Genomic DNA, 1,069,572 nt, shown 5'->3' on the forward strand with positions numbered 1-1,069,572 from the left:
CCAAAATCAGGGTATTACAGACCACGGCTAATTGGAAGATCACTATAATGAAGGAAAAGATAAAATACTTTGGCTGTTGGCCTAAAATGTGGATCAACACAACATAGGAAGCTATCTTGCTATGTCACATTCTGAGAGATTTACATAAACAATAAACTCAATCCAACTGCCCCCCAAAATACATCTTTGTTTACCATAAAGGCAACCTAAAGCCAGGCTAGAGGAGGCAGGAGAGGCACTTTACATAGGCAATATGATTAGGCCAGCAGTTTTGCAACTGTGCAGGAGAGCAGGGATTGTGTATATTTCCTCTCTTGCAATCAGCAGGAAGAAAATGGTTTTTAATGTTCTCCATGCTTCCTATATCATAGATATTTAAATATTTGGACCACTCAATATGCTAAAATGCTTGCACCAGCCTCACACATTGACTTCCATGTTTCTGCTGGGGCTGCAGGTGTCCTTCCAGGGGAGGAGAAAAGTGAGGGGCAAATGGGGAGGGTTAAAGGGCTGCCGGAGGCTGGTACCCAAGTGGCTTGGTAGGTTTTCCTTTGGCCCTGAGTGGAGGGGAAGGATGCATGTATGGGAGGATGAGTGTTTTGTTTACAAGATCAAAATTAGAGACAGCCAACCTAATTAATTGGGCAAGGACCAAAATGTTACCTTGGTGGGAAATCTGTTATACTGATGCTGAACATTCCAGACACACAAGGAAGAGATTTTCCATCGGGGAGGGGACTGCATAAAAGCAGGCCCACCCAGGTGATACACTCTGGGGCCAGATTTATTTTTCGCCTGGTGTAGCAGGCAGCCTGTGTGACCCCAGGTCCCAGGCATTTCTCAATGACTTTCCGACTCTGGATGCTCACTCTCTCCTGGAATCCAAAGCACCTGTCTTTCCTGAGCTGGTGTTGGGGGGAACTGAAAAGGGGCTCCCTATGGGGTAGCAATAGGCTTCCATCATTCTTTTATTCAATCCCTAATTCTTTTATTGCATTCCTAGAGAAGGAGCCATGTCTTTTGCCCGAATGCCTCACTACACCTGGAATAGGGCTCCAGGTAGGTGCTTCATAATTTTTGCCAATTGACCAATGCGTTCATTATGCAGTTATGAATTATGAATTCATTATGCATTATGAATGTCTGATGGTGTAGAGGATACAGTCTGCCTACAGGGAACTAGTGAGCTTTATGGGGAAGGGACAAGACTAACACCTGATGAGTTAGTGCCCTATGGGAGATGAATGGCTACATGAGTCATGTGACATGGGTGTGGCAAAGTGTCTGCCACCTAGCCCAGGCAAGAAGTGTGTCAGAAGCTCGGAGAAGGGCAAGGCCTAGATGGTGGGATTTGAACTACACTCATGTGTTTAGTCATTCGTTCACTCAGCAAACATGTATTGTGTTCTTATGATGTCCCTTCAATGTTCTAGGTACTGGGGGTGAAAACATGAGCAGTGCAAGGTCCTTGCTGTTGCGCTCACCATGGAAAGTGAGGAAGAGGGATGGGCCCTCAGCAGCCCTGGATTTAGCATGTGAAGCTTTGGCTTACATTATGAGTCAGCATAAAAGTCCATGACGTGCAGCCATTTATGCTGAATGGTGGTTGTCAGGAGGCCTGTAGATGGAGATACATTGCTGATAAATGAGTCTGGCCAGCTGCCAGTGTTGCTATAGAGGCAAACAGAAAAACAGGACAATAGTAGAAGGTAAAGAGAAGCCTAGGAAGGAATTTTTTTTTAAAGATGGGCAAATTCATAGCAGGTATATGTGCTGATGAGACTCATCCAGAAGAGAAAGAAAAAATGGTGGCACAGGAAAGAGAGGATGCAATTACAGGAGCTGAGTCCCCAGGAGCGTGAGGAGGTGGCATCCAGTGCACAGTAGAAGTCAGGAGGACCAACTCATGCTGGGTGGGCTGGGACTTTCCAGTGTTCTCACTGAAAGTCCCACCCCCCAGCTGACCCCTCAGTCCCAAGCAAACCAAGACAGCTGGTCATGCTGGTGGAGGCTTGGCCTTAGATAGGGGCAAGGGGGCAGGGGAAGGCAAAGCAGATGACACAGAGGTGAGGGAGTTGCTTGATTTGGTGACAGGAAGAAAAGGTAGTTCTCTTTTGGTGCTTCTATTTTCTCAGTGAAATGAAGAGGGTGTCCTGTTAGCTGAGAGTCATGAGGGAGGAGATGGGGTTGGCGGTTTGTGGAGAGAGGAGAAGGTGGGAAATAATGGTCTCAGAGGGAAGAGGGAACAGCCTGGGGAAACATGTTAGGATGTCTGAATGGTGTTGAGTGCCCACTTGAGATGTGTAGTTAGAAGCTGAAAGTGAGACCCATCGGTGTGGCCGTGTGCTTTTCTCCAGCCGTGTTTGTGAGGTGCAAGGACCAAGGAGGAGACGGACTGCATTTATCCAGAGCATAAGACCCTGGGAGGGGAAACAAAGGCCTCACAGCTAGTTAAGTGAATTTCAGAAATGCACAAAGAATTAATGCAGGAGCTGAAGTAAAGCCCTAGGTTCTGCCTCCCAGTTTAGTGTTTCCTGTCGACCAGGAAAAGGCCATGGCCTCACTAGCCCCTTAGCCAAAGATGTTTCCGTATTCTTCAGAGAAGTTGCTGCCCACCCCACCCGTCTGAACCCTATGAGGCCCAGCCTAGCTGAGCCAATGTGCTGTGCTGGGCAGCAAGGAGAAGGAGACCCAACTGGGCAGGCCCACGACAGAGGGGAGTCTAGGGCTCAGGAATGTCCAATTAGCAGGAGCCAACCACATGGCAGGAGGATCTCAGGAACTTCTCCCTATCGACAGGAACAGCATCTGCCAAGGAATTTAATCTCATGCATCCATGGAAGCATCCGAACATACAATTATGTGATTTCATTCTTCAAAGAGTACAGAGATGATGAGATGGCATCCTGCTCCATCTCTTGCTGCACTCTGACTCCCCAGGGTTTGGACAGAATCCAATGCAGCTGTCCTTGGAGTCTTTCTCTGAACTCTCTAGCGCACCTTGGCCATTTCTTGTATCTCTTGTCGAGGGAAAGGACTCAGAGACCCCCAGGGGAAACAAAAAGGAATTTTATACTTTGCCCCGGGGGAGCTGTGTAGCTGCAGTTGAACAGAAGAGATGCAAGAATTCAACTCACATTTATCAAGCACCTAGAGTGCACATGGCACTGTACAGTGGCCTGTGGGAGACATGGGGAGGAGCAGAAGGGACAAGGACACATAGCAGCACTATTCACAGCAGCCAAAGGTGAAAACAACCCAAATGTCCATTAACTAAGGAATGGAGAAACCACATGTGGTATATCCAGGCAGTGGAATATTACTGGGCTATAAAAAGGAACAAAGTCCAACTACATACTACAACATGGCTGAACCTTGAAAACACTATGCTGAGTGAAAGAAGCCAGTCACAAAGACCACATATTGTATGGTTCCATGTATATGAAATTTCAAGGAAAGTGGGTCTCTAGGGTTTGGGGGTGGAGGCAGTGATGGGGGATAGGTGGGTGATAGCTCAAGGGTACACAGTTTCTTTGGGGGATAATGAAAATGCTCTAAAATTAATTGTGGTGATGGTTGCATAACTCTGTTAATATACTAAAAACCATTAAATGTGTACATTTTAAGTGGGTAAATTGTCTTGTATGAGAATTATGTCTCAATAAAGCTGATAAGTAAAAGAGAAAGAAAGAAAAAGGGACAAGAACAGCTGGGGAGGATTGTCTGGGTCTGTAGGGAGCAGAGCACAAGGGAGAGGCTGATAGCCACTTTACCTGGGAGAGTCATAGTCAAAAACCCAAGTGGTGTTTCTGTAAAAAATTCACTCACTAAGTTTTATCTCTCAGAAGCTTAAATCCACCACAATGTTCCTGTGCCAGACAAGTCCTAAAACCCAGAGGCAACAGCCCCTTTAAGAACAACAATCAGATGCAGACCCCTTCCTCATACTGTCAACACTCCCTTTCAATATGAACAAATTAGGGCGGTCACTGCGTAGACAACCCTGAAGATCGAGAAAGTGATTAAATGAGGGGAAGGGGTAGCAACAGATGAGATAGGATTTAACAAAGGATTACAAATACTGAAACATACACACACACACACACACACACACACACACACATACACATATGTATTTAGATGCTAGGGTATTAGAATAGCTAGAAGGAAATAACTGAAATGGTGGAACTGTAACCTGTAACATTCCTTGAAATTTGCTCTATAGCTATTTGTTGAATTGTGCTTTGAAAGTCTTCCCCTTTCTGTATATATCCTATATTTCACAATAAGGAAAGAACTGAAACTGGAACTGTAACCCATAACATTTTTTGAAATTACGTCTATATCTGCTTGTTAAGCTGTACTATGAAAGTTAACACCTTTCTCTATATATGTTATATTTTACAATAATGGAAATAACTGTAATTGTGGAACTGTAACCCATAACATTCTTTGAAATTTGCTCTCTGACTACTTGTTAAATTGTACTTTGAAAGTTCTCACTTATGTATATATGTTAAAGTGCACAATAAAAACTGCATTAAAAATAAAAACAAAAAGAAGGAAAAAAATTGTAATAAGTAGCAAAAAAAGAAACAAAACTCAAATGTGGCCTTCCTATGTTCGCAAGTGCACACACTGGAGGCTTGTGCCACTAGTGACTTCAGATACCTGCATCAGTTTTTCTCCATCTGAGGTCCCCAGAGAGGCCAACAAAACTCTTAGTTATGGGATCCTGAAGTTTTTCCATAGTTGCAGTATTTCAATATTTAGAAATCCTATATATAACCACCATAAGCAGAGAAAACTTCAAGCTTCTTTGCTTCTGTCTGGAAGAGAGCAACTCCATGGGGCATTTCTTGGTGGTCAGAAGCTTGATTGGCAATTCTGTGTCTCTGATAACACTGTGAAAGTAGTTACTTAAATGCCACTTGTTTGACAGATGCTATCTTTTAAAATAGAGAGTCCAGGGGTAAACTAATAAAGGAAGTGAGAGAAAATGCTAGGAAAGCCAAGCTCTGTACATACAGCTTTTTTGTTTAAGCTGTTTATTTGACCCAATGTTATAACTAGCAGGTTTAGCATTCCATTAACAAATCAAATTATTCCTTAGCATTTTTACGTAAAGAAGTACATAAACATATATGCATCTTCTTCTGTTTCCAGCGGGGTCACCTCCCTGACCCCTCACCTGCTCAGCCTGTCCATCTGAGGCCGAGAACCTGCTGCCCATATGTTTGGCCACAGATGCTCCGTCACTTAAAGAAAGTTAGTTGTTACCTGTACCCACCTGTTGGCACTCCTCTCCTCCCTGCTGGGTCCCTTTCTGCAAGCTTAGCGTCTGAAAATAGGATCAAGACCAATCCATGTGCTGAGAATCAGATAAAGTCCCCACTGGCTGTTAGCACAGTGCAGACTCCTCTACCTGGCTGATTCTCTGATTCTTTCATCAGATATTTACTGAGTGATTCTTAGGAGTCAGATACTGTGCTAGGCACTATGACTACAAAAATTAATACTCTCTGCCTTCTTGACCAAAAGGGGGAAAAGAAAGGTAACAAAATAAGGTTTCAGTGGCTAAGGGATTTCGAATTGAATCGAGAGGCTATCCTGGAGGTTACTCTTATGCAAGCTTCAGCTAGATGTTCCAAATGGCCACAGTATGCCAAGCCCAAGTTAACAGTAGTCCTGAAAGTACTAAAGGATACCTAGGTCCCTATCTGAGACTCTATAAAAGTTTTACTCACTAGGTTTATTTTTGGGGAACTTAAAACCTCCAGACTGTTCCTATGCCAGTTAAGTCCCAAAACCCAGAGGCAAGAGCCTCTTCAAGAACATCAACCATCAGCCAGATGCAGCCCCCTTCCCCATAACATGACAACCCTTTTCAGTACGAAAAAGTTAGGGTGGTTCACTGTCCAGATATCCCTGAAGACTGAGAAAGTGATCAAACGAGAGAGGGGTAACAACTGACAGGATAGGATTTAAGGATCACGAATACTGAATCTTTATATCTTTTTTTTTTTTTTTTTTTTTTTTAGCTTCTAGGGTATTAGAATAGCTGAAGGAAATTACTGAAATGGTGGAACTGTTACCCAAAACACTCTTTGAAATGTCCTCTATAGGTACTTGTTAAATCATACTTTGAAAGTTATCACCTTTACGTATATATCTTACATTTCACAATAAGAAAATAACTGAAATTGTAGAACTGTAACCCATAGCATTCTTTAAAATTTGCTCTCTAACTACTTGCTAAATTGTACTTTGAAAGATATCACTTTTCTGTATACATGTTATATTTAGCGATAAAAAAATGTAAAAAAAAAATTAATACTCTCTTCCCCAAAAGAGCTATCCTTGTCTGGGGGACAAAGACATGTAAACAACCAGCCCCCAGTGTGGGGAGCGTTCTAATGCTAATAGATCAAGGGCTTGGGAAGGGGAATCTATGAAGCAGTGCTGGTGCTGAGCCTTGAAAATGAGATGTTCACCAGGTGTCGGGGTGTTTTGGGGAAAGGGCAAGTGTAGAAAGAGTGTGGGGAGGAAGACCCCCGGCGGAGCAGAAATGGCCTGTAGCAAAGCCCACAAGCACAGGGGAGTGCGGGACATTTCAGGAGCTCTGGAAGTTCAGCTGTACTGGAGCATGCTGTGTTCCCAGGGGATGGCAGGGTCAAGGCTGGAGATGGGGGCAGAGGTCAGGGGATGAAGAGGTTTCTCTGCCAAGCAGGGGCCCTAGGGCTTTCTCCTGGTGAACAGAGGAGTGATAGGGTGGATTTGGATTCACTTTTGTGTGAACACCTTAGCTGAAGTGTTGGGGAGAGATTGAGTGGAGAAGATTGGAAGTGGGGAGATCATTGAGGTGTTGGAGAGTTGAGAAGTTAGAGTTGACTTGATAAGTGCTTGGGCTGGCGGAAAGATGGGTCCTGAATGAATATCTAGTATATGGGATATGGTTGGGCGACTAGGTTGCATTCAGAGATACAAGAGGACATTCGGGTTTGATAGGAGATAGTTACAGTATCTGAAGTGCTTGTGGGACATCCAGGTACAGATGTCCAGGAAAGAGCATTTTAAGCAGGTGTGGTGCTCTGGTCGTGAATCTAGGATGGTGAATAGACTTGCGAGTCCTGAAGATTCACAGAAGGAATGAAGCTGTGGCCTTAGGTAAGATTGCCCAGGGAGACTGTATAGATTAGACAGGGAAGAAAGCTAAAAACCTAAGTGAACACCATGTTTGAGAGATTGAAGATAGAAAGGGAGTAAACATAGGAGACTATTACAAAGTGGTCAGAAAGGAAGACAGAAAGCCAGGAGGGAGTTTCTTGTTTTTTGCTTTAAATTTTTTTTTAATTAGCTAAATTGTAGGTTTATAGAAAAATCATGTAAAAAATACAGCATTCCTATATATTCCATCTCCTATTATTAACACCCTGCATTAGTATAGTATATTTGTTACAACTGATGAAAGAATATTATAATATTGTAGTATTAACTACAGTCGATAGCTGACATTAGGTGTATTTTTTTTCAATGTACCATCATATGATTAACACCTGGCATTAGTGTGGTACATTTGTGATAATTCATGAAAGAATATTTTTATAATTGTACTATTGACTATAGTCCATTGTTTCTAATAGGTTTCACTGTGTTATACAGTCCAATGTTTTATCTCTTAAGTTTTATTCCAGTAACATATAAATGACCTAAAATTTACCCTTTTAACCACATTCATATATATAATTCAGTGTTGTTAATTACACTCACAATGTTGTGCTACCTTTACCGCCATTCATTTCCAAAACTTTACAATCAATTCAAATAGAAATTCTGTACAAATTAAGCATTAATTCCCTATACCCTACAACCCAGCCTCTGGTAACCTATATTCTAGATTCTAACTCCATGAGTTTATTTATTCTAATTATTTTGTACTGTGATAATACAATATTTGTCCTTTTGTGCCTGGCTTATTTCACGCAACATAATGTCTACAAGTTTCATCCATGTTGTTGCATGAACCAGAACTTCATTCCTTTTAGTGCTGAATAATAGTTCATTATATGTATATACCACATTTTGTTTATCCATTCATCGGGTGATGGACACCTAGGTTACTTTCATCTTTTGGCAATTGTGAATAATGCTGCTATGAGCATCGGTGTGCAAATATCTGTTTGAGTCCCTGCTTTCAGTTCTTTTGGGTATATACCCTAGAGGGATTGCCATGTCATATGGTAATTCCATACTTAGCTTTCTAAGGAACTGCCAAACTTCTCCACAGCATCTGCACCATTGTACATTCCCACCAGCAATGAATGAGAGTTCCTACTTTTCTACATCCGCTCCAACACTTGCAATTTTCTGTTTTTTTAATGGCAGCCATTCTAATGGGTGTGAAATGATATCTCATTGTGGTTTTGATTTGCACTTTCCTAATAGCTAGTGATGTTGAGCATCTTTTCATGTGCTTTTTAGCCATTTGTATATCCTCTTTGGTGAAATGTCTATCAAGTCTTTTCCCCATTTTTAAATTGTGTTGATTTTTTATTGTCGAGTTGTAGGATTTCTTTATATATACTATATATTAAACCCTTATCAGATATGTGGTTTCCAAATATTTTCTCCCACTGAGTAGGTTGTCTTTTCACTTTCATGATAAAGTCCTTTGATGTACAAAAGTTTTTAATTTTGATGAAGTCCCATTTATCTGTTTTTTTTTTTCTTTTGCCACCACTTGTGCTTTGGATATAAAGTCTAAGAAACTGTTGCCTTGTGTTGTCCTGAAGATGCTTCCCTGCTTTTTCTTCCAGGAGCTTTAAAGTCCTGGTTCTTATATTTAGGTCTTGGATCCATTTTCAGTTAATTTTTTGTACATGGTGTGAGATAGGGGTCCTCCTTCATTCATTTGCATATGGGATTCAAGTTCTCAAAGCACCATTTGTTGAAGAGACTATTCTATCCCAATAGAATGGACTTGGCAGCCTTGTCAGAAATCAACTGGCTTTAGATGTGAGGATCTATTTCTGAACTTTCAATTAGATTCCATTTGTCTATGTGTCTATCCTTATGCCAGTACATGCTGTTTTGATGACCGTAGCTTTGTAATATGCTTTAAAGTCAGGAACTGTGAGTCCTCCAACATCATTCTTCTTTTTCAAGATGTTTTTGGCTATTTGGGGCACTTTACCCTGCCAAATAAGTTTAATAATGGGCTTTTCCACTCTGGAAGTCAGTCTGGCAGTTCCTTAGAAAACTAGATATAGAGCTACCATTCGATCTGGCGATTGCACTTCTCGGTATATACCCGGAAGATCGGAAAGCAGTGACACGAACAGATATCTGCACGCCAATGTTCATAGCAGCATTATTCACAATTGCTAAGAGATGGAAACAACCCAAATGTCCTTCAGCAGATGAGTGGATAAATAAAATGTGGTATATACACACGATGGAATACTACGCGTCAGTAAGAAGGAACGATCTCGTGAAACATATGACAACATGGATGAACCTTGAAGACATAATGCTGAGTGAAATAAGCCAGGCACAAAAAGAGAAATATTATATGCTACCACTAATGTGAACTTTCAAAAATGTAAAACAAATGGTTTATAATGTAGAATGTAGGGGAACTAGCAGTAGAGAGTAATTAAGGAAGGGGGAACAATAATCCAAGAAGAACAGATAAGCTTTTTAACGTTCTGGGGATGCCGAGAAATGACTATGGTCTGTTAATTTCTGATGGATATAGTAGGAACAAGTTCACAGAAAGGTTGCTATATTATGTAACTTTCTTGGGGTAAAGTAGGAACATGTTGGAAGTTAAGCAGTTATCTTAGGTTAGTTGTCTTTTTCTTACTCCCTTGTTATGGTCTCTTTGAAATGTTCTTTTATTGTATGTTTGTTTTCTTTTTAACTTTTTTTTTCATACAGTTGATTTAAAAAAGAAGGGAAAGTTAAAAAAAAAAAAAGAAAGAAAGAAAAACAAGGAAAAAAAATGATGTAGTGCCCCCTTGAGGAGCCTGTGGAGAATGCAGGGGTATTCGCCTACCCCACCTCCATGGTTGCTAACATGACCACAGACATAGGGGACTGGTGGTTTGATGGGTTAAGCCCTCTACCATAAGTTTTACCCTTGGGAAGACGGTTGCTGCAAAGGAGAGGCTAGGCCTCCCTATATTTGTGCCTAAGAGTCTCCTCCTGAATGCCTCTTTGTTGCTCAGATGTGCTCCTCTCTCTCTGGCTAAGCCAACTTGAAAGGTGAAATCACTGCCCTCCCCCCTACGTGGGATCAGACACCCAGGGAAGTGAATCTCCCTGGCAACGTGGAATATGACTCCCGGAGAGGAATGTAGACCCGGCATCGTGGGATGGAGAACATCTTCTTGACCAAAAGGGGGATGTGAAAGGAAATGAAATAAGCTTCAGTGGCAGAGAGATTCCAAAACGAGCCGAGAGGTCACTCTGGTGGGCACTCTTACGCACACTTTAGACAACCCTTTTTAGGTTCTAAAGAATTGGGGTAGCTGGTGGTGGATACCTGAAACTATCAAACTACAACCCAGAACCCATGAATCTCGAAGACAGATGTATGAAAATGTAGCTTATGAGGGGTGACAATGGGATTGGGAAAGCCATAAGGACCACACTCCACTTTGTCTAGTTTATGGATGGATGAGTAGAAAAATAGGGGAAGGAAACAAACAGACAAAGGTACCCAGTGTTCTTTTTTACTTCAATTGCTCTTTTTCACTCTAATTATTATTCTTGTTAGTTTTGTGTGTGTGCTAATGAAGGTGTCAGGGATTGATTTAGGTGATGAATGTACAACTATGTAATGGTACTGTAAACAATCGAAAGTACGATTTGTTTTGTATGACTGCGTGGTATGTGAATATATCTCAATAAAATGATTAAAAAAAAAAATAATGGGCTTTTCCATTTCTGCAAAGTGGCATGTTGCAATTTTGATTGGGATTTCATTGAATCAATAAATTGCCTTGGGCAGAATTGACATCTTAATATTTAGTCTTACAATCCATGAACATGGAATGTCCATCCATTTATTTAGATCTTCTTTAATTTCTTTTAGCTAAATATTGTAGTTTTCAACATATAAGTCCTTTACATCCTTGGTTAATTTTATTCCTAGCTATTCAATTTTTTAGTTGCTATTGTAAGTGGAATTCTTGATTTCCTCCTCAGATTATGCATTACTAGTGTATAGAAACACTACTGATTTTTGTATGTTGATCTTGTACCCCACCACTTTACTGAATTTGTTTATTAGCTCTAATAGCTTTGCTGTAAGTTTTTTTTTATATATATATATAGGATCATGTCATCTGCAAATACTGAAAGTTTTACCTCTTCCTTTCCAGTTTAGATGCCTTTTATTTCTTTTTCTTGTCTAACTGCTCTAGCTGGAACTTCTAGCACAATGTTGAATAACAGTGGTGATAGTGGGCATCCTGGTCTTGTTCCTGATCTTATAGGGAAAGCTTTCAGTCTTTTACCATTAAGTAGGATATTAGCTGTGGGTTTTTCATATATGCCTTTATCATGTTGAGGAAGTTCCCTTCTACTCCTAGTTTTCTAAGTGTTTTAATCAAAAAGTGGTGCTGGATTTTGTCAAATGCCTTTTCTGCGTCAATTGTGGTGATCGTGTATTTTTTTCCTTCATTTTGTTAATGTGGTGTATTACATTAATTGACTTTCTTATGTTGAACCACCCTTGCATATCTGGGATAAAACCCACTTGATCATGGTGTATAATTCTTTTAATGTGCTATAGGATTTGATCTGCAAGTATTTTGTTGAGGATTTTTGCATCTATATTTGTAAGAGAAATTGGTCTGTAATTTTCTTTTCTTGTAGTATCTTTATCTGGCTTTCATATCAGGGTGATGTTGACCTCATAGAATGAGTAGGTAGTATTCCCTCCTGTTCAATGTTTAGGAGGAGTTTGAGCAGGATCGGTATTAATTCTTGGAATGTTCGGTAGAATTCCCCTGTGAAGCCATCTAGACCTGGGCTTTTCTTTTTGTGTGGAGGTTTTTGATGACTGATTCCATCTCCTCACTTGTAATTGGTCTGTTAAGGTCTTCTGTTTCCTCTAGAGTCAAGTAGGTTGTTCATGTATTTCTAGGAATTTGTCCATTTCATCTAGGTTGTCTAATTTGTTGACCTACAGTTGTTCATAGTATGCTCTAATGATTCTTTTTATTTCTGTGGGGTCAGTAGTAATGCGTCCTCTCATTTCTGATTTTATTTATTTGTTTCTTCTCTCTTTTTTTATTTGTCAGTCTAGCCAGGAGGCAGTTTTCAAGAAGAGAAATGGTGATGTGGGATAGGGACTGGGCCAGGATTTGAGCTTGGCAGCAGGTCATTCAATGCACTGGCTAGAGTATTTCAGTGGAAGTAGAGGGAAGCTGAGAGTGGGGAACTGAGTGCCATGGGGAGAGGAGTAATTGAGGGTGGAGCAGTGCATGTTGTACACAGTACTCTCTAGAAGCTTGACTATGAGGAAAGGAGACAAATAGCTAGAGGAGGTTAACAGTCAAAAGAGGGTAGAGATATCTTTGGAGAGGGAGAGGCAGCAGAAGAGAGGGGATTTCAGGGGGTGGTGGTGGCAGGAGGGGGATTTTAAGATTCAGACAGGGCCGGCTTTATGGGCATGTGACCAGTGCAACTGATCATTTAACTGAATCCCTGTCCAGTGTTTCAGAATTAGAACACTACTTTGACCTTGCCAATTCTGTTCTCCCTTTCTGCCCTTCCTTGTCTCTCAATCCAGGGACCAGCTCTCTGTCAATTCTCTCTTCAAATGCCAATTGCTCATCTGCCGAAGCTTCCATGGGTAGCCCCCCCTGACTTTGTTTAGTGCTTGCAACTGGCTCTGTCCATCAAGTGCCTGTTCCCCTCAATGGGGCATGTCCCATGGCAGATGTCATCCTACTCAAACTGTCCCTTTTGCCTCAATGGACAGGGTCATAGTTTGAATCAGAGCTCAATGGTGGCAAGAAATGGAAACTTAAAGAAAGGGATGATTATTAAGGATATAGGGGAGCATCTAATAGAAATAAAGATAGGCCTCTGGGGAACTGAAGCTAGTAATGAGGAAGCTGCAGGGGTGGCAAAACAGTTTTTCTCTTTTTTTCTCTCTTTCCGTTTCCCCCTCCCTCTCCCTCTCCCTCTCCCATTTCATCCTCCTTCTCTCTTTCCCATTTTTTCCTTCATCCTTAGCCTCTCATGGTCTTCTTTATTGTCTTTGCAGATCATCTTGCTCTGCTTCCTTTGGTCTTCTCCTTACCACCCCCACCCCCCAACTCTTTTGGTCAGCATGTGGCTTGGGTTTGCCCTAATATTAATCTAACCACCTTTCTATGTGGGCTTTATCTCAAAGGCCCACTAGTGAATGCTGTTAGTTTGCAAATGCAAGGGAGAATTGAGCTCACTAGCTTATATAAGCTTATGTAAGCTTCTGTTAAGTCAGGTGCTCTCTCCTGACCTAACCAGTGGCAGCTGGAGGGAGGGTAGGATAACATAAGACACCAGCATGCCTAGCTGTGCTCCACAATGAGACAGCAGAACTAGACCCTCATCCTGGGCTCAACTGGCAGTCATAGACCCAGTTTTCCCCAACTTACTCTTTAAAAATATTGCACAAGTAAATATATTCTCATTAAATACAATTTAGAAAGTACAAATGAACAAAAAGAAAGACAACCACCTGAAACCCCACCATGCTGAATGTCTACTTTCAACATTTTGATGTATATCCTTTCAGACCATTTCCAAGCATGTGTGTAATGTTTATTAAAAAAAAAAAAAAAGAGTCATATTGGGCAATGCTCTTTTTTTCTGACATGTTGTGACCGTATGTCCATCTTGATCTGTATGGGTGTTTTAGTTTCCCAGCTGTTAAAATAAATGCCATACAATGGGTTGATTTAAACTTGGGGAATTTATTCGCTTGTGGTTTTGTGGCTAGGAGACGTCCAAAATCGAGGAGTCAGCAAGGTGGGACTTTCTCCTTGAACACTGACATTCCAGGGTTGGCTGCTGGCCATCCTTGGTCCTATTTACAAGTGGCTTCACACCCACAAGTCTGGGGGTTAGGACCTGGGCATGTCTTCTCTGCGAGGCATGATTCAATCCCCAATGACGGGTCTATAGCACTCTTTTGAACGGGTGCTCCATCGGTGGGTGTTGATGGTTTCTCCAGCGTTCTGCTGCTGCTACAAGCAACATTGCCTTGAGCATCCTTGAACATACATCTTCAAGTACTATTTGTTTGCTTCCTGAGGATACATTCCTAGAAATGCAATTGCTGAGACAAAGTATATATTCTTGTTCAACACTTTTGCTATATATTGCCAGAGTCCCACCAAAGGTTTCCAATGTACATTCTACAGTGGTATCTGAGAGGCCGTGTTTCTTCATACCCCTGGCAATGTTTGGCTTATCCCTGCTCCCAGGTAATAACGCTTGAAGAATCACTCGTGTGTGGGAGGTGGCGGATGTGGACAGGGGAGCAGCTCTACCTTTAACCAGCTCTAGGACCTTTGCAAGTCATGGCTTTCCTCTAGGCCCAGTCTCTTCCTTTGCAAAACAAGCTGAGGTAGGTGCAATAAGTAATTCTCCAGAAACGTGGGCCAATGCCTGTGGGCTTCCCCAGCCCTAGTCTGGCCCTGCTCTGAGGGTCCGGGCTCACAACGAGGCCCAAGGCTCGGGCCATTGCTACCACCTCCTGCCCAGGTAGCACCCCCGTCTCCCTCCCTGACTCCCCTGGCACATCCCACTGCACTATGCGTCAGGCCAGGCCGGGCCAGCCTGCAGCAGGGAGCATTCGGAAGAAAGAATCACTAACATGGGAGTCTTAGCAGCTTCCCTGGAGAACTGAGCTTTCAAAGACACCCTTGTGGCTCCCTCCTCAGTCCCTGCTGGCTTTCTGTGGCAGGTTTATTGGAAGTTTGGAGCTTCTTTGTCAGTAAGTTTACCGCGTCCCCTCCCCCCAAATTGTTAAATCACCCAGCAAGCCACAATGCCAATCCACAGAACCTGAAGAAAGCAGAACGAGGTAGAAAAGCAAATAGCCCCCACTGTTCAGTTTATCTGTTTCTCTCTTTATGTTCCTCTTTCTTATCTAGTTACACAAAAACAGTGTCTCTCCCAGTCTTGTGAGGAGGACAGCTTTCCCGCCAATCTGCGTATTACTGTCCACACAGACATGAGCCTCCACAGAGAAGGTTGTTGGTTTATGAAGAATGGATTTTCAATCGGTCTCATCCTACCCTCTGCTCTCCATCCTCTCCTGTTTTGGATCCTGCTTCATTAACATCCCCTGCCCCCAGCGCCATCCCCCCCCCCCCAACACACGCACCTTGACTGAATGACCCGCTGACTCTTAGATATAGTATGTTATTTTGCTCCTTTATGAGCCACTGTCTAACTCCCTGTACCTCGTACCAGGAGATGCTAAGCCTTCTCTCTATTCGGGGGTGGCCTGGCTCTTGGGGGTGTAAGGATGAAGCAGCAGAAAGAGAAATGACAATGAGGGAAAGGTCTATAGTGTTACCAGGACAAGGCAGCGTCCAATTTTCTGTTTGTTTTTTTTTATTATAGAGAAGTTTCCAAGCTTTTCCCAGATGTAGCCTTGGAAAGCGCTGTATGCATTAGCAGTGTCCCTGGGGTCTCCATTCTCCAGGGCGACACAGCAGAAGATCGCAGAGTGGAGCCACCTCCCCAGCAGAACTTGTAGCAAACACTTCACCTAGGACATTACAGCCAAGAGCTTTCCCACTTAGCACACTTTGAACAAGGTTTGCTGAACTCCAGAGCTAGAGAGGACTTAAAGAATATTCTTGTCTAACTGCCTCATTTCATTATCTTTTTCTTTCTTCTCTTTCTCTCTATTTCTTAAACCATCCAGGAAGTAAGAGCAGTGAAAAGAATACTGGTCTTGGATGCAGAAACCAGGAGTTTTTTTGCATACTTTGTGTGTAAGGTTAGATGAATCACTTAATGTCTGTGGTCTCAGTTTGAATATTTGTAAAATGTTGGTGTTAAAACCCAGTTCAAAAAGAAAAAAATCTATAACTTTAGAAATAGCACTTTTGTCTCCATTTTATAGGCAGGGAAACTGAGGCACGTGGGAAGTGGATGAGGTGCTAGGCTCAACCAATCTGGGTTCTAGTATTGGCCCTGCCACTGATGGGCTCAGGAAGTTGGTCAAGATCTCCACCCTCCAAGAGTCCCGGTCCTGGAACGACCCTTTTCTCCTTGCAGCACACAGGGAGGGTCAAAACAAGGCCATCATCTCTGTGCTTGAAGGGTCATCCGGGGGTGCTAGGAAATCCCAACCACCACTGTTACTTCCTATGTTTCGTGGAGTTGACCCCTGAGCAATTGTTCAAAGCACCCTGTTTCTCGACCTACATTCATATCCTTAAACCACCGTCTCTGAGATTCTCCAGTGGCCCACAGCAGGACAGATCGGCCCTCGCTGCTTCCCACTGCAGCTGCCCTAATGCTGAACTCCCTTCCTTTCCCACCAGCCTGGTTCTACCTTTCTCCACCCCTGCAAACTTAGGACTCTCTGGATCACTGGCCAAGTCCTTCTGCCTGTCCCTCCCTCCAGCCATCCCTTTATTTGGCAGCTCAATGGCAGAAGGTCTATTTAGTCTGCTCAGCAATTCACTGCAAATTTGGGATTCTAGGAACATAAGGTTGTATTCACCATGTCAGTCTGGGAAAGAACACCTGAGTGCCATTCTTGCATCTGTTCAGAGGAACAAAACAGGACCCTCTTTAGCAGTCCAGGAAAACCTAATTAGGAAAACCAAATCCTGGAAATCCAAATGTAGGGAATAAATGTATCACAAATGAATTATTAAAATTACCAAAGGATTCTCTGTTTCACAAGAGGTTTTCTGAAAGGCCCTGTGATGGTTTGAAGCTGTCTGTACCCCAAAAAATCTTGATCTTAAACCCTCATGATCTAAACCCAATTCATTACTGTAGGTGTGAACCCATTGTAAGTAGGACATTTTGATGAGGTTACTTCAGCTAAGGTGTGGCAAACCTCAGTCAGGACAGGTCTTAATCCCATTACTGGAATCCTTTACAAGCAGAATGAAATTCAGACAAAGAGAAAGCCAGAGGGAGCAGCCAGAAGATGGACATCAATGGAATCCAGAAGAGAAGAGAGGGACCAGGACACACTTACCATGTGCCTTGCCATGTGACAAGCTAAGGGCCAAGGATTGCTGGCAGCCAGCCCGAGAATGCACAGTCTTTGGGGTGAAAGCATCGCCTTGATGATGCCTTTCCCAGCCTCAACTTTTCCCCAGCCTCAAACCGAGTGACTAAATTCCCATTGTCTAACCTAACCCATTTCATGGTAAGTGCTTATGCAGCCCAGGAAACCAAAAGAAGCCTCTTTAAATAAAGAGTTTTACTGACATATTTAAGAACTGATTTATAAACTTTCAAACCATATATTGGGGCATTTAACAAAAATCCTGGATGCCATCTTCTTCTGCAGTTCCCAAACCCAGCCGAGCAAGAGAACCACCAGCTTCCCAGGGCCCATCCCAATTAGAACCTCCAGGTAGCAGGGCCCAGGAATCTCTATTTTTTAAAAGCTGATCCTGCTGAGGCTGGCCAGTAGGCTGGCATTTTGAGACCCAGTCAACTGAACCCAGCCTCTCATTTTACAGCTGAGTAAACTGAGACCCAGGGAGGTCAAGCTCATTCACAGAGCGAGTGGGGAGGAGGAGGGGTAAGCAGGGGAGCCTGTGGCTCAATTGTCAGAAACTCCTACATCTCTTAGATTTTAATCCGAGCTTGGAAACAGGACTCCATTATCAAGGTTTCCTTTAGCTGCGGGAATTTAGGAACATCTATCTGGCCCCATGACAATCCGTCCTCCTCAATTTCCCCTCCATGAGTGCTCCCCAGCTTCCCACCAAGGGGAGTGGGCTACCTGGGCCCAAGAGACACAAAGAAGAAAAAGTCAAAGGCCCTGACCCCAAGGGCAGGCGTCTCACTGAACAGGTGCGGGGCCCAACCCCCTGCTGGGGTCTCCAGTCCTTGAAGTGGGTCCTCACCACCCAGATTTTAATGGCAGGGTGGGATTTGGGGAGCCCTCTGTTTAAGAAGGACCAACGAGGCTCTGCCAGTCCCCAGAAGCCCAGGGGTCTTACCCTTGAGAAAATGGCAGCCCATGGGGGCCTCCCCCAACCCCCCACCCCATCCCTTTGCACCCCCCTGCCCTTTCTCCCACCCCACCCTCCTCAGTCAGGCCAGTCTCCTCAGCCCTGCCTCCAGAACCTCCTTCATGCTGGGAGGTACTGGGAAGACCATTTTAGGCCTTCAATCCCACCTCCTCCAGGAAGATTTCTCTGATTCTTTCAGCCTATGGCAGCGGCAGTGCTTCAGCTGGGCAGCTCTTACTGGCTCTTTGACGATGAGTGTGTGCAGGTCTCTCTCGCTCTGTGTCTCATCTCTGCCACCACGTGCGCCCTCGCTTCTTCCCTTGTGCCTTGGCTGAGCAAAGCCTCCTCTGGACCTGGGGAGACGGCTTTGCCCAGCTTCCCCGCAAGCAGCAAGCTCCTTGGGGTCAGGGCCTTTGACTTTTTCTTCTTTGTGTCTCTAGCATTTAGCATGATACCTGGGGCATAGTAGGACTTTTAATTCATGAAAACTCTAGGATACAGGCCAGGGTTGGGGTAGGAAGAATAAGGGGGAAGCTACAAAGTTACAAGAAACTTTCAGAACCTTAGAAGAGTGATTTCCAGGGTTCACTAGAAGAGCAGTTCTCAAAGTATGGTTTGGAGATCCTGGGAGTCCCCGAGACCCTTTCAGGTGGTCCCTGAGGTCAAAACTATTTTCCTAATAATGCTAAGATGTTATTGGCCTTTTTCACTCTCATTCTCTCAGGAGTGTACGCTAGAGTTTTCAAGAGGCTGTGTGATGTGTAATATCACACACAGAGCAGACACAAGAATCCAACTGACTTCTATTAAACCAGACACTAAAGAGATTGACAAAAACGCAAAATAATGCCACTCTTCTCAATAATTCTTTTTTCTCTTTGGAAAATATAAATATTTTTCATAAAAAATATGCTATTTATGCTAATGTGTAATGAATTTATTATGATTATTTTTAAATGAATTAACAAATATTTTAAACATTTCTGTTTTAATTTCAAGTAATCTAAATATCAGTAGATACAACCCACATAATCAAGAAATTTGGGCTACTCAATAATTTTTAAAAGTAAAAAGGGGTCCTAAAATCCAAAAGTTGAAACATCTTTGCACTGGAACATGAATATTTTATGCTTGTCTGGTAGTCAGCACCCCTTCTGCCTGCTCGCCCAATTTCTATCCCTCTTTTATTCCTGGAGTCTGTGCTCATGAATTTGGGGATTACTCTCAGCCCTGGCTAATCCATGGAGTGTGGCTCCCAGCGGCCCTCAGTGCCGGCATGCAAATGAGGGCAGAGCAGCTGGGTCTGGAGGGGGCTTAGCCAGGGTCCCTGGGCACCCCCTCTCCAGCAGCCAGAGGCCTCTTTATTTTTCCCGTTGCAGAGGCCCACGATTCTTTCTCATCACCTCAGAAATTCACTTGTCTCCTTCCACACAACTTGGCCAATCCCCAAACCAGCCCTTCTCAGCTCACAGACCCTTTTTCCAAAGCAAGAGTTGAGAGAAGGTTTCTCAAGGCCGCTCTCTCAGGATTAGCTGAATCCCAATTTTCACTCTCCCTTGGAGATGGCTGGGCGAGTGGGGAGAGCGGAAGGCAGAAGGGAGTGCCCTTCCCAGAAGCCGGCTGCAGGCTCTTAAACCCCACCCCTGCTGCCGCCCCAGAATCCCAGAACCCATCGGACTCAGGCGACCGTCTGGAGCAAGATATGCATGAGCTGGGGCTGCCGCGAGAAGGTGGAGCAACTCGCTTCTCGGTCGCAAATCAATTAAAGCGCTTCAGGAACCAGAGTCCAGTCACAAAGGACTTGAGAATTTGCTGGAGGATGCCAGAAAGGAGGAAGGAATGCCACCACCTTCCACGTAAATAACAATAATCGTGGCTGATGTTGATCATTAGCCCAAGCACACTGATGCTGTTTTTCCAGAACCCATGAAGCAAGCACATTATTAATATTACTCCCACTTTACAGGTAAAGAAGCTGAGGCTGAACCAGTAAAGGTAACTTGCCACCTAATAAGTGGCAGGGCTGGATTCTAACTCCAGAATTCTTGCTCTAATGTATGACATTTTAGGGCATACATGGGTATTTCGCATATTTTATTATAAAAAACCAAGAGAGACCTGAAGGGGCAGCTGGTCCTCTTGGCTAACTGTTGCCATCAGGAAGGGAACTAGGACAACTCTGCTGAGAGCAACGCTGGCCACCTGTAAAATGGCAGGCTCACCCCTCGGGGTGACAGTGGAGCTCATTTCCCAAGCAGTGCATCCAGAGGACACACCAGGAAGTGTGGGCGATCTAGGCAAACACTACAGAATTCTTTTCTGGCAGGGTGGGGGTCGATATCCAGTTACACCTGCATTAACCATTTTTCAGGCTGTACTTTTGGGCACACTCTCTGTACCACCATGTGTGTGTGTGCTGGGGCCAGTTCCAAATCTTTTCTGAGGAAAACCCTGGGCTGACCTCAAGAGGAGGTGGAACGGCCAACTAGAGAGGTGAGCGTTCGTCTCTTTGGCTTCCCCAAGGGAACAGCTGAGCCTGCTCCTGACTTGACCACCGATACCCAAGAAGGGGAAGAAAACATTAGTGACCCTCCCGGGTACCTGTCAGGTGGTACAGTCCCCAGCTCACCACCTCCCGAACTTGACACAGGATCAGCCAAGGACAGGGGTATTTTGCATTTATTTCCTTTAAGGATGTACAGCCACTTTATTCTTCCAGGGCCTTGAAACCCACCACTGGGTCAGACCAGCAGAACATTGGCCTTAACCTGACACCATTTAAAAAAAGTGGTCACTGGTCAATGGCAGGGCTGCCATGGGAGGCCGCTCATTACATCACACAGCAGCTGGACCAAGGGGTCCCCTACCTGAGCTCTCTTGCAAGCAAGTCTTGGTAAAGAAGCACGCAAATGCGGGAGGACTGTGGGAAGATGTCGGAGTAGGGAGCTCTAGGGCTCAGTCCTCCCACCAAAACAGCAGGCCGGAACTGTCTGAAACAACTCTTTTGAAACTCTGGAGGCCAAAAAGAACACTGTACAGCAACCAGGGAAAAGCAGGAGGAAGAGGCTGGTAAATTACAACAAAGAAAGTAAATTGCTCTCTCCACATGGCGGCTCCTGGAGCCTATCCCTGACTCTCACAGCAGGCCGCTGCAGGGTCCAGCCCCTGGCTAGCTCGCTGGAGACAGAAAACAACACAAAAATCCTCTTCCCTGAGACTAGGGGTGGGCAAGGCTGATCACGGATCATGGCTTTTTTTCTTTTTCTTTTTTTTTTCAAACAGTCCTATGTTTTATCTTGTTTTAAATGCAATTTTATTGAGATATACTCACATACCATAAAATCATCCAAAATATACAGTCAGGTGTTCACAGTATCATCATATAGTTGTGCATTCATCACCACAATTTTTTGAACATTTTCATTACTCCAAGAAATAAAAATAAAAATAAAAGTAAAAAGAACACCCCAAACGTCTCATTCTCCTCCCCTGCCCCCCTTCCCATTATTCATTTACTTTTTGTCCGCTTTTTTCTACTCATCTGTCCATACACCGGATAAAGGGAGTGTGATCCACAAGGTTTTCACAATCACACAGTCATCCCCTATAAGTTATTTAGTCACACCATCTTCTTCAAGAATCAAGGATACTCAATTGCAGTTCAACAGTTTCAGGTATTTCCTTCTAGCTATTCTAATACACTAAAAACTAAAAAGGGATATCTATATAATACATAAGAATAACCTCCAGAATGACCTCTTGACTCCATTTGAAATCTCTCAGCCACTGAAACTTTATTTTGTTTCATTTCTCTTCCCCCTTTTGGTCAAGAAGGCTTTTCAATCCCACAATGCCAGGGCCAAGTTCATCCCCGCAAGTCATGTACCACATTGCCAGGGAGATTTACACCCCTGGGAGTGATGTCCCATGTAGAGGGGAGGGCAGTGAGTTTTCCTGCAGAGTTGGCTTGGAGAGAGAGGCCACATCTGAGCAACAAAAGTTCTCTGGGGGGCGACTCTTAGGCACAAATAAAAGTAGGCTTAGCCTCTCCTTTGCAGTAACAAGCTTCATAAGGGCAAGCCCCAAGATAGAGGGATTGGCCTACTACAATGGTAGTCCCCAATGCTTGTGAGAATATCAGGTATTCCCCAGGTGGGGAAGTTTAATATTTCCAATTTTTCCCCAGTCCCTCAAGGGGGCTTTGCAAATACTTTTTATTCTCTGCCCAAATTACTCTGGGATGTATCGGGGTTTCATGCTAACCTGTGCAAACCAACCAGCTCTCACCCCTATTCAAGTTTCCATGTAATTATGGTGTTTGAGTACACTGATCATACAAGTTACATTATATAGCATGCTACAGAAAATATAGATTTTCCACCAAATAAATATCACTTCCTTTGGTCTCACACAGAAGTTGAAGTTTTAAAACACAGTCAATATCATCCTATTCCCTTTAGTTTGTTTTACCTTAGTCCTAACCAAGTCCATTTTGTTCATATCTCTAATTAAAGTCTGATCTCTTTTTCAGCTTCTTTAACATTTGCTGTATTGGGTAATCTGACTTTCATAGCTGCCAACTCTGGCTCTTTGGGTCTCAGGTATCACACAGATACCCAAAGTTCCAGGGACAACCAACCAGGTTATACACAAACAGCTCATCATCTCAGAATTTAGAAATAACCATTAAAACTCAGAAATAGATGCAACTTCTATAAGAGCTTACAATCTAGGAACCTTTACCATAAGCCTTCCCCTGATAACCTATGCTCTCAGATTTAATTCTTGGAGTTTGCACATTATACTTTGTCCATATTAGTGGGGCATTATAATATTTGTCTTTTCAATTCTGGATTATTTCACCCAACATACTGCCCTCAAGGTCCATTCACCTAGTTGCACACCTCACAACTTCATTTCTTCTTGCAGCCGCTCAATATTCCATTGAATGTATACACCAAAGTTTACCATTCGGTTTATCGGTCAGTGTACCCTTAGGCCACCTCCATCCATTGTGAATTGTGAATATTGCCACCATAAACACCAGTATGTAATGTCCATTCATGTCCATGCTTTCAATTTTTCCAGATATATACCCAATAACTGGATTGCAGGACCATATGGCAACCCCATAGTTGGCTTCCTGTGGACCACACTGCCCTCTAGATGGGCTGCTCCATTCTACTTTCCTACCAACAGTGAATAGGGACATCCCTTTCTCCACATTTTCTCCAGCACTTGTATCCCTCTGTCTATTTTTTAAACAGTTTTATTCATACCATACAATACATTCCAAGTAAATAATCAATGATTTCCTGGTATAATCATAATTATGCATTCACCACTACAATCTATATGAGGACATTTCTATTTCTTCTGCAAAGAAAGAGGAAAAGGAGGAAAAAATGAAGAAAAAAATATAAAAGATAGAAAAAAAATTAAGATAAAATAGAATACAATGAAAAGGTCAGACAACAACAACAACACCTGGAATCCCATATCACTCACTAATATCCTTCTCTTATAGACATTTAGCTTTGGTATATTGCCTTTGTTACAATTAATAGAAGTATCTTACAATGTTACCATTTACTAAAGGCTCTAGTTTGCATTTATTGCATTCTTACCCTATGCCATTAAATTTTCAACACCTTGCAATGTTGATATTCATTTGTTCTCCCTCTTTTAAAAACATTGTTGTATTTGTACATTTAATCACCATCATTGACCACTCTAGGTTTCACTAAGTTATAATCCCAGTCTTTATCTTCTGCCTTTCATTCTGGTGTCATATATGCCCCTAGGCTTCCACTTTCAACCATACTCACTCTCATCTTTCTTCAGACTACTTACAATATTATGCTACTATCATACAGTATTATAGTATCCATTTCTGGATATACACTCAATCCTGTTGAACCTTATGTACTACTTCAGCATCAAATGCCCATTTTCTAACTTCTTTCTATCTCCTGACAACCTGTGTTCTCAACTTTAACTCTCAAATTTCACTCATCAATGTTAGTTCATATCAGTGAGTCCACAGAGTATCTGTCCTTTTGTTTCTGGCTAATTTCACTCAATGTAATGTCTACTGTCTACCATTCTGTCTTTTGGATTTTATATGGCATCTTTTCTATCTTCTATCTTCTCCCTCTCTCTCTCTCTCTCTCTCCCTCCCTCTCTCTCTCTCTCTCTCTCACTCTCTCTCTCTCTCTCTCTCTCTCTTTCTCCTCTCTCCCCTCTCTCTACTGTCTTTTCTTATCTGCCTGTAGTGCTCCCTTTAGTATTTCTTGTAGAACAGGTCTCTTGTTCACAAACTCTCTCAGTGTCTGTTTATCTGAAAATATTTTAAACTCTCCCTCATATCTGAAGGATAGTTTTTCCAGATATAGAATTCTTGGTTGGCAGTTTTTCTCTTTCAGTATCTTAAATATATGCCACTGCCTTCTTGCCTCCATGGTTTCTACTGAGAAATCTGCATATCAAGCTTCCTTATTATGTGATGGCTCACTTTTCTCTTGCTGCTTTCAGAATCCTCTCTTTGTCTTTGACATATGAAAATCTGATTATTACATGTCTTGGAGTAGATCTGTTCGGATATATTCTGTTTGGGGTACACTGTGTTTCTTGGATCTGCAATGTTATGTCTTTCATAAGACATGGGAAATTTTCAGTGATTATTTCTTCCATTATTCTTTTTGCCCCTTTTACCTTCTCTTCTCCTTCTGGGACACCCATGACATGTATATTCATATGCTTCATGTTGTCAGTCAATTCCCTAGGACTCTGCACATATTTTTCAATTCTTTTCCCTATCCGTTCTTTTTTGTGTAGGATTTCAGATGTCTTGTTTTTTTTTGCCTCTTCAAATCTGTTGTTGTATGTCTCCATTGTGTTTCTCATCTCTTCTATTGTGCCTTTCATTCCCATAGGTTCTTCCAATTTTTTTTAAACTTTCAAGTTCTTCCTTATGTTGACCCAATGTCTTCTTTATATCCTTTACCTCTTTTGTCATATCTTCCCTCAACTTACTGATTTGGTTTTTGAATTGATTTAGCATATTTGTTTGAAGATCTTTAATTAGTTGTTTCCACTCCTGTATCTCATTTGAAATGTAAGTTTGTTCCTTTTACTGGGCCATATCTTCATTTTTTTTCTGGTGTGATTCATAACTTTTTGTTGTCTCGGCATCTGATTTCCTTGATTGCCCCAATTAGATTTTCCCAGACCAAACGGGCCCAGGTCTCAGGAAGAGGGTGTAATCAGTATCAGGTTTCTAGTTCTTATACTGTGATCTCAGCTGTTCCACCCATTTCAGACTACTGTATGATGTTTTTCCAGTCACAGATGTCCCCCAACAGTTGTTCCAGACTATTTACCAGTTGTTCCTGGCTATATACTAGTTGTTCCAGAGGACTAACTACATTCCACACCTCCATATGCCACCATCTTGCCCCATCTCCTCTGATCACAGCTTTTGATTAGCAAACACAGATCACTGGGGCCCCAGCTCTAAAGGCAGCCATTGTTTCAACCCACCCTGGAGAGGGGATTTGGTGATGGAGACTTAAAGAAGCTGTGCTTCCTCAGGGCTGCAGGGGACAGTTAGTTGAGAGGCTGCATTGGCTGGACAGGCCTGGAAAGCTCAGCTGTTGGCAGCCATCAGAAAAGCTCTTGGTGCCCTTCCTGGTCCCCAACCCAGGGCACTTTACAGCTGGTTTCTAACACCTGGCAGAGGAAAGTCTGTCTCCTGGGAACCAGAGGGAAAATTAAATTCCTGTAAACAGGGGCACTCCAAAGCAACCAACAAGCAAAAGCCCAGCACAAGACAGAGACCCAGGAAGACAGGGAAAACCCTACACACTGCATTCACCCTGGGTAGACCTTTCTGATAGGAGGGCTGAAGCTCAAGAAAAATCTGTCTTATCACCAGCTGATTACAAAATCAAGAAACATAGACATCTCAGGGAGTAAATCCCAGAGTTAATATTTTAAAATATTAAAATGTATACTGTGCAACAAAAGTGTACAAGACAAAGAAACAGGAAATGATAGCCTATCTGAAAGAAGAATATAAAGATCCAGAAAACAACAATGAAGAAGACAAGAATGCAAGTATACTGGAGAAGTCCTTTAAAAATATCTTAAGGAGAGAACCTAAAATGGCAGCTAGGTGAGACAGGGCAAAAAAACACCTCTGTGAAAAATACTAGATAAAGGCCAGAAAGTGACCTAGAACACCAGTTCCCAGCACCAGCCAGACAAGTTCTGCTAAATCCACAGGGACCGTGCACCTGGTGAAACCAGGAGTCTGCATTCTGAAATGAGTGAGTGAGCTGGCTGAAAGTCCAGTGGCCACGCTGCAGTGTGGGGAAACCATGGGTTGGCATTTGGAGACAGACTAGTTCCTTTAAAAAAAAAAAAAAAAAAAAAACCTGGGAGTGGCTGCGGTTAAGATGGTAAGAACTGTGCAGTGAAGCAAGGCGGGAGCACGCTGTGCCAACCTCTCGGTGTCTGGCATGGAGGATAGCCCGCTGCTGACTGCCTCAGGGCCAGGGGGGCAGAGGTGACCCAAAAGGAGAAAGAGACCGTGCCCCTTGCAGCCATCTCCCCAGCGAGCGGGGGACACTCCTGCCAGGCCCGACCCACAGCCCAGAGCCACACCAAGAAACCCAGTGTGACGGGGAGTTTTTCCCGCAGCACCGCACACACGCCACGATATCAGCCATGGACAGTGGCCTTTGGTGCACCCGCAGCTGGTTGTCCCAGAACTGGGAAGGTGGAGCTGTGCGAGGAAGGGGAGATTAACATGCCCCATTCGGCCATCTTTGCAGTGGGCTGTGAGCACCCCTGCACGGCTCGGTGACCCAGGGCTTCCCTGGTGGGCTGGCGCACACTTGTGATGTGGCATGGCCTTCCCTCGGCAGAGGTCCTAGAAGAGCATGGCTGAGAGGGGAGACCTGCTCAGAAATCCCAGGAACCCTACGCAAATACCGGGGACTTGTGCATCAGTGGCAGAGACAATCTGAGGCAAGACTGAAATGAAGGCTTACACTCTTGCAACAGCCTTAAACCTCCAGGAACACCTGGGAGGTTTGATTGTTAAAGCTCCCTGCCTCCCTAACCACCCAGACACACGCCCCACATTCAGGGTGGACAGCACCAAAAACACACCCAAACTTAGTGCACCACTTGAACCCAAGAATCAGATCCCCACACACCACAAAGACAATGTTGGGGAGAACTGACTTGAGGGGAATAGGAGACTTATGGATGCCATCTGCTGGTTAGTTAGAGAAAGTGAACACCACCAAGCTGTAGATCTGACAAATTAGAGATCAGTATTTTTTATATCCGGAAAGAACCCTATCAAGTAAAGCAAATGCCAAGAGGCCAAAAACAACAGAAAATCTTAAAGCATATGATAAAACCAGATGAAATGGAGAACCCAAACCCAAAAACCCAAATCAAAATATCAGAAGAGACACAATACTTGGCACAATTAATCAAAGAATTAAGGACAAATAACGAAAGCATGGCACAGGATATAAAGGACATGAAGATCATGGCACAGGATATAAAGGACATAAAGAAGACCCTAGAAGAGCATAAAGAAGAAATTGCAGGAGTAAATAAAAAAATAGAAGATCTTATGGAAATAAAGGAAACTGTAGGTCAAATTAAAAAGACTCTGGATACTGATAATACAAGATTAGAGGAAGTTGAACAATGACTCAGTGTCCTTGAGGACCACAGAATGGAAAATAAAAGAACAAAAGAAAGAAGGGGGAAAACAATTGAAAAAATCAAAATGGATGTCAGGGATATGACAGATAAAATAAAACATCCAAATTTAAGACTCATTGGTGTCCCAGAAGGGGAAGAGAAGGGTAAAGGTCTAGAAAGAGTATTCAAAGAAATTTTGGGGGAAAACGTCCCAAACTTTCTACACAATATAAATACACAAAGCATAAATGCCCAGAGAACTCCAAATAGAATAAATCCAAATAAACCCACTCCAAGACATATTCTGATCAGACTCTCAAATACTGAAGAGAAGGAGCAAGTTCTGAAAGCAGCAAGAGAAAAGCAATTCACCACATACAAAGGAAACAACATAAGACTAAGTAGTGACTACTCAGCGGCCACCATAGAGGCGAGAAGGCAGTGGCATGACATATTTAAAATTCTGAGAGAGAAAAATTTCCAACCAAGAATACTTTATCCAGCAAAAGTCTCCCTCAAATTTGAGGGAGAGCTTAAATTTTTCACAGACAAACAAATGCTCAGAGATTTTGCTAATAAAAGACCTGCCCTACTTCAGATACTCAAGGGAGCCCTACTGACAGAGAAACAAGGAAAGATCAGAGAGATATAGAGAAATTTAACAGACATATATAGAACATCACATCCCAAATCACCAGGACACACATTCTTCTATAGTGATTACAGATCTTTCTCCAGAACAGACCATATGCTGGGACATAAAACAAGCCTCAATAAATTAAAAAAAAAAATTGAATTTATTCAAAGCACATTCTTTGACCACAGTGGAATACAAATAGAAGTCAATAACCATCAGAGACTTAGAAAATTCACAAACAGCTGAAGGGTAAAAATGAGGGGGAGATGAAAATATTCCCAGATAATCAAAAGCTGAGGGACTTCATCACCAGTAGATCAGTCCTATAAGAAATGCTAAAGGGAATTGAGCAGGCAGAAGGGAAGGGACACTAAACAATTGACTGAAACTACATGAAGAAATAAAGATTTCCAGTAAAGATCACATGGTAAATATATACACCAATAGTATTGTACTTTTGATTTGTAACTCCACTATTTACTTCCTACAGGATGTAAAATACATAAATGGTAATGATAAATCAGTGGTTTGGGACTCAATGTAAAATATGTAATTTTTAACAAGAACTACATAAAGTAGGGGAATGGAGGAGTTTACGTGTCCTATTGAAGTTAAGTTGGTATCAAAGAAAAACAAGATTGTTACAGATTTAAAAGGTTAAATTTAACCCCCATGGTAAATACAAAGAAAGTATCAGAGAATATGACCATAGAGATGAAAAGTAGAGTATGGGTTACGAGAAGTGGAGGAAGGGGCAACGGGGAGTTAAGAAATGAGTGTAGGGTTTCTGTTCGGGGTGAAGGGAAATTTCTAGTAATGGATGGTGGGAAGGTGATAGCATTGCAACATTCAAAATGTGATTAATCCCACTAATGGAATGCTAGGGAGGGGTTGGAATGGGAAGATTTAGGCTGTGTATATGTTTCCACAATTGAAAAAAAAAAAAAAAGACAGTCTAAATAGATAATGACAATTAAATGCCCAGGATGATCTTGGATGGGATCTGAGGATGGAGGAGAGGAGGCTCAAAGGGACACAGTTGGGACATAAGAGAGGAAAAACGGAAATACAGAATGTAAGCTTTGTATCAATGTTGAATTTCTTGAACTTCGTAGCTGTGCTTAATGGGATTGCATAAAAGAATGTTCTTGTTCATGTGAAATGTATATGTGAATTACATTGTTCAAGGATGTGTGCAGCTTGCTCTCATATGTTCAGAAGACAGAGCAATAGATGATGGATGATAGGGAGGGAGGGAGGGAGGGAAAGAAAGAAACGGTGTGACAGGATATTAAAGTTGGTGGATCGAGGTATCAGGGGAGGGGGGTCAGGGTATGTTGGAGTTCTGTGTATGTGGTTTGTATTGTTTTTGCAACTGTTCCTGCAAGTTTGAATTTATTTCAAAATAAAATTTTAAAAAATTTTAAAAAGGTCAAGGAGATGAAGGAGAAAGAACTAAAGCATATCAGGAAAACAATGAATGAGCAATATGAGAGTTTTAGTAAAGATGGAAATTTTAAAAAGGAACCAAACAGAACTACTGGAGTTGCTTATTGTTTCACAATAAATGAAATGAAAAAAGCCCAGAAGAGTTTCAAGAGCAGATTGGAACCGGCGGAAGAAAGAGTCAGTGAACTCAAAGCCCAGACACTTGAAATGAGTCAGGCTGAGGAGCAGAAAGAAAAAAAAAATTATTCAAAGTGGAAATAGCCTAAGACACCTCTGTAACACAACTGAGTGCAACAGTATATACATTATGGGAGTCTCAGAAGGAGAAGAAGAAGAGAAAGGGTCAGAAGGAAAAGTCACAGAAATAATGACAGAGAACTTCTGAAACTTAACAAAAGACATGAATATGTAAATCCAAGAATCTCAGAGAACATCAAACAGTATAAACATGAAGAAAATACTCCCATCATATATTAATCACTCTATCAAATGCAAAGTCTAAGGAGAGAGAATTCTGAAAGCTGCAAGAGAAAAGCAACATGTTATGTACAAGGGGGTCCCAATTAGATTGAGTTCCAATTTCTCATTAGAAACCCTTGTGGCAAGAAGACAATGGTTGAAATACTGAAAGTGTTGAAAGAAAACAATGTCAGTGAAGAATTTTATATCCAATGAGACTTCCTTTTAAAAATGAGGGAGAGATTAAGACATTCTCAAATAAACAAAAGCTGAGGGAGTTCATCACCCATTCACCTGCCCTATAAGCAACGCTAAAGTGATTTCTTCAGACTGAAAGGAAAGGACACTAGACAGTAGTTCAAAGTGGCATAAAGAACAAAGACCTGTGATAAAAGTAACCATTTGGGTAATTATAAATTCTGGTATTATTGTAGTGTATTTTTTGTATGTAACTTCACTTTTTACTTCCTACAGGTGCTAAAATGAAAATGCATAAAAGTAATGATAAATCTATGTTTCGGACATAGAAAGTACAAAGGAATGAGTAGTAACAAGTACAATAAAAAAGGTGGAGGGACAGAGGGTTATAGGATAATTATACATGCATACTATTGAAGTTAAGTTTTTATCAAACCAAATATGATTGTTATATATATTTAATGCAATTTTATTGAGATTGTTCACATATTATAGAATTATACAAGGTGCACAATCATAGTGTGCCCACAATACCATCATACAACTGTGCATCCATTATTCCAGAAAAGAAATAAAAACAAAAAGAAAACTCAAATCCTCCCATACCCCTAACCCACCCCCCTCCATTATTGACTCATGGTATTGGTATAGTACATTTGTTACTGTTGATGAAAGAATGTTAAAATACTCCTAACTGTAGTACATAGTTTGCAATAGGTGTATTTTTCCCTATATACCCCTCTATTATTAACTTCTAGTTATAGTATCATACATTTGTTCTAGTTCATGAAAGAAATTTCTAATATTTGTATAGTTAATCACGGACATTGTCCACCACAAGATTCACTGTTTTATACATTTCCACATTTTTAACCTCCAACTTTCCTTCTGGTGACATACGTGACTCTAAGCTTCCCCTTTAAACCATTCACACACCGTTCAGCACTGTTAGTTATTCTTACGGTAATGTGCTGCTGTCACTTCTGTCCATTTCCAAACACTAAAGTTCAGCCTAGTTAAACATTCTGTTCATGATATGCAACTGCTCCCCATTCTTTAGCCTTGTTCTATATCCTGGTAACTTATATTTCATGTCTATGGATTTACATATTATAATTAGTTCATATCAGTGAGACTATACAAAATTTGTCCTTTTGTGTCTGACTTATTTCACTCAATATAGTGCCCTCAAGGTTTCTTCATCATTCTGTTTTTTGTTTTTGTTTTTGTTTTTAAGATGGTTTTGTTCATCCACCATATATTCTGTTCTTAGTAAACAATCAATGGTTCCTTGTATAATCACATATTTATGCATTCACCACCATCACCACTATCTATGTAAGGACATCTCCATTTCTTCCACAAAGGAAGAGGAAGAGTCAAAGAAGGTAGAGAGACAAAAGAAAAAGAAAAAGAAAGAAAAAAATGACAGCTAAAAAGCACCAACAGGAAAGACAGAATTAAACTAAAGTACAATAAAAGAGTAAGACAACATCACAAATGCCAAGAGTACCATACCCCCCCATCCTCCTCTTGTAGGCATTTAGCTTTGGTATATTACCGTTGTTATGTTAAAGAAAGCACAATACAATGTTTCTGTTAACTATAGTCTTTAGTTTGCATTGATTGTATTTTTTCCCCAATACCACCCCATTTTTAACACCTTGCAAGGTTGACATTCATTTGTTCTCCCTCATGTAAAAACATATTTTACATTCTATCACAATTGTTGAGCTCTCTAGGTTTCACTGAGTTATACAGTCCCAGTCTTTATCTTTCCTCTTTCCTTCTGGTGACCCACATGCTCCTAACCTTCCTCTTTCAACCATACTCACAGTATCTTTGTTCAGTGTACTTACATTGTTGTGCTACCGTCACCCAAAACTGTGTTCCAAACCTCTCACTCCTGTCTTTTCCTATCTGTCTGTAGTGCTCCCTTTAGTATTTCCTGTAGAGCAGGTATCTTGTTCACAAACTTTTTCATTGTCTGTTTGTCAGAGAATATTTTAAACTCTCCCTCATATTTGAAGGACAGTTTTGCCAGATATAGGATTCTTGGTTGGCAGTTTTTCTCTTTCAGCATCTTAAATATATCACACCACTTCCTTTTATGCCTCCATGGTTTCTGCTGAGAAATCCACACAGAGTCTTATCAAGCTTTCTTTGTATGTGATAGATCACTTTTCTCTTGCTGCTTTCAGGATTCTCTTTGTCTTTGATGTTTGATAATCTGATTATTAAGTGTCTTGGCATACGTCTATTCAGATCTATTCTGTTTGGGATACGCTGCACTTCTTGGATGTGTAATTTTATGTCTTTCACAAGAGATGGGAAATTTTCTGTGATTATTTCCTTTATTATTACTTCTGTCCCTTTTCCCTTCTCTTCTCCTTCTGGGACACCCTGACATGTACATTCATGTGCTTCATGTTGTCATTCAATTCCCTGAGACGTTGCTCATATGTTTCCATTCTTTTTCCTATCTCTTCTTTTGTGTGTAGCATTTCAGGTGTCTTGTTCTCCAGTTACTGAGTGTTTTATTCTGCCTCTTGGGATTTGCTGTTGTATATCTCCATTGTGTTATTCATCTGTTGTGTTGTGGCTTTCATTTCCATAGATTCTGTCAGTAGTTTTTCAAACTTTTGATTTCTACCTTATGTTCACCCAGTGTTTTCTTTATATCCTACATCTCTTTTGCCAGATCTTCCCTGAACTTGTTGATTTGGCTTTTTATTCAATTTAGCATATTTCTTTGAAAATCTTTGACTGTTTCATTAAAATGAAACAATATCTCAACTGTATCTTGATTGAGGTGTAAGTTTGTTCCTTTGACTGGGCCATATCTCTGCCCTTCCCAGTGTAGTTTGTAGTTTTCTTTTGTCTAGGCATCTGGCTTCCCTGGTTACCCCAATCAGAGTTTCCCAGACCAGAATGGGTTCAGATCTCAGAATGGGGTTATATTCAGTTTCAAGTCTCCCTGAGGGTGTGTCTTAGAGTTTGACAGACTTTCCTGTGAGGTCTCTAGCTGCTGTGCTTTTCCTAACCTGACCAGCAGGTGGTGCCTGTCAGCCTGTCATTCCTGACTGGTGTAGAGAGGTGTGGCCCCTTTAATTCTTAGGTTGTTTCTGTTTTGACTGTTTTCCCACAGGCCCTGGGGTGTGAGTTCTGAGGGGAGGGTAGGCTCTTGAGTTGGGCCCCACCTCCTTCCTCTTAGGGAAGATAGATCTCCTAGGGAGTTATCTTTTGCACTTGAATTGTTCTTTGTCTACCTGACTCTGTCAGCTCCACACCTGTCTGGGTCAGAGTGCTGCAAACTGAAAATGGCTGAGGCTCCACTGAGCCACTGAGGTTGAGAGAGAAAAAGGGAAAGAAAGCCCCCCTCAGAGCCAGTCCACAGTCCCCCAGTTTTGCCCATCTGTCAGATAGAGCACCTGGTCTTCTCAACTCCCCCTCCCGGGGCACAGGTGTTTTTCAGTTCTCCAAGGTCAGTCTCTAAAATAGTCTCGGTATTTTTTTTAATTAATTTTTTCCTCTCTGTCAGCCCCACCTCCTCTCCACTGGGCATGACCTCAGGGTACTTTGTCTATGTTTGCAGCTTGTATTCAGCAGTCCACATTTGTTAATTAAAACCCCAATTGGAGCTGGACTGAGCTATATTTGCTTGACCCGAGTATGCTGCTTTCTCCTACAGCAAGGTCCTGCAGCTCAGCCTGCTGTGGGGGGAGGGGGCTCACAGCATGGCTCCACAGTTTTTACTTACAGATTTTATACTGCATTCTCAGCCTTTCCACCCCATCCAGATTGGAGTACAATGTGTGGACAGTCATGGCTGTCCCCCAGCAGTTGTTCTAGATTATTTACTAGTTGTTTCTGGTTGTTTATTTGTTATTCCAGTGGACTCGATTGTTATATATTTAGGATGTTAAATTTTAATGCTATGGTAACCACAAGGAAAACTGATAAAAATATATCCACAAAAAGGTGAAAAGACACTCAGTATGGTACAACAAAAAGTCAAATAAATATAAAAGTGGACATTAATGGAATTGAGGGACAACAATATAAACATTCAAAGGCTAAACAGCAAAATGGCAAAAGAAAGTCCTGTACTTAAATGTAAATGGAGGGGAATTCCTGATATTTTCTCAGGTGCTAGGGACTCACAACTGATTAAGCCAAACCCTCAATCTTGAGGCTTGCCTTTATGAAACTTATTTCTGTAATGACCAATCTAGGCCTGCATGTAATTATGCCTAAGAGTCAACCTCAGAGAGCTTCTTTGTTGCTCAGATGTGGCCTCTCTCTTAAAGCCAACTCTGCAAATAAACTCTCTACACTCCCCACTATGTGTGACATGACTCTCAGGGGTGTACATCTCCCTGGCATCATGGGACATGACTCCCTGGGTGAGCCTGGCCCTGACATTGTAGGATTGAAAATGCCTTCTGGATCAAAAGAGGAAAAAGAAATGGAGCAAAATAAAGTTTCAGTGACTAAGAGATTTCAAATAGAGTTGAGGTCATTCTGGAGGTTACTTCTATGCAAGCCTTAGCCAGATATTGCAAATTACAAAAGTATGCCGAGTCCCAACCAACGGTATTCCTGAAAATCCTAGGGAGGACATTAGGCTCTCTCTAAGTCTCTATAAAAGTTTTTCTTAGTAAGATTATTTTCTCAGAAACTTAATTCCTTCAGATTGATCCTATGCCAGATACCAGTCTCTCAAAGAACATCAACCAGTTTCATGTCTATTCTAGTTTGCTAATGCTGCAGAATGCAAAACACCACAGATGGATTGGCTTTTATAAAAAGGGGGTTTATTTGGCTACACAGTTACAGTCTTAAGGCCATAAAGTGTCCAAGGTAACACATCAGTAATCGGGTACCTTCACTGGAAGATGGCCAATGGCGTCCGGAAAACCTCTGTTAGCTGGGAAGGCACGTGGCTGGCATCTGCTCCAAAGTTCTGGTTTCAAAATGGCTTTCTCCCAGGACATTCCTCTCTAGCAAGCTTGCTCCTCTTCAAAACATCACTCACAGCTGCACTGAGTTCCTTCTCTTTGAGTCAGTTCATTTATATGGCTCCACTGATCAAGGCCCACCCTAAATGGGTGGGGCCACGCCTCCATGGATATATCCCATCAGTTATCATCTACAGTTGGGTGGGGTGCATCTCCATGCAAACAACCTAATCCAAACGTTCCAACTTAATCCCCACTATTATGTCTGCCCCACAAGATTGCATCAAAGAATATGGCTTTTTCTGGGGGACATAATACATTCAAACTGGCACAATGTCTCTACCCCATAATGTCAACACCCCTTTCCAGCACAAAGAAGTTCAAATGGTCTTTGCCCAGATACCCCTGAAGATTGAGAGAAAGATCAAATGAGAGGGAGAAGGTATAAATGAGAAATTTGGATTTAACAAATGACTGCCAACACTGTCTCATTATATGGATCTTTCTTTTTAGTATTTAGTGTTTTATAATAGCCAGAAGGAAATACCTGAAGTTGTTGAACTGTAATCCAGTAGCCTTGATCTTTGATAATGATTATTTAACTATATAGCAAAAAAAAAAAAAAAAAAAAAAAAAAGTCAGTTTCCCATGTTTTTATGGATCTGCTTCTGGATGTTTAGTTCTGTTCCACTGATCTATATATCTATCTCTGACAATACTACACTTAGTTAACCTACCTCTATTGAAAGTCTTAAAATTGGGTTAAGTGCAATCCTAGTGGTCAATAAGAGGGAGGGGTAAGGGGTATGGGATGTTTGGGATCTTCTTTTTTCTTTTTATTTCTTTTTCTAGAGTAATCAAATGTTCTAAAAATAATCATGGTGATGAATACACAAATATGTGATGATACTGAGAACCTTTGATTATACACTTTGGATGAATCATATGGTGTGTGAATATACCTCAATAAAATTATGTTAAAAATGTAAATGGATTAAACTCTCCAGTCAAAAGGCAGAAATTAGCAGAATTGATAAAAAATCATGACCCAACTTTATGCTGTCTGCAAGAGACCCACTTTAAATTCAATGATACAAATAGGCTGAAAGTGAAAGGCTAGAAAAGAATATGCCATGCAAGTAGGAACCAAAAGAGAGCTAGTGTAATTATACTAATATGAGATAAAATAGATTTTCAGATGAAAACAGTGAAGAGGGACAAAGATGGTCATTATATATTGATAAAGTTGATAATTCAACAAGAAGATGTAATAATTATAAATATATATGCACCTAACAGTAAAGCCCCAAAATATATGAAGTAAATACTGACAGATTTGATGGGAGAAATGGACGGTTCTATATTGATAGTAGAAGACTTTAATACACCACTCTCTATATTGAATAGAACATCTAGTCAGAAGATCAATAAGGAAACACAAGATTTGAATTTATTCTAAACCAATTAGACCTAACAGACATAGTAGAACACTTCTCCCAACAAAAACAGAATTCATTCTTCTTGAGTGCACATAAATCATTCTCCAGAATAGACTACATGTTAAATCACAAAACAAGTTTCAATAAATTAAGAAATATTGAAATAATACAATGTATATTCTCTGCCCACAAAGAATGAAGCTAGAAATCAACAACAGAGGGACAAATGGAAAACACACAAATATGTGTAAATTCAATAACATACTCTTAAATAACCAACGGGTTAAAGAGAAAATCAGAAGTGAAATTAGGAAATATCTTGAGGTGAATGAAAATGAAAATACAACATACCAACTAATGGGATGCAGCACAGGCAGTGCTGAGAGGAAAATGTAAAGCTCTAAAAGTTTACACTAAAAAAGAGGAAAGACTTCAAATCAGAGATGTACCCTCAAAACTGGAAGAGCTAGGAAAAAAAAAAAAAAAGAGAGAAAACTAAGCCCAAAGCGAACATAAGGAAGGAAATAACAAACATTAGAGTGGAGATAAATTAAATAGAAAACAAAAAAAATGATACAGAGAATCAAAAATGTCAAAAATTGTTTCTTTGAAAGGATCAATAAAATTGTCAAACCTTTAGCTTGACTGACAAAGAAAAAAAGAGAATACAAATAACTAAAATAAAAAAATGAAAAGGGGGACATTGCTACTGACTCCACTGAAATAAAAAGTACTATAAGAGGATTTGAACAACTGTAGGCCAATAAATTGAATAACCTAGATGAAATGGGCAAATTCTTAGAAGCAGACAAACTACCTACACTGACTCAAGAAGAAATAGAAGACCACAACAAACCAATTACTAATAAAAAGATTGAATCAGTAATCAAAAACCTCCCAAAAAAGAAAATCCCAGGACCAGATGGCTTCACAGGGGAATTCTATCAAAGACTGCAAGAAGACTTAACTCCAATTCTGCTCTAAAACTTAAATTTTCCAAAAATTGAAGAGGCGGGAACACTCCCTAATTCATTCTACTAGGCCAACATCACCCTCATATCAAAGCCAGATAAAGATACCACAGGAAATGAAAACTACAGACCAATACATCTTATGAACATAGATGCAAAAATCCTCAACAATGTACTAGCAAACCGAATCCAACAGCATATTAAAAGAATTATACACCATGATCAAGTGGGATTTATCCTTGTTATGCAAGGTTGGTTTAATACAAGAAACTTAACTAATGTAATACACCACATTAACAAAATGAAGTAAAAAAAAAATACATGATCATCTCAATTGATGATCATTTGATCATCTCAATTGACAATGAAAAGGTATTTGACAAAATCCAGCACCCCTTCTTTATAAAAACATTTAGAACACTAGAAATAGAAGGAAACTTCCTCAACATGATAAAGGGCATACATGAAAAACCCACAGCTAACACCCTACTCAGTGGTGAAAGACTGAGTGCTTTCCCTCTAAAATCAAGAATAAGAAAAAAATGCCCACTGTCATCATTATTATTTAGCATTGTACTGGAAGTGCTTGCTAGAGCAATTAGGCAAGAAAAAGAAATAAAAGGCATCCAAATTGGAAAAGAAGAAGTAAAAGTTTCCCTATTTGCAGATTGTGATCCTATATACAGAAAATCCTGAAAAATACACAAGAAAACACCTAGAGATAATAAATAAATTCAGCAAAGTGGAGGGGTACAAGATCAAAACCCCCAAATCAGTGTTTCTATACACAAGCAATGAACAATCAGAACAAGAAATCAAGAAAAAAATTCCATTCACAATAGCAACTTAAAGAATCAAATACCCAGGAAAAAATTTAATCAAGGATGTAAAGGACTTGTGCACAGAAAACTACAAAAGCATACTAAAAGAAATCTAAAAAGACCCAAGTAAATGGAAGGATATTCCATGTTCATGGATTGGAAGATTAAATATTGTTAAGATGTCAATCCAACCCAAAGCTATTTATAGATTCAATGCAATCCCAATCAAAATTCCAACAACCTTCTTTGCAGAAATGGAAAAGCCAATCATTAAATTTATATGGAAAGGTAAGTTGTCCCGAATAGCTAAAAACCAATGGAAAAACCAATCATTAAATTTATATGGATGGGTAAGTTGTCCAGAATACCTAAAACCATCTTGAAAAAGAAGAATGAAGTTGGAGGACTCACACTTCCCAATCTTAAAACTTATTATGAAGCCGCAGTCAAAGCAGCATGGTACTGGCACAAGAAAAGACATATAGACCAATGGAATTGAATTGAATCAGAAATCAACTTTCACACTGATTGTCAACTGAGTTTTGATAAGGGGGCAAAGACCACTTGATTGGGAAAGAATACTCTCTTCAACAAATGGTGCTGGGAAAACTGGATCTCCATTTGCAAAAAACAAAACAAAACAAAACAAAAAAAACAAAGGACTCCTACCTCAAACCATACACAAAAATCAACTTGAAATGGACAAAAGACCTAAAAAAAGAGCTAGAACTATCAAATTTCTAGAAGAAAACATAGAGAAGCCTCTTCAGGACCTTGTATTAGGCAATGGTTTATCAGACTTTACATCCAAAGCACAAGCAACAAAAGAAAAATTAGATAAATGGGACCTCATCAAAATTAAAACTTTTGCACCACTAAGAACTTTAACATGGAAGTAAAATGACAACCTACACAATGGGAGAAAATATTTGGAAATCACATATCTGATTAAGGTTTAGTATCCAGAATATATAAAGGAATCCTATAACTTAACAACAAAAAAGACAAATAACCCAATTTTTAAAATGGGTAAAAGACTTGAATAGACATCTCTCCCAAGAAGATATGCAAATGGACAGAAAGCACATGAAAAGATGCTCCACATCATTATCCATCAGGGAAATGCAAATCAAAACCACAATGAGATATCTTTTCACCCCATTAAAATGGCTACTATTTAAAAAAAAAACAGAAAATAAGTGTGGAGGAGGTGGAGAAATAGGAACAATCATTCATTGCTGGTGGCAATGTAAATTGTGCAGCTGCTGTGGACGACAGTTTGATGATTTCTCACAAAGTATAGAAATACCATATGACCTGGAAATTCTACTGCTAGGTATATACACCAAAGAATTGAAAGCAGGGACTTGAACAGATATCTGCACACTGATGTTCATAGTGACATTATTCACAATTGCCAATAGATGGAAGCAACCCAAGTTGTCCATCAACCAATGAAGGGATAAATAAAATGTGGGATATATACATACAATGGAATATTACTCAGCTGTAAAAAGGAATGAAGTACTGATACATGCAACAACACGGATGACCCTTGAAAACATTATGTTGAGCAAAATAAGCCAGACACATATTGTATGATCAGACAAATATGCCAGACAAATATTGTATGATCTCTCATTTGAAACAATTAGAATAAGCAAACATTACAGTCAGAATCTAGAATATAGGTTACCAGGGGATGGGGTGGGGCTAGGGAATGGGAAGTTAAGGCTTAAAATGTACAAGGTTCCTATATGGAATGATGGAAATGTTTTGGTAGCACATGGTGATGACAGTAGCACAACATTGTAAATGTAATTAACACCACTGAAATATATATTTTAATGTGATTAAATGGGGAAATTTTAGATTGTATCTATGGTAACAGATTAAATTTTAAAAAAGAACCCATGGATCTACACTACACAAAGATGGGTAGTTAAACCATGGACTTTAATCATACAACTATCTAGTATAACTAAAAAAAAATATGCTATCAACAATTGTAACAAATGTTCCACAACAATACAATGTGTTGGTGGTGGAGTGGCATATGGGAATCCGGTATTTTGTGCATAATTGTTCTGTAAACCTACAACTTCCCTAATTAAGAAAAAAAGAGCTGCTCAAATGCAGCTTTGCAACAAATGCCCTCCATCCTGCAACACACATGCATTCCCTCACTCTCAACTCCTTGCTTGCCCGCACACGCCTCCTGTACAAACATCCTGGAGCTACCACTGCTTCTGAGATTCTCAGCACCAGAATAGCCAGGCTTCTCCAAAGCCTAGATCTGTTCTCCTCTTGGAGACACGCATGACACCATTAGTTTTATAACTGACCTGGCTTCCTTTTTTAAACTGGCTGTTAGAAGTTAGTGGATCCTTATAGCAAATAAATACAACTTTGAGGTGTTCTTCCAAATCTTTTCTATTTTTCCTATTTTTTTTATTTGAGAAATTTTTAAAATTTTAAAAAACACATAAAATAATACTATACCTGATACATGGAATACAAAATTGACAACTGCTAATGTTTTATTATATCTTCTCCAACCCTTTTTAAATAAAAGAAATAAAACATAACAGGTAAAGCTGAAATGCCCATTGTCCTCCCTCTAGCACTATTTCCTACCCCGAACCCTAGTAGCATCAGCCACTATTTTAAATTTGGTACAGATATTTCCTTGAAAATTTGTAATAAATATGTACCTATGCTTATGGAAATCTGTGAGTGGACTTATTTTTGTGTGCAAATTTTATAAATGATATCACATTGTATACATTATTCTGCAATGTGCTTTTTAAATATAATGATATGTTTGGCAATCTTTTCCTACTCTTCATATATATTCTATGTTGTATTTTATGGATCTTTATTAGTTATCAGAATTCAAATAAATGAGGAATTAATAAAATAAAGATCCTCTGATGTAAAACTTTTCATAAGGAAGAGCTGGAATATGCTATCTCTATGGAAGCTTAAAACAGGAAAACAAGTCAATGTTGCAGCAAGAGATATTTGATCTAGACTTCAAAAGCCTCCCCTATAATGTCACATGTATTCTAGGAAAAACTTTTACTCTGAGATGGCTTTGCTTCTGTTCCACCTGGAGACAAAGGAATGGATGAAGTGATCCACTGGCTTTTTAATCAATTAACTAACACTGCAAGCTACTGGACCAGCTCTGGGGCTAAAGGCTATGGAAAATAACAGAGGTCTATAAGGGCCCCCTGCCTTTGAGGACTCTACAATCTTGTTGCCGAGATAAAACATATCACTTGCAAGAGAGTGCTGTGGAGGTTAAGAGCACGGAGCTCAACTGCATGGTTTGAATCCCCACTCTGAACTTCTAGCTTTATGAATTTATGTACCCTTGTTTTGCCTCCATTTTCTCATCTGTAAAATGGGAATATTAGCACCTACCATGTAGGGTTGCGTAAGAATTAAATGCATTAAATATGAAGCTCTTAGAACAGTGCCTGGCTCTTAGTAAGAACCTCATATGTATTTGTGAAATAAACCCAAGTGCTGTTTGAATGGTACAGGATCATAAGCCAGCATGGTCCAGAGATGGCTTGGAGCTGGGGGTGATTAGAAATGACTTCACAGAGGGGATGCCAGAGAGAAAGTGACAGATATCTTAAACCGAGAGAACTTCTTCACTGAAACTTACCCAACAAGGGCACCATGAGAAAACAAGTCTGATAGGACCTGAAGGTCCAAAGAGAGAATGGTAGAGTCTAAGAAGGGATCAGGTGGGTGGGAGGAGGGCTTGGTACCAGGAGCAAGACTTTGGAACTTCTCCTGTGCGACATAGGGAGTCCATGAGCTTCCATGCAGCAGTGACACATTGCAAGGAGATGTATCAATAAGGATAGGGTGCGTAACAAACAACCCCCCAGTTCTCAGTATTGCAAAACAACAAAGGTTATTTTTTGCTCATGATACATGTGCTCTGCCAACCAGCTGAGTCTTTATCTCAGCTTGGCTCCACTTTGGGACCCAAAGTGAGAAAACTACCTCTATCTAGAACATTGCCACAATGTTGTGGCAGAGTGGAAAAGGCACATGGCAAACTGTCTGCAGGCTCTTAAAGCTTCTGCTGGGAGGTGATGCACACATGGTTCATTGGCCAAAGCCAGTCATCCAGCCGAGCTTGCTGTCGATGTGGCAGGATGTAGGATCTTCCCAAGGAAGGGGCAGCAAATATTTGTAAACAATATCACGTACCACAGGGAGTTTTAAGACCTGTCCTAACACTACTGCACATGACACATGTTTCTGCCACGATGCTCCTCCCATCCCAGTAATAACACAACATGTGTTATTATGAATTTTTCTTTAGACCACGATGCTTTAGAATTTGTCTTGAAATCAGCATGGGTCTAATCTGCACCTCGAGATGTCTCCATGAGCTGATAAAAAGGAAAGGGTTCCTCTAAGAACTGTTTTATCCCAAAGCCTAAGAGATAAATATAATGATTCTGCTTTAGAGCTCCTTGAGCGGAGTAGTTGAGGTGGGCCTGTGCCTTCTCCAGTTGGCCTAGTTTAAAATTTTGCCATGTACTGCAACTTCTGGCCTATTGATTAATGGGTCTCTCTCCCTCCACCACAAGCGACCTTAATCTTTTCTTAATTGCTTTAATGGCTGGTTGGCTTCCCTCTCCTGCCTTCCCCCACAATGTCGTTGTTGCAAAGCTTTTGTGTCTTAACTTCATTCCCCAACCGAGGACTTTGCAGGCCAGTGAAAGGTGAATTCTCTCTTTGTTTACCCACTTTTCCTTATTTTTCCCTTGTGCTTTTGTTCATCTTCAGCTGTTTTCACATTTCTTAGGCAGTGTGAGGCATTGTCTGAGGTAATTGGTCAACAATAGAAAAATAAACAAAAATATAATGAGGGAAGGCCAATGCCAAGGTCCCTAGGTGGCTCCTGCGCCTCCTCCTGCTGGGCACTGCCCCTCCCCCTCTCCTCCCTGCCTCATCAAGGCCAGTCACCAGGCAAGCGGCCCCTCCCTCCCCCATGTGAGGCCCCTGAGGGCCTCCCCAAAGCCAGGCTGGGGTTGGAGGATAGGGCTGACTTTCCCCTGATCTAGTTTAGGCTCTCTCCCTCCTTAGGAAGAGAATTCAGGGTGTGTCTTCAAATCTGCTTCATCATTCACTCATTCACTCATTCATTCATTCATTTCCAAACACTTATTGGACCCTTACTGTGTGCCTGACACTATGCTAGGCATCATAGGAAAGTACACCAGGAGGCCCAGCCTTTAGGCTCTGATCACTTGCATCCTTTTGGGAGATCAAATTTATAGAAGAGAGGGTAACTAACAAAGCAATGCATCAGGAATCTAGGAGAGTGCTGGATAACACTTCGGAAGGAGTTCAGAGACAACAGGCCTCAGTGGGCTGGGGATTTGGGCAGGCTTCCTAGAAGAGATGGGCTTTAAACTGGGCTTTAAAGGATGGATCAGATGGACAAGGCAGGCAAAAGAGATGGCATTTCTGGAGGTGAGAGGCCCACGAGAGTTGAGGAGAGCTTGGTTCTCATATGCCCTGTCCTTACCTCCTCAGCCCAGGAGACTGGGGGGTGTGTGGAGAGCTGTTTTGGGTACGCCATGCCCGGGCATGCTTGCACCTGGGGAGCGTCTTTCCCATTTGTTTCCCCAAGTCCTAAGAGGGAAGGATGATAGGAGGTGTGAGATGTTGGTGGGTACCATTGTGAGGGGGAGAAATGGAGGGGAAGAATATTCTCATTCAATGAGAACTCGGAAAACAAATCTTCTGGAATAATGGATGGCCCCACAAAGTCTGAAATGATTCACGTGGAGCCCATGCCCTCTGTCTGAACCTGGGAAGTGTCTTCAAACCATTTAGGCATTTCAAGATGTCAAGGCTGCATTTAGGCATTTCATCATACTCAGTTTGCCAGTCACCCTGAACTTGCTTCCTGACTGTCCCCATGGATGTCAATGAGCTACTGGGGCAGGCCTGCATCCTGTCCTGTATCTAACCCAGGACAGAAAGGGATGGGGTCCAGGAGATTGGTAAAGCCTGGCTGAGCCAAACTGCCTGACACCCTTGGTCCCTGCAGGGGACTCTGGGTCCAAGGGACTCACCTCCACTCTTTTTTTTAAGCTTGTAAGGGAGGCAGAAAGAGAAGGACCATTTATTGAACATTCATGTCAGTAGAGTGTGTGGTTAGGATTTTATCTTTGGAGTTAGACACACCAAGTTCAAGTCAAATCCCAGGCTCCTCTGAGCTCGGTGTCCTTGAGTGGGTTATCTAATTTCTATTTTCTTATCCCCCAAATGTTTGACTTTTTTTTTTTTTCATTTTATTGAGATATATTCACATACCACACAGTCATATATAACAAATCATACATTCGATTGTTCACAGTACCATTACATAGTTGTACATTCATCACCAAAATCAGTCCCTGTCACCTTCATTACCACCCACACAAAAATAACAAGAATAATTAAAGTGAAAAGAGCAATTAAAGTAAAAAAGAACACTGAGTGCCTTTGTCTGTTTGTTTGTTTGTTTGTTTTCTTCCCCCATTTTTCTATCCATCCATCCATAAACTAGACAAAGGGGAGTGTGGTCCTTATAGCTTTACCAATCCCATTGTCACCCTTCATAAGCTACATTTTTATGCAATCGTCTTCAAGATTCATGGGGTCTGGGTTGTAGTTTGACAGTTTCAGGTATCTACAGCCAGCTACCCCAATTCATTAGAACCTAAAAAAGGTTGTCTAAAGTGTGCGTAAGAGTGCCCACCAGAGCGATCTCTCGGCTCCTTTTGGGATCTCTCTGCCACTGAAGCTTATTTCATTTCCTTTCACTTCCCCCTTTTGGTCAAGAAGATGTTCTCCATCCCACGATGCCGGGTCTACATTCCTCCCCGGGAGTCATATTCCACGTTGCCAGGGAGATTCACTCCCCTGGGTGTCTGATCCCACATAGCGGGGAGGGCAGTGAATTCACCTTTCAAGTTGGCTTAGCTAGAGAGAGAGGGCCACATCTGAGCAACAAAGAGGCATTCGGGAGGAGGCTCTTAGGCACAATTATAGGCAGGCCTAGCCTCTCCTTTCCAAATGTTTGACTTTTATAATGAAATATTTCAGAAAATTTATAATAGGTGTTTGTATGTAATCTCTACATCTCTATGTAACAGGTACTTAAGTATTTATCACCAGTGTTAAAGACATAAACACTGTATCATATGTACTTCCTATTCCCCTTTTTTAAAAGAAGAAATTAAATGTTAACCATTAGTTAAAACTATCCCCTCATCTCTTCCTCTTCCTTCCTCTCCAAAGGTAATCAGTTTCTTAAAGTTGGTGTTTATTATTTTAGGGCGTTTTCTTGAAACTTTTACTACATATGAAAGAATCCATAAATCATATATTCTGTCTTCATGGCCTTAATAATTTATATGAATGGTACCATATTTTATGGATCTTTTTGAAAATTCTTTTTCTCTTATTCAACGTTACTGTCTGAGATTTACCCCTATGACGTGTGTAACTGCTGTCTGGTATTCTGCTCTGAGAGTGAACCGTTGTTTATTTTCCCATCCCTTAGAGCAAGGGTTGGCAAACTTTTTCTTCAAAGGAGTGGATAGTAAATATTTCTTAGGCTTTGTTGGCCTATTGTAACTGTTCAACAATATCATTAGCGTGAAAGCAGCCATAGACAATACGTAAACAAATGGGCATGGCTGTGTTCCAACAAACTTCATTTAAAACATTGAAATTTCATATCCTTTTCAGGTATCACAAAATATTATTCTTCTTTTGACTTTTTTCCCCACCATATAAAAATGTAAACGCCATTGTTGTCTCCCACACAGAATAAAAGTAGGGGGTGGGCCCCGCTCCGTGGTTTCCAACCCCTGCCCTAGAGACAGGTGGCTGCTTCACGTCCATCCCTGGGCCCACTTCCTTGGACACCTGGATGTGGGACACCTGTGCCTTAGAGCATGTGGACAGGTACAGGTACAGATCTAGGTACAGGTACAGATCCCACCAAATCACTCCACAGGGCGAGCACCGCCTGCTTCCCAACTCCCTCGCAACACGTGGTGTTTTCAGACTGATGAACTGCTTGGCCAAACTGAGGAGCATGAGAAGTATGACCTTATTCTTGTTTTAATTGCAATTCCCTGAGAAGTGGGGGATTTTTCCAACGTTTATTGCCCAGGTCTTTTCCATGTGAATTGTTGATTAATATCCACCGCCCATTTTACTATTGGAGTCTTTATTGTTTCCTTATTGGTTTGTAAGTGTTTTTTAAATGTCCTTCTTGGTTCCTTAACCCTCCCTAAGCCCCAGTTTCCTCATCTGTGACTGGCGATACTAACAGCACCAGCCTCAGAGGGTTGTGTAAGGAGTAAAGTAAGTGAAGATCAAATGTGCGGAGTCTCTGGCTTCAGCATAGAGTAAGGCTGAGCAGAAGAGAGTGCTCCCCAGAGTTCCTCTTGGGGCGAGCACTGTTTGGAGGAAATATTGTGCTAAACAATATGGAATGGAGGATACGGCAGGAAAGGAATACTCAAGAGAAAAGATGGCTGTCACTTATATGAAATAAGCAGAATATGCATATTCATAAAGTCAGAAACTAGAATACAGTAATGGGGCTGAGTGGGGGATGGAAAAGTTTGGGCAACAGCTGATGGGTGTGGAGGCACAACTTTGCATGTGTAATTAATACCACTGAATTGTATATTCGGAAAGGGAAATTTTAGGTTGTGTAGGTTACCACACACAACCCCACCCACCCATAGAACTCTGCAACACAAGAGTGAACCCTAATGCAAACAGTGGACTAAAGTAAATAGCATAATTATAATAATATCATTTCATGAATTGTAGCAAAATTACCACACTAAAGCAAAATGTTAATAATAGGGAAAACTATGTGTGTGGGAACTTGGTACTTTCTGAACGATGTTTCTATAAACCTACAAATGCTCTTATAAAAAAAAATTAGAGATTAAGTTGAGAAGATCTTGAGGAAAACAAAGACGGCTGTTTCCCGCTCCAAGCAACAGTGAAGGGTTTGCGTCATCTCTGGGAGGGAGGAGGGAAAGAGACCTGCCCATCGGATGTGGAAACCTCAAGGCTGGTTGTGTGATGCGCTGTAACTTCCCTCCTCTGTTCTCCTGTGTCAAGTTTGCTCACAAAAGCTGTGGTGTGAGGACTCGTTTGGCACTTGAAGGAGTTCCAGTGTGTGCACTTGGGTAAGAAAGGGATGAAAGAGCAGACACCTGTGTACAAGGAGGCCTCCGTGGGAGGGGAGAGCTCCAGCTCAGAGCTGCGAGCCCGTTCCATCGCGTCAGGCCCCCAGGACCGAACGCGGCCCTTTCCGTAGAGCCCGTCATTCAATACCTGTAGCAGCAGCTCCTGAGGACTCAGTTTCACCCCCATGTAACTTGAGGGAATTGAACCTCGAAGAGATGAAGTTACTTGTCCAGGATCGTGCAGCCAGTAAATAGCAGATCAGGACTGAACGCGGGCGTGTCTGACTCTAAACCTTCCGTATTTGTGGAGGGAGAGGGAGAGGGAGACGGACATAAGACATACTGGTACTAAAAAATCATTCTCTGTTTATCTGAAATGCAAATTCAACGGGACATTTTGTATTTAATCTGGCAACCCTACTCACAGGGCCCTTCTCGCCAACGGGAGAAATAAGCACCGACATCTGGAAAGAGGCACCAGGGCAGCACTTTTCTTCACCTTCCAGTGCTTCAGCTCTTAAAATCAATGTATCCCGTGAAGACACTGCCTCCCTTCAGAGCTCCTACCCCTCCGTCTTCTGAGATTTCCAGCCACCCAGCACGGCAGGGAAGAGGAGTGGCAGGGAACTGCAGGACATGCTGAGATTCCCGCTTTCCAGCTGCCCATCAGAGCCTCGACGGTTGCCTGAAAGCCTGGGAAGATCATAAACTTTGCCTTTGGAACGTCCCACCTCTCATTTCTCTGCCCTTTCAGCCTCTCCCCTCTAATCCAGGTTCCCTGGGGTTCCATGCTGCTCTGGTCTTTCCAAAGCATGTGGTACCCTCACGCAGTCTGGGGTCGTAGGGATTCAGTGTGGGAGTCCTCCTGGAGCACTTGCAACCGAAAGGAAGAGCCCAAGGGGGATGATGCCGAGGCCGAAGGCATGGAACTCCAGTGGTGGGATTTCAGGCCTGGTGACAAGTGCTGGAGGGATATTTGGGGACACCTTTTGGTACCCCACAAAGCATATCAAGTATGTAGCCACCTAGTTTGTAAGACCAGCCCTGTCTGAATGAATAGATAATTGAACTCAAGGATGCAGCATCACACTCAACACGAAATTCCAGCCTCCATTGAATCTCTCTGGGGCTTGTTCCTGCTTCAGGCGGCTTCACCCTGCCCTGGGGAACCCGTGAGGGGCTGAAAGCTTCCTTTGTGCAGGCATCGCCAGCACTGAATACCCAAGAGAGTCTCTAGCCCTCTTATTCTGGCTCTTTTTCTCCACCCTCTCCTTGAATGTTTTCCCACCCCTAGAGCAGACCTTCTGACCAATGCTCGCAGGCTGGCTCCCAGGGGAGGGGGCTGAACCCCCCCCAGGGGCTCCGAACCAGGATCTTCACACACATACCTGTCCTTGGCTCATTGAGGCTCCCTCCTAGAAGGCGCATCAGGCCTGCCACCTCTGCCCTCCCACATCAAAACAACCTCCACTTTCCGTTTCCATGACAACCAGAGGCATTGCCATTGTCTCACACCTGTAACGCAGATTGCCCCCCCATCCCGGACCTTTTAGCCCCTGCCCGCCATTCCGTCAAGACCCTCCTCTGGTCACATCGAGCACAGGCAGATTCTGCCTAACAGAGACCTCTCCATTGTTCCTAAGAATTTTACCCCCTTGTTTACGCAAAACACATCAACCAAGGGCCTTCTCTTTGGATGTGGATTTATTGATTGATTGATAGTAAGTTAAAAATGTAAACAGTGTGTGGGCAATCACAAAAATCTTTGGTGGAACCAGAGCTGTGAAAGGAGTTTCAGAGACATGAGGGGAGAACTTGGCCCAAAGGCCTGTATGTGGAGATGTGATTGTTCTTCAAGTAGGAGTTAGTGGGGAGGCAGATCTCCAAATATTTCATACATGGGTTACAGCCAATTATCGGATTATCCATGAGGCCAGCATGTGGCTCCCCTCTGGCCATCCTAACATCATTAACACACAAGTGGCAAGAACAGGGAAGAGGCCCAGGCTGAGGGGATGCTGAGTGGAAATTGCAGGAAGGGAGGGCCCTTCCACTCCCCATGCTCAGCCTCCCTGCCCACATCTGCTGCTGCTCACAGTGGAGTTCTCAGGGTCCTCTCCCCACATCCCCCAGGGACTCCCCAGCCGCAGACTTGCCTTGTTCATAGGCCCCCTGCCATGCAAGCTCAGTCCTTTCTGCCCCACATACCATCAGCAAAGCACAAAGCCCAAAGCCACCATTCCCAGGAAAACTGCCCATGGCACAGACTTGAAATGAACACATTCCAAAGGGAAGAGAATAGGAAAGTAGGAATTGTAAAACCCCCTTGTCTGATTTCTGAGATCAGACATTCCCAAACTAACCATATCTTGTTGATCTGGTCAAAGAGGGTCCTGCCTGGGAGGGGACCCCAAGGTCAAGGTCTGGGAAGGGTACAGTTGAAAGTCTTTTGAATTCATGCTTCTGAATTGTTGGGATCTGGTCCATTCTTTGGCCCTTCCTGAGGGTTCAGAAGTCTCTAGATGGTTTCTGTGTGCCGGTCGGCAGGCCCCTACCATGGGGTAAGGGCTTCAGGGCTTAACAGTCCCTACCAACCCTGACCTGCCATATCTTTTCTACATCTCCTCTCCCATCCCCTCCCTCAGCCCCTTCCTTGTTAACTGGATGGCCAGAGGGAAGCTCACATGTCAAGCCTTCTATATAATCCCATAAGTGGCTGTAATCAGACGATCAAATATCCACGGACCTCCTTTCAGGTATTTCCTGATAGCAAAATGATTTTTTTTTGGTCATATATTCTAAAATACAACCTGGGGCTACTTTACCCCATATGACTCCTCCCTTCAGAGGTGGGGTATCCCACCTCTAGGAGATAGATAAGGGTGTGCATGATGGGATCCCCATGCAATGCTCTATTTCAACTTGAGCCCCAGCATTTAGGAAGTTTCGGGATTTTGCAACAAGTCCCACTTCAGCCAGGTCCCACCAGGTCCCCATATGACTGACAGCTGAAGAACTGGGTTAGGAGACTGTGAGGCAAATTTCATTTCCTCTTCCAGAGGGGAGTAGAGCTTTCAAAGAATAACTCAACCTGTATGGTGCCACTGTACATTCCAACCTCCCCCACCCCACAAATGTCTCCAGAAGGGTGTCCACAGCCCTGCTCACTTTGAACCTATTCCAACTTGGCTTTGGATGATATCTGTCTTCCTAAGTATGCAAAGGGCTAGACCCTCTCTCAGATCCTGCACCATCCCCTCATCCTGGTGACTGGTAATGGAGATTGCTCTGCATGCTTTAAGCATGAGGGAAACTGAGGCCAAGATGCCAAGTTTGCTTGGACATCCCTGGCTCTGTGACCTCTCTGCCTTCTCCTGCTCCACCATTGTCTGGGTGGAACCCCAGACTTTTGAAAGCCCTTTTGAGCTGCTTGGCAGCCCCAGCCCCATGGGTCTAGGCCCTTGGTCACTTTATTCACTACCACTGCTACTCACAAGACCACCGCCACCTCGTGCCCACCCCCGCCTCCCTTCAACTTTGTGGATTTTCATCAGCCCAGCTGCTTCTAGGTCTGAAAAGCTAATTAAAAAAAAAAAAAAAAACACAAAAATCCCAAAATCAGCAGATGCATAAGTAATTGCATCCTGGCAAGATTAAATTAGGTGAGTTAGAAGAGCAGCAGGGGGTATTATAATTCAGTACTTAGGAGGATAACCACACAAGTAAACATCAAATGAGAGATTCTCATTTCCTCTCTTGGTTCTTTCCAGCAGCTATCCCAGCCCCCTAGCCTGGCCTCGTCCCTGGTTTCCCAGCCCCGCAGCCCCCACACTGGTCAAGGAGGCAGGAATGCTGTTCCTGCCTTGCTCCCCTTCCCCTCCTCATTCCCGTGGGTCTGAGGTACATCCAGGGATGAGAGCTGATCCCAGGCTCTCAGGTGAACTCAGGAGGACACCTGAGGGGAGCGTGTCTCCTACCAGTGCTACAATTAAAATCAGGCTTATTGGGAAAGCGATTCAGGCTCCTACATTTCAGAGTAGGAAGTTCTGGGTTATAGAATAGTCAAGCTCAGAAGAACATTCAGAAATATGAGTGCAATGAATTCTGCACATCAGGGTAGGTTGGTTGCTACTGAGCAGCCTCCAGGGAATGTCCCAATTGGTCACAAGTGCATCCACAGAGTAAATGGCTTGGGTGCCAGAATTAGTCATGGCCAGAGTAGACATTGGATATATTTTGACAATAGAGCAGAGCTCGCTGGGAGAAGGCAGACGTAACTGCAATTTTGAGAGAGAATTAAGTTGTTGCAGGTATGGGATTATTCTCCTTTTAGGGAAAAATGCCCCTCCTCTTGCATTTTTAAGATTAAAATGTAGCTAACAATTCAGCTTGGGCAAACCATCTTCCTACTCTTTCTTCACCCTTTCTAAGGATTTTGATGATGGGACACTAAGTAATCAGAAGTACCTTGTGAGTAGGGTTGCCAGTTTAGCAAGTGAAAATACAGGACACCCAGTTACATCTGGATTTTGGATAACCAGTGGACAATTTTTAATATAAGCATGCATTACACTAAAGAAAAGTATTCATTGTCTACCTGAAATTCAAATGTCACTGGGTGTCTGTATTCTTCCTTCCAGCCATTTATGGGCAAGTGAAGAAGAGCAACTTCCTGAGGCAAGTTCATTCCAAATTTCATCCATTCAATAAATAGCTACTGGGCATCTGCTCTGTGCGGGACTCTGTGCTCTGTGCTGGGGTAACAGATCTGGCGCTTGACCTCAGGGTACCTACAGTCCGGTTAGCTTCCAAGGCCATCAAAACAGAGTGTGCATATGCCACGAGTTGGGATACCCCAGGACAGGCGAGAAGAAGCAAGAGACAACTTTTCAGGTGAGAAAGGGGCGAGTCATCACCCATGCAGAACAAGAAGGTACCAAGAGTCCTGTTTTGGCCATTTTTCTGAGAAGCTCCCCCTCTTTTACCTCCATTTCCACCGAGAACCTGTTAATTCACTTATTCATTCAACAACATTGATCAAGGTTCCATGATGCACCAGACACTGCACTCTATGGGGAAAGACGAAGATGGCCATGACATAGCCCCTGTCCTTGAGGCTGACGGTCTAGCAAGGGAGTTGAGAATGTTTATCATTATCATCATGACTTAAGGGCCATCCCAGTGGTGGGGATAAAGCAAAAAGGGAGCATGTGGCATCAGATGGTCTAGTGCACCATAGTCACAAAATATTTTGTTTTGAGGCCAAAGTCCCCATTAATGTGTTGAGTGACCCTGATTAAGTCACTGAGCCTCTCTGAGCTCCACTTCCTTTATCTGATAAAGGGTGACTTAATAACAGTGTTTGTCTTATAGGCTTCATCTGAGAAGCAAATGGAACAGTCAGCACTTGGTAAACCATAAAGTGTCATACAAATGTGAATTATCATTCACTAGAAAAGTGATTATTATCCAAAGAAGGCCCTGAAAGGATGAGGGAAGGTGTCCCAGAGGAGGTGTTACTTGAGCAGAATTTGGCAAGGGGAAGCTGGAGGAAGGGCCTTTAGGCAGGAGAAGAGGCAGAAGCCCAGGGCAAGTAGCTCCTGTTGGGAGAACAGACATGAAGGTAAGATGCTTCAGCACCACTTGCAGTGGGGGTGTCCTACAGGCCAGGAAAGACAGTGCTGAACATTCACCCACTGGAGCTGCGGCAAAGGCTTGGGTGGGAAGATGGTGGAGATGATGGAGCCACTAACCCAGGAAGCACTGGGCTGCAAGGGAGAATGAAAATCACGGGGAGAAGTGAGTCCAGGGCATCATGTGCTGAGAAGTCAGAGGAGCACCTCACCAATGGATGGAGTAGGGGAGACAGAAGTTGCATCAACAAAGGTGTGGAGGAGATGGTTGGGGCCAAAGTGATTGATGATGGAGGGAAAGAGGCAGTATGATGAAGGAGATATCCCCCAAGCTCTGGAAGAGTCACGTGGGAAGGTTGGTTGGGCAGAGTAACCCAGGCAGGATGTGCTGAGTCTAATCTAACTTGGTGGAGGCACCAAGCAGGAACCGTTACAGCTATTTCAGCTCCTCTCTAAGGAGCTCCCACCCAGGGCTCCTGCAAACCCTTAGGTCTGCTATCGTACTGCTACTGACTGCTCTTGTACCTAATCATACCCTGGACAAGAAAGCAGAGATGATATCAGTTCTTTAAGGACAAAGTTTGAGGCTCCCCCATAGAGAGAATTCTGTTTTCCTCTGATTGAGGGTCAACTTCAGCAAAATTATAAATTCAATAAAGATAGATTTCTATCTTCCTGTGTTGTAACCCTCAAGCCTCCAACACTCAATCTCGGAAAAGAGCTGGGTGTTGGGCAATTTACACATTTTAGTGAATTCATACTTTAGTGTTCCTATTTGCAAAAGCATTTGCATTTCAACCAGATCTTTTGTTAAAAGATTTTGAACAGCAGGAGCAGGCTGGGGAGGATTTCAGAGACCAGGTGTTCTTTCTGTCTGCCCTGCAATCGCTCCTTCTACTGTAAAAGACTTGCTCCTAATGACAGGGTCACCTCTCTCCCTTAAGTTAGTGTCAGGCATTGGCTAAACAGCAGGGTTTTCATTTAATAACAAAATATCTCAGCAAATAGAAAATTCCCTGAAAGTAAAGATCATGTAAGGTGACAGTGGAGCAACATTTTAATTAAACATGGCGATTCCAATTGTTTTTATCATTTTAGAAATACCCAACATTTTGACACATTTCAGGTATAAATTGTTGGTTCCAGGCCCATGGCAAATGGAAATAATTTTCCAGCATAGACTTGTAAGCTTTCAGTGGCAGCCAGAGATGATATTTAACAGTCAAAGCTACAGATTCTAGACATTCCCATTCAAAATACTAATTCTGAAGCCTATCTCCCTCCATATATAGCTTTAAAAATTATCTTTCTAGAAGTCACACATACTATGATAAATCAGTTTGATGCTTCATGATTCGCAAAATTCACACCAAAAGGTAGCTGATTTTCCCTGGTAGAATGCCATGCTTTGTTCTCTGGTTGAAAGGCAATGCAAACGGGACTGGCATATTTATTTGTCTTACCATTTACTGATTTTATGGAGCACAAAGCGTGTGATTAGCTTTGTGCTACTGCTGGCCCTCACAGGGGACCATGCAAGGCAGCAGTTCTGTCTCTGCTTTACAGAAGAGGAAATCGAGGCTCAGAACAGATAAATAACTTGCGTAAAAGTTCCACAGCTAGGAAGTGGCAGAACTAGGCTAGGAATACATAATGACTGAATTCCAAAAACTGATCATTTGACAACTGTCTTTTCTCCCAAAATGAAGTTCTGCACAGCCTTTTCTGAAAGGGGACTCAATAAATATTTTCAATTTGTTACATTTTTCCTACATTCTAAGCCAAAGACCCTTCATTAACTGATAACACGAAGCTTCATAACTTACTCTTACTGTGGCAATAAAGCCACCACCGCCACCACCACCGTCATTTTCATCAAAATACAGATTTGATTTGAAGGAGAAATATTTTTCATAAAAGAAAGATAAATATTTTAAGAGATGGATCATGCGATTTCTTTTTTACATTAAACATTTTTAATCTTTAAAATCTAATTTTGCATGGGAATGCAAAACACAGTGAATCTTGTGGTGTACAATGTCTGTGATGAACCATACAAATATAAAAAAGTTCTTTCTTGAACTAGAGCAAATGTACAACATTATTATAAGGAGTTAATAATACAGGGGTATATGGGGAAAATGTACCTATTGCAAACTACAGTTAACAGTAATATTTTAATATTTTAATACTCTTTCATCAACAGTAACAATACTATGGGTCAGTAATGGAGTAGGGATAAGGAGTATGGGAGGATTTTTTTCTTTTTTATTTCTTTTTTATTCTTATTTCTGTCCTGGAGTAATGAAAATGTTCTAAAATTAATCAGGGAGATGTGTGCACAACTGTGTGATAATACTGTGAGCCAGTGATTATATACTTTGCATGGTTTCTACGTTGTGTGAATATATCTCAATAAAATTTCATTAAGAAAAAATCCAGTTTTGGCTAATCCCATTCTTGGTTTCATCACTTTTGTTACTACTCACCTAGTGTATGGGACCATTTGCCTTAAAGAGTTGTCTAAGAAACATGCATAGCTTTTCCAACAAAGTTAAGTAATTTACATTTCACGGAGACACCCCGTAACCCCGACTTGTTATAACCACAGAAGCTGAAATTTGCTGAAAAGTCACACAGAAAATTTCACACTGAAATAAGAGATCTACCCAAGCAACAGAGCCGCCTGTCAAAATGAACATGGTTGAACAAAGTTCAGTTTGCATATTACAAGTTTTGAAACCTTTGAAACGTGTCAGAGAAAATAAAATCACCCTAAGAAAAAGGATACAGCAAACATTCCCAACACTTTGTAGTCTAATTTTACTGGCTGATGTTACTGAGAAATATTCAGCAATACTGTGATGCTTTAGAATGCTAAGATTCTGTGGAGCTGAACAACATTTATTTATAAAATCAATAAATACACCCTGACTAAAGTTGGATGATTTCAACACATTTTACCTCTCCTAAATAAAAAAATTTCCTTTTCATGTTTAAAACCCTCAACAGGTGTTAGCAGTGTCACCCTTGTAACAATTTATTCAATAAATGTTTGTGATGACTACCAGTATTTAGTAACTATTCTACAAAGAATTGCCAGTGATTCTGTCCTGAGAGAAATTATAATTTAAAAATAAACTACTATGAATGTAATAAACACGTCTGAATTACACATTTTGAATGTGGTTAAAAGGAGAATTTTAGGTTGTATACATGATACTAGAATAATTATTTTTTAAAAAAAGCATAGGACTGTACAACACAGTGAACTCTAATGTAAACTATGGACCATAGTTAAGAGTATAATTATAAAAATACTGTCTCATCAGTTGTAACAAAGATACCACACTAGCACAGTGTTAAAAATACGGAAAGCTTTGTGTGACAGGGGTGTATATGGGAACTCTGTACTTTCTGCATGATCTTTCTGTAAACCTACAACTTCTCTAATTAAAAAAAAAACTAAAAGAAAAAAATGACAGATGAATATTGTGAATCTTCTAAACACCACTGAATTGTACACTTTAAAATGGTTATTTTGTGTTACATAGATTTCACCCACACACACACACACACACACACACACACACACAAACTATAGAGATTAAAGAATAAGCAACCTAATAGAGTTTATTAAAATTCAACAAAGTAGTTTTCATATTTTCACATCAACTCTAACGTAGAAAGGAGCCCGTAAACATTTTTTAAGTAGGAAGTTTTTTTTTAATAATTATTAAGTAGGTAAACTTTTTAAATGTAATTGTATTGAGATATATTCACACACCATACAATCCATCCAAAGTATTCAATCAATGGTTCACTGTATCATCACATATTTGTGTATTCATCACCATGATCATTCTTAGAACATTTGCATTACTCCAGAAAAAGAACTAAAAAGAAGACCCCATATATCCCATACCCCTTACCCCTCCCTCTTATTCACCACTAGTATTGTACTTCACCCAATGTTAAGGCTTTCAATAGAGGTAGGTTAACTAAGACAGTGTAGTGTCAAAGACAGATATACACATCAGTGGAACAGAACAAAACATCCAGAAGTAGATCCATGCAAACACAGGCAACTGACTTTTTTTTTTTTTTTTTTTTTGCTTTATAGTTTTACAATCATTATCAAAGATCAGGGATACTGGATTGTAGCTCAACAATTTCAGGTATTTCCTTTTGGCTATTCTAAAATACTAGGCACTAAAAAGAAAGATCTATATAATGAGACAGTATTGGCAATCATTTGTTAAATCCTAATTTCTCATTTATACCTCCTCCCTCTCATTTGATCTTTCTCTCAGTCTTCAGGGGTATCTGGGCAAAGACCACTCACACTTCTTCGTGCTAGAAAGGGGTGTTAACCTTTCGGGGTAGAGGCATGAATCTGGTTGATGTTCTTGGAGAGACTGGTACCTCTGGATTTCAGGGCTTATTTGGCTTAGGATCAATCCGGAAGCCTTAAATTTAAGTAGATAGACTTTAAAAGTTCCAACAGAATTTCCAGAAATTGTGATGTAAATGATTTGAATTATTTAAAGCACTCATGGCTTAGGAAGAAATATTTACAGGGTTTTCCAGAGTCCCCCCGGCTGTTCCTATTTGCTGCCCCCCATGACTTCATCACACTGCAGAGGCAAGGACGCAGGGCAAGGATGGAGCTCAGGCTTGCCGTGAGCTGAAGGCAGAAATGTCTCCCGATCTCTTCCCCAACTGAGAAGTGTTCCAAGTGCAAGAAGGCAGACTTGGCCGTCCCTATACGCCCATGCTGTCACCAACTTTAATCACAGCTTCAAATTCGAGGTGGCATTTCTAAGCACCTGAAGCTTACAAATAATTCCCAAAATGAGCCCACCCCACACACACACACCTCCTTTTTTGACAACCTGATGACAGGCCTTCTTTTTTTTTTTTTTTTTTAAGCAGTAAAGGGAAAGCCTCTTATTTAAAAGGTTTAACCATCTCAGTAAGGTTGAAAATACAAATGCTTTCTTTTCCGATTATTGAGTTTTTCTTTTTCTGCTAAAGGGCCATGAATGGAGATAAATGTTTAAGTATACACAAACATTTTGAGGACATTGTACGAGGGTTTTCAAGCTATATTTTTAGTTGGAAAAGTCCAGTGATTACACACTTGTTCTCAAAAAGTTAGCACATTTCCTCCTAAGCGTAAGAGGCAAGTTGGAATTTTGTTTGTAACAAATTTTCCTTTCTGCTTTTTGATAAATCCCAGTGTGACAGCCTACAAGCCGCCTTCCCTCGTCTGTTTTACTTGCTCATTAGGTCTTTAAAAGAAAATGCAAATCCTCATCTCTTCATTAACCCATCTTAGAAAATAACTCAGATGTTCCTAATTTCTCATCTGATTTATCAGACCAGTCTCCAATAACTTTTGAAAGCAGTCTATTCAACATTCTCAAGGACAAAGGACACTTTATAGAAATAAAAAGAAATCCTGGCATAAGCCCAAAAGGAGAAAAACACCAAGAAGTTTGGTAAATGTTGCTTGCTTACTTGAGGATTATTTCAAGTTCTGCTCAGAGACACACATTATACTGAAACCGTTTGACTCAAGAACTTCTCTGATATAGTCTATGAAAATGACTAAAGGATGCTCCATTTTACTCTTTTTCACTCTACATTATAGAAGCCTGGCAGGCTAAGGGAAACCAACAATCCTACATATCCTTGCCTTTAAAAGAAAATAACAAGTACAGCAACACGATACAATCGGAATGAATCAAAACATGTTTATTCTTAACTCCTGACATCTCACCATGCATACACACACATATTTTTTTTAAACTCTCTCAAATTAAGTCTTTTTTCACACATCAACACTAACTAAATCCTAGGGTCTTCTCAGAATGTCTCCCCATGATCAGGAGGTTTTAAAAAGAGTTCTATTTACCGAAATCATTACGACACTGTTTATTTTCCTCAGAGGGAGGGCACAGGGGAAAGAAAGGATAGCAGGTGAGTTTTTGTGTAAAAAATGACCCCATCATGCAAATAATCAAACACAAGCGATTCTCTTTCAGATCTCTATTATCAAAGCTATCTCCAACTTTAACTGCATTTCTCAACTCCCCATCAGAAACAGGAAAATGAGTGGAAGCACCAGAGATGATGACCTATTGATCCCACCAAAAATAAACGCAGATTCTCTCCTCAAATCCTGCCCAAGACTTGGGGGAAAATAAGGAAGGCTTGGGCGGGATGGTTTGCTTGAAGATGGAACCGGAGACATTCTCAGCCATGTGATCACCCTTTAGGACCCCTCTGTCCACCTTCTCTCTTCGGATACCTCCCAGGGACAGATCCCCAGCCCACCAGAAGTCAACCAAACTGCCTTAAAGTTTTGCTTTTTTTTTTTTTTTTTTTTTAAATTCTCAGTACTTAAGGGTCTCCAAATTGGGGAGGGGGAGGAAGTCTTCCTCACAAAGTCAGACTACAGTTTGCAATAACAAAGCAGCTCTAGAGGGTGTATCTGTGTGTGTGGGATAGGGCTCAGAGGGGGAGATCAGTGTTTTTGGTTTTGTTTTCAGAAGACGGAATTGAAAGCTAGGCAGCCAAGATTTCCCAAGTAGTCTGCTTCAGAGTAAGTAAATAACACTGGAGAAGGAAAGGTTTGAGATGCTCCCTGACTGAAAACTCAACCAGCAAGTCCTATTTAGAGAGAGAGCGAGGGGTGGGCATCCAATGTGCTCTTCTGCAAAAAAAAAAAAAAAAAAAAATGCCTCCTGTCAGGGTCTAGAAAAATCTCAGGTGGGAGAGCTTTGTCCCCTCTACCCAGCCAGGGGGCGGGAAGGAACTTAGAAGGGCACTGGGCCTTGGAGGGAGTGGGAAGGCCAATCTTCCCAGAGGGCGGGAGGAGATCTTGCCCTGCCTTTCCTTCCACCTGGTTCCCGGTGGGGAGCCCTGGCCATCCCTTGGGGGGCCTGTTGACTAACGAAACTGTAAAATCATAGGTCAGCCGTCAGGCAAATAATAAACATACTTACGTTGCCCTTCCGTTAAGCCTGTTTAATGGGTCATCCCTACATGTAAATAGGCTTCCTACCCAGCCCCCATTGCTCCACCTGTATCAACAACAATGCCTCCGCACAATTATCTTACCTTAATGAACTTAATCTTTAATTTCCCAGCTTGGCCCTGGTACTCAGCTTCCTAACAAAGGAATTGGAACTGTTTGAGTCCCTGTGAGCCGCCTTTCCTCCAACAGCAAGGGAAACTTAAGCTACGACAAGGATTTTTGCCCCTTGTGGAACTGTCAAAAGCAATAAATATTTTTCTTTTTATTCCATCATTAGACCCTCCTAAGAATGCCTCCCCTTTGTCCACTGTAATTCCCAGAGCTCTCTGGGCAGGGGCGTTATTGTGGAAAATGAATCCTGAAGTGTTAACAATCCTGCCAAAGCGGCTACACTTTTTTTTTTCCCCGAGGGCATAACCGTTAGGAATGTGTCGCCTCGCCATAGCCAGCTCAGCGAAAAGAGCACTTGTGTTTTTTAACACTGGTCTTTGAGAAGGATGCTCAAGTTAGAGCATTGTGGTCACTGTAAATAGATGCACTCAGCAGAATAGCGCTTCTTCATTCCTAATTAGGGAAGTAACTCTAGAAAGACAGAATGTCACTTGCTAGGCTGTGCGGATTGTTGAGTTTGTGCTCGCCTCCACAATGTGAGGTAATTGGAGTTGTACCTTTTAGAAAGCTGCTAATTTCACATAGGAAGTGCTAACAAGACCTTTCTGGGCCATGTTTTCCTTCTTCCTTTTTAAGGAAGTTACAGACCTTCAGTAGTGGGAATGGCTGGGCCCTGGCCCGGCCGAGGAAACAGCAGTAATGAACCACTTCAGCCCGCAGTTAGAAAAAGGAGGCCTCATTTTGGAGTCCTGAGAATACTAGGCACAACAAAAGGTTCTGTTTAAGCTTGTTATCCAGGACATTCTTACAGGCTACACAGCTTTCCCTGCAATGACCCTCTCCAAACAAGTGCATCAAGTTTGAGCAAATAGAAACACGCAACTTTCAAGGCTCTGAGTTATAGTTTTCTTTACAAAGCCATTTATATAATGTAAGCTGCAATTAGCATGGGACAGAGCAAGGAGATTTAGGCTGGAAAGTTCTTTTAACAAAAGATAGAAATTAGTGGAATAAGTAACAGTTAAATATCGGCTTCAGATAACTAGTTGAAAAGACCTTTTAAATCATTTACTAATAAAAAAATAAAATGATTTTGCTTCAGACCTTGTTCGTACCTAAGTGTGGTCTTTTAAATCGCTGAACTGATTAATCTTACTAATTTTAAATTATCCAGCAAGAATGGATTGGAGCAAAAAAAAAAAAAAAAAAATCCACACACCCCCAAATGAAAAGCTCTATAGCTTTTAAGTCTGACAATTTCATCAAAATGTCCATAGGAATTACATAAAAAATTCAAATCATAATGAAATAAATTGCTACTTACATTATGAAAAGTCTGCAAAAGCTTTTTATAGACTTGAAATGCAGAAGTTATATAAACTGCACAGTAAAAAGAATTAGAAATTGACCTTTACAGATCAAGGGCTAAAATTAACAGTCTTCGGGGGGAAAAAAAATTCCCAGTTCACAATGGCTTTTAATGCCATTTTTCCCCCTACACTCATTTATCTAATAACCATGGCAAGGTTAGGATAAACAATGAACAGTATGTTTTCACATTTTCCACCTTTTGTGTCCTCCATATGAATTTCTAAAACACTTAAGAGAATAGATACATAAACCTGTGACCTTCGAATGAGCTTTTTGATACTCTCAATATTTTGAATAAAAAGATCAGAAAATGGAACCACTTTTACACAGTAATGAATTCCATTCTGTTGGGTAAACAAAGCTAAATTTTAAAACAGAGACCTGACATTTGTATAGCTCAAGAAGCTGTTCTGTTCTTTTGGGGGTGGGCAGAAGTAGAGAGGGGACATTGTCAGTCCTTTACGGTGGGCTAAATAATGACCAGATCTACAATTCACGTAAAAAGGAGACAAATCCATTTGGCCGGGTTCAACAGAGAGCCACTGTTTCCAAGACAAGGACAACAGAAATGCCCAATTTTTACGACAATTTCCCCCCACCCCATGAACAATTGTTCCATCTCATAAAAAAGAGGGGGGTTGATGGAGGAGACCGAGGCCGCCATTATGGAGCTAACGCTTATTGACGGGAGCTACAAGGGCCTCCAAAAGTTACTCCAATTTCCGTCGAGCTTTTGTGCATCCGTTGTCCTGCCTGAAAGGCTCAGTTAGGTATTGTTGCAAAAAAAGTCTGCATCCACATTTGTTCCCCTCTAATTCATACTCCGCATTGTGAAGTTTTGCCATTCAGGGGCTGATTGGACAGCGGCCCTGACAATGGCCAAGCGATTAGTCTCTCAGCATGGGCTGGGGGTGTGGGTATAAACCTAGGGATGGGGCTTGAATTCCCTGGGGCATTCAGCCTCCTCTCGGGGCCTGCCCGAGAGTCCGTGCCTCCTTTGCTGCAGGTAATGCATTCCTTCGTGCGGGAGAAACCGAATCCTTGTAATTAGCGTGTCCAGAACCGGGCAGGCCGCCCCTCCCTGCAAGTCGGCCCTCGGGGGCCCTGGAGCTTTCTAAGGAGCTCAGCCCACGAAATGCTCCAGCCTCGTCGAATTGAAAACTTTCTCGGGCAGCTCGGTGGGCTTGAAAACCAGCACAGGGGCGGGGAGCCAGAGGAGAGCGGTGATCCGGGCCGCTTAACCCCTGGCACGCCAGGCCGCTCCGGGGGAAGGGCCGCTCCGCGCGGGCGCGGTCCCCGCCGGCTCCAGGCCTGCCCGGCCCCCTCCCCGCTTCTTTGGGGCGGGACGTTCCGCATTCGGTGCTAAATCACAGCGGCTGAGCAAGTTGTTAAGTGTACAGATGTCAGTCTGGTGTTTTACATGTCAGTAACTTGAATTAATTTACATTTATTTTCCTATTGTTTTATATCATTTTATGACAATGTGCCGCATAATATAATTTAAATCTTTAATGTACAACTAATTCTCTACCATTAATTTGTCAACATGATTAGTGGATATGCCACCCGGAAAAGCAGGCTGACTTGAAATACGTATAAGACATTCCTGTGTTTTTTTACGAAGGTTTACATATGAAATGACAAAGATTTACAGCGGCTTTTTTCTTGGACTGTCTATAATTTTATGAAAACTACAATTTCAATGTGGTTCCCACTGAAACTGAGGAATTCCGGATACCAGTTGGGAATAAGACACATACGCAGCCCCTTCTTGGAGAGATTAATTAGGCAGCGCCGCGTTCTCGCTGCAGAGGCCGGAAACGGCTCGCGGCTCAGCCTTTCGGCCGACGAGGCTCCCACAAAGCCCGGCCGGGGCTGCGCCCGCGCGGGGGGCCCCGGGGCGGCCGTGCGCCCTGACCCAGCGCCCCGGGAGGTGGGAGAGAAGCGCAGAGGGCGCCGCGAGCCGCGGCCACGTTCCCTGGGCGTTCTCGGAAATGAAGGAGGAAAGGGCGGTGCCTGGGGGCAAAGCGTTTCTGGCCGCGCTGACTACGCGGCGCCTCCAAACTTTCTCCGACCCGCAGCCCCGTTCTTTCGCCGGCTCTCCGCGCCCAGCTGCGCAGAACCGGGTCTTCCCTGCGCGCCCCAGGAGGCCGGGGGCCCAGCCCCCCGTTTGAGAACACCCAAACGTCTGCACCGTTAAAACGAAAAGGAAGAGGCGCACCCCAACCCTTATTAAACATGCAAATAGAAAAATTAAGGTATTCTGGGCAAAAGAAGTGTTTAGACAAAGGCTGTCTGCTTCAATCTCCCCGTTAAGCGGGGAGCTGGCTGCTCGGAGGGGAGTGGCGGTGGATTCCGTAAATTAACTGAAAATCCCTCTTCTCTGGAGCCCAAGTTATCTCTCCGTTGCCTGCAGCTCTGATTTAGAATGGGAGCCGGCTTGTTTACCGGTTTAATTAATGCTCCTTTCCAAGCAGGCAGGAGGGGAAGGGAGACGGAGTGACTTGGCGATAAACAGGTGTAGCTGGGCCTGCAGCGGGGCTCGGGGCCTGTGGCAGCCTCATCAGGCTTGACTGGGCATGACCCTGCCCGCGAAAAAGGTAGATGGCCCAGTCGGAAGCGCAGTAGGTGAGCATTATTTTAACTGCGGGCCTGTGATTGGAATGGCTTAAAGGGACAATCAGCGCTTGGGTTTTTTTTCTTCTTCCTGCAGAATGCATTCTGATTCATTTCCGTTGCTGAGCCGCAAAGAAGCAGACCTTGACGATATAGGTCGCGGGCCTTTTTCCCAGGTCTTTCTTCTCCTCCTCCTCAGCCTTCACCTCAGAACGTCAGGGAAGAGCCACTTAAAGAGGAAACCTGGCTCCGCGTCACGCTGGGGACGGGCTTTCTGCTGTTAAAAATCCTTGGGCATTTCTCTCTTTATTTACTTATTTCGGCTCTTAATTCCAAGAGCCTTATATCTAGGATTGGACCGTCGGCGGCCTACGTGTTTCTGTGACCTTACAGATAACAGGAAAGCTTGGATGGAAAATGAAATTCAAGCGCCAGCTAATTTTAAAAACATAACTGAAAACTCATTCCCGGGGAGGAGGGGAATGGCAGTTTCTGTAAGCAGAGACTGAACATGTTTTTAAATTAATAACTAGTCCTGGTATTTGCTAAATGATGGCTGTATTGGGAGGAAAAAAAAACCATTTAGTCATTAAAAACAGCAGGTACCCAAGATGAGAATATGTTTCATGACTTAAAGTCACCTTTTTGCGAGGCAGTATCCTCAAGAAACAGAAGTGAAACCAGGAGCTGGGTCTGTCAGCCATGCTCGCCTTTTGGAGAAAGAAAGGGTTTTTTGTTTTGTTTTGTTTTGAAGTGCTGTCATTTATTGAATGCCTGTTTGGTGCCTAGGTGTGTTATTACTAATTCTGGCAGCTTCCCCACGCGGTGGTTATGCTGGCTCCATTTTTGAGAGGCCTGTAGAGAGAGTAAGTGATGTTCCCAAGGTCACAAAGCTTGGGACCTGCCAGAGGGGAGGATGAAAACTGGGGTGTCTCTGACCCCAGGGCCCTCTCCTTCCCCCCACTCTGTGAAGTAGCAGTGACCCTAGATACCTACAAGACTGTGGAGAAGGGGATTCCATTCCAGGTACAGACCAGCTGTATCCTTGGTGATGGGACACCTGCGGAATTCCAGACAAAGTTCCGGATTCAGGTCTATGGGGACCCAACCCATGTATAAACAGAAAACACTTTTCAGAATACAGAGCGGTTTCCTTCTGGAAAGCTTTCTAGGCTGGGAGTTAGGATCTTTCCATTTCATCACCCATTAATGTGTGATCTTGAGCAAGTCACCTACTGCCTGGGGTGGAGAGTTCCTGTTCTTTGTGTGGGCACTTGCCCCCCCTGCCGGCCTCAGTGTGCGCTCAGAGGGACAGCAGGGAGCCCGAACGACCTGCCCTGGGTCCACGTGCATTCATCTCTGTGAAGAGTTTTTCAAAAGTACAGGTTTATTACCAATTTCCTAGAGTTATGAGGTCCTAATGCAAGAATACATGTGCATGTGTTTTGAAAGGAATGAATTACTATGCAAGTAGGATTATTATTAAAGACTAAAGTCCTTAGCTCCTAATTCCTAAACATGAAAAGTCTGTTGGCATTAACAATGGTGCTAAAAGTTCTCAAATCATAGAATTTTGAAGGAAGAGGCCATTAGTTATGACAAAAATGATAATGTTGGCTAAAGTCACTTCCTATGTGCCAGTGTTGTAAGTACTTGACATGTACAAATTAGTCCTTACCATAACTCTGAGATAGGTACTGTTATTATCCTACCTATTTTACAGATAAGGGAACTGAGGCACAAGGCCATTTGGCAATTTGGGAAAGGTCACATGGCTCATGGATGGCAGGACCAGCATTTGAACCCAGGCAACCATAGTCACTGGGCTATACTGTTCCCACGAGAGAGGGCCTGTATCAGCCTCCCTCTCCAGCCCACATCTTTAAGATTCATGATGACATTGAAGCCCAGAGGTTTAACGATTTGCCCAATATCACACATTTCATGGCAGAACCAAGAGTAGAGTTTGGATCTCATTATGTCCCAAAGTGGCTACATTTATAAGATGATTGCTACTCATTCATCCAGCCTTAGCTCCATCTGGAGACTCACTGCTCTGCACCCCAGGCAGGTTCCTTAACCCTCTCCAAGTCTAAGATTAATAGTGTCCATTTCACTGTTCAGCAGATTAAAATGAAATGACATGCGTGAATATTCAGCACAGTTCCTGCACTGAGTAAATGCTCAACAAATCGACCTCAAATAAAATGCAGGGTAGAGGATGACAAACGTGTACTGGGAGAGGCCCTGGCTTGGATGTGGCTGCCCCTGCTCAGTGAGTTAGGGCCCAAGCTAAGGTGAAGGAAAAGACACAGGGCTGGCCAAGGGCCTGGGGCACGGCTGCGAGGAGGGCAGAGACTGTGGGGCCAGCCCCTCAGGTGCCAGAGGGTCTCCTGGAATGATTCTTGAGGAGACATGGGCCTGAGGGGCGCAGGTAAGGTGCTGACTGGGGGAGACAGAGAGGGAAAGGCAGCGATCAGCAGGGCTGGAGGAAAGCAGGCTGGGGAGGCCGGAATAAGAAAAGTGACTGCCTCAGCCTTCAGCCCACGACAGGTGTTTGGTACCAGCTCTTCTGAACAAACTAAGGAATGGCTGAGGGCTCCCTTTTCAGGGGTGGTCTCTGGAGACCTCAGCAACTGCTGGTTCAGCCCCATGGAGAAAAGAAAGAAGGGATGACATGGGCTCTGAGTAGTGGGGAGGAACCCCAGAGGCCTGGCTGACAGGAGGCTGTCCAAGGAAGAGAGCTCCCTGGAGAGGCATGTGTTTGTGGGGTTGGGGAATGGCTACCAGGCTGTGGTGAGAAAGAGTCCGGCATCCCATGGAAGCGAGACTGGCTGAGGGGAAGTTGGAGCCATTGCAAGGGTGAGGCAGCTGCATGTCAGGTTGCCGAGGTTCCAGGTCCTGGAGCTTTTGCTGCCCTTGAGCCCTCATAGAAGACAGTGACAGGGTGCAGAGGCCTCTGGCTTGGGGGTTCTCCAGCAAAGGTCAGGAGGAAGATTCCCTGGTCCCAAGCAGTGGTTCTCTGCCCTATAGTGATCCCCTGGGCCCTGTCCTGTGATTTGTTTCCAGGGATAAGCTATAAACTCTTGGGTATTGGAGGAGGTGCCCCAATCTATGGTTTCTACTTCTTTAGTTTAGGGAGTTTCTGGTTAAAGGGTCTTGAGATTTGGGGAGAAATATTCCACCTGAATTTGAAAAAAAAAATCTGAGGAACTGGACGTGGGAAAAATATCTGATCCCTCTACCCCTTACCCCCTCCCCCACAGGTGTGACACGTAGCAGATGCTCAGCAGCTCTATGTTAATACATGAATAAAGGGAGTACCGGAAGTATTTATTATTGAACACCCAAAAAGGTAAAATGGTTAACAAGCCACCATAAAGAGGGCACTTCCAGCCACCTAAACTCATGAGAAACAGGGAAAACCTCTGGGTCAACACATCCATAGACTTTTGTCCTTCTCTGTTTCCTCATCTGTGAAATTTCCCAACTGGGATACTGTAGGGACCAAAAGAGTCAGTGACATAAATGTAAATCAGATGACATGTTAAATAAGCCTAAGGGATTATATCTCATACACAGAGCGAGCAAGGAATATTAAGGGAGGAATTGCATGATTTAAAACATTCCTTGAAATTTGCTAAATAATTGTTTCATTGCACTTGGAAGCTTATCACTTCTATGTTACATATGTTATATATGTCATATTCTACAATAAAAAATTCCAATCATATACTAAAATAGAAAGAAGAGAATAATGACCCCCTCACATGAGTTCTATCATCCAGTTGCAACTATTATCAATTCACAGCCAATATTGTGTCACACACCCCCCATACTGGATTATGCTGAAGCAAATCTCAGACATCATGTCATTTCATTCATAAGTATTCCAGAATACACTTCTAAAAGATAAAGTTTCTTGAACGAGCATAACCATAGTTCCATCATCACACCGAAAAAATTGACAGCAGTCTCTTAGTATCATCAAATAGTGAGCTGATGTTCAAATGTCTTAATTTGTCTCATAAATGGGCTTTCACAGATGGTATTTCAAATCAGGATCCAAAGAACCTCAACATCTGGCATTTATTTGGTCAGGGAAGGACTTTCCCCTAAGCCTACAGATGTTGGGAGACTTGGGGCCAGAATCTGCCTCAACCGAATCAGAGCAGTGATTCCCTGTCATCTTCTAGGAAGGGTTCTTGGACATTTAACAACTGATTGAGAAGCCCTTTTAAACTCTGGGGACCCACTAAGGAGGGGTGCTTCTTACGGTATGTAATGGGGATGTTTGGGGTGGAGGGTGTGTGTGCAGACAGCCACTCCATGCGAAGTTCTAGTTTAAAACAGAAACTTTCAAAGCAGGCACTAGAGTTCCTGCCTCTTCCTTTTCCAAAGCCCGCTCCTCCTCCTTTAAGTCCCATCTCGATCACCAGCCCTGCGCTGCCTTCACCGCCTTCCTCAGCTGAATCCCTGTAGCATTTAGCACCTACCACCTTCTTCATCGCTTGGCTTCTATTACTGCTTTCTTGGAGAATTAGCTGTTCTGCACCATATATATCCTGCCTCCTCAACTGAATTCTGAGTTCCTAGAGGTCAAGGACCCCACAGCATCTGGCACGTTCTTGATCCAAGTCCCCAACACATGTAGGGACCTGAAAGGCTTGCAGTATGGAATCTTCTCAAACTAATATTCTTCAAATACTTGTTTAAGATTTATCAAGTGGAATATACCTCTTTCTATATATTCAAAATAAGGGATTCGTTATGTGCACTGAACACACTGGAAACACTTTTTATTCTTAGCAAAATATTGCACATACATAGTTAGAGATTAAATAGTACATAAATGCTTATCGTAAAATGCTACCACTTCTCTCACCTGGAGTCCACTACCCAGAAGCAACCTTTCTGGTTTGCTTGGTGTCTAGTTCTTCTGGTGGATCAAGAGTTGCCAGATTTAGAAAAAAATTTGAATTTCAGATAAACAACTTAAAATATCTCAAATACTGCATACTATTGTATTTTGTCTGGCACTCTTAGGTGGATCACCACCCCTCATAACTGTAAAATACTTGTATCTCTATTTCTTCTTTTATCAGCTTTCAGACAGTATCTGTAGAATTCCCAGTGTGAGAGAATTTCAGTGTTCAATATTCATGTTATTTTCCATTAATCTACTGTTTGCCTTTGCAACTTTAATAAAATGTTTAAACCTGTATTTAATGATCCATCAACTTTTTTTCAAACAAAAGTTCTCATGAACCAACTTGGAAATGCAGATACATAAAAACAAATTTAAAAAGTTATTTTCCCAATAAAATAACCCCAAGTGTTCAGAAAGGGTGACCTTTTTCAAGTTGATGTGGTAAGGTGTTAGTGACCTTGATACAGCATAAATGTGTGCACTGTCACATGAGATTTCTTATAGATGCAGCCTGGTTGTTTTCCTCTTGGAGTTGTACCTGATTTTATTGCCAATTTTCATTTGAATCCATCGGAGAATGGGATGATTCCATTTTTGTTCCTTGGCCAGGAATCACTTGATTCTGAAAGTCTCGTGGGAAGACATGGCAAGGCTGGGAATCAAAGGCACACACCAGACGGCAGAGAAAGAAGAGAGAGTGATCCGTCACCTTCCACAGTACCTCGACTGCCCACTTTGTTGAGAATATTATTACTAGTTTCCTATTCTTTTCTCTACGTTTTCTTCCCCTTTTCATGCCTCACCTTCTGCCACTATATTTTTAGTTTTACATTATTAATGTTGTTAAAATGTATATTCTCTTCTGCCAACAGCCTAGTCTTCTATGCTTAGTGTAAAGGTTTACTCTTAAAATGGAAAACTGATTGTATTTATTGTTATTATTATAAGCATGTAATTATTGTTAATAACAGTAAAAATGTTAGGATTACATTTCCTGCTTCACAAGTACAGTGTTGCAATCCCTGGGCTTCTCAAAGGAGAATGTTTTTCATGGCAAGTCAGATTGGATTCTTGTTTCTTACACTCTATCATTTGCTCAAGTTTGTGCCACTTTTAGTTTGTTTCATATTCAGGTCTTGCCTTTCTTGCTTATTTTTTCCCCTGGAGTTTCCAGTTGAGTCTATTTTCTCTTACATGATTTGCTTTTATTATATTCTTAAGTCTATCAGTTATATCGTCTACTCCATTGAGCACTGCCCTCTCCCCTCCTCCCGGAGTCCTCTGTGACCCTGCTCCCATATGGGCTGGCTGTTCTCTAGCTGCTGCAGACTGTCATCTTGAGACTTCCCTTTACTGCTGTCCTAAGTTGGATACCAGATCTTCTTCCTTTCTCCTTCTTACCTGTTTATTTTTCTGGAGTATAGCCTTAGGTAACTTCCTTAGAAAGGGCATGTTGATGGTCAACTTTCTAAACTCCTGTTTGTCTGAAAATCCTTATGTTGTCCTCCACTTGACTGATAGTTTGAGTATAGAATTCTAGACAAAGTAATTTTCCCTCAGAAATTTGAAGGCATAGCTCCATTAACTTCTCACATGTAGTGATCCCGAGAAGTCTGACGCTGTTCTGACGGCTGTTCCTTTGTAGATGACGTGATCTTTCTCTTCGGATGCTTTTACAACCACTCTTTAAATTTAGTGTTTTGAAATTCCACCAACTTGTGTCTACTTGTGGGTCTTACTCCTTGTGCTGTACACTTGGTGGCCCTTTTAATGTTAGGGCTGTTCTTTCTTCAGTCATGGGAAATTTTCTTCTGTACTTTCTTTGATAATTCTCTCCCTTTTACTTTCTCTGTTTTTTCTTTTCAGGATTCCTTTTAGTTGCATATTGGATTGGCTCCCTGTCTCCCCTGCCCCCACTTTAGTATTTTCCGTCTCTTTCTGTCTTTCTTCTCTATGCTTTGTGAAATTTCAACAACCTTTTAGTCTTTCTGCTGAATATTTTATTTCACCAATTGCATTTTAATCTCCAAAAGTTCATTCTTATCAAAATCACATTTTTATATATTATCTTCTCAACCCTGGAGAATCCAAACACTTTTTAAAAATTATCTTCTGTTTCTTGAATTGTTTCCCCAGGTTTTTCTGCATGTTTATTTTTGTATATTTCTTTCATGCTCGTGCTTCTCATTCTCCTCATATGCCTCCTTAGTTGTCTCTTAATGTTGACCATGAAAAGGAGAGTGTGGATTTACTGTAGAAGAGCGCATCTGCCTCCCCCAAAGCGGCTTTCCTGACCTTTCTGAGGTCTCTGGGGTGAGCAGCCTCCATTCCTCTGTTGCCCCCTTATAGTGCATTCTATGTGTGCTTTTCTTCAGCTGTTTACTCTAATAACTGCTCCTTACACTCTCCGAATTCCAGAAATCTGTTTACATCTTTTATTTGCTGGTAGCCCTCTTTCTCTTTAATATTTTGGGTTTTTATCTTTTTGGAATTCTAAAATTTTTATTTTGGAAAGATCTCTGGAAGGATGGGAGGCAAATGTACGTACTGAGTTCACCATCTTGAACCAGAAGGATAGTCAGAACTTTTTTTTTTTTTGCAATTTTAATTGCTCCTTCTTTTGGCAGCTTAGTGCTGTTAATCCAGGAGGCCCGCCTGAGGTTTAGGGTCTCCCCAGGAAGTTGTCAGTAACAGATTTTCAGCATCCCATGGCCTTGCTCCTACAGTGATGCACATGAACCAGGGCCTAGTTTCCCTGAATTTCTTCCTGCACAGGTCTGTGGTCCCAAAGAGACAGAATGAGGGAGTCTCACATCTTTGCACCATCCTCTCACTTACCACAGAAACTGAAACGCTCTCCACCACCACGCAAGTTCCCTCTCACCCTTCATCCCCTCTGCTCCCACCCTCAGCCTGCCTTACCCCATCCTCACCCTTCAGATCACAGCTCCAACATCACTTCTTCAGAAAACTCTTCCTTGTCCTCCCTGACTCAAGTCAAGTTCCTCTGTTGTATGGGCTCATGGAACAATTTTCCCCTCCTTTCTAGCACTTATCTCAGTTTGTAATATTTGTGGAGTGGGACTATGTCTGTTTTTTTGTTTGCTTTGGTGTTCTAGGCACTTAAACACAATGCCTGGCCCATAGCAGGTGCTCAGCAAATATCTGTTAAATGAATGAATGGCCATGAGGATGGCCATGAAAGAAACATCTTTTCAGTTCATTACAGTTTGAAGAATAACCAACACACTCCCAAAGTGCAACCTCACCTATGATCCACCTTGAAGGTCCCATATCTGAATAGGCACACGCCTCAGACCCCACAGCCTCTGGTCTGAAGCCCCCGTTTTACCACAGTCAGCCAGGTGGGCAGGGAGGCTGATTCTGGAGCTGCCCACCGGCCTGAGGCTCATACGGCCTCTGACCACCCAGGCCTTCTGCAGGGACTTGTTTGGAACAGGCAAAGCTGGGACTTGTCTCTGGCCAAGGCCCTGGGAACCTGGGAGGAAGGAAAACAGCAGACTCACCCAGGGAGTGAGGAGGGATTTTCTTTGCTGTGGCTACAGCTCCCCGAGGGGGCCCAGAGGACCAGTGGTGACATCCCAGGCTGGGAACAATGGGGCCCACACCTCGGCTACCTTTCACTGGGGCTTCCCAGCACTGAGCCCTTATTAAATTTGGGATTACCATGTGTAAAGCACAGTCTGAATTTTGTTTGCTCTGCCATGTAACTTGCCTTTCTAAACACTCAGTCAGAGCTGCAGTTAATCTACTGGCCACGGGCTTAACCGGCAGGCGGCCAGGAGGGCCCCCCTCCAAATTCCTCCTGCCCCTTTGTTACCTGGCCTGGAAGGGAGAGGCTCCTTGTTTGGGAAGTGTTTCTCCTCCCCCCGAACATTTTCTGTATTGAGAGTCTTTTGTCACCATAAATCTGAAGCAGGGGGGATTATGACAGGTAGGCTGTCACCCAGATTGTTTCCTCCAGAGGATAATGTGGCAAGTTTGTGGGCTTGCCTAATGAAACCTTTATTGGGGGGACAATGCCATTTCCATGAAATTAAGGCTCAAGCCTTCACAATGCCTCAGAACAAACCCGATTTGAATATTTAATTTGGGGTGGAGGGAGCTGGGTAAACACCTCTCCCCCCCCAGCCCGTTTCCAGAAACCTCTTGGAGCAGGAGACTCCTGAGTTGTTGATGTTGGGTTAGCAGCTGTTGGTGCCAATATCAAAAGGTAGAAAAATCGAAATCTTTACTATTCAGTTGACATTAAAAACTGCTTGGTTCTGACTTTAAAAAAAAGGTTCCAGGAAGTGATAAGCAACCAGCTAAAATCTGAGTCTTTAGGGTGAGGGCTCCCCCACCCCAAGGGCTTACAATCTTTGACGACACCCAAAGGGCCTCTGAGAATTGTGCACAGCCTCAAACACCACCCAAGTTCCTCCTCTTTTCTTCTTCAATGAGAATCTCTAAGAGGAAGAAATGTCTAAATATGCTTGATTTAAAAAAAAAAATGATTCTAGTGACGTCAGGTGCACTGTAAGGGAACAGAGATGTCTGTCTCTTCCTCTCCTGGCAACCAGGCAGCCAGGCAACAGGCACCTGTGGGGTGGGGTTGTGTGTGGGCTCCTTTGCACTGAAGTCAGAATTATCCAAGAATAATTTCTCTTTGGATCATGTGTGCAGTTCTCATGGCCCTACTCACAGCATGCAGCTAATTCTTGGTCTCCTTTCCACATCTTGCTTCCTGGGGAAGGTCCAGCTTTGGTTCTGTCCTCCAAAGATCATAATCAATCCTGAGGTGTGTATACACTGGCTCTATTTCCGCATCTCTTCTGCTATCCTTACTTTTCATCCTCTTTACATCTAGCAGAGAAGATCAGAAGCAGCTTAATTACCCTGTAAGGGGGTGAATCACACTGACACACTTGATTTCTCTGTCAAAAACTTGGTTTCTACCTTGCTGATGAAGCAGGGGATGGGACATGGAGAAGGGATGTCTTCTGGTTTGGAGCCCAGAGCTCAGCCCACTTGAGCAGGCCACAAGTGACCTCCTGTGTGAGCAGATGCCGGAGCCTACAGTGCTTGACATTACCTAAAAAAATTCTAACCAAACTCCCATCATCCATCCCAGAGGTTAGCAACCAAGTCCCAAGACAGAGGTATCATCTGAAGTGATTTTAGAGACTCAGCCAGCAGGGCCACCCAACCACCTGGGGTCTTGGGAGTCCAAAAATCTAAAGTTCAGGGAAAGCTCCTTCCCAGGCAGGCTGTGTGTATGTATACACATGCCTATGCCCCATGTGTGAGGCAGGGCATGAAGGTTTGTTGTACAACTTTTGACAGGTGGCTGACCCCCAATCCATCTGTGGCCGCGGCCAGATGTGTCTGCCTCTGGTGCAGTGGACTGCCCAGTACGTGACCCACTCACGCGTACCACCACCACAAGGCAAAGGGTCCCTTGCTCAGACACAGCTCTCAACTGCTCATTTGCTCAGAGAACTCTACTGGCCTAACACCAAGTGCTGGCAAGGCCAACCTTCTTTCCTGTTGTATTTGAATTTACCTATAAACCTTCTTTCTAGGTAGGCCTTTCTTTGGGGCAAAGGGATCACAGGCAGAGTGGCTCTCTGGCCCATTATTTCCCCAACAGAAATGGTACCAGGGAAGAGCTCATCAAGCAGCCCAGTTGACCTCTCCTTGGGTGGGTCACCTCACCTCTCTGAGCCTCATTTTCTGGCTCTGTGTAACGAGGGGGATAATAATAGCAGTAACATCAGAGGGCTGTTGTGGAGGTTAAATGAATTAATGAATGTAAAGGGCTTAGCAAAATTCCTGGTACATAGTAAGTACTCAATGAGTGTGAGCTGCTGCTACTATTTCCCTTTGGGTCCTTCCAATCCTCATTTGTGGTTTTCTGTCCTTTAAATAGTCTCTCAAGAGTAGGAAATGTGATCTCAGAAGACAAATTTCAGAGCTGCTATTGGGAGGTTTGTGACTTTTCTGCCAATTTCCAAATGTAGATGGGGCCAGAGAGGTATCATGGGCCGGTCCTCCTCCAGGTGCCTTCCTCCAGCCTTGCCGTCCATCCATCCAGGACACGTCAAGTGCCCGCCAGCTGCTGGGTGCTGGGACGCCACCGTGAGCTAGGAACTGCCCCTGCCCTCAAGGGCCAGCACACAGGCCTTTGGGCTCTCCAAGGCCCATCAGAACAGACAGGTTCGTGCCTCAGGGCCCCGGGGAAGGTCCTACACGTGGCGCTCCCACCAGAGTCAGACCTGTCACTGGGCATCCATGTCCATGTCTTCCGGTGCAGGAGCATTTTCACTCCAGGCCCTTCGAAGCCTCTGCAGCTCCCCACTGCCGCCGGGAAGTCCAGCCTTCTGGGCAGATGGGTGCCGGGCACCCTCCAGCCCTCAGCGAGCTCCCTTTGTTTCCTCTGCTGCCATCACCTCCGGCCTGAATGACTGACAGCCTCTCACTGGGCCTTGTCCTTCCTCTCTTGCGCCCTCCAATCTCCTCACAGTGGCCAAAGAGAAATCAGACTCCTCTTCTTAAGACCCTCCAGTGATTTCCCACTGAAATAAAACCTACCTCCACTCCATGGCCTGTAAGGCACTGCAGGATGGGCCTGCACACCCCTGTCCCCCCCACCCCAGCACTGCTTGCTCGCTGTGCTCCCCCAGCTCTGGCTTTCCAGAGGCTCCTGCCGCCTGTCTTTGCACGTGCTCGTGTCTCTGCCGGAACACTCTTCCCTTCAGTCCTCAAAGGCTGGTTCTTCATGTCATTTAGGTCTCAACTAAAATGCCGCCTCCTTAGAGAGATCTTCCTTGACCTCATGTCTAAAGGAAACTCACTTTCTAAAATACCAACTTGTTTTATTGTCTTGCTGCACCTGCCCCGAGTTGAACCAGTGTTATTTGTTCACACGTTCGTTGCCTTTCTCCCCTGACAGGATGCCGGCTCCAAAAGAGCAAGGACCAGGTCACTTGACAGGCATTCAGAGAGTGCCTGTGGGATGAGTGAATGAATAAATCTTTACTTCATTTCACTCCACACTCCTGCCATGCCAAGTACTTCCTGCAGTCTTCCTCTGGGTCTTAGTTCAGGAGCTTCCTGTCCCTGTAGCCCTCCCCTCCTGCTTCTACAACTTTCAAGGCCTAAGACAAATGCTGCCTCCTTCTCTTGAACCTAAACACTTTTGAACTCCTTTTCCATGGATCTGTCTTATTTGAGGTCATGCCCCTCTCCCCTGCTTGATGATAAGCATCCTGTGGACAGGGATCCCACCCACCTCAGCCTTCTATTTCTGGGCACAGAGAACATGGGGTCAGGCCAGTGCAGTGTAGCAAGAAGACAGCCCTCTGACCCTTGGTAACATTGTGAAGCTGATGAGCGACTTTTTGACACTTGAATTCTCCTGTTTCTGTTCCCTTCCCCAGTTCAGTGGGGGGGGGGGGGGTCGCTTTACTTCCTCTAGGTTCCCAGGATTGTCTACTCACCCCCATTCCTTCCTCCCCTACCCCCTTTTACCTCTTTACTGCTCCCAAGTTATGCTGGTTTGGATCTGTTATGTACCCCATAAAAGGCCATGTTCTTTTAATCCACTCTTGTGGGGGCACACCTATTGTGGGTAGGAACTTTGATCAGGTTGTTTCCATGGAGATGTGTCCCACCCATCTGTGGGTAGGACCTTTTGATTAGATTATTTCCATGGAGCTGTGCCCCACCCCACATTCAAGGTGGGTCTTAATTAGTTTACAGAAGTCCTTAAGAGAGCTCAGGGAGAGAGCGAGCGAGCCCAGAGCCAACACAGACCCAGATGCTTAGAGATGCAGACAGAAAGATGCTTGGAGATGCTAAGCTAAGAGATGAAGCCCAGAGTTTGTCCTGGAGAAGCTAAGAGAGGACCCTTAGATGCTTAGAAATGCCCTTGGAGAATCAAGCAAGGATGCACAGGAGAAGCAAAGACAGAATCCCAGAGACATTTTGGGGAAAGCAATGCAAAGGAGAAGCTAAACCCAGGAGAGACCCAGCAGACTCCAGCCATGTGCCTTCCCATGTGACATAGGAACTCCAGATGCCATCAGCCTTTCTTCAGAGAAAATGCCTTACTTGGGACATTTTCATGGCCTTAGAACTGTAACTTTGTGAACTAATAAACTCCCATTGGAAAAGCCAATTCATTTCTGGTATTTTGCATTCTGGCAGCTTTAGCAAACAGAACACAAGGAGTGCCTCATCTTAACAGTAGCCTCTGCCTTGAGTTAAGGGGAAGATGTTCTGCTGGTAGGATTTCAGGCATCCATGATTCTTTTATTTTCTACCCAAGAGCTTTCCTGGTGTCTTTATATCTTGCCACCTAGGAGATTATTTGCTGTGCATCTGCGAGCTCCATGGGCACCATGACCCAGAGAGAGGCCAATTTCTGACCTCATTGAGTCTTCCTTGAGTCCCAAGAGTGGAGATTTCTGTTGCAGTGCTAGATGTCCAGAGAAATAGTGTGAATGAAAGCCTTGGGGTTGTATCCATGAAAGGGGTAGCCTTCTCCTCCTGCTGTCTGTCCTATCCAGCCTCTGCCACCTTCTTCTCTGAGAGGATAAGAGGATGTTAGGCAGGGCCAGTCTGGGGGGCCAAGAAGGCATCAGGATATGAAGACCCCCACTCCCAAGTGCCCATAAATTTGCAAAAGGAAAGCCTTTTAGATGAGCAGATTATGAAGTTGAAGGTGGAAACTGGCTGAGGTTCCATCTCTCTGTAGTTTATCCTTCCACACCTTTGCATATCCCAGGCGACAAGGGTGGGGTGAGGCAGATAATTGGGGCAGAAGGACTGGAAACCCTACAGCAGCAGGTGTGAAACTTTTAAGTTGACCAATGATATCTTCACCTGAAATTTTATAAGGACACCACCAGCAAAGCTTCTAATTCTAGGTCACATGCATGCCTCATAACAGTTTGTTCCTCTTTCCCCATTGTCACTCATGTCCTCAGTTCAACATCATTTTCTTTCACCAGGACCACTACATTACTGTAGCCTCCTAACTGGTCTCTCCACTTCCTCTAATCAACTCTCCATCCTTTAAAAATGTACATCTGATAATAACTACTTCGACCCTTTAATGGCTGTTCACAAGACTCCAAATAAAATGCAGACTCACTAAATCCCGTGCAAGCTGGCCCTTGTGCACATCATGTTACCTGCTCCTGCCCCTCCCCACTAGGGCCCAGCCACCCTGGCCTCCTTCTCACTCCTCAGAGGCACAAGCTCCTGCCCACCAGAGGGCCTTGCCTTTTGCATTCCCCACCAAAATCTCTCTGCATGACCGGCTCCTTCTCACAGTTGAGACCCTCTCAGGGAGGCTTTCTCTGACCACCTTGTCTAAAGTAGGGCCCCTCTATTATTCTCTACCATAGGATCTGATTTTATTTTCATATAATTTATCACAATTTATAAATATTTTGTAAACGCATTGGCAGATTTTAAAAATTATTATTATTTAACATGCAAGCTACACATGGAGAAGAATTTTGTCTTTCTCATTAGGCACCAGCATGGAATGGGGTCTTTCTTGTTCCCTAGTGTATCCCCCGCATCTACAAGGGTGACCAGAACACAACAGACATCTCTTAAAAGTGAATAAAAATGGAGAAGTTTGGGCCGCCAATGCTCCTCTCTTCCCCCACCGTGGTACCTAAGGCAATTCCCCAGCATTCATTCAGCTTGGGGCAGAGCAAGCTGCAACATCAGGGGCTGGGCCAGAGCTCCCACCTCCCCCAGGAGAAACCCCTCTGAGAAGTACTAAGTATCCATTCTAGGCCAAGCTAGTGTCTGACAGCTCTTTCTTGGCAGTACCAGAGAATTCTAATTCCCTGGGGTGTCCAACATCTCTGGCCATGATAATGGAATGTTTTTATCTTGAACACTTCAGAATTTAGCATGAAATGGAAAATTAAATTATCTAGTTCAATTCTATTTTATAGAAGAAAACTGATGCCCAAAAAGATTAAGTGGCTTGCCTAAAATTACCAGTGCCTTACTGGTGGAGCCCAGGCTAGAATCTAGGGTTTCTCATTCTGAATCCATCATTCCTTCTCCCGCAGCCCCTTTTCTCTTGTTTCCTCTTCTTGTAGTCTGGAAATGATTTGCCTTTCTAACAGGCTGATTTTCTGAAGGTTGAGCAAGGCCTGTGGGACCTGCATCCTATTTTTCTATTTTCAAAATGTTAGTCACTATGTAACTCAACCCATTTTGGGCAAAACATTTTATCAAAAATTTTGCTACCTTAAGGAACACTTAAAGATGCAGAAAGATTCTCAGAGAGGATCAATCAAAGGACTATTCTGTATCAGTTATCTATGGTTAACTACCCCAAAACTCAGTTGCTTAAAACAAAACTTATTGGCTGACGAGTCTGTGAGTAGGTGATCTGGGCTGCGTCTGCAGCCAGGGCTGCCAGGGACTGTTTGGTCCCGGAAGCCTTCACTGGCAGGGCTGGGGGCGGCTGGGCCACACGTCTCCAGCATCCAGCAGGATAGTCCGGGCTTCCTCACATGGTAGCCGGTTTCCAAAAGCATCAAGAGGGCAAACCCCAACGCACAAGTGATTTTCAAACCTCTGCTTGTAGTCACGTTTACTAATGTCTTATTGGCCAAAGCAAGTCACATGGCCAAGCCCCGATGCAAAGGGTAAAGTAATAGACTGCATTTCTTGATGGGAGGAGGAGCTGCAAAATATTATTGCCAACACCCCCACCCCCACCCCAACCCTCCAACCTGTCACAAGGACAGAGGCAGATAACCCCCTTCATTATAGATTCAGAGTAAGAATAGTGTAACCAGCCTGTGGTTTATCTAGTCTGTTGGGGTGGGGTGGGGGAGCTCAAGAGAGGGTATGAGAAGCAGCACCCGGCTGTGAGGTGAGGGAAAAACACTGACAGCCAGGGAGGAAGCAAGCTGGAGACCCTGAGCCCTGGTCTGACAGGCTCTGAAGTGGGCTGACCAGACCAGAAGCACGTGTGAAGACAGGGAAGCCAGAGCCGGGAGCTGGGAACTGCTGCGTTCTCATTCTCTCTTCATACCATGAGATGCTGATTTAAAAGATTTTACCAAAAAGAAAAAAGAGAGAGAGAGAGAGAGAGAGAAAGAGCGAGCCAGCCTTCTACTCAAAACACAGGCCAGGCCAGGGCCCTGCCCTCTGGTCCTAAAAATGAAGCCTGTGAAGGAAAATGAGGGCTAATGCACCTGGAGGTGGGGACGCAGGTCAGGTGGGTAAAGCTTTTAAATGCGCTGGCTTCTGGGTTGGGAACAGCACGATGACATTCTCCCAAGCTCCAGGAGAGCCGGGCCATCAGAGGGCACTTTGCAAATCAAGACAGGGATGGGCTGAGCTCATTTCTACCGACGCTGCCTGTCGGAAACTCCATGCTAAACTTCCAAACTTCTCACGTTGGTGGCTGCGAACAATCAAAACCAGCCTTTAATTTACAAAGCAGAGTCCTCACTCTAGATCGCGCGGGCGATTTTCACACAACAAATGAACTTCTTCGGATCCCTCAGCCAAATCTTCCCCGTGCACTGGGCTGGGGAGGTGAGGTGAAGGCGCCCACCGGGAAGCGGAGGGCCGCCGCAGCAGAGGGGGCCGCCAAACTAGGAGAGCGAGGGACGCTGCGCCGAGGCCCTTTTCCTGTAGCTCCAGACAAATTAAAAACCTCCTTACCAGCCATTCATCCCGAGGCGGGCTCTTCCTTCCTCCGCAGGGGGGCTGCCGTGCTGGAAGGAGATCGGATTCTGGGAGGCTGGCCCTCCCGGGGCTCTCAAGGAGGGGGAGCCTGCAAGAATGGAGACAGAGAGGCCCTCACCCTGCAGAGATTGGCAGGCAGGGAGTGGGGGCAAAGTGCAGCCCAGGTCACTGGGAAAAAAGAAATCTCAAAGTAAGGGAGTGGGGGAAAGTTCCACTTTCAGCCTAATTATGAAAGAAGCCTGGGTAGAGAGGGGCGGGAGAGCCCCAAGAAGAGAGAAAAGGGAAGTGAGACGTCGGGGAGAGCAGAAAGAGATTCTCAGGGGGCACAAGCTATTGAAGGGGCAGAGGCAGGGAAAGGTGCCGCCTCTTCAAACAGGGGCTTGTTAATAACTGATTTTGAGAGACCTGGAAGCACATTTGCCTTGGACTCCCAAAGAAGGGAAGGGGGGCAAAATGCCCTATTAAGGGTGGGACGAATTGATTTCCCAAAGAAGCACAGCGCCATTTCCTCCAAATGCCCTCTCCAGTCCTCCTTAATCTGCCCTGGAGGCAGCAGGTGACCTCTGTACAAGCCCCTGGAGGCGCCTTTGTTCTGGAGCATTCTGCAGCCTGCCCCGCCCCCACCCTTTGCACCTGGGCAGCGGCCTCAAAATGCACTTGTCCCCCCTTGGCTGGCGCGCCCGCTGGATGGGCGGATGCCTTTGTATGGGAAAAGGCACAAGTCCCCAACTCTTGTTTTCCCTTTGGCTTGACACACTCGCTATTGGTTTTCCTGTTCACTCGACAGCCACAGAAACCTACTGCCAGGAAAACAATAGTTTAGCCTGCAATATTTTATCTGGTAAGACAAGATTGTGCCTGAGAATACCAAGCGGGTAGACCCTCACTGTTCATGGCGAGAGCCCTACCATTCAGAAATCACCACGCTGGCCTAGAATCCCCAGGTGTTCCCTGCTGAGCGCTAATCTAATCCCTCTGAGGATTGGTAATTTAATTGTCCACACCTGAGATATTCCCGTAACCATCTTCAGGACATAACTTAGCTTTAAAAGAAAGACTAATAAGAGTATTAAGACAGGGACTTAGATACTGAAAGCGTTTACCATCTCCAAAACATCTGAGTCAACTGAAGAAAACTGAAGGGGGCAGTGGTAGTGGTGGTGGTGGTGAAGACATCCAAGTTTGGAAAAACAATGAGAAGTAATTAAAATTCGTGGTAAGTGAATCCAAAATATGTATTTAACTGTTGTAAATCAAATACCCTGGGTTTAGAAAGAGCTCGTCCCCAAACATCTATTATTCACATCAGTAGGACGACGGTAAGCAACTGTAAGATTTACGGAAACTAAAAGACTTCCCAAGCTAAAGGTTAATGAAAGTGTAATTTGAATCATGAAATCTTTCTGTGTCCGCTCAGTTTACACCGAGGGCTTATTAAGGATTCATTTGGTGCTGCGGGAGGTGGCTGACGTCACAGTGGACATTTAAATGGGCGGGGCCAGGCTGCTCTGCGAGTAATTCTTTAAAAATATAAAAGCCTCCCTCTTTCCCTCTCAGTCTCTCCAGCTGTAACAACTTCACCAACTCTCTTGGTTCCACTCCGAGGATTTCACTGAGAGAACACGTTAGAGGGAATCAGGAAGCAGAGAAAAGGTCACAAATAAGCACCTCAGGAACAATGAAAGCTTTCCTCTATGCAGCAGTGGGAGAGTTGCTAGAAAAACTGGAATGGTATTAATCAGAAGTGGCTATAAATCCTCTGGAGTTTTGCTCTTATAAAACTCCTCGGAGAAAGTCTTGAAGGAAATGCAGGTCAAAGCCCAAAAAAGCTCTTGATCAGAGATTGCTGGAGGAAAATCTTCCCAGACGCCATTTAATAGGCAGCAATCACCCCAGGAGTGGGAAAGCCAAGTACGCTTGAAACATGGTTGCAATTCCTAATAGGTCTTGTCACACTTAAGGCACTGCAAGCTCCATCCAACGAACAGCTGAAGCTAGCTGGCGATTCATAAAGCCAACAGTTTAAAGTTTATTATGATGAAAGCACTTAATGACAGCCATCGCTAGGGGCCCATCATTTATAAAGCTGTGCTGAGTATTAGACATGTAGCATGACCACCAATTTTATGTCACAATTGCTACCATAAAATGACCTTTGGTGATTTTTGCTGCATGTGGTGGACAGCTCTTCCTTCACATTAGTGCTCTGTGGCTTTCTTTGCAGACTATTATGCTGTCTAAAGCTTATTTGGCACTGTCGTGAGCCTCAACCCTTGTTATTACCCCGAAGGCCTGTCTAAAAAAAAAAAGAAATCTCATGCTTTATTACACTCCTTCAATAATTTACAGTTCTTACCAGCCTTGGTTAGTGTAATATTTTAATGCAAATTTGCTTTACCGTTGCATTTTATTAAAAAATATAGTTCCCATGCTTCTGGCTAGTGCAATATCTGTTTGATGAGAGTCCACTGAAATTGGTTTCTTATTCCCTCCCTTCTCCGGTTTCATTGAATGTACATTGTTTTCCTTGGTCAATTCAAATACCACCCCCCCACCTCCCCCCTAGGGTGGTGGTGGTGGTGGTGTGGTTCAACTTCCCTTAAAAGACTTTTTTTTTTTTTTTTTAAGATACTATGTGTGATAAACCCATCTGAAGCAGAAACACCAATTCTTATTTTCCTACATCCAGTCCCAATGCAAATTTACATCTGAGTAACATTATTTAATTAGGCTTCCATTTTCCAACCTGCTTTGTGTAGTTAGAAAGTGTTTGAATACACGGCCACTTTATTGCTCTGATGTAAACCGCTGCTGAGAAAGTGGTTTGTCCATGCTACACCACCTTTAAATTGTGTATATAATTTTATAAATGATATAAAATCTGCTTCCAGTCTCTGGGGGAAAAAAAAAAACCCACAAGCATGCCACACTGCAATTTTGGAAGGATTTAAAATATGTGATTTCTGCTGGTACCTACTGTATTGGGTTTTATATAAAGCTTTTTTCAATAAGGTAAATTGTTACATGACAAACTCATCTTCCACCATTATCATCTGCTGTTTGTGTTTAACAACAGGAGTCCCGCTCTAACAAAACTGTTGTAATGGCTGTACAAATTACTCAGCTGAAAGCTTTTCACCAAACAAAACAGTATTAATCAGCAGTTCTTATGAAGGTGCTAATTAAAAACAATTTTCTTCCTCAGTTTGTAATACTAAAGCCATCTTCACTTACACGGTTTCCAATATACAGCTACTGTATTTGCTCACACTTCAGGCCCTCTATTAACTATTGAATCTCCTATTAGCCATTTTATTAATTTTTGTTTACAAGCTTGTTGACATTTTAAAAGTCACAGTATGATCTGTTTTATCTATTAAAAATTATTAATTGAAAAGTCAGGGGGACAAAAGAGGCAAAACACAGACTCCAAATGCACAGACTTCCAAGGAAGAGAACACAGTAAGCATTTAGCTAAAGCCTGGGCAGCCAGCTCTCTGGGTAAAATGAAATCTGAGAATTAAAAGTAGCATTTCAGCCTTAATGATCTGGTAAACACCAACCCACTGCTTTCTAATTTGGAAATAGTCTGCCAGGAAAATATATCTACCCTCTGTCTAAATTCAGTATCTAAGGAGACCTCAGTCTGATTTTCAAATCCATCTTTTCTCTATGGAATACACTCAGCATAATTAGGATATTTCATACCATCTGGACTCAGGAGATTTTGATTTGTGGTGGGGGGAGATACCTGGAATCTGGGAACTGGAGCCTGGTCTAGGACCTAAATAGCACCTTCACCTTCCCTGTGAGTGTGTGCACGTATGTCTACACATACACTGATTCATTCCCCCGTTATGGACATCCTGCCCCACCTCCCAGTGTAAGGGTGTTGCAACACAATGCCACCGAATTTCCAAGCATAGGCTGAGAACAAGTCAAATGCTGACCAGGTACAAAGATAAACTCCACGGAAGCTGGATTAATGGAAAGGGACAGTTCATTCCTATTAAAAAAAAAAGAGAAGGTGTGCTCTACTTTGGTAGTGGGAGGAAAAAAAAATAGCCCCTCCTGCCTGTGGTATTAAAACCAGGTTCTTCAACTGTCAAAAGCAGTTAACTAGTTTAGGACAGACACCTGGCTGTTGAAATAGGGCTCCAGAGGGCCACTAATCCTTCCATTCACTCAGTTAACTGCTGGATCCCCCAAATTGATTCAACAGGTATGCAGTGGTAAATTCAGCCTACTGAAGCCAAAGGGAAAATCAGCAAGGGGCGGGCAGCTCTTCTCTGAAAACACCCGAGGAACCAGCCAGAAAAGCTTTTATGGCCCCGACAAGTTTTCTGCTGAATACTGAGCACCTAAATTACCCTTCCCTAATGGAAGTTACATTTTCATGCTCAGTCAAAAAGCCAACAAAATACACAATTTATACAAAATAACATCAACCTCTTAGGTAGTCTTTTCTAGCACTTTTATTCCAATTCACAGCATATATCTTGCTATAAAATAAAATATATTTCTTATAACCAACTTGCATGTGGCTGTTAATATCACCACATTAGAATCGACCATGGGTGATATTAGAAACATTTTTACATCCAACCAAATCTACTTAGTACAACAAAGGAAAATCAGAAGATACATGTACACAGGGAAAAGGCATATCAAAATAATCCTTATGATTTCCTAACAGGCTTCCTTTTGAAACAAACACAGGCATAATTACATAGATAATTATGGAATGGCTTATAGATTTCAACTGCAGTTGTACAACCCAACACTGTTGCATAGAAATAATTCTTAATCACAAAGTTCAAAAGGATGTAAATGTATGACATATTTAAAGCAGTCATAGTTTTCCTTTCTCAATATTAGCATTACATTAAAATTTGAGAAAATAAACACTTTCACCTTATTCAATAATATACGGATGGCAGTTTCTTACAAACTTCCAAAGAACCTGGACTAGAGATATTTCCAAGTAAGGATCCCATAAAAAGCAGATTGATGAAGCCCTTAACATTTTCCAGGAGATTCTCTAGGTTTTAGTCACACAGTAAATGGATTTCTTTACTAGATACCCCTTGACAGGAACAGCTCAATTCTGAAATCCCTTCTCAAACTTAGGTAGCCATATGTGCTGTTCTCGGATACTCAAAACAAAACAAAACACTACTAGTTTACTCTTTAAAACACAATTCTCCTCATAGAAATAAACACTAGGTTTCTATACCCACAACACACAAATGCAAATTGAATTCTTGACAATTTATGTAGTTTCATGAGAAGTAATGGAAATAGTCTCATGGTCCTGTTGTTGAATATTTAAGAGGGGAAAATAAAAAGAATAGCCCATCTTAGGTGCTACTGCAGTGAATGGGTTTTCTTTGTCTGGCAGATTTAGTTGCAGGTTTTACTGAAGAAATAATTTTTGCTGTGTTTTCACCAGCATACATGGAACTACCTATCCTGCTTTTTAAAACATTCTAAATTCTAATTTTTAAACAAGAAAATATGAAGCCAGTGTGCAACCTATACAGTCACCAAAGGAGAGCTGCCACTAGCTGAACTACTCAGCTAAATGGCTGGTTTGCATTGCCCTGGTCTTTATCTAGTGCTGAGAATAGACTGCTGTTTTATCCAAAGAGGAATAAATTGCTGTTATTGTGATGTTAGCCCATCACTTGGCATTGCAATTCAAGTTTTTGTGAGAAAGAAATGTATGATCTAACTGCGACTTGACCTATGCCTTCCGAGATCCATCTAGGTGCTCTAATGGAGCAGAAAAAGTGGTGAATACAAGGACATGCAAACTGATGGTGAAAAATTTGTTCGATGATAGAAGTGAGCAGAGAAGACATTTGAGAGTCGCTGTTTTTATGACAGCTAAGTTTGTTTAACATGCAAAAGGATGCATCCCCAGTCTCCCACCTATCACTTTAATTGTATCACATTAAAAACACACTTTGCCTCTACTATAGATATGAGGATATATAGCTAACCTACTAATGACATTACTGCTAAAGTGGGCACAGATGATTCCTTACAGATAAACATCTGCATTTCTACAAAAGGCATTACAGCATCTTGTGGAAGCACTAAAGCAAGGATGTGCTTGGTTTCCCTGCAGAAAAGTCATTCTCTCTTAATCCTAGGTAGCACCTATTAAACATTTACTGTACACTTGAATCACAGCATATAACAATACATACTTATTTTAAGTAAGATAATTGTGTGATTGAGATTTTTTAAAAGAATCCCTCTGGTTGGAATCTAGTTTATCAACCATTTATTCAAAAAATTTCTGGAAAGGACCTGTTTTGACAGAGCCCTGGAGAATAGCAGCAGTTAGATTTGAGCCCTGATAAAGGCTCACTTTTCATTCATAGTCAGAGCCTAAATGTGCTCTTCTTGTACCTAAACAGATAATAAGCACTCAGCACACTCCCCCTCCTTGACACAACACACTGAGACTAATCACACATAATTGGAGAGGAGGAGCAGAGGGTTGGCCATGCTATTGTGTCCAGAGGACAAACGGTCAGTTTATGAGGCTTTGGACTGATGTAGTTGTTTCTTATACATCTATATGGGGGAAAAAAAAATCTTGTTTAAAAGTTAAAAAAAAAAAAAGAATGAGAGAGAGCAGATTTAATACAATTAATTTGAGGGAGATCAGAAAGATGTGCTTTATTTTTTTAAACTGGGCAAGAATTGTGTTTTCTATTTACAGATTAAAAACGACCACCATCAAAAATAGAACAAAGATCAACAATTTTAAATAAAAGGGGGATTGGGTGGGAATCACCAAAAGAAATTCTGTCTCAATTAGAAGGGGAAACATTTAGGTTGCTCATGGGTCAAAGTGAAAACTCAGGACAGGCTGCTTGTAAGTTTTTAAAGACAAACAAAGGTTTGGTGCAGGAAAGGCAACAAGCAGGCTGAGAATAAAAGGAGACCAAGGCGCGGGGCGAGGATGGCTGAGGAGTAACGTGGCTGAAGACAGGTGGGCTGCACAATCTACACGTGGAATGGCGCAGAGGTGGTGGGAGCCCGAGTCCTGGGGGCTCTCAAGTCCCGGGGAGCCAGTGGCTTGCTGTATATTATGCCCACAACAGACTGCTGTTTCTGTGAAAATATTCCACTGTGCTCTTGATGTTTTCTTCTTCTAAGGATCTTAATCATCTATCCATTTTTGGTTAACATAAGCAGAAGTGGGTAATGAAGGTTTTCTTCATAAACGTCCTGGTTTTCCTTTTTCAACTGAAAACAATAGTAGAAAAATGAGGTGAGTGGACTCAGATTAAGAATCTTTACCTGTCGATTTTAATTGAGTATAATGATCCCTTCTTAAATATATATATATATGTAAAATATATACCTGTTTCGTAAAACAGTCACAGAAAAACAATTCAAGGTCCTTCTCAGTGGCATTGACAAGGTGGTACTACGCATCAAGTTGGGGGTCATTTCGGGGGGGGCAGGTAGAGTGTTTTTTCATAAATACCCAACCTGCATTTGTGACCTGTAAAAACTGGGAGGCACTTCACTGAGGGGAGATCTGGGGCTCACTCATCTCCCCAGACTAGCCATTTGGCACTGAAGTTTCTGCTGCCGTCCTCTTGGCCCTGCCAGTGCGCCAGGTTTCAGGCAGGCAGGCATTTCAGATCTGCAACTATTTGGAGATTGCAGCAAAACCTGGGCACAATGGAAAGGTCTGTGTGTCCTAAGACATTTCCAAGGCTCTCCAGCAGCTTCTTACGGATTTTAATATTAACGATATGTAATTCAAAAATTATTTTCTCTGAAGAGGACATATTCCAGCAATTAAAGTAGCAACATTTAATACTGCTTAGATGACGTTCTGAGGGCCATTCCATGATAGATATTAAAAGCAACCAAAGTCTTCAAATCTAAAGTACACTTTTTCTTAAGTGACTAGAATAATTTTGACAATTATATTTATATTTATTCTAGCTAGCAAATAGTGATTTGCTAATTATAAAGACAAATTGATATTTTTGAAGAATGTAATCAAATTGGTGCTTTTGAGCCATTTAATTCATTTTTCAGTTTATAAGGATCAGAAATAAACATTTATTTTAATTACACATATACCAATTCCTTTATTGTTTCAAGTCAAATATCTTTCCTCTCTTCAAAGCTAAAAGAATGGCTCCAACACCACAGCTTTCTTTGATTAGTTGGTCTGGGGCATGTTAACTTGAATATTTTCACAGTGCATGTTTCTTCTAAATCGCACTCCCAAACCGAGGCATGCTTTTATTATTAAGGACGGGAATGAAGAACCCGTTCTTCCTTTTCCACTGTGGAACATAAAGCCAATCCTGTCTTTACTTTCTAATCCAGTATCCTAAGAACTGATGGTGGTGCAATCGTTGAAGTAACTTCATTCTGTTTTCTTAGATGGAATTTGTTCTGTTTACAGATGATTAGTTGTCTATTTAGAAAGATCCTCATGGGTTTTTGTCGCCACCAAAATGGTGACAGTGTTAATCCTAAACACAGGTCCTTCAACATCAACTCCTTTATCCATTTTTTTTTTTAGTGCGAAGGTAATGGCTTCACAAATGTGCCAATCCAAACCCACTAATCGGGATGTACTTACTGTAAATATGTTTGCCACTAGCTGCCCTAGTGACAGAGGGGGCTCACTGAAATATTTTACAGAGGGAAGAGGGGGCCAAGCTAGCTAAATTCTTTCCTCAGGGATTGAAGATAAGGGAAAGTTGATTGCTCAGCATGAGTCAGCTGACCTACTCGCACACAATGCACTAATATACCGAGACTCAAATGAGCTCTTTATAAAGTCCCTGAGGTAATATGTGGGATAAATAATTCTTCTGTAAATATGGGCTAGAAACCACTTTTAACTTGGATTCTATGCTGACCTCTGGAGGCCAAAGCAGAGTCCTCGTCCCTGGAAGGGGCCAGGGGCCAGGCCTGTCCCCACTGTGAGCTCCTCCCACAATGGGGAAGAGCAACAACCCTCACAGGCAACACTATAACCCAGCACCAGCTCATTTCTGAATCAAGTCTGTTTTGTGAAGGTACTTGAACACCTACAAAGCTGTTAGGAAATACTTGCTTCGATGGGGGAATGTTATGCGGTTTAAGAATAATTCCATTTACCAAGGCTGTACTTCTTTGCCCAATTAATAATTATAATTTTAAGAAATAAGAAAGCACCTTGAAAAAAATGAATAAAAAGCAAATTGTGAATAAAACAATTTTTCAATTTCATAGGTTGAAACTGGGTCTTTGAGGACTGAGCTAAATTATATAGCTGCTATTAGTAGTAGCATTATGCTTTACTTCATAATTGGATGTAACACGCTCAGCCTTACCGCGTGAACAGCAGCAGCGGGAGTGGAGTTCAGACTGTTTACCCTTTATAGTATCCACAATTATCAACAGCACACCACACAGATTATAAGCACCAGCCACTTGTAATGTGGCATTTTGAATAGATAAGCAGAAGTGCAATATGGCCGTGCTTTTAACACAATGTACTGACTTCACAGCCCAGCCCAAGCCTGTTTTCATTACTAAGCGCAAAAATACAGGAAATAAAATAAGCGCTTGGTGGTTTTACAACAGTTTAAAAACAATGTAAAATTATGTTTTAAAGAATATCTGCATGAATGAGGATATTTTTATCAACTAATTTCGAGCCAAATGTAATCCCTAGGTTACTCCACCTTACTAAACAATTTGCTATCCTACCTCCTAAAGGTTTTGAGCCACACCATCAAGCAACACAGTCGATTCCTAGCCTGGAGGGGAACAGGAGGTTGGACAGGAGAGGGAAGTGTTTTATTTTTCTTCCCGTTGCCTGGATGAACCGAAAGCCAATATTTTAAAAACATACTACACCTTGGGCTGCCTGGTGCCTGAGCATGCTGGTTGCATAGTGTGGGCACAGTTTAACAAAAGCTCTGGCAGAAAAGTGCAGAATGGTACCGTTTTGATTACAGGCTTGCTTTTTAGCGGAAATAAAATTTCACAGTTAACAATGAGAGGTGAAAAGTTTAAGAGGCAAAGCTGTTCCTCCTGATCACCGACTGTTAATCAGCTTCATGGGTGGTTGCCTAAATCTGTAGTTTTTTTTTTTTTTTTCTTTTACCTTGCACTACTGCCAAGATTGTAACTAATTTTTCCCCCTGTTGTAAAAGGAGGGGTGAAAAACTCGGATAGAAGGCAGCTGTGTATGAGTGACGTGAGGCACTAATGCAGAGGGCAAAATTAAAATTCATGAATCTCTTCACAACCATTTGTGTAACAAGATTAAGACGGGACAGCGGAAAAGAGCGGCATTATCAGGCGTCTTACAGTCCTCCAGCTGGTTACGCTCTATTCCAACACAGTAGGGCTAAGAGGATAACACGCAGCCTGAAGGAAAACGCTTGCTCTTCCATTCGGGAGCAGGCTCGTCCCAGGGACGATGGGGGTTTGACCAGAGATGGAGGGGAAGAAAGCCGACTGCTGCTCAAGATGGAAAACTTTTAAGCCTGGCTATTGGTACGCGGCAAACAAAAGGCATTAGGGTGGAGGTTCCCGGGGGCTGCGCCGGCCCCGCCACGTCTCCCCAGCTCAGGACAGGCAGAAGGGCTGAGGCGGCAAAAGAAGGGGCGCAGGGTCAGGGGTGCTGGCTTTGGCCTCGGCTTCCGCCCAGGCGAAGAGCACTTGGGCTTGGAGAGGGGCTGGGAACCCCCGCCCCCCACTCCACCTTTGCCCGCGGTTCACTGTCCCTCCTCCGGGGTGACCCTTTCCGGGCAAAGGAGAACTCCACTTGTAAGCCAGGGTTGGGTCACTGGAGGTGTCTCGTCCAGTCGGCACAGTCATCCCTGCTGCTGGAGAAGGACAGCCGGGCTTTATATGCTTCTGGTATAGAAGGGACAGTAGGCATTCTTTTGCTAGGAATAAGGGAACTTCAAACCAGCCGAAATAGCTGTAATCATGAAAAGTATATTAAGGATGCATATTTATGAGCCATACCCCAACTCTCCAGATATTCCAGGAACGTTCTACTTCTCGAGAACAAAATGTAACCCCCATACTCCCAACCCCTGAAACAAGGAAAAGAGGAGAACTATTTCTTAGTCTAATGTTAGCAAGGAGTGGAATTTGACTTTTTAGCAGGTAGGAAGAGATAAATTTAAGGCCACTTCATTGTTTAAGGAAACTAATTTTTTTGTGGGACAAATCAGCCCATCAATGATTACTGATGGAACACTAACTGTGTGTGTGGTGCACAATATAAATGTAAGAGGCCTGTTTAGCAATTTGTGGAATGTGCTATGCTTAACAAGATGGAGTACAAAGTTGGAAAGAAAAAGACAAAGTTGCTGTCCACTAGGTGCTGGTGATCTAAGGTTCTAGACAATGGAGAGGTGGGACTGCCCCAAAGCACTTCAGATCTTGAGGCAAGGAGACCACAGACCAGGCTATCAGGTGCAGTGTCCAACATCTGCTGATGGAAAAACCCATGCCTTTGCCCTCCTGAGCTGCCACTGAGAAATTAAAAGCATTTGTTGTTTTGGGGAGAAATTAATGACATGACATGGAAGCAGCCATCAGCTGATCCCTGGAGTTCCAGTATAAGCCTGGAGAAAAGGGTAGAGGAGACCCTTCCCCCACCAGGTAAAACCCTCAGAGCTATTCCTTTTGATCTAGGCAAGGGTTGAAAAAGGGAAAACATCATTCTAGAGAAGCAGGTAAGATTGGAATAACATGCCATTCTATTTTTATTTTTCTGAGAGTTAAGCAATGGGCCTGATTCCACCAGTGAGAGGAAATGATTTAACTCCTTCAATTTGTAAAGCAACATTTTTTCCCCAGGAGCTAAATGGAGCCCCGGAGACTCAAAGAAGTGAAGGCTTTTCCAGAAAGTGAGAATTTCCTTTCTCTTGCCTAGAAAATCAGATCTGTTTTGCATACACTTTTTCAAAAGTCAAAACACTTTTATTTATTTTATTACACCACAGTCCTGGGTAATAAAGAATGCTATTAACATTTTCCCAGGAAAAAATTAAGGTCAGGCCTTTACTTTTCTGCAGTCGCAACTTGTAAAATCATGGCAACTCAAGGTCTCTTGTCAAGGTCAGATTAGCTCAGCAAAGGGAGATTTCTGTAAAGCACAAAATTACAGAAGTAATATATTATACTAGTAACATGAGATTCCTAAAAAGTTTTCAGTGGAACACTTGCCTCTCAGTGTTCTATATTGCTCCACATCTATAAATAATAAAAAGGCTGATAACATTGCTTTATGTGAGCAGGTTTAGAAATCACTCTTAGATAAGTGCTTTTGACCTAAATCTTGTAGCACCTCAATCTGACATTATAACCCCACAACTGTGAAATTCTGTTCGAGATTTAACAGTCTCAAACTGCCAACTGACCCAGTCATAAAGCAAGTAGAGATAAAGATTTACAGTCCAACATGATACAATTAGACATTCACCTTCTATTTATTTCAGTGCAGCAAAGCATTTAACCTACTTAAAAGCTGAAGGTTTTTCATTAAAATATAAATGCTTGTTTATCATTCATTCTATGCTACCTCCCCTGCACCCTACAAATTAGTCTATTATGAATGAACAGATTAGTTTGTTTCAGAGAAGGGAGTAAACAGGAATGGTTTCTGTAAAACCCTGCTAGATATGCAAAGATAAAAGATGGCTTTACCACACAAAATAATCAGATACAAATAGCTGTTCAGAAGCAGCACACCTAAGGAGTACTTTAATCAAATATTTAGGTTACCTGCCAAAAAGACCATGATCTCTTCAAAATGCAATACGGATTAAAGTGTTATCTAACACAAGCAGAAAACTAACCTTGGAGTGGAAGTTTGAAATGTGTTCATCATAATTTTCATGTCTTTGGATAGAGAAACCAGCTTTTTCAGCTAGATTGCAAAACTGGTTTAAAGTATTCCCTCGGCGAGGGGCGAATACCATTGCTTTCCCCTAGAACATTAAAAAGGAAATTCACACATTTTAAAACTGGAAGGCAACCAAACACAACAGACATTAGTCAAAGCATTTAACGTGCTGTTCTCAGGCAGAAAAACTCAGTTGTTCTTGAGACATCCACATAGGATGGGCATTCACAATGAGAATCGTTTCAGGGATAGATATATCTCAAATAAGAAAAATATGTACATATTTTTACGTTCAAATGGCCAGTTGCTATGTTTTATCCTTTAAAAACAATGCATATAATAAACAAAATGTGAATGAAAGTTGATGTTCTGTGCAATACACACCTCTCTAAGCCCACTGGTTGAAACCACTGCCTAGATGTTAGAGTGCCTGGTCCAGGGCAGTGCCACCCACCTTGTGACTTCTTAGCAGCTGCCGACACATATATGGCACAGCCTCCGGGTATGTGGCAATGGATGCACATAAATGTTAGCTTACTGTTCCCTGAAAATCCAATACCAAGAAATCCTCCATAAAGACAAGCAACTGCAATCCCTATTGGAGAGTCTGCACACTTCAGTCCTGCCATCAGCCTTTTCTGTGACCATGATGTTAGAGACAAGGTTACAGGATCTTGGTTTCCAACTTCATTGAATCTCTCATAATGGTCATTATTATAGTCAAACAGCTCCTCACAGTACTCAGATGATTGCTTTTCAAAGAAAGTGGTATAATGAGGGTAAACAGCCTTTTTAAATAAAATGCACAATCTTATGAGATTGTTGCAGTGGGAAGAATGAAAGGACTTGAATAAAATATATTCTAGATTTCAGAAGACCATCTGACATGAAACTCCACAATGGGCGCTTTCTAACTACTGGGGGCATATGGATTTTCCCTCCCTCTCCTAGATACGCATAGGGCAGCCAAACTTCAGAATTCTTTTTTTTTTTTTTCAAAGCTCTCTTTATGCTTCTGTTTATTTCAAGGCACTTCACCTCTATGATATGCCACTTCAGGTTTTGAGGGAATCATGATAATATATCTTGGTTTCTTATGAAAGATGGTTTATCATTCACACTTACCAACCATTTATTGAGCACATGTAATGTGTCAAACAATGGGCTAGGGGCTCCATGTACATTGTTTTTTTTTAACTTTTTATTGTGGTAACACATATACAACTCAAACTTTCCCATGTTGATCACTTTCAAGAGTACAGTTCATTGACATCGTTATATTCACAATGCTCTGTGACCACTGCCACCGCCCATTACCAAAACGTTTTCCTCACCCCAGACAGAAACTTTGAACTCATTCCCTTCCCTCCCACTTGCCCTCCACCCTACTCTCCACCCCCATGTCTCTAGTAACCTCTAATCTACTTTCTGTCTCTATGAATTTGCTTATCCTAGGTATTTCATATAAGTGAAATCATACAATATTTGTCCTTTTGTGTCTGGCTTATTACACTAAACATGATGTCTTCAAAGTAAATCCATTTTGTAGCATGAATCAGAACTTCATTCCTTTTTTTTAACAGCAGAATAATATTTCATTGTGTGTATATACCACATTTGTTTATCCATTCATCTGTTGATGACACTTGGGTTGCTTCCACCTTTTGGCTATTGTGAATAATATTCATCTCCTTTAATCTTCAAGCCACCCCTACAGTGTAGGTATTACCAACCTAATTTTACAGGGAGGAAACTGATGCTCAGAGAGGTTGCATAGTTGGCCCAAGGTGACACAACCAGTAAATGATTAGGAGTTTATCTACCTGACTCAAACACCAATGCTCTTTCCACTGTACTACATAGTTTCCTCAATAATAGTGATGACATTGGGCTACGCACTTCACAAACCCTCCCTTTAATCCCTTTGACAACCTTTTCAACAACCTTGTAAGGTAGGCATTACGTTTTACAGATGATTTTACATAGGAAGAAGTGTTTAAAAGATGTAAAGAACTGTGTGGTAGAAAGGGTTCTGGACTTAAAGGGACTCTTCACCATTAAACAATTGTGTCACTTCAGGAAAATCAGAAAAACTATCATTGAATTGTTGAGCTAGATGGGACTTGGGGGATGATGTAGTTCTGATTGCCTCATTTTGCAGATAAGAACTTTAAGTCATCCTAGCTGACCCACTGAGCTTTTTATCCATCAAATGGGAGGAATGGAGTATCTTGCTTTTTTTTTTTTCTAACCAGCTAGTTGTAAAGATCAAATGAGGTGATGGATGAGAAAATAATTTGAAAAACAAGGTTATGCAGATGTAACATTAGAAAAACCCGCACCACCTAACAGTGCTATGAAAATGCTATCAAGTCTCTCTCCCTGCTTCCTGCCTCCCACGTACCTGCAAGAAAATACACTGATCCATTGTCCTGGACTTCAAGTGTGTTCCTACTATATTTACATAGATATGTGCACACTCAGGCACATGGTTACAACAGTATCAATCATGCCACTACACTTAAGGTTCTGGCTGCTTTTCCAATATTAATTGCTATTTTCAGGTGGTTTTCAAACTTAGCAGTAAAAATTCATTTTGATGTGAAACTAGATATAATACATGGTCTAAGCAGGGGAGCAAAAGTCTCCATCAAAAAAAAAAAAAAAAAGAAAGAATACTAGGAGGCCATTTTAGTCACCTCTCTGAGCTGGTTGCCATTCTCATTTTCGAATAATGGAAGTTGTCTTATTTTAAAGTCATCTACAAAAATTGTCTTACAATTACAATTGAAGAGTCCATTTTTAATAGGTATTATCTAAGCTGTATATCACAGATGTTTACAGGGCTACTGGTTTCTGGGTTTGGGCTGATAATTACCTTCCAAAAGCACATACCCTCCTTGGCCCGCCCCTGCATTGGTTGGGTGAGTTTGAAGGATCTGCAGCAAAGAGATGGCAGTGTCCTGCCTGCAGGTATCTGCTTTCTCCTTCAGATCTCAGCTTACCTGTCCTTCCCTAACCACTCAATCTCAAACAGTACCCACACCATCACTTTCCATCCCCCTTCCCTGCTTCAGGTTTTTTCTTAGCACTTATCATCACTGGGCACATTAAATCCTTATTTGTTATTACCCATGTCTTCTGGCTGGAACGTGTGCTCTGTGACATCAGGATCTTCAGATATTTTATTCAATGAATCTTCTCAGTGCCTAGCCTATGGTAGGCACTCAATACATATTTGTTGAGAGAATAAACTAAAACCCAATGTTGACTAAGTCTTAAGGAATTCGAAAGCCATGTTCTATTGTTTATTGCTTAAAAAATATTTTCCCCAAGAAGCTTTTACGGAGTCAGCTGCTAGGACAGGATTTCAGAGAGCAGCATTTTGTTCATAATACTGTACCCACAAGGAGAGTAAGCAGTAATTTTAATCCATAGCTACTCAGTTATGAGTTTTCAGTTGCTTTTCATTTTGTTGTATATGGATAATTTTGAGATATGGAATAATATTTAGGAGTGAAAATAGTACATCATCCATTCATTCGGTAAACAGCTACTGAGTCCTACTGCCGCGTCACCTCATAACAGATGGCTTTAGAGGTCCCTATATCCCCAGTGGAGCAAGATACTTCATCTGGTACCATCAGAGGACTATGTGCTACAATTTAGGCTGCAAAAATCAAAACAAGAAAAAGCATATAGATTTCAAATTAGCCCATCACTTTAGAAAAATTATTTTCAATTTATCAAAGCACAACTTTCTAAGCATTCACAGCCACAGAATCATCTTGAACTCAGAATGAACACTCAATTGGATGTAAAATTTTGACTGATGAGCAGAAATCTGAGAGAATTCGTTTATCCCTGGAGAGAGGAGAAAGGAGAAGTTCCACTAAACAACAATCACATTGTTTACATTGTGAGCTCAATTGTTGCTATTTTGCTAGAATAATCTATATTCATGTATTAAAGGGTGTGTACTTCTGCAAAAAATAAGTATGCTTCATATTTATTTTAAAAGGAATATGCTGTGCCAGTGAAATGCCTTTATTCTTTTTTTTCCAGGCAAGTGACTGTAAAATACAGATTCCAGTTTAAGCTTATGCTTATTTTTACCTGTTTCCTACCCCAGTATCTCAGAGTTTGCCAGGGCTACCGTACCAAAGTACCATGGACTAGTTGACTTACACAACAGAAATTTATTGTTTCATGGTTCTGGAGGTGAGAAGTCCAAAATCAAGGTGACAATAGGGCCATGCTCCCTCTTAAAGGGGAGAATCTGTTCCATGCCTCTCTCCTGGCTTCTGGTGGGTGGCTGGTGATCCATGGCATTTGTTGGCTGTTGGTGGCATAACTCAATCTCTGCCACCTGGCTGTCTTTCTCTCTGTCTCTGTCTGTGTCCAATTTCCTCTTCTTGTAAGGACACCAGTTTGGCCTCATTTTAACTAAAAACATCTTTGATGATCCTATTTACAAATAAGTTCATATTCACAGGACTGGGGCTTAGGACTTGAACTTGTCTTTTGGGGGGCACAAATCAACCCTAACACCTGGTTTCTAAGATGATGCCTTTGCCATCTCTCTCTCTCTCTCTCTCTTAGTCCCTTTGCCTGGCTTCTCTTCTCTGACCTGCCCCTTAACTGTCATTGGTCCCTCAGGATCTTCCTACCTTTTCTTCATGCTCTGTACAGTGCTAGGTAACTGTACTGAAACTCAAAAGCCTTCCATGGCTCTCCACTATCTGTGTGATAAAGCCCCACCTCTTCTTGGCCTTTTATAAACTGGTAAACTAACTCTTGAACCTTATCTCCTGCCCTCCCTTACCCCCAAATCACACACATATTCTTCCACTCCAGCCAGAGTTTGTTGGTCCCAAAACACACCATGCTTTTTCATACCGTACACATATAAACATGGTTCCTTCCATGAGAGATGCTATCTTCCTGCCCCTTTCCTCTGAGGCTTAGAATGTTCTTCTTACTATCTAAGGCCAAATTCAATACAACTGCTTCAAAGGAAACCTTCCTTAACTTACTCAGGCATTCAGCACTCTTTACTCTGTTTTCTTCTGGTTCTGCTTTCCCAGGACCCACCATGCACTGTAATTCTTGCAACTAATGTATTAATCTGCCCTGCTAATCTATGAGATCCTCACAGTGCTCCTTATTCATATTTTCACCCTATCCCCCACACCCCTCAGCACAGTGCCAGGAACATAGTACTTGCTCAACAAATGTTTGTTGAATGAAGTCAGAGTCCAAACTTTGAATATCTCCCATTCTACCAAAGATGTAAATCAGAAAAATCCATAAAACAAACAAAAACATCACCAGGTTTAATATGATTAGATGCTGTGCTATTCCAGGCACTGTCCACTGTATTTCCACCCATGTGTGCCTTACACCTGTACAATCCTTGGGGGCAGAGATTGTACCTATGTCTTGGTATTCTCTGCTGAGAATATAGTACTACACATGCTGAATAAACACCACGATGAGCTTTAGGACTCCTTAGGGCTGCAGTCCCTGCTGTGAGGGTCTTAAAACCATGTGGAGACTGACTATTTCTACAACTGATGTTTTAAGAGCACTCCTACAACTGGCTGACCTAGGTACAGCTGAACATAGCTTCTCACCAAGAATAGGTAAGGATTTGCTGGGCCTCTGGCCCAGCAAGCAGACAAGAACCGAGGTGTCTTTTAGCACCATCTCTGCTCACTACACTGAGCCTACACTCACGAGTCAATTTCCCTGAGACAAGCAAAAACTGATGTTTGTATAGATGTGGGTAGAGATGTTAGACTTTTTTTTTTTTAATGAGGAAATTTATCAGTAAAAAGAAATTGTTCTTCTAAAATGAGAGTCCATGATTTACATTTATAGCACTCTTTGGATACAGGCAGGACTACAGGAATTTTGGCAGTCGGGCAGTTTCTGAAACAGGTTCAACGAATTTCACAGTCAGGTTGTTGAACTTCTGACAACTGGTCAGAGCAGTAACTAGCTGGAGAGCTGTAAATACTGAATCTGCATCCATCTCCTCATGGTCCTGAGTAAACTCACTGTCCAGCTGGCCTAACTCCACTCCCTGAACTCCAAGCTAACTGAGGAATATTAGTAAATACCGTTTTTTGGTTGTCATTTCTGAACTAAAGTTCAACTTGCAGGCTGCTGTGGCCATATTTTAAATTACATTTGGGTCCTCTGATATCATATGTTGCTGCTGTCACAGACTTTAGGGAACACAATGACAGGGTCACCCTATCAATCATCAGCAACAAGAAGCTACTCACTGGAGATAAAGGGTGGTACACTGCATCTTGAAATGAGTAAAATTTGCTGATTTCATTCCTTTTTAATATCAACTCTATTCTTTTCATCTTTAAGTTTGCTAGAGAGTCTCTTACAGTATTCTGGCAGGATTCAAACTGCTTTTAGAGTTCCTCTAAACCAGCAAGTTGAGGAAAGTTTCCGTTTTGGACAGGTGACAAATATTTCCTGCTGAAACTTGAGGCTCCCTGTAATGACCTTTCGAAGCACAGGTGTCTGTTTGGCTGAGGATCTAAGCATGGCCCGGTGACTGGACATCGCCCCCCTGGTGGTTAAGCTCTCCAGCGGCCTGTCTCCCCTCATTCATGATCCCACAATAAAAGCTGAAAAGCAGAGAAACCCCTCTCCACCTCCTTTCTTTGCTTCTGGACCCTCTGGCTACAGATAGTTGATTTGCCCTAGTCAAATCAAGCAACCACATTCCCCACAAAAGGCAGTATTGTTTTTCGCAGCTTGACATGAGAATCTTCCTGTTGTAATTATTCCATTCTTGCTCTCTAGCAGTAATCTTTCTCTCACTTTATCCAGTGGGGGCTTTTGGTAGTTGAAAAAAAAAATGTTATCATCTTCATCCATCCTCCTGGGCCCAGTGGAGGGCTTGCTGTGGATATTCAGGGTGTGTGCAGGAAAGATGCAACATGCCTAGTTATTGCAGAAAGCCCAAGTCAAGAAAATGACATATTCTCCAAGGAAAATGTTTAGAAAGAGCCTCCTATATTCTGTATTCACCACAGTCAAGAGTCTCCCTAGTTCTTCTGCAAGGTACTAAGAGCTAACTTTGACTCAGCGCTAATCATGCCAAAGCTTTACAATGCATTAGCTTGTTTACTCCCCATTTTATAGAAGAGAAATTGAGGCTTAGAGAGATGAATCTAGAAAAGCTCAGATATGAACCTTTGCTTTCTGTCTCCAAAGCCCAAGTATGCCTTTGCTCTGCAAGGGGGACTCAGGATTTTTAGTACTGACAGAGTACTACAGGAGAAGGGTGAATTCCCTCACTTTCTATCACCAGGGAAAGCGGGGCTAAAAAGAGGTGATTCCAGAGCCTTGGTGCAAAACCGGGCCTCCTCTCATTCAGGCTTCCTATCATTCAGCCAGGCCAGGATTCCTTTGGACAAGTGTCTCACATATATTAACCTTGAAAAGCTGACACAGGAATGAGAAAGAACTAGCTATCATTATGGGGCACCTCCTGTGCTTATTCCTGCCTTTTTACAGGTGAGGAAACTCAGACTCGGGGAGGCTGGGTAGTTAGTAAGAGCAGACCTGAGTTTTCTACATAGTTTTCCTGAAGTCTTTCCACCCACTGTGCTTCACCTTCAGAAATTGGGGCCCTCCTATAAATTTAAAGCATTTGGCTAACGTACAGTATTTGCTGAGAACCCTGAGAACTTGCTGTATCTTGCACTGAATATGCTGAGTCTTGAATCCTGGAGAACTCAGGATCTACCAACTTGGCTCCTGATGGGCCTCTGTGCCACCTTCAGCCTCTGGGCAACAAAACCATGGACGGGTTGGCAGGGCTCAAGGAAACATTAAAACCATCTCTAACTGTAATGAAATAAAACCTTTAACGTTATCTTAGTCTTGGATTGTGACTTCCATAACATGCATACTCAGCCCATGAACAGAACAGCCAGCACTGGGATCTAAAAAGAAGAGAGTTCAGTTTTTGCTCTGGTTACTGACCATCTGTGAAACGCTTCCTGCCCACTGGTACAGGATGTACCATTCATTGCTGTTCATTCCCAAATCCATGTGACCCTTCCACGGTCCATCGGGGCAGAGGACCAGAAAGTACAAATGCTCTGCCCCCCCAGACCTCTGGATGGGGATAAGATTCCTGCGTGGTAATTCTGGTGTGTCCATACACCATTTACAACTTGGAGTTTCCCTCTTGTGGGGTCCCCCTTACACCTTGGGCTAGAATACCTGACAGCCTTGTGCATCAGCATCCCATAAGGGGCCTAAGTTAGGCTGTCTGCTCCCATTTCCCATGCTGTGGGTTGGTGTGGGCCCCTCTGATTTTGCCTCTCCACTCCTCATACTGCATGAGTAAGTACCAACTGCTCCTGGGCCCTGTCTCATCCTTCTCTGTGGTATCAGCTTTTAGTAGGAAGGCGCTACCCTCCTTTGGGTATGTGTGGAGCTGCACTTCAGACGAGGGGGAGCATGGTTCAGGGTTTAATAGAGGGTACAGGATTGCTGCTGGAGATTCCAGTCCAATTGGCATTTAGGTCTATCCATAGCTCGGGCAGTTTTCTACTGTAAATCATGTGAATGATTTACAATAGATCCTAGGTAAATCATGCAAATCTACTGCAAAAAGGAGTATTTGCCACAAATAGGTTTTGAAGGGTGTCGGTGACGAGTGAAGTACTGTTTGTACAGCGTGAGACCCGGAGTCCTTGAAAGCATTGTATTTATGTATGATATATTTTCATGCAGGCCTTTCCATCCAAGAATCTCACTGCCCTTCCTGAAAATCCTGCACTTGCAAATGCTCACAAGAATCACTCAAGGCTAGCAGAGGGTAGAGGGGTTGGGGGTGAAGAGGCCCCAGATTCCTTCTTCTACCCTTAACTTGGGCTGCTCACTCAGCCATGGCAGCAGCCATTAATAGCTTGGAGAATGCCCCTTCCTTACCTCAAGACCCCACCTCATAGGAGGAATTGAGAAGGCCAATTTAATTTAATTGATTACCACTTACAAAGCTGTGGTTACTCCTCAGAGAAGCCTATTTAAAGTTTCTGAGCTACACACAGATAAAAAAATAAAAAGAATAAAAAGCAACAGTGTATAAAGCAGATGATGATCATCAAATTGCTCTGGGAACTTCAAAGTACAAAAGCTATAAAAGAAAGATACAAAGGTATTAGTCTATAAATCTCCCCGAGGTCAGGAGACTAGAGCAAACCTTTTAAAAAAAGACTTTAGAAACAAAACTTTAGAAAATCCTTTATACACACACCCCTATATACACACATATACATATATTTGCAGTCTTTTCCCAGATATACGTGAGTTCCTGCCCGAGATCACATTGTTAAACTATTTTAAATTCCTGTGGCACAGCAAGAACCTTATATACTTCTGAGATTTTTCTTTAATGCCTGAGCTTTAAATGCGTTTTCTTACTTTAAATAGATGTATATTAACTCTCCGTTTAGGCTGCAGGACCTCCTAGCTTAGTATAACAGCCCAACAAAATAAGAGTGGATACAAACTCTGTAATTTACTCACAGGCATAAATGGATATATAAATGTAAAAATGTGCACAATATTTTGTGCCATGCTTGGCTTCATTGTGACATAATATTTATAATATGTAAATAATGGCTTCCTTTTAAAGCAAAGAACTTTTAATACACAGATTCATCTGAAGTCCTTTTTCTTTAATATAAACAGAGAGAAAAAGAAAAAAATCACAATAAATACTCAATGACAAAGGTTACCATTGAAGGGATTACAAAGGACAGAAGTCAACAGAAAACTTCCAATATTATACTTCTACTTTAATATGAAGATATTGTTATCAAAGGAAATGACTCAAGAAATGCTTTGATAAAATAATCGCATACTATCTTTGAAGTGGTTTCATTTATTTTACTTCCCACTGTGTTCCTTATCAGAAGGCCAAGGGTAAGAAGTTTCCTAGTTATGATTAGGAAAGACTCTGACAGATCAGAAGACACAATTGAAGTTGGGCATAATAAGTATTACATGACATTAATCCTGCCATTCCATTACTTTCTCCATCTTTGTGCACAGACTAATTATTCTGAAGCCAGTGTTCAGGAGAAAATAGAAACATACTTACCCTGGGCTGGAGTAATCTCTTTATTGCATCAACAAGGCTGGCTCTGTACTGGTCCAGAAACAGGCTGACATTGAGAAGAGAGCAGAATCCAGATTAAACTGGGTTTTCAATCCTAATGATACTAATGGAGATAAGTACAAGGCTAATTGCACATGTTTACCCAACGCTAAAAAAGAGAAATTGTTTCCTTCCATTCAAGTGTTTCACTGGGGAAAAAAAGATATTGTGGTCAGTGTTATCCGACTAAAACCAAGTTGTCAACATGCAATGAGCCAGGATTCACACATGACTGGGTCATGTGTTAAGGTAAAAGGGACAATTTCTAAATTGCTGTTCGGGGAAATCATCGGGTTGAGATGAAGCACTCCCAGCATCCAGTCATTAGCGCCGAGGCTACCATAAACCTGCGCCCTCTTCCCACCAAGTGTGCTTTGGGGCTGCCTTCCAAAAACGAACCACTGAGCAGGTCTCAGGTGCTAATGGTTTTTAGTTACAAAGAACAGCACTGAGGTTAGACTCAACCAGTGACCTAGAAGCAAACAGCTGCGAAAAAACAAACCAAAAAAAACAGGCTTAGGCAATGTGTCACAGAGACCACGGCAACTCTGGATTTCTCTCCCTTGACTTCCACGTTGATTTACTTTCAGTTCAGTGTGACTTTTCATTTCTCTTCTCTGGTCTCTTGAGAATTTCTGCTGTTGCTCTGTCTCCCCTTGGTTGGGTCAGTCTGGCTTGGTCTTCACCAGGCCTCATCTTGGAAGCCTGGGGCAGAGTTTCCTTATCAGGGACTTGAAGGTCCCAGACCTCCCAGTTTGGGTTACTTCCTACTGGATGGCCAGTTAGTTAACTTAGCCATAACCTGAGTGGGGTTGGAGTGGTGAGGGGTGAAAGCACTCGGTACTGGAAGCACAGAGAAGAGTTGGTTGCCAAACATCATGTGAGTCTTACAGCTTTCAGAGAAGGGCTCCAGAGCCATGACATTAATCCTGAATCCCATATTAGGATACACAATCTGATAAACATGAATCCTGGAGCTCAGAAAATGCAGCCAAATTGTTGAAATCTGAATAGCCCTGGAAAATCCAGGATGTTTGGTTGTCCAAGTCATGAGATGCCAACCATATGTACAGCACTGAGAGAGAGTAAAGAGACGAGGGGAAAGACGACACTGCCTATCCTTACAGAGCTTACAATATAATAGAGATGAGCTGGATACAGGTACATACAGATTTAAACACGCGTCAGAGACAAACCCAAATTTTAATAACAAAAGAGTTAATAGTTACTGAGCTGGGTTTCAGGCACCTTCTAAGAGCTTTTCATGGATTATCTCATTTAATCCTCATAGCTATGCTATGCTATGAGGTAATTATTATTAATAGCTACATTTTACAGCTAAGGAATGGAAGCCTAGAGAGGTTCAGTAAACTTGCTAAGTGTCACACAGCTTCTAAGTAGCACAGCTGGGATTCACAACTGTGCTGTATATCTTCATGGTCCGTGCGCTGAGCCCATGGCTCCAGGCTGTCTCTCACACGTGAGTGGAAGAGGGGCAGAGGAAAGCTGGAGGCAGGAGAGGCAGATCATCAGATGACTGGAGTTAGGCAAGGTTTGTCTAGAAGGCCATTCCTGGTGACCTCAGTCCATAGTGAGGTTTTCATTCTTCGAGCGCAGCAGCACCCAGGAAAGCATTTGGCCCTTCTCCCAGTTGCCCTCCCACCCAGACTCTAAACTCCTTAAAGGCAGGGAGCATTGCTTATGTTTCTTTGCCTCTTCTGCAACATTTGGAAAACACCCAAATGGTAGACTACAGGGTTGGCTGATTCCTGGGGAAGAGCAACGGTGTGGAGGTGGGCATTACAGTGCCACTGCTCATCCATGAGTGTGAGACACATGTGTTCAGCTTTAGATTGATCACCTCTAGGTGGTGGTTTTGCAAAGCAAAGGAAAAAGAAGTGCTGTCTTCTAGTTAATAAAAATTGAAAATGATTAAAAAAAAAAAAGCAGGGACAGCAGAACTCATTTTGAAATGACATCTTAACCCATAATACAATTCCAAATGCATTTATTTGGAGAGCAACTTGGAGCTCCCCTCTGGTGGGTGCCCCCTTACACCTTGGGCTAGAATACCTGGCTGCCTTGTGCATGAGCCATCCCATGAGGAGCCTAAAAGAGACCCACTGCTCCCATCTGTAAAGCTGTTGGTTGGTGTGGGCCCCTCTGATGTTGCCTCCCCACTCCTCACACTGCATGAGTAAGTACCACCTTCGCTAGGGCCCTGCCTCCTTCTCTGAGCTAAGGGTGAGTATCAGCCGGGTGTAGGAGGGAGATGTGTGGAGCCATACTTCAGACAAGGGGCAAGTGTGATTCAGGGTTAATAGAGCTCTGACTCTGACCTTTCTGCTGTGTGACCTTGGGCAAGACAGTTCACATGAGTTCCAGTTTCCTTGTCAATAAAGGCCCACTTGTGTAGCAGTTGTGGATAAATTAATAATATATGTCGGTTAACAAATATTTGTTGTGCACAGCTGACAAATATTTGTTGTACACCTACTACAAACTAGGCACTGTTTTAGGCATTGGGGATAAGCTATTCCTAAGACAAAGTTCCCATCCCTCAGGAGCTTCCATTTTGTATTTATTTACACATCACTATTTCCAGCACAGTCTATACACATAAATGGCACTCAATAAATATCTAATTACTGATTTCCTGATTGGCAGGTCAACACAGTCCTGGGAAACAAGGAGCTTATGTGGAGTGTCAGTTTCAGTGACCCTAAAACATTCCTTTACTAGGTGCTGTTAAGAATGAATCAACATTTAGGTAGGATGTTTCACCAGGCTAGGTTCTCTTCCAATTTGATGATCCTCTCATTTGAGGAAGAGGACTAGGGAGAGCACTTTATGAGAAGTTTCCAAGAAGGGAGTGCTTGGGTTTCTCTGGTCACTGTGACATGTACAGTGGAAGGTTCCTCTTTTATGGAAGGATGCATAGAGCAATGGAAAAAGAATACTGTTCAGATGAGCTAGAAATCATGTCTAGAATGGGAACCTTATTCCATTCTGTTCGTCAATCAGGATAACCTATTATCCATGGGAAAATTTTATCTTTCCATAAAACCACATGCTTAAATCTTGAACCACAGAATGCATCTAATTCAAACTCTGTAAAAATTAGCCATTCAGTCAAATTAAGCAGCAATTAACCATTAAGGATTGATGAGCTAGAAATAAAATTGTAACTAGATCTTTTAAAATGTTTGCTTTTCAGGACTATGTATCTTATTCTTCAACGAGATAACACTACCTCAAGTTTTATAATCAAGCATTCTGTTTTTGTTGTTTTAAAGAAGTCTATCACTTTTGGAAAATACCTCTGTTAATTACTCAGGCTTGTAGGAAAACTGGCTGGTTGGGATACACAGCATTAAGCAAAGTACCATGCTCAGTTTACACCTGTGCATCCAAAGAGCTGGTAAAATCGTTAGGAAAAAAATAAACAGCACCTTAAAAGCTGAGCTTACAAACATAACCTTACAAAATACTATTTCTACTTAACGTTGGCAATGGTGACAAAGACATTAACATCACAGCTCACTGGAAAATGCAGTTTAACACATGGCACATATTCCAAACACAGTTATCTGAAAGGTAATGTTTGTCTACTCCATTACTCCAAATCAAATTTCCCAAAAGTAAGTCTTGTGGTTCTCTAATAGATCTTTATTCCAAGCAAGCTCACTTTTCTACTTAGCTCTGATGCAGAATTTATAATGCTTTATAAAGGATATGTCACAGGAACAATTTCAATGTGCTTTATAAGTCCTAATGGGCTCAGAGAACAGCAGTAGCTTAAGTGGATCTATTAACAAAGGCTGAGTGGGTCAGTGATTGGGATGAAGATACTATTTCAACTCTCCCTTCAGTTACTGATCAAAATGCATCGACAGACAGTCTAGTTTGGCCAGTAAACACACACACACACACACACACACCTCTATATAATTCACTTGTGGAATCAACACTAGCTTTGTTCCATTGATCTGAATCACAGATTTTATGACAAAGGAAAGGTGCTGGACCATTTTCATTGCCTACCTTGAAGAACCAGTATGAGTTTTATGCAAACACAAAGCATCCATAATTCCTCAAAGGAAAAGCAATAAAGCACAGAGAACAAGGAAACATTTGTTTTTCTCAGTATCTACAGAAAAGAGGACCTCTATCTAATTTTCAAGGTGAAATGCTATGTTAATTTTGCTCATTTAGATTTAACTTTCAGCAGTGGAATGACCTCTTTTGGCATTTACCAACTAATGTGGCAGCTGGGACGGATGCTTTATTGTGATCTCACTTGGCTCTGCCCCTTAGGTTGTAAGATCTTGGGTAGTCCATGTATCCTCTGAATCTCCTCAAGTATGAGGGAAAGGACTGACTATATTTGGGCTAAAGACTTTTCAGGTGTAAAGGCCTGTGAGCTGTGATGTAGAGCTAGATGACAGCATTTGGAAGAAAAAGCAATTCTAGAGCCTAGAGTATTTACATTTTGAGAAAAAAAAATAACCTTTTCATGAAAACAGTTTAAAAACCCAACTTTTTTTTTTTATCATTTAGCATAAAGTAAAAAGGATAAAAACAAATAAACAAAAAACACCAACCATCCATTGTATAGTCAGTGTAAAAATGCTGAGAGAGCAATCAAGGTGGGGTGCTCCAGGGTGGGGACTTTCCCCATTTCTTTCCAAAGACCCTGGTTACAGGCCACACATGTGCTCATTGTCCTGCATACGTGAATCGATGGGTCAGGTTATGGGTGGCATTTCAGGAATGCTTCCAAGCCTTTAGAGAATCCAAGAGTACAGTCATTTCTTTCTTTCTCTTTTGCAGAGTTAAACTGGAGAGCCAACAAATACTGAATGAAAATTTAACTTTAAATCTCTTGCCCAGACGTGACTTTTTATCATTGGATAAAAAAAAATCTAGTTTCCAGACCCTTAGACTTTATTGTGATTGAACAGGCTTTTGGAAAGGCAGGCTTAAAATTAATAATCACATGCTATTCTAAACTCAGCAATGACCAGGCTGAACTGCATTCCAGCAGAAAAAAATCCTTATATTACATTCAACATTATACAAGCCAACTGAGGTTTTTAATAGGCAGGCTTTTCTTCTCCATCTGTGGATAAATATTCTAATATTTTAACGTTTGTCAACAGTATCCTTTTGCAGGTGTGGCTGTACCTTGAGTTTTCCTTCCATTTACTTCAAAGTTGACATTTTACAATTTATTTAGGATGTTGAACCATGAAACTATTTTTCATTGTCAAAAATGCTGAATGGTGAAATAATGATTAGTGTTCAGTTTGCCTCTTTATTTTATAATCTAGTCGATCTACTAATTGAGATGTGAACTAAGAGACTGTATCTTTTGAGAAATAAGTTATTTTCCCCACTGCCCACAGGTTTGTGAATGTTTGAATGTAAATATATGAATATATGAATGACTTAAGAACATAAACATATCACTGCTTGTTGTAATCATGTGCATTTTACTTGAACTGCAATGTGGGCTTGGAATAGGTTTGTGAATAGAGCTTGTTTTCATTTAAATGGGATCAAGCAGTACCACTGGTTAGCTATTCAGGGAATCAGACAATGCCACCCTTGCTGGAAATGCTTCAATGAGAATTTAATCCATGTACCTAATATTTGAACTCTGACTCTTGCTTCATATTCCTGTGGCCTAATCCAGATCTTATTGACTGACAATGACTAAAGGATGGTGTGAGACTTGACTTGATCTATTTATGTGTGGCAACTATTTCTGGTACTGAGTATTTTAAGTTTCATCTTGGAGGTGGTGTCTACAAAGGTTTTTTATTCTTTTTTCCCTCCTCTGTGACATTCTAAAAAATGCACCATGGTCTGTCTGCCTGCCCTGAAAAGCCGTGTCCATGCAATAACTCTGCCAGAGAAACGCTGAACTAACAAGACATAAAGAACTCATGGAATCCTGTGCTTCACTGCTGTGTGCACAACATGCATATTATAAACATTACTGTACTTTCTAAGTTTCTAAGCAGTTTACCCATCCCTGAGAATATGGAGAGAGACCATTATCAAAGCGTTTCTTTTGGAAATAATATCAGCATCGCAGTGAGAGTAGCTTAATGTTTCACATTCATAAATGGGAAATTATAAACAGGCTGACATTCTGGCACTTACACCACCAGGAAAAAAAACTTAATTCATGCATAGAAAAGCCATTTATAAAATGAAACTTGGTGTATTTAGTTCATTTGAATCCATGAATTCTCACACAGCTACTTAGTGTTTGTGTGTGTATGTGTGTACATATAACACTGTATTATGTTATGTATTTGTAATGAAAACCTTAAAGGGAATATGTGTTGTGTATATCAGTTGCATGTGACCCTGTTGTTGGCCAGGGAAAAAAAGACTATTTTTCTAACATGTTGTGCAGCTATTTTTAACCTAACTGAGAACATTAATCAGAAAAGAGCTTAAATCTTGTCTCTCTGGTACAAATAGGATGACATGGTGTGACTGTCCATAATACAAGATATGACAAAGCCAGGCTGTTTTGATATTTGTGTGAAGGACAAATTCAACTCTAAATCTCTTGGCCAGACCTGACTTTCCCCACATAATCGGGAGTCCATCCATGTGCGACACTCTAACCCTGCAAGAAGATGCTGCCCTCCTTCCCTCGGTCCTCTGCTCTCTGATCTGACTTTCATGCTTAATCTGATCTAATCCTGCCAGCATTATCTTCATCTGTGCAATGAAACCTGAAGGATTCTTTCTCATATTTGGTGAGGAAAGGCATTTACTAAATCACTTGGCTTAAATCATATGGTGAGGTTTTAACTCCTTATTTTTGATTAGATGAGGGATGCAACATTGAGGCACAGTATTGATGATAACTCAGAAATCTGGTTTTTTTGGAATAAGGTTTTCTGAAATTGGGTGTAAGAGACTAAAAGGGCCATGAAGAAAATATCAACTGAAAATAGGAAAAAATATTTAGTTTTCATTGAGGAGTATTTTGAGAAGGAAAAAAAAAACCTAATTCCAATGACTTCAGTTGAAAAGTTACCCACTGAAAATCTTATTAAAATAAAAAAATACTTCATTCATTCTACTCTCATTTAGGGAGAGTCTTCTCTGAGTTCTGGATCTTATGATTGGGTTTATCAATATAATAGAACCTTTTTAGAATCTGAACTTGCTGTGATTTCAAATCCAAAGTGTCATAAGAAACATCATGATAAAATTACAAATAAGATCTTACTCATAACAATATGGAAAATACTTGTGAACTGTTAATGTTTCCCATATGCTGAAGTAATTATTATTCAATAGGCATAAAGAAAAATACATAGGATGTTGAAATAATTAAGTCTGGGTACATATTTATCCTGTAACTTAGGTTCAGACTTTCATTAACAAATAAGTAGCCTGGATTAAAAAAGACAAAATATCTAATGTAAATTATTTTGAATATGCAGACACTTGACAGATTATCATAATCATTTAAATGATCATTTAACATATCATTAAATATCATTATTGAAAACATTGAAAATATAAGCTAGCAAATATACATTTTAAGAAAAGATATTTCCCTAAAGATGTTCTGCAGATATGCTTATTTGCTGGAGTATATGTCTGCACACACACACACACACACACACACACACACACACACACACATGTACATATATTTCCTTATATCAATAGTCAGATCTTTCCTAAGAAGTAAGCTAATTGAACTGTTTGTGTTGATAAACTCCTTTTTCTCCACACTATTCCTCTCCGAGCCATAATTATTTGCAATTTGCCTAAGTCGTCCATTTACTGATACGTCAAGCATGAAACAGAGGCAATTCCAGAAAATGGAAATGCTTCTCAAAATCAATCTTTGGGAAATAATGTGGTAGAAGTTACTGTGTGATAGAAGACTACCTTATAACTGTCACATGGAGATGAATATTAATTTGTTGAGGTTAAGGTGGCTTTGTGCTTCATTTGTTGACTTTGCTTAGCCGTCAGCAAAGCAGCACAGCCCAATTACTCCAGCAGAGCGATTTTTTTCTAACAAGAGTTTTATGATTTTTATGTACTTACCAGTCAGCACACATAACAATGTCAAAATGTCCTTCCAGTTGAGAGACATCTGTCTCATTATCCCATCGTAAAATGCTTGAGGAAAAAAAGATTTTAAAAATTATACTTAGGTTTTGTTTTTTTTTTCCTTTTGATTTTGAGCTATTAACATTATTTTTTGTGGCACTTGAAATTATTTAAAAGGTATATACAAATTACTTCAAAAGGTATAATAAAACTATGGATGCAACTGTCTGTTCCATTTAGCCTTCAAATGTGGAAGAGGATGAATTCTCTAAATATAATAGTTAAGCTTTTGTTAGTTTTTACAGGTTTTTGTAGACAAACTAGAGAGAAATATCTTATCTTTACTGTAGAATTAGAATTATTCTAGACCCTTAACACCAATGAAGAACATGTTGAAATCAAAGTGTTCCCTAGATGACTGGAAATAAATTATGTGAACTTAGTGTAATCTATCCTGCCTTAATGTATATCTTTCAGTTGCATTTCTTATTAATGAATTTGGCAAGACAGAAGAGAGAATAAAAGAACAGCCAACTATAATTTGGCAGTTCTCAGTTATTAGGCATATTTTTAAGTCTACCATCTTGACACTTAGTCTCCAAAAGAGGATCAGGTTTTAAACTCCACATTAATAACAATAATTAATAACATGTATTTGAAGACTCCACTTATACTAACGAAGACAACCAAGATTTCATCTTACTCTCAAGTAGTAACCTTGATTAGCATTTTACCATTTAAAGTATCTTAATGATTCCTCCCTCTATCACACCAAAATGGTGATTTGCAGTACTATTTTCAAAATGCCCCTATTCTATTTTGATTGCTATTCAAAGCTGAATTCACTGGTCATATCTTACCCTAACAAGTTATGTTTGCTTTTCTTGGGTTCTTCATTTTTTCTACATCTTCCTTGGGTGAAAAGTCATGTGTTTGAATATAAATTCTTATTTTAATGAATCTAAAAGTTCTTTTCATAAACATTAATGCACATGAGTGCTAGTGAATTTCTGAAGGTAGACAAGATTAAGCACATTGCCACAAAGATGCCTATACAGACTGAGCATCGTTCAGTCCTGTGCTGTGCCACGAGCCATGCCATCATGGAGGCAGCTTAGCAGCCATGCAGTCGTGCAGATGCATAATCCCAGGGCAATGTCCTACAAATTCTGTAACCACACGGACTCGGCACACAAGAGAAGGCTTCCCCGAGGAAGTGGGTTTCCTCTGGGTTCACAGGTCCTGTGACACATGGGCAGGCTTTATAAATTAACTTTAGTGTTGTTGTACTTGCCTAGACCCACTGGAGAACTAAGAAATGGAGGAAAGTTGGAATTCCCTAAAAGATTAACGCTCACTTTGGTTTTGGATTCCTCAGAAACTCCATGTAGCTGAGGAGAGTGGAAAACAACTTACATTAAAGTTCTGGAAACACTGTGGCTTCCAGTGCAGCTGGGACTCATGCTCAGTTGGGGAGTGAGCCTGCTCAGCTCTCATCAGAGACCTAAGAGGCTTGGAGAGTTCCTACATGAACAACACGGCTTAAAATAAAGATCTACATTAGACTTTATCCAATCATGGAAGTAATGGGTCCATTACACTAAATTTTGGGAAACAGGGAAAAGGATTAAAATTACTCATAATCTTACCATTCCAAGAACCATTAAGAAGATGCTTTTTTTTTTAGTTCATTTTATTGAGATATATTCACATACCATGCAGTCATACAAAGCAAAGCATACATTCGATTGTTCACAGTACCATTACATAGTTGTATATTCATTACCTAAATCAATCCCTGACACCTTCATTAGCACACACACAAAAATAACAAGAATAATAATTAGAGTGAAAAAGAGCAATTGAAGTAAAAAAGAACACTGGTGCCTTTGTTTGTTTGTTTTTTTCCTTTCCCCATTTTTCTACTCATCCATCCATAAACTAGACAAAGGGGAGTGTGGTCCATATGGCTTTCCCAATCACATTGTCACCCCTCATAAGCTACATTTTTATACAATTGTCTTCAAGATTTATGGGTTCTGGGTTGTAGTTTGATAGTTTCAGGTATTTACTGCTAGCTACTCCAATTCACTACAACCTAAAAAGGGTTGTCTATATTGTGGGTAAGAGTACCCACTAGAGTGACCTCTTGGCACCTTTTGGAATCTCTCTGCCACTGAAGCTTATTTCATTTCCTTTCACATCCCCCTTTTGGTCAAGAAGATGTTCTCCATCCCACGATGCCAGGTCTACATTCCCCCCCAGGAGTCATATTCCACGTTGCCAGGGAGATTCACTCCCCTGGGTGTCTGATCCCACGTAGGGGGAAGAAGATGCTTTTAATACACATATAATTACTAAAATACAAGAATAGAAAATACAGGAAATCCTGTGGTAATATTGGATATTGGATTCCTGAGGTGCTTCAGCCTCTTGGTTCAACAAAGACAAACTGGAAAGACAGGGGTCTAGGCAGTGTGTGGCTATGGATTACCACAGCATCTGTAAGAAGTTGTGATTCTAAAAGAAATCGAAATACTCAGCTTGGTCACATGGGTCACAGCACATTCCCAAAGGACATTTTCTCCCAGTCTCACAAGGCTTATGACCATGCTGTCCCCATAAGTGTAAGCATGTGAGAAGGAATGGCCTTATGGGCTGAATACAGTGTTGGAGGGACAGACAAGACTAAGTTCAAATCTTGGTTCCTTCCCTTACTAGCTGCAGGCACTCAGGCAATTATTTGACCTCTAAGTTTTTCTCATCTATAAATGGGGATCTTAAGGGCCACCTTCTTGAACATCCAGGGGCACTATTCACAATGTGTTCTGGCGTTGCACTATTCACATAGCACACAATGAGAATGGTGCCCCTGCAGTTGTGTAATCAGGGTCTCTCGATCTCAGAAGTTTAGAGATGATGGTGATCTCAATATTCAAGGAGTTCCTTAAAAATTTCTCTCCTCCGATGATTTTGCCATCCACCCTCTTCAGCCACTCACAAGTATGGTCATACATGCTAGAGCAGTGCTTGAACTGTGAAGAAGGAGATTTTTTTGTTGTTGTTTGTTAGTATCTGATCTGTTGTGAACCAATACTTTTATATAATACAATAATAAATTAACAGAAAAATGAAAAAAAAAAAACCCAAAGATATTCAAAATAGTAGTCCACTGATTAAGTGTTTGGATGTCACGGCAGTTGTTTCTAAACATTTACTTTCAATTTCTGCGCTTACCTCATCGCAGACCAGTAATATACACTTAGTAACAGACTGGCACCCATGTGTGGCTACTCACTGAGCAGCACTGCTCTAGACCTTGTCTTTACCAATAACTGCAACCCCACCTCATCCTCCAGCCACCTCTCCTATCTTTCACAGCTCATTCTTCCTAGTACTCTGTTTCCAACCATTCTTTCACCCCCCAGCCTATAATCCACTGATCCTATCACTGTGTCACTGTCTCTCTTCCCTAATGTTTTCCTTCCTCCTTGCCCAGCTTAAATTCCAAAGCCAAAGCATTTTAACTGCTCCCATGCATATACCCTCAACTCCCTTTTCCATCTCTTACTTCTTTATATTTGTTAAATCCAGTTCTCTGCTCCCTGACTACACCTGTTCACCTACATGTGGCTGGAGAAAACATGCAAGCAATCAGACTAGCTATGCTGTAAATTCATGACCACAGTCCTCAGGTGGGCTCTTAATGATATCTGGCAGTTATTCTTACATTTTCCTTGACCATTTACTCTCCCACTATCCTGGGTCACTATTTTGCATCTTCTTTTCTCTTTTTATTATCCTACCCTTTCCTCCCTCATTCTCAATTTCAGCTGATGACCTGGTGTCCTAATTTACGGTGAAAATTGCAGCAATCAGATAAGTTTCATAAACTCCCACCACCACACTTACGTTCCTAACATCATCTGCATCTAAATACTCTGTCTTCCTGCCTGTTATCAACATATTCCTATCTCAAGCCAATACTTTCTCTTATACACTAGATCCATCCCCTTTTGTCAACTCTTGGACATGGTTCTAGAAATTCCCCCTTCTCTCTCCTACATTATCAGTTTTTTCCTCTCTACTGGTTCATTTCCATAAGTATTTAAACAATATCGTCCCTTGACTAAATCTTTACCTCCAGTTATTGCTCCATGTCTTCATCCCTTCTTTGCAGTAAAACTTTTTGAAAAAGTTGTCTAAACTCTTCTTCCAATTCTTCTCCTCTCATTCTATTCTCCCTTAAATCCACTTCAATCAAACCTTTGTCCTCACCATTCACCAAAAATGCTGTTGTCAAACTCACAAATGATTTCTACATTAGTGAATTCAGTTCAGTTCTTCGTCTCCAGTTTACCTGACCTGTCAGCCTGGATTTCTTCCATGAACTCCAGATTCATATATCCAACTATTTTAACATTTACACTTGGATATCGAATAGACATCTCAAACTTAACATGTCCAAAATTAAATTCCTGATCTTCTTTCCCCCAAATCCACTTCATTTACAGTCTTTGTTATTTCTGTTAATAGCAATTCTATCTTTCCAGTTGCTCAGATCTAAAAGCTTGAATACATTCCCAACTCTTCTCTTTCTTTAAAACCTTACATCAAATATGTCAGGAAACACAGTTAGTTCCAACTATTTCTCTCCATCTGCACATCTCTCACCCTCATCTAAGCTACCGTCAACTCTCATCTGAATTATTGCATAGTCTCCTCATTGGTCTCCCTGCTTCCACTTGTCACCCTACAATCCCTGCTCAAGAAGGCAGCCAGAGTCATCCTTCTAACACATAGAGCAGATCATGAGCCTTCTGTACTTAATAACGTGTAATGGTTCCTCTCTTCACTTAGAATAAAGCTGAAGTCTTTATAATGGCCTATAAGATCCTAAATATTCTGGGCCCAGGTGCCCCCTAGCTCTCTCTGATCTTGAGACACCGGTTTCCTTATGATTCCTTGAGTATGCCAGGCATGCTTCTGCTCTAAGTCCTTTATACTAGGTCTGCCCTCTGTCTAAAATGCTCTTCCTCAGGATATCCCTATGGCTCACTCCCTCACCTCATTCAAGTATTTGTTTAAATGTCTTACCTTCTTAAGAGAGGCTTCCCTAACCATCTGATTTAAAATTGCAACAATTCATTTTCAATCCCAGCACTTCTGAATCCCCTTATTCTTTTATTTTTTCTATAGCACTTATTACCTTTTAATTTGCTATGTAACTAAATGATTCATTTTTTTATTTTTTGCCCCACTAGCATGTAAGCAACATAACGATAGAGATTTTTTAAAAATCTGTTTTGTACACTGACATATTTCCAATGCCTAGAACAGTCCCTGGCACATAACAGCTACTCAATAAACATCAGTTATATGCATAAATTGTGAATAAATGTGTCTAGCATAATGCCTGGTACAAAGAAGGCACTCAAGAAATAGAGATTCCCATTACTGAGTTGTTCTCGGAATAAAATGTATGGATTAAGTAGATATGGAGGCTACCTAAAATATGTTATAAAGACTTCTGCTTCAGGTGAAGATGGAGTAACAAGGACCTGATTTACCTTTCCACATGAAATAACCAAAGACTCTAGACAAAATTTACAAAACAACAGGTTTTGGCAACAAAAGACAGTGATGATTGAGAGAGGAGAAGCAAATGATTGGAGCCCCACCATTACCCCAGTCTCCTGCTTTGAGAGGGGTTCCAAGCCATAGTGCAAGGAGGGAGAACTGAGGCGGAGCCAGGTGGACTTTTTTTTTTTAATTAAATTCAGTTTTATTGAAATACATTCACACACCATACAATCATCCATGACATACAATCCACTGTCCACAGTATGATAACATACATAGTTATGCGTTCATCACCACAATCTATCTCTGAACATTTTCCTTACATCAGAAAGAACCAGAACAAGAATAAAAAATAAAAGTGAAAAAAGAACACCCAAATTATCCCCCATCCCACCCCATTTGTCCTTTAGTTTTTATCCCCATTCCTCCACTCATCCATACACTAGATAAAGGCGGTGTGATCCACAAGGTCTTCACAATCACACTGTCACCCCTTGTAATCTACATTATTATATAATTGTCTTCAGGAGTCCAGACTGCTGGGTTGGAGTTTGGTAGTTTCAGGTATTTACTTCTAGTTATTCCAATACATTAAAGCCTAAGAGGTGTTATCTATATAGTGCATAAGAATGTCCACCAGAGTGACCTCTCGACTCCATTTGGAATCTCTCAGCCACTGAAACTGTTTCGTCTCATTTTGCATCCCCCTTTTGGTCAAGAAGATACTCTCAGTCCCACGATGCCAGATCCACATTCATCCCCAGGAGTCATACTCTGCGTTGCCAGGGAGATTTACACCCCTGGGAGTCGGGTCCCACGTAGGGGGGAGGGCAGCGAGTTCACCCGTCGAGATGGCTCAGTTAGAGAGAGAGAGGGCCACATCTGAGCAAGAAAGAGGTACTCAGGGGGAGACTCTTAGGCACCATTACATACAACTTTAGACTCTCCTTTGTGGTAATGAGCTTCATAAGGGCAAGTCCCATGCTCAAGGGCTCAGCACATCAAACTGCCAGTCCCAATGTTTGTGACAACATCAACACCAGTCCAGGTGAGGATGTCCAACACATCCGCACCTTTCCCCAGATCCTTGGGGCTGGGGAGGGGGAGGCTGTAAATATATTTTTTATTATCTGCCCAAATTACTCTAGGATGTGTCACTATTTCACTCCAGCCTATACTAACCTACTGTATCTCACTTCCTATTCAAAGTTCCATGCAATTGTGGTGTTTGAACAAATCGACTGTAGAGTTGTACCATTTAGAAAATTTAGATCCTGTACCAAATAGATATCTCTTCCCTTGGTCTCATATGGAAGTTGAAGTTTTAAAACACAATCAGTTTCAACCTTTATCCTTTGGCCTGGCTTGCCCTGGTCTTAGCCAGACCTGCTTCATTCATATCACTAATTGAAGTCTGGGATCTTTTTCAGCTTTTTTTTTTTTTGACAGTGGCTGTATGCACTAATACTGACATTCATATCTGCCGAGCTCTAGCTCTGAGTTTCAGATGTCTCAGAGATATGCATTGTTCCAGAGACCAATCAGGTTATACGCTAGGGGATCAGCATCTCAAAGTTTAGAGATAGGCCTTACAATTCAGGGATAGAGTTAACTGCTGTAAGAGCTTACAATCTAGGGACTATTACAATTATTGTGTCCCAGGTGGACTTCTTGAGTTGAGGAAATGGAGCTGAGAGTCTGAAGAAACCAAGGAAGTTAGAGTTCCCAGGATAGAGTACTGAATAGGAAAGAGCTGCACAGAGACAGAACTTCAGAGATCTATGGATGGTCACCCTGAACTATTTATTCCACAGAGTACTGATTGGTACATGAATGTGAGGAAACCACTCAAGGTTGGGACCATCTGAGAGGATCAGAGGCGACTGAGTCCAGTGTTTATTCAAGGCAAGACATAGTGCCAGTTTCCACCAGCCAGACTAGAAAACCTCATAATTCACGGGGCATTGGGTAGAGTCCTCAGAAGTCTCTTGTCTCAGTAGGGAGAATAATTAAATCAAATGCTGCTCTGGTTCTGTCTAACAAACCTTAAAGAAAGGCCCAAAAGGATCAAACTATTTCAAAGTAACTTAACTTGCCTCAGAACAAAGCTCAAGAACATGTACAGGAATACAAAAATATCCAGATCCCAACAAGATAAAATTCAGAATGTCTGACATACAATCAAAGATTACCAGACATGCAAGGAACTAAAATAATTTATAAGGAGGAGAAAAATCAAACAATTGAATCCAATCTAGAACTGACACAGGTGTTAGAATTAATAAACAAGGGCATTAAAATAGTTAACATAATGGGATTCCATATATTCAAAAGGTTAAGCAGAGACATGGAAGACACAAAAATGTCTCAAATCAAACTTCTAGAGATGGAAACTACAATGTGTGAGAGGAAAAATACATTGGACGAGGTTAAAAACATATTAGACATTACAAAATAAAAAATTAGTTGAACTTGAAGACATAGAGACAAAAATGAGGAAAAAATGTAAAAAAACATAGTGAACTGTGGAACAAATTTAAGTGCTCTAATGTACATGTAATTGGAATCTCTGAAGGACAGAAGGGGGGGCAGAAAAACATTTGAAGGAATAATGTCTGAAAAATTTCCAAATGTAATGAAAACTATTAACCCACAGAACAAGAATTTCAACAACTCCCAAGCACAACAACATGAAGAAAACTACAGTACACATTATAATCAAATTGCCCAGTAGTGGTGATAAAGAGACAATCTCAAAAGTAACCAGAGGAAAAAGAGCCAGTGTGTACAGAGATATAAAGATCAAGATGATGGATGATGCCGTATTTCTCATCAGGAATAATGCAAGCGAGAAGACAGTGGAGCAACATCTTTAAATTACTGGAAAAAAAAGAAAACAGAAAAATCCTGTCAACCTAGATTTGCATACCCTGTGAAATATATTTTTAAAAAGAAGGCAAAATAGATGTTTTCAGATGTACAGAAGTTAAAAGAATTAATCACCAGCAGAACAGTAGTATAAGAAATGTTAAAGGCAGCACTTCAAGGTGAAGAGAAATGATACCAGATGGAAATATGGATCTACACAAAGGAATGATGAGAACCGAAAATGGTAACTACATGAGTAAATATGTAAGTTTTTCATTATTTAAATATCTTTCAAACATAACTGACTGGCTACACAAAATAATAACAAGTATTGTTGGGTTTACTGCAGATGCATAAGCAAAATATATGATAACAATAGCATAGAGACTGACAGGAGAAACGAAAGTATACTACTATAAGATTCTTAAACTATACATGAAGCGGTATAATATCATTTAAGGTAGACTGTGGTAAGTTAAAGATGAATACTCGAAAACCTAAAAAACCACTAAAATAAAAAAATATATAGCTAATCAGCCAACAAAGGAGATAAGATAGAATAATAAAATATAGTCACTTAATCCAAAAGAAGGCAGAAAAAGAAGAAAAGGGGAACAGAGAACAGATGGTAAAACCAAAACAAATATCAAAATGACAGATTTAAATCTAACCATATCAATAAATTCATTAAATGAAAATGGTCTAAATGCTCTAATTAAAAGGTAGAGTGTGTCATATTGTATAAAAAAGCAAGACCCAAGTAATGTGGTTTACAATAAATGAATTTTAAATATAAAGACACAAATGGATTAAAAGTTAAAAGATGGAAAAAGATATACCAAGCTAACACTAGTAAGAAGGCTGGAGTGGCTATATCAGACATAGTCGACTTCAGATCAAAGACTATTACTAGGGATAAAGAGAAACATTTTATAATGTTAAAGGGCCAGTTCAAGAATTAGACAGCAGTCCTAAATGTTTATGTACCAAATAACACAACATTGAAATACATGAAGGAAAAATGGACCAAGTGCAAGAATTCATAGACAAACCACAATTATAGCCAGATATTTCAATACTCCTCACTTAATAATTGATAGAACAGGTAGACAGAAAATAAGCAAGGCTGTGGATGATTTTAACAACACTATCAATCAACTTGACTAAATTGATATTTCTAGAATACTCCACCCAACTAGAACATACATTCTTTTCAAATAGACATAGACCATTTACCAAGTTATACCTACACTGGTTCATAAAATAAGTTTTAATAAATTTAAAAAGATTCAAGTCATACAAAACATATGTTCTCTGACAACAATGGAATTAAATTAGAAATCAATAATAAATTAGAAATTAATAATCTCTGTAAAATTCCCAAATATTTGGAAAATAAATAATACCCTTCTAAATAAATCCATGGGCCAAAGAAATCAAAACAGAAATTGGAAAGTATTTTGAACTGAATGAAAATGAAAATACAACATATGGAAATGTGTGGGGCACCATTAAAGCAGTACTTAGAGAGAAATAAATAGCATTAAATCCCTATATTTTACAAGTAGCAAGGTCTCAAATCAAGGAACTCAGGTTCCACCTAAACAAACAAGAAGAGTAAGTTAAACCCAAGATAATCAGAAAAAGGAAGTAATAAGGATTAGAGCAGAAATTAATGAAATAGGAAACAGAAAAATAACAGAGAAAAATCAATGACACTGGTTCTTGGAGAAGATCAATAAAATTGATAAACTGCTAGCCAGACTGAGCAGGAAAAAAAAAGACCAAATCACCAATATCACAAATGAGAGTGGTGTATCAGTACAGAGTCTACAGACATTAAGAGGCTAGTAAGGGAATATCATATATGTATGATATATGTATGTATATGGAGGACATACATATGAAGGAAAATATATCATGATCAAATAGAGTTTATCCTAGGAATGTAAGGCTGGTTTAACATTCGAGACTGATTAACGTAATTCACAATTTTAACAAAAAAAAAAAAAAAAGAAGAAGAAAAACCATATGACTATCTCAAAAGTCACAGAAAACAGCTTTGACAAAGTCCAACATCTATTCCTGATAAAAACTCTCAGCAACCTGTGAATATAAGGGAACTTCCTCAACCTCATAAAGGTCATCTATAAAAAAATCTACAGCCAACATCATACTTAATTGTAAAAGACTGAAAGCGTGTCCCCTAAGATCAGGAATAAGACAATGATGTCTGTTCTTGCTATTTCTATTCATCATTGTACTAAAGTTCTATACAAGACAATTAGCTAATAAAAAGAACAGGCATCCATATTGGAAAGAAAGAATAAAAATTGCTTCATTACCAGCAATATCATATCAAATGAGATTTACAAAAATTCTAGTAAAACATGAGTTTAGCAAGGTTACAGGATACATAATCAGTATACAAAAATCAATTGAATTTCTTTATACAAGCAAGAAACAATTGGAGATTGGATTTTTTTTTAAAGCATACCATTTATAATAGCATCAAAAAACATGAATTACTTAGGGATAAATCTGACAAAAGATGAAAGAAATTAAATAAGGCCTAAATAAATGAAGGCAATTCAGTGGAGAAGGGTAGTATTTTCAAGAAATGTTATTGTAACAATTGGATATTCACATGCATCCCCCCCAAAAGAGAACCTCAATCCATATCTTGAACTACATGCAAAAATTAACTCAAACTGGATCATAAACCCAAATTTAAATCCTAAAACCATGAAACTTCTAGATGAAAATACAGAGAAATTCTATAACACAAGAAGCATGATCTATGAAAGAACAAACTGATAAATTAGACTTCACCAAAATTAAAAACTTCTGTACTTTGAAAGACACTATTAGGAGAATGAAAAGAAAAGCCGCAGACTGAGAGAAAATATTGCAGACCATACATCTGGTAAAGGACTTGCATCCAAAATTTTTAAAGAACTCTCATAGTATCTCAATAATAACAAGTAACCCAATTTTTTAAAAAGGGGCAAAATATATAAACAAACATGTCACCAAAAATATATATGAATGGCACAGAAAAAGATACCCAACATCATTAGTCATTAGGGAAATATAAATTAAAACCTGAATGATAACAGCATTAATGATAGAATGGCTATCATTAAAAAGATTGACCATATTAAGTGCTGGTTAGGATGTGAAGGAAAAGGAACTCTCCTACACTGCTGATGGGAATGTAAAAGAGTACAACTACTTTGAAAAACAGTTTAGCAGTTTCTTTTAAAAGGTAAATATATACCTATTAAATGATCTAGCCATACTCCTGGGTATTTAGTTCTAGATATTTACTCTTAGGTATTGACCCTACAGAAGTTAAAGCATATATCCATACAAAGACTTTTACATAAATGTTCATAAGATCTGTGGTAGACTGAATTATGCACCCCAAGGCATGTTTGTAATCGTAATCTCCATTCCTGTGGGTTTGAACTCATTTATAAATAGGACCCTTTGAAGATGTATTATCAGTTAAGGTGTCAACCAAACTGAATGAGGTATGGTCAAGCTGAACGAAGTTGGGCCTTAATATGACTGAAGGCCTAATTAAAAGAAAAGTCAGAGGGTCAGAGGAGCCAAGAATCAGGCATAAGTGGAAACCAGAAGAGCAGAAGCAAGGAGGAACTGTGGATATTGTGAAGCGAAAGGAGGTAGAGACGCGAGCCTAGGAACCCCAAGGATTGTGGTAAGCAAGCACCTGAATGCTATAGATTTTGAGGAGGAAGCACAGCCTTGCCAATGCCTTGATTTTGGACTTCTAGCCTCTGAAACTGAGCTACTAAATGTTGGTTATTTAACTCATCCCATTGAGTGGTATTAGTCATAGCATCCTGGCAGACTAAGACAACAGCTTTGTTTGTAATAACCAAAAATTGGAAACAACTCAAAAGTCTATCAATGGGTGAACAAACAGTTGTGGTATTACACAATGGAGTAGTACTCAGGAGTAAAAACGACACAGGTAAATCTCAAAGTAATTTTACTAGCTGAAAGAGGACCAACACATATATATGATTCCATTTATTTAAAACTCTAGAAAATACAAACTAATCTATAGTGACAGAAAGTAGATCAGTGGTTTCTTAGGGTGCTCTAGTTTGCTGCCAGAATGCAAAACACCAAAGATGGATTGGCTTTTATAAAAGGGGGTTTCTTTGGTTACACAGTTACAGTCTTAAGGCCATAAAGTCTACAAGGTAACACATCAACAATCGGGTAGCTTCACTGGAGGATGGCCAATGGTGTCCGGAAAACCTCTGTTAGATGGGAAGGCACGTGGCTGGCATCTGCTCCGAAGTTCTGGTTTCAAAACGGCTTTTTCCCAGGACGTTCCTCTCTAGGCTGCAGTTCCTCAAAAATGTCACTCTTAGTTGCACTTGGGGTATTTGTCCTCTCTTAGCTTCTCCAGAGCAAGAGTCTGCTTTCAATGGCTGTCTTCAAACTCATCTGCAGCTACTCTCTCAGCTTTTGTGCATTCTTCAAAGTGTCCCTCTTGGCTGTATCTCCTCTTCAAAATGTCACTGTCAACTGCACTGAGTTCCTTCTGTTAGTCAGCTCATTTATATGGCTCCAGTGATTTAATTCATACCCACCCTGAATGGGCGGGCCAACACCTCCATGGAAATTATCCAATCAGAGTCATCACCCACACTTGGGTGGGGCGCATCTCCAAGGAAACACTCAAAGAATTACAATCTAATTAACACTGATAGGTCTGCCCACATAAGATTACATCAAAGATAATGGCGTTTGGGGGAACATAACACATTCAAACTGGCAAATAGGGTGAGGAGAACCTTTGAGGGGCAGAAATGAGGGATTACCAAGGGGCAAGAAGAAACTTTTGTGGGTGTTGGATATGTTCAGTATCTTGATTGTGGTAATGGTTTGAAGGGTGTATTCAAATTTCAAAACTTATCAAATTATATATACAGTTTATTGTGTGTTAATTTTACCTCAACAAAATTGTTTAAAAACACTAACAACAACAAAAAAAAACTTTCTGAAAGGGATAAGGGTACATATACAACTATAACTAGTCTCCTGATGTATATAAGTTTTACAGTTTAAGGTACAACATTCATATACAAAAACAGATAAAGGATGGCTCCACCAAACACCCAAATTATGTCAACATGTTTCTTGTAATTATAATGAGACCCAAGTAAAAATTACGTTGTCTCCATTTTATAGCATCAAGATGTTTAAATCTTATTTCTGTTTGAAATTCATTTCAAAGTGAAGTATAATTTTATAGATAGAAACATTATAAAATAATAATATTTATATAACTCCCCATGCTTTTGAAAAATTTTAATAGTTACAGGTATGACAAACCTGGCAAATTTAACAGGTATATTATTGCAGAAAGAATGTATGGGCTTTGTAGCTAATGAACTTTGAGTTCAAATACCATCTCCACCACATACAAGTAAGTGAGACTGAGAGAGTTCCTTAAATGCTCTGAGTATCATTGCTTTCATCTGTAAAAAAAAAAGAGACATTTGCATGGCAGGACTGATTAAGAATTGAATGAGATAGGATATACAAATGCATGTTATAAAGTACTCAATAAATGTTAGTTTCTTCTTCCTTATTCCTACATTGACTCATGCCTCTTCATTCTGGCTTTCAGTTTGGGGTTTCAATCTGAACCAAACCAAGTCAATTTGATATGACTCCTACCATGTGATTCAAAACTCAGACTAAAAAAATTTTCAAACAGAAAGTTTGTGTTTCAAGTTTTTAATAAAACATACTGTCAAACAGTTTCAATGTAATTTGTATTTCATTGTGGTGTTCACAGATAACTCTTCCTATAGAAATTTAAAGTATTTATTTTCTCATATTCCCACCATTGATATTTCTTGGTTTACCATTATATTTGCAGACCCCTGGTTTCATGGGAGTGAGTAACAGTTTTTAACTTGTGCTATTAAAAAAGCAGTCCCTTGCATATTTGCAAAAGTAGTGTACTGATAAATTCTTGATTGTACTTGCTAAATGTAATGAACTTAGAATTATTAAAAAATAAGCTGTTGTACCAGCAGTAGAGAACGCAGAAGTTTTCTTTGCAATGGTAATATAAACATTCTTCTTTGCAGTAGTCTCTAGTAGCTTTTCCCAGTTTCTTTCATTTCACTTCTTACAATCTATGTTAGCACAGCTCACCCTTATAGAGGACACATTTAAGTCATTTACCATGTGTTTTGGTTTGCTAATGCTGCCTTTATGCAAAATACCAGAAATGGATTGGCTTTTATAAAGGGGGTTTATTTGGTTACAAAGTTACAGTCTTAAGCAATTAAGTGTCCAATGTAAGGCATCAACAATAGGGTTGATGGAGAAAGGCCATTGGCATCTGGAAAACCTGTTAGCTGGGAAGGCACATGGCTGGCATCTGCTTTCTCCTAAGTTGCATTTCAGCTCCTCTCTCAGCTTCTGTGCATTCTTCAAAGTGTCCCTCGTGGCTGTAGCTCCTCTCCAAAATGTCACTCTCAGTTGCTCTGAAGTCCTTCTGTTTGTGAGCCCCTTTATAAGACTCCAGTGAACTAATCAAGGCCCATGCTGAATGGGTGGGGCCATACCTCCATGGAAACATTCAATCAGAGGTCACACCCTAACCAAAGGTGTCACTCACAGTTGGGTGGGTCACATCTCCATGGAAACAACCAAATCTCAATATCCCAACATAATCAACACTAACATGTCTGCCCCCACAAGACTGCATCAAAGATAATGGCGTTTTGGGGGACATAATACATCCAAACTGGCAGACCATGTTTACCTAAGCCAGGGAATCATTTGTCTCCTTTTGAACTATTCTCCATTTGCCACTTGTCCCTCCATTTTTCAATCTTTTATAGACTTTTAAAGTGCTATATGCTAGAAGCATCTATAATTAAGTGTTTTGGGCACTTGGGTAAAGGACAGCATCTAAATCTAGAACTGCAGACTGTAAATCTGTTAACTCCCTAATTTATGAGTCACTCCATCTACAAAGTGGTATTGAGGACCTCCCTGGATGGTAGTATAAAAAGGACATATTTCTAGAGTAACAGAATTATAATAGTCAAAGGGAAAGCATAGTCTTATTAGGAATGAAAGATACACCAATGAAACAAGGATTACAGACGGCTGTATGTGAGGAAGGTACAAGGGAGTGGTCACTGCAGATTGGAAATGCTGGGGAAGGCATTCTGAAAAAAGTAGGACTGCATGTGATCTTTTTTTTTTTTTTAATCTTCATTTTATTGAGATATATTCACATACCATGCAGTCATACAAGACAAATCGTACATTCGATTGTTCACAGTACCATTACATAGTTGTACATTCATCACCTAAATCAATCCCTGACACCTTCATTAGCACACACACAAAAATAACAATAATAATAATTCAAGTGAAAAAGAGCAATTGAAGTACAAAAGAACACTGGGTACCTTTGTCTGTTTGTTTGTTTGTTTCCTTCCCCTATTTTTCTACTCATCCATCCATAAACTAGACAAAGTGGAGTGTGGTCCTTTTGGCTTTCCCAATCACATTGTCACCCCTCATAAGCTACATTTTTATACAACTGTCTTGGAGATTCATGGGTTCTGGGTTGTAGTTTGATAGTTTCAGGTATCCACCACCAGCTACCCCAATTCTTTAGAACCTAAAAAGGGTTGTCTAAAGTGTGCATAAGAGTGCCCACCAGAGTGACCTCTCGGCTCCTTTTGGAATCTCTCTGCCACTGAAGCTTATTTCATTTCCTTTCACATCCCCCTTTTGGTCAAGAAGATGTTCTCCGTCCCACGATGCCAGGTCTACATTCCTCCCCGGGAGTCATATTCCACGTTGCCAGGGAGATTCACTCCCCTGGGTGTCTGATCCCACGTAGGGGGGAGAGCAGTGATTTCACCTTTCAAGTTGGCTTAGCTAGAGAGAGAGGGCCACATCTGAGCAACAAAGAGGCATTCGGGAGGAGGCTCTTAGGCACAATTATAGAGAGGCCTAGCCTCTCCTTTGCAGCAACCGTCTTCCCAAGGGTAAAACCTATGGTAGAGGGCTCAACCCATCAAACCACCAGTCCCCTATGTCTGTGGTCATGTTAGCAACCATCGAGGTGGGATAGGCCAATACCCCTGCATTCTCCACAGGATCCTCAAGGGGGCTCTACCTATTTTTTTCCTTGTTTTTTTTTTTTTTTTAACTTTTTTTTTATATCAACTGTATGAAAAAAAATGAAAAAAAAAAATACAATAAAAGAACATTTCAAAGAGACCATAACAAGGGAGTAAGAAAAAGACAACTAACCTAAGATAACTGCTTTACTTCCAACATGTTCCTACTTTACCCCAAGAAAGTTACCTAATATAGCAACATTTCTGTGACCTTTTTCCTACTATATCCATCAGAAATTAACAGACCATAGTCATTCCTGGGCATCCCCAGAATGTTAAATAGCTTATCTGTTCTTGGATTATTGTTCCCCCTTCCTTAATTGCTCTCTATTGCTAGTTCCCTTACATTCTACATTATAAACCATTTGTTTTACATTTTTCAAAGTTCACATTAGTGGTAGCATATAATATTTCTCTTTTTGTGCCTGGCTTATTTCGCTCAGCATTATGTCTTCAAGGTTCATCCATGTTGTCATATGTTTCACGAGATCGTTCCTTCTTACTGCCGTGTAGTATTCCATCGTGTGTATATACCACATTTTATTTATCTACTCATCTGTTGAAGGACATTTGGGTTGTTTCCATCTCTTGGCAATCGTGAATAATGCTGCTATGAACATTGGCGTGCAGATATCTGTTTGTGTCACTGCTTTCCGATCTTCCGGGTATATACCGAGAAGCGCAATCGCTGGATCGAATGGTAACTCTATATCTAGTTTTCTAAGGAACTGCCAGACTGACTTCCAGAGTGGCTGAACCATTATACAGTCCCACCAACAATGAATAAGAGTTCCAATTTCTCCACATCCCCTCCAGCATTTGTAGTTTCCTGTTTGTTTAATGGCAGCCATTCTAATCGGTGTGAGATGGTATCTCATTGTGGTCTTAATTTGCATCTCTCTAATAGCTAGTGAAGCTGAACATTTTTTCATGTGTTTCTTGGCCATTTGTATTTCCTCTTCAGAGAACTGTCTTTTCATATCTTTTGCCCATTTTATAATTGGGCTGTCTGTACTATTGTCATGGAGTTGTAGGATTTCTTTATATATGCAAGATATCAGTCTTTTGTCAGATACATGGTTTCCAAAAATTTTTTCCCATTGAGTTGGCTGCCTCTTTACCTTTTTGAGAAATTCCTTTGAGGTGCAGAAACTTCTAAGCTTGAGGAGTTCCCATTTATCTATTTTCTCTTTTGTTGTTTGTGCTTTGGGTGTAAAGTCTAGGAAGTGGCCGCCTAATACAAGGTCTTGAAGATGTTTTCCTACATTATCTTCTAGGAGTTTTATGGTACTTTCTTTTATATTGAGATCTTTCGTCCATTTTGAGTTAATTTTTGTGTAGGGGGTGAGGTAGGGGTCCTCTTTCATTCTTTTGGATATGGATATCCAACTCTCCCAGCCCCATTTGTTGAAAAGACCATTATGACTCAGTTCAGTGACTTTGGGGGCCTTATCAAAGATCAGTCAGCCATAGATCTGGGGGTCTACCTCCGAATTCTCAATTCGATTCCATTGATCTATATGTCTATCTTTGTGCCAGTACCATGCTGTTTTGACAACTGTGGCTTTATAATAAGCTTCAAAGTCAGGGAGTGTAAGTCCTCCCACTTCGTTTTTCTTTTTTAGAGTGTCTTTAGCAATTCGAGGCATCTTCCCTTTCCAAATAAATTTGATAACTAGCTTTTCCAGGTCTGCAAAGTAGGTTGTTGGAATTTTGATTGGGATTGCATTGAATCTGTAGATGAGTTTGGGTACAATTGACATCTTAATGACATTTAGCCTTCCTATGAATGAACATGGAATATTTTTCCATCTTTTAAGGTCCCTTTCTATTTCTTTTAGTAGAGTTATGTAGTTTTCTTTGTATAGGTCTTTTACATCTTTGGTTAAGTTTATTCCTAGGTACTTGATTTTTTTAGTTGCTATTGAAAATGGTATCTTTTTCTTGAGTGTCTCTTCAGTTTGTTCATTTCAAGCAGATAGAAACATTACTGACTTATGTGCATTAATCTTGTATCCCGCTACTTTGCTAAATTTGTTCATTAGTTCTAGTAGCTGTAACGTCGATTTCTCAGGGTTTTCCAGATATAAGATCATATCATCTGCAAACAATGACAGTTTTACTTCTTCTTTTCCAATTTGGATGCCTTTTATTTCTTTGTCTTGCCGGATTGCCCTGTCACCACTGTTTTTTTTAACAGTGGTGACAGGGGGCATCCTTGTCTTGTTCCTGATCTTAGAGGGAAGGCTTTCAGTCTCTCACCATTGAGTACTATGCTGGCTGTGGGTTTTTCATATATGCTCTTTATCATATTGAGGAAGTTTCCTTCAATTCCTACCTTTTGAAATGTTTTTATCAAAAACGGATGTTGGATTTTGTCAAATGCTTTTTCAGCATCTAATGAGATGATCATTTGATTTTTCCCTTTCAAATTGTTAATGTGTTGTAATACATTGATTGATTTTCTTACGTTGAACCATCCTTGCATGCCTGGAATGAACCCCACTTGGTCATGGTGTATGATTTTTTTAATGTGTCTTTGGATTCGATTTGCAAGTATTTTGTTGAGGATTTTTGCATCTATATTCATTAGGGTGATTGGCCGGTAGATTTCCTTTTTTGTAGCATCTTTGCCTGGTTTTGGTATTAGATTGATGTTAGCTTCATAAAATGAGTTAGGTAGTGTTCCATTTTCTTCGATGTTTTGAAAGAATTTGAGTAAGATTGGTGTCAGTTCTTTCTGGAAAGTTTGGTAGAATTCCCCTGTGAAGCAGGGGCCCTGGGCATTTATTTGTGGGAAGATTTTTGATGACTGATTGGATCTCTCTGCTTCTGATGGGTTGATTGAGGTCTTCTATTTCTTCTCTGGTCAGTCTAGGTTGTTCATAGGTTTCCAGGAAACTGTCCATTTCCTCTGCATTATCCAGTTTGTTGCCATACAGTTGTTCATAGTATCCTCATAATTTTTTTAAATTCTTCAGGATCTGCAGTTATGTCACCTTTTTCATTCATTATTTTGTTTATATGGGTCTTCTCTCTTTTTGATTTTGTCAGTCTAGCTAGGGGCTTGTCAATCTTGTTGATCTTCTCAAAGAACCAACTTTTGGTGATATCTATCCTCTCTATTGTTTTTTTGTTCTCTATGTCATTTATTTCTGCGTTAATCCTTGTTATTTCTTTTCTTCTACTTGGTTTAGGATTGGTTTGCTGTTCATTTCCTAGATTCTTCAGTTGATCCATTAGTTCTTTGATTTTGGCTCTTTCTTCCTTTTTAATATATGCGTTTAGTGCTATAAATTTCCCCCTCAGTACTGCTTTTGCTGCATCCCATAGGTGTTGGTATGTTGTGTTTTCATTTTCATTCGTCTCTATATATTTAGCAATTTCCCTTGCTATTTCTTCTTTAACCCACTGATTGTTTAGGAGTGTGTTGCTTAACCTCCAGGTATTTGTGAATTTTCTAAGTCTCTGATGGTTATTGACTTCTAATTGTATTCCATTGTGGTCAGAGAATGTGCTTTGAATAATTTCAATTTTTTTTAAATTTATTGAGGCTTGTTTTATGTCCCAGCATATGATCTATTCTGGAGAAATTTCTGTGAGCACTAGAAAAGTATGTGTATCCTGGTGATCTGGGATGTAATGTTCTGTATATGTCTGTTAAATCTAATTCATTTATCAGATTGTTTAGGTTTTCAATTTCCTTATTGGTCTTCTGTCTGGTTGATCTATGTATAGGAAAGAGTGATGTGTTGAAGTCTCCCACAATTATTGTGGAAACATCAATTGCTTCCTTTAGTTTTGCCAGTGTTTCTCTCATGTATTTTGTGGCACCTTGATTGGGTGCATAGACATTTATGATTGTTATTTCTTCTTGTTGAATTGTCCCTTTTATTAGTATGTAGTGGCCTTCTTTGTCTCTCAAAACATCCCTGCATTTAAAGTCTATTTTATCTGAGATTAATATTGCTACATCTGCTTTCTTTTGGCTGTAGCTTGCATGAAATATTTTTTTCCATCCTTTCACTTTCAATTTCTTTGTGTCCCTGTGTCTAAGATGAGTGTCTTGTATGCAACATATTGACGGTTCATTTTTTTTGATCCATTCTGCGAATCTCTATCTTTTAATTGTGGAGTTTAATGCATCTACATTCAACGTTATAACCGTGAAGGCATTTCTTGAATCAGCCATCTTATCCTTTGGTTTATGTTTGTCATATATATTTTTCCCCTCTGTCTATTAATATCCTTTATTGTACCCATACCGAATCTCTTTAGTACTGAACCTTTCTCCAAGTCTCTCTGTCCTTTCTTTGTTTCTCTGTCTGTAGGGCTCCCTTGAGTATCTCCAGTAGGGCAGGTCTCTTGTTAGCAAATTCTCTCAGCATTTGTTTGTCTGTGAAAAATTTAAGCTCTCCCTCAAATTTGAAGGAGAGTTTTGCTGGATAAAGCATTCTTGGTTGGAAATTTTTATCACTCAGAATTTTAAATATGTCGTGCCACTGCCTTCTTGCCTCCATGGTGGCTGCTGAGTAGTCACTACTTAGTCTTATGCTGTTTCCTTTGTATGTGGTGAATTGCTTTTCTCTTGCTGCTTTCAGAACTTGCTCCTTCTCTTCTGTGTTTGACAGTGTGATCAGAATATGTCTTGGAGTGGGTTTATTTGGATTTATTCTATTTGGAGTTCGCTGGGCATTTATGATTTGTGTATTTATGGTGTTTAGAAGATTTGGGAAGTTTTCTCCAACAATTTCTTTGAATACTCTTCCTAGACCTTTACCCTTTTCTTCCCCTTCTGGGATACCAATGAATCTTATATTTGGACGTTTTATATTATCTGTCATATCCCTGAGGTCTGTTTTGATTTTTTCAATTTTTTTTCCCCATTCTTTCTTTTATGCTTTCATTTTCCATTCTGTCATCTTCCAGGTCACTGATTCGTTGTTCAACTTCCTCTAGTCTTGTACTATGAGTGTCCAGAATCTTTTTAATTTGGTCAACACTTTAATTTCCATAAGATCATCTATTTTTTTATTTAGTCTTGCAATGTCTTCTTTATGCTCTTCTAGGGTCTTCTTGATATCCTTTGTATCCCGTACTATGGTCTTATTGTTCATCTTTAGTTCTTTGAGTAGCTGCTCTAGGTGCTGTGTCTCTTCTGATCTTTTGATTTGGGTGCTTGGGCTTGGGTTATCCATATTGTCTGTTTTTTTCATATGCTTTATAATTTTCTGTTGTTTTTGGCCTCTTGGCATTTGCTGAACTTGATAGGGTTCTTTTAGGATTTGTAGACCAATTGAAGTCCTTATCTCTAATTTATCAGATCTACAGCTTCGTGGAGTATACTTTCTCTAACTAACCAGCAGGTGGCGTCCACGAGCCACCTGTTCTCCACAAGCCAGTTCTCCCCTGCTTTGCCTTTGTGGTGAGTGGGGGAGTGAGTCTTGTGGGGTCCAATTGGTGTACCAAGCTTGCGTGTGTAGTTGGTGTTGCCCACCCTGTATATGGGGAGTGTTTCCGGGTGGTCAGGGAGGGGGGGTGGCTCTAACAATCAAATCTTCCTGGTGATCCTGGAGTTTTAAAGCTGCTGCAATAGTCTAATCCTTCAGTTCAGTCCTGCCACAGTTTGTCTCTGCCACTGACCCACAAGTCCTTGGTATTGGCATATGGCTCCTGAGACTTGCGAGTGGGTCCCTCTTCCAGGCCGTGCACCCCCCGGTCCTCTGTTGAGGGATGACTGTGCTATGTCACAGGTGAGTGCCGTCCCCCCAGGGCGGTTCTGGGCTGCTGGGCTGTGTAGGGAGGCTCCCAGTCTGCTGAAATGATGGCTGAATGGGGCTTTGTTAATTCACACTGCTCCACCTTCCCAACTCTGGGACAATCAGCTGAGGTTGCAGGGAAGACTAATGTCCAAGCCCAGTTTTGTGATGTGTGCCTGTTATTTGAAGCACTTCCGTCACACTGGGTTGTCTGGGGCAGCTCTGGGCTATGGGGCTGGCGATGGGCAGGAGTGTTTCCTGTCCACCAGGATGATGGCTGTGAGCGGACACCCCCCTTTTCTTGGGAAGTTGTGGTGTTTAGTGCATTTTCTCAGCCACTGGATTATTGCCTTTTGTCTCAGAGTTCTCTTAGTTCTGCTCCTGTCTTGACCTGCCCAAGTTGCAAGTCTTTGAGGCTTTCTGTATTGGGCTTCTTAGAGCAATTGTTTTAGAAAAAGAAAAAAGGATTTAAAAAAAAAAAGGGCCGTCCTCACAGATCTAATGGGTTATTGAAATGCTAAGAGACAAAGCAATTAGGGCCATTAAGGAAAGGTCCACAGGGCAGAGAGATCAGCTTTTCTTCGGGATTTGCAAACGAGCTTCAGGGCCTGAGCTCTGCCCTTCCCCTTTCTATGTTCACCAGAACTCCAAAAATCCTCCGCTTTTATTTTGGAGTTTTTCGTGCTGTTTGTTTTCTATGTCTGTCTCCTCTCTGCTGGGCTGGGTGCTCTCAGATTCTCTGGTGTCTGGTGTCAGTCTGTCTATGGTTGGAGTCTGGATCAGTAGAATGAGTTTCCAGTAAGGGCTGCCACTGCAGTTCTCCCTTCTCCTTCCCGAAGCTGACAGCCCCTCCTCCCATGGGACTGAGCCTGGCAGGGAGGGTTGCGGGTCCCCTGGCCACAAAAACTTACAGATTTCGCTGATCTCAGCAGTTCCACATTTTCATGAGTGTTGTATGAAGTTGCATGTGATCTTAAAGGTAGGATTTGGACAGGAAAAGACAACAAGAGAGGAATTCTTAAACAAAGGCTAAAAAACAGGCAAGGGTTTTTAGACAGGGATGAACGAGTCCATATTTTGAGCTCCCAAAATATCTCAGGTCTTTTTACTCAGCATATGTCGTTACTGAGAACCTGAGGCTATCTGATATCACCATTTCCATCTTCATGTTTTTTCCTCTCCTCTTGTCTAAAAGGCAGTGAGGTCATTCCTTCCTCTTTCCTCTAGGTCAGTCGTTTTCAAACTTGAGCATGCATCAGAATCATCATGAGAGATTGTTAAAACACAGATTGTTGTAGTGATGTCAGCAAGATGGCAGAGTAAGAAACTCTAATTGCATGCCCCTCTCCCAGAAACAGTAAAAAAAAAGCAGTGAAGCTTTAGCAAGCTGGAACAGATTTTGGTATCAGAGAAGTGGGGTGCTGCTGAGTTTGCAAATACCAAACATGATGGAACAGCTTTTTAAATGGATAAGGGGAAGATTTTGGAAGAATTGTGAGGAGCTTGATAGAAAAGGCCTAGATTTCTTTGAAGAGACTCTTGGTAGAAATATGGACTCTAAAGATACATCTGATGAGGCCTTAAACAGAAATGATGAATTTGTCATTGCCAACTGGAAGACAGGTGATCCTTGTTTTAAAGTGGCAGAGAATTTGGCAAAATTGAGTCCTGGTGTCAGATGGAAGGCAAAATTTGAAAGTGATGAGCTCGGATACTTAGCTGAACAGATATCCAAACTAACTGGAAAATGGATTCTCTTTGTAGCTTACACTAAAATGCAAGAGGAAAGAGAGAAGATGACAACTGAACTCTTGGGTTCAAAGAAACCAGAAATTGATGGTCTGAAAAACTCTGGGCTTCAAGAAAGTGAAACCCCAGAGGCTACAGCCGCACGAGGATTTAACAAAACCTGGAACCAGCCAGCCATTTTGGTACAAGCCAGGATTGGAGATGGAATTATCCAGAAAGGATTTGTGGGATGTCCTATTGTCTGACGGTTTTGACCCCTGTAAACCGCATGCCAAATGAACAAATTTTTGCGAGATCTGTATGGACAGAACCACTGCCAGTCTGGACTGGAGAAGATGGAGAAGGACCAAAATGAGAGGATGACTTTAAAGGCAGAACCATGGAAGCTAAGGTCTGGAGCCAAGAAACCTTGGGCCAGGAGAGGTGACCTACCCATGCACATGGAAAGGGTGAGTTTGCCCTAGAGGCAGAGGGCAGGCCGTCTGCCTTGATGCTCAGGAAGGGTGCTGCCACACCAAACCTCAGAGAGGGTGGAGCACATTCCCTGGAGACTGGAGAGAGCCTGGCTACCACCCCACTGTTCTGAAGGGGTTGAACATGGACCCCAGAGACAGCAAAAGGGCCAGGTGCCACTCTGATGTTTGAGGAGGGTGGAGCTGAAAAGAAGGTTGTCTCCCCAATGCATGGATATGTTGGAGCACTCACCCCAGTGTTTGGAGAGAAAAGGGCTGCCCCTAAGGCCCTTGGAAAGGGTTGTTTCTCTGAAGCCCCAAAGATAAAACATCATTCTATAAATGACTCTCAGACTTGTAAATCTAATGAAGTTTGCCGTGTGCATTTAGGAACTGCTTTGGTCCTGTGAGCCCTGTTGTCCAATTTCTCCCTATGGCAATGGGAATGTTTATCCTATGACTGTCCCTCCTTTGTATATTGGCAGCAGATAACTTGTTCTGAGTTCACAGGTCCACAGCCAGAGGAGAATGATGTCTTAGGACAAACCATGCCTGTAACTGATTTTGATAAGGCTTTGTACTTGTCTATATTCTGATGGAATGAATGCACTTTTGCACTTGGAAAGAACTTGTCTCTCAAGGCTCCAGGGGGTGGAATGTGCTGGTTTGCATATATTATGTCCCCCAGAGGAGCCATGATCTTTTTTTTTTTTTTTTTTTCTCTTGAAATACAGAATTTTATTTAGAAACTGTTTAAAGTAGAAAAAAACCCTGTCAAGAAAGACCAGGTGGAAAATGGGTTCCCAATAAAATGGAATTTTAGGGCAACAAAAGTCTAAAAGGCCACAAAAGATAAATAGCACCACTGTCATTTGAACAATGGCTAGTTAGTTGCATTTTTTTGGCATTGTTAATCACTGAATCGGGGTTTTCCTCTGAATTCCACACAAAGCATGCACTACACAACAATTTTATCATAAAATACCTGCTTTCTACACACATTTTACGACAAGCTACCACCAGAAACAAATCAATACAAATATATCAGGGGCTGAACAATCTCAGTAGTGGATGACACACATTTTGCAGAATTCTGTCAAAGGGACTGAATAGGCTGTGGGCAAAAGCAAATGAGGGAGAGTTAAGGAATGGAATCTTTTAAATATTAATAATTAATTCAGCCATGGTACTGTATTTTCTGCAAAAGAAAATTAACATTTAGTAATACACTAACAAATTTATCTCCAAAGAGATTAGTGCACTGGCAAAGCATTCCGATAGCAGTGGAGAGCTGTGGACAGCACGTACTGAAAACACCCCAGCCTTGAAGATCCAAGGTAGTGATGGCCTTCACTGATCACTCCCTTTGCCAGAGATCCAGAAAGCACTTGCAGCATCATCACCTGCCTGCTGTATTGCCACTCTAAGCAGCGAACTTTAAGGAGCCATAGAGGAGTCCCCAGTGGGCAAGGGGAGCAGAGAAGAGAAACATGTGAAATGTAAACTTAAAAGACAATAAAATGGGACAAAATCCCCATTTAAATCCCAGAGATGTGGGCAAGTCCCCATAAGTAGCTGTTAGATTAAAAAACTGGACACACCTCATTTCCCAAAAAATACAATACACAGAAAATAGGGGGATAATTGGAAAAATCATTAGAGAAATTATCAATGAAAATCGAGCTCTTCAACTCAAATATCTCAGGGTGAAACACACCCTGTATTCATCCAGGCAAAAACTTCTCTTGCAGGGATGCAATTGGTCAGTGACAACAAATGGCTTTACAGAGCGATATTTATTCGAACAGTCCTGCAAAGCCTCATGAACAGCAGGTCCCAAAGGTTCCAAGGTCTGGCCCTTCCTTCCTAAACACAATGTCAAACACACAAAATCTGTCATGTAACATTTAATATTTTGAAATATGGAAGCATCTTTTAAATACTCTTAAGGCATTTATTTATTAAAACGTTCTTTGCCAAGATTTCACATTAGCTTAAAATTCAATTCAGTCTTTCCATTTCTCTACTGAAGTCTCCACTTCAATGAATTACATAAAAATACCTTCTCCAGCAATCAGCGTTTCCAGCAACCAAACAGTGAGCCCCAGGGTCAGCCTCTTTGTTCCCTAGGTGAACCAACCAGATGTTAATACTGCTCTGCTACAAGATAAAAGCTCCTAACTCATATTTAATGGAAAACGAGTGAAACTTCTGCAAAGTGCACTTTTTAAGAAGAGGTACTTTTTGCTTATGAAAAGAAACCAGTGAGTCCTCTAAGAATAACAAAAGGGAGTATTTTACAGTTAAGTACATGATTTGGAGTGAAGAATTCGGATGTTGTTCTGCTGGTCCAGGCTGTTAATACTCTTCTTGTTCCTCCTGGGGGCCCCCTTCATCAGGTATCACAAAGCCTTCGTCTGTGGCATAGAGAATGTCCACAATCCTCTGCAATACAGGATCGTTTTTCCCCTCATTCTCCTGACAAATCAATTCAATGTTCCTTAGTTTTCCAAAATAGAAATCTCTCTCCTTCTCCAAGTCTTCGACGGTAAGTTTCAATACGTTGACCTGCTGCATCAATTCAGCTGCTTCATCTTCCCCATTGCCCACACCAGGATTCTTTCTCACCACACCTGGGCCAGCCTTAGGCATTACAGTAGTTCTCTGTGTTGAAATGGGCCTCTGTGGAGCTGCACTGCTGGAGCTGAGAGGTTTCTTTGGTTTATTGAGAGCTGGAGCAACAAGGGAGGGAGCCACTGCCGTTTCTTGACCTTGTCTAGCAGCTACAGGATCATAGTCTTTTCCATCATAGTTTGCATCAAAAAACTTCTTGAACCACTGAACAAATTCAAAATTGTCCTGAAACTTTCCTTTCACTAATTTGTCCACAGGAATTATTTTGTCAACACCCATTCTCTTAAAACCTGCTTGCAGTATTTTGAAGTTCTGGATGTATTCATGTTCTAACTTAGCTTGGAATTTCACTTTCTTCAAAGCAATGGAGCCAGGGAACAGCATGTCCATAAACTGACAATAGGCAGCTCCTGAGCACAACTGTTCGATTTTTGTCAAATTCAACTGCAGAGACTCGTTGATCCAAGCCAGCATGTCATGTCGACTTAAGTTATCACTGGTCACTGATGTCGAGTATACATTCACTGCCATCTTCGGCTCTCGGCGAGACCGCGTCCACTACCTCTGCCCGGCTCCAGTTCCGTCTCCGTCTCGTTCAAACCGTCCGACCCCACCCGCCCTCCCGCGCGATGACCTCACACGCAACCGCCGTTACGCGTCGATGTAAAAAGGAAGAGCCATGATCTTTTAACCCAATCTTGTTGAGTGGAACCTCTTGATTGTTTCCATGGAGATTTGACCCCACCCATTCAGGGTAGGTCTTGATTAGTTTCCTGGAGTCCTTTAAAGGGAGCTCACACAGAGAGCAGAAGAATGAAAACGCCCTGGGATATGCTAAGTCATGAGACCCAGATGCTTGCTGATGCTGAGATGCTAGCCCAGAGTTTGCTCCGGAAGCTAAGAGAGGACAAAATGCCCCAAGAGCAGCTGTGACTTTTTGAGAGCCACCTGGGAGCTGACGCTTAGAGATGCCTGGAGATGCAGAAAGAAGGACATTTGGAGATGCTAAGCTAAGAGATACTAGCCCAGAGTTTGCTCCAGACCAGCTGAGATTGACATTTTGGAGAAAGCCATTTTGAAACACAACCTGGGAGCAAAGGACAGCAGATGCCAGCCATGTGCCTTCCCAGCTGACAGGGGTGTTCCAGATGCCATTGGCTGTTCTTCAGTGAAGGTATCCTCTTGTTGATGCCTTAGTTTGGACACTTTTATGGCCTTAGAACTCTAAATTTGCAACCCAATAAATCCCCTTTATAAAAGCCAATCCATTTCTGGTATTTTGCATAATGGCAGCTTAGCAAATGAAAAACACTGTCAGAACCAACTTTCCCCCAGAACTCTGAAAAAGAGTCGAGAGTAAAGAGCAATCAAGTGAACACTGAATCAAGAAAAAGGCAAACTAAAAGTGGTAAGAGAGCTCCATGGCACTTTTACTTACACTGGCCCCATCCCTTCTCCCAGCTTGGGTGTGTCTTAGGACTGGCAGCAGCTCATGTTCCCAATGTGAGGTCTGTGCTCCGTGTGGGTCCCTGGCTGGTTGTGGAGGGAGCAGAGCACAGCTAATCTGCAAATTTAGTGTGTTTGTACATCTATTCTAAACCACTTCCTGAAAGTCTAACTCAAGGTACTTGACTGTTTAACCTAACCTGGAATTCACTGGGGTGGAAAAGTAGTGTAGAGAAGTGCAAGGAATGGAGCAAACTGCAGCCACCCAGGGAAACAGTTGCAGTTGAGACAAAGTACAGTACTTAAGGCCCAGGAGGAGAAGCTGAAAAGAGAGTTTATTTTTGGGGGGTAGGGTGGAGGAGTTAGGATACCCAGGAGCATTTGTACAAACTGGTGAATTTTTGAAAGATACCATGCATGCCCAGAAGACATGCTCAGAAAGACTTGAGAAAACCATAACTGTTCACTTCAGGCTGATGTATAATATCACTATAAGCTGGGCTAAGCATTGAAGGGGAACTTCAACATAGAGCCAATTAACACTACAGCCTTCAACTATAAAAAACAAACAAACAAACATAGAAACCCAAAAAATCTTGGGGAACAGGAAAATCTGATTTCCAGAGTTAACACAGCAAAATATTCAAATGTACAAACATCAACAAAAAATCACAAGACAATAAAGAAACAGGAAGAGATGACCCATTCAAAGGGACAAAATAAAACAACAGAAATGATCTCTGAGGAAGCAAAGACATTGGAATTACTAATCAAATATGTTAAGGCAACTCTCCTAAATAAGTTCAATGAGCCATAAGGAACAATTGAAAAAGAATTAGAGGAAATCAAGGAAATGATACATGAACAAATGGAGGAATTCCATAAAGAGATGGATATTTTTAAAAGGAACCAAACAGAAATTCTGGAGCTGAAAGTATAATAACTGAAATTTTAAAATTCATTAGAGGGGTACAACAGGATATTTGAACAGGCAAAAGAAAGAATTAGTGAACTTGAAGACAGCATGATGAAAATTATTCAGTCTGAGGAGTTGAGAGACAAAAGAATGAAAATATAAAAAGGAAGGGAACCTAAGGGACTTGTGGGATACCACGAAGCACACAAACATATGCACTATGGCAGGTGCAGAATAAGAAGAGGAAAAGAAAGGGGTAGAAATATTACTTGAAAAAATAATGGCCAAAAACATCCTAAATTTAATGAAAGACATGAATATACACATCCAAGAAGTTCAACAAACTCTGAATATGATAAACGCAAAGAGATTAACAGACATATTATAGTAAAACTGCTTAAGGCCAATGACAAAGAGAATTCTAAAAGCATCAAAAGAGAAGTGACTTATTACTTATGAAGGATCCTCAATAAAATTAAGTGACAATTTCTCACCAGAAACCATGGAAGCCAGAAAGTCATGAGATGACATATTTAAAGTGCTGAAAGAAAAAAAATTCTGTCAACCAAAAATTTTATATCTGGCAGAACTGTCTTTCAAAAATGAGGGGGAAATCAAGACATTCCCTGATAAACAAAAGCTGAGGGATTTCATAACTCCTAGACCTACCCTACAAGAAATGCCAAAGGGAGTCCTTCAGGATAAAAAGGCCCTAGATAGTAACTTGAAGCCATATGAAGTAATGAAGATCAACAGTAAAGGCAACTACATGGGTAAAGATAAATGCCAGTATGAAGTATTCTTGGTTTATAACTCTGTTTTGTTTCTTACATGACCATAAAAAATCAAGAAGTTAAAGATGTAATTTGTGACAAGAAGAACAAAGGAGCTAAGGAGAGGTATAATATTAAAGATTGTTGGTAACTTAATTGAAGTTAACTTCAATTGAAGGTATGTTGGTATCAATTCAAAATAAATTGTTATAGATACTGAATGTTAAATGTAAACCCCAAGGCAACCAGAAAGAAAATGTTTAAAAAATATATACAGAAAAAGAAATGAGAAAGGAATCAAAATGTTTTCCTATAAAAGGTCAACTATACACAAAAGAAGGCAGCAAATGGAAAGGGGCAGCAAAAAAAGGCATGAGTTACAAAAAACAAATGGCAAAATGGCTGAAGTAAGTCTTACTTTATCAGTAATGAGCTTGAATGTGAATGGATTAAATTCTCCTAACAAAAGGTAGTGGTTGGCACAATGGATAAGAAAGCTTGATCCAACTATACGCTGTTTGCAAAAGACTCATTTTAGAGCCAATGATGCAAATAGGTTGAAAGTGAAAGGTTAAAAGAAAAGATTCCATGCAATTAGTAACCAAAAGAGAGCTGGAGTGACTATACTAATATCAGACAAAATAACCTTGAAAGACAAAACTGCTATATGAGGCAAAGAAGGACATTATATATTGATAAAAGGGTCAATCCATCAAGAAGATATAACAATTATACACACATATGCACCTAAAAACAAAGCCACAAAGTACATGAAGCAAAAATGGACAGACCTGGAGGGAGAAACAGACAGTTCTAAAATAATAGTTGGAGACATCAATATGCTGCTTTAAATACTGGATAGAATATATAGACAGAAGATCAATATGGAAGCAGAGGGCTTGAATAATCACATAAACCAACTAGACTTAACATATACAGAACACTACACCTAACATAAGCAGAATACACATTCTTTTCAAGTGCATAAATCATTCTCCAGGATAGACCACATGTTAGGTATCAACAAATTTTTAAATATTGATATACAATATATATTCTCCAACCACAAGAGAATGAAGCTAGAAATCAGTAACAGAGAACAGGAAAATTCACAAATATATGAAAACTAAATGACACACTCAAACAACCATTGGATCAAAAGAGAAATCACAAGAAAAATTAGAAAATTCCTAGAGATGAAAGAAAACAAAAACAACATATCAAAATTTATGGGACATATCAAAGGCAGTGCTAAGAGGGAAATTTATAGCTGTGAATGCCTATATTAAAAAACAAGAAAGACCTCAAATCGATAACGCATCTTTGCATCTGGAGGAACTAGAAAAAGAAAAGCAAACTAAACTTAACGTTAGTAAAAGGAAAGAAATAACAAAGATTAGCATGGAGATGAATGAATGAGAGATAAAAAATAATTGAAAGAATCAATAAAACCAGAAGTTGGTTCTTTGGAAAGATCAATTGATAAAATGGACAAACCTTTAGACAGACTGACAATGAAAAAAAAAAAAAAGAGAAGATGCAAATAACTAAAATCAGAAATAAAAGAATATTACTACAGATCTTACAGAAACTAAAGGATTATAAGAGAATACTAAGAACTATATGCCAAAAAATCATAATCTAGATGAAATGGACAAATGCCTAGGAACACACAAATTACCTAAACTGACTAAGGAAGAGAGAAGATCTCGAAAGAATTAAAACAAAAGATTGAATCAGTGACCAAAGACTTACAACAAAGAAATTTCCAGGACCATATGGCTTTACCAGTGAATTCCACTTAGAATTAACACCAATAATTCTCAAATTCTTCCAAAAAATTCAGAGGAGGGGTCACTTTCTAACTCATTCTATGAGACCAGAATTACCCTGATACCAAAATCAGATAAAGCCATCACAAGAAAAGAAAATTGCAGACCAATTTCCTTATGAGTACAGATGCAAAAATCCTCAACAAAATACTAGCAAATTAAATCTAACAGCATATTAAAGGTTTTATACACAATGACAAGTGGGATTTATCCCAGGATTGCAAGGGTGGTTTAATATAAGAAAATCAGTGTAAGAACCACATTAATAGGATGGAAAAAAAAAAACAAAAAAACACGTGATTATTTCAATTGCTACAGAAAAGACATTTGACAATACTATACACTTTCATGGTAAAAACATTCAGAGAAATAGGAATAGATGGGAAATTCCTCAACCTGATAAGACACTTATGAAACATCCACACCTAAAATTATAGTCAATGTGAAAGACTGAAAACATTCCTCCAAGATCAGGAACAAGACAAGGATGTGTGCTTTCACCAATGCTTCTCAACATTGTATTGGAAGTTCTAACCAGGAAGGTGTACAACTGTCTCTATTTGCAGATGTCATGAATATATATATATACACATATATATAAAATCCCAAGGAATCCACAAGAAAACTATTAGAGCTAATGAATGAATTTAGCCAAGTTGTAAGGTACAAGATTAACATGTAAAAATCAGTTGTATTTTTATACACTAGCAATGAAATATCTAAAAATAGAAACTAAAGAAAAATTCCATTTATAATAGCTCTTAAAAGAATAAAGTATCCAAGAATAAATTTAGCCAAAGAGATGAAAGACTCGTATACTGAAAAAAGCAAAACTACAAAACACCATGGGACAAATAAGAGGTAATATAGTCTGCGTTCATAGACTGGAAGACTTAACATTGCTAATATGTTATTGCTACCCAAAGGGATTTATAGAATCAAAGCAATCCCTATCAAAATTCTAGCAGCCTTTTTGCAGAAATGGAAAATATGATCCTGAAGGTCATATGGAAACACATGGGGCCCCAAACAGCCAAATCAATCTTGAAAAAGAAGACCAAAATTGGAAGTCTCAAATTTTTTTTGTTTTCAAAACTAACTACAAAGCGAATGTAATCAAAACAGCATGGTACTGGCATAAAGATAGACACATAGACCAACGGAATAGAACTGAGTATCTAGAAATGAACCCATACGTCTATGGCTTACTAATTTTCCTCAAGAAAGCCAAGTACATTAATTGGGGAAAGAATAGTTTCTTCAACAAATGATTCAGGGAAAACTGGATATCCACATGCAAAAGAATGAAATTGGACCCCTACCCTGCACCATATGCAAATAACTCAAAGTGGATTAAGGACCTAAACATAAGAGCTAAAACCGTAGAATGCTTAGAAGAAAGCATAGGGGAAAACCTTCAGGACCTTGGATTTGGCAATGGTTTTTCAGATATGACATCAAAAGCATGAAAGACAAAAGAAAGATAGGTAAACTAGAGTTCAAAAAAGTAAAAGATTTTGTGCAAAGGACATTATCAAGACAGTGAAAAGACAACAATCAGAATGGGAGAAAACATTTGTAAATCATATCTGATAAGGGTTTAATATGCAGAATTTATTAAGAACTGCTATAAGTAACAACAAAAAGACAAAAACCCAGTTTAAAATAGGCAAAAGACATGAACAGACATGTTTCTAAACATGATATATAAATGGCCAATAAGCATATGAAAAGATACCCAATACCATTAGTCATCAGGGAAATGGAAATCAAAACCACAAGGAAATACTACCTAACACACACTAGATGGTTATTATTATTATTATTTTTACTTATACTAATAATTAAATGTTTTTATTTACTTTGAGCAAATTCTTCAATACAGAATTACTTAGTTGAAGTACATAAAATTTTTAAAAGCGTCTTTAATCTGTATTTCTAAATTGTTCACAAGACAATTTATATTAATTTATACTTTCACCATCAAAATATGAAACTGACCATTTTTCTCAAACCAGAGTCATTTTTTTTAAATTTGTGCAGTTTTCCATATGCATGGAATGAGAAGTAAAATGGAAAGTGATTACCATTTAATTAGTTCACATAGATCCTTCTTATTCCAAAAGGGATTTTAAAATGATTTATGAAATAGATGATAATGAACAAGATAGGATAGGTTGAAACTGTTACAAAAGAAGAAATATAAAAACCATGGAATGACAGATATTAGGCCATGTTGGATTACAGCAATCTACAGATGTATGTCATACAAAAGACATCTGAAGGTGCTATCTTACACTGTAAATCCTTTTTATGCTACCTGCAGTATTTCTTTTTCATGAACTCCTTAAAATTTCTTTCTAGTGAATTTATAAACATTAGAGAGCAATTTCTCTTTTTAATTTGTCAACTCTAAATTATTTTTCCTAATGGAGGAATAATTATTACTATTTGGAAATAAAGGTAATTTTCAACCCAAACATTACTGAATAATTTGAAAATTCCTTTCCCATGGTTGGTTATTATTTTTAAAATGGAAAATAACTGTTGGGGAAGATGAGGAGAAACCAGAACCCTTGCACATTGTTAGTGGGAATGTAAAATGGTGAGGTCACTATGGAAAAGTTTGGTGGTTCCTCTAAAAGTTAAATATAGAATTACCATGTGATCTGACAATCCCACTTCTAGGTATATGCCCCAAATTATTGAAAACAGGGACTCAAACAGATAATTGTATACCAATGTTTATAGCAGTATTATTCTCAATAGCCAAAAAGTAGAAAGAAGCCAAATATCCATCAGCAAATGAATGGATAAACAAAATGTGGTACATACACACAATGGAATATATTTGGCCATAAGAAAGAATGAAGTTCTGAAACATGCCATAACACAGATGAACCTTGAAAGCATTATGTTGACTAAAATAAGCCAGATACAAAAGGACAAATATTGTACAATTCCATTTATATGATATATCTAGAATAGCATATACCTGGAGACAGAAAACAGAATAGAAGCTTTAGAGGCTGGGAGGAGGAGAGAACAAGGAGTTATTTCTTGATAAATAGGTACAGAGTTTCTGTTGGGGTTGATGAAAAAGTTTTGGTAATGGATGGTGGTGATGGTAGCACAACTTCTGACTGTAACTAATACCACCAATGTTACACTTAGAAAAAAAAAAAGGCTAAAATGAGAAAAACAACAACAACAACAACCACAACTCACACATATTGCTGGGCTTCAAGCCCAGAGTTTTTGATTCAGTAGGTCTGAGGTGGGGCTTGAGAATCTGCATTTCTAATTTATAACATGTTCGCAAGTGATGCTGATTCTACTGGTTTGGGGACCAGACTTTGAGAAGCAACACTGTAAGTCCTTGCACCATCAAACATTCCCCCTTTACATCTTCATCTATTTCTTCTTTGGCTGTATTGACTTGTCGGTCAACACGCACAACTCTTCTTTCAAGTTGGCTTCCCCTTAGTAGCATACTATTTCTCTATTTCCTTCTGCCACCAACATTTTTGCAAGAGCAATTTATTCTTTGCTTCACCTGTTCTTGCAATATGATCTTTATCAGAACAGACCCTGGAATTGCTTTGCAAACTGCCTGACCCTCAGCAATCTGCAGCAGCTGGCACCACTGGTCATCCTCTCCTTGTAACTCTCTCTTGGACTTGCTTCCATTGAGGAGTGTTATTATACCACATCACCCTGATTCAGTCTTCCCCCTCTCTGGTACCTGCTCAGTATTCCTACTGGCCCCCTTTACTCTTCCTGTTCCTTAAATAGAGACAATTTTCGAGATTCTGTCCTTGGCCCTCTTCTCATTTGACTTGTGTGCATATGTTTGTGTGCTTCATGCTCAATTCTTTTCTCTATCTGTTCTTCTGTAAGATTTTGATTGTCCTGTATTCTAGTTCACTGATTCTTCTGCTTGTTCAAATCTGCTGTTGGATGTATTTTTAATCTCTTTTGTTGTGATTTTCATCCACATAATTTCTTTTATGTTTCTTTTATACTTTCAAATTTTCCTTCTGCTCACCCAATGTTTTCTTAATATCCTTTATGTCTTTAACCATATTTTCCTTCATCTCCATGAACTGATGTAGTAGATTTGTCTGAACATCTTTGATTACTTGTTCCAAATTCTGTGTTTCCTCTGAAGTTTTAATTTGTTCCTTTGACTGGGCCATATCTTCCTGTTTCTTAGCATAGCATGTAATTTTTTGCTGACATCTAGGCATCTGATTGTCTTAATGAGTTTACTCTGAAGATCAGTTTTTCTCTCTGCATGGGAAGCCACCAAGGAGTGAACAATCACAGTTCTTTATCACAGTCTCTCAGCCTCTTCCTCTTGCTCTCTCCTGGATTCTGTACAGTACTCCCATGGCTTTCAGAGCCCCAGAACAGGTGTTCAAGACAGTTCCTGCCTGTCTGCTAGCTGTTTTGAAGAAGCAGTGAGTCCTGGAGCCCCCTACTCTGCCATCATCCCTGGAAGTCTCACAACAGCTTTCATATTTGTCCAATCATCACTTCGTCTGGGAATTAGCTCATTCTAGGGAGTTTCCACAATCATCTGACATCAATTATCCCAGCTCCTGCAACTAGCTTCCTGAGTTGCTGAGAAGTGCCCCCATTCTTAATGGACCTCCTCTAGCCTCTCCCCATTCATCAGACCAGTCATTACATTTGCTTGAATACACATTTTCTACATCTATATCTTTCATTATTTCCCCCCTGCTTTCTACACATGGAGTGCCCGCTTCCACTTTTAACTGCTTTTTCCCTTTCATTTGCTTAAACACAGCTCAAGGGCCACTTCATTTATGAAACTTTCCAGGATCCCTCCACCTTGAATTGATTTATCTTTTCTTAATACGAACATAGCATGATTAACTCAATTATAGTAGACTCTGTTTTATAGTCTGTATACCTGGGTATATATTTCTCCTCTGAATATCTTGAGTTTCTTAAGTAGGAAGACTTCATCTTATTCATCTTTGTAACCCTGAATTACCCCATCACAGTTCTTCACACATAGCAGACATTAAATTCACATTTTATTGCATTGCATTGAATAACATAATTTGGACAAGAATAGCAGTTAATTTAGGGAAATATTTTAGGTATAAAATGTTATTTAACAAAATTGACTTCATGCCCTTATTTAAAGAAGAGTGCAAATAATCAGATATAGTCAGAACAGTCCAGAAAACAAGGCAATGCTATAAAAGAGATCCTAGCAATATCTCTGTCTTCACCTCAGTCTCTCATGGGGTGGGGCCAAACAATCTGTGTTGTAACAATAACAAGCCCTCCAGATGATTCTGATACTTAAGTTTGTAAACCAGGGCTCCAGCTTATCACTTAAATATTTCCGGACTAACTTTAGAGCTGATTCCACCCTCTGGCTCTGTAGTCTTGCCTGTAATTTACTTGGAAAAAAAAATTTATTTCAGGGTTCAACGGGAAGATAAGATTTGCCTAACATTCAGGAACCCTCATAATGGTGACTAGTATATTCTACACTGAGTAAGGGAGACTCATAAAGGGTTTTGGGAACTTGGAATGAAAGGTATTAATTATTTTAATAATTATATTTTCTATTTCAAATATCCCTAATTCTATGATTATGACAGCTGATTAATTTACATGGTAACAATACAAAGTGACAACAAAAAATTAGAACTAATGGATTAGAAACTGCAACCATATACCATTTGATACAAAATTAATTATTGCTTTTCAGTGTATTCATTTCTTTTTCTTACTGTGTTTTTCAAACTTATGATACATTCAACCATAGTGCATTTTGGTATAGGAATTCTCTTTCTTGCCAACTCAAATGATCACTTACAAAATAAGGGGCTAAAAATTGTTCTGCTCTAGCATTATACTAGCAACTTAGAGTGATCCATATAAGAGGTGGTTCAAAAGATAAGGAAAGCTTCTAAATTCTTTTAAGAATCCAGAATGTCAGTGATCATAAAATCTGGCAAAGATTGCACAATAAATGAAAATTGTGAATAAATTTACTGATGAATATTAATGCAAAAAAAAAAAATCCAGAAAACATCATACTAATGTGGATGTTAAATGGTACAGTGACTTTGGAAAACAGTCTGGAAGTGCCACAAAAGTTTAAACATAGAGTTACCAAATGACCATATGACTATATATACTCAAGAGAAATTTTTTTAAAAGTCTACACAGAAAGTTGTACACTAATGTTCATAGCAGCATTGTTTGTAATGCCAAAAGTGGAAACAACCCAAGTAAATGCCCATCAACCATTGAATGGATAAATAAATACAGTATATATCCATATAATGGAATAGTATTCAGCGATACAAAGAAAAGAAGTACTGATACATGCTACCACATGGATCAACCTTGCAAACATGTCAAGCCAGACACAAAAGACCACATATTATATGATTCCATTTATATAAAGTGTCCAGAATAGGTAATCTACAGATAGAAAGCAGATTAGTGGTTGTCTAATGCTGGGAGGGAGAGGGAAGTTGGGGAGAAATGGTACATGACTGCTAATGGGTAAAGTGTTTCTTTTAGGGATAAGGAAATGTTCTAAAGTTGTGGTGAGGATCGCACAACTTGTGAATATATGGAAAAAGCACTGAATTGTACAGTAAAATGGGTGAATTGTATGACTTGTGAATTCTATCTCAGTAAAGTTATTAAAAAAACCCATATACCATATGTTCTGGTTTGCTAATGCTGCCATTTTGCAAAACACCAGAAATGGATTGACTTTTATAAAGGGGGTTTATTTGGTTATAAACTTATAGTCTTAAGGCCATAAGAGTGTCCAAGCTAAGGCATCAAGAATAGGGTACCTTTACTGGAGAAGGGCCATTGGGATCCACTCTGTTAGCTGGGAAGGCATGTGGCTGGCATCTGCTTGCTCCCAGGTTGCATTTCAAAATGGCATTCTCCAAAGCCAAATCACCTACAGTTAGGTGTGTCACATCTCCATGGAAACAATCCAATATTCCAACCTAATCAACACTAAACATCTGCCCCCACAAGATTGCATTGAAGAACATGGAGTTTTGGGGGACATAATACATCCAAACCAGTATACCATATTTTAAAAATAAAGCAACATATTAAAAGAATAACTAAAACACCATGATGAAGAGAGGTTCATACCTGGAATGTCTACATGTTTTAGTATTAGGAAACTTGTTACTATGATTCATCATAGAGATAGGCAAAATAAGCAAAACAATATGATCCTCACCATAGATGCACAAAAGGGATCTGTTAAAGTTCCATATTTATTTATGATAAAATCTCTTAAAATAGAAATCAATAAAAAGTTCCTTAACAGGATAAAAAATATCATATATAAATAAACTCAAAAGCTAATGCATACTTAATGGTGAAACATTAGAGCATTCCTAACAAACTCAAAGTGAAGAGGCCCATTATTTAATAACATTCTGAAATTTTATCCAATAAAATAATACAAGGGAAAGAAAAAAGAGGTATAAAATAATAAAGAATGCAAAAATTGTTATATTGAAAACCCAAGAGAATTAACTGACAAGGTATTAGAAAAAATAAGAGCTCATCAGGTTGGCTAGTTAAACATGTGTTACACAAAAACCCGATAGCTTGAAAAGCTCATCCTAAAATACATATGGAACTGCAAGAGACTCAGAATAGCCAAAACAATATTGAAAAAAAAGTTGGAGGACTCACACTTCCTCATTTCAAAACTTACAAAGTGACAGTAATCAAAATAGTGTATACTTTCATAAAGACTGACAATATAGACCATTGAGATAGAAACGACAGTCCACAAATAAACCTGGACATCTATGACCAATTGAGTTTTGACAGGATTTCAATAGCCAAAAAACAGTCTCTTCAATAAATGGTGCTGGGACAACTGGATAACCACATGCAAAAGAATGTTGTTGAACCCCTACCCAACTCCATAAACAAAAACTAACTCAGAATGGATTGAAGACCTAAAAATAAGAGCTGAAACTACAAATCTCTTAGAAGAAAACATAGGGAAATATCTTTATGACCTTGGACTTAACAATGGATTCATTGAGCAAGCACAAGCCCAGGATAATATGCAGGCTCAGAAAAGATGGAGAGGACGCTGCACTTCCCATTCACCTTGGGCTAATCCTCTTGATAGGAGGGCTAACTTCTGAGGAAAGCACCAGGCAAGTCAGAGCCAATTTTCAGAGAACTGTGAAAGGTGTTTTGAGCATTGGCTTGTTTGTTTCTGTTAGCTCCTGCCACTCAAGGAAATCTCTGTTATGTCACTAGCTGGCTACATCTTAAGGAACACAGACCTCAGGGACTAAACCCCAGAGTTAACACTTTAAAATATCGAAATGTACAGCATACAATGAAAGATTGCAAAACAAAGACACAGGAAATGATGGTCCATCCAAAGGAAAAAGAAAAAATCCAGAAACCATCAACAAAGACCAGACTTTGGATGTACTGGACAAAGACTTTAAAAGAATAATCCTCAGTCAAGGAGATAAAGGAAAACATGGAGAAAGGACTAAAGCATATCAGGAAAATAATGAATGAAATATGAAAAACTCAGTAAAGAGGTAGAAATTTTAAAAAGGGACCAAACAGAAATACTGGAGTTATGACTACAATAATTGAAAGGAAAAATTCCCTAGAGGGTTTCAATAGCGATTGGAGCCAGCAGAAGAAAGATCAGTGAACTTGAAGACAAGAGAATTGAAATGAATCAGGCTGAGGAGCAGAAAGGAAAAATAATTATAAAAATAATAATTATAAAAAGCACAAGTGGACTAAAAGATCTTTGGGACACCATCAAGTGTACCAAAATACACATTATATGAATACCAGAAGGAGAAGAAAGAGAGAAAGGGGCAGAAGGACTATTCCAAGAAATAATGACAGAAAACTCCCCAACTTAGCAAAAGACATGAATATGCACATCCACAACAAAACTACTAGAGCTAATAAATTCAGCAAAGTGGCAGGGTACAAGATCAACATGCAAGAATTGGTAGTGTTTCTATAAACTGATAATGAATAATCTGAAGAGGAAATGAAAAAAAAATCCATATACAATAGCAACTAAAAGAATCAAATATCCAGGAATAAATTTAACCAAGGATGTAAAGGACATACACACATAAAACTACAAAACATTCCTGAAAGAGAACAAAGATCTAAATAAATGGGAGGACGTTCTGTGTTCACAGATTAGAAGACTAAATATTGTTAAGGTGTCAATTATACCCAAAATAATTTGCAGATTCAATGCAAACCTAATCAAAATTCCAATAGCTTTCTTTGCAGAAAAGGAAAAGCCAATCATCAAATTTATATGAAAGGGTAAGGGCCCCCAAATAGCCAAAGCCATCTTGAAAAAGATAAACGAAGGTAGAGGTTCACACTTCCTGGTTTCAAAACCTATTACAAAGCTACAGTAATCAAAATGGCATGGTACTGGCACAAAAAATCACCTTCACTTTTCAACAAGGGTGCCAAGTCCATTCAATTGGGAAAGAATAGTCCCTTCAACAGATGGTGTTTATATCCTCCTGCAAAAGAATGAAGGTGGACCCCTTCCTTACAACATATACAAAACTCAACTCAACATGGATGAAAGACCTAAATATAAGAATCAAAACTATAAAACTACTAAAAGAAAACACAAGGAAGCATCTTAAGTATACTGTGTTAGGCAATGGTTTCTTAGAGTTTACACCAAGAGCTTGAGAAACAAAAGAAAAATTAGATAAATGGTACTTCATCAAAATTTAAAACTTTGGTGTATCAAAGAACATCAGCATGAGAGTAAACACAACCTATAGAATGGGAAAAAATATTTGGAAATCACAAATCTGATAAGGGTTTAATATCCAGAATAGATAAAGAAATCCTACAATTCAACAACACAAAGACAAACAGCCCAATTAAAAAAATGGACAAAATACTTGTATTGGCATTTCTTCAAAGAAGACTTACAAATGGCCAAAAGCACAAGAGAAGATGCTTAACATCATTAGCCATTAGGGAAATGCAAATCAAAACCATAGAGAGATAGTATTTCACACTCACTCAAATGGCTACTACAAGAAAAATGGAAAATAGTAAGTGTTGAGGAGGATGTGTTCATCGTTGGTGGGAATGTAAAACAGTGCAGCCACTGTAGAATACAGTCTTGCAGTTCCTCAGAAATTTAAGTATAGAATTCCCTAATGACCTGACAATTCCATTTCTAGGTATATTCCCCAAAGAATTGAAAACAGGGACTCACTGACGTTCATAGTGGCATTATTCACAGATGCCAAAAGATGGAAGCAACCCAAGGATCCATCAACAGAAGAATGAATCAACAAAATGTGCTGTATATATACAATGGAATATTACTCAGCTGTAAAAAGGAATGAGGTTCTGATACCTGTGACAACATGGATGAACCCTGAAGAAGTCATGTTGAGTGAAATAAGTCAGACACAAAAGGACAAATATTGTATGATCTCACTGATTTGAAAATAATTAGAATAAGCATAGTCACAGATTCAGAAACTAGAATACAGTTTACCAGGGGCCAGGGTGGGCGTAAGGAATAGGAGCTAATGCTTAACTGGTACAGAACTTCTGTTTGGGGTGATGGAAAAGTTTTGCCAAACTGGATGGATGGTAGTGATGGTAACACAACTTTGTGAATGTAATTAATACCACTAAATTATATATTTGAATGTGGTTAAAAGGGAAAACTTTAGGTTTTATATATGTTACTAGAATAAAAATGTTTAAAAAATACCATATGACAGTATAGCAACAACAAAAAAGAAGGAAGCACTCTATTCTTAAATAGGAAGATTCAAAGTATCAAGTCTCAGTGAATTAATTCATACTTATTTCAATCACAATCAAATGTCAAGATAATAAGAATATCAATGGAAGTTTAGAAAGTTCAAAGAGAAAGAATAATGGCAAGAGGCTAGTCTTAGATATGAAAACATACTTCAAAATTATACTAAGTTACACAATCTGGTAGGGGCATAGGAATAGATAAAGACTATTTCTGAAAATCTGTTCTGTCAATATACTTGCAGATGTGCAATTTATGTGATCACCGCAGCCTTGGGTATAATAGCAAAGCACTGAAAATGAAATAATGCCCATTATTAAGGTAAAAATATTATTACTATTGTTCAACAATGAATTATTATGTGGCTGCTCTCTTTTAAAAAAATCACTTTTTAAGATTGCCTCTTGTCTATTTTTAAGGGAAGAACTTCTTTGGAAATGAAGACATTATTATTTGATATGTAACTTCTGTCATATAAAATTCTGTGAAGGAATGATCTTCCTCTTAAAATGAGAAGATACTTTCACAGAGAATTCAGTACTCTGACATGCACCTGGCTAGCAATACAGAACCTGGCCTATTTTTTGTCAGTGAGACTCTGACCTTGGTGAAGAGCAGGGATTGGCGTGTCCAGAGTCAACCAAATGTTACCCTAGAAGAAAAAGCCTTGGTTTTCAATTTGCTGCAGTTTTTAGAGGGTCTTGGAGAAAAACAAAAAGCCACAATCTCCCCAAATTTTAAAATCTGGTTTATTTTAATACCAAAAAAAGAGAACTCTATCAAAATATCTGAAACTGGATATCATTCCTGTGGGAATTGGTTTCTTCAGTGCAAAACACTAAATAGTAGGAACATGAACCCTCTACACATTTGTCAAGCAAATAAAAAATGTTTACACCAGTAACAGAAAGTATATATAGTTTCTCATATCCAAGAAAGCAAAGAAGGAAAACAGGACTGTAGCATCTCTAGAATTCCTTGCAGTTCTCAAGATTCTGTTACTATATTTCTAGCAAAACTCACTAATATGTGTCTTTTATCAGAAAATTCCTTAAAGAGAGCCCTCAGCTTCCTTATCTCAGTTATCTTCTACTAACCTTCCTCTTCAGCCTGACAAAGGACAAATACCTACTTACACACTCAGTTTGTCCACAGGCACTGCATATGCATGCCTGAGAAGAAGCCTATCCTGAAAGGAAAGTCAGATACCGATTACACAAAGTGATGTCTGAATCTCTAGAGGTTGACTTTCCCCTACTCAAAAATTGTTTGGTTCCACAAGTTTATGGATTCATGTGTTTCACAATGTGCTCCAAAATACAAATCTTAAAAGCTTTCATATACCAGGAATAAAGTGCACTAATTGCTTCAGCTAATACAAAAACATGAAGTAGAATCCTTGCCTTCAAGAAAACTACCTGTCTCACTCACTAGAATGTAAACTACAAGAAATCGTGGATTTTTTTCAGCCTTGTTCTGTACTGTATCTCAAGCACCTAGAACAGTAATTGGCACATAGAAGGTCTTCAAAATATTTGTCAACAAATGAATAAACCAAGAAATGAATAAGCGAATATGGAATCAAACCAACACACTTTGAACAATAAGAAAATATATGTTAAACTGTGGCACTGTTCTCAGCAAATAGAAGTTAAAAGAAAGAAAAAATTATGGTAGGCTGAAATAGTCTGAGAAGGCAGGAAGGAAATGGTAATTGAGCCATCTTAGAAGGAAGGATTTACATGGACAAAGAGAAGAGGAACAAGATTGGCAAAGACCAGAGACTGGAAATCCCACGTGTTAGGAAGAAAGTGAAGAGGCTTGGGTGGCTGAAGGAGAAGCTGTGTGTTGAGGAGCAGTGGAGGCGAGCCTGGATGAGGAAAGTGAGGCCATACTGCAGAAGGCCTGGAAAATCAGCCACTTGGTCCCATTCGGTGGAGATGTACATTTTTCAATCATTTTCCCATATCCCCAGTTTAAACTCAAAAGGAAACTGGGCCTAAGAGAAGACATAAATCTTAAAAATCAGTAGGGCAATGGGACCAAGAGCCAATCCTGGGGGCCCTATAAAGGTAAAATTTGCATTTAAAAAAGTTTCAAAAGTTATAGTAAGTTCCATGGTTTATTCAAATTAATGGTTAATCAAGAATAATAAAAGTCACAGGCCCAAATGTCACTAGCAGTTTTCACACAAAGAAAAACTCTTTTCTTAAGGAGAAACACACTTTTAATATCACAGCAGGGTAAATTTAATTTTTTTTTAAACCTGTAACTTTTCACTAATATTAACCGGAGAACACCACCATTCACTAATTCTGGAAGATCTAGAAATATGTAGATGTCAAAAGCTCTGAATGCTTCTTTTTTAGTCAGTCACAATTTTGAAGACAGCTTCAGATAAGCCCAATAATTGAGATGCTGTAAATATCCTTGCTCTTTCAATAATCTCTAGCTATATTTAGTAACAGAGTCCTTTGTTCAAGAGTTACTCTCACTAACTCCATATTTATGTTCTCAAAGGCAGAGTACCTTGGACATATTTGTTATATGAATGGATGGCTGGATGGATGGACAAATAAATTAACCACTGAATGATTATATTAAGATCTTTGAGATATAAAAGATCATATATGTGGCTCCTAGCTCTTGGTCTGGATTAAAGCTCCTAGGCTTTCATAAACATGTCTCTTATATTTAACAACAGTCAGAACTGGTATTAAAATGGATCCGAAGGAACAAGAAAGCTCGGGATATAAGGAAAGGAAGTTATTCCAGGGAAGGATGATGGTGGTTTTAAAAGCAGAGGTAGATTTACTGTGAGGCCAATGAAGCTTAAGTGTCAGGACCCCTCACCGGCACCAACCTCTTCCCTGTGAGGAGCCCTTAGCAATGTGTTCACATGGTCCTATGTTTCTGAAAAATTTGCCTCTTCCTAAAGAGGGCCCTTAAAGTAAGTTTCAGGCCCCACAAAACCTGGGTCTACCCATCAGCCAGATAGGACGAGTTGGCAGTAGGAAGAATGCTGATGGGTTCTGAGAACACTGTAAGAGCAGTGGAAAAGGGAGTTTGGGGTGCCAGTCAAATTTCTGGGTAGCTTTTCATTCTTTTTTAAAAACACCATTTTCTAGGTTCACTTTTCTCATATCACAATTTTTCTTCCCAATGTTACATCCTCTCCACAAATTAAGTCATAGGAGACATTCAGGTCTTACAAACTTCATGTTAAGCTCTGAAGTACTTTTTAATAGAAATATTTGGCTCACATGTGGGCTTTGTAGCTATGGTAAATATCTCTTAGTATCTGTCACTGCTGTTATTCTGCCAATTTGGAGGAGAAATTCAGTATAGGCATTGAGGCACTAAAAAAGAATATTGAACTATATCTTAGCTCTTTTGTAAATGCTTCCTGTTGTTTCTTTTCTCATGGAGCTAGTGCGTTCATCACATTGTATTGGTTATGGATGGGAAAGCAGTGAATAGAAGGGGAATGCTGATTATTACATCATTGGCTGGCAATTTCCTTTTAGTTTCTTGAAGATTAAGTGGTCAAGTAGCTCCTTAATATAAGATCAAGGCTTTCAAGGACTGACTTGTCCACCTATGTCTGGACAAGTGCTTTCATAAACTTTGGACAAAATGCTTGCAGTGGTTAAAAGGGAAGACACTGACCACAATTAATATGAGATAAAGGCATTAAATACCCCTCATCCGGAGGCACCTGTATGTCTACTAACACATGGACTATATGGCCAAGTACATATCAGAACAGTGTGTTCAGAAACAACACTTTTGAGAACAGAAAAATAGGAGCAAAGGCCACGTATTAAGCATTTTAGCTATGTCCTGTGTTAAACAGCAATATTTTGCTTCTCCATGTAACTTTAATTATTTTATCTAGAGCTGATAGAAAATACTATTGCATGCTGTAAGTTAAACACTTGACATTTTTATTCCTCGAATGCAACATTTTAGAAGCCTAGATATGTTTATTAATTAGTGATTATTAACACCCAGTAAACAACATTATGTCTTGTAAAAACACAATCTCTCTTCACAGCATGAAGCTGAAATCTATTATTCCCTGATTCCATATGCTGAAATACACTCGAATGGTCACAAATGACCTTAAGCATTAAACAAATGTAAATGAGAACAACACAGAAAATGTGCTTTTGATTGATAACTAAAAGACCAGGTTGAGAATCATGATCAAAACTGAAGTCCTCTTTCAAAGGGTACAGGCAGTCTGCATTGTAGGGTAAGAGCTGTGTGAGAAGGAGGAACACAGAGGTAAGCGCAAACCCTGCTCGTCCTCTGGACCTGCTGGAGGTTTGCTGGGAAGCAGAACTGGTTAGTTCATTTACAGACTAACAGAGCACACTGCCTCCTGTGCCCTCGGCCTACCCTGAAAATTCTAATGCAGGATTTAAAAATACATATATGGACACTTGATTACATTCAGTCACTAAAATAAAGAAAAAAGTTATTATTCTATAGCCTCATCCCAATATGTCAATCACTTTAGTTTCTAAGCATCTAGCTATTTGTACACCCTTTCTTTCTATAAACTGGGCAGTTGGGATGAGGGTGGGGGGAATGTCTTGAACTTAGTGAAAACTCAAAATATCCAAGGAAGGGAAGTTAACAGTAATAAATAATTAATTGAAAAGGAATTTTTCTTCTAATGTCTGTGGTTAAATGAAAAAAAGAAAGCATGCATAAATACAGATATCCTATGTGAAAACTACTAAATGATGACTTATTCCTCTATGTCCATAACAGCAGGGTAAAAATAAAATGAAGCATCACAGGAAACATCATTGTTTTGGCTGAGGTAAGCATTTCTCCTAGCTTGAGTAAGGACCGACAGAATCTCAAAGGGAATGGACACATAGACTGTTTTAATATCATGGAATAGAGCAGGGTTTCTCAGCCTTGGCTCTATTGACATTCTGGGCCAGATACTTCTTTGTGGTCATGGGCTATCCTGTGCATTGCAGGAGGTTTAGCAACATTCTTGGCCCCTACCCACCTCACACCCCAGTCATGATTATTAAACATGTCTCCAGGCACTGACGAAAGTACCCCTGGTTGAGAGTACTAGAATAAAGCCATTCAAGAGAAAGTCCCAAGCTGCACTTCCTCCACCTCATACAGTACAATCCCAACCTTTAAACTATCCACAATCTTTAATATACTTATCTTTAGATCCTCATCTATTAATTCAGGATAATTAAAGCACCTGCCTCCTGGGGTTTTTGTGAACATTAAATGAGATAACGCTTGTAAAGCCTTTACAACGGTGCCTGACACACAGTAAGTGCTCAATAAATGTTAGCTTTATTATTTTAAATAATCATCTGCAGCACTGAGAAGAAGATTTTAATGCAGAAAGATATCTTACCAGCTTGATATTTTCCGAGTCTTAAACACACCAGCTTTCTGATTTCTTGTGATCAGGTCTTTCACATCTAAAGGACAGAGTTAAGAAAGCTTCTGCAACCATCAACAGATGAATGGATAAACAAAAGGTAGTATATATACACAATGGAATATTATTTGGCTATAAAAAGAAATGAACTTCTGATACATGCTACAACATGGATGAAACTTGAAATAATTATGCTAAGTGAAATAAGCCAGACACAAAAGGTTAAATTTTGTGTAATTCTACTTATATGAAATACCCAGTCAAAGCAAATTCATAGAGACACAAAGATTAGAAGTTACCAGAGGTTGTGGGGAAGGGAGAATGGTGAGTTACTGCTTAATGGGTAGACTTTTTGACTGGCTGCACAATATTGTGAATATAATTAATGCCACTGAATTTTACACTTAAAAAATGGCAAATTTTATGTTACATATATATGTTTCCACAAAAAAAATTTTTTAAAAGGCAATACCTATGCAATAATTTTGAGTAACTTGTAACCCACAGAAATCTGCCCCCCTAAAAGAGAAAGCTTTTGCAATGATTATTAACTGCCTCTCCCTGCAAAAAAAAAAAAAAAGATCCAGAAGAACAGTGCTTTTTTTTACATAGGTTTAGCACAGTTAAAAGGGAAGAGCTGTAGGCTGTGAGACAGGAGGAGATGGGGTCTTAGCCTGCTTCTACACCAAATTCTGAATTACCTAACACAGGCAAGCCCATTTATTTCCCTGGGCTGCAGTTCTGTCGCCTGTGAAATGCACATTCAGTAGTGTCACAGCAAGGCCTAGGTCAATGGGTGCTAGCTAGAGGAGAAGACTATTCCATAAAAGACGAGTCCAAAGGCAAGCCTCTTCCAGTCAGTGGGGAGGGCTGTAGCAGTCTCCTGAAACTTTCCAAGTTGAAATATTTCCAGTCTTCTAAATGCCAGTAGGAAGGGTAGCAATGAGCAGCAGGGAAAGACTTAAGAGGAAGAAAAGAAAAATGGAGAGAAAATGAATTTCTGAGAAAGAAAGTCAATTCAGTGAAAGGTCTCTTGAAGAACTGCCTTTACAGACCCATGCTTTGGCCTTTGGCCATCTGCTGGCATGTAAGGACTTGAACAAAAGGGCAATATTTATTGAAGGGATGTTGTTGAGGAGATGGTTCATTATATTAAACAGCACCATCTTTTTGAGGCCCGTGAGAGAAATCATATAAAGTTTCAAAACTAGGAAAAGCTGGATTTCTGATCAACCATATCTGCTTCAATGTCTGAACACTATAAATTTTATAACTAATGTTCCTCTTTCCCTCTTTGCTCTGGCCCCTGTGCAACTCAGAGCTAAATGTCTGACCTACTTCTAACAACCACTAGAGCTCCTATGACATATTTTCTGTACTGACCTCTACTCCTGTTTTCATCATATTTTCCTAGCTTTTAAGTTTCCACTTGCCCTCATTTTCTTATTTATTTCAGATGGCATGTTCTATGTATCACTGTAAGAAACCTCAAAATCCCTCTTTTGAAAAAAAGGCAGGTTTAAATAAACAAGAAATAAAACAATTCCAGTGAAGGCTGCAAGCTGAACTAAATTGGGCCCATGGGGAGGAAACCAAGCAGACAAGTGATGTTCCCCTATTGCTCAGAAAAGCAGATTTCCTGAATGCCTAAAGCAAGCATTGGCCACCATCTCCCTGCTAGAACAGAGCCACAGGACTTTTTAACCCAAATCTCTGTTTGAACCACCAGACACACCCATTTCTTCTCTGAGTGAATAAGCAGGTACTGTGATAGCTTTCTTCCCCCAGGAGTGGGTAGGAAAATCAATTAGGTCTCCTAATGAAGGGCTTTGTTGAGGTTTACAAAAGTGCTATAATGCAGACTTTTTTTTCCCTTGGGTGAACTTTCCTGTATGCAAATTAAATACCGTTAAATTACATTCATTAAAAAAATGAAAGAGACTAATTTGCCTACTTGTTTTGATTAACTAAAATGACACAATCAGCCTACAGTTCTGTCTATTTCAGGAAAAAGTATTTCAGGAAAGTCTTCTAAATGAAATGTCTGGCAGAAAAGGACAGCTGACATCTTCATTCTGAGAAGAACAAAATTAGCAGAGTCAACTGACAACTGGTTCTGATGAAGTGCCCCATGCTCTGGTCACACCCTATCCGGTGTTTCCATGGCATCCAGCTGTTTACCTCAATGCGCCCAGTTCACCTGTAGCGCATAGAAGTACATGACTAATCTATCAAGCAAAACATATGATTTTGTTAGTGGAGGTAATACTTTTTATAAAATAGTCACAGGGAAGTTAAATTATATAACTCTAAAAATCTATTAATAAATTTTTAGTAAACATCTTAACACTATATACTTTTATACAATTTATAAACCTGTGACTCCAGGTGGTCAGGCTGAAGCAAGCATATGCATTTATGTTCCAGAAGCAATTTTTTCAATGAAAAAATTCACAGTATTTAGGCTGCTTTATTTTTAGAACTGGGCAGGAAAGACATTTTGTGGTTATTATATTAAAGCAAGGGCAAGGAGGAAAAAAAACAATAGTATTTTAAAATATTACCTTAAGAGACATATTCTGATAGTCTGCTCCCCACCTTAGGTCAAATTTTGAGGTGATTCATATGGATGGCACTATGTTCAATAAAAGATTTTGTCATTCTTGTGTCACCTCAGGGTAATAAAGGAAATCCAATCAAATTGAGTCAATATGTCCAGGATGGTATTCAAAACGATGGACCAAATCGTACTCTCTGAACTGCATCCAGCTTCTGGAAGACTTCAGTGGGAGGTGCAGAGGTGCAAAGAAAGTCTTAATGTGATCTGATTAAATGGATACAGAGCAATCACCTCCAATCTCCTTGTCTGGGCAACCAGACTTTCACAGCTACAGGATATATATGCTTGCAGCTAAAAGGAAACCAGGATTCCACCTCCAGATTTTCTTCTCAAATAAAATGGAGTTCCATTTTAATTGTGTTTCAGATTTTTAGTCTTAAAATACATATTTTTTGTGTAATAGTAACAGTTGTGTAAACACACATTCTATTAGATATCTTAATATATGTAAATATAAATTATTAAAATATTAACCTCACTCTGCAATTAACAATTGTTATATTATCACTAGTTGTATATATATTTTTAGAATTGACACTTTTTAAACTTTTTTTAATTAAGATTTATTCAAATACCATACAATCATCCAAAGTATACAATCAGTTGTTCACATTGCCAACATACAGTTGTTCATTCATCACCCCAATCTATTTTTTGAACATTTTCCTTGTACCAGAAAAAAATGAAAATAAGAATAAAAAAATAAGAGTAAAAAACACCCAAATTGCCCCCCTCACCCTGTTTTTCCTTTAGTTTTTTGCCCCCATTTTTCTACTCATCCATTCATACGCTGGATAAAGGGGAGTGTGATCCACAAGGCTTTCACAATCACATTGTCACCCCTTGTAAGCTACATTGTTATACAATCATCTTCAACATTCAAGGCTACTGGGTTGTAGTTTGATAGTTTCAGGTATTTACTACCAGCTATTCCAATTCATTAAAACCTAAAAAGAGTTATCTATATTGTGCGTAAGAATGCCCACCAGAGTAACTTCTCGACTCCATTTGGAATCTCTCAGTCACTGAAACTTTATTTCATTTCATTTCACATTCCCCTTTTGGTCAAAAAGGTGTTCTCTATCCCACGATGCTGGGTCCAGATTCCTCCCCAGGAGTCATATTCTGCACTGCCAGGGAAATTTACACCCCTGAGTGTCCGATCCCATGTAGCGGGGAGGGCAGTGATTTCACCCACCAAGTTGGCTTAGCTAGAGAGAGAGGGCCACATATGAGCAACAGAGAGGCATTCAGGGGGAGACTCTCAGGCACAATTATAAGCAGGTTTAGCCTCTCCTTGGCAGTAACAGGCTTCTTAAGGGCAAGTCCCGTGATAGAGGGTTCGGCATATAAAACTGCCAGTCCTCAATGTTTGTGAGAACATCAGCAACCATCCACGTGAGGAAGCCCAACACCTCTGCATTTTTCCCCAGTTCCTCAGGGGGCTCTGCATATTTTTTTAAAATTAACTTTATCAAAACATTTAAAAAAAACAGACAATAAAAAACATTTCAAACAAAACCAAAACAAAGGAATAAAAAAAAACAAATAACCTAAAATAAATACATTACTTCCTATATGTTCCTACTCTATCCCAAGAAAATATACAGACTATAACCCAGCAAAGGAATAAGGAAAACAGATAACCTAAGATAACTACATTTCTGTGAACTTGTTCCTACCATACCCACCAGAAATTAACAAACCATAGTCATTCCTAAGCATTCCCAGAACTTTAAATTTACCCACAATAACTTATCTGTTCTTATTAGATTACCATCCCTTTTCATTAATTGCTATCTACTGCTAGGTCCCCTACATTCTACATTATAAACCATTTATTTCACATTTTTCAGTGTTCACATTAGTGGTAACATATAATATTTCTCTGTTTGTGCCTGGCTTATTTCGCTCAGCATTATGTCTTCAAGGTTCATCCATGTTGTCATATGTTTCACAACATCATTCCTTCTTACTGCCGCGTAGTATTCCATTGTGTTTATGTACCACATTTTATTTATCCAGTCATCTGTTGAAGGATATTTGGGTTGTTTTCATCTCTTGGCAATTGTGAATACTGCTGTTACGAACATTGGTGCGCAGATATCTGTGTGTCACTGCTTTCAGATCTTCTGGGTATATACCGAGAAATGAGATTGCTGGATTGAAGGGCAACTCTATATCTAGTTTTCTAAGGAACCACCAGACTGTATTCCAGAGTGGCTGAACCATTATACAGTCCCACCAATAATGAATAAGAGTTCCAATTTCTCCACATCCTCTCCAGCATTTGTAGTACCTGTTTGTTTAATGGCAGCCATTCTAATTGGTGTGAGATGGTATCTCATTGTGGTCTTAATTTGCATCTCCCTAATAGCTAGTGAAGTGGAAAATTTTTTCATGTGTTTTTTTGCCATTTGTATTTCCTCTTCAGAGGACTGTCCTTTCATATCTTTTGCCCATTTTATAATTGGGCTGTACTATTGTTGTTGGGTTGTAGGATTTCTTTACATATGCAAGATATCAGTCGTTTGTCAGATACATGGTTTCCAAATATTTTTTCCCATTGAGTTGGCTGCCTCTTCAACTTTTTGACAAATTCCTTTGAGGTACAGAAACTTCTAAGTTTGAGGAGTTCCCATTTATCTATTTTTTCTTTTGTTGCTTGTGCTTTGGGTGTAAGGTCTAGGAAGTAACCACCTAATACAAGGTCTTGAAGATGTTTCCTGACATTATCTTCTAGGAGTTTTATGGTACTGTCTCTTATGTTGAGGTCTTTAACCCATTTTGAGTTAATTTTTGTGTAGGGTGTGAGGTAGGGGTCCTCTTTCATTCTTTTGGATATGGATATCCAACTCTCTGAGCCCCATTTGTTGAAAAGACTGTTATGTCCCAGTTCAGTGGCTTTGGGAACTGATCTGGGGGTCTATCTCTGAATTCTTAACTTGATTCCATTGATCAATAAGTCTATCTTTGTGCCAGTATGATGCTGTTTTGACTATTGTGGCTTTATAATAAGCTTCAAAGTCAGGGAGTGTAAGTCCTCCTGCTTCGTTTTTCTTTTTCAGAACATTTTTAGCAATTCAAGGCATCTTCCCTTTCCAAATAAATTTGATAACTAGCTTTTCCAAGTCTGTGAAATAGATTGTTGGAATTTTGATAGGAATTGCATTGAATCTGTAGATGTGTTTGGGTAGAACTGACATCTTAATGACATTTAGCCTTCCTATCCATGAACATGGAATACTTTTCCATCTTTTTAGGTCCTTTTCTATTTCTTTTAGTAAAGTTATGTAGTTTTCTTTGTATATGTCTTTTACATCTTTGGTTAAGTTTATTCCTAGGTACTTGATTTTTTTAGTTGCTATTGAAAATGGTATCTTTTTCTTGAGTGTTTCTTCAGTTTGGTCATTTCTAGTGTATAGGAACATTACTGACTTATGTGCATTAATCTTGTATCCTGCTATTTGCTAAATTTGTTTATTAGCTCTAGTAGGTGTGTCATCAATTTTTCAGGGTTTTCCAGATATAAGGTCATATCATCTGCAAATAATGACAGTTTTACTTCTTCTTTTCCAACTTGGATGCCTTTTATTTCTTTGTCTTGCCCGATTGCCCTGGCTAGCACTTCTAGCACAATGTTGAATAATAGTGGTGACAAGGGGCATCTTGCTCGTTCCTGATCTTAGAGGGAAGGCTTTCAGTCTCTTACCATTGAGTACTATGCTGGCTGTGGGTTTTTCATATATGCTCTTTATCATATTAAGGAAGTTTCCTTCAATTCCTACCTTTTGAAGTGTTTTTTATAAAGAAAGGATGTTGGATTTTGTCAAATGCTTTTTCAGCATCTATTGAAATAATCATTTGATTTTTCCCTTTTGATTTGTTTTTGTGTTATTAATACATTGATTGATTTTCTTATGTTGAACCACACGTGCAATCCTGGAATGAACCCCACTTGGTCATGGTGTATGATTTTTTTTATGTGTCTTTAGATTCAATTTGCAAGTATTTTGTTGAGAATTTTTGCATCTATATTCATTAGGGAGATTAGCCTGTAGTTTTCCTTTCTTGTAGCATCTTTACCTGGTTTTGGTATTAGAGTGATGTTAGCTTCATAAAATGAGTTAGGTTAGTGTTCCATTTTTTTTTCAGTTTTTTGAAAGAGTTAAGTGAGATTGGTGTCAGTTCTTTTTGGAAAGTTTGGTAGAATTCCCATGTGAAGCTATCTGGCTCTGGGCATTTATTTGTGGGAAGCTTTTTGGTGACTGATTGGATCTCTTTGCCTGTGATTGGTTGGTTGAGGTCTTCTATTTCTTCTCTGGTCAGTCTGGGTTGTTCATGTGTTTCCAGGAAATTGTCCATTTCCTCTACATTATCTAGTGTGTTGGCATACAGTTGTTCATAGTATCCTCTTATAATTTTTTAAATTTCATTGGGATTTGCAGTAATGTCGCCCATCTCATTCATTAGTCTGTTTATTTGGGTCTTCTCTCTTTTTAATTTTGTCAGTCTAGCTAAGGGCTTGTCAATCTCGTTGATCTTCTCAAAGAACCAACTTTTGGTGTTATTTATTCTATCATTTTTTCTTGGTTTTGTTTTGTTTTGTTTTGTTTTCTGTGTCATTTATTTCTGCTTTAATCCTTGTTATTTCTTTTCTTCTACTTGGTTTAGGATAAGCTTGCTGTTCATTTTCTAGCTTCTTCAGTTGCTCCATTAGTTCTTTAATTTTAGCTCTTTCTGCCTTTTTAATGTATGCATTTAGAGCTATAAATTTCCCCCTCAGTACCGCTTTTGCTGCATCCCATAGGTTTTGATATGTCATGTTCTCATTTTCATTCATCTCTGTAAATTTAGCAATTTCTCTTGCTATTTCTTCTTTAATCCACTGATTGTTTAGGAGTGTGTTGTTTAACCTCCAGGTATTTTTGAATTTTCTAAATCTCTGATGGTTATTGCTTCTAATTGTATTCCATTGTGATCAGAGAATGTGCTTTGAATAATTTCAATTTTTTAAAATTTATTGAGGCTTGTTTTATGGCCCAGTATATGGGCTATTCTGGAGAAAGTTCCATGAGCACTAGCGAAGAATGTGTATCCTGGTGATTTAGGATGTAATGTTCTATATATGTCTGTTAATTCAAACTCATTTATCAGATTGTTTAGGTTTTCAGTTTCCTTATTGGTCTTCTGTCTGTTGATCTATCTATAGGAGACAGTGATATACTGAAGTCTCCCACAATTATTGTGGAAACATCTATTGCTTCCTTTAGTTTTGCCAATGTTTGTGTCATGTATTTTGGGGCTCCTTGATTGGGTGCATAAACATTTATGATTGTTATTTCTTCTTGCTGAATTGCCCCTTTTATTAGTATGTAGTTGCCTTCTTTGTCTCTCATAACATCTTTGCATTTAAGTCTATTTTATCTGAGATTAATATTGCTATTCCTGCTTTCTTTTGGCTGTAGCTTGCATGAAATGTTTTTTCCATCCTTTCACTTTCAATTTCTTTGTGTCCCTGTGTCTAAGATGAGTCTCTTGTATGCAACATATTGATGGTTCATATTTTTAAATACATTCTGCCAATCTATATCTTTTAATTGGGGAGTTTAATCCATTTACATTCAATGTTATTACTGTGAAGGCATTTCTTGAATCAACCATCTTATCCTTCGCTTTATGTTTGTCAGATATATTTTCCCCACTCTCTCTCTTAATGTCCCTTAACGTACCGTTACTGAATCTCTTTAGTTCTGAACCTTTCTCCATACCTCTCTCTCCTTTCTTTGTTTCTCTGTCCATAAGGCACCCTTCAGTATCTCAAGTAGGGCAGGTCTCTTATTAGCAAATTCTCTCAGCAATTGTTTGTTTGTGAAAAATTTAAGCTCTCCCTCAAATTTTAAAGACAGCTTTGCTGGATAAAGAATTCTTGGTTGGCAATTTTTCTCTTTCAGAATTTTAAGGATGTCATGCCACTGCCTTCTTGCCTCCATGGTGGCTGCTGAGTAGTCACTGCTTAGTCTTATGCTGTTTCCCTTGTAGGTGGTGAATTGCTTCTCTCTTGCTGCTTTCAGAACTTGCTTCTTCTCTTCAGCATTTGAAAGAATATGTCTCAGAGTGTGTTTATTTGGACTTATTCTGTTTGGAGTTCATTTTGTCGGAAATAAAGCGGTACCTGTAAGGGAATAAACGCTCTCTCGGTTCTGGAGGAGAAAAGAATTTATTTACGATCTTGCAAGATGGGGCGTCCAGCCAAACACGCGGAAGGCTGGCGCGCCAGAGGAAGACAATGGCGATCTTTAAATCTCCTACTCCTAATTCGCAAGTCCCTCCCCTGTTTCCCCATTGACTGGGTACTACAGAGGTTACAGCCTATCCGAGAACACTAACTAATTCATCTTTTGAGATTTTAATTTGTACAGCCAATCCCAGAGAGCCAACTAGCTCATTATTGAGATTCTGAACTGATTAGCCAATCCCCCCCCAAATTTTTATTTTTATTTTTTTTTGCTGTGAGTTCCCGCCTCTGATACTACCTCATGTCTCTTTACATCAGGCAGATTCTCTCTTCTCTTTGTCTGGGGCTTGTTTAAACTGGTTTTGGCTCCATTTCCCTTATTCCATGCTGTCTCTATGTGAAAACGAAACTTATTCCTTTCTTACAGATTCCCTCCTCTTTTTTTTTTAAACACTTTTAGTTTTCACATTTTAGATTCTCAAATTTGCTAAGGGCTTTTTTACATTCCTCATCATAGGGATCTTTCTTATTTTTGATTCTAGTGGTTTTGATGGCTTTTTGAACTAGCCTTTGAGCACACGGGATTATGTAGCACCCAGCTGTTATAAACATTTTGGCTGGAATGATAAGGAAAATTAAAATAGATGTTGCAATTCCTTTCCATTTCTCGAACCAATTTTCCAACCATTCTATGAGTGGGTTGTTAATGCTAGAATTCTTTTCTAGTTTCTGAAATAAGGCTGTTAAGCCTTGTAGGGCTTTGGTGATAGTTCCATTAGGTGCGGTATTATTGGGGATGAATGTGCGACAATTTCCCCCAACTATAGCACAGACGCCTCCTTTTTCAGCTAGCATCATGTCTAGGGCCATTCTGTTTTCCCATGCCATTCGGCTAGTGGCATCTAACTGTTCTGCTATTTCTTTAATGACATTCCTGGTATAGTTGATAAATTTTAGCTGATGATTGACATTTTTATTGATGGTGACCCACCAGAATAAGGACGATTTAAATTTTGCAGCTAATTGATTTTTAGCTTTAAACTCATTAGGAACTTTCTGGGGAACCCCTATACTATCTACAAACATTTTTTTATTTAAGGAACTAGGTACACTTTGTACATTTTTCTTTTCTCCTTTGCCTTGGGTTGGTACTTTATTACTTTCAAATGCCAGGGTAAATGAGATAGCCAATTGAACCAGAGCACAGGTTTCTCCCCACCTTTCAGGTAGTGTTGGCCAGAGGATGCCCTTCCCACAGTACCACCAGAGGTCTGCTCGGGGTATAGTTAGGCTGGAGAAGTTGCCAGTACTATCCTTGCTCACATTCCACACCTGTGTACACAAAGCCATGGGACCAAGATCCTGGAGCCCTTCTTCCCATCTGGAGAGACAGGCAGAGTGGTTTCCGGGACCAAGGTGAGACACTGGTATGGCTTTGACACTTCCCTCCTGGACTGGAGGGAAAAGGGAGGACAACGTACTACAACTTTCACCAGGAGTAGCATTTTGAAAGAGGAGTGTTATACATTTAAACTCCCTTTCATGCTTTTTCATCCCCAAGGGGAAGGGCATAATCTGAACAGTGGGTTGTTTGGTTGTACAAGCATAACAGTCACTTCTGTTTAGACTCTGGATGGTATGTTTGCCCCATTCTACCCAGGCATTTGTATTTCCATAACCTGTCTCTATTTCTGTGGTTTGCTTTAAGTCTTTGGTCTTAAGTATTCTAATGACCTTGGGGTCAATTTGTACTGGAGAGTTAAATTCCAGCCAAGTTTCCCTTAATGGTTTTTCCTCCAACCTGGGTAAGACCCATCCCTCATACTGTGTGGTCCACCAAGCAGTGTTCCAAGAATAACAGGGGTTAGGTGTCTCATAAGTTATACTCTCAAATGTTCGCCCCCCAACAATCTTGCTTTCTATTTGAACAGTCTGCTTACATAAATGCTTATATTCCTCCCTCAGTTGTTGCTGATGTTTTAGATTTTTACAGCTCATTACTTGACAAACATCAAATTGTACAGTTTGAGACTTTAAGCCTTTGACTACACTTATAACCAGCTTAGCAGAACCTGTTACTCCTTGAATATAGAACATTATGATCAGCATAAGCAATTTCATCATTAAGCTATACACAGAGCACAATGCAAACATAGGGTTTAATCCAGCCCTTTCTCCCTTCTAATATGTTCCTTTAACTGTTGCCTATTTAAAGTGATCCTTAGGGGATCTGAGGTAGGAGTCACTTTCCAGGATTCAGGTTGAGTTGCTGGATACTTATCGTCTGGTTCAGGCACCGGTCCCTTCACTTGTGTGTAATGAGTCCAGCCTCTTTCTGCCATTCGGACTGCCGTCTCAGTTGTCAGCAAGACTTGATAGGGTCCTTCCCAGATCGGTTGAAGTTTGGATTCTTTCCACGACTGGATCAGAACCCAGCTGCCAGGCTGATGTCGATGGGCAGCAAATTCAAGAGGCGGGGTCTGAGCCAGCAGTCCACGGTGCCTGAGAGATGATAAAGTAGAAGACAAGGCCAGTATATAATTCTTAAGAAAAAGATCCTTTGTGTCTAGGGAGGGGAGCTCTCCAGTCCTCCTGGGGAAAGGCAAACCAAAAACCAAAGGCCTACACCTTGTAATTGCCTAAGTACTAAATTACACATGGCTTGCACCCCTCTAATGACTCCCCTAGTGTAAAACTGCTAATACCTGCTTTAGGTACAGACACTTCTTAAGTCATGTGCATGAAGAGCAGCAAGAACTTACCAACATTTCAGGCTAGAACAATTAGACTAAAGGACAACAATAATTTACAATAACCTAAGATTAATGAACATAAAAAGGCTTACCACTCTTAAATGCTAACTTAAAATTCAGTTTTTAGTACACCTAGTTTAGTGATGCTTGAATATACGTTATTCACATATATGCATACCCTGAACATACACACAAGTTTTGCTGTTAGATGAGTAAAAACCCACTCTCCAGGGAGAGGAGGACAAGCCTTGGTGTGTAGTATTTGACAATATATGTGGTGTCTTTATTCCTATTAGACTTAATGTTAAGATAGCAACCTGGCATTACCAAATGGAGACCTGGGAAGAGATATGAACCATTCACTGTTCTAAGTTTGTTTAATTCAGCTTTAGTGAACCTTAAACCCTTTTATAGGAACATTTACTTGCACTTTGAGTATGGACCTTTTGCTTTTGCCCAAAATATATCAGAAAAATTATTCTGCTTTTTACAAGAATACACAGTCTCATATATCTGGAATACAGACACATATAACTTATATACACACTCATAACCATACGAAACAGACATACATTCCCATTTACAAGCATGTATAGCCAATACACTACTGTTACACATACATAGAAAACTTTTACACAGTTTTTCTCACTTTTTTTTTTCATTTTTCACACTATTGTGAAACTGCACACAATTGCCCAGCTTTAGAGTACACACAAACTAGTATACGCTATAAAGACACAAAGAAATAGCTTCAGTTTACTATAGATGAGTACACAGGAAATTTTTGCCAAGTTTTAAATTACACACTGACAAACTTTAACAGTTTGAAAGACTCCTACGTAATTATATTACATGCTTTTATTACATACAAATACAACTATCCCACATTCCTGTGTAAACATACAACTTAAACTCCCATTAGATTCATGAAGTTTTAACTCTCAGAATGCATCCAAATACAGTCCTAAAAAATGTGCATATAACTTTCTATATACCCTGATACACACATTAAGGGACTTTAAATGTAGCTTCCACATGCCTTAGACTTAATTACACAGCACACTAAAATATGTAAATGTATTTATTAATACCTGTTTAGCCCCACATAAGTATATGAATAGAGAATCACACAAACCCCATGCTACAAATTTCCTTCCTCCTTTTTTTTTTTTTTTTTAAACTGCTCCAATTACTTCTCTATCTCACTTTTGTGTTTCCTCCCTGGCTTGTTGACTCTCTGAATATTTCCTCTAATGGCTTATTCAGCCATTCATCGATTTTTGGATCTTCTCTGAATATTAGGCTAAAATTCCTTTATATAGCTGACCTTTTAAAGTCTGAGTTATTAACAGAATGACATTGTATTCTTGGGGCTTGAGGGAGTGGGAGTCCAACCCTTTTTAGAGGCTTTTGTGGCAGCCCTTTTCTTTTCAAAGTCTGGGGTGATGTTGGGGAGATTACCTTTTTGGCCCCACCCTTCTTAAACATCGGGGTGCCACCCAGACTCTGCCTCTTCGGGGTAAAGGCTCTACCTTCTCTGAACAGTGGGGTGGCAGCCAGGCTTTTCCCATTCCCCTGGGAATGTGCTCCACCCTCTGGGTCCTGAGGCGGCAAAACTTTTCTAGAGCATTGAGGCGGAAGGCCCACCCTCAACCCCCAGGGCAAACTCACCCTTTTCATGCATGTGGGCCACTCCACTCTCCCAGCCTGAGACCACTTGACTTCAGACCTCAACTTTCATCGTTCTTTGGGGATATGGGTACAGCCAATTTTATTTTAGGTGGATGCAGTCTCTCTCTTTCTCTCATAGCCGCCCTCTTTCCCATTTCCCTTTCTTCTCCCAAGAAAGGGATATTTACATAAACCAGAGTTTAAGAATCAAGTTAATTGTTATTCAGCTAGCCTTGCTAGGCTTTTTATTAATGATTCTTACCTTCCTTTCTTTAAGAGCCTTTAGAAACAGAAACTTTTGGAAATCTCTCCATTTTTTTTTTTTTAACTTTTGGTGGGTTGTAATTACTGGAGCAGTCAGCATTAACTGGCTCTCCAATTGCCTGGGGGCATAGACTGCTTCCACCAAAACCTCAGGCTTTAATGGTTCCCGCCCCAGTGGGGGAGGGGAAACCATAAGGTGGGGGAATGCTTATCCCAGGTTTTAGTTTCTTTTTTCCCTGCAGCCACCACATGGCACAGTTCAATTCTGCCTTGGAAAAAGGTTTATTTTTATTAACATGACACACGAGGTCAGCACAAAGCCAACTCTTATCTGCCTTATATTTTGGCCAGAATATATTTGGCAGCAAAATGCCTTTTTTTTTTTTTTTTTTTTTTGTCTAAACATAACAATAATATTTGATCATTTTCTTTTACCCTTTCCCTTGGTCCAATTACTTTTAGCCCAATGTTTTAACATGTTTCCCAATGGATTATTTAGAGGAATGTTCCCCGGGGACCCTAAAGGTACCCCCTTCCCTTTATTCCCGGCCGGCTGACTGCCTCTATTCCCCATTCTGAGTCTTGCCTGAGCATCTTTCCCTTAGGATCAGCTCTAGGCTCATCAGAATGTCCCCATTCTGAGTCTTGTTTGGGCATCTTTCCCTCAGGATCAGCCCCAGACTTTCAGAATGCTTTAACCACCAAGGTAATATAATATTTCTTTCCTTACCTTGGTCCGTGCACGGAGTTGCCTGGTTAACCAGAGGCAGGCCTTTTCTTTTCCCCCTTTTCTCATCCATAACCGGCAGATCCAAGCATCTGGTCTCGGGCCCTTTAGCTGCCGGAGATGGGCCCCCAATGGCGGAGTCCGAGACCGCTCAATCAGCGGGGCGCGTCTTCCCTTTGTCCACCTCGGGGGTCCCCCTCTGAAGCTTCGGATCCCGGACGAGCCCCCAAGTTGTCGGAAATAAAGCGGTACCTGTAAGGGAATAAACGCTCTCTCGGTTCTGGAGGAGAAAAGAATTTATTTACGATCTTGCAAGATGGGGCGTCCAGCCAAACACGCGGAAGGCTGGCGCGCCAGAGGAAGACAATGGCGATCTTTAAATCTCCTACTCCTAATTCGCAAGTCCCTCCCCTGTTTCCCCATTGACTGGGTACTACAGAGGTTACAGCCTATCCGAGAACACTAACTAATTCATCTTTTGAGATTTTAATTTGTACAGCCAATCCCAGAGAGCCAACTAGCTCATTATTGAGATTCTGAACTGATTAGCCAATCCCCCCCCAAATTTTTATTTTTATTTTTTTTTTGCTGTGAGTTCCCGCCTCTGATACTACCTCATGTCTCTTTACATCAGGCAGATTCTCTCTTCTCTTTGTCTGGGGCTTGTTTAAACTGGTTTTGGCTCCATTTCCCTTATTCCATGCTGTCTCTATGTGAAAACGAAACTTATTCCTTTCTTACAATTTGGCATCTATAATTTGTGTATTTCTGTTGTTTAGAAGGTTTGGGAAGTTTTCCCCAACAATTTCTTTGAAAACTCTTCCTAGACCTTTACCCTTCTCCTCCCCTTCTGGAACGCCAATGATTCTTATATTTGTGCACTTTATGTTGTCCATCATATCCCTGAGATCCATTTTGATTTTTTTCAATTTTTTCTCCATTCTTTCTTTTGTTCTTTCACTTTACATGCTGTCCTCTTTAAGCTCACTGATTTTCTGCTCAGCTTCCTCTAATCTAGTATTGTAAATATCCAGAATCTTTTTAATATGACCAACAGTTTCTTTTATTTCCATAAGATCATCTATTTTTTTAGTTACTCTTGCAAATTCTTCTTTATGCTCTTCTAGGGTCCTCTTCATGTCCTTTATATCCTGTGCCATGATCTCATTGTTTGTCATTAGTTCTTTGATTAATTGTTTCAAGTACTGTGTCTCCTCTGATCTTCTGATTTGGGTGTTTGGGTTTGGGTTATCAATATCTTCAGGTTTCTTCATATACTTTAAAATTTTCTGTTGTTTTGGCCTCCTGGCATTTGCTTATCTTGATAGGATTCTTTTAGGATATGCAGGCTTATTTGAACAATTATCTCTAATTTATCAGAGCTACAGCTTGGTGGAGTGCATTTTCTCTGACTAACCAGCAGGTGGCGTCCAAGCCACCTATTCCCCTCAAGCCAGTTCTCCCCAACTCTGTCTTTGTGGTGAGTGTGGGTCCGAGTCTTGTGTGGGTCCAATTGGTGCACCAAATTTCCATGTGTAGTTGGTGCTGCCCGCTCTGAATGTGGGGTGTGTGTCTTGAGTGGTTAGGAAGGGAGGGTGGCTTTAGTAATCAAATCTCCCAGGTGTTCCTGGAGACTTAAAGCTGTTGCAGGAGTCCAAACTTTCAGTTCAGACTCCCCACAGTCTGTCTCTGCTGCGGACCCACAAGTCCCTGGTATTGGTGTATGGTCCCTGGGACTTCCGTGCAGGTCCCTCTTACAAGCCATGCCCTCCGAGGGCCTCTGCTGAGGGAAGACTTTGCTATGTCACAGGTGAGTGCAGTCCCCAAGGGAAGCTCTGGGCTGCGGTGCTGTGCAGGGGCGTTCCCAGCCTGCTGAAAAGATGGCTGTGTGGGGTGTGATGATTTCCCCCTTTCGCGGACCTCTACCTTCCTAGCTCCGGGACAGTTAGCTGCGTGTGTGCAAAAGGCTATTGTCCATGCCAGATACTGAGGCGTGTGCACGGGTTGTGGGAAGCACTTCCCGCTGCGCTGGACTGCATGGCTCTTGCTGCCAGATCCACAGCCACTTTTTGGTTTTTAAATAATCCGTCTCCAAACACCAACCCCTGGTTTCTCCCAACTGCAGTGTGGCTGCCGGTTCTCCAGCAGGCTCACTCACTTGTTTCAGAACGCAGACTCTCGGTTTCACCAAGTGCACAGTCCCGGTGGATTTAGCAGCCCTTGTCCAGCTGGTGCATCACTGGAACTGGTATTCTGGAGCACTTTCTGTCTTTTATCTAGTGTTTTTCATGGAAACTTTTTTTGCCTTTTCTCTCCTAATCCGCAATCTTCCTAGCCTCAACAATTTTCTCTAAACAAATCAATTTTTAAAAAATAATATCACTATGAGTCACAACATCATAACATCAAAAATGAGATTATAATATAAATCCTGTTCATTTTTGCCCTCCAAAGGTTTTTTAAAATGTTTGATATGGCAATATTTGCTAATTTAAAACTGCAAAATATTCTTAAATGTGCTTATTACTCAAATGAATTGAGAGGATGATGTAAAGGTGCTGTGAACTCCCTGTTAGTCAATGCTAACTGTCACATTTATGGACAAAAGGCCTCTTCATTCAGAGGGTACTGAGGAAATGCAAGATGACACCAACCAAATCATTCTCATTTTTGGTGAGTCAGAATGGTTAATGAGAAAAAACGTAAACTTTGAAGTAAAATGAATCTGGCTTCTAGTCCTGTTTCCAATACTTAGTAGGTGAGTGGCCCAGGGTAAATTAACCTCCCTGAGCTATATCTCCAAAATAGGAATAACAACTTATTTTATAGGGTTGTTATGAAGCTTAATGGAGTGTCACATATAATTGGCCTGACACATAATAGGTGTCTCATTCATGTCAGATCATTATCTTTTTGAATAGTACAGGTAAAAGCTTTGGTGGGATTAAGAGGTTAGTAGGAGTAAATAAAATGAGGTTTGGCAGTTAAGCTTAATATTTTCCCCTGCTGTTCAGAACTAACTGTATGATCATTTATATTATAGAATTTAAAATACCTGGGAGGAATCAGAGAACTTCTGTCCTGTAGTTTCTCAGAGTCTTTCACATGTATAAATGTACTCTAGCCAAGGCAAACTGTGTTTTCAATGACTTCTGTTACAAATTGAAAAATGTGTTTTAGACTAAACACTTGGCTCCTAGGTAACAAAATCACTGTTGGAGCTACAAAAATTTTTTAAAGGCACACTAACAACTGTGCATCCAAAGTGACTCACATTATGTATCATATTACATTATACTACTACTAATTATTATTTCCCATTATTTACAAACATCCTTTTGGGAAGAGACAGCAATATGTCCAACCCTTATTAACAGTGGCATTTGACTGTCTTGTAATTAATCAGCCAGCAAGAAACTGTCCTCATTTACCCTGCTCTATTCCTTACTCAATGGCTGAGGGATGATATCTTCACAACTATCAGAGTACTGATCATTACCAGGTGGCAATCAATTCTCTCTCTGTAATCTCAGCTTCATGAGGACAGGGACCATGTTTGTCTTGTCCACTGCTGTGTATTAAGCACCTAAAATGGTGTACAATTACTACTAGGTTGAATTAATTTTAAAAGATATTTGTTGATCTGCTACCTAATGTGAGGCACAGAGAATTCACTTATGGCTCATCTAGTACACAGAAATATAGCTGGCATGGATATTGGAGAAGAAAGGAGCCTGAAAACAGGATGATGGCCTGGGATTCCCAAGTTCTGAACAGTCCACAGCACAGGCTGCATGGTCCACAGGAAGTTTAATTCATTAATTACTCAAGTTAGGGGTTCTGTTGACTATATAATGTTAAACCAGGGGTATTTCCTTTAAAAAGCACAGGAGATTTACCAGTTTGGGGAGAATTCTAAGCTCCAGATCATGATTCAGACTATGTATACCACAAGGATAAGATGTTTGCATCAGAAACACAGAGATATGGGTCACCAAACATTGGCATGTTTTGCAAACAACACACTTGATGTTTACTAAGGATGGGTAGAGGCAGGGCTTGTGCTGGGTGAATTAGTGATTGTAGCCAGAGAGGGTTCATTCATCATTAGATGTTGTCATTTTATTCATTATGTTTTAGAAGGGGCTTAGCACCAATAATAACTCAGTATACCAATTCCCTCCCTTATTCATATGTCACTGTCATCACCGGCTATAAACCCTTACTAAGTATTAGCTGTGGGCACTTGGAGATTTCTCTTGCTAATATACTAAAAGGAGAGGGCCAAAGAGAAAGGAACATGTTTCACACTATTTTAGAATAATCTGATAACTGGATAAACCAAAAGATCCCACTTCCAAATTTATCCTTTGTTCTCTTTGGGTACAGATAAAATGGCATCTTTAGAGAAGGGCAGCTGTCAGTGTAAGCTTAAAGACCAAGGAGAACCTTCAGGGAAAACTACGTATGACTCAGAAAATATTTAGGACTTACAACACTCATTTATACCTCAAGTCTTAATCTCTTTTCAAATATCCTATTTCATAAATCTCAGATCAGCATCTAGCTTTCCAGGGTCAATGGAAGACATAGCAATCCATTTGAAACCTTTTCAGGAGATAATGAATAACCGGACAACTGAATGATATATTTCTATGATACAAAGATTCAGAACTTATACATTCATTGCCTCATGTGTTACAAAAAAGAAATAACAGAGAAAGTTAAAAGGAAAATCAGAAAATGTTTTTTAAAAAAAGGTAAAAATCAGAATCTTAAAAGCATAAGAGACTAGGAAGTAAGGCTCATTTGGATTCATTAAATTCAGATGCCAAGAACAACAAAAATAATTTTTAAAATGGTGAGAATAATGTACAGGCCAATACTCAGATGTGATGTGCAATTGCCAGGTTGATTTTCAATTACATTTCACTGATGTATTCATTTGTTTCTTAATGTGCTCATCTTGCCCATTAAGAATAATTAGCAGCTTTGCTTAGAGATTTCCTGGTTTCTGGCAATGTTTCTCCCCCTTTTTTTGTTGACATCCACTTTTACTTCTTAGAAAGTAATTTTTGGATAATATCCTACAACTGCTATACAATTTAGGCTCCCTAAAATTTTAAAGGAAAGATGCAAACAGTAATTTTTAAATGAGTTTGTTTCGATCCATATGCATCAACAGTATGTTATTCGGTGAATTAGTTATTCTTACAGAAAGTGGGCACACAAACAGAAAAAAAAAATCATTCATATTAACCTCACTCAGTAAAATAGATTATTACGAATGCCAATCGTAAGCTCTGTTAGCAAATCAAGAACAGCATTAGTATTAAAAGCAGGAAAAACACATTGCCAATTTTTAAGGCTTTTTATGCACACTCTTCTCTCTTAATTAAAAAAAATTAGATCTAGTTACAACAGAAAAAGGCACACAAACATAGAACAACTGCATGATAAAAATGAATTCCGTCAGGAAAGTCTTAAGATGAAATAAAACATACTACCAGTTTTGGTCTGCATCCTGAAAGGACCTACTTTATCTACATTGTAAAGTTCTTCCCCTCCTGCCCTTTGGCACCCCGCTATATTAAACCCATTGTAAAACCCAGCACAATAAAGCACTCTCAGGGCTGAGCTTCTGAGGACCAAATGTTAAAAATCCATTTTCTTGGGAGGGGGCTGTACCAATCATTTCTTTGAAAGGCCGGCGGAGTGAATACAGAATCTGAGATTTCCTCTCTGATTTCAAGAGCTGGCATGGCATCTATGCTGTTTAAAAGCAAAGGTGTATTAATTAATGACATTAGCGTTTCTTCCCTTCTCTGGAAGCTCTACAGTTTAGCTCAATAATAATTCTAGTATAATTAAATATACATACTGACTACACATGCTTCCCATAGTTTGATAAAAATTCTAACTGGTGTCTGACATTAAATGAGACACCTGCTGACTTGAGAAAAACCTCAGGTTACTGTGGCTATAATGACCTTCTCTTGCCCAACAATCCTTTCTCCCCTCTAAAACATCCGTTTGGGCTGTGCCGGCATACCTGACTTCCTCTTGCTCTCTGTTTTCCCTGACATGTGGAGGAGGAGAACAGTGAAATGATACAGTGCACGGAATCACTCAGAATAGAGCAGAGTGAATGAAACAACATCAGCTCATTTTCAGGAATATTTTGAAAAACTTGCGACAGTCTCAAGATCATGATTAAAATCCTGCATTTTAAAAAAGGAAGCACCTTTTGTGATCTCTTTCCCTTGTGTGAAAGGCCAAGATTATGATTGGCTGTTTTTTCTTCCTGATTATTTTTTTTTTTTTTAAAGTCTGTCAGGCAATTAGCTGGGTGGGGCTCCGTAGAGCACACAAGTGCTGCTGAACAATATCAGCTTCTGTGCTTTCTCCTGTTTGAGCAGCCTGACGGAGTGGCTGCAAATTTTATTTTTTTAAAAAATTACATAGCAGAGTTTGAAAAAGAAAATCACAAATAGGTTTTATGTAAGATACTACAAAAATCAAAACTGCTTTGGCATTTCAGTGGCCTAAAATTTAAATAAGTAGATTGCCTACATCATCATATAAATGCAAGGCACACCAAAAAGTCCCAAAGCAAATATATCTTCCATTTTTCCTCTCAATTTCTAAAGGCTTTTAACTGTCCATGAAAAAATCAGCTCGATTGCTAAAGCAGCCGCAAATCATGCTTGCCTTCTTAAAGTACAGTTCAATTTTCGTGAACTCTGTGTACATATTAGTAATATATGTAATCTAATATAATGGGGTTGAAATATAATAGCATAGTAGAAAAGAAGAGAGATAGGTTTTAGAATCCTAAATAAAAGGAAATAATGAAAAATTGATAGCTGTTTCCAGTGGGGGGGAGGGGTAGGTAACTCCTCAGCAATTAGAATAGATATAATATTACATGGTAGGTACAATATCACACACATAAAATACAATCTCAAAAATGAAGATGAAAGTTAATTTTGCAAACATTATCCAATACAGTAAATGTTAAATATTTGATTTCATTCAGGCAACAAAAGAAAAAAATGCTTGAAAATTATTTTGGAACAAATTTCATATTACCTTGCACAGCCCACAAGATGTAGGCTCCTTTAATGAGAAGTGAATATAAAAATCCATCAAAAGAAAAAAAAAAAAAAGACACGTAGTTGTATGCAACTAATTCCATATATTTCTACTTCTTCTTAATTACTTATGGTGTGTGTGGGGGGGCTCTTTTTTAATACCCCATGCTGTCTTTCTTTTTATCAATTGTTACTCCACCGGGGGAAAAAGGAATGAGCACAACAAACCCGTTTTCTATCTGAATAAGGATACTTCTGATGGCCTTTTCATTTCCATCAGTTAACAGAACTTCTTTGACATCTGCAGAAATAGCAACCTGAAAAAAAAAAGGGAGCACAGCAAACAATGAGCAAATATGCTTGTCTGTGTGGAAGTGAAGACAGGAGTGACAAGCCTTCAGTATCATGCTTCCTCACCTATTTCTCTGTAACAATCTTCAATCTTTTTTCATTTTATGTCTGCATTATTTTAATCATTCAATCAAATCAGTCAATACTTTTATCATTCCATTTGCGGGAGCCTCTATCTTGCTATCATTCTGTTCGGTAATTGCATTGTGACAGCGGATGATGGTATTCTGAGAGGCTTTCATTTGTGGGCTTCTGTTTATCTAGTAGAGCCATCATACAAGGCTGTCACTCTGCCTTTCAGCTTGCTTCTGTCTGACTGCCTGATGCCCTTCATATAACTTTGCATTGCAGGCAGATGGCTTTGTGAGGGTAATTTTTTTGTGAGCTTTGACATGCTCGCACATTGGGCTGTAACCTCGACACATTGTATAAGAGCGACAGGTTTGTCAAATGCCAATCAGTGTAACAATATGCTTTTATTTGTAGAGACATAAAAACTTGTCTAATGCACTGTGCTGCTACATAATATCTCCTGAATACATGACTCAGAACCCAGAGAATGGGGAACGACGTTCCTGAATGGCCAATCTAATTCAAAAGAATCTAATTACTGAGCGCTCTGGATCATGTTTGTTGGTGTAATAATGCAGGCAAAACATTAGCAGCTATATCATGGTGCTCCAACTGTGATTCGCCAGGCTATTCCTGTATCTTAGCAAATGGGACTATAATCTGAAAAAAAAAATGCTTTTGCTAAGGCAAAGAAAGACCGTGCGAGGCCTGGAATGTCACAACAAGCGATATTGACTACACTGAGGTAAAATGTTTCTGCTCATCGAGGCAACCATAAAATCAATATGATCCGAAAGTAAGTCAATCTAGAAGGTCTCTCAAGACCCGGCAGCTTGACCGCAGCTGATGCTGTTGACGGTTCTCTGACCCAGCAGTTGGAGGCCCTGGAACATTTTTCCTTTTGTTCCTCCCTCTGAATGGGATTGGAATTGAGAAAAGACCTACCATGAGCCCAGCCAAGCATGTCATGCCACCCCCTAGCTCACACACAGCAAGGTCTCTGAAAGAGAGAAAAGAAATGGTAGAACCCATACAAATTAGATGAAAATGGTCAGAGAGATATATATGTTACAAGAACAAATTGCCATCTGCAGCAAGAACGACGCTACCAGGAAGTTGTAGAGACATGACTGGGCTACCTCATGTCGTTTTGCGTTTTAAAAATAATTATGAAATAGAAAAGTCACAAAGCAGGCAAATCAGTGGGGGTTCTCTCATTAGTGTTCACTGCAACATTACCACCGCTGAGCTGAAAAATCTGAGAAGGTTCCCTTTTTTTTCCTTGTCAATGGCGCTGTCTTTTAGAACTAAACTAGCTAGAGTAGCGAAAGATAATTGTTAGGAAAGGATAACACTGTTAATCCACATTCATTCCTTCAAAAACAGTTAGACAAGTAAATGAAGAATATATATGAGTGTGTATATTATGGTCACATACACACAACACACACACAAATAAATGTAATCCTGATTTTTTTTTTTTTTAAATCTGAAACATTTTGGAAAGCTGAACCGCAGCCATAAAGAACAATTACACAAAGAGCATTTAGCAATTAACACTTAAATCACAATTGACCCCAACACAACGCAGTGAATAAACAATGCAGGAACATAATATGGTTAAGCCAGCAAATGCGTGCTAAAGTAAAGACTGTGCCTCTGACTTCACCTCTCAAAACTAAAGCGGCTCAGAGTTAAAGCTGACAGTCTAGTGTGGCACTCTGCACTTACCTTCCCCTTTGTGCCAAAATACCAGCCCTCAACGTGTGACATTCCCTCCCTGGCCCACTGCTCACTGGTTGGAGCTCCAGTCAAGCTTAAGCTCAGCAAGCTGAGCAAAGGCCAGACTTCCAGGGCAGCTCTGCAGCCCAAATTCAAAATTGCCCGGTTCCTATTTTATCTGCTGTGACTCTCAGGACTGTTTCTTCTTCCCAGTTTGGGAAGTTTATTACCTCAGAGGGAGATAAATACCAGAACTAAAAGGGGGGTGGGGGTGTGGTGGAAAGAAAGGAAAGGAAAGAGAACACAAGTAAGGACATTTATCTTTCAATATACACTTAATGAGTATTTAGTTATTCAAAGCAACCACAGACTAGTAAATACGGACCAATGGAGATTTAAAAAAAATACATATTATTGACCCAATATTGTAAATTGGGTCAAAAACAACAACAACAACAACAAAAAACAAAAAACCCCAACCAAACAACAACAGCAAAAAAACACCACACCATGATCCCTAACGGTTTATCTGGAATCTTAATGGGCTGTTCAGAAAGAAGTATACATTAGATGACTTTTATGAAATGAGAATTAAAATGAAAAATCCCATATTTTCTAGGTCTACCAAACACCTTTAGAATTTTTAAATAAGAAGTTTTTTTGTTGTTTGTTTTTTTAATTTTCTAAATCCCATCCATGGATTTGATCTATTATAATGCACACTAACAGTTGAAAACATTTATTTCCATAGCATGAATCTGTAATAGCAATTTATAGCTTACAAATATAAATTGCTAAACATATAAAAATACCTCTAAAACCAGGGGTGGAATGTCATCTTTAAATAATAGCTGTGGGGTGTTTATCAATATTCCACAGTGACTTCCCTAGCAGAAGTTTAAAGCATGTCTTTATTGTTTTTGTTTTTGTTTTCTGACCTTTACAATCAGTAAGGATTGATTGGCGCTTCACTTTTGTTTCCCCCAAATCAAAGTGAAATGAAATGCCTTGAGTGGAAATCAAAAGCCTTTGACATATAGCAAAAATCTTGCTGTGCAATACTAGTACCCAAAGGCAGTTTGGATTTCTTTTTCAGAAGCAGTATGTTTTCACTGTGAATAATTTTTTTTTCTTTCTTTCTATTTTTCTTTCCTTTCTTTTTTTTGTTTTTAACAATGTAATCTGAAGAGTGTAATCACAGGAATCTTTAATATGCAGATACAATACATATAATGGACTAAAAAGTATCTTTTTAAGTGCAGCTCTATACCTGAACATACTCCTGTGCTTGAGGCAGTAGTAAGCCAAAACCTCTTCAGATGGCCAGACGCCTAGAAAACACAAGAGGATAGACTTTTTAATTATAGAAGTCGTTCTCCCAAGAAATGGCTTTAAAAAATAATGTTCAGTTCAAGCTATTTCAACTTGAATGAAACTTACCATGGCTATTACTTGTAATACCATACCAAGAGTTTCTTTTGTTGTTGTTTTTATAATGGTGAGATTTATAATCCCTTCCCTCAGGAAAATAGTAAAATATTCTAAATAAATTTTACTAAATTTCAGTCACAACAAAAACAGTAAAAATCATAACAAAAATTACAAATATCAAAAGTTAAATTTCAATGGCATTTCATGTAGATCTTAATCTTGCATATATGCACCCTTTTTTAGTCAATTAATAAACATCAGTTGAAGACACACTGTGTATTCAGTCAATGTTAGGCAAAAGTAAATGGAAACCTAGACTAGCTTAAGACCCTCCTTTATGCTATGTTTTCATGCCATGTACTTCTTTTCTGCTGTATGTGTCATATCACAACTGTAATGAAATTGTAAAGTTAAAAAAATAGTAAATGGAAAAATCACTTGTAAGAGCAAATGAAACCACTGAGGTCATTATACCTTTTTGTTTGATTAAATATTAATGATTGTGTTTTTAATATGTATAATTATTTCCTTCCTTTAATTGAAAAAATCAAATTTGAGTATAAAATTGAGAAATTTTAATTTCACCAACTTTGACACATTTTAAATTTTAACAATAATCCTTTCATTAAATTCCATGAATGAGCATTTTTTAAATTGTCATCTATAAATAATTTATTTAGAAGACTTACACAGTATTTCTGAATGTATTTGAATTGCTTAAGGGAAGACAAACATTGGGAAACCATACTTTCTAAGTGGTTATCACTAAATGGTAAGATTATGAGTGCTTTTAATTTTTTTCTTTATACTTTATATTTTCCAAAATTTTTACAAATGATCATGCATTACTCTTATAATCAAAATAAACTTCAGACTTGTAAAAATTACGTTTTTCCTCAAGCGGCGAGACCCAAAGATCAGGCAAGGCACCAAGTATATCCTGCATTGCCTGAGGTTGAGAAAATCATGCAATCCTGGGAAGAAACAGTGACTGTTCTCTGCCTTAGCACTAAGCATTCAGCTGATGGGTCTTGAAGCAATACTGAAACATCTAAAAAGGCTGTTTGTCCCCCCAATGCATTTCCAACTTTGAGGAGGAAAAAATCCAAACATTTTAGAGAAGCAAATGTCAAAGAATAGTAAGTAAAGTCCTAAAAGATGCAATGGGTAGAGAGATGAGCAGGTGAAGAGATTACTCCACAATCTGCAAGAGAATCAGTCAGGCATACTCACCACCCTAGTCTTCATGTTGTTTCTGGTTAAAATGACAGCATAGGGGGAAGAGCAAGGAAAACTAGCAGGACGTGTTTGAAGCCAGATTTATGAGGAAAGTCAGAGGGGAAATGGAGTGTAGTAGTTAAGATCACAGGTACTTTGGAACCAGATTCTTTGGGCTCTAGTCCCAGCTCTGTCATTCCCTAGCCGAATGACCTTGGGCAGAATACTTAGCCTTTCTGGGCCTTCAGTTCCTCATCTGTAAAACCTGATGCTAGCAGCATCCAGTCTCACAGGGTTGTGGTGAGGATCAAATGAATTAACTGTATGCAATGTGCTTAGAACAGTTTCTAACTCATAACAAGCTCAAACAAAAAGAAAGTTAGCTGTTATTTTTGATGTTGTTGTTGTTACTCTCTGTAAAGGGAGACAGAAGAGTAGAGGAACCTAAAACAATTATCCCAAAAAGAAGAACATATAGAGAAGCATTTTAACCTACTCCTACACACAAGCTTTGGCATGACCCCCAAGTCCTAGTATTCATGTAGTTCTTTTTTTCACTTCATGTAAGAAGAACTCCATGAAGACTAAAGTACATAATAAAAATCCCTGAAGGAAGAGCCTAAGACAATATTCTACACCAAGTGGAAATAATCACTGTAATGATGAATTTCTTTATGCCTTTAGTAGATAGTTGCGAGTTTTTAAAAAATAATGATAGGGAAGGATATTTAACTAAAATTCAAGCCTTGATTATGTTAAAAACTGTATCTTCTAAAATTCTGAGTATTTTTTAATGCTATTCTAATTTATTTCTATTCACATTTATCAGATTATGAAAATAACGTTATAATAAAATATAGAATTTTTAAACATTTGTTTATTGGCATAAAACAGTTTTTTTTTCTTTCCCTATGGGCATTCACTTTATTTCAGGTTATTATTATTTTTTTAATGCAATTTCATTGAGATATACTCACACACCACATAATCCATCCAAAGTATATACAATCAATAGCTCATAGTATCATCATATAGTTGTACATGCATTGCCACAATTTTCGAACATTTTCATTACTCCAAATTAAAGAAATAAAAAATAAAATAAAAGAGAACACTCAAACCATCCCATACAGCTCACCCCATTATTTATATATATGTCATTATTTTAATACTCATCTGCCCATACACTGATTAAAGGGAGTATCAGTCACCAGGTTTTCACTATCACATGGTTTCACATAGATGAAAGCTATATAGTTATACAATTACCATCAAGAATCAAGTCTACTGGATTACCGTTCAACAGATTCAGGTATTTCCTTCTAGCTCTTCTAATACACTAGAAACTAAAAAGGAATATCTATATAATGCGTAAGAATAACCTCCAGATTGACCTCTCGACTCTATTTGAGATCCCTCAGCCATTGAAACTTTATTTTGCTTCATTTCTTTCCCCCATTTTGGTCAAGACAGCATTCTCAATCCCAAGATGCCAGGGCCAGGCTCATCCCTGGGTGTCCTATCCCTCATTGCCAGGGAGACTTACACCCCTGGGAGTCATGTCCCGTGTGCGTATGTGTGTGTGGGGGGGGTGAGTTTATTTGCAGTGCTGGCTGAGAGAAAGAGGCCACATTTGAGCAACAAAAGAGGTTGTTTGGTGGTGACTCTTAGGCATAATTAGTAGAAGGCTTAGCTTCTCCTTTAAAACGCATAGTATTTTTAAAAATTGTTTTATAATTTTCTCAAGAAATTATAGAGGCTGATTTTAAAATAAATTAAATATAAAAAATACGAAGGACAAAGTAAAAATATCATCTAAAATTATACCACTAGGTTATAATTACTATAACATTGTGGACAACATCATTCTAAAAATCTTTCTTGGCATAGATATTTTGACAAATGTGATATTACACAGGTATGCAATAATCTGATTTTGACCCATGCAATGTGTGGTGGATAGCTTTCTACGACAATAAAAGCATACCTGCATCACCGTTTTTAATGGCTGCTTAGGTATTCTACATATGCATCATAATTTACTTAATCAGTTTTCACTTGCTAGACATTTAGGTTATAAACAGTAGCGCAATGAAGACACATTTTTTCCTATATATTTTACTTTATCCTTAGGTTAAATATCTAGCAATGAAATAGCAGGTCAAAGGGAAAGCACATCTCACATTTTGATATACTCTACCAGTCCTCCATAAAATTTATACCAAGTTATACCCCCAAAAAGAGGTTCATTTTCTCAAAGCCTTGCCAAGATATGGCTTTGTCAATCTATTTTATTTCTGCTAACAGTTAAAATTTAAGAATGCTATTTCAATGCAAATTGCAACCACAATGAGGTATTACTTCTTACTCACTAGGATGGCTATACCCAAGAGGTCAGAGAATAACAAATGTTGCTAAGGAAGTAGAGAAATTGGAACCCTCGTGCACTGCTGGTGGGAATGTAAAATGGTGCAGCCACTTTAGAAAACAGTCTAGCAGTTTCTCAAAAAGTTAAACATAGAGTTAACATGTGACTCTATGACTCCTAGGTATACACTGTTCCAGTTTGCTAATGCTGCCATGTTGCAAAACACCAGGAATGGATTGGCTTTTTTAAGGGGGTTTATTTGGTTACACAATTACAGTCTTACGGACATAAAGTGTCCATCAACAGTAGGATACCTTCACTGGAGAAAGGCCATTGGCATCCAGAAAACCTCTGTCAGCTGGGAAGGCATGTGGCTGGCATCTGCTCCAGAGTTCTGGTTTCAAAATGGCATTCTCCAGAATGTCTCTGTGTCAGCTTCTGAGGGCAAACTCTGGGCTAGTACTTCCAAAGCATCAGCAAAACTCTGCTTTCAATGGCTGTCTTCAAAATGTCTCCGTAAATTGCAGCTCCTCTCTCAGCTCCTGTGTGTTATTCTAAGTGTTCCTCTTGGCTGTAGCAAGCTCGCTCCTTCTGTCTGAGCTTATACAGTGCACTAGTAAACTGATCAATGCCCATGCTTAATGGGCAGGGCCACACCTCCATGGAAATTATCTAATCAGAGTTATTGCCTACAGTTGGGTGGGTCGCATCTCCATGGAAATACTCAATCAAAGAATTACAATCTAATCAACACTAATACATCTGCCCACACAAGATTGCATCAAAAATAATGGCGTTTTGGGGGACATAATACATCCAAACTGGCACAACACCTGAGAGTGGTGAAAACATATATCCATACAAGAACCTGTACATGAATGTTCATCATAGCATTACTCCTAATAGGCCAAAAGTGGAAACAATCCAAATGTCCATTAACTGATAAATGGATAAATGTGGTATATCCATACAATAGAATATTATTCTGCCATAAAAAGAAATAAAGTATTGGTAGATGCTACAACATGGATGGAACATGAAAACATTACGCTAAATGAAAGAAGCCAGTCACAAAGGATTGTCAGAACAGATAAATCCATAGAGACAGAATGTAGATTGGTCTTTTTTGGGAGGGTTGGCTGCTAATGGGTATAGGGTTTCTTTGGGAAGTGATGAAATATTCCAAAATTGATTGTGGTTATGGTTGTAAAACCACAATTATACACTTTAAAAGGGTAAATTGTATGATACATGAATTATATCTCAATAAAGCTGTTATTAAAAATTATCTCATTCTTATTTGTGGACATGTTACAGTTTTTTAAAAAAAGACTTTATTTTCATAGATGTTATACATGCACACAGTTTAAACAGAGTCAAGTTCTGTGATAATGGTTAAGGCAAACAATCGCATCCAGTCCCTCTCCCCTATCTTTCTCCATCCTCAGAAACTACTCTCAACACTTTTAGCTGATTCTTTTGGTAATGTACTACTATATAGTACATCTGTATTGCTACTCCCTGAGTTTTCAGTCTTTGGCAAAATCTACTGACCCCAACCCTACCCCATTATGGAAGATAAGCCTTTTGTGCTTCTCATCTCTGCTTCCTTCCCCATACCACATATCACATTCTTGCTCTCAACTTCCTATTATAGATATATTGTAATTTTGGTAAGATCAATACTTACTGTTGATTTTTATTGGAACCATGAAATAAAACTGAGCCATGTAGGAAGCATGATTGACTTATCTGTCATGTATAAATTTTTCTTTTCCCTGGAGTTTATAATTGTTTTTTTCCTTCATTTGCTAAGGTTTTTATTCCATCCCAAACTCTGCCAGTTGTCTAATTATCCCCTCAGTATACTTATTCACATCAGGTATTGTATCATTCTCTTGAGGAAATCTCTCCCGAACTGCCTTAGTCTGGACTGGGTGCCATCTATGTCTGGTACATGGCTGATATCCTGGAATAAATCTTCACTGTCATTCCAGGCTTCCCTTTGCCCCTCTCTTGTAATGGATCTCTTGTTTTCTGTCTCCTTTGTCATCTTCTTTCTTGGTTTGTTCCCACATCTTAGTGCAGCACATGTTCCAGTAGGTTCTTAAGAACGGGTGTATGGGAGGTAAATGTTTGCGATTTTGCATGACTCACTGGGTAATTTCAATCTGGAAACTCCATGTTCTTCCGTTCTTAGAAAGTTTCTTGAATTATTTTGTTGATTATTTCCTTACCTCCATTTTTTCCTGTTCGCTTTCTCGGGAACTCTTATTTGGATGTTTAATATCCTAAACTCATCCTCTAATTTCCTTTTTTTTTCCTTTGATTATTCTCATGTACTCTTTCATACAAGAATCAATTCTATTTTTTAAAATGTAAAAAACATTTTTGCATTTAGATAAGCATTTTAAAATATAAGGTTAGACTAAAAAGCAGTATGACAGGTTATCACTACTTATAAACTGGATTAGACTGCAATACCCAGAATTCCAGAAATATTCTAAACAAGTAAAGTATGACTAGAAATATTATCATTTTAATTTACAATCAGGATAAACTGCATTCACCTAGGAATCAAGGGATCTGGGTTCTATTCACCATCTTGCATGGTGTGATCTTGATTAAGTCTCTCAATCTCTGGATGCCAGACATTCCATCATAAAATGAAAGTAGTAAGGTGAGGTCATTTTGAATATCCTTTCCAGATCTTTTATTTTGTAGTGCTGTGAAATCACAGTTATATATTCCAAGCTGTTTTGGGTCAGGGATTTGAAACCCTGTAATCAATGTATAGTACTTTTTGAATTTCTACTTCTTTTTTAAATCTTGTTCTTAATTAAAAATATATATATATTTCCATGTTTTTCTTTGCATTTAAATATGTTTTTCTATTTAGCAGCCTCTTCACTATTAGCAGTAAAAAAGTGTCTCAAGGATGTATTTTTTATTTCTGGCCTCTATTTGTTTTCAGCTTGCTTTTTAAATTTCTCCAAGATCTCTTCTGGAGTTGTGAAGGCCAAAAGCTTCATCACATTTTCACAAGATTATCCAAAACCACTTCACTCTTCCTGAGTTCTAAGACCTTGGAAAGGTACTGACAGAGCTTGGCATTGGCATCTCCTTCTGAGGGAGGTGCTGCAATAACTACATTTAAGGCTTCAGATGTCAAATCTGTTACAGCCTCTGCTGGGAGCCAGGTTTAGCATGGATGGCTATGGTGAGACAACCTTTAGGATCAACTGCCACTGGACTAGAAGAGGGAGTGGTCTCTGATTCCTTGCTATGTCTTTTATCCTTGTTTGTAACACCAGCTTTCTTAGGCATTTCAACACCAAAAGGGGGCTGAGCAGAGGTTGGAGTACTGGGTCTTGCCCAGAGCTGCCTCAGGCAGCAGCAGAACCACAGCATCCCACTGGAGAGGCCCCCATCCTTAATTTTCTTATCATCCCTCCTAATTTCCAGCTCCCATTTTTTTCTACTTTCTTGGTTATGCCATTGTTCTTAGTGGTGGTTCTCTTAGTATTTCTTTTGTAGAGCATCCTATTCCTGTTTGATGAATGATACATCTTCTCTTAAACTATAATGAATATCCTCAAAGAATTAAGTTTTCTTGTCTTTACTTAGTCTGTTTTCTTGAAGTTGTCTTCTGTTTATTGGTTTGGGTATCTGTCATACTAAACGCTTTCCTCAGATTTCTGCTAATTCTTTGTTGTTTGCTTTAATGTAAATGTAGGAAGATCAACTATTGGAGGTGAAGAGAGGGCTGTGTGCATGTGTGTTGGGGGGTGTCTTCAGCATTCAGTTTGTGTAAGTTAATTCCCCATGTTGCTTTTGGTAGACTTTCTGCCTTCAACTGAGTCTGGTGTCACACAATTTAAAAACCCTCCATTTAACTCTATCTAGAGAATAAATGTCCAATCTTCTGTTGGAGTAGAAGAGTAGTTGACCAGCAGCCTGGAATGAGGATGTAACTGTTCCTTAAACAATTTTCTATCGAGCCTCCTTATTTTAGCCCCCTTCAATTCCTACTTTTGAAGTACCTGGTGTCACCAATTCCTGAGCCTTCTGAGGTTTCAAAAGTATAAACTGAACTTTCATACTTCATCTTTTCCAACCGCTGGCTTGGAATTCAGCTTTCTCACATCTGCTAACTCAATGACTTCTCATAGATTTTCTTTCCAACTCCCAAAATTATGTTCTGGTAGTACACTCTCCCATTCTATCATCCTTGTAGATTTACGCCTTAAAAACATTCCTTTCCAGTGGTTTAGTAGGGCTTCTGATGGGAATTAAACTAAATGCATGTGTTCAATCTCCATCTTTACCTGAAACTCAGAAGTGTATGATCTTCTGAATATAACTGTTTGTGGGATAGTTCTAGAATCCAAGACTTATAGTAACTATACTTATCTCTCATATTTTAGCATGAATATTTTAAGCTCTGAGTGGTGGGATTTCAGAACACACTGTAGAAGCAGTACTTCATGGAACTGCAGAAAACTCAATGGAAAAGTAATGATAATTTTTAGACGAAGGACATACAAGCCAAGGACATCATGGTGAGTTCCCACGATTTTTATGCTTCATTAATAATATTGCTCTATCAATCAATTAAACACACTTCTGCTACATTCTTGCCTTACCAGATGAGGCAGAGTGGAATGTTCAAAGTGGTATTTAGAGTTTGCTAAAGAATTGATCTCCACCCTTCCCCCACAAAATCAGCACAGTTTAATAATGGTTTATTCTAGATAACTTGTTCTCTAAAACATGTCATGAATTAGGATACTCTTTAAGTTATTCAGAGGTATGTAGTTTCCTATTCCTTAGTGCTTTCTGTATAAATCAAATAAATTTATCTCATAGGAGGAAAGACCTCCTTTAGCCATTGGGCTTCCATAAAAGCATTAGCTAAATAAGAATTCTATTTAGAAAAGGAAGAATATGATATTCTACTTGGATTTCCATGAACATTTGATTTCATCTTGTTTTCTTTCAAAGGCTTGGTTGCCCATAGATCCTTCTGTCAGAGCTGGGCCCATTGAAATTGCTAGATTTCAGGAAAGCCTGTAGTCAACCAACACCAAAATATGCAAAACTAGTTGTCTCTGTAGCAATAGCGTGCTGGCTTGAATCTATTAGGTCCCCAACAAAAGCCATGTTCTTTAATGCAATCTTGCTGGGGCAGACTTATTACTCTTTTATTAGGGTGGGACATTTGATTAGGTCGTTTCCATGGAGATGTGACTCCCCCAACTGTGGGTGAGACATTTCGGTTAGATTATTTCCATGGAGGTTTACCCCACCCATTCAAGGTGGGTCTTGATTGGTTTACTGGAGTACTTAAGAGAGCTCAAGAGCCAATACAGATGCTGACGCTTGGAGATGCTTGGAGGTGCAGACAGAAGGATGTCTGGAGATGAAGCCCAGAGTTTGCCCTGGAGTAGCTGAGAGGACCTCCAGATACTTAGAGAAAAACACCCTGGAAGAAAGCAGCAAGGATGCACACGAGCTGAAAGAGAGGTGTGAAGACTGAAGCCCAGAGAATTTTGGAGAAAGCCATTCTGAAACACAACCTGGGAGCAAAGGACTAGCAAAGAACCAGCAGGCACCAGCCACATGCCTTCCCAGCTTGACAGAGGTGTTTCGGATGCCGTCAGCCATTCTTTAGTGAAGGTATCCTCTTGTTGATACCTTAGTTTGGACACTTTTATGGCCTTAGACTGTAAATTTGTAACCTAATAAATCCCCTTTATTAAAGCCAATCCATTTCTAGTATTTTGCATAAAGGCAGCATCAGCAAACTAGAACAAATAGTGAAGAGGAAAGTTGGCCATCTGATCTATTTAATGTATACGGCCACTTTTTTGTTGTTATTAGAGAAGTAGCTAGTTTAGAATTATTTTAAGTGACAAGTTTTGTGATAAATATGAAAACAAAAACCATATCCATTATTAACCTGAAGGCTGAATAAATCCTAAAATTAAGTGACTGTGTAGGGATTAAGAGACATGAGTATCCAGCTGAGAAAGGGGCCTCGTAAATCACTTCCATCTGAGAACTTTCTGCTTCCCCACAGCTCTTTTTCAGAGGAAAGTCCTGAGCCCTTGAACAGGCAGCATCAAACAAGCAGCACCACTGGCTCCCTCCTCTTACTCTAACTGCTCCTACTTTTCCCACGAAGAAAACACTCCCAGCTCTTGCAGCAGAGATATGGCTTTTCTGTGAACAGCTTACGTCCACCCACACAGAACCTTCCTTCACCCTTCTCAAAAACTGATCATGTTCATTATACAGGAGTCAGAGGCAAAGCCTCTCTCAAATCTGGGACTCAAGTGGATACTCTCAGAGTACCCAATGAACCTTATAAAAGAAGAAATGCACTGGTGGATGTTACAAAAAGGAAAAGCTGCTCATGCTGGAATGGGCAGATAAGACTCTTGGATTGTTTTCAGTATTTGCACTCTATCTCTTTTCCTTAAGTCCAACTCATACTCCTGCCATGTCAACCCAGAGTGGAAATCTATAAGAGGACTAGGAATGCTCCACAAATATTTATTGGAACTTGCTATGTATTACGCCCTGTGGATCAGTAGGGAATGAGACAGCATGTTAACTGGAGCTTCAGTTTGGTTGAGAAAGGAGATAAAAAATAAATAATTTTACAAATAATGTACCTAATTATGATAAATACGATGTAAGTAAAATGGAGGATGCTTTTGAGAGCATATGACAGCAGACTCACCTGGTTGGGGAGAGGTTGGGAGGAGTCTGTTAAGGAACATTACCTGGAAAACTGGTATATAAGCTGAGACCAGATGAAAAGCCAAATAAAGGAGGAAGAAGGGGTCAGGGTGGGTAGGTGGGTGGGTAAGTAGGGGAGAAAGGAATGGTCCACAGAATGGGAACTCCCTGAGGTACAGCTTTGAAGAGGAGAAGAGCTTGATGTGCTAGGAATGGAAATAAGGCTCAAAGATCTGTAAAATAAATGAGAAAGGAAAAGAGCAGTGCAAGATGAGACTGGAGGGTGGTCTGAAGCCAATCCTATAGGCATGATCAGATTTACATTTTAGCAGATAAGTTGGGTAGTTTAAAGAGATTGGAAAAGGAGCAAGAGGAGATGGGGGAAAGTAGGCCCCTAAAATTATCTAGGTAAGAGCTTATAGTGGTTTGGGTGCTGATTAGTGAAGATAAAAAAAATGGAAAGATTTGAGATATATTTGGAAGGTACACTGACAAGGCTTACTAGTTAATTAGATAAAGGGGGTGGTAAGGAAAAGGGAGGCATCGAGTATGACTTAGGTTTATGGCATGAATAAGTAGATGGATGGGGTACAGCAGACGCATATAGGATCTTCCTTCAATTTCATATGAATTGAGGAAGTTGAGTTTATAGTGTTTATAGTGTTAGGCGGCCACTTCCTAGACTTTACACCCAAAGCACAAGCAACAAAAGAAAAAATAGGTAAATGGGAACTCCTCAAGCTTAGAAGTTTCTGCACCTCAAAGGAATTTCTCAAAAAGGTAAAGAGGCAGCCAACTCAATGGGAAAAAATTTTTGGAAACCATGTATCTGACAAAAGACTGATATCTTGCATATATAAAGAAATCCTACAACTCAATGACAATAGTACAGACAGCCCAATTATAAAATGGGCAAAAGATATGAAAAGACAGTTCTCTGAAGAGGAAATACAAATGGCCAAGAAACACATGAAAAAATGTTCAGCTTCACTAGCTATTAGAGAGATGCAAATTAAGACCACAATGAGATACCATCTCACACCGATTAGAGTGGCTGCCATTAAACAAACAGGAAACTACAAATGCTGGAGGGGATGTGGAGAAATTGGAACTCTTATTCATTGTTGGTGGGACTGTATAATGGTTCAGCCACTCTGGAAGTCAGTCTGGCAGTTCCTTAGAAAACTAGATATAGAGTTACCATACGATCCAGCGATTGCGCTTCTCGGTATATACCCGGAAGATCGGAAAGCAGTGACACGAACAGATATCTGCACGCCAATGTTCATAGCAGCATTATTCACAATTGCCAAGAGATGGAAACAACCCAAATGTCCTTCAATAGATGAGTGGATAAATAAAATGTGGTATATACACACGATGGAATACTACACGGCAGTAAGAAGGAACGATCTCGTGAAACATATGACGACATGGATGAACCTTGAAGACATAATGCTGAGCGAAATAAGCCAGGCACAGAAAGAGAAATATTACATGCTACCACTAATGTGAACTTTGAAAAATGTAAAACGAATGGTTTATAATGTAGAATGTAGGGGAACTAGCAATAGAGAGCAATTAAGGAAGGGGGAACAATAATCCAAGAAGAACAGATAAGCTATTTAACGTTCTGGGGATGCCCAGGAATGACTATGGTCTGTTAATTTCTGATGGATATAGTAGGAACAAGTTCACAGAAATGTTGCTATATTAGGTAACTTTCTTGGGGTAAAGTAGGAGCAGGTTGGAAGTAAAGCAGTTATCTTAGGTTAGTTGTCTTTTTCTTACTCCCTTGTTATGGTCTCTTTGAAATGTTCTTTTATTGTATGTTTTTTTTTTTTTTTCCTTTTTTTTTTTTTCATACAGTTGATTTAAAAAAGAAAAAAAAGTTAAAAAAATATGTAGTGCCCCCTTGAGGAGCCTGTGGAGAATGTAGGGGTATTGGCCTACCCCACCTCGATGGTTGCTAACATGACCACAGACATAGGGGACTGGTGGTTTGATGGGTTGAGCCCTCTACCATAGGTTTTACCCTTGGGAAGACGGTTGCTGCAAAGGAGAGGCTAGGCCTCCCTATAATTGTGCCTAAGAGCCTCCTCCCGAATGCCTCTTTGTTGCTCAGATGTGGCCCTCTCTCTCTAGCTAAGCCAACTTGAAAGGTGAAATCACTGCTCTCCCCTCTACGTGGGATCAGACACCCAGGGGAGTGAATCTCCCTGGCAACGTGGAATATGACTCCCGGGGAGGAATGTAGACCTGGCATCGTGGGACGGAGAACATCTTCTTGACCAAAAGAGGGATGTGAAAGGAAATGAAATAAGCTTCAGTGGCAGAGAGATTCCAAAAGGAGCCGAGAGGTCACTCTGGTGGGCACTCTTACGCACACTTTAGACAACCCTTTTTAGGTTCTAAAGAAATGGGATAGCCGGTGGTGGATACCTGAAACTATCAAACTACAACCCAGAACCCATGAATCTCGAAGACAGTTGTATAAAAATGTAGCTTATGAGGGGTGACAATGGGATTGGGAAAGCCATAAGGACCACACTCCACTTTGTCTAGTTTATGGATGGATGAGTAGAAAAATAGGGGAAGGAAACAAACAGACAAAGGTACCCAGTGTTCTTTTTTACTTCAATTGCTCTTTTTCACTCTAATTATTATTCTTGTTATTTTTGTGTGTGTGCTAATGAAGGTGTCAGGGATTGATTTAGGTGATGAATGTACAACTATGTAATGGTACTGTAAACAATTGAAAGTACGATTTGTTTTGTATGACTGCGTGGTATGTGAATATATCTCAATAAAATGAAGATTTAAAAAAAAAAAATAAAGAATTGGGGTAGCTGGTGGTGGATACCTGAAACTATCAAACTACAACCCAGAACCCATGAATTTCGAAGACAATTGTATAATAATGTAGCTTATGAGGGGTGACAATGGGATTGGGAAAGCCATAAGGACCACACTCCCCTTTGTCTAGTTTATGGATGGATGAGTAGCAAAATAGGGGAAGGAAACAAACAAACAAACAGATAAAGGTACCCAGTGTTCTTTTTTACTTCAATTACTCTTTTTCACTTTAATTATTATTCTTGTTATTTTTGGGTGTGTGCTAATGAAGGTGTCAGGGATTGATTTAGGTGATGAATGTACAACTATGTAATGGTACTGTGAACAATCGAATGTATGATTTGTTTTGTATGACTGCGTGGTATGTGAATATATCTCAATAAAATGAAGATAAACAAACAAACAAACAAACAAACAAAAACACTAGATAGGGACCTGGGGTCTGGTTCTGGCTCTGCCACTAAAAAATTATGTGACCTTGGGAAGAATTTAGCTTTTCTGAGCCAAATCCTTATCTGCAAAAAACTGATAGGCTTGGGTTATATTATGTCTAGGGGGCCTTCAAGCCACTTTTTCTTTTTTTAAAGAAGCAAACACAAAAATAATAGATAGCAAGTTCTGGATTTAGATGGATGTGGTCGATTGAAGTGTGTACCTCAGTTTGGACACGTTCTTGGTCTTGGTCCACATCCTGATGGGTAGGGACACATTATAAATAAGATCTCTTTAAGCTGTTACTTCAGTTAAAATGTGGCCCATCCCCCTAGTTATTGTATTTGTCTGCGCTTTGTAGAACTTCATGAGTAGCTGATTTGGTGAATGCTAGGTGGCCTAATTTGTGTAAATATAATGTGTTGGTCTTTCTTGGTATTCTTTTGGGGGTTGTTATTGTTTACAAACTTTTTGTGTGTGTGTGTTGAAAGAAATATAGCCAAAGCGTCTTTGACAAAAGATTCCACATAAGGCAAAAGGATGTGAAACCTGCGTGGAAGCCCCTCTTTGAAGTGGGGATCTTGAACCATCCTTTCTTTTGTGTTGTCCTTCCCTATTTCCTATTTTGGACTAGATCTTCTGTCCTAAAAACTTACCCATTGCCCCTTTCCAGCTTCCCCGCCCCAACCCCCTATACACATTTAATTTTGGGGGTATCTCCACAACTCTTCAATGACTCGTGCAAAAGACCTGAAGAATCTAGGAACACTCCAGACCTCATTCCCAACCTTCTGAGTTAAGACAATTCATCGACATGACTCATGCCAAAAGATTAACACTGCTGTACTTAGATTGACCAAATCTACTTAATCATCAATCTTAGGATAGAGAGAAACAATTGGGCGGGTTGTGGGGGGTGGTGATGGTGGTTCCAAGTAGAAAGTGGAGGTGAGAGATCAACATAGGGAAGATGAATGTATATCCAAGTCACTTAGGAACTTTAATGCAAGTGCAAGAAACTTATGTCAAAGTGGCCACAAGATTGTTTAACAGGAGACGGAAGAATGTAACTCCATGTCTACTGCTAGAAACCAAAGCTTTGTGTGGAATCTTGAATTTATGGGGATGAAGGGAGGGTAGGAAAGCATGTACCTGTTTGTTCTTTCCCTAATCCCTTCCCCTCATTCCTGAACTGCAGGAAACTGACCCTAGCACTGGAGTGTGTTTATTTGATGGTTGATCTTGTACTAGGTAGTTCCTTTTCCTTCTGCTATCATTTTGTAACACATGCTGACCCTTTCCCCTCCCCTTCTTTTTCCCTGGGATACTACAATGAATAAATAAAGACATTGGTCCAAAAAAAAAAAAAAAAAATGTGACCCAACTTAATTACATTGGGCTTTAATATGGATGACTGGAGTTCCATATAAGCAGAGTGAAAGTCAGACAGAGAGCCACAGGGAACCACCAGAAGCCGGAAGTCAACAGAACCAAGAAGGCAACAGAACCTGGAGGAGAAAGAAGACATTGCTATGTGCATTGCCATGTGAAGGAAAAGCCAAGAAATACCAAAGACTGCTGAACCCTGGGAGGAAGGAAGCCTTCTAGCTTTTGAAACCATGAGCCAATAAATTCCTGTTGTTAAGGCAACCCATTGTATGCATTTGTTTTAGCAGCTAGGAGACTAAACCAGTGGAGCTCAGCTTGAATACTGACTCTTGAATCTTGGGCAAGGTACTTATTCAGCTCATTTTATCCATTCATTCAACATACAATTATTAATAGTCAGCCTGTTCTAGAACATCCTTGCCAAAATACTTTAATAGGGGCAACAGACCATAAACAAGATAATTTCAGACAGTGATATGTGTTATAAAGAAAATAAAGCATGTTAGTGAAATAGAGAATAACTATGAGGGTGGAGAGGGTTGTGGAGTAATCCCTCAGTTTTCTCATTTGTTAAGTATAAACAATAAAAGTATCTACTCATAGTTGTTTTGAGTATTAAATGAGATAATGCATGTAAAGCACTTAGTACTATGCCTGACACACAGTAAATTTTTTATAATATTAACTATTGTTGCTGCTGTTGCTTTTGTTATTTTGACGTATTTTGATCCAGGGAATTTTATCAACCTTGATTACATTTTTACATTCAGGGAGATGATTATTCCTCATTAATAACTGATAATTAATTCCTCATTGAAAAAGTCACAAAATCAAACCGTAAGTGAACTCTGGAAAAAATTTACCCCAAACATGGGAACTTTGAAAATCCTAAATAAGACCACAATACATACGGACAATACTTGTTCTATCGTTGTCTTCCTGCTCCAACTCATCAACAGACTCTCTTTGCACAACAAATTATTAAGTGCAGGCCTCCCTACACTTGTGGAGCCAGATCACAGAGAACATCTGGGTGGAAGGGAATGTCCACACAGCTCAGAATAGTGACGAGGTGGAAACTTGCCCTGTGGCTTTCTAATATTTGTTGAATTCTGACCGCTGACCAGGCACTGTGAGGTAGATGAGGAAACTGAGGCACAGAGAGGTTAAGAAATCTTTCCTACATCACACAGATACTTCATGACAGAGCTGGAGTTTGAACACAGGTAATCTGCTCTAGAGCCCTTGTTCTTAACTTTGGTGCTTGTGCCAGTTTGAATGTATTATGTCCCCCCAAATGCCATTATCTTTGATGTAATCTTGTGTGGGCAGACTATCAGTGTTGATTAGATTGTAATTCTTTGAGTATTTCCATGGAGATGTGCCCCACCCAACTGTGGGTGATGATTCTGATTGATTGGATAATTTCCATGGAGGTGTGGCCCCACCCTTTCAGGGTGGGCCTTGATCAGTGGAGCCATATAAACAGAAGGAACTCAGTGCAGCTGTGAGTGACGTTTTGAAGAGGAGCTACAGCCAAGAGGGACACTTTGAAGAAAGCACAGGAGCTGCAGATGAGAGACAGTTTGAAGATGGCCGTTGAAAGCAGACTCTTGCTCTGGAGAAGCTAAGAGGGGACAAATACCCCAAGTGCAACTAAGAGTGACATTTTTGAGGAGCTGCAGCCTAGAGAGGAACGTCCTGAGAGAAAGCCATTTTGAAGCCAGAACTTTGGAGCAGACGCCAGCCATGTGCCTTCCCAGCTAACAGAGGTTTTCTGGACACCATTGGCCATCTTCCAGTGAAGGTACCCGATTGCTGATGCATTACCTTGAATATTTTATGGCCTTAAGACTGTAACTGTGTAACCAAATAAACCCCCTTTTATAAAAGCCAATCCATCTTGGGTGTTTTGCATTCCAGCAGCATAAGCAAACTAGAACAGTGCTATACTATCTTCTATTACATTACAAAACAAGGGTCCAAATTAATGTTTTTGCAATTTTTCTTCTTCCTCTTTTCCTGGAGCAGCCAACTGAACAAAGTAAAGAACAGATAATGAGCATGTGGAAGGAACAGCCAAGTTAAGGGGCACAAAAATTACTCAAATCTTTCAACATGTGGTAATTTGACATATATGGATTTTTTTCCGCAACAGATTCTTCTAAGCTACTAGATGGTCAGTTTATGGGTGTCAAAAAAAGAATTAAAATTTTAAAACTCAAATGTTAATTCAGATACCTATTAACCTGATGATTATGAGGTAAGGGATGAAAGGAATCCCAGCTCTGTCCTGACACTGAGGCAGGGAAGGGAAGGTAGCTTTTGGAGAGACTACCTTCCCTTCCCCAGGGGCCTGCCCTTAGTTCTGATGGTCACTTTCAGAACAGATGCTGGGAAAGCAAGAGAGTGATGGATGAGAAATGGATACAGGAAAGGGAAGACACTAAAGGACCACTGAGAAAATGTAACACACTGCAGCCACAGCCACAACTTCAGTGGTTCATACAGTAGTGCATGGTGGTGAAGACTTGAACTTGATGTTAGCTCTGACACTTATTAGCTTTGTGACCTTAGCAAGTCACTGAACCTTGCCTATTTCAATTCCCTCATCTGGAAGTAACAATACCCTATGATACAGATGTGAGGATTAAATGAATTTGAAAAGTGCCTAGCAAGTACTCTATTACTGTTAGTACTAGCAGCAGCAGCATCACTTATTGAACACTTGCTCCTTGGCAGATGGGCTACATACTTAATGTGGATTATCTCATTTAATCCTTAAAACAACCCTATAAGGTATATACTGTCATTGTATATGACACAATGACTAGCCAAGGAGCACAGTGAGGTACACTGAAGTACAGAGAGCTTAAGTGGCATGGCCAGGATTTGAGCCCACATATGCTACCTCTAGAGCCAAGTCTCATAATCACTACACTGTGTTTTCCCCACACTGGTAGCTGGTCCTGAAATCAAGAGAATTGGGTTCTAGTTCTGACTCTGTCAATAACTAATTTTGGTATTTGAACAAATCATATGTGTGGGCTCTAGCTTTCAGAATAAAATATAAGAGTCCAATTGATTTCTAAGGTCTCTTCCAGCTATAAAATCCAGTGGCCATGGATGATTAGATGTGTATATTTCCAAACTAAACCCATAATATGGGGTGGTAGGTCCGTGCCCTTTTAAAGAAATTAGGCTGGTTACAATATTTTATTTGTACGAGATCCTCAAATTTAAACCTTCCCACCTGGAAATATTTTAGATGAGATTCAAAATGGTCCTAGAAGCCAAATCTTCTTTTCATGTCTATTTTAGTTGAAATAGAACTGTCTTTTAAATCCCATGACATCAGAAAAGAACTGCTTTATAGCTATATTTTCTAATTGCCATAGCTTTTTATTTAGTTAATTCTGCATGTTGATAACAAACAACCTCCTCAAGTACAATTTTCCCTCTTATTGGAGGGAACTGAGGACAGTTCTCAGATATGTCCTGTATTTTCCTAAAGTCTCAAAGCACAGGGAGAACATTTCCTGATGTGAGCTCTCCCGGCCTAGGGAAGAAAATGTTCCAGCACCACTGGTCAGACAGGATGTCAGAAAGTGAGAACAAATCATTTCTAGAAAAGATGAACCTGGAAAATCAGACCAGAGAGCTCCTTACAGGAGGGAAAACATAGCCTGTGTTTCCCCAGAAACACAACACACCCTTCCCATGGTTAAAAGGGGGTGGAGGGTTGGCGGAATGAAGGAAGGAATAAAGGAAGGAAGGGAAGGAGGCAGGGAGGGAGGGAAGAAGGGAGGAAGGGAAAATAAAAGGCAGGCTTCCATTGCCAGTTTTACTACAAGCAATGTCTTCCCTCAAGGCCTGTTGTGTTTGAGTTTCCTCAGGGCAGGGAGGATCAGGCTATCATTTTTTGAGATCTCCTTTTTCTTTAGAAACAGGACTGTGTTGTGTCTTGAAAAGTCATGAAAGAGCAGCAATGTATGTTTCTTTTACCAATCTGATCACCCTGGAAACAATCCCAACCACAGAGGTCTAACAGATGAATGGAGTGGAAAAAGGAAAAAATATTAGAAATGATTATTATTGTTCCCTATTTTAGATATTGAGCCATCTCTCCAACAGAAACACATACGTGTTACACTGGCACACCAAAATAAGAATGTGGTTCCTCCCCTGAACTTGATTTTGAAAGCAGCTTCCTGCCTTGGAGTCAGCCTTATCTCACTTCTGGGTAAACACTGTGGCTGAATTCCAAACAAATTGAAAGGCCATGTATTCCATGTGGAGCGTATGCTCTGCACATTTATGAAAGCCTCCCTGTCTTCAGGAGGTACACATTGCAGGTGCAAAACCAGGGTACATTTATTAAATAGCCCTGGTATTAGACTCGTTAGGCAACAGAACTAATTTAACAGTGTACTTTGGATGGTGCCGACCCTAGTGTTTCAAAACTGCCTGCCTTTCAAGTTCCCTCCCACCTTGGGCCTTGAGAAAAGAGTCATTTGGGTGTGGGGAAGGTGGGAGGAGGAGGAGAAGGAAGACTGCCTCCTGTTCTTACAACAGGTGTTACATTAATAAGTTCAAAAAGGTAAAACACCACTCAGCAAACTGAGTTGGTCAATAAGGCAACATCTCACTTGAGGTTCCGTCTAAACTCACTTTAAACAAACCCCTCTCTGCCATTCCATTTGAAAGTAAATGTACGATATTCGGATTGCTAAAAAAACAATGTGTATAAGAGCTGAGTATATTAGCTGTGCAAAATGGCCAGGGCTCTGTCCTTCCTGCCCCCCTCATCATTATTCATTGATATGAAGGAAACATGATGACTTGCTCTCCAGAAATTTCTTATGCTGCACAAACTTGGCAGCTCACTGCAACTAATGTGGAAATGTGGTGCTAAGCATGTCCTGGCTGTAAACACAGCATCTTGCTCGGTCAGAGCCGTCTACAAATGGCTCCAACCAACTCGTATGATTGTCTTTAACACCTTTATTTATTTATTTTTTAAAGAAATGGATTTTATTTCATTTTCTTTTCCCAGTTTTCAAATAGTCATTAAAAATTAAACAACACTGGGAAAAGCCTTTTGTGATTATAGCCTTCATTCTCCCGCAACAAACTGGATCTATAAATTCACGTACCATTGTAGATGTAAATTACAAAATTTATATTCAACTATATTAAAACATCTATTCCAAAAATGATTACCAGTTGTGAAAAGCAGACAGGCTTATCACTTGCTGTCAGTTGTTCATGTCTAGTTAAGCAATAATGTGCTAAAACTGCTCTTTTGTTTTGTGTAAGAATTTTGGCAATAGAAGAAATGAACACTCAGTTAATAAAAACTCAGGCTGCTTTTTTGCTTTGATGGAGGAAGCAGCTGCCTGTTTTCATTTGCTGCAGAGCAGCAAAACCCATCAATATAATAAGCAGCTTAGATGCATCCATCCACAGCATCTGTAAGGATATAGGGCTATTCGCTCAAAACCAATCCCTGGTTTAATTTTAACAAAGATGTGTCTGACATATTTGAAAATGCATTATAATAGGTTTTGAAACACTAACAATTTCTTTTTTTTAAATACTTTTACCGATTTGAGAGGTTAGTATACATGGCAGAATGATAGCAATGATAAAAACCAGCTCAAACTGTGAGACCATCCTAAAACCAAGCAGTGAAAAGAGCAAATCAAGAGGTAGTTATTTGGTTTCCTTCAAAATAGAAGTAATTCATTTGAATGTGATTTCCTTCCTTCATTCAAACAAATATTTACTATATCCATAAGGTCTACTTCTCTGGGCTTAACACTGAGGCCACTGTCGCTACTCTAAAGGAGATCTCTCTTTGGGGAAAAGATAGTCACAAAAACCTAAGTAAAACAATGTGGTAAGAACAGTGATACAAACACTTTTATATTATCTTTTTATCTTAAAAGATTCAAATGGACATAGAAAGCAGTGGAAACTATTTAACATAAAAATTAAAAGTCAAGCACTGTGTCCTCTATTATATAGTCACATACTTCATTAGACACACCTTTAAGAAAAGTCGATCTGATAAAAAAAACTGAATTATGTTTAAACACATGTCAAACTGTTTATCAGAGTAGCCAAGAATTATCTCACTTTGGAGAGAAAGTTTTAGGATTTTAAGTTTGTTTAGACAGCCTCTAACTTTACCACAATCATTAGACAGTTGTACATGAACAGGAATACACCACATGGCAAGCCTAACGGTAAATACGAACTTCAAAGCAACTTTCAATGTGGTACAGTATGGTTTGGCTAGTAAATGTGCTATAAGATTATTTTATTTTAGTGCTGGGTGGCATTCCAAGAAGTCAGATAATTCTAAATCCTTCTCTTTTTCTGATTCAATTTTGGGTAAGTGAGCATCTCAGCATGATCAATTAGTGTAGGGTCATCAGATTCTCAGGATATCAAAATTTAAACGAACATTCATCTGCAGAAACATTGAGAAAATGCTTCCATAAATGTGGAGCTGAGGGCTTTCTTTTAAAAAAAACAAAACAAAACAAAACCATGTTCATTTCAAAACAAACATGTGGATTTGTTTTAAAATAAACTTTTATTTTGAAATCATTTTAAATATACAGAAAAGTTGCGAAGATTAGTATATAGAGTTCCCATATATCCCTCACCCAGTTTCCCCCAGTGTTAACATCTTACATTTGTCAAAACTAAGAAACTGATTTTGGTATATTACTATTAACTAAACCCCTGGGTTGTTTTTAATGGAAGGATTGCTATTCAAGATAAGGCTGATGAAGGTGTCTGCTGGGGAGTCACAAATTGAAGCTAAAGGAACATACTAGCATCTATGGTATCTTTCATTCCGTTAATTTTCTTCCTTCTTCTTAAATTACTCTAAAGAAATTCATATCAGATTTAAGAGTTAAAACAGGACACAAAATGGATATCCTCACGGTTTAAAAAACAAAAAAATCTGACCCCATCAAGAGAACTGTGTAAATTCTGAGTAGACAAGTGAAGCCTTGGTTCCCTAATCCACCGTTGAACCAAGAGGAATATTTTTCTAAGTCATTATTCACATAGAAATTCTGATTGCCCCTATTCAATTAATACTTTCATATCACAGTATGATAAGGACCTTATAACCAATCTGTGGCAGCGTGAGTTAAGAACCACAAAGAAGTCAGGGGTCATTATTTTTTCACCCCTTTAGATGTTGATAAAGCATTCCCTATGCACCCTCTCTTCTCTGTGCCTGCTTTCTTCCCTCCGCTGCTCTGCCCCTTAATGGCTGGGCACAATGCTTCCAGAATCCTGCAGAGACTCACAGGCTATGCACTGATTAATGGTGGTAGCTCCAAAAGCAGATTAGGAAAGATGCCTCTGAAGAGGTTCTCTCCAGCTATACAAATGGATTCATCCCTGGTGGCCGACCCTCGGTGCTTGACGTTTGGGTGAACACTCCTTCTTCAGCCCCAATACATTCTAAGCTGAAAGCACTCCCTCCCTAAAATGCAGACGGGGACCACAGAACAGGCAGAGCTCAGCAATGGCCCTAAGGGAGTCCCTCACTTTGTTCATTACATTCGTCATTCCCTTGATTCCTTCATTTCCCTCTCTGTTCATCTCATCTTCTCTCCTACTTTTCATTTTAATCTTCACCCAGTTTTATCCCCCTTTTTCCATTTAAGATAATTCATAATAGAAAATTAAACTTTCCCTTTAAAAGGCCAAAATCCATCATGCATTGATAAGAGATTTTGCTGATATCACCTTAAAGTTTTCATAAACATACTTTGATCTGTTTTATGTTGTCTTTGAACACAAATTCCTTGAGGACAGATGCTTTCTGCTTTTTTCACTTCTCTTTGGCACGTTTACATGACACAGGTGGAGGTATGTTACATTCTTCAAGTAGCAAACTGTTCTAAACCTGGAACTAACAACAACCAAAAATGAATCCTCCTTCTTTGCTGAGGTTTATAAGATGTATCTACTCAAGACCTGATTCTACCTGTAAATGTAATCACAGTTCAGTTCTTGTGTGGATAAGTTTCTAATTGCACTTGATCCATTTCCACTGTTTTCCTTATCTATATCCACAATCTGTGGAGCTGGCAGGGACAACCATCACCAGAAGACAGATTAGATGCTCTGGGGAGTAGGCTGTCCTGAGCCTGAAAGGTGCATGCTTGCAAGCTTCCAGGACAGTGACCACAACACCACATTCAACAGGCCATCCTTCTGTAAATCAGTCCTTTTGCCTTGTTCAGCAGACATGGGTGCTTGCTCATATCTGGGGCTTACCTGTGGATATCTATAAGCATGCAGATTTCTAATATAGGAGCCTGGAACAAGTCCCAGAATGGGCCCTTTGTGTGACTGGAGGTAGAGAAAATGATTCCCTGTATGGCTGTTTTTGATTTTTGTTTTTTTGGTGCCTTCTCTTTGCTATGGTAAAATTTGTAAACATAACCTATATAGCAAAGTGTTTTCTCTGAGAATCACAACTCCCTGAGAAGTATCTTCAAAATACATTATTTAAGCTAAACTATTACTCTGAACTTGACACCACAATTATCTTTCTGTTGGCAAAAATGCAAAAATTCTAGAGTTGATATATTACCAGCCCTTTCACAGTAGGGCACACAAGTGTTCTTAAGTTGAGATCAAAGTGCATGGGCTGGTTTGCTGAGAGCAGAGAAGGCATCAAGGTTTCTAGGGAGTTTCAGGACAAAAAACTAATTTCCTTTTCTCTCCAGCAGCAAAGAGTTCTCGTTATGGTGAACTCCATCCTTCTTCCTCCTTGGCCCCATCTCACCAAATGACTGAAACAAGCAATCCATACCCAGAGATTTTCATTTAGGTAAGAATATATTTTTCAGCTGTTTAGGTTACCGAATAGCAGCTGGAGAGGTTCCGGCTGAGAAAGACTACAGTAGAAATCTTAATTCATACCATAAATGAAACAAAAAAAACAATAAGCTTTTGGAAGACTATGAAACAGTGTTTATATATCAGGAGAACTAACTGGTTACTTTCTTTATAGAGGCTTCAGAGAAACTTCAATTTATGAATGAAGAGGTAAGGCCTAAAGAATTAAGGGGCATGCTTTAGCACATGGCTAGATAGTGACTGAAGCTGGGACCAGAACTTCACCTCAGTTCTCGTTTCAAAGCGAGAGATTTGAGATTTGAGTTTGCATCATTACTTCTGGAGAGATTCAACTCCTCACGGGGAAATCAGTGTTTAAAGAATGAATCTTCTTTCAGGTTCAAGATATTCAGAGACTTAGCAATTTAAGTCCCTTTTGGCTTCATTTCTGAATAAACAGTTTTACAGAAACACTCACTGCTTCCTTATCATGCCCCAACACTGACTGGCAGAAGAGGTCATAGATACATTCAGCGCACCTGATATCAGAACCGCTGAATTGAGGCCAGAAAGCAATATACAATTTCAAAAATAGTGCCTTCTTTCCCCAGAAGTACAGTGATCATGTGCTTTGCTTTATATAATTGGGCTTCTGTTTGTTTTCAGGAAATTTATCATCTAAACAGTCATTATTCTTACTTATTCAAATGTCTCTATGTAATTTGTCTTTCAGTTAAGAGTTCGTAGTTGATTCCAACAATTCTTTTGATTACCAACATTCCAATCATAATATAAGAGTAATTGTATTCTACATTGTTGTGTCTACGGTGGGGGATTCATGTAACATATACAATTTTCACACACATTGTGGTGCTGAAAAATGTAATTTTCCACATATTCTCTTCTAAGAATATTTTCAACATTTCTGGATTGTCTCTGCACTCAGGAATAGGATTGAAATCTCCACTTTGTTATTTATCGGAGGCTGTGATAGCTCATTCGTCTGCCTCCAAATGCCAAGATGGGGAATCTCATCATCCAGAGACCGGCTGCATGATGGGCAGTTAATAGATATATCAAACCTTAGGATATATGCTAAGCTGAAGAGATGATTGGTTGGTTGATACACTGATTGATTAGCATAGGGAGAATGGGTTTTTTCTTGACAACCTAAGATTATGCTTCAGCTAAGCTCAAATTGCTTACACCTCTTCTATTGGGTTTAAAATTACAGTCCTGTCATCTAAAATCTCTCTTCAATGAAATTTTTACCATATATAAAAATTAAAGGGAAAAAGAAAGTAGGAGCCTGGATAAGAGTAAATGGAGTAGATACATTTCATGCTACTGTTGCTGATTCCACTAGGAAAAGCTGATATGTAAATCCCCTTGAAAAATTTTACACATTTCATAGATGATTACTGAATATTATACAAAAATTCAAGGGAAAAAGTTTAGTATGCTAAAATCAGTAAACAGTATATTTTCAAATACATTAAAGCTAGAGTTCTTCTATGTAAAAATGAGAATTAAAGGAAAACTCTCCATTACAGGTTTACCTTGTAGGGCACACAGACCCTATTCTTGAACTTCTAATACTTTCAGCTGCTGGCATGCATTTCTGGGGGCAAATAAAGAAAGCGCAGACATATGGAGACTGCGGGCATTAGCTTTGAATTTTAGCAGCTTAACACAAGTAGTAACTTCTTTAATTAACAATAATGATCTTAAAGAGTGTCATACAGACATTTTGAAACATTTGAATATTGTGCCTGTTTCCCATGCATATGGAATCAGATATGCTTTAAAATGAAAAGTTAGATAAATGAAGGAAATGCAATTCTTGTTCTATCAAATTCTAAACCGACATTTAAGTAGTATTGAATCAAAATCATCAAGACTTTGCACAAAATGGCCTACAATTAGAGCTCTACAAACATCTGATACTCTTAGTTTACAATAAATTCATTAAAAATAAGCTTGGTTTATGATGTTCTGTTTAAAGATTCAATTTCATTGTACTCTGAATTATCAGAGACTGGCCAAGGAAAGGACCCTTGCTCTCTCTCCTTCCTCCCCATTCCCCTCTCCCTCCAAAAAAAAAGAAAAAAGAAAAAGAAAAAGAGCTTTAATTCAGTACTTTGAAGAAAACCCCCTCCTCTGCCTGAGCAAATAAGGATTTGGTTGCAGAATCACATTGGATAAGTGGTTCATTGAGAATGTTAAAATCTGCATTAATAAATAGGACTGGGCTTCTCGGATTTTCCTCATTCCTATCAGCTATGAACGGTAGGGGATCAGCTGCGACTCAAATCCCCAGCTGAACAACCCACATACAACTCAGTGAGCAGACTTAAAACAAGGCCATTTATTGGTGACTGTTATGCAAACAAAGCATCCAAGTCTTAGAAACAGATGTCAACTGAAGCATACGCTTACTGTAAACTGGAATTTGATTCTCTTTATAAAAATAGACATAAATGGGCCTTCAGAAAGTAGACTGCCTCTTGTTGTCTACCACTGCCTAACTTGATTCAGCCTTAAAGCTTTTAAAGAGATGAATAGACCGATATGTGAGGGCAAAAGAATAAAAGTTTTTAAAAAATTAAATTGGAAATAAATGATAACATGCTGGACCGGTTCCCAGAAGCAATTTTACACAATTTTTCTCTAAAAACACAAGACAGGAAGTTAAAAGCTTAGTGCAGGTCACCCATGGCATGTCGAGTTATCATTTCCTACTACTTAGGGTGGAAAAGAAACTGTACGTTCCAGTGGCAAGTTTGCCAGTGCATACTTTTTACCGTCCTCTCTTTTCCTTTCTCTTACCTCTTCTCACATCTTGATGTCTTTTAAATGTCACTTATTTTACATGAAGCAGTTGGTGGAGACATGAGTCAACAGCAATCAGAACCATTATCCCCTGCAGCGAGCCCTGGTCTTAATGCATTGTGACACCTTTGCTGGCCAGCCACCGATTTACCTTTCTGCTTCTTAGGGAATTAAGTGGCATCATGTGAAAATGGTTGTGATATGAACAGCATGGGCATAACTGGTATTAAATTTAACTCTTAGCCTAAGTGAATTTCCCTCACATGTGACTAATCAAAATGAAAGCTTGAGGACCCAGGCTGAGCCGGCCAGCACTTCCACCCCTGGGACCAGGGCTATTTTGTTTTATCTCTTTGTACAAGCTGGCAGAAGTTTAAAGTGAAGGGGATAATCCAGCGCTGGTGTCTTTATGAAATAACATCCTTACATGAAGAGGCTTTTAACTGTCTGTCGCCGTCCTCTCAAAAAGAGTGTGACAATCTCATTTTGCTGAGCACCCTCCCATGAAAAGGGAAAATAATAGCCATGGCCGCCATGGCTAGTACTGACCTTACATGATCCATTATCCACTAAACACTTTAAAAGTCAGTTTTACATACACTGCGGGGGAGCCGGGCAGGAATGAGGGAACTATCACAATCATTTTCACTTTAGTGAATTTGCCGTCCATTTGAAGTCAGTCACATGATATCCCAACACAGCCACAGTGCCACAGTATGATGCAAAAGAAAACACGATTGATAAAAGATGCCAAGCACAGACACATTGGCACCCTACTATTTAAGACATTTGCTAGGGTAATGGCAGTGGTGGAATGGCTTTGCGTGAACTTTCCTCAAACTTAAACAAGAAAAGAACAATCAAAAACTAAGTCCTTCAAATTTTCAGAAGTGCTTGACATTCCTTCAAAAATGTGTTTTACTAACCACTTAGCAGAGATCAGTAGGTGCCAAAGGAAGTGCAGGCAGAGCAATTATCATCCTGCACAGTCAGCCTGATGCTTATTCACAGACAAGAGTGGCTTGTATTCTGCCATGAACCAACTGTGCATGTTGCTGATAATAGAACAGAGGTATTGCTAAATTGCTACTGAAATAGCACACCTTGTTTACTTCCAACAACAATGAAGGCTGGAATGTTTTGTCATAACTACAAGAATCTCAAGTCATTGTGAACATTAAAATTAGTTTTCTGACATGGTGCATGCTATATGCATTTACTTTTCCTTAAATAGGGACTTCCATGCCTACAGTTTAACACTAATGGCATTTCTTTCCCCTTGGGGATGAGGTACTGCTTCATTAACAAATATCTAGTGGCTGGACTGCTAATCAGTTTTGGTCACTTTACATGTTCTTCACTCTGAAGTTCAAAGTCTATTCTTTTCATTTGGACAGTGCATGTATTTTTGAAACCTCTGCTCTGAGGTATGAACACAGTGGAGAAAAGAGGCAGAGAGATGGCTGAGAGCATGGTAGCAGTCCAATATCAAATATGGTAATTGCCAAAAACTTAATTTTACTATGTTAGGGTTCTGGGGCAGGAGACACAAGAAAATAGACAGATAAACAGTTATAATGTTCTTAAAAGAGTTTTCACCACCACCACCACCACCCCCAAAAACGCTTCAGTTCAATTTTTTGAATTTAACGTTTTTATCTTGAGCTCCATGACCCAACATTAATAGTCAGCTTAGAGGAAATCAAAATAGTTTATTCAAAAGTGTTTGGGGAATCTGATTCATAAAGGAGTGGAAGGTGGATGCAAAAAAGTGTTCTATTGAGACCAAGCCAACTTAAAAAAACATTTTGCTACTGAAATTGTTAAAAAAACAAGCGCACAACATTAGACAGAAGCTTGGAAATTGCTAAGTTACCTACTGGGTAGTATAGTCTGTCTTTGTTGAGTACAACCTACTGTGGGAAAGAAAAGGAAGAAAACCCAAGCAATTGCTCTTTAGAATTTGATTACATATTTCAGGAATCAGACAGGAGTAATGAATCCAATCGAAGTGTTTGGACAGATTGACCATCTTAGTCCTGCCTCAGCCATTAGGTCAAATCTGGAGTGTAGGCCCAAGGATGGCCATGCTGTTCCCTGAGGAGCAAGCAGCTCACAATCCCAGGTAGGCTTGGCAGGAATCTCAGGGAGTGCTCAGCAGAATTATATTATATACAGAATTATATACATGGCTATACCTGGATACTTAATACTAGATGGAGAGCTAATATGGCTCTTCCCCATTTTTACTACATATTTACTTATTCCTCCAAAATGTAAAAATCTGAAGTGCTCTGACACAAGACTAATTTTTCCATGTCTAGTTATTAAAACCTTTCTCCAAACCACCCATAAAGATTTGTGTTGTTGTTGTTAATGGGTTTTCTGAGATCCAGCAACCTAGCTAGGTAAAGAACAGGATCCATACATGGAATTTCTATCTTCAATGCAGCTGGACGTGGCCTGGCTACTCTGGACAGCTCCCCGGAGTACTGATTGTTGATGAGGAAGTTGAGATTTAATTTGCCTTCATGCCCTTACTCCACGAACTAAAGACAATCTTCTACCCAGGAGTCTCTTTTGCTGAAAATGTACAAGTTTGTCTGTTTTCTTCCCAAATAGTACTTTGGTGTATGTTGGGGAGAGGGATGTTTGTTGGTTCCATTTATCCTTGTTAAATACAGTAATGAATAGGCTCACTCCATCTCTCTATTAATCCCCCTGACTGCCCTTAATCTTGGAAATGTCACTCTACTGACTTCAGAGCAGTCCTTTTAAAAAATAAGATTTGGCTAAATAAACCTTGCAGGTTACAATTGTTTTTGTAGAAGACAATTTTGATGATGCAATTTAGGAGAAGGAAATACCCTGAGATTTTTTAGGAATTCTAAATGTCAAGTAAAATCCCAAGCACACATATGAAGGATCAACTCTGAACAAAATCACTATCCTCAGACTAGTATATAGAATTGAGGGCATTATTAAATAAAACAGAATGCTAAAATACAGTGGCTTGCTTCCTGCAAGGGACTAAGTTCTGAGAGAGAAAATCCTTACTAGAAGGAAGGCAGCTAGTTAACTAGAAAGGTAGGAAGATGGAATTAAAGAGAATAAAGCATTACCACTTCTTTAGCATTTACTAAATGCTGGGCACTATGTTGGGCTATATGTGAATATTATTTAATTTTATGATCAAAATATCTTGCACATTAGGCTCACTCCTGGAAATGAAGAAATTGAGGCTCAGTGAGGTCAGATGACTTGCTACAAGCCCCTTCCTCCCCTAAGCCAGTGAGTGGTCAAGCTTGGGTTTGAAGCCAGCCCAAACTCTCAGATCCGTCTGATTATAGGACCTCTTCTACGGGACAACAAGGTTGGAACAGAAACAAAAAACATTAGGGCGGCATGACTGACAGGACTGTGATAATGGCTTTTTTTTTTTTTTTTTTTGCATATAGTGAGTCAAAGGCATTAGAGTGATATGCTGGTGGAACTACTGGAAATATGAAACTAGATTCACAACTAAGGTTAAATTTAGGATATAAATTTGAAAAACATCCATTATAGGGATTATAGTTGAAACTGTAGGACAGATCAGCAAAGAGAGAATCAGGGGAGGGGAGAGAAACCGAGACAGGGACACAGAGAGAGACAGCGGAAATAAGGGTAAGAATAGAATTTAAGAGAATGCTTTCCCACGGGGCAAAGAAGTCAGTTACTAGCTGTGTGACTGTGAATGAGGTACTTGACCTCTCTGAGTCACAGTTTCACTATTTATAAAATGATATCTATTATTCTAGGGTTAGGATGAAAGGAGATAATGTTTGAAAACTTGGCATAATACCTGGCATACAGTTTTGTTTAGAGCCAATAAATATTAGCCTCTTTCTTCTCTTCTCTTACCAAAAAGGAAAGGAAGGAAGGAAAGAAAGAGGAGCAGGAGGGGAAGGAACACAAGAAGTAAGGAGAGGAGGGGGAAGAAAACCACCAGGGTAAACTGTCATGGAAATTATAAAAGGACACATTTCTAGAATATGGGGCAAGTCAACAATGTGAAATGCTGCAGAAATCAAGGAAAATGAAAATATTGATAACTTCTGAAAGAGCTTCACTGGAGTGCTGAAACCAGAATTATTTAAGGGATTAAGAAGTAATTGGTTGAGGAGGTAAGGAATGCAGAATCCTTTTCCAAGGGGTTAGGGAATGCAGAGAAGAAAGACAGGGGAGGCTTAAGGGAACAGCAGGATAAGGGGAAATAGTCGGGCTCTCATTTGCTGGCTTGCTTTATGTGTGTGTGTGCATGTGTATGTTTGTTTCAACGGTGGTAATTTCTTAGCATGTTCGTTAACAGAAAGAAATAAATTAGTGGAGAAGAAGAGGTAAAAGATGTAAGAGATAGAAGGGAAAGCAGAGAATGGGATCAAGACCACAGGTGGAGGATTTAGTTTAGGAAAGGAGGGAATCAACACCTTACTCAGGAAAGAAGAGAAGAGGTGGAGAAGATTGATAGTTGGTTCAGATTTTTTTTCCTTTTTGTGAGGAAGAAATCATAACACTCCACGAATGAGAGGTTATTAGCAGGGTAGAGAACCAACAAAGCTGCATAATCAACTCTTAATTATCAGCATTTTGGTTTATCAGCTTCAAATCCTGCTTTCAAGCAAGTTAGCACTTACTCAGCTTAATTACTTGCTTTGTTAGCATTTCAAACTCAAGGTAATATAACTTTGTATGCGGTCTGCAACCCAGCAGGGTAGCATTTTGACACCTGAACACTTAACCACTTCCTTGTTCTGGGGAAAGATTTACAGTAGGGCACTTCGGTTGAGGTTGGGGGGCTTCGCAGCAATCAGAGTTAAGCAGTTAAGCCTTCCAACATTTACTGAATGTGTTTTCATTACTTTATTCACAATGATTTCTCAGATCAGATAAATCCATTTCATCAATCATATATTCAATCATTTATTGAACCCCAACTATCCGCCAGACACTGTGCTCTAGTTTTTGGATACTAAGATGGTCCCTGCAATTAAGGAGCCTGATAGTCTAGTGAAGGAGACAGGCTGGTAACCGGATAATGCAAATAAGTGAGTGTAAAATATCAAAATACAAATGTAAATAACCAAATAAAAATCACAGTGGGTTACACACCATTCTGGATTATTAACCTTTCTTCCTATTTTAAGTAGTTCAAGTAATAATGAGTTGATTATATTCTAGTCAACTCCTATATACTGCCTAGTACAGTAATGAGAAATTATCCTCATAAATCCAGGATATAATGTCAAATTTATATCCTTGTCAGAGAATGAGTGATTCCACATAAGCTTCTATTACTGGGAAAATTCAGTTAACTTCTTTTTTGTTTGTTTGTTTTCCTTCCATTTTTCTACTCATCCATCCACAAACTAGACAAAGGGGAGTGTGGTCCACATGGCTTTCCCAATCACATTGTCACCCCTCATAAGCTACATTTCTATACAATCTTCTTCAAGATTCATGAGTTCTGGGTTGTAGTTTGATAGTTTTAACTTCTTTTTTTACTTTAGGTAACACTTGACTTTTTGATGCTTGAAAATCCTTTACCAAAGAGTAGTAAACATGTTTCAAAGTCTTCATTCATTGTGAAGGGGGTTGGTTATGAAGATCAGAATTGTGCTGGACTGGTGTAAAATAAGGAGCTCTGAGGTGCCTAGAGCCTTGGGCATTGGTGCCCTGAGGGGCAGGTGTCCTGAGAGGCTGCTCAGCTATGCTGGGCTGTTTGCTGCTACCCTGAAGTATTCATTTTTCTCAATTTCTTTGTACCTGATACTCTCATTTCTCACATCAGTATTTAAATCTTTGCTTCTCTGCTGTCTCCACTGTCTTCCTGTCTTCTTTCATATTCTGTTTCCCACTTTCCTTCATGCTCATCTCACCTGGCTCCTCTATCAATCTCCCACCTTTCTAGGTTTTGCAGCAAGTACCTTGATTTTTATAACTACCACCACCTAATCAGAGCCCCTCTTTTCCTTTTGATTAGCAAGTCTACTAATTCACTGCCCAATGTGTTCTTTCCTTGCCTGTCATGCCAGATTTTTAATTCAAAGAGATGATAAATGTGGAGATGTTCTCTCATCTACAACAAAATACACAACTAATTGAGATCATTCCTCCTTGTTTCATCACTATTCCAGGTACCTGAGGTTGCTGTAAGAGAAAATTACAGATAACTGAGGGAATTATTTAGTTTTGTTAGTGATTATGAAATATCTATTTACATGAACTTCTACTTTTAAAAAATATGGCTACAAATAGAATTTCTCTAACCCTCATATATATAAAACATTTTTATTGTTTAGGTTTGGTTTTTTTTTTTTTTTTTTTTGATGACTCACAAGGCACTTTTAGATCTTACAATGCCTCAGGGTTGTTATTATTTATCTCAATTAATGCAAAACTATAAACGTACAAAAGTGTCTAATAGCCCAGAGCTCCATTGATATCTGGCCAATAAAGCAACTCTGAATTTCTACAGTTGGGAAACGTAGACACAATGCCCTGTACACTCCCAAGGCATATTCTTCAGCTGTGTCATGGTGTTCCTTTTGAATGAATAGGCACTCTGCTCATGTAGAAAGAGACTGAACTGGAGTAGAGGGTCCCTAAACTCAACTAAAAAGGAGCAGTAGCCTAATGGTACAAATGGTTGCCTTATTCTGCAAAAGTAAATTCAAGAGGGGTTCAGCAAATATCAAGCTAAGAGCAGCTGGAAAAAAAAAAAAAAACCCACAAAATTATTTACTGTTTCAGCCACAGAAACTAGAAAAGTGGCATTTCAAATCAAAATTGTAAAAAGCTCTACCCACTCCACTTGTGAGCGGCATTCAGTTTGGGCAGGTTGTTCTGAGAGTGGAATGCACTCTTTCCAAATAAGTATGTATTGCTGCCATTCACCAGACCTCCTCACTAGTCAGCAAGCAGCTATCTCCCCATTATACATCCAAAGAGTAATCAGGGTGAAAAGGACAGCCAGTGTAAGAGGAAATAATTGCAGCTTAAACTACTCTTACTCATTAAGAAGCAAGACTATTTGGGGAGTGGGGTTGGTGGTGGGGGTGCAGGTCAGAGAGAATGGTATTGAGTTTTCATCATCCTGTCAGGGCAGGTCAAGTTTTAGTTTTAGCAATTTTGGCATGATTTTCCATAATTGCATCACAGTTAAAAGTATATTAATCACAGTAACTATCACCATCCTGTGGTGAGATTAATACTTGTAGTACAGGAAAAGAATCTGAAGTCTGTCTGGGGGTCTGCCTCTGTTTGGTGTCTTTTGTCTTGGAGATATGTGGCTGAGATTAGTAAAGAACAATCATGAAAATATAAACCCCATCCTTTAGCTGTGAAACAGGGATATATAACAGCAAAGAAATGGAGAGAGTTTAAAAGGTTTGGGGGTCGAAAATTTAAAGGGCCAAACAAGTTGATATTTTGCACAAAAAAATTCATGAAAACTCAGGTTAAGCATTGAAATGTCCCTAAATCAATGGTTCTCAACAAGAGGCAATCTTGCCCCCAGCAATGTCTGGAGATTTTTTTGTCGTCACAGTTGGGGGGAGGAGGTGCTATTGGCATCTAGTGGGTAGAAGCCAGGCGTGCCGCTAAATACCCTCAATGCAGAGGATGGCCCCCCACAAGAAAGGATTATCCAGCCTGAAAAATTAGTAGTGTCACTGTTGAGAAACCCTGCTCTAAATAAACCAGAACAAAGATATAAATATTTTAATTTAATTTTCACTCGTATTCCTAATATTCATCTGAGTTAGGCTTTATTGTTAAGATGTTTGAGGTTGTTATGCATGTCCCAGAAAAATGCATGGGTGTCACAAATAGGGCTGGAGATTTAGGGGACTAACTGATGACAAAGAGTATAGATTTAAAGCAGAATTTTGAGGGAAAAAAGGGGGTTGAGTTTTTGGAAAGGAGACTTAGTACTGGAGCATGACAAGACAATGAATTTGAGTCATGATTTACTATTGTTTCACAATAACTTCATCACACAGCACACTCCTAAAGGAGACTACAAAGTCAGCTAATCAATAATAATGGACATTTTAAAAGCTACATACAAACGTTGAATAAGACGAGAGCATTTAGTAACACTGCAAGCATTCCCTAGGCAGCTATCTGCACTCACAACTGGGGAAGGCATGGTCAAGAGTCAGCTAAGCCGACGCTGGGCCTGGAAAAGACTCATGCCCAAAAATTCTTTGACAAAAAGTATGCCTTGATGAGCAGGAGGGGAGGGCTGTATTTTAGGCATAGAGTGTAATCTCTAAGAAACTGTGGAGGGAAGGTTGGCTAAAGGTGATGTTGAGAAAATAAAATGGAGATAGTCTGGGGCAGAGGTTCTCAAGTGTGGTTCCTGGACCAACAGGAACCTGGGAACCTACTAGAAATGCAAATTCTCAGCCCCCCAATTCCCTAAACCTTCGGAATCAGAAACCCTGGGCATAACGATAGTAAAAAGACAAGATGAAAAACAGGAACACATAACTGACCAAGGATTAGAATTCAAGATATATAAAGAATTCTTACAAATCATTAAGAAAAAGAGAGTTAACACAGTAGAAACATGAGTCAAAAACAAGACTTGGCATTTCACAGAAGAGGAAAAATGAAAGCCCATAACCATGGAAAAGGGGATGATTAGTAAAAATGGAAATACAGATTAAAGCCATAATGAGATACCAGTACTTAACTACCAGACTCAGAAAAATTTAAAGAGTCAGATAATACCAATCTTGGCAGAGGTATGGAGGGAAAAGAACTTTCATTCAGTACTTAATGGTAGCATAAATGGATACAACCTCTTTGAAAGATAATTTGGTGATACCTAGCAAAATTGACTCGGTAATTCCACTCCTCAGTATATGCCATACAGAAACTCTCCACACACAACCAGGGAAAAATAAAAGAATACATATAGTATCCTTGTCAGTAATACAAAATCCAGAAATGACCCAAGTATTATTAATAAAATAGAAAAAGAAACTGCAATATGATGATACAGTAGAATAGTATACTTCATTGAAAATAAATGAATTATATACAATATGGATATTATTTCTTTAAAATCTAAAGATGATAAAGCAAGTCATAGAAGTATATAAAGCAAGAGTAGATGTTCAAAAACAGGCAAAACAAAAACTATTATTTAGAGAAACATACATACACAGTAAAACTATAAATAAAAACAAGAGAATGATGGCACAGAATTCAGGGTTGTGGTTATTTCAGAACCGGAAGGAGGGGCATGCAACTTGGGAAAGGACACACAAGAGGCATTAAAAACACTGCTAACACTATCTTCTTTAAACTGAACATACACATTATATATGTTCTTTTGTATAAATATTGCACAATTAAAAAGTAAAGAAAAATAAGAATGAATTGGGATGAGGTAGTAGAACAGTATAGACAACTCTTGAGGCATTTTGCTGAGGGAAGCAGAGAAATAAGATGGTTGCCAGAGGGAGCTGTGAAGTCCAGAGAGGTCTCTGTCTGTCTGTCTGTCTCTCTCTCTCTCTCTCTCTTCTTTTCTTAAGATGAGTGATATTACCACATATTTTTATGCTGATGGCAGTCAATTGATGGTGGGGGGGGTGGATCTGGTAATGAGGGAAAAAGGGAATAATTGCAGGGGCAAGATACTTCAGCTGGTGAGGAGAGCTGGGCTCCACAGCATAAGTGGAGCCTTAGAAAGGTGCAAGTACTATTAATGAAGGGAAGCTAAAGAAGACAAGTACAGATACAGGTAGGTGAGTAGACTTGGTGATGAGAAGATGAAGTAGTTCTAATGTAATTGCTTCCATCTCAGTGAAATATTGGCCCACTCATCAGCTGAGAATGATAGGAGAGATGTTGGAGGTTTTGTTGGAGGAAATTTACTAAAGAAATGTAGTAGGATTTCTCAAGTGTGCACTTGAGAGCTGTGGTCATAAATTCAAAGCAGGACCAGTCAGCTTGGTTCATTGCTACATTCAGCTGCTGAGGTGCAGGTCCAGGCTTTAATTAGGGCTGGATGAATTTGTTGAAGTGAGAGAGAAAGGAGTATGGGGGGTATATGATGAAGATGAATTATATTGTGATGAACATAATAGGTAAGAAGAGAAATGAGGACTTGAATAAGGTGGGGGGAGAGGGGGAAGAGGGAGTAATAGGCAATGAATAATACGTTGGAGTGTAGTTATCACTGTAATTGGCCCATAGGAAAAATGATAACAATCAGAAGGGGGTGCTTGGCCTGGAGATTTCAGAGGTAGGGTAGCCTTTTGGTGATGACAACGTTTACAGTATGGCTTAGTTGGCAGATAAGATGGTGTGGAGGAAAGAACTATGGAGGAGATGCGGCTGAGGAATGGAGAAACCAGGGATAGATCATCTGTCTACAAGGATATTGAAAACTTGGAGAACAATGACAAAGACGAAGACAGTTAGCCACATTCTAAAATCTTCAGCAAATAAAGGGGGAGTGACTGAGATATCAGCAAATAATGGCAGTGGAGCAGTGGTAAGAAGGATGAAAGAGAAACAACCTCCAACTTCTGAGAAGGCTGCAGGGCAAGCAGCATCCGCAGAAGACAGCTAGATGGGGATAAGAAACCAAGTGACGGATTACTTTGGAGGCTTTGCCTTCTGCTGGTGATGGAGGTAAATAGGGATATGAGTCATGATGAAATTAGTCAACATAGTCCCTTCGGAAAGGAGAGGAATCAGTTCAAATTAGAATCGGGAGACCCTAGAAGGTAAGGGCCATCCGGGAACTGTTCATTCCTACGTGGTAACCAGCACTGTGCTAGCCTCGGTAGGTGAGACCAAAGCAGCATTCCACATAGGGGAGACAACAGGAGGATTACTAACATTTGCTAAAGGCCTCTATGTGTCAAGCAATGTTAGGCACTTTACATTTGCTATTTTATTTAATCCTCTTAACAAACCTATAAGGTGTCACCAGACTCATTTTATAAATCACAAAATTGTAGACTTAATGTGCTTATATAATTTACCCAGATTCAGTGGGCAGCTAAATCCAGATTAAAATCTTTGTCTAATTCCAAAGCCTACACACTTCCCACTCAGCTGCTTTAAAAAAAAAAAATCATGAAACTTTTAGGACCCAACTGTTTAACTGAGATGAATTACTTTATAGACTGAAGATTTTAGAGAAGCAGAATTCAAAGGCTTTGATGTAGGAATGATCGATGTGGACCTCCCGAACCACCTTACTTAAACTGCACCCTCTCCCACATCACTCCTTATCTCTCTTGCCTATTTTTTTTCTCCTTATACTTATCACCACCCAACTTACTGTAAATTTTATTAAGCTTAGCTATTGACTGTCTCCTCCCACTAGAATGTAAGCTTCAGAGGGCAAGGGTATTTGTCTGTTTTGCTCATTGCTGTACCGCCTGTCCTGCCACATCTAAGAACGATACCTGTCACATAGAAGGTGGTCAATACACATTTGTTATATGAAAGAATGGAAGCATTCATGAACAAGATGGTACCTTGAGGAAAAAAAGAGAGTTTGGATGGCCAAGGAGGGGAAAGGATAGGACATTACTGGCAAGCAAACTTCATGAGTACAGACATGGAGCAAGAATGCTCATAGTATGCCTGGGGGCAAGAAAAGAAACCAATCTAAAGGCCATGATATGTCTGCAGGAAGGAGAAGAAAGGTTCACTGGATTCAAAGCTTATGAACATGAACTTGAGTGGAGAGAGATGGAAGAAGCATTAGAAAGTTATTGTCTTCTAATGTCCACATCGAGATGTCTGTAGTCAAGATGCTAAACTGACTTATATATAAGGGGCAGCTCAAAGATTAACAGATCTATTTATTCTTATTTTGCTTGAAGATGGTGAATGTTTGTGGATCAATGACATATGTGCAAAGGCCTGGAGAATTTCCACAGCTACTATCTAATTTCTGAAGCATAAGAATACCTTCTCTTCTACGATGGAAAAATCTGGCAGACACCTAATGAAATGCAAGATCCTGGATTGGATACTGGACCCATAAAAGAAACAGGCTATAAAGGATAATTGGTGAAATTTGAATATGGATTGTGGATTAATTAATAGCATTATATCAATGTTAAATTTCCTGATTGTGCAACTATAGCATAGCTATTTAAGAAAGTGTCCTTGTTCTTGGTAAATACATACTGAAATATTTAGAATAAAGAGGCATGATGTCTGCAACTAAATCTCAAATTGTTCAGAAAAGTTAATATATAACTGTATAAAAGTTAATGTAACTGAATTTATATCTGTATCTATATCGAGGATGATAAATCAAATGGGGTAAAATGTTAACAGTTGAATCTGGGTAAAGGATATATGGGAATCCTTTGAACTACTCTTAAAATCTTTCTGCATGTTTAAAATTATATCAAAATAAAGTTATTCTCCCACCCCCACAAAAAGAAAGAAAGAAAAAATAAAAAAGGATAGAAAGCACATTCCCTTCAAACATTAATGTATTGAGTTTCGAATATTCATGTTTGATTGCAAAAAATGCAGGTAAGGACAGTATGCCAAGCCCCAACCAACAGTATTCCTGAAAACCCTAAAGAATACCCTGGGTTCTATCTAAGCCTCGATAAATGTATTATTCAGTAAGTTTATTTTTTTCAGAAACTTAAGGCTTCCAGATTGTTCCTATGCCAGAAAAGCCCTGAAACCCAAAGGTAACAGTCTCTCCAAGAACATCAACCAGTTCCATTCTTCTTTGCCATGAGGTCAACACCCCTTTCCAGCATGAAGAACCTAAAATGGTCATTGCTCCGATATCCCTGAAGATTGAGAGAATGACCAAATGAAAGGGAAGAGGTATAACTGAAAAATTAGGATTTGACAAATGATGACTACAGACTCATTATATAGATATGATTATGACTACTGGCTCATTATATAGCTACTTTTTAGTTTCTAGTATGTCAGCATAGCAAGAAGAAAATACTAGAAATTGTTGAACAGTAATCCAGCTGATCTTTGATACTGATCTTTGATAATGATTGTGTAACTATATAGCTTTTATCATGTGACCATGTGATTGTAAAAACCTTGTGACTGACACTCCCTTCATCCAGTGTATGGGTAGATGAATAATAATATTAAAAAATGCATGAAAAAAAATAATAATATCAGGTCAGGAATATGGGGGAAAAATACCCCTATGTAAACTATCGTCAATAGTAATAGTACTATTTTAATAATCTTTCATCAATTGTAACAAATGTTACGACTGTAAAAAAAATAGAATTACAAAAAAAGTATTATCAGTTGTAACAAATTTTCCACACCAATGCAGGTATTGGTGGTGGGGTGATGTATGGGACTCCTGTATTTTTTTTTGCATGATTGTTTTGTAAACCCACAACTTCTCTAACATAAAAAGAAAAAAAAAATTGTGAGTAAAAAAAAAAAAATCACAAGAATTCCAACTTTAATTAGAAATATTCAATACATTTTTTTAAAATGCAGGTGAGGAAAATATAGCTTAACAGTAGTTGGTATGATTAAGACATACTTTCCATTGATAGTAAGTACAAGTTTGGGTCCTTACGATGCTATTGCCAAAGAAACTAGAAGACTTTCAGCTCCATTAGCTGATAATGGCAACAAGGGAACAGATGGCCCCACTCTCCTCTATTACTGTCATTTAGCATCTGGAGCACTGAGTGTCATTCTGGATATCATACTTTTAAGAAGGGCACTGAAAACTGGAGCTGGTCAACAGGAGAGAGAATCAGGGTATGTTCTAGTTTGCTAAAGCTGCCGGAATGCAAAACACCAGAAATGGATTGGCTTTTATAAAGGGGGTTTATTTGGTTACAAAGTTACAGTCTTAAGGCCATAAAGTGTCCAAGGTAAGTCATCAGCAATCGGGTACCTTCACTGGAGGATGGCCAACAGTGTCTGGAAAATCTCTGTTAGCTGGGAAGGCACGTGGCTGGCATCTTCTCCAATTCTGGTTTCAAAATGGCTTTCTCCCAGGATGTTCCTCTTCTAGGCTGCAGAGTTCCTCAAAAATATCACTCTTAGTTGCTCTTGGGGTATTTGTCCTCTCTTAGCTTCTCTGGAGCAAGAGTCTGCTTTTCAATGGCTGTCTTCAAACTGTCTCTCATCTACAGCTCCTGTGCTTTCTTCAAAGTGTCCCTCTTGACTGTAGCAAGCTCACTTCTTCTGTCTGATCTTATGTAGTGCTCCAGTAATTTAATTCAGACCCACCCTGACTGGGTGGGCCAATACCTCCATGGAAATTATCCAATCAGAGTCATTACCCACAGTTGGGTGAGGCGCATCTCTATGGAAACACTCAAGGAATTACAATCTAATTAACACTGATAGTCTACCCACACAAGATTACATCAAAGATAATGGCATTTGGGGGGACATAATACATTCAAACTGGCACAGGGTAGGAAAGAGACTGATAAAATTTTCAGATAAAGTCTGGAGAAGAGAAGGCTCATACAGGGACAAGACTGACACATGAGAGTTGTCTTCAAACGTTTGAAGAGCTATAGTGTGGAAAAGGGTATTGTTCAGTTCACTCCAGAGAGCCCACAGATTGAAGCTCCAGGGAAACATGATTCAAGTCAATTGGCAAAGAGCTTTCCAATAATTGGAGCTGTTTAAAATCCAAGAATTTGCCTTTGGAATCAAAATGAGGTTTCTATCATTGGAAGTGTTCAAGCAAAGATGGAACACCACATATCTAAGACATTGTGAATAGCTTCACCAAGGGTTGGGGGATTGGAATAAATCTTTAACATTCCTTTCTATTGCTGAAAGCCTATGCTACTTAATTGACAGTTTTGAAAATTCTTGGGAAAGTCTGTTTATCTATCTATATGCTATTTTCTAGGCAAAAGCACAATCTAATCTTCTATTAAAAATACGAGGCTGTGATTTGAAGGTGACTCTTCACAGGGCCCAGCCAAGAGTACTGCTGGTAGTTGACATGTCTTGATCTTGTTTTATTTTACCACCACCCATCTAGAACCTAAAGAGATTTGGAATATGTCTAGTAAACAGAAAACTCTGTTTATCACCTTTGCCACTTCAAAAAAGCCTCAACCTAACTAATACCACCATTGAAGAAATTATATGTCGGCAGCCTCCACTGTCTGCTGTTGAAATAGTTGAAAGTTTAGGATTACCAAGTAACTAGCAAAATCACACTGTAATGGAGATTCCATCATACTGTTTGAAAGCAAAGCTGGTATCATTAAAGTATCCTTACAGCAATACTAAGGCTTAAAGCCTGCTCACAGTGATTATTGCTATCACCTAAATGAAGAAAAAATAAAATAGAATAAAATAAAATGTGTTGTTCTTCTGTACTAACTCATTCTGAACCTAATGCCACTCTGCAAATTAGGCAAGCCATCTACCTTTCATTATGAACCACTTCATGGCAGGAGTAAGAGAAATCAATTTGTTCTACTCTAGTTACTGAATGATATAAAGATGATATAACAGGTGACACATACAAATAAAAATAATGGTTTAATAAACGTAGGTTTACTATTATAGATTGGAAGGGTAAGAAATCTGAGTCTTCCTATATGCCACAACTAAAGGGATCATCTCTGTTCAACACATACATTTTAAAAAGTCTATTGCCAAAAAACCTAACACTGATTTCATGTATTGCCAGTCTATTTCAAAATACATTGGCCAATTTTGAAATAAAGATCGAAACAATTTCATGAACCATAGTTTCATTTTAATGTTTCTATAAACTTTGGGAGAAGGGTGAGAGGCATATTTTTAAAAACTTAGTTCTTAACGAAATCACTAAAAATTAAATTGTGTGCAAAACATTATTTCTATTTCTTATGTTGACATTTTCTTTGCTTAAGTTCTACAATAGCAGTTCTCAAAGTGTGGTCCAGGTTCCCCGAGGGTCTCTGAGACCCTTCCAGGAGCAGCCACAAAGTCCAGGCTATTTTAACAATAATAATAGTAATAAAAACAACAGTATACATTGGCCTTTTTCACTCTCATTCTCTCATGAGGCTACATGAAGTATGATAATATAACAGATTGAATGTAGAAGCAGTTTTGAGAATCCAGCTGTCTCCCATGAAGAGGGAGACATTAAAGAGCTTTGCAAAAAGAATGCCACTCTTACATGTTTTGTTGTTTTTTGAAAATAATTATTTTTTATAAAAATGTGTTGTGCTAACATGATAGATTTAATATTTTATTTTTAAATGAATTAGTAATTTTTTAAAATCTCAGTTTTAATTTCTAACGTGATAAATGTTGATCGCTATAACTCACACATAAACAAAAGCTGTCTGGAACCTCAATAATGTTTAGGAGTGTCAAGGGATCCTGAGACCCAAAATTTTGAGAACCACTGTTATATAGTAACATAGAGTGTGTGATATTCTTCTGATTTTTGCTAATATAAATAAAATGACTTACATCAAACTAACTCTATAGATGGGTATTTTGGGTAAAATATCATCTTACTTTTGTCATATTTCTCCAAGTAAGTGATACAATAAAGATCTGACTAATACTACCATCAACATACACTATAATTTAAGGTAAAAAATGAACTTTGCCACCTATAGAAAAAAAATACAATAAAGTGCCATAAAGAAAATGGAGCCTTATCCATTTCTCATTTTTAAAAATTTCCACCTACTTTCCAAAGGATTTAAAACAATTTACCACAAAAGCTCAGGAACAACAAGACCAGTAACTAACAACACAGGATATAAGTCCAAAATTTAGTAGTAAGGGGGAAATTGAAGAGGTAATGGAGTGGGGGCAAACTCTATTAAGAACTTCTATTTGAGGAAAGCCACAGCAATTAAACATGAGTACTTTGCTCCATGTTCCCTAGCAGTCTAAGGAAAGAGTAAAACAGTACAAATGAAATGGCTCCCACTGTCTGGAATGAAATAGACTAGCTCTTTAGAAGGCATAATCTTTCTCAGGGATCTGAACTCTGAAAACAATTAGAGTAATCTGTCATGAGACTCTTTTCATTAAGAGAGAGGAGGAGAACAAAAGCAATAGTAACCTGTTGTAGGAGTTTCAAAAATTATCTTATTTTACAATTGAGGAAACAGGGTCTACCAGTAGTAAATAGGTTGTCTTAGGTTATAAAGCTGTAAGAACCAAAACTAAGATGTGAATTAAAGTCTGTCTGACTTCGAAGCATGTATCTTAACCACTTTGTTAATTCGGTCAAGGTCTTCACATTAACTCACATTTTTGTAAAGAAATTCTTTAGAGGGTCACATGAAACTGTGCAAAGAAGCAACTGAAATATACAGCCTATTAGGCCACCACCTAGGGCAGTAGTTTTCAACTGTAACACACCCGGTGCCCCCTTTTTAGAAAAACTATTTTGTAATAAACAGGGCACTAAAACAGAAAAACAATTCATAATAAATAATATGTATATTACTATGTAAATACTCAGGCAAGATAACACTAGAAGATAAGGGGTGGTCAGATGCTTGTACCTATACGTAGAATAGAATGGTGACAATGACAGAATAATAAAGATGTTTTATCCTGGAGGCTCAATTACCACAAGTAGCTTTGCTGTCACTTGGCATGATTTTCTGGAGTAGTAAAGTTCTGAGCAAAAACAATATGATCTTCTTTTGATTTATAAGTAGCTTCATTTCTGGAAAATTCAGGGCAATAAAAATGTGCAAAAAGTAATTTGTGCTTAAATGTAAAATGGAATTAGGTTCTCAGATCAGATAACAGATTTTATACTACATGAATGTTTGGTGGTAATGGGAGACATAGGACTGGTATCTTTGGCCCCCATCCCTGGTCAGTAGCACCCCCCCCCCCCAACATTGTTCTTTAAATCCACCCTTTAAGTCCCACTGGCCTAGAACCTTGTACATGCACAGGCCTCCTGTGGTCATGAATTAACAGATCACCATAAATACCCTCTAGGTCTAACATGTTAAAGGGGAATATATGAGCAATTAAAAGCAAAAATAGGTTACTTTGGAAGACTAGAACTTCATGAGTGACTTTCTTCTGAGAGCCTCATTCATTCTAGACAGAGTTAACTCTGATTAGTCATGTGAATAGCCTTTTAGTAATCAAACTTAATAGGGATGATCATACGGAAAAAAGAAGGGAAACACATCCCTTAGGCCAGTGTTTCCGACTGTGGTACACACACCATCAGGGATACATAATGGTGTGCCAGGGTTTTGCAACACCATACACTCAAACAGGGTAACTTTTCCTGGAGAATCAAATTTATTCAAAGACTGGGAGTGAGCCATTATTGTATATAAAAACAGGGTATGGAGAAGAATAGCATTTATATGCATTTTTTTTTAATGTTCTAAAAAGCTTTAATTTTTATGTACCAGGTTCATAAAGGATACCTTGTAAGAAAGAACAAACATGGTGAAAATTTTTAAAGAAATTATTGTGTGAGTATATGTATGAAGGTTGTAATTTTTAAAATTTAAGCATCATATGATATATAAAGCAAGAACAAGGAAAGATGAGGCTTTCTTTTAACAGTATTACTTAGTAACATATTAAATATATATTAATATATTATCAAATCTATGAAGAACCACAGGTTAATATACTTCTGCTGGTTACTTTTTAATTTTTTTCACTTTAAAGACAAGACCAAAATCAAAACCTCTGAACTTATGGTTTTCAACTTGAAAGAATCAAAGAATGGTTGTAATTTAAAATAGTTATCAATAAAGCATATATTCTTATGAGTATTAATGGCTGATACTGAAACAGGATAAACTGTAAACATCATATTCTGCTCTTAACTTGAAGTTGCCAGTAAAATCAATTACAATTATTTATTCTGAAAGATGCTACTATGAAGGCTGCACATTCAGATATAGATAATGACTGAAAATTAAATTTAAGGAATACCTAGAAAATGGGTTTATTTGGAACTTGCAAGCAGACTTATAATATTCATTAGCAATGAGTTTTTAAAGACTTAGAAGGCCAATGTTTTAATATAAAACTAGCTTTAAAATTGTCTTCCTTTAGTGTTCTCAATTGTTACATGGCCATGAACCAAAGGACCAAATAATTTAAAATGATCACTGATACTATTTAGGCAAAAATTCTCACATCAGTACTTTCAATGTTGTGTACATCAAATTACAGTAGAAAGACAACTATAAACAAGAAGCAGTCCCTATTTTCATTAACAGCACAACTGTGTTACAGTAAACCAAGTTTATGTTCAACCATCAAGTGTGGTTCTCCCATTACTTCACTTTGTGATGGATCATTAAGAATATCTTCAAATCCAATAGTCTCATCATTACCCCTCAAAATATCCAGTGAAAAGTTTGAACTCGGAAGAAATGGAAGCCGCTGAGCCTGCTGCACTGCCTTGAATTCCATCTGTAATTTTAGTGGAGCAAACAGACCCTGGATGTTTCTCAATGTGGAAAAATTCATTTTATCTTGGTTGAGCTGGAAATTCTTTTCTGATAATTCAAGAGGATGACTGGGCAAAAGTTCATTTTTCACACAAGGAAATCCTCTCCGAAGATCTTGACTTTCAAAAGGGCCACCTGCTGAAAGTTCAGTAACTGGAATACTGTCCTTTAGCTGAGATCCAAGTCCTCTGGCATTCATCTTCAGCCCGCTGTCCGCACCACCTCTCCTATATGCATTTTAAAACTAAAATATAAGACCTCAAAGAAATGTGGGACTTGTTATGCTGTCTGGGCTATGACTCCAAAAGACATAAGCTCATTTTCTTTCTTGGTGATAGAAATGCTTGAGAATACATAGTCAGTTATTCTGTATTACTGAAATAAGATTGTTCTTACAAAGAAGGAAACATGTAGCTGGCAGAGAGATATTGTGAACAATGGAAACTGATGTGCTTTCCTGTTTTAATGAGGTAGTGACCTACCCTAGCCAAATCTGTGATCTGCGGTGTCCTTTTTTATAGGGAGGGCAGAGGAGTCACTTTGGTGTGGACATCAGATTCATAATATTAATGAAGGGCTTATTTTAAGACTTTTAATGCTCTCTTGAAATTAGTTACAGTAGACATGTGGTCATTTCATTTTGTATGTGCGGGTTTATTACTGATTGATTTGTAATATGTGAATATGCAAAATAAATCAATAATTTTGTACCTGCTTTGGCATTTTTTCAGTTCTTTAGTTGAAACAGAAGCTGCAAGATATAGAAGGGGCCTGAATCTTCCTCTAAAACTCTCTGAGGAAGACGGTTGCTGCAAAGGAGAGGCTAGGCCTCCCTATGGTTGTGCCTAAGAGCCTCCTCCCGAATGCCTCTTTGTTGCTCAGATGTGGCCCTGTCTCTCTAGCTAAGCCAACTTGAAAGGTGAAATCACTGCCCTCCCCCCTACGTGGGATCAGACACCCAGGGGAGTGAATCTCCCTGGCAACGTGGAATATGACTCCCGGGGAGGAATGTAGACCTGGCATCGTGGGACGGAGAACATCTTCTTGACCAAAAGAGGGATGTGAAAGGAAATGAAATAAGCTTCAGTGGCAGAGAGAATCCAAAAGGAGCCGAGAGGTCACTCTGGTGGGCACTCTTATGCACACTTTAGACAACCCTTTTTAGGTTCTAAAGAATTGGGGTAGCTGGTGGTGGATACCTGAAACTATCAAACTACAACCCAGAACCCATGAATCTCGAAGACAGTTGTATAAAAATGTGGCTTATGAGGGGTGACAATGGGATTGGGAAAGCCATAAGGACCACACTCCACTTTGTCTAGTTTATGGATGGATGAGTAGAAAAATAGGGGAAGGAAACAAACAAAGGTACCCAGTGTTCTTTTTTACTTCAATTGCTCTTTTTCACTCTAATTATTATTCTTGTTATTTTTGTGTGTGTGCTAATGAAGGTGTCAGGGATTGATTTGGGTGATGAATGTACCACTATGTAATGGTACTGTGAACAATCGAAAGTATGATTTGTTTTGTATGACTGCGTGGTATGTGAATATATCTCAATAAAATGAAGATAAAAAAAAAAAAACAAAAAACAAAAAAAACAAAAAAAAAAACTCTGAGAAGTCCTGACCTCTATCACAGGATGACCTTCACATGGCCCTCACATTAACTGGATTTGGGGAGGGGCAGCAACCTGATTAGTACATTAGAACAAATTAGAAATTGTCTGTATCCTCAGATATCTGAGAGTTAACCTGTTACATACATGATGTTACCCAGCTGGATGTCAGAATGTCTGTCAAAATCAATCATTTTCATTTTGCAGTTCCTCCTGACAAGAACTAGCTAAACTTTTTCAGTTGCTTCTTGAGACCACTTGTGGCATTAGTATATAAGAGGATGCCTACCTTCCGCTTGCTGTGACAAAAAACATATTTATCCAGTGCACTTGAAAGCCACCAAATTGTTTTATATCATTTAAAATAGTAATTTTTTGTCAGAAGGCTATTTCTGCTCACTCTCTGGTAATTTTTTTTTTTTTTTCTTATTTTGGGAGGTAATGGCAAAGGGCTAGAGAAGCAGTGTTAGTGGCAAAAAAAAAAAAAAAAAAGGCCTTTTCGGGAGGCCTTGTCTAGTGTTATAATTAGAGAGCTTAATGGTTTGAGAGAGAGCTTAGTGAAACTAAGAGCCACTGTCATAGTGGAAAGGAGAAGGGAGAAATAGCTTGCCTAGATTTCAACAGTTACAGTATTTATGTTTCTGTATTCATTTCACTGCAATCATGCAGCCATGGGCAATAATGTCCCAGAATTTATATTTATTATCTACTTTCTTACTGTTTTGCATAGGCCTTCCAGAGACACCAACTGGGGAAATTATTGCTTTTGTTCACCTTTTTTTTTTTTGCCCCCCGGAAAAAAAAAATCTTTTTGAGAAAAGCTGCTTTCCAGACACATCTTTAAAGGTACTCTTGTTTTCGTTGATTTTTAAGAAAAAAAAAATCATTCTTTTTGAAAAAAATTTAAATTTATTGACTTACAAATGAATCAATGATTTAGTAAAATACAAATCCACCTCTTTCATCATAGTCTCAGATAAAGACCCATGAAAGTATTTCAAATAAATTACATTCCCTTACTTTAGGCAAAAATCACTTGTAGGTTTCAAGTTTGAGGTAGTTTTTGTAATTATGTTTCTCTAATATTTTAGAAAAAACTCATGTCATGAAACAATCTTTAGTGTTCTCATAATGCTCTAATCTTTTTTTTTGGCCTGTTTATAGATTATCTTCTACATAATATCACTTAAAAGAAACTAATGTTTTGCCTGCCCCCCTCCCTACTTAAATCAACAAAACTAATCAAAAGCCTTTTTGACCTATTGTTAATTTCATGTCTCTTCTAGTCAACACAAAAAATTGAATCAGAAAAAGCTGATGTTTGCCACTTGATAAAATAAGATTCTTCTGCTGGCTTCTCCAGATTCCAAGGCCATTAAATTAAATATAAAAAGATAAAGGTTGTTGCAGACTTTATCATGAAAACCATAATGTCATCAAGTTGAACAAGCTCAGTAAACATGGCCTCTCCCCCTTGGGTCTCTTTGTATCTCCTCTTGTCCTAATCGGATAGTGCTGCTCTTATATCCCATTGCATGCAAAGCTGGAGAAAATCTTTATGCTGCTTACTTGAAATCCTCTCTTAAGAGTGGCTTTGCCTGAACAATCCAAACTCTCCTTTGGAGATAGATAATGCAAACACCTATTTAGGAGATAGTTCAGATTATTGAAAAGCACCTGTAATGTGTTACTCTCACTTAATTTAAAAGACAACACCTTACTGTTTATATAATCAGCCTGGAAATGGGTAAAATTGGGGTGGGGCGATTAGTGCATGCCCAATGACATTTTGCCTCCATCAAGAAACTGCCCTGTTTCAACCAGCCTAACAGAGCACCCAGGTTTTGAAAATAATGAGGAGGAAATCAATCAGCATAGTTTTTTTTTTTTTTTTTTTTACTACTAAAAGAACACCAGCATTTAGAAGTATTTACATATTCAAAAACTATCTAACACAATGTTTTTGGGAGCTTATAAATTTTCAATACCACTGCATTAATGTATAATAAAAGGAATGCGTTTATCATTGACATGAAGAACTAAATTTAAGTATTATTTTAAGATGTCTTCAAAAACATCTTAGTCTCTCAAATTTAGCATTACAACGTCTATATAAGGTAATTTCATTGACACCTAAAACTTCATACTTTCCACCCTTAAAACTGAGTATAATTTTAATTCAGCAATTGTACTCCTAAGAATCCATCCTAAGAACATCATTGAACGTGTCAAGATGTATAAATAAGGAAGTTCACCATAGCATTTAATAGTGAAAAAGAGTAAACAAATGATGGGACATGTATGTAATAGAATATCCTGCAACCATTAAGAATGATTCCTATGAATATTTGACATTGAGAATTATTCAAGCAACATGAAAAAAATCAAGTTTTAAAATAGTGTGCAGAGTATAACCCCATGATATGCACAGGAAAAAGGCCTAGATGAGTGTAACAACAAATTTTTAACAGTTAATCTTTGGCTTCTGGGGTTACTGGTGGATTTTTTTTTTTTCATCTTCTTTTTCATGCTTACCTGTATTTTCTAATTTTTCCACAATGATCGTTTATTGTTTAAGTACTATAAGAAACTTTTAAAGAAAGCAACATAAATCACTTTTGCCTTTGTGTAAAGTTTCATTAATTATAAAATTCTAAATCTTAACACTTTATAAAATTACATCAACTTTTCCTAACTGGAATTGGAAAAGTAATCTGATGTTTGAGATTCATCTTGGAAATTCACATTAATATCTGAAATGTTCAGGCTAAGATCATAAAATGCTCAATGGACATTTCATTTGTAAGTGGCAAGGCAATAGCTTTCTCTGGTAGTTTATACTGATCCATAAACAAGCACTTAATAAGTTCACTGTAATTTGTGGCTGAACTGCTTGTCTAGAGCCAATTAAAATACATAGCAAAACTAAGAAACTTTTGATTCAGAGAAAGACTCTAATATTTTTTTATAAATAAATAGGCTTAAATAATAGTGGAACTAAAGAATACTCCCAAGTCCTTAGAAAATGAGAAAGCTTTGGGTTCATTCTTTCATTCAGCCAAGTACGTGTCAGGTTTATTCTAGGCACTCGGATTAGACCTTTTCAAATTTTTGTTGATATTTGAACAAGCTCAGTAACATGGCCATGAATAAAAATAACTCCAAATAATTGTTATTTTCTGATAGTATCTCTAACCCCAGAAGATTGATTTATATAAAAGAGAGATAAAAGTTTTCTCTGTTAACTGTCACTAATACACACTTCTCTTCCCAGCAATCTAATTTAAGCCACTCTTTTTCTGCATATTTTTTTCATTCCTCCATTTTGACATAATCCTTGGAAATCTGAAGAATAACAGAAACAGGCTCTAGAGACCTGAATTCTAGTTGTGGCTCCGCTACAAATACTCTGGGCCACCAAAGACAAGTTACTTTATTCCTTTGCCCAAGTTTCCCTAGCAGCAAAATAAAATTACTTCTAATGTTCCTTCCAATTCTAAAGTTTGGGATTTTCTTTTGGTTGATTTTTATAGCAAATGGCATTTCTTGCTTACTACTTCTCACTATCGTGACTTTATCATGATTTATCTGGTTGAAATCATGATGAATAGTACTTAGTCAGCTAATAATACTTGTCTCCTTTCCTACCTTGTGAAGAGTAGCACTCTGGGCCAGTTGGAGAGGGTATTAAAGCCAGAGGAGATGTTCCTTGCCTTAAAGAGGCTTGCTGACTAGTTGAAATGATAAAAATACAAAAGAGAACTAAAGGACTCTTATGAAGCAAAGATCAACAAGCACACGACTGTGCATTAGAAACTAACCAATGTGTCCTGTGAGGTCTTTTGGTTGATTTTTATAGCAAATGGCATTTCTTGCTTACTACTTCTCACTATCGTGACTTTATCATGATTTATCTGGTTGAAATCATGATGAATAGTACTTAGTCAGCTAATAATACTTGTCTCCTTTCCTACCTTGTGAAGAGTAGCACTCTGGGCCAGTTGGAGAGGGTATTAAAGCCAGAGGAGATGTTCCTTGCCTTAAAGAGGCTTGCTGACTAGTTGAAATGATAAAAATACAAAAGAGAACTAAAGGACTCTTATGAAGCAAAGATCAACAAGCACACGACTGTGCATTAGAAACTAACCAATGTGTCCTGTGAGGTCTTTTGGTTGATTTTTATAGCAAATGGCATTTCTTGCTTACTACTTCTCACTATCGTGACTTTATCATGATTTATCTGGTTGAAATCATGATGAATAGTACTTAGTCAGCTAATAATACTTGTCTCCTTTCCTACCTTGTGAAGAGTAGCACTCTGGGCCAGTTGGAGAGGGTATTAAAGCCAGAGGAGATGTTCCTTGCCTTAAAGAGGCTTGCTGACTAGTTGAAATGATAAAAATACAAAAGAGAACTAAAGGACTCTTATGAAGCAAAGATCAACAAGCACACGACTGTGCATTAGAAACTAACCAATGTGTCCTGTGAGGTCTTTTGGTTGATTTTTATAGCAAATGGCATTTCTTGCTTACTACTTCTCACTATCGTGACTTTATCATGATTTATCTGGTTGAAATCATGATGAATAGTACTTAGTCAGCTAATAATACTTGTCTCCTTTCCTACCTTGTGAAGAGTAGCACTCTGGGCCAGTTGGAGAGGGTATTAAAGCCAGAGGAGATGTTCCTTGCCTTAAAGAGGCTTGCTGACTAGTTGAAATGATAAAAATACAAAAGAGAACTAAAGGACTCTTATGAAGCAAAGATCAACAAGCACACGACTGTGCATTAGAAACTAACCAATGTGTCCTGTGAGGAATCAGAATATGCCAAGTGACCAGATTTCAGTAACATCTATCAGGACAAGCACTGAATAGGCTTAAAAAGACAATTTGATACAGGTAATGGACATAGTTTGGCAGAAATGGACTGAGGTATTTTGCGTATTTCCCCTGTTAATAAGAAGAGAATCAGGCAACCAGCCAGATGGCAAAGGAGGAGAAGCATATGGCCTGGATAATCCACACTTTGGATGATCGGCCCCTGAATAACTGAGGGCGGGCTGCATTTCACTAGGGAGCCAGTAGATGTCAATTGTCCAGCACTGCTTTGCATGGATCTCCATTGTCTAGTCTTTACTTTGGAGACAGGGATTAACTTCTTTCCATCATCACTCCCACACCCACCCCACCAGACTCCTTTTCTCCTAAAAGATCCGAGTTGGTTGTTTTACACATAAGCCTCTCTCTCTCTCTCTCTCTCTCTGTGTGTTTGTGTGTGTGTGTGTGTGTTTGTTATATGGGGAGTAGGGGGTGGCAAGATGTACTATCTATCATCCAACTTTAATCTTCAGGTAGTAAATGTAGATTAGTGAATTCGAAAGCATAGAGGCATAATCAAATCAAGCCTTAGCAGTAGAGGGCCCAGAGGGGTTGTCATACCTGGTTATTTCTCACACCTCCAAACAGAGTCTGCCGCTTCTGTTCCCTCAGGGACAGCATGACAGCAGTCCAGCAAGCCTGGGAAATGCACTAGGCACTCCTCATCATTAACATGGAGCAGGGCTAATGACCATGTTTTTACAGTTCTTATAAACTCTGCCCCTGAGAAGGGAAGGGCAGATCATCTTTATAAGGATGCAAATAAAGACATTCTGGAAAGACTATCAACATTAAATTAAATTAAATAAATCCACACCATTAAGTCATAACCTCAGAGTCAAAAGAGATCAATTGTCATGGTGAAAGTAAAAGTATTTTTCTACAGTCTATGGGTAAGTTATTTTCTTTGAAACGGTGGCTTTAAAATCTCAGCCACAAAATCAAAACTAAAGTGAATGATGAGAAGGGATTAAAATAATTACTTCACCAATCAAAAATATCACCATTAATCATAAATGCACATATAATATATTAAAAAGCTTCTTTAAATGTCACTTTTTCATACCAAAATAATCCTACCACTTAGTACAAGGCATATTTAGGAAAGAAAAACATCTGGTGTGATTTACAATATTACTGTGTGCACTTTTTTCCCTAGAAAGCTCATTAAATTCTCCTTTCCTCCTAATGATATCATTAACATGCAAGAAGTACAAGCGGATTTTAAACCAAATAGTAAGTCGAATATGTTTAAACACTTTTTAAATTGTAAGAAAGTTTGAAAAGTGATGAGGAAATGACTCAATCATACCACCTTAAAACAGCTCCATGCTCCCTAATACCTTCTACGTATCCTACCATCCCATTGTTGACTTTTCCCATATTCATGCTTTTTAATTTTACATAGATGCAATCATATATACTACCATTAAAAAAAACACATTTAAAAACATAAGTATTTGCCATGGTCTTCATTATTAAACCTTTTGATGGCTGTGTATTCTGACAAGGCAATACATCATTTTGTCAACCATTCCTGCACTGGACAAATAGAATGCTCCCAATTTTTCACTATTACAAATGATTCTGCAATTAAGAGCTCCACAAACAGTTTTTCGTCCTTTTGGAATTTAGTTAGGCTGTATTTCCAGAAATAGTAATTATATGAGCATTTTTATAGCTCTGGATGTAGTTGCCAAGATTTTTTCCAAAGGGATTGTATCAATTTATATCACCATCAGCAATGTAATAACTTATCAATTACACTGCAGTTTAAATTGTACTTTTTAATGATTACTGAACATTTTCTCATATGTTTGCTTAACAAACATATGGCCCTTTAATATATTGCCTGGTCACATTCTTTGCTCATCTAACATAAGGGTCTTAATAGTTATAGAAATTGTTTATGAAACATACTGTTTATATTAACCCTTTACCTGAATTATTTGCTACAAAGTTTCCCAGTCTGTCACTTCCCTATTGGATATTTTCTGGCACAGAAAGTTTTCTATTTTCATATAGTTAGAAGTTAATGACTTTTTCTTTTACTATCTCTACTGTTTCTAATAATCACAAAAATATATTCATAATGCCAGATTTTTTGTTTTTCTGCAATTTTATGAAATATTTAACACATTTGTAATTTGTTTTGGCATATGGTATTAGATACAGATTTTTAGGGTTTTTTTTTCCTGTAAATTTCAAAAACTTTTATGCCACCACAGATTTGTAGTCAAAATAATTGTTTCTCAAACTAGGAATAAAAATGAGCCTTATTAAAGTTCATTACAAAATTTAAGTATAAATAAATAACTGGGAAATAGAACACTACTTACTTATACACTAAGTGCAAAGTAATAGCAATAGCTATAAAAAAATAAAGACCAAATCACCTACAAATGATGAAAAACTTGTATTTCTTGGTGTGGTGGGCATTGTAGATTGGCTACCAATGTCATCCATAGTCTCCTTTTTTCCTTGCCTTCTTCCATCAGAATAATTTTTTTAAAATACAGTTTTATTGAGATATATTCACATAACTTGCAATCATCCACAGTGCACAATTATTCACAGTACCATCACACAGTTGTGCACTCATCACCAGAATTAATCCCTGAACAATTTCCTTACTCCAAAAGAAATAAAAATAAAAGGAAAAAAGAGCACCCAAAACATTTCATCACCCCTTCCCCTCCATTCTACCCTATTTTTCATTTAGGTTTTTAGCCTCTCTTGCAGCTGGAGGTGGCTGTGTAAGATCATTCTATCTAATGAGTTATAGACGGAAGATTTTTGGGAAGGACTTCCCCTCAAAAGTTCACAAAAAGAAAGCCTTGGTCTGAAAAACAAACAAACAACTAAAAGTGATAACAGTAGAAGTGAAATTAAAATTGAATGTAAATGGAGCTACATAGACGAGAAACAGCTGACCATGGGAATGCTGACAACTGCTGTCATTTGAGGGGCTCCAGTGGAGCTTCATGAAGGCAAACATAACATAAATGAGGACAGTGGCTATAACGGAAAGGATGGGGATGTCCCAGAGAAAGTGACGCTAGCAAACAAATTTCACATTAAAGGTACTCTTGGAGATATTTCACAATATTGAAAGTGTAAAGGATTAAATCTTGGAAGCTGATTCAAACTTAGGAAGCAGAGTAACAATTTGCCATGGCATAGAAAAGATGCAGCTTCATATTTCCTATGTTCAAACTACTCTTGATAAGTATTTTTAGGAATAAAACACTTAAATTATCAATGGTTCTAATGTTTTAAATTACAATGAACTAAAATATTAGTTTTCCTATTTTCCACTTCCCTATATATTTGTATTCAACAGTAAGAGTTAATGTTTTTTGACAAAAAATTTTAAAAGTCAAAAAACAATTGTAATTTTCCCCATTAAGGTTGTTTTGCAGTTTTAACCTGCACTGTCATTTTTATGGTCCTGCACTAGCAAGGAAAGTGAAGATGGCCTCTACTTATATTCAGGCACAATTACATGACTATTTCTTTTGGACACAGTTCCTTAGAAGTGGAATGCTGGTTAAAGGACGTATGCATTTTTTTATTTTGATGGGTACGGTCAGATTTACCTCTAAAAAAAGGCAGTATGCCTATCAAGGAGATATCAAAGTGCCTTTTTCCCTACATCAACAACTGTAGCTCAAGGTACTTAATATTTTTTTGCCAATTGACATGGAATTGGCATGACGCTTTGAAAGTGCCTATCAATGTCTCCCTTAAGGTGTGGACCTCAGAACTGGAAATAAAACTCTAAATATGATCTAATCAGGGTAAAGTAGTAAAGAAAGATTTTGAAATATAATACTTTGATTGATATAGCTAGAACAGCATTATCTTTTGACTTGGATTGTCACCCAAAACCCCTCAACATTTTGTACCCATGCTATTTTAAAACCACATTGCATTTATCCTGTACTAGTATAGTAAGTTCTGGGGGACCCAATTTCAGACTTGACATTTATAGCTTTTAAATTTAATCTTATTATATTTAAACTTTTGCTCCACTGTCTTATATAGAATTCTGAGTCTGCCCACCTCCGCATTTTTTGCATTATCTATATATTTGATGAAAATTCCCGTGTATTTTTATCAAGTCATTAATACAAATTTTAAAATAGAATAGGACAAAAGACAGTAGTAAAGACAGTACCAGAAGCCTCTTCTGCACCCTGTGGTATGTGGAATTAACTGATGATATACACACAAACACACAAACCCATGATAATAAAATTACCACTGTGCCTACCATTTCCTACACTTACAATGTGCTAGGAATTATGCTATGGGTTTTCAGGTACTTTCTGATTTAATCTTTACAACAATTCTATGAGACAGATACTTTGTTTCTATTTTACAAATGAGAAAACTAAAGCTCATAGAGACTAAGTAACTGTAACTGAAGTTCTAGAGCTAGAAAGAGGTTAAGTCCACAGCTGCACCCTTGAACCACTGTACTAAGCATTAAGGATCTAATTCTGTCAGAGAGAGGAGGGTTTATCATCAAGCTAACGAAGCATAAGCATCATGACTCTTTACACACATGGTTCCCTTCCACGGCCCTGGGAGGGACCATAAAGCTTAAGTTTGCATTAGCTGTCAAAAACTGAAAAGGTTTTGCCCATCTCCAGAGTTGACACCCCTTTCAGTCTCCGTGATTTCTTAAAATTTTTTTTTAAAGACAACTCATTTTGGCTCGGCTATCATACTGCTGCCTGTACTTCCTAATTCACTTAAAGGAATGCTTTCTACCTTCACCTCTGCATTACACTCCACTTCCTGAGATCACCAATGACTTCCCAACTGCCAAATCCAATGACCACTTTTCAGTCTTCTTTCTACTTGAATTATTTGCAGTACTTGACACTGCTCTCTACTCCTCCTAGCTTAAAATTCTCTTCCTCCTTTACTTCTGAGAATTCTCCTGACTCTCCTTTTAGGTATTACCATGTCAGTTGCTTATCTTTCTCTACTTATCCCTTAGGTATGCTTCCCAGAATATCATCTTTGTCACTCTATATGCTTTCTCTGAGTAAAGACACCTTTTTCCAAAGGATTTGATTATGGTTTATACAACAATGAGGGCCAAAGCTATGTATTTAGTCCCAGACCAAGGGCTTCCAAGTGCTTCCAGTGGACTCTACAGGCCTCAAAATTCAACTTGTCCAGAACTGAACTCATTTTCCCATTATAATCTGTCACTCCTCCTATATTCTCTTTACAAACCAATGGTATCACTATCTACCAAGTTGCTGTCGTCTTTGACTCCCACCTCCTTCTCATTCAACCACACCTACCCTGTCACCAAGCTCCATAGGCTCTGCCTCTGAGACCATCACCCATCCGTTCTTTCCTCCCCATTCCTATCACCCTGCCTCAGCTCAGGTCTCAGCTGACCTGGGGTGGGGTAAGAGCCTCCTCACCAGCCTCTCTCCTGCTGGGCTTCCTTGCCATCTGTCCTTCATGTGGCGGACACAGGGAGATTCTGAACAATAGATTTGACATAGCACATCACTGTTTGAAAACTCATGGCATCCAAGGTCCAAACATCACTTCTCAGACTCATTTTATGCTATTCCTTTACCCAAATCATATGCTTTAGCCCCAGCTGAACTGGTTTTACCTTAGTCTGTATCTTTCCCCAGAATGCCTTTATTCCTTTTCCATCCACTCACCCCTTTAAAGCCCAGCCCACGAAACTGCTCACTGGAGTATTCTCCAGCTTTTTCAGGCAAAGGAAATCATACCCTCCTTTGTGCTCACATGGCCCTTTATATACTGCTTGGGTATAGCACTTTTCACACTGTATTGTGGTTTAAGTGCTCCTTCCAATGTACAATGCCTAGTACACTGTTTGGCGTTGAGTACAGGTTGCTCAATAATGTTGGTTGAATAATGAAAAGGATGAAAGAAAATTACTATCTATTCAGTCAGGCACCGTGTTAGGTGCTTACATATATATCATTTAGTTTAAAACTAATCAACATTTTAAGCTAGTATTATTTTCTCCTTTTGATAGACAAGGAATGTAAGACTCTGAGAGATTAAGTATTTGTTCAAGGTAAGATTTGCTTGTAAAATGCTGGTCTGAGACTCAGGTCTGTTTGACCCAAAGCTCAGGCTCTTTCTATTAAGGTAGAAGCTATGATAATCCTCCTGACCTAAAACCTAAAGGAAACATCATTTACTTGTATGGTAGGAGGCATGAAATAGTAATATGATGGGTAGATGAGTTTTTCATTACACAAAAGTATAAAAGAACTTGAGAAATACTTGTAAAATATACAATTTGTAGGAAAAATTACCAAGAAAGATATTTTCCCTAATAGTCTTTTCATGTGACTTTCACCATCCAACTGGAGAACTGATAGCACAGACCTATTGGTCCTTATCCTTCATTCATCAAAACACTAACCAGCTAACATAGTTTGCCAATGAGAGACAATATGCAGCTCTTGAAAAAGCACAACTATACCTCCCTTGAGCTTGACCCTTGATTTTGGTTTCCTTTAGAGTAATGTGAATAAAGTTCCTCCGAGTTATAGTAATGGTAAGGTTATTGAGATTCCAAGGTTTTAGGAAAAAGGTAGAAAGTTTCTCAATGAAAGATTTTCTAGGCTGGCTTAAAAAGGAAGCTGAGCAAATATTCACCTCACTATACTGCACACATTTGGGGAAGGGACTTTGACATGATGTCACACATCCAGGTAGTGAGGATTGTAAATTATCTACCAGGCTTTATTGCAGTCAGTACCAGATTCAGCTTCAGAAACACTAGATGGGATTGCTGGAAATCTTATGATGTTTCTCTTTTTCCCAGCCATTCTATTGAGATGACCTTTGGAACCATTATAGAATTTAATATTATTTCTGAAAAAAAAAAAAGGAAAAAAAAGATTTCTAGCAATGCTTAACGCCGTAAGGTTATGGGCAAATAGGAAACAAAGTTGAAATCCATGATATTGCTATTCTGATCTAATCATACAAACTGGAAACGCTAAACTGATAATAGCTTCCCCATGATTTGCCTTTTGCTCTGATGCCTCCAATGATTTCATTATAATTTAGCCAGAGTATAGTATCAAAATTGATGTTCAGCATGAAGCCCTCTAACTGTTCTACAATTGGTTTTCTTTCAGCCTGGTTCTCATTCTCTTTTTAAAGAAGAAATATTCTTAAACATGCAGTGGGATCGCATGTAAGGTTATAGTCAAAAAAGTATTGCCATAATGTTTACAATGCTATTATATAACAGAATGGCCTGACACTGAGCAAAGAAAAAATTTTTTCTATCCCTTCAGTGGGACACCATCCTTTTCAAAGCCAGTCTTCCTAGCCTTCAGAAGAGAGTATTGGTAAGGAGTCCCAGAATTTTTCATCTTTTCTACTAAATCTCCACTTAACTCTTTTTAGCTATTTTTGTCAACAGGTTTTTTTAAATGAGAACCTTTTTCCACTCATTTTTGTTTTTAACACTTCTTTTCTGTCAAAACATTTTAAAACCACTCCTAAATTTCCTGGGCCAAAGCCGATACTATTTTTCTCCCCTTCTCTTTGTGCCCACTTTTATGTTAACCCTTGGCCCATGTTTCTCTGCTGTGGTTTATATGTGGCCTGAATTTGCTGCTAGGTGACTTTTTGAGAAAAGGTAGGGCTGGATCAAATATGCCATCTTACAGCTTCTCCATGTTATGTGATGGCACAAAGGTAGAACCCGAGGCAGAAGGTCATGCTTAGCTAATAGTTACATTCTTCTTATTTCCTTCCATTTTTACTCCTAACCTTATAATCACCACCACCTTCTATCCACTTCCCCTAACCTTCTGGTTTCTACCAAATCAAATCTGGGCTAAGCTGGGGTCATTTGCTTGGACTCCTACTGGAATGACGTGATGCTGGCATTGCACAGAATGTAAAAGTAACATTAACATTCAGACATGAGCTACTTTTTTCGATGGGGAAAGAATGTTAGAAGAAAGCAAGCTTTTCTCTATCTTTCAATACAAGTCTGTTTTACAGAGCGACAGAACTCTTGCTTCTCCAACTCAGGGCTGAGCTGGTAATTATATATTTCAGAAGAATACCACATACAATTAAAAAAATCATAAAAAACCCACTAGCATAAAAATTTGACATGACATGAAGCTCAATATAAAGTTGTTCAATGCACATTCAGTAATTGCACCAATTACATTTAAAATATTTATTTGCTTACCCCAAACTCCAAGATATAAAAGGCTAATTATCAAAAACGACACTAGCAAACAATTTTACCAATCTAACCAAAAACAGAGTAATATTAATAGTACAAAAAATGAAAAGAAACTTCAGTTTACATTTTGAATTAAAATGTCAGCTAAATAAAACAGCAAATTCATCAGCCTTGTTATTCACATACATGGCTGCAACATTTGAAGAAAATACAAAAAGCCTTTTCAGCTTTGATAATCACTTTGGACTCTTTAGAACTGATTGAGAAAGGAAACTACATCAAAACTTCCATGTGGTAAGAGACATTAAATTAAAGGCATAATTTGAAAACATGTGATAGTTTTTTAAAGAATACACAAGCCTAGTTAATGGGTACCACTTTACCTGAATACCCAGATAAAATCAATGTATAGACTTACATTTTGTAAGATCCATTTTTATTTCCAAAACAACAACAACAACAAAAACAAAAAGGTGTAAAACAGGACAGTTCCTTTTTTGGAAATCTCACATGGTATTTCTCTCATAGTTTTTCAGGCCTAAAATTAAAGAATTATACATTATGACACTAAGGGGGCGATTTACTGAAAATAATTGACATTCTTTCCCGACAGCTCAAGATTGGATTCAGATGCTTCTGCAATGGTACAATTTGATCTCTATGAACAATTAAATAACGGCACATAGATGATCATAGTCATGTTCGTTAAAAACATCTCTGCCTACATTTATGCATTTACTTAGGGTGAAGGAATATGAAGATGCTCTCTTTTGTTCACAAGGGGTAGTTCACTATATGAGAAGATTGCTGCAACTCTGCTGCAATGGGCAGAGAGAATATTTCATCAATACCACCATCTCAAGACTTTGTCACTGTCAGTAGTCGTTTATTTTATAATATTGTATTAATAGCGGTAAATATTATATTAATATAAACAGAAATATTAACTGATCTCAGGGATGATACCAGTATCTTATCTTTCCAGGCTCATGGGAAAAAGGTGCAACTACAATGTCACAATGAGGTTCAAGTGTCGAAACGTTTTTGAATAGAAATGTTACTCTAATAAAAAGATATTTAATTCTGAGAAAAACGCAAAATAGAATTTCTGTAATTTTTAAAATTCCTTTGAAAATATTTCACTCCTTTCCAACAGGTAATAAAGAAGGAGTATGGCTTTCTCCATGAAAACTTGTAAAACAATTTTGCAAATTAGTTATTTCCTTTAGTGGGAAAGCTCTCTCATCTCATCTTTACTCATCTAGCTCCTACCCATCTTTTAGAAGTGGCTCAAGCTCTCTTATCTCCATTCAAGCTCTCCTTCACTTCTCCAGGTCATAACAATATTTCTCTCCTTTGAATAACTCCAATATAGTCCATTCCTTATACTTTAGCATATAATTCTATATCTTATCTTGTATTATCTAACTGCTCCTTAATGTCTTTGACTTTCCAAAAAAATGAGTATTTGAATTCCCTCATCTCTCACACTCTCCATGCTTTACATAGTACCCCAAAATTTACTTGACTAATTGAAATATCTTATTTTCTCTATCGTTTCCTAAAGGATATTAAATAGCCTTAAAAAAGGTAAATGGAGTTAAATGGAAGTTCTACCTTCAATATACTTATATGAAATAACTTAATTGAAAGTACTCTGAAAAATATGATGGATGCTAAGCAAAAGTAAAAGAAATAGGGTATGTTGCTGACTGATTTGTTAATAGTCATTCATATCCAGGGGGTTCTATGAATGTGTTTCTGCCAGTCCGTCTCCTCTGCCCATTTTACTGTCAGTGCCTTCAGAGGAAGGATTCGGTATTCATACCTTATGACCCAGCAGGCTTACAACCATGTGAACACAGCAGACACTCAACATGGGCCTTTTTCTCGAGAGTCATCCGTGGGTAATTGTATGTTTTATGTTTATTCAGGCAAAGAAAAATTAACTGTTTCATGTGCTGACTGAAGTCCTTCACCCACCCCTCTGTGAGCCTCAAAGCAGCTGTGTCCCTGGGTGTCACTTCTTTTTTTGAGCTCTGGGAAGACCAGGCCCAAGGGCATCCCCTGCCCCCTGACAATCCTCTTCCAGAGTACTCCAGACACACTCATCAGGCTTGCCAACAACGTGATCAGGGCATGCCTTATTTCACAAACAAGAGGATTTGTGTCAGAGACTTCTCACAAAGTCACACACATAATCACAGACATACAATGCAGGGAAGCAGAAGGAATGCTTTCTGACGATCAGTCTTCTTTTCAAATACCTAGATCATAATCATTCCCTAAATTATAATAAATGTGTTTGAAAGACCTGAACCTTTCAGGCCCAGGAAACTGAAGATCAGGAAGACACTCAGCTTAGACTCAACACAGCTGCCTTTTGGCACCAGTGCCACTAGGATGCACTTGAGGTGATTCAAGGGCATTTTATTTCTTCCCACCAGATAAGCCTCTATTTCCTCTACACCTTTATTTTCTTCCTGCCTGTTCTTTGACTATCTTTTAGGTTTATTCCCATCTGTTTTCAAGACCTGCCCATATCACCCATGGACATTATTCACACTGGTACTCAAGATGATTTTTGGCCAGCAAAGGTAATAAATATTTTCCATTAATTATTTTTGTTCAGGAGGCAAAAAAGTTTACAAAATACTGTATCATTATCGTTATACTATGTCTGCATGAGAAAACAAACTATTAAAGTAAGAGATCTGGAAACAACACAAGCCTTTTAATAATAGGCCAGAGAAGTCTTTCACCCAAATTTTAGGATGCCAGATTGCAAGACAGGTGAGGGTAGCTTAGTAGGTGCTGGGAAAGGTGATAGTTAATATAGTACAAAGATAGCATTTCTCTTCTAAAGCTCTGTGTCATGTCTGGGACCAGAAGAAAAATGTAATTTTACAAAAATTCTGAACAACAGAACTTGACTCCATAACAGAAACAACAAATGACTGCCAGATGTATGTGTCTGAGTCTATCGGCTTAGGTTTGGGGTTGTTTTTCCAAGACTAGGGCTGTTATCTTCTCAGCTGGGAAAAACTGCTGTTCTCAATACTTGGAAAGTCATTTTTGTCTAAGTAAGGGGCTAGACTGAATGGCCTCATAAGACTATCTTCCTCTACAATTCTTTGAAAAGGATCAACTTTAGAAGAAAAGATTATGGGCAACCATAATCTAGATTTGCTAGAATCTAGACAAGTTAGAAATGATGATGGAGAAATAACTACTGTCTTATTTTTGTATGTAATCTTACCGGGAAAAAAAGCTGGCATTTAAGAAGATAGTTATAATTTCAATATAATTACTTGAAAGACTCTTTATATTTAAAGATAACGTGTGAGATAAAGGGGGCAACTAGGATTTATAAAAGTCATTATCAGTATGTTTGAAGAAGATCAAAAATGACGTGCACCAAATCCACAACATAAAAAGGAGAGAGGCACAACTCCATGAAGCCAGAACAAGCGGCCGTGGTGTCATCCGATGTGTTTTACATAGCACAGGACAGGTTTATGAAACTCAGTACTCCAAGAGGTGACAGCGGGGCTCTATATGTTTGGAACTTCAAAAAGGCTTTAGAAAAATTCATGGCTAATGAATTGATACTGGGTTATTAAAGGAAGCTTGGGAATATTGCTAATCTCAATATCAATATCACAGGGAACAATCATGTTGCTCACCAGTCAGTACTTCTTGGTGACTCTGTTAGGAACAGAAACCTGGGCTGAATAATGGTATTATTATTATTAGGGTAATAGCAATAGTAGGAGCAGTGGTACAAGTTGCTGCTGCTGCTAAGAGTCAGCCACTGTGTGGTATGCTTTATTTATACTGTTAATTCATTTAATCATTGTAACAGGTAGGTATCTCCATTTTATGAATGAGGAAACAGATCTACAGAGGTTAGGTAACTTGCCCAAGTCATATAGCTAGTGGGCGGCAAAGCCAGGATATGAAGTCAGGTAGTACAACTCAAAGCCCATGCTCTTAACAAGTGTGCTACCCAGTGTGTATTTATCTACATTCCTAGGTTTTGCACCCAGAGGATGCTCAGGCAGTAGAGTTCAGGCTCTCAGATAATCAAAATGGTACCTTTTAAAGAAAAACTCTACACAAAAATGGAACAAAATCATAGGCGAGATTTCTTTGTATTGCATTCTTACAAATAGCATTTAAAAATATTAAAAACCACTGTTCATTTCACTTATGATGCTTCTATTTTAAGTACTGTGTCTATTCCATTTTACTGAAAGTCATATTATTGTTAGTCTTAGTCCTGATTGATGACACATCAATAGTAAAATGACTTTTAAATTGTCTGTTGCTTATTGTGAATATTCAGAACCCAGGTATTAAGTGGAGGAATGTATGTTCCACAAGGAAAGCTTAGTTTTCAAACAGGTTGGAAATGGGTACTCACTGGGTATCTGGTAGGTACCTCCTGCAGGACAAAAAGCCAAGACTGCAATAAATCCTCATGCTATCTCAGGGAAACTGAGGAGGGTAGAGGGGTAACTGTTCAATCAACCCAAAACATGAACCAATCCCAAATATTTACAAATGCATTATATGCTTTTAAGTTACCCTTGTGTCCTTGGATGATTAATAAAATGAATTTGTATTCCCTGAGCCCCTAACCAACTTCTATTAAATGAGGTACCTTTAGAAATAGGTTGAACAGAACAAAATTGCCCAGGATTCAAATACTCTCATTGGTAGTCCTCAAAATGGATAATCTCCATTTGGGTTATTGAGGGTTGATTGGAAACCAACAGGAAAACTAAGCTTATATTTGAGTGATCTGCCCTCCCCTACATAGGATTAGTTTAACATGGTAGAGTTGAACAGGGGGCTTAGGAAATCATCAACATCCAAATAATCCAACTGCAGAAGATAGGAGCTGGTGTTGAAAGTTGTTGTAATGACATGTCATACATAACGTCATACAAAAACCATACCACTGCTACATCTACACTTGCATGGTGCATTCTATGTATCAGGTACTTTTCTAAGAGTTTTTATATCTAACAAGTCATTTATTATAGCCTATTACAACTTAATGAAGTAGGTACCATTATTATCCCCATTTTATGGATGAGGAAACTGAAGCACAGAGATTAAGTAACTTGCCCAAGGTTACCCAGTGTGCTGGTTTGAATGTATTATGTCCCCCAAAATGCCATTATCTTTGATGTAATCTTGTGTGGGCAGACATATCAGTGTTAATTAGATTGTAATTCTTTGAGTGTTTCCATGGAGATGTGACCCACCCAACTGTGGGTGATGACTCTGATTGGATAATTTCCATGGAGGTATGACCCCACCCATTCAGGGTGGGTCTGAATTAAATCACTGAAGCCATATAAATGAGCTGGCAAACAGAAGGAATTCAGTGCTGAGAATGACATTTTGAAGAGGAGCTACAGCCAAGAGGGACACTTTGAAGAATGCACAGAAGCTAAGAGAGTAGCTGCAGATGAAACAGTTTGAAGATGGCCATTGAAAGCAGACTTTTGCTCTGGAGAAGCTAAGAAAGGACAAACACCCCAAGAGCAACTGAGAGTGATATTTTTGAGGAACTGCAGCCTAGAGAGGAACATCCTGGGAAAAAGCCATTTCGACCCAGAACTTTGGAGCAGACACCAGCTATGTGCCTTCCCAGCTAACAGAGGTTTTCCGGACGCCATTGGCCATCCTCCAGTGAAGGTACCCGACTGCTGATGTGTTACCTTGGACACTTTATGGCCTTAAGACTGTAACTGTGTAACCAAATAAACCTCCTTTAAAAATGCCAATCCATCTCTGGTATTTTGCATTCCGGCAGCGTTAGCAAACCAGAACACCCAGTTAGAAGTAGCAGAGTTATGAATTAAATCCATGAAATCTGGCCCCAGCAACTCAGTAGCCTTAACCACACCCTGGGAAGTCTGAAAGATGGTTTCTGCTCTCTGTGCAATAGGCAAACCATAATCTAGTTATATTCATTACATTGATTAAACACACTGGGAGTTCAGATGAACACAACGAAGAATGAACTTGCCCACCAACTAGTCATTTCTATCAGACCTAAATTATTATTTGCAAGTTAGCTTTGTCAGTATACCTAGCCTATGAGGTTTTTTTATTCAATTTTATTGAGATATATTCACATACCATACCAATCATCCAAAGTGTACAACTGTTCACAGTACCATTATATAGCTGTGCATTCAAATTAATTTTTGAACATTTTCATTACCACAAAAAAAAAATAATAAAAATTAAAGTAAAAAAGTAGACCTAAAACATCCCATCCCCCATCCCTCCCTGTTATTCATTTACTTTTTGTCCCCATTTCTCTACTCATCTGTCCATACACTGGATAAAGGGAGTGTGAGCCACAAGGTTTTCACAATCACACAGTCACACAGTGTAAGCTATATACTTATACAATCATCTTCAATAATCAAGGCTACTGGATTGCAGTTCAACAGTTTCAGGTATTTCCTTCTAGCTATTCCAATACACTAAAAACTAAAAAGGGATATCTATATAACACATAAGAATAACCTCCAGAATGTCCTCTCAACTCCATTCAAAATCTCTCAGCCATTAAAACTTAATTTTGTTTCATTTCTCTTCCCCCTTTTGGTCAAGAAAGCTTTCTCAATCCCTCGATGCAGGGTCCAGGTTCATCCCTGGGAGTCATGTCCCACATTGCCAGGGAGATTTACACCTCTGGGAGTCATGTCCCATGTAGGTGGGAGGGCAGTGAGTTTACCTGAAGAGTTGGCTTAAAGAGAGAGGCCACATAAGCAACAAAAGAGGTTCTCTGGGGATGACTCTTAGGCACAATTATAAGTAGCCTTAGCCTCTCCTTTGCAATAACAAGCTTCATAATGGCAAGCCCCAAGATTGAGGGCATGGCCTTCTAAATTGGTAGTCCCTAAAGCTTGTGAGAATACTGGTAATTCCCCAGGTGGTGAAGTTTAATATTTCCACATTTTTCTCTCAGTCCTTCAAGGGGGCTTTGCAAATACATTTTTATTTGCCCAGATTACTCTGGGATATATCAGGGCTTCACACTATCCTGTACAAGCCAACAAGATTTCACTTGCTATTCAAAGTTCCATTTAATTATGGTGTTTGAATAAACTGACCATACAAGTTAAATTATATAATGTACTACAGAAAATACAGATTTTTGCACTAAATAAACATCTCTTCCTTTGGTCTCACACAGAAGTTGAAGTTTTAAAACACCGTTCCTAGTATAATAACATAGTTATGCATTCACCACCACAATCTATATGAGGACATTTCCATTTCTTCTGCAAAGAAAGAGGAAGAGGAGAAAAAAGAAAAAAATGGTGACTACAAAAAAAGAAAAAAGAAAATAAAAATAAAATAAAATGCAATAGAAAGTGCAGACAACAACAATAGCACCAAGAATCCCATACACCTCCCTTATATCCCCCACATATAGACATTTAGCTTTGGTATATTGCCTTTGTTACAATTATGGAAGCATACTACAGTGTTACTGTTAACTATAGACTATAGTTTGCATTGATTGTATTTCTTCCCCAATACCATCCCATTTTCAACACCTTGCAAAGTTGACATTCATTTTTTCTCCCTCACATAAAAACATTCTTATATTTGTACATTTAAGCCAAATACTGACTACTCTAGGTTTCACTAAACTATACATTCCAGTCTTTATCTCCTATCTTTCCTTCTGGTGTCATACCCACCCCTAACCTTCCTCTTTCAACCATACTCACAGTCATCTTTGTTCAGTGTTCTTACAGTACTGTGCTACCATCACCCAGTATTATGCTATCCATTTCTGGATCTATACAATCAGTCCTCTTGAACATTCTATATCCCTTCAAAATCAAATGCCTGATCTCTACCCTCTATCTCCTGATATCTTCATTTCTACATTCTTCTCCAAACCTCTCTCTCCTGTCTTCCTCTGTAGCACTCCCTTTAGTATTTGTTGTTAGAGGAGGTCTGTTCACAAACTCTCTCAGTGTCTGTTTATCTGTAAATATTTTAAACTCTCCCTCATTTTTGAAGGACAGTTTTGCAGGATATAGGATTCTTGTTTGGCAGTTTTTCTCTTTCAGTATCTTGAATATATCATACCACTGCCTTCTTGCCTCCATGGTTTCTGCTGAGAGATCGGCACTTAGTCTTATCAAGCTTCCTTTCTATGTGATGGATTGCTTTTCTCTTGCTGCTTTTGGAATTTTCTCTTTGTCTTCGACATTTGAAAATCTGATTAGTGTCTTGGGGTAGGTCTATTTGGATCAATTCTGTTTGGGGTATACTGTAATTCTTGGACTTGTAATTTTATGTCTTTCATAAGAGTTGAAAATTTTTCATTGATTATTTCCTCTATTATTCTTTATGCTTCTTTTCCCTTCTCTTGTCTCTCTGGGACACCTATAACACATATATTTGTATGTTTCATGTTGTCATTCAGTTCCTTGAGCCCCTGCTCATATTTTCCCATTCTTTTTCCTATCTGATCTTTTGTATGTAGGATTTCAGATGTCCTGTCTTCTAGTTCACTGATCTCTTCTTCTGCTTCTCCAAGTCTGCTGTTGTGTGTCTGCACTGTGTTTTTCATCTCTTCTATTATGCCTTTCATCCCCATAAATTCTGCCATTTGCTTTTTCAAGTTTACAAATTCTTCCTTATGGTCACCCAGTATCTTCTTTATAGCCTTCATCTCTTTTGTTACATTTTCTTTCAACTCATTGATTTGACTTAGAAGATTTGATTTAGAACATCTTTAATTAGTTGTTTCAACTCCTGAATCTCAGTTTAGGTGTTACTTTGTTCCTTTGGGCCATATGTTCATGTTTCCCAGTGTGGCTCATAATTTTTTGTTGTCAAGGCATCTGATTTCCTTGATTAGTTTATTCTGGAGGTTGTTTTCTCTTTTTTTTTTCTAGAGTTTTCTTGTTGGTTGTCTTTGATCTCTATCTTTTCTTTGTTTCTCTTGCTGGTCAACTGTCAGATTGGTTTTGCCCCTCTCTGTTCCCCCCCAAAATCAGGTGCCATACCATGGCCTGCCACAGGGATGGGAGATAGGCACTGGGCAACCTGATAAGTTCACTGTTGTGGTAGTACAAATCTGCTGGCTTCCAGTGGTGCTCTGCTTTCCACTGGCCAGCAAGACCTGGGTTTGTTTTAGAGCTCTGCTTTAACAGTTGGGTCTTCCTATTTCTCAGCCAAAACAGGGCCTGGTTTCTGTACAGGGCATGTAGACCAGCTCTTCTCATCTTAAGAAAGGGTCTGAAGCATCTTTTAAAAAATGCTTTAATTCCCTTGCACATTCTGGACTGTCAAACAGATGGCGCTGTTCGGTAACTTAACTGACCTCAGAGGCTGCTTTGCCTCAGAGCACGGGCTGCATCTACACAGGTGAGCTGAAACTGCGGGATTCGTATGCCTTCACTTTGCCAGTCAAAATCTGGCTTGATGTGGGGCTCCACCTGTGGCAAAATACTCCCTCATCTGACCAAGTACTCCAGCAGTCCCTCAAGCAAGGAAACAGCCACTGGCTGCTGCTTCTCTCAAGGGTTGGGGAAGGGTTTTTCAGACCCAGGGCTGGAAACACAGTGCCTGTCCACATTTTATCCTTCTCTTTGTCCCTCACTGACCTGGGCCTTGAAATGTCCTCTTCTGTACCCCAGGTCTTCAAACGGTGGGGGTTATGTCTCACTGCTGTGAGAGATTCCGCAGTCTGTGTCTGTGGTAGGAGGGAGGAGGGGTCCCATCTGCTGATTCCCTGCCTTTCCCACGTGAGACTGAGTGAGGGGGAGGGGAGAGGACCAGCAGGTCTGGGACAGAAGATTCCTACCTGATATTCTTCTCTTCCTTCAATTTGGCATTTGCAGGGTCCTTCTCCCATCTATAGCCTCTTACAGAGTTTCAAACAATTCAGAATTGTCCTTTTTTTCATTGAATCTCTGAAAGAAGTTTTCAGTAGCTGTTTATATCACCATGTTGATGATGTCACCACCATCTAGTTTTGGATTGCAATATTTCTTAAATACCAAAGACCCAGTCTTGGTTGGTTTTCTAGTGTCTTGTTTCCTTCACGTCAAAAAGACAAAATAAATATAATTCAGGCCGTAATGAAAAGATCATACCTGCCTTGGAACAAACTATTTGGAGTGCTAACTTGGCAGCTCAGAGAACCCAGAAATAATGTCCGCCACCACTTGAGGGTTTGGTCTTGCCAGTGGCTACCAATGTGTCGGTTTTACCCCTCTGCCAGCTAAGAAAGCAAAACTGGCAGGCCAAGCCTTCTGTCAATGATCACATGTGCTAGAGCAGGCAAAGGTCAGGGAAATGTCAGAGGCAATTAATCAGATGGTATCTGAAAGAACAGAACATGTCTCCTATTTATCTATTTTCCTTGTGGACCAAACAACATTCCCAATGAAAACCTAAACAGTTAATATTAATAAATGGGGAATCAAGTAGCTGAAGAGGACTTAGAAGAAACACAACAGTTTTTGCTTTGGATTTTCAGTAGAAAATGAAGTGGATGGCAGGATTTTATACTCAGCAATTTTTCATGACACACGGAAGTAACTTCAGTTTCTTTCATCCTGTTTCTAGCCTGCAATGATAAATGCAATAGAGGAAAGGTAGCCTTTTAGATTTCATAGTGGGGGATGTTCTGTGTATACTCCCCAAATCTTGGGGGAAAACACCCTATTTCAAATAGAAATGAACAATATTAAATGAGAGCCCAGCTTTCAAAACACTGTCCTGAATCTGAATGAAATAAATGGAAGAGAAAACCTACCTATCAAAGTCACTGTTTCTCCCTTCCAGGAGATGAGACTTTAAGTGAAGATAAAGCATACACAGCTTCACAAACAAACACATAAATACATATGCATATTTAAGAACATTTTAATTTGGTGTCTTCTCAAATACAAAAGAAGAAACTGTAAATCAATGGGAGACTTAGTATTATTTTAAATAATCACCGTCATTTGAGGTTTAGGATTACTGATAGGCTTCTTGAAACTGTAGTCACGTCTGAAGTAGGAGTACAGCTTGAATAAAGGCCATTCAGACAGCTCAGAAAAAAAGCAAAGTAAAAGTTACCTGTTTTTAAGATTTTAAAGGAAAATTTGCTTTTTTTTTTACACTGAATTTAACATGGTGGTGGTGGGTAGGCCAAGCAGAGAAAATTCTAGTTTCCTAATAAAAACAGAGACCTGAAAGATTTTTTAAGACTAAATGAACAGTGGGAAAACACTGATTTTTTTAAATGGATAATAAAAAACCAAAAAAGCATTCTGTGAAAAAAAAATCTTCTGACAGACTAATATGGACTATAATAGGATAATCTGTTGTTTACCTGTGTTTTGCTTGCACAGTTGCAGATTTCTCAGCCATTATGCAAAAGCTGTAAAATGAAGAATCCCTAATTGCCTCCTGGAGAAAAGTATTACTGTTGAAATGACTTAAGCAAACACATTCTGAACTAACAAAGTATTTTAAAGTAATTTGAATTGTAAAATGAATGATAGCTAAATGACTACCATTAACCATTCTACAGGTGCCCCTGGCCATGGCCCATTTTGGTCTTAGTGCACACCCACCTGCCTTAAAGCAGCTGCAGCAGCAGTGTGTCAGATACTTTGGGGACTCAATTTTTCCCTCTTAACTGCCACAATATGCCTGTCAACTTGGAATACTGCTCTATCTATTGCCCAGTGAACTCACAGTGGAGGATGTTCTTGACTTTTGTTTCTGGAGAGATGTGAAGTTACCTTAGCTGTTTGAGATAGGTTAGGTAAGATGCAGCAAGAGAAAGGCACATTTGCTACAAAACAATTATTTAAGCAGGGAACAAAATTGAAACTGGAAAAAAGTTGGAAAAAGTAAGTTAAACTCTTTTCTACTTGACATAAATCAATTTTCTGGGGGTAGATTCCCAATTCTTAAAAGGAGATTCTATATTTTTGCTCTACAAAGAAAGTGTAAATATAAGGATATGGTCAATACATTCTCATATAATTTTCCTTATTCTATGAGATAGCATTTCTAAAACCATAAATAGAAGAGTTCAGATATAAGTAACAGAAATGTTTCTTCAAGAGGATAAATATGGGACACAAGGACTACTTCCAAACTTTCTTTCAACCTGTCCTGGCCCACTCCAGACAGGTCTCGGCTCTACCTAGCAGCCCGCCTCAGTGTTTGCACAGAGAATCTGCTGAGCCAAAGCAAGCCATCTCCTTGGCCAATGAGGTTTTCCTCGGGGTGGGTTCTTTGTATCCATTCTCTAAGTTCTTTCAGATCTCCTGGATCCTAACTTTTAATTCAGCCTCTCTGGTTTGGGAACTCCTGCTCCTAAATCTGGTAATTCTGTCTTTCTTGTTGCTATCCTAAACTATCTGGCTTCTGGCTTTGGCTGCCCCAATTCTGGCTTGCCTACTAGCTTGAACCCCTGACATATTGGACCTCAAATATTGCTTCCTTGGTTCAGTGTTTTGTCTATTGTGCCTAGTCTTTATTTTTCCACTTCTGGGCATAATAGAGGTGAATCAAAAAGTAATTTTCCACAGTTTATTTAAAAAAAAAAGCGTCAGATTTATCACTTCCATTTGGGAGGCACTGATTTATACAAAATGACTTTTTGGGCGTGTTGAGGAGGATAAATGTTAAAAGTATAGCATACCTTTGAAAACAAATACCTATCCCACTGAAATATCTATATAGGAAACTTCAGCAAGATTGTATCTGCTGTGAATCTTGCTTGTAAAGTGATGGGTTGGATGTAACCAAGTTGGTGTCACTACAGAGAATGCCAGTTCTGCATTGGATAGTTTACCACTTTAAGTCACTTTGGCCAGTCTAGTGCATTGCATCTTAGTAATGCAACAAATGAGCAACACTAGATTAAAGGTCTAACCTCTTCTAAGAAGCAGCCCTAGCTATATAATCCTGGACTGGAAGGAACAATATTAGTCCAGCTTTTCCTGCTTTTAAAAGCATTATTAAGCATAATCAGAATAAAGTTCACATTCACAATCTTTATAAAACAGAATTCTGATGATTTTCTTTTCCTGTATAAAAGTCTTAAAAGCTCCCCACTGCCTACTGGACTATAAAATGAGACATGTGAACCCAGGATGTACAAGATGAGTCACAGAATAAAGGAAGAGAATACTAGAATGTCTATTTTATATTATCCCATTTAAGTTTCTTTTTGTGCATTTTATAATGTATAGAGTATATAAGCATAGTAGTATATGCATATAACTTTTAATAAATGAATATGCATTTAGTTGTTGAGGTACATTTTTTATAGAGGAGATACATGATCAAAAAAAAAGGCTGGAAGGCAGAGGTTTTCAGGACAATGACTCACCCCTTAGTGAAGTATCTAAGGCAGCTCACAATCTACCTTTCACCTGCCATTCTTGCCACTTCACCCACCAATACTACCTATACTTAGGCACCTTATGCTCCATTCACACTGAACTTATAAACTATAAGCTCTATGAAGCCAGGAGTCATGAATAGCTTACTCACACTTTGTAATCCCAATGCTTAGCACATTGCATAGCACCTAATAGATGCTAAAGGCATATTTATTAATGAATGATTAGTTAATGAAATTAGCTTCATAAACATATTGTCTATTTAATACCTTTGTACTTTGCATTAATTTCTCTCTCTGCTTGCAATGCTCTTTCTGCCAGCCCCAAACCTATGGAATTCTTATAAAACTAGACTGATTTCTTCAGTAATACTTCTACTGTTATACCACACAGTTACTTATATCCTCTTTTTGGCTCCCATACAACTTTGTAATTGTTTATATTACATGTTTGACTTATTTAATAACCCTCAAGTTCCTTGAGAACAGGAAGCAAGATGTATTGCTTTGTATCCCCATGCTAGGCATGGTACCTACCAAATTGCAGATATTCAATAAATCACTGTGGAATGATGTATAAGTGAATTTATAAACAATAAACAGTTGATCTTTAAAGGGTATGAGAATGCTTCTGCTTTTAGCAATGACTGAACACTGGTACCAGACCTGACCTCCAACCAAAGCTGGACAACATATGTGAAACAAGTGTTCTAGCTAATGGACAACAGGCACCACAGAACTGTGATCTCTGAGAAAAGCAAACAAATGAGGTGAGCCTTAAAATCACCCCATGTAAAACAAGGCTGACTTACTGATTTGAGGAGTGAGAGTTGGACTTAGAGGAGGCTTGAATCTACATTGATTCAGATACTAGAGAGGAGGAAGCTATGCATAGGTTGAAATTTTCACAGGGTTCTTCTTGAATCTGTGTGAGTACTCAGCAATGCATCCTTAGAATGAGACCTCATGAGGCTTGGCAAAGAACACCAGGCTAGATGTTTCAGTTCCATCTAGCCATAGTGGAGAGATGTTACTGAATAATGGAGGCATTCAATGGAGACCTCAAAAGGTAAGGCTACTTAATAGTTGGAAAAAATTACCTATAAATTAAAGGCTACTATAAACATACCCCAACAAAGTTTTTAAAAGCCTTGAAAAAAATCAAACTGATCCACAAGTAGCTGACTGCTTACCAAGAGAAAGCAAAATTCAGACCAACAATGTTATATTCACAATATCTTGCATCTTCAATAACTTACTAGATAACTAGAGAAAACGTATTCTAAAGAAGGAGAAAACTGTAACCAAATAATAGGAGAAAAACTGACCAAAAGAAATAGACCTCAAAATGACAAAGATGATGGGATTAGCAGAACAAGGATTATAAAAAGATATTACAAACATATTCAAGGATTAAAGGAAAACAAACATAATTAGGAAAGAAATAGAATATATATATAATGAACTAAATGAACTTTTAGAGCCAGGAAAAAGTACCCCAATGTAATAGCTGAAATATGAAATTCACTGGACAGACTTAATATCAGATTAGACAGTGCAGATGAAAGGATAAGTGAACTAAAGACATAGTAATAGAAGCTAACCAAACTGAAGGAGGGAGAGAAAAAAACCTTTAAAAAACAAAACAAAACAAACCCCACAACAACCCAAAAAGAGCCTCAGTGATATGTGGATAATCTCATGCAGTCCAACATGCATGTAACTGAAGCCCAAAAATGGGAGAGAGAGAGAAGGGGCAAAATATATTCAAAGAAATAATAAGCAAAAACTTTGATGAAATTATAAACCCACAGACACATGAAGCCAGTTAACCCAAAGCAGGATAAATACAAAGAAAATCACACTAAGGCACATGTCATAATCAACTTATTGAAAACCAGTGATAAAGAGAAAATCTTAAAAGCAGTTAAAAACAAAAACAAAAAGACAACATATTCAGGAGGACAAAGATAAGAATTACTATTGGCTTTTCATCAGAAACAATACAAGCCAGGGGACAACAGAATGACATCCTTAAAGTACTAAAGAAAAAGCAAATCTACCTATAATTCTTTTGTTCCTCTGGTAATGCCTAATCTGCTTTATGTGTCTCTGTGGATTTGTTATTTCTAGACATCTCTTATAAGTGACATCATCAATATTTGCCTTTATGTGACTTGCTTATTTCACTGAGCATAATATTTCAAGGTTATTCCTTGTTGCAGTATGTTTCAGAACTTTATTCTTTCTTATGACTGAATAATATTCCATTTGTGTTTGTTGCACATTTTATTCATCTGATCATTTGTTGATGGACACTTGGGTTGTTTCCACCTTTTGACTACTGGAAATACGCTATTATAAACACTGGTGTACAAGTATCTATCTGAGACCCTGATTTCACTTTATTTGGATACATACCTAGAAGTGGAATTGTTGAGTCACATGGCAAATCTATATTTAACTTTTATGAGGAAACCTATTGCTTTCCACAGTGCCTGTGCCATTTTATATTCCCACCAACAAAGCATCCTCTTCAACACTTATTTTCTGCATTAAAAAAAAAATAATAATAATACCCATCCTTGTGGGTGTGAAGTGTAACTCACTGTGGTTTGGATTTGCATTTGTCTAATGACTAATGATGTTGAGCATCTTTTCATATGCTTATTGACCATTAGTGTATCTTGTTTTGAAAAATGTCTATTTAAGTACTTTGCCCATTTTTATTTATTTTAGTTTGAAATACTTTCAAACTTACAGGACAGGTAAAAAAAATAAAAAACCACATACAGAGAACTCCAACATCCCGCTACCCACCCAGATACCCAGATCCACCAATATTAACATTTTGCCGTATTTCCTTTGCCCATTTTTGATAGGGTTGTCTTTTTGTTGTTGCATTGTGAAGTTTATACAGTCTATATATTAAGCCCTTATCCAATATAATGTTTGCAACTGTTTTCTCCCATTCTGTAGGTTGTCTTTGCAATTTTGATAATGTCTTTTGATGCACAAAAGTTTTTAATTATGAAGTTGAATTTATCTACTGTTTCTTTTGTTGCTTCTGCTATTGGTGTCATATCTAAGAATCCATTACTGAAAATTCTTTATCCAGAGAAAGGTGTTAAAGAAAAAATGCCATCAACCTAAAATTCTATATCTAATGAAAATATACTTCAATAATGAAGGAAAAATAAAAACTTTCCTGACAAAAAAAAGATGAAAGTTGTTGCCAGCAGATCTGCACAACACAAGAAATGATTAAAAGGTCTTCAGGTGAAAGGAAAATGACAGTACATAGAAACTCAGAATCACATAAAAGAACTAAGAGCATTGGAAATGGTAAATATGAGGTAAATATAAGCATTTTCCCCTTGTTTTTAAATCACTTTAAAAGACAATTAGCTGTTAAAGCAAAAATAACAACAATGTATTATGAGACTTATGACTTATGTTGAAGTAAAATGTGTGATAGCAATAGCATAAAGGAGAGGGTGGGGAAGTGGAAGTCATTCTTGACCATTCTAACATTATACATGAAGTGGTATAATATTTGAAGGTAGATATGATACCTTAGAACTACTACTAAAATTTCTAAGGAAAGAAATATAACTACTAATACAATAGTGGGAAAAGATGGAACACTAAAAAATAATCCAAAAGAAGGCAAGAAAAGAGGGAAAAAAAGAACAAAGAACAAATGGGACAAATAGAAAACAAATAGGAAGATATTAAACTTCAGCCCAATCATATCAATAATTAAATCCAGTCCAATTAAAAAGCAGAAGTTGACTGACCGTATGGCTGTCCGAAAGAAACGCACATAAAATATGATAACATAGATGAGTTAAAAGTAAAAGAATGGAAACAGATATACCATGTAAACATTAATCATAAGAATGCTAGAGTGGCTATATTAATATCAAACATGGAATATAACCAGGAATAAAGAGGGACATTTCATAAAGATAAAGAAGTTTAATTAATCAAAAACACAACAATTATAAATGTGTATGTAACTAATATAAGAGCTTCAAAATACATAAGGCAAAAAACAGAAATGAAAGGAAAAATAAATGAATACAAAATTATAACTGAAGATTTCACCACTCCTCTCTTGGTAATTCAAGGAAAATATAGACAGAAAATTAGTAAAGATAAAGAAGATGAGAATAAGATTATCAAACAATTTAACTGACATTTGTAGAATAGTACACTGAACAACAGCAGAAAACACTTCTTTTTCCAAGCACACATGGAATGTTCACCAAGATAAACCATATGACGGGACATAAAACAAGTCTGCATGAATTAAAAAGATTGAATTCATCCAGAATCCATTCTCTGATCAAATTAAAATGAGGTTGGAAATTAATAATAACTAAAAGATGTCTGGAAAATCCTCAACTATGTGGAAATTTAAAAACATACTGCTAAATAATCCGTAGGTCAAAATGATAAATCATAAGAAAATGTAGAAAATACTTTGAACTGAAAATTAAAATACAACATATCAAAATTTGTGAGATATGTAAGTGCTTAGAGAGAAATTTGAAGCTTTGAATACTTACATTAGAAAAAAAAAATCAATGACCTAGGACAAAAATAAAGTGCTTCTGTGCACACACACACACACACACACACACACACACACACACCAGAGGGGAAATACCATGGTGAATATTCAGTAGATCATAAACTATCAAGATATTTAGCAAAAAAAGTGAGAGTTAAACAAATTAATTATGATTTAGTCACTTGCATTTTATTCTCTCTCCCCCATATACCCATAGCTTTTAAAAATTATGAATTGCTTAACAAAACTCCTGGCTCTTCATTTTCCAAATTTTGTGATATGACTAATAAGAACAATGCAATTTTACAAAGGTATTAGCTGAATAAGTTTTCTTTTTGTTGATTGTATGAATTTTTTATATTTCCATTAAAATCATCTAAAATAAAACAGTCAATGACTTGAGCTTCTATTTTAACAAGCTAGAAAAAAAGGAGAGCGTATTAAACTCAAACCGGAAATAAGGAAATAATAAAGATAAAAAATGATTGCAATGAAATAGTAAACAAACTATAGAAAAAGCAATGAAATCAAAAGCCAGTTCTTTGAAAAGATCAGAAAAATTGATAAACCTCTAGCTATACTGATCAAGAAAAAACAGATAAAATATAAATTACCAATACCTGGATGAAACAGGGGACAATGCTACAAATTTTACAGGCATTAAAAGGATATTAAGGGAATATTATAAGTAAGTTTGTGTCAATAAATGTGACAAATTACATGAAATGGACAAATTCCTTGAAAGATATGAATTGTCAAAACTGATACAAGAAGATACTTAAAAATCTTAGGAATCCTAAGCCTATTAGAATGAATCTGTAAATAAAACTTTCCCATAAAATACTTCATGGCTTCACTGGTTAATTCTACCAAACATTTAAGGGAGAATTAATATCAATTTCATACAAACTCTTTCAGAAAAGAGAAGAGGCAGGAATACTTCCCAACTCATTTTATGAGTCCAGGAAAACCCAAAAATCAGACAAAGGAACTACAACAAAATACAAAGAAAAATACAAACCATTATGACTAGTATGAATGTTGATGCAATCAATCCTTAAGAAAATAACAGGAAACTAAATCTAGCAATATCTAAAAAAAGATAATGCCTTCTGACAAAATGGGGTTTATCCCAAGAATGCAAAATTGTTACTAACATTAGAAAAATCAATGTAATTTATCATATTAACAAAAATAAAGGAAAATCCAAGTGGTAATCTTAATAGAGGCAGGGAAGTAATTTGACAAAATTCAGTGCACTTTCATGACAAAATTTCTCAACAAACTAGGAATAAAAGGGAATTAGTTCATTTTGATAAAGTGCATTTACAAAAAACATATACTAACATCATAATTGATGGTGAAAGACTGAATGCATTCAGCTAAGATCAAAAACAAGACAAGGATATCTACTCTCAGTACCTCTATTAATGTTGTACTGGACAGTCCTAGCCAGTGCAATAAGCCAAGAAAAAGAAATCAAAGGCATACAGACTACAGAGGACGAAGTAAAACAATGACAGAAGATATAATCTTGTTTATAGGAAATCCCAAGAAATCATTAAAAAATACTATTAGAGCTAATCAGTGATTTTAGTAATATCACAGGATACAAGATCAATATACAATAATCAGTGGTATTTCTATATATGTTAGCAATAAACATTGGAAAAAAATAAAAATATACCATTAACATTAAAAACCATAAAATATTTAGAGATAAGTGTATTTATTACTAATGTACCTATATTTAGAAATATTTATGAATAATATCAGGGTAGATATGCAAGACCTGTTCACTGAAAACTACAAAGAATCACTGATGGAAACTAAAGAGGACCTAAACAAACGGAGTGATCTATCATGAGTACGGATTGAAAGACTCAACATTGTTAAAATGTCAGTTCTCTCCAGATTTGTCTGTGAATTCAATGCAATCCCCATCAAAATCCCAGCAGCCTTTTTGTAGAGATTGCCAAGATCTTTCAGCATTTATATGGAAATGCAAAGGACCTAGAATATCTAAGACAATTTTGAAAAAGAGAACAAAATTGGATGACTTACACTACTTGATTTCACAACTTATAAATCCTTATGTAATCAAGGCAATACAGTATTAGCATAAAGACAGATAGAGAAGACATTCAGAGAAAATAGAACAGAATAGAGTCCAGGAAACCTGTTTCATAGACAACTGATTTTCAACAAAAATGCCAAGGCAATTCAATGGGGGAAAGATAATCTTTTCAACAAATGGTGCTGGAACAACTGGGTATCAGTGTGGAAAAAATAAACCTTGACCCTCACCTCACACCATGTGGGAAAAAAAAAGTAATGTAAGAAAGAAAACAGGAGAAAAATCATCATGACTTTGGCGTCATATTTGTTAGGACATAAAAAGCACCGACCATAAAAAACAAAACAAAACCAACTTAAACTTCATAAAAATTCGAAAGTTCTCCTCTTTAAAAGACACTATTAAAAAATGAAAAGGTAAGCCACATGTACAAAACATTTACAATACATATATTAAAGGACTTGGTATCCAGCTTACATAAGGAACTCATGGAATTCAATAAAAAGATGACATATAATTCAATTAAAAAGAAAAAAACCACACAAAAGATTTAAACATACACTTCACAAAAGAAGACATACAAATGGCCAATAAGCACATGTAAAGATATTCAACACCAGGAAACATCAGGGTAATGCAAATCAAAATGAGATAATATAAGAGAGCTAAAAGAATGATTAAAATTAAAAAGACCATACCAAGTGTTGGTGAGGATGTGGAGCAACCAGGACCCTCATACACTGCCAGTGGGAACGTAAAATGGTATGACCATTTTGGAAAACAGTTTGGCAGTTTCTCAAAAAGTTAAACATCCACCTACAATATGACCCAACCATTCTATTCCTAGATATTTATTCTCAAGTGATGAAAACCTATACCCATAAAATGTCTTGTACACAAATGTTCCAACAGCTTTATTCACACAAACCTCACACTGGAAACAACCCAAATGTTTATCAACAAGGGAATGGATGAACAAATTGTGGTGGTATACTCATACAGTGGTATACTATCCTAAAATAAAGACGGAAGTACTGATGCTAAGGGGAAAAAGGCATTCACAAAATATTACACACAGTATTAAACCATTTATATGGAATTCTGGAACAAGCAAGACTAATCTATAGTGATAATACACAGGTCTGTAGTTTCCTGGGGCTGGGACTGCGGGTTGACTGCAAACAGACATGAGGAAACTTTTCAGAGGGATAGAAATATTTTACAACTTTACTGGAGTAGTGTTTACACAGGTGTATACATTTGTTAAAACTCATTGAAATGTACATTTGAAATGGGCACATATTATTGTATATAAATTTTATCTCTGCAAAGTTGATTTATATTATTATATTTTAAAAATGTACCAGATATAAATAATTGGAAGTTTTCCTCTGCTGAGAAACCTAGGTCATTTTGAAACAAAAATTAATAATCTTGTAGTTGAGCTTGGATTATTCCTCATTTTTACTTTGTCTGCCTGGTGACTGTTGACTTTACTAGAAATGAATTATCTAAACAACCCCACCATCTGCCCTATTTCTCTATTCAATAGTTAAGAAGTAACATCCAATTCTTCTCTTATCCTTACCACCACCTGCCTCCCACATCCAATCCGTTATCAAATCCTGACTTTCATCTACAAAAATACCCTGTAGAATTCATCTATTTCATTCCATTACTACTGCCACCATCTGAATCAATTTATCATCATCTCTCATTTAGAATAATGCAACAGCCTTTTATCAACTTTTCTCCAGTTTCTTCTTGCCCTCCTCATAATCCGTTCTTCATGGGGCAAAAGGAATAATCTTTATACGACACAAACCAGATCACATCATTCCACTATTTAAAACTTTCCAATGGATTCTCACCTCATTTAATAAAATCCACACCCTTTACCATGGCCTACAGGGCCCTGTATGTTTCTGGCCTCAACTCATCTCCCCACCTTCACATCTTGAATCATTCTCACCCTTCCTGCTGCTACACTTTAGCCTTAACTTGTCTCCTCTTCAAAAAGACCAAACAATTTCCTTCTTCCAAGGCCTCTGTACTTGTTTTCCCTGCCTAGAATACATTTTCCCCAGCTTCTTGCTTGACTGGTTCATTCTCATCCTTTAGGTCTCACTCAAACATCATTTCCTCAGAGAGCTCTGCCCTGATCACCCTATCCAAAGAAGCCTTCCTGTTCATTTCTCTTACGTTACTTCCCACAATTGCTAATTATTTTATTGTGTTTTTTCCTGTCTTTGCCCATTAGATTGTAAACTGTCAGAGGGTAGATTTTTTTTCAGTTTTATCCTACATTTTAAAAATGGCCAACACATAGAAGACACTCAATGAATGCTTCAGGTAACGTAAACCAGAGACCAATGATCTAGATTATGAACTGAAGTCTCTTGAAGGTAATGCACTTGCAGATTCTAGATGTATACAGTATTACTTACTCTCTTTCCTTGTGTCATTGGCAAGTGCTTATGTAATTTTGAACTAAATATCTTTGAACTTACAAGCATATTTATAATAATATAAGGTATGTGGGGCTGTAAGTAAAGTAGATATTAGCTTTAGACCTCTGAATTATAAAAAGAGAAACATCCTATTATATTACAAATGACTTGAAAGTTATTTTTTAGCTTTATTTACTTAAAAAATATTAGAACATCTAATATGTGCAAGATATTTTACTGGGTGCCAAGAAACAAAATGAATTTTATAAGCTCCCTGTCTTCAATGGACCATATAAGGCATAATACAGTATAAGGTGATAACTGCAATAATGGAGTACATACCAAGTACTATGAAAGTGTTTTGTTTGTTTGGGGAATGACTAACAGTTGGTTGCTGGTATACCAATGCATGAGAGATAGGGTAGCAAACAGAAGGAGACAAGGCTGAAAAGATAGATGGGGATTAGTTTGTCAGGCATCTTGAAGGCCATGCTAAAGAGTTGGAACATTTATCATATGAACAACCATGAGTTGAAGTTTCCAAAGACAGGACTGATACAATATTAGAAAAAGAAGTCTAGTTATGTAGACATAGTTGATAAGGACAATGTCAGTGGTAAAGGAACAGGAATGCAGAGATTATATTTGGTGTAAAACTTCATATTAAATAAAATAACAGCCTATTAATGCCATTACTGAGTGCTTTGCTTACCTTACCTCACTTCATTTAATTTTCACAAAATCTTATAAAGGAGGTACTAACATTATTCTCATTTTACAGAAAAGGAAAATGGAGAACAGAAGTGTTAGGTAATTTGATCAATTTCACACAACAGTGAATTGTGGAATACAAACCCAAGTGGGTCAGACTCCTAAGTTTAGGCAGGGGTGCAAGGAAGAAAGAATATTTTGAAAAATGAGGGAAATATCTGTGGGCTGATGGAAGAACCTTGAAAAGAAGGAGATACTAAAGATACAAGTGAGGAAGGCAGTCGGGGGGAACAGCCACTCAGGGAGAGGTTAGCCTTGGAAAGACAATGATGATGGCAATGGCAACAATAACAAATACTTACACGGTGCTTTCCGTTCTAAGAATTCTACATATATTAGTCATTTAATCCTTTTAACAATGCTACAAAGCAAGAACTATTAGGATTCTCATTTTGCAGATGAGGAAACCAAAGCATAGAGGAGCTGAAGAATTTGCCTAAGGTAACACAGTAAACAAGGGGTGGATTACAAACCAGGCAATCTGGCTCCAGGGTCCATAGCCTTAAACATTAACATTAACCTTATCAAAGGAAAATATGATAATAGTTTTGTGGGAAGGAAGAAACTTTTTCTTTTGAAATAGAGGGGAGGAATTAAATATCAGTAAGATACATTTAAATTAGGATGATGGAAGGACATCTGAAATAACTCATGACTATTGTCCTTTCTTAAAGAAACAGAAGTCCAGGCCATCTAATGTGCTTGATGCTATTGGGTAGGGGCAAGGTTGGGGAACTGAGGAATGAGGTATGGATTTAAAATAGCTCCTTTAGGGGATGGGTAATGACCACCAGGTAGTACCAAGGGGCTACTTAAGGCTGGGAATCATAAATGTGTAATGGCATCATCAACACAGTTCTGCATTTTCTTTAGCAGCCCAGGGGCAGAGAAAAATCACCTGTTTTATATGGGCATGGTGATTGGATGAGTAAGCCTAAAAGAGGGTCAAGGAATGAAAGAATTAAAGGCACTGATGAGAGTGTGATTGAAAGGCCAACTGTGGAGTCCTGGCTTAGCAGGATGAAAAAAAAAATCAAGAGTAAATATCAAAGGAAAATATGATAATAGTTTTGAGGGGTGGAAAATATGAGTTGAAAAAAAAAGAAATGTATCAAAATTTTAATCATTAATTTTGGATAACAACAATAGCATTTGAATACTGACTCAATCTTTGATGATTTTAAGAAATTATTGTTAAATCTTTTCAGACGTGCAAATGATAACTTTGGTTGTATTATCCTTTAAAGACAGATATTGAAATGTTTATGGATGAAATTATGTGATATCTTGAACTTGCTTCAAAATGATATAATAGAAGTGAATGGGGTTTTGGATAGGCAAGATTAGCTTGCATGCTGGGAACATGAGGGTTATGACCAAACAAATATACTTCAAAAGGCATCTAGGAGAATCCATTTGAAACATGATCTGATATTGGCAGATTTATTTCCTATTTATCACAGTTGCAATCCAGAGCAATGTATATTTATGAAACCATATGGTGTTTTAGTTTTCTAGGCTGCCTCAAACAAATGCCATGAAATGGGTTGGCTTATACAATGGGAATTTATTAGCTTACAGTTTTGAGGCCGTGAAAGGGTCCAAATCAAGGCATCATCAAGGTGATGCTTTCTTCCTGAAGACCTCCGGCAATCCTTGGCTTCTCTGCCACATGGTAAGGCAGATGGCAGTGTCTCCTGGTCTCTTCCTTCTGTTCCAGTTTCCTTTTTTTTTTTCCTTCCTGTGGTTTTTATTTTATTTTATTTTTTTTACTTATCATAGGTCCACATCCACAGGAATGGATTAAATTTAAGTACTTTTTTCCTGTGGTCCATACAGCATCCAACCATCACACTCCATCATATGGACCCCAAAAAGACATGTTCTTTCTATGTGCAAAATACATCCATTCCATCACAATACCCCAAAAGCCTTAAGTAATTTCAGTAACAATACTTAGCACAAAGCCTTATCAAAATTGGTTATGGGTGTGGCCTTGCCTAGGGCACAAGTCCCCTCCATCTGTGGAACTATCAAACCTGGAGAACACATTATCTCTTCCAATATATAATAGAGGGACAGACATAGTATAAACATTCCCACAGCCATAGGGAGAAACCAGAAGGAAAACAGGGATTATGAGTCCCAAACAATTCTGAAACCCAGCAGGGCAAATTCCATTAAATTTCAAGGTCTGAGAGTCATCTATGGAATGATGTTGTTTCCTCTGGGCCTGATGGAGTGACACTCCCCACCGTTTCCAAGTGCTTGCACAGTGGCCATGCGCTCCCCAAATCCTGGGATGAAGCCGCCACCTTCTCCAACATTAGGTGATGGCCAGACTAACTGCAATTCCGGCACAGATTCAACCCTCTCAGAACACTGGAGTGGTGGCCAGACTCTCCACATTCCCTGGGGAATAGGCTCCACCCTCTGAGAAAACTGGGGTGGCAGCCAGGCTCAACGCAATCCCTGGGGCACAGGCTCCAACCTCTGCGAACACTGGGGTAGTAGCACTCTTCCTGAACAATGGGGTGGAAGGCCCGTTCTCTCCAAGTGCCAAGGCAGAATCACCCTTTCCACACACATGGGGGTGGTGGGAGAGGTGGGGAGCATTCTCTTGGCCCAAGAAGATGTCTTTGGTCCAGACCTCAGCTTCCATGGTTCTGCCCTGGAAATGAATTTTCCTTCAGTTTGTTCCTTTTCTGTCCCTTTTAGTCCAGGCTGGCAGTGGTTCATACATACAGATCTCAAAAAAACTTGTCAGTTTTACATGTATTACACAGGGGTCCAAATCATCAGATGGGGGGCTTTTCACAGATTCTTCCTGGATAACTGCACCTCCAATCCTGTGTTGCACTGAAATGGCTGACTGGTTCTATGTTCAGTTAAACTCTAACACGGAGCACTATTCTCTGGTGACTAGCTTTCCAGAAACTCAGAATTTTCCAAACCATCAATTTCTGGTTTCTCTGTGCCCAAGAATTCAGTTCTCAGCTTATCCCTTTCCTCTCATTTTACTACAAGCTGCAAAGAGAAACCAGGCTGCACTTTCCATACTTAGCTTGAAAATCTCCTCAGCTAAATATCCAAGCTCATCGTTTTTAAGTTCTGCCTTCCATCTGACATCAGAACTTAATTTCGCCAAGTTCTCTGCCATTTTAAAGCAAGGATTGCTTTCCTCCAGTTTCCAATAACACACGCATCATTTCTCCTCATCGGAAGTACCTTTAATATCCCTGTTTCTGTCAACAATCTCGTCAATGCAATCTAGACCTTCTGTGTCAAGCACCTCACAATTCTTCCAGCCCCTACCCAGCACCCAATTCCAAAGCTGTTACCGCATTTTTTGGTATTTGCAATAGCAGCATCCCACTCTCCTGGTACCAAAATCTGTTTCAGTTTCCTAGGCTGCACCAAGCAAATGCCATGAAATGGGTTGCTTAAATAATGAGAATTTATTAGCTTACAGTTTTGAGACCATGAAAATGTCCAAATCAAGGCATCATCATGGCAATGCTCTCTTCCCAAAGACCAACTGCTGGTGATCCTTGGCTCCTCTGCCCCACGGCAAGACACATGGTAGTGTCTCCTGGTCTCTTTCTTCTATCCTGGGTTCTGTTTTAGCTTCTTGGCTCCTGTGGCTTTTATTTTATTTTATTTTTTACTTATAATTGGTCCACACTCATAGGAATGGATTAAATTTAGGAACATGCTTTTTTGTATATAACAGCTTCAAACCACCCATATTACCAAACGTAGTATTAAATGCATACACCAAAGATACCCTGTTGTGAACCAAACTCTGCAAAGACAACAACCACTATAGGTCACTAAGGTGACAGCTATAAAATTTGAAGTCTGGTTCATCAAAAAGTATTCTTTACTAGCCTGAAAGAATTTATACATAAAAAATAATTTTATCTTTTCCCCTTTAAAGGGTTGGCCATTGCAAAGTAATAGTACCAGACTATAACTAGAAATTATTGAACTTTGCTACAAATATGGATTATAAATATATACATATATGCACAAATGTATAAGCACAGGCATACATGCATATGTATACAGCTACAAAAATACAATCAGCTAAAGTCATTCTTATAAAAATGTCAAAGAGCTAGGTGCAATGAATTGTGAATTTTTATAGATGCGCTATATGCCAGGTAACTGCTCAATACTGAAAACTTTAAATTTGAAATCTCAATTCTCTATGTAATACAGAAGTGAAGCCATAACAATATCTGTGGTTGGCAGATGTTAAGACTATTCAGTAATCTTTAAGTACAAATGCAGACTTGAGTAATGGTATTTTCAATACCTCAAATAAGTTCCCGTATAACTTTTTCAAGGTCAAAAATGAAGCTTCTCAAAGATACACTGTTTCCATCATTTATGACAATCTTAATTGCATTAGTATCACATGCATATTTCCATCCTTATGTATATCCCTTCCATTAAATGCTGCCTCAGTCTTCTTGGATCAAAGGTAATGGAAGGAACATTGGTGCCCTTCCTAATCCCCACAGGTTCCCAAACTATTATGCGAACTAGATCTGAATTTACAGAAGCAAGATGTCAAAAAGGCTTTTTAATTTTATCATAAATGAAGTTATCAGTAACTACATGAAACATTGTCACCAATTATATATGAAATAGAATAAAAGGTTGTTGTTCAAAATAACTGCTTAGAGAGGCAAAAAAAAAAAGTACATAGAAGCACTGAGAGTCTTACTGCTGAACTCTGCAAAAGGCGCCTTCAAATAAATATTTCAAACCTTCATATGAATATTTTAAGCATGACAACTACACATAAACACACAGCCAAAGTGCTCAAATCCACTCAAGAAAGACTATTAAGTCATCAACTTGCTCCTGACAGGATCCACTGAATATGGCAACAGTGAGAAGTCAGGAGACAGTTGGAATCATTTCAAGACTGCTAATTTAACTTGTCTTAAAACCAACCAATGCTCAATGTGTCATCATCAATGTCATCTCATCGCAGTCTGAAAAGCCTTCGACCTAAAGCAAAAAGGTCCCCAAGTGCCACCCTTCTTGTCTACTGGTTGAAAATCTAATTGGTTCTGCTGACAGGCTTGGGAATTGGTAGGAAGGCTGTTCAGTTAATCTCCAAGGGCCAGCAAAGAGCTCAGTATCCATCTCTGAGCTTTGCTCCCTGGCTGTCGTAAAATGACTCTGATGGCATTGCAAGCTCTTATGCTTCAGCTGTCTTCTGACTTCTGTTAAGTCAAATTCAATAAAGTTTGTCACTCAATAATCTGAGAGCTACCCAACAAAACCTCTTTGATCAATAACAGCTTGCCTGCTTGCACTTGGGAAGGTGACCTATTAAAGATTAAAAACATACCTGCTGCTTGAAGCAGAGAACATCTTTTTTTTTACTTTTAAATAAAATTTCATCCATTAAAAGCAGTTTTGCTATTAGAAGTGTATATAAAGCATTGCAAGGGAGAAACAGGAATGAGATAAAAAGAACAGCTATGATGCTTTCTTAATGTCTGAATAAAGAAAAGTTTGATATTTGTGAGCTTCTGCCATATATGGTTCTTATATAAGACACCTTGATCCCATTTTTGCATTTTAATATCACACATTTATTTGCTGCCTGAGTACAAAGTATTGGTATTGTAACATTAGTTCAATCCTCAATCAAAACAAAATAATTCATTATCCTATGTTATCTATCTTCCTGCAGAAAATGATGAACTATCATTCAGGGAAAACACATGGTTTTCTTTAAAGCTACAACACTCTTTTTATTTAAGTAGTTTTCCCCACCCAGCCACATACGTCAGGTAAGGCTATGACCTGCTGGAATTTCAAAGAAATATAGCTCAAGGAGCCCAGGGAGCAATATAAAGTATTGGGAAACATTAGAGAAACATTTATATTTACATCTCACATTCAAGTCTTCCATCTTGAAGATTAAAGCGCTATAGTAATAAAGAATTCCCCAAATAATTAAGTTACAAAACAGCTAATCAAGGTTTTTTTTTGTTTTCAAGAAAATGAAAATTGGATAACTCTTTACTTTTTTCCAAGAACAGAGGACAGCTCACTTTGGGTCTTCTGCTACCCTAAAGAGTGTATGTTTAGGATGCATTTTGTTTTCCATTCAACAATCATTGAGGTGTATCATCATGTTACAAAAGGCATTACATAAATGGAATAAGACAAAAACTACTACAGAGCCACAATTTTATAGGTCATTATTAATAAAAGATTCTATTAGAATGTGATTTTGGGTTTCCTGATTGTCAGTTGCTCTCACCATGTAGCAGATGAGTTTCTCTGCGGAGACAAATGTGTCCATCTCTGAATGTACATATATCAGTCTCTTCTGTGGGTATTTTCCATAAAGCTTAAGCATGTTTATTTTGTAAGGCATTAATTTTCTCCCATGACATTCACGGCATTATCACATAGGACACATGTGACAAGGAGATATGGATTACATCTCCAACAGCCCCTAATAATTTCATCATAGTCTCTTTGAACTCTGCAGCTTTTTACTGATCTGAATTAATCACTTCTCCCCTTCATTGGCTATTATCTCCTGGTTTTCTGGTTCATATTTATAATGTCTTCATCAAAGCAGCTGCATAGAGAAACATGAGTTCATTTCTGCTTTCATTTACTTTCTCCTGATTTGTGTGATATGCATAGATCAAGGTTTTTAACTCCTGTGTGCAGCAACACATAAAGTCCAGAAAGGCCAATCTAATCTAATTAAGCTTTTCCAACTAAAATAAGGCAATTCTTCGTGTCAGTTGAACCCCAGGAAGAGGTGACTCATTTCAGAGGATGTCTTATTTTGCTCAAATATATAGTTATAATGAGGGTGAACTGACAAGAAACATCACTGCTTATGATCAAGAAATCATCACCTTTTCTGGTGAACCAAAAAAAATATTGTTGAAGGTTGTTCTATTAGTGTATATATGATCCACTAGCTTGTGATAGAAAAGCTTGAAGTCAATGAAATCAAATGAAAATATTAGAATTAGAGAAAACAAAGGAACAAAGTAGTCATTAGAGTTCTTCTTCCATAGGGAATGATTGCTTATAGATAAATACACATTTTTTAAAGGTCTAAAATAAGTCTGTATGTGATGAGGTATCTCAGAATACGTTTGTAAAGTTATATTATAGCACTTTAAAAATAATGACAAGAGATGAACAACATGCTCTTTCATCTATATGCTAAGGACTCCCAAGTCTATATACCCTGCCCATTGCCCGCAAACATAATATGCTCCAAACCATATTCATCATCTCACCTACACGTGTCCAAAATTTTCTCTCTCAGTGAATGGCATCACCTTCCATCCAGCTGCTCAAGGCAGAAACCCAGGAGTCACCTTGAGTTTTAACTTTCCCTTGGTTAACACATCCAAGCAATCACCAAGTTCTGGTGATTTTTTTTTCCTTCTAAATATCTCTCATTCTGTCTACTTTTCTCCATTCTCTCAGCTACAGCCCTATTTCAGGAGCTAATCATCTATCACCTTGATTACTGGCCCCCTCCCAAGTGTTCTCCCTAACTTTGGACTAATTCATTCCCCACATGGCAGCCATGTGGGTCACTTCCCTGCTTCAAGTTCTTCAATGATTCCCCACTGCCATCAAGATAAAAATCAAGCTCCTTAAAACGGTTTGTAAGATCCTTCATGATCTGATCCCAGAATCATCTCTCAGCATGCTTCCACGTGCACCAACAACTCACTACTCTTTAGTAGGCTACTACTATCTCCTATACCACTCAAACTGATACTACTCCTTGCTCACTCCCGTCCAGCCATCTGGTCTCCTTGCTGTTCTTTGAACCTGCCAGATGGCTTTCATCTTGGGGGGTTTGCATTTGGTGCTCTTTTTGCTTGGAACATTTTAGAGAGACACAGGGCTTGTTTCGTGGCTTTCAGTATTGTATTGAAATGTCTCCTCACTGAACCTTTTCTTTACCTTTACTTAAAATTGCAACCTATGCTTCCCAACTCCAGGGTACCCTATTCCTTTCCCTGCCTTCTTTTTCTCCACTGCACTTACCATCTATCATACTTTTATTTTCTGCTTATCTTGCCCATAAGAAAATAGGCTCCATGAAGGTAGAGATTTTCATCTGTTTGGTTCTCTGGGTTATCTCCAACATCTCGAATGTGCCTGGTGAAGGGCAGGTGTTCAATGAATATTAAATGGATGAAAGAATGCCGTGCATCCTTTATCCAGTCACAATATTACTACTGCTGATTTACTTCTATCTCCTCACTAGACAGAGACTGTATTTTAGTCAACTTTGTGTTCCTAGGACAACGCAGTCCTGGCAAGGATAAGACACTCAAGTTCCCCCAAATCCATGTCACACTTTCCCAGTGAAATGCTTGTTTAAGCTGTCCCCTTTGCCAAAATTGCCCTCTCCCATTTTTTCACCTACAATATCTAGTTCAAATACCATCTTTTTTGAAGAAGTTATCTATGATTTCTTCTGACTTGAAAATATTTTAACTGAAAAGGAAGGATGGGAAAAAGAAGAGCATTATACATTTTTGGGAACAAGACTATTGCATAACCCCAATACACGGCATTTATCTCTTTTATAGACCTTGCTATAATCTGCCTTGGATTATGATTATGTTCACATTTATCGTATCATCCCTATAGAATCATAGGTTTTTCAGACTATTAAAGATCATGTAACCCAACTTCCTCATTCTACAGATGATGGAACTGACAACCAAGGGGATTACATGACTCATGACCAATTAGAACACTAAGTGCCTTCTCCCATGTCCTTTAAGGAGTCAGATAGTCTGATATGTATGACAGCTTACCACTTATTTATATGACCTTGGAAAATTATACACTCTCTCTATGCTTCAGTTTTCTCATTTTAAAAGAGAGAAAATAAACTCCTAAATATAGCTTGAGGGTTATTAAATGAGATAATATATGAAAAGTGCTTAGAACAATGCCTGGCTTCTGATAAGGGCTCAATAAATGTCAGCCATTGTTGTAATTATTCCTACTGACTCATCTGTAAGCCCCTTGAGAGCAGAGGGTGTGACTTATTCACCTTTTTATTCTTGATGAGTTAAGCACAGTGCCTTGCATATAGTCAGTAGTGATATTAGAAATATTTTTAAACTGGTGCAGAATGGGGTCCTCACCAATGAGAATGTATGTATGTTGGTACTAGATTAGGATCCTGAAGGCCCCCCCTGCTGTGTGCCAGGCATTTTTCTTTATTTGCTGAATCATATGGAGATATGGTGAGTCTAGAGGAGAGCCTTGGACTTCTAGGATATGAGAGGTAGGGTATCCAACCAGTATAGAAATATTCCAGTATGTTAACAACCAGTATTATTGTTCTGCTGTGCACCAGCTGGACTGAACTGCATTCAGTAGGCACTGAAAAGTTAATTGCCTAAATTAAAAATAAAGGCATGAGTTAAAATTTCTTATATCACTTCTAACCAGCCTCATTAAATTCTCATGTAAATTCAAAAGAAAAACCATGGATTCTTTATATCCTTATACTCACCTATCTTTTCCTTTTCACCATACCCTCAATGCCATATAACATGTCTGGAAAATAATTTTTATGCAGGCAGTGGAGATAGCAGATTGGCAAAGAAGATCTATTCATATATAGAGAAAAACTTGATTTAGGCTTTAAAACACAATGCATCATTTCACACCTACTAGAATGGCCACAATTTAGAAAACAGAAAACTACAAGTGTTGGAGAGGATGTGGAGAAATAGGAACACTTATTTACTGCTGGTGGGAACCTAAATGGTGCAGCTGCTGGAGAAGATAGTTTGATGGTTCCACAGGAAGCTAAGTATATACGCAGAAGAACTGAAAGCTGGGACTTGAAGAGACATTTGCACACCGACAGTCATAGTGGCATTATTCACAATTGCCAAAAGATGGAAGCAAACCAAGTTTCCACCAACTGATGAATGGCTGAACAAAAAATGGTATATACATACAATGGAATATTATTCAGCTGTAAGAAGGAATGGAGTCCTGATGCACGTGACAACATGGATGAACCCTGAAGATGTTATGTTGAGTGAAAGAAGGCAGACACAAAGGACAGATATTGTATGATCTAATGTATGATCCCACTGATATGAACTAATTATAATAAGCAAACTCAGAGTTAGAATCTAGAAAATAGGTTACTAGGGGATAGAAAAGCAGTACAGAAAGGGGAGCTAGTGCTTAATTTGTGCAAAATTTCTATTTAGTTGACTGTAAATGTTTGGAAATGGAAAGTGATAATAGTAGCATATTATTGTCAGTGTAATTAACAGAGCTGTAGTATGCTGGTGAATACGGTTGAAAAGGGAAGTTTTTGGTCATGTATGTTACTAGAAAGAAAGTTAAGAGATAAAACATGAGACTGTGTAACAGTGAATCCTGTTGTCGACTATGGTCTTTGGTTAATGGTACAAACATAAAAATGTTCTTTAATGAATTATGACAAATATGCAGCACTATTAATAATAATAGGGTTAATAATAGGTTAATAATAGGGTGGTATATGGACTATAGTTAACAATAATATTTTCATAGTCTCTCATTAGTTGTAACAAAGGTACCACACTAATGCAAACTGCCAACAACGGGGGGCATATGGGAGCTTTGTATTTTTTTATATGACTCTTCAGTAAACCTACAACCTCTAATTAAAAAGAAAATAATAAAAACATTATGCTAAGTGAAAGAAACCAAACACAAAGTACTACATTTTGTATGACTCCATTCATATAAAATGTAAAATAAATACATTTATAGAAACAGAATTTGATTAGTGGTTATGTAGGGCTGGTGAAAGATAGACGGATTGAGAGGTAACTGCTAAGGGGTATGAGGTTTTTCTTTTTGGAGCAACGAAAATGTTCTAAAATTGATTGTGGTAAGGAATGTACAATTCTGTGATTAAACTAAAAGCCATTGACTGCACACTTCGGATAGACTGTATGGATTGTGAATATATGTTAATAAAATTGCTTAAAAAAGGATTTGTGCTTTTTGATGTAAACTAGACAAAAAGAAAAAGGAAAATGCAGGAAGGTAGGAAGGGGAGAAGGAAGAAAGGAAGGAGGGGGAAAGGGAGAGGCAGAGAGGAGAGAATAAAAAGATTGGTAGTTTATATCCAAGTCTAAGAACTTCAAATTTTCCAATAGTAAGTATATATAGGCTTGAATAAGTATTATTACTCTTAAAAAACAAACTCTTGACAGCCCTCAATTATTTGTCCCTAGTTTTTGTGTAGTACTAGTATGGTACTATTAATTATAGTGTCTAATATGCAATATGTAGATTTTTCCTACATATTTTCTAGATTGTAACTCTGAGTTTGCTTATTATAATTAGTTCATATCAGTGGGATCATATATTAGATCATACAATATCTGTCCTTTGTGTCTGCCTTCTTTCACTCAACATAACATCTTCAGGGTTCATCCATGTTGTCACGTGCATCAGGACTCCATTCCTTCTTACAGCTGAATAATATTCCATTGTATGTATATACCATTTTTTGTTTAGCCATTCATCAGTTGGTGGAAACTTGGTTTGCTTCCATCTTTTGGCAATTGTGAATAATGCCACTATGACTGTCGGTGTGCAAATGTCTCTTCAAGTCCCAGCTTTCAGTTCTTCTGCGTATATACCCATCAGCGGGATTGTGGGATCATATGACAATTCTATACTTAGCTTCCTGTGGAACCATCAAACTGTCTTCTCCAGCAGCTGCACCTAAAATTCTTACTGTAATCAGTACTTCCTCAAAGTTAACTCTCCTCTTTGCCTTTTGAAAGTACTGCATTTAGTCAATAAACACATCATTTCTGACAACTAAAGCTATGATGATGAATGTGATGCTATCTTTATTGATTGGTAGGGGAGACATTAGAAATTTTCTGGAAGCTTTAACTATCGATAACACATGCTGACATCTATTCCCCTTTAAAGCAGCAATATATGCTTGTTATGCTGTTTCCTGAATGATCATTCCCATGAATTGATGTTCCCTTTTGTCTAATATTATCAGTTTTTGATTATTCTAACGACAACAGCATCCTGCTTGGTTTCTAACACATCTCTAGAGAGTAAAAATTAAATAAAAGGCTTTTAAAATCACTTATAGCACTATTGAGGCATCATGTAAACAGTTTACATGAAAATTACCCAGACTTACAGTGCTAAAGAATTATTTAAATTCTCTTTTGTGGGTGCTTCAGAACATGAGTTTTTAAAATTAAAACTGCTAGGAATAGTGTAACTGACTTTGCAGTTTCTTCATTTTTCACTATTACTTTTAGTCAAAAGTGCTACATATTCTCTTTAAAGTATCTAAAATAGACTCTAAATGGATTCAGCCTACTCATGGAGGAACTTAGCCTCAGATAATATCCTTGGGACCACCTCTCTTCCTAATTTCCTCCTTCTTTGCCTGATAGCCCTATTTGTACCTACCTCTCCTTATTTTGCCCATTAGCCCTGTTTCCTGAACCCAATTTGATAAATGTTCTGTAGCTCTAAGCCTACTGCTAAAAATTATATCTGTATCTGCCCTTCATCACTTGAAGGGGGTTAGAAAGCTTACGTGTCAATTTTATATATGTGTCAGGATTCTCAATATGAAGTCCATGGACCAGCTCCAAAGGGTCCATAAATCCCCGAAATTATGTGCAGAACTGTCTATGTAAATCGAAATATTTTTTTCTGGGCAAAGGATTTCATAGCTTTCATCAATTCTCCACAGAAACCCCAATGCAGAAAGAACCATTGTTCTTTTAAAGAACTATTGTGTTTCTTTCCACCTTCACTCAAATAACGGAACACAACTGGGGGCTTACTACTCGTGTGCTATTTTTACTTTGAGATATTTTTAGCAATTATGTCACAAGTGTAGCCTGCTGACTTAATTGACAGTGTTACACTATTTTGGTTGGACCCAGTTTTTGTTGACTGGGATTATAGATTTTAGTTATTTGGGAAACTTTCTAGTGTAAATCACAAATATAGAAGAAACTGAAGAGATTTGGGAAGGGGTCATTAACATCACTCCACATGGCAAAATTACCACTTCCCCAACAGGAGAGGCCCCAAATTTCTTCAGAAATCCTTTGGCTCTTATCCTTGGCCTCATTCTGCTTCCTACAGACTTTATCATCCCAAATCCCATTAATGCTTAATGAAATATCTTTCATTTTTATTTAACTCATTTATATCTATAAGCCTTTTCTCCTAAATTAGACTATACGCTCCTATGGGCCAATTTAAATTTTCTTTCTCCCTCAGAGACTAGTGCAATAGCAGGGAGATGCTCAATAAATCCCCATGGAATAAACACATCTCCCTAGTCAGAAACCAGAAATGTATTCTTATTTTTAATCTAATCTATGTATGTAAAATAAGCCTGCTTCCTTAATGGGGAAAGAGAAGTCATTATTTTCTGTCATCTTTCTGTTTTCTTGATAGTCAATATCTTACCCTAAGATGCCTTTAAAAGTTAACTAGGTTATTGCACTTTATGTAGCAACTTTCTCATGAGGGTCTTACATAAATAGACTGTTGATTATAGTTTTCAATCTTTTTCCACTCTAGCACCTCTGAGGGATGTTTTATGATTCTGTCAGTAACTGTGGTTTGCTACAACAATAATTCTCAATTCAGCAGGGGCGGGGAAAAGGAAGAGGGTGGAATAAAGGCCTTATGGGTGATTCTGATCCACCCATCTGGAAGTGAGCCCTTTCTCCCCCAATAAGCCCCAGCTAGCAGAAAAACACTAAATTAGAATAGTTATAAGGAGAAGAGAATTAGTCCATCAGAAGAAGTTTTATAATTTCAGAAACAGAATTTTATAAAGTTACAATGGTCAACATCACTCACTAATTAAGAATTTATGACCATATAGGAGTCTCTTGCTAAAACTATCACCCACACGGCTTAAAATGGCCTTAGTACATCTCAGTGCTACTCCACACCACTCACAAGAATAAACTAAAATTTTTAATTGATTGATCTCTTTTTGAAGTCTAGGAAAAAGTGGGAAAGCACTCTCTTTATACATAATTTTCTCTTCTAAAGTACCTGCAGATGTGATAGGTATGGCAAGACAGAAAAAGTTAAGATTTTGGGATCGGACTTTACCTGATAGAAACCTGAAGACATGTTGATTTGCATTCAAAGTAAAAGATGAAAGAGAATCTAAAAATAAAATTGAAACTTACAGTTTAGAGGCATCTATTACACAACATCCCCAAAGAGGTACAATCAGCAAAATCCAAAATATGGGAAATTCTATAGGACAGAAGACCCAGTTTCTTTCAAAAATGATTAGCAAGAAAATAAAAATTGGAGGGGGAGGAAACCTAAGTTTAAGATACTAAAGAAACATTAACCAAATGCAATGTATGGACTCTGATTCCAACAAATTGTAAAAACAAATGAGGCAATCAGAAGGGAAGGAAACTTGAACTATTTGTATATTTGGCAGTGTTAAAGAATTTTTTTTAGATGTATTACTTGAATAAATTTATGGATTAAAGTACTTAAGGATGAAATGATATGGTATCTGGGATTTGATTTTACATAATCCAGTCACTGGGGGAGGGTGATACAAATGAAACAAGATTGGCCAGGCTTTGAATACTGAAGAAGGTAATGGGTACTTTGAGTTCATTATACTAGTCTCTGTAATTTTGAGGATGTTTTAAATTTTTCATAATAAAAAGTTTTTAAAAATAAAAATACTGAGTATATATATGGTTATATAATTTGGACAAAATGGAAGTCAGAATATTTTCAAATTATAACTACTTACATATGCACACATACAGATTCATTTCAAATGCCAATTAGGCATCTAATTGCAGCAATTGCACATTTCTGTACTTAAATCACTACATCCAAGTGTTTACCTATTTTGAGTCTCATTACAGTAAATAAAACACCATATTGGAGTAAAAAAGATACTAATTCATAGCATTTCTTATTCTTTCAATAAATTGTTGCTAGAATTGACAAAATACCTTCCCCGTGTAAAACACTGGAGATTTTGTGACTTGCTATTAGAACTTACAGTGTATGCAAATGTGACACATGCAAGAGCAACTTAGTGTTCACTTAAGAAATAAACACAGGTACTGCTGTGCTTTAAAATATTTTGTAAGGTTCATATATAAAGTTTCTTTCCAAAAACTAGCTTCCCAAAGAGAAAATTAGAGAATTCTCCACCATTTTTACTGTGAGCTACACCTTTTTGTTATTAGAGATGGTGAGAACCATGAGGAAAATGTTCTTAAGAGTTGGAATGATCTCATCAGCATTATTGGGGCATTCTGAATGTAATCAAAGAGGTAAATGGGAATAAAAAATATTCTTTGACAGATGAGCCTGTCATGTCATGGGAATTTGCAGCCTGTCTGCACAGAATGAATTTCCTATTGAGGCAAAATGTTCCTTCTGATCATAAAGGAACTGCTACTAAAATAACTTTTTGAAACCACAGAACTGTTATAAGAACAGTAAGAGGTGCTGCATGTCAAACTGCAACTTTAATTATGAGCTACTAATACTGACAAATTCAGAATCTGTATTAGCAGGCTGAGCTTCATTGAAAGCTTCAGGATGGTTCTGAAAACGGAAACAGAAAAAAAAAAAAAGAAATAAAAAGAAAAGAAAAAGCACTGCTTAGAAACAGCTACAGTAAACTATTAAAGATAAACTATAGAAGACCAGACTCTCAGAGTCATCTTGAGGGTCGTATTAAGAACCTTCTATGGCACAGCCACTGTGGAAATCAGTTTGGCAGCTGAAAATAGAATTATTATATGACCTGTCAATCCCACTTCTTGGTATATACCCCAAAGCAGAGACTTGAACAACCTAAGTGCCCATTAACAGATGAGCAGATAAAATGTGGTATATACACACAGACTGGAATATTATTCAACTGTAAAAAGGAATGAACTTCTGATACATACTACATCCTTGAAGACATCATGTTGAGTTAAATAAGCTAGACACAAAAAGACAAATATTGTTATAATCGTGCTTATAAAGAATACCTAAAAGAAGAAAATTTCACAGACAGTATATTATAGGTTAACAGGGGCTGGGTGGGAGTATGGAGGGAAAGAGGGAGTTATTGCTTATGGGTGTAGAGTTTCTGTATGAGGTAATAAAAAGTTAGAGTAATGAATATTAGTGACGATAGCACAGTATTGTGAATGTAATTAATGCTACTGAATTGTACAGTTGAAAATGGTTAAAATAGGAACTTGAGTTGTTGTGCTGGTTTGGATATATTATGTCCCCCAAAAAAGCCATATTCTTTAATGCAATTTTGTGGGGGCAGATTGTTGATTAGGGTGGAACCTCTGATTGAATTATGTCGAAGGAGGTATGGACCTCGCCTATCCAGGGTGGGTCTTAATTAGATCATTGGAGTCCTTTAAAGGGAGCTCACACAGAGAGCAGAGAGGAAAAAAACACCCCGAGAAGCTGAGAGAGATGTTTGGAGATGGCTGTTGAAAGCTGATGCTTGGAGATGCTTGGAGAAGCAGACAGACAGATGTTTGGAGATGCTAGTCCAGAGGTGGCCCTGGAGAAGCTAAGAGAAGACTCCCAGACACTTAGAGAAGAAGCCACTGGAATTGGAAGCTGAAAGCACTGCAACTCAGGAGCAAAGGACCAGCAGAAGCCAGCCACGTGCCTTCCCAGCTGACAGAGGTGTTCTGGAAGCCTCAGCTGTTCTTCAGTGAAGGGATCTTGTTGATGCCTTAGTTTGGATACTTTTACGGCCTTAGAACTGTACGTTTGTAACCAAATAAAGCCCCTTTATAAAAGCCAATCCATTTCTGGTATTTTGCATAAAAGCAGCATTAGCAAGCTGGAAAAGTTGTGTATATGTTACTGAAATAAAAAGTCAAAAAAAGAACCTACGTAATTCAATTCACTTTTAGAAAATAATTGAAATTCTAAACTTGGCACTTTATATTCTAAAAGGGTAGTCAATTGAACTGGATGACTTTTTTTTTCAATTTAAAATTTAATATTACATTTTAATCATCTCTCGCACCCTTATCACCTATAGGAACTATTTGACTGGTTGACTCTATTACTGGATTTTAAGATATTGTTATTTTATTGGATACCTTCTGTTTCTAAAACTTTTACAAATTTCTTCTTCTAGTTGCCTGGACCCTCATAGTTTGTAGGAAAATGAAAAATTTCTTTTTTTTTATTGTGCATGGTATTCAGTGTTTGCTCTCTCTCTTCTTCTATTCATTTATATGCAAGATGGATAATTTTTCTCCCCTCAAAATTTTTATCAAGGTATTTTCCTAAAGAACAAAACCTTCACTCTAAATGTTGTCACCTCCTTGAAGGCAGAAGATGCTACAGATTGTGATTGGGATTTTTGTTTGTTTCCAAATAGCTGCACAAATTTTTTCTCTCCCATATATATATATATATATATATATGTATATATATATATATATATATATGTATATGTATATATATATATATACATATATATACATATATATGTATATATATATATATGTATATATGTATATATATATATATATATGTACAAATATACATATATATTTGTATATATGTATACAAATATACATATATATTTGTATATACAAATATACATATATATATATATATATGTATATTTGTCTCATATATATATATATATATATATATGAGACAAAAGGAGGATGTCCTTTTTTCTATACGAGGAGGAAGTCTTCATTATCCAAGTACAGGAAAATGCTCAAGTGTCTGGGGGACCAGGGTCAACTTTTGTGGAGAAGGACTCTTTTTTTATTGGGCTTTCCACATATGCAGCAGCTTTTACCCCAGAGCACCATAAAAATCAGTGTTTGCTCTTTGAAATTGGTGGCTGAAGAAGTCTAATTTCTCCTACTATAGGCTTTTTATGCTACACTGTCATGACAATATACAAATTTCACAAGGCTTTAGAAAGAGAGCATATTAACTTTAAAATAATTTTGGAGACTTCAAAGTTAATGAATATGCATTAAGCCTATTGTATAAAAAGATTTCATTAAATATTTATCAAGAGACAAAAAAGAACACAGATATTAAGAAAAGAAGGAAAGAAAGGAGGAAGGAAGGACTATTTATATCTATTTAGATCTTTTGGCTAACATATCTCCAAAATATTATGGATTATATTCTTCCTTCAATAAGGATATTTGAGCTGTGTGTAATAGACATTATTAGTCACCTTCCCAAGGACTATTACTTCCTTCCAACAGAAACCCAATTTTGAAGTGTCCAGTTCCATACAACATATCATGATCAGTCAATCCAATCAGGCCATTTCTCTTAACCTTTGACAGTCAATTCCCAGGTTCCCGTTCCACTACCACCAGCCACATGAATCATTCTGTCCAGTGGGATGTTGCACAAACTCCTGGGGTGGGGGTTTTCTTTGAATGAACTGGATGACTTTTAAGGCAATAGTTCCCAGATTTTTATAATTCCCTGAAAGGTTCAATTTCAAAAAAGTTTAAGGATTCCAACTTGGCTAAGTAAGAACATTATAAAAACAAACAAATGATACCAGCAAAGATCTATTATCAGTATCATTTCATAAATGCCATTTCAATAAAAAGATGGATATATTTACCTTTACAAAAACTCACCACATCCTCCTCCTTTTTCTCATTTCACTACAGACAGGCTAAAATGTCATAAAACACTTGTCATAGAAGAGCATCAGTAATATGGATATTACTCCATAGACCCTTCTAACATTTAGTGAGAATCATGAGTCCAAGACCTTCTGACTCTCTAAATGTTAGAAAAGCTGGATCTTTTAGGTTATTTAAATGGAAAAGGATATTTGTCATGTTGAGAGGCAATTTTTTTCCAGCAAGTTGATTCTCTGAAGAATCATCTAATCATCACCTAATTTCTTCACTGGCCATTTTCCTTTTCAAATCTCTTTACAAAGTAGTTATTTAGACAGTTTATGATAACAATAGGGGTCACTTTTGGCTGATACTTTTGAGGCTATTTTTAAAAGTCCAGATTCGGGAAAGTAGTAAATAGCTGATTATATTAAAAAAATATGCTTAAGAATATAGATCCAAACTCTCATAAAACACAAAAAGATGTAACTGATGTTCCTAGAGTAGTTCATTCTGAATATTCATGGGAATTGTGAAGTTGTGTCTAGTCTCAAACTCTTCAAATATTTCATGTGCTATATAGAAATCTCATCTCTTACTATTTTTCTGGTTAAAAGGAAAATCTGCCTATAATTCTATCAATAGTATTTGAAGCTATTAAAAATATTTTAAAGAAGCTCTTTGTCTAAAAGTGGCTGTTTTCTATCATTAACATCATAATTGTTCACTTTGCTTGAAAGAAGAAATGGCCAGAGGTGCATTTTGATTCATGGTCTTATGGTCAGAGACTTGGAAGGAACATGATTGGAAAACTGGTGACAAAGGGGTCTTAGAGAGGCATACGGATAGGCCTTTCTGAAGTTTGTATTCCACGTGACTGCTCACCAGAGGGTGGCCTCAGCAGAGGAGGATTTTAATCAAGTGGATCGAAATGGTCCATTCTTTGGATGCCAGTTGACCTCTTTCCCCAGTCATTCCTGTCATTGGCCAGTGAGCTCATGAACAAAGTGACCATGATGGTAGGGATGGAGTTTTACATAAGAGCTCAGCAATATAGACCTCCATTTACCAAGGCTGACCTGGCTACAACCACTGCTGAGTGCCTATCTGCCAGCAGCAGAGACCAACATTCAGTCCCCGAAATGGTACCATTCACCAAGACGATTAGCCTGCTGTCTGATGGTAGGTTGATCACATTCTACCACCTGCATCATGGAAGGGGCAGCATTTTGTTCTTACTGGAATAGACACACATACAGATTTGCCTTCCCTATATGTCATGCTTCTGCCACAACTACAATCCATATCCATATCATAGTATTCCACACAGCATTACTTCTGATCAAGAAACCCACTTCACAGCAAATGAAGTGTGGAAATAGTACATGCTCATGGAATTCATTGGTCTTACCCTGTTCCCCATCATCTGGAAGCAGACGGACTGATAGAACAGTGGAATGACCTTTTGAAGACTCAATTACAGCACCAACTAAGTGGCAATACCTTGCAGGCCTGATGCAGTGTTCTCCATGAAGCTGTATATGCTCTAAATCAGTATTCACTCTATGGTGCTATTTCTCCCATAGACAGGATTCACAGGTCCACGAATCAAGGAATAGATATGGATACCCATAGTGATCCACAAGAAAAATTTTTGCTTTCTGTCCCTATGAATGTAAACTCTTCTGGTCTACAGGTCTTAGTTCCAAAGGGAAGAGGTGTCTCCCCCAGGAGATAAAACAGTGATTCAGCCTTTTAATCTAATCAAATTAGAGAACCAATCCTCAAAATCCCAGAACCAGCTCAGAAATCTCATCCTTAAGATTTTGTTTCTCAAGAACCACTCTCAATACCAAAATCTGTATTAGTCAGGGTTCTTCAGAGAAACAGAACAGGAGACATATGTAAATATTAAGAGACTTTTAATAGAAATGGTCTCACATGACTCTGGGGATTGGCAGGGACAGGCCACAAGTTGGGAACTCCTTTTAAGTTTTCAACGAATTCCCCAGGAGAAGCCAGCTGGCTGAAGGAGAAATTCTTCTTTCTGACTGTTGAAATTATCAGTTCTCTCTCTAAGGCCTTCAGCTGACTGGATGAGATTTCTCTTATTGTTGTAGGCAATCTCTTTTGTTATGAGTTCAGTAGATCAATATTTCAGCAGAAAACAAGATGATGATTTCTAACCAAGTACAAAATAACACATTTCAAGGAAATGATAACTAAACCCAATACACTTTTCCTTAGTCTATGTAAGTTGTACCTAAGGCCCAAATCAAGTCCCACATCCTTAAAAAACCTCAACCAGTCAAGAGGACTTTCAGTCAGACTTTCTGTGAAATTCAATGGCAGTTACTAAATAATTATTTACTTAATACTTATTAGATGTCAAGTAATCACACACAACCTTGTCCTCCATAAAGGGGAAAGAGGTAAGCAATTTGCCAGTCATATAAGATCTTATAATTTGACTATTTTGTAAATGTTGCGTTGTCTTCCAAATTAGAGTATAAGTTCCTGAAGAGCAAAGAACATGTCTTCTTTTTCTTTCCTCTGCATCCTTCTCAATGCCTAGCAATAGGTACTGAAATATTCTTTATAATGAATCTAGCCAACATCTCAAAAAGTTATTCTGAACTGAAATGAATTTAAATCTAAAAATTGCCAGGAGAAACTGTGGGAAGAAAAACATTCTATATAGTTAAGAGGGCCATTTGGCTATGTGTATGCATAACTTTATATCAAGTAACTCCAATTCTGGGAATTTATTGAGCGAGGCCATGTCGCACTGTGTAGCCCCAGTAGAGCTGCCAAATGACTGCAGAAAAACCACCCCATTGTCAATGTACGTTAATGATCCCCAGAACCATGAACAAATAAAATGTTTGTTGTTTTAAGCCACTGAGTTTGGGGGTGTTTTGTTACATGGCAACATGCCTAATCCAATTATATTAATGAAATATTGGAAAACAACTTAAAAGTCAAACAATTTTTAAAATACAGGTTGGGAATCAAGCAAAAATTGAATTCTGATTAACGAAGTATGGGGAGGGGAGAGTACACTAATGTCTGCAGCTTACTTTGAAATACATTAAAAAACAAAGTGCATTGGTAGATGGGTAGAGAGATGTCTATGTTGGACAAACGTGATAAAGCAAGTAAAATAAAAAGTTGTAGAATCTAAGTGATAAGTTATGGGTATTCTAAGTTGTGTGCTCACTGAAAACTACTTCAGCTTGTGTTTGTTTTCTTAATAAAAAGGTTGAAAAAAAACAGTGAATGGAAGAATGTTTATTAAAAAAATTGGCAAGTTAAAAAAACAATTACAAAATAGTATGTGCATGCAGTATGACACCATTTTTGAAAAAAAAAACACTAATAAGTACAGGATATATAGCAAAAAAACAAGAATCAAGACGTACACTAAATTATTATCTCTGAATATGGGATGGATTTTTTTTTTCTTTCAGCTTTGTGTGTTTTCCAAACTGTCATACTGAATTAGGAAAAATTAAAAAGTAACTAAGAGAATGGGAGAAATGTTTAGCAATGTGTTTAAACACTCTAGTTTAGAAAAGAACCCAAAAAGTGTCAATATTTTACAGCAAGAGAAAAATAAATAAGGAGTAGAAAACAAAATTTAGAGAATAGTAAAACAGAGTTGGAAGTATGTGACAAAAGTAAATGCTAGAGCAGAGAGATTATAGCTTTCTTCCTTCTGGAAACATACTCTCTAGCAAAGGAAAATATGTTAATGATCTCTTGAGGTTTCTTACAGTTTTAGACTAAAAAAAAATAATGGGGCTTAGCTAATATTTATATTCAGTCAGGGTATCAAAATAAAGTGATGTACTATATAGTCAGATGGATATTATTGTCTCCCTAAATTTAGGATATGACAGAAACCAGGTAAGTGGCAATATAAGAGTATTACAGAAGGAGCTCATGTCCTGAGTGACTCTAATTTAGAGTTAATTAGCTAAGTTGTTAGCTAAAAACCTTATATAAGTTCTTGAGTCGATTCAACATTGTACTCTATTCAACACTGTACTATAATTGGGGTAGTTTTAATCCCCATATACTAGAAAGGAAAGAGTACAGATTTCCAGTAAGTCACCCTAAAAATCTTCAAAGATTTAACATATAAATTGATACCAAGAAACTATAGGAATAACACATCAATTTCATCCTACAACCTACAGAAAGTGTGTGTGTGTGTGTGTATGTGGAGAGAAAGCACGCATGCGTATGCGCGCGCGCGCGCGATAGAGAGAGAGAGAGAGAGAGAGAGAGAGAGAGGATTTTAACTGAACGGGGGGCGGGGAGAAAAACTTGCCCATGTTGAAGTACCTACATATGAAAGCAGAAAACATTTAGGGAGAGGTTTCTGTCAAAAACTTGTTACTTTGGTGATGTGTAAAGGAGTGATGAAGCTGAGGATGGGGTATTGTGGGCAGAGTTTTAAACTCTGGATCTTTTTTTTTTTTTTTACACTTCAATTAAATGATAAATGTAAATTTCAGACTATGGAAAAGAAATAAATGCCTGTCTAACAACACTGTTTCCAACAAAACATTTTTTTTTCATAAAGTAAAGTACAAGTTAAAATAAGATCATTGGGGATTCTGGGCAAGATGGCGGACTGGTGAGCTGTTATGTTTTAGTTACTCCTCCAGGAAAGTAGGTAGAAAGCCAGGAACTGCGTGGACTGGACACCACAGAGCAATCTGACTTTGGGCATACTTCATACAACACTCATGAAAAAGTGGAACTGCTGAGATTAGCGAAATCTGTAAGTTTTTGCAGCCAGGGGACCCGCGCCCCTCCCTGCCAGGCTCAGTCCCGTGGGAGGAGGGGCTGTCAGCTCCGGGAAGGAGAAGGGAGAACTGTAGTGGCAGCTCTTATCGGAAACTCATTCTACTGATCCAAACTCCAACCATAGATAGACTGAGACCAAACACCAGAGAATCTGAGAGCAGCCAGCCCAGCAGAGAGGAGACAGGCATAGGAAAAAACAACACAAAAAACTCCAAAATAAAAGCGGAGGATTTTTGGAGTTCTGGTGAACATAGAAAGGGGAAGGGCAGAGCTCAGGCCCTGAGGCTCATATGCAAATCCCGAAGAAAAGCTGATCTCTCTGCCCTGTGGACCTTTCCTTAATGGCCCTGGTTGCTTTGTCTTTTAGCATTTCAATAACCCATTAGATCTCTGAGGAGGGCCCTTTTTTTTAAATCCTTTTTTCTTTTTCTAAAACAATTACTCTAAGAAGCCCAATACAGAAAGCCTCAAAGACTTGCAATTTGGGCAGGTCAAGTCAAGAGAAGAACTAAGAGAGCTCTGAGACAAAAGGCAATAATCCAGTGGCTGAGAAAATTCACTAAACACCACAACTTCCCAAGAAAAGGGGGGTGTCCGCTCACAGCCATCATCCTGGTGGACAGGAAACACTCCTGCCCATCGCCAGCCCAATAGCCCAGAGCTGCCCCAGACAACCCAGTGTGACGGAACTGCTTCAAATACAGGCACACACCACAAAACTGGGCGTGGACATTAGCCTTCCCTGCAACCTCAGCTGATTGTCCCAGAGTTGGGAAGGTGGAGCAGTGTGAATTAACAAAGCCCCATTCAGCCATCATTTCAGCAGACTGGGAGCTTCCCTACACAGCCCAGCAGCCCAGAACTGCCCTGGGGGGACGGCACTCACCTGTGACATAGCACAGTCATCCCTCAACAGAGGACCCGGGGTGCACAGCCTGGAAGAGGGGCCCACTTGCAAGTCTCAGGAGCCATACGCCAATACCAAGGACTTGTGGGTCAGTGGCAGAGACAAACTGTGGCAGGACTGAACTGAAGGATTAGACTATTGCAGCAGCTTTAAAACTCTAGGATCACCAAGGAGATTTGATTGTTAGGGCCACCCCCCCTCCCTGACTGCCCAGAAACACGCCCCATATATAGGGTGGGCAACACCAACTACACACGCAAGCTTGGTACACCAATTGGACCCCACAAGACTCACCCCCCCGCTCACCAAAAAGGCTAAGCAGGGGAGAACTGGCTTGTGGAGAACAGGTGGCTCGTGGATGCCACCTGCTGGTTAGTTAGAGAAAGTGTACTCCATGAAGCTGTAGATCTGATAAATTAGAGATAAGGACTTCAATTGGTCTACAAACCCTAAAAGAACCCTATCAAGTTCAGCAAATGCCACGAGGCCAAAAACAACAGAAAATTATAAAGCATATGAAAAAACCAGATGATATGGATAACCCAAGCCCAAGCACCCAAATCAAAAGACCAGAAGAGACACAGTACCGAGAGCAGCTACTCAAAGAACTAAAGATGAACAATGAGACCATAGTATGGGATACAAAGGAAATCAAGAAGACCCTAGAAGAGCAAAAAGAAGACATTGCAAGACTAAATAAAAAAATGGATGATCTTATGGAAATTAAAGAAACTGTTGACCAAATTAAAAAGATTCTGGACACTCATAGTACAAGACTAGAGGAAGTTGAACAACGAATCAGTGACCTGGAAGATGACAGAATGGAAAATGAAAGCATAAAAGAAAGAATGGGGAAAAAAATTGAAAAAATCGAAATGGACCGCAGGGATATGATAGATAATATGAAACGTCTGAATATAAGACTCATTGGTGTCCCAGAAGGGGAAGAAAAGGGTAAAGGTCTAGGAAGAGTATTCAAAGAAATTGTTGGGGAAAACTTCCCAAATCTTCTAAACAACATAAATACACAAATCATAAATGCTCAGCGAACTCCAAATAGAATAAATCCAAATAAACCCACTCCGAGACATATACTGATCACACTGTCAAACACAGAAGAGAAGGAGCAAGTTCTGAAAGCAGCAAGAGAAAAGCAATTCACCACATACAAAGGAAACAGCATAAGACTAAGTAATGACTATTCAGCAGCCACCATGGAGGCGAGAAGGCAGTATCACGATATATTTAAAATTCTGAGTGAGAAAAATTTCCAGCCAAGAATACTTTATCCAGCAAAGCTCTTCTTCAAATTTGAGGGAGAGCTTAAATTTTTCACAGACAAACAAATGCTGAGAGAATTTGCTAACAAGAGACCGGCCCTACTGGAGATACTAAAGGGAGCCCTACAGACAGAGAAACAAAGAAAGGACAGAGAGACTTGGAGAAAGGTTCAGTACTAAAGAGATTCGGTATGGGTACAATAAAGAATATTAATAGACAGAGGGGAAAAATATGACAAACATAAACCAAAGGATAAGATGGCTGATTCAAGAAATGCATTCACGGTTATAACGTTGAATGTAAATGGATTAAACTCCCCAATTAAAAGATACAGATTCGCAGAATGGATCAAAAAAAGTGAACCATCAATATGTTGCATACAAGAGACTCATCTTAGACACAGGGACACAAAGAAACTGAAAGTGAAAGGATGGAAAAAAATATTTCATGCAAGCTACAGCCAAAAGAAAGCAGGTGTAGCAATATTAATCTCAGATAAAATAGACTTCAAATGCAGGGATGTTTTGAGAGACAAAGAAGGCCACTACATACTAATAAAAGGGGCAATTCAGCAAGAAGAAATAACAATCGTAAATGTCTATGCACCCAATCAAGGTGCCACAAAATACATGAGAGAAACACTGGCAAAACTAAAGGAAGCAATTGATGTTTCCACAATAATTGTGGGAGACTTCAACACATCACTCTCTCCTATAGATAGATCAACCAGACAGAAGACCAATAAGGAAATTGAAAACCTAAACAATCTGATAAATGAATTAGATTTAACAGACATATACAGGACATTACATCCCAAATCACCAGGATACACATACTTTTCTAGTTCTCATGGAACTTTCTCCAGAATAGATCATATGCTGGGACATAAAACAAGCCTCAATAAATTTAAAAAGATGGAAATTATTCAAAGCACATTCTCTGACCACAATGGAATACAATTAGAAGTCAATAACCATCAGAGACTTAGAAAATTCACAAATACCTGGAGGTTAAACAACACACTCCTAAACAATCAGTGGGTTAAAGAAGAAATAGCAAGAGAAATTGCTAAATATATAGAGACGAATGAAAATGAGAACACAACATAGCAAAACCTATGGGATGCAGCAAAAGCAGTGCTAAGGGGGAAATTTATAGCACTAAACGCATATATTAAAAAGGAAGAAAGAGCCAAAATCAAAGAACTAATGGATCAACTGAAGAAGCTAGAAAATGAACAGCAAACCAATCCTAAACCAAGCAGAAGAAAAGAAATAACAAGGATTAAAGCAGAAATAAATGACATAGAGACCAAAAAAACAATAGAGAGGATAAATATCACCAAAAGTTGGTTCTTTGAGAAGATCAACAAGATTGACAAGCCCCTAGCTAGACTGACAAACTCAAAAAGAGAGAAGACCCATATAAACAAAATAATGAATGAAAAAGGTGACATAACTGCAGATCCTGAAGAAATTAAAAAAAATTATAAGAGGATATTATGAACAACTGTATGGCAACAAACTGGATAATGTAGAAGAAATGGACAATTTCCTGGAAACATATGAACAACCTAGACTGACCAGAGAAGAAACAGAAGCCCTCAACCAACCCATCACAAGCAAAGAGATCCAATCAGTCATCAAAAATCTTCCCACAAATAAATGCCCAGGGCCAGATGGCTTCACAGGGGAATCCTACCAAACTTTCCAGAAAGAACTGACACCAATCTTACTCAAACTCTTTCAAAACATTGAAGAAAATGGAACACTACCTAACTCATTTTATGAAGCTAACATCAATCTAATACCAAAACCAGGCAAAGATGCTACAAAAAAGGAAAACTATCGGCCATTCCAGGCATGCAAGGATGGTTCAACATAAGAAAATCAATCAATGTGTTACAACACATTAACAAGTCAAAAGGGAAAAATCAATTGATCATCTCAATAGACGCTGAAAAAGCATTTGACAAAATCCAACATCCCTTTTTGTTAAAAACACTTCAAAAGGTAGGAATTGAAGGAAACTTCCTCAACATGATAAAGAGCATATATGAAAAACCCACAGCCAGCATAGTACTCAATCGTGAGAGACTGAAAGCCTTCCCTCTAAGATCAGGAACAAGACAAGGATGCCCCCTGTCACCACTGTTATTCAACATTGTGCTGGAAGTGCTAGCCAGGGCAATCCGGCAAGACAAAGAAATAAAAGGCATCCAAATTGGAAAAGAAGAAGTAAAACTGTCATTGTTTGCAGATGATATGATCTTATATCTAGAAAACCCTGAGAAATCGACGATACAGCTACTAGAGCTAATAAACAAATTTAGCAAAGTAGCAGGATACAAGATTAATGCACATAAGTCAGTAATGTTTCTATCTGCTTGAAATGAACAAACTGAAGAGACACTCAAGAAAAAGATACCATTTTCAATAGCAACTAAAAAAATCAAGTACCTAGGAATAAACTTAACCAAAGATGTAAAAGACCTATACAAAGAAAACTACATAACTCTACCAGAAGAAATAGAAGGGGACCTTAAAAGATGGAAAAATATTCCATGTTCATGGACAGGAAGATTAAATGTCATTATGATGTCAATTCTACCCAAACTCATCTACAGATTCAATGCAATCCCAATCAAAATTCCAACAACCTACTTTGCAGACTTGGAAAAGCTAGTTATCAAATTTATTTGGAAAGGGAAGATGCCTCGAATTACTAAAGACACTCTAAAAAAGAAAAACGAAGTGGGAGGACTTACACTCCCTGACTTTGAAGCTTATTATAAAGCCACAGTTGCCAAAACAGCATGGTACTGGCACAAAGATAGACATATAGATCAATGGAATCGAATTGAGAATTCAGAGATAGACCCTCAGATCTATGGCCGACTGATCTTTGATAAGGCCCCCAAAGTCACTGAACTGAGCCATAATGGTCTTTTCAACAAATGGGGCTGGGAGAGTTGGATATCCATATCCAAAAGAATGAAAGAGGACCCCTACCTCACACCCTACACAAAAATTAACTCAAAATGGACCAAAGATCTCAATATAAAAGAAAGTACCATAAAACTCCTAGAAGATAATGTAGGAAAACATCTTCAAGACCTTGTATTAGGTGGCCACTTCCTAGACTTTACACCCAAAGCACAAGCAACAAAAGAGAAAATAGATAAATGGGAACTCCTCAAGCTTAGAAGTTTCTGCACCTCAAAGGAATTTCTCAAAAAGGTAAAGAGGCAGCCAACTCAATGGGAAAAAATTTTTGGAAACCATGTATCTGACAAAAGACTGATATCTTGCATATATAAAGAAATCCTACAACTCCATGACAATAGTAGAGACAGCCCAATTATAAAATGGGCAAAAGATATGAAAAGACAGTTCTCTGAAGAGGAAATACAAATGGCCAAGAAACACATGAAAAAATGTTCAGCTTCACTAGCTATTAGAAAGATGCAAATTAAGACCACAAAGAGATACCATCTCACACCGATTAGAATGGCTGCCATTAAACAAACAGGAAACTACAAATGCTGGAGGGGATGTGGAGAAATTGGAACTCTTATTCATTGTTAGTGGGACTGTATAATGGTTCAGCCACTCTGGAAGTCAGTCTGGCAGTTCCTTAGAAAACTAGATATAGAGTTACCATTCGACCCAGCGATTGCACTTCTCGGTATATACCCGGAAGATCGGAAAGCAGTGACACGAACAGATATCTGCACACCAATGTTCATAGCAGCATTATTCACAATTGCCAAGAGGTGGAAACAACCCAAATGTCCTTCAACAGATGAGTGGATAAATAAAATGTGGTATATACACACGATGGAATACTACGCGGCAGTAAGAAGGAACGATCTGGTGAAACATATGACAACATGGATGAACCCTGAAGACATAATGCTGAGCGAAATAAGCCAGGCACAAAAAGAGAAATATTATATGCTACCACTAATGTGAACTTTGAAAAATGTAAAACAAATGGCTTATAATGTAGAATGTAGGGGAACTAGCAATAGAGAGCAATTAAGGAAGGGGGAACAATAATCCAAGAAGAACAGATAAGCTATTTAACGTTCTGGGGATGCCCAGAAATGACTATGGTCTGTTAATTTCTGATGGATGTAGTAGGAACAAGTTCACTGAAATGTTGCTATATTATGTAACTTTCTTGGGGTAAAGTAGGAACATGTTGGAAGTTAAGCAGTTATCTTAGGTTATTTGTCTTTTTCTTACTCCCTTGTTATGGTCTCTTTGAAATGTTCTTTTATTGTATGTTTGTTTTCTTTTTAACTTTTTTTTCATACAGTTGATTTAAAAAAGAAGGGAAAGTTAAAAAAAAAAAAAAAAGAAAAACAAGGAAAAAAAAAGATGTAGTGCCCCCTTGAGGAGCCTGTGGAGAATGCAGGGGTATTGGCCTACCCCACCTCCATGGTTGCTAACATGACCACAGACATAGGGGACTGGTGGTTTGATGGGTTGAGCCCTCTACCACAGGACTTGCCCTTGGGAAGATGTTTGCTGCAAAGGAGAGGCTAGGCCTCCCTATGGTTGTGCCTAAGAGCCTCCTCCCGAATGCCTCTTTGTTGCTCAGATGTGGCCCTCTCTCTCTAGCTAAGCCAACTTGAAAGGTGAAATCACTGCCCTCCCCGCTACGTGGGATCAGACACCCAGAGGAGTGAATCTCCCTGGCAACGTGGAATATGACTCCCGGGGAGGAATGTAGACCTGGCATCGTGGGACGGAGAACATCTTCTTGACCAAAAGGGGGATGTGAAAGGAAATGAAATAAGCTTCAGTGGCAGAGAGATTCCAAAAGGAGCCGAGAGGTCACTCTGGTGGGCACTCTTACGCACACTTTAGACAACCCTTTTTAGGTTCTAAAGAAATGGGATAGCTGGTGGTGGATACCTGAAACTATCAAACTACAACCCAGAACCCATGAATCTCGAAGACAGTTGTGTAAAAATGTAGCTTATGAGGGGTGACAATGGGATTGGGAAAGCCATAAGGACCACACTCCACTTTGTCTAGTTTATGGATGGATGAGTAGAAAAATAGGGGAAGGAAACAAACAGACAAAGGTACCCAGTGTTCTTTTTTACTTCAATTGTCTTTTTCACTCTAATTATTATTCTTGTTATTTTTGTGTGTGTGCTAATGAAGGTGTCAGGGATTGATTAAGGTGATGAATGTACAACTATGTAATGGTACTGTAAACAATTGAAAGTACGATTTGTTTTGTATGACTGCGTGGTATGTGAATATATCTCAATAAAATGAAGATAAAAAAAATAAGATCATTGGACATGTTCTACGATTTTTATTAAAAATCACAAAATATGGTATTTGAAAAAGCATTAGTTTTTCAAAATCCATAGAGTACCAAGTGTTTCAAGGAAAATTCATAAAATTCCCATGCTGGAATAAATCTCTTCCTAGCTTCTTAAAGAAAACAATACGCATACAAATTGCCATTTTATTGACCTTGGTGAGGAATATTGTTGGTCCAATCCATGCTTAGCTAGACTAGACATTTTAGAACGCAGGTTGAAAAATAATGTCTACAAATTTGCATGGACCCTATGCCCTAGATTCCCATTTCTGAGATTTTTAACGAATGTTTGAGATTCTTAAAAAAAGAAAAACTATGGTTTCCTTTATTTAAAAAAATTTACATAGCGTGATCTTTAAATTTTAAGAAATGATTTTGACAAATTACTTTTCATTTCCACAGAAGATAATGGCCCTATTAAACGAAGTAATAATAGGGCATGGATTGAATGGGCTCTAAAAGAATATGATATTGATGTGTCTACATTTTCCAGCTCATTCACTGAAAGGATTAGCTGTAACTGGTACAGTAGCTACAAAATGTTGAGGGAGATTGGTTCCTAAAAACTGCCAGAAGGTCAGAAAAAAATCTTAAAATAGTTTTGTTGGAGTCCTTCAGACAAAACAGACATAAAACAGCTTTGAAAACTGCCAGGTATCATGAAGTGTTACTTGTAAATAGACTATGAGTTATTGTCACAATGCCCGAAAAATGGAGAACAAAAGAATTTGTAACACAGTTCCAAAGCTTCTCAGAGTCAGGCAATTCACACTACTTTTAAGTATGTTTTCTATTCCATCAAAAAGTTGAAGCTAATTATTTAGTAAACAATGACCGAGAACTGAAGTGTTAGGACCCACAAAAAATATACATAGGATTCTACTCACTACATTACTATTAGATTTACAATTGGTCAAAATTTAAAAGTGTACTAAATGGGTGAGCCCTACAGAGACAAAAATGCATAAATTTTTCTTATGTAATTATAGTTTTTTATTGACACATGTAATTACTCAATTTACTCATGTAATGACAGTAACTTGCACATAGGAGGTTTGGCACATGTACTAAACACCTGTGAATAGGATGGAGCTCTTCTGCACCTCTTATTTTAAAAACATGATTTTCTGTTCCTTCTTTTTGTTTCTTTTTGTCCTCTCCCTGCCACTTCACCACACAAAGACATCAACAATGGAGTTCCTAACACAAGACCCAAAGAATATCTGGTTTTAAGGATCCCAAGTTTGCTAACAATTAGATTCTTCTAAGCTTGGATTTCAGTATGGTATATAACTCTCTCCTGATGTCACTATATTTCTATTTTATGCTAAAATTCTAAATAGGTTTCATAGATTAAAAGTGCCATACGATTAACTCATACTTGTCAGGCTATTTATTAGTTCATTGAAAAGGACAATGCTAATTCCAGAAGGAAGTAATAGAATGTAAAAAAAAAATGCATATCATAACGTTGAATAAAGCCTTTCAACAATTCCACAAAGAAACTGGACCTTCATTTTTTTAATCCAATTTTATTGAGATATATTCACATACCATACAATCACCCAAAGTGTATAATCAAGTGTTCACAGTACCATTATATAGTTGTGCATTCATCACCACAATGAATTTTTGAACATTTTCATTACTGCAAAAAATAAATAAGAATAAAAATTAAAGTAAAAAAGAACACCCAAAACATCCCACTCCCCAATCCCTCCCTATTATTAATTTACTTTTTGTCCCCATTTTTCTACTCATCCATCCATACACTGGATAAAGGGAGTCTGAACCACAAGGTTTTCATAATCACACAATCACACAGTGTAAGCTATATAGTTATACAATCATCTTCAACAATCAAGGCTACTGGCTTGCAGTTCAACAGTTTCAGGTATTTCCTTCTAGCTTTTCCAATACACTGAAAACTAAAATGGGATACCTATGTAATGCATAACATCCAGGATATCCTCTCAACTCCATTTGAGATTCCTATGCCCTCAGTTTGTTGGCCAAAATCTGGTTCAATGTGGGGCTCCATCTGTGGCCGAGTACTCCCTCAGCTGACCAGAACTCCAGCTGTCCCCAAGGTAAGGAAACAGCTGCTGGCTGCTGCTTCCTCAAGGATTGGGGAAGGGCTTTCAGACACAAGGCTGGCAACACAGGCTCTGTCCATGTTTTCTCAGTCTCTTTGTCCCTCACCAACCTGTGCCTTGAGATGTCCTCCCCTGTCCCCCAGGTCTTCAAATGGTGGGGGTATATCTCACCGCTGTGGGAGATTTTATAGTCTATATCCATGGTGGGAAGGGTCCTGTCTGCTGATTCTGTGCCTTTTCCACACTGAGACCAAATAAGGGGGAGGGGAGAGGACCAGCTGATCTGGGACGAGAGATTCCTACTTGATATTTCTTCTCTTTCTTCAATTCAACATTTGCAGCATCCTTCTCTAGTCTATATCCTCCTCCAGAGTTTCAAACAATTCAGAACTGTCTTTTTTTTTCATTGAATCTCTGGAGAGAAGTTTTCAGTAGCTGTTTACATTGCCAGGTTGATAACATCACCTTGAGCTTTCATTTTTTCTCCCAAATTCCTTCATCATTTATTTTTGCAAAACCTGGTTTTTGTGATTGAAAAATAAGTTTTCATTGAAAATGAACAGAAGCTCGGCAGAGGGTCCTAGGATTCATGGAGAGAATTTAGGGGATCCATGAACTTGGAAAAAAAAAATCCTTATTTTTACCAAATTAACTGAAAATTAGCATTTCCTTTAATTATCAATGTAGCCTATAAACACGAATAGCGATATTTTCTATATAACATTAAAATTATTTAATTATTTCAAAATGTCATTTAGTAGCTCATTCTTAATGAAAAAATTACAGTAGTTAGAGCTTCAGATAGATATTTTATTGCATTAATAAGCATGTTACTTATCATAGTTGCCTTACATATTTTGATAACTGTACTTCAATGTAATTGGTTTCTTTTGTATTCCTATATTTTTAATTTGATACATATGAAACATTATTTTGAGAAAGTATCCATTGGGATTACTAGAGCTGCTAAAGGTATCCATGGCACAAAAGGGTTTAAGAACCTCTACCTCAGAGGATTAGAATATATATAAACATATATATACTTATATACCACCTACCACATAATATTATGTTTCCATTTATACTGGTATGTAAATTAGGATTAACAAAGACCCCAGACAGTGACATACTTCCTATATAAGGTGGTGATATCACAGGCTGGTGATACTACTGATTTCAGGTTAGTGTAAAGAAATTAGATTTTTTAAATTCTCTATTTAGTCAACCAAAATAGAAGTATGCAGGTAGTTATGGGATATCCATTATTCACAAAGAATTAACACTGTCTAGTATCGAAACTTAGTTACACAGATAGTCAACGTGACTGTGTAAATGTTGGACCTTTGTGGAAACAGTCACGCCACAGATCAAATATATTAGAGGTAAATCAACCAATCAGTTAACATGCATTTAGGGAATTCCCACTACTGACACCTCCAGACAGAAAGCTATTCTCAAGAAGAGAAAATGACTAATTTGAAACTACTGCATAATAAATAACCTCTAACATGACTTCTATTGGAGGAGATTTCACAATTATTGAAAAGGATTTTAATCATTCCAAATTTTTAACAGAACAAAGATCTAATCCAAACAACTCATTTACCTTTCAAAAACAGTTTTTCTCTAAAAAGTCTGATCTTATTGCAGGTTGAATCAAGTATCCAATTTTCTATTAGCTACGAAAATTGAAAATTAGAATTATGTAGATATATTCCTATCAAATAAACTTCAGAATTATTACAACTGATGGTCTCCTGACAGTTTACTGCATGGAATTTTCCGGAGAAGGGAGTTCGTCAGTGATATAGATCTGATGATGCAACCACAGATTAAAGCTGAAACTCAGAGGCTGATGATGATCGCCCTGCTTCTTGAAAAATATCACCTTCCCAGCTGCTCTAATACTTGGATAGGACTTTAAGAGATCACATCCTATCAAATTAGTCATTCCAAAGTGTGGATGTACTGCAGAATCAGATGGGGGAATTGGTAACAAAAAGTTTTTTGGATTACCCACACACTGAGATTTACTAAGGTCTATGGTGGGGTTCAGGGATTTGTCTTTTTAAAACGATTCCCAGGCTGTCTTTCAATCAAGATAGGGTAAAAGGAGGCAGATTTATTCTTTCATCTAAAAGAGCTAAAAATCAGATAATATGAATGAAACAAAAGTTTAAGACAATGGGCACCACACATGAAGGACAGTGATCCCCACGAGAGAGAGAAAACAAATGAGGTGAGCTCAATAATCACCTCAGCTTCTGCACTGAGAGTTTCCAGGCTGTGGTACAGGTAAAGGGAGACCCAGGTGGAACCTAGAAAGAGTCCCTTAGTTGAAGAGACAGAACTGAGCATCCAGAAAAGCAAAATATCTACAGTTTATAGGACAGAGTACAAGAGAGTAGAGAGCTGCAGAGAACCCAGGAGATTTCTAAAGGGTCCTCTTTGAGTATTCAGAGTGCTGATAAGTGCATGTGTGTAAGAAAGCTAACCAAGACCAGGGAAAGACAATCCATAAGGGTTAGAGAGATGAGTGCTCACACAGAGCAGGGTTTGTGCTTGTTTCTACTAGCCTGACTGGAAAAATTTCATAATTCATGAAGCATTGGATAGAATATACTGAAGAATCTTGCTTCACTAGTGCAGAAAAATTAATCCTAGACTAAACACTGCTCTGGTCCCACTGAAGGCATCTTAAAAGCAAGACCTAATAGGATCAGGCTGTTTCCAAGTAACCTCAACTGCTTCCCAAACAAAGCTCAAATATATTTATAGGAATACAAAAGTATCCAGCCACCAATAAGGTGAAATTCACAGTGTCTGGCATGTAATCAAAAACTGCAAGGCATACAAAGAAGCAGGAAATATGATCTACAATTAGAACAAAAATGAACAAGCTGAAACTGATACAGGTGGTAAGATTAGCAGAAAAGGACATTAAACAGTTCTGATAACTTTATCTGAAATGTTGTAAAAGCTAGAGGAAAGATGGAACATGTTAAGTGGAAACATGGAAAATAAAAGATTAAGTCAAATATATGAAAATTAAAATTACAAATCCTAAGATTAAAAATACACTGGATGGGATTAACAGCAGTTCAGACATTACAGAAGAAAAGATTAGAGGACTTGATCACATAACAATATAAACTATCCAAAATGAAAAAGAGAAAATAGAATTTTTTTAAAAAATGAAAAGAGAACCAGTAAGCTTTGAAACAACTTTAAGTGGCCTAATATACATGCAATTGGAGTCTCCAAAGAAGAGGACACAAGAGAGGGTCAGAAAAAATATTTGAAGAAATAATGGCCCCAAATTTTACAAATTTGATGAAAACCATAAATCCACAGATTTAAGATGCTCAACAAACTGTAAGCACAAGAAACATGAAAAAACAAAACAAAACAAAACAGAAAAACCAAAAACTAGAAAGCACATCATAATCAAATTTCTCAAAACTGATTACAAAAAGAAAACCTTAAAAGGAGTCAGAGATAAAAAAGACCTGTTATGTCTCTCATGTATAGAGATACAAATATAAGGATGATAGCATATTTCTCACTAGAAACAATGCAAGCAGGAAGACAGAGGAGCAATGTCTTTAAAGTACTGAAATAAAAAAAAAAACTGTCTAAATAAAATTTTATACCTCGTGAAAATATCTTTCAAAAAAGAAGGTGTTACTGCTTAATAAGCACAGAGTTTCTGTTTGGTGTGACAAAAAGGTTTGGGTAACACATGGTGGTAAGGTAGCACAACATCGTCAATGTAATTGATACCACTGACTTGTACATGTAAAAATTTAAAATAGGAAGTTTTATGTAATATGTTACCACAACACAATTTTTTTTTTAAAGAAAATAAAATGAATGACTTTTTCACACATACAGAAGCTAAAAGGATTCGTCACCAGCAGACCCATGCTGGAAGAAATGTTAAAGGAAGTTCTATAGGCAGAAGAATATGGAAATACAGATCAACATCAAGGAATGAGGGGCACAGGAAATATGATAGTTTGTAGTATTTAAAATCTTTAAAAGATAATTGTTTAAACAAAAATAAGAATGTAGGGTGAGGTTTATAACATATATATAAGTGAAATGTATAAAAATAGCAAAAAGTCTAGAGAGGAAACATGGAAGATATTGCATGGTTCTTATAACTTATACCACCAGACATTAAGTGGTATAATATTGCTAGTAGGTAGACTGTGATAAGGAAATGATGTATACTATAAAGCTAAAACAATCACTAAAATAACAAAAGCTAATAAGTCAAAGGAGATAAAATAGAAGAATCACATGGAGAACCTAAGATGGTGGCTAGGTGAGACAGGGCAAAAAAAACACCTCCGTGAAAAATACTATATAAAATCCAGAAAGTGACCCAGAACACCAGTTCCAGCAATGCACCAGCTGGACAAGGTCTGCTAAATCCACAGGAATTGTGCACTTGGTGAAACTGGGAATCTGCGTTCGGAAACGAGTGAGTGAGTGGGCTGAACGTCCGGTGGCTGCGCTGTGGTGTGGGCAAACCATGGGTGGCAATTGGAGGCGCACTAGTTCTTTTTAAAAAAAAAACCCAAAAGTGGCTGCAGATATGGCAGCGAGAACCACACAGTGAAGTGCGGCAGGAATGGGCTGTGCCAACGTCTCAATATCTGGCGTGGAAGATAACCTTTTGTACACCCGCTGCTAATTGTCTCAGAGTGAGGAAGATAGAGGTTAGCCAAAAGGGGAAAAAAAACCATGCCCCTTGCAACCATCTTCACAGCGGGCTGGGAACGCTCCTGCCCAGTGCAGGCACCACAGCCCAGAGATGCACCAAGGGACCCAGTGTGACAGAAAGTGTTTCCAACAACATGAGCACAAGCCACAATACCGGGTGTGGACAATAGCCTTTAGTGCACCCACAGCTAATTGTCCCGGAGCTGGGAAGGTGAGCTGTGCGAAAAAGGAGAAATTAACACGCCCCATTCAGCCATCCTGACAGTTGGCTGGGAACGCCCCTACACGGCCTGGCAGCCCAGAACTTTTTCCCTTGAGGGATGGCGCACATTTGTGATGTAGCACAGCCGTCTCTCAGCAGAGGCCCTAAGAAGGGCACGGCTGGGAAGAGGGACCCACTTGGAAATCCCAGGGACTATACGCCAATACTAAGGACTTGTGGGTCAGTGGCAGAGACAATCTGTAGTGAGACTGAACCGAAGGTTTAGACTCTTGGAACAGCCTTAAATTTCCAAGAACACCTGGGAGGTTTGATTATTAAAGCTGCCCTGCCTCCTTAACCACTCAGACACATGCCCCACATTCAGGGTGGACAGCACCAACAACACACCCAAACTTGGTGCACCAATTGGACCCCACAAGAATCAGACCCTGACACACCACAAAGACAAAGTTGGGGAGAACTGACTTGAGGGGAATAGGTGACTCACGGATGCCATCTGCTGGTTAGTTAGAGAAAGTGCATGCCACCAAGCTGCAGATCTGACAAACTAGAGACTGGTGTTTCAATAATCCTTCAGATCCTAAAAGAACCCTATCAAGTAAAGCAAATGCCAAGAGGCCAAAAACAACAGAAAATTTTAAAGCATATGATAAAACTAGACAATATGGATAACCCAAACCCAAACACCCAAATCAAAAGATCAGAGGAGACAAAGTACTTGGAGCAATTAATCAAAGAACTGAAGACAAACAACGAGAGCATGGCACAGGATATAAAGGACATGAAGAAGACCCTAGAAGAGCACAAAGAAGAAATTGCAAGAGTAAATACAAAAAACAGATGATCTAAGGAAATAAAAGAAACTGTTGACCAAATTAAAAAGAGTCTGTATTCTCATAGTACAAGACTAGAGGAAGCTGAACAATGACTCAGTGTCCTTAAGAAACACAGAATGGAAAATGAAAGAACAAAAGAAAGAATGGGGAAAAAAATTGAAAAAATCAAAATGGATCTCAGGGATACGATAGATAAAATAAAACGTCCAAATCATTGGTGTCCCAGAAGGGGAAGAGAAAGGTAAAGGTCTAGAAAGAGTATTCAAAGAAATTGTTGGGGAAAACTTCCCCAACCTTCTACACAATATAAATACACAAAGCATAAATGCCCATTGAACTCCAAATAGAATAAATCCAAATAAACCCACTGCAAGACATATTCTGATCAGACTGTCAAATGCTGAAGAGAGACCAGAGAAGAAATAGAAGACCTCAACCAACCCATCACAAGCAAAGAGATCCAATCAGTCATCAAAAATCTTCCCACAAATAAATGCCCAGGGCCAGATGGCTTCACAGGGGAATTCTACCAAACTTTCCAGAAAGAACTGACACCAATCTTACTCAAACTCTTTCAAAACATTAAAAAAAATGGAACACTACCTAACTCATTTTATGAAGCTAACATCAATCTAATACCAAAACCAGGCAAAGATGCTACAAAAAAGGAAAACTACCGGCCAATCTCCCTAATGAATATAGATGCAAAAATCCTCAACAAAATACTTGCAAATCGAATCCAAAGACACATTAAAAAAATCATACACCATGACCAAGTGGGGTTCATTCCAGGCATGCAAGGATGGTTCAACATAAGAAAAACAATCAATGTATTACAACACATTAACAAGTCAAAAGGGAAAAATCAATTGATCATCTCAATAGATGCTGAAAAAGCATTTGACAAAATCCAACATCCCTTTTTGATAAAAACACTTCAAAAGGTAGGAATTGAAGGAAACTTCCTCAACATGATAAAGAGCATATATGAAAAACCCACAGCCAGCATAGTACTCGATGGTGAGAGACTGAAAGCCTTCCCTCTAAGATCAGGAACAAGACAAGGATGCCCGCTGTCACCACTGTTATTCAACATTGTGCTGGAACTGCTAGCCAGGGCAATCCGGCAAGACAAAGAAATAAAAGGCATCCAAATTGGAAAAGAAGAAGTAAAACTGTCATTGTTTGCAAATGATATGATCTTATATCTAGAAAACCCTGAGAAATCGACGATACAGCTACTAGAGCTAATAAACAAATTTAGCAAAGTAGCGGGATACAAGATTAATGCACATAAGTCAGTCATGTTTCTATATGCTAGAAATGAACAAACTGAAGAGACATTCAAGAAAAAGATACCATTTTCAATAGCAACTAAAAAAATCAAGTACCTAGGAATAAACTTAACCAAAGATGTAAAAGACCTATACAAAGAAAACTACATAACTCTACTAAAAGAAATAGAAGGGGACCTTAAAAGATGGAAAAGTATTCCATGTTCATGGATAGGAAGGCTAAATGTCATTAAGATGTCAATTGTACCCAAACTCATCTACAGATTCAATGCAATCCCAATCAAAATTCCAACAACCTACTTTGCAGACTTGGAAAAGCTAGTTATCAAATTTATTTGGAAAGGGAAGATGCCTCGAATTGCTAAAGACACTCTGAAAAAGAAAAACGAAGTGGGAGGACTTACACTCCCTGACTTTGAAGCTTATTATAAAGCCACAGTTGCCAAAACAGCATGGTACTGGCACAAAGATAGACATATAGATCAATGGAATCGAATTGAGAATTCAGAGATAGACCCTCAGATCTATGGCCGACTGATCTTTGATAAGGCCCCCAAAGTCACTGAACTGAGCCGTAATGGTCTTTTCAACAAATGGGGCTGGGAGAGTTGGATATCCATATCCAAAAGAATGAAAGAGGACCCCTACCTCACCCCCTACACAAAAATTAACTCAAAATGGACCAAAGATCTCAATATAAAAGAAAGTACCATAAAACTCCTAGAAGATAATGTAGGAAAACATCTTCAAGACCTTGTATTAGGCGGCCACTTCCTAGACTTTAGACCCAAAGCACAAGCAACAAAAGAGAAAATAGATAAATGGGAACTCCTCAAGCTTAGAAGTTTCTGCATCTCAAAGGAATTTCTCAAAAAGGTAAAGAGGCAGCCAACTCAATGGGAAAAAATTTTTGGAAACCATGTATCTGACAAAAGACTGATATCTTGCATATACAAAGAAATCCTACAACTCAATGACAATAGTACAGACAGCCCAATTATAAAATGGGCAAAAGATATGAAAAGACAGTTCTCTGAAGAGGAAATACAAATGGCCAAGAAACACATGAAAAAATGTTCAGCTTCACTAGCTATTAGAGAGATGCAAATTAAGACCACAATGAGATACCATCTAACACCGGTTAGAATGGCTGCCATTAAACAAACAGGAAACTACAAATGCTGGAGGGGATGTGGAGAAATTGGAACTCTTATTCATTGTTGGTGGGACTGTATAATGGTTCAGCCACTCTGGAAGTCAGTCTGGCAGTTCCTTAGAAAACTAGATATAGAGCTACCATTCGATCCAGCGATTGCACTTCTCGGTATACACCCGGAAGATCGGAAAGCAGTGACACGAACAGATATCTGCACGCCAATGTTCATAGCAGCATTATTCACAATTGCCAAAAGATGGAAACAACCCAAATGTCCTTCAACAGATGAGTGGATAAATAAAATGTGGTATATACACACGATGGAATACTACACGGCAGTAAGAAGGAACGATCTCGTGAAACATATGACAACATGGATGAACCTTGAAGACATAATGCTGAGCGAAATAAGCCAGGCACAAAAAGAGAAATATTATATGCTACCACTAATGTGAACTTTGAAAAATGTAAAACAAATGGTTTATAATGTAGAATGTAGGGGAACTAGCAGTAGAGAGCAATTAAGGAAGGGGGAACAATAATCCAAGAAGAACAGATAAGCTATTTAACGTTCTGGGGATGCCCAGAAATGACTATGGTCTGTTAATTTCTGATGGATATAGTAGGAACAAGTTCACAGAAATGTTGCTATATTATGTAACTTTCTTGGGGTAAAGTAGGAACATGTTGGAAGTTAAGCAGTTATCTTAGGTTGGTTGTCTTTTTCTTACCCCCCTTGTTATGGTCTCTTTGAAATGTTCTTTTATTGTATGTTTGTTTTCTTTTTAACTTTTTTTTTCATACAGTTGATTTAAAAAAGAAGGGAAAGTTAAAAAAAAAAAAAAGAAAGAAAAACAAGGAAAAAAAAAAGATGTAGTGCCCCCTTGAGGAGCCTGTGGAGAATGCAGGGGTATTCGCCTACCCCACCTCCATGGTTGCTAACATGACCACAGACATAGGGGACTGGTGGTTTGATGGGTTGAGCCCTCTACCATAAGTTTTACCCTTGGGAAGACGGTTGCTGCAAAGGAGAGGCTAGGCCTCCCTATATTTGTGCCTAAGAGTCTCCTCCTGAATGACTCTTTGTTGCTCAGATGTGGCCCTCTCTCTCTGGCTAAGCCAACTTGAAAGGTGAAATCACTGCCCTCCCCCCTACGTGGGATCAGACACCCAGGGGAGTGAATCTCCCTGGCAACGTGGAATATGACTCCCGGGGAGGAATGTAGACCCGGCATCGTGGGACGGAGAACATCTTCTTGACCAAAAGGGGGATGTGAAAGGAAATGAAATAAGCTTCAGTGGCAGAGAGATTCCAAAACGAGCCGAGAGATCACTCTGGTGGGCACTCTTACGCACACTTTAGACAACCCTTTTTAGGTTCTAAAGAATTGGGGTAGCTGGTGGTGGATACCTGAAACTATCAAACTACAACCCAGAACCCATGAATCTCGAAGACAGTTGTATAAAAATGTAGCTTATGAGGGGTGACAATGGGATTGGGAAAGCCATAAGGACCAAACTCCACTTTGTCTAGTTTATGGATGGATGTGTAGAATAGTAGGGGAAGGAAACAAACAGACAAAGGTACCCAGTGTTCTTTTTTACTTCAATTGCTCTTTTTCACTGTAATTATTATTCTTGTTATTTTTGTGTGTGTGCTAATGAAGGTGTCAGGGATTGATTTAGGTGATGAATGTACAACTATGTAATGGTACTGTAAACAATCGAAAGTACAATTTGTTTTGTATGACTGCGTGGTATGTGAATATATCTCAATAAAATGATGATTAAAAAAAAATTAAAAAAAATGCTGAAGAGAAGGAGCAAGTTCTGAAAGCAGCAAGAGAAAAGCAATTCACCACATACAAACGAAACAACATAAGATTAAGTAGTGACTACTCAGTGGTCACCATGGAGGTGAGAAGGCAGTGGCATGACATAATTAAAATTCTGAGAGAGAAAAATTTTCAAGCAAGAATACTTTATCCAGCAAAACTCTCCTTCAAATTTGAGGGAGAGCTTAAATTCTTCACAGACAAACAAATGCTGGGGAGATTTTGCTAATAAAAGACCTATCCTACTTCAGATACTAAAGGGAGCCCTACCGACAGAGAAACAAAGAAAAGAGAGAGAGAGAGAGAGAAATTTAACAGACATATATAGAACATTACATCCCAAATCACCAGGATACACATTCTTCTATAGTGATCACGGAACTGTCTCCAGAATAGACCATATGCTGGGACATAAAACAAGCCTCAGTAAATTTAAAAAAAAATTGAATTTATTCAAAGCACATTCTCTGACCACAATGGAATACAAATAGAATTCAATAATCATCAGAGACTTAGAAAATTCACAAACACCTGGAGGTTAAAAATGAGGGGGAGAGACTATATGGTGGGAGAAACTAAGATGGCAGCTAGTTGAGACAGGGCAAAGGAACACCTCCATGTAAAACACTAGATAAGGACCAGAGAGTGACCCAGAATACCGGTTACAGCGATGCACCAGCTGGACGAGGTCTGCTATTTCCCAGGGGCCGTATACTTGGTGAAACCGGGAGTCTGCATTCTGAAACGAGTGAGTAAGCTGGCTGGAAGACCAACAGCTGCGCGGCTATCTGGGGAAGCGAGGGTTTGGCGTTTGGAGACCGACGGGCTCTTTAAAAAAAAAAAAAAGGGAAAAACCCAGGAGCGGCTGCAGCTGAGATACTGGGAACCACACAGTAAAACACAGCAAGAGGGGGCTGGGCTGGCCTCTCAGTGTTTGGCCTGGAAGACAGCAAGCTGCAGATACCCTTGGGGCCGGGGGAACGGAGGGGAGAGCCAGAAGCAGAAAGAAACCCCGCAGCTAGCAGCTGGCTCCCTGGAGGGCTGGATAAACTCCTGCCCGGGGCCGTGCCCACAGCCCAGAGCCCCGCCAGTTGTCCCAGAGCTGGGAGGGACGAACTGTGTGAGGAGGGGGGTTTGTTGAGACACCCCGTTCAGCCATTTTTGCATCAGGCTGAAAGCGCCCCAGCACGGCCCGGTGGCCCGGGGCTTCCCTTGAGGGACGGCGTGCACTGGTGACGTAGCATGGCATTCCCTCGTCAGAGGTCCTGGAGGATTTCGGCTGGGCAGGGGGACCTGCTCAGAGAACCAAGGGACGCTACACCAAGTCCGGTGGTTTGTGGGACAGCGAGAGAGAGGGTGTGAGGCTGAAATGAAATGAAGGCATGGACTCTTGTGGCGGCCTTGAATCTCCGGGAACATACGGGATTTGAATACTGAGGCTGTCCTTCCTCCCTGGCCACCCATACATGCACCCTGCATTCAGGGCGGACGGCTCCAGCAACACACCCAGGCTGAGTTCTCTGGCTGGACCCCACAAGAATCATTTCCCCACACACCGCGTGGACAAGGTGGAGAACTGACTTGAGAGGTATAGGTGACTCACAGACGCCATCTGCTGGTTAGTTAGAGAAAGTGTACGCCACCAAACTGTGTTTCTGAAAAATTAGATAGGTATTTTTTTTTACAACTTGAAAGAACCCTGTCGAGCAGAGCAAATGCCAAGAGGCCAAAAACAACAGAAAATCTCAATGCATATGATAAAACCAGACGATATGGAGAATCCAATTCCAAACACAGAAATCAAGTTATCAGAAGAGACAAAGTACCTTGCACAATTAATCAAAGAACTACAATCGAGGAACGAAAACATGGCAAAGGATTTAAAGCACATCAAGAAGACCATGGCCCAGGATATAAGCAACATAAAGAAGACCCTAGAAGAGCATAAAGAGGACATTGCAAGAGTAAATAAAAAAAATAGAAGATCTTACGGAAATAAAAGAAACTGTTGGCCAAATTAAAAAGACTCTGGATATTCACAATACAAGATTAGAGGAAGTTGAACAACGCCTCAGTGTCCTAGCAGTCCAAAGAACAGAAAATGAAAGAACAAAAGAAAGAATGGAGAAAAAAATTGAAAAAATCGAAATGGATCTCAGGGATACGATAGATAAAATAAAACGTCCAAACTTAAGACTCATTGGTGTCCCAGAAGGGGAAGAGAAGGGTAAAGGTCTAGAAAGAGTATTCAAAGAAATTGTTGGGGAAAACTTCCCCAACCTTCTACACAATATAAATACACAAAGCATAAATGCCCAGCGAACTCCAAATAGAATAAATCCAAATAAACCCACTCCGAGACATATTCTGATCAGACTCTCAAATACTGAAGAGAAGGAGCAAGCTCTGAAAGCAGCAAGAGAAAAGCAATTCACCACATACAAAGGAAACTACCTAAGATAAGTTGTGACTACTCAGCGGCCACCAAGGAGGCGAAAAGGCAGTGGCATGACATATTTAAAATTCTGAGAGAGAAAAATTTCCAACCAAGAATACTTTATCCAGCAAAACTCTCCTTCAAATTTGAGGGAGAGCTTAAATTTTTCACAGACAAACAAAGGCTGGAAGACTGCCAATAAAAGACCTGCCCTACTTCAGATTCTAAAGGGAACCCTACCAACAGAGAAACAACAGAAAGGAGAAAGAGATATGGAGAATTTTAACAGACATATATAGTACCTTACATCCCAAAGCACCAGGACACTCATTTTTCTCTAGTGATCATGGATCTTTCTCCAGAAGGGACCATAAGCTGGGACATAAAACAAGCCTCAAGAAATTAAAAAAAAAAAAAAATTGAATATACTCAAAGCACATTCTCGAACCACAATGGAATACAAATAGAAGTCAATAATTTTTGAACTGTAACTCCACTATTTACTTCCTACATGATATAAAATACACAAACTCTAAGGATAAATCAGTGGTTTTGAACTCAATGTAAAACATGTAATTTTAGACAACTATATAAAGGTGGGGGAATGGAGGAGTACAGGAACATAGTTTATGTGTCCTATTGAAGTGAAGGTGTTATCAAAGAAAAACAAGATTGATATGGATTTAAGAGGTTAATTTTAAGCCCCACAGTAAACACAAAGAAATTATCAGAGAATATAACCATAGAGATGAAATGTAGAGTTTGGGTTAAGAGAAATGGGGGAAGGGGCAATGGGGAGTTAAGAAATGAGTGTAGAGATGCTGTTTGAGGTGAAAGGAAATTTCTAGTAATGGATGGTGGGAAAGAGCATTACAACATTCTAAATGTGATTAATCCCACTAATGGAAGGCTAGGGAGGGGGTGGAATGGGAAGATTTAGGCTGTATATATGTTTCCACAACTGAAAAAAAAAAAAAGACAGTCTAAATAGATGACTATTGAATGCCAAGGATGAACTTGGATGGGATTGGTGGATAGAGGACAGGTGGCTCAAAGGGACACAGTTGAGACATAAGGTAAAGGAAATACAGAATGTAAGCTTTGTATCATTGTTGAATCTCTTGTACTTCTTAGCTGTGCTTAATGGGATTGCATAAAAGAATGTTCTTGTTGATGGGAAGTGTATACAAGGATCTGTGCAGCTAGCTCTCGTGTATTCAGAAGACAGAGCAATAGATGATGGATGATAGATAGGGAGGGAGTGAGGGAGGGAGGGAAAGAAATAGCGATGTGACAGCATGTTAAAGTTGGTGGATTGAGCTATTGGGGGAGGGGGGTCAGGGTATGATGGAATTCTGTGTATGGGGTTAGTACTGTTTTTGCAACTGTTCCCATAACTTTGAATTTATTTCAAAATAAAAAAAAAATGGAGGGGGAGATGAAAACATTCCCAGATAATCAAAAGCTGAGGGACTTCATCATCAGTAGATCAGTCCTATAAGAAATGCTAAAGGGAATTCTGTAGGCTGAAAGGAAGGGACACTAAACAATTGACTGAAACCACATGAAGAAATATAAATACCAATACTACCGTATTTTTGATTTGTAACTCCACTATTTACTTCCTACAGGATCTAAAAGACATAAAGTGTAATGATAAATCAGTGGTTTTGGACTTAATGTAAAATACGTAATTTTTGACAAGAACTACATAATCATGGGGGAATGGAGGAGTATAGGAACATAGTTTATGTGTCCTACTGAAGTTTAGTTGGTATCAAAGAAAACAAGATTGTTATAGATTTAAGATATTAAATTTAAGCCCCATGGTAAACACAAAGAAAGTATCAGAGAATATGATCACAGAGATGAAAAGTAGAGTATGGGTTACGAGAAGTGGGGGAACGGGCATTGGGGAGTTAATAAGAAATGAGCGTTGAGTTTCTGTTCGGGGTGAGGGGAAATTTCTAGTAATGGATGGTGGGAAGGTGATGGCATTGCAACCATGTGAATGTGATTAGTCCCACTAGTGGAATGCTTGGGAGGGGTTGGAATGGGAAGATTTATGCTGTATATATGTTTCCACAATTGAAAAAAAAAAAAAAGACAGTCTAAATAGACAACGACAATTAAATGCCAAGGGTGATCCTGGATGGGATCTGAGGATGGAGGAGAGGAGGCTCAAAGGGACACAGTTGGGACATAAGAAAAAAATGAAATATAGAATGTAAGCGTTGTATCAATGTTGAATTTCTTGAACTTCTTAGCTGTGCTTAATGTGATTACATAAATGAATGTTCTTGTTCATGGGAAATGTATATGTGAAGTATATTCTTTATTCAAGGATGTGTGCAGCCTGCTCTCATATGTTCAGAAGACAGAGCAATAGATGATGGATGATAGGGAGGGAAAGAAAGAAATAGTAGAGTGACAGGATGTTAAAGTTGGTGGATCTGGGGTATCGGTGGAGGGGGGTTGGGGTATGCTGGAGTTCTGTGTATGGGGTTTGTATTGTTTTTGCAACTGTTTCTGTAAGTTTGAATTTATTTCAAAATAAAATTTAAAAAAAAAAGATTTTAAAAAACAAAATAGAATCACACACACACAAATTACTCAGTTAATCCAAAGGAGGGTGGATAAAAAAAGGAAACAAAGAATAAATGAGACAAATTCAGAACAAATTGTAAGATGGTAGATTTAAACCTAACAATATCAAAATTTTACAATAAATATAAATTCCCTAAACACTCAATTAAGAGGCAGAAACTCTCAGACTGCATGAAAAAGCAAAACCCAAACGTATACTTTATTAAATATAAAGAGATAAATAGGTTAAAAGTGCTGTAATGGAAAAAGATACACCAAGCTAACATTAATTAAAAGAAAGCTGGATTGGCTATATTAATATAAGATAAAGTAGATTTCAGAGCAAAGACTATTACCAGGGATAAAGAAGAACACTTCGCAATAAGAAAAGGGTCAATTCATCAAAAAATTCATGCACTTAATACAGCTTTTAGATATACAAAGACAAAAATGATAGCACTAAAAACAGAAATAAACAAATCCCCAATTATAGATGGAGATGTCAACATGTTATAATTGATATAACAAGTAAACAGACATTAGTGATGACATAGAAAATCTGAACAATAGTAACATCCAACTTAAACTAATTGATACTTACAGAACGCACTACACAACTAGAGCCAAATACATAGTTTTTTAAAATGCCAATGGAAGCTTTACCATGTTAGACAACATTTTAGGCCATAAAACAAATCTTGATAAATTTAAAAGGATTTAAGCCATTCAAAATATGTTCTCTATTCAGATGTAATCAAATCAGAAATCAGTAACAGAAAGCCACAAATCCATCAAATATTTGGAAACTATAACACTTTTAATAACCAATGGGTCAAAGAAAACATCAAAATGGAAAATAGAAAGTATTTGAAGCTGAATATACATGAAAATACAGCATATAAAAACTTTTTGCATGCTACTAAAGCAGTACTTAAAGTGGAATTGATAGCATTAAGTTCCTACATAAGAAAAAAAGAGAGACTTAAAATAAGTGACTTCACTTCATTTTTAAGAAATCTGCAAATGAAAAAGAACAAATGAACAGAAGAAAAAGAATAGAGCAGAAATCAATGAAATCAATGAAACAGAAATTTTAAAAAAGTCAATGAAAACTAAAAGCTAATTCTTTAAGAGGATAAATGAAATTGATAAGCCTCTAACCAGGCTGACAAGAAAGAAGAGTGAGTGACAAATTACTAGTATCAGGAATGATAAAGGTGATATCACTAGAGAGTCTATAGATATTAAAAGATAGTAAATAAAAGAATATGTCAATTAATTCAATAACTTAGAGAAAATACAAATTCCTTGAAAGAAAAACTACCAAAGCTCACTCAAGAAGAAATACACTGAATAAACTGTTATCTATTAAAGAAAACTAATTTTTAGTGCTATCTATTAAAGAAAAGAAAAAACTTTCCCACAAAGATGACTCCAAGTCTAAATGGCTTCACTGGTAAATTCTATCAAAACCTGAAGGAGAAATAATACAAATTCTTCTCAAATCCTTCCAGGAAATTAAAGAATACTTCCTATTTCTATGAGGAGAGCATTACCCTGATACAAAAAAAAACAGACAAAGACATTATGAGAAAAACTACAGACCATATGCCTCACAAAGATAGCCTCTGTCAGCACTTTTACTCAACAAATATACTGGAAGTTCTGGCCAGAGCAGTAAGGCAAGGGGGAAAAAAAATTAAAGGGAAAGAAAGAAATAAAATTAATTTTTAACAGACAACCTGATCATCTATGGAGAAAATTCAATGGGAATCTACAAAAAAAGCTACTAGAACTAAAAAATGAGTTTAGTAACGTTGTAGGATACAAGGTCAATATACAAAAGTCAATTGTATTTCTATATACTAGCAATGAACTATTGAAAACTAAAACTTAAAAAAAAAAATTACAATAGCTTAAAAGATATAAAATGCTCAGGGACAAATCTGACAAAAGGATTTGTAAGATCTGTACAGTTAAAACTACAAAACATTGCTGAGAAAAAATTAAAATTTAAATTAACAGAGAGATATGCCATGGCTCAATATTGTTAAGATGTCAATTTTCTTCAAATTGATCTATAAATTCAGTGCCATCTCATTTAAAATCCTGGTGTCTTTGTCATAGAACTTGACAAGCTGATTCTAAAATTCATATGGAAGTGTAAAAGACCTAGAATAGATGAAACATCTTTGAAAAAGGGAATCAAAGTGGGAGGACTAACATTACCTGATTAAGATTTATTATAATACTACAGTAATTGGGAGAATGTGGTTTCAATGTAAACATGGACAGACAAATCAATGGGACTGAATAAAGAGTCCAAAAATAGACCCATCCATATATGGACAACTGAGTTTTGACAAAGAAGCAATGAAAATTCAGTGGACAATGGCTAGTCTTTTTCAACAAATAATGCAGGAGTAATTAGATATCCATGGGCAAAATAAGAACCTTGGTCCATACCTCACACCATATACAAAAAAAATTAGCTTATACGTGAATCATAGAACAAACTGTAAAACTTACAACTTTGAAACTTCCACAAACATAGGAGAATTTCTTTGTGACTTTGGGTTAGGCAAAGAGATCCTAGACAGTATTATAAAAGTATGATCTGAATGATCTATAAAAGTAAGAAATTGATAAATTAAACTTCATCCAAATTAAAAACTTCTGCTCTTAGAAAGACACTATTTTTTTAAATCTTCATTTTATTGAGATATATTCACATACCATGCAGTCATACAAAACAAATCGTACATTCGATTGTTCACAGTACCATTACATAGTTGTACATTCATCACCTAAATCAATCCCTGACACCTTCATTAGCACACACACAAAAATAACAAGAATAATAATTAAAGTGAAAAAGAGCAATTTAAGTAAAAAAGAACACTGGGTGCCTTTGTCTGTTGTTTGTTTGTTTCCTTCCCCTATTTTGCTACTCATCCATCCATAAACTAGACAAAGGGGAGTGTGGTCCTTATGGCTTTCCCAATCCCATTGTCACCCCTCATAAGCTACATTTTTATACAATTGTCTTTGAGATTCATGGGTTCTGGGTTGTAGTCTGATAGTTTCAGGTATCCACCACCAGCTACCCCAATTCATTAGAACCTAAAAAGGGTTGTCTAAATTGTGCGTAAGAGTGCCCACCAGAGTGACCTCTCGGCTCCTTTTGGAATCTCTCTGCCACTGAAGCTTATTTCATTTCAGAAAGACACGATTAAGAGAATGAAAAGGCAAGTGACAGAATGGAGACGATATTTGCAAGTCATATCTGATAAAGCATTTATATTCAGAATATAAAAAAACTCTTAAAATTCAAGAAAACAAAAGACCCAATTTGAAAACAGGTAAAATATTTAAGACATGTCACCAAAGAAGATATATGTATGGCAAAAAAGGACATGAAAAAAGTGGTCAAAGATCATTGGTCTTCTGAGAAGTTGAAATTAAAACACCACACATCTATTAAAATGGATAAAATTTAGAAGACTCGCCATATCAACAACTGTTAGCAGACATTTCCTATACTGTAGATGGGAATGTAAAATGAAACAACCAATTTGGAAAACAGATTGGCAGTTTCATAGGAAGTTAAACATTTATTACCATATCATCCAGCTATTCCATTTCCAGATATTTACCCTAGAGAAGTGAAAGCATATGTCTATATGAAGGCTTATACATAAGTGTTCACACAACAGGTTTTGGAATAAAAAGACTGGAAACAACCTAAATATCTACCAACAGGTAAATGGATAAACAAACGGTATATATCCATACAATGGAGTACTACTCAACGATGAAAAAGAAACGAACTACTGAAACACACTACAACATGGAGGAGCTCAAATAATTATGCCTAATGAAAGAAGTCAAATGAAAAAAGAGTAAAAACTGCTTGATTCTGTTTACATAAAATTCTAGAAAATGCAACTAATCTATAGTATCAGAAAGCAGAAAATCGTTACCTAGGGAAGGGTGGGAGGAATGTTTATAAAGGGCATAAGGAAACTTTTGAAAGTGATAAACATGCTTATTATCTGGATTGTTTCAAAGGCATATACATATGTCAAGAATTATCAAATTGCAGACTTGAAATATGTGGAACTTATATTAGGTCAATTATTCCTTACTGAAGCTGTTAAAAAAAAAAAAAATTCTACCCAGGCACTCCTCACATTCTGTCAAGTTTGGGAATCACTGGATTAAACCAAAGCATTCAACAACTATTTAAACTGTTTTCAAACTGCTTTCAAGAAAAAATATTGCAGAATCTCTTTGATGACATGTTTCAGTGTTTAATGAACTCAATAATAAAATAATTCCTGCTTTGCCAAACCAAACTCTTGCTGCATTTATGCACATTTGCTTTATTTTCTATGTAAAAATTTATAAACCAGAACAGTTGCTCAGTAAACTTATGACAATCTGACATAAGCTCCTACTCAGTAAATGACTATGAAATGACACGTCTATACAATTTGAAGAGGGGACTCTCCCCTCTAGTTTGAACTTTAAAGAAACATCTATTCATCTTCTTACATATTTAGAATGCTTTTCTCTGAACTCTCTAGCTTCCCTGCAGTGTAAAATTAGAATAGTCAGAGTTGTGTTTAAAACCATTACATGCCCTAATATTAGGTGTTGCTTATAAATAATAACAAAATTGCTCAGTGATACATAGATTGAGTTCCACTATGACTCCCAAGTCTTTGTCATATTTATAGCCAGGCTGCTGCCATCTTGTGCCTTTGATACCATCTTGTACCTTTCATACTGTTCTTGATTGCCATTCATTTTTAAGGTTTAAGATCACTTCACTTAACTTATAACAATCTTCAAAGTATTTGTATTAAGGCTTTTCTGTGTCAACATATGAGTTTATTTTCAATTATCCATGACACAAGTTGAAACTCAGAGTAACTCTAGGGTTAGAATATGCATTTATAGAACAAGAGTCAAATGTTAATGAGCCCTTGACAGGCTCTTTTCAAATGTGCCCCATACGTGAAAAAGGCCCCTTCCTACAATAATATGGTCTGGACTGGACCACATTCTTTGAGTTAGTGCTAAAATGTCATGTGTTACTGAATCAAAAGCCTTACCGAAGTTCAGATAAATTATATGTCCTGCTTCCTAAAATACTGACTACTCAGTGCCTCATGCTTTCCTATGCAGTGACTATCATTCGATGACTTCAAGTAGCACAGAATCTTTGAAGGTATCAAAATTAACCTAACTGGCTTATAGTAGGTATAATTTACTCCCCTTTTTAAAAACCTGGGCACTAGAACTGCTCAGTTTTAGTTAACAAGCCTTTTTACTTTTTTTTTTTTCTCCTCTAGTTGTTTCACGCATGTACCCAATTTCCTTTTTTAGATCACACGGTCTCCCGGGAAGGAACTCCATCTTCCTTATCTTCAATTGCCTTATAAAATGGAATACTATGCTTCATGTATAGTAGACATTCGTAAATTTGTTGATTTGAAGTTGAATTCTAAAAATTGTTGTAGTTCATAAGTATCCCCATAATGCCAGTATCAGGTTGATTTTAATTTAATTTCACATTTAGTTTAGCATTCTTCTCAATAACTTACAGAGCATTTAACATTATCCATAAATTATCAGTGAGAGTGTTTCCATACGTAGGACTTATCTTTAAAACAGAATCTCATTTGAGGATAAAAATGATTTTGATGTGGGCCAACAGTATTCACAAGATGAATAAAAGATAGTATCTCAGATTCCTAATACATTCTACAGCACACAAACAAAAATACTACTACTTCCATTTACCATATGGGCAATAAGTTAAGAAGCGGCATTTCAATCTATAATCTCACTGGGTGAGGTTACGTAGTTTACAAAATATTCAAGTAAGATATAAACATCACTGAGGATACTTAAAGCAATTATCTGAGGTCGGCTTAACTAAAGACTTCATGAACTACCAATAGAAATAATTATAGCTAACATTAGGGAATGAATTTGTGTCAAGAATTTTGCTAAATTCCTTATATCCATTAGCTCTTTTAATCCTTACAATAACCTTCTGAGGTAAGAGAATATAATTATCTCAATTATATAGAAAGGAAATTGAGGTTTAAAGTAATTACATAACAGGTAACAAAGCTGGTTAATAGCAGAGCAGGGACTTAAATTCTTGTCTTATTGCAAAGCCTAAGCTCTTATTCACTATACTGTTTTACCACACTGAGGGTCTACTATACATCAGACAAGGCTCTAGGTACTGAGAGAGAAAAATGAGTTAGACACGTTCTCATCCCTCAAAGATCTTACGTTTGGTATGGGAGAGATGATTCGTTGCAAAGATTTTTGCTGTCATTGTGCCTCTCTCTATAAAGTGGCATTCTTGTCCCTGCATAATTAAAGGTTCTTTCTGGAGTTATATAAACATGAATACACTAGAGATTCCTGCCCAACTTTTAGGAGGCTCATTAAAAATTTTCCCATGAAAAAATGTTTCCTTAGATATGGTCAATCTCAGCTATCTTCTCTTTAATTTCATGTTCTCATTTGTCCTGACCCTTCAACCCAAATATCTTTTCCTTATGCATATCTGAGTTTCTAATTAGATAATGCTGTGTAGTCTGAAGAGTTGTTACTTGGGTTCTGAAATTCTTCCTTTAAAAAACACAGGAATCTCAATGACTTCTTACAGTGAATTTACTCAAAGGGTAAGAACAAGGAATTAGGAAAGTGTTAATAAAGTGTTACAGGACAACTCTCTTCTCCACAAACTTTTTTCTGCTGTTCTCTTGAAGCCAATATAGATTAGGTGAAGAGGAAGTTTATTTTCCTTTTCCTTATTTCTCTGGGAATAGTCTATTCCTATTCATACTTTATGGTGTAGCTTGTTCCTGTAATACACTTGGGTCACCAACACCTACCTACATAGCCCATTCAGTAAGGCAGGAATTTGACAGACAGGAATTTGAATTAAGACAATGGTCTATGTTCTCCTTAGTTTTTATTGTAAAACGAAATTTTCTAAATTTTAACCCTGTGATTAATATTGTATTTTTTGACTATTAATTTCACCAAACTAAAAACCAGGGCTAAATTTCATTTGCCAGAAATAGTCTCCTTTCTGCTTTTAAAAATGTATTTTTCAATTTTATCTCCAAATAGAATGATTGGTGAGGTCCTATAAAATTGTTTGATCCAACTTCAGTTTGGGACAGAGTAAGAGATGCTTAAATGTTGTCTAGGCAGAAATGAGGCAATTCTAGGGGAGAAATACCATATGAAAAGACACAGGGACAACATTTATCTTGCAGCATGTCCGAGTCTTTGAGATAACAGGCCTGACCAGAAGAGATGGGACTTATTTCAGAACACTTAGAAATATAGGAGTTTAGCTTTGGAATAGGATGGGAGTAGAACGGCATGGCTTGGGGGAGGGAAGCAGATTCTGTAGGACTTTGAAGACCAGAAATGTTGAGACTGAATGTTACAGGCATACTTCAGAGATATTGTGGCTCAGTTCCAGACCACTGAAATAAAATGAATATCGCAATAAAGCAAGTGACATGAATTTTTGCTTCCCAGTGCATATAAAAGTTATATTTATACTATACTGTAGTCTATTAAGTGTGCAATAGCATTGTGTCCAAAGAATAGTTTTTAAATTAAGGTATAAACTTTATCACTAAACAGACGCTAACCATCATCTGAGCCTTCAACAAGTCATAATTTTTTGCTGGTGGAAGGTCTTGCCTTGATGTTGGTGGTTGCCAAAGATTGAGATGGCAATGGGCAATTTCTTCAAATAAGACAACAATGAAGTTTGCTGCATCAATTGGCTCTTCCTTTCACAAAAGATTTCTCTGTAGCATGTGATGTTGTTTGACAATGCTGTTTGACAGCATTTTACCCACTGTAGAACTTCTTTCAAAATTGGAGTTAATCCTCTCAAACTCTGCCAAACTGCTTTATCAACTATGTTCATGCAATATCTTAAATCCTTTGTTGTCATTTCAGGAATGTTCATAGCATCTTCACTAGGAGTAGATTCCATCTTAAGAAACCACTTTCTTGGCTCATCCACAAGAAGCAACTCCTCATCTGTTAAAGTTTTATTATGAGATTGCAGCAATTCAGTCACATCTGCAGCTACTTCTTCCACTGAAGTCTTAAACCCCTCAAAGTCATCCAGGAAGGTTGGAATAAACTTCTTCTGAACTCCTGTTAATGTTAACATTTTGACTTCCTCCTATGAATCATGAATGTTCTTAATGGCATCTAGAATGGTTAATCTTTTCCAGAAAGTTTTCAATTTACTTTACCCAGATCTATCAGAGGAATCACTCCCTAAGGCAGCTATAGCTTCATGAAATGTATTTCCTAAACAATAGGGCTTGAAAGTCAAAATGACTCCTTGATCCATGGGCTACACAATGGATGCTGTATCAGCAGTCATGAAAACATTAATCTCGTTGTACATCTCCTTCAGCGCTCTTGGGTGACCAGGTGCATTGTCAGTGACCAGTAATATTTTGAAAGGAATTTTTTTCTGAATAGTAGGTCTCAGCAGCAGGCTTAAAATATTCAGTAACCCATATTGTAAACAGATGTGCTGTCATCCAGTCTTTGTTGTTGCATTTATAGTGCACAGACAGAATAGATTTAGCATAATTCTTAAGGGCCCTAGGATTTTCAGAATTGTCAATGAGCATTAGCTTCAACTTAAAGTCACCAGATGCATTAGCTTCTAACAAGAGAATCAGCCTATCCTTTGAAGTCGGGCATTGAGTTCTCTCTAGCTATGAAAATCCTAGATGCCATCTTCTTCTGATAGAAGGCTCTTTCATCTACATTGAAAATCTGTTATTTGGTGTAGCCATCCTTCATTAATTATCTTAGCTAGATCTTCTGGATAACATGCTGTAGCTTCTTCATCAGCACTTGCTGCTTCACTTGCACTTTTATGTTATAGAGAAGGCTTCTTTCCTTAAACCTCATTAAACAAGCTTTGCTAGCTTCAAACTTTTCTTCTGCAGCTTCATCATCTCTCTTCGACTTCACAGAATTGAAGAGAGTTAGGTTCTTGCTCTGGATTAGGCTTTGGCTTAAGGGAATGTTGTGGCCAGTTTGATCTTCTATCCAGACCATTAAAACTTTTTCTATATCAGCAATCAGGCTGTTTTGCTTTCTCATCATTCATCTGTTCACTGGAGTAGCACTTAATTTTCTTCAATAAGTTTTCCTTTGCATTCACAACTTGGCTAACTGGCATAAGAGACATACCTTTCGACTTACCTCGGCTTTCGATATGCTTTCCTCACTAAGTTTAATCATTTCTAGCTTTTGATTTAAAGTGAGAGATGTGCAATGCTTCCTCTTTCACTTGACCACTTAGAGGCCTAATTTCAACATTATATTATATTGATTATATATTAATAATTGGTCTAATTTCAATATTATTGTATGTCAGGGAATAGGGGAGCCTGAGAAGCGGGAGAGAGATGGGGAACGGCCTGTCAGTGGAGCAGACAGAACGCACACAACATTTATCAATTAAATTTGCCATCTTGTATGGGCATGGTTCATGGCATCCCAAACAGTTACAAAATTACAAAGATCACTGCTTACAGATCACTATCACAAATATGATAAAATATTGTGAGAATTACTAAAACGTGACACAGAGTCATGAAATGTGGACATGCTGTTTGAAAAATGGTGCCGAGACTTGCTCAGTGCAGATTTGCTGCAAATCTTCTATTTGTAAAGAAACAGTATGTGCAAAGCACAATAAAGCTAAAAGTAATAAAATGACGTATGCCTATGTTGGTTAAAGGGACCTACTCTAGGTTTTTGCAAAGGAGAACAAAGAGAAGATTGGATTTGGAATCACAGAACTAGAAACAAATTGTAGTTCTATTACTTTGGGAGCCTTAGTTTTTGCTGACCATGAGAATGGGGTTAATGAGACTTACTTTACAGAATTAAATGAGATATGTATGGAAGTATCTACCAGGTAGCCTCGGTAAGGGCTAGATTCTTTTCCCTTCAAAGGAGTGACAGGGAGAAAATGATATGTCAAAAGATTTACCTGACAAGAGTACAGAAAATTAAGGGAAGTGACTGAAGTTTAAGAGAAAAATCAAAGTAATGGTACAGAAATGCAGGTTAAGATGACGAGAATGTGATAGTGAGAAGGAAAAGGAACTAAATCCTAGAGACATTCTTAAAAGAAAAATACCAAACTTCATGAAAAATTAGACAAAGATGATAAAAGTCAAAGTAATCTCAAGGTTTCTAGTATAGGCACTGGATAAAGGGTGATGGAAATAGAGTTTAATGTGGATGAACAAAGATGATGACTTTGGGTGTTTTCCTTTTTAATAATTTGGGTTTGAAGTAAAGGTAGGGCATCTAAGAGAATATGCAAGCAGGTGGTTAGGAATATATAATTGAGAGTTGAAGGCTGGAGCTTTCCAAGCCATTAACCCAGTGACAGATGAAGTTATTGAGCTAGTGAAATTTGTAATGAATAGAGGAGAGAAAAAGCTAATGTTGGGCCCAGAGCCACAAGGGTTATGATATTACCAGCACTCATACAAATAACCATACGTTTGTCAGAATCATCTTTCTAAAACAAATCTGATTTGACCCTCCCGATTAAAAACTTCATTGCCTTTGATGTCCAATCATAGAATACCACCCAAATCTTCACAATTGTAACTGTAGCCTACTTCCACACCTCTCCCTACCTGCTCTCTCTTTCCCAGTCTCTTTCCTTCTCCTTCTATCTCTCTTCTCCCTTTCCCACAAAACTCCTTACATATCCCAAAACATACCATATCTTCTGGGTCTGCATATACTATACCTGCAGGAGTAGTGGAATGAAAACAGTTTAAGAAGATTGTTTTTGCAGGGAAAAGGAAGAGAGTTTGTAGTATAATTTCCCTAACCTCCACCTCCAGCCATACTGAGATACTGCTATACATCTAATACTAAGTGTTAGCAGAATTGTACAGGAATTAGTACCATTGTGCACTGTTGGTAACAATATAAAATGATTCAACTAATTTATAAGAAACTGCCAAACTGTTTTCCAAAGTTAAACACATATTTACCATATAATCCAGCAATTCGACATATTTTCCCATGAGAAAATATATGACCATATAAAGACTTGTACATTGATGTTCATCACTTTATTCATAATTGCCCCAAACTAGAAAAACCTCAATTGTCAATCAACAGATAAATGAATAAACAGATTGTGGTACAGCCATACAATGGAATACTAATCGGCAATAAAAAGGAAAACTTCTACTAATGTATACAACATGAATGAATCTCAAAAACATTAGGATGAGCAAAAGAAGCTAGACATAAAGGGTATACACGATATGATTTCATTTATCTGAAACTCTAGAAAAGACAAATCTAATCTGTAGTGATAGAAATATCTGTAGTTGCCTGGGGCTAGGGGTAGGGGGCTGGGAATTAACTGGGAAAAGGTACAAAGGAATCTTTTTTGGTAATGCAAATGTTCTATATCTTAGTTGAGATGATTATGTGGTTGTCTACACTTGACCAAATTCATTGAAATATTCACTTATAATGTGTATATTTTATGTAAATTAAACCTCATTGATTTTAGAAGGTCCCTGTCCTGGAGGAACATAAAATTGATCTGATTTCTTATTGTAAAAAAATCTCTAGTGTCTTGAATTTTGTTTAGGCATACAATATCAAAGTGATAACTGCATTAAATAATTAATTATGTAATTAGTTGCTTAACATCTCACCGGTTCTCCATTATGAGCTCTTGGAGAGCATGGACTACATGTGTCTTGTTCACTCTGCTGTATCTGTTGCTTCCCAAATGTAGTAGGCACTCAATACTTGTTGAATGTCAAGTCCATTTCAATGAATGTTAAGTTCCTTCTGTACACAAAGCATAGTATTAAACAATGCAAGAAATATTAGAATAGGTCAGACATGAATATCTAATGTATTATAGGATAAGTACATAAATAAGAAATAGGAAAGTATTATATGTATTTTAGTCTTTTTTTGGGGGGGGGGTCAGGACAATTAGAATTCTAAAAAGATAACCATTAAAAAAAAAAAAGAAAACTACTCTGGTGCTCAGTGTTTATTTCAGCAGACATAAGACAAAGGAAAGGAATATGCACACAAATTTAGACTTCTCTTGAAAGCCTTGAAATTTCAGAAGCTAGGAGTTATTTATTTATTTATTTACTTAAAGCTATTTGCCAAGTTTAGGTGAGGAGTCTTATCTAATTCTTACCTACTTTAAAGATGTGTTCAAACGGGTGTTTTCTTTGGAACACATAGAAAAATAAACTATAAATAACTCAACTCCAAGTTACCTCCGCATGTAACGTTCATGTACTTCATCGATTCTCTCCTGAAACATGTGGGTAAAAGGGCACATATTTGTTTTTTTTTTTTTCTTCTTTTTTTTTTTTTCAATTAGGATTGTTCAGATACCGTACAATTAACCAAAGATCCAAAGTGTACAATCAGTTGCCCCTGGTACCCTCATACAGCTGTGCATCTATCACCACACTTAATTTTTGTTCAATTTTTAGAAACTTTTCATTACTCCAGACAAGAAATAAAATGAAAGATGGAAAAAAAAAAAGCAAAAAGAAAAAGAAAAGGAAACTCGAATCCTCCCATATCCCTAACCAACCCCCCTCAATTGTTGACTCGTAGTGTTGGTATAGTACATTTGTTACTGTTTATGAAAGAATGTTGAAATACTACAAACTGTAGTATATAGTTTGCAATAGGTATATATTTCTTCCCTATATGCCATATTTGGTTTTTTAAAAGTAAAAATAGAAAATATTTTTCAAGAAGGAAAAAAAGCAATGCCCAAAATTTAAGCATTGCAAAATTAAAGACCAAAAAGGAATGTGGGACCATTGGCCTTGCTTATAAAACTACCTGCTGTGTGTATGCCTTTAAAATACAGTGAGCAGGTTTAACGACTGGCCTCTACAAGCTCAGAAAGAAAGAGTGAGACTGCTTACCAGACACAGCTCAGGGGACTTGGAGATGTAGAACTTTGTGTAAGTGTCCTTTCATCTATACTGCTATTTGGAGATCTGAACCATCAGTTCTAACATGTTAATATTTTTACGGCATTGCACTGTTAGTAAGGTATACTCTCTAAATTCACCCTTTTCTTTTCAGACAGAAAAGAAACATATCTGTGGGATGACTTGAATATCAAAATAAGCTAAAGACTTTCCTTCCGTGCTTCCATGCAGGGCCAGAAAGGCCTGGTCCAGATATTGGGTTATGACGCCATGCCGTAGTTTCCTATCCTGGGTGGAATGACCCTCAAGTGCGAGAGAAAACAAGACCAAGGAAAATAACAAACGGCAAAAGAAACAACTTTGAAGAGTTTACCCACAGAAGTGGAACTTGCCACTAAAAACATTTAGATTTTTAAACAATAGTCACCATCTATAGATTTCACAAAGCTCTATGGACAATCTTTGAATAAAATAATTTCGTCTTTAAAAATAGTCCCATGTTAGACCGTGGCCTTTGAAATGTTCAGATAGCCTCTTCCTAGATGGATGAAGCCTCAGATCTTTCAATACATACATATGAATGGGTAGGTCAGGAAACCTAATAAGGTAGAGCAATAGAACATGATAAGAGTACGACTTATATTCAGAGGAAGTTGATTTAATTCCTAGCTCTGTGGGCTCCTGTGATTTTAGGCCTTTCTTTAGCTTAATCTAGGCCTCTATGTTCTTATCAGTAAAAGAATACTATTGGTCCTACCATCTTAACTGACTTCTTGTGACTACCCATTGTATGTAATAAAGATCTATACACATGTAAGATCCCATTATTATCAACTAGCTACAATAGGCTTTTTATTATTATATTCATGTGTAGAGTCAAACCTAGAAAAAGTTTCTGAAAACTTCTTTTAATCGCATCTGAAACATACTCGCACTGCCTAGTTTTCAGATTAGCTATATTCTGACACTTACGTAGTCAACCACAACCACAGCAAGTAGGATGGCATTTATCTTTTATAATAATACAAAGTGCTCAGTCATAAAGTAGGGTCACTGAAATAAGTAATAATCCCACAAGTGTCTAAGGTACAACCAGCAGGGTCCAGGTCAACAGGCAAGCAGCCAATAATTTGCCCAACAACACTGTTTCTTCTGCCCACAGCCTCTATCTACTGATTATACAATCAATACACCTCAGATGAGAAGAGCTAACAACTGACCCGGGCAGATCAATGATAGCAAATAAGCACTTCATGACAAAAAGTTTGATAATTACCATTCTGAAGCCGTGTAAATGTTGTTTCTATTGTAACAACATTCATGATGATACTGCTATGATTGCACTGTTATTATAGGTTTAATGTTAGGCAATCAAGCTACAGCGGTCTAGATATCAACAAACAGCATCAAAAGAAAACATCAAATTGTCCCTATTCTTTTGACACTGTAGCTGAGAAATTTTTCTATGTTAGTGGCCCTAAATGAACAATAAGTGACAATTTAGTGAAAAGCACTATTTTCACATCTTATGAAAGTCATGCAATATAGATTGATACAAGTATGATTATTTCTAAGACCACTTGAACCAGGGGATTAAAATAAATTCAGTCCTGTGACCAAGGTTTTTCCTTTCTTTTTTTTATACATACATCACTGAAAGATTTATATAAATTTTCTCTGTACTCATAATTTTTCAAGCATTAGTGCAGCCATAAGTATTGGGCACCTTGGCTTGATTTAATTATTATCGTTTCTAATACAGTACACTTTATTTTATTTTTGAGCTCTGATTGCTAGTTCATTCTCATTCATTAACATTTAGAAGAACTAGTCATTACTGGTTTTCAATAGCTGCTTGGGTTCCTATAAGCACTTAGAGTCTAAAACACAGAAATGGAAAACAGACATTTCAAAGGTAGAAGAAATCATGACTCCTAAAGGAAGGATACAAGAAGCCCTGGGTGCGTGGGCACTCAAGCACACAAATCCTTAACTTTCCCATTTGCTTTTTAAAAACCACAAGGAACCGGGTCTAAAAAAAAAAAGTAGGGCACCTCATTTCTGTAAGATACCTGCTCATATAGAAAAACTGGGGAGTGATTCCAAATGAAGGGCTTTTCAAAAGAATGGCAGTCCCTTGAACCATAATAAACATTTCTACAAGGGTATGTCTGACTTTCTATTTGTGCAATGCACATTTTTAATTGTCACTTCCATAAACACATCCCCTAGCTGCACCCAGACAGCAATAAAGTTACCCGGTCTCCACATCCCTGAGTAGCCAAATCCCTCACTGTCTGGGATAAATCAGTCACCGTTCCATGTAGATAAGAGATATAGAGGGGAGGAAGGGGGCAATGGTAAAGAGTTTGTCAATAGCTCAGAGAGAAAGGACAAAACAAAAATCTTTCATGGGCAGCAGTGCGAGCAAGATTTTCAGCATGCTCAGGGGTTGCCGTTAAATGTCTTTCAGCAGCATTCTCTTTCTTTCCATGCAGCTTCTACCTCGCAATAGAGTCAAAGAATGTGATGTATATTAAAATGCTTTGCCTCTCAGATGGGGTTCATTTTTATTCAGGGACAATTTTGCTGACTGACAGGTAAGTGTTTGGTGCTGAAATTGGACCTGAATAAGAGCTTTGCATTTCATTTGCTCCATTACACCAGTGCATGAATTACTGGGCTTCCGCACTGGCATCTTTCCATTGCTTTCAAATATCTGACATGAGCAAAATGACTCATCTGACATTTCATGTAACAAATTTGTTCCAAAAAGAATAGAACATTATTACACTATTTTATATATGTGGTTACTACAACCTTCCACCCTAATCTGACCATAAATTTTAAGTGTATAAATAGTAGCTGATATCAGTTTAAGAAAACACACTGCCAGTGACAGCTGTAAAATATTACGGCAAGAAATAGGTATGCTTTTTCATATTATGATCCCACTGTCACTTCAACCTATTTCCTGAAGTGTTAGCAAACTTCAATCAAAAATGTAGCTTTATATTTTGGTTTCATTTTCACAACTGAGTAAACTTTGAGGCAATATTTATTCCAATGCACTGAGTCAACTCTTTAACTTTTAATCAGTTGCTTTAATGTGTGTTCATCTTTCTTATAAAAACATACTTCTTTATCTACAAGAGAACTATTCGAGTCAGAGTTAAGAGGCCTGTATCAAATGATCATTCACAGTCCTTAATACTACTGTTTGCTTGCTAGTACATTTGGTCTTCAAATCTTTCTAGCTCTCATTTTCCCTTTGAGTGCTTTTTTGAAGGCAACAACTATAAAGACCATGACTCCCAACTTTAAGATATCTGACACTAACACCACACCCAATTAGGAAGTTATTTCAATTCTTTACGAAAGGCCAGTGCTGTCCTAGAGAGCTTTCCTCCAGGCAGAGGATTGGGAGAGAAAGAATTCCTCAGCTTTATGACTCAGCCAGGAGTTATTCCCACCTCTTCACTTAAAAATACCTCAGTGACACATTACAATCTGCACCCAAAGCTGAAGATCACAGATCTACACTCAAAGACGGGTTTTTCTAGGTGACATTATAACATTTCATAAAGTAGCAGCATAATTATGTGACAGCAAAATTTAAAATATCATGTTCACTGTAAGTATGAATACATCAAATTAATACAGTATTATTTCCATATGAAATTATTAGCTTCATTATTGTTATGTAATGGTATTTTCTTTAATAAATGTTCTCTTTGGTAAATGTTAAAGTAATTTATATTATGGTATATCCTTCTTAATGTTAATTTATCTTCAAGCATTATTCATATACTAAATTTATATATAGAGCAATAATTTTAAAAAAGAGTCTTTCAATAAGCCTCATTACTTTTGTCATTATAACTCATCTGTATTTCAAAAAAAAAAAAAAAAAAGCATCTGGGAATTCATAGCATTTCCCTGGATTCATTCAACTAGAATGCTTACAGAAAGCTATTATAGATTTGAATTGTGTACCTCTGAGGAAATGATATTAAGAAATGGTCCAAGAAAGTAAATCTTTTAGATATAAACTCCTTGAAAACAGGTCAAGCATCTAACATTGTACCTGGCATTTTTTTTCCCACAGAAACTGAATGCAGTATTTTTGTCTTGGTTATCATTAGTGCTGAAGCTGTGGGCACTTTTAAGTGTCAATGATAATCTTTTGGGTTGTGTTTCTAAAACGGGCGTGAGGCTATCTCTGAGCAAATCATAAGCACTAAGTCTATAAGTACTAGAGAGTAATAGTACAATTATTATTCTTGACCCTCTTTCTCACTAATCCTAACATGTTACTCCTCAGGCCTGTATAATCTCACTGATCACATTCTCCTCCCCTGCTCAAATGTTTGTGAAGTGTTTGATAGCATTTAACTCTGAAGTCACAAAATTACACATTGACTTTGACCAGTGATCACACTCATGCAGGCCTCTGAGTTAGTCAAACAAGCTTTTACTTTTCTCACAACAAATATTCTCCACCAAACATCACCCTGCTTCCTCATTTCCAGCAGATGACTACTTCCCAATTTACTGAACTATATAGAGAACACTGAGCACTAGTATCATAACTGCTATTCTCTTTGCTTCAGATTACTTGCATCTTCCTTTGCTTCAGTCTCTCCCCACTTCTATCAATGCTGTTGCTCTTATCCATTCTGATTACCTGTGAGTCCTGCTCCAACATTTGTGCCCTCTCTAGGTTTTACTTCTCCACAGGTATGCTCAGAACTTCTGGATCTGGGTATAATAGGTCCCCAGGAAAGGAGCTACCTTATGGCTACCTTAGAGTCTGATACATACTTTGCAAGTATTCAACAAATACTTGTTGGAAAAATAAATGGATGATTAAATATTAAACAAGATCCTATAAGGGTTTTTGTGCTGTGTAAGGCCATGTGGGGGTGGGGGTGGAGCAAAATTTGCAGGAGTAAGAATGAATCTAACAACAATAGGTAAGACCTATGTGAAGATAAACAAAATGTTATTGAAGACATAGAAGACCTAACTGAATAGAGACATACCATGTTCCTAAATGGGAACATTCAATATTGTAATGTCAGTTTACCACCAAATTAACCTATACATCAATGCAAACTCAATCAAAATGACATCCAGGTGTTTTTTTTTTTTTTTTAATTGAACAAGATTCAAATGTTCACTGGAATAATGAATGAATAAAACAGTCAAAAATGAAAAGATAAGCTGCAAATAAAATCAGAAACAAGAGGGGGTGTGTTACTATAGACTCCAAAGAAATAAAAAAGATCATAAGAGATTACTATGAACTGTATGCCAACAAACTAGACAACTAGATAAAATGGACAACTTCTTAGAAATACACAAACAAACTACACTGACTTGAGAAGAAACAGAAGACTTCAACAAACCAATCACAAGTAAAGAGATTGAATTAGTCATCAAAAACCTACTAACAAAGAAAAGTTCAGGATCAGATGGCTTCACAGGTGAATTTTCCCAAGTATTCCAAGAAGAATTAATACCATTCCCGCTCAAACTCTTCCAAAAAATTGAAGAAGAGGGAACACAACTTAACTCATTCAATAAAGCCAACATTACCCTAATGCCTAAACCAGATAAGGATACTATAAGAAAAGAAAACTTCAGACCAATCTCTCTAACAAATATAGATGCAAAAATCCTCAACAAAATACTTGCAAATTGAATTCAACAGCATATTAAAAAAAATTATACACCATGACCAAGTCGGTTTTATCCAAAGTATGCAAGGTCCAGTTCAACACAAGAAAATCAATTAACATAATACACACATTAACAACTCAAAAAGGAAAAACCACATGATCATCTTGATTGGCGCAGAAAAGGCATTTGACAAAATTCAGCATCTTTTCATGATAACTTCGAAAGGTAGGAATTGAAGGAAACTTCCTCAACATGATAGAGGGCATGTTATAAAAAATCCACAGCTAACATCATACTCAATGGTGAGAGACTGAAAGCTTTACCTCTAAGTTCAGGAACAAGTCAAGGATGCCCCTGTCACCACTGCGATTCAACATTTGCTAGAAGTTCTAGCTAGAGCAATTAGGCAAGAAAAAGAAATAAAAGGTATCCAAATTGTAAAGGAAGAAGTAAAACTTCATTATTTGCAGATGACATGATCCTATATTTAGAAAATCCTGGAAAAAAACAAAACAAAACAAAACAACAAAGCTACTTGAGCTAATAAACAAGTTCAGCAAAGTGGTAGGATACTAGATCAACACACAAAAATCAGTGGTGTTTCTATACACTAGTAATGAGCTGTCAGAGGAGGTAATCAAGAAGAACATTCCATTTACAATAGCAACTAAAAGAATCAAATATCTAGGAATAAACTTAACCAAGAACGTAAAGGACTTGTACACAGAAAACTATAAAACATTGCTAAAAGAAATTAAAGACCTGAATAAATGGCAAGACATTCTGTGTTCATGGATTGGAAGGCTAACTGTCATTAAGATGTCAATTCTACCCAGATTGATCTACAGATTCAATGCAATCCCAATCAAAATTCTAACAGACTATTTTTCAGAAATGGAAAAGCTAATTATCAATTTTATTTGGAAGAGTAAGGGGTCTCGAATAGCTAAAAACATCTTGAAAAGGAAGAATGTAGTGGGAGGTATGACACTTCCTGACTTTAAAGCATATTATAAAGCCACAGTGGTTAAAACACCATGGTGCTGGCATAAAGATAGATACATTGATTAATGGAATAGAATTGAAAGTTCAGAAATAGATCCTCAGATCTATGGTCAATTGATTTTTGACAAGGCTCCAAAGACCACCCAACTGAGACAGAACAGCCTCTTCAATAAATGGTATTAGGAGAACTGGATATCCATGAAGAAAGGAATGAAAGAGGACCCCTATCTCGTACCCTATAAAAATATTAACTCAAAATAGATCAAAGACCTAAATATAAGAACCAATATCATAAAACTCCTAGAAGAAAATGTAGGGAAACATCTCCAATATCTAGTGATAGGTGGTAGTTTCTTAAACTTTACACCCAAGCACAAGCAATGAAAGATAAAGCAGGTAAATGGAAGCTCCTCAAAATCTAATACTTCGGTGCTTCAATGGACTTTGTCAAAAGGGCGAAAAGGCAACCACCTCAAAGGGAGACAATATTTGGAAACCACAAATATTTTCCAAATATGATAAGGGTTTGATATCCAGTATATATATAAAGAAATCCTACAGTTCAACAATAAAAAGACAAACAATCCAATTAAAAAATGTGCAAAAGACATGAATAGACATTTTTCTGAAGAGAAAATACAGATGGCTAAAAAGCACAAGAAAAGATATTCGCCTTCACTAGCTATTAGGCAAATGCATCTCAAAACCACAATAAGATATCTCACACCTATAAGATTGTCCGTTATTAAGCAAACAGGAAACTACAAGTGTTGGAGAAGATGTGGAGAAATTGAAACACTTAATCAATGCTGGTGGAAATGTAAAATGGTACAGTCACTGTGGAGGATGGTTTGGTGGTTCTTCAGGAGATCTTACAACCCAGCAATCCCGCTACTTGGGATATACCCAGAAGATGTGAAAGCAGGGCTGCTAACAGACTCCTGAACATTGACATTCACAGCGGCATTATTCACAACTGCCAAAAGTTGGAAACAACACGTGTCCATCAACAGATGAATGGATAAACAAAACGTGGTATATGGTGGAATATATTATTCAGCGGTAAGAAGGAATGAACTCCTGGAGCACATGAAAAACATGGATGAACCTTGAGAACATTATGTTAAGTGAAATAAGTCAGAGACAAGAGGACAATATTGTATGGTCTCATTGATATGAACTAATTACAATATGTAAACTCATAGACATAAAATAGAGAATACAGATTACCAGGATATAGAATGAGGCTGAAGAATGGGGAGCGGTTGCTCAATACATACAGAATGTTTAACTAGGTTGAACTTAAACGTTTGGCAATGGATAGAGGTGATGGTATCACATTATTGTGAGAATAATTAACGGTGCTGAATGGTGGGTGAATGTGGTGGAAACGAGAAGGGGAAGTTTAGAGTCATGTATGTCACCAGAAGGAAAGCTGGAGGTTGAAACATGGGAATGTATAACACAGTGAATCTTGTGGTAGACAATGCCCATGATTAACTGTATAAATATTAAAATGTTCTTTCATAAACTAGAACAAATTTATGACACTATTACAAGGAATTAATAATAGAGGGGTTTATGGGGAAAATGTACCTATTGCAAACTATGGACTATAGTGAACAGTAATATTTTAATACTCTTTCATTAACAATAAGAAATGGACTATACCAATACTATGGGTCAATAATGGGGGGGATGGATGATAATAGGTATGGGAAGATTTGGGTTTTATTTTTTATTTTTATTGGTTTTCTGGAATAATGAAAATGTTGTAAAATTCTAAAATTGATCATGGGGTTGTATGTACAACTATGTGATGATACTGTGAAGCCAGTGATTGTATACTTCGGATGGTTTGTATGGTAAATGAATATATTGCAATAAAACTGCGTTAAAAAAAAGTCAAAAGATACAAATAGAAAAATAATGAGGGAGGACCTGCCCTACCAGAAATCAAAACATCCTATAAGCATACAGTAATTAAAGCAGAAACTGACATAAATCTCTAATACAGAATAGAGCATCAAGAAAGAAACACACTTACCTATGTAGATATAGTATATGATAAAGGTAGTATTTCAAAACAGTGAGGAAAAGATGAACTATGTAATACATTCTGTTTGAACAAATGGATAACCATATAGAAAAAACAGAATTAGAATCTTATACACAAAACCAAATTCCAGATGGGAATCATATTTTAAAAGTTTACATTCAGTATTTGAAGAAAATCTGAGAATATTTCTATAATCTTATGATTGAGACAACCTTCTCAAGACAAAAGCCAGAAGTCTTAAAGAAAGCAATCCATACAGAACATTAAAAGATAAGATAGGTGAGGAAAAATATTTGATGCATATATAGCAAGCCAGGCATGGGCTTTCATGACTTCATGCCTTTTTTCCCCACTGTTCCTTTATTTAAGCCAGGACGGATTAGGCTGGCCATTGGCTAAATATCCTTTTTACTTTCCTAATAACCTCACCTTTGCTCCTGCTTTCCCTTCATCTATACACGTCAAAACCTTTCTGGTCCTTCAAGTTTTATCTCAAATGTACCTCCTTATGAAATCATTCCCTTAACTCCCTTCCACCCCAAACCAGAAAATAATCTACCTCAGAATTTCCACAGATTTATTCACTTTAGCTGTGCTATTGCAAAATGCTGTCTTAGACTTAGGCTCACTAAAGGCCTAGATTGGGTCTTTTTTATTTTTATGTTCTCCACAGGTCTCAGCAAATTCTATTTTGGTGTTTTCCAAAGTGGGATATATACTGCTAGTGGTATAAAAGAAGGATGAGCACTTTTTATTTAAAAAGTTATATTCTTTCATGATTATTTTCTATTTATAAGAAGTGAAATTAATTTTCTCTTTCAGTAGTGATGTGAGACTTTTAAAATAAGTTAATTTAAATTTAAAAAGTGAATAAAAAAGAATTAATATTTTAAAATAGCAGAAAAATGTGGATTTGGTAATAATTCATGAAAGCAATTCATGAGTGTAATTCATGAATGAGTGAAATGTCAAAAACAATGGTTCTAATGAGTTCTTTCCTAAGTTGATGTTACCTCCATAAGTATAAGCTCTGCTTTTATTTGATTTTTTTTTATTCATACCCCCAAATCATGTCAAAGAATACCTTAGTTAGATTCTAATATTCATATTAGTTATGAATAACTGTGCAAATAAATGAATCCCACTACTATACACATGTAGCTTTACAAAGTACTTCTTTGTTATTAATCCTTAGAAATAAGAGAATACACAGAATTGTTGCATACTGATTTAAAACAATTTATATGATACCTAGCTAAAACTGTGAAATAACAAGACTAGATTTAAACTAAGACATCTTTTAGTTGGATTTGCATAGACCTAGGTCTGTGTGTGTTTATTTGAACACATAGCAAAACTCAATTGTTATCCTAATGGGACAAATTCTTTCTTCCCTAGAGTCTTAAGGAGAACCCCTCATCTTGTACCTCAACTCTACAAATTCTTTATTTTTTGGGGAAAAAAAAAAACACAACAAAACCACTTTGGGTAAAGACTACATCTTTCTGTATCACTGTACAAATCTACCTCTCTTCAGATCTTATCTCTAAAATCCATTAGGTCTGGATTTTAACTATCAAGTCGAGTTCCCCCCAAAGATTGCATTAAACAGTTTTGTTTGTTGATCCCAATGTCTCTTGACATTGTTCTCAATCTAAGCAATCAGATTATCTAATCTCTAGTTCAAAATGATTATTTGTATCAATAAATGCCTGTCTAAAAGTACAACAGCTCTAAAATACTGTAAACAGTATTTTGAAGCTAAAATATGCACCAATACTTTGACATCCTACCAATCCCTGATGATCTTCTTAAAACACAGTCCCCAAATTTGTGCTTTCATAACCTAAGTGGAATCACATTATACAGTATTACAGATTGTTTGCAAAGTAGCCTGTGGCCTGTTTTTCTTGGCCTGTTTGGTTTTGCTTTTAATCTTTTAAAAAAGTAGAATTATTCACAGTGATCTAAATTACGCAACTCTGAACAAGCTTGAAGCACAAACTGATACGAACAGCTATCAGCATTAGCTGTTTCCATAATACGTTGCTCCAGCTGTTGTTAGTATCGATACCGGTAACAATATATGCTTATATAGATCTACTTGCACAGAACTTTCTTCCCCCATGTAAATGAGTAGATTGCTCCATTATGAGACTCAGATAACAGTATTTTGTTAAATTCTTGGAATGCAATTGTTTGAAAGAAGATGATAAATCTATTCCTCTAACAGATTTAGTATTGCCACAGGGATTTCATTATAGTTCAGTCATAAATTAATTACACAGTAGATTTATTCATCTATCATTCTCCCATAACAAGTCTGATCATGATTGCTTTGTATGTCTCCATTTGGCACACTGGGGTTTTAGTCATTTAACAGAATTATTTATTAATCAGGCATATATTGCATAGGATTTAAAGGAACTCTGGGTCTGATACAGAGTGGTGCATTAGATCTATCATTAGGATTATTTTTATTTCAAATATTCATTTCAATGGGCCTATTGTATTTGGGGAAAATACTACTTATAAGATGGATATTTTCCCTTAAATACATTTATCCTACCTTTATGAAATACCTGATATGGGGATAATCCAGTTAAAAAGCAAAAAAATTAACTATGTAGCATTCCTCTGAATTTGGTATTAGAGAAAAAGTGTTTCTATGTTAACACCTGACAAACGAATAATCCTAGTTAAGAAATAAAATTCTCCTTGATCAAAGGGTCAACTTTAAAAAAAAAAGATAACCAACAACTACAAACCTACACACAAATAAAATCTTCCAATTGCTATGAAATCCACATCATCATCAGATCGATTATCAGGCCATTTTGCTCTATACCAGAGAAAAATTGTCATTGCAACAAGGAACATTTTATTTGAAGAGTAAGTGAGAAATGACTGCACATGACACTAAAGCACAGAGAGGAAATTGAGGAAAGAATTGCAATGCCTGGGGCCCAAGCTTCTACTTTCTATTGATGAATACACTCCTAAACATTCTAACCCATATCTATAGTACTAGCCATAACCTCCACAAAGAGAAAGATGGGAAACAGAAGAAACAGGATGAGAGAGAATGACAGAGGCATGGAAAAAAAGAAAAACCATAAAATTTGAGAATTGGAAGGGATTTTATAGAATTACTGAGGGAGAGTAACAATAGTAATAATATATAGATTGGGGATGTAACGTTACTAAACAAAATTCAGTTTAAAATAGGAAAAAAATGAATATGACTGAGAATCATTTGAAATGAATATATTCCATTGGATTACAAATGCAAATTTAGTGAAATAACTCCAAGAAAATACCATTCCTATAATAAGCTGTAAAAAAACCTATGTTATTTGCATCTTGATTTGTAGATCTTTACCTTGTAAACAGAAATATTGCAAGTAACTGAACTTAGAACTTTTGAAAATGAAAAACATTTATTTTGAAGCCGTGAGATGACATTATCACCAGTTATTAATAGTTTTCCTACTGAGTTGTTTCTAGGCACAATTGCTCCATGAATAAATATCACAGGACAGTGATGATTTTTATTCATAAGACAGAGTCTCTTGGAGAACACTAAGTTTGGCGCTCTACCTGTTTAGTATTAACTCAAATAATTCAGAAACTGAGGTAAGATGGCCAGAGCAGTTAGGTGAAATACTAAGACTGCCCTGGAGACTGGCATTTCAACCCACATCATCACATCTAAGCCAGGAGCCAATCATTCTATCTTTAAAATATATCTTGAATGCTACCACCTTCACCCAGGTCAAGGTGCTGATCTGGGCTTCTGCCTCTTGGAATCCACGTGCCTTTTCTGCCCTAGTCCTTTGTGCATTCTAATCAGAGGGTTCTTTAGAAGTACTAGGCTGTGCATGTTATTTCTCCAGGTTTTCACCCTTCAGTGCTATCCCATTGCATTAAGGATAAAGACAAAAACTGTGCCATAGCCCATAAGGTTCTGCACAATCTGAGCCCTTCTCTTTTCTCTCTAGACACAGTGGGTTTTTTAAACCATTCCTTTAGAACCAATCTCCTGGCTACCTCAAGGGCTTTGCACATGCTCTTCCTGCTGTCTAGAATACTTTACCCCTAACCCCTTTCACCTCTGTCTCCAATGCATCCTTTAGATTTAAACTTAACTGTTAGTTCCTCAGGAGGTGTTCCCTGATTATTTCACTTCCACCCCAGTAGTTAGACTTTTCTACTACAAGCTCTAACAGCAACCTTTATCACCATTGCAATTAAAAAATTCATTAACCTCTGTCTTCCTGGCTTACTTATAGACTCTATGAGGGCAGGAACATTATTTTGTCTCATTCACCAGTGTTCCTAGTGCTAAGTAAGCACTCAATAAATATCTGCTGAATGAATGACTGTGACTTGAAAGTACATGTGTGCTTGTAACCTTTCCCTGTGCTTGTAACCTTTCCCTGACTCTATTACAAGGATTTACATTGGAGAGAAGTTAGATGTTTCAAGACTCTCCCAAATGGACATAATTTTCCATCACAATTGATAGCTGTTGTTCCGTGCAGTGCTCAGGGCAGAAATACAAGTATTCTTGCTAGGCAGACATCATGTCCACACTGAGGTCACCCACAGCTCTGTGGTCCTGTGGAGACCATTTTAATATGTCACTGACTGATGGTTGGATTGCATATGTCACATAAGTCTGACAGAAGGGCTGAATTAATGTTAATTAGGACAATCAGAGTTCTTTGGATAACCTAAGGCTGAATCAGTACTACTAAAAGAGCTGCAGGGGAAAAAAAAAAAACACTAGAATTTCTGTTCATCCATTATATCATTCCAGTAATTCCATACTGAGAACAGGAGATTTGATACTCTTTACAAACACACAGAGTAATCTGTTGATCAACGGGAAACTCCTATAAACAGAATTTTCTATGGTAACTGTCCTTCTCCCTCAAGCATCTGAATTTGGCTATACAATGATACTCCAATTCTGCTTTGTGCTCCCCTAAGTGTTGAACCCTAGACTCCTGTCTTCCTGAGAAGTTGTACAGAAATACAGTTCAGGGCCTACTTCCTTATGGTCATATTAATATTAATCCTTATTATAACAGAGTCAACTGAGATGCTTTTGCATGTGTTTTCAGTTTCTTAATTTTTTCCAATTAAAAGTATTTTCTGACTGATTGTCCTTATACAATTCCCCAAACCAAATCTACTCAAGCAGAGTATGTATGTATGTTTTCAGTTTCTTAATTTTTTCAAATTAAAAGTATTTTCTGACTGATTATCCTTATACAATTCCCCAAACTGAATCTACTCAAGCAGAGTTCTCAGACTGCCAGTTGAAAGGCCTAGATTTGTTGTGATTCTGCTACAACTTCTTAACCTGCTTTTCTACAGCTAATTAAAAAAAAAAAAAAAAAAAGTTAACATTATGCTTTGCTGCTATGGTGAAGAAGGCTGCTTGATCTTTCCACCACCAACTAGAAGTCCCCACCGTGGCCTTGTGATTCATAGGCCTTTAAGACTGCCCCAAGTGAGTCAAACAATAGCTCATGAAGGATCCAGCAGCCAAACTGAAAAGAAATTCCAAATTCTGCCCCAGAAGGACTAATTGAACTTAGCAATTTGTTCTTTTTCATAAAAATCTACTTGTAGTACCTTTTTGTATTACAACAATAAGCTACCATGTGGATTGCTGCAGAATTCTGGAATAAAGCCAGAATAACAACAGCACTTTTTCTTTAGGAATAAGACCCATATGCCAAAATTTATCTAGAAACTCAATTTGGTTTGCTGCTTCATCATGCTAGGAGAATAACTACAAAATTATATTGTAGTTCATTATGTCCAGGGAGATCCCAATTTATTATGATTCATGCTAGAGTAGTACAGTAGCCTCAGCAATGGCTACTGCTGCATGGAGATGCAATAATAGTTATGAGTGGATCATAATACTATACTTGGGTCTTGCAAATGTTTGACATGAAATATTCAACAGCTGGTAGAGATAATCTGTAATCTTCAATTCCTTTTTAGGCTCATCTATTTTACTCAACAGATTTATAGGACATGTACAGACACATGTGCACCCAAATACATGTTGTTGCATGACAAAACAATACTGTATGGCAAACCATCTCTGTGTGAAAAGTGCTGAAATAGCATCAGTAACTTTAGAAAATCCAGGCTTCTTATTTATTTTTAGGTTTAAAATAATAACACCTATGCGATGACCAGTTTTTGCTCACTTAAGACCATTGAGAGACCTTTTAAAACAGTGGTTTGAACTATACATTAGAATCACCTGGGAAATTTTTTCTGTTTTTGTTTTTTTAAATTCCAGGCCACCACTTACAATTATGCCTAAGAGTCACCCCCAGAGAACCTCTTTTTTTGCTCAGATGTGGCTTCTCTCTTTCAGCCAACCCTGCAAATAAACTCCCTACCCTCTCCCCTATGTGGGACATGAATCCCAGGGTTGCCAGGGGTGTTAAGTCTCCCTGGCAAAGTGGGACATGATTCCAAGGGATGATCCTGGCCTTGGCATCATGGGATTGAGAAAGCCTTCTTGATGAAAAGGATGAAAAATATAGCAAAATAAAGTTTCAGTGGCTAAGACATTTCAAATAGAGTCAAGAGGTCATTCTGGAGGTTATTCTTATGCATTATATACATATTCCTTTTTAGTTTCTAGAATATTAGAATAGCTAGAAGAAAATACCTGAACCTTTTGAACTGTAATCCAGTAGACTTGATTCTCGATGATGACTGTATAACTATATAGCTTATATTGTGTGACCATGTGATTGTGAAAACCTTGCGGCTCACACTTCCTTTATCTAGTGTATGGGCAGATGAGTTATAAAATAAAGACAAATAATATATAAATAACGCAGGGGGGGGATAAGGGATATGGGATATTCTGGGTACTTTTTTTATTTGCGTTTTTTAATTTATTTTGGGGTAATGAAATGTTCTGAAATTGATTGTGATGATGAATGCACAACTATATGATGACACTGTGAGCCACTGATCATATACTTTGGTTGGATTATATGGTGTTTAAATATATCTCAATAAAATTGCATTAAAAAAAAAACCAAAAAACTCCAGGCTACACTCTGGTCAGTTAAACTGTTAAATCAGATTCTCTGGGGTGGGATCCAGGCATTAGTTTTGTTTTTTATTTTTAAAGCTCCCCAGGTGATTCAATGTGCAGCAAAGTCTCAGAAGAACTGTTTTAGTAGTTGTTTATTCTTAAAGTATTTTTTTCCTTTTTTTTCTCCATTAAGTAATCAGGCAATACTAAATTAAAGAATCCTCATATGCCAGGTCTGAAAAATCATCTAAAAAATAAATTTCATGTAATAATTTCATTTTCAAGAAGGGGAGACTGAGACGCAGAAAAGTCAACGGACTTTCCCAAGTTCTCTGACAAAGCTTTAGAGCCATATCTTCTTATTGCAATCCAAAATTCTTTCTAATATATTGAATTGGTATATTGGACAGGTTAATTTTATTTTAAAAGGAAGTTTTGGTTCTTTTTCTAAGCATTCTTCATCCAATTTATCAATAAAAAATGTTGGAAGATGTTCCGGTTTGCTAATGCTGCCATTATGCAAAATATCAGAAAATGATTGGTTTTTATAAAGGGGGTTTATTTGGTTGCAAAGTTACAGTCTTAAGGCCATAAAAATGTCCAAGCTAAGGCATTAACAATAGGGTACCTTCACAGAAGAATGGTCAATGGTGTCCAGAACACCTCTGTTGTCTGGGAAGGCACATGGCTGGCATCTTCTTCCTTTGCTCCCAGGTTGCATTTCAAAATGGTGTTCTCCAAAATATCAGTGTCAACTTTCAACAGCCATCTTCAAAATGTCTCTCTAAGCTGCAGCAGCAAGCTCCTTCTGTCTGTGCTTTTATAGGGCTCCAGTAAACCAATCAAAACCCATGCTGAATGGGCAGGGCCACACCTCCATGGAAACAACCTAATCAACACTAATACATCTGCCTCAAGACTGCATTGAAGAACATAGTATTTTGGGGGACATTATACATCCAAACCAGCACAGAAGGCATAGTCATTAAGCAACTTGCCATATAAATGAATATAAATTAAAGCTAAGCCACCTGGCATGGTCCCTGACCAGCACTATGCTAAGAAATGTGAGATATACAAAGATAAGAAAGATGCCTTCCCCCAAAAATCTGCAATCTAGTAGAGCAAATTACGAACATAAATGCCTTTGACACCAGGCAAACCAAGTGAGGAAAAAATGGATATCCCTGGGATTATGATTCCATCTTGTACAACCCTAATAGTGATCAGTAGGGTAGTTTAGTTCACAAAGTTAACTTACAGATAATGGTGAATACTTGCATAGAGATAATAGATAAATAAATAGTGTTATCAACTTTATAGGAGTTGTATGCCTTTATTCACTCCAAAGAAAGTTCTAATCAATGAATGTACTTTGAACCTCCAATGTATTAATAATGTAAAGACACTATATTCTCCCTTTATAGTATTACCTTTTTTTTAATCCTGTGAGATGGTATCAGGAGCACAGAGGGTAATATCTATACAATGAAAAATATAACTATTAAAATATTGTAAAAGAATATTTACTCACACTGAACATAGAGTATATTTTGAAGTTAAAAAGTCAGGTTATAAAAGCAGTACATGAGTATAATTCTTTTTAAAAAAGAAATATGTATTTTTATATATATCTATGGAAATACATCCCAGAGTTAAGAGAAGATACCTCTAAGTAGGATTACAGGATTATTTAAAAAAAAAATTCTCCGAAAAAATTCTTTGTGAAGTTTCTCTTCTTTAAAATAGGAGCAATAAGTTATAGCACAGGATTGTTGTTTAGACGTAAACGTCTGTTAAAATGAAAAAACTTCCTACATTGTGAAATGTATACTTAGTTGTCAGTTTGTCCTCATGCCACCACCACCACCTCCACAAGTGCTGACAGATGTAGGTCTTCTTAAGCAGATTAGGCAGGTTGGACTATAATATTAAGAGCATGGCTTTGGAGGCAGATGTAAATCCCAGCTTACTAGTTGTATGACCATGGCAAGTTACACAATCTCTCTAAGCCTCAGTTTCCTCATGTATGAAAAGGAAATACTAGTACCTACCCTCACAAGACTGTTACGAGGATTAAATGAGTTAATACTTGTAATTGACGTGTAATGAAACCTCAAAAAGTATTACATGTTATTGTTAATGGTTGAGCTACTGCTGTAATAATTACATTAGTAAGCAAATGGATTAGAAAAGAAATGAGAATATAGAGAGACTGCAGATAGCATCAAGAAAAAAAACAGAATTAATTTGTTGTACAAGTGCCCAGGATCTGAAATTCTGATGTGAAACACAAGGTGGTGTAGGAAAGAGTGTGTATGTGGGGATTTGTTCGACCCTCACTAGCTCAATGTACCAGAAGAATCTTGACTTAAAGCCCTCAGTTAAGTGGCAAGTTACAAAGCTCCCAGCAGGATACTACTATCTAAACCTTCTACCAGCTTATAAGCATCAACTTGACTTTGTATTTTTATTCTGTACAACCTGTAACAAGCAACTTCACCACCATCACCCCTCTGTAAGGAAGCTTAGCCGTTTCTCTTATGCTTTCCAGCTGTGCCCAGGACTCACTTCCCTACTTGATCATTACTCGGTTATTTCCTAGACTTTCCCTAACTAGTCCATATCCTTGAGACTTACAGATAATTCCATTTCCTTGTCCATTTAGCAGCATCAAATCTACTTTACTCTCTATCACAAAGGAATGCGAGAACCAATGTAACTAGACCTTATGGTGCATCATTGATGCCTAAATTGCCCCTTGCCCTAGACTATATACATTGCCTTCTATCTATAGCACAAATCAGATTGAAAGATTGAAAAACTTCTGATGGTAGATATAATTTACCTCTTGTAAAGGGGGTAGAACATGTTTGACAAAACAACTGGCTGAGTGGCTTGAGAAAAAATGGAAATAAAAAGGAATAAAAAGGCCAATTTTAAAATTAAATGCTGTAGACTACAGGTATGATTCAGACAGAGAGGTTACCAGGTTATCTCAAGAGAAAGTAATAGGGAAGAGAAAGTCATACCTATATACCAATGCATAAAAGATGAGTAATAATTCAATTATCCATAAAAAGGTATTCCTTGGAAATGCAAACCAAAACCACAATGAGATACCACTTCACAACCAATAGGATGACTATTAAAAACAAAAAACAGAAAAATAGAAAGTAAGTGTTGTTGAGGATGCAGAGAAATTGGAAACCTCATGCATTGCTGGTAGGAATGTAAAATGGTGTAGCCACTATGGAAAAGTCTGGCAGTTCCTCAGAAAGTCAAAGTTAAATTGCAATATGACTTAGCAATTCCACTCTTAGGTATCAACCCCAAATAACTGAAAGCAGAGACTTAGATACCTGTACATCAATGTTCATAGCAGCATTGTTCACAATCACAAGAAGGTGGAAACAACCAAAGTGTCCAATGATAAATGAACGGATAAACAAAATATGGTATATCCATACAATAGAACACTTTTCAGTCATAAAAAGGAATGAGGTTCTGATACATGCTACAACATGAACGAACCTGGAAAACATTATGCTAAGTGAAATAAGCCAGACACAAAGGGCAGATACTGTCTGATTTCACTAACATGAAATATCTAGAATAAGCAAATTCACAGAGGCAGAAAGTAAATTAGAGGTTACCAACCTAGGGAGAGGGGATATGGGGAGTTATTGCTTAATGGGTAAAAAGTTTTGTTTGGGTTGATGAAAAAGTTTTAGCAAAGGAAGGCGGTGATGGTAGCACAGCAATTTAAAATTAATTAATGCCATTGAATTATATACTTAAAATGGTTAAAATGATAAATTTTAGGTTATATATCTGTTACTACAGTTTTTTTTAAAAGTGCACTAAAAAGATTTTCATCTACAGGAAAACCTAACAAAAGAGGAAAGAGTAAGGAAAAGTAGAGATTAAGAAAGGAAAACAGTAAAGGCAGAGTTGTGAGAGTATATACTATAAAACACCCAACCAGATGGAGAATAGAGATGATCTATTTCTAAATCTAGATACAAAATTGAGTTTTTTGCAAGATGTAGTGGAGATGAGGAGCATCATCTTGCCAGATTTATACTGGAAGGTTGCTAGGAGCTTATAAAACACAGTGTCAGAAAGTTAAATTCCAAAATGCCAAGGCTTGTAAGAAGAAAAAAAAAATCCACCAATATTATAAAAAGTTTGTTTGGATAAAAGAATGCTACAGAACCAGTGTTCAGGGTGTGTGATGCAATCATAAGGAGTGACAGGAAGAAGGCAGTACTTACCAATTCATTTTTTGGTCTATTTAATTTTCTCTGGAAAGGGTAAGACAATAATCAAAAAGAAGGATTCAAAGCCCCAGCTAAGATGTAAAATAGTAAGAAAGCAGCATGAAATCACTTCAAGTGAATTCAAGTTTGCAAGCTTAGACAAATTACATCCCAGGGTACTGAAAGAACTTGAGGGCGAATATGCAGAATCAATATTAATAACTTTGAGACATCCCCCAAAATGGGGGAGGTACTAGAAGAATGGAGATGACTATAGGCTTTTTTCAGATTTGTAAAATGGGTAAAAGTAGATTTGGTAAAACTATAGCCCAAAAAGCTTAACTATTAGCCCTTGCCCAAACTGTAGATATTAATAAACAAAAGTATGCCAAGCTCATCCAGTCCACTTTATTATTTTTTGAAAGGTTAATAGGCTATTAGGAGAATGCCAAAGTATCTCTTGATTTCAAGAAAGCATTTATGTAAGACTCAGGAGATGTCTTTATGGACAAGATGAAGAACAACCAACCTGGAGAGTTAATGGATATTCATTTTCCTAGTGGAAATTCAGATCTATTCTATTCAAAAATTTTATCAACAACTTGGAAAGAGAATTCAAAGCAAACATCGCCATTCTCCAATAGCCAGAGAAGAAATAATTAACCTGGATGACAAATGAGAATTTGGATTGATTTTGATATTTAGGTATAATAAAAATAAAAGTGAGAGCAGGTGGACATACAAAGAAGCTTATTTATTTTAAAACAAATTTAAACAAGTATCATGTACAAAGTAGAGGAGACCTTCCTTACTAACCATTCAATTGAAAAAGGTGATTTTCAACAGTCATAAAGGACACAATCATGAACTAATTATGTATTTCTAATTCAATCAACATTTGAGTTACTTCATTGTTTCAGGTGCTATGCTAGACTGTTTGATCTGTTCCTTAATTAGGCTTCAGGAAGAGAAGTTTACAGAAGGTTCAGATCTACAGAGGTAATCACCAGCTATACGGAGTCCTCATAAGACATGTTTCAAAGAGATGAAAGATTTGATAGCATTCAGAAGAGGGTGAAAAATCGGAAGACCATATTAGAAAAAAAAGTGGTTGAGTAAAATGGAATTCTTAGTCTGAAGAAATACTTAGAAAAGACATGAGAATTGTTATCCAATACTTGAAGGACTCTCATGAAAATAGGGTGGTGCTCTAGAGAGAGAGCAGAGTGTGTAACATAACAGACAAGTACATTTAGGGTCTTTATGGGAACAGTTCCTCACACCTCCAGCAGTTCAACAGTGCACTGCCTCAAAAGGACAGTACTTCCTATTAGTGACGATGCTCACAACTGTATCAGAGATGCTAAAGGAGAGGCTCCTGCATTAGGAGGGGAGGGTGGGGTGGGAGACTGGAATAAATGACTGCATAGCTCCTTCCAAAACTATAATTCCATGATTCTGTGAATAGCAAGTTCTAACAAGAACAATGCAGTTACTAGGTTGTGCCTCAAATCAAACAGTTGTCAAGTTGGATGGCTTTAGCAGCTCTAAGCCTTTGAGACTTAGAAGCCTTTGAACTGTTGTAGATCCTGAGAATTAATTAACGAGTTTCTCTGAACCTTGTCTATTAAAGACTAACTTCTGCCTAGGAAACATCCTTTGAGGCTAAGACAGAAGATAAAAGCACCTCATACACACACACACACACACATACATACATACACACATACATACATACATACATACATACATACATATAAACTGGCCCATCCCAAAGTGTAAACTTGGCAAGCACCAAGGAAACTGTGACAGTGCAGCAAACTCTTAAAAAAACTGACTGGCAATACTACTATAGCTCACCCCAAGGAGAAGCTCTTCACTTAAATTTTCCTTTAATGCCAGGCAGGGTCCTGCTAACAGGTGTTTCAAATTGACTGACATGTGGGGCAGCAACCTAAATTAATACAGAGCAGAGAGCAATGGCTGATCTAATTAAACTTCTTCCTTTGCCTATCCTTCATATCTAAAAAACAGCAACATGGAATGGAAACAATCTAGAAAACAAAACTGCCTTTAAAAAAGTAATCTCTCCACATAAAGCAGTTGCCTGCTGGTAACAAGTAAACAGACAATGACTCAGAAATACAATAAAGGGTTAGGGTTCTTAGCTGGATGAATTTCACAAGGTTTTCCTACAGAGATTATTGCTATTGCTGTAGCTTCTATTTTACACACAAGAAGGAAAAGAGTGGAAGTGGGGAAGGAAAGATGGAAATAAGTAACTTATCAAAGTATTCCAAGTGGGTCAGCTCAGGATCAGGAGCAATACCCCCAGACCACAGAACTAATATTACCCATTTTGGTCAGTCAGTACCACTAAATTAAGGACTTTATTAAGCACCAGTAGGTATTGCTTCCAGGTGATGGTCTTATTTCACCAAATGAGGGAATGCACTGGCATTTAGACACAGGCCAAAAAACTGAAACAAAAACAGAATGTTTCAAATGCTTACCTTTCAATGCCATCTTCCCTCAGAGCTATGAATAAAATTCAACTGATGCCAGAAATAGGATGCAATAGCAGTTATTACCATTATCCTTTCTACTGGACATTTCTATGACAAATAATACTTGTAAACTAATTACAATTAATTATGAACTAATCCTATGTCTACTTAAAGTTATAAACAAGACAATTCCTCAGTGAAAAGAAGAAACGATATAAGCGAGAGTATAAAAGATAACTTCTGCATACTGTTCATTCACAGGGGAAAAATATTTTCTGTACATTTTTTCCTGAAATAAATTTACCTTCTCTTAACTTGTATCTATTTTCTAAAAGCCATTCACTTTGCAATAAAGGTGCAACCTCTGGCACAGACAGGTATAATCCTACACTCCCCTTTCTGCTGTTTTAAGTCTTGATTTTCCTTTAGAGACAAGCTAGACTTCCTCTCCTCCTGTTCATTCCTCAGTCCAGTACAATCTGGCTGCTACTCCTTATAACCCCCTGGAAGCCTCTCTGGCCAAAATCAATAATGACCTCTTTGTTGCTAAATCCAATAGATATTTTTCTGTCCTCATCCCACCCAACACCTCTGTAGGATTTGACATGGTTGACCACTCTCTAACTCTTGAAAGTTTCTCCTCCCTTGGTTTCTATGACAACTCCTTCTCCTGGTTTTCCTCATCTCTGGGTATTACTTTTCAGTCTATTTCCCATGAATTTTTCCTATTACCCACCCTTCAAATTAGCAATCACCAGGAATCCATTCTGAACTCTATTCTCTCTTTATTCTTCTTTTTAACTAATCTTACCCACTCTCAAGGCTTTAACACATTCATTTGAAGAAAACTCCCAAATCCAGTTCTCCAGCTGAGACCTCTGTTCTGATGACCAGACATTCTGAACCGCCAAAGACTTACTGGGGCAACTCTTCCGACCATTCTACTGATACAGCATACTCAGCATATATAAAACTAAACCCTCCCTCCTCCCCACCCCAACTCTAATCTGTTCTGTTTCCTGTAACAAGCCAGAAACTTGGGAGTCACACCTGATTCCAAGTTGTTCCTTATCCCACACACTCAGTCACCAAAGTCTTTACAATTCTTCCTTCTTAGCTTCACTCTAATCAATTCCCTTCCTTTCCATCGCCACTACCAATATTCTTCATTTAAGCCAGCAAAATTTTTATCTGAATTGTGCCAAGGGCTTCTAACTGGCCTCCCTGACTCCAAACTATCCCTTTTCAACTATTTTCCATGCAGGTCTTTGAAAACTATGAAAATGAACATGTAAATCATCACCATGCTTTAAATATTTGAATGGCTACCCATGGTTTCTGGATAAAGCCTGGCATCATACAAGACTTTGCATTATCTGGTTCCTGCTTACCTCTCCATCTTCTTACACTGCTGCCCTCTTTCCTTTCTTTACTGCAGTTCCAAGACTCTTGCCAGGAAAACTCTTGCCAAGCCCTTTTATATCTATAGTTTCCTCAGCTGGAACTGTCCCACCCCAACTCCTGTCTTCTGGTTAATTCCTATCATCTGTTCTGTTTTAATTATCTTAACTAACAGATACTGATGTAGTAGTTACTATTTGCCAAATTCTGTTCTAAAGGACTGTATAAATATTAACTCATTTAGCCTCATAACAACCCTATGAAGTGGGTAGTACTATTATTGCCCTCATTTTACAGATGAAAAAACAAGGTGCAAAAAGGTCAAGTGACTTGTCCAAGGTCACATAGTCAAGAAGTGGCAAAGCCAGTATTCAAACGCTGGTCTGCTTCCACTACTTAACCATTAGGAAGACTTCTGTGCTCCCACACCATCTGATACATACCTCTACCACAATGCTTAATTAACCACTGTATTTTTCTACTCCCCTGTCCAGCTCCCCCTCAAAACAGCTTCTTGATGGCAGAATGTCCCCGGCCATATAGTCACCTTGGGTTTATCCCAGTAAATGGTATTCAGTATACAAGCTAAATATTTGTTGAACAATGAAAAAATAGGTCATAATGGAGAAACAAATATTTCTAAAACTTTGTTCTTGAACAGATAAATAGGCATCCATTTCTTAAGATTCTCCATTCTTCTTTATTGACAAGTCACTTAATGTTAATGTCTAGAACCTCTTTTTTAAAATTTTGTTTTTTACAGAACCATACTACACAACCAAACAGTAAAGGTAATCAATATGAAATGAAATGAGAGCTACTTGTAAGAGAGATGTCTTAAATTGTAAACTCATTTGAATATCTTCACTTGGTAAATTATTCTTTTATTTTAGTGTAAATTTATAGTTATAACTATGAGAGCTGTAAGAATAATTGTATCATTATTGGAATAGAGAGAAAAAGGATACAACCCTTGGGTATTTTGCTATCCAACTTTGGTAAGCCACAGAAAGGAAAAACTATTGGGAGTGCATGTCTAACAACAACAAATCATCACCCTGAACAAAAAGATGTCATGTCCTTTTAATGGATAAAACTATATATATTAGAGGTTAAAAGTCAACTTATCTTTTCTTAGCAGTACTTATAGGTAGTTACCCCCAAATCACAGCACTTGTATTAGAGAACAGAGTATAAAATGAGGGAGGTTCAGGAGCTACCTATCCACGTAACCTTCTGGGTCAACGATCAACAGTGTCAGCAGTGTAGTATTTGTGCTGGTCAATTACAGGTACTTGAATAGTTTCTGCTACTTGCCGAAGATGCTACAGATTTTTCAACAAAAGACTCTGATGTGCCATGAAACTTTAAATCATAGCACATGTATGATATTTAATTTCTGTGACAACAGAGCATTATGACTTTTAATTATTTGGCTAAGCATTTTATCCCATGCATTCCTCATGCCAAGCAGAATTTGGCATATGGACACTGCCCAACAAATACTTGCTAAATTTGAATGACTTCTGAAAAGAACTTGAATTTTTAGGTTAAATGTCTGAAAACCTCTGTCTTATTAACTAGAATAAGAATCATGAATTCATTGTCATAAGCCCAGCTTAACTATATGGCCTGGGACATTCCTTGTTTATGCCTCTTGTCCTAGCACAATTATTAACAGCCCAACTTTCACTCTCAAACATGTCCCTGTTTGTATGACAAATTATATGGTCATACTATATATGCTCCGTTAAGTCAAAGAAATTGCTATAAGACATCAGGCAGTCCGCCCTCAGTACTCTCCAGAGGAATGGAATACAAAATCAGTCTTGACCACATACACCAAGATAAAGCTGAAGATTTATGGCAGGCATGACAGCAATTTCAGCTCAAAATTAATATTCATATTACCAACATTGACAATAACAGGTATGGAAAAAGTAGACGAAAAGTAGTCTTCTTTTACTTTCTTTCCAACTAAAATATTCACTAAATACTCTTTTCTGCTAAAATATTTATCCCCCTTCTTAAATCACTGTAGCTTTGTCTATTGATTAAGCTTTGTCTATTGTCTTTGTCTATTGAAAAAAGTTCTTTCCTAAACTACATAAGCTTATTCTGTCCCTAAGGCTGAATAATGGAAGGCAAAGGATCACAATGGTTAAGAGGAAGGCTTAGTCGTCAAGCAGACCTGTTTTTTCATCTCAGCTCTACCACTGTATAACATATAGCCTTGGACAAATTATTTAGCTTTTCTGTGCCTTGGTTTCCTCTTTTGTAAAATGAAGATAATATTAGCAGGACAGTTCAGAGAATTAAAAGAGATAATGCATACAAAATGTTCAGCATGGTTCTAGGCACATAGTAAGTAAGTACTCACTAAATGGGAAATACAAAGGAGAGGGGTTGCCTAAGACCTCACATCAGATTCTGAGCATTACAGCAGTATTTTCTGTGGAAGGACCCGACTTGCACAGAATCCCAGAATTCTGGAGTTGTTATGGCCTGTAAAGATTACCAAGTAAAACTATCCATTTTGAGAGGAGAATGTCAAGCCCTAGATAGGTAAGTGACTTGGCTCAGTTTGCATGGCTTGTTAATGGGAAAGCCAGAAGTAAAATCTGAGTTCTTTTTACATTTTTTTTTCTGAAATGTATGAAAAAAATTCAGATGTATTAATGACTACAGACAAAATGTGAACATATATCCACACTATATATTAGAAACCCATATTACACTTTGCCCTGAGTAAGTTAAACTGCTTTTGATACAAATGCCAATGTACCACTAAGGAAAGTTCTTCATAAGTATACAAACTATGTAGTTTATAGGCCTCAGTTTTCCCTAATGTAAAGTGGGAATAATATCACATGATCCCCAGTGCTAAGAAGATTAAATGTCAATAGTGACATGAGATTTCAAAAAATCTTTTCCACTGCTGCCATTTAAAAAGCATTCTTTGGTTTACAGCCCAGCCAGGAGTTTTTGAAGAATGCCAGGGCCTCGATGCTAATGGACTGGCTGTGTTACAGCATCTTTTTCTTAGGAACTCTCGCAACTGAATGTTAAAAACAAATTACAGGTGGGAGGCGGGGCAAGATGGCAGACTGGTGAGCTGTATGTTTTAGTTACTCCTCCAGGAAAGTAGGTAGAAAGCCAGGAACTGCGTGGACTGGACACCACAGAGCAATCTGTCTTTGGGCATACTTCATACAACACTCATGAAAATGTCGAACTGCTGAGATCAGTGAAATCTGTAAGTTTTTGTGGCCAGGGGACCCGCCCCCCTCCCTGCCAGGCTCAGTCCCGTGGGAGGAGGGGCTGCCAGCTCCGGGAAGGAGAAGGGAGAACTGCAGTGGCAGCCCTTATCGGAAACTCATTCTACTGATCCAAACTCCAACCATAGATAGACTGAGACCAGACACCAGAGAATCTGAGAGCAGCCAGCCCAGCAGAGAGGAGACAGGCATAGAAAAAAAAAACAACACGAAAAACTCCAAAATAAAAGCAGAGGATTTTTGGAGTTCTGGTGAACACAGAAAGGGGAAGGGCGGAGCTCAGGCCTTGAGGCGCATATGCAAATCCCGAAGAAAAGCTGATCTCTCTGCCCTGTGGACCTTTCCTTAATGGCCCTGGTTGCTTTGTCTTTTAGCATTTCAATAACCCATTAGATCTCTGAGGAGGGCCCTTTTTTTTTTTTTTTTTTTTTCAATCCTTTTTTCTTTTTGTAAAACAATTACTCTAAGAAGCCCAATACAGAAAGCTTCAAAGACTTTCAATTTGGGCACGTCAAGTCAAGAGCAGAACTAAGAGAGCTCTGAGACAAAAGGCAATAATCCAGTGGCTGAGAAAACTCACTAAACACCACAACTTCCCAAGAAAAGGGGGGTGTCCGCTCACAGCCACAATCCTGGTGGACAGGAAACACTCCTGCCCATCGCCAGCCCCATAGCCCAGAGCTACCCCAGACAACCCAGTGTGATGGAAGTGCTTCAAATAACAGGCACACACCACAAAACTGGGCGTGGACATTAGCCTTCCCTGCAACCTCAGCTGATTCTCCCAGAGTTGGGAAGGTGGAGCAGTGTGAATTAACAAAGCCCCACTCAGCCATCATTTGAGCAGACTGGGAGCCTCCCTACACAGCCCAGCAGCCCAGAACTGCCCTGGGGGGACGGCACTCACCTGTGACATAGCACAGTCATCCCTCAACAGAGGACCTGGGGTGCACAGCCTGGAAGAGGGGCCCACTTGCAAGTCTCAGGAGCCATACGCCAATACCAAGGACTTGTGGGTCAGTGGCAGAGACAAACTGTGGCAGGACTGAACTGAAGGATTAGACTATTGCAGCAGCTTTAAAACTCTAGGATCACCAGGGAGATTTGATTGTTAGGGCCACCCCCCCTCCCCGACTGCCCAGAAACATGCCCCACATACAGGGCAGGCAACACCAACTACACACGCAAGCTTGGTACACCAATTGGGCCCCACAAGACTCACTCCCCCACTCACCAAAAAGGCTAAGCAGGGGAGAACTGGCTTGTGGAGAACAGGTAGCTCGTGGACGCCACCTGCTGGTTAGTTAGAGAAAGTGTACTCCACGAACCTGCAGATCTGATAAATTAGAGATAAGGACTTCAATAGGTCTACAAACCCTAAAAGAACCCTATCAAGTTCAGCAAATGCCACGAGGCCAAAAACAACAGAAAATTATAAAGCATATGAAAAAACCAGACGATATGGATAACCCAAGCCCAAGCACCCAAATCAAAAGATCAGAAGAGACACAGCACCTAGAGCAGCTACTCAAAGAACTAAAGATGAACAATGAGACCATAGTACGGGATATAAAGGAAATCAAGAAGACTCTAGAAGAGCATAAAGAAGACATTGCAAGACTAAATAAAAAAAATGGATGATCTTATGGAAATTAAAGAAACTGTTGACCAAATTAAAAAGACTCTGGACACTCATAGTACAAGACTAGAGGAAGTTGAACAACGAATCAGTGACCTCAAAGATGACAGAATGGAAAATGAAAGCATAAAAGAAAGAATGGGGAAAAAATTGAAAAAATGGAAATGGACCTCAGGGATATGATAGATAATATGAAACGTCCAAATATAAGACTCATTGGTGTCCCAGAAGGGGAAGAAAAGGGTAAAGGTCTAGGAAGAGTATTCAAAGAAATTGTTGGGGAAAACTTCCCAAAGCTTCTAAACAACATAAATACACAAATCATAAATGCTCAGCGAACCCCAAATAGAATAAATCCAAATAAACCCACTCCGAGACATATACTGATCACACTGTCAAACACAGAAGAGAAGGAGCAAGTTCTGAAAGCAGCAAGAGAAAAGCAATTCACCACATACAAAGGAAACAGCATAAGACTAAGTAGTGACTACTCAGCAGCCACCATGGAGGCAAGAAGGCAGTGGCACGATATATTTAAAATTCTGAGTGAGAAAAATTTCCAGCCAAGAATACTTTATCCAGTAAAGCTCTCCTTCAAATTTGAGGGAGAGCTTAAATTTTTCACAGACAAACAAATGCTGAGAGAATTTGCTAACAAGAGACCTGCCCTACTGGAGATACTAAAGGGAGCCCTACAGACAGAGAAACAAAGAAAGGACAGAGAGACTTGGAGAAAGGTTCAGTACTAAAGAGATTCGGTATGGGTACAATAAAGGATATTAATAGAGAGAGGGAAAAATATGGCAAACATAAACCAAAGGATAAGATGGCCGATTCAAGAAATGCCTTCACGGTTTTAACGTTGAATGTAAATGGATTAAACTCCCCAATTAAAAGATATAGATTCGCAGAATGGATCAAAAAAAATGAACCATCAATATGTTGCATACAAGAGACTCATCTTAGACACAGGGACACAAAGAAACTGAAAGTGAAAGGATGGAAAAAAATATTTCATGCAAGCTACAGCCAAAAGAAAGCAGGTGTAGCAATATTAATCTCAGATAAAATAGACTTCAAATGCAGGGATGTTTTGAGAGACAAAGAAGGCCACTCATACTAATAAAAGGGGCAATTCAGCAAGAAGAAATAACAATCGTAAATGTCTATGCACCCAATCAAGGTGCCACAAAATACATGAGAGAAACACTGGCAAAACTAAAGGAAGCAATTAATGTTTCCACAATAATTGTGGGAGACTTCAACACATCACTCTCTCCTATAGATAGATCAATCAGACAGAAGACCAATAAGGAAATTGAAAATCTAAACAATCTGAAAAATGAATTAGATTTAACAGACATATACAGGACATTACATCCCAAATCACCAGGATACACATACTTTTCTAGTGCTCACGGAACTTTCTCCAGAATCGATCATATGCTGGGACATAAAACAAGCCTCAATAAATTTAAAAAGATTGAAATTATTCAAAGCACATTCTCTGACCACAATGGAATACAATTAGAAGTCAATAACCATCAGAGACTTAGAAAATTCACAAATACCTGGAGGGTAAACAACACACTCCTAAACAATCAGTGGGTTAAAGAAGAAATAGCAAGAGAAATTGCTAAATATATAGAGACGAATGAAAATGAGAACACAACATAGCAAAACCTATGGGATGCAGCAAAAGCAGTGCTAAAGGGGAAATTTATAGCAGTAAATGCATATATTAAAAAGGAAGAAAGAGCCAAAATCAAAGAACTAATGGATCAACTGAAGAAGCTAGAAAATGAACAGCAAACCAATCCTAAACCAAGTAGAAGAAAAGAAATAACAAGGATTAAAGCAGAAATAAATGACATAGAGAACAAAAAAACAATAGAGAGGATAAATATCACCAAAAGTTGGTTCTTTGAGAAGATCAACAAGATTGACAAGCCCCTAGCTAGACTGACAAAATCAAAAAGAGAGAAGACCCATATTAACAAAATAATGAATGAAAAAGGTGACATAACTGCAGATCCTGAAGAAATTAAAAAACTTATAAGAGGATACTATGAACAACTGTATGGCAACAAACTGGACAATGTAGAAGAAATGGACAATTTCCTGGAAACATATGAACAACCTAGACTGACCAGAGAAGAAATAGAAGACCTCAACCAATCCATCACAAGCAAAGAGATCCAATCAGTCATCAAAAATCTTTCCACAAATAAATGCCCAGGGCCAGATGGCTTCACAGGGGAATTCTACCAAACTTTCCAGAAAGAACTGACACCAATCTTACTCAAACTCTTTCAAAACATTGAAGAAAAGGGAACACTACCTAACTCATTTTATGAAGCTAACATCAATCTAATACCAAAACCAGGCAAAGATGCTACAAAAAAGGAAAACTACCGGCCAATCTCCCTAATGAATATAGATGCAAAAATCCTCAACAAAATACTTGCAAATCGAATCCAAAGACACATTAAAAAAATCATACACCATGACCAAGTGGGGTTCATTCCAGGCATGCAAGGATGGTTCAACATAAAAAAACAATCAATGTATTACAACACATTAAAAACTCGAAAGGGAAAAATCAATTGATCATCTCAATAGATGCTGAAAAAGCATTTGACAAAATCCAACATCCCTTTTTGATAAAAACACTTCAAAAGGTAGGAATTGAAGGAAACTTCCTCAACATGATAAAGAGCATATATGAAAAACCCACAGCCAGCATAGTACTCAATGGTGAGAGACTGAAAGCCTTCCCTCTAAGATCAGGAACAAGACAAGGATGCCCGCTGTCACCACTGTTATTAAACATTGTGCTGGAAGTGCTAGCCAGGGCAATCCGGCAAGACAAAGAAATAAAAGGCATCCAAATTGGAAAAGAAGAAGTAAAACTGTCATTGTTTGCAGATGATATGATCTTATATCTAGAAAACCCTGAGAAATTGACGTTACAGCTACTAGAGCTAATAAACAAATTTAGCAAAGTAGCGGGATACAAGGTTAATGTACATAAGTCAGTAATGTTTCTATATGCTAGAAATGAACAAACTGAAGAGACACTCAAGAAAAAGATACCATTTTCAATAGCAACTAAAAAAATCAAGTACCTAGGAATAAACTTAACCAAAGATGTAAAAGACCTATACAAAGAAAACTACATAACTCTACCAGAAGAAATAGAAGGGGACCTTAAAAGATGGAAAAATATTCCATGTTCATGGATAGGAAGACTGAATGTCATTAAGATGTCAATTCTACCCAAACTCATCTACAGATTCAATGCAATCCCAATCAAAATTCCAACAACCTACTTTGCAGACTTGGAAAAGCAAGTTATCAAATTTATTTGGAAAGGGAAGATGCCTCGAATTGCTAAAGACACTCTAAAAAAGAAAAACGAAATGGGAGGACTTACACTCCCTGACTTTGAAGCTTATTATAAAGCCACAGTTGCCAAAACAGCATGGTACTGGCACAAAGATAGACATATAGATCAATCGAATCGAACTGAGAATTCAGAGATAGACCCTCAGATCTATGGCCGACTGATCTTTGATAAGGCCCCCAAAGTCACTGAACTGAGTCATAATGGTCTTTTCAACAAATGGGGCTGGGAGAGTTGGATATCCATATCCAAAAGAATGAAAGAGGACCCCTACCTCTCCCCCTACACAAAAATTAACTCAAAATGGACCAAAGATCTCAATATAAAAGAAAGTACCATAAAACTCCTAGAAGATAATGTAGGAAAACATCTTCAAGACCTTGTATTAGGCGGCCACTTCCTAGACTTTACACCCAAAGCACAAGCAACAAAAGAGAAAATAGATAAATGGGAACTCCTCAAGCTTAGAAGTTTCTGCACCTCAAAGGAATTTCTCAAAAAGGTAAAGAGGCAGCCAACTCAATGGGAAAAAATTTTTGGAAACCATGTATCTGACAAAAGACTGATATCTTGCATATACAAAGAAATCCTACAACTCAATGACAATAGTACAGACAGCCCAATTATAAAATGGGCAAAAGATATGAAAAGACAGTTCTCTGAAGAGGAAATACAAATGGCCAAGAAACACATGAAAAAATGTTCAGCTTCACTAGCTATTAGAGAGATGCAAATTAAGACCACAATGAGATACCATCTAACACCGGTTAGAATGGCTGCCATTAAACAAACAGGAAACTACAAATGCTGGAGGGGATGTGGAGAAATTGGAACTCTTATTCATTGTTGGTGGGACTGTATAATGGTTCAGCTACTCTGGAAGTCAGTCTGGCAGTTCCTTAGAAAACTAGATATAGAGCTACCATTCGATCCAGCGATTGCACTTCTCAGTATATACCCGGAAGATCGGAAAGCAGTGACACAAACAGATATCTGCACGCCAATGTTCATAGCAGCATTATTCACAATTGCCAAGAGATGGAAACAACCCAAATGTCCTTCAACAGATGAGTGGATAAATAAAATGTGGTATATACACACGATGGAATACTACGCAGCAGTAAGAAGGAACGATCTCGTGAAACATATGACAACATGGATGAACCTTGAAGACATAATGCTGAGCGAAATAAGCCAGGCACAAAAAGAGAAATATTATATGCTACCACTAATGTGAACTTTGAAAAATGTAAAACAAATGGTTTATAATGTAGAATGTAGGGGAACTAGCAGTAGAGAGCAATTAAGGAAGGGGGAACAATAATCCAAGAAGAACAGATAAGCTATTTAACGTTCTGGGGATGCCCAGAAATGACTATGATCTGTTAAATTCTGATGGATATAGTAGGAACAAGTTCACAGAAATGTTGCTATATTATGTAACTTTCTTGGGGTAAAGTAGGAACATGTTGGAAGTTAAGCAGTTATCTTAGGTTAGTTGTCTTTTTCTTACTCCCTTGTTATGGTCTCTTTGAAATGTTCTTTTATTGTATGTTTGTTTTCTTTTTAACTTTTTTTTTCATACAGTTGATTTAAAAAAGAAGGGAAAGTTAAAAAAAAAAAAAAAAAAGAAAGAAAAACAAGGAAAAAAAAAAAAGATGTAGTGCCCCCTTGAGGATCCTGTGGAGAGTGCAGGGGTATTCGCCTAACCCACCTCCATGGTTGCTAACATGACCACAGACATAGGGGACTGGTGGTTTGATGGGTTGAGCCCTCTACCATAAGTTTTACCCTTGGGAAGACGGTTGCTGCAAAGGAGAGGCTAGGCCTCCCTATATTTGTGCCTAAGAGTCTCCTCCTGAATGCTTTGTTGCTCAGATGTGGCCCTCTGTCTCTGGCTAAGCCAACCTGAAAGGTGAAATCACTGCCCTCCCCCCTACGTGGGATCAGACACCCAGGGGAGTGAATCTCCCTGGCAACGCAGAATATGACTCCCGGGGAGGAATGTAGACCCGGCATCGTGGGACGGAGAACATCTTCTTGACCAAAAGGGGGATGTGAAAGGAAATGAAAGAAGCTTCAGTGGCAGAGAGATTCCAAAATGAGCCGAGAGGTCACTCTGGAGGGCACTCTTACGCACACTTTAGACAACCCTTTTTAGGTTCTAAAGAATTGGGGTAGCTGGTGGTGGATACCTGAAACTATCAAACTACAACCCAGAACCCATGAATCTCGAAGACAATTGTGTAAAAATGTAGCTTATGAGGGGTGACAATGGGATTGGGAAAGCCATAAGGACCACACTCCACTTTGTCTAGTTTATGGATGCATGAGTAGAAAAATAGGGGAAGGAAACAAACAGACAAAGGTACCCAGTGTTCTTTTTTACTTCAATTGCTCTTTTTCACTCTAATTTTTATTCTTGTTATTTTTGTGTGTGTGCTAATGAAGGTGTCAGGGATTGATTTAGGTGATGAATGTACAACTATGTAATGGTACTGTAAACAATCGAAAGTACGATTTGTTTTGTATGACTGCGTGGTATGTGAACATATCTCAATAAAATGATGATTAAAAAAAATAAATAAATAAATTACAGGTGACCCTGATAAAACTATTCAAGAAGGCAAATTTGACATGTTTCTTTCTAGTGCATAAAGTTTCAGGGACCTTCAAGACTTACCAGTAACAGCCCAGGGAACACCAAGGGCCACATGCATAATTCCCTTTAGAACTTCCAACCCTCCTAAAATTATGCATGTGCCATATACTTGGTCACCTGGACAATAGGAATTTAAGATCTTCATGCTCAGGTTTCTGGAGTAACTTTATGAATTCAATTATTTGATAGATAAGGCATACCTACCAACTGCATGGCACTGTGCATCCAGTTCTTTGTCTCAGCAATCTAAGAGAGAATGAAAATCCTGCAAATATAGGTTTCTGCCCCAACAGAATAGGACTATGTAGTCTTGTGACTGGATTACTACCATTCACTCTACCCAGGACTCTAGAACACCACCTGAAATTTTGTGGCTAAGTGGCACGGATGTGAATTTTATTTTATTTTATTTTTACATTACAGAGCACTGAAGAAACTGCTTTTAAAAATAATTGGCTTTAAATTATCACTGACAGATAATTTAAAATTTTAGCTTCAAGTCTCATCCTTGATAGTCCCCATGAAAATAGGCAAAAAAAATATAGAACGTAGATCAAATATCAGTGAAAACAAATAATATCTTCACAATTAACATCACAATTAATATCCTCGATCTAAAGGAAAAACATAGAAAATGATACAAAAACAACTGGAGAAGACTCCTGGTTTCCAAATACACATGAAATATTTATGAAAATAAATAGGTCTTCACAAGATTCCAAAAATTGATGTAAAACACTAATTTGGGAATTTTAAAATAGTCTCCTAAATAAAAAAAATCATAATGGAAAGATAGAGATAGTAAAAGAATATATATAGAATGCCCACGGTTCCCTTTATATTTCACAACACTCTTCACTTTAACCCAGTGTTACTGTGCCTCCTTAATCAATATACAAAGCAATATACCAGCTTAATCCCAAAGTACAAGAGAAGTGAGAAGAAGGGACGACAGAATATGACTCCTCCAGGCACTGCAAGCTCTCAGAGAACTCCTTTGGTTCAGAAGACAGTGAATAAATGTTCAACAGATATTATTTTTAAGCTATGACTTCTCCCATATCCACCACATGGAGACAGAATAAAGATGTAACAGAAGCCTGTAAACTCCCTATGTTCAGTGTCTTCTCAAGTGCCCAGCTTACTTTTAGCCTTCTTGTAGACATTACATAACTGATTTAACAAATTCACAATCTCTATATATGAAAATTTTCCATACATACATTTTATATGAAAATGCAATCTTACATGGCTGTCAGTGTTAAAAATATATACATTGATGTTCTTTGTGCTGATATTGCCTCTTTTAGCAGGGTTTTTATTTGGCTATGGCTCCTCTGTCCCCCATACGCACTCTCCTTTTCTCTACAGCTTCCCTTTCCATTCCCTGCCCACTTCTAATCTGCTTCAAATTCAGGCAGATCAGCATGGATCTCTCACATTTTAAAAATCTAGAATCTAAAAATAATCAGAACCATACACTATATACCAAGTCAGGCAAGAATGGAGTAAAGATGCTCTCCACATAAGGCCACAACTTTTAACATGATAGAAGTGGTGTCGGGAACAAAAGTGTATGGCCAGAGTTCAGAAAGACCCATTCTGTTTTTCTAGGATGAAAGTCCCTGATGGGGTGGGGTTGATGGACATCACATCAGACATTGACTTACTGGAATTTGAGGCTTTTGGGCTCTTTATGATAAGCCAAAAAGCCAAAAGATAATAATCCTCTTTGAAAGAATTGTTTTTGAAATATATGAATAGTTCTTGAGGTTGTGGCAGGTGCCTTGGCACAGTGTCTTCCTGCTGTGAGAGAAGGATTCTTCCCCTCCCTTGGAGTGAATTATTTTTCCCACTCAATGTACATTTTCAGTGCTTTTAGGATTATAAAACTATAATCATAGTATTCTGGCAGAGAGTTTCCCCTGGGGGAGCCTACATGATTAGTCATCAAAGAGGGCTTGAAGAAGTGGACAGAGCTGGTAAACAAAAGTGAGAAAAAACCTTAGTCATTCACTAGCTTCAGAAGATTGCAATCATCTCTTTCTGCAAACAAACTGAGAACATTTTCCTCCAGCTGAAAGAAGAACTTATTGGATGTCCCAGAAAAGGATATAGGATATGAGAAGAGAAAAAGGAGATCATGTTTTCTTTTGACCTAGGAGGAAACTAATGTGGAATAGGCAAGGACCAAAGAGAGGAGATAAGTTAGTTTTCTACTGCTGCGTAACAAATTACCACAAATTCACCAGCTTAAAACAACACGTATTTACTAGCTTACAGTTCTGTTGGTCAGAAGTCTGCCATGGCATGACTGGAATCTTTGCTCAGGATATCACAAGGCTGAAATCAAAATGTTGGCCAGACTGAGTTCTCATCTGGAGGATCTGGTGAAAAATCCACTTCCAAGCTCATTTTTCTAATAAGCAGAATTCAGTTCCTTGGGGTTGTAGGACTGAGGTCTGTTTCTTTGCGGGTTGTCATCCAGGGCTACTTTCAGCTTCTATAGGTTGTCCACATTCCTTGCCATGTGGCCCCCTCCACCATCAAGCCAGCTATGACATGTCAAATCCTTCCCATCCTTCCACTCTCTGACTTTCTTTGTCTTTGACCTCCAGACCCAGATTTAACTGGAAGAAGGTGAGCGTATACCAGAGACCCCATCTTAGAATTCTGCATACCTCAAGAGACACTTGTTATTAGGGCTTATGGTTTCATATGAGACCATGGCTTCCTAGCTTAGAAAAACAGGGAAAGAACTGCTGCAACCAAAGAACTTAGAGAGAAATGGGTCCTGGGCAAGGGCAGAATTACTAAAGTTCTAGATTAACAGAGAACTCTAGAATGGGACTGAAAGCGGTATGTTTTGTTTAACATTCATTCTATGATATCCAACACAGTCAGGAATGAGGCAGGAGGGAACCTGGACCTGGAGTTGACTGTCCCCATAAACTATGCCAATACACAAGAAGCTCATGGTAGGATGCTGAGTAAATATTTGCTGAATATAAGAACTAAGCACATTGGGGGCAAACATTAATTAACATTAGAATCATAAATGTAAACTCAGCATATTTCCATGATTTTTATTTTCTAATCTTTTTTCCATTTCCCTAAAATTGCTGCAGAACATTCTAAGCTAAGGCTTTTTCCTGCTCCTTCATTAGGAGTGTTAGCGTGATCAGTGTGTCTTTGGGGGCCAAGCATGCCAGGGGCAGGGACAGTACTGCAGGAGGGACAGTCAGGGACAGCTGTGGTGATGATCCCTGTCCACATGACCTTCAGTTCAAAACCATCCTCCCTATTGCATTATAATTAAACAAATTTAGGCCTCTGGGTACAAGAAAAAAGAGAAAGAGAAGTAATATCTTTTGAGCACCTCTTATGTGCCAGACACTTTATATAAGTTCTCATTTAATACTCCTAACAACTCTATGAAATGGATATTATCCCAGATGAGGAATCTGAGGTGCAGAGATGGGATTTGAACCTGGATTTTCCTGATTTCAAGCCCCAACCATTGTATCAATCTTGTTCCATGTATTGCAAACCATTAAACCTGTAATGATATCATTCACTGTCTTTTCAGTTTTAGGTTACTCTTTCATCTGCCGTTTTCTTAACCCACTCTTCTTTTACTTGAACTCTTACCACTCCCTGGTGAGGCACTGTCCTCCTGACCACCATCCTAGAACAGTTTTTACTCTTCCGCTGAGCTAATTTCCTAGTGGCTGCCTGAGGACTCTATAATAAGATGACCAATATGGTTCTAGCAGAGGTTTTTGTACTTTGACAGTGTCCTCAGAATTCTACTGCATTCACCTTTTCTTTGGGGACTACAGAGAGAAACTTATGAGCCTGAGCCTCTTCTGCCCAATCAGGTTCTCTTTTTTCCATCCACAACACCCTTCAACACAAGACATATTTGCAAAGGTAGGCCATTCACAAGCCAACCCAAGGGATTTACCTTTATCCTTAGGGATTTACAGTCTATATTTCAAAGAAAAAAAATCCCACTAAAAAGGCAAGTTTGCAGATGGAGAAATGAAACCAACACCAAGTCCTGTATCATCTTGCTGTATGGTCAGTCTCTCTGTGTGTACTACACTGTATCAGCATTAGGGAAAATTAAGTGAGAAAAACATTACAACAGCCCAGGGACACTTCTACCTAAATTTTGTGATTACATTTTAAGTGCTCTCTGTCACAGATATCATAAACTGATTAAATCATTTCATGCCTGACCCCTACTGACTATGCTAAGTGAAAAGAGAGGGCTATTAATAACTACCCATTTCTGACAGCTGCCCAGGGGCAATGCAGCCTTTTGCAGCAGTGAAATGACTCCCCGGCTCACTTACTGAATGCTGAATATTGATTCATATTATGAGTGTTGTCAAACACAGAGTGCAGTGCTGCAGATCCGTAGTGGCAGGTCATCAGGAATAGCATTAGCAAATGTCAGGTCAGGAATCAAAGGCCTGCTGGACTCTTTAGGGATGAGATTTATCGATTCCATAAAACGTGAAACAGATCAAGTACTTGTGATGATGGAAATGGTCGTGGCAGAATGAGGCTGAGCCTGCTCTGATGTAGAGCTCAGGAGAGATGCATCACACAAGTGACCACTGAAGAAATGCTCAAAGTTGGAATGCCCAGGACAAGGAGAACAACAGCTTTGGGCTAAGAAGGAGATTTTAGAGCTAAACGTCAGATTTCAAATGTGAAATTGGTCAAAGGTGTGTATGTATGTGTCTAAGCAGTCTAAGGTATTTCCCATATCCAAATAAAAAAGAATGTGATTAGATGCCAATGAATGTCTTTCAGACAAAAGATCACTCTCTCTGTAAAAGATGTAATTTATTATTTTAATGACATCCCTTTTTGAAGATACTTTATTATATCTGACCTCTAGATTTCCCTCATTAGAATTAGTTTTTGAATTAAATGTTTCCATATTTTTACTCCACTCAATTGTTTCACAAGATATCCATAAAAAGTGTGCCTTTGTAAACCCCTCCACCTCTCTGGTGTCTTCATTTTGATAGAGTTAAAAAAAAAAAAAAAAAAAAAAAAAAAGCCCTAAACTAGAAGTCAGAGGCCCTTCTAATCCTTGTTCAGCCACTTATCTTGTGACATTAGGCGTCACAATCTTCTGGGTCTCAATTTCCTCATCTGCAAAGAAACAAAAAGCAAAACTATATGTATACTAGCTCTGCAAAAAGTTTTGATTTAGAGGATCAATAATAGATTACAAGTTTCATGAGGGAGAGCAGGGTATATGTATTACTCATCCTTCTCATCCTTATATTCTCAATATGTAGTAAAGTGACAGGTTCAGAGTATTAATTTATTTTTAAATTTAACTAAATTAGAGATGGATATACTTTGAGACTGTAAAGGTTTACTAAATTGCATGTTGCTTTTATTATTTTATGTTTATTTGCTAATTAGGTAGTACTTAGTCTTCCATTACAAAGAATGTTTGCTAATGGAGGTTTGCCAAAGCCATACTTTACTTTTTGCTTCTCCCGTGAGTAGGCCACATATGCCTTCTTTAATTTTGACCCATATTGTGATGCTGCTGAGTTCTAAATCTGTTTATTATATTTGAATAGGTAACTATAAGCTGGTTGTTAACTAAAGCTTGAAAGAGTTTCTGCTCGTTATAGAAAATTTGCTTTTTGACCCCATCAATTAGCTTTTTACAAAATGCACTTCAGAAAATTAAACAAAACTATTCTTTTAAAAATCACTTAAAAATAGCCGAATCATTTGATTACAACAGATCATCCTAGCTTGTATATAAAATTTTTAAAAAAATTTTCTTTTATAGTTTATTTTGTATTTATTCAGACTTACTTAAATTCTAAATTTTCTTCTGGTAAGAAAATAGAGAAAGAAAAAAAGTACTAGGATCTTATAGCCTGCCCATCAAAGGATCACTCTAGTCTTGTTTTAAGTGGGTTGATGAGAGAAAATGAACAGGTGCTACAGGTTACTCAGCTGTTCTAAAATTAAAGATTGATATTTTTCCTCTTGTTCTATTAGTAGACCTTTAGTGACATGTTAGCACTGGATAATGGTTGCAGCAGTGTAAGCCTCATGCTGTGATTTTTAACAGAAAGCCTAGCTACAGCAGCAAACAATGACATCTCCCCATAGCCAGTAACCTAATAAGGAAGCAGTTGCAGCCTTAGGCAGTTTGACTACACAGCAAGAGAAATCTGACTTCCAATGCACTGACTTTACTTTAAAGACAATGGCCTGGCTTAATTAGCACTGTATTCATTTGTAACTCAATCAATTTAGAATTTTTGTCCTTTAACCATTGACTCTACCAGCTTAAAAAGGAAAAGAAAAGAAGGGTCAAGCTGCTGGAAATCCTTCTTGATTTGTATAAACAGACATTTTGAACCAGCAATAAAATAATCCTTGACATTAAGTGCTAAGTTTTCCAAATGTCCAGGTAATGATAGAATCATCTTTTAAATAAGAATTTTATTGACTATTTTAGGAATAAATATGGTATGTATTTAATTGAACACCAAAATTGAAATTGTTTTCTTGTACCCTTCCAGTTGGGGCAAACTAAATTTAAAACATTAAGACCTCCCAAACATAGTTATTTCAAACCATTGTTTCCAAGAGTATACAGTACGGCCTACAGATTGAGTCTAGCAAGGTTATGGGATCACATAAACTTCATTTGGCCTGTCTTGGCCTCTCAGCTTTAGTTTGACCAATATACATCACCCTCTGAACAGGAACTAATAAAGTGACAAGTTAAATCATTGGGACAAAGATGGACTTTTTAGTCAGTGGTGCTGGAATAAATGGAAAGCCATTTGGAAAAAAATAAAATTAGACACATCTTAATATTCACAAGAATAAATTTCAAATGGATCAGAAATCTAAATGTAAAAAAATGAAACTATATAAGTACTTGAAGAAAACATGAGTAAAGTACTCTAAAATCTGGGCGTAGGGAAAGACTATAACTCAAAAATCCAAATGTAATAAAAGAAAAATTTAATAAATTTGACTACATAAAAGTTAACAAAAATTAAAGAAAACGTTTAGCATGGCAAGAAGAAAAACACAAGCAAACATAAAACACCATAACAAAAGTCAAAGGCATATTAAATTGATAGAAAATATCTGCAACACATATCAAAGGTAAAGAAGGGACTCAAAATTTGAGGGGGAAAAAAGAGACTAGAAAAACTGACTGGAAAATAGACAAAGGACATAATAGGCAATTATCAAAATACAGAAGCATAGCTACACACACACACACACACACACACACACACACACATATCCCTTACACATCTGATAAGATGTTCGATTTCATTTGCAATATGTGCAAATTAAAACTGCACTGAGATACCTTTTCTCACTTATCAGATTGCAAAATAAAAAGCTTGACAAAACACTCTGTTGTCAATGCTGTGGGGAAACAGGTGCTCTGAGATATTGTTGGTGGGTATGCAGAGTGGCACAACCCTTATTATAAAAGGGAATTTGACAATATCTAATAAAACTATATTTGCATTTACCTTTTGACCCAGAAATTGCAATTCTAATAATAATTTGCCCTAATAAAACACCTCGAATAATACAAAAATATATATATTCAAGGTTATTAATTACAGCATTGTTTAAGTGCAAAATATGGAAACAGTCTAAATGTCCACATACAGGAGAATGGTTATATAAACCATGGTATATTAACACAAAGAAGCAATACGTGGCTATAAAAAAGAATGAGAAAGATCTCTATCAACTGATACAGAGTGATTTCCAGGATATATTGTTAAGTGAAAAAAAAGCAAAGTGCAGTAGTATGTTTAGTATAGTACTTTTTGTGTAAGATAGAAGATAAAACAAGAAAATATACACACCTGCTTATTTTTTCAAAAGAAATAAAGGCTGGATAAATCAGAGATAGGTTACCTAGAAAGAGTGGGTGGGAATGAGGTACAAGTGTGGTTATGGGTGGGGGAGCACAATGACATTTCTCTGAGTATATCTTTTCGTAAAGTTTTGACTTTTGGAACCATGATAATGGTTTATGTAGTAAAAAATAAATAAAATAGCGCCAAACCAACAAGGATGTGGGGGGAAAAAACCTTAAAATGGAACACAAACAGAAACAAATGAACTTTACTGTATTTCAAATAAATAACATAACCATACTGAAGGCAGTGGTGGGACTGGGGACTAAACTCAAGAAACTTTTTATACTATATTTTGACTTTATACTCCCAGTCTAAAGACAAAAAGAATGGCAAACAAATATTGAACTCTAGTTAGTAGATTTGTTTGTTAGCAATTCTGAAACTACTTTCTATACATGCTAAAATTCAGTGAATGAGTAAATAGATCGAAGATAATGGGAGCCATGTTTTCCACTGATAAAGGAGAGAGTTACAAATATAAAAAGGGAAAGCAGGAATGAACATGGTACTGTTGGATTAGAACTGGAGATATATCAGTACGAATTCATATTCATTAATATACATTTTTTAGTTCTACCCCCTGAGAGGGCAATAACATCCCAGTAACACTGAGCACACCAGGAACCCATATCTGGGTTTCTAATTTCCATTTTACATTAAAAAAGACTGAGGGTTCCTTGGAGGAATGGCGGATTCTGTAACTGGGGGATGGGAAGTACAAGATGAGCCTAGAATACCTTGTTGTGTCATAAAGTAAAAAACATACAAAGAATGAGAGAGAGATGTCAAAAGGACAAAGGAGCCAGCTAGCACGGGCTCCCACTAACCAAATCTCGGACAATTTCAGCATCAGAATAAATAAGGAAAACAAAAAATTTTAACCCATAGAATTAAAAAAAAAGATCCAAGTCCATACTAAAATACATACCTATATATGTATATACAAATGTACTAGGAGGAAAGGGAAAGCTCTTCTTAACCATAGAATGCTAACTAATAAATTTAGAAGGAATGATGTAGATAGAGAATGACCATTTGGCAACCATTACAGTAATAACTGATTCAGTCAGGATTTATCAATAGATACTAAAACTGGCAGGTGAAATTTTGATGAGGAACACTATATTTAAATAGATTCAAAGTATTTCCCCACAATTACTTATTAATTATAAAAGGAAAAACATTTACTGTATAGTGGAAAAACCTGCAAAACCAATGATCAGAGTCAACATCACCAATGACAGAACAAACAAATATCATGTGCCCTGATATGATGAACTGATAAGAGTATATCACTTCTGTGATATGCCTGCCAAGAATGAAAAACCTGAGTCTGATCAAGAGAAAAGAGAAGACAAACCCAAAGGCCATTCAACAAAATAACTTGTCCTGTACACTTAAAAAAATGTCAAGGTCAAAAGAGACAACGAAGGTCTGAGAAACTATTCTGGATTAAAGATGACTAAACGAACATTACAACTAAATGAAATGGCATGATCCTGGATTGGATATTGGAGTGGGAAAATAGCTATAAAGGATATCATTGAGACAACAGATGAAATATGAATATGAATTGTGGATTAGATAACAGTTTTGTATCAATGTTAAATTCCCTGATTTTGATCACTGTATTTAGATCCTTGTTCTCAGAAAATTCACACTGAAGTACTTAGGGGTAAAAGGATATCATGTCTGCAACTTACTTTTAATTGGTTCTGAAAAAAATTATATGTGTAAATTATAAATATATACACACACATGGAGAGAGCGAGAATAGGGCAAAATGTAAATAATTAGTGCATGAGTAAAGGGTATTTGAATACAAGTAAAGCAACTTTTCTGTAAGCTAGAAGTTAAAATTTAAAAACATTAAAAAGTGTATGTGTATATAAATATAGAATTCTTGTGTGTGTGTGAAACATGGTCCACAAAGGAATTCCAAGGGTAGGGGGTCAATAATCATTTCCCAATGAAGAGACTCAGAATCTGTTAGAAAATAGCTCTGAAGGAGAGACCAATCTATCCCAAGGGATAGGAAAGTCACCAGAATATATTGAGCATATTGGTCACATCAGTATAATAAAAAATAGCAAACGAAAACCCAAGAGACTAAATGGCCTACAGAGTCCATTCATCACATATGGAATCCAGCTTTGCTGGATGAAAACACGTTATCAGCAAGAGAAGAAAATACTCACAGGAACTCTAAGATGGCAGAAAAATGTGTAACCCTAGGTCCCACTTTGCCCAAGACATCCTGGTTTACACTTGTTGTTCTGGCATGTACTTTACAGGACCCTATGACATCTGAATTTGGATGACAAATTTTGCAGTCACCCTACAGATAATCAATTATGATCACTTTTAATTTTTTTTTTTGAGCTTTCCAAGGTTTTTATTTTTTTAAATTCAATTTTATTGAGATATATTCACATACCATGCAGTCATACAGAGAATACATTCACTTGTTCACAGTACCATTATATAGTTGTGCATTCACCACCAAAATTAATTTTTGAACGTTTTCATTACCACACACACACACAAAATAAGAGTAAAAATTACAGTGAAAAAGAACAATTAAAGTAAAAAAGAACACTTGGTGTTTTTTGTTTTTTTGCCCCCATTTTTCTACTCATCCATCCACACACTGGACAAAGGGGAGTGTTGTCCATATGGCTTTCCCAATCACCTTGTCACCCCTCATAAGCTACATTTTTATACAATCGTCTTCAAGATTCAAGGGTTCTGGGTTGTAGTTTGATAGTTTCAGGTATTTACTGCTAGCTATTCCAATTCATTAGAACCTAAAAAGGATTATCTATATTGTGCATAAGAGTGCCTACCACAGTGATCTCTTGGGTTCTTTTGTAATCTCTCCACTACTGAAGCTTGTTTCATTTCATTTCATATCCCCCTTTTGGTCAAGAATATGTTCTCCATCCCACGATGCCGGGTCTAGATTCCTCCCTGGGAGTCATGTTCCACATTGCCAGGGAGATTTACACTGATCACTTTTAATTTTTGCCTTCCTCTTATATCTTCCTAAAAGGGATCCTATAGTGCTTTTTTCTGATATCATGTTCTTCCCATTATTTTCCTCTCTCTCCTCTGACTGAAAGTACCCAAAGTCCAAAAGTTAAATGGTTTGTGTATATTTTTCTCAACTTTGAAGTCTCCTGCAATTCTTTGCTAATATTTAATATTACGTACCATATATAAAACTATATATAAAAAGAAATCTAATGTGTACTGTGATGGTTAAGTTCACATGTCAACTTGGCTAGGTTACAGTGTCCAGTTGTTTGCTCAAGCAAAGCAATGGCCTGATTGTTACTGTGAAGCTATTTTATGGATTTAAATCATCAGTAAATTGATTGCATCTATGGCTGATTACATCCACAATCAACAAAGGAGATTGCCTTCAGCAATGAGAGAAGTCTCATCCAATCAGTTGAAGGCCTTGAAGGGAGAACTGATGATTTCAGCTATCAGAAAGAAGAATTTCCATCTCTACTTCAGCCAGCCAGCTTCTCCTGGGGCATTCATCATAAACTTTCATTGGAGTTTCCAACTTGTGGCCTGCCCTATAGAATCTGGACTTGCCAATCCCCACAGTTGCCTGAGACAATTCCTATAACAAATATCATAATACATCTATTTCTATATTTATATACGTTGGTTCTGTTTCCTTGGGGAACCCTGACCTACATGTACTGACTTGAAATCTCTATCATTAAGGAGTTTAAAACATAGGGGGAGGGGTGTGACAAGACAGCAGACACAAAACATACATAAAGCAGATGTGGGACTAGGTAGAAAACTAACATTTTAAATTTATTTTACACAAATACTCACAGGTTGTTTTTTTAAGTGTTTGGTTAACTGATACAATGTTTCAGAACAGTGAGTTAATACAGTATCTTTAAATATGGCATGCTCAAGGATTTTATTTTTGATGTAGTGCTTCTTGATCCTTATTCTCTCACCTTCTCCTTCACTGACACAATATTCTAGTTAAGGGGTCTATCAATTCCCTTTGCTCACTTTTTGTTTACATGTATTCAATATTGCCCGTTACAGTATATTTCTTTGGGTGCCAACAGAACTCAAAAATTGTATTTCAACTTATTATCTCTTACTTAGTTATTTTATAGCCTCTTGTTATTCTTGCCCAGCTCCTCTAATTTGAAATATTTTCATAATGGCATGTACTTTAAAAGAAAATGGAAAACTACCTAAAAGTAAAGAAAAAAGTGAAGAAAAAAAAAACCCAAACCATCCACTTACTGTCATGTAGATACATTGTGATCATTTTGACTATTTTATTTTCAAAATGATTTTCCTATGCAGACTCATATCAGACTAATTATCCAAATTTTTACCCTTTTAAATTTAACATTACATTATAAGCATTTCACACATTTTTTACATAGTCTTCATCTGTATACATTTTTTATAGTTGCATGATATTCCACCAAGCGGAAAAGTGTGGTTTACATAAAGATTTTTTCCCCATAATTAGATTTTAAGTTAATTTTTAATCTTTCCCCCGTTATAAATAATTCTGAAATAAAAATATTTATGCATAAAGTTTTTTCTTTTAACATTTTTAAATATTAGCTGCACACACATGATATAAAATCAATAGTAGCAAAAGGGTGAAGAATTTGTCTCCTCTAATCCTGTGTTCCAGCCACCTAATTCTTCAATCTGAAGGCAAACACTGTCACCAGTTTGCATATATGTTCTTTTTTCCCCCATGCGAAATGGTAGAATACTATATAGACTGTTCCGTACTTTAGGTTTTTAATTTAACAATGTATCTTGGACATCATTCCTTATCAGTGTATACAGAGCTGTGCTGTTCAGTAGGGATATAACGTGAGCCACATGTGTATTTTTAAATTTTCTGCTAACCACATAAAAAAAGAGAAGTCACAACGAAGATCCTCATACATTTTATGTCTTTAATGTATGTATACCTCTATTATTTGATAGTCCAGCTTTAGATGATATCTTTTGATCCCCAGCTATAAATCCTGAGAAAATCAGAGTACTTACTCCTCTCAGTCTCTCTCCATTCCTCCCAACTTTAAGTAGCTATATAATTTCCATATCATGAAGGCTTATTGCATTTACATTTTGTTCTGCAAAATCCCCCATATGTATTACTCATATCCTATAGTTTAATATATTCCATGCTCACAAGTCCTTTCTATACCCAATGCACTCCCCAATCCCACCCCAACCCCCCAAGCTAATGGAAACTATAGTCGCTCACATTTTTGTGTTACAAATGTACCTTAACAACAGTTTGGTTGAGTACAGAATTCTTGGTCACACTTTTTATTCCATGGACTTGTTAGGTATTCTTACTGCGTCTTCTAACATGAACTGTTGCTGTGGAGAAGTCTGAGGCCAACCTGATGTTTTTCTCCTTATGGATGGCTTGATCTTTTTGCCTGATCACCCAAATGATAGTATTTATTTTTCTTGCTTGTTTCTGTGCTAATCTTTCCTGGGATATGCTGTGCCCCACTAAATTATAGTTCAAGTCTTATTTTATATCTGGAAAGTCTTCTTGAATTATATCTGTGGTGGGTTTAAAAATAAATCCAAATTCTTTGACACCCCTCGCTTCAAAAGGTGGTTCCCAATTCCTTTCCCTTCGAGTTTAGCTGGACTTAGGGACTGGCTTCTAATGAATAGAATGTGATAGAAGGGATTGTGTGTGACTTCTGAGACTAGGTCATGAAAAGCATTCATGAAAAGCATTGCAGCTTTCTCTTTGTCCTCTCTTGGATTTCTCATTTTGGGGGAAGCCACCTACCATGTCCTGAGGCCACTCAAGTAGCCCATGAATAGGCCCATATGAGGAGAATCTGAGGCATCCTGTTTATAACCAGCACCACGTGGATGAATACTTTTGGAAAGGGATCCTCTAGCCCAGTCAAGCCTTCAAATGACTGCAGCCTTGGCCAACATCTTGACTGCAATTCCTGAGAGATCTTAAGCCAAAATTACCACCAACACACCCAAATTCCTGACCCTCAGAAACTGTTTTTGGGTAATTTGTTATATAGCAATCGATAACTAAAACAAGACCTCAAAATTAGCTATATCATTTTTCAGTTCTTTTTCTTTCAGAGTGGGGCACCAATTATGTATATTGTGTGTCCTTGAGCTGTCTTCCATATTTGTCTCTAAGCTATTCATTTCTATTTCGTTTTGCTTACTTTTCCTATTAAAATCTTCCTGTTTTTTCAGTAATCTCTATTCTCCTTTGTACTCCCTCTAATGTGGCTTTTATTTTTGTACTGGTTTTTATTTTATTTATTTTCTGAGCTTTTCAAATTTATGTTTCATTTTCTTCAGTTGATTCACCATATCTTCCCTGATTTCTTATTTCTCTAATTTCTGGTCTTTATTTTATAGAAGCAACTGATTTGTCAGGGTTTCTTTGTTTTGTTTTTTTGCTTTAAGAAAAAATCATGACCAAATATTTTTCTTGCCTCTACTATAGTCCAATACTTTTCTGATAAGAGTTTGTCACTTTTTCCCCGTTTTTTCTTGTTTCTTTCCTGCATTTTTCTGTAGGTCTTTTTATTTTTTTGTATTGTCTGCCTTTTTTTTTTTTTTCTTTTTTTTTCAAATCATTACTCATCTTTGAATAAGGTGATTTTTCCCAGGGCCAGCTGTATGCATGAGGATTATGTTAGTGAAGGCTGGAGCCATAGTCCAGGCTATTAGGCCTTTAGAATTTCTCCTTGTGACATAAGATTGAGGCTTTCCTTCACCTGAGCCAGAAGAATTATCACTGCAGGGTTTTGCTCACAAGGTAATCTCTCTCTTCTCAACTCCACCTTCCTGAAAGCCTGCTTCCTACAATATACTTCAGTTCACATTTCCTGCTCCTCAAAACTTCATGCCAAAGTTTTTAGAGGAGCTCCCATTACCAGTCTATGCATCCATTCCCATTATGAGATTAAGGGATTTGCCCCTCAAAGTAATTTCTAAGAAAAGATGGCAATAACTGCTATCTTTACCCTGTCATTTTAAAATTATATTTTTAACCCACAAATGTGAAATGTCACCTTGTTTAAAAATCTTCAATTGCATTCAACTTCTTTTAGGATAAAATTCAAATTCTTTAACATGATCTTACAAGGTCTTCACTAATTTTTTCAGCTTCATTACTTCCATTCTCCATCTACCATACCATGCACCTTAATAGTGAGGTGGCTGGCTCCTGCAGAAAAATTAATTTGCCCTCTTTGGAAATTATGCATCCCATTATATGCATTGCCATTATTTATATGTGTGTCAGTTTTCTCCAATGTACTCTAAGCTCTGTGAGGTCAGGAAACTTGTTATATTCATCTTTAGCACCAAATACAGGGTCTGACTTGTATTTGGAAATCAATAAATGTTTGTGGCACAGGTCAAAACGAATACCAAGTGCTATAATACACAAGCAGATACTCAAACCTTGTTTTAAAAGTAAAACTCTAATTACAGCATATGCACCCTAGTGTTTAAATCTAATTCAATGGCGCCTTTTCATGAGAATTCAGATTTACTCATAATACTTAAAAAATTTGAAGTCAGGAGCCAGAAATAGAACACAGAACAGCTTATTTAGGAAGATAAGCCAGAAATGCACAGATAGCACATTACTAAAACTACCTTCCTCAAAATGTCAACCACTCACATCTGAATTTGAACATTTACTAAATATTATACTAGCATTTAACAGTTTCCCCCACTGAAAGCTCAATAAAACTCTTCTTAAAAGGGAAAGAAATCTTGGTATAGATGTCTAGCATGCCACTCACTAACTGAATTCTCCCCAGGTTGTTTCTGACCAAGGAATTTCTAGATTCCTTCCAACCCACGGTTCATATTTTATTAACTATTTTCTGTTTCTATACCAACACATTCTCAGGTTTACTACCTTTTGATTTCTCATGCCAGTGTATTTGTCAACATGTGGTAATATCAATAAATGTGATCTCAGACATTTGTACATTCTTTGATCAACAAGACATCTTATTGTTCCACCATATTGACACTTCAAAAGCAAATAGCTAGCCCTTCTCTACACTGTAAAGTAGGATTTTAATGACTAATTGATTAAAATATTGATAAAAATGACAATAGATAATCAAGGAGACATTCAGAAAATGCATGTAAATACTGCATACTGTACATAGGACATTGGGAAGCACTACAAGGAAACAGAATTAAGAGTCCTAATCCTCAATTACTATGACATAACATTTGTTCTAACTTAGTTGAATAGTCTCCAAAATTATTTTCTTGCCTTTATTTTCTAATGCTTAAACTATTCTAGAAGACACCTTAGAATTGTGATATAGAACTTTAACATTGTGATAAAACAAAAAAAATTTTAAATGCAGAAATTATGTTCTTCTTAAATTTACTTAAAAACATTTGGCTTATTTTTCTGAAAGGGAACCTGTAAGTAACTGAGGAAAAACAAGTGTAAAATCATAGACAAACCTCAGGTAAACCAGAAGCCAATTGGTACCTAAGAGATTTGTGACGTTATTATTTATTTTACTTAAAACAGGTATACATAACATTAATAAACAATAATCGTAAAGGGAGAAGCCCTATGGAAAAGGAGATATACAACTGGAACCAAAGCACTGGCTCCTGTGATTAATAATGCTAAAACTATGTTTGAATATAATGTCAGCTGTCTTTCTCATTCAAATGAAATTCCTTGTATCCACATCAGCACAGCAGTGTTAGCTGTGGGCTGTCAGCCAGGACATTTAAAGAACCTTAAGAAATCCTTTATAATGGGGTTGTACAGTCTCAAATTATTCCATGGTATATTAAACAGGGCAATTTTAAAAAGGAAAACCACCTAAAACATTATGTAAGTAGAGCCATGTATTTCTGGGTTTTGAGCTCCATGTAACCCTGTCGTGTTGGATCCATTATTTAAAAGGAGACCTGTTAAGAATTGGAGTTGATTCTTAACCTTAAAAACAGAGGAACAAAAACTATTAAAATTCCTTGGAAAATCTTTAAAAGAATAGGTTTATTAACAACTAATAGCATAATCCAGAGAGGGAGGAATCTATCGTCAGTTTGCCGTGTAACTAGAAAATGAGATTTTCATAAGCCATATAGTTAAAAACATCAGTCTCTGTTCTTTATACAAATACTTATATTGCGCACCCAGCAAGATAATATGCAAAATGATGAAAGTCCTTTTCTTGTTCCTGCTAAGGCCATCACACTATTCAACTCTTTCTTTCTTAAAATGCATTAGATACCCTTCCCCTTTCTTTCTAGTATATAAGACAGGAGCAGCAGGGAGAAACATCACCCATGACCATGAAAAAAATATTAAATCATTCATCAAATAAAATGGGTCTTATTTTAGTAATAGTGATATTGTATGTGCTTTGACCCTTTAAGAACCTTAAAAATTATCCAGTTGGGAAAATGCATTGACTGAACGTTGACAAAGTATAGTGGTGTTGTAATCATTCACATCAAATACATGATCAGTGATTTTCTAGATAAAATGTCAAAAACGTAGCTAATCTTTTCAGTTAAACAATGCTTTCAGAAGTGCCTTAAGAGCAAAAATGGATATCTAAAAATTCTTTCAAAATGGTGTAAGTCCATTAGTAGACTAACACATTTGTCAACACTTTAATTAAATATTTTTAAGTCATCTCAAAGTTACATAGTGGTAGATACTTTGTTTTGTTTCGTTTTCAAAGTATCATGCTTGTTATTTATATGCTATATAACAGATAATACATTCTGAATTTTTCTTTGTTTATTAACAAGCCCTTGTAATTAACTTGCTTTTAAATCATAAGTATGATACTATTTTAATTTCCCTCACATTCTCTACCCTATCATTTGAAATCACATTAAGCTGACTCTTAGAAGGCCACCTGGTGTATTACTATGACATTGAAGTGAGCTGTTCTGGTATGCTGGAAACACTGACAGTCTCCTATGCTAAAATCCATTTCTCTAACTGACGACAGAACTAGGGGAAATTAATTTTTGCTATTCATAAATACCTGACAGGTTTAATGTAAATGTTTTGAAAAAGACCTCAGCATATGCTGCACATACATTATATATGCAGCACTGCACTGGAATATTGTGTTTGAAACCCATTCAATTTCTAGATCACTACTGCTGAAACTGTTGAAATTTCTCAAATTACTCACAGATTGCAATTTTCTCCATATACATGTAAATAACAACAGAGGTCCCCATGAAGCCTTTCAGTCACTAGAAAAATCAGCAATTTGACACTTAGGACAAATTTCTTTGATAGGAATACTATGAAAATGCAGGAAGCCTGACGAATCACTGAGTATTAGCCCAGCTACCTCCTGTGGTCAGAGCCAAAGAACTTAATCGAAGGAGGCCATGTTCATTTTTAAGGTCCAGAAGAGCGGCTGCAGAAGGCTGTCACCTCAGAAACAATCTTAGCCCAAAGCAGATGACTCAGATCTCTTTTATAATAAAAGGTTAAATATGAAATGTAATCTTTCCTTAGGATATCATACATAGTCTTAGAGATACACACAAACACTTCTCTAAGTGTATATGCATAAACCAAGTCCCCAAGCAGTTTTAACACACTCTATGTATTAGATACATTCTTGAAAAAAATCACATGTAACTACACTGAGAAGCCAATTTTTAAAATAAATTCTGAGGAAACCAACGGTAATGTAATTACTCCTAACTGACTCAACTTTAAAAATTTATGTTCATTTTCAAGTTTGAGCATCAATAGACTAATAACTGTAATGGACTGAAACACATCAAATATGTTAAAATCTGTAAGTTCATAATGACATTAAAAAACAAAACCTGGTTGGCCTTTAGAGAAAGCTAGGGAACCAATCCATTATTCAGAAAACTGGTAAATAAAGGGGGGGGAAAATCAAGCATTTAATCTGCTTTTCCCATACAAACTGTACTTGTTATTGATAAGGGAAAGGTTTTATTTATAGAAGTATTCCAGCTAATAAATGAAGAAAGTATAAATGCCTTAGAATGCATTAGAATATAACCATTTTGCAAACCCCAAATGAAATAATGGCCACTAACATCACAAAACAGAGACAATTAGATACTTCATTGAAATGACAATGAACAGTACCACCAATGAAATATTCCTGCCAAAATAATGAAACTGAATCAGATGAAGCTTCTTGAGCTAACTACCCATTTACAGGAGAAAAATGTGTTAATACCACAGGGATGCAGTGCACAAATCCTGAATGTGAGAAACAAGACAAATGACCTAGTTTCTAAGGGGCAAGGGGGAGAGGGAAAACAAAGGAGAGAAAACATACATTAAAAATGTACAGTGAGGACTTTGGATCCTGATTCAAACAAAATGATAATTTTTTTTCAAAAATTGAGACAACTGGGGAAATTTGAAAAACAATTAGATATTTGATAATATTAAAGAATAATTGGCAATTTTTAAGATATGATAATGGTGTTATGTTAATGTTTTTCTTTAAAGTCTATCTTTTAAGACGCATACTCAAATATGTATAGATGACATGATATGTCTATGAATCATTCTGAAATAATTCAGCCGGGGGAGAGTGGCAATGGGTGGAGGGATAGATGAAAAGAGATTGGTCCTGTATTGATAATTGGGTAATGGGTAGCCATACAGAGTTCAATATATTATATATTATGCTCTCTACTACTGTGTGATTTAAAATTTTTCTATTATAAAAAGTTTTTTTAATTACACATAAATAAGAATGGAAAGAAATACTACTTTCTTTTTAAATTCTAAAATGTATAGCCTGGCTCATTGTAATTTAAGAAATGACCATTGTGTTACAAGGGGAAAAAACTACAAAGAAAGAACAAAATGCTTATATCTATGACAGTCAACAAAAAAGTAAAGAATAAATTCAGCTGAGGAGACTGAGAATTATTCTTACTAGATCCTTCTCAACTGGTTGGTTACACTAAATAATCTTTAAATCTCTTTCACTATAAATTTCTATAATTCCATAGTTTTAAAAAGAACTCATATATGTGCTGCACAAACTCAGAATACAGCTGCTTATTAAAGTTCTATGATTGTCTCCAAATGCAAATAATCTTAAAATATTTTAGGACATTAAACATGATTTGAGGTGGTTGCCTAGGGCTGTGAAGATTGGGGGAGAATGAGGAGTGACTGCTAATGGGTTAGGGGTTTCTTCTGAGTGATAAAAATGTTTAAAATTGGTTGTGGTGATCATTGCACATATGCCAAAAAACACTGAATTATACACTTTAAATGGGTGAATTGTATGTATATGAATCATATCTTAATAAAGCTGTCATAAAGAAAAAGATTTGGGGAGCTTTTATTATCTATATATGGAAAAAAAGAGAAAATTATCTGGGAATGTCCTCAGCATCATGCATTTTCTAAGGCAGTAGCTATTAATTTTACAAGATTATTTGCACTGGGTAGTCAATTTATTGGGACAAAATTTCACTTTGAAATCTTGGGGAAGAGGCATACTGCTTAAGACAACAGGCTTTGGGGTCTGATAGCCCCAGGTTTGAATCTTAACTCGACTATTTATTAGCTGTTGACCTCAGGCTAATGAATTATCCTCTCTCAGCCTCAGTTGTTCATCTATAAAATGAGTACAATAACTCCTACCTAATAAGATTATGATAAGGATTGTATGGATACTATAAAGCACTTGACACTAAAAAATTATAACTATAATTTTTTGTGATAATGTGTACCAATATTTCCAAAAGAAGGAATCATCTTTTTAGTATTTATTAGGACACTTTTATAATTATTACAGTTGGATTTCAGTCATCAACAAGCTAACCATGGATAGTTTTAATAATAATAATGTAATTTAATAAATATTTTGTGTCATCTAATGGGACACATTTACATAAATGCCTAAAAGTATTTCCAGTACTACTAACACTATTACTATAACTACTAATGTATGCTGAATATCTTAATCTCACTTGTTCTCATATAAAACAAAAGGTTTTAAATGAATATTTAATGAAAATAATACAAAGGGATGTTTAACAAGCTAAATTGGTTATTTTATTACAATACTTTGTACTCATGAAGAGGCTCTTAAAGTGCTTAAAATAAAAAGAAAAGACCTTATGAGCATAATGTCTTTGTTTGGAAGAAAGGCAGAAAAAATTCATTTATTCATTCAACCATTCCACAAACATTTGCTGAACTCCCAGCATTGTGCCAGGCCTGGTGGATTAATGATGAATAGGACAAGACCTTTGCCTATCAGGAGTCCCCAATCTATTGTCATGCCCAGGTAATAAACAAATAATTCCAGTAAAATGAGATAAGTGGTAACAGAGGGATATATAAAGTATTTCAGGAGCATAAAGTAAGGCATGGCTAACTGCAAAAATAAGGAATCCTTCAGTAACATGAAGTGCTAATAACTTGGTAAAAGACAGAATTCTTAAGTCCTGGTGGCTAGTTCATTTATTCACCAAATATGTACAAATGCTGAGGCTACAGGGGTAAACAAGATAGACCTAATGTCCCCATGGAACTTCCAGTCTAATAGGGGAAGCAACGTAAGTAATTTCATGAGTGCCTTAAAAGTGTCAGAGTAGGGCACATCCTGGGTGTTAATGGAAGTACATGGCATAGGGACCTCAAGGCAATAATTTTACACTGACATTTTGAATTATTACAGATTTTTGAGTAAATCTTAGAGAAGATACTTGAGTTACCAAAAATATGCTATTTTAAATTCCTGTTCAATTTCCCAGGTACAGTACTCCATACCCTAATTGTAAAATTCCCTCTATTTTATGCAAAGACATTGTCTACTTAGCAGATTATCAGTTTAAAGATTTAAATAGTAAGCTGATTACCAATTACTTACCTACTATCTAGACAGGTCCTAGTTTACTCTGTACACTATAAGTTAGTGTTGACTCAAATAATATAAGGCAAGCAAAGCATAATCCTCATGGAGTTTAAAACAAGGATTTTTGAGTACCCATGTCACTATACTGCTCCATTAGCAAACATGACTGACAACTAACTCTATTAAGAGCTTAAGAATTGGGTAGAATAAAATTGTTGTTTTCTATACTCATGGAATACTCAGATTCTTCTGACCAATACACCTTTCCCAATTCCATTCACATTTTAAATGATCTCCACTGACAGTGCAAGAAAATCTATGTGAGGTTAGCAGTTTTCCTTCTCTCATTTGTGCCAGATTTATTGTGTACTGGCTACCCTTGGGGAACTGGGGAGTCCAAATAGCTTCTTATACGTTATCTCCCTGGAAGTTAAAACAACAAGCCATATATTGTTTTATAAGAATTTCCTTCAACTTTACTCCTTACTGATACTATAGACTCACAGTATGAAAATACTCACCAACATTCATTCTTGCCTTTTATTCTATTTATTTTCTCCATTATGTTCTTGTTCTCTTTTCAGATTTTACAGCTTGATATATGTTATAGATTTCAGACTGTCTTGAGAGCTAACAACAATACTAAAAAGCAAACAACAAAATAAAACACATATTAACAGATGTTTGATGATGTTTGATGAGGGAGAAGGTGGGAGGAAAGGAAGAAGAGGAGGAGGAAGAGAAAGAAGGAGGAAAAGGGAAGAAAAAAGAGGAGGAAGAGAAGAAAACTGAGGAGAAGACCGTTAGCAAAAAGGAAGGCAATAATAATATCAATTTTGGACAGAAATGCTCTCATGCTTAATAAAATAGTATCTTGAAACCTCCAAGATAGGCCCTGGGGGGAGACAGTCCCGGATATGGGATGGAGGAATTCTGGAGAAGTTACTGAACTACAGAGCCAGACTATATTACCCCTGAATTTTACTGTACACTGTGGTTTTTTAAAAACATTATTCCAAATCCTTTGCTACTCTTCTCATCAGAAGAAGAATTCTACGTCCCTTTCTCTTTAATCTGGGCAGATTTATGACTTCTTCCACCGAAAGTGTTTTGTGGAAGTAATGCAACTCCTGAGGCTAGGTCAGAAAAGGTCATACACCTTCTACCAGATTCTCTTGGAATGCTTGCTCTTGGAGGTCCCCTCTCAGGACACTTCCTCTCAGAACACAGCCCCATGGAGATTTCACTTACAGGTGCTCCAATCAACAGTCCCAATTAAACCAGCCTTTGAATCATCCCAGAACAAGTACCAGACGTGAGAGCAAAGAAGCCATCTTAGATGTAGATCCTCCAGCCCCTAAGCATTTAGGTCTTACCAGTTGTGGCCCCAGACATCATGGAGCATAGAAGAACCACCATCTCTCCTGTGTCCTTCCAGAATTCTTGACCCACAGAATCTGTGAGCATAATAAAATGATTGTGGTTTTACACCACTAAGGTGGTATGATTTTTTGATGTAGCAAAGATAACTAGATCGAATTTGGTCACTAGTAGTGTGGTGTTGCTATGACAGAACCTAAAACATATGGCATTGGGCATTGGTTTTCGGACAGGATTTTAGAGGCTAACAGGGAGAGCTTTAAGGAAGTATGTAAGAAAAGCATTACTGGAACTGGAGAAAAGATGACCCTTGTTTATAGTGGCTTAAAGTTAGGCAATTCTGTGGCCTGTAGTAGCATAGAAAATAGAAAAGTAAGCAATGAGTTTGATGATCTAGCTAAGGAGATTTCCAGACAGAATATTCAAAGTGAGAGAGATGGCAAAAAGAACGAACTGTTCAGTTTTCCAGAAAAAATTAGAGGAAATATAAAGGAGCCAGAACTTGCTGGGTTGAAAAACTAAATCTGTTTTCTCATTTTCAGTCCCTCTAGACAGCACACAATTCTCAACATAAAAAATGCCTTCAAGGTAAAGATCAAATGTAAGGTGCTATCAAGAAAAATCTCAGGGTAAAGATAAAGCGTGGAGTGTGACTATAAAACCCTTTCATACAAATACCTGAAACTGTTGAACTGCAACCCAGTAGCCTTGTTTCTTAAAGATGAGTGTATAAGTATAGAGCTTATACGGTGTGACCATGTGATTGCAGAAAACCTTGTAGCTCACACTCCCTTTATCCAGTGTATTGACAGATGAGTAGAAAAATGGGGACAAAAAAGTAAATGAAAAATGAAAAGTAATGAACAAAAGGGGGGAATGGGGGAGACAAGTTGTTTTGGGTTTTCTTTTTTACTTTTATTTTTATACTTATTTTTATTTTATTTTTTTGGATTAATGAAAATGTTTGAAAATTGAATGTGGTGATAAATGCACAACTATATGATGATACTGTGAACAATATGATGATACTGTGAACAACTGATGGCACACTTTAGATGATAAAATTGCAAGAAAAAAATACAAAAGAGGCCCTAAGCACTTGAGAGATTAGGTGTTCTGCCCAATGTGATTCAAAATAAAACATTACAAAACTCTAAAAACAAAAGCAAAAACAAAAAACCTTTCAGACAGACAAAAGAACTTCTAAAGATCTTAAGGCCATGTTTAGATCTCCCCTGACCAAAAAAAAAATAATAATAATAATAAGGCTTTTAAAGATCTGCTGTTCCATAGCAGCCTCACAGGGAGCCCAAGTATAAAATCAAAAGAGCCCTGTGGACCCTTAACTTATTACAAGTTATAAACACAGGCCATTTCTCATAGAAAAGAAAACAGAACTCAGAGAATGGATTCAAGAGCCAAGGGCCACAAAAAACAACTTCCAGGGAGTAGGACTGAGCCCTAATCATAGAACTAGCAAAATGTGCCAAAGCTGGATTGCGATGGACCTGTGATTGCCATGTACCTCCCGTTTCTATAGCAGGTATCCAAAGCCTATTCCACCACTGTATGGGGGAAATGGGGCTGCAGGTGGTGGGGGGTGGGAGGCAGATAACTTCTCTCTTTAGCTCACAAGTCTTCAGATAGAGAGGAAACATACTAAAGGAACTGTATATCCAAGGAGCCGCATCTGCATTTGATTCTGATTTGGAAGCTGAGATCCTGAACTTCAAGTGATTGTCATGCTGGGATGAGACTTTTGGGGACACAGGAGAGCAGTGTGAGTGTATTCTGCTTGAGGGAGGACTGTAAATAATTTGTAGCTAAAGGGAAAACTATAGTGGCTTTAAAAAATATGACTCCAAAATTCTGTAATAGTTCAAAAAATGAGAGCTATATCGCCTCTTGAATCTGGGCAAGCTTGTGGCTGTGTTGAAGAGAGTTCAGGAGAAGCAATGCTATGTAACTTACAAGATTAAGTCAGTAAAGGCCATCGTTTATGCCCGGTCCTCTTGGAATGCTCGCTGTCCGGGGGCTCCCTCTTTGGATGCTCCCTCTCAGAACCTGGCCACCATGCTGTGGGACGCCCAAGCCACATGGAGAAGCCACATTTAAGTAAATGCTCCTTCTGACAGTCTAGTTGGCCAGCTTCAAGTCCTCCCAGACCAGATGCCATTCATGTGAGCAAAGAAATCCATCTTGGAAGTAAATATCCAAGCCCAGCTGTTCTAGTCCCTGTCATCTCAGTCTTCCCTCCCCACTGTGCCCTTCCCAAATTCCTGACTGGCAGAATATGAGTATAATGAAGCAATTGTTGTTTTACTTCACTAAATTTGAGATGGTTTGATAATTACAAAGATAACTTGAACTAGAGCCACCACCCCCTCTTCCTTTGATTACTACTTTCATGCCAATTCTGCCTCAGGGGACCCTGCTTCCTTTTCAATATTTTGGTCTAAGCTTGAAATTAAAAGAATGCTTCCTTTGCTTCCCCAAAGCACAGCTAAAACAGAATTAGTAGGCTTAAACACAAATCACAAATATAACTTTACTAAAGGGTTGGGAATGGAAAAACAAATGGGAAGAAAACACAGAGAACATTCCTTTACCTACACTAGTGGTTCTCCCCTTTTTTCTGCTCCCCCCGCCCCCTGCTCACTTAAGGGTAGTATACCTCCCAGTGGCCCTCTTCAATGGTGATCCTCTAAGGGTTGCATATTAAAGTATCCTCCAGAGCTTAGGGAAGAGCTGTAGAATTTGAAAAAATTCCTGAAGCCCACCCTACCCCCAAACCCACTGAGGATCATGGGCCTGGACAATCTGAGAAGAATCATACCCTGGGAATCAATGACTTTGGTTTTTCTCCTTTCCATTTCTTTCCTGTGCACCCTCTTCTTCCTTTAAAAAGAGGAGTCTCACATTACTTCAGCCACTCATTTTAATTATGAGAGCTTTTCCTATACCACCTATCTTTATTAAAGGCCATATATTTAGTGATTGAGAGCACGGACTCTAGAGACAGATTACTAGATTAAAATCAAGTGGCTCTGCCACTGTCTGGCGATATAATGCTAGGCAAGTTGACCAACTTCTCTATGCCTCAGTAGTCTCACAAAAAAAACTGGAATAATAATAGTACCTATCAGGTAGTTGTTGTGAGAAATAAATAACATAAAGTGCAAAATGCTCTTTAACAGGACCTACCATAAGCTGAGCATCGAATAAATGCAGATCTAGATGGTTTACCAAAAAGTGCTTCTACCTACATTATCTCACTTTCAGTTTGGGCCTCAAACAACCTTGTGGAGATAGGTTGGGCTGACATTTATTCCCACAGTACATTTATCAGGGTAAATTTAGAGAGACTAGATGAGCAATCCAGGTTCTTACAGCTAAGAAGTAACAGAGGCAATCTTTGAATTCATATTCTCTGACTCTATGTCCAGTGCTCTTTCCATTGTACTGTGTTGCATATGAAATAAGAGGTACAGGTACCATGATTATCACTTAAAACATAAGAAATTGCTTCTCAAAGAGTTTAAGTAACTCATCTATAATGATATAACCTAACTGTCAATGCTAGAACATAGATGATAAGAAGTACTGTTTAGTGATTAAGAATGCTTCCGTGTCCTTACATACAAATTGGAGATAAACATAGTAACTACCTCATTTGGTTGTTAGAACTAAATTAAATAATGCATATTGAGTTCTAGGCATAGTGCCTGGCACATAGTATCAATGTTTAGCAAATGTACACTTCCAGTGCCCTATGTCAAAGCTGGCTTTTTTGTTTTTTGTTTTTTGACCACACCATCCTGATTCTACTCTTTCATTTCTGAAGTTTTTATGGTGGAAATAACTCACTTAAGGCTGTGATTAATCATCTTTAGGAAATTATTCTTAAGTCTTTGCTAAGCATGTTTGAAAGCAGAGAGGAAAAATTACTCAAAAAAAGTGAATATGAAGTATTTTCATTGATAGGATGACCTTTCAGTTCAGAAGAAAGAAAAATCAGGATAAAACTAAGGTTCTAAAATTAAGAACTAGAAATCGGCTGTTTTGAAAAAAAGAAATATTGAAGTGATACATACAATGTCTATAAACACAAAAATCTGCTTCAAAATATGTTCTAAAAGAAGAGTTTATGTCCCAGCTTGTTTATAAACACAGGTACAGGAAAAAAAAAACAGTTATATTTCTATCAGTGGAAGGAAGTAATCTATTTCACCATGGGTCTGGAAGAGCTTTAACAAGTCTGAGACACACAATAGGAGTAATTTCAACTTTCCTAGCACTCTATTTTGCAGAAGTATCTCATGGTGCTTTGTGATAGTATTAAGAGTTTATCCATCCTGGAGTTTTAATAGTCAAATATCAGTTCCATATCACTTCATCACATTTTGCCCTAAAAAGGCTCAGAAAGATAAAACATGGGACTGATTTTACAACACAGTGAACCCTGTTGTGGAGGATGGACTGGGGTTAATAGTACAAGTGTAAGAATGCTCTTTCATGAATTATAACAAATGTACAATATTAGTACAAGGTGTTAATAGTAGAATGGTATGTGGGTAAAAATACACCTACTCTAAACTATGGACTATAGTTAAAAGTACTGTTTTAATATTCTTTTATCAGTTGTAGCAAAGATACCACACTAATGCAAAGTGTCAAAATGGGGAGGAGGTATATGGGAACATTGTAGTTTCTACATGACTTTTCTGTAAACCTACAACTTCTCTAATTAAAATAATAATAATAATAATAAAAACATTATGCTAAATGAAAGAAACCAGACACAAAGCACTATACATTGTATCATTCCATTAATATAAAATGTAAATATAAATAAATATATAGAGAGAAATGGATTAGTGGTTATGTAAGGATAGGGAAGGATAGAGGGATTGAGCAGTGACTGCTGAGGGGTATGGGGTTTTTCTTCTTGAAGTAATGAAAATGTTCTAAAATTGATTGTGGTGAATCCACAACTATATTAATATACTAAAAGCCACTGATTGTACACTTTGGATGGATTGTATGGTATGTGAATATATCTCAATAAAACTGCTTTTAAAAAGGGGCTCAGACTGTGGAGAATGCAGGGGTATTCGCCTACCCCACCTCCATGGTTGCTAACATGACCACAGACATAGGGGACTGGTGGTTTGATGGGTTGAGCCCTCTACCATAAGTTTTACCCTTGGGAAGACGGTTGCTGCAAAGGAGAGGCTAGGCCTCCCTGTATTTGTGCCTAAGAGTCTCCTCCTGAATGCCTCTTTGTTGCTCAGATGTGGCCCTCTTTCCCTGGCTAAGCCAACTTGAAAGGTGAAATCACTGCCCTCCCCCCTACGTGGGATCAGACACCCAGGGAAGTGAATCTCCCTGGCAACGTGGAATATGACTCCCGGGGAGGAATGTAGACCCGGCATCGTGGGACGGAGAACATCTTCTTGACCAAAAGGGGGATGTGAAAGGAAATGAAATAAGCTTCAGTGGCAGAGAGATTCCAAAACGAGCCGAGAGATCACTCTGGTGGGCACTCTTACGCACACTTTAGACAACCTTTTTTAGGTTCTAAAGAATTGGGGTAGCTGGTGGTGGATACCTGAAACTATTAAACTACAACCCAGAACCCATGAATCTTGAAGACAGTTGTATAAAAATGTAGCTTATGAGGGGTGACAATGGGATTGGGAAAGCCATAAGGACCAAACACCACTTTGTCTAGTTTATGGATGGATGTGTAGAAAAGTAGGGGAGGGATGGTTGCTAACATGACCACAGACATAGGGGACTGGTGGTTTGATGGGTTGAGCCCTCTACCATAAGTTTTACCCTTGGGAAGACGGTTGCTGCAAAGGAGAGGCTAGGCCTCCCTGTATTTGTGCCTAAGAGTCTCCTCCTGAATGCCTCTTTGTTGCTCAGATGTGGCCCTCTCTCTCTGGCTAAGCCAACTTGAAAGGTGAAATCACTGCCCTCCCCCCTACGTGGGATCAGACACCCAGGGAAGTGAATCTCCCTGGCAACGTGGAATATGACTCCCAGGGAGGAATGTAGACCTGGCACCGTGGGACGGAGAACATCTTCTTGACCAAAAGGGGGATGTGAAAGGAAATGAAATAAGCTTCAGTGGCAGAGAGATTCCAAAAGGAGCCGAGAGGTCACTCTGGTGGGCACTCTTATGCACACTTTAGACAAACCTTTTTAGGTTCTAAAGAATTGGGGTAGCTGGTGGTGGATACCTGAAACTATCAAACTACAACCCAGAACCCATGAATCTCGAAGACAGTTGTATAAAAATGTAGCTTATGAGGGGTGACAATGGGATTGGGAAAGCCATAAGGACCAAACACCACTTTGTCTAGTTTATGGATGGATGTGTAGAAAAGTAGGGGAGGGAAACAGACAGACAAAGGTACCCAGTGTTCTTTTTTACTTCAATTGCTCTTTTTCACTCTAATTATTATTCTTGTTATTTTTGTGTGTGTGCTAATGAAGGTGTCAGGGATTGATTTAGGTGATGAATGTACAACTATGTAATGGTACTGTAAACAATCGAAAGTACAATTTGTTTTGTATGACTGCGTGGTATGTGAATATATCTCAATAAAATGATGATTAAAAAAAAAAAAAAAAAAAAAGAAAAGTAGGGGAGGGAAACAGACAGACAAAGATACCCAGTGTTCTTTTTTACTTCAATTGCTCTTTTTCACTCTAATTATTATTCTTGTTATTTTTGTGTGTGTGCTAATGAAGGTGTCAGGGATTGATTTAGGTGATGAATGTCCAACTATGTAATGGTACTGTAAACAATCGAAAGTACAATTTGTTTTGTATGACTGCGTGGTATGTGAATATATCTCAATAAAATGATGATTAAAAAAATAATAATAAAAGATATATCATTAACAAAAAAAAAAAAAAAAAAAAAAGGGGGCTCAGAAATGTGGTAGCACCTGTTTACTTTTTAGACACCATGATAAAATAAGGACAGATGACAAGAAAAGAATTCTCATATGGGAGGTGTGCAGTGAACAACCTTTCTCCCCAAAGCCGGCGCCTATCTTCCCCTTCCTGCATTCACCTTGCAGTACTTCAGGGTTGTCTCTTCAGCATGACATATTCTAAGAATTCTTCCCAATCATAATTGTCATGAACATCTGCTCACTCACTCAATTTCATCTGGGCATGTCTACCTAGCTAAGCTCCATCCATCAAAAATCTATATCATAATCAGACAGTTAAGGACACCTACTCTAGAGAGTATCTGTGTATCATTTACCTTCATGTCCCACAGGTTAGAGTAGGAGAGAAGTAGCTTTCCCACACACACTTGGATTTTTAAAAACTCTTTGCAATGAGGAGTAGCTTAAGGTAGGGGATTTTGAAATTTGTGTAGAGGCAATTAGAGTAAATGATTAATTTTTTTTAAAGTCTATATTTGTCAGCAAGAATACATAGTAGATTCATACTTTCTATTGTCACATTGGATTATTCCTCCTACTTGCACAGCAGCTGTCTTGTAAGTGAGCTTTAGCAAACATGTTTTATTTCTTTTTAAAAAAAGCACTGCAGATATCACATTAATATACAACATATCTTGGTGTACAGAAACAAATTAAGTCAGTAACATAGAAGGAAGAGCGCAAATAGTTATGTCACATGACAGGCATGACTACACATAATGGCCCCTCGATGATTCTCCATGACTAAAGTGAACAAAGAGACAAAACTTGTATATTAGTCTAACAAGAAAAAAAAAAAGTGTTTTCTTTTTCCTTTTCCACACTCCTACATTGTATCTCCTCCAAAACCTCCAAAATTGAATAGTAGATTTGCAGCATTTCTCCAATTTTTTCAACCCTATCCCCATCCCCCAAGCCCCACAAAACACTAGTGGGCATCACAGCAAGGTGGCTGGGTAATTTGTTAAGTGAAAAGGAAAATTAAACAGTTTCCCAAAGAAAAGTAAAAGAAAAAAATTAAAGTGTATGGAGACAGAGTAATGAAAAATAACAGTGTAAAACATCATTCACTTTGGGAAACAAATTAATTAAACTGTTAAATGTCAAACAAGACCCCTTATTATTCATGTCAGTGAAATTTCAACTCACTAATAGGTGTGATAGAGATGTCACCTAATTGTTGATGATCTTTCTAGCTAAATTGTTCTCACACAGTAGCATTGGGGCCTTGAGAGTTGAAATATTTATGGCTGTCAAAATCTTTCTCTTAGGGTTACCCATTTGGCCTATAACTTAGGACACTGCTGTTTTCCACTTGGTTCCCCATTACACCTTTCAATACTTTCTGATTACCTGGAGATTGCAAAAAGTCTGGACAGCACTTACTAAGCGCTGCACGTCAAAATGAGGAGCACCACTCCCTGTTGAGATAGTGTACAGAGGTATTATATATAGTTCTGTGCAAAAAGAAAACCATCTTTTGGGTTTTTTCTTCTCCAGAATAAAACACTGTACCCAGAAAACTATACCACTGGAAAATTACAAGAGTCTGTTGAACAATTTGGCAGTGGAAAATTAGTGCTGAAATTTCATATTTCATTAATTCTTCAGTTGCTCGGAGAGTATATTAATCAAAATTGAAGACTTCCCTCCAGACGCAGATTGTTTCCAGATATAATGCATCTTCCATAATGCATTTTTGCATTGTGTGCACTCAGAAAAATACTTTTTAAAATATCTTTTGGTTTCTTTAGCAACTGTTTTTAGTTACTCAAAAGAATGTGGCTATGGCTATTCTGAAATATTATTTATCTGAAATTCAATTAACAAACAGTTATACAGTTTTATGGTATAATAATAGTTTACTTCTCATAATGAGGATTCAAGGCCCTTCAACGTCCCAAAGTAACTGTAAAGATTAATCAATATTTAAAATAATTGTATTGTTTTTAAGTATGTTAATTTATTTTTAAAATAGTATCGTGACATTTTTCTTGAAAAGGCAATTATCATTAAGATTTAAGAAGAATGAGTTAACAGTAAGTCTCTTTAGCTGTCCCAAATACAGCTATTTAGATATTTAGAAATTAAGAGAGACAATTCTAAAAAACTAAAATTTTTAACCTTTGAGAAAAAGAAGGTCTCCCTTGGTTATAAGCATTAGACACTAAACCCAAATCTCTCTCTCATCCATGTGCTCTGCTCTCTGAACCACACTATCTGCCTAAAACTCAAGCCCAGATCAAAAGAAACAAACAAAAATTAAACTAGAAATGCATGCTAAAAATAATTTAATTCCATGGCTCCCCTCTGACCTAACACTGTGGCATTTATTTCACTAAGTGTTTCTAAAAAACTGCCAGTGGGAAAGGTACTTAATTTATTTACTGCATGACTCTAATAAGACCAGTGAAAGAAATTTTAAGTAAACTGGCATATTCTGGAGCAGGATTAGTGGAACATTTGGTAGTTTATATGAGCCTCTGTTTTTCACCCATCAGCCACCCTGGTACATTTCACCAAAAGCAATGAAACATTTTTGTTTGGCTTTGAGCCTCTATTTCCTGATAGAATATTAGTCATAATGACAAGTTGTCAAGAAAAAAAAATTGCTTATCTGTGACTCTTGTTCTTTAGATGTTTTTAATAATGCTTTGTGCTCTTGCTTACCATTTCATATTTGTTGCATCAATGTTCTGATGCTATTAGACTACAAATGGGTAAAGAGCCTAAAAACCTATGTAGCCACAGGCTAAATCTGGTATCTCTAGTTCACTGCTTTCCCAGAGGAGTTGGACATACTATAAAACAGAGAGCAAACTACCCTGTGCTAGTTTGAATGTATTATGTCCCCCAAAACGCCATTATCTTTGATGCAGTGGGGAGGAAATGTATTGGTGTTGATTGGGTTGAAGACTTTTGATTGGATGTTTCCATGGAGATGTGATCACTCAACTGTGGGCGAGATTTTTCATTGGATAATTTCCATGGAGGTGTGGCTCCGCCCATTCAGCATGGGCTTTGATTAGTTTACTGGAGTACTATATAAACTCAGACAGAAGGAGCGAGCTTGCTACAGCCAGGAGGGACACTTTGAAGAGCTCACGGAAGCTGAGAGAGGAGTCACAGATGAGAGACAGTTTGAAGACGGCCACTGAAGGCAGACTCTTGCTCTGGAGAAGCTAAGAGAGGACAAATGCCCCAAGAGCAACTGAGAGTGACATTTTGAAGAAGAGCTGCGGCCTAGAGAGAATGTCCTGGGAGAAAGCCATGTTGAAACCAGAACTTGGAGCAGATGCCAGCCACGTGCCTTCCCTGCTAATGGTTTTCTGGACACCATTGGCCATCCTCCAGTGAAGGTACCCAATTGTTGATGACTTACCTTGGACACCTTATGGCCTTAAGAATGTAACTTTGTAACCAAATAAACCCCCTTTATAAAAGCTGATCCATTTCTGGTGTTTTGCAATCTGGCAGCATTAGCAAACTAGCATATACCCCCAACTTATCTTCTCACCTAAGCTTCCATCTATTCTTTCCAGCTATCTACTGCACATTTCCATGTGTCATCCTGTCACTTTAAATTCTGAATTTCTAAAAACTAAAATGACCATTCTTCTCCCAAGACAGCTCCCCGTCCCAAATTCACAAACTCAGTCAGTAGAGCTACTATATCTCCAATTGTTCAGTGTCATATCTTTGATTCATGTAATAGAAGAGGACCCTCAATTTCAGGTTTTCCCTAGAGGTGAATAAGACCTCTGTAGCTGACAGGTAAGTGAAATGCAGGTTTTGTTGTTCATTTACATCCCCTAGTCCCATGTTTCTAGAATATTCCATAGAGTTTGTAGACATCCCTACCCGGAGCCTGAAGGGCCACTTCTGTCAGGTTCTTAGCATTTTGACCCCATGTTACAAGTCTATACCCAAATCCAAAGGTCCTCTTAACCCTTCTTAGACTTCCTGGAAACCACTACTAATGATCAGAATTACTTGCCCCAAAAGCTTCTCAGACATCAAAGATGCATCTGAAGAATCAATCTAGCAGTAGCTCAAATATCCTCTTGTGACAATGCAAACCCCAGATGAGGTACCATTTTCTTCTAGGTATAATCTTTGGGGAAGATATCATGATGTTAATCCTAGGATCCTCTATCTTTCCCAAGTCAAAACTTCTCCCATTCCTTAGACTTATAAAGAAAGTGAGACTTTTATAAAAGTACATTGGGTCAGCATTATTTAACACATCATCTTGTATAGATAAGTGAACTGTTTACATGGCTAACCAATTTCTCAGAGGCCATACAGGCCTCATACTTAACAGTTCCCTCCCTTATAAAAATACTACACCATCCCTTGTCCCATCCCATAAATCATAAACTTATGATTACTCAACATATTCTTTCAATATATACTTAATTAACTTAAAATATTCTGGAAGGAATTGGGAAGGAATCTAGGCATGAATATCATCACTATAGCAATAACCCTTGCATACAATTGGCCTTGCACTTGATCTGTTGGAAGTTTCTGCTATTAATATAGGCATTCATAATTATTTATTGAGTATCAACCATGTGTCAGGCCCTGTTCTATAGCTGGAGACAAAGCAATGAATAAGAAAAGACCCCTGCTCTTATGGCATTTACAATCTCAGTTCATCCTTTGCCTTTCTTTATCTTGACATCTTTTGCTTTGGAATTAGACATCCTTGTCTAATAGTACTCCCTCTTTCACCTTTCTATCCACTACAAACTAACAACTTCACAAACCAAGGCTCACCTACTTCCTAATTCTTAGAAAGGACACTTTGGAAATAATTGGACATTCTGGGCCGTTATAGCATGTTACCCTAAAAATTCCTCATTTTTCCGGGCTTACCCCACTGTCAACTACAGAGGCAGTTACCAAGGTCTGGCCAAAGGTATTTTTGGTACATTCCCTGGCACAAATATTGAGCTTTTATCTTACTTCTAAAAACATTTGTTCTTTTTGGCTATAGGTCCTAGGTCTGGATAACAAATTCAGCTTTTCCTCCTCCTCTAGTGGTGCTTTCCTGCTGGCTTATATACAATCATTTACCCTCTGATTTCTCTAAGTGCTGTCGGAGTTTCTTTTTAACCTTTTCTCTTCTGTTCCGGAAACGGGGGGAAATGTCTGCCCCAGCTTTTATGATACTTTGCTCTGTTCTGTCAGAGTAAGACAAGGTCACAGTGATTAGAATATGTCCTTTCCGGGGCTCCTACCTAAGATAGGAAAAAAAAGGAAAGAGAGCCGCAAGTTGCGGTCGCGGTTACTACTTCTAGGGGGAGAGGCGGCCGGTAGCCGAGCCCTCAGCTCTCGGGGCTGCTCAAGGGGTACCGGCGGCGGGGGCTCTTTCCCGGAGGCGAGGGCGAGGCGGAGGACGTGGCCAGGGTCCTCGGCGAGAGGCGTGCAAGGAGGGCGGCGATAGGGACAAGACACTCTTCATCCAGTAGGAGTATGCGCCAAAGAGATTTATTCAGGGGTGATTACAGGTTATATAGGCTGGTAAGAAGGGCAGGGCTGGAAAGGAGGTGAAGTAGCCTTAAATGGCAATATTGAAGGGATAGGGGCTAGGATTGGTTCTGAGAGAACGCCGGAACCGTTGCAGCGGGGCGGGGGTTGTTCTGGCCACGGGCATGCGCGCTGGCGGTGGCAGAAGTGGCCTTGGCACCAGGGAGTGAGTGGGTAAGATAAGGAAGTGGGGAAAGGGCAGTTGGGAGAAAGGCGGTTTCCTCCGGCAAGCCTCCCCTGCCAGTGGCATTTTGGGTGAGGAAAAGGGAGCTGCCTTGACCTCGCTCCCCAGGCTCGGGGGGGCTGCAGAGGGCACTCACGCCCGTACCTACTACCCTCCCCAGGGGGTGATATCAGGTCCCCTGGCCCAGGCCTGGTAAGTCGAGGTACAAGCTCAGACACCCGCAATTCCCCTTTCTTTTCTAATTAGAGGAAGAGGCTTTACCGGAGAGGCCCGCTAAGGGTGAGGGAAGGGGGAGGTCAGGGAAGGGAAAAAGGGGTTGACGGTGGCTCAGCGAGGCTGGAGCTTAGTGTTGGTGTGGTGCCCGGGCGCTTGACAATGGCTTCGCTGCAGCGGGCTGGGCGAAGGTGAGGGGTTTAAAGTTCAGGGGTTCAGAGAAGCTGGAACTCGAGGTGAGAACGATGTTCAGGTGATTGAGAAGGGTCTCGCGGTTGGCGAGTTGACCGGTGGCGTTGAGGTCGCGGAGGATTGGCTGTCATCTTAGAGTGGGGGGCGTCAGAGGCGGCGAGTCGCTGATACTGGATTTGCACGAACGAGGAAAAAATGGCATCTGTTTGTTTTCTTACAAGCTGGACAATTTTGCGAATGAGGCAGGGTCCTAAGATGAGAGCTAGAATAATTATTAATAAGGGGCCAAGAAAAGGAAGGATGTATGGGAGGATGGGAGTGAAAAAACTGGACCAATAACTGGTGGCTTCACGATCTCTTTTACGCTTTTCCAGTCCCTCTCGGACCCTTTTCAGGCTATCCTCGACGAGACCTGTGGAATTGGCATAAACACAGCACTCTTCTCCTAGGGCGGCGCAGAGGCCTCCCTCTTTGAGGAGGAGAAGGTCAAGACCTCGGCGGTTTTGGAGCACTACTTCAGAGAGGGAATTGACAGAATTTTTTAGATGGTGAATAGCGTTTTGTAAGTGATGAATGTCTTCGTCAACAGCCGCCCTGAGGTGAGATAGGGCGGAGTCTTGACTGGCTAGTGCAGCGATTCCGGTGCTAGTGCCGGCAAGACCTAGGAGGGAGGCAATTGTAAGGACGGTGATGGGCTCTCGCTTTTGCAGTGGGGCAGGAGCTGCAGTTGTTTCCAGGCAGAGGAAGAAGTCTTCCTCGCTGTGGTATAAGACCCTAGGGATAAGGACAATTAGGAGGCAAGTTTCTTTATATTCACTGATGACATTCGTGCTGAGACAGGGGGTAAGTCCTGTAGAGGAGCAGAGCCATTGGGAGGAGTTATGAGGAATGAGAAATTTTGCAGAGCTGCTGGGAGATGAATAGCTGGCACAGGCAGTGAGGTCGGGAGAGTTACTGGAGCGAGGGCGGACGCACTTTCCTGTATAGGAGACCGAATGAAAGGTTAGGGGGACAGCAGAGGTATTCCAATTGCATTCCCCGGGGCTGTTTTCTGTGCTTTCTGAAAAGGAGAGGTTGGAGGCAACGGGCTCGTATAGCGAGGAAGAGGTGGAGAGGCAGAGCCAGCAGGATGAGGTAAAATTGGGGTTGGAGGAGTTTACTAAGGCAAAGGCGGCTTGGATGAGGCTGAGGAGGGGAGAGGAGTAACGAGAGGGGGGCAGAGGAGGTTGGGGTGGTGAGGTTGGCGATGCGTTGTTTGTAGCTGAGGTGCGGCTGGTTGGAGCTGAGGTGCGGCTGGAGAGCTGTGGAAAAAGGGGGTTAATGACTTTATTGGGACTAATGTTAAAGGGCTTTTTTATAATAGTATTTTGGCCTGGTTGGTTTACAGCCTCCTTTTTTATTAGAATAAGTGATCCTCGGTCGGTTTCTTTCTCATAGATTCTGAAGCCCCAAGTTTGACTGAGTAACCAGGAGGGATTAGTGGGGAGCTGCACTGTAAGATTAAGATGTGTGCAGGATCCCTTACTTTCTTGGCCGAGCCAGTTAACAGTAGGGAGTTTGCACCCTGTAGGGGCTCACTTTAGGGTAAGGTAATGATTAGGAACAGGAGGCTTCCAATTAGTGGCTAATGTTTCACACCCCCAGTATGCACAGTAGTACTCGTTGGGGGAATTACAGTACGATTTTCCAGGATTTGAGGATGGGCACATGTAATATTGGGCCTGGGGATCACTTACCTTTTGAGCGCAGGTTTCTTCGACTCTGGAGACAAAGGTGGCGAAAGGCTTACTCGGCTCCTGGAAGAGCTTGGTGAATTTATTAGGCCGACAGGCAGAGCAGTTGGCAAACGCGCATAAGGCGATGCCTCTGAGGACAGTCCAGAAGGTAGCAGGGACATTAATATAAGCAGACGCATTTAGAAATACTCCAGTGCCTAAATAGGCTTCAGGGGGATGATAGACTCCAAGGGCTGCGTCTTGCTCACTTTGCTGAGCTGCTTCTGCCTGGAAGTGAGCACGCCAGTCAACAAACTGACCGGGGTTAAGAATGGAACGGGCAAGCGAGGCCCAGTCTTGGGGGATGCAATAGTCTATGCTGAGATCCTGCAGTATTTGGGAAGCGTATGGGCTACCTAACCCGTCCTCCTTGACGGCCTTGCGAAGCTGCTTGATAGTATCTGAGTCAATGGGATACCAGTCATACGGTTTCTGTGGGGTGGGGGCAAGGTTAAGAGGAAAGCAACGAAAAGCACGAGAGAAAGGAGGACGCGCTTGAAGAGGGCTTGGCGCGGGAGTGGGGGTAGGGGGAGTGTTGCCCCAAGGGTTGCCTTGAGGTGTAGAAGGCAGCCAGGGGTTGTTAGTCGGTGGGGTGGAAGGAGCGGCGGCAGCTGCCGGTAGCGGCTCCGAGGGGGAGCTCGCCGAAGGGGGAAGCGAAAGTGGGAGGCCCCAAGCGTCGCAAGATGGCGGCGCGGTGGGCGTGGCTAAGACACAAGATGGTGGATCAGCCCCGCCCTGTGAAAGGGTGGGGCCCAAGGCATAAGATGGTGGACTAGCTCCGCCCTGTGAAAGGGCGGGGTAAAGCATATGTGGTTTCCGGCCCAGCTTAGGGCTGATGTCATCGCCGGAGCATTTCCTCCCCTCGATGGAAGAAGAAGGAGGAAGTTCGCCATCTTGGCGTGGCGCAGTGTTATTTTGCTTTTTGGGAGTCACCTCGAGCGCGTTGTTAATCTGCTCGACTAAGGACTCCGTGTCTGAGTCATGATTTGAATTAGTATCGCTATCTGAATCTGTTGGCTGGGTTGATAGGGCCTCCTTGGATTTAACAAGGCCTCGATCAGGGGGGAGGGAGCCTTGAAGGCAGGAGCGGATGGTTATCAAGGTGGGGAGCAAGCCGGGAGGGAAGCGCTTGCTCTCATGTTCCATGGCATTAGTGACTCGATCAATAAGACGATCATAAGTAACAGGGTCCCAAAGATGGCAAGTGGTGAGCCATGGGTTAAAAGGCAGCAGGAGGTCCCAGTACACCTGCAGCTGCCGGACAGACACTTTACAGCGATGCGTATCTAGGAGACCCGCCAGAGCACGAACTTGAGGTGCCTGACATGTAGATATACGATTGCCCATAGCTGAGGGGGGAGGAGGGGGGTTGCTCCCGAGCCGGGCCGGCCGGCTGGCAGGGAGGAGGAGGAGGAGTTGATTACTGAGCAGAGAGAATGAGATAAGCTGTGGCCGCAAGGCCGAAGGAGACGGCTAGAGCGGAAAGCAGTGCCCTTTGGCAACGGGAGCAGTTGGGGGGGGGCGGTTGCAAAGAGGCACACGGCACCAAATGAGGAAATAAAAATACAAAGAACTACAGCAAAGTAATGGAGGGGAAGAGGGAGAGTGTTAGGAGGAACAGGGGTCATAGAAGTGCGCATACAAAAGGACGAAGAGAGCGTAGGGGAAGGGAGGAGTTCCTACTGGATGAAGAGAGCGTGGGGGAAGGGATGAGCGGCTTCGGAGCAGGAAACCTCCCACGGCTCCAGAAGCGGCGAAGGAGAGGCGGCCCTACCTTGCAGGCGAGGAAACGGGGAGCTGGAGGGGCGTCCGGGCGAGCGATCGACCTGCTGAACTGTTGTGTGGAGACGTTTCCTCACACGGGGCACCAGTTGCGGTCGCGGTTACTACTTCTAGGGGGAGAGGCGGCCGGTAGCCGAGCCCTCAGCTCTCGGGGCTGCTCAAGGGGTACCGGCGGCGGGGGCTCTTTCCCGGAGGCGAGGGCGAGGCGGAGGACGTGGCCAGGGTCCTCGGCGAGAGGCGTGCAAGGAGGGCGGCGATAGGGACAAGACACTCTTCATCCAGTAGGAGTATGCGCCAAAGAGATTTATTCAGGGGTGATTACAGGTTATATAGGCTGGTAAGAAGGGCAGGGCTGGAAAGGAGGTGAAGTAGCCTTAAATGGCAATATTGAAGGGATAGGGGCTAGGATTGGTTCTGAGAGAACGCCGGAACCGTTGCAGCGGGGCGGGGGTTGTTCTGGCCACGGGCATGCGCGCTGGCGGTGGCAGAAGTGGCCTTGGCACCAGGGAGTGAGTGGGTAAGATAAGGAAGTGGGGAAAGGGCAGTTGGGAGAAAGGCGGTTTCCTCCGGCAAGCCTCCCCTGCCAGTGGCATTTTGGGTGAGGAAAAGGGAGCTGCCTTGACCTCGCTCCCCAGGCTCGGGGGGGCTGCAGAGGGCACTCACGCCCGTACCTACTACCCTCCCCAGGGGGTGATATCAGGTCCCCTGGCCCAGGCCTGGTAAGTCGAGGTACAAGCTCAGACACCCGCAGCAAGTTGCTACTAAAGGAAGGTACAATAGTTGCAATTGGTCCATAGTTCCAAGAGGCGCTTTCCTTCCATGTCTGCCATGTACTTGAAACCAATCCAGTCTGATAGTCTAAATATGAGGGGAAAGAGGGAGCATATGATATTAAAGCAACATAAAACAGGATAATCAAAATTTTAAAAACCATTTAAAATGAGATAAGATGTATTAGACATCTATCCTAACTTCTACAACTTATTATTAAATTTAGCTCCTATCTTTCTACAGTCATGGCAAACATGGAAACATAGCTTGTTCATTCATTCATTCAACCAACAATTATTGAATCAGTACTATGAACTAGCCATAATCCTATGCTTCTGATCTCCTTGCCTCTGGCCCCCATCTAATTCTATGTGGAGAACAAGGGGTAAGGACAGGCAGAGGCCTGGCAGTGGGGTGAGCTGACTGTCTGTGGTTAGCCCCACAAAAGAGCTGCCTGAGGGCATTTCTCCCTATGTTTGCCATGGGAATTATGATCAATAGCCAGCACCAACCATGAAAATAAACACATATAGCAGGTTGTCAAAGCTCTCATAATGTTTTTAATTCCATGAAAATGCATGACTTCTTGTGAATAACATTAACTCCAAATATAATTAAACAGGTTTTTTCCTGAACTACCTCCACACACACAGATGGAGGATACTTGTACTATATACATTCTAAGTCTCTGAGGAGAGCCTATGAATTTTGACATTTGTTTTATTCTCTTTGAGAAAGGAAGCATGTTTGTTTGCATTTACTTTATTTTAAGAAAAATAACTAAAAATATAAATTGATAAAAATAAAAATTTAATTTTAAGCTAGTGTAATGAAACCCATTTTAAGCTGGCTATGCATCATGCCTCTTAAAATTTTACACGCATGTATCTTTAGGTATAGAAATGCCTTATATTATCTTCCAATACATATTTATTTCATTGTAGTTCATATGCATCCCAAGAATTGAAACACTGCAAAAAGGTAGGGAACTCTTGAAAGACTAGCATTAATGAAAGGGTAGGAAAAATGTTCTTCAAATGTAGGTATATGTAGGTCAGAAGAGGTAAACTGTCAAAATGAGATAAATGAAAGCACAATCTTGTGCCATGTTTAAAATGCATACATAAAAGCTAGATAATAATAATAATAACTGCCACTCATTGAGTGCTAACAGCATACCAAGTGCCATGCAAAGCGTTTTGTGCATGTTTTCTTCTTTCATAGGCAAATCTATGATTTATTAGCTTTGGTTTATAAAGAAAATGAGACACTGAGAGGTTAAGATAGTTGCCCAAAGTCAAAATGTTGGTTAAAGAAAGGAGCTAATAACTTTATGCCCCTGTTTTTAACCAATATATCACTGCCTCCATGAAGAAAAAAACATAGAAAGACAATAGGAAGAATTTTTGTTTGACATACGAAATTAATAGACGTGGTCAAGCCTGGAATGATTTTTTCTTGCATGGTAGTAGCACCCTGGAGTATGAGCGCCTTGGGAAGTGGTAACAGCAGTAGCCACTTAAGGAAGGTCAGGTGGGAAGAATAAGTTCACTTGGCACTCCTTTCTCTGCCCACAAGCAGAGAAAATTCTCAGAATGTTGTAATTCATATCTCACTGTTCTAAAATATGCAATTACAAGGAGAAGCAAGAGGCACAGCCCAAGTAAGAAAACTGTAGAAATGAAGATCAGTTCTATGAAAACAAAGATGAAGACCAGGGCAAGGGGGCTGAGGAGTAAGGGTGGGGGAGTGAGGAAGTTGGAGAGGGTGGTTTGCAGTATTATAGGTCTCATTGAGAAGGTCAAACTGGTGCAAAGATTTGAAGTTGGAGAGCCAGACAATCCAGGATGAACAATCTAGGAGCAGGGAACAACTGGAGCAAGAGTTTAGGAGGCAGATTTAGGAGGCAGATCTCTGGGCCCTCAGTTGAAGTGAAAAGTCTTTTCACTTTGAGACAACTTGCAAAGGTACAATGTAATGATTAAGAATGTAGCTCATAGAATCAGTGGATACCAAAATCTGAAGAGGAAAGGATGATGAAAAACAGGATATTTGTATAGTATCAAAGTATATTCCCACAAGATGCTTATTAATTACAAAGGGAAAAAAAGAGCAGCTTTATAGTGGAGAAACCTAAACATCACCTTAACCAAGTAATCAAAGTTAACATCACCAATCTCTAATAATGTCATATTGATATTGCATGCCCCCTCAAGGATACATGATGCAGTGAGAAGGGATACATCGATTCTGTGGTATTCTAGCCAAAACTTTACAACTTCAGTATAATTGTAAGAAAATTCAGACAAACTCAAACTGAGTGGCACACTACAAAACACTCTTCAAGGTGTCAAGGTCATGAAAGACAAGGGAAGACTGAGGAACTATCACAGATTTGAAGAGACTAAAGAAACTTGACAACTAAATGCAACATGTGATCCTGGATTGGATCCTGGACCCGAAAAAGGGCATTAATGGGAAAACTGGGAAATGTGAATAAGGTCTGGAGATACTTAGTAGTATTATGTCAATTTTAAAATCATGGTTTCGATAATTAGTCCATGGTTATCTAAGATAGTAAGAGAAACTGGGGAAGATATTCAGGATTCTCTTTACTCTTTTGGCAAATTTTAAGTCTAAAAGTATTTCAAAATTAAAAGTTGAAGAAAAAAAAGGATTAAGCTATGGGTCCTGTCACTCATTAGCTCCTGCCACTGCAGTTTGCTTCAGTGTTCTCACATCACAACTACAGGGGTTTAAGACCTACAGGGAACCATGCCATATTTGCTGCACTACCTTTAACGTAATGTATAAACTGACCAGGATAGCCTTCTCAGATTAGTTATATTTATTCTAGGATTATTTGATTTAAGAAAAATCATCCAATATAACATTATTCAATCCATCTAGACCAAATTTTCCTAGTACTACACATACCACACACACATATTCCTTCGGGGTAAGGTATAAAGAGCCACAGTATTTTAACCTTGAGGTGATTGTCTACAACGGCCCCTTTTAGGTAGAGATGTCCCCCCTTCCCTTTTTCCTGTGGATGAGAGTCTCATCAGGGTAAAGTTCAGAGCTTTCAGCAAGGCACTCGACCTTTAAATATGAAGAAAAAAGCAGAGTGTTCCAGTTTGCCAATGCTGCTGTTAAGTAAAATATCAGAAATGGATTGGCTTTTATAAAGGGGGTTTATTTGGTTAGAGTTACAGTCTGAAGGCCATAAGCGTCCAAGGTAAAAGCATCAACAATTGGTACCTTCACTGAAGGATGGCCATTGGCATCTGCAAAACCTCTGTTAGCTGGGAAGGCACATGGCTGGCATCTGCTTGTTCCCAGGTTGCATTTCAAAATGGTGTTCTCCAGAATGTTGCTTTTGGGGTGTTTTATCCTCTCCTAGCTGCAGTTCCTCTTCAAAATGTCACTCTCAGTTGCTCTCCAAACTGTCACTCAAGCTGCTCTGTGAACTCCTTTATACGACTCCAGTGATCCAATTAACACCCACCCTGAATGGGCAGGGTAACACCTCCATGGAAATTATCCAATCAAACATTTCACTCACAGTTGATTGAATCACATCTCCATGGAAACACTCAAAGGATTCCAATCTAATCAACACTAATACATCTTCCCCCACAAGACTGCATGAAAGATAATGGCATTTGGGGGCACATAACATCCAAACTGGCACACAGAGGAACAACATGCTGTCCTACGGAGGGAACAAGTCAGTGGTGCGTGAAAACTCAAGGTTCTTTAACTCTGTAGTGGGGGACTCCCTTCCTGTGACTGATTTCTGCACAAGTTTACCTCCCCTACTGTGACTGGCCATATGCAAACTGGTTAAACCTAAGGTGCTGCTCATATATAGGATTAATGCCCAGGTGTTCATTCTGTTATTTCCCACCAATGTGGCCAAAGGGTTACGCTTATGCAAATTAGACAGCCCTCAAATGTTTATGCTGAATAAGACACTATAACTGTCACTAGAATCTGGGATCACAATTCATATACTAATTAATATTTTCGATACCTGTGCTACTCAAAGCACAGTCTGCCCAAGCCAGTATTCAAATCATTTGTTACTGGTCCAAGACAAGGTAATTATACAAAATGCACAGAAACTTTTGACATTGCCACAAGATTTTTATTATATTTTACAAAAGTATCAGTGTACAAGTGTTGATTATTTTTAAACAAACACAAATGCAAAGGTCCTTCACCATAGATAGTTTGAAAAACACAATTCTGAAACAGTGCTACTCAAAATTTGGCCTCTAGGCTGGGAATGAACTGTTTGTTACCAGTCTGTGACTACTTAAGCCTTTTGCATCAAAATGTAAATTAACTTATGTCATTAAACACACTGTTTAGTTCAGCTGACATTTAATAGCATGGCTTTCTTGATGAAGGAAACTGTGTTGATTTAATTCTGCCACAAGCTCCTTATATCATCTCAGACCAGTCCTTTGAGCAGCACTGCTCTAAGCTTTATCAGCAAAAAGGGGGTAACGAAAGTACCTATCTCGAAGGTTGTTAAACATTAAATTTGAAGTAATACATGTAAAGTGCTTATAATAAACACTCAGTATATATGAATTGTTATTATTATTCTTACTATCATCACAACAAGATAAAATAGTGAGGAAATCAGGGCAAAGAGAAATTAGGCATAAAAAAAAAATGAGATGGAGTCAGGTTGGGTACAGAAAAAGCTTACCAAATACTATAGTACACCAACTAAAGGTAGGCCACAACTTTGGTTCAGTGCTTTTCTGCAGTCAACAAAAAGATGTGATGTGGTACATGATTCATAATCGTCTTTGGAAAAAAAAAAGTGCCCCCAAGAAGTACAACCAGTCCTGGTTCTGAGTGAAGGTCACTAAAGATTTAAAGTCTGAATTTCAAAAGTGAAATTAAACCTACTTTGCCTTTTGCCTTCAATTTGTAATGACAAAAAGAATTTACTGAAGCAAGCTAGAAGTTTTAACAGACTTGCTATAGAAGAAAATTTAGCCATTAATCTGTCATTTTAGTCAAAGCTAAGCTCATTAATACTTCTATTCAGCTCCAAACTGCCTTCAATTTTTTTATTCCTTTCTGATGATAAGGAGCCATATATTCAAATTTTTTTAAAAAAAGAGTAAAAAAATTTTACAAATTCCAAAATGAAGAGGTAAATAATATTGAAGATAATGCTTTTCTTGTAGGCACTACCTTTCCAAATGCCTTGTGAGCTTTAAAAATTAAAACATTTTAAAGAGTATGTTTGCCATTCTGTCACATAGTCATTTTTATAAACATTTCAAATTTGAAGATTTCTTGATCAGCATAAATTTGCAAGATAAAATGATACCTTGATTATTTAAAGTAATATCAGCTAACACATTTTGAAATGTGACAAAAAGCAAGAATGGTTTAAACAGAGTTAATTTTGGAGGAAAATTAGTCAGTAAAGCATACTTATTACAGAAATCCAATTTGATATAAGGAGATGAATTTCTTAAACTATATTTATACTGTGAGAAATACCTCATATTATTATTCATTACTAATACTAAAATTCTGAGTTTGTGGGTATCTGTATTTATAGAGTCAACCTGCAGTAAGAAATGGGGTTTATACCTGACCAGAACATAATCAGGATTTTAACATAATTTCAAGTATAACAAATAGACAAAGAATAAATTACACTCTTATCCCCAAATGTCAAAAATCAAACAGAATCAGGAACAAATAAGAAAAAAAAAAGACTATATTTAAATAAAAATCTCTGAAAAAGTGTCTCATATAGCAAGAAAAGAATCACTCGTTTTTATTACAAAATCCTCAAGGAATGAGAAAAATTCTCAGAAATATATATATTCTGCAGAAGGGATGATATATACAAGTAGTCCTCAACTCTTCTCTTTGAATTCCAACTTTCCTTAATCAATAATTTCACTTTTTTACCCCTACCATGTAGTGACTGATCATTTTCTGCTCCTTCTTTCCCCTTGGTCAAAGCTTAGTTCATAACTCCTTGTTTCTCCTTAAATTAACGAGACAAGCTGACATTTTGAAAAAAAACTACATTTAAAAACCTAAAGGAGCAACTGACATCCATTGGCAAAAAAAAAAAAGAAAAGAAAAAAAAACAAAGAAACTTGACTAAAACCTTGAACCTTATACAAAAATTAACTCAGAATGGATCACAAACTTAATGTAAAACATAAACTATAAAACTTTTAGAAAAAAGCACAGGAGAAAAATTTTCCAGAGCTAGAGTTAGGGGACGGGTTCTTAGACTTGGCACCCAAAGCAGAATCCACAGAGAAAAATAAATAAATAAATAATTAGGCCTTAACAAAATTAAAAACTTTTTTTCTGTGAAAGACCTAAGAAAGAGTATGAAAGAGATATACTACAGACAGAGAGAAAATATTTGCAAACCTTATATTCATCAAAAGACTGCTATGTAGAAAATATAAAGAACTTTCAAAACTCAATGGTGCAAAAGCAAACAATCCAGTTAGAAAAGGACAAAAGACATGAACACACATTTTCCATCAAAGACAATATACAGATGACAAATAAGCACAGGAAAAGATCTTCAACATCATTAGCTATCAGGGAAATGCAAATTACATGCCTATCACAATGGCTAAAACAAAAAATAGTGGCAATGCCCAAAGCTGGCAAGGATACAGAGAAACTGTATTGCTCATACATTGGGAACAAAAAATGGTATAGCTGTTCTGGAAAACAGTTTAGGAGTTTCTTCTAAATTTAAAATGCAAGTTTTATATAATCCAGTAATTGCATTATTGAGCATTTATCCCGGAGAAATAAAAATCTTGTGTTCAGACAAAAACCTGTACATGAATGTTCATAGCAGCTTTATTTGTAATAGTAAAATCCGGAAACAACCCAGACATGCTTCAATAGGGAAGTGGTTAAACAGACTGTGGTACATCCATACCATGGAATGCTAAACAACAATTAAAAGGAAAAAAATATCAATGCATGCAACATGGATGAACCTCAGGAGGATTATGTTGAGTGAAAAAAAAGCCAATCCCAAAAAGTTACATGCTGTATGATTCCATCTATATGACATTTTTGAAATGCAAAATTATAGAGGTGACAAAAAAATTAGTCATTGTCAGAGGTTAGGGATGGAGGTAGATAGCTGTGGCTATAGAAGTGCTGAATGGTGTGTGAATGTGGTAGAAAAGGGAAGCTCAGAGTCATGTATGTCATCAGAAGGAAAGTTGGAGGTTAAAAGATGGAAATGTATAAAACAGTGAACCTTGTGGTGGGCAATGTCTGTGATTAACTGTACAAACATTAGAAATCTCTTTCATGAACCAGAACAAACGTATGACACTACAACTAGAAGATAACAATAGAGGGGCTTATAGGAAAAAAATATATACCTATTGCAAACTGCATACTACAGTTAGTAGTATTTCAATGTTCTTTCATAAACAGTAACAAACGTACTATACCAATACTATGAGTCAACAATGGAGGGGGAGTGGTTAGGGGTATGGAAAGACTGGAGTATCCTTTTTTTTTTTTTGTCTTTATTTCTTTTCTGGAGTAATGAAAATGTTCTAAAAATTGAAAAAAAATTAAATGTGGTGATGGATGCACAGCTGTATGATGGTAGGGGGCAATTGATTGTATACTTTGGATCTCTGGATAATTGTATGGTATGTGAACTATCACAATTTAAAAAAATATGATAATAAAAATAAAAATAATAATTTAAAAAAAAGGGCAACATAAGGATCCTTGTGGTGATAGAACTGGTTTGTATCTTGACTGTGGTGGTAGATACACATAGCTACACGTGACAAAATTACACAGAACACACACACACACACACACACACACAAACACACAAGTACAAGTAAAACTGGTGAAATCTGAATAAGATTGATGGATTGCTTAAATACCAATTTCCTGATTGTGATACTGTACTATCGTTTTGCAAGTTCTTAACACTGGGGGAAATTAGGTAAAGGGTACATGGGATCTCTCCGTATTATTTCTTACAACTATATGTGAATCTACAATGATATCAAAAATTTAATTAAAATGGGTGAAAAGAAAGAAAAAAGGAAACACGTAAAAAAGTTAACAAAGTAATTATTTTTGACCTTAATAATTAAAGCAGAAGCAGCAAAAAAACCTTACTAGATTATTTTAGGACAAGTCTGCCGTTCTAAAGCAATCACCATAGATTAGCCAGTGTAGCACATTGATCTTGTTCCCATCAAGCATCAGGGCCTATTTCTCCTTCCCTTAAATTTGGGCAGGCTCTGTGGCTCCTTTGATCAATAAAATACAGTGGGAGTGCTGCTATGCCAGTTTCTGGGTCATGCCCTAACATAGTGGCAGCTTCCACTTCCTGTCTCTTGAAACACTTACTATTGGAAGCCAGCTACCATGTAAGAAATGTGAATTCCCAGAAATCACCATGCTACTTAATCTAGTGTTTTTCAACCTTTTTTGGCCAAGATCCATAGTAAGAAATGTGTTTTTTATATAACAAGTACACATACACACACACCCGTAACTGAAAGAAAAAATTCAAGAAAAAATACTTATCTTCATTACACATGTGATAGATTCCCATATTTTCTATTTTCTATTCAATTTCACTGTATTCTCAAGTAGAATCCAATCTCTTTGCTACTAGTATAGAGATTTTTTAAAAATAAATTAGGGCATTATAAATAATGCACTATAGAAAAAAAATAAAATTTTCCACATCTTATTATTGATAACTTTCCTGGAAATTATATATTTAAACCTGCTGTATACGGGATAAAGAATAGATGTTGGCAATCTAAGATGTCAACCCTTAAAAACACAAAATTGACCCATGAGTCACTTTCCATTGTCTAAACAGAGAAAAACAGGCTCCTATTTTAGCACTAAGATCATCTCTGCCTCCTCTCTCCTATTCACAAAGCTCCCTCTCACATAATAGGAAGTTTCATAGGAAAAAGAGATGCTTACATGGAAAAAATGAATTTGGGAAAATAAAATTTTCTAGAGATACCATATATAGTCTAAAAAGAAGGAAATACACAACTTCTCACTTAGAAATAGGAATGATTCTGGAAACATTAATTGTGTTCCTACCTGAAACATTCTCAGATTTCTTAAAATTTGTTAAATTCTTTCCTTAAGTGGACCTCTCCACTATATTAATACTGCTGACTACCCACTGCTTCTTAAAACTCATTACTATCCAGATAAGACAGAGACTATTAGTGTTTCCTTAGTCCTCTGCACTTCCCACCCTTCCTTATGTTTAAGATGGGACCATGTGACGGTTTTTATCCAGACAGTTCAGACCAAAGCAGTAAAGAAAGAATTGGTGTCCCTTCTTCATCTCATTCTTCTCTTGCCAATGTTGCCATAGCATACCCAGAGCCCCCAAGTTACAGATGGTATAATTAAAGGATGGAGGTGATTAGCCAGAACTGCATAGGACTCTGTGTGAAAAGAAATAAACCTTTATTTGTCTTTAGCCACTGAGATTTCATTGTCTCTTGTTTATTTCTGGCTTTTGTTGTTATTGCAGCTTTGCCTCACATTACCCAGATGAGTATATTTGGCAATTATGACAACGGTCTCCATTAAATCTCTCTTAACTTACTGACTCTTCCTTGGAGTTAGCCTCCCATTCCTACTCCGTAAACAATAATGGTTTACCAAGGCTCTGTCCTTAGTCCATTTCCCTCTGCTTTCTATCCAGTACCAGGAAATAGCATCCATGTTTATGGCTTTAGCTACCATGAAAAAGCTAATGATTCTCAGTCTACATCAAGACTGTAGATTAAAACACCCTGCTCGACATGTCTCTTTGGCTGTCCTAGAAGTACCTACAATTCAACATTTTCAAACCTGGCATCATAAGCTCCTAAACGCAGCTCTCCCATGACTTGGCCCCATCCTAATCCTCCAATCCTCTCTCTCTTAATCCGCAAATGGCTCTTGCTCCTTTAGCCTGCCACCACTCAACTCCAACCAGTGTCACTATTCATGTTGGTTCCTTTATCTTCCTACCTTGCTTCATTTAGTTAACTCTTATCCTTCCTTCACCTTCTTCAAAAAGCCTTATTTGAAGGACCTTAAGCTGGGTCCTTCTGTGCTTCAGAGCACACTGTGCATACCTTGGCATTCAGCAAAATCTTGAAATGATCTCTCATGCGTCTGTCTCCTTAGCTAGACTATAAATGCCTCAAATTCAGACATCATGTCATATACATCTTTGTATCCCCACTACCTAATACAGAGGTTGGCAAACTATGGCCTGCAGGTTTCCTGCCCATGTTAGTAAATAAAGATTTACTAGACAACATCTCTAGCCATTCATTTCTGTATTGTCTGTGGCTACTTTCATGTTACAATGGCAGCACTGAGTACGTGTGATGGAGACTGTATGGCCTGTAAATCCTAAAATATTTACTATCTGCCTCTCTAAGAAAAGGTTTGTCAACCCCTGACCTAGCACAATACTTTGAACATAGCATGGGCTCAATAATTTTGATAAAGGGTATATAAGAGTTTTTAAAAAAACATATACTCAGTAACAATTACAACTATTTCACAGCAAATGCTTTATGTCCACCTGAATTCTACCCCTATAAGAAACATAGAAACAGGAAATTGAACACATTCCTAGGCCAAAAATCAGAAAGATGCATATTACATGTATCCATTAAGTGGTTGTTAAATAAACAAACAAACCACATTGATCTAAAGCCAAATATTCACTTTTATGCAGTTGTAAGGTAAGCCAATTTCTTCAAAAAAGCTAATTCTGAGGGAATAGTCAAATCTAAAAACATTTATAAATACCTGAAATCAGAACCAGTACAACTATATGAACCCAAAGGGAGGCCCGTTCATCAAGCTTGGACTAAGTATTACAGTTCTCTGAGCAGTGTTTCTTATTTCCCAGAGTATTAGGAGAAGACCGAGAATCAAAACAAGGATGGGACGGACTGAATGTATCATGTATGGGCTCTGAAGTGCCTGAAAATAGGAGAGACCAGCCCACTGGATTCGGATATGCAGATTTCATGTGGACCAATGAGGAAGCCCAGAAGCAAATTTTTTTTTTCCTCTATCTTTTTTTCTCAGTTCATTGTATATATCATCTGTGGGCTGAGAATTCTGATGGATACATTTTAATATTTCCATCTCAAAGGTCCTCTTTCCTTTTACATATCCTTCAACATTCAGCCTAAAACTTCTCTGACAACTCAAGCCTGTTGTAATTTCCTTTTTCTCTCTGAAGCCTGATATTGCTATCTTTTTCACAAATCTTAGAACTTAAAATTATCTTGGCTTGCTAATCGGTTGCTTCATATGCAGTAATCCGATTTCACAATTGACCATAAATGTCTTAAGAAAAGCACTCTATCTTATATTTTATGTCCTCTTCCCTCTTGCCTTCCTTCATACTCCTACAAGTATTCGTTCTGATTTGCAGAGTCTCTAACAATGTTAGGTCAGAAGTGCTTCTGCTGTTTGCTCTTGAGCCAAAACTTGAATGACACAACATATTGGAGGAGGTGGGATAGGTAAATATCTGAGCTGGTTTAAATCTGTTATGTACCCCATAAAAGACTATGTACTTTTACTCCACTCTTGTGGGGGCACACCTATTATGGGCGGGATCTTTTGATTAGGTTGTTTCCATGGAGATGTGACCCACCAAATTGTGGGTGGTACCTTTTGATTAGATTATTTCTATGGAGATGTGATCCTGCCCATTCAAGGTGAGTCTTAATTAGTTTACTGGAGTCCTTAAGAGAGCTCAGAGCTGACACAGACCCAGACGCTTGGAGATGCAAACAGAAAGACATTTGGAGATACTAAACTAAGACAGAAAGTCCAGAGACATTTTGGAGAAAGCCATGGAAACCAGAAGCAAAACCCAGGAGAGGACTAGCAGACTTCATCCATGTGCCTTCCCATGTGACAGAGGAACCCAAGATGCCATCGTCCTTTCTTCAGAGATGGTATCATCCTGTTGAGGCCTTAATTGGGACATTTTCATGGCCTTAGAACTATAATTTTGTGAACTAATAAACCCGCATTGTAAAAGCCAATCCATTTCTGGTGTATTGCATTCTGGAAGCTTTAGCAAACTGAAACAATAACTGAAAAGAATTTTTGGTCATTACACTAACAAACAGAAGTATGGAATATATATTTTTAATAAATAAATATATATTAAATATACATTTATTTAAAGGAAATAACATCCTTTTCATGAGTAGACTTTAGTTTTTCCTTTGTTGCATTTTTTTATAAGAAAAATAACATGAACAGAACAAAAATACCCCCTTCACAATTGAACAAATGAGAGTTTACCTATAATACATGCTAAACAACTCTGACAGAGAATTATAAGACAGGGCAAATCAATAGTCATCACAACAAAGATTACAAATAATCAGTGAATAAAAAAAGAAATGCTTATATCCCCTCAAGCTGTGAATATTATTCGTACACAACATTTTCACTGAATTGCCTAAGAATATGGAATTAGAGCATATTTTACTATGGACCACAAATATTGAATAAAGTTTTACCTTCTCTCTTGTAAATTCCTTTTTCCTTAAGGAACATTTGAAATCTCAAACTTAAATTATTAAATCTTGAAAGTCAACTTGTAAGAAAAAGAAAAACAGAAGACAAAATAAAAAAAAAAAAAAAGAAAGTCGATATACATACTAGGTTGTCAGTACTCTTTTTCCTTTAAAATAAACACTGTTAACCAGCTTGCAGTAGTATCTAAACCCAAGTCCAGTCACTGCCGTGGTATGCTTTGAAAGGTTCTTCACCAAAAGGTAAGTTAAAATTGTAATTAACACGGAAAACCAGAAAAGGGTAACACAATATCGTCAATTATCACTTTAATGACGATTTGTGTGTCCAATTAATTCTTAAGAGAATGAAAAACAGAGAGATTAAAATGAAGGACTGGAAATTTTTGAAGGAAGTGGAATAGGTGGAAAGGTATGAGAAACAGGAAAGGCTTGGGTTGCAGAAAGCAGAGTAGGCCGTGGGGAATGATGTAGAAGAGGACTGTAATCAGTCAGGGTGCACAAGAACACTGGGAAAGGTTTATGGGAGAAAAAGACAATTCAAATGATGAGGTATGACTGGTAAACTGGAAAATACCAAAGATAAATGTATATTGATTTGATGATTTTTGCCTGTGACAAAACTTATTTAACCTTTATATTTTCTAATGTATGGTCTAATTCGTTTCTTTTGCACCAAGTCATAAAATATCCCTTGAGTACAACTGGTTTCCCAATTTGCTGAAGCCCTTCGTGGAGCTAAAACTTAAGTTGAACTAATTCTATCAGTTGAAGAGAGTATTAAGGTAGATGGAATAGGATGTGCCATATTGACCAGTCTACCTAAACTCTACAAGTCTCTTTCTTTGCTCCTGCTCCAAATTACCATTCTAGATTCTGTTAGAAATATGTAGCACTGAAAAACAGACCCTTTCATAATTGTGATAGAATATTTCTCCTTTGTTGTTTTACATTCTCTGGCACACAACACATAAAATATGTTATATGTATAACACATAACAGTTCTATCTTACTAATATAAGTGTCCAGTAGCAGTAGAGTGCCAATGCTTTCTCAAAAGAAAGATACCACACGTGATTATAGACAAAGGTAAGTAAAATACTGACCATAGAATTAACTAGGCTTAGATAGGAAAAAAAAAAAACAGCAAAAAAAACACAAAACACAATACCACATTCACAGAAAGAAAAAGAACATGTCATATATATGTATATAAAAATTAAGTTTTCCCATCTATATGTATATAAAATATTCACATAAAATATATATTATGCAAATTGAAAGTCAGAACTAAGAACAAGTGTCCCCAAAACAAAACAATCAAATATACGATTTTCTTTTCATAAACAAAACTAAGAAAATGCTAACAAAATAGTTATTCTTTCTACATCTTTGATCATTACTGAATCTGAGAAAATGGTGAAATGCCATATTTTTGTCAGAAAATGGAGTTGATTATTATGAGACAAAACAAACTAATGGATTAATATGCATAGAATTTAACATATGCAAAAACTGGGGTCAAGCTTGTATGATCTAATCATATTCAGAATAAAAATCTCTTTGCACAATCATTGAAAAAGTTTTTTCCCTATAATAACCCAGGAAAAAGTAATCTCAAAAATTGGATGCCTACAACAAATATCTTTGAAAAATGTATTAAAATTATGGAATTGAAAAATACAGCATAAAAATGTTGCTCAAAGGACAAAATCTGATAGTTCAGACTTAAGCATATTTTAAAGAAGACATAAGCTCAAAAGAATCATAAAAAAGGAGGCTAATTCAAAATATCTCATGGATTAAATGCATATGCTAAAATTTGGAGCCTTAGATGGAAGAACTTGAACAGATATTGCAAAACCCACACATTAACTAGATTAATGATGCTGAAGAAACAAGTAGGAACAGCAATCACTTTGAATTTATATTCTATGGTTTTATGCTTTGTTTTTAGTCAACAGTGATATAGGCTATTGTCCCTGTTCATGTATTTTAATATTTTCATCAAGTGACCCTTGTTTGTATTTACTTTTGAAGCTATTTAAAATGAAAGGTGAAATTCTGCAAGTCTAGAGTAGATAATAAATACGTACATGAAATCCAACTCAAGTGTTGTTCCAACACATAGTACAAAGCTTTTTATATTCAATTAAACCCAAGGTGCAAAGCCAATGTTATCCCTATGAATGGAACATGGAAAAACTAATCCTGAGTAAGAACAATAGCCATCTAAAAGTATCACAAAGCAAATTTTACTCAGGACTACTGTGTCTAAAACCTTTCATATGAGAATCCTGCAAAATCCACATGGTTCCACAGAAGAAAAATCACAGCTGCAATTCAGAACCTCAGATTCACTTAACTGGAAGATCTGGGAACCCTGAGTAATATCAGAAGAATTTATCAATGCTCACCAGTCTTATCAGAGGACAAGTACCAAAGAACTGTGTATTCCTGTTTTATTTTAAGGACATGAGATAATATGTGATCTCTATGATCCACAATAAGTATTTTTAAAGAAATACAATAAAATTATAAAGACAAACTCCCATTATACAAGAATTGTACTAATTTCTTAGTATGACCTTCATGCTAGAGAACAATTACAAAATAAGTATGATATGAACACCCTAGAACTTGAGCCTGACTATATTCAAAGCTTCAATTAATTTTAAGCTATCAAACAACTGTACTGCCTAGAGACAAGAAACCATGGGTCTTATACATGATCCCACATAGTAATAGACCAAAAAAGGTCCACTCTCCAAGGTTAGCATCTGCACCACTAGATATATTCAAGAAAAGAACTTCACATAAATGGTGGCAGACAGTTCTAAAGACAGTTCTTCTTAGCATAATTACTCAAATAATACAAGTTTCTCTTATACGGTCATTCCTGAAGATAAATGACCAATTATATTTTCTTACAGACATCAAAGAATTCAATTACAAAAAAAAAAAAGATTGAACATAAGTGAGTCTTAAGTAATAAACTGGTCTTAAGTAATAAAATGTTTTATAACACAGGAGATTTTGCAAACATCATGTAGTTACCTATATTTTTACCTCCACAAACATGGTACCTTCACTATGCCAACCCAAAAAGATTTCTGATCATATATTTGAGAGAAATCCCTTCCCTACCCCTCACCAAATTCAAGTCTTGAAAGTGCTCAGGATAATTTGGTTATTTCTAACAATCAAAGAGACCAATCTCATATGGGAATATTGGCCAATAATTAAGGACATAGCAGTTGCCTTAGCAACAGATTCCTTCCCAAATAAGCACTGTTTTCATTCAGCAGCCTTTAGCCAAAAGAGGAATTAAATCACTGAAATCAACAATTCCTTTGTTTAGCAAACAGAACGGCTTTCCAGGTCTCAAGAAAACAGACCCCTCACAGTTGATCCAGCATTGCCCAAAGTAGCAGTTGTTTAGTTGAATAAGCCAAACTCTTGAATTATAGGATTTTATCATCAAAACCACTGCTAACAGAACTGCTAGCTTTTGCCAAAGAAACATGACAAAAGAGAGAGCATCTCCTGAGATTAATGAATATACTTAGCCATATAGATTTTAACCTTTCATAAAACAATGTATGTGTTTCTGTCCACGTATATTGATGTGGTTCCAGATGTCTAGTTTAGCAAAGGACAATCAATGTTCTCCATTAGTTAATAAATAGGTCCTTAGACTTAGATTTCTACATGTAAGAGACTAATCTCATATTAGACAATTAAAAATACATATTTTACATGAGTCATAACCTAAACTGATAAAATGAATAACTACATTTCTACAGGCCCACTCTATTAACCTGAACTCATGTCACTGTATTGAAACTGACCAGTGACATTAAATATTGTTCATTTTCTGATAAATAATAGTAATAATAATAATAAAGGCTCATTGAGGTTAATCTCAATTGAAACACATACTAGAACTCCCAGTAGCTGTAAAGGGTAAAAATGTACTTTAAAGGAAACAAGCACCAAACTCTTGGCCACAAAATGCTATTGTCTCTATTTCAGACTATCTCCATAATGAATCTCCTTACCTTTCCAATCTTAATAAACCATACCATGCCACTTACCGACCTATTCCCTTCCTCACACAGGCCTCCACTTATTCACCCCTAGTCTGGTTTCCCAATCTTGTTTCTGGCAAGAAGATGCTACCTTGTCCCCACAGCTGGAAAGTACTGCATTGATCTGTATGTCAGGATTCAAAAAACTGATGCCCATTCTTCTTTCTCACTCTTCTCTGTCTATAGCTGTTCAGATTCTGTCTCTCTCTTTTTGCCTGCTTCCTTAATTTTTTTCCTTGATTTTTTTTAAATTACAGGAATAATGTATGTTCTTCAAAGTAAATTCAAATAATATGGAAGTATATAAAATAAAAAAATGAAAGGGCCTTCTAGCCCTACCCAGGCCTGTTCCCCAAAGGTAATCATTAATAATTTGGGCTACAACTTTCAGATGTATTTTTTCTATGTCTAAACAAATATGGTGGGTTTTTTTTCCCCCCACAAGAATGGGGCTTTGTTACTCTCTCTCTTACCTTATGTCATGCCTAGAAGGTAAGTTACTTGGGGCGGAATCTGTGTCAGGTGCATCTTTGTCACCTTTACAGTGTCAAACATATCATCTTATAATACCAGCTAATCAGTAATATTGAAGAATGTCAAATTATGAAATGAAAGCAGTGTATTGACACCACTGGACAAGGTTTTCTAAGGTTTACCACGCTGAAACCACACGGTATCCTCCCATGTTCCACAAAAATCAAAAAAACAAAATAAACTCAATATCTGCATTAGTTTACCAAGTCTAAGACTCTGTCCAAAGGCTTATTAATGTTAACCTATCTTCATCAGCTTCCTAGGAAAAGAAACAAAAAAACAGAAAGTACAAACTCTTTCAAGAAGAAAGCCAGAGACTTTATAACAGAGGCAAGGCAAAAGCACTTCATGGAATTTAAGGGAACCAGTTTAAATAACTTAGCATTTAGAAACTAGAACTACCATGTTGTATCCCAGGTAAATCTCCCAAGGCTCTTAGGAATAACTGAGAAACACTATCCCTTTCATTTAACAAATATTTTTAAGCATGACTGTCCCTCACTTCTTTTGAATCTCTGTTCAAAGCCACCATGGCAAAGTAACCTTTCCTGACCATCCTATATAAAATGACAACACCTTCCTCACCAAACCTAGGGCTTCCTGGTTTCCTTATTCTGCTTTCTATTTCTTCATTGCACCTATCATCATCTGACATAATAAAAATAATTCTATTCTTTTCCTTTTCATTGCCTATAAATACATAGATGCATGGATGGATAGATAGATGGAAAAAACGGAATGAAAGGAGGAAGAAAGGAGAGAGGAAAGGAAGAAAGAAAAGGAAGAAAATGTCTATGGGCCAGATACTGTGCCAAGTGTTTGGGGACCATGGAGATGAATCAGCATGTCCTGTCCTTGGAGAACTTACAGTCTGGTAGATAGATGATACATGTACACACAGTCATAATACAAAGCATGGAGTGATGAGTCATAAGAGCACTACAAAAAAAGGGTCTGAGGAGGAGGAGTTCAGCTTCATCCAGGGGAACTAGAAAAGGCTTCATGGGAGAAATGCTTTTAAAATAGACTTTAAAAGATGGATAATGACACCAAAAACATGAGCAACAAAAGAAACAATAGATAAATTGGACTTCAAAATTAAAAACATTTGTGCATAGAAAAGGACATTATTAAGAAAGTGAAAAGACAACCTGCGGAATGGTAGAGACTATTTGTAAATCATATTATCTGGTAAGAGCTACTGTAGGTTTTACCCTTGGGAAGACAGTTGCTGCAAAGGAGAGGCTAGGCCTCCCTATAATTGTGCCTAAGAGCCTCCTCCCGAATGCCTCTTTGTTGCTCAGATGTGCTCCTCTCTCTCTAGCTAAGCCAACTTGAAAGGTGAAATCACTGCCCTCCCCCCTACGTGGGATCAGACACCCAGGGAAGTGAATCTCCCTGGCAACGTGGAATACGACTCCCGGGGAGGAATGTAGACCCGGCATCGTGGGACGGAGAACATCTTCTTGACCAAAAGGGGGATGTGAAAGGAAATGAAATAAGCTTCAGTGGCAGAGAGATTCCAAAAGGAGCCGAGAAGTCACTCTGGTGGGCATTCTTACGCACACTTTAGACAACCCTTTTTAGGTTCTAAAGAATTGGGGTAGCTGGTGGTGGATACCTGAAACTATCAAACTACAACCCAGAACCCATGAATCTCGAAGACAATTGTATAAAAATGTAGCTTATGAGGGGTGACAATGGGATTGGGGAAACCATAAGGACCACACTCCAGTTTGTCTAGTTTATGGATGGATGAGTAGAAAAATAGGGGAAGGAAACAAACAAACAAACAGACAAAGGTACCCAGTGTTCTTTTTCACTTCAATTGCTCTTTTTCACTTTAATTATTATTATTATTATTTGTGTGTGTGTGCTAATGAAGGTGTCAGGGATTGATTTAGGTGATGAATGTACAACTATGTAATGGTACTGTGAACAATCGAATGTACGATTTGTTTTGTATGACTGCGTGGTATGTGAATATATCTCAATAAAATGAAGATTAAAAAAAAAAAATATCCAGAATACATAAAGAATTCCTACAGCTCAACAACAAAAAAGACAAATGACCCAATTAGAAAATGAGCAAAGGACTTAAATATACATTCCTCTAAAAAAGATATACAAATGGCCAAAAAGTACATGAAAAGATGCTGAACATCATTAACCATTAGGGAAATGAAAATCAAAACCACAATGAGACGTCATTAAAAAAAACAACAGAAAATAAGTGTTAGTGAGAATGCAGAGAAGTAAGAGCACTGTACATTGCTGGTGGGGATGTAAAATGGTGCAGCCACTGTGGAAAACAGAGTAGTGTTCCTCAAAAAGTGAAACACAGAATTACCATATGACTTGTTAATTCCTCCTCTAGGTATATACCCAAAAGAAGTGAAAAAGAGACCCAAATACTTGTACATGAATACTCATAACAGCATTATTCACAACAGCCAAAAGGTGGAAGCAACCCAAATGTCCATCAGCCGATGAATGGATAAAAAAATGTGGTATACACATACAATGGAATATTAGTCAGTTGTAAAAAGGAATGAAGTTCTGATACATGCTACAGTATGGATAAACCTTGAAGACATCATATTGAGTGAAATAAGCCAGATTCAAAGTCCTCAGTGGAAGGTAGATCCACGGATCTGGAGATTGGAGGTAAGGGGTGGACTTAAGACACAGCTCGAGAATGGTTATTAGTATATAAAGCTGATGTCACAGGCCATCCTTGAAGGCAGGGGAGTGGATGAAGTCACAGAGGGATATAAGCATAGAGGGAAAACGGCTGGGTATGGAAAATACTAAACAATCTCATGTCTTGTATTTTCAGCTAATTTTTTTTCTTTGTTAGAGAAGTTGTGGGTTTACAGTACAATCATACATGAACTACAGGAATCCCTTATACCACCCTATTATTAACACCTTGCATTGGTTGGAACATTTGTTATAATTGATGAAAGCATATTTTAATAATTGTATAGTTAATTGCACTATTAACTATAGTCCATGGTTTAACATAGGGTTCATGGTGTAGTAAAGTTCTACAGGTTTTTAAAAAAATTTTTATTCTATTACCACATATAAAACCTAACATTTCCCCCTTTAATTGCATTCAGATATACACTTCATGCTATTAATTATGTTCACATTATTGTGCTATCATCACCATCATCCATAACCAAAATAATTTTATCATTCCAAATAGGAACTCCTTAAATTTTAAGCCTTCTCATTCCCTATCTCCACCCCATCCCCTGGTAATCTGTATTCTAGATTCTGACTGTATGAGTTTGCTTATTCTGATTATTTCATATCAGTGAGAACATACAATATTTGTCAGTTAACTTTTTAGGTGTAGCTTATTGTCTCAGATTGTAGACCCCTTGATATTAGGGGATTCAAAAGGACAAATATTGTATGATTTCACTTACATGAAATACCTAGAATAAGCAAATTCATAGAGACAGAAAGTAGATAACAGGTTATTAGAGGCAGAGGAATTATTGTTTAACAGATACAGAGTTTCTATTTGGGGTGATGAAAAAGTTTTGATAATGGATGGTAGTGATGTCAGCACAATATTGTGAAGGTGAAGGTGAAAGATGAGGCTCTGATTAGGGTTGTAACAGCAGCAATAGAGACAAATGAATGGGACTGGGGCAAGCTACTGCAAGGAGAAATAAATGCAACCTGACAAGCAAAATGGATTAGGAAACCAAGAAGGCAGAATCAAAGAAGGTATTTAGGTTTAAATCTCTTAGGGGTGGAGCCATCATCAGATCTACAGAGAAAAGAAGGAAGAGAAGGACAAAGAGGGGCAGTGGGTAGAGGGCAAAAGGAGGTACAAGAGGGAAGCTAGGGATTTTTTTTTTTTATTAAATTCAGTTTTATTGAGATACATTCACACACCATACAATCATCCACAGTATACAATCAACTGTCCACAGTATGATCACATAGTTATGCGTTCATCACCACAATCTATCTCTGAACATTTTCCTTACATCAGAAGAACCAGAACAAGAATAAAAAATAAAAGTGAAAAAAGAACACCCAAATCATCCCCCCATCCCACCCCATTTGTCCTTTAGTTCTATCCCCATTTTTCTACTCATCCATACACTAGATAGAGGGGGTGTGATCCACAAGGCCTTCACAATCACACTGTCACCCTTGTAATCTATATTATTATATAATTGTCTTCAGGAGTCCAGACTGCTGGGTTGGAGTTTGGTAGTTTCAGGTAATTACTTCTAAAGCTAGGGATTTTTAGAAGTTAATAAAGTTAACTATAGAAAGCCAAAACTGTTTGTGAGATTTCAAATCAAGGAAAAAATACAATTAGCTTAAATTTACAAAGGTAGAATCTGGACAAATTGAATTAAAAAATTAATAAGAATGAATTCCCTGAATCCATCCCTTCCCTCACACTGAGCTATACACATCCACTGTTTATGTCTTCTCCCAAGTACTTTTTTTTCCACCCTTGCCCAACACAATAGCATTTCTTTTTTCCAATTACGAAAAATGAAGTGTCTAGTACTATAAAATTTATTATTCTGATTACGAAAAACAGAGACAAAGTACTTCTACTGAAACAGAGATGTCTGGTTTATCTGTCAACAGCCCCTAAATTAACAGAGGTGAAATAATCAACTAATAAAATTTAAACCTTAATTTTTGAATATATATAAAATGAGCCATCTAATTTATTTTGGAGTCTTTAAAACTATATTTTACTTTAATTCATATTTTGTCCCATTTTAAACAAAGGAAACATACCAAATGTTCTATAGCTATAAATAATAAATGGAGCTATTCCCCTCTTCCAATTAAAAATCCCTAAATCTGAAAATGGCTAAGTTCTTTGGCTAGCAGATAATTTCTTAGCTTGTAAATCCACTGTTGCACTACTCATGCAAAAAATAATTGCAACAAATAATGCTGCCAAGAGCACTGAAGAGTCTTACAAGTATATCAGTGTATCAGTGTCCCCAGATGCCTATACATTAGCCTTAAAAATGGCAAGTAGAACTAAGTATTTACATTACCATGGGTTACCATTACTCATCTGAAAATCATTTCCCAAGTCCAAAACTGGAACATCACTTTTGTGACTTTACAAATTTATCTGAGATGAAGAGAGAGAATTCCAAGTCATGTTCCCTTAAGAATGTAGAAGACTACCAGATATCAACTCTACCTAAAAAACTTGGTTATCTCATGAGTCAACTGAAAAGCAAGGAACTTCATCTCTCCTCATTAGCTAATCTTTATTGAATGCCTGCAAGGTATTTGGCAATGTACAGGTCATCTACGAGGATAGGCTCTTAGGGTGGTATTACTAAAAAGTGGAAAATGCTGTTACTCTGTGAAATATACATGAAATCTGACCATATTTCCACTGAGTTCTCCTTATACATACATAATAAAGCAGGGTGCCTGGGTTTTGTTGAATCAGCTGTTTTTGTAGACAACAGCCGTTCTTCTCTTCAAGTCTTGACAATACTCTGCAATAGGGTCTAAGAAATATGACTGAAAAATACTCCTTATTGTTAAAGGACAGAAAGGGATCAATTCAATTAAAAAAACTGATTTAATCCAGAGGAAAAGTATAATAATGCTGGTTAAATTAATAGTTACATCTTTACATCAACCAATATAAAGGATGGAGTAAAATTGTACTGAGGATTTACAAGAGAAATTTGAAAATCGTCATATGCTGTGGCATTTTAAAAATGACAAACTTGGTTATGGCCCAAAACAATCATGGCCTTATTCTGAACGTTGGAGGAAAAAAGTATAAAATTTATTGTCTTTAACTTTGAGTTACTAGATATTAGATTACATAAGAAAGAGATTTTACAAAACATGTGATTATATATAGAAGAAATCTAATTTAATCATTAATAAAAATGAAACTGGATCTACCCAACAGCAGTCCAATAGCATGAGAGTAAAACTTTTGGCTGGTCCTATTCACTGGTGGCTTTCTTTGTGGGGTCACAACTAATGGGGAATGAGATCTTTTCAGGCTACTGCTTGAACTACACTGTGACCCTTGATAAAGTATGAAGACTGACTATAGATATTTCAGTCTGGGTTCCAATCTGTCTTGCGCACATAAATGACCAGCAACTAGCAGTGAGTGAGAATTGCTTCTGACTGACTTCCTGAGCCACCAAAAAAGGAAAGTATTGAATTTATCACTACAAGTGTTTTTAAAGACCAAAAGCAAAGTCAATTTACTAGAATAAAGTGACATTTTTGACAGTAGATTTAATTTTTTTACATATTATAAAATTGTAATATAAAATTTTAATTTTTAAAACCGTTACATGAGATTTTTTTAAAAATGTATCCGTTAATACATACCTTTGTTCTATTTAGTCCTCAAAAATAATAAACATCAACTTTTATGGTAGACTGCCAGAGGCATTTGTTTTATAATAAAAAACAAACCTAAATGTACTGTTCATTTTGATTATACATGGACTTGGACATAATTTCGATCTATCCACCATCACTCTACACCCAATACTTATTCAACAGATATTTCCTGAGCACTACCATGTGTCAGATATGAGAAAACTAAGTCAAATAAGATACCTTCCATACCTTCAAGGTGGTCATCAACTAGTGATGATGTGCTAAGTGCAATGAGAGAAATACGGAGTATTGATTATAACAGTTTCACAAAAGGACACCAAACCCAGCAGGGACAAGAGGTTACATAGGTCAGATGAAGCTTCCTGGGCTTTTGAAAATTTCTACTTTAATAATTATAAATTTTATCCAAACCTTATCTGCCATAAAGAAGCCTCCCTTTCCTATACTAATTGGTATGTTTTAGGAACTCTAATCTGTGTTCTTTAAAAGAAACCACATTCTTTTAGTACAATTTAGGGTCCTGAAGGAAAATGACTTTCAAATTATTTTGTTTGTAAGAAGGGATTATTACAGTACACTGTTGTCTTAGAACCACAAAGAAATTCAGAAGCTGTTTTATATTATTCCTCCACATCTTATTCTGTGATATTCTTCAATCATTTTAGATATAGAAGAAGAAAGACAAGGAGGCAGTGTAGAAAGTAAACTGGCAAACTGACCACTCCAGTTATAAAACACCCCACATGGTTCCCACATAATCACCAGGGAAATGTCTGCTGCAGAGCACTAGAAAGAATTTAAATTACTCTTCAAAACTTTACAAATCATAGGAAAATACAGAAACTGCCAACAAAAAGTGTTACACCTACCAGTATAACAGCTATGCTGTCTTTTCTTTGTCTGATAAAAATATTAACCTACCTTTTGTTGCTGGCTACTAAATTGGGCTTGCTGCAGCTTATAAGTAATATAAAGAAAAAAACCATTCATATTATCAGATGTTTTTTGATAAATCATGTCCCCAGATATTGTTATGCTGTTCCCCAAAGAGACTAAATCTGAGAGTTTTTAGTTAAAATGAACCTGAGCACCTGCAGCTCTGAAAATAAAAATAGCTTGCCTAAGGACACATAGTTAATTAGAGGCAAAATAGGTATTAGTCTCTACGTCTCCTATTCCTTGGTCCAGTGACTTTACGCCTCACAATTCTCATCAAAAAGACTCTCCAGTCCCCAAAAGCAAGAATAAGAGCACAACAAAATCTATCTTCTGTGAATTTCTCTAATATCTGAGTTTCACTTCATTAATTTAAAATTGATCCAACACTGAATTTCATCTTAACACTGAAAACATTTCTGCTTCTAGACTTTGATGTTATTGATATTTCACATGCTATATGACTATGATCCCTTGGAAACACACATTTAAAAATTTTGGACCAAATCCTAGAGAATGAGGGTATCTCATTGTACACACACAGAGAAGGAAAAACAAAAGAGTGAGGTGATATTTCTCTCTTGTCCACCTAGCCATAAAAGAAATATATTAAAATACCATCACAGAACTTCAAGAGGACACAAATCAAAGGATAACAATAAATGAGAGTCACCAAGAGTTGACATTTCCATGACCTAAGCTTGTATACCCTGCCTCCTGCTCATGTCTCCTGATAACAGGAGTAAACCCTAAGGGAGTTGTTTTGAGTGAGGGTTTCTGTATGTCTCTTTGAATAGGAATACAAAGTGACAGAAAAATAACTCAAAATTGCCATAAAATGAATGGTATTTCCAAATGTGCAAACAATATGTACTTTAATGTAACACATTTCTTCTTATTTGGCAGTAAGTTAAAATATATGTTGTTTGAAGTTTACATAAAATGGATGAAAAGGTGTTATTTGTGTTAAAAATGAAACCAAATTACTAAGTGGTTTAAAATCCATGGCTTTTATTATCCAAATGTAGCCAGTTAAAAGTAATGTCACTTGAAGAGTAAAAATAAAGTAGGGTTAACAGTCACTGGTTTGCTTGTTTTTTGATGAAGGAAATAAACAAAGTAAAAACCTTCAAAAATATGCACTCAGTCATTACAATTTCACAATTTTCTTTAACACAATTCCAAAAAAAAACAAACAACAAAGAAATTTAGTTACCCCGTAAAATCAAGTACAAATGCTTTTTCCTGAAGGCTTTTTCTTCTATGAATTACCAAAGAAAGAGCTATCAAAAGCTTAGTCACACTTCAAAAAGGAAAAGTCAATGGCAGCAGGTAAAAATCGGGTCATCAAAATGTACCCTCCAACTTGCCCTGGGAAAAATCTCATGAAGAAGAGCAACAACAAAGCAAAAATCATCATCATTATTATTTTACTATTGATAGTTTGATAAGTCCTCTGCAAAACAAAAGAAAATAGGAACATACACATGTGAGTTTGTAGACTCCAAAAAAAGAGAGAGAAATAAAACAGGTTTTCAAAAGAGATTGAAAGATAAGTTGAGAACTAAAACTTAAAAACAAAAAGAAGTTTTGTTTCTTTATTTTTAAATACATAGTATATACAGGATATTTGCTTCTTAGGTCTAAGGTACCCAACATAGACGACTTTATCTACAGTCATTATCCGTAACTTGTTCAGGACTCAAAATAAAAAATCTTTTTTTTCCTTCCTGTTGACCACTGCTTAATAGAGCAAAAAAACCTAAAATACAGTATGGTCCAAAAAGATCAGCTAACAGTCCTAATAAATAAAAGCACAGAAGCATATTCTACTACAATAAATTCTTAAGGAAGGTGTAAGTATTTTAAGGGAAAGATTATTACGTACTCCATAAAGAACTGCATCCCATCTTGAAAGCTGACAATGTACTCCATAAAGAACTGTATCCCATTCTGATAGCTGATAAATATGAAATAAAATATTTTGCCGGTGAATTGCACCATCACAACTGATTGGCACTGAAGATAGACCAAGCGGCAAAGAAGGACCAATCCTCTGGCCAACACCATCAGTAAGACTGGGTCCAAGGAAGATGAGTCAAGAGATGTCATCACAATAGCGATTACTGCTTCTGCCCTCAGTCATGTTAACCGAATTTACTTCCGGGTGCAAAACACACTGGTTACATTGCTTACCATGATTAATTTTCTTTTTTTAAATTTCTAAAACATTTGTTTTTACATTTTTATTATTATCTGGAAATAAGAGTCATTTAGAAACTTTGAATATCTCAGCAACTTTACAGTTTAATACTGTCAAATTGGATAAAAGTACTGACCATCAAAAAATACTAAAATTTAAAAAATACAATTTAAGATTATAGAACCTGATAATCTTAAGAGGAAATAAAACTATTAATCATAGACTGAGTTTCATTTTCAAGGACAGTTTGCTTCTTGTAAACATTTCAAATAAATGTCAGAAGACAGTGGTAAATATCCTTCCTTATTCTCATGTGCCAATAATTCTGTCGACAAATAAGAACTCAAGTACTTTATAGACCAAATTTAATTAACCCTTATACAATCTGTGAGGTTTCTGTTTAATCCCTGCCTTGTTCCCTCTGTCCTTCAAAATCAAGCGAACAATAAAATCATAATGAAGATCTAGATGATAACAGTATCATATCTGTAGTATTCAAACTAGTGCATCACATTTCAAAAAGCTGGCCACCTGGAATCTGGATTTAAGATGAATCAATAATGTTAGCAGAATCAAGTCTGGCTACTTTAATAATTAAAAAAAAAAAATGAATGAATGAATGAATGAAAGCATTTTCTGAATTTCATGGTCTCCAGGGCTTTGTTATAAATTTGTTGTCAGTTTTTAAAGAGTGCTTTATTCTTGAAGTGCATTTAAAGCAATAAGTTACCATTAGGGCCCATTCTGGTATGGGTGAGGGGTGCAATGGGTAAAAGAAAGCAGCAAGAAAGGCATATGGTACAGGCCTCACAGTTTCAAAGAATATCAAAGAAGTCATATGTATGGTAACAAGAGATACACTGACACTGTTGAAAGACAGAGGCATTCATCATGCAAACTGTCCCATTTTCAGACAATATATCTGTAGAGCACTGTGAATTAATGTTTTTATAAATCATGCAGTTATTTATTCTATGACTAGCTCAACTACATTGTTTTTTGTACTAAAATAACTTATTAAATAAAAACATGTAAAATATTTTGTAATTTTTGTAATCCTATTTTGGTATTTTTTTCATTTTTAATATTCTGGAAAGCAATAGTATAGGTATGGTAGAAGTGGTCTACCCTAGTAGGTTTAGTATTTTATCACGGGCATCTTTAAAAATAGACAATACATGGTAGGATTAAAAAAAAAAAACAAAAAAAAACAGATCAACATTTAGTCAATAGTATTATTATTATTTTTTAATTCTTTAACAACCTTATTGCCCCAAAATACCAAAATAGTCCTCATTATCCCCTCCAACCCTTGGCATGCCACTGCTAGAAATCTCAAAATATGGCAATAGCTGAGATCTTGTGACAGTTTCTAGCATATTCTGCATTACATATTCTTAAGTGATTTCATCGTTGTTCTCTTCTCTTTCTCCTCCCAATTGTTCAATTTTAAGCATTTTACAAAGAAGACAGTAAAGCTGAATTTAGATCTTATTTAATTATTAGTCTGGAATAGGGAAAAATATCTCTAAAATACTGCTCTCAGAACATGAGTTATGTGTATTCTGAAAGATATTAATAGGTGAGTCATGAAATTTTTTAAAATGAAAGCAATTATTTTTTTCATCTAAAATTTAATTTTCATATGCATGTGAGACATATATTGAACAATAATAATAACCACAATATTTACAGAGTATTTACAACCCCATTTTAAAGTTGAGGAAGCTGAGTCACGGAGCAGTAGCTGGCCACAGGCAGTATGGCTCTAGCATTCATCTTCTTAAATCACTATGCTATATTACCTAATCTGAAAACATTTATATGGTTGTTATTATTATTATGTGATAATCTGTCTTTAAGAAATGGTGTATTATGGCTAAAAATCCCAGAAAGTCTGTGAGATCTTAGTGCAGGAAAGCACTCCACAGCCCTGCACATCAAACTTGATCAGCTCTGGCCAACTGCCTACTGTATGGATGCATTCTGTCTCTTCTGGGCTCCTGACACACATTATATACCTTATCTTATAATTTCATCATATATTCAGAATAGTAGTCAATGTTTACAGTATAGCAAAGTATTCCTAGTAGATTCAAGGCTGAAAGAAGTAGTTTTTTAAAAAAAACTTGTAGTTCAAAAAATAATATTAGAATGCAAATGAACAAACTTATAAATGAAGGTAAATAGTCAGAGCCTTTAGTTTCTAGAAAATGAGAAATGAGCTGTTGAAAATTTAATAATTAGAAACTTTGGGGAATAGTCTGATACAAGAGCACCTAACTATTGCAAAATAGTAGGCATGTTTTTCCCTTTTGATATAACATATCTGGGTGAAAAATGATTTTCAAATTTCTCCACAACAAAAACAAAATATAATAATATAAAGGCATGTTGTACCTGATATGAAGTCCAACTATGTAACACTGTCCTTATGTTAAATATGTGATAAGACATAAAAACACTGTTTTCAGTGAAAGCCTTTTATAACTTTATCTTAAATTTAAATTGTGTGGTTCTTTATAAAATGACTCAATTTTTCTAATTTGTTACAATTATTTTTTTCCATTCTGTTACAAAGTTTTAAAAGCATAAGAATCACAAGTTCTATTTCTCACAGCAACTAATTCATATGTGAAGTTTATGCTTGTCTGTTTTTCTATTTCCTCTAATCCATGCATTACTATCCACTATTATATCTCATGAATTCAGTTTCAAGTTCTGCTATGACATCATAATATAAAAAGTATTACATGGATAAATAAATTTGTAAACTATTAGACTTGAGAAAAAGTAAAAAAACTTCTAAAATTAAATGGAATGGTATGGCAAAATAAGAAAACACTACTTTGGGAAGTCAACTTAAATTTAGAAAAATAAACCAAAATAAATGGGATATTAAAAAATATTCTAAATGTATCTAATAAAACTAAGGCTTTTACAATTTATAATAAATATCCTTGAGCTTTCAAAATAACCTGACTCCGTCTTTCATAGCATCACAGTTGAACATCACTTTCCAAATAAGTTGTTAAAATAACACAAATATTAATTATATATTGGCAAGCTTACATATATAATTTCCTATTCATAGCCCTATAGATAGGAAACTGATAAATATAATAAAAAAATGTTTTTCAGAGACCTAATGCCGTTAATATTAATATGAGACATAGATTTCATGCCATTCTTCCATAGGTCTAAAATATTTCTGAAATTATCTGAAAAAAACTCAATTTTAGAATTCTCTTACATATTAAAGAAATCTTTACAAAGCTACTGTGAATATGAGACAGAAACCGCCCAAAAACCAAGTATGCCAAGATATAAAGAAAAGTACCAAAGAACATTTGGAATTTGATCTGTAGGCCATGAATATGAAAATCCACCTGCTGAAGCAGAATTACATACTTCATTGAGGAAAACATGATGTCAAAGCCCTTGATAAGCAAAACCACTGGAGAGCCACATATTGAGAACTGCAGGAATTTCTAAATTAAAGGGCTTTATGGTCTTCTACCTATCCATATGAATGCATAAAAGGATGAAATATGAGATTTGTACCCATTTCACAAATCTTGTCCCAGGACACAGATTGTGCCTATGATTGACTTTACACAACACCCAATATAAAAGGAAGAATTTCACTTGTCTTCATTCTAGTTGTCTGATTTTGGCATTGTCATTAAATTAAACAGTTTATACTTGTGGTATGATACAGACATCTGTTCTTATGAATCCAAAGTCAAAACATTTATTTAAAACACAGTTAAATTGACAGAAAGCATAGCAATGTTTCAAAAATATGAAATTCAAGCCTGGCTTCTCTATTTGATTATAATTACAACTATAGTTCATATTTCAACTTTGTATAATAAGGGAAATATCAACAAATCAAAATATTTGTGAAACTATTATCCATAATGACTTTGTTATAGTTCTTTTTTAGTTGTAAATGATTCAAGAGTAATTTCAAAACCACTAAACTCTATGCTATCAGGAAAAAGAACTGATTTCACATTTTTATAGAGTAATCACACACTTTCAAGAGAAGCTCATTGTTACTATGAGAAAAGTGATTTCTTCTAGAACCAGAAATACCAGGTATTTTCGAGTATCTACTTTATTTTAGAACTACAACAACAAAAGGCAAGTGTCTAAAAAAGGGTTCAAAATCCCTCTTCCTAATTTTCAATGCAAACAGGAATTTGTGTTTCAAAATGATCAAATCTATCCATAAAAGAGTAGAGGACAGGAACCTTTCATGTTATGAACATCTGACCTGCAAACATTTCTTCATGCATTCATGTTATTCAGTACCAAGAACTGTGCTAGGCACCAAGACATACAAGGTAACTCCCTCAAGAAGCTGACAGTGTTTTAGGATTAAGCTAAGGGTTAGTATTCCCGAAGTACAGAGGACCAGACCCAAAATGAGGGGCCAGGGAAGGCTTTCTGGAGGAAGCGATGTCTGTGCTGGGCAATACATGCCCAAAACTCCTTATCTTTAAGTGTTATGACTAAAGGTCCTGCCCTTTAACAACATTCAGGTGTATAATCACTATCCCACATAAGTAAGTAACCACAGCCCACACAACCTGGTGGTTCTGCGGCATTCTATTAACAACTTCAGTATATACTATGAGTTTGTGACTAAGTGAAAATAGCATTTGTTTATCTCATCTTTGAACCACCTCACTCAAATCCAAACCACAGTATACAGAGCACCTTATCCACTTTCTGGCCTATTTTCCTTCTCTACTTCAAAAAGTTTGAAAGAAACCTCTTCAACTCTCTTTTTTGTTAGACTTTTTAATTGAAGTACAGCATACATACAGAAAATCAAAGAAACACTGAAAGAATTATCACAAAGTGAACACACTCACATAATTACCACCCAGGTGAAGAAATGGAATTATTATCAGTACTCCTGAAGCTTCCCTTGCGTCCTCTCTCCCCTCCCCAGAGGTAATCTTTATCCTGACCTCCAACACCATAGATTAGTTTGCCACCCTTTGAGCTTTATATAAATAGAATCATACAGTATATATTATGTTGAGTCTGGCATCTTGCTCAACATTGTGAGATTCATCCAGGATGTTGTGAAATAGTAGATTCATTTTCTTTGCTTTTATAGTATTCCATTATATGAAGACACGACAATTTATTTATCTTTTCTAACAGTGATGAACATTTGGGTTGTTTCCAGTTTTTAGCTATTATGAATAAACCTATGAAATTCTTTATCTGTCTTTTATTGTATACATACACACATTTTTGTAGGCCTACCATACCTAAGAGTGGAATTTCCAGGTAACAAGGTTTGCCTATGTTCAGCTTTAGGAGATACAATCAAACAATATTCCACAGTGGTTTTACCACTTACATCACTAATATATTATGAGTCAATTGCTCCATATCCTTACCAACGCTTGTTTTTTTTTTTGTTTTTTTTTTTTCATTTTTATTGAGATTGTTCAGATACCATACAATTATCCAAAGATCCAAAGTGTACAATCACTTGCCCCTGGGTACCCTCATACAGCTGTGCATCCATCACACTTAATTTTTGTTCAATTTTTAGAAACTTCATTACTCCAGACAAGAAATAAAGTGAAAGATGAAAAAAGAAAAGGAAACTCTAATCCTCCCCTATCCCTAACCAACCCCCCTCAATTGTTGACTCCTAGTATTGATATAGTACATTTGTTACTGTTTATGAAAAAATGTTGAAATACTACTAACTGTAGTATATACTTTGTAATAGGTATATAGTTCTTCCCTATATGCCCCTCTATTATTAACTTCTAACTGTATTGTCATACATTTGTTCTGGTTCATGAAGTGATTTCTAGTATTTGTACAGTTGATCATGGACATTGCCCACCATAGGATTCAGTTTTATACATTTCCATCTTTTGACCTCCAACTTTCCTTCTGGTGACATATATGACTCTGAGCTTCCCCTTTCCACCTCATTCACACACCATTCGGCGCTGTTAGTTATTCTCACATCTTGCTACGGACACCCCTGTTCATTTCCAAACATTTAAGTTCATCCTAATTGAACATTCTGCTCATAGTAAGCAAACACTCCCCATTCTTAAGCCTCGTTCTATATCTTGGTACCTTATATTTCATGTCTATGAGTTTACATATTGTAATTAGTTCCTATCAGTGAGACCCTGCAATAATTGTCCTAATGTGTCTGGCTTATTTCACTCAGTATATTGCCCTCGATGTTTTGCCATCATCCCATTTTTTTTAATATGGTTTTGTTCATTCACAATACATTCCATCCCAAGTAAATAATCGATGGTTTTCTGCATGGTCATACATTTATGTGTTCACCACCTTCACCACTATCTATATAAGAGCACCTACATTTCTTCCACAAGGCAGGAGGGCGAGTCAAAGAAGGTAGAGAGGCAAAAGAAAGAGGAAAAAAAAATGACAGCTAGGAAGCAGCAAAAGGAAAAATAACCTTAAATCAAAGTAAAATAAAGAATCAGACAATACCACCAATGTCAAGTGTCTAACATACCTCCCCTATCCCCCTGCTTATCTGCATTCACCTTGGTATATCACCTTTGTTACATTAAAGGAAGCATAATACAATGATTCTATTAGTTACAGTCTCCAGTTTATGCTGATTGCATCCCTCCCCCAATGCCTCCCCATTTTTAACACCTTGCAAGATTGACATTTGCTTGTTCTCCCTCGTAAAAGAACATATTTGTACATTTTATCACAATTGTTGAATACTCTAGATTTCACCAAGTTACACAGTCCCAGTCGTTATCTTTCCTCCTTTCTTGTGGTGTCTCACATGCTCCCCATCTTCCTCTCTCAACCGTATTCATAGTTACCTTTGTTCAGTGTACTTACATTGTTGTGCTACCATCTCCCAAAACTGTGTTCCAAACCACGCACTCCTGTCTTCTATCACCCTGTAGTGCTCCCTTTAGTATTTCCTGTAGGGCAGGTGTCTTGTTCACAAAGTCTCTCATTGTCTGTTTGTCAGAAAATATTTTGCGCTCTCCCTCATATTTGAAGGACAGCTTTGCTGGATACAGGATTCTTGGTTGGTGGTTTTTCTCTTTCAGTATCTTAAATATATCACACCACTTCCTTCTTGCCTCCATGGTTTCTGCTGAGAGATCCGCACATAGCCTTATTAAGCTTCCTTTGTATGTAATGGATTGTTTTTCTCTTGCTGCTTTCAGGATTCTCTCTTTGTCTTTGACATTTGATAATCTGATTATTAAGTGTCTTGGCGTAGGCCTATTCATATCTCTTCTGTTTGGAGTACGCTGCGCTTCTTGGATCTGTAATTTTATGTCTTTCATAAGAGATGGGAAATTTTCATTAATTATTTCCTCTATTATTGCTTCTGCCCCCTTTCCCTTCTCTTCTCCTTCTGGGACACCAATGATACGTACATTATTGTACTTTGTTTCATCCTTGAGTTCCCGGAGACGTTGCTCATATTTTTTCATTCTTTTCTCCATCTGCTCCTTTGCGTGTAGGCTTTCAGGTGTTTTGTTCTCCAGTTCCTGAGTGTTTTCTTCTGCCTCTTGAGATCTGCTGTTGTATGTTTCCATTGTGTCTTTCATCTCTTGTGTTGTGCCTTTCATTTCCATAGATTCTACTAGTTGTTTTTTTGAACTTTTGATTTCTGCCGTATACATGCCCAGTGCTTCCTTTACAGCCTCTATCTCTTTTGCAATATCTTCTCTAAACTTTTTGAATTGATTTAGCATTAGTTGTTTAAATTCCTGTATCTCAGTTGAAGTGCACGTTTGTTCCTTTGACTGGGCCATAACTTTGTTTTTCTTAGTGTAGGTTGTAATTTTCTGTTGTCTAGGCATGGTTTCCTTGCTATCCAAATCAGGTTTTCCCAGACCAGAACAGGCTCAGGTCCCAGAGGGAAGAAATATTCAGTATCCGGTTTCCCTGCGGGTGTGTCTTAGAAAATTGCTCCACCCTTTGATGCCTCGGGTCACTGTGCTTTTCTGCCCAGCAGGTGATGCCTGTTAGCCTATAATTCTTGACTGGTGTGAGGAGGTATGGCCGTGTTCCCCCAGGCTCTGGGGTTTGGTTCTGAATGGAAAGGGCCCCACCCCTTTCCTCCTAGAGAAGACAGACCCCTCAGGTGGAGGTCATTAGCATTTCAATGGTCTCGCTCTCTGCTTGTGGTGTCTCCACCCTTCCCAGAGTCACAGCCCTGGAAACTGAAAATGACTGGGGCTTTCTCCACTGAGCCAAAAAAGAAACAGATAGTCCCCTTCAGACCCGGTCCAAGGCGACCCTCCGGCTCTCCCAGGTCAGTAGTCACCCAAAGCCTCTGTCTTTTTATTGGGGATGCGTACCTGTAGTGAGCAGTTCACACTTGCTACTTAAAACCCCAGTTAGAGCTCAGCTGAGCTGTATTCCCTTGCTGGGAGAGAGCTTCTCTGTGGCACCACGAGGCTTTGCAGCTCGGGCTATGGGGGAGGGGTCTCACGACTTGGTTCCACAGGTTTTACTTACAGATTTTATGCTGTGTTCTCGGGCATTCCTCCCAATTCAGGTTGGTGTATGATGAGTGGATGGTCTCGTTTGTCCCCCCACAGTTATTCTGGATTATTTACTAGTTGTTTCTGGTTTTTTGTAGTTGTTCCAGGGGGACTACTTAGCTTCCACTCCTCTCTATGCCGCCATCTTGCCCGAGTCCAATGCTTGTTTTTTTCGGTCTTTTGAATTTTGGCCAGTCCGTTAGAAGTATTGGTATCTCATTATAGCTTTGATTTGCATTTCCCTGTGACTCTTTAGGTTCAGTACCTTTTCCTCTGCTTCTTGGTCATTTGGATATCTTGTTTGTGAAGTGCCTGTTCATGATGTTTACATTTATTAAATTAGGCTGTCATTCTTTTTCTTGTTGACTTCTAGGAATTGGTTACAGAAACAAGCCCTTAGTTATATGCATTGCAAATATCTTCTCCTACTCTGAGACTTGACTGTTCCTTCTCTAAACAGTGCCCTTGCATAATAGAAGTACCTAAAAATAATGTATAGACTACTTTATCAATAGTTTCCTGTATGGTTAGGTTTTTCATCCTGTTTAAGAAACCTTTGCCTACCTCAGGGTCATAAAGATATTCTTATATATTTTCTTTTAGAAGCTTTACTGTTTTACTCTTCACATTAGATTTCTAATCCACCTGGAAGTGATATTTGTGTATGGTTTGAGGTAGGAGATCAAGATTTTATTTTTTTCCTATATGGCCGTCCAGTTGGCTTAGAATGTTTTACTGAAAATACCATCCATCCCTAATGTTTTGCAGTGCCACTATGTCATAAAAATAGAATTTCCACATATGTGTGACCCTATTCCACTAGAATGCTGTCAATCCTTATACAAATACCATATCGTCCTAGTGTAGCATTAATAAGCCTTGATAACTGGTAGTCTAAATCTTCCAACTTTCTTTTTCTTCTGCAAGATGATCTTCACTATTATTCATCCTTTGCATTTCTATATAAATATTAGAATCATTTGTCAATTTCCACAAAAAGTCTTTGGTCCTACCTGTCTCTTTTTGTCTCCCTGGATAATATGAAATTATTCTAGGTTATATTTCTCTCCATTAGGACTCTGCACATTAAGTGACACAGATTTCTGCACAGAAGGCATGGGTTGCCATTACGAGGTGTTTCAGATTGAAGGCGTATGGCACTGCTTGAGGAGCAAGCTCTTAATTCTTAGAAACTTGCTTCAGTCCCTTAGAGATTTTGCCAGGAAATACATGATTAAGAGAAGCAACTATTCAGACTTCTCTTAAAAGATTTTTTTTTATGATAATTGCTGGTGGTGTATACTTCTAAAGTCTCATGGAATATGTTCCCTTCATATCACCCATAAAAATCAAGGGAGAATCATAAAGTTATTATAATTTTAGGATGCAAAGTGTCTTCGAGGATTACTTCTCTTTTGATTAATGCCCAATTTTACTTGAATATCAGTTTTTAAAAATGAATAATTTCTAATATAATTGCTTTTGTTTTCTATTATTATGAGAACTGCAATAGCATTGTTTCCCCTAGGAATTTTAGCTACACTATGGCTTTCATAGTTCTTCGTTCTGAATTTTCAGCAGTTAATTTACAAGCAAACTTTAGGAGTACAATGGTCTAAAATTAAAAGTCAAGAATTTAGGATCCCAATTTGGGCTATACGAACAACTAATTGTAACCACTCATATGCAGTCCTATACATAAAAAAACAATTATATTGCCTGTGTTTAATATGTTGCATTAATTGGGTGAAGACTTAAAGGTTGGTAGAGTCCATTAAACTATAAGGAACTTGAGAATAGGGAATGTTGGATCCCAAATCTTGAAAACAGCAAAGCTCAACATTTGTGATTGATTGAATATGTTAGTAATTAATTTTGATCTCATCATTGTTTTCTGAAAGAATAGAAGAGAGAGAAGGACTAAGAAAAAGTACTTAAATTGAATGGCCATTGACTTTGTTCAGTAAAGAAGCTAAATTACACATTCAACTTTTGTCTTCCCAAACTGACTGAAGATGATATATCCATTTAGAGGAAAGAGTAGATAGGGTGGATCAGTCATACCTGAGGGGAAAATGTCAGTTGCAGGAGATTTCACTGTATTTTCATACAGTGCCAAGCATGTGTTTTACCCACAGCATGCATACTATATATATTGTTGATATAACATTGGCATCATAATTCTTTATGATACAGTTCATGCTCTTGTAGGAAATGTTAATTTTAAGCAGAGTCATGCTTTATGTGCCCATGGCCCAGGAGGGCACTTTTGTGGGACATGGGAACAGAGGCACCATGAAGGAAGAAAGCAGTTCTTCCCCCTGTGCTGGAACACCTGATCTTTATGGTATTAATTTACATTTCCAAACACCATTCTCCCCTACACAAAAAGAAATATGTTTATTAATAATAACCAATATGGATTTTACCCTGTGAAAAGAACAGAGCCCACCCATGGTGAATAATAAGAACATTTCTAGGATCCAGGAATTTGTAGATGGGCACTCAGAGAAAAGGTGTTTGAAGATCTGGTATTTTAAATATTCCTCAAAATGGGACTATGTTTATAAAATGATATTTTAGCTAAATGTCTGTGTAACTTGAGTTGCTTAAATAAATATCCACACTTAAATTTATGAATTACTATTAATAAACTCTCACTTATCTGGAACCCAAGCAACTGGAAAGCTCAGTTATTATCAAATTATTACAGCAATAGACTAAAACAGCAATAGATGCCCATGATATCCACTCAGACTAAAGATTCTAATGTGCCTTCTGAGTAATTTTTTAAAGCAATTATTTTCAGTATATGTTTAAAGTTAAATTTATCTTATATTCTAGTACTTAGAAAATTGGTCACATGTATAGGATGTATATATGGAAAATCAGTTAAACAAAATTCAGTTAACCAGAAAAGTCTATTCACCAACATTACATAGAATCAAGAGTTCAGTGTATCTACTTCTTTCTCAAATCCGGACATATCAGGTACTGTCCTCCCCTTCTTGAAAATCTTTACGTAACAACCTATTTTATTCTCTAAGCACTAAACTTTCCCTCAAAATCTGTGTGTTAGACATCTCGTTCTTTCAAACATGTCAACAGTTTCTGAGGACATCTTTCAGGTAATATTTGCTAATATTAATATGTAAAAATAAAATGCATATAATTTTTAAATAGATCAGCAGGAATTTTAATTATAATTAAAAGAAATACTTAAACTAGGGTTTAAATGAGTCCAAACCTTTCAAGCTTAACCAAATATCTCATTTTCTTTTTTCATATTAATGATGCCTAAAATATTTTTTACTTTATTTTTTCAAACCCAATACATTTCATTTTCTTAAAACAACGCATGCATTCATACTAGTATCCGATCCATCAAAAGCTTTTTCATTCATCAAAAAGACTTTACTTACAGAAAGTAAAATCAACTTCAAAATTAGGGCCTATCTTGTTAAACAGCAATAACAATTCATTGGAGGACTTATGTCATTTTATTAAAATACTTTGCAAAATTTACAAGCTAGAGCAAAGTGATCACCCTTACATGTTCACAATTTACATAACAAACTAGCATAATCTGGGATTAATGTTAACATAAGTTCCTGGAAGAAAACTGCAAAGAAAATATGGACTTTATTTTGTGGTATTTTGGTATTAGCTGGCTGAAATAATTCAGATCAATGACCCAGATCAACTAAAGAGACTTGCCTTAAATGATGGATTTTTTGCAATCCAGCTAGCTATTCTAAATATGCTAAAAACAATAGCAAGGAAAAAAGAAATACATATGCCCATAATTAATTTTTCATCATGCCATCAAAATAGATGTTTATGAACATATTATCATTGAAAGTATTCAAAAATAGATTGATTTATATTTTTGCTCCTGCTTTAAAAACAACATAGGTTTAAGTAGTAGACAATGTACAACATAAGAATTAAGAGGATGGAAGGTTCCTAGCAAACTTTTAAAATTTTAAAGTATTTCCTTTCTATTAAATGGGATATGGAGGTATACATAATACTTATTTTTCTTTATAAAATATACCAGCCTGATCATACAGTTGAATAAATGTTATGATATATGAGTGAAAGAGAGGTAGAAGCACACATCTTGTATGCCCCCCCAAAATCTACATTTCCTTTATCCGCAAGAAATGCAGATATGCATGTCTGTATATGTATAATGCATATAAATATTTTTGCTTTTATTTGAAATAGAGTTCAAGATATATTTTCTTAATAGAAGTAGATTAGTTCCCAAAACTAAGATTCAATAGAGTTGAAAGATGTATCTATATATTAAAAACACATTAGCCCCAAAAGAATAACAGTTTAACCTATTCCTTTCAAAACAAATTAGGATACTTATAAACTGCTGTTAGTTTACTACTCTATTACCTCACATTATAAATAAATAAAAAGAATCTACTCTTTCTTAAGTTAAAAAATGAGGATTCCCAGATTTTCTTATTAATTTGAATACATTATCATTTTGAAGTTTCTGGATAACTAATTTGAACAATAAGACAAGAGTTGCTGAATTTTTAAATACACATTTCCAGAGGTTGGTTTAACTCTATTTTGACTTGAACCAAAATTAAAGTTTCATTTAGGATTTTGCAACTCTCTGAATTAAATAAAATAATTGTCAAGGAAAAAAATTTAAATAATCACTTTGACCATCAAAATTGAATGAATATCTATCTCATACCTAACATGGAAGAATTTGATTTGGATGGGGTGTGTGTGTGTGTGTGAGAGAGAGAGAGAGAGAGAGAGAATACAGAAGTGACCAGCCAGACAGACAAGAGTTGAAAAGGGATCTGCTTTATTAAAGACAGTTTCAAAATCACTCTTTTATAGGTGCTGCAATTTGGTTCAAAGCCTCCTAGAACTTGAATGGCAATGTTAAAACCATGAACTACTCAGTCTCCTAAACATAAGGAAAATTATGCTTGTACAGCAACTAGGATTTCCTCACCAAGAATGCAGCAGCAGTCAAAATTAACAATGGATTAGTCTTGTAATTGGGGCTGGGGAGGAGGGGTAGAAAAAAGGGGGAAAAAAAAAGTTTCCATCATGTCTTTTCCCTCAGATTATCTAAAGATTTCTATTCATAATGTAACACCATAAAATTATGGCTTTTAACCCTTGTTTGAAGACCCGATTTAAAATACAAAATGGAACTTAAAAGAAAAATAAGCTACTTAAATCTTAAAAAGGAAATTAAAAACTAATGGTAATTTTCTCATGTATCACATTTCAAAGAAGAGCCCTTACAGTATAAAGATCCCATGAGTTCATGACAGCTTTATTCTCAGACCCACAAATCAAGCCATTGTTATGCTCTGAAATTGCAGGAACTGCTGCCACCTATAGGATCTAAACAATAATGGCAGTGTTTTACTCAGCAGTACCCTCTATTGGGGACAGAACCGTGTAAGCACTTTTTTTAACAGCAGGTGGCCTCACTTTTGCTACAGATTTACCTTAAAGAGGGTTTAAAAGCATTTTCCTGGTTGGTAAAAATAAACCCAACTTCTCCCTGAATTTAAAGTTGCTAGGCGATTTGAGTTCGAAAACATACAGCCTTAAACTCTGCTAATTTACTTCCACAAACACAGCTCACCAAGTCATCCCCAGTTGCTAATCTGGTGCCACTTAGAGCCATGCTGTACCAATAAAGTCACAAAAGAGAGGTATTCTGCTGAGACTCACTGCAAAGAGAAGAAATTAAGGAACGTGTTTATAGAGCGTAGAACACAAATTACCACAATTACTACAATCTGTATAGATTTTTACTATTTTATAATGACATAACCATAAACTTGTCATTGTCTTGAAGTATTTTTAGGTAATTTTAAACAAGGTATTACAACTTTAAAGATATTTACTGTTGTGGATTTGCAAACTCAAACCTTTAACGGTAGCAACATTACCAAGAAGGCAGCATGATTTTCTTTCCGAAATCATGAAAAGATTTTTATCGTAAACACTGAATGACAAAATAAAAGGCTTTCTTTTGTGCTTATTCTATCCATACTAATTAATTAAAATAACAAATGCTTTTATTATGTTAAAGATTTGAGAATATTTTAAATGTTAAAAAATAAAAAGTATTATAACCAAGGATAGAAGTAAAGGATTTTGGCATATTTTGAAGCCAAGGTAAAAAGGAGGCTTATATACCAAAGAAAATCTTGTAAGAGAAAACCCTTCAATCAGAGTTAAGTAGCACTAGTACTATGAAAATAAATACCATCCACTATATTGCTGTACATGTGCCATCAACCAACAATTTCATTCAACAGCAAGATACTGCAAATGCTAAACTCTAAGTCTCTACCTGTGATTACAGCAAACTGTGGAAAAAAAAATGTAGACTCAGGACAAAATAAGGAAACAAAACAATACCAAATTTGAAGCTATGAAAAAGCAAATGAAATTATTATTGAAATTTCGCATATTCCTGAAATACTAGACAGGTGAATATTGAAAAATTAAACCAAATATACAGATTTTCTCAGGTTTCTATAGAAAAAATTTTAGCATTTGTTTTTGAGTATCATTCAGGTTTGTTCACATATTTGAAATCACAGACTCCTAGAAAACATTTACTATACTGTGCTTTTAATTTTACATATTAAATCCATGGGGGCTCACATAGATTTTTTTTTTTTTTTTTTTTTTTTTTTTTAAGAACACTGAAATAGTCACTGCAGCCTTAAATATAGGCTATGTTTGCAACTTAGGGCTGTACATGGAGGAAGTATTGTCTCTCCCTTTGTGTGAAGTGTCTTGTTAATTCTATGCATTCTCACGCTACCATTTTTCACCTGTGACAAAGCTTAGCCCATACCTCTACCATCATGAATGTGCTGACAGTCCTGAATTTAGGCCTATTGCCTTAATTTTTTTTCACATTTCTGGCCTGCCACCATCTTCTTCAACTGTCTATTCTTGCTACTGAGAAAGCTCTGATGGACTTTCAATCCCTTTCTTAGTCAGGAAATGAGTTAGACAAAGTAGAGAAATAGAAGAAGCTAAATAGGCTCGATCAAAAATGTACCAGTACCTAAGAATTCTAAACAACTGGGCTTTATCATAAATCTATACTTCAGAGTTTTTATAAGTTTTTCTTCCAGCTACCTACAGAAGTTATTTTAAAATTGTTTATTGAGTCATTATGATTTAGGCTTTTCAACTTTAAATTATCTTACAATTTCCAAACCAGGGTAGGGAAATAGTTTAAAAATTGTTTTTATTTGTAATAGGGTTAAGCAAATGTATTTGATATATATTTGCATATATACAATATCATCATACTGAAATTAATATACTGGTCCTATAAATGTCTGCTGGCTCTCAGAGTAAATACAAGTGTACATCCTAATCCTAGGCTTCTCCAAATTTTACGATGGCATCAGGAGTTTGTTCCACTACCATGTGCATGTGCATTATTAGATCAAATCTTCAAGGTTTTAACTCACTAATGAACTACGTCAAACTGGACTTTTACTGTGTGTTTAAAAAGATAAAGTGATACACAGATAGATATAAGAATACATAGTATAGAATTGCACAGTGTTTATAAAATTTCATTTACATAATTTTGAAAATTTTCCTACTCTTTATTCTCACTATACTACCTCCTCAGAGCCCATGATCCAGAACTTTGATACCACATAACTTTATTAACTTTTTCTTTTATTAATTCAATAATAAGCCACTTGGATATGGTTAGTACCCACCATTTGCCATGTGCTAGTGGTTTTTATTCATAAGCATTGATCCTTAGACCAATCCTATGAGGTACCACCTTCATTTAACAGATAAGGAAACTCAAAGACAGGAAAATCATGTGACTTTCCCTAGGCCACCAGAACTGTGGGTTACAAATTAAGCAGTTTTTCCATTAAGCAACTGTGGATATAATTTAATTTAAATCCAAAAAATATTGAGCAACTGCTACATGGAACACCTGATACTAAGCATTTTTTACACCAGATCATTTATTTTATAAAATTAGGTCACTTAAAATACTTAAAAATGCATAAAATATTATAAAAGACTGAATGCGACAAGATTTAAATTTTCATTTATATTCTTAATATACATTAATGTCATCACATAATAAAGTAAACACATTTCACAGCAAGCAAAGGATTCCAGCAGCTAGAAGGTATAAACAGTCGATGCTACAAAGTCATTATCTATTCCAGTTTAAGAACATATTACAATATGCAAACTTGTAGAGGATCCCCCAATATTGATGAGTGGGAGCATTAGAACTTGCAGCATTTTTGACCTTTAAAGAATTAAGAATATCCTACCTCTTTTTTTCAACAACATACTTTTACCACTTTTATAGTGTCTTCATTTTGAAAGCACTTAGAATAAACAGTTTAAAAACTGTAATTTTCTTTGTAGGTGCAGTATTAAATTACAATATCGACTCAAGCACCAAAGAACTACAGTGCTTACCCTGAGGACAAAGGCATTTTAGATGTCTTAAATACATTACAAAGAAGCTTTTTCTTTAAATAATCATCGAGCAAGGTAATCTCATTCTTTTTTTAAACAGTGATTTTATCCTATTTTACGTAAAAAATAACATTTCAGTCACCATACTTTACATAATAAGAAACAAAAGAAAATGTTTCCAAGGATATCCTGGAGCTTCAGTTCTAAGGGAGATTTATGCAGGTGGGCAGATGGTTCTGAGAGTGCATTCACAGACTATTTCCTCCTTAGAATATTCCTCCAAGTATAAACGATGTGGCATTTTGATTTGAAGGGTACTGTTGATATACCCACAATATGCCTCTGGTAAATCAAAATGAAAATGAGATTACGCATGAAGCTTTTTGGCTAAAATTCTCCTTTAAAATAGTTGGCTATCCAAAGGTTCTCGTCTCTTTGGGAGCCATCCTTATAATACACACCAATGTCACTAGCTCCACCTTGGGCACACCACTTTCATCTTTCAAAATTTTCTACATATTCTTATGTATGTTCAAAAATCTGTTTGAAAAATATATGGTTTCTTAATTTATGATATTTCCCAGCTCTTCTTTTCTTCCGTTTTTATCTGTCTCCTCTTTCCTTTGGCATTATTGCCACATCCTGCTCAATTTGTATTCCACTCTCAGCCATTTCCATTAAAAACCAGACTCTAGAATGCTGTTTTTGCTGGCTTGCATAATATCAAGAAAGCTGTCTCTTCTTTCCTAAACCTGCATGCTGCCCTTTCTACCAACTGTAAGATCCTACATGGCAGGAACCATGTCTTAATTTTTTTTTATCCTCAGGACCTGGCTTCCTTGTATGGTTGTCTAAGAGTTTGTTAAAATGAAAGAGAAGATATGGAATATTTGTATTATACTTTTAGAGATTATATTTTAGTGCAAAGAGGGTTTTGAAGGCTGATACACTCATTCAAATTCTGATTTTACCACTTACTGGTTATATAACTTTAGACAAATTGTGAGAGTCAGTCTCACAACAAACGGTAGTAATAGCTACTATTTATTGATTACTATGGTATCTACTTTCTATATATTATCTCTTTTAACCTTCAAAACAAATCCTTGAAGTAAGGTATTACTTTTATCTACGTTTTACAGATGAGAAAGTCGAGACTCAGAAGTGATTTGACCAAGTTATACAGCTAGTAAGTGGTTAAGTTTACTCCATCTGACTACCTAACTCCAAAGTTCATGTCCTATCTTAAAAAGCTTCTAAATGCCTACAAAATGGGGATAATAATACCTACCACACAACACAATGACTACCCACAGAGTAAACATTTTACGTATTAGCTTTCTTCCTTCATCACCCAAATGATCCCCTTGCTTTGAGGATCTATAATAACTAATGAATACCTATCATGATAATATCCCTTGTTTATTTAAATCCATATTTTTCCTATCTATTTCCTTCTATTTATTAGCTCTAACATACACATATACACATAAGTACATATACAAGCATTTGTATACGTATGTGTGTGTATATATGTATAATATGTATTTTGTGTTAAAACACACAAATCAGCTAAAACCAATTCCCATTTACGTTACTAACCTCTCCTGAAAAACCTTTTCTCTATATCCGAAGCACTCTATTCATTTGTACTATCCCATTACCTCTCAGTTCCTCCAGTTACCTCTTAATTATTTCCTTAACCTAGGATCTCTAATTTTTCCTGGTGATTGCCCATTAATTTTTACAAACCTTTGTCAATCCTTAATTCTCTTTATAATTTTCAAAGTCTCATGATTCAGGACTTTCCAAGACCAATATATTAGCTGATCTTCGAATTTCATTGTTTAAAAGTATTCCATAAGTAATTTCATAACATATAAATTTTATCATGTCATGGGATAAGAAGTCACAATGGAAAATATTGATAGATTTACTTCAGAAAATTTTCAAACAATTTCTTTATGTCTGAAAGGCATAAACTGGGGAAGAAACATTTACAACACATAACAAACAAAAGGTTGATATTGCTCATATACAAAGAGCACTTTTGAATCAATAAGAAAAAGATAAGCATAACAATGGGGAAATGACCAAAGAACAAACAATTCACAAAATAAAAAATTGCAGGTGGACCATAAACACATGAAAAGCAGTTATCCCAAAAGTTATGAATAAAACATAAATAAAAACTCAATAAGGTATTACTTTTTGCCCACTGACAGTTTCAAAAGACAGATAGTACTTAACGTTGCTGAGAGAAGGGAAAAACAGACCTGCATATATAATATATAAATGGCAATACTTTTTTTCTAGACATCATTTCAATATATATCAAAATTCAATATTGTTTATCACATATTCCATCCAAAGTATACAATCAATATCTCACAGTATCATCACTTAGTTGTGCAATCATCACCCTCAATTTTAGACAATTTTCATTGCTCCAAAAAGAAAATTATCAGACACAAAAAGACAACCGAAAACACCCTATTCCTTATCTCCCCCTATTATTGACCCCTAGTATTGGTGTGGTACACCAATTACTATTGATGAAAAAATTTTAACATATTACTGTTAACTATAGTGCAACAGGTATTTTTTCCCCACATACCACTCTATTATTAACTTTTTGTACGAATGTTGTACATTTATACTAGTTCATGCAAGAACTTACTTAAATTTATAGTGTTAATCAGTGACATACATGACTCTGAACAACCCCTTTCAACCAAATTCATCTACAATACAGCACTATTCCTCATGGTCCCAATAACAAGCTACTCTCACCCCATATCTATTTCCAAACATTTTAAGTTCAGCCTTGTTATACATTCTGAAAATATTAGGTTACAGCTCCCCCTTCTCTAGCTTCTGTCTATTTCTAGGTATCCTATATTAGTAGCACACTTTTTTAAACAGAAAAAACAAAAATCCATGGACACATCTAAAATAAAGCTAGTTGACCAGGTACTGTCTCTATGAATGACAAAATACAAAGAAGTAGGAAAAAACTACTGACAGATTGGTAAAAGTTACTACTCTGGAAAGCACAGAGGGCCAATTTGAGAATAGCACTGAAAATGAGAGAGGCTGTTGCCCACTCCAATTGGAGGTGACAGTACAAGGAGTTCTCAGTAAGGTCTGAAACCACCCACATAGAGAAGAAATGGTTAAGAGTGGAATCCAAATTGAGAAGGTTGAGGCAATACAGCCAAAGGAAAGAGGATATCTATAAAAATGGAAGAAAAGAAGAACTAGGAAATGTCAAAAATTATCAAGACTTTTTTTAAAAAACAGAATTGAGAGTTCTTGAGCTACAGAGCTAGAAGAAAGATTTTGACTCAGTTCTCTGACCTAAATGTTCCATATAACTATTTTCACATAAAACAAGCCACAAAAAAGGTTATAGTTGAATCCCATGGAAAGTCATTTTTAGAGAGGGAAAAAATAAGGAGGATAATATCTACATATAATAAAAGCATGACAGAAAGACATGTCCACAAATCAGATGGAAGGTGTTAATATTTTAAGAAAATATTAGGAGATATTGAAGGACATAAATCAGAATTAGAGAATTCAGAAATAAGGTGATAAACCACAAGAAAAAATAGAATAAAAGAAAAAAATCATTTCAAAAATGAAAATTAAGCCAGAAGAAACACAGGGGCAAATAAACATAACTAATAATGCCTTAGGAGAGATATAGTAAAAAGGAAGAAATTTCTTAAGTCAAAAAGAAATGAAGAAAGAGATAATAACACGAGACAAATAACACATATAGAGAACACAAAGAAGAGCCAATGTACACATAATAGGAGCCCTTGGGGAAGAAAACTAAAAGTAATGGACAAAAACCAATGCTAAAACTGTAATTCAAGTAAATGTTCCTGAAATTTAAACACACATACAAAAACTTGAAAGTGTATATTGAAAGATCATACCAAATATATATTCTTTGGCTATCCAGAAAAAATGATCAAGTCACTTATAAGGGAAAGAAAATCAAATTGTCATCAGACTTCAACAGAAAAACTGTATGCCAGAAATCAGTGAGTAACACATTTAAGACACTCAATGAAAAAAATATATGTGCTAATGATTTTAAAACCAGCCACAATAACTTTCAAATATAAAGACTTCAAACCATCACAGACATGCAAGAACATGGAGAATAATATTCTTGTGAACTCTTCCTAAGGAAACTACTATAAAATGAGCTTTAGACAAATGTGGCCAACCAAATTTTCCAAAGATGACTGCAACAGTATCTTCCAGCCCATATGCTCTTATACAATGTAACCTTGCACCTCCCCCATCAAGGTAAAAATGGAATCCCCTTGAATCTGGGCTGCTCTTCTGACTCATCCCAATCAATAGAAAGTAGTGGAAGTGATGCTGTGAGACTCTTGAGGCAAAGTTAAAAAAGACTATGTGGTTTCCACCACCAGGTTTTCTTAGAATTCTTGTTTTTGAAGATGCCATCCAGTATGGAAGAAGTTTGACTAACCTAAGAACTACCATGCAAAAGAAACCACATGCAGGCACTGAAGCTGACAGTCTTAGCTGAGTTCAACCTTCCAGACACCCCAACCAAGGTATTACATATATGAATACTGCCATCTTGTACCCTTCAGATCACCCCATTCATCAGTGGAATACTACTTAACTTCAATCCACGAATACTACTTAACTTCAATCCACACCAGATGGCGTAGAAGAAGAGCAGCTGAGCCCTGCCTGCTTCTCTGACCTGAAGAATCCATGAGCTATATAAAAATTGTTTTTCTATTAAGTCATTGAATTTTGGTGTAGTTTGTTATACAGATCCAGAAAATAGAACAACAGTCAAAATCAATGAAAAGACATTAACATAGGGGCTGGAGGTATTAATCAATAATGGCTGCAGATATCACAAAAAGATATTCAGCCAGACACTGTGTGCCTCCTGGCAGAGGAGAATAACACCCCATATGAAGTAGCCCTGGGAAAAAAAAAAAAAAAAAAAAAACTGGAAAATCAAACTCGAATCAGCATAAGCCTCTAGATGCAACTATCAATTTACAGAGAATACAGAAAACAAGAGGCTAATGTTAAATGACAACATGGGGGTGCAATCAGCAAAATTCAGATTCCACAGGAAAATCTACAGAATAAATAACCCAGTTTAATCACCAAACTGCAAGGAGGAAAAAAAACAAAAGCAGATGGAAAAGAAACCTATATATTAAGAGATTAAAGAAGCATTTTTAAAATCACCCACAAGATCTGAGTCATTTACTATTCACTTACATGTTTCTCTTGCACACAGATATTCCCTAAGCAATAAATACAAGGATGTCACCAAGTTTTGTGTACAATTTTAAACTTCAATTTATCAGATTATACTATGACCAAAAAAGCAAAAACAAAACTCACATTCAAAAACCTGTTACCCAGCATTGGAATTTAAACTATATACATATTTATGTATGTATTCACTAAAGTTTTATTTGAAACATCCAAAATAAAAGAAATGAATGTAGGTCTATTAATAGGAGCCAATAAAATAATAAATCCAAAAAAAACCCACCAGAATATTATGCAGTAATTAAAAAAATAATAATGACCTTCATATAATATTCATTGCCAAGAAAAAAACATATTGTTGAGTAAAAAATGCAGGTTACCCAATGATATACATAAGATAAACTTTTTTGGTTAAAATCATATATAAGTATCTGTATATATAGAGAGAGTTATCTGGAAGGATAAATACCAAAATGTTAACAGAAAGTTAACACTTTTTGGTGATGAGAATATGAATTATTTTGGGTGATGAGAGTATGATTTTTATTTTTTTATTTATCTTTTCCTTTATTGTTCAAATTTTCCACACAAGTGTTCATTATATTTTTTTAATGTTTTTGTTTTGTTTTTATCTTCTAAAAAGAAGCCATCTGAAAAGCCTTCCCTGCACTCAATTATTTAATATTAATTTGATACTTATGGAACTATGTTTTTAGACATCTTCTCCAAAGATATTGTGAAAAAGGAAACATAATTGGAAGTAGAGTTATGCAAGCCTCTGCTACTCTACTTTTCTCCAAATGTTCTGGGTGCCAGATTATAGTCTACACATTAGTAAAATTCTCTTTCAGAAGAAAACTGTTTACCTTTCAGAACACAAGGGTATCAAGTATTATGCAAGGACACAATATGAGCTCATTCTGATGTGATCCACTGAAAAGTCCCACACAGCTGGGACAGACAGGTTGTGGAACTGAACAACAAAGCACAACAGGCTACCACCCAATCAGAATCAAGGAATTCTGGTCCTCCTCTTACCCTATCCTTAGTAATTGATCATATTGACATTCTGACTGATGCTGGATTATACTCAAGTCATATACTAGGAAAATAGCAAATCAGAAGGAGCAAAATAAATTTTTAAAAGAATTTGATATAAAACATTACTTTGGATTTACACATATAATATTCATTTACATTCATTCATTCAACAGATATTTAATAGGCATCCTCTATATACAGGCCAGGTTCAGTGCTTACAGTAGGGATAGAGGCAAACAAGACAAACACTGCCCTCCTAGAGTTTCCATTTTAATATAGCAACACCTTTTCAGCTAAACAATTTTCTTCAGGTTCCCATATAGTAACAGTGATCAAGAATGCTTACTGTGCAGCCAAACTGCCTTTTGACTGCACATCCATTTACTAGCTATATAACTTTCCACATGTTATTTACTGTTCTTTGCTTCAGTTTCTTCATCTAGGAATAAGTTTAAAAATGAATCAAGTAATGTATTGGAATAGCTAGAAGTAAACACCTGAAACTACCAAACTCCAACCCAGCAGTCTGGACTCCTGAAGACGATTATATAATAATGTAGATTACAAGGGGTGACAGTGTGATTGTGAAGACCAAGTGGATCATACCCCCTTTATCAAGTGTAGAAAAATGGGGATAAAAACTAAAGGACAAATGGGGTGGGATATGGGGGATGGTTTGGGTGTTCTTTTTCCACTTTTATTTTTTATTCTTGTTCTGGTTCTTTCTGAAGTTAAGGAAAATGTTCAGAGATAGATTGTGGTGATGAACGCATAACTATGTGATCATACTGTGGACAGTTGATTGTATACCACGGATGATTGTATGGTGTGTGAATGTATTTCAATAAAACTGAATTTAAAAAAAAATGAATCAAGTACTTGGAAGAGAGCTGGCACATATTTAGTACTCAGAAAACAAAGCCATGCATATAGAATTTTAATAGGTTTTTCACAGAGATGTCGCTCTGTATTATAAGACACACAAAGGCACTTAGTTTTCAACAAGTTTCCTTATTTCCATTAACATTCAGAAATTTTTGAAAGAAAAATAAAAATACTATCATATCTGCTATCAAAGACTATGTGGCAAAAACATGGTTAGAGTAAACTTCCAGGTAAAGAAGGGTCCCCTTAAAGAACATATCACTGCCTGAAATTATATTATGTCATTGCTTACTTGTTTATTCTGACTCAAATTAGTTAAAAGGGGAAATTTTAGGTTGTATGTATATTACTAGAATACAATTTTTAAAAAAAATTAGGACTGTGCAATATAAACAGCAAACCCTAATGCAAACCATGGACTACAGTACAATTTTAATAATATTCTTTCATCATTTTTAACAAAGGTACCACACTAATGCAAAGTGTTAATAATAGGTGTGGGGCATATGGGAACTGTATTTTCTGCATGATTTTTCTGTAAATCTACCACTTCTCCAATTAAAAAAAATATATATACACACACACACACACACACACACACACACACACACACACACACACACATACACATTAAAAAAAAAGGAAGTGGGAAAAAGAATAAAGAGTGGAGTAAGGGAGTAGAAGACCCTCTTCCCTATACCATCAGAGGTCTCTTAGGGTTTGTGTTCCATAAAGGTAAACAGTGTTTCTGGATTTTCTACATTCTAGTGTTGTTCATTTTAAATTTTGCTTTGAAACAAATTATTTCATTTTCTCTATTTGAGACATAAAGGCAGAAATGATCACACTCCCTATCATTTTGGGCATAAGTATAAATTTACATCTATTTAAACCCTCACACATTAAAATAAATGTGGCTTAACACAGGCAACAAAGTGTTAATGTTTGAATCCAATGAATCCAAGACTAAAAAGACAACAATTTTTTAACATTCTTTTCATCCAAGACTAAAAAGATAACAATTTTTTAAAATTCTTTTACATTTTCCTCTCCCCACAATCTTTGTTACCTAATCTGAGTAACTGTGTCAACAGTTTACTTCCAAAGAAATAAAACAGAAAATCTTTCAATCACACTCTTTTCTTTCGAAACAAGTTGTTTACATTTTACAGAAATTATTTGCAGTTATTTGAGATTAACATACAGGAAGTAGTTACAGTGTTTTGGGCTTTTTTCCTCTTACGTTATCTATAGGTTGAAAAAGGAAGAAGCTTTGATTATGTATATTAAAGCATAATCTTTTATCTCCTTCCTGATCTATGTCCTGGTCCTGGAGGGTTTTTAAGCAATGTTAGTTTCACACATTAGGAATCACAGTCAGTTCACTGCTGCTAACCGAAGGGTTGTATTTGCAAACTCGATCAGTTTGACCCAGCTTCTAGAGCTTAATGGTCCTCCAGGCTAAAAGAGAAAGCTGATCCATCAGGCTTACATTAGCATAGAATCACACTCCAAGCTTACTGATGTGCGTTCAGCATAACTACCCTCCCCAGCACCCAGCTCAGTCCATTATTTTCATTTTATCTCAAGTCATTTGTATGGTTGTCTGCTTCAGTTAAAGCTCCAGCAAGACTGGTACTTAAATGAATTTGTGAGAAAGAAGACAAATGCCCCCTGAACTTTCAGCACTTTGCTATCAAGGCTTGCTAACATAAAAAAATAAACTAGTACTCTTAGGTCCACTTAGTGAGCCTATCAAGAATAGCCTATTGCAAGGGGGGAAAAAGTTGCTTTGCACCCTATTAACCAACAAGGAGTGTAACGATTAAATGATTTTTTTGACTGTAATGTTAAAGCACTGCTCTGATTTCTGCTGAAAGCTATTTATAAAAATAAATTTCATAACAGCTACATCTTTGCTGTTTAAATACCCTTCTCTTTTAAAATACAGAACCCATACTAAAATAAATGTTCCCAATAATAATACATTTCATCATCTAGGGAAATGTTACATTTAACGATAACAAGAAAAACAACAATCTATAACAACCAGACATTTAATGTGCACAAAACCCATAATAAGAAGGGATTTAATGTGTGTATAAACCTTGTAATGCATTTGTATAGAATCAGACACTTGAGATATACATAAAATCACTTTAATCGTAAATCTTTAAAATGAAAATAAAGTGCTTCTGTACCTGTTTTGAAAATACAACTATTGAAATTCTAAAGCTTGTCTTTAAAACTATTTTTTATGAATTTACATAGTACTTACAGCTACAATTCTGAGAGAATCTGAAAAGGGTACTATTCCCAAATCTTCTTTTACTTAGAAGGAATCTAAGGACTGAAAAGATGTAGTGACTAGCCCAGATCCCACAGAGTGAGTGTGGACTGAAACTCCAAACTGGTGGTGAATTTTCAATTTGTCTATCTGCCACTTAAAATTCAGGAAGTGTTATTTTTGCCTAGCTATTTGTCTTATTTTTATACTTAGGAAGTTAATACTCAGTCTTAGAGTTGTTATATCCCAGCAACTCTTCCTCTTTATGTCCATCACTGAGGCCTTTGGAAACCTCATACTACTCCAGTTGGGGAGAAAAGGAAGAAAACAAAAGCTTTCAAATAATTTAACCTATCATACTGCTATAGAAGTAATTCATCTGTAATCTCCTTTCATCCATTTCTCTCCTCTCCTTCAGAGAGGTTAGAGAAAGAATTAAACTGTTAAAGCACTGGTACAAATGTTGGTTTTTTGTTGGGTTAAAAAAAAATCTGATGCTTGCATCCTTACAAGATGATCATAAAAAAAAACTTTCTTTGGAATGCTGTTCTCAATTCTGAAATGAATTCAGTAAGACTGAACACCACAACCCCACAGAAGTAGACCTTGTAATTTTAAATCTAATAGTGTACTGGTAAAGAGAAGAGCTAACATTTATTGAGTAGATACTTTGTGTCAGACACTTCTTCACTTACACTATTTTATTTAATCCTCTAAAAAACACTCCCAAATTATAGAGTTTCTGGATGAGTCAGACACTAGCTCGAGGTCACAAAGCACTAAATCCTCAGGCTCATCTCCAAACCCAAATTAACATGACTCCAAAGTGAGGAGTGTTTTTCTTTTTACCACTGTGCAGACCCTTCTCCATGTTTCTGAGGGAATCTTAGGGTACACTGTTTTGTTTTCCCTAGGGAGATTGTTATGTTTTAGTAAACCATGAAGGAACTAGCTATCACAACTTTATAACATCTGAAATTTCTACACTGAGCATAGAATTTTCAAAAGAAGAAAATATTTACTAAGTTTTTCTAATTCATTTTTGGTTTCTCTTTTTACTTATTTCTAATTTCAAAGCCTCTTACATACTAGCCACTTTCAAAAAATATAACTTAAAGTAAGTTGGCACACTCAGAAGGACTTTAAGATCATTTCTTGGCCTTTCAGAAAGTGATCAATTTACAAAAAAAGGAAAGGCATGCCCAGTTTTTAAGTATACAGATATATATATAGGCCAAATATACATATCTGTTTTTGTTTGCATGCATAAAATGTCTCCCTGGTCATTGTGGTTGCCTCCAGGGAGGGGAACTGGGTTGATAAAGGGACAGGACTGGCAGGAGACTTTTCACAGTATATACTCTTCTGTATATTTTGAACTTCCAATCATCTGAGTGTACTGCCTACTCAAAACATGCATTCATACATGCAAACATATACAAATAAATCACATTCAAATGTCTTTATAGTGAATGTTGATCACAGTCACCACAGCTACAACCTAAAGCAATAATTAGCTTATTAATACTGTATTTCACTAAATATTTTAAGTAGAACTATTTCTAACGATACAGCAGAGAAGCTTGCTTGAATGAGTCAGACTTAGCATCCCAGACACTAGTTTGATGAAAATATACTTGGATTGGAGAAAGAAAAGGCTTAAAATTGGATGACTGATTACTGATCTTTCAGAAAAGCTGGAAAAGAAAAACGTTTATCATGAGGATTTCTGCTTCAACTGTAAATAAGATCATGAACACGAGAATGGATAGGCTGCCTTGGCCAAAATATTAACTTTTGAATGCATCCCATCTTCCCGGGCATATTCACCACTTAAGAAAAAAAAGAGAGTTATTGATGGTGATTGCTATCATCCTTTCCTAACTGCTGTCCCCAAAAAGAGAGGGGGATGACATGTAGAAAAGGTAAACTTGGTTCTAGTTAAACACATTTATTCCAAGGTCTTTTTACTGATTTTTTCACAAGATTGTATACATTTATGTAATAAATTCAAGAATTAGAGGGCAAGAAGGTTTGATGGTCTTTCACAAAAGATCTAAAAATTCTTCTACAGCAAAGGAGACTATAACTAAATAGAGTTCTATATTAACTGATACTCTGTTCTCTAAAATTTTATAGATTCCATTCTTTCTCTTAGTAAGAGACTAAAATATTTGTCAACCCTATAGTCAGCATGCTTCTAATAAAATATCTAACCTAAAACTCTAACCTAAATCTATTACAATGTGTTCTCCATCATTAGTAAAAAAAAATAGTGAACACCTATTCACATATATATATTCTGGTAGGTTGAATTATGTACCCCACCAAATACATGTTCTTAATCTTAATCTGCATTCCTGTGGGCATGAACTCCTTGTAAATAGGCCCTTTTGAGGATATGATTTTTAATTGAGGTGTGATCAACTGAATCAGGGCAGATCTTACTCTGTATTACTGAAGTCCTTTATAAGCAGAAGAAATCTGGACATAAAGAATGCCACAGGGATGAGCCACAAGGAGGAAGTCAGTGGAAACAGGAAAAGCAGACAAAGGAGAGAGAGACAGCATGTGCCAGGAGGCAGAGATATAAACAAAGGAACCCCAAGAATTGTGGCAAGCCAGCACCAGAACACTACAGACTCAAGGAGAAAGCAAGCCTTGCCACTATCATAATTTTGGACTTCTAGCCTCAAAACCATGAGCCAATAAATTCCTGTTGGTAAGCCAAAACCAGTTTGTAGTATTTGTGATAGCAGCTCTTGCAAACTCATACACACACACACACACACACACACACACACACACACACACACAAATATCCATATCCTTTCACTCAAATTGCACTTAAAGAGTGTCTAAAATATACAGCAATATGTTAGGATTTATGTTGACCTGACTTTCATTCAACAAACATTTGAATTAAACAAGGCACCATTTAGGTTACAAAGATAGGCAGCATATCACATATTCCCTACTCTCAAGGATTTTACTAGAAATATTTTATTAACCCCATCTCATGCTACTGAACATTTATGACTGATCAATATTAACCAAATTGAACTCAATTCTCACTTTGACTTTCTTTTTCAAAAGTTAGGATTCCCAATAACTTTAATCTTCAATTAAGGATAAGAACCCAGGTTTTCATACAGAGCTTTTGAACTATAATGGATTCTGAAATTAATTAAAAATATTTACAAAAATGTAAGTGGAAGTGGAAAATGAATTTTGAAACAACAATAGTAGATTCCATTTATTAAGCTCTTTCTACATGCCATGCACTGTTCTAAAAATTTTTAATGTATTAACTCATTTGATCCCTGTACTAACCCTGGGAGCTAGGTGGCATGAAGTAATTAAATAACTTGCTCAAATTACACAGCTAGTAAATGATAGGGTTGAGACTTAAATCCAGGCAGTGGGCTCCACACAGATTTTCTTAACCACTACACAATATTGATTCTCAAGACAGCAGAGTTTACTTTAAGAACTTTTCAATGGGTATATTTCATTAAACCATATCCCATTAAATTCTTCCAGCTGCAATGCATGATAATTGGGTTGGAAACCTTCTCAGGCAAACCAATGCCATATCATATTTTCCTCAAGCCTTCTACAGTGTATCATGGCAACACACTTTCTTCTTCTTTCCCTGCATGGCTCAGACCTGAAAGCATAGTTCGAAGTGTGAATAAAACGAAAAATGAAGCCAAAAAATACAGAGGGAATACACTGGAATCACTGGTGTGCTTTCATTTGCCCATCTTCAGGGCCAAACCTCCTTCTAATAAATGTATCTCTAGGCTTTGTTTCAGCATTGTCAATTCTGCTTTCACTTTGCCAGTGGTTTCCCTTCCCATGAATATTATTGCCAAATGTAACAAATTATTTTCTTAATCCAACACTTAGCCACCATGGGTACCTTCTCAAACTATTCTGTGATTTGTAAAAAGTGAAAATACCCGTAATGCCCTTGGAATAGCGTCCCATGATATTATAGAGAAGCAGGGCAAATGTGATGCCTTTCTACCTCATACAAGGTCCTCTCATCCATGGATAAACCAAGATTTCAAGAAGGTCACTTCACAACAAAATCAAGAGTTCAAAGTTCATGCCACAAATTGATGGCGATGTTTCTAGAATTAAGCTAGATACTGTTAGATGAACGATATACTCTCCAGGTTGAAATAAAATATTTATAGCAGTGCTTCAATTCTTTCCTGTCAGGAAATTCTTTTGATTCACTGATATAAGGCAATTCTGAAGAGTACAGTAGTGACCTGCACATGAAAGCCTCTCCAAAAAAATGCTTGACTTGTACACAGATTCATTGCTACATTGTGTTTGGGGCCATTATATGTCTTCCAAAATAAAGTAAAATAGTGAAATAGATCAGGAATAGAAGCTTACTGGCTACTAAAGATGATTTACCTTTTTTTCTCTTAATTTAAGTCATAATCTCTAAGCAAAGCTATCACTCAAGTAATCAGTCCCTTGAAGACCCAAAGTTGGTGCTCTGAAAGCAGAGAAGGGTGAAGACCCACAAACAGAGGCTTTTGGTGATGCATTTGGAAGGGAATGACTGACAATATTTATATTTCCACCACTGCTATAAACAAAGTTTCTTTTATTGACCAGACGCATGACTGGATATCAGGTAAAGAACCTCTCAGTTTTTTAACTCAAGTCACTCAAATCTCATTGTTTACAAAATGAATAATGTACTGCTGTTTTTGTTTTTTCAGATCACATTCAACACAAATCCTCAACACTGAACCTAAGGTTTCTATCTAAAAAGTCCTGGCAATTAGATAGGCTTAGAAAGAATAGAAATTAAATTTCTCAGGCAATTTTTGCTGTAAACAAACAAACAAACAAACAAAAAGAAATAATTCACTCTGATTTACCTTATCATTTTTTATGGCATGAGTTCTAAAAATACCAATTTTATTTAAGAATTGCAGAATAAGTTTCTCAAAGTTACTTCTACAAGAGTTGTCAAAAGCACATATCACCGTCTCCCTAACCATGGTAAAAGAATTTCTCTAAAACATACAGTCAGATACCGTCCCTCTCTTCTTCCATATTATTCTAATTATTACTTTCATTAAGACAACACTGCCTCAAGCTTTATGTCCATTTCCAAATACTCCCTTACTTCTAAAAAGCTATTCCTTTAATCTCCAAAAGACTAAAGAGCATCATTGAAAAACACTTCTTATAGTCATTTTACAAGACTGAATATTTCACTCATGGAAGGAAAGAAAAAGGAGAAATTTGATTTTAAACCTAGTTTCTAAAGATGATGTTTCAGTAACTCATTAAAATAGACATTAAAATCTGATTCCATATCCTAACAGTAAAATCTGCCCCCTAAAAGGACAATAAAATTATAGTTTAATAAAAACATTTGTCCTATAAACTGGATGATACAAATTTCCTTAAACCAAACTGAATCCATTCTCTATACTAAAGATGAAAAAATTATCCTACTAGCTGAATTTTATTGCCAAGCTGTCAACTTGAATTTCTTCTGTTTAAAAATAGCTGTTCATTACATTCAGTAATGGGCTGTCAAAGCACTACAGCAGTGAGCCTGTATCATACACGGAAGCAATTGGGCAATGTACACTATTATGTTTAGATTACTTGCATTCTTTACAAGACCCCTAGGCTAATTTTAAATAAAATGGTTCACTTGAACTAAATCAAAACCTGTTTTATTTTACCTTAAAGCTAATACATATTTTCCATTTTTGATTCACTAATATAAAGTTTTAATGGCAGGTAAGACAAAAAATTCATTGAATATATATGCATGAGAAAACATGTACGTATATACATGTGGCTTTGCTCCCTATAGTCCTATCTATTTTTGATATTAGATGATTGAATTATAACACAGGGCACACCAAATTAGATAATACTGCCAGTATGTGAGCAAGCATTGTCATCCCCATGAATACATGATAGGCTGTTAACTGGAAGCATCACTCCTGCAGCATATAGTCTTTGATATTTTGTGGTGAATTAATTAGACATCTTTTTAACTAGCTAATGTATAATAATTCACCATATAATTTAGCATGGGATATTGTGGACAACTACAAAAAGGCACATAAAACCTGCAGCTGAACCACTCATCCCCAGCATGATATCATAATTCCAAAGACATGCAACAACAGCTACAGGATATCAAAGAGATTGTAACTAAACTAGTTACAGATGACTTGTAAATATATATAATGAATGTAAAGGCCAAGGTAATAATTTTTTGTTTTCATTGATCTTCATTTTCATTAATAGGCAAGGGACTACTAACAGAGACATGTGAGATGAGATTATAATACTCATCAGGTTAAAAATAATATTAGTTAACAAAAAATCATCTCTTGATTTCTACCTTGGAATACCAAAAGTAAAATGACTTGCAAATTCATAGACTCCAGTGCTGGTGAGGAGAAAACAAGCTTCAGTGTTTCAGCAAGACTAAAACTTTTTAAGCCAAGTTTGCCAAGAAAGATTTCAGAGCAGGAATATTTATGTTGATTAAAAGAAGGGGTAGAGGACACAAGTATATTATCTTTCCACACTGCTTCCATGAATTACCAATGCATCAGGCACACGTGAGGAAAAGAGTTGAAAGAAAGTAATAAGAAAATCACCGAAAAGTTGCAGCTGTTTTATTTATTTACTTTCAGTTTAAAAAAAAAACAAAAAAAAAACCTCTTTAAAATCTGATATAATCAGCACTAGGCCTAGTTAGATGCTTAACAACCATTGTGTATTGCTGCTTTTTGCACCCGAAGGAACACTGGAAATAACTGGAAAGAAAATTTATTCTATTTCACATTAACTCAGGTCCTCGTACACATCCACATTTTCTTCCTGAGACTCTCCAAACACTTCATTTCATCACAGCCCTTTTTAACAAAATTGAAAATGAAAAGACTTCTTTAGATTATTCAGGTTAAAAAATTTATTTGGATGTAATTTGATGCCCCAAATTGGTTTTTTAAATCACTAATCAAAACATGAATGGATATTAAAATGTGCAGATATATAAGAATCAGTTTTGTGTTTTGCTAACTGGTTAAATATGTGACATTATCAGTATATAAATTACATTGTATTTATATTGTTATGCTTAAAAATTGTAAAAGAAAATTAAAATATCTGATACTTTTTTTTTAAATGGAGTAAGTTCTTTGGGCTGTTGGCTGTGACACTCAATCAAAATAGAAAGGGTTTTCCCCAAAAATTTTATTATGAAAAATTTCAAATGTATAGCAAACTTGAAGGGATTTTACAGAGAACACTACACTCACCAACAAGATTCTACCAATAACTTTTTACCAAGCTTGTTTTATCACATATCTATCCATCTGAAATAGAAAAGTTATAATAAAAGATAAATATATTTCATGAGAATATATTTAATAAAAGAAAACAATGCTTTACTGTATAATGAACTTACAAGGATAATAGTTACTGCTTTTGATTGCAGCCAAATTCTCATAAATGATCACTTGCATTTTTAAAAACTCTAATATCGCTTTGTCTTAATAGAGACAGCTGAATCTAAATTAATTCTACATTAGATCCAGACTGATTATTACATCTTAATCTGAAAGGCAAGGTTGTGACAGTAGCAGTGGAATATATTTCGTCAGCCACTGGAAAGAGCATAGACCTCCAAGAAACAAAAAGCTTTTTAGTTTCTTTTTAAGTTTCAAAGCTAGAATTAGTGTAATGATTTTTCTAATTATTAGTGTATCAGAAACTACATTTATACTAATTCTACATTGTGTCTACCTACTGTATATAAGTTATGAAAAAACAACTATTCTATTTCCAATTTCAACTCCAACAAAAGTATACCACTTTGTTTCATGGCACATTGCCTAGAAACAAAATGTGTTTATTTTGCTAGATTAAATTGTTTTTATTAACACACATAAGATTCTGGTAGATTTAGAGGGTTGATGTCCTTTCTGATTTTCACATATTTTATTTATATGGGAAATAAGTTTTGAAATTTGAGTCACAGACAAGAATACTAGCTTAGCCTCTTTCATTTTCTCAAAACACTTGCAAAGAATGTTCAGTACTGCTTCCTCAAATCCTTTGATTGGGCACTTCCTGCAAAACTTCAACAGGTCAGAGAGCACAGAGTTGAAAAACAATAAGTAAAGCACATTTTTAATGCTCAAATAACCTTTTATTAGTTAAAGATCTAAGTGGGAGAAAATCTACAAATCTCAAAATCCACTATTATTTAAATAAAAAATTTTAAAAAGTATTACTAGAGCTATAACATTGTGCTTTTGTTTTTCTGAAATAGTTTTCATACCCAAATTGTTCTAGGCTCCACACAGAAATAATGAATTGCACATGTTACCCTCTTTTATAAATGATAAGAAAGAGTATACTAACTAAAAGTGAATAAGCCTTCCAATATTTATTCCTTAAAATTGAAAATGACTTGAATTTGAAGGTATAATTTTTGAAACTATATATGAAAATGCAGAAGTGAAGTGTGTTTTAAAATATGTTAATGTACACAAGATATACTTAATCACCATAAATTATGTGTAAACAAATTGAAATGTTTAGTTCACCCTTTTAATGTTTTTATTTGTTGACAAACTAACAATGTTTGGCTTAATTAACACTAAGATCTTCAGAACTCAATGACTGAAAATAATTGCGTCTCTCTTTTCTTTCCTGAGTACTCTGAAGCTCAAGCTAAAGATTTAGAGCTGACTGGACAAACATAAAGGATGTCAGAAACAGTGACCGCTGACATGCCATTCAAGGCACATGGAAGAGAATTCAGGCTTGAATGCCGCTAAACTGCTCATTGGTAGGATCAGCTATCAGTGAGACACAGTGTAAGTCAGCATTATTCACTGAGCCTACTATGACCTTAAAATCATTGCTCCTGGGGCATGTTCACCCACCAATTAGTTTATATGCTTACTGGAAATCCACTGCTCAACAAATGCATTGGTCTCTCATTCCACAGTGTTGATGAAGTGTGTGTGATGGCTTTCTCTTCACAACTTGACCCCTAAAGCTGACCCAACTCAAGCTGAAGAATTCAAATCACTTGAGCACCTCCTTAGGTACCACAGGTTTTGATACTTTATTTAAATACAACCATAGTTTAACTTATTGGAAAAACACATATGTGATAGTGACTATGAAATGGCATTTATAAAACAAAGTAAAAATCAGAACTTAATTTTCCAGTCCCAAAAGGAGAAAAATTATTTGTAGAGAATCCCATCCTAAGATCTATTTAAATTAAAAAACATAAAATATCAAAATCCCTTTACTCACAAGTATTATTTTGTCAAATATTCATTAATATTACTTGCAGAAAGAAGACATTTCTTTACTGTTTTTGAACAATTGCAATTAATACAAATCTGTCAATCCTATCATTTCTAAAATACTGAAGAAAGAAATAATTCTTTCCTTTTCGGCAGGGTAAAGTCTAATGAATGAAGTTCTAAAAAATAATTTTAAGGCCTGCCCTGATAAGATAGTAGAACAAGAAACTTCAGGGTTCCATCCCCCCACAGAAGCTCTGAGCAACCAGCAAGAACTAGCAGAAACATCTTTCTCAAAGCTCTAGAAAATACTTAAAGGGCAAGCAACAAATCAGGAAAAAAGCCTACTTAAAAGTGGTAGGGTCAACTCAAAAACAAAAAAAAAGACAAACAACCCAATTTAAAAATGGGCAGAAGACTTTAAAAAGACATTTCTCCAAAGAAGATATACAAATGGCCAATAAGCTTATGAAAAGATGTTCAACAACATTTGCCCTCAGGAAATGCAAATAAAACCGTGAGCTAACATTTCACACATACTAGAATGGCAACAATTTTTTTTTTTTAAAAAAAGGAAACTAAAAAGTGTTAGAGAGGATATGGAGAAACAAGAACACTTATTCATTGCTGGTGGGAATGTAAAGTGGGGCAGCTACTGTGGAAGACAGTTTGGCAGTTCCACAAGAAGCTAAGTACAGAATTGCCATATGATTCTGCAATCCCACTACTTAGTATATACCCAGACGAACTGAAAGCAGAGACTCAGATATTTGCACTCAGATGCTCACAGCAGCATTTATTCACAATTGCCAAAGGACGGAAGCAACTCAAGTTCCAACAATGGAAAAATGGATAAGCAAAATGTGTTACATATGTGCAATAAAATATTATTCAGCTGAAAAAGGAAGAAGTTCTGATACATGTGACAACATAGATGAACCTTGAAGACATCATGTTGAATGAAAGAAGCCAGAAATGAAAGAACAAATATTTATGATCTCACTTATACAAAATCATTAAATATGCAAATTCATAGCCAGAGATTAGAATACAGGTAACTAGAGGTCAGAGTAGGGATAAAAAAAGGGGAAGTAAAAGCTTAATTGGTACAGATTTTCTGTTTGGGGTGATCGAAAACTTTTGGTGATGTATGGTGGTGATGGTAGCACAACATTGTGAATGTAATTAATACCAATGAAATAGTATATTTGAATGTACTTAAAAGGGGAAATTTTAGATTGTACATATGTTACCAGAATAAAAATTTTAAAAAACCTATGGAACTGTAAAACACAAATAGTGAACCCTAATGTAAGTTATGGATAATAGTTAATAGTATAATTATAATAATATTGCTTCATTAATTGTAACAAAGGTACTATACCAACATAAAGTGTTAATAAGGAAAACTTTGTGTGTGAGGGAATGAATGTGAACTCTTAACTTTCTGCATGATTTTTCTGTATGCCTACAAATTCTCTAATTAAAAAAAAAAGTAGTAGGATCTTGTGGTACCCTGGCTGACCCCTCCCCCTATCCTGATTGGCTCAGTACAGAGCCAGCCCATGCACCCAGTGTGGGTTCTAGATCCTGGTTCCAGAGGGAGCAGAATAACCCTCATGCACATGCTGGGAGGATGTAGGTCTAGCACAATCTGACTGGTGGCTACCTGGAGGGACTGAACCAGGATACTTAACACAAGCCCACCATCCCAAAACTTAACCTAAATATAGGAAGGGAGCAACTCACAGAGCTCTCCTACAGAATACTGTGGGAGGGCAGTCAAGTCATGGCTGCCTGGGGCTAGGGATTGCTGGCTATAGGACATACAGTGCAGTGCCCAGGACCATGAAGAAACTGTTTCCTAAGAAAGAGGGGATACCGGGTCTCATGTACATGGGGGATTTCCTACGGCCACACATGCATGCCCAAGAGAAGACACATGCACAGAAAGGATCAGGGAGGCCCCTACACTTTAGCCCAGAGCTAGCCTCTAAATTCATTGTTTGGATAAGCTCTGAAGAAGAGAACTCACACGGGTCAATCTGCAACTATTAGGAAAGGTGTTTCTTTTTTCCTTCTGTTGCTGCTGCTGCTGCTGCTGCTGCTGTTGTTGTTTTGTTAGCTCCTGGCATTCAAGGAAAGCTTGCCATAATATTAATTGGATACAAGCTTAAGGAACAGATGCGTCAGGGTAAAAATTCCAGCAATTACGAATTAAAGTATCAAAATGTCCAGATTTTCAACAAAGATTTCAAAATATAATAAGAAACAGGAAGTAATGGCCCAGGCAAAACAGAAGATTAAAGTATTAGAAACCATCAGTGAGAAGGACCAGACCCTGGACACACCAGAGGAAGACATTTTAAAACTAAAACTAAATGTCCTCAAAGCTAAAAGAAAGCATGAACAAAGAACTAAAGGAAATAAGGAAAATGATAGATGAACACAAAGAGTAACCACAGAGAAATATAAATTATGAAAAGGAACCAAACAGAGCAGAAAACCACAATAACAGAATTTAAAAACTCCCTAGAGGGGTTCAACAGAGCACTGTCTCAGGGAATTGAATGACAACATGAAGCACATTAATGTACGTCATGGGTGTCCCAGAAGGAGAAGAGAAGGGAAAAGGGGCTGTGCCAGTTTGAATGCATTATGTCCCCCAAAACTCCATTATCTCTGATGTAATCTTGTGTGGGCAGATGTTATCAGTGTTGATTAGATTGTAATTCTTTGAGTGTTTCTGTGGAGATGTGCCCCACCCAACTGTAGTGATAACTCTGATGAGATATTTCCATGGAGGCATGGCCCTACCCATTCAGGGTGGGCCTTGATCAGTGGAACCATATAAATGGGCTGACAAACAGAAAGAACTCAGTGCAGAACAACTAAGAGAGACATTTTTTGAGGAACTGCAGCCTAGAGAGGAACGTCCTGGGAGAAAGCCATTTTGAAACCAGAACTTTGGAGCAGACACCAGCCACGTGCCTTCCCAGGTAACAGCGGTTTTCCGGACACCATTGGCCATCCTCCAGTGAAGGTACCTGATTGCTGATGTGTTACCTTGGACACTTTATGGCCTTAAGACTGTAACTGTGTAACCAAATAAACCCCCTTTTATAAAAGCCAATCCATCACTGGAGTTTTGCATTCTGGCAGCATTAGCAAACTAGAACAGGGGCAGAAACAATAATGGAGGAAATAATCACTGAAACTTTCCCATCTCTTTATACGAAAGATACTAAATTACAGATCCAAGAAGCACAGCATAACCCAAAGAGAATAGATCTGAATAGACCTATGCCAAGACACTTAATAATCAGATTATCAAATGTCAAAGACAAAGAGAGAATACTGGAAGCAGCAAGAGAAAAGCAATCCATCATATACAAGGCAAGGTCGATAAGACTATGTGCAGATTTCTCAGTAGAAACCATGGAGGTGAGGAGGCAGTGGTATGATATATTTAAGAAACTGAAAGAGAAAACCTGCCAGCCAAGAATTTTATATCCAGCAAAACTGTCCTTCAAATATGAGTGAGAGCTTAAAATATTCTCAGACAAAAAGACAATGAGAGAGTTTGTGAACAAGATACCTGCTCTACTGGAAATACTAAAAGGGGCACTACAGACAGATGGGAAAAGACAGGAGAGAGAGGTCTGGAGCACAATTTTGGGTGATGGTAGCACAATAACGTAAGTACACTGAACAAAGATGACTGTGAGTATGGTTGAAAGACGAAGGTTAGGGGCGTGTAGGACACCAGAAGGAAAGATGGAAGATAAAAGACTGGGACTGTATAACTTAGTGAAACCTAGAGCAGTCAATGATTGTGATAAAATGTACAAATATGTTTTTATATGAGGGAGAACAAATGAGTGTCAACTTTGCAAGGTGTTAAAAAGGAGGTGGTATTGGGGAAAAAATACAATCAATGCAAACTAGGGCCTATAGTTAACAATAACATTATAATATACTTCCTTTAATTGTAACAAAGGCAATATACCAAAGGTAAATGCCTTTAAGAGGGGGATATAAGGGAGGAGTATGGGATCCTTGGCATTGGTGACGGTGTTTGAATTTTTAATTGTATTTTATTTTAATTTTATCTCTTCTTTTGTTGCTTTTTAGTTTTAATTTTTTTCTTTCTTTTTCTTTTTTCTTTTGTCTTACTTTTTTTTTTTTTTTTTTGCCTCTTCCTGTATCTTTTTGGAAGAAATGGAAATGTCCTTACACATATAGTGGTGGTGAATGCATAACTACGTGACTATATGGGAAACCATTGATTGTTTACTTAGGATGGGATGTATGGTGTGTGAATAAAACTATCTAAAAAATAAACAGAGGGTTACAAGTGCTGGAGAAAATGTGGAGAAAGGGCTACACCTAACCACTGTTGGTAGGGAAGTAGAATGGTACAGCCCATCTTGAGGGCAGTGTGGTGATTCCACAGGAAGCTAAGAATGGGGCTGCCATATGGTCCTGCAACCCAGTTTTTGGGTATTTACTTGGAAGAACAGAAAAGAGGGACATGAATGGACATTTGCACAATGGGGTTTATGGTGTCAGTATTCATGATTTGTAGTGGATGGAGGTGTCCTAAAAGTACATCAACTGATGAACGGAATGGCAAACTGTGGTAGATACAAACAATGGAATATTGAGCTGCTACAAGAAGGAATGAAGTTGTGAAGTGAATGGGCATTGAGGACAGTATGTTGGGTGAAATAAACCAGAAATGAAAAGAAAACAATTATAATGCCTCACTAATATGGACTAACTATAATGTGCAAACTCTGGGACCTGAGCCTGAGAGCACAGGTGATCAGGGGAAGGCTAACTGTAAACATTCCTAGATTGTAAGCTCTTACAATAGTTACACCTATTCCTGAGTTATAATGGTTATTTCTAAATTCTGAGCTGCTGAGCTCTTTGTGTATAACATGGTCAGTCCCTGGAACTTTGAGTATCTGTGTGACACCTGAGACTCAGAGCCATAGTCCGGCAGTTATGAATGTCAGCATTACCCCATAAAGCAAATGTTAAGGAGTCTGAAAAAAGAGATCAGACCTCAATTAGAGATATGAACAAAATGGACTTGGTGAGGACTAAGGTAAATCAGACTAAAGGGTAAAGGATGATATTGACAGTGTTTTTAAAACTTCAACTTGTGTGTCAGACCAAAGGAAGAGATGTTTATTAGGTGCAAAACCTATATTGTTTGTAACACACTATATGATTTAACTTGTATGATCAGTTTATTCAAACAACATAATTACATGGAACATTTAATAGAGAGTGAAATCTTGTTGGTTTGTACAGGCTAGTATGGAATCTTAATACATCCCAGAGTAATTTGGACAGAGAATAAAAATGTAATTGCAAAGCCCCCTTGAGGGACTAGGGGAAAAGGTGGAAATATTAAATTTCCCCACCTGGGGAATTGGTGATATTCTCACAAGCATTTGGGGACTACCAAACTAGAAGCCTGAGCCCTCAATCTTGGGGCTTGCCCTTATGAAGTTTGTTGCAGCAAAGGAGAGGCTAAGACTACTTAAAATAGTGCCTAAGAGTCACCCTCAGAGAACCTCTTTTGTTGCTCATGTGGCCTCTCTCTCTAAGCCAACTTTGCAGGTAAACTCACTGCCCTCCTCCCCTTCTGGGACATAACTCCTAGCAACTCCCTGGCAACGTGGGACATGACTCATGGGGGTGAGCTTGGCCTTGGCACTGTGGCTTGAGAAAGCCTTCTTGGACCAAAGGGGGAACAGAAGTGAAACAAAATTAAGTTTCAGTGGCTGAAAGATCTCAAATAGAGTTGAGAGGTCATTCTGGAGGTTATTCTTATGCATTATATAGATATCCCTTTTTCGTTTTTAGTATTGGAATAGCTAGAAGGAAAAAACTGAAACTGTTGAACTGCAACCCAGTAGCCTTTATTCTTGAAGATAATTGTATAAACTATAAAGCTTACACTGCGTTACCATGTGATCGTGAGAACTTTGTGGCTCCCATTCCTTTTATACAGTGTATGGACAGATGAATAGAAAATGAGGACAAAAGGTAAATGAATAATTGGGAGGGATGGGGGTATGGAATGTTTTGGGTGTTCTTTTTTATTTTAACTTCTACTCTTATTCTTTTTTGTGTGTGATAATGAAAATGTTAAAAAATTGTGGTGATGAATGCACAACTATATAATGGTACTGTGAACAACTGATTGTACACTGTGGATGATTGTATGGTATGTGAATATATCTCAATAAAATTAAATTTAAAAAAAAAATGAGGGAGAAATTAAGATAGTCCCAGATAAACAAAAAGCTAAGGGAGTTCATCACCACTAAACTGGCCCTATAAGAGAAGCTAAAGAGTTTTACAGGTTGAAAGGAAAGGACAATAGATGACAGAGTGAAGCTGCATGAAGAAATAAATATCATCAGTAAAGATAACAACAGGAGTAAATATAAGTGGCAGTGCTATTGTATTTTTGGTTTGTAACTCCACTTTTTACTTCTTATAGGATATTAAAATCCATAAATTGTAATTTTAAATTAGTAGTTTAGGACTCATAATGTGTGTGGTAGTTTAAAGCTGTATGTACCCCAGAAAAACATGTTCTTAAAGCCGATCCATTCCTATGTGTGTAAACCCATTGTAAGTAGGATCTTTTGATGAGGTAACTTCAGTTAAGGTATAGGTAACTTCAGTTAAGGTGTGGCCCACCTCATTCAGGATGGGACTTAAAAATCCTTTTACTGAAGTCCTTTATAAAAGAATGAAATTCAGACAAAGAGAGAGAAAACCACGGAAGCAAGAAGCTGAAAGCAAGGGAACCCAGAAGAGAAAAGAGAGACAAGTAGTCGCCATCATGTGCCTTGCCATGTGGCAGAGGAGCCAAAGATCACTGGCAGCTGGCCTTGGGAAGAAAGCATTGCCCTAATTGCAACGTAGGGAAGGGTTGTGAATTGCCTTAATGATGCCTTCATTTGGACATTTTCTTGGTCTCAAACTGTAAACCTCAAAGCCCTACCCACTCCCAAGAGCTTATGTTATCGCCTTTATTACACTGTTAAAACATACTGTCTTCTCTTTCTTTCCTTCTTTTATTGGTGGGGAAATCACAGAAAATTAATTAATTAATTAATTAATTAATTAAGTCTTATTGTTCAAGCCAAACCATTTCATGGTATTTGCTTTAAGCAACCTAGGAAACTAAAGCAATGTGTACACATGTAACTTGTGACAAGAACTACATAAAGGTGGAAGGAAAGGGTATACATAGTTTATGTATACTATCAAGGTTATCAAAGCAAACAAGATTATTATAGATTTAGGATGTTAAAATTTAAGTCCTACAGTAACGACAAAGAAAACACTGGAGAATATGCAAGCTCTCATAAAGACAGAAACTAGAATACAGATTGCCATGGCCTGGGGGCGCTGGGAGAATGAGGAATTAATGCAAAATGGGTGTAAGGTTTCTGTTTGGTGAGATGGAAAAGTTTCATTGTGAATGTGATGAATTCTAATGAATGGTATGCTTGTGATAGAGAGAGAGACAGACAGATAAGAAAATGGATAGATAGAATGATATGGCAAAGATGGCAAATGTTAAAATTGGTGGATCTGGGTATCTGGGGTGGTGGGGGAAAGTTGGAGTTCTCTGAATGGGGTTTGTATTATTTTTTTTAACTGTCCTGTAACTTTGAAAGTATTTCAAAATAGAAAGCTAAAAAAATAATAATTTTAAGATGATATTATATGACATGATAAAAGTTTGGATAAGATAAATGAGAAAAAAATAAAAGGAAAATATCTCTGTGGGAGCCCGTAGCCTCCAAGTGTCCTGAAAACTGCACACAGCAGTTTGCTTGACCTAGGACAGCTGAGGTTTGACCTATTCTCCTTATAATATCAGATGCTAACTGTAATCTATACCGGAAACTACCTCCTCCCTGAGACTCCCTGAAATACTGTTATCTCTATAATCCTCCCCTCCTCCCTAGTGATTACAATCAACACCTCCCTACATTGCAGGACCCCACTCCCTGCTTTATGCTCTCATACCCATTAGAATGTCAAGCCCTTATAACCAGCTTATTCAGCACTCCCAAGTGCAGACTATTTCCATGTTGTGCTCTGAACATGCTGCCATTCAGAGCAGCTCCTGAATCCATTAAGAGAAGCTCCTGATTTCAAAGCAATGTGGCTCAACTTCCCCACCCTGTAGGTAAGACCTATAATAAAAGCTCATGTCTCAGAACGTGTCTGGTGCTTTCTTTAGTCCTTTGTCTACAAAAGCCCTCTTGGGCCGTGACAATCTCCAATGTTTCTAACCATTTAAAACTGAGGGCATAGCAGAAATGGGATATTTCTGGGAACTGGTGGTAGATTGTGCATAAATATACCACAGAGAATAACATGCATGAGTTAATATTCAAATAACTTGAGGATAGCAACATGGGGACAAAACTGACCTGACTCTTCCCCTTCAGGTTCCCACTGGGGGAGAAAATCTTCCCCCTACTCTTTCCACAAAGGAAGACGACGACTAAGGGGTCTGCCTTGAATGCACTTCCAACTTGCTTTTGGAAAATGATCTGTTTGAGGTTTTGTTTTGTTTTAATAGCTTTATTGATATATAATTTACATACCATAAAGTTCACTCAAAGTGAATCAAAATTTTAAATGATCTTGACAGCTTATAACACCATTGTTCATACATTCAATAATTCTAAGATATTATTTCATGAATTTAATTTCTATCCCCTAAAGAAAGATACTAAATTCCTTAAGACAGGACTGAATCACATTTTTTCAAAACTTTCTATGGTATCCAATGGTATTGGGAACATAGTAGGCACTTCATCAATATTTGGAAAATTGAATTGAACTGTATCAAGTATAAGTGTAGAAAAGTTTAGAATAAATCTGTCACCTATATAACATAATATCCTCTTATTTGTCCCTGAGGCCATATCCTTTATCTCCTTCAAAGATCTCTTCAAAAATTGAATTTTTCCAGCATACTCTTCCCGAGCTGCCTTAGGCCTTTAAAAAAAAGACTGCAATAGACACAAGTTTAAAAGATATTTAAAAGCCTCTGCACTTTTTAAATTTGTTTTTGTTTCAGTATTATGCCCACCCCATGACATTAGACTTTTAGTCCACTAAGCAGCTTCAATAGTGTTTTAAAGCTTTTGTCATACATATTAAGTTAGAATAGATGCCACCCTCATTGCAGAGCTGCACAACATAACATTTTCGTGTTACAATTCAATATCACTGCAGCAAGATAAGCACACCCCGTAGTCTAATCTAACAGACATGAAGAAGTCAAGCTCTATTGTTCAGTGTCACAGCCAGCCAGCCCTGCGTGATCAACCTTTATTCTTTTCTGGCATCATTATGAGGATGATGTCTTTCAACTGTGGTGACTAAACCTGTTAAACTACAAAGCAAGAAATTTATAGAACCTTTAAAAGAGTAATACTGAACAGCTTAAATGTAAAACCTACAATTAAATTCCAAAACTAAGCACTTCACCCCCAAGAAAATGCTAAGTAGTTCTATGGCAACATTCCTGATTTACATACTCCTAAGATGACAGGACTTATATATATACATGCTTTAATGATATTAATAGTAATTTTTTCAAGTAATGTTCAACATAAAACAAGGTAATATTAATCCATGCATTACAAAACTAATAAATTGCCCTTTAGCATACCAGGGACAGGAACTATGTTTTTCCATTTCAAAAAGCCTCCTTTTGTCAGATGAAAAGCCCCAAGAGTAAAATATTTCAGTATAGTTCAGTGATAACAATGGATATGCCATTAGATTACCATACAAGTGAATAAAGCACCAAATGATAGCGAACATTTTTTCACACTTTAGATTTTGATGTGAAATGAGTCTAATTATTTATTCATAGACTTTTCCTCTAAGGAGTTCAAAGCACTATATTTTAAATCTTCAAACACATATTTCCTAAGCTCTAAAATCTACCTGGTAGGACAGAAGAGAACATGTGACAAGGAAGAAGATAAAGAAAAGCAGCACAAAAGAAAAGGCTGGTTAAAAGAACTCAAGCACTTTTCAAACATGAGGTGGTATATTTTATTCATTTATTCAAACATTTAATGAACACCTATTATAAGTCAAGGTCTGTGCCAGGTATTACGGATATAAAAACAACCCCTGCTCCAGAAGCACGCCAGACAGAGGGGTGACAGACACAGGGAGTAATAATTACAATGTATGCCCAGTAATCCTTATAAGGATAAGCAAAGTACTGTAGGAACAAAGGGAAGGAACCACTGGCTTGAGGGAATTTGGAAAGGCTTTAACAAAAAGGTGGCATTTCAGTTGTACCTAGAAAGATGAGTAGAAGTCTGTCAGAGAATTGAGAAAAGAATCTTCAAGAAAGAGGTAACATAATATTGAAATGCAAGGAGTTGTCAAAGGGTTTGATCTGTTTCGGGAATGTTTAAAATGCACTGCTTAGTGAGATGATACTTAAGAGGCTAGAAAGCATAGGTTCTAAGTCAGTTCTGTGAAGAGACTCTAACAGTGCCATAATCATGGAAACCTCAGCATTAAACTAATCAAAGCAAAATGAACAATATAGTAGCTCTATGGGAAATTGTAACCAATGGTATTGGACTTCTGACCTGCCCTCCACTAGGGCCACTGATGTTTTCGCAAGGCAACTGAAAGGTGGGTTACACACACCTTCTCCCTCATTCACCTCATTGTGTAGTTCCTTCTTCTCTTAGATTGGAGACACTCTTGTGTCAAGATGAATAGTCAAGCCAGACCCAGCTGATGTTCTTCATCAGTTTGGGGCTGCTACCAGCAGGAAGGGAACTACCTGCTTCTCAAGGGTCAACTTCAAGACTGGCCCAACATCTGTTTTCTGAAGTGCTATGTGGCAACCTCTTTTACTCCCTTTTCCCCTGTATACAGCTGCATATAGCAAGTTGTGGAAAGAAAATTTTTTAAAATAGCTTAAGTTCCTTGCCTCTATATTATTTCAAATATAAAAGCTCCCAAGTCAAAATGCACAGAAAACTGCAGCTAAACATAGAATAGGCATAGAAAAGCAAGAATGACTTGTAGCTATACCTACCCAAATCATCTTCTACAGTAAAACTCGTTAAAATAAGGTGAATACATACCTACAGAGTTAAAAGGCAGAAGACCCAGCACTTTCTAAATTTCAAGTATGCCTGTATCAACTTACCAAATTTAAAAGGCATTATATTAATTATATTAATTCACTCCCAGTTGGGTTAAAGAAAAAAAAAAGAGAAACATGAGATAGTTAACCTTACAACCATGCCTTAATCATCTACATTTATTGAATGCACAAGATGATATGCTTGGTACTATGCCACATACCATAGGGGAATGCAACGATAAGAGTCTTTGTTCTCAAGACTCCTTTATCTGCAAGCTTGGATAACACAATGTTGAGGATTAAGACCTCTGAGTCATCATTCCGATTCTATAACTCAGTCATGATTTAGCTTGGATCTTATCACCCAACCACATTGATCTAGTAAAATTATTGGTAATAATTTAAAGTCCAAAGAACTTTCTAATCCTGAAAATTCATGACGCAGGGAAAGAGGAACTATTTTCCATCAAGTCAAATGAAAAGATAGGAACGTCAAATATCCAAATCCCTCCAACTGAAAAAGAGACTTGGATAAAATCTACCAAAAGGGAGAGTATGACCTGGTAAGTGAATCCCTGAGGTGCTGGCCAGGTAAGCACAAAGTGTAATGCTAATATTAATCCCATGTTGTGGAATTTGAGCTAATGGAAGCAATGAGGCTAATGTGAAAGAGGCCATTTTGAAGAAAGAAAAAGTGCAGATTAAAGAGATAAATGGGGAAGTCTGACTATTCCAAGTAAAAGAAGAATTCAATGAAAAGTAATGTTAAGATATTTGTGCCAGTTTGAATGTATTATGTCCCCCAAATGCCATTATCTTTGATGTAATCTTGTGTGGGCAGACATTATCAGTGTTGATCAGATTTCTTTGAGTGTTTCTTTGGAGAGGTGCCCCACCCAGCTGTGGGTGATGACTCTAATTAGCAATTTCCATGGAGGCGTGGCCCCACCCATTTAGGGTGGGCCTTGATCAGTGGAACCATATAAATGAGCTGATGGGCAGAGGCTATGCAGTGCAGCTGTGAGTGATGTTTTGAAGAGGAGCTACAGCCAAGAGGGATACTTTGAAGAAAGCACAGGAGCTACAGATGAGAGATATTTTGAAGACAGCTGTTGGAAGCAGACTCTTGCTCCGGAGAAGCTGAGAGAGGACAAATATCCCAAGTGTAACTAAGAGTGACATTTTTGAGGAACTGCAGCCTAGAGAGGAACACCCCGGGAGAAAGCCATTTGATACCAGAACTTTGGAGCAGACGCCAGCCACGTGCCTTCCCAGCTAACAGAGGTTTTCCAGACACCGTTGGCCATCCTCCAGTGAAGGTACTCAATTGCTGATGTGTTACCTTGGACACTTTATGGCCTTAAGACTGTAACTGTGTAACCAAATAAACCACCTTTTATAAAAGCCAGTCCATCTCTGGTGTTTTGCATTCCAGCAGCATTAGCAAACTAGAACAATATTCAAAATGAATAATGAGGAAAACAAGTAAAGGACAAAGGTTCACACAGTTAAAATCAGTACCAATAGTATAGAATAGGAAGAGTTTGGAATACGTCTGTGGAAAATGAATGTCTCAGAAGCAGTGCTGTCTAATAAATTTTTCTGATGGAAAGTTCTGTCTTTCCTGTCCAGTTTGGTAGTCACTAGCCACATGTGGCTTTGGAAGTGGCTAGAGACTGAGGAACTAAATTTTGTAATTTAATTTAATGCATTTAAATTTTATTTTAACTTAAATGTAAAAAACTAGTGGCTACCATGTTGGACAATGCAATTTAAGACTTGAAGCGTTTGTGTATCTTTTATAAATAGAGGGAACGGTGGAAAGCACATACACCTTTAAGTCAGATTTGGGTTTCAAATCCCAGAATTGACATTTAGTAGCATTTACTATCAGGGGAACTTGGGGCAATCTGAACCTGTTTCTTCATTCAAAAAGCATCCAAGGTTATGAAAAAAAGGAACCTAACCTAGCTCAGGAAGGGGTTGAAGGAATGTCATGCAAGTCTTCCTGAAGAGGTAGCAGCTGACTGGAGTTAGCAAGGGGTATTGGGGGTAAGATAAGAAGGAAGGTCACTGTTGACTATGGTACAGGGACCAAAAAAAAAAAAAAAAAAAAAAAAAAAAATTAAGCACATGAATGGAGTTTAGTGTTCTCAAAGTATAAAGTATGAAGCAGGAAATGGTGAGAAATCAAACTGAAGAGGGAAGCAGGGAGCTGATCTTTAAGGGCATCTACACCATAATAGGAACCTGACTTTATACCACAGGCCATTGTTTCTTAAACTTAAGCAATATAAAAAAAAATATTTTAAAAGAAAAAAATCTGAGAACTACTCTAATTATTCACTTAAATTATTTCTATAATTTTAATTATACACGTATAGACATAAGTATAATCTCCTTTTATAAAACCATAAAACCAAAAACAGTTTTATAAATTAAATACACAAAATTTCAAGAGAAAATTTAAATCAATTTAATGTGATAGAAAACGTTTTAGTGAAACTAACTCACTGGTACTGAATTCAATAGTAGGAAGGTATAAAGTATAGTGTTATCTTTAATTTGAAAGGAAGTACAGCAGAATGGTTAAGAAAATAAATTGCATGAGTTCAAATCTAGCTGGGTGAACTTGGACAAATTACTTAACCTGTCTGTGCCTCAGCTTCCTCATGGGTATCTTCCTTACAGAGTTGCAGCCAAGATGATATGAATTAATGCATCTAAAGAGCTTAGAATAATGGCTGGTAACAGCAGGCACTCAAATTTTAACTGTCTATATGTTTTCTTCAGTAAGGCTAATAAAAGTGGCAGAAAAAAGAGCACACCCACTGGTGAATATCTGGGACAGGATAATACAAAAAGAAGACACAGCAGTCCACAAAATGAGAAGTTTGGGGGAGACAGAAGTTACCTTCTAACTGTGTTGACTAACAATGGTATAGTGGATGAATTCTAAATATAATTTAAAGTAGTTCAGTCCTTAAAGTTTTACATTATCATGCACGAGGTCACACACTGCAATGATTTGCACATATCTGACGACCATGTTGTCAAGTCCCAGAGGAAGAAATACAATACAAAGAAAGATGAATGAGCTTTAAGTATACCAGAGGTTTGCTTTACTTGTGACACTACAAAAACATTACCATCACCCCGCCATATCCACTTAGCATGATCTTAGATTTTGTTTTAAAATAACACAAAAACATATGTTTATATACGTATACACACTTACATAGGAGGGGGGAATTTAAGGAAGAACTTGACTCTCAAGTGACACTATCATCAACCATCAATAATCTGAAACTTTGTCATAAAAATATTTAAAAACATAATAGTATTTAGAACTCTGAACTAATGAGTTTTAGAAACACTGGCTCATGTAAGCTTTGCAGGTAAAAATGCTCCAACAAATTAAAAAATTTTTTTTCCTACAATCTACACTGTAAAGATTAACTGGGTGAAGGAGTATTATGATTAAAAAAAAAAAACACAAAAAACTGGATACAAATGACAGCTAATGATTTGAGTAGAAAAGCACAGTATTAAAGCCTGTACACAAATTCTTTTTTCTGACATCCCATATTATCTCCTATTAATTTCCGTACATTTTTTCAATTCCCTCTTTCCAGTCCTAGCTTTTTGTCCCATTGCTTCTTTCTAACCAGTTGCCAAGAAATTATCCTTCACTTCTCCCTTTTCCCTCTTTCCCCACAGTCAACTGATTCACCCACCAAGTTCAGTCAATATTACTTTCTTCTCTGGAATCCACTCACTTAACGCTGCCCACTGCCACTTTCCAGCCATCCAATTGTTTTCCCAGCTTGCTCTTTTCTGTTCCATTCTACACTTGGCAGCAAGAGTGAAAATGTTTCTAAAACAGATTTGATCATTCTACCTTTATTAGGTCATTACTGCTTTAGGGATCAAGTTCTTTCTCTTTGGGATAAGGTTTAAAAGGCCTTTTGCAATCTGGACCTTCTCACCCCTCCCTCATCTTGTTTCCTAACTCGAAGGCTCTAACTCAAGCCTTACTAAATAGATTTCAGTTGTGGCAACTCACTAAGCCCTCCTTCACTTCTGGGCCTTGGCTTGTGCTGTTGCCTGACTGGGGCATACCTCCTCCCAGATTAATTTCTTATTAATTAATTTCAGATTAATTTCTGCTTCTCCCAGTATCAATTTAGACTTTCCTGACTCTGAAAAGCCTTCTCTGACCTCCCCCCAAGCTGCATTTCAGAATGCCTCCTGGAATATGACTTCAGGGGATGAATCTGGACCCAGCATCTGGGATGGAGAATATCTTCTTGACCAAAAGGGGGATGCAAAACGAAACAAAATAGTTTCAGTGGCTGAGAGATTTCAAATGGAGTCAAGAGGTCACTCTGGAGGACATTCTTATGCACTATATAGATAACCTTTTTTAGGTTTTAATGTATTGGAATAGCTAGAAGTAAATACCTGAAACTATCAAACTCCAACCCAGTAGTCTTGACTCTTGAAGATGATTGTATAACAATGTAGGTTACAAGGGGTGACAGTGTGATTGTGAAACCCTGTGGATTACACTCCCCTTATCCAGTATCTGGATGGATGAGTAGAAAACTTGGGACAAAAACTAAATGAAAAAATAGGGTGGGGTGTGGGGGATGATTTGGGTGTCCTTTTTTACTTTTATTTTTTATTCTTATTCTTTCTGGTGTAAGGAAAATGTTCAAAAATAGATTGGAATGACGAATGCATAACTATATGATGGTTCTATGAACAGTTGATTGTACACCATGGATGACTGTATGGTATGTGAATATACCTCAATAAAACTAAATTTAATTTAAAAAAATGCCTCCTGGATACTCAGAATGTATCTGATACTGGCTCTTGTCTTTGAGCATAAGTTACTCATGGGCAGGGCTCTGTCTTGGTTGCCATGTCTCCTAGGAGCCTAAAAAGCACTACATAGGAACTAAAGGTGGTCACATCAAACCAAATATAATTAATTCTAATCATTTAAGGGTCAACTTTAAACTAAGGAACTTCCACTTTATTTTTCTTTATTTATTCCTAAGATGTCTCAAAGAATTGTTTGGACATTGTTTCAGGTTTTATGACCTCCATTTGTAGCTATAATGTCCTCTTTTCAGTTCTGTTATGTCATACTGAAGACTGTTAAACTGTTTTTTTTTAGTCATTTAAAAAGCATGGGTTTAGTCTCATATTGCCTTGTTCAAATTCTACCTCTGCAACTTACTAGCTGTGTGACCATGAACAAGTTACTCTACCTTTCTAAACCTCAGTTTCCTCATCTGTAAAATGGAGACAATATACTTTCTTCTTGAAGTAGTTGTAAAATGAAATGAGGCAATGAATATAAAGCATTTTGGATAGAACCTTGCCAATAATAAGTGCTCAATGAATGTCATTTGAAAACTGCTTATATGGCAAACTTTGACAGTTTGATTTAGTTGTTGAACTAAACATAAAACCCCTCAATATTCCCACTATTGCAGGTCTCTGTGTATTTGGTTCATTGGGCATTACTTTGAGAGGAAAAAAAAAAAAAAGAGAGCAGTTATGAACAAAAAGTCACCTCCACTACCTAAGTAATGAGTCAAAATGCTTGTTTCTACAGTCTCATATTACAAATTATAATATTTACATTTTTTTTCTTTGGTTTTCCATTAAGTCAGTTATGAGGATCTGTGGGACTGATTTTGTCACCCAACTGAGGGCAATGAAAAAGGCTCTGAGACAGCTACCCTCCAAGATGGAATGATTGGAAGCCCATTAGGATTCCTGACAGGCTTAACAGGACACTTGCCCCCTAGTGATACATGATCCCTCTCTCCTCTGACAAGAGATAACAAAAGATACAAATTATCTTTACCCTCTTAGTTTGGCCAAAACAATGATGAATTTTCCAAAAAGAACATTACTAATGGCTTGAAGAAAAACAAAGAAATTAGAAAAACATGGGCATAAGAGAGTTTAATAAAAACGAGTATTTAGCCCCAGATCCCCTGTCATTCCTCATACCTGACCAGGTGGACAGCTGCCCCTCAGGGACCCTGGTTGAGGCCTGGTTAGGAAACGGACAAGAGCAGGAGTCTGAATCCCTTTGGCCACGTGATAGCAGATTGTTAATGAATTCAGAAGTTGGATAAAGAAACACAATTAGGTAAATATTAACTTATCAATAAAAGTCTCACATACTGGCACCTACTGTTAGAAGATGCTTTTTCCTTAAGAAAGGATAAAGAACCATTTTCCCAGCTACTCTTTGGTATTCCTCAATAAAATATATACCATGAAAAAAAGGAACCAGTACTCTTCAACATCAAAAAGATAGGGACAGAAGTACTCAAATATCAAGGAAGCAAGATTTTCAAAAAAAATAAAATTAAATTAAATACTCAAGTATGAAAGTAAAATGGTATATCATAAACTCTGTAACTGTCAAAATCCACTTGTAATATAACCTTTCATTTTATGTGTTATGAAATGAAGTGTTTCAAAAAGTTAAATCTTTCAGGTGTCTAAAACAACACTATTATACCAAAAATTTTATTTTTATTTCTTTGATGAAAATTTAAGATGCCACACTTTCCAGCTTATTAAACAGCATATAAAGAACATAAAATTTGTCCATTCCCTTGATGTTTAAAAGTCACTAGCATGAATTTACATTATTTTCTTGTTGACTATAATTATATAGCCCTGAGAAAACACATAAGGGCATTTTGACACTGTCCTAAATCAGAGGTCAGCAAACTAAGGACTTTTAACCAAATTCAGCCCTTGGCCTATTTTTGTATGGCCCTTGAACTAGAATGGATTTTACATTGTTAAAGTCTTGGGAAAAAAAATTAAGAAGAATATGCAATAAGACCACTAGTGGCCCTCAAAATCTGAAATATTCTCTATCCGGCCCCTTACAAAAAAAAGTTTTTGCTGAACTCTGTCAGAAATTATCTCAGCTCAGCAGACCTTGTAAATTATTGCATCCCCTTTCTTTTCTCTCCTCTATCTGAGAAGGCAAAGGCTCTGGAGTGAAAGATGAGTTTTTGAGACCTAGATTCATAACACACTATCTGTATGCCCTTGGACACTTATTTAAGCTCTCTGAGCCTTTGTTTTATCACCTGTAATGTGGGAATAAACATACTAACTGCATAGGATTGCTAGGGCAAATGAATGAGGTATCGTGGTAATTATTCAATAAATGAAAGCTATTATTATCAACCTGCTTCATTAGATAAAGGCCACCTCCAAAAAGGAGGATATACAACTTTATAAACTGTGAACTAAGAAGGCAGAATTCAAGTAATTTAGTTTTAAATTTTCTAAAAAAAAAAAAGTTCTCCCATATGAACAAAAACATCTTGAACTTTCGCTAATCTTAATATAAAACATTCTCAATTCTTAAGTAGTAAATTAAACTAAAAGGTAAAAAACTACCAAGGTGTAGTCATGACAAGCAACTTCTGAATTCAGGAATACAGTGATTAAGTCACTACTGGGAAGCCAGAATCTAGTTATGATTCACTTGGATCACCTTTATGTCATTATACATTTTATGACATCAGAGCAAAACAAGGCATAATTTCAGGCATGGAATCTTTATCAATCTGAGTTGCAATTAAAGATAAGAACACCATTAAGTTTTAGGTAATGCTTGCAATTTTAAAAGTAGTACCTTTCTGTTTTTTAGAAACATGTCATTTAGGAGGTTTGAACAATTCTCCTAAACCTAGACTGTAAGTGCCATGCTTGAAATTTTTTTGGATACATGCCCAACAATAAATGATCCACAATGATCTGAGGACAGCACTCCCATCCAAGAACTTAATCAGATTAATGAAGTATTTGTTTTATAAAAATGAAGTACATTAAGCCTGAGAATACCTAATTTACATACTAAATGGTTGCTAGGGACCAAAAATAGTAGTGGTTTTTATAAAATTGAGGTTACAAAATTGCCTATTGTTCTGAAATCTGTTAGTAAATAACAGTGAAAAGCAAGATAATAAACAAATGTTAATTGGTAGCATTTATATATGTAAATTCATTGGGTAGTGTACAGATTCAAAAGAATCTTGATGATGTGCATATTTCAAAATATACGTATCGCAAGAGACAACATGATGGCATTATATGAACTTGGAAATAACAGCAAACTTATTTGCATTGTTTTCTAATGGACTTGACCTCAAACTGTGATTAACATTCCACTCTAATTTTTTCATTTGCAGTCCTAGTTTAATATAAGCAAACATAACAGGAAACAGTAAATTAGCAGTCTAGGTTTCTGTCATTTTTGCTGGAAACTATTAGTAATCTATCTAAAAAGGAGAGGAGAGCTTTCCCAGAATAGCTGAATTTTGCCAAATTCTTAAAGGAAGAGAATTAACAGCATACCGTGATGTTTTTTGGTAGATTCTAATAAATACACACAAACTTCCTACACTTCATTCAGCAAACTTGTGTTTATTGAGCAGGTGTGTGGGGGGACACAAATAAATAAGACAAAGTCACTGACATGTAGGAGGTAAGCAGATAATTACAATAGGACAAGGGTTACATTTAAGGTATGAATACAGTGTTCTGGGCACAAAGAGAGGCCAGCCACCAACTCTGCTCCAGGACATGGGATAACCCTCACAGAACAAGTGATGGTTCATGATTCCTGTCACTCGAGAGAAAGAATGACAAGTTCAAGGAACAGTGAGAGCAGAGAATAGGGGAGGGGTGGTAAAATCTATAGGTCTGTAGATACCTATATACTCCTCTGGTTTTAAAAAAAAAAGGTTCAACTTTAATTCAAATCAAGCAAGACTTGCAAAAATTGAGGCCACCTTGAATTAGGTTAAATATTTTTATACAGAAGCTCAATTTTAATAACTTGTATTTATTATACTCAGTAAATGCTAGATGAGGAAGGATGTTGAGTTTTAAAAAAAAACTGGCTAAAAGAAAAAATCTGAAAACTTTACTTTATTAAACATGGACTTTTAAATTTTAAAAAGTGAATTAAATTTAGATTCAAATATGAATTTATGTAGGCCTTAGAAATATCCATAATAGACAAGCAAGAATTTTTTGATTTTGGGTAACTCTAGGGAAACCTAGAATGAATATAGATTTGTTTAATGAAAGAATCGAATTTTTATAAAAATACTCGGAAAAAACTAGGAATAGAAGGAAACCTCAACACGATAAAAGACATATATTTGAAAAAACCATAGCTAATATCATACTCAATGAAAAAATACTAAAAACTTTTCCCTTAAGATCAGGACCAAGACAAAGGTGCCAACTTTCACTGCTGCTATTCAATACTATACTGGAAGTGACAGCTACCGCAATTAAGCAAGAAAAATTAAAAGGCATCTAAATTAGAAAGGAAAAGGTAAAACTTCCCTATTACAGTGACTTAGAAGTAGGTACCCCAGCAAAACATGTTCTTAAAAACTTAATCCATTCCTGTAGGTGTAAATCCATTGTAAATAGGACCTTTGGATGAGGATTACTTTCAGTTAAGGTGTGGCCCATATGAATCAGGATGGACCTTAAGCCTGTTACTGGAGGCTTTACAGAGAAGGCCACAAAAAAAGAAGCCACAGGGAGTGGCCAGAAGCTGGAATTCAATGGATCCTGGAAGAGAAAGGATAAAATGCCACCATGTGCATTGCCATGTGACAGAAAAGACAAGGAACCCCAAATCAGAAGATACCAATTCTGGGAGAAAGCAAGCCTTCCAGCCACAGGAACTATGAGCCAATAAATTTCTGTTGTTAAGCCAATCCCTTGTATGGTACTTGTTTTAGCAGTGAGAAAACGAAAACACCTAGTCACAGGTGACATGATTCTATATGGAGAAAATCCAAAGAATCCACAAGAGAGCTACTAGAGCTCATGAATTTGCATCATGGTGGGGTATAAGATCAACACAGAAAAATCAGTGGTGTTTCTGTACACCATCAAAGAACAGTCCAAAAAAAAAAAAAAATCAAGAAAACAATTCCATTTACAATAACAACTAAAGGAATAAAATATCTAGGTATAAATTTAACTAAGTATATAAAGGACTTGTACATGGAAAACTACAATGCTAAAAGAAATTAAAGAAGATCTAAATAAAGGGAAAGCTATCCCATGCTCATGAATTGGAAGACTTCAATTATTAAGATGTCAATATTTCATATTATTAAGATTTCAGTTATTAAGATGCCAACATGACTTACAGATTCTACACAATCCCAATCAAAATTCCAACAGTGTTCTTTGCAAAAATGGAAAAGCTAATCATTAAATTCATATGGAACACCAAAGGACCCTGCCTGAATGGCCAAAACCATCTTCAAAGAGAAGAAATTTGGAGGACTCATACTTCCTGACTAAAACTTCTGACAAAGCTATAGTAATCAAAACAGTGTAGTACTGGCACTAGAAAAGATATATAAACCAACAGAATAGAATTGAGAGTTCAAAAATAAAACCACACATCTATGGCCAATTGACTTTTGATCAGAGTGCCAAGTTCACTCAATGGGGAAAAATAGTTTCTTCAACAAATTGTGCTCGGACAAACACATTCACAGACAAAAGAATAAAAGCAATACCTGATACTATACACAAAAATTAATTAAAAATGGATCAACAACCTAAATATATGAGCTAATACCATAAAACTCTTAGAAGCAAACATAGGGAATTATCTTCAGGATATTGAATTAGGCAATGGATTCTTAGACTTTGCAACAGAAAAAATAGATAGATGGGGCTTCATCCAAATTAAAACTTTTGTGCATCAGAAGACATTATCAAGAAAGTGAGACGATAACCTACAGAATGAGAAAAATATTTGAAGACCATATATTTTAAAAAGGTTTACTATCCAGAATATATAAAGAATTTCTACCACACAAACAAAAAGACAAATATTCCAATTTTTAAAATCAGCAAAGGACTTAAAGAGACAGTTCTCCAAAGAAAATACAGGAATGGCCAAAAGTACATGAAAACATTACTATCATTAACCATTAGGGAAATGAAAATCAAAACCACAACAAGGTACCACCTCACATTCACTAGGATGGCTACTAATAAAAGAACAGAAAACAGAATGATGAGAAATAGGAACCCTCATACATTGCTGGTGGGAATTTAAAATGGTGCAGCCACTGTGGAAAACAGTTTGGTGGTTCCTCAAAATGTTAAACACAGAATTACCATATGACCTGGCAATCCCACCTCTGATACACTCAGAAGAATTGGAGGCAGAGATTCCAACATATATCTGTATATCAATATTCAAAGCAGCATTATTCACAATAGCCAACAAGTAGAGGCAACCCAATTCCGTCTATCTAGATAGACAGACAGACAGATACACACACACACACACACACACACACACAGAATATTATTCAGCTGTAAAAAGGAAGGACATTCTGATACATGAGACAACATGGATGAAACTTGAAGACATGTTGAGTGAAAAAGCCAGACACAAAAGGACAGACATTGTATGATTCCACTTATATGAAATAAATAGAATATGCAAATCCACAGAGACAGAAAGTAGAGTACAGGTTATTAGGGGCAAGGGGAGGGGAAATGAGGAGTTACTACATAATAGGTGCAGGGACTTTGGGGTGATGGAAATGTTCTGGTAATGGATGGTGGTGAGTGCAGCACAACATTGTGAATGTGATTAATGCCACTGAATTGTATGCTTGGGAGTGGTTAAGATAGGAAATTTTATGTTGTATATGTTACCACAATTTTTAAATAAGAGAAAATGACAATTAAGTGGAATACATAATCCTGGACTATATTTAATAATAGAGGAGAAAATACCCAAAAGAGCATTCCTGGAACAAGCAAAATACTGGAAAAAAGACTGTATGCTTCACAGCAATGTTAAATGTCTTGAACATAATTGTACTTAATGTAGCTATATAATTGAATATCCTTGTGCTTAGGAAATATACATGTAAGTATTAAGTGGTGTAATGGTTTGAAGCGGTATGTACCCCAGAAAGATGTGTTCTTAAACGTAACGCATTCCTGTGGGTGTGAGCCCACTATAAGTGGGATGTTTTGGTGAGGTTACTTCAGTTAAGGTGAGACCCACCTCAGTCAGTATGGGTCTTAATCCTATTACTGGAGTTCTTTATAACTGAAATGAAATTCAGACATAGAGAAAGCCAGAAGCCGAACATCAACGGAACCCAGAAGAGAAGGGAAAGACCAGGAGATGCTGCCATGTGCTTTGCCATATGATAAGCGGAGGATCAAGGATCACCAGCAGCCAACCCAGAACGTCACAGTCTTCAGGGAGAAAGCATCACTTTGATGATGCCTTGATTTGGATTTTTTCCTAACCTCAAAACCATGAGCAAATAAATTGTTTAAACTGAACCATTTCATAGTATTTCCTTGAGCAGTCCAGGAAACTAAAACAAGTGGTTAAGGAAAAAAAAAAAAAAGTTTATAGACAGGAGATAGAGAAGCAGGGATTAAAATTATCATCCATAATATATCACTATCAAAATAAACAGCATAACTAAACACAAGTGGGTATGTGGAATAATGTGGATGGAAAATGCTTGCTTTTTGCTCAATGTTTGAAATGTTGGCTAGCCTGCTTATAACCTTCATACTTACCTGAAAGCCTGCTGCCCAGCTGCTGTGGCCAAAAACTTTACGCAAAGAAAAGGTATGCTTTACTAGCTGAACTTGGGACTAGTATCCATTTCCATAAAAGGTTTTTCTGTTCCCAACCCATTTGGACACATTATCCATTTACCCCGCAATTATCCATACATATGCCCCCTTTTACACCTTGATAATTCATTCACTCAGTGCAGTGGAGTATATGCGTATATGTTGTTCTGTTAATCACTATCTCTTATATATGTTATGCCATTTTGTATCTATTCACCATCTTAAATAAAGACAATATATTTAAATAAGTTTATACAAAGAAAAGGAAGCAAAGCACCATTTTCAAGGACCTTATAGCATACTTCACAAGAAAGAAAAAAAATAATTCAAGAGAACACAAGAGCTGTAGAAAATCTAAATAAAGGGATCATTGTAAGCTGGGTTATGTAAACAATAATATAGAGTTGCCTATGTATCATACTATTTTAAATACATAGTCCATTTCAATTTGCTATCATTATAAATCACAGAAATAGAGTGACTATATCTAACTTTAGGATTTGACATAGTCCTGGGCACTTGATGATTCCTGATAATAATTCTGGTAGAGAATAAATATCAAACATGTCTAAGATAGGGCTTTAGTACAGAGAGGAAGCTGATGATTTAGGGTAACCAAGGAAGATAAGTTGCTAAGAGGTATGTAGCACAGATTGACAATGAGAACATTATTTTAGAAGGAAATCAAACCAAATCAAAATGTCCTAAGATGTGTTAATATTGAAAGACAATAATTTGTTACTCATAGAAGCAACAAATTCCTACAGAAGGTTAAACCTATTACTGAGTCATCTGTTATTTGCAATATGTGCAATAAATTCAACAATGGGTATACCCCCTGTGCCTCCTATAAACTGGAAAAAAATCCTATTTTTTAGGAATATTCATTCCAATAAAATATTCTATCAGTGGAGATCTCAACCAACATCAAAAATTTTTTAAAAATCCCTAATAACAAAGTGGCTCACGGTTGAACACTTGGTCTCTTCTCATTTAGCATACACATAATAAAGATGGCTCCACAAACCCTAGACTACCATCCTTCTGTTACCATGTGAGCAACATCTTTTCTTTGTGAAATGTTTGGCGATGTTTAACCGAACTGGTTAAACATCTTTTGTACCTGGAGTGTTGATGATATATCTAGTTGGCAAGCAGAAACAGCATGGTCAATAAACAGTTCACATACTTCATTTATTTACAAAACACACACATGCAAAGCACAAGCCACCGCCACACAAATGAATGCATTCAGTATGTAAAAGGACATGGCAGGGTTCCACTATGGCAAGATATTTGATCATAAGATATTTCCCTAAATTTATGAAAAAAAAACAATAGGTTTGAATGAAAAATTGACACCAAAAAATCAAAAAAGAAAAATTCTACACAAAAGCACTTACTCGCATAAGCTATATTTAAGCATGTACAATATTTATTTACTTAGTAACTGGATGGGTCATTTACATAAAAATATTTTATTTTCAAAAGTCAATCAAATATTAGTGTTCATGCCATACCAAAGTCAGTCAAATGACACTCACATGCACAGTAGAATTATTTTTTAGTGAACAGTTTTGGGTCAGCAAACTGAAATTATTTTATATGGAACAAAGGCAAAAATGAAACTTAAAGACTTGATTTTTAAAATCTAGGCTAAGTATAAAATGTTCTCAAAATTTCTGCTACTTTCATTTTTCTCATTAAAAAATTTTTTTTAATATACAAGCTTAAGAAAACCTAAAATTCTACACACTTCTCATATCACTGACAACTTTATTTGGGAAAAAAATACATTTAAAATTTACAAACTCAGTAAAACAATAAAAGCTCCACTATATTTGTTACTTACTATTTTAAAATTAAGCTTTCTTAGCTTCTATTACATCAGTCATGAATGCTCGGTTCTCAGCCTACTTGAATCAATTACTTCCTGGGAATCAGTTAATACAGACATTCATATATAATTTAAGACCTGGAGAAGACATGTAAATATAAATATATTTCAAGTCCATTGTATTTAAATAGTTCCAACTATTTTAAATTAAACTAAAAATTAATAAAGAGAAATAAACCAACATAGTCCGGCCCTAATTTAACATAACTACAGAAGAAAACATTCAGGGTGACAGATTCATCTCTGCGAAATGAATCACAACACTAGTGAGATAATATAAAAAAGAAATACCTTTTTGCAGTTTAATGACAACCATGTCATATTTTAATACAGCTGACATTTTCCTTGCACCAGGTAGTAAGTACTTTTCAAGATTTAACTCATATAACTCTCATACAGTAGCTGCTGAAATTAACAGTAACATCTTAATAAAAGAGTAAAATGCTACTTGAAAGCATATGATTTGGTAAAGAAAAATAATCAACATGAAAAACACAGCCCAACTACGGTATATATTAGCCACCAGAAGACAAAAGTAGTCAGTTTATAGGAAATTATCTAGGTCTATTATAGAGAGAAAGTTAACATGTTAAAATTTAAGACAAATTTGCTATGTTATCTAAATGAAGACTTGGTCTGACCTCTAAAGTATCAAACAAAATTTCAGAGAGCCATAAAATAATACACATCAATTAATCATCATCATGGGCTGAGTCAAACATAGGAAAATAATGTTAAGAAGTTACCCTGTAATTACTTTGTGGCTCCTTGAAAACCCATTTGGCATAATCACTCTCTGGCAGCTGCAAGAGGGAAAATGTTCTATTTCTTCTCCCACCAGTACCCTCTTCTGAGAGCCAGGGGCATCACTTTTCAGCACTTCCTGATCTGCCAAATGTTTATGAGGGAAGTGTGTGGGGTGCCTCAGTAATCAGTGCTCCCGTGGCCCGTCAGGGGTTGAGAGTTTCCAATCAAAGCTGCGGATTCAGGAGAGTCACAGTCAGGGGACGGGCAATGGGCTTATTATTACCAGTGCACAGGGAGGAAAATCACTCAAGTACAAGAGAAGAGTATCTGGTTTTATTTAAAAGACAACTGGTACATTTCCCTCCCTTCTGTCTATGATATTACATTTCCATTTACAAATGAAATCCTCTGTTTCTATCACATTATAAGATTTTTAAATGTCTTATTTGCCTGTATGTGCTTCTTTGCCCTTCATGTAAACCAGGCCAGAAGTTAAATCATCCTGAACCCAGCTGAAAAGGCAAGGCTGTCTGTACCTTCCATCCAACGTTTTTGGACATAAGACCATGATTGGGTTTTCTGCCTAACTCTGAGCTAATTATGGGCTAATAAAGCTCAATCTAAAAGTGAAGCACAGCCTTTTTAACAAGCTCATTTCCAAGGTGTGAATGTGGAACTTGATTTCTTCTCTGAACATATACCATTGAGCTGCCAGTTCCCCACCTCCCAAGGGGAGTGTTTTCAATTATAATTATCCATTTTGTTTTCATCAGGGGCATCCACCAGAAGAAAGGCCTAACTCTCTGATAGAACATGATAAGCTCAGTACTTTGGCAATAGAATGTAAGAGGAGCCTAGAAAGAAATTCCTGCAAAACAATCCTGTTGTAAGGAATTGAAGCTTTCTATTTCACTGAGAATATCTGCATTTTTATCATGGATTTTTCATTTTTTCCCATCAGAAGAGATATCAGTTGCACCCGTGACACAGCAAGATTTAGAAAGCCTTTTGCATTAATGAGAATGTCATTGATTCACTGTCTTATACCTCTACAGTAAAAAGAGGGAAAACTAAGAAACAGGAAAAAAGATGAAAACAAAAAGGAACTAACCATGCAATACTTCTAACAAATACCAGTTTCTGGCAGGCCATTTTATCCAACTGCCAGACACAAAAGGGGAGAGGTCATTTATACAGTTTGGTACTTAAAACTGAATTGACAAGTCCTAATGGTATTTTCTTAATTTTCCTAAGTTTCTGAGCTCCTCCTCAGAAGTTAATACAAAGATAATTTATCCCACTTTGCAAATTAAAATGAAAACTTGAAAGAGAAAAAAATCACTTTACAAAAAAAATGATTTTTAAGATATCTTCAGGTAGGGAAAAAACATACACTGATGCAGAGGGGCAAAATCTTTCTTTAAAAATGAATAGGTTAATTGTGCTGACCTAATTTAAGTCAATATCATTCTTGCTTTTGTCCCCTACAATGTCACTTGCATATTTATAAGTAAGAGATTTCTGCATTATTAAAAGTGAATTTACAGACTGTTTCATAGCTTGCATTTGAAAGTTATTTTTTAACTTTCAGTGCTATACAATGCTATACAATGATAATCTTACTTATTAAAGCCTTATTTATTTACAGTGTTGATAGCTCTTGCAATGCTCTCACAAATCTTTACTAATTTAACATTATAGCTTCATATCTTTTCCTAAGCTCATGTTATTTATCCTACTTATTTCTTTGCTTCTGGATATGCTACATTTGCCACCCAATGAGTTTATTTCACTGGTCATTTGCTTTTAACAGTAAAGCCAAACTATTTGAAAGGAATAATCTCCCTGCAAATCCAACACAGGAAAAAAAAGACCCGTATTTATCCAGCATTTTGTGGCATGAATTGAAGCTTTATTGCAAAGAGTAAGCAATAAACAAAAACACCTCAGGGGCCTGGGAGGAGCAATGTAACCAATTACATTTAATTAAATCAAAGGATGGGAGCCCCAGGGTTGAATGAGCTGAAGAACAAATTTGCATTAACACCTAGCAGCCAAACAAGTAGCTCTGGGTCTAGTCTGAAAGTACAATTGTTGCCATCTATTCTCTGCACTGAAGGGGGGCCATTAGCTAAATTCTAAGGCATTGTTTGTCCACTGATGAGAGGCTGCCTTCTCAACATTTCACTTCATCACACATGAAAATTGCCTACAAAAATAAACAGCTTCCTCTGAAAGCTCAGAAACAAACATTATTACCTGATTCCAGTTTGCAATTTGGTGGAAACTTTTTAGGGCTGCTAAAGGAGAAAAAAGAAAAAATGAAGGGTGTGATTCCAGGCCCTAACTTTACCTTTAATAGAGAGCATATATTAAAGCATATTCTTTGGTAACATCAGAGACTACAAGGCAGGTTATTCCTCAGGTTCCACAGGGAGTACCTTTGTTCTAGATGGAACACTTTGACTTAGACAACACGAGAAACTCAAACTGCTGAAGACCCACTCCACTATTCAAGTCACAACCCCCGCCCCCCAAAACATGCTTGCACTTTTATGGAGAGTTTCTCCCTTGGTGATTTATTATTTTTATTATCTAGGGAGTTTTATCTTAATGTATATATTACACACACATACCTATACCCACATACATATCATACATGATATCTATCACAGGCCTTAGGCATTCCTTTTTTTTTTTAAAAGCCTTGGAAGAGGAACGTAGTAATTAGTAGCTCCACTGTAGTAGAGGATGAGGTCATAAGTAAATAAAATAGAGAAAGCAAGGGACAGAGAAATAGGTCTAGCTAAGACTATTTCTGATTTAAAAAACAAAACAAAACAAAAAACTATAGTTGGAATATGATATATTTCTAGAAATATCAGTTTGAATTAACAACATATGATAATTCTCCGTCCATGTAACCGAGAAGTTAGTATTTAGGGGATGATTATGATTACTGAATCATTATATATTCTTTTTTACTTTCTGGTATATTAGAGTAGACAGGGGGAAATACCTGAAATCTCTGAACTGTAATTCAACTGCCTTGATCTCTGAAAATGACTGTATAGCCTTTATCTTGTGCCCTTGTGATTGCAGAAACTTGTGACTAACCTTCAATTGTAGCCATTTATCCAGTTTTTCAACTTGAGAGTCTTATGATCACTAAAGACAGCCCCTAATGTTTATTAATGAAGGGTCTTGGGCCAGCCCCAAACCAGCCAACCCAGGTCCAAAGTTATCTTGATAACCAAAGCTGAATCTAAGTAAAACGGACCCACCAGACATGTGCAGTAGCTTAGACTTTAACCTATAAGTGACCTATACCTCATTATAATACTAAAAATCACACCCATCATCATATTAAGGCCGCCATTTTCTTACATACGATCTATGACTAAGCATGTAACGAATCTGCACATGCTCAATAATTAGATCACCTCTAATTACACCATCTGGAGCTACTGTGCTCATTAACCTAAAACCTGCTCATTTTTTAATACCAAAAAACTATCAGAATTACTGCAGTTCAGGGAGACAGATTTTGGGCCAGATGGGCCATCTGCTCTCCTGCTATGCACCTAGCAATAAACTCTTTCTCTCTTTAAAACCCCAGTGTCTCAGGAATTGGTCATTTGAGCACATTGGACTAAAAATCCACTGCCTTGATCTGGTAAAATCCATAAGATACTGAAAAGTTTTTTTATGAAAACTCCTGAGTAACAGAGCTAACATATTCCACATTGCTTCTAAGTCAGCTGTGTAGCTTGTAAGATGAAGATGCCAGCTTGAATCTAACTGGGATTCAGACATTTCTGGGCTGCTCAGTTGTTCCTATCTGACAAGACCTGCCTTGGTGGCAGAGCTCAAAGGACTCTGTAAGAGTTAGGCGTAAATTCCATGTCACTGGAACAAAGATTCCCACAATCTATACAATATTTCAAATCCATTCCTTAGAATCAAAGCGCTCCTAAAGCCCCACCAGATGGAGAAATAACAGGAAAAGGCAAAATTGTACAAAGATGGGTAAGTAACAACAGGCAGAGTACATTGCACAGGAACAAAGCCTGTGTTCATGCTTCGAGATCCTTGAAAGTCTGTAATACTTTTACAAACTAACAGGATCATGACAAACTTGAATCTGAAATCCTATCCTCCACATTCTCAGCTTCATTACATCAGCCAATACCATTAAATCCTTTTGAGAAAAGAAAACAAACACAAACAATTAAGCAGCAAGATAATAAGAGCAAGGTTGCACAAAATCAAAACGGCTTTAACAGGAGGAATATGCATAGGACAGGCTCAGCCATTATGTAAGCTAACAGAATTTTTCCTAAGAGCAGGAATAAAGAGAATTACATCTTGTCCAATCACAAAGGCAGAAGGCTGGCACCTGACCCTCTAAAACCTATCTCTATGGTAGCTGAGGGGCCTCTTGGGTAAGAACTCAAGTTCCGTCTGCTGTTGGCACTTCTACTGCATTAGTAAAATGGAGCCAACGAGAGTGTATGGGGTGGGAGGAGGTTGTTGAGGAATGTTTTGAGAAAATATTCATCCTAAAAGTAAATAGATAAAAAGGGGTGAGGAATGAGGAAACCAGACACACCAGTAAAGAATTACTGGACCAGAAGAGTGACTCTGAGTATAGTACAATTGTTGTTGGGCACCCTCCATGGGATTCATGTCAAACATTGAAAAAAAATTGAAAGAGCTATTTCAATAAACATTTTGTCTAACAGAGATACAAGTAGCACTGTTTTGGAACCCCTCTAACAAAGTAAAAAACAAAAGGGAGAAATGCATGCTCCCCTGCTTCACCAACCAGTACACCTTGTATACTACCGCAGTAGAGATCCAATATACTGTCAGAAAGAGCAACAGAGATGCTCTACTAATTCTTAACAGGAATAGGAATCCCAAGGGAAAGAGGCCTTGTGTACGAGCAAGTGTGATACTCCTGGCGGCTCTCAGGAATAATTCAGGGGCACATTAGTTGAGATCCTACAAGTGCAGGTAGTTCTAAGAGCCTGTGGAATTTGAGTTATTATGGTTAATGTGACTCCACACCTCAAACCTGGTGTGATACTTGAGGAAATTCGGCTATATATATTTAAACAAGATATGTGGAAGAAGTCTTAAAACTGTGCTTATTAAAAGAATTAGTTACATTTACAAACCTTATTATGTTTTTATCAAGTAGGGAAATATACGTTCAGGCCTGTTGTAATACAAATCTAGTGTACTTTGTGGCAACTGTTTATTGGCATCTTGCGCTCAGCCTCAATTTACATTTGAAACCTAAGTGTTAATAATTTGTAGACAATATTTTTATGTCAAGTGTTGTTCATTTGTTTTCTAGTCATATATGTCTGGGATGCATCACCAACCAAAATGTCCTTAATTATCTCAATTTGGTGATATTTGGTGGTAATCTGCTAACCTGAATCACAAGGGATCTTCAGTATTACCAGACAACTGATCTTGAAAATGTATTTGGTTTTAATCTATACTAACATAAATTTTTATCATTTTCCCAATAACAAATATTTTCCCAGATATTCTTAATTGCCAACTAAATAGATTTTCTTAATTGCTAAGTAATTAATGATTCTCAATGGTAGAAATAAAAATTTGTTTGTACTGAAACTGAAATATTTATTTCACTTACAGTCAAGCAACCCCTTCACTATGCACATTTTCCTTTTACCTAACTCTATTTTATATCAACACTAAAATTTTCAAAAAAATTTAAACTATGTTTTTAGAGTTGGAATAATTTCAAATTATTCTTGTAAAGCAAATTACTTGGTAAAATGACTCTCATATTTTTTTCTTAAAGATATGGACAAAAACTGTTAAGTTTTCTGCTTAATGGAGTCAATCCTAGGTAGAACCAGTAAGAGAATTAAATCAGTCTCCTTAAGAACAGTCTCCTCAATGGCGGCACAGAGAGGAGTGGAAGCAAGTTAGTCCCTCTGGAACAACTCATAAATAACCAGGAACAACTAGTAAATAATCTGGAATTACTGCAGGGGGACAAACGTGACTGTCCATTCATCATACACCAACCTGAATTCAGAGGAATGCCTGAGATTGCAGCATAAAATCTATAAGTAAAAACTGCGGACCTGAGCCAGGAGCCCCTCTCCTCACAGCCTGAACTGCAAAGCCTCATGGTGCTAGAGAGCAGCACTGTCCAAGCAAGCAAATACAGCTCAGCTGAGCTCCAACTGGGGTTTTAATTAACAAACGTGGATTGCTCAATACAAGCTACGAATCCCCAACAGGCAGAGGCTTTTGGTGATGACTGACCTTGGAGAGCCGGAGGACCTCTCTGGGAGGGAGTGAAAGCCCAGAGGACCCAGTGCTATCTCTAGCCGACAGGTAAAACTTAGGGGAACCACAGACTGGCCCTGAAAGGGGGCTCTTTGTCCCTTTTTCCGCTCAGTGTAAAAGCCTCAACCATTTTCACTTCCCAGTGCTCTGACCCAGACAAGGGTGGAGATAGCAGAGTCAGAGAGACTATTCAAATGCTAATGACCTCTCCCTAGGGGTGTATCTTCCCTAAGAGGAAGAAGGTGGTGCTAAGCCCTACCACCTACCTTCCATTCAGAACCCGACCCCAGAGCCTGGGGGAAAACAGCCACAGGACACACCTCCTTACACCAGTCTGGAACTACAGGGTGAAGGAGTCACCTGCTGGGCAGAAAAGCACAGTAACCTGAGGCCTCACAAGGTGTATCAATCTTCTAAGACAATCTCAGGGAAACTGGATACTAATGCCTCATTCCAAGACCTGAGCCCATTCTGGTCTGGGAAAACCTGATTGGGGTAAGTAAGGAAACAGATGCCTAGACAGCAGAAAACTACAACCTACATTAAGTAAAACGAAGTTATGTCCCAGTCGAAGGAACAAACTTACACTTCAGCTGAGATACAGTAATTTAAACAACTAATGCTAAATCAATTCAAAAAGTCTAGGGAAGATATGGCAAAAGAGATGAAGCATATAATGAAAACACTGGGTGTACATAAGGTAGAATTGAAAGTTCGAAAAAACAACTGGCAGACTCTATGGAAATGAAAGGCACAACACAAGAGATGAAAGACACAATGAAGACCTACAACAGCAGATCTCAAGAGGCAGAAGAAAAGACTCAGGAACTGGAGAACAAGACACCTGAAAGCCTACACACAAAAGAACAGAGAAAAGAAGGGAAAAATATGAGCAACGTCTCCGGGAACTGACTGACAACACGAAATGCATGAATTTACATGTCACGGGTGTCCCAGAAGAAGAAGGGAAAAGGGGCAGAAGCAATAATAGAGGAAATAATCAATGAAAATTTCCCATCTCTTATGAAAGACATAAAACTACAGATACAAGAAGTGCAGCATACCCCAAACAGAATAGATCTGAATAGGCCTACACCAAGGCACTTAATAATCAGATTATCAAACATCAAAGACAAAGAGCGAATCCTGAAAGCAGCAAAAGAAAACCGATTCATCACATACAAAGGAAGCTTGATAAGACTATGTGTGGATTTCTCAGTAGAAACCATGTAGGCAAGAAGGAAGTGGTGTAATATATTTAAGATACTGCAAGAGAAAATCTGCCAACCAAGAATCTTATATCTGACAAAAGTGTCCTTCAAATATGAGGGAGAGCTTAAAATATTCTCTGACAGACAGACAATGACAGAGTTTGTGAACAAGATACCTGCTCTACAGGAAACACTAACGGGAGTACTACAGACAGAAGGGAAAAGACAGGAGTGAGATTTGGAAAACAATTTTGGGAGATAGTAGCACAGCAATGTAAGTACACTAAACAAAGATGACTGCAAGTACAGTTGAAAGAGGAAGGTTAGGAGCATGTGGGACACCAGAAGGAAAGAGGCAAGATAAAGACTGGAACTGTATAACTCAGTGAAACCTAGGGTGCTCAAGATTGTGATAAAAGGTAAAAATATGTTTTTACATGAAGTAGAACAAATGAATGTTAACATTGCAAGGTATTAAAAATGGGGTGGGATTGAGGGAAAAATACAACCAATGCAAACTAGAGACTATAGTTAACAGAAACATTGTATTATGCTTCCTTTAATATAACAAAGGCAATATACCAAAGTAAATGCATATGGGGGGGAAACATAGAGGAAGGGTATAGGACTCTTGACTTTGGTGATATTGTCTGACTCTTTATTCTATTTTAGTTTAATGTTATCTTTCCTTTTGTTGCTTCCTAGCTGTCACATTTTGTTTTGTTTTTTTCTCTTTCTTTTTTCTTTTTCTTTTGTCTCTCTCCCTTCTTTGACTCTTTCTCCTTCTTTGTGGAAGAAATGGAAATGTCCTTATATAAATAGTGGCAATGGTGGTGATTACATAAATACATGACTATATAGGGAACCATCAATTGTTTACTTAGGATGGAATGTATGGTGTGTGAACAAAACCGTCTTAAAAAAAAATGGGTTGATGAAGAAACCTTGAGGCCACTATATTGAGTGAAATAAGACAGATACAATAAGGACAAATATTGCAGGGGTCTCACTAATATGAACTAATTATAATAGGTAAACTCATAGACATGAAATATAAGTTACCAGGATATAGAACGAGGCTAAAGAATGGGGAGTCACTGCTTATTATGAGCAGAATGTTCAACTAGATTGAACTTCAGTGTTTGAAAATGGACAGAGGTGACAGTAGCACATTGTGAGAATAACTAACAGTGCTGAATGGTGTGTGAATATGGTGGAAAGGGTAAGCTCAGAGTCATGTATGTCACCAGAAGGAAAGTTGGAGGTTGAAAGTTGGGAATGTATAAAACAGTGAATCTTGTGGTGGACAATGTCCGTAACTAATTGTACAAATATTAGAAATCCCTCCATGAGCTAGAACAAATGTATGACACTATAACTAGAAGTTAATAATAGAGGGGCATATAGGAAAAATATATACCTACTGCAAACTATATATTACGGTTAGTATTTTAACATTCTTTCATCAACCGTAACAAATGTACCATACCAATACTATGAATCAATAATGGAGGAGGAGTAGTTAGGGGTATGGGAGGATTTGAGTTTCCTTTTTTTTGTCTTTATTTCTTTTCTGGAGTAATGAAAATGTTCTAAAAATTGAAAAAAATTAATTATGGTGACGGATACACAGCTGTATGATGGTACTGTGGGCAATTGATTGTACACTTTGGATCTTTGGATAAATGTATGGTTTGTGAACAATCTCGATCAAAAAAAAAAAAAAAAAAAAAACCATAGGCAGGTTGCTTTAAAAATAGATAAAAACAGTCTCCTCATTCTACATATGTTTTCTGATTTAAGAGTTCTTTTGCCCTTTAAAAAATGTTAACATCATTTACTCATTGTATTACAAAAATGAATAATTGAAGGGTCAGTCTTATAAACCTGAAATTTTTCTTATAGATATATGAATGTAAAAATGAGTCATTGGCTTTTCTGCAATCAAAATATTTCATATCAAATGTCATTGTTTTTTTTGATTGCTCTATTAACTATCAAGGAGTCTATAATGACCTTGCTTTAAATGTCTATGATAATTTGCAATCTCTTTTCTCTTCTTTTGGTCATGATATTCTTCTTCTCACAATGTAAGTAAATCCCACCAAATAGATGTTATAGCAATGGTTAGGAGATACTAGATAGATAGATCATTAGTCTTTTCTTAGCTACATTTGCGATATTGTTGTCTTTTGGTAAGATGAAGTTGTGTTCATTTAAAAACTATATATTTACCTATAATTAGACAGCTTTCTTTTATTTTTAATTATTCTTTATTTTTATAACTGATATGAATCTGGGTTGAAGTCATTATTTAAATACAAGTGTTATTTTCTTTATCAATCTTAAGTTGAATGCCCTTTTATGAGATCAAGTATATCCACCTATATAACGACGGTTAAATTTCCTAGCCTTATTATTATGACTGTTACTTTATAAAAGAGAAAGGCGAGGAAAGAACAAATGAAAAGAGTTGGAAAGCAGGACAAATCAAAGTAAAAATTTGTAATAAAAGAAAAGAATGACTTTAAAAACTATGAGAATGGATGAAGGATCCTTCAAGCAAATTAACTTTTGATGTCGATTTTTAAAAGGACTTCTGTTTCCAGAAGGAAGTTAAAATTAAAAGTAAAAATAATATTTAGGTTAGCAGGCTTTTCTCTGACTATTCTACATACAGCACAAAAGCAATTTTAATAGCTGACAGTTTTCTAAAATTCATTTAAAAATTGAAATACAAGTATCCTTTACTTAGCTTTATAATGCTGTATCATTTAATTAGCAATTTTGTTTAAAATTTCCCTTTAAATGTATGTTAAATTTTTCACATTACATATTTCCACTAAATATTTACTTAAGTCAAGGGATATAACAGGCAGTGCACCCTTTAAATTAGCAATTCTCTAAGGAGAGAAGAGAGTGCGAAAAGGTCACAGATTCTGAATCAGAATTTCTAAAGGAGTCTGTCAGTCTGAAAACAAGGCAGTCTCTTCTCCCTTAACTTTGAGTAATGATATTGAATCTGTTCTAATTTTGAGTTAACATTAAAGGAGAGTGTGAGAAAACAGTTATTTATCAAAAAGGGTATTTTTTAAATTAATGGACTTTTTAAATGTTCTATATCACTTATTTTTAAAACCTCAATCCTTAAAAAATTCCCATTCTGCCCTTAGCCTCTTAAGTGGAGCTGATTCAACAAGCTGCAAAACTCACACATAAAAGAGCAGCAACAATCAACTACAGAATTGGGCACACTGAAAGTACACATTTATCTTCTTTCCCTCTAGAAGACCCACTAAAATGATAAGAGAGGTTAAAAGGTACAAACCCATAACAGCAAAGAGAAAGAGAGAGGTTACATGATGGGGCAAAAGACAGCTGTAAATTTCTAGAAGATGGAAAGCAGATGGAAGAGAGACAATTGGTGAAGTGAGGCGAGGAACCCGTAACTAGAGGCTGTGGAGGCAATGAAACAGGGAAGGAGACAATGGGCCCATCAGAATCCTAGAGTTTCCAGGCTTGGAAGCACCAGATATTAGGAATAGGAGTAACATCAGAGCTAAAAATAGGGGGACTAACTTAAATCTGAATACAAGGTAGTTGATCCTCTAATAGCCATGTTTCTACCTAATAGAAAAAGAAAAGTGAACAGCCCACTGGGGAAAGACCCTGCCATTTAGACATTAGTTCTCCCTGAACATTCTAAAGTAAAACCCCATGAACATATCCCCAGAGCTTTCAAGTGGCTTCTGTTTTCTCATTCTTACATATGACTGGACAACTAAGGATCAATAAATATTAAGAGAAACTTTAGTGGAAAAAAAAAAAAAAAAGTAAACACACCCAAAAAATGGAGCTGGCAGAAAAGAGAATTTGGAAAATTTTAAAAATGAAAAACAAAAAACATTTGATAGCTGTCCTAGTTTGCTAATGCTGCAGAATGCAAAACACCAGAGATGGATAGGCTTTTATAAAACGGGGGTTTATTTCACTACACAGTTACAGTCTTAAGGCCACAAAGCGTCCAAGGTAACACCTCAGCAATCGGGTACCTTCACCGGAGGATGGCCAATGGCGTCCGGAAAACTTCTGCTAGCTAGGAAGGCAGCTGGCGTCTGCTCCAAAGCTCTGGCCCCAAAACGGCTTTCTCCCAGGACGTTCCTTTCCAGCAAGCTTGCGTCTCTTCAAAACATCACTTCCAGCTGCACTCTTTCTTCCCCCCGAGTCAACTCATTTATATAGCTCCACCGATAAGGGCCCACCCTGAATGGGCGGGGCCACGCCTCCATGAGACCATCTCATCAGAATCATAGCCCACAGCTGGGTGGGGCACATTCCAAGCAAATCCAACCATCACCAAAACGCCTGCCCCACACAAGACCACAAAGATAATGGCATTTGGGGGACACAATACACTCAAACTGGCACAATAGCCTTAGAGAGATTCAAGAAGAAGCTGCATATATAAAATAACAACTGAATGCACAAGAAAACATTACAGAAGAAAGAATTCTTAGAAATTAATAATCTATCATACAGGGGGAAGATAAAGATAAGAAACTTGCATAAATAGCATGTATTAGGTAATGTGAGGTGGTATCACCATCAGGCCCAAGAATGTATAATGGCTCAAATACAACAGAATTTCATTTCCCACCCATGTGACAGTTTAAAGCATATATTTCTCTCAGTGGGCTTTTTCCTCCCAAGTAGTGATTTGAGAGCTAGGTTCTATCTAGTTTATGGCTCTATCATCCCCTAGAGGCCTAATTAATTTCTGCATCTTCCTGACAGAAGGGGAAAAGAGAAGACATAACCACTCTTTAAAAGCCTTCACTCAGAAATAGTACATATCATTTCCACTTACATTTTAGATAGTCACATAGCTGCATCTAACTGCAAGGGAAGTTGGGAAATTATAGTTTGGTTGTGATCCCAGGAAGAACACCACAAGGATTTTGCTGTATAATATCTACCACAATATGCATGGACTATCTTTAGAAAGATTAAAAAATAACAGTAATTGATAGAGGGTTACCTCAGGGGACTAGGGTACTTGGAATCAGGTATGGAAACTTACGTTTCACTGTACTCCTTTTCATACTGTTTTAATTATTTTTTTACAGTGTCCATATAGGAAGTGAAGAGAAAATGTCAGAGAAAACTAGGAAACAAAGGATAAATCAAGGATATCTAACACTGGATTAACAGGAATTCCGAAAAGAGAGAACAGAGAAAATGAAAATGAAGAAATGTCTAAAACTGATAAATTAAGAAATATTAGGATAAGTATATTTTTAAAGAAATATCAAAATACCTACAAGAAGAAATAATTACAAAAGTTGAAATATTGGCCTCTCAGAAGCAGGACCAAGGAGGGGTAGGATAGGGTAGGAAAGGGAACTATTGATTTTCATTGTAAGTCCTTCAAATTCTTTTATGTTTATCAAATGTATAAGTTATTTTAATTTTAAAAAGTGAATGCTTACTATGCCCCAAGCATAGTGCTAGGTGCAGAAAATTCAATGAAAAATTAAACACTGTTTCTTACTCTCTAGGAGTCAGTGGAGAAGACAGATATAGAAAACAAAATTACAATTCAGTGTGATAACTATAAGCATAGAATTATTTACAAAATGATATCTCTACAAGATAACATCTCTGCAAGACAGGAAAATAGAAGAAAAGAGTAATCAGGGAACTGATGTTTGAAACACTACTGGTGCTAAGAGTTTTAAAGGCTCTTTGATCTTAACCTGAACATATGATTACTTGTCCTCACATCTATTACCACTCCTAGGATAATTCCATTCAAATCAGGGTAACTAGTAGAAATACTATTCCTATTTAGGAATGCTAAAAAAATTACAATACTTTCGTTACTACCACAGATCAAGAATATAGAGTAAAGATGAGAAGGAGAGAAAGAAAAGCTGAGAATGAAGGTATAATGGGCATTTGGTATCCCATATCACATTGAATTTAAAAAAGAGCTAACTTTAAAATGAAAACAGTAAAGCAAAGAGCTGATAATCCAGGGCTCCTTTGTTTCACCTTCACCAAAAAAAGCAGCCCACCTCTTGAAAACATTGAACTGGTCTCTATTACCATGTCAGCTGAGTGACAATGCTTACTGAGAGTAAGATACTGACCTACAAGATAAAATTTATGCACCAAATTAGTGACTAATGTATTGCACTTGTTTCTCCCTTAGCCAGAATACACAAGTCTGGGAACAAAGGAATAGAAGTGAGAGTGGCTCCTACAGTACACCCATTGACTAGTAACTTTCACTCTATGTATCTTCATGCTCTTGGTCAATTACATTCCAATTCTGGACTTCAGAGTACAGAGACAGATGACAAACTATTTAAAGCAGTAAGAGCAGAAGCAGCATTGAGTCCAGCGGTGGCGGCAGTGATATGTATCCAAAAGCGGTAACCTAACTACACTGATCCTGCAGGTTGATCTGGGCAGAGGTTCTTGGGCCATCCTGCCTTGGTTCCTGTTCTTTCCCACACCCCATTTTGCAGCCTTCTTCGGAGATTCTGGGATTGCCTAACATCCTTCCAATAAATTCTATGTCTACTCAAATTAGTCAGCATCAGTTTCTATTATTTTGCAACAAAAAACTCTGATGAAACAGAACAGAAATGATGAAAAGTCAGAAGAGAAAAGGATTTCTAAATCTTTAAAACATTCTTACCCATTATTCTAAAAAATATAACTGAGTCATGTACTTAAGAAATAGAGAATGCTTTCAAAACAAAGAAAAAAACTATTTCACCAGATACAATTAAGAAGTCTATAAATCTGCTAAACTAGTAAGCTTTAGTTACAAAAAGTAAGATTACTTTTCATCCATCTCTAATAGCCTTGAGTTGTGTTTCAATTGTTTTTCTCATTTTGTATTATTATTGTGAGTAGCAATCCTTAATTTTTTCAGTGACATATTACTGAGAAAATTTGAAGATACGTTTATTTATTAAAGGGAAATTGCATTTATACATTTCTAGAAAAACCTTCTTAGGTGAAAAAGCATTTTCATTTCATAATTTCAATTTTCACAGTTTTTTCTTGTCTTTGAAGGAAAAGTCCATGGATACTATCACACATGTAAATAAAGTACTTCATATTGCCAAAAATTTTTAGAGTTTTTAAACAAGAAATATTTCTTTCTTCAAAACCCTCAAGAAAATGGATTAAAAGAATTAGAAGAATAAGAGAATGTTCTAAACTATTCTGAGGAAACATGAGTCATGTATCTTAATTGTGTTCTATTTTCTATGGTTTTATTTATTTGATATTCAATATTGCTCTAAATCAAAACTTCTTCCTCAAACTAAACATTTAAAGTCATTGCTCAAGAAATCTTTAATTCTAACCATTACCACACTACAAATGTTCCAAGGCAACGTATAACAGATACAGGCAACAGATGACATTCAACTTTCGTTGGAACTAAAGCTGTAGTACATTTTTTTTTTTGTTATCCTCTTGACCACTGTGATGGATAAGAGGAAGAAACTCTGGACACCCTTAACAAATATGATAAGGTGATAGTTAATCCTTTAGACAATCTTCAAAAATGCTTCACCCATGGGGAAAAAAAGTAGCTTCTACCAGCAGACTGCAGGCTATGAAATAGATGATACCATATCCTGAATGATAGGCCTGGGCACAGCCCCAACAAACTAGTATTTTTAAAAATGAGTTATATGCTTTTAACTCTGAATTCTACAGACTACCTACAAAGGCCTAGAAATAATCCAGGCAATGCACTGGGTGCACCTCACTGCTCCCAGGTTTTGTATATTCTTTCTCTCTACATATATATTCCTTCTCTCACAACCAGGAAAAAAGTACCAGTTTGGTCCTAAGACTAAAAAAGAAAAGAATCATGATAGCAATAATGAATATTAAGTAGCAAATGGTCTGAGACTTGACTGCCTAATTTATGCATAAACATGCGAACTGCACGCAGATTACTTTTTTATTTCATATACCTGGGTGTGATCCTTGGAAATGTTGATATAGAAGCCAGAGATTTAAGTTATATCCTATCGTTACAAAACTCATACTTGACTTATATACTTAATAAGTCTGTATATATTATTACTTAAAATAATTGTGCAATTTCCTACTCTGAGTATTCACCTAAACTTGGTTGATCATTGACATTGGGTGAGTATTCCTCAAATGGCAAAAGCTCAAACTATTAAAAAGAGGGACAATGGTGTTACATTATCTATTGCATCTGATGATTATGGGACTCTGCATTTAAAAAAAGTTATTACCAACCCGAAAGAAAAAACATTTTGCTTTGGGGCTATTTCCTGGACCTCATAAAATGTATAAAACTGTTGACAGATTTATAAATTCAGTAAGAAAACTATAATAGAAACTTGTATACCTCATTTACGAAAGTACTGAGATTTCTCACCATCAGTAAAACACGCAAAAGTGAGTTCTAATAAAATTGTCTCATTAGACTAACAGGGATGATGAAATTAATGAAAAAACCAGTGAGTTTTAATTAAACAGGAAAATTTGTAAACCGTTGGATTACATTGCAGAGACATGTTAAATTCAAAATGAGTCCAAACAATGTTGTGCTTGGTCAAAGACTTTAGTCAATGGAGTATCAAGGCCAATTAGTTCAAGATAAGATATAGAGACAATGCTCAAATGTTTATATTCACTCAGATTTTAACAACAGACCTCAAAGATAATTATCAAAGAATCTAAAATACTGAGGACTGTTATGTGAAGTCATGATCTTATTTATATAGATAAATTCACTTAAGATTCAAGATCCATTTAAGCTTTATTATTTTGGGTTAAAATGTTTATTAATAAGGGAAAGGAAGGAGTTAAATTTATTATTATCAGATATTTATTTTATTAAATATTTATTTTCATAAATTATACATTTTTGTTATTAGGCATTGATACATAACCATTGAATTTTTCACTAGCATTACAATTCAAACATGGGTACATAATTTACTACCATAGATTCAATGTTATCCCAATCAAAATTCCAGTAAGCTTCTTAGTAGAAATTGACAAGCTGATTCTAAAATGTATATGTAAATGCAAAGAACCTAGACGAGCCAAAACAGTTTTGAAGAAAAAAAAGTTGGAGAGCTTATATTACCCATTTCCTGACTCACTATGTGGCAACAACAATCAAGAGAGTGTGGTATTGGCATAAAGAGAGATCAGTGAAGAGTGTCCAGTTATATACCCATACATACATGGTCAACTGATTTTCAAAAAAGCTACAAAGTAATTGAATGCAGAAAGGCCAGTTGTTTTCAATAAATGGTGCCGGAACAACTCAGTATCCATGTGCAAAAAAAAAAAAAACAGAAACAAAATAGAAAGAGATCTGACCATAAATAATATACGTAATATATATAATATATACTTCATGCCATATATAAATATTAATTCAAAATGGACCATAGACCAAATGCATAATGTAAAAGCCAAAACTATAAAACTTCTAGAAGATAACATTGGAGAAATTTTTATGGCCTTAGGGTAGGCAAAGATTTCTTAGGACACAAGAAGTACGAACCATAAAAGAATAAGTTAATAAACTGGATTTTATCAAAATGTAAAACTTCTGCACTTTGAAAGATACCATTAAGAAAACAAAAAGGCAAGCCACCATCTGGAGGGAAATATTTCCAATACATAACTGGCAGAGGACTTGTATCCAGAATATAACCTCCTACCACTCACTAATAAGATACCAAACAATTCAATTTAAAACGGGCAAAAGATTTGACATACACTTCACAAATGAAGATAAACAAATGTCCAATAAGCACCTGAAAAGATGCTCAACATCATAGTCTTCAGGAATATGCATAAACTACAATTAGATACACTACATATCCAGTAGAATGGTCACAAATTATTGACAGTACCAAGTGTTGCCAAGGACATAAAGCAACTGGAACTCTTGACATTACTGGTAGCAAAGTAAAATAGTAAGTCTTTGGAAAACAGTTTAGTAACATTATACAAAGTTAAATATAAACTTACACAACCCAGCAATTCCACTCCTAGGAATTTACTTAAGAGAAATGTAAATATATGTCCAAGCAAAAACTTTTACAAAATACCCAAAAAGTAGAAACAACCCAACTGTCCATCAACAGATGAATGGATAATCAAATTATGTATCATACAATGCAATACTACTCAACAATAAAAAAAGAAACGAACAACAGATACCAGAGCAACACGGGTGAATCTCAAAACACTATACCAAGTGAAAGAATACATACAAGATTGCATTTATGTAAACATTAGAAGAGACTAATCAAATCTATGGTGACAGAAAATAGATCAATGGCTGTCTGGGGCAGAGAGGCATGCATTGACTAGGAAAAGACACAAGGAAACTGCTTAAGGTGATGGAAGTGTTCTATATATCTTGATTGCAGTGGTAGTTAAGAGCGTACAAAATTTTTAGAAAACTCATTGAAATGTGCATCAAAATGGGTGCATTTTATGTATACAAGCTACAACACAGTAAAGTTGATTTTTTTAATTTAAAGGAAAGAACAAACTAAGTCTTATGCATTACTTTTGAAAATTCTCAAAGATCCATAGTTTAATTTTCTATTAAGATACTAAATTGCCTCACTTTCTCCAAAAACAGGGACACTCAAAAGATGTCCATTAACATTTAACTACATAGATATGAGCCTATTATTTTTTCTTTAAGTAACAAATGTACTAAACTCAACCATACGTCCTAAATTGATATTATTTGGTAAAACATTCAGTTAAATGAAACAATTATTCAATGTCTTGAAAAGATTTTGAATAATCACATTTAGACTGACATGAGAAGAATCAAACCTATAACCATTTACTAAACTATTACGTGAAGCTTAGCCAACATTAGTAGCAATTTCCCTTTAAAAACAATATTTGAATTTAAAATGTAACACAGTATTATGAATCACAGCATGATTCAGTGTGTAGGCGTTAGAAATGAAGTACTGAATATACATATAAGGGGATGCAAAATACTTTGAAAAGGAATACTATGATTTCTAGCACACTTCCCACCCAGGGATTTCAATTTCCATTCTATGGCAGCCACTTGAAAAAAATGTGGAATCACTGTTTTCATAAAATTGAAGACTTTAAACGTATAATTCTCTCTCTAAACGGTGATTTCATTATAGATTTCACAAATGTGCATATATGTACATACACAATTTGCTCTGTTTACATTAGTAATTCATATAAGTCATACAAAGTGACCAATTTAAAGGCCAAAGAAAAGACTCAAAGTTAGAAAGTGTAACCACTAATTTAATCATGTGATGCTTTTAATTTGTATCACTATCACTAAAGTCTGGAAATTATGGAAACAAGTAATTAATTAATACAGGATTGGCAAGATTGATTTTTAATTATGTACTATCATAAAAGATTAAATGTAAGTCTATCTTACAAAGCAAACTGAGAAAATTAGTCTCTGCAGTTACTGTATCAACCAATGTAAAATAAATTAGACTTGAGCCCACAAAAAAGCAAAATTTATCAACAAGCAATTTCTTTAAATTAAGTACTCTTGCTAAGTATCTCCTTCCCTACATGATGAAATCTTCCAGAAACTCAGTTGTGGATACCATACCTTACACCAAATGATCTGATGATCTGACACATATCTAAAATAAAAAATAATGCCCAGAATTTTTTTCATTCAAACTCATCTCCTCTAGCTAGCTTAATCTAAATGCTAGACAATTCAAATTTGGTTTCAGAGACTTACACATAGCTAGCTAGCTAACCACCACCAGTGGTAGCCATCATGGGGAGTTTGGTAGCCAGCCTTCAAGATAGCCCCCAATGAACCTTGCATCCTGTTATTTGCACCCTTGTGAACTTCCTGCTCTCAGTGTACAAGGGTTGGTCTGTGTGACCAAGAGCATACAGGTGAAGTGATGGCATGTCACTTCTGAGATAAGGTCATAAAAGACTGCAGCTCTCATCTTGGATGCCCATTCTCTCTCAAATCTCTGGCTCTGCCATATTGTGAGCAGCCCTATGGAGAAGCTCACATGGTGAGTAAAGCCTCTGGCCAACACTCAGTAACTGAGACCTGCCAACAACTATGTGAGTAAGACTGGAAGCAAACACTAGTCAAGTGTTGAGAAGACAGTAGCTCCAGCTGACAGCTCAACTAGAACCTTGTGAGAGATCCAGAGCCAGAATCATGGGAACCATCCACTACCAGATTCCTGACCCTCAGAAACTTTGTTAGATAATAAATGTTTCTGTTTTTAAGCTGCTAAGTTTTGCGGTAATTTATAATTTAGCAATATATAACTAATACATGGAGGAAGATATTTTCTTTCCTGGAGGACACCAAGAAAATAGCCATGATATTTCTCTACAAGGAGTAACTTCTGGCTAACTAATCTAAGACGGTTTCCAGAGATATAGCAAGGGGGGTTATTCAAGTTATCCTGCCAATATATAGCCAAAAAGCCTACCAACACAATGCTACCCTAAGCCTGGCTACTATGCATCCTATGTCTAAAAAACTAAAATATTACTATGGACCCTGCACTGTGTTCCCAGCCAGGGATAAATCAGACAGAAATATATTTAATGAGTTCTACAATCTATTAATTGTGTAGCTCATGACCAAATATTACTTTTGTATCCCCTAGCCTAGTACTCGACATACAGTATTACTCACATGAACAATGAATAAATAAATGAATGAACTCTTAGCCAGAATATTAAATTAATCAAGAACATCCCTATGCCAACCAACCAGGATGCCTAGGAATATTTATGTACATAATTGTCCACAGAGAATTGCAAATTATATATGTTCAAAGAAGAGAAGCAGTTTATAAAACAAAACAATCCAATTTCCTACTTTTAGAACCTCAACAAGTAGGAACTAATGTCTGACAGTAAAGACCATTTCTAAGAACTCAATACTTAAGGAGGGTATTCAACAGACTATGTTTTCTTTGATAAGATGTATAACTCTAATAGGAAAATCTCAGCCAAAAGTTATTTAATACTTTAGAACTATTAATTTGTTTTAAAAAATACTATGATGCATAATGATACATTTCACACAAAAAAGTGCTTCACTTTTGGGGGTGGGGGCTAAAATTCACTAACCCTTTAAAACAGCTCTTGTTTTTAAGCTCTTAAAACTCTCTTTAATCTCTGAGTATATTGCTGCCTCATTAATATAAGATAATTACCTTACTTCAACAATACTCCACTTGCTGATGAAGGTATTTCTCCAAATTATTGTATTAGTCTTTTGGCACAGAGCTAGTGCTTCAAATAAATTAGAGTATGGTTCCATTTAGGTGAAATGACAGTCCTGAAAGTCTACTTTGGATTTTGAATGGACTTGGAACTTCAAGGTTAATCGCAGCTCTTATTTTTGAGTATCCTCCACATTTGACATTGGATTGAAAGTATCCTTAACATGCTCATGAAGTGTACTGATATCTGACTGGTACTCACTTGTTTATGGAGCTGAAAACATTTCCATTTATAGATTATGCTAACCTGATTACTTAAGTTTTTCAGGGTACACATATTATTGCTGCATTCCTGTTTTCTTTATATTCTGCTCCTCTGATTGCACATGAGAAACAGCTGAAACATGCTGCTAACAGTTTAGACTTTTCTATAGAACTCGGTATAAAACAAAACAAATCAATAAAACATGCAAATCCCGAGTGATATGGGCAGAGAATATATGTGTATTTGCAACGCCCTCCCACCCCCACCCCCCACCCCACTCCCACTATCCAAGGAACTGGGGAGAAATGTGGAAATGGATTTCCCCACCTGGGCTATTGCTGATTTTCCCACAAACATTGAGGACTGCCAATTTAGTGGGCCAAGCCCTCAAGCTAGGGGCTTTCCCTTGTGAGGCTAGTTGCTGCAACCTAGAGGCTAAGCCCACATATAATTGTGCCTACGAGTCCCCCCTCCCCCCAGGGAGCCCTTTGTTGCTCAGATGTGGCCCCCTCTCTCTCTAAGCCCACTCGGCAGGTGAACTCACTACGCTCCCCACTATGTGGGATATGACACCCAGGGGTGTAAATCCCACTGGCAACACAGGAAATGACTCCTGGAAATGAGCCTGGACCCAACACTGTGGGATTGAGAGGCTCTTCTTGACCAAAAGGGGGAAGACAGATGAAACAAAATAAGGTTCCAGTGGCTGAGAGATTTCAAATGGAGTCGAGAGGTCACTCTGGAGGGTATCCTTATGCACTATATAGACATCACTTTTTAGTTTTTAGTGTGTTGGAATGGCTAGAGGAAAATAACTGAAGCTGTCAAACTGCAACCCAGTGACCTTGATTCTTGCAAACGATTGTATAACTATGCAGCTTGCATAGTGTGACTGCATGACTGTGAAAACCTTGTGGTCCCACTCCCTTTATCCCTGTACCCAGTGAAAAAACGGGGACAAAAATTAGATGAAGAATAGTGTGGGATGGAAGGGATGGAAAGATTTAAGTGTTCTTTTTTGCTTTTATTTTTATTTTGGAGTAAGGAAAAGCGTCAAAAATTGATTCTGGTGATGAATGTACAACTGTATGATAGTGCTGTGAACAACTAATTGTACACTGTGGATGACTGTAGGGTGTGTGAATATATCTCAATTAAACTGTATTAAAAAAAGTAAATGAACAATGGGTAGAAGAAGGGAACGGGATGTTTTGGATGTTCTTTTTTATTTTAATTATTATTTTAGTTTTTGGAGTAATGCAAATGTTCAAAGTTTGATCGTGGTGATGAAAGCACAACTATACGATGGTACTGTGAACAACTCTATACTTTGAATGATTGTATGTTATGTAATTATATCTCAATAAAATTGAGAAATAAAAAAAAAAAAAAAGAAAGGAAAAGTGGATCCTAACCTGGTGGAAAAAAAAAAGAAAAACGTAAAGAAAATGAACTAAGAAATGTACACAATTCTCAGCTCTTCTCTCTGCTTCCATAGCAGTTCTCTCATACATCTATTTCAGCATCATAAAATTATAATTTATCAGGTAATCCATCTACTCTAAATTATAAACCATTTCAGAATCAGGACCAGATATTATTTAGTTTTGTATCCCAGGACCTAACAGAGTATCTAGCACAGTAAATATTTGTTAACTGAATACTGAATGAATGAACAAAACCTGTCCTTATATGTACTTCCATCATATTGCTTCTTTGCATTTTGACAATAAAGAAAAAATCCAGTTGATTTTATAGATGAATTATTTTATTAAAATGTCTATAGATTACGGGTATACCAGAATTAAAGAGAAAATGTGTTATATTACCATCCAAAATCATAATGTATAATTTTATTCTTTTACCATAATATAAACAAGTCTTCTATTGTGCTTTTAAATATGTAACCATACAAATACTTCTTTGTACAAAATCCAAATTGCTTCGCGATAACGCATTGAACGACTACTTCAAAAAATCAATCCCAGGTTCCAGTGAAATTACAAGAAGAGATAAAAATGAGCCAGTACTTAATTTGTGAATTACTTAACCCCACATGATATGAAAGTGTAAACGTACCCAAGTGACAAGAACATAATCCAAAAAAGTAAACCTCAAGCAGGATAAATACAAAGAAACACACATCTAGGCACATCATAGTCAAATGCTAAAAACCAAAGATGAAGAGAAAATCTTGAAGGCAGTCAGAGGAAAAAGGATTATTACATACAGAGGAAATAAAGTTAAAAGTTACAGCAGGCTTCTCATCTGAAACTATGCAAGCCAGAAAACAACAGTGTAACATCTTTAAAGCATTGAATTAAAGGGGGGGTGGGGTATGGGGGCAAAACTGCAACCTAGAATTCCATACTCAGTGAAAATGTCTTTTAAAAATAAGAGACTTCTGCTTTGGGCCAACATGGAATAACAGAGACTGGATTTACACTTCCTGCTAAACTAGGATATCAGATAACAGTATATGAAGCAATATTCTTCAGACACTGGACAACAGGCAGTGCAGGACTGTGATCCTTAAGACAAAAGAAACAAATAAGGTCAGCCCTATAATTACACCAATTTACTACCTGGAGAAGTATCCAAATTATAGCACAGGGAAAGGGTATCCAAACAGAGCCCAAAAGCCTTGCTGAGTCGAGGACACAGTGATTAGGGGAGGCCAAAGCAGTTAGAATAGGTGGAACAAAAGTACCAGAGAGGAGGGAGCTGTACAGAGAAAGAAGCTCTAGAAATCTGAAGAGGGGTCTCATGAATTCTATGGCTGAGAACCAATCTATGCATGCATAACAAGAAATTATCTGAAGATGGAGAAAACAGCATTAACGAGTATACAGAACAATTACTAATCACACAGGGCTGGGAATAGTTCATGATCACACCAAACAGAATGAAAAGACCTCGCAATACATGGGACATTGACTAGAATACTCAAAAAGGCATCACCGTAGAAATGAGGCTAAATTAGCCCTAGAACTACAGGCTGCTCTGTCTCCTACCCTAAAAGAGTTAAAAAAGCAAACCTCTAAAGGATCCACCTGATTCTCATTAATTTAACTGTATGTCAGAACAAAATCCAACACATTTAAGGTAATACAACAAAACCCAGCTAATAACATAAAATTCATGGTCTGGCATTTCATCAAAAATCACCAGATATGCAAAGAAGCAGGAAGATATGACCCATAAGCAGGAGAAAAAAATTAATCAATAGAAGCAGAACCAGAAATGATAGAGGTGACAGAATTAGCAAAGATGTTAAAACAGCATAGTCACAATATGCTCCATGTGTTCAAGAAGGTAAAGGAAAACATGAGTATGAAGAGCAGAGAAGTGGAAGACATAGAAAAGTCCCAATGGAACTTCCAGAAATAAAAAATATAGTATCTGAAATGAAAAATTATCCCAAATGGGATTAACTCCAGAGTAGAAACTACATTAGAAAATATCAGAGAAATTGAAGGCATAGCAATAAAAACTATCCAAAATGAAGCACATAGAGGAAAATTTGAAAAAAAAAAAAAAATGGACAAGCCATCAATGACCTGTGGGCCAATATCAAGCATTCTTACATGTAATTGGGGTGGACTCCTGAAGAGAGGGAGAAGAAAAATATTTGAAGAAATGATGGCAGAAAATTTTCCAAATTAGTTGAAAACTATAGACAATAAGAAGCTCAACACATCTAAGTGGAATAAACCTAAAGGAAATCCCACTGAGACACATCATATTCAAATTGCTGAAAACTAATGAAGAGAAAATCTTAAAGGCAGCTAAAAGAAAAAAAAAATTGGCTGGAGTAGCTATACCACTATCAGACAAAGCAGACTTCAGAACAAGGAATATCCCTAGGGATAAAGTGGGTCATTTCATAATGATAAAAGGATTAATTCATCAAAAAGACACAACAATCCTAAATGTATATGCATACATACTTAGTAACAAAGCCTCAACATAAATGAAGCAAATCTAACAAACTAAAAGGAAAAACAGATGAATCCACAATTATAGGTGAAGATTTCAAAACTCTCCTCAGCAACTGATAGAACTAGACAGAAAGTCAATAAAGATATAGCCAACTTAAACAACACTACCAACCAACTTGTCCAAATTGACATTTATAGAACATTCATCCAACAACAACAGGATACACATTCTTATCAAGTGCACGCGAAACACTCACCAAGACAGACCATACATGATGAACTATAAAACAAATAAAGGAGGATAGCATGAACAGTTTTCTATGCCAAAAAATTTGACAACTTCAGTTAAATGGACAAATTCCTTGAAAGATATAAACTACTAAAGCTCACTCAAGAAGAAATATATATATATTTATATATTATACATATTATGTATACATATATGTAAGAAATTGAATTGTAATTGTAAATCTTCCCACAAAGAAAACTGCAGACCCAGATGACAAGAATAATGAATTCCACCAAACATTTAAGGAAGAAATAATACTAATTCAACACAAACTAGGAAACACTTCGAAACTCCTCTGATACTAAAACCAGACAAAAAGATACTACATGACAAACTACAGAAAAATATCCTTCATGAATATAAATACAAAAACCTTAACAAAATATTAGTACAGGCAATCCCCATGAGCTATTTGAGGTTATGTTACATAATTGTACTTCTCTCCTCCCTCCCATTATCTCTCCCTCTGTATCTCCCCTTCCACTTCCACACACCAACCCCTGCCACTTTATCTCTTTTTCTCATTAGAAAATTCCACAATTTTTTTATTTTATAAAAATTTAAAACTTTATACATAAAATTTACAAATTATTTATAAAATATAAATAAAATTTATTAAAAATTTAGAAAATGTCCTCTTTCCCATCTTAACACACCCAGATTGGTTATATGACCCAACTGGTTAAAAGAGAAGGTCAGATTTCACAGGTAGTCATTGATTCAATAAATATTTACCGAAAGCCCATAAGGTGTCAGGCATTGTTTTAAGCAGTTTTAGATGCAGAACAGAAGAAGGCCTCTGCTCTCACAGAGCTTCCTTTCAGCAGAGAGACCCAGGTATTAAGCAAAGAAATAAGAGGATAATCACAGGTAACAATAAGTGCCATGAATCAAATAAAACAACACTCTCCTATATAACCACAATTCATTTACCAAAATCAGGAAATAAGCACTGATACACTACTACCATCTAATTTACATATCCCATTCAAATTTCTTCTGTTGTCCCAGTAATGTCTTTTATAGGTCCAGGACCCAATTCATAATCATGTTACATTTAGTTATGTTTCTTTAGTCTCCTTCAATCTGGAACAACTCTTCAGTCTTTCCCTCTCTTCCATGACTTCAACATTTTTGAAGAATACAGTCCAGTTACTTTGAAAAATGTCCCCAATTTGGATTTGTCTAATTTTCCTTTTAATTTATTACTCAGGGCAGGAATGCCACAGGAGTGATGCTGTACTCTTTCAGTACATCACAACAAGAGGCACATAATGTTGATTTGTCCCAAAAGCAGTGATGTCAATTATTATTACTTGGCTAAGGTGATATTTGCTGGATTTCCCCACTGCAAAGTTAATTATAAGCATGTTTTATTCATCAATTAAGAATTAATTATATTTTCAGGTGAGATAATTTGAGATTGTTAATATTCTATTTCTCATCAAATTTTCACCTACTGACCCAGCAATTCCACTTCTATTTATATACTCAAAAGAACTGAAAGCAGGGACTTGAACAGATATTTGCACACCAATTGCATTATTCACAATTGCCAAAAGACAGAAGCAAGCCAAGTGTCCATTTAGAAGAATGGATAAATAAAATATGTATACACATACAACGAAATATTACTCAACTGCAAAATGGAATGAAGTTCTGATAGATGTGAGGAAGAGAGAAGAAGAAAGGCCAGTTAGAAAACTTGGCCCTGAACATGCCACTTACACCCTCAACCCCACCACCAACCAGCTGAAAATTTGGTGCCAAAGGAGGGAAAGGGGAAAAATGAGACAGATTCTATTTTAAGTGCAATATTCCCTATATAAATGCATGTGTAGCCAATATGGTATACAGGGAAGAATTTTAGATTTCCCAAAATGACAAACTTTAAACTAGTATTTATTATTATAATAAAACCAATGTTAAGCCTCTTAAGTGTCTGTTGTGAAAAACAACATAATTAACTTTTAAAATACGGGTTGATTCTAAAGGGTATGAGAGAAATCTCTGGAAGAATCTGTTTCATAGATTTGAAAAGATCATAATACTATAAAATCAGGGTGCTCCAGTTAAGCAGACAGAATACAAAAAATAACAAAGGTATACATATAACCTTAAGGTATAAAACAAAAGGAATAAAATTAAAGGTTTAATTATAAATTATAATGTTCATAATTTAACATTAAAAAGCATTTACACATAATGCCCCTAGGACATTAAAATAAGAAATAAAAAAGATAAACACAAAAAGGACCAAAATCTCTGCTAAACACACACATGCACAAAAAGACACAGGTTTGACGTTTAGGTCAATGGAAAAAGAAAAACTCAACAGTGACAATTCTAAAATAATATATCTGGGACTATCCATAAGTATGCGAATGATCATACCTTTCATAACAAATCAAACTAAGTTATAACTCAAACTCTCCAAACTCACCATTTGCTAGAACATAATTTTAACAACAGATGCTACATAAATTTCCCTTTTAATAAATGCTAATTTAAAAAAAAAACTTAACTAAATTTAATTCATAAAAGGCAAGATGACAAAGATGCTTGGCTAGAAACTTCTTGTGCAATGTACCAATTAAAAGCAGGATATATAATTCGAGGCATACTAAAAATGCCCAATTTTCAAATGAAACTTCAATTCTATTATCAATAGTATTGTCCCAGTACATTTCTTTGTCTAAGTTAGTCAGGCCCAGTTTCTGTTGCTCACAACCAAAGAACCCTAACTGATAAAACCAGGTAACCCCACAGTTCTAAGTTATTTGTGGTCTGTTGAAAATGGGGCTTTATTTATGAAATAGATTGATTCAATTACTATAACCAAAAATACTTAAATTTCCAGCACGTCAAATTATTAGGGGCTACCTGTATTAATACATAGAATTAATATAAAGAAAGTCTCTCTAATTGTCACCAGGAATTTCCTGTTGGAAGCTTGGGAATACAGTCAAAGTTCAATATATGTTCCACAGGCATGAGTTAAAAATTCACTTATTTTTATTTCTGAAGGTGATCTAATTCAACATTTGTTTTCTACCCATATCACTTTTTTTTCTTTAAAACTTTAAAAATGTTTTTATTATCATAGAAGAACTGGCACTTGCTTTTTAAATATTTTATTTTTACACTTATTAAAAAATTTTCATTACGTTTTTCTCAAAAGTAAAACATACTTGAAACAAATCAAACAATACAAAAATTAATAAAGAAAAAGTTAATTTTTCTTCTATCCCATCCACTGCAGGTCCCACTTTCCTGAAATAAACAATACTGATAATTTGGTATATACAGCTTTCTGCATTTTGGGTTTTCTTTTTATAAGAATTAAATCACATTATATACATTACTCAACTTGCTTCTCTTTACCTAACAATGCATCCTGGACACCTCTCCAAAATGCAGCATATAACTGAATTCATTCTTCTTAATTGCTAAACAATAACCCTTGCAGGGATCTGCCATAATTTATCCAACAATTCTGCTAATGATGAGAATAGAGACATTGGACTGTTGGCAGGTTATTTTCCTTTGCAATCAAATTAAGTTATTTTAACATCTTTATATGTGTATCTTTACATACTGGAGGAGAGATAACAAAAATAAGATTGCTGGGTAAACGTAATGAAAAATGATTCAATTTTTTAAAACTTGTATTTGGAAAAATTTTAGTATACACAAAAATAAGGAGAATACAAAAAATAATGAAGTCCCATTACCCATCACTCAACTTCAACAATTGCCAAACTTTGGTGCTGCCTTTTTTTTCTTTATCTATGAAATTTAAATAAATCCCATCTTAATACTTCCATCTCCATGAACAGCTCTAAAAGTTTACCAAAATCCTTTTTGGAACACTGCTTACACAGTAACCACCAGATTTGTATTCTCTTTAACACTGTACATGACAGCTTAAAGAAAAAATAAGTTACCCATAATATTCACATCCTCTCTCCAGTAAGCTCTTTGCAATGGAGAAACACCAGAATCAAAGCACCTAAAACAGTATGAAAAGAAACTAGGCAAGATGATCCTAAAAGCATAAAAGGACCTTGAGAAAGAACAGTATCAGACAGAAATAGAGGTATATTAAGTGACAGAGGCAACAAAAGGAAAGAAAAGAGTAACATTAAGTAGATTTTAAAGGCTAGCATTAGCTGGTAGGAAAAGTACTTAAGAGATTGCTGGTGGTCCGAGTGGAGAATTGAAGCCAAGAAATAGCAATTCATGAGGAATAGGACATGCTATTTGAATGTATTTTGGAACTTACTGCTTAAAATACATTGCACAGATCAAAAAAAAAAAAAAAAAAAAAAAGTGAATAGTCACTCAGTACTCTCTCAGCAAAAGATATCTGGAGGGAAAACCACCACCAATGTGTAATAAGATAATACATATTTCTTTTCAAATATGATTAACATCCCTACTAAAAAAGAACAATATAGAATGTGTGTATATGTATAAATATAAATACAAAAATGTAAAAGGATAGGTTTAAATGCATTCCTCAAAAATAAAGCATGTAATGAAATTTTAAATGCATTAGAGACATGGGCTATTTAAAGGAATCCTAAAGAAAATTATTTTATACAGTGAACATTTCTTTTTTTAAAAAAAATCACATCCTAATTACTTTATTTTAAGTGTGGCTCTCTTTTTAAAATATTAAGGTCACTAATCCAAAACACACTTATTATTTACTATTTGCCACGCACTGTGCAAACAAAGCACCATTCCTGCCCCATATAACCTTATAGTCCAGTGAGTGATTTAGACATAATTATAAAACAATGTGATATGACTTAATGGGGTGTGTGTGTGTATGTATTTTTAAAGTCTACAGGTAAATATAGAAAAGACCATTGAACTGTGTAGCTTAGGAGTCAAGAAAGGCTTTATACAGGAAGTGACATTTGGGTCAAATCTTGAAATGTAAAGAGGAATTGAACAAAGAGATGAGGACAGAAAGAATTTCTAAAACTTGTGGAAAGCTTTGGTGATTTATCTCAATATACTTAATTGGAAATATTTTTTCTAGTGTAGATATGACATGAACCATATGTAGTCTCCTTAAATTAAATTTCTAAAATTTTGTTAAATTACATTTTAAGTTGTTCTGGCATTTATGTGAGACTGATGTATGTGTGCATGTGTATATTTGTATATGTATACTTCCAGTTAAAGATAGTAGAGTAAATCCACAAATTAGCTTCCAGTCCCCTCCTGATAACCCAACTGAAGTAAAAGTCTTTAAAAACAAAATGAAGGAGATGAGGGGAAGATGGTGGCATAGAGAGGAGTGGAAGTTAGTTAGACCCCCCAGAGCAACTAATTAACAACCTGGAACAACTAGTAAACGATCTGGAATAACTGCTGGGGGACGACCATGACTGTCCACACATCGTGCATCAACCTGAACTGGGAGGAATGTCTGATATCACAGCATGGAATCTGTGAGTAGAAACTGTGGATCTGAGCTGGGAGCCCCTGCCCCTACGGCAACCTAAACAGCAAAGTCTCGCTGTGATAGAGAGCAGCACTCTCTGAACAAGTAAATATACCTCAGTCCAGCTCCAACTGGGTTTTTAATTGGCAAATGTCGACTGCTCAGTGCAAGCAGCAAATCCCCAACAAGCAGACAGGGGCTTTTAGGGATGACTCAACTGAAAGATCCAGGGGACTTCTCTGTCTCGCGAGGGGGAGCCCAGAGGACCAGGTGCTATATCTGGCTGATGGGTGAAACTGGGGGCTGTGGACTGACCCTGAAAGGGGGCTTTCTGTCCCTTTATCTCCCTCTCAACCTGAGCAGCTCAGTGGAGAAAGCCTCAGCCATCTTCAGCTCGCAGCGCTCTGAAGTGGAGAAAGCCTCAGCCATTTTCAGTTCGCAGTGCTCTGACCCAGACAAGGGTGGAGTGAGCAGAGTGAGAGAAACAAAGAACCTATTTAAATGCAAATGAAATCTCCCTAGGTGGTGCCCAGCTCTTCTACCCACCTTCCATTAAGAACCAGACCCCAGAACCTGTGGGAAAACAGCCATGGGCCATACCTCCTTACACCAGTCAGGAGCTACAGGCTGACAGGCACCACCTGCTGGGCAGGTTAGGAAAAGCATAGCAGCTTGAGGCCTCACAGGATGTGTCAATCTTCTAAGACACACCCTGTGGGAAACCAGATACTGAATATTTCCTCCATCTGGAACCTGAGCCTGTTCTGGTCTGGAAAAACCTGATTCAGGTAACCAAGGAAACCAGACACCTAGACAACAGAAAACTACAACCTACACTAAGAAAAACAAAGTTATGGCCCTAGTCAAAGGAACAAACTTACACTGCAACTGAGATACAGGAATTTAAACAACTAATGCTAAATCAATTCAAAAAGTTTAGGGAAGATATGGTAAAAGAGATAAAGCTATAAAGAAAACACCGGGTGTATATAAGGTAGAAATTGAAAGTTCGAAAAAACAACTGGCAGACTCTATGGAAATGAAAGGCACAACACAAGAGATGAAAGACACAATGGAGACAGACAACAGCAGATCTCAAGAGGCAGAAGAAAACACTCAGGAACTAGAGAATAAGACACCTGAAAACCTACACAAAAAAGAATAGATAAAGAAAAGAATGGAAAAATATGAGCAACATCTCAGGGAATTCAATGACAACATGAAACACATGAATGTACATGTCATGGGTGTCCCAGAAGGAGAAGGGAAAAGGGGCAGAAGCAGTAATAGAGGAAATAATCAATGAAAATTTCCCATCTTTTATGAAAGACATAAAACTACAGATCCAAGAAGCACAGCATACCCCCAAAAGAATAGATCTGAATAGGCTTATGCCAAGGTACTTAATAATCAGATTATCAAACATCAATGACAAAGAGAGAATCCTGAAAGCAGCAAGAGAAAAGTGATCTATCACATACAAAGGAAGCTTGATAAGACTATGTGTGGATTTCTCAGCAGAAACCATGTAGGCGAGAAGAAAGTGGTGTAATATATTTAAGATACTGAAAGAGAAAATCCGCCAACCAAGAATCTTATATCCAGCAAAACTGTCCTTCAAATATGAGGGACAGTTAAAAATATTCTCTGACAAACAGACAATGACAGAGTTGTGAACAAGAAATCTGCTCTACAGGAAATACTAAAGGAAGCACTACAGACAGAGAGGAAAAGACAGGAGTGAGAGGTTTGGAACACAATTTTGGGAGATAGTAGCACAGCAATGTAAGTAAACTGAACAAAGATGACTATGAATGTAGTTGAAAGAGGAAGGTTAGGAGCATGTGGGACACCAGAAGGAAAGAGGAAAGATAAAGACTGGGACTATATAACTCAGTGAAACCTAGAGTGCTCAACAATTGTCATAAAAGGTACAAATATGGTTTTTCATGAAGAAGAACAAATGATCAACCTTGCAAGGTGTTAAAAATAGGGAGGTATTGGGAGAAAAATAAAATCAATGCAAACTAGAGACTATAATTAACAGAAATATTGTATTATGCTTCCTTTAATGTAACAAAGGCAATATATCAAAGCTAAATGCATATAAGAGGAGGGAATAAGGGAGGGGTATGGGACTCTTGGCACTGGTAATGTTGTCTGACTCTTTATTCTACTTTAATGCTATCTTTCCTTTTGGTGCTTCCTAGCGGTCACACTTTTTTTCTGTTTTGTTTTTGTTTTCTCTTTCTTTTTTCTTTTTCTTTTGTCCCTCTACCTTCTTTGACTCTTCCTCCTGCTTTGTGGAAGAAATGGAGATATCCTTATATAGACAGTGGAGAGGGTGGTGAATACATTAATATGTGACTATACAGGGAACTATCAAGTGTTCACTTAGGAGGGAATGTATGGTGCATGAAAAAAACATCTTTAAAAAAATGGGATGATGAAGAAACCTTGAGGGCACTATATTGAGTGAAATAAGTCATACACCTAAGGACAAATATTGCAGGGTCTCACTGATAGGAATGGATTATAATATGTAAACTCATAGACATGAAATATAAGTTACCAGGATATAGAATGAGGCTCAAGAATGGGGAGCGGTTGCTTATTATGAGCAGAATGCTCAACTAGGTAGAACTTAAATGTTTGGAAATAAACAAAGGTGACAGTAGCACATTGTGAGAATAACTAACAATGCTGAATGGTGCATGAATGTGGTGGAAAAGGGGAAGCTCAGAGTAACGTATGTCACCAGAAGAAAAGTTGGAGTTTAAAAGATGGGAATGTATAAAAGTGAATCTTGTGGTGGGCAATGCCCATGATTAACTGTACAAATATTAGAAATCTCTTTCATGAACCAGAACAAATGTATGACTCTATAAATAGACGTTAATAATAGAGGGGCATATAGGGAAAAAATATACCAATTGCAAACTATATACTACAGTTAGTAGTATTTTAACATTCTATCATCAACAGTAATAAATGTTCTATACCAATACTATGAGTCAACAATATAGGGGGGTTGGTTAGGGGTATGGGAGGATTTGAGTTTCCTTTTTTTGTCTTTTTTCTTTTCTGGAGTAATGAAAATGTTCTAAAAATTGAAAAAAATTAAATGTGGTGATGGATGCACAGCCGTATGATGGTGCTGTGAGCAGTTGACTGTACACTTTGGATCTTCGGATAATTGTATGGTATGTGAACAATCACAACAAAAAAAAAATGAAGGTTCATGAAGGCATAAGAAGATAATAGGAAAATCTGAAGCCAAAATCAGGTGGGGTAAAGTAAGAACCAACCAGATTTACATTCCTGTAGTGGCAATAAGGACAGACTCCACACAGGAAGATTTGTTGAAAAAGAATTTAAGCAGCAGTTATACCTTGAAATCTCCTCTCCCACTCCAAACAATAGGGTAATTACCCCTCTACTACCCAGTCCTCTGATTTAATCTCCAAAGAATATAAATCATAGGGTCTCTAGACTGGAGGGCATCAGTGCAGTTGGCAGAGAGTGGGGATGGGGAAAGTAAAATACTTTTTAAAAGGGACATTGAGCAATTGAATGTTGAGACTCTTCTTAACCACCTCCCAAAACGCCCACAGCTAAGATACACACTCTCATCAAAGCAAAAGACTCAAATGAGTTTTTCTGGGAAATTGACCAGCCCAAGAGAAACAAATGGACATGTAGCCTGCCAGATCATCATGCAGTGAAACCCATAATCAACAAGCTGGGATATCACTGAGGCTTCCTATCACTTTTATAGTATACAACTCTTAAGGATCACCAGATATTTTTTGAAAGTCTCCACTACAAAAGACAGAAACCAAAGAATATAAACAGAAAAAAGTAACTTGGAGGATCTGCAATGGACAGAGGTAGCCTAAGAGTACACTGACTGATGAACAGAATGGTGAACTTTAGTATATGCATACGACAGAATATTGAGCAGCTACAGAAGGAATGAAGCTGTGAGACACGCAACTAGGTGAATGGATCTTGTCCATTTCCTCTACATTATCCATTTCATTGGCATACAGTTGTTCATAGTATCCTCTTATAATTCTTGTAATTTCTTTCGGATCCACAGTCATGTCACCTTTCTCATTCATATTTTATTTATATGGGTCTTCTCTATTTTTGATTTTGTCAGTCTAGCTAGGGGCTTGTCAATCTTGTTGATCTTCTCAAAGAACCAACTTTTGGTGTTATTTATTCTATTGTTTTTTTAATTCTCTATGTCATTTATTTCTGCTTTAATCCTTGTTATTTCTTTTCTTCTACTTGGTTTAGAATTAGTTTGCTGTTCATTTTCTAGCTTCTTCAGTTGCTCCATTAGTTCTTTCATTTTAGCTCTTTCTTCCTTTTTGATGCATGCATTTAGTGCTATAAATTTTCCCCTCAGTACCGTTTTTACTGCATCCCATGGGTTTTGATATGTAGTGTTCTCATTTTCATTCATCTCTATATATTTAGCAATTTCTCTTAGTATTTCTTCTTTAACCCATTGATTGTTTAGGAGTACGTTGTTTAACCCCCAGGTATTTGTGAATTTTCTAAGTCTCTGATGGTTATTGACTTCTAATTGTATTCCATTGTGGTCAGAGAATGTGCTTTGAATAATTTCAATTTTTTTAAATTTATTGAGGCTTGTTTTATGTCCCAGCATATGATCTATTCTGGAGAAAGTTCCGTGAGCATTAGAGAAGAATGTGTATCCTGGTGATTTGTGATGTAATGTTCTATATATGTCTGTTAAATCAAATTCATTTATCAGATTGTTTAGGTTTTCTATTGCCTTATTGGTCTTCTAGGTGAACAAACGGATCTTGAGTACAACATTTTGAGCGAAGCACGCCAGAAACGAGAGGACAAACATTATAGTGTCTCACTAATATGGACTAACTATAACGTGTAAACTCTGAGAACTGAATCTTAGAGCACAGCTTATCAGGGGAACACTTATTGCAACAGTTCCTAGATTGCAAGCTCTTACAGCAGTCACATCTATTCCTGAGTTGTAATGGTTATCTCTAAATCCTGAGATGCTGAGCTCCTTGTGTATAACCTGGTTGGTCTCTGGAACTCTGCATATCTGTATGACACATGAGACTTGCAGCTAGAACTTGGCAGCTATGAATGTCAGTATTACCCCATACGGCAACTGTTGAAAGAGCTGAAAAAGAATTCAGACTTTATCTAGGGATATGAACGAAGAAGATCTGGTTAGGACTAAGGTAAATCAGGCCCAAGAGTAAAGAACAACACTGACTGGGTTTTAAAACTACAACTTTTGTGCAAGACCAAGGGACGGGATGTTAATCTGCTACAAGAGCTATATTTTCCATAGCACACTAGATAATTTAACTTGTAAGATTAATTTGTTTGAACACCATAGGTTCAGGGAGCGGTGAATGGGAAGTGGGATTTGGTGAGTTTGTACACGCTGCGGTGAAATCCCGATATATCCCAGAGTGATAGGGGCAGAGAGTATAAGTGTATTTGCAGGGCCCCCTAAGGAACTGGGGAGAAATGTGGAAATGTTGGACTTCCGCCATCTGTGCTATTGCTGATTTTCCCACAAATATTGAGGACAGCAATTTAATGGACCAAGCCCTCAAGCTAGTAGCTTTCCCTTGTGAGGCTAGTTGCTACAAGGGAGAGGCTAAGCCCACTTATAATGGTGCCTAGGAGTCCCCCCCCCAGACAGCCTCCTTGTTGCTCAGATGTGGCCCCCTCTCTCTCTCAGCCCACTCAGCAGGTGAACTCATTACCCTCCCCACTATGTGGGATATGACACCCAGGGGTGTAAATCCCCCCGGCAACACAGGAAATGACTCCTGGGATGAGCCTGGACCCAACACCGTGGGATTGAGAGGATCTTCTTGACCAAAAGGGGGAAGACAGATGAAACAAAATAAGGTTCCAGTGGCTGAGAGATTTCAAATGGAGTCGAGAGGTCACTCTGGAGGGTATTCTTATGCACTATATAGACATCACTTTTCAGTTTTTAGTGTGTTGGAATGGCTAGAAGGAAATACCTGAAGCTGTCAAACTGCAACCCAGTGACCGTGATTCTTGCAGACGACTGTATAACTATGTAGCTTGCATAGTATGACTATGTGACTGTGAAAAACTTGTGGCTCGCACTCCCTTTATCCCTATATCCAGTGGAAAAACGGGGATGAAAATTAGATGAAGAATAGGGTGGGATGGAGGGGATGGAGAGATTTAAGTGTTCTTTTTTGCTTTTATTTTTATTTTGGAGTAACGAAAAGGTTCAAAAATTGATTCTGGTGATGAATACACAACTGTATGATGGTCCTATGAATAGCTGATTGTATACTGTGGATGACTGTAGCGTATATAAATATATCTCAATTAAACTGCATTAAAAAAAGTAAATGAACAATGGGGGGAGGAGGGGTATGGGATGTTTTGGATGTTCTTTTTTATTTTAATTATTATTTTATTTTTTGGAATAATGAAGATGTTCAAAGTTTGTGGTGATGAAAGCACAACTATATGACGATACTGTGAACTGACTGTACACTTTGAATGACTGTATGTTATGTGATTATATCTCAGTAAAATTGCTTTAAAAAAAAGTAACTTAGAAGGGAAAAGAATCCATACAGAGGGTAGAAAAAAATCTTTACTATATCTTCAAAAAGTAAGAGAAGTAATTAAGAAATAAGAAAAAGAATGCTACCGGGGGTGGGGGGGACGAGCAGTAAGAAAAGAAAAGAGAAGGAAAAAAAAAACTTTTGGATGTTAAAAAATATAAAAATAGAAATGAAAAGATGAACAGAAAAGTTGAAAGATAAAGTTGTGGCAATATCCCTGAGAGCAAAGTAAAAGTCAAAAAACTGGTATAGATTAGACTCTAAACCTGGGGCACATGAAGATAATAATGGATGTCCCTATGTTATTTTCAATATCTGAAAAAGAAAACAGGAATAAACATTTTACATTCATTTACCTTGCAATAAGAATATGTAAGATAACCCAAAAATAATGTTTCTCTTTTTTTTTTGTAATAATTACATCAATTCATTTTAAAACACTGGTTCACTCATATTGAATTGAAACTATAATTGGAAGTTAAATTGTTGATAAATAAAAAAGAAATGAACTGAAAAAAAAAAAAAAAGATGAAAACAAGATGAAAAGATAATTAGAAGATCCAACATTCAAAAACAGAAGTTCCAGAAAGAAACAATAGAGAAAACCAAGGGGAAGAAATCATTAAATAAATAATTCAAGAAAATTTCCCATTACTGGAAAATAAGACTTTCTCAATTAAAAGTTTCCATCAAATGTCCAGCACAATGGTTGAAAATAGAGCCACATCAAGATATTGTATCCAAAATGTTAGAACATTAGAAACAAGGGAAGATTTTATCAAGTTCCAGAGAGAAAGAGAAAGCACAGGTTTCACAGAAAGGATTAAGAATTAGAATAGCACTGGACTTCTCAAAAGCAACACTAGCATTGCTGTAAAATTATGAACAGGAAATTATTTCAAATTCTGTCATTTTATTTCCAATCAAAGAATCACAAAAAATTGCTTCTCCTTATTTTCCCAGGAAGTTCCTGGAGTAAACAAAGAGAAAAATCTTCCAAAATGACAGAGTAAACAAAGAGGAAGCCATGGGATTCGGGAAATGAGATCCAACACAAAAGAAATGAAAAGAATCCTCAGCATGATGTGAGGCAAGATGAAAAGTTTGTACCAGTCCTAGAGACTAGACTGGAACAGGTCAGAAGGCTTCAAAAAAAGACTTCAAGAAGATGAAATTGATGGTCTACATATAGATAATTTTAACTAAAATTATGGTAAGTCTTTAAAATATACAAATAAAATCATGTCCTGAGAGAATATATTCATGCCATTAAAATGATATTTAATTTAGTTATAGTAAATCAAGCCACTTTCTTGCCAGTATTCTAAAACTTGTTATTAGAGTGAATTTTTCATTGCTGAAGCAATGAAATTGCAAATGACATGGGCATATGGCAATCTCAAATTCTGGCAAACATTTTTGAGGGGAAATAAGGGTAAACTATTTTTAAAAGATTTTGTTGGTGAGGTTTAAGACAGTTCACAGAAATCATCCAAGTACCTGGATGCATCAGTCACTGAGATATTTATCCAGACTTTAACACACAGTAGTTTCTTCAATATATGTAGAAAGACTGATTTATTCCTTTTTAGTAGTTCAGCCAAAGTTGAGAAATCATTTGAGAATTGGAAATGCAGGACAGCACATAATAGGCACTTAAAAAATACTTGTTGAGAATGCTCTTTAATTTCCAATCTATAAATAAACAAGAGGCAAAAAACATCAAGTTAACTGTTTTATATATACACACATGCATATATGCATGTGCACAAACAAGGACAGTCACAAACATTTAATTTTCTTCAATACCTCTACATTGGTTTTCAATTTCATTTTTTAATACATTTCACAATCAACTTGATCCAATTTCAAATATATGTTTTCTTAAAGATACTAGCTGTTGGAAAATATTTAAAACATTGCTGTTTCAATAAAAATTAATTAAAAAAATTTTATTAAAAAGAATATTACACCTATATGTTAAGAGTTGATACCATCCTTAGATGGTATAGGAAAAAAATATTTCCCAAATTTAATGATTAACTTGTTGAATTAAAAACGGATTACCTCCTTCTTATGCATTATATAGATATCCCTTTTAGTTTTTAGTGTATCAGAATACCTAGAAGGAAATATCTAAAACTCTTGAACTGTAATCCAGTATCCTTGATTCCTGATGATGGTCATATAACTATATAGCTTATACGGTGTGACCATGTGATTATGAAAACCTTGTGGCTCATATTCCCACAGATGAGTAGAAAAATGGGGAAATGAATAATGGGGGAGGGGGGAAATAGGGGTATGGGAAGTTTTGGGTCTTCTTTTCTACTTTTAGTATTATTTTTATTCTTATTTTTATTTTTTGGAGTAATGACAATGTTCAAAAAACGTTTTTAAAAATGGCTTACCTCCAAAATATTTACAAGTATTTTATTTAATTACTTTGGGTAATGAAAATAACTAATCAAAATTGACTCGTAGGAGGCGGGGCAAGATGGCAGACTGGTGAGCTGTATGTTTTAGTTACTCCTACAGGAAAGTAGGTAGAAAGCCAGGAACTGCGTGGACTGGACACCACAGAGCAATCTGACTTTGGGCATACTTCATACAACACTCATGAAAACGTGGAACTGCTGAGATCAGCGAAATCTGTAAGTTTTTGTGGCCAGGGGACCCGCACCCCTCCCTGCCAGGCTCAGTCCCGTGGGAGGAGGGGCTGTCAGCTCCCGGAAGGAGAAGGGAGAACTGCAGTGGCAGCCCTTATCAGAAACTCATTCTACTGATCCAAACTCCAACCATAGATAGACTGAGACCAGACACCAGAGAATCTCAGAGCAGCCAGCCCAGCAGAGAGGAGACAGGCATAGAAAAAAACAACACGAAAAACTCCAAAATAAAAGCGGAGGATTTTTGGAGTTCTGGTGAACATAGAAAGGGGAAGGGCAGAGCTCAGGCCCTGAGGCTCATATGCAAATCCAGAAGAAAAGCTGATCTCTCTACCCTGTGGACATTTCCTTAATGGCCCTAATTGTTTTGTCTCTTAGCATTTCAATAGCCCATTAGATCTGTCAGGAGGCCCCTTTTTTTTACTCCTTTTTTCTTTTTCTAAAACAATTACTCTAAGAAGCCCAATACAGAAAGCTTCAAAGACTTGCAATTCGGGCAGGTCAAGTCAAGAGCAGAACTAAGAGAGCTCTGAGACAAAAGGCAATAATCCAGTGGCTGAGAAAATTCACTAAACACCACAACTTCCCAAGAAAAGGGGGGTGTCCACTCACAGCCATCATCCTGGTAGACAGGAAGCACTCCTGCCCATCACCAGCCCCATAGCCCAGACCTGCCCCACACAACCCAGTGTGACGGAAGTGCTTCAAATAACAGGCACACACCACAAAACTGGGCGTGGACATTAGCCTTCCCTGCAACCTCAGCTGATTGTCCCAGAGTTGGGAAGGAGGAGCAGTGTGAATTAATAAAGCCCCATTCAGTCATCATTTCAGCAGACTGGGAGACTCCCTACACAGCCCAGCACCCCAGAACCGCCCTGGGGGGACAGCACTCACCTGTGACATAGCGCAGTCATCCCTCAACAGAGGACCCGGGGTGCACAACCTGGAAGAGGGGCCCACTTGCAAGTCTCAGGAGCCATACGCCAGTATCAAGGACTTGTGGGTCAGTGGCAGAGACAAACTGTGGCAGGACTGAACTGAAGGATTAGACTATTGCAGCAGCTTTAAAACTCTAGGATCACCAGGGTGATTTGATTGTTAGAGCCACCCCCACTCCCTGACTGCCCAGAAACACGCCCCATATACAGGGCAGGCAACACCAACTACACACGCAAGCTTGGTACACCAATTCGAGCCCACAAGACTCACTCCCCCACTCACCACAAAGGCTAAGCAGGGGAGAACTGGCTTGTGGAGAACAGGTGGCTCGTGGACGCCACCTGCTGGTTAGTTAGAGAAAGTGTACTCCACGAAGCTGCAGATCTGATAAATTAGAGATAAGGACTTCAATTGGTCTACAAATCCTAAAAGAACCCTATCAAGTTCAGCAAATGCCAAGAGGCCAAAAACAACAGAAAATTATAAAGCATATGAAAAAACCAGACGATATGGATAACCCAAGCACAAGCACCCAAATCAAAAGATCAGAAGAGACACAGCACCTAGAGCAGCTACTCAAAGAACTAAAGATGAACAATGAGACCATAGTACGGGATACAAAGGATATCAAGAAGACCCTAGAAGACCATAAAGAAGACACTGCAAGACTAAATAAAAAAATGGATGATCTTATGGAAATTAAAGAAAGTGCTGACCAAATTAAAAAGATTCTGGACACTCATAGTACAAGACTAGAGGAAGTTGAACAACGAATCAGTGACCTGGAAGATGACAGAATGGAAAATGAAAGCATAAAAGAAAGAATGGGGAAAAAAACTGAAAAAATCGAAATGGACCTCAGGGATATGATAGATGATATGAAACGTCCAAATATAAGACTCATTGGTGTTCCAGAAGGGGAAAAAAAGGGTAAAGGTCTAGGAAGAGTATTCAAAGAAATTGTTGGGGAAAACTTCCCAAAGCTTCTAAACAACATAAATGCACAAAACATAAATGCTCAGCGAACTCCAAATAGAATAAATCCAAACAAACCCTCTCCGAGACATATGCTGATCACACTGTCAAACACAGAAGAGAAGGAGCAAGTTCTGAAAGCAGCAATTCACCACATACAAAGGAAACAGCATAAGACTAAGTAGTGACTACTCAGCAGCCACCATGGAGGAAAGAAGGCAGTGGCACGATATATTTAAAATTCTGAGTGAGAAAAATTTCCAGCCAAGAATACTTTATCCAGCAAAGCTCTCCTTCAAATTTGAGGGAGAGCTTAAATTTTTCACAGACAAACAAATGCTGAGAGAATCTGCTAACAAGAGACCTGCCCTACTGGAGATACTAAAGGAAGCCCTACAGACAGAGAAACAAAGAAAGGACAGAGAGACTTGGAGAAAGGTTCAGTACTAAAGAGATTCGGTATGGGTACAATAAAGGATATTAATAGAGAGAGGGGAAAAATATGACAAACATAAATCAAAGGATAAGATGGTTGATTCAAGAAATGCCTTCATGGTTATAACATTGAATGTAAATGGATTAAACTCCCAAATTAAAAGATATAGATTCGCAGAATGGATCAAAAAAAATGAACCATCAATATGTTGCATACAAGAGACTCATCTTAGACACAGGGAAACAAAGAAACTGAAAGTGAAAGGATGGAAAAAAATATTTCATGCAAGCTACAGCCAAAAGAAAGCAGGTGTAGCAATATTAATCTCAGATAAAATAGACTTCAAATGCAGGGATGTTTTGAGAGACAAAGAAGGCCACTACATACTAATAAAAGGGGCAATTCAACAAGAAGAATTAACAATCGTAAATGTCTATGCACCCAATCAAGGTGCCACAAAATACATGAGAGAAACACTGGCAAAACTAAAGGAAGCAATGGATGTTTCCACAACAATTGTGGGAGACTTCAACACATCACTCTCTCCTATAGATAGATCAACCAGACAGAAGACCAATAAGGAAACTGAAAACCTAAACAATCTGATAAATGAATTAGATTTAACAGACATATACAGAACATTACATCCCAAATCACCAGGATACACATACTTTTCTAGTGCTCATGGAACTTTCTCCAGAATAGATCATATGCTGGACATAAAACAAGCCTCAATAAATTTAAAAAGATTGAAATTATTCAAAGCACATTCTCTGACCACAATGGAATACAATTAGAAGTCAATAACCATCAGAGACTTAGAAAATTCACAAATACCTGGAGGTTAAACAACACACTCCTAAACAATCAGTGGGTTAAAGAAGAAATAGCAAGAGAAATTGCTAAATATATAGAGACGAATGAAAATGAGAACACAACATACCAAAACCTATGGGATGCAGCAAAAGCAGTGCTAAGGGGGAAATTTATAGCACTAAACGCATATATTAAAAAGGAAGAAAGAGCCAAAATCAAAGAACTAATGGATCAACTGAAGAAGCTAGAACATGAACAGCAAACCAATCCTAAACCAAGTACAAGAAAAGAAATAACAAGGATTAAAGCAGAAATAAATGACATAGAGAACAAAAAAACAATAGAGAGGATAAATATCACCAAAAGTTGGTTCTTTGAGAAGATCAACAAGATTGACAAGCCCCTAGCTAGACTGACAAAATCAAAAAGAGAGAAGACCCATATAAACAAAATAATGAATGAAAAAGGTGACATAACTGCAGATCCTGAAGAAATTAAAAAAATTATAAGAGGATACTATGAACAACTGTATGGCAACAAACTGGATAATGTAGAGGAAATGGACAATTTCCTGGAAACATATGAACAACCTAGACTGACCAGAGAAGAAATAGAAGACCTCAACCAACCCATCACAAGCAAAGAGATCCAATCAGTCATCAAAAATCTTCCCAGAAATAAATGCCCAGGGCCAGATGGCTTCACAGGGGAATTCTACCAAACTTTCCAGAAAGAACTGACAACAATCTTACTCAAACTCTTTCAAAACATTGAAGAAAATGGAACACTACCTAACTCATTTTATGAAGCTAACATAAATCTAATACCAAAACCAGGCAAAGATGTTACAAAAAAGGAAAACTACCGGCCAATCTCCCTAATGAATATAGATGCAAAAATCCTCAACAAAATACTTGCAAATCGAATCCAAAGACACATTAAAAAAATCATACACCATGACCAAGTGGGGTTTATTCCAGGCATGCAAGAATGGTTCAACATCAGAAAATCAATCAATGTATTATAACACATTAACAAGTCAAAAGGGAAAAATCAATTGATCATCTCAATAGATGCTGAAAAAGCATTTGACAAAATCCAACATCCGTTTTTGATAAAAACACTTCAAAAGGTAGGAATTGAAGGAAACTTCCTCAACATGATAAAGAGCATATATGAAAAACCCACAGCCAGCATAGTACTCAATGGAGAGAGACTGAAAGCCTTCCCTCTAAGATCAGGAACAAGACAAGGATGCCCGCTATCACCACTGTTATTCAACATTGTGCTGGAAGTGCTAGCCAGGGCAATCCGGCAAGACAAAGAAATAAAAGGCATCCAAATTGGAAAAGAAGAAGTAAAACTGTCATTGTTTGCAGATGATATGATCTTATATCTAGAAAACCCTGAGAAATCGACGATACAGCTACTAGAGCTAATAAACAAATTTAGCAAAGTAGCGGGATACAAGATTAATGCACATAAGTCAGTAATGTTTCTATATGCTAGAAATGAACAAACTGAAGAGACACTCAAGAAAAAGATACCATTTTCAATAGCAACTAAAAAAATCAAGTACCTAGGAATAAACTTAACCAAAGATGTAAAAGACCTATACAAAGAAAACTACATAACTCTACCAGAAGAAATAGAAGGGGACCTTAAAAGATGGAAAAATATTCCATGTTCATGGATAGGAAGACTAAATGTCATTAAGATGTCAATTCTACCCAAACTCATCTACAGATTCAATGCAATCCCAATCAAAATTCCAACAACCTACTTTGCAGACTTGGAAAAGCAAGTTATCAAATTTATTTGGAAAGGGAAGATGCCTCGAATTGCTAAAGACACTCGAAAAAAGAAAAACGAAGTGGGAGGACTTACACTCCCTGACTTTGAAGCTTATTATAAAGCCACAGTTGCCAAAACAGCATGGTACTGGCACAAAGATAGACATATAGATCAATGGAATCGAATTGAGAATTCAGAGATAGACCCTCAGATCTATGGCCGACTGATCTTTGATAAGGCCCCCAAAGTCACTGAACTGAGTCATAATGGTCTTTTCAACAAATGGGGCTGGGAGAGTTGGATATCCATATCCAAAAGAATGAAAGAGGACCCCTACCTCACCCCCTACACAAAAATTAACTCAAAATGGACCAAAGACCTCAATATAAAAGAAAGTACCATAAAACTCCTAGAAGATAATGTAGGAAAACATCTTCAAGACCTTGTATTCGGCGGCCACTTCCTAGACTTTAGACCCAAAGCACAAGCAACAAAAGAAAAAATAGATAAATGGGGACTCCTCAAGCTTAGAAGTTTCTGCACCTCAAAGGAATTTCTCAAAAAGGTAAAGAGACAGCCAACTCAATGGGAAAAAATTTTTGGAAACCATGTATCTGACAAAAGACTGATATCTTGCATATATAAAGAAATCCTACAACTCAAGGACAATAGTACAGACAGCCCAATTATAAAATGGGCAAAAGATATGAAAAGACAGTTCTCTGAAGAGGAAAGACAAATGGCCAAGAAACACATGAAAAAATGTTCAGCTTCACTAGCTATTAGAGAGATGCAAATTAAGACCACAATGAGATACCATCTAACACCGATTAGAATGGCTGCCATTAAACAGACAGGAAACTACAAATGCTGGAGGGGATGTGGAGAAATTGGAACTCTTATTCACTGTTGGTGGGACTGTATAATGGTTCAGCCACTCTGGAAGTCAGTCTGGCAGTTCCTTAGAAAACTAGATATAGAGTTACCATTCGACCCAGCGATTGCACTTCTCGGTATATACCCGGAAGATCGGAAAGCAGTGACACGAACAGATATCTGCATGCCAATGTTCATAGCAGCATTATTCACAATTGCCAAGAGGTGGAAACAACCCAAATGTCCTTCAACAGATGAATGGATAAATAAAATGTGGTATATACACACGATGGAATACTACGCGGCAGTAAGAAGGAACGATCTCGTGAAACATATGACAACATGGATGAACCGTGAAGACATGATGCTGAGCGAAATAAGCCAGGCACAAAAAGAGAAATATTATATGCTACCACTAATGTGAACTTTGAAAAATGTAAAACAAATGGTTTATAATGTAGAATGTAGGGGAACTAGCAATAGAGAGCAATTAAGGAAGGGGGAACAATAATCCAAGAAGAACAGATAAGCTATTTAACGTTCTGGGGATGCCCAGGAATGACTATGGTCTGTTAATTTCTGATGGATATAGTAGGAACAAGTTCACAGAAATGTTGCTATATTAGGTAACTTTCTTGGGGTAAAGCAGGAACATGTTGGAAGTTAAGCAGTTATCTTAGGTTAGTTGTATTTTTCTTACTCCCTTGTTATGGTCTCTTTGAAATGTTCTTTTATTGTATGTTTGTTTTCTTTTTAACTTTTTTTTCATACAGTTGATTTAAAAAAGAAGGGAAAGTTAAAAAAAAAAAAAAAAGAAAAACAAGGAAAAAAAGATGTAGTGCCCCCTTGAGGAGCCTGTGGAGAATGCAGGGGTATTGGCCTACCCCACCTCGATGGTTGCTAACATGACCACAGACATAGGGGACTGGTGGTTTGATGGGTGAGCCCTCTACCATAGGTTTTACCCTTCGAAAGATGGTTGCTGCAAAGGAGAGGCTAGGCCTCCCTATGGTTGTGCCTAAGAGCCTCCTCCCGAATGCCTCTTTGTTGCTCAGATGTGGCCCTCTCTCTCTGGGTAAGCCAACTTGAAAGGTGAAATCACTGCCCTTCCCCCTAAGTGGGATCAGACACCCAGGGGAGTGAATCTCCCTGGCAACGTGGAATACGACTCCCGGGGAGGAATGTAGACCTGGCATCGTGGGACGGAGAACATCTTCTTGACCAAAAGGGGGATGTGAAAGGAAATGAAATAAGCTTCAGTAGCAGAGAGATTCCAAAAGGAGCCGAGAGGTCACTCTGGTGGGCACTCTTACGCACACTTTAGACAACCCTTTTTAGGTTCTGAAGAATTGGGGTAGCTGGTGGTGGATACCTGAAACTATCAAACTACAACCCAGAACCCATGAATCTCGAAGACAGTTGTATAAAAATGTAGCTTATGAGGGGTGACAAGGGGATTGGGAAAGCCATAAGGACCACACTCCACTTTGTCTAGTTTATGGATGCATGAGTAGAAAAATAGGGGAAGGAAACAAACAGACAAAGGTACCCAGTGTTCTTTTTTACTTCAATTGCTCTTTTTCACTCTAATTATTATTCTTGTTATTTTTGTGTGTGTGCTAATGAAGGTGTCAGGGATTGATTTAGGTGATGAATGTACAACTATGTAATGGTACTGTGAACAATCGAAAGTACGATTTGTTTTGTATGACTGCGTGGTATGTGAATATATCTCAATGAAATGAAGATAAAAAAAATAGGATCATACTATTCATAAAAATAGTATTGTATATATAGTATTCTGTAGCATTTTTTGTTTATTTTTCTTAAAGTGTGGATGTTACTTTAGGTCAGTTAATGTGTAGATATTGAAATAAGACTTAAAATTCCAATAATTTATATTATGATGTACCATAATTCAAGCATCTCATGTTGATGGACAGTGATGTTTCTTGTTTTTTTTTGTTGATGCAGTTTTTCTTTCTGTTTTGTTTTTCCACTAAAAATTGCAGTAAATTCCCTTGTACATGTGTAGATATTCATCCTTGTTTGCGGGTTCTTTTGTTTCTGTGGAAAAGGGCATTGCTGTCTGGTTTTAATAAAAATGGCTTTAGTGTTTTAGCATTGAATATGTTTGCTGTTATGTTTTGGTAAATATAATTTATCATATTTAAGTAGTGTATATCCATTCATCTTTTAGTTGTATTGGAAGAGGTTGATGAATTTTATTAAATGCCTTTTTGGCATGAGATAATTGTGAGCTTTTGCCTTTCTTTTGTGGTGTAATAAATTACATTGATTAGATTTCCCAAAAAAAAAAAAAAAAAAAAATTGACTCGTGTTTAAGAAGGTAACTAAATAATCCGAAAAACATACAAAAATAAACTTGCCTTAAATGCTTCCAAATACATAATATAAATCAGAGGTTGCAAACTCAAATGTCCATGTGTGAAGTGGTGAGGACCAAGGCAAAAGAGAGATCCTTTGCAGCTCCAGATGATCATTATCCTGTGAGCTCAGACTCAGGCTGCTAGTATATTTTTTTTCTTTAGGAAAAACTGGAAATCTAGGTTTTTGTATGAATTTTATTTATTTTTAATACTGGCAGTAATTCAAAATTTTTTCAATTATTGCATTAACTAAAAAAAATGTGTGTGTTCTGAATTCAGTATCTAACCCATTAATTTATGGGTCCTGCACTATATGCTATCTAAAACTGAGACCATGATTTACCTTTCTGTTATCAAGAAGAGTGTATCAAGTGCAAATACACTTGTGTAGAATGAATGGATTCATTTGAATGTGTCTAGGGATTCAAATGAAATAATACATACTTATAGAATGCCTCGTAGACCCTGGCTTGTACAAGATATTATGGTGAGATAAAGAGGTATGACTGGATATAAATAATTAATGTACACTTCTAATCTTTCTCTCTTGTCCTTATCTTCTAAAAATAGAATTTTTTTTAGTAATTAGCAGAACACCTTGAAAGTGAAAGGAGTATTATTAATAATTATGCTAAGAACAACAGGTACAAACTGAGTCCATGCCAGACAAAGAAGGCTGTATAGTCACTCTAACTAAAAGAAATTGATCTGCTTCCGTCTTTTTTTCCCCTCCCTCCACTATGCCTATCCGAGGCGAACACCCTCCAAGGAAGATCCTGCCTTGACCCTTGACAGGCCAGTTCATCAGAACTGTGATGGAGAAATCAGAATGTAAGGGAGTAAAAAAGGAAGAAAATACAATTTTATGATAGATGCTAGAGTTAAAATTGTTTCCTGAGGTTTTTGTTTGTTTTATATTTAAAGGTGCAGAACCAGCAGCAATGTGGGATGGCAGTGGATGGTAAAGGGGAAAAAAAAAAAAGGAAATGTTAAGAAAAATTATTAAAGACTGTGTTGCCTTCATGACATTTAATAAAGAGAGGTAAAAGACTCAAGTTATTTCAACATACTATTTTTGCACGAACTTTAGACCAACACCTTCTGAGACTGAACTAAGGGGACATGGTTTTGTAAATATTGCAGAAGTATAAGTGGTTCCTGCAATCAGGGGCTTTAAAATTTATTCTGGGGTTAAAAGATAAATGTTAATACATTAAAATTTATTTTGGGGGGAAAAGACAAGTTATTACAATATAGTACATAAATGAGTGCTAAACTGCAGGATATAAATTACAAATCTACAGGACCTTAGATAGAAAGATCAAAGAGAGCAATATGAATCAAAATGCCTTCGCCTCCTTACCCTTTGTTATTCTATTGAGTTTTGTTTTTTAAAGGAACACAGAGAACTCGTGATTTACATTTACATGTGTACATAATGGCTTCCAACCCCTCCCCACTAAATTCTGATTAAGTTGCCAAATATTAAAATAAAACCGAAGTCCAGGGTTAATCAAAATACTATTTGTCTTTCTTTGACTACCAAGGTATTTTTGTTATGCTTTTAATATTTTTAAATATTGCAATATTTTTGATACTTTAAAGTTTGTTTGTTTTTTTAAGTTGTAAATCTGAGTCCCACCACATCTTTCATTCAGAAATTAGGTAACGCCAATCGTAGGGACTCCTGGAAAATGGCAGTAACACATAAGTCTGACCTCCAGCAACCTGACGGGCCAAGACTTCAGACAAACATGAATTTACAACCAGGAGAAGATTCCACCTGATATAATAAGCTAGAATAAACAGCTTATAAGCATGTGAAGCATCTACAAAACAGATACTACATCTACATTTTCAGACACACAAAGATAAAATTATATGAAACATTTTTCCTTTCCTTCCACAAACTGCCCCAACCTCCCCAGGATATAACACAAATATCCAGATTAAGGGCCAGAGTAGAAGTCTAAGGGTGAAGGGTGAGGGTGGAGAACACAGAAAACCCAAGGTACATGAATACACAAACACTAAATTTATTCAATCATCAAATATTATATTTATATTCAGCATTCATAAGATAAAAACAGGCTATATAAATGTCCAAACATCCACAACAATCATCTGTGGAAAGAAATGTCCACAATTCAAGCAACTTTGATAAAGACAAAAATATACTTAGAGTTGAGTTTTTTTTGTGGCTTATGTTTATGCAAGCAATTTTTAAATATCACAATAGCCATAAGCTTGAGAAGCACATTGAGTACTTAGCAAAAGAACTATATACAAATAGGAGTCATTATTACTACCATATTATCACTACAAAACACAGCACTTCTCAAAAACAAAACAAAGCAAAACAAAAAAACCTCAAAACAAAATCCATGTTTGATTTAAAACTATTAAAAGAAAATGCGAGAGAAACCAAGATGGCGGCTAGGTGAGACAGGGCTAAGGAACACCTCCATGGAAAACACTAGATAAGGACCAGACAGTGACCCAGAATACCAGTTACAGCAATGTGCCAGCTGGACAAGATCTGCTAGCTCCCAGGGGCTGTACACTTGGTGAAACTGAGAGTCTGCATTCTGAAATGAGTGAGTAAGCTGGCTGGCAGTCCCGCAGCTGCGCAGCGATCCGGGGAAGCCAGGGTTTGGCGTCTGGAGACCAACGGGCTCTTTTAATAAAAAAAAAAAAAAGAGAGAAAAGGGGAAAAGCCAGGAGCGGCTGCAGGTGCAATCGGCTGCAGGTGCGATCGTGGGAAACATGCAGTAAAACACAGCAAGAGGGGGCTGGGCCAGCCTCTCAGTGTCTGGCCTGGAAGATAGCCCGCTGCAGATACCCCTGGGGCCGGGGGAACGGAGAGGAGAGCAAGAAGCCGAAAGAATCCCCACGGCTAGCAGCTCGCTCCCGGGAGGGCTGGATAAACTCCTGCCTGGGCCATGCTCACAGCCCAGAGCCCCACCAGTTGTCCCGCAGCTGGGAAGGAGGAACTGTGCAAGGAGGGGGGTGTGGAGACGCCCCGTTCGGCCATTTTTGCATAAGGCTGAAAGCGAGCCGGCTCAGTCCGGTGGCCCGGGGCTTCCCTTGAGGGACGGCGCACACTGATGACGTAGCACAGCATTACCTCAGCAGAGGTCCTGGAGGATCGCAGCTGGGCGGGAGGACCTGCTCGGAGATCCCAGAGACACTACGCCAAGTCCGGTGGTTTGTGGGACATCGACAGAGAGGGGCTGGGGCTGAAATGAAATGAAGGCTTGGACTCTTGCGGCGGCCTTGAATCTCCGGGAACCAGGGGGATTTGAATATTGAGGCTGTCCTTCCTCCCTGACCACCCGTACAAGCACCAGGGCAGACAGTTCCAGCAACAACACCCGGGCTGAGTTCTCCGGCTGGACCCCGCAAGAATTGTTTCCCCGTATAACGCCGGGAGAAGGTGGAGAACTGACTTGAGAGGTATAGGTGACTCACAGACGCCATCTGCCGGTTAGTTAGAGAAAATGTATGTCACCAAACAGTGTTTCTGAAAAATTAGATAGGGTTTTTTTTTTTTTTACAAATTAAAAGAACCCTGTCGAGCAGAGCAAATGCCAAGAGGCCAAAAACAACAGAAAATCTCAATGCATATGATAAAACCAGATGATATGGAGAATCCAACTCCAAACACACAAATCAAGTTACTAGAGGAAGCTGAACAACATCTCAGTGTCCTAGAAGTCCACAGAACAGAAAATGAAAGAACAAAAGAAAGAATGGAGAAAAAAATTTAAAAAATCAAAACGGATCTCAGGGAAACGATAGATAAAATAAAATGTCCAAACTTAAGACTCATTGGTGTCCCAGAAGGGGAAGAGAAGGGTAAAGGTCTAGAAAGAGTATTCAAAGAAATTGTTGGGGAAAACTTCCCCAACCTTCTACACAATATAAATACACAAAGCGTAAATGCCCAGCGAACTCCAAATAAAATAAATCCAAATAAACCCACTCCAAGACATACTCTGATCACACTCTCAAATACTGAAGAGAAGGAGCAAGTTCTAAAAGCAGCAAGAGAAAAGCAATTCACCACATACAAAGGAAACAACATAAGACTAAGTTGTGACTACTCAGCGGCCACCATGGAGGCAAGAAGGCAGTGGCATGACATATTTAAAATACTGAGAGAGAAAAATTTCCAACCAAGAATACTTTATCCAGCAAAACTCTCCTTCAAATTCGAGGAAGAGCTTAAATTTTTCCCAGACAAACAAATCCTGAGAGAGTTTGCCAATAAAAGACCTGCCCTACTTCAGATTCTAAAGGGAACCCTACCAACAGAGAAACAACAGAAAGGAAAAAGAGATATAGAGAATTTTAGCAGACATATATAGTAACTTACATCCCAAAGCACCAGGACACTCATTTTTCTCTAGTGATCATGGATCTTTCTCCAGAAGGGACCATAAGCTGAGACATAAAACAAGCCTCAAGAAATTAAAAAAAAAAAATTGAATATACTCAAAGCACATTCTCCAACCACAATGGAATACAAATAGAAGTCAGTAATTTTTGAACTGTAACTCCACTATTTACTTCCTACATGATATAAATTACACAAACCCTAATGACAAATCAATGGTTTTGAACTCAATGTAAAATATGTAATTTTAGACAACTATATAAAGGTAGGGGAACGGAGGAATATAGGAACATAGTTTATGTGCCCTGTTGAAGTGGAGGTGGTATCAAAGAAAAACAAGATTGTTATGGATATAAGAGGTTAATTTTAACCCCCACAGCAAACACAAAGAAACTATCAGAGAATGTAACCATAGAGATGAATTGTAAAGTTCGGGTTAAGAGAAATGGGGGATGGTGCAATGGGGAGGTAAGAAATGAGGGTGGAGTTGCTGTTTGAGGTGAAGGGAAATTTCTAGTAATGGATGGTGGGAAAGAGCATTACAACATTCTAAATGTGATTAATCCCACTAATGGAAGGCTAGGGAGGGAGGGGGTGGAATGGGAAGATTTAGGCTGTACATATGTTCCCACAACTAAAAAAAAAAGACAGTCTAAATAGATGATTGAATGCAAAGGATGAACTTGGATGGAATTAGAGGATAGAGGACAGGTGGCTCAAAGGGACACAGTTGAGACATAAGGTAAAGGAAATATAGAATGTAAGCTTTGTATCATTGTTGAACCTGTTGTACTTCTTAGCTGCGCTTAATGGGATTGCATAAAAGAATGTTCTTGTTCATGGGAAGTGTATATGTGAATTATAGTGTATGTTCAAGGATGTGTGCAGCTACCTCTCATATGTTCAGAAGACAGAGCAATAGATGATGGATGATAGATAGGGAGGGAGGGAAAGAAATAACGATGTGACAGCATGTTAAGGTTGGTGGATTGAGCTATGGGGGAGGGGGGTCAGGGTATGATGGAATTCTTTGTATGGGTTTAGTATTGTTTTTGCAACTGTTCCTATAACTTTGAATTTATTTCAAAATAAAATAAAAAAAAAATCAAAAAAAAAAAAAAAAAGAAAATGCATCCTTTCTCCCTTATCCTTATTTCCCAAATCCCTGCTCTATTATATTGCCAACTACCTTTCAGAAACTCTAGCGAACCCATTTTCCAGTGACCTTTAATCAGTCTCCTCTGAGACACAATCTGCTAGACAGAATTTTTTTCCATTTGCCAAAGTCATTTTCTAGCAATCCAAGTTACCACTTTTAGTTTCAATTCCACCATGACCTTTTTAAATTCATTTCTCAACATTTTTGGGAAATTACAACTGCAAGAAATATAGAATAGTTGTAAATTCCTGAGCAACCATTTACTAAATATGAATTTTTAGGCAAGTTACCTTTACTTCTCTGGGTATCAGTTTCCTCATCATTTGCAAAGTTGTTAAGAGGATTAAAAGGGATAATATTGACAGAGTTCCCGACTTCTATAGTGAATGCAAAAGAAATGGTAGCTATTTAAAAAAAAAAAAAAAAGACAGAGAAAGGAGTACCACCCAGTATTCAGGAAAAAAAAAAAAAAAAAAACGGAGAAAAGACTTGCTTTGCATATCTTCTGCTAAAACTTGGAGGTATCTAAATTAGGAATCTTCAGATATTTAAGATGGAGAAACTAGCAGGTTTAGGACAAAGACACAAGCTACCTTCCAGTATTATTGCACTGATTAAAGCATTAATTAATACATGTTATGAACTGGAAAGGATTACTGTATTTATTTCAGTCTTTTCTCACAATAGCAGCGGCTTCTATTATCAAAGACAACCATTCCAACACCACAATTTCTTATTTCAAATAAAATTTTTAAAAATGAATTGAGACGACATGTGTTCCTTCCCTGGTAAACAGTGATAACAAATGCAAAGGACTCTGTTTATCGCTTACCCAATTTTGTACCAAAAATAAAGACAACAAACAAACAAACAAAAAAAAAAACTGCCCTGACAACTATGGAGCTAGGAAGTCAGCTGGAAAGACACATGGCTAGGCAAACTATCATCTACAGGCCTAACCTAAACTCCAGAAATTTTTTCCAACATAGAACTAGGAATCAAAGGCTACATATACATTGTGATCCTCAAGAGGGGTTGAGAAGACAAAACCAGAGCCAATGCTACATACCACCACCTCCCCATTGGCTTTGGGGCCCCCTATAATCTCAGGACTTCTGAGCATCACCTATGAGTACCAACCATATAGCGCATTGATGACCTTGCAAATTTATCTTTTTAACAGATCTTATAAATTATCTAGGCCCAAAGCTCAATGTTCTGCCACAGAATGCCTTTTCAACATCTTTGTACTCTCCCTACCTAATATGGGAGTAGAGTTATTTGATCTTTGACTTCTTGTCTCATCAGTGTACTGGAAATTCCTTGCAGTGAGCTCCTTGCAGAAAAGCATTATTTAAAAACAGAATATTTTATATTTAGTCACTAGAAAAATGAACTGCTCTTTTTTTCCCACAGTGCTTTCCTTAGTAATGTAAGACTGTCTCAGCTTTCTGTCCAAAAATTTAATATTCAATTTGGAAGTTAAAGTGTATCCATTTTTTCAAAATGAAAATAACATTGATTTTTCTAGTTATAAAACTAATACATGTCAAAAGTAATACAAACTCCAACAGTATTGAAAAGTATAAAGAAGAAAGTGAAAATCACCAAGAAGCCCAATCGATACCCCCAACAAAACCACTGCGAACAATGAAACATACTTCTATGCATATACGTACCTATACACACACACACACACACACACACACACACACACACACACACACACACACAATTATCGGTATATGTATTTTACAGAAATTAAACCATATTTCCTGTACTACTTTTTAAAAACCTTCTTATGTTTGGGATATCTTGAATAGCTATATAGTATTCCATCACATGGATTATCCACAATTAAACAATCGCCTAAAATTAAATATTTTTCTTTATTCATTGTGCTGCAATTCCGTTATACAGCTTTGCATACTTGTTTCATTATTTTTTTAAAAGGGAATGTTAGTCAAAGGTATGGTTACTTAAAATTACAAAAGATATTGCCAGACTGCTTCTGGAAGAGTAGAATTGACTTACTCTCCCACAATAGTGTATGAGAATGCCCATTTCTCTACAATTGACTGATTGCTTATCTTTTCTCATCTTTGCCAATGTGATCAGCAAAACTTATATCTCACTGTTTTAACTGCATTTACTTGATCACTAGTAATCATTTCATGTGTTTATAGAGCACTGGTATTTCTTTTGTGAAATACTTCTTCCTAATTTTTGGCTATATTTTGTCTTTTTCTTATAAATTTTAAGATTGTCTTTCTGTTCTTGATTTGTGGGAGCTTTTAGACAATAAAGAGAATACGTCTTTGAATATGTCATTAAAAATACCACTTCATTTGTTTTCAACTTTTTTGATGCTGCTTTTAGAACAAAGTGTGTTTAAATCGTTATTCAATCTATTAATCCTTATAATTCATGGGACTTGGGTCCTGCTTAAAAGGGCCTTCCTTTTCTCAGAATTATGAAATTATCCCTTCCCTTTCTCAATATTATAAAATTATTCATCTGAAATATCTAGGAGAGTTATGATTTTTTAAAATAAATCTTTAATCCATCTTAAAATTATTTTGGTATATAATATAAAGGAAGGAAACAGCTTTATTATTTTTTTCTAAATTCCTAGCCAATGGTATCAATACTATTTATTGAAAAAGCCATCCTTTATTCTTTTACTGAAATGCCATCTTTATCATATGATAAATCCCCAGATGTATTTAGATCTTTCTGAACTGCCTATTCTAAAATATTGGTGTTCCGGTTTGCTAATACTGCCAGAATGCAAAACACCAGAAATGGATTGGCTTTCATAAAGGGGGTTTATTTGGTTATAAAGTTACAGTCTTAAGGCCATTAAGTGTCCAAGGTAAGGCAACAACAATAGGGTACCTAAACTGGAGAAAGGCCATTGGCATCCGGAAAACCTCTGTTAGCAGGGAAGGCAAGTGGCTGGCATCTGCTTGCTCCCAGGTTGCATTTCAAAATGGCTTTCTCCAAAAATCTAAGCATCAGCTTCCAATGGCCGTCTTCAAAATGTCTATCTCAGCTGCAGCTCCTCTCCAAAATGTCACTCTCAGTTGCTCTGAGGTCCCTGTTTGTGAGTTCTTTTTATAGGACTCCAGCGAACTAATCAAGAATCCCGAATGGGCGGGGCCACATTTCCATGGAAACATTCAATAAAGAGGTCATAACCTAATCAAAGGTGTTACTCACAGTTGGGTGGGTCACATCTCCATGGTAACACCTAATCCAAAGGTTCCAAGCTAATCAACACTAATATGTCTGCCTTCACAAGACTGCATCAAAGAACGTAGCATTTTGGGGGACATAATACATTCAAACTGGCACAATTGGTTTATATGTGTATTTCTGCATTACTGCCACACTGTTTTAATTGTGTAGCTTTTTGCTGTATTTTCATATAAAATAATGTAATACATTAAAAGAACATGGCACATACCAAAAATACTTCCTACCTTGTGTTATTTTCAAATATCAAAGATACTGAAAAAGTTCAAGAAGAATAAGTGAGGCAGATAATATTAATACTAACAATAGTAATGAATGCAAATATTGTTTGCTGTTTACATGGTGCTTTCACATTATCTAATATGTTCACCACACTACAAGGTAATTGTTTCTCATTCAGTTTTACTTAAGGAGTTAAGATTTGTTCAAACAAATGCCTAAGATCATACAGCTAGTAAATGGCAGAGCCAAAATCTGAACTTTATATGCCATGCTCCTTCCATGACTCCATGAAGTTAAAAATAGAGTAATGACCCATAAAAAGCCCAAAATATCTTACTTTTTAATCAACCTACTTTAAGTGTATATATATACACACACACACACACACACACACACACACACATACACATATATATACTACATATATGTTTTGTGTCTATGTATATGTATACAATGCATATATAAAATACATTTATTTAAATTAGGAAAACATTTTTAAATCCAAGTTGACATTTCTGCAGCTTTGATGATTCCATCATATTATGGATCGGATGCTAACTACGTAACAAACATCGTAACATGAAACAGGAAAACTAAAACTTCAGACTATATTTCCTAAGAGACTGTTACCTTTGGTTTCCCAACTACAGGTAGAAAGTGAAAATATTTTTTTATTTTAATAAGAATGCTTCCTGAAGTAATATTTGATTATCAGCCTGAAAGAGATCAGTTTTGGATACCTCACAAAACAGATCCTGTCATCAAAACAGGGAAGGATTTAGAAGCAGAAGATTGTAGCTCTGTGCTTTAAAAATCAGGGTCAGAACCTTTTTAGGTTCTAATGAATTGGGGTAGCTGGCAGAAGATACCTGAAACTATCAAACTACAACCCAGAACCCATGAATCTTGAAGATGATTGTATAAAAATGTAGCTTATGAGGGGTGACAATGGGATTGGAAAGCCATAAGGACCACACTTCCCTTTGTTGAGTTTATGGATGGATGAGTAGAAAAACCGGGGAAGGAAACAAACAAACAAAGGCACCCAGTGTTCTTTTTTCCTTTAATTGCTCTTTTTCACTTTAATTATTATTCTTGTTATTTTTGTGTGTGTGGTGATGAAGGTGTCAGGGATTGATTTTGGTGATGAATGCACAACTATGTAATGGTACTGTGAACAACCGAATGTACGATTTGTTTAGTATGACTGCATGGTATGTGAATATATCTCAATAAAATGAATATTAAAAAAAAAATCAGGGTCAGTCCTATGCTTCACTGGAAAAAAAAATCACATACAAGAGAACAAGGCAGAGTGCCTACACATTTCTCCAGGAGACCATGAGACATCAACTACCACAGGGTCCTGTCATGGCACTCAACAAAGGAGAAAAAAAAATTTCAAAGAATGCGTAAAGGGATCTAACTAGTACATTCTCCAAATCTAAACTGCAACATTAGCCAAGAATCCTGATTCACACTAGGTTACTGCAATGACATATAATAACTACTGATTTCTTATCCTTGAAAGGCTTATACACATTGCATTGTATATATTGTATACAATAAACTGTATGAGAAGTAGTAACTCATTTATTCATGCTGTGCTACAAAAGTGCAAATGAAACTATTATACCCCCAAGCATTGATCAGATTTTATAAATATTTTTAAATTATACTGTATACTATGATATACAAATTTAGATCAAGTAAGCCTTGGGGAGAATCACATTTAAAAAACTCAATTTGGGTAGAACAAACAGATGACTTTGGAGAAAGAGAAAATGACACTGGAGAGACATGGAGTGACAGTGCTTCTCTGACCAGAAGTCAGGAGACCGGCTAGAAAAGAAACTACTGCAATGCTCAGAAACAGGATACTCCCTTGTTACTCAAGGTATCTGAGTGGCATGTTACATGAAACAAAGTAATAGCCAGCCCCTCATTTTTCCCTATAGCTTGACAGCATTCTTTTCCGGTATGATGAATCAGTAGCTGGCACAACCTCTCCACAGAGCAGCTTGGAAGTCTTAGAAGGAAGCAGGTTCTCAAGCAGTAGAAGTCAAAGAATGAAATACCCCTACCTACCCCAAAGGTAAGCAAAAATGGGGACTTGACTTTCAAAATAATTTGTTTTTCACAATAGCAAATATAAATATAAAAAAAGAGGGTTGAGGTCACATACTACACAGTAATGAACCATTATGCAGAAATGATTCTTCCTACAGTATTCAAAGGAATTCACGCAGTGAAAAGGATTATATCTCAAAAATAGAAAACACTTCAGAGGTCATAAAACACTTCTAAACAATAAAGGTAGATACAAAGACTATTTTCTTTTCTAATATATCAGGAAGTAAGAAACCATCTAAAGGTTTCATTTACTTTCTAAAATTAAAGAGATTTTTCCATACCTTTTTGGTTCAAGCATGAACAAATTCAGGAAGTAAAAAGGAGTCTCTCATCTTTGAAAATTTATAATGAATACAATCATTACCTAGTTTTAAACATTAACTTAAAATGAAAGTAATGGTTTACTACACCCTGAATATATTTTGTTTACTATATATACATATATCATGTTTTTGCAACTATAAAAAGTTTGTTATTTTTTCTGTTATCAGCAAGTAACATTAATAGGAAGTAACTAATGCCTGAAATAAATGAGTAATTCCATCCATTCGTTCTCTCATACTATTAGAAACTTTTTGTCTTCATCCTAAATATCCTTTGGATTACTACCACAGTGGCCATTTAGGAACTGATACTCTTGTATAGAACTTTCTCTGTCTATGAAGGTTTACAAGGCCATAAATATTCCTTTAATTAAAATGAAAAGTACAAAAACTTAAACTGATATTAAAAACAAAAAGCAAAAAAAACTAATTGTGTTCAAAAATCAGTCACGAAAATCTCTTATTATTAATGAGTTGGTGACTATATTAAATACATTAGAAATAAATCAAATGAAATGTCTAAATATACATCTTTGTATATTTACATGGTGAAAGCTTAGGGTTATTATTCAGGTTATTTATACCAAGACAGAATTATGATTGTGGCGCCCTCTGCTGGGTATTCTAGTCACAAACTCAATCTGAAAACATTTACACCTCGGCATAGATTATATAAAAGTTATATTCAGTACCTTACTGGAGTAGAATGTCAACAATTTATCAATAAGTGACATATCAATATAGGTTTTTCTTTTAAAATAAAAACAGAATAATATAAAAATCACACCAAATAACATGTTTTAATAGGTCATCCTTATTTTTGTCACCACTTAGATCATTTGGCAATATATTCAGATTTTTAAAATCACATTTATGACAAAATATTTTAATAAATTACTATTTTGACAATTGACCTGAGTTTATTTTAAAACATCAGAATAACCATTTCTTTATTAGTAAAAAACTTCAAGTTTTAGGGGTACTCATCACCAGTAATAATTAATAAATTGCTTCCACTTACTGAGTGTCAACTATGAGGAATTCAGTATATTACACACTTTATATACATTATATCCAGTCCTAAGAGATAAAGAAAATTGAGGCTTGTGAAGATGATATAATTTGAATTTCAGAGCCAGGATTCAAATGTATGTGGGTCTTATTCGAAAGTCTCAAACTTTTCTACCAAACAATAGACAGTGAGAAAAATACTCTTAACATGCAATTTCTCCATTTGTTAATGCAACAACACATTGGGGGTTGTGGGACAAGCTGATGGGGAAAATATTTTAGAGGAGGATAAGATAGTTATTCATGTATAAAATAATAATTCAGACCTTTAGGAAATTATTTTACGTAATGCTGCCAGCTAGTGGTCCTATTTAATAATGGACCACTAGGAACAACACTTGATTTTTATATTACTGAATTAAAAATTCCACATTTAATATTCTAAAATCATTTCCCTAAACTATGTATGCATAAGCCTGATTTAATGCTATTTAACAATCACCCCAAAATTAAGTCTCCTCAGCCACCATTAGCATCCCCTGTCCAGTCCTTGCTTGTCCCCAAATAAAAGTATAAGATATGCCTAAATGGAAAAGAATTCAGCAAGTGTCAAGATGTAGAAACTAAAAGGTACACCTGTCACTATCCATGAAAAAGAAATCTGAATTATTTTAAATATTTTAGGGTTACATAGGGACATTTATAGATTCTTTAGTGATAAAAATGCATAAATAATTTTCTCTACAATCAAAAGCTTGCCATAACATAGGTACAAGAATAAAACTATGGCCTGAGTATTACTGGACATTATTCTATGTAGATCCAAAATTAGAGAGCATTTGATAAAGCCACATTGGAGTATATATTTAAGTATATTATTTAAGTTAAGATAATAAGTAGTTATAGTTCTGAGTTTTCTTTTGAGAAAAAAGCATTTGAGAACTATTTTTACATTTAAAATTGTGATTTCTCACTGATAATTAACTACCTTAAGAGAAATATCCTATGCAACCAAATATGAAAGAGTACACAGGTCCTATCATGGTATGTTTTCTAATTCAAGCAATATAAAGTTATTCTTGGATGATTTCTTTTATCATATGACATTATTTTATAACTATTTAAGTGATTTGTCTCTCTAAGTTGATTACAGAATATGCATCTTTGTATCATCAGTACTGATCACTGATACCCAAAAAACATTGGTTGAAATTAAATGAACTGAGAATTAAGTAGTGTAATTAAATGCTATTTAATTAAATAGTAAATGCCTCCTTGAAAGGTGGGTCAAATTGTATAATCAGTGGTGCAAACTACACCACTTAATCAGAGACTTAGATAAAAACTCAATATATTCTATAATATTGTAATATTGTGTTAAGAAGACAACTCTAGTATTAAAGTATAGAAGCACTAATGAAAAATGTCCTGGGTGTGTTTGGTAGTGAAACAGAAAAGAAGCAAGGAGTAGAAAAGAAAGCATCTAAAACATAGCAAAAAAGAAGAGACAGCCACTTTGCTGGATTAACTGAGAAGATCAAAATGGAAACAAGAAACAAAAAGGCAGTACTTCAGAGTTCAGTGTTCCTTCTGACCTACATTCTGTCACACACACATACACACTTGCAAAGTGTTAAAACTGCCTTTTTCCATTTAGTAGGTGCATCTTACATGGGGCTTATTTTTCAGCTAAAGATAACGAATTTCTATAATATCTATATACACAAATGAGTATAATGAATATTAGTGAGAAAAAAATTATAAATTCAGTTTTGAAAAGTGTATTTCTATACAGTAAACATATAACTTACAAACATTTCCAGTATTGTCAAAGCTGGTAAGAACGTCTTCAACATTCAAGGGTCCACTATTATGCCTAGAAAGAAATAAAGTATTTTCTTTAATGATTCTGAAATATTAACATTTCTTAATTTTTAGAAAAGATGAAAATGTGTATCGTGATATACCCAATAGTAATAAACCCTTTCAAATTGTTTTTAAAATAATTTCAGCTCATTAGAGGGAAAACGAAAAGAAATAACAGAATATAGTTCACTGAATATTTAATATAATGACATTTCTTGATGTTTCATCTACAATTTAAAGCATTAATAGGCTTTTTTAAAAATGTAGTTTTGTTTATATAAAGGTGAGGTGAATTCTTAAACTTTTTAGAGAATCTCAGAGTCAAAAAGAAAGATAAACTATCACCTTCCAGAACAACATTCAATAATACATAAATTTCCCCTATAATAGCCCAACAAATTCAAACCATCAATCACAAAACAACCTTCAGGTCTGTACATTCCATCTCTAGGCAGTTCTATCAGTGGGCAGAGATTTTATAACTTTTATCCACTAATCTAAATACTATCTCCTTTAGTTCTAATCCCTCTTCACTTACCAGCTCTTAAATATTTGAGTCCTGATAATTTATTAATAATTATGAAAGACACTATTCTTCTTATAAAAATGGATCGATTATTCATAGGTCATAGGGTTTCAGTTACTTTTCAAGTGGTGAGGAAAAATTGGTGCTAATCCATCTACTATCTTCTACATTATCTCCTGTATAACTTATAACAGTAGTTCTTTAGGATGCTAAAATTGTTCATAATAATGATTGATAATTCTCAACAAATTTACTTCTATCAATACTACTGTAGCTTTGTCATTAAAACTTATAAGCGGTAAGTGTATTAACAGATACATGTAAACTGTATTACCTTTTCCAGGAAAAATGAGCTTTTTATTTCTATCATAGAAAACCAGTTCTTTGAGAGAGTAACTGAGTGGGATTGCAAAAAGTTCTTTGCCATCACAACTGAACAAACAAGCACTGGGGTCCACAGTATCTAAACCTAATTAAACAAAGTCACCACCCACAAATCAAACCTTCATCATACTAATGCAATGATTCTGCATTTTCTTTGTGCATACAAGAATCTAGGTATAGATGAGACTATTTATACTAACATTATGGAAAACTACAGTATATATAGATATATATAAGAAAAGATATAAGAAAAGTATATAAGAAAAGGAAGAAAGCATTTAACATCTAAAAATGCAAGATGAAGCTATTAAAAATGATCAGCAACATATCACAGAACTAGGAAAAAAAGAACTTTTTTCCTAAATATAAAAACACTATGTGATTCAACAAGGTGAATGGATCCTGCAGACAGCATTTTGAGTAAAGTACACCAGAAACAAAGGCAAACACTATAATGCCTCACCAATATGGACTATACAATGTGTAAAGTCAGAATTGAATCTTAGAACACAGCCTAACAGGGGAATGATTATTGTAATGTTCCCTAGATTGTGAGATCTTACAGCAGTCAAATCTATTCCTGAATTCTAATGGCTATCTCCAAACTCTGAGATGCTGATCCCTTGGTATATAACCTGATTGGTCTCTGGAACATTGGGTATCTGTGTGACACCTGAAACTCAGAGCTAGAGCTCAGCAGATATGTCAGTATTAGTGCATACAGCAACTGTTAAAAAAAAAAAGAGCCTAGACTTCAGTTAGAGACATGAATGAAGCAGATCCGGTTAAGACTAGGGCAAATCAGGCCAAAGGGTAAAGGTTGAAACTGACTGTGTGTTAAAACTTCAACTTCCATGTGAGACCAAGGGAAGAGATGTTCATTTGGTGCAGGATCTATATTTTCTAAACAATATAACTTCTACAGTCAGTTTGTTCAAACACCACAAATACATGGAACTTTGAATAGGATGTGAGATATGGTAGGTTTGTATAGGTTAGAGTGAAATAGTGACACATCCCAAAAGTAATTTGAGCAGAGAATAAAAATATATATGCAGGGCCCCCCTGAGGAGCTGGGGGAAAATGCAGAAGTGTTGGACGTCGTCACCTGGATTGTTGCTTATGTTCTCACAAACATTGAGGACTGGTGGTTCGATGTGCCAAGCCCTCTATCGTGGGACATGCCCTTATGAAGCTCATTACTGAAAAGGAGAGGCTAAACCTGCATATAATTGTGCCTAAGAGTCTCCCACTGAGTACTTGTTTGTTGCTCAGATGTAGCCCTCTCTCTCTAGCTAAGCCACCTCGGCAGGTGAACTCACTGCCCTCCACCCTACATGGGACCCGACTCCCAGGGGTGTAAATCTCCCTGGCAATGCAGGATATGAATCCCAGGGATGAACCTGGACCCAGCATCATGGGATGGAGAACATCTTCTTGACCAAAAGGGGGAAGTGAAATGAAATAAAGTTTCAGTGGCTGAGAGATTTCAAATGGAGTTGAGAGGTCACTCTGGTGGACATTCTTATGCACTATATAGATAACACTTTTTAGGTTTTAATGTATTGGAATAGCTAGAAGTAAATACCTGAAACTATCAAACTGCAACCCAATAGCCTTGACTCTTCAAGACGACTGTATAACAATATAGTTTACAAGGGGTGACAATGTGATTGTGAAAACCTTGTGGATCGCACTCCATTTATCCAATGTATGGATGGATGAGTAGAATAATGGGGACAAAAACTAAATGAAAAATAGGGTGGGAAGGGGGGGATAATTTGGGCGTCCTTGTTTACTTTTGTTATTCTGATTCTTTCTGATGTAAGGAAAATGTTCAAAAATAGATTGGGGAGATGAATGCATAACTATATGATGGTACTGTAAACAGGTGATTGTACACCATGGATGACTGTATGGTATGTGAACATATTTCAATAAAACAGAATTAAAAAAACAAAACAATATGTGGTTTCTTCAAGAAAAACCTAAAAATGCAAAAAATAAAAGCATGCACAAAAAAATGCTCATGACCACAGTGAATATATTTGTACATAGTTTTCAAATCTTATTCTATGCTTATGCACCTCTCATTAAATAACTGAGACCTTGTTGCCCATACTGTTTTGCAACTTATGTTTTTTAACATAACATCATATACACAGTTTCCACATCAAGTATTTTCCTGTAACATGATTTTAATGGCTGCCAAGTGATTCAATGAATGACTGTACCATAATTTATTGAACCAACACTTTATGTTGGATTTTTAGATGGTATCCACTTTTTGCCGCAATGAATCTCCTTGGGGAAACATCATTGAGTCCACTTCTGATTACTTCCTTAGGATAAATTCCTGAAAATGGAATTGCTTTATATATTACCTAGATTTTAATAAAGAAAATTTCCTTCTCATTTGCTTGTGAGTACACAAGCCACTCCCACTCTGTCTCTTTCTCTCTCTCTCTCTCGCTCTCTCTCTCTCTCTCTCTCTCACACACACACACACACACACACACAGAAGGATAAAATAAGCATTTGGAATAAAATCTGAGACAAGAGTAGATAAAAAGGTGTACATATTTTGCAAAAAGTTAAATATTTCTAGAAAACAGAAACTGGGGAAATACAAATGAAATGTATGTTAGAAAGTTAAAAGCACTATTTGAGATAAAAAGTGTGATTTTCAGAGTTATCATTGAAGCAGACTTGCCATTACTAAAAAGTATATTCCTGAAGCAAAGGATCAGAAAGTGTACCCTATGACATTTTAAAATGAGGAAGGTAGAGAAACAGAAAGGTTAATCCTATACCTCTAGAATAATCACAAAAATGACAATCAATTATCTATGAAGTATAGAAATTCTAAAGGATGTTATCTCATGAAAGAATAATGTCAACAATCCTTGTCTCCAATAGTATAAGAACTAGTGCCAATTACAGAAAATTTGCCATGAATGCAGGTGGTAAAGATTCAGGTTGATTTCTTGGCTTCAAGTTGCCTCCCATTAGTTCCCAACTCAAGGATTGTTCTTTGTTCACTGGGTTATCTACTTTATCCAAGTGTCAACTCTGCAAGATCTTGTCTCCCCTCAATCTTTCAACTGTTTGCCTACTTCCTGCCTGGACTATGTGGTTAGATAGTAATACCTACTAGGAAGGGAATTTTCCAAACTGAAATCCTTGCACACTTGAGTTTTGGCATGCTACTGATAATTAATGTTATATGATAAAGAAGATTTTTTTGTGCCAACAAACCCAGAGTATAAAAAGTTCACTCCATCTTTCTCCTAAACTCTAAAATTTTAAGTTATTTCCCATGACTTTATTTACCAAAAGCCACATTCTTCTCCCTTGAGCCAATCAATTTTTTTTTCATAAGCACTTAAAGCTATCCTAGAACTGAAAACTGAAGGTCTTTGAGTTTTTTTCCCAAGAATGGTCTGTGGAACAAGGACTACAGAGGAAATCACTGGGACAGAAGACTATTTACAGAAGAAAAAAAATGTTACTAGAGGAAAAATGTGAAGCTTGAGGTACCAAGAAACTGAAGGTAGAGATTAAAAGTAAGCTAGATATGGTTTATTAATTTTCTTGGCGTATGGTAGGAACATGTTGGAAGCAAAGTAGTTGTTTTAGGTTATTTGTTTTTCTTAATCCTTTGCTTTGTTTTGTTTGAAACGTTGTCTTTTTATTGTTGTTTGTTTTTGATTTTTTGAAAAGTTAAACAAAATGAAAAAAAAAGTAAGCTAGAACTAAATATGACGCCACAAGCACTAGCAACACACACAAAAAATAGATTTCAACAAATTTTAAAGCTTTTGTGCATCAAACAACAATAACAAAACCTAAAAAGATAACCTGCAGGATGGGGGGAAATATTTGCAAATCATATATCATGACAAGGGTCTAGTATCTAGAATATATAAAGAACTCTCACAACTCACAACAAAAAGATAAACAATCCAAACAAAAACTGGCACAGGATTTGAATAGATTTTTTCTCTAAAGACATACTATGGCCAATAAGCACAATGTTCAAAATCATTAGTTATTAGGCAAATACAAATGCAAACAACAATGAGATACCATTTCACACCTACTAAGATGGCTATAATTAAAGAAATGGAAAATAACAAGTGTTGGTGAGGATGCAGAGAAACTGGAAGCTTCATATATTGCTGGTAGGGATGTAAAATGGTGCAGCAACTGTGGAAAATGGTTTAGCAGCTTCTCAAAAACTTAAACAGAGTTGCCATATGATCCAGCAATCCTGCTCCTAGGTAAGTATACACACTCAAATCGAAAACATCCATTCACCCAAAAACTTGCACACAAATGTTTATAGCAGCATTATTCATAACAGCCAAAAAGTAGAAACAACACAAATGCCCATCAACAGATGAATGGATAAACAAAACATGGTATATCTATACAGTTGAATATTATTCAGCCACAAAAAAGGAATGAAGTACTGATACATACTACAATATGAATGAATCTTAAAAAAACATTATGCTAAGTGAAAGAAGCCAGACATAAAAGGCCACATATCATATGATTCCATTTATATGAAATGTCCACAATAGGCAAATCCATAGAGACAGAAAGTAGATTAGTGGTGGCCAGGGACTGGGAACTGGGAAGAAAATGGAAAGTGACTGCTAATGAGTAAAGGTTATCTTTTTGGGGGTGACGAAAATGTTCTGGAATTAGACAGTGGTGATGGATGAACAATATTGTGAATATACTTAAAAAAAAAAACAAACATTGATTTGAACACTTTAAAATAGTTTAAGTGGTGAATTTTATCTCAATTATAAAGAAAACTGGTGCAAAAATAAAAGTAAGCCAGAGGGTGGAATAGACCCTAAAAGGCTGAAGCACAGAGGAGGACTTTTCAGAAGGAAAGGTTTGAAAAACTTGATTCTAGATGCAACTTGCTTTGGAGCTCTTTCAAAAATAAATGGCTACAGAGATTATTTTTGGAGCCCTTTCAAAAATAAATGGCTACACCTTTCTGAAGGTCAGTGTGGTAGTTCCACAAAAAGTTAAGTGTGTGGGGACCAAAAGGCCCTGCAACCTCATTATGGGGTATGTCATTTGAAGATCTGAGAGCAGAGACATGAATGGACATTTGCAAACTGGTGTTCACGGAGGCAGTAATCATGATTTGCAAAGGGTGGAGATGACCTAAGGGTACATCGACTGAAGAACAGAGTGGTGTACTGTGTTGTAAGCATACAGTGGAACATTGAGCAACTACAAGAAGGAGTGAAACTGTGAGACACACAACGAGGTGAATGGATCCTGTACACAGTATTTGAGTGAAGTACACCAGAAATAAAGGCAAACACTTTCATGCCTCACCAATATGGACTAATTACAATGTGTAAACTCAGAATTGAATCTTAGAACATAGCCTAACGTGGACATAATTATTGTAATAGTCCCTAGATTGTAAGCTCTTACAGCACTTAACTCTATCCCTGAATTGTAACGCCTATCTACAAACTTTGAGATGCTGATCCCTTAGTGTATAACCTGATTGGTCTCTGGAACAATGCATATCTCTGAGAAACCTGAAACTCAGAGCTAGAGCTCAGCAGATATGAATGTCAGTATCAGTACATACAGCCACAGTTAAAAAAAAAAAGCTGAAAAAGAGCCCAGACTTCAATTAGTGATATGAATGAAGCAGGTCTGGTTAAGACCAGGGCAAGCCAGGCCAAAGGGTAAAGGTTGAAACTGACTGTATTTTAAAACTTCAACTTCCATATGAGACCAAGGGAAGACATATCTATTTGGTACAGGATCTAAATTCTCTAAATGGTACAACTCTACAGTCAGTTTGTTCAAACACCACAATTGCATGGAACTTTGAATAGGAAGTGAGATACGGTAGGTTAGTACAGGCTGGAGTGAAATAGTGACACATCCCAGAGTAATTTGGGCAGATAATAAAAAATATATTTACAGCCTCCCCCTCCCCAGCCCTGAGGATCTGGGGAAGGTGTGGAAGTGCTGGACTTCCTCACCTGGACTGGTGTTGATGTTGTCACAAACATTGGGACTGGCGGTTTGATGTGCTGAGCCCTCGATCATGGGACATGCCCTTATGAAGCTCGTTACTGTAAAGGAGAGGCTAAACTTGCATATAATTGTGCCTAAGAGTCTCCCCCTGAGTACCTCTTTGTTGCTCAGATGTGGCCCTCTCTCTCTCTAACTGAGCTACCTCAACAGGTGAACTCGCTGCCCTCCCCTCTATGTGGGACCCCACTCCCAGGGGTGTAAATCTCCCTGGCAATGCAGAATATGACTCCCGGGGATGAATCTGGACCCAGCATCATGGGACTGAGAGTATCTTCTTGACCAAAAGGGGGATGAAAAATGAGACAAAATAGTTTCAGTGGCTGAGAGATTTCAAATGGAGTCGAGAGGTCACTCTGGTGGACATTCTTATGCACTATATAGATAACACCTCTTAGGTTTTAATGTATTGGAATAGCTAGAAGTAAATACCTAAAACTAGCAAACTCCAACCCAGCAGTCTGGACTTCTGAAGACAATTATATAATAATGTAGATTACAAGGGGTGACAGTGTGATTGTGAAGACCTTGTGGATCACACTCCCTTTATCTAGTGTATGGATGAGTAGAAAAATGGGGATAAAAACTAAAGGACAAATGGGGTGGGATGGGGGGGATGACTTGGGTGTTCTTTTTTCACTTTTATTTTTTATTCTTGTTCTGGTTCTTTCTGATGTAAGGAAAATGTTCAGAGATAGATTGTGGTGGTGAACGCATAACTATGTTATCATACTGTGGACAGCTGATTGCATACCATGGATGATTGTATGGTGTGTGAATGTATTTCAATAAAACTGAATTTAATAAAAAAAAATAAATGGCTACAGAGATTATTTTTTCAGTCTTATATCCAGTTAAGGAAATATATATATCTGAAATTAGTAAGTGGTTTCCATACGTAATATATGAAAATCTGAAAAATGTGTGAGGGAACAGTAAATTGAAACTTTCAGCATATCCATATGTAAGCAACATAAACAATCATGATTAGAGTTTAAAACAAATTAGAAAACTAAGTTATAACTGGCCCATATCTATGAAATTTAAGTTCATGAAAACATGATTTAATGGTGTCTTTTAATTTTCTACATACACTGGATCATCTTTTCAAAGTCCTATATAGTTCCTTCCAAAATACAAGAAAAAACCCAAGAGAACAAAAGCTGTTTTAATACTACTGCTGTTAATTTCACTACTACCATTAAAACTATACTTTTAAATATAAATTCCATATTCACATTTGCCTCAGATGCCAGCCTCACCAAGCTCTAAACAGGCACCTATGGAATCTGCCATATGTCTAATTGCATAAGCATATAGTGCATTTGCTATACTAGAAGATGCACCAAAGTCAAAGACAAAGTCATTCTTGAGTTCTTGCTCATTCTAAGCTCCCAGGACAAGCCAAAAGTCAAATGGCAATTTTCTATTTCAGCAATTACCATAGTAACAGTAGCCACATACAAAGAAAGGATGATAGTTCAGGCCTCTCAGCTTTTTCTATACTGAAGACATGCATGTATTTATAAATGAATAACTCAGGTGCTCCTTCTAAATATAGAAGTATGCCTACTGCACACTAAAATTAAATTGAGATTTGAGGGGCAGGGAATAATTTCTAGTATCTATACATGAAGCTCTAAACAATAACAAATTGCAAGTTATAAGATAAGGTGAGGAAATTTTTTTACAAGATTTTAAAATCTCCTAGTATATCTTAATTTTCCATATACACATCTATCGAACAGCAAGGGCCTCTTCTATAATATTCTGAACTCCTAATATATGTGGCCAGATGGATAAGATTTTGCCAAGGAATAAATTAGGAGTCATACCCTGGATTTTTTTTTTTTTTTTTTTTTTTTTACAAAACAAATTGTACTTTCGATTGTTTACAGTACCATTACATAGTTGTACATTCATCACCTAAATCAATCCCTGACACCTTCATTAGCACACACACAAAAATAACAAGAATAATAATTAGAGTGAAAAAGAGCAATTGAAGTAAAAAAGAACACTAGGTACCTTTGTCTGTTTGTTTGCTTCCCCTACTTTTCTACACATCGATCCATAAACTAGACAAAGTGGAGTTTGGTCCTTATGGCATTCCCAATCCCACTGTCACCCCTCATAAGCTACATTTTTATACAACTGTCTTCGAGATTCATGGGTTCTGGGTTGTAGTTTAATAGTTTCAGGTATCCACCACCAGCTACCCCAATTCTTTAGAACCTAAAAAAGGTTGTCTAAAGTGTGCGTAAGAGTGCCCACCAGAGTGATCTCTCGGCTCGTTTTGGAATCTCTCTGCCACTGAAGCTTATTTCATTTCCTTTCACATCCCCCTTTTGGTCAAGAAGATGTTCTCCATCCCACGATGCCAGGTCTACATTCCTCCCCGGGAGTCATATTCCACGTTGCCAGGGAGATTCACTTCCCTGGGTGTCTGATCCCACGTAGGGGGGACATACCCTGGATTTTAATTTCCAAACCCTTAATACTTACTTTGGAAGAAAGAGTCAACCATACTCAGATATACAGAAACAACATAGCTTAGGAATTTTATAACCCAACTTTTACACCATCCAGATTTTTACTTCTGATGACAGATCACTAAGAGAAATTCTTTATTTTTTCATTTTAAGTACCATCATGTAAGGCTGACAGAAAATAATAGTCACAGTTTCAATTTATGCCACTGCCTGTATATATATAACTATATACTTTAAATTCACAAATATCTAGTTATATATCCTCTTAGACTATTTGTTTCAAGTCTAAAGAACTTTAAACGGACAAAAATCAAAAAGTATAGAAAGTTTAAGATGGACAAACTAATAACAAGTATTGATAACAAATATTGATCACCATATATGTGTCATCTCTGTTGAGTTGTGGCAGGAGATCTTAGGTGATAAAAACTGAGAAAGTGAAAATACGGTTTATATTTATGATCTGTGAAGGACTCACAACATACCAAATGCCCTTCACTAGAACCCTGAAGCAGGTTACCATAAACATGCACTGATAATCATTCCTCCCCCTAGAGAATGTGATGGCCTTTTCACTAGCCCCTGATGGTTCTGCCCTGCATTTTCTCACCCCATATATTTTCTAGTGCTTTTGTCCTCATTTAGAGTGACTTCTCCATTTCTCCCAGATTTTCAAATATTTCCAGGTCCAGTTTAAATTCTTGCTCCTCAAAACCTTTCAAAAGTCATTCCTTGCTCAGGAATGATTATGGTTTGTAAACTTTCTTGGATATAGTAAGATCATGTTGGAAGCAATAGAGTTATTTTAGGTTTTTTTTCTCTTATTCCTTTGTTTTCTTAGGGGTTGTTAATTTTCTTGGGGTATGGTAGGAACATGTTGGAAGCAATGTAGTTATTTTAGATTATTTGTTTTTCTTACTCCTCTGTTTGGACATGGTTTATTAATTTTCTTGGGGTATGGTAGGAACATATTGGAAGCAAAGTAGTTATTTTAGGTTATTTGTTTTCCTTACACCATTGCTTTGTTTGAAATGTTGTGGGATTTTTTTGGTTGTTGTTTGCCTGTTTATTTTTAATTTTTTGATAAACAAAGTTAAAAAATTGAAAAAAAATCAGTAGAAAAATGGGAGTAAAAACTAAATGACAAATAGGGTGGGATGGGGGGATGGTTTGGGTATTCTCTTTTCACTTTTATTTTTTATTCTTATTCTGATTCTTTCTGATGTAAGGAAAATGTTCAGAAATAGATTGTGGTGATGAACGCATAACTATATGATCATACTGTGAACAGTTGATTGTATACCATGGATGACTGTATGGTTTGTGAATATATTTCAATAAAACTCAATTAAAAAAAATTAAAAAAATTTAAAAAATTAAAAAAAAAAAGTCATTCCTGTCTCTCAACTCCGAATACATGTGAAGTCTTCCATTCGTTTGGAAATTAATTATACATTAGCTGGTGAGTTCTTGAGTTGGATTGTTGACTTTTCTTATTTAATTATTTTTATCATTTAACTTTTCATGAATTTAAGCTCCTTGAGGACAGTATGCCATATTTCTATCTATAAAGAAGGTACTATTTAAATACCTATCAGTTTGAATTTATTTAAAACTATTCGTCACTTTTTTTTTTAATAATTCTATAGTGTTGATTTAACAACTTTAAAAAATACAGTGAAGTTGATGGTATTCCACTTCATTTTTTTTTTTTTCATTTTTATTGAGATTTTCAGATACCATACAATTATCCAAAGATCCAAAGTGTACAATCACTTGCCCCTGGGTACCCTCATACAGCTGTGCATCCATCACACTTAATTTTTGTTCAATTTTTAGAAACTTTTCATTACTCCAGACAAGAAATAAAGTGAAAGATGAAAAAAGAAAAAAAAGAAAAGGAAACTCTAATCCTCCCCTACCCCTAAACAACCCACCTCAATTGTTGACTCATAGTATTGATATAGTACATTTGCTACTGTTTATGAAAAAAATGTTGAAATACTACTAACTGTAGTATATAGTTTCTAATAGGTATATAGTTCTTCCCTATATGCCCTCTATTGTTAACTTCTAATTGTATTGTCATACATTTGTTCTGGTTCATGGAAGCGATTTCTAGTATTCGTACAGTTGATCATGGACATTGCCCACCATAGGATGCAATTTTATAAATTCCCATCTTTTGACCTCCAACTTTCCTTCTGGTGACATATATGACTCTGAGCTTCCCCTGTCCACCTCATTCACACACCATTTGGCGCTGTTAGTTACTCTCACATCTTGCTACCGACACCCCTGTTCATTTCCAAACATTTAAGTTCATCCCAATTGAACATTCTGCTCATACTAAGCAACCACTCCCCATTCTTAAGCCTCGTCCTATATCTTGGTACCTTATATTTCATGTCTATGAGTTTACATATTATAATTAATTCCTATCAGTGAGACCCTGCAATAATTGTCCTTATGTGTCTGGCTTATTTCACTCAGTATATTGCCCTCGAGGTTTTGTCATCTGTTCTAGTCTGCTAATGCTGCAGAATGCAAAACGCCAGAGATGGATAGGCTTTTATAAAACGGGGGTTTATTTCACTACACAGTTACAGTCTTAAGGCCACAAAGCGTCCAAGGTAACACCTCAGCAATCGGGTACCTTCACCGGAGGATGGCCAATGGCGTCCGGAAAACCTCTGCTAGCTAGGAAGGCAGCTGGCATCTGCTCCAAAGCTCCGGCCTCAAAACGGCTTTCTTCCAGGACGTTCCTTTCTAGCAAGCTTGCTTCTCTTCAAAACATCACTCCCAGCTGCACTCTCTCTCCTCTTTGAGTCAGCTCATTTATATAGCTCCACTGATCAAGGCCCACCCCGAATGGGTGGGGCCACACCTCCATGGGAACATCTCATCAAAATTATCTCCCACAACTGGGTGGGGCACACTCCAAGCAAATCCAACCAGCACCAAAACTTCTGCCCCACACAAGACCACAAAGATAATGGCATTTGGGGGACACAATACACTCAAACTGGCACATTCCACCCCCTGGAACCCAAAATGACATTATCTTTCCAAATACAAAATACATTCATTTCATCACAATATCACAAAAACTTAAATCATTTCAGTAACAAAAGTTAAGTACAAAATCCCATCAAAATCAATTTAGGCATGGTGGGTCCTAAGGCACAATTCTCCTTTAGCCTTGGATCTGTGGACTTAGAACAAGTTATATGCTTCCAATATACAAAGGAGGGACATTCATAGGATAAATATTTCCATTGCCATAAGGAGAAACAGTAAGCAAAACAGGGTTAACAGGAGCAAAACAGTTCCTAAAACCCGCAGGACAAACTCCATTAGATTTCAAAGTCTGAGAGTCACTAACAAAACAACGTTGCATCCTTGGGGCTTGAGAGAGAGGGAGCCTAACCCTTCCCAAGGGCCTTTTTGGCAGCTGTTTCTTCTCCAAATGCTTAGGTGAGTGCTCCAACATATCCACACATTGGGGAGACCACCTTCTCGGCCCCACCCTCCTCAAACATCGGGGCAGCTCCCGGATTCCCTTCCATCTCCGGGGCACACGCTCAACCCCTTCAGAACAGTGTGGTGGCAGCCAGGCTCTCCCCAATTCCCTGGAAATGTGCTCCACCCTCTTTGGGAACTGAGGTGGCAAAACTCTTTCAGAGCATCGAGGCGGAAAGCCCGCCCTCGACCTCCAGGGCAGACTCACCCTTTCCATGCATGTGGGCTGCTCCGCTCTCCCAGCCCGAGACCTCCTGACTCCAGACCTCAACCTCCATGGCTCTGTTTTTGAAGAAATTTTTCCTTTAATTTTTTCCTTGTCTGTCTCCTCCAGTCCAGACCGGCAATGGCTCTGTCTATAAAGATCTTGCAAAAATTCTATTGGCTTTGCATGAAGCACACAGGGGTCAAAGCCATCAGACAATAGGACTTTCCACAAATCCTTTCTGGATAATTCCATCTCCAATCTTGGCTTGTACTGAAATGGCGGCTGGTTTCTGTGTTTGGTTACATCCTCATGTTGGGCTTTAGCTTCTGGGATTCCACCCCCGGGAAGCTTGTAACTTTCCAAGCCATCAGCTTCTGGTTTCTTTGAACCCAAGAGTTCAGTTCTAAGTTTATCTCTCTCTGCTCGCATTTTACTATAAGCTGCAAGGAGAAGCCAGGATACATCCTCCACACGTAGTCTGGAGATCTCCTCAGCTAAGTATTCCAGGTTGTTGCTTCCAGATTCTTCCTTCCTTCTGACACCAGGACTCAATTTTGCCAAATTCTGTGCCACTTTAAAACAAGGATCACCTTTCTTCCAGTTTGCAACAACACATTGATCATCTCTGTTCAAGACCTCGTCAGAAGTATCTTTAGAGTCCATATTTCCACAAACAGTCTCTTTAAAGCAGTTTTGGCCTTTTCTATCAAGCTCCTCACAACTCTTCCAGAAACTCCCCATTATCCATTTAAAAATCCATTCCAACATGTTTGGTATTTGCAAACTCAGCAGCAAAAGCACCCCACTTCTCTGGTACCAAAATCTGTTTTAGTCTGCTAATGCTGCGGAATGCAAAACGCCAGAGATGGATAGGCTTTTATAAAACGGGGGTTTATTTCACTACACAGTTACAGTCTTAAGGCCACAAAGCGTCCAAGGTAACACCTCAGCAATCGGGTACCTTCACCGGAGGATGGCCAATGGCGTCCGGAAAACCTCTGCTAGCTAGGAAGGCAGCTGGCATCTGCTCCAAAGCTCCGGCCTCAAAACGGCTTTCTTCCAGGACGTTCCTTTCTAGCAAGCTTGCTTCTCTTCAAAACATCACTCCCAGCTGCACTCTCTCTCCTCTTTGAGTCAGCTCATTTATATAGCTCCACTGATCAAGGCCCACCCCGAATGGGTGGGGCCACACCTCCATGGGAACATCTCATCAAAATTATCTCCCACAACTGGGTGGGGCACACTCCAAGCAAATCCAACCAGCACCAAAACTTCTGCCCCACACAAGACCACAAAGATAATGGCATTTGGGGGACACAATACACTCAAACTGGCACATCATCAAACCATTTTTTTTTTAATATGGTTTTGTTCACTCACCATACATTCCATCCCAAGTAAATAATTGATGGTTCTCTGCATGGTCATACATTTATGTGTTCACCACCTTCACCACTATCTATATAAGGGGATCTACATTTCTTCCACAAGGCAGGAGGGAGAGTCAAAGAAGGTAGAGAGGCAAAAGAAAGAGGAAAAAAAAAAATGACAGCTAGGAAGCACCAAAAGGAAAAATAACCTTAAATCAAAGTAGAATAAAGAATCAGACAATATCACTAATGTCAAGTGTCTAACATGCCTCCCCTATCCCCCCCTCTTATCTGCATTCACCTTGGTACATCACCTTTGTTACATTAAAGGAAGCATAATACAATGATTCTATTAGTTACAGTCTCTAGTTTATGCTGATTGCATCCCTCCCCCAATGCCTCCCCATTTTTAACACCTTGCAAGGTTGACATTTGCTTGTTCTCCCTCGTAAAAGAACATTTTATCACAATTGTTGAATACTCTAGATTTCACCAAGTTACACAGTCCCAGTCGTTATCTTTCCTCCTTTCTTGTGGTGTCTCACATGCTCCCCACCTTCCTCTCTCAACCGTATTCACAGTTACCTTTGTTCAGTGTACTTACATTGTTGTGCTACCATCTCCTAAAATTGTGTGCCAAACCACACACTCCTGTCTTCTATCACCCTGTAGTGCTCCCTTTAGTATTTCCTGTAGGACAGGTGTCTTGTTCACAAAGTCTCTCATTGTCTGTTTGTCAGAAAATATTTTGAGCTCTCCCTCATACCTGAAGGACAGCTTTGCTGGATATAGGATTCTTGGTTGGCGGTTTTTCTCTTTCAGTATCTTAAATATATCACACCACTTCCTTCTTGCCTCCATGGTTTCTGCTGAGAGATCCGCACATCGTCTTATTAAGCTTCCTTTGTATGTAATGGATCGCTTTTCACTTGCTGCTTTCAGGATTCTCTCTGTCTTTGACATTTGATAATCTGATTATTAAGTGTCTTGGCGTAGGCCTATTCATATCTCTTCTGTTTGGAGTACGCTGCGCTTCTTGGATCTGTAATTTTATGTCTTTCATAAGAGATGGGAAATTTTCATTAATTATTTCCTCTATTATTGCTTCTGCCCCCTTTCCCTTCTCTTCTCCTTCTGGGACACCAATGATACGTACATTATTGTACTTTGTTTCATCCTTGAGTTCCCAGAGACGTTGCTCATGTTTTTTCATTCTTTTCTCCATCTGCTCCTTTGCGTGTAGGCTTTCAGGTGTTTTGTTCTCCAGTTCCTGGGTGTCTTCTTCTGCCTCTTGAGATCTGCTGTTGTATGTTTCCATTGTGTCTTTCATCTCTTGTGTTGTGCCTTTCATTTCCATAGATTCTACTAGTTGTTTTTTTGAACTTTTGATTTCTGCCGTATATATGCCCAGTGTTTCCTTTACAGCCTCTATCTCTTTTGCAATATCTTCTCTAAACTTTTTGAACTGATTTAGCATTAGTTCTTTAAATTCTTGTATCTCAGTTGAAGGGTACGTTTGTTCCTTTGACTGGGCCATAACTTTGTTTTTCTTAGTGTAGGTTGTAATTTTCTGTTGTCTAGGCATGGTTTCCTTGGTTATCCAAATCAGGTTTTCCCAGACCAGAACAGGCTCAGGTCCCAGAGGGAAGAAATATTCAGTATCTTGTTTCCCTGCAGGTGTGTCTTAGAAAATTGCTCCACCCTTTGATGCCTCAGGTCACTGTGCTTTTCTGCCCAGCAGGTGATGCCTGTTAGCCTATAATTCTTGACTGGTGTGAGGAGGTATAGCCATGTTTCCCCAGGCTCTGGGGTCTGGTTCTGAATGGAAAGGGCCCCACCCCTTTCCTCCTAGAGAAAACAGACCGGCCAGGTGGAGGTCATTAGCATTTCAATGGTCTCACTCTCTGCTTGTGCTGTCTCCACCCTTTCCAGAGTCACAGCCCTGGAAACTGAATATGACTGGGGCTTTCTCCACTGAGCCGAAAAACAAACAGATAGTCCCCTTCAGATCCAGTCCAAGGCGACCCTCTGGCTCTCCAAGGTCAGTCGTCACCCAAAGCCTCTGTCTGCTTTTAGGGGATGCGTACCTGTAGTGAGCAGTTCACACTCGCTACTTAAAACCCCAGTTGGAGCTCAGCTGAGCTATATTCACTTGCTGGGAGAGAGCTTCTCTCTGGCACCACGAGGCTTTGCAGCTCAGGCTATGGGGGAGGAGGTCTCACGACTTGGATCCGCAGGTTTTACTTACAGATTTTATGCTGTGTTCTCGGGCATTCCTCCCAATTCAGGTTGGTGTATGATGAGTGGATGGTCTCGTTTGTCCCCCTGCAGTTATTCTGGATTATTTACTAGTTGTTTCTGGTTTTTTGTAGTTGTTCCAGGGGGACTACTTAGCTTCCACTCCTCTCTATGCCGCCATCTTGCCCCGCCTCTCTCTACTTCATTTTAAAACTACTTCCCAAAACACCCCTATTGACTGCTGCAAGTAATTTAAAAAGAACTTTAGAATGCTCGCAACTCAAACATACTGAAGAAAAGAGATAAAGGTAGCTAAAAAAAGGACATGGAAAGACACTGAGAAAAGAAATATGAGATATTAAAGGAATAAAAATAGAGATCCAAGTTGGACAGATAACAGAAAACAAGCAAAAGTGGTAAACATGCAAGAAATCAATGTGAGCAAAACTGGCAATTAACTATTCTTGGCAGAAACCCTTCCCTATCTAAACAATTTCAGTAATTTTCTTTGCTGTAACAAGACTATGGATGAACAAACGGAATGTTCAGAATAATCAATGAGGAAATCAGCTTACTTATGCTTCACTTCCTTCATTTGTTAAATGAATGAGTGGATATATGATTCAGGCAGGATAGTGTAGAAGTTAAAAGTGCAGGCCATGACTGTCATTATATAAGATGTTACCAATAAGGATAGCTGGATGAAGAGTGCATAGAACTCCTATTTTTGCAACTTCCTGTGGGTCTATAATTATTTCAAAGTAGAACTTAAAAAAAAAAAGTACAGGCTATGTAACTAGACCACCTAAGTTTGAATACAGGCACAATCACTTGCTGGCTGTGTAACCCAACCAAGTTATTTAACTTCTCTGTGCTTCACTTTCCGCATTTCTAAAAAGAGGATAATAACAGTATTTACCTCATAAGGTTGTTGTGAGGATTAAATATGCTAATACATGTGTGATGGTTAGGTTCATGTGCCAACTTGGCCAGGCGACGGTACCCAGGTGTCTGGTCAAGCAAGCACTGGCCTAACTGTTACCGCAAGGACATTTATGGCTGGTTAATAAACCAGAAGGCTGGTTTATTAAATCATTAATCAACTGGCTGCAGCTGTGACTGATTACATCAATGAAGGGCATGTCTTCCACAATGAGAGAATGCAATCAGCTGGATTGGATCCAATCAGTTGAAGACTTTTAAGCGAGACAGATAAAGGGCTTTCACTTTTTCTTCAGCTGACCAGCAAAGCGTTTCCTGAGGAGTTCATCAAAGTTGCCAGTTCATTGCCTGAGGAGTTCATCAAACATCTTCATTGGAGTTGCCAGTTTGCTGCCTGCTCTATGGAATTTGGACTCATGCATACCCACAGCCGCATGAGACACTTTTATAAATCTTATATTTATAGATAGCTCTTGCTGATTCTGTTTCCCTAGAGAAACCTAACTAATACAACATGTAAACCACTCACAACAGTTCTTGTCATATGGTAGGATTCAACTGTCTGCCATTATTAATGTTACCATGATTATTTTTATTACTTATTCTAAGATCACTTTCAGCTCTAGAATTCTATATATTTATGTTATTGTTATTTTAAACTATTAATGTGGAGAGATATTGTTTTCGTTTCCTAGCTGCTAAGAAAAATACCATACAATGGGTTGGCTTAACAACAGAAAATTATTGACTCAAGGTTTCAGAGGCTTGCCTCCTCTTGGAGTTGGTATTTTCTGGCTGGCCAGCAATCTCTGGGGTTCCTTGGCTTTTCTGACAAATGGCAATACACAGAATAGCATCTTGTCCTTTCTCTTCTGGGTTCCATTGATTTCTATCTTCTGCTGCTCCTTGTGGCTTCTCCTTCCGTGTCCAATTTCCTTTGCTTACAAGGACTTCAGTCATATTGGATTAAGGCCACCCTCCTTCAGTTTGGGCACACTTTAACTAATAACATTTTCAAAGGTCCTATTTACAAATGAGTTCACATCCACAGGACCAGGGGTTGGGACCCAAACATACCTTTTGTGGGAGATATTATTCAATCCCCAAAAGATACTAACTAGTTTGAAAAAAAGGGAAAAATTCTTGGCGACCATTGAGGTCAAAATTCTAGCTCAGTACTTGACTCTCCATAAATTGAGATTCAATGTCATATTTATTTAACATACTTGGATTTATTCTTTCAAAAATAATCATATCACAAAGAAGCATGCTGCTAGAGAGGAGTCTCAATTTACTCTATAGACTGGGCTCCAGATAACACTATACCAAGCTCCTCTCCACCAGGTGGATATCCAGTACTTACTTTAAAAGAGCCCAAGAAGAGAAGATCTCACATTCAACCTAGGGAATCCTTACCAGGACTTAAAAACATCAGGAAATTATTCTTTCTATAATTTATACTGATCGCTCCTTGTCACCAACGGATGTAGAAAATAAGTTTTAGAACTTCGTATCTGATAACCTCTACTGATCACTCTGTTTTACCTTCTCTTTAATTTCCCTTTAAAGACTATCTTCTAACTGTTTAATCATTTTCAATCCTACATCACAGAACTGTTGTAAGGATTACATGAAATAGTATAACAAAGAACCTAGTTCTGTACCTGGCAGCATAGTAAGCATTTAATACTTTTTTCTTTCCTTTCAAACCAAGGGCCAAACTGGTTACCTCCATCAGAACAAAAAGCAGCTGTGGTGTTCTAATTAGACTCACATAATGGATTTACAGAGAAGTTCACAAATACCTAAGTTTGCATCTTGTCTTTAGAGCTTTCAGTAAAACACTATCATGAAACCAGATCCTAATTGTTCTTTCCTGCCTACCTTAAGCAATTTTTACCCAAATCCCAAATGTTTAGCTATTACGGCGCCTTTTAAAGCTTAGATATTTTAAACTAAAATAGTTCAAAAAACATATACTATAAATAGACATCCTCTGTGAAAATTCTTTTTTTAAATTATTCCTAGCCTCACTTAAACCTCATTCAGCCACATTTCCATTTAAAATATGTTCCTTGCTTTTCTTACAGTTACTGTAAATCTGCTCCTCCCTTCTTTTCAAAATGTGATATCCTGTCAGAAAAGGCAGATTTTATAAAATCAAACACCTACAGTAATATTGCACCATGTTAGAATATAACAATGAGAGAAAATTAATTCAGTAAAGATGGTATCTTTTTTACTGCAGCTTGCAACACTCTTACCTCTTCTCTAATAATTTTTAAAGCCAGAACAGTTCAGTCTATGTTCTTCTCACAATATCTGTTTTCAGCTGAATTTTCACCTGTTATTCTGAAAGTGACAAAACATGAATGGAAAAAAATACCAAAGCTTAGTTTTTCAGATAACTGCTACTTGAAGAGTTGTTTAAGAAAATCTTGTTTTCACTTTCAGTATTCTTTGCCTCAAAAAGAACTGGATTTCATGTCATAATCATATGCTATGAGAGAACGATTAAATGAATTCTTTGATTTGCAACCCACTTTATCTTCAAATACCACTACAATCCTGAGAATTTTTTTTCTTTAATTCTGACAATATAGCAAGATCCAGTTAGTCACAGGATTTCCTCACATAAAGTTGTAAAACGTAAATTCTGATAAAGATTGGCTGTAAATTCAGAAAAATAAATGAGACTCTGATTAGATTGTTTTTCTTCTATAAGAGAAAAATACTTTTTAAACATCTCAACTAGAAAGATGGTTACCTTAAGGAGATACTGTATTCAGGATAGAAAACACTTGTATACTGGACCCATGCGCCAACCTCCTCTTCAGTTTCCATTTTTTTGGCTTCTGTCACTGAAAACAGATTAAATGATTCAAATCTTCTTACAGATACACGTTGTAGACAATCATCCAGGAGGTTTTGCTTCAGAACCTTTGAAATAAAATCAAATATTGTGGTTATATTATCTAAGCATATCATAAATTAAGGGTTCAAAATTTAAGTAGTAATATTGGCAGATTAGATAACCCAGACCAACCCTTCTACTGAAGACAACTATAAAAAATGGACAATATATTTGAAAGCATTACTTGCGGGCATCAGAGAGCAAAGAAAAGAGTGAAGATTTACCAGTCCAATATTTAAAAGAAGACAGAAATCTAGAAAGGCACACCTAGTTTTTGCAACCTCTTTTCTCCTGGGGACATTTGTCACTTCCAAAATAAAGAGCTGAGAAGATAAGCAGCACCTTTAACTGCCTACAGAGCTAGGAGGTAAAAATTGAATTTCAAAGCCTACAAAGGCAGAGGCAGGTGTACGCTCTGGTAATCACACATGGTTTGGGTTAGGTCCTTGAAGGGCTCCACCCTTATGGTAAGAAAGAATAGGAAGTAGACCAGCTACAAATCATCTCAATCCCTGGAATTTAATGCAAGTGATTACAGATTACTACTATTCCCAAGTACCCAGTGAAAGCAAACTCATCCTATGCCTATAATTACTTCCAAGAACAATATTTTAAGTCATTCTCTAACTCACATATAAAATGAACGAAAAAAAATTTTAGGAGATAAGATAAATGAAAATCTGCAGAAATAAAAGTCAATAAAAATCTGACCCATATGCACTCCCTATTTTGGGGTTATCAGACTTCAAATAGCTATACTTACTATATTCATAGAAATAAAAGGCACATTTGAGAATTCCAAATGAGAGAAGTTTTACAGAGAACTGGAAACTGGGTAAAAAATAAATAAGTAAAAAGGCACTGCATATTTGAGAAGGGACCAAACAGAAATTCAAACTAAGGTGATCAACTCATTCCAATTTTCCAGGGACTTTCCCAGTTTTAGCACTGGAAGTCCTACCTTCTTGGGCAACCCTCAGTCCTAGGACGGTTTGATACCAAATCTAGAAATGAAAAGTACAATAACTCAATGGATTGATTTACTCACAGTTTAGACATAGGTGAATACCTGGACTGAAGAGACACAAACAAAAGAATGGAGAATGTAAAAGAAAAGGTGAGAAACAGATGATACAGTTGAGAATGTCTAACATACCTGGAGTCCCAGAGGAGAGGAAAAAGAGAATAAGGCAGAAGTAATATTTAAGGAGATAATGGCTTAGAAAAGTCCAAAATCAGTGAAAGCCATCAAAATTACAGATTCAAGAAGCCCTATGAACACCTAGACGGAAAAAGAAAGAGACATCTACACGTGGGCACATTACAGTAAAACTATGAAAACCAAAACAATAAAAAAATCTTAAAAGCAGCCCTATAAAAGGGTATATTATCTTCAAAGGGGGCAACAACTAGATTAGCATCTGACTTCTCACAGAAACAATGGAAACCAGAAGACACAAGAATAATTAATATCTTTAAGTGTTTAAAGAAAACCACGTCCAACTTAGAATTCTAAATCCAGTGAAATCTTCCTTCAAGAAGATAAAGTGTTTGAGAATTGTTTCAAAATAAGCTTGGGGGAGAAGTGGAAGAGTAGAGATCAAACAAAATTGTTCAGGAGTTAACTTGTTGAACCTGAGTAGTTAGTACACAATTATACTATTCTCTTCATTTTGTATATGTTTGACATTTCCCATAATATAAAGTTTTTTTAAAGATGTAAAACAATCCATTAGTGCATTGGCCAATAGCTTTCAGCAGACATCCAAACCACAATCCTCAGTGCAAGATCCACAACTGCCCCGCACAACCATTTCTAAGACATCATCTCTCTAGTGTCTATTTGTCATATTCTACAATATTTAATGGGTAGTCCTAAACACAGCACAAAACATAGTAGCAGCTCTCTTAATCAACTCTGAAGTCATACTCTCCGTTCCCTTTATTAAATATTCTAACAGCGCATGCATGCTGAAAGCTAGTGGCCAATGCATAATTCTTGCCCTTCCTTGTTGACATGTTTGCCAAGTTAACTGTGCTTCTTCCCAAACTCTTTTTATACCGGTTGTTCTTGTTACTGGCAAAACAAAAACTAATGAAATAATGCTAAAAGAGAGTTGTTGCTTTCATAAAAACGGAATATTTTGGAAAGATTTGACAAATGTTCAGTTGCTTTAAAAATCACTATCAATTTAGGTATGGGGAAGCCAACTGTAAAAGTCTGGAGTACTAATAATGAGCATCAAGGATTTAGTATTCAGACTGTTGCTTCACTTTAGACTCTTCAAACAACTTTTTCAATTAACCAATACAAGTAATAGGTCTTCTATCATATAGAATCTTGCTCTGGGAACAATTTTGGTCACTCACATGGAAAGTAACTGTTTTTCTGATAGTCAAGGGTTTTCAGTACTTTTCCTCAAAATGAAAAAATTACAATCCTCCCTTCTCATGTCTGTATTTTGCAAATCTAAGACATCATTGATTAAAACAATGCAGCTTTCTTTTCTTCCTTCTGCTGGTACATAAAATGGACCAAAGCATACCATCAGCCATAAGACATATCCCAATTTCAAAGATGTTAAAATTAAAAACATGTATCTTAGAATAGATGATAAATGGTTTGAAAATAATCAAGTTGACCGTAAAATAAATTTTATACAAAACAGAAGCAAAACTTCACCCACTCAGGGACAGCACATTGCTAAACATCCATCAGTACATACACAGAAAATGAGCTATGAATAACTTTTAAAGGGCTCATACTATGTCTACTGTTTCTATCCTGTGTTTCAGATTCCTTTCAATTTTTCAGTATTATAAAGAGTGCTGTGATCTTATGTGAATACACGTTTTTGAATAGTTATCCAATTAGGCAATCTGTTTTTAAATGCTAAAACAAATAAAATAAAAGCCTTGTTAGAAAACACAAAATAGGATTAGAACATAGAAGGTGAAATTATTTCTAGAACTGAAAAATAATTTCACTTTAAAATAATTATAGCTGGAAGAGGTCTTAAAGAAATTAGTCCCACTCCCTCATTTACAAATGAGAAAACTAAGGCCCAAAAAGGTTGCTCTCTTTCCTAAAAATAGTTAAGGGCAGACCTGGGTCTAAAATAAAGGTGTATTAAATTCTATTCCAAAAATCATTCTGTTTCTTTAAGCATTGGTATTCTCAAACATTCTGCATCCTGCTCTGCTCTGAATTTAAACTGTACTGTGCAATATGCCACTAATACAGATTCTTCAGCCAAGTGTTCAGATTCACTAGGCAATATTTTTCATTCTACAGCTGTTAGTGATGTGCGTATAAGTGTGTAATGGCCATCTGTTCCTTTTTCATTTACTCTTCATCCCTTCATTTTGGGAACCACCCCTCCTTCACTCTGTGCGAGTCTTCCCTGCCACAGGGTAGGCTGATGACCCAGGTTAACCAAAATACCCCATTCTCCTGGACCCAGGGATTGGTTGGTCCAAGTTTTGCCTACCAGAGAACAGTTAGAGGAAATGACTTGGATGTTGAAAGAAGGGTTATTTCTTTCGGGATCACTAGCCGGATGGATAATGAAAGCCTGGAATTGCCAGTGGCCATCTCTGCTACAACAAATGAGACCCAACAAAGAGGAAAACAGAGCAACATCCATAACTTCTATTAATTTTGATCCATAGACTATCAGAGCTCATCTGATTAAAAAGATTTTCTCTCAAAAATATGAATTACAAAACACAGAAAATACTGAAAGGCTATCAGCCCTATGGAGTAAAGGAAACAATTGTGGGGGAGAAAACAAGCAGGTGGCATGAATCTCAGACCACAAGAGAAAGAGTCACATATCTCTAGTACTGCTTAGATTTCTCATGGTTTTCCATTTTGGGAAGCATATCAGATATGAATGGTCCATTCATTCAAAATATGGTTACCAAGTGCCTGCAAATGTTTAATATATGTGGTAGATTAAATTATTATTGTCAATCAGAAAGAGAGACACCTATTACCACCTCCAGGGGTAGACTCATCACATGGAGAGTGGTAAAGCGTAACAATGCCCACCACCAGGAATTCAATCCTAGGGGAACCACCCCACTCCACAGTTTGCAGGTGTTGGGGTCACCAGTAGAAGTACAACTCACATGGCACTGGAAGGAACAATGTTTTACTCACATAGAAAAGAGAGCAAAATTGGTTCCCCATAGCCAGTGGATCTCAATCCATGACTCAAGCAGGAAGATGCAATATTGTGGTTGTTACTCAACAATAGCTAACTGATACGATACACTAAGAACTAGGTCCTATGGGCCACACAAAGCACCGACTGTGCCAGTTTGAATGTTTTATGTCCCCCCAAATGCCATTATCTTTGATGCAATCTTGTGTGAGCAGACGTATTAGTGTTGATTAAATTGTAATTCTTTGAGTGTTTCCATGGAGATGCGATCCACCTAACTGTAGGTGATAACTCTGATTAGATAATTTCCATGGAGGCATGACCCTGCCCGTTCAGTGTAGGCCTTGATTAATTCACTGGAGACTGATGAAAGCTCAGACAGAAGGAGTGAGCTTGCCACAGCCAAGAGGGAAACTTTGAAGAATGCTTGGGAAGCTGAGAGAGTAGCTGCAGATGAGAGATAAAGATAGCCATTGAAAGCAGACTCTTGCTCTGGAGAAGCTAAGAGAAGACAAATGCCCCAAGAGCAACCAAGAGTGACATTCTGAAGAGGAGCTGTGGCCTAGAGAGGAACGTTCTGGGAGAAAGCCATTTTGAAACCAGAACTTGGAGCAGATGCCAGCCACATGCCTTCCCAGCTAACAGAGGTTTTCTGGACGCCATTGGCCATTCTCCAGTGAAGGTACCCGATTGTTGATGACTTACCTTGGACACTTTATGGCCTTAAGACTGTAACTTTGTAACCAAATAAACCCCCTTTATAAAAGCCGATCCATTTCTAGTGTTGTGCAAAAAGGCAGCATTAGCAAACCGGAACACTGACCTTACTCTCAGACTTTCCACACACTTACCAATATTTCCTAAAAACCAACTAGCCAGACCTGTGCTTGGTGAAGACGGTAGAGATTAATAAAATATCATCTTTTCCCAGGAAGAAAGAGAGACTCTGATCAAATGGTAATAATACAATGTCAGAAGAGCTACACTGCATACAGGAGAGGAGTTTGAAATGGAGGTCTGAAGAAGGAGCAGTCACTCACTGAGTACATAAGAAGACTTTAAGCAGAGAGGACATGTATACCAAAAGCATTAGAATTTGCTAATTTAAATGATGTGGGGAATTCAAATGGCAAATATAGCTGAAACTTGTCCTTGTTCTGAAACTTGTGGTGATTCGGAATGAAAATAAGTGCTGGTCAACTAGAGTTTTTACTAAACTCAGAATCTCTGAAGTAATGTCACCGAACAGCAAAAGAAGACAGCAAAATACATATTGCACATGAAATTTGATTAATTTAAGGCCCTAATATACTACTTTGATAATTCAACTTTAACTGATCTGAGATTTACTTCACTATAGACAATCCCTGTGCAAGTGATCTGAGGAAACATTTTATTACATATAATACCATTTCAATATTAATAGCAAAACCAGATCATTAAAGCTCTGGAAAGACTGTCAATGCATCACCAAAGAAATGATCTTACTTAACTGATGAGTTATGTCATGACAGCACTAGAAGGCCCCTATATGAAAAGCTGACTCCAGACAACTGCAAAAAAAGTAACCCCCAAAATACTAAACCCATAATCCCAAATAATGTGGCAATGGCTGGGAAATGCTTCTCAAAATACAACTGTCAGAAATAGATAGCAAATTGATAGACTCAGAATCTAGAATACAGGTGTCCTTGGGACAGGTGGGGATACGGAATAGGGAATTAAGGCTTAAAATGTAGAGAGCTCTTATTTGGAACAATGGAAATGTTTTGGAAATGGTGGTGATGGTAGCACAACATTGTGAATGTAATCAACAGCACTGAATGTAGTTAAAAGGGAAAATATTAGGTTGTATATGTGGTAATAGAATAAAAATTTTTTTTAAAAAATCCATGGAACTGCACTACACAAATAGTGAGCCCTAAATTAAACTATGGACTAGTACAATTATAAAAATATGCTTTCATGAATTCTAACACATGTACCAAACCAATGCAAGTGTTAATAATAGGGTGGTATATGGGAATCTTGTATTTCATGCATGACTGATCTGTTAAACCCACAATTTCTCTAATTAAAAAAAAAAAAGTACACACAAAACCAGCGTGTAAAAACAATAAACATACTTCACTTCAAGCAGTGTGTTTCCGTGCTCACAGTTATCAAAAATCAGAAATTTCTGTCAAACTTGTACACAGCAAGTTATCGGCAACAGCAGCAACTCTATACTACAAGATAGTCATTCAAATAAAAAACAACCCACCTTCCTCACTTTGACTAGCCCACCTTGGATACCGAGAATCTCGCAGATCACTTCATACTACAAAATAAACATTTAAGTAACTGCCACACGGAGCGAGAAAAAGCGAGGCAGATTCCTCTTCCCTCTTTCTTCACGCTCGCTCCGTTATACGGAAGAAACCCAGGCAACCCGGCAACCGTCCAACTTTCCAGGTCCGAACACACTGAATCACGCTGATTTCCAAGAGCCTTAGGGCCAGAGGGAGCAGACGTAAAGTTGGTAACAACAATCAGATTGGGAGTTCAGAAGCAAGAAAGTTGGGGGAGACAGCAAAACAGAAGCAGGAAAGAAGAGTGGTATGAGGTGAGGAGCGGCGGCCCTGCCCAGATTGACGAGCAATGGGAAAAGTCCCCCAGAGGCAGACAAATGTATGGAAGGGGATCGTCTACTTCGATCTGAGTTTCCCAGGAACTCAGCCATGGATGACCCCACCGCTACTCAACGTGTTCCCTCCCTTTTGGTTCGTTTATCTCTCATAAGGATCAAAAAAAAAAAAAGAAAAAGAAAAGAAACCGAAGCAAGGAAACGAACGCTTAGCTGAAGGAAAGGACCGCTTCTCAGATGGCTTCCGGCAAAACTGTAAGGAAACTCCCCGAGTTGCCAAAAGGAGACAGCCACTGCTGTCGCTTGTCCCGCACCTGCAAGGGGAGTGGCCAGAGGCAAAGGTAAGGCGAGTGGGGTGTCCTTTACCTGCCGCAGGAGCTTCCACCGGGCGGCTGCCAAGGGCGCAGACACCGCGGGCTCCAAATCGGCGCTGCCGCTTGCCACGCCTCCGCCTGCGGCTCGCTCTGCTTGGCCCGCCGGGACATCCACAGTACGCGACTCCATCCCGCTGGAGCCGCCTAGACCCAGAGCTGCTACCGCCACAACTCTTCCCTGCCAGGACCTGCCCACTTCTTCCCTGTTAGGACCTGTGCGCTTGGCCTCCCCCCTCTTCCTCCCCACTGCCCCAGCGCGCTTGCCCTCCCGGAATATCGCATTTCCGGTATTTGCGTCTCCTTGGCAACCAAGGCAAGGCAGAGCTCGTCATTGCACCATTTTCGCTGGTGGCCATCTTGAGTGAGGGCGAGCCAGAGAATGAGAGAGCTGTAGCAGAGCTGGTGGGACGCCGCCCCTCATCATTCCTTTTCATTCTGCATGATCTAGAACTCAGAAAATTAGAAAGGAACCCAAAGGCACATAGCCTTGAGGGCTAAAGAACTCAAGAAGAGAAAAACCCCTTCCTGACCACAATAAAGATGGCGAAATCTGCTTAAGGGTCGTGCTAGATTGTGGTTACGTAGGCCGGCGTGCTGCAAACCAGCTCTGGGCGGCTCTGGATAGGTTGTGGTTCTGCCGGGTGCGGAACGGAGACTTCGGCTAGACGCTGCTGAGGTGATATCTGCGCTTCTTTCTGAGAACTGCGGTTTTCGGGCCTGCGGTCACTCGCATCTGTGTCCAGAGCCGGGCTGATTCTTTCAATTTACGTATGTATAGGGGTGTGCTTGGGGTCTCTAGCCTTCTCTTCTTCCCCCCACCCGGCCGCCCCTCAGTCCCCTGGTCCTCGCTTTTTTGGCCCGTGTCTTTTCACTGCGTAGCACCTGGTCCCACTCCCTCTTCACTCACATCACCTTATCCTGGGGTGGAAAGTTGCACTGGGAAAATGAATAGGTTCTCTTCGGAATACCTGTTTGTCTACCCCACCCGTTTCCCTAGCTTTGCATTCTGTTTTCTCCTTGCAGATGAAAGATGGATGGATCGAGGCTGCGGCACTCTTGCAGTCTCCTGTTATTCAGAACCATTTTTTTATCCCCTGGTCTTGGCTGCTGCTTCCCCTTCCCCAGCCGCCGATTATTTGACTGCGACACAGAAGGAAATTACTGGGGGTGGTGCGGGTGGGGGGAGAGCGTCGTAGCGGGTCAGATCTGTGGTAAATCTGACGCAGTATTGTACCTTTGAAACCGAGAGGCATTTTGAGGAAGACTTCTATGATGACATTCAACAGTGTGCAGAGTACCTAGATTAGTCCTTTCCTGGTAATAAGTCACCTTTTATTGAGTGGTTACCACGTGCCTGGCACTGTATTAAGATCTTGACATAAGTTATCGCATTTTTTTTCAACGACAACCCGATAAAGTAAATTGTGCTATTATTCCATTTTGCACATGGAGAAACTGAGACCCAGAGACACGGGTAGTAAACAAGAGTCAAGACCTGAACCTAAGTTCCTCTGACTTTGCTTAATAGCAATCACGGTTAAAGAGAAACAACTTCCCAGAAGAAAGTTGAGGTGGTCTCACATTGAATTTTGTATCCTGAAGTGTTTGGGACCTGTGCGCTTGTTTTGTTTTAAATTAAAAAGCTAAGTACCTTTTAACGTTCAAGTTTAATTGTTATGTCCAAGATTTGAAGCTGAACCAGATTGGGTTTTTGCTATACTAACAACGCCAGTGACCTAGGGCAGTTGCTTAAACCTACCAGAGCCACCGTTTCCACAACTGTAAAATCAGCGTAATAGCTACTTTACCAAGTCCTTTTGAAGTTTAAATTAGACAAAGCATTTGGCAGGTGGCAAGCACTCACCAAATATTAATCTCCCTTCCCCCTGCCTTATTAAGTAAATAGACTTTTTCCAGGTTATCCTGCACATACATACCAAGGATATGTTCACAATTATGTAAGAGCAAAGCCATTTTGTCTTTTAAAGCCCTCGGAGTTCCCGAGATGCCCCCTTAAGTCTTGTTCTTTGCAGATTTTTATTTGTTTATTTTTTTGTTTTCTGTTTTTTGTTTTAGCTTGCCCTTATGTGTACCAGAATCAGTGCTGCTGCATAGTTTGAGCCCAATAAGATTCACTTTACAAATGAGGTATTTAAGTCACATCTGCCAAGACATATGATTTGAATGAAACTTTAACTGATAACAAGTTTTCATATTTATTTAACCTAAGTTATCAGCTGTCTGCAGTTACTCATAACCGAGGTGCTTGGTCCTCAAGGAGAGGGATAAGAACTGCCAATCTTAGATGCTGAGAACCTTCTGTATAATCATACCTGTGAAATCATTCATGTGCTGAAAGCCCCAAAGGGAGCATAAACCAGGGATTTTGGTATCATGCAGCAGAAGACCAAATTATTTCTCCAAGCTCTGAAGTATAGTATTCCTTACCTCGGGAAGTGCATGCAGAAACAGCATTTGAATCACTGTAACATCGCTGCTCATTATTACAATAGAATAAAGTTGAGAAAATATCACCTAACCAAGTATCTGCAGAATAAACACAAGATACCAGAGTTAGCAAGAAACATCCCAAGTCGGAGCTTCTCCTGTAAGGTATGGACTTAAGTTAACCTATTTGTAGGCCGTTAATATTAATTTAGTTAAAAAAATGATGAATGCATAGAATAGTAGTGTTAATTTTCTCAGTAATTTTAGTTTGATATTTTTAATTTTCAGGCTCAATTTTCTGTAATCCAATATAAGTATAAAAGAAATATATATATGTATATATTCCACTAGTGTTATATATTAAAATGTAGCTTTATAAAAAATGATTCACCTTAGGAATTCCTTAGTGTGCCCACCAGTGCATTTCAAACTGTAATTCAGCTTTCTAAAACTAGAATACCAAATTTTAGCTCTTAATAAGATCAAATAATATTCTAATTGTTTCATGAATGTCAAATTTGTAAACTTCAGTAAAAGCCATATAATTGTGTGTTATTTCTCTAAAAAAAAAAAAAAAAAATGGAAAAAGGACTTGCATTTTTTGTCAGTTGGGTACTTCAGGAAGACACTCAGACTGTAGTACTTCTGCCAGACTCGCAACCTGTGGGAGAACTGCACTTTTGAGGACCCTGTTTTCCTTACATGTTGAGTGACATATATCTTGGTTTGCTTGGCACAGTCCCAGTCCACACCTGTTGTCCCTGTGTATTAATAGTGTTCCCTTTCCTCTCAAAAATGTCCTGGTTAGGATGATAAACTATATGGGCATCCTACTTATTGAGATTAAGCTATTTATGCTGCTGTGCCTTTGACATGACTCCCCTATATTTTGCAATTATATTTAAGTGTGGTATTTTTGCACTGTTGTAACATATTTTATGATTTTAATGTTTGAATTTCTGGTTTTAATTGTTCTGTTGCAGAACAATTTTTTTTAGTCTTTTTTTGGCTTCCTCTCTTTAAAAACCTTTTAAAATTTAATTTTAATTTTTTAAATTTTAACTTAGTTTTTAATATAACTCAATTTTTCTACTTTTTATTTCATTTTTATTCTTCTTTTAGCACATACTTATTTGTTGCTTTTTTTCTTTTAATCTTTTTTCTGTTATTCCCTAGAATTTACTCTGTACATTTTAGTCTCAAATTGTTTTCCTTTTTATACTGTCTTAGTTTCATTTGACACTTTCTTACTTGACTCACGTAGAAGTTCTTTATGCCTTCCTTTTACTTCATTTTTACCCTTTTTTGTCTTATGTAGCTTTATTCTACTTTAGAAAGAAAATTTTAAATATTCCTCATTGAACTAAATTTTAGACCTTGAGATTGTTTTATTTTGTGTTGTGTTAGAACATTTTGTCATCTTGGGCTCTTATCTTAATTCCTAGTTTATAAATAGTAGGCAGGAATAACCCTCAGGGTGACAGCTGTGAGACTAGCACACACCCTAAACTGGAGGTTGACTACTTTTTCTCTCCGTTTGTTCCTGAAGCAATTTTTCAATTCTCTTTCATTGTTTCTCACTACCTAGAAACTTTTAACTTCACTCATGATTCCAAGAAAAGTAGTTTTTTTAGTAACTCTCTTACATGATAAAATGATCCTGCTTTCATTCCCTTTATGAGAAATGTGATCTGAAAGCTGTTATTTCTACCCTTTATAAATACTGGGGCTTGGAGAAGCTTTATAAAGATATAACACTGCAACTATGAAGAGACCTATGGATGCAGTACTTCCTTTTAGCAGGTGTCAGTGAGTTCCGACTTACAGTTTTAACCACTTTTATACAAAAAAAAAAAGAGAGAAAGTAGTTAATACCTTTAAGCAAATTAAAATATATGTACTTAAAGTAAAAGCCTATCTATGTAAGTTAACTGAAGAATGAGAGAAGGTAGAATAGGTAGTAAAAATGCTGGAAGGCAAGAGATCTAGCCATGGCTGGTATGACTGTGAACTCTAATTTTCCTGAGTGAAAAAAATAAGGAGTTTCAACTTGGTGCTCTCTAAAAGTTCTCAGACTGTTAAAATTTCATGATTCTCTACCTTGTTACCTTACTAACAAATTATCTAGAAATGTGAGACTCTAGTACTGACTTACACCATCTAGTTGTATTTATCAGAAATGCAGATTCCTGGATCTCACCACAGAGCTGCTTGTTAAGAATTTCTACAGGTGAGGCATAGGGATCTGTTTTTTAAAAGTTTACCAGGTAATTCTGACATTCTCAGACTGCCACTAACAGTGAATGTGAATTTAGAAATTGGAGACACTTGGTGATTGTTCCAACCCAGGTTAGCCCTAGAACCGAAGAACACACCAGGCACGGAAGTAAACTTGGGTTTAATTGGGACTGACTGACAGGAGATGATGGTCTCACGGTTGTGGCTGGCCATGGAAAGTGAACTGTGTGAGAAAAAGAGGGAGGACTGCCAAGAGGGGTGGCTCACAAAGGTTTGTGTCAGTGGAGTTTCTCCTGATATTTTGTTACAAGGTCTCTGGGATTTGGTTAAAAAGAGTGATTAGGGGAGGGAAGTTTTAATGTTTTCTCCCCTGGGGGGAGGAGCCTGTTGCCTTGTCATGTAGTCAGCTGTGGGTATCTCAAAATAGAGGAGGGGGCACGATCCTGGGCATTGGGTCCTCACAGTGATCAAATGTTGTTGGCCTAAACCAAACCAAATTCATTCACTTCTGAGGTTCTTACAGACAAGTCCACGTTAGTTTTCCATTACACTCACATGCCAGCTAGTGATAGTCAAAGACTAGCATTGAACCAAATACCACATTTCTTTATTAGAATGTGTACTGGTCATCCACAGCATCCTGCTCTGCTCTACTCTATTACAAAAATATTTCCTAAAATCTTTGGCCATGATAATTTGAACTAGATATAACAAGAAAATAGAATAAGTAAAGAGAGAGGACTAAATTTTTTGGTTAAACATGTGACAGTCGCCTGTTTCTACAGTAGAAGGTTAACAGTCACTGAGGGAGTTTAGTGGATTGGCAGATAGATATCCCCTTTACTGGCAGTGATTTGTTAGAATCACTGGTTATAACAGGTTGCAAGCATCCTCAGGAAATAAGGAGAAAAGGGAAAACTAAAAGAATTCAGGAAGACCAGACAAAAGAAAAATTTTACTCATAATTATGTTTTTTTTTGTAATAATCTATAAAATGGGACTGCCTTATATGCACAGCTTGTTCCTTATTTGGTTATTTCTTCACATTCCATTTACTCTTTAATCTGCTGGAGTCTGGCTTTCACCCCTTATTAAAATCTCTGTCAGTGTCACCAAAGATGTAGCACATTTCAATCCAAAGGACACTTCTCTTTCCTCCTCTTTAGGTCCTTTCAGCATATTTGACACACTTGAACATTTCCTCCTTGTAATGCTCTTCTTTTTTAGCTTTTTTAATCCACCATTTTCTTGTTTTTTCTCCTATGTTACATACCCATGCTCCTCCGTCTCCTTTGCTAGCTTTTCTATATGACCTCTAAATGTCAGAGTTCTCAGGACTTGTCCTGGCCCTTTTTTCTCTCTTTAATTTCTCTGTAAGTGTGCCGGTTTGAATGTATTGTGTCCCCCAAATGCCATTATCTTTGTGGTCTTGTGTGGGGCAGACGTTTTTGGTGCTGGTTAGATTTGCTTGGAATGTGCCTCACTCAGCTGTGGGTAATGGTCATTTTGATGAGATGTTCCCATGGAGGTGTGGCCCCACCTATTCGGGGTGGGCCTTGATCGGTGGAGCTATATAAATGAGCTGACTCAGAGAGAGGAAACTCAGTGAGTGCAGCTGTGAGTGGCGTTTTGAGGAGGAGCAAGCTTGCTGGAGAGGAACGTCCTAGGAGAAAGCCGTTTTGAGGCCAGAGCTTTGGAGCGGACGCCGGCTGCCTTCCTAGCTAGCAGAGATTTTCCGGAGGCCATTGGCCATCCTCCGGTGAAGGTACCCGATTGCTAGTGTGTTACTTTGGATGCTTTGTGGCCTTAAGACTGTAACTGTGTAGTGGAATAAACCCTCCTTTTATAAAAGCCTATCCATCTCTGGTGTTTTGCATTCTGCAGCATTAGCAAACTAGGACAGTAAGTAATCTATCCATTCCCATTTATTTAAGTACCATATCAATTATTATCTTTAGGCTAGATTCTCCTATGAGCTACAGACTCAATATTCCGCTATTACATAACAATTTCCAGTTGCCAATATGACTTCTCAAACTGTCCAAAATTGAAGTTGTTACTTCAACACCACCCTACCAACACCCTTCTCAACTCTTCTTTAACTCACTGCTGTATTCTCAGTTAGTTATTCAAGCTAGAACCCAGGAAATCATTTTTTTTTAATTCCTCATTTGAAGCTGTGTGTACTCCAGAAAGAGATGTTCTTAAAGTTAACCCATTCCTGTGGTTTTTTGAACCCATGCTAAGAAGGGCTTTTGAGAAGTCTAGTTCAGTTAAGGTATGATCCACCTCATTCAGGATAGATCTTAATCCTCTTATTGGAGTCCTTTATAAACAAATGAATACAGAGAGAGAAAGAAAGCTATGGAAGTAAGAAGCTGAAATCACCGAAAACCAGAAGAGAAGGGAGAGAGCAGCAAATGCTGCCATGTGGAGCCAAGGAACTTTAGCAGCCAGTCTTTGGGAAGAAAGCACAACGTTCATAATACCTTGATTTGGGCATTTTCTCAGACTTTTGCCATAAGCAAATTCCCATTGTTCAAGTCAAACCATTTTACGTTATGTGCTTGTAGCAGCTTAGGAAAGTAAAACAGATTTTGGAACCAGGAGATTGGGATGATGCTATTGCAAATATCAAAAATGTGGAAATGGCTTTGGAATTGGGTAATGGGTAAATGCTGGAAGAATTGTTAGACACTTTATAGAAAAGGTCTAGATTGCTTTGAAGAGACTATCAATAGATACATTGATGCTAAAAGTTCTTCCAGTGAAGCCTTAGAGGAAATAATGAATGTATCATTGGAAACTGGAAGAAAGGTGACCCTTGTTTTAAAGTGGCAGAGATTTGGCAGAATTGGTGTCCCATGTCACATGAAAGGCTAGAACATGCCTTTTTGGGGTCTGGAGGGTGGAGTGGGAAGGTTTGAAGCTGCATGTACTCCAAAAAGAGATGTTCCTAAAGATAATCCATTCCTGTGGGTGTGGTCCCATTGTAAGTAGGACTTTTTGATGAGGCTACTTAAGTTAAGAAAGCTTGGCCCACTTCAATCAGGATGGGTCTTAATTCTCTTACTGGAGTCTTTTATAAATGAAATAAATAAAGAGAGAAAGAAAACCGTGGTAGCGAGAAGCTGTAATCAACGAAACTGGGAAGAGAAGGGAGAGAGCAGCATATGCTGCCATGTGCCTTGCCATGTGGCAGAGGAGCCAAGGATCACCAGCAGCTGGTCATCAGGAAGAAAACATCATCTTGATGCCTTGAGTTGGACATTTTCCCAGTCTCTAACCATAAACAGATAAATTTCCGTTATTCAAGCCGTACCATTTCATGGTATCTGTGTTTAGCTGCCTCCTATTCCTTTATCCTGCCAGTTCATCTGTTAACAGTGTATCCCAAAATAGCTTTATGATTTTTGCCTTATGGTCATACTACCTAGGTTATTATTTGCATAATTACTTTATTTTAATCTTGTCTCATCCTAAGGATTAATATTCAGTAAATCATAGTTTTGATGTTTGAGTTATATTCTTTCTAATAAAATGTTCATATACCCAAAATCATGTGTACTACCCGTGGTATATATTACATGCTTTGGGAAATAATTCATTAACCTCCAAAAAATATATCGGATCTGTCCCCATTTCTCCATCTCCATTGTCATCACTCTAATAGGAACTGCTGTCATCTCTCACCTGGACTATGATAAAGCCTCGTAACCGGGCTCCTTGCTTTGCTTTTTTTGTTCCCTTCTAACCCACTTTCCATACAAAAGGAAGAGTGATCTTAAAATATAAATTGTCGTGTCCCTTCCCTGCTTAAAACTCTTCCAAAACTTAGTATATAAACCAAGTCCTGTTTCCTAATCATATCCCCCAAGTCCCTTCAACATCTAGCCCACGTCCCACTTCATGCCACTTTATTCCTCATTTACTTTGGTCAGGCCACAGTGGTCTTCTCTCAGATTGAAGAACACAACTCTTTCTCATCAATATCAGGGTCTTTACATTCTATTCCCCAGCCCTGTTAACTCCTACATATCTGGTCCCTTCTCTTTTAGGTCTTGATTAAATGTTACATTCTGAGGAAGACCATTTCTGACCATGGTAACCAAAGTAGCTGATCCTCACTCTGTTGCTCTGTTCCCTAGCCTTGTTTCCTCCAAACATCTCCAAGCATCTCTAAACGTCAGCTCCCAGGAGTCTCTCCTGAAGTCTCTCTCAGCTGCTCTTAGGGCATTTTGTCCTCTCTTAGCTTCTCTGGAGCAAACTCTGGGCTAGTATCTCAAAGGATCAGCAAGCATCTGAGTCTGTTGGCTCATTTTAAAGGACTCCAGTAAACTAATCAAGACCCACCCTGAATGGGCAGGGCAAAATCTCCATGGAAACATTGAATCAAGAGGTCACATCCTAATCAAAAAGATTATTCAATCTGCCCCCACAAGATTGCATTAAAGAAAATGGCTTTTTCTGGGGGACATAATATATACAAACCAGTATAAACACTATCCATTGTTTTATAATTTTTAAATTTTATTTTAATTTTCTTATGCAATTTTATTGAGCTTTATTCATATACCATATAATCATCCAAAGTGTACAATCCTTTGTTCACAGTATCATCATATAGTTATACGTTCATCACTACAATTTTAACATTTTCATTACTCCAAAAAAAATAATAATACAAGTATAAGAGAACACCCAAAACATCCCATACCCTATTATTCATTTACTTTTTGTCCCCATTTTTTACTCATCTGTCCATAAAAAAAAAAAAAAAACACAAGATTTTCACACTCAGTCACACGATAAAAGCTATATAGTTATATAATCTTCAAGAATCAAGGCTACTGGATTACAATTCAGCAGTTTCAGATATTTCCTTCTAGCCATTCTAATACACTAAAGACTAAAAAGGGGTATCTATATTATGCATAAGAATAACCTCTAGAATGACCTCTCAATTCCATTTGAAATCTCCCAGCCACTGAAACTTTATTTTGTTTCATTTCTCTTCCCCCTTTTTGTCAGGAAGTCTTTCTCAATCCCATGATGCCAGGTCCAGGCTCATCCCAAGGAGTTATGTCCCAGATTGCCAGGGAGATTTATACCCCTGAGAGTCACATCCCATGTAGCGGTGAGGGCAACGAGTCCACCCGCTGAGGTGGCTTAGAGAGAGAGGCACATCTGAGCAACAAAAGAGGTTCTCTGGGGGTGACTCTTAAGGCACAATTACAAGTGGGCTTACCCTCTCCTTTGCAGCAACAAGCTTTATGAGGGCAGCCACCAAGATCAGTGGCTTGGCCTACTAAATTGGTAGTCCCCAATGCTTGCAAGAGTTGAAGGAATTCCTCAGGTGAGTAAGTTTAATATTTCCACATTTTTCCCCCAGCCCCTCAAGGAGGCTTTGCAAATTCTTTCTTATTCTCTGCCCAAATTACTGTAGAACGTTTCGCGGCTTCACACCAACCTTTACCAGCCAACCAGATCTCACTTCCTGTTCTAGGTTCCATGTAGTTATGATGTTGAATCAACTGACCATATAAGTTACATTATATAGTGTGCCATGGGAAAAATAGATTTTCCACCAAATAAATATCTCTTCCTTTGGTCTTGCACAGAAGTTGAAGTTTTAAAACACAGTCAATATCATCCTTTACCATTTTGTCTGATTTATCTTCTTCCTAACCAAATCCATTTCATTCATCTCTCTAATTGAGATCTGATCTCTTTTTCAGCTTCTTTAACATTGGCTATGTGGGGTAATCCTGACATTCATAGCTGCCAAACTGTGGCCCTGAGTCTCAGGTGTCACATAGATACCCAAAGTTCTAGGAACCGACCAGGTTATACACAAAGAGCTCAACATTTCAGAATTTAGAAATAACCATTACAACTCAGGAATAGATGTAAAAGCGCTTACAATCTAGGAACCTGTACCATAATTAAGCCTTCCTGTGATAACCTGTGCTCTCAGATTCAATTCTCAGCATTTGTACATTATAGTTAGTCCATATTAGTGCAGCATTATAATGTTTGTCTTTTCATTTCTGCTTTATTTCACTCAGCATACTGTCCTCAAGGTCCATTCACCTAGTTACATACCTCACGACTTCATTCCTTCTTGTGGAATATTCCATTGTATGTGTACACCACAGTTTGCCATTCTGTTCATCAGTGGATGTACCCTTAGGCCACAAGAGCCAGCTTCTTTATCATGTAGACTCTCTTTAGTTTCTTTCTTATCAATTTCATGGAAACAGATTTCTTTCTTTTTTTGTACTTACTTTAGATTTACTGTTCTTTTTTCCTGACTTCTTAAATTGAAATGCTTTTATTACTTTGTATCAGGAGATACATAATGTCAGTCTGTCCTACTATTAGTGATGTCAGGTTTGATAATTTTGGTTAAGATAACTACTAGTTCTCTCCATTGTTAAAGGGACATTATTCCTTCTGCATTTAGAAAGTAATCTATAGTGTATACTTTGTTCCTGTGCAAATATTACGTTACCCATGTTCTTTCCCCTAAAGGCAACCATTGATGATCTTTATGCAAATCAGTTGTTTCATTGGAAGTTGCTAAATTGTGACTTTCTAATACTATTTTGCTTTTCTACCTTAATTAGCTGGCATTCTATAAAAAAAAAGTTTCTTTTTCTCTCCCTCTCTTTTGTTTGTTCTTTTTATTTTGGTTTGGTTTGGGGTTTTTTGCTTGTTTTATAATTATTACTTGTTGATATTTATGTTTGTCATTGTATTATAATCAGTTACAGTCATTATTCTTTTGGATGATCAAATTATCCCAAATGTGGGGCAAATGTGTTCCCAAAGGAACCCCTGCAAACTGGCTCTTTGTACTTTTTACATGCTTCCTTGCTTTCTGGCATAAGTTTTCCCATGCCTATCTTGAACTCTTCTTGCCCCAGGCTTGGAACTAGCTGTTTATTAATGGCACCATCTTGACTGAAAGGTTGTCCACAGTTTTTCTACTTCACCATTTTTCTGTCTTTAGAGTTCAGTATTTTTGCCATAATAAAGTTTGCATAATCCATTCTTCTATTTTAGAAGCTTTCATGTTAAAATTGTTTTGTAGTGGGTCACCTGGAAAGTGGGAAAGAATGCTTCAGCTTTTCCACGAATTGAATGGTGCTGTGCATGTAACCTTAAATCAGAGTAAAGTTAAAGCCATTCTCACCATAACTTCATTAGGTAGTTCGTATGTCATTGAAACAACTTAAGACTATTAAATTATTAAGATACTTGGCTAAAATGGGTAGATTTAGATGTGTACCCTAATGATAATGCTAGCTGAGATTGAAATGAAATTTGAAAATACCCTGTGGTTGTTGTTGAGGTACTTTATGAATACTACATAAAATGTGTTTCCCAGGGAATAATTCCTTTTGAGGAATTATTCACAAAACTCTTGAATTCTACTTCCATCTCTTCGAGGCTGTCAAAAATCCCGTTGCTTTCGGGATTATTTTGCTTCAGGTGATTTCAATTTATTTGAATTTATGACACAAAAAAAGTTGATCAAGAATATAAAGTCAATTTAACCAAGAGCACAAGTGTTGGATCCAGACTCTGTTGCCTTTGGCCATGCCTATCAATATGAATGGGTATTTCAAAGTGGCAGAGCCTAGCTCCTTGACCTAGAATGTGCAAGGAGCTGCAAGGCAGCAGAGATTTTAATAGCTATCCAGACTCTGCTTCAGCAGTTCTGTGGGGATTACGGAACAGACAAGTCTGTATCTGGAATGAAAGTGCAGCTTCTATTGCTATATTACAGTTTCAGGATCGATTTCTTATTCTCCAATTTGTAATTTCGTGTTTATTGTGAGTAATAGTAGGGCATTACTGATGTAGATATTTTGTCTCACTCCTCTAAAGATCAATCCTATGAGTAAAAAGTAAATATGAGCCTCCAGTATTTGGGGTTGGAATCTGAACTTCAAATAATTACTCAAAAAAATTGTATCAATGAAGCAGATGCTGAGTGAGCAAGACTACTACTGCAACAACCTGTTGCTGTTAATTTGAATCCAAGTCAAATCATAAACCATCTTAAAATGTCTAAAAGGAAAAACTTTGCAAAAATGATTGTTCTCCCATTTAATTTGTTTAAGGTGATTTTTCTATTTTATTTTTATGATTAATTTTAGACTATAAACTCTGTTATGCAAGCTATATTTATAGCTTACATTCTCTACAATGTTGATTGGCATATCATGGGCACATTTGTCATGCAGTAAATATTTACCAGCTGTTGCAAGCCATTAAGAAAGGCTTAGTGCCCCTGCTGGCACAAATCATTATACAGTTGTCATCTTTGGCAGAGCTGAAGTTGAAAACCCTGGCTAGAATTCTTTTGCATGAGTAAGGCAAACCAGTGGAGTATTGAATTATTGAATATATTTTTGTGCTTACTGGAGGTCAACTAAAGCTCTGTGCTTATTAGATACTCCCCATAAGGTACAGTGAGTGTTTACTTAGTTTTCATCTCTATCTCAACTCATATTAATTTTCTATTTTTATTTAATTCTTCCTTTTATAAGGTGAATACTTATTTTTTCCTTAAAGAAACTAGAAAGGAAGCTCTGTTTTATAAGGCATTAACTCACCTTTCCAGTTCTATTTTAGGACTACTTATCCCAACAAGAAAAGAAAATTATAGTTAATGAGGATATAAAGTAGGACAAATTTCTTAAAACTCTTGTTGAGCATAAAATAATAACATGTATTAGTAAAGATAATGTTCTCTTCCCTCTTTTACGTTTCCCTTCTTTTAGGAGGTATTTCAGTTCTTAGAAAAAACTCACTACATTTTTTTTTCTTTTCTATACCTTTCACCCCTGACTATTAAATATGTAAACTTCATGCATTTCATTTTCTGCATAGTTTTGTATAAACCTTTCCTATAGTATTTCTGAACATTCTCCAGAGCTTCCTAGTACTTCTGCATCTTAAGGACTCATCCATTTAAAATAACAATATAACTATCAAATATCCACCCTATTTTCTTTATTTACATTTTAAATGAAAAAGAGAAGATCATTTCATTGATGCTCTTGGGAAGAACATTTAAGATCTGTGAAGTACGCATTATTTTTTAGTACCTTTAGGTATAGACCTAAAATTGGTAGTCCTTGCATGAAAAGGAAATGAGTTATTTTTAACACACAAAGGTTTATTTCATAATTTGAAATATTTTGATCATACCAATAAAACTTTTTCTAGGATCTTCTGCCTATTAAACAAGAAAACAAAAAATCACTTTCAGAAAACATGGATGCATTTGAAAAAGTGAGGACAAAATTAGAAACACAACCACAAGAAGAATATGAAATTATCAACGCAGAGGTAGGATATCACACATCTCTTAAAGAAAAATCTGATATTACTAGCCAAGATGCAAATAAGATACCTTGTCATTTATAGACAAAATCCTACATCAAAATTATACTGTTTTGACCTTTAAAATACGCTGAAAAATTTAAAGAGCAAAAAATAAGTAGTGTATGACCCTTAGAAGAAATTGTAGAAATCAAAACTAAGATGAATTTCCAAGTGTTAATATGTTAATTCTGGATGTCAGAAACAACCAGTTCTGACTTGAAATACTTTTAATAATTCCAAAGAGAAGTTCAAATGAAATGAATTCATATTTCTTTATTATTTGAAAAGCTTTTGATTGCTCCATCTACATGTTAGTTTATAAGAAGAAATTCACTTTAGTATAATGCTGTGAAAGTCAAGTATTTGTTCAACTATTTTGTGGACAACACAGTCATAAGTATTCTGTTGAAACATAAATTGAATATACATGTAAGAAATTTTCAGTAAGATTGAAAAACAGAACCACAGATTATAAATGAAAGTTGCATACATAGCCGAACGAAAATAGCAGTAGACTAAGAATCAGGAATTCCAGATTCAAGTTATGCCACTGACTTTCAGATAATGGATGTGTCTAAGTCACCTGAAATTATACTAATCAACCAATCAGTTGCATTTAATATGTGGGTATTACACATGCACACTATTCATAATTGGTAATATTCATTCACTGAGTTTCAAACTGTCTGTATCTATCACTCCACGAAGGATAAGATGTTCCATGTAAAATCAAATCAAGACAGTTCAAAGTTGGTGACAGCCTGTGGTAGAGGAATGAATCTCAGAAAGTTATTAACTAGGTTTTCAGGCTAACCTGACCCATAGTTTCCTCATCTGTATTTTGAAAACCATGTGTTAACCACTATGTTTTAATAGTGGTCATTTTATATTTCATGTGTTCATATTTATAATTCAACAGGACTGCTTTGTTTTTTTAAAGAGATATTTCTCCTTTATGTTGAATAGTCAAACCATTAATGGTATATTTAAATTAAGTTAATAAATTATTAAATCAACCATTTATTTCTTTTCATTGTCAGGTAAAACATGGTGGTTTTGTTTATTACCAAGAAGGTTGCTGCTTGGTTCGTTCAAAAGATGAAGAAGGTACACCACAATTTTTCTTTTTAACCTGCTCTCATTTTGCAGATTTCACATTTTTATAGGAAATGTTATATTAATTTTTCAAATATACAGAAAATATTTTTTAAATATTTCCAAATTTTTTTAATGATTTTTTAATGCAATTTTATTGAGATATATTTACATACCAGATAATGACTAGTTTTTAGTATCTGGGTTTGCTTAAGATATAGTTAACAGCTATACATAAAACTATGGTAGGGAGAATGGAGGTGGAAATATCTCTTTTATACTTTTCTTATGTAGCAGACAATGATAATTATGAAGTTTTATTCAACTTGGAGGAACTTAAATTAGACCAGCCCTTCATTGATTGTATCAGAGTTGCTCCAGATGAAAAATATGTGGCTGCCAAAATAAGAACTGAGGATTCTGAAGCATCTACCTGTATAATTGTGAAGCTCTGCGATCAGCCTGTAATGGACACTTCTTTCCCAAATGTGTCCAGTTTTGGTAAGTCACCAACCAAAACAGTCTTCTCTGTTGAAAAGAAAATATTAGGAGAATTGCCCACACTTCTGAAATATTTTTATTTGTCCACATGAGTGAACGAGAAGGTGAATGCCTGATACACATCTTACACATTTTCCTATGTGCCTCTTATTCAGGAGGCCTTCCTTTCTTTAATTACATACACAAGTAGGCTAACTTTTAAGTAGTAGTGTTCATATTTTTAAAAGAATTATAATCAGAATCCAAATTGTACTCTAATAGATGAACAATAATTCTGTGCTAATTTGTCTTATTAAAATAAATGTTTTACATGTAAATTGTATCTTCACATTTTTATTTCCTACGTTTAATTTTTAACATTTTAAGCTTGGGTGTGTTTTTTTGTTGTTGTTGTTGTTTTTTAAATGCAATTAAATTGAGATATATTCACACACTATAAATCCATTCAAAGTATACAGTGTCTCACAGTATCATCATATAGTTATGCATTCATTGCCACAATCAATTTCAGAACACTTTCATTACTCCAAAATAAAGAAAAAAAGAAAAAGAACACCCAGAACATTCCATACCCTTTATCCGCCCTTATTATTTATAAATATTTTTTGTCTTTATTTTATTACGCATCTGCCTGTACACTGGATAAAGGGAGTGTCAATCCCAGGGTTTTCCCAATCACGTGGTCACACCATAAAAGCTATATAGTTACTCAGTCATCATCAAGAATGAAGGCTACTGGACTACAGTTTGACAGATTCAAGTATTTCCTTCTAGCTATTCCAATACACTAGAAACTAAAAAGGAGTATCTATATTATGCATAAGAATAACCTCCAGAATGGCCTCTCTACTCTATTTGAAGTCTCTTAGCCACAGAAACTGTATTTGTTTCATTTCTCTTCCCCCTTTTGGTCAAGAAGTCTTTCTCAATCCCACAGTGCTAGGACCAGGCTCACCTGGGAGTCGTGCCCCACATTACCAGGGAAGACTTAACACTCCATGGAAGTCACGTCCCACGTAGTGGGGAGGGTAGTGAGTTTATTTGCAGAGTTGGCTAAGAGGGAGAGAGGCCATATCTGAGCAACAGAGTTCTCTGGGGGTGACTCTTAGGCATAATTTTTAAGTAGACTTAGCTTCTCCTTTGCAGGAATAAGTTTCATAAGGGTAAGCCCCAAGATTGAGGGTTTGACTTTGGGTGTTTTTAATTTTGAGTTATCTTGTAGAGCTATTAAAGCAAATTGCTCGGAGAACCTAAGATGGCGGCTAGGTGAGACAGGGCAGAAAAACACCTTTGTGAAAAATACTAGATAAAAACCAGAAAGTGACCCAGAACACCAGTTCCAGAGTAGCACCAGCCAGACAAGGTCTGCTAAATAAATCTACAGGGACCGTGCATTGCGTGAAACCAGGAGTCTGCATTCTGAAACGAGTGAGTGAGTTGGCTGAAAGTCCCTCGGCCACGCTGCAGTGTGGGGAAACAGTCGGTTGGCATTTGGAGACAGACTAGTTCTTTAAAAAAAAAAAAAAAAATCCCCGGAGCAGCTGCAGCTACAACAGGGAGAGCCGCACAGTGAAGCATGGTGGGAGCGGGCTGGGCTAATGCCTCGGTGTCTGGTGTGGAGGATACCCCTTCCCACACCCACTGCTGACTGTCTCAGGCCCAGTGGAGCAAAGGGGAGCCAAAGGGGGAAAGGACCGCACGACTTACAGCCATCTCCCCAGCGGGTGGGGGACGCTCCTGCCCAGGGCCAGACCCACAGCCCAGAGTTGTGCCAGGAAGCCCAGTGTGACAGGGCGTCTTTCCCGCAGCACCACACACACACCACAGTGTCGGCCGTGGACAGTGACCTTTAATACACCCACGGCTGACTGTCCTGGAGCCGGGAGGGCGGTGCTGTGCAGAAAAGAGGACGTTAACGTGCACCATTCAACCATCTTTGAAGCGGGCTGGGAATGCCCCTGCACAGCCTGGCGACTCGGCTTCCTTGGAGGCTGGCACACACTTCTGACGTGGCACAGCCCTCCCTCAGCAGAGGTCCTGGAAGAGAACAGCAGGAAAGGGGGAACCACTCAGAAATCCCAGGGAACCTACGCCAATACCAAGGACTTGTGGGTAAGCAGCAGAGAACAGTCTTAAATCTCTGGGAACCCCTGGGAGGTTTGATTATTAAAGCTGCCCTTCCTCCCTAACTGCTTAGACGCACACCCCTCATTCATGGCAGACAGCACCAACAACACACCCAAATGAAGTGCACCAGTTGGACCCCACAAGAGTCAGATCCCCACATACCACAAAGACAAAGTTGGGGAGAACTGACTTGAGGGGAAGAGGTGACTCAGACACCATCTGCTGGTTAGAGAAAGTATATGCCACCAAGCTGCAGTTCTGACATATTAGACATCAAGTAAAGCAAATGCCAAGAGGCCAAAAACAACAGAAAATCTTAAAGCATATGATAAAACCATACGATATGGAGAACCCAAACCCAAATACCCAAATCAAAAGATCAGAAGACACACAGTACTTGGCGCAATTAATGAAAGAACTACAGACAGGCAATGAGAGCATGGCACAGGATATAAAGGACATGAAGAAGAGCACGGCACAGGGTATAAAAGACATAAAGAAGACCCCAGAAGAGCATAAAGAAGAAATTGCAAGAGTAAATAAAAAAAGAGAAGATCTTATGTAAATTAAGGAAACTGTAGGCCAAATTAAAAAGACTGGATACTCATAATACAAGATTAGAGGAAGTCAGACAACAACTCAGCCTCCTCGAGGACCACAGAACAGGAAATGAACAAAAGAAAGAATGGGGAAAAAAATCAAAGTGGATCTCAGGGATATGATAGATAAAATAAAACGTCCAAATTTAAGACTCATTGGTGTCCCAGAAGGGGAAGAGAAAGGTAAAAGTCTAGAAAGAGCATTCAAAGAAATTGTTGCGGAAAACTTCCCCAACCTTCTACACAATATAAATACACAAAGCATAAATGCCCAGCGAACTCCAAATAGAATAAATCCAAATAAACCCACTCCAAGACATATTCTGATCAGACTGTCAAATACTGAAGAGAAGGAGCAAGTTCTGAAAGCAGCAAGAGAAAAGCAATTCACCACATACAAAGGAAACAACATAAGACTAAGTTGTGACTACTCAGCAGCCACCATGGAGGTGAGAAGGCAGTGGCATGACATATTTAAAATTCTGAGAGAGAAAAATTTCCAACCAAGGATACTTTATCCAGCAAAACTCTCCTTCAAATTTGAGGAAGAGCTTAAATTTTTCACAGACAAACAAATGCTGAGAGTTTGCCAATAAAAGACCTGCCCTACTTCAGATACTAAGGGGAGCCCTACCGACAGAGAAACAAAGAAAGGAGAGAGAGATGTAGAAAATTTTAACAGACATATATAGAATATTACATCCCAGGTCACCAGGACACACATTCTTCTCTAGTGATCACAGATCTTTCTCCAGAATGGACCATATGCTGGGACATAAAAAACAAGCCTCAATAAATTAAAAAAAAAAATAAAATGAATTTGTTCAAAGCACGTTCTCTGACCACAGTGGAATACAAATAGAAGTCAATAACCATCAGAGACTTGGAGAATTCACAAACACCTGGAGGATAAAAATGAGGGGGAGATAAAAACATTCCCAGATAATCAAAAGCTGAGGGACTTCATCACCAGTAATCAGTCCTGTAAGAAATGCTAAAGGGAGTTGAGCAGGCTGAAAGGAAGGGACACTAAACAATTGACTGAAACTACAGGAAGAAATAAAGATTTCCAGTAAAGATCACATGGTAAATATAAATATAAATACCAATACTACTGTATTTTTGATTTATAACTCCACTATTTACTTCCTACAGGATCTAAAATACATAAAGTGTAATGATAAATCAGTGTTTTTGGACTCAATGTAAAATATGTAATTTTTGACAAGAACTACATAAAGGTGGGGGAATGGAGGAGTATAGGAACATAGTTTATGTGTCATATTGAAGTTAAGTTGGTATCAAAAACAAGATTGTTATAGATTTAAGATGTTAAATTTAAGCCCCATGGTAAACACAAAGAAAGTATCAGAGAATATGACCATAGAGATGAAAAGTAGAGTAGGGGTTCTGAGAAGTGGGGGAAGGGGCAATGGGGAGTTAAGAAATGAGAGTAGGGTTTCTGTTTGGGGTGAAGGGAAACTTCTAGAAATGGATAGTGGGAAGGTGATAGCATTGTAACATTCTAAATGTGATTAATCCCACTAATGGAATGCTAGGGAGGGGGTGAAATGGGAAGATTTAGGCTATATATATGTTTCCACAATTGGGGGAAAAAAAAAGGTCTAAATAGATGACAATTAAATGCCAAGGATGATCCTGGATGGGATCTGAGGATGGAGGAGAGGAGGCACAAAGGGACACAGATGGGACACACACACACACAAAAAGAAAATATAGAATGTAAGCTTTGTATCAATGTTGAATTTCTTGAACTTCTTAGCTGCACATAATGAGATTGCATAAAAGAATGTTCTTGTCCATGGGAAAGGTATATGTGAATTATATTGTTTGTTCAAAGATATGTGCAGCTTGCTCTCATATGTTCAGAGGATAGAGCAATAGATGATGGATGAGAGGGAGGGAGGAAGGGAGAGAGGGAGGGAAAGAAAGAAATGGTAGTGACAGGATATTAAAGGTGGTGGATCGGGGTATCGGGGGAGGGGTGTTGGGGTATGATGGAGTTCTATGTATGGGGTTTGTTCTGTTTTTGCAACTGTTCCTGTAAGATTGAATTTATCTCAAAATAAAATTTATTACATTAAAAGAAAAAAAAGCAAATTGCTGAAAATTACATCAAGGAACTTTGGAACATGCCAAACTAATTTATTCATCAGGGGAGGTTGTGAAATTTTAAATAATAGAACCAATTGTAAATTTTATCATTCATTGTTGAGTGATATATATGTTCATACTTTGTCTTCCCTTTTCCTTTTTTGCCATCATTATCCCCATTGTTTAAATAAATGCTTTTGTAGTGAACTGAAATTATACCCTATTTAATTGATTCTAAGACATGCCTTTTGTACATTTAACCTCTCTAAAATCAGGATGCATGTTACACATTGATGTTCTACAGTCACTGTCACACAGGTGACCTGATGTAATTGTGTGAAAACTTCCCGTAACAGCTTCTAATGAGATAAAGAAGGTACCAGCATAACAGTGTTTTTGGTAGTTTGAGATAGCCTGTGACTTGAAGACAGACTGAAAAGATGTAGGCATGAGAGAATGTGATCCAATATTGCTTCAGATTTAAAGTTAGAGGTTATACTTTTAAACATAATTCATTTCCTGAAAGCAAATTTGACTTTATGGAAGTCTTTCTTAAATATTGTACATTCAGCTTTTTTTTTTTTGGAAACTTGATTTCCATGAAACTGATAACCACTTAAAAACTTAGAACTGATGATGTAGTCTTTTATTCTCTGTAAAGCTCTCTGGCTTATTCATAACACAGGCTAGATGGAGGTGAATCTACCATATTTAAATTTCCAGGGATAATCTTACACTTCTCATTTTTTTGGCACTCAAAAATAGAATTGCTGTGCCTTTTTCTTTTCCTGTAAGATGGTGGCTATGTATAATTCTTCAGTTATTTTCCTTACAGAATGGGTAAAGGATTGAAGAAAGATGAAGATGTTTGATTCTACACCTTCCAGAGGAACCTTCGCTGTCATGATGTATATCGTGCCACTTTTGGTGATAACAAACGTATGAACGTTTTTACACAGAAAAGACCCAAGGTATTGTAATAATGCAATTAAATCTTTTTCTTCAGAGTATACATTATATAACTCAATAACTTTTGAGTTTTACATATGCTTTTTATACCCTGATTTGATCTTATTCTTTTCTTTAAGTATAAAGCTATCTTTTGAAACTATAACCTTCATAACAGCCGGTACAACTTAACTGCAATCCTAATCCTAAGTGTTAGATCTGATAAAATTATTTCAGTGAAAGTGTTAACTAATCACAGATCATCTTATTAGGCACTGTTCAAATTCAGTGCCCATTAAGCCACATGTGGCTACTGAGCACCTGAATTGTGGTTAGTCCAATTTGAGATGCACTGTAAGTGTAGAATACACAGCAAATTTTGAAGACTTAGTGCCAAAAAAAAGAATGTAAACTATTTCATCATTAGTAATTTTTACATTGATTACATGTTAAAATGATTACATTTTAGGTATAATGAATTAAATAAAATTTATTTCTTTTTACTGTTTTTAATGCATCTACTAAAAACTTTTAAATTACACATGTGGTTTACATTGTATTTCTGTTGGACAGTGCTGGTCCAGTTTATACATGAAGATGCTGAGGCTCAGGGTTAAGTGACTTACTTGAGGTTACATAGCCATTTCATAGCAGAGGTAAAAATAGAGGCCAGCTGGTCTTGCCCCCGGTTTCATTTTCTTTCCACTATATGAATTTGTCCTATGTTTCTGAAGAACTTTTGCTTAACAGAATACCACAGACAATGTCTTGGATGGCAATGGAATAAAAAAAAGAATTCTGCCTGAATAGAATCACTCTCCATCCCTTGTACTTCTGTTCTGCTGGATCCTCTTTCTGTAACACAACTACTCTTATATTGGCAGCTATCAGAATCTTTCTTAATACAAAACGTCCCTTAGAGGAAGTAGCACATTTTTCATGCCATACATTAAGATCAGCGACTTTTACTCTCTTAGAAAATAAAAACAGAACAGCCGTCTCCTATTGTACCTATTCTTTTTAGACTCCCCTTGAGGGAGGTAACTAAACAGAACCATTATGTTATTCACAGTGATCATATTCTAATTTACTGAATACTCATTCAATGACCTCTTAAAAAATAATTCTTCAGATTTATTTTTGTTTTTAAAAATAAAATTCTTTGCTTTTTAAAAAATTTATTACAGAGCATCTGTCTTATTATTCTCTCTTTGAAGGCTTTAGCCACACAGTGAGTTTTAAATTAATTGATCTGCTTTTGATTTTTTAACAGAAATTCCTTAACACTTAACGTATTGAAATGATTCAGAGATCCATGTCTTATAGCATGTTAAATAGAGAGTTGTAAAAGGAAATGAAGGACACAGTGAATTAAAAAAAAATTTATTTGAGCAAGCACTTAATAAAACTGGTCCCCTACGTAAAGATAATTGGCCTCTGAAAACTGGGATTCCTCCTTAATCACTTTGATTTCGCACCCACAGTACCTTTTACATTGCAGGAGAGACATATAGTAAATGTTTTTTTTTTTTTTTAATTGTTTTAGATGTAAAGCATTCTGCCTGGAGAAAGTTATTAACCAGTTGTGATGGATTGAGTTGTCTCCCTCCCAAAAAATGTTGAAGTTTTAATCCCTGGTATCTGTGAATGTGACCTTTTATGAAAAAAGAGCCATTGCAAATAGAATTAGTTAAGTTAAAATGAGGTCATACTGGAGTAGACTGGGTCCTTAACCAAACATGACTGGTATCTTTATAAGAAAAGGAAATTTGGACACAGACATACAGAGCGAAGACAGCATGTGATGATAGAGGCAGAGATTGAATTATGCCACAAGCCGAAGAATGCCAAGGACTGGTGTTTACCGCCAGGAGGCTGGAAAGAAATGTAAAACAGATTCTTTCCCAAGGACTTCAGAGCAAGCATTATCCTGCTAATGCCTTGATTTCAGACTTCTAGCCTCCAGAAATGTAAGACGACAAATTTCTGTTGTTTTAAGCCATCTAATTTGTGGTATTTTATTACAGCAACCCTAGGAAATTAAGACACCAGTCAAGCACAAAACTCAGCATAAGAAATAACACTTACCCAAGTATCCAGCAATGGATGAATGGTTAAACAAAATGTGGTATGTGTGTATACACACACACACACACACACACACACACACACATACACACACAGTGGAATATTACTCAGCCATAAGAAGGAATAAAGTTCTGGTGAAACTTGAAGATATTATGTTGAGTGAAATAAGCCAGAAACAAAAGGACCAATATTGTATGTACTCTCTTATATGAAATAACTAGAATGTGCAAAATCGTAGAGAAAGAAAATAGATCACAGGGTACCAAGAGTGGGAGTGGGGTTAGGGAATAGGGGAGTTAATGCTTAATGCGTACACAGCTTCTTTTTGGGGTGATGGAAAAATTTTGGTAATTGATGGTTTGTGAATGGTAGCACAACATTGTGACTATAATTAACACCACTGAATTGTATACTTGAAGGGTTAAAATCAGAAATTTTATATTGTATATATGTTGCCACAATAAAAATTAAAAAGAAAGAACACTTATGACAGTGTTATATTTAAGAACAGAGGAGCAAAATATCAATTTATTGTAAACCTAAAATATCTTTTTCTCCCTAAACTTCAGTTACTTAAAATGTTGAATTTGGCAACTTAAAATGTTGATTTGGGTTGGAATCAGGTGTAATAAAGTTAGGATGACTATAATCATTCTTTCAGTAGTTGTTTGTATTAAGAATCGGAGTTTAGTTATATTCAAACTCCAGAGTTGAACACAAATAAATAGTTAGACAGCAAATGCAGAGTTACTGACATTCTCTCTGGACTGTGAAACGCTAGAGGAGTTGTTACTTAAATGTTTAAGAGAATTGCCATATAGCAATTATAAATCTCTTCTAGATTGAAACTAGAATAACTTGATGTCAAAAGCACAGAATTTGTGCTCATTTCATATAGATTATCTAGTTTTTAAATTGATTTGGTTTGAGCCATAAGGTGTCCAGTGATCTTTAAGATGTACTTTCCCCAGTGCTTTGGTAATTCCTCCTTAAAGCTAATTCTAATTCCTTGTAATTTCCAGACTCCTGCCTGCCTTATATTACCACTTGACTGCTTGGGAAGAAATGACACTAAATTTATCTGGTAAAATTCCTTGACCCTACCTAGTTACAAATGATTTATGAAAAACAAATTTTGCCTCCACATCAGGGTCCTATTATTTCAACATTTACCAGTGGAGTTTGAACAGTGTATGGATTTTACAGGAGGAAAATGAGATTTAACCCCAAACCTGTAACTATGAAGTTGATACACAGAACAAAAAACCTTTCATTTCATAAAATCTCAATGCTAAAAGGACCTTAAAGAAAATCTTGTACAACCCCCATTTTATATTAAGAAATTGACATCTGATGGAAAATTACATTATTCCAGGCCATACAACTAACATTTGAACCCTGGTTCCTGATTCTTGATCCTGTACTGCTATCATTGCAGATGATGACTTTTTTAATAAAAAATTACTGAAACTATTCATATTACTCCACTATTTTATGTGTCATTTGTCAAGGATAACTTTTGGAGATGACAGCTTTAGCTAGTAATTTATTATATCAGTGTCTTAATGATTATAACTATTTTCCATCTTGTAAATAGAATTGGCCCTATGAGTTATACCCTTGAATGAAGTACTTCCTTACCTTCTACTGTTACTGCCCTTAGATGAGTAAATTCTAAGATTGTGAGGTGTCATACAAATGTTTAGGATTCTTAGAAAGTATTTGACTTGTTGCATGCTTTTCTGCTCTTTACAGAACCAACTATAATTAAAGTTCAGCATTCAGAAATTATCTACAGCACAAACCAGTTTGTAAATTCGGAATACTTCATAAACAGTCCCAAATCCAAAGGGGAAGTTGAAAAAGGAAAAGCAGAATTCCTGAAGAGAAAATGGAGTGAAAGTCTTTATCGAGCTTCTAAAAACAGAGAAGCCTTTTACTCCGTGTTTACTTTGATTCCCCAGATTTCATAGTGTTCTGTTCTCATAGGTAAAGTCTACCAAACTGACATTGTAATTTCAATTCACTTGTTCCCTGTTAGCCCAATTTGGGATACCTGATTTTAACAAAGGTATCATTACAAATATAGCCAGAAAGAGGCCCTGCCAGCTAGTTCTTAATCTGTTTTGTTTCCAGGATTTCAGTGGATTTGGATGGTCAAAGCTAGTTTTCTATTTTGATCCAGTACCTCTGAAAATTATGCTCAAGGAAAATACCTGCTATTCTATTCTTAAGGATTGGTATGTTTGAATATTAATTATTGCATTTCAGAACATTTCCAGAGTCATTCAGTTCACATTCTCAGGAGCGCAATACTGTGTAGATTCTAAAGGGAAAGATCTAGACAGAACTAAGAGACATGATTTTTAAGTCACTGAACAAAATCAATCCCAACTCAAGTGATGACTGTTGAACACCTTTTTAACCATTGAATTCTCTTTTTTAATTACAGAAGTTGTAGGCTTACGGAAAAATCAGACATAAAATACAGGGTTCCCATATACCACACTATTATTAAAACCTTGTATTAATGTGGTACATTTATTAACGATTCATGCAAGACCATTTATATAATTGTACTGTTAACTGTAGTCCATCATTTAAAATAGGGTTCACTGTTTCTCTTATACAGTCCTATGTTTTTTAAATTTTTGTTCTAGTAACATATATGCAATCTAAAATTTTCTCTTTTAACCACATTGAAAGATATAATTCAGTGCTATTAGTTATGTTCACAATGTTGTGCTACCATTACCCCCATTCATTACCAAAATTATAGTCAACTAAAATAGAAACTGTACAACTTAAACATTTAACTCTTCATTCCCAACCCCACCCTTTCCTCTGACTATTTCGCTTATTCTAATTATTGCATATCAGTGTGTTCATCCAATTTTTGTCCTTTTGTTTCTAGCTTATCTCATGCAACATGATGTCTTCAAGTTCATCCATGTTGTCACATGTATCAGAACTTCATTCCTTTCTACAGCTGATTAATTTACCATTGTATGTATATTTTATGTATCCATTCATCAGTTGATGGACATTTAGGTTGCTTTCATCTTTTGACAAATGTGAATAATGACACTATGAACATTGGTGTGCAAATATCTGTCCAAGTCCCTGCTTTCAAATCTTTTGGGTATATATCAAGAACTGGGATTGCCAGGTCATATGGTAATTCTATATTTACCTTTCGGAGGAACTGCTGCACTGTTTTCCACAGCTGCTGCACCATTTTACTTTCCACCAACAATGAATAAGAGTTCCTGTTTCTTCACATCCTCTCCGATACTTGTAATTTTCCATTTTTTTAATAGTAGCCATTCTAGGAGTGTGAAATGATATCTCACTGTGGTTTTAATTTGCATTTCCCTAATAGCTAGTAACTTGAACATCTTTTCATTTGCTTTTTGGCTATTTGTGTATCTTCTTTGGAGAAATGACTGTTCACTTCTTTTGCCCATTTTTGAGATGGGATGTGTTTTTATTGTTGAGTTGTAAGATTTCTTTGTATATTCCGGATATTAAACCCTTATTGGATATGTGGTTTCCAAATATTTTCTCCCATTGAGTAGGTTGTCCTTCTACTTTCATGACAAAGCCCTTTGAGGCACAAAAGTTTTTAATTTTGATGAGGTCCCGTTTATCTGTTTTTTTCTTTTGTTGCTTGTGCTGTGGGTGTAATAAGAAACCATTGCCTAATACAGGGTCCTGAAGGTGTTTTCCTGCATTTTCTTCTAGGAGTATAATAGTTCTGGCTCTTATATTTAGGTTTAACCCATTTTGAGTTTATTTTTTATATGGTGTGAGGCAGGGGTCCACCTTAATTCTTTTGCACATGGACATCCATTTCTTCCAGCACCATTTGTTGAACAGACTGTTTTTTCCCAGTTGAGAAGACTTGGCACCCTTGTCAAAAAACAGTTGGCCATAAATATGTGGGTTGATTTCTGAGCTCTCAGTTCAATTCCATTGATCTATATGTCTGTCCTTGTGCAGTTCCATGCTATTTTGATGTTTCCTATGCTGCTCAAGCAAATATCATGCAAAGGAGTGGCTTAAGCGATGGGAATTTGTGAGCTTATGGTTTTGAGGCTAAGATAGAAATCCAAATCAAGGCATCAAAAAGATGGTGCTGTCTTCCCAAAGACTGGTGTTTTGGTGCTGGCTGCCAGTCATCCTTAGTCCTTAGCTTGTCAAATGGCAAGGCACAGGACAGCATAGCCTGGCTCTCCCTTCTCTTCCAGTTTGCATTGATGTTCAGTTTCTGGCTGCTCTCTCTTTGGCACTCTGTCTGAATTTCATTCTGCTTATAAAGGACTCCAGTAATATGATTAACACCCATCCTGACTGAGGTGTGCCACATGACTTTAATTGAAGTAATCTCATAGAAAGGTACTGCTTTCAATGGGTTCACACCCACAGGAATGGATTAAGTTTAAGAATATGTTTTCTGAGGTACATTTAGCTCGAAACCACCACAATTACTATGGATTTGTACGAAGTTTTAAAATCAGGAAGCGAAGTGGGAGTCCTCCTACTTTCTTCTTTTTCAAGAAGGCTTTGTCTATTTGGGGCCCCTTACCCCTCCTTGTAAATTTGATGATTGATTGTCCCATGTTTGCAAAGAAGGCTGTTTGAATTTTGATTGGGATTGTGTTGAATCTGTAAATCTATAAATTCGCTTTAGATTGAATTGACATCTTAACAATATGTAGTCTCCCAGTCCATGAAGTCCATGATGACAGATGTCTTTCATTTATTTAGGTCTTCTTTGATATCTTTTAGCAATGTCTTTCTGTTTTCTTTGTACAAGTCCTTTGTTAGATTTAGTCCTAGATATTTGATTCTTTTAGTTGCTATTGTAAATGGAATTTTTTCTTGATTTCTTCTTCTACTGTTCTTTTCTTCTACTGATTTTTACATGTTGATCTTATACCATTGCCACTTTGCTGAAATCATTTATTAGTTCCAGCAGTTCTGTTGTGGATTTATCAGGATTTTCTGTATATAGGATCATGTGATCTATAAATAGGGAAATTTTTACGTCTTTCTTTCCAATTTGGATACCTTTTATTTCTTTTTCTTACCTAACTGCTCTAGCTAGAATTTCCAGCACAAAGTTGAATAACAGTGGTGATTGTGAGCATCCTGTCTTATTCCCAATCTTAGAGGAAAAGTGTTCAGTCTTTCACCATCAAATATGATATTAGCTTTGGGTTTTTTCATACATGCTCTTAATCATGTTTAGGAAGTCTCCTTCTGTTACTAGTTTTCTAGGTGTTTTTATAAAAAAAAAGGATGCTGAATTATATCAAATGCCTTCTCTGCATCAATTGAGATGATCATTTATGTATTTTTATGTTTTCATTTTCTTGATGTGATGTATTACATTAATTGATTTTCTTATGTTGAACCACCCTTGCCTACCTGTGATAAAACCCACTTGATCATGGTGTATAATTCTTTTGATTGTGCCGTGGGATTCAATTTGCAAATATTATGTTGAGAATTTTTGCATCAATATTTATACCAGAATATAGATATTCTCATAAGTTTTGTAATTTTCTTTTCTTGTAGTATCTTTGTCTGATTTTGCTATTAAGGTGATGCTGGCCTCATAGAATGAGTTAGGTAGTGTTCCCTCCTATTCAGTGTTTTGGAAGAGTTTGAGCAGAGATTACTTCTTCTTGGAATAACTGGTAGAATTCCCCTGTGAAGTCATCTGGTCTTGGGCTTTTCTTTGTTGGGAGGTTTTTGATGATTAATTCGGTCTCTTTGCTCGTAATTGGTCTGTGAGGTCTTCTATTTCTTGTAGAGTCACTGTGGATTGTGTTTCTAGGAATTTGTCTATTTCATTTAGATTGCCTGATTTGTTGGCATACAGTTGTTCATGATATGTTTTTTTTTTTTAGTATGCAATAACAAATTAATCATGATGTTTTTGAAACATTTAAAGAATAAACATTGACATTGATCATGTGCAGTAATTTTACAAAATTTGCCATTGAGTATTTTTTTTTTCCTAAGATATCTGCTTTATTTCCAACCTGTTCCTACTTTACCCCAAGAAAGTTACCTAATATAGCAACATTTCTGTGAACTTGTTCCTACTATATCCATCAGAAATTAACAGACCATAGTCATTGCTGGGCATCCCCAGAATGTTAAATAGCTTATCTGTTTTTCTTGGATTATTGTTCCCCCTTCCTTAATTGCTCTCTATTGCTAGTTCCCCTACATTCTACATTATAAACCCTATTTGTTTTACATTTTTCAAAGTTCACATTAGTGGTAGGCATATAATATTTCTGTTTTTGTGCCTGGCTTATTTCGCTCAGCATTATGTTTTCAAGGTTCATCCATGTTGTCATATGTTTCACGAGATCATTCCTTCTTAACTGCCGTGTAGTATTCCATCGTGTGTATATACCACATTTTATTTATCCACTCATCTGTTGAAGGACATTTGGGTTGTTTCCATCTCTTGGCAATCGTGAATAATGCTGCTATGAACATTGGCGTGCAGATATCTGTTCGTGTCACTGCTTTCCGATCGTCCAGGTATATACTGAGAAGTGCAGTTGCTGGATCGAACGGTAACTCGGTATCTAGTTTTCTACGGAACTGCCTGACTGACTTCCAGAGTGGCTGAACCATTATACAGTCCCACCAACAATGAATAAGACTTCCAATTTCTCCACATCCCCTCCAGCACTTGTAGTTTCCTGTTTGTTTAGTGGCAGCCACTCTAATCGGTGTTAGATGGTATCTCATTGTGGTCTTAATTTGCATCTCTCTAATAGCTAGTGAAGCTGAACATTTTTTCATGTGTTTCTTGGCCATTTGTCTTTCCTCTTCAGAGAACTGTCTTTTCATATCTTTTGCCCATTTTATAATTGGGCTGTCTGTACTATTGTCATTGAGTTGTAGGATTTCTTTATATATGCAAGATACCAGTCTTTTGTCAGATACATGGTTTCTAAAAATTTTTTCCCATTGAGTTGGCTGCCTCTACCTTTTTCAGAAATTCCTTTGAGGTGCAGAAACTTCTAAGCTTGAGGAGTTCCCATTTATCTATTTTTTCTTTTGTTCCTTGTGCTTTGGGTGTAAAGTGGCCGCCTAATACAAGGTCTTGAAGATGTTTTCCTACATTATCTTCTAGGAGTTTTATGGTACTTTCTTTTATATTAAGGTCTTTCGTCCATTTTGAGTTAATTTTTGTGTAGGGGGTGAGGTAGGGGTCCTCTTTCATTCTTTTGGATATGGATATCCAACTCTCCCAGCCCCATTTGTTGAAATGACCATTATGACTCAGTTCAGTGACTTATCAAAGATCAGTCGGCCATAGATCTGACTGTCTATCTCTGAATTCTCAATTCAATTCCATTGATCTATATGTCTTTCTTTGTGCCAGTACAATGCTGTTTTGACAACTGTGCCTTTATAATAAGCTTCAAAGTCAAGAAGTATAAGTCCTCCCACTTGGTTTTTCTTTTTTAGAGTGTCTTTAGCAATTCGAGGCATCTTCCCTTTCCAAATAAATTTGATAACTAGCTTTTCCAAGTCTGCAAAGTAGGTTGTTGGAATTTTGATTGGGATTGCATTGAATCTGTAGATGACTTTGGGTAGAATTGACATCATAATCACATTTAGCCTTCCTATCCATGAACATGGAATATTTTTCCATCTTTTAAGGTCCCCTTCTATTTCTTTTAGTAGAGTTATGTAGTTTTCTTTGTATAGGTCTTTTACATCTTTGGTTAAGTTGATTCCTAGGTACTTGATTTTTTCAGTTGCTATTGAAAATGGTATCTTTTTCTTGAGTGTCTCTTCAGTTTGTTCATTTCTAGCATATAGAAACATTACTGACTTATGTGCATTAATCTTGTATCCCGCTACTTTGCTAAATTTTTTTATTAGCTCTAGTAGCTGTATCGTCGATTTCTCAGGGTTTTCCAGATATAAGATCATATCACCTGCAAAAATGACAGTTTTACTTCTTCTTTTCCAATTTGGATGCCTTTTATTTCTTTGTCTTGCCGGATTGCCCTGGCTAGTACTTCCAGCACAATGTTGAATAACAGTGGTGACAGCGGGCATCCTTGTCTTGTTTCTGATCTTGGAGGGAAGGCTTTCAGTCTCTCACCATTGAGTACTATGCTGGCTGTGGGTTTTTCATATATGCTCTTTATCATATTGAAGAAGTTTCCTTCAATTCCTACCTTTTGAAGTGTTTTTATCAAAAAGGGATGTTGGATTTTGTCAAATGCTTTTTCAGCATCTGTTGAGATGATCATTTGATTTTTCCCTTTTGACTTTTTAATGTGTTGTAATACATTGATTGATTTTCTTATGTTGAACCATCCTTGCATGCGTGGAATGAACCCCACTTGGTCATGGTGTATGATTTTTTTAATGTGTCTTTGGATTCGATTTGCAAGTATTTTGTTGAGGATTTTTGCATCTATATTCATTAGGGAGATTGGCCGGTAGTTTTCCTTTTTTGTAGCATCTTTGCCTGGTTTTGGTATTAGATTGATGTTAGCTTCATAGAATGAGTTAGGTAGTGTTCCCTTTTCTTCAATGTTTTGAAAGAGTTTGAGTAAGATTGGTGTCAGTTCTTTCTGGAAAGTTTGGTAGAATTCCCCTGTGAAGCCATCTGGCCCTGGGCATTTATTTGTGGGAAGATTTTTGATGACTGATTGGATCTCTTTGCTTGTGATGGGTTGATTGAGAGCTTCTATTTCTTCTCTGGTCAGTCTGGGTTGTTCATAGGTTTCCAGGAAATTGTCCATTTCCTCTACATTATCCAGTTTGTTGCCATACAGTTGTTCATAGATCCTCTTATAATTTTTTTTAATTTCTTCAGGATCTGCAGTTATGTCACCTTTTTCATTCATTATTTTGTTTATATGGGTCTTCTCTCTTTTTGATTTTGTCAGTCTAGCTAGGGGCTTGTCAATCTTGTTGATCTTCTCAAAGAACCAACTTTTGGTGATATTTATCCTCTCTATTGTTTTTTTGTTCTCTATGTCATTTATTTCTGCTTTAATCCTTGTTATTTCTTTTCTTCTACTTGGTTTAGGATTGGTTTGCTGTTCATTTTCTAGCTTCTTCAGTTGATCCATTAGTTCTTTGATTTTGGCTCTTTCTTCCTTTTTAATATATGCGTTTAGTGCTATAAATTTCCCCCTCAGCACTGCTTTTGCTGCATCCCATAGGTTTTGGTATGTTGTGTTCTCATTTTCATTCGTCTCTATATATTCAGCAATTTCTCTTGCAATTTCTTCTTTAACCCACTGATTGTTTAGGAGTGTGTTGTTTAACCTCCAGGTATTTGTGAATTTTCTAAGTCTCTGATGGTTATTGACTTCTAATTGTATTCCACTGTGGTCAGAGAATGTGCTTTGAATAATTTCAATCTTTTTAAATTTATTGAGGCTTGTTTTATGTCCCAGCATATGATCTATTCTGGAGAAAGTTCCATGAGCACTAGAAAAGTATGTGTATCCTGGTGATTTGGGATGTAATGTTCTGTGTATGTCTGTTAAATCTAATTCATTTATCAGATTGTTTAGGTTTTCAATTTCCTTATTGGTCTTCTGTCTGGTTGATCTATCTATAGGAGAGAGTGATGTGTTGAAGTCTCCCACAATTATTGTGGAAACATCAATTGCTTCCTTTAGTTTTGCCAGTGTTTCTCTCATGTATTTTGTGGCACCTTGATTGGGTGCATAGACATTTACGATTGTTATTTCTTCTTGCTGAATTGCCCCTTTTATTAGTATGTAGTGGCCTTCTTTGTCTCTCAAAACATCCCTGCATTTAAAGTCTATTTTATCTGAGATTAATATTGTTACACCTGCTTTCTTTTGGCTGTAGCTTGCATGAAATATTTTTTTCCATCCTTTCACTTTCAATTTCTTTGTGTCCTGTGTCTAAGATGAGTCTCTTGTATGCAACATATTGATGGTTCATTTTTTTTGATCCATTCTGCGAATCTATATCTTTTAATTGGGGAGTTTAATCCATTTACATTCAACGTTATAACTGTGAAGGCATTTCTTGAATCAGCCATCTTATCCTTTGGTTTATGTTTGTCATATATATTTTTCCCCTCTGTCTATTAATATCCTTTATTGTACCCATACCGAATCTCTTTAGTACTGAACCTTTCTCCAAGTCTCTCTGTCCTTTCTTTGTTTCTCTGTCTGTAGGGCTCCCTTTAGTATTTCCAGTAGGGCAGGTCTCTTGTTAGCAAATTCTCTCAGCATTTGTTTGTCTGTGAAAAATTTAAGTTCTCCCTCAAATTTGAAGGAGAGCTTTGCTGGATAAAGTATTTTTGGTTGGAAATTTTTCTCACTCAGAATTTTAAATACGTGCCACTGCCTTCTTGCCTCCATGGTGGCTGCTGAGTAGTCACTACTTAGTCTTATGCTGTTTCCTTTGTATGTGGTGAATTGCTTTTCTCTTGCTGCTTTCAGAACTTGCTCCTTCTCTTCCGTGTTTGACAGTGCGATCAGAATATGTCTCAGAGTGGGTTTATTTGGATTTATTCTATTTGGAGTTCGTTGAGCATTTATGATTTGTGTATTTATGTTGTTTAGAAGATTTGGGAAGTTTTCCCCAACAATTTCTTTGAATACTCTTCCTAGACCTTTACCCTTTTCTTCCCCTTCTGGAACACCAATGAGTCTTATATTCAGACGTTTTATATTATCTATCATATCCCTGAAGTCCGTTTCGATTTTTTCAGTTTTTTTCCCCATTCTTTCTTTTATGCTTTCATTTTCCATTCTGTCGTCTTCCAGGTCACTGATTCGTTGTTCAACTTCCTCTAGTCTTGTACTATGAGTGTCCAGAATCTTTTTAATTTGGTCAACACTTTCTTTAATTTCCATAAGATCATCTATTTTTTTATTTAGTCCTGCAGTGTCTTCTTTATGCTCTTCTAGGGTCTTCTTGATATCCTTTGTATCCCGTACTATGGTCTCATTGTTCATCTTTAGTTCTTTGAGTAGCTGCTCTAGGTGCTGTGTCTCTTCTGATCTTTTGATTTGGGTGCTTGGGCTTGGGTTATCCATATCGTCTGGTTTTTTCATATGCTTTATAATTTTCTGTAGTTTTTGGCCTCTTGGCATTTGCTGAATTTGATAGGGTTCTTTTAGGATTTGTAGACCAATTGAAGTCCTTATCTCTAATTTATCAGATCTACAGCTTCGTGGAGTACACTTTCTCTAACTAACCAACAGGTGGCATCCACGAGCCACCTGTTCTCCACAAGCCAGTTCTCCCCTGCTTTGCCTTTGTGGTGAGTGGGGGAGTGAGTCTTGTGGGGTCCAATTGGTGTACCAAGCTTGCGTGTGTAGTTGGTGTTGCCCACCCTGTATATGGGGTGTGTTTCTGGGCAGTCAAGGAGGGGGTGTGGCTCTAACAATCAAATCTCCCTGGTGATCCTGGAGTTTTAAAGCTGCTGCGATAGTCTAATCCTTCAGTTCAGTCCTGCCACAGTTTGTCTCTGCCACTGACCCACAAGTCCTTGGTATTGGCATATGGCTCCTGAGACTTGCAATTGGGTCCCTCTTCCAGGCGGTGCACTCCCTGGTCCTCTGTTGAGGGATGACTGTGCTATGTCACAGGTTAGTGCCGCCCCCCCAGGGCGGTTCTGGGCTGCTGGGCTGTGTAGGGAGGCTCCCAGTCTGCTGAAATGATGGCTGAATGGGGCTTCGTTAATTCACATTGCTCCACCTTCCCAACTCTGGGACAATCAGCTGAGGTTGCAGGGAAGGCTAATGTCCACGCCCAGTTTTGTGGTGTGTGCCTGTATTTGAAGCACTTCCGTCACACTGGGTTGTGTGGGGCAGCTCTGGGCTATGGGGCTGGCGATGGGCAGGAGTGTTTCCTGTCCACCAGGATGATGGCTGTTAGCAGACACCCCCCTTTTCTTGGGAAGTTGTGGTGTTTAGTGAATTTTCTCAGCCACTGGATTATTGCCTTTTGTCTCAGAGCTCTCTTAGTTCTGCTCTTGTCTTGACCTGCCCAAATTGCAAGTCTTTGAAGCTTTCTTTATTGGGCTTCTTAGAGTAATTGTTTTAGAAAAAGAAAAAAGGACTAAAAAAAAAAAAAGGGCCCTCCTGACGGATCTAATGGGTTATTGAAATGCTAAGAGACAAAGCAATTAGGGCCATTAAGGAAAGGTCCACAGGGCAGAGAGATCAGCTTTTCTTTGGGATTTGCATATGAGCCTCAGGGCCTGAGCTCTGCCCTTCCCCTTTCTATGTTCACCAGAACTCCAAAAATCCTCCACTTTTATTTTGGAGTTTTTTGTGCTGTTTTTTTCTATGCCTGTCTCCTCTCTGCTGGGCTGGCTGCTCTCAGATTCTCTGGTGTCTGGTCTCAGTCTGTCTATGGTTGGAGTTTAGATCAGTAGAATGAGTTTCCGATAAGGGCTGCCACTGCAGTTCTCCCTTATCCTTCCCGGAGCTGACAGCCCCTCCTCCCATGGGACTGAGCCTGGCAGGGAGGGTTGCGAGTCCCCTGGCCACAAAAACTTACAGATTTCGCTGATCTCAGCAGTTCCACATTTTCATGAGTGTTGTATGAAGTATGCCCAAAGTCAGATTTCTCTGTGGTGTCCAGTCCAGACAGTTCCTGGCTTTCTACCTACTTTCCTGGAGGAGTAACTAAAACATACAGCTCACCAGTCCGCCATCTTGCCCCGCCTCCGGTATGTTCTTTTAATCCTTTTTATTTCTGTGGGGTCAGTGGTAATGTCCCTCTTCTTATTTCTGATTTTATTTGCATCTTTTTTCTTTGTGAGTCTAGTAAAGGTTTGTCAATTTTATTGATCTTTTCAAAGAATCACCTTTTGGTTTTGTTAATTCTCATTTTTGTTTCCACATATTTTCTAAATCGTATCTTTGTAGGTACCCTGGGGTTTATATGACACAATCTACATCTATAACCTACCAATCTGAAAGGATACCAACTTAGCTTTGGTAGCATACACATTCTCTGCCCCCATATCCCTCTGTTTTCCTCTTTATATTGTTTGGTCCCACTTTACCATTGTATATTTTGCATGTCCATTATCAGGAAATATGTCTTTTTCTTGTTCAGTTGTATTCTGATACTTATATGAATTAAAGAGTAACGTTGTATTTTGAGGATACAGTACTTTTTGGGTTTTGCATTTACCCTTTTAGTTACTCTTGCTGATGATCTTCATTTATTCACAGGACTGCAAGCCACTCTCTCCTGTCTCTTCCTTTCAACTTGCAGAACTCCCTTTAGTAATTCGTGTACAGCAGATGTCTTGTTGATGAAGTCTTTCAGTTTCTGTTTATCTGTGAATGGTTTGTACTCTCCCTTATTTTTAAAGGACAGTTTTGCCAGATAAAGGATTTGGGGCTAGCAGATTTTCTCTTGCGGTGTACCTTAAATACGTCATACCACAGCCTTCCCACCTCATGATTTCTGAAAAGAAATCAGCACTTATTTTTGTTTAGAATTCCTTGTGTGTGACAAACTGCTTTTCTCTTGCTGCTTTCAGAATTCTCTCTTTATCTTTGGCATTTCTCATTCCGATTAGTATGTATCTCAGAGTAGGTCTATTAGGATTTATTCCATTTGGAGTACTTTGCCCTTTAAGTGGTCCAGCCAACTGAAACTGGATTGAGTGAGGTCACAACATTTCTTACCAGTCCTTCTATGGCAGTCTCTCTCTTGTTTTTTTTCCTCCCTGGGGCCTGCCTTGGGTCTCTGCAGACTTATGTCCCTGTACCTGGATATGCATGGAATTCTAACTGCTGTGAGTCAGTCTACAATCTCTGCTATGTGAGAGGCAGCCAGGTCATGCTGCCTCTTTGTGAATCCCAAGCCCTGTGGGACTGAGTGAGGGGGAGGGGAAACAAGAACTGACCATTGGTCCCAGGTGGCATTTTCCTACCTAAGATTTTTCTGTTTCTTTGATTCAGCATTTGTGGAGTTGTTCTCCAGTCTCTACAATCCTCCAGAGTTCTAAGCAAGTGGAATTTTTTTTTTTTTTTTTAATTCAGTAAATCTCTGGGGAGGCTTTTTCTGGGGATGTCTTTTGTTACCGTATTGATTATGTCCAATCGTATTTGATTTGATACCAACTTATCAGTAACATACATATACATTGTTCCTCTGCCCTTATAGCCACCCACCTTTTTTTTGTACTTTTTACATATTATATCTTTGTATGTTATATGTCCAAAACCATCCATCTATTATAATGTTTATGCAGTTGCATTTTAGCACCTGTATGAAGCAAGAAGTGGAGTTACATAGCATACAGTATAATACAATAGTACTGGCATTTATAATTACCTATATGGTTACCTTTACTGAAAGTATTTATGCCACTTTGATCCACTGTCCAGTGTCCTTTCCTTTCAGTCTGAAGAACTTCCTTTAGCATTGCTTGTAGAGCAAATCTAGTGTTGACAAATTCCCTCAGCTTTTGTTTACCTAGGAAAGTCTAACTCTCTCCCTTATTTTTGAAAGTAAGTCTTGCCGGATATAAAATTCTTGGTTGACAGTTGTCTTCTTTCAGCATTTTAAATATTTCATACCACTGCCTTCTTGCCTCCCTGATTTCTGATGAGAAATCAGCTCTCACACTAATTGTGACTCCCTGGTACATAACGTGTTGCTTTTCTCTTGCAGCTTTCAGAACTCTCTCCTTGATCCTTGCATTGGATAATTTGATTACTGTGTGTCTGGGCATGGTTCTCTTTGAATTTATCTGGTTTGGTGTTTGTTGGGCTTCTTGAGTGTGTATATCAGTGTCTTGTTAAATTTGGGAAGTTTTCTGTCTAGTATTTCTTTTCTTTGAATATTCCTTCTGCCCTTTCCTCTCTTTCTTCTCCTTCTGGGATGCCCACAATGTGTATATTGGTATGCTTTAAGGTGTCCCATGGGCCTCTTAAGTCCTGTTCATTCTTTTTTATTATTTTAGCTTTCTACTCCTCATCCTGAATGATTTTAGTTGACTTGTCTTCAAGTTCACTGATTCTTTCTTCAGCTGCCTCCAATCTGCTGTTGAAACCATCTAGGGAATTTTTCATTTCCCTGTATTTCTCTGGAGAGATTCCCATATTTTTCATTCACTTTTCCTCATATCTTTTAGTTCTTTCTCTGTATTTTCCTTTATCTCCTTGAGCATATGAGGATCATTATTTTAAAGTCTTTGTCTAGTAAGTCTTTTCCTCTTCATTGATGGTTTCTGGATTATCTTGTTCTTTTGGTTGGGCCATAATATTTTTTTTCTTTATTTAGTAATCTGTTGTATACTGTATATTAATATTTTAAAGTGTTAACTCTGGAATTTAATCCCTGGCTGTCTCTTAAGTTTGTATGTAGCCAGTGATACAACAAAGCTTTACTTGAAATGCTAGGAGGTAATCAGAATAAACCAACCAAGCCAAAAAGAACCTTTCACTGTCTTTGCTAATTGGCTCTGCTTTGGCTGGTGTTCTCCTTCAGAGTTTCACCCTTCTAGTAACCAGATCAGTCTCAGCCAAAAGGGAATTGCAGGGTCCTCTCAGTGTGCATGGAGCTGGAGCCAGGAAGCCTGCTTCTTCTCCTGGGCCAGTGCTGACAGTCCCCAGGAATTTCCTGTTTACAATCCACAGGAGTTTGAATGAATACCTCCTCTACTCCTTTGGAACAGACATTCTTCCCTTCTTGGGTGTTCTTTCAAGTGACTTGATACAGGTGGTCCTTTGCCCCAAGCCATTTCAACTTATTTGTGTCTAGCACTGCCCCAGCAGTCTGCAAGCTGCTTCTCTGCCCTCAGGATAAACTCTGGGAGGGCAAGCCCAAGGCATGTTCCCCCATCTGAGTCTCTTAGACTTGTCCCCAAACATTGGCACTGACATACATGCATCCCAGTAGGTATATACCAGCCACTCTGCTCCCTCTTGTGTTGTGGAGGGGTAGGAGAAGGGCCAGCAAGGGTGCCTTAGTTTTGAGAAAGATTCCTCTGTCACCTTTGCCCAAGCAAGGGTTGGAACAATGCCCACCCTCAGAGCAGGCCTCCAGTGATCTGAAATAGCTGATCAGTGGTAGTGATCTGGGATCAGACCATACATCCCTGGAATTTGGAGGACTAGTTCTTTATGTCCCTCCCTGGCACCAACAAGCTGAGCTAGGAGCTGGAGTGTCAAACCCCACTACTGTGGGCCCCAAGGCTGGGACAAGGGAGATGGTAACTGCTACAGGGAGGGTGAACTCACCAGTCTTTAAAATCACAGTTCACCAGCTGCACAGTGTTCCCCTAGACTCCAGAGTTTCAAAGTGGTTGATTCAGATAGTTCTTGCTAGTTAATAGTTTTTTGGTGGAGGAACTAATTTCTGGAGCTTCGTGCTCTGCCATCTTCCCATAATCCTTAGCCCCATTGAATTATTACCGATATCTAGAAGAATTTAAAGTTCTGTGTTGCTACTAAAGTATAAATTAAAACTAACTCAAAAATGTGTTTTTGTTCTAGGCAAAAAATCAATATATCATATGATATCTATATGTGTCAGGAAAAAAACACATTTTAAAAAGATTAAAAGGCTATATATATACCAAAGTTTCAACAATTTTTTTCTTTTTTTTATTTTCTTATTTTTCATAGTAAGTATTATTGTCATAATCAGAGGGACATACATTTTAAGTTTAAAAATCAGTATCAGTAAAAATAAGTCCAAAAAGTATTAGTCTCTAGCCCTTTATATTCCTTAACTTCTCTTTCTGTGAAACCTGTTTTCTGTTGAGCCCCTTGTATTCTGACTCCCCCATACCACATATCTGCTGAGTATTTGAACAAGTAATTATCTCTTGATTACCTATGGCATTATCAAGCAAAAAATAAATAGATAAAAATAGTCAAGGAAGTGTTGAAAATAAAGAGGCAAGTAGGGTAAGGACTTGCCTTGTAGCCATACGTTAAAACATATGAAGCTACAACAGTTAAAAAATGCAAATTGACAGACACATAATTAATGGGGACCGGAATAGATAACCCTAAAACATACCTTAATATGTATGAAAATGTATTATATGATAAGAAGCATAACAAACTAATGAGAAATGAATGGGTGTTTTATTTCAGTGCTTCAGGATGTATTGATTATTTGAAAAAAAAATTTCATCTTTTGATATACCATCTATCAGGCTACATTCCTAATAAATTGAAAGAATCTATTGAGAAAAATAAAACCCTTTTTAAAAATGAAAATGTAAGTATTTTACTTAGCTTGGTTGAAATATTTCCAAATCAAAAAGTCAGTGGAAGAAACCACAAAGGGTAGTGCCAGTAGTCTTATTTCAAGTATCAATTTAAGTTAAAAAAAAAAAAAATTGTAAACAAAATTCAGATGACAGAATGGGTGAAGGTTAAAGAACAAGTTAATATCCTTAATTTAGAAGGAGCTGTCTATAAACCAATAATTTAAGCTACAACCCAAACTGACACCAAACATAGACATTTCATAGAAGTTGTACAGTTGGCGAAGAAACATGGCAATGTAATCCATTACAAAAGAAACGTTGCAAAAGACATTTAAAACTGACACCAGACATAGACATTTCACAGAAGTTGTACAGTTGGCAAAGAAACATGGCAATGTAATCCATTACAAAAGAAACATTGCCAAAAAGTTAACAGTACTTATCTCTAGGTGGTGAAATTCAGGGCTATCTTTCATCTTTGCACTATTCAGCATGAATTACTTTTATATTAAAGAAAAATGTAAACATTTAAAGCCATTTACTGTGACAGTGTGAATAAGAATAACACACTTGGGATATTATTTATTTATCAAGAATCATAAAAATGCTATCATTGTATTAATATTTCCATTCCTAAGAATTTCTCCTAAGGAAATCATTGTAAAGGTAGGTAGGAGGGAAATTATCTTCATGAAGATATTCTGTACTACTGCAATGAAACATTAAAATCTAAATTTTCAAGAATCATGATAATTTGACCTGATGGAATATTAGGTAACCATTAAAAATAATGATGAAGACTCTGTAACTCATGTGGGGGGAAATATTGATGTTATGTGTAGAAATGCAGAATCCAAAATTGCATCTCCATTATAATTACATCTATTTAAAAATGTGCATGAAATATAAGTAAACCTTAGAAGGAAAATAGAAAAATTAAAATAGATGATGTGTTAGGTTAATAAAGTGTGAATAGTTTTTCTTCCTTCATTATTCTATTTTGTTGTAAACACTGGGAAAGAGAAAAACAAGAAATCCAATATACACACAGGAAGACTAAAATAAGTATAAATTCTGAGTCTTCTTTCTTTCCTACTGTTTCATACCTCGTGTAGGAAGTTTATTTCCTCTTCTAAGCAAAAATAAAGCCCTATAGCCTTAATGAAGCCCTTAATCTTAATGTGGATAAGTGAGAATAAATCAATATCTGCAGTTTACCTTGTAATGTAAAATATTCATAAAATATTAGAAAAAAATGATTTTGAATGCCTTTGGAGGTACATTGAGAAAAATAAACTTTTTAAATTTTCAAACAGTATTTGCTAATTGTTTTTATTTTCTCCCTACATTTTAAATTAACATCTGGGATTTTGTCATTAACAAGGTAGTATTCATTTGAAATTTATTGGGTTTTCATGTTTCATATTCATTCTCTCTTTCTCTCTCTTTATATAGCTATTTTGTTTTCCTTTATCTTACAAAGGACAGTCGTTTCCTCACTATTAATATTATGAACAAGACCACTTCTGAAGTGTGGTTGATAGATGGCCTGAGCCCTTGGGACCCACCAGTACTTATCCAGAAGCGAATACCTGGAGTCCTTTACTATGTTGAACATAGAGATGATGAATTATACATTCTCACTAATGTTGGCGAGCCTACAGAATTCAAGGTAATCCTGGATTCTCCTTGTTCTCATTTGGGCTGTTGAGAAGTATCGCATTCCATCTATCTACAGCCTTTCTTTCTCTAAGAGTTCACTATTTTATAGGCTTTTGGTAAAGTGTGGAAATTGATGCCACCTTCCTATGCATAACCAAATCCCATTTAGAGCTAACGCCTCTACATATTTTAATTGTGCCTAAAAGGTTAGTAACCAAGCTTACTCTATCCTGATTATATCAGATATTGAAGCCAAACTGAGTGGCTTAAAAGAACAGACTTTTATAAACTCGATTTTGAGTTGTCAGTTTGGAATGCTCTCAGCTGGGCATTTTTGCTGGCCTCAGTGAGGCTCACTAATTCATCTGCAGTCAACTGGCAGTCAGTTCCCTCTCACTTATATGTCCATTGGCTTTCACATAGGCATTGACCACACTGTCTCACCATCCAAAAGGCCACCAGCTCATTCACAAGGTGGTGGTCACACTTCATTTCAAGTGCAAAGTTAGTTCTTTCAGCTCTTCATAAAAAATTTGAGGCACATGCATAGTATAATTTTGAGTGGTTTCATCTCTAGATGCTGTAAGACTTCATGTTTTGTTACCTAGATCCCTTCTAACTTTCTTTCCATACAGCTAATGAGAACAGCAGCTGATACACCTGCTATTATGAATTGGGATTTATTTTTCACAATGAAGAGAAATACCAAAGTTGTAGACTTGGACATGTTTAAGGATCACTGTGTTCTATTCCTGAAGCACAGCAATCTACTTTATGTTAATGTGATTGGTCTGGCAGATGATTCAGTTCGGTCTCTAAAGGTATGTTTAATTTTCAAAAGACAATACTGTTAATTAAAATGCCTATGCAGTTTAGCTTAACAGAACATTAAATCTTTAATAGCAGTGTACTTTTTCTTAAAGGCAGTTTTAATTTCACTGGAATTTTACTGGGTCTGTATCAGTGTTAAGGTTTATCTTAGAAGTGCTTGGAGGATCTGCTTTTAATGCATTTTTATTTAACATACTGTCTTATAGATTGGACTTCAGAGGTTAAGTGCCATTTACTTTCTCTTGCCACACATCTCTATACATCAAATCTCTCTACGACTTTAGGTATAGCAGTAACTCAAGCAAACTTGGCAGCTAGTGCCTTAACCACTGCCTGCTGGACCTCTATCCCACATCCTTAGTAGGAACAGTAGTCATGTATCTGTTATATCTGCTTGTATCTACATCATCTGCTCTTTGCCAGTTTTCTTATCCATGAAAATTAGGGAAGAGGTATACTTTGGTTACGTTAAATATGAGGATGGCTGTGTTCTCCACAGCAGTACAGATGGTGGCACATCGACCTGCCAGGCAGACTTGCTGATACTACCTATAGCTTCCAGGAAAAAATATTCTGCCTTCATAAGTGAACTTGTTAAAATTGGTGAATAGCAATTTTAGAGCAGCATTGACATGTGAGTTGATATAGCAGGCACTGAAAGGAAGAAGGAAAGCCTCCATTTTGCTTGATATGGAAAGAGCCAATTGATCGGCAAGCACCATAGACCATTTACACCTCCTTAGTTCCAATATTCTCCCAATTCCTGGTAAAACGCAATTCCAGTGAATTCAGTGGATGTTTATTAGACTCCTTCTGTATAAAGGTATACCTTGGAGATAATGCAGGTTTGATTCCACCCCACCCCAATAAAATGAGTGGCAAGAATTTTTTGTTTCCCAGTACATATAAAATTTATATTTATAGTAGACTGTAGTCTATTAGTATGCAACAGCATTATGTATATAAAAACAAAACAATGCAAATACCTTGATTTAAAAATGCTTTATTGCTAAAAAATGCTAACCATCATCTGAGCCTCAGCAAGTCATGTTTTTGCTGGTGGAGTATCTTCCCTACATGTTGATGGCTGCTGACTGATCAGGGTGGTGGTTGCTGAAGGTTGGGGTGTCTGTGGCAATTTCTTTTCTTTTTTTTTTCCTTTTTCTTAGAAAAATTATAGGTTTACAGAAAAATCATGCATAAAATACATAGTTCCCATATACTACCCTATTATTAACAGCTTGCATTAGTGTGGTGCTTTTGTTACAATTCATGGAAGAACATTTTTATAATTATACTGTGAACTATAATCCTTTGTTTACAGTAGGGTTCACTGTGTTCTACTGTGTTGTTCGTTTTTTAAAATTCTTACTTTAGTAGCATATATATAACCTAAAATTTCCCCTTTTAACCACATTCCAATGTATAATTCATTGCTGTTAATTACATTCAAAATACTGTGGTACCATTACCACCATCCATTACCAAAACTTTACAATAAATCCAAGTAAAAATTCTGTACAATTTAAGCATTAACTCCACATTCCCTAGCCCCACTCCAGCCCCTGGTAAACTATATTCTAGATTCATACTCCAAGAGTTTGCTTATTCTGATTATTTCCTAATAGTGAGGTTGCACAATATTTGTCCTTTTGTGTTATTTCACTCAATATGGTATCTTCAAGGTTCATCCATATTGTCAACTGTATCAGAATTTCATTCCTTTTTACAGCTGAATAATACTCCATTGTATATATATACCACATTTTTATTTATCCATTCATCAGTTAATGGACACTTGGTTTGCTTCCATCTTTTGGCAATTGTGAACAATGCCACTATGAACATTGGTGCACACATATCTGTTAGAGTCCCTGCTTTCAAATCTTTTGGGTATATACCTAGAAGTGAGATTGTGGCGGTTTCTTAAAACAATATAACAATGAAGTTTGCAGCATTGATAGACTCCTGCTTTCATGAAAGATTTCTCGGTAGTATATGATGCTTTTTGGTAGCATTTTACCCACAGTAGAACTTTCAAAATTGGAGTCAAACCTCTCTGCTGCTTTATCAACTAAGTTGATGTACTATTCCAAATCCTTTGTTGTCATTTCAGCTATGTTCCCAGCATCTTCACCATGAGTAGATTCCATGTCAAGAAACCACTTTATTTGCTCATGCATAAGAAGCAATTCCTCATCTGTTAAAGTTTTATCATGAGACTACAGCAATTCAGTCACATCTTCAGGCTACACTTCTAATTGTAGTTCTCTTTCTATTTCTTCCACATGTGCCGCTACTTCCTCTACTGAAGTCTTGAACCCCTCAAAGTCATCCATGAGGGTTGGAATTAATTTCTTCCAGCTCCTGTTAATGTTGATATTTTGACATCCTCCCAAAGAATCACAGTGGTGCTTAATGGCATCTAGAATGGTGATTCCTTTCCAGAGGGTTTTCAATTTATTTTGCCCAGATCCATCAGAGGAATCACCATCTATTGTAGTTATAGCCTTACAAAATGTATTTCTTAAATAATAAGTCTTGAAAGGCAAATTGAGTCCTTGATCCATGGGCTGCAGAATGGATATTTTGTCACCAGGCATGAAAACAACACTAATCTTGTACATCTTCATCAGAGCTCTTGGGACTAAGTACATTGTTGATGAGCAGTAATTTTTTTAATGCATTTCTTATTGTGACATTTAACATCTATACAGAACAATGATAACTTTCAAAGAGCAATTATATTTTGAAAGCAATCTTTTTTTCTGAGCAGTATGTCACAAAGTGGGCTTCAAATATTCAGTAAACCATGTTGTAAACAGATATGCCATCTGCCAGGCTTTGTTATTCCATTTATAGAGCACAGGCAAAGTAGATTTTAGCATGATTCTTAAGGCCCTTAGGGTTGCCAAATGGTAAATGGTCATTGGCTTCAACTTAATTTCAGAGCTCAATTATCCTTTAACAAGAGAGTCAGCCTGTCCTTTGAAGCTTTGAAGCCAGACATGGACTTCTCTCTAGCTATGAATATCCTAGGTGGCATCTTCTTCCAATAGCAGGCTGTTTCATTTACATTGAAAATCTGTTGTTTAGTGTAGCCACCTTCATCACTTCTCTTAGCTAGGTCTTCTGAATAACTTGCTGCAGCTTCTAAATCAGCACTTGCTGCTTCACCTTGCACTTTTGTATTATGGAGGGTAGCTTCTTTCCTTGACCTCATGAACCAACCTCTGCTAGTTACCAACTTTTCTTCTGAAGCTTCTTCACTTCTCTAAGCCTTCATAGAATTGAAGAGAGTTATGCCTTGTTCTGGATTAATCTTTGGCTTAAGGGAATATTATGGCTGGTTTGATTTTCTATCCACAGCACTAAAACTTTCTCCTTATCATCAGTCAGGCTGGTCTGTTCAATGGAATAGCACTTTAATTTCCTCCAAGAACTTCTCCTTGTGTTCAAAACTTAACTGTTGGTACAAAAAGCCTAGCTTTCAGCCCATCTCAGCTTTCACCATGCCTTTCTAACGAAGCTTAATCATTTCTAGCTTTTGATTTAAAGTGAGAGATGTGCAACCCTTTCTTTTTTTTAAATACATTTTTTATTTTGAAATTTAACATATATATACATAACAGTGATAACTTTCAAAGTGCGATTTAACAAGTAGTTAGAAAGCAAATTTCAAAGAATGTTATGGGTTACAGTTCCAAAATTTCAGTTTTTTCCTTATTGTGAAATGTAAAATATATACAGAAAGGTGATAACTTTCAAAGTACAATTCAATGAGTAGCTATAGAGTAAATTTCAAAGAATGTTATGGGTTACAGTTCTACCATTTCAATTATTTCCTTCTAGCTATTCTAATACCCTAGCATCTAAGAAAAAAAATTTTTTATAAAGATTCAGTATTCATAACCTTTGTTAAATCCTATCTTCTCTGTTGCTACCCCTTCCTCTTGTTTAATCACTTTCTTGATCTTCAGGGGTACCTGGGGAGTGACTACCCTTACTTGTTCATATTGAAAAGGGGTGTTGACATTATGGGGAAGGGGGCAGCATATGGTTGTTGTTCTTAAGGAGGCTGTTGCCTCTGGGTTTTAGGACTTGTCTGGCATAGGAACACTCTGGTGGATTTAAGTTTCTGAGAGATAAACTTAATGAGTGAAACTTTTATGGAATCTCAGATAGGGACCTAGGTATTTCGGGACTGCTGTTCGTTAGGGCTTGGGATATCTAGCTGGAGCTTGCCTAAGAGTAACCTCCAGGATAGCCTCTCGACTCTATTTGATATCTTTTAGCCACTTTAACCTTATTTTGTTATCCTTCTTTTCCCCCTTTTGGTCAGGAGAGCATTTTCAATCCCTTGATGCCAGGACCAGGCTCATTCCTGGGAGTCGTATCCCATGTGTCAGGAAGATTCACTCCCTTGGGAGTCATGTCACACATAAGGGGGAGGTTAATGAATTTATTTGCCAAGCTGGGCTTAGAGAAAGGCCACATATGAGCAACAAAAGAGGTTCTCTGGATGTGCCTCTTGGCATAAGTATAAGAAGGCTTAGTCTCCCATTTACAGCCCTAAGTTTCACAAGAGCAAACCTCAAGATCTAGGGCTTGACTTATTAAGTAGGGGGTTCCTAATTTCACATAGCGTATTTTCTGTCCAAGATAAAGTGTCTCACATTATCTTCACTTAGTTGTACAGTCATCATCACTCTCATTTTTAAACAATTATCATAAAACAAAACATCCCAGAGTGCTTCTCAGCCGGTAAGTGTTCATCCCTAGTATTAGCGTAGTGATGATGTTATTCCTATTAAACATAGTCTATAATAGGTAATGGATAGTTTTTCCATATTTCACTATGTTGTTAACTCTTTATACCACTGTCATACCTTATAAGTATGTCATGCAAACACTTATTTATGTTTGTAGTGCTAGTCTGTGGGTTATATGCCTTTAAACAACCCCTTTCAGTCATGCTTGTCTTCAGTGTGGCACTGATACTTACAATTCCATTAACGAACCATCTTCACTCCTGTCCATTCCCATACCTTGAAGTTCACCCTCATTATCATGTCTGTACATAATAGGTTATCATTGCCCCTTCACTAGCTTCTGTCTATCTCTAAGTCCTCCTGTATTCTATATTATAAGACACTGATTTTACATTGTTCAGGGAGTTCATGTTAGTGATAACATACAATGTCTCTCCTTTTGTGTCTGCCTTATTTCACCTAGCATTATATCTTCAAGGTTCATCCATGTTGTCATACGGTTCAGGACTTCTTACTACTACTCTATAATAGTCCATCGTGTGTATATAACACATTTTGTTTATCATACGGTTCAGGACTTCTTCTTACTACTCTATAATAGTCCATCGTGTGGATATAACACATTTTGTTTATCCACTCATCTGTTGAAGGACACTTGGATTGTTTGCATCTCTTGGCAGTCGTGAAGAATGCCACCATGAACATCAGTGTGCAAATGTCCTTGCTTTCATATATTCCGGGTATATACCAAGAAGTGAAATTCCTGGATCATAGGGTAATTCAATACCTAGTTTTCTGAGGAACTGCCAAACTGTCTTCCACAGTGACTCCACTCCACAGTTTCCCTCCAGCAATGTAAAAGTTCCAGTTTCTCCACAACCTCTCCAGCATTTGTAGTTTCCTGTTTGTTTAATGGCAGCCATTCTTATTGGTGTGAGATGATATTTCATTGTGGTTTTGATTTGCATTTCCCTAATAGCTAGTGAGTATGAACATTTTCCATGTGTTTTTTAGCAATTTGTATTTTCTCTTCAGAGAGCTATCTTTTCATTTATTTTGCCCACTTCATAATTGGGCCGTTTGTACTGCTGAGCTATGGGATTTCTTGATATATGCGGGGTATCTTTTATCGGATATACAGTTTCCAAATATTTTCTCCCATTGCATTGGTTGCCTCTTCATCTTTTTGACAAATTCCTTTGAGGTCCAGAAGCTTTTAATTTTGAGGAGTTCCCATTTATCTATTTTTTCTTTCATTGCATGTGCTTTGGGTATAAGATCTAAGAAGCAACCTCCTAATACTAGGTCTTGAAGATGTTTCCCTACATTATCTTCTAGGCGTTTTATGGTACTGTCTCTTATATTGAGGTCTTTGATCCATTTTGAGTTAATTTTTGTATAGGGTATGAAGTAGGGGTCCTCTTTCATTCTTTTGGATATGGATATCCAGTTCTCCCAGCCCCATTTGTTGAAGAGACTGTTCTGTCCCAGTTCAGTGGATTTGAGGGCCTTTTCAAAAATTGGTCAACCATAGATCTGGGGATCTATTTCCGAACTCTGATTCAATTCCATTCATCAATATATGTTTATCTTTGTGCCAGTACCATGCTGTTTTGAATACTGAGGCTTTATAGTAGGCTTCAAAGTCAGGAAGAGTAAGTCCTCCCACTTTGTTCTTCGTTCTTAGTGTGTTTTTAGCAATTTGAGGTCCCTTTCCCTTCCAAATTTGATAACTAGCTTTTCCAAGTCTGCAATGTATGGTATGTTGTTGGAATTTTGACTGGAATGAATTAAATCTGTAGATCAGTTTGGGTAGAATTGACATCTTAATGATATTTAGCCTTCCAATTGATGAACATGGACTATCTTTCCACCTATTTAGGTCCCCTTTTATTTCTTTTAGTAAAATTATGTGATTTTCAGTGTAGAGGTGTTGTACATCCTTCATTAATTTTTTTAGTTGCTATTGTGAATGGAAATTTTATCTTGGTTGTCTCTTCAGTTAAGTCATTTCTAGTGTATAGGAACATTACTGACTCTGCGCATTATTCTTCTGTCCCACCACTTTGCTCAATTTGTTTATTAGCTCAAGTAGCTGTCATTGATTTCTCAGTATTTTCCAAATATAGGACCATATATGTCATCTGCAAATAATGACAGTTTTACTTCTTCCTTTCCAATTCGGATGCCTTTTATTTATTTGTCTTGCTTGATTGCTCTGGCTAGATCTTCTAGCACAATGTTGAATAATAGTGGTGACAGCGGGCATCCTTGTTTAGGGTGAAGGCTTTCAGTCTCTCACCATTGAGTACTATGCTGGCTGTGGGTTTTCATATACACCCTTTATCATATTGAGGAAGTTTCCTTCAAATTTAGCTTTGAAGTGTTTTTATCAAAAAAGGATGCTGAATTTTGAATGTTTTTTCTGCCTCTATTGAGATGAGCATTTGATTTTTCCCTTTTGATCTGTTAATGTGTTGTATTACATTGATTGATTTTCTTATGTTGAACCACTCTTGCATGCCTGCCCCACTTGGTCATGGTGTATGATTCTTTTAATGTGTCTTTGGGTTCTGTTTGCAAGTATTTTGTTGAGAATTTTTGCATCTATATTCATTAGGGAGAGTGGCCTGTAGTTTTCTTCTCTTGTAGCATCTTTATCTGGATGTGCAACTCTTTCTTTCACTTGTAGACTCAGAGTCCACTGTAAGGTTATTAAATGGCCTAATTTCAATATTGTATCTTAGTGAATAGGGAGGCTCTGGGAGAGGGAGAGCCTATCTGTGGAGCAGTCAGAACACACAATATTCATCAATTAAGTTTGCCATGTTTTATATGTGCAGTTTGTGGCACCCCAAAACAATTACAATAGGAACATCAAAGATCACTGATCACAGATCATCATAACAGATATAATAATCAAAAACTGAAATATTGCAAGAATTACAAAATGTGACAGAGACTTGAAGTGAACAGCACATGCTAGTGGAAAAATGGCACCAATAGACTTTCTTGATGCAGGGTTGCCACAAATTTCAATTTGTAAAAACCGCAGTATCTGCCAAACACAATAAACAATAAAACCTTACTTATGTCTTGTTGATTGTGGGAAGATTGGGGTGTAGGGAGCTCCAGGACTCAGTCCTTCCACCAAAACAACTATTAAGCAGGCAAGAATTGTCTGAAACAATTATTTTGAAACTCTGGAGCCCAGAAGTACACTGTACAGCATCCAGGGAAGAGCGGGAGGAAGAGGCTGATAAATTATTTTAAGGAACAGTCACTTGCTCTTTCCATGTCGGCGGCTACTGGTGCCCATTCCCCACTTTCGCAACAGGCCACCAAGGGCTCCAGCTTCTGACTAGTTCAACTGGTGACAGGAAGGGACTTAAAAATCCTCTTCCCCAAGAATAGGGGTGGACAGGGCTGATCACTGAGCAAGATTTGATTAATGAATTTTGATTCCTGGGGGTTGGTCTTGAAGGGCAGCTATTATTTCAACCTGTTGTGGACAAAAGCAGCAGCAGCCATTTTTTCAACCCTCCCTGAATAGGGGTGGTGGCAGTAGTGGAGACTTAAAGATGCTGCACTTCCTCAGGTCTGTGGGGGACAGTTAGTTGAAAGGCTGCATTTGCTGGACAGGTAAGGGAAGCTCAACTTTGAGGAGCCGTCAGAGAAGCTCTTGGCATCCTTCCTGATACCCTATTCCTCAGGGCACTTTGGAGACAGTCTGCGCCCCCTTCATAGGTCCTTTGCCTTTTTGACTGAGAAAGACTGACTTGGGAAAGTCCTCTGGAGTGCCCCTCTTCCCAGAATTTGCCATCCAGGCAAAAGCAGCTTGAGACAATGAAAGGAATGTAAAAAACTAGAGAAGCAATAGTCTGAGGCATAGTCCTGCTGGCTTCAAACACCTGGGAGAGGAAGTGTCTCTCCTAGGAAACAGTGGACAACCAAACTCCCATAAACAGGGGAACTCCAAGACAACAACTAAAAAAGCAAAAGCCCAGAACAAGACAGAGGCCCAGAAAGACAGGGAAACTACACACTGCATTAGCCTTGGGCATACCTTCCTGATAGGGATGATGCTCAAGATATCTCTGTCTTATCACCAGCTTGTTACAAAATCAAGAAACAGACATCTCAGGGAATAAATCACAGAGTTAACATCTTAAAATATTAAAATGCACAACTAAAGAGTACAGGACAAAGAAACAGGAAATGATGACTCATCAAAAAGAAGGGGATAAAAATCCAGAAAACATCAATGAAAAAAGACAAGAATGTGGACATATGGAACAAACATTTTAAGAAATTGTTCTAGTTTGCTAATGCTGCCAGAATGCAAAACACCAGAAATGGATTGGCTTTTATAAAGGGGGTTTATTTGGTTACAAAGTTACAGTCTGAAGCCATAAAGTGTCCAAGGTAAGGCATCAACAATAGGGCACCTTCACTGGAGAGAGGCCATTGGCATCCGGAAAATCTCTGTTAGCTAGGAAGGCACATGGGTGGTGTCTGCTTGCTCCCAGGTTGCGTTTCAAAATGGCTTTCTCCAAAATGTTAGCATCAGCTTTCAACGGCCATCTTCAAAATGCCTCTCTAAGCTACTCTCCAATATGTCACTCACAGCTGCTGAGGTCTTTCTGTTTGTCAGCTCTTTTATGTGGCTCCAGTGATTTAATTAAGACCCACCCTGAATGGGTGGGGTAACACCTCCATGGAAATTATCCAAAGGTCTTGCCCACAGTTGATTGAGTCACAGCTCCATGGAAACCCTCAATAGGTTCCAACCTAATCATCACTAATACGTCTGCCCCCACAAGATTGCATCAAATGACATAGTGTTTTGGGGGACATAATACATCCAAACTGGCACAGGCCCCAAAGGAGAGGAGGAGGGCTCAGGAAAGTTTTTACGGAGTAATTTGAATTTGAGGTGAACCAAAGAGGATACAGAGGATTTTTTTTTTTAGTATTCATTTTATTGAGATATATTCACATACCATGCAGTCATACTAAACAAATCGTACATTCGATTGTTCACAGTACCATTACATAATTGTGCATTCATCACCAAAATCCCTGACACCTTCATTACCACACACACAAAAATAACAAGCATAATAATTAAAGTGAAAAAGAGCAATTAAAGTAAAAAAGATCACTGGGTGCCTTTGTTTGTTTGTTTGTTTGTTTCCTTCTCCCATTTTTTCTACTCATCCATCCATAAACTAGACAAAGGGGAGTGTGGTCCTTATGGCTTTCCCAATCCCACTGTCACCCCTCATAAGCTACATTTTTATACAATCGTCTTCAAGATTCATGGGTTCTGGGTTGTAGTTTGATAGTTGATACAGAGGATTTTGACATGTGGGGAGAGGAATGATATTTTAGGATGAGTAAGTCCATAAAAGAAAGCTCCATGCTGGAGAAGTTCAGAAAATGTTCATGAAACTGCTAATAATTCAGTTTTATTGATGCAGAATAAATCTCTAGGGGATGACTTGAAGCTATGATTTGATGTTCTTTGTCAAGGTGAAAGCTTTATGCATAAATTATGAAGGGGGGCATTTGCAGCTTTTGAGGTGGGCAATGATTTGAGGAGCACAGCTGTACATCATGAGGTTATCTGGCAGCCATATTAGGGTAGAATGAAGCAAGAGGAGATAAAGGGCATAGGGATTAGTTTTGAGACTATTAACATAAATAAGAAATAATGAGGGCCTAAAACAACTGAAAATTTCCAGCTACTCTCTGAAATAAATTACCAAATGTAATGTTAGGTCTCTTAGAAGACTCTTTAGGTGTCCAAAAATGAGAATAGTGATTGACTTTAGGTATTTCTTTAGTGCCTGCATCTGCTGGATTGAAATGTTTCTTTTCACTTTTAATTGATGCCACATTCAGACATCTTTAATTAGGAAGCTGGCAGAACATCTATTCTTATTACAACCTATATGAATAGGGATGAGAGAGAATATGTAATTTTTTACAGTGCATTAATTACAACAAAATTCTGTGTGAAGAAAATTAGGATGTCATGTGGAGTTTACTCTGCTTTAATATGATTTGACTCCTAAGTTACTATTACCTTTAAGTATTCCTATTTTAAAGATATGCCTTATTTTCTATGGTTTTAACTTTCATTAGGACAAACATCCTGTCTTTAATTTATTCTGTATCCTCTATCTTCATTCTCTGCCACTTCTCAACTTTTAGTACCTTTTAGGCCTTGTATAGTATTCTATATAAGTAGGTTATCATCAGAAGGAATTACATACTATATTTATACCAGGTGCTACTTGAGAATTTTATAGATCAGAGCCTTTCCTTTGTGAATCAGAATATCACACTGATTAACATGCATGCATAGTGCCATACACAAAAAGAACAAAATTTTTAAACCAAGGCCATGAGTGGATTATAAATTATTTCTATATGTAACATTTCTACCCAGTAGCACTTGACTAAAAGTTCTTTTTAAACCCAGTCAGCAATAGAAATATAAAACCCAACATATACTTCCCTCCTATCCTTGGTCATCATGTCATTGTTATTTTCTGGGAATATTTTTTTTCCACAAAAAGATATTATGATAATGTCTAAGCAAGTTTGGAAATTTTCATTTTGTGCTGGCATGGATTTCATTTGGAGGAGTTTGCATACCCAAGCTAATTTTCTTTCAGCATATTATGTCTTCATCATTCTTTTAATGAAATAACTGTAGTGTGCTACAGAGTGCTAGTGCTGGACCTTGTTTCTGTCAGATATTTAAGAAATGTCTGCATGTCACCTGGCCAACTTATTATTCTGAAATTTTTATACACAGATTATACTGCAGGATTATCTCAGTATAATTTGTATCTTAAAATATCTTTGAGATAGTATTTATTTCTACATCAGTCGGACGGGATAAAAAGGTGATAGCCTTGGAACCATTTTTGTTGGAATTAAAACTTTACACTTGGTCCCATTACTTTCAGAAATACACACAAAGTCTTTTTAATTTATTAGAACCACTTGGTCTAAAGGTAACACAACTATCACATGGGTCACATCATAACTGTCTTAAGTCTCACCAAAGGGCAGGCAAACTTGTACCCTTACTCTGAGGCCTAACTACAAGATCAGTAGCAATGCTTCTCAGTTTTTCTCAGTTTGCCCACTTGTAGTTATACTACCAGGTTTCTCAACTTTCATGTTTACATTTTTCTCTCCAGTTATCACTTAACATTTAAATAGATAAATTATCCCTGAAAATAATCTCCAATCTGAGGAGAATAAATTAGAAACTCTTGTAAAGACATTTGTGTCCTTACTAGAGCTTCAGGAATATAGATTCTTCGGATTAATTAGAAGAAATTTGCTCTGTGGATGTAAGCTCTTTGGCTATAGTTTCTACAGGTTAATGGTGTACTCTTCATGCACTCATCCCCCATCCACCCTTTATAAATGGTGCCTACCAGTGGCTTTGCTGTGCCAAGACCTGATTTTCTAAGGAATTTGCTTTTTCTACAATTACTCAGGACAGGAAGGAAATTTTCTTTCATGTTCTGGCTCTCAGTACCATTTCTAACACTCTGTCAAGCTGCTTACCAGAGTTCTTTAACAGGGGTGTAAGAGGGATGTTAGTAGAAGCTGGACCCTGCTGCTTTAAGAGAATAAATTTTGATTCCTTTTCTTCTTTCTTAAAATTAAGAATCTTAAGCATAATAGCTGTAAGTCTCTCAAAGTCGATGTGTTGGGAAAGGTTTTGTTCTGCACAATGGTTAGCCTGGGAGCTAAGTTAGAAATAGATTATAAATGCTTTAGTGCTGCTGAGCTAGTTTGTAGCCCTGGAATAATAACTGTCATCACTGTGGCTGTCCAGGCAGCAGGGTAAAAACTGGTGGGTAAATTATTAAAAACACATGTGAGGGACTTCATGTTCTTTGAAAATAGAAATCTGGGCCATGTCACTGGGTACCAGAATTACCTTCTGGTTTGCACTTATTCTTAAACATTTTGCATTTAGTTGCCGAAGTTTATACCCCAAAATAAACCTTTTTATTAAAGGAGTTTTCATATAAATCTAGAATTGCTGTAAGTCATTTTCCTATATTTTTTTCTTTTTTATTAATCATTAATGTAGAGTTTTGTTTAAATTTTACTTCAAATATATTTTGTTGTGACAAAGTAATCCTTAAATGAGGCATTATGTGATGTTGGATAGACTCAAATTTAATTAATGATACTCAAGAGTCTAGGTAAAGAGTAAAATAGCCGTTTTATTTCTTTAGCTACCTCCTTGGGCCTGTGGATTCATAATGGATACAAATTCTGACCCAAAGAACTGCCCCTTTCAGCTTTGCTCTCCAATACGTCCCCCCAAATATTATACATATAAGTTTGCAGAAGGCAAACTCTTTGAGGAAACTGGACACGAAGACCCAATCACAAAGACTAGTCGTGTTTTACGTCTAGAAGCCAAAAGCAAGGTAAGTCTTTGCAATCTCCAGTTTCAACCCACATTTACTAAAAACATACGGTTTGCAAGGTATTGTGCAGTTCCTGGGATTGCATTAGCAGTTTCCCAAAACGGATTTCACATACTATAGTAAGACCCAGACGATTTTAAGGGTTACATGGATTTTTTTTTCCTCAGTGTTAATACTCAGATATTTTAACATGCATTAGAATATTTATAACTAGTACACCAAACTCTTGGTTGTTTGTTTTTATTTTAGTTTAAAAGTTGACTTAAAGAAAAAATTAGGAAAATAGTCAAAGTTGGTATGCAGTTATTGCAAAAATTGTGAAGGTGTAAGCAATTGATTAGAGTGAACTAGACTAATACAGTCCCTGCTGTTGTGGAGCTTAAATTTAGCAGGAAAGATGACAGATATTAGAGAAGTAATTACTTATGTACTGATTGCTACAAAGGAAAACATACAAGTACAGTGGAAGCATATGACCAAGAACCTTATCTAGTCTGGAGGGAACAGGGAATGCTTCTCTGAGGAAGTGATATCTCAGGTAAGACCTCTAGAATGATTAACAGTTAAGCTAGAAAGGGGGCAGGGGTATGAGAAGCAGAAGAGGAAGTAACAACAGATATCCATATTCCAAATAAACCCAGTATACGGAATTTACAAATTTATGCAAGTAGAGAAGAAATTAATAAACAGTTGTCTTGAGTTTACAGAATTTTCAGACTTCAGCATGTCATATATCAGATTTCACATGTGCTAACAAAGAATGAATTACAGCATAGGCCTTGTTATCATTATGCATTTTTTTAAATTCATTGATTACTTAAAAATATTTTTAAGCAAATATTAATATTATTTTACTATTATAAAAACAGTACATGTTTGTTGGAACAAATGCAAACTATAGAAATGTATAAAGTTTAAGTGACTACTTTTCAGTCCCATTTGCTACACCTCTAGAAATAATCAGTTAACCATTCAGTGCTTCACCATACAGATTTTTTTGGTCAATAAACAACATATTTTTAGGCTTTGTTTGATTTTGTTTTATTATATAAACATGGGATTATACCAGTCAATCAAAATGTTGTAATTTACTGTACTCCAAATGGAAGGAATAGTGAAGCTAAATTCTTGGACTCCAAGTATTCACACATTAGGGGAGAAGGAAAGCAGCTGCAAAATGGAAGCTACTGTAACTTTCTGCAGGCATTTTTGCACTGCTGATGAACTCGGAGATTCAACCCATCACAGTACTTGCTACCATCATTAGCACTTCCTTTTCACAAATTTCCAATCAGAAAATTTTTCTCTGATTATGTAATACACAGAGAGGAGGCAGGGAAATGAAAAGACCAAGATTATTTTATAGAAATTACTCTACACCAAGTTTTATAAGGAATCCATACTGAGAAGTAAAAATTAAGTTATACTGTTATAACAAGTTATAACAAGTTGAATATACTGTTATAACAAATTGAAATTGCATTAGCAGTTCCCCAAAACGGATTTCACATACTATAGTAAGACCCAGACGATTTTAAGGGTTGCTACAAAGAATAATGAAAAGGAGATTTCCTTATTTGATAATATTCTGGGGTTTCCATTTATTGCCCAAAAATGAAGTTTTCAAATGAGTAGTTTGGTTATATTTTCCTTATGGAAAACTAGTATCCCCAAAATAATGTAAATTGTTATTTTATTAGTTTCTTTAAATAGGGTGAGAACCAACTTCACTCTTTTCTCTACAAAGGGAAGATCAGAAATAGTTCAGGTTACCCAGATTTTCTATATCCAAGTGCCTAGTTTGATTCGGTCAATTGGGACTGATGAGTTTGATCTACAATTGAGGAATATGCCTTAAAAATAATGTAAGTATTAAAAACTGTAAAACTTACTTAAACCACTTTTAACCATTTTAAAAATAAAGATTAAATAGGCCTTTGAAGGGGATCTTAGTGGATGTCACAAGGTAAGTAAGAGGTTTTGGATCCTAATGGTTGAGAATCCCACTTATGGAAGACAGTAATTGAGCTGTTAAGACTTCTTTAGTCAGTGTTTTTGTAAATAGTCAGATGAGAGATGCCAGTTTCTAACCCCTAGGTTTAGGAAGAATGCCTATGCTAGGATTTCTAATCTTGATTGATATTTTGGCTTGTTCAGAAAGAAAAAAATTACAGTAATATAAGTTAGTGAAGAACTCTTTAAAATCACAATTCTGTCATGAAGCAAAATGTTTTCAAGCCAGAATCTTGTTGCTGTTTTCTAGTTAATAATTTAGGTCAGGGAAGTAGTTGAAAACAAGGACCATCTATTTTTAGAGACGATAACTCATAACTTATTTGTCTTAAAAGAAGTCTGTACTCAACATTGATAAGCAATTATGGAAGAGAGGGGGAGAAAAGCATGCTTCAGTATATTTTAATTTGGTGATAAAACTGTTTTTGAAGACTCTTCTTTACATATCTAGTAATTCTTCATTTCCAGGATGGAAAACTAGTGCCAATGACCATTTTCCACAAAACAGATTCTGAAGACTTGCAGAAGAAGCCTCTCTTAGTACATGTATATGGAGCTTATGGAATGGATTTGAAAATGAATTTCAGACCTGAAAGACGGGTGTTAGTGAATGATGGATGGATATTAGCATATTGCCATGTTCGGTGAGTCAGCACATTACGTTGCATATGAGCAATAGAGAACAGTGCATCAAGGAGCAAAGCTTATTTTCTCATTTGTATATCGAATCTGTGTATTTCTAAATCTGATGGAATGTGTTCTGGTGGAAAGTGATTTGGCAACAGATTAGTTGATCCAAAAAGCAACAGAGTAGATTTTCAGGATTTTTTAATAGATATGTCAGTCTCTATACTTATTTAATAACATTATTATTTCCATTTGACTCTCTTGAGTTTAGGTTTTTCTAAAGCAACCTCTTAAGCTGGGCTCCTTTTTTCCCAGTTTAACTTTCATTTTATTTTAGCTGTTTCTAAACATAATCTTAGGTCCCTGCTTAAAATCTTTCCCAACCTCATTGTCACAACAAAATCCAAATTCCTTAGTATATTCTTCAACATCCTAATGATGTGGCTTACCTCTGTAGTGCCACCTATCACCTCTCTTCCAAACATGTCCTACATTCCAGCCATACACATCTTAAACATTCAGCCTTGCAAATAATGCTCTTTAACCTCTGTATCCTTGCATATGCCGTGTCTTCTGTTTGTGTCTTGATGTCTTCCTTTTTCTTAACCTTCTGAGAACTCATATTCTTCCTTCAAGATTCAGATTAGGAATCCTCTCCCTCTTAAGGCATTCATGATCCTGACCTGTGTATATACCCTCAATTTTACAGATGGATGTTCTTGCCTCTGCTTCTGTAATACCTTAAATATATTAGTACTATAGCAATAATCATATTGCTAGGTAACTCTTTGTTTTCTTTCCCAACAAAATTATGATCTTCCTCTGGGCCAGGGAATTTTGTTTGTTTTTATTTTTAAACTCTGCACTTAGCCCAGTGCCTGATAAATAGTAGGCAGAAGCTCATAAGCTTTTGTTGCATCAATTTTTGGTTGGCCATATAGAAGTTGGCAAATTTTTATAAAGAGCTAGATAGTAAACGTTTTTAAAAAGAGCTAGATAGTAAATGTTTTAGGCTTTGCAGGCCACATATGGTCTGATTCATTTTTTTTTTTCTCCCATCCTTTAAAAATGTAAAAACCATTCTTAGCTCAAATGTCATACATTAGCTCCAGGTGGATTTGGCCTAAAGGCTATAGTTTATTGATCCTGATCTATATCATTAATATCTTATTTCCCCCTCTAAAACTTTTTTGCCCTTTAATTTCAGGGGTGGTGGTGAGTTAGGCCTCCATTGGCACACAGATGGCCGTCTAACTAAAAAGCTCAATGGCCTTGCTGACTTAGAAGCTTGCATTAAGACGCTTCATGGCCAAGGCTTTTCTCAGCCAACCCTAACAACCTTGACTGCTTTCAGTGCTGGAGGGGTGCTTGTAGGAGCATTGTGTAATTCTAATCCAGAGCTCCTGAGAGCTGTGACTTTGGAGGTGAGTACACTCTGTCTCTGCTGTTTAAAAGAGAAGATGCAAAGCCTTAGACTTCTCTAAGAAAAAATCTATTGCAGCTTAATATGGCATAGAAGTGTTGCAAAACATTTAAAAGTTTTAAACACTGAATCGTTGCTCTGGGAGAACTTGTAAGGTTTTTTAATCCACCTCTTTCCCTTCACTTGTTCTTCCTTGACAATTTTCTTCATTAATTTTTAAGGATTGTCACTTAAAGATATTAATGACTACTCCCACTGATCATTTTTTATTTGTAAGAACATTTAAAGTTGTTAGGAGAAAAGATGAAGCCTGTGACTCACGAGTTGCAGGAAGTCAAGTTGAGGATATGCTGAGACTCTGAAATGCACTGAATCCTTTAACTCTTAATTTGACAGTCTTTGGGCTATCCACATTTCAGACCTGGATTTAGGGGCTCTCTATTTGTAGGTCCTCCATTCTTAATGGTCTTTAGTTGTATAGTTTTTCTATACTTTAATTAAAATATTTTATCCTGTTCTTAAAAAGCTCTAGTCTTCTAAATCCAAAATTATGAAAGATTATAGCAACTGGTTTTATTTCTACCATTCTCCTGCTTCCTGGTTAGATACTGTGGAAAATAATGACTAGGATGGGAAAGAGCGAATTATTTTCAAGTGTTATGTATTTTACGGGGGAGGTTAATACATTGTGGGTTTGTATTAAGTAAATAAATTTTGAATAATTCTAATCCTCTAATTCTGTTAAAAAGAAATAGAAATATTAAATATTGAGGAAAGATACTTTATGCACAAAGATAATAATGGCAGGATTGTTTACAAATAGCAATAAAATGGAACTAACCTTTAACTTTTAGAAATTATACTTCAAGAATTTCAAATGGAGAATAAATAGAAATGTGTGGGAGACATTGCTTATAATTGTGAAGAACTGGAAACAATGTGTCCAGCATTTGGGGATTCACTATCAAAGTTCCTAATTTTAAGCACCAAAAACCAACTCTGGCTAATTTAAGCAGAAAAGGGATTTATTAAAGGGTATTAATTAGGTAAGGGTAGGTACACAACCAGGCTTAGAAGCTGCACAGCCAGAAACATGTCCAAAATACATCAAAAACTGGTCCAGTGAAACTATCACTGCTGCCACTGGGCACAAGACACCTCACACTGCCACTGCCACTTTTAGAAACTGGATATAGATGCAGCACTTTTGCCAGAATTAATTTTCTATGGTCCCTACCTCTTTGAGTCACTTACTTCCCATTCAGTGTTTGGAGCAGATGTATCTGATGGGCTGATCTAAATCATGTGGCTATTCCTGAACTGTAGGGAAAGCTGGGAAAGGACGCAGCCTGCATGTAAGGACCCCATGGTGAGAAGCACGGTCTGTATCATAAGGTTGGAGATTTTCCAACTGTTGTACAAAAGCAATTCAGATGCCAGGTAGCCTAAAAGAATGACAGATGTTCACTGTCATGCTTAATATTGAAATGAGGGAAAACAGATATGCTAACAGAGGAATATAAGGCTAGGTAAAAAGAAACAGCCTCCATTCTATTAAATGTTCTAACACTGCTTTATGGAACAATGGGTGATTTTTTTTTCCTTCTTTCAAGTTGAGTATTTTCCACATTTTCTTCAGTTAGCATTTATTACTTTTATAAGAGAAAAAAATATGTATATATGAACAAAAAGGCACTAAACTAAAAGCAAAGAATTGTGAGATAAGAAGATAAACCCGTTCTGTCTCGTTGTATAAATGTCATTTAAGGAATCTAAACAGTTAACAGCAAGCCAGTTATATATTACAGATCCTGGTTAAAGATTGAATAATTAGTCTGGCTCCTGGGAATCCACATGGTTCCTTGAGCTCTTTCCTCATGTCAACATATGTATTCATAAAATGTAATATTTTTCTGAAATTCATTTTACCAACTTCTTAGTCATGGTATAAGTTTCTTTGCCTTTTTTTTTTTTTTAGGCACCTTTCTTGGATGTTCTCAATACCATGATGGACACTACACTTCCTCTGACACTAGAAGAATTAGAAGAATGGGGGAATCCTTCATCTGATGAAAAACACAAGAACTACATAAAACGTTACTGCCCCTATCAAAATATTAAACCTCAGGTAGTAAAAGACAGTTAAAATATATTATCCTGAAGTGATAGGGAAGATTGTTAAAAGGATACTTAGCTTATGAGCTGAAGCAGAAATTAGTAGGGTTTTAGATTGTTTCTACTTGTATACCCAAACAACTTTTCAGCACCATTTCTTCTCACACTCCGTGTTTGTTTCAGTTTAATACTTCAAGGGAATAAAGTTATTGAGTCATGGTCTCTAGTGAAGAAAAGGCTAACAAGTATTCTAGTGTTATAATACTATAGATCTCTCAAGAATGCCAAGTAAAAAAAAAACTTCTAGCACTTAGGTAAAAAAAAATTGGAGGTGATTATTTTTCATGGTCTGAAAGGTGAAAAGAGAATATAATAAATGACATGAACTATTTTCTTTTAGCATTATCCTTCAATGCACATCACAGCTTATGAAAACGACGAACGTGTACCTCTGAAAGGAATTGTCAGCTATTCTGAGAAACTCAAGGAAGCCATCACTGAGCATGCTAAGGACACAGGTGAAGGTAGGAGACCACCTAGAAGCAGGGAACATGGCTAAATGGTCTGTAACCCTCAGCATATTTCTCAGAGTAATATATTTTAAGCTACATACCAAATTGTTATGATTTAGGACAAATAATTGTCCTAAATTTCTTATGTTGCCTCCGCAGTCAGAGCATATGTAATAATTGTGACTCACCTCTTTTTCAAAGTACAGTTTTTTTTAAAAGGTGTGCAGGGTACAATTTAGAAAAAAAGTAAATTGGAACTATCAAATCTAAATATCCCACAGTCAAAAGTCATTCAAAAATATTTATTGAGTCATTATTCTTGGGAACCTCTAAAAGAGAAATTGTAAGATTTTTGTTCTACAGCTTCAGTGCCCAAACTAGCTGCTTTAATTTTCTCCAAGCAGTTCTATTTCATTAGACAAGAACTTTCCCTCTGTTCTCTGAAACTGCATGCCAAGATATCTTGGGCTCAGGGGTAGTAAGGATCTACATACAAATTTTCAGACAGCATCCCTGTGTTCAGCTCCATGTCTCACTCTCACCCTTTGCTGTAGTTGGTATTTCCAGATCAGTCAGATTTCTCAGGGCCAATTGGCTACCCCCTAGATTGCAGCTTTCTCCATGTGTACTCTGGGGACTACAGTCTCCATCCTGCTTTATTGGCCACTGGTCCTCCTGCTTTCCCTCTTTCAGAAGTTTTGTCTTCTGCTTGCCCCCTTCAATCTTGTTGTTGTAGGTGTTTGTGATTTCAGCCTTTATTCCTTTACTATTATTTTCAGAGTATTCAGAAGTAGAAGGGAAAAGTGGATCTCAATCAGCCATCTTGAACCAGAAACATTCTAATTGTTTTATATATGATTCTTTCAGGCTATCAGATCCCCAATATTATTTTAGATATTCAGCCTGGAGGCAACCATGTAATTGAGGATTCTCACAAAAAGGTATGTTACCCAGCCCCCCTCAGGATGCCTAAGTACAGATGTGGTGGTCTCAGCATCTCAGTAGTTGCAGTAGGGTTGATAGTGGTTCTGCCTATGGCTGAGGCCAAGGAGAGGGAGGGAGTAGACCTGAGTCCATCAAGAGAAAAGGCTCTCCCTTGTAGAATAAGTGACCTCTGTTAAAAGAAGTAATTGAATCTTAGTCGTCAAGAGCCTTCTGCCTCTGCCCTGAATAAAGGTACCTTGCCGTACTTGGGAGTTAGACGAAGATAGATACAGAAAGAGACTTAAACACTGGAGTTTTACCAAATAGGCCATCTATCTAATTATTAAAATCTGTGGGTTTTTTTTTTAGATTTCATCTCAAATAAAATTCCTGTATGAGGAACTTGGACTTGACAGCACCAGTGTTTTTGAGGCTCTTAAGAAATATTTAAAATTCTGAAATGCCACATTCATCTGGGAATTGGAAATCTTGAAATAATTCATGGTATTACTTCCAACTGGATTAACAAGAGTGAGATTTTTCAGTTACTAAACAATTTTTTAAAATTTGCATCTCCATCCAAATTGTGCTTAGTCTACATCTCCCTTGCTTTTCCTCATTCTTTTCACTCATGCACATGCCCCTAAATCTACAAAAGTAGTTTTCAAATCATGCACCTTTGAAGGTAGGGGATATAGGAGTAGGGGACAAGGGAGGGATTGGTGACTGCAGGACTCCAGGTCGTCCCTCCCAACAACTGGAACTTCTGTTGTTTTTGTCTGTAAGATTTTCTTCGAACAGTTTACAAATCAATATCCTGCCTTTTTAGCCAGTGAACATTTTTAGACCCTGTAGCAGTGGATCATCCTCCAGCTTCAATGACTGCATTAAGTTAATTAGATCTTTCAAATAATCTGGGATCCTAAAGTGATCTAGTTATCTCATTGATGCTATCCCAATAAAGTTACAGGTTGCTACAAGTGATAATTTCCTCTTAAATATTTTTTTATTCTTTAAAAACATTTGAGAACTGTTCCTAAAGCAGTTACATTCAAGCTACAGAACCGTCTAAGAATTAATGACTAGTCTTCATCAAGGTTACCCAGCAGGAACCTGTACATGAAGCTACTGCAAAAGCTTATACTAAAAATGAATGCCGGTGTCTTCATCTCTTTCACAGAGAGGTGCCTAACACAAGCTGTACAGTATGTTTAATATGCTAGAATAGCATGCCCGATTGGAAACAAAGCATCTCTCTTTGAGCTCTGTTTGATGATGAAGGAGAGTCTTCATTTTGTAATCGAGGATGAGTCCTTCTCCTTTGTCCAGTATAATGGCATTTGTTTCAACCTGACTGCCTTGGGTGGCAGTATTGGTACTTAACCTTATGCTCACTTTTGAGGGAAGTCCTGGAAGCATTTCCTGTAGATTTACCTTTGAGGCTGATTCTCCAAAATTCAGAACCATGGTAAAGACTCTGTCCATTCCATCCAACTCTCGTGTGTACACAACAAAATTGTTCTCGTTCCACACATGGCAAAACCAGCCCCTGCTGAGGAGTAGCTCATTGGCATGAAGTAAACTTAATTCTTGATATAACTTCAACGTTGATTTGAACTGAGTCTTTTGGACCTATTTTTTTTTAAAAAAAAGTATTTACATAAATGTTTGATTCAAAGAATGTTTTTAAAATTATTTTAGTATCCAAGAAAAAATTATTTCCCAAAAAACTTGCTTTAAATTTTGTCCCTTAAAATAAATATCAAATTGTAAGTATTAATCTACAAAATTGTAAGTATTAATAAGTAAATAAGAATAATTTTTATCGACACTGATAAGTTGCAAATTCAGGGTTTCAAATTGTCTGGGAGCCAATGAAGTCTGCAAAATGCTCTTTTACACCTTAGCCAGATTTGACTCCTCTTTAGGAATCCCAGAAAAAATGTCCATGTCAAAGTTAGTAGATATTTAACTTGACTAAATGAAGTCACTGTATGCTATATTGTGCTGCCAAATGCCTGGGGAAAAAGCTACCATGGCCATGGGCCCTTGAGAACTTCTGATTAATTTGGGCTTATCTGTTCTCTTGTAAAACACTGTACACTGCTGTTGTGCAAAGATCATGTAACTTCAGCAGGTTTATTTCTTGCATAGCTAGTGTTAGAACAAAGTTACAAAAAGGATGTAAAACAAAAGTCAGAAAAATTTTTTTACTATAAAAGTAATATTCATTAAAGAAAATTTGGGTTTATTTTATAGCTATATAAAAAACATCCATAATTTAATGTACTTTTGTGTTTTTTTTTTTCCTTTAACATTTCAGGAACTTCCCCCAGTTATATATTACATAGCCTCCATAAATGTCATTTTAAGGACAAAATAGTATTCTGTTGAATGGTTATACCATACTTAACAATTCCCTTTCAACATTTTGAGTTTTTATATATAAAACATTTGAGTATATATTCTCTCCCCACCCCACCCCTGTATTTGGATTATTTCTTTAGGGTAGGTCATCAAAAAGACAATTATGAGGTCAAAGAATATGGAACACCTGTTACTTAATGCCAAATTATTCTTCATAAGATTTGTTGCCAAATCAGTGATAATCTTCATTTCATTGTACACTTGCCAGGGGGTGGGGGTGGGTGTAGTTGTGTTCTTGTTGATGTTGTTGCTGTTGTTTGTGGGTGGGTGTGTAATATGTGGTCTTTAATGGATATCTAATGAATGGAAAAGTTTATTCTCTTGTTTTTCAGGTACAGAAGTATTTATGGTACCCATGTATATGACTTGTCATAGTTATTTCTGTAACCTTAGATAATGCATGTAAAGCACATCATTCAGTGCCACTCCCATAAGAAGTAATGAATAAGTGTTAGGCTATTGCTTTTGTCTACCTGATTTATCATTTCTAGAAGTATGTTAAAGTCTCTCTCTGTAATTGTAGATTTCTCAATTTCTCTTTGCATGTCTCAGTGTATTTGTTTTATATATTTTGAAGCTATCATTAGATGCATAAAGATTCATGTTTTTTAGTAGAATGTTCTTTTATCATTTTTTTAAAAGTCACCTTTGTTTCATATAGTGCTTTTCACATTGAATTCTATTTTGTCTTCTATTAAATATTTCAACCCCTGCTTATTGTAACTTTATTCTTTGACTAGGAAATACATGCACATACTATAAGATATAAGTACTAAAAGAGTTGGTGTTCTTCAACACCTGCTCCTAATTTCTCAGTTCCCCTTCCAGAGACACACTACTGCCATTTCTGTATTCTTTCATTTATATCTATCATGTGAAATTATGTTTTGTGCTTATTCAGACATGGAGATATTTTAAATGTCATATTACTAGCATTTAGCACACTTTTTTTCTTATTTAATATATCTTGGAAATGGTCTCATCTCATATCAAAAAAAAATAGAGCTCTTTTTAAAAACTGCATACTATTCCACTGTATAGATTAACCATAATTAGCAGGTTTTCTATTAATAAAATATTTAGATTATTTCCAGTCTTCTATTAAGAACAATGCTGTAGAGGAGAACCTTGCATATTTTATCATTGTGCACATGTGCAAGTATGTATAGGATAAATTTCTAGGCATGGAATTACTAGGTGAAAAAGGTAAAGGCATATTTTGTTTTGATAGTATGTAGCCAGATTGTAAACTTTCCTTCTGTTAGCATTTGCCTGGATTGTTTATCTTGTTTCTGAATCTGAGAATTTTTATCTTTTAATAGGTGAATTGAATCCATTCATATTTGTGATTACCATGGTTTTAGACATAATTCCTGCCACTTTATTTTATCTCATTTTCTTCCTCTTAGCCTTTTATTTGATCAATTGGCTTTATGTAGTTTTTTTCCCTTCTATATTGTTGGAAATTATATATTTATGTCTCTTCTTCTAAATAGATGCCCTTAAAATTTTAATGAACATTTTAAAATATACTTTTCTCAGTATCTAGAATCATGCTGTCCAACAGATGATTATATCACTTCTTGATGGCATCATTCCTTTCTAGGGCTATTGTGAATGTATTTTATTAAAGTAGCATTGGCTAAAATTTATGATTATGGTGTTGCATACCTTTAAGCATTACTCAGTACCATTTTTAAAGACTGCTAATCCAATAGAAGAAAAATTTGTCATTATTTTAATTTTCACTTAAATTTTTCCATCTTGCTGGCGTGCATTTTTATGTAGGATTTCTCATATATTGGATTCAAATTGGTCTATGGAAGCATTTTGGATATAATGAAATTCAATAAGATATATTTACTCCAAAATGTTAAATATATAATTTGTACCTTCAAGGACCTACAGTTATATAAAATGATGAGCTTATACAATCCAGGAATTCTTAGTTGTGCTTGGGGATCACTGTGGAAACAGGAGGCTTTGCATAGAGTTCTACATCAGAGTAAGCTGGGGAGATTTTTGCAAAATACTTAGATTAGGATATTGGTGGAGTTACAGATTTTTTATGTATCGTCATATAATGCCAATAATTTCTCTTTCCTAAAATTGGTTTAGATTGTGTTTTACAATGAAATTTTTTTCACTATTGCATGGCAGTGGAATCTCTTTTTACCCACCAGAAGCCATTTCATTTTTTTCTGGTCTAGGAGCTGACCATAATTTAGCATTTGGCTGGAATTTATGCATTTCTCTTTAGGAAATTTGTTTGCTGAACTTGGGAAATTTGAGCACTAAGAGAACAGAATGTTCAGCAGTATAGGAAGAAGCCAAAGGATGTGCTGTTCTAGAATAGCTACTTGAAGGATTATTCATGTCTTTAGTTTCTTCAGGTAAACAGCCTTACCCTCAAGTTCACATTACCCTGGATTTATTATTTTATTAACTATTTATTTACTCAACTCTTCCTTTCCCTTGCTCCTTCCTTTGAGAGGAGGAAGGGAAGAAGAGTAACTGGGCTTATTGAAAGACTTGCTTAAAGTGTTCATCTTCATAGCTCAAAGGTCTTGGTAAAGGTCATTTCAATAAAGGGTATATATTCTGTATGATGCTTCAGATGGTAAACTTATGTACCAATTTGTATTTTTACAAAAATGATCTGCAAACACCTTACAAAATGAAAACTGCAGAAGTGATTATTTAAAGAGTATCAGTTAATGTTTTAGACAGACTCATGGTGAGTATATCTTCAGTACAGAAACTCGTTTCCTGTTTCTAAAATCAACATAAGTTTTTCACTGATACTTACATCAACATTCACAGTTTGATAATCTGAATTGGGGGGTAACCAGGTATTATTGCCTTCAGAAAAACCGGCATTTGAGCTGTTGTCCCACTGCATTGGTGACTTCGAGAGAAGGGTATTCTATGTCAGAAAACCATAAAGAGAAAACAATGGTTAGTAGAAGAAAAGTTACTTAGTCCTGAATATACTTCAAAGATATTGCATTTCATTTGTTAACTAATGCTTGTATTCATCAGCATTTACAATGAAAAAGGCCTTCACATAAACTGATTTCATGCTTTAATTGGAAAATAGCTAATAACACCTTGAGTTTGAATAAACTATACTAACTGAACATTGATACATGCCCGGAATATTTGCTGCTTTTTTCTCTAAAAATAATGTAGCATTTCAAAATATGCTGTTACCAATTCTTCTAAAGTTTTTCGTTCTACTGTGATACAGTGATGGTGAATTCAAGAATACTGGTATGTACACATGAGGCTGAATTCTGTCCTAATGTATCCAGACTGGTTATTGTACATGAATATACACACACAAATTTTGGAGTTAAAATAGAAAAAGTTTCAGCTTGACTAGATATTAGGGAAATTGGATCTCATATAATTAAAAGCTAACCATACAAATTAAAGGTTCAAGATTAGTCCACTACCCAGCAACATAGTAGTGAGATGCATAGCTTCAGACAAAAATAAAACAAAAACCGATCAAGTCTGAGACTGTACATTGTATTTAAAATGTAAATAAATAAATACATTGTATTTAATAAAAGGAAGAGTCTTTTTGCTTTGGTCAAACAAGATCTAGCAGGACAGACAAAAACTAAAGAAGTAATGTTCTTAACCCTGTGTTTCAGGTAAAGGGCCATGAATAATATTCTGAGCTCAGAATGCTGGTTCTTAAATTTTAGTGTGCATAAGACTCAGCTGGACATCTTTAAAATGCAGGCTCCTGGTTTCTGCCCAAGAAATTCAGTTATGTAGCCAGGAAGCAGCGCTTTTAACAAGCTCCCCACCACCAAAAGAGCTGAGAATTCTTATTGTTTAACAGTAAGAAAGAAAACCAAATCAGCATAGCATGCAAGAGTAGAATAGAAATTGTAAACTCTCTCGATTTGGCAAAAAAAAAGTACTTGGTTTTACAGCCATAAAGTACACAGTGGTTGTATTAAACTTACAGCATCATAACTTTCGTTGAGATTTGTAGCTAAAATGTTTTCCATTCCTATTTCTTCCCCATAGTAAGTTATGGGAGTCCCAGGGAGTGTTAAAATGAGCATGTTCATGACATTGACATACTCTTTCCCCAAACGAGAAGTCAGCCGGGCATTGTTTGGTCCACCAATCTGAAAAGCAAATACTGTTAAAGAACATAGCTCTATCCACTGTTTTCTGGAAGATTTACCCTATTTCACAGAAAGTTCACTGAGCAGAGAAACAAGGTAGTTGTGGGCACCTTGACGTCAATGTCCCTGGATTTCCATCCCAGCCAGCAAGGGTTTACTTGTTGTTTAACTGACCAATTTACTGTTTTGGCTATCAGTCATCTACAACATGGTGATAACAATTTACCTCGCAAAGACATTGCAGATAAGATCAAATTTATGAGTAGACATATTCATGTTTTCCCACATTAGGATAAAAATACTGCCAGGAAAAGACAAAAATGTTTTCCCTCCATAGAGAGCAGGAGAAGAAAAGGTGGTAGGGCCAGGGGTGGAAGAAGACTTGTGATGGAGCCCTCTTTTACTGTTTCGACTTTTGAACTATTCAGAACAAATTTTAAATTAAAAGATAAATGAATTTTTTTTAATTTTTATTTTGAAATAAATTCAAACTTACAGGAACAGTCACAAAAATAATACAAACCCCGTACACAGAACTCCAGCATACCTCAACCCCCATCCACCGATACCCCGATCTACCAACTTCAGTATTTTGTCACTTTACCATTTCTTTCTTTCCCTCACTCCCTCTCATCCATCATCTATTGCTCTGTCTTCTGAACATATGAGAACAAGTTGCACACATCCTTGACCAATAATGTAATTCACATAAACATTTCCTATGAACAAAAATATTCATTTATGTAATCACATTAAGTGTAGTTAAGAAGTTCAAGAAATTTAACATTGATATAAAGCTTGCATTCTATATTTCATTTTTTTCTTATGTCCCGATTGTGTCCTTTTGAGCCTTTTCTCCTCTCTTCTTAGATCTCATCCAGGAACACTATGGCATTTAATTGTCATTATCTATTTAGAGTATCTTTTTTTTCAATTGTGGAAACATATCTACAGCATAAATCTTCCCATTCCAACCCCTCCCAAGCATTCCATTTAGTGAGATTAATCACATTCACAGTGTTGCTATGCCATCACCTTCCCACCATCCATTACCAGAAATTTCCCTTCACCCCAAACAGAAACCATACACTCATTAACTCCCCATTGCCCCTTCCCCCCACTTCTCATAACCCATACTCTACTTTTCGTCTGTATGATCATATTCTCTGACACTTTCTTTGTGTTTACCGTGGGGCTTAAATTTAACCTCTTAAGTCTGTAACAATCTTGTTTTCTTTGATACCAACTTAACTTTAATAGGACACATAAACTACATTCCTATACCCCATTCCCCCACCTTTATGTAGTTCTTGTCAAAAATTACATATTTTACATTGAGTCCAAAACCACTGATTTATCATTACACTTTATGTATTTTAGATCCTGTAGGAAGTAAATAGTGGAGTTACACATCAAAAATGCAGTAGTAGTGGTATTTATATTTACCACGTGATCTTTACTGGAAATTTTATTTCTTGTGGTTTCAGTCAATTGTTTAGTGTCCCTTCCTTTCAGCCTGCAGAATTCCCTTTAGCATTTCTTATAGGACTGATCTACTGGTGATGAAGTCCCTCAGCTTTTGATTATCCGGGAATGTTTTCATCTCCCCCTTTTTTTTTAAATTTTATTTTGAAATAAACTCAAACTTACATGAACAGTTGCAAAAACAATACAAACCCCATACACAGAACTCCAGCATACCCTGACCCCCCCCGATACCCCGATCCACCAACTTTAACATCCTATCACACCACCATTTCTTTCTTTCCCTCCCTCCCTCTATCCCTCCCGCCCTATCTATCATCCATCATCTATTGCTCTGTCTTCTGAACATATGAGAGCAGACTGCAAACACTGAACTAACAATATAATTCACATATACATTTCCCATGAAGAAGAACATTTTTTATGCATTCCTATTAAGCGCAGCTAAGAAGTTCAAGAAATTCAACATTGATACAAAGCTTACATTCTTTATTTCCTTTTTTTTTTTCTTATGTCCCAACTATATCCCTTTGAGCCTCCTCTCCTCCATCCTCAGGTCCCATCCAGGATCATCCTTGGCATTTAATTGTCATTGTCTATTTAGACTTGTATATGTGTGTGTGTGTGGAAACATATATACAGTCTAAATCTTCCCATTTAAACCCCTCCCTAACATTTTATTCGTGGGATTAATCACTTTTAGAATGTTGCAGTGCTATCACCTTCCCACCATCCATTACTAGAAATTTCCCTTCACCCCAAACAGAAACCCTACACTCCTTTCTTAACTCTCCATTACCCCTTCCCCCACTTCTGATAACCCATACTCCACTTTTCATCTCTATGGTCATATTCTCTGATACTTTCTGTTTACCATGGGGCTTAAATTTAACCTCTTAAATCTAGAACAATATTGTTTTTCTTTGATACCAACTTAACTTCCATAGGACACATAAGTTATGTTCCTTGACTCCTCCATTCCGCCACCTTTATGGAGTTCTTGTCAAAAATTACATATTTTACATTGAGTCCAAAAACACTGATTTACCATTATACTTCATGTATTTTAGATCCTGTAGGAAGTAAATAGTAGAGTTACAAATCAAAAATACAGTAGTATTGGTATTTATATTTACTACGAGATCTTTACTGGAAATCTTTATTTCTTCATGTGGCTTCAGTCAATTGTTTAGTGTCCCTTCCTTTCAGCCTGCTCAATTACCTTTAGCATTTCTTATAGGACTGATTACTGGTGATGAAGTCCCTCAGCTTTTGATTACCCAGGAATGTTTTCATCTCCCCCTAATTTTTACCTTCCAGGTGTTTGTGAATTTTCTAAGTCTCTGATGGTTATTGACTTCTATTTGTATTCCACTGTGGTCAGAGAATGTGCTTTGAATAAATTCATTTTTTTTTAATTTATTGAGACTTGTTTCATGTCCCAGGATATGGTCTATTCTGGAGAAAGATCCGTGATCACTAGAGAAGAATGTGTGTCCTGGTGATCTGGGATTTAATGTTCTATATATGTCTGTTAAATTTCTGTATATCTCTCTCTCCTTTCTTTGTTTCTCGGTCGGTAGGGCACCCTTTAGTATCTGAATTAGGGCAGCTTTTTTATTAGCACAATCTCTCAGCATTTGTTTGCCTGTGAAAAATTTAAGCTCTCCCTCAAATGTGAAGGAGAGTTTTGCTGGATAAAGTATTCTTGGTTGGAAATTTTCTCTCTCAGAATTTTAAATATGTCATGCCACTGCTTTCTCCCCTTCATGGTGGCCACTGAGTAGTCACTACTTAGTCTTATGTTGTTTCCTTTGTATGTGGTGAATTGCTTTTCTCTTGCTGCTTTCAGAACTTGCTCCTTCTCTTCAGTATTTGACAGTCTGATCAGAATATGTCTTGCAGTGGGTTTATTTGGATTTATTCTATTTGGAGTTTGCTGGGCATTTATGCTTTGTGTATATATATTGTGTAGAAGGTTTGGGAAGTTTTCCCCAACAATTTCTTTGAATACTCTTTCTAGACCTTTACCCTTCTCTTCCCTTTCTGGGACACCAATGAGTCTTATATTTGGACGTTTTATTTTATCTATTGTATCCCTGAGATCCAATTCAGTTTTTTCAATTTTTTTTCCCCATTCTTTCTTTTGTTGTTTCATTTTCTGTTCTGTGGTCCTCAAGGATGCTGAGTTGTTGTTCACCTTCCTCTAATCTTGTATTATGAGTATCCAATGTCTTTTTAATTTGGCCAAAAATTTCTTTTTTTCCATAAGATCGTCCATTTTTTCATTTATTCTTGCAATTTCTTCTTTATGCTCTTCTAAGCTCTTCTTTATGTCCTTTATATCCTGTGCCATGCTCTTTTTCATGTCCTTTATATTCTGTGCTACGCTCTCATTGTTTGACTTTAGTTTGATTAAATGCGCCAAGTACTGTCTCTCTTCTGATCTTTTGATTTGGGGGTTTGGGTTTGGGTTCTCCATATCATCCAGTTTTATCATATGCTTTAAGATTTTCTGTTGTTTTGGGGCTCTTGGCATTTGCTTTACTTCAGAGGGTTCTTTCAGGGTCTATAAAATACCAACCTCTAATTTGTCAGATCTACAGCTTGGTGGCGTACACCTTCTCTAGCAAACCAGCAGATGGAGTCCGTGAGTCACCTATTCCCCTCAAGTCAGTTCTCCCCAGCTTTGTCTTGTGGTGTGTGGGGGTCTGGTTCTTGTGGGGGTTCAACTGGTGCACCAAGTTTGGGTGTGTTGTTGCTGCTGTCCTTCCTGAATGTGGGGCATGTGTCTGAGCGGTTAGGGAGGCAGGGCAGCTTTAATAATCAAACCTCCTACGTATTCCCAGAGATTTAAGGCTGTTGCAAGAGTCCAAGCCTTTAACTCGGTCTTGCCAGATTGTCTCTGCCACTGACCCACAAGTCTCTGGCACTGGTGTAGGGTCCCTGGGATTTCTGAGCAGGTCCCCCTTCTTAGCTGTGCTCTTCCAGGACCCCTGCCGAGGGAAGGCTGTGCCATGTCACAAGGGTGCACCAGCCCTCCAGGGAAGCCCTGGGCCGCTGGGCCGTGCAGAGGTGTTCCTAGCCTGCTGTAAAGATGGTTCAATGGGGCATGTTAATTTCCCCCTCTTCGCACAGCTCTGCCTTCCCAGATCCAGCACAATTAGTTGTGGGTGCCCTAAAGGCCACCGTCCACAGCCGATATTGTGGCGTGTATGCGGTGCTGCAGGAATCACTCCCTGTCACACTGGGTTTCTTGGCGTGGCTCTGGGCTGTGGGTCCAGCCCCAGGTGGGAGCGTCCCCGGCCCGCCGGGGAGATGGTTGCAAGGGGCATGGTTTCTTTTTCCTTTTGGCTCCCCCTGCCCCTTTGGCCCCGAGACAATCTGCAGCGGGTGTGGGTAGGGCTAACCTCCACACCAGACACTGAGGCATTGGGAGAGCCCGCTACTGCTGTGTTTCACTGCGTGGTTCTCACTGTTGTATCCGCAGTCAGTCCCAGGTTTTGTTTTTTTTTTTTTAAAAAGAACTAGTCCATCTCCAAATGCCAACCCACGGTTTCCCCACACTGCAGTGCAGCCACTGAACTTTCAGCTGGCTCACTCACTTGTTTCAGAATGCAGACTCCCGGTTTCACCAAATGCACGGTCCCTGTGGATTTAGCAGACTTTGTCAGGCTGGCGCATCGCTGAACTGGTGTTCTGGGTCACTTTCTGGCTTTTATCTAGTATTTTTCACGGAGGTGTTTTTTTGCCCTGCCTTACCTAGCCGCTATCTTGAGTTCTCTCTCTCCCCCTCATTTTTAACCTCCAGATGTTTGTGAATTTTCTAAGTCTCTGATGGTTATTGACTTCATTTTGTATTCCATTGTGGTCAGAGAATGTGCTTTGAATAATTTCAATTTTTTTTTTAATTTATTGAGGCTTGTTTTATGTCTCAGCATATGGTCTATTCTGGAGAAAGATCTGTGATCACTAGAGAAGAATGTGTGTCCTGGTGATTTGGGATTTAATGTTCTATATGTGTCTGTTAAATTTCTGTATCTCTCTCTCTCCTTTGTTTCTCAGTCAGTAGGGCACCCTTTAGTATCTGAACTAGGGCAGCTCTTTTATTAGCAGAATCTCTCAGCATTTGTTTGCCTGTGAAAAATTTAAGCTCTGCCTCAAATTTGCTGGATAAAGTATTCTTGGTTGGAAATTTTCTCTCTCAGAATTTTAAATATGTCATGCCACTGCCTTCTCGCCTCCATGGTGGCCGCTGAGTAGTCACAACTTAGTCTTATGTTGTTTCCTTTGTATGTGGTGAATTGCTTTTCTCTTGCTGCTTTCAGAACTTGCTCCTTCTCTTCAGTTTTTGACAGTCTGATCAGAATATGTCTTGGAGTGGGTTTATTTGGATTTATTCTATTTGGAGTTTGCTGGGCATTTATGCTTTGTGTATTTATATTGTGTAGAAGGTTGGGGAAGTTTTCCCCAACAATTTCTTTGAATATGCTTTCTAGACCTCTACCCTTCTCTTCCCCTTCTGGGTCATCAATGAGTCTTATATTTGGACATTTTATTTTATCATATCCCTCAGATCCATTTCAATTTTTTCAGTTTTTTCCCCATTCTTTCTTTTGTTCTTTAATCTTCCGTTCTGTGATTCTCGAGGTCGCTGAGTCGTTGTTCAGCTTCCTCTAGTCTTGTACTGTGAGTATCCAGAATCTTTTTAATTTGGTCAACAGTTTCTTTTATTTCCATAAGATCATCTATTTTTTTATTTACTCTTGCAATTTCTTCTTTATGCTCTTCTAGGGTCTTCGTCATGTCCTTTATATCCTGTGCCATGCTCTCATTGTTTAATTGCTCCAAGTACTGTGTCTCCTCTGATCTTTTAATTTGGGTGTTTGGGTTTGGGTTATCCATATCATCTGGTTTTTTCATATGCTTTACAATTTTCTGTTGTTTTGGGGCTCTTGGCATTTGCTTTACTTCATAGGGTTCTTTTACCATATGAAGGATTATTCAGACACCATTCTCTAATTTGTCAGATCTACAGCTTGTTGGCGTACACTTTCTCTAACCAGCAGACGGTGTCCGTGAGTCACCTATTCCCCTCAAGTCAGTTCTCCCCAACTTTGTCTTTGTGGTGTGTGGAGGTCTGGTTCTTGTGGGGTCCAATTGGTGCACCAAGTTTGGGTGTGTTGTTGGTGCTGTCCACCCTGAATGTGGGGTGTGTGCCTGAGCAGTTAGGGAGGGGGCAGCTTTAATTATTAAACCTCCCAGGTGTTCCCGGAGATTTAAGGCTGTTGCAAGAGTCTTAACCTTTCATCTCAGTCTCACCACAGATTGTCTCTGCCGCTGACCCACAAGTCCTTGGTATTGGCGTATGGTCCCTGGGATTTCCGGGTGGGCTCCACTTCCCAGCCGTGCCCTTCTGCGGCCTTTGCTGAGGGAAGGCTGTGATGTATCACAAGTGTGCACCAGCCCTCCAGGGAAGCCCTGGGCCGCTGGGCCATGCAGGGGCATTCCCAGCCTGCTGTAAAGATGGCCAAATGGGGCATGTTAATTTCCCCCTTTTCGCACAGCTCCACCTTCCCAGCTCTGGGACAGTTAGCTGTGGGTGCGCGAAATATTGTCCATGCTCGATATTGTGGCGTGTGCGCAGTATTGCCGGAAACACTTCTCGTCACATTGGATCCCTTGGCACAGCTCTGGGCTGTGGCTCCAGTGCCGGGCAGGAGCCTTCCCAGCCTGCCAGGAAGATGGCTGCAAGGGGCGTGGTTATTTTCCCCTTTGGCTCACCCCTGTCCTCCTTGCTCCGAGACAATTAGCAGTGGGTGTGCGAAAGGCTATCTTACATGCCAGATACTGAAGAGTTTGCACAGCCCTTTCCTACTGCGCTTCACTATGGTGCTCGCTGCTGTATCTGCAGCCACTTTTGGATTTTTTTAAAAAAGAACTAGTCCGCCTTCAAACAGCAACCCACGGTTTCCCCACATCGCAGCATGGCTACCAGACATTCAGCAGGCTCACTCACTCGTTTCAGAAAGCAGACTCCCAGTTTCACCAAGTGCATGGTCCCTGTGGATTTAGCAGACCTTGTCCAGCTGGTGCATTGCTGGAACCGGTGTTCTGTGTCACTTTCTGGCCTCTATCTAGTATTTTTCATGGAGGTGTTTTTTTGCCCTGTCTCTCCTAGCCGCCATCTTAGGTTCTCCTGATAAATGAACTTTTATAAAGAAATTTAGATAGTCCAAAAGGAAAGTTCATATTTTATAATTTTAGATATGATATTCCTATGTTAAATGTCTAATTAAATATTATTACATCTAGCCCTTATTTAAATAAGAGCTTTTTAAAGTCACCTGATGACTCTCCATAACACTACAACTCAATCTCATATCCTGTCCATATCCTGAGCATGGCACTTTCCTATTTAAAAAGTACTTTCACACTTATATCTTATTCCCACCACCTCTACTACAATGCTGTCTGATATCTCCATTTGACAAATGATGAAGCAGGTTCTCAGAAATTGAAACATTTATTCAAGTTCATGGTATGAGGCAGAACCAGCCTTTAAACTTGAGTCTAAGAACAGGAACTTGGTTGTTAAAATTCAATAAAAGAGAGGTTGGCTTTTTCCCCTTAGATGGATTAAAACTATCTTTACAATTATATGTTATAGACCACTGTAAAGTGTCTTTGCTATTTTATCTCCAGAAAATTAGATTAAATTTTGCCTCCATTCTTTATTCTTTTTATTATCTTGAGAGCATTTCACAAGAAACCTGGTGATTTCTCAAACCTTCTAGACATGAAGCAGTTTCTGTTTCAGAATTGCAATCAGTAAACATTTCCACAAGTAGTTCACAGCAGTGGACACAGATCAGAGCCTCTCACAGGCTGAGGGTGGTCCCAGTCACCTACAACATCTAAAACTTTCAGTGTATTAACAAACATGCCAAAACTAGTTTATAAAATTCATAGTGTAATGGGGCACTCTGGAATGAAACAAGGACCTCCAAAACCCTCCTGCTCCATAAAAGCAATGATAAATACTAGCAAAAACTTTCCAAATCCACTTTTTCAGAACTCTAGAAATTAACTAAAGGCTTGCAACAACTGCAAAAGTATTTACTCAAGAAAAACAGCCGAATCTCAGAACAGTGATCACTGATGTTTTAACTTGCCTTAACACCGCCCCCTCCCCAATCTCCTCAAATCCATGATAGCCTTGCAATTAATTAACTGTGAAAGCCATCAACTTAGCCAAATGAGAAGGGAAGAAGGGGTTTGGAGCTCACCCAAAGCTCCATCCACAGAGAACTGTCACTATTAGACCTTTCTGGAAACTCCCTGAAAATCTCCACTCTCAAAGCTTTTGCTTTATTTGACCTGAATCAAAACTGACTCAATAGAAACAACCCTGTCCCCAGAGCTTTTGTCAAAAACAATCTTGGCAACTGTTTAACAGTATCTGCCAGAGGTGATGTTACCAATTGGGGCTATTCAGAGGCTGACCAAAAAAATTAAAAGGAAAAACTTGGGAAATGAGAAGTCTGTGAGGAGTTTTTAAAGTGCCAACATTCTTGGGAATCCAAGGGTCACACCCATGCATAGGGCTGTGTGCATGCTGACAGCTCTGTAGATGCATAAGAAAGTCATGGGCAAGCCATAATCCCTAACCTCTACTAACTGAGGCTCTGTACAAGCAGGAAGCAAATACTAAAGCAAAGATGTGAAGTGCATACCAGAGTTGAAAGCATGCCTCAACATACAGAGCCCTGTCTGCAAAGGCTGGGAAACTTATTGGTTCAAGGCATTTTTTTTCTATAATAAATTTTATTTTGATATAAGTTCAATCTTACAGGAACAGTTGCAAAAACAGTACAAACCCCATACACAGAACTCCATCATACCCCAACCCCCCTCCCCCGATACCCCGATCCATCACCCTTAAGATCCTGTCACGCCACTGTCTCTTTCTTTTCCTCCCTCTCTCCTTCCCTCCCTCCCTAACACCCATCATCTATTGCTCTGTCCTCTGAACATATGAGAGCAAGCTTCAAGGCATTTTTTTTTAATTCAGTTTTATTGCGATATAGTCACATACCAGTCATCGATGGTGTACAATCAACGGTTCACAGTACCATCATATAGTTGTGCATTCATCACCCCAGTCTATTTTTGAACACTTTCCTTATACCAGAAAGAATCAGAATAAGAATAAAAATAAAAAAGAATACCCAGATCATCCCCCCACCCTATTTTTCATTCAGTTTTTTTCTTTATTCATTAGCTGACTTCTAAGCTAAACAAGCAGAGACTTCAGTGTCCACACCTAACAAAGAATACAGATTTTACAGAATTAGTCCAAGAAAGTCACTAAACAAACAACAACTCTGGGAAGGGGAGAGTGTGGTTTCCAGTGTTGCCATATTATTTTAAATGTCCAGTTTTCAAAAGAAAATTAAGAGACATGCAGAGAAACAGGGAAGTATGGCCCATGCAAAGAGAAAAGCAGTCAAGAGAAATTGTTGCTGAGGTAGCCCACATAATGGACTTACGAGACAAACACTTTAAACAGCTTTTATAAATATCTTCAAAGTATTAAAGAAAACCATGCCTAAAGAATTTAAAGAATGTTTTACCAAATAGAGAGTATCAATAAAGAGAAAAAAAATTTTAAGAGAACTAAATAAAAATTTGGGAGTTGAACAGTGAACAGTGCAATAACTGAAAAAAATTCACTAGAGGGGCTCAATAGGTTTGATGTGGCAGAAGAGTCAGCACACTTGAAGACAGTTCAATTGAGGTTATCCAGTCTGAGGTGCAGAGAGAAAGAATGAAGAAAAATGAGAATAGAAGAAACCTGTGGGACACCATCAAGCATGCTAACATACACAAAATGGAACTCTCAGAAAGAGGGGGGGGTAGTAAATAATGGCCAAAAATTTTGCAAATTTCATTTTTAAAAAACATCTGTACACTCAAAAAGCTTAACAAACTCCAAGTAGGATAAAACAAAAAATAGCCACAACTAGACATATCATAGTCAAAATGTTGACAGATAAAGGCAAGAGGATCTTTAAAATAGCAAAAGAAAAGGAACATACCACATACAAGAGATGCTTGATAAGAAAAAAAGCTAACTTCTTTTCAGAAATATGGAGGTTGGAAGGCAGTGAGATGACATATTCAAAGTGCTGAAAGAAAAAGAATGTCAACCAACAACTCTATATTCAGCAAAACTATCCTTCAAAAACAAAGGAGAAATTACGACAGTCCCAGGTTAAAAAAATAATAATAAAGAGAATTCATTGCTAGCAGACCTTCCCTAGAAGAAATACAAAAGAGAATCTTTTAGGCTGAAATGCAAGGCCATCATACTCGAATCCACATGAAGAAATAAAGAGCATTAGTTAAGAGAAATACATAAGTAAATATAAAAGACAGAATAATTGTATTTTTGTTTGTAGCTCTATCTGATTTAAAAGACAACTGCATAGGAGAAACTAACATGGCAGCTAGGTGAGAGGGCAAAAAAACACCTCCGTGAAAAACACCAGATAAAAACCAGAAAGTGACCCAGAATACCAGTTACAGCAATGCACCAGCTGGACGAGGTCTGCTAGTTCCCAGGGGCCGCATACTTGGTGAAACTGGGAGTCTGCATTCTGAAACAAGCGAATAAGCTGGCTGGAAGGCCCGCAGCCGCACCACCATCTGGGAAAGCCAGGGTTTGGCGGTTGGAGACTGACTGGCTCTTTTAAAAAAAAAAAAAAGAAACCCAGGAGCGGCTACAGTTGTGATAGTGGGAACCACGCAGTAAAACACAGCAAGAGGGGGCTGGGCCGGCCTCTCGGTGTCTGGCCTGGAAGACAGCCCACTGCAGATACCCTCAGGGCCGGGGGAACGGAGGGGAGAGCCGGAAGCAGAAAGAAACCCCGCGGCTAGCAGCTGGCTCCCCGGAGGGCTGGATAAACTCCTGCCTGGGGCCGTGCCCACAGCCCAGAGCCCCGCCAGTTGTCCCGGAGCTGGGAAGGAGGAACTGTGTGAGGAGGGGGATGTTGAGGTGCCCCGTTCGCCCATCTTTGCATCAGGCTGAAAGCGCCCCTGCACGGCCCGGCGGCCTGGGGCTTCCCTTGAGGGATGGCATGCACTGGTGATGTAGCACGGCATTCCCTCAGCAGAGGTCCTGGAGGATCGTGGTTGGGTGGGGGGACCCACTCGGAGAACCCAGGGACACTATGCCAAGTCCAGTGGTTTGTGGGACAGCAAGAGAGAGGGTCTGGGGCTGAAATTAAATGAAGGCTTAGACTCTTGTGGTGGCCTTGAATCTCCAGGAACCTGGGGGATTTGAATATTAAAGCTGTCCTTCCTCCCTGGCCACCCGTGCACACACCCCACATTCAGGGCGGACAGCTCCAGCAACACACCCAAACTGAGTTCTCCAACTGAACCCCACAAGAATCATTTCCCCACACACCACAGGGACAAGGTGGAGAACTGACTTGAGGGTTATAGGTGACTCACAGATGCCATCTGCTGGTTAGTTAGAGAAAGTGTACGCCACCAAACTGTGTTTCTGAAACATTGGGTATTTTTTTTTACAACTTGAAAGAACCCTATCAAGCAAAGCAAATGCCAAGAAGCCAAAAACAACAGAATATGTTAATGCATATGATAAAACCAGACAATATGGTGAATCCAACTCCAAACACACAAATCAAGATATCAGAAGAGACACAGTACCTCACACAATTAATCAAAGAACTACAATCGAGGAACAAAAACATGGCAAAGGATTTAAAGGACATCAGGAAGACCATGGCCCAGGATATAAGCGACATAAAGAAGACATTGCAAGAGTAAATAAAAAAATAGAAGATCTTATGGAAATAAAAGAAACTGTTGACCAAATTGAAAAGACTCTGGATATTCACAATACAAGACTAAAGGAAGCTGAACAACGTCTCAGTGTCTTAGAAGTTCACAGAACAGAAAATGAAAGATCAAAAGAAAGAATGGAGGAAAAAATCAAAAAAATTGAAATGGATCTCAGGGATATGATAGATAAAATGAAACGTCCAAACTTAAGACTCATTGGTGTCCCAGAAGGGGAAGAGAAGGGTAAAAATCTAGAAAGAGTATTCAAAGAAATTGTTGCGGAAAACTTCCCCAACCTTCTACACAATATAAATACACAAAGCATAAATGCCCAGAGAACTCCAAATAGAATAAATCCAAATAAACCCACTCCGAGACATATTCTGATCAGACTCTCAAATACTGAAGAGAAGGAGCAAGTTCTGAAAGCAGCAAGAGAAAAGCAATTCACCACATACAAAGGAAACAACATAAGACTAAGTTGTGACTACTCAGCAGCCACCATGGAGGCGAGAAGGCAGTGGCATGACATATTTAAAATTCTGAGAGAGAAAAATTTCCAACCAAGAATATTTTATACAGCAAAACTCTCCTTCAGATTTGAGGGAGAGCTTAAATTTTTCACAGACAAACAAATGCTGAGAGAGTTTGCCAATAAGAGACCTGCCCTACTTCAGATACTAATGGGAGCCCTACCAACAGAGAAACAAAGAAAGGAGAAACATATAGAGAATTTTAACAGACATATATAGTACCTTACATCCCAAATCAACAGGACACTCATTTTTCTCTAGTGATCACAGGTCTTTCTCCAGAAGGGACCATAAGCTGGGACGTAAAACAAGCCTCAAGAAATTAAAAAAAAAATTGAATCTACTCAAAGCACATTCTCCTACCACAATAGAATACAAATAGAAGTCAATAATTTTTGAACTGTAACTCCACTATTTACTTCCTACATGATATAAAATACACAAACTCTAATGACAAATCAATGGTTTTGAACTCAATGGAAAATATGTAATTTTAGACAACTATATAAAGGTGGGAGAATGGAGGAATATAAGAACATAGTTTATGTCTCCTACTGAAGTGGAGGTGGTATCAAAGAAAAACAAGATTGTTATAGATTTAAGAGGTTAATTTTAAGGCCCACAGTAAACACAAAGAAATCATCAGAGAATATAACCATAGAGATGAAAAGTAGAGTATGGGTTAAGAGAAATGGGGGAAGGGACAATGGGGAGTTAAGAAATAAGTGTAGGGTTGCTGTTTGAGGTGAAGGGAAATTTCTAGTAATGGATGGTGGGAAAGAGCATTACAACATTCTAAATGTGATTAATCCCACTAATGGAAGGCTAGGGAGGGGGTGGAATGGGAAGATTTAGGCTGTATATATATTTCCACAACTGAAAAAAAAAAAAAAAAGTCTAAATAGATGACAGTTGAATGCTAAGGATGAACTTGGATGGGATTGGAGGATAGAGGACAGGTGGCTCAAAGGGACACAGTTGAGACATAAGGGAAAGGAAATATAGAATGTAAGCTTTGTATCATTGTTGAATCTCTTGTACTTCTTAGCTGCGCTTAATGGGATTGCATAAAAGAATGTTCTTGTTCATGGGAAGTGTATATGTGAATTATACTGTATGTTCAAGGATGTGTGCAGCCAGCTCTCATATGTTCAGAAGACAGAGCAACAGATGATGGATGATAGATAAGGAGGGAGGGAGGGAAGGAAAGAAATAGCAATGTGACAGCATGTTAAAGTTGGTGGATTGGGCTATCGGGGGAGGGGAGTCAGGGTATGATGGAATTCTGTGTATGGGGTTAGTATTGTTTTTGCAACTGTTCCTATAACTTTGAATTTATTTCAGAATAAAAAATTTTTTAAAAAGACAACTGCATAGATAAATACTTTGAAAAAGTATGCTATTGGGCTTATAACATAAAGATGTAATTTGTATGGCAATTTTACAAAGGAGTGGAGGGAACAGAACTATATTGAAACAGTTTTTGTATACTATTGAAATTAGCTTAGTATTAATCCAAACTATATTGTTTTAAATTAAGATGTTAATTGTATCCTCAGGGCAACAACAAAGAAAATGATTTAAAATATATATAGTAAAGGACATGACGAGAATTAAAAGGGTACACTGAAAATTATAATTAACACAAAAGCAGGCCATAATGAAGGAATACAGCAACAAAAAATACAGAAGGCATACGGTAAAAAAATGGCAAAATGGCAGACAAATCAGTAATTACACTAATATGCATGAACTAAACATTCCCACTAAAAGGCAGAGATTGGCAGAATGGATCAAAACAAAAAACTGTGATTCAACTATATGCTGTCTTCAGAGGCACACTTTAGATTCAAAGACACAAATATGTTGAAAGAAGAAAAAGATTGAAAAAATATATACTGTGCAAAGAGGACCCAAAAGAAAGAGCCACAGTGGCTATATTACTATCACAAAAAATAGACTTTAAAACAAAAACTGTTACTAGAGGCAAAGGCATTTCATAATGATGAATCGTCAATCCATCATGAAGCCATGGCAATTATAAACACATCCACCTAACAACAGCCCCAAATACATGAAACAAAAATTGACAAATTTAAGGAAGAAAAAGACAGACAAGAAAAGTTGGGGAACTTTAATACCTCACTTTCAATAATGGATACGCAGAAGAGCAACAAAGGTACTATCACTATAAACCAACTACACCTAACAGACATCCACAGAACATTCCAAGCAACAATTTCTTCTCAAGGATAATGGAAATCACAAGGGAAAGAACAAAATCCTTTTGAGATGAATGAAAGAAAAAACAACATACCAATACTTACAGGATGTAACTAAAAGAGTGCTTAAAGAGAAATTTATAAATGCCTATATTAAAAAAAGAAAGATATCCTCAATAAGTTAATATTCCTCCTGAAAAAAAACTAGAAAAAAATGAGCAGACTTAACTCAAAGCAAGCAGAAGAAAGGAAGTATGAAATACTAGAGCAAAAATAATGAAAGAGAATTTTAATAATTTTTTTTAAAGTCAAACTAAAAGTTTGTTCTTTGAAAAGATCAACAAAATTGACAAACCTTCAGCTTAGACTGACCAATGTGAAAAAGAGAGAAGATTCAAATTACTAAAATCAGGAATGGAAGAGGGAATATCACTACAAACCTTACAGTAATAAAAATGGTTATAAGGGAAAACTAGAAACAACTGTATGCCAAAAATTTAGATAATCTAGATGAAATAGACAAATTTCTAGAAAGACACAAACTACCAAAATTGACTCAAGAAAAAATGAGTATTCTGAACATTCAGACCTATAAGTAATGAGCTTGAATTAATAATAAAAATTATACCACAAAGAAAGGCCCAGGCCCAGGTGGCTTCACTGGATTAGTGAATTAACATGAATCCCTCAGAAGTTTAGAAGACGGGTGTGCTGGTTTGGATGTATTATATCCCCCAAAATGCTATGTTCTTTGACACAGTCTTGTGGGGGCAGACGTATTAGTGTTGATTAGGTTGGAATCCTTTGATTCCATGGAGATGTGACTCAATCAACTGTGAGTGAAACATCCGACTGGATAATTTCCATGGAGATATGGACCCCATCCATTCACGGTGGGTCTCGATTTAGTCACTGCAGTCATATAAAAGAGTTCACAGACAGAACAGTGACATTTTGGAGCTTCAGCCAAGAGAGACATTTTGAAGACAGCCATTGCTTTGGAGAAACTAAGTAGCAAAAGTCTTGCTTGGGAGAAACTAAGAGGAAAGCTAAGTAGCAAAATTAAGAAACTAAGTAGAAAAGAAACTAAATAAAAACTAAGTAGCAAAAGTCTTGCTTGGGAGTAACTAAGAGAATACCACCACCCCACCCCACCCCAAATGCCTAGAGAGAAACATCCTGGGAGAAAGGCATTTTCAAACATAACCTGGGAGCAAAGGAAACAGACACCAGTCACGTGCTGTCCCAGACAACAGAGGTGTTCCTGACTCCATTGGCCATTCTTCCATGAAGATACTCTGTTGATGCCTTCATTTGGACATTTTCATGGCCTTCAAACTAACTTTGTAACCAAATAAATCACCTTTATAAAAGCCAATCCATTTCTGGTATTTTGCGTAACAGCAGCATTAGCAAACCAGAACAAGGAGGAAATCCTTTCCAACTTGTTCCATGAGGCCAGGATTAACCCTGATAGTAAGACCAAAGATATCACGAGAAAACAAAATATAGACCATTATCTCTTAAGAATATGGATGCAAAAATCCTCAACAAAATACTAGCAAACAGAATGCAGCATCATATATATAATTCCTCATTATGGCCAAGTGGGACTTTTCTCAGAATTCAAGGATGGTTCAACATATGATTATCAATGTAATGCACCACATATTAGAATAAAGGACAAAAACCACATTATCTCGATGAATGCAGAAAAGGCATCTGACAAAATCTGACACCTTTCATGACAAAAACACTCAACAAACCAGCTATAGAAGGAAACTTCCTCAACCTGATAAAGGGCATCTACAAAAAACCCAAAGCTTACTTAATGGTACTTAATGGTAAAAGACTGGCTGCCTTCCCCCTTAGATCAGGAGCAAGACAAGAATGCCTGTTTTTGCCACTTCCATTCAATATTGTACTAGAGATTCTAGCCAGGGCAATTAGGTAAGAAAACTAAATAAAAGCCATCCAGGTTAGAAAGAAAACTATTTCTATTCACCGATGATATGATCTTATATATGAAAATCATAATTAACCACAATAAACTATTAAAAACTAATAAGCAATGTTGCAGGATACAAGGTCAATATACAAAAATCAATTGTATTTTTATATACTAACATTGAAGAATGTGAGAAATGAAATTAAGAAAATAACTCTATTTGCAATAACAGCTGGGATTTTTATAAAGATTGCATAAAATTGTATGACAAATGTCCTTGGTATTTTGATTCTGTCACTGTAAGTCTCTTTATATGTATAACTTCATATGGGTATAACATCAAAAGTCTTAAATTTGAGCCTCTTTGCCCCTGAGAAAGGCTGTGTCAGTGATAATACACATTCCTGTCAGGGCATCAGAAAAGATTAAAATAAGTTTAATTATGGTCCACAGATTCTGTCAGTCTTTGCTTTTTTCTCACTAGGTTGTAATTTCTCCCTCCTTATTTTTCAGCTTTTAATCAGGCTGTGTAAGATAACTGGCAGTATCTATACAGAGTATCAAAAATTTCATATATCTCACAGCCCAGCACAAACTCATGAATATTTTGGGGCCACCACTGAAACTACAGACTAGTAGAAGGCAGCCTCCAATGCAAAAACTCGAAATCAAGAGAGGGAGTGTCTTTGGTAAATGACTGCAGCATTGCCAACAAACCAGCACCTAACCCTTTCCGTGGTCATCACTTAGCACGCACCTAGGGTGAGGTGCATTATGCTGAGTGCTAGAATTCTATGATGCTCTGTCTCTGCCCTTGAGTTAGCAGTCCAGCAGGAAAAGCAGGCATGATACAAGTGTATGGAGTTTTAAGAAAGGGAATGAAGGAGTGCTGTCAGAGCATATAATAAGTCGACCCACTGGCTCATTTGAGGACTCCAGAAGGCTTCTTGTTGACACTTAGCTGACCCCTAAAGGCTGAAACCATAGTAACAGCCTAAGATGTTAGAGATGCAGAGTAATTGGAAGGATTCAAGAGACTGCAGAGTTCAGGAATTTAGGACTTGTAATATAAAAGAAAGGGAGGGGGTGCTTTTTTGCGAGAGAAAAACTTCCGCCTTGTTTAAGCCACTGTTATTTTGGTACTCTAAGCAACAGAACTTATATCTATATTAATACATATATCACACTAAGGGGTCTAATATTGGTCTCAACTAAATTTTCAAAGAGATTTTTCAGAGACGTAAAAGTCAGATAAGGAAATAATGGGCATGGAAGTGAGAAGTTTGGTTTACTATCACAGGTATATATTACTATATCTTTTATTCTCATTGCCAGTCTTCAAAAGTGTTAGGCCTTCATCAGTCGACTAGGAAGCTACATTTAGTCTCAATCTTGAAGGGTACAAGGCAGAAAGGGGAGTTTCTGGGTCTTCCTCCCAGAATCTCTGTAGTTTAAATGCCTTTTGCATACATTCCGCCCCACAAAATGATCACTGTTTACATTTATGTACCAACCTATGTTGCTGTTTCCCTTTCCATATCTGACATCCTCTTTCTTCCCAATTAGATCATAAACTCTCACATACTGGGGAAGAATTATGGTCTGCTCCTCATCTGTTAAGTCTAGCAGAATGGTAGGCGTAGACAAATACTCATTAAGTATTCAATCAATTGGGTGGTCAATGTCTTCCCCCTTAATAACAAGAACCTGGTGGGAAACTCAGACAGGCCTAGATCACTAAATGATCACTAGAGGAGGGAGAGATGAAGGTCATTAGAGACAAATGTCCTTGTTTTAGTGTGACTATTCAACAAGCACATCACCACAAAATGTGCCAAGCTGGTCACCAGGACTTACCATCCAATTGGGCCATTTTCCTTCTGGCATGTTTTCCATCCAAGACTTGATAACCTCAAACACACTCTTCCCAGAAGGGGTGTCTAACTTGGTGAGGTAATTGTTGAAAGGGAAATCTGCTTCTTGGATAAAAGGTGTCCCATAGTACATCATGGTCCTGTCAGTGCTCTCCCCATTGGCTTCAGTCCCCATGAACCTGCAAAAGTTAGCAGAGTTTGATATCCTCAGGGCTTGTCAGAAGACTGGAAAGCACTCTGCAGCCATATATATATGACTTTGATGTGGGAGCTGAATGCATACTATTTATCATATTAGGCCAGGACTCACTAGAAAGCATACTCAAGCCAGATGACCAAGAAATGTCACACTAGGCTGCCTGGACAATTTCTCATTGCAATAAACCCAAAGATCAGCACAATACTAGGTCAAATACCTAAGAGTTAAGAAAAAATTTGGATCTCAATCAATATTGTTCTCTTCATTCTAAACCTGATTAAAACTCAATAACTTCTATGAAGCCTTGTTTTAGCAATTCTCATCACTCCACTTAGAATTTATAGTATAGGTCTGCATAAGGTGAGGGGTTCCCCCCACCATCAAGTTTCCCCTTGATCTGAGTCCTTATTATTAGGGTACACTCTCAATTACTGAAATACATGCACTCTTTGGGCAAGATAAGTTGCCTGAAATGACTCCCATCAATACTAGTTTTAACTGTTGGATATAAAGTAGTAAAGAATAAGTGAACAGTCCTTAGAGTCCAAATGTCTCGGTTCAAATTCAATTTCTGCTATGACAACCTGTGTGACCATTACGTGCACATTCAGAGTCCCCGTTTCCTCATCTGTAAAATGGAATAGTAATCAAAGTACCTATTTTAAGGAGGAGAAATTAACTCCTAGTCTATTAATTCTATCTGGTGACCTATATAAACATGGTAAGAGCTAAACATATTAACTGTTTATTATGTGCCAGTCATTGTTTTAAGTGCTTAACATATATTATTTGATTTAATCTCACAAAGCCTTATAGGGTTTTGCTATACCTTTTTATTGATAAGGAAACAGAATTATGTTAATTAAATAGCCCACGATCACACAGCTACAGAGCAGGAACCAGCTCAGGCCCATCTGATTCCAAAGCTGTTTTCCTCAGCATTGTGCTCTACTGACAGTTTTAGCTGAAATATTTGGATCTATAATATACAAGGACACAGAGATCAAATAATAATGACAACAATAATAATAGTTAATGGCTAACATTTAGCTAATATATTAACCTTTTAAATAATTTTCACAACATTCCTGTGAAATAAGTGCTGTGATTAGCACCATTTTACAAATGGCAAAACTGAAAATCAGCAAAGTTAAGCAACATGAGGGAATACTCCAGGCCCTAGCAAATCCAAGCTATAATAAACTATAATTATGTAGGACTGCTAAATTATAACTTTAACCTCTGAGTTTGGCTAGTTCTAAAGAGTAAAGTGCAGATCACATGTTGCACCCACAAAGAGTAAGTGTGTCTTGTAGTTACCTATATCTTCCAGGCTCCCTGCTGTATTGATCCATCGTCTGTCGGAAGCTCCGGAGAATGTCGTGCATTCCCACCTGAGTAGTGGTGAAGTCATGATACAATTCCAAGTACTGTGTGACCATGTCCTTTGGAAACAGGGTAGCATAGTTATCATCATTTCACATATCAAACGCCCACTGGCTTTACGTGAATACAGACTGTCTCCTCAAAGCACTCAATCCAAGACACATATGCTCACCGATGGTCGTAGGACCTTCCATGCTCAAGGAGTTTTGTGGATGGAGAAGAGCACTCATGCTACGGATACTTCATTGGATGCTTAAATGATTAACTTTATAAATCTATTAAATAACATTTCCCTAATTTAACTATTTACCCATTTTAGCAAATTAAACTTTTCTATTTAAACATTGATTACAAATGTATTTAACAAAATCCTCCAAAAAATTTAATATCAAAAGCCCAATCTAATACTGTCCTAAATGCTTCAGACATGTTGTTTGCATGATTGCAGAGTTCATTAATACACTTAATCTGGTTACAAAAACATTAATATTCTGCATATGAATTTGTTTCTTCAATACCTCTGTGCTTTTCTCTTACTGTTATAGTATCCCAGGGTTTCAATAAATTTTTTACTTCATTTCTATGCCTTCCTAGGGTTAAACTAATCTCCTTGAACCCAAAGCAAATGCTTACATCTCATACAAGCCAAGGTTGTAAATTGTGGGTTGAGACATGACTGGACTATCCAAATATGAGATGCCTGCTGCCCATTAGTCTGAGCCCACTTTTGTAAGTGAACTTTTCTTCCTAGATCAAGTGAGGTTTTTGAAATCTGGGGTTTTATCCCCAAGTTACATGTACAGCACATTCTTCTTGGGTAGTACACAAAATCCATCGCTCTGATCATTTGGAATGACTGGAAACTTATGCTTGCCTTGTGACATCTCAATATAATTAGCAAAACTATTTATAGAAATTTCTTCTCTTTGGAATAATGGGATAATATATTACCCTTTTTCCCCTTATTTTTCCTTCTAATTGGAAAAGTGCAAAAAAAAAAAAATGGCTTAATCATAACCTTTGGATCATGACATGGCCCATCATTGGCCCATGCATGTAATTAAAGATAATTAATTAACTGATTAATTTAATGAAGTTAAAAGTATCAATCTATTACTCAGGACAGAAATTAGAAGCTTGACAAACTATATGGTTTTCAATTTATTTGTTTAAATTTATAAACAGGGTATCATGATTTTTTCCCACTAAGTATTACATAGCTAGGATTTACTCATGTTGCTATGTGTCGCAATAGTTCATTTATTTTCACTGTTAATGTAACATTACATTGTGTGAACATACAACTCCATCATTTTGGAACACATCTCAGGACTTCTATCTACTTGGCCTTTAAAGTAAAGTGACTGCAGAAGTGTTGTAAACCAGAGGAACTGGCTGACATGTGAATATCATCTCTCATGTGGGATGTGGGGGGAAGGTTAAGAGTCCCTGGTGAGAGCCCAAAGGGTCCTGATTCTGCAGCTAGATAGCCTTCGCTTTGAATTCTACTTACTACCTCTGTAACCCCTGATAAATTTACCTTTCTAAGATTTGCTAAATGGGGATACTGAAACTCTCTCATTGGATGTTGAGAGAGAAACGAAATATCAAGTAAATAGCATACTAGAGACACTCAGCAAATGGGGTTCCTGTCCCTTCCATCTATGTGTCTAATGACTAGAAACGTACCTGGGGAATTTAGGCCTTCTCACTTCAGCTTAAGTGAGATGACAAGATTGCTACAGCCTTTGGTGGAGTTTACTCTGTCCATGTCCTCAGAACCCTTGTCCTTTGAATAATTCCTCAAAGGAGCCCCTGCTCTGTAGGGAACCGGTAGAAGGAAACATCTGGGCATATGCATTGAAACTCCTCTGAATTTCCAGAAGAAAATGATTCAAAGCACATGCTATAAGCAGAACAGAGCTCGTCCCTAGTAATTAGTGTCCAAGGCTAAAAAAGGAAACACTGATAACATTTTCAGATGAGACAAAAAAAAAAAAAAAAAGAAAAGGAAAGAAAGAAAGAGAAACACTTTACCGGGTTTTGGGTCTTATTCACTTGGGCCTCGTTTCTCAGATGTTCTGCTTCTAGAAGAAATTTAACAGCATCGAAACTAAAGCCATCAACACCTTTTCCAAGCCAGAACTGTATAATTTCCTAAACACAAAGAAGCAAAACACTTGGTTACATTAACTACACATTTTTATCATAATGAGTAGTTAGGGTTTTGTCTGTTAATGACTTTCCATCATAACATAGTAATCTCTGCATACAAAACAAGCACAGTATCCACATAGTATATTTTTATCTATTTAGCACAGTAATGTTGAAGTATAATGAATTCTCAAGTAACTGTACTTATGGACTCCCACACTTGACTCATATTTGAATTCTGAATGTTACATTTGTAATTTATTTTATAAGCATGTTTCCAAAATTTAGAGAATTCACTCAAAATAAAAGAATGAAATCATAACAAAAGATCTGAATCAAAGAAACTGGGGCTGTTTCTTGTCTCCTTCAGGCCTGATTTCTTTTTGAAGGTCACTCCAAACTGAGAAAATAATCAATTGTTCAATCGTTAAGTATTTCATTCTTTACCCGAAAGGTAAAAGAGAGATGAAGTGCTTACGTATTAAAGGATTTCCTGTCTGGAATAACATGAAAGGAACACAGAGAAAACAGAAAGAATCAACCATCAACCAAACAAATAATTAGGAAGAAAAGTGAAAATGTGGTGGTTAAACTCAGAAGAAGTGTTATCATGAATACACTCAGATAATACAATTGTTATGAAGGCAGTCAGATAAGATGAGATTAATTCTATATTTTTCTAACACATATTCTACTGGTTTTACAGAAAGAAATTGCTCAAGTTAAAATAGTTAAACCTAAAAATCCAAGATCTCATACATTTCATTTTATTTCTTTGATGATAGAATTTTTTTTAAGGTGTGTGACGGGGATCAAAAACTATCCCTGGTTTTCTCTCCATCCCTTACCCACACTCCCAACACACCATTGCTGGGAGAGAATTTAGTGGATGCCTGTTCAGCTTCCCTTTGCCCACTTGCTACAGAGAGAAGTGTCATGGCCTGCCTAGTTCCCAGGCTTTTTTTTTTCAATGCAATTTTATTGAGATGTATTGACATACCAGATAAATCATCCAAAGTGTACAATCCATGGTTCATGGTATCATCATATAGTTGTAGAGTCATCACCACAATCAATTTTTGAACATTTTCATTACTCAAAAAAATAAAAAATAAAAATAAAAATTTAAAAGAATACCCAAAACATCCCATACCCCTTATACCCCATCCCCATTATGTATTTATTATTTTTGTCTTTATTTTCTTACTCATCTGTCCATAAACTGGTTAAAGGGAATGTCGGTCACAAGGTTTTCACAATCACACAGTCACTCTGTAAAAGCTTTATAGTTATACAATCATCTTCAAGAATCAAAGCTACTGGATCCCAGGCTTTTTAAATACTAAGTCCAAAGAAGGGGTAGATGAAGATTGGTCTGGAAGAATGGTTTGAAAGGGAAAGTGGACCAAAAGACTAGGGGTCTTCTAGGAAAGAGAGGGATGTAGAAGAGAGAAATTTAGACATGGTGATGGATGAGGCAGCTACTAGGTCTGAAAAAATGGGAGGAGAAAAGGGAGTGTTAGAATTGGATTTCCTTTAATTCAAGTAGTCACAGGTACAGGGCTGGCTTCTCGGGGGTGCAACCCGTGCAGCCAGCAAGGGCCCCATGCTCAGAAGGGACCCAAGCTTGGTTGAATGCTCTGCTCTTGGTTTTACCATCTTCATATTTTTCTTAATTTTCATAATTTTTGAAGGATCCCTGCATTTCCATTTTGCCTAGAGTCCTATACATTATGTAGCCAGATATAGACAGGAACGCTGTAGAAGAACAAGGTGGGATAAAAGGAGAGGGTGATAGGATGGGACAGAGAGACTGGAGAGCTGGTTTACTTTGAGAAGGGAACATTTCAGCAGAGATAAGAAGAAATGAGGGACTGAGCCAAAAGAAGTTCTGTTAGAAGAGCATTCCAGGTAGAGAGAACACCTGTGGAAATCAACTTGGGTTCCCTGAGGAATACAAAGGTGGCAATGGGGCAGAGTGGGGTAAGCAAGAGTGGAAGGAGATGAGGTTGGCTTCATCAGGTCAAACTTTGTAAGTCATAGAAAAGAGTTAAGATTTGTGTGTGGGTGATGGGAAGCCTATGCACAGTTTTACACAGGAAAGACTGTGGTCTGATTTCATTTTTAAAAGTTCTGATATGTGAAGAATAAACTGTACAATTCAGAAGTTCCTCAAAAAAGGTTAAACATAAAGATACCATATGATCCAGCAATTCTACTCCTAGGTATATACCCAAGAGCAATGAAAACATATGTCCATGCAAAACTGTACATTAATGCCCACAGCAGCTTTATTCATAATAGTCAAACACTGAAAACAACCCAAATGTCCATCAGTGGATGAACAGATAAACAAAATGCAGTACATGCACAGGAATATTATTTAGCCATAAAAAGAAATGAGAAACTGATACATGCTACAATATGGATGAACCTTAAAAACATTTTGAAGTGAAAGAAGCCAGTCACAAAGGATCATATATTATATGATTCCATTTATATAAAATATAAAATGTCCAGATGAGGCAAGTCCATAGAGTAGAACAGTGGTTAGGGGAGGAGCAGGGGGGTCCAGAAGAGTGGAGGGTGATGGTTAAAGCATCTCTAGAGATTTCCTAATGTGGTGATGAAAATTTTCTAAAATTAGATTATGACTGCTTTGTACAGCCCTGTGAACGTATGGTATACCTTAAGTGGAAGAGTTTTATTTTAAATGGATTATATCTCAACAAAGCTATTACCAAAAAAAGAAGAAGAACTTGAGGCCAAACAATGTAAGCAGGGCATCAAATGAGGAGGCTACTGCAGTGGTGGAGAACAAACATGACAGTGGCTTGGAGTGGGGGGACAGTGGTGGAGGTGGAGAGAAGCAAGCAGATGTTATATCTGTTCCAAGGGCAGAGCTCATGGGACCTGCTAATGGATAGGACCAGAGGTGTGAAAGAAAGAGGGGTTGTTGGCCTGAGTGACTATGTGCCATTCACTGAGATGGGCGGCAGATTGAAGGAGGAAGAGGAGTGTTCTGTCTTAGACACATTAAGTTTGAGAGGTCTACTGAACACATACATGAAAATGTTGAGTAGGCTGGTTGTTAAACCAACCTAGAAATATAAGTATGGGAGTCAGCAACCTAAAGATGGGGTTTACTAAGTAATATTCCTTCTTCCAGCAATGTGGGGATAGCCATGTGAACAGAGCCCACCTTCCTTGCTCACTCCCTTCCATTTCCCCACCATGGTTCAAATCAAACCATTAAGTACTCGGGTCCTGAAGGGCTTGTCCAACAGACTGGGAGATTCTTGAGGGAAAGTCTGTGGCTTTTCTTGCCATTTCCTTTGCCTCTAAAAGCAGCTGGCACTTAGTGAACCAACTATAGAATGGAAGAATGAAGTATTAACCTGAATGAGTCAAACAGAGTCTGATAATGCAGAGACACTAAAGAGTTACAGCATGTTCATTGGCTTCAAGAAGTTTAAGGAATCATTGGGGACACATGAGACATGAGAAGGTCACCTAATAATGTACGACAGTGTGTGGTTCAACATGGCAGCAAGAAAAGACTCCTCTGTCCATGGAGCTATGGGAGTTCCAAGAAGATGAAGATTAGCCTGAGTGGACAAAGTCAGACAAGGAAAAGCAGGAGCTTGAACTTGGCTGGATGGTCTGGTGGGATTTCATCAGGAAGTGAGATCAAGAAGAACATTCTGAACTATGTGAGAAAGCATGAACCAAGCATGGAGCAAGGGTAGGACTTGGCTTGTACTGAGGCAGCTGAAAGACCAGATGACCTTGAAAACCTAGAGACTGGGCCTCAAATATCTCATCCAACCCCCTCCCAGTCTGGCCTACTCCTACACCTGACCACGTATAGCCCCTCTGCAAAGGGACAGTGGCTCTCTCCACCTTCTTCTTGGCTTATCCCTACCCCCAACTGCCACAACCTGTATGTTGCGTCTCCTTGCTGAGAAGAGCGACAAGAGGGACTGGAGCACTCCCTCATAGTAAGCCACTGGTTGGGGTGGAAAACCCAGACCGGGAAGGAACAGCCATTGAAAACAAGTGAATCAAGTAAGGTTCTGCTTATAATGGGTGTTCCTGTAATGCACATAAACTCACGTGTGATTGGTAAATAACGGAATGATTTAAGCAGAAGTCACATTGGTTCATAGCGATTTTTCCTAGGCAAGAGAGTCAGGGGGTACAAAGGAATTATAAGCCAAATCAAGAGAAGCAAAAAAACTCAGTTTGCTGTAGTATCAGCAGGAGCCCTTTCAGTTACGTTTTAAGAAACTTTAAAACAAGTGTCTGCATTAGACTCCTCCCTTACTTGAGAGGTCCACACCCCCTCCCCAGCTTTGCATGCCTCTCAGATCAAGGCTGGTTGCACGGCTTCCCATGCCTACTTACAGCAGTCCCAACAGCTGAGAACTCCTTTTCCCCCTATTTTATTGCAGCATCCAACAGTCTTGCTCTAATTAAAGGGCTGCCAGCATTTCCATTCCACTGTGGGTCTTGTTGTTTGTTTTTGTTGTTTGTATTTTTAATATCTACTGTGGAAGCCCTCAGCCATGCTGAATAGTCACCCTGGATTGTCCAAGTTCTCTCTCTCCAGGGACCAACTGTTATTTTTATTAGTGACTTGGTTACAAAGCTGCAAAGGTTTTGGGTGAACTACCTCTAAACCTACTTTAAGGATTGCAAGATAAAATACCGGATGTCCAGTTAAATTTGAGTTTCAAATAAACAATAATTTTTTGGTGCTAATTTTAGTAGAGAATTATATTTTAGTATAAATATGTCCAAGTGGGAAAAATTACTCCTTGTTTATCTGAAATTTAAATTTAACTGGACCTTTTGTAATTTTATTTAGTTTTAGTTGTTGGTTTATTTATTGCTAAATCTAGTAACCTTATCCATTTTTCTCATAAGCCCTGTTATATTTACTGCATTTGTGGATTTGGATTTGCTGAACGGAAAGTTTTTCAGGAACATACATATCATAGAGCAAAACTGCCTGAAATTTAAAGTACAGAGTTAAGCAGCCATTTTTCATCTATGGAGGGAAACAGAGGCATGGATGACTCAAAATGGCAACTATCCCCAAAATCACTTGTTTGATTAGAAGTGTGTTTTTGTATTTACATATGACTACAGGGGTCTCTAATGTGCTGGGCAAGTAAGTCAAGGTTCTCAAAGAATAAGGGTAAATAGAGCCAAGGTCAATTCCCTTTAGGTAAAGCTGAGATTTTGAATGGCAAAGTTTGAACAAATTTGTCAAACCTGAGAGCAGGACTGCTGCTGGCAAACCCTAGTGTGGAGAGATTTGACCCAAATAGACTTAAGCTGGCTCTACCCAGTGGATTTTTTCTTTGGGGCATAAAACCACAAACTTGTTCTTATGAACATTTTTACTTCTTACTAATTTATTCATTTGTTAAATACTTCATTCATTCATTCAATAAATACCTACTACACACAGGGCACTTAGCTGAGCACTGGAGTCACAACCATACAAAAAACACAGTCCTAGTTCTCTTGGATTTTTAGAATCTCCAGCTACAAAATCAACTGGTGATACAAAACTATTTAAATCATAGATGAGATCAAAGTTTAAAGGAGAGGAACAGGGTAATACAAGAGGGTAAAACAGCAAGATTTGCCCTGGGGAGGTCAGTGCAGCAAGAGAATAGGAAGTGAGGGGCAGGTAGTTTGAGAATTGGCTACAGAAATTGCTAGACGCTATGCTTAGAGGGTCCTGTGGGGCATGGAAAGGCTCCTTGTTTGCAGAACTGGATTTTGGTGGTGTCAGGGGCAGACTTACCAGGAAGCTAACCAAGCTATAGCCTCAGAGACCCTCACATGCACAGGTCTCTTCTTTTCTCATTCTAAATAAATGTTCATTTTTCTGTACCTAATTCTGTACTTCTGTTATTTTAAGCAGGCCCCCCAATTTTTATGTTTCAGGCCTCACACAACCTGGGTCCACCACCCCCGGGTGGTGCAGTTCTTTGCCAGAGTGAACACTGGGAGAGGATCAAGGTGGGGGGGGCACAGTAGGAATAGCTGTAAACCATGCAAACAGACTGTGACAAAAATGTGGAAAAACAGTGAACACCGTGATGTTATAAACATTAAGCTTTTGGACCCTGATTTTCTAAAATAAAGCTAGTCATTTTCTTCAAGGGGGCCTAAACACTGACCGCCCCCTCCACCCAATATTAGGGAAAGAAAAATGTGTATTCCAGCAGTTTAAGCCCTGGCAGGAGTTTTCTATTTAATCCAGGCAGAAATATTACCACTGTCTGATGAGACAAAGCAGCAACAGCTGGACAGTTACTTTCTGAGATCATTTTAAATACTGAGGTTTTCACCCAGATAATCCAGTTTGCTCTTCAAAAATATTTGCTGCCTGCTAATTATTCTCTCAACTAGGTGAGAAAAGAGAGCTTCAGATTTTAATTGTTAATCCTCTCTTCACCACCACTAAACTAAGCTCTCCCAGGGCTCCCATGTGGAAATGGGCACCAAGCCTGGCTGTCCCAGACCTGGGTAACCCACGCGGGTGCCACGGAACTCCAGGGACAGCACACCACGTCCTCAACGTGTGTCTGACTCCCACGACATCACACTCTCCTGGTTTTTCTACCAGGCACCTTTCACTTCTCTTCTCCTGAAACAACTCACTACTCAGAGTAAAAACTGAATCAAGTCAACATTAATGATGTTCGAATTCTGCCTTGAGTCAAGACTATACTTCTGAGATAGCTAAAGCTACTCAGCCTTTTTACCTAAAGAGCCAAATCTGGGAAACAGAAAAGCTTTGAAGTGTAATGATACATAAGAGATCCTCTTGATAATGATATAAACCCCAGGTTTTCCATCTGAAGAAGTATAAGGATACATAAGAGATCCTCTTGATAATGATATAAACCCCAGGTTTTCCATCTGAAGAAGGAACAAGAAACAATAGGGTATTTCACAGGTTCTATTTCTTACAGGCAATTGAATGAAACTGTCCCTACTCCTGTTCAGCCCTCTTGGTAAAAGTCTTTGCTCAGCCCTTCAGGAGCAGAGCGTAGGGGAGGGATGATGGGCTCCAGAACTTGACCCATCTGGAGACCATCCTGTCCCACCCACTGTCCAGCTGCACAAGGTGGGGCATCTGCTTGATCCTGCTAAATCTTGATTCCCTGATCAAATAAAATAATTCCCACCTTGCAGGGTCTCTGAGGATTAAATGAGATTATGCTGCTAGAGTCGGCTTAACGCTTCAGCCTTTGTATCACTTGACCTCCCGCAATGTTTGACACTGTTGACTAATCTCTTCTAGAAATACCAGTACCCTTAGCCTCCATGATAATGCCCCCCTAGTTTGCCACTCCTCTATCTACTTTACAGTCCTTTAAATGTGAGTGCTCCTTGGGGGTCCATCTGACACCCTCTGTTCACTGTATTTCACAACAGTATTTATCTAACCATTTATTGATTACTTAATAAGTACTTATATAATATGAAAAACACAGCCTGAGTGCTTTACAAATATTGACCCATTTAATCTTCAAGCAACCCTATGATTTATGTCCCATTATCATTCCTATTTTGCTGAGAGGGAACTGAAAGTCAGGGGGATGAAGCACCTTAACCAAGGTCATAGAGTTAGTAAGCAGTGGCACTGGGAATAGAATCCCACAGCACGCTTACCCACTGCACTCCACTGCATACCTCTATTTTTCAAATTGTAAGATCTGCCAACATCTGGCCCTCATTCCCACATGACAATAATCGTCTGGAATGACACTGCCATTGGCCCCTTGCTCGTCTGCCACAGTCCTCAACCAGCCTAGTTCTCTTGCTAACATTACCTGCCTGACCCCTGTAGGCATTGTCCATGTGCAACAAATCCCAAAGTTTTATCTCCAGACTAGACCTTCCCCTAAGCCCCATATCCTTATATCTAACTATCCATGGAACACTTGGATGTCTCATAGGCAGTTCAAACTTTACATTACAAAGACAACCATCTTCCCCTTCCTGTGTCTCCCAGCTCAGTAAACCACACCATCATCACTCAACCAACGTTGAAATCTGAAACCTGAAAGCACCTGGCTCCTTTCTAAGTCCTGATGACTTCTCTGCATCCCCACACCACTCTCCCTGGTCCAAGCCACCAGCATTTCCTTCCGGATTAATGCACCACCCTCTTCCCTGGCCCTCCAAACCTGTCCTACAAAACTACACAAACCCCTTCTCTACAACCAGAATGATTTTTCAAAATGCAATAAAAAATTATTTCCCTGCTTCAGACCTTTTAAATCCAAACCTTTACCATGGGCTTCAGGGCTGCTTGTAATTGGGCCTCTGATGACCTCTCCAGCCTTGCTGGGTTACTTTACCTTTCCATGCACATGACACAGCCATACTAGATGACTTCCGGCACCTCCAATGTACTATGATCCAAGCTTTCTCTCTGCCTAAAACACCCAGGCCCCTTAACTTGGCTCCTCCCTACTCATCAATCAGGTATCACTGCTTCCTCTGAAAAGCCTTCCCTGACCTCCCAACTCTATGTCCAGGTTAGACGCCTGCCCTGTGTGCTCCTACAGCTCCCCATACTTCCCACTGTCATGGCCACCCAGCTACTTTATTGTAATTGTCTTTGTAATTGTCCACCTCTCCTCCAGACTACAAGCCCATGACAGCCACAACTTACATCTATCTTACCAACCACCATACCCCTGGCACATGGTCAGTACGCAGTATGTATTGTTATATGAGTGAATGATTTATAATAAAGCACCTGGAGATGCTTCATAAATAGTGTAATTATTATCATCAAACACCAAGTTGGTTTATAAAGCAGACTGCTGACCCACTTTCATCCCTCTGGGCCTCAGCTTCCTCATTTGTCAAATAAGGGATTTGAGGGGCAAGAAAAAAAACAAAGGGACTGGAAATGTACAAAATACCACAAACGTTAAGTCCCCACCTCCTCCAAAAAGGCTTCCTGACATCCCCTGCTGAAAGCACTGGAGTCGCAAGAATTTCAGGGCAGAACCAAGTCTCCTGATGGCCGGTGCAAAGGGGAGGAGTAAAAAGAGGAGAGAGGAGAGTTTCCTGTGCTGGGTGCCCTATAAGTTCCCAGCCTCCCCCTGAAAAGACCAAGTCATTTCTTTGAGCTGATGAACTGAAATCTGATGGGAGTGAGGAGAGAAAGGCGGCTCAGTCTCAGCTGGTGCCAGCTGGCATGTAAACAGGAGTCATTCCAAATGCTTCCCACCCACAGACTCTCTGGGTTGCAAATTATTAACCTGCTTAGCTCTACTGCAGAGATAAGTTCTGCCGGGGTGAGTGGGTTGGAAATAACTTTCATGCAAAAGGTCCATTTTCAGGAGCAAAGAACCTTCCCTCCCAACTTCTCAGCCTTACTTACTTCTAATAGTAAATCTTCTCAACCAGCCACGCAATTAATATCTAACCTTTCAACCAGAGGCAGTAATGATTCATCCCAAAAGGGATTTCATCCTGGGGGACAACTAAATAAGGCTCCTATTCATACACTCCACCCCTTGCATGCCTGCAGGAAACAGCTGCGTTAGTCCAAAAGTAATTAATTTATGGGCTGGCACATTCTGGTAAAATTTATCACATTTGGCTAAACAATGCCAGACAATCCATCACCTTTTCCACAGGGAGCTAAGGAAATCTGCATGATAAGCCGACTAGTTTATACTCATATTTATAAATCTCCAATTGAAAACCAACTTGTAAAAGCTGTATAGGAAAGGCAGAGCACAGAGAGAACTAGTTTGCTTCAAAGCAAGTAAGGAGCTGTAGTTAAGTGTGTAGACTGGATTCTAGATGCCTGGGCTTGAATCTTGCTCGATTACACCCAAAATGGGTCACTTCACCTCTCTAAGTCTGGGTTTCCTTCTCTGTAAAATGGTCACAAAAACTCGTAGGTTAATCTTGTTCTGAGCATTAAATGAGATGCTACAGGGTAAAGCACTAAACATAAAGTAAGTTACTAATGTCTGTGTGTTTGTGTGTGTGTGTGTATGAGAGAGAGAGAGCACATGTGTATATGTAAATGATCTTTAATGATAGAGGAGAGTCTACAACTCCCCTAAAGAACTAACCCCTTGTTAGTCTGTTGACCATGCTGTCCCTTCTCCACCAGAGACAAGGCTGCTCTTTCTCAAGTTTCTATTTCTATAACATATCTGAAAGCAATTCATCTCAATTCTGGAGAACTTCAAATGTATACAGTAAAAGAGTCTTAAAACTAAGGAGTCTATAGAAATACATTTAACAAAAGAAGCACAAAATATACATACTGAAAACTTAAAAACACTGTTGAAAGAAATTAAAGACCTAAATAAATGGAATAGGAAGACTTAATATTGTTAAGATGGCAATAACTCCCAAAGTGATCCACAGATTCAATACAACTCCTATCAACATCTCAGCTGGCTTCTTTGAAGAAACGGACAAGTTGATCCTAAATTCACATGAAAATTTTGGACATCAGAATAGCTAAAAAAAAATCTTGAAAAAGAAAAACAAAGTTAAAGGACTCACACTTTCCAACTGAAAAACTTATTACAAAGGTACAGTAATCAAGACAATGTAGTGTTGGCAGGAGAGACATACAGATCATTGGAACAGAATGGAGAGCATAAACATAAGCCCATAATATTCATGGTCAATTGATTTTCAATAAAGGTGCCAAGATAAGTCAATGGAGAAAGAATAATCCTATTAACGAATAGTATTGGGAAAACTGAATATCCACAAGCAAAAGAATAAAAAGTTGGACCCCTCCTTCACACAATATACAAAAATTAACTCAAAATGGATGAGATCTAAATGTAAGAGCTAAATCTATAAAACTCTTAAAAGAAAGCATAGATGTAACTTTGGATTAGCCAAATTTCTTAGAAATGACATTTAAAAGCACAACTAATAAAACAGATAAACTGGACTCCATCAAAACAAAAACTTTCGTGCTTTAAAGAACACCATCAAGAAAGTAAAAAGGCAACCCACACAATGGGAGGAAATATTTGCAAATAGTGTACCCAGGATACATAAAGAACTCCTGCTACTCAACAACAAAAAGACAACCTAATTTAGAAGTGAGCAAAGGATATGTATAGACATTTATCCAAAGAAGACATACTAATGGCCAATAAGCACATGAAAAGATTCTCAACATCATTAGCCATCAGGGATATGCAAATCAAAACCACAATGAGATTCAACTTCACACCCATAAAGATGGCTGTGCCAGTTTGAATGTATTGTGTCCCCCAAACGCCATTATCTTTGATGTAATCTTCTGTGGGCAGACGTATCAATGTTGATTAGATTTCTTTGAGTGATTCTTTGGAGCTGTGCCCCACCCAGCTGTGGGTGATGACTCTGACTGGATAATTTCCATGGAAGTGTTGCTCCACCCATTCAGGGTGGGTCTAAGTTAAGTCACTGGAGCCATATAAATGAGCTGATGGACAGAGGGAACTCAGTGCAGCTGAGAGTGAACGTTTGAAGAGGAGCTACAGCCAAGAGGGACACTTTGAAGAAAGCACAGGAGCTGCAGATGAGAGACAGTTTGAAGACAGCTGTTGAAAGAAGACTCTTGCTCCAGAGAAGCTAAGAGAGGACAAATACCCTAAGTTCAATTAAGAGTGACATTTTTGAGGAACTGCAGCCTAGAGAGGAACGTCCTGGGAGAAAGCCATTTTGAAACCAGTACTTTGGAGCAGACACCAGCCACGTACCTTCCCAGCTAATAGAGGTTTTCTGGACACCATTGGCCATCCTCCAGTGAAGGTACCCGATTGCTGATGTATTACCTTGGACACTTTATGCCCTTAAGACTGTAACTGTGTAACTGTGTGGCTTTATAAAAGCCAATCCATCTCTGGTGTTTTGCATTCTGGCAGCATTAACAAACTAAAACAATGGCTATAACAAAAAAGACAATAACAAGTGCTGGTGAGGAAGTGGAGAAATTAGAACCCTCATACATTGCTGGTAGGAATGTGAAATGCTGTAGCCACTATCAAAAACAGTCTGGCAATTTCTCAAAAGGTCAAATATAGTTACTAAAACCCAGAAATTCCACTCTTAGGTACATACTCAAGAAAACCGAATACATGTGTTCACATAACTTGTACACAAATGTTCATAGCAGCATTATTCATAATATACAAGTTGTGGAAATACCCAAATGTCCATCAGCTGATGGGTATATCAATAAAATGTGGTATGTCCATACAATAGAATATTATTCATCAATAACAAGAAATGAAGTACTAATACATGCTACAACACAGATATACCTTGAAAACATTATGCTAAATTAAAGAAGACAGTCACAAAAGGATGCATAATATATGACTGCATTTTATGAAATGTCCAGAAGAGGCAAGTGCATAGAAATAGAGAGCAGATTAATGGTTGCTGGGGGGAAGGGGCAATGGGGAGTGATTGCTAATAGAATAGGTACAGGGTTTCTTTTCAGGGTGCTAAAAATGTTCTGAAACTAAATAGTGGTGATGGTTGTACAACTCTGTGAATATACTAAAAACCACTGAATTGTATAATATAAAAGGATGAATTTTAAGGTATATGAATTCTATCTCCATAAAGCTGTTATTTTAAAACTAAAACAAAACAAAAACACACTGAGGGGTCTAGGTGTCCTCAATGACTTGGCCATTGCCGCCCCCTTCCTCTGTGTTTCACTGACGTACATTACAACTACAGGGACATCCAGCTCTCTGTTCTGTCCGGCCCACCCACCTCAGAGCACTGTCCTATCATCTAAACTCTTGCCCACCATATCCACAGCAGCAGCAAGAATCGGAACAAGAGCATAGTTAACAGTTACTGTGAATCACCTGTCAGGTATTATTGGAAATTTGCCGCCATACGGGGAAAGCCCATCTGGGCGACCGTGGTAGCCTCCTGCTCATCCCTCTGCTTCCCTCCAGCCACCACCTTCAGCTTCCCCACAGAGGAATCGTTAGAGGCTCAGTGTGGACCTTTTACAATAGGATTCAAGGCTCCACCCTAACTTCTCAGACCTCAGCTCCTTGACTCTGCCCTCTTTCCACTCAAAGCATTGTTAGTGTTGCCAGATAAAATACAGGACACACAGCTACCTTTTAATTTCAGTTAAGCAACAATTAATTTTTTAGTACAAGTATGTCCCAAATATTGCATCATTCATTATTTGAAATTAAAATGTAACTTGGTATCCTGTTTTTGTTTTTATTTTTTTCCTATTTTATTTTGATTCCTAGTTTTATTTGCAAACTCGGGCCACTCTAAGCACTGGCCTCCATGTTGTTCCTAAAACACATGAAACACAATCTCACCTCAAGATCTTTGCATTTGCTCTTCCCTTTTCCTCAGATTCTACCCGCTTCCCCCAATATTCACAACATTCACTACGTTTCACACATCGGAGCTGCCTGAACAGTGCCTTGTGGCAAGTGTCTTTCCTAACTGACCCACAAAAAAGAGCAACTTCTCTCAGCACTCAGATGCCCTTGCCCTTCAACCTTAGCACTCACCCCCTGACAAGTTAAGTATTTAGTTGTTAACTGTCAGCCTTCCCTTCAGTATACTGGAAACTCCTTGAGGGCAGGGCTTCTTTTACTCACAGATGACAGTAAGTATGTATTTATTGAATGAAAACAGAGAATTGATGGGCATGGATTATATCATCTAATCTTCCAATTAGCCCTGTGAGATAGATAGAGCTATCAACTGTGTTTCATACCTAAGGGATCTGAGGCAGAGGAAAAGTCAGTCACCCAGAGCCCACAGCAGCCAGCGGAGGGGCTGGGCCCACACAAGAGCCAGAGCCCGGAGCCCACGTTCAACCCCTCTACTGTACCAGCTCCTTGTCATCTGCAGAGGGGCAACTGGGAGGTAAGGTAGGAGGTGATTCTGCCCCCCTCCCATTTCCATTATTCTGGGTTAGAGGCAGGAAGAAACTGCCCACAAATCTGAGTATCTCTATTTGCGTCAGACACTTTAATCCTGGAATTTAATTGCACTATTTGATTATGTCTGCACAATTATTGTTCAACATAAAGAAGTGTTAAAAATAACCAATTAGGTCTCCATGTGATAGAGATAAGTCTGTGTGGGTGTCTATACTCACTTTTATTTCTTCTTGAACGGCAGGACTGCGGAAATTCAAATCTGGTTGTTCTTTCATAAACTGGTGAAAATAACATTGCTTTCGCACTTCATCAAAGTGCCAACTGGAGTTGCCATACACACTTAACTAGCAAACAGAGAAAATGGAAAATCAGTCACTTAGCATTATTCGCAGTACAGTCTTACCCTCAAGGAAATGTTAATTACCATCCCTGGCCCCAGGGCACACATCTTCCCTTCTGGGGAGAACAGTAGGCTAAATCAGCTCCCTAAAAGACCAACCATTGGCCTAATGCCCCACAATTTGGTTGTGGTGCATTTGTGCTGTAGATCAGGTTCAAACAACCGCAACACCAAAACAAAGCTCTCAATTAGGGACAAGGCCAATTTATGGAGCATACATTTCTAACATACTCTCTTGAAACTTCTATCCAGACTCTGGACTCTTGTTCAGGAAGAAAAGCAAATGATGGCCAACTTGGGAGAAAGATGCATATCATTGGATTTAGGGCTTAAATTCAAATAGACTGAAAATTTAATCCGTATCCTCAGAATATGATTAGAATCCTTAACTTTAAAATTCTGTTTGTTTTCAGGAATTAAAAAAAAAAAAAAATCGAGCAACTCTGAGTTGTTATCCCTACCAGAACAAAAACCTCTAAGCCATGGCCTGGAGGCTGCTTCTCAGCAGTGTCTGACACTGGCGCTGAGTTCCTCCTTCTAGAAGTGCTCACATCCATGGCTCCGTGACACCCCTCTCCTTGCTGCCCTCCCATATCTCTGGTCATTCCTTCCCATTCTTCTCTGCAGTCCCTCAGATGTTAGAGTTCCTCAGGGCTGCACCTTAGCTTTTTGTTCATTTCATGCTAAAGAGAATATCTGGACAACATTTTAAAACTGGGAGATTCTGCATATTTACATACACACACGTGTGTGTCTGTGTGTGTGTGTGTGTATTTAAATTGGAAGACCTGGTTGGTCACATGGGCCCTCATTTCTACATGGCAAGAAATGGCTGAGCTCAGCACCAGGTGCTATTTTTAGAAGAAACATGCCCTCACCAGTTCATCATACACCCCACCTAACACAAACCAGGATGAGATAATTACCAGTGCATATAGCCATAAAGAACTGGGACTCAGAACTCCACAAAGCAATTTCAAAGGGACAAGCAAGCCAAAAGAAAATTGGGGAAAGAAACTATCAACAGCTGTTTCACAGAAATGGAAGCACAAATAAATAAATGTTCAACATCATTAGTAACTAGGTAAAGGATAAAATTAAGACCTCAATGTGTGCTACAGACACATAGGAAAAGAGAGAGAGAGAGGTTTGGAGAAGAGTGTAGAAATGAAGATACCAGGAGATAGAGAGTAAAGATCAGGCATTTGATGCTGAAGGAGTACAGAATGTTCAACAGGATTGATTGTATAAATCCAGAAATGGATAGAACAATACTATATGATGGTAGCACAATGTTATTATAAGTACACTGAACAAAGATGACTGTGAGCACAGTTGAAAGAGGAAGGTTAGGGGCATGTGGGACACCAGAAGGAAAGACAGAAGATAAAGACTGGGATGGTATAACTTAGTGAAACCTAGAGTGGTCAATGATTGTGATTAAATGTACAACTATAAGAAGGTTTTTACATGAGGGAGAACAAATGAATGTCAACTTTGCAAGGTGTTGAAAATGGGATGGTATAGGAGAAAAAATACAATCAATGCAAACTAGTGCCTATAGTTAACAGTAACATTGAATATGCTTCCATTAATTGTAACAAAGGCAATATACCAGAGCTAAATGTCTATAAGAGGGAGATATAATGTAAGGGTATGGGATTCTTGGCATTGGTGTTGTTGTATTTTTTATTATATTTTATTTTAATTTTATTATTTTTGTTGCTTTTTAGTTATTATTCTTTTTCTTTTTCTTTTTTCACATCTTCCTTTTTGTGGAAGAAACAGAAATGTCCTTATATAGACAGTGTTGGTGAATTCATAACTATGTGATTATACAGGAAACCAGTGATTATTTACTTAGGAGGAAATATATGGTATATGAATAAAACCATCTAAAAAATAAACAGAGGGATACAAGTACTGGAGAAAATGAGGAGAAAGGGATGTACCTAATCACTGTTGGTGGGAAAGTAGAATGGTGCAGTCCATCTGGAGGGCAGAGTGGCAGTTCCATGAGAAGCTAAGCACAGAGATGCCATATAGTCCTACAATCCTGTTATTGGGTATATACTTGGAAGAACTGAAAAGTGGGACTCGAAGGGACTTTTGCAAAGTGGGGTTATCGGTGGCAGTATTCACAATTCACATTGGACAGAGGTGGCCTAAGGGTACTTCGATTGATGGACAGAATGGCGAACTGTGTTGTATACATACAATGGAATATTGAGCTGCTACAAGAAGGAATGAAGTTGTGAGGTATGCAACTAGGTGAATGGACATTGAGGACAGTATGATGAGTGAAATAAACCAGAAATGAAACGAAAAACATTATAATGCCTCACTAATATGGACTAACTATAATGTGCAAACTCTGAGAATTGAATCTCAGAGCACAGGTTATCAGGGGAAGACTTATTGTAAATAAAGTTCCTAGATTGTAAGGTCTTACAGCAGTTACACATGTATTCCTGAGTTGTAAGGGCTATTTCTAAATTCTGAGATGTTGAGTTCTTTGTGTATAACCTGGTCGGTCCCTGGAACTTTGGGTATCCTGTGTGGCACCTGAGACTCAGAGCCAGAGTCCAGCAGCTATGAATGTCAGCATTACCCCATATAGCAAAAGTTAAAGAGTCTGAAAAAGCGATCAGACTTTAATTAGAGATAGGAACAAAATGGACTTGGTTAGGACCAAGATAAATCAGACTAAAGGGTAAAGGAAGATATGACAGCATTTTAAAACTTCAACTTCTGTGTGAGACCAAAGGAAGAGATGTTTATTAGGTGCAAACACATTTTTGTAATACACTATATAATTTAACTTGTATAGTCAGTTTATTCAAACACCATAATTACATGGGACTCTGAACAGGGAGTAAAATCTGGTTGGTGTGTACAGGTTAGTGTGAAGCCCCGATACATCCCAGAGTAATTTGGACAGAGAATAAAAATGTATTTGCAAAGCCTCCTTGAGGGGCTGGGGAAAAAATGTGGAAATATTAAACTTCTTCACCTGGGGAATTACTGATATTCTCACAAGCATTGAGGACTACCAATTTAGAAGGCCAAGCCCTCAATCTTGGGGCTTGCTCTTATGAAGTTTGTTACTGCAAAGGAGAGGCTAAGCCTATTTAAAATTGTGCCTAGGAGTCACTCCCAGAAAACCTCTTTTGTTGCTCAGATGTGACCTCTCTCTCTAAGCCAACTCTGCTGGCAAACTCACTGTCCTCCCCCTACCTGGGACATGACCCCCAAGGTATAAATCTCCCTAAGCAATGTGGGACATGACTCGTGGGGATGAGCTTGACCCTGGCATCATGGGATTGAGAAAGCCTTCTTAGACCAAAAGGGGGAAGAGAAGTGAAACAAAATAGTTTCAGTGGCTGAGAGATTTCAAATAGAGTTGAGTGGTCATTCTGAAGGTTATTCTTACGCATTATATACATATCCCTTTTTGGTTTTTAATGTATTGGAAAAGCTAGAAATACCTGAAACTGGTGAACTGCAACCCTGTAGCATTTATTCTTGAAGATGATTGCACAACTATATAACATACACTGTGTGACCATATGATTGTGAAAACCTTGTGGCTCACACTCCCTTTATCCAGTGTATGGACAGATGAGTAGAAAAATGAAGACAAAAAAATAAATTAATAATAGGGAAGGATGGGGGGATGGGGGATGGGGTGTTTTGGGTGTTCTTTTTACTTTAATTTTTATTCTTATTCTTTTTTGTATGTGGTAATGAAAATGTTCAAAAATTGGTTGTGGTGATGAATGCACAACTATATAATGGTACTGTGAACAAATTATTGTATAGTGTAGATGGCTGTAGGGTTTGTGAATATATCTCAATGAAATTGAATTTTAAAAAAAATAATAAAAATACTCAATGTGATACAACTTTATATACACTAGAATAGCAAAAATTAACAAACTCTAGCAGTACCAGGAATTAATGAGAATATACATTTTTACACTGCTTCAGTACATTTGTACAAATACTTTGATAATCAATTTCGCATTATCTTGGAGAGGAGGACATGTGGTATCCTGTACCCAGAAAATCTCTTAGTTCTTAAGCTCCTGCGCATGTGCCCAAGAGAAACAGACTAATAGAGTTCCCCAAAGGCAATGTTAGTAATAGTGAAAAAATGAAAACAGTCCAACTGCCCATCAACCAGTGGATTGATAGGTAAATCACAGACTATTCACACAATGGAATATTAATCACACAACAGTTAAAAATATGTACTATAGCTACCCAAAACTACACAAATGAATCTCAGAATCAATGACGAAAGGAAGCTAGTTACAGGAGACTCTACCTGTAGCATGATGCGCTCCTAAAGTTCAAAATAGAAGAAAATAATCAATTAAAAATAATACATATGGCATCTTTGGTATAAATGAAACAAAAAGCAAAGACTTAGACAAAAATAAAATCCAAGGTAGTGGTAACTTCTAAGCAGAGGCATGGGGAAGGAACCCAGGAGAAGCCCCCAGGGTCTCAGCAGCACTGGTAAAGTTCAAGACTTTAATGTGAGGGTGGGTTTGTTGATGCTCACTAGATCTTTCCTAACTTATTTATATATTACATATAGTTTAAAACAACTTTAATGAAGTATAATTAGCATATAAAAAACCGCACATATTTAAAGTTAACAATTTGATCAGTTTTGACATAGGTATAATCTCATGAAAACCATCACCATAATCAAGATAGTGAACACATCGATCACCTCTAAAAGTATCCTCATGCCTTTTTATAATCCCTTCCTCCCACCCCTCTGCACCCCCTCCATTCCCTAAATAACCACTGATATGCTTTTTACCACTATAGGAATAGTTTGCATTTTCTAGAATTTCATATAAATGGTATTGTTTTTGTCAAGCTTCTTTCATTCGGCATAATTATTTTGAGTCATCTATGTTGTTGCTTGTATCACTGGTGCTTTCCTTTTTATTGCTGAGTGGTTTTCCATTTATGGTTATGCCATAAGATGCTTATCAATTCGTCATATATTATGCATATGTTTCTATGTAACAAATATTACATTTAAAAAAAGCAATCTTGGCCATAGTCAAGAACTGATGGAAAGAAGGAAAGGTGATACCAAGAAAGGCAGCTGTTACAGTCATATTGGTAAGAGATGACATGGTTTAAAGTATGAGTGGCAATTGTTAAGAGCAGACTGTGAGTTGAAACGACTAGAACCAGTTCTTAGCCTTTTCATTTACTAGCTGTGTGACCTTGGACAAGGTGCTTAAGGTTTCTGTGCCTGAGTCGGTTCATCTGTATAACAAGGATTAAAACCTTACTCATAAGATTGTGGGGTGCATTAATTGAATTAACAAATATAAAACATTTAGCACAGAGCACAGCATACAGTAAAGCAATTAATACGTCTGCTATTATTATTCTTATTTTAACAAGTGGGTGGATTGTAGAGAAAAAATTAAAGAGGTGAAAATGCTCGCAATAGCCAGTTCACCAGGCTGGATGGTGGTACCATTCACTGAACCTGGGATACAGGAGGTGGGGGGGAAATCCCACAGTAAGCTTTGTAACATGTGGCATATGAGTCCTTGAGTCATCTCAAATTTGATGCCCTGGAGCCTGCACGTTTAAATGTATATGAAGAAGGTCAAGAAGAATTATTCATTGTTTACCTAAACTTCAGATTTAACTGGGTGGCCTGAATTTTTATTTCTAAATGTGGCAACCCTAGACAGGAGGGACATGGCCTCCATAGTAAAAGAAGAGGCCAGGAAGAGGGTGGGAATGGGGGCAGGCAGGTATGATGGCTTCTGTGATGTAGCTGGGGCTGAAGGTGGTAAAACAGGGAGGGGGCAGGGAGGATGTTTGAGGAGAAGGAGGGCAGGCAGATTACTCAGTTGGATTTTGTAAAATTCCCAAGAAGTTTGCACGGCTCAGTTCAGGTGGGGATAATGACCATTGATGTCTCCAGAGGCCCAGATACCAAGGTTTAGGCAAACAGAAAGCAGATGGCTTGAGTTTTTTTTTGTTTTGTTTTTGTTTCTGTTTTGACAGAAGGGTCAAAAAGTCAGAAAGGCAAAGGGGACTGGATAATAGCAAGGCAGTTAGGGAACTGATGGAACCTGGAATCTACGATGGACGGTGGGGGAGGGGGGCATGGGGAGTGAGGTGAGGAGGCAAGGAGAGGCAATGGAGAACATGGGTTTTAATTTGCTAGAACACATCTGCTCTACAATGAAATAAGAACTCTAAATGACATCAGTAGTCTTGGGTATTTTATTTCTATTTCTTTGGGAAACTTTTTTCCTTCCCATAAAATAATCCATTACTATTTTTTTTCCTTAAAAAAGGCTTTATTAAAAACCAACTTAATCACGTAAGATCTGCCCATTTTCCCTTGTAAATCAGGCAAATTGGTACTTACCCAGTTGTTGGGTGGTATGGTTCTGCCATTTACATGGGTACAGTCGTGCCAGATATAATAATCAGTATATTTCCCTGTCTGGTTCCGACTCAATTGAAACCAGGCATGTTTATCACTGGTGTGGTTTGGTATGAAATCAATTATTAACTTTAAACCTTAGAAGTGAAAACATTCCAAATGTTAGAAAAAGATTATCTTAAAATTAATAAATGACAGCTAAAGAAAAACAAAATGCTTTAAGTAGCACTTGGAGAAATACTCTTCTCACCCTCCACCCAGCTTTCATTTAATTTACCTTTATCATGTATGGCTGCAACCAGATTCTCAAAATCTTTCATTGTTCCAAAAATGGGATCGATTTCTCGGAAATCTTCAACACCATGTCTGAAATCTTTAAGGGATGATTTATAAAATGAAGTAATCCAAATAGTTTTTACATTTAAATTTGTGATGTACTCCAGTTTATCTTGAATACCTGAAGAAAAATGTTGAGGCCATGAATGAACTCCTATTATTTTAACTGAAGGTTTAAAAAATAAAACTAACAGGTCTGCAATGGAGGTATTTATATTCATGTCAGAAATATTTGAAATTTTATTGAATCTTAGTAAAATGCACATAGAAAGGTCTACTTCTATAAATAACATCAATAACCAGCAACATAGAACCGTAACACATAAAAATCAATCTGCAACTTGCTCAAATTTTATATTTATAACCAAGACTATAGCATTATTAATTTATTCTACACGTGGTTTTTGAGCACGTACTCTAGGCCAGCTGTTGGCTAAGTGGTGAGGTACACAGAAGAATAACACATGGCCTCTAAGGTCACATGCTCTAAGCTGTGCTGTCCAGTATGGCAGCCACTAGCCACATGTGACCAGTCCAAATTGAGACGCACTCTGAATATAAAACACACACCAGACCTTGAAGATCCAGTACCAAAAAAAAAAAAAAAAAAAAAAAGTAAAATATCTCAATATTTTTTATATTGATTATATGCTGCAATGATATTTTGGCTATATCAGATTAAACAAAACATAGCATTAAAATTAATTTCACCTATTTCTTTTTTACTTTAATGTGACTACTAGAGCATTTACAATTACTTGCTGGCTCACATTCCATCTCTATTGGACAGCATCGATCTAGCAAGCAGAAGCAGTCAGGAAGGCGCTGCTGCGGGCACCAGGGGAAGCGCTCCAGAAGAGCTGCAGCAGTGCCTTAGCCTCTGACTGCCTGGGGCAGGGGAGTATGAGGAAGGCTGGAGGCTGTGGCCCCTTTGGGGAGGGATGGAGCAGGTCACAGGAGGGCGTGGCAATGGGGGAGACAGAAAGAAAGGCTTGCAGGCAAAGGAAACCTAGTGACCAGGACAGACAGGGCACATCTGGGAAAGAGTGAGAGCTCTACATGGTACCCAGACCAGGGAGGGAGCACAAGAGATGAGGAGGAGAAGCAGGCTCACACCAAAATTTAAGAGGCCTTTTTTCCACTATCAGACTGCCTTTGAACAGGCTGAATTTGGATGTTTTCCCTTGTTCATTTATACAGAACACCAAGAATTCATTCAGAAGAGAATACCAGACTTGGCTGAGAAGAGATATGGAAATAACACTCTTTGTATTTGGAACCTTGTAGGTTAATTAGCAGAGAGTGTGTGTTTCGCTTCTAGTGTAGAGTCCTAAATGCAGATTCAGAGTTGAGGTTAGTATTCAATCTCCATTAAAGCTTCCTACAGTCAGAGCATGTCAAAAGCCACACTGCAGGCTGGAAGCTACTGGGACCAACACAAAGCACCTGGCTCCTATGCCTTCCCCTAGGACAGGCTACTTAGCTTGGGCCTCTTTGGGCCTCATTTTCCCCCATATGATGGCTGCAAGACCTCAGGGAGTGTCAACAGTCAACAGAAGTCTTTTGATTTAAGTCAGTATGGCAATACAATACATTTTAAGAATATCAAAGACACAAAGGAGCTAGAAGATGCAAAGTAACAGGAGCTCCCAGCTCCATACTCCAGTGGAGAGAGGCCATGATAAAAAGAAACTGAAATCTGCGAATAACAAGAACAAACCCACATCAACATCAAGGACAAATACTTATTGACTACCAGAAGCAACCACTCTCTCAAGGAAAAGTTATTTGGGAAGGACAAATGCAAGCTCTGGTTAGAAGCTTACAAGAATTCTTGTTTACAAGAATTTCAGGTTTATCTAGAAAGAGGTTACACAAGGAGCGCCAGGAAGTGGGGCATGTACCTCTGGACTTGGGGATTTTAGCTCTTTTCAGTCACTCTTGCTAAGCAGTTACTGTGTAGAAGGCAGTGGGTGCTATAAGTGGCGAGAAAGCCCTTTAAGATAGTCTCCTCTTCCTGGTATTGCAGCAGAAAGAGAAGACACCCAGCTGGGTGACAAGGCAGTACAGAGGATGTCAAGCACAGGGAGTCAGGATAAGGGAAGAGGACTCTGATCAAGGAGGTTAAGTAAAGATTAATGAAGGAAATGGGTTTCACCTGCACTTTGAAGCACAGCTAGTATTTCAATTTGTGAAGAAGCCACAAGATAAAGAAAGAGGAGGATGAGATGATATGAGCGTAAAAAAGAAAAGCCTTTTATTAGTTATTACAGAAAGTTGGAGATTTCAAGATTCAAGGGTTCATTTATAAAGTTTTAAGGATTCAGTCCATCCCTACTTTCCACATTGTATCATGTCATCCTGTTTTATTTTCTTTCAAACCAATTTTCACTATCAAACCTTGTTGGTTTATTTATTTATTTCTATATTGTTCTCCTGAACTGAAGTGACCATACCTCCTCCCAGTTTATGCCTGCCGTATGGCATAATTTCACTTTTACAAGGGTCCTGGTTCACATGATAAATTATAAAAACACTGTACATAACTCAGCAGGAAGTTATTCACTTAACTTAAAAAAATAAGTTTTCACTTCTATTTTCTGTTAATGTAGGCTTTATTTGAAATAATACTTAATTCAATTAATAACCAACACAGTTACGCCTTTTTTCCTTCTCTTCAATTCCCCGAATTTAAACATTAAAGACCCTACTTACACCTTTGTAAACACCACTTATTTTTTTTTCCTAAAATCTTATTTACATTCTATTCATTAATGAGAAACTCTTAGCCAGGTAACATAGTTTACCAAACACATCATATACTTGGCAAGTAATTCTAAACTGTTACTCTGAGATACTGAGCTATAAAATGCACAGAAACAGAAAGCAAATTTTAGGAGGAAACTTGCTCCATGTAAGAAGTTAGGATTGATGGTCAAACAAGCATATATACTTAGCAGGCAATAAATTAAACAATTCTTTTGATTCAAAGGCCTTGAGCAATTGCCTTTCGTTATATGGAAGAAATGCTGGGTTTTGCTGAGTGGTATTTTTAAGCATCATAAACAAGGAGAAACTTGGAGTGACTAGGCATACTGGAATGTGCTTAATGCCCAATCCAGGTGTAATTCCATTGCAGGTAATGACAGAGCTATAAACCAGCCTCATCCTTGCTCCTTCCCTGAACCCTCTCCAGGCACGCACCTTTCAGGTCTCCGTTCCCATCCTTGTCGCTGTCTTTGAAAGACCTCGGGTAGATCTGGTACATGGGCCCCACCTGCCACCATTCGAGGCACTTTGGAGATAGGGCGATGACGGCTATGGTGGCCCCAATGAGCACAACCACAGAAGCCACAGTGAGCCAAAAGAGGACCTCCCGGGGCACCTGGTAGCGGGCCTGGCCTGAGAACTGGAGCAGCACCTCCTTGGGCATCCCTGCGAAGGGCTGGATGCTCTTGAAGTCATGCTCGGTGGGGCCGAGGATGTCCATGGTGCTGCACTGCGGGTTGTCTGCTGGGCTGTCTGACTCTGGGCTCCTCTCCAGGATGTCTTCATTTTGGACAAACCCGTTGTTTGTCTGGCATCCCTTCATACTCATTCGGATAGAGTCTCTCTTGCCTTTGCCCTCAGCCATGTCTCGATGTCTTGTCCCTTCCAAGTTCCTTCCTGCAGTAACAGAAGTAGAAAGGTGGCTTGCTGAAATGCTTGGTCATGTAATAAGCTTTGTATGGTTTAAAAATAAACCTGGCTGGACAAAGTTCAGTCAAGGAAGAAAGGGTAAAGGTGAAGGAGCTTTTAAAAGAATTCCCTTGTCAGCTAGGTGTAAGAAAAAAGAGATACATACTGACTTTTTCAAGGGCAAAAGGCTTTCCTTTGGTTTTGGTTTTGAGGGTCTCCTCTCTTCCTACTAATCCAAGAGGAAACCAATAGAGAAGACATCAAGAGGCGAGTAAACACACCCTTTGTTACTGAAGCTATTTTAATTTTATCTCAGTTCAAGCCGAACCTATATATGTACATCTGTATTCTCAGTTCTACCCCAGGTGCCTTCAATCTTGTTTCCTATTTTCAGAAAAGGAAGTACCCTAAGTATTCTTGAAAGCACTTCCAGGAGGTTGGCAGAGTAAAGAATACCATGTCTAAAAACTTCAAGATTTCCTATAGGCAGAGCCCTTAATGCGAGTACTAAAGAGTTGTTAAATCACTCACAAGTGTAAAATTCAACATTTTCAACCCTGAAGAAACTGCATTAAAGTTAGATGTGCTCTTCCTAGAAGACTATGCAAGTCTTAAAAGAATAAGAAGACTTATAGCTTCCATTTAATCAGAAGCACTTATATAGACCTATGAATCATTTGACAAAATAACAAGATGTTTTTTGCTTTTGAATGAGGAAAATTATCCAGGTCCTTAACATTGCTGACCTTCTGTACACTGACTTTACAGACTTCACAGCCACTAAACTGGGACATAGCAGTCTTTTCAACAAATGGGGCTGGGAGAACTGGATATCCATATCCAAAAGAATGAAAGAGGACCCCTACCTCAAATTAACTCAAAGTGGATCAAAGACCTCAATAGAAAAGACAGCAACATAAAACTCCTAGAAGATAATGTAGGGAAACATCTGCAAGATTAGGCGGTCACTTCCTAGACCTTACACCCAAAGCACAAGCAACAAAAGAAAAAATAGATAAATGGGAACTCCTCAAGCTTAGAAGTTTCTGTACCTCAAAGGAGTTTGTCAAAAAGGTGAAGAGGCAGTCAACTCAAGGGGGAAAAATTTTTGGAAACCATGTATCTGACAAAAGACTGATATCTTGCATATATAAAGAAATCCTACAACTCAAGGACAATACTACAGACAGCCCAATTATAAAATGGGCAAAAGATATGAAAAGACAGTTCTCTGAAGAGGAAATACAAATGGCCAAAAACACATAAAAAAATGTTCAGCTTCACTAGCTATTAGAGAGACGCAAATTAAGACCACAATGAGATATCATCTCACACCAATTAGAATGGCTGCCATTAAACAAACAGGAAACTACAAATGCTGGTGGGGATGTGGAGAAATTGGAACTCTTATTCATTGTTGGTGGAACTGTATAATGGTTCAGCCACTCTGGAAGTCAGTCTGGCAATTCCTTAGAAAACTAGATATAGAGTTACCCTTCAATCCAGCGATTGCACTTCTCGGTATATACCCGGAAGATCTGAAAGCAGTGACATGAACAGATATCTGCACACCAATGTTCATAGCAGCATTATTCACAATTGCCAAGAGATAGAAACAACCCAAATGTCCTTCAACAGATGGGTGGATAAATAAAATGTGGTATATACACATGATGGAATACTACGCAGCAGTAAGAAGGAACAATGTCATGAAACATATGACAATATGGATGAACCTTGAAGACATAATGCTGAGCGCAGTAAGCCAGGCACAAAAAGAGAAATATTATACGCTACCACTAATGTGAACATTGAAAAATGTAAAATAAATGGTTTATAATGTAGAATGTAAGGAACCTAGTGATAGAGAGCAATTAGTGAAGGGGGAACAATAACCTAATAAGAACAGATAAGTTATTGTGGGTAAATTTAATGTTCTGGGAATGCTCAGGTATGACTATAGTTTGTTAATTTCTGCTGGGTATGGCAGGAACAAGTTCACAGAAATGTTGCTATCTTAGGTTATCTGTCTTTCTTATTCCTTGGCTGGGTTATTGTCTGTATATTTTCTTGGGGTAGAGTAGGAACATGTTGGAAGTAGTTATTTTAAGTTAGGTGTCTTTTTCTTATTCCCTTGTTTTGGTTTGTTTGAAATGTTTTTTTGTATATTTTTTAAAAAATTTTTTATATAGTTAACAGTTAATTTAAAAAACAAAGAAAATTTTTTAAATTATAAATTCTATTTGTAACTATAAAACCTTAAGTTGTAAATACGCACTGATACAAATGCAGAGGAAACTCCCCCACATTATAGCAAAATGCCTTCACGGCATAACTGTTCCATTCTGTCTTCTCTACATTTCACTAAAAATAAAAACAATAGTAATACTTCAAACTTTTAGGGCATGAAAACTGGAAGCTTTTTTAAATAGACAACCTGGATATATGTTACCACAGTAAAAAAAAAATAATTAAAAAAATAAACAGCTATAAAGGACGTTAATGGGACATTAGGAAATCTGAATATAGATTTAACATTAGATAACAGCTTAATAATGGTTATAGTTCCTGGATTTGAACATGTATAGTGGTTATGTAAGGAAAAGTCCTTGTACTTAGAAGACACATACTTCAGTATTTAAAGATAAAAGTGTCATATCTGCAACTAGTTTTCAAACAGTTCAGAAAAATATGTGTATGTGTGTGGGTATGGTCATGAGAGATGCTAGCATGACAAAATGTTAATAACTAGCAAATATGGGTGAAGAGTATATATAATTGTTCATTATTCTATTTTTGAAGCTTCTCTGTAGGTTTGAAATTTTACCAAATAAAAAATTGAGAAAACTACAACACATAAACAAACAAGCTAAAAAAAAAAAAAACAACAAACAAACAAACAAAAAAAACCTGGAGTCATTATCTAGTCTCTGGTAGAAGGATTTTTCAAACAATAGAAGAAATTACAAAAGACAATTGCTTGCATTCATCAAATAAAATTTTTTAATTTATTATATCAAAAAGCATACTAATTGAAGGGCATTATGGTAAACTGGGAAACATATCTGTAATAAATATGCCAAAGAACTTTTATCTTTAATATTTAAGGTTTGTATAAATGCTTAGGCATCACATACACATTAATAATATTTCTTAATATCAAATGAAAACCACAAATGTCAGTAAAAAACTTAGAAAAATAATACAAATGGATAATTCTCACAAATCAACTCATTAATATCAAAGAAATAAGTAAGACTTTTCAATCACATTGGCAAAGATTTTTAAAAAGATAGTACTATTGGTAGTACTACTGGCAGGAGTCCAGTATAAGTTGACACAATCATTCCAGAAAAGAATTTGGCAATGTATATCATGAGCGCTAGCATTTTTCACGGTAATAAAATGGGGCTAGAAACCCCAGAAAAATAAAGTTATATAGTTACCTTATTCCTTATGCCAATAAGATTTAGAATGCATTTAAAAGTAAAAAACTGAAACTATAAAATTGCCAGATAGAGAGCTGAGGCTTTCTAAATATAACACAAAACTTTGGCCCCATAAAGGGAAAAATTGATAAATCTGATTCCCAAAATTAAAACAAACAGAACACACAAAGTTAAAAGGCAAATGACAGCTAGAAAAAAAATATTTCTATCATTTATGACAAACTAATTTCCATAAAATAAAAATATAAAAATAATATAAAAATAGAATATTAAAAATTTTGTATATTTATGACAAACTAATTTCCATAATATAAAAATAGATTTCAAAAATTAAAAACAGACCACACAAAGATAAAAGGCAAATGACAAGGTAGAAAAAAAAAATTCGTATCATTTATGACAAACTAATTCCTATAATATAAAAATACAAATTAACAGGAAACAACAGAAACGATAGAAAAAAGAACAAAGGCTATAAACAGGTAGTTGACAGGAAAAAAAATACAAGTGATTAATAAACATAAAATGCAAATTTCACTCAAAATTAAATAAACAGAAACCAAAATTTAAAAGATATATTATTTTTAAACTTTCATTTTGGCAAAAATGATAATGTTTGATAATACCCAACGTCAAAAATTATGCAGGGAACCAGCACTCCCATAAATTTGTGGTGGGAGTGTAATCAGTGCAACCTCTATGTAGAACAGTTTTGGAGGGTAAATCAAAGCCACATAAATCACATAACCGTTGACCCAGAAATTCTACTGCTAAAAGTCTATCTTGGTGATACAACCACTAAAATGTACATACAAGATGTCCACTGCAACAAAATTGAAAATCTAAATATGCATCAAAAGATGATTATTTAATTAAATTATGGTATGTCCACACAAATGGAATACCACACAGACATTACAAAGAATGAGTCTATCTGGGCTGATAAAGAAAAATACCCAAAATATAGTGTAAAGTAGGAAAAAAAGTTTCAGAACACAATGTATAATAATTATTGTATATGTATATGTATATTAAGTTTTCAAGTAGTGGCTGACTGGAGACGTAGAAGAAGAGGATGAGGAGAGCGGCACTGAACTTGTCACTTAGTATTCTGACTGCATTTTTTGCTCGCAGCCTCGTGACTTTTGTAATAAAGAAAGGGGGCAGAGGAGGGTGGATGTTCATATCCTTTAACTCAGTTATTCTACTTCCAAAACTCTATCTTTTTTTTTTTTTTTTGAACTTCAAATAAATGTTTTATTTCCAAAAGAAATATTAGCTCTTATAAGATTCTACCAAGACTTTAAAAAAAAAAAAGGGGGTAATTAAAGGCCATTAAGTGATTGGAGCTATTAAGCTTTTTTCAAATTTTTATGTTTTAATGTTCATTTTCTAGTCTTAAAAAAAATAAATAAATCTGGACTCATTTCCTTCCCCTTCCTTTTCTTTCTTTTTTTTTTTTTTAAATCTTCATTTTATTGAGATATATTCACATACCACGCAGTCTTACAAAACAAATCGTACTTTCGATTGTTTACAGTACCATTACATAGTTGTACATTCATCACCTAAATCAATCCCTGACACCTTCATTAGCACACACACAAAAATAACAAGAATAATAATTAGAGTGAAAAAGAACAATTGAAGTAAAAAAGAACACTGGGTACCTTTGTCTGTCTGTTTCCTTCCCCTATTTTTCTACTCATCCATCCATAAACTAGACAAAGTGGAGTGTGGTCCTTATGGCTTTCCCAATCCCATTGTCACCCCTCATAAGCTACATTTTTATACAACTGTCTTCGAGATTCATGGGTTCTGGGTTGTAGTTTGATAGTTTCAGGTATCCACCACCAGCTACCTCAATTCTTTGGAACCTAAAAAGGGTTGTCTAAAGTGTGCGTAAGTGTGCCCACCAGAGTGACCTCTCGGCTCCTTTTGGAATCTCTCTGCCACTGAAGCTTATTTCATTTCCTTTCACATCCCCCTTTTGGTCAAGAAGATGTTCTCCGTCCCACGATACCGGGTCTACATTCCTCCCCGGGAGTCATATTCCACATTGCCAGGGAGAATCACTCCCCTGGGTGTCTGATCCCACGTAGGGGGGAGGGTAGTGATTTCACCTTTCAAGTTGGCTTAGCCAGAGAGAGAGGGCCACATCTGAGCAACAAAGAGGCATTCGGGAGGAGGCTCTTAGGCACAACCATAGGGATGCCTAGCCTCTCCTTTGCAGCAACCGTCTTCCCAAGGGTAAAACTTATGGTAGAGGGTTCAACCCATCAAACCACCAGTCCCCTATGTCTGTGGTCATGTTAGCAACCATCGAGGTGGGGTAGGCGAATACCCCTGCATTCTCCACAGGCTCCTCAAGGGGGCACTACATCTTTTCTTTTTTTCCTTGTTTTTCTTTTTTTTTTTTTTAACTTTCCCTTCTTTTTTAAATCAACTGTATGAAAAAAAAGTTAAAAAGAAAACAAACATACAATAAAAGAACATTTCAAAGAGACCATAACAAGGGAGTAAGAAAAAGACAACTAACCTAAGATAACTGCTTAACTTCCAACATGTTCCTACTTTACCCCAAGAAAGTTACATAATATAGCAACATTTCTGTGAACTTGTTCTTACTATATCCATCAGAAATTAACAGACCATAGTCATTCCTGGGCATCCCCAGAACGTTAAATAGCTTATCTGTTCTTCTTGGATTATTGTTCCCCCTTCCTTAATTGCTCTCTATTGCTAGTTCCCCTGCATTCTACATTATAAACCATTTGTTTTACATTTTTCAAAGTTCACATTAGTGGTAGCATATAATATTTCTCTTTTTGTGCCTGGCTTATTTCGCTCAGCATTATGTCTTCAAGGTTCATCCATGTTGTCATATGTTTCACCAGATCGTTCCTTCTTACTGCCGCATAGTATTCCATCGTGTGTATATACCACATTTTATTTATCCACTCATCTGTTGAAGGACATTTGGGTTGTTTCCATCTCTTGGCAATTGTGAATAATGCTGCTATGAACATTGGCGTGCAGATATCTGTCCGTGTCACTGCTTTCCGATCTTCCGGGTATATACCGAGAAGTGCAATCGCTGGATCGAATGGTAACTCTATATCAAGTTTTCTAAGGAACTGCCAGACTGACTTCCAGAGTGGCTGAACCATTATACAGTCCCACCAACAATGAATAAGAGTTCCAATTTCTCCACATCCCCTCCAGCATTTGTAGTTTCCTGTTTGTTTAATGGCAGCCATTCTAACCGGTGTTAGATGGTATCTCATTGTGGTCTTAATTTGCATCTCTCTAATAGCTAGTGAAGCTGAACATTTTTTCATGTGTTTCTTGGCCATTTGTATTTCCTCTTCAGAGAACTGTCTTTTCATATCTTTTGCCCATTTTATAATTGGGCTGTCTGTACTATTGTCCTTGAGTTGTAGGATTTCTTTATATATGCAAGATATCAGTCTTTTGTCAGATACATGGTTTCCAAAAATTTTTTCCCATTGAGTTGGCTGCCTCTTTATTTTTTTTTTTTTTTCCTTTGGACATAAACTTATACATATAATATAGGCAACAATTAACACAAACAAGTGACGACAAGCAGAATAAAAACTATGGTAATAAGGGCTATTTTCTATTTTATGGTAAATTTATTAACCACTTAGAAAATGCATTTAGTTCACTATAATTTTAATATTATTATTTTGCATATGATTTAATATTGAAGAGACATTGTTATATTTATTTGACATATATGTGTAGCACTGAATGCTAATGAATACTCAAGTTTTTCCTGAGCTGCATTGGGTGTTACGTTTACAATACCATACATGCTGTCCCCTCATAAGAGCAGGCCTTAGTGTTAATTATGTTTTTAAGTTTTAACCACATCACCCTGGCATTTACAGCTCCGGGAGGTATCTTCTTTGTGCAGTTGTAGTGCAGCGTCGTTGGTCCTCTGGGAAACAGGACGGTGGGTTCCAGGGTTCCGTTGGCTGTTCCACAGCACCCTCTGTCACCATGCATCAGAGCTAGTCTGGAGGCAATGTTCACTGAAAAGTTTAAGTGACTGAGTCTTTTTTGGCAGGCAGAGGCAAAGGTGTCTGTAGTAAAAGGTGTTTTTAGTAACAGCATGTGTTCATTTACTTCTGGAGCACGTCCATGTGATGTGGCTGACACCCTTATAGCTTTAGGGACTACAGAATGGGTCTTACCAATAACTCTAATGGGGAGAGAGCATGCAGGCACAGTACTAGGAGCTTGGTTTAAACATGCAAGCACTTCCATTAAAATAGAGGTCTAATTTTTCTTTACATTTTTAGTAGGGTTATCTTAGATAATGGGTAGAACATAATTTAAATTCTTGCCTTGCTTCTTTTTTTTTTTTAATCATCATTTTATTGAGATATATTCACATACCACGCAGTCTTACAAAACTAATTGTACTTTCGATTGTTTACAGTACCATTACATAGTTGTACATTCATCACCTAAATCAATCCCTGACACCTTCATTAGCACACACACAAAAATAACAAGAATAATAATTAGAGTGAAAAACAGCAATTGAAGTAAAAAAGAACACTGGGTACCTTTGTCTGTTTGTTTCCATCCCCTACTTTTCTACACATCCATCCATAAACTAGACAAAGTGGAGTTTGGTCCTTATGGCATTCCCAATCCCACTGTCACCCCTCATAAGCTACATTTTTATACAACTGTCTTCGAGATTCATGGGTTCTGGGTTGTAGTTTAATAGTTTCAGGTATCCACCACCAGCTACCCCAATTCTTTAGAACCTAAAAAAGGTTGTCTAAAGTGTGCGTAAGAGTGCCCACCAGAGTGATCTCTCGGCTCGTTTTGGAATCTCTCTGCCACTGAAGCTTATTTCATTTCCTTTCACATCCCCCTTTTGGTCAAGAAGATGTTCTCCATCCTACGATGCCGGGTCTACATTCCTCCCCGGGAGTCATATTCCACGTTGCCAGGGAGATTCACTTCCCTGGGTGTCTGATCCCACGTAGGGGGGAGGGCAGTGATTTCACCTTTCAAGTTGGCTTAGCCAGAGAGAGAGGGCCACATCTGAGCAACAAAGAGGCATTCAGGAGGAGACTCTTAGGCACAAATACAGGGAGGCCTAGCATCTCCGTTGCAGCAACCGTCTTCCCAAGGGTAAAACTTATGGTAGAGGGCTCAACCCATCAAACCACCAGTCCCCTATGTCTGTGGTCATGTTAGCAACCATGGAGGTGGGGTAGGCAAATACCCCTGCATTCTCCACAGGCTCCTCAAGGGGGCACTACATCTTTTTTTTTTTTTTTCCTTGTTTGTCTTTTTTCTTTCTTTTTTTTTTTTTAACTTTCCCTTCTTCTTTAAATCAACTGTATGAAAAAAAAAGTTAAAAAGAAAACAAACATACAATAAAAGAACATTTCAAAAAGACCATAACAAGGGAGTAAGAAAAAGACAACTAACCTAAGATAACTGCTTAACTTCCAACATGTTCCTACTTTACCCCAAGAAAGTTACATAATATAGCAACATTTCAGTGAACTTGTTCCTACTACATCCATCAGAAATTAACAGACCATAGTCATTTCTGGGCATCCCCAGAACGTTAAATAGCTTATCTGTTCTTCTTGGATTATTGTTCCCCCTTCCTTAATTGCTCTCTACTGCTAGTTCCCCTACATTCTACATTATAAACCATTTGTTTTACATTTTTCAAAGTTCACATTAGTGGTAGCATATAATATTTCTCTTTTTGTGCCTGGCTTATTTCGCTCAGCATTATGTCTTCAAGGTTCATCCATGTTGTCATATGTTTCACCAGATCGTTCCTTCTTACTGCCGCGTAGTATTCCATCGTGTGTATATACCACATTTTATTTATCCACTCATCTGTTGAAGGACATTTGGGTTGTTTCCATCTCTTGGCAATTGTGAATAATGCTGCTATGAACATTGGCGTGCAGATATCTGTTCGTGTCACTGCTTTCCGATCTTTCGGGTATATACCGAGAAGTGCAATCGCTGGATCGAATGGTAGCTCTATATCTAGTTTTCTAAGGAACTGCCAGACTGACTTCCAGAGTGGCTGAACCATTATACAGTCCCACCAACAATGAATAAGAGTTCCAATTTCTCCACATCCCCTCCAGCATTTGTAGTTTCCTGTTTGTTTAATGGCAGCCATTCTAACCGGTGTTAGATGGTATCTCATTGTGGTCTTAATTTGCATCTCTCTAATAGCTAGTGAAGCTGAACATTTTTTCATGTGTTTCTTGGCCATTTGTCTTTCCTCTTCAGAGAACTGTCTTTTCATATCTTTTGCCCATTTTATAATTGGGCTGTCTGTACTATTGTCATTGAGTTGTAGGATTTCTTTGTATATGCAAGATATCAGTCTTTTGTCAGATACATGGTTTCCAAAAATTTTTTCCCATTGAGTTGGCTGCCTCTTTACCTTTTTGAGAAATTCCTTTGAGGTGCAGAAACTTCTAAGCTTGAGGAGTTCCCATTTATCTATTTTCTCTTTTGTTGCATGTGCTTTGGGTGTAAAGTCTAGGAAGTGGCCTCCTAATACAAGGTCTTGAAGATGTTTTCCTACATTATCTTCTAGGAGTTTAATGGTACTTTCTTTTATATTGAGATCTTTGGTCCATTTTGAGTTAATTTTTGTGTAGGGGGTGAGGTAGGGGTCCTCTTTCATTCTTTTGGATATGGATATCCAACTCTCCCAGCCCCATTTGTTGAAAAGACCATTATGGCTCAGTTCGGTGACTTTGGGGGCCTTATCAAAGATCAGTCGGCCATAGATCTGAGGGTCTATCTCTGAATTCTCAATTCGATTCCATTGATCTATATGTCTATCTTTGTGCCAGTACCATGCTGTCTTGGCAACTGTGGCTTTATAATAAGCTTCAAAGTCAGGGAGTGTAAGTCCTCCCACTTCGTTTTTCTTTTTTAGAGTGTCTTTAGCAATTCGAGGCATCTTCCCTTTCCAAATAAATTTGATAACTAGCTTTTCCAAGTCTGCAAAGTAGGTTGTTGGAATTTTGATTGGGATTGCATTGAATCTGTAGATGAGTTTGGGTACAATTGACATCTTAATGACATTTAGCCTTCCTGTCCATGAACATGGAATATTTTTCCATCTTTTAAGGTCCCCTTCTATTTCTTTTAGTAGAGTTATGTAGTTTTCTTTGTATAGGTCTTTTACATCTTTGGTTAAGTTGATTCCTAGGTACTTGATTTTTTTAGTTGCTATTGAAAATGGTATCTTTTTCTTGAGTGTCTCTTCAGTTTGTTCATTTCTAGCATATAGAAACATTACTGACTTATGTGCATTAACCTTGTATCCCGCTACTTTGCTAAATTTGTTTATTAGCTCTAGTAGCTGTATCGTCGATTTCTCAGGGTTTTCTAGATATAAGATCATATCATCTGCAAACAATGACAGTTTTACTTCTTCTTTTTCAATTTGGATGCCTTTTATTTCTTTGTCTTGCCGGATTGCCCTGGCTAGCACTTCCAGCACAATGTTGAATAACAGTGGTGACAGCGGGCATCCTTGTCTTGTTCCTGATCTTAGAGGGAAGGCTTTCAGTCTCTCACCATTGAGTACTATGCTGGCTGTGGGTTTTTCATATATGTTCTTTATCATGTTGAGAAAGTTCCCTTCAATTCCTACCTTTTGAAGTGTTTTTATCAAAAAGGGATGTTGGATTTTGTCAAATGCTTTTTCAGCATCTATTGAGATGATCAATTGATTTTTCCCTTTTGACTTGTTAATGTGTTGTAATACATTGATTGATTTTCTTATGTTGAACCATCCTTGCATGCCTGGAATGAACCCCACTTGCTCATGGTGTATGATTTTTTTAATGTGTCTTTGGATTCGATTTGCAAGTATTTTGTTGAGGATTTTTGCATCTATATTCATTAAGGAGATTGGCCGGTAGTTTTCCTTTTTTGTAGCATCTTTGCCTGGTTTTGGTATTAGATTGATGTTAGCTTCATAAAATGAGTTAGGTAGTGTTCCATTTTCTTCAATGTTTTGAAAGAGTTTGAGTAAGATTGGTGTCAGTTCTTTCTGGAAAGTTTGGTAGAATTCCCCTGTGAAGCCATCTGGCCCTGGGCATTTATTTCTGGGAAGATTTTTGATGACTAATTGGATCTCTTTGCTTGTGATGGGTTGGTTGAGGTCTTCTATTTCTTCTCTGGTCAGTCTAGGTTGTTCATATGTTTCCAGGAAATTGTCCATTTCTTCTACATTATCCAGTTTGTTGCCATACAGTTGTTCATAATATCCTCTTATAATTTTTTTAATTTCTTCAGGATCTGCAGTTATGTCACCTTTTTCATTCATTATTTTGTTTATATGGGTCTTCTCTCTTTTTGATTTTGTCAGTCTAGCTAGGGGCTTGTCAATCTTGTTGATCTTCTCAAAGAACCAACTTTTGGTGATATTTATCCTCTCTATTGTTTTTTTGTTCTCTATGTCATTTATTTCTGCTTTAATCCTTGTTATTTCTTTTCTTCTACTTGGTTTAGGATTGGTTTGCTGTTCATTTTCTAGCTTCTTCAGTTGATCCATTAGTTGTTTGATTTTGGCGCTTTCTTCCTTTTTAATATATGCGTTTAGTGCTATAAATTTCCCCCTCAGCACTGCTTTTGCTGCATCCCATAGGTTTTTGTATGTTGTGTTCTCATTTTCATTCGTCTCTATATATTTAGCAATTTCTCTTGCTATTTCTTCTTTAACCCATTGATTGTTTAGGAGTGTGTTGTTTAACCTCCAGGTATTTGTGAATTTTCTAAGTCTCTGATGGTTATTGACTTCTAATTGTATTCCATTGTGGTCAGAGAATGTGCTTTGAATAATTTCAATCTTTTTAAATTTATTGAGGCTTGTTTTATGTCCCAGCATATGATCTATTCTGGAGAAAGTTCCATGAGCACTAGAGAAGTATGTGTATCCTGGTGATTTGGGATGTAATGTCCTGTATATGTCTGTTAAATCTAATTCATTTATCAGATTTTTAGGTTTTCAATTTCCTTATTGGTCTTCTGTCTGGTTGATCTATCTATAGGAGAGAGTGATGTGTTGAAGTCTCCCACAATTATTGTGGAAACATCCATTGCTTCCTTTAGTTTTGCCAGTGTTTCTCTCATGTATTTTGTGGCACCTTGATTGGGTGCATAGACATTTACGATTGTTATTTCTTCTTGTTGAATTGCCCCTTTTATTAGTATGTAGTGGCCTTCTTTGTCTCTCAAAACATCCCTGCATTTGAAGTCTATTTTATCTGAGATTAATCTTGCTACACCTGCTTTCTTTTGGCTGTAGCTTGCATGAAATATTTTTTTCCATCCTTTCACTTTCAGTTTCTTTGTGTCCCTGTGTCTAAGATGAGTCTCTTGTATGCAACATATTGATGGTTCATTTTTTTTTGATCCATTCTGCGAATCTATATCTTTTAATTGGGGAGTTTAATCCATTTACATTCAACGTTATAACCGTGAAGGCATTTCTTGAATCAGCCATCTTATCCTTTGGTTTATGTTTGTCATATTTTTCCCCTCTGTCTATTAATATCCTTTATTGTACCCATACCGAATCTCTTTAGTACTGAACCTTTCTCCAAGTCTCTCTGTCCTTTCTTTGTTTCTCTGTCCGTAGGGCTCCCTTTAGTATCTCCAGTAGGGCAGGTCTCTTGTTAGCAAATTCTCTCAGCATTTGTTTGTCTGTGAAAAATTTAAGCTCTCCCTCAAATTTGAAGGAGAGCTTTGCTGGATAAAGTATTCTTGGCTGGAAATTTTTCTCATTCAGAATTTTAAATGTATCGTGCCACTGCCTTCTCGCCTCCATGGTGGCTGCTGAGTAGTCACTACTTAGTCTTATGCTGTTTCCTTTGTATGTGGTGAATTGCTTTTCTCTTGCTGCTTTCAGAACTTGCTCCTTCTCTTCTGTGTTTGACAGTGTGATCAGTATATGTCTCGGAATGGGTTTATTTGGATTTATTCTATTTGGAGTTCGCTGAGCATTTATGATTTGTGTATTTATGTTGTTTAGAAGATTTGGGAAGTTTTCCCCAACAATTTCTTTGAATACTCTTCCTAGACCTTTACCCTTTTCTTCCCCTTCTGGGACTCCAATGAGTCTTATATTAGGACGTTTCATATTATCTGTCATATCCCTGAGGTCCGTTTCGATTTTTTCAATTTTTTTCCCCATTCTTTCTTTTATGGTTTCATTTTCCCTTCTGTCATCTTCCAGGTCACTGATTCGTTGTTCAACTTCCTCTAGTCTTGTACTATGAGTGTCCAGAATCTTTTTAATTTGGTCAACACTTTCTTTAATTTCCATAAGATCATCCATTTTTTTATTTAGTCTTGCAATGTCTTCTTTATGCTCTTCTAGGGTCTTCTTGATTTCCTTTGTCTCCCGTACTATGGTCTCATTGTTCATCTTTAGTTCTTTGAGTAGCTGCTCTAGGTGCTGTGTGTCTTCTGATCTTTTGATTTGGGTGCTTGGGCATGGGTTATCCATATCGTCTGGTTTTTTCATATGCTTTATAATTTTCTGTTGTTTTTGGCCTCTTGGCATTTGCTGAACTTGATAGGGTTCTTTTAGGATGTGTAGACCAATTGAAGTTCTTATCTCTAATTTATCAGATCTACAGCTTCGTGGAGTACACTTTCTCTAACTAACCAGCAGGTGGCGTCCACGAGCCACCTGTTCTCCACAAGCCAGTTCTCCCCTGCTTAGCCTTTTTAGTGACCAGGGGAGTGAGTCTTGTGGGGTCCAATTGGTGTACCAAGCTTGCGTGTGTAGTTGGTGTTGCCTGCCCTGTATATGGGGCGTGTTTCTGGGCAGTCAGGGAGGGGGGTGGCCCTAACAATCAAATCTCCCTGGTGATCCTAGAGTTTTAAAGCTGCTGCAATAGTCTAATCCTTCAGTTCAGTCCTGCCACAGTTTGTCTCTGCCACTGACTGTAAGAAAGGAATAAGTTTCGTTTTCACATAGAGACAGCATGGAATAAGGGAAATGGAGGGAAAACCAGTTTAAACAAGCCCCAGACAAAGAGAAGAGAGAATCTGCCTGATGTAAAGAGACATGAGGTAGTATCAGAGGCGGGAACTCACAGCAAAAAAAATAAAAATTTGGGGGGGGATTGGCTAATCAGTTCAAAATCTTAATAATGAGCTAGTTGGCTCTCTGGGATTGGCTGTACAAATTAAAATCTCAAAAGATGAATTAGTTAGTGTTCTCGGATAGGCTGTAACCTCTGTAGTACCCAGTCAATGGGGAAACAGGGGAGGGACTTGCGAATTAGGAGTAGGAGATTTAAACATCGCCATTCTCTTCCTCGGGCGCGCCAGCCTTCCTTCCATGTGTTTGGCTGGACGCCCTATCTTGCAAGATAGTAAATAAATTCTTTTCTCCTCCAGAACCGAGAGAGCGTTTATTCCCTTACAGGTACCACTTTATTTCCGACAACTTGGGGGCTCGTCCGGGATCCAAAGCTTCGGAGGGGGACCCCCGAGGTGGACAAAGGGAAGGCGCGCCCCGCTGATTGAGCGGTCTCAGACTCCGCCATTGGGGGCCCATCTCCGGCAGCTAAAGGGCCCGAGACCAGATGCTTGAATCTGCCGGTTGTGGATGAGAAAAGGGGGAAATGAAAAGGCCTGCCTCTGGTTAACCAGGCAACTCCGTGCATGGACCAAGGTAAGAAAAGAAATATTATATTACCTTGGTGGTTAAAGCATTCTGAGAGTCTAGGGCTGATCCTGAGGGAAAGATGCCCAAACAAGACTCAGAATGGGGACATTCTGATGAGCCTAGAGCTGATCCTAAGGGAAAGATGCTCAGGCAAGACTCAGAATGGGGAATAGAGGCAGTCAGCCGGCTGGGAATAAAGGGAAGGGGGTACCTTTAGAGTCCCTGGGGAACATTCCTCTAAATAATCCATTGGGAAACATGTTAAAACATTGGGCTAAAAGTAATTGGACCAAGGGAAAGGGTAAAAGAAAATGATCAAATATTATTGTTATGTTTAGACAAAAAAAAAAAAAAAAAAAGGCATTTTGCTGCCAAATATATTCTGGCCAAAATATAAGGCAGATAAGAGTTGGCTTTGTGCTGACCTCGTGTGTCATGTTAATAAAAATAAACCTTTTTCCAAGGCAGAATTGAACTGTGCCATGTGGTGGCTGCAGAAAAAAAAAAAGAAACTAAAACCTGGGATAAGCATTCCCCCACCTTATGGTTTCCCCTCCCCCACTGGGGCGGGAACCATTAAAGCCTGGGGTTTTAGTGGAAGCAGTCTATGCCCCCAGGCAATTGGAGAGCCAGTTAATGCTGACTGCTCCAGTAATTACAACCCACCAAAAGTTAAGAAAAAGAAAAAAAAAAACGGAGAGATTTCCAAAAGTTTCTGTTTCTAAAGACTCTTAAAGAAAGAAAGGTAAGAATCATTAATAAAAAGCCTAGCAAGGCTAGCTGAATAACAATTAACTTAATTCTTAAACTCTGGTTTATGTAAATATCCCTTTCTTGGGAGAAGAAAGGGAAATGGGAAAGAGGGTGGCTATGAGAGAAAGAGAGAGACTGCATCCACCTAAAATAAAATTGGCTGTACCCATATCCCCAAAGAACGATGAAAGTTGAGGTCTGAAGTCAAGTGGTCTCAGGCTGGGAGAGTGGAGTGGCCCACATGCATGAAAAGGGTGAGTTTGCCCTGGGGGTTGAGGGTGGGCCTTCCGCCTCAATGCTCTAGAAAAGTTTTGCCGCCTCAGGACCCAGAGGGTGGAGCACATTCCCAGGGGAATGGGAAAAGCCTGGCTGCCACCCCACTGTTCAGAGAAGGTAGAGCCTTTACCCCGAAGAGGCAGAGTCTGGGTGGCACCCCGATGTTTAAGAAGGGTGGGGCCAAAAAGGTAATCTCCCCAACATCACCCCAGACTTTGAAAAGAAAAGGGCTGCCACAAAAGCCTCTAAAAAGGGTTGGACTCCCACTCCCTCAAGCCCCAAGAATACAATGTCATTCTGTTAATAACTCAGACTTTAAAAGGTCAGCTATATAAAGGAATTTTAGCCTAATATTCAGAGAAGATCCAAAAATCGATGAATGGCTGAATAAGCCATTAGAGGAAATATTCAGAGAGTCAACAAGCCAGGGAGGAAACAGACAAAAGTGAGATAGAGAAGTAATTGGAGCAGTTTAAAAAAAAAAAAAAAAAAGGAGGAAGGAAATTTGTAGCATGGGGTTTGTGTGATTCTCTATTCATATACTTATGTGGGGCTAAACAGGTATTAATAAATACATTTACATATTTTAGTGTGCTGTGTAATTAAGTCTAAGGCATGTGGAAGCTACATTTAAAGTCCCTTAATGTGTGTATCAGGGTATATAGAAAGTTATATGCACATTTTTTAGGACTGTATTTGGATGCATTCTGAGAGTTAAAACTTCATGAATCTAATGGGAGTTTAAGTTGTATGTTTACACAGGAATGTGGGATAGTTGTATTTGTATGTAATAAAAGCATGTAATATAATTACGTAGGAGTCTTTCAAACTGTGAAAGTTTGTCAGTGTGTAATTTAAAACTTGGCAAAAATTTCCTGTGTACTCATCTATAGTAAACTGAAGCTATTTCTTTGTGTCTTTATAGCGTATACTAGTTTGTGTGTACTCTAAAGCTGGGCAATTGTGTGCAGTTTCACAATAGTGTGAAAAATGAAAAAAAGTGAGAAAAACTGTGTAAAAGTTTTCTATGTATGTGTAACAGTAGTGTATTGGCTATACATGCTTGTAAATGGGAATGTATGTCTGTTTTGTATGGTTATGAGTGTGTATATAAGTTATATGTGTCTGTATTCCAGATATATGAGACTGTGTATTCTTGTAAAAAGCAGAATAATTTTTCTGATATATTTTGGGCAAAAGCAAAAGGTCCATACTCAAAGTGCAAGTAAATGTTCCTATAAAAGGGTTTAAGGTTCACTAAAGCTGAATTAAACAAACTTAGAACAGTGAATGGTTCATATCTCTTCCCAGGTCTCCATTTGGTAATGCCAGGTTGCTATCTTAACATTAAGTCTAATAGGAATAAAGACACCACATATATTGTCAAATACTACACACCAAGGCTTGTCCTCCTCTCCCTGGAGAGTGGGTTTTTACTCATTTAACAGCAAAACTTGTGTGTATGTGCAGGGTATGCATATATGTGAATCACGTATATTCAAGCATCACTAAACTAGATGTACTAAAAACTGAATTTTAAGTTAGCATTTAAGAGTGGTAAGCCTTTTTATGTTCATTAATCTTAGGTTATTGTAAATTATAGTTGTCCTTTAGTCTAATTGTTCCAGCCCGAAATGTTGGTAAGTTCTTGCTGCTCTTCATGCACATGACTTCAGGAGTGTCTGTACCTAAAGCAGGTATTAGCAGTTTTACACTAGGGGAGTCATTAGAGGGGTGCAAGCCATGTGTAATTTAGTACTTAGGCAATTATAAGGTGTAGGCCTTTGGTTTTTTGGTTTGCCTTTCCCCAGGAGGACTGGAGAGCTCCCCTCCCTAGACACAAAGGATCTTTTTCTTAAGAATTATATACTGGCCTTGTCTTCTACTTTATCATCTCTCAGGCACCGTGGACTGTTGGCTCAGACCCCGCCTCTTGAATTTGCTGCCCATCGACATCAGCCTGGCAGCTGGGTTCTGATCCAGTCGTGGAAAGAATCCAAACTTCAACCGATCTGGGAAGGACCCTATCAAGTCTTGCTGACAACTAAGACGGCAGTCCGAACGGCAGAAAGAGGCTGGACTCATTACACAGGAGTGAAGGGACCAGTGCCTGAACCAGACGATAAGTATCCAGCAACTCAACCTGAATCCTGGAAAGTGACTCCTACCTCAGATCCCGTAAGGATCACCTTAAATAGGCAACAGTTGAAAGAACATACTAGGAGGGAGGAAGGGCTGGATTAAACCCTATGTTTGCATTGTGCTCTGTGTATAGCTTAATGATGAAATTGCTTATACTGATCATAATGTTCTATATTCAAGGAGTAACAGGTTCTGCTAAGCTGGTTATAAGTGTAGTCAAAGGCTTAAAGTCTCAAACTGTACAATTTGATGTCTGTCAAGTAATGAGCTGTAAAAATCTAAAACATCAGCAACAACTGAGGAAGGAATATAAGCATTTATGAAAGCAGACTGTTCAAGTAGAAAGCAAGATTGTTGGGGAGCAAACATTTGAGAGTATAACTTATGAGACACCTAACCCCTGTTATTCTTGGAACACTGCTTGGTGGACCACACAGTATGAGGGATGGGTCTTAACCCAGGTTGAAGGAAAAACCATTAAGGAAAACTTGGCTGGAATTTAACTCTCCAGTACAAATTGACCCCAAGGTCATTAGAATACTTAAGGCCAAAGACTTAAAGCAAACCACAGAAATAGAGACAGGTTATGGAAATACAAATGCCTGGGTAGAATGGGGCAAACATACCATCCAGAGTCTAAACAGAAGTAACTGTTTGCTTGTACAACCAAACAACCCACTGTTCAGATTATGCCCTTCCCCTTGGGGATGAAAAAGCATGAAAGGGAGTTTAAATGTATAACACTCCTCTTTCAAAATGCTACTCCTGGTGAAAGTTGTAGTACGTTGTCCTCCCTTTTCCCTCCAGTCCAGGAGGGAAGTGTCAAAGCCATACCAGCATCTCACCTTGGTCCCGGAAACCACTCTGCCTGTCTCTCCAGATGGGAAGAAGGGCTCCAGAATCTTGGTACCATGGCTTTGTGTACACAGGTGTGGAATGTGAGCAAGGATAGTACTGGCAACTTCTCCAGCCTAACTATACCCCGAGCAGACCTCTGGTGGTACTGTGGGAAAGGCATCCTCTGGCCAACACTACCTGAAAGGTGGGGAGGAACCTGTGCTCTGGTTCAATTGGCTATCTCATTTACCCTGGCATTTGAAAGTAATAAAGTACCAACCCAAGGCAAAGGAGAAAAGAAAAATGTACAAAGTGTACCTAGTTCCTTCAATAAAAAATGTTTGTAAATAGTATAGGGGTTCCCCAGAAAGTTCCTAAAGAGTTTAAAGCTAAAAATCAATTAGCTGCAGAATTTAAATCATCCTTATTCTGGTGGGTCACCATCAATAAAAATGTCAATCATCAGCTAAAATTTATCAACTATACCAGGAATGTCATTAAAAAATAGCAGAACAGTTAGATGCCACTAGCCGAATGGCATGGGAGAACAGAATGGCCCTAGACATAACGCTAGCTGAAAAAGGAGGCATCTGTGCTATAGTTGGGGGAAATTGTCGCACATTCATCCCCAATAATACTGCACCTAATGGAACTATCACCAAAGCCCTACAAGGCTTAACAGCCTTATTTCAAAAACTAGAAAAGAATTCTAGCATTAACAACCCACTCATAGAATGGTTGGAAAATTGGTTCGAGAAATGGAAAGGAATTGCAACATCTATTTTAATTTTCCTTGTCATTCCAGCCAAAATGTTTATAACAGATGGGTGCTACATAATCCCGTGTGCTCAAAGGCTAGTTCAAAAAACCATCAAAACCACTAGAATCAACAATAAAAAAAAAGATCCCTGTGATAAAAAATGTGAAAAAGCCCTTAGCAAATTTGAGAATCTAAAATGTGAAAACTAAAAGTGTTTAAAAAGAAAGAGGAGGGAATCTGTAAGAAAGGAATAAGTTTCGTTTTCACATAGAGACAGCATGGAATAAGGGAAATGGAGGGAAAACCAGTTTAAACAAGCCCCAGACAAAGAGAAGAGAGAATCTGCCTGATGTAAAGAGACATGAGGTAGTATCAGAGGCGGGAACTCACAGCAAAAAAAATAAAATTTGGGGGGGGGATTGGCTAATCAGTTCAAAATCTTAATAATGAGCTAGTTGGCTCTCTGGGATTGGCTGTACAAATTAAAATCTCAAAAGATGAATTAGTTAGTGTTCTCGGATAGGCTGTAACCTCTGTAGTACCCAGTCAATGGGGAAACAGGGGAGGGACTTGCGAATTAGGAGTAGGAGATTTAAACATCGCCATTCTCTTCCTCGAGCGCGCCAGCCTTCCTTCCATGTGTTTGGCTGGACGCCCTATCTTGCAAGATAGTAAATAAATTCTTTTCTCCTCCAGAACCGAGAGAGCGTTTATTCCCTTACAGGTACCACTTTATTTCCGACATGACCCACAAGTCCTTGGTATTGGCGTATGGCTCCTGAGATTTGCAAGTGGGCCCCTCTTCCAGGCTGTGCACCCCAGGTCCTCTGTTGAGGGATGACTGTGCTATGTCACAGGTGAGTGCCGTCCCCCCAGGGCAGTTGTGGGCTGCTGGGCTGTGTAGGGAGGCTCCCAGTCTGCTCAAATGATGGCTGAATGGGGCTTTGTTAATTCACACTGCTCCACCTTCCCAACTCTGGGACAATCAGCTGAGGTTGCAGGGAAGGCTAATGTCCATGCCCAGTTCTGTGGTGTGTGCCTGTTATTTGAAGCACTTCCGTCACACTGGGTTGTGTGGGGCAGCTCTGGGCTATGGGGCTGGCGATGGGCAGGAGTGTTTCCTGTCCACCAGGATGATGGCTGTGAGCGGACACCCCCCTTTTCTTGGGAAGTTGTGGTGTTTAGTGAATTTTCTCAGCCACTGGATTATTGCGTTTTGTCTCAGAGCTCTCTTAGTTCTGCTCTTGACTTGACCTGCCCAAATTGCAAGTCTTTGAAGCTTTCTGTATTGGGCTTCTTAGAGTACTTGTTTTAGAAAAAGAAAAAAGGATTAAAAAAAAAAAAAAAAAGGGCCCTCCTCAGAGATCTAATGGGTTATTGAAATGCTAAGAGACAAAGCAACCAGGGCCATTAAGGAAAGGTCCACAGGGCAGAGAGATCAGCTTTCCTTCGGGACCCGCATATGCGCCTCAGGGCCTGAGCTCTGCCCTTCCCCCCTCCACATTCACCAGAACTCCAAAAATCCTCCGCTTTTATTTTGGAGTTTTTCGTGTTGTTTTTTTTCTATGCCTGTCTCCTCTCTGCTGGGCTGGCTGCTCTCAGATTCTCTGGTGTCTGGTCTCAGTCTATCTATGGTTGGAGTTTGGATCAGCAGAATGAGTTTCCGATAAGGGCTGCCATTGTAGTTCTCCCTTCTCCTTCCCGGAGCTGACAGCCCCTCCTCCCACGGGACTGAGACTGGCAGGGAGGGGCGCGGGTCCCCTGGCCGCAAAAACTTACAGATTTCGCTGATCTCAGCAGTTCCACGTTTTCATGAGTGTTGTATGAAGTATGCCCAAAGTCAGATTGCTCTGTGGTGTCCAGTCCACGCAGTTCCTGGCTTTCTACCTACTCTCCTGGAGGAGTAACTAAAACATACAGCTCACCAGTCCACCATCTTGCCCCGCCTCCCCAAAACTCTATCTTAAGGAACTAATCCAAGATAGGAGAAAAATTAATGTATAAAAACATTTATTAAATACAGTGTTATTTAGAAGAGTAAACATTGGAAACAACGTAAATATTCAATGATAAGAGATGAGTTAAATAAATTATTATACATCTATGTGATGGAATATTAGATAGTCATTGAATGTATTTTCAAAGATGTTTCAATGACATGGAAAAAATCTCACAACATGTTGAGTGGAAAAATGCAGGATATAAAGAAATTATCCCAATTAAATGAAAATGTGTTACGTATATTTGCAAGTCCTATTAGAAAATACGTACAGAAAGTATTTACCTTTGGGTTATAAGATTATGGACGATACTCATTTTTTCTTTAAACTTTCCTGGTTTGTCTAATTTTTCTATAAATAAATATGCATTAATCTTTCAATTGGAAAAAATTAAGTTGGGGAACCTTGAGTTAGGAATCAGTCTAAACCTTCCAAGCAGGTGGTAAAGCTCAGTGTAAGGTGTTTCCTCCTAATACCAGTCACCCAAAATTCACAAATACCCCATACTAATAACTAAATCAAAGAGAAAAAAAGCAAACTTTAAAAAACAGAAAGAAAACACAGATTCAATTAACAAGAACTGAAACACTGAAAGGGAAGAGGAAGTTGGCAGTAATCCGGAAAAGATACCCACACAGCTAAGAATCCCAAGGGAACACAAAGGTATCAATATTAATTACTTTGATTAAAAAGGAAATGTTGATTGTAAAAATCAACACAATATTGTTAAAACTTATAAATATAAATAAGAAATTTAAAAAACACTAAAGAAGCTTAAAAGCTCAGATAACCAGAACAAAGAATCAGTGATAATGAAGATAAACTGGCTCAGGAATTCAAAAACCAGCTAAGTTATACAATAATGATAATAAATCAAAGAAGAATGGAATATTTATAAAACAGATGACAAAAAAGAAAAGATACCAGAGGAACCAGAAAAATCCTGTAACATAAACAAAGAAACAAACATAAAGAAAACAGAATCATGGGGAAAAAATATACATATATGTATACACACATATATACAAACACACATACATACATACACATGATGAATTTCAAGGCCATCACATCATATACAGGCCCACTCAGCAGCAAACCCCCAACTTAACACATGACATACAATGTGTCAGATTTATAAACATTTAAAATAGAAGAATTTTCCATATTGTATGTACCTGTTACCAGACTGACTCACAGAAGCTGTGAGCTGAGGGTAGGATCTATGGCATAGTAATCTTTAAGTTCCCAACCTCTAGCACAGGGGCCGGAGTATTATTAAATGAATAAAAGAATAGTCACTTTAAGATGGATCAGCCTAATGTTAGCCTTTGGACAGGGGAAGAATGAGTATAGGGAGAAGGGAGGTGGGAAGTACGTTCTGCACAAAATGTAGATTTTTATCACTTCTCTTGGCCACATGTTCTCACCATGGTACACTATAATGAGTGAACTGGGATTCAAGACCTGCCTCCACTGCTTACTCTCTGCATGATCTTAGACAAATCTGCCAGCTTCTGTAAGCCTCAGTTCCTTCAGCTGTAAAATTTAATTTATTTCAGGATTAACATTATGAATAAACTCCAGAGTGTTTTAAAAACAGTTCTAAATTAGAAGAAATGAGAAGTACAGATTTATCCCAACTAGAGAGGGAAATTAAACTTAGATAACCATTGAAATAACAGAATATTTTAAAACATTTTTGCTGAAAGTTAAACTACTTTAAAACATTTAAATAATAAAATATAACAAAGCAAATAGCAAAAGAAACATAACATGAAAATGTGATAAATGATACTACAAAATCTATTACTCACATGTAAAGAATTAATGCAAATATATAACCCATTAGCCAAATTATATTCAATAAGAGATGAAGAGATTTCCAAATTATATATAAGAAAGTAATATATAATAAGTCATCACACAAAACTGTCTAACCAATAGATGTAAAGAAATACAAATTAAAACACTGTTAAGGTACATGACAGATTAATTGCATAAATATCCCAACAATTGGCCTCCCTGAATCCATGTCCTTTGCTCTATAACTTCTTAGTCCCTTCGCACACTGTCTCTGGCTTAGCCATGAGACTTGCTTTGGCCAATAAGACTATAACAAACTTGACATAAACAGAAACTTTAAAAAGTTTTTGTGCATTTCCATGCCTCTTTTGGACCCCACTATAAGATTATGGTCAGACTAGCCTGCTGGAGGGATTTGGAATAGATGTGGGAAATGTGTGAAGGAGTGTTGAGTCTTCCTAGACCAGCCAGTCCCCAGCCAACTCACCAGTTGGCCATAGATGGATGAGCAAACCAAGCTGAGATCAGCCAAGCTGGCTAGGTTTCTTTTTGTTTTTGTTTTTGGCTTTTAAAAGACAGGTTTATTAAGGAATAACTGGCGTACAACAAACTACACACATTTAAAGTATACAATTTGATAAGTGTTAACATATGTATATACCCAAGAAACCATCAGCACAGTCAAAATAATAAGCATGTCCATCACCTGCAAAAATTTCATTTCCCTTTGTAATCTCTCCTTTTGTCAAAGAAAAGCACTGAACAGCAGTGAAAATGGCTGGACAGACCTTATGCAAAAGGTTGCAGTGGGGGGAGAAGAGAAGTCACATCTTGTGTCGATTCCAATTAGCACACAGGTAGTGAGATTTTTTTTTTTTTTTTTTTTTTTTTAAGAGCACAAGAGGGAAGGCAAATGGGGAATTAGAAAATTACTGAGAGGGTCTGAGGGACGTCAAGAGGGAAAGGGGAAAGGTGAACTGGAAAAATATTGAGAGGGGTCTTGGGGAGGTTTGAGGGGGTCTGGCAATGGGCTTATGGAAAAGGGCCAAGTAGTTCTGAAGTCCTTCCAAGTACAGTTATGTTCTGTGGTTTAACAGTATTGTACTATCTTAGGTCAGAGCTCAGGATGGGATCAGGGGTCCACCCAAGGACTTGACCTAGCATTAAGGAAGTCCACACTAAAGTCTGGACCAGTCTCTGGAGCAGAGATGGGATGAGTATTTCTGAACTCTCAATTCGATTCCTTGTGACAGTATCATGCTGTTTAGATCACTGTGGTTTTGTAATAAACTTTCAAAGTTAGGAGTCCTCCAACTTTGTTCTTTTTCTACAAGATATTATTGGTAATTCGAAGCCTCTTATTTGATAAATTTGATAATTAGCTTTTCCATTTCTGCAACATAGGCCATTAGAATTTTGATTGGGATTGCCTTGAATCTGTAAATCATTTTGCATAGAACAAACATCATAACAATATTTAGTCTTCCAATCCATGAGGATGGAATGTCCTTCCATTTATTCAAATCTTCCTTGATTTCTTGTAGCAAAGTTTTGTAGTTTTCCACGTATAAGTCCTTTACATCCTTGGTTAAATTTATTCCTAGATATCTGATTCTTTTAATTCCTGTCGTAAACGGAATTTCTTTCTTCATTTCCTCCTCAGATTGCTCGCCCCTACTGTACAGAAACACTACTGATTGTTGTGTGTTGATCTTATACCCTGTCACTTGGCTGAATTTGTTTAGTAGTTTTGTTGTAGTTTTTGAGAATTTCTAGATATAAGATCATGTCATCTGCAAATAGTGAAAGTTTTACTTCTTCCTATCCAAATTGGATACCTTTTATTTCTTTCTCTTGCCTAATTGCTCTGGCTAGAACTTCCAGCACAATATTCAATAACACTGGTGACAGTGGGCATCCTTGTCTTGTTCCAGATCTTAGAAGGAAAGCATTCACTCTTTCTTTCACCATTGAGTATAACGTTAGCTGTGGATATTTTTCATATATGCCCTTGATCATGCAGAGGAAGTTTCTTTGTATTACTAGTTTCCTAAGGGTTTTTATCAAGAAAGAATGCTGAATTTTGTCAAATGCCTTTCCTGCATCAATCAATATGATCATGTGATTCTTCCCGCTTCTGTTAGTAGGCAGTATTGTATTGATTTTATGTTGAACCACCCTTGCATATCTTGGATAAAACCCACATGATCATGGTGTACAATTCTGTTAATGTGCTGTTAGATTCAATTTGCAAATACTCTTTCTGTCCCCTTTTTCTTTTCTCTTTTCCACTGGGACACAATGATGCATATGTTTGTGCACTTCCTAGCATCAGTCAAATCCCTGAGACACTGCTCAATTAATCTATCTGTTCTTCTGACTGTACGATTTCAATTGTCCTGTCTTCTGCTTCACTGATTCTATCTTCTGCTTGTTCAAATCTGCTATTGTATGCCTTTAGTCTATTTTTAACCTCCATTATTGTGCCTTTCATCCCACAATTTGTTTTTAAACTTTAAAATTCTTCTCTATGCTCCAACATTGTCTTCCTAATATCTTTTAGCTCTATATTCATATTTTCCTTCATCTCCTTGAATTGACTTAGAAGTTTCTTTAAACTTCTTTGATTAGGTGTTCCAAATTCTGTGTCTCCTCTTAAGTTTTAATTTGTTCCTTTGACTGAGCCATATCTTCCTCTTTTCTTGGTATGGCTTGTAATTTTTTGCTGACATCTGGGCATCTGACTATTTTGATGTGTTAAATCTGAAGTCCAGTTTCTCCCCCTTATCTATGGTTATCTGTTGATTGGCTTTGTGCTAAGACTCTCCTCTGACTCCAACTTATTCTGGACCCTTAGACTAGCCCATGTTTAACTGGTTCAGATTTGCTCAGCTCTTCATCTGTTTCTTGCCCTGGATATGCAGTATAATTTTTGAGATTGCAAGTTTTGTGCAACTGTTTGACCTCCAGAAGAAAGCTTTCTTTCCTCTGATCCTTCTCCAGTAATCTTTATCTGATCTGTTTGGTTTTGTTCATAATTTTCTTCCCAACTCCCATTATTTGTTTAAATGCTCTCCCTCATTCAGTGGCCCCTTTTCCTTACACTTTTCAGTTCTGGGACTCATCCTGTCTTACATCAGCTCAGTTCCCCCATCCCTTTTTTTCATCATGAGGTTTTTCAGCTTCTGGTTTCTTCCCTGTTAGGGTATCCCACTTGGGGGACCCAGATGGAGTCAGGCCAGAAAAGTGGGTCAATCCAGAAAGGTCTGTTTTGCATTTAGGTGGTTGAGTGAATAGAAACTATATTGACTATGTGGACCTCCTGCCAACACTTCTGCCATGGTCTCTCTTTTTTCCCGCAGGCCCTTTTGTATGAGACACTCCTCAGTGGCATGTGTTCCACCCCAGCTTTCCGCACATTTGTGTGGATGTGCGTGGGGTTCCAACTCACTGCTGTGAATGGTTCTATAGTCTGCACCCATAGAGGAAGGACCTGGGCCTTACTGCCTCTGTTTGACTCCTGAGCTCTGAGGGACTCAATGAAGGGGATGGGAGGCTCCAGACTAGTGGGTCCAGGAGAGAAATCTACCTGATCTTGGAGATTATTTTCCTTTTTTCTTTTGTTCAGCATTTCTGGAGTCCTTCTCTAGTCTCTATCGTCCTCCGGAGTTCTAAGCAATTGGGATTTATCTTTTATTAGTTGACTCTGAAGGGAAACTTTTCCAGGGAATGTCTTACGTTGCCAAGTTGATGACATCACTGCTTCTCCCTTATTTTTGAAGGACAGTTTTGCCGAATAAAGAATTCTTGGTCAGAAATTTTTTGCTTTCAGTACATTAAATATGTCATCCTACTGCTTTCTCACCTCCATGGTTTCTGACAAGAAATTGGCACTTAATGTTATTGAGGGTCCCTTGTAAGTGGCAGGTTGCTTCTTTCTTGCAGTTTTCAGAGTTCTCTATCCTTGGCATTCAACTGTAATTATAACATGCTGTGATGTGAACCTATTTGGGTTTATCATGTTTAGAGTTTGTTAAGCATCTTAGATATGTATATTCATATCTTTTGTTAGATTTGGGAAGTTGTTGGCAATTATTTTTCTGCCTCTTTCTCTCATCTCCTTCTGTGACTCTCATAATACATATATTGGTACACGTCATGGTGTCCTACAGATTCCTCAGACTCTGTTCACTTTTCTTCATTCTTCTTTCTGCATCTCAGATTAAATGATTTCAGTTGTCTTATTGTCAAGTCCTCTGATTCTTTCTTTGGCAAGTTCCAATCTACTGTTGAATTCCTCCAAGGAATTTGTAATTTCTGGGACTTTGGTGTTCAACTCTGTTTGATTTCCTTTCCAAAATTTCCATCATTCTATTTGTGTGCATCTATAGTTTTCCTGATTTCTTTTAGTTCCTTCTACAACTTTTAGTTGTTTACTTCTTTGAGCATATTTAGTACCATTTTTTAAAGGTCTTTATCTGGTATGTCCCAGTTCTAGTTCTCTTCATCAATGGTTTCTAACGCTTTAATCTTCTCCTTCGTAGCGCCATCACTTCCTGTTTCTTTGTATACATTGTAATCTTTTGTTGAAACCTGGATTTTTTTTTAATTCAATTTTATTGAGATATATTCACATATCATACAATCCAATCTGTAGTGTACAATCAACTGTTAACAGTACCGTCATATTGTTGTACATTCATCACCCCAATCTGTTTTTTGAACATTTTCCTTATACCAGAAAAAGTAAAAATAAGAATAAAAATTAAAAGTAAAAAAGAACACCCAAATCATCCCCCCACCCTATTTTTCATTTAGTTTTTGTCCCCATTTTTCTACTCAGCTATCCATACACTGGATAAAGGGAGCGTGATCCACAAGGCTTTCACAATCACCATCACCCCTTGTAAGCTACATTGTTATACAATCATCTTCAAGGGTCAAGGCTACTGGGTTGCAGTTTAATAGTTTCAGGTATTTACTTCTACCCATTCCAATACCTTAAAAACTAAAAAGGGTTATCTATATAGTGCATAAGAGTGCCCACCAGAGTGACTTCTCAACTCCATTTGGAATCTCTCAGTCACTGAAACTTTATTTCATTTCCCATCCCCCTTTTGGTCAAAAAGATGTTCTCAATCCCACGATGTCGGGTCCAGATTCATCCTCGGAAGTCATATCCTAGGTTGCCAGGGAGATTTACACCCCTGGGAGTCAGGTCCTACATAGTGGGAAGGGCAATGAGATCACCTGCCAAGTCAGAAACCCAGATATTTTTATATTTTAATGCTACCACTGGAATTTAGACTCTGAGGTGTCTGTTTCTTAAGCTTGTATCCAGCTACTGTTATGACAGAACTTCCCTTGGATGCCAGAAGCTAATAAAATAAAATGTAGAAAAAGAAAAAAAGAAAACACCATTCCTAGTCTTAGCAGATTGACCTTTGTGAGTACTTTCATACAATAAGTTTATTTTATGGCTTGAGACCAAAGTGCAAGGGCTACTCTGATCCTTTTTGCACATGCAAATTATTTTGGAAATACGTGTGTGGCCCTAGGAATTCCCTATTTACACGGATACCGAATGTCTGCTTTTCCCTACAAAACAGTTTCCTCACGGTCCTGGACACTGCACTTGCATGTCTTATGGCCAGCCATCCCTTGCTACAGGCAGACATTACTTGACTGCTCACCCACAGTGTTCTGTAGAAGAGCCCAGTGAGCCATCTTCTACATAAAGGGCAAGTTCTGGGGTGGTAAGACCCTCAAGCCAACACAAGACTGATTGGCCCAGATATACATGCTCCCAGTATGTGCAGGAATTACTCTACCCCCTCCAGAAATGGGACGAAGGACACACGACACACATGGGAAGCATGGGCCAAACTGAAAGAAAATGACACCAAATTGATACTTCAATTTAAAAAGGAATGAAACAGATCCAACATGGCCTATTAGGGAGAGGCTGGGCTCACTTCTCCCCCAGAAAAACAACTAGGGAATAGGCAGAAACTGTCTGGAGCAAAGGATCTGGAGATCTGAAGATTGGGAGGGTGTTGCGCAATACCTAGGAAAGTGCAGGATGAAGAGATGGAGGAGCTACGGTGAGAGATCATGATTAATCTCCCTCAGGCCCATCTCCTTGTGCCCATCCTCCACTCTCAGGTCACAAAGCTTTGGAGTCACCAATCCCTGGCAGTTGGGCAGAGGCAGACCGAAAGTGCAGTGGAGGTCAATCTCCCAACAACAGGGCAGAACCCAGTCTAGCACTTTTATGGCTTTTGTCTGGCGAATTTGGACTGTGGGGGCCAGCAATTTCAACTCTCCCTACCCCACCTTGCTATGCCTTGGTCTGGACTTGACAGCTAAGAAAAGCCTGCCCTTTAGGAGAATAGGTTGCCAAAGAGTACCATCTGCTGGCAGGCGAGAAAAGTGCACCTACGGGAAGCCATCTAACACGCTTTTAGGTGAAGAGGGCCACATTCTGGGCAGCCCAGGAAAGCACACATTTGGGAAACAGAATTAAAGGCTCTTTGAGCATCTTTACCTGACTCCACAGGGCCATATGGAACTGGTGTGTGCCCACTTTAAGGATCCCTAGCTCAGCCCTGGTTGGTTAATACTGATGAAAGTATCAAAGAAGAGCATTAACACAAAGCCGATCAACTACAAAAGTTTTGACAAGAGAGAGAATCCAACCTTCAGCATAAACTCACCAAGATAATCCAATGCCCAGACAGCAGCAAAACATAGCAAGCCATATTAAGAAACAAGAAAACATAGTCTAGTCAAAGGGGCAAATCAAAAAGTCAGAGGAGATAGAGAATTTGAAACAACTAATCAGAGATGTTCAAACAAATCTCCCTAAATCAATTCAAGGAGATGGCTAAAGATATAAAGGATATTAAGAAGAAACTAGGGGGGGGAGGCGGGGCAAGATGGCAGACTGGTGAGCTGTATGTTTTAGTTACTCCTCCAGGAAAGTAGGTAAAAAGCCAGGAACTGCGTGGACTGGACACCACAGAGCAATCTGTCTTTGGGCATACTTCATACAACACTCATGAAAACGTGGAACTGCTGAGATCACCGAAATCTGTAAGTTTTTGCGGCCAGGGGACCCGCGCCCCTCCCTGCCAGGCTCAGTCCCGGGGGAGGAGGGGCTGTCAGCTCCAGGAAGGAGAAGGGAGAATTGCAGTGGCTGCTCTCATCGGAAACTCATTCTACTGATTCAAACTCCAACCATAGATAGACTGAGGCCAGACACCAGAGACTCTGAGAGCAGCCAGCCCAGCAGAGAGGAGACGGGCATAGAAGGAAAACAACACGAGAAGCTCCAAAGTAAAAGCAGAGGATTTTTGGAGTTCTGGTGAACACAGAAAGGGGAAAGGCGGAGATCAGGCCTTGAGGCGCATATGCAAATCCCGAAGCAAGGCTGATCTCTCTGCCCAGGGCACCTTTCCTTAATGGCCCTGGTTGCTTTGTCTATTAGCATTTCAATAACCCATTAGATCTCTGAGGAGGGCCGTTTTTTTTTTTTTTTTTTTTAAATCCTTTTTGCTTTTTCTAAAACAATTACTCTAAGAAGCTCAATACAGAAAGCTTCAAAGAATTGAAATTTGGGCACGTCAAGTCAAGAGCAGAAATAAGAGAGCTCTGAGACAAAAGGCAATAATCCAGTGGCTGAGAAAATTCACTAAACAACACAACTTCCCAAGAAAAGGGGGGTGTCCGCTCACAGCCACCATCCTGGTGGACAGGAAACACTCCTGCCCATCGCCAGCCCCATAGCCCAGAGCTGCCCCAGACAACCCAGTGTGACGGAAGTGCTTCAAATAACAGGCACACACCACAAAACTGGGCGTGGACATTAGCCTTCCCTGCAACCTCAGCTGAATGTCCCAGAGCTGGGAAGGGGGAGCAGTGTGAATTAACAGAGCCCCATTCAGCCATCATTTGAGCAGACTGGGAGCCTCCCAACACAGCCCAGCAGCCCAGAACTGCCCTGGGGGGACGGCACTCACCTGTGACATAGCACAGTCATCCCTCAACAGAGGACCCGGGGTGCACAGCCTGGAAGAGGGGCCCACTTGCAAGTCTCAGGAGCCATACGCCAATACCAAAGACTTGTGGGTCAGTGGCAGAGACAAACTGTGGCAGGACTGAACTGAAGGATTAGACTATTGCAGTAGCTTTAAAACTCTAGGATCATCAGGGAGATTTGATTGTTAGGGCCACCCCCCCCTCCCCGACTGCCCAGAAACACGCCCCACATACAGGGCAGGCAACACCAACTACACACGCAAGCTTGGGACACCAATTGGGCCCCACAAGACTCACTCCCCCACTCACCAAAAAGGCTAAGCAGGGGAGATCTGGCTTGTGGAGAACAGGTGGCTCGTGGACGCCACCTGCTGGTTAGTTAGAGAAAGTGTACTCCACGAAGCTGTAGATCTGATAAATTAGAGATAAGGACTTCAACTGGTCTACAAACCCTAAAAGAACCCTATCAAGGACAGCAAATGCCACGAGGCCAAAAACAACAGAAAATTATAAAGCATATGAAAAAACCAGACGATATGGATAACCCAAGCCCAAGCACCCAAATCAAAAGACCAGAAGAGACACACCTAGAGCAGCTACTCAAAGAACTAAAGATGAACAATGAGACCCTAGTACGGGATATGAAGGAAATCAAGAAGACCCTAGAAGAGCATAAAGAAGACATTGCAAGACTAAATAAAAAAATGGATGATCTTATGGAAATTAAAGAAACTGTTGACCAAATTAAAAAGATTCTGGACACTCATAGTACAAGACTAGAGGAAGTTGAACAACGAATCAGTGACCTGGAAGATGACAGAATGGAAAATGAAAGCATAAAAGAAAGAATGGGGAAAAAAATTGAAAAACTCGAAATGGACCTCAGGGATATGATAGATAATATGAAGCGTCCGAATATAAGACTCATTGGTGTCCCAGAAGGGGAAGAAAAGGGTAAAGGTCTAGGAAGAGTATTCAAAGAAATTGTTGGGGAAAACTTCCCAAATCTTCTAAACAACATAAATACACAAATCATAAATGCTCAGCGAACTCCAAATAGAATAAATCCAAAAAAACCCACTCCGAGACATATACTGATCACACTGTCAAACATAGAAGAGAAGGAGCAAGTTCTGAAAGCAGCAAGAGAAAAGCAATTCACCACATACAAAGGAAACAGCATAAGACTAAGTAGTGACTACTCAGCAGCCACCATGGAGGCGAGAAGGCAATGGCACGATATATTTAAAATTCTGAGAGAGAGGAATTTCCAGCCAAGAATACTTTATCCAGCAAAGCTCTCCTTCAAATTTGAGGGAGAGCTTAAATTTTTCACAGACAAAGAAATGCTGAGAGAATTTGCTAACAAGAGACCTGCCCTACTGGAGATACTAAAGGGAGCCCTACAGACAGAGAAACAAAGACAGGACAGAGAGACTTGGAGAAAGGTTCAGTACTAAAGAGATTCGGTATGGGTACAATAAAGGATATTAATAGAGAGTGGGAAAAATATGGCAAACATAATCCAAAGGATAAGATGGCCGATTCAAGAAATGCCTTCACGGTTTTAACGTTGAATGTAAATGGATTAAACTCCCCAATTAAAAGATATAGATTCGCAGAATGGATCAAAAAAAATGAACCATCAATATGTTGCATACAAGAGACTCATCTTAGACACAGGGACACAAAGAAATTGAAAGTGAAAGGATGGAAAAAAATATTTCATGCAAGCTACAGCCAAAAGAAAGCAGGTGTAGCAATATTAATCTCAGATAAAATAGACTTCAAATGCAGGGATGTTTTGAGAGACAAAGAAGGCCACTACATACTAATAAAAGGGGCAATTCAGCAAGAAGAAATAACAATCATAAATGTCTATGCACCCAATCAAGGTGCCACAAAATACATGAGAGAAACATTGGCAAAACTAAAGGAAGCAATTGATGTTTCCACAATAATTGTGGGAGACTTCAACACATCACTCTCTCCTATAGATAGATCAACCAGACAGAAGACCAATAAGGAAATTGAAAACCTAAACAATCTGATAAATGAATTAGATTTAACAGACATCTACAGGACATTACATCCCAAATCACCAGGATACACATACTTTTCTAGTGCTCACGGAACTTTCTCCAGAATAGATCATATGCTGGGACATAAAACAAGCCTCAATAAATTTAAAAAGATTGAAATCATTCAAAGCACATTCTCTGACCACAATGGAATACAATTAGAAGTCAATAACCATCAGAGACTTAGAAAATTCACAAATACCTGGAGGTTAAACAACACACTCCTAAACAATCAGTGGGTTAAAGAAGAAATAGCAAGAGAAATTGCTAAATATATAGAGACGAATGAAAATGAGAACACAACATACCAAAACCTATGGGATGCAGCAAAAGCAGTGCTAAGGGGGAAATTTATAGCACTAAACGCATATATTAAAAAGGAAGAAAGAGCCAAAATCAAAGAACTAATGGATCAACTGAAGAAGCTAGAAAATGAACAGCAAACCAATCCTAAACCAAGTAGAAGAAAAGAAATAACAAGGATTAAAGCAGAAATAAATGACATAGAGAACAAAAAAACAATAGAAAGGATAAATATCACCAAAAGTTGGTTCTTTGAGAAGATCAACAAGATTGACAAGCCCCTAGCTAGACTGACAAAATCAAAAAGAGAGAAGACCCATATAAACAAAATAATGAATGAAAAAGGTGACATAACTGCAGATCCTGAAGAAATTAAAAAAATTATAAGAGGATATTATGAACAACTGTATGGCAACAAACTGGATAATGTAGAAGAAATGGACAATTTCCTGGAAACATATGAACAACCTAGACTGACCAGAGAAGAAATAGAAGACCTCAACCAACCCATCACAAGCAAAGAGATCCAATCAGTCATCAAAAATCTTCCCACAAATAAATGCCCAGGGCCAGATGGCTTCACAGGGGAATTCTACCAAACTTTCCAGAAAGAACCGACACCAATCTTACTCAAACTCTTTCAAAACATTGAAAAAAATGGAACACTACCTAACTCATTTTATGAAGCTAACATCAATCTAATACCAAAACCAGGCAAAGATGCTACAAAAAAGGAAAACTACCGGCCAATCTCCCTAATGAATATAGATGCAAAAATCCTCAACAAAATACTTGCAAATCGAATCCAAAGACACATTAAAAAAATCATACACCATGACCAAGTGGGGTTCATTCCAGGCATGCAAGGATGGTTCAACATCAGAAAAACAATCAATGTATTACAACACATTAAAAACTCGAAAGGGAAAAATCAATTGATCATCTCAATAGATGCTGAAAAAGCATTTGACAAAATCCAACATCCCTTTTTGATAAAAACACTTCAAAAGGTAGGAATTGAAGGAAACTTCCTCAACATGATAAAGAGCATATATGAAAAACCCACAGCCAGCATAGTACTCAATGGTGAGAGACTGAAAGCCTTCCCTCTAAGATCAGGAACAAGACAAGGATGCCCGCTGTCACCACTGTTATTCAACATTGTGCTGGAAGTGCTAGCCAGGGCAATCCGGCAAGACAAAGAAATAAAAGGCATCCAAATTGGAAAAGAAGAAGTAAAACTGTCATTGTTTGCAGATGATATGATCTTATATCTAGAAAACCCTGAGAAATCAACGATACACCTACTAGAGCTAATAAACAAATTTAGCAAAGTAGCGGGATACAAGATTAATGCACATAAGTCAGTAATGTTTCTATATGCTAGAAATGAACAAACTGAAGAGACACTCAAGAAAAAGATACCATTTTCAATAGCAACTAAAAAAATCAAGTACCTAGGAATCAACTTAACCAAAGATGTAAAAGACCTATACAAAGAAAACTACATAACTCTACTAAAAGAAATAGAAGGGGACCTTAAAAGATGGAAAAATATTCCATGTTCATGGATAGGAAGGCTAAATGTCATTAAGATGTCAATTCTACCCAAACTCATCTACAGATTCAATGCAATCCCAATCAAAATTCCAACAACCTACTTTGCAGACTTGGAAAAGCTAGTTATCAAATTTATTTGGAAAGGGAAGATGCCTCGAATTGCTAAAGACACTCTAAAAAAGAAAAACGAAGTGGGAGGACTTACACTCCCTGACTTTGAAGCTTATTATAAAGCCACAGTTGCCAAGACAGCATGGTACTGGCACAAAGATAGACATATAGATCAATGGAATCGAATTGAGAATTCAGAGATAGACCCTCAGATCTATGGCCGACTGATCTTTGATAAGGCCCCCAAAGTCACCGAACTGAGCCATAATGGTCTTTTCAACAAATGGGGCTGGGAGAGTTGGATATCCATATCCAAAAGAATGAAAGAGGACCCCTACCTCACCCCCTACACAAAAATTAACTCAAAATGGACCAAAGATCTCAATATAAAAGAAAGTACCATAAAACTCCTAGAAGATAATGTAGGAAAACATCTTCAAGACCTTGTATTAGGAGGCCACTTCCTAGACTTTACACCCAAAGCACAAGCAACAAAAGAGAAAATAGATAAATGGGAACTCCTCAAGCTTAGAAGTTTCTGCACCTCAAAGGAATTTCTCAAAAAGGTAAAGAGGCAGCCAACTCAATGGGAAAAAATTTTTGGAAACCATGTATCTGACAAAAGACTGATATCTTGCATATACAAAGAAATCCTACAACTCAATGACAATAGTACAGACAGCCCAATTATAAAATGGGCAAAAGATATGAAAAGACAGTTCTCTGAAGAGGAAATACAAATGACCAAGAAACACATGAAAAAATGTTCAGCTTCACTAGCTATTAGAGAGATGCAAATTAAGACCACAATGAGATACCATCTAACACCGGTTAGAATGGCTGCCATTAAACAAACAGGAAACTACAAATGCTGGAGGGGATGTGGAGAAATTGGAACTCTTATTCATTGTTGGTGGGACTGTATAATGGTTCAGCCACTCTGGAAGTCAGTCTGGCAGTTCCTTAGAAAACTAGATATAGAGCTACCATTCGATCCAGCGATTGCACTCCTCGGTATATACCCGGAAGATCGGAAAGCAGTGACACGAACAGATATCTGCACGCCAATGTTCATAGCAGCATTATTCACAATTGCCAAGAGATGGAAACAACCCAAATGTCCTTCAACAGATGAGTGGATAAATAAAATGTGGTATATACACACGATGGAATACTACGCGGCAGTAAGAAGGAACGATCTGGTGAAACATATGACAACATGGATGAACCTTGAAGACATAATGCTGAGCGAAATAAGCCAGGCACAAAAAGAGAAATATTATATGCTACCACTAATGTGAACTTTGAAAAATGTAAAACAAATGGTTTATAATGTAGAATGTAGGGGAACTAGCAGTAGAGAGCAATTAAGGAAGGGGGAACAATAATCCAGGAAGAACAGATAAGCTATTTAACGTTCTGGGGATGCCCAGAAATGACTATGGTCTGTTAATTTCTGATGGTTGTAGTAGGAACAAGTTCACTGAAATGTTGCTATATTATGTAACTTTCTTGGGGTAAAGTAGGAACATGTTGGAAGTTAAGCAGTTATCTTAGGTTAGTTGTCTTTTTCTTACTCCCTTGCTATGGTCTCTTTGAAATGCTCTTTTATTGTATGTTTGTTTTCTTTTTAACTTTTTTTTTCATACAGGTGATTTGAAAAAAGAAGGGAAAGTTAAAAAAAAAAAAAAAAAAAAAAAAAGAAAAAAGACAAACAAGGGGAAAAAAAAAAAAAAAAAAAAAAAGATGTAGTGCCCCCTTGAGGAGCCTGTGGAGAATGCAGGGGTATTCGCCTACCCCACCTCCATGGTTGCTAACATGACCACAGACATAGGGGACTGGTGGTTTGATGGGTTGAGCCCTCTACCATAAGTTTTACCCTTGGGAAGACGGTTGCTGCAAAGGAGAGGCTAGACCTCCCTGTATTTGTGCCTAAGAGTCTCCTCCTGAATGCCTCTTTGTTGCTCAGATGTGGCCCTCTCTCTCTGGCTAAGCCAACTTGAAAGGTGAAATCACTGCCCTCCCCCCTACGTGGGATCAGACACCCAGGGAAGTGAATCTCCCTGGCAACGTGGAATATGACTCCCAGGGAGGAATGTAGACCTGGCACCGTGGGACGGAGAACATCTTCTTGACCAAAAGGGGGATGTGAAAGGAAATGAAATAAGCTTCAGTGGCAGAGAGATTCCAAAAGGAGCCGAGAGGTCACTCTGGTGGGCACTCTTATGCACACTTTAGACAACCCTTTTTAGGTTCTAAAGAATTGGGGTAGCTGGTGGTGGATACCTGAAACTATCAAACTACAACCCAGAACCCATGAATCTCGAAGACAGTTGTATAAAAATGTAGCTTATGAGGGGGTGACAATGGGATTGGGAAAGCCATAAGGACCAAACACCACTTTGTCTAGTTTATGGATGGATGTGTAGAAAAGTAGGGGAGGGAAACAGACAGACAAAGGTACCCAGTGTTCTTTTTTACTTCAATTGCTCTTTTTCACTCTAATTATTATTCTTGTTATTTTTGTGTGTGTGCTAATGAAGGTGCCAGGGATTGATTTAGGTGATGAATGTACAACTATGTAATGGTACTGTAAACAATCGAAAGTACAATTTGTTTTGTATGACTGCGTGGTATGTGAATATATCTCAATAAAATGATGATTTAAAAAAAAAAAAAAAAAAAAAAAAAAAAAAAAAAGCACCCAACAATATTTGCTAATTTTATTTCATTTAACCCAGATAAAGGGCCAAGTCACATTTCTGATTCCCAAGTTTCTGATGGATTTCAGAAACAAATAATTTTGATGACAATTTGATGTGATTCCTCAAGACATTTTAAAAGCCTGTCAGATCTAAAACAATTTAAACTGGACATCAGGAATCGTTTCCAGTCCTAACTGTGGAATAAAATTTAAAAATAAAAAAAAAAAAAAAAAAAAAAAAAAGAAGAAACTAGGCAGGCAAGCATAAAGAAGAATTTGAAAACATGCAAAGAAAAATAACAGATCTTATAGAAATGAAAGGAACAGTAAATGAAATTAAAACACACTAGAAGCACTCAACAGCACATTTGAAGAGGCAGAGGAAACGATCAGTGATTTAGAAGACTGAGAATCCAAATTCAAACGCACAAAAGAACAGATAGATAAAAGAATGGGAAAAATTGAGCAGGGTCTCTGGGAACTGAATGACAACATGAAGTGCATATTCACATCATGGGTGTCCCAGAAGAAGAAGAGAAGGGAAATGGGGCAGAAGGAATATTTGAGGAAATAATGACTGAGAACTTCCCAACTCTTATGCAAGGCACTGATATCCTTGTCCAAGAAGTGTAATGAACTACAAATGGAATAAATCCAAATAGACCTAATTCAAGACATATATTAATCAGAATGTCAAATGCCAAAAATAGAGTTCTGAAAGCAGAAAGAGAAAAGCGATGCATTACATACAAGATGCCCAATAAGACTAAGTGTCAATTTCTCATCAGAAACCATGGAGGTGAGAAGGCAGTCGTTTGATATATTCAAGATGCTGAAAGAGAAAAACTGCGAGCCAAGAATTCTCTACCCAGAAAAACTGCCCTGCAAAAATAAGGGAGAGTTTAAGATATTCACAGATAAGCAGAAACAGAAAGAGTTCATTAACAAGAAAGCTGCCCTATAAGAATTACTAAAGGGAGTCCTGCAGGCTGAAAGGAAAGGCCAGGAGAGAAAGGACTGGAGAGGAGGGTAGAAACAAAGAGTTATCAGTAAAGGTAACTAAAAGGGTACAAAAAGAAGCAATAAGATATGACATATAAAAACCAAAGGATAGAGGTCCTTCACTTCTGCGTTGCCGGAGTGAATTGATCTGGGAGTTGAAGAGGGCTCCAAAGGTTGGAAGTGGAGTCACTGCCCCAGTTGACGGTTCAGTATATGTTCTGTTCCATATTTTATCACAAAAAAGGGAAAGAAATACTACATTGAATGAAGATTCTTCTGCATTTTAGCAATGCTTCTTCTCCTGTAGTTGGCTTTTGAATGATGACAAAGGAAGAGATGAAGAATGAAGCTGAGACCACTTTCATGCTTTCTATGTCCCTCTATGCAGTCATGTATCCTGTGTTTAATGAGCTAGAACAAGTAAAGCTGTCTGCGGCTCAGACACTGAGAGCAGCTTTCATTAAGGCTGAAAAAGAAAATCCGGGTCTCACACAAGACACCATTATGAAAATTTTAGAGAAAAAAAGTATAGAAGTAAACTTCACAGAGTCTCTCCTTCATATGGCAGCTGATGATGTAGAAGAATATACAATTGAATGACCAGAGCCAGAATTCCAGAACATAAATGAAAAGACACGAGCACAAACAAATTCTCAGTAAGATCTCAGATCTGAGATCAATGACAGAGTGAGGTTTCTCAGACAATCAAGGATATAGCTAGTGCAATAAAAGAACTTCTTGATACAGTGAATAATGTCTGCAAGAAATATCAATACCAGAACCACAGGGCACTTGAAGACCAAAAGAACTTGTAAGGTATTCCAAAAGTTTCAGTGATACTCTGAAAACCTATTTTAAAGATGGCAAGGTAATAAATGTGTTCATAAGTGCCAACCAACTAATTCACCAAACCAACTTCATACTTTAGACCTTCAAAATTGTGGCCTGAAAGCTGTATATGTTAAGAGATGTACTTCTCAATGGCAGTACTGAACTGCCTTTATCTGTAAATTTTAAAATTTGATTGTATAAATTATCAGTCCCTCCTGAAGGGACCTAATCCAGGATGTTGAATGGGATTATTGCCATCTTACACCATATTTTTGTAAAATGTAGCTTAATCATAATCTCACACTGAAGATTTTGCATCACTTTTGCTATTATAATTCTTTTAAGAATTATAAGACAAAAGAATTTATGCCTTAATGTGTCATTATATAACATTCCTTAAAAGAATTGTAAATATTGGTGTTTGTTTCTGACATTTTAACTTTAAAGTGATATGCTGCAAGATAATGTATTTAACAATATTTGGTGGCAAATATTCAATAAATAGTTTACATCTGTTAAACATTACTTGAAAAAATACATATTATGTATATGTATATATGATCAGAAGACAAGACAAGTTGGTGTAATGTCTAAAGAACTTCTAACTGGAGCTTGTTAGCAGTTTATCAGATAGTAAAGCAACCTGAATGCCTATTTTTTGTCCTTAATCAGTTTGGGCAAAAAGTAGTATATACAAGTATTTTCATTAGTTAGTACATATAGAGGTACTGAATATTTTTCCATTATTTCAGCCTCTTTTAAAAGATGTATGAGGAAGAGGTAGCAATTTTTAATGTCTTCACACTATAATATCACTTTTTTAATTCTATGACAATGTAGATTTTACATTGAGAATTGAAATCTTTCTGGTATAGTGGTCCGTAAGAAGCTTTGCACATTTTTTCCCAAAATAGCCACAGCTAATAGTAATGTGAAGCTATACCCAATGCTAGTTGGTTTGAAATTGTCATGAGTGTCGGTATTATATACACTCTTTAAATCTGTACAGTTTTGTTTCACTACAGAAGTTTTAAGGAAATTATGTATCAAGTACTCATGTTAAGTGATTTCATTTTTTAATTATGATAATATAAAGGAAAAACTCAGGGAAAACAAAAAAAACAAAGGACAAAATGGTTGAAATAAGTACTGCTATTACAGTAATAACATTGAATGTTAATGGATTGAACTCACCAATCAAAAGACACAGACTACAGAATGGATACAAAAGGTATAAGCTATTTATATGCTGTCTATAAGATAGTCCCAAGGATACAAGTAAAGTGAAAGTGAAGGGCTGGAAAAAATATTTCATACCAACAGTATCCCTATCCCACCCTCACCCCCCAAAAAAAGAAAATTTATGGAGGTTAAACAGCATACTCTTAAACAATCAGTGGGTCAAAGAAGAAACTGCAAGAGAAATCAGCAAACATCTCTAGAAAAATGAAAACAAGAACACAATATATAAAACTTATGGATGCAGTGAAGGCAGTACTCAGAGGGAAACTGATAGCCCTAAATGCCTATATTAAAAAGGAAGAAAGAGGTAAAATCAAAGACCTAACTGCATGTCTGGATGAACTAGAAAAGGAACAGCAAACCAATCCTAAAGCAAGCAGAAAAAAAGAAATAACAAAGACTAGAGCAGAAATAAATGACATGGAGAACAACAACAATAAAAACAGAATCAATAAAACAAAAAGTTGGTTCTTTGAGATCAACAAAATTGACAAGGCCTTAGCTGGACTGACAGAGAAAAAAAGAGAGAAGATGCAAATAAATAAAATCAGATATGAAGCAGGAATACACTACTAATGACCCCATAGAAAGAAAACAACCATAAGAGGATAGTTTGTATTGCCAGCAAACTAGACAACTTAGATGACATGGACACTTTTCTAGAAACACATGAACAAGCTACACTGACTCCAGAAGAAATAGAAGACCTCAACAAACCAATTACAAGTAAAGAGATTGAAACAGTCATCAAAAACCTCCCAAGAAAGAAAATCCCAGGACCAGATGGTTTCACAGGTAAATTCTATCAATCATTCCAAGAAGAATTAATGCCAGTCCTGCTCAAACTCTTCCAAAAATTGAAGAGGAGGGAACACTAACTAACTCGTTCTATGAAGCCAACATTATCCTAATAAGAAAACCAGATAAAGATACTGCAAGAATGGAAAATTACAGAACAATCTCTCGAATGAATATACATGTAAAAATCCTCAATAAAATACTTGCAAACTGAATCCAACAGCATATTAAAAGAATTATACACCATGATCAAGTGGCTTTTATCCCAGGTAAAACAGGGTGGCTCAAAATAAGAAAATCAATTAACAAATCAAACAAAAAGAACCATATAATCATCTTGACTGAGACAGAAAAGGCACTTGACAAAACCCAGCCACCTTATTTTGACTAAAAAAAAAAACAAAACACTTCAAAAGACAGGAATCGAAGGCAACTTTCTCAATATAATGAAGGGCATATATGAAAAACCCACAGCTAACATCATACTCAATGAAAGACTGCAAGTTTTCCGGTGAGCTCAGGAACAAAACAAGGATGCCCCCTGTCACCACTATTATTCAGCACTGTGCTAGAAATTCTACCTAGAGCAATTCAGCAAGAAAAAGAAATAAAAGGCAACCAAATCTGAAAGGAAGAAGTAAAACTTTGACTATTTCAGATGATGTGATCTGATATATCGAAAGTCCCAAAAAATCTGCAACAATTCTACTAGATCTAATAAACAAGTTCAGCAAAGTGGCAATACACAAAACTAATATGTAAAAATCACTAATAATGAGCAAAGTGAGGAGGAAAGGAGGGAAAAAAAAAAAAAACAGCACTTACAATAGGAACTAAAAGAATCAAATATCTATGAATAAACTTAACCAAGGACGTAAAGGAACTTTATTCAGAAAACTACAACCTATGGCTAAAACAAATCAAGGAAGACCTAAATAAATGGAAGGACATTCTGTTTTTATGGAGTGGAAGGCTAAATATTGTTAAGATGTTAACTCTACTCAAATTGATTTACAGATTCAATGCAATCCCAATCAAAATTCCAATAGCCTACTTTGCAGAAATGGAAAAGCCAACTATCAAATTTATTTGGAAGGATAAGGAGCCCCGAATAGCCAAATGAAAAATAAAGTTGGAGGCCTCTCGCTTCTTGACTTTAAAGCATATTACAAAGCTACAGTGGTAAAAAAAAAAAAAAAAAAAACAAAACAGCATGGTATTAGCATAAAGATAGACATATTGACCAATGGAACATAACTGAGATTTCAGAAGTAGACCTTCACATCTAAGGTCAATTGATTTTTGAAAAGGTTGCCAAGTCCACCCAACTGGGACAGAACAGTCTCTTCAATAAATGGTGCTTGGAGAACTGGATATCCACATCCAAAAGAATGAAAGAGGATCACTATCTCACACACTATACAAAAATTAACTCAAAATGAATCAAAGACCTAAATATAAAAGCCAGAACCATAAACTTCCTAATAGAAAATGTAGGGAAGCATCTTCAAATCTTGTGGAAGGAGGTGGTTTCTTTTGTACAATCAATGAAAGAAAAAAGAGATAAATGGGACCTCCTTAAAATGGAATACTTTTGCACTTTAAAGGATTTTGTTTTGAAGGTGAAGAGGCAGCCTGCCAAAAGGGAGAAAACACTTGGAAACCACATTTCCAATAAGGGTTTAATATCCAGGATATATAAGGAGATCATACAACTCAATCATAAAAAGACAAGCAAATTAAAAATGGGCAAAAGGCATGAATAGATATTTTTCCAAAGAAGAAATACAAATGGCTGTATTCAACACCATTAGCTATTAGGGAAATGTAAATCAAAACTATAAAGAGATTTCATTTCCCACCTACTAGAATGGCCACTATTAAGAAAACAGAAAACTGCCAAGTGTAGGAGTGGATGTCGAAGAATAAGAGCACTCATTTACGGTTGGTGAGAATGTAGAATGATACAGCTGCTATGGACGAGTTTGGCAGTTCCTCAGGAAGCTAAGTTTAGAAATGCCATATGATCCACAATCCCATTACTAGGTATATACTCAGAAGAACTGAAAGTAGGGACACAAACAGACATTTGCACACCAATGTTCATAGTGACATCATTCACAATTGCCAAAAAATGGAAATAACCCAGGTGTCCATCAACCAATAAATGGATAAACAAATTGTGGTATATACATACAATGGAAAATTATACAGCTGTAAGAAGAAACAAAGTCATGAAGCATGTGACTACATGGATGAACCTGGAAGATATTATGTTGAGTGAAATAAGTCAGATGCAAAAGGACAAGTATTATGTGACCTCACTTAAAATAAGCTAAATACTACTAGCAAAGTCATGGTGTTAATATCTAGAATACAGGTCACCAGAAGATAGAATGAGAGCAGACAATGGAGAGCTGATGCTTAATTTGTGCAGAATATGTAATGAGATTGATTGCAAATGTTTAGAAAAGGATAAAGGTGATATTAGCACATTATGGTGAACATAATTAACAGCGATGATATGTGGGTACAATTGTGGTTGAAAGAGAAACTTTAGGGTTGTGTATGTCACCAAAAGGAAAACTTGAGGATGAAACACAGGACTATATAAGAAAGTGAACACTCCTGAGGGTGAATATGTTCTAGAAACGATTGTGGTGATGAATGCACAACTCTGTAAATTTACTAGAAGACATTGTCCACTTTAGGTGAACTGCATGGTATGTGAATGCATCTCAATAAAACTGTGTTTTTTTTTTTAAAAAAAAAAAGGGGAATGAAGTAAACCAGAAATGGCAAATATTGGATAAATATAAAACACTTTTTCTCATTTTTCAATTTACTTAAAAGATAAATGATTGTTCAAAGGCAAAATAATAATATGTTGTAGCTTTTACAAGATATCGTGAAGAATTTATCCTTGCCCAAAAAGAAATCTGGCCTTTTCCCTCCACTTCTGGGAGGTAATCTCTAAGCCCATAGAATGTCATGCCTGATAGATGTCTTTGTTTTCCTTGGACCAGCCAGATAGTAAAACTGTGATTTAGAGTGGGGACTCTGAGCCACTCCAACAATGTGATTTAGGGTTGGGACCTTGGGTCAGTCAGAGAGTAACAATGGAGGGTGGAAGCTTTGAGTCATGCAGCTTGACCTCCTAATGGGCTGGAAACCAATCAGCTATGTGGGCAGTTCAATTGTTCCTACATGTTGGAGCCCCAATACTCTGGATAATAGGGTTGAGGTGAGCTTACCTGGTTGGCAATACTCATCGATGTTAGGAGAGTAATGCTGTCCTGACTCCACAGGGAGAGGACCTCTGGAAGCTCCGCCTTTGGCACCCTCCTGGTCTCTGCCTAATGCTTCTCTTCCTTTAACTGATTTTAATCTGTATCCTTCCCCTGTAATAAATCATAACCATGAGTATAACAACTTTTAGTGAGTTCTTCGAGTACTTCTAGCAAATTATCAAATCTGAGGGTAGTTTTGGGAATGCCCTGAACTTGGTGTTAGAAGTGAATATGTTCTTGTGTGGACTATGCTCCTGCCAACTGTACAGTTGGCCAACTCTCTCACATAACAGTAAAATGCATGACAACAATAGCAAAAAGCATGGGAGGTGGTAAATGGAAGTATACTACTATAACTATAAACTTCTATACATGAAGTGATATAATGATACTGGAAGGTAGACCATAACTTAAGCATATATACTGTAAGCTCTAAAGAAACCATTGAGAATTTAAAAGTACCTCCTCAATCTCCTACCATTATTCTCAAACACAGCACCCTTTCTCTTATTTTCATCATTTATCATGTGTTGTAATTATTCTGTTTAATTTCTACTTCTTTGTTGTCTGCTACCTAGAAGGCAATGAATAACCTCAGACTATGTATATTGACAAATTAAGGTTAAATGTGCTTGCTTTTAATAGAGACACTATATTATAGGGGTTAGGAGCTCAGATTTTGGACACAGACATAGGTATAAATTCTGGCTCTGGTAGTTGCCGTCTATATAACTTTGGGCAAGTTGCTTAAACTCTAGAAACTTCAATTTGTTCAGCTTTAAAACTGGAATAATAATTGAACCTATATCATGACACCTTGTAGGATTAAATTGAATAGGGTATATAAAGTACACATCACAAATGCACTATGTATGTTTCTGCTAGTTGCAGCAATAATACAGCAACTACTGAAGGATGTTTTAAGTTCTTGCTGAAGACACAACATTAATGTATCCTATGCTATCTTAAGCCAGTTTGGTTTTTGTTTTGTTTGTTTTTGTAAGGAAACATAAAAATTGTATTTGCATGCACTGAAGTTCAAATAAGAGCCAGAATTTAGCCTAAATAAGTGATTGCTCTTCTTTTTTTTTTTTTTTTTTTTTTTTTAATTCTGAAACAACCCATCATTTAGGACAAAATCACTTTCCTTTTCCTTTTAATACAAAACATCCTTTATTCCTGTTATACTTAAGTTACTAAAATAATTTTGGAAACCATTTTCAAGCAGTCTACAGCATAGAATTACCACTAAAATTAATACTTGTTACAATAATGCTAAATAATTAAAACACTTTAGTTAATGCATTATTGAAACAGTAATATACAATTTTTAAACAAGAATTAAACCACATGTAAGAACAATATATAAGCTGAGTTTTCATTAGTGGATAGAAGAGTTCCAGTGAGGGGATTTTTAAATGCCATATTTTCAACCCTTGCAAGGAGCCCTTTGGGGTCAGATCTACAGTTAGTTTGGGGTTGCCAAGTTACACATACAGTTCCCTGGGGGATGGGGTTCCCAGATGGGAAATACAAATAACATTTGGCATAATACCCCATGGGCTTGGATTCTCAACCAGTGTGGCTGCACGGGCCAGAACCAGAGCCAATTGACCTTATTTTCCCCAATTTCTAGTGTTTGTGGCACAGGCAAGAGCAGATTATTATCGCTGCCTCGCTGCGGCTTTAGGGCAGCTGGCCCCCTTACTTGCATTCTTAAGGCTTGCATGGGCCCCACGGTTACCATGTCCATAGGAGCAGGAGCAGCTGCCTTGGGTCTGGAGTTAATGCTGGTACAGTCGTGGAGTCCATTGTTGTAAGGAGTTTCTATTATCCTTTAAGTGTTCCTTTAAAAGGCCATTCATTCTTTCAATTAACCCAGCTGCTGTGGGCTTATAGGGCAAGTGAAACATCCAAAGGACATTATGTTCTGTAGCCCAGGTCTGGGTTAATTGCCCAGTGAAGGGGGTCCCCCTATCGTTGTCCACGTGTGTGGGGACCCCAAAAAAGGCATTTAATTTTTCTAAGCTATGTATGGTAGCTCGTTAGTTGACCTTGCCCACTGGGAATGCCAGCAGCAGTCCCGTAGCCATATCTACGGTGGTGAAGGTGTATGTTGCCCCTTTGGACAGAGGAAGGGGGCCAATATAGTCTACTTGCCACCAGGTGAGAGGAATCTGTTATCAGCCAATGGACCCAAGCCGATGGGTCCAAGCCAACGGGTCCAAGTTGGTAAGGAAGCATTCTGGGCTGTCACAGCAAGCAGGAGGGGCTAGCATCCTCTATATCTTTTAACTCTTGTCGGGTGATAGGCAGCTGAAACTGCTGTGCCAGCTTCCAGAGGGTCTGATACCCTTGGTGCCCAGTTTTCCGATGAAGCCATTCAGTCACCTCATACATCATTGTAGGAAAAAACTTGCATGGATATAAAAAGTTGCAGAAAGTTTGCAGAAAGGGAAATTTATTTCTGTGGTCAAAGTTAGGAAATGGTAAAAACTAGATATAGAATAAAGCAAACTGCCTGGTAGTTTTATCCTTTAGCTATTTTAGCCCCAGGTGTACCTGTGCTTTAATTATTATTCAATGTTGTGTATATGTACCTGATAACTCACAAAATGTAACACAAGCTCTTAACCACATGCAAGATCATATACAAAATATTGAACATTTATCTGATGATCCTTTGTCCAAACGGTTTAATTCTTTGCCATGGCGACCCTTGTTAATAGGATTACTGTCCATATGTACTGGTTTACTTCTACTCTGCTGTTCACTGTATTGTTGTTCTGGATTATGGATGCAATGTCGATCTTATGGTCAACGGAAATTGCTGCATGGAGGTGGAATGTGGGAACCCCGGGCCCAGGGCATTCCCCAAGGGTCTTAAAGACTGCACACAGCAGCTTGCGTGACCTAGGTCAGTTAAGGTTTGACCTATTCTCCTTGTAAAATCAGGTGAAAAATGTAATCTATACCCAAAACTACCTCCTTCATGAGACTCCCTGAGATACTGTTATCTACAAAATAATCTATAATCCTCCCCTCCTCCCTGTTGATTACAATCAATCCCTCCCTACGTTTCAAGACCCCCGCTCCTGCCTTATGCTCTCATACCCATTGGAATGTTGAGCCCTTATAACCAACTTATTCAGCTCCCCCAAAGTGCGGAGTATCTTCACGTTGAGCTCTGAACCTGCCGCCATTCGGAGCGGCTCCTGAATCCATTCAGAGAAGCTTCTGAATTCAGGGCAACATGATTCAACTCTCCACCCTGTAGGTAAGCCCCATAATAAAAGCTCATCTCTCAGAAAGTGATTACTGTTTTTTCTAGAGTATGTAGTAATTGCCATAATTCAGAGGATGTCCACCTGGCTCTACTCACTAACAATGAGGAGCCCAGGCCTTTTATTCTCTCTACAACAACTAGTCAACAGGCACTTACAGCATTGGGGAAGAGCATTGAGCTAGGTGCTTCAGCATGATGAGTGGCAAGTCTTTCTTTATATCTAAACCCAAGTTTGTGAAAATCACAACTAGGAGATTTCTGTGACCACTGTTAACACACACACACTGTTAACCCACAGACACTTACTAATACTAACACTTCATCACTGTTCCTTCCTGGTGACCAATCCTCCACCCATTACAAAACAAAAGAAAATGCATGCAAAACAAAGACCCAATTAGGTCCTTGTATGACATCATTGACCCACAATGTTATTGAATCCACAGAGTAATGGACAGATTGATGAAGGATTCTAACAATAGGATGTCCTCACTGCTCAAAAACTTTATTCTCAAAAAGAGCCCAGAATCATGAAAAATGATTTAATATCTGGTTTTTAATGAAGCACTATTGAAAAAGATCACCCAAAAGCTAACTACCAAGTTACCCACCCTGTGACAAACATTCAAATTCAGGCATACTGAGCTGCTCTGGAAAACTTCTTATTAGCAGCACTGATAGACATTGTACTGCCACGAATAGTCTTCCTTTAAATTCAAACAGCATGACTCACTGAGTCATGTGCTACTTAGAAAATGCTGTCAATAATCTGAGAACACTGTATGAGAATGTGGTGTATTGGGACACAAACATTAGTCTCTGCCCTCTACAGTGGGGGAAATGTGAGCTCTCTAATGCTGAGTGAATCTCTCAATTCCCAGGCCAGACCCAATATTCCTGGGGGAGGCACTAGGTATGATTCCCTGACCTTTAATGGATACTTCCTTATAAGTACAGGACTTACAAAAATCTTTCTTGGCCAGGCCTGGGTCAAAGCCAGGAAATATTCAGCCTGGTTAGGAAGCACACTGAGTGGACCACACGGGATCACCTTCGTGGCTGTAGCTCAGCATCACAGCTCAAAGCTCAGACTGCAGTTCAGAGCATCAGCACCCACCACGCCATAGCCCACAAAAAAAATCAAAAGAGCTACTACCCTATTATGGATGAAATCTTATTATTAGAACTGATCTAAGCAGTGGGCTGAGAATGAGGAAATATCTATAAAACCTGAGAGCACATGTCAGAGGAACAACTGCCAATATGTTAGTTAGAAAAGACACAAAACAGATCATACTTTAAGGAAATAGCTTTATCCACATCTAGTCATGTACATAAAACCATTGTGAATGTTTTGTTTTTACTAAAGCCCCTTCATACTGCACTACCAGTCAGTATTAATCTTCCCAGATCTAACAGTAAAATTTCATCCGCATCAGATCTCAACTCAAAAGCTTCCAATGGCAGCTTATGATAAAGAGGAACAAAATCCAAATATCTTAGCCTAAAAGTCTAAGCCATAATCACTGACTAGCAAGGCTCACCACCCCTTCATTGCAGACTATGAAGGCCTGGTTTTGGACATTTGTTTCTGCCTCTCTTTGAGTCCCAACTCATCCCTATACACCTCACCCCACCACCTTCACTCCAACTGACACAGATCTAGCCATCCCAACTTCCAAGCTATGTGGTGGTCTTTAGTAAGTCACTCAACACTTTGGATCTTGGCTTTTTCAACTGCTACACTTACTTCATAGGGTTGTTAAGAGGATTCTGACATCTCTTGTAAAAATTGGTCAGCTTCCTCCCCAGCAAAAAGTTTTGCATAGTGAAGCCTATGGTGTTGACAAAATTTGTTATTGAGAATATTATAATTATAATAACAATTACTATTATTGTTAAGGCCCATCTCTCAGGACAATAAGGCCTACTTTTAACATTCACAAAACTAAAGGGAACTTCTCAAATTATTCCTCACAAAATAAAAATGATATGCTTGGAGGTAATTTTTCTACTCTCATTTATATAAAGAGACAGCTAGAAACTTCTCTCACTAAATAAAAACTAAATATTAGTACTCTTTGACAGTAAACAGTGAATAGGAAGAGACTAGAAGCAGCAGAGCATATTAATATCTATCATATTACCCTTTTTGTTTCTATTTTCTCTATTTCCACCTTTTAAAATATATTTGTTTAATATGAATGATAAGACGCTGAGGACAAGGACCCTTAGCTCTTCCTTGTTTTATTAAATGGCAGTTCCTTTTACCTAAATCATAATTGATAATTTGGAAGCCCTTAATTAGTAACTCTGCTTTAAATCAGGAGAAGTAATCTAAATATAGGGACCACCACAAATAACATTAATTCTGGCCATTAATATTAGCCATGCTCTTTTCTATTCCTTACAACTAAGAATAAAAAAACTGTGGTTAAAAAAAATCATCAACAGGGGTGAGTTTGATTTGTTGGAATGTTTTAAGAAGTAACTAAAAAGTAAAATCTAAAAAAGGAGAGACAAGGTGAAAGTAAAACCTACTCTCCAAATTTTACATTTGTAAATAAAGTACACTTTGATTATCAACCAAGTTCACAATCAAATATGTGAAACATTTTGTAAGCTATGTGGAGCTAGTATCTTCATACCTTCTGGAAATCAGATATTTTTGTACACCACTTAAACACAGATTCACAGGATATGGATTCCTTAATTTTCTGATATGAGGACTTCCTAATGAATGCTTTATTAGTCATTCAGTATTAGTTCTCTTCAAAGAAGTACTGATGCTATTTGACTATACAAACGCAACAACTAGCATGTATGTTTTGGGTGATGTTTACAATCTACAGCTGGAATCAGCTACCTTTGGCAGGCCAAAGGTCAAATCCAGCCCAACATCTGTTTTTGTAAATAAAGTTTTATTGAAACACAGCCACACTTATTCATTTATATATTGCCTATGGCTGCCACAGTAGAATTGAGAGACAGAGACCACATGGCCCTCAAAGCTTAAAATTTTTACTCCATGGCCTTGTACAGAGACAGTGTGTGACCACTGACCTGCAGAATAAAAACAAATAACCAATTGTTAAGGGATCATTATAAAAAAGTCATCACTCCCAAAATATCAAAGAATGCCTTCCTAAACCTGTATACCCAGAAGGGCAATAATCTTTGCTTAAATGGTAGAATCTCACTTTCCTAAGCTTGAGGTGACATCAAAATGTCATTGTAAAGTTATGAACAAGAAAAGCCACAATTAAAATGAAGGCCCTCTACTCCTTATACATAGTAATGAAAGTGTTGCATTAGTGGGGATACCTTGCAAAAGGGACTGTTCTACAGTTACAGAAATTGGCTCTTGAGAAGAGAAAATCAACTATGGGCGTTTTCTTCAGCTGGATTTCAATAAAGTATTAATTACTTTTACAACATTTTTAAATTATGTTCTATTACTATGTCTTCCAGATTGTTAGGTGAAGGTTGCAGAGAGGGGTTATAAAATTAAGTTGCCTTGATCAATTTACAACCAAAAGTACCATATTACTCAGCCCACATATGTGGATTACCCTGCAAACCATTTTCTTTCAGCACCCCTCCTCACTCCTATCCCATCCCTCCAGCAGTTTCCAAGAGAATACTAAATAAATTAAACAGATAGCAAATACATATATACATACATAAATAAATACTAAATAAATACATAAATAGAAAATCCTTGATTGGTACTTACCCTTGAGCAGGGTGCATAGAAAGGCCAACGTGAAATGTTACTCAGGACATAAAATTCGGAGCATCTTCTCTTGTGACATTCATCAGAAGTTCATATTTTTGTAATGTTTTTAAATGTAAATTATAAAACATACAGATTTGGAAAAATTTAACAACACACACCCGTAAACCCACCATCTAAATTAGCACATTTTTAGGCAGCTTAATAAGGCATAAAATACAAGAAAACTTACTAATTTAGGGTATAAAATTTGATAAGTTTTGACAAATGTAGACAGTCATGATAGAGAACAGTTCTATTACCTCCAAAATTTCCCTCATGCCCCTTTGCAGTCCATTCCTTTCCCCTAACTCAACCTCTGGCAGTGACTAATTTGCAGTTTGTCACTATAATTTTGCCTTTTCTACAATTTCATATAAATGGAGTCATACAGTATACAATCTTTTGTGTTTGGCTTCTTTCATTTAGCGTAATGCTTTTGTGATTCATCCATGTTGTTGCATTAATTAGTAGTTTCTTCCTTTACATTGTTGAATGGCACACCTTGTATGGACATGGTTTATCTATTCACCAGTTGATGGGTTGTTTCCAGTTACTTTGTTTGGTGTTTTCATTTCTCTTGGACAAATACTGAGTAATTGCTAGGTCATAATTAGTCTATATTTAAATTTATAAGAAATGGGAACTTTTTAGCTTCCCATGAGCAATGTGTAAGAGTTCTGTTTGCTCCACATAGTCACTGACACTTGGCAATGGCAATTTTTGTGAACTGAGGCATTCTAGTGGGTGTAAATGGTGTTATCATTTCCATTTCCTTATTGACTAATGATGAGTATTAGTGGTTTTTTTTGCCATTTGTGTATCTCCCTTAGTGAAACATGCATTCAATTTTTCTATATTTTACCCATTTGTTGTCATTACCTTTTTTGTCACTGAGTTGCAAGAGTTCTTTGTGAATTCTAAATGAGTCCATTATCAGATATATTTTGTCCAAAATGAAAGTGTTGCATTAGTGGGAATACCTTGCAAAAGAGACTGTTCTACAAAGTTACAGTTTCTTAACAGTGCCTCTTGAAGGGAATTTTTAATTTTGATGAAATTCAATTCCTGGTGTTTTTATTGTTTATGCTGTGTCTTTTCTGAGGAAGTCACAAAGCTTTCCTCCAATGTTTAAATCTAGAAATTTTAGTTTTAGATCTTACATGTAATTAAGTCTGTGATTCATTTCAAGATAAATTATGTGTGGCATGAGATTAGGGTGGCAACGTTGATTTGTTTTCCATGATTATCTGTTTGTTCCAGAGACATTTCCTGAAAAGATTTCCCTTTCCCTCATTGAATTCCTTTGTCACCTTTTCAAAAATCAAGTGACCATATACATGTGAGTCTATTTCTGGACTCATTGTTCTGTTCAATTGACATATACAGCCTAACACCAAAACCACACTATCTTGATTACTGTAGCTTTATCACAGATCTTGCAAACAGGCACTACGAATCCTCCAATTTTATCCTTTTTTATCAAAGTTGTCTTGGCTAGCCTAGTTCATTTGCACTTCCATATAAATTTTAGAATCAATTTGTCGATTTTGATTAAGATTGCATTTAGTTTATAATTCAATTTAGGAATAATTAAAATCTTTACAAAATTGAGTGTTCCAATCCAAGAACATGGCATTTCTCTCCATTAATTTAGGTCTTCTAAAATTTCTCAGAATGATTTATAGTTCACAGAGTTTGAGACTTGAACATATTGTTAAATTTATCTCCAAGAATTTAATGGTTTTTTGATGTGATTGTAAACATTATTATGGCTTTAATTTCAATTCTCATTTTTCCCTAGTATATAGAAATACATTATTTCTGGTATATTGAACTTATTCCTTTGCGAAGCTTATTTATTAGTTATAGCAACTCATTTATAAATTCCTTAAGATTTTCTACTTACACAATCATGTCATCTGCAAATAAAGACAACTTTATTTGACTTTCTTTCCTATTTGCATGTCTTTTTTGTTTTGTTTTTGCTCTTTTTTGTTAGTTTGGCTAGAACTTCTAGTACAATGGAATAGAAGTGGTAAGAGTGGCTATCTTTGCCTTGCTCCCTACATTCAAGGTAAAGTATTCAGTTTTTACCATTAAGAATTATGTTAGATTTAGGTGTTACATAGATACCCTTTATCAGGTTGAGCGAGTACTCGTTGGTTTGGTGGGAATTTCTATCATGAATGGGGCCTGAATTTTTCAATGCTTTTAGTGGGGGGTGGGGGGGGGTGAGTGGGAGAATCCAACGAGATGAATATGGTTTTTCTTTTAAACTCCCTTAATGTGCTGAATTACATCAATTGATTTTCAAACGTTAAACCAATCTTGCATTCTTGGGATGAACCGCAAGCTGGTCATGAACCAGTTTTAATTTTGTGTTTTGCTAGATTCAATTTGCTAAAATTTTGTTGATGATTATTGTAACAATATTCATGAGAGATACTGGTCTGTAGTTTTCTTATAATGACTTCGATTTTGTATCCAGGTAATGATAGTCTCATAAAATGGTTTGAGAAATGCTCCCTGCTCTTCAATTTTATGGAAGAATTTGTGTATAATTAGTATTATATGTGCAAATTCAATTCTTTAATAGATATAAGGCTATTCAAGTAATCATGAATTCCAGTTCTGTAATAAATACAGGGCTATTTGGATTATCTGTTTTTTCTTGAGTGAGCTTTGGTAGTTTATGTCTTTTAAGAGATTGTTCCTTTCCTCAAAATATTCATTGCATGGGAATTAGATGAGTATAGAGAATCCATTTTGAGGTTCAGGAAGTCGTTATAACACTTCTGGAGGCTACAAATTCAAAATCAAGGTGTTGGCATGGCCATGCTATCTTCAAAGGTTCGGGGGGGGGCGGGGTCCTTCCTAGCCTCTTCTAGCTTCTGGGGGTTGCTGGCAATCCTCGGTATTCCTTGGCTTAGAGACACATCACTCCAATCTCTGCCTCCATCATTAAATGGTGTTCTCCCTGTGTGACTGTGGATTGAGTTTTTATGATTTTATTTTATCTTCATAAATCCTTTTATAAGTATACCTTTTTAAAAATTGGTTATTCTGGGTTTTACAATATACACCTTTAAGTTCACACTCTACCTTCAAAAAATTATACCACTTAACATATAGTGCAAGGGCCTTATACTTCCATTTCCTCTTTCCTATTCTTAGTGTCATTGCTGTCAAGCGTTTTACTTCTAAATATGCTATAAACCTCACAACACATTCTTGTTTTGAACAGTGAATTATCCTTTTTTCCCAACTTCAACTGACCAGATTACAAAAATAAAAATAGTAGACACCTTAGTTTATCTGTCTAATAAGGCTACTGACCTAGTCTTCCCTGTTGCTAGCATCTCCTCCTTGGACAAAATAAGTGGTCTTTTTCTTCATTCTACCTCAGAGAGAGGATAATTTGAAGGGCCACAGAAAGTTGTTTGCTTCTTTGAAGCATTTCCCAACAGTACAGATCTCATGAATCAGGTCCTCCAAGCAGACGATCCCATATATACCAAGATATCGTGCAATCAAAGAGTTACTGTCAAGGCAATTCACTTCCTTTTGATTTTACCATAACCATGTTTAGAGATCAGTCTATTCACTGACTTCAGGTTCAGATGCCCCAATGTAATACATGGCTCCACAATCCTTAGAATGTTACCTAAAGCCTTGTTGAGCTTAACAACGGTACCACTGAAGATTTGGTGAAGCTGAAGAAGCTGCAAAACCTTTCAGAACATTGGGCTTACACCATTGATACCTCTGATCTTGATGACAAATACCAATTTGGATTCTGGAGGTACATAGAGGTGGCCACCTTTTCTTGCCATCATACCCAATCAAATCTCACTTCCGTATATCTACCTATATTCCTTGCAACAGTGCTAAGCTTTTTCATAGATAAGCTTCCCCTTTGCCTTTCAAAGCATCTTGGGTAAGAAATGTTTTGAGCAAACTTCTTTCTCAGGAGTCTGATCTTCAGTTCTGCGAAATTCCTTTGCTTTTTCTTAAGTGTTTCTGGCATAGCAAGAACATTCTTTTTCTTCTCTTCAACACCATCCATGATTCCAGCTGCAAAAAAGCAGATGAATCTTTGAAATAAGTTTTAAAATGAAAAAGAAATGTTGCTTTTATTACTGATATATTTATCAATTGTGATGATCTTTCCTTTGTGTAGATATAAATTTCAATCTGCTACAATTTTCCTTCTGCAAAAAGAACTTTAACTTTTAGTACAGGTCTACTGGCAAATGTTTCTCTAAACTTTTCTTTTTCTGAAAAATTCTTTATTTCACCTTAAATTTTGAAAGTTATTTTTGTTGAGTAAAGAATTCTAGGTCTCTCCAGATTTTTTTCTCCCAATACTTTAAACATGTCTTTCCATTGTCTCCAGGTTTGTATAGTTTCTGATGAGAAATCTGCCATTCTTATCTTGGTTCCTCTGTATATATTCATCTTTTTTTCCCTGCCCTGACTGCTTTTAGAATACTTTATTACTGGTTTTATACAATTTGAATATGCTGTGATTTGATGTGATCTTCTTTGTGTTTATTCAGCTTGGGGGTTCCTTAGGATTCTTGCACCTGAGGGTTAAAGGTTTTTATCAGCGTTGAAAAATTTTTAGCCATTATTTCTTCACCACCCCTTCTTTTGAAGCTCCAGGTACATATATCTTAGACCAATAGATCTTCTCCCAGTGGTTATGGATGCTGTGTCCTTTTGTTTTTAGTTTGTTTGTTTGTTTCATTAGCAGAATGCATTAGAGATTTATTCATGCTATTTCAAGAATGAATAGTAAATGATTGCTTTTTTTTAAATTTTATTTTGAAATAAATTCAGTTACAGGAACAGTTGCAAAACCAATACAAACCCCCATACACAGAACTCCAGCATACCCTGACCCCCCTCCCGATACCCCAATCCACCAACTTTAACATGCTGTCACACCGCCATTTCTTTCTTTCCCTCTCTCCCTCCCTCCCTATCGTCCATCATCTATTGCTCTGTCCTCTGAACATGAGAGAAAGCTGCACACATCCTTGAACAAACACTATAATTCACATATGCAATTCCCACGAACAAGAACATTCTTTTACGCAATCCCATTAAGCACAGCTAAGAAGTTCAAGAAATTCAACACTGATACAAAGCTTACATTCTATATTTCCTTTTTTTTTTTTTCTTATGTCCCAACTGTGTCCCTTTGAGCCTCCTGTCCTCCATCCTCAGATCCCATCCAGGATCATCCTTGGCATTCAATTGTCATCTGTTAAGACTGTCTTTTTTTTTTTTTTTTTTTTGCAATTGTGGAAACATGCATACAGCCTAAATCTACCTATTCCACCCCCTCCCTAGCACTCCATTAGTGGGATTAATCACATTTAGAATGTTGTAATGCTATTGCCTTCCCACCATCCATTACTAGAAATTTCCCTTCACCTCAAACAGCAACCCTATACTCATTTCTTAATTCTCCATTGCCCCTTCCCCTACTTCTCATAACCCATACTCTACTTTTCATCTCTATGGTCATATTCTCTGATAATTCTTTGTGTTTACTGTGGGGCTTAAATTTAACCCCTTAAATCCATAACAATCTTGTTTTTCTTTGATACCAACTTAACTTCAATAGGACACATAAACTATGCTCCTATACTCCTCCATTCCCCCACCTTTATATAGTCCTTGTCAAAAATTACATATTTTACACTGAGTCCAAAACCACTGACTTGTCATTAGAGTTTATGTATTTTATATCATGTAGGAAGTAAATAGTGGAGTTACAAATAAAAAATTATTGACTTCTATTTGTACTCCATTGTGATCAGAGAATGTGCTTTGAATATATGCAATTTTTTTTTTTTTTAATTTATTAAGGCTTGTTTTATGTCCCAGCATATGGTCTATTCTGGAGAAAGATCCATGATCACCAGAGAAAAATGTGTGTCCTGGTGGTTTGGGATGTTAAAATTCTCTGTATCTCTCTCTCCTTTCTTTGTTTCTGTCGGTAGGGTTCCCTTTAGTATCTGAAGTAGGGCAGGTCTTTTATTGGCAAAATCTCTCAGCATTTGTTTGTCTGTGAAAAATTTAAGCTCTCCCTCACATTTGAAGGAGAACTTTGCTGGATAAAGTATTGTGGCTTGGAAATTTTTCTTTCTCAGAATTTTAAATATGTCATGCCACTGCCTTCTCGCCTCCATGGTGGCCGCTGAGTAGTCACTACTTAGTCTCATGTTGTTTCCTTCATTTGTGGTGAATTGCTTTTCTCTTGCTGCTTTCAGAACTTGCTCCTTCTCTTCAGTATTTGACAGTCTGATCAGAACATGTCTTGGAGTGGGTTTATTTGGATTTATTCTATTTGGAGTTCGCTGGGTATTTATGCTTTGTGTATTTATATTGTGTAGAAGGTTTGGGAAGTTTTCCCCACAATTTCTTTGAATACTCTTTCTAGACCTTTACCCTTCTCTTCCCCTTCTGGACAAAAATGAGTCTTAAATTTGGATGTTTTACTTTATCTATCATATCTCTGAGATCCATTTCAATTTTTTCGATTTTTTTATCCATTCTTTCTTTTGTTCTTTCATTTTCTATTCTATGGTCCTCTAGGACACTGAGTCATTGTTCAACTTCCTCCAATCTTGTATTATGAGTAACCAGAGTCTTTTTAATTTGGCCTACAGTTTCTTTTATTTCCATAAGATATTCTTTTTTATTTACTCGTGCAGTTTCTTCTTTATGCTCTCCTAGGGTCTTCTTTATGTCCTTTATATCCTGTGCCATGTTCTTCTTCATGTCCTTTATATCCTGTGCCATGCTCTCATTCCTTGACTGTAGTTCTTTGATTAATTGCGCCAAGTACTGTGTCTCTTCTGATCTTTTGATTTGGGTGTTTGGGATTGGGTTCTCCATATTGTCTGGTTTTATCATATGCTTTAAGATTTTCTGTTGTTTTTTGCCTCTTGGCATTTGCTTTGTTTGATAGGGTTCTTTCAAGTTATAAAAAATACCAATCTAATTTTTCAGATCCACAACTCGGTGGCGTACACTTTAACTAACTAACCAGCAGACGGCGTCTGCGAGTCACCTATTCCCCTCAAGTCAGTTCTCCTCAACTCTGTAGTGTGTGGGGAAATGACTCTTGTGGGGTTCAACTGGTGCACTCAGTTTGGGTGTGTTGTTGGTGCTGTCTGCCCTGAATGTGGGGTGTGTGTCTGGGTGGTTAGGGAGGCAGGGCAGCTTTAATAATCAAACCTCCCAGGTGTTCCTGGAAATTCAAGGCTGTTGCAAGAGTCTAAGCCTTCGTTTCAGTCTTGCCACAGATTGTCTCTGCTGCTGACCCACAAGTCCCTAGCATTAACGTAGGGTCCCTGGGATTTCCGAGCAGGCCCCCCTTCTCAGCTGTGATCTTGCAGGACCTCTGCTGAGGGAAGGCCATGCTACGCCACAAGTGCGCGCCATCCCTCAAGGGAAGCCCCAGGCCGCCAGGCCATGCAGGGGCGCTCCCAGCCTAATGCAAAGACGGCTGAATGGGGCGTCTCAATCCCCCCGCTTTTTGCACAGCTCCACCTTCCCAGCTCTGGGACAACTAGCTGCGGGTGCACCCAAGGCCACTGTCTATGGCCCTATACCACGGCATGTGCGTGGTGCCGTGGGATACACTCCCCATCACACTGGGTTTCCTGGCATGGCTCTGGGCTGTGGGTCTGGCCCCGGGCAGGAGTGTCCTCAGCCCGCAGGGGAGCTGGCTGCAAACAGCACGGTTTCTTTCTCCTTTTGTCTCTCCCTTCTGCCTCCCTGGCCTTGAGGCAATCAGCAGCGGGCTATCCTCCACGCCAGACACTGAGAGGTTGGCACAGCCCACTCCTGCCGTGCTTCACTGCGCGGTTCTCACCGTCGTAACTGCAGCCGCGCCTGGGTTTTGTTGTTGTTTTTAAAAAAAACTAGTCTGTTTCCAAACACCAACTCCCAGTTTCCCCACACCACAGCACAACCGCGGGACTTTCAGTCACCTTATTCACTCGTTTCAGAATGCAGACTCCTGGTTTCACCAAGTGCACGGTCCCTGTGGTTTTAGCAGACCTTGTTCAGCTGGTGCATCATTGGAACTGGTGTTCTGGGTCACTTTTTGTTTTTTATCTACTATTTTTCATGGAGGTGTTTTTTTGCCCTGTCTCACCTAGCCGCCATCTTAGGTTCTCCCTTATGTCCTTTTGTTTTGTTTTTCCACAGCTTTTCTCTCTTTGCCTCCATGTGGATCATTTCTATTGCTATATGTTCACATTTACTGATTTTTTGTTCTGCAATGAACCTAATGTTTATCTCCTCCAGTTTTCTATTTCAGATAATATATTATCTCTAGTATGTCCACTTGTGTATTTATACTTCCTGCTTTTCTCATGCTCACGCCTTCCTCTAACTTCTTGAACATATACAACACATTTCTAATAGCTACGTTAACTTTCTTGTTGACTGTCCCATCATCCCTGTCATTTCTCAGTCTATTTCTAGTAACTGGCTTGATTTCCTGCTTGTAGATCATATTTTTCTGCTTTTCACATGCCTGGTAGCTTTTATTGGATGCTGGACATTATAATCTTTACATTAATTACTGAGTTTTGCTGTATTCCTTTAAATAGTGTTAAATGTGGTTCTGGTTCACAAACATGCTTGATCATTTCAAGACTTGGCTTTAAGAGTTGTTAGGGCAGGTACACAGGTGCCTTTTGTCTAGGGCTAGTAGTTCCACCACTAAGTCAGGGATTCTACTTGATGCCCCATGTGTTATATTGTTTCACTCCAGTTGTGGGAACACAACCCATTCCCAGACCTATGTGAGTCTCAGAAATTTTTCTGCCCAGTTCTTTCCAGTGATTGTTTTCCAAGCCTCGGGGAGTTTTTTTTCACACATGTGCAGATCAGTACCCAGTCAAGGTCTTGAAGCACCTACTGTACATTAGAGTTCTCTCTGTGCAGCTCAATCTTCTCTGGTACTCTGATCTGCAGATTCTAGTAGTGTGGGTCCCCCCAAACTCAGATATCTGTCTCCTCAACTCAGCAAAACTGCCAGGTTCTCTTTGGGTTCCCGCATCCTATGCTGTGGTCTGTAAACAGCCTCCAGGAAGTAGCTGATACAATCACAGGGCACACCTCTTTTGTTTCCCTTCTCTCAGCAATCTCATTTCTATGCTCCCTGTAGTCCAATGCTTGACAACCTTTGTTTCATATATTTTTGTCTGGTTGTCTGGTTGTTAATGTGGGAGAGTAAATCCATTCCTTGTTTATCCATTGGACAGGAGCAGAAGTCTTATCATTTTACTATACTTCCTTTATCATCTATCTATCCATTTATCCATCTTATTTCCTCATGCATTTCAAAGTAAATGGCAGGTGACAATGCATTTCCCCCTAAATACATAAGCAAGCATATCATTCGAGTTCAATATTTGTTTATAACTTTTTTTCTTTTGAGGTAAAACTTTTATACAATGATATATATAAATCATAAGTGACCATCAGCTACCTTTTGACAAATGCATACATTCATGTAATTCAAACTCCTTTTCAGGATACATAACATTCCCTTCGGCTCAGAAAATCCCTTTATGTCCCTGACCAGTCAATCCCCCCCACTTCACTGAGACATCCATCATGCTGATTTTTTTTCCACCATAAATCAGTTTTGCCTGTTATAAAAATCTCATGTAACTGTAATCATATGGTATATACTCGCTGTGTAAGGCTTCTTTTATTCAGCATAATGTTTTGAGACGCATCCTTGTTGTTGACTGTATCAGCAGCAGTTCTTTCCTTTTTATTGCTGAGCGGCATGCTATTGTATAATTATACCCCAGTTTATTCATTTTCCTACTGAAGAATACCTGGGCTGTTTCTCATTTGTACCTATTATGAATAAAGCTGCTATATGAACATTCTTGTACAAGACTTTTTGTGAACATATATTTTCATTTATCTTAGGTAAATTAGGAGTAGAATTGCTGGGTCATAAGGTAAGGGTATGTTTAGTTTTATAAGAAACCCCCATAACTTTTCCCAAAGTAGTTGTATTATTTTCACTTCCACCAATGATGTTGATTAGAGCCAGTAGTTACACATCCTCACCAACATTTTGTTTTGTCAGTCTTTGAAATTTTAGCCATTCTTGTATGTGGAGGTATTTCATTGTTGATACTGTGTTTGAAACCATTGTTAGTTTTCTCTGTCCACAGTGCCTTAATATGTATGACACATCTGTCCTAAACAGCACAACCTCAGTTTTACCTGCTCTGGAGCATGGCTGCCTATGGCAGAGATGGCCAATTGTCCTCAAACTTGTGCTTCCTATCTTCTACAGTAACTGAGTTGCAACTGAGATGTAGCTACCCAACTAGAGACTACAATTTCTTGGCCTCATGCCTCCCCATACAGTGAGCTATGGCCATATGACTAGTTCTTATCAATTAAACGTGACTAAAAGTAAAGTGCACCACGTTCAGAAACACCATCTTAAGAAGCAAGGATGCCCTTTCCTTTGCTCTCTTCTCTCTCCCCTTCTGCTGGTTCGATGCAAATGAAGATAAGGCCTCGGTGATGACATAGCCACAAGATGGAAAGAGTCTCAGGCCTGAATCACCACATGGAGGAGAGAGCCCACTGACCTAGAATACCCACCCTGGTCTGTTACAGAAGCAAGTAATAATCTTCTGTCTGAACCGTTAAAGGTTTGGTTTCTGTTTGTTACAGCAGTTTTTAGCTTACCCTAACTAAAATGCTGTCTATAATTTTAAAGTGCTCCTCATCTCTGAAAGTGGGTTTTTAACACAACATATATTTTATTTCAGACTTTCCAAAGCATAATCTCCACATCTCGCAAAATTCTATTCAACTATTTTCATGTGTTCCACTAAAAGACAGAAACTTCATATAAATATAAATAAATATATATGAAGGTTACTGCATCAGTCAAGATTCTTTTTTTAAATAAATTTTTATTGAAGTATAATATACATCTAGAAATGTGCACAAATATTCTATCTATACAGACACTATATATAATACAAATATCTGCAGAAATTTACCAAGTTACTTATATTTGGGCAGTCCCCTTCTTTGCAATATTTCTTTCTCACTTGCTATTTTTGAGCCCTGGTAATTGAGGAAGTCAAGTAAACAAGAGCTGGAAGGGCACAAACTGTGTTACACACAGATCCTACCAAGAAGTCTGAACTGAAGGACAGAATGCCAAGGTGGGGGTTCCTTTAAGATTGCCTATGTGCTATTCAATTTCTCTGTCACACTCCTACATTACCACTTTTTACATGTTTCAAAGTAAAGAAGATATAAAGCAGATAAGGAAGAATGTAAAGAAAGAAGCCACATTGTCTCCTTTTCCAGACTGAATTCAACACCACAGGGTTGCCACTAGCCCATGTGGTAGCTTTGATAATTAGAAAAATGCACTACCCCCAAAAAAGTACTCCCTTCTCAAGTCACTTGACTTCCAGCTGTCAGAAAATTCATTGCAATATAACTAAACTAATTTCATTGGAAGAAGAACACTTTCCTGACTAATTTTATTGTAGTAAAAACACTTTCCTGCCACATGCTGGATGAGGCAACATCTTGTACTGTACAACCTCAGACTGCTGCAATTGGCCCTCAAGCTGTAATCAAGTTGTAGTTTGGTGGTTGTTTTTTTTTAATAAGTCAGGTTTTTTTTTTAAGTCTTTTTTGTTTATTGAAGCATAACATATATACAGGATAAAAAGGGAGGTGTGCCTAAAAAGAATAAAACAACAAGGAAACCATCAGTTTGCACACGAAAAAATATAACCAGCTCACAATTTCAAAAATGCGTACATGTTGCAAGAAACACAATTAGAAAAATAAACACAAGAAATTTGCATGGATTTATGGAAATAGGGTCAAAGTGAAAACTCCAAATAAGTTGAGTTATACAAAAGTGGTATGGCCAGTAAAAATTTTATTTCCTATTTTATGCTAACAGAAAACAAGAAATAATGTCGAAAATCAGTATATTTCTGAGCAGCCCATTGTAAGTAATACAAAAGTGTGGAATGGGGGGGCAAGGGGGGACAGGCCAGAATGTCATTCCAGTTTTTGGAAAAGACAGAAAATGGTGACAACTTGATACTGATCTCAGGAAGGGATCAAAAACCAATTCTTCTAATGATAATGTTTTTAAGCCCTTAGATAAGAAAACATTGGTCCCTAAGAATCAGAAGGTCTGACTTAAACTCATGAACTCAGAAAGTCTTGACTAAACATGTCTGGAAAATGCAGGACTTTGCAAGGAGTATCACGGGATTTTACATTCCTTTGGGAAGTCCTTGAAGAAATATGGGCAGACAAGTGATCAGTAAATTACTGAAATTCTTTCCCAAGGAGTGTTGATTAATGGGTCAATTTGTATCAGTCTGAGGTTTCTGACGCCTACAACAAGGCCTTGTCCTAAGATTAATTTCATTTGGTTTACTTATCCATGTAGAAGGTCTGCATTTCAAACTTTAGAATAACTGAGAAGAAGAAAATTTTAGATGCATCCAAGAGCATTTAAAATGTTAATGACTGTAATGCAAGAAAATGTTAATAGGAACAAATGAAGATTCTGCAAAGTAGGTTAAACAAAACAACAGACGCATATATGCAGGATGGGGAAAGATTGTTTAGGAGCAATAAAAATAACTAACCTCAAAGGACTCAAACAGTAGTAAGTGGGTGTCAAAAAAGGTAGTCCAATATTTGAGTGTTAAATAGAAGAATAAAAGAATACTAACTAGAACAAAGGACGTGACAGTTCTCCTATCTGTAAATGTTCAGTTCTGGGATGTATACTTGAAGGAAGTTCTAGAAAACTAGAGCATATTTGCAGATAACATATGATGAGTGAAATAACGGGGGACAGAAATGAGAAGATACTGGGAGTCATCATAGCATTTGTGGTTAAATGTTTGGCCCCGAAGGCTAATTACACAAATTAGGGGAAGAAAAAGAGAACCAGCTACAATAGACAGTGTTGCCCAAAGATGGAAGTGGACTCTGGTCCCTGTGGAGTCAGACCCGAGGCTGCTAGAGGACCATCTGGCATTCAGGTTTTTTACAACTTTGAGATTCCATAAATAATATACTTAAAGATCTTTCTAGTCACAAAATTTATTATTCCATCTTTGAAGAACACACAAGTGACAATTCTTCAGAACTATTATGTTAAAACTTTTGGAGGTGATAAGCTACAAATTATTCACAGAGCTTGCTTTATTGGCCATTCATCTCTCAAATGGAGAAAGATCCGTGTGCGTTGTATTTTCATGTCAAATCAGTCAAGAAAATGTGTTTTATTTGGCCCTTTTTTTTTTAGTGTTAGTGCAATCAGCATGATATACATTTTTGATGGTGAAAGACATTTCCTAGCATAGTGTAGTACAGTGTTACATTATACTAGACAACATTTGTCTTCACTGTGAGACTGATGTTTGTGCCACCCAGGAAAAGCTAAAAGACCTCAAAAAAATTCATTTACAAAATAAAAATACAAGTTATTAGAAAGGAATTGCTTGCTTTTCAAAGAATACTTTTGCATGGCCAACATTCCAGATGCATTTAACCTACAATTTAACTTACAAAAATTTAGGTTACCTCTAGGTATTCTGAAACATGTGGAATCAACCTACTTCTAACCAATTTCAATTCTGTCTTAGTTAAAGGAATGCTTTGGTACACTACCAGCAAGCTCCAGGCATAACTATTACATAGTGTAATTCTGGTAAATCCATTTAGACATTCATTCTCAGACTTTAACCAAAAGATGAATAAATCCATGCAACACAATAAAAAAATGTGCTATTCCACAAAACCACCTAACAGAAGTATCCAGAGATCCAAAAATTAGAGGAAATTTTTCCAGGGCTTTCCCTAAGAGAGACTACCTACATTGTCTCCTAGAATATTTATATCAACTGTCTTTGGAAAAACAAGAGTTAACCTTGGCATACCTACGCTCAAGGACTAAGCATGGGTTCGCTTTTTGTTTGCCATACCTTCTTGCACTTTTCAATCATGGAGTGGGAACATAAACTCTCAGAAAGGGAATATGCATAGTCACTGTACAGTTACAGTTGTTATGTAACTCCCTGGTTATAAAAGCAAAATTGATTAAAAAATGGAATAGTAATAAAAGGTACAAGAGGGGAGTTTATTTAGGTGATGTACTGTTGCCCAAAATATATATATTTTTTGCCACTTTATATTCCTAACCATAGGTCTTTGAAGCCCTCTAAATTAACTCAAAATTATCTAATTTAAGGAGGTTATTAAGATTTGTATTCATGTGGAACAAGCCAGTTTCTAGCCTACTTCCCTTTCTATTAACTACAAGCATTTTACCTCATTTAGAGGAAACCTGGGAATGATAAAAACCAGAGTTGAAAAGATGTTCTTACACAAACATTGAGAAATCCAGTAACTTCTGATTTAAACACTGCTTTGAGAAGAGAAACAACAAGGACAGATTAAAGCCTGCCTTTAACCATGAGAGTCCCTGGAATAAAACCAAAAGCACTGCCAAGAAGCCACAGGTGTTGATCACATGGACAGGGAAAAATATGATACTGAAGGAAGCAGTGAGTTTTTCTCTGCCTTTACTAATGGCCATATGATTAAAGGTTAATAACAGTATAAATACTGTAATTACATAATGTTGGGTTCATTTTTCTTTCAGATTAAAAAAAAAACAAAAAAAAAAAAACCTTTTTGTCCTTGCACTTTTGGGGACTTGGGAGGTCTGCCAGCCACAGCCTTTCTTGTCACCAGAGCTCTCAGCAGGTTAACAAATGGATGTGCCCAAGACTGCCATCTAGTGGAAAGGATAGAAATTGAAATGAATTTTTTAAGTGAACAAAGTCAGTTGTCTACAAAGAAGGTATGAAATAAAAATATATTGGGGGAGACAGTTCACTCTTAACAGCAATAAGAAATATAAAATAACAAGGAACTAACCAGATACGTGTATACCATATGTAAAAAACTTTACTGGGGGAATAAAAGAAAAAGGTATAAATAGAAATATATAGCTTGTTCCTGGAATAGAACTTACCTTTGCTAAAGATAGCAACAACCCCCAGATTAATCTATATATGTAACAATTCAATCAACATATTTTATTTGGCATGGAAACCTTGACCAAGTTATTCAAAATTCATCTGGATGAATAAACACATTCAATTTTTAAAAAAATAGTCCTAAGGGTGCATTTTCCCTATGAGGTAATAAAACATATTAAAAAACTATGAAAATTAAGATGATATGATGCTGATGTGCAACAGAAACCAATGAAATCAGCTTCCCATAAAAAGATAAAAAGATAAGCATATATGAGAATATATAATAAAGGACACTTCAAATGCCCAAATGAATGAGAAAAGACTGGATTATATAATAGCTGGTGTCAGGGGATACTGGGAAAATTATAGGACAATGTTACATTTTTGCCCCATAGCAATACCCCAAAGTATCAGTTGTATAAAATATTTCTGATAGAAAAGACCAATATTGTAGAAGAAAATATAAATATTTACTTACTCAGAATGTGAAAAAATTGTCTATGTATGGAACTGAAGGTTGAAACTGTTAAGGAAAATAATAACATTCTAAAACTTTTGAATGTAGAAAAAAAAAACAAGCAAGTCTCAAAACTCATCAAATTGTACCCAGAAGATCTTTTTTAAATAAGTAAAACAACAACCAAATTCCACCATATTTTATTTAACAAGATATATGGAGGGTAAAAGGGAATTCTAATACTTTTCAGATCAAAGTATCTAAGCCCTCTCTAGTACTCTCCAAACACAGCAAGTAGAAAGCCCTTATTCTGCCTGTGGAAAGCTGGCATAGAAACAAAAAGCTATTGTGTAAGCAAAAAGCACAGCAACAGAGGCATGACATAAGATTTTGGGAAAAGAATTATGATTTTGAGCTTGTGGTTTTTCAAAGTAATTAGGACATTTCAGTAGGGTTAGCTGCCCTTTGTTCTTATCCTCATCTCTCAACAACCTTTATTTAAAAAAATATTTTTTTTGAAAGTCACACGGTAAACCAAAGAAAATAATTTGTGATGTGACAGAATAGTGGCTAATTTCCTAAATATTAAGGAGCTCTCACAAATCAATAAGCAAAAAAGGTAAATGTATTAATAGCAAAATAAACAACATATATAAACAAGCTTTAATTTAAAAAAAAAAACATATAACTAACCACTGTCCAATATCACTTAGTAATCGAATAATCGGGAATTAAATCAAGAAAATAGCATTAGTTACAAATATTCTACACACCAGAATGGGAATGGGCAACATTGGTGAGAAAACAAAAACATGGGAATTCTTATATACTGTTGAGATTATAAATTGCTGTAATCTTCCTGGAAGGTAATTCAGAACTACTGAATTTATTTTGTTTCTGTATCTCATCTCATAATTCAGTATCTTGTGAAAAATTCAAATGTAGAAAATTATAGAAAATACAACAAACAGCCTTACTTGGAATCTACATTTAACAAGTGTTAATATTTTGCCATTATTCTTTTTTTTTTTTTTTTTTTTTAAGAAAATAATCTCACACTTCCCAATGACTGTGATAAAACTGTCCTGAGGTTACTGGGTATTATTCCTGTGCATATTTTATACATATTATGTACCACAAATCATACAAGCTTCATCAAAACTGAAATGCCATTATTTTATGTGCCATTCTTTCATGTATCAAGGAAAATAATGCTGCCAATTAAAACTATGAAACAATGCTTTATCAATACTTATTTATACTTACTGAAATACGATTTTGAGAATTTTATCTCATATGATGTAAACTTTCTGAGGTTTTGCTGTCTTTTTTGCTTACACAATAACTGTTTCCTTGCTAAGTCACTGCGTAATCATTTTGAAGGTATTTTAAACAGCCTTTAAACGTAACGTATGTAGTCTCAAAAGTGTAGAAAACCCAATTATGAAACTGAAATAGTAATAGCAATTGCCTGGCCATCAGGAATTGTAAGATGCCAATTGATGCCAATTGATCTACCATAATGATCAAAAAAACATTAAAATGTAGGGAGATTTGGAGGATTTAAACTTTAAATATACAGCATCCTTTTGGAACTTGCTTTGTTTTCTCAACACTATATTTTTACAGTACTAAAAGATGGCTCACTGACTAAAGCAGCAGAGCCAGGGGCAACTGGGCTGCTGCTGGAGCAAAGAACTCTCTCTTCTTAGTTCAGCTCTTCCCCATTTCACTAAGCCATCACAGAAAAGCTGTTTTATACTAAAGGTTACTAGCAGATTAAGAAATTATTCCTCCTTAGTAACATCTGCTTTAAATCAGAACTGCCTACTGAGGGAGTCACCTCAAAGGCCCAGGAATTTGTATCTTTACTGGCTGGGACTAATGTGAGGCAGGTCTCCATTTGTCTTTGGAAAAAAAAAAATTTAAGAGCGTGACAACTCAGTAATCAAGAAAAATATTCAATGGAACATTTTCAAAAAGCCAAAACTAATGCAAAAAATACAAAAGGAACAAAATATCAAAAATTTAAACAAAGAATCAGTATTATTGAAATTTCCTTTTGCTTCAGGCTCCAATATAGCTTGGCATGGCTCCACTGCTGATCCAGTTTTACAGGGAAGGGGAAATGAATTACAGTATATAACAATATAAAATAAGAGAGTTGCTATGCACTACAGTTTAAAATGTAAATATGTATATTATCATAGATGAACAATTTTCACTATTGGAACCCAAAGTAGATGCAGACTGTTATGAATTAGAAAGCATTTAGATTGTACTTTAATGAAAAGGAATGAGATTTACATAGGATGAAGATAATGCATGCCTGCCAGATGTCAAGTCTTATGAGGCTATATTAATTAGAACAGTATGATATATGCATAGCTTTAGACAAAAAACAAACAATGTAACAGAATAAGCTAGAAATGGACTAAACACATACATGGGAAATTGCTGACAGACGTGACAAGGTATTAGCAGAACTAGCTATCCGTACATAAAAAAAATTATACTATATATAATAGTAAATTCAAGATGGATTAAAAACCTAAATATGCATGCTCAAGAGATGGGAAGACAATTTTAAAACTACTGGTAGAAAACAGAGAGAATTTATGAACTCGGGATGGAAATAATTTAAGAAAAACAATAGCACAAATCATAAAGAAAAAGACTGATAACTAACAAAAGACCATACAAATATAAAAGAAAAAAAAAAGCAATTGAGAGGTATTCACAACAGGATTAGTATGCTGATTATATATAAAAAGCTACAAATAAATGAGAAAAAAGTCAAACAAAAGAAAATGGGCAAAGGATGCCAACATTCCAGAGAAAACTCTGACAATAGATATAGGGAAAGATGTTCTCTCACACATAATCAGAAATTAAATGACATACTATTTCATACTCATTTGACCAGTAAATTTAAAATCTGACAATGTCAAGTATTATTGAGGATGGGAAGGAATGGAGGAACTGAAACTTTTGCATACACTGCTGGTAGAGGTGTAAAGTTGAAGATGTGCATATCCCACAACCCACCCATTAACTTTATTTCTAGGCAAACAGCAATCTAAAGAAACACTGGACATGTTCAGGGGACATAGGCCAGGATGTTCACTACAGCAGTTTTTATAATGGTAAAAATTCGCAAACAACCTAAATGTCCTCGAATGGAGAAATGGATAAACACATCTGATGTGGTCATACAAAGTCATGTTACATAGTTTATTTCATTTAACCACTGTTTGTTCTATAGAAAAGAGAAATGTAGAGATCATGTGAGCAGATAAATTCAAACCTGAGGTTGAGAATAACACCCTCCCTTCCTCGTAATACCCTCTGCCAAAATTAAAAATAACCAAACTTGGTAGGGGTATGTGTGGGAGGGTGATAACTAAATGAGATGGTGAGAATTTGACCCTTATGTCTCAAACCACTTCTGATCTCCCACCTTCCTAATGACTAAATCACAATACTTGGGGCATACCACCAAATCAAACACTGAAAATATTGTTCACAGCTGAGGAAAGTAGTGTATTCTTTAGTTTCCTCTGAGTAATGAGAAATTGTCCAGTTTCATGTGGCTAGGCATTTATGTGTTCTCTGAGTCTAGTGATTTTCAAACTTTTCAAAGTTAAAAAACCTTTATTCAAATTAAATCTTAGACGGAATACAAATATATTAAAAAAACACAAACACACAACTAGTCTGGTCGGCAGGAGGTTGAAAAGCAGTACTCCAGCAACTTTCTCTGGTAATTTTAATATTTTAGAGAGAAAATGAAAATTCTTAAGACTATTAGGTTATTTCTCAGCATAAGGAATTTAAAAATATGAAGCTTCATGAGAAGTTTTGTAGGTTCCTAAAGAACCAAAACTCAGGAATTAAATCCTTAATTAACTTTCAATTCAGGAGTATACTTAATAATTACAACCAAAGATTAATTTTAATAACAAATTTTATAGATGAATATTTAAAATAAGCTTTCTATTATACCAATTCACTAAGACGCTTATTCACAGGCAAAATGTCATTAGAATAAACTTCTTGGTCCTCTGAATCACCTATGTAATTTTGTCACAAGAAACTGTACTTCATGCCTCCAAGACTTAGGAATGAAGCATGAAATGCATAACGGCTACACAAGTAAAAAGTGTAAGGACCTAGGAGAGGGAAAGAAGGCAAATGACCCACAAATTAGAATAATTCTTGTACTGATCCTCTTCACCTCAAATGCATGCCTATGTATTTTCATTATAGATGATAATACATGGAAAGAATGAAAGAATTTTAGAATACTTATACAGTATTCACTAAAAAATCCACTGTTGCCAAAATTATAGACTGGGCAACACTATATATAATTATTAGTCAAGAAAATAAAACAAGCAATCCAAATCTCTGATCCTATCCATACATAAAAATGTCCCACCAATTTAGATATCGTTAAGAGAAGAGACAGCAGAAATATAACTAACTTCCTAATCTAATGATTATTCACCCCTCACGCTGAATTAGAAGAGCATATCTACCAGTTACATCTGGGCATGAAACAATGTACATAGCTAATAAAAGAGTTTGGAGCATAAAAATAAAACACAAAATAAGGGGAAGAAGATACTATACCCAAGAAAGACAGATTGAAAAAAAAAAAAAAAGGTGGTGACGCTGCCTGAAGAGCAATTTATTCTGTATTGGTAGCTAGATTGTTTTATTTCTAGAACATAATGTAACATATACAAATCACCAAAACAAAGGGCAAAAATAAACACCTGGGCCTTGGGCTTACAGAATGATTACCAAAACTGAATAGGAAAAAAGACTCCTAAACAATTTCCACTGCAGTGGAAACTGTTACAATGCCCAATAAATTATTTTGGTAAAAACAAGTTACTTTTAGAACTGCTTTGAAATGAAACCATGCCTTACTGATTATGATTAACACGTATAACTATATTAGTATTTTAACATCTTACAAACACAAGGGAGATTTTCTGAACACCTGGAGATTGCATAGCATGCAGAAAAAAGCACAATATGCTGTTTTTCATTAAATATTATTTAGCTACCCAAAACAAAATGTGTTCCAAAAGAAAACTTTTATCAAATACTTCCTCACATTACTTAACCAGATTAATTTAAAAATGCAGTGAAGGTTAACTTGGAAGAAGGAACTGAATTTGAGGCAGACGTCATTTTAAAAATGTAATCAAAGTTAAGGCCAAGAAAGAATAAGATTTGGCTAGCAAAAGACATTTCACAGGAAATTCTCAGTTACTTTCAATGATCATCTGAATAAAAACTCAGTCTCACTCATGCAACATACATTGTTGCTCTGGCTCAACTGTGCATTTTCAAAGGCTTCAGAAAATTTTCTGGATGACAAATTTGTTGTTTGTAAAACAAAAACTTTGTTCAGAATAAATGCCAGAATACTTATCTTTATGCATGGTCTCATTTCATCAAACATTTCAGGCAGCTTAGTTTTGAATATAAACTAGTGAGGCTCTTTTTAATTTCTGGCTCAAATGTTGGGCTATAATTATTATAGAAACACTCCCCTACAAGTGATACTATTTTCCTTGTTATTAAAAAGCATTTTGTGGACTTGCTAGAAAAAAGGACCTCAAGGAACATGGCAATACTGCCATTTTCATATAGTAAGACCAGTACACTATAATTTTTATCAAAGACAGTGCAACTCCCAATGTATTTCTACACTTAGCATGAAGAAAGTACTCTTGGTCAAAAACTGAAACCAGATTGATAAACTAATGAAGAAACTTGGAACCACTTGTTACTAAGATTCTTTGCTTTTCCTTTAAAACGAGATGTTATTTTAAAAATAAATCTCAGAAATATGCAACTTGATGTTCCAATATGTGCTACATTAAATATTAAAAGATCCAAATAAACTAGGCTTTTAAATAGGTATTATTTTGTTTCTATATTAACAACCTTCATCTTCACTTTAAGGTTTGAGAAAACCTGACAGCACCAAGAAGACATCAAAACTCAACTGAATCCGTAACAAATGAAATTCTTAATGACCAAGACTCATAACTGGGCAAGCAACAGCAGTGTATGACAGAGGTAACTAGTGGGCTTTTTTTCCCTCTCCAACCCTGTTTAAGGTTCAGAAAACTGAAAACCCTAACAAAAAGACTTGCACATAAAATTCTGACCCACTTCTTTTAAAAACAGTCCAACTCCTGTGTTATCTCAATTACAGTAAAATGATTTTATTTAAAATATTAATCAAAGACTCAATTTTGAGTTAGACCTTTTCAAAGAAATAACACAAATCTAACTACAGACTAATAATTGAAGACAACTTAACAAAAGATTATAAAGATCTGAATATATGCCATATGAAAATCAAATGCTATTGTGAAGTTTAACCTTAAATCACTCCCAAGTAGGCATGCATCACAGGAATTTTCTGGGGGAAAAGTATAATATTAAAAGATTCTACTTAACTTGGTTTCAAAATATCAATGAACAGTGACCATCACACCACTACCACCCCAAGTAAATTTTATGTCAGACCTACATCTTAAGATTCATTAATCATTACACTGGGGTATTTAGAATAAATTAACATCCTATGGAGCTATCCAAAAGGACTAGAGCAGTCTGTCCCCACACCTCCCAAACCAGAACCTTTAAGGGGGTCTGTGAAGTCAAAACTATTTTCATAATACCAATACTTAATTCTTTTTCAAGATGTTGACATTCAAACTAATTGTGCAAAAGAAACAGTGGACCAAACTGCAGGCATTTTAGCACAAATCAAAACAATGGCACCAAAATGTAATTAGTTGCCATTGTATCTTCATTGCCACACACTCAAGGGGGAAAAACCAACCAACCAACCAGTTTCACTTAAGAATGCCCTTGATGAAATACACATCTTTTTAATAACTTGTATGATGAAATGAGAAGTACTGGTTATGATGCATATCAAAGTTTGATGGTTGTCTCCAGGAAACCACTTGTGTAACTATTTGAGATATTCACTAAACTAGCTACTTTTTTCATGGAACACGATTTTTACTCGAAAGAGTGACAGAACAACTATGGTTATCCAGCAGACATTTTTTCTCAAATGAATGAAGTGAGCCTATTACTCATGAAAAACAATCAATACTTTTTGCCCAAAATAAAAATTGTTTTCAAAAGAAAATTAAAATTTTGAAAACTCTATACCCACCACCTTAAGCACCACTGACAGATTTCCAATACTTAAAAGACAAGATTAGTCATATTAACAAATTCTTTACAATAGTGTCTAATGTCAGTATTTAGAACTGCATAATTCAGAGAACCAGTATTTTCCAAATGACCAATGCATGTTACAAAATCATGGCAAGTTTAAAGACCCATTCATAATGCAAAACAGACCAATGAATTTTAATGTAACAAGAAAAGTCCATTGCTAAGATTTCAGATTTCACATTGCAACTAACCTTTAAAACACAACCTGTTCTCAAGTTTTAATTTAATACTGTATCAAAAAGGAATATTTATATATATAGGAGTAAAAGTGTTGGAGGAGAAAAAAAAAAAAGGAATATTTACAATTACGTGAACTTCTCTTTTACAACTATGTATTTGTGTGAGGCTGGATTTCCTTCATACACTTCAACCAAAGCACCAAACTGCAAGCAACTGAATGCTAAAGGAGACAATCTAGCCCAACCTTAAAGAGAGCTACAAAATTTACACCAATGCCACTATTTACACTAATTTCATTTTTGTTTTGGAAAACTATTTTCATGAAATCGTGTTATTTATGTTAGTATGTAATGGGTTTATTTTTAATGAATCAAACTGCTATGCAAAATTTCTCAGTTTACATTTCTAATACAATAAATATAGACAGAACCCACATAAACAAAAAGTTCTTTGGGGACCACCTCAATTTTTAAAAGAATAAAACAGGTCCTGAGACCAAAATATTTGATAATAGCTAGAATAGGGAATTCAGATTGGTAGACACCAAACATGGATTTTTTTCTTGCTAATTCATGTATTATTTGTATTTCAAGGACTACTCCATCCCCTGGAAGAGTTTTTTTTTTTTAATGGTGTAAAAACTGTTTTTGGAGTGACAAGGGGATTATTAGTACTGTCCTATAGAGTTTAATCTCCTTGGAATCTATAATTTGTCTACATGTTTTGTATGAAAAGTTTCAGAGTAAGTATGTTAACTACATAAAATGTTTAAAACATTCATAACTAGATTTTTATTTTTGAAAACCATACCAAATAGTAATATATCACACTGTTTTTTAATCAATTCTTTATTTAGGTAACAAGGTGGTTATGTTCACTGCATTGTATGAAACATCACAATATCATACTGGGAGGTAATATCAGTACAGGGATGGATCAGAGTTGGACAGTTTGAACAACAAACCATTTTGCATTCTTCATTCCCTATCACTTAACAACCCCCTACCCTCCCAAACCCAGTAAAGGGACAAACAGCTTTTAACATCATCATGTGAAGCACTTTAACTTACAAGGCTAAAATCTAAAGAATAAATAAAATATATTGTGGCAATAATTTTTTTTAGAACAAAAATCAGATGCACAATGAATCAGGAAAGCTCTCTGTATTGAAATGTGTGGCTCTCCAGAAACAGCTTGAGGAAAATGTTACAGAAAATACCATGAATTCCATTTCACACAAGACCAGGGGTTGACTCATTTTAACTACACATAAGGGCAATTACATCCTGCTGAAACAGTTTAAACATATAGGAAAATGTTTACAAAGCATCCACAACATGTAAACCATGTAAAAATGCATACATTCGTTGCTTCTCCTACCCCCAATAGCTTCTTTTAGATACTTTACTCTCATGTTTAGCATTAAGTGGATTTAATACAAGCAAAACTCAAAAGAATTCAAGAAATCAAGGTTATTGTAAAAATAGAATTAAACTAATAATCTTCAGTACCTTATGTGACAGTCACTCTGTACCGTACCCAATGTTATAAAATGAAGTCACTGAACCCATGAAAATATCTCTGTAATATTTCTTTAGATCTAAAATAGATAATTTAATTGTTTTTATAGTGATTTCAATGTAATATTCTGAGCCTTTAAAATAATGTAAACAATTAAAAATTATACCGAATTACATAAAACTTGTTTGAATCTTTTTTTTTTTTTTTTTTTTTTTTTTTTTTTTTTTTTTTAATTAAATTCAGTTTTATTGAGATATATTCACATAGCATACAATCATCTATGTTGTACAATCAACTGTTCACAACACCATCATATAGTTATGCGTTGATCACCCCAATCTATTTTTGAACATTTTCCTTACACCAGAAAGAATCAGAATAAGAATAAAAAATAAAAGTAAAAAAGAACACCCAAATCACCCCCCCCATCCCACCCTATTTTTCATTTGGTTTTTGTCCCCATTTTTCTACTCATCCTTCCATACACTGGATAAAGGGAGTGTGATCCACAAGGTTTTCACAATCACACTGTCATCCCTTGTAAGCTACATTGTTATACAATTGTCTTCAAGAGCCAAGGCTACTGGGTAGGAGTTTGACAGTTTCAGGTATTTACTTCTAGCTATTACAATACATTAAAACCTAAAAAGATTATCTATATAGTGTGTAAGAATGTCCACCAGAGTGACCTCTCGACTCTGTTTGAAATCTCTCAGCCACTGAAGCTTCATTTCATTTCATTTCACCATCCCCCTTTTGGTCAAGAAGATGTTCTCAATCCCACGATGCCGGGTCCAGATTCATCCCCCGGAGTCATATCCTGCGTTGCCAGGGAGATTTACTCCCCCTGGGAGTCAGGTCCCAGTAGAGGGGAGGGCAGTGAGATCACCTGCTGAGTTGGCTTAGCTAGAGAGAGAGGGCCACATCTGAGCAACAAAGAGGCACTCGGGGACGCTCTTAGGCACAATTATAAGCAGGTTTAGCCTCTCCTTTGCAGTAACAAGCTTCATAAGGGCAAGCCCAAAGACAGAGGGCTCTGCGTACCAAGCTGCCAGTCCTCAATATTTGTGAGAACATCAGCAACAATCTAGGTGAGGAAGTCCAACGCTTACATATCCCCCAGCTCTGGGCGTGCATATTTGTTTTTGTTCTCCACCCAAGTTACTTTGGGATATGTTGCTATTGCACTCTAACCTATACAGATCTACCACATCTCACTTCCTATTCAAAGTTCCATGTAATTGTGTTTGAACAAACTGACTGCAGAAGTTATACTGTTTAGAAAATACAGATCCTACACCAAATAAACATCTCTTCCCTTGGTCTCACATGGAAGTTGAAGTTTTAGCACACAGTCAGTTTCAACCTTTACCCTTTGGCCCGATTTGCCCTGGTCTTACCCAGATCTGCTTCATTCATATTTCTAATTGAAGTCTGGGCTCTTTTTCAGCTTTGTTTGTTTTTTTTTTTTTTTAACAGTTGCTGTATGTGTTGATACTGACATTCATATCTGCCGAGCTCCAGCTCTTGAGTTTCAGGTGTCACACAGATAACCAATGTTCCAGAGGCCAATCAGATTATACACAAAGGGATCAGCATCTCAGAGTTTGGAGATAGCCATTACGGTTCAGGATAACGTGATCTTTTTTAAGGAATCAATATTTCATTTAAAAAGTCATGCTGCTAACTTACATACTAGGAACAGATTTATTTCAACAGTCAAGATTTCTGCTTTGTAAATGCGATTTTATCCCAGACAGTCATCTTAGAAAATTAAGCACATTTAGGATTGTAACCATGGCAACCAGTAGACAAGGGAATGAATGTAAGGTTCGTTGTGGTTTAATAACCACTAAGTTAATACTGATGTGAAAATGTGTATTTCAAGCTTAAGATGACCAAAAATTTGATATGTTTTATTCAATTTTTAATTTTGGAAAATTTCAAACACACAACTCCAGAGTAGAAAGAAATGAAGAACGTCCATTTGCTCTACCATTCAGCTATAACAGTTATGAGGTCATGGCCATTCTTTTTTTTTCTAACTCCTCTCCCCAATACTGGATTATTTTAAAGCAGATTCCAGATATCCTTACACTTTACCCATAAATATGCCATAATGTATCTCTAAAAGATAAGGGATATTTTAAATATAATCACAGTGTCACTGCACTTTTATAAATAAACAGTAATGCCTTAATATCAAATACGTCATCTATGGGGAGTTTTTTTTTTTTTTTTTTTTTTTTTTTTTTTTTTTTTTTTTTTTTTTTTTTTTTTTTTTTTTATCATCATTTTATTGAGATATATTCACATACCACGCAGTCATACAAAACAAATTGTACTTTCGATTGTTTACAGTACCATTACATAGTTGTACATTCATCACCTAAATCAATCCCTGACACCTTCATTAGCACACACACAAAAATAACAAGAATAATAATTAGAGTGAAAAAGAGCAATTGAAGTAAAAAAGAACACTAGGTACCTTTGTCTGTTTGTTTGCTTCCCCTACTTTTCTACACATCGATCCATAAACTAGACAAAGTGGAGTTTGGTCCTTATGGCATTCCCAATCCCACTGTCACCCCTCATAAGCTACATTTTTATACAACTGTCTTCGAGATTCATGGGTTCTGGGTTGTAGTTTAATAGTTTCAGGTATCCACCACCAGCTACCCCAATTCTTTAGAACCTAAAAAAGGTTGTCTAAAGTGTGCGTAAGAGTGCCCACCAGAGTGATCTCTCGGCTCGTTTTGGAATCTCTCTGCCACTGAAGCTTATTTCATTTCCTTTCACATCCCCCTTTTGGTCAAGAAGATGTTCTCCATCCCACGATGCCGGGTCTACATTCCTCCCCGGGAGTCATATTCCACGTTGCCAGGGAGATTCACTTCCCTGGGTGTCTGATCCCACGTAGGGGGGAGGGCAGTGATTTCACCTTTCAAGTTGGCTTAGCCAGAGAGAGAGGGCCACATCTGAGCAACAAAGAGGCATTCAGGAGGAGACTCTTAGGCACAAATACAGGGAGGCCTAGCCTCTCCTTTGCAGCAACCGTCTTCCCAAGGGTAAAACTTATGGTAGAGGGCTCAACCCATCAAACCACCAGTCCCCTATGTCTGTGGTCATGTTAGCAACCATGGAGGTGGGGTAGGCGAATACCCCTGCATTCTCCACAGGCTCCTCAAGGGGGCACTACATCGTTTTTGTTTTTTGTTTTTTTTTTCCTTTTTTGTCTTTTTTCTTTTTTTTTTTTTTTTTAACTTTCCCTTCTTTTTTCAAATCAACTGTATGAAAAAAAAAGTTAAAAAGAAAACAAACATACAATAAAAGAACATTTCAAAGAGACCATAGCAAGGGAGTAAGAAAAAGACAACTAACCTAAGATAACTGCTTAACTTCCAACATGTTCCTACTTTACCCCAAGAAAGTTACATACTATAGCAACATTTCAGTGAACTTGTTCCTACTACATCCATCAGAAATTAACAGACCATAGTCATTTCTGGGCATCCCCAGAACGTTAAATAGCTTATCTGTTCTTCTTGGATTATTGTTCCCCCTTCCTTAATTGCTCTCTACTGCTAGTTCCCCTACATTCTACATTATAAACCATTTGTTTTACATTTTTCAAAGTTCACATTAGTGGTAGCATATAATATTTCTCTTTTTGTGCCTGGCTTATTTCGCTCAGCATTATGTCTTCAAGGTTCATCCATGTTGTCATATGTTTCACCAGATCATTCCTTCTTACTACCGCGTAGTATTCCATCGTGTGTATATACCACATTTTATTTATCCACTCATCTGTTGATGGACATTTGGGTTGTTTCCATCTCTTGGCAATTGTGAATAATGCTGCTATGAACATTGGCGTGCAGATATCTGTTCGTGTCACTGCTTTCCGATCTTCCGGGTATATCCCGAGAAGTGCAATCGCTGGATCGAATGGTAGCTCTATCTCTAGTTTTCTAAGGTACTGCCAGACTGACTTCCAGAGTGGCTGAACCATTATACAGTCCCACCAACAATGAATAAGAGTTCCAATTTCTCCACAACCCCTCCAGCATTTGTAGTTTCCTGTTTGTTTAATGGCAGCCATTCTAACCGGTGTTAGATGGTATCTCATTGTGGTCTTAATTTGCATCTCTCTAATAGCTAGTGAAGCTGAACATTTTTTCATGTGTTCCTTGGCCATTTGTATTTCCTCTTCAGAGAACTGTCTTTTCATATCTTTTGCCCATTTTATAATTGGGCTGTCTGTACTATTGTCATTGAGTTGTAGGATTTCTTTGTATATGCAAGATATCAGTCTTTTGTCAGATACATGGTTTCCAAAAATTTTTTCCCATTGAGTTGGCTGCCTCTTTACCTTTTTGAGAAATTCCTTTGAGGTGCAGAAACTTCTAAGCTTGAGGAGTTCCCATTTATCTATTTTCTCTTTTGTTGCTTGTGCTTTGGGTGTAAAGTCTAGGAAGTGGCCTCCTAATACAAGGTCTTGAAGATGTTTTCCTACATTATCTTCTAGGAGTTTAATGGTACTTTCTTTTATATTGAGATCTTTGGTCCATTTTGAGTTAATTTTTGTGTAGGGGGTGAGGTAGGGGTCCTCTTTCATTCTTTTGGATATGGATATCCAAATCTCCCAGCCCCATTTGTTGAAAAGACCATTATGGCTCAGTTCGGTGACTTTGGGGGCCTTATCAAAGATCAGTCGGCCATAGATCTGAGGGTCTATCTCTGAATTCTCAATTCGATTCCATTGATCTATATGTCTATCTTTGTGCCAGTACCATGCTGTTTTGGCAACTGTGGCTTTATAATAAGCTTCAAAGTCAGGGAGTGTAAGTCCTCCCACTTCGTTTTTCTTTTTTAAAGTGTCTTTAGCAATTCGAGGCATCTTCCCTTTCCAAATAAATTTGATAACTAGCTTTTCCAAGTCTGCAAAGTAGGTTGTTGGAATTTTGATTGGGATTGCATTGAATCTGTAGATGAGTTTGGGTAGAATTGACATCTTAATGACATTTAGCCTTCCTATCCATGAACATGGAATATTTTTCCATCTTTTAAGGTCCCCTTCTATTTCTTTTAGTAGAGTTATGTAGTTTTCTTTGTATAGGTCTTTTACATCTTTGGTTAAGTTTATTCCTAGGTACTTGATTTTTTTAGTTGCTATTGAAAATGGTATCTTTTTCTTGAGTGTCTCTTCAGTTTGTTCATTTCTAGCATATAGAAACATTACTGACTTATGTGCATTAATCTTGTATCCCGCTACTTTGCTAAATTTGTTTATTAGCTCTAGTAGGTGTATCGTTGATTTCTCAGGGTTTTCTAGATATAAGATCATATCATCTGCAAACAATGACAGTTTTACTTCTTCTTTTCCAATTTGGATGCCTTTTATTTCTTTGTCTTGCCGGATTGCCCTGGCTAGCACTTCCAGCACAATGTTGAATAACAGTGGTGACAGCGGGCATCCTTGTCTTGTTCCTGATCTTAGAGGGAAGGCTTTCAGTCTCTCACCATTGAGTACTATGCTGGCTGTGGGTTTTTCATATATGCTCTTTATCATGTTGAGGAAGTTTCCTTCAATTCCTACCTTTTGAAGTGTTTTTATCAAAAACGGATGTTGGATTTTGTCAAATGCTTTTTCAGCATCTATTGAGATGATCAATTGATTTTTCCCTTTCGAGTTTTTAATGTGTTGTAATACATTGATTGTTTTTCTTATGTTGAACCATCCTTGCATGCCTGGAATGAACCCCACTTGGTCATGGTGTATGATTTTTTTAATGTGTCTTTGGATTCGATTTGCAAGTATTTTGTTGAGGATTTTTGCATCTATATTCATTAGGGAGATTGGCCGGTAGTTTTCCTTTTTTGTAGCATCTTTGCCTGGTTTTGGTATTAGATTGATGTTAGCTTCATAAAATGAATTAGGTAGTGTTCCATTTTTTTCAATGTTTTGAAAGAGTTTGAGTAAGATTGGTGTCAGTTCTTTCTGGAAAGTTTGGTAGAATTCCCCTGTGAAGCCATCTGGCCCTGGGCATTTATTTGTGGGAAGATTTTTGATGACTGATTGGATCTCTTTGCTTGTGATGGGTTGGTTGAGGTCTTCTATTTCTTCTCTGGTCAGTCTAGGTTGTTCATATGTTTCCAGGAAATTGTCCATTTCTTCTACATTATCCAGTTTGTTGCCATACAGTTGTTCATAATATCCTCTTATAATTTTTTTTAATTTCTTCAGGATCTGCAGTTATGTCACCTTTTTCATTCATTATTTTGTTTATATGGGTCTTCTCTCTTTTTGATTTTGTCAGTCTAGCTAGGGGCTTGTCAATCTTGTTGATCTTCTCAAAGAACCAACTTTTGGTGATATTTATCCTTTCTATTGTTTTTTTGTTCTCTATGTCATTTATTTCTGCTTTAATCCTTGTTATTTCTTTTCTTGTACTTGGTTTAGGATTGGTTTGCTGTTCATTTTCTAGCTTCTTCAGTTGATCCATTAGTTCTTTGATTTTGGCTCTTTCTTCCTTTTTAATATATGCGTTTAGTGCTATAAATTTCCCCCTTAGCACTGCTTTTGCTGCATCCCATAGGTTTTGGTATGTTGTGTTCTCATTTTCATTCGTCTCTATATATTTAGCAATTTCTCTTGCTATTTCTTCTTTAACCCACTGATTGTTTAGGAGTGTGTTGTTTAACCTCCAGGTATTTGTGAATTTTCTAAGTCTCTGATGGTTATTGACTTCTAATTGTATTCCATTGTGGTCAGAGAATGTGCTTTGAATAATTTCAATCTTTTTAAATTTATTGAGGCTTGTTTTATGTCCCAGCATATGATCTATTCTGGAGAAAGTTCCGTGAGCACTAGAAAAGTATGTGTATCCTGGTGATTTGGGATGTAATGTCCTGTAGATGTCTGTTAAATCTAATTCATTTATCAGATTGTTTAGGTTTTCAATTTCCTTATTGGTCTTCTGTCTGGTTGATCTATCTATAGGAGAGAGTGATGTGTTGAAGTCTCCCACAATTATTGTGGAAACATCAATTGCTTCCTTTAGTTTTGCCAATGTTTCTCTCATGTATTTTGTGGCACCTTGATTGGGTGCATAGACATTTACGATTGTTATTTCTTCTTGCTGAATTGCCCCTTTTATTAGTATGTAGTGGCCTTCTTTGTCTCTCAAAACATCCCTGCATTTGAAGTCTATTTTATCTGAGATTAATATTGCTACACCTGCTTTCTTTTGGCTGTAGCTTGCATGAAATATTTTTTTCCATCCTTTCACTTTCAGTTTCTTTGTGTCCCTGTGTCTAAGATGAGTCTCTTGTATGCAACATATTGATGGTTCATTTTTTTTGATCCATTCTGCGAATCTATATCTTTTAATTGGGGAGTTTAATCCATTTACATTCAACGTTAAAACCGTGAAGGCATTTCTTGAATCGGCCATCTTATCCTTTGGATTATGTTTGCCATATTTTTCCCTCTCTCTATTAATATCCTTTATTGTACCCATACCGAATCTCTTTAGTACTGAACCTTTCTCCAAGTCTCTCTGTCCTGTCTTTGTTTCTCTGTCTGTAGGGCTCCCTTTAGTATCTCCAGTAGGGCAGGTCTCTTGTTAGCAAATTCTCTCAGCATTTCTTTGTCTGTGAAAAATTTAAGCTCTCCCTCAAATTTGAAGGAGAGCTTTGCTGGATAAAGTATTCTTGGCTGGAAATTCCTCTCACTCAGAATTTTAAATATATCGTGCCACTGCCTTCTCGCCTCCATGGTGGCTGCTGAGTAGTCACTACTTAGTCTTATGCTGTTTCCTTTGTATGTGGTGAATTGCTTTTCTCTTGCTGCTTTCAGAACTTGCTCCTTCTCTTCTATGTTTGACAGTGTGATCAGTATATGTCTCGGAGTGGGTTTTTTTGGATTTATTCTATTTGGAGTTCGCTGAGCATTTATGATTTGTGTATTTATGTTGTTTAGAAGATTTGGGAAGTTTTCCCCAACAATTTCTTTGAATACTCTTCCTAGACCTTTACCCTTTTCTTCCCCTTCTGGGACACCAATGAGTCTTATATTCGGACGTTTCATATTATCTATCATATCCCTGAGGTCCATTTCGAGTTTTTCAATTTTTTTCCCCATTCTTTCTTTTATGTTTTCATTTTCCATTCTGTCATCTTCCAGGTCACTGATTCGTTGTTCAACTTCCTCTAGTCTTGTACTATGAGTGTCCAGAATCTTTTTAATTTGGTCAACAGTTTCTTTAATTTCCATAAGATCATCCATTTTTTTATTTAGTCTTGCAATGTCTTCTTTATGCTCTTCTAGGGTCTTCTTGATTTCCTTCATATCCCGTACTAGGGTCTCATTGTTCATCTTTAGTTCTTTGAGTAGCTGCTCTAGGTGTGTCTCTTCTGGTCTTTTGATTTGGGTGCTTGGGCTTGGGTTATCCATATCGTCTGGTTTTTTCATATGCTTTATAATTTTCTGTTGTTTTTGGCCTCGTGGCATTTGCTGACCTTGATAGGGTTCTTTTAGGGTTTGTAGACCAGTTGAAGTCCTTATCTCTAATTTATCAGATCTACAGCTTCGTGGAGTACACTTTCTCTAACTAACCAGCAGGTGGCGTCCACGAGCCACCTGTTCTCCACAAGCCAGATCTCCCCTGCTTAGCCTTTTTGGTGAGTGGGGGAGTGAGTCTTGTGGGGCCCAATTGGTGTCCCAAGCTTGCGTGTGTAGTTGGTGTTGCCTGCCCTGTATGTGGGGCGTGTTTCTGGGCAGTCGGGGAGGGGGGGTGGCCCTAACAATCAAATCTCCCTGATGATCCTAGAGTTTTAAAGCTACTGCAATAGTCTAATCCTTCAGTTCAGTCCTGCCACAGTTTGTCTCTGCCACTGACCCACAAGTCTTTGGTATTGGCGTATGGCTCCTGAGACTTGCAAGTGGGCCCCTCTTCCAGGCTGTGCACCCCGGGTCCTCTGTTGAGGGATGACTGTGCTATGTCGCAGGTGAGTGCCGTCCCCCCAGGGCAGTTCTGGGCTGCTGGGCTGTGTTGGGAGGCTCCCAGTCTGCTCAAATGATGGCTGAATGGGGCTCTGTTAATTCACACTGCTCCCCCTTCCCAGCTCTGGGACATTCAGCTGAGGTTGCAGGGAAGGCTAATGTCCACGCCCAGTTTTGTGGTGTGTGCCTGTTATTTGAAGCACTTCCGTCACACTGGGTTGTCTGGGGCAGCTCTGGGCTATGGGGCTGGCGCTGGGCAGGAGTGTTTCCTGTCCACCAGGATGGTGGCTGTGAGCGGACACCCCCCTTTTCTTGGGAAGTTGTGTTGTTTAGTGAATTTTCTCAGCCACTGGATTATTGCCTTTTGTCTCAGAGCTCTCTTAGTTCTGCTCTTGACTTGACGTGCCCAAATTTCAATTCTTTGAAGCTTTCTGTATTGAGCTTCTTAGAGTAATTGTTTTAGAAAAAGCAAAAAGGATTTAAAAAAAAAAAAAAAAAAAAAAAAAAACAAAAAAAAAAAAAAACAAAAAAAAAAAAAAACGGCCCTCCTCAGAGATCTAATGGGTTATTGAAATGCTAATAGACAAAGCAACCAGGGCCATTAAGGAAAAGTGCCCAGGGCAGAGAGATCAGCCTTGCTTCGGGATTTGCATATGCGCCTCAAGGCCTGATCTCCGCCCTTCCCCTTTCTGTGTTCACCAGAACTCCAAAAATCCTCTGCTTTTATTTTGGAGTTTTTCGTGTTGTTTTTTTTCTATGCCTGTCTCCTCTCTGCTGGGCTGGCTGCTCTCAGAGTCTCTGGTGTCTGGCCTCAGTGTATCTATGGTTGGAGTTTGAATCAGTAGAATGAGTTTCCGATGAGAGCAGCCACTGCAATTCTCCCTTCTCCTTCCTGGAGCTGACAGCCCCTCCTCCCCCGGGACTGAGCCTGGCAGGGAGGGGCGCGGGTCCCCTGGCCGCAAAAACTTACAGATTTCGCTGATCTCAGCAGTTCCACGTTTTCATGAGTGTTGTATGAAGTATGCCCAAAGACAGATTGCTCTGTGGTGTCCAGTCCACGCAGTTCCTGGCTTTTTACCTACTTTCCTGGAGGAGTAACTAAAACATACAGCTCACCAGTCTGCCATCTTGCCCCGCCTCTTGTTTGAATCTTAAAAGCTGAAAAATTTAAACTATAGAAACCCACATGTAAAACAAAAATTACAATTTACATTATAAAGGCAAATTTAATCATTTAAAAAAATTTTCAGCAGTGAGAGGTCAAAGTGAATTATAAATAGCCATAAATTAATCCATTTGGTTTCAAAAGATTTTCTAGTAAGAGTTGAAAAATGTAGTAGACACATGCATAAAATTCGTAAGGGTTTATAATATTATTGCCAAATACACTTTATCTTGAAGAAAGGCAATATTACAATTTGGACATTATTGGAAAACCCAGTTTGGTAATACAGGTAAAATTGGAAAAAATTAAATAACAATTAATAATAAATACATATCCTATAGTAAATTGCTCAAACAAAATTCCAAGCCACAAAGCTGCAAAAGGCTTCCAACTCAGTGAATTGAAAAAAGGAGCATCTCATACAATTCTTTACTCTTACATGCTTAGTATGGGTGTGTGTGTGTGTGTGTGTGTGTGTGTGTGTTTTAAAAAAAAACAAAACAAATGTCTCTTTGGGGTACAACTAACTATATTCCCATGCTCCTCAGGCACATTTGTCGATTTGTGGTGAAATAACTCCAGTTGGTTTCTAGGGCCAAAAGTTCAATACAAACGTAACTGGTATGCTTGAGGTTGGCAAAAAAATACTGTAGTACAGGCAATGCTATAAGTGGCAATTATCAGAAAACACAAATTATGAACAAAGATGGGAAATGCTAATGATAATCTGCTCATATCACAAAACGCTGGGAATCCACAAGAATATTTTTCCCTTGTATTGAAGAAAATTGTGATTAAAAGTTTTTTCCCCCAATTTTCAGAATCAAAAGCATTTTAGAAGGTTTATAAGGCTACCATGGGTCTTCTAGATCTCCAGCACCCTACAGGAAGAGAAAAGGAAGAATATTATTATTTACCTATACTACTTCCAGGTTGGATTGAATTTTAAAAGAAAACAAAATTAGATGAACAAAATTACCTTCCTTTCTTTGTTTGAAAAAGGTACCTTTACAGAGAGATGTGTGCATTGTATATTGCGTGTGTATGCATGTATCTGTCTAACATAGATAGATAACTGGTTGATTTTTTTCTCCCCTCTCCACAAATTGCCTTCCTCTTTCTCAAAGCACTTAAAAATACCCTGGCTTTGGAAAAACAGATCAAGACATCAGCTATATCCAAACTTTCCACAGTTCCAACTTTCTTAAGCAACTTTAGAAACACCATATAAACTATAAAGGCAATGTTTTACAGTCACAAAATAATTGTTTTTAAAAATATTTTCCCATGTGACTAATACCCATCTGTATTTTAAAAATCTATTTTAACAAAAACAAAACTCCTAACTGCCACTATTTAAAACAGCCCACAGTTCTTGTATTTATTAATAAGTGATGAATAATAAGTAGTAATACTGATAATGTTACAATCTTTAAAATACTCATTATGGTAACTTTCTCACCTATCTATGTGTGCCCATACTGTCCAAAGATTAATATTCTGTACCATGAAAAGGGGATAAGAAAGAGAACAGGTTTACTTTGAGTAAGCCTTTAAATAGTATCAACTTAGCCACTTCCATTTTTACATAAAAAGTTTTCCTTTTAGCTGACGAAAAAAAGTCAAGCCAAAAGTTTTTAAAATTTTATAGAGAATAAATGAATTTCTAATCGGGTATTTCTCCAATATATCAAACCTGGTTGTTCAAAATAATTTTAAAAATAAGTACAACATGCATAGATTATTCCACATCACATGCTTTATTTGGACTTAAACACTTATAATTTCATTCTAAACACTTTGTTGACATACATTTTGATGTGTGTAGTTAGGCTATACAGAATATACAAACCAAAGCTGTATGAATAATACACAGATTTTCAAAATTTATATTTCATAAAGAATACAGAAAAAAAAAAATAACCACACATCCAATATCTCACAATTCTAAAAACTACAAGTGTAAAATATAAACAAGTCAAACAACACACAAATTATCATCCTTGAAAAAAAATTACAGGCCAGAATCAGCCATTCTTTGAAGAACTAAAATTATTAAGGAAAACACAAATTTATTACAAAGCTATCTATGAGTGTACTAATACGTGAAATAATGTGAAGCAGTAAAATTTTTAACAAATTTTTTCCACAATATAATGTAATCTATAATCAGTAATCTCTAATCCTGTTTTGTATGAACTATACTGACTTTTAATAAATGGTACCCTGATTTCTGGAATACAATATAAAGTAAATTATAATTTTATTAAATTCAAAATACTATAAATACTCAATTTTAAACTATCCACTAAAGGTGTATGCAAATAAGGCCTTCTTAAAAACCAAGGCTATATGAATACAATAAACTAGTTTTCCCAAGATTTAAGTAACAAAACGGTTATATAAATGCACACATCATATTTCCTAAGTAAACACCATCAAATCAAAGATCACAAAAATATTACCAAAAATGAAGGTCATATTTTTTCACCACTCATCTTTGTCCCTGTATCTTCATTAGAGCTCTCTAATTCAGCAAGATCACTTTTTGATTCAGTATGGCTTTCCTGCATTGTCACTGGGTTTCCAGCATCATTGTTCGAAGAAGTAGCTGTAGCAGCTGGTTCAGCAGGGCTTTCTTCTCCCTCTACTTTAGCTAGCCTGTAACTAGTCAGCATCTCCTCCAGAAGTTGTCGGTAGTTTCCCCTATGATTAATTCTCATTTGCCTGAGAGCTTCCACCAATTTTCCCTGTGATCCACTTTCCTCTGCTTCATCGGAGGCCTTTTTTTAAGATTTAAGACCCCAGTGTCAGTAGACAAACTAGGATATCACATGTATTTCATAACATATTACAGCAAAGCACTCTTTTATCTACGAGTAATATAGCCTAAGCATGAGAACATTTTATTAAATAAGCATCCAGTCTTACCTGTGTCAATTAATAAAAACTTCCATATTATTATATCTCAACAAGTTATTTTAGTAAACAAATTTCTATTAACTATTTTACATCTTATCTCATACTTCCATTTGAAGTCTAATCTAAAATATACTCTGCTTTAGAAATCAAAAGCAATTAAATCATTTCCTAAAACTGGCTTACTTATAAAAAAAAAAACACAAACAATGGCTGTAATGATTTAGAGCAAAAGGAAATTAGTGCTTAAAGCAATAGGAAAAGAACAGAAAAGCAGGCCATCAGAATATTAGTTTCTCAATAGGTAGGAGAGGACATACAAAAAGTAAAACTATGTAAGTTTAAATTGATTTGGGGACTATTTTAATGCTTCTGTGGATAAAAACTATTTTTTTTTTGCCTTTTAATATTTTCATAAAAGTATCTCTAGATAGAAAACAAATCATTTTAAACATTGGAATGTCAAATGCAAACTCCTGAATCCTTTTATATTTTATTAAATTTTGGAAAATTTGTGGATTTCTATAATAGTAGCTACTTAATCTTGTTAACAGAACAAGCTCTAATAATCCAAGCTGATAACAGTTAATGCAGTAGACTAAAACCTAGTAAACTAAGCTAGTACACTAAAATCTTACATTATGTGCCTCCTGATGTGACCAATGCATTATGAAGTACAAAGCCATGTCTTGTGTTCTTGCTAAAAATGTGTAATGCGAATCAAATAAAGCAATTCTCAGTTTCTAGGAAAAACAAGGAACATCAGTTAAAAGACAACATGAGGAAACAATCACATTAATCTAGGGTATGGGACATTTATAAAAAACTGGCTCACTCTTTAAAAAGTCAGGATCAAGGAAAAAAAAAAAAAAGTGGTTGCTGTTTGATTAAAGAAAGTCCAAAACAGGACTTAATCTGGTTAGACAATGGTTCAAAATAACAATATAATAGTCATTCTAGGGACAACTGGGGAAATCTGGACTCAATATTAGATATTATAGAATTTACTATTAATTTTCTTAGATATGATAATGGTATTACGGTTATGCAGAAAAATGTCCTGTTTCTTAGAACTGCATGCCAAAATATTTAGAGGTGAAGTATTATGATGTCTGTAATTTGCTTTCAAATGGTTCAACCAAAAGGAGAAACACACACACACACACACACACACACACACACAGACAAAGCAAATATGGCAAAATGTTAACAATTGTTGAACCTAGGATGAAGGTGTACAGGTGTTCACTATGATCATTTCAACTTTTCTATGTTTGGCCATCTTCATCATAAAATATTGAAAAAATAAAATAAAATACAAAAAAGGTTACTTATATAGATGATCTGACATAAACTCTTAACAATCTTTGGAGACTATTACCTTATAATTCTGCCTCAGAGATAACACTAATGTAACCATATATGAAACTGAAACGTTTATTAGAAAAATGAGAGCACCTGAATGCTTTTTTAGAAAAAAGTGCCCTCATGGCAAAAAAAATCAAGAGATGATACTGTGTGTACAGCATGTGATTTTTGTGATGGATATGTCTGTGCCTGTTCACTTTAGCATTTTATATGTAAAATGACTAGAAATAAAGAAAATAAAGCAATATATGAATAATGATAGTGGGTAGTGAGGTTATTAGATGTTTTGTATTTTCCAATTTTCTAAAGGAAGCATGTTAACTTGCAAAAATATATTTTTTTAATTCGCAAATTTTATTGTGTAAGAACACAATGAAATGTGCTCTCTGTTAAGATTTCTCCCTCACCCTTTCTCCTGTACTAAATAAATATCCCTATAATTCTTTTTCATTTGAATTTATTCAGGAAAAGTTAAGATGGAATACTGAGATCAGTGCACTCTAATCATAAAACATCATAAATTGCCAATCAGTTCTTCCAAAAGAAATGTTTCTACCTCAAAGTATAATCTGCATCAAATGACTAGCTGTCTTATTACAGCAAAAAGTGATTATCAACCCTGGTTTCACATCAGAATATCCTGTGAAACATTTAAAAATACACAGAAGCCAAAGTTCCATCCCAAGATATACAGATTCAGTGGGTGTGGATTTTTTTTTAAAGCTTGACAGATGATTCTGATATGCAGCCCAGGTTGAGAACCACTGATACATAGACTAAACAGTATAATTCTACTTACTTGGACTTACTGATAAGTGCGAAGACTGGATCAAAGGTTGCTATATTTGTTGTATCTGAGTCAATTTTTGTGGGTGAACAAATAAAGAACTATCACTCTCAATTTGATACCTTTATTATTACAGGAATCATCTTTATTTCTGTGAATTGCTGTAGTCGTGGTGGTTGGGGAGGAATACTTGGTTTTTAAAAAATATACCAAAGCCAAATCTATAAATCAACTAGAGGCAGATTTACAAGGACTGGCAACACAGAGCCACCACTGAACTGAAAAGCACTTTAAGTCACTTTATCTTTGGCAAATTACATTTTCCCTAAATGTTTGCTGACAGACAATAGATGGATGGCCTCTTCCCAAGACATTTGAGTCTTCAAAATACAGTTACACGATTCTCGCATGGGTTTCCATTAATATCAGATGAGGAACCTATTACCTAGCTGCATGTTCTTTCCCTGAATTCATATAGATGGTAAAGCACACCATATTTACAATCTATTATAGCAATTAATTCCATCTTGCAACTGTTCGCAAGTCTGTCCAACCAAGACAGTAGGCTCCTTGAGAGTAAAGACAATGTCCTATTCCTTTCTATATCCTCCTACTACCTAGGAAAGGAAAATTATTGCTTGTGCCAATAACGTTGTATACATTTAATGCTCACAGATCTCCTAGGAAATTGGAATATATCATCCATCTGAATATTCTTTTGAATACATTATGACTATTTGCATAGTTGAGAGTTCCAGATAAATAGGACACTCATGAAAGAAATACTGGTGAAAATTATTGTAGAACTAGACCATGGATTTTTTTATATTTAAATGCCTATATCGCATTTCCTGGATACAGTAAAGGTTACTAAAATTATAGGACACATTATGCTGATAAAAAAATTCATATTAGATAGGATGTTCAAAGTTCTTATGTAAAATAAGTCAAAGGAAATTACTTTTTCCCCAGTTTTTTGTGTGTGTGTGTGGTTTTAAAGTTCTATCATCATCTTAGACTATCAGCTTAAGAATCATCACCCAGCTCTCATTATGAAAATATTGCCAACACCAAATTAGACATAGAAATGTAGATAAATCAGAGTGCAAATGGGGGGGAAATTCTAAACACATTTAAAAAATAAAATTTAACCAGCTAATATTTATTTTTTTTATGCAGCTGCCATATAAGCAAAATTCTTTGATTAGTTAAAACAGAGGGAAAAAAGAGGATACTAATAGAAATATTTGTTGTGTTTTTTTTTGTAGATAAGAGCCATATGCTCTACATGTCAGTTAAAAATAATTTTTTGAACTAAAATTTTTCACATGTGACTTCAAGAGATACAACTGTTAATTAAATGATTCACAAAGAATCTAATAAATTAGAGGTTATTTGCAAGGACCATGTAAAATTTAATGCATCTGGGAATAATTTTAGACAGTCATTTAAATGGTCAAAAGCCACACAGTTAAGAGAAGAGGTATGCTGAATCATACCTTAAATAATAGTGACTAAAGTTAGTGCAGGTACAAATAATACACGTCTTCTCCATAAAAACATTTTGACAAGTGAATAAAAGAAGTAAACATGGAACAACTTACAAAAACTAGTATTTACGTAATCCTAAAACTGCAGTAAAAAAAAATGTGAAAGTTATGTCTATTGCATTCATCTATTTGGAGTAAAATAAAAGAGGATTGTATATAAAATTTAATAATATGTAATCAGAACATGAAGATTCCTTCAGGCTTAAAAAGAGCTTAATCTGTTCTGTATTTCCAACCCCCTCTCAAAAATCCAAATGCCTTAGAAAGTCTTTTACGGATTAGGAGAAATTAAAAAATATATATTTAAATGAAAATTAACGGATAAGGAAATGGGCTTGACTGCTTAGTTTCAACAACTACATAAAATATTCCTCATCAAAAACAGAATATTTTAAGTTATTAACATGAGAGCCATAAAAGAACAAAAAATACATTTTCTAGGATGGTGGATAGAAGTGAAGTATAAACATATACATAATCTCTAAATATTAGACAGCATGGAACGGCATAAAGAGAATAGGTTTTGGAATCAGCCTGACCCGAATTCAAATTGTGACTAGAAAATTTCTTTAGCTTTGTGACCTGGATAACCTACTTCACTCTCTGATTCTTAATTTCATCTGTAAAAGTAGGGTATTGAGGAGATTGCATCTGATAATCTATATAAAGAGCTCAGCACAAATAGGAGCTAGGTAAATATAAGTTCCCTCTTTATCCTTGAAAACTCAACTCATATGGCCACTGAGCAGTGGTATACTAATTCAAAAGCATTATGAGTCTTCTTCAAGGGAAGAACTTAACGTTTCTGCATGGAAAATATAAAGTTCTAAAAATATAGACTTTGTACCAATTAGCAACCTCAAATTATTAGTTTTTTAATATATGACTTAAAGAGTCTTAAAGCAAACTACTAGAAAGTTAATAAATATAAATATTTCTTATTCGACAAATATTTACTGCACTCTCACTAAATGCCAGCCACAAATAAATCCAATATCCCAAATCTCACAAAATTTACGTTCTAGTTATAAAGCACAAACTAGTATTTTAGAAGAAGGAAAGGGATATGATCTCAGAGCCCTGCCTAATATAAGAATTATTTACAGCAATATGTAGTTTTACTTTCTCTGGAGATTTTATGGTAGATGGAGGAGTCTAAGCAATTATTTTGGGGGGTCACAGACTCCTTTAAGAAACGTGAAAACCACAGACCTATTCATGATTAAAGAAAGTATATGTGTACACAGAAATAAATTTTCAAATAATTTCTGGGGAATCATAAATCCCTTGATTAAGAATTCCTGCTAGATTCATTTTCACAGGTTTTGATATTAAAAACTGGGAAATTATAAATGTTGCTTGCATTAAGAAAACTGAACATATTTCAAAAAGTAGAAGTAAAAACAAATTTAGTAAACTTAAGATTACCCTAAATATTAGTGAACTTTTTGAGTACAATTTAAATGATTTAATTTCTGACTTATACTCAACCAAGATTTTCAAAATACATTTACTACCTAAAATATTTTGTGTTATATATAAGAAAAATGAATGAATCCCTATTTCCAATGCTATTACTTAGAAGCATTTACAGCAGAACAACATCTGCTTATCTCATGACATGAAGTGGAGTTTTTAGGATTCTAAATAAATCTTGAACTCTGACTAGCATTCTTTTTTGTTTTATATCTAAGTTAACACTACTTAATTTTTAAAGTACCTCCCAACTTTCCCCTCTTCTGTATTTCTATCACACTTTCATATTCCCCATTCTGCAAGTAAACTACTAGCTTTTGCTACCATACTTCCTGACAATATCTCCTATACTGTAGAGATATAATTAAGTCAAGAAGCATTTATGGAGCACATGTTCCTAACTCGTTGCTATACTGGGTCAAGTTAAGAGACAAAATTTTAATTAAACGTCAATTTTTTCTTCAGTCTTTCTCCTATTTTAGTATTTTTTGGTACATTTCAGCTACTTGTAATTACAGTTCCAAAGTAGTAATAACTCTCAAAGGGTAGAGTAATATTTCTCAAATATGATTCTGGGCTGCAAAGTCAGTTTTTATTTAAAATTATAATAAGCTTACACTTATCATTTGCTCTCTGCAATTATTTTATAACTAGTTGAATTCTGGCATCTAATCCTATACTGTACATGTTTCTAACAGGTAAAACTGCCACAGATTTTCCCTTGATTCTATCACTCTTATGCTTAAAACATGGTGGCTCCTCACTGTAAAATAAAGTTCAAAAGACCTCTCCAGTCTCTCCTCAAACACTTCTGCCACCTAAATTCTTATTTTTCACAATAGTACTTCTCTGCTAGAATCAAAATGATGTCCTTTCTTTCAAATATCTTATACTTTATTCTTGCCACCCATTCACTTGAAATGGCATCTTCTACCACTTCTGCAATTAAATTATTTTTTTTACTCTGAAAATCTTTCTTGACTTTCCCTCCTTAACTGAACTTTCACAGCAATCATTGTACAATTCACATGGCAATTAATAGCATTCCATATTTCGTCATTTCTTTTGTTCTTTACTAAAACATGTGACACATTTTTATTATTTAACTTGTATCTTTAAAACTACATTGTAAACTGCATTGAGAGTTGGAATGGGACCATGTTTTTGTAGTCTCCTCCCCCTCATCAACTCACCACAGGGTAGATTGTTAGCGTTTGACCTGCTAATGTTAATGGAAAACTATACATAACACTGTATAAACATATATATCCTTAACTTGTACAGTATATAACAATCCTATTTAAGGCAAGTTTTATATCCTGGGCATTTCCCCTTGGTTTCATGGTTCTGTTGCCTCTTTATTTACTGTTCATGTAGCTACTCTGTATAATTCTTTTTTATTTAAAAAAGTTTAAAAGTCATTCTTGGTATATATTAAACAGAAACTTTGGGTTTTTAAAAATGTCAAAATCCTGCTGGAGTACAGGCAGCCTACTTTCTTAAGAGACCAAGAAATTCAGCAAGGTAAAATATAATAATAATTTTGGGGGAAAAGATTACAGTATTGCTTTAAATAACAACAGGGCTGCATTTTGAAACACATGAGGAAATGAAGTGTTTCTATGGTTAATAATGAATCGATAAATATCTTTCAAGGGATTATTTCTTCCAAACTTGGTGGTGGATGCCCTGTGGAACCCATAATCTAACTGAAGAGGTAGGAGATTATTTAACCTCTCAAATTACCATCACTTTTTTAGTCATGTCTACATCCTTTACTCATTTGTTTGATTTAGAGTTTTCTGAACGTATTACAGGACATATCTTTCTTTTATTAATTAATTCTCATAGTCTTAGAGGCAATTTTTAGTATTCTAAGCACCTGCCACAAAAGACTCTGAATCCCTGCTCTAGACCAAGATATAAATTCTGTTATTAGCAATATATAGAATCACTTTTATTGACTCACTAAAACTGTATTTATTACCTTTTCACCTTTTAAGAAAAAAAAATTATATGACCTTGTTATGCAATAATGAATCCTAGTTCATCCAGATGATATATAATTTCTACCCAGTGGCTGCTGTGTCTCTCAAGACCTGCCAAGAAGGGCTAGAGACTTAAACAGTAAGGTTATTTCTGTTTCAAAATTTTCATGGCTCCCTTAAAGCTTTGAAGTATACATGTTAAAAATAAAGCTATTCATTTATAAGTATACAAAAACTTCAAAACTCTAAGAAAAAATACTTATTTGTTACTGACTTTGAAATTTAGGGCAATTAAAAAAAAAAAAAGACACTGAGTTGTTTCCTGGTACTGGTACTAAAACAAAACAAATCCTATACAGATGAGCATTTGGGCAGCAAATCAATATTTCTAAGGATAGCCTAATAAAAGGTATGCGGATAAAGGGTTTTGTTTGATGAAGCATAGCAGGGTACATCAAAATTGATTATCTCAATTCAACATATATACCCACAATATTTTTATTTCAACAATACTAGAAAGAAATTATTCCCAGGTATTCAACTGGACACACAGGGAGGAGTATTGGGGGGGGGGGTCTAGTCTTTGAAACACTAACTCATTCACTATCACTAACTTCCAGTGATAGTAGCAACCTGCTCCAGAAGAACTGAGATATTTCAAAGCACACTCTTGCCTCAAAATTAAGATTTAAAGGAAAGAAGGAAAGGCAGACAAACAGGGAAGAAATAAGGAAACACAAACAAAAAGGTCTTTGATGACCAAAAAGTGACAACAGACCAACCAACAAAGAACTTTATCTCTACCTCCATTTTAAAACATTTCCTTTAAATTTAATTGAAAACTTAAAATAAAAAACAGTAATAATTTATTACAGATTTCATTATGTGAATGTATCCATATTTAGTATTTATATTGTAAAATTATTTTAAATGCTTAGGAAATACAACTTACCCCATCATTTTCTCTATGTGGATTCAGTCTACTATAAACAGCTTCAATGACATTGCGCCTAAAAAAAAATTATGCTTAACTTTATTACATATAATTATTAAGTAGAGTATTTAAAATAATAATTCATCCTGACTACATTCAGAAGTTCACTGCCATACTCAATATACACATAAAAAACATTTTCAGATTTCACTCACAATTTGATCCTGCACAATACATTTTTTCTTTCTTTTTTTGGTACTGATAACATATACACAACATAACATTTCCAATTTAACGTCTTTCAAGTATACAAGTCAGTGGCATTGATTACATTCTTTTTTTTGGTCAGTCACTTCATTATGAAACATAACATATATACAAAAAGGAAATATCTTTTAAAGTATGATTTAACAAGTAGATATATACGAAGTTTCCAAAGTTATTATGAGTTATAGTACCTATAACTTCAGTTATTTCCTTATTGTGAAATATAACACATATACAAAAATGTATAGCTTTCAAATTACAATTTAACAAGTAGCTATAGTACAAATTGCAAAGGATGCTATGGGTTAGTTCCACAATTTCAATTCTTTCCTTCTAACTATTCTAATACCCTAGCAACTAAGAAAAAGAAAATTATATAAAGATTCAGTATTCATAGTCCTTTGTTAAATTCCAATTTGTCTGTTACTAGCCCTTCCTCTAGTTTAATCACTTTCCCAATCTTCAGGAAAAGAAGGGATGCCTAGGCAGTGACCACCCTAACCTGCTCATTTTGGAAAAGAACGTCAACTTTATGAGCAAAGGGAACACATTTAGTTGATGTTCTTGAAGAGACTATTGCCTCTGGGTTTTGGGACTGAGCTGGCATAGGAGCACTCTAAAGGATTTAAGTTTCTGATGATAAACTTAGTGAGTGAAACTTTAATCGAGTCTCAGATAGGAATCCAGATATTCGGATATTCTGTAAGGTTTTCGGGACTACTGTTGACTTGGGCTTATTATATTGTGGTCATTTGGCATATCTAAGTGAAGCTTGCATAGGAGTAACCTTCAGAACAACCTCTTCACTCTATTTGAATTCTCTTAGCCAATAAAACCTCATTTTGTTGCCTTTCTTTTCCCCTTTTTTGTCAAAAAGGCATTCTCAATCCCTCGTCCATTTTTTTTTTTATTTAGCAAGGAAGGAAGTACCCTCATCCTCAAATTGTACAGCAAAAAAATTCCTTTTCTAAATATCTTTTTACAATGAAGTTTTAGAGCTCTTCTCTAGTGTAAGAATCATCAGCCCATTTCTTCTTTAGAGGATGGATGTATTTTCTTACCCAAAATGATTTAATTACCAAATAACTCAAAAGCAGTTCTTTTTGTTACACTTACTTGCCAGCAAGACCTCCACCAGGAGGCAAATTTGGGATATTTTCTGCAGATAAGATGCGCATGACATGGGCAAGGTCAGGCATTCCTTCTTCACCAGACTTCTCCATAATTTCTGTAAGTTTAAAAAACAAACATTACCACACAAGGGGCAAGAAAAAGAAATACAAAAAGTTAGTTATATACATACGTTAATTGAATAAGAACAAAAACTAGAGCAAACTAAATGTCCAACAATAGGGGGTCCTCCAAAGGTTTGGGGCAGGGAAAAGACAAGATGAGCCTGGAACATCTCATTATTCCAGAAAGTAAGGATGTGCTCAAAGAATGATGGGGACAGGTCTAAAAGTCACTGGAGTAAGCTTAACGGGGCTTCTACTGGCCACATCTAGAACAAAATGAGCATCAAAATAATAGCAACAGATTACATCACAATGAAAATAGGAATCTATAAGTCCAGGCTTATAGGTATAAATTTAAAATAAGAAAAGTTTTTTCTTACAATAAAATGCTAACTAATCAATATAGAAGGAATGACCCAATTACAATATTACCATCTGACCATCACCCTGGTAGTAACTGATTCATGTAAGAATCAGCAATGAATTTCAAAACTGATGGTAAAAATTTGATGAGGAATAAATAACATAATCTCAAAGTATCTCTCCACAAAATACCTGTTATTAATAACATACTTATTAATTAATTAACCTTTCAATGGAGGTACCTGAAAGACAGAATCTAGACCAAGTGAAAAATGTTAACATTACCACTAATGGGTCAAATCCACATCGTGCCACTCCTGATATGATATGTTCAGAAGAACCTAGCATCACATCTGTGGTATTTCTGCTAGTGTATGACCTGAATCTTATCAAGAGGAAACATCAGCCAACCCATATTTAGGGACATTTCCTCCAAGTAACCTGTACTTTTGAAAAATAAAGTGAAGATAACATAAGACAACAAAATTGTTTCAAATTGCAGGAGACTAAAAATGCATGACAGCTAAATTCAGCAAATGCTCCTGTACTGGAACCTAGACCCATAAAAGACATTACCAGGACAGTTGGGGAAATTGGATGGAGACCATCCTTGTTGTATTAACGGGCAGTGGGGCGTCATAACTGTGGTATAATGTAACTAAATGGGGCACCTAGGTAAAGGGTATGTGCACCTGGAAGCTCTCTGTAATATAGCAAAAAAAAAAAAAGTTGAAAAAATAAGTAAAATCAATCTTCTTTTGCAAGATCAATGCTAACTCTATCAGTAAGATGAAAGATACATGGCAATGAATTTTGATGATTAACTTGGGAAGGAAGTATTAGTAGAATAAGAATTACAGCACTTGGTGTTTATGACAACCCGAGGCAAATTTCACTACATTTCTTCACTCACTAGTAGGAATGTTATCAGGAAAGAAGGGAGGGGGACAGAGCGCAGCAAGTTTTAACAGACTATTTTCAAATTGTGTTTCTCTTTGATGGTGTAATTGTCCTCTCTTCTTCCTGCCCAATAAATCCCCACACCTAGGTACAAGATGGGATAGTAAATGTTAGGCAAATAGACACTTGTTTTTTAAGGTCTGGTTTTAGAATATTTTTTACTAAGGAAATTTAAAAAGAACCATATGAGAAACAAGCATATGATAAAAAAGCACTTTCTTACCTTCAACCCGTGATTCCAAGTGCTTATCCAACTCCGAATCTTTTTTCACCGCTTCATCTGAGACCTTTGGGGCACTTGAAAAGCAAACTAGTACAATACTCATGTTATCTCGACTTCCCTGTATATTAAAGAAGGAAAAAGAAAAAAAAAATTCTATATTCTACCAACTTTGTTATTTAATTCAAAAGAATTACTTTAAACAATGTAGTTTAACACTCAAAATGTGCACACTCAACACATACATTTTTATTCCAAAGAACAAATAAAACTGAAGAAACACGGTCTCTAGGTAAGGGCAAACCTGTAATTATTTTTGTATTTTTTTGGTTCTATGTAACGATTCTTAACTACCAACATTTCACAGTTTGAGAAAATTTCACAGTTTGAGACAGCTTCTCACATACTAAACCTCTTTAACTGTTTCCCACTCAAGATTGCGTAGCCCCAGAGTGGCTTAAAATGAACACTCATCCTCCCAAACACATGTGCAATTTTTTTCCAGCTAATTAATCTCTATCAGAACAATGCCCTACAAAGCTCTATTGAATTTGACATATCTGAAAAATGTAGACCAGCAAGATACCCTAGCAGCTAAACTAAACTACATAGAAGAAAACAAGTAAATCTGAAACTATTCTCAAGGTACAGCATCAAACTGGATGTAAATAGATGGATGAGATACACATACAGTGAGATATGACAGATTGTTATACAAAATCACAAAGAGTTTCTGGCTTTTTACACAACAGTGAAAAATGCTAATAACTTAAGGACAAATTTCACCATTCCATATTAACTAACACCCTCACAAATGATCTAAATTAAAGTGGAAGCATAGCCTATATACCACTCTTTTTATGAGCAATAAGTTAAAAAGTTATGAGCGATAAGTAAAACACCTTATCATTACTTTTTTTATAGTTATATTACTTTAACCAAGCTCAAAGAAACTCAGACAGTTAATTTTTTCAGTTTTTCTGTTCAGCAGCCCAAAAAAGCTATGTCCACTAGGATGGGTGGGCTATGTTATCTGACAATGGAATTTGCCAACACAAGGGAACAAAGCCAAGGACACACCCATTTTAGTTTTTTCAGTCATTATGGTCATAATCTAAGAAGGTATAGCTTGGTTCAGACCTGCTACACTTCCAGAATCTACACAATCTAGGATGCAGTCAAAAGGGCAGAGAGGGCTTGAAGAATTTCAGTTACCACCCCCTAACTCAATGAATCAAGGTTCAAAGCAGATGTTGCATCTTAAAAAGCTTTAAAAATATATAACTGTTTCCACAGACTCTTCTACCTTGATAGGAAGAACCATCATGAGCATATAAGCAGCTTCTCAATATGTGGAAAACCAAGATGTTTAACCCAAACTATTTTCATTCCTTCATGAAACCTACTAAAACTTCCATAATGACTTAATATTAGAATATTCCATTTGGTTGTAAGAACATGTATAGTTTCAAACAGCCAAAAAAGGACTCATTATATTCCTCAGGAATCACAGACATTTAACATACAGGTTTGGGTGAAGCAAAATTTAAAATTATACCATGAATACTCAAGAATTAAGCATCACTATAATTTCATGAATAAGTAGAACTTAAACCTTACATTTTTAGAAATCTAGTTTGTTCTAACCATTTTGTATCCTAGTAATCACAACATGAACATTCTTTAACAATTTCTAATCAATATATATAAAATATCCATTTAATTTTTACAAGTTGTAAAATATACATCCTATCCATTGGACAAAATAAAATGAAAGAAGTTTACAAGTCTTCCACAGATATTTAAAGGAAATAATTTCAATTTACACCCCAGGCATGTGTGATTTCTATGATGCTGCTTCTATTACTATATGAGAATGATCTCCCCCTCCACAAACACAAACTACAAATGTGTTTCAGTAATTTTATATAGCAACTGAATGTCCTCCCTTTTATGCCACTTCAGTTTGCTAGAGACAAATAATCCTTACATGAGTATGAATTTCTCAACGTGTCTAAAGAAAAAAAATATGTTTAAAAAAATAAAAACAGCTTGGGCAACTAAAACAATTAGCCATATATATTTTTAGACTGGTTATTTCATTAACTTTTCTTTTTACCTTTTAATTTTTACAGTAGCACAGCAGTAACATACTAAGGAATTAGAGCACTAATAGATAGGTCAAAGTAGCAGTACCCCAGCCATAACTAAGGGCATCTAACCCTAACAGCCTGCCTTGGTAGGACTGAGGGAAACAGGTGCCAAAGAGTGCCATCTGCTGGCCAAGCCGGAAAGTGCACACTGATGACATGAAAGGGTGAAAAAAAAAGACCTGGGAGTCTTTCTTGGCCCTCTCCCAAGGTCCTTTGATTCTGGTCTGTGCCCCCTGTACAGGTACTTGATCTGTTTTTGGCTTCGAAATACTGATGAACCAAAGGTTAAAGAAAGCCTTAACACAAACTTAACCAACAACAAAATCCTACACAAAAAACAGATACTGACCTTTAGAATAAACCCATCAAGAGAATCAGATGCCCAGATATCAGCAAAAAATCAAAAGCCATACTAAAACTCAGGAAAACATGGCCAAGACAAAGCAACAGATTAAAAAGATGGAGGAGATACAAAATTTGGAATAACTAATCAAAAAGATCCCCTAAATCAAGTCAAGGAGATGGCCAAAAAGATAAAGGATATTGAGAAGATACTGAGTGAGCATAAAGAAGAATGTGAAAGCATACAAAGAAAAATAACAGATCTTATGGGAATGAAAGGCACAATAGATGAAATTAAAATACACTAGAACCATGCAACGACAGATTTGAAGAGGCCAAAGAAACAATTAGCAAGCCAGAAAACAGTGTGTCCAAATTTGAACAGACAAAAGAACAGACAGAGAAATGAATGCAAAAAATTGAGCAGGGAGTCAGGGAATGATCAACAATAAGCAGCACACAAATAACATGACCACAGACATAGGGGACTGGTGGTTTGATGGGTTGAGCCCTCTACCATAGGTTTTACCCTTGGGAAGACGGTTGCTGCAAAGGAGAGGCTAGGCCTCCCTATAATTGTGCCTAAGAGCCTCCTCCCGAATGCCTCTTTGTTGCTCAGATGTGGCCCTCTCTCTCTAGCTAAGCCAACTTGAAAGGTGAAATCACTGCCCTCCCCCCTACGTGGGATCAGACACCCAGGGGAGTGAATCTCCCTGGCAATGTGGAATATGACTCCCGGGGAGGAATGTAGACCCGGCATCGTGGGACGGAGAACATCTTCTTGACCAAAAGGGGGATGTGAAAGGAAATGAAATAAGCTTCAGTGGCAGAGAGATTCCAAAAGGAGCTGAGAGGTCACTCTGGTGGGCACTCTTACGCACACTTTAGACAACCTTTTTAGGTTCTAAAGAATTGGGGTAGCTGGTGGTGGATACCTGAAACTATCAAACTGCAACCCAGATCCCATGAATCTCGAAGACAGTTGTATAAAAATGTAGCTTATGAGGGGTGACAATGGGATTGGGAAAGCCATAAGGACCACACTCCACTTTGTCTAGTTTATGGATGGATGAGTAGAAAAATAGGGGAAAGAAACAAACAGACAAAGGTACCCAGTGTTCTTTTTGACTTCAATTGCTCTTTTTCACTCTAATTATTATTCTTGTTATTTTTGTGTGTGTGCTAATGAAGGTGTCAGGGATTGATTTAGGTGATGAATGTACAACTATGTAATGGTACTGTAAACAATCGAAAGCACGATTTGTTTTGTATGACTGCGTGGTATGTGAATATATCTCAATAAAATGAAGATTTAAAAAAAAAAAAAAAAAAAAAGAAGCACACAAACATTCACGTCATGGGTGTCCCAGAAGAAGAAGAAAAGGGAAAAAAGAATATTTAAGGAAATAACAGCAAAAAATTTCCGAACTCTTACAAAAGACGTAAATATACATGTCCAAGAAGCACAATGTACTCCAAACAGAATAAATCCAAATAGACCCACTCTAAGACACAGTCCATTCAGCCTGTCACATACCAAAGAAAGAATTCTGAAAGCATCAAAAGAAAAGTGATTCACCACATACAAGGGAAGCCAAATAGACTAAATGTCCAATATCTCATCAGAAACTATGGAGATGAGAAGGTAGTAGAATGATCTATATTTAAGATAATGAAAGAGAAAAATTGCCAGTCAGAAATTCTTTAACCAGCAAAGCTGTCCTTCAAAAATGAGAGGGAGTTTAAAACATTCACACAAACAGAAGCTGAGAAAGTGTTAGTAAGAGACCTGCCCTACAAGAAATACTAAAGGGAATTCTGTAAGCTGAAAAGAAGAGGCAGGAGAGAAAGGCTTGGAGAAGAGCATAAAAATGAAGATTATCAGTAACACTAACTTAAAGGCTAAAAATAGAAAAAAATAAGATATGACAAAAAGCAAAGAATAAAATGGGTGAAATAAATACTGACTTTACAATAATAACACTGAATGTTAACGGATTAAATTCTCCAATCAAAAGATGCAGGCTGGAGGAGAACCTAAGATGGTGGCTAGGAGAGACAGGGCAAAAAACACCTCCGTGAAAAATACTAGCTAAAAGCCAGAGAGTGACCCAGAACAGTAGTTCCAGTGAAGCACCAGCTGGACAAGGCCTGGTAAATCCACAGGCACATGCACTTGGTGAAACCAGAAGTCTGTGTTCTGAAATGAGTGAGTGAACCTGCTGCATGTCCAGCAGCCACACTGCAGTGTGGGGAAACTGTGGGATGGCGTTTGGAGGTGGACTAGTTCTTTTTTAAAAAAAAAACCAGGAGCGGCTGCAGATACGGCAACGAGAACCACACAGTGAAGCGCAGCAGGAACGGAATGTGTGAAAGCCTCATTATCTGGCGTGGTAGATAGCCTTTCGTGGATCCACTGCTAATTGTCTCGGAGCAGGGAGGGCAGAGGTGAGCCAAAAGGAGAAAAAAACCATGCCCCTTGTAGCCATCTTCCCAGTGGGCTGGGAATGCTCCTGCCCAGCGCTGGAGCTCCAGACCAGAGCCGCACCAAGGGACCGAGTGTGACAGGAAGTGCTTCCCGCAACATGGCGCACACGCCACAATATCAGGCGTGGAGAGTGGCCTTTCGTGCGCGCACAGCTGGTTGTCCCGGAGCTGGGAAGGCGGAGCTGTGCAAAAAAGGGGAGGCTAACACGCCTCATTCAGCCATCTTTACAGCAGGCTGAGAACGCCCCTGCACAGCCCGGCAGCCGAGGGCTTCCCTTGAGGGACAATGCACACTTGTGACAGAGCACAGCTTTCCCCCAGCAGAGGCCCTGGAGGGGCAAGGCTGGGAAGAGGAACCCACTCGGAAATCCCAGGGACCCTACGCCAATACCAAGGACTTGTGGGTCAGCGGCAGAGACAATCTGTGGCCAGACTGAAATGAAGGTTTAGATTCTTGCAACAGCCTTAAATCTCCAGGAACACCTGGGAGGTTTGATTATTAAACCTGCCCTGCCTCCCTAACCGCTCAGACACATGCCCCACATTCAGGGTGGACAGCACCAACAACACACCCAAATTAAGTGCACCAATTGGACCCCACAAGATTCAGACCCTCACTCACCACAAACACAAAATTGGGGAGAACTGACTTGAGGGGAATAGGTGACTTGCGGACTCTGTCTGCTGGTTAGTTAACGTGTACACCACCAAGCTGTAGATCTGACAACTTAGAGATTGGGGTTTCAATAATCCTTCATATCCTAAAAGAAAACTATAAAGTAAAGCAAATGCCAAGAGCCCAAAAACAACAGAAAATTTTAAAGCATATGAAAAAACAGACGATATGGATAACTCAAACCCAAACACCCAAATCAAAAGATTAGAGGAGACACAGTTCTTGGGGCAATTAATCAAAGAACTAAAGACAAACAATGAGAGCATGGACGAGGACACAAAGGACATGAAGAAGAGCATGGCACAGGATATAAAGGACAAAAAGAAGACCCTAGAAGAGCATAAAGAAGAAACTGCAAGAATAAATAAAAAAATAGATGATCTTATGAAAATAAAAGAAACTGTTGGCCAAATAAAAAGATTTTGGATACTCACAGCACAAGACTAGAGGAAGCTGAACAACGAATCAGTGACCTTGAGAACTACAGAATGGAAAATGAAAGAACAAAAGAAAGAATGGGGGAAAAAATCGAAAAAATAGAAATGGATCTCCGGGATATAATAGGTAAAATAAAATGTCCAAATTTAAAACTCATTGGTGCCCCAGAAGGTGAAGAGAAGGGTAAAGGTCTAGAAAGAGTATTCAAATAAATTTGTTGGGGAAAACTTCCCAAACCTTCTACACATTATAAATACACAAAGCATAAATGCCCAGTGAACTCCAAATAGAATAAATCCAAATAAACCCACTCCGAGACATATTCTGATCAGATTCTCAAATACTGAAGAGAAGGAGCAACTTCTGAAAGCAGCAAGAGAAAAGCAATTCACCACATACAAAGGAAACAACATAAGACTAAGTAGTGACTACTCAGCGGCCAGCAGGGAGGCGAGAAGGCAGTGGCATGACATATTTAAAATTCTAAGAGAAAAATTTCCAACCAAGAATACTTTATCCAGCAAAGCTCTCCTTCAAATTTGAGGGAGAGCTTAAATTTTTCAGACAAACAAATGCTCAGAGAGTTTGCTAATAAAAGACCTGCCCTACTTCAGATACTAAAGGGTGCCCTACCAACAGAGAAACAAAGAAAGGAGGGAGAGATATAGAGTAATTTAACAGACATATATACCACATTACATCCCAAATCACCAGGATACACATTCTTCTCTAGTGATCATGGAACCTTCCCTAGTATAGACCACAGGCTGCGACATACAACAAGCCTCGATAAATTTAAAAAAACTGAAATTATTCAGAGCACATTCTCTGACCACAATGGAATACAAATAGAAGTCAATAACCATCAGAGACTTGGAGAATTCACAAACACCTGGAGGATAAAAATGAGGGGGAGATGAAAACATTCCCGGATAATCAAAAGCTGAGGGACTTCATCACCAGTCATCAGTCCTATAAGAAATGCTAAAGGGAACTGAGCAGGCTGAAAGGAAGGGACACTAAACAATTGACTGAAACCACATGAAGAAATAAAGATTTCCAGTAAAGATCACATGGTAAATATAAATACCAATACTACTGTATTTTTGATGTGTAACTCCACTATTTACTTCCTACAGGATCTAAAATACATAAAGTATAATGATAAATCAGTGGTTTTGGACTCAATGTAAAATATGTAATTTTTGACAAGAACTACATAAAGGTGGGGAAATGGAAGAGTATAGGGACATAGCTTATGTGTCCTATTGAAGTTAAGTTGGTATCAAAGAAAACAAGATTGTTATAGACTTAAGATGTTAAATTTAAGCCCCATGGTAAACACAAAGAAAGTATCAGAGAATACGATCATCAAGATGAAAAGTAGAGTATGGGTTACGAGAAGTGGGGGAAGCGGCAATGGGGGGTTAGTAAGAAATGAGTGTAGGGTTTCTGTTTGGGGTGAAGGGAAATTTCTAGTAATGGACGGTGGGAAGGTGATGGCATTGCAACACTGTGAATGTGATTAATCCCACTAAATGGAATGTTTGGGAGGGGTTGGAATGGGAAGATTTATGCTGTAGATATGTTTCCACAACTGAAGAAAAAGACAGTCTAAATAGATAATGACAATTACATGCTATATATGATCCTGGACGAGATCTTAGAGGAGGAAAGGCTCAAAAGGACACAACTGGGACATAAGGAAAAAAATGAAATATATAGAATGTAAGTTTTATATCAATGTTAAATTTCTTGAACTTAACTACACCTAATGTAATTACATAAATGAATATTCTTGTTCATAGGAAATGTATATGTGAATTAGATTATTTGTTCAAGGATGTGTGCAACTTGCTCTCATATGTTCAGAAGACAGAGCAGTAGATGATGGATCATAAGGAGGGAGAGAGTGAGGGAAAGAAAGAAATGGTAAAGTGATAAAATATTAAAGTTGGTAAATCGGGGTATCAGTGGAGGGGGGTTGGGGTATGCTGGAGTTCTGTGTATGAGGTTTGTATTAGTTTTGCAACTGTTCTATAAGTGTGAATTTATTTCAAAATAAAAAATAAAATAAAATAAAATATCTAATGAAAGTTTTCCCACATAGAAGGCTTTCATATGGTTTATCTCCAGTTTGAGTTCCATTGTATTGCTTTGGTACTTCAATGGCATTCGTATGATTTACTTCTAGTGTGCATCTGCTTATGTTGATTAAAAGATGACTGTTCACTGAGGAAAAAAGAAAAAAAAAGATGCAGACTACAGGATGGACAAAAATATATGATCCATCTATATGCTGTCTACAAAAGACTCACAGTAGACCCAAAGATACAAAAAAAAGTTATTTGTGAAAAGCTGGAAAGACATTCCATGCAAGCAATAAGGAAAAAAAAAAAAGACTGGGGTAACTATATTAATATCAGACAGAATAGATGCAAAAATGTTATAAAAGACAAAGAAGGGCATTATATATCAACAAAAGGGGCAATTCACCAACAAGAAATAATCATAAATATTGGTTCACCTAAATAAGGTGCCCCAGTGCAAAAACTGGCAAAACTAAGAGAGTAATAGATGTCTCTACAAGAATAGTGGGAGACTTTGAAACACCATTCTCATCAATAGATAAAACACCGGGCAAGGAAACAGCGAACCTAAATAAAATGATACATGAATTAGATCTAACAGACACACACAGAACAATGCACCGCAAAACAGCAGGATATACATTCTTCTGAATGATCATTCTCCAGGATAGAACTCATTGGGTCACAAAACAGGTCTTAATAAATTTTAAAAGACTGAAATTACACAAAGCATGTTCTCTCATCATAATGGAATAGAGCTGGAAATCAATAATAACCAGAGAACTGAAAACTTCACAAAGATATGGATGTTAAACAACACATTCAAACAATCAGTGGGTCAAAGAAGGAACTGCGAGAGAAATCAGTATCTCGAGAAAAATGAAAACAAAAACACAACATATCAAAACTTATGGGATGTTGTGAAGGCAGCTCTGAGAGGGAAACTTATAGCCCTAAATGCCTACATTAAAAGGGAAGAAAGAACTAAAATCAAAGACCTAACTGAACACCTGGACAAACTAGAGGAAAAACAGCAAACTAATCCCAAGCAGGCAGAAGTAAAGAAACAACAAAGATTAGAGCAGAAATAAATGAAATGGAGAACAAATAAACAATAGAGAGAATCAATAAAACCAAAAGCTGAATCTTTAGGAAGATCAACAAAATTCACAACGCCTTAGCTAGACTGAAAAAGGGAAATAGGAGAGCAGATGCAAATAAATAAAATCAGAAATCTGAGGAGGGACATTACTACTGACCACAGAGGAAAAAAAAAAAAAAGGTCATAAGAAAACACTATGAACAACTGGATGCCAACACATTAGACAACACAAATGAAATTGAGAATTTCCTAGAAACACAAAAATAACCTACACTGACTTGAGAAGAAATAGAAGACCTCAACAAACCAATCACAAGTAAAGAGATTGAAATGGTCATCCAAGACCTCCCCACAAAGAAAAGTCCAGGACCATATGGCTTCACAGGTCAATTCTACCAATCATTCCAAGAAGAATTAATAACAATCCTGCTCAAGCTCTTCAAAAAAAAAAAAAAAGAAGAAGAGAAGGGAACACTACCTAACTCATTCTATGAAGCCAGTCACCCTAATACCAAAGCCTGATAAAGATACTTCAAGAAAATTGCAGACCAATCTAATGAACATAGATGCAAAAATCCTCAACAAAATACTTGCAAATTGAATCCAACAGCATTTTAAAAGAATTATACACCACAACCAAGTGGGTTTTATTCCAGGTATGCAAGCATGGTTCAACACAAGAAAATCAAATAATGTAATTTATCACGTTAACAAACTGGAAGGGAAAAACGCATGATCATCTCAATTGACACGGAAAAGGTATTTGACAAAATCTATCATCCTTTCTTGATAAAAACGTTTTATAAGACAGGAATTGAAGGAAATTTCCTCAACATGATAAAGTGCAAATATGAAAAACCCACAAATAACATACTCAATGGTGAAATACTGAAAGCTTTCCCATTGAGATCAGGAACGAAACAAGGATGCCCACTGTCACCACTGTCATTCAACACTTTGCTAGAAGTTCCACCTAGAGCTACTTAGGCAAGAAAAGAAACAAAAGGGCCCGAATTGGAAAGGAAGAAGTAAAACTTTCACTATTTGCAGACAACATGATCCTATATTTAGAAAGTCCCAAAAAACTACAGCAAGCTACCAGAGCTAATAAACAAGTTCAGCAAAGTAGCAGGATACAAGATCAACATGCAAGAATCAGTGGTGTGTCCATATACTAGTAATGAACAATCTGAGGAGGAAATGTGGAAAGAAACTTCATTTACAATAGCAACTAAAAGAATCAAATACCTAGGAATAAACACAACCAAGGATATAAAGGAACTATAGTCAGAAAACTACAAAACAATGCTAAAAGAATGAAGAAGTGGAAGGATATTCTGTGTTTATGGACTGGAAGGCTAAATGTCATTAACATGTCAATCCTACCCAAATTGATCTAAAGATTCAATGCAATATCCATGAAAATTCCAACAGCCTACTTCACAGACATGGAAAAGCCAATTATCAAATTTATTTGGAAGGGTAAGAGGCCTTGAATAGCCAAAAACATCTTGAAAAAGAAGAATGAAGTTGAAGAACTCATGCTTCCTAACTTTAAAGCATATTACAAAGCTACAGAGGTCAAAAAACCATGGTACTGGCATAATGACAACATATTGATCAATGGAATCAAGTTGTGAGTTCAGAAAGAGACCCTAAGATCTACGGTCAATTGATTTTTGACAAGTCTCCCAACTTTCCTCAACTGAGACAGAACAGTGTCTTCAATAAGTGGTACTGGGAGAACTGGCTATCCATATCCAAACGAATGAAAGAGGACCACTATTTCACATTTCATACAAAAATTAACTCAAAATGGATCAAGGACTTAAATATGAAAGACAGAATCATAAACCTCCCAGAAGAAAATGTAAGGACACATCTTAAAGATCTTGTGGCAAGAAGTGGTTTCTCAAACCTTATACCCAAAGCACAAGCAACGTAAGAAAACATATAGATAAATAGGACCTCCTTAAAATTGAATACTTTTGTGCTTCAAATGACTTTGGCAAAAAGGTGAAAAGGCAGCCAACTTAATGGGAGAAAAAATTTTGAAGCCACATATCTGATAAAGGTTTGACATACAGAATATTTAAAGAAATCCTACAACTCAATACAAACAATCCAATTAAAAAATGGGCAAAAGACATGAACATTTTTCCAAAGAAGAAATACAAATGGCTAATAAGCACATGAAAAGATGTTCAACATTTCATACCTACCAGAATGGCCACTATTAAACAAACAAAAAACTACGAGTGTTGGAGAGGATGTGGAAAAATAGGACACTAATTCACTGCTGGTGGGACTATATTAATGGTACAGCTGCTGTGGAAGATGGTTTGGCAGTTCCTTAGGAAGCTAAATATAGAACTGCCATATGATCCAGCAATCCTGCTACTAGGTACGTATGCAGAAGAAACAAAAGCAGGGATGCAAACAGAAATTTGCATACCAATGTTCATAGCAGCATTATTCACAACTGTTAGAAGATGGAAGCAACCTAATTGTCTATCAACCAATGAATGCAGAAACAAATTGTAGTAATATATACATATGATGAAATATTATCCACTTCTATGAAGGAATGAAGTCCTGATGCACACAACAACATGGGTGAAACCTAGAGGACATTATTATGCTGAGTGAAATAAGCCAGACACAAAAGGACAAAAAATATCATGTTAAATGAAAAAAGCAAGTTGCAGAACAAGTTTAATGATCTCATTTTTATATATTTAAAAAAAAAATACATATTCACAAGTAGGCAAAAAAGACTGGAAAGATATATATCAAAACAATGAAAGTAGCCAACTTGGGTGAGTGGCAAATTTTTGAGTGTTTCTCTATGATTTCTCTATTATCTGGATTTATTTTTTCTCAGCAACAAGCAGTTATTACTTTCATAATCAGGAAGAAAATGCTGTTTTCATTTGGTAGCCAGACAAAAACTCTATGTCTGCTTTCATCTCAACAAGCTGCAGATCAGAATCACTGCATTTTAGAGTCTGAAGAGAAAGAAATGTTTAGTACCACTTATTATTTGATCACTGATTATTGACAATTATCAGTACTTCTATACTTAACTTATCCTGAGAAGTAAAATGGATAAAGTGCTCTTAAAAATTAAAAAAAAAAGAAAGAAAAGAAAAGAAAAGAAAATCAGAAGAGCTAGAAGTATCATTATTAAAATTCTTTCAGGAAAAAAAAAAGGTACCCACTGGTAACCAGCCCTTAAAATTTCTCAAAGAAGCTGTATCACTCCCGTCTACGGAGAAGAAGTAGATACTTCACCAAAACTTGGGCATTTGCATGGACCCAAAGACCCTTCCTGAAAAACTTTTGGCTAAGTCTATAGCTTCTGCAGCAACCTACCTGGTGGGAAGATAGAATGGTTCTCCATCTAGAGAGAATAAACAAGTCAAACTCTTTATTTCATACACCAAATGGTCAGTTTTACCAAAAAATACTTGCAACATTCCAGGCACTGGCCAGACAACACAGATTTTAATTGAGTGCTATACAGATGTCAAAAACCCACCTGAAACAAATGAATATTTTAAAGATCTCCAAGAAAACTGTTAATTATCTGTTTGTGTATATTTTCTATCACTGTTAACATTCATAGAAAATTACAACTCTGAATTAAACCCTCATGTTCCACAGATAGTATTACATTTTATGTAAGTCTTTGGCTACATCCTAATGTAAACTGTAGACTATAGTTAATAGTATAATTATAATAGTACAATTATAATATTCTTCCATCAATTGTTAACAAAGGTACCACACTAATGCAAAGGGTTAATAATGGCAGGAAGGGGGCGACATATGGGAATGCTGTATTTTCTACATTTTTCTGAAAATCTACAACTTCTCTAATTAAAATGTTTTTTTAAATCTACGAAAAGAATTTTTATCTTATTCAAAAGTACTACATAAGATATTCATCTACTACTTACACAGAAAGTGACATACAAATTCCTTTTAGATTTTATTGACAAGAAAAACTTCTTTTAGTCAAGAAGAAATATACAACTCAAACTTTTATTTCAGTTTTTGTCTTAACTGTAAGGACACTCAGAACTAAATTCTCAAACTACCATAGCCTAGATTTCTGATGTATCTTCTGTTATTTTATATGGCTACTGATCTTTTAATATATCTATTTTATCATTTTTTTATCAAGCTGCTTTATAATCAGGCATAAGATGGCTATTGTCAATGTCATGAATTTGAATCAAAAAAGGCCACAGAAGAAAACAATTAAGTACTTAAATGACAACAAATATAACAAATTCATTAAACTTAATTTTCAAATGATAAGGCTGGGGGGAATGAGGATGGCAGAAAACAATGGTTTCAATCCTGGTGAAGAAAATATTTTAAAATACACAGGTCTTTCCTAAGGAAAATTTTTTTAATTTTAAAAATTTAAGCTGCCTAGTTTCACTTACCATGCCTTTCCAAATTAATAGGACATTTTAATTATAAGAAAAAACTTTACATACCTTATGTAAACAAGTGTCCACTACCCAATTGCACACATTTTCCAGGTCAGCAGATACCTCAAGCCTAGATTTAACAAATTCACAGAGCTCCTCATTACTCATAACATCCCAGATCCCATCACATGCCAAGATGATAAATTCATCCTCTTCTGCTCTTAAAATTTCATAAACCTCAGGCTCCGGAGAAACAAGTTGTTCTGTTGGACCCTTGCCATCAACACACTTGTAATCATAGTCCCCCAGAGCACGAGACACTGCTAATGAGCCATTAACACGTTGTATCATTACGCTGCCCCCTGCATTTTGGATTCGCTCCTTCTCCCTTGGATTGCAAGGTTTGTGATCCTGGGTAGAAAAGCAGACTTGTCCATTCCTATATAGAACAGCACGTGAATCACCACAGTTGATAAAGTAAATATGTTTAGGTGAAATCATAACTCCCACTGCAGTTGAACCACTCCTGTCCATCCCATTTCTGAGGTCTGAAAAGTTACGCATGTATTCATCAATTTTCAAAAAGCCAGTTCTGATACCATTCTTGACATTTTCCACTGAAGGCTCAAGAGCAGATCCTGATTTTCCGGTTGCCCTAAAGTCTTCATTATTAGTGATGTGTTCTAATAAGTGTGCTGAGCAGTAATTTGCCACTCGGGATCCAGCATGACCATCATAAACTGCAAAAAATGACCAGTCTTCCAAGCCATGAGGAATACCTACAACAGCTGTGTGTGCATCTTCCATTTCCACTCTCCATCCTTGCATGCTGCTCAAGCCATAACGTAAGCCATTCCCAGCACCATGAGCATTATGTTTCTCAGTTTTGGGCTTATCCAAAAATGCACCCATGTTTAGTAATCAATCTGAAAGAAAAAAAAAATTGGGGCGTTTAAATGTTTAAATTTGATACAAAAGTTATGTACAATATTCCACCTACTCTCTACTAACTCCTAGCTCAAGTATATTTTATAGCAATTCTCTAAAACTTAACAGAACCCAAAAATCAAGAATTTCCCCCTGCACCCTTCTTCTAAAACAGTGGTTTCTCAACTCTAGCACGTTAAAATCACCAGACCAATTAAATTAGAATCACTGAAGGTTGCACAAAGATAAAGGTATTTTTTCAAAAGCCCTCTAGTGAATCCAATGTGCAGCCAAGGTTGAGAAATAGGGGAAAGGAAAACTAAGATAATTAACTCGGTTAAGAATTTTTTTTTAACTCAATTTACAAGGTAAGTCCATGGTTTAATAGACTAAACAATGAGAATATTCAGAATGGTACAACATCTTATTCAATATATAAGGTAGAAAATTATAGTAATATATTCTAGAATGCCTTCCAAAAACAAGTATTGAAATCAAGATTTTTTTTGCCTGGAGATCCTGAAGACAAGCCCAAAATTCAATTAAACATAGAACCTCCACACAAACATTTGATTTAATCAATGTCCTATCATACATCAAAATGAAATTTGCATAGTTATTACTTGAATTGTTTTTAAAAAAAGATAACTCTAATAATGTAGTATTAACAAATTCATAAAGTAACACTCAGACAACTTATACTCAGTTATAGCCATAAAACCATAAAAAAAAAAACCTCTGTTACTGAAGTCTTTTATAAATTGAATGAATACAGAGAAAAAGAAAGTCATAGAAGCAAAATGCTGAAATCAACAAAACCTGGAAGAGAAGGGAAAAACTAGCAAATGTTGCCATGTGCCTTGCCATGTGACAGAAGAGCCAAGTATCACAAGCAGCTGTCTATAGGAAAAAAGCATCACCTTGATAATGCCTTGATTTCTCAGCCTGAAAACTGTAAGCTAATAAGTTCCCTTTGTTAAAGACATTTCATGGTATTTGCTTGGAGCAGCCTAGGAAACTAAAACAGATTTTGATACCAGGAGAGTGGGGTACTGCTATTGCAAATACCAAAAATGTGGAAATGGCTTTGGAATTGGGTAATGGGTAGAGGTGCAAGAAATAGAGCACTTGATAGAAAAGGCCTAGATTGCTTTGAAGAGACTGTTGGTAGAAACATGGACGCAAAAGGTACTTCTGATGAGGCCTTAGAAGAAAACAATGAACGTGTTATTGGCAACTGTAAGAAAGACAATCATTGTTTTAAACTGTCAGAGAACCTGGAAAAATTGAGTTCTGATGCTGGATGGAAGGCAGAATTTGAAAGCTACTAGCTTGGATATTTACCTGAGAAGATCTGCAAGCTAAATAAAGTGCAGTCTGGTTTCTCCTTGCAGCTTACAGCAAAATGCAACAGGAAAGGGATAAGATGAGAACTGAATTCCTGGGCACAAAGAAACCAAAAACTGATGGTTTGGAAAATCCTGACCTTTTGGAAAGCAAGTCCCCAGAGACTAGTACTCCATGTGAGCGTTTAACTGAACATGGATCCAGTCAGCCGTTTCAGAGCAAGCCAGGATTAGAGGTGCAGTTATCCAGAAAAGATCGGTAAAAAGTCCTTCTGCCTAATGGATTGGACCCCTGTGTAGTTCATGCAAAAGTGCTAAGTTTTTTTTATGAGATCTGTATTAATGGAGCCACTGCTAGCCTGGTCTAAAACGGACAGAAAAGGGACAGATTGAAACAAAAATCACTTCAAGGGCAGAAACATGGAAGCTGAGGTCTGGACCCAAGACATCTCAGGCCAAGAGAGTGGGCCCACCTATGTGTGTGGACAGAGTGAGTACCCAGTGCTTGGGAGGGCGGGCCTTCCATCCGATCGTTCAAGAACAGTGCTGCAACCCCACTGTTCTCAAGAGGCTGGAGCCTGTGCCCCAAACACTTGATGAGGCTGGAACCTGTGCCCTGACATTCCAGGAGAGCCTGGCTGCCATCCTGATGCTTGGAAGAGGGTGGAGCCTTCACCCCAGTATTAGGGAAGAGCATGACTGCTGCACAAGCACTTGGAAGGATTGAGGCTGTCACCCAGTCAAGCCCAGAGGATGAAACATTGTTCCACAGATGACTCTCAGAACTTGAAATCTAATGGAGTATGCCCTGCAGGATAAAAGAAATGTTTTCTTCCAATTTCTCCCTTTGGGAATCGAAATGTTTATTTTGTGCCTGTCCCTCCTTTGTATACTGGAAGCATATAACTTGTTCTCTAGTTTCACAGATCCACAGACACAGAGGAATTGTGCCCTAGGACAAACCACACCGATAACTGATTTCATACTTAGTATTATTACTGAAATACCTAAGGCTTTGGGAATGTTCTGATGGAATGAATGTATTTGTAGGTGAAAAGAACATGCTTTTTGGGGGTCCAGAGGGTGGAGTGTGGTGGTTTGAAACTGTATGTACCCAAGAAAAATAAGATCTTAAATCTAATCCATTCCCATGGATATAAAGCCATTGTTAAGTAGGAAAAACAAACATACAAACAAACTCCTCGGGTATAACTTTGAGTACTACTATGCTTCACCACCACCCTCTATCCCTGCCAAACTTCGCTATAAATATAGAATAAAGTTGTTCCACATTCAAATGACTTATCCTGGAGTAGTAGTTCTCAAGGGTGTGCATAAGAATTACCTTGTGTATTTCCTATTGAAGTCCAAATCCTTGCCCTAACACTCACCACTGTGTGACAGTGGCCAAGTTCCTTAATTACCTGTGCCTCCAATTCCTTCTTTATCAAATGGGTATAGGTAATAATAGAACCTACTTCACAGGGATGCCATGAAGAACAAATTAATGTGAGGTGCCTAGAACAGTACTTGACACATAGTAAACACCATAAAATGCTGTTAATATTTGTTCAAAAATGGAGATTCCATTGCCCCATCCTCACCTCCAAATATTTTCAGTAAATCTTGGATGGGACCTAAAAAGCACAGCTGGTGATTTAAGAATCACACTTTGAGACAGTAATTTAGATCCACAACAGACTTCCATTTAGATCTAAGTATCTCTCTTTACCCAACGTTTCAAAATTATATATCCCCATTTTTTAAAAACCTGATGAATTTATATATACACTCTACTGCAAATACAAATTTTGTATTTATCTGTGAGTTATATAATACTGTACTAATAAACTACATAAACAAGAATTTTGAAAAGATAAGACTAATTATACGTAAAAATTATTTTTTTCATTGAACCAGTAAGGCAAAATAACATTCTGCTTACTAAAAATATTGTATTTTGTATTAAGAGCAATGAGGGACAACATACTTGACTATTTCTGAGAATACTGGTTTCATACTCTGTGACCCAAATTATCTAAAAGCCTGGTTTTAACTACATTTTTATCTAGATACTTGTTTTTAACAGCTGTCTCATCTAAAAAGACACCTTAACAAAGATATCTAAGTCCAAATGAAATCAAATTGTGGACTGTACTTATTAAATAATTTTTCAATTCCATCTACCCATTATGCAAAAAAAAAATATTCAGTTGTAGTTTCCATTTTTCCTGATGTTCTTACAATTAAGATGCTGCCATTTCACACAGTTTAAAAACATATGGGTTCAAAATCCACAAGAACTCATTTACAAGGTAACAGCTTAGAAATTTATTTTTAATTTAGAAATAAAGAAAGGAGAGAAGGAGGGAGGGATCTTCAATAGAAAGCTACTGGATTCTAAAATTGAAGGACGACTGGAAGGCAAGCTTGGAAAACCATCAAAGGAGCCCCTGAACCTGAACAATCACAAGAAAGGTACACTTAGCCTTATTTGTCTGCTACTGTTTTTCACTGCAATAACTCCTACCTTCCATCTGTTTCCTCTGTCTGAAAGTCATTTGTTCAAGATTCAAAGTTCTGGGAATGTGCATCTAATTGACTGAGCTTAGGTCACCAGCAGACCTCTTGGGTCTATCAAGGATTGCATTCTTTTGCAAACTGGTAATTTTTTTAAAGTTCCAAATTGATCTTATTTTAAAATTGGGTTGTCCCATATAATTTAATTTTTAAAACATTACAAAATATCATACACATGATTAAAGATAATAAAAGGAACACCCATGTAATCACCTCATAGTTTAAGTTTATAGAACATTATCAAGACCACTGAAGTCTCTCCCCAACAATACCCATCTCCCACCCCAGATAGGCCATATCCTGCACACTGTACTTAGTATCCCTCCATAAAGCATGGAATTAAGTGAAAATATACACAGTTACTCTTTGATATATAAGCCTTATTTCAGATATCATTTCCCAAAATGCTGGCAACCATTTATACTGTCCTAAGCAAAACATGAGAAGTCTTGTAGAGAACCAACCTCATTAGCCCTAGAGGAAAAATCTAAAGGTACTAACATGGGAGGTTATCTTTAAAAAAAAAAATTTTTTTTAAACCAGGCAGCTCTATCAACCTGCAGTGAACCCCACAGCTAATAAATCTCATCAACAGGCACAGGGCTTCTAATCAGTTATTTAATGCCCACTTTAACATAGGTGGACAGTCCATGGTCAGACATAGAAGAATTTTCCTAACAGGCAACAAAACAAGTAGAAAAGGGCCGCCTGAAGAAAAGGGACTAGGGGATATAAGGAAAAGAAAGGAAGGAAACAAGCAAGCAAACTACTGTCAGAAAGATAGGATATGATTTTGAACCTATGAAACAACAGGATGTTATCAAAAGGGAAAAAAGAATATCCAAAGGAACAGAAGTCAAGTAAAATCATAATTACAGAGGAAAACAGTGGGAAGATAAAAGCTGACGAAAACTGCCAAAAATTAAAGCAGAAGACAAAGACGGTAAAAATAGTGATAAGTACAGGAGATTCAAGAGCCAAAAAACAGGTGTGAGAGAACTAAGAAAAAATGAAAGAAGAAATAATTTTTTTAAGATAATCTAAGAAAACTTCCAAAATCAAAGGGCATGAATTTCAAGATTGAAAGGGAGTTTCCATCCCATGCAAGCAAATGGATGAAAATAGACATAAACTACATTATCAAAATTTTCAATAAGCTTTCACAGAGAAAGAAAAACGCTTCTCAGACAAGGACTCAAGAATAAGAATAGAAATGATCTCAGTGGGAGAAAATTTGGGGTTGAATTCATGATTAGTACAGCAACACTAAACAAAACTTACTAATTCCAAAGTAAACAAGAACTTGTGCAGGAAAGAAGCAATCCAATCTTGAAATGATGAGAAAGGAAAGGAAGCATGCGTATTGGGGGAAGTGGGGAGCAGGGTGAAAGAGATAAATCTCATCTGCCATTATAGGAGATCAACAGGTTAATTCCTACATTTGAAAAATCAATAGTAGCAATAGAAGCATACTACTTAGATATGTAAGGATAAATTCAAAATGAATCAGTTTTAAGAGTTCTAAATGGTTGCTTCTGGTGACTCTTCTCTAAGAAGAGGTATTGTTTTTCTTAACAAGGCTTGCAGAATTATTTGGTTCTCTAAATGTAACCAAAATGTAACTGTATATGTTTATGTAATTTCAATGCATTTGTAAATGTTTAATTTAAAACATAAATTAAAGTATAAAGTAAAATAATAGCATACTATTTGATAAGAATTAAGGAATTGCAATCCATATCACAAGCTAACCAACATCAGAGAAAAATGAAAAAAGAAAACACAAACGGATCTTAAACTATGCTCAACCTCACATTTATAAGATAAATGGCAATAAAAAAACTACATTGAGATATCATTTTTCATGTATCAGACTGGCAAATTTCAAAGGGTTGGTAATCACACTCTTAGAGACATAAACATATTTGTATTTTGCTGGTACACATATAGACTGGTATAATATCAGTGCAAGTCAATTTGGAAATATATTCAAGAAAATAAACAGAACTAACTATGACAAAAATCTCAGAAATAATTACTAGAATTAAAAATACAGAAAAAGGTAGAAAATGAAAAAGTAAGATTTCTCATACTAAATACTGAAAATAAGAATACAATAAAGTACTATCTTCAAAATAGAGGGAAATTTATTACACACTACAATTCTATACACTTAGACAAAATACCAATCAAATGCAAAGGAGGAATATTGTATAGACGTGAAAGGCCTAAAAATTTTGCCTCCCAAGCACAGTTTCTCATGAAGTTATAGGACAATGCTATGCCCACATTCAAGTATAAACCAAAACAGGACAGTGAGGACTCTCAGGTTGATGAAGTTCTGACACCTGTTCAGCAGACCTAGCCAGTAACAAGTCCTATAGCGTAGGAGAATGAAGAGCTCCAGGATGGATGTTTCAGGGAAAAGAGGAAAATTTTTTTTAAAAAGACATGAAATTTTAATGGGGTGTTGAGGTCTTAGCCCCCTATATGATGCATAGGTAAGCAAGATTTACGTAGTTCTAACTTAATTAATTTTTATATAAATAGGGAAGATGAAGACAAGGAATGATAGATATAAGTACAACAGATAAATATCTAGAATTGAAAATTTTCTTAAAAACCTATGTAACCATCTCTTTTCTTTTATAATTATTTTAAAAGAAGTCCAAAGCAGATAATAAAAAATATATTTACAGCCTCCCCCTCCCCAGCCCCGAGGATCTGGGGGAAGGTGTGGATGTGTTGGACATCCTCACCTGGACTGGGGTTGATGTTGTCACAAACATTGGGACTGGCGGTTTGATGTGCTGAGCCCTCGAGCATGGGACTTGCCCTTATGAAGCTCATTACCGCAAAGGAGAGTCTAAACTTGTATGTAACGGTGCCTAAGAGTCTCCCCGAGTACCTCTTTGTTGCTCAGATGTGGTCCTCTCTCTCTCTAACTGAGCCATCTCGATGGGTGAACTCACTGCCCTCCCCCCTACGTGGGACCCGACTCCCAGGGGTGTAAATCTCCCTGGCAACGCAGAGTATGACTCCCGGGGATGAATGTGAACCCGGCATCGTGGGACTGAGAGTATCTTCTTGACCAAAAGGGGGATGCAAAATGAGACGAAATGGTTTCAGTGGCTGAGAGATTCCAAATGGAGTCGAGAGGTCACTCTGGTGGACATTCTTATGCACTATATAGATAACACCTCTTAGGTTTTAATGTATTGGAATAGCTAGAAGTAAATACCTGAAACTACCAAACTCCAACCCAGCAGTCTGGACTCCTGAAGACAATTATATAATAATGTAGATTACAAGGGGTAACAGTGTGATTGTGAAGACCTTGTGGATCACACCCCCTTTATCTAGTGTATGGATGAGTGGAGGAATGGGGATAAAAACTAAAGGACAAATGGGGTGGGATGGGGGGATGATTTGGGTGTTCTTTTTTTCACTTTTATTTTTTATTCTTGTTCTGGTTCTTTCTGATGTAAGGAAAATGTTCAGAGATAGATTGTGGTGATGAAAGCATAACTATGTTATACTGCGGACAGTGGATTGTATATCATGGATGATTGTATGGTGTGTGAATGTATTTCAATAAAACTGAATTTAATTAAAAAAAAAAAAAAAAGAAGTCCAAAGACAAATAGCAGAAGGAACAACTATAAGAGTTGCCAAGTGCTTGTAGAAGAACAGTGTTGTAGGTCAGGAATCTAGTGATACAGGGAAGAGCTATGCTGCTTTTCATTAAAGCTTTGAAATAGTATTTGATTTCCTAGAAGAGATACATAAACTATGTACCCTAATAAAATAAAATTTCAAATAAAAATAAAATTACTTAAAATTCAGTACCTTTTTATGTGAATATATTTCAATAAAACTGAACTTAAAAAAAAATGTACACAAAATTGCATAAAAATTCACTCAAAGGAAACAAATATCGTATACCCAAAATTTCAGGCTACTTAATTGGTTTACAAATTTTATTTGTGTGACAAACTTGAGGTTGACAAATTTCCAGGCAGATATTGCTGTAAGAACTTTTCCCCCACTTTTGGCTCTTGGTTAGTTTTATACTCAAAGTTAGAGAGCTTTAATTTATCTCAAAAAAGGGACTATTATTAGAAGAGGGAGCATACATCTATATATGTATACACATATATAATGATCTTAACTAAGTTTGTCAGGGTGTGTACAAATGGAGATATAGAATACATAAAATCAGAGTCCTTAAACAATGTCCATATACTGGAAACATAATTTTGGAAGAAATTTGATTTTTAGTAATCACTTAAAATGTATCTTTTGAAAATTAGTAGTTATATGTGTTACCAGTAAAGTAACCTCAGGTTTTATTGATCTGTCACTTGAATTAATAAAATCAGATACAAAATAATAGCAAGTGAAGCATTAAATCTATTTATTATAAATCTAGCATATTTTTCTGTTTTTCTGAAATTAAATGTAATTAGGAATACAGCATTATTAGCATGATCTCAGGAGTCAATCTTGGTAGAATCAGAGAGCCAAAAATACTTAATGGTTATTAATCTGGACAAGTTACTTAAATTTCTGTGCCCTGTTTCTAAACTAAAAAAATGTGCACAATAATGCTGATGTTTAATATTTTCCTGTGCATAAATATGTTAATAAACAAGTTTTTCTAAAAAAAAAAAAAAAAAAACTACCTTTTGATAAATACTGTTTCAATTAGGAATACAAGAATAAACCCCTTTTTTAGGAATCAAAAGCTCTAACCTATAAAAATCTAAACCCTTATGAATATCAATGTGGATACACATTTTTTCCTTCTGAAAACAAAACAATCACTCATTGCTACAATAAATGTGCCATTAAGACTCAGCAGATACATCCTATTCATTTTGATATTAAGATTGTTTCCTTGAAGAAGTAAATCCAACAGGAATGCTATTTTAAAAAATAGAAGACAAAGAAAATACGAATTCTACATTCAAAGAAGCATGAAAAATTGAGATGCAATGGCCTCTAACTCAGTAAACTAAGGTAAAGCAGATAAATTCATAAAGAGAAGCTTCTACCACAGTAATAGAGGGGAAAATCCCTTTCTGTAAGGAATTTAGAACAAAATTAAATATTTAGTGAAGCTACATTGTAAGTACAAGTATCAAACTCCCATCCAACTGAACTGCACTTCTGTAAGCACAGGGTGAACCAAGTTCTCATGGTACATTTTATAATCTTATAGAAACAGGGTTAACAGATACTTCCCTAGACATCAGAAGAAAATCTATATTACCAGGCATGTTAGCTAAAATTCACTATTTCTTACAACTCCTACGTGACATTTGTTCAGCCTAATCCACTGTAGTGCAAGCATGCTTTCAAACAGATGTGCTATTCATGCTGTTTTTAGCTAATAACATATAGTTTCAGGAAAAAAACAAAAATTTCCACTATTTTCACAAAGGCAGAAAGCAAAAAATGTGAGATTCCCCTAAGGAAAACCAAAACATACAAAGTAATGATTAAAGAGAACTGCATCTTACTACATAGAAGTTAGTGTGCAATGTCAGCAATACGGCTAGCATTACCTGGACTCAAATTACTCTTGTGAAAACTCTTCAGGAAAAAAAAAACCTAATAGTTATATAGCATCTTTAATATGACCAGGCCTATATTAACTTCACCTATATCAATGCCACTATCAACTTGATTTAGTCTTTATATCAACCTTATACTGTAGATAATACTGTCCTCATTTTATAGACAAGGGCACTGCATCACAGAAATGCTGAGTAACTTGTCTAAGGAAGATAGCAGAAATATTCTAACCCAAGCTGTCTGGCTCCATGTCCATGCTTCATGTCCATGCTCTTAACCACCACCAAAGTACAATACGGTAAAAATACTAAAAGCCAGCTTTTTTCTCCAGAGTTGAGACATATTTCCGTTTCTCCAACATGAACAAAAATATCTGCATGTTAGAGCACTGAATCTGCGTTCTCTCTCACTCACTATATTATTAGTAAATTTTAGCTACCCTGCCTCCAAATATAGCCCAAAACAGTTTGCTTCTCGCCACCTGTATACCAACACTATCCCAGTCCAAGGAATCATCTCTTGCCTGGACTATTTCAATAACCTCTAAACTCACAGACCTGCTTCTACTTTTACCTCCCTACAATTCATTCTCTAGTGTGATCTTTCTTACATGTAATGCACTCAATCATGTCACTCTCCTGCTTAAAACAGTCCAATGCCTTTTCTAGAAGAAAATTCAAGCTTCTTACTATGGCCCTGCATGATCTGACTCCTGGTATCTATTCAACCTTACTTCCTGTAACTAAATCTTCCATCATCTCTTATTGTTCTCAGTAGCCTTCTTACTATTCCTCCCAAATATACTATGCTTATTCCCCTAGTCTGGACCTTTGTGTTTACTCTTTTCTCCTCCTGGAATGGCACCCACTGACAAATGCCCTGTTGCATTCCCCTGTCAGCCCAAATGACAACTCAGAGACCTTTCCTGATCACCCAATCTAAAGCATCCTCCCAGCACCATCACATTTCATTTCCCTATTTTGCTCATGCTTGTTTTTCATTAAATTTTTCACTTGTTTAACTCAACCAGAATATAAACCCCATGAGAACAGGAACTACATCTACCTGGCTCACTCTCCAAACTATGCATGGCATAGAGCAGGCACTTCGTAAATAGTTGTGGAATGACTTAATGAGCACCAAATGAAATGGCTGGCTTGCCATAAATATGCATCTGGTAATGTTCACATTACTGAGGCCTACTAAAACCAAATGGCTGAACTATCACAGTTCCCAATACAAATTCGTAAGCTAAGAAAACCTAAATATAAGCCTAAATTAGTAAAATCTCAATGTCCTCACTTGCCAAACATGTAGACCACCCACTGCATTCAGTTCTAAGAACACACTTTAAGAAGGACACTGACACAAGAAAAACATATTCTAAACATAAGAATGAGGAATGCAGGCAGCTCAGAAAACTCCCTATGAATAATGTTAAAGTTGGGACTGCTTAGACTAAAGAGGAGGTATTAAGCCCCACCATAACTAATATTGAGTACTGAATCCTTGTAAAAAGAAAAACAGGCTTATTTCATTTGCTCCAGAGGGCAGATCTAGAAATCAGTAGATGAAAAGCAGGTACTTGCTTAACATAAAAACATTTTTTAAAAGATTATATTATCTATTAGGAATGTTGACATAAGGGCTGGCTATGAAGTTCAAAGTCGGGCTGCAATTGTCCTTCAATTATTTATTAACATTTAAGATTAAAATTTACATGCCAAATCCCCACAATTACCCATCCATTTTTTCTAAAAATCAACACTTCTATATTAGAAGTTGTCTATGTTTATAAATACATGGAAACCAAGGTGTATCACCTTATGTCTAACACAACATAAAAATACCAGTGTCTTTTCCAAACTAAAAGTCAGAATAAAATATGGGAAATAAAAGAACCAATGAACACAAAAAGGGGGTAGGCTGAAGGGCATAAAATAGAAATTGTAATCCCCTGTTAAAATGATGGATTATTCCTAACACTATTGACAAAAAAAAGAAAAGAAAAACAAAAATACTTGTACTCTTCTTTAAAATATAAAGTTACATATACAAAAGAAAATAATACAAAAATGAAAATGGTTGGTTATAGAGTGACGGTGTTATTATGCGAGTTTACATAGTCAAAAATACCCTATGTCAGTAACTGCTGAAATAGGATGATGGGTACATGAGGGTTCAATATACTTTTATCTCTACTTTTGTGAATGTTTGACATTCTCCATAACCTATTGGTTTTGTTTTAATGTAATGCTGTCTATCCAAGTTCTACCAAAATTATGACCACCTCCCCTTGAGCAACCAAACCTGAATACTCTGGGTCTCAATGAAATTTTAATTACAGGACATACAGAGAAAGAAACTACTTAAACAACTTTATATTTCCCTTTTATTTATATCCCCCTTTTATCTTAATAATTACAAATGTCAGATATTACTCCTTTTACCAGCCAAATGCCCAAAGGAGGAATCTTCAGCTGTCTCAATAACGTGATGGGGCAGACTACAGAGAAGTTTGGTCTGAAACCAATCCCATGCAGGGGGAACCAGAAGACTAATCTGAGAGGGTTAACAGGCCTCTTATCCCATCAGCTCATTTAATTTTTGCTCTAAGGGCCCACTTCAATATTTAATCATAATATTCTTTTATCTTATTTGGGACAATGAGGAATAAGCAAATACCTCTATAGCATTTACTATGTTGCCAGGCATTATTTTAAATGATTTACAAACATTAACTTAAATCCTACCTTTTAGAAAAACAGATATCAAAAAGCAAACAATTCTCAAAGAGACCTTTGACCAAGAATCTGTAGACAAAGTAAATCATAAAATGTTTACTAAATGATGTTAGATACTGCAAAATCCTCCTCCTTACTACAATTGGCACACTATTTCTTAGAAGGGACACACAGATCTTGGAAAGTCTTATATAATAGAACAATCTGTCAACCCCACCTGCTTCCTATCAAAAAACACAAGGTGCCATCAGGACTATACACAAGATTTTACCCAAGGGTTTCTGAAAACTACTATGCTGGACTTTTTGATTGAAAAATTAAAACAGTAACAACAATAATAATGTCTAAGTTTTTTTGTGAGCTCTATATGCCAGGCACTTTACTAAGCGATGTACATGTACTATACCATATTTAATTCTAGTAACAACTTAATAAGGTTAGCACTATTAGTACATTCTTACTTTACAAATGAGAAAACTGGTGCTGCCTAGTGTATCCAGACCACATAACTTAAGTGATGAGTAAGGATTTAAACAAGACTAGTCTACAATCTGTATTCTTAAACTCCAGTCATAAGTAGTTAACACATTAAAAATTTTTTCTTCTTTTTAAAAAATCAAAAATCACTAAATAAATTCTTGGGGCTCTAAAAGCAAGAGTACTACTAAATGGCAGTGTGGTATCCTAGACTGAACCGTGATAGAGGGGAAAAAAAGGACATCATTGGAAAAACTGATACATCTAAACAAAGTTTGGAATTTGGTTAATAGCATAGTTCAAATTTTGGTTTACTACTTCTGACAAATGTACCACGGTCATGTAGGTTAACTTTAAAGGAAACTGGGAGCTGGGTGAGGGGTATATGGAAACTCTCTGTACTATCTTGGCATCTTCCCTATAAATCCAAAATTATTCCAAAATAAAAAGTTTATTTAAAAAAATTTTAAGTCAGAGGTAAGTCTCATTCCAACCAAAGTGTTGGAAACAGCAAGGGTGAAGGCTGGCTACGGAAAATGTTCCCACCTGTGATTTTTGCCAATCATGCTAACGTGGCTTAGAAATGTATTCTAAAAATACCAAGATGATATAATAATTTGGAAACTCTGACTTGCTGATTCTGTTTCTGAGAAGTTACCTAAAAGAAATAATTCAAAGTGTAAGCAAATATTACTGTATTATTATTATGTCAAGGTATCAAAAATACTAACAGAATCAGCATATTAAAAAGCAATCCTCTATAACAAAACAGGAACAGAAAAATGATTCCATATTTGGAAATCAGTGATGTAATTCACCACAGTAGAAACAGATCAAAAGAGGAAAAACTTTGTGTATGATCATGTTCTTTACAGTGTTTTTTATATTGAAAATAAAATTAACTTGCATTTCCAACAATAGAGGAATGGAGTAAATCTGCACCAGTGATTGTCAGCCAGGAAAGATTCTGTCCCTGAGAGGCCATTTTTACATTGTGGTTATCACAACCTGGGGGTCTGGGGGGCAAGAAGTGTCACTGGCCTCTAGTCAACAGGGAGCATGGATGCTGCTATAACATCCTACTATGCACAGGACAACCCCCACAACAATCAATGGTTCAAAATGTCAATGGTACCAAGGTTGAGAAACCATGATCTACAGGAGAAAATATTATACAGCCACCTAAAAAGGTCAGTAAAATTTTAAAAGGCTTGAAAAGAAACGTATTTACAATGTGGGTTAACGGAAAATAGAACAATATATTAAAGTTATTAGACTTTAAAGGCAAACAAAGAATCCCATGAGGAACTAATCCCTCAATTCCCAACACTTCCCCTAAATAAAACCACTTAAAGCTGGAAAGAGCACTACATACATTAGGCTACGCTCAGTCTTCCAAATTACAATCCAGACAGAAGGGACACAGTCTCTAACACTTAAAGGAAGCAAAGGGTGACGAAGTATTTATCTCTGACTAGATAACCATACATGCAAGAAAGCAATTTTATTCTCCTAGGTCTTTTTTGGGAGGGGAGAGGAGAGGAGGGGAGGGGAAGGGAGGGCAGGGCAGGGCAGGGGAGGGGAGGGAGGCAGGGAGGCAGGGAGGGAGGGAGGGACAAATTCCAGCTAAACAAGAGATGACTAGAGAAGAACTGGTAGTAAACATGAATAACCATCATGTATAAATAATAACTAAAACATACTGAATGTAGAGCAAAGAAGTGAAGACAAGAGCATGAGCATGTGGATTTTTTATTTAAGGGGGAAGACAGATTTGTCTAAAACTATTAAATAGTGAAGAAGTATATTAATTAAAAAGAAGTAAAGATAAATGACAGTGCTGAATTATGTACATGAATGGCTGAAAGGGGAAGTTTTGGATCACATATTTTACTAGAATGAAAGTTAGAAGATAAAAAACAGGACTGGATAACACAGTAAACCTGTTGTGGATGGACCGGGGTTAATAGTACAAGCATAAGAACATTCTTTTGTTAATGTGACAAACGTTAAGACACTAATGCAGGCGTGTTGATGATGGTGTAGTATACGGAGAAAAATACACCTAATGTAAGCTATGAAAAAAAAAAAAGAGAAACTCAGACTAAAAAAAAATGAGATACTACTTCATAGCCTTTAGAATGTCTACTATCAAAAAAATAATAATAAATAATAAGTATTGGAGATGATATAGAGAAACAGAAACACTCACTCGGTGGGAATATGCGATGATGCAGCTGCCATGAAAAATAGTTTGGTGTTTTCTCAAAAAGTTAAGTATAGATTACCATTTTTCCAGGAATCCCACTTCTTGGTATACACTCAAATGAAATGAAAGCAGGGACTTGAACAGATATTTTGCACACTGATGTTCACAGCATTATTCACTATTGCCAAATATGGCAGCAACTCAAGTGTCAATAGGTGAACAGATAAGCAAAACGCAGTGTGCTTATTACAATGAAATAATATGCAGCTATGAAAAAGAATGAAGTTCTGATACATGCAACAACATGGATGAAACTTGAACACATCAAGTTGCGTGAAATAAGCCAAAAACCAAACAATACTGTATGATCTCACTGGTATGAAACAATTAGAATAAGCAAATTCATATAGTGAGAACGCAGAATACTGGTTACCAGGGGTTGGGAAGAGGTAGGAGGGATTTAAAGCAAAATTGGTACAAAATTTCTGTCAGAGGTGATGGAAGTTTTGGTAATGAATGATGGTGATATTAGCACAACACTGTGAATGTAATTACCATGACTGAATTAATTATATATCTTAATACAGTTAAAGGGGGAAATTTTAGGTTTTAGGGTTTATGTTACTAAAATAAAATTTAAAAAAAATCTTCCAATCCAAGAAAAAAGGACATTATTGGGACAACTGAAAAAATAACATTTATATCAATGTTACATTTCTTGAACTTGTACTTAAGATGGTTACATTGCAAGGGTCCTTATTCTCAGGAAATGTACCTGGAAGTATTAAGTGTTAAGGGAGCATGATATATGCAACCTACTCTCAAATACTTATGAGATAGAAAGACAGCCAGACAGACAGATAGAAAGAATGATATAATGCCACAAAATGCTAACAGAGGTAAGTCTGGGTATCCAAGTGAAGATTTATGTTGGAATTCTAGTGGAGTTCTATGTATTGTTTTCGTATTATTTTTGCAACTTTCCTGTAAGTTTGACATTATTTCAAAACAAAATTAATAAAATAAATAAATGAAGACCAAAGAGGAGGAAGAAGACCAAAATCAGATGGTGATGGATTGTTGCTGATGTTCTTATAAACACTGAGGACTGGCGGTTTGATGTGCTAAGCCCTCTATCATGGGACTTGCCCTTAAGAAGCCTGTTACTGCAAAGGAGAGGCTAAACCTGCTTATAATTGTGCCTAAGAGTCTCCCCTTAATTACCTCTTTGTTGCTCAGATGTGGACCTCTCTCTCTAGCTAAGCAAACTCAGTGGGTGAACTCACTGCCCTCCCTCCTACGTGGGACCTGACTCCCAGGGGTGTAAATGTCCCTGGCAACACAGGATGACAACTGAAAACATCTTCTTGACCAAAAGGGAGATGCGAAATGAAACGAAATAAATTTTCAGTGGCTGAGAGATTCGAAATGGAGCCAAGAGGTCACTCTGGTGGGCATTCTTATGCACGGTATAGACAGCCCTCTTTTTAGGTTTTAATGCTTTGGAATAGCTAGAAGTAAATACCTGAAACTATCAAACTGCAACCCAGCAGCCTTGACTCTTGAAGAGATTGTATAGCAATGTAGCTTACAAGAGGTGAGAGTATGATTGTGAAAGCCTTATGGATAACCACACTCCCTTTATCCAGTGTATGGATGGATGAGTAGAAAAATGGGGACACATAACTAAATGAAAAATAGGGGGGAGCAAGGGGGTGTTCTGGATGTTCTTTTATTTTTTATTCTTATTTTCACTTCTTCTGCTACCAAGAAAATGTTTAAAAAATAGATTGGGGTGATGAATATACAACTATATGATGATACTGTTAACAATTGATTAGATACTTTGGATGATTGTATGGTATTCAAATATATCTCATTAAAACTGAATTTTAAAAAAATCAGATGGTGGATGATAACGCAGGGAAGTATCAGAAGTATACTAATTTCCTAATCTTTCAGATTCCATTAAAATATATAGAATTCATTTTAATATAAAGTATAGGAGAAACAGTTTACAAAACGTATAAATAATAGGAAAAGAACACATACTCAAATTAAATGAAAGAAAATAAAGACAGTAATATATTTAATTTTTTAAAACATTTGTTCCTATTGAATCATGTCTACCACACGACATGCTCAAGTCCTAAACCCTGGCCCTATGGGTGTGAACTCATTTGTAAATGGAATCTTCAAAGGTCCTATTGAGATGAAACCAAATTGAACCAGATGGACCTTAATTCAGTGAATGGAGACTTTATAAGGAAAGGAAAGGAAATACTGAAGAGAATCAGACCCTTGAGCAGGAGGAGGAAAAGCCATAGAAGAGACAGAAGAAGACACATCGTCACATGATAGAGGTAGCAACTGATTGACAGCAAGTCACATCAAAATACTACAGACTTCAGAGACAGCATGTTCTACCAATACAGCATTCTAGCCTCCAAAACTGTGAAACAACAAATTCTTATTAAGTCAACCAGTGTATGGTCTTTATCACAGCAGCCCTAGCAAACTAAAATAATATTAAAAATAGAAAGCACACAACATAATGATAAAACTCACATCAAACACATTGTCATATCAACAAATATAAATTCACCTATTATTTAAAGACATGGGATCCTCAGGCTGGAATACTAAACAAAACCCATCAACCAACACGCTACATTTTTAAAACCCATGTGCAACAAAAAGACATAGAAGGAACAAAAGTGAAGGATAAAGTATACCAACAAGTGAACTTTATTTTAAAATTCCTTTGGAGAATATTCAGTACAACATTAAATTACATGAAATAGTCTGTAACACTCTTTATAGATGGTTACAACTATTATCTAGAAAATACCAAAAGCAGTTAGCAAAGCAGCAGTGAAAACAGGCTTCTAATCAGGTGATCTAAGTCAGCAAGCAAACTGAAGAACATGAAATCTGTTATAACTTTCATTGAAACTCCTGAAGCCTATTTTTATTGTTTTTCTACAATGTGTGATATATAGGCATCCTTAGAGAACTGTGGTACCTTCTCTTTTCTTTCTATTTTGAAAGTGCAGGAACATCCACACACAAAATTTGCTTTTTAGAAATGTCTATTGCAATGGCAAAAATACTTTACTTGCACTGTTTCTGAAAGTGACACATGAGATAAACTGGATTATGTCATTTTTAACATATTAAAATGAAGGAACCCACCCCCCAGAAAAATAATAGATACAGAAAGACTAGCCCAGCAAATGCAATGAAAAAGAAATCAATCAATAATTAGATAAACTCAGCTGACATGAACAAATTTCTAGAAACACACTAACTACCTACAGTGACTCAAGAAGAAAATAGAAGATCTCAAAACACCAATAACAAGTAAACAGAGTGAACCCGTCATCAAATACCTCCCAACAAAGATAAGTCCAGGAACAGACAGCTTACTGTTGAATTTTACCAAACATTCCAAGAAGAATTAACACCAATCCTGCTCAAATTCTTCCAAGTAATTGAAGATACTTCCTAACTCATGCGGCCAGCATCATCATAATAAAAAAGCTAGATAGAGATCACAAGAAAATTATAGATCAATATCCTCATGAATGTAATTGTAAAAATCCTCAACAAAACACTATCAAACCAATCCAACACCACATTAAAAGAATTATACACCATGATCAAGTGGAATTTATCCCAAGAATGCAAAATTGGCACAACATAAAATGAATTAATTTGGTACACCATGATAATAAAATTAAGGGGGAAAAAAGCCCACATGAACATTTCATTTGATGCAGAAAAGGTATTCAACAAAAACCCAGCACCTCTTCTTGATAAAAACACTCAGAAAACTGGGAATAGAAGGAAACTTCTTCAACTTGGAAAAGGGCATAAGTGAAATACCTACAGATAACATCATATTCAATGGTGAAAGACTGAAAGCTCTCCCTTTGAAGATTAGGAACAACACAAGGATGCCGACTCTCACACTGCTATTCAACATTAACTGCTGGCCAGAGCAATTAACCAAGAAAAGGAAATAAAAGACACCAAAGTGGAAAGAAAGGAGCAAAACTTTCCCTATTTGCAGATGACATGATCCTATATAGAGAAAATCCTGAAAAATCCACAACAAAGCTACTAGAGCTAATAAATGAATTCAGCAAAGTGGTTGGGTACATCATCATATGCTATACACTAGCAATTAACAATCTGCAGAAGAAATCAAGAAAGAAGTTCCATTTACAATAGCAATTAAAAAGAATCAACTCCCCCCTACGTGGGATCAGACACCCAAGGGAGTGAATCTCCCTGGCAATGTGGAATATAACTCCTGGGGAGGAATGTAGACCCGGCATCGTGGGATGGAGAACATCTTCTTGACCAAAAGGGGGATGTGAAAGGAAATGAAATAAGCTTCAGTGGCAGAGAGATTCCAAAAGGAGCCAAGAGGTCACTCTGGTGGGCACACTTAAGCACAATTTAGACAACCCTTTTTTGGTTCTAAAGAATTGGGGTAGCTGGTGGTGGATACCTGAAACTATCAAACTACAATCCAGAAACCATGAATCTCGAAGACAATTGTATAAAAATGTAGCTTATGAGGGGTGACAATGGGATTGGGAAAGCCATAAGGACCACACCCCCTTTGTCTAGTTTATGGATGGGTGAGTAGAAAAATAGGGGAAGGAAGCAAACAAACAAACAAACAAACAGACAAAGGTACCCAGTGTTCTTTTTTACTTTAATTGCTTTTTTTCACTTTAATTATTATTCTTGTTATTTTTGTGTGTGTGCTAATGAAGGTGTCAGGGATGGATTTAGGTGATGAATGTACAATTACGTAATGGTACTGTGAACAATCGAATGTACGATTTGTTTTGTATGACTGCGTGGTATGTGAATATATCTCAACAAAATGAAGATTTAAAAAAAAAAAAAAGAATCAAATACCTAGGAATAAATTTAACGACAACAGTAAAGGACTTGTACACAGAAAACTACAAACATTGCTGAAAGAAATCAAAGACCTAAATAAATGGAAGGACATTCCAGGTTCACGGACTGGAAGACAAAATATTGTTAAGATGTCAGCTCTACTCAAAGCAATTTGCAGATTCAATGCACTCCCAATCAAAATTTTAACAGCCTCCTTTGCAGGAATAGAAAAGCTAATCACCAAATTTATGTGGAAGGGGGTAAGGGGCCCAGAATAGCCAAAACCACCTTGCAAAAGAAGAACAAAGTTGGAGAAGTTACCTTCATTTGATTCTCACAATTCAGTAACTATAGATACTACTTGCCTAGTAAGGAATTTGGCCTCCCAAAAGAGGTCTGGACTTTGTTCCCTCTCCAGCAGAGTAACCTCGAAACCCTTCAATTTCTGAAGAGGCAGGAGTCTTTGTTAATCATGGTGGGCTTCTCTAATCACACAGGATAAGTTTATGCTAATGAGATGACTCAGGGTGGGGACTAGACACAACCTGAAAGATCAACCATGTAATTAGAGAGTTGGAACTCGGACCACGAAGGAAGAAGAGGGCTGGCACTGGAGGGGGTGGGGTAGGGGAGCAATAACTCAATAAATCTTGCCTACCTAATGAAATCTTAATAAAACCTCTTGACACTGAAGCTCAGGTGAGGTTCCCTGGTTAATATTTTGAGTGTTGTCAAGCTTCAATTACAAGGGGGTAATGTGCTCCTGAGGCCTACCAAAGGTTTGTATTTGGAACCCTCCCAGACTGCCCTCTCCTTTGGCTGGTTCTAATTTGTAACCTTTTGTTATAATGAAGCTTAATTGTAAGTATAGCACTTTCTTGAGTTCTGGAGGTCATTCTAGCGAATAATCAAACCTGAGGAAGTCCGTGGGGACTCCCGAATTTGCAGCTGGCTGAAGTGAGGTTGGTCCTGGCGAGCCTTCAACTATAGCTAATGTCTGAAATGAAGGCAATCTTATGGGGACTGTTCCTTCAGAATTTGTAGTTGAACCCTAGCTCCTTGCCATGCACTATTAACCTCAGATGAAGACAGTGAGGGACACAGGATTAAGGAATTTGTCAAAGGTCACTCAGCTGTAAATGGCAAAGCTAGGATTTGAAACCAAGCAGTCTTACTCTCAAAACTGTGCTGGTAACCACTATATAATACTGTCTTCAAGGAGAATCACAATACAGTGAAAGTTGAAATTAATGGCAAATGTTGAAAACAAAAGAAAAATTCTTGCCACTTAAAATGTTTTTAAGTATCTCAAACAGCTCTTGGGAATCAAAGAACCAGTTAAAACCAAAATTTCAGACTCTTTGGAAAAGAACGAAATTTTTTTAAATGTATCAGATTCCATAGGACACAGCTAAATTATCATTCAGAAGGAAATTAACAAACCAGAATAACTATTTTACAAACATGATATAAATGAAAATTGATGTAAAGATTCAATGTCCTCAAAACAGTAGACTAAATACATACATCCAAAATGTTTTTTCTTCGAAAACAAGGGCAATGAAATAAACTTCATTTCAAAAAGAACACAAATACAAAGAGGATGAGGACTTAACCACATATATAGAGATAATTAAAATAATTTAGAACTGATTTTGCTCAATTCCATGGAAAGAGGAGGAAAAAGAAAAAAATCAGAAGAGGAAAAAGAAAGAAAAACACAAGGAAAAAGTAGAAAAGAGGAGGAAGCAATAGAACCAGCAGCAGCAGCAGGAAAACAGATGTTTTTCTAAAAATATGGCCAAAATTCTGAGGAGAATCAGAAAATCCAAACAGTCAAATAACTAGAAAAGAAATGAAGAAACCAAAGACCAACACTACTCCCCACCCCACCCCCTTAAGAAGCTTAATGAAGCAAGAACTCCAATGTCACCTGAATTGTTCCTAGAAGAAAGAAAAGATTCCAAGTTATTTTCCCAAAACCAGCATAAATGGCTATCAAAATGACAAAATAACAGTAAAAGAAGGCTGTAACCCAATCAATCTTCCTTGTATCAATGCAAAAATATTCCAAATAAACTATTACGTTAAAAGAATGTTTCATTACCAAACTTGAATTGTACAACAAATATAAAAATGCTTCAGGATTTGTTTCAAAAAAGAACTGTATGATCATTTCCATAGATGTTCCATAAGCATTAGAAGAAATTCAACAGCCACTCCTCATTAAAAAACTTCTTAATGCAGAAATAAACGGATACTTTCTTAAGCCAGAGCAATAACTGCTTTTACAGAGAATCACTAGAAGCCATCTTTAAAAAACAAGAATATAATATGCAGAAAAGATAGATAGTGTGCCAATTTTCCTCACTATTTAATGCTCTGAAAATACCAGCCAAAACAATTAGAAACTAACAAGAAATGAGGAATGAAAATGCAAAAAGATAAAATAGTATTTGCTGAACACCTGGAAACCTCCAGAGAATCAAACTACTGAAAACAGTAAGAAAATTCATGAAAGTGGATGATTACAAAATTAATATATACATAGCAACAGTTTTTACAGCCTGTTAAAAAATAACTGAAAAAGAAATGACATTTTTTAAAGCAACAGAAAGATAAAACATTCTGTAATACCAAGAGGTGTACACATGTGCAAGAACTAAGGAAGGAAAAGAATTAAGTATTGCAAAGACATTAATTCTTTCTAAAGCACTTTTTAGATTTCACTTGATCTCAAAAAATACGCCAAAAGGATTTCTTTTGACAGTAAACACAAATTCTAAGTTTATAGAGAAAACTTTTAAAAGCCCAAAAGGAAGAAATAGTGGAAAATGTGACAAAATGGGGCAACACTGTAAGATTCCAAACTGTATTATAAAGGTACAGTAAATAAAACATTACAGCATTGGAGAAATAAGACAGATGAATGAAGCAGAAGAGTTCAGAAACAGAGCAAAAATCCTTAGGAAGTAGCTGGGTAACCAGAAAAAGAAAGAAAATTTACCCAATTAGGAAAAAAACTGAGTTCTTACCTCATTCTTACACAAAATGAAATTACAGAAGTATCAAAGATCTAAATCTAAAAATTTAAACAAGGGAATAAGAAGGAAATATTGATAATTTGATAATAATTCAGCAAGAAAGGCCTGTCCTTCAGGGGAAAAGAGTTGATAAATTTTACTTCATACTCAAAAGAAAATTTATAGTTGTAAATACTTACACTGAAAAAAGAAGATATGAAATCGATGACCATATTCCACCTTAAAAAGCCAGAGAAAGACCAGACTAAAACCAAAGCAAGCAGAAAAAAGGAGATAATGATTAGAACAGAATTAACTGAAATATAAAAATAGAATCAACAAAACCAAAAGTTGGTACTCTGAATATCAACAAAATTGATAATACTTTAGCTAAACTGATCAAGGGAATCAAGAAGATTCAAATTACTAACATAAAGAATGAAAGAGGGGACATTACATTCCTATGGACAATTTTAAGGCAAAATTTGATTACCTATATGAAATGGAGAAATTCCTTCACAGACACAAGCATAAAATTAACTCAAAAAGAAACAGAAAACCTGAATAGACCCACAACAAGTAAAGAGACTGAATAATTATATAAGTTTCCAAGAAGTCTTCATTGTGAATTCTACAAACAAATGTGCGATGATAGCTTAATCTTTTGTGAAACGTTTTTGCCAATGAAAATAATCATTCACACTGTTGGTGGTAAAAAGATTTTCAGTTCAAGACAGGTGGAAAACAGCCATTTATAGCTAATCTCTCCCAACACTCCATTAAAGTGTTAGTAAAGGGACACATGGGGAAGATGGTGGTTAGGAGAGCCAGGACAAAAAAATATCTCTGTGAAAAATACTAAATAAAAGACAGAAAGTGACCCAGAACACCAGTTTCAGTGATGCACCAGCTGGACAAGGTCTGCTAAATCCACAGGTACTGTGTACTTGGTGAAACCGGGAGTCTGCATTCTGAAACGAGTGAGTAAGCCTGCTGAATAACCAGCAGCCACACTGCCGTCTGGGGAAGCCGTGGGTTGGTGAGTGGAGTCGGGCTAGTTTTAAAAACCCAAAAGCAGCTGCGGATATAGCAGTGAGAACCGCACAGTGACACATGGTGGGAACTGCGTCCCCACAACCTGTGGACACACCTCAATGTCTCAATAGCCTTTCCCACACCTGCTGCTAATTGTCTCAGAGAGGGGAAGGCAGAGATTAGCCTAAAGGGGAGAATAACCACGCCCCTTACAGCCATCTTCCCGGCAGGCTGGGAACATTCCTGCCCCGCACCAGGGTCGCAGCCCAAAGCTGCGCCAAAAAACCCAGTGCAACAGTGTTTCCAGCAATACGCGCATATGCCACAATACCTGGTGTGGATAACAGCCTTTTGCTCACCCACAGCTAAATGTCCTAGAGCTGGGAAGGCAGAGCTGTGTGAAAAAGGGGAAATTAACAAGACCCATACAGCCATCCTTTCAGCAGGATGGGAATGCCCGTACACAGCCCTGTGGCCCAGAACTTCCCTTGGGGGATGGCGCTCACCTGTGACATAGCACAGTCTTCCCTCAGCAGAGGCCCTGGAGGACATGGCTTGGAAGAGGGACCCACTCGGAAATCCCAGGGTCCATACTCCAATACCAAGGACTTGTGGGTCAATGGCAGAGACAAACTGTGGCAAGACTGAACTGAAGGTTTAGACTCTTGCAACAGCTTTAAATATCCAGGAACACCTGGGAGATCTGAGTATTAAAGCTGCCCTCCCTCCCTAATCGCTCAGACACACGCCCCACATTCAGAGCAGGCAGCACCGACACACACAGACTGCCTGCACCAATTGGACCAGCACGAGATTCAGACCCCCACTCACCACAAAGACAAAGTTGGGGAGACATGGCTCCCACATGCTGGTTAGTTAGAGAAAATGTACACCACCAACCTGTAGATCTAGCAAATCAGAGATAAGTGTTTGAATAATTCTACATATCCTAAAAGAACCCTATCGAGTTAAGCAAATGCCAAGACGCCAAAAACAACAGAAAATTTTAAACCATAGGAAAAAAACAGATGATACGGATAATCCAAACCCAAACACCCAAATCAAAAGATTAGAGGAGACACAGTACTTGGAGCAATTAATCAAAGAACTCAAGAGAAATAATGAGAGCATGGCACAGGACATAAAGGACATGAAGAAGACCTTAGAGGAGCATAGAGAAGAAATTGCAAGAGTAAATAAAAAAATAGATGATCTTAAGAAAATAAAAAAATGTCAACCAAATTAAAAATATTCTAGATACTCATAGCACAAGACTAGAGGAAGCTGAACAGCAAATCAGCGACCTCAGGGACGACAGAACGAAAAATGAGAGAACAAAAGAAAGAATGGGGAAAAAAATTGAAAAAATCAAAATGGAACTCAGAGATATGACAGATAATATAAAACATCTAAATATGAGACTCACTGGTGTTCCTAAAGGGGAAGAAAAGGGTAAAGGTCTAGGAAGAGTATTCAAAGAAATTGTTGGGGAAAACTTCCCAAACCTTGTATACAATATAAATTCACAAATCATAAATGCCCAGCGAACTCCAAATAGAATAAATCCAAATAAACCCACTCCAAGACATATTCTGATCAGACTGTCAAATACTGAAGAGAAGGAGAAAGTTCTGAAAGCAGCAAGAGAAAAGCAATTCACCACTTACAAAGGAAACAGCATAAGACTAAGCAGTGACTACTCAGCGGCCACCATGGAAGCGAGAAGTCAGTGGCATGACATATTTAAAGTTCTGAGAGAGAAAAATTTCCAACCAAGAATACTTTATCCAGCAAAGCTCTCCTTCAAATTTGACAGACAAATGGTGAGAGAATTTGCTAACAAAAGACCTGCCCTACTTGAGACACTAAAGGGAGCCCTACCAACAGAGAAACAAAGGAGAGAGAGGTATGGAGAAAGGTTCAGTAATAAAGAGATTAAGCATGGGTACGTTAAAGGACATTAAGAGAGAGAGGGAAAATATATATCAGACAAACAAAAACCAAAAGATAGGATGGCTGACTCAAGAAAAGCCTTCACAGTAATAACACTTAATGTTAAATGGATTAAAACTCCTCAATTAAAAGATATAGATTGGAGGAATGAATCAAAAAATATGAACCATCAATATGTTGCATACAAGAGACTCATCTTAGACACAGGGACACAAAGAAATTGAAAGTGAAAGGATGGAAAAAAATATTTCATGCACGCTACAGCCAATAGAAAGCAGGAAGAGCAGTATCAATCACAGATAAAATACACTTAAAATGCAAGGATGTTAGGAGAGACAAAGGCCACTACATACTAATAAAAGGGGCAATCCAACAAGAAGAAATAACAATCATAAATGTTTGTGGCACAAAATACATGAAACAAACACTGGCAAAACTAAAGGAAGTAACTGATGTTTACACAATAATTGTGGGAGACTTCAACACATCACTCTCTCCTATAGATAGATCAACCAGACAGAAGACCAATACAGAAAGTGAAAACCTAAACAATCTGATAAATGAATCTGATTTGACAGACATTTATAGAACATTACATTCCAAATCACCAGGATACACATTCTTCACTAGTGCTCACAGAACTTTCTCCAGAATAGATCATATGCTGGGACATAAAACAAGCCTCAATAAATTTTATAAAATTGTAATTATTCAAAAAGTAGAGCAATTTTTAAAAGGCATAAAACATGCAAAGATGAAAAATTAGGAGCAGGAAGAGGGAGGTGAGCGGTACACCATCAACAGGCTAGAGATATCAAAAATCTATGACAGATATACACCAATGAAAATGTGGTAATAGAGAAACAGAAGGGAAGGTCCAACAGTTTAGAATATACAAGCAGCAAATAAGAACTGGAGAGGAGATCCTAGACAGATTCAGATCGCAGGCACAGCCAAGTACACAGGCAGAGTGAAAAGTAAATGAAAACACTGGGAGCTACGGAAAGCTATGTAGAAACGTCAACACTGTCACTGTCTCTTCCCTCAAAACTATCCCACATGCAGAAAACCTGCAGCCACACTCTTGCTCCAGACAAAAAAATAGAAGTGTTCTTTTCCCAAAACATTTAACAAATTCTCTGAAAAGAACTAAGGAAGTTAATGTGGATGTTGGCCCTCCTTGTTCTGGCATTTAAAAATCCCATTTCTCTCACCACTGACCCTAAAGCAAAGCTCAACCCTCCCATAATGCAGAGCTGCCAGTGATATTTTCTGTTCAGCCAAAGATAACCAGACATATAAAGTGAACAGCATAAACGCCAAAGACAATAATAAATGGGGGTGAGAGAGCAAGGTAAAGAGAATTTCAACAGTGAAAGATAACTTTCAAAAAATCAGTAATCAGAAGCCTCATAGAAACAAACAAAAAAATAATAGTAATTCATGTTGCTTCTATAAAACAAGACTAGGATACTATAAAAATGGAATACAGAACAAGAAATAGCTCTTCAGACGTACGACTGCTCCAATGCTACCTCTCAAGAAAACCCTGCTAGGTGATTTTTCAGTCAAACACAGACTGTATAACAAATACAAAGAAAATGTGAACATAATAGAAGTTCAATCTAGGAAGTGCAACATCCCAATCAAAAAGTATTCCGGAACAGAGAAGAAAGAAAACAAAAGAGAAGACACTTTCAAAGAAATAATATGAGAAAAATAAACTCAGAGTTGAAAATACAAATACTCAACCTCAAAGGGTCCACTGCTTGCAGAGGGGGAAGCGGGAGAGTGGGGGAAGACCCCTTTTTTAGACAGATCATTGTGAACTTTCAGAACACCAAAAATTAAAAAAAGCTCTTAAAAGTTTTAGGGTTGAGAATGGGATTGGAAAGTCATCTACACAAAACAAATCCAAATGGTATGAGACTTCTCATTAGCAAAACTAAATCACAGAAAACTCCTTTGAAGTTCCATACTGGAAAATTAAAATAATGTCCAACTGAAAAATCATTAAAGAGCTGTCTAAGCATTTTAGTTAAAAGTAATAGAGGTGGAAGATGGTGACATAGAGAGGAGTGGAAGCTAAGTAGTCCCCCTAGAACAACTGACAAAAACCAGAAACAACTAATGAACGATCCAGAATAATTGCGGGGGGGGAGGGGACAAACGAGACCGCCCACTCATACATCAACCTGAATTGGGAGGAATGCCCAAGATCACAGCATAAAATCTGTAAGTAAGAACTGCAGATCCAAATCGGGAGACCCCTCCCCCAGAGTCCAAGCTACAAAGCCTCGTGGTACCAGAAAAGCTTTCTCCCAGTGAGCGAATATAGCTCAGCTGTGCTCCAACTGAGGTTTTAATTAGCAAGTGTGAACTGCTCACTACAAGGTACAAATCCCCAACAAGTAGACAGAGGCTTTGAGTGACGACTGACCTTGGAGAGCCGGAGGGTTGCCTCGGACTAGCTCTGTTCCTTTTTTGACTCAGTGGAGAAAGCCTCGGCCATTTTCAGTTCCCAGTTCTGTGACCCCAACAGGGATGTGGCACAAGCAGAGACCATTGAAATGCTAATGACCTCTCCCTAGGGCGTCTATCTTCTCTAAGAGGAAAGGGGTGGGGCCCAGTTCTACTACCTGCCTTTCATTCAAAACTTACACCAGTCAAGAATTATAGGCTTATCTTTGCATCAGGCAGAGACAGCCCCTGCACGACCTGGCAGCCCAGGGCTTCCCTTGAGGAACGACGCGCACTAGTGACGTGGCACAGCCTTCCCTCAGCAGAGGTCCTGGAAGATTACAGCTGAGAAGGGGTACCCGCCCAGAAAACCCAGGGATGCTACGTCAATGCCAGTGGTTTGAGGGTCAGTGACAGAAAATCTGGGGCAAAACTGAAATGAAGGCTTAGACTCTTGCAGCGGCCTTGAATCTCCAGAACACCTGGGAGGTTTGAATATTAAAGCAGCCCTACCTCCATGACCACCCAGACACATGCAACACATTAAGGGAGGACAGCTCCAACAAACCCAAACTGAGTTCACCAACTGAACCCCACAAAATTCATTTCCCCACACACCACAGAGACAGAGTTGGGGAGAACTGACTTGAGGAGTATATGTGACTCAAAGACGACATCTGCTGGTTAGTTGGAGAAAGTGTACGCCACCACCAACTTGTATTTCTGAAAAATTAGATTGGTATTTTTTTTTTTGAACTTGAAAGAACCCTATCAAGCAAAGCAAATGCCAAGAGGCCAAAAACAACAGAAAATCTTAATGCATATGATAAAACCAGACAATATGGAGAACCCGATCCCAAACACCCAAATCAAAATATCAGAAGAGACACAGTTCTTGGCACAATTAATAAAACAATCACAATCGAGGAATGAAAACATGGCACAGGATATAAAAGACATGAAGAAGACCATGAAACAGGACAAAAGGGACATCAAGAAGACCCTAGAAGAGCATAAGAAAGAAATTGCAAGATTAAATAAAAAAATAGAAGATCTTATGGAAATGAAAGAAATTGTTGACCAAATTAAAAAGACTCTGGATACCCATAATACAAGATTAGAGGAAGTTGAACAACAATTCAGTGTCCTAGAGGTCCACAGAACAGAAAAGGGAAAGAACAAAAGAAAGAATGCAGAGAAAAATCGAAAAGGATCTCAGGGATATGATAGATAAAATAAAACGTCCAAATTTAAGAGTCATTGGTGTCCCAGAACGGGAAGAGAAGGGTAAAGGTCTAGAAAGAGTATTCAAAGAAATTGTTGGGGAAAACTTCCCAAACCTTGTAACAATATAAAGACACAAAGCATAAATGCCCAGCGAACTCCAAATAGAATAAATCCAAATAAACCCACTCCAAGACATATTCTGATCAGACTCTCAAATACTGAAGAGAAGGAGCAAGTTCTGAAAGCAGCAAGAGAAAAGCAATTCACCACATACAAAGGAAACAACATAAGACTAAGTTGTGACTACCCAGCGGCCACCATGGAGGCGAGAAGGCAGTGGCATGACATATTTAAAACTCTGAGAGAGAAAAATTTCCAACCAAGAATATTTTATCCAGTAAAACTCTCCTTCAAATTTGAGGGAGAGCTTAAATTTTTCACAGACAAACAAATGCTCAGAGAGTTTGCCAATAAAAGACCTGCCCTACTTGAGACACTAAAGGAAGCCCTACCGACAGAGAAAGAAAGAAAGGAGAGAGAGATATAGAGAATTTTAACAGACATATATAGAATATTACATCCCAGGTCACTGGGACACACATTCTTCTCTAGTGATCACAGATCTTTCTTCAGAATGGACCATATGCTGGGACATAAAAATAAGCCTCAATTAAAAAGAAAAAAAATGAATTTGTTCAAAGCACATTCTCTGACCACAATGGAATACAAATAGAAGTCAATAACCATCAGAGACTTGAAGAATTCACAAACACCTGGAGGATAAAAATGAGGGGGAGATGAAAACATTTCCGATAATCAAAAGCTGAGGGACTTCATCACCAGTAATCAGTCCTATAAGAAATGCTAAAGGGAGTTGAACAGGCTGAAAGGAAGGGACACTAAACAACTGACTGAAACTACATGAAGAAATAAAAGAATTCCAGTAAAGATCACATGGTAAATATAAATACCAATACTACTGTATTTCTGATTTGTAACTCCGCTATTTATATAAACTGTAATGATAAATCAAGTGATTTTGGACTCAATGTAAAATAGGTAATTTTAGACAAGAACTACATAAAGGTGGGGGAATGATGGGGTATAGGAACATAGTTTATGTGTCGTATTGAAGTTAAGTTGGTATCAAAGAAAAACAAGACTGTTATAGATTTAAGATGTTAAATTTAAGCCCCACAGTAATCACAAAGAAAGTATCAGAGAATATGATCATAGAGATGAAAAGTAGAGTAGGGGTTCTGAGAAGTGGGGGAAGGGCCAATGGGGACTTAAGAAATGAGAGTAGGGTTTCTGTTTGGGGTGAAGGGAAACTTCTAGAAATGGATGGTGGGAAGGTATAGCATTGCAACATTCTAAATGTGATTAATCCAACTAATGGAATGCTAGGGAGGGGGTGGAATGGGAAGAGTTAGGCTATATTTATGTTTCCACAATTTAATAAAAAAAAAAAAAGACAGTCTAAATAGATGACAATTAAATGCCACGGATGATCCTGGATGGGATCTGAGGATGGAGGAGAGGAGGCTCAAAGGGACACAGATGGGATACAAGAAAAAAAAAAAAAAAAGGAAATACAGAATGTAAGCCTTATATCAATGTTGAATTTCTTGAACTTCTTAGCTGCACTTAATGAGATTGTATAAAAGAACATTCTTGTCCATGGGAAAGGTATATGTGAATTATATTGTTTGTTCAAAGATATGTGCAGCTTGCTCTCATATGTTCAGAGGACAGAGCAATAGATGATGGATGATAGGGAGGGAGGGAGGGAAAGAAAGAAATGGTGGTGTGACAGGATGTTAAAGGTGGTGGATCGGGGTACTGGGGGAGGGGGGTCGGGGTATGATGGAGTTCTACGTATGGGGTTTGTACTGTTTTTGCAACTGTTCCTGTAAGATTGAATTTATTTCAAAATTAAATTTATTAAATTAAAAAAAAAAAGTAATAGAGGTAATTACCAGAAAAGCCAACAGATATTGCCAAAAATGGTTGTTTTTTCTGTAGGAAGGAGTACTTTGCTTTCTCATTATAATACCTTCTATACGATTTGTTTTTGTTTTTAGGCTACACGCATGTTACTTTGATTTTTAAAAATTGCTAAATATGAAAATATCTTTACTGAACTACACAAATTATTCAACTGATCACTAAAAAAACTTAAATTAACCTGATTTTCTTATTCCTTCTACTATAAAACATAAATTATGTTTCTCTGGATCAAAAAAAATTTCTAAAGGTAATTAAACAGCATTTAGAAATGAAGAATTCTACTACAAAACAAATTTAAAGGAAAAATACTTGCTGGTAACAAACACTAATTACAGAATTCAAAAATAGCTTTATTGGCATATTATGTTCAAATTAGCCAGAATACTAAAATTTTGAAATCCAACAGCAGAAAGAAAAAATAGCAGAAGCAGAATACAATTTACGGTGTGGTTTCTAGTCTCAGATGCCTGCCTGGCTAAGGACCCCAAACTTTCAAAAAGTTCACTTTGAGGTTGAGAATCCTGAGTTAGATGATCTAGGTTTCATGAAATCTGGAAAATTCTCAAAATAAAATAATGTATCTCCCCAATGTACTCTATTTATTTATCTGCAGGACAGTGTAGCGGTTATTAAAAGCAAGGACTCTAGAACCAGGCTGGATTTGAATTTAACACTACAAGCTAGGTGATCTTGCTCAACTTACTTAAGAAAACTGGAAACAGCTTTCCGGGGTTGTTGGCAGTGGTATTTTGTTTTAACTATGAACTTAATGAGATGAAAGGAAACCTTATCACTGGATACATATACTGCGTTATAAAAATTAGATTGCATGCATGTCTCAACAGTGAAGAACATATATTCAGACTTTACTTTCAAAACTGTAAAATTACCGTTAAACTTTAAATCAGCAGTTCTTTATGTGGCAAGAGATAAAGTATCATACAAAAGAGGAATTAATTTAACATCCCCTGTGAAGCTTTTTCAAATTGTACAAGATTAGTAAGCCCCTACCCTTTTCGTCATGTGCATATGTTTTAAACTACAGGGATACACCATGGACTGCTGCTACCCATCATAATCCAGGGAAGAAACACAGAAGGTATTCTCCTCTTTAAGAGAAAGCATGACTCGGCCAACATCTTGATTTCAGACTACTAGCCACCAGAACCATGAGACTTTAGATTTCTATTGTTCAAGCCAACTAGTTTGTGGTACTTTGTTACAATAGCCCTAGAACGCTAAAACAGATGGTAATCAAACCCCTTGAGAATGGGAGTAAGTGTAATCTTAGAAGAGGTTGACGAACCAAGTTCAATGCACTCCAACACTTAAAGATCAGGACATGAGAAAGAAGCAGTAAAGGAGACTGAGAAACAGCAAACACAACTGCAGGAAGAAAACCAAGGGAATGTGGTATACTTGAAAACAAAAGAAAAAAAAGCGTTTTTTACAAAGGAGGAACTGATCAACTACGTCAAATGCTGCTAATAGGGCAATGTCCTATCAAATAGAATGACCACTGGATAATTATTAGAGCAGCATACATTTATTTTGTGTATTATGTAGCAGGAATTATTCTATCATATTTATATGCATTAACTCATTTAATCCTCACAAAAACTCTATGATTAAATACTATCTTACTCACCATTTTAACAGATCAGAAAACATACATAAAGAGATTAAGAAGCTTGCCAAGAACACACAGTTAGTTAAGTGGTAAAACTAAGATACGAATTCCATGCAGTCCAATGCCAAAGCCAGATCTCTTAACCACTAGTCCATCCTGTCTGCTTCTCACAATTGGTTCAAAAAGGTTTCTTGCAATTCAGTTTTTCTGCTGGGGCTGGCAGATATGCTATACTTAGGCAATAAAGAAGCTGCAGGTTCAGACTTTGTGAGGTGGTGGTGAAGAAAGCAGGCCTTTGGCTCTAGACTATTCTAGGTCTTTTGGTTCTAGATCATTCATGCCTACCTAACATTTAAAACATATCTGCAGTATCCAGCTGCACATGATTCTGGCATCCAAGCCTCCACCCAGTGATTAAGAATTATTTTGTCTTACTTATCTACTTCACATAGCTATTTCCTTCCAGAACCGCAAGGGAAGGAAATTCTAGGGCAGACCTTGGGTATTCACTGAAACGCCCTGATTTCATTATACCACCCAATAGAAAATACACTAAAGTGGTTAGGAACATGCACATGGGAAGAATTCTCAGATGGTAGTGATGGCAACATCATAGTTTCAATACCCCCCCCCCAAAAAAAAACAGACAAAGCCACATGGGCAGTATTCATCAACATCTAGATGAGAAAGCTTCCCCCATAAACCAACAGTTTTAAGTCCCAAGTATCTTCAGCATCTGTGCAAGAGAAATCAGAAAACAAGCAAATGCACTTATGAAGATCCTGAAATAAGAAACACAACCAACAGCTAACTTACTGGAAAATGTGACAGGCCAATCTAATAACAACCAAAACTGGAAAGGATTCTGAAGATCCAACTGATCACTGACATCTAATTTGCAAGTATCTTAGAGTAGGTCTCTTTCAATCAATTCTATCTGTAGTAGGCTATGTTTCTTGGACCTATAATTTTATATCTTTCATAAGAGTTGGGAAATTTTCATTCATTCTTTCACCTATTATTCTTTCTACCCCGTTTTCCTTCTCTTCTCCTTCTGGGACACCTATAACACGTATATTCATGCACGTAATCTTGTCATTCAGTTCCCTTAGACCCTGCTCATATTTTTCCATTCTTTTCCCTATCTGTTCTGTTGTGTGTAGGACTTCAGATGTCCTGTCTTCTACTTCACTGATCCTTTCTTCTGCCTCTCCAGATCTGCTGTTTTGTGTCTCCATTGTGTTTTGTATCTCCATTGTGTTTTGTATCTCTTCTAATGTGCCTTTCATTCCCATAAGTTCTGCCATTTGTTTTTTCAATCTTGTGAATTCTTCCTTATGGTCATCCATTGTCTTCTTCATATGCTTCATCTTTTTTGTCATATTTTCTTTCAACTCATTTATCTTTTAGAAGATTTGTTTCAACATCTTTAATTAGTTATTTCAACTCCCAAATTCTGAAGGCAACAGAAAAAAAGCAATCCATCACATACAAGTGAAGTTTGATCAGACTAAGTGCAGATCTCTCAGCAGAAACCATGGAGGCGAGAAGACAGTGGTATGATATATTCAAAACACTGAAAGTGAAAAACTGCCAACCAGAAATCCTATATCGGGCAAAAGTGTCTTTCAAAAATGAGGGAGAAAGAGACCCAAGGTGGCAAATTAGGAGAGACAGAGCAAAATTCTCCTCCATGAAAAACAGTAGATATAGGACAGGAAGTGCTCTAGAACAGCAGTTCCAGGGTTCCACCAGTTATGCAGGGACTTCTACACCCACAGTGAGTACGTACTTGGAGAAACAGAAAACAGCGTGCAAAAGGGGAGAGTGTTCTACCTGGAATGCCACAGCCCCCGTAACGGCCAGTTCCACTGTGTCCTGGAGCAGACTCCCTGCCAAACTGCACAGGGCAGGCCATAAAGTGTCCAAGGTAAGGCATTAACAACAGGGTACCTTCACTGAAGAATGGCCGATGGCATCTGGAAAACCTTTGTTCGCTCGGAAGGCACATGGCTGGTGTCCGCTTGCTCCCAGGTGGCATTTCAAAATGGCGTTCTCCAAAACGTTGCTCACGGGGCGTTTTGTCCTCTCTTAATCTGATCGAACTTCCCTTGTATGTGATGGATTGCTTTTCTTTTGTTGCCTTCAGAATTTGGGAGGTGAAATAACTAAAGATGTTGAAACAGCTGATCTTCAAAATGTCACTCTCAGTTGCTCTGAGGTCCTTCTGTCTGTGAATTCCTTTATAGGGTTCCAGTGATCCAATTAACACCCTCCCTGAATGGACGGGGTAACACCTCCATGGAAATAATCCAATCAAATGTTTCACTCACAGTTCATTGAGTCACATCTCCATGGAAACACTCAATCAAAGGATTCCAATCTAATCAACACTAATACATCTGCCCCCACAAGACTGCATCAAAGAATATGGCTTTTGGTGGGACATAAAATATCCAAAGTAGTACAGATAGTTATTAGATTTTATTCTAATTGTTTTTTCAGAATATTAGAAAATTATTTATCACGTGTTGTTTATTTTTTTAGAATGAACATACATCAAAGATTTATTGATTCATTAATGAGGGAGCCAGCAAGACAGTCAAGCTTTAATTTTTTTTTTTTATTTTGTTATACTTTTTGTTTTTCTAGATGCCATTAGCCCTCCTTCAGTGAAAGTATACTCGTGTTGATGCCTTAATCTGGACATTTTCATGGCCTGCAGACTGTAACTTTGCAACCAAATAAACCCCCTTTATAAAAGCCAATTCATTTCTGGTATTTTGCAAAATGGCAGCATTAGCAAACCGGAGCCCCCACCAATGTTGGTATTGGAACTCACATATTAGGTGTGAGCTCAATCCATAAAGTCCTATTTTTTGTCCAACTTTTCCCCGTTGCTGAAGACTCCCTAGCTTTTTTGTTTTTTAACATATTATAAAACTAATCCATATTATACACACACACACACGTATAGTTTGATTGGTTCTGACAAATGTATACATTTGTGTGACCATCACCACAATCAAAATATAGAATATTTCCATTACTCACAATAGTTCCCTCATGCCCCTTTGAAGTTAATCTCCCTGTACCTCCAGACTTACGCAACCACTGATCTACTTTCTGCTAGAGTAGTTCTGCCTTTTCTAGAATTCCATGTAAATGAAATCAGAGTCCGTACTCCCTCAAGTCTAGCTTTTTTCATTTAGCATGTTGCTGGGATCCATCAATATTGTTGCTTTCATCTTCAGTATGTTCCTTTTTACTGCTTCCATAGCTTTTTTTTAAACTTTGAAGCCTAATAACAGATTTGGAAAAAAACTGAGGCAAAGCCTAAAGAAAATAATTTTGACCTGTGTAAAGAACTTATCATTATCTACTAGCACCTATCTATTAAAAGATAGGGAAAGATACTGTGTAATGGTAGCACAATATTGTAAGTACATGGAACAAAGATGTCTGTGAGTAAAGCTGAAAGAGGTGGGATAGGGGAATGTGTGACACCAGAAGTAAAAACCGATGATGAAGACTGGGACTGTATAACGTGGCAAAAACTGGAGTGGTCAATAACTGTTGCTAAATGTACAAGTATAAAAATGTCCTCACATGTGGGAGAACAAATCAATGTCAACTATGCAGAGTGTTGGAAAAGGGATGGTATTTGGGGAAAAAACATAATCAAAACAAACTGGAGTCTATGGTCAACAGTAACATTCCAATATACTTCCATTAAATATAACAAAGGCAATATACCAAAGTTAAATGTGTATGAGAAGGGGATATAAGGGAGGGATATGGGATTCTTGGTAGTGGTATTGTTTTTTGTCCTTACTATTATATTGTATTGTATGGCATTTTTATTTTTATTTTTTATTATTCACAAAAAAAAAAAAAAAAAAAAACACTTTTTCATAATAATCAATATGTTCAAGTGCTGACTGTGGTGACAAATGTACAACTATGTGATGATGCCATGAACAACTGATTGTACACTGTGGATGGTTGTATGTTATGTGAATATATCTCTAAAAGACTGTAGGAAAAAATATAAATAGAGGTAAAAGTGCTGGAGAAAACATGGAGAGAGGGATGTGCCTATTTACTGTTGATGAGGAGGCAGAGTGATACAGCCTTTCTGGAGGTCACTGTGGTAGCTCCACACGAAGCTAAGTACGTGGGGCCATAAGGTCCTACAACCTCATTACGGGGTATTTGGAAGATCCGAGAGCAGAGACATGAATGGACATTTGCACACTGGCATTTATGGAGGCAGTATTCATGATTTACAATGGGGGGAGGTGGCCTAAGGGTATACTGACTGAGGAACAGAATGGTGAACTGTGCTGCATGCATACAATGGAATACTGAGCAACTACTAGGAGTGAAACTGTGAGACATGCAACGAGATGAATGGATCCTGTAGACAGCATGCTGAGTGAAGTACACCAGAAACCAAGGCAAACACTATAATGCCTCACCAATATGGACTAACTACAATGTGTAAACTCAGAATTAAATCTTAGAGCACAGTCAAACAGGGAAATGATTATTGTAATGGTCCCTAGATTTTGTAAGCTCTTACAGCAGTCAAATCTGTTCCTGAATTGTAATGGCTATCTCCAAACTCTGAGACGTTGATCCTTTAATGTATAACCTGACTGGTCTCTGGAACATTGGGTATCTGTGTGACACCTGAAACTCAGAGCTAGAGCTCGGCAGATATCAATATCAGTATTAACACATACAGTAACTGTCAGAAAAAAAAAAAAAAGCTAAAATAGAGCCCAGACTTCAATTAGAGATATGAATAAAGCAGATCTGGTTAAGACTAGAGAAAATCAGGCCAAAGGGTAAGAGCTGAAACTGACTGTGTTCAAACGTCAACTTCCATGTGAGACCAAGGGAAGAGATGTTTATTTGGTGTAGGATCTATATTTTCTAAATATAACTTCTACAGTCAGTTTGCTCAAACGCTACAATTACATGGAACTTTGAATAGGAAGTGAGCTATGGTTGGTCTGTATAGATTAGAATGAAATAGCAACAAGCAATTTGGGTGGAGAATAAAAATATATATTCAGGGGCTCCCCTGAAGAGCTGGGGGAGAATGCAGGGGTGTTCGACTTCCTCATCTTGATCGTTGCTGATTTCTCACAAACATTGGGGACTGACGGCTTGATGTGCTGAGCCCTCTTAGGGCTGGCCCCTATGAAGCTTGTTGCTGCAAAGAGAGGCTAAACCTGCTTATAATTGTGCCTAAGAGTCTCCCTCTGAGTGCCTCTCTGTTGCTCAGATGTGGCCCTAACTAAGCCACCTTTTTGATCTCACTGCCCTCCCCACTACATGGGACCTGACTCCCAGGGGTGTAAATCTCCCTGGCAACACAGGATATGACTCTCGGGGATGAATCTGGACTCGGCACTGTGACATTGAGAAAATCTTCTTGACCAAAAGGGAGATGCGAAATGAAACAAAATAAAGCTTCAGTGGCTGAGAGATTTCAAATGGAGTCGAGAGGTCACTCTGGTGGACACTCTTAAGCACTATATAGAGAACACTTTTTAGGTTTTACTATATTGGAATAGCTAGAATTAAATACCTGAAACTATTAAACTGTAACCCAGTAGCCCTGACTCTTGAAGATGATTGTATAACAATGTAGCTTACAAGGGGTGACAGTGTGATTGTGAAAACCTTGTGGATCACACTCCCTTTATCCAGTGTATGGATGGATGAGAAAAACAGGGACAAAACCTCAATGAAAAATAGGGTGGAATGGGGGGGGGTGATTTGGGTGTTCTTTTTTATTTTTATTTTTTATTCTGATTCTCATTCCTTCTGGTGTAAGGAAAATGTTCAGAAATAGATTGGGGTGATTAATGCACAACTATAAGATGGTACTGTGAAGAGTTGATGGTACACCATGGATGATGGTATGGTATGTGAATATATCTCAATAAAACTGAATTTAAAAAAAAAATAGGGAAAGGAAATTTTTTTTCCCTTGACTGACATAAATTTCTACAGCAAAAGTGGCTGAAATCAAAAGGAGTTCATACTTATTTGTATGTGACTACCTGGAAGATGAAACAAGGGCTAGAGCTACCTTGGACTTTGACATGATTTTATGCTTAATCATTTTACTACAGAAATTGCTTTCAAACATATTGAAAGGGCAAAGCAGCTCCTACAGCAAAGAAGCCCCCAAACAAAATAATTGTTCTTCCTAACCCCAAGAGTTTTTCAATCAGCAGTGAGATAAATTAAGTCCAGGGCTACATGGTTTAGTTTCTAGTTGTTCTGTCCTCTCCTCTGCACCTAAATAAACAGCTCCAGATTACAAAAAGCAAGGTAAGAAAGGAATCAGACACCAAAGGTTTCATGAGGCTTTTAGAGGAAATCCGTAAATTTGATTGTCTGATCATTTTAGTGCTATGCATATGAGCAGTTAGTGAAGTTGATCAGAATAAAACCATACTACATAATCACAGTCCCAATCCTCACAAAAGTGAATTTACATTATCCTGGAATATGATCGTAGCATATCCAAGATGTCTAGAATATTTCATATAGAGAATGTTTCTCCTGATATAATATATGGCCACTTCAGTACAAAAATTATCACTATTCCTGGCACACAACTCAAACACTGATGCCCTGCCTTGGAAGAATTAACCCACTTTCAATCTGTTACTAAAAAGGGAGCCTCTTCAAGATCAAGTACTATATGGTACTTCACTCTATTAACTCCTATCTTCCTGGAACCCTTTACACCATGCTGACTTTCAAAATACAACCATTCGTGTTTATACTTTTTTCCTTCAGTCTCCTAAATTCAAGGGATATGGGGATTCCCAAAACAGTGATTAGTCTTCAACCCATAACATAGTATCTGACAAACACTGTATCTGCCTTCTGATCTAACCTCAAATTGCTTCAAGCTATCACTTCTAAACTGACTTCACAGATGAACTTCAGTCTAGATTTTAAGCATTAAGCTTGGGCTCTTGTATATCTCTCTTCAACTATAACATATCCACAATTTTATCTCTGTATTCAACCACCTTCATATTCCAATCTGCCTATTTTTATTAAAAACAGCATCCCTTGTGCTGAGCCCTCAATCATGGGACTTGCCCTTATGAAGCTCGTTACTGCAAAGGAGAGGCTAAACTTGCATATAATTGTGCCTAAGAGTCTCCCCGAGTACCTCTTTGTTGCTCAGACGTGGCCCTCTCTCTCTCTCTGAGCCATCTCAACAGGTGAACTCGCTGCCCTCCCCCCTACATGGGACCCAACTCCCAGGGGTGTAAATCTCCCTGGCAACGCAGAGTATGACTCCCAGGGATGAATGTGGACCCGGCATCGTGGGACTGAGAGTATCTTCTTGACCAAAAGGGGGATGCAAAATGAGACAAAATAGTTTCAGTGGCTGAGAGATTTCAAATGGAGTCGAGAGGTCACTGTGGTGGACATTCTTATGCACTATATAGATAACACCTCTTAGGTTTTAATGTATTGGAATAGCTAGAAGTAAATACCTGAAACTACCAAACTCCAACCCAGCAGTCTGGACTCCTGAAGACAATTATATAATAATGTAGATTACAGGGGGTGACAGCATGATTGTGAAGACCTTGTGGATCACATCCCCTTTATCTAGTGTATGGATGAGCAGAAAAATGGGGATAAAAACTAAAGGACAAATGGGGGGGTGAAGGGGATGATTTGGGTGTTCTTTTTTCACTTTTATTTTTTATTCTTGCTCTGGTTCTTTCTGAAGTAAGGAAAATATTCAAAGATAGATTGTGGTGATGAACGCATAACTATGTTATCATACTGTGGACAGTGGATTGTATACCATGGATGATTGTATGGTGTGTGAATGTATTTCAATAAAACTGAATTTAATAACAAAAAAAAAAAAAAAAAAAAAAGCAGCATCCCTCTTCCAGTAACTAGACCAGTAACCAAAAATCTTCTTTGATATATATTCAATCCTGAAGTCACTATTTCCATCAAATCTTCCTTTTAAATATCTTATACTCCTCTTCTCAGACTGCACATCCCCTACCAACCTAATGATGAGCATTATCACCGTCCATCTCCCTAACTTCAGTCTCTTCTTCCTCCAACCCACTTTGCAAATTATCACCAGCTTGGTTTCCCTAAAACATACCTTAACTGCCCCAAAAAGGTGTAAGTGGCTTCCCACTCCCCAAAGAACATTAAATAAAAAACATCCAGTTTAAATTTACTCTCTAACCTGCCTAGGTCCTACATAGCTCAAGCAAAAATATGCTCATTCCCATCTCAGAGTCACTTTTTCCGACTTTCTCTTATTCAATGAACCAAATTCTTCAAGATGCCTGGGAAATAATACCTCCTCCTTGATGCCATTTCCAACTCTTTGTCCCACCCTTTCACCACCTATACTATCACCCACATTCCTTTTAACATTGTTGCCCTCCTTATCTCCTCCTACCCTCACTCTTGACCTTAACACCTCGCAGGTACTAAATAAAATAGACGTTAAATTTAAAAAGACACCTGGTTCAAGAAAGGATATACCAGTCAGTGGTAACGTTCCCAAAAATTTTAAATTGATAAAATTCATCATATACTGTAATATGTAATAAGTACAAGGAGTCCTTGATTTCCAGCAATTTTTCTTTTGGTGATTCAAAAGCACATAGCCAATTATACCTACTTACAGCAGAGAGAGGACATATTTAGGAATTTATATCACTTGGTTTGTTTCCTGGTGCTCCACATAAAGAATTTCCAACTCTCCCCGTTAGTCTGGTCCTAGAGTCCTTTTTGAGAACATCTCCAGCTCTAAGCCAGAATCCACTTAGCCTAGCTCTCCCTAGAGGCCCTTGGCCTTGGAACTGTAGAAAGAAAGAGCAAGACTATGCTGAGCAAAGGGATGAATGTAAGGAGGAAATGAAACACATAAAAAGGATCGTTTACCAGAAGAATAAGCAATCAACCCCACGCTCCTTATTACCATTTAAATACTACTGATACTTCCAAGCATTCACTTCAATCCAAATATAATTGGGATTATTTTAAAACAACCTCTAGGTTAAAGTATTTTATTAGTGTCATCATTTTATAGACATACCATATTAATTAATGTAAAACTAAAAACTCAAAACTCTATCCATCTAAAAACTCTTAAACACCATTGACAAAAAGAAACACCACCATTCTAATGGCAAAGTAAATCAATATTTATGCCTATAATACAGAATTCATTTTGTCATTAAGAAAAAAAAGACAGGAAAACAGAAGACAGGGCAAACAATAGAGGCAAATACACAAAAGGAGAAATTCAAAGGGCAAAAAATAAGAAAAGCAATATACAAACAATAAACATGAAATATTAATAGGAAAATGCAAAATTAAACTCACAACTGAAATACCATTTCTTCCTCATCTGACTGGCAAAAAACAATACCAAATGGAAACAAGGATAAAGAGTCATGCTATCCCACATGGTAGCCACTAGCCACACGTGGCTATTAAGCACTTGAAATGTGGCAAGTCCATTTTGAGATGTGTTGTAAGTATAAACTACACACCAGATTTCTAAGATTTAATATGGAAAAAAGAATGTAAAATATCTCATTAATTTTTACTGATTACATATTGCAATATTTTAGATATACTGGGTTAAATAAAATATATTATTAAAATTAATTTCACCTGTTTGGTTTTTTATAATATGGCTACTAGAAAATTTCAAATACATAAAAGGCCTGCATTATATTTATATTACACAACACTGATACAGAGCAATAGGAACTTTTATATACTACTGGTGGGAGAATAAATCAGTACTGCCACTTTGGAGGGAGTTGTAAAATTATCTAAGTAGATTGTAGGCTGGGAAAAGCCTAAAATTCAGCAATTTCATGCCTAGCTATGTACCCTAGAGAAACTTTTGTACATATATACAGTAAGACTTGCAAAATTATAGTTAGCACAATTGCCTGTAATTATAAAACTAATTCAAATGCCCACCCAGAAGTCTAGACCAACTGTGTTAAAGCCATATGATGGACTACTTATACGGTTGTGAAAAGAATGAATACAGCTACACGTATCAACAAGAACTTTGCAAAAAAAATGTTAAGCGCAAAAAGAAAATTATATAAAAAGACATCCAACAGGTGATATTACAGTCACTTAAAACAATACCATATGGACCCCAGGCCCCAAGCAGCACTAGATAAGGAAGAGCCCAGGGTGAAGAAACGGTGACTCTTGTGTGTGGAGTCTGCCTTTGCCACGGTTGAGAGGTGCAACATGACTGTGTTCAGTGCTACCTGGCAGAGAAGGACTGGGAGATGGAAGAAGTATGGTTTCGCTTTCTCTTATTTCCTGCTCATCACCTTTGTTGGTGGAACACACAAACCCACCCAGTGGCTTTGCTTTTCAGAGAGCACTGAACTCCTTTTTGGACCCGTGAGTGGATGAGAGCACCTCGAAAAGTCGTTCTCAGACCCCCGCTGAGCCTGAGACTTCTGTTGACCTAAGCAATGAAGATACAACTGATTCCGCTCATTTTAAAATCAGCTCAACTCAAAATATTCACCAAGAAGATGGCAGTACGTTCTCTTTAATTACCTGGAATATTGATGGATTGGATCTAAACAACCTGCAAGAGAAGGCTGGAGGGGTGCGTTCTTATTTAACTTTATACAGCCTACACATGATATTTCTACATGATGTTATTCCTCCATACTACAACTACCTAAAGAAGAGAGCAAGAAGTTATGAGATTATTACAGTAATAAAGAAGGGTATTTCACAGCCATAATGTTGAAAAAAATCAAGAGTGAAGTTAAAAAGCCAGGAGATTATTCCTTTTCCAAGTACCAAAATAATGAGAAACCTTTGTGTGTGCATGTGAGTGTGTCGGGAAATGAACTTTGCCTTATGACTTCCTATTTGGAGAGCAACAAAGGGCATTCTAAGGAATGAACCAATCAGTTAAAAGTGGTTTTAAAGAAAATTCCAGAGGCTCCAGAGTCAGCTACAGTTATATTTGCAGGAGATACAAATTTAAAGGATCAAGAAGTTACCAAATGTGGTGGTTTACCCAACAACATTTTGAATGTCTGGGAGTTTGGGGGCAAGCCCTTGGAACTGGATCTTATAATTATATTTGGGAAATTCAGATCATCTTAAATGAAAAAGTTAAGTGGTAGACAACTATCCTACATCAGACTTTTGTCAGCTACCAGTGCATAAAGAAACTTTATGATTTAAAACTCCTTGCCTCATATTCAAATTTATAGTTATCTCACCAAGAGACACAGTTAGGCTTGATAATGATTAAAGTCAGTTTACAGCAGCACTGGACTGTTTTCCTAAAAAAAAAAGTAAATGTATAAAAAGAAATAAGCTTTTAGTTTTGCTACTTGTAAAACTGAATTATTTTGCAAGAAGGGAATAAAGGGCACTTGAAATGTTTTAAAGAAACATTTCTTTGCACCAGAGAAATGTACTTTGAATAAAGAATCTTACTTGTTTAAAAAAGAAAATCCCATATGTTATTTAGAGAGAGATACATATATGGAAATCATATATGTACAAATGTCAGGTTAGTGAGAGAGAAAGGAAAGAAATGGAATCTATGAGGGTGTGGCCTGAGGAAAACAGGCCTGCTGAACTTGTCATCACACAGCAGTCTGTGTGACCTGGGCAGCTAATGTTTAACCTATCATCTTTGTAAGCCAGTAAAGAAAAAACTGTAAATTAACCTTAAAATGTAACTTTAAAAATTGAAAGGGGAAGTAAGCATGAGGTGAGAAACCCTTGGTCTCACAAAAGAGCAAGATGTAAATGTACCCCAGACCTCCCGCTATGTAAATCTAGTCTACCTGCTTCCTGGCTCCCACATGATATCACTCTACAAAGCCCCATCCTATAATTCTCCTCTCCTTCTTCCATCACCCCCACGTCACAGGACCCCGTTCCCCTATCTATGATCTCTTACCCTTAGGAATGTCTTTGTCTCAAACCCTTATAAATGGCTGAGAGATTTCAAATGGAGTCGAGAGGTCACTCTGGCACTCTGGTGGGCACTCTTATGCACTATATAAATAACCCTTTTTAGGTTTGGGTGTGTTGGAATAGCTAGAGGTAAACACCTGAAACTGTCAAACTCCAACCAGGTGGCTCTGACTGAAGACGACTGTAGCTTATAAGGGATGACAGTGTGATTGTGAAAACCTTGTGGATAGCACAGTGTATGGATGAATGAGTGGAAAATAGGGACAAGAACTAAATGGGGAGAGGGGTGGGATGAGGGGGATGATTTGGGTGTTCTTTTTTACTTTTATTTTTTATTCTTATTGTTCTTCTTTCTGGTGTAGGGAAAATGTACAAAGATATGTTGGGATGATGAATGCAAAATTATATGATGGTAGTGTGAACAGTTGCTAGTACACCATGGATGACTGTATGGTATATGAATATATCTCAATAAAACTGAATTTTGTTTTTTTTTTTAAATAAAAAAGGACTTGCATCTGAAAACATATAAAGAACCCCCAAAAAAGCTGAAAATTCAATTTTAAAAAAGGGCAAAAAAGGTGAATATTTTGCAAAAGAGGATATCCAAATGTCCAATAAAATATGAAAAAGTTCTCACCTTCAGTAACAGGGAAATTAAAATCACAATGCAATGCCTCTACACATCCACAATAGCTAAAATGAAAAATAGAGAGTACCATGTTTCAGTGAGGGTGTGGAGTCACCACGATGTTCATATCCTTCCAAAGAGAATATAAATTGTTATAAGCACTTTTGAAAACTTTTGGGCCTGTTTATTAAAGCTAAACATATGTATACCTTATGACCCCCAAAAAAAGAGAACTGAGACATAACAACAAATACAATGTAATAGATGATCCTTCACTGGACCCTGGTTTGGAGTAAGAAGACTATATAAAGACCTTATGACCCAACTGAGGAAATCTGAGAATGCACTGAGGATTAGATATTAGGAAATTAGTTAATTTACTTGGCCAAGGAAACACTGTAGATATAGAGATAAATGTCATTTTTATGGAGATTCATAACAAGTATTTAGGGGTGAAGTGACATGATGTCTGTAATTTATTTTTAAAAGGTTCATTTGTAAACACGAAACAAATTTGGCAAAAATAGGCAGTGTACTAATGTTCAGTGGGATTAAAAGTTTGTGTGTGTGTGTGTGCCTCTTTAGTACTAAAAAAAAAACAATGTGAGGTGATTTTTAACTTAGTTAATTACACTTTATTCATCACTCCCCTGCAAAAACATTCAAGTAGACCTAATGCCCATCCACCCCCAAAATTCTCAATGTTACATATCAAAATCTACCAAAAAGAAACCCTCCCTCCTAAAGTTCATGACCCTGATGTTTTTCATTTCAGTCATCTAATTTCTAAAACTTGGAACAAAGCAAAAATTACAAGATAACTACTGATTAACTATACTGTCATTTGATTCATTTTTATACATTTTAGAAAGTTAAATATATAATATATACCTGTATTTCCTTTATAGCAACTTTACTTTTTAACTTATAGAATTTTTCATATAGCTGTTTTACTCCCTCCCCCAACTCCCAGATGGCAGAATCAAATAATCTTTGTTCCCCAAAGTGCCTATTACTGGTAGACAATCTATAGTGAGTGTTCTAGTTTGCTAATGCTGCAGAATGCAAAACACCAGAGATGGACTGGCTTTTATAAAAAGGGGGTTTATTTGGCTATACAGTTACAGTCTTAAGGCCATAAAGTGTCCAAGGTAACACATCAGTAATCAGGTACCTTCACTGGAGGATGGCAAATGGCGTCCGGAAAACCTCTGTTAGCTGGGAAGGCACGTGGCTGGCGTCTGCTCCAAAGTTCTGGTTTCAAAATGGCTTTCTCCCAGGACATTCCTCTCTAGCAAGCTTGCTCTTCTTCAAAATATCACTCACAGCTGCACTCCGTTCCATCTCTGAGTCAGCACGTTTATATGGCTCCACTGATCAAGGCCCACCCTCAATGGGTGGGGCCATACCTCCATGGGAGTATCCCACCAGAGTCACCACCCACAGCTGGGTGGGGCACATCTCCATGCAAACAACCTAATTCAAACGTTCCAACTTAATCCCCATTATTCTGTCTGCCCCACAAGATTGCATCAAAGAATATGGCTTTTTCTGGGGGACATAATACATTCAAACTGGCACAGTGAGTAAATAAAAATGAACAGCAGGAAGTTTGCAGTTCATTCCTTTAACAAGTTAAGCATCAAGTCCTTGACAAGGAATGAAATCCTCCCCCCATAACCTCCCTACTCCTCTCCTCACCCTCAAAGAGAATGTTCCCATGGAAAAAAATTCCTTCAGCAAATATTTATAGAGCACAATATAGGTACATAGATAAATCAGCATTCAAAACTAACACAGTTATTGCCCTCATGTGGCTTATACTCTGGTAGAAAATGAGAATCTCAGAACAGAACTCTTGCTTTTAAAGTCAAAGGATCTCAAGATACCACACTGTCTACACCCTCTGCCTTAAATCATGTAAAACCGTCATATTATAAATTAAGGCTACTGAATCCTAGAAAGAATAAGGAACTCACAAATCACAGAATCATGAAAAGAAGGTTGAGTTGGAACTTCAAGCAGGGGCTTCGGCTCCCTAATTTAAGTACTCTTTCAGCATACCATGTATCCGTTTAGTAGCAGTATAACAGTAGTAAGAGTAGTGATAGTAGTTAATAATCCAACAACCTTATGAAATATAGTGTCATCATTCTTACTTTATAAATGAGGAAACTTCAGTTTGGTAACATTAAGCAATTTGTTTTATTATCCTAACTATGGAGCGGTGGTGAAGAAACTCAAATCCAAATAGTATAGCTTTAGAGTCAATACTCCCAAGCTACTTTTGTAGCTGTTTCCAGAAACATAACCTAGTCCAGTTATAAAAGCTACTTACACTTAAAATATAAACATATACAGTGTTATGCATCCTACAGCATTACCCAAAAGCACAAACTGGCAATATTCAGAAACGTTTAAATCTTTTGAGATGTCATCTCAGGCACATTTTGTGAAACAGTAATTCTCACCTAGATCTGTGGATACAGAACAGTTTCATTCATTTTTAATTGAGAAGAATTTTATTAATATCAAGGCATTACTCTGAACTAAAACACTTAAGGCCTAAAAACATACTCTTTTAATATCATTTCCATTTAGTCGACCCTTCTGATCATCTTTCGAGTATACCCATAAACCAGAAAAATGAACTATCTAGCACCTCCTAAACTTTTTTTAGCCAAAATATCTGACAACTGATTAAACAGCACCATTATTTTTTACCTTTACCTTGGTTACATCATTTTCAGTCCTCTTAAAACTTCAGTCCTCTTAAAATCATTTTCAGTCCTCTTAAAAATGCAGGGTCACAGAGTGGACAAAATGCCCAAATGGGCATGACTAAGACATATGAAAAAAAAAAAATGGAATATGGACTATATGCTTTATATCAATGTTAAATGTCTTTAACTCGATATCTACACTTAAGTTGGTTACATAAGTGAGTGTCCTTGTTCTAAGGAAATTATATGGAAGTGCTAATAGAGGAGCATGATGCATGCAACCTACTCTCAAATGTTTAGAAAATGGATGGATGGATGGATGAAAGAAAAACAAATGTGAAAAAAATGCTAACAGTTGGTAAATCTGGTTATCTGAGTGTGAGGTATGCTGGAGTTCTATGTATTATTTATTATTTTTACAACTTTCCCGTAATTTTGATATTATTTCAAAATAAAAAAAAAATTTTTTTTACATTAAGGGTCAATGTTATTCTAGCTAATTCTCTATAATTCTATGCATCTCTATTCCTATATATTCCATAATTTGGCTCTGCAATCTAAATCCAAACAAAACAAAAAAGACCCACCTACATGAATTCCATTCCATAAGGAGGTCAAAAAGTCTGAAAACAAGTATTATTTTAACATATTCTGTAATATATCACTAAAACATTTATTGTATATCCATCTATGACTTGGTGACCACTCTGTACTTAAATAAAAACCAAGTAAGTAAAGACAAGCAGAAAAGACAACACCAAACAAAAGCACAGGATTGTGTTAGGCGGTATTTATTAGACTTTACACCAAAAACACGGGCAGCAAAAGGAAAAATAAATGGGACTTCATCAAAATTTAAAACTTTTGTGCATCAAAAGACTTCAACAAGAAAATGAAAAGACAACCTAAAGAATGGGAGAAAATATTTGGAAACCATACCTCTGATAAGGGTTTAATATTCAGCATATATAAAGTACTTCCACGACTCAACAACAAAAAAACATCCAACTCAACTAAAAATGGGGAAAAGACCTGAACAGATATTTCTCCAAAGAAGATATACAAATGGCCAATAGCATATGAAAAGATGCTCAGAGACATTAGCCATCATGGAAATGCAAATCAAACCACATGCACTAGAATGGCTACTATTTAAAAAATGGAAAATTACAAACGTTTCAGTGGAGAAACAGGAACACTCAGTACATTGTTGGTAAGAATGTAAAATGGTGCAGTCACTGTGGAAAACATTTTGACGATTTCTCAGAAAGTTGAGTACAGAATTACCATAATGACCTGGCAATCCCACTTAAAGGTATATACCCAAAAGAACTGAAAGCAGGGATTCAAACAGACATTTGCACACTGACGCTCAAAGCAGCTTTATTCACAATTGCCAAAAGGTGGAAGAAACCCAAGTTCCATCAACAGATGAATGGATAAACAAAACGTGAAATATACATACAATGGAGTATTATTTGGCCATAAAAAGGAATGAAGTTCTGATGCATGCTACAACAAGGATGAATCTTGAAAACATTGGCTTGAGTGAAATAAGCCAGACACAAAAAGACATAGGATCCCACTTGCATGAAATAAGCAGAATATACATATTCATAATGTCAGAACTATAATACGGGTTACTAGGAGCCAAGTAAAGGAGGGGAAAGGAGTTTATGTTTAATTGGTATGGAGTTTCTGTTTGGGGTGATGGAAAAGTTTTGGAAATGAATGATAGGGATGAAGGCACAACTTTGTATATGTAATTAACACCACTCAATCATGTATTTGAAAAGGGAAAAATAGGCTGTATATGTTACCACACACACACATACACACACACACAAACCCAAAGAACCATAAACAGTGAGCTAAAGTTAATAGCATCATTATTATAATAGTTTCATGAACTGTAACAAAAGTAACATGTTAATGAAAGCTGTTAATAATAGAGAAAACTGTATGTGTGAGAAGGAAGCATATGGGAACTATGCTTTCTGCATGATGCTTCGGTAAACCTACAACTGCTCCAACAAGAACAAAAGCACATGAGAAGAGCAAATAAACTGAACTAAAATTAAAATACAAACTCATCAGAGGAAAAGACCCAAGATATAGGGTGAGATCAGTAACGCAATCTAAATCATCACTAATCCTTAAAAACCTCAACTTAAAAACTAAGTATAACTGAAAACAGGGGTATAACTGAAAACAATCACATATTTAGCTAAAGTTTATCATTTCACTTTCATTTTTTATTCAAAACACTCCGAAGCAGTCAAATAGAAAAGAAATAAAACTAAGTTTAAGTTTAGGACCAACAAACCACCCAAGCTTTAAAAGTTTAAATTATATAAACAAAACCAGATGTAAGAATTTAAGAAACACAAATAAGGTTGTTTTTAGTTTTGCTTTTTTAAATCTAAAATATGGGCATTCAAAAATTGGCAAATGTTAAACAGCCTAATGAGTCTGGTCCAAATTACTGTACTAAACTCAATATATTCTAAAAGTACAAGTTCTTCTGCACAACAGCATTTTGATAAAGTGATAGTTACAAAAATAGTTACAAAATAGTTACAAAAATAAATAGTTACAAAAATAAAAACTAATAAACTGGAGGCTCATTTGGGTGCAACAAATGAGGCATCCTAGGTAATGAATAGAACTAATGCTCATTTTTATAATGGGACACTGAAAAAAGTCATTTGCCTTGGGGGAAAAAAAACTCAAAACACCACAGCAATCAATTCTTATAAGACTCTGGATCAGTGACTCAAATGCAAGTAAAAGGTTATAACAACAAAAAGATCAAAGACACCTCATGCTCATGTTAAGTGTGCAAATGTTTATGTAAACTCAGGAAGATATATCTTTACCAAACTAGGAAAGCTACAGAACAGAAAGCATAAACTCAACACCTGCTTCATATCTAAAAGCAATAGAACAGCTGCATGCAGAAATTTATAATACTTAAAAAATAAAGGCACAACTTCAAATAATACAACACAATTATGGAACTGAGGGAAACAAAGATAAATATAGAGACCAATTTGAACACAAACTAAAAGACAGACTGGCTCCATCAACCATTGTCTGCAGGGATTTCAAACAGAGAACTTAAAAGTAGTAGCCACAACACTACTGGTCTACCACTTAACTTTCAGCTACACCAACATAAGAATAGAAACAGCAAAGGGGGCTTTTTCAAACACAAATGAAACACATATTTTACAGGCATATTCCAAGTTATTTAAACCAGACTTGCCAAAAGTTTTGTTTACCCTCCTCCCATTGCTCCACCTTCCCATGTGCCCTCCCTTCCAGGAACTCATTAGTCCAAGGTCAAACTGACAGAAATACCTAATGGCCCAGCTTCCTTCATGTCTAAGGTAGAGAACTTTTTTTCTCTGACTCACCTTCTGAACTTCTTTTCTTCTAATAAGCTTTTTATTTGAAACAATTTCAAACAAGACAGTTGCAAAAATAATACAAAACCCACACAGACAACTCCAACATAATCCCCATACAGATACCCATATTCACCAACTTCTAAGATTTTGCCACATTTGCTGTATCATTCTACCTAGCCATCTATTTTCTAAGCATGTGAAAGTAGTTTGCATACATCAAGTACCTTGAACTATTTAATACTTCCATGTACTTTCCTTAAGAACAAGGTTACTTACATAACCACTTTAAGTACTACTAACAAATTCAGGAAATTTAACACTGATATAAAGCCTACAGTCTATATTCTAATTTTTTTTTTCATTTATGTCCCAATAATGTCCTTTTAAATATTTTCCTCCATTATTAGATCCAGTTCAGGATCATGTATTACATCTAGTTACCTTTTTAGGTTCTCTTTCTTTTTTTTGGTTGTGGAAACACATCCACAACATGAATTTTCCCATCTCAATCACTCTCAAGCATACAATTCAGTGGGATTAATCACATCACAATGTTATGCCAGAACTTTCATATCTTGCCAAACAGAAATCCATTATTATTCATGAACTCCCTCATTCTCCCACACCCCAACCTGCAGTCTACTTTGTCTTTATGAATTTGCATATTCTAGCTATCTCATACAAATAGAATCATACAATATATGTCCCTTTGTGCTTGACTTATTTCACTAAGCATATTTTTAAGATGCATCCATGTTGTCACATGTATGAGAACTTCATTCCATTTTAGAACTCAAAATATTCCATTGCATATATATATATATACCTGTATTAGTTAGGGTTCTCTAGGGAAACAGAATCAAGAGGTATCTGATATTAAATATAAGATTTATAAAAGTGTCTCACGCAACTGTGGGTATGCACAAGTCCAAATTACGTAGGACAGGCAGCAAACTGGCAACTCCGATGAACATGTTCGATGAACTCCTCAGGAAACAAACTGGCAACTTGGACAAACTCCTCAGGAAACGCTTCACTTGTCAGCCAAAGAAGTGAAAGTCCTCTGTCTCTCTCACTTAAAAGTCTTCAGCGATTGGATTAAATCCAGCTGACTGCATTCTTTCACTGTGGAAGACACACCCTTCACAGATGCAGCCAATTGGCTGATGATTTAATAAACTAGCCACAAATGTCCCTGCAGTAAGGGTTAGGCCAGTGCTTACTTGACCAGACCCTTGGGTACCATCACCTGGCCAAGTTGACACATGAACCTAACTATCACAATACCATATTTTGTTTATCCATTCATCTGCTGATGGACACATGTGTTGTTTCCACCTTTTGGCTACTGTGAATAATACTATTATAAACATCGGTGTACAAGTATCTATTTGAATCCCTGCTTTCAATGATTTGGGGTATATACCCTAAGAGTGGGATTAGTGGGTCACTTCGTAGTTCTGTTTGCAACTTTTTGAAGACCACTTTTTAATATTAATACAATATCTATTTTTCAAGCATTACCATATTTCCCTCTTCCTCCTTCATCTTTTCATATTCCCTTCCATTTGTTAAAAAGAGCAAAGTGTCAATCACAGCTTCTAAGCACAGTGTAGAAAAATGACATACACCCCAAATTTTGCTTTCATAATCTTTTTTAAGCTAGCAACAAAGGGAGCACAGCTATGATGTAAATTACGGAAGACTACTAACAGAATGTTAAGTTCTAGGAGGGTAAAGGATTTTGTCTGTTTTGTTCAGACTCCAGCCTGAACCAATACCTTGCATAAAAAAAGTACCCAGTGAAGGCAAGAATAATGGCTGAATGGCTGCAGACTAAATACTATTAAATTATACTGAGTTCTTGACTCCTCAGTCAGTTGGTAGCCTAGAGTAAGTAAAATTAACAGAAAGCCTCCCATATCTAAACTTGAACCCCCATACATTCTATCATTTGGAGTTGCTTTGGGTTAATTATTTCCTCTTTAAAAGGGAGTAAGAAAGGCCATTTGTGTTCAACACATTAAGAAATTTCCTTTACTCAAGAGTTGAATGCTTTAATAAGAGACAGAAAAAGAAAAACTCTTTGCCAAGATGGATTAGGCACCCATGAGTAATACATATGCTCCTAGATTCTCCTCATAGAACAACTATTAACTATCCCCTTTCAATGTTAGGATTGTTTTTATATTCCTATATTAAGTAAAATACAATTATATTTAAGAACCAGTGACATTACTCTCAAGGTTAAAAGTGCTTTGACAGAAGAGAGATGTGGAAAAGGAGGCAGGAAGGTTGAAATGTTCCACGGTGAAGAGGGCCACTAAGGATGAAGGCCATCTGCAGGGGTCACCGGAGACAGCTCAAACAGCAACATCCTGATGGTCAACAGCTACCCAGAGATACCCCATTGAAATGTCCTAGCTTCCTTGGTGGTCTTAGTCACTAAAACTGTCACCAGCTTTGATGACAAACCTTCCCAAGAGAGTCAGCTTTGAATCCTGAAGACACTGTTAGGGTATGACCTAAATGGGTAATAGGTCTACCTCAGGGGAGTTTTAAAATCTCTGATCAATACTACTTCAAACCTTATTTGTACTGTGAGAAATAGATGCAAAAAAAAAAAAAAAAAGTGCTTTGAAATCCTTCATAACTTCATAAATGACTCCACTTACCCTTTCTTCAAGCCTGCTTCTTCTCAAGTATGTACCACCTATGAAATAAAACCTATTCCCTTTATATTCTTTTATATTACATATTTGATGATAGCTAATAATATAACCACATTTTAAGTTTCCCATGAAAAGATTTTTCATATTTCAATCATATAAATGTACTTTTCATTCACAGCCTATTTTGAGATGGAGGACATTCTATATAAACCAAAATCACAGCAAAATCAGAGACAGGTCTTATCCTCTCTATATCACACTACCACTAACTAACTGGCCCCATCTCTAAGATTAAAACAAGTTCCTTAACATTAAATAGAAGTCTTTCAATCTTTGTCTCTCTAAGCTAAGTATCAGACCATATTACTAGATTGTCTTTTGTTCACAAGGATGCAAATCAAGCTTCCCAACTAGTGATGTTTCTAAACTTTAAGAACTTCAACTTTCCAACAAACTTGAGTTAACAAAGCTAATAAATATAATCTTGATGATATTTCAAAATACTCTCAAAAAAAACTTTGAATCCATTTATTTTTAGCAAGTTAATATTAAACTATTTGGTGAATCATAAAAGCTTTAAATTGGTAAACTGTTCTTTAAATGCTAAAAATCATGTTAAATGTATGTCTAATTATGAAGAAATTAAGATACTAGAATTGATTGTTAAGCTATTCGGTTCTTGAAGTTAAATAAAGTTATTACAAAGGGTGTCATTATAAAAGATATGCATGCCAACCAATATCAAGATATTGCAGATGCGGTCACCCATTAGCAGTAATAAAAGAAAAAGGAAAAAAAAAATTATTTGGGAACTCTTCTGTGTCATGACATGCCATAATCCAGAAAACAAAATGTTTGCTATTAAAATTAAATTAAGACTGCATTGTGGGAAGATGGTGGAATACTGGAAGCTCCAGGAATCAGTCCCTCCACCAGAGAAACTATTAAACAAGCAAGAATTGTCTTGTTGTCCAAATCAACTATTTTTAAACACCATAGTCTAGGAGAACACTGTGCAATATCCAGGGAAGAGAAGGAAAAGGCTGGCAAATTGCAGTAAATATCAGTGAATTGCACTGTGGGCACTGGCTACCATCACCCATCACCTATCCCCCAGCCTCAAGGTAGGTAGCAATGAGATACTCAAGCAGCCCTGGTAAGTTTGCTGGTGTCAGCGTGCGATATAAAGACCTAGTTCCTCAAGATCCAGGAGAGTACAATCAGATCATTAATCACTGCTTTTGTTTAGCTACTGCAGATAGCTGGGGTGCCAGGCTAGAAGGGCAGCTCATTCTTCTAAACTGCCTTGGGCAAAAATGACAAAGGAGACTTAAAGACAGTACTCTTCATCAAACTATAAAAAAACTACAGTTAAAGAGCTGCATTTACTGGGAAAGTGCAGAATAAAGAAAACACAACTTCAAAAAGCCATAGGACAAGCTCCTGGCACCATTGCTGACTCCTTCCTTCACAACTCCCAAGGCAGTGTGGAGTCACAAAGGCATTCTATTTGTGGGTCCCAGGCCTTGTTCCAGCTGGGGAAGAATAACCTGGGAAACTCCTCTCTAGCTTGCAGGCCCTCCCAGAATTTGCCTTCTAGGCAAAAACAGTTTGAGGAAAACTATGTAAGAAAGAATTACGTCAGCCTGGGGCAAAATTCCTGAGGTGGAGCACCCAGGAGAGAGAGAAGGTCTGCTTTCCTGGGAATAGAGGGGACATTCAAATTCCTGTAAACAAGGGAACTCCTAACGCCACTAGCCAGCTCAAGTCCAGGAAAAGACCCAGACTCAAAAAAGACACGGAGGACCCTACACTTCACATTTGCCTTAAACTGACCTTCTTGAAAGGATGGCTGAACTCTGAAAAAGTACCAGCAAACACAAATTCAATTAGTAAAGACTGTGAAAGATATTTTTTGCATTGGTTTGTTTGGTTTTGTTAGCTCCTGGCATTTAAGAAAATCTGTCATTATCATAAGCTGTCTACAAACTCAAGAAACAAACAGCTGTGGAACTAAATCCCAGAGTTAACATTTTAAAATATTAAAACATACAGTATGCAACAAAAGATGGCAAGACAAAGAAACAGGAAATGATAGCCCATCCAAAGGAAGTGAATAAAAATCCAGATAACCAGACTGTGGGCATACCAGACTAAGACTTTAAAAACATGATCTTCAAAATACCCAAGCAGATGAAGGGAAATAGAAAAAACTAAAGGATATCTGGAAAACAATGAATGAGCAATTTGAGAATCTCAATAAAGAGACAGAATTTTTTTTTAAAGGAACTCAAACTACTGGAGACAACCAAATAACTGAAACATATTTCCAGAAGGTTTCAACAGCAGATTGGCACCAGTAGAAGAATCTGTGAAACTGAGTCAGGCTGAGAACCCAAAAAAAAAAAAAAGAATTAGAAAAAGCAAAAAAAAGCCTAAGAGACCTGTGGGACACCATCAAGCATCGATATACGTCTTATGGGAGTCCCAGAAGGAGAGGGAGAGAAAAAAGCAGAAGAAATATTCAAAGAAATAATGACAGAAAACTTCCCAAACATGGTAAAAGAATAAAATATGCACATCCAGGAAGCCCATCAAACACCAAACAGGATGAACTTGAAAAGAAATACACTCAGACACACAGTGGTCAAACTGTCAAATCCAAAAGACAAGGAGAGAGAAGGAAGAAGATGGCAGCATAGAGAGGAGAAGAAATTAATTAGTCCCCTGGGAGCAACAAATAAACAACAAGGAACAACTAGTAAATGATCCAGAATAACTGCTTGGGGATGACCCTGACTGTCCACACATCATGCATCAATCTGAACTGGGAGGAATGCCTGAGATCGCAGTGTGGAACCTGTGAGTATAAACTGAGGATCTGAGCTGGGAGCCTCTTTCCCCCACAGCAGCCCGAATGACAAAGCCTCGCTGTGATAGACAGCAGCAATCTGAACAAGCAAATATACCTCAGTCCAGCTCCAACTGCGGTTTTAATTGGCAAACGTGGACTGCTCATTGCAAGCTGTAAATCCTCAACAAGCAGACACAGGCTTTTTTTTTTTTAATCTTCATTTTATTGAGATATATTCACATACCATGCAGTCATACAAAACAAATCGTACACTCGATTGTTCACAGTACCATTACATAGTTGTACGTTCATCACCTAAATCAATCCCTGACACCTTCATTAGCGCACACACAAAAATCCCAAGAATAATAATTGAAGTGAAAAAGGGCAATTAAAGTAAAAAAGAACACTGGGTGCCTTTGTCTGCTTGTTTCCTTCCCCTATTTTTCTACTCATCCATCCATAAACTAGACAAAGGGGAGTGTGGTCCTTATGGCTTTCCCAAACCCATTGTCACCCCTCATAAGCTACATTTTTATACAACTGTCTTCGAGATTCATGGGTTCTGGGTTATAGTTTGATAGTTTCAGGTATCCACCACCAGCTACCCCAATTCTTTAGAACCTAAAAAGGGTTGTCTATATTGTGCATAAGAGTGCCCACCAGAGTGACCTCTTGGCTCCTTCTGGAATCTCTCTGCCACTGAAGCTTATTTCATTTCCTTTCACATCCCCCTTTTGGTCAAGAAGATGTTCTCCATCCCAAGATGCCGGGTCTACATTCCTTCCCAGGAGTCATATTCCACGTTGCCAGGGAGATTCACTCCCCTGGGTGTCTGATCCCAAGTAGAGGGGGAAGGCAGTGATTTCACCTTTCAAGCTGGCTTAGTCAGAGAGAGAGGGCCACATCTGAGCAACAAAGAGGCATTCGGGAGGAGGCTCTTAGGCACAATTATAGGGAGGCCTAGCCTCTCCTTTGCAGCAACCGTCTTCCCAAGGGTAAATCCTGTGGTAGACGGCTCAACCCATCAAACCACCAGTCCCCTATGTCTGTGGTCATGTTAGCAACCATCGAGGTGGGGTAGGCCAATACTCCTGCATTCTCCACAGGCTCCTCAAGGGGGCTCTACATATTTTTTTCCTTGTTTTTTTTTAACTTTTTTTTTTTTAAATCAACTGTATGAAAAATAAAAAAAAAACAAAAAAAAAAATAATTTAAAAAAAAACATACAATAAAAGAACATTTCAAAGAGACCATAACAAGGAGTAAGAAAAAGACAATTAACCTAAGATAACTACTTTACTTCCAACATGATCCCACTCTACCCCAAGAAAGTTACCTAATATAGAAACATTTCTGAGGCACAGGCTTTTAGTGATGACTCACAGGCAGGGGACTTCCCTGTCTCGGGAGGGGGAACCCAGAGGACCGTGTGCTATCTCTGGCCGACAGGTGAAACTGGGGGCCATGGACTGACCCTGAAAGGGGGCTTTCTGTCCCTTTTTCTCTCTCTCAACCTGAGCGGCTCAGCGGAGAAAGTCTCAGCCATTTTCAGCTCACAGTGCTCTGACCCAGACAAGGGTGGAGATAGCAGAGCCAGAGAAACAAAGAACCTATTTAAATGCAAATGAAATCTCCTTAGGAGGGGTATCTTCCCTAAGAGCAAAGAGGTGGTGCCCAGCTCTACTACCCACCTTCCTTTCAGAACCAGACTCCAGAGCCTGGGGGAAAACAGTAACAGGCCACACCTCCTTACACCAGTCAGGAACTACAGGCTGACAGGTGCCACCTGCTGGGCAGGTTAAGAAAAGCACGGCTTCACAGCATGCATCAATCTTCTAAGACACACCCTCAGGGAAACCAGATACTAAATATTTCCTCCTTCTGGGAACTGAGCCTATTCTGATCTGGGAAAACCTGATTGGGGTAACCAAGTGTTCTGGTTTGCTAATGCTGCCATTAAGCAAAATACCAGAAATGATTTGGCTTTTATAAGAGGAGGTTTATGTGGTTACACAGTTACAGTCTTAAGGTCATAAAGTGTCCAAAGTAACACATCAGCAATCAGGTACTTTCACTGGAGGATGGCCAATGGTGTCCGGAAAACCTCTGTCAGCTGGGAAGGCACATGGCTGGCATCTGCTCCGGAGTTCTGGTTTCAAAATGGCTTTCTCCCAGGACGTTCCTCTTCAGGCTGCAGTTCCTCCCAAATGTCACTGTTAGTTGCTCTTGGGGTGTTTGTCCTCTCTTAGCCTCTCTGGAGCAAGAGTCTGCTTTCAACAGCTGTCTTCAAACTGTCTCTCATATGCAGCTACTCTCTCAGCTTCTGTGCATTCTTCAAAGTGTCCCTCTTGGCTGTAGCAAGCTCGCTCCTTCTGTCTGAGCTTATATAGTGTTCCAGTAAACTAATCAAGGCCCATGCTGAATGGGCGGGGTCACATCTTCATGGAAATTATCCAATGAAAGATCTTGCCCACAGTTGAATGATCACATCTCCACGGAAACATCCAATTAAAAGTCTCCAACCCAATCAACACCAATACATCTCCTGCCCACACAAGACCGCATCAAAGATAATGGCATTATGGGGGACATAATACACCCAAACCAGCACACCAAGGAAACCAGATGCTTAGACAACTGAAAACTACAACCTGCACTAAGAAAAACGAAATTACGGCCTAGTCAAAGAAACAAACTTACACTTCAACTGAGATACAGGAATTTTAACAACTAATGCTAAATCAATTCAAAAAGTTTAGGAAAGATATAGCAAAAGAGATGAAGGCTATAAAGAAAACACTGGGCATATAGAAGGTAGAAATCGAAAGTTAAAAAAAAACAACTGGCAGAATCTATGCAAATGAAAGGCAAAACTCAAGAGATGAAAGACAGAATGGAGACATACAACAGCAGATTTCAAAAGGCAGAAGAAAACACTCAGGAACTGGAGAACAAGAAACCTGAAATCCTACACACAAAAGAACAGACAGGAAAAAGAATGGAAAAATATGAGCAAAGTCTCAGGGAACTGAATGACAACATGAAGTGCATGAATGTACGTGTTATGAATGTCCCAGAAGAAAAGAAGGGAAAGGGGGCAGAAGCAATAATGGAGGAAATAATCACTGAAAGTTTCCCATCTCTTATGAAAGATATAAAATTACAGATCCAAGAAGCGCAGCATACCCCAAACAAAATAGATCCAAACAGACCTATGCCAAGACACTTAACAATCAGATTATCAAACATCAAAGACAAAGAGAGAATCCTGAAAGCAGCAAGAGAAAAGCAATCCATCACATACAAGGGAAGCTCAGTAAGACTATATGCAGATTTCTCAGTAGAAACCATGGAGGCAAGAAGGCAGTGGCATGATAAATTTAAGATACTGAAAGAGAAAAACCACCAACCAAGAAGTTTATATCTGGCAAAACTGTCCTTCAAATATGAAGGAGAGTTCAAAATATTCTCAGAAAAACAGACAATGAGAGACCTTGTGAACATGATACCTGCTCTACAGGAAATACTAACAGGAGTGCTACAGACAAGAAAAGACAGGAGAGGTTTGGAGCACAATTTTGGGGTGATGGCAGCACAATAATGTTAGTACACTGAAGAAAACTGACTGTGAGTATGACTGAAAGAGGAAGGTTAGGGTCATGTGGGACACCAGAAGGAAAGACTGGGACTGTGTAACTTAGTGAAACCTAGAGCAATCAATGATTGTGGTAAAATGTACAAATATGATTTTACATGAGGGAGAACAAATGAATGTCAACCTTGCAAGGTATTAAAAATGGGGTGGTATTGGGGAAAAAATACAATCAATGCAAACTAGAGTACACAGTCAACAGTAACACTGTATTATGCTTCCTTTAATGTAACAAAGGCAATATACCATGCTAAATGCTTATAAAAGGGGAACATAAGGGAAGAGTATGGGATTCTTGGCATTGGTGGTATTGTCTAGCTTTTTTATTATACTTTATCTTTTCTTTTGTTGCTTTTTAGCTGTCATCTCCTTTTCTTTTTTATCTTTCTACTTTTTTTGACTCTTCCTCTTTCCTTATGGAAGAAATGGAAATGTCCTTATATAGATAGTGTTGGTGAGTGCATAACTACATGACTGCACAGAGAACCACTGATTGTTTACTTGGGACAGAATATACGGGTGTGAATAAAACCATCTAAAACAAAAAAGCGGGTTGATGGATGAACCTTGAGGACATTATGTTGAGTGAAATAAGTCAGACACAAAAGGACAAATTTTGTATGATCTCACTGATACAAACTAATTATAATATGTAAACTCATAGACATGAAATATAGGTTACCAGGATATAGAATGAGGCTAAAGAATGGGGAGCAGTTGCTTAATATGTGCAGAATGAAACTAGGTTGAAATTAAGTGTTTGGAAATGGACAGAGGTGATGGTAGCATGTCATTGTGAGAGTAACTAACAGTGCTGAATGGTGTGTGAATGGGGTGAAAAGGGGAAGTACAAAGTCATGTACGTCACCAGAAGGAAAGTTGGAGGTTAAAACATAGGAATGTATAACATGGTGAATCTTGTGGTGGACAATGTCCATGATTAACTGTACAAATATTAGAAATTTCTTTCATGAACTACAACAAATGTATGACATTATTACTAGAAGTTAATAATAGAGGGGTATACCAGGGGAAAATGTACCTATTGCAATCTATGTATTCCAGTTAGTAATATTCTAATATTCTTTCATCAACAGTAACAAATGTACTATACCAATACCATGAGTCAATAATGGGGAGGGGGCATTAGGAGTATGGGAGGATTTGAGTTTTCTTTTTTATGTTTATTTCTTTTCTGGAATAATGAAAATGTTCTAAAATTGATTATGGATATGTGTGCTCAACTATGTGATGATACTGTGAGCTAGTGATTAGATACATTGGACGGTTGTATGGTATGTGAATATATCTCAATAAAACTGCATTATAAAAAATGAAGGAGAGATTAAGACATTCCCAGATAATCAAAAGATGAAGAAGTTCCTCACTATTAGAACTGCCCTACAAACAATACTAAAAGGAATTCTTCAGACTAAAAGGAAAGGACACTAGTCAGTGGATCAAAGCAGCATAAAGAAATAAAGACCATCAGTAAAAGTCACCTTAAGGGCAATTATAAATGCCAGTACTACTGTATGACATTTTTCCATTTGTAACCCCACTTCTTACTTCTTACAGGTGTTAAAATGCAAACGCATAAAAAGTAATGATAAATCTATGGTTTCAGACATACAATGTACAAAGATATTTGCAATAAGTACAAAAACAAGTGGGAGGACAACGGGGTATAGGAACAGTGTAAGTGTGTATAATACTGAAGTTAAGTTGGTAACAAATCAATAATGATTGTTAAATATTTAGGATGTTACATTTTAACTCCATGGTAACTACCAAGAAAACATACGAAAAATACACCCAGAAAGAAATTAGAAGGTACTCAAATGGTAAAATACAATACAATACAATAAAGTAGGCAATAATGGAAGAATTGAGGGTCAAAAAAAGGTTTAAGATTTGAAAATTCTAAATAGCTAAATGGCAGAAGAAAGTTCTTCATTATCAGTAGTCACTTTAAATGTAAATTTGCCCCTCAAAAGGCAGAGATTGGCTAAAGAGATTTAAAAAAAAAAGCAGGACCCAACTAGATGCTGTTTACAAGAGACTCAGCTTAAATTCAAAGATATAAACAAGTTGAAAGTAAAAGGATGGGAAAAAATTTACAAGTAGTAACCAAAAGAGAGCTAGGGTAGTTATACTAGTATCAGCTAAAATAGACTTTAAGTCAAACACTGTTACAATGGAAAAAGGTCCTTATATACTGATAAAGAGATCAATTCAACAAGAAGATGTAATTATAAATACAGATGCAACTAACAGCAGAGCCCTAAAATATTGACACATTTGAAGGGAGAAATAGACAGTTCTACATTTAAGAGTAGATGTTAACATACCACTTTCAATAACAGACAGATCATCTAGACAAGAGAACAATAAGGAAACAGAAGACTTGAACTATAGTCTAAACCAACTATACCAAAGAGACATATAAAGAACCCTTCAGTGAGGCATGCAACTAGGCGAATGAACTCTGAGGACATTATGTTGAGTGAAATGGCCAAAAACAAAAGGACAAATTTTGTAAGCCCTCACTAATATAAACTAACTATAATGAGCAAATGCTGAGAATTGAATTCAAGAGCATAGGTTATCAGGCAATAGAACATGGGCAGAGATTGGGCAATCGACGATGCAGGAGTACAGAATGTTCAGTAAGGCTTACTGTAAAGGTTCCTAGACTGTAAGCTTTCATAGCAGTTACATCCTGACTTTTAACTGTTATTTATATTGGTACAAAATTTATACTATCTGTGGCACATTATCTAACTTCACCTGTATGGTCAGTTTATTTAAAGAACATAATTACATGGAACTTAGAATAGGAAATGAGATCTTGCATTTCTGTACAGTTAAATGTAATACCCTGATACATCCCAGAGTATTTTGGGCAGAAAACAAAAAAGTATTTCCATAGGCCCCTTGAGTGACTGGGGGAAATGTGGAAATATTAAACTTCCCCACCTGGAGAATTCCTGATAGTCTCACAAGCATTAGGGACTCCAAATTTAATAAGTCAAGCCCTCAATCTTGTGGCTTGCCCTTATGAAACACTCCTGCAAAGGAGAAGCTAAGCCTACTTATAATTATGCCTAAGAGTCACCCCCAGAGAACCTCTTTTGTTGCTCAGATGTGGCTTCTGTCTCTCAGCCAACTCTGCAAATAAACTCACTACCCTCCCCACTACTTGGGACATGACTCCCAGGGGTGTTAAGTCTCCCTGGCAACATGGAACACCCATCCCCAGGGATGAGCCTGACTCTGGCATCACGGGACTGAGAATGCCTACTTGACCAAAAGAGGGAAAAGAAATGAAACAAAATTAAGTTTCAGTGGCTAAGAAACTTTTAATATAGAGTCAAGAGGTCATTCTGGATGTTATTATTATGCATTATATAGATAGTCCTTTTTAGTATCCAGTGTATCAGAATAACTAGAAGGACATACCTGAATCTGTTGAACTGTAATCCAGTAGATTTGATTCTTAATGATGACTGTAAAACTATATAGCTTACATTGGGTGACCGTGTGATTGTGAAAACCTTGTGACTGACACTTTCTTTGTCCATTGTATGGGCAGATGAGTAATAAAGACAAAATAACATACAAATAATAGGAGGAGATAAAGGGTATGGGATGTCGTGGTTGTTCTTTTTTATTTTTATATTTTTCTTTCTTTTGGAGTAATGAAAATATCCTAAAATTGACTGTGGCAATGAATACACAACTATATGATGATACTGTGAGCCACTGATCGTACACTTAGGATGGATTATATGTTGTATGAATATATCTCAATAAAATTGCATTTAAAAAAACAAGAACAACACTTCAGCCAATAGCAGAATACACATTATTCTCTAGTGCGCATGGATCATTCTCCAGGATAGACCATATGTAAGGTCACAAATAAGTCTCAATAAATTCAAAAATATTGAAATCACATAATGTATTTTCTCCAACCACAATGGAATGAAACTAGAAATCAGTAACAGAGAAATGGAAAACCCACAAATATGCAGAAATTAATTAAGCAATGTACTCTTAAACAAGCAAGGGGTTAAAGAAGAAATCACAGGGAAATTAGCAATATCTTGAGGCAAATGAAAATCAAAACACAAACACAAAAACTTCCAGATGCAGCAAAGGCAGTGCTGAGAGGGAAAGTCATGGCTCTCTAAAGGCTTACATTAAAAAGGAACATCTCAAATTAGAAATCTAACCTCAAAACTGGAGGGTATATACCCAAAAGAACTGAAGGCAGGGACTTGAAGAGTAATTTGCATACCAATATTCATAGTGGCATTATTCACAATTGCCAAAAGGTGGAAACTACCCAAGTTTCATCAACAGATGAATGGATAAACAAATGTGGTATATATATACAACGGCATATTACTTGGCCATGAAAAGAAATGAAGTTCTGATACACGCAACAAATAAATGAACCTTGATGACACCATGTTGAGTGAAATAAGCCAGGTACAAAAGGACAAATATTGTGTGATCTCACTAACGTGAAATAATTAGAATAAGCAAATTCATGGAGTCAGAACTAGAATACAGGTTACTAGGGGCCAGGGTGAGGAAAGGGAATGGGGAGTTAATGCTTAAATTGTTCAGTTTCTTTTTGGGATGATGGACAAATTTTGGGAATAGATGATGCTGATCGTAGCACTGAAACATATATCTGAATGCAGTTAAAAGGGAGAATTTTAGATTGTATATACATTACTAGAATAAAAATATATATCCATAGGACTGTACAACACAGTGACTCCTAGAGTAAAGCATGGACTGCAGTAAATAGTACAATTATTAAAATGTTCTTTCATCAACTGCAGCAAATGTACTATACTAATGCAAGCCACTAATAAAAGGTTAGTATATGGCAACTGTTTTTTATGCATGATTTTTCTGTAAACCCACAACTTCTCTAATAAAACTAACTAAATAAATAAATAAATAAATTGGAGAAATAAAGTACCCTGAAATTCGAATGAAAACTAACAACACAAGCTACCTATGGTATTCACGTTCCCTAGAAAACAGTCTGAAAAACATATAAAGACTATACTTTTGGAAAACGTCACATCATTAAAAATTTGGTAAAGAGTTCTTTTTATAACATCAATTCAACTATTAGTCAAATCACTCAAGTTACTTGAAATAGCAATCTACTTTAAGGGGAGAAAATAGATGGAATGTTGAAAAGTATATCTTAATCTTCTTAAACTAAATCTGCACAAATAGGTTAAATCACATTAGAAATGTATTATTTGAGAAAAGTTTCCATAATAGCTTATCAGAGATCATTCTAATATACTTAAAGTAGCCTAAATGACCAAAAGTTATTTTAAAGCAATGCACTGATATAAGCAAGCATCATGAATAAAACAAGGATGAAGTAAAGACAGATTAGAAGTTCAATAAGCTCATGTACCTTTCTTCTTCACCCATAGTTGTTAGATCAACTGCTAGAAAGTGAAGACAAGCTCTGTCATTTTATCAAGTTTATCCAAGTCAAGCAAAAACCACAAAGAACAGATTTTCCCAAAATCTACCCTATCCTAACTTCACTGTTTAACTTTTGTACAGGATAGTGAGATGGGAAGATTACATACCTGGGGTCTACCCCATTTCTAGAAATCTTATCGTTTTACCAAATCACTGAACAGTTTTCTTAACTGACAATGCTGCAGATATGAAGTGAAAAATACATTCTAAAATAAAACTTTGAAATTGTTAATATAAACATCAGTATTCAGTTTCATTTCAAATTCAGGAAACAGTTCCTGAAGAAAAAAAAAGAATGAAATATAATGTGAAAAATCACTAAAAATCAAGAAACACCATTTTTCAAAACATTCTCTTACTACTAATTGTGATTTTACACTTTAAGTTGTTACTTGGGAAAATTTTGCTACTAGAATTTAGGAATTGAAAAAAAACTTTATTCTAATACTATCGCTGTTTGCCAAGTAATTTTTGCTGAAAATCAGTGAACTGTGAAAGGCATATTTCACAGATAAAGTAAGACCTTTTAAGTGTTGTATTTGAATAAGTCAATTTTATTAATATCTTATGAAGGACTGTAGAGGTAGAATTATATTCTGTCTTCCTACTTTCTATACTAGGTAACATAACAAAGACTAAAATAGTTTTATATAATATATAAATAATCATTTAACACAGGTAATATATTTAAGTAGCATCAATGAGTGCAGGAAAAAAAAAAAAATGTACTCCCAGGATTGCGCACAATAAAAGAAACATTTACCAACCCAAAGAAGGCTGGTGTACCTGGTCAAGAGCTTGCAATCCTTTCACTATTGACTCAAAACAGTTTTTAATGAATCTCCAAATTTACTAAGCAATAGCATGGTAAATTCTACTCTTTCAAGAATTTTAATTCAAGACTCCATAACTGATGTATATTATAGGAAAACATTGTAACTTGCAACAAGAGCCACTTTTTCCGAACTCAGCAACTTGTGAATCAGCTGTTTTAGATGTATGGCTATTCAGACATCACAATATCCCTTTTAGATACTGTAATCTTAGGGATTTAGTAATTATGTGAATTACTAATATAAAAACAGTATCTACTAATATAACTATCAAACTAAAAAGGCTTCCCCCTTTTTACTGAAGTCTTCATAGAAATCAGACAACCAGCGAGAGAAAACAGGTGTTGAAAGCTCTGAGAGTCACTTCTAAGAGAAACATCACATTAAAAAAGTAAAAGAAAATAAACAAACTGGGGAAATCTTAACAGGTATTAAGGATCAAATAAATATTACTTCAGGCAGATAATACAACTCAAAGAATCACAGCAGTAACTGTGATAAGACTCTAAAGCAAAAACAAATGAACACGGAAAAACACAACCATTAAAAAAAACAAAGGCATTGAAAGAAGGTAAGCAGAAGCATAGTTATAAAACAGGATTACCCCTAAAAGAAAAGATGCTGACTAAAAAATCTTTTAAATACTAAATTTTAAAAGTTCTACTTAAACCACACATTGCCCACTTGGAGACCTTCAAAAACACTTTTTTTCCAAAGTCACACTTTCCTATAACTTCAACTATGTTAAAAATTTTAAAAAGTCTGTACTCTTGGAAAGGACTAGTATAATAATTAGAATAACTTGCTTCACTATTTATTTAGAAATGCTCTATTTAAAAGTAGGCCAACAATAGGAACTTTGCTATTGCACAACAAAGTAAATGAAATAATGCCTATCATCATTCAATGTGGATGGCATGTTTCTCCATCTCCTAGAACGTACTGTGACTTACATTGTCTACTCTGAACAATTTACCACTTCTACATCCACGAAGTAGCTCAAATAAAGTGAGTTCCTGTGTTAATCCCACAATAAACCTCAATAATTCTCACATGGCGGGAGTTGTAAATGTTAACAGAAAAAAAAATTCCCAAAACAGCTACAAAACCCTAAGACTATTCAAATTCCTAAACAATCCTTTTACAGAAACTGCTGCCAACTTTACTTGGATACATTAAACATGTGGAGCCGCCTTTTGTGTATGTGTGTGTGTGGAGCCTATTTTAAAAGGCCTTCAACTGTGACTTCATCGAAACAACTTCCTAGCTACTCATTTAATATCTTCTTTTAAAATATTCAAGGCGTTTTTAGGCCAATTTGAATACTGATGAGTCTGGGCCGCAAATGGGCACATTTGTAAATCTGCTAAACCTGACATCAGAAGTCGTGCAACTTGAAAATGAAGAAACACTATTTTCAACCCTCACTGAACCGCTCACTTAAAAAAAGTATTTCAACGTTATGTTCACATTCTACTTTTAATAATACAATCTATTTCTTTTAAAAGATGTTAGGCTTAATTATATAAGAAATAAACTGATCTGCCAAATAAAGCCGGCCAGTCTACTCGTTAATGAGCCTCTGAAAGACTGGAGTACTGCGTTCATCACGAACTAACTGTAAAGACGATTAACCGTTTTCACTTGAGAACCTCGCTGTTAAAAAGAATGACATCCGAAAACGATGGTGCTGGGGTAGGGAAGGAAGAGAAACCCGCGGCCTTGAAAGAAAGAGAAAAGCCACTGAGGAAGGCGAGGGTGAGAAGTAGAAACAGAAGAACGGAAACATTTAACAAGGAAGTAAAGTGCAGAGGAGAGCAGAAGCCAATGAGGAAACAAATGGGAAAAGGTACTGTTCTCAAATAAGGCAGCCTCAGAGCTTTCGTGTGAAGCTTTCCGCTTGCAGGCTAAAGCAGAGAAAAGGGAGATGCAGTTTACTAATATTCCTTGCCCGGTGCCTCTCCCAAGTCCTCAGCCGAGAGCGGAGGCGGCGGAAAGGGCCTACCCAGGTGCCAGGCCCGGCGTTCCGCAACCCCAGGCTTCGCGGCAGGAGGGGGAACAGGAGAGGATTAGGAAGGTCAGAGACCCTGCCCGCAGCTCGGCGGCACCTTGAAAATGGTCCTGGGGCCTCGGAAGTGCCCGCAAGCCGTTTCCTGTCCGCCCGGAGCGCCGAGCGGCCTTACCTGAGGCGAGAGAGGGAAGCGAGGACGAGGAAGTCTCGCTCTCGCCAGGCGCCGAGTTCCCCAGCTGCGCTCAGCCCAGGTTTCCAACGGAGGAGCGACCCTGCCTCAGCCGCGGCTCCCCACTCCGGGTCTCGGCCGCCGCCTCCGGGGCTGTTTACGCCGTTGGGTCCCTCAAGCCGCCGCCGCCACCGCTGCCGCCTTCCCTCCACCTTAGCGCCGTTGCCGATTCCGCCGCCACCACCTCCTCCGCCGCAGCCTCGTCTCTCTGGAGCATCTTCCAGCCACCGAACCCTGAGAAATAAGAGACTCCAGCCGCGCCGGCAGGAAACTCCCCCGCAACTGCTAGGGGGACTAGTCGGTCAGAGAACCGGCGGCTTCTCCGCCATTGAGCAGCAGCCACTCGACTCCTTCTGCAACCCCCTCCCAGCACTCCCGTTTTCCCCGCCCCTCAGCGAGCCCCGCCCCCAATATCCACCCTTTGGGACGCGACGCGCCCTTCTGGTGCATGCGGTTTGCTGGGATACCTGTCAATCACCGATCTCCCGCCCAGTTCGATGGCCTTCTGTACCTTCGTACTTAGGTTTTCCCCGCCCATTCTGCCCCGCCTCCGAGTTCCTAATTTCCCATTGGACGTCAATGACCACCTGCAATTGGCAAAGTCATGTATCCGTCAAACACCGCCCACTGAGCGAGACCCAACCTTTCCTTACCATTTACTTCATTCGGCCCGCCTCTGCTATACCCTACCTCCAGGACGTCATGGACCAACCCACACCACCAGCCATAAGTAGAGATCTCCGTCAATCAGAAAATGCCCACCTGCGCTCCGAATCCTAACAATTTCCTTTTCTTATTGGTCTAAATGGTGGCCCGAACCCGCAGTCATTGGTTTTCTTTACATGTCCGTCACTGAGCCAATTTCCAAGTCCGTCACACCGGCTTTTTTCAAATCAGCGCGCAAAAGGCGGGCAAGTATCCGAAATGCCATTGGCCAGTCTTCAAAAACGATCAAACCCAGAGAGTCTGGGCGGATCCTTCCTGTTCTGCGAGGACAGTGTCCCCTTATTTTTTCCTTAAAACTTGCGTAAAACAAGCGCCAAAAAGGACCCAACGGATTATAGGTGAGGAGGTCTAGTCCCACCCGGAATTGTGGGAGGTTAGCTAATGATTGGCTAACCAACTCCTCCTAGGCCCTCATTGGCGTATATTAACGCCTCTCTTAGGCGTAGAGAATAGAAGGGACGGCGCAGGCGAGGACAAGAAGCCGTCTAGAAAGAGGCGGTTGTTTTACTTTAGAGGGCGGGTGGGGCGCATTCGGGAGTGGGAAACTCCGAGGGCAGGGCTTTGGGGGAAGTGTTGTGGAGTGGAGTAAAGCCCGGATGTTCCCTAACAATGAAATCATCGCCGACCAATCAGAGCATCTGAGCTGGAATACCTGCCTGACCTGTCTCCAGAAGCAAAGAGGAGAGAGTGGGCGGGAAATTGGGTTGTAGGAAGAAGCCGCAAAGCGGTTTGAGAAAACCGAACAGGTGATCTCTCAGGAGGCTTCTATGCTGTTAGGGATTATTTTTATTTCTTCTAGCCCATTACTGCTTGGCATTCAGCCCATTTCCCTATTTTATTCTCAGTCAGCACTCATTTTTAAAAAGGCAAAAACAAAACAAAACAAAAAATTCCCGACCGTCACATTCATTCTGACATTCATTCAGTCATTCCACATTTATTGTGCACCTACTAATTACCAGGCATTGTACACAGAGTTGGGGATACAAACTCAAATTAGGCAATCCCAATACAAGATGATGTACTATAATTCGAATAATGTTCCAGGGATGGTGGCATAAAGGTTCTTCCCTATGGATGTTTACCAAGGAAGGCTTCACAAAGACACAGGATGTGTCTTGAATGAAGGACAGGAGTTTAATAGCCAGATAAGGAAATAGACTTAATTCCTCCAGCAATCGAATTAGACTAGAAGGTGCCTACAGGTTAATTCCCCAAAAAAGGAAAGCTAAACTATAATGGAGGAATTTTACTACTTACCTTAGGATACACTTTTTAAACTGCAAATGCCCTGAAAGACTATTTAAACCTCATTCATATATTGGTGTAAACTGTTTGGGGCAGACAATCTAAGACTCAAAGTTGAGCCTATTCGATTTAGGGGCTGTCAAAGTTTGGGGAAGAAGGGACAAATTTAGAAATAGGACAATTGCCCTGTCCTTGGTGAGGATGGCGGAAATAAAGACTCGTTTCTAATTCAGACTTTTTTTTCCTTACTTTTCAAATTTGCCTAAGGATGGTGTTTCTCACAACATGGTGGCTAACCACCAGCATCAAAATCACCTGGGGTGAAGATTCCTGGGTCCACCCATGCCTACACAATCAGGTACTCCAGCAACAAGGCTCAGAAATGAGAATGTTTAACTAGTTCCCCAGGTGATTTTTATGAACACTAATGTTTGAGATCCTCTGGCATAGGATATTGGAGGCAGCCATAAACTTAAATTCAGTTGCCCACGTCTGCGTTACCTTTCTCATGTGTGCTGGTTTGAATCTGCTATATACCCCAGAAAAGACCACGTTCTTTTAATCCATTCTTGTGTGGGCAGACCTATTGTAATTGGGACCTTTTGGTTAGGCTGCTTCAACTGAGATGTGATACAGCCCATCCAAAGTGCGTGTTAATCCTTTACTGGAGTCCTTTGGGAAGAGGATAAAAGACAGTAAAAGCCCAGAGAGCTTAGAGAGAAATGCCCAGAGACATTTGGAGACAGCCATTGAAACCAGAACCATGAGAAAGGGACAAGCAGACATCACCATGTGACTTCCCATGTGACAAAGGAACCCTAGATGCCAGCAACTTTTCCTCAAAGAAAGTATCTTCCTCTTCATGCCTTAATTTGGACATTTTTATGGACTTAGAACTGCAAATTTGTAACCTAATAAATTCCCATTGAAAAAACCAACCCATTTCTGGTGTATTGTATTCCAGCAGCTTTAGCAAACCGAACAGGAAGAAAAAAAATAAAGAAGCAGATATTTAAATCTCACCTTTCCCTTATCCCCTTTATTATCAGTATGGTATCATACAGTTCTCAGGAAACACTTCTTAAATGATTTATATAATACATTTACTTAATTCATACTCTTTTACTTGACAAACTTTATATAAGGAGAAGGGAGTCTGGTGCCCCAGGTTCCAAAAGAGGAACAGTGCAAAAGACTTTTTTTAAACGGAGACATCTGGGACCCTTGTCTTAAGAATCCGAGAAACTTCAGAAGGGCATCAAGAGCAGTTTCTTGGCCTGCTAGATTTCCTTCTCCCTTTCCCTTGGTTGATCCCAAAGCTCATACAAAGCACAATTTTGCATTTTCTATTTGTACCTAATTACTAAGCAGAACACTAGTGATTGCTATCATTCCATTTTTCAATTCATACAAAAAAAAGATGTATTGAGTACAGTTCTAGATGCTGAGAATCAACAGGGAACAAAACAAATATTTAGCTTAACTTTGTTGTATGCTTTATTTGATTGAAACACTATAAACCATTAAAGAAGGCCCAACATGGTCAACCATTCATAAATGTAAAATGAAAATTTTTGCCAAAGGGATGTATGTAAATGGACTTGGACTTTCATACCCTCCCCTCTCTTCTCTAGCCTCCAGTCCCAACCATCTACTCTCCTCACACTCCATTTGTGGCACAACCTCTGCATCTCTCTCTTCCAGAGTTAGTCCATGCAGTACTCTCAAAGTGTGGTCCTTAGATCATCAGTGTCAGCATCACCTGGGACTTGTTTGAAGGTCAAATTCTCAGCCTCACTCCTGAGCTACTAAACCAAAAACAATCCCCACACATCTATATTTTAACAAGCACTCCAATTGGTTCTAATGTGCTAAACTTGAAAATTACTTGGCTATATAAATCTTCTACCTATGCCCATGAATCATTTTTTCTCAACCTGCAGAGACCAACTTTTATACCTATCACTTCATTCTTTCCCAGAATCTTCTCTCTCTCCCTGTCCCTTGGTTTATTCTCCCTACCTTGAAGAGATTTTTATTCAATGGCCCCCTTTACCTGTGCCCTCATATATTCATCTTGATCATAAACATTTATTAAGTACCATCATTGTGGACCTAATTTATTATTAATGAGTGCCATCATAAACATATAATAATCATAAGTATTATTGCATGCCATCATAATGGGATGTGCTGTTAACTAGCAGTGATTTGAACTAATCAGTAACTAAGCTCCCTGAGCCTTGGCTTAAGTCTTAGTTTGCCAGGGCTGCTATAACAATATACCACCAATTGGTTGGCTTAAACAGCAGGAATTTATTCGCTCACAGTTTGGAAGCTAGAAGTCCAAAATCAAGGTATTGGCAGACCATACCTTCTCCAACGTCTGTAGAATTGTGGTGGCTTGCTGGCAATCATTCTCTGCCTCTGTCATGTGGTGATCTCCTTCTGTCTCCTGTGGCTTGTACTTCCATATTTAAGCAAACTTCCTTTGCTTATAAGGACTCCACGGATATTGGATTAAGGCCCACTCTAATGCAGTTTGGCCTCATCTTAACAGAACCTTCAAAGATCCCACTTACAAATCAGTTCACATCTGCCAGAACAGGATATAAGGCTTAAACATGTCTTGTGGGGGGCATGATTCAATCTACCATAATTTGTTCTGTAAAAAAGGGAATCATAACATCTTCCCCCAGAGCCAAATGTAGAGCTTGAGAGATTCATACCAATGCAAAATACTCTCCAACATACAATTTAAAATTGAAACTATGCTAAATGTATTGTGGAACAAAGTTCTGATTTTTCCCAAGTACTTTGCAGTTCTTTTTCTAAAATAAGATATTGGATATCAATTTTTTTTCTCCAACAAATTTGGTGCCCTAGCTTTGCTGGTGCCCTAAACCCATGCCTGATCACAGGTAATCCAGTGCTGCCTACTTCACACAATTATATCAAAGATGAAATTGGATAGGGTGCATACTAGCACCTAATACAGTGTTTGTCATAGCTGCATGTGAACCTTCATATGTCACATACAAGAAGTTTCATGTATTCATTCAACATCTTTACATACCTGTTAAATGCCAATCGCTGTGTTCTTGCTGACAGGGAGCTTCAGTGTCAAACTTCACATAGTCTGATTCAGTTTCTGTTTTACTCACTTCTTAATCACCGGAAGTGTTTCATTAATAAATCTGTTTTCTTCATTTAAAAACAGGTAACCAGTACAAACCTACAAATAGTTATTAAACATCCACCACCAACCAGGTACTAGCTGGAGGCATTCTACCTTTGAAATGAATTGACCATTATGTTCTTAGAAATGCTCAACACTGACTTTCATGAAACCACAATATAGTTTCCCCTAGAAGTGCTTCTCAAATAATTCCAAAGGAGGAATCTTTAGCACTGAGGAAATTAACTTTTTATCCCAGGGTATCCTGGGATTTAGCCAGAAGAATGGAGAAAAATTTAAAATCCACAAGAATACTGCCCCCTACTCCAAATTTCTTAATACTTATTTCAGTATTAAAATAATGTTTCAAATACATATCTTCAGGATCTGAAAGGAGTGACACCAACAGACACTTGTACGCCAGTGTTCAAAGCAACATTGTTCACAATTGCCAAGAGATGGAAACAATCTTAAGTGTCCTTCAACAGTTGAGTTGATAAACAAAATGTGGTATATACACACGATGGAACACTATGCAGCAGTAAGAAGCAATCAGGTCCAGAAACATATGGCAACATGGATGAACCTTGAAGATATAATGCTGAGTGAAATTAAGTCAGACACATAAGGAGAGATATTGTATGTTACCACTACTATAAACTCCCTAAACAATGTAAAAATCGATGTTTTATAATGTAGAATATTGGGGACCTAGTGATAGACAGAGGCTTGTGAAGGGGGAATGATAATATAATATGTTCAGATACGTTAATGGGGGTGAATTCAAAGGTATGGGAAATGGATAAGGGTGATGATTGTTAATGGGATTATAAGTATCAGAGCTGTATTGAAGGCAAACAAGATTGAAAAGGGTTGTTTAAAGGCATATATCCCACATATCAGCAAGACAACTATAGATAGGTGTTTTCATGATGTGCTTCCAAGGTGTGACACTGGTACAGAAAGTTGACAACAGAATAGTATATGGGAAAAATCCACCTATTGCATACTAGGGACTGTAGTTAATAGGAATACCTTACCAGTACTACACAAACACTAGGGACAAATAATTAAGTGCTGACAAGAGCTATGAGATGTTTTGGGTCATGAGAATTGTTTAAAATGGAGAGCGATTAGGATTCTACAACAAAGTGATGATAACGTGAGATAGGGATGGATTATCGTGGACAGAACATATGCTATGTAAACTTAGGAACCCCCTACTTTATAAGTCAAGCCCTTGATCTTGAGGCTTGCTCGGGTGGAACTTACGGTTGTAAAGCAGAAGCTAAACCCACCTATAATTATGCCTAGGGTCACCGTCAGAGAACTTCTTTTGTTGCTCAAATGTGGACTTTCTCTCTAAACCCAACTCTGCAAATAGATTCCTGCAAATAGGCAGGACCCTCCAGGTAAATGAGTCTCCCTGGCAATGTGGGACACAGATTTTGGGAATGAGCCTGACCCTGGCATCAGGGGGTTGAGAATGCATTTTTGACCCAAAGTGGGGAAAGAAAGGCAACAAAATAAGATTTCAGTGGCTAAAGGATTTCAAATAGAGTTGCGAGGCTGTCCTGGAGGTTACTCCTATGCAAGCTTCAGCTAGATGTACCCAATGGCCACAGTATGATAAGCCCAAGTCAACAGTACTCCTGAAACCCTAAAGAATACCGAGATCCCTATCTGAGACTCTATCAAAGTTTCACTCACTAAGTTCATTCTTCAGAAATTTAAAGCCTCCAGAGAACTCCTATGCCAGCTAAGTCCCAAAACCCAGAGGCAATAGCCTCTTCAAGAACGTCAACCAAATGTGTCCCCTTTTCCCATAATGTCATCACCACTTTTCAATATGAACAAGTTAGGGTGGTCACTGCTTAGACATTCCTGAAGTTTTGGAAAGTGATTAAACTGGAGGAAGGGGTAGCAACAGACAAGATAGTATTTAACAAAGGATTATGAATACTGAATCTCTACATAATTTTCTTTTTCTTTTGCAGTATTGGAATAGCTAGAAGGAAAGAACTGAAATGGTGGAACTGTAACCCATAGAATTCTTTGAAATTTGCTCTATAGCTACTTGTTAAATTGTAATTTGTATATATGTTATATCTCATAATAAGGAAATAACTGAAACTATGGTACTATAATTCATAATATTTTTGGAAATTTCCTATATAACTACTTGTTAAATTGTAGTTTAAAAGTTATTACCTTTTTGTATATATATTTCACAATAAGGAAATAACTGAAACTGTGGAACTACAACCCATAACATTCTTTCAAATTTGCTCTCTAACTACTTGTTTAATTGTACTTGGAAAGTTATCACTTCTATGTATACATGTTATATTCCACAACAAAAAATAAGATAAAAAAATACTTATCTTCAGGAAAGGAAAAATCGTTTTTGCAAGCCATTGTCATATTAGTAAGAAATATGTTTGGATATGACTAACGGAAAACCTAAACAGTGTTGCCTAAATAAATGCGCGGGGTGGGCAGGGTGTGTGTGCATTTTTCTCACATAAGTCTAGAGGCAGGCAATGGTTTCTGGGTCAGTATATCTAAAATTATCTTGTAGCCCCAAGATTTCAGGATGGACGCTGCAGCTCCAGATAAGATGTTGAAGTTCAAGACAGGTGAGTGTGAGGGAATCACATGCCCAGCCCTTGTTGCAAGGGAACACAAGAAATTAGAGAACTGTGATGTCAAGATTTGCTTAAAGCAGAGGTTCTCAAATTTTACTAAGCATCCCAATCACCTGCAGGACTGGTTAAACCACAGTTTACTGGGACTCACCCCCACGGTTTCTAATTCAGTATGTCTGAGGCAAGGCCTCAGAATTTGCATTTTTAACAAGCTCCCAGGTGATGCTGCTGATTGATGCTGGCCCAGGGACCACACTTTGAGAACCACTGGCTTAACTGGTGGTAGCCATCGGCTAAACCCAGCTGGAAGCTAGATGACAAGGGAGCATGCTGATATTATTTACCCAAGTAACAGAGCAGGGTAGAGAAAAGTGAACAGACAGCTGGATAAAGTAGAAACAACAAAAGATACCCGGCACACACATATTTGAATTTTAAACAATTTATTCCTAGTTACACAATTAGTCTTTTTCTGTAAAGAAATTTCAACTAATAAAAACAAAGAAGGGAAATATTTAGAAGAAATTCCTAAATAACACTTTTTAAAGTATAGTCTGGGGACTCCTGACGTTCTACAGGGTCAAAATGAATTTTGCAATAATATTAAGATGGTATTTGCCCATTTCACTTTCATTCGCTGACAAGTATACAGTGAAGCTTCCCAAAGGGTACATAACATGTGTTATAGCAAAATACTGATTGCAAAAGTGGATACCTGGGGGAGCCCCCGGCCCAGGGCCTTCCCCAAGGGCCCTGAAGACTCTGCACACAGCAGCTTGCATGACCTAGGACAGTTAAGGTTTGACCGACTCTCCTCATAGGATCAGTCCTCCAACTCCCTGAGACACTATTATCTACAAGATAACCTATAATCCTCCCCTCATCCCTGCTGACATCAATTGATCCTTCCCCGTGTCACAATACCCCTGCTCCGTGCTTATGCTCTCATACCCACTGGAATGTCTTTGTCTCAAGCCCTTATAACCAGCCTAATCAGCCCCTCCAAAGTGCGGAGTACCTTCACATCGCGCTCTGAACCAGCCGCCATTCAGAGCAGCTGACTTCCGTTTCTTTGTAAATAAGCCCTGAAGAAAAACTCATGTTTCAAACCTTGTCTGGTGCCTTCTTTAGTCCTTTGGCTGCAAAAGCCCCCTTGGGCCATGACAATACCAGAATCCAAATTCTTCTATTAAACCAGATATTAAAGAGATTTGCAAAAATGGAAAACAATGTCTCCCACCTCACTAATTTTTTGTTTACTTTGAAAAATATCATTATGCTTAAACAGAAAAATTATTTATGTGAAAATATAATGGGTTAATTATTGTTAGTTTTATGAATTAATAAATATTTTGAAACTTCTCTATTTTAATTTCTAATACAATAAATGTTTATAGATATAACCCACATAAACAAAACCTCTTGGGGTCCTCAATGATTTGTAAGAGAGTAAAGGGATCCCAAGATTTTTGAGAACTGCCCTAAATCCTACTAACTAGCTCCAAAGACAAACCAGCTTTAGTCATTTTAATGAGTTGGGGGGGGGGGGTGGAGAAGAGAGAAAGGTGATCCTGTGAGTAAAATGCCTGCCTCTTTTGTTTTTACTCCCTTTATCTCCTTTTAAGCCTTTGCTAATTTCCCATTTACCCTCCTTTTAATCCCTGTAACACTTTGCTGCTCTAAGCCTACAGAACTTATCCTATTCTATCTCATGTTTTAATTATTTTGGTAATTTTACTGTTCCAATCTTCAACTTTCTCTGCAAGCATGTACACACACACACACACACACACACACACACACACACACACATATTTGATGAGTTTATTCTTAACCTAGGGTCCACAAAGTCCAAGGGGAATCTATTAATTGAATTCAGGGGGTTATGAACTTAGATGGGAAAAAAGGCATTACCCATTTCTTTTTACTATCCTCTACCTGAAATGCAACATTTCTTTCAATTATGGATGTACACAACAAACCACAGTAACATTAGTAGTACCTGTGAGTTTATCACCAAAGAAATATCATATTACAGTTGCTACAAATCTCTCAAATTCTCATTTATACTATCATTATTTTGAAATTACAGGAATTGCAGAATCTGTAATCTGCCCCCAGATCTTGTTATATGCTAAGTAAGAGCATTAATAAAGAATTACATATATTACTATAGCAAATATTTGTGTTTTTAAGTTTGATAACTGTATTTCAATATAGTAATTTTTCTTTGTAATCTTATGAATTTTAGTTTATATATTCTATGTATTTAAAAACATTATTCTGGAAAGGAATCCACAGGATCTACCAAAAATAAAGTGTTCAGGGTAACAACACTTTTCTGTTGTGTACTGTTACACAGCAGATATTTGGAGGATTTCAAGTTATTCGATCTGTTTTCTCTTTCCTTGGTGCAATCACCCCAAGGCTGGGCCTGTACCCCAACCCCACTTCCTCCTAAGAGAGGAAGTTGATCAAACTATCACCATCCTGCATGCAACCTGCTCAGCCAGGGGCCAAGGCTGGCAGCCTCCAGCTGTATCTTTTAGGTTTTAAAGTGAATATTATTTACATGAGATGATTGAGATTAAGGTTACAACATAGTGGAAGACATCAGAAAAACTTCACTTGGAGCCCAGCTATAAACTCTGGAAAATGAACAGAATTTTTATGTATACTTGATTGTGGAAACCTCTAATAACAATCATTTATGTTATTAATAATGCAGTTGAGCACTCATGCCCAAATTCATTTACATTATTCATTCACTTTATGTTTTTTGTCATTTTACAGCAAGCTCTACATTTCTGCCAACACTTCCACTTCATCTTTGCTTTTTCGTAGCACTGCCATTTGTTCATGTAATAGGTAATTTGTTCATGCTTCAAAAATCTAAAGGAAACATTGCAGTACTTTCCCTTATTTTCCTTCCACATGGGCAACGATTCCTTTCCTGTTGTGTGAGAGCTCTTGTTTCCCCTGTCCTTGAAGCTGTGTTTGGGTGCTGATCTTAAGACTCTAAGCAGACTCTCAGGATGGAGCAGACATCAGGGAGATGAATACACAAGTAAAGTCACAGGTTGATTATTCTAAGAACAAACATACAGGGATATAGTTGTGAGAAAAATTCAGGGTAAAAGGGACATACAGAATTTTAGCGTAAAAGCTTTTATAGTAAGGCCCACGCTTAATGTCTCTTGGATAAAAGCCTTATGTTTCTGGCAAATAACAGAGACCCCAACAGTTAGATAACTTGAAAGAAATTTCAAGTTATCAAAGCAAAGAAGGGAAACATTTAGAAGAAATCCCTAAATCAACAGTTTTTAAAGTGTGGTCTGAGGACAAGTATATCAGGACTTGGAAAATTGGAGCTCAGGCATGAGAAATTTAGGCTCTGAGACCAAATAGAAATAGTATCAGGAAAGGAAGCCAGGAGACAAGGAGACCAACAGCAGAAACGGCTGGGAACTGAACTGTGGGGGCCCAATCTAGGGCCTCCTATATTCTGCCCTAGGGTCAGTACTTGTCCCAAACTCTGGGGTTGGGTTCAAACTTATGCAAGGGTTAAGTTACAAGCGTGCAGAGGTCTTAGGGGAGCAAGGACAAGGAGCTTCTTCATTGTGAGAAAGAGTTTTGAAAGCCTCTGTGGTTAATTTTTATTTTTTTTCAAACTTTTATTATGGAAATTTTCAGACACATACACACATAGAGACAGCAGTATGATATAATGAACCCCATGTACCTATCACATAGCTTAAATAATTCTCAACATTTTGCTTATATTGTTGTTGTGAGGACCAAATGAGTTAATATTTGTAAAGCAGTTTTAACTGGCCTATCAAAAGTACTCTATAAATGTCAGCCATTATTATTATTTTGTAAAGATGCAGTGCTTGGAGCTCTGGCAGCCATCTTGTGCCCATGAAGGAACAAGCTTAAGGACTAAAATCAACATACTTTGCTTGGAAGAGTAGAAATATAGAAAGGACCTTAATCACTGAAGAGACTGTCAAGCTACTGAGTTAAATAACCCAGGAATCACTACTCCTGAATTTCCCATTGAGATAATTTTCCTTGTTATATATGCTTTTTTGGTTGGATTTTCTACTTCTTATAGCCAAAACTTGATATCTATGCCTCAAACCAAATTTCTTCTCCCCTAAAGCCCACTTTCAAGTTTATTGGCTCTGTCAAGGCATCACAATTTCCTCATTCAGCCTCCTCTATAAGTCCTCATATCTGGTCAGTTTTATCAATGCTTCCTTCCAAATTTTTCTTTCTCTCCATTAAAAGAGTTACTATAAATGGCAAAAAAAAAAACAAAAAAAAAAAAAAAAAAAAAACACAGTGCATACAATACCTGGACATAGACCTCATGAGAAGTGTTATACAAATTGAAAGTATTGGTTATGGCCATCTTTGTCTTATTCATAGAGTCTAGCACATAGTAGGCACAATAAATGTTTGTTGAATGAATGAGTGGATGGATGGATGGATGGATGGATGGATGGTTGGATGAGAGAGTCATTTTCCTAGTGAAGATTTTTCAGGAAATAATTTTTCAGACAAAGAAATTTTCCTCTGCCAAATAAGCCAAATAAGTTTGTTTACTTGATAAACCATTAAACAAAGTTGCTTCAGAACTTGCCAGAGGCTTCACTATGCAACTATGTATTAAGAACCTTTAAAAGGGGCAAGTACCATTCAGTGCTACCCAGGCTTAATTGACCCTGAGAACTGTTTGTCCTCCAGTCAGTATCTTCTGGGGTTCCACAGAGCATAGCTGGAGAAATGCTAAGATAATATATTTTTTAATGAGCTTGTTATCATTAGCTAACAAATGAAATTACATTTGAATAGAATTCATTTTTGGTGGGAAATTCTTAAAAATATTGGGGTAGTATTCTGAAAATGAAACATGTATCTTTTCATGTCCCTGAGCCTACATGATGTTACAGTGGGTGAAATTCCTTAAGCATCTCAGAGCCTCTGTAAGTTATCCCAGAAATCATAAACTTAGATGCCTATAGAGGCCAGGAAATAAATGAATGAAGTAAGTGAATATAAAAAAAAGTACAGTGTTAGCATGATATTAAAAGGCAATTGACTGTCATTATCAATGTCAGGGAATAATGGGTACCAAAGTGAAGAGTCAGTTGGTTCACAGCTCTGGCTGAGTTGTGAAGGGAGGACCAGTGTGGCAAGAGTGTTCCGTTTATTGGGTATTTTTTAAGAAAAGTGTCAAATCTGATTTCTATGTACATTTCTTAGCTTTAAAGGTTAGGAAATTACTCAAATTTTCAAAAAAATTACATGGGTCAAACACATCTTTGGTGTGTTTTAGACCAATCAGTCTATCAACAGCATCATTTAAGGTCCATCCTCATAACTGTACACACAGTTGTAAGTTCAAATTATATAGAACAGGGAGAGCTCATCACCCTGAATTTTTGTGGCCTAACCTGTTCCAGAGCAATGAATTTTCTGGAGTTGAGATATTCTAAAAGGCATAATGGTAGGGAAAAAAAAGACATTTTACCATTTTATCCAAATATATGCATATAGTAAATAGTTAATATTCATTTATAGTAACATATTCATGTATAACATATATACAAAAAGAACTTTTGAACAGTTGATACCGAGAAAAATTAAGCCATTGTTGTTTCCTAAGTAGATCATACTGTCACTTCTAACTACCATATAGCAGGTAACTTTTATATTACTCTAATAGAATGATTTTTTAAATGGTTGATCACTAAAATAATTACAAGAATTCTGTTGTCTGGATACCAACAATGTCTTGGTCCTCACATAAATGATTTTCTACTACATGGAAGAAATGTAAACAGATGGGTATTTTAATAGATTACAGTATTTGTCAAATTTTTCCTGTGTAATTTAGACTTCACTATTTTGTAAAAAAAATAAAGAAAAAACAAAAAAAACCTCAGCCATTTATTAACAGGTAAATGGAAAAGAGCAGATTGTCTCAAACTATTTTTGCCAATGACTGCTTTAGGCAGAACAGGGCAAATTTGGGGAGATTAAGTATGTAACTATTTTTGCAATTCCAGTGTGATTTATGTATATTGGAACAATGTGTGCATGACTTAAAATCTAAGTATTGGAAAATTCCATACTAAAACACTATTGATGCAAATATATATTGCTGCATATTGTAAGTTAACCAAAACCTGATAGCAAACTGATAATGATGACATTTAACTGAGCATGGAAGTAAAACTAGCAACTTTTGAAACTCACAACCACCTAAAACAATACAGATAAAGCACTGATAACAAAGTGTCCTTCCTGAAAAATTGCAGGAATTTCTAACAACCATATATGCACATGTGCCATGGAGCCTTGTGTGCATCCAGGATTCCTAGAAGAACACTAAATTAGTGCTCACTAAACTCTAACAACACACTAATTTTAGTTTTGAATATCGGGACATCATAGTCCTTAATACCTCGGTAGGTTTGAGGTCATGGCCTACCTATATAGGTACAATGTGCAAGGAGGTCATCTGTTCATCTCTCTCATACACCAGAAGCCCCTCAAGGAGGGACCCAGATTAGCCTTTACATGGGGCCTATTTTATGAGCTGGCACTAGTTATTGTCTATCGTATTAGTCTAGACCACATCTCACACCTAAAAGATCTAATACTTCCTAGAAATAAAAGCTACCAGCCCCCTAGAGAATGGGAGAAGATATTTGCAAATCTGATGAGGGATCTTTATCCAGAATATGTAAAGAACTCCTACAACTTAGCAACAAAATGACAAACAATCCATTTTAAAAATGAGCAAAAGACTTGAATAAACATTTCTCCAAAGAAGATGTATGAATGGCCAGTAAGAACATGAAAAGATGCTATTCAAGCCCTCCCCTTTTATAAAGGATAAGCTCAAGATCCTACTACAGTAGCCCTCAGGGATCTCCCATTTCTCTTAAATTCCTCAGTGGTTGTTGATTATTTTATTATTCTAATTTCTTAAAGTGTGCTAATCTAACCCAAAATGCTGTTCATTGTCTTCCATAGCACTTTAAACCAACATCGCACAAATACAGTGCTCTCAACTTGGTAAATGAATTAAACTCACTTTTTGAATGAAACTAATTTGAATTTGTAGGACATGTATCAAAGTCAATCTGTTCAATTTAATTACTTTTTATAATGTCCTTTAAAAAAGGTGAGGTCAAGCATAAATTTACAGGCTAGATATTTTTATCACCCCTCCAAACTTTTTATTATGAACATTTTCATACACAGAGAGAAACGTACAATGGATCCTCCACCTAGATACAACAGATTTTTCATTTTGCTGTATTTATTTCATCACTCTCCAGTTATCTATCTATGCATATTTTATATTGTTGCTGAACCATTTGAAAGGAAGTTGCAAAAATCATAACACTGCCACAGCGTGCATCTCTAAGAATACAACATTCTACTACATAACTATAATTATCACAGCCATAAAAATTAATAATAATTTCATAATGTCATCTAACATCCAGTCCTTATTCAACTTTCCCCCAATTATCCCAAGAATGTCTATCTGTTTTTTTCCTAACCAGAATCCAATCAGTTTCATGTATTGCATTTATTTGTTATATTTCTTTACATACTTTTAATATAAAACAGTTCCTTTTTTTTATGTCAACTTTTTGAAGACACAGGCAGTTTTAATGATGATAAATAAATTTATAGCAGGACATTTTTCAGTTTCTCTTGTTTACAAAAAAGAAGATCCTGTTATGAGATTCTATGAGATTTTGAAATTTAACCTATTCACTTGATTTTGTCCCAAATAAAAGGAGCCCTGCAGGGTGAAGGGAAAAGGGTGAATTCACCAGAATTTGAATGGGTTCCAGCAATCAGTAGCTGGGACAACCTGGGAAGTTACTTCGCTGCTATGAGGTTAATTTTCTGCTACATAAAAGGGAGATCATGAAAGTAAAAGTTACTATAAGACACTATAAACATGCTTAGCATAGATTCGAAGCTTAATAAATGCTGGTTTCCTTCTCTTAAGTCCCAATTTTTTTTTTTTTTTTGTCTAAAAATGGGGTACTTTCCAGAATGGTATGCTTCCCCCAATATGGCTTTTCTGTGAATAATTTTTTGTTAAGTCAATTGCAAAACAGAAAGTCCAGATTGCAATTTTATATTACATTTTGTTTTAAAAATAGTATCTGTGCACCTTCATTTTTAGTAAAATGTTCACTAAAAAACATTTCTAAAAATGATTTCAGATGAAATCATTACTATTTTAAATGAACATTTTAATCTAAATGTCTTCAGTTTCTTTGAGATTGAATTGAGATTATATTTCTGCCAGCATTATATCCTTAAAATATGATATTTTAAAAATAATAGAATACAATTACAAATTAATTACATGAAAGCATGGTCGCAGTTTTAGTAGAAGTACTTTTAAACATTTAACTGCTTTTTAAGAAGTACTTTAAACATTTAAACTGTTTTTTAAGGGATTCACTTTAGCCCACACTGATCAGGATGGCAGGGTTCTGCATACCCCCATCTCCCAACAGAAGCTTTGAACGAACTGGCAGAAACATCTTTCTCAAAGCTCTGGAAAACAGATAAAGGACTTCAGTAGCAGGGAAAGCACTGAATTAAAAAAAAAAAAAAAGACCACTTAAAAGCAGTAGACTCTTATTGCACCCTCACTAGTTTGGTGCAGAGCAGGACCACACTCCAAGAGCAGGTTGCTGGTTCTGGTTCCAGAGGGAGCAGAGTAACCCTCGTGTACATACTGGGAGCATGTATATCTGGCCAAGTCAGACTGGTGGTGGGCTGAGGGACTCACCATCCCATAACTTGCACTGTGGGCAGAAGGCAGTTGATAGAGCTCTCCTACAGAACACTGTGGACAAGCTATCAAGTCATGGCTGCCTGGGGCAAGGGATTTCTGCCTGTAAGACTTACAGTGCACTGCCAGGGTCCTAAGGAAACTGTTTCTTTCTGAGGGAAGAGGGATATTTGGAACTGGGTTAGCAAGAATTCTTAGGGCCACACGCACATGCCCAAGACAAGATACAGAAAGGAGCATGGGGGCCCCTTTTGCTTTGGCTTGGAGCTATTCTCTAAACTCAGTGTATGGATAAGCCCTGAAGGAGAGCACTTTCATAGTTCAATCTGCAAAGACTGGGAAAGGTGTTTTCTTTTTTTCCTTTTTTTCTTCTCCTCCTCCTCTTTCTCCTTCTCCTTCTCCCACTCCTTCTCCTCTTTCTCCTCCTCCTTCTCCCACTCCTCCTCCTTCTACTTCTTCTCCTTTTTTATTAGTTGCTGGCATTCAAGAAAAGCTCTGTCATAACACTAGCTGAATACAAGCTTAAGGAATAGATGCCACAGAATCTAAATTCCAGCAATAACACATTAAAATATCAACATGCTTAGCTTCAACAAAAGATTACAAAACATACAAAGAAATGGGAAGCAATAGCCCAAGCAAAGGAGAAGATTAAAGCATTAGAAACCATCAGTGAGGAGGACCAGACCTGGGACATACTAGAAAAACTTTTAAAAAATGGTCCTAAATATGCTCAAAGTGCTAAAGAAAAATATGGACAAAGAACTAAAGGAAATCAGGAAAATGATAGATGAACACCAAAAAAAGAATATCAATTGACAGATGGAAATTATGAAGAAGAATCAGAGCTGAAGGCCACAGTAAGAGAAATTAAAATTTCCCTAAATAGGTTCAACAGCAGATTGAATACAGCAGAAGAAAGAATCAGAGAACTTGAAGATAAGAAAATTGAAATCATTCAGTCTGAGGAGCAGAAAGAAGAAAGAATGAAGAAAAGTGAACAGAGCCCAAGGAACCTGTGGGACACCATCAAGTATACCAATACATTATGGGAGTCCCAGAAGGAGAAGAAAGAGAGAAAGGCGTAAAGAGAATATTCAAATAAATAATGGCTGAAAACTTCCCAAACGTGATTTAAAAAACATGAAGATACACATCCAAGATGCTCAGTGAACTCCAAACAGGACAAATCCAAATATTACCCACATGACAGCATATTATAATCAAACTGTCAAATACCAAAGATAAAGAAAGAATTCTTAAAGCTGCAAGAGAAAGAAGCAACATGTCAGGTACAAGGGAACCTCAATAAGATAAGTGCAGATTTCTCATCAGAAACCATGGAGGCAAGAAGGCAGTGGGTGACATATTTCAAGTGCTTAGAGCAAAAATTTGCCAACCAAGAATTTTATATCTAGCAAAACTGTCTTTCAAAAGTAAGAGAAAGGTTAAGACATTCCCAGTAAAACAAAAGCTGAGGGAGTTTGTCACCACTAGCCCAGACCTAGAAGAGATGCTAGAGACTTCTGCAGGTTCAAAGGAAAGGACAATAGACAACAGATTGAAGCAGCATGAAGATATAAAAATATGCAGTGAGGGTAAGACATGGGTAAATATAAATGCCAGTATGATTGTATTTTTGGTTTGTAACTCTACTTTTTACTTCCTACAGGATCTAAAAGGCAAATTCATAAAATATAATGATAAACCAGTGGTTTTAGACTCATGTTGTATAAACAGGTAATTTGTGACAAGAACTCTATAAAGGTGGAGGACCAGGGAATATAGGAACATGGTTTGTGTATACTATTGAAATTAAATTTATATCAAAACAAACAAGATTGTTATAGATTTAGGGTGTTAAATATAAATTCCATGTTAACTACAAAGAAAATATCAGAGAATATGCAAGCTTATAGAAACAGGAATTAAAGTACCAGTTCCTGGGGTAGGGGTAGGGTGAATGGGGAGTTAATGCATAATGGGTGCAGGATTTCTGTTTGGGGAAATGGGAAAGTTTTAGTAATGGAAGGTGGAGAGGGTACTGCAATTTTGTGAATGTGATTAGTTCCACTGAATGGTATGCTTGGGAGTGGTTGTGACAGGAAAGTTTATGTTATAAATATGTTCCCACAGTTAAAAAAAGAAGAGCAACTAAAGAGACAATGACAAGTAAATGCAATGCATCATCCTTGATGGGATCTAATAAGGGAGGAGAAAAGATTCTAAGGGACATTATTCAGACAGAAAAAATTGGAATACAGTCTCTAAGCCTTAAATCATTTTTAGATTTCTTGAACTTGATAACTGCACTTAAGATGGCTATATAACCTTGTTCTTAGGAAATGTACATGGCAGTATTAAGTGTTTCAGGAGCATGATATAGACAACCAACACTCAAATATTAAGAAAATGGATCGATGATAGGTAGGTAACTAGGTAGCTAGCTAGGTAGACAGACTGATACGGCAAATGTGGCAAAATGTTAAAATTGATGGATCTGTGTATTTGGAGCAGAAGGAATATGTTGGAGTTCTCTGTATTGGGTTTGTGTCATTTTTTAAAAATCCCCTGTAAGTTTGAAAGTATTCCAAAACAAAAAGTACAACAACAACAACAACAAAAAATTAAAGGAAAGCACTTTGGACAAGCTTTACTGTCTTGCTGGCTCCCTCATTAACGAATCAATAAATCTTTGACATTTGTTCATTCTAAAAAAATAAACAATACATGATAAGTAAAATTCTAATATTCTGAAAAAACAATCAGAATAAAATCTAATAACTATCTGTGCTAGTTTGGATATATTATGTCCCTCCAAAAGCCATATTCTTTGATGCAATCTTGTGGGGGCAGATGTATTAATGTTGATTAGATTGGAATCCTTTGATTGAGTGTTTCCATGGAGATGTGACTCAATCAACTGTCAGTGAAATGTCTGATTGGACAATTTCCATGGAGGTGTTACCCCGCCCGTTCAGGGTGGGTATTAATTGGATCACTAGAGTCTATAAAGGAATTCACAGACAGAAGGACCTCAGAGCAACTGAGAGTGACATTTTGAAAAGCAGCTGCAGCTAAGAGAGGACAAAATGCCCCAAAAGCAACATTTTGGAGAACACCATTTTGAAATGCCACGTGGGAACAAGCGGATGCCAGCTATGTGCCTTCCAAGCTAACAGAGGCTTTCCAGATGCCATCGGCCATTCTTCAGTGAAGACACCCTGTTGTTAATGCCTTACCTTGGACACTTTATGGCTTTAAGACTGTAACTTTGTAACCAAATAAACCCCCTTTATAAAAGCCAATCCATTTTCTGGTACTTTGCAAACGGCACCATTAGCAAACCGGAACACTATCTTTGAAGAGGAAGGATCAAATAAGACAGTAAAGATTTAAAGAAAATGATTCTTTTCAGAGAATCATGTTTAAAAGGATGAAGAATGAACAGAATGGGTTGTGAAAATACATATTCTAAATAGATTTCTCATGTTTACATCACTACCTTTTAAGGTTAAATTTGAAGCAATAAAGAGCTATAGAGGTAAAAATTAAAAAAATTTAAAAAGCCATCTTTTAAAGTATGGTTTTAGTTGTATTATTTTGTAACATAATTGGTCACCAATAAGGAATTAAATATAATTTTCAAACTGTGTCATATAGTCACCTACCCACACAGGACAATTATTTTGGTGTTTTTGTTAATACTAAATTCATACAATTGCAAGGAATCACCAATAAGGATTACTGTTAATTAATTATATAGGTCAATTCTAGAATTACAGTAATTTTATATCATAAAAGAATATAGGTATATGTTTGTTTCATTCTCCCCATTGCATTTTTTAATATTTTAGAAGATTATACACTACTGTAACAATTTTCTTTTATTGTAACTTCATAGTATTACTTCTGTTTACTTATTGTAGGGTGATTATATCATGAAGTAAAGCACTTTTGTGTATTTCAATTGCATATGTTTGTTCATATTTAGACTACTGTATTATAGTTTGCTATTAATCACCATCATGCAGGACAACACAAAATAACAAGCATGAGGTATTAGACACAATTGTTAATGTTTGTTGCAAAATACTTCACCAAGAAAGATAAGTAGCTGATTGGCCCCAGGAAACCTAATCTTATATCAAGTTGAAGTGAGTGAAAGTAATCTATTCATTGAAAATGCTATAATATTAGAGAGAACGACTTCAATTAAAGCTGTGTGCTTTTATAATTTCCCAACATTACAACAGAACTCAACACCACCTAGAAGCTAGTAATCAGAGATAAGAGGACTATTTTTAAGCAAATTTCCTACCAATTAGCAACGTGAACCCTATTCTACAGTCATGCTGGTTTCCTCACTAACGAACCCTTCGCATTCCTCTCTCATCTCAGCCTCAAGGATCTCGTGCTCTCTTTTCTTACTACAATAGTGATGTTTCTGTGCCATGCAATTTAATATTTAATTATATACAGTTCGTGCTAGTCTCTAATTGTTTTAGGTGCGTTATATATTCTTTTCTCAACGAGATTGTAGTTCCTGGGGCTAGGACCATGTGTCACACATTTCTTTGTTATTGCTTTTTATGGTTAACCTAGTAGGCATGCAGTAATGTCCTATTAATTGTTTATAGGAAAATCTAATGCTAGCAATTGGTTTTATACAATTCGGCCAGAGCTCAAAGAGAAAGATTTCATGTCTGTGTAGTGTACAAAGATAGTTCCTGGGAATGGATGTTTTTAAATTCATTCAGATCTTCTGGTACAATGAACATAAATATACTTAAGTTGGCTTAGCTAGATAGGCATCTACAATAAGCAGTAAGGAGGATTTCATGGAACATACTTCATATTGGTGATTAAGACCACATGGAACTAGAGCTGAGAACTGGAAAGCCAGAAACCAATCGTTGTCTCTTTTTCTAAAAGCTGGCATGGTCTCTTTTTTCACCATTTCTCTTCCAGCTGCTTCCATCTCGCTGTGTGGATGTAGGCCGGTTTCCCTTGCTTGTGTGTGTCTTAGCGTAGTTACTCCACGTCAACCTTCTATGGTCTTAAAAGTCCAGGACCCACAGGACTGACCCAGCCCTCGCATCCTCTTTCCAAATTTCTGGCAGAGAAAATATGATTGATCTATATTGGATCATGTATTACCCTGTGGCCCAATCAGCTGTGCCAGGATAGCAAGGGTCATGCAATTGATAAACCATTCTCATCAGAGCTGTGGGAACAACTCTCAAAGAAGGGGAAGGGCACAGGAGGCAGGCAAATTGAATGATGCAACTTCTACAGTTAAAATCTATAGGAAATTGCAATAAAAGTTTTTATAAAGTTCTACGCAGCTCATTAACAACTGTTTTTCCTCTGAGAACTGCGCCCCTTGCCCAGTGGGGTGGGTCCCCCACACTCACATTTGCACTAAATGACACTGTGTCTCTGGCCAGTTGATCAGGCTGGGGTGGCCACTCTAGGTCAAACTGATTTTCTCTGGGGAAATCTGATTTGAGGCTGCTGCCCATTAGCCAATGCTGGTCCTTCACAAGGAAAGGCTGTCAACTCAGAACTGGTAGGGGTCACCTTTGCCCATTCTGTGCCCAGAAAAGGAACCAGTCTGTGGTGAGAGAATAATGAAGCATACACCCTGAAAGAAGCTGGGTTGAGAGAGAGGGAGCAAGCTCTTCCTGAGTTCTTCAAGGCTAATAGTTTCCAATTCCAGAAGCCCAACTACACTACTGTCCTCGAGTCTATGAGACATCTCCACGTTCTTTTTTGCTTCAATTAGCTGAACTTGGTTCTTTTGTTTGCAACCAAAATAGTTGTAACTGAGACATCCAGATTAAAAGAGTATTTTCTGCACTTGTCCATTCAGACAAATCAGTCATGTTGGGATGCTAATATTTTGTTGCTACAAAAAGTTTCTAAATTTATATTGTAGACACATATCTGTGGCTACATAATACATAGTATTGTGTACATTGGTGACCCATAAGGATTAAATAGTATGGGAGACTTCTGCTACCTGATTCTCAGTTCTGTGATTTCTCAAAAGAGAACAGATTATAAAAGGAAAATTGGCCTTAAAATTTTTTGTCATTTTAATACATAAGTCTATTATTATAACTGGTGCTTCTTAGAGTTCTCAAAAGCACACTTACACACATTCTCTCATCTGATCTTCACAATAATCCATGGAGGAAGTTTTATGAAATCATTCCTATTTCATAGCTGAAGAAATTGAGGCTCAGACAGATCAGGTGATTTGCACAGTGTCATGAATTTAGGGAGGATACAACACAGACTCAGTACCAGCGTTCTTTACACACTTCTAACCTACATTTGGTCTTTGTCTTCTGATAGCAGGGTTGTTTTGTTCTTGTTTTTGTTTTGCCTTTTAAAACTATTATTTCTATTGAAACATAAAATATGTACAGATATGTGCATTAATCATAAATGCTCAGCTCAATGAATTATCACAAAATGAACATACCATGTAAGCACCCAACTGGGTGTGAAATTGGACATGACCAGCACACCACAGGCCCCCTTCTGCCTACTACCAATCACTGTTCCCACTCTCCTCCTCAAAGGAAATCACTTTTCTGACATCTAACAACACAGATTTGCCTGTTTTTGTTTTTCTTTTTAACTTTATATAAATTGTATAGCATGGGTACTTTTGTGTCCAGCTTCTTTTACTCCTGTGAGATTCATCTCCATTGTTTTGTAGCAATGGTTCATTCATTTCATTCCTGTATAGTATTCCATTTTATGAACATACCACAATTTATCCATTACATCATTTATAGATACTTGGATTGTTCCCAGTTTGGGGCTATAATGAATAATGCTGTTGTGAGCATTCATGAACATATCTTTCAGGGTACCACATCTATGTCCTTTTGGGTAAACACCTAGGAATGAAATTGCTGGGTCAAAACTTCAGATTTAATAGCTATTGCTAAGCAGTTTTCCAATGTGGTGGTATCAGTTCACACTCCTACTCCATTGCTATAGGAAAATTCAAGCTGCTCCATATTTTCATCAATAGTTGGTCTTTTCTGTCTTTAATTATAGCCATTCTGGTAGGTGTATAATGATATATCTCATTGAGGTTTTAACTTTTTTTTCCTTGCTAACAGATGAGGTTGAGCACATTTTTATGTTTATTGGATATCCCTTTGTGAAGTCCTTGTTCAAGTTTTTACCCATTTTTCTACTGATTTGCGCAAGTTGTTTATATGTTCAGAAATAAGCTCTTTGAAATATGTATTGCAGATATCTTCTCCCTCTCTGTGCTTTGCCTTTTCAGTCTGGAATTTTTTTTTTTTTTACATTTTTTTTTATTGAGATATATTCATATACCATGCAGTCATGCAAAGCATACATTCAATTGTTCACAGTACCATTATATATTTGTGTGTTAATCACCAAAATTAATTTTTGAACATTTTCATTACCACACACACAAAAATAATAATAATAAAAATTAAAGTGAAAAAGAACAATTAAAGTAAAAAAGAACACTGGGTGCCTTTTTTTTTGCCCCCATTTTTCTACTCATCCATCCATACACTGGACAAAGGGGAGTGTGGTCCATATGGCTTTCCCAATCACATTGTCACCCCTCATAAGCTACAATTTTATACATTCATCTTCAAGAGTCATTGGTTCTGGATGGTAGTTTGATAGTTTCAGGTATTTACTGCTAAGTCTGGAATTTTTGACATAAAAAGAAGTGGAGCATTTTATTTGCATTTTATACATTATTTTAAAACATAATGATTTCAAATATTTGGCATAAAATCTCATGAGGAGTCTGGAGGACAGTGTGGTGGCTCCACAAGAAGCTAACTATGTGGGTGCCATAAGGTTCTGCAACCTCATTATGGGGTATAAACTTGGAAGATCTGAGAGCAGGGGCATGAATGGACATTTACTCACTGATGTTTACGGAGGCAGTATTCATGATTTGCAATGAGTGGAGGTGGCCTAACGGTGCATTGACTGATGAACAAAATGGTGAACTGTGGTGTATGCATACAATGGAATATTGAGCAACTGCGAGAAGGAGGGAAGCTGTGAGACACGCAACGAGGTGAATGGATCTGGTGGACAGCAGTTTGAGTGAAGTATGCCAGAAACGAAAAGACAAACTTTATAATGCCTCACCAATATGGACTAACTACAATATGTAAACTCTGAGAATTGAATCTTAGATGAACGCTTACTGTAATGGTCCCTAGACTGTAAGCTATTACAGCAGTCATACCTATTCAGACAATAAAAATATATTTTCAGGGCCCCCCTGAGGAGCTGGGGGAAAATGCAAAAATGTTGGCTGTCCCCACATGGGTTATTGCTGATATTCTTACACACATTGAGGGCTGACAATTTGGTATGCCGGGCACTTGATCTTGGAGCTTGCCCTTGTGAGGCTTGTTACTGGAAAGGAGAGGCTAAGCCTACCTATTACTGTTCCTAAGAGTCTCTCCCAGAGAACCTCTTTGTTGCTCAGATGTGGCCCCTCTCTCTCTAACTAAGCCAGCTTGGCAGGTAAACTCACAGACTTCTCCTCTACGTGGGATCTGACTCCCAGGGGTGTAAATCTCCCTGGCAATGCAGGATATGACTCCCGGGGATGAATGTGGACCCAGCATCGTGGGACTGAGAAAATCTTCTTGACCAAAAGGGAGAAGCAAAATGAAACAAAATAAAGTTTCAGTGGCTGAGAGATTTCAAATGGAATCAAGAGGTCACTCTGAAGGGCATTTTTTGCGCTATATAGCTATCCCTTTTTAGGTTTTAGTGTACTGGAATAGTTAGAAGGAAATACCTGAAACTGTCAAACTGCAACCCAGTAGCTTTGATTCTTGAAGATGATTGTGTAACTATGTAGCTTACATGGTGTGATGGTGTGATTGTGAAAACCTTGTGGCTCACACTCCCTTTATCCAGTGTATGGATGAATGAATAGAAAAATGGAGACAAAAACTAAATGAAAAATAGGGTGGGATGGGGGGGATGGAATGATTGGGTGTTATTTTTTACTTTTATTTTTTATTCTTATTTTTATTCTTTTTGGTGTAAGGAAAATGTTCAAAAATTGATTGCAGTGATGAACACACGACTATATGATGGTACTTTGAACAGCTGATTGTACAACATGTATGATTATATGGTATGTGAATATATCTCAATAAAACTGAATTAAAAAAAATTATCTAATGAAAGAAGATGCTCAAATGACACTCTTTTTCTAGTTTTCAGTGGGGCCCCCAAACCTGAAAACAAGATGATGGGTGACTAGTCCTCCCACAGTCACTCTTGGATCTGCTAAGAGAGTGTCAACACTTCTGACTTTCATGAACCCACCACTGTCCTTGAAAATATAAGGAGGTTGAGGTAACGACGACTAGGAGAGTAAGGATTAATTGGCAAGTGCTATTCCCTATCCTATCTTCACGTGGGGGCACAGAGGAGGGTGCTCTCTAGCACCTCCTAGGATTTGTCACCTGGAGTTTCAGGAACAAGGACTTGAGTCTGATCCTTGCCAAGTGTGAAGGCTGGAGAGTATGGCCAAAGCTTCACCTGCCTTTGGAACCACATTGAGTGTAAGGTGGGCTTTCACTTACAGTGAGCAAAGTGGAGTTTGTTCCAGGGAACAAAGTGGAATCCACAAAGGGGGCTGGCTTTGGAGCATCTGAAAGGTATCTTGTCGTCTGCCCTCCCCCCACCCACCCCCTGCCCCACTACCACAAGGGGTGAAGGAACCCCCTGAAGCCCAGGTTTGAGGGAGTTATCAAAAGCAGTCAGGGGAAGAGAAGCTCCTCAAGGGAGCTGCAGACAGGACATGTGGAGGAAAAGAGGATACTTAAAGAAAATCTGGAAAGAGAGTCTGTTTTGGACATTCTCCATACCCAGAGGGCACTGATGCCATATGACACAATTCCAAGCCTCTAAGACTGTTTCCCTTTCCCCTTAATCCTCTTTTCTCCCTGGCACAGCCTGCAGTGGAGGTCAGAAACAGCAGCTAGCAAGCAGGGAGGTAGTGTGGGAGGACAGAAGCAGCTGACGCCACTTCCCCATCCTCGGGCTCCCACTCTTGAAGCAGGCCTGAGCTGGAGCAGGGGAGAAAGCTTTGCTTTGAACATGTTTTGGAATTTTGAAATTGCTCTCTATGAGACTGTAGTCATGTGATTACATGCCTGGCCTGGACTCTTCCACAAACTCTTTCCTTGGCTATTTCTATTCTGATGTTTAATCCATTCATTGAGTTTTCAATCTCAGTTACTAAAATCTTCAAGTCTAGAAATTGTTTGTCTCTTTAGCATATCTGCTTAACTGTTTTTATAGTCTTTTGTTCTTTGCTCATGTTTTCAAGCTACTCTCTTATTTTAAAAAATAAAATAAACAGCAATTTTATGGTGGGTCTGATAATGGCAATATCTGAAGTCTTTGCAGGTCTGATTCTGCCTTTTGTTTCTGCTATTTCTGCTTTTTTTTTTCTGCCTTATTTCCTTGTGTTGTTAGATTTTTGACTGTGAGCTGAATTACCGGCCTTGGCATTTTATCAGGGGGAATTATTTCAGGTCCAGTTTGAAACTGCAGTTCTTCAGACCAGACTCGTACTTGCTTCTGCCTGTTGCCTGAAGGAACTACCAACCTGGGAAGACTTCAAGTTAAATGACCATTTGAGATCTTCACACCTCAGAGGGAGCAAGGTTTTGGACTGAAAATCCACTTAGGGGGCAGCTTGTGGCAATAAATTCTCAAGGGAGATTTTCTATCTTATGCCTTTCACCTAGAGTCAAGTTCAAGACAGGCAAGTTTTCTTGCTGTCCACTTTTGAGTGATTTCATTTTTCGTTAAGATCTTTGGGGTCCCAAATTTATCAGGGTCTTCTAGCAGACTCTCTACCTTGGGTAGGCCCGAGGTATTTTCTCTTGTCCCCAAATATTGTGCAGTCATCAAAGTGAAGCTCAAGTTCTCCAGAGGTGTTCAGAAACCTCCTTAGGGTTAAGACAGCTTCGGCACTCACCTCTTAGGATTTCTGCTTTCACTTCATTTAGGCTTTAGGAGTTTCTTTGTAACATGCCAGTCGGCAACACATTAAAATTTTTTTTTCAATAATTTCTTCTGGGTAAAACCCCAAGTAGGATTTTACCAACTGTCTTCCAGCCTTTTGGAAGCTCACCAATCCTGTGTCACTTTCCTCCTAGGAACACATACCTAGGAAACCTGGATTAGACCCCTTCATATTTGAAAGAGAACATAGGACTTTTTGTTATTTAGGAGTAACCGGATATAACATGAGTTTTAACCTGGGCAACTGAAACTGGTGATAAAGAATAGAGAAACATTCATATTTGCACATCTGAGCTCAGTTTCCTCATAAAAAAAATTACACACTCTTCATAATTAGGTAACTAACATTTCTAAAGACTTGTAATACTTGTAAGTTTTTGAAGTAATCCTGCAAAGGAGTGAATTGAAGTGCAGCAAAATCTGGCACTCATCAACACATACATTTTTATTTTGGTGAAATATACATATTAAAGTGTATGATACAGTGGCATGAATTACATCTACAATGTTGTGCTACCATCACCACTATTTGGTTACAAAATTTTTCATCACCCAAAACAGAAACTCTACCCAGTAAGCAATAACCCTCCATCTTTCCTTCCCCTATATACCCTGTAACCTCTAATCTACTTTATATCTCTATGAATATGCTTATTCCAGATATTTCATATAAATGGACTCATATAATATTTGTCCTTTTGTGTCTGGCTTCTTTCACTTAGCACAATGTCTTCAAGGTTCATCTATGTTGTCGCACGTATCAGAACTTCATTCCTTTTTACAGCTGAATAATATGCTATTCTGTGTATATATCATGTTTTGTTTATCCATTCATCTTTTGATGGACATTTGGGTTGCTTCCACATTTTGGTTCTTGTGAACAATGCGTCTGTGAACATTGGTGTGCAAATATCTGTTCGAGTCCTTGAATTTAATTCCTTTGGATATAAACCTAGGAGTGATAATTCTATGTCTAACTTATTGAGGAACCTCCAAACTGTCTTCCACAATGGCTGTGCCATTTTACATTCCTACCAGCAATGCAGGAAGGTTCCAATTTCTTGATATCCTTGACAACCCTTATTTTCCATTTTTAAAAAAAGAATAGCCATCCATTAGGTGTGAAGTGGTATCTCATTGTGTTTTTGATTTGCATTTCCCTAATGAGTAATGATGTTAAACATCTTTTCATGTGATTATTGGCTACTTGTATATCTTCTTTGGAGAAATATCTATTCAAGTCCTTTGCTCATTTTTAAATTGGGTTGTCTTTTTGTTGTTGAGTTGTAGGAGTTCTTTGCATATTCTGGATATTAAACCCTTATTAGATACATGGTTTCCAAATATTTTGTCCCATTCTATAGGTTGTCTTTTCACTTGCCTGATAATATCCTTTGATGTGCAAAAGTTTTTAATTTTGGTGAAGTTCAATTTATCTATTTTTTCTTTTGTTGCTCATGCTTTTGGCATCGTATCTGAGTCCACTGTCAAATACAAGGTCCTAAAGACTTTCCCTTATGTTTTCTTCTAAGAGTTTTAAGGTTTTCGCTCTCATATTTAGGTTATTGATCCACTTTGAGTTAATTTTTGTATGTGGTATGAGGTAAAGGTCCAATTTCCCTTTTTTGTATGTTTTTTCCAGTTTTCCCAGCACCATTGTTGAAGAGACTATTCTTTCCCCATTGATTGGACTTCGTACCTGATAAAAAATCCATTGGCTGTAGATGTAAGGGTTTACCTCTGGACTCTCAATTCTATTCCATTGGTCTATATGTCTTTCCCTTTATTACCAGTATATCACTGTTTTGATTATTGTAACTTTACAGTAAGTTTTGAATTGGGAAGTTTGAGACCTTTAACTTTGTTCTTTTTTCAAGATTGTTTTGGCTATTTGGGCCCTCTTGCAATTCTACATGAATGTGACAATTAGCTTCTCCATTTCTGCAAAAAAAGGCTGCTGGGATTTTGATCAGGATTGCATTGACTCTGTAGATCACTTTGGGTAGTATTGATGTTTCAACAATATTAAGTCTTCCAATCCATGAACCTGGGATGTTTTTCCATTTATTTAGGGCTTATTTAATTTCTTTCTACAATATTTTATAGTTTTCAGTGTACAAGTCTTTCACATCCTTATTTAAATTTATTCATAGATATTTTATTCTTTTGCTATTCTAGACACTATTGTAAATGGATCATCACATATAATTAATACCAGTAAGTTTCCAACAGTGAGACCAAACCAACCAAAGACAACAGAAAACATCAGGCTGGGAGTGTTTAGTGACTGCAACTTCTCTAGCATCCACAGTCCCTCCCAGTACTGCAGATAGTCCTCAGTGAGGGTTTACAAAACCTCTCACAGCCTCTGTGGGAGCAAATAGTTGGCTAGTCAACAAAGCTGTGTCACTTTCCTACTGGGCACACATTTCCTTAGAGATAGGGGTAGTCTGAGTTCTGGCTGATGTAATGCAGGCAGAAGTGACATGGAGCACTTCTAGCCTGGTCCATCAAAATCTTCTGCATAGCTTTTGATGAGCTACAGCTATTAGCCAGGCATGTTTGCCCTGGAATCTCTCTAACAGAGGTAACTTATGTCAGTCCTTCCATCTGCTGAGACCCTTTGCTCAACCATGCCTTCAGCAGGGAAGGTTGTGGCAGAGACACAAGTCATATGAATTTTGCATAGCACAAAATTCAGGTGGCCCATCCACCCTGCTTGCACCTTATCGTAATGATAGTAACCTACTACATTCTCCTTCTCTTTGCTATGTGTTTAAAACTGATTCAATATATCACGTAATTTGAAAACAAAAACAAAAACAAAACCATCTGTGTGATTTTTCCCTTCTGACAGTGAAAGCAAAGAACTCCAAGTCTCCAGAGGATGGTAGACTACAGGAGAAACCTGGGAGCCTGCATCACTTAATAGGACATTTGCCAAACACCAATTAGAATTTAACTGAGAGAGAAATTAAAGTTTTACTGTAATAAGACACTGAGATTTTAGAGTTTTTCTGTTACCACAGCTATTGTATTAATCAGCACAACCCATTTCACCCTGAAATTCCAGCAAAATTACCTAATGTGGTTGCAAAACCTGCCTCTAGCAAGCCAAATCATCTGGATCTAGCACTTGGATTTGGCCATAATTTTTTACTCTGTCACTAGTTCCATAATGCTACATTGTCCAGAGGGTTAGGATAATAACTAAGCATTATAAGTGTGCAGTCTCATCACAACTAGATAACAATGATCAGTCTGTGGGCATATGTAATAATCAATCTATGAGGCTTAGGAGGAGCTGAGCTACTTAAGTCTAGCCAGGATCCACCACAGGTACACATGCTGATAAATTTTTTTCTGTATGCAACCTGTATAAATCTAGAGGTCCCACATAGATCAGACTTTGTGCAGTGTATCACAGACACATTCAAAAAACTGGCATTCTGACTCCAGAATCACTAAAGATAATGTTGATTTTTATTCTAGGTTTCCTTAAAGAAGTGAGGCTGGAATTTTACACAATGCTTTTTCACATTGTAGAAGTCAAGGTGTTTCTTGGTGGAAAATAACAGAAACCAATTCTGTCTAACTCAAGCAAAAAACTATTGAAAGAATATTGGGCAGTTACAGACTGAAAAAAACAAATGCTGGTGAACCATCCTCAATAAACTGGAAAGAACTACTGAGAGCTTGGCTGGGTGAGAATACTGAGACCACAACATAGGGTTAGTCATCCCCACTGGTGATGTTCACCAGTCAATACTGTCTCTGCATTGCTGGAAGTGAATAAACATTCATGGTCTCCGCATCCCTCCTCAGGATTCAAAATCATTGGAGGTAATATCCAGTTTTGGTTCAGCCTGAGTCACAGGTTCATCTCTAGATTCCGGGTAATGGGTAAGGGGAATATCCATGTTGTTTCTGATTCTGTAATGGAAGTTTCTCCAAGTAGGGTTTTCAGGTGTTGGGTACCCCTAGTCACACACGCACACACACACACACACACACACACACACACACACACACACACACACACTTGCATAAGCAGCCACATAATCTCTCACACATTACAAAAGGCAAATGTCCATCACAGCTATTGGTCCCTTTGCCCATCATTTTCAACTTAGGCAGCTGCTGAAAACCTGCCCCTGTCTGCATTCTCCTTTCTCACCTCTACATTTACTCCTCCAGTCTCCTCTTCCCCCTGCACATCCCGCACATCCCTTCCCCTTAATAAAAACCACATGATCTCAAAATCCTTCAGGAATAAAATTCTTTGAAGAAATGGAACTAGGAAGACAGTGGTCTCAGGAACACCAGGTAGCAAAAAGGGTAAAGGGAACAGCTGTGCTGAAAACAGGGAATTAAGTAAAATGCATACAGAACTGTGAGCCCCGCTCCCCGCAAATACTTTAGTCAGAATAGTGTAGTCAGGCTTACACTCTCTAGGCAGGAAACTCTAAAGCAATTAAATCTCCACAGTGAAGAGGCTACAGATATTGGCATTTAAGATCCACCCCACCCCACCCCCATCACCACCAGGTGTTCCACAGTGCATCTCACCAGTTGAGATTCCCCAGCTTTGTATTCAAAACATCCAATCAGCTTTTCGGTACCATATTCTTAAATACCAATGGCTAGCCATTATCACTAGATACTTTCAACAGATTTTGCTCACTATATTTTAATGCTATCTTGTTCAGAGATAAAGTGGTTTCTATGTCTTCTTAGTCAATTATTTTATCAACATAAAATATCCCTGTCCCACTTAATTACTTTACCCTTGAATTCTCTTCTATCTCGTATTAATATTGCCGCTCCAGTCTTCATTTTGTATTTGCCTGTTTTACCTTTGTCTATTCCTTTATATCATGTGATTTAAGTGTATTTTGTACAAACAACTTATTATTTGGATTTTCTCTCTTTATTCAATATGAGAGTCTCTGTATTTTAATAGTGCAGTGTAGCCCATTCACAATTATAATGGCTCTTATTATGTCTAGACTTGTCCTTGCCATCTTATTTTATGTTTTCCATTTCTAATGATTTTTTTGTGGGTGTATTTCCATTTCTGCCTTTTGTTGAATTGATCAAATTTTATTATCTTTTTTTCCTTCTCTGGTGGTTTGGAAATTTACATTTTATTTCTAGTATTAGTCTTTCATTTTTAACATTCATATTTACTTATATTTTTCCATCAGCAAATCAAGTTAATCACTAATTATAGCCACACAAACAGGACTATTCCTTTAAGCATGACTTTGTTTCTCTTTCCTGGCCCCTTTCTACTTTGGATAAAGTCATCTAGAATTTTAGTTCCAGATTGTTAATAAACTTTATTTTACATTACGTCTCTATTCGTTTCTTAGCGAGTTCATTAATTTTAACACATTGTGATCAATTATTTTAATTTAATAATATATTTTATTGAATTTTTGTTTATAACTGTTTCTTGTATCTCAAGTGATGCAGTTTTTTAAATCCTTTTTTTTCCTTTTATCTAGAACATATTCGCAAGTACCTTTTTATCTTCCCCCAGAAAGGTTGCGTTGATGAGAAAACATGTTGAACTCTTTGTGTATGACTGATTGTCCTGGTATATACAGTTGAAAGGAGTCCTCAGCAGTCAGGAAAGCACCACCAGCCTCTGGCTCCCATTTCAGTCCTTTCTTCCTCCTCTTGCGGTGACCTCATGCCTTTCCTCTCTGCCCCTAGAGCTCAGTCACCTCCTTCCCTCTTCTGCCTTTCCTCTTCCTACCAGGGAATGATTTGATAACTAGGCGATATGTAACTAGAAGCAATTCACTGTTAAATGCTTCCTTTAGGGTATTTGTACTTTAACAGATAAGCGCAAGCTGAGGGGCTGAAAGAAGAATCTCAGCCATCAGAAAATAAGATTTTAAATGGGAGCCTATGAGCAGTTGCTACTCCAGTCCTCTCATAAAAAAGCAGACAGGCATCTATTCTACCCGAGCCAAAAGCATATCAGATCCTTGGATGGTGACATCTCTGGAAATACTTCAGACTACTTAAATATAGTTTTTCCTGGAAGTAGGGCGGCTGCTTTCTTTATATTAGAAATCATTATTTTTATGCCTGAAGATGTAATACATGTTCTTTGCAGAATATTCAAACACTGAAATATCCATTGTAAAAGGTGAAAATTTTCTGCTTTCCCACCTTGAGACAAAAGTTACTGTTAACAATTTATGGTAAATTCCTCCAGGTTGTTTTCCCGTATACCAGCAATTGTATTTACGTATGCCCTGCATAAATGGGAATCACATATGAAGCTCTATAACTTGCTTTTCCATGTGTATCTGCCTAGCACTACCTAATTATTTTTAAGCAGAGTTCTAGTTCATGACCATTCAGCTTGTTTCTACATTTTTTTTTTCTAGTACACACAGTGCTGCCATAAACACTCCTGTCTTTAAGCATGTGTGCTAGTGTTTCTATCAGATACTTCCTAGAAGTGGGATTTCAGGATCAAAGTTTATGAATATTTTAAAATGTAAAAGACATTCTCAAATGGCCTTCCACTTTATCTCTTACCAACAGCTAATGGGAGGCTATGATGGGTTCCCCAGGTCTGCGGACAAGCTGTATCAGAATCGCCAGGGGCCCTGCTAAAAATAGAGACTTACGTGTTCTATTTCGACCCACTGACAAGATTCTGAGAGTAGGATCCAGGAATCTGTATGTCTTAAAAGTTCTTCAGGTGACATTGGTGGAGCTGCTAAATTTAGAAATCAGTACCTTTTCCTGACTATCTCTTGAAGGGTTTCTAAATAAAATGCAGGTTCCAGGGCCTCAATCTAGATTTATTGGGTCAGAACTTCTGGGATTAGAGCCCAGGAAATGACATTTAAAACAAATTCCCCAAATCTTCAGCACACTAAAGTAGAAACCCACTGCTTAGACCAGAGCCCATTGATGCCCTTGGGTGGGGGTGGGGGCGGGGTCAGATGTAATGTAAATGAGGGCTGTCCCTTGAGGGTGATGGCCTAGAGGATCTTGCACACATGCGCCCCTGAAATCAGCTCCAGCCATGAAGATCTTCTCAATAAGAGCAGGAAATCTGAATTTTTATGTGAATTCTTCTACTTTCTCAACATTGCAACAAAATCAAAAGCCTCTGAGTCTTTCAGATATAAGTCTGCATGGACCCCGATGCAGGAACTCTGGCCCTCATAATTTCCTGAAACTCTCTTATGGATCTCAAAGAAAATAGAATACTTCTGCTACAAAAATATATTTGATTTGCAACAGTGAAAATATCAATAAAAATTAAAACTGAAGTAGGATAAAATTAGATAATATTTACTATAGTAAGCATTATCTTAATGACTTTCTGCTTTAAAATAAGTCTTTTCCTAATCTCTCATTATCTATCCCCCTTCCTTGTTGGCTGAAATTCTACTAGTTAGAGATTTTAGACCTTTGATGTAGGTTGCAGTTCCTTGTAGAATAACCATGGCCGGGGACAATTAGAATGTTATTAGTCATATGTGCCTAAGTGCAAACTAATTTTAGGTACAATAGTATGTCAGAGACCAAGAGGTCTATAATATCCTAAGGAGATTTAGAAGAGGGGAAGGGGGAACTTAAAGCCTAAAATCTGTTTATTACCACCAGGCTCATGTGTATATATACATACACACACACACGTACACACACACATATGTATAATTTCAACGGGTTCACACAACAACATTGTAAGGTAGAAGCAATCAATTATTTTCATTTTACATATAAAAGCTGTGGCTCAGAGGGGTTAAGAAAATCACCTGGTGATTATGACTTCCTGTGTGAGGAAATCCTTTTAACAGTGATTCAAAATTATTATTCAAAGAAAAGATTGATAAATTTGATTAATAGCCAAATTGTTTTGGCATAGCAAAAACAAAAGCAAACACCAAGAACATACCATCGCAAGTCTAAAGACAATGACAAACTGGGAGAAAATATTTGAAACACAGAACACAGATAAAGTAATAGGTTCTACAATATTTAAAGAGCTCTTAAAAATCAGGGAAAATAATAAACCTCCTGGAAAAATGAGCAAAAGACATGAAGAGAAAGTTCACAGGAAAAAAAAAAGACATAAAATGGCCCTCACACATAGGCAAAGCAGCTGATTGATTTTGGGCAGAGAATGTACAAAGTGAGCATAGAACATCTTAACTCAAATTAAGAGAAATAAAATTAAGACTATACTGAGATGCCATTTTCTACCTATTTGATTATAAAAATAATTCAAAACTTAACAATATACTTTGTTGGCAAGGTTGTGGGGAAATAAGCATTCTCTTGCACATTCTCCCTATGGAGAGAAATATGGTAATATCTATTTACAAATCTATTTACCCTTTGACCCATCAATTCAACTTCTAAGAATTTACCTTTCAGATATACTCCATAAATATATAACAATATATGCACAAATTTATTCATTGAGACATTACTTGTAATAACAAATTAAGAGAATGGTTGAATAAACAAGACAGGGAGTACTATGTAAAACAATAAACAAGGCAGGGAGATCTCAATGAACTGACATAGAATGATTTCCAGGACATATTAAGTAAAAAAAGCAAGATGCAAATAGGTAGTCACAGTTTATACTTTTATATAAGAAAGAAGGGGAAATCTTAAATACATTCTTATTTTTGCAAAAGGAAACACAGGAAATATAAATCAGAAATTAATGAAAAAGGTTATCTACATGGGGGGGTGAGTGGGAATGGGGTAAAAACAACAGAGATGGGTGTGAGACTTCTGGGAATATATTTTTATATAATTTTGATTTTTGAACCACATAAATGCTTTGCATATTCAAAATATAATATTAAATAGGAAAAGATAAAAGAGCAATCCCTAGAATTGAAAACAAAGGAATTTTACTGTATATCAGATTGATAACACAACCATACAGAAAGAAGAATTAATTAGAGCAGCTTTTGAAACAGTACTCTGACTCTCTATCCTTAGTGGGACATATTCTAAGGAACTACAAAGAAACCCTGAACATTACTTGGTAGGTTTACTGTTGGTAATGGGATTGGTATAACAATTCTGAAGCTACTTTGTACACACTGAAGGATGGTGAGTGAAGAAATATACTTGTATTGTTGAGAACCAAGGTTCTTACTGTGGGAAAGGGGGGGATAGAGAAATCGCACTGGAAGAATTCCATGAGGAAAAACTCCATCGTATGGATGTGACCTTAGAATTTATAATATCTATACCCATATCTATTGCTTAGATCTGTCCACTGAAAGGGCCTAGAAGCAATGGCACTCCAGTAGCAATGAGTACACCTATAGTGCCCATATCCTGGGTTCTAAACTCCATTGCCCACCAACAGGAACCAGAGCTCCTTGGAGAAGTGGCTGATTGGTTTGGGGCAGAGAATGTACAAGGTGAGCATGGAACATCTGCTAGAACCAGAGAGCAGGTGCTCCAAGGTAAAGGACCAGGCTTGAGAAGGCTCCTTCTGGTCAGGCCGGGACAATATAGAGTATCAAAGAGAATATAACAGATTAAACATACTGCATTTTAAAAAAATATACAAGTCTTTAGTGATACCAATATATATTTTTATAAGACAAAGGAGTGGATGAAGTAAAAGCTCATTTTTCTAGAAGAATGCTAGCTAATAAATGTAGAAAGACTGAATTATATAACCACCATTTTGCAACCACTAATTTTATATTGATAAAGACAGGATCATTGATGAATGCTAAAACCATTGGGTGAAGAATTGTTGGAGAAAAGGCTAGTTACAAGATCTCAAAGTATGAATCCATGGATTATCTATTAACTAAAAAGGAAAAAAGCTACTTTTACAAAGGAGGGATCTGACAAACATGACCTTAACTTAGGGATCAAATTTAATATCACTAATAATGGCGCAAACTGACAGTTGAGCCTCCTAAGTGATAAAATGATCACTGGATAGTGATACAAGTGAAGTGGTCATCTGCATAGTATATTTGCCAAAGCCCTGAACCTAAAACTAATCGGGAGGAAACAGGCAAATCCAGATTGCAGTACATTATACGAGACAACTTGCTTGTAATTTTCAGAAATATTAGTGCCACAAAAGACCAAAATAAGCAAAGGATTTTTCTAAATTAAAGGAGATTAGAAAGACGTGGACATTGATTGAATCCTAGGTTGGGAGGAAAAACTATTTTAAAGAGCATTTGGGTAACAATCTTAAAAAATTGAATATGTACTTTGTATGAGATAATACTGTTGCATCAATCTTAAATTTAGTGCTTGAGATAAAGTTATTGTGGTTATGGAGCAGAATGTCCTTGTTTTTAGGTAATATATACTAAGTATTTAGAGGTAAAGTTTCATGATATCTACAACTTGGTTTCAAATGGTTTAGCAAAAAGTAAAGATAAGTAGGTGGGATGGTGGATAGAGATAGAGATAGATAGATAGATAGATAGATAGATAGATAGATAGATAGAGCCAGCAAACATCAGAAAAGTTAATAATAGATAAACTTAGGTGAAGGGTACATTGTACTAGTTTTTTTTCCAACTTTTTGTAGGTTTTCAAGATAAAAGCTTGGAAAATTAAAGAAAAACAATCCGTAATGCTTCTGAACTGTGCCTATGAAGTCTTTCAAATGTACACAGAAGGTATGGGCAATAAATTACACTGGGCTGAATCTGTGGGCAGTGTTTATGTTAGTCTCTGACAAAACTCACACAGCTTTTTGTAGGTATGGGATATTTAAATTAAAAGTTTTAAAAATGAGAGAGGGAGAAAGAAAATCACAAAGGTCACAGAGCTTATTAGTGGGAAAGCTGGACTATAAACTCATGCTCACACTCTTTCCTTGGTGGAGAGCAAAAAAGCCAGATGCTTGCTATGCTCTGAAATCAAATAACCTACTTCCCAATTTTGCAGAGGGCCAACCTTGAAAATAATTTCTAAACAATTCTTAAATGCTAAAGAATGTCACAGAATAAAATTTTAAAAAAATGCTTTAAAAATAACGTTCTATTGAGCCACGCTTGAGAATATGTTTGGGATTTATAAGAGGATTTGAAGAATTTAATAAAACAGTTATTTAAAAGCAAGAGAGCAAGAGAACAAAAGGCTTTGATAGGGATTTACGTTTAGGAGCAGTTAGGAAGGACTCACTTCCGGGTAGTCTATTTAATATTGGACTTGGGGAAAATCAATCACTAAAGTAGAGAAATATTCTGAAAAATAATATGATTTTATAAAGGTCACTAAGTCTTACAGTAATAGACCTTTGCATTCTTCTCCCAGTCTTTCAAAATTCTGTACTCAGACCTCTTCTTTGCTTTTTTTCAGCACTCTCACCTGTTCCCCTTTCTTTAACCAAAAACTCAATGTAAATGATGCATATGTCTCCTAAAAATCTTCATTTCTGGTCTCAGCCTTTTGCTAGACTCCACAAGTAAATTTTCAGCTGCCTCTGGAATTGCACTAAGATATCCTGTTGATGTCTCAAGCTCAAAACAAATTCATTATTTCCCTTTTAAAATTTGGTCCTTCTGAATTTTCTGTTCCTGACACTATCATTTTCCCGGTTATTTGCTCTGAATCTTGGAATGATTTTTCAGTTCCTCCTTGTCCTCTGCTCTATATATTTAGTCATTTTCAAAATCCTGTGTATTTCATTTCCACAGTACCACTCAAGTCTGCCCCATTCTTTCTATTCTCATTATCTAAACTGAGCTCTTCTAATCCAGGGTTTCTCAAGCAGGGCACTATTGACATTCTGGACTGGATAATTCTTTGTTGTGGGGGCAGTCCTGCACATTGTAAGATGTTTAGCAGCATCCCTGGCCTCTACCCATTAGATGCTAGTAGTACACCCTCAGTTGTGAAAATCAAATATTTCTTCATACATTGCCAGATGTCCCCTAGAGGGAAACGTCAGTCTCAGTTGAGAGCTACTGCTGTAACCTAAATGACTGCTGTAGGCTTAAAAAGTCTTAAGAAGGATCTTCCCATCTGGAATGGGTCCCACCATCAGGTCATTCCAGACACTGCTGTTGGGTTGGTCTTCCTAAGGCACAGCGCTGATCATATGATTTCCCATGAACTTTTAGTTGTTCCCTACTGCCAAAGAGTAATGCACAGCTCAGTATTCAAGCCTTGCTCCTATATGGCCCTAACCTAGATCTCAGTCATATGTCCCACTGTTACTCTCTATTTCTTGTTCCAGCTTTGGGACCACTGAGCCTTTTGTTATGGTATTTATTCAGTCACCATTCAGCCAACAAGTACTATGTTAGGCACTGAGGCTATAAAGTGAGATATGGCACCATCCCTCAAGGAGCTGAGCACTGAGCGGTGGGGGTTAACAGTGGCCTGGACATTAGTGGTTACGGCCTGCCTAGCTTTCCCTCCTACTTCTTCCAGTAACAGAGCCTCTTTTTGTTGTGGGATACGCTTCCCAAGAGGTTTAGGTAAAGCTGACCTTCCCTAACTCCTACCTCTCTCACCACTAAAGGGATGAACACATACCCCACGCCTGTTCAGTCAAGCACTCTATCTCTTTGACTACAGTGATTGGTTCACAGATGGACTTGTGAACCAAGTATAGCTGTTCAGAATGCAAACCTTGAACTTTTCTGCTGTATAATGTTACCAAGCTGTTAGACTGTGCCTTGGACATTGGTGACAATAGTCCCTGGAGCCTGGAGAGAAAGCCTGTCCAAGGAATGGACAGAGAGAATATGTACTTATGTAATTTTTTAAGCCTCTGGATTCAGTCATTCCTGAAGCAAATCCCTATTTTAACACTTGGAATTCTTAGTTACTTTAGCCTGAAATTTCTTTTTGGGTCTGTAATGGTTAGTTTCATGGGTTAAATTGGCCAGATAAATGGTGCCCAGTTGTCTGGTCAAGCAAGCACTGTCTTAACTTTTAATGCGAGGACATTCCATGGACTTAAGTCATTGGTAAATTGATTGCATTTAAGGCTGATTACATCTACCATCAACTAAGGAGAGTGTCTTCAGCAATGAGAGATGTTTCATCTAATCAGCTGAAGGCTTTAAAAGGAGAAATGATGACATCAGCAGTCAGAAGAGAGACCTTTCATCTCTACTTCAGCCAGTCAGCTTCTCCTGGGGAATTCACCAAAAATCTTCATCAGAGTTGCCACTTTGCAGCCTACTCTACGGAATTTGGACTTTGGCATCCCCACAGTTGCATGAGACACTTTTATAAAATCTCATAACATTTACCAATGTCTCCTATTGATTCTATTTCTCTCTATTAGTCTAGAGAATCCTGACTAACATAGGGTCAAGCCCTGTCCTCTTTCAGGGTTTTCTGTTTCAATGAATACCACCATTCTCCATCCAACTTGCACATTAGAAACCAAGGAGTTAACCTGAACACTTCTCTCTACTTCACCCCGAAGTCTGGTCCACCACCAGGTCTTATCAAAATCCCTCAAGCATGCAGTTTCTGATCAGCATCTCTCTAGTCCAAAATCTCATCATGTATCTCCTAAGAGACTTTAATAGTCTCCTCACTGATATATCTTCATCCTCTCTGGTCCCTGTCCAGTCCCTTCTTCCACCAAGCCAGAGTGATAGTTTCAAAATGCAAATCTGAACAAATTATCTCCTCCTCACTGTATTACTTTCCCATTGTTCCTAAGATAAAGATTAAACTTCTTGACTTGGCCAACAATTGTGTGACTCTGACCTATTTCCCAGCTCATTGCACCACTCTCCCTCTCACTCTATGCTCTATTCACACAGGCCTTCTTGCAGTCAATTTTTTCTCTCCAAGCTCCCTCCTAAAAAGCAGGGCCTTTGCACATGCTATTTTCCTCTAATTAACATGTATGCATCTTTTTGATAAATATTCTCAGAAAAGCTGCCCTCCATCAAAGCTTCCTTTGACTGAAATGAAAATACAAAATTCTTACATGACCTATGAATAAATTGGGATTTTTGCAGATAACTAAAGTCACTCTTTTAGTAAGTGGTAGTAAATGGATACTAAATGAAATGGAATAGAATACAAGAATTAGGTGCTTATAAAACTATTGAAAGGGCTGGTGTTGCAAATTCTAAGTTGTGCCTCCAGGAAGGAGCCCCAGAACAACATCACAGAATTGGGCCACCAAGGAGCTGCTACCTGGGCCACAATAAAGAAGGCTGAGAGAAAAGAAGCCATTTTCCACCATCACACTGGGTCAATGATAATTTGAGGACCTGTGATCTGGAAGCTGATAGTCCCAGAAACATACCAGCTTAGCTAAGATTTGGTATCAAAAAGCCACTTCTAGAACTGTTGGTGCCTGAGTCCTTTGTTTTCATTATGACCCGCATCACCAAACCAAATATCTCTCACATAACCTCTCTCCCCACTCAACTCAGTTTCAAATTCAAGGTTTGCTTGACTGTATTTGGCAAAACCTAAAGCACAATAGAACCCAAGCTGTAAGGAGTCTGTGAAAGAAGGTTTTTAATTTTTCTAGCTTTTCCAGTACAGGAAGGCATACCAGAAGGAGGAGGAACAGATATTGAACATTACAATTTCCTGTATCTACCACAGCCTACAAAGTTCTACACGAGTCAGCCTCTCTTATCTTCTCTGGCTCTTCTGCTGCTTGCTCACTCTGCTTCAGCCACACTTGCCTCCTCCTTATTCCTTAAACTCACACGCTCAGGCTTTTCTACTTGCTGTTTCCTTTGCCTGGAATGCTATCCCTGACATATTGCTTTGGCTGGTTCCCTCATTTCCTTCCAAGTATCTGATCAAACGACACATTCTCATGGTGGCCTTCCCTGCCCATCCTATCTAAAATAGCACTCCTCCATCACCCTCTGTCCCTTTCCCCTACTTAGATTTTATTCTTAGCCATTTTCACTATCTGATATATGTATTTATTTGTCTAGTGTCTATCTCCACCACCCACTCCATATTAGAATGTAAATTGCATGAGTTCTTAACTTATGTTGTTCAATCACTATACTAGCTAGTCATATAGCAGGCTCTTAAGAACTTGGGAACAATTGTAAAGTTATTGAGGTTCAATCCATTAACAGACTAGTGTCAGACAAGAGCCTGGTGCTGGGTCCCAAAGACAAATAGATGTGTCACTTCCCTCTTGGAGGTTATAAAAAATCATGTTCCTAAGAATATGTTAATAGAAGACATACTCAAATCTACCTCAATATTGGCTACCAAGCAAACTAGATGGATAAATCTTTAAATAATGCTTAGAAAATTTATAACCCACCTATTTTTTTTTCTTTCTTTCTTTCTTTTTTTTTTTTTAACACTCTGCTCTACTTAGAGGGGAAGAATAATACTCTCTAAAAATGCTCTCAGGGGGACAATAATTGACAAAAAAAATAGTATTCACTGTGAACAAACAGAAAAAAGTCATTTACAAGAGTAATTGGCTACAATGAAATAAGAAAAATAGCAAGATCTAGAACAGAGACTTGAAATAGTGAATAGGAATAATCTTATATGTTAACCTTAGAGGATGGTTTTAGATTGCAGTATAATTGTCTGATTTGAACAATCTTAAGAGCTTCCTGCACTCCTGTGTTAAAATGCAAATATTAATATTATGAGCAGAGATTTCACTTTAAGCCCTTATCAGTTAAGTTTTCCTTAAGTTTTCACTGTCAATTAATAGCTTTAGCAAGGATGGAAGGTCTCTGTATGATAGGGGTTGTGGGGAAGTTGTGATAAATTTAGCGATTCAGGAGGAAAAATAACTACCTTATAAGGAAAATTGAATGCCTGCCAAAGACCAGTTTCAGCTACCTTTGTTTTGTTGAAGGCCCAACCTAAGAGAGGAATGATTTGAAACAAGCAGTATTTCCAAGGTTAGATCTAGGCCCAATTTTTATGAGAATAAATCTCATTTTCTGCACCTCTCAGAGCCCAGGCATTGGTTTTCCCTCCCTTCAAAGCCCTCAGACCCCCAAGCTGCTCCTTCTTTCCACCCTGCTGTCCTAGCAGGCTCTCCAGTGCAGGGCCTGCAAAACCTGCATTCTCCCACCTTATCACCTTCCAACTTTTCTTTTTCCTCACTTCATAAACCTACCTGTCTATTTACTCCGGGATCTGATAAATCATAGAATTTTGCAGCTGGAAGGGGCCTTCTGACAGGAGCTAAATGGAGCTTTAAGAGGATCAAAACCTAGCTTTATTCATCTTTCTATCTCCAACACCTAACATATGGTGGCTGTACAAGAGTAATTTTTAAGTGCATGCTGGATATACCAAGATATTAATAGGAAATACTAACTTAAAGTGCCTCTTTTTCAACAGTCAACAATTTGGAGGAAGATGTTTTGGGGGCAGGTGGGCCTTCTACTCCTCAGGTCTCCTTTCAGGAGAGCTATCGACTCCATTTGTAAGACCAGCCGTGGTTGTCCTGGGGCTGGAGGTGATGCCTGCCTGAATGTGGATAATGAAAGAAGGGAGAGACATTACAGGCCCCCTGAGTTTCCCAACCAGCAGAGGGAGGGGAGGCCAGGTAGGAAGGTGCTTGGATTAACAAAGCAGGCATCCCTCTAGAAATCAGAGCAGAATCAACTATTCTCTGTTACCTGATTCTACCATGAACTTGTACTTTAGCCATAATATTACTCTAAATTTATTAAAATGACTTAAATCATCATTTTGATTATGTGCTTACATATACTTAACCAGAATTTGACCCATAATACTCTCAGTGCCATTGTATCTCACAGAATGTCCTAGATATACTATGATCTTATTTCTAATAGCTGAATAAGCTAATCCCCATAAAGCCACATGAGTACTCCACAGTGATGTAGTTCAAGGAAGAATTAGGATGTTCTCAGTGGGCAACTGCTGAGTCACTGAGCTGATCTATTTTTAATCCAATGAGCAAAACTTCTATTTGGTGTGACCTTATCTGAATGATAGCTTCTTCAAAGCTTGTAAAAACTATTCCACTCCAAAAATGGAGGAAATGTTCATTTTCATCACTCCCTGACAAAATAATTATCCTGTTTATTCATTTAGACATAAATCTTTCATTTTAACAGAGATCAAATAAGTATTCCCTTAATAAAGATAGACAGTCAAGTTGTATAGATAAAACAAAATGAAAAAAAGCTTAACAAAACTAAATTTCTATTTTTCTTTGAAAATTTGTCTTTACAGTAATAATGTTGGAAATGTATTCATCATGGTGACAAGTATATTCTCATTTTATATATCCTTCTCTACTGGTACAGAAAAATGAAACCACAGAAGTCACCACATGATACTGCTTTTAATAGGGCTAAATTAGATGAATAACTGGCTTTGTTATTGAAGGAAGATGTTCCATCAAAATTGTGAAACTTCTACTTGTTTAACTAGAAAAAAAAATAAACAACAGTGCTCATAAAAAAACACTAATAAATAGGAAAAAAACCCACAAGCTTATAATTGGGTACCATTTGTTAGTGATTTCCTTTTCCATTTCCACAAAAAAAGAAATAATTTGATGCTAATTGTTTGAAGAGGTTAGAGAGAGGTGCTGATGTCCAGTGTTAGTAAATTGTTTCTTGGTAAAAAAAATCATGCACAGAATAGATTAAGATCAGGGTCAAAGTCTCATTGTAAAACTGTCTGGGAAGAAAGGGCATTATCAGGTCTTAGAGTTTTGGGCCTGTGGAGGAGGGATTTACCACCGATATTTTAAATGAATTTCCTTTAATAAGCTTCACCAAATTAACATAGACATTATGCATATTCTAGCCAAGAGACACACCTTTCCAGAAATAGCCTTTGGGGTGTGGTTTCGGGAACCTCATTTCTCATTTCCACTTTTGGGTTATACCAACAAGCAAATCTTTAGCTCTCCCCATTAATTTCTTAGGGCCAAGGTTATTCTTAAACTATAGGTAATAATTTCTCAGAAAGGTGGTGGACTGTAAGAATAGCTCAGACCAACACTGGAAATTCTATTGGGTTTCTTTCAGCTTCCAAAATTCATAGCACATTTTGTGTAGTCAACATAAAATTCAAAATTGACATTAAAAACTACTTTTACCTTTCTTTGCAGATATTGAAAATTGTCTACCACATGTCTCTGCTCCTCTTTCTAATGGAAACTTAGTTTGTTCAGGGTGCAAAGTACCCAATTAAAAATACTCGTTTCCCTGGTCACCTCTGCAGCTAGGGGCGCCAGTTCTGGCACATAAAATGGAAGTGTAGGTCTACCGGATGGAGCTTCCAGAGAAGCTTTTGTTTTCCTGATTCATAAGGTTGGGGTCAGCTGGCTTAGGACTTTTGTCCTTTGCCATTTCTACTTCCCCTGCCTGGAACATGGATTTGATGCCCTGGAGATAGAGCATCCACCTTGCAACCATGAAGACAAAAGCCACACAGAAAGGAGAGTGGGTAGGAAGCTAGAAGGAGCTTGCAGACTTTGCTGAGCAGTTGCTCCAGCCCTGGACATTGCTTCCAGGGCTGCCAGATAAAAATTGTGCATGGGACATGCTTATACTAAAAAATTGTATGTTGTTCATCTGAAATTCAAATTTAACTGGGTGCTCTGTACTTTTATTTGCTAAAGGTGGAAAGCCTACCTGCTTCTAGATACCATATTATTTGAAACCATTAAAATCTTTCTTGGTTGCAGCAAAAGTCCTCTTCTGTCCCTTCCATTTACAGTTCTCTGGGAGAGTTAAATTTTTGCGTGCGCGCACGTGTGTGTGTGTGTGTGTATGTGTTTATTCTTTTGCATTTTATATCTTGTATTTATCCCTAAAAATGTTTTGTACTTATTTTTTTTAAATAAACTCTTTTGTGTATTTATAGATACTTGCATGATATAGTCCTCATGAAGGACTCCTCATGGTTCCTCAGAAGGTCTTCTGCTGTCAGGTGTTAGGCACTTCAACCCTTCCTAACTGTATAAAATATATTTCAGATGTAAATAAATGTGGGAGATTTGGCCCTCGGGAAAAAACAAATCTTAACTTGGTTGAGCTACTACTCATCAAGTTTCTGTTAAAGGCAGCTGAAGTCAACCCCTAATTGATACAATTTTTAAAATTACTTAAAGTTAATTTAGATCTTTCCTTAAACTCCTGACTTTTATACTAACTCTTTGGAATTATGAGCTACCTAATATCTTTTTTTCTTAGAAAATGAAATCCGGATATAGCTTTGAATGACTATTTGTTCTACCAATAGTTGGCTCTTGAAATTTTAATAATATTATTAACAGAATTTATATTTGTTTATGGATCTCTCATGGGGATCAATAATTGACCAAAAAAAAAAAAAAAAAAAAATAGGATTCACTGTGAACTAATGGCAGAAAAGCCATGTAATTTACAAGGGTAACTGACCCACAATGAAAGTAAAGAAGTAAAATTATGAGGTCTAGAAAAGAGACTTGAGATGTGAGTAGGAAAAACTTAAGATTTTAGATTTAAGGATGATTCCAACGTTAGAAAGCTACATACATGAAATATAAGTAATTAACAAATTCAAAAGGAAATATTATTAATGAAATAGTGGATATTTCTGGATTTACCTGTATACTCTTACTGTACTTATAATTGTTGAAGGCAAAGTACTAAGTCAATTGAATTACTGATGATGGTACTTATACAATGCATAAGAAACTTTGGGGTACAAAAATGTCAATAGCATGGTTTCTACTCTCAAAGATGTACAATTTTTTGAAAGAGGTCAGACATATAAAAGTCAAGATGAAGCATGGAGGAATAACTAACTAAATAAATTATAGTCATAAATGGAATATAAATGAGTACCAAAATATATGATGCAGATAATGGCCTGAAAGGATAGGAGAAATTGTTGGAGAAGATTTTAGGGAAGAAGTGAGGTTTGTGGTGGGCCTTGAGATTTGCCTAATTCATACCTGTGATATTTACACAGCATCTCTGATTTAGGGCCAAGACGCTGCTTTACCAATTCCATGTGAAACCCACCACTCACATTAGTATGCTATGGGAATGGCATCTCTTCCATGTAAATGGTGTTCTCTGGGGTTATGCAAGGGGTAGCCCTGTCAATCATTCTCTAGCATGAATATCAGGACTTGGAAGTGTGATAATTATAAAACAGCAATAAATCTGTCCTTTCTATAAGTATCCCAAGTGCACATTCTGTTCCCTTGTCCTCCAGTTTTAAATAGTTCCCAACATTTCATGTATCAGCTACAGACTTAAATTCTCTCCTGCAGCTATTTATATCATACCGCTTGCGTAAAATAAATCTCATTCATAAAATGAGAATGATAATAATACCTTGTCCTACTTTCCTAAAAATAGTTTTCTATCTGGAAAATGGGGCTAATAATACCTACCCTATTGATTTCTCAGGGTTGTTCTGAGAATCAGATGCAATACTATGTGAAAGCATGTTGAAAGTCAAAGTTATTACACAAATCTGAGGCATTACCATAGTTCGGTCTAGCATTGATAAGCATTGGAGCCAAAACATTTTTGAGTAAAGCACCAAGCTGTCCACAACAATGTATGTGACCAAGAATGGGTATGATATTTACTAGCCCAAAGGGACTACCAAAATGCTTGTGCTACATTTTGTGTTTTCTACTTTTTTTAGTAACAATTTTCAAAAGATTTGGCAAAAGCCTATGCAAGTGGTGTGACTACATTTATAAGCCGTCCATAAATGGTTTAGTGTTTACAACCAGAAGGTGAATTCTATTTCTCCTCTCTTATTCTGCTCAGTTTTTCTGCAGTTTCCCATTTCTCTTCACAATGGGTCACATTGTTCAGAGCAAAATTGTAGATGGTGTACTTTTTTGTAGATACTTTCTTTTTTACCTCTTAGGCTGATTCCCGTTTGAATGCATTTGGTATGCTCATCGGAAATTTTTGCTAAAAGTGAAAGGAGCATTGTAATAGTGTTGTAGGGGATGAAATGCATTCTACCTCAGAAACCAGAAACCTGGGTGCTTCTCCCAGCTTTTGTATGATTTGGGTTAGTCCCCTCATCTCTCTGGGGCTTCAGTTTCCCCATCTATAAAATGATCTTTCTAAAATACCTTCCAAGTTTTCTTTTTCTATAATTGAATTAACTTTTAGAGAATAAGTAACAATGTATAGAGAAAACTATCCCGCTAATAGATCTTCTAATGATTGAAAACAAAAATGAAAATAACTAATCTAACTTTACAGACTCTAAGTTTTTGACCCTAAGTTTGTTTTTAAGCACATTCATCAGAAAAATTAAATTAGTACTAAATATTTTGTCTTCTTATGGCTGCCTGCCCGAAGAATAAGGCCATCAAGAAGTTCCTCATTTGAAACCTAGTAGAGGCCGCAGCTGCCAGGGACATTTCCAAGGCAAGTGTCTTCGATGGCTGTGTGCTTCCTAAGCTGTGTGTGAAACCACATCACTGCATGAGTTGCGCCATGCACAGCAAGGTGGTCAGAAACCGAGCTCTGGAAGCCGGGAAAGATAGGACACCCCTGCCTGGATTTAGACCTGGGGGTACTGCCCCACGACCTCCGCCAAAGCCCATGTGAGGAGCTGAGTCCATAAACACTAAACAAAAACTAGTCTCTGGAAAGAAAATAAAATGGAAATTAATCTTAAAAAAAAAAAAAATCAGTGATCCACCCCAGCATTCTATTTCATATACCAAGGATTATTTCTGGGGAAACATGGTTATCTTCTAGGACAGTGGTTCTCAAAGTGTGATAGATGGATTCCTGGGGCATCACCAGAACTCTTTCAGGAGGCCCATAAGGTCAACCTATTTTCCTAGTAATACTAAGACATTATTTGCCTTTTTTATTGTGTTGACATTTGCACTTACAGTGCAAAAGCAATGGTGGGTAAAACTGCTGGTGCCCTAATACAATGAGGCATTTGCATTGAAATGTAGTAGTCTTCATTATATTGCCCACTGCCAACCACTTGTAGTAAATAAACAAACAAACAAATAAATAAATAAAATTTAAAATGACAGTTTCACTTAAGAAAGTCCTTAGGGAAGCATTAAAAATTCTTAACTTCACTAAACCTTGACCCCTGAGTGCATGTCTTTTTAATATTGTGTGACAAAATGGGACATCACATAAAGCCCTTATGTACATACCAAAATAGAGGGGCAGTCTTGAGGAAAATCACTTGTGCTTTGGGTTGCAAGCTGAACTAGCTGCCTTTTTTTTATGAAACACATTTTTCCTTAAAAGAATGACATGGACAAATTATTGCTATTCAAACTTGGGTTTTGGCAGACATTTCCTTGGAAATTAAAAAAGTGGGCCTGTCATTTCAAAAAAAACTGACTGCTTAGTGATAAAATTCGAGCTTTCAAGTAAAAATTCGAATTTTGGAAAATTTGTCTCTGCCACTATGAAATTCACAGTTTTCTACTATTTAAAGACCTTTCCAATGAGACTGGTGGTGATAATAATGAATGAAATTTTCTGGTTTTGTATAATGAACTGTGTCAATGTTTAGAAGAGCTGTATAACTCAATGAACCAATAATTTCCCAAAGATCAATGTATGATGTTATTAAATGATGCCTGGTAAAATATCTACTCAAAATGCAAAATAGATAAATAGATTTTAATGTATCAGAGTATGAAAAGTTCAGATCCCAGATTGCAAATAACCTTTAAGAAACTATAAATCGTCAAGTTGTGGTATAATATCAAAGAAGAATATGTACAATTACCTGGAAAAACTACTCAAATCTTCCTCCTTTCTCAACCAGCTATCTGTGTGAGGCTAGATTTTCTTAAAATATTTTAACAAAAACAACACATTATAACAGATTGAATGAAGAAGCTGGTATGAGAGCCCATCTGACGTCTATTAAGCATGATATTAAAGATATTAGCAAAAAAAACCAAACAAACAAGTAAATCAATGTGACTCCTCTCTCCAATTTTTTTTATTTTGGAAAATAATTATATTTCATGAAAAATATTATTTCTATCAACATACAATGGGTTTATTATTATTTTAAATGAGTGAATAAATATTTTTTATTCTCAGTTTTAATTTCTAGTACAGAAATGTCAATAGATATAATCCATGTAAACAAAAGTTTTTTTAGGTCTTAAATAATTTTTAAAGTTTAAAGGGGCCTTGAAACAAAATGTTTGAAAACTGCTGTTAACATCAACCTGAAAAGGTCAGAAAAAGTCATCAAATTTTCTCAGCTCCACCTGAGTAGTTTATTATAGCACTGAACCACCATGGTTCTTAACCCCTTTGCTCACGAGCACATCTGAGGAAACACCATACACCCTTCAGTAATGGTGGCTTGGTTCTGCTAAGAACAGCCTCATTTTAACCTGGCAGCCAGTAGTTACTCAAAACACACTGTGCTGCATTGAATTGAGTGGAATTACAGCTCTTGTCTTCAGTTCTCACTGTTTACTCAGGTTTTGGAGTACATCGTTTTGGGGGGCAAGGATTTTAACGTTTCCCACCCAAAACAGTCACTCTTCAAAAGCAACAGAGGAACGATGCTGCCACTGCATGCTAGACATGGAGGGGTGGGGTGTGGGGGATGTGGGGGAAGCAAATAACAAAATCCAACCATAAAATTCATAGGTTAAAATTTTTTTTTTTGCTTGAAATTAGCAATGACTGTAAGTGCCGCTCCAGAAAGACTGGAGTCAGGCTGCCTGGGTTCCAGTTCTGACTCCTCCACTTAACATCTGGGTAATCTTGAGCCGGTCTTTAACCCATTTATGCCTTAGACTCCTTGTCTATAAACTGGGATATTTAGTATCCACTTTGTGGGGTTTTTGTGAAAATATAATGAGTTAATACATATAAAGCATTCAGAAGAGTGCTTGGCATTTGGTTAAGTTCTCAGTAAATATCCCCTGTATACTATAAATTGGGGGAAAGTCATAAAAAATATATTTAAATGATATATAATTATTTCTAGTGAATAAAATTACTTCTCAATCCTTTTTTGAGCCACTGCATACTTAGAAAACAACATAAGTCTGGCACACTGGGTAAACAAGAGGAGCCTGCTCATGACCTGAGTTGAATATCCCAGAGGCTCCCACTCTCCAGAACCTAACCAGCGATCCCAAGGGATAGGGGGATCAATGTATTGGTATCTTGTAACTTATTCACAGGCTCTGAAGCTCTGGCACTACTCATATACACACAGGTAAACCTTCTTTATATATTTAAAACAAACACATCTTCATTCCTTTTCCCAGGGAAACTGTATTACTCAGGATAGGCCATGCCATGTTGTGATAACAAAATAAATCCTAAAATCTCAGTGACAACACAACAAAAGTTTATTTCTTATTCACTTAAAGTTCAAAGAAGTTTGGTGACGCTCTCCTCCATTTGATGACTCAGGAATCCGGGCTGCAACTCTGGTGAAACCACCATTTCAAACAGTGATTCCAGTAGAACCACAAGTGGAGACCCCACTTTACTCACTCTTTATCCCTCAGACTGGGAAGGGCACACACATATCACCTGTGCCCACTGCCTCCTGGGAAGGACGACTCACATAGCCCTAACCTGACTAAAAGGAGGTTGGGAAATGCAGGGGAGCATATGGAATATTAGGTGAATACTACTGTCTCTGCCGCAAAACTGATTTATTTTAGGATCTAGTTAAAATAAATAAGTGAAGTTTCCTAGCTATCCAGATTATCACTTAATAAGAGTAGTAACAGATCTATTTATCCCTTTATGGAAAGTAGGGATTATCTTTAGTATTTAATGAAAAACAAATGGGAATTCTTTCCATTGTTTTAAAAATACATGCTAATTTCTTTCCTCGTGTTACTTTTAGCCCTCTTGATATTTCTTTTATGATTTTGCTCTCATCATTGAGCATTATTACTTCACACTTCTGTTGAAATATAAATTTCCAAAGGAAATAAACCCTTGACCACCCTTAAGGGGACATTAGAGAAAACTGAAAAACTCACTGCTTGAGTTCATAGTTTATTCCAGATAAATTATTTTTGTGTCAAATACCAACTGTTCAGACTAATCCTCAAGCCCCTCTCTCAATTATCATCTCAGCCCCTCTTCTACCACACACACACACACACACACACACACAGCCTATCTTCTTACTTCTTTGTAAACAATTTTTCTGCTCCCACCAAAAACTATTTTCAATTTAAAAACAAAGTAATAAATATTTATTGGGATACTGTGTCATTTGCCATTAACCACTTGTTAAATCATGAGTAATAATAATGCTCCAGATTTTCAGAGACAGTCTTGATTTAAAATACTGTAGTTTTCTTATTGTTATATCATAGATAGAAGGCCACCTTAACTTTTATCCAAGAAGCTTATCCAAGAGAGCCTTTCCTCTTGGACGATTTGAGTCCATCAAGTCTACTAATGAAATACTGAAAACAACATACAATTACAGTAATAAGGGCATAGCTAAGCAAACTATAAAATAATGACATTACACAGGTAAAAAAAAAATACTACCAAGTAGCCTCTGTCAATATATAGAAATAAACATAATAATACTATGCAGCATTTACTGATTGCTTACTATGTGCATGGTGCTAAGTGATTTTTATATCCATCACCTTTTCTTAATTCAGGCAATAATCCTATAAAGTAGGTAAAATTATCAAGCTCAGTTTACAGATGAAGAAACTGAGGCTCAGAGAAGCAATTTACCCAAGTTCACACAGTCAGAAAGCAGTACTGAACCCAGGACTGGCTGACTCCTTGATCAAGGTCTCTGTTACAATGTTGTTCTCTCTTACAGATATAAAAAAATTACGTAAAGTTTTTAAAAATAGTGGGTACTCCCAATTGAGCTTAAATGTATGTCCACTTAAAAAGACTGGAAATAAATTTTTTAAATGGGGAGGTACAGAGAAATATAAAACAAGGAAAAAGCCCACCCATTATTATACCAATCTTTAAACCAAGAAGTTAATAGTTTGGTATATTTCCTTCCTATATATCTTCAATGTATTTTTTGCATACACAATTTTGTCTCTTACTTTGTTTCCACTCATCACTATGACATAAGCTTTTCTCCATTAAAAACTCAAAGACAATTTAAGGTTCTGTAAGTTAGCATTAGTCTGTATCAGCTAGGATTGACTTCAGTTGTAAATAAAGGAAAGCTCTCTGGCTCCTCCCAAACAACAAAGGATCAAAGAAGATAGAAGTTTATTTGCCTCTCAAATAAACAGGCAATTTAGGGCTAGTACAATGGCATTGTCATCACTAGAGACCAGTCTGCTTGAATTTTGCTGCTTCTCCATTCTCAACATGCAGCTTCTACACTAAGAACCAAGATAACTCCTCTCACTCCATATCAAATCCACATTCCTTTGGCAGAAAAGAGAAAACAAGGAGAAAAACATGCCTCCTCTCTTTAAGGATACTTCCTGGAATTTTTTCACACTATATTTATTCAAATACCACTGGCTAGAAACTTAAGCACATGGTCACAACTAACTGTAAGGGAGGCTGTAAAATGTAATCTCTATTCCAAGCAGCCACATACTTGGCTTAAAATTAGGGGTAATCTATTATCATAGAATGACTTTTTTTTTTTTTTCATTTTATTGAGATGTATTCACATACCATGCAGTCATACAAAACAAAGTGTACATTCAATTGTTTACAGTACCATTATATTGTTGTGCATTCATCACCAAAATTAATCTTTGACATTTTCACCACCACACACACAAGAACAATAAGAATAAAAATTAAAGTGAAAAAGAACAATTAAAGCAAAAAAGAACACTGGGTGCCTTTTTTTTTTTCTTCCCCCATTTTTCTACCCATCCATCAATAAACTAGATAAAGGGGAGTGTGGTGGTCCATATGGCTTTCCCAATCACATTGTCACCTCTCGTAAGCTACATTTTTATACAGTTGTCTTCGAGATTCATGGGTTCTGGGTTGTAGTTTGATAGTTTCAGGTATCCACCACCAGCTACCCCAATTCTTTAGAACCTAAAAAGGGTTGTCTAAAGTGTGCGTAAGAGTGCCCACCAGAGTGACCTCTCGTCTCCTTTTGGAATCTCTCTGCTACTGAAGCTTATTTCATTTCCTTTCACATCCCCCTTTTGGTCAAGAAGATGTTCTCCATCCCACAATGCTGGATCTAGATTCCTCCCCGGGAGTCATATTCCACGTTGCCAGGGAGATTCACTCCCCTGGGTGTCTGATCCCACGTAGGGGGGAGGGCAGTGATTTCACCTGCCAAGTTGGCTTAGCTAGAGAGAGAGGGCCACATCTGAGCAACAAAGAGGCATTCGGGAGGAGCCTCTTAGGCACAATTATAGGGAGGCCTAGCCTCTCCTTTGCAGCAACAGTCTTCCCAAGGGCAAGAAAATGGCTTCTTTTTAATATAAGAATTAATAAGTTGATCTATTAGTTTGCTTATCATCCTCAATACATTGTAAACTTCAGAATACTATTTCTTGAATTAGAAAGTATATTACATATATTTTTTGCATTCCTCTTCCATACACAATACCTAATCAAATACAACAGAAACTCAGTAACTAAGTTCCTTGCTTACTATAAATAGTAAGGAACCAACATTTTAATCACTACCTGCTATGAATCCAGTGCTTTATGCATATTATTATTCCCTCTGTGCAAAAGTGGAAAGTATTTTCTGACTGTCCTGGTTGAGGAAGCAGGCACAGAGAAATTAAACAACTTGCTCAAAGTTTCAGAGCTAGACAGTAATGGGCAGAACTGGGATTTGAACTCAGATCTCTTCAACTCCCAGATCCATCCCTCTCCCGGAGCACTGTGTAGCAGAGCACAGAACATGATCAGGAAGAAACAAGCTCAGGAAAGTAGGTCTTTCCATCTATAAGACTGAGAGTTATTGAAATTATTGGTGCTATGAGTCACAGCCCATGACTGTCTATTAGAAAACCACAAAATTTCCTAAATGTAAACCCCCCTTGTAGTTTTCCTCTAACATAATATTGTGCTTTGTTAATACGATAAAATCTTAAAATTATGCATTTGTGTATTTTTTCACACATTCACAAACACAGGGATCGCACATTGCCAGCAAGGCTCTAGGAACAGTCTGTAAACAGCTCATCTACTGGTAGAGACAGAGAAGAACTAAACAACAGCAACAATAACAAATTGCAGTACCAAGTGTTAAGGATCACGTGGTGGCGAGCTCCTCGTCAGCATGGTCAGGGAGGGCTTGCCATAGATGACTCTTTTAGAGAATTTAGAACTATTCCAGACACACAGTCTGGACTCAGTCAGGCAAAAAAGTGTGTATGTGCAGGGTATAGAGTATAAAGAAAGGCATGAAGAGAAGAGACTATGGGACATTGAAGAAGCAGTTTGGAAAGCCTACCAGTAGCTATTGAACTTTCAGTTGCCTAAGAATCACCCCAGAGCTTGTTAATGATGGATATTTCTCGCTCCTACCCCATGGTTTCTGATTTTAGAGACTTCAGGCAGGGCCTGCAAATCTGTAATTTTAATAAACGGGACTTCTCTTGGGGACAGTCCAAGAGAAATACAGTTATCCCTTCCACATCGTGGGGGTTAGGGGTGCAGTGCACCCGTGATCTGGAAAATCCGCCTAAAAGTGTTTTCAGAGTTTCAGGAAACTCCCTAGTTGCTTCTTGATTGGCAGACGCTGCCTTTCCCATTACTTTGACATTGCATAGGCTAAACCTTTTTAAAAAAATTTCAAACCAGCATTTGCTGGCCTGAAAATCCACAGGGGTAGACCCTTCACCCTCATTTTCCTTTAGGGAATCATATAAGGACTTAGCCTTTTCTCATATGATGCCAGAGTCTACCAGAATGCCTTCTTACTAACAATCCTGCACCCAAAAGAATGTTGCACTTTCTACACGGGAGAGATGTGTATCTCATGGTTTGTGCAAATGTTTTGCAGTTGGTGTAGCTGCAGCAATGACTTCTGGATTTCCTTCTCTTTTTTCTTGATTTGCCTTATGGCAGACTCATTAACACTGTAATAGAGACCACCCACAACAGTCATTTTGCCTGAATGAAGCATATCTAACGATTCTGTTTTTTCCTTCAAGTTCATCACTTTCCTAACCACTAGGAACATTACACTTGGGACCCATGATTTTAATAAGAGTTTATGGCATTTTAATGACAAAGATGCAACAAACTCTAGACACAAAGATCACTGTGAGATCACCGCAAGATGTCACATGAGAGATTGCCATAAACATGCTTGGCAGCCCAAAACCAGTGCAAAGAACTGCAGTTCTTTTACTACAAATTTAATTTTAAAAGAAAAAAATTGTGTAGCTGTGCATTTATGATATTAAACAGTAAAATACATAATGGTACAGGTAATATTACATATAACAGTACAAACATTTTATGCATTTATGAGTTACTAAACTTGTTAAGATATCTCTGTATTTCTAGCCTTCGTGTGTCCTCTGCAGCTTCTGTAAAACTTCCCCAAAATTCCCATTTAATTTGTTATGCTGACTGGAAATGTGGAAACCAGGATGGGGAAAGTCATGATGTGAAAGGGATAACTGTACTGAAGAAGTAAAAGGACATGGGGGGAAAGGTAGGAGATAAGTTAGTAAAGTAGGCAAACACATGCCACCAGTATGGCTTAGGGGTTTGAAGTATAGCCTGATGGCAATGAGGACAGAGCATTTTAAGCAAAACAGTGAATGACGTGATTAGATTGATACTTGAGGAAAGTCTTCTAGCTCCAGTTTGCAGGGGAGAAAAGCTGGCAGACAAGGCGGTTGGGTTAAAGATGGAGAAATGAGAATGGCTTTGAAAGTTAATCCTGGATTTGTTCAATACTTGAATGGGGGTAGGGGGGTGGATAGAAGAAGGTAGAGCACAAGCCAGGTTTCAAAGAATTTCCTATCAACAAAAGCAAATGAAAAGTTCATTAGAAAGTGTAAATGGTTATAGCTTTAATAAATAAGAACCTGGGAAAACATTCTGTTTCTAAGATCAAGGTAAAGGATCTCCTGGGAGGGCCAGCCTGACCAGCATGTTATCTCCACGTAATGGGCATACCAGACTGCCTAGTGTGACTCATAAGGGTATAATTGAGATCCTTCCAGTTATGAGTCTGTTTTATTCTTAGTACTAGTTGTTACTCCACAAGCACGTCTTCACCCAGTCCCTGTTTGTTGCTGAGGCAGTGACCATGGCAGGGTTTTTGTTTTGTTTTGTTTTGTTTTGCTTTTTGCTTTTAAACATTTTTTATTGTGAAAAATAACATACATGCAGAAAAGTGATAAATTTCAAAGTTCCATTAAACAAGTAGTTTTAGAGTAAATTTCAACATATAGTATGGGTTACAGTTCAACAATTTTAGGTTTCACCTTCGTTTCCTTCTGGCTGTTCTAATACACTAGAAACTAACAAGAAATATCTATATAATGATTCAGAAGTCATAATCATTTTTTTAAATCCTAACTTCTTGGTTACAACTCCTCCATCTCATTTGATCATTCTCTCAATCTTCAAGGATATTTGGGCAATCACCGTTCTAACTTCATGCTGAAAAGGGGTGTTGACACTATGGGGTAGGGGAATGCAACTGGTTGATGTTCTTACCTCTGGGTTTCAGGGCTTATCTGGCATAGAAACGATCTGGAGGTTTTAAGTTTCTGAACAAATAAACTTAATAAGTAAAACTTTTATAGAGCCTTAGATAGAGCATGGCAGGGTTTTAAAGCCTGGCTTACAAATTACAATGCTCTTTTTTAGGAAATTATGTGAAAGCAGAGTCTTACTAGCTTCCAGTTTCAATATCCTTCATTGAACAACCCTCTGAGAAACAGAAACTGTTATAAGAATGGTTATAGTTTTAATAACTGTTTCTAAGTTTCTGTTGGAAACTTAGGAGTTGGTTTTTGCCATCAAGGAACTTACCATCTAGGGGGATAAAACAAGTGAAGTGCACAGAGTCTGAGATGGTATATAATAACTAACTCCAGAATGATTAAAAAAAAAAAAAAAAGCACACACTCAAACTAATTCCTAAAGATTGAGAGAGCAGAAAAAGATCCTTCAGGAGTGATCAGGAAAGTTTTCATGGAGAATTCAAACTGGGCTTTGAAGTATACAATCTGATTAAATCAAATTCATTTTTATTAGCTTTCTATTGCTATATAGAAAATTTCCATAAACTTAGCAGCTCAAAACAGCATTCATTTATTAGCTTACAGTTCTGTAAGTCAGGATTCTGGGCAGGCTTGCCTGGTCTCTGTTTAGAGTCTCAGAAGGTCAAAATCAAGGCTCTCATCAGGAGGCTCATTCAGGCTATTGGCAGGCTCCAGTTTCTTGTGGCTGTACAGCTGAGATTCCCATTTCCTTGCTGGCTGTCGTTTGGGGGCCACTCTCTGTTCCTAAAAACCTGCCTTCCTTCCTTCTCACATGGCCCCCTCCATCTTCAAAGCCAGCAACAGTACCTTGAGTCCTTCTCAAGCTTCTAATCGCTTTGCCCCCTCTCCTACCAGCCAGAGAAAATTTTCTGCTTTTAAAAGGCTCACCCAGATAATCTCCACATCTTAAGGTCAAATGACTTGGGACTTCAATTATATCTGCAAAATCCCCTCACAGTAGTACCTACATGTGCATTTAATTGAGTAACTAGGGGACTGAAATCTTGGGGCACTATCGTTAGAATTCTGCCTACTATGTGGTTATTCCAGGAACCTGGCGCTTATCAATCATCAATTAAACAACAATTATCTATTGGCTACTTAAGTGCATAGCAACAGTCACACTTATGCTAGATGGACTCTTATTTTTATTCTGAAAGATTTTTTCAGGTGCTTCAAAACTTGCAGTCTACCCAGACTAAAAAAAAAGTTAAAAAAAAAAGAAAGTAAAGTCTTTTCAAAGCACAGTGAAATATATTTAAATTGGTGTTTCAAAATGTTTCAGTGATAACATGTTGCAACGGAATTACTTAGGGAGATTAATTTTAAACTACACACACCACTTTCTGCCTCATCTCCACCTAGGGAGAAAAAGGTTAATTCCCCATTCCCTGCATTCCCACCCATCCATGGAGAATCACCCCCATAAGGAGTCATTGTTATCCATTTCTTCCACATGATCGTTTCCTCTCTGTCCCTCACACAAGCTTTGTTCTCTTCTGCTTCTAGGACTTTCATACTTGTAAAGTCCATTATTCCTATCAACATTTCACCCACACTTTAAAACTTTGATTAAATCTTGCTTTTTCCATGCCTTCTTACCATATCGACAACATCTTTTTCTGTACAATCCATTTGGCAATCAAAAGTATTATTGGATCATTGGGTTACATCACTTCTATTGCAGTCTTAGTTGGCAATTATATGTATATTAATGACACTGTCACTTTTTATATTACCCCAAAGTATTTAGTACAGGAAAGGCATTGAAAAATATTTCTTGACAGCTTCCCATGACTTACTGCTGTTGATATTACTTGTTTGTCAGATTCCTTTAATATTTTTAAACTAATCAGGGTTTTAACAAACAAACAAGCAATATATAGCCACCTGGTTGTGGTCCCATTTGCCATCTGTAAAAAATGCTTCTACTGGAAGCTTTTAAGAAGGGTAGATGTGATTAAGTTGATATTACCTGGCAAATAACTATAAAATGTTCTGGAGCTGAGAGGCATTCTTATTTGTAGCTTTCTAATTTAGATTTTTTGTGACTATTCCTTTGTCTTTCTCTAATTTTATGTGATGGAGATAGCTAGCTGCCTACCAAACTCTTCCTCATCCATAGAAATAGAGTTGTGGCTTAGCCTCGAATTACTTTACCCCAGCCCTCCCTGAAGCTATATATTGCCATGTGACTAATTTTGACCAACAAAATATGAGAAGAAATTATGTGCACCAGTTCTGGGTGTAGCCCTTTAAGAAAGGGTCCACACTTTCCTCTTCGTCTGGCTGGATGTAGAGAAGCATCAAGGCCCTAGGGAAGCAGAACTCAGATGGACGGAGGTTGGGGCCATGATTCTTCATGTGGAAGAGAGCTGCTGCTGATTTGGAACATTCACCCTGTCTCAAGAGTGATAAACTTCTACTGGATTTTGTGCCATTATAGTTTTGGTCCACTGGTTTCAGCAACTTGATCTCCCATAACTAGTGAGGTTCATTCTTATTTTTTCAAATATCCAGTGGGTATGTACTATGGCTACCACAGCATACACCTATTTCGAAATCATCCAGAGGAAATGAGATCTAAGTGATCACCAAGGAAGATGCCACCCAGCTATGATACTGAGGAACAGCTGTTTTCATCTCCATGAGAAGAAATAATCTAACGAAACTATTTGTAGTAATTGAAAACAGAACTTCTAGTTAGCAATAGCCCTGAGACAATGTGGTTTGGGTTTTGATCAGTTTGAGGTTTATGGTCAAGGAGACTTGATGGACGGCCCATATCTGTCTCATCAGAGAAAGCAGAAAGAAACTAAATTCTGTTCTAGACAGAACAAGGCTACTCTCTTATATTGATCTTCAGGTTGAATTCTTGGGTTTTATATCTACCAAGAAGTCTTCCCATTGATGGCTGGGTGAAATGTCCCTTCTCCAAGTGCCTCCAGGAATCTTGGTAAATCTCTATCACCGCCCTCAAGGCACTAACGCCTCTGCCTTCTCACTGCCCACGGCAGTCCGTGAGAACCCTGTGGGCAGAAACCATGTCCTACACATCTCAGCGGTCCCTCTGCCTACCGCAGTGCCTGGCACACAGTAGATGTTCTGTAAATGACTGACTGAATGAATGAATTTAAGTGCCTCGTGGAATGGTATTTCTTTGCTTGTTCCCATCAGAGACAACTTCATAATAGTCATCACTGCTAGAGTTTCCAAATCTTCACTCAAAGTTTTGTGTTGTTTTTTTTTTTTAATTTTTATTACGAAGCCTCATTACTTTGTACTGGTTGAGCCTTTCACTGCCTTTGCTTAGATTAGCCAGGACCTATTGCCTTTCTTAAGATATTCCTTTGTAAAAGTCCCCCCTCTTTATTATAATTTTTAATATCCTCAATCCTTTACTACATTGGATGCACCATGGCAAGAGAAAAGGGGCTGAGGGGCAAAGAGAGCCCCTGCCACCAGAAGTCAGGAAACCCCTGAGTCTCTTTATCTTTTAAGAGCTTGGTAAAATGCCACCAACAACAGCTACTGTAAGATGATAGTGAGTAAATTAGACAAGAATAAGCCTCTAGAAACCATTCCTGCAGACAAAAATGCCAGCTAGAAATAATAATTAAATAATTCACTTTGAAATAGGTAAAAGCAGAGCTTGGTGTGGGGCCTCCAAGAAGTGGAATTCGCAAACCATTAGTTGAGATCATTTCAGAGGTCTCTTTGCTCTGAAAAAAACTGTGGTTTTATATAAATTAATTGTCCTGCATTTTTTATTTGTGAATGACATGATCTTTGGTACATTCAAATCTGTCTAATAACAAATGGTACTGTGTATTAGCTATGTTTCTCATAAAATTATGTTGTGTTGACATAGCCTTTTACAGGGGCATTCCAGAGGTTACCAGCATGGACTTTGGGGTAAGACAGAACTGGTTTCAGATCCAATTGGCAGTGTGACTTGGGGGAAGTTACCTAATCTTTATGTTTCCTCACCTGTCAATGGGGGCGAGAATGCCTACAGTACTGGCTGTTGGAAAGGTGAAATAGGCTACTGTACATAAAGCATTCAGCAGTGTCTGGCATGGGCTAAATTCTCAATGAAAGCTAGCTGTAATTATTTTCACAGTCATTATTTCTTTTAACCTTCACAATATAGGATAAGTGGTGCTATTCTTATTTATAGAAAAGAAATGAGACTGAAAGAAGTAAAATAACTTGCCAAAGTTCACTCAGTAAGGGCAGGACCAGTGGTCTTGCCACCATCAGATTCAGAGTTTCACGTGGGAGAAGGAACTAGGAACAGATAAAATTTGGGGAGGGGAAGATTAAAGAGAAGGGTCCAGGCCAGGAGCCACAGGAACAAAACCTGAGGGCCACACAGGGATGATCCCCAAACACGGGAGGGGTGGGGAGAAGAATTCTAGAGACAAATTTTGCTAGCTTATAGTTGTGTGTGAGATGAAGATACTGTCTAGGTATGGCACAAGCCAGGATGCTGCAGTGACCTCTCAGTCTGCTTAATTCCCCAGTCAACGGCGGGGATGGCCCCGCCCAGGCCCCCGCACATAGTAGGTGCTCATTGAACATTTGCCAAGTGACCTGGGTAATAAGGTTTCTCTCTTTCTGTCCTCTCGTGATTTGGAAGACTTTTCTTTGTCCTTAGACCCATGTAGCATAAAGGACGTTGCTTCTTCCTTCCTCAAAACAAAGGGAAGAATCCTCCCTGATAACTGAATTTCATATCAAGTAATTGATCCATCCTGACAATTACTCCATTTTCTGTACTTTAAACAGCAGCTCTGGCCTCCTTTCCTCCCTTCTCCTCCTTATCCCTACACTGAAGTCATGGGCCTAATTTAGGCCACTGTCATAATTTCTACCCACAGCAAGTTGATATCATCACAAGCAAGCACAGCTCCAGACTACTCTAAGACAAAGAGGCAGAGATCCAAGAAAGTAAATTAAGGAGGATATTCATTCCTCTCTCCCTTCCCTGCACTGTCACTTGTTTATTGTCCTAAAGCACTGTGGCGCCTGCTCATTTACAAGAATATCTGATTCAGAAGCTCTTTACAAAGATAAGGACTGAAATTCATTTATTTCTACAGTATATTTCAATATATTTTTAAAGTTCAAGAGGAAATGCAGATGTAGGTCTTGTTCCCTCTAATAGATTCTTCCATATATTGGAGTTATTTTCAATTAAGGGAAAATTACAAAAACAAAGGACCGGAAGAGTTAAATAATCACGGAACAATCTGTCCTCATTACTTGTGTGAAATCCCCACTGCAACACAGGGACAGCATGTTAAATCAATAGAGACTTGAGCTGTTAATTTCCAAAAAGGAAGAGATGATTGAACTAAAATAGTTTATGGTGCTTCTCTGCCCCTAGGGAACGGAAGTCCCTTTAATTTCAGGTCTTTTTACAATTAGGTAAGTTTCAGGAAGATCGTGAACCACTTTACAAAATTTCCTACTTTCTTTGGGGAAATTGTTTTGTTGACACAAAAGCTTTAGTTTTGGACAGCGCTGTTTTCAGCGTAAGATGGGAAGAAATGTAGGTGTGTGAGGGTGAGGGGTGTAGTGATGAGGGTGCGGTGGGGCTGAGGGAGTGGGACGCAGGAAAGGACAGGAACATGTAGGTCTCTTGTCATTTGTTACTGGCTTCATTTCATCTGCTCTCCTTCCCTAGGCCATGCGGTCTGCACTGAAAAGTCGATAGGAGGAAGATGCCATTTGTTCTTCTTACGATACTAATCCATGGCCCCTTTTTATCCCTTTCCAGGTCAGGGCTGAGAAAGAGGCTGTTTGCATTGCATAGACCCAGTAAGGACAGAGAGATGGGTAAGCATAACGGGTAGCCTTTATGAAAAGTTCATTTCATGATGCCACTTCTTGGTGGGTCTATCCTTTGTGAACTAAAACAGTTGTCCATAATCCTAACTACCTTTTTAAAGAACAGATATACAGATTGTAGAAATCTGCAGAGTAGCAAACTAAACAAGTTTCAAATAAATGTCAGCTGATTCTAATTTTTTTAATAAAAGTCCCCCTCCCCTTTTTTTTAATGACTTCTTCAAACTAAGAGTCCACTGCAGCTGGCTGGGGGTTCACTTCTTATTTAAAAAAATTTCTTGAGTTATTAGACTCATGAACTAACTCCACGCTGCAATCTCTAGTTGTTCCCAGCAGGTGCAAATGGCAGCTCCCCACTGGCTCCCCCTCTGCCATAGAGTGACTATAAAGGAAGAGACGGTGTTCTGCTACTCCTTCACCACCCAAAGGACCTCCCACCTCCCAAGGAGCAGCTCTTCTCCCTCAGGAAGGGGCTGGAGAGGGAGGCTGGGATTTTTAAACCAGGGAGAATGTGTCCTTTCCAGTCTCATTTTTGCTACCCTTGCCTTCCCCAGCTCCCTGCCATTTGCTCTGTGGATGGACCAGACCAGGTGCTAAGCTAGTATTCAACGGGCGGTTTAGAGAGTAGCAGAGTACTCCCCACCACCCATTCTTTCGGTTTGGCTCAGCTGGAATGGAGCCTGGGGACCTGTGGGGTACAGCGCCCCCCTGCTTCCCTCTGGACCCGGCTTCCTTCCCTGTAGAGTGATGGTCCTCAGTCCTCAGTGCATGAGAATTCTCTGAGGAGTTTTTTAAAATACACAATCCTGGGCCTACCTCAAAGTACTTGAAACCAAACATCTGGAGGTGAGACCAGGCATAGGTGTTTGTCCAGAGTAAGAGTAAGAACTGCTGTCTAGAATCTGCTCGGTGATGCCCAATGCCAGCTTACAGCACTTAGCAAAGTCTGTTCCTTTGAGCAGGGCCTTCAGTAAAAGCCCTGTCACAACTAAACACTGACCACACCATCTCACTGAGACCTCCTGCATTCACTTTCTGTCTTCACCGGCCCTGGTGTCAGTTTGACCTCAGGCTTTTGTGGTTGCCTCCCTCCTGATCAGAGTTAGCAATTCCTCTCTAGATAGTCTGACCTTGACTCTACTCAGCAATACTGTCCCTCTGCCTGGTGGCCAAGGCCGCGGAGCCCCACATAGGCCTCTTTCACAACTGACCACAAGCCCATAAGCCTATGCAGACCTTCTCTCCTTGTACTTCCTTCATCCAACATTTATTGAGCATCTACAATGCTTCAGGCTCCATGCCAAGTGCTTTGTATTATTACCACATTTAATCCTCACAACAGCCTGTGAAGAAGTGTTATTAATTAACAGCTGATGAGATAGAGATCCTGAGATGACAAAAATCCTTCTCAGGGTCTCTCACTTTAGGTTTGGTTTTCAAACATAGGTCTGAAGATTCCAAAACTCACAGTCTTGCCATTGCAGCACTGGTCAGCAGCAAAAAGGAGGACCTCAAAGAGTTCACAGTCTAGCCAGGGAGACACAAACAAATGGACCTAACGCAGTGGCAAGGATGAGGTTAGAAGGAGACCCAGAGGGCTGTGGAAGCATGTGGGAGGGACACCTACCCAGACTGGGAGGGCTTAGAGAAGGATTCCTGGAGAAGATGATACTATAAATTGAATTCCAAAAAATGAATAAAAGTTACTCAGATGAAGAGAGGAAGAACCCCAGGTACACAGCTGTGGAGTCCAGAGAAAGCAAGGTTTCTTCAGGAACCTGTGAGAAGTTCAATATGGCTGGAGGATGTTGGGCAAGGATGTAGGAGGAAGCAAGAGATGAAGATAAAACAGGCAGATCATAACTTTTAAGTCTAGCTAAATTTTGCACTTTATCCTGAGAACAATGGTAGCCATTGAAGGATTTTAAGCAAAAGAGATAAAATCAAAGTAGCAATTTGAAGGAAGGATTGGCAAAGGAGCTGACTAGAGGCAGAGAGACCAGTTAAGAAGTTGTAGCACAAATACTGGTGAGAGGTGATGGTGACTGGAAGTAATACATTTGTAGTGAAACAGCAAGGAGAGAGAGAATTAGGAACTATTTAGAAGGCAGATGCAACTGGATTTGATGAAAAACCAAATTGGTGGGTGATAAGGAGGAGTCAAGGATGACTCCCTTCTTTGAGATAAAGAATGTAGGAAGAGGAGTAGATTGGTTAAAACTGAAGAGTTTCTTTGGACATGGAAGTGAACAGGTCCAGTGGGCAGCTGGATATGAAGGTCTATAGTACTGGAAAGGTGTCTAGACTGGAGATGTAAAATAGGAAGTCATCAAGGTGGTCATGAACTCCAAAGATATGATAAGGTGCTCAGAGACAGTGGGCAAGATGAGAGCTGTGTGGACAATGTCCTCTAGAACAGACTCCACCTTCCCTCTAGAACTTGAGGGCTATTCTGACTCCCGTTTTGCATATCCAGGGCGCTGATACCCTGTCTAGAGCTCTTGACAGTTTCTTTCCCTGAAAGAAAACATACCCTTCTCTGTACATGATCCATTGACTGATACCCTCCCTGAATATTCAGCTCTTCCAGAACCGCAATCCTGCTGGATATGGCCCCTGCATTATTGCTGATGCCTAAGATCTCTCCCTTCCTTACACTACCTTCCAAATTGGACACCCATATTTGCCCAGGCTTTTTTTCCCTTTGGGCATTGTGTCTTGAATAGACCAAGTGTCCTTGTGTGGCCAGCCTCTGGAGTTGGGTTAGTTTCTTCCAGCCCAAATCCTATGTCCTGAGTGGGCAAGGCCCTCCCTGCTTACTCTCCTTCTCCTTTGGCCCAGAACTGTGGCTTTTTCAAGGATGCCTCACTTCACAGTCCAAAGAACAGGACTGCAGGCCCCATGAGGATGTTAAGGCTGAGACTGAAGTTGATGAAGCCTTGGGGGAAGTCTCTGTCTATACAACTTCAGTGGAACAGGGAAAGAGAAAACAGCAGAGGCTGACAATAATGGAAAAGTGGAACACCAGAATTTGTTCCCAAAGGAGACTGGCTATGGAATACCTTAGATTAGAAGTCTTAAAAAAAAAAAAAAGGATCTCTGTTGCCTTGGTTGACTTTGGGTGTGTTTCTTTGCAACAGAGGATGATTGGTAGAGGTTTTCCAGCCCTGTAATTTTACTTGTGATGAGGTAGAATTAAAGCTCAAATGTGAGTTCATAAGTTGCCCAGTTGGAGAATAATAGTTTAAATCTCCTTAAAGAAAGTTAAATATGAAATCATATTTAAATTCAAAACCATCTGCCTACAATGATCTAATTAGAATATTGAGTACAATTAATTTTTAATCCTAGGTCAGCTTTCCCACTGATGCCTGTCTCTCTCCTCCCCACCTCCCCCAGCAGACGGTCAGCATGTGCTCAGAGAACTTGAGACCATTTTAAATATTAACCTGAGCCATTACTAGGAAGATGAAACCATGCACACAAAAACGTCTTCCCTTCTTCCTCCTATTATTGCTAGGAGAGTTGCTCATATATTCCTAAATGTAGTTCTAGCTAAAAATAAATTCTGTAAACTGGGAATGTGGGATGTGTCTCCTCCCACAACAATCACTTTGTTCTCTGTTAAGAAGTGAGGAGAGACATAGAAGTAGAAAGCCAGGGTTGCACTTGAGGAAAAGACAGTGTTTTGGGATCTGTGTATGTGTCTGTCTGCATTTCTGTTGGAAGTAGGGGTCATTGAGTTTGGGGAGAGAGCTGGATGCTTCAAGGCTTCATAGGGTGATGGCTTGATTTTCTTCTCCAACAGCTCAATTTTGGATGGGAAGAAATTCCGTGAGAAAGGGTATAAGAATAGACACAGACTTGGCCAGGATAAGGTTACTGATTACCAGGAAGCTGACATGATCAAGCATCCTCCAAGAGCAGTCAGACAAGGGCTAAGTCAGCTAAGTCAGGAAGCTGCTATCAACATCTGGAAAGGCCAGCAGACTTCAGGAGAGAAGCTTCTCTGATGGAGATCTACTGCTGAATAAGGCACTTTCTCTGGATGAACTGGATCATGCATATTTTCAATGGGGTTTTCTCTCTTCTACGTTGGACTGCTCATCATCTGTGACAGACCCACTAACCTCTGGGGACAGGAATAGCAGTTTGGGGCTCCAGGTGCTAGCAATAGCATAGATCCTTGTAGAGAGGACTGGGACAGGGCAAGAGGTCACTTGGGACTAGGGATATGATAGCACATGCTCAGGGAAAGCAGAAGCCAGAAGAGGGTTGCTACTTCTTCAACAACATTCTACACAAACCCCTGGACTGTTTACAGTCCAAGATTGCTGAAGTTACACAGACTAAAGATCTTGGATCCAAAGGGCAGCTAACAACAGTATAAAGTCAAAGAGAAAAAAATGGTTTTCTTAGAGAAGGGCATCAGTGAACACTGCCCATTAGTTTCTAGAGGCTGCCAAGCTTGAGATCACCTGTGTTGGAAACAGTACTGCCCACGAGACCTGCTCAAGAAACCGGTGTTAAGTGTTTAATGACTGACCTATGATGTGTGACACGTAAAAATGATAATGTTGATGTTTGAGTATTTTAAATGGCTCCTTGCAAGAAGCCACAGATTAGCTGGAGCTAGGTTTTTAAGTGGAGAAAAAAACCTCTGACTGAAGAATGACCCATTTTGGGGAAAATAAGGCTGATGATGTAAAGACGGACTGTGCTTGTAGGTTAGAATCTCTTTTCAGTAAGTCATGAGGTAAATGGCATTCAGGGGATGAAAATTCAGAATGTCAGCTAAATTTGGCCTCTGCAGAAATAAATTAGGCCATACAAAGAAATACTTTTGACCAAAGGTGACTGAAAAGGAAAAAACTTAGTCACTAATGAAAAAACAAGGCAATTATTAACTTCAGGAAAAACAAAGAGTAATAAAGAAAAATAGTCACAGCACACTACAGTGCTCTGTTTGGTTTGCATGAGCATAATAATATAAATGCCAAACATTGATGTAACCAAAAATTATAATATAATTATATAGGGAAGATTAGGGAGAGAAGACACCGAAAAGAGCACTGAATCCTCATTTATCATAATAAGAATTTAATACATTATATCTGTATTGTTGAATCAAAAAGAGAATAGCATATGAATATTATTTAAAATATGGCAATGTGTAAAGGCCAGAAGAAACAAGAAGATGGGGGGATAGTGGGGAGGAATGAAGATGGAAACTGCTGAACTTCATTAGTCTTTTAATACTACTACTATTTGACTTTTTAAATTATGGGCATGTGTTCATTAAAAAATTTTTTTAAATCATCTCTCCACAAAAGGACAAGAGAGAACAGGACACATTAACAGTTTAAAATGTGTTTAAAAAGACAAATTAATGTCAAGCTCCAAATATACTGGATTTTATAGGAAGGAGTTAGGAGCCAAGAGTAAGGCTTAAGGGTCTCTTCGTTAAATTAGGACCAGTTAACTTAAACAGTTAAGTTTAATAACAAGACTACTTAACTTGTACCTAGGTCTTGCATGATTTTAAACCTCATTGTTCCATATATATTACAACATTTATAATACAAACTATCAACACTTCCTTAGTAGGGAGGCATTTTGGGGACAGAAACATAATGAGTGGATCATGTTCTGTAAACCTGCTCCTTTGTATTATCCACACAGGAAGAATGCCTAAGCTTGTGCATTTATCAACAGACAACATCATTATTAATAAAGTGCCAGATATCTGAAGAGCAAGCATAGTGACTAGGAGGAATTAATCATCTTCTGTAAGACTTGAGACTATGATTATCATGGATTTATTCCATTTCTTTATTCCTAGCTCTCTTTCAGAAATGCTAAATATAAAGGAATATACCCAAATATGTCTTTTAGTGGCAAGTAACACATTCAAGAAAAGATGCTGTCACTCTGAATGAATGACAAGTGTTGAATAGAAAACCTTCACCCTTTAACACAGGGTTTCTCAACCTCAGCACTACTGACATTTTAGGTTGATGATTTTTTGTTGTGGAGTCTGAACTGTGCATTGCAGGATGTTTAGCAGCATTCCTGGCATCTATGCACAAGCTGCCAGTAGCACTTTCTTCCTCTCCCCCCAGTTATGACACCAAAAATTTCTCCAGACATTACCAAATGTCCTCTTGGTGGCAAAATTGCCCCCATTTGTGGATCTCTGCTTACATCATTTTTCCCTAGTGCTCAACTGGTGCTCAAAGTGAGGGAATTCTCCTCTCTTGAAAGAACTGCCTTACATCCAGGAGTTCACTTATTCTACCTTACCAAAGATTTAAGTTTGGTCTGTATTATTAACTCCACACCAGAGAATATCTAAACAGTGATTAAAATTTATTAAACCACTCTGCATCTGATAACTGAAACGTGTTAGGTGAGACAGTTCTCCCTAAAGTATGATTAGGCTGTGTAAATTGCCTAAGTATTTTAAAATCTGAAATAAAATTGAAAATAGAAATATCCATTCATGACATCCTGACACACTGGTTAGTTCTTTCTCCAGGGAAGGGAATCTTGCTCCCAACATCTTTATAAACTCTGTCTCAACTGAACATGTCTCGGCTATTAAAAACCTGGGACAGAACCCAGAAGGGGTTTGAGTGGGCAAAAGGCACTCCAGCAAGGATCCTGTCCAGAGTAAGGAGGACTGGATCTGGGACATAAATAGCTGCTTCATCATCAAAGCATCCTGCCCAAGAGAATCTTTTATAAGAACTCAGCTCACTGTGTGAAAATTCAGATGACTGAACTATAATTAGCTTGATTAGTCAACATTTTTAATTCATAGGATTCTGGCTTTGATGTGCTCTTTTCTCACAGAATCAAAGCTAATAATTCTGGAATCATATTTGGAAGCTGATTGCCAGCTTGAAACAAGGGGGAGCTCCCTCACCTCCTTGGCAAGTCCTGCTCCCAAACAGCAGCTTCCAGGCCATGAACGCTTATGAAGCTGGCCCAGGAACCTTTTAGTTCCTTACTTCAGAGGACATTTCCTGGGCACCACAGACAATTTCACAGCCAGGAATTTAGTCCATGTCTCCTCTTTTCTGTGAGTAAAGCTCTCCAGCATTGAGGTTCTGAAGTTGCAGTGTTTGATATTAAAATATCATGCACCTGACTCCTAGGGGTGTAAGTCTCCCTGGCAATGGGACATGACTCCCAGGGTGAGTCAGGGTGAGACTGGCCCTGGCATCATGGAATTGCAAATGTCTTCTTGACCAAAAGGGGGAAAAGAAATGGAACAAAATAAAGTTTCAGTGGCTAAGAGATTTCAAATAGAGTCAAGAGATCGTTTGGGAAGTTACTCTTATGCAAGCTTTAGCCAGATATTGCAAACTAGCACAGTATGCCAAGCTCCAACCAACAGTATTCCTGAAAACCCTAGCGAGTGCACTGGGCTCTATCTAAGTCTCTATAAAAGTTTTCCTTAGTAAGTTTACTTTTTCAGAAACTGAAGGCATCCAAATTATCCTATGCCAGATAAGACCTGAAACCCAGAGGGACCAGATTCTCCAAGAACTTCAACCAATTTCATGCCTCTACCCCATAAAGTCAACACCCCTTTCCAGAATGAAGAAGTTAAAATGATCATAGACCAGATATCCCTGAAGTTTGAGAGAAAGATCAAATTAGAGGGAAGAGGTGTAACTGACAAATTTGGATTTAATAAATGACTGCTGGCATTTGTTATTATATAGATATTTCTTTTTAGTGTCTAGTATTTTAGAATAGCCAGAAGGAAATTCCTGAACTTGAATTGTAATCAGTAGCCTTGATCTTTGACAATGATTGTATAACTATATAGCAAAAAAAAAAAAAAAAAAAAAAGTTTTATGCCCCTAATGTCCTCTGAGAACTCCCAAAGCCTGAGCAAACAATAGGTACTCAATAAATGTTTATTGGATGTTGTCAAACAAATGGTAGAACAGACAATTGGCTGGGTGCCTCCTCAGTTACCACCCTCCCTGCTTCAGGAATAAAACCTGATTGGAACAAACCAGTTGCAGTAATCCTATTCCCCTTTGCTAAATATAAACACATGAGACAATTCTAGTCAATGAGCTGAGATGGGAAGTCTGCTAGACACGGGTTCTCAGAAAGGTTTCCTTTCTTAAAATGGCATACATGGGAAGAGCGAGTTCTTGTCAACTGTTAGAGGTTGTCTTAGTTTGTCAGGGCTGCTGTAATAAAGCTACAGACTCGTTGATTAAACAACAGAGATGTACTGTCTCACAGTTTAAAGGCTAGAAGTCCAAATGAAAAAGTATTGGTGGGGCCATGCTTTTTCTGACATCCGTTAGGTTCTGGCAGTGATCAGCAATGCAGGATGCTCCTCAGCTTGTGTTGTAACTCAATCTCTGCCTCTGCCACAGCTGTCTCACTCTGCTTCTGACTTCTACTGTTTGTGTCCAAATTTTCTCTGCTTATGAGGACACAGTCACATATGGTTAGGACCCACCTTGATCCAGTTCAGTTTTTAATGACATCTTCAAAGATCCTGGTTACAAATGGGTTCACATTCACAGGACTGGGGGTTAGAACTTTAACATGTTTTTTTGGAGGACAGAATTCAATGTGTAACAGATGTTGTGCTTCCATGTGACACCTGGAACTGTGTCCACCATCTCAAGACTATGAGGGAGATTCCTAGGGGACAGAGTTGACAGGTTGAGAATGCAGAGCAGTGAGATGAAAGAATGTGCATCCTTGATAAGCTATGGATCATCTAAACCTGAAGCTATCTTTGGATTTCTTGCTAAGTAGGTGAAACGTGTTCTTTATTGTTTAAGCCATTCTCGGTTGGATTTTCTCTTGCCTGTAGCTGAAAGCATCTTAATTGTTAGAAGTGATAACCAAATATTTTGTATAGGAGGGATTTAGGTAAAAGTCTAGCCTACTGGGAACTTTATCATAACAACTTGTGCTTACTGAACCATGCCCCAGCATTGTATAGACATTGACTCTAATCCTCCCAATAACTCCACAAAGTGATTTTTATAATTTGCATTTTATACTTGGAGGAACTGAAACCCTGAGAGTGTAAGTGGACTTACACAATGTCACCCAGTTACTATGTAGTGCAACTCAGATTCATTCCCAGATCTAGTCTGACTTCATGTTCTTCTCAAACTCTGCCCCTCGTTAGCCTTCTGAAGACATGGTGCAGGAGATGAGGACTGACATCCAGAGGAGGACCAGTTGGTTTGACAGTATGGGATAGAAGGAACAAAGGAATGGAAATCCCATCTCCTGAAACTGCCTGGATGGGTAACTAACCCACTGTCTTTACCTAAAACACCTGTTATTAGAAGCGCTGGATGACACTTCCAAGCAAGAAGGAGGACTGGGAAACTCCCTCAGACATTCTGACATTGGGTCTCCAGGTTGGTCCTCCAAAGCTGGCCAGGGCATTCAGAATTTGTAAAGGACCAACACTGGATTCTCTCAAGCATTTCTCACTGGGGATATCCTGTCTCTAATATTTGTAACACAGTCTCTGCAGACTTTGTTTGCCCCTCCCTTCCCCAATCCCTCCCTGTCCCAAACACTTTCCCCCAACACACAAAAACATTGCACCCAGTAAAGATAGAGAAGAATAGTGGCCCTGAGCTCTTGGACTGAACTCTATCCTCAAGCCTGAGCCTCGTTTGCTCATGAGAGAGGGTTTATTCTGGTAAAGGCTTGGATGACGTTGCACATAGAGTTTTATTTTCTGGTGGCACTGCAGGACACGGGTGGGGAAGAGCCCAATTTTTTTGCACAGAGTCCTGTTGAGGCACTGCTCTCCTTATATGACCTTGATTGAGAAAATTACTGAATCCCATCTCCTCCCTGCTTCCATTTTCTTCCCTTGTAAAATACGAATAGTAAAAGCCAATTAACCAAAAAGACCCAGAAATGAACGTCAGCATCTGAGTGCCGTGAGCCAGGGCTGCTGGGCAAGTCAAACTTCTTCAAAGAGTTGCCTGAGGCTGATGGGAGTTTGGAGATCATCCCTGCACCATATCCAGCAATTCCTTTTGTCTGCCTACCCATCCCTTCTCCAAACTCCCATCAGCCTCAGGCATCTAATGGTCACCAAAGGACAGAATTTTCTCCACATTTCCTGAGGGCCTATAAAGAACAGTTAAATGAGTTAATCCACACATCATACATCCAAGAGCTCATGCACAGCAGGTTTAGTGGCATGACACTCTGACAAGCATGGAGGGTGGGAGGAGATCCAGGACTGTGTGGTGTCACAGAAGCCAAGGAAGGAAGATATGTCAACACGAAGAGTGTCATCCAGCTGGGCCGAATGTGACCAAGCAGCCAAGAAAGGTAAGAAAGTGAGCATTAAATGATGCAATGTGGAACTGGTTGGCAACCTCAAGGAGAGCAATGTGAGGGAGTAGTACGGACAGAAATCCTAATGGAGTATGCTGGGGAGAGAACAGGAGGGGAGTTGTCTACCAACAACTCTTTCAAGAAGTTTTGTTGTGAAGCCGATCAGAGAAATAGAAGCGGGTGGAAAATCAAAGGTGAGTTTAAAATAAGAGATACTAGAGCATCTTTATATGCTGATGAGACTATTACTTCAGAAAGGGATAAATTGACAATGCAGAGAGAGAAGTGATATTTACAGAAGCGAAGTCTTCAGGAAGAGGAGAGGAGACTGGTGCTTCATCCTCCCAGTGTCAGTTCTTTCCTGCAATTTTATTTGCCCTGGTCTTCTGATAGGATGGGGCCACAAGGCAGGGCATGATTCCACACTCTGTGTCTTCCTTGGCTTTCTTCACTGGTCCTAGGATCCTAGCTGTGGGGATCTGCTTCAGGACACACTTTCTGCCTTCCCAGTGGCACCATCCCCAAGGGCTGGGACAGATACAACTTCCCATCTTTTTCAAAGGTCAGAACCTCATGTCTGAGCTCCCTCAATAATATAGCCCTTCATATTTGCATTTATTGACATCATCCCCACCTTACAGGTAAGGAAACTGAGGCTTGGAAAGGTTAAATGACTTGCCAAGGTCACATACCTCAGAAGTAAAGGAGCTGGGATTTGAACCCAGACAGTGTGGCTCCTACCTCTTTAACCTGCTGCTTCCTACCTTTGGCTCTTCTCCCAGAGGGCTTACCATTTTTAAAACCAAGAGAACCACTTGTGGCCTATCTTGACTTAGGAGTTCCTAAGTTAAAGGCATAACCACTCTGCAGTGCCAAAGATGCATAAACATGCAAAGGGAAAGTCCTGAAACCCTTCAAATGACAGGTTATTCTGATCTACCTGCAACTGGTCCTGTACCCACGAGGAACAGTGCCTGCTCAGGGAGGGAAGCCTCTGAGCCGCTGCCTTCCTGACTTCCTATTTATATCAGGCCAGACCGGTAAGGAAACAGACGGCACACTCAAATTGGGTAATTTGAGGAGAGTTGAATAAAGGGACTATTTACAAAGGTGTGGGTAGGATGTAGGAAAACCACAGGGTAGTGCAATAAGTAACAGCTACTTGACAACCGCTAGGCCTGATGGAGTAAGGGGGAGATGTGGTCACCAGAACCTGCAGATGGAGGGGGCCACTGCTCGGGGCCACCTGACGAGAGCTGTGGCCATGAGTCAAGGGGTGCAGCCAGTCCAATGTGACCCCCAGGTCTCCCTCACTTTTCTCCCTCTCTCTGATCTATTGCCAAGGACACCCATTTGCTGAACCCAGCCAGGAGCCAGAGGGTAAGGGAGCCCACTGATACGGTTCACAGCCTAGAGCAGGGTGGAGAACCATGGAGAGGGCATTTAGAAGGGCAAACAGAGATATCCAGCACACTAACCAATACTCTTTAGGGTGGTTGTTAAGAACGGGGCTCTGGAGCCATGCTGCCTGGGTTCAAGCACCAACTCTGTCTCTTACTTGCCACATAACTTTGGGCAAGTTACTTGACCTCTCTATGCCTCAGTCTCCTCAACTGTAAAGCGGGGATAATAACACCAACCTCACAGGATTGCAGTGAGTATAAACGATTAGTTTATAGTTTCCTAGCTGCTAAAACAAATACCATACCATGGGTTCACTTAACAACAGAATTTATTGACTCATAGTTTCAGAAGCTAGAAGGCATGTGTTGTCCTAGGGTCAGTATCTTCTGGTTGACCAGCAATCTCTGGGGTTCCTTGGCTTTTCCATCACATGGCCGTGCACATGGAGGCATCTTCTCCTTTCTCTTCCAGGGGGTTCCACTGACTTCCAGCTTCTGGCTGCTCCCCATGGCTATTCTTTCTGTGTCCAATTTCCTTTGGTAATAAAGATTTCAGCCATATTGGATTAAGGCCCATCCTCATTCAGCTTGGGTACACTGAACCAATAATGTCTTCAAAGGTCCTGTTTAGAAATGGGCTCACACCCACAGGACCTGGGGTTGGGACCTGAACATGCCTTTTGTAGGGAACATGACTCAATCCCCAACAAGAGCTAACACAGGTAAAGTACCTAGCATACAGTGGACACTCAGTAAATGCTGATTTCTTTTCCTTACTCCTGTCCTTCATTAAATAGGTATGGGTGGGGTCCTATATTTTATGTAACACTATCATATGCCCTCCAATAAATATTGCTTAATTGGTGGATGAAGAACCCTTGCCTTTCTTTTAGGCCTCAGAACATCCTGTAAGTGACCCATCCAGTCTGACTATGGAGACTGCAGAATTTACTATGGTTTAATAAGTTCTTGTTGGGGTTGCTGACATGGTTCCAGCTCCTTCCATGGGTGGTTGCAAGGGTACCTGTAATTAGGTTTTGGCATTTTGAGATGAGAATTTTAGGCCATTTAATTTTTCCTATTTACATATTTCTTCCTATCCACAGATGCAAGAAGCTGAAGCTGGGTCTAAATACTTGTACTGAATGTACACACCTGGAGGTAGCTATAGGAAACGCTCCCAACTTCAAACTTTCTTTGCAGAGTTCCCTGGTTCTCTGGCTCCAAATCCCTGCCCCTAGATGCACTGGACCTTTGAGCAAGCAGCTTTCTCCCATTTCCTTCAGCCTCTCTCAGCACTTGAATTCCTGTAACTTGGGGCTCCCATTCTCCACCTAGCAACTCTGCCATTGTTTCCAGACCCTATCCTCAGATGACTCTATGTCAAAGCAAAGTGGAGGAATGTTTTTCCAAGCCATTTACCTGGCATTCTCCCTGTCTATTGTAGCATCTCATTCAACCCTTCTTTCATTATGTGTTTTACAAAAGGAACAAAAAACTAGACTCAAAATTCCACAGTGATGGGAATTGTGTCTTTTCATGTTTTTATTACCTTTATTGCCTTTCTGAATAGCACAAGAAATGGTCATTGAATTGAACTGAATTCAACTTTCATTCCTTTCCTGCTTGGATGAAAACCACCCAGCTCTTCAGGCTGATGTGGTCACACCAGTGGATTGCATACTGCTTGAGAGAGAGGGACATTGCCCTCTCTGAGAGCTGGTTTTTACACTGTGGCAACAGTGAGGAAAAGGATTAGATGAGAGATGGAGAGGGAGAGGCACTTAAATTTTGAGGTCCACTTATTTTTAACATCAGTCTATATAGATTTCTTATGTTTCTTCTACTTAGCATAAGAGACTTTAACCCCCTTCCCGAAAAGGATTGCCTAGATGAGGGATTTTATTTGTTTTGTCTCTTGTACAAAGTTTGCCATAGACAAACTTCCAGCCCCTTCTATTCCACCCCACCCAAAAAAGTTGCCACGAGAAGAGCAGAAACCCCAGTGCTTTTGATGTTTCTACTTTTGCTATAACTAGACAGGGCCTGGAGATGAGTGAGCTAGGCCCTTTAGCTTCCCTGTGCCTCACCTTCCTTCATCTGTAGGGTAGGACTTTACAAATGAGGAACAGTGGATGCTTGTTGCAGTTGTGCTGAAAATTTCCAGTCTGTGAAAAGCGTGATTGATGGCTATGAGAAATTCAGATCCAATTCCTGGGTGGGGACATCTGAGGCAGGGACTTCCTAGCCTCTGACCCTCAAGGTTTCTCACCACAATGACCCAGGACACAGCAGGAACAAATCAGCTGCCTTCCTTATCCCTCAAAGTTTCAAAGTCCAAATGTTTTCCTGCTGAGTCGTTATTTTATAAGGGGAAAGGGAAGTATAAAGACAGACTCCCTCTGAAGGCTCTCAGCTGGCTTTGGCAATGTCTCCAGAGACACCACTGCAACATCTAGCCTTCCCCCTCCCTAATTAACGCCAACCTCGTTCCGGCTCCAAAACTAAAGTGACAAAGAAAAACCCACAGCACAGAGCAAACGTGCAGCTTCCCATCTTCTTAAGACGAAATTCCAAGTGTTAGCAAATAAATACTCCCCGTAGCAAAATTTCATTGTCAAGAAGGACATATTGCTTGTCCGGACGCCCACAAGGAGGGCCTTTTGCCAAAATGAATGGGAAATCATTGGCCCAATTAACATCCGGTGAGCTTAGATCTAAAAATGACCCGGAGCTGGGTAAACAAGGTGACGTAAGCGCGCTGGGCAGGGAGCGGCTCTCTACTGCCACCTCGAGGAGAGCGTCTGCAATGCCGCGGAGACTCAGCTGCGGGGGCGTTCTACCACTGACTGCTGGAAGGGAGCTGGTGAAAACGGGTGGGATTTCGAAGAAGGTCCAGAGAAGGTGAAGGAAATCACACAAAGAAAACTGTTCCCGGACCTCATCTAGAGGAAAACGAGGTCTGTGTGATCCGGACTGTTGGACGTGTGGCGTTGCTGCTGGCTTCCTTCTGAAAACAATCCTTTTATAGAAGGACTCAGCCCCTATGAACTCTCGTTGGAAAAAAAATACAGCTCAAAGCATGTGAGGACAGCATTCCCAATGCTGGGGTCCCTTGATAAAAACAATTCCCAGTCTCTGAAGGGAGAAGCAGTGGCATGGATATGCTAATAACAAAGACCACTATATTTTCTGTCTTCCTTTGGGTTTCACTGTGACTTAAGACGGGGAGGGAGAGTACAGGCTGTAACAGTCCTAATTTACTTTTTTGTCAGGCTAAAGTGAAAATGAGGCTATGGAGCTTTCTGCATTACACAACTGGCATGCTGGGAGATGCCCCAGAAATGTGATGGGGATAGGAGAAGGTCATTACTTCTTCCCCACCCGTAGATAATCTGCAAAAGGAAAATGAAGAGTTGACTTTTAAATTGTGAAAAACAAAAACAAAACAAAACTTACTTTGTTTTGGATTAATTAGTTTTTGCCATGTGGCAAACCACCTCAAAAGCTGTGTCTGATACATATTTATTTTTCTTGCTAGTGGGTCTGCAGGTTGGTCTCTACTACTCTGATGTCTGCTGAGCGCCCCTGAGCTGGTTGAGCCAGGCTGCACTCCAAGCTTAGGGCCAGATACAGGTGTGCTCCACGGGTTTCTGTTCCTGGGAACAGGGAAAAGTAGCAACGGCTACCTGGGCTCAGGCTCTTCTCATGGAAGAAGATGGAAAGCTCTACAACACTCATAAACAAGCCCTATATCACAGATGAGGACGCGGGGGCACAGAAAGCTTAAGTGACTTGCCCCAGGGCCCACAGCCTGGGGCACGTGTTCCTGTATAAGAGCAGCATGAGTACTTACCAGCAGGACCCAGATCTGGCCAGGGAAGTCTGAAAAGATTGTCCCCAGGAAGGAATGACTGAGCTAAAGGTTTGAAGAAGGAGTAGGAAAAGGATTCCAGGCAGAGGAAACAGCAGTACAAAAGTCTTGTGGTGGGAAGGAGAGCTGAAAGAAGGGGGTGCTGCGGAGCATAAGGAGCAAACGATAGCACAGTTCACATGGATCTTGTAGGGCCTTGTAGGCCATGGATTTGATCTTTATCCTAAAAATAACGGGAAGCTATTGAAGGGTTGTATTGGTGAGGATTTTTTTTTTTTTTTTAGCTACAGAATACCCAACTAGAAGTGACTTAAACAATAAGGATATTTATTATGTCATGTAACAAGAAAACCAAAAACAGGAGTTCTAGACTAGTTTCAGGAGGTCAGTATCACCAGGAAGAATCCTTTTCTTTTCACAAATCTTTAGCCTTTTGGACTTGTCCTTACGCTTGTTGCCTCATGGTCACAGATGGCTGCCTCAGGCCCAGGCAGCACATAGAGATATCTAGACAAAGAAAGCTGTGTTTCCTCCCATGTATCCCTTTTTACTGTGGAGGAATAATTTCCCCAGAAATCCCCAAACAGAATTGTCAGTTCCTGCTGGCCACGATTAGGTCATATGCCCAAGTCCCAGTTGAAGGGAATCTGGGGAGCCAGAATGGATCATGTGCAGCTGGCTCATGGGAGGTTTCTGCCAGAAAGGAGGGAGGGAGAGGCAGCCAGCAGCAGCTACTGTGAGGGTTTAGGTTGATACATCAGAAATGTCATCTGAAGGATTACTCTGGCTTCAGTGATCTGCACATTCTATTTTCTCTGCTGGTTACACCTTCCCCTGTACTTTTCTTTTGGTTAAGTCATATTCTACATCTTCAGATCTCAGGTTAAGAATCAGTTCTTCCTGGAGGCCATCTCTTACTTCTTCCACATTTGATTGGCTCTTCTTGCTATGTGTTTTCATAACACCCTGCATTTCTCCTAACATAGCTTGCTTATCATGCTTTATTGAAATCAAGCTAACTAGAAACTTCAAGAGGGCAGCAACCAGACTGTCTGCTTGCTCACCATTATCTCTCTACTCTCAGTGTAGTGCCTAGCATATAGTATATATTAAATAAATATCTTTGGATGAGTGAATAAATGAACAATGAATAAAAGTCAGTTGCTGGCATTTCAATCTCAAAAGTTTCTGACGTTCTTACCCTTTGTATCAGAAATGCCCAGGGCCACAGGGACAGCAGTGGGTCAGGACTCTCAGGACTCATACTGCTGTCATTGGGAAGGGGAACATTTCACATGCCACAGAAGGAGAGAATAGAAGTGAGAGCTTAGTCTTCAGCTGATTCAGATTGGAATTTAACCCATGGGTAATTTTCTCCTCGCTGGAGGCATCTGCTCCTTGTGGGAGAATTGCAAAGTGAGAAGGCCACAGTTAACCATTGCATGTTATTGACAGTCTACAACATTGATGCAGGTTGCCTAATAAGCACTTTTAATTCCCTTCTTTTGCTGACTCATTTTATGACTTCCACTGGTGACATTCTGGGTTCAAGGCCAAGGTTACAATACCCTTGTGCATGGCTATTTTACTCTGAGAGTCTGTCTTACGCCAGGGTTTACTCAAAACACCCTATGCCATAAAACCATATGCAGTTATAATCTGTGGTATGAGAACACTATGGAGAGATACTTTGAGGAGGCAGTATAATGCGCTGAAAGGGCACTAGACATAAGAATCAAGAAATCTGGGTTTCTAGTTCTAATTCAGCCAAAATTTGAATTTGGAAGGGTCAGCAACCAAGTTCTTTTGAAGTCTTGCTGAGTAGTTTGAACTTTTATTATGTACACTGGGGTGTAACAGGGTCAAATGAGAGTTTGGGAAAGAACTTTATGGCAATACTGTGAACGGTGGATTGAAGGAGAAATGTTGGATTGGTGGCCAAGGAGATGAATTAGGATATAGTCTGGGATTAGGATTGAAGCAATGGAAATGGAAAAAACGGATGAAAAAAGAGACTTTAGAAGTAGAACAGGCAGGAAGGACTTAAACACAATTCTGAGGAAAAAGGGTTCAGAGTGCATCACACAAATAGGGGTAAATACTGTTTAACAAAACATTTGTTACAGCTGCATAAGTGTATGCATGTATAGATTGGCAGTCATTGTAAAATATACTTCTTTCCAGGGCTGGTCAAAAACAAATGATACAAAATGGACTATACCAGTGTTCCCTAAACTTAAATCATTTGCATACTTCATTTACAATTTTTGCTATATTCAGATAACACCTGCATTTTTCTTTAAAGGAAGTCACTTTTTTACCTAAATACTTCAGGCACATCCTAAAAAAACATATATTTGAAAACATGGCATTAATGTGCCAGTTATATTTTTATACATTTTGAAACAAATAGAAGGCCATTAAAATTAAAAATGTTTCTGTGTACTGTTCATTCTATATGTGTACATATATTTCCCATGCCCACAGTTGTGTGCAGGCCAGCCTTGGGAAACCCTTGGCCTGGGTGGTAGTTAAAGCCACTAGGATGGTGCATATTTTGCTTTCTTTTCCCTCCTCCTTCAGATCTTATCAGTGTCCAGCCCTGGATGGCAGGCCTGTCTTTGCGTCCATAGTCGGCAAGTCCTGCCCTGCAGGTAGTGACCTTTAGTGGAGCTGGGCTGGGAGTTGTCATCCAGACAAATAGGGTTGACCTGAAATGTCTTTTTAATTCAGTGTCTCAAATCCAAGCCTATGAAGCTGCTGTAAAAGCAGCCCAAGCCAAATGAGCCAGGGTCCCTTGTACTCTCCAGGAGTAGAATCTACTTTTGCTTCTCCAGGGTTCTCCCTTGATGTCTTCCTAAGGACCACCATTGCAGGTCTGAATGTGGAAGGCAGTAACCGGATGTTCTTTTGTTCTTTTTTGAATTCCTTATTCAAGTCCTTTGCCCATTTTTGGAGAGGATTGTTTGTTCTTAAATCTAAAAGTTATTATGTTGATTATATGTAAAAGTTCTATGTATACTATCTCATTCTTTGTTATGCCATAAATATTGCAAATATTTTCCAAGTATTGTTTCAACCTTGTATGATGCCTTCTGCTGCAGAGAAATTTTAACTTTTTAAAACTTATAGCCCAGATTGGCAACTTTTTCCTTAAGAGTTTCTGCTTAAAAAGAGATTCCTTACTCCAAGATTATAAAAATATTCATTAAGTGTATCTTTGGAATTTTAATGGATTAATTTATTTCATATTTAAAGATTAGACTTTTAAAAATTTATTTTATATAATGAGTGAAAGATTCACCTTATTTTCTTTTTCAAATGGGTACCCCATTTATTGAATAATGTCTTTCTCATAGAGATGTGAAATATATCACCTTTCTGAGATTAAAACAAATTGTATTATAAACTTATAGCAGTAAAAGCTATTGTCAGTTATACTATGGCACATTTTAACTATTGTGCTAATGGAATCATTATTTTTATTAATTCATAGTTCTATGAATACTGCCATTATGCAAAATACCAGAAATGGATTGGTTTTTATAAAGGGGGTTTATTTGGTTACAAATTTCCAGTTCTACAGCCACAAAAGTGTCCAAACCAAGGCATAAACAGTAGGATACCTTTACTGAAGAAAGGCTGTTGGTTTTCGGAAAACCTCTGCTAGCTGGGAAGGCACGTGTCTGGCATCTGCTTGTCACCCAGGTTGCCTTTCAAATGGCATTCTCCAAAATGTCTCTGGACTTAGCTTCTCGGGGCAGACTCTGGGCTAGTATCTCCAAAGTGTCAGCCAACGGCGAGCATCCGCAACTCCAAGCATCTCTGAAATAAACCAGCAAGCCTCTGGGCCTGTGCCAGAGTTTTTAAAGGACTCCAGTAAACTAATCAAGACCCATGCTGAATGGGCAGGGCCACGCCTCCATGGAAACAATCCAATCAAAAGTTTCACCTACAGTTGGGTGAGTCACATTTCCATGGAAACAACCTAATCCCAATGTCCCACAAGATTGGATTAAAGATCATGGCTTTTTGTGGGGGACATAATGCATCCAAACCGGCACAATATTTTAAAACCATAGCAACAATAATTACCCCCACCTGACTACAACCATGTTAATGCATTTAAAACTCACCATAAATGGTCACAATAATGACCATCATCTAAAAGCTCCCAGGAAGAGTAGGCTTCCCTTTTCTACCATGGTAGGACCATGGTTTTGGATAGTAATTAGTAGAAGTAAAATATGAATCCTGATTTTAAAGAACTGTTTCTATGACTTGGGCAAACAAGGAGTAGGAGCTAGGGAAGGCATTCCTGAAACCAGGGTCCCTGTGCAAAATTAGAAAGCTAAAGAAATTTTCTCCCCAGGTTACCCTTTCCCCCACTCCAGGAACCCACTGTTTTCCTGTTCTCTCTGCCTCATGTCATCTCTTAGATTCTCCTCTCAGATCTTCATTCACACTGAGGTGTTGATGATTAGTTACTGGCCAACCCAGCTATTCTCATCAGAGTGTGAGGTTTGTGGAAATTAACTTGTTACTAATAATAAAGTGCTAAAGTTTGAAATAATTTACTTTTTCATAAATCTGAGTTGACTCCAGGTTACCCCTGAAATGAATTCGCCTGACTCTTCTTTGCTGCTGCTTTTGTGAGAGTGGAAAGGGGTGTGTTGGTAATTGTCTGTAACCTCTTTACCACAGCCTAACAGGATGTAATGATGTACCATTAATAGTTGTGGCCACTTCAAATTGCCATGTGAGTGAGTCAAGCTTATCTGGTTACTTTCGTTTTCTTTTTAAAAATGTTGCCCAAAGACACGTTTTCAATATGTTCACCAAATCAGTATTTCCAGGGAGCAAGAGTGATGCTGGGAACATTTTTATTAATAAAATATTTTGTTAGTAAAAATACAAAAATTACGATTATTTAGTCAAAGAAAAAGTCATGACACAAATAAAATATACACTACTATTGTTCACATTGGATACTCAGCAAATATTTATTGAATGAATGCATAAATAAACATTTTAAATCTATTAAAATCTGTATGTTTATGTGGTTAAGAAATGAATTAAGGTTTGTTTATTCTTTTCTGAAATATTTAGTCACTTTTGATATAACCTGTGCTGTAAAGATCAATGGTTTCAAAAAACGTTTTTCAAAATGAAGTTCAATATGTTTTTAGAAGTTAGATTAGTCATATTTATTGTTCATCATAAAATTATCTATTTTTAGGAGCAGAACTTAAGTTTGAAGGGATGAAATGAGGCATAAGCAACAAGAGAATAGTTAATACTTGAAGGGTGTAAAGAAGTGGCAGCTGACCTCAAATTTTGCATGGAATCCCTGGCCTTGGGAATATCTCACCCTACCATGTAAAATATTTTTTATGAATTCCATTTCTACCTTAGAAATATCTTCAATAGTGTTTGCCTTATTTCTTTGCATGTTCCCCAACACTATTTGATTTGTTAAGCAAAGCAAAACAAAACAAGCTCCCGTAATTGTCATCAGAAGAGAGGGAAGAGTTTGAGAAACAAAACAAAACAAAAATATATGAAAATTGCTGCTCTAAGCTAATGTTCTCAATGTCTATACACACACACACTATCTCACACAGACACAGATTCAGAGGCTTAAGCTAGAAGGAGACTCTTAAGAGTAAAATTCAGGCAATAGCCAATAGCTTGACCCCCTGAAACCACACCCCGTGGGTAGCGGCCCCTTGCCCACTCATAAAGTCAGTCCTGGCGAGCTGATCTGTGTTTCTGCCTTGTCTCTTTTCTGATTGTTTGAAGGAAAGCAGAGTTGGGACCACTACTGGGAGCCACTGACCAGAAGTGCTGCTTTTACCAGTTGAGTAGAATATAGGAATTTTCCCTCCTTCGCCAGCTTACCCTGGCCCTCTCCCTTCCATTAAAGGAGAGGATAATTGCAAACTCAGAGTCACCAAGTATATTCACCTCAGTGTGTCTTCCAGGGGACCCACTGATTTGGGGTTTCAGTTCCTATTCCCCTAGCACAGTTTTCCCAGGAACAAAAGGTTTTCAGTCCTTTTAAATTCCTCTAAGGACACAAACTCTGCAGAGCAGGCAGGATATAGGCCATGTGAGCAACAAATAACAAAGCACTAATTGCATCTAGAGGGCATAGAGTTTCAGTGACTTCATATTGGCTAAATATAGGCGATCACTTGGTGTGTTGTACCAGCCAAGGAGAACCATGATGCAATTATCCCCTCCCCTTGATGGAAGGGGGAGGACCAGGGTCAGAAGGCGAGGACAGGATTGCCTAATAAATGGTCACTTGTAATGGTCCTCAACTCTGCTCCCTTACAGAGACACACACAAACAATACATGGCAAAACAAACATTACTACATAGCTTAAAAACAACATAAACACAGCTTCTGACTATGCTTAAAAACAAACTGCCTTATTTTTTCAGTTTAATTGTTTTGATTTTCTTTTTAACCTTTATTATGTAAGAAATTCATATTCCCTGTAGTAAATGTAGATGTAAAAAATAGCTACTAATTCTTATTGAGCATTTAACACATGCCAGGCACACTCTGCTATAAGGGCTTTACATTATCAACTATTTTCATTTTCACAATAACTTCCTGACCTCAGTGCAGTTATTATCCATGTGCTACAACTGAAAAAGAACAAAGGGTTAAGTAACTCATTCACAGTCATCTAGCTAGAAAGGTGAAGACTGGGAATTAAACTCAAGTTTGTCTGATCCCAATTTTCATGCTCTTAAACTCTAGACAAGGGCTATTTGATAAAAACATAATGTGAGCCACATGTAATTTCAAATTTTCTAGTAGCCACATTAAAAAAGTAAAAAGAAACAGATTAACTTAATTTTGACAATATGTTTTATTAATCCAATATATGATCATTTCAACATTTAATCAATATAAAAATAACTGAAGAGGTATTTCACATTCTTCTTTTCATTCCAAGTCTTCAAAATCCAGTGTGTATTTTACACTTACGGCACATCTCAATTCAGACTGACCACATTCCAGGTACTTTATAGCCACATGTCACTAGTGGCAACTATACTGAACAGCACAGATAAAGAAAATTTAGTTTATTGCAGACAGTTCTTTGGATATGGCGACTCTACATTATACTGACAGGCAAAAAGAAAAAAAATGTCACATAATCTCTTCATCTACTTCAAACTGTTTTCTTTGTATGTATATACTTGTATAAATATGTTTTCACACAGGTGGAAGTCATACTATAAAAACAGTTTTAATCATGTTGTTTACTTTAACCACCTTCAGTGGTTTTGCCTCCCTGTGGTTATGTGACTCAGCCTTGATGAGCTGAAAACAGCACATCATTTGGAGTCAGAGGATGCCATCAGTTATCAGCTGTGTGACACTGGACAAACTATTTAACCTCTCTGATCCTTGGTTATCTTATGTGAGGATGAAATGAGGTAATGTAGTTGAAAAGTTCCTTTTAAACTAAAGCTTTTTAAAGTACATCTTGTTCTTGGATATGTATTTCATCTGCATGTGTATGTGTGTGTGTGCTAAGAGTTCAGAATAATGAGAGTTCAGTCAATGATCAAACCAAAAGGCGTAGTTTCGCACTCTAAACCCAGAAAGATTTTTGTTCAATGATAACTGTAGCATTTTTTCAATGTAAATAGATTTTCTCTTGCTCTTTCTCTCCCTTTTTGCAGATAGATTTTGAGATGTTCTTCTCTCCCAGGCCGGTGGTAGTTGCAGTATGAGGAGGTTGTACTTCAAGGAAGAATCTGTTTCTCCTCCACCTTTGTTTGATATGTCATGCTGCCCCCAGAGGAGGAAGGCTTCACAGCTGACTGGGGGGATCAGAGTCCAGCTCCAGAACGAGAAGAGCCTTTTGGGGCAGCCTGAAGCCACCATGGCTCCTTGCTGTCCCTGAGCCAAGAGTACATTTCAACTGTGAAGGCAGAAAAATATCATGATTCTCCATCTCTACAAATGGACAGCAGGACACACCTTCCAATCAAAAATGAATCCACGAGAATCTGAATTTTTATTGCTTTCCATGTCAGAGAAATAAGGCACTGCTGATTATATATCTATTCCAGTGGAAAAATTACTATGGTTTCAGAGGTTGATTCTCAGCAAAATTCCAAAAAAGTTGAATGTGGTTGTGCTGGTTTGAATCTATTATGTACCCCACAAAAGTCATATTATTTTAATCCAATCTTGTGGGTACAGACTTATTGGGGGTGGGATCTTTTGATTAGGTTGTTTCTATGGAGATGGGACCCACTCATTCCTGGTGGGTCTTAATTAATTCACTGGAGTCCTTAAGAGAACCGACACAGACCCAGATGCTTGCTTGGAGATGCAGACAGAAAGACGTTTGGAGATACTAAGCTAAGACATGAAGCCCAGAGTTTGTCCTGGAGAAGCTAAGTGAGAACCCATAGATGCTTAAAGAGAATGCCACTGGAAGCAGAAGCTGAAAACAACACAACCCAAGAGCAAAGGACCAGGAGACGCCAGCAACATGCCTTCCCAGCTGACAGGCTGACAGAAGTGTTCCAGATGCCATCGGTCTTTCTTCAGTGAAGGTATTCTCTTGCTGTTGCCTTCGTTTGGACACTTTTATGGCCTTAGAACTGTAAATTTGTGAACTAATAAACCCCCATTGTAAAAGCCAATCCATTTCTGGTATTTTGCATTCTGGCAGCCTTAGCAAACCCGAACAGTGGGCTTCTAGACAATCAGGAAAGCCTTACACGATGGCTTGGCATTATCATATGTAGAAATTACCTCTGTTGGCATCACCATGTGTAGCAATTACCTCTCTGGTTGTGGGAGCCATGGTGCACCTGCCAGGCCTGGAACCTCCGTCCCAGAGCTCTATTCTGTAGGGTGATCTTTCTCCCCATTCTTACACTTCCAAGGGAAAGGCACAATTTTCCATTGGTGTCTCATAGGTCTGCATGTGGGAGAAGCCCTTATAGAAACAATTGTATATACCCTCAGGTCCACAATTTTTCAAAACATATCCCATCTTCCTTCAGAAATTGTCTCACTGGGCAATTCCATCTATTAACAAATATCCACTTTATATTTACCATTGAGAAGCATGAGCCTCCTCTGTGCTCTGAGCTACACACACAAGGATAACACTTGGTCCCTGCCTGTCTTATTTACGAGGCAGCTGTAACACGGTACTGCAGACTAGTTGGCTTAAACAACAGAAATTTACTTTCTCACAGTTCTGGAGGTGAGGAGTCTGAAATCAAGGTGTCATCAGGGCCACACTGCCTCTTGAAGGGAAGAATTCGTTCCGTTCCCCTTCTGGCTTCTGGCAGAGGGCCAGCAATGCACAGTGTTTCCTGGCTTGTGGCAGCACAACTCAACCTCTGCCTCTGTCACATGGCTGTTTCTCTCTGTTTCTCTTACTGACCGTGTCCAATTTTCCTCTGCTTATAAGGACACCAGTCATATTGGAAGGAGGCCCACCCTAATCCGGTTTGGTCTCATCTTAACTAATAATGTCTTCAAAGATCCTATTTCCAAATGGGTCACATTCACAGGACTGGATTTGAACATATCTATTTTAGGAAACAGGATTCAGTCCATAACACTGCCTATTTGTTTCAGTGCATTTATTTTGAATTTGTTAATTCAAAAAATATTCACTGATGGTCTGGTCTACAATGATGCCATAATGCCTGAGGCTTTGAAAAGACCAAGAAATAAATAACTGAATAAATAAAAAATAAAAAAAGTAAGACAGTTTTTGCTCACAGCTTGGAGTTCTCAGCCTTGTGGCAGGTCAGACAACCAGAAACAAATAATGGCTACAATACAATGTTGTGGTTTGTATTCCCTTCCCTGAATGGCTCTGGGTTAGTATTTGCTCGTGATTTGGAAGGTGGACATGAAGTGGCAGCCATTACTCTCTGCAACCCTTTCCATGGTGAGATGCTATGCATGAGAGATACTGAGATACACAGCAGTTCACAGCCTGAACTTCCTATCCTCTATGCTCTTCCCCGGCCTGGCCCTGTTGACCAACAGTGGTCCTAACCCACCACCAGTCTCCCAGCTGTGGACCTGCAAAAGGACTGTGTGGAGCCAGAGGTGTCTCCACTTTAGTGGCTCCTCGGATCAACAGGTGGGTGACTCTTTCTTTGATTCTCTAAATTCCCCTTCTGGAACTTCACTTCCTCAGCTCTAGATTTCACTCCTATAATAAATCCCTTATCCCATAACACTCAGAGTAACTCTGCTCCCCTAACTGATACAAATATGTTAAAAGCCATAGGAATAAGTACAAGGTGCTTGAGAATGAACTCAGAATAATTCAAGGGACTAAAATAAATTCTAAGAAGAGGTGAGGAGTTCATAATATAAGGCTAAGTATGGTATCTGCACAGAAAATTATAATGCAGCATATGAGGATTTTTTTATTTCCATTTTTTATTGAGATATATTCACATACCATACAATCATCCAAAGTGTACAATCATTTGTTCACAGTACCATCAAAGAGTTGTGCATTCATTACCACAATCAATGTTTGAATCTTTTCATTACTTAAAAAAACCCCACAAAATTAAGAATAAAAATTAAGGTAAAAAAGATCTTCCAAACCATCCCATCCCACCATCCCCCCTGTTATCCATTTAATTTTTGTTCCCATTTTTCTACTTATCTGTCCATACATTGGATAAAGGGTATGGGAGCCACAATCACATGACCAGACCATATAAGGTATATAGTTATACAATCTTCTTCAAGAATCAAGATTACTGGGTTGCAGTTCAACAGCTTCAGGTATTTCCTTCTAGCTATTCCAATCACTAAAAATTAAACAGGCATATCTATATAACACATAAGAATAACCTCCAGAATGACCCCTCGACTCCATTTGAAATCTCTCAGCTCACTGAAACTTTATTTTGTTTCAGTTCTCTTCCCTTTTTGGTCAAGAAGACCTTCTCAATCCCATGGTGCTGGGACCAGGCTCATCCCTGGGAGTCATGTTCCACATTGCCAGTGAGATTTACACCCTGGGAGTCATGTCCCACAAAGTGGGGAGGGCAGTGAGTTTACCTGCAGAGTTGGCTTATAGAAAGAGGCCAGAAAGATGTTCTCTGGGGGTGACTCTTAGGCACAATTATAAGTGGGTTTAGCTTCTCCTTTGCAGTAACAAACTCCATAAGGGCAAGCCCCAAGATCAAGGGCTCGGCATTCCAAATTGGTAGTCCCCAGTGCTTGTGAGAATATCAGTAATTCCCCAGGTGGGGAAGTTTAATATTTCTACATTCCCCCCTAGTCATTCAAGGGGACTTTGCAAATACATTTTTATACACTGCCTGTGCCAGTTTGAATGTATTGTGTCCCTCAAAAGCCATTATCTTTGATGTAGTCTTGTGGGGCAGATGTTTTGGTGCTGATTAGATTTGCTTGGAATGTGCCCCACCCAGCTGTGGGTGATGACTCTGATGAGATATTCCCATGGAGGCATGGCCCCACCCATTCAGGGTGGGACTTGATCAGTGGAGCCGTATAAATGAGCTGACTCAAAGAGAAGGAACTCAGTGCAGCTGTGAGTGAAGTTTTGAAGAGGAGCAAGCTTGCTAGAGAGGAATGTCCTGGGAGAAAGCCATTGTGACACCAGAACTTTGGAGCAGATGCCAGCCACATGCCTTCCCAGCTAACAGAGGTTTTCTGGACGCCATTTGCCATCCTCCAGTGAAGGTCCCCGATTACTGATGTGTTACCTTGGACATTTTATGGCATGAAGACTGTAACTGTGTAGCCAAATAAACCCCCTTTTTATAAAAGCCAACCCTTCTCTGGTGTTTTGCATTCCTCAGCATTAGCAAACTAGAACACTGCCCAAATTACTCTAGGATGTATTGGGGCTACACACTAACCTGTACAAACCAACCAGCTCTCACCCCGTATTCAAAGTTCCTTGCAATTATGGTGTTTGAGCAAACTGACCACACAAATTAAATTATATAGTGTACTACAGTAAATACAGATTTTACACCAAATAAACATCTCTTCCTTTGGTCTCACACAGAAGTTGAAGTTTCAAAACACTGTTAATATTGCCTTTACCCTTTAGTCCAAACCAAGTTCACTTCATTGATATCTCTAATTGAAGTCTGATCTCTTTTTCAGCCTCTTTAACATTTGTTGTATGGGGTAATGCTGACATTCATAGCTGCTGGTCTCTGGCTCTGAATCTCAGGTGTCACACAGATACTCAAAGTTCCAGGGACCAACCAGATTATACACAAAGAGCTCAGCATCTCAGAATTTAGAAATAATCATTACAACTCAGAAACAGATGCAACTTCTGTAAGAGCTTACAATCTAGGAACCTTTACCATAGCCTTCCCCTGATAACCTATGCTCTCAGATTCAATTCTCAGAGTTTGCACAATATAGTTTGTCCATATTAGTGAGGTGTTATAATGTCTGTCTTTTCATTTCTGGTTTATTTCACTCAACATACTGTCCTCAAGGCTCATTCACCTAGTTGCATACCTCACAATTTTATTCCTTCTTGTAGCAGCTCAATATTCCTTTGTATGTATACACCACAGTCTGTCATTCCTTTCATCAGTTGATATAACTTTAGGACACCTTCATCCATTGCAAATCATGAATACTGCCACCATATACACTAGTGTACAAATGTCCTTTCATGTCCCTGCTCTCAGTTCTTCCAAGTATATACCCAGTAGTGGGGTTGCAGGACCATATGGCAACCCCATATTTAGCTTCCTGTGGAACCACCACTCTGCCCTCCAGATGGGCTGCACCATTCTACTTTCTCACCAACAGTGAATAGGTACATCCCTCTCTCCACATTTTCTCCAGCACTTGTATCCATCTGTTTATTTTTTAAATAGTTTTATTCACACATTATACAATCCATCCTAAGTAAACAATCAATGATTCCTGGAATAATCACATAGCTATGTATTCACCATCACAATCTGTATGAGGGCATTTCTGTTTCTTCCACAAAGAAAAAGGAAGAGGAGAAAAAAGTGGGCACCTCATTTCTGGGGGATACTGGGAAGCAGAGCCAATCTGACATCCAGCCAGCAAGTAAAACAAAGAACAGATAGCTCTCAAAGGCAACCAACAAGGAAACCCTAAAAAAGAGAGAGAAAACAAACTCCAGAGTAAACTAATCAAGAAAATCAGATGCCTAGACAGCAAAAAATCATGAGCAACACCAGCAAACATGAAGGTATGGCCAGTCAAAGGAACAAACTAACACCTCAACTGAGATTCAAGATTTGAAACAACAAATTAAGATGTTCAAACAAACATGCTAAATCAATTCAAAAATCAAATCAATGAGTTGACGGAAGATATGGCAAAAGAGATGAACAATACAAAGAAGACACTGGGCAAACAAAGAGAAGAACCTGAAAGTCTGAAAAAACAAATGGCAGAACTTATGGGAATGAAAGTCACAATAGAAAGATGAAAAACACAGTGGAGACATACAACAGGAGATTTGAAGAGGCAGAAGAAAGGATTAGTGAATTAGAGGACAGAATATCTGAAATCCTACACACGAAAGAACAGATAGGAAAAAGAATGGAAAAATATGAGCAGGTTCGCAAGGAACTGAATGACAACATTAAGAATGTAAATATACATGTTATGGGTGTCCCAGATGGAGAAGGGAAGGGAAAAGGGGCAGAAAGAATAATGGAGGAAATAATCAATGAAAATTTCCCAACTCTTATGAAAGACATAAAATTACAGATTCTAGAAGCACAGTACACCCAGACAGAATAGATCCAAATAGACTTACTTCAAGACACTTACTAATCAGATTGTCAAATGTCAAAGACAAGAGAGAATTCTGAAAGCAGCAAGAGAAAAGCTATCCATCACATACAAGGGAAGCTCAATAAGACTAAGTGTGGATTTTTCAGCAGAAACCATGAAGGTAAGAAGGCAGTGGTATGATATATTTAAGATACCAAAAGATAAAACTGTCAACGAAGAATTCTATATCCAGCAAAACTCTCCTTCAAAAATGAGGGTGAGTTTAAAATATTTACAGGTACACTGAGAGAGTTCACGAACAAGAGACCTGCTGTAAAAGAAATACTAAATGGAGTGCTACAAACAGATAGGAAAAGACAGGAGAGAGAAATTTGGAGAAGAGTGTGGAAATGAAGATTAGCAGTAAGAATAATTAATAGGGTAAAAAGAGAGGAAAAAATAAAAATATGACAGATAAAATCCAAAAGACAAAATAGTTGAAGAAAGTGCTGCCTTTACAGTACTAACCTTAAATGTTTATGAATTAAACTCCCCAATCAAAAGACACAGATTCACAGGATGGATTAAAAAAACAGGATCCATCTATATGTCTATAAGAGACTCGCTTAAGACCCAAAGACCAAAACAGGTTAAAAGTGAAAGGTTGAAAAAAGATATTTCATGCAAATGACAACTAGAAAAGAAGACGGGTAGCTTTACTAGTATCAGACAAATTAGACTTCAAATGTAAAACAATTAAAAGAGACAAAGAAGGACACTATGTATTAACAAAAGGGACAATCCATCAAGACGACATAACAATCATAAATAACTATGCACCAAGCCAGAGTGCCCCAAAATGAATGAGGCAAACACTGATGGGAGAAGTAGACCCTTCTACAATAATAATTGGAGACTTCAATATGGCACTCACATCAATGGATAGAACATCTAGACAGAGGATCATTAAGGAAAAAGATTTTGAATAATATGATAAATGAACTAGACTTAACAGAGAACATTGCACCCAACAAGAGCAGGATATACATTTTTCTCAAGTGCTCATTGATCATTCTCCAGGATAGCCCACATGTTGGGTCACAAAGCAAGTCTCAATAAATTTTAAAAGATTGAAATTATACAAAGCACTTTCTTGGACCATAATGGAATGAAGTTAGAAATCAGTAACAGGTAGAAGGCTGGAAAATTCACAAATATATGGAGGCTAAGCAACACATTCTTAAACAACCAGTGGGTCAAGGAAGAAATTACAAGAGAAATTAGTAGATATCTCTAGGCAAATGAAAAGGAGAACATAACATATCAAAACTAGTGGGATGCAGCAAAATACAACTCAACAACAAAAAGACGAAGGACCCAAAGACATGGACACTTTTCCAAAGAGAAAATACAAAGGACTTAAAAACATGTGAAAAGATGTTCAACTTCACTAGCTATTAGGGAAATGCAAATCAAAACCACCATGAGATATCATCTGACACCAATAAGAATGGCTGCCATTAAACAAACAGGAAACTACAAATGCTGGAAAGGATGTGGAGAAAGAGGTACACTTATTCACTGTTGGTGGGACTGTAGAATGGTGCAACTGTTCTTGAATGCCTTTTGGCAGTTCCTCAGGAAGCTAAGTATAGAATTACTGCATGATCCAGCAATCCCATTACTAGGTATATAGTCATAGGAACTGAAGGCAGGGACACAACACGGTGTACACATACATTTGTACAACGATGTTTATAGCGGCATTATTCACGATTGCCAAGAGATGGAAATAGCCCAAGTGTTCATCAATGGATGAATGGATAAACAAACTGTGGTATACACGTAATGATGGAATATTATGCAGCTGTAAGATGGAATAAAATTATAATGCATGTAACAACGTGGATGAACCTTGAGGACATTATGTTGCGTGAAGTTAGCCAGAAACAAAAGGACAGATACTGTATGTTCTCACTATTATGAACTAACTATAATGAACAAACTCTGAGAGCTAAAGTTAAGAACACAGGCTATCAGGAGATAGCAGGAGGGTAGAAATTGGGCATTTGATGCTGAAGGAGTACATAATGTTCAACAGGATTGATTGTAAAGATCCAGAAATGGATAGCACAATACAATCTGATGGTAGCACAATGTCGTTAAGCATAATGAACAAAGCTGAGTGCAAGTATAGTACAAAGAGGAAAGCTAGGGGCATGTATGACACCAGATGGATAGATAGAGGATAAAACTGGGACTGTATAACTTAGCAAAACCCAGAGTAGATGATGATGGTTATTAAATGTACAAATATAAGGAAGTTTTTACATGGAGGAGAACTAATGAATGTCACCATTGCAAGGTGTTGAAAATGAGATGGTATATGGAAAAAATACAGTCAATGCAAACTAGGGTCTATAGTTAACATTAACAGTGTAATATTCTTTCATTAATTGTAAAAAAGGCAATATACCAAAGCTAAATGTCAATCAGAGGGGGATATAAGGGAGGGGTATGAGATTCTTGTTGATATGGAGGTCTATCCTTTTTTTTTTTTAATCATTCTTTATTTTTATTTTTTTTCCCCTCTTCTTTCTTTGTGGAAGAAATGGAAATGTTCTCATATAGATTGTGGTGGTGAATGCATAACTATGTGATTATACTGGGAGCCACTGATAGTTCACTTAGGATGGATTGTATGGTGGGTGAATAAAATTGCTTAAAAATTTTAAAAAAAATTAAAAATTGCATTTAATAAAAAAATTATTTTAAAAGAAATAAATTCATCTATTAGGTATATACCCAAGAGAAATTAATGCATATGTCTACCAAAAAAAGTACAAGAATATGCACTGAAACCTCATTCATGATAGCCAAAATCTGAAAAACACCCATTGTCCACCCTTAGGAAAGTGGATAAATTGTGGTATCTTCATACAAAGGAATACTACATGGCAATAAAAAGAATAAAATGCCAATAAGCAACAACATGGATGAATATCATAGAAAAATATCACAAGATGAAGAAGCCAGATACAAAACTACATACTATGTGATCCATTTATATAAAATTTAAGAACAAGCAAAAGTACAAATGACAATAGGAATCTGAAGGGGGTTATTGACTGAGAAGGGGCACAAAGGAGTCTTCTGGATGCTGGAAATGTTTGATATCTTGATTTGATGGCTACACAGTTAATACATGTATAAAAACTTACCAAGATGTATATTTAAGTTTAGTACACTTTAACACCTTAAGAAAAACCAATCACCTATCAAAAAATTAAAGGGAAAAGGAAGGGGAAAGGTAAAAAAGGGAAAACGAAAGAAAAAGGGAAAGGGAAAAGGAAGGGAAGGTCAAAAAGTGCTATGGGAATCCAGAGGTAAAAGAGACCATTCTGATCCAAAATGACAAGATAAAGCTTCATGGAAGTCATGGACCTGAGTTGGTCTTTGAAGGGTGGGTAGAATCTAGAGAGATAAAGAGAAGAATTAAAGTTATGGCAGAGGAAATGCATAAGGCATGGTCTGGGGATGGTGAACTTTTTTTCCATTTATGAAGCCACCTTTACCAAGTAAACACAGTGAAATAAATACAGTATATCAGAGCAATGTAGAGTGGTAGTTACAAGCACAGGATTTGGGATGAGATATTCGTGGTTTCGCATCCTGGCTCTGATGCTTTCTGGTTCGGATGAGTGCTCTGATCCTGCTTCCTCAACTATGAAGTGGAACTAAATACATACTTCATAGGGTTCTGGAGAGAATTAAACACAAGAATGTGTGTAATGTGCTTATCATATTGCCATGCACACACAGTAAGCACTCAATAAATGGGAGCCATCCATATGACTCTACTTCTATAGTTGCTAGTCTAGGCCACCTGGTTACTTTTCATTTGAGAGTGGTCCTGCCTAAGGGAAGGGGCACGGGCTTAATAATCTCTTTGGGTCCTTACAAGCCCTCAAATCTATAATATCTAATAAACACCAAATGACCAAATCAGAGCAAAAAAGAAATGATTGAGGTTCCACCCCTCCACGTCAAGCTGATATTATTTTCTCTAGTCTGCTGCGGTACCATAGTCTAGTTACTGATCATTTCTTACTATTCTCCTTTATCATTCCAGGACACATCTCTGTCCTGGATAGGAAGGTGTAGGGCAGTCCACGATCTTAATGCAGATTGCCACACACACACACACAGAATCTAGAAGAATATATAGAAGTCCTTTATTTTGGGTTTATATCATACATACATTCCATCTCTTTAGAGACCACAAGGATAGTTGGAGACTTGGAAGTACTAATATGTTCTTTTCACTAGTAACCAATCCCCTGTCCCCCAACACACACACACACACACACACACACACACACACACACACACACAATGCCACCTATTTTTTTTTGCATTGGTGTCTTGGTCCTGGTTCATAGGTCTACTCCCACATGATTAGGAGATAAATTTCCTCCCCCTTTGTACTATCTGTCTTCCTCCTCCTCAATAGCCCTTTAGTCCTTTTATCTCCTTTTGCTCTCATCCCTGGGGTCTTCTTGTTAGTTTATCAATCTTTCAATTCCGTGAAGTTTCACTCTAGAACTGCATTGCCTAATACTAGCCATTAACCACATGTGGCTATTTAAATTAAAATTAAGTGAAATTGAAGATTCAGTTTCTCAGCACACTGATAACATTTCAAGTGGTCAACAGGCACACGTGGCTAGTGATTTCCATATTGGACAGTGCAGATAAGGAAGATCTCCAGCATCACAGAAAGTTCTATTAAATAGCACTGCTCTAGAGGGCACCAGATGCTGGGAAGTGGAGAATGGGGGTAAGAGAAGAGAACTTTCACAGTGCTCTGCCTTCAGGGTATAGTATATCTCTAAAATTATTTGGCCTTCTGCACTGCCTGGAAATCCTCTTGAAGGACTGCCCACTGTCTGTGTGAATGACTTGCCCTGAAACTGTGCAGTGCACAGCTTGCACATCTGTACTGTAGCCCTGTACCCAGTTTTGCTAAAAGAGTATTTATCTCCTTCTGTCATCCCACTATGGTATGCACCCAAAACCAAGAAGAAGAAAAGGGAAGGAGAAAAAATCCTTGCCATCACAACTGTTTGCTATCTTAGTTTTTACCTCTCCAGCTAGACTATAAACTCCTTAAGGGCAGCCTATGTGTCTTCTGCACCATGTCCCCTACACGAGAACATCTAGCACATGGCAGGCATGCAGCCAAGATACATGGAGAAGGTGACGGATTGAACTGTTCAATCCAGGCTTTGTCACTGAGCCTGGGGGCCTGATACCTCTGTCATCCCTCTGGAGGAGATGACCTCTCCGTATTGACCCCTGCTCTACCCTCCAGTTTTGGCCTTGGGACAGAGGGAGGAAATGGGTGTCAGCCCTGTCCTTGGGAGTATTTCTGACTGCCTCTCCTCCAAGTGCCTACTGCCCCATGTTCATTCCACCACTAAAACAATTATCACTTGTATTAGAGGTTACCATGGATGTGTTTGTCTGAGTGTGAAACCTGATGCAACATTAGCACATTAGAAGGCACTTGATACTTTAGGGTAAAAACCAAATAAATATAAACAAATATACTAATGAAGAGAGTCTTTTCAGCTGACAGCTAGGGAAATAAGGGCAGCCAGAAAGGATGCTTCAGAGCATTGCAGAGTGAGGGGAGGGAGGGGCTGGGGCTGGGCTCTGGCAGTCCCTGGTTTCCATTCCTTGTGCGACACACCCTTAAACCTAGCCAGACCTGATGCAACCCTCTCCCAGCCTTCCAGGGAAATGAACACGTGTCTGCTTTCAAATTTACTTGTTATAATCTTTGTTCTGGGAGGCAAAACAAAATTATAGCTAAGTCTATACATAACAACAAGCTGTTTAGTGATAGAAAACATCAAACAACACTTTCGCACTTTGGATTTTGTTCCACAATAAAACTTTGTCCTAAAAATCAATATTGACTTCTCACCACCTCCATATCAATATACCTTAATGAATCTTGATTGACCTCCTCTTTCTTTACTCCTTTTACTCAGCACTGTCCTACCATACACATGTATACGCATTCACCTTTAGCCCCTTTCTGGTTAATTAATTAGAGCATTTTCCTCCTCTTGTTTAAAACAGAGACAGTAGCACTCTTATCAATCTGATGGCCATGTTATTCTTATGGTAAGATCTGCTTTGGGCAGGCTCCTGGGGCACTTGGCAGAAGTTCATACATTGCATTGGTTCAAGGTAGACTATGTGCTTTGCTGGAGGCAGCCTCCGCCTACTGGGTCACTGGAAGCGCAGAAGAGGGGAGAACATTTTAATGTTAGGGTCTTCTATCCCAAGAGCCACTGGAGAAGTCCTTGTGCACTGATTTCCCTTTCCCCTCTCCCTCAGATGCATTTCTCCTACCTTGAGTCCTTTACATAAGTTATCTCATTCAGTCATCTCAATAGACCTACCACAGGCCCCACTACGGACAAGAAAGTGGGGCTTAGAGAGCTGAATTAGCTTATCCAAATCTACACAGCTAGTAGCTTGCTGAAAGTTGCCTTTGCAATTCTATAAACCTGTAACTCACACATCTTTCTTCTTTTTCTAAATGCAATTTTATTGAGATATATTCACATACCATACAATTATCTAAAGTGTACAATCAATTGTTCACAGTATCATCTCATAGTTGTTCATCCATCACCACAGTTTTTTGCACATTTTCATTACTCCAAAAAATAAGAATAAGAATAAAAGTAAAAATAAAAATAAAAAAGAACACCCAAAACATCTCATACTCCTTTTCCCCCCTATTATTCATTTACTTTTTGTCCCCCTTTTTTCTACTCATTTGTCCATACACTGGATAAAGGGACTGTGAGTTACAAGGTTTTCACAATCACACAGTCACACCATATAAGCTAAATAGTTATGTGATCATCTTCAAGAATCAAGGATACTGGATTGCAGTTCAACAGTTTCAGGTATTTTCTTCTAGTTATTCTAGCACACTAAAAACTAAAAAAGGATATCTATATAATGCATAAGAATCGCCTCCAGAATGACCTCTCAACTCCATTTGAGATCTCTTAGCCACTGAAAGTTTATTTTGTTTCATTTCTCTTCCCCCTTTTGGTCAGGAAGGCTTTCTCAATCCCATGATAACCTATGCTCTCAGATTCAATTCTCAGAGTTTGCACATTATAATTAGTCCATATTAGTGGGATGTTATGTTTGTCTTTTCCATTCTGGCTTACTCCTCTCAACATACTGTCCTCCCGGTCCATTCACCTAGTTGCATGCCTCACAACTTGTTCCTTCCTGACTGGTGTCTGATGTTGTCCAGTCACAGATGTCGCCCCATCAGTTGTTTCAGACTATTTTCTCTACTCAAACTCTGTGTCAGGGTTGGGCAAGTCTGCTTGACATCTCTCTGTGTCTTGGCCCTTCCTGCTGACTGGAAGGGCTAAGAGCAGAGAGTGATTGGCCCATGGTCCGATTCCTGATGCCACTGTCTCTGGAACCAAAGTAGGAAGTCAGCTTCCTGGAGAAAGTTAGCAATGCCTGCGATAACACACAAACTCCAGAAACCCTCCAAATACTGCAGATTTCATGGCATCTGGCAGTTTCCCAAAACTCCAGCTTCCAGCGGCAGCCTGGGTCCTGGTGTGATCTTATTACCCATCCCAGGTCACCTTTTGGGCCCCTTCAAATTATTCTCAAGAAGTGATGAAACCCCAGAGTCAAGCTGTCTGTTTTTTTTTGTTTTGAACAGTTTTATTCGTATACCATATAATCCATCCTAACTGTACAATAAATGGCTTCTGGTATAATCACATAGTTATGCATTCACCACCACAATCTATATGAGAACATTCCCATTTCTTCCAAAAAGAAAGGAAAAAAAAAAAAAAATCCCCTACTCCTCCCTTAAGTCCCCCTATTATGTCCCCCTATTATTGACATTTAGCTTTGGTATAGTGCCTTTGTTACAATTAATGCAAGAATATTACAATGTTACTGTTAACTATGGACCTTAATTTGCATTAATTCTATTTTTTCCCATATAAGACCCCATTATTAACACCTTGTAATAGTGATATACATTTGTTCTCCTTCATGTAAAAACTTTCTTATATTTGTGCAATTAACCACCATCATCATCTACTCTAGGTTTCGCTAAGTTCTACAGACCCAGTTTTTACCCTATAGCTTTCCTTCTGGTGAAGCTGTCTGCTTTTAATGTCATCTTTGCCATGAATACCACCTAAAGGAATATAAAAGACCTTTTTTTAAAATTCATTGATTATTATTATACAAACTAGAAAATCCAGAGTAAAAAAAGAAAGAAAATCTAAATTTCAAACAAATGACTGGTTAAATTAATTATGGTACACTCATACAATGAGGTATTTGGCAGTCAGTAAAAATGACAGCATAGATTTTTACTGACTTGAAGAGATATTTAAGACATATTAATAGGTGAAAAAAGTTATAAAATGGCATACACACACACACACACACACACATATACATATATAGAGAGTTAGCTATATAATCAGAAATAATAAAAGCCTGGGAAGATGTACATCAACATTGTAAATGTTGGCTATTTCCAAGTAGCAGCCTCATGGATAATTTTTATGTTTGTTTTTTTAATCTGTATTTTTAGTTTGTATACAATGAACAATCAATGAGTAATCATAAAAGGTCTGTCTGTGTGGTCTGAGTGAGTCTCTTGGACAATTTTAAAAGCAGTCAGCCTGACCCTACAGTTTCATCACCTTTTCCACATCTTGATAATAATTGAAGAGGCCCAAAGGTGACACAAAGGAATGAGTAATGAAGTCATACGGGGTCCTATGCTGCTGATTAGAAGTTGGGGTGGCAGGAGCTGTCAATTACAGTAAAATCTGCCGTGTTTTGGGTTGTTGTTGTTGTTGTGTGTGTGGTGTGTGTAATATGTAGTTCTGATAGCAGGTATTGCTAATTTTCTCGTATCTGCTCTTGTTTCCATAGTCAGTGGTGGCCCCATCAGGTGACTTTACTTTGGACGAACTGCTCTGTCCTCAGCCCTTCCAGACAGTAGAGATGGTCCAAGTCAGCTTTGATGACTCTCCCCCACCTGTCAGTTTTTATTTCCTCTCTCTCCAGCCTAGTCTCAACTCATTCATGGGTGAGCCTGCATTGGGAGCAGATCACTTTACTTGCCATTATTTCATTGTCTGCCTCTACCTCCTGCCCAACAGGCCAGCTCACTTTTCTGCTATAAATTTTTTATATAGAAAAGCTCAGAAAAGAATCTTGATGTTCTCATCCTAATTCCTCCAGGGTCCTGCCTGCTAAGCATTTTAACCCTTTCTGTCTGTTGTCTTCCTGGATATCTTCCCTTGCTCTGTGGTCTGCCTTTCCACTATATTTAGGATTGGGTTTGGGGGAAGTGGGGCACTGAGTTAAGGGCATAAGTTCTTGAAGAACCAGACCCTTGGGTTATTTCATAAGATTAGGGCTGCTCTCTCTGACCAGGGTGGCCTACACAGTCATCCTGAGCTTCTCCATCAACAGAGAAGGATTGGGGAGCTCTTTTCCAGTTAGCCTTTTTCTCATACATGCCGCCATGTACACCCCCACAGACAGGAACACAGACAGAGGCATATACCACATTCAACAATGACATGCACACAGTCATGCATACATGCCTGCTCCTTAGACACATCCTAAGATAGATAAAGACACACACCAACATGCATTCTCTTGGGTGCCCATATATACAAGTATAGAGACATGGCTCACACATGGGCATTTATCCAGGCATTCGGACATCCACCACAACATGTAGAAATGTACAGGCATAAGTGTGCATTCTCATACATGCAGACTTCGATACTTGCACACATATTTAATCACACATAAAGTTTATGAGCCTACAGGCAATAGAGATGACTGATAGATCATCCGTGTCCAGACAGAGACCCCCCACCCCCACCCGGACACTGGGGTTGCTTTCCTTTGTAGGAAGTTTTTGTAGAAAGTTGCCTGAGCCTTTGACAAGTTCCTGCCTCTTCTGCCTCCTGCTCCCCGGCCAGCTTTCTCCTCCTTGTCCCCTTATAGCCCCATTCTTTCATCCATAGCTGTGCTTGGCCAAGGGGAATGCTAATCACCATGACAGGAACTGTTTCCACCTGTTTACATCACTGCTCGCCTCCCCCTAATGCCATTTTAGAATCTGCCAAGCAGCAGAGGAGGCCTGCTGTGCCGGCCCTTGTGAGAGGGGGAAGGAATGAGCGCAAGGACAGTTGGAGTGTGAAAAGGACCCGTCGCTAAGTGACTCCCCATTCCAACAGCCAAACACAAGATGCACGTAATTGCTTTTAGCACAGTGGGATGGATAGAGATACAAAAGGTCAAATCAAGATTTCTCCCATAATATCTTTGCTAAGCAGCAGCATCAGACATTGGAAAAGCATATTCATGAATTGAGTTGCCAGAGTGTGGGGCCGGCCTTGCAGAGGCCGCTGTGTGTTTCCTCTTTGAGGTGTGCCTGCCGTGGTGATTGGATTCACACGGAGCAAGTGACTTCTCAATGCTCAACAAAGCTCTGTCTGTGAATTGGACTAAATAGACTACTTGGCAGGCAGCTGAGATAACTATGCTAAGTGAATTTCATAGTTGTTTCCTCTCCCCTCATGGCCTAGCCTACTGGAAAATGCAGGATAAAGGCCAAACTCCTTAGCATGGCATTTAAGGCCCTCCACCATCAGACCCAAATCTATCTTTCCAGGCACGTGAGCATCAGTGTCCACCCCACGGGTCCCTTCCCCAGGCTCTAAACACCCTGTTCAGAAACTCGCTGCTTTGGAGAACTTGCCCGTGGCACTTGCCTGCCCTTGCCCATTCAAATCTTACCTGTTACTCCAGGCTGGGCCCAAGTCCTAATCCCACCAGTCCTTTCTTTGTCCCCCTACCTAGAAGTGACCATGGCATCCTTGGAAGGAGGGAGGTGACCAGATATAAGAGAAAGAGCACAGTCTGGATTCTATGATCTGACTCACATTTTTAACAAAGTCACTCTTCCTGGTGTGTTGTGAATAGTCTGTGAGGTGGGGAAAGCAGAAGTAGAAATCAGTTTGGAGCCTATTGCAATAATTCAGGGGAGAGATATCGATGACGTCAACCAAGATGATAGCAATGGAGGTGGTGAGCAAAGGTTAGATTCTGTTGTATTTTGAAGGTATATCAGAAAGGAATTGCCCAAGGCTTGGTTGTGGAGTGTGAGAGTAAGCTATAAAAGACAAGATTTTTGGCCTGAGCATTAAGTGAGATGGAGAAGGTACAAATATGGATATTATGAGTCTACTTTTTGGATACATTTAAGGTGCCTATTAGGCACCCAAGTACCGATGCCAAGATTGAATAAGGGCAAGCAGTAAAAGAGAAGAAAACTGGGGAGGTTGATGTCCTGGAAGAAAAAGGCCATGTGGAGGCCATTGGTGACCTTGACAAGCATGACTTTTTTGAAGCAATGGAGGCAAAGCCTGACTTGACATGGTTTCAAGAGGGAAAGATGGGAATTGTATTCAACAAGGTTAGATACATATTCTGTGAAGTTTTGCAATGAAGGGAGGCACACCAATGGGAGTACTGAAATCAAAAAAGTCTTTATAGGGGGAAAAACATACTGTCTCCAAAACACATTTGTCCACCTCTACTGCTCCTTTCCAGGCCTCCCACCCAGAGAAAGGGAATGTTTCCTGGTTGTACCAAAATAAAGTTCACTGCTGAGCTCTCAGTGGCTGAAGGAATTCACATCCCAACTGTCTCTGAAAACGAGCCATCTCTTCCTTATTTTAAGCCCAGTCCTGTGGCCTCTGGCCACATCACACTTTGTCCTTTCCAACCTCATGGCCAATTTCTCATTCTCCCTTCCAAATCTCCCTATCAAAATATTAACCTAGGAAGGATGGGAGACGTTTTTCCGCAGAGCCAATATATTCTTCCCAAGGTAAGCAAGCAGTATCGGCAAATCACAGAGTTTTTCCTGGCAAGTTAGAAAGTTATAATAAAAAATAAGAAAAATTTAACTTTCTTCTCCATAAGGGAAAAAAAAAAAAACCTGGCGTATCAACTGCAGAGATGTTAAGTGCATTTTCTGTGTTCAGAAAATACAACTGTGTGTCGGGAACATAATTTCATTAGCCTATTGTGTGGAGCGAGCTATGGTGAGGGGGTCTGCCATGTCTTCATTATTCCCAATTCCCATTGGGGTTTAATCACATTCAGGGCTATTTGCAACTATGGTTTCCCCTTCCAAATCACATTAGGCTACAATTAGGCCTATAAGTTATATTTTGGGATGCAAATATGCAACATTTCCCTCAGCATATTACACTGGCTAAGTTGCATTGTAAAAGAAAAATTAAGTAAATAAAAATACCCAACTTAGTGTGAGAATTTGAGAACAACTGACTTTGTAATTTTCCTGAAGGTCATCTCCAGTAGGGAAATAACTGGGAGGGACAATCATTGTTCACCAATTGGGCTGTTGGAATCCTGTCAATCTCATACTAATGTTTGTGTAAAGGTCAGGTGCCCCTCTCAAGGCAACAAGTGTTTCTGAAATGGTGAGTTGGGGTTGCCTCCTGGGCTCCGCATACCGCCCTACCTTCTTGTATCGCTGCCGGTTATAGCTGCACAGGTTGTGAATGGTGCCTCCTGAGGTTGGGCAGTGCACAACCTATACAGCTATACACTGCAGCCCTGTTTCAGGGAGCTCACGTGGGCAGAACAGAACAGCAGGGTGCAAATACTTACAGTTTCTTCTCCAAAGTGGCCCTGCCTTTACAGCCACTGAGTCCCTCCCTACTCTACTCCACGGTGGCAAGGTGGGTGGGAGAGATGCAGGGGAGGTTATCTTCTGAGTCCAGGACCAAGGGACCAAGGGAGCTCAGAGAAGCAGGACCAAGGCCCATCCTGAGTTCCCTCATATGAGCCGGGCGAAGTTGGAAATTGGGGTCAGAGGAGAAAGGATGGACAAAGTGTGTGTGTGGGGGGTGGGGGGAGTTGCGCTAAACTGCATCATCTTGTCCCCACTTCCTTTCTCACATGTCTCCCTTCTATATGTGTCCCTGCCAGGGTCTCTCTCTTCTCCCCCATGATATCTACTTACAAGGGCATTTATGGGAGGAGAGAGAGGGTTTCTCTACCTGCAGTGTGACCCAGAATCCAACTTTACGGAGAGTGAATTGTCTATAGTCAGTTCTGAAAAGACCAAATCCTACCCCTTAACTGTGACTCTGGAAGATGAGAGGCACTGTCTTGTTTTTCATAGCTTCCCCTTCAACAGTCTCTGACCCTGAGGTGTTCAGTGTTCACCGAGCTGATTTTTGCTTCAGTTTCAGTTTCCTTTTGCCACTTCCTCAGCTAAGTCTGCGCCCTCCCTCCTCACGTCAAGTGTCCTCAACCTCAAGGTTGTTAGCCTTTACGCAGTCTTCTCTGGTCTAAACTAATCTCCAACAAGCAGCCTCTTTTGCAGCTTTCTCTCTCTGACAAACCTGATTTATCTTGATATGTCGACCTTTGGGCTGTTGAGGTCGCACTGAACTGTTTTTTTGTTGTTTTTTTTTTTCCCCACACTGAACTCTTTATGGAGCTCGGCTTTTGTATTGCTGGTTAACTCCTTCTCCTGGGGACTGGATCAGCCTGATCTTCATCATATTTGAGCCTGTTTTTCTAAAAAGGACCTGTCAAGGCAGCCTATGCCATGCCTAAAGCTGTGAACATCCTCCTTTCTTACAAGGTCTTTCTCCCTTCCCTCCTGCCTACCAGATGGGTTGGAGGGCGGGGATCAAAGGTCAGGGTGGAAACCTCAACTATCATCACATCACTTAGCTAACAGACACTGGACACACCCACAAAAGGGACTAAATGTGATATATCATGTTATGTATTGTGATGTCATATAAAGATGAAGGCAGGCATCCTAGGAAATATAATACTTTCCCATTAATTTGGGGCCCTTTCTAGAACTGGAGGGCTAAACTAAGTAATTTTTAGTCTCAACATTAAGTCTTTCACCCAGTCATTTCTTTAGCAAGCATTCACTGAGTCCTCACCTCGTGCCAGGCACCAGGAATACAGAGGCAAATCAGTGAAGGTTTTTGCCCCAAGGAGAACTTATAAATATTGATATCTAAATCCTGGGTGGGAAGACAGGAGGGCAGTGTTAAGAATACCGAGAGGCTTGCATGTTCACAAAGCCTTGGACCCAGCACAGGGCATTTCCTTTCCGGCACTTGGCAGTCCCCACACCCACGACAGGGCCCTCAAGTTAATGGAAACTTGCATAAAGCAGTTTGGAGACAGCCTGAAAGACCTTGCACCTTGAACCAGCCCAAGGGAAGCTGGAGACCTTTCTAAGCCCTAAACTGGGGGCAGGCAGGTAGGAGGAGGGCATGGCCAACACCACAGTGGCGTCACCACAGCCACAAGCCGTGAGGTTTGGGATCCAGTAGGCCCTGATCCCGCTGAAGCTGCAGACCATAGGTGCTTCCAGACCAGCAAGGCTTGGTCACTCCCCTCTCCCTGAAGGGAAAGCTGTTACCTGCTGGAAAGTGTGCAGCTGAAAGCAGAGGCTGGCTGCAGTGTCAGATGCTTCTATCTAGAAGGTAAGCCTGCCATCTAGTGTCCAAACTTGGGCAGCGCAGGGGAAAACAAGCTTTCCTCACACTGTCAGCTGTGCTCAGCCTGTGCCATGCTCTTGGGACGCCCTTCATCGGGCAAATCACCCTCCTTTGGGGGTGGATTTGATTTTTAGAAATAGCTAAAACTCATCCCAAGCCTAAGAGTTATTCGTGGTAATATAAAGAATTAACCAACATTTCCTCACTGGTTTGTAACCATCTGAAACCACATGACTATTTTGAAGAATAAATATATACTGAATTTATAAGAATGGTGTCTTGGGGTAGATTAAAAGTCTCCTTGTATTAATACCAACAATGTGTACCATGGAACCCTCCTGAAATGCATTTTTACATAGAATTTAAAATATATTTTCCCCCAAGAAATGAATATTGGTGCAGTTTTTCCTAAGCAGGTTCATCTTTTATGGGAAAGGAAGAACAGTTTTGTGGATTGATTTAGCTGCTGAGTGAACAGCTGTCCGAACAGCCTGGGACAGAGCCTGGTATTCCCTCAAGTCTTGGTCCCTCAGAGCCGAGGATTAAATCCAGAAATTGGGCCCTGCCAGCAGGACTGTTTGTCATGGGGCTTTCTCTGGAAGACTTTAGATCTGGGGAAGAAGTAACGGAGCAGCTAAGCAGGAGAGGAGCTCTGTCACTGTTCTCAAAGAAGAGCATCTGCCAGGGGTGTCCAGCCCAGTGCCCAGGCTAGGGGTGGCAAAAGATCCATCTGAGGATGTGGAGGGAGGCTCCAGAAAATCAAAGCTTCAGAGACAGATGTCTGGTTCCTGGGGTGAGTGGCTGAATGGCTGCCGCTTCCTTGGAGAAGAGCCAGAGACCAAGGCTGAGCCTGACTGGTCAGGGTGGGGGAGGCCAAGGAGAGAACCTCCCCAAGCCACGAAGCCCGTCCCTGGAGGCCAGACTTCAGGTCTTAAGCAGCCTTGAGCTCCCTTGAGGTTCCCCTCCCAGGATACTTACTGACTTCAACATCATCTGAGCACAAAGAGTCACTTCCTTTGGAATGCCTTTTCCTGACTGCTTTGGGGAGGTTAACCAATCATTTTTAGTATGGAAGGAAGCCAGGAAAACAGGACCCTCACTTGGTCCTGAGCAATTGGCAACTCGATTTTCCCTTTGACCAGCAATACTCTGGAGCTAGAAGAATCCCAACTAATAAATGCAGAAGGAATAGAAGAGTTTTTGAAAGTCACTACTACCCTGAATTGTCATGTAAGTCACTAGAAGGAAAGCTAGAGGATAAAACATACTACTGTATAACATAGTGAACCCTGGGGTGGACAATGACTGTGGGTAATTGTACAAATATAAGAATGTGCTTACATAAACTACAACAGATGTACATCACTATTACAAGGTGTTAATAATGGGGTGGTATATGGGGGAAATAAAACTAATGCAAATTATGGACCATAATTAACGGTAATATTGTAATATTTTTGCATCAATTGTAACAAAGGTACAATACCAATGCTAAGTGTCAATAATACTGTCAATAAAATAGGGATTTTTTTTTTTTTTGGAGCAATGAGAATGTTCTCAAATTGACTGTGGTAATGAATGCACAACCCTGTGATTATGCAGAGAGTCATTAATTGGATGGATTGGTGTGTGAATAAAACTGTTCTTTTTTCCAAAAAATCTCAGAATTAACATAATTCTATATTTTTCATTTATTTTAAACTAAGTAACTTGTTGGAAACAACTTAGACATAGTTCTAAAGTTCTGAATGCTTTCATGACTGGATCTGTGATTAGAAAAAAACAAAATTCTTCAGTAAACTGTTGCCAGAAGTATATCATAGATTTAAAATTTAAGAAGGTAAAATCTTAATGATTAAAAGGCAAATTGTGAACAATAAAGATATTTAGCCTTATACTATTTTCATTTCTGATGTAATTACACAAATGTTGCTTATATCAAATGAGGTCTTGATAATGAACTCTGTGATACAGCTGATCCATATCTATAGTGTGATCTTTTAAATAAGAAGTTTTAAACATGTTGTTGTATATTATTCCCCTATTTAATTAAGAAAATAAAAGAGTATAAATGTAACTACCATAAAAAAAGTCACTACTCTCCTGAATGAAATAATGGACCTAGGCAACAATCAGCAAAGGTTACTAAAACCCCTAGGTATAAGGTTGACACCACCTAATCCCACTGATCAATCTTAGAATCATTAGAAGTGAAACAACCAGACATTATATACCTCGTGGTAACAGCACCACCCTATGAAGTTTTTGTGCCTAAAAAAAAAAATTCATCTTGAATCTAATCAAGTCCCTAAACAGGAGTACAAGTTTACAGGAAATACTAGGATAGAGGAACATACTAACTCTCTCCACAAAAAAACAATCAGCCAAACAGAATGTAGGACATTCTGCAGAACAAATTACCCGGTTCCTCCTCAAATCAATGGTTAGGGCAAACGGTTTGAGAATAAAAGATACTGAAAAAAGGCAACCATATGCAGTATGTGGTTGGAAAAGCCAACTATAAAAAGAGATGTCTTTGAGGCAACCAGGAAATTTGAATATGGTTTGGGTTTAGAAGATATTGAGGAATGGTTGTTAACATTTGTTAGGTCAATAATGGCACCGTGGAATGTACGTAACTCTTATCAATTAGAAATACAATCTGAAATGTTTTTTGGTGAAATGACAAGATATCTAGCATTTTCTTTAACATAAACAAGCAGAAAAAAAGGGAGGGAGTAGATGAAATCAGATTGGCAAAATGTTGATAATTACTGAAGCTGGGTTATGACCTCACGGAGGTCTTTTTTATTCTAATTCTAGGTACATTTAGAAACTTCCACAACTAAAACCCCACAAATTCTGTGGTTCTCCTTTTCCCCTCTGCAGAATCACAGTTCACATCATGTTATGTATAATTCAGCCTTAGTCTCATGTCTGGGGAGAAGTGGACTTATATAGAAGGGACATGAAATGTTCTCTAGGGAAGTTTGGGACACCTCTTCCTTCAAATATTTTAGATTTATAAAGACAACTGATGTAGTATTTTAAAAATACTCTACAGTCTCCAACATGGGTCAGAAGGCTTCTACCTGAGAGGAGTCCAAAGGGCTGTTTCTTGGCAGTGCCAGGGGCACATGTACACACCAACAGCCAGAACTCAGAGGAACGAATGAACACGAGTGCTGACGCCCACAGAGGCACAAACAAAATCACACACATGTAAACCAAGCCTTGCACAGACAACAGCACAGCCGCCGAGACCTGCGCAAATCCCCAAATATACACAGGGCATGAGAACACACCAGTTCCCAGACCGTGCTGAAATAGAAATGAAAATACAAACAAATGAATTTGTTAGCACAGAATGTTTATGTGTGGCTATCTAGAGGAAAAAGTCTTGTGAAATGAAAAATTAAACCCTCAAACACCATCCTTGTTCTCCTGGAACATCTCTATTAACTTGAGGGTAAAATTTACAGTTGTGTCTCAAAAAAAAAAAAAAAAAAAAAAATCACGTTTGACTTTCTGTCCTTAATTCTTCTCACCCCATACATTCCCTGTGTACTTATCACTCCCAGTAGTTTCTCTTTAGCTTACTCCTCTCTCCTAGGCTGCAGACCTGTATATCCAACTGCCCAATGAACATGTCCCATTGGATACTGGATTGGAGTTAGAGTACAGCTAAGCTTATTTCACACCCATGTAACAACTCAGAGGTAGGAGGCTCAGGGCAAGTGAGCGGGTGCCGCTGTCCTTACCCATGTGCTTTTTGTTTCTGGGCCCAGGTGGCTGCCTCAGTTCTGGTTACTTTCAGCCAGTGGAAAGCAGGAAGAGCCAAGGGAGTGAAGAGTCAAGAGAGTGAACGCCCTGTCCTAGGAGCAATGAGCGTATCACTTCTCACATCCCGTTGGCTGGATATCCCGTCGGCTGGAGTTTGGTCAGATGGCCTCACTCTCTGCAAGGGAAGCTGGGAAGTGCAGTCTTTAGCTGAGTGGCCATGTACTAGCTAAAACTGTCCTTACAGAAGAAAGGCAGAAAGGGGACTGGGGGATAATCAGAAGTCTATACCCCTTGGATGCCTCAAATCCAATATAAGTAAAAGTAAACCCATCACCTTCTTGGCCTTCCCCTCCTACATCTGTGTTTCCTCCAATCCCCAGCTCTGTAACTGATCCTGCCATTTACCCAGTCACCCAAAGAGGCTTGCAGATTAAATACAGGATGCCCAGTTATTCCAGTTTGCTAATGCTGCTGGAATGCAAAACACCAGAAATGGATTGGCTTTTATAAAGGGGTTTATTTGGTTACACAGTTACAGTCTTAAGGCCATAAAGTGTCCAAGGGAAGTATCAACAATCAGGTACCTTCACTGGAGGATGGCCAATGGTGTCTGGAAAACCTCTGTTAGCTGGGAAGGTACGTGGCTGGCATCTGCTCCAAAGTTCTGGTTTAAAAATGGCTTTCTCCCAGGACGTTCCTCTCTAGGCTGCAGTTCCTCACAAATGTCACTCTTAGTTGCTCTTGGGGCATTTGTCCTCTCTTGGCTTCTCTGGAGCAAGTGTCTGCTTTCAACAGCTGTCTTCAAACTGTCTCTCATCTGCAGCTATTCTCTCAGCTTCTGTGCATTCTTCAAAGTGTCCCTCTTGGCTGTAGCAAGCTTGCTCCTTCTGTCTGAGCTTATATAGTGCTCCAGTAATTTAATTCAGCCCACCCTGAATGGGTGGCGCAACACCTCCATGGAAATTATCCAATCAGAGTCATCACTCACAGTTGGGTGGGGTGCATTTCCATGGAAACACTCAAAGAATTACAATCTAATCGACACTGATACATCTGCCCACACAAGATTACATCAAAGATAATGGCATTTTGGGGGACATAATTCATTCAAACAGGCACACCAGTTAAATTTGAATTTCAGATAAACAACGAATCATTTTTAACACCATTATATCCCTAATATTTCATGTCTTTTTATTCGCTGATACTGGTAACCTTACACCCAAGCTAGAAATCTTAGAGCCATCCTGGATTGCTCCCTCTTTCCCTATATTCAATTGCTTTCAAGTCCTGCTGATTTTTTTTTTCCATAATATTTCTCAATCTGTCCCCGCCTCTCAACCTCTACTGGCCTTCCCTTGGTTCAGGGCATCACCCTCCCTTTCGAAGACTCCTGCATCTGTCTCCTGCCAAGCCTTCCTGTTTCCAGCCTTGCTCCTTCTAATTCACTCTACACACAGCAGGTCAACTGGTCTTTCTAAAAGGCAGAGTGGCCACATCACTCTCCTGCTTAAATTTCAATTGCTCCCCATGGCTTTCAGGTTAAGCTTCAAACTTATTAGCCCAGTCTGATAAAACCGTTGACCATTTGGCTGTTCTCTTTCTACATCTCTAGTTCCATCTCCCTCCTGCCCTGACTCACACCTGTCACACTCATGCCCCAACCACACCAAGTCTGTGGGAGCCCTATAGGGGTTTTTGATAGTGTGCCTCTTCTACATAGCAAGCGCTTCTCAACCCACCACCATCCCCACACCCACCCTACCCTTTTCCTTTGCCTGGCTCAATCCTCATTCTGAAAAACCCAGCTTAAATTCACTTCCTCCAAGAAGCCTTCCTAACCTATTAAACATATTTTTGCTCCCACAGCACTTGACTCACTAATCATTGATTTGTTTTCCCCAACTACATTTTAAGTTCTTTAAGAATGAGGACTATGTCTTGTTCATCTTTATATCTCAGCAACTACAGTAACCAGCACATGTATACAATTAATAAATGTTTATTGGATGAATGATGGCTCTTTGACTTAAAATGTTCATACTCCTACCCCTGGCTGGTCAGCATGTCTTAGCTGGGCTCCCCGTCCATTTCCAGATGTGGAAAATCTTAAGGTCTTAAGCCTGCTGTATCTTTATCCTCACTGAAATTCTGGGCTTTGATTTCCATGACCCAACCATGATGAAAAAACTTCCTATATGTTCCATTACATATCTATGTAATGGGTGGTGAAATAAAGAAATGACAACTTACAGAATGAGGTCCTAGCCAGTTCCCTTCCCAAGCTGAGTTTCAGATCATGATTCTAGCTGACATTAGGCAGCTGTTAGATGAGAGTTTTACACCCGCCCTCCCAACCCCTACCGTTTGCCCCCAGCCCTCTTTCATCCCCTGGGGAACAACCTCTCTTTTTTTGTTTTGTGCCACAGCAGTGTTTAGCAGGAGCAGGCTAATATGCCTTGTTTGAGCTGTGATGTAACACCAGCTGACAGGTGGGTTTCAGGGGTGTCTCTGGGGCCGTGGCCTGTTTAGTGGATTTACTACTCTAAACTCAATTACAGGAGACTTTCATGTGCCACAGACAACTCCAGCCCCTTTCTGATAAAAAAACTCTGGTGAGTAAATAAGTCATGATGGTGATAGAGGCCTTCCATTTAATATTCATTGAAGTACACGTTTGGAAATTGCAAGCAGGGTTTAATCTATTTTCATATTTATGTCAACACACAGCTTTAAAGAGGGTCTCTCCTTCTCTGAAGCAATCTTGTCAATTTCTCTTTGGGAAAGATAAAGGTAAAACGGACACAAATTTTATTCAAAAATTTAGAAATATATGAAATTAAAATTATTAAAATGTGACTTTCAGACCTGTTAATTTTCAACTAAGAACTAATTCTTTCATTTCATTTGAACTCCTAGGACAGCCAGGTACTAGGTAAATCATTGCTGTTTCTTGCAGTTAAAATCTTGGAATTAACTTTGCTATGGCTCAGTGAAAAGAAGAGGCCAGGGAATTTGTGACCAGAGCCATCCAAAGTAATGCAAAAACATCCCTTTGTGAATAAAGGTAAGAGGCACAAAATAACAAGTGTTCATGTTCAACCATAAAAGTTACAGGACTGTTCATTGAAGTAGACATGAACCCGGGGTGGGGGGGGAGGGTTAACCCAGTGGAGGGTTTGGGGCACTGTTGTGTTGTCTTTCTCTTTCTCCCCATTTTTGTTTAATGTGGATGAATGTTTAAGTATGGTGCTGTGGTTGAAGACATCTCCTTTAATAATGCAACACAACTTCCTGAGGGGACAGCAGTTGATTTGGAAACTGAATATGGTGCACTCTAAATTCCCATCCCCGAGGATGGCTGACTAACTGATAAGTGCCATGAGCTAGCAGGGGGACTCATTCTGTCAAATCAACTTGTAGGAAAGGCCCCATGCGGAATCTTCTCCAGTCTCTGGGAGCTAATGTGAGCAGACACTTGTGACATTAGACGGTGCAGCAGGCCTGGCATGAAGGAAAAGTTCACCATCAGATGACAAGGTAGTCTTTAGATGACAGTGATAAAGAAATCAGTGCAAATTTGTTAATGTAACAACTTGGAAAAGTGTGTTTTTAAAAAAAGCCACTCTGTGGGGAGAGAGGATCAAAAGAAAAAGAAGGCAACTACAGGACTTGGAAGCTTGCTTGGGGTTTTCTACACTTTTGGGGCCATTGTGTTTTCACCTGGTTCTCTTGTGGGCTGAGTTATCTTCTATTAAATAAGTGGGTCACAGACTTTGTCATCCCACAAGCCACTGCTCCTCATAAAACAGAATAAAGTAAAAAAACAAAAACAAAAACAACAAAAAACCAAAGTAAAGTAAAAGAAAAGTAAAGAAGAGAATTTCCTATGCCTTTTGCCTTCCTGGAGAAAATACCGTCTTTCCCATGTTGGATGGGTGAGTACCTGATTATTTCTAAGTAATAATTCTTATCTGTCTGATCTTGGTCCTTCTGACCTTCTGACCTGGAGGAAAACTGAAGTGGTTATTACCTGGGAAGAGATTAGGTAATAAAAGGATGTCACCTATGTTTCTGATACAAAAAATAATTAGATTTCTATTACTAGATGTAGTGGCTTGGAGCTATGTACCTGAGAAAAACACATTCTTAAATTTAATCCATTTCTGCAGGTATGGGTCCCCTTGCAAATGGGACCTTTAGATGAGGTTACTTTAGGTTAGGTATGGCCCAGCTGAATCAGGGGTCTTAATCCTATTACTGAAGGCCTTATAGGGAAGGTCACATAGAAAGAGAAAGACATAGGGCAGCAGCCAGAAGCTGGAAGTCAACAGAACTGAGAAGCCAGGAGAGGCTGCTGTGTGCATTGCATGGGACAGAAAAGCTTGGAAGGAAGCATCACCTTGATGATGCCTTCATTTTGGACTTCTCATAGCCTCAAAATTGTGAGCCAATAAATTCCCCTTGTTTAAGCCAACCCTTTGCATGGTATTTGCTTCAGCAGCCAGGAAACAAAACACTGGATCAAATGAAAGTATTTTAGGACTTAAACTCACATGCAGAAAAATTAAGTTAGGCCCCTACCTCATATCATATACAAAAATCAACTCAAAATGGATCAAGGACCTAATTATAAGAGCTAAAACTATAATACTCTAAGAGGATAACATAGGGGCAAATTTTTATGACCTGAGATTTGGCAATGGATTCTTAGATATGATACCAAAAGCACAAGCAACAAAAGAAACAATAGACAAATTTGATTTCATCAAAATGTAAAACTTTTGTGCATTGAAGGAAATTATCAAGAAAGTGAAAAGACAACCTATAGAATGGAAGAAAATAGTTGCAAACCATTTATTGGATAAGTGTTTAACATCCAGAATACATAAAGAACTTTTACAATGCAACAAAAAGACAATCCAATTTTAAAAATGGGCACAGAGTTATTTAAAGACACATTTCCCACATTTCAGCACCACAAATATAGATAGGTGCTTGCATGATATACTTCTAAGGTATGACACTGGCACAGAAAGTTGACAACAGACACTGTACACGGGAAAAATCTACACATTGCATACTGGGGACTATAATGAATAGGAATACCGTACTCTATAAAAGTTTCACTCACTAAGTTTGTTCGTTAGAAACTTAAATCCTTCAGAGTGCCCCTTGCCAACTAAGTCCCAAAACCCAAAGGCAATAGCCTCTTCAAGAACATCACTAGATATATCCCCTTTGCTCATAAAGTTGACACCCCTTTTCAACATGAACAGGTTAGGGTGGTTACTGCCTAGATATCCCTGAAGATCTGGTAAGTGATTAAACTAGAGGAAGGGGTAGCAACAGACAAGATGGAATTTAACAAAGCATTATGAATGCTGAATCTTTATATAATTTTCTTTTCCTTAGTTTCTAGGGTATTAAAATAGTTAGAAGGAAAAAATGGAAGTGGTGGAACTGTAGCCCATAGCATTCTTTGAAATTTGTTCTATGGCTACTTGTTAAACTGTAATTTGAAAGCTATACCTTTTTGTATATGTGTTAGATTTCACAATAAGGAAGTGACTGAAACTATGGTACTAAAACTCATAATAACTTTGGAAATTTCCTTTATATCTACTGGTTAAATCAAACTTTGAAAGATGTTACCTTTTTGTATATATATTTCATAATAAAGAAATAACTGCAACTGTGGAATTGTAACCTATAATATTCTTTGAAATTTGCTCTCTAACTACTTGCAAAATTGCACTTGGAAAGTTATCACTTTTATGTATATATGTTATATTCTTCAATAAAAATACGATAAATACAAAAAATGGACAAAGGACTTGAATAGCTATTTCTCCACAGAAATATACAAATCGTCAATAAACACATAAAAAGATGCGCAACATCATTAGTCTTAAGGGAGATGCAATAAAAACCACAATGAGATATCATTTTACAGCTACAAAGATGGCTACTATTTTAAAAATGGAAATAACAAAGTATTAAAGAAGTTGAGGAGAAATTGCAACTCCAGAGCAATGTTGATGGGAATGAAAAATGATGCAGCCAATATGGCAGTTCCTTTAAAAGTTAAACGTAGAATTACCATAATGACCTGGTAATCCTACTTCTAGGTATATATCCAAAGGGAGTGAAAACAGGATTGCAAACAGATACTCATATACCAATGTTTAAAGCAGCATATTCACAATAGCCAAAAGCTGGAAACAATCCAAGTGTTCATCAACAAATGAATGGAGTAACAAAATGTGGCACATGCACACAATGGAATATTATTTGGCCATAAGAAAAAATGAAGTTATGAGACATGCTGCAATGTGGAAGAATTGTGAAAATATTACGCTCTGTGAAATAAGCAACACAGAAATTGTATATCTCTTAGAAGAGATGACTAGGGGGAGACAGGGGAGGGGAGAAGATGGAGTGGATATTTGTAAAAAAGTATTTAAAAAAAGGAATTAAACAGCATTATAGGGGGCAATGTGGTTATTAATATCAAATAGACAAATTTGTTGTGAGTGATTGATTCAGAAAAGTGGTAGTGCCAGTTTTTTTTTTTTCTTTTGGTTGGGTCAGTTATGGTAATTTGGTATAGCATATATATTCTAACTTGAAACTAGAAAACAATATGGCTTACCTTTGAGTATGATATGCTCAGTCAGTTCTTCCATGGAAATTGTGAGACCACAGACTCCAACACTGACTAGTTTACGATCTTGGGAAAGTTGTTTAATAAAAATACCTGCCTCATGAGATTATTATAACATGAATTAATACACATGAATTTCTGAGAACAGTGCCTGAGAGATACTAAGGGCTTAACAAATGTTGGCCATGATTATTATAAAAATAAACCTAATACCCATAGGTTCTTAATGACTATAACTAATATTTGACTACATAAACTTTTTCCACAGCCAGTGCTAAACCCCAAGTGGAAGAAACAGCAGAATTCCCAGCCTTTGGCTCAGAAGAAAAAGGAATTTTTGACACATGGTGTCTGAGTCACTAGGACAGTACTTTAAAGTGTGGTTATTGGTTACTATATAGACCTCAGAGGTCTCACATAAAATAACCCAAAAAACTACCTTTTTAAAACCATATTTTGTTACGTGAGATTAGTAGGAGGCCCAATAATGTATAGCTAAAAGTACAGGCACTGGAGTCAGACAGACCTGGGTTTGAATCTCTCAAGCAAATTATAGAACATCTGTAAGCCTCAGTGTCCTCTGCTGTAAAATGAGGATAATCACTATAGGAATTAAATGAGGTAATGCATGTAAAGGATTTAACACAGAGTCTGTTTCTGTTAGCTATTTTGATGTATATATCCAACTAGAGGGGCTAATCTTTATCAACAAATAATGAATTAGGTATTCTGTTCTCAGTCACTCCAACTGATTCAGAGCCCTTAAGGTTACAATAGTAAAAAGCACTGAAATGGAAATTAGTAGCTCTGGGTTTAGAGCACCCTTTGTCATTCACCTGATCAAGTAATTAGTTGATGGATATGTGTGATATATTTACCAAGAACACCTTGTCCAGTTTTCTCATTTGTTAAAAAAAAAAAAGAAAAGCCCACATCTTTCTATTTTTCTCAGGTTGTTGTGAGAATCAGAAATGTTCATGTACATCTGAATTTCTTAAACTACAAAGGCCTATAACATTTTCAAATACAGTTTATCAAATGCTCACTATAGTACAAGCAGTGTACTAGGTCTTATATGCAATTCCTCATTTTAATCTTAACTATGAAGCAGGTATTATTATACCAATTTTAAAGATGAAGAAACTGAGGCTTAGGGAGCTGGGTGCTGCTAATTTCCCTCAAAGTCTATAGCTAATGAATGGTAGATGAACATTTGATTCCAGATTTGTCTGACTCCAAAGCTCCTGCCTAGAACCACTATGCTTAAAATATAGTATTTAAACACATTTTAAGCTCAAAATTAGTCTTGTCCACATAAAATTCATCTTTTTACTAGGCTCTACAAACACCTTTTTGATGTTGTAAAAGTCCTTAACTTGGACAGCACTACCAGTTAAATGAATGAAGATGAAGCATTGGGTAGAATACAGAATGATCAACGTAAGGTCCATTCTGTTAATTGGATGATTATTTATGGACATCGGCTCAATGATTAACTTTCCCTGCGACCCACATATATTTGCTATGATTACTGTGATTAGCATATGTTTGAGGACACAAACTGGAGAAAGTCCAGTCACCTGTATTAATTGATCTCTACGTCCTGACGTTTCTGGATGGCAAATTGATGTTCACAGCAAGCAGCTTCACTGGCTAAAGTGGAGGGAGGCCTATCAGAGAAGGAAAATCCATATTAATGTTATGCTATAAAACACTTTTTGTTAGTTACATATATTCCTTTACTTTCATTCCCCAAGAATAGCTCAGCTGTCAAAGCATTTCCAAGATATCCATAGATTCGGCAAATACTGTGAGATCGAATTATTGCTCTGAGAGAAGCTACAATTAAAACACATTAATCATTGTAACAAAAGATCCTTATTGAGGCTGACAAAGATGGTGAAATCTGATGAACAATTAGTCTGGTTAACCTTTTAAAAGTGAATTAAACTGCTAACAAGTTAAATAACTGTGATTTTCAAAATAAGCCTCCAGGGTGAGTAGAAATTGGGGATATTACTCTCATTTAAAAAAAGATACTTCTCTCTCTTTCTCTTCTCTGGGATTGCATGGGAGGCCCTGTGGTTAGTGGGACCCTAACAACCTATGGTGAAGGTGTTCTTTGCTATTTTCCTCAACGAGTTCTTAATAAAAGAGAGTTGTTCGGTGGCTGGAAGAGGAACCATGCATGATCCTTACATCTGATCCAAAACTAATATGGCACCAGGCATTCTCGATGACCTCAACCATATTTGTCATGCTATTCTGATGTCTTCCCCACTAAAAGTCAACTAACCCCAAGAACAGGGCCACTCTTTTAGAATTTTCCATCATTCATACACTTCCCTCCAGCCAGATAGCATATTCTTCCAGACATCACCTCTTGTCTTTTCATTTCAATTACTGTGGAAGATTTACCAGGCTTTGAAATAAACTGAGATGCACAAATATGAACTAATAAATCATGGGAAATGGGCAGAAGGGGGCAACAATTATTTGGGCTAAAATCTTAACTCCGACTGAGCCTCTGTATCTCTTGGGAATTGTGAACACTGTGATGCACTGCCCAGATTCCCTCACAGGAATAAAGCACTTATTCTCCCAGGTGCGGAGAGTGTTCCCGGAAGATGGCCCTCGGCTGTCATCCCCCCCGCTCCATATGGGAGTGTCTGAGTGCAGAGAACTACCCTGGCCAAGGTCACACTTCCTTCCAGGGGCAGCTGGCATCCAATTACTGATCAACTTGGAGGTATAAAGATGGGCCCACCAAGGAGAAGACCTGACTCTGAGCCCTCAAGTCCATGCAGCCTCTGTGGCTTTGTGCCAGCCAGTGATGTTCTTGGTCACTAATCACAGCATGTGCTAATGTTTCATAACTTGCCCAACAGTTGCACAAGCTAATAACTCCCTGAACAAAACCAGACTGTCCATGTGCTTTTGTAAGATGCCCAAAAGAATCCTGGGATCTAAATTTTCTGAACGGTACAACTCTACAGTCGATTTGTTCAATCACCACAATTGCATGGAACTTTGAATAGGAAGTGAGATATGGTAGGTTAGTATAGGCTGGAGTGAAATAGTGACACATCCCAGAGTAATTTGGGCAGATAATAAAAATATATATCTACAGCCTCCCCCTCCCCAGCCCCGAGGATCTGGGGGAAGGTGCAGATGTGTTGGACAGCCTCACCTGGACTGGTGTAGATGTTGTCACAAACATTGGGACTGGCGGTTTGATGTGCTGAGCCCTCGAGCATGGGACTTGCCCTTATGAAGCTCATTACCACAAAGGAGAGTCTAAACCTAAGAGTCTCCCCCTGAGTACCTCTTTGTTGCTCAGATGTGGCCCTCTCTCTCTCTAACTGAGCCATCTCGACGGGTGAACTTGCTGCCCTCCCCTCTACGTGGGACCCGACTCCCAGGGGTGTAAATCTCCCTGGCAAAGCAGAATATGACTCCCAGGGATGAATGTGGACCCGGCATCATGGGACTGAGAGTATCTTCTTGACCAAAAGGGGAATGAAAAATGAGACGAAATAGTTTTAGTGGCTGAGAGATTTCAAATGGAGTCGAGAGGTCACTCTGGTGGACATTCTTATGCACTATATAGATAACACCCCTTAGGTTTTAATGTATTGGAATAGCTAGAAGTAAATACCTGAAACTACCAAACTCCAACCCAGCAGTCTGGACTCCTGAAGACAATTATATAATAATCTAGATTACAAGGGGTGACAGTGTGATTGTGAAGACCTTGTGGATCACACCCCCTTTATCTAGTGTATGGATGAGTAGAAAAATGGGGATAAAACTAAAGGACAAATGGGGTGGGATGGGGGGATGATTTGGGTGTTCTTTTTTCACTTTTATTTTTTATTCTTGTTCTGGTTCTTTCTGATGTAAGGAAAGTGTTCAGAGATAGATTGTGGTGATGAATGCATAACTATGTTATCATGTTGTGGACAGTGGATTGTATACCATGGATGATTGTATGGTGTGTGAATGTATTTCAATAAAACTGAATTAAAAAAAAAAAAAAAAAAGAATCCTGGGAACAGGCATGGTGGTTGTGAATAAAAGAGAGAAAGAAAGAGAGAAGGAAGGAAGAAAGAAAGGGAGGGAGGAAGGAAGGAAGGAAGGAAGGAAGGAAAAAAGGAAAGAAAGAGGAAAGAAAAGGAAAGAGAAAAGAAAAGAAAAGAAAAAAAGGGAAAGGAAAGGAGAGAAAAAAGAAACCAGCCCACCTTCGGACAATTCTGAGGGATCATTCTGGTGCCAGAGTTCCCTGTGGGGTCAGCTGAGGCCTTTGTTGAGGTGGCATCATAGATTAACCTCTTCCTCTACCCAACCCTAATTTCTCTTTCTCTCTTCCATAAGTGTTGATCACAAGAGCACTCCCCAATAAATATCTCGAATGCAAATGTCCATCTCAGAATCTGCTTTCTAGGGGTCCCAACCTATGACAACGAGAGGCCTCACTTTCTGAAAGTAGAGGTCTCTGGTGACTACTGTTCCCATGAAAATGGACCAGGTAGACTCCCAATCCAGCCAGTGGGGAAACCGTCTGCTGCTGCCTCCTAGCCCCATATTGCTTCTACAGCAAGTGTATTCCTCCCAACAGATGCCTTAGGAGATATCAAGGAGAGAGAGAATTGCTGTCACAGATAGACTGAATACCCTAGAAAGTGTTTTGTATGTGGATTATTCCTGTCTTCTATCCCTGGCATTTGATGTCAGATGGACCTTAAACAAGTTCTTTAATTTAGGCTAGCTGCTTACCTTTTCTGAGGTTCAGTTTCCTCATCTGCAAAGTAGGAAAGTATAATTATCCTCACAAGGTGTTTGTTGTGTGTTAAGTGAAATGATAACGTATCACTTTCTTACTCCCAAGCCTGGCTGTTGGTAGGCACTTGGTAAGGATTTATTCCTCCTCTACATCCTCAGTCCTCTTAATCCTGCTTTCCAGGTTCCAGGAAAGTTACCCTTTCACTTTTTCTCTGATTGGTTTCATCTATCCCGGGGTGTTCTGAGGATTCCATTTCAGGCATGCCTCCAAGAGGCTGAGGGTGTTCCCAAGAGGATGTTCAGCCAATGATCTTCAGACCAGTCTTTCTCTAGATGTCTGGTCTCATCAAATAGAGGTCCGTACTTTTTTGTTCCTGGGGGTGGGGAGGGCACCTCACTCTAATCCCCTAGAAACTGGCAGCCCTTTGCATTCAGAAAATATGGCAGACACCTAAACAACGTGGAAGTGTGATTATTTTTAGTTGAAATCTTGGCTCTGCTTTTGGTTTCAGGTGCAGCAGCCATTTCTCCCTAATAAACTGTAAGCTCTGAGAGGATGGTTAGCATGTCATCTCTTGTAACCACAGAATCCAGCCTGGAGGGAATGGGCTTTGCCAGATTACTTAGGGTCTTGACAAAGAAACTATTATGAGAAAAAGCAATACCCTTAAAAGTTAATATTTCCTATGATCTCTCCAATCACTCTTTGGCAATTACAAGCCACTCTAAATATTCTTTAATTTCCTGCTGCTACTGCCTTGGGTAGTTATGAGAGAAAGCCAAGTTTACAATGTGCTTGACATGAATCTAGGCTTAACCTAGAAAATCTTTACAAAACTGCAAAATATCAAGGTAAAGTTTGGGAGGAAGGCTACATACAGGCCTTGGAGAACAGGGAAACGGGATCAAGGCCATTTGAACTGGGAAGAGGAAAGCCCTGTTAACTACTTTCCAATGCAAAAAGTCTACTATGAAGAGAAAATTGATTAGCTTCTTTGACTTCTCAGAGGACCACACAAAATTGAAGCAGTAAGGACTTTGTCTAAAATCACTAAAGAAGCACGTTGAAATCTTTAGAGAGATTAAATCAGACCACTGTGATCTTTTTGTTTGTTTTATTTTTTTAGGATGATTTTTTTGGGGGGGCTGTTATAAAAGGGGGTTTATTTGGTTACACAGTTACAGTCTTAAGGTCATAAAGTGTCCAAGGTAATGCATCAACAATCGGTACCTTCACTGGAGGATGGCCAATAGTATCCGGAAAACCTCTGTTAGCTGGGAAGACATGTGACCAGTGTCTGCTCCATAGTTCTGCTTTCAAAATGGCTTTCTCCCAGGATGTTCCTCTCTAGGCTTTAGCTCCTCAAAAAATGTCACTCTTAGTTGCTCTTGGGGCGTTTGTCCTCTCTTAGCTTCTCTGGAGCAAAAGTCTGCTTTCAAAGGATGTCTCCAAAATGTCTCTGTAAGCTGACGCGCCTCTCTCAGGTCCAGTGCGTTCTTCAAAGTGTCCTTCTTGGCTGCAGCAAGCTTGCTCCTTCTGTCTGAGTTTATATAGTGCCCTAGTAAACTAATCAAGGCCCATGCTGAATGGGCGGGGCAACACTTCCATGGAAATTATCTAATCAGAGTTATCACCCACAGTTGGGTAGGGTGCATCTCCATGGAAACACTCAAAGAATTTCAATCCAATCCACACTGATAGTCTGCCCACACAAGATTACATCAAAGATAATGGTGTTTTGGGGGATGTAATACATTCAAACCAGCACACAGCGTATTTGAATATGGATGGCTGCCATGAGTGGAAGGTGTTTATGGGTGCCTGTTTATACCCACAGCTGTCATCTCCCCAGGCTTGGTTCTCAGTGGTGGCACACAGCTGGCATTTAATGGATGGGGACCAGAGATGCTGGATATCCCATAGTGCTCAGGAAAATCTGGCACAAGAAAGAATTGCCCTGCATCCTACCTGCAGTAGACTGAATCATATGCCCTGGCAAAAGACAGGTTCTTAATCTAATCCACGTCCCTGCATGGTCCTTTAAAAATAGGACCCCCGGAAGATGTCATTATCACTTAGTGTGGGCTCATTTGCAAATAGGATCTTCTAAGAGCCTATGTAGGTGTGGCCCAGCTGAATCAGAGTAGGCTTTCATCCTTATTATTATGGATTAAGGAGTCTTTTATAAGTGGAAGAAATTTGGATGCAGTGAGTCAGAGAAAAGCACACAGAAGGACACCAAAGACATCTCCCTGTGATGGAGAACTGCCCACTCCAACACCACCGAGCACAGGAGGAAGTGTGGCCTTGCTGACACCTTGATGTGGGACATCTGGCCTCTAAAACCAACTGTGAGACAGTACCTTCCTGTTGTCTAAGCCAACCCATCGTGTGGCATTTGTCTTAGCAGCCTGGCAAACCAAGACACCATCCAACTTTTGATTGCTTCAAATATTGTAGTTAAAACACACACACACACACACACACACACACACACACTTTTTAAATTAAAGGATGGTTTTTTAAATACTATTTTGTTTTATCATTATATAACCTACTTTTGTGGTTTCAAAATATAAATATAAAACAATTATATTCAAAAAAGCCTAACGTCTATCCCTGATCCTTCTATCCTATTTCCTCTCTCTCCCATAAGAAGCATTTTTATGTTTTTTCTCTTTTGACCCCTTATCTCTATCTCTTTCTTCATTTTTATTATTTCTCTTCAGTCATACTTACTGTTTATTCTCTTTTGTGTTTTTTCTAACTTAGTTTTTATTTCAGAAATATTATTTTCCCTTTATTTCTACTTCTCTTCTGGTTTTATCAACTTATTTCCAAGTTTTTCTAATTCTAAGTTACCCTTTTTTCTTGCTTTCTATCATTTTCTCAATTTCTTTTAAATTGTTTGAAATATTAGGGTATAGTTTTCATCTATTTTGTGGGTCTATTTTTCCATCTGGTTTTAACTTTTTGGTGAAAGTATTTCCTTGATGCCCCAGCTTCAGCAACCTTCACCTTCACTCCTCTCTATACACCCCCATCCATGACCACACCCTAGAACTGATTCTCTGGATCCATCCTTCCCCACTCCTCTAGGATCTTGCTGCACCAGTTGCTGTGCCTCCTTTTTTTCTGAACCTTTAGCCTCTGCCTGTCTACTGATCATCTTCCCTTAGCATGTAAACATGTTTATATCTGGCCTATTTTTAAAAGCTAAAACAAGACCCTTCCCTCTATCTCGTATCCCCTGTTAGCCACCCCTCAACTGAAACTCCCTCATTAAGCTCACCTTGTTGCTAAATCCAATGACTAATTTTCAGTCTTTATCTCACTTTTCTTCTTTATACTTTCTGACACCACTGACGACTCTTTTTTCTCTCAATGTCCTCTTTTCCTAGTTCTCTTTCTTTTGTTTCTCCTTTCTCTGCCAATCATGTAAATTTGGTGTTCCTGGGAGTTCCATCCTCTGCCATCTCTTCTCATTGGGCTCACTCTCCATGGGTGATCTCATTCACTGCCTCAATTTCCATTATTAATCATATGCCAATAACTTCCTATTTACTTGTTTATTTACTTGAACCCTTAATCAAAAATGAAATTATGATATCTCACTAAAATATATACTGAAATAAACTGAGAAAATCTAAGCAAAGGGCAAGAAGAAGAAGCTATAAATAAGGCTAGAACCTAAAATTAGGCTCTAAAACTTCCTGCAGTGGATGCAACAAGGACAAAAGAATAATACATGTTTTACTGTGTTCCTAAGGTAAAACTAGACAATTTATTAATAGAGGTGCAGAATTCACAGTTATGAATCCCAAGCATTTTGTCCCATGAATCCTCATAAAGAGGACACTGCACTATGTAATGTAGCATTGTCAAAATATGTCAGTATAGTAAATCTAACATTTTTCTATGAGTTATTTTTTTAAAATAATGCCTCTCAATATTGATGAATTAGATTTTTTTTTAAGTAAACATATGGAAGACTAAAACATGTAGTCCAGGTACTCTGGTTTCTGACAACCAAGCCCAAACTTTCTTTAACAGCAGACTAATTTGTAAAAATGGGTCCCAATACCTAAAACAAGATCACTGGAGCAGTTCTGGTTGAGAGGGAAGCGTCTTAGTTTTCCAGGGCTGCTGTAACAAAGTACCACAAACTGGATGGCTTAGAACAACAGAAATATATTGTCCCACTGTTCTGGAGGCTACAAGTCTGAAATCAAGGTGTTGGCAGGGCCATGCCCCCTCTGAAATCTCTACGGAAGAATCTGTTCCATGCCTCTCTTCTGACTTCTGGTTGCCCCAGGGGTTCCTTGGCTTGTAGATGCATCTGCCTTTGTCCACACATGGTTATCGTCTCTCTCTGCCTCCAAATCTCCGCTCTACTTCTTATAAGGACCCCAGTTATACCAGATTAAGGGCCCACCCTACTCCAGTATGACTGCCTGTTGACTTGCCTAATTCCATCTGTTAACAACCCTATTTCCAAGTAAGGTCACATTCTGAGATTCTAGGAGTTAGGATTTCAATATCTTTCAACATATCCCATAACAGGAAGGTAGGGCCCTGTTTCTTCTAACTCTTGCTCACTCCACCTCCAATGCAGCCTCTGAGGCTCAGCAGAACACAAGCTGGAAATCACCTTCCTAACTTAGATTTAAGGGTAAATTCAGAGAATCAAGTCTTTAGGCAATTCTCTGTAATGACTTCCCTAAAATAAACTTTGGATTAGTATTGACTAAGAACAAGGGGAGATACTTATTCACCAAGATACTAAGCAAATTAGTATAACCATTTTTAGAAAGTAATTTGGCAATATCTATAAAAAGTAATAATAAGTAATAAGTAGTAGTGAGTTCAAAGTTATACTCCCAGATATATACAGTTATTCTAAGTTGTCATTTAAGGGCAGATCCTTATGATTTAATAGTTGGACAAATTGAAGGTAAGATTGAGATTATCTTTGACAGTGGTTCTCAAATTTCAGCTTGCATCAGAACCACCTGGGATGGAGGAACAATGGCGATTCCGAACTGACCCCGGGCTGCAGCGGCCTGAGCCACCAAGGATGTGTGGATGGGGATCCACTCTAAGTCTTAGATGTAGGAGATGACACCCAAGTTTATACCACATTCTTGGTTTACCTTGACCTCAAGAAGAGTGAAAGTTGGCATGAAGTAAAGTGTGTGGGCTTACAAGAACTCCAACTCATCTGCCTTGGTGGTACTGAGAGGGGAGAAGGGTTATAGACTGGTGCCTATGCCCATCAGCATGGCCCTGAGCCATAACAGGATAAGGGGAATCTTGAAGGCATCCCGAAAATTGCAAAGTGACCTCCAGATTTGCTGACGTCTTTTACTTTGGCCATAGTGGAGTCTGATTCCACGATACTCTATTATACACTTACTGATGGATTTATGCTGTCAGACCCTCAGAATATTTCACTTAGAAGATGACAGCTATACTTCCTGATGCTTATTTTATTCATACAAGATTGGATTTGAAACCGATCAGCCTGCTTCATATTTCATTTCAGAGATAGTCGGGGCTGACTTCGCTGGTCCATTCAATAGGTTTTCTTTCTGAAGAATAAGATTTTCCAAGATAGAAAAAAAAATTTTTTTTTTGGTTCAAAAATATAGGGTAATTGTTCTAAAACTTTCTTATCTGGAGACAGTGTAATTGTAGTTCTGTCCAGGTTTCTGCCAAGGATGTGTTCAGAGGGTTGGAAAGCATGTTTCCCTTGTCATCCCACACCTATAGCTGCCTCTTTGTTTACTGCTGTCCCAGCTGACTCATTGTTGAATCTGTTACTTCTTTCCCTTACTCAACTCTCCATATGCTTTTTGGCCAATACAGCTAGCCTGGAATGGTATTTCATAAACACACTGATGCTGCAAGAGTTTACTTCAGTCTGCTTTTTCATTCCTCACTTTAAATCAGAACTAGTAGAAATTTACATGTCTAGTTAACAGGGATAAGAGAAGTGCTTGGTACAAGAGTGCTTTCCATTCTTATTGTCACCAAGAACTCTTATTATATCACACCTAGAATATCACAAGAGAGATAGTATGAGGCGGTATCAGCCTTAAAAATATCTTTATTAACTAAACCCAATTATTCCACGTTTATTAGTCTCTCCCAATTAAGTTGTCCAAACTATGAAAAATTATATGCACAAAGATGTTTCAAGTAGCATCACTAGTAATAGCCCAAATTAAAAACTACTTAAAAGTTTAGGGCAGGGATTGGCAAAATTTTTCTGTAAAGGGCCAGAAAGCCAATATTTTTGGCTTTGCAGACTATACAGTCTCTGTCACAACTATTCAAGTATGCCATTTGTAGCACAAAAGCAGCCATAGACAATGTGTAAACAAATGGCTATCACTGTGCTCCAATAAACTTTATTTACAAATGTGGCGGTCACAGTTTGCCACCCCTGAGGGCAAGGGTGGTCAACCTGTTCTTTATAGACCAGACAGTAAATATTTTAGGCTTTGTGAACCATATACAATCTCTATCACATATTCTTCCTTTTTTCTTTACAACCTTTTAGATTGTACAAAAATAGACCCTGGACCAATTTTAATCCATGGGCCATAGTTTGCCAACCCCTGATCTAGGGAGATAGTATATACATATATATATATGTATATATATATATACATATACATATATACCCCAAATTAGTGATGAATATTATGAAAAACCTGAGAAAATGTTATATTAAAAAGTAAGATAAAGAAGTGTATGCTGCTATTCAACCTTGTGCTAGAAGTTCTAGCTAGAGCAATTAGGCAGGAAAAAGAAATAAAAGCCATCCAAATTGGAAAGGAAGACATAAAACTGCTCCTATTTGCAGATGACATGATCCTATATTTAGACAATCAAGAAAAAATGATAGCAAAGCTATTGAGCTAATAAGCAAGTTCAGCAAAGTGGCAAGATATAAGATAACATGCAAAAATCAATGGTATTTCTATACACTAATAATGAGCTATCCAAAGAGGTAATCAAGAAAAAAAATCCATTTAAAATAGCACCCAAAAGAATCAAATATCTAGGAATAAACCTAACCAAGGATATAAAGGACTTGTACACAGAAAACTACAAAACAGTGCTAAAAGAAATCAAACAAGACCTTAATAAATGGAAAAACATCCTGTGTTCATGGACTGGAAGGCTAAATATCATTCAGATGTCAGTTCTACCCAAATTGATCTATAGATTCAGTGCAATACCAATCAAAATTCCAACAGACTTTTTACTTTGCAGAAATGGAGAAGCTAAGTATCAATTTTATTTGGAATGGTAAGGGACCTTGAATAGCCAAAAACATGTTGAAAAAGAAGAATGAAGTGAGGTATCACACTTCCTGACTTTAAAGCATATTATAGCCTGCTCAGTATTTGAAGAAGTCTTGAGCTTTGTATCCCACCCCAATGGCAGTGAGTGGGTGCAGTGGGGTAGGGCACTATGTCCAGTTTTCCTTCTTACCTTCCCCAAAACCCAAGGCCCCAAGGTAAGGGCCATGACACTTGTTGCAGGTTCTGTCTTGTAGCACCTGAGCTGCAGACCAGGCTGATGGGATCAACTCTGTTTCTTAGCACTGAAGTGCATCCTAAAAGAATAGCCTACATGTGATTTGAGGTCATGCGTTGTCAGTGTAGATTATTGTTAAATGTTCTAAAACTGGAAGAGGCTCAGTTGGCGTTTCAGTGGTTTTTCGTGTTGGTGGATGGTTTTTAATGTTTAGTCCAGGGTGGGGAGGGATGGTGGCTGCACAAGTGAATGGCGATAGTAAATACTATTTCGAGGGCTGATGTACATATATCCCTCCTGGCTGCTGTAGTGAAGGGCACATTGGTGTGGCTGTGTAGTGGTTGCTTAGCATTAACACTTACATACTTAGGTTTGAGACTGTGAAGCACACAGGGATGTGTTGGTGGCATTACTTGGGAGAAAACAACTTTTTCTCAAAATGCATAATTTGCAAACTTGCGTGTCCAAATGTAGTATCCTCCCCACCCTGTCATTTCCTGATGGGTCCAAGCCATGGTCACGGACCCATGTGTCTTCATAGCCATTGCCTCTGATATCAGAACTTTTAGCCCTAAATCCATTTTTTCTAGGTCTTCTAGAAAATGACCACTAATTTTAAAACCCAGGAGCCCTTGTTCAGCATTGTCCCTCCTGCTTCAGCTATGCTCCTCTCTTGTCACTTAACCCACAGCCATTGCTTGACAGTCTAGCTATTAGTAAAATGCAAATCAAAACCACAATGAGATATCATCTCACACCAATAGGAATGACTGCCATTAAACAAATAGGAAACTATAAATGCTGGAGAGGATGTGGAGAAATTGGAACTCTTATTCATTACTAGAATATTATTCAGCAGTAAGGAGGAATGAAATCCTGAAGCACATGGCAACATGGATGACATTATGTTACGTGAAATAAGTCAGACACAAAAGGACAGATATTTTATGATCTCACTGATATGAACTAATTATAATATGTAAACTCATAGACATAAAATATAGAATATAGGTTAAAGGGTATAGAATGAGGCTAAAGAATAGGGAGCAGTTGCTTAATATGTACAGAATGTTTAACTAGGGTAAACTTAAACATTTGGAAATGGACAGAGGTGATGGTAGCATGGTATTTTGAGAATATTAACAGGGCTGAATGGTGTGTGAGTGTGGTGGAAAGGGGAAGTTTGGAGTCACGTATGTCACCAGAAGGAAAGGTGGAATTCAAACATGGGAATGTATAACACAATGAATTGTGTGGTAGACAATACTCCATGATTAATTGTTCAAATATAAAAAAGATCTTTCTTGAACTAGACTAGATGTATGACACTATTATAAGGAGTTAATAATAGAAGGGTATATGGGGGAAAATGTACCTATTGCAAACTATGGACTATACTTAACAGTAATATTTTAACACTCTTTCATTAACAGTAATAAATGTACCACACTAACACCATGGGTCAATAATATAGGATAAGGAGTATGGGAGGATTAGGGTTTCCTTTTTAATTTTTATTTCTTTTCTGGAATAATGAAAATATTCTAAATTTGATCATGGGGCTGTATGCATAACCATGTGATGATACTGTGAGCCAGTGATTATATACTACAGATGGTTTCTATGCTGTGTGAATATATCTCAATAAAATTGCATTAAAAAAGAAATATGTGGATGGTTATGATTATGGCTGCAAATAACACACTAGCATATAATAAAAAACATGACAAAGTAAAACTGTTAACTGTGAATATAATGGGACTGCAGGACAGTAAATGGATCACTTTGTCTTTTTGCAATATTTCAGGTTTTATTTGGTCTGTTTAGTTTTTTTTTTTTTTTAATTTTATTTTTATTTTGAAATAAATTCAAAGTCATAGGAACAGTTGTAAAAACAATACTAACCCCATACACAGAATTCCATCATACCCTGATCCCCCTCCCCCAATAGCTCAATCTACCGACTTTAACATGTTGTCACATCGCTATTTCTTTCCCTCTCTATCTATCATCCATTATCTATTGCTCTGTCTTCTGAGCATATGAGAGCTAGCTGCACACATCCTTGAACATACACTATAATTCACATATACGCTTCCCATGAACAAGAACATTCTTTTATGCAATCCCATTAAGCGCAGCCAGGAAGTACAAGAGATTCAACAATGATATAAAGCTTACATTCTATATTTCCTTTTCCTTATGTCTCAACTGTGTCCCTTTGAGCCGCCTGTCCTCTATCCTCCAATCCCATCCAAGTTCATCCTTGGCATTCAATTGTCATCTATTTAGACTGTCTTTTTTTTTTTTTTTTTTCAGTTGTGGAAACATATATACTGTCTAAATCTTCCCATTCCAGCCCCTCCCTAGCCTTCCATTAGTGGGATTAATCACATTTAGAATGTTGTAATGCTCTTTCCCACCATCCATTACTAGAAATTTCCCTTCACCTCAAACAGCAACCCTACACTCATTTCTTAACTCCCCATTGCCGCTTCCCCCATTTCTCTTAACCCAAACTCTACCTTTCATTTCTATGGTTATATCCTGTGATAATTTCTTTGTGTTTACTGTGGGGCTTAAAATTAACCTCTTAAATCCATATCAATCTTGTTTTTCTTTGATACCACCTTCACTTCAATAGGACACATAAACTATGTTCCTATACTCCTTCATTCCTCCACCTTTGTATAGTTGTCTAGAATTACATATTTTACAGTGAGTTCAAAACCACTGATTTGTCATTAGAGTTTTGTGTATTTTATATCATGTAGGAAGTAAATAGTGGAGTTACAGTTCAAAAATTATTGACTTCTATTTGTATTCCTGGTCTGCTTAGTTTTATAACAAAATGTTTTAAAATAAAAAAGAGAAAGAAGATCACCTGGATGTTTGTTAAAACATAGACCACTGGGTCTCCCCCACCCTCCCGAGATTCTGATTCAGAAGGTCTGAGAAGGGGCCTGAGAATTTACATTTCTCACAAGTTTTTAGGTGATGCTACTAGTCTGGGGACCACACTGAAAGGACCACTGCTCTTAAGAAACTTAAGGAAATCTAAGGTGACTGTCTAACTAAAAAGCTACCCCATTTCTCCAGAGGAAGCATCCAATGACAGGTGTATAATATTCCTCAAGATATAATTTTGAACACAATCTTAACTCGGGGGGTTAGAGCAATCACGCACTAAAGTGATGCAATAAAAAAAAATGCAGCACAAAATGCAGCAACAAATGTTAAAGTGAGCAAAATCTTAAAACATTGTTATCAAACATCAACATCCAGCTTGGTTTTTAAAAAATATCACTAAAGAATCCTAAATGTATAACTGACACACCTTCCTGACAGTAAAAAAAAGAAAACCAAACCAAACAAAAAACAAAAACAAAAACCGTAAGATTTCATTGTTATAATTTACTTTACAAAAAATTCTGAGTGAGATTTCATATCTGGGTTGTTTTTCTGTGATATGTTTTTCCCATTTTAATGTCTGCCATGTGTGTTGCAAATATTTCCCAAATTTGCCTTAATTTTGAGGTGGTTTTTGATATAGAATTTTGAAATTTGGTACACCCAAGCAAACATATCAATCTTTTCCTTAATACCTTTTGGTTTTATGTTCGGAAGCCTAGAAAGGGCTTCCTCACTTCAAGATTATACTTTTAAAATTCACTTATGTTTTCCTCTGTCATGGATTCATGTTCTTATATTTAAATCTTTAACTTATCCAAAATTATTTTTGATATGAAGAGTGATCTAGCTTTATTCTTTTACCCAAATCTTTTTCCAGATATCCCTAGCTCAACAACACCAAGCACCTGTTGCTCAGGTAGAAGTCATCCTTGAGTCCACTTCACCTATGTCCTACCAACCAAAGGCTTATCCATTGTGTCTCTCAAGCATCTCTCAAATCTGGCATCTTCTCTCCAATGCCTTAGTTCAACTCATCATTATCTCTTGCCTGGACTATTGTAAAAGGTTCTTCCAGTCTTAACTTCCTCTTTAATCCATTTTCCTTACAGAGTGATCTTTCTAAACCATAAATCTGATAGCCCTCACTTAAAAATTTTCAGTGGTTCCACACTGGTTTTAGAAGGAAGTTTAAATGCCTTAGTTTGATCTACTAGGCCCTTGATGACCAACTTCTATCTTTTACTTCCCCATCCCATTCACTCTTCCACCAAATAGACCAGCAGTCGTGAACCAAAAGTTGAGTGGTGAGACCCGTCTGCTCTGAGTGCAGGCAATAAGGGGGTGCATTGTCTTTGGGGAATTTGTTTGAAATGTTTTTTTTTTTTTTAATTTTTGATAAATAAAGTTAAAAAAAGGTTGGTGTGCTTGCAATTCTAAATGATGTCAGTAAGGAAGAAAAAAAGGAGTGTCTGACATACAGGAACTTCACAAGTAAGACTCAATGCTCTCTGATGCTCACAGCTAAACCATGCTGTTCTCCTGTTGAATATACACATCTCACAGAACATCCACTTCAGACAAGATTGCTGTGCAACACAAAATACTAAACATCCTCCTCTTCTAGCTAATATGATTGACAGCTGCTTCTTTACTAATTATAACTTTATCTTCCCTCTAGTGTGTCCTCCCTATAGATAAGAGTTATTGAGATACCCAATCACAGAACTGTCCCCACCTTCTACAGCACCCAATCCAGAGCAAGACCCTGCTTCCTTAGACCCTCCCCAAAATGACCCAATCAAAGCTCAAATAGGTCCTTTCTAACACCCTCTTATTGAAACTCCCCAAAGTTCCCTGTGGTCTGTGTTCTCCATTGATGCAACAAGTAACAAACCCAACTTGTGTAACTATTGATGTGCTTTGGTGGTCTTTGACTGAAGGGCATTGACAAAATATGAAACAATCTTTCATGGCTGTAAGTTCCAAACAACAGCTATGGTTCCTTTTGAGCTTTAATAATATATTTTTAAGCTTCAAACTAGCACAATTTTATTCTTTATCCTTTAATAAACATTGAGTTCTTCATGAAGGTTAATTTGGAACACTCAACAGTACAGACAAGCCCCATGCACATGAACTCAACTATGTATGTGCTTCAAGGGTAAGTGTGTAATAGTTCAGAAACATTCTTGCTCTCACGTCTCCAGCCCCTATGATACTACATGTTCCTGCATTTAAATAGTAGATTCAGCATAAAAAATAACAGCACAGTGATTGTAAAGTCGAAGAAACACAATTTTAAGCAAAAACAAAAGCTCCAAGTGAAGATATTTGTCTCTGGAGTCAGTTCTGAGGAAACAAAGACAGAACTTTCTGGGATTTATTGTGAAATGGAATTTTTACAAATCTTTACCAAACTTATCCTTGTTTTTAAAGACTTTCTCTGTTTGCATATTTGTTGCCCTATGTGAAAGAAGCTATTCAAAATTAAAATTAATAAAAATGTTCTTGGATCACCTATGAGCAAAGATGACAAAGAAGTCTTTCTGGTTGAAAGAAAATAAAAGACTGACTCCTGGGGAGGGAACAAGAGAGCCTCCAGTTTTCCAGGGGATCCACTGCTAACCCCAGTCAGCAGGTAACAAAAGACAAGAGGCCAGGCTTCCCATCCAGGATTTAATTGGATGTTCCCTTGCTTTAAGCACTTTAATATGAAGACTCAGGGTGAGAAACACTCATGTTCCTGGAAACACTTGTGTCATTTGTGTTCAGGGATGACACCCAATCCCCAGAATGGCTCATAGGTGACCCTGAGCAGTGTCAAAGCTTTGACCATCAGAGTTGCCCCAGGAAGGTAAAATGATATGATATGACTATCTAGTATTGATTTGAATGTCCAGTGTGGATAATTGAGTGTGTTTACCCAGCAGAGAAGCATAGCATTCCACATACTAAATTGCTGTACTGATTAAAATGTATGTTTTGAGGCAGAAAAAGATTCCCTACATTACAGCAGGACTAAGAACTTGCATGTCAAGCTAAAGCCTGATACAAATTAAACAACTGAGTAACAAACCCTTCCAGAGAGGAGCTTATAATGGAAACACTGACGGGATATAATTATGATCTGGATTTTGATCACTACATTCTATTGAAGACACCTCTGGTATACAGTAGTTATGTAAAACACTGGTACACTGTTGTCAAGTGGCATTTTAGAAAAGCATTAGGTTAAAGTTAATTTTTAAGAGCCTCAAAAAAGCACAGTGATGATTAAATGAGGAAACCAACACCACATTCTCTTTGCTACAAAGGAATTCAAAATTCAAGAGAGGCTGAGGAGAGAGGGTTGGTGGCAATTCATTCAAGTCCTGTCTGTTTTTCCTTTCATTCTAAGATGTTCTCAGCCTTCACAGTCCATGCTGAAAGTCTAATTGAAGGGCTAGCATATAGATATAGCCTAATATGCAGAAGTTTTCCAAGTAACTAAACTCACAATTACTGATCTGAAGGAGCTCACAATCTAGTAGAAAGAGATATAATCCAAAGGCACAAAATGACAGTATGGAAAGCTATGCATTGTATCTGTTATTGGGTCTTAAAGCCTATTTTTTTTAGTTGGGAGGATTAAGAAAAACCTGTGAAAAACAAAAGGCTTAAAATATGGGTAAAATCTTCAGGAAGAGATAAAGATGTGGTATGTTTAAGGCATGCCAGGGAGAGAGGACTGTAAAGACAATGATGTGGAAGCCCATAATGTCTGATTGGGGAAAGGCACTAATCGACAGAAGTAAAACCTTCTGGTGAATGGTGGGCATTCGTGTGAGGTCATCCTGGAGAGGGAGACTGGAAAAAGATCTCATGACTGGCATGCTAAAAAGTTAAACAATAAGACTGCATTGTCCATTGAAGGTTTAGTAATCAGAAAGTAGTCCCATCAGAGTAGTATTAATGTCTTCAATACAGTAAAATCAATAATCCTCCTCAGTGATAGAATTGTTCTTTTTTTAAATTTAGGGATGAGATTTGCTGCAGATGATGTTTATAGATTCTAGATCCCTTTATATTCCTCTTTCAATTATTTTCTTTTACTCCCTTAAGCAAAGAATACTATTCTACCCTAGCTGCAGCCCTGAGATTCCATTTAGACCCAACTTCAAGCTAAACCTGGTTAAGTAGTTTGCAGATGAGAATTAAGACACCAAACAAAACTCAAAATGCCCTCTTAAAATTAGGCTATCCACGTCTCTCTCTAAGCCCACTCAGCAGGTAAACCCACTGCCCTTCCCCTCTATGTGGGACATGGCTCCCATGGATGCACCTGGACTTGGCATCATGGGATTGAGAAAGTCTTCCTGACCAAAAGGGGGAAGAGAAATTAAACAAAATAAAGTTTCAGTGCCTGAGAGATCTCTAATTGAGTCAAGAGGTCATTCTGGAGGTTAATCTTATGAGTTATACAGATATCCCGTTTTAGTTTTTAGTGTATTAGAATAGCTAGAAGGAAATACCTGAAATTGTTGAACTGCAATCCAGTACCCTTGATTCCTGAAGATGATTGTATAACTATATAGCTTATATGATGTGACTGTGTGATTGTGAAAACCATGTGGCTCACACTCCCTTTATCCAGTGTATGGACAGATGAGTAGAAAAAAGGGGGACAAAAATTAAATGAATAATAGGGAGGAAAAACGAGTATGAGATGTTTTGGGTGTTCTTTTTTACTTTTACTTTTATTCTTATTTTTAGCTTTATTTTTCAAAATAATGAGAATGTTAAAAAATTGATTGTGGTGATGAATGCACAACTATATGACGATACTGTGAACAACTGATTGTACACTTTAGATGAGTGTATGGTGTGTGAATATATGTCAATAAAATTGCATTAAAAATTGGTGTATCTGGGTATCTGGTGGGGTAGGAGTATATTGGAATTCTCTGTACAGGGTTTGTATTTTTTTTGTAACAGTCCTGAAAGTTTGAAAGTATTTTGAAATAATGCATTTTTTAAAAATAAAAAAAAAAAGAATTAGGCCACCCATAACAATAGGGTGGTATATGGCAATCCTGTATTTTATGCATGATTGTTCTGTAAACCCACAACTTCTCTAATTAAAAAAAATAATAATAATAATTAGGCTATCCAGCCCCTGCAGGATTTTATCCTTTTTCATCTTGGGCCTCAGAAGGAGACAAGCTGGATACCTTAACCCAGGAGGAATCGACTAGTCTGCTAGTCATGTACTCAACATGATGACCAACTTGGTTCAATGCCCTGGCTCTCAGGGACGGCTGAGTAAAGAAGGGCAAAAGTTCTACATTAAAATCTCTTTATTTTCTCTATCCAGGGTCCCCAATATTTTTAAGAAAAATTACTTTTAATTTTCTGAAAAGTTTGAGTTCTGTGTGTGTAAATGTGTCTGAATGTGTGGATGTGTGTGCATATGTACACTAAGTCCCCAGAAAGAGCACATGTGGGGCTCTTCTCTATCTGGCAGGAGTTCAAAGAAAGGGAAGGTTGGTAGAAATATTAGTCTTTGAAATCCTCTGAACCCATTCCACTGGTTGGGTATGCCAGACCTACTACATGAAGTCTAAAGGTCTCTGCCAGGGCATGTGGCCTGGCACTGCAATGTCGCTGTCCATGGTTCTGACACATCAGTTGGGCCATCGACATGGTTGTTTCTCTTGACTCTGAGACCCTGATGATGATGGACTGAAGATCCTTGCGAGCAGTTGTGTCAAAATGTTCATAGTTTTATGAGTTTTTCTTTCAGTCTGAAGAATAGCTTGTAAGTTCTGCCATATTGCGGAGCAAAACAAAATTACGATTTATGTATTCTAATGCATGTAGATGACTCACATTCACTGAGAGTTCTATTGTTTCTGTCAGGTAATTACAAAATTTCTCCCTCTGGAAGGCATCTGTCATATCCACCCTTCACTCATATCTTTCTACTTACGCCTCTGCCTGGCTTTCAAAGTGTTTTACAGTCTAGTCCTAATACCTGTGCAGCCTTATCTCCTACTGATTTCAGCACACACCTTTGGCAGAAGCCAGAGCAATTGCTTCTTCACCTTTTGTATGCCATAGTCTTCCCTCTGTTTCTTAGCTCATTTTGGTTCCCAGCCTATAATTCCACTCATCTGCCATGCTTTTCCTTCCTGGTCATACAGTCTTCCACCCAGACCTCAAGACCCAGCTCCTGCTCTGCCACCTCCATGAAAATGTCTTTGCTAATTCAAATTTTTTGTTGTTGTTGTTGTTTTGTTTTTCCTCTTCTCCAAATTCCCTCAGCATTTATTATTGGCATTTGGCAAATTTGGCATTTCTTCTTGGACCACAGCACATTTGAAAGGGAATCTAAACTTTAATTTTGTGCCAAAGTAGTACAATGAAAAGGAAATGTGTTTTAGTATCAGACAATTCTATATTTTAATTCCAGTTCCTCCATTTCCTAGCTTGCTTAGGGGTGAGTTAATTAACTCATTGGACCTCACTGCTTCATCTTTAACTATGAATAATAATGTTTACTATATATAGTTTGAAATTGTATATATATAGTATAAATGATTTCACACATAATAAATTCTCAATAAATGTGGTTTTACTCCCTTCCTCTTCCCCACTGTAGCCTTCATGCTGCCTGGCACAATGTTGACCAAATGGCTTTACTGAAATGCATATAAAATTCCCACTCAACCCTGCTGTGTGATTCACCTGCAAGAAACTAGCCATCTCTGATCAAACACATTTTGGTCAGAGATGTCTGCAAAGCCCAAGAGAGCAAATGTATATGAGATCATTTGGAGAAGAAGCTGAAAATACTTGTTCTTGTAATTGTGGTACTCTCAATCAAGGACTAATGGCAAAGTGGAAAACCACCATGAAACCATTCATGGATGAGCGTGGGCACAGGCAGAGGATACACGTGGATATGGAAACCTCACTCCTACACTACTGTGCCCAAAGCCCTCTGAAATTCAAAGTGCAGTGTTGGAGAAAATTTCCACCCCTTACAGCATGCTAAATTTTGACATTTTCCCCTGACATTTTTTATTTTCTATTATCAGAAAGGGCAGAATTTCTTCTGAAAGAGAGAAGAAAAAGAAGATACACAGAATATCGGTTTTAAGTATTATTTTTGTTCTTGAAAAGGCTTCTCATAGACTTTAAAAGAAGGCTTTATTCCTTCAGAGATTTATTTTGATAGAATTATCTGAGCCTTGTCAGGGAGAAGAAAATTCTTGTGAGCCTACCACACCAGTAAAATGCCAAATTATATGCTGTAGGTTTTTTGTTTTATTATCCCTGGGTCCAGTCAAAGAGAGAAAAGATTTTGAATCCAGAACTATTAGCATTTGGAGACAAAAGGGAGTCTTGACTGCAGCCCTTCCCCAGGGGAGTGTTTTCCCCAGCCCTGCAGGCTCCATCACTCAGTTGGGAAGGTGCTGTACTCCCCTCACACTTCTTTTCTGGAGAGTAGAGGAGTTTACAAACAGGATCAATTAACTCTGCAACCTCTTTCAAAAGCTTTTAGTTCAGCTTCATAATGAGCAGAGATCCCAAGACATCAGTTCCCACAGAGCTGCCCCCCACCCACCAGTAGAATAAATTTCACTGAGGATATTAAGTTAGCACTGGGATATCCTGGGCTACAGTAAGGTCACAAAGAGGCATCCTGCTGCAGTGCAATGAGTTTGGATTTTAAAATCAGGTAGACCTGGATGCCAATCCCAGCTCTGCCACCATCTGCCTATGCTAGTTTGTGCAAATTACCTAACCTGACTGGGCCACAGTTACTTCATTTGTAAAGAGTGGGTAGTAATTTCATCTTGAGGTGTCCTGCTTAGGATTAAAATTGTAAATGTAATGTGCCTAGTCTACTGATTTGCACATAGGAGGAGCTCAATAAATGGTATGCTCAATAAACGGCTATTATAAATGAAGCCTGAGACTATGACATCTGAGAGACAAGCGTTCGGTGTTGGAGATGCTGCAGAAAGGCTATGTGCATGGAAAGAGGCATCATGGGTGTCATGGGGAGGCTGGAGGAGTGAGCAGAGGCACATCATATAGGATCGTATGCAACCATGGTAAGACTTGGGATTTTTGTTCTAAGTGTGATGAAAAGCCATAGAGAGTTTTGACCCAAGAAATTAAATGATCAGGTTTATGCTTTTAAAATATAATTTTGGTTGATTTGTGGCAAACAGACTGTAGTTGGGCAGTCAGGAGGCTATTCCAGTCATCCAGGTAAGAGCTGACAGTGATGGGGACCAAGTTGTGATGATGCAGGTAGTGAGAAGTGTTTTGAATCTGGATGTTTTGATGACGGAGTTGACAAAACTTGTTGATGGATTGAACATGTCATGTGAGAGGACAGGAAAAAGGATGATTTTATTGTTTTGATGTGAACAACTGGGAGAATGAAAGAGCCATGAATGAGACAGGGCAGACTGTGGGAGAAGCAGTTTTGGTCAGAGAGAGTAGGAAATGAAGAGTAATGCTTTGGACACGTGAGGTTTAAGATATCTGTTAAATACCCAAGTGGGGATTGGAGACCGGGGCTCACGGGAGAAGTGGGATAGGAATTTAGGTGCTATCATCATAAAGATGGTATATAAAGCTACCAGACTGGATGAAAGAAGAAACCCAAGGATCGAGCCCTAGGGCATGGCAATTGTTTAGAGTTTGGAAAAAAGGAGGAAATCCAATAAAAGAGATTTAGCAGAAGTGGCCAGACAGGTAAAAAAAACTAGGAGAGAATGGCAACCAGAAGCCCAGTGAAGAATGCTTTTCAAGAAGGAAGGAGTAAACAACATGTAAACGCTGCAGATAGATCAGGTAAGATGAGGATTGAGATTCACCCCTAGATCTGGCTGCACTAAGGTTACTGGTAAGTGGAATTGTGGGGACAAAAGCCTGATTGTTATGATTTCAAGAGAGTATGGAAACTGATGAAGTGGAGGAGAAAGCAATGTAGATAACACTTTTCAGGAATTTCATCATAAAGGAAAACAAAAACAAAAAAGAAAAAAGAGGGAGTTGCTGGAGGGATAAGTAATGTCTACAGAGGTTTTTTTTTTAACGTAGAAAATGTATTAGAATGTATGCTGATGGGAATAATTTAGTAGAGAGAGCAGTCTTAATGATGCAGGAGAAAGAAGAGTATTTCAGGAGTAAAGTCCTTGAATAAGAAAGAGGAGGTGAGATCTGAACATGAGTGGGAGGGTTGTTTGTCAACACAGTGGATGTAAGAAGAAAGAAAGCCAAGTTTATGGGCACAGATGCAGGAGGCTGGTAGAATAATTGGCTTACATTTTCCAGAATAGGGTCCATGCTGGGATACATTTCTGGCCAGTACCCTATATGGGGGAGATTTTGCAGCCCAATATATGGAAAGTTCGTTTTATATTTCTCCTGGTTCCCTGTCCATTGACCCCTCCTCCAGTCTCTGTGGCTTTTCTAACCAGACTCCAGCATGGACACCGCATGCTAATGAGACAACACTTGGTCCAATCCCAGGCACGTGTTTCTGAATAATTAATCTGGCACTTTACCAGCACCTACGAGACTTGGTTTCTCTGATGATTAAATAAAAGGTCAAGGCTCTTAACAGCCGCCAAATAGCTCTTCAGTTTGGTTTGGCTTCATGTCATATTAGCACACTGGGGAGTCTGGGAAGATCTGATGAAAGGATAACACCCTCCCCCCTTTCTGATCCTTCACCAACCCATAGCTGAGACAGTAGGAGGTTCTGTTTAGTCATTCCAGGGAGGTGGAAGAGGATAAGATGTTCTGACATCTCCCACCCCTCACACCTATTTCAAGCATCATCTGTACTCTCTGGCTTTCCCAAGTCCCTTCTAACCATTCAAGTACCTTGGTTTTGTTAGCTTTTTGGCAATTCTCAAGTCTCCCTCCTTCGGTCCTCTGGGATTATATTTCTCCTGAATGTAATTGACATCAGCTTAAGTTCTCCCAGACAGCCTGACTCAAATCCTAAATTCAAAATAAAAGAAAGCCTCCTTTCTTCTGATAATTAAAAAAAAAAAAAAATCAGGTTTCTCTGAGCTCAAATTTGAAAATGCCAAACAAAGCCTCACAAGCTTCGAGCCTTCTTTAAGGATGACTTTGAACACGTTTGAAGAGAAAGGGGATCCTAGGGAAGCAACTGGTTTTGATGTAGTCCTGCTGGCACTGCAGAGCTTCCTGAATTCACAAGGGGCATCAGAGGCACCGAGATAGCAGAGATTGTTATGGCCGAAGCAACTGGAAAATGTCCTGAGACTGAAACACAGACAGATTAACATCACCCTGGTGGACACTAATGACTTGCACTTTGAAATGCCAGAGGCTCATGCTGCCAGTTAAGACAAGGAAAAAAATCACATTTCTAGTCTCCAAAGACTTAGGTTTTTCCAAACTCTGCAGGCAAATGCAGCCATCATGCATTTTTGCAATAGGGCTGGGCAACCCCTTCATGCCACTAGGGGAATCATTGCCAGAGTTGCTATGGGCAGTGTATTCAGTCAAGCTGAATAAACAATCACTGAAAATCTCCCAGAGGTTAAGTCAGTAATAATTCAATTTATAATTCAATGCAATCAAGCCTACAGCATTTCCAAACACCAGACTTATCTTAGCCGTACTAGGTAAACCACTCTTCCTCTGAACATTCACAAGTTTAGCAAATGGGTGTCCAAAAAAGTTTTATGATTTACCATCAATAGATAATTAGAATGTCTTTGAATCGCTGGTATCTGGATAAAGTAATTTTGCCCCAACATGGGCATTTCTAAGAAGCAAGCAAAAGTCAAAGAGGAAAGAGCTTGCTGGAAGCTTTTTCAAAAGGAAAATCTTTAAAGAACTGCTGTCAGTGGCAGGAAGTGAATGTTCCCACACCAATTTGACTGTTAAAATAAAAGTAGGTTTTGAGTAATGCAGATCAACAAAAGAATTCCTGATGTGAAGGGAGGAAGGAAGTATCTGGGTAAACACCTAAAATTGCAAAAGGGTAGGAGCTGATAAAATGTGAGTAACTCTCATGAAGCCATCCTAAATGGGTCTAAAATTCACAAGTAACAGGTTTCTAAAGTCCATTTAGCAGTTCCAAATCTGGTCAACAAACAATGCATCAATGCACCGGTAACACGTGCTAGAAGCAAGGGGAGAAGTAAATCTGGACCTGAGTTCTCAGTAGGTTTCTAATATAGTTGAGAAGACAAACATAATGAAAGAGGAAATAATTAAATGCTAAAATATGTGATATTGATTTTAAGTTAGTATAAGGAGTTAAGAAATTAGAGAAATCAGTGTTGGCTGAGGTAGGAGAGTTCCTGGGAGGAGGAGTGGCAAAAGGCCCCAAGTGAAGCCAAATATGTCTTCTAACCAGTCTCATGAAATTGCCACCACTATTGTTGTGCCTTTGCATTAAGGCCATTTTCAAACAGTACCTGATAATGGTTACATACAATGACTGTGATACACACATACTTGGGTTTCAAACATGACTCAACCACTGTGTGATCTCTTTTTTCTTTTTTTTTAATTTTTATTGTGGTAACATTAACACAAAATTTCCCATTTTGAACACTTTCATTCAGTGATATTAATTACATAAGCAATATGTGTGACCATCACCACCATCCATTACCAAAACCTTTTCATCATCCCATATAGAAACTATGTACTCATTAAATAATAACTCTGCATTCCTCCTGCATCCCCCAGAACTTGGTAACTTGTAATCTACTTTCTGTCTGTACGTATTTGCCAATTCTAGGTATTTCATGTAAGTGAAATCATACAGTATTTGACCTTTTGTGTCTGGCTTTTTTCACTCAACATGATGTCTTTAGCTGCTTGATCTTGAGCTACATCCTTTTTGTGTCTCAGTTTTGTCATTTATAAAATGTGGTTAATAATAGAACCCACCTTACAGAACTATTGTGAGAATTAAATAAGTTAATTTATGTAATTTGTTCAATAAATTTGTAATTTGGAGTGCATCAGAATCTCCTGGGGGAAATTTATCTAAAAGATATATGTCATGGAATCTGCAGAAGTTGAAGAAACCATTAAGCCCTCTAAAGCCATTAGCTATATTTGGGGAAACAGTGACAGTGTGTAGTGTAGAATTTAATTGAGACATTTTTCTTTGAAAGTTTCATTTTGAAGTTCCTTGGTTGGTAGTCATTTCACTTTTACTCTAGGTTTCTCTCTACAATCTCTTGCATGATTTTGCTTAGAGCATTTTTGGTGTCTTAGTTTCAATTTGGAGTATATCTGATTCAAAAACAAATTCACTTATCCTTGACTTATTCCCTTTTATTGAAACTTTGGAATCTAGCTTGTTTATATTTTAATCTTTCACTATTTTAGAGTGGATTTTTTTAAAAAAAGTAATTGAGTTCTAATCAACAAAATGGTAAAAAGAAATGATCAGAATACACAAAATGAATTAAAACATTTAAATAACAATAATAAAGAAGAAAAATACCTACTCATGTTTAGAGGAAGCATGCTGTTAACAAATTAAGCCTAACACTAGGAAGACTGAGGATCCTATCCAAAACTCAACATGTATTAAGTCAGGCCTTTTTCTAGTGCAAGCAGCAAATACTCCACTCAAACTAGCTCAAGTAGAAAGGTGATTCACTGGCTCATGTAACTGGGAAGTTCAGGGGTAAATTTGGTTTCAAACACAACAGGATATAGAAACCCTAATGATATAGAGCCATTCCCTGGTTCTGCTTTGCTTTATGTTGACCTCATTCTCTTCTACTACATACAGGTTTGTGAGTGGGGCAGGGAGGATGGCCACCAGCAATTACTGATTCACATTTTCATGGCTTGTAACTCAAGGATAAGACATCTTTCCTACTAGGCCCAGTTTGTATAATCCAAGGAATTATTATTATTGACTTAATTTGGGTCCCTGAAACAATCATTCTAGTCAAAAGATGAGATTGATTCTCTCACAGGTTAGGCCTGGGTCATGTACTGATCCCTGTGACCAGGGGTGAAGGGTGTTACTGGAAATCAGAAGAAATATGTACATGGGGAAAACACTGAAAGTGAGAAAACAAAAACAAAAAATTAAAACAAAAATAAAAAACAAAAGAAAGGGAAAAAAAGAGAAAAAGCTGACAAAGTCTACACTTTGGCTTCCAACATGCAGCAATATATATGCATACCTTTCTTCTTACATATAATTTTAAAAATGCTTCAATCTAACTTTAATTCAACTGTCCCACACTCAACTGAAAACACACCACTCACTTCCTGGTGAGAGACAACCCAAAGGCACCCATAGTTTCTACATCCTACTCTGTGTACAGTATTTCTAGGTAGATTTGCATTCCTTCCAACGAGGTCTGGATGTGGCTCCTCATGATCCAACAGCCTATGGTTAAATTACAAATTTAACTACCCCAACATCTCCAATATTTAGTGATGGAAAAAAAAAATCAGATAATTAAAATAAAAGTTCACATGTAGGAAAGGGAAAAGGGGAAAATAACTATTTTAGTTTCCTTGGCTGCTCAAGCAAATATCATGCAATGGATTGGCTTAAACAATAGGAAATTAATGGCTCATGGTTTTGTGGTCAAGAGTACAAATTAAGTCTAAATTAAGGCTTCGTCATGGTAATGCTTTCTTCCCAAAGACTAGCATTCTGGGGCTGGCTGCAGCCAGATCTCCAATCTTTGAGTAAAATGTCCTAAAAAAGCAAGAGTTTCCCCACTAGCTCCTTTGAGGAAAGACTTTGATTTGGCCAGACTGGGCCTCATCTCTGGGATTAATACAGTACAGAACCATGACTTTGACCAGGGTGATATATTAATCAGGCCTGGTCATGTGCCCATCTCTATTAGAAGGAGAAAAGAAAGCAAGATGGGCAGCTGGAACAACAGCCACATCAGTGTCTGCAATTTAATGCAATGGAAAATCCATATATTCTTTACTAAGCCAAGTAAACTATATTAGCCCTTTTTTTGGTTTGCTAAAGCTGACAAAATGCAATATACCAGAAATGGACTGGCTTTTAAAAATGGGGATTTATTAGCTTACAAATTTATAGTTCTAAGGCTGTGAAAATGCCCCAATTAAGGCATCAACAGGATGATACCTTCTCTGAAGACAGATAACCGGTGAGCTTGGGTGCCTCTGTCAGATAGCAAGGCACAGGGCAACGTCTGCTGATCCTTCTCTCCCAGGTTTCATTGCTTCAGCTTCTGGCTACTCCATCTGCAACTTTTTTCCTGTGAGCTTCTCTCAATTTAATCTCTTAGCTTCTGTTTATATTTTATTCTCTTATAAAGGATTCCTGTAAAAGAATTAAGACCCATCTTGAATGAGGTGGGTCACATCTCAATTGGAGTAACCTAATCAAAAGTTCCCACCTACAGTAGGTCTGCACCCACAGGAACCGATTAAATTCAAGAACATGATTTTCCAGGGTACATAAAAGTTCAAACTACCACAGCCCCCTCCCCCACCCTATTCTGGAATTAAACTAAAATTATAAGAAGGCAAGTTGCATAAAAGTATACAACTTTTAAAAGGTAAATTATTTTTAATGCATTTTTATTGTGAACTTAAACATATATACATAACAGTGATAACTTTCAAAGTACGATTTAACAAGTGGTAAGAGAACAGATGTCAAAGAACGTCATGGGTCACAGTTCCACAATTTCAGATATTTCCCTTATTGTAAAATATAACATACATACAGAAAGGTGTTAACTTTTGATGTACAGCTCAACAAGCAGTTACATAGGTAATTTCAAAAATTGTTATGGATTACAGTTGCACAGTTTCAGTTCTTTTCTTGTTATGCAATATAGGGTATATACAGAAAGATGAAGACTTTTAAAGCACAATTCAACAAGTAGCTATAGAGCAAATTTCAAAGGATGTCATGGGTTACAGTTCTACCATGTTACTTACTTTTCAAAGGATATCATGGGTTACAGTTCCACCATGTTATTTACTTCCTAGCTATTCCAACACCCCAACATCTATTTTATATATATATTTATATAAAGTTCAGTATTCATAGACCTTTGTGAAATATCTTGTTTGTTACTACCCTTTCCTCTCAATCTCTTTCTCCATCTTCAGGGGTGTCTACGTAGTGAGCACCCTAACTTGTTCATATTGAAAGGGGTGTTGACAGTATGGAGAAGGGGGCTGCATCTGACTGTTGTTCTTAAAGAGGCTGTTGCCTCTGGGTTTTTGACTTGTCTGGCATAGGAACATTCTGGTGGATTTAAGTTTCTGAGAGAAAAAACTCAGTGAGTGGATCTTTCGTAGAATCTCAGGTAGGGATCTAGGTATTTGGGGACTACTTTTGGTAAGGGCATGGTGAACTGTGGCCATTTTGGATGTCTAGCTGGAGCTTGCATAAGAGAAACCTCCAGGATAGCCTCTCGACTCTATTTGGGATCTCTCAGCCACTGTGACCTCAGCTTGTTACCTTTCTTTTTTCCTCCTTTTGGCCAAGGAGGCATTTTCAATCCCTCACTGCCAGGGCCAGGCTCATTCCTGGAAGTCATGTCCCATGTTGCCAGGGAGATTCACTCCCTGGAGTCATGTCCCACATCACCAGGGAGATTCATTCCCCTGGGAATCATGTTCCTCGTTGGAGGGAGGATAATGAATTTATTTGCTGAGTTGGGCTTAGAGAGAGAAAAGCCACATCTGAGCAACAAAAGAGGCTCCCTGGAGGTGCCTCTTAGGGATAATTATGGGAGGGTTCAGCATCCCATTTACAACCCTAAGTTTCACAAGAGCAAGCCTCAAGTCGAGGGCTTGATTTATTAAGTAACAGGTTCCTAATTTTACTTAATATATATTCTATCCCAAGCTAAATGGTCAGTTTCTTACATTATCTTCACTTAGTTGCACAATCATCATCACTCGCAACTTTAAACAATTATCCTAACATAATACATCCCAGAGCTCTTATCAGCTGATAATTACTCATCCCTAGTATTAGTGTAGTGTTGGTAAGATATTCCTCTTAAATATAGTCTATAATATGTAATGGGTAGTTTTTCCATATACTACTCTGCTGTTAACCCTCTGCACCAGTGTCATACTTTATAAGTGTATCATGCTAACACTTATTTAGGTTTATGGTGCTACTCTGTGGGTTACATGCCTTTAAACAACCATTTCTGAACACGTTCACCTTCACTGCATCACTGATACTTATAATCCCATTAACAAACCATAGTCACACCTGATCAGTCCCATACATTAATTCACCCTCATTATCGTATCTATACATATTATCATTCCCCCTTCATCGGTGTCTATCTCTAGGTCCCCTATATTCTACATTATGTGATACTTATTTTACATTTTTCACAGAGTTCATATTAGTGGTAACATACAATATCTCTCCTTTTTTGTCTGCTTATTTCACTCAGCATTATGTCCTCAAGGTTCATCCATGTTGTTGTATGTTTCACAACCTCGTTCCTTCTCACTGCTGGGTAGTATTCCGTGGTATGTACATAACATATTTTGTTTATCCACTCATCTGTTGAAGAACATTTGGATTGTTTCCATATCTTGGCAATTGTGAACAATGTCACTATGAACATTGGTCTGCAAATATCTCTTTGTGTCACTGCTTTCAGATCTTCTGGATGTATACTGAGAAGTGAAATTGCTGGATCATAGGGTAACTCGATATCTAGTTCTCTGAAGAACCACCAAACTGTCTTCCAGAGTGGCTGAACCATTATACAGTCCCACCAGTAATGAATAAGAGTACAATTTCTCCACATCCTCTATAGCATTTGTAGTTTCCTGTTCGTTTAATGGCAGCCATTCTTATTGGTGTGAGATGATATCTCATTGTGGTCTTGGTTTGCATCTTCCTAATAGCTAGTGAAGATGAACATTTTTTTCATGTGTTTTTTAGCCATTTGTAGTTCCTCCTCAGAGAAATGTCTCTTCCTATCTTTTGCTCATTTTATAATTGGGCTGTTTGTACTATTGTTGTTGAGTTGTAGGATTTCTTCATATACTGAAGATATCAGTCTCTTATCAGATACATGCTTTCCAAATATTTTCCTCCGATTGCATTGGCTCCCTCTTCACCTTTTTGACAAATTCTAAAATGTAAATTATTTTTCAACCCTTAGAGAGACACAAGCAAAAACAAAAGCTCTGCATTGTCTATTGTGCAGAGAGAATTAAATACAGATGAATGAAAAATAGAAATCAAGCAGGAAATTTAAAAGACCCATGTCACATTTTAGGAATTGAAAATGATTGTTCAATAAAGACTCCCTAAATTTTATTTTCAGCTATTACAAGGATTATAACCATTTTCTGTCTTGAAGGGACACACTGAAATGTCAATTATATTTCACCACTATTCTATATTGATTTATCCAGACACTATCTGCCCTGTGGGAAACACACAAACTTTTCAGCCTTCACACATTGTAACATTGGGAAAATATCAGCCATAACTCCTTGTTGCTAGCACTGGTTACTTTCTTATAGTAAATGACCCTGCTTCTGTCTTCCAGGTTTGTGCACTTATGAAAGAGTCGTTATTTGACAGAAGTGTTGCTGAAGGGTGTAATAATGACGAACTGGGCCTCCACTTGTAATGAGAATCTCAGGCTGTGTGCAAATCAAGGTTCTGGGCAGAATGTTTTTTGAATAATTGGAAATTACATACATGAATAAATTTGGATATGAAAAATGTAGTCACAGATGGAAGAAGGCCCTGATTCATCAGACAAGTTGCCTTAAGAAAAAATGATAGCTAAACATTACATCTGCTGTTTAAAATTTGTTAAGGCTTTTAAGCAAAATAGTCTTTTAAACTCAAGGCGATCACTTGGTTCTTTGCTCTCATTGTATTGAATGTGTTTGTGTGAAACCTAGAGGAGACTTCAAAAAGGCTAACAAACAACATTGAATCTTTGTGTTTCATCATAAATTGTTGTGAGGCCAAAAAAAAAATGTTAAAGTAAACAAGGTTAATGTCTACTGTCTTCTAAATTCCCCATTCTGATACTCAGCACCAATACTTTCAGCCAAGAATTTTGGAGACAAACCTTTTTCTTTCTTTCTTTCTTTCTTTCTTTCTTTCTTTCTTTCTTTCTTTCTTTCTTTTAAAACTTTGGTCTTCAATGAAAATCTTTGTCTTAGATTTGTAAACATTTCATATTTTATGTAAAATGATTTAACACCACAGCAAGTTTTGATGTTCGAGCAACTCATTGCTAGAGAATTCAGTCAGCCAGGTTGTTCCCACCAACAGGTCTCCAGTTCTCAGGGGTACAGCCTGGTGCTTTTCTCTACTTTCCATTTACATTGACACGATTGAGTTCAGTATCTTTCAAACTGTAAGTCATGCTATATTAATGAGTAGTGAAATAAAAATAAAACTGGTATTTAAAGTCTTTTTCTTTATAAACAATTTTAAACATACACAAAAGTAGAGAATAGTAAAATGAATCCCTATATACCTATCACCCAGACTCAACAATTTTCAAGATATTGTCATGTTTGCTTCTTCTATACCTTTGTTTTTCTTTTTCTTTGCTGAATTATTTTAAATAAAATGCCAGACGTTAATTTACTGCTACATACACAAGCATGCATCTCTACAAAATATAGATATTTTCTTACGTAACCACAAAGCTGTTATCACCCCTAATAAAATCAGCAATAATTCTTGGTATTGTGTAATACACAGTCCATAATCAAATTTCCTCGAGTGCCTCAAAGTCTTTTTTACAGCTGGCTTGTTCAAATCAGGCTCAATCAGTATTAATAAAACAAAACAGCAAAGAAAAAAAATAGAAGCAATAGATTAGTAAATAGCAAATGGCATCACAAGTAGTAAGGCTAATTATTGTTTCCAGAAATTTTTTATTGTATATGTGTACTCATATCATCCATAAAACGTATTTCTTATTATTTATTGGTCACAGTCACAGATGTTTGACAGCCACTGGTTTAGTGCTCCTCTCCTTTACCCAATAGACTCTGTACAGACATGTCTGGGAGTTCTGTCTCCAGAAACACTTTCTGCAGTTTGAGGAGGGACCTGTGTTGCAGGGAGGAGAGTTCTATGCCTTTGCTCTTGCTGTTTCCTACGCCTGGAACTCCCCTTGCCACCATCTCTATTTTACATTTTTCTCCCAGCCTCTAAGGGCCAAAATGCCCTTCCCACCATGGCACATTCTGTTCTCCCAACTATCTGTCACTTGGTTTGCCTCTTCTTCATGACACTCATCACATGCCTTACATAACGGTTGTGTATAATATGTGTTTTAACCTCCTCTATGAACTAAGCTCATCAAGTGTGCCGGTTTGAATGTATTGTGTCCCCCAAATGCCATTATCTTTGTGGTCTTGTGTGGGGCAAACGTTTTTGGTGCTGGTTGGATTTGCTTGGAATGTGCCCCACCCAGCTGTGGGAGATGATTCTGATGAGATGTTCCCATGGAGGTGTGGCCCCGCCCATTCAGGGTGGGCCTTGATTAGTGGAGCTATATAAATGAGCTGACTCAGAGAGGGAAGTGAGTGCAGCTGTGAGTGGCGTTTTGAGGAGGAGCAAGCTTGCTGGAGAGGAGCGTCCTGGGAGAAAGAAGTTTTGAGGCCAGAGCTTTGGAGCAGACGCCAGCTGCCTTCCTAGCTAACAGAGGTTTTCCGGACGCCACTGGCCATCCTCAGGTGAAGGTAGCCGATTGCTGAGGTGTTACCTTGGACGCTTTGTGGCCTTAAGACTGTAACTGTGTAGTGAAATAAACCCCCGTTTTATAAAAGCCTATCCATCTCTGGCGTTTTGCATTCTGCACCATTAGCAAACTAGGACATCAAGTGTAGGATGTGTAACTTCTTTGCCCTGGGATATAACTTGCCCTGGGCTTTACATACATTAAGCAATAACAGTGAATGAACCAAATCAGGAGTTTCAGATACTACCTGTAGGTTATTGGTCGGTGAAGATGTTGGTGTCAGAAATCATAATCCAAGGAGAAACTAGAGAAGAGCCCAAATGCGGTCGCAGCTAGGGGCGGGCACCCACGGAACCCTCTGCGGTCGGCGTTGCTTGAGGGGTACCGGCGGCGGCTCTTCCCGGAGGCGAGGGTGAGGCGGGGGACTTGGCCGAGTCCCCGGCGGAGGCGTGCAAGGCGTGGAGGGAGGCGAGAGAGGAACGCGAGACAATCTCTCTTCAGGAGGGTTGAACCAAAAGTGTTTATTTAGGGGTGAGCACAAGTTATATAGGGTGGCATAGAGGGCGGGGTTGGTGTAGGGGTGTGGGGCCCTACATGGCAATGCTGAGGGGATAAAGGCTAGGATTGGTTCTGAGAGGGCGCGGAGGTTGTTTTCAAAGGGGCGGGAGTTGCTCTGGCAATGGTGCATGCGCACTGGCGGTGGCGGGAGTTGCTCTGGCAACGGGGAGTGTGCGGGCAAGATAAGGGGGGCGGTTTTCTCCGGCAAGCTTCCTCTAACGGTTGTATTTTGGGTGATGGAGATGGGGCCTGTAGCCGGCTCCACTTTCTCAGGCCCGGGGGGCTGTGGAGGATATTACTGCCCATGCACACTACCCTCCCCAGGGGCTGGCCAGGTTCCCTGGGCGGGGGCTGTGGAGGGCGCTACTGCCCATGCCCATCGCCTCCCCCAGGGGCTGACCAGGTTCCCTGGCCCCGGCCCGCCAAGTTGGAACTCAGCACCAGCAACCCGCAATTCCCCCTTCTTTTCTAATTAGAAGAAGAAGCTCACAGGAGAGATCCGCCAAGGGATGAGAGAAAGGGGAGGCTGGGGGCGGGGAAAGGATTGACGGCCGCTCAGAGAAGCTGGAGCTCGGCGTTGGTGTGGCGCCCGGGCGCTCGAGAGGGGCCTCGCTGCTTGCGGGATGGACGAGGGTGGTAACGCTGCGGAGGGTTAGCTTCTTCAGTAGAGGCAAGTCGTTGATACTGGACTTGCACAAATGATGAGAAGACAGCATTGGCCTGGCTTTTAGCAAGTTGGGCAAGTCTGCGGATAACACAGGGCCCTAGGGTGAGAGCTAGAATAATCATTAGTAGGGGGCCGATGAGAGGGAGGAGGTATGGGAGGAGGGGGGTAAAGATGTGGGACCAATAGTTGGTGGCTTCACGGTCCCTTCTGTGTTGTTCTAGTCCTTCTCGGACCTTCTTTAGGCTGTTTTCGGCGAGACCTGTGGAATTGGCATATACACAGCATTCTTCTCCTAGGGCGGCGCAAAGGCCTCCTTCTTTGAGGAGAAGAAGGTCGAGACCTCGGCGGTTTTGGAGCACGACCTCAGAGAAGGAGTTAACAGAATTTTTAAGATGGGAAATAGCGTTTTGTAGGTGACGAATGTCCTCATCAACAGCTGCCCAGAGGTGAGTTAGGGCGGAGCCTTGACTGGCTAGCGCAGCGATTCCGGTGCCAGCGCCTGCAAGACCTAGGAGGGAGGCGATCGTGAGGGCGGTGATGGGCTCTCGCTTTTGCAGAGGGGCAGGAGCTGCAGTTCTTTCTAGGCGGAAGAAGAAGTCTTCCTCGCTGTGGTATAGGACCCTAGGGATAAGGACAATTAGGAGGCAAGTTTCATGAGTTGTATTGAGGGTTCGCACGTTAAGGCAGGGGGTAAGTCCTGTAGAGGAGCAGAGCCATTGGGAGGAGTTGTGGGGAATAAGAAATTTGGCAGAGCTGTCGGGGGATGAGTAGTTGGCACAAGCTGTGAGGTTGGGAGAGTTGTATGAGAGAGGGCGGATGCACTTTCCTGTGGAGGAAACCGAATGAAAGGTTAGGGGGACGGCAGAGGTATTCCAATTGCATTCCGAGGGGCTATTCTCTGTATTTTCTGAAAAGGAGAGGTTGGAGGCGACGGGCTCATACAGGGAGGAGGAGGTGGAGAGGCAAAGCCAACAGGAGGAGGTAAGATTGGGGTGGGAGGAATTCACTGAGGTGAAGGCCGCTTGGATAAGGTCGAGGAGGGGAGAGGAGTAACGAGAGGGGGGCAGAAAAGGTTGGGGTGGTGGGGTTGGCGATGCGCTGTTTGCAGGTGAGGTGCGGCTGGAGGGCCGTGGATTAAGGGGGTTAAGGACTTTGTTGGGGCCAACGCCGCTCGGATTGGTGGCGGTGGGGTGTCTCTTTTGTATGGAGAAGAGACCACCCCAATCATAGCCCTCCATGTAGAGGCGGAGGCCATATGTGCGGCCACTAAGCCAATTGTCCTCGCCGGGGTTTTTAACCTTAAGGGTTATATTGCGCCAATTTGGCTTTGTCCATGACACTTGGAGGTGCTGATCTCTCTTGGGAGCTTCAGACCATCCGTAGGCCATTGTTTCACACCCCCAGGAGGGGCAATAAAAATGCGAGGGGTCAGCACAGCCTTTGCCTGTGGAGGGACAAATGTAATAACCAGAAACGAGGCCGCCTTGACATTGATTACGTAACCAATTATTGTTGTTTAAACCTGTGAATTGAACAAAATCACAAATGCTGGCAGTAAACGAAGGAGCCTCGGCTGTAACATTATAGAGGAGGTCCTTCTCTATCCCCCCCATGATATGGACTGTCCAGTTAAAAGGTTGGTGTAGTGAGTTGGCCTGGGTGGGAGAGGCGAGGGCAAGCATGATCATTAGAAGGGAAGCAATGCTTGGGTGGGGGTTATGGAGGTGCAGGGGACTTGCTTTTGCCCGTCTGTATAGGCGCATAATCTCCATGATTTCTTGTCTTTCCGGGGGTATCTCCGGACTGGGCTCCCGGTCTAGGTGCAAGGTTGTTATCTGGTACACCAGGTTGCGGAGACGACGGCGTTCTCGTCTCGTTAGACGCGTGGCTGCTGGTGGCGGGTCGGATTGCTCTTCCTGGGATCCAGATTGGCTGTGATGCATCATCTGGGAAAACACAAGCAAACCCGCGCCCCTGGGCGAGGAGTGGGGAGAGACCCTTCCAGGCATTACTCTCTGGGTCCTTCCAGTAGACCATCGGGGCCTGGGTGGGCCTATACGAGGGCCCCCAATGTCTATGTAGGGGCGAAAGCCCTTTCTTATTGAATGTGAATAGGTTAAGGTGAATAAGGGCTGCTATGATAAGGTCCCCTGGAGTTGCCTGGGGGAGCATGGCCCTTTCTTTTTCAATTTGTGTTTTTAAGCGGCGGTGGACGGCTTCCACAATGGCTTGCCCCTGAGGATTATAAGCGATGCCGAAATGATGGGTGATGTTATATAACTGAAGAAAGGCCGCAAAGGAGGCACTGCGATAGGCAGGCCCATTGTCCATTTCGATGTCCCAGGGGACTCCCATGAAGAGAATTCCTTGTCTCAGGGCCTTGATACAGTGGCCATTTCCCCGGCAAGGGGGACTGCATAACACATGGCCGAGAAGGTGTCAATCATTACATGTACATACTTGAGGCGCCCAAAGGACGGAACGTGAGTTACGTCCATTTGCCATCTAGAATTGGGTTTTAGGCCTCGTGGGTTGACTCCCTGAGGTTGCAGGGGGCCAAGCGGCGCGAAGGGCGCACAAGTTGCGCAATTGCGGACAAGATGTTTACAGGTGTCTAGGGGGAGGCCACATAAATGATGCAACGATGCAGCCGAAAAGTGAAACTTAGAATGCAATAACTTGGCCTGGTTAACAGCGTCCCCCGGAGGGGCCGCTGTGCGAGTTAGCATTGCTTGGGTATCTTGAGCTGAGACTGCTTGGTCTACTATACTGTTGCCATCAGCCAAGGGCCCCGGAAGGCCTGAGTGACTACGAATGTGGCTAATGAACCAAGAATCCTGTCGATGCTCCAAGATGCTCCTGAGGTCAGAAAGTGCTTTATCTATGGCCGAGTTCCCGGGGAAAAAGGTGGAAAACGCGAGGACTCGGCAGACCTGATAAGTGTAGAGGCTGTCAGTGAAAATGTTTACTGGGTGGTCCCAGTGGGTGTTCAGCGCGTATGACACCACCAGGATTTCCCCCACTTGGACTGAATGAAGGTTGACATAGCTGAATAGGCGGGGCTCTGGGTGGTCCGGGGGATAAGAGAGGAAGGCGAAACGGGTTTTGGAGGCGTCAGTAAAGACGGTAGTGGCACCCAGGATGGGTGCAGAGGAGGGGAAAGGGTGGAAGGGGCTGCGGAAGGGAAGCTTGGCGAGCCCCTGTAATAGTCGATGGCTAGGATAGTGGCAGCTGAATTCCCCATGAAATCCTTCTAAAAGGATTTGCATGTCCGGGTTATCACGTATAAGCAGGCGGGTTTGGCCTGCGTCCAGGGGCCAAACAATTTTTTCCGGCGGCACTCCAAATACATGAACAGCCAGGGTGACTAGATCTGAAGCTAGGCTGATCCAGAGCCGCACTGCGGGGCAGATTTTCCTAAGCCGGCTTTTAGCGGGGTGCGCCCAAAGTAGAGGGCCATCTTGCCACAGGCAGCCCATGGGTGTTCCGGGCGTAGGAAGGATGAGTGCCATAAGATTGCCCTCTCTAGTGCTGAACCTGTTGAGACAGCAGGCGGCGAGCGCCTTGTTAATGGCGGCAATGGCTTCCTTTGCCTCCTGGGTGAGCTTAATGCGCCGGGAGACTGCTAGCGGCGGGGCTTCTGGGACACTCAGCAGCATAAAGAGTGGTTGGAGCTGCGCGGTGGTGATCGGCAACGCAGAGCGGAGCCAATTGATTTGACCGCAGAGCTGTTGGAGCTCAGTGATGGTGACCCGATCTGGTATGTCCAGCTGGGGAGCGGACGGGGCAATGGTTTTATCAATGCTAAACCCTAAGAAGGCCAATGGCGGCACAATCTGAACCTTTTCGGGCTGAACCGTAAGGCCGAGGTCAGCTAAATTAGTGGTGAGGTCTTTGAGGATTAGAGGAAGCGCCTCGGCGTCCTCAGAGGCCACCAAGATGTCATCCATGTAATGGATGAGCATGGCCCGCTTTCGCAGGGGGGCCACTGCGTGATTAACATACATTTGGCAGATGGCCGGACTATTACGCATCCCTTGAGGGAAGACTTTCCATTGGTACCTGCTAGCCGCGCCCGCGTGATTGGGGACGGGGACTGTAAAGGCAAAGCGAGGGCGGTCTCGCTCATGTAGCGGGATGGAAAAGAAACAGTCTTTGATGTCAATGGTGGCTACGTGATAGTGAGCCGGGATGGCCACCGGATGGGGGAGGCCAGGCTGCGGGGAACCCATGGGAAGAATATGCTTATTGATCTCCCGCAGATCATGGAGGAGCCTAAATTTCCCTGTGGCTTTTTTATGAATAACAAACACTGGCGAATTATAGGGACTAGTAGAAGGTTCTATGTGGCTTGCGTCCAATTGTTCTTGGACAAGGGCTTGGAGTGCAACTAATTTGTGCGTGGGAAGGGGCCACTGCTCCACCCATATAGGTTCCTCAGTATCCCACTGCAGAGGAACGGGCGCTGGAGGTGTTAAACGAGCAGTGGCGCACATTATTGGGGGGGCTGCATGGTAAGCACTGCCCCAGAGGCGGCGAGGATATCACGGCCCCATAAAATTTGGTCTATGGTGTGTAGGAACAACGGGTGGAAGGTGCCTGAGTGGCCTTCTTCATCCTCCCACTTAATGGGTCCCATGGCCTGAAGAGAAGTGGAGGTACCGGTGGCTCCCACTACCGAGGGACCATCGAGAACCATGCACATGGTGGCATACTGAGCGGGCATGCAAGAGACTTCTGCCCCTGAATCGAGCGTGCCCGTGTACCATTGCCCCCCTATTTTTAATTTACGGGTAGGCTTTTCCGGAGTGATAGGGACTGTCCAGAGAAGCGTTTTATGGCCTTCCTTTTGAGGCTCTGGCGGGGAGACTTCAACGGTGCCGTTAGATGCCACATGCCACTGGTACTGGCAATCCCCCCTAGGGGAGGAAGAATGACAATGGTAGGGGCACTCGGGAAGTCCTTTGGGGCCACCGTTGTGGCCCCAGGTGGGATGATCAGTTCCATTAGAACCGGCTGGGACGCTGCCTCTTAGGGGCGGGGCTGAGGCTTGCCCCGCTTGGAGTTTAAAGCTTGCTCAGCGCCTTGGTGCTGACCCTGACTGGGGCGGAGGGGTTTGGGGTTAGATTTGCAATCGCGCGCCCAGTGATAGCCACGCTGACAGCGTGGGCAAGGAGTGGGAGGGGGGCGCCCATTGCGTGGCATGAAAGGCAGGCGGTTGACCTCCGCATTGGGGCACTCCCAGGCAAAATGGCCGCTCTGCCCGCACTTGAAGCAACCGGCAGCGGCGGCTAAGGCGGCAGTGACAGCGCCAGAGACAGCCTGGGCTAGGGACGCGGCAGCTGGGTCAAAGGCGCTGCAGGCAAGTACCCAATCGTGTATGCTCTTCTCCCGCAAGGGAAGGATAGCCTGCTTGCAAGGGGGATTGGCTCCCTCGAGAATGAGTTCTCGAGCGAGGGCCAGTTGGGCCTGGGGATCACTAACCTTTCGAGCGCAGGTTTCTTCGACCCTGGAGACAAAGGTGGCGAAAGGCTCACTCAGCTCCTGGAGGAGCTTGGTGAATTTATTAGGCCGACAGGCGGAGCAGTTGGCAAACGCTCGTAAGGCGATTCCCCGAAGGATAGGCCAAAAGGTGGCGGGTGCATTGGTATAGGCGGATGCGTGTATAAACGCTCCCGTGCCCAGGAAAGCCTCGGGGGGATGAGTGGCCCCAGTGGCTGCGTCTCGCTCGCTCTGCCTAGCTGCTTCTGCCTGGAAGTGGGCACGCCAATCAACGAACTGGCCGGGGCTAAGGATGGTACGGGCAAGCGAGGCCCAGTCTTGGGGGAGGCAAAAGTCCATGGCGAGATCCTGCAGTATTTGGGAAGCGTATGGGCTACCCAACCCATCCTCCTTGATGGCCCTGCGAAGCTGCTTGATAGTGTCTGAGTCAAAGGGATACCAGTCGTACGGTTTTTGCGGTGTGGGGGTAACGTTAAGGGGAAAGCAGCGAAAAGCGCGAGGGAAAGGAGGACGCGCTTGCAGAGGGCCTGGCACGGGAGTGGGGGCAGGGGCAGCGTTGCCCCAAGGGTTGCCTTGAGGTGTAGAAGGCAGCCAGGGGTTGTTTGCCGGCGGGGCGGGAGGGGCGGCGGCAGCCGCTGGCAGCGGCTCTAAGGGGGAGAGGAAGGTGGGTCGTGAGTGGGGGGTGGGTGTGGGTTGCGGCGGCGCAATCCAAGAGTCCGCCGAAGGGGGAAGCGGAAGCGGGAGGCCCCAAGTGTTGCAAGATGGCGGCGCGGTGGGCGTAGCTAAGGCGTAAGATGGCGGGCTAGCTCCGCCCTGTGGAAGGGCGGGGTAAAGCGCATGCGGTTTCCGGCCCGGCTCAGGGCCGACGTCATCGCTGGAGCACTTCCTCCCTTCGGTGGAAGAAGAAGGAGGAAGTTCGCCATCTTGGCGAGACTCGGTATTGTTTCGTTTTTGGGGGGTGACTTCGAGCGCGTTGTTAATCTGCTCGACTAAGGATTCTGTGTCCGAATCGTGGTCCGCATTGGTCTCACTGTCCGAATCTGTCGATTAAGTCGACAGGGCCTCCTTGGATTTAATGGGGCCTCGGTCAGGGGGGAGGGAGCCTTGAAGGCAGGAGCGGACGGTTATTAAGGTGGGGAGCAAGCCGGGAGGGAAGCGCTTGTTCTCATGTTCCATGGCGTTGGTGACCCGATCGATAAGGCGATCATAAGTGACGGGGTCCCAAAGATGGCAAGTGGTGAGCCATGGGTTAAAGGGCAGCAGGAGGTCCCAGTATACTTGCAGCTGCCGGACAGACACCTTGCAACGATGTGTGTCCAGAAGACCCGCCAGAGCGCGAACTTGAGGCGCTTGGCGTGCGGATAGACGATTACCCATAGCGGAGGGGAAAGGAGGGGGGGGGGGTCGTCTACCGAGCAAGGAGAATGAGGTAAACTGTGGCCGCGAGGCCGAAGAAGACGACGAGAACAGAAAGCAGGACTCTCTGGTAACGGGAACAGTCTGGGGGGGGCGGTCACGGCGAGGCACACTGCGCCGAACAGAGAAACGAAGACACAGAGGACTACACCAAAGTAATGAAGGGGTAGAGGGAGAGTGTTAGGAGGAATGGGGGTCATAGAAAGAGAAGACGAGAGGTAGTCGGGGGCAACAGTATTTGTAGCCGGGATAATTCGGCAAGGGAGAGGCGGCTCTGGGCGCGGAGCGGCGAGGGAGAGGCGGCCCTTACCTTGCAGGCGAGGGAAAGGGGAGATGGAGAGGCGTCCGGGCGAGCGGACGATTTGCTGGACCGTTGCGTGGAGAGGGGACGAGTAGATGTGCCTCACATGGGGCACCAGTTGCGGTCGCAGCTAGGGGCGGGCACCCACGGAACCCTCTGCGGTCGGCGTTGCTTGAGGGGTACCGGCGGCGGCTCTTCCTGGAGGCGAGGGTGAGGCGGGGGACTTGGCCGAGTCCCCGGCGGAGGCGTGCAAGGCGTGGAGGGCGGCGAGAGAGGAACACGAGACAATCTCTCTTCAGGAGGGTTGAACCAAAAGCGTTTATTTAGGGGTGAGCACAAGTTATATGGGGTGGCATAGAGGGCGGGGTTGGTGTAGGGGTGTGGGGCCCTACATGGCAATGCTGAGGGGATAAAGGCTAGGATTGGTTCTGAGAGGGCGCGGAGGTTGTTTGAAAAGGGGCGGGAGTTGCTCTGGCAACGGTGCATGCGCACTGGTGGTGGCGGGAGTTGCTCTGGCAACGGGGAGTGTGCGGGTAAGATAAAGGGGGGCGGTTTTCTCCGGCAAGCTTCCTCTAACGGTTGTATTTTGGGTGATGGAGATGGGGCCTGTAGCCGGCTCCACTTTCTCAGGCACGGGGGGCTGTGGAGGATATTACTGCCCATGCCCACTACCCTCCCCAGGGGCTGGCCAGGTTCCCTGGGTGGGGGGGCTGTGGAGGGCGCTACTGCCCATGCCCATCGCCTCCCCCAGGGGCTGACCAGGTTCCCTGGCCCCGGCCCGCCAAGTTGGAACTCAGCACCAGCAACCCGCACCCAAATTCATAGGTTTAGATTTGAAAAGCAACAACAATAGCTACATTATTTTTCAGAGCTTCTATGTGCTTTGGCACCTTAAGCACTTTACTTACTTTATCTAATCTTCCCAAAAACCGTATAAGGAAGGGGTACTTATTGCCAGTTTATACATGAGGATACCAAACAATTAAGTACTTTTGCAAAATCTGGCTTCTAACCTGTTCTTCCTAACAAGTTATTGCTCAGAGGCAATTCTTTTCTCTGGGACAGGAACCCCTGATTTTCTAATTAACATATGAGTCCAGTCTTAGTTCAGAATGAGGTAAGGAAGAAACCAAGGATGATGGGCCTGGACTTCTCTTCCACTTTGCCACAGCTTCTGGGGGTATGTCTAAAGAAATCTGAAAAGATTCTGGGAAGTCTGAATGGAGATACAAGCAAACAATACTTTTTCTTTCTCTCTCACACACACTTTCTTATACACACACACAAATGAAACACACAGACACATGCCCATGTGTGCATACCTGTGTGTGTCAACATCTATCCGTTCTTCAGATGTCAACCTAAGAGTCCCTTCCATGGGAAGCCTTTCTGACTCCCCAGGCTAGGAAGACTGTCTCATGGAAACTTGTCTTTTTCCTTCAGATTATTTCAGTGTGTAATGCATTTAGTATGATTATTTGATTAATATCTGCCTTGCCTCTGGAATGTTAGCTCTATCATTTTAAGGTTCACTCCTGCTTTTGCCACCCCCCCCCATATTTTTCTGAGACTTTAACTTGCTGCCTGGCAAACAGTAGGTGCTCAATAAATGCTGAATAATTCATAAATGAATAAATGAATGCCTAGATTTCATCAGAAATTGCTCCATAATTCAAGAGGCAGCTTGGTACAGTTATGGAGAAAATGTTGATTGGAGATTAAGAGTTGAAGGGCTAAAAGCAATTAGAAGAGAATCTCCATTCATTCCTACTGCTACCTCTACCAGCCTTACTGCATTTGTACCCAAATACCTTGTCTTCTCTTCTGGGACAATGGCTGGAATGCTATCTAAAACCAACCCCTTTACTTTTGTACTGGATCCCAACCCCTCATGCCTACCCAGTGTACTATTTCTGGTGCATTACCAATTTTTTGCTCTGTTGCTGCACTGTCCAATAGAACTTTCTTTGATGATGGGAAATGTTCTATGTCTGTGCTGACCAACATGGTAGCTACTAGCCAGATGTGGCTATTGGGTACTTGGAATGTTGCTAATGCAACTGAGGAACTGACTTTTAAATTTTATTTCATTTTACTTATTTAAATAGCCACATGTGACTAATTTCCATCAGCATCAAACATGCTGTTACTTCTCCCATATTAAAAAAATCTTCCTTGACTTCACACCCACTTACAGATGCCACCCCATTTCTCTGCTCCCCACCTTCACAGGAAACTCTACAAAGGTTTGTCCATACTCCCTTTCTCCACTTCCTCTTCTTCTACATATTATTAAACTCACTTCTATCAATCTTTTGATTCAACTTACCACCAAAATGGCTCTTCTCAGGATAACCAGAGAACTCTGAGTTCCCAAATCCTATGATCAATGTTGAGTCCTCATCTTATCAGAACTGATAACAGCATTTTATGTGGTTAATAACTCCCTCCTTCAAAGACTTTCCTCAATTGGTTATCTGGGATCGCTCTACCTTCTCTTAGTCTCCCTCCTACCTCTCTGGCTATTTCTTCTTAGTTTTTGCACTGGTTTGAATGTATTATGTTCCCCCAAACGCCATTATCTTTGATGCAGTCCTGCGTGGGCAGGAAATGTATTGGTGTTGATTGGGTTGGAGACTTTTGATTGGATATTTCCATGGAGATGTGATCACTCAACTGTGGGCAAGATCTTTCATTGGATAACTTCCATGGCAGTGTGGCCCCACCCATTCAGCATAGGCCTTGATTAGTTTACTGGAGCACTATATAAGCTCAGACAGAAGGAGCGACCTTGCTACAGCCAAGAGGGACACTTTGAAGAATGCATAGGAGCTGAGAGAGGTGTTTCAGCTTACAGAGACATTTTGGAGATGGCCTTTGAAAGCAGACTTTTGCTTCAGAGAAGCTAAGAGAGGACAACCACCCCAAGAGCAACTAAGAGTGACATTTTTGAGGAGCTGAAGCCTAGGGAGGAACATCCTGGAAGAAAGCCATTTTGAAAACAGAACTCCGGAGCAGACACCAGCCATGTGCCTTCCCAGCTAACAGAGGTTTTCCAGACACCATTAGCCATCCTCCGGTGAAGGTATCTGATTGTTTTGTTACCTTGGACACTTTGTGGCCTTAAGACTGTAACTGTGTAACCAAATAAACCCCTTTATAAAAGCCAATCCATTTCTGGTGTTTTGCATCCCGGCAGCATTAGCAAACTGAAACAGATTTTGGTACCAGAAGTGGGGTGCTGCTGAGTTTGCAAATACTAAACATGTTGGAATGACTTTTTTTTTTTTTTAATCATTTTATTGAGATATATTCACATACCACGCAGTCATACAAAACAAATCGTACTTTCGATTGTTTACAGTACCATCACATAGTTGTACATTCATCACCCAAATCAATCCCTGACACCCCCACCAGCACACACACAAAAACAACAAGAACAACAATCAGAGTGAAAAAGAGCAACCGAAGTAAAAAAGAACACTGGGTACCTTTGTCTGTCCGCTCCCCTCCCCCATTTTTCTACTCATCCATCCACAAACTAGACAAAGTGGAGTGTGGTCCCCATGGCCCTCCCAATCCCACCGCCACCCCCCACAAGCTACATTTTTATACATCTGTCTTCGAGATTCATGGGCCCTGGGCCGTAGCCTGACAGCCTCAGGAATCCACCACCAGCCACCCCAACCCTCCAGAACCCAAAAAGGGCTGTCTAAAGTATGCGCAAGAGTGCCCACCAGAGTGACCCCCCGGCTCGTCCTGGAATCTCTCTGCCACTGAAGCTTACCCCATTTCCCTTCACATCCCCCTCCTGGTCAAGAAGATGTTCTCCGTCCCACGACGCCGGGTCTACATTCCCCCCCGGGAGTCACACTCCACGTTGCCAGGGAGATTCACTCCCCTGGGCGTCCGATCCCACGCAGGGGGGAGGGCAGCGATCCCACCTTTCAAGTTGGCTTAGCCAGAGAGAGAGGGCCACATCTGAGCAACAAAGAGGCATCCAGGAGGAGACTCTTAGGCACAAATACAGGGAGGCCTAGCCTCTCCTTTGCAGCAACCATCCTCCCAAGGGTAAAACTTATGGTAGAGGGCTCAACCCATCAAACCACCAGTCCCCTATGTCTATGGTCATGTTAGCAACCATGGAGGTGGGGTAGGCGAATACCCCTGCATTCTCCACAGGCTCCTCAAGGGGGCACTACATCATTTCTATTCCTTGTTTTTCTTTCTTTCTTTTTTTTTTAACTTTCCCTTCTTTTTTAAATCAACTGTATGAAAAAAAGTTAAAAAGAAAACAAACATACAATAAAAGAACATTTCAAAGAGACCATAACAAGGGAGTAAGAAAAAGACAACTAACCTAAGATAACTGCTTAACTTCCAACATGTTCCTACTTTACCCCAAGAAAGTTACATAATATAGCAACCTTTCTGTGAACTTGTTCCTACTATATCCATCAGAAATTAACAGACCATAGTCATTTCTGGGCATCCCCAGAACGTTAAAAAGCTTAACTGTTCTTCTTGGATTATTGTTCCCCCTTCCTTAATTACTCTCTATTGCTAGTTCCCCTACATTCTGCATTATAAACCATTTGTTTTACATTTTTGAAAGTTCACATTAGTGGTAGCATATAATATTTCTCTTTTTGTGCCTGGCTTATTTCACTCAGCATTATGTCTTCAAGGTTCATCCATGTTGTCATATGTTTCACGAGATCGTTCCTTCTTACTGACGCGTAGTATTCCATCATGTGTATATACCACATTTTATTTATCCACTCATCTGTTGAAGGACATTTGGGTTGTTTCCATCTCTTGGCAATTGTGAATAATGCTGCTATGAACATTGGCGTGCAGATATCTGTTCGTGTCACTGCTTTCCGATCTTCCGGGTATATACCGAGAAGTGCAATCGCCGGATCGAATGGTAGCTCTATATCTAGTTTTCTAAGGAACTGCCAGACTGACTTCCAGAGTGGCTGAACCATTATACAGTCCCACCAACAATGAATAAGAGTTCCAATTTCTCCACATCCCCTCCAGCATTTGTAGTTTCCTGTTTGTTTAATGGCAGCCATTCTAACCGGTGTTAGATGGTATCTCATTGTGGTCTTAATTTGCATCTCTCTAATAGCTAGTGAAGCTGAACATTTTTTCATGTGTTTCTTGGCCATTTGTATTTCCTCTTCAGACAACTGTCTTTTCATATCTTTTGCCCATTTTATAATTGGGCTGTCTGTACTATTGTCATTGAGTTGTAGGATTTCTTTGTATATGCAAGATATCAGTCTTTTGTCAGATACATGGTTTCCAAAAATTTTTTCCCATTGAGTTGGCTGCCTCTTTACCTTTTTGAGAAATTCCTTTGAGGTGCAGAAACTTCTAAGCTTGAGGAGTTCCCATTTATCTATTTTCTCTTTTGTTGCTTGTGCTTTGGGTGTAAAGTCTAGGAAGTGGCCGCCTAATACAAAGTCTTGAAGATGTTTTCCTACATTATCTTCTAGGAGTTTTATGGTACTTTCTTTTATATTGAGATCTTTGGTCCATTTTGAGTTAATTTTTGTGTAGGGGGTGAGGTAGGGGTCCTCTTTCATTCTTTTGGATATGGATATCCAACTCTCCCAGCCCCATTTGTTGAAAAGACCATTATGGCTCAGTTCGGTGACTTTGGGGGCCTTATCAAAGATCAGTCGGCCATAGATCTGAGGGTCTATCTCTGAATTCTCAATTCGATTCCATTGATCTATATGTCTATCTTTGTGCCAGTACCATGCTGTTTTGGCAACTGTGGCTTTATAATAAGCTTCAAAGTCAGGGAGTGTAAGTCCTCCCACTTCGTTTTTCTTTTTTAGAGTGTCTTTAGCAATTCGAGGCATCTTCCCTTTCCAAATAAATTTGATAACTAGCTTTTCCAAGTCTGCAAAGTAGGTTGTTGGAATTTTGATTGGGATTGCATTGAATCTGTAGATGAGTTTGGGTAGAATTGACATCTTAATGACATTTAGCCTTCCTATCCATGAACATGGAATATTTTTCCATCTTTTAAGGTCCCCTTCTATTTCTTTTAGTAGAGTTATGTAGTTTTCTTTGTATAGGTCTTTTACATCTTTGGTTAAGTTGATTCCTAGGTACTTGATTTTTTTAGTTGCTATTGAAAATGGTATCTTTTTCTTGAGTGTCTCTTCAGTTTGTTCATTTCTAGCATATAGAAACATTACTGACTTATGTGCATTAACCTTGTATCCCGCTACTTTGCTAAATTTGTTTATTAGCTCTAGTAGCTGTATCGTCGATTTCTCAGGGTTTTCTAGATATAAGATCATATCATCTGCAAACAATGACAGTTTTACTTCTTCTTTTCCAATTTGGATGCCTTTTATTTCTTTGTCTTGCCGGATTGCCCTGGCTAGCACTTCCAGCACAATGTTGAATAACAGTGGTGACAGCGGGCATCCTTGTCTTGTTCCTGATCTTAGAGGGAAGGCTTTCAGTCTCTCACCATTGAGTACTATGCTGGCTGTGGGTTTTTCATATATGCTCTTTATCATGTTGAGGAAGTTTCCTTCAATTCCTACCTTTTGAAGTGTTTTTATCAAAAAGGGATGTTGGATTTTGTCAAATGCTTTTTCAGCATCTATTGAGATGATCAATTGATTTTTCCCTTTCGAGTTTTTAATGTGTTGTAATACATTGATTGATTTTCTTATGTTGAACCATCCTTGCATGCCTGGAATGAACCCCACTTGGTCATGGTGTATGATTTTTTTAATGTGTCTTTGGATTCGATTTGCAAGTATTTTGTTGAGGATTTCTGCATCTATATTCATTAGGGAGATTGGCCGGTAGTTTTCCTTTTTTGCAGCATCTTTGCCTGGTTTTGGTATTAGATTGATGTTAGCTTCAAAAAATGAGTTAGGTAGTGTTCCATTTTTTTCAATGTTTTGAAAGAGTTTGAGTAAGATTGGTGTCAGTTCTTTCTGGAAAGTTTGGTAGAATTCCCCTGTGAAGCCATCTGGCCCTGGGCATTTATTTGTGGGAAGATTTTTGATGACTGATTGGATCTCTTTGCTTGTGATGGGTTGGTTGAGGTCTTCTATTTCTTCTCTGGTCAGTCTAGGTTGTTCATATGTTTCCAGGAAATTGTCCATTTCTTCTACATTATCCAGTTTGTTGCCATACAGTTGTTCATAGTATCCTCTTATAATTTTTTTAATTTCTTCAGGATCTGCAGTTATGTCACCTTTTTCATTCATTATTTTGTTTATATGGGTCTTCTCTCTTTTTGATTTTGTCAGTCTAGCTAGGGGCTTGTCAATCTTGTTGATCTTCTCAAAGAACCAACTTTTGGTGATATTTATCCTCTCTATTGTTTTTTTGTTCTCTATGTCATTTATTTCTGCTTTAATCCTTGTGATTTCTTTTCTTCTACTTGGTTTAGGATTGGTTTGCTGTTCATTTTCTAGCTTCTTCAGTTGATCCATTAGTTCTTTGATTTTGGCTCTTTCTTCCTTTTTAATATATGCGTTTAGTGCTATAAATTTCCCCCTTAGCACTGCTTTTGCTGCATCCCATAGGTTTTGGTATGTTGTGTTCTCATTTTCATTCGTCTCTATATATTTAGCAATTTCTCTTGCTATTTCTTCTTTAACCCACTGATTGTTTAGGAGTGTGTTGTTTAACCTCCAGGTATTTGTGAATTTTCTAAGTCTCTGATGGTTATTGACTTCTAATTGTATTCCATTGTGGTCAGAGAATGTGCTTTGAATAATTTCAATCTTTTTAAATTTATTGAGGCTTGTTTTATGTCCCAGCATATGATCTATTCTGGAGAAAGTTCCGTGAGCACTAGAAAAGTATGTGTATCCTGGTGATTTGGGATGTAATGTCCTGTAGATGTCTGTTAAATCTAATTCATTTATCAGATTGTTTAGGTTTTCAATTTCCTTATTGGTCTTCTGTCTGGTTGATCTATCTATAGGAGAGAGTGATGTGTTGAAGTCTCCCACAATTATTGTGGAAACATCAATTGCTTCCTTTAGTTTTGCCAGTGTTTCTCTCATGTATTTTGTGGCACCTTGATTGGGTGCATAGACATTTACGATTGTTATTTCTTCTTGCTGAATTGCCCCTTTTATTAGTATGTAGTGGCCTTCTTTGTCTCTCAAAACATCCCTGCATTTGAAGTCTATTTTATCTGAGATTAATATTGCTACACCTGCTTTCTTTTGGCTGTAGCTTGCATGAAATATTTTTTTCCATCCTTTCACTTTCAGTTTCTTTGTGTCCCTGTGTCTAAGATGAGTCTCTTGTATGCAACATATTGATGGTTCATTTTTTTTGATCCATTCTGCGAATCTATATCTTTTAATTGGGAAGTTTAATCCATTTACATTCAACGTTAAAACCGTGAAGGCATTTCTTGAATCGGCCATCTTATCCTTTGGTTTATGTTTGCCATATTTTTCCCTCTCTCTATTAATATCCTTTATTGTACCCATACCAAATCTCTTTAGTACTGAACCTTTCTCCAAGTCTCTCTGTCCTGTCTTTGTTTCTCTGTCTGTAGGGCTCCCTTTAGTATCTCCAGTAGGGCAGGTCTCTTGTTAGCAAATTCTCACAGCATTTCTTTGTCTGTGAAAAATTTAAGCTCTCCCTCAAATTTGAAGGAGAGCTTTGCTGGATAAAGTATTCTTGGCTGGAAATTCCTCTCACTCAGAATTTTAAATATATCGTGCCACTGCCTTCTTGCCTCCATGGTGGCTGCTGAGTAGTCACTACTTAGTCTTATGCTGTTTCCTTTGTATGTGGTGAATTGCTTTTCTCTTGCTGCTTTCAGAACTTGCTCCTTCTCTTCTATGTTTGACAGTGTGATCAGTATATGTCTCGGAGTGGGTTTTTTTGGATTTATTCTATTTGGAGTTCGCTGAGCATTTATGATTTGTGTATTTATGTTGTTTTGAAGATTTGGGAAGTTTTCCCCAACAATTTCTTTGAATACTCTTCCTAGACCTTTACCCTTTTCTTCCCCGTCTGGGACACCAATGAGTCTTATATTCGGACGTTTCATATTATCTATCATATCCCTGAGGTCCATTTCGAGTTTTTCAATTTTTTCCCCATTCTTTCTTTTATGCTTTCATTTTCCATTCTGTCATCTTCCAGGTCACTGATTCGTTGTTCAACTTCCTCTAGTCTTGTACTATGAGTGTCCAGAATCTTTTTAATTTGGTCAACAGTTTCTTTAATTTCCATAAGATCATCCATTTTTTTATTTAGTCTTGCAATGTCTTCTTTATGCTCTTCTAGGGTCTTCTTGATTTCCTTCATATCCCGTACTATGGTCTCATTGTTCATCTTTAGTTCTTTGAGTAGCTGCTCTAGGTGCTGTGTCTCTTCTGGTCTTTTGATTTGGGTGCTTGGGCTTGGGTTATCCATATCGTCTGGTTTTTTCATATGCTTTATAATTTTCTGTTGTTTTTGGCCTCGTGGCATTTGCTGAACTTGATAGGGTTCTTTTAGGGTTTGTAGACCAGTTGAAGTCCTTATCTCTAATTTATCAGATCTACAGCTTCGTGGAGTACACTTTCTCTAACTAACCAGCAGGTGGCGTCCACGAGCCACCTGTTCTCCACAAGCCAGATCTCCCCTGCTTAGCCTTTTTGGTGAGTGGGGGAGTGAGTCTTGTGGGGCCCAATTGGTGTACCAAGCTTGCGTGTGTAGTTGGTGTTGCCTGCCCTGTATGTGGGGCGTGTTTCTGGGCAGTCGGGGAGGGGGGGGTGGCCCTAACAATCAAATCTCCCTGATGATCCTAGAGTTTTAAAGCTGCTGCAATAGTCTAATCCTTCAGTTCAGTCCTGCCACAGTTTGTCTCTGCCACTGACCCACAAGTCTTTGGTATTGGCGTATGGTTCCTGAGACTTGCAAGTGGGCCCCTCTTCCAGGCTGTGCACCCCGGGTCCTCTGTTGAGGGATGACTGTGCTATGTCACAGGTGAGTGCCATCCCCCCAGGGCAGTTCTGGGCTGCTGGGCTGTGTAGGGAGGCTCCCAGTCTGCTCAAATGATGGCTGAATGGGGCTTTGTTAATTCACACTGCTCCACCTTCCCAGTTCTGGGACATTCAGCTGAGGTTGCAGGGAAGGCTAATGTCCACGCCCAGTTTTGTGGTGTGTGCCTGTTATTTGAAGCACTTCCGTCACACTGGGTTGTCTGGGGCAGCTCTGGGCTATGGGGCTGGCGATGGGCAGGAGTGTTTTCTGTCCACCAGGATGGTGGCTGTGAGCGGACACCCCCCTTTTCTTGGGAAGTTGTGTTGTTTATTGAATTTTCTCAGCCACTGGATTATTGCCTTTTGTCTCAGAGCTCTCTTAGTTCTGCTCTTGACTTGACGTGCCCAAATTGCAATTCTTTGAAGCTTTCTGTATTGGGCTTCTTAGAGTAATTGTTTTAGAAAAAGAAAAAAGGATTTAAAAAAAAAAAAAAAAAAAAAAAACGGCCCTCCTCAGAGATCTAATGGGTTATTGAAATGCTAATAGACAAAGCACCCAGGGCCATTAAGGAAAGGTCCACAGGGCAGAGAGATCAGCTTTGCTTCAGGATTTGCATATGCGCCTCAAGGCCTGAGCTCCGCCCTTCCCCTTTCTGTGTTCACCAGAACTCCAAAAATCCTCTGCTTTTATTTTGGAGTTTTTCGTGTTGTTTTTTTTCTATGCCTGTCTCCTCTCTGCTGGGCTGGCTGCTCTCAGAGTCTCTGGTGTCTGGTTTCAGTCTATCTATGGTTGGAGTTTGAATCAGTAGAATGAGTTTCCGATAAGAGCAGCCACTGCAGTTCTCCCTTCTCCTTCCCGGAGCTGACAGCCCCTCCTCCCACGGGACTGAGCCTGGCAGGGAGGGGCGCGGGTCCCCTGGCCGCAAAAACTTACAGATTTCGCTGATCTCAGCAGTTCCACGTTTTCATGAGTGTTGTATGAAGTATGCCCAAAGACAGATTGCTCTGTGGTGTCCAGTCCACGCAGTTCCTGGCTTTTTACCTACTTTCCTGGAGGAGTAACTAAAACTTACAGCTCACCAGTCTGCCATCTTGCCCCGCTTGTCCGGAATGGCTTTTTAAATGGATAAGGGGAAGATTCTGGAAGAATCGTGAGGAGACTGATATTAAGGCCTAAACTGCTTTGAAGAGACTGTGGAAATATGGACTCTAAAGATACTTCTGACAAGGCCATGAGCAGAAATGATGAATGTGTTCTTGCGAACTGGAAGAAAGGTGATCCTTGTTTTAAAGTAGCAGAGAATTTGTCAAAATTGAGTCCTAGTGTCAGATGGAAGGAAGAATTTGAAAGCGACAAGCTGGGATACTTGGCAGATGAGATTTCGAAACTAAAAGTCATGGATATAGCATGGCTTCTCCTTGCAGCTTATAGTAAAATGGGAGTGGAGAGAGATAACCTTAGAACTTAACTCTTGGGTTCAAAGAAACCAGAAACTGATGGCTTGGAAAATTCTGGGTTTCCAGGGGGTGGAACCCCAGAAGATACAGCACAAAATGAGGATTTGACCAAACATGGAACCCAGCCGCCATTTCAGTACAAACCAGGATTGGAGATGGAGTTATCCAGAAAGGATCTGTGGAAAGTCGTGATGTCTGATGGCTTTGACCTGTGTGCTTCATGTGAAGCCAACAGAATTTTTGCGAGATCTTTATCGACAGAGCCACTGCCAGTCTGGGCTGGAGGAGACAGACAAGGAACAAATTGAAGGAAAAATGTCTTCAAAGACAGAGCCATGGAGATTGAGGTCTGGAGTGAAGAGGTCTTGGGTCTGGGAGAGCAGAGTGGCCCACATGCATGGAAAGGGTGAATTTGCCCCTGAGGTCAAGGGTGGGCCTTCCACCTCGATGTTCAGGAAGAGTGCTGTTACCTCAGGCCTCAGAGAGGGTGGAGCACATTCCCAGGGAATTGGGGTGTTCTAGTTTGCCAATGCTTCCAGAATGCAAAACACCAGAAATGGATTGGCTTTTATAAAGGGGGGGTTATTTGGTTACACAGTTATAGTCTTAAGGCCATAAAGTGTCCAAGGTAATGCATCAACAATTGGGTACTTTCACTGGAGGATGGCCAATGGCATCCAGAAAACCTCTGTTAGCTGGGAAGGTACGTGGCTGGTGTCTGCTCCAAGTTCTGGTTTCAAAATGACTTTCTCCCAGGACGTTCCTCTCTAGGCTGCAGTTTCTTTCCAAAATGTCACTCTCAGTTGCTCTTGGGGCATTTGTCCTCTCTTATCTTCTCCAGAGCAAAAGTCTGCTTTCAGTGGCCGTCTTCAAACTGTCTCTCATCTGCAGTTACTCTCTCAGCTTCTATGAATTCTTCAAAGTGTCCTTCTTGACTGTAGCTCCTCTTCAAAATGTCACTCTCAGCTGCACTGAGTTCCTTCTGTTTGCCAGCTCATTTATATGGCTCCAGTGATTTAATTTAGACCCACCCTGAATGGGTGGGGTAACATCTACATGGAAATTATCGAATCAGAGTCATCACCCACAGTTGGGTGGGGTGCATCTCCATGGAAACACTCAAAGAATTACAATCTAATCAACAGTGTTACCTCTGCCCACACAAGATTACATCAAAGATAATGGTGTTTTGGGGAACATAATACATTCAAACCGGCACATGGGGAGAGCCTGGCCTCCACCCCACTGTTCTGAAGGGGTTGAGCATGTGCCCTGGAGATGGAAGAGAAACTGGGTGCTGACCCGATGTTTGAGGAGGGTGGGGCTGAGAAGGTGGTCTCTCCAATGTGTGGATATGTTGGAGCACTCACCCTAGTATTTGGAGAAAAAAAGGCTGCTGCAAAGGCCCTTGGGAAGTTTGGGAAAGCTGCTCTCTCAAGCCCCAAGGATACAATGTCATTCTGTTAATGACTCTCAGACTGAAATCTAATGGAGTTTGCCCTGCGGGTTTTAGGAACTGTTTTGGTCTTGTTAACCCTGTTTTCCTTTCAGTTTCTCCTTATGGCAATGGGAATGTTTACCCTATGACTGTCCCTCCTTTGTATATGGGAAATACCTAACTTGTTCTAAGTTTCACAGGTCCACAGCTAGAGGGGAATTATGCCTTAGGAAAAACCATGCCTGTAACTGATTTAATGGGATCTTGTACTTAACTATCGTTACAAAATGATTTAAGTTTTTGTGATACTGCGATGAGATGAATGTATTTTATATATGGAAAGACCATGTCATTTTGGGGTCCAAGGGGTGGAATGTGCTGGTTTGGATGTATTATGTCCCCCAAAATGCCATAAATAAATAAATAAATTAATTAATTAATTAATGGGCAGGAAACGTATTGGTGTTGATTGGGTTGGAGACTTTTGATTGGATATTTCCATGGAGATGTGATCACTCAACTGTGGGCAAGATCTTTCATTACATAATTTCCATGGTGGTGTGGCCCCACCCATTCAGCATGGGCCTTGATTAGTTTATTAGAGCACTGTATAAGCTCAGACAGAAGGAGCGACTTTGCTACAGCCAAGAGGGACACTTTGAAGAACGCACAGGAGCTGAGAGAGGAGCTTCAGCTTACAAAGACATTTTGGAGATGGCCTTTGAAAGCAGACTTTTGCTCCGGAAAAGCTAAGAGACAACAAATGCCCCAAGAGCAACTAAGAGTGACATTTTTGAGGAGCTGAAGCCTAGGAAGGAATGTCCTGGGAGAAAGCCATTTTGAAACCAGAACTCCAGAGCAGACGCCAGCCATGTGCCTTCCAAGCTAACAGAGGTTTTCCGGACACCATTAGCCATCCTCCGGTGAAGGTATCTGATTGTTGTGTTACCTTGGACACTTTATGGCCTTAAGACTGTAACTGTGTAACCAAATAAACCCCTTTATAAAAGCCAATCCATTTCTGGTGTTTTGCATCCTGGCAGCATTAGCAAACGAGAACAGTTTTCTTTACTGGATTCTCATTTTTCGCATCCTCCAAATATTGGAATGTCACAAACTTCAGAGCTTGGCTCTCATCTTTTACTTATATTTTCTTCCTAGAAGATGAGAGACTATAATGTTAGGTATAGGTTATAGATTTTCCAATATATCTCTAGCCTTGACTTCTCCTCTGAATTCCAGACTTGTATATCATATAGTCAACCATCTATTCCAACTTGACATTTGATGTCTAATAGGTGCCTTAAGATTAATATTCCAGAAGATAACTTTTGATATCACCTTTTAAACCTGCTCCTCCCTCAGTCTTCTCCATTTTAGACAATGCCATCTCCACCTTTCTGGTTGCTCAGCCCAAAAGCCTTGGAGTCATTCTTAACTTACACCCCACAGCCAAACGGTAAGTAAATCCTCTTCTTTCTACCATTTAAATGTGACAATAACCAGTCCCTTTCTTGCTACCTCACTCCCATCGCACTAGTCCAGGCTACCACGTCTCTAGTCTGTATTTGTACAAGTGCCTCCTAACTTGTCTCCCTACTTTTATTTACCCTTGATCCCTTAAAATCTTCTTTTCACAGCAGCCAGAACAATCCTTGAAAAATGCAAATGGTTTCATATCACAGCAACACAACAAACTTTCTGGTTTCAGTAAGTCCTTACTGTGGTCTTTAACATCGTACAGGATCTGACCTCCAATTGACTCTCTGACCTCCACACCCAGTGCTTACCTGTTGCTCCCTACTCTCACCTACAAGGACCTCCTTACTATTCTTTGAATAGCTTAGACCTGTTCTTGCCTCAGGGCTTTTGTATTTGCTGTTCTCTATGCCCAGAACACTCTTTCTTTAGAAAACCCCCCTGGCTCACTCCTTACTGATCAAATGGCAACTCTTCAGAGAGGTTTTTTCTGATTTTCCATCCTATCTGACATAGCAACTAGCTCCCCCTCTCCACAAATCCTCTACCTTGATCTACTTTATATCACAGTTATCTGTCTTTCCAAACTAAGCCTTAGAGGGCTTAATTAGAGTTCAGACTTTGCATATTATGTTGTCTGCTGTACTCCCAGGATTTCAAATAGAGCCTGGCACTGAATATGTGCAAAGTGCATGCTGAATAAGTGAATAAATGAAATATATTCCTAATGACCGGTAGTGTAATCCAGAGTAAGTAATTTAGCCTTTGTTAGGACTCAGTTTCTTAATCTCTCAAAGGAGAGAGGGGCTAGGAAGTCTCAAAATAAACATTGATTCAGTAAATATTGCAACCTATTGTGTGTCTGGCACTGAGCAGGTGCTTCAGCTTCAATAAGAGACCACAGCCCCGTTTTCAAGGAGCTCGTTGTCCAATGAGAGAAATGGCCAAGTTTGAAATTATCATGGGCTGGCGGTTGGGGAAAGCTTCCATAGGAAATGCCTGAGTGTTCACTAAGAAATGGGTAGGAGACAGCTGGGTAAAGAGGGCGTGGAAGCTAGGTAAAGAGGGAGTTTCCAGTTTCCCATCTGAAGAAACCCTTCCAGACTGTACTCATTGTGAAATCAGGAATGTGTCCAACTATTGTATTCCCAGCCAGGATCCAGACTCTTATTAATCACTTCATTGTATTACTTCTGCTATTGGTACATTTACTGAAGGGGCGGGGACCGGGGGTGACATAGATAAGGAATTCAGTTTCAGCTTTAAAAACTGTGCGACCTATTCCATAAATCAAGGCATTGAGTATGACAGTGGTCCGAGTTGGGCTTCCATTTTCTTTTACACTGCCCCCAAGCCC

At 38.0% G+C, this 1,069,572-nt stretch overlaps 6 protein-coding genes, 1 long non-coding RNA gene and 3 pseudogenes across 12 annotated transcripts; 3 read left to right on the forward strand and 7 right to left on the reverse strand.

Annotated features, from left to right (window-relative positions):
• Nucleotides 1–88,253: 88,253 nt before the first annotated feature.
• CAMKMT (calmodulin-lysine N-methyltransferase) lies at nt 88,254–587,581 on the reverse strand. 2 transcript variants are annotated; one of them, XM_037807272.1, is made up of 11 exons: nt 587,337–587,579; nt 580,029–580,201; nt 559,435–559,499; nt 186,113–186,173; nt 184,066–184,120; nt 182,951–183,014; nt 161,304–161,370; nt 112,808–112,882; nt 104,654–104,717; nt 94,457–94,588; nt 88,254–88,856 (listed from the first exon to the last, which is right to left on the reverse strand). In XM_037807272.1, exons 1-11 carry the CDS (start codon nt 587,472–587,474, stop codon nt 88,779–88,781), a joined length of 972 nt encoding a protein of 323 aa, XP_037663200.1. In that variant the 5' UTR covers nt 587,475–587,579; the 3' UTR covers nt 88,254–88,778. The 2 variants fall into 2 exon arrangements, with proteins under 2 accessions (XP_037663200.1, XP_037663201.1); XM_037807273.1 differs by lacking the exon at nt 88,254–88,856 and adding an exon at nt 93,619–93,744 and having other exon boundaries at nt 587,337–587,581.
• LOC119512535 (microtubule-associated protein RP/EB family member 1-like) lies at nt 139,324–140,618 on the reverse strand. Its single transcript, XM_037807274.1, has one exon. The coding sequence runs from the start codon at nt 140,594–140,596 to the stop codon at nt 139,790–139,792; it is 807 nt and encodes a 268-aa protein (XP_037663202.1). The 5' UTR covers nt 140,597–140,618; the 3' UTR covers nt 139,324–139,789.
• Nucleotides 192,820–193,270, reverse strand: LOC119512538 (annotated as a pseudogene).
• Nucleotides 232,186–232,696, reverse strand: LOC119512539 (proteasome maturation protein-like). Its single transcript, XM_037807275.1, has one exon. The coding sequence runs from the start codon at nt 232,679–232,681 to the stop codon at nt 232,259–232,261; it is 423 nt and encodes a 140-aa protein (XP_037663203.1). The 5' UTR covers nt 232,682–232,696; the 3' UTR covers nt 232,186–232,258.
• On the reverse strand, nt 330,713–536,016 carry LOC119512541. Its single transcript, XR_005212402.1, has 4 exons — nt 535,721–536,016; nt 367,047–367,088; nt 349,121–349,168; nt 330,713–330,724 (listed from the first exon to the last, which is right to left on the reverse strand). It is a non-coding gene; the product is annotated as an uncharacterized LOC119512541 (long non-coding RNA).
• A 62-nt stretch (nt 587,582–587,643) lies between the features above and the next one.
• Nucleotides 587,644–655,591, forward strand: PREPL (prolyl endopeptidase like). Its single transcript, XM_037807276.1, is given in 16 exon segments — nt 587,644–588,112; nt 589,421–589,957; nt 601,274–601,396; nt 602,473–602,539; nt 602,822–603,028; nt 608,705–608,718; nt 608,721–608,845; nt 629,612–629,828; nt 630,454–630,639; nt 643,701–643,898; nt 646,380–646,555; nt 647,746–647,962; nt 649,940–650,089; nt 650,477–650,600; nt 651,456–651,529; nt 651,882–655,591. Coding segments are annotated over 15 exon segments (2,187 nt in total). The 5' UTR covers nt 587,644–588,112; nt 589,421–589,738; the 3' UTR covers nt 651,972–655,591.
• SLC3A1 (solute carrier family 3 member 1) lies at nt 649,924–773,957 on the reverse strand. 3 transcript variants are annotated; one of them, XM_037807267.1, is made up of 12 exons: nt 761,706–762,379; nt 751,270–751,416; nt 705,113–705,574; nt 701,850–702,029; nt 701,555–701,709; nt 694,946–695,071; nt 680,650–680,769; nt 678,547–678,671; nt 677,011–677,206; nt 657,923–658,090; nt 656,749–656,865; nt 649,924–653,144 (listed from the first exon to the last, which is right to left on the reverse strand). In XM_037807267.1, exons 3-12 carry the CDS (start codon nt 705,540–705,542, stop codon nt 652,701–652,703), a joined length of 2,061 nt encoding a protein of 686 aa, XP_037663195.1. In that variant the 5' UTR covers nt 705,543–705,574; nt 751,270–751,416; nt 761,706–762,379; the 3' UTR covers nt 649,924–652,700. The 3 variants fall into 3 exon arrangements, with proteins under 3 accessions (XP_037663195.1, XP_037663197.1, XP_037663196.1); XM_037807269.1 differs by lacking the exons at nt 751,270–751,416; nt 761,706–762,379 and adding an exon at nt 773,135–773,957; XM_037807268.1 differs by lacking the exon at nt 761,706–762,379 and having other exon boundaries at nt 751,270–751,787.
• LOC119512536 lies at nt 745,466–746,093 on the forward strand (annotated as a pseudogene).
• Nucleotides 751,296–891,973, reverse strand: PPM1B (protein phosphatase, Mg2+/Mn2+ dependent 1B). 3 transcript variants are annotated; one of them, XR_005212401.1, is made up of 8 exons: nt 891,559–891,973; nt 820,975–821,834; nt 807,179–807,296; nt 805,514–805,625; nt 804,149–804,206; nt 773,967–774,011; nt 773,135–773,241; nt 751,296–751,416 (listed from the first exon to the last, which is right to left on the reverse strand). XR_005212401.1 is itself a non-coding variant. In XM_037807271.1 (6 exons), the coding sequence occupies exons 2-6, from the start codon at nt 821,818–821,820 to the stop codon at nt 793,960–793,962; spliced, it is 1,164 nt and encodes a 387-aa protein (XP_037663199.1). In that variant the 5' UTR covers nt 821,821–821,834; nt 891,559–891,973; the 3' UTR covers nt 792,988–793,959. The 3 variants fall into 3 exon arrangements, 2 of the variants coding, with proteins under 2 accessions (XP_037663199.1, XP_037663198.1); XM_037807271.1 differs by lacking the exons at nt 751,296–751,416; nt 773,135–773,241; nt 773,967–774,011 and adding an exon at nt 792,988–793,989; XM_037807270.1 differs by lacking the exons at nt 751,296–751,416; nt 773,135–773,241; nt 773,967–774,011 and adding an exon at nt 794,846–795,891.
• Nucleotides 865,402–866,234, forward strand: LOC119512103 (annotated as a pseudogene).
• Nucleotides 891,974–1,069,572: the final 177,599 nt, after the last annotated feature.

This window comes from Choloepus didactylus, chromosome 17 (assembly GCF_015220235.1).
Source record: "Choloepus didactylus isolate mChoDid1 chromosome 17, mChoDid1.pri, whole genome shotgun sequence".
Lineage (NCBI taxonomy): Eukaryota > Metazoa > Chordata > Mammalia > Pilosa > Megalonychidae > Choloepus > Choloepus didactylus.

Bases quoted from the DNA above. Each gene is read 5' to 3' on its own strand.
- SLC3A1 (XM_037807269.1), bottom strand. From the start codon at position 705,542: ATGGCTGAGGGCAAAGGCAAGAGAGACTCTATCCGAATGAGTATGAAG. The intron at 701,710-701,849 runs GTAAATTAAATG...TTCACTTCTAAG, and splicing joins TGCAGCCATACATGATAAAG to GTTTAAAGTTAATAATTGAT. The intron at 677,207-678,546 runs GTAACTACAAGA...TAACTTTTGCAG, and splicing joins AGGGAGCCTGGAAGATATAG to GTTCATGGGGACTGAAGCCA.
- CAMKMT (XM_037807272.1), bottom strand. From the start codon at position 587,474: ATGGAGTCGCGTACTGTGGATGTCCCGGCGGGCCAAGCAGAGCGAGCC. The intron at 161,371-182,950 runs GTATCCTTATTC...TCTGTCCTTTAG, and splicing joins AAATGAAAAGGCCATCAGAA to ATGTGAAAGACCTGATCACA. The intron at 104,718-112,807 runs GTAAGTACATAA...TCTCAATGTCAG, and splicing joins ATTGTTATGTGTGCTGACTG to CCTGTTTCTGGACCAGTACA.
- PPM1B (XM_037807270.1), bottom strand. From the start codon at position 821,820: ATGGGTGCATTTTTGGATAAGCCCAAAACTGAGAAACATAATGCTCAT. The intron at 804,207-805,513 runs GTAAGTGTAACA...ATTTTTTTTTAG, and splicing joins GGTGGAGGTCTTGCTGGCAA to GCGCAATGTCATTGAAGCTG. The intron at 795,892-804,148 runs GTAAGTTGTATT...TCTTAAAAAAAG, and splicing joins CACATAGAGAAAATGATGGG to GCCTCCGATGAAGCAGAGGA.
- LOC119512539 (XM_037807275.1), bottom strand. From the start codon at position 232,681: ATGAATGCCAGAGGACTTGGATCTCAGCTAAAGGACAGTATTCCAGTT.
- LOC119512535 (XM_037807274.1), bottom strand. From the start codon at position 140,596: ATGGCAGTGAATGTATACTCGACATCAGTGACCAGTGATAACTTAAGT.